At 42.3% G+C, this 1,137,677-nt stretch overlaps 12 protein-coding genes, 1 long non-coding RNA gene and 1 pseudogene across 34 annotated transcripts in view; 9 read left to right on the top strand and 5 right to left on the bottom strand.

The window, feature by feature from the left end:
* Positions 1–4,559: 4,559 nt before the first annotated feature.
* Positions 4,560–28,445, top strand: LOC132378702 (uncharacterized). 2 transcript variants are annotated; one of them, XR_009507163.1, is made up of 4 exons: positions 4,560–4,804; positions 23,167–23,232; positions 26,732–26,843; positions 28,041–28,445. It is a non-coding gene; the product is annotated as an uncharacterized LOC132378702 (long non-coding RNA). The 2 variants fall into 2 exon arrangements; XR_009507164.1 differs by lacking the exon at positions 4,560–4,804 and adding an exon at positions 15,353–15,563.
* A 13,254-nt stretch (positions 28,446–41,699) lies between these two features.
* Positions 41,700–143,698, top strand: LOC132378596 (solute carrier family 22 member 23). Of its 2 annotated transcripts, XM_059945657.1 has the most exons (9): positions 41,709–42,156; positions 60,843–60,946; positions 61,740–61,894; positions 96,757–96,925; positions 97,818–97,945; positions 98,055–98,157; positions 109,210–109,436; positions 116,312–116,435; positions 142,524–143,698. In XM_059945657.1, the coding sequence occupies exons 1-9, from the start codon at positions 41,854–41,856 to the stop codon at positions 142,861–142,863; spliced, it is 1,653 nt and encodes a 550-aa protein (XP_059801640.1). In that variant the 5' UTR covers positions 41,709–41,853; the 3' UTR covers positions 142,864–143,698. The 2 variants fall into 2 exon arrangements, with proteins under 2 accessions (XP_059801641.1, XP_059801640.1); XM_059945658.1 differs by lacking the exon at positions 116,312–116,435 and having other exon boundaries at positions 41,700–42,156; positions 142,524–142,695.
* Positions 143,699–167,616: 23,918 nt separating this feature from the next.
* On the bottom strand, positions 167,617–186,933 carry psmg4 (proteasome (prosome, macropain) assembly chaperone 4). Its single transcript, XM_059945656.1, has 3 exons — positions 186,687–186,933; positions 169,827–169,902; positions 167,617–167,789 (listed from the first exon to the last, which is right to left on the bottom strand). Exons 1-3 carry the CDS (start codon positions 186,861–186,863, stop codon positions 167,668–167,670), a joined length of 375 nt encoding a protein of 124 aa, XP_059801639.1. The 5' UTR covers positions 186,864–186,933; the 3' UTR covers positions 167,617–167,667.
* Positions 186,934–192,204: 5,271 nt separating this feature from the next.
* Positions 192,205–204,046, top strand: LOC132378593 (tubulin beta chain). Of its 3 annotated transcripts, none has more exons than XM_059945654.1 (4): positions 192,205–192,224; positions 196,823–196,931; positions 199,349–199,459; positions 202,740–204,046. In XM_059945654.1, exons 3-4 carry the CDS (start codon positions 199,399–199,401, stop codon positions 203,798–203,800), a joined length of 1,122 nt encoding a protein of 373 aa, XP_059801637.1. In that variant the 5' UTR covers positions 192,205–192,224; positions 196,823–196,931; positions 199,349–199,398; the 3' UTR covers positions 203,801–204,046. The 3 variants fall into 3 exon arrangements, with proteins under 3 accessions (XP_059801637.1, XP_059801636.1, XP_059801638.1); XM_059945653.1 differs by lacking the exon at positions 192,205–192,224 and adding an exon at positions 196,004–196,294; XM_059945655.1 differs by lacking the exons at positions 192,205–192,224; positions 196,823–196,931 and adding an exon at positions 197,882–197,987.
* A 24,208-nt stretch (positions 204,047–228,254) lies between these two features.
* Positions 228,255–283,160, top strand: LOC132378591 (leukocyte elastase inhibitor-like). 7 transcript variants are annotated; one of them, XM_059945645.1, is made up of 7 exons: positions 228,329–228,365; positions 236,390–237,429; positions 262,198–262,372; positions 269,811–269,948; positions 276,430–276,547; positions 280,319–280,698; positions 281,056–283,159. In XM_059945645.1, the coding sequence occupies exons 2-7, from the start codon at positions 237,413–237,415 to the stop codon at positions 281,458–281,460; spliced, it is 1,233 nt and encodes a 410-aa protein (XP_059801628.1). In that variant the 5' UTR covers positions 228,329–228,365; positions 236,390–237,412; the 3' UTR covers positions 281,461–283,159. The 7 variants fall into 7 exon arrangements, with proteins under 7 accessions (XP_059801629.1, XP_059801628.1, XP_059801630.1 ...); XM_059945649.1 differs by lacking the exons at positions 228,329–228,365; positions 236,390–237,429 and adding an exon at positions 250,083–250,248 and having other exon boundaries at positions 280,319–280,461; positions 280,543–280,698; positions 281,056–283,155; XM_059945646.1 differs by lacking the exon at positions 236,390–237,429 and having other exon boundaries at positions 228,255–228,365; positions 281,056–283,157.
* Positions 237,442–247,887, bottom strand: LOC132378592 (uncharacterized). The gene is made up of 3 exons (XM_059945652.1): positions 247,754–247,887; positions 242,011–243,508; positions 237,442–241,901 (listed from the first exon to the last, which is right to left on the bottom strand). Exons 2-3 carry the CDS (start codon positions 242,292–242,294, stop codon positions 241,262–241,264), a joined length of 924 nt encoding a protein of 307 aa, XP_059801635.1. The 5' UTR covers positions 242,295–243,508; positions 247,754–247,887; the 3' UTR covers positions 237,442–241,261.
* A 39-nt stretch (positions 283,161–283,199) lies between the features above and the next one.
* On the bottom strand, positions 283,200–378,534 carry ripk1l (receptor (TNFRSF)-interacting serine-threonine kinase 1, like). Of its 6 annotated transcripts, XM_059945639.1 has the most exons (14): positions 359,416–359,491; positions 350,600–350,785; positions 350,051–350,112; positions 349,724–349,925; positions 343,196–343,349; positions 342,202–342,339; positions 337,857–338,085; positions 335,756–335,905; positions 321,032–321,108; positions 319,100–319,202; positions 314,344–314,928; positions 295,056–295,163; positions 290,638–290,793; positions 283,200–283,491 (listed from the first exon to the last, which is right to left on the bottom strand). In XM_059945639.1, the coding sequence occupies exons 4-14, from the start codon at positions 349,873–349,875 to the stop codon at positions 283,214–283,216; spliced, it is 2,130 nt and encodes a 709-aa protein (XP_059801622.1). In that variant the 5' UTR covers positions 349,876–349,925; positions 350,051–350,112; positions 350,600–350,785; positions 359,416–359,491; the 3' UTR covers positions 283,200–283,213. The 6 variants fall into 6 exon arrangements, with proteins under 6 accessions (XP_059801622.1, XP_059801620.1, XP_059801624.1 ...); XM_059945637.1 differs by lacking the exons at positions 350,051–350,112; positions 350,600–350,785; positions 359,416–359,491 and adding exons at positions 371,827–371,916; positions 377,974–378,534; XM_059945641.1 differs by lacking the exons at positions 350,051–350,112; positions 350,600–350,785 and having other exon boundaries at positions 359,174–359,506.
* Positions 361,590–369,658, top strand: LOC132378638 (WD40 repeat-containing protein SMU1-like; annotated as a pseudogene).
* A 50-nt stretch (positions 378,535–378,584) lies between the features above and the next one.
* LOC132378588 (dnaJ homolog subfamily C member 13) lies at positions 378,585–568,617 on the top strand. 5 transcript variants are annotated; one of them, XM_059945633.1, is made up of 58 exons: positions 378,593–378,708; positions 392,662–392,801; positions 397,970–398,050; positions 405,431–405,506; positions 406,786–406,935; positions 419,002–419,043; positions 420,238–420,438; positions 426,601–426,807; positions 426,991–427,086; positions 428,547–428,638; positions 438,956–439,122; positions 439,483–439,562; positions 439,649–439,818; positions 440,887–440,986; positions 442,545–442,652; positions 445,335–445,490; positions 447,180–447,236; positions 451,084–451,205; positions 451,284–451,359; positions 472,190–472,285; positions 475,113–475,256; positions 476,092–476,109; positions 486,047–486,129; positions 488,563–488,716; positions 496,757–496,860; positions 496,947–497,106; positions 499,279–499,341; positions 499,498–499,599; positions 499,682–499,786; positions 500,581–500,783; positions 503,641–503,725; positions 503,871–504,025; positions 504,134–504,179; positions 505,654–505,808; positions 507,653–507,854; positions 508,994–509,109; positions 512,878–512,956; positions 513,925–514,060; positions 515,855–516,036; positions 516,321–516,395; positions 516,473–516,592; positions 516,786–516,965; positions 517,119–517,286; positions 521,025–521,138; positions 522,166–522,282; positions 523,517–523,694; positions 530,869–530,960; positions 532,881–532,980; positions 535,353–535,427; positions 536,675–536,787; positions 544,276–544,445; positions 545,778–545,820; positions 552,125–552,298; positions 553,262–553,441; positions 556,886–557,026; positions 560,192–560,335; positions 565,478–565,577; positions 567,805–568,617. In XM_059945633.1, the coding sequence occupies exons 3-58, from the start codon at positions 397,983–397,985 to the stop codon at positions 567,903–567,905; spliced, it is 6,741 nt and encodes a 2,246-aa protein (XP_059801616.1). In that variant the 5' UTR covers positions 378,593–378,708; positions 392,662–392,801; positions 397,970–397,982; the 3' UTR covers positions 567,906–568,617. The 5 variants fall into 5 exon arrangements, with proteins under 5 accessions (XP_059801617.1, XP_059801615.1, XP_059801619.1 ...); XM_059945634.1 differs by lacking the exon at positions 392,662–392,801 and having other exon boundaries at positions 378,585–378,708; positions 476,095–476,109; XM_059945632.1 differs by lacking the exon at positions 392,662–392,801 and having other exon boundaries at positions 378,585–378,708.
* A 7,474-nt stretch (positions 568,618–576,091) lies between these two features.
* topbp1 (DNA topoisomerase II binding protein 1) lies at positions 576,092–704,225 on the top strand. 3 transcript variants are annotated; one of them, XM_059945629.1, is made up of 28 exons: positions 576,092–576,201; positions 579,540–579,638; positions 579,715–579,849; positions 583,679–583,822; positions 590,453–590,634; positions 618,905–619,098; positions 621,751–621,933; positions 622,251–622,420; positions 622,634–622,797; positions 627,382–627,629; positions 629,812–630,122; positions 639,191–639,363; positions 643,240–643,451; positions 645,678–645,952; positions 651,416–651,592; positions 653,951–654,057; positions 654,159–654,282; positions 656,952–657,095; positions 669,355–669,460; positions 675,654–675,837; positions 677,092–677,321; positions 683,680–683,813; positions 686,340–686,445; positions 694,694–694,857; positions 695,573–695,713; positions 696,924–697,016; positions 699,522–699,683; positions 703,830–704,225. In XM_059945629.1, exons 2-28 carry the CDS (start codon positions 579,549–579,551, stop codon positions 703,941–703,943), a joined length of 4,467 nt encoding a protein of 1,488 aa, XP_059801612.1. In that variant the 5' UTR covers positions 576,092–576,201; positions 579,540–579,548; the 3' UTR covers positions 703,944–704,225. The 3 variants fall into 3 exon arrangements, with proteins under 3 accessions (XP_059801612.1, XP_059801611.1, XP_059801613.1); XM_059945628.1 differs by having other exon boundaries at positions 576,108–576,341; XM_059945630.1 differs by lacking the exon at positions 576,092–576,201 and adding an exon at positions 576,375–576,510.
* Positions 704,226–735,156: 30,931 nt separating this feature from the next.
* cdv3 (carnitine deficiency-associated gene expressed in ventricle 3) lies at positions 735,157–756,533 on the bottom strand. Its single transcript, XM_059945631.1, has 5 exons — positions 756,129–756,533; positions 747,779–747,855; positions 743,333–743,469; positions 741,216–741,375; positions 735,157–735,601 (listed from the first exon to the last, which is right to left on the bottom strand). Exons 1-5 carry the CDS (start codon positions 756,444–756,446, stop codon positions 735,475–735,477), a joined length of 819 nt encoding a protein of 272 aa, XP_059801614.1. The 5' UTR covers positions 756,447–756,533; the 3' UTR covers positions 735,157–735,474.
* Positions 756,534–789,227: 32,694 nt separating this feature from the next.
* On the top strand, positions 789,228–873,206 carry lztfl1 (leucine zipper transcription factor-like 1). The gene is made up of 10 exons (XM_059945627.1): positions 789,228–789,315; positions 803,986–804,110; positions 808,283–808,477; positions 828,741–828,801; positions 830,362–830,433; positions 831,812–831,877; positions 831,997–832,074; positions 851,977–852,153; positions 867,483–867,586; positions 872,352–873,206. The coding sequence occupies exons 1-10, from the start codon at positions 789,313–789,315 to the stop codon at positions 872,368–872,370; spliced, it is 900 nt and encodes a 299-aa protein (XP_059801610.1). The 5' UTR covers positions 789,228–789,312; the 3' UTR covers positions 872,371–873,206.
* A 128,486-nt stretch (positions 873,207–1,001,692) lies between these two features.
* On the top strand, positions 1,001,693–1,002,760 carry LOC132378637 (C-C chemokine receptor type 9-like). Its single transcript, XM_059945754.1, has one exon. The coding sequence runs from the start codon at positions 1,001,693–1,001,695 to the stop codon at positions 1,002,758–1,002,760; it is 1,068 nt and encodes a 355-aa protein (XP_059801737.1).
* Positions 1,002,761–1,017,719: 14,959 nt separating this feature from the next.
* myo10 (myosin X) overlaps positions 1,017,720–1,137,677 on the bottom strand; it is a 264,485-nt gene continuing 144,527 nt past the window's right edge. The window contains exons 3-41 of the mRNA XM_059945625.1: positions 1,128,793–1,128,951; positions 1,121,006–1,121,193; positions 1,099,164–1,099,298; positions 1,098,045–1,098,169; positions 1,097,058–1,097,071; positions 1,096,845–1,096,929; positions 1,093,502–1,093,605; positions 1,092,249–1,092,378; positions 1,088,607–1,088,725; positions 1,085,858–1,086,004; positions 1,085,595–1,085,695; positions 1,085,107–1,085,173; positions 1,080,855–1,080,947; positions 1,079,642–1,079,710; positions 1,079,417–1,079,499; positions 1,076,035–1,076,143; positions 1,074,299–1,074,379; positions 1,064,141–1,064,265; positions 1,061,095–1,061,209; positions 1,058,633–1,058,739; positions 1,057,434–1,057,643; positions 1,056,402–1,056,441; positions 1,054,792–1,055,679; positions 1,051,517–1,051,640; positions 1,046,967–1,047,210; positions 1,046,449–1,046,544; positions 1,044,434–1,044,527; positions 1,043,067–1,043,122; positions 1,039,087–1,039,229; positions 1,035,511–1,035,705; positions 1,034,477–1,034,634; positions 1,029,586–1,029,709; positions 1,027,316–1,027,613; positions 1,026,581–1,026,785; positions 1,025,951–1,026,087; positions 1,024,133–1,024,244; positions 1,022,817–1,023,272; positions 1,021,591–1,021,782; positions 1,017,720–1,019,602 (exon numbers count right to left, since the gene is read on the bottom strand). Coding sequence (XP_059801608.1) covers positions 1,019,516–1,019,602; positions 1,021,591–1,021,782; positions 1,022,817–1,023,272; positions 1,024,133–1,024,244; positions 1,025,951–1,026,087; positions 1,026,581–1,026,785; positions 1,027,316–1,027,613; positions 1,029,586–1,029,709; positions 1,034,477–1,034,634; positions 1,035,511–1,035,705; positions 1,039,087–1,039,229; positions 1,043,067–1,043,122; positions 1,044,434–1,044,527; positions 1,046,449–1,046,544; positions 1,046,967–1,047,210; positions 1,051,517–1,051,640; positions 1,054,792–1,055,679; positions 1,056,402–1,056,441; positions 1,057,434–1,057,643; positions 1,058,633–1,058,739; positions 1,061,095–1,061,209; positions 1,064,141–1,064,265; positions 1,074,299–1,074,379; positions 1,076,035–1,076,143; positions 1,079,417–1,079,499; positions 1,079,642–1,079,710; positions 1,080,855–1,080,947; positions 1,085,107–1,085,173; positions 1,085,595–1,085,695; positions 1,085,858–1,086,004; positions 1,088,607–1,088,725; positions 1,092,249–1,092,378; positions 1,093,502–1,093,605; positions 1,096,845–1,096,929; positions 1,097,058–1,097,071; positions 1,098,045–1,098,169; positions 1,099,164–1,099,298; positions 1,121,006–1,121,193; positions 1,128,793–1,128,951 — 6,015 coding nt within the window. The 3' untranslated portion in view covers positions 1,017,720–1,019,515. The remainder of the gene's footprint in view (positions 1,019,603–1,021,590; positions 1,021,783–1,022,816; positions 1,023,273–1,024,132; positions 1,024,245–1,025,950; positions 1,026,088–1,026,580; positions 1,026,786–1,027,315; positions 1,027,614–1,029,585; positions 1,029,710–1,034,476; positions 1,034,635–1,035,510; positions 1,035,706–1,039,086; positions 1,039,230–1,043,066; positions 1,043,123–1,044,433; positions 1,044,528–1,046,448; positions 1,046,545–1,046,966; positions 1,047,211–1,051,516; positions 1,051,641–1,054,791; positions 1,055,680–1,056,401; positions 1,056,442–1,057,433; positions 1,057,644–1,058,632; positions 1,058,740–1,061,094; positions 1,061,210–1,064,140; positions 1,064,266–1,074,298; positions 1,074,380–1,076,034; positions 1,076,144–1,079,416; positions 1,079,500–1,079,641; positions 1,079,711–1,080,854; positions 1,080,948–1,085,106; positions 1,085,174–1,085,594; positions 1,085,696–1,085,857; positions 1,086,005–1,088,606; positions 1,088,726–1,092,248; positions 1,092,379–1,093,501; positions 1,093,606–1,096,844; positions 1,096,930–1,097,057; positions 1,097,072–1,098,044; positions 1,098,170–1,099,163; positions 1,099,299–1,121,005; positions 1,121,194–1,128,792; positions 1,128,952–1,137,677) is intronic.

The following is a 1,137,677-nucleotide window of genomic DNA, read 5'->3' as shown; positions in this document are numbered from 1 at the left end:
CCAGGTCACTGTACAGGTCACTGTACCAGGTCATTGTACCGGGTCACTGTAACAATCACCATACCAAGTCACTGTACCAGGTTACTGTACCGGGTCACTGTACTGGGTCACCATATCGGGTCACTGTACTGGTTCACTGTACCGATCACTGTACTGGGTCACTGTACAAGGTCACTGTACTGGTCACTGTACTGGGTCACTGTACCTGGTCACTGTACTGGGTCACTGTACTGGTCACTGTACCGGGTCACTGTACTGGGTAACTGTACTGGGTCACTGTACTGGGTCACTGTACCGGGTCACTGTACCATTTCACTGTACCGATCACCGTACTGGGTCACTGTACTGGATCACTGTACAGGTCACTGTACCGATCACTGTACCGGGTCACTGTACCTGGTCCCCATACCGGGTCACTGTACTGGTCACTGTACCGATCACTATACTGGTCACTGCAACGGGTCACTGTACTGGTCACTGTACTGATCACTGTACCGATCACTGTACTGGTCACCATTCCGGGTCACTGTACAGGTCACTGTACCGGGTCACTGTACCAGTTCACTGTACCGGGTCACTGTACCAGGTCACTGTACTGGTCACCATTCTGGGTCACTGTACCAGGTCACTGCACCGGGTCACTGTACTGGTCACTGTACCGGGTCACTGCACTGGTCACTGTACCGATCACTGTACTGGTCACCATACCGGGTCACTGTAATGATCACCGTACCGGGTCACTGTACTGGCCACTGTACCGATCACTGTACTGGTCACCATTCTGGGTCACTGTACTGGTCACCGTACCGGGTCACTGTACCGGTCACCATACCGGGTCACTGTACTGGTCACCATACCGGGTCACTGTAATGATCACCGTACCGGGTCACTGTACTGGCCACTGTACCGATCACTGTACTGGTCACCATTCTGGGTCACTGTACTGGTCACCGTACCGGGTCACTGTACCGGTCACCATACCGGGTCACTGTACTGGTCACCATACCGGGTCACTGTAATGATCACCGTACCGGGTCACTGTACTGGCCACTGTACCGATCACTATACTGGTCACCATTCTGGGTCACTGTAATGATCACCGTACCGGGTCACTGTACCAGGTCACTGCACCAGGTCACTGTACTAGCCACTGTACCGATCACTGTACTGGTCACCGTACCGGGTCACTGTAATGATCACCGTACCGGGTCACTGTACCAGGTCACTGTACTGGTCTCTGTACCGGGTCACTGTACTGGTCACTGTACTGGTCACTGTACCAGGTCACTGTACCGGGTCACTGTAATGATCACCGTACCGGGTCACTGAACTGGTCACTGTACTGGTCACCATTCCGGGTCACTGTACCAAGTCACTGTACCGGGTCACTGTACCGGGTCACTGTACCAGGTTACTGTACCGGGTCACTGTACTGGTCACCGTACCGGGTCACTGTAATGATCACCGTACCGGGTCACTGTACTGGTCACCATTCTGGGTCACTGTACTGGTCACCGTACCGGGTCACTGTAATGATCACCGTACCAGGTCACTGTACCAGGTCACTGCACCAGGTCACTGTACTGGTCACTGTACCGGGTCACTGCACTGGTCACTGTACTAGCCACTGTACCGATCACTGTACTGGTCACCGTACCGGGTCACTGTAATGATCACCGTACCGGGTCACTGCACCGGGTCACTGTACTGGTCTCTGTACCGGGTCACTGTACTGGTCACTGTACCGGGTCACTGTACCAGGTCACTGTACCGGGTCACTGTAATGATCACCGTACTGGGTCACTGAACTGGTCACTGTACTGGTCACCATTCCGGGTCACTGTACCAAGTCACTGTACCGGGTCACTGTACCGGGTCACTGTACCGGGTCACTGTACCAGGTTACTGTACCGGGTCACTGTACTGGGTCACCGTATCGGGTCACTGTACTGGTTCACTGTACCGATCACTGTACCGGGTCACTGTACAAGGTCACTGTACTGGGTCACTGTACTGGGTCACTGTACCGGGTCACTGTACCGGGTCACCGTACCATTTCACTGTACCGATCACCATACTGGGTCACTGAACCGGGTCACTGTACCGGGTCACTGTACCGATCACTGTACTGGGTCACTGAACCGGGTCACTGTAATAATCACTGTACCGGGTCACCGTACTGGTCACCATTCTGGGTCACTGTACTGATCACTGAACCGGGTCACTATACTGGGTCACTGTACCGGGTCACTGTAACGATCACTGTACCGGGTCACTGTACTGGTCACTGTAACAATCACTGTACCGGGTCACTGTAATGATCACCATACCGGGTCACTGTACCGGGTCACTGTACTGGTCACTGTACCAGGTCACTGTACCGGGTCACTGTAATGATCACCGTACTGGGTCACTGAACTGGTCACTGTACTGGTCACCATTCCGGGTCACTGTACCAAGTCACTGTACCGGGTCACTGTACCGGGTCACTGTACCGGGTCACTGTACCAGGTTACTGTACCGGGTCACTGTACTGGGTCACCGTATCGGGTCACTGTACTGGTTCACTGTACCGATCACTGTACCGGGTCACTGTACAAGGTCACTGTACTGGGTCACTGTACTGGGTCACTGTACCGGGTCACTGTACCGGGTCACCGTACCATTTCACTGTACCGATCACCATACTGGGTCACTGAACCGGGTCACTGTACCGGGTCACTGTACCGATCACTGTACTGGGTCACTGAACCGGGTCACTGTAATAATCACTGTACCGGGTCACCGTACTGGTCACCATTCTGGGTCACTGTACTGATCACTGAACCGGGTCACTATACTGGGTCACTGTACCGGGTCACTGTAACGATCACTGTACCGGGTCACTGTACTGGTCACTGTAACAATCACTGTACCGGGTCACTGTAATGATCACCATACCGGGTCACTGTACCGGGTCACTGTACTGATCACTGTACTGGTCACCGTACCAGGTCACTGTACCGGGTCACTGTACTGGTCACTGTACCGGGTCACTGTACTGGTCACTGTACTGGTCACCGTACCGGGTCACTGTAACGATCACCGTACTGGTTCACTGTACTGGTCACTGTACCGATCACTGTACTGGTCACCGTACTAGGTCACTGTAACGATCACCGTACCGGGTCACTGTACCAGGTCACTGCACCGGGTCACTGTACTGGTCACTGCACCGGGTCATTGTACTGGTCACCATTCCGGATCACTGTACAGGTCACCATTCCGGGTCACCGTACTGGTCACCATTCCGGGTCACTGTAATGATCACCGTACCGGGTCACTGTACCAGTTCACTGTACCGGGTCACTGTACCAGGTCACTGTACTGGGTCACTGTACCAGTTCACTGTACTGGGTCACTGTACCTGGTCACTGTACTTGTCACTGTACTGGGTCACTGTACTGGTCACCGTATCGGGTCACTGTACCGATCACTGTACTGGTCACTGTACCGGTCACTGTACCAGGTCACTGTACTGGTCACCATTCTGGGTCACTGTACTGGTCACCATTCCGGGTCACTGTACTGGGTCACTGTACTGGTCACCATTCCGGGTCACTGTACTGGTCACCATTCTGGGTCACTGTACCAGTCACTGTACCAGTTCATTGTACTGGTCACTGTACCGGGTAATTGTACTGGTCACTATACCAGTTCATTGTACTGGTCACTGTACCAGGTAATTGTACCGGTCACTGTACTTTTCACCGTACCGGGTCACTGTACCGCGTCCATTTGACTGTGATTCAGCTGAATTGAAGTAATGAACGTGTCTGAACAAAGCAAAAAGCAAATTTGCTTGAAGTCCATTTTGGCATCATTCCTATAATGAAGCATGTGAGGTGGGTATTGAGAACAATTTCTAGTGACCGCTAATACTCCATGTGCTGAATGAATTTAACAGATGCACTGAGCATACCTGTCACACATTACGCAGATCCCCACTATAGGGATCAGAATGACATTATCAATGAATCTGACTAATGTCATAGGAATAGAGAAACGGGTTCTTCCTTCTTGGTTAACTAGTTACCTAGTGATAACACCTGTTATGTGAGGGAGATTTTAGTTGTCCTGGAGCAGGTAAGGCACTCTGCGACTGTGAGTCCGGAGAGGGTGCAATATTACTCTGCCACCTAGTGTATTCAGTGGGTCAATCACAAACAGGAGAAGCTCAGCAGATGCTGAAAACCCAAGCACACTCAGTGGAGGAACTCGCTGGAGGAAGTCGGCACGTCAGGCAGCATCTTTGGAAATGAGTAAACAGTCGATGTTTCAGGCCGAGACCCTTCTTAAGGACTGGAAAGGGAGGGAGAAGATGCCAGAATAAAAGGGTGAGGGGAGGGGAAGGAGGAAAGCTGGAAGGTGATAGATGAAGCCAGTTGGGTGGGAAAGGTTAAGGGATCTGATAGGAGAGGAGAGTGGGTAATAGGAAAAGGGAAGGAGAAAGAGCACCAAGGGGAGATAATAGGCAGACGAGAAGGAGTAACAGGCCAGAGGGGAGAACAGAAGAAGAGGGGTGTGGGAGGGAATCTTTTTGCCCAGAGGAGAAATTGATATTCATGCCATCAGATTGGAGGCTACTCAGATGGAGTATAAAGTGTTGCTCTTCCACCCTGAGGGTGGCATCATCGTGCAACAAGAGGAGGCCATGGACTGACACGTTGGAATGGGAATCGATATCAGAATGAAAATGTTTGACCACACTTGACGTTGAGAGACCACACCACACGCTCATCCCGAGGCGTTCTGCAGACGGAAGGTAAGCCACTGTCAATAGTAATCAGATTCCTTTGGTACAAAACCAAAGCAGAGATTCTGCACAAGGCCTGGGGAAAGAAGAAGGTAATTAATATATTTTGATCAAGATTACCCCCAGTGGTCCTGCAGAAACGTAAGGAATATTCTGAAGTGAAGCGAGTATTAAAGCAAAGAAAGATTAGATTCCAGACTCCGTACCCTGCTAAACTGCGAGTGTTTCATCAATTTGGGATCCAACTATATCAGACAGTGGAAGGGGCAACTACAGACATGAAGGCCAGAAGATTGCCCGTCAGCAAGACCAAACCGAGGGAAAGCCTAGCTGAGCAGCTATCCATTCTGCTTGGGAAATAGTAAGAGAGTCGAGAAAGCAGGGGGCAGGAGGAGGGCAAGAGAAGAATGTCAGGAAGAGACCGGGAGTTTTCAGAAGACAGCCCTCTCCCCCTCCAGGAGAGCCATAAGGTTTGGCTAACTTTAAAAATGTTGAGAAGCTAAACAGAAGCAAAAATAGACCTTGCTCTACCTATCTCAAGAAGCTCACATTATAATGTGGATTTTATATTACTAAATTATTTTATTTTTTTATTCATTCATCCACTCCTTTTTCCCCACCTAAATGAGAATATATTCATGGGAATAGTACACAGGGAAGTGACCCGGTACAGGTACTGCAGTGGGGACCCTCAACTCACAGGGAGGGCTATCCCCGACAGCTAGATGTTTCCTCTAGCTCAACCCAGGGTCATCTACTAGAGACCTCAGCTTTGGAATCACACCTTCAGTACCTTTTTTTTCATTTGTGTTTCTTGGTTCTTATTTGTTCAGGGAGTAGATCGATTAAGTTCTATTTTGCTAATTTTAAAGGTATACCGACAGATAAATACACATGGCTAAGGACAAAGTAAAATTCATTTCTTTTAATGTCATGGGCTGTAAATCCAATCAAATGCAGTAAAATTCTATCCAAAATGAAAAAAGAACAAGCCCATGTAGTATATTTACAAGAAACTCACTTAAGTGATAATGAGCATGGAAAACTAAAGAAAATGGGCTTCACTAATTTGTTTTTCTCCTCATATAAATCACGACATAGGAGAGGAGTTGCTATTCTCATCTCAAGCAAACTAAATTCTGAAAAAATATTTGAAATGGGAGATAAAGAGGGCAGATATATTCTGATAAGGGTTAATATAGACAGAAATTCAGTTACTCTATTAAATATATACGCACCCCCAGGAAGTGATAATCGAGTCCTTCAGAAAATTACTGATATTATGGTAACGGAAACAGAAGGTCTCCTGACATGTGGGGGAAACTTAAATTTACAATTACATCCAAAGTTAGACTCTTCCAATAGAAAAACCTATGAAACAAAATCCTCACAGAAGAAAGTTAATACAGTTTTTGAGGATGTTGGCTTAATTGATATATGGAGGGACCTTTTCCCCAATAGAAGGGATTACACTCATTATTCTGCTCCCCATTCTGTATATACAAGAATAGACAATTTCATAACATTTGGAAAAGACAAAGACAAAGTAAACACCTGTGGAACTGGGACAAGAGATGTAAGTGACCATGCACCTATATATTTATCTGTTGATTTTGACCTACAACCAAAGAATACTAGTTGGAAACTAAACTCAAATCTACTCAATGATCCCTATTTTAAGGAACAAATTAAAAGAGAAATTGGTATTTACTTAGAATTCAATGATAATGGAGAGGCTTCACCTCCCATTCTATGGGATACTCTGAAGGCGGTCTTAAGAGCGAAAATGATAGCGATATCTTCATCTAAGAAAAAAATAAGGAATAAAACATTAGAGGAATTACAAAATAGGCTGAAGGAACTAGAAAAAAACACAAATTGAGTTTGGCACAGGATACATTAGAGGTAATTTAAAAAATTAGGAATGAAATTAATAGCTTGGCTACACAAGAAATCAGGAAAAATCCAATGTTTCTGAAACAGAGACATTATGAAAGTAGATCTAAGTCTATGAAAATACTGGCGTGGAAACTGAAAAACAAATAGCAGAAAATACAATTCATAGAATTAGGGATCCAAGAACAAAAGTGATTTTAAAAAATAAGCAAAGTGAAATTCAAGAAGCTTTTGAACTGTTTTACAAAACTCTATATTCCAAAGTTCCAGGGGGAAGCATAACCCAAATTGATACCTTCTTGAATTCTCTAGAGTTACCCACTTTAAGGGAAGAACAAAGTAGAATGATGACTGCTGACATAACTGAAGTTGAACTAAAAGCTACAATTGGTATGCTTAAATTAAGCAAGCCACCAGAATCAGATGTATATATGGCAGAGTTGTATAATGAATTTAAAAATAAGTTAATTCCTGTTATACTTCCCACACTGAACTGGACTCTAAAAAAGGCACAAACGCCACCCAGCTGGAAGGAAATGATAATCTCAGCTATACTGAAAGAAGGCCAGGATAAAATGGAATGTGGGTCATTTAGACCAATATCTGTTCTTAATGTAGATTATAGATAATTTACCTTCATCGTGGCCAAACAATTAGAAGAGTTTCTACCCATACTGATACATAATGATCGGACAGGTTTTATACAACAATGCCAAATACAAGATAATATATGAGGGATACTACACATTATGGATCATATACAAAAAAAATAAGATTGAAGCAATAGTGATAAGTGTGGACGCTGAAAAGGCATTTGATTCCGTTAATTGTGATTTTCTTTACAGAGTTTTACATAGATTTGGTTTACATGACACAATTATTAAAACTATACAGACACTGTATGACAACCCTACTGCTAGGATTAAAATCAATGGATATTTATCAAATAGCCTTGCCCTAGAAAGGGGCACGAGACAGGGTTGTCCATTGTCACCGCTACTCTTTGCATTATATCTGGAACCACTAGCTCAATACACCAGACAAAATGAAGGTATCAGGGGAATTACTATTAAAGAGACAGAGCATAAATTGTCCTGTTATGCGGATGTCATTTTGATCTATCTAGGGCAACCAACATACTCTTTACCTAAATTGATGCAATCCTTTGAACAATATGGTCAATTATCAGGATACAAGATTAACATAGATAAAACCCAATTACTTTCATATACTTATAGCCCACCAAGAGAAATTGAAAGTAGATGTCCCTGGGCATAGCACAAAGAGTCTTTCAAATGTTTGGGCATCATTATGCCAAAAGATTTGGCAAAATTATCAGAATGCAATTATCAGCCTATATATAAAAAAATTAAGGAAGATATAACAAGATGGAACGTAATTCCTTATTTTAGTCTCAGTTCAAGGATTGAATCCATTAAAATGAATATACTGCTCAGACTGTTATATCTCTTTCAGACCCTACCAATAGAGATTAACCAAAATCAATTCAATAAATGGAACAAGATGTTATCAAGATATTTATGGCAGGGTAAAAGGCCTAGAGTTCATCTCAAAACTTTGCAATTAGCCAAGGAAAAGTGGAGGGATGGGGCCTACCTTCTCTTAGAGATTATTATTTTGCAGCACAGTTGAGAGCTGTGATATGTTGGTTCAACCCATCATATGATGCTCAATGGAAAAACATTGAGGAGCGGGTACTTCCCATCCCCATACAGACAATTTTGGCCGATAACAACCTGCAAAGGTACATAAATACTGGTGATAACCCATGGGTGAAATTGATTCTTAAAATATGGAAAATTATTATAAAAGAATATAATCTAGAGGGAGATATTGCAATTCTTAAATGGTGTGCATATGACTTGGATTTTACACCGAATAAACTGGATGCTAGATTTAAGGACTGGACAGCTAAAGGAATAACAGTTCTTTGCAATATAATGGAAGAAGGAACACTGTTCAGTTTTGACATGCTTAAAGAGAAACACTTATTAGAAAAACAAGACTTCTATTGGTATTTGCAGATGCGACAATATTTTAATAGGACAGTTAAAAATGTAACCAAGGCAAGTACATGCTTGATAGAGCTATTTAGAAAAGCATATAATTCAGATAATAGTAGTAGAATTATTTCAAGTGTGTATAAGGGTTTGTCAAATCTTAAAACACATTCGACTTCATACATTAAAACAAAATGGGAGAAGGAAGGAGGGATAATTATATCTGAGGAAGAATGGACAATAATATGGAGGTATCAATGGAAGTGTACTAGTTCACAGAAATGGAGGGAGTTTGGATGGAAAAACTTGATAAGATATTTTATTACACCCTCTCAGAAATCCCATTATGATAGTAACCTCCCTGTTTGTGGAAATCAAAATGCAAACTATTATCATTTTTCTGGGAATGTCCTGTTAACAAAGACCATTGGAGTGGGATACACAATGCCCTACAAGACATTTTTAAATGTGAAATACCTTTAGAAAGTAAGAGCATATATCTTGGGTATATACTTCAAGAATAGTTGAAAAGAGGTAAATATTTAGTGAATATACTGCTGGGGGCTGGTAAAAAGACTCTTACTAGGATATGGTTATCACAGGAGAGCCCAACTTTAAATGCATGGATGGAAATTAAAATGAACATTTACAAAATGTAGAAGATAACAGCATCTGTTAATCATAAGCTGGAGCAATTTGATTCATACTGGGAAAATTGTTTAACTACATAACACCTCATAGGCCTGATTTTATCCTCACAAATCAATGAATATGTTGTAAAACAAAAATCACTCCCTGCTTGTACAGTTTTCTTCTTTTGCTTGTTCTTTCTTTCCTCTCTTTTCTATAAGAGTATACCTCAGATAAATATTATGTGGAGATCTGTGGGATATGTGATTATATGATATATATGTACAATGTCTGAAATACATCTTATGGAAATGTTTGTTTGATGATGAACTTCAATGAAAAATAAATTACAAACAAAAAGAAAATGATAGACCACTGGGAATTTCAGCTTTTGATGGATAGAGCGGAGGTGCTGAAGGAAGCAGCCCCCCCCCCCCCAAGTGGGAGCACCGGATACAATAGGTGATTCCAGCAGATTCAAAGGTGACATGTTGCCTCACCTGGGGACGTGAATGGAGGAGAGAGAGGAGGTGAATGGATAGGTGTAGCACTACTGAGGGCAGTGGGGAGAAATTGGGCATATGGAGTCTGATCACAAATTGGCCACAGTCTAATGCCTGCCTGTTGTGGAGCAAAAACCTCCTAAGGCTATTGGAAAGAGTGAGCCAAATACCATTGACTGCATCACTAATACAAAATATGAACAAAAGAAACCAGGAGTAGGAGCAACACACACAAAATGCTGGTGGAACACAGCAGGCCAGGCAGCATCTATAGGGAGAAGCGATGTCGACGTTTCGGGCCAAGACCCTTCGTCAGGACTAACCGAAAGGAAAGATAGTAAGAGATTTGAAAGTAGTGGGGGGAGGGGGAAATGCGAAATGATAGGAGAAGACCAGAGGGGGTGGGATGAAGCTAAGAGCTGGAAAGGTGATTGGCGAAAGTGTTACAGAGCTGGAGAAGGGAAAGAAGGATCATGGGATGAGAGGCCTAGGCAGAAAGAAAGGAGGGGGGAGCACCAGAGGGAGATGGAGAACAGGAAAACAACTAAATATGTCAGGGATGGGGTAAGAAGGGGAGGAGGGACATTAACGGAAGTTAGAGAAGTCAATGTTCATGCCATCAGGTTGGAGGCTACCCAGCCGGTATATAAGGTGTTGTTCCTCCAACCTGAGTGTGGCTTCATTTTGACAGTAGAGGAGGCCATGGATAGACATATCAGAATGGGAATGGGACGTGGAATTAAAATGTGTGGCCACTGGGAGATCCTGCTTTCTCTGGCGGATCGAGCGTAGGTGTTCAGTGAAATGGTCTCCCAGTCTGCGTCGGGTATAAAAGGCCAGACCGGGAGCACCGGACGCAGTATACCACACCAGCCGACTGACAGGTGAAGGGTCGCCTCACCTGGAAGGACTGTCTGGGGCCCTGACTGGTGGTGAGGGAGGAAGTGTAAGGGCAGGTGTAGCACTTGTTCCATTTTCAAGGATAAGTGCCAGGAGGGAGATCGGTGGGAAGGGATGGGGTGGGGACGAGTAGGAGCAGGCCTTTCTGCCCCCAACCCTGCCTCACAATTCTAAATGGTCATGGTGGAACTTTCCTGGGCCTCCTCTTCTGTGCCTGTTCTGCCAACCCTCTGTTCCCTGATCTTTCTGAAGTACATCTATTTCCTGTTTCATTTCCCCAATGATTCAGCTCCACAACCTTCCAGAAGACAGAATTCCAGTGGCATGAGGTTCCCATGTACCTCCATTTTAAATGACCATCCCTTATCTTGGAAATAAGATTTGAGGCTCTCTCACAAGTGGAAACATTTCAACACCAATCCTAAGCCCCTTAAGGATCTTTTTATGTCTCAATAAGATCGTCTCTTTATTCTATACTTCATCGTCCTCGTCTGTCTATCACCTCCCAGCTCTTGATATCAATCGTGCTTGATCCGTCTCTCACACCCCTACCACCTGGATCAATCTATCAACCACCAGTTCTTGCTCCATCCCTTCCCTCCACCTTTTTATACTGGCTGTCTCTGATGCACCATCAATAACCCTCCGAGACGTGAGGCGAGATATTGGCTTTTATTGACTGGAAGAAAGAACAAGCAGTAATTGACCACCATACTACATCCTGGAGACTGAGGGCAGGGCTCAGGCCTCAATTGCCTTTATACCGGGGTCAGTGGGAGGAGCCACAGGAGCAGTCAGTGGGGGGGGGGGGGGCGTGTCCAGACAGGGATATGTAGTTCACCACATTCTCACCCCCTCCCTGCCCTCATTCTTTCCATTCCAGATAAAGGGGGAGAGAGAACCTGTGGCTTGTCGAATGCTGGATGAAATGCGAAGTCTTTGGTGTAACTGCAAGTCTGTCTTTGCTATTGCCTAGCTCACTCTTGTGCTTGCTATTTTTTTTGCCGATGGAGGAGGGGGGATTGTTCTGACTGCTGCTTACCCCTGGGAGGGGGGAGCTGGGGTGGGGACTTTGGGGTTCTCATGTTTAACAGTCTTTCATTCTTTGGGGCTCTTCTCTGTTTTCATTTGCGAAGAAAAAGCATTTCAGGATGTATATTGTATACATTTCTCTGACATTAAATTGGACCTTTGAACCTTTGTTCATAGTTTGGCTCTCCGTTTCTCTCCATAGATGCTGCATGATCTGTTAAGTCCCCCCAGTGCTTTGTGTGTTGCCTCAGATTCATACTTGTTCAGAGAGCGGCCAATGAGGTCATAGCTTGGAATTAGGCCCCTCTACTCATCCAATTCACACTGGCCCATCTAGCATCCATTTAATAATTGATAGTTGGTTTATTATTGCCACGTGTACTGAGATTCAGTGGAAAGCTTCTGTTTCTGTGCCATCCATATATAACTACATCAAAGGAGCAGAAAAAGGAAAGAAACACACGGAATATACAACATAGTGTTACAGTGACAGCGAACATGAAGTGCAGGTGAACAAATACAGGGCCACAATCAGGTAGATTTGGAGATCAAAAATTGATTTTTCTCATGTAAGAAGTCTGTTCAAGAGTTCAAGCTTGATACAAACTGCCATTGAGTCTCATAGAACGTGTCCTCAACCTTTTGTATCTTCTGCCCAACAGGACGGGAGGAACAAGGAGAGAGAACTGACTATGTTGGCCATTTTTGCAAGGCAGTGGGAAGTGTTGCAGAGTCAATGGAAAGGCTGGTTTGTGTGATAGACTGGACTGTGTTCAGAACTCTCTCAATTCCTCAGGACTTTGAGCAGAGCAGCTGCCAGGATGCATCTGGACAGGAAGCTATCTATGGGGCATCTATGAAAATTGGTGAGAGTCATTAGAGACATGCCAAATTTTCTTAGGCTTTAGTGTCTTTGTGGCTGGACAAGCTCTAATTATTAGTGATATTTACATCGAGGAACCTTAAGTTCTTAATCATCTCCACCTCAGCATCACTGATCACATTTTATTCACATCAACTCCTCCCTCCTCTGATTCTGCCACCACCTACACACTCATTCGTTCATTACGTGCAGTGTCTAATGACGTGGTCTATCCATGAACATGATTCATCTTGGAAATCTTTCTACAGAAGTGGTTTGCCATTGTCTTCTTCTGGGCAGTGTCTTTACAAGACGGGTGACCCCAGCCATGATCAATACTCTTCAGAGATTGCCTGCCTGGCATCAGTGGTTGCATAACCGAGACCTGTGATAAGCACCAGCTGCTTATACAACCATCCATTACCTGTCCCCGCAGCTCCACGTGACCCTGATCGGGGGGCTAAGCAGGTGCTACACTTTGCCCAAGGGTGACCTGCAGGCTAGCGAAGGGAAGGAGTGCCCTACACCTCCTTTGGTAGAGACCCCACCACCCAAACCGACACAGTAGGGACAATACATAGTTGACCGAGAACCCACATGTCCTTGAGATGTGGGAGGGAACGACAGGTCTATTCCCGCTATTTTATCCTTGTTGGCTCAATTTGGTAGCTTTTCTGGTTATAAACTAAACTTGGATAAGAGTGAATTATTTCCCTTAAACGCACAAACTTTATTGAATGACAGGATACCATTTAAAGTTGTTACTGATAACTTTACCTATTTAGGTATAAAAATTACCAAGAAAGATAAAGATTTATTTAGACTGAATTTTTTACCTATGTTTCATCAAATTCAACAACTTACTACAAGATGGTCTCCCTTATTCTTATCATTAATTGGTCGGATTAATGCTATTAAAATGATGATTTTACCGAAATTTTTATACTTATTTCAAGCCTTACCAATTTTTATTCCTAAATCTTTTTTCGATAACATTGATTCAAAAATTTCCTCATTTGTGTGGCAAAATAAAAACCCCAGGTTAAGTAAAAAGCAATTACAAAAATCTAAAAAAGATGGTGGTTTAGCTTTACCTAACTTTAGATTTTATTATTGGGCAAATAATATTCGTAACCTAACGTATTGGAAATTAGATTTAGATTCACCATTGTGCCCGCAGTGGGTAAATTTGGAATGTAACGAGGTAAAGGGATATTCTCTATTCTCTGTTCTTGGTTCTTTTCTTCCTGCTGATTTAGTTAAATTCAATAAACAGATATCTAATCCTGTTATCAAACATACATTACGAATTTGGTTTCAATTTCGTAAGTTTTTTACTTTGAAAAACTTTGTTCTTGATAGCCCTATCTTACTTAATTTTTTTTTCAAACCTTCCTGGACAGATCAAGCTTTTAGCATATGGAAAAGGAAAGGTATAAAATGTTTTCGTGATCTTTTTTTGAAGATACTTTGATGTCCTTTGACCAACTTTCCAACAAATTTAAATTACCTAAATCTAATTTTTTCAGATATCTACAAATCAGAAATTTCTTACATAAAGTTCTACCATCTTTTCACAATTCAACTTCAGTGGATTTCTCAGATTTGATTTTTACCTTAAACCCTTGTCAGAAGGGATTAGTAGCTTCTAGTTATAATATGATTATGAAGATACAACCAGAAATATCAGATAGAATTAAACAAGGATGGGAAAAAGAACTTCGATATAATATTTCAACAGATAAATGGGAAAAATTTTTACAAATGGTTAATTCCTCTTCTATATGTGCTAAACATGCTTTAATACAATTTAAAATTGTACATAGAGCTTATATGTCTAAAGATAAGCTTGCTCGATTTTACTCTTATATTAGCCCTCAATGTGACAGATGTCATTCAGAAGTGGCTTCATTGACCCATATGTTTTGGTCATGTCCCACCTTATATAACTATTGGAAGGACATATTTGTTACCATTTCTTCAATTTGGAATATCGATTTACAACCTCATTTTATTACTGCAATTTTTGGTATACCAAATGAGGATGGTATTCAGTTTTCCCCTTCAATCAGACGAATGATTGCTTTTGTAACATTAATGGCCAGAAGGTCTACAAAACTGGAAAGAAGTAAATCCTCCTACCACGTCTCAATGGCTTTCCCAAACTATTTCATATCTAAGTTTGGAAAAAATCAGAAGCACTATTTTTGACTCATCAGTCAAATTTGAAGAAACTTGGGGACCGTTTATTTGACATTTTCATATGAATTAATCTGACCTTTTCCAGACCTTCTTTCTACTTATTCTTGTTCAGGTATGGAGTTCCGGAGTTTTTTTGACACTATCACATACTTATAAACTGTTACTATTGCCCATGTTAGTTTAGTTTAGTGTTTTTTTATCAATATACATTTTCTTTTACTTATTTTCAATTTTTTTTTCTTTTTTGACGATTATTTTTGTTTTTTTTTCATATATAGTTATATAGACTTGATTGATTAATGTACTTTTTTCTGTAGATGTTTTAATAGGATATTATTATCTTATTACCAATGTAATTTCAAGTCTATTGTATTCATAACCTATTCATTATTATGTTATGTTTTTCTTTATATATATATGAAACTTAATAAAAAGATTGAAAAGAGATGTGGGAGGGAACTAAACACATGGATGAAATCCATACATTCACAGGAGGAATCTGAAACTCCCGCACAGCCATCACTGGAGGTCAGGATTTACTGCGTCACTGAAGCCAAAAGGCGATAACCTTCTGCACCATTTGCTGCCCCAATTCAGCATCCACAGAACATAGAGTCACAAAATATCTCAACACATTTACAAATGTGATGTTAAAAGCATCAGAAAACACAAACCATCATGATGTAACGTTGCGAAGCTACAGAAGGTGGAGGTTGATGAATGTGAGTAGAATGCCAAAACCAACAAGGAACATTTCAGATAATTTCATGAGTCTGTTTTCGTCTTTTTGACTCAGTAGTAACGTATGTGTGATGGGATACTGGTAACCAACCAGTGAGATCATTTGTAGCTGGTTTCTGGCATTTTGTGCAGTCACTGACATATCTTCGTCTAGAATCCTTGACTTCCTAACTGGAAGACCACAATACAGTTGGCCCTCTTTATCCGGGACCCCTCGCAGATACCAAGAAATGCAGATGCTCAAGTCCCTTATTTAACCTGTCTCAGTGAGGTGGGTCTTAGGACCCAGCAGAACCCCAGACCTTATTTAACCTGTCTCAGTGAGGTGGGTCTTAGGACCCGGCGGAACCCCAGACCTTATTTAACCTGTCTCAGTGAGGTGGGTCTTAGGACCCGGCGGAACCCCAGACCTTATTCAACCTGTCTCAGTGCGGTGGGTCTTAGGACCCAGCGGAACCCCAGACCTTATTGAACCTGTCTCAGTGAGGTGGGTCTTAGGACCCAGCAGAACCCCAGACCTTATTTAACCTGTCTCAGTGAGGTGGGTCTTAGGACCCGGCAGAACCCCAGACCTTATTTAACCTGTCTCAGTGAGGTGGGTCTTAGGACCCGGCGGAACCCCAGACCTTATTTAACCTGTCTCAGTGAGGTGGGTCTTAGGACCCGGCGGAACCCCAGACCTTATTTAACCTGTCTCAGTGAGGTGGGTCTTAGGACCCGGCAGAACCCCAGACCTTATTTGACCTGTCTCAGTGAGGTGGGTCTTAGGACCCGGCGGAACCCCAGACCTTATTTAACCTGTCTCAGTGAGGTGGGTCTTAGGACCGACATCAACCCGGCACGGAAGGAGAGCGCGCTCGGAAGTTGTCTGTCACTCGATCGAACTCCGGAACTTCCCGAGCCCGGCACTGAATCATACGTTCTTAAGTGTTTTATACGCATAGAAAGGTAAAATATATACTATATACTAAGACAAATGTTTGACTAACTGACACTGAATAATACCAGATATACCTGTTCAGACTTACTTTGTAAGAACTTCCAATTTTTTTCAATCCCGATCCACGATAACCCACGCACACCCCCCCCCCGTATACTTTAAATCATTTCTAGATTACTTACAATACCTAATACAATGTAAATGCTATGTAAAATAGTTGTTATACTGCATTGTTTAGGGAATAATGACAAGAAAAAAAGTCTGTACTTGCTCAAACAACAAGTGCTGGAAGAGCACTCGATTCCTCGATTTCCTCAATTTGCGGTTGGTTGAATTCGCGCATGTGGAACTCGCAGATAAGGAGGGCTGACTGTACGTGTGGATTTGTGATAACATCTCCTCCTCGCTGACGATCAACACTGGTGCACCCCAAGGGGGTGTGCTTAACCCACTGCTTTACTCTCTATATACCCATGACTGTGTGGCTAGGCATAGCTCAAATACCATCTATAAATTTGCTGACGATCAACCATTGTTGGTAGAATCTCAAATGGAGATGAGAAGGCGTACAGGAGTGAGATATGCCAACTAGTGGAATGGTGCCACAGCAACAACCTGGCACTCAACGTCAGTAAGAGGAAAGAGCTGATTGTGGACTTCAGGAAGGGTAAGACGAAGGAACACAGACCAATCCTCATAGAGGGAGAGAGTGAGCAGCTTCAAGTTCCTGGGTGTCCAGATCACTGAGGACCTAACCTGGTCCCAATATATCGATGCAGCTATAAAGTAGGCAAGACAGCAACTATATTTAATTAGTAGTTTGAAGAGACTTGGCATGCCAACAAAAACACTCAAAAACTTCCAGAGATGTACCGTAGAGAGCATTCTGACAGGCTGCATCACTGTCTGGTATGCTGGGGGGGGGGGGGGCACGGGCTACTGCACAGGACCAAAAGAAACTGCAGGGGGTCAAAAATTTAGTCAGCTCAATCTTGGGCACTAGCCTACAAAGTACCCAGGACATCTTCAGGGAGCGATGTCTCAGAAGGCAGCGTCCATTATTAAGGACCCCTAGCATCTAAGGCATGCCCTTTTCTCACTTTTAAAATCAGGTAGGGCATACAGAAGCCTGAAGGCACACACTCAGCGATTCAGGAACAGCTTCTTCCCCTCTGCCATCCGATTCCTAAATGGACACTAAACCTATGAACACTACCTCACTTTTTTAATATATGTTATTTCTGTTTTTGCATGAGTTTAATATATTCAATATACAGTACATATACTGCAATCTACCTATCTATTTCTTTCTTTCTTTCTCTATTTATTTATTTATTTTCTTCTAGATTATGTATTGCATTGAACTGCTGCTGCTAAGTTAACAAATTTCATGACACATGCCGGTGATAATAAACCTGATTCTCATTCTGATTCTGAGAACCACCAAGATCCTAGCACAGAGTTATGGTGCTCACTAACAACAGGGCCTCAATTATATCATCCTTCTTCTCTGTAATCTGCTCTGGCCCCCAGGAGCTCCATTCTTCTGTAATTAAGGCTTTGTGATTATAGAACATAGAACAGTACAACGCTGGAAATGGCCCTTCAGCCCACAGCGTTGTACTGAACCAGCTAAAAAGTAAATCAAAAACATTCAAAGATGAATCCCTCCTACTTACACAATATCCATATCCCTCCATCTTCCTCACATTCATGAGCCCTACCACCATCTACCATTCTGAGTAAAAACCTTACCGCTCATTCCATCAGCTCTGAGCCTCCACCCCTAACCTCCTTCCATATTCTCCACCCATTTAAGGAGCTCTTTAAAACCTATATTCTCTTTCACCAAAACCCTAAAATCTCTTTCACTGAACTTAGCCAATAACGATAGTGCTTGTAGTGTTTATAGCCAGGTTCATTACGTTAAAGACTCCATATAAATACTACTTGTTACTATACCACACAACTTCTTGTCTTTTTAAACTCTAATCTACCATCTCTTCCAGCACTTGTAATTATAATTCTGCTAGTCATATCCACGGCTAATCCCTTGCTTCTGAGGAGATTTTTCATAGAACACAGAACAAAGAAAAGTACAGCATTGATATAGACCCTTTGATCCATGATTTGTACCAAAGAAATTAAGTTAGCAATGCCCAATTAAACTAATCATTTCTGCCAGCCCTTACTCCATATTCTTCCCTTCACTTCATTTCCATGTGCCTATCTAGGAGCCTCTTAAACACCCTTATTGTATCTGCCTCCAACACCACCCCTAGCAGTGCATTCCAGTCATCCACCACTTTATGTTTAAAATGTAAACCTGTCCCACACATCTCCTGTAAACATTTCACACCCCCCCCCACCTTAAATGCTTGTGCTTTACTATTACGAACATCAAATTTGGGAATTAAATACTGGTTGTCTACTTTATCTGTGCCTCTCATTTTCTATCAGATCTCAGTCAGCCTCCACTGCTCCAGAGAAAACAAACCTTGCTGTCCATTCACTCCTTTTAGCACATGCCCTCCAAACCAGGCAGCGTCCTGGGAAACTTCTTCTGCACTCTCTCCAAAGCCCCCACATCTTTTCAATAAGGGCCACCCAGAATTAAATGCAATATGCCAAATGCAGCCTAGCCAGAGTTTTATCAAGCTGCAACATAACTTTCTGAATCTTGAACTCAGTGCCTCGACTAATGAAGGCAAGTATGTCATATACCTTCTTAACCTGTGTAGCACTTTCAGGCAGATATGGACTTGGACCCCAAAAATACCCAAATATCAATGCCATTAATGGTCCCTGTCATTTATATTTGGTGTAACATCTCACACTTACCCAGATTAAACTCCATCTGCCATGTCTGCACCACATCCATAGCTTCTCACAGAACTTTTCCAAATGCTTCAGACTGCACAATCCTTATTTTCTTACAATAGGGAAAGGGGCCATACAAGTTTATGTTGGATTGTAGAGCATTTCCCACGTCTGTGTGACAAGTACTCAAAAATCAATAAAGGAAAAGAAAAGGGGGCAGTGGGAAATTAAAACGTAAACCAGGAAGCCAAGGAGGGCGCGTGACAAGTTCCTGGCAGGTAAAACTTGAAGTTTTATAAATACATAAGGAAAAAACAAAGATCAGTGGAGACACAAGAGATTGCAAATGAAGCAGAAGAACAACCTGCCGGAGGAACTCAACAGTGTAAGCAGTAACTCCAGAGGAGAGGGGGAAGGAACTATCAATATTTTTAGGTTGGGACAAGGAAAGTTTAGTGTTCACAGAAGATCCAAAAGGTGAATTCTCATGAGTGCAGGATTGATGTCATGAAGATATACTGACATTGATACTGGGGAGGTGTAGATACGATACACAGCACTTAGGAAGAGATCAAAGCATGATAAGTCTCCAGGGGACACTGTATCCCAGTCTCAAGAGAGGCTAGGGAGGAAATAGCAGATGATCTACAGACAGTCTTCAATCCCTCTGGTGACTAGAGACTGAGAACTGGATTGATGGGTTGCAGCTGTCAGTTCTGCTTTTTCACTCACGGCTGCTACCTGTCCTGTTGACTATTTTCATCACCTTCTGTTTGTACTTGCAGTGTCAAGGCTTGTTTCCATGACAACAATACATACCTCCCACTGCCGGCATAGTTCGAGTTTGTGATTCAGTGCAAGAGAACTATAGAGCCAGAGTGTCAAAATCTGGCACCTCTCACTCACTTGGCCACTGCACTGGTTTCTGTGGATCTGAGTCCTCCACTCTTCTCAGTCTAGAGTAGGACAGGATGATGTGTGACCCGGGCAGAGGAATCTTGCCCCTGCCTTGCCAGTGGCTTCAGCAGATGGTATGAGATAGGAAGACAGACATAATGTCATTTTCATTTATTGACATGTGGCGCAGAATAGGCTGTTCCGGACCTTTGAGTTGTGCGGCCCAGCATCTCCAGATTTAACCCTAGCCTAATCATAAGACAATTTACAATGGCCAATTAACCTACCAACCAATATATCTTTGGACTGTGGGAGAAAACTGGAGCACCCAGAGGAAACCCACGCAGTCACAGGGAGAACATACAAACTCCTTACAGGCAGCAACTGGAATTGAACCTGGGTTGCTGGTACTGTAAAGCATTGTACTAATCACTACTCCACTGTGCCATCCTCACAGAGAAAAATTTGACTTTGTTTCAAAAAACGAGGTACAGAAAACTTTTTAATGTCGGATCAGGAAAGCAGTGATAGTTATCTCAACAGGTGAATGGGAGCAGTGGCGCACTGGTAACAGGGACATGGGTTCAGTCCTGATCTCTGCTCTTGTCTGTGTGTAATTTGAATGTCATCCTTGTGTGACTGCTTGGGCTTCCCCTGGGTTTTCTGGTTTCTTCCCACAGCCCAAAGATGGTTTAGTAACTTAATTTCCCACTATAGATGTACAGGAGATTAGTGGACTCTGGAGGGATTTGGTTTGGCAAGAATAAAATGAGATTAGTGTGGGGGGGGGGGGGCTCAGGGACACATCAACGTTGACATGCAAGAGATGGGCCGAAGGGTCTTTTCCATGCTTCATTACAATTGGTGTATGATGGTATGCACGAATTCAATGGGCTGAAAGGTGTGATTCCATACTAAATGACACAGTCCATTATGGGATCTGGCTGAGCCAGGAGATTTAAAGCAAATCCATCTGGTTTAAAGCAAATTGTATTCCAGCACTCGAAAGGCTCCATGCCTAGGCTAATGGTTGGCCAGAACACAAAATAGAATGGCTCTGTTAATTAGGGAAGGCAAATCCATGTCTGTAACACAAAGGAGTCATGGCTGATGTGAATCTGGATCGTCAGTGGTCTAGGAAGGGTAGGGTCCTGCGTTCAGACACCAGAAAGGCACGTGGAGATCAGAACTGAAGCCCCCATATGGCCAACAATTAGTTATGGCAGTGACTCAGGTCACAAACACTCCTTCCTCAAACCCTATGGAGGAGATAAAACAGGAATCAGAATGAGAATCAGGTTTATCATCACTGACCTGTGTCGTGAAATTTGTTAACTTAGCAGTAGCAGTTCAATGCAATGCAATGCATGATAATATAGAAAGAAAAATGATAAATATGTAAATCAACTACAGTAAGTATATAAATGTATATTGAATAGTGCAAAACAGAGATAATATAAAAAAAGTGAGGTGGTGTTCATGGGTTCAATGTCCATTCAGAAATCGGATGGCAGAGGGGAAGAAGCTGTCCCTGAATCACTAGGTGTGTGCCTTCTGGCTTCTGTACCTCCTACCCGATGGTAACAGTGAGAAGAGGGAACGTCCTGGGTGAAGGTAAATCCTCTGCAGCAACAAATGACCTGCTGGAGGAAGCAATGTCTGTGTGAGGAGAGGTACTGTCAGTACTTCTTGTCGAAACTCTGCATCAGGACACAATATGCAGTTATATTCTCTGCTTGATTTGAGACATTGCTGAAAAATTCAGCCTGAAGGTGGAGGACTACACAGCAGATCTATGCCAAATCAGTGCAAACATTTGTCACAATGAAATCCCGAGGTGTAGAATGTAGAAACATGTGGCTGATTTTGTAAACATCCAACAGGCCAAATCCAGACACACAGCACTTTATCTGATCGTCAGACTGACTGATCATCAGCGGGCGAGGTTACAGATGCAGTAGCATTTGGGTGTGATATGGCAGTGGGAGGGAGGATGGTGATATTGGTGAGGAGAGACTGTGACCGTGAGGGGGATGGAGAATAGAATGAGAGGTTGGTTAGGAGCAGGAATGGTGCAGGGGCTAAGGCAAGGGTAAAGGAGGGAATGGGATGAGCTGAGAGGGGAAGAGAAAGGAGGCTTAGGATATGTAGATTGCTTTGGTGTTGCTGCACACGCTATCGCTCAGACTAGGCAGAGCTGAGGGAAGAATAACTATTATCAAAAACAGCCATTTGGAATCAAATGGCGGTGTCTAGTATAACAGTGTATCACACTTTTAGAGGAACACCCACACACGAGCACTGCAGTGATGGGCTGTTTCAAACAATTAATAATCCCATCCAGACCAGCAGCATTCTCCATACAGAGTATTAAGCCATTCATAAACTGTTCGCAGTTATATGATATATGCAATTATATGATATTTAAAGAGCTAGACATGCATAATTACATATTTCACCAAATATAAACTCAGACAGTCTTCTCGGAAGACAGAGTGACCGTTGCCTGCAAATGCCTTCCTGTTGAAGTCTCTCCACAAACTCACTTGCCCCTCTGCTCTGTTTGGGTGGGTCCAGTGCACCAGACAAGTGACTGTCTTCTGGATTACCTCCCTGGCCCAGAAGGTAATCCACCTTCAGATAGCCCCTCAGCCTGAGTGACTTGATCCAGTTCACTCGTCTCACAGTTATCTCACACACAGCACCTGAGCTTTCACAGTTAAGTGAACCGCTGAGATCTGCCAAGCCTGGGAACATCACCATCTTGAGTGACCTCAGCAGAGATTGGGGAAATATTCTGAACACAATCTTGTCCCATTTCAGAACAACTCACTTTTGTAACTATACATGTTTATAGTCAATGGATTTGCCTTCTATTTACCATCTTTACCATCATTATCATTTACCATCTTTACTGCTCTCTTTAGATGTCCAATGAAGACCACTGAGACTTCCCATCCTCTGACACCACATTACATTCAGTTCCTCTGGAGGTGAGTTCCACGTTTCTACCTTCCTGTTTCCAAGGCATAAGAGGTCTAGCTGCTCACATGACCTGCTCCTTTGTGCAGTGTGTCCTGTCCATAGGGCACACAACTATGGGCTATTTGTGGCAGGATGTGTTCTCACCACCCTATATGACCTACAACCCTCCTGCCCATCACATTCACGTCCTGACACATACACCTCAGCGCTGAGGAAGAATGTGATGTCCCATTATAGACCTGTTCCCTGCCTACACTTTGCAATCCTGGCTGGGAGGAAGCTCCCTCATGTTCTCGAGCACCATTCCCTTGCAGCTCCCTGAAGTACCAGGTCCATGATATTCACCCCTTCAATTGAGTTCTCTCAATAACATTCACTGGTTCTGGATTCAAATGGCTCCTCATTGCATTGAGTCTTGGATTTAAAGAGATACAGCATGGAATCAGCCCTTCTGCCAGCTAGATCCCTACTAACCCATGAGCACTAATATAACACCAATTCCCATTTTTAAAATTCTTCCCATATTCCCATCAACTCTTACCAGATTCCCGCAGTCACCTTCTATAGTTAACTTAACAAACTGTACATCTTTGGGATATGGGAATAAACTGGAGCACCCTGGGAATATCCACAGTCACATAGAGAAAATTCAAATGCCACATAGACAATGCCCAAGACAGAATTGAACCTGTGTCTCTAGCATTGGGAGCAAGCAGCCTTACCTGCGGCACCACTCTGCTTCCATATTGAGTCAGTGGTAGTTTATGGTGTCAGTAGGCTTGTCCGAATCAGAATAAAGTTTAATATCACTGACATATGTCGTAAAATTAGTTGCTTTGCAGAGCAGTACAGTGCAATACATAATAAATAACTATAAATTAAATAAGATATATATACTATATATATAAATGAAATTAGTGCAAAATGAGGGCAAAAAAGAAAAAAAAGGATGAGGTAGTGTACAAGGATTCATTGTTGATTCAGAGATCTGATTGTGGAGGGAAAGAAGCTTTTCCAAAAACGTTGAGTGTGTGTCTTCAGACTCCTGTACGTCCCCCTTGATGGTGGCAATGAGGAGGGGATCTATCCTGGGTGATGGGGGCCCTTGTTGATGGATGCAACCTTTTTCAGACATCACCTTTTGGAGATGCCCTCAACGCTGGGGAGGTGAGTGCCCATGATGGTGCTGACTGAGTTTACAACTTCATGCAGATTTTTTTCTGATCTTGTGCAGTGACCTCTCCATACCAGATGGTGATGCAACCTGTACAATACTCTCCACAGTACATCTATAGAAATTTGCTGGAGTTACATACTGAGTCTCCTCAAACTCCTAATAAAAATTAGCTGCTATTGTGCCTTCTTTGTAGTTGGATCAATATGTTGGGCTCAGGATAGATCTTTGGAGATGTTGACACCAAGGAACTTGAAACTGCTCACCCTGATCCTGCGATGAGGACTAGTGTGTGTTCCCTGACTTCCCCTTCCTGAAATCCACAATCAATTCCTGGGTCTTTCTAACAGTGAGTGCAAGGTTGTTGTTCTGATACCACACAACCAGCTGATCTATCTTGCTCCTGTACGCCTTCTCATCACCATCTGAAATTTTGCCATCAATAGTTGAGTCATCAGCAAATTTAACCACACAGTTGTGGGTGTAGAGAGGGTAGAGCGATGGGCTAATCACACACCCTTGAGATACCCCAGTGTTGATTGCCAGTGACGAGGAGATGCTATTTCTGATTTGCACTGGCAATGAGGAAGTCAAGGATCCATTTGCTGAGGGAGGTACAGAGATCCAAGTTATGTTCCCTTCTACCAGCAGCTAGCATACTTAGCATCCTGATGAATCATTGTGCTCCACAGTTCTGTGACCACCCCCTGGGACTTGAACCATGTCACTCCCTTGAAAAGCAACTGCACACACTCCAGTTACAAGGTGAATGGCTGGTTCCATAGGACATAAGATAGAGAAGCTGAATTTGGCTCCTTGTGTCCGCTCCACCATTCAATCATGGCTGTTTCTTCTTCAGCCCTAATTTCATGCCTTCTCTCAACCTTTAACTCCCTTATCAATCAACAACCTCTCAATTTCTGTCTTAAATATAACCAATGACTTGGCCTCCACAACCTCTGTGGCATCAAATTCCACAAATTCACAGCCCTTTGGCTGAAGAAATTCCTCCTCATCTCTGTTCATTCTGAAGCTGTGTCCAATGATTATATACTCTCCTAATTTCCCCCTGCATCCACTCTGCCAAGGTCTTTCAGGTCCTGGTAAATTTCAATAAGGGCATATTCTGGAATTAGGGTATATAGCAAATATTAATTTCACCTGCAACTGGTCTTCAGATTTGAATGTGGATTGCAGATTGAATTTAAAACACAGCTCAGAACAATTAGACCTCAGATGCCTGCACATCCATGAATCCACCAAGAGTCAGTGGAGATTAACATTCATTTGGGTGTCTGGAGTGTAGATGTGAAGAAGGAGATGTGTGAAAACTGTATGTAAATCAGAGGAAGTAATGTAGATATATTGTAACTGTAGAATTGTCCTGCTGTTACCTTTGATCTTTAGCATATAAAAATGGCATCTAATATTTGGTCAAAGGGGCTTCTTCTTGCAAGAGTATCTCAATATGATGTGTAACTCATTTTCTGCTGAATAAAACATTTCTATATCCATTAGCTTCAGTGTCTCTCAAGTGACTTTGTTCATGTCACAACAACTGAGGGCTCGTCCGGGACAGTACAGACACAGGAGTCATTAATCCAGAGCACCACCTGCAGTTCTATCCAGCTGGGAGTGAAACCTGTCTTTTCAACCAGCGCCCTTACCATGACTGTGGGAGGACTATCTTCTCTCCCTCTCTGATCAGCAATATGTTGCTTCTGCTTTGCTGGATCCTTCAATGTGTTACCATGGTTACAGTGATCCTTCACATCCCCCTGTAATCTTACTATCTTTCTGTACCTCTGTAATTTCTGTTGCTTCCTGTTCTCCCACTGCACTCCTCACTCTGATGTCTGTCTGCTCATTCCCTTGCTGCTCCTTACTACCCCCTTTCTGGTGAGCTTTATTTTAATCCCTCAGGCAGCTGCACTACTTCTGACAGCTCCTGACCGTGATGGCCCCTCCCCTCAGGACTCCTGCCATGACTCCCACACACTCTCCTCCATGCTTGGGGCTGCTGTCTCCCTGTGGGCCTTGTTAGCTGCTTTGCGGGTCACACACCTTCGCTGTCCCTGTCTTGTCCGTGTTATTTCTCCTTTTCCTGAGTCTACGATCGCTCCTGCCTTCCTCAGTGTGTCTTTTCCCGGGACAGTACCTTCATTGTCTGAGCGCACTCCCTCAGCCTCGAGGATGACTTCTCTCCACCCTCATCGTTTCACCTCCTGCACTGGTAACGTAAATCGCCTCTGCAGTCACGGGCAAGGGTAGGTCAGTTATTGATATTGACGACTCCATGACCACTGACATTTTACATTGCTGGTTCCCTTTAGTGTACACCCGGGAATGACCTGCACCGGCAATCGAGGCTGCCATCAGCTGTTTGTCTGACCTCAGCAGCCGAAGCGGAAAGAGAGAGCGCTGCTGTCGATTCTGCCTGCTTTGGTGAGTGATCCTCGCGCTTTGCTCTTTTCAGGACGTGGCCTGAGAAGCTGCAGCTGTAACAAGTCATCTCCTTTGCCCTCCCACACCCATTCCGGCAGTTCCTTGCTGCGTGCCCCAGTTGCTGGCACACAAGGCAAGTTCTCTGGGACGTCACAGCAGCTACATCCACTACAGCTGCTTTACGACTTCTCCCCGGTCTATCTCACCAGCCTATGACACTACCGCGGAGTAGGTCGATCCCACCGCTGTCACCAAGTCTAAAACTTCCTAGTGGCTGAGCTCAGGCCATCCTTCAATATTTTCAGGAAGACCGGGTAATCCCTCCCTGGATTATCCAACCCGGAATACCCCTCACATGCTCGATATTTGCACTCTGCATAATCCATGGCAGGTTCATCAGCTCTCTGAACTACTGACATTATCGTTCCCCAGTCGCTACCTCACTTCCTCCCTAAAGAGGCACTATCTCTCTTCATTGCTGGTACTCGCTGCAGTTGCCCATGTACTCTCTGGACCACACATAATCCTCGGGCTCTTTGCTTTTACCAACACATGGATACCTTTAGGGTGCTTCTGGTGAATTTCAATCATTTCCTCCAGCTTGCACCAGAATTTTGTATTCCCACGGGCAGTCCTAAGTGAGGGCAACCCTGACAAAATGCTCTGCTTATCCCTGGGGATGAAGAGCCTATGGATGGTCATGATCAAGATCAAGGGCTGGCTCAGGTCATCAGGGTTCTTGACCTCAATTGGTGTCATCCTGACAGATATATCTGGGGATAACCTGTCCCTCACATATCTCTACACTAATTCCCGAACTATAAACAATGGATAAAAATAAAACAGTGCTTACTCAAAACCACAGGGTATCACTCTGTAATCTGCCACTTTGTGTATTTCAACATATAATGCCTGGTGAATTCCTTTACATTTATAACTGTTACACCAAACACACTTACAAATGTGTCTGCTACTATACAGCTCTACACACACTCTACAGACATCCCAAACAGTCAGTAGCCACCCTTCGCAACTGATGGCCCTGTCTCACCAAAACACACACACACACACCCCTTTTCCCTTTTATATCTACTGGTTCAATTCTCCACTGCTTTCATGATACCTCACAATCCTGTAGTCAGTGACCCAAACAGGTACAAGAGTAAGTGCTAATTTAAAAAATATTCACCCATTTAGATCAGGCCATTATGAAGGTATCCCAGATGAACTCCGAAATGTGGGTCTGCTTCCATCAGGTGTGGTCGGATCTGAGGCAGCTGCTGGTGATCTGCACTTAGGTTCTCTGCAAAGACAGTGTTACCGCTGATCTCTCGCTCTGTCTGTCTGTTGAGGCGACAAGAAGATGAGTAATGTGATTTAACCTGAATCCAGTGTTTCCACTGACTGCTTTTGAATATGAATTGCAGATTGAATTTAAAACACAGCTCAGAATAATTAGACCTCAGACACCTACACATCCATGAATCTGGTCTACAGTCAGTGGAGATTAACTTTCATTTTGGGTGTCTGGAATGTGGGTTAGGTGTGTGAAAACTACCTGTAATTCAGAGGAAGCACTGTAGGTATGTTGTAATTATAGAATTGTCCTGCTGTTACTTTTGTTCTTTAACATATAAAAATGTCATGTAAAATTGGTCGAGGGGGTCTCTTCTGCCAAGCATGTCTCTATATGATGCCTGTAGCTCGACTTTTGCTGAATAAAACAATTCTATATCAGTGTCTCTTTCCAGTGACTTTGTTCATGTCACAACAAACCTCCCTGATATTTTTTAACGACAGCCCTCAGAGACATTAAACACTCCTCATAGACTCTGTAGCCACTTTCTTAGGTACGTCCTGAACCTAATAAAGAGGCCATTCAATGTAACTTTGTGGTTTTCTGCTACTACAGCCCATCCACTTCAAGGTTCGACATATTGTGCATTCAGAGATGTTCTTCTGCACACCACTGTTGTAACACATTGTTATTTGAGTTACTGTCACCTTCCTGCCAGATTTTCACACCATTCTCTGTAAACTCTAGAGAGTGCTGTCCATTGAAAATCTCAGGAAATCTGCAAACCGCCCCATCAGGTTCCAATAATCATTCTATGGTCAAAGTCACAGACTAGATTCCTGGCACTGCTTCTACATTCTCCCTGTGACTGCATGGATTTCCTCCGGGTCCTCGATAAATAAATAAATATTTCTTCCCCATTCTGATGTTTGGTCTGAACAGCTGAACCTCTTGATCCTGTCTGCATGTTTTTGTGCATTGAGCTACTGCCTTATAATTGGCTGATTGGAGATCTGCATCATCAAGCAAGTATAAGGTGCATCTAATAGAGTGGCCACTGAGTGTATGTTAAGCCTTTCACGGTAAATTTCCTCTGGGCTCTCTCCAGGGCCAGTGCATCTTTCCTTGGATACAGGGCCCAAATTTGCTCACAATTGTCCACTCACTCTGCTCGACCTCTTGTCATAGAACATAGAACATAGAATAGTACAGCACAGTACAGGCCCTTCAGCCCACAATGTTGTGCCGACCTTGAAACCCTGCCTCCCATATAACCCCCCACCTTAAATTCCTCCATATACCTGTCTAGTAGTCTCTTAAATTTCACTAGTGTATCTACCTCCACCACTGACTCAGGCAGTGCATTCCACGCACCAACCACTCTTTGAGTAAAAAACCTGCCTCTAATATCCCCCTTGAACTTCCCTCCCCTTACCTTAAAGCCATGTCCTCTTGTACTGAGCAGTGGTGCCCTGGGGAAGAGGTGCTGGCTGTCCACTCTGCCTATTCCTCTTAATATCTTGCATACCTCTATCATGTCTCCTCTCATCCTCCTTCTCTCCAAAGAGTAAAGCCCTAGCTCCCTTAATCTCTGATCATAATGCATACTCTCTAAACCAGGCAGCATTCTCCTCTGTACAAATCTCCTCTGTACCCTTTCCAATGCTTCCACATCCTTCCTATAGTGAGGTGACCAGAATTGGACACAGTACTCCAAGTGTGGCCTAACCAGAGTTTTATAGAGCTGTATCATTACCTCATGACTCTTAAACTCTATCCCTCAACTTATGAAAGCTAACACCCCATAAGCTTTCTTAACTACCCTATCTACCTATGAGGCAACTTTCAGGGATCTCTGGACATGTACCCCCAGATCCCTCTGCTCCCCCAACTCCCAAGTATCCTGCCACTTAATTTGTACTCCGTCTTGGAGTTTGTCCTTCCAAAGTGTACCACCTCACACTTCTCCAGGTTGAACTCCATCTGCCACTTCTCAGCCCACTTCTGCATCCTATCAATGTCCATCTGCAATCTTCAACAATCCTCTACACTATCTACAACACCACCAACCTTTGTGTCGTCTGCAAACTTGCCAACCCACCCTTCTACGCCCACATCCAGGTCGTTAATAAAAATCACGAGAAGTAGGGGTTCCAGAACCGATCCTTGTGGGACACCACTAGTCACAACCCTCCAATCTGAATGTACTCCCTCCACCACGACCCTCTGCTTTCTGCGGGCGCTAATTCTGAATCCACCTGGGCAAACTTGGCGAAGTTGTCCCATCCAATTCTTGCCATCTTTATCATGGGGTCCTAGTTAAAGAAACCACTTACCAGTTTCACCACACTGGAGCCCATGTTGTCTTTCCCACCCTCATCACTCGTGCAGTGTGTGTGGGTTTCTATGGAGTATGGTCACTTAGACAAATGAGCAAAACGTTTCCCAACACCAGCTCCCCCCACCTGGCTCCTATTCATCACAGTTCACTCTTCTGTTATTGCTTTTCCCTTATACTACTCAATGCACTGAGCAGATGGAACTACCTGTATAATGCCGTGCAAAACAATGTTTCTGATCGAATCTTGGTACATGTGACAATAATAAACCAATTGACCAGTCCACTGATCAATCTGTCCCACCACTCACCCTCTCCTCTTTGTCCTGGCTGTCTTCCCTCTCCACTTCAATCCAAATGCAAAGTCTCGACCTGAGAAGCCGGCCATTCCTTTGCATCCCCTGAACCACTGAGTTCATCCAGCAGTTTGTTGCTTCAGATTCCAGCATCTGCATGCTCTTCTGTCACCAATGGAACATTCTTCATTGAAGATAGCTATTTCAAAGTGACAGGCGAATAGATTTCTTGAAAACTAGAAGGTACAAAGAGATATGAAATCAGTGTAGGAAAGTTTGACTGAGATAAAAATCTGTGATCTTAGTGAATGAACAGAATGGACATTGGGGCTCAATGGCTGATTCCTAATTCTATTTCTAATACCCTCATGTACTGAACAGCAGTATTAGGTGCAAGAACATATGGTCCTCTCCCCTCCGCTTATACTCTGACCTTTCATCTCTTTCATATGCCTATCACCTCCCCTGGATTCCCTCCTCCTTCCCTTTCTCCTATGGTCCACTCTGCTCTCCTATCAGATTACTTCTTCTCCAGCTGGAAGGTGATAGGTGGAGCCAGGTGGGCGGGAAAGGTCAAACTTTCCTGCCCACCTGGCTCCACCTATCACCTTCCAGCTAGACTTCCTCCCCCTCCCGCAAGTTTTTATTCTGGTGTCTTCCCCCTTCCTTCCCAGTCCTGAAGGAGGGTCTCAGCCCAAAAAGTTGACTGTTTACACATTTCCATGGATGCTGCCTGACGTGCTGAGTTCCTCCAGTATTTTTTATGTGTTGCTTTGGATTTCCAGCACCTGCAGACTTCCTCGTGTTTACAACAGTGCATCAGGGTGTTTTCCTGCATCTTGAAGATGCACTGCAGGAGGTGAGGTGATGGGGATGGGGTGGAGGCATTTTGAAGGACAGAGGTGGGATACTGTGGAGGGGATGGGCTGGGACCACTCAAGCACAAGGAGAAATGAAATGCGTGTCTGCCTAAGCTGAGAAAAAGGATTAAGAAAAGTGTGCTGGCCTCATGGTGGAAGTCAGAGCTGTAAGTGAGATATTACTCTGTTTGTTACTATAGTGAAATTTTTATGCAGATAAGCTAGAATTGGTTAATAACTGCTGGAGGAGCTCTGCACTTTAGGTTGACATGCTATGTTGGTGACACCAATACACGCTCTGTATTACGACACCACCCCCAGCACATGTTCAGGCTGTGTTGGTCATTGACGCGAACAATGCATATCACTGTACTTATCAATGTTTTGACATGGGAAAAACAAAGCTAACCTTTTAAAAGGATGCTTTCTGTGGTATATTGACAAGAATTGATATGGGTTGGCAGGGACAGACCAAATTTCTTTAGCCTCCTGAGGAAGTAGAGGCATTGTGAGGTTTATTGGCCTTGACACCTATGTAGTTGGACCAGAACAGTGATGTTCCCTCCTAGACACTTGATGCTCTCAACCTCAGCACCATTGATGAAGACAGAAGGATGTGGACATGTTAAATAAACTTTCTGCAATATTTATGGAAGACAGTCTCTCATGTCCATACTCATTTGTCCCAAATGCTTTGTGCTGAATTTCGTCATTGGCTGTTAAGTTTGATTCTCACACCCAACAATTACAGACCTTGGCATCAAATCAGACAATCAGAGACAAGTGCTGACTTGCCTTCTGCTCTGATGCCATTCCAGGGGTGAGAATTGGCCTAGAAGTTATTTGCTTCCCATCCTGGCTGTAAACAGACAACAGCCCACAAACACTAAGCCTGGAATTACAACCCTCACAAATCATTTACAGGGAGAAAACTGGTCACTCGGTGCATCCAGTCAGTGCCAACATTAAGGCTCCACCCACCGCCCCCCTTTTACCTTTTCTTTCTCTCTTCGCTCACCTACTCCTGTTGAACGCCCATGCCACCTCACTCTGCTTGTCCTCTTAGCCACACCCTGTGCGAGGGAGCTCCACACTCCTGCCTCTCTGTGGGTGAAGTCCTTCCTCTTGGATTGGTTATGTGGCGATCTTACTTTAGGAAATATGAGGAAGTCCTAAATAGAGTACAGAACATAGTCTTTCAAGTAAGAGTGCTGATCCAACAAGATTTTCTGCAACAGAAGAGGCTGCAGTTGTTGGAATCTAGAGTAACAAACAATCTGCTGGAGGAACTCAGCTGTTTGAGCAGCATCTGTGTGGGAAAAGGAGATGTTGATATTTGGGATCAAAACCTTGCATCAATACTGATGCAATCCTAATGCATGGTTCCAACCTGAAACATTAATAATTCCTTTCCTGCCACAAATGCAACTCATCTGTTGAGTAGCTCTGGAAGATACTCTGAGAGGCTTGTACCTGGCCATCTATTGAGTAACTCTGGAAGATACTCTGAGAGGCTTGTACCTGGCCATCTGTTGAGTAACTCTGGAAGATACTCTGAGAGGCTTGTACCTGGCCATCTGTTGTGAAGCAAAATTCTAAAACGGTACAGGATACCTAAAATAATTTGGAAAATATTTACAATACATCAAAACTCTGCACCTGAATGCAAGAGGGATGTTGGAAGCAAACCCTTACATTCAAAGTCAGGTGAGTGTATCTCTTTTTGATTGAATAAGTACAACCAGGATCTGGCCAAAAGTCACCTGGAATAATCAGAAACAGGTTTAATATTGCAGGCATATGTTGTGGACAATGAACCCATGTACATTACCTCACTACTTTTTGCTCTCTTTTTGGATTGCTTATTTAATTTAACTTTTAAAATTTATTTCTTTCTGTAATTTACAGAAAGAAATATATTTTAAAAGTTAACTTAAATAAGCAGTGCAAGAAGAGAGCAAAAAGTAGTGACATAGTGTACATGAGTTTATTGTCCATTCAGAAATCTAATACAGAGGGGAAGAAGCTTTCCTAAAGTACTGAATGTGTATCTTTAGGCTCCCCCTTGATGGTAATAATGAGAAAAGGGCATGTATTGGATGATGGGGGTCCCTAATGATGGATGCCTCCTTTTTGCGGCATCTCCATTTGAAACTGTCCTTGATGCAACTTTTTCCGATCCTGTGCAGTCGCCCCTCAATACTAGACAGTAATGCAACCAGTTAGAATGCTCTCCATGGTACATTCGCAGAAATCTTTGGTATCACACCAAGTTTCCTCAAACTCCTGATGAAGCATACCCACTGCCATGCCTTTTTTGTAATATCAATGTTGGGCCCAGGATAGATCTTCAGGAATTCAGGAACTTAAGTCTGCTCACCCTTTCCACTGCTGATCCCTCGAACAGGACTGATTTGTGCTCTCACAACTTCCCCTTTCTGAGGTCCACAATCAACAACTTGTTCTTACTGATGTTAAGTGCAAGGTTGTTGTTACAACAGCTGATCCATCTCACTCCCATATACCTCCTTGTCATCATCTGAAATTCTGCCAACAATAGTTGTGTCATTAGCAGACTTATAGGTGGTGTTTTGTCTAGCCATACAGTCATGGGTACAGAGTAGAGCAGTGGGTAAAGCATGCATCCTTAAGGAGTACCAGAGTAGACTGTCAATGAGGAGGAGATGGTATTTCCGATCCCCATAGACTGTGGTCTTCCGGGGAGAAGTAAAGAATCTAGTTGCAGAGGGAGGTACAGAGGCCCAATCTATTGATTGTAGCTCCAGTTAAAATTTAATTTCAGGCAAATATCTCAATCTCTACTTAATCTTATACAGTGAGTCAGCGTGGTTTACATTCAAATATTGGTGTGGGACGTATTCACTTTGGCTAGAAGAGTGTTATAATTCGAAGCCTGCCCAGCAAGCAAACACCTGCACTGTGTGTGGAGTGCTATTTTCCTGACTACTGACCAACTATTAATTAGACTTCATATCTTCAGATTGAGATAGATGGAAAAATGCAGGTGAGGGATGAATAAAGTAACATTTTATTAATTTTGTGCACTCTTGCTGTGACTATACTGCAAAAATGCACAGGATCAACAAAATATTGCCTATGAAGGTTGGAGTAATTTAGCATGATTGTTGGAATTTACAAGGGAAGTGTGACTAAAATGCACATAGTGCAGGAAGATTGTTACAATCACTGTGACCATTGTGTTCAACTTCAAAACTTTAGACAGTCATTGTTTCCATGCCAGTTTCAACCAAAGGGCATGGAGATTGGATGAAAATGGAATTAATATACCTCTGGCCCTCATATTTTCTGTCAAAATTCTTAGCATTGGGAGTCTCATTTTCGGCTCACGACAGAGGGCTTTTGCACACGCTGGATACATTCAGGAAACTGACCTTATGTCTATATTTACACAGGAGAAAGGACAATCTGACAGATATTGGAGAACTGCCAGGACCTTGGTTATGCATTGAACCAGGTCCTTATAATGAACACTCAGCTTATGCACTCACCTCAATCAGCTCCTTCAAGAAAATTGGAATATGTCCTTTTATATGCATTTCACAAAGCTGATGAAACTAATATTTAAACGGCAAAGAATTATAATGATCATCTAGTTATTATCTCTGTTCTTCATTCCCTGGATAACTTGACCAAAACTAACCAACATAGTTCCACCAGTTTCTAGTTATGAATCTATTATTATCAACACACACACACACACTCTCTCTCACACACACACACTTTCTCTTTCCCAAACACGCACTGCCACTGATTCACATTTTCCTTCTTTCACATTTGCAAGTACTCACACAATCACACAAACACATGTACATAGAAAAAAATAATATGCACATGCACACTGAAAAGTTATATTTAAAAATGGGAAAAGGAACTCTCATGAGATAGAGCCAATCCAATGTAGAAAAGTTTTGTTGGATAGGTGGGATTTAAAGAGAGAGAGGAGATATAATACTAAAAATAGAATTATTAATACTAGCAATTTAACATCTGATTACTTTGATTCATCTGAGAGGAATGTATCACGTGCTCTCCTTGTAGAGCCTAAGACTAACATATCCTTTGCTTAAAAAGGAACTTACACTCTTTAATTATCAGGGACAACTTCCTGTGGTAAGTTTAGTGGCTTATTCAGCAGGTTTTTGAAAATTCACACAAGCTGATGGAGAAGGAAGTCATGAAGCAAATGACAGTCTAGAGTAAATCAACCAGTGAGTTCCGTAGGCTCACAGCTGAATGTTAATCTCTTCAATCTGATGCATTTGCACAATAATGGTGTGGATCATGAACAGGTAATTTTGCTCCTCCACACCAGTGGTTTTCAACACTTGTCTGCTTGTGGCCCACTTTGACTTAGGTTTCCCTCTGCGGCCCCCACCCTCCATCATCTCTGTTAGTTGCTGAAATTTTTGGACAACTGTACTAATTATTCTAATATGCAGTCAATATTTATGTTATAACATACTACAGATATTATGATGTGTTAAATATAATGCTATGGGTGTATATAAATAATAAACCTATTTCAAAGCTCTGAATAGAACGTTTTATTTACAAAGCATATAATATTGTTCCAACCAGCAATGAAAAAGTGCTTAATATTGTTACTTCGGGTATTTGGTGAGATCCTTGCAACTGATGCAAACTGGTGAGTTTTTCAATATCTGGTTGCAAGTTGGTTAAAGACAATTGAAGATCACCTCCTTCACAACATCAAAACAGTTATGAGCTTTTGATAACAGGTGGAGCTTGACAAAAACCACATTAACTAGATAAGAGGTGAGAAGTCCAATTTAAAACAACTTTGCTTTTTCCCAGAGCCGTGGAAACTTATTTTGAGTATCACTAGTTATTCAAAAATTTTGCTTGTGTTGTTCTATCACTCTGCAGTTCAATAAGACACTCTTGCAAAGTGATGTTAATATTGTTCACATTCACCCCAAATGGATCCACCACCCAATCGGGAATATGTATCTCCAGCAGGTCTCTGAACCAAAATTCCATGTCAGGGTGTAGATGTTTCAAATGATCAAAATATATAATCAGTATATATAATCAAATATATAATCTTGCAATTTTATTTTAATTGTGGCCAGCGAAGGAATTTGCATAAACTCACGACAACCAGCATTGTTGCTGAAAAGTTTAAGGTTTCCAAGGGAGGTGGTAATAGCCTCTTTGCATGATATCAGATCACAGGCTTTTCCTTGTAACTGTTTGTTTAATAAATTCAGCTTATATATATATATATATATCTGACAGGTAAAGTATTTCAGACTTAGCAGTGACAACTTGTTCCCCAAGCTGCTTATCACTTAAAAATGCTACAATAATATCTCAAAGTATAACAAAGTGACAAACTTCTTAACGTGCCATTGTGCAACTATCTGTTTATCCACAGCGTTTGACATTTCATGTATACACCTTGATACTGATGAGTTGCTCAAGGGGATGGTTTGAATAGTTTCATATGCACTCTGACTCATAACAGTAGCAACAGAAACTGCAGGCACAATCAATGATTCACCAATGTTAAGTAGCTTGACAGCTTTTACAATGAAGTTTGAAATCTCATAAGATAGAAGTAGACCTTTGTCAATCTCAGCCTCTTTTATACTAAACATTTGTTTAGTCGACCTTGAGGAAAATTATCACATAGTTTTTTGATGGCATCCAGTGTCATCTTTCTTGCCTCCAAGTACTTCCTCAACTTCCGCATGCTTTCATATTTCATAGAAATTAGATACAGGGGCGTCCTTTTGCACCATGTGGCTGGATTAAAATCATGGGCAAGATACTCAATGGAATATTGCCACCATTTTGTCTTTGTAGTAGCCAGGGATAATCTGATATAAAATAAGAAGGAAAAATATTCAAATATGCACACACGCACACGTGTGTGTGTGTGTGTGTGTGTGTGTGTGTGTGTGTGTGTGTGTGTATGTGTGTGTGTGTGTGTGTTTGTCTATCTGTCTGTATATCTATGTATATCTGAAGGAAAATTATGGTTAGTTTATTCTGCAACAAAGACAAGTCAAAGCTTGGCAATACACTGTAACAACAATACATAGGCTCTATAGAAAATTAGTAAACATCAAAAAGTTGTAAGTATAATCACATAACCTCACATGAAAAAGCATCAGTATTGAATATACATGTAAAACTAAAACTAGATTTTTAGACAGTATTTTTTAAAATAATTTAATTTTTAGGCAAATATTTTTAAAGTAGTATTATATATGCAAATTTTTGTGGCAATAAAGAGCACATACTCACCATGAAAGTGAACTGAACTTCCTTTCAAAATATGGTAATTATCAGGGATTTAATGGAAGTTGTAAATAGATTTAAACGAATCACACCTTCTCACCTCTCCGCAGTTTCTGACAGATGACCCCACTGCAGTAACGTTTTATAAATATTACAAGTATCGCTGGAAGGCAAACAGAACCATACTCGCTGACTGGCCTTGCTGCAGACCCCCCCAGTCTGCAGTTTGTGATCTGGGGGTAGTTGTGCAGTGGACTCAGCAGGCCACCCTACAAGGTGTGAACAGTGATGTGTGTGGGAGCAGAGAGAACAACTGGCAACTGCCCACCCACCCACACACACACACATACAACCTGCTTTGTTGCCTCATTTGCATCATCCAGTATATTTTCCCTTTCATTTCAATCAGGGTTCCAATTAAATTACGTATTTCTTTTTTATTGATATAGTTTAGTAATATTTCATTAAAACAGTAAACTTATCATGGCCCAGACAGATACTCCTGTGGCCCCCAGTTTCTTGGCTTTTGTTTGTAGCTCCTATGAAATCTGGGGGCTGTTGTGAACCACTGCTATACACTGTTGAGTTGGCAATGGTTTTAAGTGGTAATTGCTGAAAACATGAACACTTCAAGAGCTGTCAACAAAAACTGATGACTTAATAATTGAGCAATGACTTACAGAATTTCCTTTATGATATCAATCTGCAGAAAACAAGGCACAAATATTTGTATTTGTTGTTTACTTCAAAAAACCTCTCTATTGCCAAGAAAGTGCTTCAGGGGAGTTACAAAGTGGTGACTATAAACCTCTGAAAGAAAATTATGCTTATTTATTCTGCAAGGAAGACCCTTCTGCAAGCTGTTTTGGCAAAGACTTTACTGGTTAACTGTTCACAATGGAGCCAGGGTCACACGCCTCTAAACTAGACTGAGAGGAAGGGCTTTCAGCGTTCACCATCCAATGGCTGTGCTGCTTGTAAAGGACAGCACTAACTCTCCCTGCAACAGTGTGACAATCTCCAATGGCCATTCTGGTTTCAAGGCCAAGGATCTTGTCTCATTATCAGCTACAAATAATCTGCTGTAAGTACTCAGCGGGTCAAGCAGCATCTGTGGAGGGAAAAGAATTCCCAGTGTTTTAGACTTCTGACTGAGAGTGGAAACAGAAGGCGGCCAGGATAAAGAGGAGCAGGAGAGTAGTGAGATAGGAGCCTGAGGTGATTGGTGGACTGATGAAAGGCAGATTTATACAGGGAGGAGGAGAGAGTGGTTGAGTTGGGACACAGTGGCAGAGGGATGGAGGCAGAGAAAGAGGAAAAAATGCAAGGCAGATGAAACAGTATGAAAGGAAAGGTGGGTGAAGGTTGGAGACCACTCTTGTGTCTGCTTGTCTCATTAACAGAGTTCCCTGTACCAGTGGTCCCTGGTTGGTTGTTCTCTTCAAGACAGAGACTGAGAGATTCTTGGAAATCAGGGAATATTGAGGTCAAGATGGCTGAATAGAGTTGGGACCAACACCCTACCAATGCCTTATGCTCATTGTGGCAATGAAGGATTTTCCCTTCCTTGCAGATGCATTCTTTTGGAAGATTGCCCCATTTTCCATTCAGACCCCGTAGCCGTAGGATCACCGGCACAAATTGACTAAGCTCACAAGAAGTCATGGTCAAAGTGACACGTGCCTGTGATGCTGCTACAAGCAGGTGTTCTTCACTGTACCTGTGCCACTCTGAACATGTTTTGTTTTGGGATGAAGGACTCAAGAAACCTGATATACTTATAATGTGTTAAAATTCACTGTCTTGTTTTTACCAGTTAACCTGCTCAATCAATTCACTGTTAGTTTAAAAATGTGACTTTTAACTGTCTGGTAACTCAGGTTTTCTCCCATGCCCTGAAGACATGCAGGTCATTGAACACTGTAACTGTCCCCTGGTGTAGGTGATGAGTTGATAGACATGAGAGAGAGAAAGAAAGTAAGTTACTGTGGAAATTAGACTGATAGAATCACTCTGAAAGCTGGCACAGAAATGGGCTGAATGGCCTCCTTCCCAGTCATAAGAAAATCACAGAGCAATAAATATGAGAAAAAGATATTTTTGTGACTGTGACTGAAATGGGCTGTGGTGAATTCCTGTAGTGCCAAAATGCTCTTGTATCAGCATAAACCAGTCATATAGTATTAGTGAGTCAGAGCCTGGGATGAATTGGATTATCATCTATCTGACACCATGGCAACAGCTCAAATCTACATGAAGAATTAGATATCACAGCTCTGAGATTGTGCTGTGCTCCCTGATCCACGACTGTCAGGTAATTGTTTAATCTCAGATGCAGTAGTTAATGACACAATGCTAGTCCCTGACACTCATACATCAGATACCTAGAATATACAATACAAAGGCAGAAATGAAACTATTAAAATGTGGAATCTTAATTTTATGCAGAGCACGCAAGAGGCTGCAGAGAAGACACTTGACGATATAGGTGGGAGACTTCAGGGGAGATTTAAATGAGAATAATATTATCAAACACCCAGTGCTCCTTTAGCACAAAGATGATGGGGCAGATGACCTCATTTTCTGTGAGTTTTACTGATTTCCCTTTGGTTTTTGACACAATGTTACTTTACACTAAGACTTTTCAAAACTTCATAAATTCTTCCCTTCTACCACCCAGCCTGGAGAACAGGAACCTGATTTATCATCATAATTACAGCTCTCCAGCTATTGGCAGCAACCTCATTTTCGGCATCCTGTCGCTGTCTGTAAGGATTTTGCATATTCTCCTCGTGACCACTTGGATTTCCTCCGGGTGCTCCAGTTTCCTCCCACAGTCCGAAGACATACTGGTCGGTGGGGTAATGGGTCACTGCGAGTTTCCTGTGATTCGTTGAGGGTTAAATCATAGTAGTGAATTGGCCCTTCCAGTCCAATGGGCTGCACCTCCCAGTAACCCTCCTAATTAACTTTGACCTAACCATGGGACAATTTACAACAACCAATTAACCTACCAGCCAGTACGTCTATGGACCGTGGGAGGAAAACGAGCACGCGTTCAGGGGAAGGACATACAGATGGCATCAGAATCGAACCCTGAGCAGTAATCGCATTGAGCAAACTGCGACGTTACTGCGAAGCCCTGCACATAGTTATAGCATTACCACTTCTATTTTATACCTTGGTTAATAAGGGCTATTAATAGTTGGGTAATACTTTGCTGAGTAACTGGTCAGACCATCCATTATCTCCCTGCAGACTTAAGTTTCCCTTTACATTACAAACAAATTCTTGGATCACCAGAAAACTTCGTTATTCTGCGCTTCCCCCGCATTTACATCTAAATCATTGATAGATACCACAAAATCAAAACGGGCGTCCCGCGCAGCCTCACTGGTTAGAACCTTCCAGTCAGAAACAGATCCATCACCTTTGTTTCTGAGCACCCCCATTGCCAAGGCCTAGAAAGCTAAAGACTGCGGCGTCGGCTTTGGTCACTAGGTATCGGTCATCACTAGGCGTTAATCACCAGCTGGTTTTAGTCACCGGGTAATGGTCATTGGGTTATCAAGACCTGTTTTCATTAACCAAGCTTCGACACCGGGTTTCAACCAGCAGGAATCAGCACTCGATTTCCGTATTCAGCAAGTATTTCGCTAGGTATCAGTCAAAAGGTTTTAGTAACCAGGTGTCGGGTCAGAGCTCGAGTCCCAAACCCGTTGGTAGGCGGGAGAGGGCGGAGATAGGGACGGGACTGGGAGGAGTCTACAGCCAGGAGTTGCTGGGCGGTTGCACCCAAGGGTGTCGAGTTTTGTCGGCTTTCTCGTGTCCGGGCTCCCGATGGATTAACTCCGCGCCCTCTCCTCCCAACCTCCGACCATCACCCCGTGCTGCCGCCGGCTCCGACCGCATGTCAGGAGAGCGGAACGCCGGCACGGGCTCCCCGGTCCCAGCCCGTCGGCTGTCGGCGGCGGCGCCTTGGCCGACCGGCAGCACCCAGCGCCTGCTGTTGCTGCTCAGTTGCCTTCCTGCCATCCTGCTCGGACTCAGCCGCAGCTCCGACTCCCTCCTCACCTCCGAGCCTCGCGTAGCGTGCGCCAACAGCAGCCGGGGGCTCGGCGCGCTGCGGCCGCCCTTGAACGCCAGCGAGTGCCGGTGCACACAGTGGGAGTACCGGCTGGACACTGGGCTGTTCCAGAACATCGTGACTCAGGTAGGAGAGGGGATGTGGGTGGGGTGGGGGCACTGGGAGTGAACGGGAGAAAGTGGCAATGTATGGGGGGGGGGAAGGGAGGGTGAGTGGACGGAGAGTCTGTAGGAAGCTGGAGGGGCAGGAATTGAACAGGGAGGGAAGTGTCGCCGGCAGGTGGATGCGAGTGAATGGAGTTTCTGTTTGCACACTACTTCCAGAGTTCTATATTTGTTTCGGCTTTCTGGGTTTATTACAATTTCTGGTTGACCCCCGGACCATGATGTAGAAGCTTGAAAGGACACCGTGACGGATGCTGTGAACTGAGGTTTGAAATCAAAATGTTCCCTGTGTAGCCATTGAGGGAAGGATACATCAACACAAGGGTATCTTGTAGATACGGGAAGTCTTAAGCAACACAAAGAAAATGCTGGAGAAACTCGGCAAGTCAGGTTGTTAGACTCCAGTGATCCCTGAAGACAGGTCAGTGGACACTGAGGATGAGCACCAGGCGTCAAGGACTGCGGTCTGTGGGTCCCGAGGATGGGAGCTGAGGGCTAGGGAAAGGTTTGCTTTGCTATTGTCTGTTTTGTTGTAAGTTGGCTGTGTGGTGTAGGGCTGAACATTGTGGCATTTTATGTTGGTTGTGGTGACACTTGCGGGCTGCCCTCAGAACGTTGTTGGAATGTAATTATTGTTAATGCAAACAACATGTTTCACTGTGTGCTTTGGGCGGGTGAGAAGAAAAGAAAGGATGAGAGGTTCCTAGAAAGGGGAGCAGAAAAGGAGAAGGACATAGAAATTCCCTCAAGTTAGATCAGCCGCTGTTCATGCCATCAAGTTAGAGGCCACCCAGACAGAATATGTGGTGGTGTTGCTCCTCCAACCCGAGTGTGGTCTCACCATGAACAGACATCAGAATGGGAAGTTGAATTGAAATGGGTGGCCATGGGGAGATTGGAGTGAAGGTGGTTAATGAAGTGGTGTCTCTGTGGGTCTCACTTGTGTGGAGGAGGTTGCATCACACTGTAGGTGACTGTGAAACCTCACTGGTGATAAATGGCAGGAGACAGATCAGTGGGAATGGACAAGGGGTCACATGGAGGGAGATTAAGCACATGTCTGTAAGGTCTCGAGCAAGATTCCTTGTTGACCTTGCCGCTTTAGAGGCTCCCAATTTTGTGAGTCAAACTCTTAGCAAAGGCTTCAGTGTGGAAGTTAGTTACTTATTGGACAGGCTGAAGGTAACTGGTGTTTTTAAAGGTCTCCAGCAGGATAATGGTGGGTCAGTGAGCCGACACTCGAGACTGGTGCAACAGAGCAAAGCTGAGATGTTGAGCAGGAGGAGAGGTTTCATTAGGTTTTTACCTTTCTCATGTAAATCATTTCTCTGAACTGTGGGAACTGGAAAAGGTGTTTCTTGTAGCTGGGCCTCCAAACACAATTTGCCTTTAATATTTATCGGCAAGCATGAGCTCCTGGGCGGTGTGTTGAGGCTGGGAGAGAATTGTATGAAATACAGTTGCTATATTAATTCTGCTTGAACTGATATAATGTATTGAGTTTTGCAGAGTGCAGGCTGGGACATTTTTTATACAAAATTCTCATAGGCCAATAATATGTAATTTAAAACCTGTTCACAAAACATGTTTGAAATGTCTGCAAGTGGTTGTTTTTTTCCAAGTTTAGAGTCTTGAATGCCTGTGATTTCTATTCATTAGTGCTGTTCGCAGTCTGGTGGACAGACAGCCTGGAGGACTTTGCAGTCAGTGAAGTTCTTGAAGTTCAGTCTGTTGTAATGAAGGGACAGTGGCAGCCAACTTGTGCAGGGTTAGCAGCAATCCCACGGTGAACAGGGAATCTGTTTTCCACTGTAATGGTTAAAAAAATAAATGGACGGCAGAGTCCAGCTTCTTACTTACCCCTTCTCAGCTGAAGAAAACACAAAAATTGGCCACGTTGTTGTTTCCACATTTTGATACAGGAAAGGAACCCATTCAGCCCCTCAGGTCAGTGTTGGCTCTGAGATGATCCCAGCCCCCCTCCCCCCACTAATCTTCCCTTAAATATTCTTCCCGCAGTCCTTTAACCTACCCCTCACCTATCCAACTATTCACCTGCACACTGAGGTGGGGAAAACTTGCAGCAGCCAATTAACCTACTGACCTGCATGTCCTTGTGATATGGGAGGAAACTGAAGCACCCTGAGGAAACCCACACATGAAAATTCCAAATAAATGGCACAGAAAGATAAGGCTTGGTCCTGGGTCACTGATACTGCAGGCAGTGGCTCTGTTAAATGTGAATAATGCCTGCTAATCTGTGAAGGCTCCCTTTGTGAGAATAGCCTGTTGTTATGGAGTTTTTGTCTGATATGTTAATGAAGATTACAGAGGAAGAGTAGGCTCTCCATCCTTTGAATCTTGATTATAGTACAACCCAGTTTCTCACTTCCATTCAGAATAAACTGCAGCTTTGCAGAAACCATTTGCGATAGTCAAACTGTTCCCAGTACAATTACGAGGGAGTTGCCTGCTCTTACCTGCATTCTTCACTGCCTTTTGTTCGTTTTTTAAAACACACTCTGATTGCGATTTCATCTTTCTCCTCATTCTTGGGAAAGCGTAAAGGCCATTTTAGCCTTTAAATGCCACTGCTTTTTAAGCCAATTTTCAGTAAATTGGTTTATTAATGTCACATATACTGAGGTACAGTGAAAAGTTTTGTTCAGAGTGGCATTAAGAGATTATTTCATCACATTGGTTTATTGAGGTAGTAAAAGGGAAAAGCAATAACAGAATGCAGAGTACAGTTGGAGAGTGAAGTGCATGGTAGCTGTGAGATCAAGAGCCCATCTTATTGTACAAGGGATCTGTTCAATAGTCTTATAACAGTGGGATAGACATTGTCCTTGAGTCTGGTGGTATGCGCTTTATACCTTTTGTATCTTCTGCTCAATGGGAGGGAGTAGACGAGAGGATGTCTGAGTTGGGTGGGACCTTTGCCTTGATAAAACAGCCAACATAGTCAAAGGGAAGTATAAACAGTCTAGGGAGTGGAGGCTTGTTCTTTCGTGCCTTTCCCAATCTCAAAGTGCTTTACTTTTTTCTGTAGCTAATCACTGTGGTATGCAGGAAGCAGAGCAGGCAGTATGTGCAAATATTGTGGTTTACACTGATGCTGTTGATCGAGCTGCTGCACAGCTAGAGACCCAGGCTCAACCTGGTCATCTGGTGCTGTCTGTGTGGAGTTTCCATATTTATCCTGTGACTGTCAGTTTGTCTCTCACATCTCAAAGCTGTGCAGGTTCCCAGGTTGATTACCTGCAATGAATTCTCTCGTGTAGGTGAGGAAAGAGAAAGTGGGGGGGGGGGTGGTTTACTTCTGAGACGATAGGTTGCAGGACTGGGTTTGCTGTGAGACTTGGGAAAGGATTAGATGGGCTGAAGAACCTCATTCTTTGCCATGGGGAAATAAGTGAAATGTACGTGTCTTCTATAGAATGTTAGTGATTCTGGTGTGAGGTTAATTGATCTACAGAATGTGTTGGACTTTGATGAGACAGTGTAGGCAGATGACAAGAGACTTGCAGAGGGAAATCATGGTGAAGGAGCCAGAGCTAGGCTAAGAATTAACTGAGCATCCTTTCAAAGAAAAAATCATTGATCAATTGGCTTCATCCTGGGAATTGATTCCATGAAATCAAAGAACCTGTTCAATTATAAGAACCTCATCTGTTGGAACTAAAGCTTTACCTCGGCAGAAAATAAATACAAGCTGCAAAGCTGTCAGTATCTGTTTCAAAAAACAAGTTTGTACTCTGGGATAAATCTTTTTCTAGACCTATAGTGAGATATGCCTGTCATGTTGTAGTTTGCTCAGTGATATAATTTTCTAATTTTGGGGAGATTTGTCTATATAGGTCGTATTGACTACATTAGTAATTCTGTCTAGGTAGCCTCCAACCTGATATCATGAACATTGATTTCTCCTTACAGTGATTTATTCCTCTTCTTCTCTCCCCTCTTCTATTCCCGACTCAGGTCTCTTACCTCTTCTCCTCACCTGCCTATCACCTCTCCCTGTTGCCTCTTCTTCCCTTTCCCCCATGGTCCACTTTCCTCTCCTATCCGATTCCTTCTCCATCCCTTCACCTTCCCCATCCACCTGACCACCTGTCTCCTAGCTAATCCTCCTCCTTCCCTCCCCTCCCCTTTATTATTCTGGTGTCTTGATCCTTCCTTTCCAGTCCTGAAGAAGGGTCTCAGCCCAAATCGTCAATTGTTTAATTCATTCCTAGAGATGATGCCTGACCTGCTGACTGCCTCCAGCATTTGCCGAATCACTTGTATGTGCAGTATATTAATAATTTAATGTTTTGTCTGTTAAGCATCATTGATTTGATTGGATGCTGAATAGAGATTTTCCCATTGGTTAAATTGTTTTGTCCTTTTAACATCTTACTTTTGTGTGTGTCTCTCCAATTATCTCAATCTCTAGAACTCCCCGAGATCTGTGTTCTGTTTCTGGAGTCTTAATCCTTGATTTTAGTTCAATCATTAATAGCCATGCCTTCAAATAAAAACTAATTTCCTAAGAACTGGGATTTTCTCCCTAGTTCCCTTTTTCATTCAGGTTGGTTCTTCCTTTTTAGATGCACTTAAAAAAACAAACTTTTTGTTTAGATTTTTTTGGCTTGTGTATCCTTGCCCTTTAAACCACGTGTCCTTGTTTCACCTTGGTGAAAGAGGTTATTTGATAATACCTGTAAAATGCCTTGCTATATTGAGGCTTACAAGGACTCTTCAAGCAACACGCACACAATGCTGGTGGAACGCAGCAGGCCAGGCAGCATCTATAGGGAGAAGTACAGTCGACGTTTTGGGCCAAGACCCTTCGTCAGGACTAACGGAAAAAAGAGATAGTAAGAGATTTGAGAGGGGGAGGGGGAGACCCGAAATGATAAGAGAAGACAGGAGGGGGAGGGATGAAGCTAAGAGCTGGGAAGTTGATTGGCAAAAGGGATACAGAGCTGGAGAAGAGGGAGTGTCTTAGGAAGGAAGGCCTTGGAAGAAAGAAAGGGGGAGGGGAGCACCAGAGGAAGATGGAGAACAGGCAAGGAGTTATTGTGAGAGGGAAAGAGAGAGAGAGAAAAAAATAAATTAAAAATTATGGATGGCGTAAAAAGGGGAGGAGAGGCATTAATGGAAGTCAGAGAAATCAATGTTCATGCCATCAGGTTGTAGGCTACCCAAATGAAATATAAGGTGTTTGTTCCTCCAACCTGAGTGTGGCTTCATCTCGACAGTAGAGGAGGCCATGGATTGACATCGCAATGGGAATGGGATGTGGAATTAAAGGGTGTGGGAGATCCTGCTTTCTCTTGTGGACAGAGCATAGGTGTTCAGCAAAACGGTCTCCCAGTCTGCGTCAGGTCTCACCAATATATAGAAGGCCACACCGGGAGCAGCGGACCCAGTATATCACACAGCTGACTCACAGGTGAAGTGTCGCCTCACCTGGAAGGACCGTCTGGGGCCCTGAATGGTGGTGAGGGAGGAAGTATCAGGGCAGGCGTAGCACTTGTTCTGCTTACAAGGATTACTTGTTCTGCCAGGAGGGAGATCGGTGGGAAGGGGTGGGGGGACGAATGGACAAAGGAGTTGCGTAGGGCGTGATCCCTGCGGAAAGCAGAAAGGGGAGGGTGGGGGAGGGAAAGATGTGCTCAGTAGTGGGATCCCGTTGGAGGTGGCGGAAGTTACGGAGAATTATATGTTGGACTCGGAGGCTGGTGGGGTGATAGTGAGGACGAGGGGAACCCTATCCCGAGTGGGGTGGCGGGCAGATGGGGTGAGGGCAGATGTGCGTGAAAAGGGTAGAGATGAGTTTGAGGGCAGAGTTGGTGATGGAGGAAGAGAAGCCCCTTTTTAAAAAAAAGGAAGACATCCTGAACTCATTTTCTTGATATGTATTGTTCATTGTTATTTTTTCTTTTTCTTTCCTTTCGTATTTGCAGCTTGCCGTCTTTTGCACGCTGGTTGTCCACCCTGTTAGCATGGCCTTTCATTGATTCTATTATGACCATTGGATTTATTATTTATTTATTGAGTATGCCCACAAGAAAATGAATCTCAGTGTTGTATATGGTGTCATAAATTTGCTTTGAACTTTGACTGCTTTATACTGTAACTGGAAATTGCTCTGCTCAGTTAATTCCTTTCTTTAAATTGCATGGCAATGCAAGATACACTTGAATGCTTTACTTGAATTTAGAGGACAATGCTTTAGCTGATATTTCTTGACCTTTCAGTAGGAAATCAGTATCACAATGATTCTTCCACTGAGGCTTTGCTTACCTCTCCAAACTGCCAGTGCAGAGTGCGACCTTGTCATCAGTTCTGTCTCTCTGTCTCCACAGCTTTCAGTGAAAATTGTTCTGGGAGTTGATATTTATCATCTAAGAATGACATTCTGTTAGAACAGAACAGAGTAGCATAGGAACAGGCCTTCTGACCCACAATATTGTAGCAAGCCAATTAGCAATCAAATTGCTAACTAAACTAATCGGTCCTGACAAAGGGCCTCGGCCTGAAACGTCGACTTATAGATGCTGCCTGGCCTGCTGTGTTCCACCAGCATTTTGTGTGTGTTGTTTGAATTTCCAGTATCTGCAGATTTCCTCGTGTTTCCCTCACTTTAAGTGGATGCCCTCAGGTATTAGCCATTTCAGTCCTGGGAAAAAGTTATTCTGTCTACTCTGTCTGTGCCTCTGATCATCTTGCAAACCTCCATTAAAGTAGATCTCCCCTCAGACTCAGCTGCAGAGAAAACAATTTAAATTTGACCAAACTCTAGTTATAACACATGCATGCTCTCTAATGTAGACAACATCCTGTTAAACTTCTGCACCCTCTCCAAAACCTCAACAGCCTTCCTATAAATGGGTGACTAGAACCGTATGCAATACTCCAGATGCGGTCTAACTGGATTTTTATAAAGCTGCAACATAACTTTCTGACTTTAGAACTCAGTGACTTGACTAAAAGCCAAACATGCCATAAGCCTTCATAACCACCCTATCAACTTGTGTAGCCACTTTCAGGGAGCTGTGAACTTGGATCCCAAGATCCCGCTGCTCAGCAAACATTTGCCCTTAACAGCATACTGCCTCTTTGCATTTGACCTGCCAAGATGTAACAGTTCACATTTGGTCAGGTTAAACTGCACCTGCCATTTCTCTGCCCATATCTACAACTGATCGATATCCATTCATATTCTTGCCCAGTTTTCTGTGCTACCTACAGCACTACTGATCTTTGCATCATCCGCAAACTTGCAAACGCACCCATCTGCATTTCATTCTAGGTCACTTATATGCATTACAAACAAGAGATCTCAGTACAGATCCCTACAGACGCCACTAATTACAGACCTCCAACTCGAATAAGTCCCTTCAACTACTGTCCTGTCTTGTGTCTTACCCACTATCCTATGCGCAAACCAGTTCTACATCCAAACAGTTAATTTGACACAGACCCCACGAGAGACTTTGTCAAATGCCTTACTAAAATCCACAGCTTACCTTTATCAATCACCCTTGTTGTCTTGTCAAAAAACTCAATCTAAGTTAGTAAGACACGACTTGCCCCACGCAGTCATGCTGGCTCTCCATAATTAAGTCATAGCTTTCCAAATCTCCTAGATTTTGTTCTCTCCAGTAACTTTCCTACCACCTACATGAGATTCACTGGTCTATAGTTTCCAACATTATTCCTGGTTCCCTTCTTGAATAATGGAACATTTAGCTACTCACCAGTCTTCTGGGACCTCACTCGTGGCTAGAGAGGACACTAAGACATTGGTCAAGGCCCCAACAATCTCATCTCTTGCCACTTTCAATTACCTGGGGTAAATCCCATCAGGCCCTGAGGATTTATCCATGCTAATATTCTTTAAGAGACTGAACTCTACTTCTGCCTTTACCTCAAAGTGCTCATTAAGGACCTCATCCACATTTCTGTATGCAAACAAATATTCTTCCCTTTATTCTTGAGCAGTCCTACCCTCTTCCTAGTTATCCTCCTGCTTTTCATGTACGTATAGAATACCTTGGGATTCACTTTAATCCTACTTGCCAAGGTCTTTTCATGGCCCCTCCTGCCTTTCGTAATTGAGTTCTTCTCTAGCCATTTTATAATTTTCAGTGGCTTTGTTTGATTCTAGCTTCCTAAGCTTTGTGTACTTTTCCTTTTTCTTCTTGACTAAATTCATTACCTCTATGGAGAGCCAAGATTCTCTTGCCTTGCTATCCTTGTCCTTCTGGAATATTCCTGTCATGTGCTCTGTGCAATTGGTCTTTAAATGCCTTCCACATGTCAGGTGTGGACTTGGTCAAAATCAGCCTTTCCCCATTAACTCTCCTAGTTCCTGCCTAATGTTCATAATTTGCCCTGCTCCAGTTTAACACTCCTGCAAGGTCCATTTAAAAAAAAACTACCTCTGGCATCATCCTTGTACCCACTTCCAAGCACCTTAAAACTATATCCCTCGTGTCAGCCATTTCAGCTCTTGGAAAAAGCCTCTAGTTATCCACATGATCAATGCCTCTCATCATCTTCTACACCTCTATCAGGTCACCTCTCATCCTCCACTCCAATGAATAAAGGTCAAGTTCACTCAACCTATTCTCTTTCCTATCTGATTCCTCCATCTGCCCTTTACCTCTTCCACCTATCTCACATAGCTCCTAGCTTTTTGCATATTTTCCTTCCAGACTTTTCTCCCCTTCACCTACCTTCCTCTTCCAGCAGCTGTCTCGAACCTGCACAATTTCCCCCCCACCCTACCTTGCTCCATCTGCCCCATTTTTTCCTTCTCCATCTGGCTCCATTCACCTGTTCCTGACTCCCAACTCCAAGCCAATGGTGCAACTTATTATCTTTGAAACAAAACTGCTGGAGGATCTCTGCAGGCTAGGGAACATCTATGGAAAAGAGTAACATCTGCCATTTTGGGCCGAGATGTTGACTTTTTATTCTTTTCCATAGACGCTGCTTGGCCTGCAGAGTTCCGCCAGCATTTTGTGTTGCTTTAGATTTCCAGCATTGGCAAATTTTCTTGTGTTTATTGTCTTTCATGTCTCAGTCCACCAATTCCTTCGGATTCCTGTCTCAGCAATTATATTCCTGTCTTATCTTGGCCACTTTTCCTCTCCATTCAATTCTAATGCAGGGTCCTGGCCCAAAACGTCACCAATCCCTTCCCCACCCAAAACAATGCTGAGTTCCTCCAGCAGATTAAATGTTCTTCCAGATTCCAGCATGTCAGTCTCTTGTCTCCAATGCAGTCCCACCATGGTGTTTGCGGGCACAAGAGGGAGGTGCTTTTTGCAATTCCTGCCCAAGCCTGATGCTTCTCTTGACAGCACTGAGATCTGTGGCTCTCATGGTGAGCTGTCCACGTAAAAGAAAGTTTTTGCATGAGACGCCCTTCAGTGTGGAGCAGCTGTAAACCTCTCCAAGCATTTGTTTTGATTTTAGCCAAATAAAATGTTTCTTCAGTTGAGCTTCAGTAGTGTTCAACTGTTGAATCCAGAAGTGCAGATGCCAGCATATCTAACATCATGTTGCATCCAGGATTGTGACTTCCATTATTTCAGTGGTGTGGTACAATGACATGGAGCTTTGGGGATGCATATTAAGTGAGCGTACATCTGTCATTCGGAGCACTACACATACATAAGAGTACTCCTGCATTAGAACATCTGTGGGAGATGTATGTCACTTGTCCTCTGACCAGGCTAAAGGGCTTCAGCACCTTCTGAGTGTGGGTTATGGTTGCAGAAATGTGGAACTCAGTCTTCCTAATGATCCAGCTTACAAATAGTTTAATGATGTTGTTCTTATTCCCCTTTATTCCTCCCCATAGATTGCTGCTTGACCTGCTGAGTTCCTCTAGGGTTTTGTGTGTGTTCCTGTGGATTTCCAGCATTTGCAGAATCACTTGTGTTGAAAATGTTTTGTTAGCTGGGGACAATCTCTGATTTAATGTGCACTTGATAGTTACTGTGACAGCAATGAACGTGTATGCATCAAAACATTACACTTGAATATTGTGAAACACTGAAGTATCGTGCTGATTGGAGCACACTTTCCTTGTGTTTTTCTTGGCTTAATGAGAGGTCTCAGTAAACAGATTTAGGACTATTAGGGAAAGAGTATTTACTTCAAACACAACTGAATGTTTCTGATTTGTGTGGTGAAGATTATCGTTGTGGTTGATTACTCTGGAAATGCTCTGGAACACACAAAATGCTGGAGGAACTCAGCAGGTCAGGCAGCATCCATAGAGATGAATAAACAATTGACATTTTGCCCTGAGACCCCTCAGGGCTGGAAAGGAGGAAGCCAGATTAAGGTGGAGTGAGGGGAAGGAGTACCAACTAGAAGGTGATAGGTGAAACCAGGTTGGGGAGGAATGAAGTGAGAAGCTGGGAGATCATCACAGGTGGAAAAGATAAAGGGCTGGAGAAGAAGGAATCTGATAGGAAAGGAGAAAGGGATGGAGGAGGTGCACCAGGAGTAGGTGATAGAATGAGGGGGAAAATTACTGGAAGTCAGAGAAATCTATGATCATGTTATCAGGAGGCTATGAACCAAAATATGGGAATGGGGATTGTAATTAAAGTTTGTCCACCGGGAAGTCTTGCTTGTTGAGATGGAGCAGAGGTGCTTGGCAATGTAGTGCCCCGATCCACATTGGGTCTCACTGACATACAGGAGGTTGCAGCAGGAACACCAGTTACATTTAGAATACTCTCCACTCTCTGTGATCCCCTTATCTATTTGTCCTTTCTGCCTAATCTCCCTCCACTTATCCCTTCAAGTGAAGTACTACCTCGTTCACCTCCTCCCTCACTTCCCTTCAGGGCCCAAACAAACCTTCCAGGTGATGCAACGCTTCACTTGCAAACCAGTTGGGGTTAGCTGCTGTAGTTGGTGCTCCCGATGCAGCTTCCTCTACGTTGGTCAGACCTGACGTGGATTGGGGAACTGCTTTGTCGAGTCCCTTCGCCCTGTCCACAACAAGCAGCATTTCCGAATGGCCACTCATTTTAATTCCAATTCCCATTCCAACGTGTCTGAGAAATGGAGCAGATGCAGGCGAGGACAGTATCGCTGGTGGGGGAAGAGAAGCCCTGTTCTTTGAAGAAAGAGGATATCTCTGTTCTAGAAAGGAAAGCCTTTTCTTGGGAACAGATGCAGTGGAAATGGAGGAACTGAGAAAAGGGAATGGTATTATTACAGGTAACAGCACGGGAGGAAGTGTAAATAGCTGTGAGATTCAGTAAGCTTGTAAGATACCAGTAGACAGTTTGTCTTCAGAGATGGGGGCAGGGAGATAGAGGCTACATCCATACTAGACCGGATAATTTTGGAAATGCCGGTTTCGTGTAAAAACGATAGACGTCCACACACCAGGCGTTTTTGAAATTACCTCCGTCCACGTTAAAATGGGTATTTGGGCAAATCTCCTCCTACTGGGCACGTGCAGTACACATCTACAGAAAGCAAGCAAAGAGGAAACGGTATACTATTTCCATTTCCGCAGCGGTGTGGTGCTGTTTCCATTGGTCAAAAACCAGAGTACCTGCAACCACAGCGAAAGAAAGTTTTCAACAATGTCTTCGGGGAATACAAAGAAAGCCTCCGCTGGAAAAAGCAGGCCAGGCTTCTTTGTTTGGCCGTCCGCCGTTGTTGTTCTGGTGTTGGAGGTTGTGTTCGAGTAAAGAATGAAATGCCACGCTGCCGCCACCATCTGTCATGACAGTGTTTTTAAAAAGCTTCGGTTACCCTGTACATATTACACCGCCCAACCAGCGTTCCCAGATTTACGCACTCTGGAGCGCGTTTTAGAAATGCTCCATTTTCAGGAAAGGAAAACGCCATTTCAGTGTGGACGGAGGGTCAAAACGAAGAGAAAAAGCTTTGGTTACGGATTTATCTGGTCTAGTGTGGACTTAGCCTGAGGAAGAGGAGAAAGGCATCAGAAATGGACCAAGTGAATTTAAGGACAGGGTGGAAGGTGGAGGCAAAGTTGGTGAAATCTATGAGTTCAGCATGGGTGCCTGAAGCAGCACCAATGCAGTTGTCAACGTGGCTGAGGAAGAGTTGGGACGTTACCAGTAAAATGGGTGTCCTTGCTGTCTACTCAATGGCCATTGATACATGTGGTGACGTGAAGAATCATTGAAGTCTGACTTCCATCTTGCCAGCATACCAAGATCTGATTGACCATGTTGACAGTGAGGTTTAGCAAATCCTAGCTGTTTATCATGCAACCTGTTTGGTCCCAGCACAATCTATTCTTTTAAGGATATGCACGGTTTTCCCTCGCCACATTAACTATCAGAAATGATGATCTAAAAGTAATTTGAATCAAGGCTTTGCAAGTATTGATGCCGCATGAAATGGCGTTTGTTAAAGTACAGGACACACTGTACTTTGTGTGCTCGAAAAATGGGCCATTAGGTGGAGTGGGAAGTGCTTCATTGCTCAGTCAGAATTTGTTTTGTGTGTGGAGGATGGAAGAGGAATGGCTGAGTAAATTGGCAAAGAGAAGGATGCTCGTAGACTTAAAAAGCTGCAGGTGGTCAATGTGCAATCAGTGGATCAGCTGGTATCTTGAGGTAGAAACAAAATTAATATTTTAAACATTGCCCCATTACCAAATAGTCTCAGATACCATTGCTAACCTTATTAAATCTGGAGAATTCCCATCCACTGCCATCACACTCATAGTTCCTTTAACCTGCTTTGAGTGGTTGGACATTGCTAGAATCAACTTCTAGGACACTGGACCCACTTCAATTTGCCTATCACCACAGTAGGTCTACAGCAGATGTGATCTCACTGTCTCTCCATGTGGCCTTGGATCACCTGGACAATACAAATACCTATATCAGAATGGTGACTAAAACTCTGCATTTAACACCATCATTCTTATAGTTGTGATTGAAAAGCTTCAGAACCTGGGCCTCTGTACCTCCCCCTGCATCTGGATCCTCAACTTCCTAATCGGAAGACCACAATCTGTGCCAATTGGAAATAACATCTCCACTCGTTGACTATGCTGGTGCACCTCAGTGATGTGTGTTCAGCCCACTGCTCTACTCTCTCTGCACCCACGACTGTGTGGCTAGGCACAGCTCAAATGCTGAAGTTTGCTGTTGATACATCCATTGTTGGCAGCACCTCAAATGTTGATGAAAGGCCCTACAAGAGCGAGATATACCAGCTAGTTGAGAGGTGTTGCAGCAACAACCTTGCACTTAAGTAATACCAAAGAGCTGATTGTGACTTCAGAAAGGGTAAGACATGGGAATCCTCACACAAGGGTCAGAAGTGGAAAGTTTGAGCAACTTCAAGTTCCTGGATGTCAGTGTCTCTGAGGATCAAACCTGGACTCAACGTATCGAAGCAGCTACAAAGAAGGCTTATTTCATTAGGAGTCTGAGGAGATTCGGTATGTCACAAAAAACAATTGTAAATTTCTACAGATCTCCTGTGGAGAGCATTCTAATTGTCTGCATCACCATCTGGTATTGGTGGGGTGGGGTGTGGGATAGAGGCTACTGCACAGGATTGAAGTAAGCTGCAGAGAGTTGTAAAACTAGTCAGATCCATTATGGGTACTAGCCTCCATAGTATCCAGGACATCTTCAAGGAATGATGCCTCAGAAGGTGGCATTCATCTTTAAGGACCCCACCACCCAGGTCATGCCCTCTTCTAATTGCTACCATCAGGAAGGAGATACAGAAGCCTGAAGGCACACTTGGGGATTCAGGAACAGCTTCTTCCTGTCTGCCATCCAATTTCTGAATGGACATTTAACCCATGAACACTTCCTCAATACTTTTTTCCTTTTTTGCACTACTTATTTAATTTAACTATTATATATATTTTTTAATATATAAATTAAAACATAATATTTGAGTATTCTGCATTGTGCTGCTGCCACAAAGTTCATGACATACACTGGTGATATTAAACCTGATTCTGATCCACAAACCTGACTGTCTGGATCTGCCTGCCTATTGTCTCTGCCTGCTCCTGCCTCGCTGAACTAGTGCCATCCCCTAACTCCATTCTATTCCCCCTGGTTCAGTCCTTTCCTGCTTACATTTGTGGCTCTTCACATGTTCTCGATAGCCTCGAAAACTGTTAATACCCTGACCCTGACTGCCTCATTTTCACAATGGATGCTCAATCCCTATACACTTCAATACCCATTAAGAAAACGTTAAAATGCTCTGCTTCTTTCTCAAAAGACCCAACCAGTTCCCCCTCCTCCTACTGGCAGAACTGATCTTCACCCTCAACAATTTTTCCTTCCGCACTAGCCACGAGCCCCAGCTATGCCTGTCTTGTCTATGGCTACGTCGTACAATCCATGTTTCAAGCCTTCATTGGCAACGCTCCCTAATTCTTCCTGCTCTTCATTGACCATTGCATTGGTGCTGCTTCATGCACCCATGCTGAGCTTGTCAATTTTGTTAACTTTGCCTCCAAATTCCACCCTGCCCTTAAAGTGATTTAGTTCATTTCTAACACATCTTTCCCTATTCTTGATCTCTCTGTCTCTGGAGACACTGTCAACAAGCATCTTTTATAATTGTACAGATTTCCATGGTTATCTTGATTATACCTCTCCCCATATTGTCTCCTGTAAAAAAAAAGTTCCTTTTCTCAGTTCCTTCATCTCCATCTCATCCCAGGGTGAACTTTCCCTTCCAGGATATCAGACATGTTCTTCTTCAAAGAACAGGGTTTTCCTTCCTCCACCATCAATGCTGCCCTCCTCCACATCTGCCCCATTTCCCAGACATCCGCACTTACCCAGTCTTCCTGCCGTCATAATAGTGTCCTCACCTATCACCCCATGAGCCTCCATGTCCAACATATCAGTCTCCGGAACTTCCGCCATCTGCACCAACATGTCGGTACCACCCCACACCCCCTACTTTTGACTTCCCACAGGGGTCGCTCCCTTCATGAGTCCCTAGTACATTCGCCCCTTGTCACTAATCTCCTTTCTGGCAAATATCCCTGCAAGCAACAGAAATGCTGCACCTGCCCATTTACCTCCTCCCTTACCTCCATTCAGGGCCCCAAACAATCCAGCCCTTCACCTGCAAATCCTTTGAGGTAATCTATTGTATCCGGTGCCCTGAATACAGCCTTATCTACATTGGCGAGACTCGATGTAAATTTGGGGGCCTCTTTGAGCATCCAGCAAACACAGAGTTTCCCAGTGGTCAAACCAATTAAATTCACATTCTGACATGTGGGTCCATGCCCGCCTCTTTTACTGTGAGTGAAAAAGAGCAATACCTCATATTCCAACTGGGTAGCCTCCAACTCAATGGCATTAGCATCATTTTCTCCTTCCGATAATTTATTTTTTTCCACTCCTTCTATTCCTTATTCTGCCCCATTGTCCCTTCTCCTCCCCTGCCTATCACCTCTTCCTGGTCCCCCTCCATCCCTTTCTCCCATGGTCCACTCTCCTTTCCTATCAGATTTCTTCTTCTCCAGCCCTTTACTTTTCCTCTCACCTCACTTAACTATCACCTTGAGGACAGTCCTCCTTCCCCTTCCCCCACCTTTTTATTCTGGCATCTTTTCCCCCCTTCCTTTCTATTCCTAAAGAAGGTTCTTGGTCCAAAATGTTGACTGTTTATTCATTTCTATAGATGTAGTCTGCCTGCCAAGTTCCTCCAACATTTTGTGAGTATTGCCCCTTCAGAAGTTTTTTGGGTCATTCACCTGAAACATCAGTGCTTTATAAATGTCACCTGACTATCTGAGTGTTTCCAGCACTTTATTGGGAATAGAGGAAAGGTTCTCCTGAGGCAAAAGTTAATATCAAAAGTAAGGTGCATCAACAAACCTCAGGGCTATTTGACTCGTTTAATTACGGCAAATTGCCACCCTCTTTCAGTGAGGCATCTATTATTCTTCTTTTAAAAAAGGGCAAAGACCCAACAGAGTGTTCCTCGTATAAGCCGATCTCCCTGCTCAATGTTGATGTAAAGATCTTAGCTAAAGTTTTGGCTCATAGACTAGAAACCATCATTCCCTCCATTATCTCTGATGACCAAACAGGCTTTATTAAAAACCGTTTCCCTTTTTTTAACATTCGGCATTTATTTAATATTTTATACTCACCTCCAACTGGGATTCCTGAATGTGTTATTTCCCTCGATGCGGAGAAAGTATTTGAACGTATAGAGTGGAACTACCTTTTTGCAGTCTTAGAAAAATTTGACCTTGAGTTTCATCTCTTGGATCCAATTGCTGTACCTGTGTCCTACTGCTTCTGTTTTAACTAATTTTCAGAAATCCCAAGTATTTAATCTCAAACGTGGCACCCGCCAGGGATGCCCCTTAAGTCCCTTTCTCTTTGTTTTGGCTATGGAACCTCTGGCGATAGCATTTCGAAACTGCCCTGAATTGACTGGGATTTGGAGAGGGGGTGTTGAGCATAAAGTTTCTCTCTATGCTGATGACTTATTACTCTTTCTCTCAAATCCATCTATATCCTTACCTCTAATGTTTTCACTTCTTGACCAGTTTAGCCAGATCTCTGGCTATAAACTTAATTTACATAAGAGTGAACTTCTCCCAATTAATAAAGAAGCACAAGAACTAATATTTTGTGATCTCCCTTTTAAAGTAGTCCATAATCAATTTACTTATCTTGGAATTACAGTCACAAGGAAGTTTAAAGATCTCTTTCGTGAAAACTTTGCCAATCTTTCATATGCTATAAAACAGAGGCTGGTACAATGGTCACCTCTATCTATGTCTTTGGTAGGTCGTATTAATGTTGTTAAAATGTATGTTCTCCCCAAATTTTTATACCTATTTCAATCTATCCCAATTTTTATTCCTAAATCTTTTTTTGATTCCTTAGACTCTATTATTTTGTCATATCTGTGGCAGAATAAGCATTCTAGAATTAATAAAATCCATCTCCAAAAATCTAAAAAAGAGGGTGGCATGGCTTTACCTAACTTTCGTTTATATTATTGGGCAGCCAATATACGTTGTGCTACCTTTTGGTCTTTCTTCCATGGCCAACCCGAGTGCCCTAAATGGGTGGTGATGGAGCTGAGCTCCACTAAAGAATTATCTATCTCTGCACTTCTTGGCTCTGCACTCCCTAGTAGTCTGCCCAGATCAATAGCTAATCCTCTTGTTAGACACACTTTGCGTATATGGGCTCAGATCAGGAAATGCTATGGTTTCCAGGGGTTTTCCGTTTCCAGCCCTGTTGCTCATAATCACCTTTTTTTACCTACTACATACGATTCAGCATTCCAGGTTTGGTATAGGAAGGGCATTAGACATTTTGAAGATCTTTTCATTGATAATCGCTTCGCTTCTTTTCAGCAGCTCTCTGTTAAGTTCAATCTGCCCAATGCTCATTTTTTCAGATATCTCCAAATCTGACACTTTATTGCTCCTTTAATTCCTAACTTTCCTGAAATGCCTGTGAAAAATGCTATGGACCTATTTCTTTCCATGAATCCACTAGGTAAAGGCTTAATATCAATCATCCGAGATAAACTAGCAGCCTTACGACGGGCCCCCATGGATAAAATCAAAATGGCCTGGGAGCAGGATTTAAATATCTCCTTATCTGAGGAGAGCTGGGATTCAGTTCTCAAATCGGTTAACTCAACCTCTCTTTGTGCTCGCCACTGCCTTTTACAGTTTAAGATTGTTCATAGAGCCCATTTGTCTAAATCTAAACTATCTCGATTCTACCCTAGCGTTAGTTCGCTCTGTGATAAATGCAAGAGGGGCGTGGCCTCTCTCATCCATATGTACTGGTTCTGTCCTAGCTTGGAGAAATTCTGGAAAGATGTCTTCACTACGTTATCGTGTATTCTGAATCAGCACCTAGAACCAAACCCCTTAATTGCTCTGTTCGGTTTTTGGGGCGAGACAGATTTATGTCTGGGTCCAACCAAATGCCGAATATTATCCTTTGCCTCTCTCCTGGCTAGACGCTTGATCCTCCTCAGATGGAGAGATGCTGCCCCGCCCACTCATGCTCAATGGCTTAACGACATCATGGCCTGTTTGGACCTCAAAAATTCATTATTCAGTTCTCAATTCGGATCTGGTTCCATAAGGTCTGGGGACCTTTTATCGAGTACTTTCATAACCTTCCTCTTGACTAGGGTTTTTGTTTTCTTTTCGGTCCCTTGCTTTCAGCTCCTTTTTTTTCTAGTAGAAGGCATTATTATCCTCTGTTGCTGAGTGTATTCACAGTCTGGGAGCTTGGCTGTCCTGACTTATACTCTCTATATTGTGTTGTGGTTGGTCTGGAGTTGCTGTTGTTTTCTCTTGTGTTGTGGGGCTTGGGGAGGACACTAAGCTTACTTGTCTTTAATTTAGGTGCTTTTTTTTGGTTAAATTCTCTTCCTTTGTAGTATATTGTTATTGTATGCTTAATTTTGCACTGTTTTAATGTTCCTCATTGGGTTTTGGGGTTTTTAATTAAATGTTTTGAAAAACTAATAAATTTTTTTAAAAAAACAAACAAACCTCAGGGCAGATGAAAAGCGCTTGGTAGTATTGTAAGAGCTTCCATATTGCTAATGATATTAATAATGTTTTTTGTTCATCTTCTCCAGTGGAACCTGATTTGCAATTCCTCATGGAAAGTCCACATTGCCAAATTTTCGTTGCTGGTTGGATTGATTATTGGTTACTTGGTAACAGGAAACTTAGCCGATTGGTAAGTGTAATACCTCTGTTTGTTAACTGTAGGCCCTCCATTGATCATAGATGTTGCATCCTTGCTGTCTACACAGCCAGCATAATATGATATGGAGAGCAAGCTGTTTCCCATGCAGTGTGCTTCCCCTCTCTACCCGGCTGATGAATCCAAAGGAACGGCAGAGACCTATAAAGTTTGGCCATGGCAGCATCGCAGGAGTTGCCAGTCAACATTAAACTCAATATAGGTCTGCTTTAGGGATTCCAGCTCCAGATTGTTCCCTCTGTGCTTTACTACACAGCCTTCCCCATGAGTGGGTATAGACACAAGACAGCTGAGGTTTGAGACCAGAGTTTTCTTTCTAGATGAGCTGCCAACTATGGCTGACCAGCCTTTATCGCTTCTGTCAGTAGAAGTGGTTCTGCCAGGCTTGGTAGCTAAGCTAGGAGCTGGACTTGTTTGTCAGAGGCTATTTGAGACACCCACCATTTGGAGTATTTAATAGGCTGTGGGAGTTTATCCCCACTACTTCACTGCCCCCTCTGTACGATAACTTTAAGGAACCGTTTTAGAACTAGTTTCACAAATAAAAGTAGGGCAAGGTATCTTGCTATTGAGTACTCTTTGCTGTGTGCCTCTGTTCATGAGTGAGTACAATATCTTGGTGTTTTACATTGAGGCCAAAAGCGTAACTGTTTGGGAAAGAAGCTATGGGTTGATCTAGCAGGGGTTTTTTTTTAGTGAATGTTTTAAAAATTGGAATTTTGCTGCTTGAGTTTAAATATTTAAAAGATTGCCTTTTGATTCCTAGGGTTGGCCGACAGTTGGTTCTGGTTATCTCAGTGTTGTTTGTGTTGATCTTTGGACTGACAGTGGCTCTGTCTGTGAACGTCACCATGTTCAGCACCCTGAGGTTCTTTGAGGGCTTTTCACTAGCCGGGGTATTTCTGACACTCTATGTCACACGTGAGTAACACTTTTGAAAAAGCAGTTGTTTTGGGTGTCTCTGAATCTGGAAGTATAACTAATGCTGCTTTACGCTGTTCTGAACCAGAATCTAGGAACATTGTGTTGTACATCAGTTCAACAATTGTTAGAGAAGATGGGGAAATAAAGTTAAAATCCCAAACTGGAGATTTGAACATGTGACCCAACTTGATTTTTGGAATGTGTTGTTAAACCTGTTTCCTGCCTTGGGTGGATCTTAAGAATTTCATGGTAAACCAGCCAACATTTGTGATTCATACATCATTGAAAAGAATCATTGGGTAACTTGAATGGTTATTATGTGTGGGAGTTGTTTGCAGAGGATCAAAACGTCTTGTGTCACAGCTGTAACTGAGCTACAGAAATGCTTAATTTGAAATATGTGAGCATGTTAGTAGCTACGTAATCCATTAATTAGCTCCCCATTGTTGGTTCCTACCACTTCCTATAAAATGATTTGGATTGGGAGCTTGTTTTTTAATAAATGCATTTCACAACTAATTGGACTGAAAATAATTGGCGGTTTGTCATTCAGCTGTTTCTCCAATTTGTTCCAAACTTTTCACGGTCTCTCTATAAGTATGGGACTGGTCGGTTGCCACTGCTACTGTTTGGAACTATAGCCCTATATTCTTGACATCCTGGTAAACGCATAGTAAGCAGTGTCTTTAAAGTTTTTTGTAATGCATCCCAGAACATGTACACACTATCTTATTACTATCATGACCTTTTCCTTATTTGCATAATCCTATAATCTGTTTAACAAAAATTCAAGACTCCTTTGGGATGTTTAATCACTCTGTTCTGCACTTTCCAAGTATGAAAGGTTTGAACACTGAGGCACCTCCTCCTCGTCCTTCTGTGACCTTTTCTTCACAGCATGCACCCATATGTAATTTTTCTTCCACACACTTCACCCTGTTAAACTAACTGTCTCGTTTCAGACTCCAGGTTCTGAAGACACAAGTGAAAATTTAAGCTGGTTATTCATTATAGAGTGATTCCCAACTTGCTGCCCAGTGCCTGTGATTGAATATCTTATTTCTTCCCCATTCTGATATTTGGTCTGAACAACACCTAAGCCTCTTGACCATGTCCGCATGCTTTTGTGTTGAATCGCTGCCACCTGATTAGCTGATTAGATATTTGCATTACTGAGCAGGTGTGCAAGCGTACCCAGTAAAGTAGCACTGAGTGTATCGCAGAAATGGACTGTTCATTTGCAGTTGGGAAGCGGATTACCTGAAGTAATGACGGATACATTTTGCAATGCTGGAAGATGTACTGTTTCTCAAGCTTTCAGTGACTTATTAGAATAGTGCGAGAAGCCAAGGACTGAGAGATAGAAGTGGGATAGAGAATTAAAGTGACGGCTAACAGAGGAGCTTGTAAAGCAGACACACTATCTGTATCTGGTAACAAGCCACACTGCAAGCACTAAATGCAGTGTGCTGGATGGTTAGTATTCGAGCAAATCCTGGGATCTATGGACTCCTTAATGGTAGTTGTTTCACAGCATAAAGGTTGGGAACCCCCTGACCTAGGACGGCCTGTTTCCATCAATGGATGATGAGAGGCCCAGGGTAGAAGGGCAGGTGGTGCATCTCCTAGGAAGTGATGGTGATGGAAATAGTCCATTTGGATCAATCGAGTTCTTTTTCTGCTAGTGTAGCCAGATCTGTGCGTTCCTTACAGATTTGTACTTCACAGCTGTCCTGCTCTTGTTATCATTCAGCAGATGGCTTCAGCAGTTTATCTGCACAATAGTCCAGTCCTTTAAGAGAAATTACCTTTGTTCCATCCTTCCATGTCCCACCCTCTGCAGTTTTAAACTAACCCAATTTCTATTTCCCAGTTCTGCCGATCATTAATTTGAAATATTAACTTGTATAATTTGTATCTCTTCACAAGACTGCCACAACTGTAGAACATTTTCAGATTTTATTTAAGTTTCCAACACTGATTTTCTTTTACAATGAAAATTATGACTTTTTAATCTATTCTGCAAGTTTTGTGGCTTCCTGAAGCTTCTACATATTTCCTCCTATTTTTATAAGTTTGACATATTTTCCCTGTTCCCTGTTCAAGTGAAATCATCTAGATGTGGAATATGTGTTCTACGCCCCTGATAGGTGTGTGTCACAGTCCTCCAGCCAAGCAGGTACTCTTGTTTCATCCCCCCAAGTACATTAAAACAAATTATATTGTAATGTTTTGGGTGATATTATTGAGGGGCAGTAGAAAAGAAATGTACTTGTCTCTTTCATATATGGTTTGTTTATAAGACCCAGAGGTATAAAAGTCGGTTTGTCTACAGCAGAACAAATGCAATTCCATAGTAACTTCATTGGAAGTGCTGTGGTTTTTGATGGAAGAGAGAGCTGGTATTTCAGAAAATTAATGCAAATTTATTACCGAACTGATATCAACTTCCTTCGTGTGGTATAATATCTAAAACCAATAATGTGCATTTTCTCAGATGATAAATGCACAGCAATTGGTCAGGAAAGAGATTTTATTGTTTTGAATGCGAAATATAAAACTTCAGTTTGAATATATCAAGATAGCAAGTTTAAGAGAGAAGAGAAGGCAACATACAAGATGTTGGAGAAACTCTGGGTACAGCAGCATCTATGGAAGGAAATGGACAGTCGATGTTTTTCAAGTTAAGACCCTCCAGACCAAGACCTCCTGAGTTCCTCCATCATTGGTAGGCTTGTGTGTCCAGGAGAAAGCATGTCCTTAACTGCAGACCCTGATCAAGTACTGGAAATGTGTGAGGTAGGGCCAGTGTCACAGTGATTCTGAGATCTAACTTCCTGTGGTAAAAGATGGCAGGACTTTATCATGGAAAAGCCAGTTTGGAGCCAAGCCTTTTTTTGGGGGGGGGACAGGATGGAAACTGAGTGGACACCTTTTCATAAACCAGAGGAGCATCGGGAGAGACAACAACCCTTAAAAGGTCCCTGGGTCCACGTTTGTCCCCTCGCCCTCTAAGCCTCTCCGAACTATTCATTCATTTAAACATTGTTCATGTGCCCACTTTGACCACTATTTCTGGCAGCTCTGTCCAAATACACATCACTTTTTGTCTGACAAAGTTACTGTGATATCCTTTTTAAACCTCTTGCTTCTGATTTTTAACCACCTACCAAATTGTTTATTTAGCATTTGGTATGTTCTTGTATACTGGAAGTGGCCATTGTTCTATTTGTTTGTGCTGGTTCCCAGCCAAACAAGCTAATTGGCCCATTTGCTCTGCTATGGCCATGTAACCAGTGACTTCATTGGAGTATTAGATGGCATTAGGAGCCTTTTAGTCCAGTTAGCTGGCTGCCAGGCAGAGAGAGGAAAGTTTTAAAAAGTAGCCACAAAGTCCTTCTCTATTCTGAGTTACCTTGCAGATTTCCAGTCATGTATGCACAGGCTCATGGCTGCTAGTCGAAAGGAGGTACATCAGTGTCCATGTTTTCTGCACCTGGTGTCTTCCTTCGTCTGGTTGCATCAGTGGCATTACTGAATGAGTAGTGTTGTGCTGTTGGATTACTCGTGTCTTCTACCCACACACGGATTTATTGAGCTGTCCATTGATATTTCATGCTTATGGGTGAGCACATCTACATATCTGATCTGCTTGTTCCTGTAGCCCTGCCTCTTCACTTATTTTTCTGTAAACATCAGACACTTGACATATGTTGATCTCTAAAAAAGGATCACAACTGATCTACTCTGAATCATTCTCCTGCCAGAGTAGATAAACTATTCCAAGTTAAAGGGGCTTTGCCTCCCCGTCTGCCTGGGATGCCGGCTGAAACTTTCCATGCTTTGCGGTAACACTGAATGGATCTATCAGATGGGCATTCAAACTTGATAAGTTTCTGGTTATCAGGGAAGTGTGGAAAGTAGAGTTTTGAACCAGATATTTCACACTGTTTCTGATGTGGCAGCTGTTCCTCTGGCCTGTCAATAATTTCAGCTAAGCCTCTGATTGAACCCTAATTTTAACCAACTTTAATCTCTGTGTGTGTGTGTGTCTTGGTGAAAAATGTGTGAACAGTACAGAAGACTGGAAATTTTCAAGTTGAGCAACATCAATAGGCAGGAGACTACCAGGGTCAGATCCAAATCCTTCATGGCTTTTCAGGTGCCTAGCTGAAACATCAACACCTTGAAATGTCATCCATTGGAAATGCTGAGGATTTCTTGCATTTCATCTGTTTCTATGAATTGAGTCTGATTTTAATCAGCAAAGGTACAAGCAGTCTTTATCTCAGGGTTGGTCAATTCTGCTAGAGGCTGTAAGGGGAACTTGAGTAATGTTTTCGTACAGGATGCTAGAGGAAGTAGTTCGGAGGGTTTAATAGCAACATTTAGAGAGATACGTGGTTAGGAAGAGCTTGGAGGGATTTGAGTCAAGTACATGCTGCTTAGACTACCTTAGATGGGGATATGGGTTAGCATGGATGGTTGGGATGAAGGGCTGTTTGCTATGCTGTAGGACAGACTCTACTTTTAAAACTGAAGAACTGTTCTCAATTGTCTATACCCTAACCTAGTCAATGAGGTTATCCAACGTACAGCACTCAATTGAGACCTTGAAGCTCCAGTCCATGGAAGTAATTGCACTGTTTTCTGATAGTGTATTGATTGAACCAAAGGAACACAAGTTACAGAAGCAGGAGAAGATTCTGCAGAACCTCAACCCAGCTCTGCTGTTTGGCCTCCACGCCTTTGCTGTTGACTTCCATAAGCTTAACTTCTCTTCTGTCCAAAAGTCTATCTCCTGGGATAGATTATTATACAGATCCTGGGATAAAGATTTCCATAGATTCACAGCTGGAAGAAGAAACCCCTCCTTGCATCTGTCTGAGCTGGCCATGTTACTGTGTGCTGTTGTATTAGATTGCCCATGAGGAGATATGTCTTCTCTCACCATCTGTCCTGTGAAGTTTCTCCACCTTTCGATCAGACCACCCTTCATACTTCTAAACCCTAGTGAGCAAATACTCAAAGCGAGGCTCGTTAAAGAACTAAGATTAGAGCAGTAAGCCTTTTCCCCATTCTTGTACTTGATCCAATATTCTATTTTCTTATTGATCATCAAACCTGTAATTCCTGCAGGGCCACTCAAATTTCTCTGAGCATAGATTATCTTGCTCTGTATAAATAACACTATTTTTACCACTGTGGTTGTACCCAAGTTACTTACATCATCAATCTGTCTATACAACCAACCTGCCTGTATACTTTAACTAATTAATTGTCTTCCTCATAATTCGCATTACCACCTCTGTATCTTTCACAAACTTGGATTCTTGAACAAAAAGCAGAAAACAAGTAAAACTGGGAATGTTGGAGATGATTGGCAGATGAGACTGTATCTGTGGGGAGAGAAACAGTTAGTGCTCCATTAAAACAAGTGAAGTCAGAAGGGAAGCTCCTGAGCAGTGGAGTGGGTGTAGAGAACAAAGGACTGCCTCTGGAGTGGGTGTAGAGAACAAAGGACTGCCTCTGGAGTGGGTGTAGAGAACAAAGGACTGCCTCTGGAGTGGGTGTAGAGAACAAAGGACTGCCTCTGGAGTGGGTGTAGAGAACAGCCTCTGGAGTGGGTGTAGAGAACAAAGGACTGCCTCTGGAGTGGGTGTAGAGAACAAAGGACTGCCTCTGGAGTGGGTATGGTACCAAGACACGGTGGTTCATTACAGCTTACTGCTAAAGGTGATGTAAGTATGAAGTCAGGGAAGGAAAGAATTCAAAATGCTGGAATGAAATTGTTGCTGGAAATCTGAAGTAAAAGTTTGTTGGAAATACCCAGCAGGTCAGGCATCATCTGTGGAGAGGGAAAACACTGTTTACATTTCAGATGAATGACATTGCATTAGAAGTGTCCATTTTTGTCAAAACGAAAAGACAATCTATCGTTAACTATTGAATTCACTGGGTTCCATGGGCTGTAATATGTCCAGTACTGCCCCTCAGGCTTGTGATGTGCTTTGGAGTAGTGTAGGAGGCTTTACACTGAGGGGTCAGAGTGGGAAGGAGATGAAGAACTAAGCCAACAGACAACTGGAAGCTCAGGATTACCCTGTGCTGCTGCCATTAGATCTCAATGCCGAGTTCAACAAATTTAAAATATCAAAATTGCCACATCACTATTTACATGTATATCTCCACCTATCTCCTCACTCCTCCTCTCTTGCTGGAGTGTTCACTGAGATCTTTAATCTCTCACTTCAGCAGTCTGAGGTACTCACCTGCTTTAAGGAGGCTTGCTTTATACTGATGCCTAAGAATAAAGGCCATTAGCACTTGCATCCACAGTGATGAAGTGTTTTAGAGGTTAGTGACGAAACGTATCCACTCCTGCATGAGAAGCGACTTGAATCCACTCCATTTGCCTACTGACACAACAGGTCCATAGCAGATGCCATTTCATTGGCTCTTCACTCAACCCTGGAACATCTGGACAGCAAAGATGTATAGATCAAGATGCTCTATATTGACTACAACTCGGTATTCAATACTGTCATCCCCTCAAAACTGATCAAGAGGTTTCAGTACCTCCTTGTGTGACTGTATCCTTGATTTCCTCACTTGGAGACCCCAGTCAGTTTGGATTGGCAAGAACATCTCCACAATCTCCAACAGCACAGGTGCATCACAGGGCTTTGAGCTTGGCCCCCTGCTCTACTCACTTTACACTTATGACTGTGGCTAAGCACAGCTCCAGTGCCCTATTCAAGTTTGCTGATGTGCAATTGCAAAGAAGGCACAACAGTGCCTCAAATTCCCTAAAGAGTTTGCAAAGATTTGGCACAACATTTGTAACTTTTACTAACATCTATAGTTGAGTAGAACATATTGATAGGTAGAATCACAGCCTGCTATGGAAACGCTAATGCCTTTGAACAGAAAATCCTACAAAAATAGTGGATATGGCCCAGTCCATCATGGGAAAAGCCCCCTCCCACCCGCCCCCCACCCCCCAATTGAGCACATCTACATAGTGTCCATCTTGTTCAGGGTAAGAATAATCCTTTCTAGTTGCTGTAACAGGGTGTGTAACACTCTTGCCTTGCTCCAGGACTCGATTATTTAACTGTTGTAATTTGCCCTCAGTGGTAGAATCTGGGGGGAGTAGGGAGAAAACAAATTGGGATTCTTGATGGTCGGTGTGAACTTGGTACACAGTTTATTGAAAAACTTCAACTGGACTGGTTGCTTTTTAGCTCATGACTCTTCATCTGTCCATTTTCCCCCCTCCTGTGCTGCCTGACTTGCTGAGTTCCTCCAGCACTTTTGTTTTGCTCCAGCTCTTGTAACATGTATCATGACAACACTCAAATTGCCAAACTGTGGATCAATTGCTGGGAAATGATGGGTAACTGATGGTTAGCACAGATATGGTGGCTGAGGGCCCCGTTTCTGTGCTGTGCTGTGCTGTGTACCATTCAGCTACGTCTTCTAATATGGAGTAATAAGTCAAGTCAACTTTTATTGTCATTTTGACCATAACTGCTGGTACAGTGCATAGTAAAAATGAGAATGTTTTTCAGGACCATGGTGTTACATGGCACAGTCCAAAAAACTAGACTGAACTATGTAATAAAAAAAACAGAGAAAGCTACACTAGACTACAGACCTACCCAGGACTGCATAAAGTGCACAAAAACAGTGCAGGCATTACAATAAATAATAAACAGGACAATAGGGCAAGGTGTCAGTCCAGGCTTCAGGTATTGAGGAGTCTGATAGCTTGGGGGAAAAATCTGTTACATAGTCTGGTCGTGAGAGCCCGAATGCTTCAGAGCCTTTTCCTAGACGGCAGGAGGGAGAAGAGATTGTATGAGGGGTGTGTGGGGTCCTTCATAATGCTGTTTCCTTTGCAGATGCAGAGTGTAGTGTAAATGTCTCTAATGGTGGGAAGAGAGACCCCGATGATCTTCTCAGCTGACCTCCCTATCCGCTGCAGGGTCTTGCAATCCGAGATGGCGCAATTTCCGAACCAGGCAGTGATGCAGCTGCTCAGGATGCTCTCAATACAACCCCTGGAGAATGTGATGAGGATGGGGGGTGGGAGATGGACTTTCCTCAGCCTTTGCAAAAAGTAGAGACGCTGCTGGGCTTTCTTTGCTATGGAACTGGTGTTGATGGACCAACAATTTCTACCGAGGAGCTGTCGATGTTCAGCGGAGAGTGGTTACTCCGTGCCCTCCTGAAGTCAACAACCATCTCTTTTGTTCACATTAGGAGACAAGTTGTTGGCTCTGCACCAGTCTGTTAGCCGCTGCACCTCCTCTCTGTAAGCTGATTTGTCATTCTTGCTGATGAGACCCACCACGGTCGTGTCATCGGCGAACTTGATGATGTGGTTCGAGCTGTGTGTTGCAGCACAGTCATAGGTCAGCAGAGTGAACAGCAGTGGACTGAGCACACAGCCCTGGGGTGCCCCCATGTTCAGTGTGGTGGTGTTGGAGATGCTGCTCCCAATCTGGACTGACTGAGGTCTCCCAGTCAGGAAGCCTAGGATCCAGTTGCAGAGGGAGGTGTTCAGGCCCAAAAGGCTCAGCTTTCCTATCAGTTTCTGAGGGATGATTGTGTTGAATGCTGAACTGAAGTCTATGAACAGCATCCGAATGTATGTGTCTTTTTTTGTCCAGATGGGTTAGGGCCAGGTGGAGGGTGGTGGCAATGGTGTCATCTGTCGAGCAGTTGGGACGGTACGCAAACTGCAGGGGGTCCAGTGAGGGGGACAGCAGGGTCTTGATATGCCTCATGATGAGCCTCATGAATCACTTCATGATGATGGATGTAAGTGCAACGGGACAGTAGTCATTTAGGCAGGATACTGAAGATTTCTTCGGCACGGGGATGATGAATAAACTACAACAAACACAGTGTGGATCAAGTTATCAATGTACTTGCAAGGAAAACCTATATACTTAACAATGACTTAACGTAGCTTCAATCTTACAGCTCAAAACAGATTATTTACAGAGTTCGGTAATTCATCAACTTTGTCTTTGAGATGGTTCCGTCCCTTAATTGTATTCCTGTCTTATCTGCATTCGCCTTGAATGAGTTGCATTTGTCTTTCATGAAGCATGTAATATTCATAAGAGAAATCTAAAATGTAAAGCAGACGGTCCATGTCAGGCAAGATCTGTGGAGGGGAATGGTTTGTTTTGTGCAATGCAGTGAGTTGAAATGGGATGGTACGGAAGGACCAGCCTTTATGATGGCCACTCACACTGGCCTGTATGAGCATTTAGTCATGGTCATAGAGTCAAAGTCACAGAGCAAGACTCCACAGAAACAGGTTCTTCAGCCCATCTAGTCTATGCCAAACTATTATTCTGCCTAGTCCCATCGAACTGCACCTGGTCCATAATCGTCCATATACCACCTATCCATGTAGTTATCTGAACGTTTCTTAAGCTTTGAAATTGAACCCGTATCCACCATTTCCACTGACAGCTCGTGACACTCTCAACACCGCTGAGTGAAAATGTTCCCCTTAAGCATTTCACCTTTCATCTGTGGCTTCTAGTTCTAGACTCACCCAACCTCAATGGAAGAACCTTGCTTGCATTTACCCTATCTGTACCCCTTAAAATTTTGTATACCTCTATCAAATCTCCTCTCATTCTTCTATGTTCCAAGGAAATAGTTTTAACCTGTTCTACCTTTCCTTCTAACTCAGGTTCTCATGATTCGGCAACAGCCTTCTAAATTTTCTCCGTACTCTTTCAATTTTACTATCTTACCTGTAGATAGGTGACCAGAACCGCACACAGTACTCCAAATTAGGCCTCACCAATGCCTTATACAACTTCAATATAACATAAAGGGTACAGAGGAGATTTACAAGGATGTTGCCTGGATTAAGGAGCTTGCTTTATGAGAACAGGTTGAGTGAACTTGTCTTTTTTCCTTGGAGCGACAGAGGATGAGAGGTGACCTGATAGTTGTATAAGATGATGAGAAGCATTGATCGTGTGGATAGTCAAAGGTTTTTTTCCCAGGGCTGAAATGGCTAACACGAGAGGACACAGTTTTAAGGTGCTTAGAAGAAGGGTTAAGTTTTTTCCGCAGAGTGGTGAGTGTGTGGAATGGGCTGCTGGTGACGGTGGTGGAGACAGACAGACGGTGGTGGGTCTTTTAAGAATCTCCTGGATAAGTACATGGAGCTTACAAAAATATGGGCTATAGCTGACCCTAGGTAATTTCTAAAGTAAGTACATGTTCGGCACAGCATTGTGGGCCGAAGGGCCTGTATTGTGCTGTAGGTTTTCTATTTTTCTGGGTTTTTTTATCCCAGTTCCTGTACTCAATACTTTCATTTATGAAGACCAATATGCCAAAAGCTTTCTTTATGATCCTATCTACCTGTGATCCAACTTTCCAAGGATTATGGACCTGTATTCCCAGATTCCTCTGTGCCATTGCACTCTTCTGTGTCTGACCATTCATTGTGTGAATCCTACCCTGGTTTGTTCTCCAAAAATGCAATACCTTACACATGTCTGTATTAAATTCCATCCAATGGCCATTTTTCAGCCATTTTTCCATTTGGTCCAGATGCAATTGCAAGTTTTGATAGCTTTCCTGGCTCTCCACTGTGATTCTAATCTTGGTGTCATCAACAGGCTTAGTGATTCGGTTAACCATATTATCATCCAGATCGTTGATGACAAACGACAACAGACCCAGCACCAATCACTATGACACACCATTAGTCACAGGCTTCCATTCAGCAAGGCAACCCTCTACTACCACTCTCTTCTCCTGAGGTCAAATCAAATCCAAGTGACAACCTTGACCAACCTCCCATGTGAGACCTTGTCAAAGGCCCTGCCAAAGTCCATGTAGACAATGCCTTTCTCCTTTTATTTCATCATCTTTCCTGGTAACCTCCTCAAGAAACTACGATTGGTTAGATACCATCTACCACGCAAGAAGCCATGTTGCTTATTCCTGTCCATCCAAATGCCCCTATATCTGGTCTCTTAGAATATCTTGTCCACTACTGACATTGGGCACACTGACCTATAAATTTCCCATTTATTCTTAAACGATGGAATAACATTAGGTATCCTGCTATCCTCTGGGACTTCACTCATGGCTAAGGATGTTTTAAATATCTTTGCTACGGCCCATGCAATTTATGCACTAGGTGCTAGGCACTATGCACAAGGTGTGCAGGGAAAAATAAGAAATAGGTGTTGAAGATTAGGACACGAGGTAGTTCATACACAGATGGACATAGACCCAAAAATTAAGATACTAAGAGTGTTGAGTGCATTTTGAGGGGGACTTGAAAAACAAAATAAAGTGGGTTAAGCTTTCAATTTGGAAATTGGTGCTAGGACGGGTGTGAGCACACCCCCTGTCTCTTGGCTGAACTGTGTGCACCGGATGCAATATTCTGTGGGTGGAGTGTGGAATGGTCCAGCAGGACGTGCTAAGCCCGTGGTGTGGAATGATGGAGAACCCACTGAGCTTCATTCCTTCCGATACGTGCCAAAAGTTACGGTTCATTATGAAATCAGGATCAGAAACTCCAAAGGAACTTATGGAAGTAGTGAGATGTATCTGAATAATAAATAATCTGCTGGAATAGTTGGTCAAGCAGCATCTGTGGGGCTGAAAAGGTCCTGTGCAGGGTCTCAACTCGTATGAACATAAGAAATAGGAGCAGCAGTCGGCCATCTGGCCCGTCGAGCCTGCTCCGCCATTCAATAAGATCATGGCTGATCTGCCTTGGACTCATCTCCACCTACCTGCCTTTTCCCCATTACCCTTCAATCCCCGACTATGCAAAAATCTTGTCTTATGCAATGTCTTGTCCATTGTTATGCAATGGATCACATAACTGTGTTTTGTTCAAATATGTCAGGAACTGATATAAGAAATTGTTGGTTATTGGAAAAAGCATTAAACCTTGATGCTTTTAGTGGGTTAAGAATGGATAGTTTACCAATCGAGTACTATGCTAATACGAACGTGTGAATGACTTCAGAAATTTTTAACATGATGAGTTGGAATATAGAGCTACAGTGAAAATCAAGCAAAATTCTTCTGTTCATTGACATCTCTACAGCTACCCTAATAGAGAATGCCAGAGGAAGATCCAGCTGGAATCTCTCCTGCCAGTGCCACATCCTTGTGGCAGCCAATGGATGTGGAAATCATAACAGAATTTAAAGGTGTTGTGTTGCAGAATGTTGGTGAGCCACATTCTCAAAGCAATGGAAAAAAATCTGACTTCAACAGCCAAGGAAATGAGTGTAGCATCAGACCAAAACAGTTTGTTGGTGATACTTGGTGAGAAATAAGCACCAAGACATCTCAGAACTGTTTTGCTCACTGCAGTTTTAAGCCTTCAGGCTTGGAGATGCCAGAAACGGCCAGGATTGGAAAGGAAACAATTTCACTATAATGCCACAAGACATAATAGCAGAATTGGGCCTCTCAGCCCAAAGAGTTTGCTCTGCCATTCCATCATGGCTGATTTATTATTCCGCTGGTACCATTCTCTAGCCTTCGCTCCTCTTTGATGCCTTGACTAACCAAGAACCTAGCAACTTCCGCTTTAAATATACTCAGTGACTTGGTCTTTATGGCTGTCTGAGGCTGTAAATTCCACATTCACTACCCTCTGGGTAAAGAGATTTCTTCTCATCTGTTCTAACTGGACATCCTTCTATTCTTAGGTTGTGCCCTCTTGTTCAAGACTATCTCCCCAACTATAGGAGGCATTCTCACTACATCCACTCTATCTAAGTCTTACAATATTCAATAGGTTTCAATGAGATTTCCACACCCTCCCCCCCCCCCCCCCCCCAAAACCTCAGCCTTCTAACAGGCCCAGAGACATCAAATGCTCCTCGTCTCCTTGAACATCAGCCCCGGAATCATTCTTGTGAACCTCCTCTGGACCTCGTCCAATGCCAGCACATCCTTTCTTAGTTAAGAGGCCCAAAACTGTTTACAATACTCAACAACAACAATTACTTCAAGTTAGGAGCTATACAGAATTTGAAGGTATCAACAATCATCTTGAGTGTCACAATGAAACTGCTGATTTGGGGGATACAATCGTTGAAAGCATTGTACCAAAACATTAAGGTTGGGAAGACAAAGATGAGGAAAGTGAGAAGTGAGGATGACTCAACTGAACCTGAGTTAGTGACTTCACAGATGCCAGGAAATTTATTGTTGGATTACGAAATTACATCACGCAGGAAGGCAAAGAAGGCAGTCCATTATCTGCACTAGGTGTGTGTGCTGATTTTATTCATTTACAGTCAAAGGAACACGCAAGGCACACTCGATGAATTCCTCTGTCAGTAACCATTACAAGTTAGTACAGTTTTATAGTAATGTGTAGCGGTGTGCTACATGCAGCGCTAAAATTACGACACGGAGTCGGTAACTGCAGTCGAAGAAAAACTTTATTTGAAATACCCAGCCTTGCTTTTAAGCCTCCCTCAACCTGCCCCCCGTGGCGCAGAGGCTCCAAAGCTCTGTGCTCCCAAACCCCCGTAGGCTATCTCCCTTAGCCGGAACGCTGGCTAATTGTGAGCCGGTTCGGATGTGCCAGGAAATGGGTCGCCACAATGTAGTAATATTGGTAGTGTTCTAAATTTTTCTGCATTTCATTTAAATACATAATCTGTTATTCAGTTAAATGGTAGTTTGTCTTTTTAACAACTGCTTAATTGAGCCAAAAGGTACTGGTCTCTCTGTGTCCCAATTAACTGGAATTGACTGTATCCGTGACCTGCAAGTTGAATCAGGTGCCTTTTCTGCAGGGTTGGTGTCGATCTTGAAAAGACTGTGACTAGATTCACAGACAGGAGTCGGGGGCAACTGAGGGAATTATTGGCCAACTGGCTGGAATCTGGCCATGTCTCCATCTAGGGAAGAAAGACATTAGGAAAAGATGATATTGCTTCAAACTTCCACCATTGTGGCTCCAAAGAGGGCCCCTGGAATTTGGCACGAGGAAATGATGATAGCTCTACAGAACCTTGCGTCTCAAGGCTGATGACTCTGTTGTACAACTTATAAACTCTAGGAAATGCTTGGCCTCCAAAGAATTCACCTGATTTCCTTCGGCTTTGTCGCAGATAATAAGCCTGTTTTATGCTGTGTTGGAACAGCTATAACCAGTTGCTTGCTGTTATAAATAAAATCTGCAGATGCTGGAAATCCAAGCAACACACACAAAGTGCTGGAGGAACTCAGTAGGCCAGGCAGCATGCATGGAAAAGAGTAAAAGGTTGATGTTTTGGGCCGAGACCCTTCATCAGGAGCGGAAATTATTTTCGACGATTAAACAGGTGGAAACACTTAAAGCCAAGAGTGTCGACTTTGAAAATCGGTCCAGAAGACAGAACTTGCGCATGCTTGGTCTCCCGGAAGGTATCGAACAAGGGGACCCCTCAAAGTATTTTGCTCAACTTTTAAAGGATGCATTCCCTTCTGTATTCCCAGACAGTCCTCCGTTACTTGATCGCACTCACAGAATTATGCATCGATCACCAAGTGCTTCAGCTAAACCACCTGTTGTAATTGTTCAGTTTCATTATGTGCATGTTAAAGAGCAACTTATTCGTGTGGCTCAGCATTTAGGGATGATCAGATTCCAAGAATTTGACTTTAGTGGAGGATTTTAGCCCAGAAGTAATGAAGGCAAGGCTTCTTTTTAAATCTCTGATGTCCGAACGTTATGAGAAAAATCTAAAACCTGCGCTCTTATACCCTGCGAAGCTCAGAATCTCGCCTCCGAATGTACCACGGCATGTTTTTCTCTCCACATCTGAAGCTCGAAGCTTTCTGGATGAGCATTATTCTACTGTTTGACTCTCGTTTTTAATAAATGAGTGACTTTGTTCATTACAGAACAGTTTTTGTTTCCAAAACCAGATTTTGTTTCTGGCTATTGGTGTAGGTTTACTCTATATTTTATACTCTAGTTAAAGTTTTTTTTTGATGTACTAATCTTTTTATTTTATTTACTTTAATCACTGTACTTTATCTTTGGTCATTATTATTAATCCTTCGAAGGCAATTTTTTTTTACTAAGATGGCGGTTTCTTCTCTAAAATATTTTTGGCTTTTTTTTGATTTCACCATTTTTTTTTCTCTCGTCTTCCTATAATGCATTTCTTATCGCAGTTTAAATTCTTTTTTTTGGTTTGTTTGGGTTTTAACCTGATTTATAAGTTACTAGTGATTATATTCTTTTTGGGTTTTTTACTAGCAATTATATTAAGAAGTTTGGTTTTAGTATAGTTGATTATTATTTCCTTAGAGTTTGGGTGGATCTTTTTTATCCTTTATATACGGAGTTGCCTTCTGCTGATATGGGGGTAGATTTAGTTTCATTTCTCTTTCTTCCCAGCCTTTTCCTAGCTGGGGAGACCTTTTCTCCTCTTGGGTGGGGAGTTGGGGGTCTTTTTTTAAATCTTCTTTATATCAGTTTTTTTTAGTTTTATCATTTGGGCTGATTTTAAACTACTGAAATGTCCGCGATGTCGTCACTTCCGGGTCCGCCCCTTATTTTTGTTCCTCTTCCAGGTGCATGAGTTCATAATTTTGTTAACCCTTTATATACCAAAGGGTTGATTTCAGAAATATGGCTCAGACCATTAATTTTGTCTCTTGGAATACTAATGGCTTAAACCATCCGATTAAACGGAAAACGATTTTCAAAGTATTCCAAAGACTGAATGCGCATATTATTTTTGTACAAGAAACTCATGTGAGGAAAGAGGATAATCAACGGTTTTTTAGGTTTTGGAGGGGTCAACAGTACCATTTGAATTCGAATGCTAAAGTAAAGGGAGTTTCAATTTTTATTGACTCCTCTATTGCATTTGTCCAATATGATATTATTTCGGATCTGAATGGTAGATTTCTGTTAATTACTGGGTTACTTTTTAACAAAAAGGTTGCTGTGGTTAATGTTTATACTCCAAATGTGGATTATCCCGATTTTTATTTTAAGTCCTTATTTACTTCTCTACCTAATCTAAATGAATATAGGTTAATAATGGGTGGTGACTTTAATTGTTGTTTAAATCCTTTGTTGAACAGATCTATATCTACTCAGACTTTACCTAATAAGTCGGCCTCTTATATTAATTCTTTTTTGACTGATTATGGGATTTTTGATATTTGGAGGATTCGGCGTTCTAAGGACAAAGGGTTTTCTTTTTTTTCACATGCTTATCATTCTTACTCGAGAATTGATTATTTTTTATTGACTCTTGTTTTATTCCATCTGTAACTGGTTGTAATTATGACATTATAGCCATCTCTGATCATGCTCCAATGAACTTTCTATTAAATTAATGGATACAGCTTCTAGTACTAAGCAATGGCGATTTGATTCTACCTTACTACAAGATCCGGATTTCATTAAACTTATGAAGGAACAGATTGATTTCTTCTTTTCAACTAATTCCATGGATGATATTTCTTGCAGAACACTTTGGGACACTTTTAAAGCATATATACGTGAACAGATTATCTCCTATTCCGTTGGTTTGAGAAAATGCATTAAGAAGGAAACTGTTTTATTGGTTGATAAGATTAAAGAAATTGACAACAAATATTCAATTGCTTCTAGTAAGGAGCTTTACGAACAAAGGGTTGAACATCAAATGGAACATAGTTTATTACTTACATCTTCGACTGAAAATCAATTAATGAAAACCAGGTCTGATTTTTATATACATAGTGATAAATCAGGTAAACTGTTAGCTAATCAATTGAAGAATGCTTTGGTTAAACGCCAAATTATTAAGATTCGTCAGCAGAATGGCGAATTGACAGTTAACCATGATGAGATAAACAAATCTTTTCAAGATTTTTATACCTCCTTGTATCATTCTGAATTCCCTCATGATTATAATATCATGTATGATTTTCTTGGGAAATTGAATTTTCCAAAATTATCATCAGATGATCTTTCAATATTAGAAACTCATATTACGGATGCAGAAATTAAACGGGTTATTTCCTCTATGAATTCTGGGAAAGTACCAGGTCCAGATGGGTATACAGTGGAATTTAAGTTTTTCCTCTACTTTTTCTCCTTGGTTATGCAGGGTTTTTGAAGAAGCAATTAGATTAGGTAATCTGCCACAATCTTTTTATAGAGCTTCCATTTCTTTAATATTGAAGAAAGATAAAGACCCTACTGACTGTGCATCCTATAGACCAATATCCTTATTGAATGTAAATTCCAAGATCTTTTCCAAGTTACTGGCATCCAGGCTGGAGAAGGTATCACCTCAAATCATCTCGGAAGATCAAACTGGTTTTATTAAAAATCGCTATTCTTTTTTCAATGTTAGAAGATTATTGAATATTGTTTATACTCCTTCACATAGCACCTCAGAATGTGTCATTTCATTAGATGCGGAGAAAGCATTTGATAGAGTTGAATGGCCATACTTATTTACTGTGCTTGGGAAGTTTAATTTTAGTCTGACATTCATTTCCTGGATTAAACTGATATATTTTTACTAACGGTTTTTACTAACAATCAAAGATCTCCCTTTTTTCGTTTATTTCGGGGTACTAGACAAGGCTGTCCTCTTAGTCCATTATTATTTGATATTGCTTTAGAACCCTTGGCAATTGCTATTAAAGAATCACCGAACATTTTTAGCATTACTCGCGGGATGGATATACATAAGTTATCATTATATGCAGATGATTTATTATTATTTATTTCTGATCCTGAGAAATTCATTCCTGCAGTTATATCATTGTTGGCTCAATTTAGTAATTTTTCTGGGTATAAATTAAATCTTAATAAGAGTGAATTGTTTCCTTTAAATAGACAGGTTCCAATTTATGGAAATTTACCTTTTAAATTAGTTAATGACTCTTATATACTTAGGGATTAAAATCACAAAAAACTATAAGGAGTTATTTAAGGTTTATTTTTTTACCCTTAATTGATCAGATTAAATGTTTGTTCACTAAATGGTCACCATTATCTTTATCTCTGATAGGTCGGATTAATACTATTAAGATGATTATTTTACCCAAGTTTTTATATATATTTCAAGCGGTACCAGTTTTTATTCCGAAATCTTTTTTAGCTAATGTTGATTCAAAAATTTCCTCATATATATGGCAGAGTAAAAATCCTAGATTAGGTAAAAAATATTTACAGAAGGCAAGGAAGGAAGGTGGATTGGCATTGCCTAATTTTAGATTTTATTATTGGGCAGTTAATGTCCGATATTTAATATGTTGGTTAAAGGATTGGGATTTATCTTTTAGCCCTCATTGGGTGAACCTGGAAATGAAATCTGTACAAGGATTTTCATTGGGTTCTATTTTAGGGTCTTCTCTTCCCTTTGCTCTTTTTAAATTGCAGAAACGAATTGACAATCCGATAGTTAAACATACTTTACGTATATGGTTTCAATTTCGGAAATTTTTTGGGCTGAATCAGTTTAAATATTCCTATTGTATCCAATTTCTTTTTTTATCCTTCTATTATAGACCAAGCTTATTCAGCTTGGAAGACTAAAGGATTACTACGATTTTCTGATTTACTTTTGGATAATTGTTTTATGTCTTTTGAACAATTATCTAATAAATATAATTTGCCTAGATTTCATTTTTTTAGATATTTACAGATTAGGTATTTCTTAAATACTGTACTTCCTACCTTTCCAAATCTGGAGTCTCCGGGTATTTTGGAGAATTTGCTAGAACTAAATCCTTCTCCGAAAGGGGTAATATCAAAACTCTACAATATAATTATGAAGATACGTTCAGAGCCCTTCTATAAGATTAAAAATGATTGGGAAAGAGAACTTAACCTTACTATCCCTGTTGGGAATTGGGATAAAATTCTTCAATTAGTCAATTTATCATCTATATGTGCTAAACATTCATTAATACAGTTTAAAGTTGTACATAGGGCTCATATGGCCAAGGATAAATTGGCTCGTTTTTATTCCTATATAAATCCTATTTGTGATAGATGTCAATCTGAAATAGCATCTTTAACTCATATGTTCTGGTCTTGTCTGCTTTTGAAAAAATATTGGAAAGACATTTTTGATATTATTTCCACAGTATTGAACATTGATTTACAACCTCATCCTATTACTGCAATTTTTGGTTTACCAATGATGGACTCAATCCATTTATCATCTTCCGCTTGTCGAATGATTGCATTTTTGTTTTGTTGAATTGGAAAGAAATTAATCCTCCTACCGTATTTCATTGGTTTTCTCAAACTGTTATGTCTAAATTTAGAGAAAATTAGAAGTGTTGTATTTGACCCTTCTATTAAATTTGAAAAGATATGGAGACCATTTATTCAATATTTTCATATGATGTAATGTGACCCTGTTCCAAGCCTATTTGTTTTTCTAGTTTTGATTTTACATATGTTGAGAGGATCGGAGTTGATGACACTGATGATTTTGTATTTTTGTTGGATATTATAAACAGCCCATTTTTTTTCATCATTATTTTTTTCCTTTTTTTTCTTTTTTCTTTTTTTCTCTTTATTAGTTATTAGGTTGTTAGATTAGTTTTTCTGGCATATTTTTTTTTCTTTTTTGTTTTTTTTAATATATATTATGAAGTACCTAGTTTTGCTTTGTTTATATGTTACTTGTATCATTCATGATTTGGGAAGACTCATTTATATTGTAACTATTGCTTATGTAACCTTTCATGTTCAGTTTAAATTTGTATGTTTGTAATCCCATTATGTATTAATCTTATTATGTTGATATTAATAATAATAATAAAAAGATTGGAAAAGAAAGTAGTGAATGACACTGAGTGTCGTCGGTGAAGGGAACATTCTGAATCTCCATGGAGTTTATGTGAACATTGTTTTAGTGCTGTCAGACTGGTAAGAAAGTTTACTGCAGATATGAGTTCATAATCTGAAGAGTTGTGTTCAGGGCCTTTACAGAGTAACCTAAACTGTTTATTCAGTGGGAGGTTCCCACAGATTGTGGGACATCTGTTGATCAAAGGGGTGTTTTCCTGCTGCTTTTCTGATCTCACATAGCATAATCACACTCAAGTCCCCCATCTCCCCTCCTCATCCTCTGTCTCATCACTCTCTATCCCCAAATCTTTGCATTATTCCCACTCATTCTCACCTGGCTTCTGAAGAACACAGTCTGTGCCCTGCCAGTACTGACATCCATCAACACTCTCCTTGATTATCAAAGATTAAGATTTTCTTGGTTAGTGCACCTTTGCCTAAAATAACAAGATTTCCAAACACCAGTGGCTTTAGTCTGCTTTCGAAATAGCTGGTTTTCTGTATTAATAAGTACAATGTGACTGTCCTTGATTAGTAATTAGTTTACCATTGTCATGTGCTCTGAGATATCGGCATTGTTTTGGCATGCCATCTAGATAGATCATTGTATTGTGATAGAAAAAGGAGAACAGGAAACAGAACAGTTGTGGAGAAATTGGAGTGCCAGTAGACAAAGTGCTGATGAAGTCGATTGGGAGATCAAGTGTTCATCGCTGAGTGTATGAGCGCTGGCTAAGAGCCTGATAACAGCAAGATAAGCTACCCTTTTTAATTCCACTTCCCATTCCCATTCCGATATGTCTATCCATGGCCTCCTCTACTGTCATGATGTGGCCACCTTCAGGTTGGAGGAACAACACCTTGTATTCCAGCAACACGTACAAAATGCTGGAGGAACAGGCAGCACCTATGGACGGCCTGAAACGTTGACTCTGCTTTCTCCCCATAGATGCTGCCTGGCCTGCTGGGTTCCTCCACCATTTTGAGTTTGTGGTGCTTAGATTTCCAGCATCTGCAGATTTTCTCTGGTTTGTGACGTTGGATAGCTTCCTACCTGATGGCATGAACATCGGTTTCTCGAACTTCTGGTAATGCCCCCCCCCCCATCCCCAACCGCCAGCCTCTCCTTCACCATTCCCCATCCACTTTTCCCTCTCACCTTATCTGCTTGCTTGCCCATCGCCTCCCTCCTTTTCTTTCGTCCATGGCCTTCTGTCTTCTATCAGATTCCCCATTTTCCAGCCCTGTTTCTATTTCACCAATCAACTTCCCAACTCTTTACTTCACCCCACCTCCTCCTGGTTCCACCTATCACATCGTGTTTCTCCCTCCTCTATCCCCACTTTCTAACTCTGATGAGAGGTCTGGTCCTGAAGCATTGACTGTACTCTTTTTCCATAGATGCTGCCTGGCCTGCTGAGTTACTCCAGCTTTTCGTGTGCGTTGCTGTCTTTGAGCCTGGTTTGTGTTCTCAAGCTATTGTATCTTCTCCCCCATGGGAGAGGAAAGGTTTGCTTAAATACTTTGGCTGCTTTCTCTAGGCAGTGGGGAGTGTGGATGGTGTTTGTAAATGAGAGTCTGGTTTGCATAAGGGATCAGGCTGCTGAATTTCATCTTGCAATCAGGAGCTTTTGAGCAGTAATGCAGGTACAGACACACGTTTCTAATTCTCCACTCCTTACTTCACTCCTCCTTCAAGCAGATGTTTATGGGTCTCCCTGAATTTCTCCCAGCGCTACCATTACTTGTCCAAGGTTGTGCAGAATAGGATTTGCATTGGGATGCTGTGTAGATATCGGGTATAGATCCCTGTGTGGCATCAGTGTTTTGAAAGATTAAGGGGTGCAGAAGAATGTCTAGACCCTGTCTATAAGTAGCTTTAGGAAGAGTTTAATTGCAGTTAAATCCCCACCTTGTTGGTTTATAATTTAGCATGGCTCAGGTGTGCACAGGGTGAGACTACCTTAGGGATTTGCTTTCCAACCCTTGTGCAGTGACTCAATGGAAAGAAGCTGGATTGTCACGCTGGGAAACGTCCGCATGTGAAATGGAAAACAGTTGTGGTGACGGTGCTGTCAGTGCAGTTTTGTTGTTGCTGTGGTGGAGAGCAGTAACTTCCCTGCTTTCTGCTGGTATTCTCACCACTCAGTCTGTTGGTCAGCAAGGGGCTGAACTTCACAGCCAGAACACAAGTAAAAGCCATAGGGTAATGCAGTACAGGAGCAGGCCATTCGGCCCAGTTAGTCCATGCTGACCAAGATGTCATGAGCTGATCACATTTGCCTACTTTTTGGCCCATATCCCACTAATCTTTCCTATCCAAGTGTCTTTGAAATGTTGGTATTTACCTGCCTCAATCACTTCTGGTGCTTGATTTGGTAAATGCCCCACCCTTTCCATGAAGAATTTTGCCCTCTGGTTTCTTTAAAATGTACACCCTCTAATCTTTGGATCCCTTTTTCTGGGGGGAAAGACTGTGATCATTCATTCTGTCCTTGTTCCTTCTGCTTTTATAAATCTCTATGGTCACCCCTCAGTCTCCTACAAATCAAGGAACCATATCATACTGACCAACCTGTACCCTATAATTCTGGCCCTTGAGTCCAGGAAACATTCGGTCCAACTCATCTCTGCTGACCAAACTGCTGAACTAAATGTTGATCCAGAAAAACGTTATACCATTGAAAAGAAAATCTGAAGATCTTTGGGGAAAATATTAAATTATAAAGTTGACCTACCTGAATGTTGGTATTCACCCTACATCAGCAAGTAAGTCATCCTCTTCTTGTTGGTCCAGGATTTCTTTCTTTCATTCTCCTTGCCTTGATAATTGACCATTTGTCTGGCCACCAACCGTAACCACTCTCTACACAGGTTTCTGCACAAACTCTTAAATCTCTTCCAGCTGATGGTGTTTCTCTGGCCTCTCCCCTTTCACCCCTGGTCTGTGTTTGTTCACCTGCTTTACTGAGGTTGTCCAAGCAGTGTGAGATTTACAGCATAGGAGCTCGCTCAGTCCATTGTGATTGCCATTGAGAGGAGAACTACTCCACCCAAACACGTTCCCACACTGCCCTGCTGCTTGTGGCCTTCAAGGGTGCAATGAGGTGTTTGTTAAGAGCCGCCATCTCAGGCACAAGTTCCAGTGCACTGTCATAGGGATGGAAACATATACCTCATTTACATTCTATTAATCTACAAATTTATCTTAACTCCTTGCTACCCGGTATTTGACCCCTCTGCTAATGGAAAAATATAGTTTCTGCTTGCTGACGCCAGAGTTACTTGGTCTTTGCACCAAGTTACTCTGGTGTCAGTTGCTCCAGACTCTTTGTGGCTATAGTTAATCTCATGCAACCAATAGCCCCCTTGGGCAAAGGTTTGATGGACTCTGATCCTGGTGAATGGACTATTTCTGTTGTATTTCTCTATAGCTACATGTTATAAAAGGGAAAAGATTGGACAAGGGGATCTGCACTCAAAAACAAAGTGAAAACTGGTATTAGAGAGTTAAACCAGAAGAAATTGGCAAGGGGGGTGTCTGGTGGAGGACAGAATGTTGGAATGTGTAAGAAGCAATTACAGTTTGAGAGGGAAGGACTGTAGAGACCTTTGGTAAAGGAAATATTGTGACCTTGTTTCCTCACCAGTCAGAAGGCTCTAGGCAGCTGTCTGCTTGTTGTATTTAGCTGGTGGAGGGAATAGTGGAGAGGAAATGGAGGAGAAACGTTCCATCTTTTCCCAAGCCCTGGCCTGCCTCTACTGAGTATGCACAAGGACGTGTCTGGGTTTTGAGTGGGAGGAGGAAATATTGGTGACTTCATGTCATGGAGATGCACCACCCCTTCACCTACTGGAAAATCATCTGTGCTTTCAGCTCCCAGAGGTTTCAGCGGCTTTGACTGGCAGGCGTGGAGGACAGGAAGCATGTACTGTCCAAGGATCTTTAACCTTGAAGCCCTGATCTGGTTTAAATCACTTAAAGCTATGACTGCACAGAAGGCTTACACCTGTTGTCTGGTTCCTTTCTAAGTCTATAACAAGTAAATACACGACAACTCAGATAATTTAGTATCCAGAATGCTTCAACAATCAGCTTCAATGTCTATGCACTCATTTCAAAGAGAGACGGACACTTTTATGCTGGAAGCGTTTTTAATCTCCACCCCACACCCCATATCACTCCTTCCATTTTCAAATCTAGTTGCTTCGAACCTCACTTTATCCGGAGTGTAAGGATAAAAAGACGAGGACTGAAATGTTATAGCTTTGTAACAAGGAAGGGTACCAACTGCAGACTAAAATTCAGTGTTTTGAATTTGCTTTTATGTTAAAATATTATGTGATGACTGTTTCAAAGTAATATAGAGGATACCAGGAATAAATGGATTGAGGGTGGTGATGCCAGTTTGGAGTCCACATTTTATTTTGAGAAATTTATTGGCAGCATTTAAGTGTTTGTTGGAATGGATTAACCCCTGAAAAAAGTTTTTAATTTACTGACCTAACCTAACCCTAGTGCTCTTCTAATTACATTTGTCTGCATTTTGCACAAATAAGTATGTTTTTGAACTCATTTGGGACGCTGGTCTTTAATTACTAACATTAGTCATTTGTTGCATCTACAGTTAGAATTCTGGCAAATACCAAGTTTCTTTTCCACACATTGAAATATTGTGGGGGGACAGATGATTGTCAAGTATGGAAACCCCTTCCCTAGACCAGGACAGTCTTTTCTCTTTAAGTTAAATGTAAACTTGAATTTGCTATTGTTTGGGAGGTGCTTATTCAATGAATCACCTAGTTTTCTCAGTCAGAACTAATTATGCTGTAGTGTGTGTGTTCCTCGGGCTAACAAGCTAGTTCGTCCTCATCCTGATTCAGCATGTGGTGTCTGGCAATGTTAACAAAAGGGTGATGTTGTTTAACTGGCCTGTGAGCACTGTGATGGCTGGTTAATGATTGCTTCCTTTCATCCAAATTCTCCGAGCAGACAGTCGATTAAAAGCCCATCATATCTATTTATATACGGCTGACAGACTGCTGAATCTCCCTTTTACAGCCTTGTTTGTTATGGGCTCTTTGCCAAGTGCACTTAGTTCTAGAAATGAGTGCAGACTGATCAGAGTAATGATAGGACTTGAGTATCATATCTCCTTGTGAGAGCCAGGTCATGCAGAACCATCCCTCTTCTCCACTGATTCTCCCTGTAATCTAGTGACTCACCTGTAGAATGGGGACAGTTTACAATGGCCAGAGATGTGGGAGCAATCCAGAGTGCCTGGAGAAAACCCATGCGGTCACAGGGAGAACGTGCAGACTGCAGGCGGATAGCACCTGATCGAACCCAGGTGTCTCAGTTGCAGTACTGTATACCGTGTTCCATTTCACCAGTTGTGTCCCCTGAAACTTGCAAGATTGCAAGCATTTAATTTAAAAATATTTTGCTGTTATCAGTACCTGGTCACTTTCCGTTCATCTGCCTCATGTTGGCTACTTGAGAAGTATCTAAGCAGGAGTATGCATTTCCCTGTGAGCTCTGTCTCAGTATAAACTTCAGAACTCTTCCACTGTTTTGAAGGATGTGGCATTGGTTGTTAATTTTACATCGGACCTTTTTGACAATGAAAGCTAGTAAGGGATAGTGGAAATGGATCTAGGTCAGAACCACCAGGATCTCACTGAATGGGAGTGAACGCTCAGTGCCTGAATGGACCCTTTCTATTCCTCCCAGAGAACAGGAAACGTGTAAACTAACTTTCAAAGTGGATATATTTAGTAAACACTATGATTCCATTAACAGAGAAGTTGTAAGGATTCCATTGATCTATTTACAGATGGTTTGTTTACTCAGTTTGTGGAGAGGACTGATCTGTCCCTGCTGTGGCCATTGATGTGCCAGAGTTGGGGTGGTTACAGTATGGAACTGGCCCTTCAGCCCACCAAGTCTATGCCGACCATCAAACATACATTTTGTTTTATACTAAAAATGAGGGAAGTGCAAGTCACATATTCCAATAAGAAATTTTCAAATGGAAGAAGGGCACTACTGTGGCTGACAAGTGAAGTCAGAGCCAAAGTAAAATCAAAAGAGACAACACACGAGGAGGCCAGAGCTAGTGGGAAGATAGAGGATTGGGAAGCTTTTTAAAAACTCGCAGAAGGAAACTAAGAAGGTCATTAGGAAGGAGAAGATGAATTATGAAAGGAAGCTGGCGATTAATATCAAAGAAGATACTGAAAGCTTTTTTTAAGTGTATAGAGGGTAAAAGAGAGTCTAGGGTAGATATAGGACCAATACAAAATGACGCTGGAGATATTGTAATGAGAGATGCAGAGATGGCAGAGGGACTGAATGTGTATTTTGCATCAGTCTTCACAGTGGGAGATGTCTGCATTATACGGGACATTCATGAGTGTCAGGAAAATGAAGTTTGTGCTGTGAAAATTACAGCTGAGAAGGTACTCAAGAAGTTTAATGGTCTGAGGGTGGATAAATCTCCTGGACCTGATGGAATACACCCTTGAGTTCTGAAGGAAGCAGCTGGAGAGATGGCAGAGACATTAACAAAGATCTTTCAAGAATCAATAGATTCTGGCATTGTACCGGATGACTGGAAAATTGCAGTTGTTACTCTGCTATTTAAGAAGGGTGGGAAGCAGCAGAAAGGAAACTATAGACCTGTTAGCCTGACATCAATGGTTGGGAAGTTGTTGGAATTGATTGTTAGGGATGAGATTACGGAGTACCTGGAGGCACATTACAAGATGGGCCAAAGCCAGCATGGTTTCCTGAAACGAAAATCCTGCCTGACTAACCTACTGCAATTTTGTAGAGAAATTACAAGCAGGGTAGACAATGGAGATGGAGTGGATGTGGTGTACTAGGATTTTCAGAAGGCCTTTGACAAGGTGCTGCACATGAGGTTAGGGATTGTTGGGGATCAGATTATGGAGTACCTGGAGGCACATGACAAGATAAGCCAAAAGCAGCATGATTTCCTGAAATCCCTTTGTGCCTCTGAATTTTGTAATTTCTCTCCATGAAAAAAATAGTCAACCTTTTCATTTCTTCTACCTAAGTGCATGACCATACACTTCCCAACTCTGTATTCCAACTGCTGCTTCTTCGCCCATTCTCTAAATCTGTCTGTCCTCCTGTAGCCTCCCTATTTCCTCAAAACTACCTGCCACTCCAGTTGTCTTTTTATCATCTGCAAACTTTGCAACAAGGCCATTAATTCCATCATACAAGTTGCTGACAGGGCATGTAAAAGAATCAGTCCCAACAAAGACCTGTGAATATCTGTCCATGGCAGCTAACTGGAACAGGCTCCCTTCATTCCCATACTTTGCATCCTGCCAGTTAGCCACTGCTTTATCCCTGTTACAATGTTTCCCATAACACCATGGACTCATAGCTTGTTAAACAGCCTCGTGTAGCACCTTATCAAAGGTCTTCAGAAAATCCAAGTTCACAACATCAACCAATTCTCCTTTGTCTGTCCTGCTTGTTATTTCTTCAACGAATTCCAACAGATCTGTCAGTCAAGGTTTTCCCTATTGCATCGCGTACACAAGGATGAGGGAGAAATCACGCCTACGCTTCCTGGCACATCTCTTACACACTGACCAAAGGATACTGGTCCAGCTTCCATCTCCGTTTCTTGCTGAAGTTTCTGTTCTCGAGTTTGATAACACCATCAATCCAGTGCTGTGCCTCCTTGGCACTGTTGGCAGTCAGGTCCAGTTTCTTCTTCCTGCCCTTAAAGATGATGGTGAAGCTGCAATCAGTGTGCTCCTCCAAGATCACCTCTACTGGTGACCTGCCCTCAGCTCCTCAATGTCATAGATCAAGACTGAAGGGGTTCGGGGTGGGTGAGGGTACGGTAGAATGGCAGCAGAGATCAGAACACGATAGGTTCAGCAGATGCTGGAAATCCATATTAACACACAAAAAATGCTGGAAGGACTGAGCAGGTCAGGCAGCATCTACGGAGAGGAATAAAGAATCAATGATTGAGGCCAACAATGTTCTTCCAGAATTGGGATGAGTCCCAAAGAAGAGTCTCAGTCCAGGACCTTAACTCTTTGTTCTCTGCATGGAGAGCAGCCTGATGTACATGCAATAATAAATCTGAATCTGCATCAAAACATACAGTATACTCAATGACCACCCTCACCCCAGACATGCACGCTTCTGTACTCTCCCAGTAAAATAAAAGAACTTGAACACATACCCCACCAGGCTCAAGGACAACTACAATCCCACAGATGAGTTTTGGTTGCTTTATTATAGAAAGGATGTACATTTTTACAGAAGATGCAGGGGAGATTTATCTGGAAACTCCCTGGACTGGAGGGCATGTCTATGAATATAGGTTGAGCAAACTATGGCATTTTTTTCAGCATAAATGAGGATGAGAGATGTCTTGACAGAGGTGTACAAGATGATAAGAGGCTCAGATAGTTGATCACCAGAGATTTTGCCCAGGGAGGAAAATCAGTAACAGGTCAACCTAGTACATGTCATCCCATTACAGGATGGGTGTGGAGACCTTGTAGAGGGTGCAGGAGAGGTTCAGGATGCTGCCTGGATATGATCAATAAGGAGAAGTTGAGGAAACTTTGAGGAGCAAAGGAGCATTGTACCGGATGACTGGAAAATTGCGTATGTTACTCCGCTATTTAAGAAGGGTGGGAGGCAGCAGAAAGGAAACTATAGACCTGTTAGCCTGACATCAGTGGTTGGGAAGTTGTTGGAATCGACTGTTAGGGATGAGATTACAGAGTACCCGGAGGCACATGATAAGATAGGCCAAAGCCAGCATGGTTTCCTGAAAGGAAAATTCTGCCTGACAAACCAACTGCAATTTTTTGAAGAAACTACAAACAGGGATGCAGTGGATATGGTGTACTTGGATTTTCAGAAGGCCTTTAACAAGGTGCCACGCATGAGGCTGCTTAGCAAGATGAGCGCTCGTGGAATTACAAGGGAGTTACTAGCTTGGGTGGAGCATTGGCTGATCAGCAGAAAACAGAGTGGGAATAAAGGGATCCTATTCTGGCTGGTTTCACAGGGGTCAGTGTTGGGACCGCTGCTTTTTATGATGTATGTCAGTGATTTGGACTTGGGATTAATAGATGATACAAGGATAGGCGGAGGAGTGGGTAGTATTGAGGAAACAGAGCCTGCACAGAGACTTGGATAGTTTAGGGAAATGGGCGAAGAAGTGCCAAATGAAATACAATATTGGAAAGTGTATGGTCATGCACTTTGGTGGAAGAAATAAACAGGCAGACTGTTATTTAGATGGGAGAGAATTCAAAATGCAGAGATGCAAAGGGACTTGGGAGTCATTGTGCAGGGCACCCTAAAGGTTAACCTCCAGGTTGAGTCAGTGGTGAAGAAGGCGAATGCAATGTTGGCATTCATTTCTAGAGGTATAGAATGTAAGGGCAGAAATGTGATGTTGAGGCTCTATAAAGCACTGGTGAGACCACATCTGGTGTATTGTCTGCAGTTTTGGGCTCCTTATTTTAGAAAGGATACACTGACATTGGAGAGGGTTCAGAAAAGATTCACGAGAATGATTCCAGGAATGAAAGGGTTACTGTATGAGGAACATCTGACAGCTCTTGGGCTGTATTCCCTGGAGTTCAGGAGAATGAGGGGGGATCTCATAGAAACATTCCGAATGTTAAAAGGCCTGAACAGATTAGATATGGCAAAGTTATTTCCCATGGTAGGGGATTCTAGGCCAAGAGGGCATGACTTTAGGATTGAAGGACGTCCATTTAGAACAGAGGTGTGGAGAAATTACTTTAGTCAGAGGGTGGCAAATCTGTGGAATTTGTTGCCACAAGTGGCTGTGGAGGCCAAGTTATTGGGTGTATTTAAGGCAGAAATAGATAGGTTCTTGATTAGCCAGGGCATGAAAGGGTATGGAGAGAAGGCAGGGGAGTGGGGATGACTGGAAGAATTGGATCAGCCCATGACTGAATGGCAGAGCAGACTTGATGGGCCAAATGGCCTACTTCTCCTATATCTTATGGTCTTAATCCCATTTTAATTTCCCCATATTCTGTCAGCTCCTCTCAAGATTTTACTTCAGTACACACTCAGGAGAGTATAGAGCCCAATGAATCCTGCAGCCCTTGTATCTTCAGGATGTGGGAGGAAGATGGCATGCAGTCAGGGGAAGTTTGCAAACTCTGTGTCAGAGGTGCAAGGCTCCTTTTGTGATCAGCTTGTGGCTCTAGAAGTGATTCAGTGCTACATCTGTGAATCAACAATCTCAGAGCTGGTTCTGTTGCTTCTGATTGTCTGGGTTTTGACTACTCACCCGAGAGGTTGAGGACACGTGGTGGTGATATTTGTGATGTTGGGCTGTAGGTCTGATCAACTTTAACCCTAAGCTCTACTGATGGTGGATAAGTCAGAGTTGAACCATCCCTCCTGATGGTGGATAAGTCAGTTACTTTGGAAACCTTCATGACTGTATCTCTGTATGTGATTCGGCTAAATGTGCTTTTGCTCCCTGACTGCCTCTGTTTTCCAACCCACCTCTCCTCTTCCCACCCGCCATTCATCTCATCTGCCCACTATTCTTCACTGCTCCTCAGTCCGCTTGTCACATTCTGGCCTCTGTCAATCCTCCCTCCTCTTCTCTCTAAACCAGCTGTCTTCCTCTTAATTCTGACGAAGGGCTGCGATCTGCAGAGACCACACACACACACTCTCTCTCTCACACACATACACACACTCACACTCACACTCACTCACTCACTCACTCACTCACACTCTCTCTCTCACACACATACACACACTCACACTCACACTCACTCACTCACTCACTCACTCACACTCTCTCTCTCACACACATACACACACTCACACTCACACTCACTCACTCACTCACTCACTCACACTCTCTCTCTCACACACATACACACACTCTCACTCACTCACTCACTCACTCACTCTCACACACACACACACACACACACACACACACACACACACACACACACACACACACACACACACACTCTCTCACACTCACACTCACACTCACACTCACTTTCCTGACCAGTGATCTTTGGAATAGAAAGGATTCCTGTTTACTACTGTGGAAAATGGACTCTCCTCATTTAGCTTTAGGTGAATTGAGCACATTTTATCCACCACCATTTTGAGTATCGTTGGATCAAAAGAATAAAGGGACCTGCTTAAGAAGGCACTTCTGTATTCTGAGTTTGTTTGTAATTGGAACCAGCTTTGAATAAAATCAGATGGTTGTATGGGATGCTCGCTGACAAACGTCATCCAGTGAAGAGCCTGGGGAGGTTTTCCAGTCTGGTATAGCACCATGACTGTGATATCAGTCAGGACTAGTCATCCTCCATGTTGGCACATTGTCAGTGTCTGACGGGCACCTGATCCTGAACAGTATCATTTGATTCTCACATTTATCAGTAGTGCTCATTTTGAAGTAAGATTGTTAGATTGGTGACACCCGTCGGAAACTGGGGAACCACTTTGCCCAGGACCTCCACACCATCTGTCCCCAGTGGGAATTCCCAATGGCCAAACATTCTAGTTCCAGTGCCCGTTCCCATTCCCATTTCCATTCCAACATGTCGGTCCGTGCCAAGATAAGGCCACCCTTGGTGGAGCAACACCTTGTATTCTGTCTGGATACCCTTCAACCTGATGGCATGAATATCAGTTTCTCCTTCTGTTAAACAAGTTTCTTCTCTCACCCCTGCCCCCACTTCTCGTTCCCCACTCTGACTTGCCTATTACTTCCCACTGGGTCACCCCTTTCTTTCCTTTCTTCTCCAGTCTTTGACCTTTTCCACCCACTTGGCTTCACCTGTCACCTTTCAGCTTGCCTCTCTCCCCCCCCCCCCCCCCCATACCAACCTTTATATCCTGGCATCTTCTCCATTCCTTCTCAGTAGAAAATCTCGACTGTTTACTCTTTTCCATAGAAGCTCCCTGACCTGCTGAGTTCCTCCAGCATTTTGTGTGTGTGTGTTCCTTTGGATTTCCAGCACCTGCAGACTTCCTCGTGTTAATCTTTGAGATTGCTAATGTAAAACTCTGTATTTACCAAAGTCGAGTAAATGAAATCCAGTGCTAAAGGGGCAGAGTGGTCTCCTTGTGTTCCCATGTTGATACAGCAAACCTGGAGCCTTATAAAACACATAGGGCTTCTCGTTCCCCCATTGCCTCACAGACTAACTTTGCATGAAGGGTGGACCAGTTTTGTGAATGAGGCCATTGGGCCGAGAGCAGGACTGAGCCTGGGATCTTGTGCTGAGATTAAGGGTACAATGTGGGGATTCCTGGTGCTGGGGGGTGGTGAGGTGGGTTGTTTGTTGCCTGGCAGTGTGATATCTCAGGCCCATTGTTAGTTGCTTTATAAATACAATATTTGTGTTCTGTCACCAAAGCTACTTTTTCTACCAAGTAGGAACCATATCGAGTTTTATAAATAACTGAACATACTGTTCCTGCCACTGTCTGTTCAGAGGTTGTACGTACACCCCATGGGTTTCCTCCCACAGTCCAAAGATCTAAGCCAGAGATGGTGAATCTGTGGAATTTGTTGCCAAAAGTGGCTGTGCAGGCCAAGTCATTGGGTATATTTAAGGCAGGGGTTGATACGTTCTTGATTAGTCAAGGTATGAAGGGATATAAGAGGGAAGGCAGGAATTGGGTTTGAGAGGAAAAATAGATTAACCATGATGAAATGGCAGAGCAGACTTGATGGACCAAATGGCCTAATTCTGCTCCTATTTGTGGGGAGAACTTGTCTAAGCATTCGCATTCCCCTTGGAAGCCCTGTTCTGAGTTCTGATACCGCGAGAGTATATTAAAGCACAAAGTTACTCATGACCAATCAGATGTATGGCAGGCTGTCATGAGAAATTGGAAAAGGTTAATCAGAAGAGCTGAATTTGATTAGTAAGCAAGATTTGTTATTGGAAACTAGTGATCCTTGGAAGTAATTCACTCCTGGACACTCAGTTCTGGTCAGCCGCTTAAGACTAATGGAATTTAGATGATGGCAATACTTTAGTACACAGGCTGCAGAGACAGGGTTGAAGGGCTTAAATTTTTACATGAATGTGAATGTTAGTACTAAACGGGCTTGGTCATCCTTTTGTGCAGAGTCCTGTTGTAGTCACATGTTAACATAGTGTAGTCCATCTATCCCAACTCACTATTGAACAGAGACGAGACGAGACCCCTTCCGGAAGAGGAGGCTGCTGACTGCTCAACCAGATGTTTAGCTATTCTGGGAAAGACGAGGTTTCACCCTTTCCAACGAAGTGGATGAGGGGTTGCCCACTGTAGAAGGGATCCTCCCTCCAAGCACCTCGTCAATATGGCAATGTGGCCAATGTGTTGAAAGCGAGACATGGGTAAGCCAAACTCAGTGTCTTGCAGAGACATAGAAAGATCAACGTAGAGTGAGCTGATGCCAGTGAGATGCTAGTGTTAGAATTGTATGTCTTTGGAATCCATTGTGACCATTTCCATGGAGTTCGTGATCATCACTAATATTCTACTCTCTTGCCATCTCCTTTGCTATTCCTCTGTTTTCCCCGCTCTCTAAATGGGAAGGACATTTCCATGAAAGCACAATCACCAATCTCAAAGGTGCACACTGCCCAGCTTGTTCACACAGTAGATTGAAAGGAGCACCTTTACTCTTAGACCTTTTGACCCCACCATAAGTTTCCATTTCTCCTGATGGGGAGATGGACATTTATGAGGCCAAAGGGTCAGAAAGTGTTTACACGGCTTCAAAACACAAACATCCTTGTATTTAATTGTCATTTAGTTGAACCCACTACAAAGAATTAAAACAGTTGGAAACAAATTCAGTCTACAGTATGTTACAATGTCAAATCACTAAATTTAGTTTATGATGGAAATCTAGATTTACAACTCCAGTCAACATGCTTCACTGCATCATGACAAAAGAAAGTTTGTGCCAGTATGTGGTATTGTGGGTAGAGTAACACCATCTCGTATTCTGCCTCGGTAGTCTCCAATATAATGTCACAATTAACAATTTGTCTGAATTTGGTAAGCCATCTCTGTCCTTTCTCCACTTTTTCCTCCTTATCCAATTGGATCACTTCACCCTATCTCCCTCCACCCTCTCAGCCACCTTGTTACTCACACATTCGTCCCACCAGCTCACTTCTCCACCTTGCCTTCATTTCATATTCACACTAACATTTCTTATTAGATTTAATCTTCTCCCATCCTTTGTCATTTCCACTTACTACCTCCCAGCTTTTTAACATTTCCACTCTCTTCCCTCCCTCTTCTGCCCATTGCCCCTCCTGACCTGGATCCACCTATCACTTATAAGCTCTTTCTCCAACACTTCCTTCAACTTTTTATGCTGCTAAACTCCCTTTTTACTTGCCAGCTTGTTCTCGTTCGCTTCCCCCCCCCCCCCACCCCATTCTGGTTTCTGCCTCCTTCCTCTCCAGTCCTGTCCTGATGAAGGGCCTTGGCCCAAAACGCTGACTGTTATTTCCCCTCCGTAAACACTGTTTAACCTGTTCAGTTCCTCCAGCGTTCATGTGTGTTGTGTTTCTTGTGTCCACTCTCTTTTCAGCCCTGAAGTAGGGATAAATTAATTTCCCTAATTGCAACTGTACAGAGTCACTAAATCTGGACAACCAATAAAATTAAAATAAAGTTGCAAAGTGATTTAATGTAGAACAACACAAAAAATTGCTGGAGGAAAGAGAGAACAGTCGATCAAGGAAGAAAGGAACAGAAGAGTGGCCCCAAAGGGAGGTGGTGGGCAGATGAGAATGGTGTCAAGGATAACCAGGATGGGAAATGGAAAAAGAGAGGAGGGAACAGGGAGAAATTTCCAGAAGTTGGAGAAGTCAATGCTGATGATTCTGTGGATTGTACAGGTGTAAGCTGGTACAAGTAATCTTAGCTTCCTTTCTTTAATGACAGGCATTGAGATTTCGCAACCTAACCAGCGCTTCATGATAACCATGGTGGCAAGCTTCATAGCAAAAGGAGGTCAGCTACTCACACCAGGTCTCGCTGCCCTATGCCGCAACTGGCAAATATTGCAAGTTATCATCATCTGTCCATTTACCTTCATGATTCCTTACTGGTGGTAAGTATTTTCACAAATGCAAAAAAGTGGTTATTTTGTGTGATTTAGTTTTGATGCCATTGTAAGGATCGTTGGCTGAGTTAACACCTACCAGGTGCTGTCCGCATTTGTGGCTTCTACCGTCACTGGTCTAATTACCAGTTTAATTTAGCTGAAAGAGTGTTCACTGGTTCTGCAAAGAGCTACCTGCTTGTTGCAGTTTGCATCTGAAAAGTGTGCCAGACATCTTAATATTTGCCTGCCCACCATCTGTCACCTGATCCGGGGCTATTCTGTAATTCACAGAACTCCCAAGAGCTAATCCACTCTGTGTTGCCTCAGGTAACTTCTGGCTACTGAGGTCTTCATCTGTAGCCCATCCACTTCAAGTTCAACATGCCATGCATTCACTGCAGACTCCTGTTGAAACGCATGGTTATTTGAGTTGCTGATACCTTCCTGTCAGCTTGAACCTCTCTCATTAAGAAGTCAGTTTTAAATCACTGGGTTTTTATGTTTTTCACACTATTCTCTGTAAGTTCTAGAGACGGTTGTGCATGACATTCCCAGTAGATCGGCAGTTTGAGTTGCTCAACCCACCCGATCTGACTTCACCAGGCAGTTTGTTTCAATGCATTGAGCTGCTGCCAGCTGATTAGATACTTGCATTAATAAGCAGGTGTACCTAATATAGTGGCCACCAAGTGTAGCTGGATTCTACCATAAGCCTGTCGTTTGCGTGGGGTTGTAAACTGAACATCTGTTTCTAAAATAAAACGAGGCCAGGTGTCTTCAATTTCTGTTCGCAAAGCTGCTGTGGTATTGTAATAAACCCTGCCTTTGGACTTTGCACCTAGGAATTTATGGTTTGTATTGCTGTATTTGCTCTGCTAATCAGCTTGATAATTTGCAGTGTTTTCCCAGAGTCTCTCAAGTGGCTGCTAGCCACTCACCAGTTACAAGCTGCTAAAGATTTATTACTGGAATTTGCACACAAGCACCGACTAGAACTGGAGGATGATGTGAAAGAATTTTTGTCAGGTAATCTGGATGGAACTGGTGGTGCTTGAGACATGTTTAGTTCTCATTCCTGCCTCCTCTCTGACCAATCTCAGAGTGAAATAATCATAACACCTTTTCTTTCTTTTAGAGCTTGATAAAGAGCCAAAGCTAAAACCCCAAAAAATATTCATAATCAAGCTGAAATCTACACGGATCCTGTGGAAACATATTTTAGTGCTTTGTGTGACTTCGTAAGTACACTTCTGAGTTGAGACTATTGTTATATATTGTCATATAGATGCATGCACAGATCCAATGAAGGCCTTCACAGTTACAGCATTGTAGAGGCATGGGAGCACGATGCTGGTTAGCGCAATGCTATTAACAGCTTGGCGCCAGAATTCGACGTTCAATTCTGCCACCTGTAAGAAGATAGTACATCCTTCCTGTGAGCACGTGCATTTACTCTGGGTGCTTCAGTTGCCTTGTACGTTCCAAAGATTAAGTTGTCATTGTAAATTGTCTTGTTAGGGATAAATCAGTGGGCTGCTGAGTGTTGTGGCTTGTTTGGCTGGAAGGGCCCGCTCCACACTGTATCTCTAAATAAAGAAGTAGTATTCACAAGAAAAGCATAAACGTAAGTGTACACAATTTTTACATGGCAAAATGAAGTTAGGACAAAGTTGTGTAAAGGGTTGCAGTAAAGTTGTGCAGTAAAGGGTTGTGTAAAGTTGTGCAGTAGGGTTGTTCTGGTTGTTCTGGTTGGTTCAAGAACAGAATGGTTGAGGGGAAGTAGCAGTTCTTGAACACAATGATGTTGAATTTCAGGCTTCTTCAAGAAGATGGCAGGCAGGGATGGTGGGGATCTTTGATAGAATTTGCCACCTTGAAGCACTCCGTACTGATGGTGGGGAGGGACTTACCAGTGATATCTTTTAAAATAATGTTGAAATATGACTTGGGCCAAATCAAAGGTGGTGATAAATCAGCATACAGGAGGGAGATTGAAAATTTGGCTGAGTGGTGTGATAACAATAACCTGTCACTTAATGTCAACAAGGCCAGGAAATTGTTTGTTGACTTCAGGAGAGCGGAACCAGAGGTCCATGATCCAGCCCTCTTTGGAGCATTGGAGGTGGAGAGGGTTAGCAACTTTAAATTCCTGGGTGTCACTATTTCAGAAGACCTGTCTTGGACCTAGCACCAAAGTGCAATTGCGAAGAAAGCATGGCAGCACCTCTACTTGGGAGTCTGCAGAGATTTGGAATGACGTCTAGAACTTTGATAAACCTCTATAGATGTGTAGCGGAGATTGTGTTGAATAGCTGCATCAAGGTACACTGAACAGAAAATTCTGCAAAAGGTAGTGGATTTGACCCAGTATATCAAGGGTAAAGACCTCCCAACCACTGAGCTCAGCTACATGAAATGCTGTCGTAGGAAAGCAGCATCCATCATCAAAGATCCTCACCACCCAGCCCTTGCTCTTTTCTCGGTGCTGTCATCAGGAAGGAGGTACTTATGCCTCAGGACTTGCACTGCAAGTTTCAAGAACAGTTACTACCCCACATCCAATGAAGGATGAATAAAGGGGTTAACTATACCCTCCCATTCGTTGAGATGTTCCCACAACCAATGATCTCACATTAAGGACTCTTTATCTTGTTATTTCATGTTCCCATTATTTAGTGCTGTTTGTTTATATTTGCATTTATAGAGTTTGTTACCTTCTGCACTCTGGTTGATCTTTCATTGATCCTTTTATGGTTGCTATTCGGTAGATTTGCTGAGTATGCCCACAGGAAAATGAATCTCAGTGTTGTATATGGTGACATGTATGTTCTAGAAGCCAATTAGCTTCTCATCAATTGTCCCATCCTCAGCAGTATAAATCGAGGTTGGTATGTCATCAGGTGACACCAGATGTCCTTGGCCACCTTGCCCTAGAGGGCTTTGTCAACAGAGGCAACCTTTGCCCAACCATAAGAGTGTCCAAGTATCCCCCGCAGCTGCCCTTGGAAGTAACTTGTCAGGAGCAAATACCTGACAGTTCTCTCCCTTGCCTTGAGTGCTGGCCCCCTGTGAAAGCAGCATTCGAGCAACTCTAGCCACTTGTATGACAGTCCGAGGAATTCTGTGGGCTTCAGGGTTTCAGGTGCTGACCTTCTCTAAGCCACAGTCAGCTCTGCATACTTTCTGAACCTGGGGATAGTGCAAGGCAGAAAGTGCAAGTTTGATCAGGGCTTGTGGAGCTAACTAGTGAATCTCTGGGAGGTGAGGCACTCAGCCCTTAAGCTCCCAAAGGCTTGGGCAATGAAAGCTGAGACGTGGTGTCACCTGATGAGCATGCAGGTGGGTGGGAGAAGGGAGAGTACGGTGGGCTGGAGGAATCGGGGAAATTATGTAGTTGGATATTTAGGTCTTTATTCTTTGGAGTGTTGAAGGTTGAGGGGGAACTTGATAGAGGTATTTAAAATTATGAGGGGGATAGATAGAGTTGACATGATAGGCTTTTTCCATTGAGAGTAGGGGAGATTCAAACAAGAGGACATGAGTTGAGAGTTAGGGGGCAAAAGTTTAGGGGTAACACGGGGGAATTTCTTTACTCAGAGAGTGGTAACTGTGGAACGAGCTTCCAGTAGAAGTGGTAGAGGCAGGTTCGATATTGTCATTTAAAGTAAAATTGGATAGGTATATGGACAGGAAAGGAATGGAGGGTTATGGGCTGAGTGCAGGTCGGTGGGACTAGGTGAGAGTAAGTGCTCGGTATGGACTAGAAGAGCCAAGATGGCCTGTTTCCGTGCTGTAATTGTAATATGGTTACATGATATTATGGCAAAGAAGGTTATCCAATGATTTGGTGGTTGCAGCCACTGATATACCTGGAAAACGAGTGGGCAAGAAAGGACAGGTGGAGACAAAGCATAACAAGTTGGAAGTTGTCCATTTGATAGTGAGGAACTGCTCAAGGAGGGAGCAAAGCAGTGCAGCCATTGACATAGTAATGGAGAAGTGTCCTACAAGTGAGTCTGGACAGGGCAGATAGAAGAAATGACAATCATCCTGGTAGTTATGATAATGTTAAGAAATATTTCTACAGTTTACCTACAGATAGAAAAAGAACTTGTTCTCTTTTCAGCTGGGTTATGCTGCAGGATTCTCAATTTTTTTTATCACTGCCCTACTTATTCATATTGGGTTAATATTTGCCCCTCTTTATGTGGCTCGTGTCAGTGGCTACTCCTTTGATGGAGTTGGGGCTATCCAGGGGATTCCTAAGCACTTCAAAGCATGAGTAGAGACTTTTTTAAAAAAACTTTAAACTAAATCATAATGTTGTTAAAACCACATGGACACTTGTGCAGTTTATGCTCCACACAAAATCTTCGTACTGTGGGGATATCACCTACAAAGTTGCACCTGTCTGCGTGATTTTATTGTTGGGGGTAGCTCTATGACATGTGAGCCCCTTCAGCCCACAAAGTCCAGTCTGACCATTCAATATTAATAACTTGCACCAATCCTCACCCAACCCTTTTATTCTTCCAGCATTCTCATTGACTTCACCCCTCCCTGATTCCTCAACTCACACGCAGAGGAAACACACATGGTCACAGGAAAATCACATAAACTCCACGTGGTCAGGACTGAGCCAGTGCACAGTAGCTTTACCAGCTGTGTCCCTTCTGTGCACTTTTCTCTGGAGGTTTGGAGCTCACATAACATCAAAAATCAATATTTATTTCATTAGTCACTCTTTGTTTAATCAGCAAATAACATTGATGCAATTTTGCAACAGTTAATAATAATTACATCAAATTTCATGGGTAAATTTAGTTTGTACATTCAAGGAGATCTGATGAACAAAATGCCCTGGTATTCAGCGTATCTACTAATGTCAATTCAGTTCCCTGTTATCTGAAGTATTCCAGCCATCTGCTCCTGTTGGTTAATGAAAAACAAACACAATTTTCAGATGGCAATTGCCAAACTGCCTGATGTTTGCTCTTCAGCTCAAGGTAGTCTTTGAACTCAATAATTGGATTGCAAACTTGTAATTCACAGCCCTGAAACAAACCTGTTTGAAACTGACATTGTGGGTAGGAAGACTGGTCATCCTAAAATCACCTGATAACTTTAGTGCAGTGGCTATTCAGGTAAGAGTTTGTGCGTTCTGACAAGGAAATGGATATATAATCTTGGACTCTAATCTTGCAGGAAGGGCAAGGTTCTAATTAGACCTCAGTTAAATGGAGCGTGTGTCTTGCAGCCTTCAGCTGACTGTTCGGGCTAACACTACTTCAAATTTAGCTCATGGCATTTAAAGTAAATTATTTTAAATGAAAGATGTGATCTCTCCAGACTGAGTTCCTCTTTGCTGTGCAAAAGTGCTTCTTGTCCTTGCTGTGAACTTTTACTTGGAAAATGCTTAGGACCTGGTGTGAAATGGTTACAGCTGATCTTAGGTGCTAACATTACACATTCCTCACTAACCCCGCCATGTCACTTTTGCATTTAAACACCATTGTGATGCTAAGCAGTTAAGCATTTCAAAACAGATGTCTTTTCAATTAATTTTGTATCTCAGTGATCTTTAATTTCATAGGTTTAATTTTACATTAATTAGAGTTAAAAGTCACTCTCAGCTTTTATAGCTGGCAAAGTTAGGGTTGGGGCTTTGTGACCTGTCAGGCTTCCGGGAGAAGGGGAACTGAGAAAGATACTTGGAATGCACTGCCCAAGAAAGTGATGGAGCTAGGTACTCAGCATTTACAAAGCATCTGGATGAACTTTTGAAGGACCCAACTATAGTGGGCTGTCAAATAGGAAAAGTGGGGGGGGGGGCAGCTGAGGAATTATGGGCTTAATAAATGAATTATTTGTTATAAGCATTTGATCTTTGGTACCTCATTGATTACAATGATCATCACCTTACTCTTGTAATCACTGATCCCTTAGACTTTTCAATGACTATAAACAAACAATGTATTTCTGTATTTGGCATATCATGAGAAACGTGGACTGGAGCAATCATGTTATGATTTTTTCAATAATTTTCATCCTGTGCATTATTGCTGTTCACTATTTTAGTGCAGTGTAAGCTGGTATGATTGAACAGTACTTTAAAGTAAATGAATAAGTCAATGAGAAACAAATACCAATTTTGCCCAGTTCATTGGGTTTAAAGGCATGCAGTTTGCCTAGAAATTTGACTGCTCCAAACAAACCAGATGAAATGAGTTTTGCTAATACCATGAAAGTGCTGCAGGAACGTTTAGAACCAAAACCATTCTTGAACACTTTTGATTTCATGAGCAGAATCAGAAGGAAGAGGAGTTTATTTCAACTTAAGTGGTTGAATTGAAGAGATTGCCTGAGCATTCAGTTCAATGATGAGCTTAATGATGCACTGAGAGATTGGTTAGTTTGTGGAACCTTAGAAGAAAGTATTCAATAAAGGCTGCTAGCTGAAGCCCAGCCTGCATTTAAAAGAGCAGTTGAAATAGCTGTATCAATGAAAACCTTAGCCAGGTGCAATTGAGTTGCAGTCAAGAATATAAGTGAGCATGCAAAATCGCAGTGTCTAAACGGAAACCAACCTGACTGAACAAGTTGTGTTACCGTTGTGGCAGGGTCTCACATACACCCGACCAGTGTAGGTTTAAAGGTGAAGCTTGCAGGAAATGCAACAAATACCATGTTGGGCAGACAAACAGAAATGGGCTGCACAAGGAAGAATAAAATGAGTTCCACAAAATGAGTTTGAACAGCATTTCAAAGATACTGATCTGAAACCTGCAGATATCCAACTAAGAACTTGTACTAGAGAAAATATAACTCCCGTGGGAATGGCGTACATAACAGTGAAATACAGCAACCACAAGCCACATTGAACTTGTATGTGGTAAAGACCAAAGGACCGGCATTGTGGGAGCGTGATTGGCTGAGACAACTACAACTCGATTGGAGATCCATCCACTATTTGCATGCCACATCCCCTATAATAGTTAACTGTAAGCAAATGAAGAAAGACACTGGATGATGCCACAACTGTCTCTGCTGTATGCCATGAACCGTGGGCCAGCAGAGGGCAAACAGGTGTTGGTGCCAACTGGTTGGAAAGCATATTGGAACAAGGAAGGACCGTGCTGCTCAGGAAGCATGGAAGTGACGTAAGCCCTGGTCTGACTACAGCAGTTTTTGTAGGCAACATATCTGAGAAAGCATCTGATATGTTAATCAGGCAGTTACTTGTGAAATGTGGGTTGGTTTTAAGCTGGAAGAGAGTTCAAAGAGCTTCAGGAAAGTTGCAAGTATTCGGCTTTTGTGAGTATAAAGATCCAGAATCTTCTCTGCATGCTTTCAGGTTATTGTATGAATTTCAACTGAGAGCCAAAAAGTAAAAGTAGATCCAAAGACCAAACCCAGCTGGATGAATGGAACGCCAAAAAGAAAGGAGTCAATGAAGACATGAAAACAGAGGATTTGTCAGGTGATGTTGTGATGTGGAAACCATGAGGAGAAATCAAATTGTAAAGGGAGCAATACAAGGTTTAATAAAAGAATATGCCAGTGAACGAAGTACACCTCAAGGTGCATACACTAAAGGAAATGGGAAGGAGAAGAAAGGTGTCCAGTCTGTCAGAACCACTTCCTGCAGCCTCAGACAACTCCTACAACCACTACAGAGGGGCCCCAGAACCTGAGATTGTTTTGACACCCACAAGTCTCATCTGCCAAACAGAGTGACCTCCCTTATCAGGAAAAACATTAGCCCACAAGAGTAAAAATTCCTCCACAGAAGTTAAATGGGACAATTTAAAATTTACTATCCTGTGGACATCTATGTAGTAGTTATATTACATTCTGTGTATATCATTCAGATGCATTCTATCTTGAGTTGGACTTTATAGCTAAGCAGGGAGGAGTGTTGTGTAATTAAATGTTAGTAATGTTGGTAATGTTTGAGTAATATTGTAAATATATTTGATTAAGCATTCTTCATTTAAATAATTCATTGTGGTTTATATGTGGAAAAAAAAAGTGGATTGCATTCATCACGACACCACCACGTGCCTCACTTAAAGAGAACATGAGCTAAGACTCATCTCTCGGTTCCCTTTTTTCCTTTAATTTATGTTTTGGAGACACGAAACTTAACACTTGGGTAACAGAATTTGCTCTGCAGTTGGATGAGTCAACTTTGGCAGGTAACGAATCTTTGCTTCTCGGTAATGTGCGCTTCATAAAAGATGAACATGGTTCAAGAGTTGTTATTTGGAAAGGGAGTAGAAACAGTTATGAAGGGGAGAGAGAATTTTGGGTTGTTGAGCAATTTTTCTTAGAGAAGGACATTCTGCTCACTAACAGTCTTGCTTTTGCCACAGATAGAGCAACAGCTGTAACTGGATACCACTGTGGGGTTATTACTTCAAGTCAAGTCGAGTCACTTTTTATTATCATTTCAACCAAAGCTGCTGGTACAGTACACAGTAAAATCAAGACAATGGTTTTCAGGACCATGGTGTTACATGAATCAGTACAAAAACTACACTGAACTATGTAAAAACTACACTAGACTACAGACCTACCCAGGACTGCATAAAGTACACAAAACAGCACAGGCATTACAATAAATAATAAACAGGACAATAGGCACATTAGAGGGCAGAAGTTAGTGTCAGTCCAGGCTCTGGGTATTGAGAAGTCTGATGGCTTGGGGGAAGAAACTGTTACATAGTCTGTTCGTGACAGCCCGAATGCTTTGGTGCCTTTTCCCAGATGGCAGGAGGGAGAAGAGTTTGTATGAGGGGTGCATGGGGTCCTTGATAATGCTGTTTGCTTTGCAGATGCAACGTGTAGTGTAAATGTCTGTAATGGTGGGAAGAGAGACCCCGATGATCATCTCAGCTGACCTCACTATTCGCTGTAGGGTCTTGCGATCTGAGATGATGCAATTTCCAACACAGGCAGTGACGCAGCTGCTCAGGATGCTCTCAGTACAACCCCTGTAGAATGTGATGAGGATGGAGGGTGGGAGATGGACTTTCCTCAGCCTTTGCAAAAGGTAGAGACGCTGCTGGGCTTTCTTTGCTATGGAGCTGGTGTTGATGGACCAAGTGAGATTCTCTGCCAGGTGAACACCAAGAAATTTGGTGCTCTTAACGATCTCTACCGAAGAGCTGTCGATGTTCAACGGGGAGTGGTCACTCCATGCCATCCTGAAGTCAACAGCCATCTCTTTTGTTCACATTCAGAGACAGGTTGTTGGCTCTGCACCAGTCCATTAGCCACTGCACCTCCTCTCTGTATGCTGACTCGTCATTCTTGCTGATGAGACCCACCACGGTCGTGTCATCGGCGAACTTGATGATGTGGTTCGAGCTGTGTGTTGCAGCACAGTCATGGGTCAGCTGAGTGAACAGCAGTGGACTGAGCACACAGTCCTGGGGAGCCCCCCGTGCTCAGTGTGATGGTGTTGGAGATGCTGCTTCTGATCCAGTCTGACTGAGGTCTCCCAGTCAGGAAGTCTAGGATCCAGTTGCAGAGGGAGGTGTTCAGGCCCAGTAGGCTCAGCTTTCCAATCAGCTTCTGAGGGATGATTGTGTTGAATGCTGAACTGAAGTCTATGAACAGCATCTGAACGTATATGTCTTTTTTTGTCCAGATGGGTTAGGGCCAGGTGGAGGGTGATGGCAAAGAATTCGCCTGTTGAACGGTTGGGACGGTACGCAAACTGCAGGGGGTCCAGTGAAGGGGCAGCGGGGTCTTGATGTTCCTCATGACGAGCCTCTCGAAACACTTCATGGTGATGGATGTGAGTGCAATCGGACAGTAGTCATTTAGGCAGGACACTGAAGACCTCTTCGGCACGCGGACCATGGTGGCGGCCTTGAAGCATGTTGGAATGACGGTGCTGCTCAGGGAGATATTGAAGATGTCGTGAGAACATCTTGGAATATCTTTCTTGGAAAAAAGCTGTAACTAACATACTTACCATTCATTCTGAAATTCAGATAACTTTCACAAAAAAACCTAAGCAAACAGCTGCACAAACCATTAAATACTATTATCACAGAAATGAATAAAATCAAGTCCCATGCTCCCAATTGTCAACCATATCAAGAGCTTTGTACTGAGAGTGATGGGCAGTTACTGTTGCACACAGAAATCAGGTGGTTCTAAAAAGAAAACTGCCGGAGGCACTTGGGTGCTTTTCAAAACTGTGATAAAATTCTTTGAAGACTCGAATCATCAAAGTCAAATCAGTCATCTCTACGTTGCTGTCCAAGCTAACGCTATTTAAGTGTAATATTGGCTGTCTCAGCCTTTTCCAATTTCCAAGCTTATCTGAAGTGGAAGAGAAAGAAGGAATACCAGATGGTGATCTTTAAGTATACTGGGCCCACCTGGGTGAGCTGTATAAAGACGTCGCAGAGATTTCAGGATCTCCTCTCGATCCAAGTTCCAGATAAACCATTCCTGACTACTTGCAATGAGGAATTAACGGGAAAGATGGAGGAAGAATTGCTCTTACTACAAAATAACTTTGAATTGAACCCAAAGTTCCAAAAATCACACTAAAACTTTTGTTGCGGAAAGAAATCTCTGAATGGTATCCCACACTGTGGAAAAAGATCAGGATGTTCATAATGGCTTTTCCAACATCATATTTAGTGGAAGGTAGTTTCAGTGCAGTTGTTTAAATCTTTCAAAGCAATGGGACAGGCAGCAAATTACTGAACATGGGGATCAGAGACTCCTGACAGACATTCAGCCTGATGTCAAAAAGCTGATTTCACTGTACCAAGCCCAGCCATCTCATCGACAGGTGAAAAAGTAACAAAATAGTGAATAGTTGGATGACTAATGTATGCTCTAAAACTGTTGATGAAAATAGTTTTTAAACTGTAATTAAATAATTACTTTTATCTGTAGCTTTAAATAGATTTGCATAACTTTTGCAATTATTTGCCGCTGCTTTGAATTTGCAGTTCCTATTTTCTTTCACTGTGTATTGTAAGTCAAAATTCTTTAATGGCCAGAAAGGGGGTGGGGGTGGGGTGCTAAGGGGGCGGCAAACCAAAAATGTTTGGGAATCGCTGGTGTAGATGGATTGGTGATAGTCAGCCTGGATGCAGTGGCTGAAAGGCCTGTTTCTCTGTTGTATGATTCTGACCACAGATGTGAGGATCTTCCTCCTCTACCCCAGGGACCTCGTCCATACATCCGTCACTCCAAACCAGGAGAATAAACACTCTATATTTGGTTCTGGTATGGGCATGAGGGGACCACAACAAGAGGGACCTACCCAGTCAGATTTTTCTACTTTTTTGCAGAGAATTGAGTCACTTTCAAAGCTTTAATTGTTTTCTGTTGGTAGAAGAAAGGATTTGATTAACCCTGGCAAACAATATGTAGGCTCAGAGTTTCATTTATTGACAGCTTCAGTAACCAGTTATAGTTGTAAATATTGTGCTCCTGAATTTTCAGTATCAACTTGATTACAGAAATTGGTTCCTTCACTTGAGGTGAGCCACTTGCTTTCATTGGTTCTGGAAAAGTTGTGTTTGTAGTCTCTCGTGTCTCCAATAGTTTATTTACTGAGATACAGTACAGAATTGGTCCTTCCAGCCACTGATTTAATTCTGGCCTTGCGATGCCTAATTAACCTACCATCTGGTATGTCTTTGGACTGTGGGAGGAATCCCAAACGGTCACAGAGAGAGCATACAAACTCCTTACAGACAGCGGCAGGAATTGAACCCGGGGTGCTGTTACTGTAAAGTATTGTGCTAACCAGAGTTGTTTGTTTTGTGGAGGAAGTGCAGCTCTGATTGAAGCAACAGTGTAAGCGACATTGACACTTACTTTGGGCATCTTCCTGTCAGAACTCAGCCTGTGTAATGGGATGAATGGCAGGTCAGCACAGTGCTTCGCGTAATTATCCCTCATCTGCTGCTGCTGAGCAACGGTTCAGCAATGCTGTTTTCTTGAATAAATCACCCAACACTGTCCGCCTTGCAGCCAGTATCCTTATTGCCGGTTCATAACCCCTGAGAAGGAAGGTTGTCAGCTATGACTCAGTGATCCTTGTGATGGCCAAGATTGTACAGTATGCAGCACACAGCTCACATGATGGGTAACCTAAAGAGGCTGTCGTCCCACAATGGTAGGAAGTTGTGGAAGTTAACTTCTGCTGATGATCTGTAATTTTAAATAGACCAATAGATAAGATCATGAATTTTTTTGGGTCTAAGGTGCATTCTGACTCTTCCTGTCCTCTTGATTTTGTTCTGCAGCCTGGCAGGATTTGGGATCCACAATTGCTTTGCAAAGAGCCTGATGGATCATAAAGGAGAAACGCTGAGCAATTTCTACACCCACTACTATGTCATGGAACTGATTGGGATTCTGTCCTGTATGGTCATGTGCTTACTTGTTGGGCTGATCGGGCGAAGAGGTACCCTGCTGGTGTTCACCATCCTGACAGCACTCGCTTCCCTTCTACAGCTGGGCCTCGTAAACAGTGAGTCCTATTCTCCTTCCCTCCACCTTGACTGGAATATTGACTGGAATCACCTACATTTTGTGCCTACTGTCTATTACTTGATATGTCACAAAACCTAAAAATAATTGGGGAGCAACACACAGACACTGGAGGAACTCCTGCCAGGAGAGAAATGTAGTCCAGATGAAGGGTCTCCACCCAAAATGTCACCTGTTCATTTCCCTGCCTGACCCACTGAGTTCCTCTAGCACTTTTGTATTGCTCCAAATTTTCAACATCGCTACTGCCTTGTTTTCAATAATTGGGGAGGTGTTGAGCAAGGGTGGCTGATTTTTGAAGGTTATACCCTACCTGGGAGAAGTATTGAGATACGTTGGGATGTTTGGAAGTTGAGGGTCAGCTAACAGTGAACAACATTTTATAAATCCCAAGATCCAAGTTAAACAATCTTTTCAAATGATCTTTTCAATGATTTCTCTGCTGCAGGATGCCAGGAGTTGAACTTGACCACAACTGTTCAGATTTTTTTTGTGTGTGTGGGGAGAACAGGAATAAAAAGCAATGTATTGGATATGAATGTATTCACACTTCATCCTGCTCCCTCCCTCTGGGCTAATCATTACATTTTGTGGCCTCTATAGAATAACGTGTCCGTTGCTTGGCTTATCACAAAACCTGAAAATAAGTGGGGAGCACTAGAAGAACTGGGGCCAAGACATTTTTTAAAAAATATATCAGTGCTACTTCCATCTTCAAACCTGTGGACAGATAATAAGAGTTCAGCAGAAAAATCTTGACAAACTTTCGAGAAAGAACACAATTAGAACAAAAACAAGTCCACTTTAGTGCCAAGGTGTCTTAGTGTTGCTAAGCTAGTGATTAGGGTTGAACAGGTTAGTTCAGTAAGTGAATGTTGGAATGGAAGTAGCTGTTCTTGAACCTGGTGGTGTGGGACTTCAGACTTCTGAATCTCTTGCCGAAAGCAAGGAACAACCCGAGGTTCGGGCGATTTAAGTGCTGGGCGGAATTGGAAAGGTCGGGTATGGGCCAAGTCGTGGCACCGGGGTCTGTGCCAGAGAGCATCCCAAAGTGACAGAGCCTGGGTCCGAGAGCAAGGAACAACCCGAGGTTTGGACAATTTAATTGCTGGGCCAGATTGAAAAGGACAGGGTGTCAGGGCCAAAGGTGAGGGACAGGACGATTCAGCTAGCTACTCCATGAGGTTTACTTGTGTCTGTACTGAACTGAGACTGTGGCCTATGTTACGTGTCTGGCAACAATGAATATAGAATTGAGTCAGGTTTAATAAACAAATAAACTTTTATTAAACTCTGCTCAAAAAAAAATAAACAAATAACTAACTTAACCAGAAGTTAACTGCTATACAGCAACTCTGGAACAATTCTTAAAGTGGTAAATGATTACACAGTCTTAAAAGTGGTAAATACGAAAGTCCAAGTGATTTATGCAGTCAATTAGGAGAAACTTTACTGAAGTAACAAATTCCTTGACGATGTGACGTTACTGCTAATCCCAGCCTAAATATGCCTTATCCGAAGGATTCATGACTAAGGAAATAAAACTGGCTTAAAGGAACTAACCTTTTCCTTGGTGAATAACACTGCACAACCCTTTCTTCTCTTACAGGAAGGGGTTATCTCAGATGCAGGTCACTATTTCCTGTACGAAGATTCAATAAGGTCAATCCTGTATTAAGCCACCGAATTTTACTCGATCCTTTGGGTTCCCATACTTTGGTAAAGTCTTCACTCTCCAATACTTAAACTTTAAAATTAAATCAAAGATACATCAAACAAAACTGGCAGCGATTGGTGAAACTGCCAGCACAACGATTCTGTACCTTACAATAGAAAATAAAACTCCACTTTAGAATGAAACTGCATCATGAGACAAATACACAGTATAACGGAGTCAGTGACGAATTAAACGATGACTCAACTCAAAAAAAACTCCTGCGTCACAGCAGGCTCTCCCGTTTTATACCTTTTGAAACATCATCACGTGACCTCACACTGGCGGGGAAATTACATCATCCCACCATCACAAGACCATTACATCGTGCTCACAAGATACTCCATTACATCATGGTCATAAGACAGTCACAAGATACCCACGGGGTATGTAACACCTGCAACTACTGGGCTCCTGGATGGCTGCAATGATGACTGGCCTCGTGGCTGGACTCACTTTCATTGCCCATAGTTGTTGTTTGCACAGTGTGTTCTTTTTTTCTTCACATTGGGGTTTGACTGTCTTTTTTAAATGGGATCTATTGAGTTTCTTTGTCTTGTGGCTTCCTGTAAAGAGACAAATCTCAAGATTGTATAAGGTGTACATACTTTGACATGGTAGCTGCAAGAAGATGGCATGGTCTAAGTGGGTTAGCTGCCTTGAGGCAGTGCCTCCTGGAAATGCTACAGACTGGAGGGGGGTGTGCCAGTGATGTGTTGGCCAAATCTACTACTGTCCACAGCTTCTTGCATTAGTGCACTTTTAGATTGCTATACCAGTCCATGATACAACTAGTTAGGATACTTCCAGCAATAGCTCTGTTGAAAATGCTGGAATCTGAAGCAAAACCAAACTGTCAAAGGAAATCAGTAGGTCATCTGTGGAGGTAAGGTTAACTTTTCACATCAAGACCCTGATTAGGACTGAAATATTCTGTTGTCATTTTAATAACAAATATCAATGTTCTACTGGTTTAATGTTACATTTAACACTGCAAAGAGCAAACTCTTTTTCATTACTCAACAGCTCTGTTTAAATAATACTACTTTTAAGAACTTCTTCGTTTAAGTGCTGCAACATCAGTGGAGTTTTATGTCAGAGGGTGACTCTAATAATTAATACTCATCACATTAGAGGGGTGACAAGCTTGAAATGGCTAGTCTACTGTGCAAGTTCATTCTGTTCGATGCAATTCAATAGGCAGAGTAGGGATTCTAATGGCAGAATGCAAGAGCCACCAGCCACTGTTAATCGTTTGAACAGTATGTTATCTGGTTCCCCAGATGAATTCCACTTTTTTTGCGAACTACCATCCCTTCTCCATACACTGCTTTACATTGGCTTCTGATTTAAGAAATGCCTCAACTTTAAAATTCTCATCCTTGTTTTCAAAACTAGCTTTGATCTCAAAGTACCCTAACAGATATCCACTTTCTCCACCGTGGCTATCCTGAGGTAAGCACATCCAATGCTGGTACCTGCTCATCACCTCTGCTACCAAAGTCCCCATTGCCTCGTAACCTTTCACTTCTCCTTTAGTATGCCTCTTAATCCTTCCTCTTCACCATCTGCCTTATTACCCTAAATTGCTCTGCGCAGCTTTTATCTGTTACCATCACGATACACATCTAGGTGAGGGAAAATCAGATGCCATGGCTTACTGCAGAGGTCTGTGCACAGCTGAGGGATCGTGATGCTGCCTTTAGATCGGGGGATGTGACAGCTGTCATTTATACCCCGTTTGATACACAGAACAAAGTGGTGGTGAGGAAGGCACCCATCCCTCAGGGGAGCAGACGCTCTGCCTGGCTAAAGCTGAGGTGAAGAAGACCCTGGCCAGTCAACCCATGCAATTCTGTATAATGTACCAGGTCAGGTTCTGAAAGACTGTATAGACCAGCTAAGTGAGATGCTGATGGACGTTCAATATCTCTCTGGAGCAATCCATTGTCCCCTCAGTTTTCAAGGCGCCGCCATCATTCCAGTGCATTAAAGTCTGACTCCCAGCTGCATTGCACCCTTTCTGGTTGGCTTATCACTCAGATCGATCCACTGATGACGCAATAGCCACTGCCCTCCACTCTGTCCTGTCCCACCTTAAAAAAAAATTACTGTGCGCTCAGCCCGCTGCAGTTCACATTGCTGACGCATGACTGCGTCACAGGATCCAGCTCAAGCCATGTCACCAAGTTTGTGGATGGCACCTCAGCAGTTGCCTCATTGAGGATGATGAGTCGGAGTACAGAGAGGAATTGAAGCAGCTGGTGGATTGGGGTGAGAAGAACTACCCAAGTCTGAACATGGGAAGACAAAGGAAATCATTCTGGACTTTAGGAAGGTGCAGACGAACCATTCCCTCTGTGAATACATGGTTGCTCCATAGGGAGTTGTGTACCGCTCCTGGGAGCTCACGTCATGGATGACCTCACCTGGTTCCTCAGTATCACCTCCCTGAACAAGAAGGAACAGCAGCATCTCTTCTTTCTAAGGAGATTGTGACAAGCGAGGCTCCCCCACCCCCAATCTTAACTGAATTTATAGGAGCACTGTTGAAAGCGATCTGTTAAGTCCATCTGGTATGGGAGCCGATGAGCATCGGACTGGAAGTTGCAACAAAGGACTGAGAACTGCTGAGAGGGTCATTGGGGTCTGCCTGTCATCTGTCGGGGAGTTTTATCAGAAATGCTGTGTACGCAGAGCCCTTAGTGTTATCAAGGATCCCACCCATCTATCCAGCATTCTCTTTGACTTTCTACCATCAGGCAGGAGACTCCAAAGCATTAAAAACGTTTTCTTCCCTCAGGCCATTAGGCTTCTGAACTCTCTGTCACATCACATTCGAAGTTTCACTGGTTAATCTGTTTTGTACCTGTGATAATATTTAGTTTATGCACTTTATTTGGCTTATTTATGTGTAATTCATCTGTAGATTTTATCCTTCAAGTAATTGTATTTTATATGTCTGTTATGTGTACTGCTGTGTTTTATATCCTGGTTCAGGGAACATCTTATTTGATAGTATACTTGTATGCAGTTAAATGACAAAGGCTTGACTTGATGGGCTGCTGTTTTTACATAAAGCAGCTAAGTAAATGATCTGATGTAGTTCGAGATAACCAGGGCATGTGTCAGCAAGCTTCCTCAGTGGCTGTAGGACACTGCCAGCATTTAAGGTTTCAGTGCTTTGACGATCCGACCTAACTCGCACTGAAAACATTGCCGGAGAACAGCATCATCTTGCATTCTGTAGGACACTGCCAGCATTTAAGGTTTCAGTGCTTTGACGATCCGACCTAACTCGCACTGAAAACATTGCCGGAGAACAGCATCATCTTGCATTCTGCACGAACCCCAGCCTGGCCACAATCTTCTCATCTGTTGTATTCGGTTCATTCCTGTGATGTGTTGTGGAGTTTGCCTCTGGGTTTCTAAGGATGGGTGATCGTTTGGATCTGCTGTATGAAATGCCAGTGAGGCTTGTTATTCCCTGACATTCTGGGATTGTAGATGAGCGGGAACTGCTGGTGTTAATGTGTTGTATTCACTGTGTGTAATTAATCTCCAAACTTCTATGGATTTCTGATTAGTGCTTCCTGTGGTGCCGTTGTACCTCACAGTTTTGTGTTGAGATTAGAGATTGCCATGGATCCCAGAGTCCTCCTTGCCCTTGGGACAGGAGCAGCTTTTTTGTTTGTGGAGGGGAACCCTCTATCACCATCCCAAAGTATTGCTTACAGCCTGACCTAGAACCAATGCAGTTATATTGCTGGCACCATGAAGACCGAAGACCCAGCAGAGGAACACTTGAAGTGATTTCAGAATATGACCATTCAATGCTTTAAACCTGTTCAAGCAGTAAGGTGTGTGGTCCCCATATTCTCTAATTCCTCCTGATGTTCATTTGTTATCACCTCTGCCCTCAAGACACTTAACTTTGCATTTGCAACTCATTGAGCAGGAGAAATGCTATGAATCATGACCCACTGCTTAAAATAATTGTTTCTCACCTCAGTCCAAACTGACCAGTCCCTTATCCTGTGGCACCTAATTGTGTGCTCTGTAACCTGCAAAAACAGAATTTCCTACCAGTGCTTGTGAAGTCTCAAAGGTCCCATTGAATTCCTCTGAAGCCTGTCTTCCTTCTCTCTCCCATCCCCGCCCTCAGTTGTTTACTTTGCCTTGTGTGTTACTTAGACCACATGTCTCAGATTGTCACCGTCTGGAGCAAAGTCACACCGACAAGCATCTCCTGGTTGCTCTACGTTGGCTCGGTGGAGGGATGATGCAGCTGGCTCAAGATTTCTCCTGCTTTGTGGAGTATTCAACAAGTTTGCTCATGAACAAGTGCACCCAGTCAGCCTGAAGTACAGATGCCAAGGTTACCTTATTTACCCTGAGATTGTGCACTTGACCCCAAACTTGATCGGAACAGAGAACAATGTGAACCTTAGGGATGACCCTTAAGAGCTGCCTACTGCCAGCCACTCTGATCTTTTCCGTATCAGGCTTGCAATGAGCAGCAGGGTCATGGTGTGATTAAATCGAATAATACCCCAGTCACCCAGATGAGAGTTGTTTCCTGCTGAGTAACACGCAAAAAATGCGGGAGGAACGTGGATCAGACAGCATCTGCAGAATCTTTTGTCTTTTGTTTCTTGTGGTCTCCTTCATTTAAATTCTTTTTTGCTTTGGATTTGTGAAACATCATGACTTTTGATGACTGTAGTGTTAGAGCACCGAAATGGACCATTTCACTTGAACTTGCAGGTGGTCACAATCTCACAATGAGATGCAAATTGAAACACTCAGGATGACGTATGAGTTACATGCACAAGTATTTGAACCTTTAGCTCCAGGGAAGCTGTGTGAACCAAGCCTTCAGTCATTGCATGGAACACCGGATACTGGCGTCAGGATGACAAATGTAGTGCAAAGGTGGCTGATGGGCGGTATTTCAGGTTGAGTTTTACTGATGTTATTTCCTTGTTTATGAGATGTTATGAAAGGTTTTCCTGCTTTGTTTTTTTTGTGGGTGGGGACTGTATTGCCTGTTGTACAAGAAGATATGATCTGGTATTTACCTGGATAATAAACGATTGTCAGCAATCATTCTCAATCTTGTCATGTTCTCTCTCTTGTAGACTTGGTCACATACCTGCAGCAGCCATTTTCTCTTGTGTTTTCCATTGTGGGTTTGTTTTCATCCCATTCGATGGGCAATCTGAGCATATTCGTGTGTGCTGAGCTCACGCCCACTGTTATCAGGTAAGACTGTAATCAAACAGACATTGGGGTTTTTGATTCTCTCTGCAAAGTGAAGTTTGAGTTTGAGTGAAAATCTGTATAATTCACCACCTGTAGTAGATGGCATCTGCAAGATGTTCCTATTTGCAAGTAAACACGTAGGGGAGTTGTCACGAATGTTCACAGAACCGGAGGCCATTCAGCTCCTGTTTCTCTGGCCCCTTTTTCCATCGCCTTGTAAATTGTACTGTATTCAGTTCCTCTGGAAGGCTTCATGGGACCTATCTAAATCACACCGGACAGTACATTCCTGTTTCCAACTGTGTAACATGTATAAGAGCTTTCTCTCAAATCCCTTCCTATTTGTTTTCTGCCTTTCACCCCTGGTTTTCAACAACTCCAACAATGGCAACATATCCTACTGTCCAATTTGTCCTGACCTCTCAGCATCCTTTCTTTAAATCACCCCTCAGTCTTCCCTTAACACACTCAACCCCTCTATTCTCTGCTTGTGAATGTGGCTTCCCCCATCCCAGGAAAGATTTTTATGAATCTTTTCTGGACCTGCTCTGGTGCCACCCCACTTTTCCTGTATTGAATTAAATGGACTTACTACTTACATCCTTCATATACATGAGGAGTAAAAATCTTTACGTCATGTCTCCATCTAAATGTGTAATTTATAGCAATTTGTAATAAATAGTGTGTACAACAGGACAGCCAATATAACATAGAAATACAATTGTATCAGCATGAATTAATCAGTCTGATGGCCTGGTAGAGGAAACTGTCCCAGAGCCTGTTGGTCCTGGCTTTTATGCTGTGGTACCGTTTCCCAGATGGTAGCAGCTGGAACAGTTTGTGGTTGCAGTGACTCGGGTCCCCAATGATCCTTTGAGCCCTTTTTACGCACCCGTCTTTGTAAATGACCTGAATCATGGGAAGTTCACAACTACTGATGCACTGGGCTGTCCGCACCCCTCTCTGCAGAGTCCTGGGATTGAGGGAGGTACAGTTCCCATACCAGGCAGTGATGCAGCCAGTCAGGATTCTCTCGATTGTGTTCCTGTAGAAAGTCCTTGGGATTTGGGGACTCGTGCCAAACTACTTCAACTGTTCGAGGTGAAAGAGGCACTAAAGTCTCTTTTTCACCACACAGCCGGTATGTACAGCCATACGAAATCCTCAGTGATGTGTACACCGAGGAACTTAAAGTTGTAGTGGGGCAAACAGAATTATACACAGTTCTCCAGTTGACCAGCGGTTTATAAAGATTCAGCATGACTTCCCTGCTTTTATACTCTTATGCACAGAATTGTGCAGGACTTCAACCGTAAGACATTGGAGCAGAATTAGGCCATATGGCTCATCGAGTCTGCTCCAACTTATTGTCCCTCTCAACCACATTCTTCTGCCTTCTCCCTGTAACCTTTGACACCCTTAGTAATCAAGCACCTATAAACCTCCACTTTAAATATACCCAACAACTTGGTCTCCACAACTGCCTGTGACAATGAATTCCACAGATTCACCAACCTCTGGCTAAAGAAATTCCTCCTCATCTCTGTTTTAAAATGATATACTTGGATTCTGAGGCTGTGCCCTCTGATCTTGAATCACCCACTATAGGAAACATCCTCTTCACATCCGCTGTATCTAGGCCTTTCAATATTTCTTAGTTTCAATGAAGTTGCACACACGCACACGCGCACACACACACACGCGCACACACACACGCGCGCACACACACACGCGCACACACACTCACACACTCGCACACACCACACACACTCGCACACACACACACAAACATTTTATGTTAACCCTTCATTCCTGGGATAATCCTCCTCTGGACTCTTTCCACTGTCACCACATCCTTTTTGGATAAATGACTTAAAACTGCTCTCAATACTTAAAGTGCAGTCTAACCAACCACTTGTCAATCTGGTCTACCTCTTGCAGTGATTTGTGTGCCCACACCTCCCCAGGAACTCTGCTCTGAACCCTTTTGGAACAAATCCTTTTTAAAAATACTGTCTTACACTCTTCCTAACAAAATGTATTGCCTCACACATTTCCACATTGACTTCCTCTGCTGTGTCTGTGCATTCCGTCACCCAGTTCATTTCCTACTGTAGCATAATCCATTTTCTTGCCATTCACGATCCTGTCGAGTTCCATGTCTTTATCAAATGTAGAAACTGGTTTGAGCATCAACTCTAGATCACTATAGTTTTAAAAAGAAGTGACTGCCTTCCTGCACTGAGAGAGAATTATTCACTTTGATGCTCAGTTTCTATTACTTGAGTGATTTTGTAGTAATGCTGTCAATGTCTTTGTGCCAAGTGTTTCAATTTTGAGTCCTTTACATGGCACCTGATCGAAAGTCTTTTGGAAATGCAGGTACAACATTTAAACTGCATTCCTCTCTATTTAAGAAAAAAAAACTCTTATGAAATTGTTTAGAGGATTTGCCCTTAAATTTATGCCGGCTTGTTTAAATCTATTTTTATCCATTTTCACTATTAGTCAACTTTAATATGAACTGTTTCCTCTGCTATTATTCTAGAAGCACTACCTTTCTGGATAAAGACAAATACAAAGTACTCTTTTAGTACTTTGCTCCCCATTATATTAGCAGCTCACCTTTCTTTATACTCTCGTCGCCTTTCACTCTCCTTTTATTTGGCCTGGTTCTTTTTGGTTTTTACTTTCTCCTTCAGCCTTCACTGAGACATCATGTTTCCCCTGAGATATCCACCCCATTGAATCAATGGTGGCTCTCTGCAGGAAGTTGCCTTCCTGCAACCTATGTACAACATGCTTGTCATAAGCAGCCTCTTGTGCTCTCCTCTCTAGTCATCCAACAAGCTCTAAATTTATCTTCCTTTGTCCCTGATGGAAATGTGCCTCTGCTTTTCCTGAATCATCACCCTAAGGGGCGGAGAATAAGGAGGCTGGCAATGCTTGTCTTGGGGTGTGGGGAACAATTGTTAACTGCAGCTGGTGTCCAAAGGTTTTGCTTTAATTTATTGGATGAGGACCTTGCAGGCGAGATAAGCATTTAATTCCCACCCTTAACTGCCCCTGAAGGTGCCGTTGAGCATCATCGTGAGCCAGTGTAGTCCTTCTGGAGTCACAGTTCTGGTGTTGATGGGATGGGAGTTCCTGATTTTAGTTTGATAGTGCACTGCCATTTTTCTGAAGGAGGGCAAAAGACTGATTCCACTGCTTCTGCGTTCTGGCGACAGATACATTTATTTAAGGTCATCTTTATTCCCATTATTAATTACCCAGTTTCATCCCGAGGCATCAGTGTTTATTTGGCTTGTTGCTCTTTTTAAATGTGTTCTTGACAAAGCTCTAACTACGACATTGGATTTCTTGCTAGTTCAATTGTATATCTGTTTTCTTTCTCTATATTTGTTTTAGTTCAAAGTAAATGTTATTATCAAAGTACATGTACATCACCATATACAAACCTGAGATTCATTTTCTTGTGGACATACTTAATAAGTCTAAAGCATAGTAACCATAACAGAATCAATGATAGATTGTGCAAATACAAATACAAAAGGTTTAAAAAGGAGAGGAATTTTTCAACGGTCTTTTTAAATTGAAGCAAGAGGCTGAAAGTGAAGGAGTAATGACATCTCAGAGAGAAGTCCTTTTTTTTTTACTGCTTGGGGAAAAGCGGCTGGACTGTGCAGGCATGTGACGTAGAGTGCCAAAGGTTTAAAAAAAAGTCCGCCATATACAGCGGCCATCGTTGGAGTGGACTGAGTCAGAGTGGAATGGCTGTGGCTCAACAGGCTTTGGCGAGAGCAGGCAGAGGCGAGGGTAGGTTCCGGTAGGTTTTGTTCTGTTCGTTTGGAGTAGAGAGAATGCCAAGCAGGATGTTGGAACGCTCCTCTTGCAGGATGTGGGATGTCAGGGAGACCTCTGAAGAAATGTATCCAGCTGCAGCTCCTAACAAACCGCATTAGGGAACTGGAGCAGGAGCTGGATGACCTCCGGATCATTCAGGAGAATGAGGAGTTTATAGGTAGTAGCTACAGGGAGGCATTTACACCAAAGAAGCAGGGCATGGGTAATTGGGTTACCATCAGGCGAGGGAAGGAGTAAGGGCAGGCAGAGCAGGGCTCCCCTGTGGCCATTCCCCTCAACAACTAGATTACCGATTTGGATACTGTTGGGGGAGATGGCTTACCTGGGACAAGCTGTGGCAGCTGGATCTCTGGCACTGAGTCTGGTTCTGTAGTGCAGAGGAGAAGGTGGAAGAAGAGAAGAGCGGTAGTGATAGGGGACTCGATAGTTAGGGGTACAGACAGGAGGTTCTGTGGTCGTGACAGAGACTCCCAGATGGTTTGTTGCCTCCCGGGTGTCTGGGTCAGGAATGTCTCTGATCGTGTACACAACATTCTGAAATGGGAGAGTGATCAGCCAGATGTCATGGTACACATCGGTACTAATGACGTAGGAAGAAAGAGTGAGGAGGTCCTGAAGAGTGAGTATAGAGAGCTTGGTAGGAAGTTAAAAAGCAGGACCTCGAGGGTGGTAATCTCAGGATTGCTACCTGTGCCACGTGCCAGTGAGGGTAAGAATAGAATGCTCTGGAGGATGAACACGTGGCTGAGGAACTGGTGTAGGGGGCAGGGTTTCAGATTTCAGGATCATTGGGACCTCTTCTGGGGCAGGTGGGACCTGTACAAGAGAGACTGGTTACATCTGAACTAGAGGGGGACCAATATCCTTGCAGGGAGGTTTGTTTGTGCTGTTGGAGGGGGGGGCGTTAAATGGCAGATGGAGTTTAATACAGACAAGTGTGAGGTATTGCACTTTGGAAGGACAAACCAAGGTAGAACATACAAGGTAAATGGTAGGGCACTGAGGAGTGCAGCAGAACAGAGGGATCTGGGAATACAGATACAAAATTCCCTAAAAGTGGCGTCACAGGTAGATAGGGTCATAAAGAGAGCTTTTGGTACATTGGCCTTTATAAATCAAAGTATTGAGTATAAGAGTTGGAAAGTTATGGTGAGGTTGTATAAGGCATTGGTGAGACCGAATTTGGAGTATTGTGAGCAGTTTTGGTCACCTAATTACAGGAAGGATATTAATAAGGTTGAAAGAATGCAGAGAAGGTTTACAAGGATGTTGCCAGGACTTGAGAAACTGAGTTACAGAGTAAGCTTGAGTAGGTTAGGACTTTATTCCCTGGAGCGTAGAAGAATGAGGAGAGATTTGATAGAGGTGTATAAAATTATGATGGTATAGACAGAGTGAATGCAAGCAGGCTTTTTCCACTGAGGCTAGGAGAGAAAAAACCAGAGGACATGGGTTAAGGGTGAAGGGGGAAAAGTTTAAAGGAAACACTGGGGAGGCTTCTTCACGCAGAGAGTGCTGGGAGTGTGGAATGAACTACCAGATGAAGTGGTAAATGCGGGCTCACTTTTAACATTTAAGAAAAACTTGGACAGGTACATGGATGAGAGGGGTATGGATGGATATGGTCCAGGTGCAGGTCAGTGGGACTAGGCAGAAAAATGGTTCGATACAGCCAAGAAGGGCCAAAAGTCCTGTTTCTGTGCCATAATGTTCTGTGGTTCTAAGAAATAATAATATAAATAAATGTCAAGAACAGGACATGAAGATTCCTTGAAATGACTCCTTTCATTGTGGGAACATTTCAATGATGGGGCAAGTGAAGCTGAATGAAGTTATCCCTTTTGGTTCAGGAGCCTGATGGTTGAGAGGTAGTAACTGTTCCTGAACTGGTTCTCGTTCCTAATGGCAGCAATGAGAATGGAGCATGCCCTGTGCGGTGGGGGTCCCCGAGATGGATGCTGCTTTCCTGCAACAGCCTTTCATTTAGTTGTGCTTAGTAGTAGGGAGGCCTTTACCCATGATGGAGTAGGTCATATCCAGTACTTTTTGTAGGGTTTTCTGTTTGAGGACCATGCCAGGCTGCGATGCAGTCAGTCAATATGCCCTCCACTTCATGTCTATAGAAGATTGCCATGCTGACTCTCCGCAAGCTCCTGAAGTAGTAGAGGTGCTGCTGTCGTCTCTCTCTGGTTTCAGAAATTCTATAACCCTTTTGACCTGTAATCTGCGAAAGACAAAATGTATTGATTTGATACCATCATTAAGTTCTTTGCTTGGTCACATACAGAAACTCTGCATTTCTCAATGTAGACTTGTATTGGATCTGCTTTATTGCCCGTTACACTCTATATATAGTGCCTATAAAAATTATTCACCCCACCCCCCCAGAAGTTTTCATATTTTATTGTTTTACAACATTGAATCACCATGGATTTAATTGTGCTTTTTTGATACTGATCAACAGAAAAATACACTTTCATATCAAAGTGAAAAATAGATCTCTACAAAGTGAACTAAATTAATTACAAATATAAAACAAAATAATTGATCACGTAAGTATACACTCCCTTAAATATAGCACACCAAATTGCCACTGGTGCAGCCAATTGGTTTTAGAAGTCACATAATTAGTTAAACAGAGATCTGCTTCTGGAGACCTGTGGTACAGTCAAGGTGTTTCAACTGATTGTAGTGAAAATACACCTGTATCTGGAAGGTCCAACTGCTGGTGAGTCAGTAACCTGGCAAAAACTACACCATGAAGACAAAAGAACACCCAAGCAACTCGCGAAAAGGTTATCAAAAAGCACAAGTCTGGAGATGGATATAAGAAAATTCTCAAGTCACAGAATACCCCTTGGAGTACAGTTAAGTCAATCATCAAGTAATTGACAGAAAATGGCACAGCTCTAAATCTGCCTGGAACAGATCATCCTCAAAAACTGAGTGACTGCAAGAAGGGTACAAGAGAGGGAGTCCACTTAGAGACTTATGACAACTCTAGAAGAGTTACAAGCTTCCGTAGCTGAGATGGGAGAGACAGCACATACAGTTGGTCCTCCTTATCTGCGGATTCTGCATGCGCGGATTCAACCAACCGTGGACCGGGAAAACCCAGAAGTTCTCTCTCCAGCACTTGTTGTTTAACCATGTACAGACTATTTTTTCTTGTCATTATTCCCTAAACAATACAGTATAACAACTATTTACATAGCATTAGTTATTATAAGTAATCTAGAAATGACTTAAAAGTACAGGCAGTTTCCGGGTTGTGAATGCGTTCCATTCCTGAGTCCATCTTTAAGTCGAATTTGAAGTCAGAACAGGTACATCCAGTATTATTTAGCGTCAGTTAGTCAAACGTTTTTCTTAGCATATAGTATATATTTTACCTTTCTATGCATATAAAACACTTAAGGAACATACGTATTTCAATAATTAAATCACTGCGTTACTTAGTAATAATTGTAGCTTTCATCAGGTTAGGACCTTTCACGTGCTTCATTAAAATTGTTCCGATCATTGACCGACTGTAACCTAACGCTTTTCCAATGACCGATGGCATTTCACCTCTTTCCGATCGCTTTATTATTTCCACTTTATTTTCAATCCTGATTGTGATTATTTTCGTGAACAGAAACACTGCAGATTCAGAGCTGCACTGCCAGATCCTAATGTCTGAGAAATGTTAAATAAAGTCCAGGGTTCTCCTGGGTCCTAAAGACCACATACTGAGACATGTTAAATAAGGGACTTGAGCATCCGTGTTTTTTGGTATCCACAGGGGGGTCTCAGAACCTATCCCCCGCAGATAAGGAGGGCCGACTGTACAATAACTGTTGCCTGGGTGCTTCACCAGTCACAGCTTTATGGGAGGTTGGCAAAGAGTTGGGGAAAAAAAACTCATATGAAATCTCAGCCAGAGTTTGCCAGAAGGCATGTGGGAGACTGAAGTCAGCTGGAAGAAGGTTAAAACACAGATTTTGTCTATCAGACTGAACACTACATTTGGAGTAAGCCAAACACCACACTTAATTTTAAAAAAACACACCATCCCTTCTGTGAAGCATGGTGGTGGCTGCATCACGCTGTGGGGATGTTTCACTGCAGCAGGCCCTGGAAGGCTTGTCAAGGTAGAGGGTAAAACGAATGTAGCAAAATATAGGGACATCCTGGAGGAAAATCTGATGCAGTCTGCTAGAGAACTGTGACTTGGGAGATTTGTTTTCCAGCAAGACAATGACCCCAAGCATAATCACAAAGCTGCACAGGAATGGCTTAAAAACAACAAAGTTACTGTCCTGAAGTGGCCAAGTCAGAGTCCAGACCTCAATCCAACTGTGAATTTGTGGCAGGGCATGAAAAGGGTTGTTCACTCATGATCCCCATGCCGTCTGACAGAACTTGAGCAGTTTTGTAAAGCAGAATGGGGAAAACTTGCCGTGTCCAGATGTGCAAAGCTGATAGAGACCTATCCACACAGACTCAAGGCTGTAATTACTACCAAAGGTGCATCTACTAAATACTGACTTGAAGGGGGTGAATACTCAAGCAATCAATTACTTGGTGTTTTATATTTGTAATTAATTTGTTGAGATCTGTTTTTCACTTTGGCACAAGTCTTTTTCTGTTGATCAGTGTCAAAAAAGCCAAATTAAATCCACTATAATTCAATGTTGTAAAACAATAAAACATGAAAACTTCCAAGGAGGGTGAATAATTTTTATAGACACTATGTTCTTGGCTTTTAATCATCCTCCCCTTCTCTCTCTCCCCCCCCCCCCCCCCACCCACAGCTTGGTCATTTCTGTATCCACATTTTTTAATTGTCATCAAATTCTAACTCTGTTATTTAACACGGATTTCATCATGTTGTGATTCATCATCATCAGGGGATCCTTTACTATGATATCATTAGTTAATCCTGTCTCATTACACGCACCCAGATCTAAAATTCTGTTCTCTTCCTTAGCTCCAAGGAAGGCTCCTAATTTCTCACCATGAATTTGTCCCAAGTTACCTTTGCCTACTGACTATTGCACAACTTTTTCTGCAAGCCTCCTTTAAACTCCAATTTACACTCTTTTATATTGTAGCTGCTCCTGCCAGTAATATTTTCCCATTCTATTTGACTCTATCCAAGTAGATTTTGCATCAATAAACTGAATGTTGGAAGAACTCAGCAGGTCAACCAGGATTTGTGGAGACAGAAGATGTATGTCAGATCGAGACAAGACCCAATGCACACTCTCAGCCAGATCCCCTTTCTTCCACAGATGCTGCTTGAGCCACTTGGTTGCTGTAGCCTTCTGGTTTTAGTTCCATATTTTTCTTTGGTCTTGATTTGATGCGAAGGTTTTTGAGCCGATGATTGCTTTCCTACTCCACTGATCTCAGTTTTTATGTGAGCTTCTTTTCCTACCTGCCATCTTTCTGAAATGTTTGTACCCGATGGTTCACTCCCAGTCTTGGTTACTTTGCAACCTCATCTCTACAAACTGTATCCATTTATTTCTGTAGGTGCTGTCACTGCATATATTGTCTAATAAATGCCATGTGAGTTCAGGTAAAGAGATTCAACTTTGTCTTCCCAATCTAAATATTTATTTATTGAGATACAGTGTGGGCAGGCCCTTCAAGCCATACCACCCATCAACCCCCAATTTAACCCACGCCTAATCATGGGACAATTTACAATGACCAATTAACGTACCTATTGGACTGTGGGAGGAAACAAGAGCATGTGGAGAAAATCTATGCAGTTGTGGGGAGAAAGTACAGACTCCTCGCAGACACTGGCTGGAATTGAACCCAAGTCACTGGTACTGGAAAGCACTGTGCTAACCATTACTCTTCTGTACTTGTGTTTTATACCTCATCCTGTCACCCTGAGTTTCACTACTCTGCTGCATCACTTTGTTCTTTAACTATGTCAGTTTGCTCTCAGTGGCGTTCTGTTTACACAAACCATCTTCAGCCCTAGTTCCCTTCAACCATTCGCTTCTTGAACCAACTCTCACAATCCTAATCTACCTCAGTTTGCATTTCAAGGGACGTTTTCATATTCTAATTATTATTTCTTGTATAATTTACGTTAAACATAAGAGCATAAAAAAATAGGAGCGGGAGTAGGCCATTTGTCCCATCGAGCCTGCTCAACCATTCAATAAGATCATGACTGATCTGACCATGGACTCATCTCCACCCACCTGCCTTTTCCCCATAATCCTTAATCCCCCTACAGTGCAAAAATCTATCCAACTCTGTCTTAAATATTTTTACTGAAGTAGCCTCCACTGCTTCATTGGGCAGAGAGTTCCACAGATTCACCACTCTTTGGGAAAAGCAGTTCCTCCTTATCTCTATCCTAAATTTACTCCCTCGAACCTAGAGGCTATGTCACCTTGTTCTAGTCTCACCTACCAGTGGAAACAACTTTCCTGCCTGTATTTTATCTATCCCTTTCAGAATTTTGTTTCTGTAAGATCTTCTCTCATCCTTCTGAATTCCAGTGAGTACAGTCCCAGATGACGGAATCTCTCCTCATGGTCTAACCCCCCCTTATCTCTGGAATCAACCTGGTGAATGTTCTGTCTGTATTGCTGTTACAAATCAATTAATTTTAATTGCATTTGTGCATGTGGTAACCTTTGAGTTTATTTGTTTGCTTCCCCAGGACACTAATCCCAGTCCGATTCAAGGAAAGCCTGTTGCAATGGAGAAGATTCCATTTTCTCCAGAACTGGTTCCCTGTTTTATTTGTTCATTTTTTATGTGGTTTTTGCAATGAATGCCAGCATTTATTGCGTTGAGTTTAGGAGTTGGACAGTTGTGTGCATTTGTATGCAATGTTGGTGAGGCCTAATATGGAGTACTCTGTGCAGTTTCCAAAGGGTTAAGATGTCGCTGTGTATAGCAGTGGTGTTGCAAGCTCCATTCTGACTTTACAGTATACTGCTAATTTCTGCATTTCTTGTTTAAGTAGCTGATAGTCACATCAGATATGATAGACTAACTCTTCTGAGCATTGGGAAGAAGGCATTTACCCACAATGTGCTGCCTTTTCTTCACTGGGAACCCCCACTTGCACGATCAATGGGAGGCTCACCTACTACACTGCCACTACCTTGGAAGCGGTGTCAGAGGCGAGGGAGAAGGGCCGGCGTCCTGGTGAGGTTGAGACAGTATGCTAATCGGCTACCGCTCCCTAGCATACTCCTGGCTTGCGTCAGTCCCCAGACAACAAGCTGTGCGAACTGAGAGCCAGAATCTCCTATCAGCAGGAAACAAAGGAATTTCGTGCTTCGTGGCTGGTGGATGAGATAGTGGATCATGTCATTGAGCTCTCTGGGTTCTCCCTGTTCCAGGTGGGCAGGTCAAAAAACCTCTCTGGGAAAGGAGGTTGGGGATGTTTCCTGGTCAATAATGCCTGGTGCAACCCCTGGAATGTGCATGCCCTCAAATCCTTTTGTTCCCTGGATCTGAAATACCTTGTATAGAATTTTTCTGGCTGCCCAGGGAGTTCACGGCTGTTATTATCACAACTGTGTACATTCGGCTGCAAACTGATACTGACCTGGCTCTTCAGGAACTGTACGAGACCATAGGGTCATGAGTTTCATCCAGAAGTGTATCGAGGACGTTGTCCCCCAGAAATCGGTCAGTCTCTATCCAAACCAGAAACCCTGCATCGATAGTTCCGTCTGCGCTGTACTTACTGCACGAGACAGAGCTTTCGCCGCCGGTAACCACCAGGAACTCAAGAAATGCAGCTATGACAATACAGGGACAAGATCCAGACACAACTCTGCACCAGCACATGCAGCTTATGGCAAGATCTGCACACTATCACAGACTAAATGCTGTGGAGTGGCCAACATCGCTGCCTCTCTCCCAGATGAGTTAAATCTTTTTTTATGCTCAGTTTGACGTTGCCGACACTGAGCCCCAAAGGAGAACTGCCTTCACCTTGGTCATCTCTGAGGCTGAAGTACGCGGGTGTTTCCAGTGAGTAGACAGTCGCAAGGCTGCGGGACCGGACAGCATCCCAGGACGGGTACTCAGGATGTGCACGGCACAACTGGCTGGTGTGTTTACAGACATTTTTAATCTCAGTGTAGAGTGCCCTCCTGCTTCAAAACATCCACCATTGTCCCTGTACATGCCTTGAATGACTGGTGTCCTGTCGCATTCACTCAATAATAAGCAAATGCTTTGAGAGGCTGATCAAGGACTACATCTGCAGCAAGCTACCACCCACACTGGAACCCCTACAATTCACTTTCTGACACAACCGCTCGATAGTTGACACAATAGCCAGAGCTCTACACACCGTCCTTACACATCTGCAGAAGGGGGATGCTTATGTGAGAATGCTGAACTTGGACTACAGTTCAGCATTCAAAGCCATAGTTCCCTCCAGAAGCTGAGAGACCTTGGCCTTCACCGTCTTGTGCAGCTGGATCCTGGACTTTCTGTCAGATTGCTGGCAGGTGGTAAGAGTGGGCTCTCTCAACTCTGCCCCCTGACTCTCAGTCCAGGTGCCCCTCAGGGCTGTGTACCGAACCCCCTCCTTTAATCTCTGTACACCCATGACTGTGTTGCCACCCACAACTCCAATCTGCTAATTAAATTTGCTGATGATACTACACTGATTGGCCTAGTCTCAAACAATAATGAGATGGCCTGCAGAGAAGTCACCACTCTGACACAGTGGTGTCAAGAAAACATCCTCTCCCTCAATGTTGCAGAATCAAAGGAGCTGGCTGTGGACTACTGGAGGAATGGAAACAGGCTAACCCCTATTGACATCAATGGATCTGGGGTTGAGAGGGTGAACAGCTTTTGGTTCCTTGGCGTCCACATCACCAAGAACCTCACGTCGTCTATACACACTGTTTGTGTGGTGAAAAGGGCACAACAGCGCCTCTTTCACTTCAGACAGTTGAAGTTTAGTGTAGGCCCCCACAACCTAAAAAGTTTCTACAGGGGCACAATTGAGAGCATCCTGACTGATCATATCACTGCCTGGTACGTGAGCTGTACCTCCCTTAATCGCAGGACTCTGCAGAGAGTGATGCGGACAGCCCAGCAGATCTTTAGATGCAAACTTCCCACTATTCAGGACATTTACAGCGACAGGTGTGTAAAAAGGGCCTGAAAGACCATTGGGGACCTGAGTCACCCCAGCCACAATCTGTTCCAGCTGCTACCATCTGGGAAATAGTGCTGCAGCATAAAAGCCAGGACCAACAGACTTCAGGACGGCTTCTTCCACCACGCATCAGACTGATTAATTCATACTGATACAATTATATTTCTATGTTATGTCTGTCCTGTTGTACATACTATTGATTACAAATTACTGTAATTTGCACATTGCACATTTAGGCAGAGGTGTAATGTAAAGATTTTTACTCATGTATATATGAAGGATGTAAGTAAAAAAGTCAGTTCAATTCACCTACCTATGGGAAAGTTGTCAATAAGGTTGGAAGAGTACACAGAAAATTTATAAGGAAACACACACAAAGTGCTGGGGGAAATCAACAGGTCAGACAGCATCTACTGAAATGAAAGAACAGTTGATTGAAGAAGGACCTTGTCTGAAATGTCGACTGTTTATTTCAATAGATGCTACCTGACCACCTTAATCCTCCAACATTTTGTGTCTGTTCCTGTGAATTTACAGCATCTGTGGAATTTCTCATGTTTAAAATTTACAAGGATGTTGCTGGGATTTGAGGATTTGAGTTATAGGGTGTTAGTGATTTTTGGGTTTAGGACATCTACATTTAGCAAATAATTTTCAGGTCTGGGTATAGATTTTGGATTTAATTTGGAGTGCAGCTTTGAACAATGGGTTCCTAAAAGCCATGAATTGCAGATCAGACAATGCTGATTAAAATTCATTTAGGTATCTGTTGTGTGGGTGCAAATCGGGAAGTGTGAAGTTTGTGTGTAGTTTTAAAGATAGCATTGATAATGCATTGTAAATATGAAATTGTCCTTTGTTCAGCAGACGAAATATTGAGCCAGATAGACCTTTTGACTGAAAGCGTCTCTTGATGACGCCTACAGTACCTTGTTTTGTCGAATAACAAAGCTGTTTTGTATCTACCAGTTCCTTTCCCTGGTGACTTCATTCATGCAACAACATGGGGAAAGGTTCATTAGGTTTGGACTTTATTACTTGGAGTGTCGGAGATTGAGGGGAGGTTTGATAGAGGTACACAAAATTGAGGGGCACAGGGTAAATGCAAGCAAGTTTTTTCCACGGAGGTTGGGTGAGACTAGAACTGGAGGTGAAGTGATGAAGGGAAAGATTAGGGGGAATTCAGGGAGTAGTGTGAGTGTGGAACAAGCTCCCAGTGGAAGTGGTACATGCAGGTATGATTGCAACATTTAAGAGAAGTTTGGATAGGTACATGGATGGGAGGGATATGGTGAGTATGCCAGGTGTGACTGGGCAAGACTAGGCTCAGCATGAACTAGGTAGGCTGAAGAACAATAACTCTCTGGCTCTAAACATTCACTTTCTACACTGCTTGTTGGAGAACTCACCCAGGCAGGAGTAATGCTTTCAGTGCAAGAGGTGGGAGTATTGGAAATGACTGTTGTCTGAAGCTTTTAGTTAGAATGACACCTATCCCTTTCTATCTTGTGCTTGGATGCTTCCCTGGTCTTGCTGAATACATGCATGGTCTGTTTCATTTGCTGAGGAGTGTGAATGGAACTCAACGATCCTCAGTGAAAAGTCCCCGTTTCTGACTCAGTGAACAGAAAACCATTGAGAAAGAGGCTAAAGGTGGTTGGACATGGAATATCCCCTCCTGAGGAGCACCTGTTGATAGGCAGGTGCAAGAAGTTGAGGGGAAATGGGAATAGAATAGATACGATTGCTTCCTGGAAGCCAGCCTTGGCCAATGGGTGGCATAGCTGCCTCCTTGTGAAATGAAATGATTAAACCATTGGATTGTTTGTCCCTTAGTGCTCATGGTTTTACTAGAGCAGTTTGATGTTGTACTTGATCAGATAAGAATTGATACTGACAGCTGTCAAAGCTGAATACTGTCAAGTACTTGTCAGCACAGCTGCAAAGAAAACCCTGCAGCAGCACATATCATCACATGAGCAAATTATGCACAATCCACTCTCATCTCAACTCGAATTCATCTGCTTGGCCCATGCATATGAGGCCTAGAACTGAGTGGTCCTATAGGGCATCAGTGCATAGTTTATTAGTGTGTCAATGGAACATGATAGAACTGAGAGACATTCAAGATGGCGCCAGTGAACAACGCAGTTATCGCCAATGTCATGCAGACAACTGCTTGTACTACTTTCAAAAATGACTCTACTACCAAGCTGCATGCAGTTGGAACATGTGATTTACAATTTGATGGTGTGTTTTTCATTAATTGAGTGATCTGGCACTTTGCTGTCTCCAAGGAAGTTCAGTGAGGTTTAGAGTGGAGTGTGCAACCTGGAGATGGGGAACAGGCTAATGATCAACACCATGCCAAGCAAGTTTGAAGGACGAGAGTGGAGGATGGTGTGTGTTCAGTGCCTTTTGACGGGTCTTCCTCTCCCTCTTGCTAGCTGCTGTTGGAGGAAAGTGCAAGATTCTTGGGATCTACATTGTAAAGATCAATCGAGGCTGTGAACTCATTTTGAGGGACTTGAGGTTTGTGTTGCATGTGTTTCTGGATTGGTTTACTCAGGACAATCGATGTGGACTGGGGAGCTTCGATGGAGAACGGCTCTGCGGCCTGCAGTGTGCTGAACTGAACTATCCTGAATACCACTGGGCTCCTGATTTGATGTCTGATATTCTGTGTGTTGTTCAATCACTTTTTGCCGTTTGAGCAATTTAGGTTTTTTGCGCTTTTGAGTGTTTGATGTTTTCTTCAACCGGTTAGTCATAGAAGAGTTGAGCACAGAAACAGGCCCTTAGGGTGATCCGGACTGTGCCGAACCATTTAAACTGCCTGCTGCTATCGACGTGCAGCAGGACCCCTGCCGTCCATGTACCTGTACAAACTTCTCAAACGTTGAAATAGGGCTCTCATGTATGACTTGCTTCCACACCTCACAACCCTCCTGAAGTTTCCCGTCATGTTCTTTCACCCTTAACCCACGACTTCACCCAACCTTAGTGGAAAAAAGCCTACTTACATTTACCCTATCTATACCTCTTTCTCCCCCCCCCCCCCCATTATTTTGTAAACCTCTATCAAATCTCTTAATCTTCTACATTCCGAGGAATAAAGTCCTAACCTATTCAGTCTTTCCTTATAACTTGGGTCATCTAGTCTCAGCAACATGCTTTTAAATTTTCTCTGTACTCTTTCAACCTTATTTATATCTTTCCTGTAGGTAGGTGATCAAAACTGCACTAGGTACTCCAAATTAGGTCTCACCAATGTCTTATACAACTTCTACATAACATTCCATCTCCTAATTTGATTTATGAAGGCCAATGTGCCAGAAGATTTCCTTACTCCCCTATCTACCTGCGACACCACTTTCAAGGAATGAGGGTCCTGTATTCCCAGCTCCCTTTGTTTTATCCCACTCCTCATACTCTACCGTTCACTGTGTAAGACCTATTGAAGGGCAACACTTTGCATTTGTCTGCATTAAATTCCATCTGCCATTTTTCCAGCTGGTCCAGATCCCATGGTGTTTTTGTTCATAACTGCCTGCTGTTGGACCAATCTCACTTTTATTCTGTATTTATTTCTTCGATAATAAATATACTTTGTATCTTTGTTTTCCACACCATTGGTTGGTTTTGGATCTTGTTGAGTTCATTGTCAATCTTCCATCAACTTTGAATTAATTTTCTATCCCTGTGCTCATCAAGGTGCAGTCCAGCAATACCTCATCTTTCTTTCTGAGCTCTCCATATGTAACCTACTCCAGCCTCCTGAGATCTGAATGTGCCCAAATCCAGTCTCTTCCTCTCTAAATGTAGACACCTTACCAAGTTCTGGGATATTCTTTCCTTCCCTCAATCCCCATGTTCTGCTAAAAAACTTATTTTCACCTTCCCCTAAACAAAGACCCTTCGCACCCTGGGTCACTTTTCCTCTTTCCTCCTCTTCCCAACCCCAACCACACAGAAGATCCAGCTACCACACTACCGGATACTCCTGCAGTCAGGTTCTCACACGCTTTAAAGAAAATTAGCACTTGATATCCCAATCTATCTCATGGTGGCCCTTTCATTCTGTCTGCCTGCACTGCACATGCTTTGTAACTGCCAGAGGATGTTCTGCATTCAGAATCAGGTTTATTATCATCGGCATGTGACGTGAAATTTGTTAACTTAGCAGCAGCAATTCAATGCAACGCATAGTCGAGCAGAGAGAAAAAATAAATAAATAAAGATTTAAAAATAATTAAACAGGTAAATCAATTACATATTAAATAGATTTTTAAAAGCATGCAAAAACAGAAATACTGTATTTTGAAACAAAAAAGTGAGGTAGTGTCCAAAGATTCAATGTCCATTTATGAATCACTTGGTAGTGTGTGCCTTCAGGCTTATGTATCTTCCGCCTGATGGTATCAGTGAGAAAAGGGCATGCCCTGGGTGCTGAAGGTCCTTAATAATGGACGCTGCCTTTCTGAGACACCACTCCCTAAAGATGTCCTGGGTACTTTGTAGGCTAGTGCCCAAGATGGAGCTGACCAGATTTACAACCCTCTGCAGCTTCTTTCAGTCCTGTGCAGTAGCCCCTCTATACCAGACAGTGATGCAGCCAGTCAGAATGCTCTCCACGGTACAACTGTAGAAGTTTTTGAGTGTATTTGTTGTCATGCCAAATCTCTTCAAACTGCTAATGAAGTATAGCTGCTGTCTTGCCTTTATAACTACATCGATATGTTGGGACCAGGTTAGATCCTCAGAGATTTTGACACCCAGGAACTTGAAACTGCTCACTCTCTCTTTCTTTTTAACACATGACTGTCGGGGTTGGCACATCTATAAGTTCACCTGATGCAACACCATTGGTAGAGTGTCAAACAGTAGGTGTACAGGAGTGAGATGGGTTGGCTCGTTGTGTGGTGTTGCAACAACCTTGCACTCAGTGTCAACAAGCAATTGATTGTGGACCATGAAGGGGAAGTTGGGAGAACATACACCAGTCATTGAGGGGCTCCTGCATATCAACGTCTCAAGAGGATTTATCCTAGCCCAACATATTGATGCAATCACAAAGAAGGCATGGCAGCAGCTATATTTCATGAAGATTTTGAGAAATGGTATGTCAGTAAAGACTAGTAAATTTCTACTGATGGAGAACATGCTGACTGTTTATGTCACTGCCTGGTACGGAAGCAACAGGATCAAAAATAGCTTCAGAAGGTTGTGGACTCAGCCGGCTCCATATCAGCACAACCCTCACCACCATGAAGGCAGCATCATCAAAGGCCCTCACATCTTCTCATTACTACCATCTGGGAGGAGATGCAGGAGCCTGAGGACCCACACTTGATGTTTTATGAATAACTTCTTCCCCTCCAACGTGAGCACTGTTGCTCTTTTTTTGCACTATCAAGTTATTTTATGTTTTTCTGGTAACATATTGTAGTGTTGTGCTACACGCAGCGCTAAAATTACGACACGGAGTCAGTAACTGCAGTTGAAGAAAAACTTTATTCGAAATACTCAGCCTCACTTTTAAGCCTCCCTCAACCTGGCTAATTGTGAGCCAGTTCGGATGTGCCAGGAAATGGGTCGCCACATAACCCCCCCCACCCCAGAACCAGCGATACACCCCCCAATGTCTACAGTCTGGGCCGGAACCTGTTTGGGAGGTCGGCCTCTGCGCCGAGGTGCCGGAAACTCGACCGGTTGCGCCAGGTCCACATGGGCCGGTTTGAGTCGGTCCACCGTGAAAACCTCCTCTCTCTCCCCAACGTCCAACACAAACATGGACCCGTTGTTCTGGAGCACTGTAAACGGCCCCTCGTAGGGCCGTTGCAGCGATGGCCGATGCCCGGCCCTTCGTACAAACACAAACTTACAGTTCTGCAGGTCTTTGTGTACGCAGGTCGGGTTCTGCCCATGCTGCGAAGTGGGTATGGGGGCCAGGTTACCGAGCCTCTCGCATAGTCTGCCCAGGACTGCTGCGGGTTCTTCCTCTTGCCCCCTTGGGGCTGGTATGAACTCCCCGGGGACGACCAGGGGCGCGCCGTACACCAACACGGCCGACGAGGCGTGCAGATCCTCTTTGGGCGCTGTGCGGATGCCGAGTAGGACCCAGGGAAGCTCGTCCGCCCAGTTAGGCCTTTTGAGGCGGGCCATGAGAACCGACTTCAGGTGACGGTGGAAACGCTCCACTAGCCCGTTCGACTGTGGGTGGTAGGCAGTTGTGTGGTGCAGCTGACTCCCCAAAAGCCTGGCCATAGCTGACCACAGGCTGGAGGTGAACTGGGCGCCTCTGTCGGAGGTAATGTGGGCTGGCACACCAAAGCGAGATATCCAGGTGGTGATCAGTGCCCGGGCGCAAGATTCGGAGGTGTTGTCGGTGAGCAGGACCGCCTCTGGCCATCTTGTGAACCGGTCTGCGATAGTCAGGAGGTGCCCACGATATCCACATGAATGTGGTCAAAACGCCGGTGGACGGGATGGAACTGCTGCGGTGGGGCTTTGGTGTGCCGCTGCACCTTGGCCGTCTGGCAGTGCATGCACGTTTTGGCCCATTCACTGACCTGCTTGCGGAGTCCGTGCCAAACGAACCTGCTGGAAACCATCCGGACAGTTGTCCGGATGGAGGGATGCGCCAAGTTATGAATGGAGTCGAAAACGCGGCGCCGCCAGGCTGTCGGGTCGACGGGACGGGGCTGGCCGGAGGCAACGTCACAGAGTAGGGTCCTCTCACCCGGGCCTATGGGGAGGTCCTGGAGCTGCGAACCGGAGACTGCGGTTCTGTAATTCGGGATCTCCTCGTCTGCCTGCTGCGCCTCTGCCAGTGCCTCAAAGTCTACCCCTTGGGAAAGGGCATGAATGGTAGGGCGAGAGAGCGCATCAGCCACGACATTGTCCTTACCCGAGACGTGCCGGACATCCGTCGTGTATTCAGAGATGTAGGACAGGTGGCGTTGCTGGCGGGACGACCAGGGGTCGGACGCTTTCGTAAACGCAAAGGTAAGCGGTTTGTGGTCCGTGAACGTGGTGAAGGGCCGACCTTCTAGGAAGTACCTGAAATGCCGGATTGCCAGGTAGAGTGCCAACAGTTCCCGGTCGAAAGCACTGTACTTGAGCTCGGGTGGCCGCAGGTGTTTGCTGAAAAACGCCAGGGGTTGCCAGCGACCTGCAATGAGTTGCTCCAGCACCCCACCGACTGCCGTGTTAGATGCGTCCACTGTGAGGGCGATAGGGACGTCCATTCTGGGATGTACTAGCATTGCGGCGTCCGCCAAAGCTTCCTTCGTTTGAACGAAAGCGGCGGCGGACTCCTCGTCCCAGGTAATGTCCTTGCCCGGACCGAACAGGGGGCGCATGATCCGGGCAGCTGAAGGGAGGAAACAGTGGTAGAAATTGACTATACCTACGAATTCCTGAAGGCCTTTGATCGTGGTGGGTCGGGGGAAGTGGCGGACTGCATCTACCTTAGCAGGCAGAGGGGTTGCCCCCTCTTTAGTAATCCTGTGGCCCAGGAAGTCAATGGTGTTGAGCCCGAACTGGCATTTGGCCGGATTGATTGTCAGGCTATATTCACTCAGTCGGGCGTAGAGTTGACAGAGGTGGGACAGATGCTCCTGATGACTGCTGCTGGCTATGAGGATGTCATCCAAATAGATGAAAGTGAAGTCCAGGTCACGACCCACCGCATCCATTAACCGCTGGAACATCTGGGCGGCATTCTTCAGGCCGAACGGCATGCGAAGGAACTCGTAAAGGCCAAACGGGGTGATGAGAGCTGTTTTGGGGACGTCGTCCGGATGCATCGGGATTTGGTGGTACCCTCGGACGAGGTCTACCTTGGAGAAGATCCGTGCGCCGTGCAGGTTTGCTGCAAAGTCCTGAATGTGCGGCACAGGGTAGCGGTCCGGTGTGGTAGCCTTGTTCAGCCTGCGGTAGTTGCCGCATGGTCTCCAGCCCCCTGTCGCTTTGGGCACCATGTGCAGGGGGGAGGCCCATGGGCTGTCGGACCGCCGGATGATCCCCAATTCCTCCATCCTCTTGAACTCCTCCTTTGCCAGTCAGAGCTTGTCCGGGGGAAGCCGCCGAGCGCGGGCATGGAGGGGTAGTCCCTGGGTCAGGATGTGGTGCTGTACGCCGTGTCGGGGCATGGCCACTGTGAACTGCGGTGTCAGAACCGAAGGAAAATCCGCCAGGACCCTGTTGAAGATGTTGTCGGACAGCGTGATGGAGCCGAGGTGAGGGGCTGGCAACTGGGCTGCACCCAGGGAGAATGTCTGAAAGGTCTCGGCGTGGACCAGTCTCTTCCTGGGCAGGTCGACCAGTAGGCTGTGAGCCCGCAAAAAATCCACACCCAGAAGCGGTTGGGCTACGGCGGCCAATGTGAAGTCCCACGTGAACTGGCTGGAACCGAACTGTAGCTGCACCTGACGAGTGCCATAGGTCCTTACTGTGCTGCCGTTCGTGGCCCTCGGGGGGGGCCCGGTGCCCTGCTGCGGGTGTCGTAACTCGTCGGAGGTAAGATGCAAACCTCAGCACCGGTGTCAACCAAAAACCGGCGTCCCGACCTTCTGTCCCACACATACAGGCTATCCCGATGGCCAGCCGCCGTAGCCATCAGCAGCGGCTGGCCCTGGCGTTTCCCGGGAACTTGCAGGGTGGGCGACAACGGCGGGCTTCTGCGCCCCACCGCTGGTGGTAGAAGCACCATTGTTCATTGGGCCCCCCACCCCTGCCCCTGGGGTTGGTGGGCTCTGCGGCCGGGCCTGGACTGGTTTGCTGCTGGGAGATCTGTGCAATGGACCTTTTTTTATTTTTATTTTTATTTTTTTATTTGCGTTCCACAGCAAGTCCGCCCGGGCTGCCACCTTCTGGGGGTCACTGAAATCCGTGTCGGACAGCAGCAGGCGTATGTCCTCGGGCAGCTGCTCTAGGAATGCCTGCTCAAACATGAGGCAGGGTGTGTGTTCGTCGGCGAGAGACAACATCTCATTCATTAAAGCAGATGGCGGTCTGTCGCCCAAGCCATCCAGGTGCAGTAAACGGGCAGCCCGCTCGCGCCGTGAGAGTCCGAAAGTCCTGAGGAGCAGGGCTTTGAATTCCGTGTACTTGCCGTCTGCCGGGGGCGACTGTACGAACTCCGCGACCTGGTAGTAGTAGCGGGTGTCTTCTGAGGTGATCTGGCGAACGTGGAATTGGGCTTCAGCTTGCTGGAACCATAGGTTTGGGCGCTGTGTCCAGAAACCCGGCAGTTTCAACGAAACCGCATGAACAGAGGTGGCGTCGGTCATTTCTGGTCCAAAATTCGTTTGGACCTTCGGGGTCACCAATTGTAGCGGGGTGCTACACGCAGCGCTAAAATTACGACATGGAGTCGGTAACTGCAGTCGAAGAAAAACTTTATTCGAAATACCCAGCCTTGCTTTTAAGCCTCCCTCAACCTGCCCCCCGTGGCGCAGAGGCTCCAAAGCTCTGTGCTTGCAAGCCCCCGTAGGCTATCTCCCTTAGCCGGAACGCTGGCTAATTGTGAGCCGGTTCGGATGTGCCAGGAAATGGGTCGCCACAATATGGCACTTTTTAATGTATTGCAGTACCCCATGGTGCAAAACAATAAATTTCACAACATGATAAGTCTGATTCTGATTAGATTAAGCACCTTGAGACTGTTTACACTGTTGAGGGTAAGTATTGGGCATGCTATAAATTATTTTGAGAAGTTATCAACTGTTGTGGAACCTCCATGTTCAGCTCTTTAAAGCGTCTTGCAATTTCTGACATACCTGGATTAATTAGATGCATGCAGTGGGCTCCACTTTTCCACACTGAACATTGTTTTTCAACAGTCTTGCCTTGAGTTAATCCAATTTTCATGTCATCCTGTTCAAATTTCATAGCCTTTAGTTAATTTGGCAGTGGTGTTTATATTGCTTTTGCTGGTGGACACGCCTTAGCAGAAGCATTCATAGATAAAGACTTTAATTGTGTTTCCTGAGGTGCAAAATGGTTTTTTGGATTTAAAACTGTTGTGGGAAATTGGAAATTAAAGAGAGATTGAGTCTAATGAATACGGATGGAGTTCAAAAGTTCAGAATACTTAACAAGAGATGTCACGCCTACTGTAGCTTTCCTGCTCTATGGGGATTCAGTGCTGGCAAATGAGGAATGGGTTGGGATGATAAGTATGTTCAAGCTTGTTAGCTTCCCAGATGCAGGAGTGAAACTTGTTTCAGCCAGCGTTTTGTTATTGTAATAACACAAGCAGAAAGTGTACAGTTCATGACATTCAGCCGCTCAGCACGGGAAAACAGAAGTTCATGGTTCCGAGTTGAACACATCATTGGAATTGGATATTTTGGCAGGGATCCAGGCTCTCCTGTAAAATGCTGAAATAGCAGATATCAATTAAAGAAGCAATTGATGGAATGAGAAAGATTAAAAGGGTTGAGAGGCTCATCAGATATTCTCAAATTCAAAATAGGACTGAATAACCAATGAGGCAAGGTGAAGGTGAAAAGTGACACTGGGTATAGACTAAACCTCCTGGGTCTCCAATCCAGAACTGGAATCTCAGGTCCCTGCTATGTATCCTCCTTCTTTATTTGATTCTGATCAGATTTCACCATCTACACCCTCCACCTGTCACTTCCCAGCTTCTGTTGTACCTCCGCTCTCCCCTCCTCCGCCTGTCGCCTCCCAGCTTCTGTTCTCATCTCCGCTCTCCCCTCCTCTGCCTGTCACTTCCCAGCTTCTGTTCTCATCTCCGCTCTCCCCTCCTCTCACTTCCCAGCTTCTGTTCTCATCTCCGCTCTCCCCTCCTCTGCCTGTCACTTCCCAGCTTCTGTTCTCATCTCCACTCTCCCCTCCTCCACCTGTCACTTCCCAGCTTCTGTCGTCATCTCCGCTCTCCCCTCCTCTGCCTGTCACTTCCCAGCTTCTGTTATCTCCTCTCTCCCCCCTCCTCTGCCTGTCACTTCCCAGCTTTTGTTATCTCCTCTCTCCCCTCCTCCACCTGTCACTTCCCAGATTCTGTTCTCATCTCCGCTCTCCCCTCCTCTGCCTGTCACTTCCCAGCTTCTGTTATCTCCTCTCTCCCCTCCTCCACCTGTCACTTCCCAGATTCTGTTGTTATCTCTGCTCTCCCCTCCACCTGTCCATTACTTTTTTTATTGTTGAGATAGAGCACAGAATTGGCCCTTTGTGCCACACCACCCAGGTAAGGCTCCTTTCATTGACATGATTCTATTTCTTGAGAAGACAATTTTGTTCCACGTGCATTGGTGGCCATTAATCAGCCAGTAGCAGTGAGAGGTGGGGGTGGTGGATTCATTGTTTCCATGGTGGGGTTAATTCTTTATTCTGAAATCCTGCCAGTGCTAACCACCGCATCTGGGCTGATCCTGTCACCCACCTCCACTGCCTCCAGTCTCCCCATCCAAGGACTTAATTCAGGCAGCTGTGTCTTGACATTTGAAGAGTCAGTGACCAGATGAATGTACCTTATTGTGATGGAGCCTCCAACACGAAGACCAAGTGGACTTGATACAGGGGAGAATGAAAAGCTTACTTGCAGCAGCACCACACAGTATCAGATACAGTATCCACAAGAAAAACAGAAATTAATCATAAATGATCACTTTTACAAGAAAGAATGCAATTGGGACAACATTTTAGGTCGAAGTGGGAATGGTATTGCTATACTGTTGTGATTAGGGTTTGGCCAGTTGGTTCGAGAAATGAATGGTTGAAGGCAAGTGGCCCTTGAAGCTGGTGGTGTGGGGCTTTACGCTCATGTCCCTCCTGCTCAGTGGTAGTTGTGAGAAGATGGCATGGCATCGACTGTCGGGAATTATCAGTGACACCTTGTGAAGGGAGAACAAGGTTTACCAGCTGCCACGGTCTCCCTCACATCTTATTCAAGGGAACCTGTTTGGAATATTATCTCTCAACAGTTCTAGGTACCTGTAAATATCCAAGTGAATCCAACAAGAAGAGTCTTGCTGGACACACAAACACTGGCCTCTTACACTGAAACAGGGAAATGAAATTACTGCTGGAGGAACTCTGTAGGTCAGGCAGCATCTGTGGAAGGAAATGATCAGTATTTTGGCTCAAGGTCCTTCATCTACACTGAAAGTAGAGGACAGATGGCTGGTGTGAAAGGTGAGGGGGTGGGAAGAGCTCTGCAGGATAGTCTTAGGATTAATTTTCATCTAGACTGTCAATCTGGAATGTCAACTGTGCATTCACCCCACCAACACCACAGATATTACTTGGCTGCATTTGGATTGACAATACTTGGATGCTGTGAAGCTTCATTTCCCAGCTCCAGTCCAACACTCAGCAGGGCAGACAGCATCTGTGGGGCAAGAAGCAGAGTTGGCATTTCAGGTCATTGGCCGTTTGTCAGAATGCTCTGTTTTGAGTTTCTGACATGTACAGAGTCTCTTATCTTCAGTCAGTTTCCACCTCTGTAGAGGGTGGACTTGGAACTGTCGGTGGCCATCCTGTGGAGAAGTCAGTGTTGTGCAGGCCAAGAGTAGCAAAACACTGAATGTCAACCCAAGGCAGCTTTTGTTTGTGTGACATCCAGACAAATCATTCAACACATGACAGGTAGAGGTAATACCAGAGGGAAAGGGTGCAGAATCTAGTGTTAAATTGACAGATAAAATCCACCGTAGGGAGACAAATAAAATGAAAGGGTCTCAAAGTAGACTGAGATTGAATTCACCTTTATCATACAGGAGTTTAGTTCCAAGAATCTGATGGTGGGATGGAAGCTGTCCTTGAGAGATGGGACGCATTTTCGTATTGTCGTCCGAAGGGAGGGGAGAAGAGGGAATGACCAGGTGGGAATGTTTTTTATTGTGTTGGCTGCTCTCTGGAGGCAATGGGAAGTGTAACTGGTCCTTGGAGGGGAGGCTGCTTTTCAGGATGAATTCACTACTCTGCAGTTTTTGGTTTTTGTTTTGCAGTCTTCATCAGAGCTGTAGCGATACCGAGCTGTGGTGCATGGGGATGTGTGCACTCCTTGTTGACCGGTTTCTCCTTTTCCTTTCCAGGAGCGGAGGTCTGGGTCTGGTGATGGCCAGTGCAGGCTTTGGGCAGCTCACCGCTCCCATCATGGAACTCCACAATCAGAAAGGCTACTTCCTACATCACATTATCTTCGCCTGCTGCACTGTCATCTGCATCATTTGCATTCTGTTCCTGCCCGAAACCAAAGGACAGAACCTTCCGGACTCCATGGAGGATGGGGACACCTATCCCAGGCATCCCCTCATCCCTGCCAGAAGGGCGGAGCAGCCGCTGCTCTTAAACACAGAGCTGAAGCGATACTCGGGGCTGGGTCCTGGGCAGACTGAGGGGGTCCCCACTGCTAATGGCACAAGCCCCACGTGACCCTCACTGTTCTCTTCACAGCTGCATCTAAAAGTCAGTAGGCTCTTTTTTTGAGAATCAATTGGTCAAGGGTTTTAATTTTGCACTGGGCAGCTTTGTGGACTGTGCTGGAGCTTGGTGCTGGCGCCTGTGCTGTTGAAGGTTGGAGGGCAGTGTTGGAGATACAGCCTCTATAGGACTGCACTGAGCAAGGCAAAATCTTCAGGGCAGAGGGAGATATCCCTCACACTGTCAGCTTCCCTACATTGTCCCCACCTTTCCCAGGCCTGGTCCACCTTGCTATGCTCCTCCCTCTCTCATTCCATTGTCTGCTCCTTCCCTAAGCTGGTGACCCCCCGTCCCCCTCAGCCATGGACAACAACTGCATCAACACTACAGAAAACTGCTTCTTATTCCTCGGAGATGGGTGATTTCATTCAGCTCCATTCATCCCTGGACAGTGCTAATCTTGTTTTAATACCAGTATTTCCCTCCCTTCCCCTACTCTTTAGGATGTGTTTTGTAATGTTCAGGTTGTGGTAAGCAATTAACTTTTTAAAATCATGTACAGGTGTAAATTAAAAGTAAGCATTGTTTTTAAATGTTTCTCCCGCTGACACCATTTGTACGACGGTGCCTATTCTAGATGTTACTGTCAGCACCTGAAACCTCTCGAGTCACTCCCCTTTCTTCATCTGTCACTTTACCATGGAAAATGAGAGGCCCAGGTCTTCCCGCGTCCTGTTGTCTCTTGGGCTTTGTGGTTCAGGCACTGACATGTTTTCTGACATCACTGAAAGTTCTGCATATCACCAGGTTAATATTTTAAAATAGAAAATAAAATTCAGTTTCATGTGCGGCAACCTGCTTTATCTAACTACTCTGTAAAATTGAGACCAGGCAGAGCTAGGATGTGCCAGTGAAAGGTAAACACAGTACAGCATAAAACCAGGCCCTTTGGATTTTTGGTCTGGATTTACTAGTAATTCAACGCCTAACTAATCTGTTCTGCCTATGCAATATTTATACCCCTCCATTACCTGCACATTCATGTGTCTGTCTAAGAGCCTCTCAAATGGCTCTTAAATTTACATCTGCTGTTACTGCTGGCAGCATTTTCTAGGCTGCTGCAATTCCATAACAGGCTTAATACGGTATGAGAGTTATTGCCCTCATAGTTCAAAGTAAATTTATTATCAAAATGCATATACTTCACTATATACTACCCTGAGATTTATTTTCCTGGGAGCACTCAAAGCGAATACAAAGGAACACAATAAAAAACTACACAAACAACCAAGATGCAACAAAAAAGAAACTGCAAGTACAAAAAAAAACAAATGATGATGTTAGACAATAGACAATAGGTGCAGAAATAGACCATTCGGCCCCTCGAGTCTGCACCGCCATTCTGAGATCATGGCTGATCATTCACTATCAATACCCAGTCCCTGCCTTGTCCCCATATCCCTTGATTCCCCTATCCATCAGATATCTATCCAGCTCCTTCTTGAAAGCATCCAGAGAATTGGCCTCCACCGTCTTCCGAGGCAGTGCATTCCACACCTCCACAACTCTCTGGGAGAAGAAGCTCTTCCTCAACTCTGTTTTAAATAACTGACCTCTTATTCTCAATCCATGCCCTCTGGTACTGGACTCTCCCAACATCTGGAACATATTTCCTGCCTCAATCCTATCAAATCCTTTAATTATCTTAAACGTTTCAATCAGATCCCCTCTCAATCTCCTCAATTCCAGCGTGTACAAGCCCAATCTCTCCAATCTCTCTGCGTAAGACAGCCCTGCCATCCCAGGAATCAACCTAGTGAATCTACGCTGCACTTCCTCAATTGCCAGAATGTCCTTCCTTAAACCTGGAAACCAAAACTGTACACAATATTCCAGGTGTGGTCTCACCAGGGCCCTGTACAAATGCAAAAGAACATCCTTGCTCTTGTATTCAATTCCCCTTGTAACAAAGGCCAACATTCCATTTGCCCTCTTCACTGCCTGTTGCACTTGCTCATTCACCTTCATTGACTGGTGAACTAGGACTCCTAGGTCTCTTTGCATTTCTCCCTTACCTAACTCGACACCGTTCAGACAATACTCTGCCCTCTTGTTCCAGCTTCCAAAGTGGATAACTTCACATTTATTCACATTGAATGACATCTGCCAAGTATCTGCCCACTCACTCAGCCTATCCAAGTCTCCCTGTATTCTCCTAACGTCTTCTTCGCATGTCACACTGCCACCCAGTTTAGTATCGTCAGCAAACTTGCTGATATAGTTTTCAATGCCCTCATCTAAATCATTGACATAAATCGTAAAGAGCTGTGGTCCCAATACAGAGCCCTGTGGTACCCCACTAGTCACCTCCAGCCAGACTGAGAAACACCCATTCACTGCTACCCTTTGCTTTCTATCTGCCAACCAGTTTTCTATCCATGTTGAAACCCTGCCCCCAATGCCATGAGCTCAGATTTTACTCACCAATCTCCTATGTGGCACCTTATCGAATGCCTTCTGAAAATCTAGGTACACAACATCTACTGGCTTACCCTCGTCTAACATCCTTGTTACACCCTCAAAAAACTCCATCAGATTAGTCAAGCATGATTTGCCCTTGGTAAATCCATGCTGGCTCGGCCTAATCCTATTTCTGCCATCTAGATGTGCCACTATTTCGTCCTTAATAATGGACTCAAGCATCTTCCCCACGACTGACGTTAGGCTAACAGGGCAATAGTTCTCCGTTTTCTCCTTCCCTCCCTTCTTGAAAAGTGGGACAACATTAGCCACTCTCCAATCTTCAGGAACTGATCCTGAATCTAAGGAACATTGGAAAATGATTACCAATGCATCCGCAATTTCCTGAGCCACCTCTTTTAGAACCCTCGGATGCAGACCATCTGGACCCGGGGATTTATTAGCCTTCAGTCCTACCAGTCTACTCATCACAGTTTCTTTCCTAATGTCAATCTGTCTCAATTCCTCTGATATCTTATGACCCTGGCCCATCCATACATCTGGGAGATTGCTTGTGTCCTCCCTGGTGAAGACAGATCTAAAGTATGCATTAAATTCTGTTGCCATTTCCCTGTTTCCCATAACAATTTCTCCCAATTCATTCTTCAAGGGGCCAACATTGTTATTAACTATCTTCTTTCTCTTCACATAGCTAAAAAAGCTTTTGCTATCCCCTTTTATATTCCTGGCTAGACTGAGCTCATACCTGATTTTTTCTCTCCGTATTGCTTTTTTAGTTAAGATCTGCTGTTCCTTAAAACTTTCCCAATCATCTGTATTCCCACTCATCTTAGCCCTGTCATACTTCTTTTTCTTTAATGCTATACAATCTCTGACTTCCTTTGTCAACCACTGTGGCCCCTTCCCCCTCTTTGAATCCTTCCTTCTCATTGGAATGAACTGCATTTGCATCTTTTGTATTATGCCCAAGAATATCTGCCACTGCTGATCCACTGTCTTTCCTGCCAGGGCATCCGCCCATTTAACTTTGGCCAGCTCTTCCCTCATGGCTCCGTAGTCTCCTTTATTTAATTGCAACACTGACACCTCTGATCTGCCCCTATCCCTCTCAAATTGTAGATAAAAACTTATCATGTTATGATCACTACTTCCTAATGGCTCCTTTACTTCAAGATCACTTATCAATTCCTGTTCATTACACATCACCAAGTCCAAAATAGCCTCGTTCCTGGTTGGCTCAAGCACAAGCTGTTCCAAAAATACATCCCTTAGACACTCCACAAACTCCATATCCTGGGGTCCAGCACCTACCTGATTCTCCCAGTTCACCTGCATGTTGAAATCTCCCATAACGACTGCATTACCTTTAGCACATGCCAATGTTAACTCCCTAATCAACTTGTACCCAATATCCATGCTACTGTTTGGGGGCCTGTACACAACACCAATTAGGGTCTTTTTACCCTTACTGTTCCTCAGCTCAATCCACACAGACTCTACTTCCCCTGTTCCCAAGTCACCTCTTGCTAAGGACTGAATCTCATTCCTCACCCATATTTCTGTCTCTACGATAGCACGTATACCCTGGTTACACTCAATTCCCAGGCCTGATCCCCTTGCAGCCATGTCTCCGTTATCCCAACAATATCATAGTTCCCCATTTTCATCTGAGCTTCAAGCTCATCTGTCTTATTTCTGACACTACGCGCATTCAAGTATAGAATTCTTAGCCCATTCCTCCTCTCTTTGCTTAAAGCACTGTCTACTGTACCTAACCCAGCTCCTTGAACTTCCATCGGGCAAATTGCACCCTGAATTTTGATGACCTTCTCAAGATCACCCAAACCTTGTACACATTTAACCCCATGCACCTTCTGACCAACCCTCTGGATCTGGATCCCTGCCCCCTGCACATCTAGTTTAAACCCCCCCCCCGAGCAGCACTGGCAAATACTCCTGCAAGAATGTTAGTACCCCTCCGGTTCAGATGTAGACCATCCCTTCGAAACAGATCCCAATGTCCCTGGAATAAAGACCAATTATCCAAAAACCTGAACCCTTCCTTCCTGCACCATGCTCTCAGCCTCGTATTAATGTGCATAATCATTCTATTCTTCGCCTCACTCGCACGTGGCACAGGTAGCAATCCCGAGATTGTCACCCTGGAGGTCCTGCCTTTCAGCTTCACTCCTAACTCCCTGAACTCTCTAAGCAGGACCCCCTCACTCACCTTACCTACATCGTTGGTCCCTACATGGACCACTACATCTGGGTTCATGCCCTCGTTCTCAAGAATAGCCTGCACCCGATCTGAGATGTCCCGGACCCTGGCACCAGGGAGGCAACATTCCATCCGAGACTCCCGATCTGCCCCACAAAATCTCCTATCTGCCCCCCTGACTATAGAATCCCCTAAAACTATCGCTCTCTTCTCTTCCCTCCTCCCCTTCCTAGTTGAGGGTTCAACCTCTGTGCCAGAGGCAGGACCACTACAACTCATTCCTGGTAGGTCATCCCCATCAACAGTATCCAGTATGGTATACTTATTGTTAATGGGAATGGCCGCAGGGGTGCTCTGCTCTCTCTGCCTGCTCCCCCTGCCTCTCTGGACCGTCACCCATCTGCCTACTTCTTGGTTTTTTGGTGTGACTACCTCCTGATAACTCCTATCTATCTCTGCCTCCACCTCCCGAATGATCCGTAGTTCATCCAGCTCCTGCTCCAACTCCCTAACTCGGTCTGATAGGAGCTGCAGCTGGACGCACCTTTTGCAGGTGTGGTCATCAGGGACAACTGTGTTGACCCTGACCTCCCACATACTGCATACGGAGCACACCACTGCTCTGACTGTCTCCCCCATACCTGAACTGGATTAATAGAATAAGTCTAAAAAGCACCTAGCGACCTTACCTTCTTCCCCTCAGCGAGCAATCACACAAGCTTACCGAAGTCCCCTTACGCCGAAGCCCACTTAGCCAAAGCCCAGGACTCTGCTTCCACAGACTCCGCTGCCCGCTCTGAAAAGAAGTCCTGCCTTTTAAAGTGCGCGCTCGACGCTGACGTCACTCGCGCCTGCGCAGTTCCCCCTCCTCCACAGGTATTGACCAGGTAGGCTTAAATCCTACCTACACGGTCGAATTCTCTGAGCTCCCAGCTGAATCACAAGCTGTAACTTGCTCCCGATTCAATAATGTTCTCATTATTGTTTATTAAGTATGAAGCGAGCAGGGCAGGGGGTAAGCACATAGCCTTGCGGTGCACCTGTGCTGATGGAGATTGCGGAGGAGATGTTGCTGCCAATCCGATGACTGGGATCTCCATCTGAGGAAATCAAGGATTCAATTGCACAAAAAGTATCGAGGCCCAGGTCTTGGAGCTTCATTGATCAGTTTTGAGGGGATGATGGTATTGCGTGCAAAGCGGTTGTCAATAAGGAACATCCAAATGTATGCATCTTCACTGTCCAGATGTTCCAGAGCTGAGGGAAGAGCCAATGGAATGGCGTCTGCTATTGACCTGTTGTGGCAAATTGAAAGCAGATCCAGCTCACTTCTCAGCAGGAGTTGATGTTTCATCACCAACCTCTCAAAGCACTTTACTGCAGGGGATGTAAGTGCTTCTAGACGATAATCAATGAGGCATGTTGCCATGTTCTTTTGCAGCTGTATGATTGAAGCCTGTGGATTAACAAAGCAAGAGGGTAAAGATGTCAGTAAATACTAACCAGTTTATCAGCACGTCTTTGGTACTCAGCCAGGTACACCATCTGGGCCGAATGCTTTCTGTGGGTTCACCCTCCTGATTGATTCAGCCTCAGACTGAGTTGTCAGGGGCTGTGGGAGATTGTGAAGGTCCCTCCATGTTCTGTCAGTCAAAGTGAGCATCGAGTCATCTGGGAGCAAAACTTATGAAGTTTAGAGCTTTATAGACATTAGTTCAACTGAGGGACAGCAGCAGGTTGACCCTCGAACTCATGCATGTGGCAAAGGGGTGAATTAGCTTGAGCCTAACAATTTTCTGGGATTCCACTCCTGCATAGAAGTGTCAGAAAGCTGAGCATCGGCATTAATAATCTACATATCCATAAAATGAAATCATAATTGTGACAATCAGAAGGTATATTTGAAGTCTTGTGATTAACAATGAAAATAGAGAAACTGGTATGAAGTCTGATTTTAAAAAAATTAGGTTTGACTAACTTGGAGTTCTCTGAGCATGTGACTAGTAAGGGGAAGGCATTGAGTGTGGCGTTTTGGGTTTCTGGAGGTTTTTGATGATGACCTCAACAGATAGGTTGGTCATGTGTAATTGGGGGTAATATACTGGCAAGATTATTAAATAAAAAATAGACATTAATGGATAATTGAGGTTGGCGGGCCATGACTATTGGAGACCGTAGCTTGGAGTCCAACAATTTGGCAGAGCAGACCAAATGTCATAATTCCAATAAATACTGGGTGTGATTGTGAATTTATCGGAGGCGAGATGTAGTGCCGGGAGAAATGTCCTGGCTGGGAAGACGCACAAATCATTGAGGCCATCGAGCAAGTGTAACAAGTAATTTGGAAGACAAAAGATATGATAATTTTAAAACAATAAGCTTTGATTACAGGAATATGTTAGTCTGATTGCAAAGTATAGTGGAGATACTGAAGAGCTGGAGACTGAAAGAGCTGGAATTAAAGCAACTCAGGAGGTCAGGCAGCATCTTCTAGACACAATAGTTATGGATTGGCAAGTCAGGGGAACCTGTTCCGATGCACCTGAGGTCTTTGGTAGAGGTCACAGGATTGGGAGCTGTTGCTGGCTGTGTCTGGGTGAGTAAAGGCAGTACATTTAGTGGATAATGCATACTGGGAACTCAATGATGCTAATGTCATTAAATATTCAAGAGATGTTTAAATTCTGCATTGTTGAATTGATCATTGTGTGGCATTCTGCGACACATAACTTGCCACCTAATTAGCTCTACCTGAATGTTGTCTAGGTCTTGCTCCATGCAGGCATGGGCTGCCTCATTGGTCAAAGCGTTGTGAATGGAACTGAATATTGTGCGGGTATCTGACTTATGATTGATGGAACAATTAAAGATAGTTGGATTGGTGCACTGGCCGGAGGATTACCCATAGCCCTCTATTTTTCTAAGCTCCATGTACCCATCCAGGAGTCTCTTAAAAGACCCTATCGTATCCGCTTCCACTACTGTTGTTGGTAGCCTATTCCACATACTCACCACTCTCTGTGCATATAAGAAAAAACTTACTCCTGACATCCCCTCTGTACCTGCTTCCAAGCACCTTAAAACTGTACCCTCTCTGTTAGCCATTTCAGCCCTGGGGAAAAAGCTTCTGACTATTCATACAATCAATGCCTCTCATCATCATCTACTACCATCCTGTGGCAGAAACCAGTTATGAATCCATGCAGGCAAGTTATAACTCCTGGCGTTCTAATTAAGTCTAATATAGGGAAGCTTGTCGAATGCCTTACCAAAATCCATGTATGCCACATCTACTGCTATGCTTTCATCAAATGTTTTGTCCTCAAATAATTCAATCAAGCTTATGAAGCACAACCTGCCTCCAAGGCTGTGCTGACCATGCCTGATCAGACCATGCTTCTCCAAATGCTTGTTGTAATCCTATCTCTAAGAAGCCTCTCATATTCTTTGTTACCACTGACATAAGAGCCATTGCTCAACCAAAGGAATAACATTTGCCACCCTCCAATACATTACTTCTGTGGCTAGTGAGGATGCATTGATAATTGCCAAAGGTGCACCAATCTCTTCCCTTGTTTCCTCTATTAACCCTGGGGTATATCCTGTCTAGCCTCAAAGGCTTATCTATCTTAGTGTTTTTCAGAAGTTCTAACATGCTCCAGCACAGTTTGTTTTACCTTTGCCCATCAACTTCAGTTTTACTCAGGGTCCTTGATACCACAGGCAAATTCTGCATTGATATCACTCACTTCACCTCTGGAGTTCAGCTTTTCAGTCTATATCTAGAGCAAGACTCTGAGACCTGGAGTCAATAGTGACAGGGACATCGAGGAGCAGATAGGGAGATATATTCTGGAAAGGTGTAATAATAACAGGGTTGTTGTGGCAGGAGATTTTATTTTCCCAAATATCGATTGGCATCTCCCTAGAGCAAGGGGTTTAGTTGGGGTGGAGTTTGTTAGGTGTGTTCAGGAAGGTTTCTTAACACAATATGTAGATAAGACTACAAGAGGAGGGGCTGTACTTGATCTAGTTTTGGGAAATTAACCTGGTCAGGTGTCAGATCTCTCAGTGGGAGAGCATTTTGGAGATAGTGATCACAATTCTATCTCCTTTACCATGGCAATGGAGAAGGATAGGAACAGACAAGTTAAAAAAAGTGTTTAATTGGAGTAAGGAGTAAGTTCCTGAAGCTATCAGGCAGGAACTTGAAAGCATAAATTGGAAACAGGTGTTCTCAGGGGAATGTACAGAAGAAATGTGACAAATGTTCAGGGGATATTTGCGTGGAGTTCCAGTGAGAGAGGGGAAGTATGGTAGGGTACAGGAACCGTGGTGTACAAAGGCTGTTGTAAATCTAGTCAAAGAAAAAAAGAAAAGCTTATGAAAGGTTCGAAAAACTAGGCAATGACAGAGATCTAGAAGATTATAAGGCTAACAGGAAAGAGCTTAAGAATGAAACTAAGAGAGCAAGAAGGGGACATGAAAAAGCTTTGGTGGACAGGATTAAGGAAAATCCCAAAGCATTCTACAAGTATGTGAAGAGCAAGAGGATAAAACATGAGAAAATAGGACCAATCAAGTGTGACAGTGGAAAAGTGTGTATGGAACCAGAGGAGATAGCAGAGGTACTTAATGAATACTTTGCTTCAGTATTCACTATGGAAAAGGATCTTGGCAATTGTAGAAATCACTTACAGCAGACTGAAAAGCTTGAGAATGTAGATATTAAGGAAGAGGATGTGTTGGAGCTTTTGGAAAGCATCATTGGATAAGTCACTGGTACCGAACGAGATGTACCCCAGGCTACTGTGGGAGGCAAGGGAGGAGATTACTGAGCCTCTGGTGATGATCTTTGCATCATCAATGGGGATGGGAGAAGTTCCAGAGGATTGGAGAGTTGCAGATGTTGTTCCCTTATTCGAGAAAGGGAGTAGAGATAGCCCAGGAAATTATAGACCAGTGAGTTTTACCTCAGTGGTTGGTAAGTTATTGGAGAAGATCCTGAGAGGTAGGATTTATGAGCATTTGGAGAGGCGTAATATGATAAGGAATAGTCAGCATGGTTTTGTCAAGGTCGGGTCATGCCTTATGAGCCTGATTGAATTTTTTGAGGATGTGACTAAACACATTGATGAAGGTAGAGTAGTAGATGTACTTTATATGGATTTCAGCAAGGCATTGTTAACGTACCTCGTGCAAGGCTTATTGGAGGCATGGGATCCAAGAGGGCATTGCTTTGTGGATCCAGAATTGGCTTACCCACAGAAGGCGAAGAGTGGTTGTAGACGGGTCATATTCTGCATAGAGGTTGGTGACAAATGGTATGCCTCAGGGATCTGTTCTGGGACCCCTACTCTTTCTGATTTTTATAAATGGCCTGGATGAGGAAGTGGAGGAATGGGTTAGTAAATTTGCTGATGACACAAAGGTTGGAGGTGCTGTGGATAGTGTGGAGGACTGTCAGAGCTTACAGCAGGACATTGATAGGATGCAATACTGGGCTGAGAAGTGGCAGATGGAGTTCAACCCAGATAATGTGAAGTGGTTCATTTTGGCAGGTCAAATATGATGGCAGAATATAGTATTAATGGCAAGACTCCTGGCAGTGTGGAGAATCAGAGGGATCTTGGGGTCAGAGTCATAGGACACTCAAAGCTCATGTTGACTCTGTAGTTAAGAAGGCATACAGTGCATCGGCCTTCATCAACCGTGGGATTGAGTTTAGGAGCAGAGAGGTAATGTTGCAGCTATATAGGACCCTGGTCAGACCCCACTTGGAGTACTGTGTTCAGTTCTGGTCACCTCACTACAGGAATGATGTGGAAACTAGAAAGGATGCAGAGGAGATTTACAAGGATGTTGCCTGGATTGGGGAGCATGCGTTATGAGAACAGGTTGAATGAACTCGGCCTTTTCTCCTTGGAGCAACAGAGGATGAGAGGTGTACAAGATGATGAAAGGCATTGGATAGTCAGAGGCTCTTCCAAGGGTTGAAATGGCCAGTACGAGAGGGCACACTTTTAAGGTACTTGGGAGTAGGTACAGAGGGGATGCTAGGGACAGGTTTTTTTATGCAGATAGTGGTGAGTGCGTGGAATGGGCTGCCGGTGTTGGTGGTGGAGGTGAATACAATAGGGTATTTTAAGAGACTCTTGGAGCTTAGAGGGCTACAAGTAACCCTAGGTAATTTCAACAGTAAGGACATGTTCAGCAACTTTGTGGGCCAAAGGACCTGTACTGTGCTGTAGGTTTTCTATGTTTCTAAATGATATTGGGGCAATCAAAAATAGATATTGATCAGGTTATTGGAGAGTAACTGCTGCTTGTCAACACCTTCCAGTACCAATGATTGAGAATCGACTGCTAGGGTAATAATCAGGCAGACTAGATCTGTTCTGCTTTCGGAGAACAGTTTGTAATTTTCCCTGTTGATGGATGACTAGTGTTCTAACTGCACAGGAAAACTCAGTGAGAGACTCTGCTATGTCTTGGAGGGCCTTTGGTGTCTCCAGTTCTCTCAGCCATTATTTGACATTGCATGAAGTGAATTTGCATGAAAGCTGGCTTTTGTGAAGATGAGAGTGAGGGAGCCAAGGTGGGCATCATGGGAGCGGAATGGTTAGCGGGCCAGATTGAACTATTTGAGGACAAAATATCTTGATGAAAGCATTGCAGTGGATGTGGTGTATATGGATTTTGGTAAGGCATTCGACGAGCTTCTCTATAGTAAGCATGTTTAGAACATCAGGAGGCCTGTGATCTTGGGAAACTTGGCTGCATGGTTTCATAATGGTTAGAAGATCAGGGTTTGAGTTTGTGCATTCCCCTGTGACCAAATGGGTGTCCTCCAGCTGCTCTGGTTTCCTCTCACATTCACACTAAGGTTACTGAGTTGTGGGCATGCTATGTTGGCACCGAAAGTGGGGCAGGTTGCCCAACACAGTCTGTATGATGTAGAAAACCTACAGCACAATACAGGCCCTTCAGCCCACAAAGATTTGATGTACATGTGACAGCTAAAACCTTTAATCTTTTTTTGTAGCTCAACTCTTGTCAGTGCTTCAGGTGTTCCAGGAGCACAACTTCAATGGAGATGCGGATATTCCTGGAAACACATTTCACTTAGCTTTTTAATGGTCCACTGTAGTTGAAGACTAGATGTGGCAGGATGGCTAGAAATGTTGGGGAGAGTTTAAACTAATTTGGCAGGGGGGGAGGAGCCAGAGTGATAGGGCTATTGGTTTACAAGCAAAGGCAGTGTGCAGTGAGACTGCCAGGAAGAACAGGCAGATGATAGGGCAAAATTACAGACAGTGGGAAGAGTTGCAGTGTAAAAAGGGGACAAAATCAAAAAGGGGGACAGATACAGGACTGAAGGTGATGCAGTTGAATGCATGCAATGTATGGAATAAGGTGCTGTAGATGATCCTGTAGCACAGTCAGAGATTGTCAGGTATGATGTTGTGGGCACAACTGAGTCATGGTTGGAAGATTATAGTTGAGAGCTTAACATCCAAGATACATATTGTATCAAAAGGACAGGCACCTTGACTGAGGTGGCATGGCTCTGTTGGTTTAAAAAATTATGAAATCAAATTCTTAGGAAGAGTTGACAAAGGATCAGAAGATGTAGAATCCTTGTGGATAGAGTTCAGAAATGTCAAGGGTACAAAGATGCTGGTGAGAGTTATATACAGGCCTTCGAATAGTAGGATGTGAGCTACAATTTGCAACGGGAGATAGAAAAGTTGTGTCAGAATTGCAAAGTCATGAGGGATTTCAATATGCAGGCAATTTGGCAGATCAGGTTGGTACTGGATCTCAAGAGAAAGAATTTGGAGAATGCCTCCAAGACTGCTCTTCCAAGCAGCTTGTGGTTCAGGGGATCAGTAATTCTGGATTGGGTGTTGTGCAATGAACCAGGTTTGATTAGGAAGCTTAAGGTAAAGGAACCCTTAGGAGGCAGTGATCATAATATGATAGACTTCACCCTGCAGTTTGAGAGGGAGAAGCTAATGTCAGTTGTATCAATATTACTGCGCAGTGAAGTATTCAAAAGTCAGGATGGCTTGACCATGGCTGACTAGGGAAGTCAAAGCCAATATAAAAGCAAAAGAGAGGGTGTGCCGACCCACTTTCTGCGCAGGTGAACTTGCTCATAAATAGCCAGCGCGCAGGGAGAGACTTTGGTAATGCACCTCTGACATCATTTCCATCTGGAGAGGGCAGGTGCTAGGGATTAAATGCCAGCACTGCGGTTTGAATAAACTAGTCTCGAAACGACTTACCGACTGCGTGTCGTCTCTAGCTCTGTACATAGTGCATCGCTACATTGGTGACTCTGACAGTCCAAACGGGATTTGGACCAAAGATGACCGACTCTTAATCTGTTCACGCAGTTTCGCTAAAACTGCCGGCTTTCTGGTTGCTGCGACCACGTGTGTGGTTTAGCCAAGCAGAAGCCCAGTTCCAGATTCGGCAGATATCCTCTGATTCCACGCATTACTACCACGTGGTGAGCGCCCTTGACCAGGAGACGGCCGCCCCGGTTGCGGATTTCATACAGTCGCTCCCGGAAGAAGGCAAATATGAAGCATTCAAAGCGCTGCTCATTGGGACCTTAGGCCTCTCACGGCGTGAATGGGGTGCCCGCCTGCTTCACCTGGACGGTTTGGGAGACAGGCTGCTGTCAGCATTGATGAACGAGATGCTGGCCCTGGCTGACAAACACAAGCCCTGCCTCATGTTTGAGCAAGTGTTCCTAGAGCAGCTGTCCGAGGACGTACATCTGCTGCTGGCCGATGCAGATTTCAGCGACCCCCAGAAGGTGGCGACCCGGGCAGACGTGCTGTGGAAAGCCAAGAGGGAGAGAGTGGCGTCCATCGGTCAGATTACCAGGCCACACGCCCAACAGCAGACCAGACCAGGCCCGGCAGGGGGGCGCACACAACACAGAGGCAGGAGTGAGGAGGACAGTGAACAGTGGTGTTTCTACCACCAGCAGTGGGGCACAGAAGCCTGCAAGGGCCAGGGCCAGGGCCAGCAGCCGCTAATAACTATGGCTGCTGGACACTAGGGCAGCCTCTTGTACGTCTGGGATAAACAGTCAGGACGCCGCTTCTTGGTCAACACCGGAGCGGAAATCAGCGTCTTGCCCCCGACGGGGCATGACACCCACAATAGGAAGCCAGGACCCACCCTGAGGGCCGCAAACAGCAGCACCATACGGACCTACGGCTCCAGCACAGTGCAGTTGCAGTTTGGCGCCAGCCAGTTCACGTGGGACTTCACACTGGCCGCGGTGGCCCAACCACTCCTGGGGGCAGACTTCTTGCGAGCTCACAGCCTGCTGGTCGACTTGCAAGGGAAAAGACTGGTACATGCCGAGACTTTCCAGACGTTCTCCCTGGGTGAAGCCAAGTTGCCGGCCCCACATCTGGACTCCATCACGCTGTCCGACAATGAATTCACCAGAATCATGGTGGACTTTCCATCGATTCTGGCATCGTAGTTCACGGCAGCCATGCCCAGACACGGGGTTCAGCACCAAGGGACCACCCCTCCACGCTCGCGCATGAAGGCTCCCCCCAGAAAAGCTCCGCCTGGCGAAGGAGGAGTTCAAGAGGATGGAGGAATTGGGGATCGTGCAGACAGCCCATGGGCCTCCCCCCCCCTGCACATGGTGCCTAAAGCAGCTGGGGGTTGGAGACCATGCGGTGACTACCACAGATTGAACAAGGCTACCACTCCAGACCGCTACCCCGTGCTGCACGTACAGGACTTTGCAGCAAACCTGCATGGGGCAAGAATATTTTCCAAAGTAGACCTTGTCCGGGGATACCATCAAATCCCAGTGCACCCTGAAGACATCCCCAAAACAGCACTTATCACCCCGTTCGGCCTGTTCGAGTTCCTCCGAATGCCATTCAGCCTGAAGAATGCCACACAGACATTCCAGCAGCTAATGGATGTGGTGGGACCCAACCTGGACTTTGCGTTCATCTGTTTGGACGACATCCTTATAGCCAGCAGTTGTCGTCAGGAGCATCTGTCCCACCTCCGCCAGCTTTACTCCTGCCTGAGTGATTTCAGCCTCAGGATCAACCCGTCCAAATGCCAGTTCAGTCTCGATACCATTGACTTCCTGGGCCACAGGATTACCAAAGATGGGGCAACACCTCTGCCCGCCAAGGTAGACGTGATCCGCCACTTTGCCCAGCCCAACACAGTCAAAGGCCTGCAGGAATTCATTGGTAGGGTGAATTCTACCACCATTTCCTCCCCTCAGCAGCCCGTATCATGCGCCCTTTGTACACCCTGATGTCGGGTAAAGGCAAGGACATTACTTGGAATGAGGAGACTGCAGCCGCTTTCACTAAAGCCAAGGAAGCCTTGGCAGAAGCCACGATGCTGGTGCACCCCAGAACGGACGTTCCGACCACCCTCATGGCGGACGCATCCGACACAGCAGTTGGTGGGGTGCTGGCAACCCCTGGCGTTCTTCAGCAAGCACCTATGACCACCCGAACTCAAGTACAGTGCTTTCGACTGGGAGCTGTTGGCACTGTATCTGGCAATCAGGCATTTCAGGTACTTCTTAGAAGTACCGGGTTCACGGACCACAAACCGTTGACCTTCGCGTTCACGAAGGTGTCCGATCCCTGGTCGGCTCGCCAGCAGCGACATCTGTCCTACATCTCCGAGTACACGACGGACATTCAGCATGTCTCGGGAAAGGACAACGTCGTGGCGGACGCACTCGCCAGACCAGCTGTTCAGGCCCTGTCCCTGGGGGTGGACTATGCAGCACTTGCGGAGGCGCAGCAGGCAGACGACGAGATGCCCAGCTATAGGACCGCAGTCTCAGGTTTGCAGCTGCAGGACTTTCTCGTAGGCCCAGGTGAGAGGACCCTCCTGTGCGATGTGGCTACCGGCCAACCTCACCCCATCATCCCGGCAGCCTGGAGGTGACGAGTTTTCGACTCCATACACGGTTTGGCGCACCCATCTATCAAGACAACCGTCTGGCTGGTCTCCAGCAAGTTCACGTGGCATGGACTTCGCAAGCAGGTCAGTGAATGGGCCAGAACGTGTGCGCAGTGCCAAACAGCCAAGGTGCAGCAGCACACTAAAGCCCCGCTGCAGCAGTTCGAACCCACCGACCGGAGGTTCAACCACATTCATGTGGATATCGTGGGCCCCCTACCAGTGTCCCGAGGAGTGCGGTACCTCCTAACTATGGTAGACCGGTTCACGAGGTGGCCAGAGGCGGTCCCGCTCACCGACACATCTGCCGATTCCTGCGCCCGAGCACTGATCGCAACCTGGGTAGCATGCTTCGGGGTACCGGCCCACATTACCTCCAACAGAGGCACCCAGTTCACCTCCAGCCTGTGGTCGGCTGTGGCCAGCCTGTTGGGATCGCAGTTACACCACACTACTGCCTACCACCCACAGTCGAATGGACTAGTGGAACGCTTCCACCGTCACTTGAAGTTGGCTCTCATGGCCCACCTGAGAGGACCTAACTGGGTGAACGAGCTTCCCTGGGTCCTGCTTGGAATTTGCACAGCGCCCAAAGAGGAACTTTGGCCGAGTTGGTGCACGGCGCACCCCTGGCCGTCCCGGGAGAGTTCATACCAGCCCCAAGGGGGCAAGAGGAAGAACCTGCAGCAGTCCTGGACAGACTAGGCAAAAAGCTCAGCAACCTGGCCCCCGTACCCACTTCGCAGCATGGGTGGACTCTGGCCCATGTACCCAAAGACCTGCAAGACTGTAAGTTTGTGTTTGTACGAAGGGGCGGATACCAGGCACCACTACAGCGGCCGTACGATGGGCTATTCAAGGTGATCAACAACAACGGGTCCACGTACATTCTGAACATTGGGGGGACAGAGGAGGTTTTCACAGTGGACCAAATCAAACCAGCCCATGTGGACTTGGCGTAGCAGGTCGAGGTTCAAACAGAGGCTGATCCCGATTGTGGACATTGGGGGGTGTATTGCCGGTTCTGGTGGGGGGGGGTTATGTGGCGACCCACTTTCTGCGCAGGCAAACCAGCTCACAAATAGCCAGCATGCGGGGGGAGACTTTGGTAATGCACCTCTGACATCATTTCCACCTGGAGAGGGCAGGCACTCGGCAGGCCAGCGCCACGAAGTTTGAATAAACTAGTCTCGAAACGACTTACCAACTGCGTGTCGTTATTTCAGCGCTGTGTAGCACATCGCTACAATGAGTTGTTTAAAGTTCAAAGTACATTTATTATCAAAGTATGTATACATTACACAACCCTGAGATTCATCTCCTTACAAAAGAAAGCCAAAAGAACCCATAAAAAAGACAGTCTAACTCCTAATGTGCCGAGAGAGAAAAAAACAAATCATGCAAACAATAAAAGTAAGCAATGATGAGTCAGGATGAGAGCGAGTCCATAGACACAAAGCTCGGAGCAGGCCACAGCTTCAGCCTCAGTTTGCCGCAGAGCCGAATAAACACTTTGAAGCAGTGAGCAGTACTGGCCTGACCCTCACCTCTCGTCCTGACACCTTGTCTTTTCAATCCATCTGGCATGGCATTTAAATTGTCCAAACATCAGGTTGTTTAAAATGGACCGGACAAGTAGGTCAGTGCATGAGCAGCAGCTGATTTTAGTTCATAATACTCATCAGCAATGTGTCCTAATCAGAAAGATTAAAATTGTGAACTTTTTGGTTAAGAAAGGTCAAGGAAACTATTACATCAAAAACTAGAGCATTGTTAACTGGAGGGGTTGTTATTACTAGGGAGAAGGTGCTTGGGAGGCAGTAGAAAGGGAATTATAGGCTAATTAGTCTGATCTCAGTGGTTAGGAAGATGTTGGAGTCAATTGTTATGGATGTGGTTTTGGGGTATTTGGGGAAGCATGATTAAATTGGCCTATGTCAGCATGGTTTCCTTAAGGGAAAATCTTACCTGATAGATCTGTTAGAATTCCTTGAGGAATGGAATTACAGTCACAAGGAAGTTTAAAGATCTTTCGTGAAAACTTTGCCAATCTTTCATATAATATAAAACAGAGTCTGGTACAATGGTCACCTCTATCTATGTCTTTGGTAGGTCATATTAATGTTGTTCTCCCCAAATTTTTATACTTATTTCAATCTATCCCAATTTTTATTCCTAAATCTTTTTTTTGATTCCTTAGACTCTATTATTTTGTCATATCTGTGGAAGAATAAGCGCTCTAGAATTAACAAAGTCTATCTCCAAAAATCTAAAAAAGAGGGTGGCATGGCTTTACCTAACTTTCGTTTATATTATTGGGCAGCCAATATACGTTGTGCTACCTTTTGGTCTTTCTTCCATGGCCAACCCGAGTGCCCTAACTGGGTGGCAATGGAGTTGAGCTCCACTAAAGAATTATCTATCTCTGCACTTCTTGGCTCTGCACTCCCTAGTAGTCTGTCTAGATTAATAGCTAATCCTCTTGTTAGACACACTTTGCATATATGGGCTCAGTTTAGGAAATGCTATGGTTTCCATGGTTTTTCCGTTTCCATCCCTGTTGCTCATAATCACCTTTTTTTACCTGCTACAAGTACTTTCATAACCTTCCTCTTGATTAGGGTTTTTTTTTTCTTTTCAGTCCCTTGCTTTCAGCTCCTTTTTTTTTTCTGGTAGTAGGCATCACTATCCTCTGTTGCTAAGTGTATTCACAGTCTGGGAGTTTGATTGTCCTGATTTATATTCTCTGTATTGTGTTGTGGTTGGTCTGGAGTTTTTTTTGTGTGTGTTATGGGGCTTGGGGAGGATACTAAGTTTACTTGTCTTCAATTTAGGTGCTTTTTTTAAAATTCTCTTTCTTTGTATCATATTGTCATTGTATGCTTAATTTTGCACTATATTAATGTTCATTGTGATTTGGGGTTTTTAAATTTGTAAAATGTATAAAAAAAACTAATAAAAAAAAAATTCCTTGAGGAAATAAGCAAGAAAGACAAAGGAGAATTTGAGGATGTTGTGTTTTCAGAAGGCCTTTGACATGAGGCTTCTTAGCAAGATGAGAGCCCATGTCATAGGAAAGACACTAGCATGGCTAGAGCATTGACTGGAGGCAAAGAGTGGAATAAAGGGAACCTTTTCTAATTGACTGCCAGTGACTAGTGGTGTTCCACAAGGGTTGGTGTTGGAATCACTTTTTAACATTGTATGTCAGTGGCCAAGTTTGTGGATCAGTATGAAGATGGGTGGAGAACCTGGGGAAGCAGGGTGGCTGCAGAAGGACTTGGACAGATTAGGACAATGGGCAAAAAAAATGGCAAATGGGATATGGTGTCGGGAAGTGTATAGTCATACACTTTGGTAGGAGGAATAAAAGCAGAGACTATTTTCTAAACGGGGAGAAAATCTAAAAATCCAAGGTGTACAGGGTGCAGGATGCCCTAAAGGTTAATTTACAGGTGAGTTGGTGATGAGGAAAGCAAAGGTCAATTTGAGAGGACTAGAATGTAAATACAAGGATGTAATGCTGAGGCTTTATAAGGCACTGGTGAGACCTCTCTTACATAAGAAATAGGAGCAGTAGTTGGCCATCTGGCCCATCGAGCCTGCTCTGCCATTCAATATCATGGCCAATATGGCCATGGACTCATCTCCATCTACCTGCCTTTCCCTATAACATTTAATCCTCTTACTATGCAAAAATCTATCCAACATTGTCTTAAATATATTCACTGAGGTAGCCTCCACAGCTTCACTGGGTAGAGAATTCCACAGATTCACCACTCTCTGGGAAAAGCAATTCCTCTTCATCTCTATCCTAAGTCTACTCCCCAAATCTTGAGGCTATGGCCCCTAGTTCTAGTCTCACCTACCAGTGGAAACAACCTTCCTGCCTCTATCTTACGTATCCCTTTTGTAATTTTATGTTTCTATAAGATCTCTCATTCTTCTGAATTCCAGCCATTATAGTCCCAGGTGACTCAATGTCTCCTCATAGTCTAACCCCCTCAACTCTGTAATCAACCTGGTGCACCTCCTCTGCACCACCTCCAAAGCCTTCCACAAGTAAGGAGATCAGAAGTGCACACAGTACTCCAGGTGCAGCCTCGCCAGTACCCTGCACAGCTGCAGCATAACTTCCCTGTTCTTAAATTCAATCCTTCTAGCAATGAAGGCCAGCATTCCATTTGCCTTTTTGATAGTCTGCTGCACCTGCAAACCAACATTTTGTGATTCATGCACAAGCACTCCCAAGTTCCTATACACAGCAGCATTTTTTTACCATTTAAATAATAATCTCCTCTTCCATTTTTCTTTCCAAAGTTTATGACCTCGCATTTGCCAACATTGTACTCCATCTACCAGACCCTTGCCCACTCTCTTATCCTATCTATATCTCTCTATTTTTCGCACAATCTGCTTTTCCACTCAATTTACTATCAACAGCAAACTTAGATGCACTACAATCGGTCCCCTCTTCCAGATCGTTAATGTATATTGTGAACAGTTGTGGGCCCAGCACTGACCTCTGTGGCACACCACTCACCACTGATTGCCAATCAGAGTAACACCCATGTATCCCAACTCTCTGCTTTCTATTAGCTAACCAATCCTCTATCCATGCTAATACATCACTCCCACTCTATGCATCCTTACCTTATGGATAAGTCTTCAATGTGGCACCTTCTGGAATCCAAGTAAATAACATCCATCTGTTCCCCTCTATCCACAGCGCTTGTTATATCCTCAGAACTCCAGTAAGTTTGTAAAACAGGACCTGCCTTTACTGAATACATACTACATCTGCTTGATGGATGCTTTTCTTCCAGATGCCTTGCTATTTCTTCTGTAGCTTTGAGCATTTTCCGAACTACAGATGTTAAGTTAATTGGCCTATAGTTACCTGCCTTTTGCCCACATCCTTTTTTGAACCGTGGCATGACATTTGCCATCTTCCAATCCACTGGGAGCTGCCCAGAGTCCAGAGAATTTTGGTAAATTATCACCAAAGCCTCTACTACAATTTAAGCCATTTCTTTCAGTACACTGGGATGCATTCCACCAGTACCAGCAGATTTGTTTTGTCTTCAGACCCATAAGTTTGCTCAACTATCTCTTTAGTGATAGCTATTATATTGAGGTCCTCGCCTCCCATCATATCCGTAACATCTCTTTGGCATGTTAAGCGTGTCCCCACTGTGAAGGCTGAAACAAACTAGTCATTCAAAGCCTCTGCCATTTCCCAATATCAAATCCCCCTTCTTGTCCTCCAAGGGATCTACATTCACTTTAGCCACCCTTTTCTGTGCTCTATAATTATAAAAACTTTTACTATGTTTTTATATTTTGTATAATATATTTATATTATATGTGTTAGTTTATTTTCACAATCTATCTTCCCTTTCTTTATTGCTCTTTTGCTTTGTTGGTGGTTCTTTGTTGCTTTTTAAAGTTTTCCCAATCTTCCAGTTTCTCACTACTCGATTACTTTTATTTCCTTAGTTATCCAAGGCTGGCTCTCCCCACCCTTACTGTCCTTGCTTTTAATTGGAATATACTTTTGTTGAGCACTGTGAAAAATCTCCTTGAAAGTCTTCCCCTGTTCTCAACTGTCCCATCATATAGCCGGTGTTCCTAGTTTACACTAGCCAAATACTACAAGTCCCATTGTAGTCTCCATTGTTTAGGCACAATACACTGGTTTTAGATCGAACTATTGCACCCTCTATTTGTATGAGAAACTCAATCATACTGTGATCACTCTTTCCAAGAAGATCCCCTAACTACAAGATCACTAATTTTACCTGTCTCATTGCACAGGACCAGATCTAAGATAGCGCACTGCCTTGTGGGTTCAATAACATGCTGTTTAAGAAAGCCATCGCGGATGTATTCTATTAAGTCTTCCTCAAGACTGCCTCAACCAGCTTGATTCACCCAATCTTGTACAAGTTAAAAAGCTGTTCCATTCTTGCATGCCTCAGATATTTTTGTTTATTGCCTGTGTGATTGTAATGTTATTATTCAGTGGTTGATTCCCCCCCCCGTGATTAGTTTTTCCCTTTACTATTCCTAAACTCTACCCAGATGGATTCAACATTCTACTCCTTAGACCATATACCACCTCTTTCACCCTGGTCTCATCTTTAATTAAGAGCGCCACCCACCTCCCTTACCTTCTTGCTTATCTTTCCATATTACCTGATATCCTGGGTAGTTAATTCCCAATCCTGTTCAATCTCTGGAACGTCCACTAAATCGTACCCCTTTATACCGATTTGTGCCACAAGTTCACTCACCTTGTTTTGAATACTACAGGCATTCAGATAAAGTGCTCTTATACTCATTGTGTTTTTAAAATCTTGTAATCTTTTACTCTTTTGCACTTGACTTTTCTTCACTCCACTCTTTTCTCTTTATCTGTTGCATTTTCTTTATCATTATCCACACTTTTCCTTTTCACTTCTCCAATCTGTTGAATTCCCCACCCCACCCCCTCGACCAGCCCCCAACTATTTAGTTTAAAGCCTTATCCACAGCCCTAGTTATGCAATTTGGTAGGATACAAATCCCATCACAGTTAAGGTGGAGCCCATCCCATTAGTACAGTTCCCTCCTTCCCCATTACTGATACCTATTTCTCATTAAGTCAAACCCACTTCTTCTATACCAATTCTTCAGTCATGCATTTAACTCTCTAAACTTCTTTACCATTTGCTAATTTGCACGTGGCTCAGGTAGTAATCCAGATGACCAACTTTTTGGTTCTGTTTTTTAATTTAGTCCCTAGCTGCTCAATTTTCCTCAGCAGAACCTCTTTCCTCATTCTACCTATGTCATTGGTACCCACAATGAACCATGAAAACTACAAATTCCTCTGCAGGTCAGATAAGATGTCCCAAACCCAGGCACCAGGCAGGCAACACAACCTTTAGAACACTCTATCCTCGCAACAGTGAAGTCTGTCTATTCCCAACTACACTATCCCAATTACCACTACATTTCTCTCCTCTCCCTCCAACTTGAAAGGTTCCCTGAACTATGGTGCCACAGCTAGGTTGCTCATCCTTCCTACAGCCCCCACTCTCATCCACACAGGGAGCTAGGATCTCAGACCTGTTGGACAAGCTCAAGGGCTGAGGCTCCTCGCAACTGAGCATGGACAAGTTGGGATGAAGGGCCTGTGCTCAGTGCTGCATACACTACTGTGCAAACGTTTTAGGCACATGTATATCGCTAGGGTGCCTAAGACTTGCACAGTAAGGTTAAAATAGGAAGGTGGTTGGGAAACAGAATTAAGAATTAATTAGCTTTGTATCAGTAGTAGTAATAAGACCATTAAAACACAGGAGCAGAAACAGCCTATAAAGTCTGCCTAGCCACTTGATCATGGCTGATCCATTTCCCTCTCAACTCCATTCTCCTGCCTGCTCCCTGTAACCTTTCATGCCTTGACTAATCAAGAACCTATCAACTTCTGCCTTAAATACACCTAATAACCTGACCTCCACTGGCTAAAGAAATTCCTCCTCATCTCCATTCTACATGGATGTTCCTCTATCCTGAGGCTGTGCCTCCAGTCCTAGAATCCCCCACCATAAGAAACCTCCTCTTCACAGTCACTCTATCTGGGCCTTTCACCATTCAATAGGTTTAAATGAGATTCTCCCTTATCCTTCTAAATTCCAGCTAGTGAAGGCTCAGAGGCATCGATTGCTCTTCATTCGAATAAACCTTTCAATCCCAGAACCATTCTCCTGAACCCTCTTCAACGTCAGCACATCCTTTCTAAAATAAAGAGCCCAAAACTGCTCTCAATACACCGAGAGGCCTTCGCTTTAGTGGCAGACCAATCGATTCACAATTTGTTAGCAGGAGCAAATAAAAGTAAAGCAGAGTCAAAGCAGAGCGGCCATTGTAGGAGTAGGAACAAGGCTTTGGCAGCGAGGCACGGGTAAGATTTTGTAGAGGTTGAATAAAAAGTATATATGTATGTGTGTGTGTATATATATATTAAAAGAAATAAAGATTGTTCCTTGGTCCTTTCTAACCTCAAATCCATGCCCTTGAGGAAGGTGATTGAAACACAACCTAGGGTTCATGGAGCCTGGTTTCCTCCCTGAGCTTATGGGGGTCAGGTCTTTAAAGTGAGCCCCAAGCTATAAATGGGAAATTAAGACAAGGGCTGGTGGTAGTGAAGAATCATTATCACCCGAGGGTTGCATCAGGGAGCCGCTGACTAATTGAAATTGACATTTAAGAGCAAGCTCAATCTGTGTTTGGAGTGATATGAGCTGAGCCTCTCCTGAGATCAGCGTTCTCTCTGCCTTTAGGATAAATGGCTTGTGGTACCAGAAAGTTTATTAGATCAATTGTTTACAGCTGATGTTCAGATTATTGCTGACACTGTTCCCAGGTGACAAAAGATGTTACTGCAGCATTACAATCATGATTTCATGCAAACCATTTGAAGAAAGCTGGTACACAATGTGTTTGCTTAAGTGGGTTCAGCCACAGCACAGTTCCTTTACACACCAACTACAACTCAAGGTTAGACCACACAAAAGACTGCAGATGCAGGAATCTGGAGCAAAACACAAACTGCTGGAGGAACGCAGCAACTTGAACAGCATCGGTGTCAGGAAACACACAATTCAGGTCAACACCTTTCATTGAGATTGCTCTACATGTGCTACGTGACCTGAGTCCCTCTAACTCGGGACTCCACAGCAACACATTGCATTTCTAGCTGTGTGTATAGACTCCTGGCTGCTGCACAGATTCCCCAACATGCTCATGGCAAGCTTCTCTTTGACCCCTTAACTGTAGTCCTTTGCCAGCCCATGGTAATGATGTCAAAGGGCGGCTGCAATCTGCACATGTGTAATGGAAGACTGCAAACAGTCTGCGAGGTGGCAGCAGCAGGGTTTTGTGCAGGAGTCTGGAATGGCCACAGTCACAGGAGTAAATGACAGTAATTCACTAGGTATCTTGCTTACTAAGCTGTTGGAATCAGCAAACCACCACGTCTCTTACTGCATTGTACTTATCAAGATTTAAATTGATCAAAGGAAAGAGACATTTTTAAAAATTTATTAATCAAAGCAATATATCTTTAAAAAACACACTTAGAATTTATCTGGATTGGCCTCCATTTCCTGTTTGATTCTGTTTTCCACTTCTAGCAACAGGTTAGTGTTGGTATTAGGCAGGTTATAGCTGATAAACACCTGTTTCCCAGTCTTCTTAGCTGCATTAAACATAAAGGAAGGTTTTAAGTAAGGCAAATAAGTTAGCAAAATAAAACTACAAAAGCTTAAAAATGGCAGGTCATACACAGCAGGTCAGGCAGCATCTGTGGAGGAAAAAAACTTACTATTTCACTCCACTACCCTTTCATCAGAACTGGGAAAAGTTAGAAATAAGATATTTAAAGTTGTGATAGGATGGAAACCAAGTCAGAGTGCTTGATACAAGCAGTGGTGCTGCTGAGAGAGGGTGAGAGACTGTTTAGTTATGAATGAGGGCAAGGGAACAACACCTTATATACCATCTGGGTAGCCTCCCAACCTGATGGCATGAACATCGATTTCTCGAACTCCTGATAATGACCCTTCCCCCCCCCCCCTTCATCAGTCCCCATCCCCTTTTCCTGTTCTCACTGTTATCTCCTTGCCTGCCCATCGCCTCCCTCTGGTGTTCCTCCCCCCTTTTCTTTCTTCCATGGTCTTTTGTCCTCTCCTGTCACACTCCCCCTTCTCTCTTTCACCAATTTCTTTATCCATCCCTCCCACTTCATGGTTTCACCTTTCACCTATAACCTCCCCCACCTTCTAAATCTGCTCCTTATCTTTTTTTCTCCAGTTCTGCTGAAGGATCTTGGCCCAAAACATCAACTATACTTTTTTCTTTAGATCTTGTGGATCCTCTAGCATTTTGTGTGTATTGCAAGGGATCCACCATGGCTTTTCTTCTTCACTCCTCATTCAACTGCCTTTTCTCTGCACAGATAGAGCTAGCCAGCTTTCCACACAAAACCTCTCAGCTGCACCAACTGTATCAGCGCAGCCTGTGACTCAGTTGATTAACCTGTCTAGTCCTGAAACACTCACTGTGCTTCTCTCTCCACAGATGCAGCTCAGCCTGTTGTGTAGGTCCAGCATTTTACAATACAGCTTCAAACTGAGAGTAGTATATTTCAGCATGTATTAGCATCTAACTGGATGTATTACTGTCCATAAATTACCTTGGAATGCAGTACATAGTTTTATGAGTAAGCGAGTAAATGATTCACACATCAAATGTAATCAAAATAAAAATCCTTTGCTGTTCCACCCCTCTCCCACCTCCAAATTCTTCCCAAATTTTAGGGCTGGAAAGTAACTTGACAAAAATGAAAGGGTTAATGAATTACAACAGTGAACTGGATTTTCTTCTTGTGGTTGCAGAATATAGAAATGAGCAACAGGTTAATTCAACATATGATGTTCCAACTTTAATTAAGAAAATGCAGGAATTGATTGTTCAGAAAGCTGTATCACCAAACATTCAGAAATGGGATTGTAGCTTTAAGAAAGGATCACAGAGCTAAAACAACCATGATAAAGGGAACCACTAGATGTGGTGTATTTGGATTTCTATAATGCATTCGATAAGTCACCAGATAGACAAAAGGTTCCGCCGCAGGGAAAGGGTTGTGGTACAACAAAGAATGTACTCACGTGGACAGAATTGACAGAAAACCGGGTGACAATAGTTGTTTATTATTGCCACAAGTGCCAGCGAAAATCTACTCTGAATGCCATCAATAAAGACCATTTCAAAATGTAAGTATATTGAGGAATGGAACAAGGAGAAATGCAACAAGATAATGTGGAATATAGTGTTGTAGAGAAGATGCAGTACAAGTAGAAAGAAAGGCCATAATCAGGCAGATTTTGAGGTCAAGAGTACATTAATGTGAGATGCCAGAACTAATCAAAAATTCTCAGATGTTGGAAATAAAAACAGAAAATGCTGGAGGCACACCAGATCAGAGAATGTCTGTGGAAAGGACTATGTTAACACCACAGATGCCAAGCTTCCTTGGCCAGGGTGGGGGAGGAATTTAAGGATCCTCTTGGATCTATCACCATGTTTGTAAACTGGCCTCTCTCTCCAGCCAGTGAATGTAGGTCCTTTTCACTGTATCAGAGAACACAAACTGCGAGCAAAGATTCTGTCAATGGACCTGAGTCCAGAAACACAATAGAAAACAAAATTCTTTCAAATGAATAAATTATCTTACCAAGCCTTTGTGCTAATGAATTAGACGTGGTATCAGAGGTGTCTCCAAGGATTAGCGAGGATACTGGAGTTGGGTCCTGAAAACAAGAAGCACAAGTTACATTTGCCCAAATACTCATAACTCCTTAATCTCCTAATAAAGGAATGCTTCATCTTTTCATTTATCACACCTGAAAATCACACTTATTGCTTTATACTTGTTCTGGCTGGTCTCGTTTTCCAGTCTGACCACTGTTTTCAGAGACTGACAAAGCATATCACATTAACAACCTATATTGGTACAATTGATGTCAACAACAGTATCCACCCTTGACCCAATAATCTCAGTTATCACTGTATCAGACACTTTAAAGAATCTCACTGCACCATCCACGAGAGATACACCAGCAGCTGACCTGTTCCAGCTCACCGGTCTGCTCCACCATTCTTACCTCAAGATTCTTTTTCTTGCAGGCATTCACAGTAGAACAACAGAGCAGTGAAAAACTACAAACAGCACTTGCCACTAACCCCATGTGATTCTCTTTATCACTACTGATCTCTGACCCCAGCTTACCAAGCCACTTGGCTTCCTCTCCTGTCTGCTGAAGCATTACTTCTCATCTAAGGCTACATCCACACTAGACCGGATAATTTTGAAAACACCGGTTTCGCGTAAAAACAATAGGCGTCCACACTATACGTTTTTGAAACGGAGATTTTGGTGAATTTCCTCCTACTGGGCATGCGCAGGACACATCTACCGAAAACAAGCGACATGTTTGGTGTCAAGTCTCGCTGTAAAAGTGTGCGATTGTGTAGTTACAGACGAGAAAAACTTAAAATGATGGACAGCTGTTGACTCTCGCACAGGAGAACTTAAAACTAAAAAAAACAAATACTGGAGCGTACGGTGGCAACCGACGGAGTTCACGTACAGATTGACCCGGCCGACGACAAACATTGAAAAACTGACTAACTCTGTTGCATTAATAAAGTACCTTGTTAAATGTATAAATGTTCTAATGTCTGCATCAGTGTTATCATCGTATTTCCATACGATGTTACATTAGGCTGTCACAAATCTATTGTCAAAGTACTTGCATAAATAGGTAAACCACCTTCATACGAGCAAGGACAGAAAACAGGGCAAAGTGAGTATACTTATTTATTCAGTAAGTTATGGGTCAAAGTATTTGGTGAGTACTTTTCTAACTCTTCTGGCTTCAGTCTCTTTGCCGTCTGTTCTGAAATTGTTAGGTTGCGTTCAAAAAAACAATGAAATAGCGCGCTGCTGTCTGACAGAGTTTTCAAAAGTCTCCAGTTACCCCGTCTGATCTGCCCAAGCGGCGTTTTCAAAAAGACCCATCCTGGAAAGCATTTCTGAAAAGCTCCAGTTTCGGGGGATGAAAACACCATTTTAGTGTGGACGGAGGGTAAAAGCAAAGAGGAAAAAGTTTCGGTTACGGATTTATCCGGTGTAGTGCGGACGTAGCCTTATTCCTGATCGCCAATTCTGAGACTGTAACCCCAATTCTGTGCACCCCACCCAGGGGAAACATCATCCCATCTGCCGAGCCCTGGAATAACATTGTATCCGAAATCATCAGCACAGCATCAGGAGCGTTGATACTGTACGCAAACATGGGAAACTCTGGTACCAGGATTTAGTGACATGTGGCTTCAAGGATTTGTGGAACTTTGACTTGGGTTAATATCTTTGGACTGGATCAATATTACTGCCTGGGTAGCCACAGAATAATAAACATATTCTTCAGCCCAACTCATCCAACTTGACTACGTCTACCTGAGCCAGTCTTATTTGCCTATGTTTGATTCATATCCCTCTGAATCTTTCCCGTCGTACTATCTAAATGTCTTTTAAGTACTGTAATGGTAACTACCTCTACCACATCCTCTGGTAGCACATTCCATTTAACTACCAACCTCTGTACAAAAATGTTGCCCTTCAAATCCCCATTAAATCTTTTACTTTTCACCTTCAACTTATGACCTCGTTTTTAGTTCCCAATCCCTAGGGGAAAGACTAAGTGTGTTCACCCGAACTATATCCCCTTGTACACCTTTATAAGGTCGCCCTCTCAATCTCCTACTTTTGAAGAAATAAAGTCCTAGCCTGCCCAACCTCTCCCAACACCTCAAGTTCTGGCAGGATCCCAGCAAATCCTCTCTGCACACTTTCTGGTTTAATGACGTCTCTCCTATAACAAGGTGACAATTGCATACAGTACTCCAAATGCAGTCTCACCAGCCTCTTGTACACTTGCAACTGAATGTCCTAGTCCTCTATCAGTGCCCTAATTGGTGGAACAGGTACCAGGGTTCCTGTTTCTTGTTCTCATGAAAGAAAGGGAAAATGGGCTTGGGAATCAGTCACTGACTACCATGGCAATGAGGATGAAGGCAATAAGCTCAAGGAGGAAAGATGTCAGTAATTGGGGAACCAGTGGCTAAGAAAAAAGGTCAAAGGACCAAGGGGTAGGTCATGCAGGCAAACTTAGCTCTGAAAGGACAGGAGGAGAGTTGGCAGTATAGAAAGCTGGCTTGCAGATATTTACTGTTCATTCAGATCCTGTTGAACGTGGGGAGGTTCTCTGAACCAGCAAGGTTTCAGGCAACAAGTTTCAGCACTCTTCACTCATCACTCTTCACTCGCTATGAATTAGTGTAAATCTGTCCCACTGGCTTGATGTTCAGCTCCTCCCTCCATGTCCATGTTTTACCATCTACTCAGCTCTTCTAAGAAGACGTTCACCACTATATACCTTGCACATCCCACACACAACCCTCAGCCTTCTGCAGTGTTGAACTCCACATTTTTTAAATCACATCTTTCATCTTTTCTACTTCAGTAGTAATGTTTTAGCCTCTCGTCCACCTCCAGCCTCAGTATCTTACCATCAGCAGGTAGAATCTGTGCAAAGTGAGGCTGACGGGCAAATCAGCACTTCCTCCCGCAGGGGTCCTATCACCATGGAAATCAGGACCAAAAATGGCCTTCATCCTTACTAATAGGCAGACATTACCTCAAAGTACAATCTTGGTCGAATGGTGTCAAGGATCTGAGAATCTCTGTGGTGCCATCTCAAACAGAGAGGACAGGAAAGACATGAACTCCTTTGGTTGATTTTCCCTTTTCCCTTTCTGTCTTCCCTCTAGGATACATGCCTCAAGCCCTGAAATTTTGTACCCTCAGCCTGATGGTAGTATTGCTACTGGCTTGAAAGCAAAGTTTCATTATGCTTGAGATGCACACACAGCTTCACTGATCATCTCACAGACCAGCACAATCCCAAATTTCACATCCTTGTAATTTTCAGAGTTCTGTCACCCTCACCCGAGTTGTCCTTTTGTGATTATCACTCAGTAATTCATTAATTCCTCTCCCCCCCCCCGCCCCCCACATGCTTGCCTAACCTTACAACAATAAGACAGGTCAACTGGACAGATTAATTGATTATTCTTCACAAAAGCCACCCCTCCCCCATCCAATCAGCATTATATTTTACTTTTTCCCTTGTGCTTATCCAGATTCTAATTAAACGCACCTCAACTACTCTTTGAGGGACCAAGTTCCAAGTTCTCACTACATTCTGCACAGAGATTTCTCTGGAATTCCCCTGTGAACTCGTTCAAAATTACATTAAAGTCTATAGCAGCAAGTGGAGCCTGTGTACAATTCCTGTGACCCACAAACAGTCCTAACTGACTTGACAGAGGCTTAGCATTAAACTTCTCTGCTTTTCTACTCCGTCTCTGCAGAGGTTAAACGTACTTGAATCGTCTCTTTATCTGGTATCATTTCACACACTCCGACAAACAGCACAGTCATTAATATCTCATCTGATAATCACAATGAACCGAGAGGGAACTCCCTGTGACATTCATTAAAGCTCAGCTACTGTCTGGTCTCAGCACTGGCACAGGTTTGGTGGCATCCACTAGTGTTGGAATTGTTCTTGTGACTCCCAGAAGCAGAAGACAGCATGACAGTTAACACAATACAGTACAGGCCACCTGGGTTCATTTCCTGCCCTGTCTATAAGGAGTTTGTAAGTTCTCCCCGTGACTGTGTGGGTTTCCTCAGGCCCTGCGGTTTTCTCCCACATTCCAAGAGGTGTACTGTTTGTAAGTCATTGTAAATTGTGCTGTGTTAGGCTAGCGTTAATCGGTTACTGGGCAGCTCACTCAGGGGGCAGGAAGGATCTATTCTGCACTGTATCGCAAAAATTAAGATTAGGGGATAACTGTGAGGTCAAGTCCACTATATTATACTGGGGAACCATTCAATAGTCTTATCAGAAGCTGTCCTTAAGCTTGGTGGTACGTGTGCTTTCCTGTATTTACTGCCCGATGGGAGAGGGGAGAAGAGAGAATGTCTGGGACGAGTGCTGTCGTTGATTACTCTGGCAGTGAGAAGTACAGACACCGTACATAGAGGCCAGGCTGGTTTCCATGATGTGTTGAGCTGTGAGCAGAACTCTGCAGTTTCTTGCAGTCATGGCAGAACAGTTGCCGTCCCAAGCCACGATGGTGCCTCTGTTAAAAGCTGGCGAGTGTAGAAAGGGACTTTCCAGATTTCTTTATCCTCCTCTCTTGGCCATGGCACCAATCTGGTTGTACTGGGACAGGCTACTGGTGGTGTTCACTCCTAGGAACTTGGAACTCCCTTTCAGCCTTGATGTTAACAGCAGCATGTGTACCAACCCCCTTCCTGAAGTCAATGACCTGCCGACAAGTTACTGTCACTAACCTCGTCACCCCTTTCCTATACTCCAACTCATCGTTATCTGAGATGCAGACGAGTACAGTGCCATCATGCAATGTGATCACAGATGGTCAGGATAGTTTCCTCCACCAAGCGCACAGCCCGATAGCCTTAATATACAAAAATCTCTCAACTCTGTAAAAGGAAAAGCAAAGTCTCTCTCAGAAGATCGGGAGTCTTTGGAACTCTCTTCCTCAAAGGGTGCTACACGGCGAGGGGTAAGCAAGACTGATGTCCCTTATTCGCGTGAGCAGTGATGCGGTACTAATAATGTTTGAATGCCAGTTCCAAGATATTACCACACTTCAAAACTAGTGCCAATAACCTGACCTGCCCTCTGTGTCAAATCCTCCCTGTTTACTCAAACACCCTCTACTTTTCACTGTAACATGGGTACTGCGTGCAAAATGTCCCTACAAAATGTTAAGAGGTTGCGCTGTAAAAGTGGGAATAATGATACTTCAGGTTGCAACCTGGACATGGGAGTCTCCCTGCCACGTTTAAGGAATCAGACTGATTGAGGAGGCAGTAACGTTGCTATTCATTCCTTTGGTAGACCTAGTTCTGCAGCAAGGCACACCAGCCCTGAGACTGTAATCCCAATACACCATCACACATCCAGCCCTGAGACTGTAATCCCAATCCACCATCACACATCCAGCCCTGAGACTATAATCCCAATCCACCATCACACATCCAGCCCGGTGACTGTAATCCCAACCCACCATCACACATCCAGCCCGGTGACTGTAATCCCAATCCACCATCATACATCCAGCCCGGTGACTGTAATCCCAATCCATCATTGCGCATCCAGCCCGGTGACTGTAATCCCAATCCAACATCGCGCATCCAGCCCGGTGACTGTAATCCCAATCCACCATCACACATCCATCCCGGTGACTGTAATCCCAATCCACCATCACACATCCAGCCCGGTGACTGTAATCCCAATCCACTATCACACATCCAGCCCTGAGACTGTAATCCCAATCCACCATCACACACCCAGCCCGGTGACTGTAATCCCAATGCACCATCACACATCCAGCCCTGAGATTGTAATCCCAATCCACCATCACACATCCAGCCCAGTGACTGTAATCCCAATCCACAATCACACATCCAGCCCTGAGACTGTAATCCCAATCCACTATCACACATCCAGCCCTGAGACTGTAATCCCAATCCACCATCACACATCCAGCCCGGTGACTGTAATCCCAATCCACCATCACACATCCAGCCCGGTGACTGTAATCCCAATCCACCAGCACACATCCAGCCCTGAGACTGTAATCCCAATCCACCAGCACACATCCAGCCCGGTGACTGTAATCCCAATCCACCATCACACATACAGCCCGGTGACTGTAATCCCAATCCATCATCGCACATCCAGCCCGGTGACTGTAATCCCAATCCATCATCGCACATCCAGCCCGGTGACTGTAATCCCAATCCACCATCGCACATCCAGCCCGGTGACTGTAATCCCAATCCACCGTCACACATCCAGCCCGGTGACTGTAATCCCAATCCACCGTCACACATCCAGCCTGGTGACTGTAATCACAATCCACCAGCACACATCCAGCCCTGAGACTGTAATCCCAATCCACCAGCACACATCCAGCCCGGTGACTGTAATCCCAATCCACCATCACACATACAGCCCAGTGACTGTAATCCCAATCCATCATCGCACATCCAGCCCGGTGACTGTAATCCCAATCCATCATCGCACATCCAGCCCGGTGACTGTAATCCCAATCCATCATCGCACATCCAGCCCGGTGACTGTAATCCCAATGCACCGTCACACACCCAGCCCTGAGACTGTAATCCCAATACATCATCACGCATCCAGCCCGGTGACTGTAATCCCAATCCACCATCACGCATCCAGCCCGGTGACTGTAATCCCAATCCATCATCGCGCATCCAGCCCAGTGACTGTAATCACAATCCACCATCGCGCATCCAGCCCTGAGACTAATCCCAATCCACCATCACACATCCAGCCCGGTGACTGTAATCCCAATCCACCATCACACATCCAGCCTGGTGACTGTAATCACAATCCACCATCACACATCCAGCCCTGAGACTGTAATCACAATCCACCAGCACACATCCAGCCCGGTGACTGTAATCACAACCCACCATCACACACCCAGCCCAGTGACTGTAATCCCAATCCACCATCACACATCCAGCCTGGTGACTGTAATCCCAACACAACATCACACATCCAGCCCGGTGACTGTAATCCCAATGCAGCATCACACATCCAGCCCTGAGACTGTAATCCCTATCCACCATCACACATCCAGCCCAGTAACTGTAATCCCAATACACCATCACACATCCAGCCCGGAGACTGCAATCCCAATACACCATCACACATCCAGCCCGGTGACTGTAATCCCAATCCACCATCACACATCCAGCCCGGTGACTGTAATCCCAATGCATCATCACACATCCAGCCCGGAGTCTGTAATCCCAATACATCATCACATATCCAGCCCGGTGTCTGTAATTCCAATCCACCATCACACACACACATCCAGCCTGGTGACTGTAATCCCAATCCACCGTCACACATCCAGCCCCGAGACTGTAATCCCAATGCACCATCACACATCCAGCCCCGAGACTGTAATCCCAATCCACCGTCACACATCCAGCCCTGAGACTGTAATTCCAATCCACCATCACACATCCAGCCCTGTGACTGTAATCCCAATCCACCATCACACATCCAGCCCGGTGACTGTAATCCCAATCCACCAGCACACATCCAGCCCTGAGACTGTAATCCCAATCCACCATCACACATCCAGCCCTGAGACTGTAATCACAATCCACCATCACACACCCAGTCCTGATGTCCACGAAGAAGTAAAGAATTAAGTGAGATTAAGAGTTCGGCACAGACTAGGAGGGCTGAGATGGCCTGTTTCCTTGCTGTGATTGTTATATGGTTATATGGTTAATTATAGAAATGAAATGGACTAATGATGAAGACTGAAACAAGGTTGGACTTGATGGACATTTATATAAAAAAATAGTTGAGGAGTATTAATTGGGAGTAGAGACATTAATTTTTTTTTCTTCTCTAATATATTTTCGGTTTTTTTGATGGGGAGCTGGAAGATCGATGGCTGCGTGTTTCACGTGTACAATCATGGCGATTGCCATGACCCGTAAAATGGGGGGGTGGTAATGTTGTGTTCTTTTTATTCGCAACATTAGTGGGGGGTACTTTGTTTTTTTTTCTTATATATTAGTTATCTTTCTTCTATTTTTCTTCTTTTTCGCCTTTGCCTGGATGGTTGGGGAGAAACTCATAGCAACATGGAGAATTTTAAAGAGTTCCCAAGGTACTATGAATGATTAATTTACTTAATTTTTTAAGTTTTAATGTTAATGGAATTAATGGACCAGTGAAAAGAAAAAAAGTTTTAACATATATTAAGAAAATGAAAGGAATTATATATTTTTGAAAATTTGGCTCCCATACCTACAAAAGATAGGATTAAATACATAGGTCCTTTGAAGATTAAATTATAAAGTAATTGGGGAAAGTAAAAATAAATATTAAAATTATTTTGAACTCCATGGAACATGTGGGGATCCTCTGATATCCAGGCAATCTTTGTTTTTTTTCTTTAGATAAGGGTTAAGGGGGGGAGGAGGTTTAAGGGGAGGGGGGAGGGTTAATATTATTTTTGTCACTATTTATCATCACATTTATTCTTTGTAATTTTCTAAAAATTAATAAATAAATAAAAAAGTAATCCCAAACCACCATCACGCATCCAGCCCTGAGACTGTAATCCCAATCCACCATCACACATCCAGCCCCGGTGACTGTAATCCCAATCCACCATGTGAGAGAGGATAGCGAGAGGAAGAATAAAGGACAGGTGGGGACTACACGGTTCCGGAATATTAAGTGTGTAGTAGAGAAAGGTGAGGCGGAACAAGTGATAAGGAGGACACATGTACAGAGGGATGGTCTGACGGAACATGGAGTTAAATGTGTTGAAAGAATAAGTAAATTTAGGAAGGACAACAAAATTCTAGAGGTGTATAGCCCGATGGGAGTTCGGGGAGCTGGGTTAAGCACAATAGGCAGCGATGCAAACAGAGGGAGGAGAAATGGGCTAAAAATTCTATATCTGAATGCACGGAGTGTCAGAAATAAGGCGGATGAGCTTGAAGCTCAGGTGCGAATGGGTAACTATGATGTTGTTGAGATAACGGAGACATGGCTGCAGGGAGATCAGACCTGGGAAATGAATGTACAAGGGTATACGTGCTATTGTAGGGACAGAAATGTGGGCAGAGGGGGTGGGGTGGCCCTGTTGGTGAGGAATGAGATTCAGTCCTTTGCAAGGGGGGACATAGGGTCAGGAGAAGTAGAGTCTGTGTGGATAGAACTGAGGAACAGTAAGGGCAAAAGGACCCAAATGGGTGTTGTCTACAGGCCACCAAACAGTAGCATGGATATTGGGTGCAAGTTGAATAGGGAGTTAACATTGGCATGTGGCAAAGGTAATGTCGCAGTAGTTTGGGGGATTTCAACATGCAGGTGAACTGGGAGAATCAGGTTGGTGCTGGACCACAGGATAGGGAGTTTGTAGAGTGCCTACGGGATGCATTCTTGGAATAGCTTCTACGAGAGCCGACCAGGGACAAGACTATTCTGGATTTAGTGTTATGTAATGAACAGGATTTGACAAGCGATCTTGCAGTAAAGGAGCCACTAGGAGGTAGTGATCATAATATGATAAGTTTTTATCTGCAATTTGAGAAGGATAAGGGCAGCTCGGAGGTGTCAGTGTTGCAGCTGAACAGGGAGGAGCCATGGAGCCTATGGAGTCATGAGGGAGGAGCTGGCCAAAGTTAATTGGACGGATAGCCTAGCAGAAAAAACAGTGGAACAGCAATGGCAGGTATTCTTGGGAATAATGCACAAGGTGCAAAATCAGTTTATCCCCCAGAGAAGGAAGGATTCAAAGGGGGGAAAGGGGCCACAGTGGTTGACAAAGGAAGTCAGAGATTGCATAGCATTAAAAAAAAGGAAGTATGACAGAGCTAAGGTGAGTGGGAGGACAGATGATTGGGAAGTTTTTAAGGAACAACAGAACTTAACTAAAAAGGCAATACGGGGAGAAAAAATGAGGTACGAACGCAAGCTAGCCAGGATTATAAAGGAAGATAGCAAAAGCTTCTTTAGGTATGTGAAGAGAAAGAAGATAGTTAAGAACAATGTTGGGCCCTTGAAGAATGAATTGGGTGAAATTGTTATGGGAAACAGAGAAATGGCAGAAGAATTTAATGAGTACTTCAGATCTGTTTTCACTAAGGAAGACACAAGCAATCTCCCAAGGACATAGGGTAACAGAGGAAATGAAACAGATTGACATTAGGAAGGAAACGGTGATGAGTAGACTGATGGGACTGAAGACTGACAAATCCCCAGGTCTAGATGGTCTGCATCCTAGGGTACTAAAGGAGATGGCCCTGGAAATTGTGGATGCATTGGTAAACATTTTCCAATGTTCCTTAGATTCAGGATCAGTTCCTGAGGATTGGAGAATGGCTAATGTTATCCCACTTTTTAAGAAAGGAGGGAGGGAGAAAACAGAGAACTATCGACCTGTCAGCCTGACATCGGTGGTGGGGAAGATGCTAGAGTCCATTATTAAGGATGAAATAGTGGCATATCTAGATAGCAGTGATAAGATTGGGCTGAGCCAGCATGGATTTACCAAGGTTAAATCATGCTTGACTAATCTATTGGAGTTTTTCGAGGATGTAACCAGGAAGTTAGATAAGGGAGATCCAGTGGGTGTAGTGTACCTCAATTTTCAGAAGGCATTTGATAAGGTCCCACATATGAGATTGGTGGGTAAAATCAAAGCTCAGGGCATCGGGGGGGGGGGAAGACATTGACATGGATAGAAAACTGGTTGGCAGATAGAAAGCAAAGGGTAGCGGTGAATGGGTGTTTCTCAGAATGGCAGGTGGTGACTAGTGGGGTGCCACAGGGTTCGGTATTGGGACCACAGCTGTCTACAATTTACGTCAACAATTTAGATGAAGGCATTGAGAATAACATCAGCAAATTTGCTGATGATACTAAGCTGGGTGGCAGTGTGACATGTGATGAGGATGTTAGGAGAATTCAGGGTGACTTGGATAGGCTGGGTGAGTGGGCAGATACTTGTCAGATGACGTTTAATGTGAATAAATGTGAGGTTATCCACTTTGGGAGTAAGAACAGGTAGGTAAGGGAGAAATACAAAGAGATCTAGGAGTCTTTGTTCATCAGTCACTGAAGGTGAATGAGCAAGTGCAGCAGGCAGTGAAGAAGCCTAATGAAATGTTGGCCTTTATTACACAGGGAATTAAGTACAAGACCAAGGAAATCCTCTTGCATTTGTACAGAGCCCTGGTGAAACCACACCTGGAGTACTGTGTACAGTTTTGGTCTCCAGGGTTAAGGAAGGACACCCTGGCTGTAAAGGAAGTGCAGCGTAGATTCACAATGTTAATTCCTGGGATGTCTGGACTGTCTTGCGCAGAGAGGTTAGAGAGACTGGGCTTGTGCACGCTGGAATTAAGGAGATTGAGAGGGGATCTGATTGAAACATATAAGATTACTAAGGGATTGGACAAGATAGAGGCAGGAAATATGTTCCAGTTGCTGGAAGAGTCCAGTACCAGAGGGCATGGTTTGAGAATAAGGGGTAGGTCATTTAGCACTGAGTTAAGGAAAAACTTCTTCTCCCAGAGAGTTGTGGAGGTGTGGAATGCACTGCCTCAGAAGGCAGTGGAGGCCAATTCTCTGGATGCTTTCAAGAAGGAGCTAGATAGGTATCTTATGGATAGGGGAATCAAGGGGTATGGGGACAAGGCAGGAAACGGGTATAAATAGTAGTTGATCAGCCATGATCTCAAAATGGCAGTGCAGGCTCGAAGGGCCAAATGGTCCACTTCTGCACCTATTGTCTATCACACAACCAGCCTGGTGACTGTAATACCAATCCACCATCACACATCCAGCCCGGTGACTGTAACCCCAATCCACCATCACACATCCGGCCCTGAGACTGTAATCCCAATCCACCATCACACATCCAGCCCTGTGACTGTAATCCCAATCCACCGTCACACACCCAGCCCAGTGACTGTAATCCCAAACACCATCAAACATCCAGCACGGTGATTGTAATCCCAATCCATCATCACACACCCAGCCCAGTGACTATAAACCCAATCCACCATCACACATCCGACCCACTGACTGTAATCCCAATTCACCATCACACACCCAGCCCAGTGACTGTAAACCCAATCCACCATCACACATCCAGCCCGGTGACTGAAATCCCAATCCACCATCACACATCCAGCCCGGTGAATGTAATCCCATTCCATCATCAACACATCTAGCCCTGAGACTGTAATCCCAATCCACCATCACACATCCAGCCCGGTGAATGTAATCCCAATCCACCATCACACATCCAGCCCGGTGAATGTAATCCCATTCCATCATCAACACATCTAGCCCTGAGACTGTAATCCCAATCCACCATCACACATCCAGCCCGGTGAATGTAATCCCATTCCATCATCACACACCCAGCCCGATGACTGTAATCCCAATGCTCCATCACGCATCTAGCCCGGTGACTGTAATCCCAATCCACCATCACACATCCAGCCCGGTGACTGTAATCCCAATCCACCATCACACACCCAGCCCGGTGACTGTAATCCCAATCCACCATCACACATTCAGCCCGGTGACTGTAATCCCAATCCACCATCACACACCCAGCCCGGTGACTGTAATCCCAAAGCACCATCACACATCCAGCCCGCTGACTGTAATCCCAATGCACCATCACACACCCAGCCCGTTGACTGTAATCCCAATCCACCATCACACATCCAGCCCTGAGACTGTAATCCCAATCCAACATCACACATCCAGCCCGGTGACTGTAATCCCAATCCACCATCACACATCCAGCCAGGTGACTGTAATCCCAATCGACCATCACACATGCAGCCCGCTGACTGTAATCCCAATGCTCCATCACACATCCAGCCCGGTGACTGTAATCCCAATCCACCATCACACATCCAGCCCGGTGACTGTAATCCCAATCCACCATCACACATACAGCCCGGTGACTGTAATCCCAATCCACCATCACACATCCAGCCCGGTGACTGTAATCCCAATCCACCATCACACATCCAGCCCTGAGACTGTAATCCCAATCCACCATCACACATCCTGCCCGGTGACTGTAATCCCAATCCACCATCACACATACAGCCCGGTGACTGTAATCCCAATCCATCATCGCACATCCAGCCCGGTGACTGTAATCCCAATGCACCATCACACATCCAGCCCTGAGACCGTAATCCCAATGCACCATCACACATCCAGCCCTGACACTGTAATCCCAATCCACCATCACACATCCAGACCTGAGACTGTAATCCCAATCCACCATCATACACCCAGACCTGAGACTGTAATCCCAATGCACCATCACACACCCAGCCCGTTGACTGTAATCCCAATCCACCATCACACATCCAGCCCTGAGACTGTAATCCCAATCCACCATCACACATCCAGCCCGGTGACTGTAATCCCAATCCACCATCACACATCCAGCCCGGTGACTGTAATCCCAATGCTCCATCACACATCCAGCCCGGTGACTGTAATCCCAATCCACCATCACACATCCAGCCCAGTGACTGTAATCCCAATGCTCCATCACACATCCAGCCCGGTGACTGTAATCCCAATCCACCATCACACATCCAGCCCGGTGACTGTAATCCCAATCCACCATCACACATCCAGCCCGGTGACTGTAATCCCAATCCACCATCACACATCCAGCCCGGTGACTGTAATCCCAATCCACCATCACACATCCAGCCCTGAGACTGTAATCCCAATCCACCATCACACATCCTGCCCGGTGACTGTAATCCCAATCCACCATCACACATACAGCCCGGTGACTGTAATCCCAATCCATCATCGCACATCCAGCCCGGTGACTGTAATCCCAATGCTCCATCACACATCCAGCCCGGTGACTGTAATCCCAATCCACCATCACACATCCAGCCCGGTGACTGTAATCCCAATACTCCATCACACATCCAGCCCGGTGACTGTAATCCCAATCCACCATCACACATCCAGCCCGGTGACTGTAATCCCAATCCACCATCACACATCCAGCCCGGTGACTGTAATCCCAATCCACCATCACACATCCAGCCCGGTGACTGTAATCCCAATCCACCATCACACATCCAGCCCTGAGACTGTAATCCCAATCCACCATCACACATCCTGCCCGGGGACTGTAATCCCAATCCACCATCACACATACAGCCCGGTGACTGTAATCCCAATCCATCATCGCACATCCAGCCCGGTGACTGTAATCCCAATCCACCATCACACATCCAGCCCGGTGACTGTAATCCCAATACATCATCACACATCCAGCCCTGAGACTGTAATCCCAATCCACCATCACACATCCGACCCTGTGACTGTAATCCCAATCCACCATCACACATCCAGGCCTGTGACTGTAATCCCAATCCACCGTCACACATCCAGGCCTGTGACTGTAATCCCAATGCACCATATTACATCCAGCCCTGAGACTGTAATCCCAATCCATCATCACACATCCAGCCCGGTGACTGTAATCCCAATGCATCATCACACATCCAGCCCGGTGACTGTAATCCCAATCCACCATCACACATCCAGCCCGGTGACTGTAATCCCAATCCACCATCACACATCCAGCCCTGAGACTGTAATCCCAATCCACCATCACACATCCAGCCCGGTGACTGTAATCCCAATCCACCATCACACATCCAGCCCTGAGACTGTAATCCCAATCCACCATCACACATCCAGCCCGGTGACTGTAATCCCAATCCACCATCACACATCCAGCCCGGTGACTGTAATCCCAATCCACCATCACACATCCAGCCCGGTGACTGTAATCCCAATCCACCATCACACATACAGCCCGGTGACTGTAATCCCAATCCACCATCACACATCCAGCCCGGTGATTGTAATCCCAATCCACCATCACACATCCAGCCCTGAGACTGTAATCCCAATCCACCATCACACATCCAGCCCTGAGACTGTAATCCCAATCCACCATCACACATCCAGCCCGGTGACTGTAATCCCAATCCACCATCACACATCCAGCCAGGTGACTGTAATCCCAATCCACCATCACACATCCAGCCCGGTGACTGTAATCCCAATCCACCATCACACATCCAGCCAGTTGACTGTAATCCCAATCCACCATCACACATGCAGCCCGGTGACTGTAATCCCAATGCTCCATCACACATCCAGCCCGGTGACTGTAATCCCAATCCACCATCACACATCCAGCCCTGACACTGTAATCCCAATCCACCATCACACATCCAGCCCGGTGACAGTAATCCCAATCCATCACACACCCAGCCCGGTGACTGTAATCCCAATCCATCATCACACATACAGCCCGGTGACTGTAATCCCAATCCACCATCACACATCCAGCACGGTGACTGTAATCCCAATGCACCATCACACATCCAGCCCTGAGACTGTAATCCCAATCCACCATCACACATCCAGCCCGGTGACTGTAATCCCAATGCACCACCACACATCCAGCCCTGAGACTGTAATCCCAATCCACCATCACACATCCAGCCCTGAGACTGTAATCCCAATCCACCATCACACATCCAGCCCGGTGACTGTAATCCCAATGCACCGTCACAGATCCAGCCCGGTGACTGTAATCCCAATACATCATCACACATCCAGCCCTGAGACTGTAATCCCAATCCACCATCACACATCCGACCCTGTGACTGTAATCCCAATCCACCATCACACATCCAGGCCTGTGACTGTAATCCCAATCCACCGTCACACATCCAGCCCGGTGACTGTAATCCCAATGCACCATATTACATCCAGCCCTGAGACTGTAATCCCAATCCATCATCACACATCCAGCCCGGTGACTGTAATCCCAATCCACCATCACACATCCAGCCCTGAGACTGTAATCGCAATCCACCATCACACATCCAGCCCGGTGACTGTAATCCCAATCCACCATCACACATCCAGCCCGGTGACTGTAATCCCAATCCACCATCACACATCCAGCCCGGTGACTGTAATCCCAATCCACCATCACACATACAGCCCGGTGACTGTAATCCCAATCCACCATCACACATCCAGCCCGGTGACTGTAATCCCAATCCACCATCACACATCCAGCCCTGAGACTGTAATCCCAATCCACCATCACACATCCAGCCCTGAGACTGTAATCCCAATCCACCATCACACATCCAGCCCTGAGACTGTAATCCCAATCCACCATCACACATCCAGCCCGGTGACTGTAATCCCAATCCACCATCACACATCCAGCCCGGTGACTGTAATCCCAATCCACCATCACACATCCAGCCCTGAGACTGTAATCCCAATCCACCATCACACATCCAGCCCGGTGACTGTAATCCCAATCCACCATCACACATCCAGCCCGGTGACTGTAATCCCAATCCACCATCACACATCCAGCCCGGTGACTGTAATCCCAATCCACCATCACACATCCAGCCCGGTGACTGTAATCCCAATCCACCATCACACATCCAGCCCGGTGAATGTAATCCCAATGCACCATCACACATCCAGCCCGGTGACTGTAATCCCAATCCACCATCACACATCCAGCCCTGAGACTGTAATCCCAATCCACCATCACACATCCAGCCCGGTGACTGTAATCCCAATCCACCATCACACATCCAGCCCGGTGACTGTAATCCCAATCCACCATCACACATCCAGCCCTGAGACTGTAGTCCCAATCCACCATCACACATCCAGCCCTGAGACTGTAATCCCAATCCACCATCACACATCCAGCCTTGCTTCACGTTACTCACGAATCTGGTAGTCATAGCTACCGCGAGGTTGGAGAGGGTAGGGGCGGTGCCAACCCACAGGAAGAAGCTGCCCGACATCCTTAGGACGTGAAAATACACCGACTGACCGGCCAGCCTTTCGCTAAAGTCGTGCATCGATAAGGTCCCAGTCCCCAAGCCATTCTCAGCGGCGGACATGGCCGGATCTCGTTTACTGCCGCAACCAACACGCCTCCCAGGGTCGCGACCCTGTCAATCATTCGCACACTTCCGGGTCTTCCTGTCAATCAACGGTAGTTCTTCCGGGTTCGTCGCCTACTTCCGGGTGGAGGGTAGTTGGCTCCGCCGGCGATTTTGTCATTAACGCAAATTTGCAGGCTGTCTGAGATACCGGATAGGGATGATGGTTCCTTTAGGGCCAGGAGAATTTATTTGTAAATTGATTTGGGGGATACGGTCATAGCTGGCCAGAGCAGCATTTAATTGCCTATTCTTGAGGAGTTTGGGTGAGCCGTCTTGACCTGCTGGAGGGTCTCTGCCTTTGGGCTGGGACTTCCAGAATAAGGGGTCAGTGACGGTTCCGTGAGAGTTTCCGATTCGCTTTATCCGCCTTGGTTGTGGAAGTCATGCGTTTGGGAGGACTGGCTCGTGGCCATTTCATCGTCCCACCCGAGCTGACTACATCTTTCCTACGTCCTTTCCTTCTGGTGTCTCTAATTCAATAATCAAGGTCTCTAAAATATAAGCACACAAAATTAAGTAGGAATAGATCATCTGACCCTTCAGCTTGCCCCACATTTCATGATTTTAGCAGCATCTTGGTTTATTATTGTCACTGAGGTACTGTCTTTCATGCGATTAATACAGTTGAGTTCATCACAATGCATTCGGGTTGTATAAGGTAAAACAATAAGACAATTCAGAATAAGGTGTGAAAATACGGAGAAAATGCAGTTTACATGTGCATTGTAGGTACAAAGTCAACATGAATTCACCATTTTAACAGAGGTTACGCTTGGGGAGGACGAACCAGGGTAACACACTGAATGGTAGGGCACTAAGGTGGATGGGATCCAGGAATATCAATGCATAATTCTTTGAAAGTAGTATAACAAGTAGATAGGGTCATAAAGAGAACTTTTGGTACATTGGCCTTCATAAATCAGGGCACTGAATACAAAAGTTGGGATGTTACGTAGAAGTCACATTGGTGAGGGTGTGTTTGGAATATTCTTTGCAGTTCTGGTCATCTTTCTACAGGAAGTATACCAGTGAGCTTAAAAGTGCAGAGAAAATTTACAAGGATGTTGCTAGACTTGAAGACCAAAGTTAGAAGGAAGAGTTGAAAAGGTTGGTTCTTTATTCACTGGAGCCCAGGAGACTGAGGGGAGATGTTAGAGAGGTATACAAGATTATGAGGGGTGAATGGTGAATAGGGTGAATGTTTACAGGCTTTTTCTTCTCAAGTTTGGGTGAGGCTTGAACTAGAGGTCATAAATTTATGATGAAAGGTGAAATATATAAGGGGAATTTGAGTGCAAACTTCACTCAGATGTTGTGCGGTACCAATAAATAAAATTAGAAATCAAATAGTCAATCAAAACAATCTCCTCTGGCTACATAATGTCCATATTGTTCCATTTCCCCACATTAACATGCCTCTCCTATGTGTCTGCCACTACCATCACCCCAGGCACCCACCACTCTCTGTAAAAAGATGCCCCTCACATAATCTTCGAAATGACTCTGACATTTCAAACCTGGGAGAAAGATGATGTCTGTCTAATCTATCTATGCCTCTTATAAATGTATAATTTTCTAGCTGATCTCCCCTCAGCCTCCATCACTCCAGAGAATGCAACCCAAGTTTGTCCAGCCTCTCGTAGCACATGCCGTCTTATCCAGGCAGCATCCTGGTAAACCTTTTCTGCAGCCTCTCCAAAGCCTCAACTTTCTTCCTATAATGGGGTGACCAGAACGGTATGTAATGGTCCAGATGTGGGCTAATCAGAGTTTTTTAAAGATGATAAGACACAGGAGCAGAATTATGCCATTCAGCCCATCAAGTTTGATCTGCCATTTCATCATGGCTGATTTATTACCCTCTCAACCCCATTTCCTGCCTTCTCCCTGTAATCTTTGATGCCCTGATTAATTAAGAGCCTAACAACTTCTACTTTAAATATACCCAATAGCTTGGCCTGAATTCCACAGATTCATCACCCTGCAGCACCATCACAGGAGGCCTCATGCATTAGCAAAGGCAAGTAAAAATAAGGTAGGGACAAGCAGAGTGGGCAGGCTTTGGCTCATCAGGCTTGGGCAAAGTAAGTATCTAGTAAATTTCTTCTTAATTCTTCGCCTGTTAGTGCATCATTAGAGCAAGGAGGATGACTCCAGGGGCTACATTATGTTCTTTGTGTGAGTTGTGGGAATTCTGAGAGACCTCCAGCCTCCCAGGTAACCACATCTGCACCAGCTCCTCAGAAAATGTGCTAAGGAATTGGAGCTGCAACTCGATGACCTTCAGCTCACACAGGAAACTGAAGAGATGATATATAGGAGCTACAGGGAGCTAGTCACCCCTAAGATGCAAGAGGCAGGGAAATGGGTGACTGTCAGGAGAGGGAAGGGAAATAGGCAGCGAGTGCAGAGTCCCTCTGTGGCCGTTGCCCTGGATGAGAAGTATACTGCTTTGGATGCTGTTGGGGGTGGGGACAACCTACCAGGGCTGAGCCACAGCAGCTGGGTCTCTGGCAATAAGGGAAGGAGGACTAAAGATATAAACTGTTAAAAGTGAAATTAGTAGTAAGTATCTCTACCTTACTTGATAACCTCGGGGTGAAAGCCCTGGGGGAGAGATTATAGCGATAAAAGATCTATTGAAGCTACGGCTGTAACAAGACAATATCGGCAGAGACACTCGTCTCTAACGTGTAACCGGGAATTAGTTCTGTTAAATCACACCAAGGGGATCTGGTCAGGATTTTTCTGTATATGTTTGTGAATCAACTTCCCACGTATCACCAACTAGCTCATCCAATGAAACAAGCTGACGAGCCACCCAAGATCAAAGAACCAGCGCGGGAACGAAATGTTTTATCATGTAGAGGATTTAATACGGTTGGATGGACAAGTTAATTTTCATTCGAAGGATCTGTCTTTGATTTTCTGAAAGAAATAATTATTTTGGCAAAGAATTTGATAAGTTACTGAACGAGAATTACATTGTTTAGAAGTTGTGATGTTGGAGAATTGTCATGAAAGGAGTTAAGATATATATAATTTGAATTTGAAGACAATCCGACTTGAACTGAATCTGAAATTAACCATAATACTTCAGAATAGGAATTCAATTAGTCTTCTAACTAACTAGGGATAACTAAAAAGGAAAGGTTAGTCTGTAAACCTTTAAATAGGAAATAACACTAGATCTAATGAGTTAGAGAAATTAGTAATAAGGGTTATTCTAATAAATATCACTGATTTTAACTAAACAGGAATTTGGTTTTGTTTGATATCGGAGACTTGGAACCTAATAGAATGTTGCAATTTTGAATTGTTCTTACTCGTAAATATTTTGTATATGCTGTTTTCTCTATTTTCTATTCACGGCCTCCTTCCGATACCTAGAGCTTCTGACAACCTACAAGCACCTAGTGTAGTACTATGTAATTTGATTTTTCTTATAGGGAGTGTGGTGACCAGTCACACGAGACAAGATAAGCACTACACAGGTGTTACACATAGTCAGAGGAGTGGACAGAATAGAGACACCTGGATGGTATGTTGCTTTCCAGGTGCCAGGGTCAGAGACGACTCAGATCGGGTCCATGGCACTCTAAAGGGGAAGGTGAGCAGCCAGAAGTCTAGGTAAGTATCAGTATCAATTACATAGGTAGAAAGACGAGGAGTTCCTGAAGAGAGGTTTTAGAGAGTTAGGCAGAAAGCTGACAAGCAAGGCCACCAGGATGGTGATCTCGGAATCGCTGCCTGTGCCACTTGCCAGTGAGGGTAAGAATAGGATGAGTTGGCAGGTGAAGATGTGGCTGAGGAAGTGGTGCAGGTAGCAGAGTTTAGATTTTTGGATCATTGGGATCTCTTCTGGAGAAAGTTTGATCTATACAAAGGGGACAGGTTACACCTGAACCCAAAAGGGACCAATATCCTTGGGGACAGGTTTGTGAGAGCTGATGGGGTGGATTTAAACTAATCTGGCAGGGGATGGAAACTGGTGCGATGGGCTGAGGATATGGCTGTTCACTTACAAGCAGAGGCTGTGTGTAGTGAGACTCAGGAAGCAGATGATGGGGCAAAATTGCAGTCAGTGGAATGAGTTGTGTGGGGGGGAGGTCAAAATCAAAAAGGGTGTTTGAAACAGAACTGAAGGTTTTATATTTGAATGAACGCATGCACGAAATAAAGTATATCGTAGCGCAATTAAAGATAGGCAGGAATGACTTTGTGGACGTCACTGAGTCGTGATTGAGAGAAGGTTATAGCTGGGAGCTTAACTAAGATTCATGTTTTATCAAAAGGATAGGCAGGTAGGCAGAGGGATGTGGAGTGACTCTGGTTAAAAAACGAAATCAAATCAAATAGAGGTGACATAGGATTGGAAGATGTAGGATTCTTGTGGGTAGAGCTAAGAAATTGCAAGGGTAAAAGACCCTGATGGGAGTTGAAGGCGTCAGAACAACATGAGATAGAAAAGGTTTGTCAAAGGTGCAATGTTACAATAGCCATGGGGGGAATTCAATATTCAGGTCGATTTGGAAAATCAGGTTGGTGCTGGATCACAAGAGAAAAAATCTGTAGAATGCCTACGATGTGGCTTTTATAGAAGGAAACTAGAGCACCAGGAGGAAACTCACACAGTCATGGTGAGAATATATAAACTCACAGACAGTGGTAGGAATTGAATCCCAATTAGTGATCGTTGGTACTGTCAAACCATTGCACTACTGTCATTTCATGAAGATTACAGCTAGGTTCTTACTAAATGAGGGACTGAGATAAATTAGGGAGAGCAACATCAAATAATAATTAGAAATGAATATAAGGAATTAAAGCATTCCACTGGAAATTAGTCCAACTGTGCAGATCCAGAAGAGCATAGGCAGGGAATAAAAGAATATGGATCATATGCAGGTAAAATAGATTTATTTTAATTTGGAATTGTGTTTGACATAGAACATTAAAACATGAAGTCAATAGTTAGGAATGATTTTGTAGTGTAAGGGAGGATTGAGCAAATAATTTTGATGCAACTTCACAGTGGAGAGAAGGTTCATTGGGTTAACTCCTGGATGAAAGTGCTGACATAGGAAGAGAAGGTGGGCAGGTTATGCCAATACTCAATTGGAGTTGAGAGGAATGAGAGGCGGTTCAATTGAAACAAAGGGGGATTGATAATGTGGATGCCAGGAAGGAGCAGAATTTTAGAACAAGCGATTTGCCATTTCAGTGGAGATGAGGAAGAATTTCTCAGAGGTTGTAACTCTTTGCATTTCTCCTCAGACGTCCGTGGAAGCAGCGTCATTGAGGTAGCAGTGTAAGGTAATATAATGGGTGACAGATAACCCATATTGTTCATAATAGAAACTGTTCAACATAATTAACAGTGTCATTAAATTATGTTCACTTTAAGAGATGGTGTCTGATGTAATGACATCAGTGTAAGGCAACTTTTTGGTTTGTTTGTAATGGAAGTAAGGGACTGTGGCTTTTGTTAAGCATTAAATTACTCTGGTATATTTTATTCACAAAATCCTACATTGATTACCCCAACATCTCAAATCATTTCAGAGTTATTCATTGACATTTCAACCAATGCAGTCGCTTTGCAGCCTCTGGAGTTTTGGGAGTAGCACACTACCAATTGGTTTACACAAGTGGGAGCCCAGTTCATACTGCGAGAAATCACATGGACAACAACAAATTGTACTAAGTAGTTCCACTGCAGCCAGAGTGATGAGTCTACTAGAAGACCCCCACCCCTTGCACGTGATAAGTATGTCACTCTGAAAACTCACCTATTCCAGACTTTTGGACTGTCTGAGTCTGAGTGTGTCAAATAGTTGCTCTCCTTTCCCAGCCTGGGTGACACTAAGCCTTCCAAACTAATGGACCACTTGCTATCTCTCCACGACAGGCACTATCCTTGTTTTATTTTAAAGAACATGTTATGTAACAAATGACTGATCAAGTTTGCACAGCTTTTGCTTATAGACCCATGAGGGACTATGGGGAGGTAAAATGGCCAGGCAGAGATGCATCGTTCCTCCTCCTTGCCCTGTCAGCAGAGTCTCCAGCAGACTCATGCACATGGCTCCAAGCCTGACGATGCCAGGTCTTTGCTTTTACCATGCGTGAATGCCAAGAAGTGCTGACCACCACACAACTTCATCAGTGCCACACATTGGGGATCTGTAAACACCGTGGGTTCTAGCCACTAGGGTCAAAGTTTGTTCATTATGGACACCCTTTCAAGGCGATGCTTTCCGTGTGACATGAGCGCTCAAGTGAGTGTGCTGCCAGCACGGCAGAGACCAACGGACCCTCGCGGGCAGCAGCCAACGACAGCAGGATCCAGACACGAAGCATGACACTCTCCTTCTGTGGACAACACTGCACATGGGACTTCGTCTTGGCTAAGGTTGCTTGATTTCTGCTTGGTGCAGATTTCCTGTGCGCCAAAAGACTGTCAGAAGATTTTACGATCTGCCAGCTTGTGGACACCAGTGACTTTCGGTCAATACTGTGTACCCCCAGTAAGATCCTCATGACGACTCTGCCTAGCACATGCACCACTACATGTGAATTCACTCACCTGCTGGGTGAGTCCTCAAATCTCACCAAGCCCACATGTATCTCTACAGTCACAAAGCATGGGGTCGAGCACCATATTCCCACAACTGGCTCGCCAGTTCATGTAGACTGGACTCGGAAAAGCTGGCTAAGCTTGCTCTTACATAAATACTCAGCATTGTACACAGGTCGTACAGCCCTCGGGTTTCACCCCTCCACGTTTGCTCAGCCTGATGGTGGTTGCCACTCGTGCAGCAATTACCACCACCTTAACGAGGCTACCACCCCCAGTCGTTACCTGGTCCCACATGTTCAAGACTTTTCGGCACGTTTACACAGATAAATTTCTTTGTTAGGTGGCTGCCATCGGGTGCCTGTGCGCTGAGGACATACCCAAAACTGCTGTTGTAACCGCATTGGGCAAATTTGAATTTCTGTATATGCACTTAGGCTGAAAAATGCACCACAGACTTCCCAGCGAATAATGGACTCTATGTTAAAAGACTTGTATATTCTTTTTGTTTACCAATGTACTTGTCAGTATCACATCTAATACCAAACGCTTACCTCTTCTCTGCATGCTTTTCATGTGCTTAAGCCAGCATGGTGGATTACTAACCCTGCTAAATGCCAGTTTTGGTTGTCTTCTCAACCACTGCATTGCCACAGAATATGCGACATTGTTGCCGTCAAAAGTCGACATTATTATGGACTTCCCACTGCCCAACACTACCAAAGAACTGCAAGATCTTTTAGGTGTAATAAATTTTATCACTATTTCATTCTGTGAACTGCTTAAGCTCCTCAGATTCAGTGATCTCAAAAGCAATGCCCCCAATCACATGCTTGAGTCATCAGCGGACATGATCAGGGCATTCGATGGCACCAAACGAGCTTTTTCTAACACAACCTTACCGGCGCACCTGCTCCCCAATGAACCCTTTGAGAGGTGACTGGATAGAGGTCTACAAGATTATGAGAGGCATATATAGGGTGGATAGTCAATACCTGTTTCCCAGGGCACCAATAGCAAACACCAGAGGGCATATGTACAAAATTATTGGAGGGAAGTTTAGGGGAGACATCAGGGGTAAGTTTTTTTACACAGAGGGTTGTGAGAGCCTGGAATGACTTAGTGGAGGCTAAAACACTAGGGGTATTTAAGAGCCTCTTGGACAGGCACATGAATGAAAGAAAAATGGAGGGTTATGGGGTAGTGTGGGTTTAGTACCTTTTTAAAATGGATTATATGGGTCGGCACAACATGGAGGGCTGAAGGGCCTGTACTGTGCTGTAATGTTCTACGGTTCTATGGTTAAATGGGGTTGAGGAAGACAAAAAAAAATTAATCATGATTGAATGGCAGAGCCTAATTCTGCTCCTATGTCTTGTAGTCTTATCATTGGCAGTGCAGACCGAGGAATCAAATAACATGCTTGTTCCACTTTGTTTGCTCTGGGTTGGGACGGAGCGTCTCCTTCAACCCCTCTCCCCTTTCCGGGCGCCGGGACGCGCTTATCTCCCACCAACCACAGTCTCGTTCCCCGCGCTCTTTCCTCCAACATTTTGTTACTTTGCTTTTCTTCCTTCCTGCTCCTGAACGAGGTTTGCCCACGCCTCCCGTCGCGCTGGGGTGGGGAGGAGTTTGTGAGCTTAGCCGGTTATTTTGTCGTTAATTAATAAATATCAAGACTGCCGACACTTACTGAGGTGTGAATTCTGCGGGGTGGGGCGGGGTTCCCACCATGAAAGTGGTAGTGGGAGCAGCCGAGAAGCTACGAGAACACGACCAGACTGTTGTCTCCGATATTCTGGGAACAGTGGAAAGGATATTTGGGGGAAATCTAGTCCTGGCGTTTAAAATCGCATCTGGTTCTAATTGAAATAGGAGCAGAGGGAAATTCTTCGGGGGCAACGAACTGGCAGCCAGGGTGAATGGCAAAGAGCAGCGGACTGGAAGGATTGCTCCGAGCGTTAAGTTGTCCGCTCCGGAATCAGATCCAATTCATTTCCTTACATTAAGAAACGAGAGATCTGAAGGGCACAGGAGTACAGGAGTAGGGCTCGTTGGGAGCTCCACACATGAGCAATACAGGCAACATCTATGTTGGCAAACGGACAGTGACATTTCGGGAGGGCTCCCTTCATTTAGACATTTTTGGAGAACTCGATGGACTGACATATATTCATAGAGTTACACAGCATGTTGGAACAATTTGTCTACGCTGGCCTAGATGCTTATCTAAACTAGTCCCGTTAGCCTGTGTTTGACCCATCTCCACTTTCTTCAACCACATCTTTTGGCAGCTCGTTCACCACCCTCAGCGTGAAGTCGTCCTTTTCAAATCTTTCCCCTCTCACCGCCCTCTATTTTTAGTTCTCTTCCAGAGGGAAAGACGGCCTTCAACCTATCTGTGCCCTTATGGTTTGATAAACTTCACTTGAGTCTCCTACGCATCAAGGAATAAAAATCCAGTCTGCTCGACTCAGACCCCGAGCCCTGGTAACATCCTCGTAAAATTCTCCTTTGCTGGAATATTCCACCACCCCACCAACTCCTGCATTGAAGCCCAAAGCATCTTGAGTACGCGAGCAGCCAGACGGACGTTACCGCTCTGTGGTTGGCTGGGCCATGTCATATGTGACTTAGGCCCCGCCCTCCAGCCGTTGCTCCTCCAATGCCGGTGTCCCCAGTCTGCGGGTTTCTTGTCGGGCTGCGGAGAGGTAGCGCTGCTTAGTGTGAGCAAGCGGTGAATCTGAAGATGCGGGAGATTGTGCACATACAGACCGGCCAGTGCGGAAACCAGATCGGTGCCAAGGTACGACCCTCGGGCGGGTTCGCCCAGTATTTCGCTACGACATCCCTCAACTATTCCATTTTTAAAAATCTATTGTAGCTGAAAAATGCTTCAAAGACAATGAATTCATGCTGAGATTGCAAAAATCGTGCCTTTGTTAAAATCTTTCGCGTAATACGCCATTTAAAATGTTATTTGTAATAAGTATTGTCTCCGATTCGCCTCTGCAATGGTCTTTATTTCTGCATGGACACTATGGAAATGAGATATAAAGGATTTCACTGTGAATGTTACAATGGACCATTCATAGGCAGTGTAAGGTTGGTTAAAATTGCACTGACATCTTGGATGCTGAAGTAATATTTGACTCTATTCAATGCTCCATGATTTTTTTTTTCTTGCCGGTAATATCGCATTTTCAAACATGAGTGCTTGAGTGGAAGTCTTTGTTAGCTGGTAACGGTGGGGAGTTTGTCCTGCGGCTTCTCCGGGGTGGGGGAGGGAGGATGAGGATCTGTACAATTACAGTGCGCTTTTCTGTCTCGCCAGTTCTGGGAGGTGATCAGTGATGAACACGGCATCGATCCCACCGGCTCCTACCAGGGAGATGGCGACCTACAACTGGAGAGAATCAATGTCTACTATAATGAGGCGGCAGGTACCAGATTCTGCTCCTCTTCCCTCCCCCTCTCCCTCTCCCCAACCATTTTTTTTCTTCCGGGAGATTGTCACAGTTTTGCTTCATTCTTCCTGACAAACCTTCAATTCCCGGCACCGTCCAGTATTAATTTCGTAAAGGTCCTGTGGGAATTGGAAGCAGCCGCCCTTTTCTGGGTGTTGTCCCTCCCTCCAAGGAGCTTTGGGACACATCACTGCACGGTTTGAAGCTCCTGTGATGTAACATCCCAAGGACTGCATTTGCAAAGCCTATCGATAGATTGCACTACAAAACCGCCCATTTTTCACAAAAGCCCTTAAAGGGAGGGCGTCAAAGGAGATCACTAATTGTTCTCTGAGGCCAAGAAGGAGGGAAATTATCAGATTACTACCCATATGTTAGCACGATTTGATGAGGTGACAAGGAAGCTCCAATCCGGCCAATCTGTTCCATCACAGCATTGTTTTGTGGAGTGGGTGTCTGTCCCCATATGGACTGAGATTTCCCTTTCTGTGCCCTCTTCAGTGTTGACCATCCATCAAATTAATAACCCAGAGTAAAGCAATTTAGGGACTAGGAAACAACTGAAATGAGACAAAATCAAAAACCCTAGCTGCCAATTTCTTTGTCCCTTGGTGATGTATGTTTCACCTCCTCATCTTTGCTAGTTCCCCTGATTACCAGTGTCACCATCTATGACAAGGATTTTGGTTTGGTTAATGTGTATTGCAGTGCCTCATGGTGTAGAATATTTAGCAATGTCAATCTGAACAAAACTAATATAACTTCACTGTATCATGCAGTGGAGGTCTATTTCTCATCTGTTTTTAGTTTTTTTTAATCCTTAACACTCTTCTCCCTTGTCGAAACAATGGTGACATCAGATGCTGCCCAACCACCCAGTTACAGAGTTAACCTGGTGGTGAGTATTGGCAGGCTGTCTGACCTCCAGGATTCTGCCGAAAATTGTAGCATCCCTGCTACTGTCAACTTGCAGGCCTGTTTGATACTGTACTCCCTGGACGAACAAATTGAGCCCTTGGGGGACGTTGTTGTGTAAGTATGATGTATCTGTCCGAACCATGTGATTAATACTGTCTTGATAACAGGTTCTCAACTGGTGTGACATTTGGGTCAATTAGAACATGGACTCAGACAGCACTGGACCAGGTCTTTCTGTCCACAGTGTCTGTGCTGAAATTGCAAATTGATTAATTCTCTCCTAATATCAAACACTACTACATTCCTGCAAATTTATCTTAGGAGCAAATGGGTCAGGCTGAAGTAGTATGGAAATTTCTCTACAAGGCACAGTGATGTAAAATCTCAAACTCAAGGAAGTCTGCATTTTGCATGTGATATAAAACCTGCTGCTTCCACATCCAGTAAACCTATAAAACTCACCTTGGGCTTTACTCATGGTATTTGAGAATATTAAAATCTTTCTCCAATCCTGTTGGAAGGATTTAAATTTTGAAGGAATCTTAATTTGACTGTAATGGTGATTCATAAGTTGTTAGTAACGGGAATTAGTGCAGAATCTTCAGCAGTAATCTGATAAGGAGATGGCGGTGTATGTGACTGTGTAACATAATAACGCGGTATGACCAAGTAAGAATACCAATGGTGAGACATGCTGGGGTTTATTTGAGTTGTTCTGTAAAAATTGGTTTCAGTTCGGAAGGATGTGGTCTCCGCACATCAACGGGCATGGGCAGAGAACAGGAGTCACAATCGTATCACCTGCTGGAAAAGGATAAAGATTTGCTCCTGCCATTTGTCTATGTTATTCTTTCTGGAATAATGGAAAATAACAGATGTGAATTTATATTCTGATGCCAGAGGAGATGGGCTGTCCATTAAACTCTGTCTTATGAGCCCGGTCTGTTATACAGCCCCTATCTATGAATTTGTTTCTTAACACCCTTATCTTCATCCTCATAATAGTTAATTACCTCCTTTGGTGTTGGCATCTGCTGGAGGTGAGGACTTTAATTGCAGGTGTTTTTGTTTTTAATTGCTCCATCCCATACTGACAGCCAGGGCTTTGTAGTGGCTTTTCAGTGACTGTAATTTCTGAGCGGAGTATGTCAACTTGGACAGCTTCCAAGCCGCCGTTGTTTTCCTTGCAGAGGAAGCCTTTCTGCTACCCAGCCCATCGCACTTGAGAAGATATTCCCCAGTTACTGGGGTTTCAGAATGGACAAGCAGTGCCACACCAACATTCTGCTCTGCAAATCAAGACATAACCTTCTTATGCTTTAATAAATCTCAGGAATTTATTTTTGTCCTATTACACACAAAATAATTTGTCTTCCATCTAAAATTCTGATCCAGCACAATGCTAGCTTTTGTTACACAAGATGCTGACTGTATAACTTGGACTCTATAATGCTCTCACTCTGTTCCTCCCACAGTTAGCAAGTACGTACCCCGAGCCATTCTGGTGGACTTGGAGCCTGGCACAATGGATTCTGTCAGATCTGGGCCTTTTGGGCAGATTTTCAGACCTGATAATTTTGTATTCGGTATGAATCCTTTTATGCTGGAAATAGAATTGTTATTTCATTATCATTGTCTTTGTTAGCGATTGTTATGGACGAGGGCTGATGCTGAACAGCCAAATTTGAGCTTCTGTCCTTGCTTGAAACTAAAGGGTCTCTCCCCTCCAGGTATCTCATTCTGGAATGGGATATTTTGTCTGCTTAGTCTGCTCATGGGCTGGAAGTGTCCAATGCCAATGGCTTGGGGGATATTCAGGGAAGTGAGGTAGACTCCCTTTAGTAAATTCAATTGATAGTGCTGCCCATGGCCATAGAAACATCATGTCCCTACCTCAGAAATTACTAGGCTTACCTATAGCCCTCTCTAAGCTCCATGTACCTATCTAAAAGCCTCTTAAAAGACCCCATCGTATCCACCTCCACCAATGTTGCTGGCAGCCCATTCCACACATTCACCAGCCTCTGAGTAAAAAAATTTAGTCCTGACATCTCTGTACCTACTCTCCAGCACCTTAAACCTGTATCTTCTTGTGGCAACCATTTCAACCCTGGGAAAAAGCCTCTGACTATCCACAGGATTGATGCCTCTCATCATCCTATACACCTCTATCAGGTCACCTCTCATCCTCCGTTGCTGCAAGGAGAAAAGGCCGAGTTCACTCTACCTATTCTCATAAGGCATGCTCCCCAATCCAGGCAACATGCTTGTAAATCTCCTTTGCACCCTTTCTATGGCTTCCACATCCTTCCTGTAGTGAGGTAACCAGAACTGAGCACAGTACTCCAAGTGGGATCTGACCAGGGTCCTATATAGCTGTAATGTTACCTCTTAGCTCCTAAATTCAATTCCATGATTAATGAAGGCCACAGAGTCAACCTGCGCAGCTGCTTTGAGCGTCCTATGGACTCGGACACCAAGATCCCTCTGATCCTCCACATTGCCAAGAGTCTTACCATTAATACTATATTCTGCCATCATATTTGACCTACCAAAATGAACCACTTCACACTTATCTGGGTTGAACTCCATCTGCCACTTCTTAGCCTAGTTTTGCATCCTATCAATGTCCCGCTGTAACCTCTGACAGCCAGACCTCCAACCTTTGTGTCATCAGCAAACTTACTAACCAATCCCTCTACTTCCTCATCCAGATCATTTACAAAAATCATGAAGAGTAAGGGTCCCAGAACAGATCCTGAGGCACCCCACTGGTGACCGACCTCCATGCAGAATATGACCTGTATACAACCACTGTTTGTCTTCTGTGGGTAAGCCAGTTCTGGATCCACAAAGCAATGTCCTCTTGGATCCCATGCCTCCTTACTTTCTCAATAAGCCTTGCATGAGGTACCTTATCAAATGCCTTGCTGAAATCCATATACACTACATCTATGGAGGACTTTTTACATTGGGGGTGATTCACAGGCCTGTGAATATGATGGTGCAACAAAGCCTAATGAAGGCCAGCCTCATTGTCTCCGGGCAGCAGGAAGTGGGATCAGGACATGGGCCTTTGCTGTGATGGTGTAAACAAAAATAAAGGTGTCTACCACTACCATGTATGAAAATGAAATAGAAGAAAGGGCCCCCAGCTCACCCAGATGCCAGTTATGGCTGGGCCCCCAGCTCACCCAGATACCAGTTATGGCTGGGCCCCCAGCTCACCCAGATGCCAGCTATGGCTGGACCCCCAGCTCACCCAGATGCCAGCTATGGCTGGGCCCCCAGCTCACCCAGATGCCAGCTATGGCTGGGCCCCCAGCTCACCCAGATGCCAGTTATGGCTGGGCCCCCAGCTCACCCAGATGCCAGCTATGGCTGGGCTCCCAGCTCACCCAGATGCCAGTTATGGCTGGGCCCCCAGCTCACCCAGATGTCAGTTATGGCTGGGCCCCCAGCTCACCCAGACGCCAGTTATGGCTGGGCCCCCAGCACACCCAGATGCCAGTTATGGCTGGGCCCCCAGCTCACCCAGATCCCAGCTATGGCTGGACCCCCAGCTCACCCAGATGCCAGTTATGGCTGGGCCCCCAGCTTACCCAGATGCCAGTTATGGCTGGGCCCACTGCTCACCCAGATGCCAGCTATGGCTGGGCCCCCAGCTCACCCAGATGCCAGCTATGGCTGGGCCCCCAGCTCACCCAGATGCCAGTTATGGCTGGGCCCCCAGCTCACCCAGATGCCAGTTATGGCTGGGCCCCCAGCTCACCCAGATGCCAGCTATGGCTGGGCCCCCAGCTCACCCAGATGCCAGTTATGGCTGGGCCCCCAGCTCACCCAGATGCCAGTTATGGCTGGGCCCCCAGCTCACCCAGATGCCAGTTATGGCTGGGCCCCCAGCTCACCCAGATGCCAGCTATGGCTGGGCCCCCAGCTCACCCAGATGCCAGTTATGGCTGGGCCCCCAGCTCACCCAGATGCCAGTTATGGCTGGGCCCCCAGCTCACCCAGATGCCAGTTATGGCTGGGCCCCCAGCTCACCCAGATGCCAGTTATGGCTGGGCCCCCAGCTCACCCAGATGCCAGCCTGCTGTATCAGAGTGTTGAAGCTGGAAGGGAGAGTGCGAGGTTCTTCTTGGTGTCTCTGGACCTCCTTGGAGGGCAGACTGGCTAATCCATTTCCATGGTAACACCAGCCCAGTGCATATCCACAATATAGCCTTGCCCTCTACTCTAGGCTGACACCTTCCCTGTAACCCCTCTATTCAGGAGGGTCCAAATGAAGAAAGAAAGCTATTCACTCTCAGTTTAAAACCCCCAATAATCTTTCCAAGGTGCGTTTTTATTAATTTTTTCTTGCCTCTATGCCCATAACTTGGGAGTGTTCTGCTTGGCAGCCAGTGATTCCAACAACCTCCCGAAGAGCTGACAAGTGAACGTCAGTGTGGGGTGGGGGGTGCTTCCCAGACTGAGGGAGACCTGCTGTCCCCCAGCTTGCCAATATCTGAAGCAGCTGGTGCACCCAGGTGTGCCCTGGGCTCTCCCAGACGCACAGTGGAGCGTAAGGCTTCAGGAAGGACAGCCACTATCGGCTTTGACTCCACAGTGCCAGTGTCCAGTGACCCGGTGTGCCTGCAAGGAAAAGCGCGGGTAATAGACTGTACAGGTTTGGAAATATTCCTATGCAACAAGATGGCTTGAATAGGATTCCAATTCCTTGATATATCTACCTTGGCGTTTAGTACAGTTCTTCTGTAATAGAATGCTTATTCAAAATGCTGGCATGGGCATGATGTCCAGATTGGTCTGGGGAGCAGCAAAAGTATTTTAAAATTAATTCTGTCGTTGAACAAAATCCTGTAGGCCAGAGTGGTGCAGGCAACAACTGGGCCAAAGGGCATTACACAGAAGGAGCTGAGCTGGTGGACTCGGTGCTGGACGTGGTCAGGAAAGAAGCGGAGAGCTGCGACTGTCTCCAGGGCTTCCAGCTCACCCATTCGCTGGGCGGGGGTACCGGTTCTGGCATGGGCACACTGCTAATCAGCAAGATCCGGGAGGAGTACCCCGACCGCATCATGAACACCTTTAGCGTCATGCCTTCCCCGAAGGTATCGGACACAGTGGTGGAGCCCTATAATGCCACTCTCTCTGTCCACCAGCTCGTGGAAAACACAGATGAAACCTACTCCATCGACAATGAGGCCTTGTACGACATCTGTTTCCGCACACTGAAGCTCACCACTCCCACCTACGGGGACCTCAATCACTTGGTGTCGGCCACTATGAGTGGGGTGACCACCTGTCTGCGCTTCCCAGGGCAGCTGAACACCGACCTGCGCAAGCTGGCCGTCAACATGGTGCCCTTCCCCCGCCTCCACTTCTTCATGCCGGGCTTCGCACCGCTCACCAGCCGCGGAAGCCAGCAGTACCGAGCTCTCAGCGTGCCCGAGTTGACCCAACAGATGTTCGACGCCAAGAACATGATGGCGGCCTGCGACCCCCGCCACGGCCGCTACCTGACCGTGGCCGCTATCTTCCGGGGCAGGATGTCCATGAAGGAGGTCGATGAGCAGATGCTCAACATCCAGAATAAGAACAGCAGCTACTTCGTGGAGTGGATCCCCAACAACGTGAAAACAGCCGTGTGCGACATCCCGCCACGCGGCTTGAAGATGTCCGCCACCTTCATCGGGAACTCCACCGCCATCCAGGAGCTCTTCAAGCGCATCTCCGAGCAGTTCACGGCCATGTTCCGTCGTAAAGCTTTCCTGCACTGGTACACGGGCGAGGGCATGGATGAGATGGAGTTCACTGAGGCTGAGAGCAACATGAACGATCTGGTGTCGGAGTACCAGCAGTACCAGGACGCCACGGCTGATGAGCAAGGAGAGTTCGAGGAGGAAGAAGGGGACGAGGATGCTTGAAGGTTTGGTGCCATCCCTCCCCTTACTGTGGAAGTGTTGTTTTGTTCACCTTTCAATCTCTTGACACAGTGTGGATTTAGTTGTAAATCTTGTGGATGTCTAACATTAGAAATCTTGTAGGAGCGATTGTGTGGAAACTGTGTTGACAATTGTGACACATTCTAGGGCAGAAAATGTTTTCCATTGGGATAATCACTGATACGATTTTAAAATCTGTCAAATAAAGTTGTTCCTTTTCTAAATGAATGGAATTCCAAAGTGAGACCTGTTTTACAATATTTGTCATTTTTATTATGCGGTGCAAGGTTGTAATACAAGTTCTGGGACGTGTTCACCATCCATGGTAAGTGGTTTCACATACTGGGCCCAGAATCATTAACATCCACCTCCAGCTTTCCTCTTTACCTGTCCCTCCTCATCCTATTGAAAACAATCAGCACTTCCAGCAAGAAGAACATTCTCTTTTACCACACGATATTTTCCTCAAACATCTATCCAGCTTCCATTCAGACTGGCCACCCAGTTCTCTGCTGAGTGCTACCGTGTGGTTGATCAATACACATTGCAGATCCAGCCCCTCCATAAACAATACAAGTTCAAAGTGGATTTTATTGTCAGATGGACAACTACATGTATGAATAGGTGCAATGAAAGCTTATTACGTAGCATCACAGCATGATGTAGAACATCACATATAAAACCATCACAATTAAAACAAAAAGTCCCATTTTGTGTAAAGTGTTCATAGCGTTTCACTAAGCTAGTGATTAATGTTTAAGAACTGAGTAGTTGAAGGAAAATAATTGTGGTACTTCAAGCTTTTGTACCTCCTGTCTAATGGTAGTGCTGAGAAGAAGGCAGTGGGGGTCTTTGGTGATGGATTTTGCTTTCTTGAGGCAGCACATCCTTTCTGCTACTGGTGGTGGGGAGGGAGATGCCTGTGCTTACGCTCCTGTACATTTTTGAATTGTAATACCAGGCTGTGATGTGGCTAGTCAGGATACTTCCAACAATACAACTGTAGAAGATTGTTTGGTGATTGTTAACTTGCTAAGAAAGTAAAGGCATCAGTGCAGAGGAGAAGGAGGTATTTATTCCCTAGGATGGGGTACTGCAACTTCATTGCAGGACTTCTGTGATGGTTGCAACAGGGTACAGTACTTAAACTGATTGCTGCTAGTCAGTTTTTCTTTCTTCTGCATCTTTGCCAAAGACTGATTATTTAGGTAGTCTTAGGAAGTAGCAGTAAAGTATGGAAATAATCATAAGTGAAAGAGATTCTGCAAAGCAACACACACAAAATGTTGGAGAAACTCAGCAGGTCAGGCAGCATCTATGGAGGGTTGATGTTTTGGGCCGAGACCCTTCATCAGGACTAGAAAGGAAGAGGAAAGAAGCCAGAATAAGGTGGGGAGTATGAACTGGAAGGTGACAGGTGCAAAACCAGGTGAAGGGGTAAGGTGTGTGGGTGGGGGAGGGAGCAAATATATATTGATATTGATCCTGAAATTCTGAGGCACCCTGTCTTTTGCACTGAAAGCAGGGAATTGTCCTCCTGCAATCCACATCCATTTGCTGTACCCCACACTAGTTACAGGAGCATTTGGTTGGATTTCTCTTCATCCACTTAATTGTTTGGGTTAGCTCGAAGGACAGATGTCAGCTACTGAATGTATCACCTATGTTTACCTCATATTCAAAACCACACCCATAAGCCAGTTTAACATTTCATATGAAGCAGGATGGCAGCAATTTGTAAAGATGTGCAGGGTTTAATCTGAGCAGCATTATTTTTGGAGCAATCAACAAAGACATCATGGCAATTACTACAGAGAGCTGTTAACCAAGTGTGTGAGCTGACGTACACACCAGCAGATGGAGTGTGATTGGTATTGGGTGATTTGAATCTGCAGCCTTCTTGAGTGGCTATCACTGGCTGGGCTGTATCAAATGGCTGCAGAGCTATTTGTAATAAAGAATGGTGCTCCTGTTGGATCTACAGAAGATGGATTCAAACTATGCCACAGCATTCTGTTTTGGTAAATTCCTGACACTTGAGCTGCTGTGAGAGGATCAGACATGGGACCTTTGCTCGCTTTTTAACAGACTGAGCCGGTGTCGGTTGGCCTACTTGCTGTGTGTATGTGAAAGGTAGTGCAGGCGTGAGTGCAGACCGCCGAACACCACCTGCTTCAGGCCTGGCCATTCAGGCACAGATGATACTACAACCATGTGATGAATAAAAAGCAACATTACATCATGAGGGTGCAATTTCTATAAAAACAACTGAACTAAGGATCAGTCACCATAACTGCTGCAGGGTGTGTTTACTGGTGTCTTCGGGAAGCTAGATATCTCGGCTCCAAAGAAGCCACTCGGCAATACTCACCTCTGTTACTATAGATCCTTTAACATTACCAGTTTCCCATGGTGAGCCCAGAAAAGGTGGGTTCAGGGCACTCAGCACAAAAGCTAACACTAGGGTGCTGGGGGAAGAAGTAATTTTAAGGCTGAAATATTGACTCAAAGCCTCATAGGTGTGGATTAAAAGGTCCCATGGCACCATTTCAGATTAGCAGAATATTAACCATTCAGTCCACATAACCTAAACCAGTCAACTGAATGTTATCACATTGTGTGTTGTAGGAGATTACTCTATGCAAATTAGTAGCTACATTCCCTACAGTGAAGAGTGACTCTCCCCTACAGGTGCAGCAGAAATATAGATCTTTTGCAAGTGCCACAAGTTGCTGTCCAGGGACCGCTGAGAGCCACTGTCTCCATTTTGCTCTCACCATATTGCTATCACATCCCTTGGTCCTGGTTCTACAACCACTACACTAAGGGCTATTTACAGTGGTAACTAACCTACAAACCCATGTCTTTGGGATATGGGAGCAAACCAGAGCAGCTCTGGGAACCCCATAGAGTCATAGGGAGAACATGCAAACTCCACACAGACAGCACCGGAGGACTGGATTGATTCACGGTCCAGTTCTATAGATCTCTGAAGCAGCAGCAACATCATAATAAACTCTGACACAGAGCCACACCAGGAATTAGTAAAGTAAGAGGTGTGATTAGTGAGTTTTCTTATGACAAACATTGGAGATGGTGCTAATTGTGAGGGGACTTGTCTTTGGCTATTCGAGTATATTGGGAGGTGCAGTTATCTGATGCTGGTCAAGTTGAGGGAATGTCAACAACAAGCCTTTCAGTAATAGTGACCATAACTGTATGTTTCAAAGCTGTTATGGAAAAATATACAGATAGATTGGCTAAGGCAAATTTCATTAAACTAAGACAGAACCTCACATAGGTTAGCTGGAAGCATCTACCTGCAGGTAAGTCTACACCTGCATTGTGGGAAGCATTCAAAGGGGAAATAGCTGGAAATCAGTCCCAATGTGTTCCTGTAGGGTCAAAAGCCAAGGATCAGGAGGACAGGGAACTCTGAATGTTGAGGGGTAGTGAAGGTTGGATAAAGGGAGGAGTGTGGCAGGTGCAAAGAGGAGGGAGGCCTGTCAGGAGGATAGAATGAGACTGCTGGAGGTCTGGATGAGATTTTTTAAATCCCACTATCTGCAAATGATGTACCAGATGACAGTGGGTCAGCAAGTGTGAACCCTTGTTTCAAGAAGGGAGCAGGGAAAGGTGTGGTAATTACAGACCTGTAAATCTATAATGCATACACGAGGAAATCTGCAGATGCTGGAAATTCAAGCAACACACACAAAATGCTGGTGGAACACAGCAGGCCAGGCAGCATCTATAGGAAGAAAAAGATAGAAAGAGATTTGAAAGGGGGGAAGGGGAAATGCGAAATGTTAGGAGAAGACTGGAAGGGGTGGGGTGAAGCTAAGAGCTGGAAAGGTGATTGGCAAAAGGGATACAGAGCTGGAGAAGGGAAAGCATCATGGGACAGGAGGCCCAGGGAGAAAGAAAGAGGGAGGGGAGCACCGGAGGGAGATGGAGAACAGGCAGAGTGATGGGCAGAGAGAGAGAAAAAAATAAACAACTAAATATGTCAGGGATGGGGTAAAAGGGGAGGAGGGGTATTAATAGAAGTTAAAAAAGTCAATGTTCATGTCATCAGGTTGGAGGCTACCCAGCCGGTATATAAGGTGATGTTCCTCCAACCTGAGTGTGACTTCATCTTGACAGTAGAGGAGGCCATGGATAGACATATCAGAATGGGAATGGGACATGGAATTAAAATGTGTGGCCACTGGGAGATCCTGCTTTCTCTGGCGGACAGAGCGTAGGTGTTCAGTGAAACGGTCTCCCAGTCTGCGTCTGGTCTCACCAATATATAAAAGGCCACACCGGGAGCACCGGATGTAGTATACCACACCAGCGGACTCACAGATGAAGTATCACCTCACCTGGAAGGACTGACTGGGGCCCTGAATGGTGGTGAGGGAGGAAGTGTAAGGGCAGGTGTAGCACTTGTTCTGCTTACAAGGATAAGTGCTGGGAGGGAGATTGGTGGGAAGGGATGGGGGGGATGAGTGGACAAGGGAGTCACATAGGCCGCGATCCCTGTGGAAAGCAGAAAGGGGGGGAGGGAAAGATGTGCTTGGTAGTGGGATCCCGTTGGAGGTGGCGGAAGTTACGGAGAATTCCATTGGAGGTGGCAACCTATATTGCATGGTAGGAATTCACTGGATAGTGGTTGCTAGTAGAGGGTTGTATTACTGATTGGATCCCTGATCCACGGGGATTGGTGCTGGGACTTGTTGTTTGTAACATACATGACTTTGGAATTGGATATAGTCAGTAAGTTCACAGATGACATGAAGATTAGTGGAGGAAGGTGAATAAAATGAGCTGAGAAATGATGGATCGAGTTTAATCCTGATAAAGGTGATACATTTTGAGAGGTGAGGCCAAACACCATGAATGGCAGGATTCTGGGATGTATGGAGGAACAAAGGAACTTTGTACACGAGCGTGGATCAGCACTTGGAGCTAATGTTGTGGCCATTACAGAGACTTGGGTGGTGCAGGGGCAGGAATGGCTACTTCAAATGCTAGGCTTTAGATGTTTCAGGACAGGGAGGGAGGAAAAAGAGGTGGGGGTGTGGCATTGTTGATCAGAGATAGCGTCATGGCTGCAGAAAAGGAGGAAGTCATGGAGGGGTTGTCTACGGAGTCTCTGTTGGTGGAAGCTAGAAATAAGAAGGGGTCAATAACTCTACCGGGTGTTTTTTATAGACCACCAAATAGTAATGGACAATGGGGAGCAGATAGGGAGACAGATTCTGGAAAGGAGTAATAATAACAGGTTTGTTGTGGTGGGAGATTTTAATTTCCCAAATATCGATTGGCATCTCCCTAGAGTGAGGGATTTATATGGGGTGGAGTTTGTTAGGTGTGTTCAGGAAGGTTTCTTGACACAATATGTAGATAAGCCTATAGGAGGAGAGGCAGTACTTGATCTGGTTTTGGGAAATTAACCTGGTCAGGTGACAGATCTCTCAGTGGGAGAGCATTTTGGTGATAGTGATCACAATTCTATCTCCTTTACCATAGCATTGGAGAAGGATAGGAACAGACAAGTTAAGAAAACATTTAATTGGAGTAAGGGGAAATATGAGGCTCTCAGGCAGGAACGTGGAAGCGTAAATTGGAAACATAAGTTCTCAGGGAAAGATACGGAAGAAATGTGGCAAATGTTCAGGGGATATTTGAGTGGGGTTCTGCATAGCTACATTCCAATGAGACAGGGAAAGGATGGTAGGGTACAGGAACTGAGGTGCACAAAGGCTGTTGTAAATCTAGTCAAGAAGAAAAGAAGAGTTTACAAAAGGTTCAAAAAATTAGGTAATGATAGAGATCTAAAAGATTATAAGGCTAGCAGGAAGGACCTTAAGAATGAAATTAGGAGAGCCAGAAGGGGCCATTAGGAGGCCTTGGTGGACAAGATTAAGGAAAACCCCCAGGCATTCTACAAATATGTGAATAGCAAGAGGATAAGACACGACAGAATAGGACCAATCAAGTGTGACAGTGGAAAAGTGTATATGGAACCGGAGGAGATAACAGAGGTATTTAGTGAGTACTTTGCTTCAGTATTCACTACGGGAAAGGATCTTTGTGATTGTAGGGATGACTTGCAGTGGACTGAAAAGCTTGAGCATGTAGATATCAAGGAAGAGGGTGTGCTGGAGCTTTTGGAAAGCATCCAGTTGAATAAGTCACTGGGACTGGACGGGATGTACCCCAGGCTACTGTGGGAATCGAGGAAGGAGATTGCTGAGTCTCCGGCAATGATCTTTGCATCATCAATGGGAACAGGAGAGATTCCATAGGATTGGAGGGTTGAAGATGTTGTTCCCTTATTCAAGAAAGGGAGTAGGGATAGCCCAGGAAATTATAGACCAGTAAGTCTTACTTCAGTGGTTGGTAAGTTGATGGAGAAGATCCTGAGAGGCAGGATTTATGAACATTTGGAGAGGCATAATATGATTCAAAATAGTCAGCATGGCTTTGTCAAGGGCAGGTCATGCCTTATGAGCCTGATTGAATTTTTTGAGGATGTGACTAAACACATTGATGAAGGTAGAGCCAGAGATGTAGAGTATATGGATTTCAGCAAGGCATTTGATAAGGTACCCCATGCAAGGCTTATTGAGAAAGTAAGGTGGCTTGGGATCCAAGGGGACATTGCTTTGTGGATCCAGAACTGCCTTGCCCGCAGAAGGCTGTTACGAACCCCATAACTGGGTGTCTTACCAGCAAAGATAGGAGTATCCATTGAAGTTTGATGATACTATTTTTAACAGTATTTATTAGTAAAAATACACAAAAATAATATCAATGCAAATATACAGATAATATACGTCATCAATACTAAACCTAAAGGTGCGGGTATAATAATAATAAGAAATAAGCTCTATCATTGTCTAGGGGATAATGAATTGTCCGATGGAAATATAAAGTTCAGTTCAGTTCATGCAGGCTGCAGTAGTTGTTGTTCGCAGTGTTGCAATTGTTGGGGAGAGAGAGAGAGAATAACAGCTATTAACTTGCCCACTTTCCTTTTACGATCTTGATCCATCTCTGTCCGTTAGCTAGACCGTTCCGTGGTGGACTCGTCACCCAGGCAAGGGTGGACACATACACAAGCCCCCACCAGTCTCGTACATTTCTCCTGGTGTGTCTGAGGGGTGTTCCCCAGACCCTACTTTTATCTCCACTCACGGGGTCTCAGATGTCAATCAGGTTGGGATGATGCAATCAATCCCTCAACCAGGCCACTCTGGTTGCCCCCTGAGGGGTTTCAATGAATAGTACGGTACTCAATACACAATTCCTTCTTCAAGAGACAATAGCAGTAATCTCTCTCTCTTTGTCAATAGGAGACATTCCACCTTTGTGTATCCCTGCATTGTCTCTCTCTCATTACTGATATGATGTGCATCTCTCTCATTTCCTGGGTATCAGACCTGAAATAATAGCGATTTTGCAATTCTCAAAAAGGGGGGGGGGCGACTTTGCGATTCTGTACCCTTCTGCCCATCAGAGTTGCTCCTCATTCGTAACAAGGCAAAGAGTGGTTGTAGATGGGTCATATTCAGCATGGAGGCCAGTGACCAGTGGTGTGCCTCAGGGATCTGTTCTGGGACCCAGACTCTTCCTGATTTTTATAAATGACCTGGATGAGCAAGTGGAGGGTTGGGTTAATAAATTTGCTGATGAGAGAAAGGTTGGAGATGATGTGAATAGTATGGAGGGCTGTCAGAGGTTACAGCAGGACATTGATAGGATGCAAAACTGGGCTGAGAAGTGGCAGATGGAGTTCAACCCAGATAAGTGTGAGGTGGTTCATTTTGGTAGGTCAAATATGATGGCAGAATATAGTATTAATGGAAAACCTCTTGGCAGTGTGGAGGATCAGGGGGATCTTGGGGTCCGAGTCCATAGGACACTAAAAGCTGCTATGCAGGTTGACTCTGCAGTTAAGAAGGCATATGATGTATTGGCCTTCATCAACCGTGGGATTTGAGTTTAAGAACTGAGAGGTAACGTTGCAGCTATATAGGACCCTGATCAGACCCCAGTTGGAGTACTGTACTCAATTCTGGTCGTCTCACTACAGGTCGGACATGTAAACCATAGAAAGGGTACAGGGGAGAGTTACCAGGATGTTGCCCGGATTGGGGAGTATGTCTTATGAGAATAGGTTGAGTGAACTTGGCCTTTTCCCCTTGGAGCAATGGAGGATGAGAGGTGACCTGATAGAGGTGTACAAGAGAGGCATTGATTGTGTGGGTATCAGAGGCTTTTTCCCAGGGCTGAACTGGCTAGCACGAGAGGGCATAGTTTTAAGGTGTTTGGAAGGAGGTACAGAGAGGATGTCAGGAGTAAGTATTTTACGCAGAGAGTGGTGAGTGCGTGGAATGGGCTGCCAGCGATGGTGGTGGAGGCGGATACGATAGGATCTTTTAAGAGACTCCTGGATAGGTACATGGAGCTTAGAAAAATAGAGGGTTATGGGTAAGCCTAGGTAGTTCTAAGGTAGGGATATGTTCGGCACAGCTTTGTGGGATGAAGTGCCTATATTGTGCTGCAGGTTTTCTATGTTTCTAAGTCCAGAGACCTTTGAGAGTAATAGCACAGGTAGATAATATGGTTAAGATCGCATATATAATTTTGGTCTTTATTAGCCATGGTATTGAATACCAAAACATATGTGTATAACATTGGTCAGACTTCAACTGAAGTACTGTGTCGCCATAGTATAGGAAAGCTGTGATATTGATGGATCATTGGCAGAGGATATTCACGAGGGCAGACTGAAGAGTCTAGGTCTATTCTCCCCGGAGGTTAAGAGGAAATATCATTGAAATATATAAAATTATGAAAGGTATAGATAGGGTAGATGGCAGAAGTTTTACCACATATCAGAGATGGATAAAAGTAGAGGACCTATATTTAGGATAAGGGGAAGAGATCGAGAGAGGAACTGAAGGGAGAGTGGTGAGTATGTGGAATACACTACAGAACTGGACAGAATGCCGACAGCATTTCATAATTGTCTAAACAAGCACCTGAAATGCCTAGGTATGGAAGGCTAAGGGCAACATACTGGTTGGCTTGGATATGATGAGCCAACTGAGCAGTTTTGCACCATTCTGTACCACTCTACTGTGATATCAATGCCAAAAATATTGAAGTCAACAGAGCCATTGCAAATGGTTAGGAGCATTTCAGTTATGAGAGACTGGGTTGGCTGGATTAATTTCACTTGGAGCAGAGGAGGCTTAGAAACTGAGCAGATGGAGACACCCAAAACCATAGGAGATGCAGATAAGGTAAAGAGTAGGCTAAAATAAAGAGGTTGAGAGGATTAGTAAGGGTACCTAGAATTTAGGACTCAACAGCTAATGGCATGAATGTGAGAGGTGGAGGGCTGAGGTCTAGATCTGACACCATTCTCTCTCTGTCCTCTCCTCACTCTCACATATTAACAATAACAAAATAACTTTGATTCATTTTCTTGAAAAGTTCTTCATTAACACAAGCCAGTAAATGGGTTTGATAGTGCCTCAGTTGTTAAATCACCAGACTGGTAACCTAGAGGCCAGGACTAACAATATCTTATCTGATTCACCAATGCCGTTAGGAGAGGTAATCTGCCATCCTTATCCTCTCTGTGACTGTGGATGGTTGACTTTTCATGGCTCTTTGAAGTGATACAGAAAGCCACTTAGTTAAAGAGCAGTAGGGAATGAGACCTGCCAACATTAAAAATGCCATTCACATGGCCTAACTTATCATGCGACTTCTCTGCTCATTATTGTGTACTGGATAACTTCACTCCTCAACTGTGAAATGAATTCTAAAATGGCATTTGCCTTCCTCACCACCAACTCAACCTACAAGTTCAACTTCAGGATGTTCTACACAAGGACTCCAAAGTCACTTTGCATCTCAGATTTTTGGATTTTCAACTCATTTAGAAAATAATCTGCACATGTATTTCTTCTACCATGACCGTGCATTTTCCAACATTTTCCACTCTCTCGTCCGTTCTCCTAATCTGCCTAAGTCCTTCTGCATCCTACTTATTTCCTCAACACTACCTGCCCCTCCACCAATCTTCATGTAATCTGCAAACCTGGCAACAAAGCCATCTATTTTATCACCTAAATCATTTATATACAGCAGAAAAAGAATTGGTCTCAACATGGAATCCCCGTTGAAAATCTAGCCACTATCAACCAATCAGAAAAGGATACTTTTATTCCCACTTGCTACTTTCTACCAATTAGCCAATGCTCAAACCATGCCAGTAACTTTACTGTAATACCATAGGCTCTTAACTTGTTAAGCAGCCTCATGTGTGTCACTTTGACAAAAGCCTTCTGAAAGTCCAAAATACAACATCCACTGCATCCCCTTTATCTATCCTACTTGTGATCTCCTCAAAGAATTCCAACAGGTTCATCAGGCAGGATTTTCCCTGAAGGAAACCATGCTGACTTTGTACTAACTTGTCCTATGTCACCAAATACTCCATCACCTCATCCTTAACAATTGACTCCAACATCTTCCCAACCACTGAGGTCAGGCTAACTAGTCTATAAGTTCCTTCCTGCTGCCTTCCTCCTTTCTTAAAGAATGGAGTGACATTTGTAGTTTTCCAGCCCTCTAGCACCACACCAGAGTCCAATGATTTTTGAAAGACCATTATTAATGCCTTCACAATGTCTACCACCACCTCTTTCAGAACCCTAGGGTGCAGTTCATCTGGTCCAGGTGACTTATGTACCCTTAGGTCTTTCAACTTTGTGAGCACCTTGTAGTAGTAACTTCACTCATTTCTTTTTCCTCTCACCTTTCAACACCTGGCATACTGCTAATATCTTCCACAGTGAACACTGATGCAAGGTACTCTTTTAGTTCATCTGCCATCTGCTTGTCCTGCGTTATTCTTTCTCCTGCTTCATTTTCTAGAAGTCCAGTTTTGAACAGGTCAAAGCTCCCCCCCAGCAGAGATCCCAATGATCCAAGAATCTGAATCCCTGCCCCCTGAACCATTTTCTCAGCCACACATTAATCTGCATTAAATCTCTCCCATCTCACCTTAAGCCTATGGTTTCTATTTTTAGACTCTCCTACTCTGGGAAAAGACTAACCATTCACCTTCTCTATGCCGCTTTTATGACTTTATATACCTCAGCCACTTTCGCTCCCGGGAAGAAAGATGTCCAGGCTATCCGGTGTTTCCTTACAACTAAAGATCTCATTGAAATCTACTGAATGTTGAAAGGACTAGAAAGGATGGATGTGGGGAAGATGTTTCCTGTAGAGGGGGTATCCAGAACTAGAGGGCACAGCCTCAAAATTGAGGGGTGACCTTTTAAAACAGAAGTGTAGCTCTGGCTCACCTCAGGCTCGCTCAGCTCACTTCCGTCTAGGCGGAGCAGCCTTCGGCCCCGCCAAACTGGGTAATCAGCTTGTGTGGATGCTGTGTGATGTCCCCACCCCGCCAAATAACAGACAGTACTCCATATGCGATTAAATGATTACCCTTTATAGAGCTTACTGGAACTATGTACTTAATAGAGATACAATATAAAAGGAAAAGTAAAAGGCGCCAAACTTATCAAAGTTCAACCACTTCGTACACAACCATTGGAGCTCAGTTAACTAAGTCTTCCTGCCACCATTCGATCCCCTCCGACCTCCTCGACCCGCCGCCTGGGACCAACCACGGTGGTCGACCAGACGCTCCACACGAGTCTGTCCTCGTCTCCTCTCCTCGCTGAAGACCCTGGGCCTCGGACTCCCGCTCGGGGTCAGTTCCGTTGCCCAGCTTACAGCACCATGTCTCCTCTCTCCATCCCCATCGCGCCTTCTCCCCAAAGCCCGTGAAACAATAGCTTACAGACCCACAAGAAAGAATAACATCTATCCTAATTGGTTAACAAATTAATACAATTCTCATAATCAGTAATTATAACCCAAACAAGCTGTGAGAGAAAAGCATTTGCTCAGCAGTTACCATAACAAAGAAGCATTTTCACTTTTAACATAACAAAGAAGCCATTTTATTAGCCTTAGCAGTAACCTAGAAGAAGAAGCCCCTTACAGAGCTAAGGAGTAATTTTTTTTAGCCAGAGAGTAGTGATTCTGTGGAATGCTCTGCCACTGACTGCGGTGGAGGCCAAGTCAGTGGGTACATTTAAGGCAGAAGTTGATTGTTTCCTGATCGGATAGGGCATCAAAGGATATGGTGAGAAGGTAGAACAAACTCAAATTATAATCGTGCTTGTTACTTGCAAGGGAAAGTTTAAATTGTCAGTAGGTAGCTTCAATCTCACAGCTCAAAACAGATCATTTTTATACATTTACAGAGTCCAGTAATTCATCAACTTCATGTCTTTGAGGTTGTTCCATCCCATAGTTTCATTCCTGTCTTATCTGCATCCGTCCTGAATGAGCCCATTTGCCTTTCAGGCTTCTCCCCTGCCACCCAGCCCCGCACAGCCATGTCCTGTTTCTCCCTGCTGTGAAAACACTCCCTGCCATAAAAGACACATCAACAAACCAGCAAAGCACAGGTTCCATTTTGACACATTACATTTTACAGAAGTTATAAATTCAAGATTAAAGATACATGTCTACATTCTCTCCTTTTTGTCATTTCATGACAATACCATAATCTTCAAAACACAATCATTAAGGAATGAAAACAGTAATCAGTGATTTCAGACATGCATATAATGACAGTTTCAGAGCTTTAGTCAAGTGAAACCAATAGGTGCCCATTTTCCATATCATTTCCTTCTTAGTTCTACTATACTACACAAAAATTTCAAAAGAATCATGGCTATTATTATGATACCAATGGTTATACCGTAATGTAAGGTAATCACCCACTATCCTCCCAACATCCCAAATGGCCACGATTCACTTCCTGGAGTGTTATAATTGTGAAACTGATCTCCCACTTTCTTAATCTTTTTGGTGGCTTCTCAGATGTGATCCACCAAGTGAGTTATGTCTTCAGATTCATCTGCTGTGTAAGAGCAACATCCTTGTCCAATCAGGGCACATGTGCCTCCTTTCTCAGATAAAACAAAGATCAAAGCCATTCAGTTTTGCAAGTCCTCAGTACAGACCACCACCAGTTCTGCCAACAATTTAAATATTGCTTGTTGGATTTGATCAAGATCATATGCAGTTTAATTTGCTAACTTTTCCAATGCTGATGCCGTCTAAATCAGTTCCTGTGCTTCTTTACTGGTTCCTTAGGCAAGTATTGCCTCCCCCGGGGACAATATTACTTCTTTTTCCCTGGGGTTAGCATTGTCATTGAGGGTATATACCATCCTCTGAAACACTCATTGTTTCCAGATTGATATTGCCATACTCACCCAATGACATTCTGGCTGTTCCAATAAAGAGAGGAAGGGGGTCTGTCCCATCATCGTTGTACCAAAAAGCAAACACATCCAGGGCAGAGGGCATGGACTGATTAAACTAACAGTTCATCTCTGCTTCATTGAAGGACATGAGCGTAAAGGGCACACCCATTCCTACATCTGCCAGGACAGCCATACAAACCCAGAAGGTTGAGACATCAGTCCTGTTTGCATATTCATAAGTCATTCATAAGAAAGCATTCATGGCAGTTAAGGACAAAGGCTAATCTAACCATCATTAAGACTCTCAGTGGTTTCATTTTTTGTACATCATTAGGCACCTTCTTACATTGAGATGCATGAATCCATGACAGCTTTTCTCTTACCTTGATGGCTGTGTTAGTGACCAGCAATACCTGAAATGGTCCTCCAAATTGAGGTTCCAAACAAATCTTTCTTTTAAATTTTTTCAATGATTTTAAGTTCCCTGGCCCCCTCCGTCTTATTTTCACCATGGACGTTCAGTCCCTATATACCTCCATCCCCCACCGAGATGGTCTCGAAGCTCTTCGGTTTTTTTTGGATTCCAGACCTAACCAATTCCCCTCTACCACCACTCTCCTCCATCCAGCGGAATTAGTTCTTACTCTCAATAATTTCTCCTTCGGCTCCTCCCACTTCCTCCAAACCAAGGGTGTAGCCATGGGCACCCGTATGGGTCCCAGTTATGACTGCCTTTTTGTTGGCTTTGTGGAACAGTCCATGTTGCAAGTCTATACCGGTATCTGTCCCCCTCCTTTCCTTCGCTACATCGACAACTGCATTGGCGCTGCCTCCTGCACGCATGCTGAGCTCGTCAACTGCATTAACTTTGCCTCCAACTTTCACCCTGCCCTCAAATTTACCTGGTCCATTTCCGACACCTCCCTCCCCTTTCTTGATCTTTCTGTCTCCATCTCTGGAGACGGCCCATCTACTGATATTTACTATAAGCCTACAGACTCTCATAGCTACCTGGACTGTTCCTCTTCCCACCCTGTCTCTTGCAAAAATGCTATCCCCTTCTCACAATTCCTCCTTCTTTGCCACATCTGCTCTCAGGATGAGGCTTTTCATTCCAGGACGAAGGAGATGTCTTCCTTTTTTAAACAAAGGGGCTTCCCTTCGTCTACCATCAACTCTGCTCTAAAACGCATCTCTCCCATTTCCCGCACATCTGCCCTCACTCCATCCACCCGCCACCTCACTCGGGATAGGGTTCCCCTTGTCCTTACCTACCACCCCACCTGCTTCCAGGTCCAATATATAATTCTCCGTAACTTCCGCCACCTCCAATGGGATCCCACTACCAAACACATTTCCCCCCCCCCCTTCTGGTTTTCGCAGGGATCGCTCCCTACGCGACTCCCTTGTCCACTTGTCCCCCCCATCCCTTCCCACCGATCTCCCTCCTGGCACTTATCCTTGTAAATGGAACAAGTGCTACACCTGCCCTTACACTTCCTCCCTCACCACCATTCAGGGCCCCAGACAGTCCTTCCAGGTGAGGCGACACTTCATCTGTGAGTCCGCTGGTGCGGTATACTGCGTCCGGTGGTCCCGGTGGTCCGGCCTTTTATATATTGGTGAGACCCGACGCAGACTGGGAGACCGTTTCACTGAACACCTACGCTCGGTCCGCCAGAAAAAGCAGGATCTCCCAGTGGCCACACATTTTAATTCCACGTCCCATTCCCATTCTGATATGTCTATCCATGGCCTCCTCTATTGTCAAAATGAATCCAAACTCAGGTTGGAGGAACAACACCTTATATACCAGCTGGGTAGCCTCCAACCTGATAGCATGAACATTGACTTTTCTAACTTCTATTAATGCCCCTCCTCCCCTTCTTACCCCATCCCTGACATATTTAGTTGTTTGCCTGTTCTCCATCTCCCTCTGGTGCTCCCCACCCCCCCTTCTTTCTCCTGCTTCCCATCCCATGTTCCTTTCCCTTCTCCAGCTCTGTATCACTTTCGCCAATCACCTTTCCAGCTCTTAGCTTCATCCCTCCCCCTCCAGCCTTCTCCTATCATTTTGTATTTCCCCCTCCCCCCACTACTTTCAAATCTCTCACTATCTTTCCTTTTGGTTAGTCCTGACGAAAGGTCTCGGCCTGAAATGTCGACAGCGCTTCTCCCTATAGATGCTGCCTGGCCTGCTGTGTTCCACCAGCATTTTGTGTGTGTTGTTGTTTGAATTTCCAGCATCTGCAGATTTCCTTGTGTTTGCTCTTTCTTTTAAACGTCCGCACCACCACGTAGTCTCTGGGCTCAATGTCATGTCACTTAGTATTTGCTGCTGGTTGCTGGCCTTCCTTTACCAGTTGATGATAGTTTGTAATGCTTTTTTTAGGGCACAACAATAGTTCAGAATACCCTCGTCCAGGTTATGTACATCCATCTGCCTGACTCTCAGTGATGGATCAGATGGCGGGCACAAGGGCCGTGCTATTATGAATTCATGTGGGAATAGGCCAATGGTTTGGTTAGCGGTTGCTCAAATAGTCATCAGAACCAAAGTTTCCACCTTAGTCCAGTTTCCTCACAAATTTTGTTAAGTTTACTCTTAATTGTTCCACTCATCCTAGGCCTGCTAACTGAGGGTGGGAGCTGCAATGGAAATGATCAACCTGTAAGGTTTTGCATACTTCTTTAATTACTTTACCAGTGAAATGGGTCCTGTTGTCACTAGATAGTTTCCAGGTGATCCCAAATAGCGGGATTATTTAACAAACATTTTGCTCATGTAACTGCATCATTCTTTCTCCAAGGAAATGCTTCAACCCATTGTGAGAACGCTTCAATAAAGGTTAATCCATACTTATATCCTTTACACTGAGGCAATTCAATAAAGTCCATCTGTAAATGTTCAAAAGGACCAACTGATGACTGGGTATGAATCCCTGTTACTTGTACCAGTTTTCCCAGATCCTGTAAGGCATATATCAAACATTGTCTGCAGATTTGTTCTGCAACTTGATATATGATATACACCAGGGGCTTACCAAGTTTGGTTTACTTGATCACTCATTCCTCTCTTGCCCACATCTGTCAACTCAGGCAATCCACGGTACCAATTTACCTGGGGCCACAACGTGTCCATCTGAAGCCACATACAATTGTGCTGCTTACAAGCCAGTTTTTCCCACTTTGCCCTTTTGTCCAATGGAGCAGTGGACTGGTATGCTTGTCCATACTCGACAATGGGAGGTGTCATCAGTGTCAACTGCATGGGGGTGCTTACTTCTGGCACAACAAGGCGGGCCCAACAGACAGAGGTAAGGAGCAAAGCAGATGGGAAAACATAGTCATCTCATATGCAGCTGGAGTTTCAGAGTAACTCAGAAGGATTTTCAACATATCCTTGTGTTTTTTAAACCTACAAACACACTCAGACAGAAACTCGTCCACCCCAAGGATACTACTGTACACCCAAATATAAAGACAGCAATATCCGGTGCAATGTGAACTGCAAAGATCTGTATATTGACAAGACAAAACAACCACTTCACAAGCAGGCAGCCCAACGTGGGAGGGCTAACAGCTCAGGTCAAGACTCGGCAGTACAGTTACATGGAAAGGACAAAGGACATTCTTTGATGATAACAATGTGCACAGTTTGGACAGGGAGCACAGGTGGGTTATGGAAGCCATCTTTGTCAAACTGGAAAACCCATCCCTGAACACCACCTATCAGTGCAGTCCTAACATCTCTACACCAGCATCCCCACAACACTTCTCACCTCCGTTCATGCAAAGGGAAGACTAATGGCCCTCTCATTACCTCTACGACTCTTTAAAAAATTCAGAGTTTATAAACCGCAAAACTACCTATCATGGATCGAAGAAGCCTCTTGGATGAGGGGCAAAGCATCTTCTAGACAACACAGTAAGTCCAGTTGCCTTGATTTACTACTGCTTGATATTCTTACTCTAGTCTGCAAGGCCCAAGCTGTGGACGGATATCATTGCCTCTTTTATACGCTCAAATGACTTCTCAGCTTCTAAAATAATCTAAAATCTAATGTCTATAATACCTAGTCAGCCCAGGAAACGTTTCATTTCCTTATGATTCATTGTCTGTGGTGCTTTAACTATTGCCTCAATCCAAGTCTTAACCAAAGACTTTGTATCCTAGGATAGGGTACATCCCAGCTAAGTTCTGGTTGTATAAACTGTAGTTTCTGCTTTGATACTTTATAACTTTCTTAGTTTATGTAAAAGGTAGACAGAATCCTGCTCACAAGTTTCCTTGCTTGGGGAGGTTGATAGAAAGTCATCCACATACTATATTAGAGTATAGACCCTGGGGAATCTCCCTACTTTCTTCCATTTGCAATTTACATGACAAAACAATGATGGCATCAAATCTATTTTCCAAGGAATCTCAAACACAAAATCAACATGTTGAAAGTCTTGAGCAACATCTCTTATGTTCTATAAAAGGAATTCAGTCTTGTTAATAAAAGCAACTTTTAGGATTTCTCCTAAAATATTCCAATTTTTCCAAAATAGTTAATTTCAAATGCCCAATTTGACTGCCTACCAAAGAGCAATTTCCCCAAATGCCCATTTCCCTCTGAAATGTGGGCACCTCATATCTGGAATACAGATTCACAAATTTCCACGTCCTTAACCTGGATTCCACATGGCCAGTGAGGAATCCGGGTCTCTCTAAAGTCAATCACGTGGAAAACAAATAAATAAATACTCTGTACAATCTTCGGTGTTCCATTTCTTTTCAAGTAGTGATTTCTGTATCACATTCATAGCCCTCTTTAAATCACTGCACTGTTTCTTCAATCCCTCCACCTCAGTCTCAGCTACTTTGGCTGTTCTCTCCTGTTTACTCTTTTCTTTAACCAGCTTTTCACTTCGTAACTGAAACTGATACTTAAGTGTCAAATCTTTACTTCTCTACAAATCATCTATAAATCAGTAAGGTTCTCTTTCTGAATCAGGGTAAGACATACCCTGCCCCATGTTTTACTTTATTTTTTATTTTCTTCTATTTACATTGACCTATACGCTCTCAATTTAGCAGTTTTCACTACAGCGTCCCAGAGGGTTTAACAAATGTTTCAATATTTACAGTAGTTTTGGCACCCAGTGTCCCTGACACCCTTTTGTTATTGTATATTAACTAATCTTGCATTACCTCAGTAAAATTCCACATGTCCCAGATGCTAGGTCAATCTGTATGTGTCCTTGACACTGAACCATCCAATTTGTTTGACCACCTCTTTTATTACTCAAAGTTTCTGTCTTCATGCCAAATGCATCGGAGTCACGATGAGAGAAACTGATCCACTCAAGACCATAGCATTGATCGCAGTGTACAGAAAGTGAGACTGAATCCGAAGGCCAACTGCCAAGACGGAAAGTCCGCAGGAGCGAAAAGAAACTTAATTTTCAGTAATTGATTTTCCTGAGGACTTTTCCCATAGGCATCCCCATCCTCAGAATTCCCCTGTTGCTGTTGCCTCTAGACAAGTGAATCTCAGTGGAACCTCCAAATTCTGTTGTGCACCATTCAGCCAGGTCTTCTATATACAGTACTAGACTACAGCAAATGCAGAGTAGATTGACTTATAAGCATATTTATTAATTGCAAGGGATTTATCTGCCTTTAATCTCATCAATTTACCTAACATCACTTCCCTACTAACATGTATTTCCCTCAGTTTCTCCATCTCACTAGACCAGGCACGGGCAAACTACGGCCTGGGGGCCATATGCGGCCCGTTAAGCTTTTTAATCCGGCCCGCAGAACTTGATGAAATTATATTAATAAACCTTGTTAACGTTTTTTCCCCGCAATTCTGGCGTTTTCCCAATAGATGACGCACTCTATATACATTGACCTTTGTTGAGGTGCAGCGTATTACTCCACATTTGCGCTTTACTCTTTGTTCGGCTCGACCTATTTGTGTGAACAGGCGTTCAGCATCGTGAACATCAACAAAGCCAGCCACAGATCCAAGTTAACTGACCAACACCTCAGATCCATCCTGAGAATTGCCACAACAAAACTAAATCCAGACTTTGATGCGCTGGCTAAAAAGGGAGACCAACAACACTGTTCCCACTGAAATTAAAAATAAGTTTCTTCGTTGTGTTATGTAAAAAATGCATTTGAAAATATTTTTTTCAATAAGCCTTACATGTTACATGTCATTTCTGTTAAGTGATGGACATGAGTAGTGCGCAGGTGCACGTACGTTCTCAAAATAAAAAATGCGCTCCAGATCAAATAACGTGCTCCGCATACTGGCGCACTGTCACTGTTCTGTCCTTGTGCTGGTCGTTGTTGAGTTTTGGCACAGGGGACAATTGAATAAGAAGGGGCAGGACAAGTAGACCTGCATCTCCTACTGTTTTTGAAATAAAGACAGTCAGGAGGAGAGTGATGATGATAATATCTTGAAGGATAACAGAATTTTCAGTGCTTTAAAATAATAACTGTTACTATTAAAAAAAGCTGTATTTTATTCATTTAATTTTCAGTGTTTTAAAAGTCATTTCAATAAATAGCTAAATACCATGGGACTTCAAAGACAGATATTTTGTTGTAATGCATTTGTTCATTTTCAATTGAAATTAAAGCACATGTTTTCTACATATCCCATGATATTTTATTTTCTCTTATGAGGTGTATTACCAAAACACTCCGTCCATCTGCTCCTGGTCCGGCCCCCCTGTCAAATTTTAGAACCCTTTGTGGCCCACAAGTCAAAAAGTTTGCCCACTCCTGCACTAGACCCTCGGTCCCTTACTATTTCCGGAAGATTACTTATGTCTTCCTTAGTGAAGACAGAACCAAAGTAGTTATTCAATTGGTCTGCCCTATTTCTGACTGTAAAGGACCTACATTTGTCTTGACCAATCTTTTTCTTTTCACATATCTATAAAAGCTTTTACAGTTAGTTTTTATGTTTCCTGCCAGCTTTCTCTCATAATCTTTTTTCCCTTTCCTAATTAAGCCCTTTGTCCTCCTCTGCTGGTCTCTGAATTTCTCCCAGTCCTCAGGTGTGCCGCTTTTTCTGGCTAATTTGTATGTCTCTTCCTTGGAATTGATACTATCCCTAATTTCCCTTGTCAGCCATGGGTGCACTACCTTCCCTGGTTTATTCTTTTGCCAAACTGAGATGAACAATTGTTGTAGTTCATCCATGCAATCTTTAAATGCTTGCCATTGCATATCCACCATCAACCCTTTAAGTATCATTTGCCAGTCTATCTTAGCTAATTCACGTCTCATACCTTCAAAGTTACCCTTCTTTAAGTTCAGAACCTTTGATTCTGAATTAACTATGTCACTCTCCATCTTAATGAAGAATCCCACCATATTATGGTCACTCTTACCCAAGGGGCCTTGCACGACAAGATTGCTAACTAATCCTTCCTCATTGCTCAATACCCAGTCTTGAATGGCCTGCTCTCCAGTTGGTTCCTCGACATGTTGATTCAGAAAACCATCCCGCATACATTCCAAGAAATCCTCTTCCTCAGCACCCTTACCAATTTGGTTCACCCAATCTATAGGTAGATTGAAGTCACTCATTATAACTGCTGTTCCCTTATTGCACGCATTTCTAATTTCCTATTTAATGCCATCCCCAACCTCACTACTACTGTTAGGTGGCCTGTACACAACTCCCACCAGCGTTTTCTACCCCTTAGTGTTATGCAGCTCTACCCATATCAATTCCACATCCTCCAGGCTAATGTCCTTCCTTTCTATTGTGTTAATCTCCTCTCTAACCAGCAATGCTACCCCACCTCCTTTTCTTTCCTGTCTATCCCTCCTGAATATTGAATATCCCTGGATGTTGAGCTCCCATCCTTGGTCACCCTGGAGCCATGTCTCTGTGATCCCAACTATATCATATTCATTAATAACTATCTGCACATTCAACTCATCCACCTTGTTACGAATGCTCCTCGCATTGACACGCAAAGCCTTCAGGCTTGTTTTTACAACATTCTTAGCCCTTATACAATTATGTTGAAAAGTGGCTCTTTTTGCTTTTTGCCCTGGATTTGCCTGCCTGCCACTTTTACTTTTCACCTTACTACTTTTTGCTTCTACCCTCATTTTACACCCCTCTGTCTCTCTGCACTTGTTCCCATCCCCCTGCCACATTAGTTTAAATCCTCCTGAACAGCAGTAGCAAACGCTCCCCCTAGGACATTGGTTCCAGTCCAGCCCAGGTGCAGACCGTCCTGTTTATACCGGTCCCACCTCCCCCGGAACTGGTTCCAAACCCCCAGAAATTTGAATCCCTCCCCCTTGCAACATTTTTCAAGCCATGTATTCATCTGAAATATCCTCCTCTTTCTACTCTGACTAGCACGTGGCACTGGTAGTAATCTAAAGATCATTACTGTTGTGGTCTTACTTTTTAGTTTATCTCCTAACTCCCTAAATTCACCTTGTAGGATCTCATCCCGTTTCTTACTTATATCCTTGGTACCTATGTGCACCACGACCACTGGCTGTTCACCCTCCCATTCCAGAATGTCCTGCAGCTGCTCAGAGACATCCTTGACCCTTGCACCAGGGAGGCAACATACCATGCTGGAGTCTCGTTTGCAGCTGCAGAAACGCCTATCTATTCCCCTTACAATTGAATCCCCTATCACTATAGCTCTCCCACTCCTTTTTCTTCCCTCCTCTGCAGCAGAGCCACCCATGGTGCCATGAACTCAGCTGCTGCTGCCTTCCCCTGATGAGACATCTCCCCCAACAGAATCCAAAACAGTATATCTGTCTAGGAGGGAGATGACCTCAGGGGACTCCTGCATTATCTGCCTACTGCTACGCTGTCTAGTGGCCACCCCTTCCCTTTCTGCCTGTGTAGCCTTTACCTGCGGTGTGGCCAACTCACTGAACATGCTATTCACGACTTTCTCAGCATCGCTACGTTTTACCTCTCACTACTAGTCTGCCTCTGCTCATGCTAATGATAATATTTTTTCAATGTTCATTCTTTTTAACCATAGAGATGAAGAGGGCTGCAGTAGTGACAGGAAACTCCATTGTTCGAGGAAAACTCCATGCACTCAATGGAGACACACAGATGGCATGTTGCCTCCCAGGTGCCTGGGTGAGGGATGTCTTGGATCGGGTTCACAGCATTCTAAATGGGGGAGGTGAGCAACCAGAAGTTGTGGTACATATCGGCACCAATAACACAGGCAGAAAGATGAGGAGGTTTAGAATACAGGGACATCCATTCATAACTGAGATGAGGAAGAATTTCTTTAACCTGATGGTGGTGAATCTGTGGAATTCATTGCCACAGATGGCTGTGGAGGCCGTCATTGAGTATAATTAAGGTGGAGATTGATAGATTCTTGATTGATGAGGGCATTAAGGGCTACGGGGAGAAGGCAGGAGATTGGGGCTGAGAGGGAAAATGGATCAGCCATGATGAAATTACTGAGCAGACTCGATGGGCCAAATGGCCTAATTCTGCTCCTATGTCTTATGATATTATAATGCTTCCCTATTAACTGACTATCTAATCTGAATGCTCATGTGGTAAAAACCACACATTTGCCTTAATGAGTTCTTGGTATTTCTGGCTGTATAAACTCTATTCATGACAAAAAAAAGCACGCTGCAATTTCTCAGCCTGACTCCTTTTAATTTTGTGGTTGTTCTTTCATTTTCTCGTAAACCCCATTAGATATTCTGGGATGACCTTTCACAGCAAATTCTCACAGCCCTGTTATCTTCGTCTTTGCTTTGAGATCTTAAATTGTGTACACTGAAAGGTGAAGCACAAACCTTGTCTGACAATTGTTGCTAGATTATTTCATCTTCCTTTCTTTTCTTTTTCAGTCTTTTATTAATATCAACATCGTAAGATTGATACATAATTATTGGGATTACAAAATTACAAAATTAAAATGAACATAAAAGGGTATATAAACAATAAGTACAATATAGTTAAGTCTTCCCAAATCATACATGATATGAGTCAGCATACAGAGAGGAGGTGCAGTGGCTAATGGACTGGTGCAGAGCCAACAACCTGTCTCTGAATGTGAACAAAAGAGATGGTTGTTAACTTCAGGAGGGCACAGAGTGACCACTCCCCACTGAACATTGACGGCTCCTCGGTAGAGATCGTATAGAGCACCAAATTTCTTGGTGCTCACCTGGCAGAGAATCTCACCTCGTCCCTCAACACCAGCTTCATAGCAAAGAAAGCCCAGCAGCGTCTCTACTTTCTGTGAAGGCTGGGGAAATTCCATCTCCCACCCCCCATCCTCATCACATTCTACAGGGGTTGTATTGAGAGCATCCTGAGCAGCTGCATCACTGCCTGGTTTGGAAATTGCACCATCTCGGATCGCAAGCCCCTGCAGCGGATAGTGAGGTCAGCTGAGAAGATCATCGGGGTCTCTCTTCCTGCCATCATGGACATTTACACTACACGCTGTATCCGCAAAGGAAACAGCATTATGAAGGTCCCCATGCATCGCTCGAACAAACTCTTTTACCTCCTGCCATCTGGGAAAAGGCTCCTAAGTATTTGGGCTCTCACGACCAGACTATGTAACAGTTTCTTCCCCCAAGCTATCAGACTCCCCAATACCCAGAGCCTGGACTGACACCTTGCCCTATTGTCCTGTTTATTATTTATTGTAATGCCTGCACTGTTTTTGTGCATTTTATGCAGTCCTGTGTAGGTCTGTAGACTAGTGTAGCTTTCTCTGTGTTTTTTTACGTAGTTCAGTCTAGTTTTTGTACTGTGTCATGTAACACCATGGTCCTGAAAAACATTGTCTCATTTTTACTATGTACTGTACCAGCAGTTATGGTCAAAATGACAATAAAAGTGACTTGACTTGACTTTGGGTGTTGGTTTTTTTAAAATTAGGTTCTTTCAGGTTTCTTGTTTTGTAGCTACCCATAAGCAGTGGAATCTCATGGTTATATAATTTATATGTACTTTGAAGTTGCTCTAATATGTGAGAACATGTGAGTTCTGGATTTACAGTCGGGGGTTTTACAATTGATTTCCTATCAATGATTTACTTCTGGTTTGGTTTTGACAGCCAAGCTTCATTTCCTGTAGGACAAGCTGCAGAAACTGGCTCTCTGAAGCAACAAGCAGAGGTTTGAAAAGGTAAGTGTGCATTTTAAAAGTTGATAAGGTTTAGGGGGTTTAATGAAATCATTTAATACAGGTGCTTCTGTAGCTTGAATACTTGCTGCTAGCAAGTACCGAAGCTGCTGGGTTTTCTCTCATTACATCGGCCTGAATGAAGGCCGTGAAAGTATCACTTGTTTAGTTTTGTGATGGAACAAATCATCAAAAGTAAATCATGAAGGGTTGTGAAACGTTCAGTGTAAGTTAACTTGGTGACCTGGCAAACAGATTCTAACATAGGAAGATGTGGAACTGTCCGTTTTGACAGGGAAAGTGAAGCACATTAACTAAATGGCAAGAGATTACAGAGCTCTCAAAATGACCTTGGACATAATTCACAAAGGGCTCAAATGCAGATGTAGCAAGTAAAACGTGAAACTAACAACATGGTGTTGACTGCTGGAGGCAATAAGTGGTTATACAGGGGAATTACTGAGACCTGTCTGGGGTGCAATGTACAATATGGCCTGATTAATTAAAGAAAACACTTTAGGGGAGGCTTACATTGACCAACACTGGAAATGGGTGGCTTTTCTTTTGAGGAAAAATTTGAAAGGCTAGACTCATATTTAGGAAAGTGATAGGAGACTTTATTGAGGAGTTTTGACAGGATGTGCAAAGGATTATTCCTCCTCAGGTGATCCTAGAACTACGGATCACTGTTTAAAACTAAGGGAGTTTACTTAAGCCAGTGATAAGCAAAAAAAATCTCAGACGATCACGAATCTTTGGAATTCTCTTCCTCAAAGCCTTTGAATATTGTTAAAGCAGATGACTAGACTAGATGAGGGTTAGTGTTAGACTCAATAAGCCTGGCACTGAAAGGTTACAGGGGGATTAGAACAGAAGTTACAGTCATACCAACTGAGACCTTATTAAATGGTGGTGCAGATGAAAGGGACTGAAAAGCGTGCTTCTGCTCCTAATTCTATGTTCATTTCTATGTCTGTGTGGGCACTAATTGGAAGTGGTTCTGCAACTGGACAGCTGCTGTGGGAATTATTAAACACAGGAGTCTGCAGATGCTAGAATCTGAAGCAACATGCAGAATGCTGGAGGAGCTCAGTAGGTCAATCAGCATCTGTGGAGGGAAATAGACTGTTAATGCTTCAAGTTGTGACTCTTCATCTGGACCCAAGTTCCTGACCCGAAGTGTTGACTGTCCCATTCCCCTTGGCTGATGCTGCCTGACCTGCTGAGCTCCTCCAGTGTTTTGTGAGCTGTTTTGTGAGTGGAACGCCATCATTGTGCTGAAGGAATCCTAGATTTCAGATCTCGAAGGGTCTCAGCCCGAAACATCGACAGTGCTTCTCCTTATAGATGCTGCCTGGCCTGCCATGTTCCACCAGCATTTTGTGTGTGTTCTTCAGGATTACCAGTGCATTTCAGGCACACAGTTCTGGGGACGGGGCAGATTGGAGCAGGGGAATTCCGGCATGTTTCATTTGCAGCCACTTCCACTTTCAATGGTTGAAAGACTTGGCAGTGTTCCTCAACCCATGTAACAACATGACCTTTGCACCACGACAGCTCATTGTGATAACTGAGCTGTTTTGCTGTCACAGCTATTAGATTCTTCTCACTGTCCTTCTCACAGAGAATAGTTACCCTCGGCCTTAGGATAGGGATCAGTAATTAGGATAGGATGTTTGGACGCTGGCTGGTAAATTCGAGCCCCCACCCCTGGTGATAACACAACTTCATAAAAAGCTTCTGTGTAATTTCACTCACCTCCTACTCACAAGCAGTCACTGTATTCATCAACAAGAACAATGCCACTAGAAGCTTTAACCTTTAGCAAGTCCCCAATAACAGCCACCTTCTTCTCCTCTAATGATTTTCAGAAGTCATTGCCTTAAAGGGAACCTCAAATTAATTTTGAATTCAGTAAGTTGATATCTAATATTACAGACACTAGGAATCTGAAATAAAAATAGAAAATGCTGGAAATAATAATAATCCCTTGTTCAAGGATCCCTCAAGATTTCAAATTCAGTTTGAGGGTGGAAAACTGAATCTGAAACACATGTCTGAATAAGGCAACTATGATGGAATGAACATAGAGTTGGCTAGTGGACTGGGAAAATAAAGAATATATCATTAGCAGAGACAGATGTCTAAGAGAATATTTTATAAAGCTCATCAAATGTATGTACTTGTGAGCAATCACAAACAAGAGAAAATCCGCAGATGCTAGAAACCTGCTGAAGGGTCTCGGCCTGAAATGTTGACTCGACTTCTTTCCACAGAGTCTGCCTGGCCTGCTTAGTTCCTCTAGCATTTTGTGTGTGTTACTTGTGGGGAAGTAAGGTTCTATAATGAGGATGCACCATTTGTGTTAAGTTAGCATTCAACAAAGTGCCACATTAGAGCCTAATACAAGAATACAAGGTTGTGGGAAATAAAATTGACATGGGTGTAGGGGGGGGGCACTAACTAACAAAACAAAGAGATGGGATAAATATATTATGTTTGGACAGGCAGTCAGTATCTAATGTAGTGATACCAGGATCTATTTACCATTGAGGTTAGTATCTTGACTTTAGTCTGAGTGTAGCGCAGGAAAATTAACTGTTGGTACGAAGATAGGTGGGTTAGCAAATGGTGAGTACACACACACACACTCACTCTATAATGGGAATTAGAAAGGTTAATTAAATGTAAAGAAATTGTTGAATACATGGACGAGCTGCCAGAAGAAGTGGTGGAGGTGGATGCAATTACAAAGCTTAAAAGACATTTATAAAGGTTCATGGATAGAAAAGATTCAGAATCAGAATCAGGCTTATTATCACCAGCACATGACATGAAATTTGTTAACTTAGCAGCAGCAGTTCAATGCAATACATCATCTAGCAGAGAGAAAACAACAATAATAATAATAAATAAATAAGTAAATCAATTACGTATATTGAATAGATTAAAAAACGTGCAAAAACAGAAATACTGCATATTAAGAAAAAGTGAGGTAGTGTCCAAAGATTCAGTGTCCATTTAGGAATCGGATGGCCGAGGGGAAGAAGCTGTTCCTGAATCGCTGAGTGTGTGCCTTCAGGCTTCTGGACCTCCTACCTGATGGTAACAATGAGAAAAGGGCATGCCCTGGGTGCTGGGGGTCCTTAATAATGGATGCTGCCTTTCTGAGACATCGCTCCCTGAAGATGTCCTGGGTACTTTGTAGGCTGGTGCCCAAGATGGAGCTGGCTAGATTTATAACCCTCTGTTTCAGTCCTGTGCAGTAGCCTCTCCATACCAGGCAGTGATGCAGCCTGTCAGAATGCTCTCCATGGTACAACTATAGAAGTTTTTGAGTGTATTTGTTGATATGCCAAATCTCTTCAAACTCCTAATAAAGTATAGCCACTGTCTTGCCTTCCTTATAACTGTATCAATATGTTGGGACCAGGTTAGATCCTCAGAGATTTTGACGCCCAGGAACTTGAAACTGCTCACTCTCTCCATTTCTGATCCCTCTATGATGATTGTGCTCTCTCTCTCTGGCTACCCATTCCATAGGATGTTGATGGTTCCTTTCAGTCAGTTAGTGGGGTTTGATATGTGCATCCTGCAGTGGCTGTACAGGCCGATCCCTAACAGGCACTGCTTGCCACATACTTGGCAGGTGAGACCTGGAGGGGCAGCAGGGGCAGAAGCTCTGTTGTGGCATTTCTTGTGCCTTTCCTCTGTTGCCTCTTTGAGCCTGTTCTCAGCAGCGTCTACACCTTTTCTGATGGCGTGTCTCCACTTTGAGCAATCTTGTGCCAGATCCTCCCATGTTGATGAGGTAATGTCAGCTTTCTTCAGGCTCCTGTGCAGAACATCCTTGTACCGTAGTCGCTGGCCTCCTCGTTTTCGGGTATCACTGGACAGTTGGCTGTACAAGATGTCCTTGGACAGTCTTCCGTCAGGCACTCTGACAACATGTCCTGTCCAGCGCAGTTGGACTGACATCACAGTAATGGGTCCAGGTCCTTGCTGAGGGAGGAATTCAGTCTAGTCATAACCAACCTCTCAAAGCATTTCATCACTGTCGACGTGAGTGCTACCAGGCGATAATCATTAAGGCAGCCCACATTATTCTTCTTAGGCACCGGTATAATAGTTGCCTCTTTGAAGCAAGTGGGAACTTCCACCCGTAGCAGTGAGAGGTTGAAAATGTCCTTGAATACTCCCGCTAGTTGGTTGGCACAGGTTTTCAGAGCCTTACCAGGTACTCCATTGGGACCTTCCACTTTGCAATGGTTCACTCTCTTTAAAGACAGAGATCACAGTCATCAGGAGCAGCAGGGATCTTCACAGCTGGAGTTGTGTTCTCCCTTTCAAAACAGGCATAGAAGGTTCATCTGGCAGTGAAGCACCACTGCCATTCCTGCTATTGGGTTTCGCTTTGTATGAAGTAATGTCTTGCAGATCCTGCCAGAGTTGCCATACATCCAATATTGCCTCCAACCTCATTCGAAGTTGTCTCTTTGCTCTTGAAATAGCCCTCTGCAGATCATACCTGGTTTTCTGGCACAGACCTGGGTTGCCAGACTTGAATACCACAGATCTAGCCTTCAGCAGACGACATACCTCCTGGTTCATTCACGGCTTTTGGTTTGGAAATGTACAGTAAGTCTTTGTGGGCACACACTCTTCCACACAGGTTTTAATGAAGTCGGTAACAACTGCAGCATACTCATCCAGGTTTGAAGATGAATCCCTGAATACAGTCCAGTCCATCCTGTAGGTGTTCCTGTGCTTCTCTTGTCCATACTTTCTTGGTCCTCATTAATGGTGCTACAGTCTTCAGTCTCAGGGTGTAGAAGTACAGCTCGGTGATCAGACTTCCCGAAGCAAGGGTGTGGAATAGCACAGTAGGCTATTGTATAGGGGCTAAATTTAGGCAAATAGGACTAGCTTGGGTTGGCGAGTTTGGCGGAAGAGTCACAGTCATAGAAAAATACAGCACAGAAACAGGCCCCTTGGCCCATCTAGTCTGTGCCAAACCATTTAAACTGCTAGCACCAGGACCACAGCCTTTGTATTCCTACCTATACGTACCTATCCAAACTTCTCTTAAATGTTGAAATCAAGTTTGCTTACTCTTCGCATCATATCTGGAGCCATTAGCTCAATACATCAGGCAAAATGAAGATATCAGGGGATTTACTATTAAAGGGACAGATTGGTCTGTTACAAATTGTAACAAATTAGCCTGTTACGCGGATGACATTTTGATCTATCTAGGGCAACCAACATACTCTTTACCTAAATTGATGCAATCCTTTTGATGCAATAATGTCAATTATCAGGATAGAAGATCAATGTGGATAAAACCCAATTACTTTCATATAACTATAGCCCACCAAGAGAAATTGAAAGTGGATATCCCTGGGCATGGCAAACAGAGTCTTTCAAATATTTGGGCATCATTATGCCAAAAGATTTGGCAAAATTATCAGAATGTAATTATCAGCCTTTATATAAAAAATTAAGGAAGATATAACAAGATGGAACCTAATTCCTTTTTTTAGTCTCAGTTCAAGGATTGAGTCCATTAAAATAAATACATTGCCCAGACTGTTATATCTCTTTCAGACCCTACCAATAGAGATTAATCAAAATCAATTCAATAAATGAACCAAGATATTATCCAGACATGTATGGCAAGGTAAAAGGCTTAGAGTTCATCTCAAAGGTTTGCAATTAGCCAAGGAAAAGGGGGGATGGGGCAAAACATTGAGGAGCGGGTACTTCCCATCCCCATACAGGCAATTTTGGCTGATAACAACCTACAAAGGTACATAAATACTATTGATAACCCATGGGTGAAATGGACTCTTAAAATATGGAAAACTATTATAAAAGATTATAAACTAAAGGGAGATACTGCAATTCTTAAATGGTGTGCATATGACTTGGATTTTATGCCAAATAAACTGGATGCTAGATTTAAGGACTGGACAGCTAAAGGAATAACAGTTCTTTGCAATATAATGGAAGAACATATTGTTCAGTTTTGAAATGCTTAAAGAGAAACACTTATTGGAAAACAAGGCATTGGTATTTACAGATGCGATAGTATGTTAATAGGATGGTTAAAAATGTAACCAAGGCAAGTACATGTTTGATAGAGCTATTCAGAAAAGCATATAATTCAGATAATGGTAGCAGAATCATTTCAAGCGTGTATAAGGGTTTGTCAAATCTTAAAACACATTTGACTTCATACATTAAAACAAAATGGGAGAAGAAAGAAAGGATAATTATATCTGAGGAAGAATGGACAACAATATGGAGATATCAATGGAAGTGTACCAGTTCACAGAAATGGAGGGAGTTTGGATGGAAATACTTGATAAGAGTATTGATAAGCCCCGTTATCAAAGACTATTGGAGTGGGATACTCAATGACCTACAAGACATTTTTAGATGTGAAATACCCTTAGAAAGTAAGACCTTATATTTTGGGTAGATACCTCAAGAATGGTTGAAAAGAGATAAATATTTAATAAATATATTGCTGGTGTCTGGTAAAAAGACTGTTACCAGGAAATGGTTATCACAGGAGAGCCCAACTTTAAATGCACGGATGGAAATTACAAACAACATTTACAAAATGGAGAAGATAACAGCATCTGTTAATCATAAGTTGGAACAAATTTATTCATACTGGGAAAAGTTACTTAACTACGTAACACTTCATAGACCAGATTATATCCTCACAAATCAATGAATATGTTGTAAAAAAAATCACTCCCTACTTGTACGTAGTTTTCTCCTTTCGCTTGTTCTTTCTTTCCTCTCTTTTCTATAAGTGTATACCTCAGATAAGTATTATGTGGAGATTTGTGATATATATGATATATATTGATACATATGTACAATGTCTGAAATACATCTTATGGAAATGTTTGATGATGAACTTCAATAAAAAAATAAATTTAAAAAAAAGGAATCGAGTTTGCACACACCATCTGAGCAGGCAGGTCATTCCATATTCTCACTACCCTCTGAGTGAAGAAATTTCCCTTAACATTCCCCTTAAACTTTTCACCTTTCACCCTTAACCCATGACCTCTAGTTGTAGTCCCACCCAACCTCAGATGAAAAAACACCTGCTTGCATTTACTCAATCTATACCCCTCAATTTTGTAAACCTCTATCAAATCTCTCAATCTTCTATGTTTCAAGGAATAAAGTCATAACCTACTCAATCTTTCCTTATAACTCAGGTCTTCCAGACCTGGCAACATCCTTGGAAATTTTCTCGGTACTCTTTTAACCTTGTTTACATCTCTCTGCAGGTTGGTGACCAAAACTGCACACGAACTCCAAATTAAGCCACATCAAGCTCTTATACAACTTCAACATAACATCCCATCTTCTGTACTCAGTAATTTGATTTACGAAGGCCAACGTGCCAAATGCTTTCTTTATGACCCTATCTGCCTGTGATGTCACTTTCAATGAATAAAGGACCTGTATTCCCGGATCACTTTGTTCTACCAGTTTTCTCAGTGCTCTTCTGTTCACTGTGTAAATCCTACCAAAGTACAATACCTCACAATTGTCTACATTAGATTCCATCTGCCATTTTTCAGCTCGTTTTTCCAGCTGGTCCAGATCCCTCATGACAGTCTTCCTCACTGTCCGCTCCACCTCGGTCTTGCTGTCATCCACAAGTTTGCTGATCCAGTTAACCACATAATCATTCAGATCATTTTTATAGATGACAAATAAGCTTCTGCTTTTGTGCTGTATAATTCTCTGGCTAGCAGCATAATGTAGAAGTTATTCATTTAAGAAATCAACTTTGAAAGTTAAGGATGTGATAAAACTAAACATCATGAAGATTTGAGGTAGGCTAGATGATCCTTTCCCTTCTCCAGCTCTGTACCCCTTTTGCCAATCACCTTTCCAGCTCTTAGCTTCATCCCACCCCCTCTGGTCTTCTCCTATCATTTCGCATTTCCCCCTCCCCCCACTTTCAAATCTCTTATTGTCTTTTCATTCAGTTAGTCCTGACGAAGGGTCTCGGCCCAAAACACCAGCAGTGCTTCTTCCCATAGATGCTGCCTGACCTGCTACGTTCCACCAGCATTTTGTGTGTGTTGCTTGAATTTCCAGCATCTGCAGATTTCCCGATGGATGATAAAGGGAATTGCTAGAAACCAGCAAAGTGTGATTCAAAAAGTTGTGGAAAGGCCAAAATGGAACCTAAGGGTAAACCACTGCCCTCCACTCTATCCTGTCCCACCTGGAAAATGGGGTCTCATATGCCAGGCTGCTGTTTATAGACTTCATTTCGGTGTTCCACACCGTCATACCCCAGAAACTGGTGGGGAAACTGTCCTTGCTGGATCTCAACACCCCCCTTTGCACCTGGATACCAGGCCACAGTCAGTCTGCGTGGGCAGCAGTGTTTCTGTCCATTACGCTGAGCACTGGCGCTCCCCAGGACTGCGCGCTGACGCATGACTGTGTTGCAGAATCCAGTTCAAACCGTGTCACCAACTTTGCGGATGACACAACAGTGGTTGGCCTTATCAAGAATGACGATGAAGGAGAGTATCAAGAGGAAGTGGAGCGGATGGCAGATTGGTGTGAGAAGAACAATCTAAGCCTGAACATGGAGAAGACCAAGGAAACCATTGTGGACTTCAGGAAGGTGCAGACAAACCATCCCCCTCTGTAGAGAGAGTGACTCTCACCTGGCTCCCCCGTAGAGAGAGTGAAGTGCACCAAGTTCCTGGGGGTCCTCAGCTGATCCCTTAATACACCTCCCTGAACAAGGAGGCACAGCAGCACCTCCACTTGCTAAAGGGATTGAGGCAAGCAAGGCTCCCCAACAACCATCCCTCAACTTAACTGATTTTATCGGAGCCCCATTGAGAGTCCTGACAAACTGCATCTCCATCTGCCTTGGGAGCAGTCGAGCAGTGAACCAGAAGTCCCGACAAAGGACTGATACCTCATCAGGGGAGATAAAAGACGGGTCTGCTGAGACGCCGGGACACACGCCACGAGACACTGCAAGAATGTTGTGCACCCACAGGTAGGTGGGGGCTTGGAGGACCAAATCCTATAAAGGATAGAGGATTTGGCCCAATACATCACAGGTAAAACTCTCCCAACTATTGAGCACATCTACATGAAACACTGCTGTAGAAAAGCTGCATCCATCATCAAAGATCCTCACTACCCAGGCCATGCTGTTTTCTCACTACTGCCATTAGGTAGAAGGTACAGGTGCCTCAGGACTTGCATCAGGAGGTGATCACATCATTGGAGATCATATCATCTTAATGTATGCATCTTTGCTGTGCAGATGTTCTGGGGTTGTGTGAAGAGCCATTGAGCCATTCACCTGTTGCTTCAGCAGGTGAATTGGAATGGATCCAAGTCACCACTCAGACAGGAGCTGATATGCTTCAACAGCAGCCTCTCAAAACATTTCATCACTGTAGATTCACGTGCCACTGGGTGATAGTCATTTAGACAGGTTACCACACTCTTCTTGGGCACCGGTATGATTGAAACCTGCTTGAAGCAGGTGGATGCCACACACAGTCAGATCAAAAGGTTAAAGATTGTTACGTACCCTGTAACTGGGTTAACAATCCAGCAGAAATGGAATACACGTTGGAGTCTGTAATAACTAGTAACTAATAAAGTTTATTAGCAAACTAAGTAATACAGTACAAGAATAAAATGCAAATATGTATGTATTATGGGTTAGCAAATATATATATATACACACACACACACACACACACACACACACACACACACACACACACATATACACATGTATAGATACAGAAGTGTGGTAAAAGGAATCAAAAACCAAGCTCTTCCAAAGTCTAGGGGTAAATGAATAGTCTTAGGAGATGATGAAAGTTCAGTTCAGTTCAGTTTAGCTTAGGTCGGAGTAGTTGCTGGTGTAACGTTGGAGAGAGAGAGAGAGCGAGATGTGAGCAGGCAAACCTTCCGTTGTCTTCTTGTTCTGTTGTACTGATGTGGTCATTCGGATATAACCCCTCTGTTCTCGGCTAGACCGTTCTTCCATGGTGGACTCGTCACTCTGGCGTGAGTGGATACACACACAAGCCCCCACCGGTCCTGCTGTCACACTGTGAGCTTTGTGACCGATCTCCCGATTCGGTCCTCCAAGCCCCCACCTTCCTGTGGGTGCACAACACTCTCGCAGTGTCTCGTGGCGTGTGTCCCGGTGTCTCAGCAGACCCGTCTTTTATCTCCCCTGACGGGGTATCAGCCATCCATCAACTCCATGTCCATCAAACTGGCCACTCCCTCCTGTCTCAACAGGCACCTGGCATCACTCTGCTGTGTCAGCAGGGATCCACATAAACAGGCCAAATGTCCTTGGCGTTAAAGTCAACAATTAGCGAAGAAGCAATAATACTAAATCATCCATTTTAATCCTTGTCTCTCTCTCTCCCATCTGCAACAGGATGCCTCCCCTCCCCCCCTTTATCTCTCTCTCTCGTTAGCAGCATAGTTCACAGGGGGGTTCAACTCTGGACCCCATCTCCACATGGTTTTCTCATCACACATAACACCCCCACCCTTCAAAGAATTTTTACCGGGGGGAAAAATTCAATAGTAAGGTACATTACAGAGTCTAATATAATACAGAACTAGTCATTAACTAATAGAGTAATACAGAAATACTTCCAAATCTAACATCTAGATAAACAATCAGCAATTATATTGTCAGTCCCCTTTACATGTTGTATTTTAATATCAAATTCCTGTAACAACAGACTTCAACTTAATCTATTTTTATTCTTCATGTTAGTCAAAAATACCAATGGGTTGTGATCAGTATAAACTATCAATGTACTCTGTGCTGGTCAAATGTAAGCCTCAAAATGCTGTAATGCCAGAATAAGTGACAGTAATTCTTTTTCTACAGTGGAATAATTTCCCTGATGCACATTGAACTTCCTAGAGAAATAAGCACTGGGTGTTCAATTTCGTCCTTGTCTTTCTGCAGCAACACTGCCCCTGCAGCTTCGTCGCTAGCATCTGCAGCGAGGGAGAAGGGTTTTGAAAAGTCAGGAGCTTTTAACACAGGGTGGTGACACAGTATAGTTTTCAGCCTCTCAAAGGCTTCTTGGCAAGGATTGCTCCACACAAACTCCTTACTCTTTTGCAACAGTTTAGTAAGAGAGAGGTCAATATCCGCAAAGTTCTTACAAAACTTCCAATAGTACCCTACCATTCCCAAAAACCTTCTCAGTGCCCTCTTATCAGTCGGGACGGGAACTTCAGAAATAGCCTGTACTTTCGCCTGCACAGGGGCCAGCTGCCCCATCCTACCACATACCCCAGGTACGTGACCGTGGCATGGCCGAACTCACTTTTGGCGAGGTTCACTGTGAGATTGGCTGCAGACATTCATTTAAACAGTTTTTCTACCAGCTTGCTTTCCTCCAAGGTCACTCTGTAGGGATGCTGCTTAATAGCCTGGCCTGAATTTACAATGACATCATGCATTGCACATGTGCAGTCTTAGAATATCGGGGAATAAACCTTTATACTTGTCAATTAAGCTCTTCAGTTGTTTTTGCTGCTTTGACTGCAAATGTTGAATTTTTCCATCAATATTTTCCAAAACATCAGACTTTCTGAGTCTTGTGAAAACTACAGGGTGTTCAGTAAAATGAATTGGTACTCCAGTAGTAGACACAACAATCTCCTCCATTGTCATAACAGTGCTCACTGGTGCAGGGTAGGAGTCATAATAACCCTTAATCACATTTTCATTCTGGTCTGACCATTGCTCTCTCAGTAAGACTGGATTTCTTTAGGTAGACCTACCAGTGTAGAACATTTGATAAGTGCTTTTACCACAGTCTGGGCCTTGATGTTCCAGAGGGGCACCACTCCATGGAACCTAGACACAGCACACATGATGGTTAACAGATACTCATAGCCAGCTGCAGTCTTTGGCAATGGGCCCACACAATACACTATGACCCTGGAAGATGGTTCACCGAGGACAGGTATCGGCCTAAATGATACTGCTAGGATCATCTGATTAGGTTTTCCTGCACCCTGACAGGTATGACAAGCCCTGCGCAAGTTCACAACATCTTTCCTTAGATTAGGCCAGTAGAATTCCTTCTCACTTCCATTTACTGTCTTTTCCACTTCAAAGTGCCCACCTAAAGACATATAATAAGCCAAGTTTAAAATTTCAGCCCTGTAAACTTTCGGGACCATCACAATGTTCAATCGCCCAATCCTCATCTGCAAACCCAGTAGGTGGTCTCCACCTCCTCATCAATACCCCATCTTTCAGGTAATATCCTGCTGACCCTCTCCGAACCTCCTCTTTTGTGAGAGCTGTCTCCTTTAACACAGTAACTTCAGAATCTCTACTATAAATTCATCCTTTGACAAAGACAAGCCTTTCTCATCCTCCTTACTCTCCAAATCCTGCTGTAACTCTGACAAACTTTCATAAATTAAACTCCTGTCTCTGCTAACTGTGCGTGGGTTGCCAGCCACGAGCTAGCTCGTTCCGCTGACTTAATTTCACCCTGGATTAGGTGCCAATTGAATGTTTACCAAGCTCAACACCATCACTAAACTTATGAAAACCATGTTTACATTCTGGAAATTCCCAAATAAACCATTTAATCTGTTTCTTCGACTTTTACTTTCAATTCGTCCCCATAGTAACGCAGACAGGTGTCCTCTCAAAACCAAAACAATCTTTTCTCCACCCATTGTAATCTTGACCAACAGCTCCATGACCTTGCTTACTTTCAACTTCTAAAATAGAATCTAACAAGCTGACAAGTTTTCCAACAGACCATTGTTCTGCAAGCAGGGTCAAAGGTCGTGAAACCAGTTCAAACTTCACCAATTCTTTCCTTAAAAAAACCAGACACAGCCCCTTCCTCACTATTGTCACCAGCTTTCATCTCATCTCTAACTTTTAGAACACCTTCTAACACAAGTGACTGAGAATCCTCACTTTCCACTGGTGCCAGGGTTAACCCCTTACTCACTGAACCAAGTCCATCTGACCCAAAAGCACTGCATTCCTTTTTAACCAAGTCAGACACCTCAGACCTCTCCTGAGTTTCAACACAAGGTTTAGTACCCTGTGATTCCACAGGTACTTCAAAAACCTGAACACAGGCAAACGGGACATCTGCCTCTTCTAGGCTTTCAATACCAGTCCCAATTTCAAAATCCAAGTTCCCCTGATCCTCCCAGTTACTCTCTGGGCAACTCCTATCCGGAGTAAACTCAACCTTGCAGTTTAAAACAACCTTGTCTGCTAACCCAACAGACTCCCTCAAGGTAGCAGCATGCTTTTCATCATCGGGAACACACTTCTTAAATTCATCAATTACAACCAGCTCTTTCAAGCTATATACATCATCAATGTCAAACACTGGACCTCCCAGCTGCAAAATTCTTATCCTTTCTAGCTCAAACTGCCTTCCTTTCTCCCTTTCTTCTCTCTGCCTTTTCTCTTCCACCCTCTGCCTCCAGCTTCCTTACTCGGAGCTCATGCTCCCTTTTCCTTTCCTCCCGCTCTCTTTCCTTTTCCTCTCTTTCTGCTTCTTCCCTTTGTCTTTCTACTTCCAACTGCTTTATTTGGAACTCATGTTCATACTTCATTATATCCACCTGAAGCCGAACCTCAGCCTCAGTAAGTGTTTCACCCTCAACAAACAACTCCAACGCCTCCTCCTCGAATTTCCCCTCGGCTATGTAATGATGTGCTATTAACAGCTGTACCTGAGCATTCCTCATGCGAGTGGTCACCTTAATCTTTAACTTCCGAGCAATTCCCAGCAGTACATCCTTTTTAGCCTCGCCCAGCCCCTCAGGGGTTGGATCCGCCACTAACTTATTAGCCTCAAACTCCATTTCTGCTGTCTGCCTTTATGGGTTCCTACACAGCCAAAGCAGATAAGGGAATGTACCCCAATCAATTCACTGGCCCCCAATTTGGAAATCAAATCCCAGACGAGCCCTTAATTTGTTACGTACACCGTAACTGGGTTAACAATCCAGCAGAAATGGAATACACGTTGGAGTCTGTAATTACTAGTAACTAATAAAGTTTATTAGCAAACTAAGTAATACAGTACAAGAATAAAATGCAAATATGTATGTATTACGGGTTAGCAAATATATATATACACACACACACACACACACACACACACACACATATACACATGTATAGATACAGAAGTGTGGTAAAAGGAATCAAAAACCAAGCTCTTCCAAAGTCTAGGGGTAAATGAAAAGTCTTAGGAGATGATGAAAGTTCAGTTCAGTTCAGTTTAGCTTAGGTCGGAGTAGTTGCTGGTGTAACGTTGGAGAGAGAGAGAGAGAGCGAGATGTGAGCAGGCAAACCTTCCGTTGTCTTCTTGTTCTGTTGTACTGATGTGGTCATTCGGATATAACCCCTCTGTTCTCGGCTAGACCGTTCTTCCATGGTGGACTCATCACTCTGGCGTGAGTGGATACACACACAAGCCCCCACCGGTCCTGCTGTCACACTGTGAGCTTTGTGACCGATCTCCCGATTCGGTCCTCCAAGCCCCCACCTTCCTGTGGGTGCACAACACTCTCGCAGTGTCTCGTGGCGTGTGTCCCGGTGTCTCAGCAGACCCGTCTTTTATCTCCCCTGACGGGGTATCAGCCATCCATCAACTCCATGTCCATCAAACTGGCCACTCCCTCCTGTCTCAACAGGCACCTGGCATCACTCTGCTGTGTCAGCAGGGATCCACATAAACAGGCCAAATGTCCTTGGCGTTAAAGTCAACAATTAGCAAAGAAGCAATAATACTAAATCATCCATTTTAATCCTTGTCTCTCTCTCTCCCATCTGCAACAGGATGCCTCCCCCCTCTTTATCTCTCTCTCTCGTTAGCAGCATAGTTCACAGGGGGGTTCAACTCTGGACCCCATCTCCACATGGTTTTCTCACCACACATAACAAGATATTCCTGAATACACCAGCCAGTAGGTCAGCACAGGCCTTCAGTACTCGGCCAGGTACTCCAAGCAGTCCGGATGCTTTCCTTGGATTCAATCTCTTGAAAGCAGCCACACGTTATCTTCGGATACTGAGACATAGAAACATAGAAAACCTTCAGCCCACAATGCTGTGCCAAACATGTACTTACTTTAAAAATTACCTCAAGTTACCCTTAGCCCTCTATTTTTCAAAGCTCCATGTACCTTTCCAGGAGCCTCTTAAAAGACCCTATCATATCCTCCTCCACTACAGTTGCCAGCAGCCCATTCCACGCACTCACCACTCTCTGCGTAAATAGCTTACCCCTGACATCTCCTCTGTACCTACTTCCAACCATGTTATAACTGTGTTGTGGTAGCCATTTCAAACCTGGGAAAAAGCCTCTGACTATCCACATGATCAATGCCTCTCATCATCTTATACACCTCTATCAGGTCACCTCTCATCCTCTGTTGCTCCAAGGAGAAAAGGCTGCATTCACTCAACCTTTTCTCATAAGGCATGCTCCCCAATCCAGGCAACATCTTTGTAAATCTCCTCTGCATCCTTTCTATAGTTTCCACATCCTTCCTGTAGTAAGGTGACCAGAACTGAGCACAGTACTCCAAGTGGGGTCTGACCAGGGTCCTATATAGCTGTAACATTACCTCTCTGCTCTTGAATTTAATCCCACAGTTGATGAAGACCAATGCATCATATGCCTTCTTAAACCCCACAGTCAACCTGTGCAGCAGCTTTGAGCGTCCTATGGACTCAGACCCCAGGATCCCTCTGTCATCCACACTGCCAGGAGTCTTACCATTAATACTATATTCTGCCATCATATTTGACCTACCAAAATGAACCACCTCACACTTACCTGTGTTGAACTCCATCTACCACTTCTCAGCTCAGTTTTGCATCCTATCAATGTCCCTCTGTAATCTCTGACAGCCCTCCACCCTGTCCACAACACCCCAACCTTTGTGTTGGATCATCAGGAAACATAGGGTTGCTCCTTGTTCCGGTGGTCAAAGCAAGCATAGCAAGCATTGAGAACATCTGGAAGTGAAGCTCTGCTGTCCCCTATAATTAATTTTGTAGGAGATTATGGCACAGCTGTCGAGTCCATTCTACTCCAGGATCTCCACATCGCCAGAGAGATCGCTTTCAGGAGAACATACCCGCACTTCTTGTAACATTCTTGATCGCCAGACTGGAGCTTGGCGGGTTCCAGATTTCATTATTCATCCAGGGCTTCTGACTGTGGTAAACCCTGAATGATTTCATGGGGGAACACTCATGCATGGCTGGTTTAATAATAGTGACCCTGGTGTCGTCATTCAGGTCCTTGGACGAGTTCTTGAACACGGCCCAGTCCACTGTCTCAAGGCAATGCTGTAACGGTTCCTCACAAAAGGTGGGATCTCCCAGAGGCAATCCATTTTAATTCCACTCTCCATTCCGACAAGTCAGTCCATGGCCTCCTCTACTGCCACGATACAGCCACACTCAGGTTGGAGGAGTTTATAACTTATAGTTCATCTGGGTAGCCCCAACCTTATGGCATTAACATTGCTTTCTCCAACTTCTGGTAAGTATCCCACCCCCTGTCACCATTCCCCAGTCTCCTCTCTTACCTCATCTCCTTACCAGTCTATCACTCCCCCTTTCCTTACTTCCATAGCCTTCTGTCCTCTCCTGTCAGATTCCTGTTTCTCCAGCCCTGTATCTCTTTTATCCATAAACTGCCCAGCTCTTTACTTCACCCCTTTCTCCCCACCCTTCCTGGTTTCACCTCTCACCTACCGCCTTGTATATCTCAGCAGGTCGGGCAGCATCCGTTGAAAGGAGCAGTCAATGTTTCGGCCGAAACCCTTCTTCAGGACTAAAGAAGGAGGGGGCAGAGGCCCTATAAAGAAGGTGGGGGAGGGTGGAAAACCAATCAGAGGAAAGATTGAGGGGTGGGGGAGGGGAAGCAGGGAGGGGATAGGCCGGAGAGGTGGAGAAGGAATCTAAGGGGAAAGGATTATGGGTAGCAGAAGAAGGCAGAGTCATGAGAGGTGATAGGCAGCTAGAAGAGGAGACAGAGTGAAGGTGGGGATGGGGGAAGGGAGAGGGAGGGAATTACCGGAAGTTGGAGAATTTGATGCTGGAGAATACCCAGACGGTATATGAAGTGTTGCTCCTCCAACTGAAGTTTGGCCTCATCATGGCGGTAGAGGGGGCCATGTATGGACATATCCGAATGGGAATGTGAAGGAGAGTTAAAGTGAGTGGCAACCGGGAGATCCTGTCTGTTGTGATGGACAGAGCGGAGATGCTTGACGAAGTGGTCCCCCAATCTGCATCGGGTCTCGCCGATGTAGAGTAGACCGCACTGGGAGCACCGGATGCAATAGATTACCCCAACAGGCTCTGTGGCGAGGGATATGTGGGGACCAGGCAGTTGTGGAGGGAACAATTCCTGTGAAAAGCACGTCCCTCCCCACAGATCTCCCACCGGGCACTGGGCACTTATCTCTGCAAGCGTACGTGCTACACCTGTCCCTACACCTCCTCTCTTACCAGCATTCAGGGCCCCAAACAGTCCTTTCAGGTGAGGTAACACTTTACTTGTGAGTCTGTTGGGGTCATCTATTGCATCCAGTGCTCCCGGTGCAGCCTCCTCTACATCGGCGAGACCCGACGCAGATTGGGGGACCGCTTCGTCGAGCATCTCCGCTCTGTCCGCCATAACAGACAGGATCTCCCGGTTGCCACTCACTTCAACTCTGCTTCACATTCCCATTCAGTTATGTCCATACATGGCCCCCTCTACTGCCATGATGAGGCCAAACTCAGGTTGGAGGAGCAACACCTCATATACCGTCTGGGTAGTCTCCAGCCCCTTGGCATGAACATCGAATTCTCCAACTTCTGGTAATTCCCTCCCTTTCCCTTCCCCTATCACACTTTCACTTCACCTCCTCTTCTAGCTGCCCATCACCTCTCTCATGATTCTGCCTTCATCTACTACCCGCAGTGCTTTCCCCTTACATTTCTTCTACACCTCTCTTGCCTATCCCCTCCCTGCTTCCCCTCCCCCATCCCCTGATCTTTCCTCTGATTGGTTTTTCACCTGGCACCTACCAGCCTTCTCCTTCCTACCCTCCCCCCTCCTTCTTTATAGGACCCTGCCCCCTCCTCCTTTAATCCTGATGAAGGGTCACGGCCCCAAACGTTGACTGTTCATTTCAACGGATGCTGCCCGACCTGCTGAGCTCATCCAGCTTGTTTGTACGTCTTGATTTGACCACAGCATCTGCAGTGTACTTTGTGTTCACCTTGTATATCTTCCCCCTCCCGCACCTTCTTAATCTGATTTCTCATTTTTTTTCCTCCAGCCCTGATGAAGGGTCTCGACCTGAAATGTCAACTGTACTCTTTTAGACATTAGACAATAGGTGCAGAAGTAGACCATTCAGCCCTTCGAGCCTGCACCGTCATTTTGAGATCATGGCTGATCATCTACTATCAATACCCGTTTCCTGCCTTGTCCCCATATCCCTTGATGCCCCTATCCATAAGATACCTATCTAGCTCCTTCTTGAAAGCATCCAGAGAATTGGCCTCCACTACCTTCCGAGGCAGTGCATTCCAGACCCCCACAACTCTCTGGGAGAAGAGGTTTTTCCTTAACTCTGAACTAAATGACCTACCCCTTATTCTCAAACCATGCCCTCTGGTACTGGGCTCTCCCAGCACCTGGAACATATTTCCTGCCTCTATCTTGTCCAATCCTTTAATAATTTTATATGTTGCAATCAGATCCCCTCTCAATCTCCTTAATTCCAGCGTGTACAAGCCCAGTCTCTCTAACCATGGATGCTGCCTGGCCTGCTGAGTTTCTGCAGCATTTTGTGTGTGTGTGTTGCTTGGATTTTGGAAAAGCTGCATCTGCAAATTTTCAATTGTTTGTGGTCGGATATCTGCATCGATGCAACGAACAAGTGAGATCTGTCCCATCTGCCTCTGATTCACAGCCTTGCCCTGAGATCGTTAGTCTGAGTTTCTAGCGACTGCTTATTCGCCAACAAGATACTAGGTAGGAGAGGGCTCATGCCTCCGCGCCTTAGCTAGTTTGAATTCCAGCTCTCCGGTCGTGTTTTCGGCCACGACCATGGCGTTGACCCTTACAGACGCAGCGCTTAACCGCTCCGCATTTACCCGTCGAACTGAAGACCATTTTGTGGTCCGGTGTTAAGAGGAAATTTATATGCTGCAGACTGCAGTGAAATTAGTTCTAAAGGAGTATATTAATGCACTTTAGTTTGTTATTTAAGTGTGATTCATCCGTAGATTTTATCCTTACCTTCCTTGTGTAAGGTGCTATGTTCGGAGAAACATTGTCTCGTCTCTGTGTACATTATATGATTATAAACGTTATATTCATAAATATGTTAAATGGCAATAAACGACTTGACCAGTAAGTGCGGGCGATTCTGTAAACATCCAAGTTATGGAAATTCACTCTTACGAAACTTGAGTGTTAATTTTTATTTTCTCTCTCACACACACGAGAACACATTTTGGCGCATGCGCAGACGACGCGCTTCTCGTTAACAATAAGCGCCGATATAGATCGGTTTTATTGTGACTACAATCCCTCCCCATCCCCATATTATGGGTGTCTTCTGTAATCTTTTTAATAAGTTCTAAATGCATGTTAAAAGTAAGCGAGCAGTTGACGCAAACTTACTGCTAGATGAGGAGAATAAACGGGAAAGAAAGGAATAACAGCCATTCTATATGCTGTAAGTATCTTGGAATGATCTTCACAGCAGAAGACACTAAAAATATCCCAGTAGTATCAGATATTCAAGGTGCTAGAGGAAAGGGAGAATCTCTGACTCGAGCAAAGAACTAGGGAAACTATTGCAGTTGTAGATGTGAAGTGCCTGGGAGCTAACAGTCTGTTACCCATTTAAAGGAAATGGCTGCAGGAACAGGGAACCATTGGTTGGACTTCACCAAAATTCCCAGGATTCTGGAAAAGGGTTTAGACGATTAGAAAACACCAGGTATGATATCACTGTTCAAAGTTGCCAGTTAGCCTAGCATTTGTCATTGGGAAAATGCTAGAATCCATGATTAAGGAGGTAATAGGGACTCACCAATCAGAATCAATGTCTGTCATGTATAAAACTCTGCTGATGTTCTCTGAGGCTGTAATAGTAAAGGTGGATGGAAGAGAATGTGTATTTGGATTTGAAGGAAGCAGGGGCCTACATAACAGCAGCGTAGCCCTGCAGTTGGCTGGACGCTATTACAACACCAGTGACTTGGGTTCGTCCCGCCATTGCCTGTAAGGAGTTTGTACATCCACCCGGTGACCACAAGAGTTTCCTTTCTGTCCTCCACTTTCCAAAGACGTACAAGTTAGTAGGTTAAAGAAGAATTGGGTGGCATGGGCTCATTTGGCCAGAATGGCCTGTGACTGTGTTCTATCTCTAAATAAAAATCAAAGTAAAAGACTACTGCTCAAAGTAAGAAGGTTGTTGGCAATATATTGACATAGGTAGGAGTGTGGCCATCAGAAGACAGAGGGTTATTTTTGGTTTGCAGTCAGTTTCAGTTTCTAGTATGGTGCCACCGGGAGATGGAGCTTCAAGTCTTTATTAATGACTTGGAGCAGGAGTGGGGCATACTATAGGCAAAATTGCTGATGGTACAGAAAAGCGAGGTTATGAACTTTTCACAAGACCACAAAAAGCCTGTAAAGGGAATTGAAAAGTTAAGTAAATGAGTTGTTTGATGAATGGAATGAGCTGCCTGAGGAAGTGGTAGAAGTGGATACAATTACAATATTTCAATTCTTGGGATAAAGGGATTGACTTATGAAGAGAGGCTGTGCAGGTTGGGTCAATGCTCAGTGGAGTTTAGACGGACGTGAGGTGACATTATTGAAACGTAAACTTCTGAGGAAGGTTTAAAGGAAAATTCTTGTAAAGGATTGCTCTTTAGTTGCATTACAGGACAGAGTTTCACAAGGGGTTAACCACTTTAGATGGAAGTAAGAAGAACTTATTTCTAAGTTACTTACAGCTACTGATTGCAACATTTCAGTGGTAAACACAAACATCGTCCTCAGGCACAAATTAGTCAAATGACAAGTCCCCCAGAGACATCTCGTCATTTGCTCTCTCAAGTGAGCAGTGCATAATACTCAAACCAGATTGGCTGGATCTGAATGGTCTTTTCCTGATTGGTTAGCTTGAGTTGGCCTTCTTCTGATTTTTAGGACAATCCCTTTTCAGAAATACGTGATCCCAGACTGGAGTTATCTCTACAGGCTCAGAAATGATGTTTAGGTCCCCCACGTGCTGCATCTCCAGTGATGCCCAAGTCTTTCTATTTTGTCTCTCAGAGGATCTTGACTCAGGATTCTCTCCTCATAGAGCCGTGGAGGCAGAATTAATGAACATATTCAAATCAGAGACTGATTTACGTCCAGGGGTACAGGAAGCATGTAGGGGAGGTAGTGTTGAGGCCAAGGTAGTATCAGCTATAATCACACTGAACGCTGGAGCAGGTTCAAGAGGCCGATCCAGCTCATTCCTGTGCTTGCTTATTCTAAAGGTTCCTAGGAGAATTTGTTTGCTGTCTCCATGCTGAAGGAAGTCACCGGGACCGGATGGGATGTACCCCAGGCAACTGTGGGAAGCGAGAGAGGAGATCGCTGAACCTCTGGCAATGATCCTTGCATCAACAATGAGGAGGGGAGAGGTTCCCGAGGATTGGAGAGTTGCAGATGTTGTTCTGTTATTCAAGAAAGGGAATAGAGATAGCTCAGGAAATTATAGACAAGTGAGTCTTACTTCAGTGGTTGATAAGTTGATGGAGAAGATCCTGAGAGGCAGGATTTATGAACGTTTGGAGAGGCATAATATGATCAGGAATAGTCAGCATGGCTTTGTCAAAGGCAGGTCATGCCTTATGAGCCTGATTGAATTTTTTGAGGATGTGACTAAACACATTGATGAAGGTAGAGCAGTAGATGTAGTGTATATGAATTTCAGCAATGCATTTTACAAAGTACCACATGCAAGGCTTATTGAGAGAGTAAGGAGGCATGGGATCCAAGGGGACATTGCTTTGTGGATCCAGAACTGGCTTGCACACAGAAGGCAAAGAGTGGTTGTAGACGGGTCATATTCTGCATGTAGGCCAAGTGACCAATGGTGTGCCTCAGGGATCTGTTCTGGGACCCCTACTCTTTGTGATTTTTATAAATGACCTGGATGAGGAAGTGGAGGGAAGGGTCAGTAAATTTGCTGATGACAGAAAGGTTGGGGATGTTGTGGATAGTGTGGAGGGCTGTCAGAGGTTACAACGGGACATTGATAGGATGCAAAACTGGGCTGAGAAGTGGCAGATAGAGTTCAACCCAGATAAGTGTGAGATGGTTCATTTTGGTAGGTCAAATATGATGGGAGATTAATGGTCAGAGGGATCTTGGGGTCTGAGTCCATAGGACACTCAAAGCTGCTAAGTAGGTTGACTGTGGTTAAGAAGACATATAGTGCACTGGCTTTCATCAATTGTGGGATTGAATTTAAGAGCCAAGAGGTAATGTTACAGCTATATAGGACCCTGGTCAGACCCCACGGAGTACAGTGCTCAATTCTGTTTGCCTCACTACAGGAAGGACGTGGAAACCATAGAGAGGGTGCAGAGGAGATTTACAAGGATGTTGCCTGGATTGGGGAGCATGCCTTACGAGAATAGGATGTGAGAACTCGTCCTTGGAACGACGGAGGATGAGAGGTGACCTGACAGAGGTGTATAAGATGATGAGAGGCATTGATTGTGTGGATAGTCAGAGGCTTTTCCCCAGGGCTAAATTCGCTAGCACAAGAGGGCACAGTTTTAAGGTGCTTGGAAGTAGGTACAGAGGAGATGTCAGGGGTAAGTTTTTTACGCAGAGAGTGGTGAGTGTGTGGAATGGGCTGCCGGCGGCGGTCAAGGTGGAAATAATAGGGTCTTTTAAGAGACTTTTGGATGGCTACATGAAGCTTAGAAAAATAAGGGGCTATGGGTAAAGCTTAGGTAGTTCTAAGGTAGGGATATGTTTGGCACAACTTTGTGGGCCAAAGGGCCTGTATTGTGCTGTACGTTTTCTATGTTTCTATGAAGCTTGGGCTTCAGAATGGCCACTACACTTCAGGCACACAATTCCCTTGGGGCGTTTGGATGTGTTATATGTGTGGAAATTAAGAGAGAGTTAACACTTCAGGTGAGTTCTCTCTCATCAGGTCTGAGAGACGGTTTGTGGTTTAGTATTATTGTGATATGTATGGTGAAGAGCTTATCTTGCATACTCTTTATACTTCTGTAAGTGGATTGAGGCAAAAATAAAACGTATGAAAGTGTAACAGCCACAGAGAAAGTGTAGTGCAATAACTAATAATGTGCAAGATCACAATGAGTTAGTAAAGGAACTCAGACGGAAAGTTGCAGAGAACGAAGAACAAGAGAACGTCAACAACAGGTTTCAGAGCTGATGCGTAGATGGATCGGTAGCAGGAAATCTAAAATAATCGCTCAGAATAAGAGCAGTGAATGCACTGGTGGATTTCTTTCCACATTCAGGCAGCAGGTCTCCATCTCATCTGTGGAACAGCAGCCCTGCAAGTCAGCTGTGACCAGAAACTGGCCTCCAGCTTATGTTCGCCTTTTCAAGTTCAAGGTTATTGCATTCAACATGTTTAGCGCCATAACGAAACTGAGGTGCACAACATAGTACATATAACTCACACAGCACAGGAAGTAATATTACCACAAATAGGTTAATAAATAATAAGGTGCATTTATGAAAAAAGTTCAAAAATGAACAGCATAACACTTCTGGCGCTTCATATGAGATGAGACCTGGGTGGCGGCAGGAAGCTCAGTGGACTCAGAGCCTGAGGGAAGAGGCCGTTTCCCATCCTAACAGTCCTTGCTCTCATGCTTCTGTACCTCCTGCCTGATTGTTTGACAGATGGGAGAGATCAATGACAATGCTAAAGCCCCTGTGTATGCAGCACTCCTGATCAATTTTTATAAGGATCAATAGCCTGATATATGTTTATTTACTACACAGGAGGCCATTCAGGCCATCAGATATTTGCTGGCTCTCAGACCTTTGCCATCCTGCAGCTTATTTTGTTGTAATCTTTTTTTTCTGTCACACAGGCCCACCAGCTCACATCTCTTGCTCCCCAATTGCACCAAGGACACTTTACAGCAGACAACTAATGTGCTGTAATTTGCCCCATGTCATTGGGACTTGGGACGTAACCAGACAACCTAGGTGGATCCAATGTCTGAACTCCATATTGCCAGCGGCAGAGGTCAGGATTGAACTCAGGCTGCAGGAGCTGCCCTGCCCCCATTGCCCCTCCGAGTGACCCTGTGTAGTTGTGTTGTGAAGTCTGCATATGTAGACAGTGGCTCAAAACATGTGGATACTGGCATCTTGCATACCCATGACCTTTACCAAATAGAAGGCCCAAGGGCAATGAAAGCATAGGGAGCACTACCATTTGTAAGATGTCACACCATCCTGACTTGGAAATAGATTGCCTTCCTTCACTGTCGCGGGGTCAAATGCCTGGAACTCTGTCCCTGTGGGTATACCCAAACTTCAAACACTGTAGTGGTTCAAGAAGGTAGTTCACTGCCATCTTCTCAACCCAGTGGTTAGCACAACTGGGTACCAGCACTCCAGGTTCAATTCCTGCCTCTGCCTGTAAGGAGTTTGTATACTCTCCCCGTGATTGTGTGGGTTTCCTCCGGGTGCTCTGGTATCCTCCCACGGTTCAAAGATGGTCATTAATTGGTCATTGTAGATTGTCCTGTGATTAGGCTAGGATTAAATCAGGGAATTGCTGGGCAGCGTGGTTCAAGTGGAAATAAATTCTCAAGGGCAATTAGGATTGAGCAATTAAATGCTGGCTCAGCCAGCAAACCTCACATCACTTGAAAAACTCCCTGCAAGGATCTAGTGATCTCTGAGGCACAAGAGCTTTCTCACTTTGTTCAAACGGATCTGTAACATCCACTCACTGTGTTGACATTCAACAGACCGCAGAGTCAATCACACCCAAGAGTTCTCACATACTGGAATTCCCCCTTTTTCCAAAGCAACTTTCTAAATAAAGAATATGATTTAAAGTTGATATGACGTGTCCAGAATAAAGTGTTTTAAAATCACAAGCTTTAGAATATGTTGTGTATGGAAATTATAGTCTACACTGAATTTAAGTGGCTTAAAGCTCGGTAAACAACAATTTTGGCTTAGGAAGTTATGAAAACCCCATTTTGTTATGGAGTTACCGGATATTTTCAGTGAGGTCTTTTTGCCAAATACTTGAATTTGATCAGTACCAGTGATGTCAGCACTGGAGAGACTGCAAGCAGTGCAGTTTATGAAGAGAAGCAGACCATTAACAACATCAGCTTTTCGGTGGTTAACCGTACTTGCAGCGTTAGTTGTACAGACCAACACCAATAGGAACATCAAACAAGAAGTTGGTGGAACTCAGTGGGTTAGGCAACATTTGCAGAGGGAAATAGATGATCCATGATTTGCGTCAAGACCAGTCCCAATGAAGGGTCATTGACTGTCACTTCACTCTATTAACACTGCCTGATTCACTGAATTCACCCAGTTGCTCCAGATTCCAGCATTTGAACACAGGAAATCGGAGCATCTAACCCATTAAAGACCGTTCAGTCATTCAATAAGATCATTACTGCTATGACCATGGACCTTTCTCCATAAGGTCATAGGTAATTTCCTTATTATGCAAAAATCTATCTATGTGTCATCGATCATGTAGATAGCCAGAGGCTTTTTTCCCTGGACTGAAATGGATAACTGAGGGGCATAAGGTGCTTGGAACTAGGTTCTGAGGGGATGTCAGGGGTAAGTTTTTCACACAGAGAGTGGTGAGTGCATGGAATGTACTGCTTGCGACAGTGGTGGAGGCAGATGCAATAGAGTCTTTTAACAGCCTCTTGGATAGGTACGTGGAGCTGAGAAAAATAGGGGGTTATGTGTGAGGGGAATTCTAAGCAGTCTCTAGAGTAGGTTACATGGTTGGCACAACATTGTGGCCAAAGGGCCTGTAAAGTGCTGTTAATTTCTATGTTCTATGTGTCTTCAAAACATTAAATGAGGTGACCTCTACAGTTAGCAGAGGACTTCACAGATTTACTGCTCTCTGTGAAAGGCAGTTCTTCCTTATCTTCAGCTGAATCTTAAGCCTAGGCATTTTAGTTTTTGTCTCACTTACCAATGGAAACAACTTTCATCCCTCTATCCCTTTCATAATTTTCCATGTTACTATATAATTGTCTCTCATTCTGAATTCCAGTGAACATAGTCCCAGGCTACTCAATCTCTTCTCATAGGTTAACCCCCTCATTTCCAGAACAAAAACCTGGTAAACTACCTCCAATGCCAGTCTATCATTTCTCAAGTAAGAACATCAGAGCTAAATGCAGTACTCCAAGTGCCCTTTACAGTTACAGCATAACCTCCCTGCACTTAAGTTCATTCCAATTGCCCTCTTGATAACTTGCTGCACCTGCAAACCACTCTTTTGCGATTCATGCACCAGCACTCACGAGTCCCTCTGCACAGCAGCATGCTGCAGTCTTTCACCATTTTAACAATAATCTGATCTTCTATTTTTCCTTCCAAGGTGGATGACCTCACACTTAACAACACCATACTCCATTTGCCAGACTCTTGCCCACTTATTTAATCTATCTATGTCTCTTTGCATCTTCTACAATTTGCTTTTGCTCTTATTTTAGTGCCAGCAGCAAAATTAGATCTGCTACACTCAGTGCCACCTTATAGATCCTTGAGGTGTCGGGGAAACTTAGGAGAGGCTCAGTGAGGGAACGGACTGGAGCCTCTGGAGGAACACGTTCCCAGAGATCAGCCGGAAGACCATCGGGTGCCCATGCCTCTATTCCAGATGGGCTAGTAGGACCCCGTGCCAGTGTGGGTCTACGGATAGAGGGAATTTACGCAAAAGCCGTTCTTGATACGGGATCACAGGTGACCTTATTGTACCGGTCTTTCTACAATCAACATCTAAAGCATTTGCCCGTAACCCCATTTGACGCCCTGCAGATTTGGGGTGTGAGCGAGGGTGACTACCCGTATGATGGGTACCTATCGGTGAGATTGGAGTTCTCGGAGGGCGATGTGGGAGTGTCAGAAGCTATTGAGACATTGGTGTTGGTGTGTCCTGACCCGGTGGAAACCGGTGGTGCTGCCCTCCTGGTGGGGACTAACTCCCCAGTTGTGCGACAGCTCCTGGGAGCTTGTAAGAAGAAAGGGGGGGGAACACTTTCTGGAGACCCTCTCGGTGCATCCAGTGTTTCGAACGGTGTTCGAAGAAGGGGTTGCCTCCCAAGGGCTGGACCCAGAGTGTAAATGAGGGACGGTGTGGTGTACGCAGACGAGGCCCAAGGTGATTCGACCAGGGGAGGTAGCACTCGTGATGGGGACCCCAGATTCCCAGGAGTGTTGAAGGGCGAAGCCCTGTTAGTAGACGCCCCGGATGATCTTGAAGGGGAGACACGATTTCCGGCGGGGGCGCTGGTGAGGCCTGAAGTGCAGAGACCAGGGGTGGTACATGCAAGGCGAATAGCTATAAGTGTCAGGAACACTACGGCAAGAGAAATCACCTTTAAGAGGGGAATGCCGCTGGCACATCTGTTCCCGGTGACGGTAATGTCTAGCGCACCAGTGAGGACCCCTAATGGGGAGGGATCGGAGCATCGAAGGGAGCTGACCGCTGAAGCCTTTAACTTCGGGGATTCCCCTGTGTCGCCGGAGTGGAAACACCGGGTAGTGGAGAAGATGCTGAAGATGGAAGCTGTTTTTGCTCGGGGCGAGTTTGATGTTGGCTGCGCCAAAAGCACTCGCCACACCATCCGGGTGACGGAGGACACCCCGTTCCGAGAGAGATCCCGGCGACTGGCTCCGGCAGATGTTGAGGACGTGCGACAGCACTTGTGCAAGTTGAAGGAGGCCGGAATCATAGCTGAGTCTCGAAGTCCTTATGCGTCCCCAATAGTGGTGGCACGGAAGAAGAATGGGCGAGTGCGCATGTGTGTTGACTTAGAATCGGTGAACTGTCCCTGATCAATATACTGTCCCGAGGGTCGAAGATGCGTTGGCCTGCCTGAGCGGTGCGAAGTGGTTCAGTGTGCTGGATTTAAGAAGTGGGTATTACCAGATCCCGATGAGTGCGGCCGATAAAGAGAAGACCGCTTTTATCTGCCCGCTGGGGTTCTTTCAGTTCGAACGAATGCCCCAGGGCATATCCGGAGCCCCAGCCACCTTCCAGAGGCTCATGGAGAGAACTGTGGGGGATATGAATCTGTTAGAGGTGCTGGTGTACCTGGACGATTTGATAGTCTTTGGATTGACTTTGGAGGAACACGAGGAGAGGCTGTTGAAGGTGTTGGGCCGGCTTAATGAAGAAGGGTTGAAGCTTTCCCTGGACAAATGCCAGTTCTGCAAGTCGTCGGTTAACTACATTGGCCATATCATTTCGCGAGAGGGAGTGGCTACTGATCCACCCAAGATAGAGGCCGTGACCACCTGGCCGAGACCCCAGAAAGTGGGTGCTCTGCGCTCATTCTTGGGGTTCTGTGGGTATTACCGGCGATTTGTGAAAGGATACGCCAAAGTGTGTCACCCGTTGACTCAGCTGTTGTGTGGCTATCCCCTGGTGGGGAAGAAGAGGATGGGGAACCAGAGGCAGGACGCTGGAGGATACTGGAACCCGGCAGACCTTTTGGCTCGAGATGGGATGATCAATGTGAAGAGGCGTTCCGATCTTTGAAAAGGGCACTGACTCAGGCCCCAGTGTTGGCTTTTGCCGATCCCCAGAAGCCATATGTGCTGCACACGGATGCCAGCCAAGAGGGTCTCGGGGCTGTTCTGTACCAGGAGCATGGCAAAGGATTGAGGCCGGTAGCCTTTGTCAGCCGAAGCTTGTCGCCATCGGAGAGAAACTATCCCACTCACAAGTTGGAGTTCCTGGCGCTGAAGTGGACTGTGGTGGACCAGCTGGGCGATTACCTGTACGGTGCCAAGTTTGAGCTGAGAACGGATAACAATCCTTTCACTTATATTTTGACTTTGGCGAAACTGGATGCCACAGGACATCGGTGGCTGGCGGCCTTGTCGGTATATGATTTCAGCCTGAGGTACCGCCCCGGACCCAAGAACGTCGATGCAGATGCATTGTCTCATCGGGAGCTGGGGGAGGAGGAGAGGGACGAGGAGTGGGAGAGTGTCCCTGCCCCTGGAGTGAAGGCGATGTGTCAGTTTGCTATCACCGAGAGAAGAGGGAGGATGGAACGAGCCGTGGACCATTTGGGGGTTTTTGACGACGCCATACCCCTAGTTTACTGTGACCTGACTGCACTGCGGACTAAACAGTTGCCGGAACTGAGTCCGGGGGAAGTGGCAGCTGCTCAGCAGAATGACCCGGGCATTGGCACAGTGTGGAGAGCGGTCGAGAAGGGGGATGGGGCGTTGGCTGAGACGGTGAAATACCCGTCCGTGCCTCTGTTGTTGAAGGAGTGGTCTCGGTTGAAGTTAAAGAACAAAATCTTGTACCGGGTAACGATGCCTCCGGACCAACCCCGCTGTTGGCAACTGGTCCTGCCGGAGGAGTATCGCCAGGCTGTACTCCAGGCCTTACCTGATGATTCTGGACACTTGAGGGTGGAAAAGACCTATGGATTACTCAAAGACCGGTTCTACTGGCCCCGGATGAGGGGGGACGTCGAAGAATACTGTAGGGGATGCCGTCGTTGCATCCGGAGGAAGACCCTGCTAGTGTCGGCAGTTCCACTGTCACATTTGCAGAGTGCGGGACCTCTGGACTTGCTGTGTATGGATTTCCTGTCGATTGAGCCTAACACCAGCAACACCGCGAATGTCTTAGTCATCACTGATCATTACACTCGCTATGCTCAGGCATTTCCCACCAAGGATCAGAAGGCGACGACAGTGGCGAAGGTGTTATGGGAGAAGTATTTTGTTCATTACGGCCTTCCCAGGCGAATCCATAGTGATCAGGGGCGGGACTTTGAGAGCCGCCTTATCCATGAATTACTGACTATGCTTGGGGTTGAGAAATCCAGGACTACCCCTTATCACCCACAGGGAGATCCTCAGCCAGAGAGATTCAACAGGACCCTGTTGGATATGCTCGGGACGCTGGAGATTGGGCAGAAAAGCAGGTGGAGTCGTCATATTGGACAATTGGTTCACTGTTACAATTGTACTCGCAATGATGCTACAGGGTACTCGCCCTATTATCTGATGTTCGGGCGGAAAGCGAGGTTGCCCATTGACGTGTGTTTTGGAGGTGGAGTGGGTGAATTTCCCGGGAAGTCCCATCTAAAGTACGTGTCCGACATGAAGAGGGAGTTACAGCGGGCGTACGAGTTGGCCGAGGCGGCGGCTACCAAACAAAATCAGAGGTATAAGATGCGGTATGATCGAAAGGTGAAGTTTGTACAATTATTACCGGGCGACCGGGTCCTTTTACAGAATTTGGGGCTCCCTGGTAAGCACAAGTTGGCAGATCGATGGGCGGCCAGCCCCTATGTAATAGAGAGCCAGATGCCGAACCTGCCCGTTTACCGGGTGAAACCTGAGGATGGAAAAGGGCCTATCAAGGTACTCCATAGGAATCACCTGCTGCCACTGGGTCAAGCGGTGCAGGTGGATAAGGAGCCCAAGAGGGAGGTTGTGCCTAATACAAGGACTCTGCGAGGGCGTGGAGAAAGGGAAGAGCCCGCTGCTGAAGAGCGGGGACGGGTCCCTCACTCGGGAATGGCTACTGATTCGGAAGAGGACGACTCAGATGAGTGGGCCCTGTTCCCATTCGCTGGTGCTCCAGTACCAGGAGAGGAGGCTCCTGGCCCTTCCCGTACTGAATTGGGTGAGAGGAGGGAAGGTCTTGAGGGTCAGATGGAGAGGCAGCCAACATTGAGGAGAGAGAGGGTGGAACCCGAGCGTGAGCCGGAGAGATTTCAGGTGAGGGAGGACCCCTGTGAGGAAGGGGGCACAGACCCCAGTCAGTTTGGATTGGCAACAACTTCTCCTCCACAATCTCCATCAACACAGGGGAACCACAGGCTGTGTGCCTAGCCCTCTGTTCTACTCGCTTTACACTTATGACAGTGAGGCTAAGCACAGCTCCAGTGTCCTATTTAAATTTTCCAATGACAGCACTGTTATTGGCCAAAAAGAAAGGTGGTGATGAATCAGCATATAGGAGGGAGATTGAAAATCTGGCTGAGTGGAATCATAACAACAACCTCTTACTCAGTATCAGCAAAGCTAAGGAGTTGATTATTGACATTAGGAGGAGGAAACCTAAGGTTCATGAGCCAGTCTTCATTGGGGAATTAGGGGTGGAGAGAGTCAGCAACCTTAAATTCCTCAGTGTTATAATTTCAGAGGATCTGTCTTGGGCCCAACATGTAAGCGCCATTGTGAAGAAAACATGACAGTGCCTTTACTTTCTTTAAAATTTGCGAAGATTCGGCATGACATCTAAAACTTTGACAAATGTCTGTATATGTGTGATGGAGAGTATATTGACTGTTTGCATCACCATCTGGCATGGAAACACCAATGCCATTGTACAGAAAAGCCAACAAAAAGTAATGGATAGTGCATCACAGGTAAAGCTCTCCCCGCCATTGACCCCCACCATCCAGGCTATGCTCTCTTGTTGCTGCTGCCATCAGGAAGGAGGTACAGGAGCCTCAGGACTCTCACTATTAGGTTCAGGAACAGTTATTACCCCTCAACCATCAGGCTCTTGAACCGGAGGGGATAACTTCACTCAACTTCAATTACCCATCATTGAAATGTTCCCCACACCTTATGGACTTACCTTCAAGAACTCTTCATATCATTTTCTTGATATTTATTGCTTATTTATTATTATTATTATTATTATTTATTTTTTTCTTCTCTTTTTTTGTATTTGCACAGTTTGATTTTTTTTTGCACATTGATGGTTGTCCATCCTAGTGGGTACAGTCTTCCACTGATTCTATTGTGTTCCTTGTATTTACTGTGAATGTCTGCAAGAAAATGAATCTCAGGGTGGTATATGGTGACATACATGTACTTTGATAATAAATTTACTTTGAGTTTTGAACTTTCCATTGCTTCTGTAACTTCTCCCTTTGGCATCTTTGCTATGTCCACCACAGCAAACATTTGCATAAAATAGTCATTCATAACCTCGGACATTTTGGCATTATCCAGTATTAATTCCCCCTTCTTGTCTTCCAAGGGATCTAATTCACTTTAGCCACCCTTTTCTGCTTTATATAATTATAAAAGCTTTTACTATCTGTTTTTATATTTTGTGCTAGTTTATTTTCATAATCTTTGGTCTGGGGAAGGAGGGCAGGGAAGATAGAGGCTAACACTCTTTCTGAGTGTTTCTGCTCACCAGTTCTCTCCTCCTCCGGCCACCCCAAACCCATGCTGAAATGAAGATTTTAAAGAGCAGTAGTCTGTACCCACTTTGGATACAAAAGAAGGAATAAGCCTGCCACTTGTGTCCGGCCAGGTTTAGGACAGTTTAGGACCCCAAGTCTTATTAATGTTAACTGTTGCATGTTGTACCTCATGTCAGTTTCAGAAAGCATGCATGCTTTTTCCAGCAGATTCGGAGGTATAACCAGTGGAAATATGGCCAGCAGATTATACAAGGAGGGTGGGTTGTTGGTTGACTGAGTTATGGAAAGAATGTCTGATCTGTTTCTCTGCCCTCCTCACCCACAGCTACTTAATAATTAAAAAAAAATTATTACTGGTCCATTCAGATTCTATTGGTGGGTGGTGCAGCCGCTGGGTGAAGATCCCGCATGCAGCACCCGTTTTAGGACACAGTCCCCTCAGCCCATCTTTGGATCAGCTGATTTTTGGGCATCTTTTGGGCTTAAGATGTGAGTCCTCAAAAGCGGCATTTGTAACCCTGATGATATTGCTGGGAAATAGAAACAATAAGGTCATTTCTATCCTGAATTAATTAGAACAAGACACTTTTCATACAATTCTTCAAAACTGTAGAGACCCAAATATACCTCCCAATCTTTCGTCCCATTTAATTCTTCCTAATATTACAACAATTATTTAATTATTCTTTTTCAGGATCTGGCTATCACTCCTTCCTCATTGACCTCCACTGAGTGGTTAACCAGGCAATTTTAGAGAATATTTGAAGATCATCTGGGGGGACCAGAGTCCCACAGAGGCTGAATTGGGAAAGGGCAGCAGATTTCATGTGAATCATTTTTAAATGGTTGCAAAAAACCAAATTTCGGTTTTCTGGTAGTTAATGGACTGCCTGTTGTAGAATTGGAACACTGTTTCACAACATGAGGGAATTTCATCCATCTAGCCAAACGTAATGTAGTGCATCTCCCAATCTCATTCTTACCCCATTCCCTTGCAATGCAGCACACCTGATTTATTTGAACATTATATATAGAGATATGGGGAGGAGGAAGTGGAGGGGAGGGGGATGCAGATGGACTCTATAAATGAGGGACCTGTACAAGCAACCTATTGCAAACTGAGAACTGTTTAAAAATTTTTGGCAGTGGGCTACAATTTTTCTAATGTTGTATTTGGAAGTAGGATTACTATAAGAGCACTCCATGCACAACCTGTGTTTTCCTTTTGCTTTCTAGAACAGCAATGGGGTCTCTGACTGATGTAAGCACCAAGTTTGCCCTTGACCTCTTGAGGCAACTCAGTGAGGGTAACAGAACAGAGAACATTTTCTTTTCTCCATTAAGTATATCAACAGCTCTGCTAATGGTCCACCTCGGCGCCAGAGGTAGCACTCTCATTCAGCTGGCCAAGGTAGGTGAATGTTACATCAGTGTAATTATACAGCAAAGGAATAGTCAGGTGAGCTCAACAATTCAATTGCTTCAGTATATGTCTTTAATAATTTATTTATCATTTCACATCCATTCTTCCCTTTAATGCACCTTACCAAACTAATTCCATCTGCAAACCCCAACAAGGGTTTTTATCCAACAGTGGAACAAAACTCTTTTACCAATATAGTTGTTTTTATTTGTTCATTTTTCTGCATCTGGGTATCACATATAAAACCACTGTTTATTGTGCACCCCCTACAGCCCCGTGAGAATTTATGGTTGAGTTGCCTTCTTGAAGCACTGTAGTCCTGGTGAAGGTGCTCCCACAGTTCTGTTGGGTAGGGAGCTCCAGGTACCAGACCCAGTGATGATAAAGGACCAGCAATATATTTCCCAGTCAGGATGCTGTAAGACTTGAGGGGAACCTGCAGCTGATGGTGTTGCCCTGAACGCGCTGCCATTGTCCCTTCTGTTGATAGAGGTTGTGGACCTGGCCGGGTAATTGCAGTGCATTTTTTAATCGATACACATTGCAGCCACTAAGCAGCGTGGTAGAGGGAATGAACATTTAAGATGGTGGCTGGGGTGTCAATCAAGTGGCCTGTTGTGACCTGGATGCTGTTAAGCTTCCTGGGAGTTTTTGGATCTTCACTCATCCATGTAAGCTGAGAATATTCCATCATGCTCCTAACCTGAGTTTTGTAGATAATAGAAAGGCCTCTCACCAATCAGACCGTGCCTTTTCTCACCACTCAGACCGTGCCTTTTCTCACCACTCAGACCATGTCTTTTCTCACCACTCAGACCATGCCTTTTCTCACCACTCAGACCATGCCTTTTCTCACCACTCAGACCGTGCCTTTTCTCACCACTCAGACCGTGCCTTTTCTCACCACTCAGACCATGCATTTTCTCACTCCTCAGACCGTGCCTTTTCTCACCACTCAGACCATGCCTTTTCTCACCACTCAGACCATGCCTTTTCTCACCACTCAGACCGTGCCTTTTCTCACCACTCAGACCGTGCCTTTTCTCACCACTCAGACCATGCGTTTTCTCACCACTCAGACCGTGCCTTTTCTCACCACTCAGACCATGTCTTTTCTCACCACTCCTCAGACCATGCCTTTTCTCACCACTCAGACCATGCCTTTTCTCACCACTCCTCAGACCATGCCTTTTCTCACCAATCAGACCGTGCCTTTTCTCACCACTCAGACCGTGCCTTTTCTCACCACTCAGACCATGCCTTTTCTCACCACTCAGACCATGCATTTTCTCATCACTCAGGCATCGGTCTGGGACACTGTCCTGTGGATGTCCTGTTGCTGAGATGAGTGATGTTCAATCGTTTGTGCAAGGAGGGATTTCAACCATAGGAGTGCTTTCTCTTTGATTGCATTTAATCTTTGATTGGTAAACTCTGTCAAAGGCAGTCGTTCTCACCTTGCTTCTGGAGTTCAGCAAGTCTGGTGCAAAGCTGTGATGAGGATCTGGGTGTTTGAGAGTGGACTCATTGGGTAGTAATTAGCTGGATTTGTTCTGTCCTTTATAAACAGAATATACCAGGCAAGCTTTTACATTGCTGGGTAGAAGTCATAGTTCTAACTGTAATGGAACAGCTTAATTCCAGGTGACTGTGATCCTGAAAAGCTTAGCCTTTAGCACTATAACTAGGATGTTCCTGGTTCCACAGATGGTATTACAATTCTGGAGTTCAGACTTCAAATCTGATGCTGAAGCTCTGTACATCCTCCTGTGGAATGCATGCGTTTTCCCCAGGTGCTCTGGGTTCCTCCCACAGTCCAAAGATGTACCTGGTAGGATAACTGGTCGTTGTAAATTGTTCCGTGATTATGTTAGAGTTAAAAGGGGGGCTGCTGGAGCGGCGTGGAATGAAGCGATGAATCACTAAATAAATACAAACATACATACGTAAATACACAGCAACAGCAGATTTCCAGCATCTGCAGATCTTCTCATGTTTGTGATTTAAATACACACATATATATATACATATATGAACTTAGATAGATAGACTTCTGTGCAACCATTGATGTTAGCCTTTCCTTTATGCTCGTTGAGTGGATTAACTTGACTGAAGACTGCCTTTTGTCTGGTGTGGTAGTTGGGGTTGGGTGGAGGGGAAGTTGAGATCACCTACCCATTTGTCAGTCCTGACTGAACATGACTGCCAGAGCTGGAAATGAAGCCACAGAAAACAAGCAAAGACTGGAAGTACAGGAGGATTTGCCGATGGCATCTTGCTGCATACTCTGAGCATGAGCGGTTCTGTGATCAGTTGCAATGAGCAATACTAGTGTGTGATCAATTACTCTAATCAAAAGAAAATAACACATCATACCTATTCCTTAAGAGGAGCAGTAATTAAGCAACAAACTGTTCCTTCATATCACTAACACAGTTTGAGTTAGGACCAACAACCTATATTCTCCCAACTTTAAGCCAACATTTGAGTGCAAAAAGTAACATATATAGTGAAACCCTCTTTCATTCATCATTGATTAACCTGTCCAAATCAATGAAAACTTCATGGACAATTAGATATGTTGTGGTTGGACAATATGAATGGCACCTGCTTTGTCCCCCCCACCCCATTCGGGGTCATGTGAAGCCATGGGAGCAGGTGGTGGATGGTCGTACGAGCAGCTGGTGCATATCACAAGTTCTGGTTATGGGACCACTGATGCCAGGCAGACTCTCTGAAGAGTATTGATAATGGCTGTGGGTCACTGATCTTGTAAACACAACCCCCAGAAGAAGGCAATGGCAAACCACTTCTGTAGGAAAATTTGCCAAGAACAATCATGGTCATGGAAAGGCCATGATCAGCCATGTCATACAACATGGCATGTAATGAACAAACGGACAATACTAATCCCATTTGCACACATTAGAACTGTATCCATCGGTGTCGTCTCTATTCAAGTATCTGTCCAAGTGGCTCTGAAATGTTATTGAATCTGATTCCTGCCCCACCTCTGACAGACTGTTCCTGATATTAACTGCTCTTTATGTAAGAAAAAAGAATCTGCTCAGATCCCCTTTAAAACACCTTCTCACCATTAACTTAGAAACATAGAAAGCCTACATCACAATCCAGGTCCATCAGCCCACGAAGCTGTGCCGAACATGAGAAATTGCCAAGGGTTACCCATAGTCCTCATTTTTCTAACTTCTATGTACCTATCTAGGAGTCTCTTAAAAGACCCTATCGTATCCGACTCCACCACCATTGCCAACAGCCCATTCCATGCACTCACCATTCTCTGAGTAAAAAACTTACCCCTGACATCTCCTCTCTATCTACTTCCAAGCACCTTAAAATTGTGCCCTCTCGTGCTAGCCATTTCAGCCTTGGGAAAAGCCTCTGACTATCCAAACGATCAATACCTCTCATCTTATACACCTCTATCAGGTCACCTCTCATCCTCCGTTGCTCCAAGGAGAAAAGGCCGAGTTTGCTCAATCTATTCTCCCCAATCCAGGCAACATCCTTGTAAATGTTCTCTGCACCCTTTCTATGGTTTCCACATCCTTCCTGCCCTCCATACTATCCACAACACCGCCAACCTTTGTGTTATCAGCAAATTTACTAACTCATCCCTCCACTTCCTCATCCAGGTCATTTATAAAAATCACAAAGACTAGGGGTCCCAGAACAGATCCCTGAGGCACACCACTGGTCACCAACCTCCATGTAGAATATGACCTGTCTACAACCACTCTTTGCCTTCTGTGGGCAAGCCAGTTCTGGATCCACAAAGCTATGCCCCTTGGATCCTATGCCTCCTGGATTGTGTTTAGTCATATCCTCAAAAAATTCAATCATGCTCGTAAGGCACAACTGGACTTTGACAAATCCATGCTGACTATTCCTAATCATATTATGTCTCTCCAAATGCTCATAAATCCTGCCTCTCAGGATCTGCTCCATCAACTTTCCAACCACTGAAGTAAGACTCACTGGTCTATAATTTCCTGGGCTATCTCTACTCCCTTTCTTGAATAAGGCAACAACATCTGCAACTCTGCAATCCTCTGGAACCTCTCCCATCCCCATTGATGATGCAAATATCATCGCCGGAGGCTCAGCAATCTTCTTCCTCGCCTCCCACAGTATCCTGGGGTACATTTCATCTGGTCCCGGTGACTTATCCAACTTGATGCTTTCAAAAGCTCCAGTACATCCTCCTCCCTAATATCTACATGCTCAAGCTTTTCAGTCTGCTCTAAGTCATCCCTACAATCGTAAGATCCTTTTCTGTAGTAAATACTGAAGCAAGGTACTCATTAAGTACCTCTGCTATCTCCTCCAGTTTCATACACACTTTTCCACTGTCACACTTGATTGGTCCTAGTCTCTCATATCTTACCCTTGTCACATACTTGCAGAATGCCTTGGAGATTTCCTTAATCCTGTTTGCCAAGACCCCATGGCCCCTTCTGCTCCGCTAATATCATTCTAAAGCTCCTTCCTGTTTGCCTTATAATCTTCTAGATCTCTATCATTACCTAGTTTTTTGAACCTTTTGTAAGCTCTTCTTTTCTTCTTGACTAGATTTACAACAGCCTTTGTACATCACTGTTCCTGTACCCTACCATACTTTCCTTGTCTCATTGGAATGTAGCTATGCAGAACCCCACTCAAATATCCCCTGAACATTTGCCACATTTCTTCCGCACATGTCCCTGAGAACATGTTTCCAATTTATGCTTCCAAGTTCCTTCCTGATAGCCTCATATTTCCTCTTATCCAATTAAATGCTTTCCTAACTTATCTGTTCCTATCCCTCTCCAATCCTATGGTAACAGAGATAGAATCTTCAAAATGTTCTCCCTCTGAGAGACCTGATAACTGACCAGGTTCATTTCCCACTATCAGATCAAGTACAGCCTCTCCTCTTGTAGGCTTATCTACATATTGTGTCAAGAAACCTTCCTGAACACACCTAACAAACTCCACCCCATCTAAACCCCTCAGTCTAGGGAGATGCCAATCGATATTTGGGAAATTAAAATCTCCCACCACAACAACCCTGTTATTATTACTCCTTTCCAGAATCTGTCTCCCTATCTGCTCCTCGATGTCCCTGTTAGTACTGGGTGGTCTATATAAAACCTAGTAGAATTATTGGCCCCTTCCTATTCCTAACCTCCACCCACAGAGACTCTGTAGACAATCCCTCCATGTCTTCCTCCTTTTCTGCAGCCATGACACTATCTCTGATCAACAGTGCCACGTCCCCACCTCTTTTGCCTCTCTCCCTGTCTTTTCTGAAACATCTAAAGCCTGGCACTCTAAGTAACTATTCCTGCCCCTGAGCCATCCAAGTCTCTGTAATGGCCAAAACATCACAGCTCCAAGTACTGATCTACACTCTAAGCTCATCCGCTTTGTTCATAATACTCCTTGCATTAAAATAGACACACCTCAAACTATCAGTCTGAGCACATCCCTTCTCTATCACCTGCCTATCCTCCCTCTCACACTGTCTCCAAGCTTTGTCTATTTGTGAGCCAACAGCCCCTTCCTCCAACTCTTCGGTTTGGTTCCCACCCCCCCAGCAATCCTAGTTTAAACACTCCCCAATACCCTTAGCAAACCTCCCTGACAGGATATTGGTCCCCCTCAGATTCAAATGCAACGCGTTCTTTTTGTACAGGTCACGCCTGCCCTAAAAGAGGACCCAATGATCCAGAAATCTGGCTCCCTGCCCCCTGCTCCATTCCCTCAGCCACGCATTTATCCCCCACCTCATCCTATTCCTATACTGTCACATGGCACAGGCTGTAATCCTGAGATTACTACCTTTGTGGTCCTGCTTCTCAACTTCCTTCCTAACTCCCTGTAGTCTGGTTTCAGAACCTCCTTCCTTTTCCTACCTATGTCGTTGGTCCAATATGTACCACGACCTCTGGCTGTTCACCTTCCCACTTCAGGATGTTATGAACGTGATCAGAAACATCCCAGACCCTAGCACCTGGGAGGAAAACTACCATCCGAGTTTCTTTCTTGTGTCCATAGAATTGCCTGTCTGACCCTGTAACTATAGAGTCCCCTATCACTGCTGCCATCCTCTTCCTTTCCCTACCCTTCTGAGCCACAGGGCCAGACTCTGTGCCAGAGGCATGGCCACTGTTGCTTCTCCTAAGTAGGCCTTCTCCTTCAACAGTCCTCAAACAGGAGAACTTATTGTTAAGGGGGCCAGGCACTGGGGTACTCTCTAGTATCTGCCTCCTCCTCTTCCCTCTCCTGATTGTTACCCATTTATCTGTCTCCCCAGGCCCCGGTGTGTCTACCTGCCTATAGCTCCTCTCAATCACCTCCTCAATTTTCCATAACCAGACGAAGGTCATCGAGCTGCATCTCCAATTCCCTAATGCAGTCCCTAAGGAGCTGCAGCTCGATGCACCTGGCACAGGTGTGGCCATCTGGGAGGCTGGGGGTCTCATAGACTTCCCACATTTGACACCGAGCACAGAGCATCGGCCTCACACACATACTTCCTGTCTGTGTTCTACACAGTTAACCTACCTCACCTCAACTGGTATCGCCAAAGCCCTGTTGAGCCAGAGCCTTCCTACTCTGTCTCCCTCTACTCCGTCGCCTGCTCCTAACGTGCCCGCTCTATGCAGCTGTCTTCTTTTTAAACTCTTCTCACTGTTCTCACTGGCTGACGTCCACACGCTTATGCAGTCGTGCCCCAATCAAACCGCTGAAGAAACGTCGTATTGTTTCTAATACCTCTCTCACGGATGGATGTACACTTAGGTAGCTGCAGAATACCTAAGGTAGAACTATTGTCCTAAACATTAAACCCCACTCTCCTACTTCTAGTTCTTCCTTGGAGGCCCCTCTAGATTTTTCTCTGATCAAACACTTGGTCGAATTCACTAATATTTTCTTTTCTTGTTGGTAGACTCCACCTGCACCATCAGCATCTGAACTGTCTGGTAAGATGATCAATGAATAGAAGCCTGAAGTTCCACACCACCATGTTCAGACACAACCACTTTCCTACAGCCAGCAGGTCCTTGGATGGACTTGCACAACCCCAACACCACCTCATTAAGCACCTCTTCTCACTATCAAGATCTTTGCTTTCTTGTAAAATTTATATACAAGTTATGTATAATTTATGTTCTGTATATTTTATCTATATGCCTGCTAAAAGCAAGTTTATCCTTGTATCTGAACTTGACATGTGCACATGAAAATAAACCTAACTTGACTACACTCACCAAATAATGAAAACATACTTGAATCCATAATCCATAAACTAACCTTACTGAGCTTTAAAATATATAAAAAATGTAAAGCTTCTAAAATGATTGAATTTCCGATGTTCTAGTGTTTTAGGAGTGACTTATATACCTGTTTACACCTGTAGGTGCTACATCTTGGAGGTGAGGAACAACCTCATCATGGATTTCAGCAACTGCAATGTGAAGTGAATAAACCCAGCCCTTCTCATCTTCTAAAGACAGCAAATGGTCTCTTTGGAGAAAGAAGTTTCAGCTTTCATCCAGTAAGGTGCAATCAGACGTTGTTGAACTGGAAAAATAAAAGTATTTAGTTCTTTTATTGGAAAGGAAATGGTGGTATGGAGGGGAGACTGAGTTTAATCTCTGACTTGATCTGCAGGAGCTCACTTTAGTAACTGATAAATGAGTAGCGTGCATTCTAGTTTTTGCTTTTGAGAGGTTAGATCTGATGGCAGAGGGGAAGAAGCTGTTCCTAAAATGTTGAGTATCTTCGGCTCCTATATATCCTCCTGGATGGTAGCAATGAGAAGAGGGCATGTCCCAGGTGATGGGTGTCCTTAAAGATGGATGTCGCCTTTTTGAGGCATGACCTTTTGAAGATGTCCTCGATGTTGGGGAGACGAGTCCCCATGATGGTTCTGGCTGAGTTGGCAACTTTCTGAAACTTTTTCCAACCCTGTGCAGTGGTACCTCCATGCCAGATGGTGATGCAACCAGTTAGAATGCTCTCCTCCGTAAATTTATAGAAATTTGCGAGTCTTTGGTGATATACTAAGTCTTCTCAAACTCCTAATGAAATATAGCCACTGTTGTGCTTTCTTCGTAATTGCATCAAAATGTTGGGCCTAGAATAGATGTTCAGAGATGTTCACATCCAGGGACTTGAAAGTGTTCACTCACCTTTTCCACTGCTGATCCCTCAATTTCCCCTTCTGGAAGTCCACAATCAATTCTTTGGTCTTAATGATATTGAAAGCAAGGTTGTTTTTGCAACACCTCTCAACCAGCTGATTTATCTCACTCTTAGTGGGCCTCCTTATCACCATCTGAAATAACAGTTCTGTCACTGGCAAATTTATAGATGGCATTTGAGCTGTGCCTAGCCACACAGTTGTGGGTATAAAGGGAGTTGAGCAGTGGGCTAAGCATGTATCCTTGAGGTTGCCAGTGTTGATTGTTAGTGAGGAGGAGACGTTAGTTCTGTTCAGCACTGAATGTGTAAATCAAGGATCAAGCTGCAGAATCAGGGACAGAGATTCAGATTTTGGAGCTCGTTGATTAGTACGATGGTGTTGAACTCTGAACTGTAATCAATAAACAGCAGCCTGACGTCGGTATTGCTGTTGTCCAGGTGTTCCAAAGACTGAGTGGAGAGCCAATGAGATCACATCTGATCACACCTATGAGCCAATGAGATCACACCTATTGTGGCTATAGGTAGATTTGGTATGTCACCAAAGACTGTTGCAAATTTCTACAAATGTATGGCGGAGAGCAGTCTGACTGATTAATCACAGCTTGGAACAATGCACAGGATTAAAAGATGCTTCTAGACTTGGTCAGTTCTTTCATTGGCACAATCCTTCCTACCATCAAGGACATCTTCAAGAGGTAGTACCTCATGAAGGCAACATGCATCATTGACCCTCACCACTGAGACACATCCTCCACCTTTCAAGCCTGAAGACCCACACTCAATGTTTTAAGATAGCTCCTTCCTCTCTGCCACCAGATTTCTGAACAGTCCATGACCACTATTGTGTTATTTGTCCTTTATAATATCTAATTATTGACATTTATAGTCATTTTTTATGTCCGGCACTGTACTGCTGCCACAAAACCACAAATTTCTTATACACCAGTGATAATAAACTTGATTCTGTGTTTTGCAGTTCAGATCAGTAAGAACCCCTCATGTGAAATGCATTTTATTTTAGCTAAATAGAACTAGAGGTGTCCAGTCATGCATCCACAAATATAAATGCCTGTATTAATTTAATTTGGTTTCAGTTTAATTACAAAAATCTAGCTAATAATGAAGACTGTTCTGAGATTTGTGTGCTTATCACACAACTTCCATCAAGTCATTTTTAAAGTTTTGATTAGTGATAAAGTCCCAAGATCCCACCAGCTTTTGGTAATTGATTTTAAATTGTCCCTGGTTTAAAAATTAAATTAAAACAATACAAATTTTCTGGTTTACATTGTAAAAATGCAGATTACATATTTTATTTGCAATGCTTTCTCTTAAAGGGATTAAATAATATGGAAGCTGTGGTTTTCAGCTTGATTGCTGCCAATATACCAAGTAAATTGCTGGGTTAGGCAGACTTTAGTTCCACCACTTCCCCCTCCCTCACCATGCACAGTTTGATCTCATGCAGTGTGTCAGAGATTTCAATATGTAGGTAGATTGGGAAAATAATGTTGGTGCTGGATCCCAAATGAATTTGTAAAATGCTATGAAATGGCTTTTTAGAGCAGCTTGTAGTCAGTTCCACTAGGGAAAAGGCAATTCTACGTTGGGTGTTGTATAATGAATCAGATTTGATTGGTGAGCTTAAGGTAAAGGAACCCTTATGAGACAATGTCAGCCTACAATTTCAGATGGAGAAGTCAAATAGGATGTATCAATATCAGAATTCAGTAATGGTAACTACAGAGGCATAAGGCAAGAGTTGGCCAAGGTTGATTGGAGAGGACACTAGCAGGGATGATGATAGACCTGCAATGACTGGAGTTCCTGGGAGTAATTCAGTAGATGCAGGATTGGTTTGTCCCAAAGAAGAAGCATTCTAAAGGAAAGATGAGGTAACCACTCCTGATAAGGGAAGTCAAAGACAGCATAGAAGCAAATGTTAGTGGGAAGCTATTAAAAACCAACAGAAGATAACAAAAAAAGCAATGAGGACAGAAAAGATGAAAAATGAAGGTAAGCAAGCCAATGATATAAAAGACCATACCAAAAGCTTTTTCCAGATATACAAAAAGTAAAAGAGGGACCACTGGAAATGACACTGGAGAAGTAGTAATAGGGAATAAAGAAATGGTGGACAAAAAGAATAAGTATTTTGTGTCAATCTTAAGCATACCAGAAATTCAAGAATGTCAGGGGGCTGAAATGAGTGTAGTTGCTATTAGTCACTAAGGAAAAAGTTCTCGGGAAGCTGAAAGATCTGATGATAGGTAAGTCACTTGGATCAGATAGACTACACCCCAGTGTTCTGAAAAAGTAGCTGGAGAAATTGTGAAGGCATTATTAGTCATCTTTCTAGAATAATTAGATTCTGGAATGGTTATGGAGCCCTGGAAAATTCCAAATGTCACTCCACTCATTAAAAAGGGGAGGCAAGAGGCAGAAGACTGACTTCCATGGTTTGCAAGATGTTAAGTGCATATTATTAAGGATGAGGTTTCAGGGTACTTGGAGGCACATAATAGGCCAAAGTCAGAATGGTTTCCGTAAGGGAAACCTTGCCCGACAAATCTGTTGGAATTCTTTGAGGAAATAATGGGCAGGATAGACAAAGGAGAATCAGTGGATATTCTTTACTTGGATTTTCAGAAGGCATTTAACAAGTTTCCACACAGTAGGCTGCTTAACTAGTAAAGAGCACATGGTATTACAGGAACGATACTAAATAGGCAGAGTGGGAATACTTTACCAGTCACTAGTAGTGCTCTGCAGGAATCAGTGTTGTGCCTGCTACTTTTCATGTTATATATTAATGACTTCAGTGACAGAATTGATGGCTTTGTGACCAAGTTTGTGGGTGATACAGGATAGGTGAAGGGGCAGGAAGTATTGAGGAAGCAGGGAGTTTGCAGAGCACTTGAACAGATTAGGCAAAGAAGTGGTAGATGGAATACAGTGCAGTAAAGTGTATGGCTATACACTTTGGTAGTAGGAATAAAGGCATAGACTATTTTTTAAAATGGGGAGCAAATTCTGAAATTGGAAGTGCAAAGGGGCTTGGGAGTGATAATGCAGGATTCCCTAAGGGTTAACTTGCAGGTGTAGTCAGTAGTAAGAAAGGAAAATGCACTGTTAGCATTCATTTTGAGAGGACTAGAATAAGGAGGTAAGCAAGGAGGTAAAGCTGAGCTTTATAAGGCATTGGCCAAACTACTCTTGGATTATCGTGAGCAGTTCCAAAACTTATCTAAGAAAGGAAGTGTTGGCATTGGTGAGGGTCCATCGAGGTTTACAAGAATGATCTCGGGAATGAAAGGGTTGACATATAGGGTGCATTTGACTGCTCTGGGTCAGTGCTTGCTGTCGTTTGAAGAATGAGGAGGCATCTCATTGAAACCTACCGAATAGTGAAAGGCCTAGAAAAGTGGATGTGGAGAGGATGTTTCTAATTGTAGGTTAGTATAGGATCAGAAGGCTCAGACTCACAATAGAAGGAAGTCCCCTTAGAACAGAGATGAGGTGGAAGAGGGTGGTAAATCTGTAGAGTTCATTATATGCCAAGTCTTTGGGCATATTTGAAGAGAATGTGGATAGTTATGGATAGAAGAGGAGGTGGATAGATTGATTAGTTATGTCAAAAGTAATGAGGAGGGTTGAGAGGGAAAATAAGTTAGCCATAATCAAAATGTGCTGCAGTATCAATGGGCCGAATGTCCTAATTCTGCTCCCATGTTTTATGGGATTACACCACTATTTAATGAGCAGAAAGCATGTATAGTAATGGCAATGTCTAAGAATACAGTTAATCAAATAGATTTAATTTAGTTTATTAAATAATTGTGTTTAATAGTGATCAAAACAAAATTCAGAACGAGTTGGATGCTTTTATACTTTTAATATTCATTGTATAGAAAAAATATACATTGAATCCACATAAAAATACATAAAACAATAGTAATGATTTTCAAATGCAGTCATCAGCTTTTCAGATTAGAGTGTCAACGTGGTGTCAACATGCTTAACCGATTCACACTGTTTCTAACAACATATGAATCGTAAGTACAAAATTGCCATTTAACCTGAACACTTAATGGTGACAATTCTAAATCAAATTATCTTCCTGTCAAATCACCATTAATTACCTCAGTAACTACAATACCTATTAGTCCATTTTGAAGTTTTTCATCTTAATTCTAAAATATTTGGTTCCTTACTCTGAGACTGTGATCACATATTTCAGTTTCCCTAGCTATGGAAAGCATCTTACATTCACCCCATCAAGCATTTCAGGATTTGATATTTCCAATATGGTACATTCTAATTCTTTTAAATACCAGAACTTTTATCATTCTCTCCACAAAGGCAATTCCAGGAATCAATCTAGTAAAATCTAGCAAATCTCCCAAGAAAAGTATTTTTCCTTTAATAACACTTAAAATTGTCCACGGTGTACTAGACCTTATGTAATTGCAGAAAAAAAACTTTCGGCATTTTGTTTTCTTTCTATAAATATCACTATACAAAACCATTTACGAACTGTGTAAAGAATATTCAGGCACCCTTCAATATCATAATTTCTTTTTTTTTTAAAATGTATTTCACATTTCCAGTTTCCCCACCTCTATTGTAATTACATTTCTTCATGTTGAATTCCATTTGCTAGCATCCTGAGTTTGTCAGCATTTGAACAGAAGGATCCCTTCATTGGGTCCCCTCTTCAATGTAACTGACCAAAATGAATACTATGATTTCAGTACATCAAGAAAATATCCCACTGCTTTGTGGCAGGTCAACTGTAAATGCATGTTTATATACTGTATTCACTGCAATTCCCCGTGCCCTAACCATATGTGATCATTTCTCATGCAGCAACTTATTAAACACTTTTGAAAGGAATACACTGCATCAATTTGATTCCCCTTACTTAGACTAGTCGTTACAACCTCAAAAAATTCTTCACAGATGAATTGATTATAATTTTCTTTTCATAAATCTGCACTGCCTCTATTCAAAGTGAAATGAGTAGAGCTCATTTATCCACTCAGTAAGATTAGCTGATGGGTTTCAATGCAGCCCTAATGCAAGTAAGACTATAAGATATAGGAGCAGAATTCGACCAATTAGCTTATCAAGTCTGCTCTGCCATTTCATCGTGGCTGATCAATTTCCCTCAACCACATTCTCCACAACACAAAGTACTCTGCAGATGCTGTGGTCAAAGCAACATGTACAACACTCTGGAGGAACTCAGCAGGTCGGGTAGCATCCACGGAAATGAGCAGTCAACGTTTCGGGCCGAGACTCTTCGTCAGGACTGAAGAGGGAGGGGGCAGGGGCCCTATAAAGAAGGTGGGGGGAGGGTGGGAAGAATGCTGGTAGGTGCCAGGTGAAAAACTATTAAGAGGAGAGATCACCTTCTTCCCGTAACCTTTCATGCCCTGACATATCAAGAAGCTATCAACCTCCTCCACCTTAAATACTCCGATAACCTGGCCTCCACGACTGCCTGTGGCAACAAATTTCACAGATTCACCTCCCTCTGGCTAAAGAAATTAATGCTCACCTCCATTCCAAATGGACATCCCTCTATTCTGAGGTTGTGCCCTCTGGTCCTAGATCTCCCCACTACAGGAAACATACTCTCCACATCTGCTCCATCTTAGCCTTTCAAGATTTGATAAGATTTCAATGAGGTTCCCCTCATCCTTCTAAATTCCAGGCCCAGAGCCAGCAAGTAGTCCCTTCCTCACACAGAATATGCATTTCTGTGTGTTGTTTCTTTTGCAATACCTTGTCTTCTCATTGTTCTTCTTGTGTTGGTTTCGTAGGGATATATCGAATCTATATCTAGATTCCACAAGGCAGAGCTTACTGCTGTCGATTTTGCAGAAGGAGCAGAGGAGGCCAGAATCCAAATCAACTCATGGGTAGAGGAACAGACTGAAGGTAAAATGTCAAGTGACAGAATAAAACTTTGGCAACAGCCTCTTAGAAATCTTCCTTTAGCAATGGATCAAAATATTTTCAACCATTTCTGAAGGATAATGGGCAGTCAATGTTTCTGGTTGAGCTCCTTCATTAGAACTGGAAAGAGGGGAGATAGATAAGGTGGGGGAAGGGGAATGACAGGAACATGAGGGAGGGGGAGACTGGGAATGATATAAGAAGCTGGGAGGTGATTTGTGAAAATGACAAAGATGGAATCTGATCAGAGAGGTCATGGAATAAAGGAAGGAATAAGGAGAGCATACCACTGGTAGCAATGTGTTGGTGATGGGCAGATCGCGAAGGCAGAGGAGTAGAAAGAGATGGAGTGAAGAGGGGTATTGAAGAAGAATAGCCCTCAACTCGGCAGTGGAGTTATCGGGGCACCATCATGACGGTGTTTCCGTAGCAAGCTATTCTTGTTTTCATGAGGCTGAGTTGCTAGCTCGATGCTCAATCTGACTTGGATTCGAACTCGGGAACCTTCGCTCCGGAGTCCGGCGCTGATATTATTGCACCACCAAGCAGGATGAGGGGTACTGGGATATGGGGGAAAAGGGACAGAGGGAAGTGATAACCATAAGTTAGCCCATAACCCATTTCATGTTTTTATTGCTGAATTTATGTGAGGTTTCACAAAATTAGTTATCCCTCTCCATGCCTTTTGGCACATCAGGTGGCAACCTTGCTGTTTCTTTAGCATTTTGTTTTTCGTGAGACTGAGTAGCTAGCTTGATGCTCAATCAGTGTGCAAGCAGCCAGCTGGATTCAAACCCAAGACCATTTTTGAAATCTGGTGCTGATGCCACTACACCAAAATAAGGCTGAGAATTCAGTTGTTGCTGATTTTATGAAAGGTTCAGAGAGCTAGGTAATGTTAGAGATCTAGAAGATTATAAGGCTAACAGGAAGGAGCTTAAAAAGGAAATTAAAAGAGCCAGAAGGGGCCATGAGAAAGTCTTGGCAGGCAGGATTAAGGAAAACCCCAAGGCATTCTGCAAGTATGTGAAGAGCAAGAGGGTAAGATGTGAGAGAATAGGACCAATCAAGTGTGACAGTGGGAAAGTATGTATGGAATCGGAGGAATTAATGAATACTTTACTTCAGTATTCACTATGGAAAAGGATCTTGGTGATTGTAGTGAGCAGTTGCAGCAGACTGAAAAGCTTGAGCATGTAGATATTAAGAAAGAGGATGTGCTGGAGCTTTTGGAAAGCATCAAGTTGGATAAGTCACCAGGACCAATGAGATGTACCCCAGGCTACTGTGGGAGGCAAGGGAGGAGATTGCTGACCCTCTGGCGATGATCTTTGCATCATCAATGGGGACAGGAGAGGTTCCAGAGGATTGGAGGGTTGCGGATGTTGTTCCGTTATTCAAGAAAGGGAGTAGAAATAGCCCAGGAAATTGTAGACCAGTGAGTCTTACTTCAGTGGTTGGTAAGTTGATGGAGAAGCTCCTGAGAGGCAGAACTTATGAACACTTGGGAGAGGCATAATATGATTAGGAAAAGTCAGCATGGCTTTGTCAAGGGCAGATTGTGCCTTACGAGCCTGATTGAATTTTTTGAGGATGTTGCCTGGATTGGGGAGCATACCTTATAAAAACAGGTTGAGTGAACTCGGCCTTTACTCCTTGGAGCGACGGAGGATGAGAAGTGACCTGATAGAGGTGTATAAGATGATGAGAGGCATTGATTGTGTGGGTAGTCAGAGGCTTTTTCCCAGGGCAGAAATGGTTGCCACAAGCTGACACAGGTTTAAGGTGCAAACACGAGGAAATCTGCAGATGCTGGAAATTCAAACAACACACACAAAATGCTGGTGGAACACAGCAGGCCAGGCAGCATCTATAGGAAGAAGCACTGTCAACATTTTGGGCCGAGACCCTTCGTCAGGACTAACTGAAAGGGAAGATAGTAAGAGATTTGAAAGTAGTGGGGGGAGGGGGAAATGTGAAATGATAGGAGAAGACCGGAGGGGGTGGGATGAAGCTAAGAGCTGGAAAGGTGATTGGCGAAAGTGATACAGAGCTGGAGAAGGGAGGCGTCAGGAGAAATGGAAGCAGCAGAGGGAGATGGCGAACAGGCAAACAACTAAATATGTCAGGGATGGAGTAAGAAGGGGAGGAGGGGCATTAGTGGAAGTTAGAGAAGTCAATGTTCAATGTACAGAGCAGATATCAGGGCTAAGTTTTTTTACTCAGAGAGAGGTGAGTGCATGGAATGGGCTGCTGGCAACGCTGGTGGAGGCGGATACGATAGGGTCTTTTAAGAGACTTTTGGATAGGTGCATGGAGCTTAGAAAAATAGAGAGCTATGGGTAAACCTAGTAATTTCTAAGGTAGGGACATGTTTGGCACAACTTTGTGGGCCGAAGGGCCTGTATTGTGTTGTAGGTTTTCTATGTTTCTATGATTTCGCTGAAGAACCCTCTACTATGATTAGGAATTAGTGTGACTGAACTTGGGGTCTAGTTGGAACTCTATCAGGGTGTTGGGATGGAATTCTTTAAGAATGATGGTAATTTGGCTGATCGGATTAGAGGATATCAGATTTTAATTGGTTGGTTCTTTTTAACTACATACCCTGTTAACAGCAGTCCCATTTCAAGTCAGCCCAGGATGAGTAATGCTTGATGACCAACAAAATAGGTCATGCCTCACTGTCAAAAGGTACTAGGATCAGGACACATAACAGAATATTAGACCTATAGACCTTCATACTGTAGTTGGGTGGTATTCAAGGAAGCAAGATTTGTCAGTGGCGTGGATCTTGGATTTCGCACTAGACAGGATAATACTGCTGTAGTGGCAAATATTTCCATCAATTTAGATTAAATTAATGGCACAGATTGATACCAAACATGCACACCTGGAAGTGGCTTAAGTATTGTATTTATATTGTCCTAATTTATGCAATAAAGCTTGTTTTAAATTCTTTTCCTTCATCACACCAGATGTTGCAATTTTACGTTACAACTAGTTGAAGCCTGGTTTTTGATCCCCAATGGTTGGCACTCCACTTTGGTTTAATTCAATGATCTACTGGCATGTAATCTACTGGATGTGTCTGTAGACGAGCTACTTTAAAAACTCAAGATAGCGACATGTGTGTCCAATACAGAAAGAGCTTTTAATAAATCCAGACAGGAAATCAGCAGATATTAAAAAATGGTTACTTGCTGCCCGAGCTGAAATTCAGATGTGATGGGAAAAGAAGAGGTAAGACATGAGAAGGCTCTTCAGGAACACAAACACGATCTTAGTCATGTTGGGCCAACAACTGTGTTTTGTGCCATAAAGTAGAACTCTAATAACCTATTAAATCCTTATGGTTCGGCTCCCAACCCCATTAACAGCTTGCTAACTGCCAGGGCCCTGGTCCTGCGCTCCCTCTCCAACTGAGGGAACCCATGCTCCTTCTTCCATTTTACCATACCAGGATCACTGAGAAATTTATCATGTTACAACATCTGCAAAAAGTGAATTAAAATTGTGTTGGGACAATGATATGAATAACATTTAATTGTCTAGAAAATTTGCTAATGCGTTAAAGTTCCAAGCATGCAAAATTATGGGAATTTTACTGTAGCCATGATTGAATGGCAGAGCAGATTTGATGGGCTGAATGGCCTACTTCTGCTCCTATATTTTATGGTCTTATAATTTGTTACAATACATTGATAATGCTTTGTAAAAACAGTTCTGAAAATAATAAATTTGTGATTTAAGGCAAGATCCAGAACTTGTTAGTTCAAGGTGCCGTTGATTCACAATCAAAGCTTGTCCTTGTGAATGCTGTCTACTTCAAAGGGGTGTGGGAGAAGAAGTTTAATGAAGAAGATACCAAGTACCGGCCCTTCAGGTTCAGTGAGGTAACTGCATCTGTTAGGAAAATATTCTGTCAAAGCTTTAACATTGTTATAGGTAATTTATTAACAAATATTTTTGGCCAGACTGAATCTAAGTCCGTGAAAATGATGTACCAAAAAGGAACATTCAAGACATCATTTATTGAGGAGCTTGCAGCTGACATCCTAGAGCTCCCGTATGTTCAGAATGAGCTCAGTATGTTAATCCTGCTACCTGAGGAAATTGGTGGACTCGAGGAGGTAAGTTCGTAGTTGTGTTATCAAAGCAAAGTTAAAATAGCTAAAAAAAAGCAAATGTACTAGATATTCATATTGCTTTTACATCCGGTTTATGAAGAATTATAGAAGTTTTTGTATAAAGAAAGCAAATATGATTCCTACATTAAACTGTCCAAGACTGAACCGATACAGCAATGCGTAATCTTTCAGCAGTTGCCGTGCATTGTTAACTGAAAAGTTTAGACTGAAAATTCTGTCACATAATGCTTCAGGATCAGTAAAACAAATGGCATGTTGTCAGGTTCCATTTGATGGATAATGCTTGTTTCTTGAAAAAAATTGAGATATCCTTTATGATATGACTTCTTTCTATTTTAGCTTGAGAAAAAGCTGACAAGTGATAAACTACTGGAGTGGACCAGCCCAGAAAACCTGGAACCATCCAAAATGTCAATATATCTTCCCAAATTTAAGTTGGAAGCAAAATATGATCTGGAACCGACACTTAAAAGGTTGGGAATATCAGCAGCTTTTGACAGTGAAAGTGCAGATTTCTCGGGTATGACAGCAGCAGGTGGCCTGTCTTTATCCAAAATAGTTCACAATTGCTTTGTGGAAGTAAATGAAGCAGGAACTGAAGGAGCAGCCAGCTCACAGGTCACCATGATGTTTCGGAGCTTGCACTTTGAAGATGAATTCATAGCTGACCATCCATTCCTGTTTTTCATAAGGCACAACAAAACTCGAAGCATCTTATTCTTTGGACGATTCTCTTCCCCTTAAACAGATATTTTACTTGTGTTGTAATTCGCTTCTATTATTTGTCTGCCTGATATACACTTAACAAAACTTGCATTCATACAGGATTAGAGTAAAACATTTCAAAATGAACCTATTTACTTGTGCAGATACTGATAACAGAAGTACAGTGCAGTTGAATTTCACATAATCCGAGTTACCTTGTATTCATTAGTATTTGATACAGATTAAATTTAACATTTACACAAGTAAATTGTTGTACAACTTCACTGGGTGGGTGCTTTGAAAGCATTCACTATATAGTCCCCATGCACTGTCCTATCCACAAGATCATAAGATCTAGAAACAGAATCAGGCCATTTGGCCCATTGAGTCTGGTCTGCCATTCCATCATGGCTGATCTATCTCCTGCTTTCTCCCCATGCCCTGGCTAATCAAAAATCTATCAACCTCTGCCTTAGATATACCCAATCCACAGTCACCTGTGGCAAAGAATTCCACAGATTCACCACTCTCTGGCTAAAGAAATTGCTTCTCATCTCTGTTCTAAATGGACGTCCCTCTATTTTGAGGCTGTGCCCTCTGGTTTTAGACTCTCCACCATTAGAAACATCCTCCTGACATCCACTCTATCAAGGTCTCCCATTTGATAGGTTTCAATGAACTCCAGTGAGCAAAGGCCCACAGCCTACATGTTTTTTAGCTGATCAATTGATTCACAGTGTCAAATGTATGTTTAACTGCATTGCAAATTAAACAGCATTTCTGAAAAAATGTGAGTCAGTGTGCTATGAACTCACCTATCTCAAACTGCGGAAAGCCAAAGCAACACATCAGGCAACAAGACTACGGCAACAGGCAGGAGTTTCATTATGTCAGAGTAGAATATTGAAATCGTGGTGGTCAGATAAGTGATGGAATTAGAATCGGATGGAAATGACTGCTTTGTGCCTATTTTTCTGAATAGGCATTGGCCCCACTGCTTGATACACTGTTTACATACGCATCTAAAGAATGTGGCAGGAGTGTGGATATGCATATGAAGGACCTCTTTATAAAATTAATCACTGAAAACTGGGAGGCAGTCTTCATAGTTTACAGACAGACATGTTTCCCTAGGGGGGAAAAAAATGCTCTCTCTGAAATGAAGAGTAGCTGAGTGTTACCCTTGATACCATTCCAGGGAAGTAACCCACCCTGATCTTAGCTGAGATTTGATGCAAGTGAAGCAGGCACCTCAAAATAAAGTCCTATGAAGTACACACAGATTGAGGGTGTGCCCAATTTCAATTCAGCTTAATTGGGTTCAATTCACTGAAGCCTATGCCCATACAAGCCTCCGATAACTTCTACATCATGCTTAAGCAATTTCAGATTTATGGCGTAAAACCTATATTGCTCATTGAAGCTGGGATTTCACCATTCTCAACAACTCCACAAGCCTAATCGACAAAGCAGTCCCCAGACTTCGTCAAGTTGTACAAGATTATTTCATTTTGTTTAGAAGAACAAAAATACATGGAAATGCAGTCTTGTGTGTCAGGTTTTGCTGGAATGTTTCATAAGATTTGTAGGTCATATCTCAGACTGCTACATAAAGTCCACCTGCTCACCATTTCTTCATTTTGTACCAATGGTTTGCAAGCATTTATTTCTTGTTCTGAATCATTAAAAAGGTTTACATACAGGAGCAGCAAGGGAATCTCAGTTCTTGAGATGATGGATCTGCTCATGTACAGGACTCTGTGTGTAACCTTACCTTAAAATAGGATAAAACTCAGGAACAGTTTTGAAGTCTGATAGTGAGGTCTGACCTGTCGCAGCCATGAAGGGCTTGAACTAGTTTCTGGACAGTGGCGCCCTTTGATCCTTCTTTCATTTGCCACTTGTGTAGCATTTTATAAACTTTTTCTTTCAGTCCATCTCTTTCATAGTCATGGTCAATTTCGTCAATTTCTGATTCTCTGAACCCAAGCTTACGAGCACAGTGTTTCCAATCTTTCCCAAGTTCTCCTCGCAAGAGGTCCAGGTGAGCTTCTTCAACCGGTTTATTGGCTGAATGGGGGGGGAAAAAAAGAAGTCAGTGCCACATTCTTCAATGGTGTTAAGTACGTGAAGAAAATCTAACATCTACACTGCGGAAGGGCAGGTGGAAATCCAGCAGCCGGAGTTTACTCCTGACTGCCATTGCTGTCTCGCACATTTTCCCTTGGACCTTGTGGGCTTTCTCCGCTGGTTTCTTTTTATGAGCCCAGGCTCTGAATTACTTTTAATATGTAGGTGAGTGGCAGAATTAGTGTGGTGGAGATGGGGGAGAGGTTGACTGGAATTTGGAGAAAATAGAATAGGATTAGAGTAAAGTGGTACCTGGTGGTCAGCACTGATTCGGTGGGTAGAGGGTGCTCACCCCATGTTGTAAAACTGCATGACTCATGTGCCAGTCAATGGCCATGACAGAGACCCTGCAGCAACCTAAGCATTTTTGTATTCCCCACTAACAACATCCAAGCGATCACCACTAACTAAAAACTGAACTTGATATCGTGGTCAAAGGGAGAGTATCCACTATTATGAACTGCAAGTATAACTGGTAATCTTTCATTTCTGCTTAGTCAGATTTCTGGAACTTCCTGCCCAACATTATCATCATCGCTAAATAAATGCAACAGTTTATAACTACTATTCAAGGTACAAAAAGTTAGTGATAAAATGGTCCATATTCTGTAAGCATCTTTTAAAAGTAATGGAAATCTTTTATGTTGTATCTTGCCACTGTCTCTAAGGAGTTTGTACATTCTCCCAGTGGTTTTCTTCCAAGTGCTGTGGTTTTTCCCCACAGTATAAAGATGTACTGATCAGTAGGTTAATTGGTCATTGTAAACTGTCTTGTGACTAGGCTAGGGTTAAATCAGGGGATGCTGGCGGTACGGCTTGAAGGGGGAAGGGACTGTTCGACACTGTATCACAATAAATAATTAAATAAAAGCAAACTAAATACTACAACAAAATATTTATGCTGGAAGTATGTTATTTGAACATGATAATTTTAACATGGATTAACAAATGGCATTAAATCCAAATAAATGTGAGGTACCGCAACATAGGAGATCAGACTAGGGTAGGACTTCTGCAGTGAATGGTAGGGCCCTGGGGAGTATTATGGAACAGACCGAGCTAGTTTGCACAGTTTACTGAAAACAACATCACAGTTAGATAGTGTAAAAAGGTGTTTGGCATGCTAGCTGACCTTCATCAGACTGGGCACAGAGTATAGGATGCAGCAGTTATACAGGTTATTGGTGAGGCTGCACTTCGGAGTATGATGTATAGTTTTGGTCACCTTGTTATGAGAAAAATGTTATTAAACTCAAAAGAGTGAAGAGAAGATTTACCAGCATGTTGCATGGACTTTTGAGGCCTGAGTTACAAGCAGAGGCTGATTTAGTTCCTGGAGCAAAGGAGATTGGAAGGGTAACCTGATAGAAGTATGTAAGATCATGAGGGACACAGTCAGGGTTGCAAGCACATAGTCTTCTTCCCATGGTGGGGGAGCTAAAAACAAGAGAGTATTAGGTTTAAGATTTAGGAACACAAGACCATAACACATAGGAGCAGAATTATGCCACTCGGCCCATCGAGTCTCCTCCACCATTCCATCATGGCTGATTTATTATCCCTCTCAAACTTATTCTCCTACCTTCTCTCCATAACTTTTGATGCATTATCCAAGAACCAATCAACCTCTGCCTTAAATATATTCAATGACAACCTCCACAGCCATCTGTGGCAATAAATTCCACAGATTTACCACCTTCTGGTCCTAGACTCACCCACAATAGGAAACATCCTGTCCACATCCATTCTAACTTCTTTAATACTCAATAGGTTTCAATGAGACCCCCGCCTCATTCTTCTAAACTCAAAGACAGGTCCAGAGCTATCAAACACTCCTCATGCACTAACCTTTTCATTACCGTGATCATTCTTGTGAACCTCTTCTGAATCTTCTCCAATGTCAGCACATCTTTTTTTGAATAAGAGGCCCAAAGATGCTCACAATACTCCAAGTGCAGTCTGACCAATGCCTTACAAAGCCTCAGCATTACATCCTTTCTTTTATATTCTAATCTTCTTGAAATAAATGCTAACATTGCATTTGCCTTCCTGACCACCGACTCAACCTACAAGTTGAGGTCCAAGTTGACTTATTTACTTCCAGACCTTTCAGCTTTCCAAGAACTTCTTAGTAATAGTAACTACACTCACTTCTGCTCTCTGGCACTCTTGAATTTCTAGCATATTGCTGGTGTCTTCCAGTGAAGACTGACACGAAGTACTTACTAGATTCCCCTGCCATTCCCTTGTCCTCCATGACTACCTCTCCAGCATCATTTTCCAGCAATCCAATATCCACTCCTGCATCTCTTTTACACTTTGTATACGTGAAAAAAACCTTTGGTATCCTCTTTGATATTTTTGGTAAGCTTACCTTCATATTCCATCTTTTCTTTCCTTACAGTTTTTCTAGTTGCTTTCGGCTGGTTTTTAAAAGTCTCCCAAAACTCTAACTTTACACTTTTTTTCTATGTTATATGCCCTCTCTTTTGCTTTTGTGCTGTGTTTGACTATCCTTGTCATCCATATTTGCCTCATCCTTTATTTAGAATACTTCTTCATCTTTTGGATGTATCTATCTTCCAAATTGCCCCCCCCCCCCCCCCCAGAAACTCCAGCCATTGCTGTTCTGCCATCATCTCTACTGGTGTCCCCTTTCAATCAATGCTGGCAGCTCCTTGATCATGCCTCTGTAATTCCCTTTACTCCACTGTAATACTGAGACATCTGACTTCATCTTCTCCCTCTCAAACTACAGGGTGAATTATTTCATGTTATGATCACTGCCTCCCAAAGGTTCCTTTACATTAAGCCCCCTAATCTGGTTCATTCCACAACATCCAATCCAGAATTACCTTTCACCTAGTGGGGGCTCAACCACGAAAATGGACATTGGGACAGCTTCTTCACACAAAATGTGGCATGTATTTGGACAGAGCTGCCAGAAATAGTGGCTGAGGCAGGCACATTAGCAATATTAAATTACATCTAGATAATTACATGGATCGGAAAGGTTTAAATTGTTATGGGCCAAACACGGACTGATGAGACTAGTTTGCTGGACAACATAAATGGCATGGATTAATTGAGCCAAAGAACTTGTTTTCATCCTGCATGATTCTATTGCAGATTATTATTAAACAAGCATGACTGGATTGTTTAAATATTCATTATATGAGTGGAGTTTAAGAACCCTCACATGATGCACAATTGTTTAAATAGTTCCTTAATGCTTGAGAGGTGGATTGAAAGCATCTCACATAATTGTAGTAGCAAATATAAAAATACCCAGGAACGCAGCAGCTTGAAATTACAGTCAGAAGAAAGGTCTTTCAAGCTTGGGCAGATTACTCGGCCTCTGGTTATGCTCGGGCGTATGATGCATTACATTCACACAATCGGTGGTCAGACTGTGCAACATTGCCACACTGTCATACAGAATCTTAGTCTTTGATTTTCTCCCCTGTAAAGCGAAGAGATCCTTCGCTTGCCTCAGTAAACTCCTTCTTGCCAAATACAGTTCTTAACAATGTCTGCATTTATGCTGGACATTTTAATAATAATGTGGCGACCCATTTCCTGGTACATCCAAACCGGCTCACAATTAGCCAGCTTTCTGGCTAAGGGAGATAGCCTACGGGGGTTTGCGAGCACAGAGCTTTGGAGCCTCTGCGCCGCAGGGGGCAGGTTGAGGGAGGCTTAAAAGTAAGGCTGAGGATTTCGAATAAAGTTTTTCCTTCGACTGCAGTTACCGACTCCGTGTCGTAATTTTAGCGCTGCGTGTAGCACACCGCTACAATTGGTGACCCCGACGGTCCAGATTTTTGGACCAGAAATGACCGACGCCGCCTCTGTTCATGCAGTTTCGTTGAAACTGCCGGGTTTCTGGACACAGCGACCGAACCTATGGTTCCAGCAAGCCGAAGCCCAATTCCACGTTCGCCAGATCACCTCAGAAGACACCCGCTACTACTACGTGGTGAGCTCCCTCGACCAGGACACAGCGGCCCAGGTCGCGGAGTTCGTACAGTCGCCCCCGGCGGACAGCAAGTACACAGAATTCAAAGCCCTGCTCCTCAGGACTTTCGGACTCTCACGGCGCGAGCGGGCTGCCCGTTTACTGCACCTGGATGGCTTGGGCGACAGACCTCCATCGGCTTTAATGAATGAGATGTTGTCTCTGGCCGACGGACACACACCCTGCCTCATGTTTGAGCAGGCATTCCTGGAGCAGCTGCCCGAGGACATATGCCTGCTGTTGTCCGACGCGGATTTCAGTGACCCCCGGAAGGTGGCAGCCCGGGCGGACTTGCTGTGGAACGCCAAAAAGGTGAGCGGGGCGTCCATCGCACAGATCTCCCAGCCATGCTCCCAGCAGCAAACCAGTCCAGGCCCAGCCGCAGAGCCCGCCAACCGCCGGCCCAATGAACACTGGTGCTTCTACCATCAGCGGTGGGGCGCAGAAGCCCGCCATTGTCACCCGCCCTGCAAGTTCCCGGGAAACGCCAGGGCCAGCCGCCGCTGATGGCTACGGACCAGAAACCGCTTACCTTTGCTTTTACGAAAGCGTCCGACCCCTGGTCGTCCCACCAGCAATACCACCTGTCCTACATCTCTGAATACACAACGGATGTCCGGCACGTCTCGGGTAAGGACAACGTCGTGGCGGATGCGCTCTCTCGCCCTACCGTTCATGCCCTTTCCCAAGGGGTAGACTTTGAGGCACTGGCAGAGGCACAGCAGGCAGATGAGGAGATTCCGAGTTACAGAACCGCAGTCTCCGGTTTGCAGCTCCAGGACCTCCCCGTAGGCCCGGGTGAGAGGACCCTGCTCTGTGACATCGCCACCGGCCAGCCCCGTCCCATCGTCCTGACAGCCTGGCAGCGCCGTGTTTTCGACTCCATTCATAACTTGGCACATTCCTCCATCCGGACGACTGTCCGGATGGTTTCCAGCAGGTTCGTTTGGCATGGACTCCACAAACAGGTCAGTGAATGGGCCAAAACGTGCATGCACTGCCAGACGGCCAAGGCGCAGTGGCACACCAAAGCCCCACCGCAGCAGTTCCATCCCGCCCACCGGCGTTTCGACCACATTCATGTGGATATCGTGGGCCCCCTGCCAGTGTCGCGTGGAGCGTGGCACCTCCTGACTATCGTGGACCGGTTCACAAGATGGCCAGAGGCAGTCCCGCTCACCGACACCACCTCCGAATCTTGCGTCCAAGCCCTGATCACCACCTGGATATCTCGCTTTGGTGTACCGGCCCACATTACCTCCGACAGAGGCGCCCAGTTCACCTCCAGCCTGTGGTCAGCTATGGCCAGCCTTTTGGGGACTCAGCTGCACCACACAACTGCCTACCACCCACAGTCGAATGGGCTAGTGGAGCGTCCCTGGGTCCTACTCGGCATCCGCACAGCACCCAAAGACGACCTGCACGCCTTGTCGGCCGAGTTGGTATACGGCACGCCCCTGGTCGTCCCCGGGGAGTTCCTACCAGCCCCACGGGAGCAAGAGGAAGATCCCGCAGCAGTCCTGGGCAGACTACGCGAGAAGCTCGGTAACCTGGTCCCCATACCCACTTCACAGCATGGGCGGAACCCGACCTGCTTACCCAAAGACCTGCAGAACTGTAAGTTTGTGTTTGTATGAAGGGGTGGGCATCGGCCACCGCTGCAGCGGCCATACGAGGGGCCGTTTATGGTGCTCCGGAACAACGGGTCCACGTTCGTGCTGGACGTTGGGGGGAAAGAGGAGGTTTTCACGGTGGACCGCCTCAAACCGGCCCATGTGGACCTGGCGCAACCGGTCGAGTTTCCGGCACCTCGGCGCAGAGGCCGACCTCCCAAGCAGGTTCCGGCCCAGACTGTGGACATTGGGGGGTGTATCGCTGGTTCTGGGGGGGGCGGTTATGTGGCGACCCATTTCCTGGCACATCCGAACCGGCTCACAATTAGCCAGCTTTCCGGCTAAGGGAGATAGCCTACGGGGGTTTGCGAGCACAGAGCTTTGGAGCCTCTGTGCCACGGGGGGGCAGGTTGAGGGAGGCTTAAAAGTGAGGCTGAGGATTTCGAATAAAGTTTTTCCTTCGACTGCAGTTACCGACTCCGTGTCGTAATTTTAGCGCTGCCTGTAGCACACCGCTACAATAACTTAATTTGGAAGTGTATTGACTGACAGCGTTACTGCCATCCGAGTTAAGGTGAGCATGCACCAGTCTATTGAGCAACTTGTGACGATCACGGTTTGTACTTTGAAAATAGATTTTAAATGAGTATTTAAAAAAATAGAAAAGTCAATAGTAATTCCCACAGGGAATTTTTCCAATTTGCTGCTTGATTTCCTCTGAATACTTCCAAGGCATAAACTACCTAGCAAGCTTCTCAGAGCATGACAGAGGTACCAGCAGTCAACTTCAAAACCCACTGGTGGGAAAAATAAATCAAAGAAGCCAAACACCTTCAGCTATACCTGCAGCTGGTTTCAAACACATCCTTTACATTCCACTCTGTGCTCAATCATGGTAGAAAGTTAACACAGAAACAGAAGAAGTGATTCAGGAATTTTCTCAAAGCCAGTTTGAAAAACTATGATATTTTCATTAACTTGCAGGAAGCCTGATCTCTTGCTGCTCAAAAAAGAGGCTGGATATCCAAAAGATACTGAGAGCCCCAGGTTCCTTTGTGGGGAGCACATGCAAGTCTAGCAAATGACAGGTGGGGTTCATCTCCTCACATAAGACCAACATTCAGCCCATCAAGCACCCCCTACTCCCACATCCAACCTGTGACAGAGACTCCAGATCATAAATTGGCCTTGTCAGACACCCCAGTGAAAGCAAGTCATTCTCAAGCCCAAGAGAAAGTCTAATATGAGGCTAATACAGAACTAGAATAAACAGTACAGCACAGTACAGGCACTTCAGCCCATGATGTTATGGCAATATTTTAATTTACTCCAAGATCAATCTAACCTTTTCCTCCTCCAGAGCTCTCCTTTACTATTTCATCCAGGTGACCCAGAACAACTATTATTATCAATAAGCAGTTTTTTGTTTTGAAGAATTCCATGCTGAAAACTTACTGAGAGTGTCCGGATGCCGAGCATTTGCTGTCTCCATGGAAAATTTGAATTTTTGCTGTTTTTTCCTGTTAAACTTCGGGGTTTCAATATACATAGTGTTATTATCACCGATCTGAACTCCTTCGGCCTTAGATAGGTAAATACTTGATGAGCCCTCTAAAGAAAAAGAAATACACAAAATAAACTGCAGATACTGAAATCTGGAGTAAAAAGAAACTGCCGGAGGACCGCGGTGTAAGGCAGCATGTGTGGAGGAAAAAGGATAACTGACATTTCAGGCTGAGTAAAGATAGAGATAGCTGCTATAAAAGATGAGAAGGAGGGTTGAAGCAGGTGAGAGGGGAGAGAATGGGCAAATGGAGCCAAGTGGGAGAGAGGGAGGGGGAGGAGGAGCCATGCAGTTGAGAGACTGTGGTTGGTGGGTGGTAAGTAGAGACAGGAAAGAAAGAGAAAAAAAGAGGGCATGTGGATCCAGGTTTTATTTTATTTTATTGCAATATAGTTTGGAATAGGCCCTTCTGGCCCTTTGAGCCGGGCTGCCCAGCAACCCCCCAATTTAATCCGATCCTAATCATGGGACAATTTACAATGACCAATTAACCTACAAACTGTACATCTTTGGACAGTGGGAGGAAACCCACATGGTCACGGGGAGAACGTACAACCTCCTTACAGGCAGCAGCAGGAATAGAACCCAGGTTAGTGCGTTGTGTTAACCACTACGCTCCAGTGTCGCCACATGATGCTACCGTGGCGCTGTGGGAGGGAGGTACAAACATCCCTTACCCTCCACAGATGCTGCCTGACCCACAGGGTTTCTCTAGCAGTTTTTCTTTGCCAAAGAAAAGTAATATACTATTAATGGGATAAGAACATTGAACGCTCTTATAATCATGGGGCTTAATCAGAAATTAATGTTTATACAAATACATTAGACTAAACCAGCCATTTTGAGTTAGTGTCATGGCGAAGCAGATATAGAGAATTCTGGAAAGTTTAGTACCATTTCCAATACACATCAATACACTTGCTCTTATACATCACCTTTAGCATCAACAACAAAAAAAAAGTTTTAAAATAACATTTGCTAATTTTATAAAATTAAACTTTCATTAAAATTGTCTGAATTAAAATTGTAGCCGGGGTAGAGGAGACTAAAACTCGAGGCCATAAGTTTAAAGTGAAATGGGGAAGATTTGAAGGGGACCAGAAAGACAAGTATTTCACTTAGAGGTTCAGTGGGTAAACAGAATGAGCTACCAGAGGAAGTGGTAGAAGTGGGTGCAATTATATTAAAAAACACACATTTGGACAAGTTGTAAATAGGGTTGAAAGAAGGCAGAGAAAATTTACAAAGATTTTGTCAGATCTTGAAGACATGAGTTATAAAGAAAGACTGAACAGGTTATGTCCCTGGAACGTAGAAGATTGAGAAGAGATTTGATAGAGGAGTACAAAGTTATGATGATATAAATAGGGTAAACGCAAGCAGCCTTTTTCCACTGAGGTTGGGTGGGACTACAACCAGAGGTCATGGGTTAAGGTAAAAAGTGAAAAGTTTAAAGGGAACATGAGGGGAAACTTCTTCACTCAGAGGGTCATGACAGTGTGGACCCAGCTGTCAGCAGAAGTGGTGCATATAAGCATGATTTCAATGCTTAAGTGAAGTTTGGACAGGTACATGGACAGTAGGAATATGAAGGTCTAAGGTCCCAGTGCAGGTCAATAGGAGGCAGTTTAAATGTTTCATCATGGACTAAATGGGCTGAAGAGCCTGTTTCTGTGCTGTACTTTTCTATGACTCAAGTATAGAAGGTAATTTCCAAGATGGCGGCTCGACGCAGCTTGCAGCGGCCACTCCAGAGCTGATTATCTGTAATTTGTGAAGTAGGGTATCTGTTATTTGTGAAGTAGGGTGCTGTGCACAATCATAATCGATTGAAAACGGACGTGGGAGCACGGAGGAACATCTGAAAATCTCCAGGAAGACCTTCTTCATTGCTGCTGCTGCTGTGAGGTCCGGGACTCTGCTGGGAAGAACAGGCCCCCAGTCCTCGGGGTTGCGTTGCCAATGGCCTTTGGCGGGGCCGTCTTAATACACTCGGCAGAGGATGGTGCTCGGAGAAGCTGTGCCGGAGGGGATGGTCGTTGGCTTGGAGGTTTGATGGACTCGGAGTCTGCTGTGGTCAGGTTGCCCTCTGTGTGTGCTGCGTCTGCGAGGTTGGTTTCGTTGGAGCTTTCATTGCGTGCTGCGTCTGCGAGGCTGAGTTGGGCAGCGCCATGGAAGTCCATAGCAGGGGTACTTCCTTCTGCCGCCAGCGTGGGATGGCGAGTCCGTCAGGACCCTGGAGACTTGTGGAAACTGTGTAGTGATTTCTTTTGAACTTACAGTCCTTTAACATCTTTGGACTATTTTTACTGTGCCCATGGTCAGTTTTTTTTTAATCAATTATGCTATTGTTTGCACTGTTGTAACTATATGTTGTAACTATGTGGTTTTGTGCAGGTCTTGTAGCTTAGTTTTTGGTCTTGTTTTGTCTGTTGGATTTGGAGCTCCTTTCCGGGGAATGCGCTAAGACTGTAGCGCGATATTAATACGCAGCAGCCTCTCTGGACTCTGGATTGGGGATTGCCAAACGTTATGTGGATTTTCTGGTGTAGTCTGTTTTGTCATATGTTTTTGTGATATCATTCTGAAGGATCGTTGTCTCATTTTTTAACTGCATTGCATTTGTGGTTTCTAAATGACAATAAACTGAATCTGAATGTAGGCCAAACGAAGGCAAATGGGACTACTCACTAAGACACCTTGGTTAGTATGGATGACTTGGACAGAAGGGCCTGTTTCTGTGCTGCGCTATTTTATAACTCTACTGGTTTGCCAAAAGTCTGTGACACAACAATGCAGTATTCAATTAGCATTATTGTCATGCTAATGCATATATATCCCAGTAAAGCTGGGAAGTAAAACAGGGTCACAAGGACATTTAAGGCTACATCCACACTAGACCGGATAATTTTGAAAACGCTAGTTTCACGTAAAAATGATAGGCATCCACACTATGCGTTTTTGAAAATATCTCCACCCACACTGAAACGGAGATTTCGGCGAATCTCCTCCTCCTGCGCATGAGCAGGACACATCTACCAAAAAGAAGCGACATGTTTGGTGTCGAATCTCGCCGTTAAAGTGCACATTTGTGTAGTTACAGACTAGAAAAACTTAAAACGACGGACAGCTGTTGGCTTTCGCACAGGAGAACTTAAAAGTAAAAAAAAAACAAATACTGGAGCGTACGGAGGCAACCTACAGGGAGTTCACGGACAGATTGACCCGGCTGACGACGAACATTGAAAAACTGATTAACTCTGTTGCATTAATAAAGCATCTTGTTAAATGTATAAAACATGTCTGCATCAGTGTTATCTTGCATTTCCATATAATGTTACATTAGGCTGTTACACATCTGTTGTCAGAGAAGTACTTGCATAAATAGGTAAACTGTAGCGGTGTGCTACATGCAGTGCAGCAATAACGACACGGAGTCAGTGAGCTGCAGTTACAAAAGAGGTTTATTCAAACTTTGCGGCCTCGCTTTAAAGCCTTCCTGATCCTGCCCTCCCCGGGCGGGAATGCTATAGGGGGCGCGTATTCACAGTCCCGTCCCGTGAGCAGGCTTTTCCCCTTGCTGGTGAAGCAGGCTTGGTGCCCTCTTTGGGACCGGCCTCGATGCCGGCGCGTGCCGCTATGTGAGCTGGTTCGAGTGCGCTGGGAAGTGGGTTGCCACATAACCACCATCATACGAGCAAGGACAGAAAACAGGGCAAAGTGAGTATACTTATTTATTCAGTAAGTTATGGGTCAAAGTATTTGGCAAGTACATTTCTAACTCTTCTGGCTTCAGTCTCTTTGTAGTTTGTTCTGAAATTGTTAGGTTGCGTTCAAGAAAACAATGAAATAGCACGCTGCCGTCTGATAGCGTTTTCAAAAGTCTCCGGTTACCCCATCCACACTGATCTGCTCAAGCAGCGTTTTCAAAAATACCTACCCTGGAAAGCGTTTCTGAAAAGCTCCAGTTTTGGGGGACAGAAACGCTGTTTCAGTGTGGAGGGAGGGTAAAAATGAAGAGAAAAAGCTTCGGTTACAGATTTATCCGGCATAGTGTGGATGTAGCCTAAGTGCCTATCCAATTTCCACCCTCTTTCAAATGTATATGTTTGGACTTGATTCTACATTACATGGTCATAGTTGAGAATGTATACAACTTGCCTGGGGTAGTTTGCCCGTACCGCTCTATACCAGCATACCAAAGATATTCCAAAAACCTGCTCTGAATCAATTTCAGAGGACTTTTCTAATTTGGTGCCAGCAAAGTACAGTGGCAACACCAATCACTTCAAGTGAAACAAACTCTTACCCTGGCTTAAATATTTAAGGTTGCTCTCATCCCTGTGTTCAAATTGGCTGTTTGGATTCCACAGAATATTCTCACTATATGTTCTGGATTCACTTTGAGTTCTTGAGACTGGAGATGGGGATGGGGAAAGACAAAAAAGTTTCTGATTGACTTTAGATGATATTTGGCGAATTAGCCATTATTACCAACCTAGAAACAATATTTTGCAAAGGTAGAAATAACTTTTCTGCCAGTGGCAAATAATTAAACTTTACAAAAAGCTCTGACACCAAAAGACACTTAATATCTAAACAATATGGTCATTTTGCCTCGAGGTCATGGTTAACCAGGAGTGTAACGGACACAGTCTAAATTGTGCAAAATTATCTAGAACTGATGGAACACAATGGACACATTAATTAAGCCTCCACTTTGCAACAGCTACTGTATCACCTTGATTTACTCAGTCCCTTTAACACAACAAAATGTTTAGTTTACTTCAAAGTAGAATCAGCAAAAAATAATTGAAATTGGGCCATACAAAGAGATAATAACACAGGTGTCCAAAGCCTTAGTCAGAAAAGGTGGAAAAAGATGAAATTCCAGATCACAGGAATAGTGAAAACTAAGGTAATGCCTCTTGGGATAGAATTGGAAGAGTTCAAATAGAGAGCAAGGAAGATACTCAATGGTGTAATCTGAAAACAGGAGTAATTTAAGATTCAGTATACCATATAACAATTACAGCACGGAAACAGGCCATCTCAGCCCTTCTAGTCTGTGCTGAATGCTTACTCTCACCTAGTCCCACCGACCCGCACTCAGCCTATAATCTTCCATTCCTTTCCTGTCCATATACCCATCCAATTTTCTTCCTACCTCTACCACTTCTACTGGAAGCTTGTTTCATACAGCTACCACTCTGAGTAAAGAAATTCCCCCTCATGTTACCCCTAAACTTTTGCCTCCTAACTCTCAACTCATGTCCTCTTGTTTGAATCTCCCCCACTCTCAATGGAAAAAGCCTATCCACGTCAACTCTATCTATCCCCCTCATAATTTTAAATACCTCTCTCAAGTCCCCCCTCAACCATCTACACGCCAAAGAATAAAGACCTAACTTGTTCAACCTTTCTCTGTAATTTAGGTGCTGAAACCCAGGTAACATTCTAGTAAATCTCCTCTGTACTCTCTCTATTTTGTTGACATCTTTCCTATAATTCAGTGACCAGAACTGTATACAATACTCCAAATTTGGCCTTACCAATGCCTTGTACAATTTTAACATTACATCCCAACTCCTATGCTCAATGCTCTGATTTATAAAGGTCAGCATACCAAAACCTTTCTTCACCAACCTATCCACATGAGATTCCACCTTCAAGGAACTATGCACCATTATTCCTAGATCACTCTGTTCCATTGCATTCTTCAATGCCCTACCATTTACCATGTATGTCCTATTTTGATTAGTCCTACCAAAATAGACAATAGACAATAGGTGCAGAAGTAGACAATTCGGCCCCTCGAGTCTGCACCGCCATTCTGAGATCATGGCTGATCATTCACTATCAATACCCAGTCCCTGCCTTGTCCCCATATCCCTTGATTCCCCTATCCATCAGATATCTATCCAGCTCCTTCTTGAAAGTATCCAGAGAATTGGCCTCCACCATCTTCCGAGGCAGTGCATTCCACACCTCCACAACTCTCTGGGAGAAGAAGCTCTTCCTCAACTCTGTTTTAAATAACTGACCTCTTATTCTCAATCCATGCCCTCTGGTACTGGACTCTCCCAACATCTGGAACATATTACCTGCCTCAATCCTATCAAATCCTTTAACTATCTTAAACGTTTCAATCAGATCCCCTCTCAATCTCCTCAATTCCAGCGTGTACAAGCCCAATCTCTCCAATCTCTCTGCATAAGACAGCCCTGCCATCCCAGGAATCAACCTAGTGAATCTACGCTGCACTTCCTCAATTGCCAGAATGTCCTTCCTTAAACCTGGAGACCAAAACTGTACACAATATTCCAGGTGTGGTCTCACCAGGGCCCTGTACAAATGCAAAAGAACATCCTTGCTCTTGTATTCAATTCCCCTTGTAACAAAGGCCAACATTCCATTTGCCCTCTTCACTGCCTGTTGCACTTGCTCATTCACCTTCATTGACTGGTGAACTAGGACTCCTAGGTCTCTTTGCATTTCTCCCTTACCTAACTCGACACCGTTCAGACAATACTCTGCCCTTCATGTTCCAGCTTCCAAAGTGGATAACTTCACATTTATTCACATTGAATGACATCTGCCAAGTATCTGCCCACTCACTCAGCCTATCCAAGTCTCCCTGTATTCTCCTAACGTCCTCTTCGCATGTCACACTGCCACCCAGTTTAGTATCGTCAGCAAACTTGCTGATATAGTTTTCAATGCCCTCATCTAAATCATTGACATAAATCGTAAAGAGCTGTGGTCCCAATACAGAGCCCTGTGGTACCCCACTAGTCACCTCCAGCCAGTCTGAGAAACACCCATTCACTGCTACCCTTTGCTTTCTATCTGCCAACCAGTTTTCTATCCATGTTGAAACCCTGCCCCCAATGCCATGAGCTCTGATTTTACTCACCAATCTCCTATGTGGCACCTTATCGAATGCCTTCTGAAAATCTAGATACACAACATCTACTGGCTTACCCTCGTCTTGTTACACCCTCAAAAAACTCCAACAGATTAGTCAAGCATGATTTGCCCTTGGTAAATCCATGCTGGCTCGGCCTAATCCTATTTCTGCCATCTAGATGTGCTACTATTTCGTCCTTAATAATGGACTCAAGCATCTTCCCCACGACGGACTCCGTTTTCTCCTTCCCTCCCTTCTTGAAAAGTGGGACAACATTAGCCACTCTCCAATCTTCAGGAACTGATCTTGAATCTAAGGAACATTGGAAAATGATTACCAATGCATCCGCAATTTCCTGAGCCACCTCTTTTAGAACCCTCGGATGCAGACCATCTGGACCTGGGGATTTATTAGCCTTCAGTCCTACCAGTCTACTCATCACAGTTTCTTTCCTAATGTCAATCTGTCTCAATTCCTCTGATATCTTATGACCCTGGCCCATCCATACATCTGGGAGATTGCTTGTGTCCTCCCTGGTGAAGACAGATCTAAAGTATGCATTAAATTCTGTTGCCATTTCCCTGTTTCCCATAACAATTTCTCCCAATTCATTCTTCAAGGGGCCAACATTGTTATTAACTATCTTCTTTCTCTTCACATAGCTAAAAAAGCTTTTGCTATCCCCTTTTATATTCCTGGCTAGACTGAGCTCATACCTGATTTTTTCTCTCCGTATTGCTTTTTTAGGTAAGATCTGCTGTTCCTTAAAACTTTCCCAATCATCTGTATTCCCACTCATCTTAGCCCTGTCATACTTCTTTTTCTTTAATGCTATACAATCTCTGACTTCCTTTGTCAACCACTGTGGCCCCTTCCCCCTCTTTGAATCCTTCCTTCTCATTGGAATGAACTGCATTTGCATCTTTTGTATTATGCCCAAGAATATCTGCCACTGCTGATCCACTGTCTTTCCTGCCAGGGCATCCGCCCATTTAACTTTGGCCAGCTCTTCCCTCATGGCTCCATAGTCTCCTTTATTTAATTGCAACACTGACACCTCTGATCTGCCCCTATCCCTCTCAAATTGTAGATAAAAACTTATCATGTTATGATCACTACTTCATAATGGCTCCTTTACTTCAAGATCACTTATCAATTCCTGTTCATTACACATCACAAAGTCCAAAACAGCCTCGTTCCTGGTTGGCTCAAGCACAAGCTGTTCCAAAAATACATCCCTTAGACACTCCACAAACTCCCTATCCTGGGGTCCAGCACCTACCTGATCCTCCCAGTCCACCTGCATGTTGAAATCTCCCATAACGACTGCATTACCTTTAGCACATGCCAATGCTAACTCCCTAATCAACTTGTACCCAATATCCATGCTACTGTTTGGGGGCCTGTACACAACACCCATTAGGGTCTTTTTACCCTTACTGTTCCTCAGCTCAATCCACACAGACTCTACTTCCCCTGTTCCCAAGTCACCTCTTGCTAAGGACTGAATCTCATTCCTCACCAACAGGGCCACCCCACCCCCTCTTCCCATATTTCTGTCTCTACGATAGCACGTATACCCTGGTACACTCAATTCCCAGGCCTGATCCCCTTGCAGCCATGTCTCCGTTATCCCAACAATATCGTAGTTCCCCATTTTCGTCTGAGCTTCAAGCTCATCTGTCTTATTTCTGACACTACGCGCATTCAAGTATAGAATTCTTAGCCCATTCCTCCTCTCTTTGCTTAAAACACTGTCTACTGTACCTAACCCAGCTCCTTGAACTTCCATCGGGCAAACTGCACCCTGAATTTTGATGACCTTCTCAAGATCACCCAAACCTTGTACACATTTAACCCTATGCACCTTCTGACCAACCCTCTGGATCTGGATCCCTGCCCCCTGCACATCTAGTTTAAACCCCCCCCCCCCGAGCAGCACTGGCAAACACTCCTGCAAGAATGTTAGTACCCCTCCGGTTCAGATGTAGATCATCCCTTCGAAACAGATCCCAATGTCTCTGGAACAAAGACCAATTATCCAAAAACCTGAACCCTTCCTTCCTGCACCATGCTCTCAGCCTCGTATTAATGTGCATAATCATTCTATTCTTCGCCTCACTCGCACGTGGCACAGGTAGCAATCCCGAGATTGTCACCCTGGAGGTCCTGCCTTTCAGCTTCACTCCTAACTCCTTGAACTCTCTAAGCAGGACCCCCTCACTCACCTTACCTACATCGTTGGTCCCTACATGGACCACTACATCTGGGTTCATGCCCTCGTTCTCAAGAATAGCCTGCACCCGATCTGAGATGTCCCGGACCCTGGCACCAGGGAGGCAACGTACCATCCGAGACTCCCGATCTGCCCCACAAAATCTCCTATCTGCCCCCCTGACTATAGAATCCCCTAAAACTATCGCTCTCTTCTCTTCCCTCCTCCCCTTCCTAGTTGAGGGTTCAACCTCTGTGCCAGAGGCAGGACCACTACAACTCATTCCTGGTAGGTCATCCCCATCAACAGTATCCAGTACGGTATACTTATTGTTAATGGGAATGGCCGCAGGGGTGCTCTGCTCTCTCTGCCTGCTCCCCCTGCCCCTCTGGACCGTCACCCATCTGCCTACTTCTTGGTTTTTTGGTGTGACTACCTCCTGATAACTCCTATCTATCTCTGCCTCCACCTCCCGAATGATCCGTAGTTCATCCAGCTCCTGCTCCAACTCCCTAACTCGGTCTGATAGGAGCTGCAGCTGGACGCACCTTTTGCAGGTGTGGTCATCAGGGACAACTGTGTTGACACTGACCTCCCACATACTGCATACGGAGCACACCACTGCTCTGACTGTCTCCCCCATACCTGAACTGGATTAATAGAATAAGTCTAAAAAGCACCTAGCGACCTTACCTTCTTCCCCTCAGCGAGCAATCACACAGCCTTACCGAAGTCCCCTTACGCCGAAGCCCACTTAGCCAAAGCCCAGGACTCTGCTTCCATGGACTCCGCTGCCCGCTCTGAAAATAAGTCCTGCCTTTTAAAGTGTGCGCTCGACGCTGACGTCACTCGCGCCTGCGCAGTTCCCCCTCCTCCACAGGTATTGACCAGGTAGGCTGAAATCCTACCTACACGGTCGAATTCTCTGAGCTCCCAGCTGAATCACAAGCTGTAACTTGCTCCCGATTCAAAATGTAGCACCTCACACTTAATCAGCATTGAACTTCATCTGCCATCTTTCAGCCCACTCTTCTCACTGGTCTAAATCTCCCTGCAAGCTTTGAAAACCTACTTCATTATCCACAATGCCACCTACCCTAGTATCATCTCCATACTTACTAATCCAATTTACCACCCCATCATTCAGATCATTTATGTATATGACAAACAACAATGGACCCAGTACAGATTCCTAAGGCACACCACTAGTCACTGGCCTCAGAACTGGCCACCACTACTCTCTGGCATCTCCCATCCAGCCTCTGTTGAATCCATTTTACTACTTCAATATTAACACCAAAAGATTGAACCTTCCCAACTAACCTTCCGTGCGGAACCTTGCCAAAGTCCATATAGACAACATCCACTGCTTTACCCTCGTCAACTTTCCTGGTAACCTCTTCAAAAAATTCAATAAGATTTGTCAAACATGACCTTCCATGCACAAATCCATGTTGACTGTTCCTAATCAGACCCTGTCTATCCAGATAATTATATATACCATTTCTAAGTATACTTTCCATTAATTTACCCACCACTGACGTCAAACTTACAGGCCGATAATTGCTAGGTTTACTCTCAGAACCTTTTTTAAACAATGGAACCACATGAGCAATATGCCAATCCTCCGGCACCATCCCCATTTCTAATGAGATTTGAAATATTTCTGTCAGAGCTCCTGCTATTTCTACACCAACTTCCCTCAAAGTCCTAGGGAATGTCCTGTCAGGACCCAGAGATTTATCCACTTTTATATTCCTTAAAAGCACCAGAACTTCCTCCTCTTTAATCATCATAGTTTCCATAACTTCCCTATTTGCTTCCCTTACCTTACACAATTCAATATCCTTCTCCTTAGTGAATACCGAAGAAAAGAAATTGTTCAAAATTTCCCCCATCTCTTCTCTATGTGTATCTCTATGGCTCCACATATAGCTGTCCACTCTGATTCTCTAAGGGACCAATTTTATCCCTCACTATTTTGCTACTAATATAACTGTAGAAATCCTTTGGATTTATTTTCACCTTACTTGCCAAAGCAACCTCGTATCTTCTTTTAGCTTTTCTAGTTTCTTTCTCAAGATTATTCTTACATTCTTTATATTCCTCGAGCACCTCATTTACTCCATGCTGCCTATATTTATTGTAGATCTCTCTCTTTTTTTCGAACCAAGTTTCCAATATCCCTTGAAAACCATGGCTCTGTGGGGACCCATTTCCTGGCACATCCGAACCGGCTCACAATTAGATAGCCTACGGGGGTTTGCGAGCACAGAGCTTTGGAGCCTCTGCGCCGCGGGGGGCAGGTTGAGGGAGGCTTAAAAGTGAGGCTGAAGATTTTGAATAAAGTTTTTCCTTCAACTGCAGTTACCGACTCTGTGTCGTAATTTTAGCACTGCATGTAGCACACCGCTACAATTGGTGACCCCGATGGTCCAAACGATTTTTGGACCAGAAATGACCGACGCCACCTCTGTTCATGCGGTTTCGTGGAAAATGCCGGGTTTCTGGACACAGCGACCGAACCTATGGTTCCAGCAAGCCGAAGCCCAATTCCACGTTCGCCAGATCACCTCAGAAGACACCCGCTACTACTACGTGGTGAGCTCCCTCGACCAGGGCACAGCGGCCCAGGTCGCGGAGTTCGTACAGTCGCCCCCGGTAGACGGCAAGTACACGGAATTCAAAGCCCTGCTCCTCAGGACTTTCGGACTCTCACGGCGCGAGCGGGCTGCCCGTTTACTGCACCTGGATGGCTTGGGAGACAGACCTCCATCGGCTTTAATGAATGAGATGTTGTCTCTGGCCGGAGGACACAAGCAGGCATTCCTGGAGCAGCTGCCCGAGGACATACGCCTGCTGTTGTCCAACGCGGATTTCAGTGACCCCCGGAAGGTGGCAGCCCGGGCGGACTTGCTGTGGAACGCCAAAAAGGTGAGCGGGGCGTCCATCGCACGGATCTCCCAGCCATGCTCCCAGCAGCAAACCAGTCCAGGCCCGGCCGCAGAGCCCGCCGTTGTCGCCCGCCCTGCAAATTCCCGGGAAACACCAGGGCCAGCTGCCGCTGATGGCTACGGCGGCTGGCCATCGGGATAGCCTCCTGTATGTGTGGGACAGAAGGTTGGGACGCCGGTTTTTGGTCGATACTGGTACCGAGATCAGCGTTTTACCTCCGACGAGTTACAACACCCGCAGCAGGGCACCGGGTCCCCCCCTGAGGGCCGTGAACAGCAGCACAGTAAGGACCTATGGCACCCGTCAGGTGCAGCTACAGTTCGGCTCCAACCAGTTCACGTGGGACTTCACACTGGCCGTCGTAGCCCAACCGCTTCTGGGTGCGGATTTTTTGCGGGCTCACAGCCTACTGGTCAACCTGCCCAGGAAGAGACTGGTACACGCCGAGACCTTTCAGACGTTCTCCCTGGGTGCAGCCCAGTTGCTAGCCCCTCACCTCGGCTCCATCACGCTGTCCGACAACGACATCACCAGGGTCCTGGCGGGTTTCCCATCGGTTCTGGCACCGCAGTTCACAGCGGCCATGCCCCGACACGGTGTACAGCACCACATCCCGACCCAGGGACCACCCCTCCATGCCCGTGCTCGGCGGCTTCCCCCGGACAAGCTCCGACTGGCAAAGGAGGAGTTCAAGAGGATGGAGGAATTGGGGATCATCTGGCGGTCCGACAGCCCATGGGCCTCCTCCCTGCACATGGTGCCCAAAGCGACGGGAGGCTGGGGACCGTGCGGCGACTACCGCAGGCTGAACGAGGCTACCACACCGGACTGCTACCCTGTGCCGCACATTCAGGACTTTGCAGCAAACCTGCACGGCGCACGGATCTTCTCCAAGGTAGACCTCGTCCGAGGGTACCATCAAATCCCGATGCATCCTGACGACGTTCCCAAAACGGCTCTCATCACCCCGTTTGGCCTTTTCGAGTTCCTCTGCTTGCCGTTCGGCCTGAAGAATGCCGCACAGACGTTCCAGCAGCTAATGGACGCGGAGGGACGGTACCTGGACTTCGCGTTCATCTATTTGGACGACATCCTCATAGCCAGCAGCAGTCATCAGGAGCATCTGTCCCACCTCCGTCAACTCTGCACCCGACTGAGTGAGTACGGTCTTACAATCAACCCCGCCAAATGCCAGTTCGGACTCAATATCATTGACTTCCTGGGCCACAGGATTACTAAAGACGGAGCAACCCCTCTGCCCACTAAGGTAGATGCGGTCCGCCACTTCCCCCGACCCACCACGATCAAAGGCCTTCAGGAATTCGTAGGTATGGTCAATTTCTACCACCGCTTCATCCCTTCAGCTGCCCGGATCATGCGCCCCCTGTTCGCCCGGAATTCGGGTCCGAGCAAGGACATTACCTGGGACGAGGAGTCCGCCGCCGCTTTCGTTCAAACGAAGGAAGCTTTGGCGAACGCCGCGATGCTAGTACATCCCAGAATGGACGCCCCTACCGCCCTCACAGTGGACGCATCTAACACGGCAGTCGGTGGGGTGCAGGAGCAACTCATCGCAGGTCGCTGGCAACCCCTGGCGTTTTTCAGCAAACACCTGCGGCCACCCGAGCTCAAGTACAGTGCTTTCGACCGGGAACTGTGGGCGCTCTACCTGGCAATCCGGCATTTCAGGTACTTCCTAGAAGGTCGGCAATTTACCACGTTCATGGACCACAAACCGCTTACCTTTGCGTTAACAAAACCATCCGACCCCTGGTCGTCCCGCCAGCAACGCCACCTGTCCTACATCTCTGAATACACGACGGATGTCCGGCACGTCTCGGGTAAGGACAATGTCGTGGCTGATGCGCTCTCTCGCCCTACCGTTCATGTCCTTTCCCAAGGGGTAGACTTTGAGGCACTGGCAGAGGCACAGCAGGCAGATGAGGAGATTCCGAGTTACAGAACCGCAGTCTCCGGTTTGCAGCTCCAGGACCTCCCCGTGGGCCCGGGTGAGAGGACCCTACTCCGTGACGTCGCCACCGGCCAGCCCCGTCCCGTCGTCCCGACAGCCTGGCGGCGCCGTGTTTTCGACTCCATTCATAACTTGGCGCATTCCTCCATCCGGACGACTGTCTGGATGGTTTCCAGCAGGTTCGTTTGGCATGGACTCCGCAAACAGGTCAGTGAATGGGCCAAAACGTGCATGTACTGCCAGACGGCCAAGGCGCAGCGGCACACCAAAGCCCCACCGCAGCAGTTCCATCCCGCCCACCGGCGTTTCGACCACATTCATGTGGATATCGTAGGCCCCCTGCCAGTGTCGCGTGGAGCGTGGCACCTCCTGACTATCGTGGACCGGTTCACAAGATGGCCAGAGGCGGTCCCGCTCACTGACACCACCTCCGAATCTTGCGCCCAAGCCCTGATCACCACCTGGATATCTCGCTTTGGTGTACCGGCCCACATTACCTCCGACAGAGGCGCCCAGTTCACCTCCAGCCTGTGGTCAGCTATGGCCAGCCTTTTGGGGACTCAGCTGCACCACACAACTGCCTACCACCCACAGTCGAACGGGCTAGTGGAGCGTTTCCACCGTCACCTGAAGTCGGCCCTCATGGCCCGCCTGTGAGGAGCCAACTGGGCGGACGAGCTTCCCTGGGTCCTACTCGGCATTCGCACAGCGCCCAAGGACGACCTGCACGCCTCGTCGGCCGAGTTGGTATACGGCGCGCCCCTGGTCGTCCCCGGGGAGTTCCTACCAGCCCCACGGGGGCAAGAGGAAGATCCCGCAGCAGTCCTGGGCAGACTACGCGAGAAGCTAGGTAACCTGGCCCCCATACCCACTTCACAGCACGGGCTGAACCCGACCTGCGTACCCAAAGACCTGCAGAACTGTAAGTTTGTGTTTGTACGAAGGGGCGGGCATCGGCCACCGCTGCAGCGGCCATACGAGGGGCCGTTTATGGTGCTCCGGAACAACGGGTCCACGTTCGTGCTGGATGTTGGGGGGAGAGAGGAGGTTTTCACGGTGGACCGATTCAAACCGGCCCATGTGGACCTGGTGCAACCGGTCGAGTTTCCGGCACCTCGGCGCAGAGGCCGACCTCCCAAACAAGTTCCGGCCCAGGCTGTGGACATTGGGCATTGGGGGGTGTATCGCCGGTTCTGGGGGGGGGGGGGAGGGGGGTTATGTGGCGACCCATTTCCTGGCACATCCGAACCGGCTCACAATTAGATAGCCTACGGGGGTTTGCGAGCACAGAGCTTTGGAGCCTCTGCGCCACGGGGGGGGGGGGGGCAGGTTGAGGGAGGCTTTAAAGTGAGGCTGAAGATTTCGAATAAAGTTTTTCCTTCGACTGCAGTTACCGACTCCGTGTCGTAATCTTAGCGCTGCATGTAGCACACCGCTACAGCTCTCTCAAACTTTTAACCTTTCCTTTCAACCTAACAGGAACATAAAGATTCTGTACCCTCAAAATTTCACCTTTAAATGACATCCATTTCTCTATTACATCCTTCTCATAAAAAAATTGTCCCAATCCACTCCTTCTAAATCCTTTCGCATCTCCTCAAAGTTAGCCTTTCTCCAATCAAAAATCTCAACACTTAGTACTGTAGTAACCCTACAGTAGTTACCATAAATCAGTAAGTACAGAGTGATATATTGACAGAACGGAGCTTGGAAACATAGAAACATAGAAAACCTACAGCACAACACAGGCCCTTTGGCCCACAATGTCGTGCCAAACATGTCCCTACCTTAGAAATTACTAGGCTTACCTATAGCCCTCTATTTTACTAAGCTCCATGTACCTATCTAAAAGCCTCTTAAAAGACCCTATCGTATCCACCTCTATCACCGTTGCTGGCAGCCCATTCCATGCACGCACCACTCTGTAAGTAAAAAAAAACTTACCCCTGACATCTCCTCTGTACCTACTCCCCAGCACCTTAAACCTGTGTCCTCTTCTGGCAACCTTTTCAGCCCTGGGAAAAAGCCTCTGACTATCTACACGATCAATGCCTCTCATCATCTTGTACACCTCTATCAGGTCACCTCTCATCCTCCGTTGCTCCAAGGAGAAAAGGCCAAAAAGGAAGTGGCAGAGCTTTGGATAAGCATAAATATATGGAAGGTAGGGCACAGGAATCAAGGCTTGGTGGATCCAAAGAATAAATAAGGGTTTTAGCACTAAAAGATGAGGCTATGGCATAGTTGGTTGGTTGGCATCCATCTGTCTCAAAGGACAGTGGGTAATGATGACCACCATCACAAGCTTGGGTGGAAGGTATGGAGATCCTGAGATGCCCAGTCGTCAAGATCCCTCTCTTGGCCTCACCAACTAAAAGCTAATGAGGCAATACGTTTGGCACCAGCTTGGCTGCAGGAGCTGCCGAAAATAATGTTGAATGACGTCCAGCCATCACTTTAGGGGCTCCACTCTAGACCTGCTGTTTGGGTTTACTCCCATAGCCTTCATCTCTCCTGAGGCTGCCCACCAAGGCTTTGGGGCTAGTTACCTATATCTGGGGATCTGGTTCACGAGCACCAAGGCGTGTCCACACTGGTCATCGGCAAAAGTTTACGTTCCAGGGCCTACAAAGGTATGACACAATTTCCTGTAATTCACCGTGCTAACAAAAACGGATGGATTACAACTAGCACCACACTAGAACGGTTTGAAAATTATTTCATTTCTGAAGCACAAGCTCACTGTGATAATGCTTATTTTAGACAACTGTTCAGCACACCCGAAAGCAGAACTCCTGGTAAAAAACAATGTTTTCTGTTTCTTCCTGCCACCTAACTGTACGTAATTAATTCAACCCCTGGACAATGGCATATTACGTTCTCTCAAGTCAAAGTATCATTCCCTGTTTATGAGGCACCTTTTGAGTGCAGTTAATGCTGGCAGACCAATAAAGGAATTTATAAAGGACTTTAAAATGAAAGAGGTGATTTACTGTGCTGCTAATGCTTGGGGGTTTGTAGAGCCATCCACACTGAAGAATGATTGGCATAAATTATGGCCAGGTTCAATGTCTGAGTCTTCACCTGGTGAACACACTGGAAATGGCTTTACAGGCTTTAGAGTTTACAAGGAAAAACAGGTGATACGTGAACTGCTCAAGAGCTAACTAATACTGCTGCCAAGGATCTTGCATCAAGGTTCAATGACGACAATGTTGAAGAGTGGATGAATATAGATAAGGATGAGTCTACTGTTCATCATTATACTGACTCAGAAATTGTGCAGATGGTTGTACATCCAGAGAAGGAAGATATTGGAGGAGAAAGCAGTGATGAAGATAAGGAAGTTGTAACAGAGAGACTTCCTATTGACAGGCTAATTAAGTTGACAGGTGAATTGCTGAAAGGATTAGAGCAACAATGTTTTATAACTGAGCAAGAAATAATGAGTGTTTATATGCTACAGGATAAGCTAATCAGAGAGAGACCAAAATATATAGAACAGCTTAACTTGGAAGATATGTTCAAAAAAATTTCTAGGTAAAGTGTAACAGGGGAACTAACACTTCAAAATCCGGTGCCATCAACTTCTGCTCACCCAGATGTGATGCCACCAACATCAACAGTTTTTGAAGAAACTGTTATGCCAGTTTCAGCACCAGTTCCTGATGCTTCACTTATTTTTCAATGTTGATGATCCTGATAATCCCACACTTGCAGACATGTAACTTTGCCTGAAGGTATATTAAACGTCTCACTTTAGAAGCGGAAGTGCTCAACTTTTCTGTGCAAGTTAATTGCCGTACATTTACCTATACCCTTTATTTTATCTGTGCCTGTACAGTATATTACTTTATTAAAATTTCACTTGCTATACATTTAATATTTCTGTTTCATTATTATCTAACTTGTACTGATTTATATGGTATTTTAAAGGTACGATGAGGTGGTTAGCTATTGATTAATATGATCCTTCTGTAATTCAGCATTTTCACTAATCTGGCACTCCTCAGCTCCCAATGGTGCAGGATTAGTGAAGGTCAACCTGTACTACATGAGGCTTGCTGTTGGGCAACGTAGCGGTGGCATTTAATAGGTATTTAATGTTAATACAGATAGGTCACACAGATTACAGTAGCATACTATGAATTTTTTATATCTCTCAGAAAGATGACACACAAATCTTGATCCACATGGAATTCACTCAAGATGCATAACTTTTGGTCTGAATTTAATACTCTACTGGGCACAGAATAACTTCACAAGAGTTCAGGGTGTGGAAGATAGTCACCAATGGGAACTTTCCAATAACTTCTAGCAAACCTGGAGTAGTAATGAGAGGGTACCAAAGTACCAAACAAGATATTCAAGTCATATGACAGAAGACCCAATCTTCCAACCATCCAACAAATGTCTTAACAACTCAGCTCTGATTCTCCTTAATAGTTACCTACAATTTTTGCCTCATATTAACTATTTGGATGATAATGTTGTTAATGTGGTTGGCAAGTTTGTAAATCAGTGGCATATTGGATAGTGAAAGTTACCTAAAATTACAACAGATTAACTGGGAAAGCAGGTCACAGAATGCCAGGTGTAATATAACCTGGTCAAGTACAAAGTGATGTATTTGGGGAAATTAAACCAGGGCACTACTAACACAGAAAGTGACATGTCCCTGGGGAGCGACCTCAGGTACAAGTACATAGTGCCCTGAAAGTGGCAACACAGGCAGACAGGGTGGTGAAGAGGGAATTGGCATTTGCCTTCATCAGTCAGGTGTACTGAGTGCAAGAGTTGGGATGTCATGTTAAGATGTACAAGACATTGGTGAGAGCAATCTTAGAGTATAATGTGCTGTTCTGATCACCCAGGTATAGGAAAGATGACACTTAACTGGAAAGTGTGCAAAAAAGATTCACAAGGACATTACCAGGACTGGAGGGCTTGAGTTATGGACATGCTGGGGCTTTTATCCCTGGAGTGATAGAAGGATATAAAATCATGAGGTGTAGGGGTAAAGTGAATGGTCACCCAGGATAGCCAAGCCTAAAATTACAGTGCATAGATTTAAGGTGAGGAGGGAAAGACTTAAAGGGTACCCAAGAGTTAAGTTTTTCCACTTGTGGTGGATATGTGGAATGAGCTACCACAGGAAATGTTAGAGGTAGGTACAATTTGTAAAAGGCATTTGGGCAGGTTCATGGATAGGAAAGGATATGTGTCAGACACAAGCAAATGGGACTGGCTCAGGTAGGCACCTTGGTTATTCTGGATCTGTTTGATTAAAGGGCCCATTTCCATGCAGTCTAACTCTATGGCTCCATATTTTTAGTATTTCTCCAGCCTGGGAAAATAGACATGTTTACAGTGTACTTAGGGCAAATAATTATTCTAACAATAGTTAGGTCTATGTACAAACTAAGTGAGAATTTCATTTTAAATTTGAGCATCTAACTGGATTATGTGCATCCTTATCAGACATTCCAACCCAGATCAAGAGCTGTGGTCATCTAGAATCACTAAGTGGTGCTTTGAACACTTTCATTTTTGCATTGTGCTTCCCTGGCACAGTTTTTAGTGGCATCACAGGACTAAAGTTCTGATTATTATTGAGTGTGAAAGTGTGCAGCCTACTTGGAGAACATAAGCAAACTCTGTTGTAAAGTCACAGCTGGGCATCCTGTGAGCCACAGGCCCATAGCCATCAGGACACTATGTACCTCCCTAACTCTGTACCTCCCTCTGCAACAGGATCCTTCACTTCGTCATCATGAATGCATAATAATATCTCCTCCTCATTGATAAACAACACAGGAGCACCCCACACATAACATGCTTATCCCACTGCTGTGCTCTCTCTATACTGTTAACAGTGAGGCTAAGTGCCCTTTATATATTCACCAATGGCTCCACTGTTGTTGGCAGAATCTCAGTGGCAGCGAGGTGTACAGGAGTGAGATAGATTGACTGGTTGAGCGGTGTAACAACAAAAACCTTGCACTCAACATCAACGAGACCAAGGAACTTATTGTGGACTTCAGAAAGGGAAGTCAGGAGAACCAACACCAGTCCTCATTGAGGGTCAGTTGTGGATAGGATAAGAAGTTTCAAGTTCCCAGGTATCAACATCTCAGAGGACCTATCCTGGGCCCAACATACTGATGCAAGCAAGAAGGCACTCTCATGGATATATTTCATTCAGAGGTTGAGAGTTACTATGTCACCAGAAACGCTAGCAAATTTCTACAAATATACCATGAAGAGCATTCTGACTAATTACTGAGGCTCCAATGCACAGGACTGAAAGAGGCTGCAGAGGATTATAGACTCAGCCAGCTTCATCACGAGTATGACCCTACCCACCACTGAGAGTATCTTCAAAAGACAGTGCTGCAGGCAGCACCCATCACTAAAAACCCTCACCACCCAGGGCATGCTCTCTTCTCATTGCTGCCATGAGGGAAGAGGTACAGGAGCCTGAAGACCCACACCCAACGTTTCAGGAACAGCTTCTTCCCCTCTGCCATCAGTTTTCTGAATGGTCCATGAACTCAGGAACACTACCTCACAATTCCTCATTCGCACTTTTCCTTTTTGTAACTTGACACAAAGGTTGGAGGTGTGTGGATAGTGTGGAGGGCTGTCAGACATTACAGCAGGACTTTGAGAGGATGCAAAACTGGGCTGGAAAGTGGCAGATGGAATTCAACTCAGATAAGTGTGAGGTGGTTCATTTTGGTAGGTCAAATATGATGGCATAATATAATATTAATGGTAAGACTCTTGGCAGCGTGGAGGATCAGAGGGATCTTGGGGGTCTGAGTCCACAGGACACTCAAAAGCTGCTGTGCAGGTTGACTCTGTGGTTAAGAAAGCATACGGTGCATTGGCCTTCATCAATCGTGGAATTGAGTTTAGGAGCCAAGAGGTAATGTTGCAACTATATAGGACCCTGGTCAGACCCCACTTGGAGTTCTGTGCTCAGTTCTGGTTGCCTCATTACAGGAAGGATGTGGAAACCATAGAAAGGGTACAGAGGAGATTTACAAGGATGTTGCCTGGATTGGGGAGCATGCCTTATGAAAACAGGTTGAGTGAACTCAGCCTTTCCTCCTTGGAGCGATGGAGGATGAGAGGCGACCTGATAAGAGGTGTATAAGATGATGAGAGGCATTGAACCTGTGGACAGAGGCTTTTTCCCAGGGCTGGAATGGCTAGCATGAGAGGACACAGTTTTAAGGTGCTTGGAAGCAGGTACAGAGGAGATGTCAGGGTAAGTTTTTTTTTAATTTTTTATTTTTATTTTTTTTACACAGAGAGTGGTGAGTGAGTGGAGTAGGCTGCTGGGATGGTGGCGGAGGTGGATACGATAGGGTCTTTTAAGAGACTCCTGGACAGGTACATGGAGCTCAGAAAAATGGAGGGCGATGGTTAACCCGAGGTAATTTCTAAGGTAAGGACATGTTTGGCACAGCTTTGTGGGCCGAAGGGCCTGAATTGTGCTGTAGGTTTTCTATGTTGTCTTGCACTTGCACTGTACAGCTGTCACAAAACATTTCACAACGATGTCAGTGATAATAAAGCTGATGCTGGTTCTATTGGGGTTTGATCTATTGAAACCAAAAGCTGTCTGTCTGTCTAGCTGGCACCAACTATTTACAATAGCAAAATAAAACAGATGGGCTAGAGAACAAAGGGTTGAGTGAGAATGAGGAACTGAAGGAAATATTTGTGAAAAAGTAATGCTAGAAAGACAAAAGGACAGTCTAAATTTATGGTGAGATGGGGAGAAAATAGGATGAAATACTTACTCACAAAGTAAGTCATAAAGCTCAGAAACAGGCTGTTTGGCCTACCACATTCAAGCTAACCCTTTGCCTATGTATATATCATATTTGCCCCAACTGGGACTGTGTCCTTCAATGCCTTGCCTTTTCAGAGCATGTCTAAGTGCCTCTTAAACATAGTGATTGTATATGATTCTATCAACCACTCCCTGTGTAGAAAACTTATTTCTCAGATGTCTTTAAAACTCCTTTATCTCTCTTTAAATCTATGCCCTCATGTTTTATCTATACCCCATCTTTGCCTCTCATGATCCTATATACTTCTGTCAGGTGACTCCTTTACTCAGGAAACACAGCCTAACAAATCTAACTGAATTGCTCTAATCTAGACAACATCCCAGCAAATCTCAGCGTACTTTCTCTACACACATCAGCAATTAAGGGATTCCTCCCAAGATCCAAATAAAAGGATGGCTTCTGGCTGACAGAACTATCAGATCTTGCACAAACAGCTGTGTTACAGATTTATAAGACCATCTAGTAAAACTATTGTAAGAGATTTGGAGACACAGTTAGCTGTTTTCAGGGAAGAAAAGAGGGTTTGCCTTCACTCCACAGAACCTATGCCACAGCTATACTTTGTTGTGCTTTCTACAACGCTGCCCGTACACTGAAATTCCCAAGGACACAATCCACTTTCTAAGAATCACATCGTGGAAACTGGTCCATGGCAACTACAGTGTGTATCAAACTTGTCCTATTTGCCTGCATTTAGCCCATTTCTCTCTAAAGTCCTCCTATCCATGTACTTATCTTTTAACCTGTCTTTTTAAAATTGTTATTGTACCTGTCCCAACTACTTCCTCTGGCAGCTCATTCCGTATATACATTACCCACTGCATGAAGAAGCTGCCCTTAATTCCCATTTAAATCTTTCACCTCTTACATTAATTCCCATGCCCCCTAATTTTTAATTCTTCTTCCTTGTGAAAATAAACTCTGTGCCTTCACCCCATCTATAATCCCATAATTATATACACCTCTATAAGGTCAACCCTCAATCTCCTGCATTATTAGGAATAATGTCTTAGCCTGTCCAACCCTCTGCCTATAGGTCAGGCCCAAGACCTGCCAGCATCTTTGCACATCTTCTCTGCATCCTTTCCAGTTTAATTATGTCTTTCCTACAAAAAGGCAACCAAAATTATACAAAATACTCTTAAGTGCAGTCTCACCAGTGTTTTGTACAATGGCAGCATAACATCTTAACTCCGAATCTCAGTGCCCTGACTGATGAAGGCCACTTTCTTTGCTGCCTTGACTGTCTCTGTTGCCACTTTCAGTGTGGCAGAGCACAGAGTGGAACAGTAACTTCACCATTCAAGGCACTCCACAATAATGGTTACAAGGAGCTTCAAATAACCTATCAATGAAACTCTTCACCACAAAGTGCTACAGGAACTCAGGAGAGCAGACAGCATCTATTGAGGGAAGTAAAACAGTCAACATTTTGTGCCAAGACCCTTCCTCGGTCCTGTTGAATATCAGAGCAGGCACAATTTGTGAAGAGAAGAATTCTACAAGTACATAGCACTGATCTGAATATACTGTGCAGGGCCCTTGAAGAAGAACAATTAATCGTGTATCTTTGCAGATAATATTAATGCGGTGTTAAATAATTGAAAATGTAAATGTAGAATATAAAAATAGAAGGTATGACATCACAAATGACTTTAAATCAATGATACATGTTACCTTCCTGCAGATACTGATTCCACATTTTTTGCTCAGCTGGTGAACCAGTTTCAGTAACAGGAACAGGACCGGATGTTCTCTGGGTTGATGCTCTATAGTCAGAGAATCCTGGGGAACTTATTTTGCTTGAGCCATGGAAGTTTGTTTCCTCCTTGACTGGATTGATTACAGTTGCAAGGGAGTTTTTCACATTCTGTTGAACCTGATAAGCGTTTGAATCCTGAGAGCAATACAGATCCTCAGATGGTCCAAGCTCAGCCATGCCTGTGGCACGAGGCAGAATTACAGAAGGGTAGGAACTTCCAAAAACAGGTTCATTAGAAACTCTTTTGTTTCTTTCCTTCCTTATCTCTTCAAATTTATTTGAGGACATTGAAGCATCCAGGCGGCTACCAGTCAGGTGATAACTCATTTCCTCAGCTAGTTTTCTCCTCACTTGTGTGTCATCATCTCTCTCATTGTCCCAGGCACTGCTGTCAAGGTCATATTCCACTGGTTCACTTAGCTTACAGGATGAAAATGAAGCCTCTAGGCTGTTACCAGTAGCAGTAATTCCCTGTGAGCTATGCAAAGAATTCGGATCATCTGCAAAATTGAAAACAATATTACTAGAGATCCACCTTTTTCGCCCTTTATAAAAGGAAAATGTTACATTGAACTAATATTTCCCAAAATGCATTTTATGCTGCAAGGTTGTAGATATTACAATGTCTCAGGACCATTCACTCCTGCACTCCATCATTGGACAAGACGACATAGGAGCAGATTTAGACCATCAAGTATGTTCCACCATTCCATCATGGCTGATATGTTATTCCTCTCAACTCCAATGTCCTGCCTTCTCCCTGTAACTGTTCACACCATTACTAATCAAGAACCTATCAATGTCAATGACTAGGCCCCCACAAACACCTATGTCAATGAATTCCATAGATTTGCTACCCTCAGGCTAAAGAAGCTACTTCTCACATCTATTATAAAGACACATTCTTGTCCACCACAATAGGAAATCTCCTCTCCATACCCACTCTGTCTAGACTTTTCAACATTCTGATAGGTTTCAGTGATATCCCTCCTCATTCTTCTAAACTCCAGCGAATACAAGCCCAGAGCCATGAAACACTCCTCATACGTCAACCCTTTCATTCGCAGAATTCTTGTTATGGACCTCCTCTGGACCCTTTACGATGCCGGCTCTTCTTTTCCTAGATAAGAAGCCCAAAAGTGCTGCCTGACCAATGCTTTATAAGGACTCAGGTGGCATCTATCACAATCTGGGACATGCCCTCTTCTCATTACTACCATCAGGGGAGGGGAGTACAGGTGCCTGAAGATCCACACTCAACAATTCAGAAATAGTTTCTTCTGCTCCACCACCAGATTTCTGAGCGGTTAACAAACCCATGAACACACATTATTATTCTTTTCTTTTGTGCACCGTTCATTTATTTTTGTAACTTTATGTAATTTTAGGTCTTTACACTGTTCTGCTGCTACAAAACAACATACTTCATGTCATATAAATCAATGATAATAAATCTAATACGAATAGGAAACCTATCCCTAATATAACATTAATTATAAACAAGGAAGTCTGCAGATGCTGGAAATCTGAAGCATCACACACAAGATGCTGGAGAAACTAAATGGGTCATGCAGCATCTATGGAAATGAATAAACAATCGACGTTTTGGGCCAAGACCCTTCATCCAGACTGGAAAGGAAAAGGGAAGATACCAGAATAAAAAGGTGGGGTGAGGGGAAGGAGGATAGCTAGAAGACAATAGATGGAAGTCAGGTGGTGGGAAAGGTAAAGGGCTAGAGAGGAAGGAATCTGACAGGAGAGAGGAGTGGACTATAGGAGAAAGGGAAGGAGTAGGGGATCCAGGGGACGTAATAGGCAGGTGAAGAAAGGTAAAAGGTCAGAGTGAGGACTAGAGGAAAGAATTTTTTTAAAACCAGAATGATAAACTGATATTCATGCCATCGGGTTGGAGGCTACCTGGATGGAATATAATGTGTTGCTTCTCCACCCCGAGGGTGGCATCATCTTAGCACAATGGTCCGATATGTCAGAACAAGATTGGGGATCAGAATGAAAATGTTTGGCCACCGGGAATTTCTGCTTCTGGCCAATGGAGTGGAGGTGCTTAGCAAAACATCCCCCAATTTACAGCTGTTCTCACCAAAGCAGATGAGTCTGCATCAGGAGTACTGTAGACAACCACAGCAGATTCGCAGGTGAAGTGTTGCCTAACCTGGAAGGATTGTAGAGGTGAGGGAATGGGCAGGTGTGGCAATTTGGCCACTTACAGCTGGGAGAGACGAATGGACAAGGGAACTGCAGGGTGGAAGCAGAAGGGTAGGGGGGGAGATAGTGGTATGTTTAGTGGTAGGATCCCTTTAAAGACGTAAGATGTGGAAAATGATGTGTTGGATGCAGAGGCTCAAGGAGTGGTAGGTAAGGACAAGAGGAACTCTATCCCTGTTAAAGCAGCAGGAAGATTGGGTGAGTGTAGATGTTCAGGAAATGGGGGAGATATGGGTGAGGACAGCATCAATGTTGGAGGAAGGGAAAAAGCTGTTCTTTGAATGAGAACATGTCTGATGTCCTGGAAATGAAAGCTCATCCTGGGAACAGGTGTGGTGGGGATGAAGGCACTGAGAAAAGGGGATGGCATTTTCACAGGAAACAAGATAGGAAGATGTATAGTCAAAATGGGCATGGGAATCAGGTTTATAAAATATGTCTGTTGACAGTTTGTCTCCAGAGATGGAGACAAAAAGATTGATAAAGGGGGCATCAGAGATGGACCAAGAGAATTTCAGGGCAGGGTGGAAGTTCCAGGCAAAGATAATGAAATTGACAAGCTCAGCATGGGAGCATGAACAACATTAATGCAGTTGTCAATGTAGCGCAGGAAGAGTTGCGGACTATTACTGGGAAAGGCTTTGAACGTGGACTGTTCTACATAGCCAAGAGACAAGCATAGCTGGGGCCCATGGTTGCCTCTTGAGTGTGGAGAAAGTGGGAGAAGCTGAAGGAAAAATTATTGAGAGTGAGGACCAGTTCTGCCAGACAGAGGAGGGTGATGATGGAGGGGAATTGGTTGTTTTTTTTGTCAAGACAGTGGAGAGCTTTAAGGCCTTCTTGATGGGGGGGATAGAAGTGTATAGGGACTGGACATCCATAGGGAAAATGAGGCTTTCAAGGCTAGGGAATTGAAAGTTAGTAAGCAACTTGAGAACATTAGAAGTGTCATAGATGTAGGTGGGAAGGGACTGAACTAAGAGGGATAGAATGGAATTGAGGTATAAGGACATGAGTTAAGTGGGGCAGGAACAGGCTGAGACAATAGGCCAACCCGGACAGTCGGATTTGTGGATCTTGGGTAGGAAGTAGAAGCAAGCAGTGAAGGATAAGGGAACGATGAGCTTGGTGGCAGTGGATGGGAGTTCTCCAGGGTTGATGAAGTCAGTGATGGTGCCAGAGATAGTTTCTGATGGTCTCGAGTGGGGTCCTCTTCCAGGGATAGGTAGGAGGTGTCTGGCCTCAGAAAGGTAAAGGTTAGTCTGCCACACTACAACAGCACCGACTTTGTCTGCGGGTTTGATGGGAAGATTGGGATTGGTGTAGAGAGAGTGGAGGACACTGCATTCAGAAGGAGTGAAGTTCAAGGAGGAGAGAAGAGTGCTGAAGTTGAGCCGGTTGGTGTATCATTGGCAATTCAAAATGAAAAGATCCAGAGCAGGGTGTCCAAGAAGAGGAGGAGGGTTGAGGATGGGGGGAGTCATCTGTGCGAGGTGTGGAATCCTAGCCAGAGAAGTGGTCTTGAAGACAGAGATAATGGAAGAAGAGCTACTGGAAGACTAATCAATTCCACTGGTAAGATACATCCATTTTTATTGAAGCATGTCTAATTTTCCTTTCCTACATTACAGAAAAGATCTGCACAATGACTTTAACAGAATATTGACTGTATCCAATAAAGCTGAACAAATCTTTGCTCACACTGTCCTATAAACTCCATGCACCCAGGTAAAGGATTTATTTAAGCACTGGGAAAATGACCAAAGGTTCTATACAACACGTCTACTAAATCCATAAGGAGCATGTTGAGCTCCATCAAGTCTATTGATTACAACCATCACGACCTCAGTGCTGCTAAAAACATAACTACTTGTTGATCCCACCACACAGCCTTTATTCAGTGTTCTTTGAAAAGGCATATGGATTGCAGACAAGGACAAGATGAGAAACTAAAATAGAAAATACTGGGAGAACACAGTAAGCCTGTCTGACAGAGACCTGACATAGCCACAAATGAGAAATGCAGATTCTGGTTAGAGTAGGAGAATTACAATGGCAAGTTACTATAAGGATCACCTTCCTGAAGATGGAAAAGTCTGGGCTAAACAGGAAGAAAGCATTCATTATCAACTCTGAGGGGCTCCCTAAGAATTGCAATGGCAAGCAGGATCTCAAACACAGGTGAAGCAATTTCCAACAAGAAAGCAACCAATTCAGGAGAGGAAGGGACAAAAGAATTGGAGGTCAGGAGGAATAAATAAAATTAAGGACAGTTACATTGAATTTGAGAGAGCCGTAAAAGCTCATTGGTTTTAACATTTCCAGAACCAAGGGATCAAATATCAATCTTTAATTCAGAGTTAAAATTCCACAAAGGCATATCAATGCATAATATTAAATTTGTTCCCAATTTGTTAAGATTATTATGCTATTTTATAAAGGTACCTTTTGGAGGTGTGTCTGGCATAAGACCGACACAATCGGCTTGCAAAGATTTCATCCTTTTGACCAGTTCTCTAGGGGCAGTTGGCCTCGTCTGGGACAGTTCCTGAAGGGGTTGAAACAACAGGTCCATGAAAAGCATTACTGTACAAGGAAGGCCAAGGGCACAGAAGCATGTAACAGCTGATTTAAGACTATGATTCTAGACTTTATTTGAAGAAGACTGACAAGTCCCAGACTCTGGCAACTCCAGAGACTAACCATCACAGAAGCAGCAACCCCTATGACTGGGATGAGGTGACAGAAAAACTCCTTGAGATCATGGCCAGTTCACAAGTGTACAAATATTAAAAGTTAGTGTCTATAACAAGGAAACAAGCAAAATAAGTGTAGTTACCTATTACAGAGAAAATTCCTATTGTGTGTTTCAAAGTGTTGTGACAGCTTTGAAGCAAGTTTATTACTTTGACAGCCCTTTATTACAGAAATCGATTATTAAGAATGTCTGTATACTTCCCATTACGTAAAACCTTTAATCTAATTGGTTCTGTTGTAAATCTGTTGGTATCATGACTTGCACTTCTTCATAGAGCAAAAATAAGATGGAGATGAAGTCAGTGGGCAGCTGTATTCTGGGGAAAGTGTATTCTCTACTGACTATATGGAGAGAGCTGCCAAGTGGAGATAGAGGAGACCGAGAGCAGAATAAAATCACAAAGGGTATATATAGGGAGAACCCACATAGTTTCTTTTGGAGAGAAGGGGAACTACTAACTAGAGGGCATAGGCTTAATGTCAGAGGTGAAGGATTTATAATGAGCTAAAGACAACTTCGTCATGCAGTGGATGATGCAGGAATGGAATGAGCTGCCAGAGGAAGTAGTTGAAGCAGCATTTAAAGAAAAACACTTGAAAAGCTACATGGATGAGAAAGATTTGGAGAGATATCAACCAATTACAATGGGACCAGCTTAGATTTGGTCACCAAGGACAAGTTGGGCCAGAGGGCTTGCTTCCACACCATATTACTTGATGGAGTTTAAGGTTTTTTTGAGATTGAAGGATATCGTACAGTGCTGTTTTGTGCAATTTTACAGGATCTGTTACATGCTGCAGACAATGTCTGCTGTACCTCTAGATGGCAGTGGGTTGTAATTACTGAAATGCCTTACATAGTTATGGATCTCTACCTTATTACAATCTATATTAACAGATCAGAAGTTTTTACCAAGTGCAATGTATTCAAGTGGTTCCTAATACAAAGATAGTTGTGAAAGTAAGCTAGTAGGAAACCACAGAATTATGTGATGGAACGTTATCTTATCACTTTGAGAAATATAAAAAAAAGCGGAACAGTATTTTGTTAGTTTGAGGCAATGAGATGTCGATGTTCAGAGAGATCTAGCACAAGAATCACAGTGGAAGTAGCTGTATTTAATTAAGGAGCCATATGGAACAAGGGCCTTTATTGTAAGAGGAATGGACAAAATGAATAATGGGTAAGGAAGACTTCTGCAATCATACAACACTTGCTACAAAAATGTGCTCTCCTTATTTCCAAAAAAATACCCAGGTCTTTAGGAAGATGGAGCCATCTTAAGACTTAGCAATCTGTCCAGAAATATTACACGTTTGCAAATGCAGATGTCCATGTCTGCTGTGAACAAAGTGTATACTGCTGGCCAAGACAGGCAATTAACAAAATAATGCTGTGAAGGCTTGAACAGAAGAACTGGAAAAATAGTGAAAGTGTAGATTGGTACCAGTCTCACTGCAAGAACATGAACCAGAATACAAACAAAGGGTCTGCAAGGCTGATGAACAGAAAGATGTCCACTTAAAATGGAAAAAAACTCTTCAGAATTATATAAAGGACATTCATTTATCAAATTGTTGCAGTAAATGTAAGACTTTACTTTTTGGAGCAAAACTTACTCTCAACTTTTCCACATCTTCATCAATATCTTTCTGCAGATTTTCTTCATAAAATGGTTTAAATTCCTGATTGCATTCTGAAAACAGAGAGGGCTAATTAATTCTGAACTTCCTTTACAGAGAGTCTTTCACAGCTACCCTTTGAATAGACAAATACTTTTAAAGCTATAAAGATACGAGAGAGCAAGTAAGGGGAAGGAAAAGAAATCAGTATTCAACTGCTCCTTCTTGCTGGAATAGATAATAATGGACAGGTCACTGAGCCTAAGCACAATTCCCTCTGGCTAGCTACTCCACTGGTGACATTCAAGTCTCCAATTTCTGCAGGATATTCCAACATCTAACTTTACACTCCAGCATCAAGTGTCCCTTAGACACTAGACACTTCAGTTGCAGCAATCGGGTTTTTGACCTGACACATCAACAGTTCCTTTCCTCTCACAGATGCTACCTGACCCACTGAGTTCCTCTAGTAGATTCATTATTGCAGATTCCAGCTGCAGTGTCCTGTGCTTCCAATATGCTGGAGGAACTCAGAAGTAATTCAGAGAAAAAAGGAATTGCTGACACCCTGCATCAGAACTGAGAGTGGAGAGGGGAGGGAAGTGGTATATCCTGAACTGAGGAGGTAGGATGCAGTTTACTAATTCCATGACTAGTATTAGTCCATTCATCTTGATGAAATAATTCTGTCGGTTTTTTTTTTGTTAATCTCTTTGTTTTAATTAATTTCAAGGAATTTAATGTATTTTAATTAGATTTACTTAATCTATTTGAATGATTTTTAATAGCTCTGATTATCAGAGAAATTTTAAAACAGCAACAGGCTATCAGGCATCTGGAGAAGATCCTCAGGATATGCAGCCCAGACCTCAGCTATTGCTCACTGTCCATTCTGCTTCTCGCATTGGCCCGAGCCTTCAGTTGATTAATCCTGACAGGCTGTATCACCACCTGGTACAGGAACTGCACCAACTTTGATCGCTGGGCACTGCAGAGTGATACAGACAGCCTAGCACATTGGTGGATGTGAACTTCCCTCCACTGAGGACATTTACAGCAGCAGATGCATAAAGGAGGCCTGGAAGATCATTGGGGACACCAGTCACCCCAATCATAAACTGTTTTACACATTAGCCTTCATCAGTCAGGGCACTGAGTATGTTGCTGCTGGAATGGAATGCTGCAGTTGTACAAGAGGCTGGTAGGGCTACACTTGGAGTATTGTATACAGTTTGTTTACTCTTTATTGGAAAGGCCTCTTTAGGGTGGAAAGAGTGCAAAGATTTAGGAGAATTTTGCCAGAACTTGTGGTCCTGAGTTACAGTTAGAGGTTAGGCAGGAATGTAGGAAACTGAGGGATGACCTCGTAGAGGTATATAAAATCATGAGGGGCATAATTACATAAGAACACATAGTCCTTCCTCCCCCATGCCCCAGAGAAGGGGCAATAGATTTAAGGTCAGATGGGAAAGATTTAAAGGGGCACACTTTTCACAAAGAGAGTGATGGGAAGATGATATGGAACAAGGTGGCAGAAGTTGCAGAAGATATGGAAGTGGCAGAAGTTGGTATAATAACATGCAAGATATTTTGCCAAGTACATCACTAGGAAGGATTTAGAGCAAGGGTTCCAAACCTGAGGTGCATAGACCCCTTGCTTAATGATATTGGTCTATGGCATAAAAAAGTTTGGGAAGCTCTGGTTCAGAGCAATATGGGACAAATTTGGCATGGAGCTAGCTTGGTTTGCATGACAGAAATGTATCACCTTGGTTGGCATGAGCGAGTTGGGCTGAAGGGCCTGTTTTCAGGCTGCATTTATCTATGACTCCATCTAAAACCTTTGGATATAATGGAGTCACTTCTGCTAACTTCAATGACAAGCATTATTGTGTTGAGTGTGTATAGGATGTACAGGAATAGACAACAGACAATAGGTACAGAAGTAGGCCATTTGGCCCTTTGAGCCAGCTCCACCATTCACTGTGATCATAGCTGATCATCCACAATCAGTACCCTGTTCCTGCCTTCTCCCCAAATCCCTTGACTCCGCTATCTTTAAGAACTCTACCTAACTCTTTCTTGAAAGCATCCAGATAATTGGCCTCCACTGCCTTCAGAGGCAGAGCATTCCACAGATCCACAACTGTCTGGGTGAAAAAGTTTTTCCTCAACTCCATTCTAAATGGCCTACCCTGTATTCTTAAACTGTGGCCTCTGGTTTAGGACTCCCCCAACATCGGGAACATGTTTCCTGCCTCTAGCATGTCCAATCCCTTAATAATCTTATGTTTCAATCAGATCCCCTCTCATCCTTCTAAATTCCAGTGTATACAAGCCCAGTCGTTCCAATCTTTCAACATGTGACAGTCTCGCCATCCTGGGAATTAACCTCATGAACCTACATTGCACTCCCTCAATAGTAAGAACGTCCTTCTTCAACATACACAAAATGCTGGTGGAACACAGCAGGCCAGGCAGCATCTATAGGAAGAAGCATTGTCAATGTTTCGGGCTGAGACCCTTCGTCAGGACTAACTGAAAGAAAAGATAGTAAGAGATTTGAAAGTAGGAGGGGGAGGGGGAAATGATAGGAGAAGACAGGAGGGGGTGGGGTGATGCTGAGAGCTGGAAAGGTGATTGGTAAAAGGGATAGAGAGCTGGAGAAGGGAAAGCATCATGGGATGGGAGGCCTAGGGAGAAAGGAAGGGGGAGGGGAGCACCAGAGGGAGATGGAGAACAGGCAGAGTGATAGGAAGAGAGAGAACAAAAAGGGGAGGGGGGAAAATAAATAAATAAGGGATGGGGTAAGAAGGGGAGAAGGGGCATTAACGGAAGTTAGAGAAGTCAATGTTCATGCCATCAGGCTGGAGGCTACCCAGCTGGTATATAAGCTGAGTGTGGCTTCATCTTGACAGTAGAGGAGGCCATGGATAGATGCTGCCTGGCCTGCTGTATTCCACCAGCATTTTGTGTGTGTTGCTTGAATTTCCAGTGTCTGCAGATTTCCTCGTATGTCCTTCCTGAAATTTGAAGACCAAAACTGAACACAATACTCCAGGTGTGGTCTCACCAAAGCCCTGTACAACTACAGAAGGACCTCTTTGCTCCTATACTCAACTCCCCTTGTTATGAAGGCCAACGTGCCATTAGCTTTCTTCACTGCCTGCTGTACCTGCATGCTTACTTTTAATGACTGATGAACAAGGCCACTTAGATCTTGTTGTACTTCCCCTTCTCCTAACTTGACACCATTCAGATAGTAATCTGCCTTCCTGTCCTTGCCACCAAAGTGGATAACCTCACATTAAACTGCATCTGTCATGCATCTGCCCACTCACCCAACCTGTCCAAGTCACCCTGCATTCTCCTAACATCCTCCTCATATTTCACACTGTCACCCAGCTTTGTGTCATCTGCAAATTTGCTAATGTTACTTCTAATCCCTTCATCTAAATCATTAATGCATATTGTAAATAGCTGCACCAAGCCTTGCGGTATCCAATAGTCACTGCCTGCCATTCTGAAAAGGACCCGTTAATCCCTACTCTTTGTTTCCTTTCTTTTTCAATCTTTTTATAAAGTGTTAAACACGTATACAGAGCAGTCATAATAGTACAAAGAGAGTGGGATTACAGTATTGGTAATTAACACATGTAGATATAAGTTATAAGTAACACTAATATAGTTGACCTCCCAAATTCTTAATATAAACACGATATAAAGAAATGAAAAGATGACAAAAAAAAACTCAAATTGAAAAATCAAAAACAAGGTAAAGTAAACAAAACTAAACTAAGCTGGGCTGATTTTATTAAATTGGATAGAATCATTAAGTTGTCAACTCTGCTCCTCTACCTATATTTAAGGTTAATACAATGGAATCAGAAAAAGTCAAATTACATTCTATGAAAATATTGAATAAATGGCCTCCAAGTTTCTTCAAATTTAACCGTGGGATCAAAAGTACCACTTCTAATTTTTTCTAAGTTTAAACAAGATATGGTTTGGGAAAACCACTGAGATATAGTTGGAGGATTAATCACTTTCCAATTCAATAAAATGCATCTTCTAGCCATTAAAGTAGCAAATGTAATCATCCAACGAGCTGAAGAGGGTAAATCCATCACTGGTAAACCAAAAATTGCGGTAATAAGATGAGGTTGTGAATCATTACGCAAAACTGCAGAAATAGTATCAAAAATATCTTTCCAATATTTTTCCAAAAGAAGGCAAGACCAAAACATGAGTCCAAGAAGCTACCTCAGAATGACGTCTATCACTGATCGGACTTATATGAAAATAAAAATGGGTCTCCGGGTGGCGCTCATGGAGTGAAGTCTTAACCTGGCTTTGCTCCATTCCCTTTACTTTTATTACCTGTAGCTCTTCTCATTTATTCTCTTTTATACCTACACCAAGGTTTATGATATAATTTTGGACTTTGACTTTAATTCGTTAGAAATGCATACCAGATCACGAGAAACAAAGAACGGAAAAGACTCTGATCCTAACGGAAAAAGAGACGCTGACCCTAAATCTAAGCCAGCTCTGTTAACTTTTGAAGCGATTGTGGTGACCCATTTCCTGGCACATCCGAACCGGCTCACAATTAGCCAGCTTTCCGGCTAAGGGAGATAGCCTACGGGGGTTTGCGAGCACAGAGCTTTGGAGCCTCTGCGCCACGGGGGGGGGGGGGGGGGGGGCAGGTTGAGGGAGGCTTAAAAGTGAGGCTGAGGATTTCGAATAAAGTTTTTTCTTCGACTGCAGTTACCGACTCCGTGTCGTAATTTTAGCGCTGCATGTAGCACACCGCTACACGATGTGGAAACTTATTGATGAAAAACTCAATCAAGAATTTGCCGTGTTTGAAGGAGTTTTAAAGACAGTGGAGGATAATTTTAGATCGCTTAAACTTGAAGTTGAACAGCAGCAAGCAACAATCTCAGAACTTGATGAAAGTGCTCGGCAAAGAGATTGAAAGATTGCAACTTTGGAACAAAATTTAGCTTTGATGTCTCAACAGCTGAATCGTTATAAATTTAAAGTTACCAACCTGGAAAACCGTTCTCAAAGACAGAATCTACAGATAATCGGTCTTCCGGAAGATGTTGAGGAGGGTGATCCTATCAAGTACTTCTCTCAATTCCTATTCAAGGTGTTTGGCAAGGAAGTATTGGATGAACCCCCATTGATTAACCGTGCTCATCACTCGTTATGTCGAAATCGGATCATCTACAGCCAGTAATTCTGCGTCTCCATTATGTTCATATCAAGAAACGTTTGATTCGTTTCGCTCAATGGAAAGGCAAGTTTAAATTTTAAGGTCTTCAATTTTGATTCGTTGAAGATTATAGTCCCGAGGTTTTGAAGGAACGAATGGCATTTAAACCTCTGATGTCGGAACTTTTTCGAATGGGTCTCAAACCAGCGCTGCTCTTCCCCCTAAATTAAGGCTTGTCCTCTCTGATAACTCCAGTTGTCTTTTTAAGACATTAAGAGAAGCTCAAAAATGTCTTGATCAGCAAACTTCCTCTGCTAAGGCCTAATTTGGGTTCTGTTTTTTTTTCTGGTTTTTACTTAAATTGTTAAGCAATCAGGTCAGTTAGAATGAGAGGGTTCCCTTTCTTGGATTGTACTGTGTGTTGTTAGCACTTAGAGATTAACCTTCCTGTCCCCTTTTGGGAGTTTGTTTTTTTTAATCTTTTGAACTCTTTAGTAGAGGTTTTGGCGTTTGATTTTTTTCTGAACAGAGATACATTCGTTTTTTTACATTTCAAGATGTCGTTCTGCTCTTTTCATAAGACCTTATTTTTTGTTGTGTCATTCTCAATTGTTTACACGTGGGCTCTCTTTTTTGGTTTGTAATGTTGATATCTTTACTATTTTTAGTTTAATCTCTGTTTCTTTTTGGGATCCTGTTTTCTTAAAATAATTTTTGAAATTATTTACTAAAGATTTTGGTGTTCGATTTCTTTCTTTTGAACAGAGTTACACTTGTCTTCGTTACTTTTATACACTTTAAGATGTCATCCTGTTTTCTTCTTTCCATAAGACCATTTTCTTGCTGCGTCACTTTCAACTGTTTATGCGTGAAAACGATTAACAACACAAATTGCTGTTTGTTTTTAATGAAATATTAGGACCTTAGTACTCTGCTCTATGATTTAATCCTTTTTTAAAATCGCTTTGTTTTTCTTTGCTATTTTTTGATAATTTTTGTCGTATATTTCTCGGATTATGGGTTGCTTTTTTAAAAAAAAATCAACTTTTATCTTTTGGGCTGCCATCAGGAGAGATGGGGTTAGATTTAGCTTTAGTTAAAAGCCCAATCTTTGGCTTTTTTCTGGGTGTTTTGGGGAGGGGAAGGGAATCACTTTCTTTTTAGATTAGAATTTTCTAACTGGGCCAATTCGAAACTACTAAAATGTCCAATTTGTCATAACTTCTGGTTCCTCTTTGAATCTTTTTCCTTCTTCCAAGTTCATGAGTGTGTGTTATTAACCCTTTACATAGCATATTACTGGTTTTACTATGATGGATAAAGTTATCAATTTTGTCTCGTGGAATACAAATGGTTTAAATCATCTGACTGAACGAAAATTGTTTTTTAAGGTATTCCACAGACTGAATGCTCATATAATTTTTATACAAGAAACTCATGAGGAAATAGGCTAATCAGCATTTTTTTAGGTTTTGGAGGGTCAGAAGTATCATTTGAATTCCCAAGTTAAAGTGAGAGGAGTCTCTATTTTTTATAGATTCTGCTATTTCATTTGGTCACTATGATACAATTTCGGATCCGAATGGTATTTTGTTAATTACTGGCCTACTCTGTAATAAAAAAGTGGTGATGGTCAATGTTTATGTTCCAAATATTGACTATCCTGAATTTTTCAAACATTTGTTCACATCCCTTCCCAATTTAAACGATTATATGTTGATAATGGGAGGAGATTTTAATTGCTGTTTAAACCCTTTAACGGATAGATCTAAGTCTAATCAGGCACTTCCGAATAAATCAGCTACCTTTATTAACTCCTTTATGCTTGATTGATGGAATTACAGGAATTTGGAGGTTTCTACATCCAAAGGAAAAAGAGTTTTCATTCTTTTCCTATGTTTACCATAGTTATTCTAGAATTGACCACTTTTTTATTGACTCTTGTTTAATTCCATCTGTTACTGACCCGTAACAATGATTTCATTGTCATCTCCGATCATGCGCCCCTGAAACTTTCCATCAAACCAATGGATACGCCTTCTAGTTTTGGACAATGGCGACTCAATTCTGTATTACTACAAGACTCAGACTTCGTGAATTTCATTAAGAAACAGATTGATTTTTTTCTTTTCAACAAACTCTACAGATTAAATCTTCAGCGGGGTTCTATGGGATACCTTTAAAGCATACATCTGTGGTCAGATTATCTCATATTCTGCTGGACTGAAAAAAACGAATTAATAAAGAGATTGGTATGTTGGTTGATAAGATTAAAGCAATTGACAAGATATACTCTATTGCTCCTAGTTGGGAGCTTTATAAAAAAAAAGGATCAAACTTCAAATGGAGCATAGTTTACTTTTAACATCATCGATTGAAAATCAGTTAATTAAGTCTAGGAGTCAATTTTATATACATGGCAATAAATCTGGTAAACTATTAGCTAGTCAATTGAAATCTGATTCAGTTAAACGTCAGATTATTAAAATTTGTAAACGAGATGGAACTATGACCATTGATCATGATGAGATAAACAAATCTTTTCAAGAATTTTATACCTCCTTATACCAATCAGAATCTCTTGATGATCCCACTATAATGCATGAATTTTTAAGGAAATTGAATGTTCCGAAATTATCACCTAATAAATGATTAGTATTAGATGCTCCTATTACAGAACAAGAAATACAAGATGTCATTTCTTCATTGAACTCAGGTAAAGCACCTGGCCCAGATGGTTGTACTGTTTCAAATCCTTTTCCACTATACTTTCTCCCTGGTTATGTAAAATCTTTGAGAATGCACCAAAATCTTTCTACAGTGCCTCTATTTCTTTAATTCTTAAAAAAGATAAAGATCCTACTGAATGTGCTTCGTATAGGCCTATATCCTAATTGAACGCAGACTCTTAAGATTTTTTCGAAAATAGTGGCTACTAGATTGGAAAATGTATTGCCTTGAATTATGTTGGTCGATCAGACTGGATTTATTAAAAACCGCTATTCATCCTTTAATATTAGGAGATTGATGAATATTGTTTATATGCCCTCATCTAAAATTCCAGAATGTGTCATCCCATTGGATGCTGAGAAAGCATTCGATAGAGTTAAATGGCCATACTTATTTACTACGCTTGAGAAATTTAATTTTAGTTCACAATTTATATCTTGGGTTAAATTGACATATTATGCCCCTGCGACTTCGGTACTTACCAATAATATAAGATCTCTTTTTTCTCAGTTATTTTGCGGCACTAGACAAGATTGCCCACTGTTATTTGATATTGCCCTGGAACCTTTCGTTATTGCTATTCGTGACTCATCTTCTATATTTGGCATCTCCCGTGGGAATGTGATATACAAGTTATCATTATACGCAGATGGTTTGTTATTATATATTTTGAACCCTGAGAAATCCATTCTGGCTGTTATATCCTTGCTCGCTCAGTTTAGTAACTTCTCTGGTTACAAACTGAATCTTAATAAGAGTGAACTTTTTCCCTTAAATATGTCAGTTCCAATCTATAGACATTTACCATTTAGATTAGTTACGGATTATTTTACTTATCTGGGCGTTAAGATTACTAAAAAAACATAAGGACTTATTTAATGTTAATTTTTTAACCCTTAATTGATCAGGTCAAACAATCATTTACTAAATGGTCCTTATTATCTATGTCATTGATTGGCCAAATTAATGCTATAAAATGATTATTTTACCTAAATTTTCATATCTTTTCCAAGCGATACCAATCTTTATTCCTAAATCCTTTTTTAATACTACTGACTCTAAAATTTTGTCTTACATATGGCAGAACAAAAATCCTAGGCCAAGTAAAAAATATTTGCTGAAATCCAAAATGAATGGTGGCTTGGCTTTGCCGAATTTAAGATTTTATTATTGGGCAATTAATATTAGATATTTAATATTTTGAACATATGAAGTGGATTTGAATGTTAGTCCTCATTGGGTTAATCTTGAACACAATTCGGCACAAGGATTTTCATTGGCTTCCATCTTAGGGACTTCGCTTCCCTTGGTTCTCTCTAAATTGAATAAACAAATGTTAATCCTATAATTAAACATACATTACGAATATGGTTTTAGTTTCATAAATTCTTTGGTTTGGATAAATTTATTTTATCAAGTCCTATTATATCGAATGTTTTCTTTCAACCCTCTGTCATGGATCAAGCCTTTATGGTTTGGAAAATGAAGGGTATAATATGTCTTCGTGATTTATTTTTGGATAACAGTTTCATGTCTTTTGAACAGTTGTCTAATAAAAATAATTTGCCCAAATCCCATTTCTTTAGATATTTACAGATTAGAGGTTTTTTAAATACGATGTTATCGACCTTTCCGATTTCATATTCAACTGATATCATGGAAAAATTTTTAGGCTTAAATCCTTAACAAAAGGGTTTAATAGCAATCATTTATGGTATGATTATGAACATACAGCCAGATATATCTGATAAAATTAAAAACGAATGGGAGAAGGAACTTCAACTTTCTGTACCTATAGAAAAATGGGAGAAAATTTTACAATTAGTTAATTTTTCTTCTATTTGTGCTAAACATAACGTTGATTCAATTTCAAGTGGTACATAGGGCATGTCCAGAGCATGTTAGCATGTTACATAGGGCATGTTAGCTCAATTTTATTCTCATATAAATCCGATCTGTGATAGATGTCATTCTGAGGTAGCCTCTTTGACTCACATGTTTTGGTCTTGCCCTCTCTTGGAAAAGTTTTAGAAAGATATTTTTGATATATTCTCTACAATTTTACATATGAATTTACAACCTCATCCAATTACCGCTATTTTTGGCTTACCAATGATTGATTTGCCCTCTCCAGCTCAGCAGATGATTGCATTTGCTACCTTAATGGCTAGAAGATCTATTCTATTGAATTGGAAAGTGATTAATCCTCCAACTACTTCTCAATGGTTCTCCCAAACCATATCTTGTTTAAATTTAGAAAAAATTAGAAGTGGTACATTTGACCCCTCGGTTAAATTTGAAGAAACTTAGAGGCCTTTTATTCAACACTTTCATAGAACGTAATCTGACCTTTTCCGATTCCATTATTTTATTTATCAATTTGAGTAGAGGAGCAGAGTTAATGACATTAAAGATTTTATTTGATATAATTGAATAGCCCAGCTTTGTTTAGTTCTGTTTTAGTTTGGTTTAGTTTAGTTTTTTTTCGATTTCAATTTGGGGTTTTTTTTCATCTTTTTATTTTTTCTCTATGTTGGGTATCAAGGGTTTGGGAGGTCCTTAATAATCTTTAATTATTAAGGATAAATATTGGTGCTATTTATAGCTTTTTTTTCATATATTACCAACAATGAAATCCCACTCCCTTTATACTACTATGATTATTATGCATTTACTTTTGAAAAACTTAATAAAAAGATTGAAAAAGAAAAGAGAATAAAAACAAGCAAATTTATCTTTGGACACTTTAAATGTACCACTTTAAATTGAATCAACGTGTGTTTAGCACAAATAGAAGAAAAGTTAACTAATTGAAAAATTTTCTCCCATTTCTCTAAAGGTAAGGAGAGTTGAAGATCCTTCTCCCAGTCATTCTTGATTTTATCAGATATACTTGACTGACTGCATTTTCATAATCATATCATAAATGATTGCTATTAAACCCTTTTGATAAGGGTTTAAGCTTGAAATTTTTTCCGTGATATCGGTTGGATATGAAATTGGAAAAGTAGATGGCATAGTATTCAAAAAATCTCTAATCTGTAAATATCTAAAAAAAAAAATGAGAACTGGGCAAATTATATTTATTAGACAACTGTTCAAAAGGCATGGAACAGTTATCCAAAAATAAATCACGAAAACATATTATACCCTTCATTTTCCATACAGAAAAGGCTTGATCCACAACAGAGGGTTGAAAAAAGATTAGATATAATAGGACTTGATAGAATAAATTTATTCAAGACAAAAATTTACAAAACTGAAAGCATATCCGTAATGTATATTTAATTATTGGGTTAACCATTTGTTTGTTCAATTTGGAAAGAACAAAGGGAAGCAAAGTCCCTAAAATGGAAATCAATGAAAACCCTTATACAGAATTACATTCAAGGTTAACCCATTGTGGACTTACAATTATACCCACACCCTGTGTCTAAAGTATTAAATATCAGATATTAATTGCCCAGTAATAAAATCTTAAATATGGCAATGCCAAACACCATCCTTTTTGGATTTCTGTAAATATTTTTACTTAACCTAGGATTTTTATTCTGCCATATGTAAGAAGAAATTTTTATGTAAGAAGAAATTTTTAGGATTTAGAAATAAAGATTGGTACTGCTTGAAAAAGATATAAAAATTTAGGTAAAGTAATCATCTTAATAGCATTAATTCGACCAATCAATGATAAAGATAATAAGGACCATTTAGTAAGCAATTGTTTAACCTGGTCTATTAAAGGTAAAAAAAGGCATTAAATAAATCCTTGTGCTTTTTAGTAATTTTAACACCCAGATAAGTCAAATAGTCTATAACCAATCTGAATGGTAAATGTCTATAAATTGGAACTTGCATATTTAAAGGGAAAAGTTCACTCATTAAGATTCAGTTTATAAGTAGAAAAATTACTGAACTGAGCGAGCAGGAATATAACAGCAGGAATGGATTTCTCAGGATTAGAAATAATATAGTAACAAATCGTCTGCATATGATGATAACTTGTGCATCACATTCTCACAGGAAATGCCAAGTATAGTAGGTGAGTCACGAATAGCAATAGCTAAAAGTTTCAGGGCAATATCAGAGAGCAATGGGCTAAGAGGACAACCTTACCTAGTGCCACAAAACTGAAAAAAGGGATTTCTTAGATTATTGGTAAGCTCCGAAGCCGAAGGGGTATATCAATTTAATCCGGGATATAAATTTCAGGCTAAAATTAAATTTCTCAAGCGTGTTAAATAAGTATGCCCATTCACTCTATCAAATGGTAAAATTTTTGACTGAGTTTTTCATCTAAAAGTTTCAACATTGTTTCAAAAGTTAAAGGAGGTTGCTTAGATGATTTTGGATCATGATCTTTTTTTCCATTAGTGTCAGATTCTTCCCCGTTTTTAGCTTCTCGTGATCTGGTATTCATTTCCAGCAACTTAAAGTCAAAGTCCAAAAATATGTCTATAACATAAACCCTTTAGTGTAGGTATAAAACAAAGGAAGGGTGGCTATGAGCGCCACCAGGATATTCCACCCTACTCTGTTTCCTGCCTGCCAACCAATTTTCTATCCATGTTAGTACCCTAGCCCCAATACCATGTGCTCTAATTTTGCTCACTAATATCCTATGTGGGACCTTATCAAAAGCCTTCTGAAAGTCCAGGTATACTACATCTACTGACTCTCCCTTGTCCATTTTCATAGTTACATCCTCAAAAAATTCCAGAAGATTAGTCAACCATGATTTCCCCTTCGTAAATCCATGCTGACTTGAACTATTCCTGTTACTACTATCCAGATGTGCTGCTATTTCATCTTTTATAATTGACTCCAGCATCTTCCCCACCATTGATGTCAGGCTAACTGGTCTATAATTCCCTATTTTCTCTCTCCCTCCTTTCTTAAAAAGTGGGATAACATTAGCTACCATCCAATCCTCAGGAACTGATCCTGAATCTATAGAACATTGGAAAATGATTACCAATGCATCCATGATTTTTAGAGCCACCTCCTTAAGTACCCTGGGATGCAGACCATCAGGCCCTGAGGATTCATCAGCCATCAGTCCCATCAGTCTACCCAACACCATTTTCTGCCTAATGTGAATTTCCTTCAGTTCCTAGGTCCTCTGGCCACTATTACATCTGGGAGATTGTGTTTCTTCCCTAGTGAAGACAGATCCAAAGTACCTGTTCAACTCATCTGTCATTTCCATGTTCCCCATAATAAAGTCACCCGTTTTTGTCTTCAAGGGCCCAACTTTGGTCTGAGCTAATTTTTCCTCTTCACATACCTAAAGAAGCTTTTACTATACTCCTTTATATTCTTCGCTAGCTTACCTTCGTACATCATCTTTTCTCCCCGTACTGCTTTTTCAGTTATCTTCTGTTGCTCTTTAAAAGTTTCCCAATCTTCCTGCTCATCTTTGCTATGTTATACCTCTTCACTTTTATTTTTATACTGCCCTTGTCAGCCACGGTCACCCTCCTACTCCCCTTAGAATCTTTCTTCCTCTTTGGAATGAAATGATCCTGCACCTTCTGTATTATTCCCAGAAATACCTGCCATTGTTGTTCCACTGTCATCCCTGCTAGGGTATCCTTCCAGTCAACTTTGGCCAGTTGCTCCCTCATGGCTCCATAGTCCCCTTTGTTCAACTGCAATACTGACACTTCCGATTTTCCCCTCTCCCTCTCAAATTATAGATTAAAACTTATGGTCACTACCTCCTAATGGCTCCTTTACCTCGATTTCCCTTATCAAATCCAGTTCATTACACAACACTAGATCCAGAATTGCCTTCTCCATGGTCGGCTCCAGTACAAGCTGCTCTAAGAATCCATCTCGGAGGCACTCCACAAACTCCCTTTCTTGGGGTCCAGTACCATTCTGATTCTCCCAGTCTACCTGCATGTTGAAATCCCCCATTACAACTGACGGTAGCACTTCTGGTGGCGGGCTTTACGTGCTCCACCCAGGGGCTCATTCACCTTTGGTCCCCACCTGCCACGCAGCTCTTACCTGTGGCCCCAAGTAATTATTTGCATGCGACAGAGGCCACAGGCCAGTACACTGTGTGTGCGTCATGGCTATCCACTGCAGCTGACAAAGTCTTCAGTCGTGACAATTTTTCATACCACTGGACCACATATTTTTGAGACCCAGAGAGTGGAGCTGCCAGTGCAATGTTTTTTCCACTATAAAAAACCTCCCGCACAGGTTACATACATCAGAAGTGACGGACAACCAACACAATTGTGTGCTGTAGATTAGAAGCCTATTGCAAGATGCACAGTATCAATTAAAATTAAATGTATCCACATCCATAATTACAGCAATATTCAGCTTACACTTGGACAGAGTGGACAGCCAGAGACTTCTAAACAGGGACAAGATGGGTAATACAAGGCGTCATAAGTTCAAGGTGACTGGAGGAAAGTATGCAGAGAATACCCTTCTAGGGGCAGATACATTAGGGACATGGCTGATAGAAAAATGGAGGACTATGTAGAAGGGGAAGGTTAGATTGATCTTAGAGGAGGTTGACAGGTCGGCACAACATCGTGGGCCAAAGGGCCTATACTGTGATGCAATGTTCTATGTTCTACAATGAAGTGCTACTATGGGTAAAAATACAGTATAGCAGAGAGAATTATACCCCCAGCAATGTGAAAAGATGCATTCATTATTCTGTTCACACAGGTCATGTCTGCCTAGGTTTCTACAATGGGACTGACAGCTCTTACGAAGGGGTTAAAGGTCAAGATGCTGCCCACCTGTAAAAGTTGGCCTTTCCTCCGGTTTATTTGCCCAGCAATTCTCCATCAATGAAATCATCTCTTTAGGAGATCCTTCAGGAATGAGATTTTGATCAGGGCGATCTCCTTTGAGAACTAGGTGCATAACCTGGGCATCATTTAATGCATCTGAAAAGTACCAAGGAAGAAAAATGAAACAGAAATACATTGTGCATAATTTTTAAATGGGCCTGCCAAGAAACATGCAACAGAAGTCAGCTGTAAATTTGTTTTTATGTTTGATAGTGTAAAGGGGGTTTCTTCTTTTTTCTTTGTTACTGTATATGTAATCAAAAGGGCTTCTTTGTTTTGTTAACTAGCAGGAATACTTCTTTGTTGCGAGAGGGTGCTGGAAGCTTGTTTGGGTTAAAATTTACTGATAACAAGAATTGTATTCCTTTGTAAACCAAATGCGGATTAATGTTGTTCTTTCTTCTGAGTCTGTAAACGATTGTTGACGGGCTTTTGGGGAGATCGGCGCGAGGGGGTGAGAGAGAGGACGCAATGCTGTAAGCTGGGTGAGGAACGGACCCCAAGCGGGGGTCCGAGGCCAGGAGGTACTCCGAGGAGGGGGGATGAAGCTAGATGTGCTTGGTTGACCACTTCGAAGGGTCCTGAGCTGCGAGTCGAGGAGTTCGGAGGGGATCGAATGGTGGCCAGAAAACTTCAGTAACTGAGCTCCAACAGTTGTGCACGTAGTGGTTTGGACTTTGATAAGTTTGGCGCCTTTTCTTTATTTTTTTCTTCATATATACTGTATCATTATTAATCACTTAGTTATAGTAACCTTTATAAATTGTACTCATTTAATCGCATATGGTGTACTGTCTGTTTCTGGGCGAGGCGGGGACATCACACAGCATCCACAACAGCGGATTACCCAGTTTGGCGGGGCCGAAGGCTGCTCCCCCTAGACGAGAACGAGTTGAGCGACCCAGGGGGTTACAATAGTAATGACTCAGTTTCTCTCTTCTCACAAGCTGCCTGACCTGTTGTCTCCCTGGCATTTTGTTTTCATCGTGGAATGAGTGCAATTGTGGTGAAATTAGTGCTTATGCTGAACAAGCACATCAATATCTTTCTACAGTACGTTAAATACTCCCAAGAGTCTTCACTGTCAAACTATCGAATGAAATATTGTACTAAACTATGTAAGGTTTGGGCAGGTGACTACAGCAAACAGGGCCAATTCCCAATTCATCCAATGGGAAGAATAATCTCAATCTATTTCAATTTACCATCTCCCAGTATGCCTCCTTCAAATGACCTAACACAACACAGAAATCTCAAGATTCTCAGAATATGTTGTAAATGTTCTGCACGTCAGGCAGCAACTGTGGAGAGAAACAGTTCAGATTAATAACCTTAAATCACAAAAATAAATCAGAATAATGAAGAATACATCATTTCTGGCCAGAGGATAGCAAAGTGATAGACAAGCTGACAAACGGTAGCAAGCATTACTGAGTCTGTACTAACATAGGCTTCTGCAAGCAGGGACAATCACCAGCATATACTGGTTTTCATGTCAGTATAACATCATCATGTTTATACAATTAAGTGGGCATCTGGCCTGCTGAGAAGAGTAACATAATGAAACTGGGTCACTCTAATGGCCAAGCTGCCAGGTTCTTTGTGTATTCTTGAAATTTGCCAGGAAAGGAACCCCAGACCTGCCCAGCAATTGTTGGAGTTCCATCTAGTTTTTCATTAAAATATTATTGGAGATCAGGTGCTATGTTTGATTATGGCAAGAGTACTGCCCATTCTCTAAAGTCAATGGAAGGACAGGTGAACTTTCATCAGAGTCCTCTCCTAAGTCAATACCTCCTGCCTGGCTACACCGAGCTGGGCACTACACTCCAGGCCCTACCTTAAATGATAATCAGGTGGACAGAGAAAACTACTTGAGGATATATTGAAAACCTCGAGTTTATGCATCAGGAGCAAACAAAAGCCCCGTGTAAGCACTGAACAATATTCAAAAACCACACTGGAAAAGAAATAATTAGAAAATACAAAGGATGAGCAGCAAGTGTTAATGAATAGTAGAAAAGTGCATTTGTCAGGAGTAACTCACTTTCATACGGTTCTTTATTAGTCAGAATCACCCACACTACAATGGAAAAGCTATACACGTCGGATTTTTCTGTGGCTTTGGTATTCAGTGACTGCAAATGCTCAGGTGCCAGGTATGCCAGTGTGCCTGCATTATTCTGGAGCTTCGAACCCATTTGGCGTCTTCTCTTCAATTCTTCGGTAGTCAATCGACTCCAAGTTCTGAAAATTGATACACCCAGATCTGCGATCTAAAAGGTAAAGACAATCAGGCTCCAATAAGGAAGCGAGCAAAGTTTCTCCTAATCTGCCATTTAAAATGATATATGGTCTGTAAAAGACCGCTGTTTGAGGATTTTCTGTGCTTTAAAAGTCTATATCCATAGAATTAATCATTAGCATTGGTGATAAGTACTGATACTGGTAAATGGATCCCACCTTGCACCTTTGGTCAACCTTCTTCTCCTATACGGTCCTATATGCCCATGGATCCCTTTAAGAAAAACAACACTGGAAATCCCTAGCCCATCACAACTCCAAGTGGACAAGCAGCGTTCAGAATTTTTAGGCATACATATGGAGCACATAGAGGCCACATGTAAGAGAGTGTAGAAGAGAGCGTCAATGCACAAACTATCCATCTCTGAAAGAGAGCCCTCAATTCTAACACTGGTCACCTCAGAATAGTGGACCTATTTGGGACCCAAGGCTTGTAAGCAACACGGCTTGGTTAAATAGCCAACCAAGTGATTAATTTAAGGCTTTAACACTGAGGATATTGCATATGGAAAGGACAATGACATTAATTCACTGGAAGAATAAATGTCAAAGATTTTGTATCAACAGAATTTCTGCTAATTTTCAAGCTGCCACCTGTAGGTAGCCCTGATTTCAGAAGAGAACACAGAGCATTGCTTCAGTAAACAGGGTTGAAAGAGTACAGAGAAAATTTACAAGGCTGTTTCCAGCAATGGAGGACCTGAGATATAAGGCAAGATTGGATAGGTTAGTTCTTCATTCTTTGGAATGTAAAAGATTGAATGGAGATTTGATAGAGGTATACAAAATTATGTGGGGTATCGGGTAAATGCAAGCAGGTTTTTTCTATTGAGGTTGGGTGGGACTACAACTAGAGGTCATGGGTTAAGGGTGAAAGGTCTAAGGGGAACATGAGGGTGGTGAAAGCGTGGAACAAACGGCTAGCACAAGTGGTCGTTACGAGCTCGATTTCAATGTTTGAATAGGTACATGGATAGTAGAGGCTTGGAGGGCTATGGTCCCAGTGCAGGTCAATAGGAGCAGGCAGTTTAAATGGCTTGGTACGGACAAGGTGGGCCAATGGGCCTGTTTCTGTGCTGTACTTTTCTACGTCTGCTGTCTGATCCATGAATGTTTTGCTAAGTGTGAGGTTTTTCCACTTTCAAATGCCTTTTCCTGAACCAACCAAAGACTGTCCTGATGCAAGGAAGGTAGTGGTGAACTTCATTGTTGCTGTCTGTCTTTGCTGAGAGAAGAAGGAAGCATTCTACATTTTTCAGAATTATGATGTGAATCTTTAAGTTGGAGGGCAATGTGCGTAATGGGGCAGAGTCATAGAAGAACTTTATCTTGTGGATGTTATGTGAATGGCACATCCTCTCATATGCTTCAGTGAAAGCATCAACAGCAGCTTGGAGCTCAGTGGCTGAGAATGCGATAGTTGTGTTTGTATTTGCATTCAAGCTCTGGAAATATCCTTGTACATTTTCTCTGCACTCTTTCAATCTTATTGATATCCTTCTTATAGGCAGGTGACTAGAACTACACACAATACATTAAATTTGGGCTCATCAATGTCTTATAGAACTTCAGCATACCAACCAAACTCCTGCACAGAATGCTACAATTTATGAAGCCCAAAACTGAAGGAACTCAGCACTGGCAAGTCTTTCTGCTCTAAACAATTGCAATGCTGATGTTATTTGGCTTGACCCAACCTTCAGCACCAGGTTTCATTTAAAGTTTCCATAGCAGGCCACCCTGAAATTCCCAGGCTAATGACTGCATGGAGGAGGAGGAGAATGAATGTTCAGCATTTCCTAACAAACACAGGGACAGCCCAGGAGGTAGCTGCTTGCCTCACTGACTCATGCTTTAAGAGCGATCCAGTCAGCCCCAATCCCAGGTTTGTCCTGTATGGCTCTGTTGGTTTCTCCAAGTACCCCATAATGAACTCTAGATCAGGACCACCATCTGCATGAGGAGTTTCTTCCTCACATTTCTTTTGGTTCTCTTCCAAAACCTGAATCTTAACCCACGTCCTCTGGTTCTCAACCATTCTACCAATAGGAAGAGTTTGTCTCCCCCCCAGTATCTGGATTCTACACAATCAGGAATACTGGTTTCAAATCATAGCCCAGTTTCTCTTTTTCAAAAATCCTAACTTTCCTACATTACTCTTTCACATTCCCATGACTAATCTATTAATCTTATTCCATTTCCTACATCTTCATGTCTTTCCAGCAATGTGGCTACAAGAACTGGGCACACTAACCCAGCTGTAGTTGAACATTTTTTATAGACTCTCAACATAAACTTTCTTTTTTAACTCTACACACAGGATCCTGTGCTTTCTTCATCACTTGCTCAATCTGCCTATATTAGGAGATAGTTGCTTGGCTCAATGCGTATTATATACACACAGCCAAACCTTCTAGCATTGCCTCTCCTCCTATCAGTACCTTGGAGGGGCTGTGGGAATGGTCTGACATCATTCCATTGAATTATCTGGTCTAATCAGGAAAAGATCTATCCCCAATGAGAAATCTCTTGAGCGCATAGTCATAGTCACAGTCACATGGAAACAGGTCCTTCAGCCAAACTTGTCCAGTTTGACTATCGTACCCACTGTTTGCCTGTATTTGGCCCCCTCCTATCCATGCACTTATACAAATGTCTCTTGCTTGTAATTCCTGTACCTGCCTCAACCACTTCATTTCATTTATACACTATTTTCTGCTTGAAGATGTTGCCTCTCAATTCATTTTTAAAACTTTCACTTGAGCCCTATGCCCTTTAGTTTCTAGCTCTCCTTCCCAGTGAAAAAGTGTGTTCACCACATCTAAAAGCCTCATGATTTTATACACCTCTATAAAGGTCACTACCAAATCTCCTACCTTCCAAGGAATAAAGTCCTAGACTAACTGATCTCTCTCTGTAACTTAGGCTTTCGAGTCCTGGTAGCATTTTTATAAATCTTCTCTGCACACTTTCCAATTTAATGATGTCTTTCCTAAAACTGTGTACAATTACCAATGTGCCGTAAGGCTGCAATAAGGTTCAGATCCTATACTCAGTGCCCTGACTAATGAAGGTAAGTATGCCAAATGCCTTCTTTACCATCCTGTCTACCTGTAATGCCACTTCAGCGAACTACGTACCTGTACTTGTAGGTCCTTCCATTCCACATCAGTCCTGAAACCCCAAACATTCACTGTACAATTCCTACCTAATTTGACTCCCTAAAAGTAACATTTCACACTTATCAGAACTGAAAGCCATTTACCAATATTCAGCCCATTTATCTAGCAAATCAAGATGGAAATGGGAAGAGTGATCGAAGCAAATTCCAAAGTTCTTCCAGTATTTTTTCTCAATCACTTCTGCTGAGTCAGAAGGTTGAGAGTTTAGGTTGCATTCCAAAGTTCAAGGTATATTTATTATCAAAGTATGGATTCACTATATATACCTTCCCACAGACAGAGATGAAACAAAAAAAATCCCAAAAGATCAAACACTCAACATGCAGAGTGAGCAAAAAAACTATGTTTTTAAGCCCTAGATTATGTGCAATATCAGCATGTAACTTTGGTCTGAGGGTTTGCTGCACTATCACAAAATTCAGTTGCAAAGTCAAAATGAGACATCAGCTGCTTCTCAGAATAATATATAAAAATTCCTGTTATCCAACTTTAAAACAAAGCTTGAGTTCAAGTGAATATCAGAAGTAATTAACAATATTAAAACAAATTATTTCATGGCTAACTTTTGCTTGATTTGTAATAAAAGCAGAAAATGCTGGGAAATCACAAACATGAAAAGATCTACAGATACTAGAAATTCAAGCAACACACACAAAATGCTGGAGGAACAAGAGTAAACAGTCAACACTTTGAGCCGAGACTTGGTGAAGTGTCTCAGCCCGAAACATCTACTGTTTACTCATTTCCTATGATGCTGCCTGGCCAGCTCAGTTCCCCCAGCACTTGTGTGTGTTGCTTCAGAAAAGGCAGGGAGCACTCAGCAGATCATGCAGTGTTAGTGGGAGATACAGTTAATGTTTCAGGTCATAAATTAGAACATCAGAACATGCTAAATTTGCTTTTTACCTTTATATGATAATCTGCATCAACCAAGATATTTTCTGGCTTTAGGTCTTTATGCACAATATTCATTTCATGTAAATAAGCCATCCCTTCTAAAATTTCAAGGATTATTCTTCCTTTTACAGACAATGGAATAGCAACCTAGAAAATAATAAGCAAATGGTTCAGCATGCTGCAAAATATTAACCTGTAATTGGATCTGAAACATATCCTCAAACCTTACATTTTTCTAAATGCTACTAAGTTGCCGCCTTGGTGAATCGAGGGTGCTTTTGCAATTTTATTCTATTTTAATTATATATATTTTAAGCCCTAAGAATTGACTGGAAAAAAGTCAAGAATATAATTCGATAAAAATCCAAGTGTTGCTGTATAATCAATCTATAGATTTCAATACAGCTGGTGCTCAGGAGAAAATATTACTCAGACATGTGCAGTTTATTTCAAAGATTCATTTTAATAAAAGAAAATGTACACTGTATACAACCTGAAATTCTTACTCTTCATGGACATCCACGAAACAGGAAACCCTACAGAATGTGCCAGAAACACTGACCCTTCCCCCTCAACTTGTGCCAGTAAAAGCACCAATCCTCCCTGAAGTGCAGCAAACTAGATGACATTTAGCCCATTTTCCCACTTAAATGGCTATGCAGATTCCCTTCAAAAGCCCATTTTCACCATCTTTCCAGGCTATTTTCTGTATGAAACATTTTTTCTTTTAAATCATGTCATTTTCTTCCATTCTCTCTGGTCCTCAAACCATTTGCTTGCTAATAGGAATCTCCTCTATTTAACTCAGCTCATCTGCCATAACGTTGTTATCTGCACCTGCAAAGGCAGATGGTACATATGTAGATCATAACAGATGCTACCTGTCTGCTTTACATATTACACGATGCATGTATTATAATTTATGCCAATATTTAGGTAAATAACTTATGGTTTCAATGTATATTCAAGACATATGTCCTTCTCAACATGACAATACACTTACACTCATTAAAAGCTGCAGCAGATTCCCATTCTCCATGAATTCCATGACAAGTGAATAATTTCCATCTTCTAAAATAACTCCAATCAACTTTATTACCCGATCATGATTCAATTTATGCATCATTTTACCTTCTTCAAGGAGAGATCCATTGTATCTGCAAAATGGGAAAACAGATAAAATGACTTCCACAAAATGCCTGCAGAGACTCGATGGGCCAAATGGCCTATTTCTGCTCTTATATCTTATGGCTTAAAGTGTTGTATAGGCAAGATACTTCATATTTCGCAATTCTGTTTTTCATTATTGCTTCCTAACATATATAAAGCAGATCTTTTAAAATATCTGAGACCAAATTTGATGATGATATAGAAACATCTACATTTACACTTCTGACTTTTTCTCTTAGTCATATTTAACACTTATATCATTTTTCAAAGGGAAAATGATTTTCATTGTTTCCAGTCAATATTACACTATTTTGAGCTTATTACACTTCTATAATAACCATTGGTTTAATCCTTGACAAAACACTACCCTCAGGTAGTGGGTTTCTTTAATAATTGAGTGAAAAGTTCCCAAAGAACATTAACATGTTGAAAACGAGCAACAAAACTTGTTCGTTTTTCCTCTTTAAACATCTTTTCTACAGAAAGCAACATGTGACTTCCATACAGCCCATCAGACAAAGACTAAGTAGATGAAAGGATGAAAGGGTGACCAGCAACATTGTAAGTTCAGTCAAAAAGAAAGAGGAAGCATATGTAACATTTAACAGGCTAAATTTAGACAAGGCCCTTAAGAAATACAAAGAAAGCAGGCAAAGATTCCAAAGATTCAAAAACATGGCAAGAACTTAAACAATAAACTTGAAGGGCAAAATCATCATTATGTGTCGTGTCATATGACGTGGGCAACCATGGTCTTCCATATCTGTCTTTAATCTGAGAAGTTCTAATAAGCTCTTCAAAACCTTTGCCTGTCCATCCCTTGATGTAACTCATGAATATCTTGCACCATCTACGCAACGTTTCCTGTTACTGGAAAATGTTCAAGCTTCTCTTGCCTCAGTACATGTCCCAGAAATTTGCAGAAGGGCAAATGTCTAATCCAATTTACTACCTCACCATGTATACCTAGTGACTGAATCTTCCTAACTAACCTCCCATGCGGGACCTTGTCAAAGGCCTTACTGAAGTTCATGTGGACAACATCCACTGCCTTCCCTTCATCCACTTTCTTGGTAACCTCCTCGAAAAACTCTTAACAGATTTGTTAAACATGACCTGCCACACACAAAGCCATGTTGACTCTCTCTAATAAGCCCCTGCCTATCCAAATACTTGTAGATCCTATCTCTTAGTACTACTTCCAATAATTTACCTACTACCGACGTCAAACTTACCAGCCTATAATTTCTCAGATTACTTTTAGTCTTTTTTAAACAACGAAACAACATGGGCTATCCTTCGATCCTTCACCTTGACTGCCAAAACAACTTCATGTCTTCTTTTAGTCCTCCTGATTTCTTTCTTAAGTATTATTTTGCACTTTTTATACTCCTCAAGCACTTTATTTGCTCCGTTTCCTATACACGTCATACACCTTATCAGAGTTCCAATATCCCTTGAGAACAAAGGTTCCTTATTCTTAGTCACTTTGCCTTTAATCCTGACAGGAACATACAAACTCTGCACTCTCAAAATTTCTCCTTTGAAGGCCTCCCACTTACCAATGACATCTTTGCCAAAGAACAACCTGTCCCAATCCACGCTTTTTAGATCCTTTCTCATTTCTTCAAATTTGGCCTTATTCCAGTTTAGAACCTCAACCCGAGGACCAGATCTATCTTTATCCATGACCAAGTTGAAACTAATGGTGTTATGATCACTGTAACCAAAGTGTTCCCTATACACACTTCCGTCACCTGTCCTAACTTGTTTCCTAATAAGAGATCTAATATTGCATCCTCTCTAGTCGGTACCTCTATATATTGATTTACAAAACTTTCCTAAACACATTTCACAGACTTTAACCCATCTAGACCTTTAACAGAATGGGAGAACCAATCAATGAGAGGAAAATTAAAATCCCCTACTATCACAACTTTGCTTCCTGAAGTTGTCTGCTATCTCTCTGCAGATTTGCTCCTCCAATTCTCGCTGATTATAGGGTGGTCGATAACACAACCCCATTAATGTGGTCATACCTTACCTGTTTCTCAGCTCCACCCACATGGCCTCAGTAGACAAGCTCTCTAATCTGTCCTGCCGAAGCACTGCTGTAATATTTTCCCTGACTAGCAATGCCACCTCTCCACCCTTCATCCCTCTGCCTCTATCACGTCTGAAACATCGGAACCCTGGAACATTAAGCTGCCAGTCCTGCCCCTCCTGTAGCCAAGTTTCACTAATGGCTACGATGTCATAATTCCACGTGTCAATCCACACCCTCAGCTTGTCTGCCTTCCACACAATACTCCTCACATTGAAATAGACACACCTCAGAAGGTTATCATCACCACACACAAACCATGTACTTGTGACTTTGCATGAACTTTTAACATAATTTATTTTCACCCCCGCTCCACTATCTGATCTGGCACTGTGATTCCCATCCCCCTGCAAATCTAGTTTAAACCCCTCCCAATAGCACTAACAAACCTCCCTGCAAGGATGTTGGTCCCCCTGTAGTTCAGGTGTAACACGTCTCTCTTGTACAGGTCCCACCTGCCCCAGAAGAGGTCCCAATGATCCTGAAATCTGAAACCCTGCCCTGTACACCAGATCCTCAGCCACGTGTTCATCCTCCAGAGCATTCTATTCTTACCCTCACTGGCACGTGACACAGGTAGCAATCCTGAGATTACCACCCTCGAGGTCCTGCTTTTTAACTTCCTACCAAGCTCTCTATACTCACTCTTCAGGACCTCCTCACTCTTTCTTCCTACATCATTAGTACCGATGTGTACCATGACATCTGGCTGATCACTCTCCCATTTCAGAATGCTGTGATCAGAGACATCCCTGACCCCGGCACCCGGGAGGCAACAAACCATCCGGGAGTCTCTGTCGCAACCATAGAACCTCCTGTCTGTACCTTTAACTATCGAATTCCCTATCACTACTGCTCTTCTCTTCTTGACCCCCCCTCCGGCACTGCAGAACCAGACTCAGTGCCAGAGATCCGGCTGCCACAGCTTGTTCCAGGTAAGCCATCCACCCCCCCCCCCCCCCCCAACAGTATCCGAATCGGTATACTTCTTGTTAAGGGGAATGGCCACAGGGGAACCCTGCTCTGCCTGCCCTTTCCCCTTCCCTCGCCTGACTGTAACCCAATTACCTGTGCCCTGCTCCTTTGGTGTAACTATTTCCCTGAAACTACTATCTATAAACTCCTCATTCTCCCGAATCATCCGGAGGTCATCCAGCTCCTGCTCCAGTTCCCTAATGCGGTTTGTTAGGAGCTGCAGCTGGATGCACTTCTTGCAGGTGTCATTGTCAGGGACACCGGAGGTCCCCCTGACATCCCACATCCTGCAAGAGAAGCTTTCCAACATCCTGCCTGGCATTCTCTCTACTCTAAATGAAACCTACTGGAACCTACCCTCGCCTCTGCCTGTTCACGCCAAAGCCTGTTGAGCCAAAGTTGTCCCACTCTGCTCCCTCTCACTCCACTGCCCTCTCTCAACATTGCCCGTTGGATATGGTGGTCACGTTTTTAAACCTTTGGTGCTCTACATCACGCGCCTGCGCAGTCTAGCCTCTTTTTCCTGAGCAGTGTAAAAAAAACTTCTCTCCGAGATTCCTTTACTCCTTCAGTCTCAGCCTCTTGCTCCAATTTAAAAGACCATTGAAAAATTCCTCTCCTTTTTAAACTTTTGGTGCTGTATGTCACGCGCCTGTGCAGTCTTACCCTCTTTTCCCCCAAGCAGTGTAAAAAAAAAGAGACTTCTCTCCGAGATAACTTTACTCCTTCACTCTCAGCCTCTTGCTTCGATTTGTTTTGATTGAATTGCTTCAATCAGTTCGGAATTTGGACAGAGAAATGGCAAATGGAGTTTAATTCAGACAAGTGCGAGTTATTATCCTTTGGGAGGCCAAATGTTAATAGTAAATGGCAGCACCTTTAGGAGCACTGATGTACAGAGGGATTTGAGGAACAATCCATAGTTCCCTCAAAGGATGCAACAGATGGTTAAAAAAAGACATATGACATACTTGCCTTCACTGGCTGAGGCATTGCATATAAAAGTTACTGCAGCTGTATGGCCACATTTGGAGTATTGTGTGCATTACTGGAAAAATGTGGAGAGTTTGGAAAGGGTACACAGAAAATTCACCAATATTAGTGAGTATTACTTACAAGGAAAGGTTGGCGAAACTTGGATTATCTTTACTAGAGTATTGGAGGCTGAGAGTGACCCGATAAAATTATAAAAAGCATAGACAGGGTAGATCGTCAGTCTTTTTCCCAGGATGGAAATGTTAAGTACTAGAGGACACAGCATTAATGTGAGAGGGGGAAAGTTTAAAGGAGATATGTAAGAAAAGTGTTTTTTTCACACTGAGACTGGGAACTATCTGGGATGCACTGACTGGAAAGATGATATAAGCAGATATAAAGCCATTTAAGGTATTTAAGACACGTGAGCAGGAGCGATACAAACCATTTGCAGACAGATGGAATGAGGTAGTTTGACATCTTGGTTGATGCAAAAATGCTGGACTTAAGGTCCTGTGATGCACTAATAGGCAACATGCTGGCTAAAGTCATGCTCTTCCCTTTTGCCTAATCTAACATAAAAACGTTAATGTTATGTGAATGAGGTTGGTGACATTATTACACTCTCAGGTAATGCCTGCAGGGAATACGTAATGGGAAGCACAGTAAACTAACTTCAACAAAAGGACTGGATTCAATTTATCTTAAGAAACAAAAATCCTGAGCAGACCACAGGCATCTGCATGTAAATGGTTTTCTTGGTATGACATCTTAAGTACTTTAAAAGAAAAAGAACATCGCCTGCGCTGTTAATATGAAAACAGAGGGCAGTATCTACTCTAAATCAGTGTATTTGAGCCATCAGTTACTGAGACAAACAAGATATCAGCAAAAGTGCATTCAAAGACCTCCAAACTCATTCAGGCAATGTTATAAGGAGCATTAGGTTGACTCTCATTACCTACGTAAGCCCTGAGAAGCAAACGAACAATCCCACAGCAAGGATGCCCTGGACTTGCTCTCAGTTAAATGCTTAGATGCTACAAGTTCTGCTTGTTACCTTCTTCATGGTTTTTTGAGATGGTACAAAATTAGTGCCTTTAGATGCTTGGATTACTTTTTTTTCTAGTTGCCGTAATTTCTGAGGAAGGTAGAATGGCTGTCCATAACTTGCCTGTTTGCTAGTGTGCAAATGCTGCAAATAACAAGAGAGTTGATTGGGAAAGAAGGGTCTGACAGCCAAATGTGTTAAGGTTATACATCATTTAACAGTCTTGCAGCAAATACCGATAAGCAGAAAGACTACAGCACAGACTCAAAACAAGAAAATAACAAATGTCACATAGATACTCGAGTAAATAAGCCCGTCTTAGTGATAGCACTTGACTACCGGAACAAGGCAGTGCAAGATATTGGTAAATTATTGGCAATCACCATAATAGGCTGTATAGAGAGGGTTAGAGGAAAAAGTTAAAGGCATGATCTCCAGGCACTGCTTTATAAATAATTTGGGAAAAGGAGACATCTCTGCAACATGAAAGGAAACAACAGCACCCAGAGGAAAGCCACATGGTCAAAAGGAGAATGTGCAAATTAGTCTGCTGGAGCTGAGGTGGTAGCACTACTTGCTGTGTCATTCTGCCACTCAAAGTGATGCACAAAAAGGCAAACACAAATAACAATACACACACAGCAAATACACCTAAAACCAAAAATCAAATGTACCTACCAGTGACATCATCTTAATGTAAACATTTTATAATTCATTACAAGGAGACTTAATGAACAAAAAACACCAAATGTTACAAGTCTGCGACTATTAATGGTATTAACAAGATCTGGTAACATATTTAGGCAAAAATCTAAAATCAAAGCTATTATGATTTTAGGTGTCCTAATTTTGATTAGAATACTAAATATGATTTTACTAATGCATCCTTGCCAATGAAACTGATCAATCTGGATTTAATAAACATTTGCAGAAAGCTTTTCTTTAAGTGAACATCAGTAATTCAGAGAATCAGAATTGCCAAATCTCCCACTTCTAATACTCAACTAGCAAGCTGTATCAAGCTGCATATCAAAAGTTATGCACTCTAGAAAACATCAGTAATCCTTGGGTTGCATATATATGATGCAAGCTCTGGACCAGCACCCATGTTGGAAAAATCTAATTAAAAAACTTATTTAAATACATTCATAAGAATTCCTGAATTCTGAAACAAAAATATTTTCTGAGTGCTATGACTATCTTTGAAAGGTAAAGAATTTAGCACAGAATAAGCTATGAGTTCATGCTGTACTTACTCCATACGCTGTGGTCCTGTATATACTGTTTTCAGAACAACCAGTCCATGATTTTTCCTGTGGCATAATGAAACCATTCCAAATCCTCCACCACCCATAGGCTGTTTCTCAATCAGCTCTTTTGAATCAATGTGGATGTCATCTAAAGACATGATTGTCCAACAGGGATAATCTTCACAGCTAGTTAGTTTTGAGGCACCTGCTGCAAGACAGAGAAATCAATCCACATGATTATTAATTAAAACACTTTCTTCTCTCAAATTATCCAAAACCCTAAAATCCAAAATACCGTTTTTTTTAAAAAAGATTAAATATCTTACACAGTACCTCTTATTAGATTAAGGATCCTGTTTCTGTCAGGTCTTTGTAGGCCCAGGTAGAAGAAGCTGCTGCATGGGGCCAGGAGGGTGGGAAGGAACAAAGGTCCCAACTCAAAGATCAGTTTAACTTTCTCTCATTTGATTCTGATATCCGCCTACCATCCGAGCAGTACTGAGGTTCATCAGAGGCTGTGGCATTAGCCTGATGGGGTTTTTTTTTGGGGGTGGGGTTAGTGAGTGAAGAACAGCATGAGAGGACAGGAGGAGAACACAAGACCAGGTGGTAAGAGAAGGTGCCTAGTGCAGGAAAGGAAGGAGGGAACAAGCAACATGACACAAGAGGAAGGATGGTGGGAATTCAGGGATAGGGAAGTGGTCAAGGGGATGGGGGTACGAGGGTGCATAAGGAGGAGGGATTAAGGACAATGGAGAAAAAGGACAGTGGGGATAGACAGAATGGGGAAAAGGGAAGGGGGTGGTGGAGGGGAGAACAAGAGAGGCTGGAGGCAGGAAGCAATAAATGAGAAAGCAGGCATCCAGCTGTGTCTGAACCTACCTACGTGTGTAAGGATTAAGAACTCTTATGCATCAGGGTCTTAACTCCAGGCATCTTGTAATTCTCAGCCATGTGGCCAAGACATTGCTCTGTCTAGTCGACATGATAGCTGGTATACAATGGTCATCCCATGGTGAAAGAATTCATGGACGAGCTTCTTGTAATCCTCAACATGAAGTCTGGGACCTGGAACATCAGAACATTCCCAATAGTGACAGACCTGGCATATCCTGGGAACTCAGATGTTTTGGCATGTTTGCAAGTTAGCAATGAAGAGGAGGAGGCTAGGTCAATAAACTGAGCTTTGGGTACAGATTCCTCTAAAGAACAAACCAGAAGAGCCACACCAACACTGTGAAGTGGGTTTTATTATAAAGAATAACCAATTGCCACCAAAAGTCCACCCCCAGCACCCTATGGGATGTGAAAGATATATCTCATACAAAGGACTGAGAGTCATTGTATGGTTTATTGTACATAATTTTATTTTTGAATAATGTGTATTTTGTTTAATAAAAAAAACTCATACAAAGAAAGATGGGCACTGGAGATCAATCACCAGCAGTTCCTCGGGGTAGTGCCCTTGGCCCAGTCATTTCATCAATAACCTTTCTTCTATCACAATGTCAGAAGTGAGGATGTTCATTGTGAATGGAATTTATATCATGCAATCATTATCCTCTGTAAATAAAGCAGCCCATACTTACACACAGCTGGACAGGCATGGGCTGATAAAAGTGGCATGGAACTCTGATACCACACATGGACCAGACATTGATTATCCTCATTCAAGGATCTCGGCCCAAAAAACTGACTGTTTATTCCCCTTCATAGAATGCGGTCTGACTTGCTGAGTTCCTCCAGCATTTTGAGTGTGCTACCCATGACATTTCCAAGGCCTATTTTCCAATGACATCCTGGCCATGCCATAAATACCTTGGCTACAAGAGCTGATCAGAGGGTGGATATCCTGTGGCATCCTATGGACAATCCACCATCAACATAGCATCCATTAGGAATGTAGCTCCTTGAACAATCAAGAAGCTTGACACCATTCAGGACAAAGCAACTTATCAGAATGTTCAAGCCATATATAAACATATAACAATTACAGCACAGAAACAGGCCATCTCTGCCCTTCTAGTCCGTGCCGAATGCTTACTCTCACCTGGTCCCACTGACCCGCACTCAGCCCATAACCCTCCATTCCTTTCCTGTCCATATACCTACCCAATTTTACTTTAAATGACAATATAGAACCTGCCTCTACCACTCTACTGGAAGCTCGTTCCACACAGCTACCACTCTGTGAATAAAGAAATTCCCCCTCGTGTTACCCTTAAACTTTTGCCCCCTAACTCTCAACTCATGTCCTCTTGTTTGAATCTCCCCTACTCTCAATGGAAAAAGCCTATTCACGCCAACTCTATCTATCCAGCTCATAATTTTAAATACCTCTCTCAAGTCCCCCCTCAACCTTCAACACTCCAAAGAATAAAGACCTAAATTGTTCAATCTTTCCCTGTAACTTAGGTGCTGAAACCCAGGTAACATTCTAGTAAATCTTCTCTGTACTCTCTCTATTTTGTTGACATCTTTCCTATAATTCGCTGACCAGAACTGTACACAATACTCCAAATTCAGCCTTGCCAATGCTTTGTACATTTTTAACATTACATCTCAACTCCTATACTCAATGCTCTGATTTATAAAGGCCAGCATATCAAAAGCTTTCTTTTTGGATGGAGGAAGTACTGGCGCTTTTAAGGAATATAAAAGTGGATAAATCTCCGGGTCCTGACAGGATATATAGGATATAATATTATAAATAAGGGATGGGGTAAGAAGGGGAGAAGGGGAATTAACGGAAGTTAGAAGAATCAATGTTCATGCCATCAGATTGGAGGCTACCCAGACGGAATACAAGGTGCTGTTCCTTCAGCCCCTTCTTCCCCATCCCTTATTTATTTATTACCCCCCCCCTTCTCTCTCTGCCCCTCTCACAATTACTCCTTGCCTGTTCTCCATCTCCCTCTGGTGCTCTCCCCTCCCTTTCTTTCTCCCTAGGCCTCCCATCCCATGCTCCTTTCCCTTCTCCAGCTGTGTATCCCTTTTGCCAATCAACTTTCCAGCTCCTTCCCCTCCTGTCTTCCCCTATCATTTCAGGTTTTCTCCACCCCCTTTCAAATCTCTTACTATCTTTTCTTTCAGTTAGTCCTGACGAAGGGTCTTGGCCTGAAACATCAACTGTACTTCTTTCTATAGACGCTGCCTGGCCTGCTGCATTCAACCAGCATTTTGTGTGTGTATGTTAAGATGCTTCTATTAGTGGGACAATCTTGAATGAGGGACACAATTATAAGATTACGGGTGCTCATTTAAAACCATCGTACTTCGAAATTTCTTCTTGCAGACAGTGGGTAATCTTTGAAATTCTTCAGACCAGAAGATTGCAAAGGCTGCTTACTATAAAAACTTAAAAGTATTGGGATATAAATGTTCTGAAAATTGAGAACCATGGGGAACTGGCATAGACAACAAGAGGCTTGGGTAGATAAGCAAAAATGACAGACTTCACAACATATGCTAGTGATATTAGACATCAGGACAGGTTTGAGAAGCCAAGTGGGCCATTCCGGTTGCTATCTTCTTATTTTCTAAACCTCTCGTGCTCTTCAATTTCTTGTCTCTTGCAAAGCAAAAACTTAATTCATCACTAGCTGTGGCTTTGGCTGTTGAGACCCAAAGCTCTGGAATTCCTTCACTCATCTTTAAACCTCCTTTAAGACACTTCATAGCATTTCCCTTTGATTAGGCTTGTGGTCACATGACACAAGATCTCTTTTAGTGAGTCAACAACTAACTTCGCTTGACAACACTCCTGTAGGTACCTTGATACATCTTAAGAACTTGTTTTTGTTGCAGTAGTGCATTCAAATAGGATTCTATCCACAAAACCATTGAAACCTCAATCTGGATTTCATGAACCCATCACCTGACTTTTCACTCTTGATCACATTATTGGGGCTTGTAAATATATTGCCAATACTTCTACTTAAGTATCTAAATTCTTGAGACTCTTTAATCCCACTGTGGAAGTTAATTTCACTGGACAAACTGCAGCAATTGGATTCTAGAGGCTCAGGCCCCATTCCCATCCTGAGAGGCAATACATGCCCACCCTACCCATGGATCCCAACATATGTGAAGGGTCAGCATCTTGTCAATCTCCAGTGTTAGAGTGTAGTGTTATACAATAAGAGCAGGCTAGTAGAGGACAGTTGCCTTGCAAATGTCAGATTCATTCTTGTATACTTCAATGGAGCAGCCCAGTAGCATAGTGGTTAGCACAGCACATTACAGTACAGACAGCCCAGGTTCAATTCCAGTTGTATGTTCTCCCCGTGACTGTGTCGGTTCCCTCTGAGTGCTCTGGTTTCCTCCCACAATCCAAAGACATACTGGTTAGTAGGTTAATTGGTCATTGTATATTATCCCGTGATTAAATCAGGGGGAATGCTGGATGGTGTGGCTCAAAGGCCTGGAAGGGACTACTCCTTGCCATATCTCAATAAATAAAATGAATAGCGGCTACAGAGATTCTGTAAGTTGAATAATTTCCCATTTGTCGTTCAGGAAGTCAGGTGGAAGTGAATTGCAGCAAAGCAACAATTAGGATTTAACAATATTTTGAAAAATTATATGCTTGTTATTTAAAAAAAAATATATATATACACACTGCACATATGCCAGTCTGTACTGAGATTGGCACTATTGAAGATTCAGTGGATGGGATCATGGCTTGCATGCTATCACAAAGCAAACACAACATGAAATGAATTTCTGTGGAAATATTTTCCACAGTCCCCTCCAGTTTGATGAACAAAGGCTATAATGACATAGAGAAAGGCCACATGTGGTAATTAATAGCTCTCACTGCACTTTTCCTTAAATTGAAGGAAATGAATATCATGTCCACTGTGTCCATATATGGAGAATGACAGATTCTGGGAGCAACTCTTCAGCTAATGAGCGAAAGTAGTTGAGTATCATGACAGTCGCTGTTTATGTGCCTCTCTGTAGTTACCACAGGCTGCTGACAAAATCCTCCTCTTTGCAGATTTAGATAACGACATATTAAACTTTTCTCATGTTTTATTATGGTTTCTTCTTCACTTGCTTTCATTTCCTGTCAAAAATCTCATTATCGATCTCACGATCAGAAATGACAAAAGGATTGTAAATTAACTTTACAAAATCACAGCAAAAGAAATGCAGGAATGAGAAGTCTGTTTCATTTGTTATGAAGCATCTGCAGTAACCAGTAAACCTTAACTCTGATCTTTGTCTTGGCTGTCTGCACTGGTCTGATGAGACCCAATGAAAGCTTGAGAAAGAAAGCCTCATCTTTCATCTCAGCACATTGAAAACTTCCAGATTCAATACTGAATGTGCTAACTTTGGTGTGCATGCTCTTTTGTCCTATCTATTTAAACTACTTTTGTCTGCTATCCTGCTATGTATGTCATCTGGCCTCTGAGCATATTGCAATATGCCAGAAACCCATTAGCAACAAATTACACAAAATTAGCTTAATCTGATCCCACCTACCACATTGATTTATTTCTATAAAAAAATTCCTTTTTATCTACCCATCACACCCTCTATCTAGTCTAATACATTTCTCTATGGTCCTTATCTCAAATATTAATTGATTCTCTTTCCAAAGGTGCTGCTTGACCTGCTGACTTTCCAACACTTGTGAGACCACTGCGAAAAGCAAGATCACCCATTGGCTACCCCTTCTGACAAACCTACTGTCCGTGATGAGGCTGGACTCAGTTTGGAGGAGCAACACCTCATATTCTGTATTCTGTCTGAGTACCCTTCAACCTAATGGCATGAACATCAATTTCTCCCCCCACCATTTCCCATTCTACTCTCATATCACATTAACCCAGTTTTACATATCCATTTGCACTATTTTGATTCCTTCCATCAGTTAATTCTTATATAAAATACAGCCAAATACGTTGGCTAAATTGCCACCCAGAACTCAGTTTATATATGTAAAAAGATTCCAAGGATGTAGGCTAAAATGAAAAGTTAAACTATCAATGAACAAAGAAGTTAATTTTTGTACCAAGTGATCAAAGTGATCATAGTGTTGAAAAACTGTAGTGATTAGGGGGCTCCACATAGATCAAGTGCACTTTTTGCCATTTACAACAATTCTGTCACTTCCTTCTCTATTCCCACCTTTCCTCTCTCCAATAACTATTTGGTTGTTTCTAAATGTGTTAACATTGAAATTAGGCCATGTTATAACATAGAATAAACATTTTAAAATAGTTATTTTAAAATATGTTCACAATTACTATTTAAGATCTGACACCTCAGCTAAAATAAAATATTTCAAGGCAAATATATGCATGAAGAAAATTATATTCCATGTTTTAAGCTAAGCAGTGCAATAATTACAAATCAAGTTCTTTCCAACCTCCCAGTTAAACCTTGTTATTTTCCAAAACATTTATGAACTTTCAGGATGTGCATGTTGTAGGTAAGGACCACTCTTAAATTCCCTTCTTGACCTGATGCAGCTAATCTGAAAACCAAAAGAACATTTTAATCTGTAAAATTTCTTGGACTAACAACTAAATATTGAATACTCCAGGTTTTTGCCCATGTTATTTTGGAATAAAGGCAAAGTTTTCCCTTAATTCCTTTCATCCTGACTGTTATTTGCTTACTTTTATTGCTTGCACAATTTGTTTTTTTCTTTCTCTCTGCACAATGGTTGTATGGCAGTCTTTTTTAAATGGGTTCTTTTGAGCCTCTGTTTTGTAGTTGCCTGCAAGTAGACGAATCTCAAAGGTGAATAACGTATATATACTTTGTAATAAATGTACCTTGAATTTTAATAGATAATAAATAGTTAAATAGCAGTGTAGTGGTTAGCCTAATGCTATTACAGTGCCAGGGTTCAGTTCTGCCGCTATCTGTAAAGAGTTTGTACATTCATCCATGTCTGAGTGGGTTTTCTCCAGATGCTCCAGTTTCCTCCCACATTCCAAAGACATACCGGTTAGTAGGTCACAATTAATTAGGCACCATTGGTTCAATGGGCCAGAAGTGCATGTTACTGTGCAGTATCTCAAAAATAAAATAAAAAGAAACTGCAGGTCTACTGATGAAAGTATTCGCAATTGAGAATCAGCTTTAATATCACTGGCATGTATTATGAAAATTGTTGTTTTACAGCAGCAGCACATTGTAATACACAATAAAACAATAAATTACAATAAGCAGTATATTTTAAAAATAAGTAATGCAAAAAGAGAGTAAAAAGAGAATAAAAAGAGTGAGTTAGTGTTCATGGGTTCAATGTGCATTCAGAAATTTGATGGCGGAGGGGAAGAAGCTTTTCTAAAACATTCAGTGTGTGTCTTTAGGCTCCTGTACCACCTCTATGGTACAAGTAAAACCTCAAAGCATCAAAGCCTGATGGTATATCAAGCAGGGTATTGCATGCACAAGGCCAAGGAATTCATTGTGGATTTCAAGAAGGAGAAATCGGGAGAACACACCCTAATCCTCACCGAGGGGTCAGTGGTAGAAAGGATGAGCAGCTTTAATTTCCTGGGCATCAGCACATCAGAGGACTGATCCTGAGCCAACTATATTGATGCAATAACACTCCAGCAGCTCTACTTCCTTAGGAGTTTGAGGAAATTTGCACGCCAGCAAATTTCTACACATGTACCATAGAGAGCATTCTACACTGGTTGCAGCAGTCCTGGTATGAGTGCTCCAAAGCACAGGACTGAAAGAGGCTGCAGAGGGTTGTAGACTTAGCCAGCTTCATCATAGCTACAAGCCTCTCGACTGCCATTGAGGACATCTTCAAAAGGCGGTGCCTCAAGAATGAGGCATCTATCATTAAAGGACCCTCACCATCTGGGACATGTTTTCATTACCACCATCAGGGAGAAGATAGAGGAGCCAAGGGATGCACACTCAATATTTCAGGAACAGCTTCACCCCTCTGCCATCAGACTCCTGAACACTAATGCACTATTCCTCCTTTGCACCATTTCTTTAATTATAACCTGTAGTTTTTTTTGTCCTGCACTGTACTACTGCCACAAAAATACATTTCACAACATACAGTACTATGCTAAAATATTAGGCATATATATATAGCTATGGTGCCCAAGATCTTTGCACAGTACCGATTTGTCAACATGGAGCAGAGAACAAGTTTGTAAATCTGGTGGCCGGAGTGCAGGACAGGTGGCAGTACAGGCGCAGACACACCCAGCCCTGAGATACCAGGTAATGTTATTTGATTACAAACAATTGGTTTAATTGATCACTATAAAATGTCTCTCCAGTGCTTTCTGCTCCCTCCCCTCTCCCTTCTACTTTTCACAATCACGATTCCCTTCTCACTCTCAATCCACAATAGAGATCCATTTCAGAATCAGGTTTAACATCACTCACATACATCATGAAATTTGATGATTTCTGCAGCAGCAGGAAAGTACAGTACATATAATTAATACAACACTGTACAAAATGTCTTGGGCACCCTAGCTACATATATGCGCCTAAGAGTTTAGCACAGTACTGTACATCAGTGAAAACAAATCCCATTCCAATTCTGAACTTGTTCTGGATGCATTTCATCTATGTATAAAATTGTGGAGTATCACTTGGTCCATTTATACATTTTAACCTGTTACATTTTATTCCCATCTTTTCCACTATCTCCACTATTCTAACATATTTGGTTTATTTAGTTCTTTCCATCTTCCATTACATTTGATATTTTTGTTCTATGCACAATAAATCAACATTTCAGAGAAGATCAAAAACATATTTATATAACTCATGCCAGTAGAAGGTTATTGGGCCATTCATTTTTTATACAGCCATTCAACTTTGAATCTTTCATAATGGTGCTATTTTACTGATTTAATCTCTAATTCCTTAATTCCCTTAACTCTCTAAAAATCTATCCATCTCCAGTATGAACACAATGAGCAACTGAACCTTCACAGTCCGTGAATAGAAATTTCCAAAATGCCGTTGACAAAACAACTGTAAGCTCAACTCTGTTCTGAATATTCGATTCCTTATTCTGTGCCACTCATTTCTTCAAATCCAAGGCAGAGGAAGCATTAACTCCCAAACACTCTGCCATGAATTTCTGAGAATACAAAAATATAAACCATTGAACCCAAAAAATAAAGAATTTGAAAGTTTCCCAAAGGGCAACTATTCCTGCCCCTCTCCTACACTTTATTTTGATCAACAAGAACCATCTCTTTAACTATATCCTTGGATTACAGATAGCCTAAATCTAAATAATCATCAACTACCTCAAAATGTTTCTTAATACCATTTTCTTTCATTTCTTCTTCACTTTAATCACAACCCCTACTACTCCTTGAACCCAGTAACAGGTGAGAAATGGCTACCTAAAGAGGCAGACTGCCTCCACTCCCAACCCACACACAAGACTGGGTTTATCACCAACTTCATGAGCCAGAGATTATGAATTCTAACCTCACGTGTGGAAATTTCATCGGTGGGGGAACACAGACCGGACTGTCAGAGTGTCTCTGTGGCCCGCTATTCCTCACACCACTAGTACTTCCTGTAGATATAAGTTTTCCCTAAACTTCTTTAATCGCCATTTCCGCACCGGAAGAAAAAGCAACATAGCCGAGCCCCGCCGTCTGACATCCCGGCATCTTCTGTAACACCACCCGAAAGATCACAACCCCCAATCGCGGCCCTGGCCTTACCCTTTCGTGACTTGGGCTTCACGAAAATTACTCGGGACTTGGACTCAATTCTGCTCTCCGGAAATCGCTTTAACAATTTGCCCCGCCTTCGGAAATTCCCTTATACACCAGCCCCGCCTCTCCGCATCTCCCGCCTTCCCGTTAAGTACGTTCTACCAGCAGTTTGAACCAGGAGACCTTACTTTCTTAAAACGTGTTTAACTTGAGTGGATGGAATAAGTTTTTGCTACACATACAAGGTTACCTTTATTAAAATCCAACCCGATTGCATTCATTCCAAACCCAATGTGACGACATACACCAGTTCTCATATTGCTGTAGATAAAATACTCAAACATGATTTTGTCTAGAATCCCACTCCACTCAACCCAGCATTATCCCTGCAAGCATAAGTGCTACCTACACCTCCTCTCTAACCACTATTCAGGGCCCCAACCAGTCCTTCCAGGTGAGGTAACACTTCACTTGTGAGTCTGTTGGGGTCATCTATTGCATCCGGTGCGGCTTCCTCTACATCAGCGAGACCAGACGCAGGTTGGGGGACCGCTTCGTCAAGCATCTCCGCTCTGTCCATCACAACAGACAGGATCTCCCGGTTGCCACTCACTTCAACTCTCCTTCACATTCCCATTCGGATATGTCCATACATGGCCCCCTCTACCGCCATGATGAGGCCAAACTTAGGCTGGAGGAGCAACATCTCATATACCGGTCTCCAGCCCCTCGGTATGAACATTGAATTCTCCAACTTCCAGTAATTCCCTCCCTTTCCCTTCCCCTTCCCCTATCACACTTTCACTCTGCCTCCTCTTCTAGCTGCCTCTTAGGACTCTTCTGACTCTGCCTTCTTCTACTACCCATAGTGCTTTCCCCTTACATTTCTTCTTTACCTCTCCTGCCTATCCCCTCTCCCACCCCTTGATCTTTCCTGATTGGTTGTTCACCTGCACCTTCCCCTCCCCCCACCTTTTTTATAGGGCCCCTGCCCCCTCCCTCTTCAGTCCCAACGAAGGATCTCAGCCCGAAATGTTGATTGCTCGAATCAACAGATGCTGCTCAACCTGCTGAGTTCATCCAGTTTGTTTGTATGTGTTGATTTGACCACAGCATCTGCAGTGTACTTTGTGTTTACAACCCAGCATTGGAAAGTCTCTGTACAAACTTTGTTCCCATGCAAAACTTTCACCTGTCTCTTCCCACAACCCCAAAGATTCATTTATCTTCTATTGGCTCTTCCTTTAGCACTCTTCCTATTTTGCTTTTTTCTTTCCTCTGAGGCAGCCTCCTACATCATTTCTTCCCCCTTTTTTAAAACAACCTTTCACTATGTGTCAATAATTCTAGAAGCACTACCCTTTCTGGGGGGCCTTGGGAAGTTGCTGCTTTCAGAAAGTGTAGCAAAGAGGTCCATGAACATGGCAGTAAGTGATTATGTTTAAAAGCAATATAGTTTAAACTTTGGTCTCTTGCATCCTTAACTGTTCAGAATTATTGATGGCGCTTCACATTTACTGATGAACAGTTTTACCTTGGACAATTGAATTGCTAACTGGAGAGTGTACTTACATAGGGACAAAAGCCTATACACGCAAGAAGGTTTGCTCTAATCCACTCAATTTTAGATCTTACTGAAATCAAATACAGTTGAGCAGGAAACCTTTTCAGTCTGAAATGTCAACTGCACTTTTTTCCCATAGATGCTGCCTGGCTTGCTGAGTTCGTCCACCATTTTGTGTATATTGATCTCCATCTTTGACTTGGTTTTACTCTGGAAAGCAAGTCCTGAGTTTTAGGAAGGTACATGTGATGTGTAGAGAAGAGTAGGAATACTTTTAGACCTCAAGCACAGAGGCCAGTGATCAGACCTCATTTTCTTACAAGATAGATGGATGCCCCCTACAACCCATTGTCTGTGACAACCGTCAGAGTAATCCCATTTCCTTGTTCTGTCTGCTATTCTCACACTAGACTATACCCCTCCCTCCACCTCTTCCTCCTTTGGTTATTCCACCACCCATTATCATCTTCAATCTCACAAACTTCAGAAGGAGGTTCTCACCTGCTTCAAAACAACATCAATCATACTGATGGCCAAGAGCAAGATGAGGTACTTCAAAAACTACCATCCACTAATACTCACACCTAATGTGATGAAGTGCTTTGAAAGGTTGGTCATGGCAAAATTTAACTCCTGCTTGGACGCACTGCAAATTGCCTACCACCACAGTAGGTCTACAGTAGATGCAACCTTGATGATTCATCACTTTGGACCAATGGGAAAACAGCAATATCTACATCAGCTTGCTGCTTATTAATTACAACTCAGTGTTCAACATAGTCATCCTCTCAGTAGTAATCTACAAGCTTCAAAACCTGGACTTCTGTACCACTCCCTACAACCGGATCCTTGACTTGCTCAAAGGGAAACCATAGTCAGTGTGGATCGGAAATAACATCTCCTCACTGACAATGAACAAAGGTGCGCCTCAAGAATGCGTGCTTAGCTCACTGCTCTACTATCTCTCTATTTGTGACTATGGCTAGGAGCAGCTCAAACACCAACTATAAATTCACAAATGACAATTTCCAGTGGCAGAATCTCAAATGGCGATGAGGAAGATCTAGACAGATTGGCTGGTTTAGCGGTATTGCAATAACAGCAATGAAGTCAGCATCAACTGGACCAAGGAATTGATTGTGAACTTCAGGCAAGGAAGGTGGGAGAACAGGCAGCAGTATTCATTGAGGGAGCAGCTTCATTTTCCTGGGCATCAACGTGTCAGAAGATCTATCATAGGCCCAAAATGGTAATGCAATTACTAACAAGGCATGACAATGACAATGTCATCAAAGACGAGCAAATTTCATTTAAAAATCTTTATTATTATTATTAACAAAATAAGATACATTAAGTCAATATGTCATTATGTACAATAAGGAACTAAATTAGCAAATAACTGATTAACAAAGCTAAGAAATATATCAATGAGAAAATAAAGTGTTAAGAATATATTTTTTGAAAAAGGAAAAAAAAAACCCTGTTAACTAAATCAATCCGCCAACTCAAGTCCACTTAAAAGAAAAATTGTAAGGAAACCATATTAATTAACTCAAATCAGATATGAACCCCACCTTTTCTCAAAATCAAATTGAGGATCAAAAGTTTGACTTCTGATTTTCTCCAAACTAAGACATAACATCACCTGAGAAAACTATTGTATCAAATTAGGAGCAGAAGCATCTTTCCATTTCAACAGAATAGTCCTTCTGGCCAATAATGTAACAAATGCAATTACATATTGGTCTGATGGAGAAATACCATGAATATATCGAGGGATTATACCAAATAAAACTGTCAATTTATTAGGTTGTAAATTAATTTTTAAAACTTTAGAAATTGTAGAGAAAATAGACTTCCAAAAAATGTTTCAGTACAGAACACGACCAGAACATATGTGTCAATGTGGCTGTCTCAGTTTTACATCTGTCATACTATCAACACATTTTAGACAGTCTCTCCTTTGTCAAATAGTAACGATGTACAATTTTAAATTGAATTAAAGAGTGATTGGCACAAATAGAAGCGTTCACTAAGATGGCAGCAGTAAAGAGAAGCAGAGAGCAGCCATCGCTTAGGCATTGGCAGGCGAAGTCAGTGTGGTGCCCCCCTCACGTCTCATGGCTTTGTTGGGTCAGGCATTAAAATGACAGCAGCATCAGGGTCTTCCGCCGCCCCCCCCCCCCCCTCCCCAGTATGACAATTGATTTGTTCAGAGGAAAAGCAGCTGTGAAAGATGTAGAGGAGGAGAAATTTCCCACTCAACTCAGCAGGCATATCAAGTTTGGGCAGAAGTCCCAAGTGGAGTATGCTCGGTTCTCCCCAGATGGCCAGTATTTGGTTACAGGTTCTGTCGATGGCTTTATCTAAGTATGGAACTTCACTACTGGCAAAATTAGAAAGGATCAGAAATACCAAGCACATGATAACTTCATGATGATAGATGATGTAGTCCTTTGCATGTTTCAGTCATGACACTGAAATGTTAGCAACAGGAGCACAGGATTAAGGTGTGGAAGATACAGAGTGGTTAGCGCCTACACCAATTTGAACCTGCTCACAGTAAGGGAGTGACCCGTTTCAGTTTCTCCAAAGACAGCAGTCAGATTCTCAGTGCATCTTTTGATCAAACAATCTGGATTCATGGTCTAAAGTCTGGAAAAACATTGGAGTTCAGAGGTCACACATCATTTGTTAATGAAGTGACTTTTACACAAGATGGACATTATATTCTCAGTGCATCCTCTGATGGCAGTGTAAAGATCTGGAACATGAAGACAACAGAATGTGTAAATACATTTAAGTCATTGGGAAGCTCTGCTGGTACTGATATTACAGTGAACCGTGTACACCTATTGCTGAAGAACCCTGAACATTTTGTAGTGTAACCGATCAAATACGGTGGTCACCATGAACATGCCAGGACAGATTGTGAGGAGCTTCAGTTCTGGTAAAAGAGAGGGAGGTGATTTTGTGTGCTGCTGCCCTTCTCCTCGTGGCGAATGGATCTACTGTGTTGGTGAAGATTTTGTGCTTTACTGTTTTAGTACAGTGACTGGAAAGCCGGAAACAACATTGACGGTTCATGAGAAAGGCGTTATTGGAATTACTCACCATCCACACCAGAATCTAATTGGAACCTACAGTGAAGATGGTCTTAAGCTGTGGAAACCTTAAGTACTTGATTTTATCTCCTGTACATTTAGCTGTAATGTTACTGCATAGGATACTAGGTTCAACAAAATATCTTTAAAAAATGAGCAAATTTCAACATATGTACTGCCCACCAATAAAACTATTAAAATATGGTCTGATAATTGCCACAGAGATGTTGAGACTGCTATAATAGTATTGATTGGAACATTTTTAAGACCAGTTCCAACAGCATTGATAAATACACTGATAGTTACCTCCTATATCAGCTTTTGTGAAGATAAATGATCACTACTGAAACAATTATCAGCTTCAGTAATAATAAACCCTGCTTCAACACAGAGCCTAGCTGTGTCTGGAGAAGGAGGTAGCCTTTAAGAGCGGAGATAAAGAAGAGTTTAAAAAGGCTAATTACAAGCTGGGGATGGCAAACAGAGCTGCCAAATAGCAATATTCAGTCAAACTGCAAAACCAGTTATCTGCAAATGACTGTTATGCTAGACCATTATCAACAACACAAAGAAGGCACCGCACCACCTCACCCCTACCGATGACACCCATCTCCCAAACTGGTTAAATGAGTCTATTACAAATTTGACTCTTAGATCACATTTCAAAGACTGAAGGTGCTCATTCAGCCACATCACCAATGCCCTACATCCTTTCACAAACAAGAGAAAATCTGCAAATGCCGGAAATCTGAGCAACACACACAAAATGTTGGAGAACTCATCAGGCCAGGCAGCATCTATGCAAAAAAAGTACAGTCCATGTTTCAAAAGAGATGGTCTTGTCAAAGTGTTTCGACTCAAAACGTTGACTGTACTTTTTTCCCCATAGATGCTGCCTGGCCTGCTGAATTCCTCTGGCATTTTGTGTTGCCCACACTCTTTGTTCTCAATGAAGTGGAGGCGAGGAAGCTGTTCAGGAAGCAAATTATCAGGAAAGCTGCTGGCCTTAACTGTCTCTCCTGCCATCCTCAAACTATGCTAAAAGTTGCCTATAGTCTTCAGACATTTTTAATCAGTTTCTTAAACTATATATTGTTCCAGCATGTTTCAAGAAATCTGTTATAATTCCCCCAAAAAAATCAAAGATGACTGGACTCAATGACGATACATCAGTTGTACTCAAATCAATCATAATGTCGACTTTTGAAAGGCTGGTCATGTAATTTCTCTAATCCACAACTCAAATGTCTAGGTCCACTGCAGTTCAGCTACAGAGCTGGCAGTTTATCAGAATCAGGTTTATTATCACAGGCATGTGTCATGAAATTTATTGACTTAGCAGCAGTACTACAATACAATGCATGATAATATCAAAGGAGAAAAAATAAAACATTTAAATCAATTACAGTAAATATACATGTATATTAAACAATTAGATTAAAAATAGTGCAATATCAGAAATAATATATAAAAAAATGAGGTTTCATGGGCTCAATGTCTATTTAGAAATCAGATGGCAGAGGGGAAGAAGCTGTTCCTTAACAGCTGGGTGAGTGCCTTTAGGCTTATGTACCTTCTTCCTGATGGTAACAATGAGAAGTGGGCATGACCTGGGTGATGGGGGTCCTTAATAATGGACAACAGTTTTCTGAGACACCACTCCTTGAAGATGTCTTGGGATACTAGGGAGGCCAGTACCCAAGATGGAGCTGACTAATTTTACAACTTTCTGAAGCTTCTTTGTGTCCTGTGCAGTAACTCAACAGCCCCCTCCTCACATACACCAACAGTAATACAACATTCTGGACTTCACACCACAGCACCTTGACTCCCTGGTACACAAGTTAGGATTCTCTGTGAACTTCAGTTCAACCTTCATTACCATTATCCCTGAGCTTCTGCAAGAGAAACTTACCAAACTTAATGTACCAGTCTCATCTGCAGGTGGATCAGAAACTTCCTCTGTGACAGGAAGCAGTATGTGAGACCAGGCAAAGCACATCTCCACATCCCACTCACTCAGCACTGATGTTCCATAGAGTGTGTTCATGCCCTTCTCATATTTTCTCTATACACCAATGACTATTTCCAGTAATCCATCGAATAAACTGATAAAGTTTGCAGAAGGCACCAATTATCATAGGACTAATCACAAGAGGTGACAAATCCAAGTACCACCAAGAAGTCCTTGTGCAATCAGACCTGGAGATGAATGCTATCAAAACCGTGGAAACACATATCAACTTTAGAAAAAAAAACACAAAAATACATCTGCAGATGCTGTGGATCAAAGAATACATACACAACAATGGAGATAAAGGGGGGAGGGGGAGGGGGTAAGCATAAAAGAGCTTTCTCTCCCCTTTCAATTTTCTGCTTCTTTATCTCTACAGTTCTTTCATGCTTATCCCCTACCCCCTTTATCTTTCTTCTGATTGGTTTTCCACCTGACGCCTCTAGGCCCTACCTCCTCCCCTATCTCTATTACTGGGCTTTGGCCCTCTCTTCCCCCCCATTCCTGATGAAGGGTCTCAGCCCGAAACGTTGGTTACTCTTTTCTCAGATGCTGCCTGACCTGCCGAGTTCTTCCAGCGTTCTGTACGTAACTTTAGAAAAAATTTGTTTCCTTCCCACCTACTCATCATCAACGAGTCTATAGTAGCACCATTTCAATATTCAGTTTTCTGCACATCATTATCTTGCAGGACCTCATGTGGGGAAAACCGTATCTTCTCTATTAACAAAAAAGGCTCAGCAGAGGATGTACTTATGTGGCAGTTGGTAAAATTCTATCTACCCCGGAACATACTGGTGCAATTCTACATTGTCATCATAGAGCCCTTACTGTCTCTTTAGTGAAGCATCCTCTCACAAAAACTACAGCGGCCTGTTAGGACAGGAAAAAAGGTCATTGGCTGCAGTCTACCATCACTGCAAGTCTTGTTCAGGACAAAGAAGCTGGCAAGAAAAACTACTATGGACACCACCCACCCAGCAAGCAGCCTTTTACAACAGCTCCCTTCTGGAAAGCGCTATAAGGCTATTAAATCCAGATATTGGATGTTTTGAGAGGAGGAGATTTCAATCTGATCCATTGACTGAGTACAAAAGGCAGCAGCAGGTTGCTGCAGCGATAAAGAGATTTGACCGGCAGCCAACTGGCCTTTGGGATTGATTAGCAAGAGCAAATTAAAGGAAGGCAGCAGCAAGCGCAGCAGACATCGTCTGAGTGGACAGAGTCAGAGTGGTGATCTTGAGGCTTTAGCTCTTTGAGGCTACAGCGAAGAGAAAGCAAAGAAAATCTCAAAATTCTCTTCTCTTCTTTACATCTGCTCAACGAGAACAGTACAGTTGCCAGTTAGGATAGTTGAATGCTCCTCTCGCAGAATTTGGGAAGGCAGTGTTCCTGATGAATGCATTCAGATGCAGCTTCTACCATCTACATTATAGAGTTGGAGCTGGATGAACTCCAGATCATTTGGGTGGCTAAGGGGGTGATTGATGGGACATACAGAGAGGTAGTTACATCCAAGGTGCAGGGCACAGGAAACTGGGTGACAGGAGGGGGAAAGGGGTTAAGGAATCAGTGCAGAGTACCCCTGTGGCCTTCCCTTTCTACAACAGATATACCACTTTGGATACTGTCAGAAGGGGATGACCTAAGAGAGGAAAGTCATGGTGATCGGGTCTCTGGCACTATTTCTGTGATTCAGAAGGGAAGGGGAGAAATGAGGCATGCAATGGTGATAGGGGATTCGTTAGTTAGGGGAACAAACAGGAGGTTCTGTGGGCGAGAATGAGATTCCTGGATGGCATATTTCCTCCCAGGTACCAGGGTCTGGGATATCTCAGATTGAGTCCTCAGTATAAGGATGAAGAGGCAGAAGTCGTGTACGTAGGTACCAATTACACGGGTAGGACAAGTGTGAAATTCTGCAAAGGGAGTTCAGGGAGTTGGGTGCTAAGTTAAAAGGTAGGACCTCCAGCACTGTGATCTCAGGACTGCTACCCATGCTGCATGCTAGTGAGGCTAGAACTAGGACGATTATACAGTTTTATACATGGCTAAGGAGTTGGTGTAAAAGGGCGGGCATAAGATTTTTGGATCATTGGGTTGCCTTCCAGGAAAGGTGGGACCAGTACAGGTTTGCACCTGAATGAGAGGGGGACTAATATCCTAGTGGGGTTTAAGCTAGAGTTGCAGGGGGATGGGAACCAAAGTGCCAGAATGCTTAGTGGCAAGGTTGTGGAGGCAGATGTTAGTAGAACCTCTGACAAAGTTTGGAATCAAAAGTTTGAGCATGGTGTGACTAGTGTCCTGAGCTGTATATATTTCAATGCAAGAAGTATCATAGGAAAGGGTGATAATGGTGCTGAAGATGAGGTAGCTGGTTTACAAACAGAGGCAATGTGTAGTGAGAAGCTGTTGATAGGGCAAAATTGCAGTCAACAGGATGAACTGCAATGTAAAAGATGGAGAAAATTGAAAAAGGCAAACAGTACTGAAGGTGTTATATTTGAATATGTGCTGCATATGGAATAAGGTAAAAAAAAAAATCACAGCACGGTTGCAAATTGGCAGGTATGATGTTGCAGGCATCACTGCATCATGACTGACAGAAGATTATATAGCTAGGAGCTTAATGTCCAAGGATATACATTGTATCGAAAGGACAGGCAAGAAGGCGAAGGGGGTGGTGCTGCTCTGGTAAAAAATGAAATCAAATCAATAGAAAGAGGTGACATAGGTGTTGGATCATTGTGGATAGAGCTAAGGAACAGCAAGGGTAAAATGACCTTGATGGGAGTTGTATACAGACACCTAAACAGTAGTAAGAATCAGGCTACAAATTACAATGGGAGACAGAAAATACATGCCAAAAGGGCAGTGTTACAATATTCATGGGGGATTTCAATATATAGGTAGACTGGGAAAATCAGATTGGTGCTGGATTCCAAGAGGGGGAAGTTTTTAAAGAGTGCATTAAAGATGACTTTTTAGAGCAGCTCGTGGTTGAGCCCACTAGGAGATCAGCTATTCTGGTTTGGGTGTTGTGCAATGAACCAGAATTGATTAGAGAGCTTAAGGTAAAAGAACCCTTAGGGGAAAGTGATCATAATATGATCGAATTCACCATAAAATTTGAGAAGGAGATGCTAAAGTCAAATGAATCAGTATTACAGTGGAGTAAAGGAAATTACAGAGGCATAAGAGAGGAGTTGGTCAGAATTGATTGGAAAAGAACACTGGCAGGGATGATGGCACAAAAGCAATGAGTGGAATTTTTAGAAAAAATTCAGAAGGCACAGAATATATAAATCCCAAAAAGGAAGAAGTATTCCAAAGGAAGGGTGATACAAGTGTGGCTAACACGAGAAATGAAAGCCAACATAAAAGCCAAACAGAGGGCACATACAGAGCAAAAATTTGTGGGAAGTTGGGAAGCTTATAAAAACCAACAGAAGGTAACTAAAAAGTAATTAAGGTTAAGATGGAATAAGAAAGCTAGCCAATAATATTAAAGATGATACCAAAAGATTTTTCAGATACATAAAGTGTAAAAGAGAGGTGAGACTGGATATGGACTGCGAGAAAGCGATGCTGGAGAGGTAGTAATGGGGGACAACGAAATGGTGGAGAACTGAGTAAGTATTTTGCATCAGTCTTCACTGTGGAAGACACTAGCAGTATGATGGAAGTTCCAGGTGTCAGGGCATATGAAGTGTGTGAAGTTACCATTATTAGAGAGAAGGTTCTTAGGAAACTGAAAGGTCTGAAAGTAGATAAGTCACCAGGAGCAGATGTTGTACACCCCAGGGTTGTGAAAGAGGTGGCTGAAGAGATTGTGGAGGCATTAGTTGAATCTTTCAAGAATCCTGGAATGGTTCAGGAAGACTGGAACATTGCAAATGTCACTCCACTCCTCAAGAACAGAGAAAGGCAGAAGAAAGGAAACTATAGGCCAGTTAGTCTGACCTCAGTGGTTGGGAAGATATTGGAGTCAATTATTAGGGATGAGATGTCAGGGTACTTGGAGGCACATAATAAAATAGGCTATAGTCAACATGGTTTCCTCAATGGAAAATCTTGCCAGACAAATCTGTTGGAATTCTTTGAGGAAATAACAAGCAGGATAGACAAAGGTGAATCAGTTGATGTTGTGTACTTGGATTTTCAAAAGGCTTTTGACGAGGTGCCACACATGAGGCTGCTGACCAAGTTACAGGAAATATTCTAGCATGGATAAAGCAGCAGCTGATTGGCAGGAAGCAAAGAATGGGAATAAAAGGAGCCTTTTCTGTTTGGCTGCTAATGACTAGTAGTGGTTCACAGGGGTCCAGGTTGGGACTGATTCTTTTTTTTAAGTGATATAGTATGGCTTTGTTGTAACGTTTGCAGATATATGATCTTAGGTGGAGGGGCAAGTAGCTTTGAGGAAGTAGATCGGCTACAGAAGGACTTAGACAGATTAGGAGAATGGGCAAACAAATGGCAGATGAATATGGTATCGGGAAGTATATGGTCATGCATTTTGGTAAAAGAAAGGGTTGACTATTTTCTAAATGGAGAGAAAATTCAGAAAAACCTTAGGAGTAAAGGAGACTCCTTGTGCAGCATTCCCTAAAGGCAAATTTGCAGGTTGAGTCTGGTGAGGAAGGCAAATGCAATGTTAGCATTCAATTCAAAAGGACTAGAATATAAATGCAAGGATGTAATGATGAAACTTTATAAAGCACTAGTGAGACCTCACTTGGAGTATTGTGAGCAATTTTGGGTCCCATATCTTAGAAAGGATGTGCTGAAACTGGAAAGGGTTCAAAGGAGGTTCACAAAAATTATTCCAAGATTGAATGGCTTGTCATATGGTAGGTTACAGAGATGTGTCTGGGCCTGTATTCTCTAGAATTCAGAAGAATGAGGGGTGACCTCTCTGAGACCTACCAAATAGTGAAAGGCCTTGATAAAGTGGATGCAGAGAGGACGTTTGCTATGGTGGGAAAGTCTAAGACCAAAGGACACAGCTTCAGAATAGACAGGCACCCTTTTAGAACAAGAGATGAGGAGGAATTTCTTTAGCCAGAGTAGTGAATCTGTGGAATTCTTTGCTTCAGGCAGCTGTGGAGGCCAAACCTTTTTAATGCAGAGGTTGATAGACTGTTGATTGGTCAGGTCTTGTAGGGATATGGGCAGAAGGCAGGAGATTGGGACGGAAAAGAAAATTGGATCAGCCATGATGAATAGCGAAGGAGACGCGAAGGGCCAAAATGGTCTAATTCTGTTCCTATATCTTATGATCTTAAAACCTTCACAAAGTCTTAAAAGTTTCTTCCCCCAAGCAGATAATATGTTTAACCATTCTAATTAGCCCCTCCCACATCCCCCGTCTATTACCTCAGACACTGCACTGTAAAGACTTTAAACCACTTTGTATGTTATTTACATTGTGGTATTTATTTATTTTTGCACATTTATTCCACATCTCTACTTCTAACCTTATTTTATATAATTATTTATTATTGCTGAATGTTGTTGCTTTTGTTGCATATCATACCAACACACCACAGCAAATTTCTAATACATGTAAATGTACACGGCAAATAAATATGAACTTTGATCCTGGAATGGAAAGCATTCTGACTGGTTGCATCACTACCTGGAAGTAAAGCTCCAATATACAGGATTGAAAGAGGCAGCAGAGGGTTGTTAACTTAGCCAGAACCATCAAGGACATCTTCAGATGATGATACCTCAAGAAGGTGACATCCATTATGAAAGATCTTCACCATCCAGGACACGTCTTCTCCTCATTACTACCATCAGGAAGGAACTACAAGAGCCTGAAAAGACACACCCAACATTTTAGGAACAACTTCTTCACCTCCCCCATTAGATTTCTGAGCGGTCCATAAACATTACTTCATATTTGCACTACTTTTAATTTTTTAAATACTTTTTATTGTAAGTTATACTTTTTTTATGCCTTGCACTGTGCAACTGGCACAAAACAACAAATTTTACAACACATGTCAACGATAATCTAGGGCTTGGCATATTCACTACCTGAAATAATATGTATCACTTGACAGACAATATCAGCATGTTCATAGCCATTCGGTTGCTGAAAAAGCATTAATTACTCAATCCTGAAACATCAAGATTAGTTTCAGTTTCGTTTCCCATTAAGTTAAAAAAAAACAACTCCTAGTAAGAGTATGCAATGAGGAACATTAACAGGTAACATGTTAGTAAATTTCTCCAATTTTCACTTGAAAGATAGTACTAAAGATGTTTGATCATTCCTGTTCTAGATCACACCATTCTGTAAATACATCTCCATATTTCCCCTCCCATTGACAATCAACTTAAATGTGTGTCTTTTGGTAACTCCTCCTCCTGTCAGAGGATTTCAGAGTTTAGTTGATTGTTTTCTTTGGAATTCAGCAAACTTTATTTAAATTTGAGTTCTAATGATCCCCAGTGTTACTGTGATGAGGCTGCCTCTACAGCTTTCCACAGTAAATGCAATTTATATTTTAAAATGGTACTTGATCTCAAGTGTCAATTGAGTTTCGTTGGAGGTCTAAATCTGAAAATTCAAATCTACATTATGATGGTGCTCTAGAATAAAGCCTGTTGAAGAGGTACACAGTTAGTCTCACTTGGCATTCTCTGACATATGCATCCTTGTTAGTGTCTTTTCTGCCCCATATACTTGATGAATAATAAAATCTATCAGCTCCTTTCTGTACTACTTATTCTAACACGTTATTCCTCAGGAGTACCAACAGATAACATTCCCATACTTTTCCTCCTAAATGACTTAATAAGGACTTGAAGATGACAATTATTTCATGCATAGCAGCACCCCCTCCCCACAAATGTCTTAGTCCTGCCAAGCTACTATTAGAAATAATTTGTCCCTTCCCAGATTATCTGATAATTTCTTTCACTTTGAAAGTCTCATCTAAACTTCTTTAAAATAGTCTTCTAATGACTCTAGGATATACACCAATTACACATCAAGATGTACTTCCCCAACTAATTTTAAATACCTCTGTCAGATCACCCCATGCTTCATCTGAGAAGAGCCATCACAGCTTTCCTGGTCTACTGTATAACTAAAGTCCTTCATTTCTCGGATTTATTTTCCACATACTGTCTGAAACTTTTACAACTTTCCTGATATGTAGTACCTATAATTGGACACAGTATTATAGATGTGGCCAAACCAAGGTTTTTATGAAATTCATAACTTGTTCGTTCTTGTACTCTGATTTTATGTTCAAAACCACTGAACCATAGAACATTACAGCACAGAAACAGGCCTTTTGGCCCTTCTTGGCTATGCCGAACCATTTTTCTGCCTAGTCCCACTGACCTGCACCTGGCCCATATCCCTCCATACACCTCTCATCCAAGTACCTGTCCAAGTTTTTCTTAAATGTTAAAAGTGAGCCCACATTTACAGCTCCATCTGGCTGCTCATTCCACACTCCCACCACTCTCTGTGTGAAGAAGCCCCCCCCCCCAATGTTCCCTTTAAACTTTTCCCCCTTCACCCTTAACCTTTGTCCTGTTTTTTTTTTCTCCCCCTAGCCTCTGGAAAAAGTCTGCTTGCATTCACTCTTATCTAAATCCATCATAATTTTATACACCTCTATCAAATCTCCCCTCATTGATCCAGAAGAATGAGGGGAGACTTGATAGAGAACCCTGGATCCTATGTGTTATTTTAACTACTTTGTCATTCTGTCTTGCCACTTTCAATAAACCTTACACACACACTCTTTTGATTTTAGACTACAAGATCAGAAGACAGAGGAGCAGAATTAGGCCATTTGGCCCTTCAAGTCTGCTCTGCCATTCCATAATTTATTATCCTAATTTTCTGCCTTCTCCCTGTAACGTTTGATGCCTTACTAATCATAAACCTATCAAATTCCACTTTAAGTATACACAATGACTTCTACAGCTGCCTGTGGCAATTAGTTCCATAGATACACCACACTCTGGCTAAGGGAATTCCTCCTCATGTGTTCTAAAGGGACATCCTTGTATTCCGAGGCTGTACTCTTCCACTATAGGAAACATCCTACGTCCACTCTATTTAGGCCTTTCAATATCAAATAGGTTTCAATCCTTCATTCTTCTAACCTGTAGCAAGTACAGACTCAGAGCCACCAAATGTTCATCATATTCGCAGGATTGTTCTCATGAACCTCCTCTGGACCTTCTCCAGCACATCCTTTCTTAGACAAGAGTCCCAAAACTACTCTCAAATCTATCTTTGGTGTGGTGCATGTGGATTACCCAGCTAGAACAGATCTATAGAGGCAATGCCCATGAGATTAACATGGAAGGACTGCACTCATTGCCATGTAGTTTTACTTACTCTTTGTGAGGGTTTCTGATCTTAAATACTTCCTTTTCCTGCACAAAACAAGCAATTGCATTTTACTTGGCATTCCCATAGTTTGCCACACTACAGAGTATAGTTTTTAAATCACTCTCTCATCCTCCCTTTCAAACAATTCATTGGAAGCAGAAAACACTGATCAGGTGAAAACACTGCAAACACAAGAGCATTCAGTTAGGAACAGGAAAGGCCACTTGGCGGCTTTAGCCTGCTTTGCCATTTAAAAAGATCGTAACCTCAACTCTGCGCTCCTGTTCTACAGTGACCTTTCAGCCTCTTGTTCATCAAATATCCATCGAGCTTTGCCTTAAGAACATTCAAACAATAGGAAACAGGCAGGATTATCTGGAGTTCAATCAATTCCTCGTGAAACGACCTGACTGTGCACAGCCCAGAAATGCTGCTTTTTACTCCCCACTGGTTTATTCTGCCCAATGATCCATCAAGGAGTCTGTAGTCTACAGGATAATAATCGTTAAGCGCAAAATCTTTCTGTAGTGTTAAACCACTAATTAGGAGAATGTTTCTAGTGATGAAAGGTCAAACATCTGCTTTAGTACAAGACAAAGAGAACCCCAAAAAAGCTGCTGAATAAATATTAAAGTGTTTGATTAGATACTTGAAAGATGGGCAACAGTTATTGGACTGTTTAAAAATCAGTATTAGTTCGGGCTGATGAAGGGAAGACAAATATTATGAAACCAATTGGAGACATAAATGGTTCCTCAGCTAGAAGGACAAGGTACCATGACATGCCAATATGGATGTAGTGTTGACAAAACAGACTGCACCAGAAAATCCACATAATGGTTGGTAATTCCCAAATCCAGAGTCCAGAGAAGCTGCTGCATATTAATATCGCGCTACCTTCTTAGTGCGTTCTCCGGAAAGGAGCTTCAAACCCACCAGACAAAACAAGACTACCCAGACACACCATGTCAGGAGACCTACTCTGGCACCCAACAAACCAAAAACTAAAGCTACACGACCTACACAAAACCTCATAGTTGCATATAGTTATAGTTAACATATAGTTTCAACAGTGCAGACAATACCATAATTGATAAAAAAAAAAGACCATGGCACAGTAAAAATAGTCCAAAGATGTTAAAAGACTATAAGTTCGAAAGAAACCACCACACAGTTTCCACAAGTCAAGCAGAATACTAACTGTACTTGATGGGGAAGCTGCTAATACAACTGTTGCAGCTATCACCAGCCTCAACACATGGTCAACCTAATGTACACCCAACCATCCTCTGTAGTGATGCAGAACTCAAAAAAAAACTGACAATGAGATTTATAAAGGGCTGCAAGGAGAATGTCGTTTGATTGCTGTGTTGGGATGATACAATTGCCATGTGAGCTAAACCAGAGAGCTCAATGGTACCAAAGTTGGAAAGTCATATGAAGACCATGTTCAAGAATGTAACAAATATTTCACCTTATGTTACACAATCAGTAATTCTAATAATGCTTTAAGTGCAGTATATGAATAAGGTAATTGAACCATTGAATGTTATTACTCTATTAATTGTACTAATAGAGCACTGTTAGTGAAGAGTGTTTTATTCCCTGCTCCCATCAAGCTAGACAGCCTTTCATTCCTTCCAAGTTTTTATATAATCTCATAAGATTTGGCTAAGCATCTAATATAGTTTGCCTTCAGTGCTTAGAGTCAAACATAGATTAACAGGCTACATGTTGCAATAAGCTCCAGAGCTAGTTTAACTCACTTACTTGGGCCCTTAGCCTCCAGTGGGGTGGAGCTACACCATCAATGACATCCCGTCTTCATGGCCAGAGTTCATCAACACTTCTGCAATCCATTGCATCTACTGTACAGGGGATTGTTCTATACAGCCTCACCAGAGCCCTGCTAGCAGGCTTTCCCCATTTTTACCTTTCAGGTAAAGCCCACTTCAATTTCTAATTTCTGGATATCAAAGTGAACACCTCATACTTGTCTGAATTAAGCTCGAGCCGCCACTTCTCCACCCAAATATCTAGATTATCTATTTCCTGTTCTCTCCTTCAACAACCTTCCTCAACTGCAGGCTGGTGGCAGATATCCATGTGTCACTCAATTCACCATGATGTGGCACACATAGATAATCAATGATTTCACCCAGACCGTCTTTTCACTATTACAATTTACCTGATCAGGAAATGGCTAATGCAACAAGAAATAAGATTCATGGAAAATGAAGAACAAATTCTTTCAGAATAATCCCACAAATAATTGTACTGGTCTGAGTTCCCAAACTGAGAGCCAGCTGTGCTAAACAGATTCAGAACAGGACTACATGCAGCCACATTCACGGTTGCACTCCGCCAGATTCAAAGTTAATTTATTATTAAATTTATTCACCATATACAACTCTCAGATTCATTTTCTTGTAGGCATAAACAGTAAATTCAAGAAACACATCGGAATCAATGAAAGAGCATACCCAACAGGACAGACAAATGTTCAAATGACCCCACTTGGAGTACTGTGCTCAGTTCTGGTCATCTCACTGCAGGAAGGATATGGAAACTATAGAAAGGGTGCAGAGGAGATTTACAAGGATGCTGTCTGATTAGGAAGCATGGCTTATGAGAATAGGTTGCATGAACTTAGTCTTTTCTCCTTGGAGTGGCAAAGGATGAGAGGTGACCTGATAGAGGTGTATAAGATGATGAGAGGCACTGATCATGTGGATAACCATATAACAATTACAGTATGGAAACAGGCCATCTCAGCCCTTCTAGTCCGTGCCGAACACTTACTCTCACCGACCTGCACTCAGCCCATAACCCTCCATTCCTCTCCTGTCCATATACTCATCCAATTTTTTTTTTAAATGACAAAATCGAACCTGCCTCTACCACTTCTACTGGAAGCTCATTCCACACAGCTATCACTCTGTGAGTAAAGAAATTCCCCCTAGCGTTACCCCTATACTTTGCCCCTCAACTCATGTCCTCTTGTTTCAATCTCCCCTACTCTCAATGGAAAAAGCCTATCCACGTCAACTCTATTAGTCAGAGGCTTTTTCCTCAGGGGTGAGACGGCTAACACCAGAGTGCAGTTTTAAGGCGCTTGGAATTAGATAGAGGAGATGTCAGGGGTAAGATTTAAAAAAAAACAGAGAGTGGTGAGTGCATAGAACGGACTGCTGGCGACGGTGGTGGAGGTGGATATGACAGGATCTTTTAAGAGACTCCTGGACAGGTACATGGAGCTGAGAAAAATAGAAGGCTATGTTCAACACAGCATTGTGGGCCAAGGGGCCTGTATTGTGCTGGAGGTTTTCTATGTTTCTACGTTTTTGACGACATACAAACCGTGGTCAGGATCACAGTGGAAAACTCTCTTGATACGTAGAGCAGTTATCACTTAATCGTTAGATGTTCCAGGTCGGGGGAACAAGTGTGCGACAAGACCGCTGTGTCAGAGCACACACAAAGTTTATCATGAAATACAGACTCCCACCTGAGTCAGCAGTTCGTGTCTCGAGAAGCCCTCGGGTCCTACTGATGTATCCAGTGAGCTACGCCTTTCTGAAACACAAGAGCACAGTAATTTCTCATTCTCTTCCAATAGAGCAATCTTCCCTTTCAGTCCTTAGTCTTGTTCTCCAGCTAACAAGATGAAGTAGAGGAGGTTTCATTCCCCTGCGTTTCAGTCAAGTTCGGAATCCTCCTCTGTTCCTTGCCTTACGGCTACGGCCATATACCTTAGTCTGTTTAAATGTGCCGTTCCTACATGTTTTACAGTTAAACCGCCGTCATCCAGATTATTTCATTTTCTTAAAGACCAGGGTGCAAAGAAATTCCTTTAGCTGCTGAGATAAGGCACGGTATTGCACGTTGTTGAAGGGATCGCAAGTGGCTCATTATGTTAGACGTACAACTGCCGTCCGACTATTTGAGAGAGCTTCAGCAAGCAGATCTTTCTGAGGTCTCCCTCCCTTGGTAATTTTGGGAAAGACTTTAGCTTCACTACCGACGGTAGCAACGGCCGAGCGTCGCTTTAATACACCGCAACATCCGCGTGCCGGACGGCAGCAATTTCCGGTCTGTCAGGCGGCGGTCGCGTGAAGACGAGGGCGCGTGCGCAGTGCGAGCTGTCAGAAAATGGCCGCTTCCTAGGCGAAGGGAGGAAGGAGCTTGGTGAAGAGCTGTTGTCTGAGGCGGGAGCGAGAACCGGCTTCTTTCACCGCCTCAGGTAACCTGCCGCGCCCGGAATTCGGGCTTTGCTTGGGGTCAGAAGGATGTGGTGTGGGCTGGACTAACTTCGGCGACCGTCCCTGGGCTGGAGTTGGTGTTCACCTGAGAGGAGTATGAGGGGCGGAGGCGGGTAACTACAGGCTGGCAGGCGCCTCATCCTTTGCTTCGTAGACAGCGACCGGGGGGAGTTACAGCCCTCAGTTTCTGTGCCTAGACCCGGTCGACAGCTTGCCCATCTCGCCTTCCTTGCCCGTTGTTCGGCTCGGCTGGATATTGTGTTTTATTTTTCTCTGTGAATACTTGTTTGTGAAACTTAATATTGATTTTACAAATAGGATATGTCAGTCGGTAGTATAGGACACAGAGGTCACGAATTTAGACAAAAAGAAGTTCTTAAAAGCCTTAGCAATTGTATTAGTGTAACTGACCGGGAATTACAGGTTCAGGAGTGTAGTTCGAGGATTTGCACGATGCCACTGTTTCCACTAGTTAACTGAACTGACAGTTCAATTGGTACTGAAATGTCAGAACAGATTAGCTCTGCAGAGTAAGAGATTCTTTGTTAAAGAATCTGTTATGAATACATGATCCATGAAATTGGAAAACCTAGACTGGTTGTAATAACAAAATGTAATGTACAGAAAACAAGATTTCTCTGTATCCGTGATCCCACTTAGTTCCTGCTTCTCTGAACTTCATATTTTTCTCTTATATCTCACAAGTACTCTGCTTTGTACTGTTTCCCGGAATTCAGTGATTTCATCTTCTGCCTTCAATAGAGCATTCATGCTATACATTTCATAATTAAGGAGCAAACAAGAGAAAGGCAGCAAATGGAGGAATTGGAAAAAGATACACTTCTATATTGACTTAAATTTTTTTCAAGATATTATTGCTAAAGTATGAAATAGAGTAGAAGTTTACTGTCACAATAATAATCGGTGAGGGATGAATGTGAAGATTTCAAAATAACACCTTGGTGTTTATCATTCAGCTGAATGGAGCTCATTCAGCTGAAAGTCCTTCTTGGGATGAAGTCCCTCTATATTGGAGAAGACAATCCTCTGGGATATGACAAACCTGAAAAATATCTGTAGATGCTGGAAATTCAGAGCAACATACAAAATGCTGGAGGAACAGTTGACATTTTGGGCTGAGACCCTTCTTAAGGATTCAAAAGGGTCTTGGTCTGAAACATCAACTGTTTATTCATTTCCATAGATGCTGTCAGACCTCCTGAATTCTTCCAGCATTTTGTGTGTGTTGCCTCTGGGATTTGAAACTCTTTCTAGGCCTCGTGCTACCTTAAATACTACATTTGACAGTTTGGGCATGAATAAAATTTTAAAAAAGTATTTCCAAGGTGTGAAAGATAACATTTTAAAAGCAAAAGTAGTCTGGGTGTAAAGAGAATAGTGAAGTGGAAAGTTTTAGACTGAAGCAAGGGCAATCAGTTGGATGCAAAAATGACAAATGGCTTTTAATCTGTGGAAATGTAAGAGCTTTCTTACATTTGGTGCCTTTTAGAAGGGAATAAAGTAAATGGAAGGACAGTGACCAGTGTGTAGGAACAAGAGAAAGTGTATGTCCATTGTCAAAAGGCGCTGAATAGGCATAATTTTCCTTCCAGTTGAAGCAGAGCTTAAAGAACATGGAGGATTTGCTGGAAGTGTATATATCAGTAGAATAACGCTTTAAACCTCATCATGAGCCATAGCATTAGAGGATGTTGCCAGTACTAAAAAGCATGTAGCTATGAGGAAGGATTTGTGAAACTAAAGTGGTTTAGTTTGGAAAGAGGAGTTGAAGGGAAGGACACTTGATACAGCTATCGATGAAGGGTGGGGTTGGCTAATGTAGTTATAAAGGTCAAGTTAAACTACTGGTTATTCTGGATGTTTTAAAATAGCAATGTCAAGTTTAATGGATTAATTTCATATGAAGAAGCTTTTGCTCACCTTAACCAGAAGGATTAATGCTTTCTGTTACATCAAATTTTTTCATTTAAACATTTTACAAAGAAAATTTATAGCTGATCTTTTGATGGCAAGCAATTATAGTCTGAATCTAACTTGATGATTTTCAGTTTATTTGGAAAATTGTGAATTAGTTTATTGGAACTTGTCTGATGTACATGAAGTAATGCAGTTTTCCTTGTCTGTTCTTCTGGGTATAGACTTTAACTGTCAATTCAATCAGCATCACCGGATGAGTGCAGATCATTGGTAATGTTTTGTTTAATCTATCATTATACTGTATCAATGACAGAACACTCATTGTACCTGCAGCCCAGTCCTATTTCTGTAACATTTTCCTTTAGATCCCTAATTGATACAGTCCTTTTGATGCAGTCTTTTTCTATCTGCTAACCTTTCTTAAACCCTCCTTAACCCATTTTTGTATTTGTGCCAATAATTCTAATCTCTTATGAAATTTACCTCATGACATTGTTCTTAAAACAGTTGAATTATAATCTCTGATGTTTACTGAGTATTTGTACTGGTTTCTTTTTGAGATTTCATTGTGACTCTGCTGTTAAGATAGTCATGTACTTTTATTTCAACTGATCCTCTAGCAACTTTTGTTCATTCATGTCAGTAGACCTAGAAATTTGTTTTCTTCCATTATTTGTCTAATTAGTTGCCTTGGTCCATGTGAACACTTGATGAACTGTTACCAATTCAACAAGAATATGTCCCAAATGTGAGAAAATCTACAGATGCTGGGAATCCAAAGAACCACAAACAAAATGCTGGAGGAGCTCAGCAGGTCGGATAGCAGTAAAGAGCAAACAGTCAATATTTATTTATTTATTTATTGGGCTGAGATCCTTTGTTAGGCCCGAAACATTGACTGTTTGTTTTTTCCATAGGTTCAGTACTGAGTTCCTCTAGAATGTGTGTGTGAACATATGTATGCTATTAGGTATAATTTCTTTGCAAAAGTATGTAGCTGGTGTTACTAGAAATATTAATTTTGGGCTTAGAAACTATTTGCAATTTAACTTTGTATATCATCTGTTTTCATGTTCCCTTGCATGTTGTGCTCATAACTTTTATTGAAGTCATTTTGCAACATTAAGTATAGAACATTATTTTGTGCAGTTGATCTATGCTGTTAGACAATGCAGTTTAGAAGTGTATATTTTATATAGATTATTATGACATACCCAACCTAATTCCTTCTCCACATATGTAACACACTTATTAAGCTTATTACCACCTTTGGTTTTGAAATTGAGATTTATTGCTCATTTGTTTGACAGGCTGACCCATAGCAGTATTCTCTTCCTGTTTCAGACTTAAGGATTTTGTAATAACAATGAACAAGTTTCTCTAAACCTTAGTTATGCAAGGAATCCTTGTGTTGCAACTTTCAGAGAACATGGAACAGTACAGCACAGTGCAGGCTCTTCAGCCCACTGAAGAAAATGCCATCCTTTTAACCTACTCTAAAATCAATCTAACCCTTCCCTGCTCCATAGTTTTCCATTTTTCTATCATCCAGGGGCCTTTCTAAGATTTTCTTAAATGGCCCTAGTGTACCTGCCTTTATCACCACTCCTGTCAGGGTGTTCCACATACTTATCACTCTGTTTTTAAAAAAAACTTACCCAGACATTCTCTCCATACTCTCCTCCAAACACCTTAAAATTATACTCCCTTTTACTAGCCATTTCTGCCTTGGGATAAAGTGTCTGGCTGTCGACTTGATTTATGCCTTTTATCATCTTGTACACCTCTATCAAGTCACTTATCAACTTCTTTTGCTTTCAAGAGAAAAGCCTTAGCTTGCTCACTCTCTCACTCCTCCTGAACGCACTGTCCTCCACTCTCTCCGCACTAATCCTAACCTCACCATCAAACCCGCAGACAAAGGTGGTGCCATAGTAGTCTGGTGGACAGACCTCTACCTCACTGAGGCCAAAGGGCAGCTCTCTGACACCTCTTACTTACCCCTGGAACAGGACCCCACCAAAAAACATCAAACCATTGTCTCCCGTACCATCACCACCCTTATCAACTCCGGAGACCTTCCATCCTCAGCCAAAAAACTCATAATTCCCACACCTTGAACTGCTCGATTTTACCTCCTCCCCAAGATCCACAAGCCTCACCAGTTCCCCAACACCACCACACTCCTCCGGTTGGCGGAACTGGTATTCATACTTAGTAACTTCTCTTTTGGCTCTTCTCACTTTCTTCAGGCCAAGGGTGTAGCTATGGGCATGCGCATGGGCCCCAGCTATGCCTGCCTCTTCGTTGGTTATGTGGAACAGCCTATGCTCCAAATCTATACTGGTACTGCTCTCCAACTTTTCCTTCACTACATTGGTGCTGCTTCTTGCACCCATGCTGAGCTCGTCAATTTCATCGACTTGACCTCTAACTTTCACCCAGCCCTCAAATTCACTTGGTCCATCTCGGACACTTTTCCCCCCTTTCTCGATCTCTCGGTCTCTATCTCTGGAGACAGACTGTCCACTGACATCTTCTACAAACCCACTGACTCTCATAACTACCTCGACTATACCTCTTCCCACCTTGCCAAATGCAAAACATGTTATTCCCTATTCCCAGTTCTTCCGTCTCCGCTGCATCTGCTCCCAGGATGAGACTTTCTGTTCCAGGACATCTCAAATGTCCTCTTTCTTTAAGGATTGTGGTTTCCCTTCTGCTGTCATCAATGATGCCCTCACTCGCATCTCCTCCATTTCCCGCACTTCGGCCCTCACCACATCCTCCCGTCACCACAACAGGGACCGAGTTCCCCTTGTCCTAATCTACCACCCCACCAGCCTCCGGATCCAGCATATTATCCTCTGCAACTTCTGCCACCTTCAACAGGACCCCACCACTAAGCACATCTTTCCCTCTCTTCCCCTGTCTGCTTTTCGCAGGGATCGTTCCCTCTGTGACTGCCTGGTCCACATGTTCCTCTCCACAGATCTCCCACTTGGCACTTATCCCTGCAAGCGTAAGTGCTACACCTGTCTCTACACCTCCTCTCCTATCACCATTCAGGGCCCTAAACTGTCCTTCCTGCTGAGGCAACACTTCACCTGTGAGTCTGTTGGGGCAATCTATTGCATCCGGTGCTCCTGGTGCGGCCTGCTGTACATTGGCGAGACCCGACGCAGATTGGGGGACCACTTCGTCGAGCACCTCCGCTCCATCCGCCACAACAGACAGGATCTCCCGGTTGCCACTCACTTCAATTCTGCTTCACATTCCCATTTAGATATGTCCATACATGGCCTCCTCTACTGCCATGATGAGGCCAAACTCAGTTTGGTGGAGCAACACCTCATATATCGTCTGGGTAGTCTCCAGCCCCTTGGCATGAATATTGAATTCTCCAACTTCCGGCAATTCCCTTCCTCTCCTTTCTCCCATCCGAGTTTCACTCTGCCTCCTCCTCCAGCTGCCTATCACCTCTCTCATGATTCTGCCTTCTTCTACTACAAAGTGCTTTCCCCTTACATTCCTTCTTCTCCTTTCCTGCCTTTCCCCTCCCCCACCCCTTGATCTTTCCTCTTATTGGTTTTTCACCTAGCACCTACCAAGCCTTCTTTCCACCTTTCCCCCACCTTCTTTATAGGGCCCCTGCCCCCTCTGTCTTTAGTCCTGAAGAAGGGTCTCAGCCTGAAACGTTGACTGCTCATTTCCACGTATGCTGCCCAACCTGCTGAGCTCCTCTAGCATGTTGTGTGTGTTGCTGTGACCACAGCATCTGCAGTATACTTTGTGTTTCCTAGCTTGCTCAGCCTTTCTTCAGTGGGCATGCTCTCTAGTCCAGGTAGCGTTCATTTAAATGTCCTTTGCACCCTCCCTAAAGCTTCATATCCTTCCTATAAAGAGGCAAGGAAAACTCAACATGATATTTTAAGTGTGATTTAATTAGGGTTCTATGGAGCTGCAACATTACTTTGTGGCTCTTGAACTCAATTCCCCCAACTAATGAAGGACAACTCAGTATACACTTCCTTAACAACATATCAACCTGTGCAGCAACTTTGAGGGATATATGGATGTAGACACCACCCCCCCCCCCCCCATCCTTCTGCTAAGAATTTTCTTTGAAATTATTATGAAATTTAAATTGAATTATTTTCTATTTTAACTAGAGAACAGTTTCAAGGAAGTTTTACTAATGAAGAGCATCGCAGCATTAAATGCAGTCCAAGGTGTTTAAATAGGGCAAGCAGTGATTTATACTGTAACCCTTGTAGACTAGTGGAGCTTGATAAGTTGCTTACTGAACTGTATCAGTTCAGCATTCAGATTTATACCTCAGCAGTTACATATCTACAGTTAAACTTGTACCTTAAACCCTTTCAGTTTTGGTGTACGTATAGAACAGAGATGTCATTTCAGATTCTTCCACATTTGCTAATGTTGAAGTATTAGTCATGAAGCACGATTGCTGAATGATACAGGAAATTAAACGTTACCTTTACACTCCCCCCCCCCCCCCCCCATCCCTAACTCTGCAACAAATTGATGTCTTTGGGAGGTGGTTGTGATTTTCTGTGTTTTATGCCGCCTATTAATTATGAAGCAACACACACAAAGTGCCGGTGGAACGCAGCAGGCCAGGCAGCATCTATAGAAAGAAGTACAGTTGAAGTTACAGGCAGAGATCCCTCATCATATTAAATATGAAGCAGTTTTGTCATGGATTGGTATATTACAGCTCTTTGCAACAGCAAATACTTCTGAAAACAAGACCATGTTTTAGGCTGTCTGGTTGTATCTTATGGTAGTACTATCATTTCTACTAAGCCTAATTGTCTTGAAAGCACCCAATCCAATACAATAACTTTGATTGCTGCACTTTAAAAAAAAAAATGTTTTGGAGCAAGTTTATTTTTGTCAACCTAGGAAGATTGGGATATAAAGATGTGAGCACTCAGTCAAACATGGGCATTGCTCGAAAACTGTTGCCATCAATCCACAGAACGATCATTGATCATCCAGTAAGGAGCTAGCCTGCCCTTTTGGTGTAAATTGATCATTTTTGGTGTTGATCTTGCCTGTTTTTTTTTTGTTTCTGAGCTTTGATATTGATTGCTTACACTTGTACATTTTCTCACATTTTTATTATTAACTGCTGATGCGAGATTGCCAAGATGGCATTGGTACTAATTAAGCATTTTAATAGCTTTTAGTGTTGGGTTCTAGGTATCAGTGTCAAGCCTGGTATACTTTACCAATTTCTAATTGTCCTTGGGAAAGTAGTACTTGACTCCCACCTTGGAACTCCTCCTAATGATGGTACTTCTTATGTGCTGTTGGGGAGGAAGTTTCAAGATTTGAATCCTGTGGTATTTCCAGGTCAGTATTGTGTTTTACTCTGGAACCTGCAGGTCGTTGTGTTCCCATATGTCTGTTGAGGGGGAGTTATGGGTTTGGGAGGTATTGCTGCAGTGGTCAGGATGAGTAACTGCACTGTATTGTGCAGATGGTACACACTACCGTCACTGAGCCATTGTTTATGAGTGAATGGTGCCTAGTATCTTAAGTCATTGGGGTTTGGGCATATAGTACTGTACATGAGATTCTGCAGATACTGGAGATCTAGAGCAATATAAAATACTGCAGGAACTCGGCAGTTCAGGTAGCATCAATGGAAATGAATAAACTGTCAACGTTTTGGGCCGAGACCCTTTTTGACTGGAAAGGAAGAGGGAGGATGCCAGAATAAAAAGGTGGAAGGAGGGGAAGGAGGACCAGCTAGAAGGTGATAGATGGCGGGTGGGTGGGAAAGGTAAAAGGCTGGAAAAGTAATCTGATAGGAGAGGTGAGTAGACCATGGGAGAAATGGAAGGAGGGATACTGGGGGAGGTGATAGGTAGGTAAGGAGAGATGAAATGTTGCTCTTCTACCCTGCGAGGGGCCTCATTGTGGCAAAAGAGGAAGCCATGGATTGACTTAGGATTTAGGAATTAAAATAGTTGGCCACTGGATTGACTTAGGATTTAGGAATTAAAATAGTTGGCCACTGGGAAATTCCTCTCTGGAAGGAGCAGAAGTGATTGACAAAGTGGTCCCCCCCCCCACCCCCCATTTGTGTAGAGGTGCGTCAGGAGCACCAGATACAATAGACAACATCAACAGATTCACAGGTGAAGTGTTACCTCACCTGGAGGGAGTGTTTGGAGCCCAAAATGAGGGAGGTGAGGGAGGAGATAAATGGGCATATCTGTTGCTTGCAGATGTGTCCTGAGAGGAAGCTCAGTGGGAGGGGTGAAAGGACAAGGGAAACCTAGATGGAGAGATGCCTACAGAAAGCAGAGTGTAGGGGTGGGAACTGAAAATTTGTTTGGTGGTATGATCCTGATGAAGATGGTGGGGTTTGTGAAGAATGATATGTTAGGTACCACCTTGGGGTGGTAGGTGAGAACAAGGGGAACTATCCCTGTAAAGACAGCAGGAAGATTGGGTGAGTGTGGATGTCCAGGAAATAGAGGAGATGTGGGTGAAGGTGGCATCAATGTTGGAGGAAGGGAAACTCTGTTCTTTGAAGGAAGACACGTCCGATGACCTGGAAAGGAACGTTCACCCTAGGAACATGTGGCGGAGAAGAAGGCACTGAGAAAAGGAAATAGAATTTTTTTAGGGTATAAGGTGGGAACAGGTATGGTCAAGATAACTGGGAATCAGTATAGAAATTTTCAATAGACAGTTTGTCTCTAGAGACGGAGACAGCGAGATTGAGAAAGGGAAAGAGATGTCAGTAATGGACCAAGTGAATTTAAAGGCAGAGTGGACGCTGGAGGCAAAGTTGATGAAATTTGAGTTCGCTATAGTTGCATGAAGCAGCACTAGTGCAGTCATCAGTGTAGTGCAGGAAGAGTTGGGGAGCATTACCGGGAAAGGCTTGGAATGTACTAAGTAGCCAATGAAAAAGCAAGCTAGCTGGGGCCCTCGACTATCCCTTGAGTCTGGAGAAAGTGGGAGGAGCCTAAGGAGAAATTGTTGAGGGTGAGGATCAGTATTACCAGATGGAGGAGGGTGGTGGTGAAGAGGAACCGGTTAGGTCTTTGTTGAGAAAGAAGTGTGGAACTTTAAGGCCTTCTTGATGGGGGATTGAATTGTAAAGAAACTGGACATCCATAATGAAAAGGCCAGGAAATTGAAAGTTGAGAAGATTGAAATCACGTGAAGTTGTGTGAATGTAGGTGGGAAGGGACTGAACCAAGGGGGACAGATTGTAGTTGAGGTATGAGGACATGTGTTCAGTGGGGCAGGAGCAGGCAGAGACAATGAATCTACCCGGACAGTCAGGTTTGTGGATCTTGGGTAGGAGGTAGGAAAGAGCAATGCAGGATAAAAGAACTGAGTTTGGTGGCAGTGGATGGGTGTTCTCTAGAGTTAAAGTGGTTAGTGACAGTGATGGAGAGAATTTTCTGATGGTCCAGAGTGGATCCTTTTCAAAGGATAGGTAAGAGGAGGTGTCTGAGGGTTGCCTCCTGGCTTCAGCAAGACAAAGATCAATCCCTAAGAGAGTGTCTTATCATTCTCCTGATATGTCTTGTAGGTGGTGAAAAGACTTTGGTATTAGTAAGTGCTACTTGCTGTAGGACACCGAATCTCAGACTTGCTCTCTTCTCTGTGATATTTGTGGCTGGGCCTGTTGATCCCACAGCATATTGATGATGCAGGATCTTGGCAATGATGTCTTTGAATCTCAAGGCTATGTCATTAGATTCTGTCCCGTTGGTGACACAAATGTTATTTGTCATTTTTGAGCTCACTCCTGTATGATGTTCAGGGCTTGCTACATCCAGGTATGGGCTGCTTCATTTTGCAAGGGGTGCATATGTATTTGAACAGCGTATGTCCTTGTTTTTGAAAATATTGAAGGAAGGACAGTTGTTTTAGGCAGATGAAGATGCCGGCGCCTAGGACACTATCTCAGGGATGCTATCTCTTGGGGCTGGGAATGATTAACCTATAACTTTAGCTTCCTCATTCTGCAAGCATAGTCTTAGAATAGGCAGACTTTGGAAGGTTAATTTTTTGAACTGAGACCAATACTATTGTGTACCAAAATGTATGAAATCTTTATAGAAGATTTGGTTTTAGGATTCTCTTGATTGTGGCTGGAAATAAGTCAGTGAAGTTTGCCTATGTAGGAATGACAATGTAAAAAAACAAGATAAGTGATTGAAAGGACTTTTTCATTGTTTAAGAAGATAATTCAAAAAAAATGTAATATTACATTGAAGGTGGAAACGGACTATATTTGTTCAGATGTAGAAAAGATTGGGGTTGAGTGTAGGAACATAAAATCGAAACGGGGTAGGAAGAGAAACACTATCTGCCTTTAGATTTTGGTTTGCCTGTTTATTGGTTTGATCATTGTGGGTTGCAGTTAATTGAGACACATTGGGACCAGAACATTTTGGCCCAATTAAGCAGCTGTCCCAATTAGAAACATAGAAAAACTACAGCAGAATACAGGCCCTTTGGCCCACAATGCTGTGCCGAACATGTACTTTTGAAATTACTTAGGATTACCCAGAGCCCTCTGTTTTTTCTAAGCTCCATGTACCTATCCAGGAGTCTCTTAAAAGACCCTTTCATATCCCTCTCCACCACCGTCGCTGGCAGCCCATTCCATGCACTCGCCACTGTCTGCATTTTTTTAGAAAACCTTACCCTTAACGTCTTCTCTGTATCTACTTCCAAGCACCTTAAAACTGCCCTCTCGTGATAGCTATTTCAACCCTGAAATTAGTCACATTTTCATGAAAGTGGTTGTGTATAAAAATAGACTACTGTTTAACTGAATAACAATTTATGTATTTAAATGAAAAGCAGAACAAATTGGAACACTATCAATACTTCTACAGTTCTATAAAACTGTTTCTGAAAGGCATTGATGGAGGAATTCATCAGTGTATGCTGCTGTGTTCTTTTGATTGTAAATGAACAAAATCAGCGCAGACACTTAGTGCAGATACCTTCATACTGTCTTCATATAATGCTTTTGATGTTTGTATTCTTCAAATCTTCATTTTCATTGTAACATTTGAGATTGTCATTACCTTTTTTATATAATTCCCAAGTCGTTGAAGTAATTAAATCAATTCATTTTCACTCCTGGCCATTTCTGGCATCTCCAGGCTTCAGTGCTTGAAACCACAGTGACCAATATAGTTCTGTGTTGTTGTACTGTTTATTTCTCACCAACTGTCAGTGACAAAAATTTCTACTTTTTGAATGTAAACACGCAACTGATGCTATTTTAAAAGCTGTTCACTCTAAGCATGGTGTAGTGTCTAACAACCACTTGTGTACGCGACTGATGCTTGTTAGAAATTATTTGGCAAAAGTCTCCTGTCCCAATTAAGTGGTTTTAGTGTCTAAGTCAAGTCACTTTTTTATTGTCATTTCAACCATAACTGTTGGTACAGTACACAGTAAAAACGAGAGAATGTTTTTCAGGACCATGGTGCTACATGAAACAGTAGAAAAACTACACTGAACTACGTAAAAACAACACAGGGAAAGAAAACTACACAACAGACCTACCCAGGACTGCATAAAGTGCACAAAACAGTGCAGGCATTACAATAAATAATAAACAAGACAATAGGCACAGTAGAGGGCAGTAAGTTGGTGTCAGTCCAGGCTCTGGGTATTGAGGAGTCTGATGGCTTGAGAGAAGAAACTGTTACATAGTCTGGTTGTGCATTGGTGCCTTTTCCCAGATGGCAGAAGGGAGAAGAGTTTATATGAGGGGTGTGTGGGGTCCTTTATAATGCTGTTTGCTTTGCGGGTGCAGCGTCCAAATAAACAAAGGAAATCCTGACTATTTTCTCGATTAGCTTTTGTTCTTTAAGAGCTATCCCAAATAAGTGGCTGCTCCAATAAACCAGTGGTTCAATTAACAGGAATCCACTGTACTGTGATGCTTTGGGTTTGCAATGGTATATTGAGGCAACAGAATATATTTGAAAATCATTAGCTGATTGGCACACTACAAAAATAAAACTTTGAAAAATTGGCTGTGAGCATTTGAACCACAAGTGTGATTCTGATTTTAGTCCAGAACAATTGAACTGGTTTTCATCCAGTAGCATTCAAACTGATTTTTCATTATTTGGCAAATTCTACTCGTCTGAAGCATGTCCAAATTGTAGATTCAACTGACTTGAAATGAAGTGGTTTTATGGCTGTTGTGCATCTGAGTTGCGCTTTTGTACTGCTGGACATTGCTTGTACTGGCTGGTTACTTGATTTTATTGTTTATTTATTTTGTTTGTTTTATAGCATTGAGTATGAGTTGCAAACTCATTTTCGCTGTATTGGTGCATGACAAATTGTCATTGCATAGTACAATAAAGATATTTCATTTCATTTCAATTCAGCTGACTTGTGCAGAGTTTTGATGTTCAATGAGGAAAACTAATGAGGAGCACATGGTCAATCTTTTTGTGGGAGAAATTGCTAAATCTATTCCTGCAATTGTTATGTATTGATATCTAACAGATATTTGGAATCTAATTCAGATGTTTCTCTGGGTTATATGTGGCATTGGAAGCTGGTGCTGGGAGCCAGTTTGAACTTAATTTTGCAGCACATGCTGACTGCATAATTCATCTGTTCAAAAAGTAGGCAAACAGGATAAAGGAAGAAAGAGCATGTACTGAATGGCAAACCCATGCATTCATGTATTAGCTTAAATTGTTCGAGATTGGGGAAAATTCTAGGGAACTTCAAGAAAGTAAAGGTGAAAGCCATCACTTCAGTTGCTCAGAAATTGTGGAATTGCACAATAAACAAGCAGTAGCAGATTTTTGCAGTGTTAACATAAACTTATGGAAGTTGCTGTGCTATGGTTTTATCTTTGTATACACATTAATGATTTTGTACATGAATGTAAGGGGCACAAACAGATTTTCACAGGTTCACATACTTTATCCGATAAATACATGTAATATTGGATATTTTTCTCAATAATAAAATGAGCAAGTATAATGTTTTTTCTTTCTATTTAATTGGGTTCTCTTTATTGAGTTCTAGGACTTGAATGAAGATCTGATCACATTTTAGGTTATATTTATGCAGAAATAGAGAAAATTCTAATGGGTTCACAAACTTTCTAGCACCACTAAGTGAGGTAATATATGAAGAATATGGTACAAAGCAAGAATACAAAATAATGTAAAACATGTTGGCGCGTGGCCTAGTGGTTAAGGCATTGGTCTAGTGATCTGAAGGTCATTGGTTTGAGCCTCAGCTGAGGCAGCGTGTTGTGTCCTTGAGCAAGACACTGAACAACACATTGCTCTGCGATGACACTGGTGCCAAGCTGCTTGGGTCCTAGTGCCCTTCTCTTGGACAACTTTGGTGGGGTGGAGAGGGGAAGGCTTGCAGCAACCTTCCAAAGGTGCAAATCCATGGTCTCACGAGACTAACGGATGCCTATTATAAAACTCTAATCTGTTAGCCAGTAGTTGAGCACTGGCCTCACTATATGCCACAAATCTCCACATATTTATCTGAGGTGTTTTTTAAGATTTGACAAACCCTTATACCCACTTGAAATGATCCTATTACCATTATCTAAATTATATGCTTTTCTAAATAGCTCTATCAAACATGTACTTGCCTTGTTTACATTTTTAACTGTCCTACTAACATACTGTCGCATCTGCAAATACCGATTAAAGTCTTGTTTTTCTAAAAAGGTTTTCTCTTTAAGCATTTCAAAACTGAACAGTGTTCCTTCTTTCATTATGTTGCAAAGAACTGTTATTCCTTTAGCTGTCCAGTCCTTAAATCTAGCATCCAATTTATTTGGTGTAAAATCCGAGTCATATGCACACCATTTAAGAATTGCAATATCTCCTAGTTTATTTTTTATAATAGTTTTCTATATTTTAAGAGTTCATTTCACCCCTGGGTTACCAATTGTATTTATGTACCTTTTGTAGGTGGTCGTCAGCCAAAATTGCTTGTATGGGGATGGGAAATACGCGCTCCTCAGTGTTTTTCCATTGAGCGTCATATGATGGGTTGCACCAACATATCACAGCTCTCAACTGTGCTGCAAAATAATAATCTCTAAGAGAAGGTAGGCCCCATCCCCCCTTTCCTTGGCTAATTGCAAAGTTTTGAGATGAACTCTAGGCCTTTTACCTTGCCAAATATATCTTGATAAAGTTTTGTTCCATTCATTGAATTGATTTTGATTAATCTCTATTGGTAGGATCTGAAAGAGATAGTCTGGGCAGTATATTCATTTTAATAGATTCAATCTTTGAACTGAGACTAAGAAAAGGAATTAGGTTCCATCTTGTCATCTTAATTTTTTTTTATATATAGGCTGATAATTGCATTCTGATAATTTTGCCAGGTCTTTTGGCATAACAGTGCCCAAATATTTGAAAGACTCTGTGTGCCATGCCTAAGGATATCTACTTTCAATTTCTCTTGGTGGGCTATAGTTATATGAAAGTAATTGGGTTTATCTATGTTGATCTTGTAGCCTGATAATTGATCATATTGTTCAAAGGATTGCATCAATTTAGGTAAAGAGTATGCTTATTGCCCTAGATTGATCAAAATTTCATCTGCATAACAGGCCAACTTATGCTCTGTCCCTTTAATAGTAATTCCCCTGATATCATCATTTTGTCTGATGTATTGAGCTAATGGTTCCAGATATAATGCATAGAGTAGCGGTGACCATGCACAACCCTGTCTCGTGCCCCTTTCTAGGGTAAAACTATTTGATAAATATTCATTGATTTTAATCCTAGCAGTAGGGTTGTCATATAGTGCCTGTATAGTTTTAATAATTGTGTCATGGAAACCAAATCTATGTAAAACTCTGTAAAGAAAATTCCAATTAACTGAATCAAATGCCTTTTTAGCATCCACACTTATCACTATTGCTTTGATTTTACTTTTAGTATATGATCCATAATCTGAAGTGTCTTATAGTGTGTGTGTGTATGTGTGTGTGTGTATAACACACACACACACACACACACACGTATAGTATATTGTCTTGTGTTTGGTGGTGTATAAAACCTGTTATGTATCAGTATGGGTAGAAACTCTTCTAATCATTTGGCCATGATGGAGGTAAATAATCTATAATCTACATTAAGAATGGATATTTGTCTAAATGACCTGCATTCCATTTTATCCTTGCCTTTCAGTATAGCTGAGATTATCGCCTCCTTCTAGCTGTGTGCCTTTTTTTTTACCCCAGTTTAGTGTGGGGAGTAAAACAGGAATTAACTCATTTTTAAATTCTTTTTACCACTCTGCTGTATATCCATCTGATCCTGGTGACTTGCTTAATTTAAGCCTATTAATTGCAGCTTTTAATTCAACTTCAGTTATGTCAGCAGTCATCATTCTATTTTGTTCTTTGCTTAAAGTGTGTAACTCTAGAGAATTCAAGAAGGTGTCAATTTGGATTATGCTTCCCCCTGGAACTTTGGAATATAGAGTTTCGTAAAACTCTTCAAAAAGCTTCTTGAATTTCACTTAGCTTATTTTTTTTTTATCATTTTTGTTCTTGGATTCCTAATTCTATGAATTGTATTTTCTGCTATCTCATTTTTCAGTTTCCACGCCAGTATCTTCATAGACTTAGATCCACTTTCATAATGTCTCTGTTTCAGAAACATTAAATTTTTCCTGATTTCTTGCATAGCCAAACTATTAATTTCATTCCTAATTTTTAAAACTTCCCTTGATGTATCCTGTGCTAAATTTAATTTGTGAATTTTTTTTTCTAGTTCCTTCAGCTTATTTTGTGATTCCTCTAATGTTTTATTCTTTATTTTCTTATATGAAGATATCACTATAATTTTCCCTCTTAAAACAGCCTTCAGAGCCTCCCATAGAATGAGAGATGAAACCTCTCCATTATCATTGAATTCTCAAAAATTCTCAATTTTTAAAAAATTTGTTCGTTAAAGTAGGGATCATTGAGTAGACTTGAATTTAGTTTCCAACTAGTATTCTTTGGTTGTAGGTCAAAATCAACAGATAAATATATAGGTGCATGATCACTTACATCTCTTGTCCCAATTCCACGTGTTTATTTTGTCTTTGTCTTCTCCAAATGTTATGAAATAGTCTATTCTTGTATATACAGAATGGGGGGCAGAATAATGAGTGTAATCCCTTCTGTTGGGGAAAAGGTCCCTTCATGTATCAATTAGACCAACATCCTCAAAAATTGTATTAACTTTCTTATGTAAGTATTTTGTTCCATAGGTTTTTCTATTTGAAGAGTTTAACTTTGGTTGGAATTGTAAATTTAAGCGTCCCCACATAGCAGGAGACCTTCTGTTTCCGTTACCATAATATTAGCAATTTTCTGGAAGAAACTAATATGACTTCCTGGGAGTGTGTATATATTCAATAGAGTAACTGAATTTCTGTCTATATTCCCAGAATATATCTGCCCTCCGTATGTCCCATGTCAAATACTTTTTCAAAATTTAGCTTGCTTGAGTTAAGAATAGCAACTCCTTTCCTATGTCCTGATTTATATTAGGAGAAAAGCAAATTAGTGAAGCCCATTCTCTTTAGTTTCATTATCACTTAAGTGAGTTTCTTGTAAATATACTACATGGGCTTGTTCTTTTTTCATTTTGTAAAGAATTCTACTGCACTTGATTGGATTTACAGCCCATTGACATTAAAAGAAATGAATTTTACTTTGTCCTTAGCCATGTGTATTTATCTGTCAGTATATCATTGAAATTAGCAGAATAAAACTTTATCGATCTACTCCCTGAACAAATTAGAACCAAGAAACACAAGTAATAAAAAGAAAAGGCAACGAAGGTGTGATTCCAAGGCTGAGGTCTGTAGCAGATGACCCTGGGTTGAGCTAGAGGAAATGTCTAGCTGTGGGGGATAGCCCCCCCCCCCCCACCTGTGAGTTGAGGGTCCCCATTGCAGTACCCATAAAAGTAAGTGAACAAGTTTATATCCATTACACAGAAAAGATTTCCCTGTGTAGTCCTCCCCTATATATATTCTCATTTAGGTGGGGGGGGGAAGAAGTGAATGAATAAAAAAGAATAATTGAGTAATATAAAATCCACATTATAATAAATATTTCTTGAGATAGGTATAGCACCATCTATTTTTGCTTCCGTTTAGCTTATCAACATTTTTAAAGTTAGCCAAACCTTATGGCTCTTCTGGAGGGGGTGAAGGCTGTCTTTGGAAAACTCAGTCTCTTCCTGATGTACTTCTCTCACCCTCCTCCTGTCCCCTGCTTTCTTGATTCTCATTATTTCCCAAGCAGAGCGGGATATCTGCTCAGCCAGGTTTTCCCTCAGTTTGATCACACTGACGGGCAGCCCTCTGGCCTTCATGTCTGTAGTCGCCTCTTCCACTGTCTGATTCAGTTGGATCCCATCTTCATAAAACACTCGCAATTTTGCAGGGTACGGAGTCTGAAATCTAATTCTTCCTTGCTGTAATATTCGCTTTACTGCAGAGTATTCTTTACATTTCTGTAGGACCACCAAGAGGTAATCTTGATCGAAATATGTTAACTTCCCATCCAAAAACACCCTCTTCTTAACCCAGGTCCTTCGTAGAATCTCCACCTTGGTATTGTATCAAAGGAATCTAATTACTATTGAGCATGCCTTATCTTCTCTATCTCCAGTAGGCCGCAGGGCGAGTGCATGATGTGCCCTCACAATTTCAAGCTCCATAGTTGAAGGAATCTGTAGCGTGTCCCACAGCAACTTTTGTACAAACTCCATCATAGACAAGCCCTCCGGCTCCTTCGGGAACATTGTATATCCTGATATTTTTCCACTATGATCCTGGTTAAGCAGTTTACTTTCTTTTGGCGAGCTCTGGCTTGATATCATTCAGTTGCTGTTTTATATCTTTTTGGAACTCCCATATCTCTTCCAGAATTTTTATCATATTTGCTGCTTCACCTGAACGAGGCCCATTGTCAGCCTCACTACCACGCCTTTGGGTAGGAGAGCCACTCACTGCACCCCTCTGTCCACAGGCTCTCCATTCTTTTTTCCCATTCTTGCCCCCCATATCAATTCAGATATTTTCAAAAGATCTCATATTTGATGGATTAACAGGGCAAGATATGTGTTTTTCCGGAGGAGCTATTGACTTGAGCTGCTATTCTGGACAATGATGTCACTGGAACCAATCTTGCTTAAAATATTAAAGAAATGTGTCACTTTATGCCTTTTGGAAATCAGGTCATCTTTTACTCACTCAGTTATTCACAGTAACAGAAAGTTTGACCGGGGTGCCTGAACTTTTGCATGCCACTGTGTTTATAACATCTTAAAAGCAAAGAAAGTTGGTGTTGGCAAGTTAATAGATATAATAAAATAAAATAAATAGTCCTGAAATTTGTCATTCTGGTATTACCCAGGTACAAAAGGTGTTGTATTATTGGAATTTTACTTAAAGTGGGAAGTTGAAGGTGGAAGAACAAACTGTTCAGGCAGTGTAAATCCATAGATCTTTAAAGATAGCAGGACAGGACATTAAGTACATACAATGCTTTTATTAGTGAGGCATTGAACTAAAGAGCTGGAAGGTAAAGCTGGAATTCTAAACCTTTTACTGGGAATAAGTAGCAAGCAATTATTTCTCGGGGGGGGGGTCAAATGGCAAGTGACAAAAACAACTAGAAGAATTAGAACAGAAATAAGGGGAAAAAATTCTTTCACTCAGTAATAGAGACCTGAGAATGCCAGAAAGATAGAAAAGGAAGTAACCCACTCCACAACTTTGAATTTCTCCTTTTTGCTCTAACGGGAAATTTGAACACTATTCTGATTAGTCCAAGTTTGTAGTTTGCTGGTCCCAGTATTTGTATGCATTTTTTTTGGTGTGTGTTGGTGGGGGGGCACAGGGATGTTGATGCTCTTGTTGCAGTTTGTCTGATTTTTTTTTGTGGGGGGGGTGTTGATATTTCTTTTGAACAGCCTCAATGATTTTTTTCAATTTGTGGCTTCCTGGAGAAAATGAATTTCAGAGTTGTGTACTGCATACATTGATAATCAATGTACTTTGAACTTGAATTTTAAGTACAAGTCATACTCCTCTGTCCTGTCATTAGATATGGCCAATTGTCTGAGTTTCTGTGTGGCAATTGGCTTCTGGGCTTCACACACTGACAATGCCCCAGTGCACTTAATTGAAATATCAAAGGGTTCTGAATAGTGCTTCATTTGCCTAATGCTTATAAGTATAACATTTATTTTTCAGGCCAAACTTTAAAATGAATGTCATCAAAGAGAATAAAGATTTGGCCTGCTTCTTCACAACAAAGCACTCGTGGAGGGGAAAGTAAGTTCTTTCAAATATTGAGCTTGATGGCTTATTTTGGATCACTTAAGAAAACATTTATCATTAAGTAATTTAATTACTGTTTCTGTTTTGAACTTTTAAAATTGTTTCTAATGATTTTCAGTTGCATATGAAACTGAAAATCTGATTCTTGCATGTTGTCCATGAAACTGATATTCAGGAATTTCAGTTGACAGCAGTTTTCCAAATCTGCTTGATTTGTAGTTCATGACATTGCAGTTGTAGTTTAAGGGCTGTGAAATTCATGGTCATGTAGATTTTGCTGTGAGAATCAATTAAGTGCATAAGAATAAAAATAAAAATTGTCAATTTGTGCCCTTATAAATCCAAAACCATAGATGTGAGTAACCCATAGTTGTACAGCATGGAAATGGGCCTTTCAGTCAAACTCATGTGCACGTTGACCAAGTTGTCTACCTGAGCAAGTCCCAATTGTTTGCTTTGGGGCCATCTCCCTCTAAACCTTTCCCAACTACAGTTGCAAGAAAATATTCGTGAATCCTTTGCAATTAACTGTTTTTCAGCATTATTTACTCATAAAATGTGGTCCGATCTTCATCTAAGCCACAATAATAGACAAACACAATCTGCCTAAACTAATAACACAAACAATTGCATTACTTCTCATCAATATTGAGTACACCAATTAAACAATCACAGTCTAGGTTCAAAAAAGTATGCGAATCTTTGGGGTAATGCCTTCTATGAAAGCTATTTGAAGTTGGGTGTTCCTGTCAATGAGAAGAGATTGGAGGTGTGGGTTGTAGAGGTACCCTGCCTTATAAAAGTGTCACAAAGTCAGGTTACTAACAGAGCCTGTTCTTCTCAAGAAAGGTCTGTGTATATGCACTATGCCTCGATCAAAACAACTTTCAGAGGACCTTGAAAGAAGAATTATAGAGATGCATGAAACTGGAAAAGGCTACACAAGCATTTCTAAAGACCTGAGTGTTTATCAGTACATTGTAAGAGAAATTGTCTACAAATGGAGGGAATTCAGTACTGTTGCTACTCTCCCTAGGTGTGGGGATCCTGCAAAAATCACACCAAGAGCTCAACATGCAATGCTGAAGGAGTTGAAAAAGAACCCAAGGATAACGGCAAAACACCTGCAAAAATATTTAGAACATGCTTAAAGTCTCTGTTAATGTATCCACTATTACAAAAACACTGAACAAGAATGGTGTTCATGGAGGAAACCAGTGCTCTCCAAAAAAAAACATTGCTGTATGTCTCAACACCTCCTGGATGTTCCACAACACTTCTGCGACAATGTTCTGTGGACAGATGTGGGGAAAAAAGGGAATTTTTGTCAAAAATGCACACCACTTTGGAGGAGAAAGGGCACTGCACACCAACACCAAAACCACATCCCAACTGTGAAGCACGGTGGAAGGAACATCATGGTTTGGGGCTGCTTTGCTGCCTCAGGGCCTGGACAGCTTGCAGTTATTGAGGGAACTGTGAATTCAAAATTGTATCAAGACATTTACAGGAGAATGTCAGGGTAACAGTTCATCACCTGAAGCTTTATAGAAGTTAGATACAATAAGACAATGATCCAAAACAAAAGGGTAAATCAACAACAGAACAGTTTTAAAAAAAAAACAAATCGAAACAAACTGAAGAATATTTGTGTTTTGGAATGGCCCAGAGTCCAATTGAGATGTTGTGGTATGACCTGAAGAGGGCTGTACATGGAAATAACAGGTGTCCTGGAAATAATGATAAACTGGAACAGTCCAAGATTTCTACTCACCACTGTGCTGTTCAGCAGCCACAAGAACAAGATGTTATTGCTGCTAAAGGAGGTTCTATCAGTTATTAAATACAAGGGTTCTCATACGTTTCTCAGCCTGAACTGTGATTAAACATTGTGTTTAATATGAAAAGTACAACTGTGTATTAATGGATTAAGCAGATTGTGTTTATTATTGAGACTTAAATGAAGATCAGGCTATATTTTGAGTAACTATGCAGAAAACCAGGTAATTGCAAAGGGCTCACAACTTTTTCTTGCAACTGTATTTAACTATCTGTCTTTTAAATGTACATGCCTTACTACTTGCTCTGGCAGCTTAATCCATATACCCACTATGTGAAAAAACCTGTCCATCATGTTTCCTTTAAATCTCCCCCTTGCCTTCACTTTAAACCCAAGGCCCCTCGTTTTGAACACTCCTATCCTGAGGCGGGAAGACTGTGACTGTTACCAATCATGCCCCTCAAAATTTTATATACATCTGTAAGGTTGCCTCTTAGTCTCCTATATGGAAAAATTACCTTGGCCTATCCAGCCTCTCCTTTCAACTTGAGCCGTCCTATACTAGTAATATCGTAAATCTCTTCATCCTTTTCAACTGTAACATAACACCCCAACTCTTCTACTCAGTACCCTGACTGATGAAGGCAAGTAAGCCAAACACTTCCTTCACCTGTCTACCTGTGTCACTACTTTCAGGGAACTATGTACTTGTACTCCTGAGTCTCTGTTTTACAGATCTCTCTTGGGATCTATCAAGTCTTGCCCTGGTAAAATGCGATGCGTTGTCTTTGAAATTCCAACTGTAATTCCTTGGCCCACTTTCTCAGTTGATCTCGATCATGTTGTAGTATTGGGTAACATCCTTCCCTGTCTATCATACCACCAGTTTTTTGTCATCTGTGAATTTGCTAGCCACAGCACCTATATTCTCACCCAAATCATTAAGCAACAGTGGACCCAAGATGGATTCCTGTCACACATCACTGACTGCAGGCTTCCAATCTAAAAAATAACAATCCATTACCACAGTCTGACTCCTACCACCAAGTTAATTTTGTATTTCATTAGCTAGCTCACTCTGCAACCACGTAATCTAATCTTCTAGATCAGCTTAACATGCAGAGTCTTTTTAAAGGTCACAAGGACAATATCTACCACTTCTTCAATTCTCTTGCTCAGCTTTTCAATAGAATTAAATCAATTTTGAGACACTTCACTATGAAAAGAAACCATGCTTACTTCTAGCCTTTTCAAATGTGGGTAGCCTGAATCTACCAAAATCCTCTCCAGTAACTTTCTCACTGCTAATGGGCGTACTGGTCTGTAGTTCCTGGCTTGTCCCAGGGAGCAAGCTGTCTTTAAATAAAGGCACAACATTAGCCATGCTTTCACCCATGATGATAAGATCCCTGCCAGGGCACCATCAATTTCTTTTCTTGCCTTCCCATAATGCCCTTTCATGCTGGAATGCCTTTATATGCCTTAAAACTGCCAGAAGCGCCTCTTTTGTTATGTTGGTATGTTTCAAGACATCATTATTTTTTTTCCCCTGAGTAAATACATAGGTAAAGTATCAATTTATTTTTTTATATATAAAAGCCGGCCCATCTCCTGCGGTTCCACACAAGGATGGCTAACTACACTGGTCTTGAGGGTCCTTACCCTTTATTGTAGAATATCTTGCAATTCTCCTTAACCTAACTGCCAAGGTTATTTCACGATGTCTTCTCCTTCTACTTTCTCTTGAGTGCTTTTCTACATCTCTTAATTAAGAGACTTAATTTCCCCCAATCAGCCTAGGGTGCTTAATCCTGTCATCCTTACCCTTTACTCTAATAGGAACACGTTCCCCCTGAACTCTTCCTACATTCAAAAGTCTGCAACTTGCCAGATGATCCATTTACAGCTTCTCCCAATTAATCTTTAAAAGTTCTTGTCTAATACTGTTAAGATCTCTTTCAATGTTTGCAAAATCAACTATAATTGAACTGTATTTTGTTTGAGTTCCAGAATTGATGAATAGTATTCAACATTTTTCTGTTTAATTATTACTGAATTCATCCTTTGGTCCATTCAGCTGTTTTGTGACCAAATTTATGAAAAAAATGGAGGGAGTTGCAGGTGTTTGAGGGAGAAAGAAAGCATTTTGAATGCAGACTAATATAAAGTCTGAGCATTTCTTTAAGTTTCTAAAAGTACCAGCACTACATGAATCAGCACTTTTGCCACACTTCAATCAACATTGATTTAAAGTGCATTTTAAGTAAGACGCAAATCCTTTCTGTAATTATGCAATTGTTCAGCTAAAGGAAAATAAAACTAATCCAGCAAACATAGCTATGAAGTCTTGCAGCTCAAGAGCTCAGTGGCCATTCTGTCCATTGTGCCTGTGTTATCTTTGTAAAATGTTTAATTTCACATTCCTGATTTTGCTTCTGGTACAATGGCTGCACATTCGGTCACAACAACCTCTCTGGGGTCCATCCTTCATCTTTTGTATAATCCCAAGGCTGCTGGTTAAAAAGGACCTCAAGTAGTGCAGGTCTACTCCACTATCTGTCTAATGAGTTATTTGATAGCGGTGGAGCTGGACATGTTGCACACGATATTGAGTCTGATTCAGCCACCCAGGGAAGGAGGTGTCGGGTGGTGTGTGGTCCAACAAATGGTGGAAATTATTAGCCTGGCACTTTTATTGTGGTCGTAAGGCCTTGTTGGACATTGGTAATGCAGAAAACTGAGTCTGATTCGCTGGTTCATTGGCAAGATCAATGGCAGGGGAACTGCATTGCCTCAGTTATTGCATGGACCACGCCCTCTACCTTGAGATCGCTTGTTGCAGCTGCCAGGGAAGGAGATGCCAGAGCTGGTGTGGCTTCTCTAGAGTTCACTCGGTGGAAGACAAGCTGAACTGCCTTTGTCTGAGCTGTAGGCTTCATTTTGCAGGAACATGGCTCCAGGACAAATTCATACACCATCAATCTACAGGCCATGACACTTGGACTATATTATTTTATATATTTTTTGTAACTGTATGCCTTTCTGCTATTGTAATTATATGTGCTGTGAGTGGCTGTTGATACTGGGTTTTGTACCTTGATCCTGGAGGAATGCTATTTGGTTGTATTCATTTGTATGGTTAAACTTGAAATTTACTTGAATGAAACAAATTCAATGAAACTTGAAATTGAGCTTTCACAGAACCCTGCAAAACAATTTTTTAAATACCTGCCTTTTGCAAATCAAGAACTTGCAACTATAGGCTATAGTATTAGCTGTGAATCCTGCCACCAAGCACATCTTCCCCCACCTCCTCCCCCCACTTTCTGCTTTCTTCAGGGATGGGGATCAATCCCTAAGCAACCCCCTTGTCCATTCGTCCCTCCCCACTGATCTGCTGGCACTTATCCTTGCAAGTGGAGTAAGTGCTCCACCTGTCCCTCCTTCACTACCATTCAGTGCCCTAAACAGTCCTTCCAGGTGAGGCGACACTTGACCTGTGAGTCTGTTGGGGTCGGTTACTGTGTTCTGTGCTCCCGGTGTGGCCTCCTATATATTGGTGAGACTTGACGTAGATTGAGAGACCACTTTGCCAAACACCTACCAGGATCTCCCTGTGGCCATCCATTTTAATTCCACTTTCCATTCCCATTCCAATATGTTAATCCATGGCCTCCTCCACTGTCGTGAGGAGGCCACACATAGGTTGGAGGAACAACACCCTGTGTTCTGTTTGGGTGGCCTTCAACTTTATGGTATGAACATCGATTTCTCAAACTTCTGGTAATGTCGCAACCCCCCCCCCCCCACCACCCCTTCTCCATTTCCCATCCCCTTTTCCTCCTTTCACCTCATCTCCTTACCTGCCTATTGTCTCCCTATGGTGGTTTTCCCCCTCCCCCTTTTCTTTCTTCCAGGCTTTGTCACTTTCACCAACTTCCCAGCTCATTACTTCACCCTTCCCCCCCCCACTCCAGATTTCAACTGACACCTGGTATTTCTCTGTTTCTCTCTTCCTCCCCCATACCTTTTACATCTATTCCCTAGCTTCTTTCTTTCCCCTGTTTACTCTTTTCCTAGATGCTGCCTGGATTGCTGAGTTCCTCCAGCATTCTGTGTGTGTTGCTTGGATGTACAGCATCTGCAGATTTTTCTCTTATTGAATAAGATAATGTGCTTGGAAGCCGTGGAGACGGGTGGCTGGGGAGGTTGGGGGACTGTGGTAATATGGCAGAAGGAAAAGTGTAAGCACCAAACAAAGCATGATGGAGGAGATGATACTTTGAATAAATTGTGCTCACAAGATATTTGCAGGCTGCAAATGGCATAATGGATAATTGAATCCATTAATCAGTAAATCTTGGGAAATATTAGCTGTTTTCAAATGTAGTGGTTTGAAGAAGAAAAGAGAAACTTTGTTTAGGATCCCATTTGTAACTGGAACCTAAAAAGCCTGTTGAGGGAACAAGTAACAAGAAGCTACTCCTAGTAACAAGAAGCTACTCCTAGCAGGGAAGAAGAATGACCATAACGGAAAAATTTACTTGAGCAAATTCAAACTTGTAATTATTTGGGACAGAAACAAGATTAGGAGCAGTTTGAAGAGAAAAAACTATTTGGAGTTGCCCGATGAAAGTAACAAGTCTGCGGAGCAAGTAGGAATTTGGTGTTTTGAGAATGCTGGTTATAGGAAATTATTGGTTAATATCTAATATTGAAAGGTAATTGGTAAGAATTCAGAAATATTCCTAGGAGTAGAATAAACTATCCAATCATGTACTGACATGAATAAACATGAAGATAAAACGGTATCTGCACTAAGCAGCTAAAAGCTTTGATGTGACAAGGTTAAGAAATTGCACTATTCAGTAATTTTAAGGCGAACCACTAAAGTAGCTAATGTTCAAATTAACCAAAACTTTTTCAAAAACAAACTATCCAGTGCTACCGATGTGGCCTCCTTTACGTTTGTGAAACCCTACATGTATTGGGGATCATTTTATCAAGCTCCTCTGCTCCATCTGCCAAGAACTTCGCAGTGGCCAACCATTTAAAAACTCCTATCCACATTCCCATTCTGACGTGGTGGCCTCCTCTTTTGTCATGATGAGGCCACTCTGAGGGTGAAAGAGCAATGCCTCACGTTCCATCTGGGTAGCCTCCAACCTGATGGCATTAACATCAATTCCTCCTGGTAAAAATTTTCCTCCTTCCCTCTTCTATTCTCCACTCTGGCCTCTTAGCTTGTCTTCTCAACTGCCTGTTACCTCACCCTGGTGCCCCCTCCTTTCTTCCATGGTCCACTCTCCTCTCCTTTCAGATTCCTTCTCCAACTATTTACCTTTCGTACCCATGTGTCCTCACCTTTCATCTTCTAGTTAGTTCTCCTTCCCCTTTCCTGGCCCCCCCCTCCTTTTTATTCTGGCATCCTTTTTACTTTCCAGTCCAAAAGAAGGATCTCAGCCTGATATTTTGACTGTTTATTCATTTCCTTTGGTGCTGCCTGAGCTGCTAAGTTCCTCCAACATTTTGTGCGTGTTGCTCTATACAGAATTAGATGTGTTTACCCATGGTTATGTTTTCCTTTTTTTTAGGTATAAGAGAGTCTTTTCTGTTGGTACACATGCTGTAACCACTTATAATCCCAGCACACTTGAAGTTACTAATCAGGTAATGGATAATAGTTGTATTGCTGATACTTTATCGTATTTAATGCTGTGAAGTATATTAATGATTGGAGATGACTTAAATCTCTTTAGGAGTCGGTATGTCTTCAGCTTTGCTTTGGCCTTTCTGGATGGAACCGCTCCATCAACTATCAATTTGCTGTATCTAAAGGCTTTGCCACGGCATTTATGAAGTTTCCAGTTTTGTCTAAACTAACTGTAATCTTCTGTTATTTCTTGAAACTTTTGGCTTTTTCATGTGTTGGTCTGTGACTTACCCCAAGGTTCAGCTGTGTAATTTATGTACATTTTCATTGAGCAGTTGTCGATAAAGAAGTTGTATCTGGATGGTTATTCTAACTTGCAAGTGACTTGTGTTTCAAGACCATTTGATTACATCTTCTGTCTATAAATTTTGAGAGTTTAACTGAGTATTTAAAGGCATTACAGCACTTGAGCTTGACACTGTTTGAGCACTGTTTGAATTCCAATTTGTTCTAATTCCCTCATGAACATTTTTCTATTCTGGTTTGAGAATATGTTTTTCCATAAGTCAGCTTGTATTTTGACAGGAATGTCTTTTCAAAGCTGTGGCAAATAAAACAATTTTTAAAGTTTCTGTTTTTTAATTTCCATTGATACTTAAATTGAAAATTACCATATCACATTAGGCCAAAGTAAAGAAACTTGTATACTCTAAAGGTGAAAGCTGGTTTCAAATATTACTTTCTGTGAAGTGTTTAATTCTAAAGCAGCTATGTGGTGTCTGAGTTTATTTGTCCAAATCCCTCAACATTTTTGAGGTTAAAGTTAAAGAGAGGAGGAGGATGAGAGGAGACATGATAGAGGTATACAAGATATTAAGAGGCATAGATAGAGTGGACAGCCAGCGCCTCTTCCCCAGGGCACCACTGCTCAATACAAGAGGACATGGCTTTAAGATAGGGGGTGGGAAGTTCAAAGGGGAGATTAGAGGAAGGTTTTTTTACTCAGTAGTTGGTGCATGGTGGAGGCAGATACACCAGTGAAATTTAAGAGACTACTAGACAGGTATATGGAGGAATGTAAGGTGGTGGGATATATGGGAGGCAGGTTTTAAGGGTCGGCACAACGTTGTGGGCTGAAGGGCCTGTTCTGTGCTGTACTTTTCTATGTTCTTAGATTCCTTCAATATAATTGTTCTCAGGATTTTGAGTATCTGCAGTATGTCAAATTAAAGGTTAATGTTTCATTTTAAACTCTGCTTAAGACAGTACATTAACTATAGAAAACTTGCCTTGTAGTGGGCTTATGGAGATATCTGCAGCATTGGTCCTGTTGGCAAAGGTCAAGGGACAGAATTCAATCTAACCTTTCGCAAAGGAGGTGGGAAGAAGTCTGAAACCCTCAAATTTTCCACTGAACATAGAACAGAGTTGCTGACAGAAGCGTTGGTAAGTATTTCATGTTTCAGAAGCACTAGCTTTTTGTATGTTGCTACAGTAATAGTATCCAACTATTAGTACTTTTTGCTTTGCATTTAAGTAAAGGTAGTAATCCATAGGTGGCCATTGTCACATTTGCTCAGATAGCTACCATAAGTGAATACACAGATTACTCTCCTTGCAGAAGCTGCTTTGTGAGGCATGTACTGAACAAGTCTTGCAGGTCAGGACCCATCTAATGACTAATAACGTGGATTTGTGGTTGTAAGATTGGAACCATCTGTGTAATGATGACCAAGTCAGGAAACAGTAATTTTGGGATTGTTATACTCAATGATACAGCTGTCAGTCTTATAACATTCTCCATAATACCCAGGGGAAGTTCGTGAAGTATTCACGCTTAGATACTTACAAACTGTTCTCAATGTAAATATTCTGAAAAGTGAGCTTCTAATGCCAAATGTTATAAGCACATGGTAAACTCTGACCCTATATTCATTTTGTGAGACTTGTATCTCTAAGTAATTTGACTTATTTTTTTCTTTTTGATGTTTTGTCTTTTCTAAAAATGTTTTCAGTTGTTTAAAAGATGTGGAACTTTATTTGCTGTCTTTTGAGTATTGTGCAATATAATTGTGTGTTCAGCCATTCAGACAGTGAGTGTTGAATACCAGTTATTTTGCAGTAGGCTTTGGGTGGAAATTAATATCTTTGTGGGCAACTTTCTTTATAACCAGGATCTTTGAGCTCACACAAAGTACACTGCAGATGCTGCAGTCAAATCAATACGTACAAACAAGCTGGATGAGCTCAGTCGGTCGGGCAGCATCTGTTGAAACAAACAGTCAATGTTTCAGGCCGAGACCCTTTGTCAGGACTGAAGGAGGAGGGGGCAGGGGCCCTATAAAGAAAGTGGGGGGAGGGTGGAAGGTGCCAGGTGAAAAACCAATTCGAGGAAAGATCAAGGGGTGGGGGAGGAGAAACGGAGGGGACAGGCAGGAGAGGTGAAGAGGGAAGGCAGAATCATGAGAGGCAGTAGAAACCAATTCTCTGGATGGTTTCAATAAAGAGTTAGAGCTCTTAAAGATAGTGGAGTCAAGAGGTATGGGGAGAAGGCAGGAACTGGGTACTGATTGTGGATATGTTTCTTGAAGATGTTGTTGATGAGGAGGAGGGTTGTGCCTGTGATGTTACTAGCTGAATCGACAATCCTCTGTAGCCTCTTGCAATTCTGTGCATTGGACCCCCTTTACCAGGCTATGATGCAACCAGTCAAAATGCTCCCCACTGTTGTACATCTATAGAAATTTACAAGTTTTTGGTGACATACCATCTCTTCTCAAACATCAGAATCAGGTTTATTATCACTGATGTGTGATGTGAAATTTGTTAACCTAGCAGCAGCAGTTCAATGTAATACATAATCTAGCAGAGAGGAAAAAAAACACATAATAAATAAGTAAATCAATTATGTATATTGAATAGATTTTTTAAAAATGTGCAAAATCAGAAATACTGTATTTTTTTTTAAAAAAAGTGAGGTAGTGTCCAAAGACTCAATGTCCATTTAGGAATTGGGTGGCAGAGGGGGAAAAAGCTGTGGCTGAATCTGAGTATGTGCCTTCAGGCTTCTGTACCTCCTACCTGATGGTAACAGTGAGAAAAGGGCATGCCCTGGGTGCTGGAGGTCCTTAATAATGGACGCTGCCATTATGAGATACAGCTCCCTAACTATGTCCTGGTACTTTGTAGGCTAATACCCAATATAGAGCTGTTTAGATTTACAACCTTCTGCAGCTTCTTTCGGTCCTTTGCAGTACCAGACAGTGATGCAGCCTGTCAGAATGCTCTACATGATACAGCTGTAGAAATTTTTGAGTGTACTTGTTGACATACCAAATCTCCAAACTCCTAATAAAGTATAGCCACTGTCTTGCCTTCATTATGACTACATCAATATGTTGGGACCAGGTTAGATCCTCAGAGATCTTGACACCCAGGAATTTGAAACTGCTCATTCTGTCCACTTCTGATCCCTCTGAGGATTAGTATGTGTTCCTTCGTCTTACCCTTCCTGAAGTCCACAATCAGCTTTTTCATCTTACTGACGTTGAGTGCTAGGTTGTTGCTGTGGCACCATTCCACTAGTTAGAACATAGAACAATACAGCACAGTGAAGGCCCTTTGGCCCACTATGTTGTGCCGACCCTTAAACCCTGCCTCCCATATAACCCTCCACCTTAAATTCCTCCATATACCTGTCTAATAGTCTCTTAAATTTCACTAGTGTATCCAACTCCACCAGTGACTCAGGCAGTGCATTCCACGCACCAACTACTCTCTGAGTAAAAAAAACCTTCCTCTAGTATCCCCCTTGAACTTTCCTCCCCTTACCTTAAAGCCATGTCCTCTTGTATTGAGCAGTGGTGCCCTGGGGAAGAGGCGCTGGCTGTCCACTCTGTCTATTCCTCTTCATATCTTGCATACCTCTATCATGTCTCCTCTCATCATCCTCCTCTCCAAAGAGTAAAGCCCTAGCTCCCTTAATCTCTGATGATAATGTATACTCTCTAAACCAGGCAGCATTCTGGTAAACCTGGTATACCCTTTCCAATGCTTCCACATCCTTCCTATAGTGAGGCAATCAGAACTGGACTCGGTACTTCAAGTGTGGCCTAACCAGAGCTTTATAGAGCTGCATCATTACCCCACCACTCTTAAACTCTATTCCCTCGACTTATGAAAGCTAACATCCCATAAGCTTTCTTAACTACCCTATCTACCTGTGAGGCAACTTTCAGGTGGACATGTACCCCCAGATCCCGCTGCTCCTCCACACTCCCAAGTAATCTGCCATTTACTTTGTACTGTTACGAACCCCGTAACTGGGTTACTTACCAGCAAAGATAGAGATGTCTGTTGGAGTCTGATGATGCTATTTTTAACAGTATTTATTAGTAAAAATACACAAAAATAATAATGCAAATATACAGATAATATACATCGTCAATACTAAACCTAAAAGTCGGGGTATAATAATAATCAATAAGAAATAAGCTTTATCGTTGTCTAGGGGATAATGAATTGTCCGATGGAAATATAAAGTTCGCTGCAGTTCACGCAGGCTGCTATCGTTTGGTTGTCGCTGTGTTGCAATTGTTGGAGAGAGAGAGAGAGGAGAATGGGAACAGTTACCACTAAGTATTTTGCCAACCTTCCTTTATGATTTCGATCCATCAGGTGTCTCGTTGTCGTGGCCGTTCAAGTGTGACCTCTCCTTTAGCTAAACCGTTCTTCTGTGATGAGCCCGCCACCCAGGCAAGGGAGGACGCACACGAGCTCCCACTGGCTTTCACTATAAAACGCTGTCACTGGATTTCTAGCATTTCTCCTGGTGCGTCTAAAGGGGTGTTCCCCAGACCTCTCTTTTATCCTCATTCATGGGGTCTCAGATGTCAATCAGGTTGGGATGATGCAATCCCTCAACCAGACCACTCTGGTTGTCCCCTGAGGGGTTTCAATGAATAGTACAGTATTCAATACACAATTCCTTCTCCAAGAGACAATGGCAGTAATCAGTTGTTCCGTTCCGCTCATGTCAGGAGACATTCCACTTAGTTGTGTATTCTGTGTGTGTCTCTCTCTCATTTCCTGGGTCTCAGACCCGAAATAATAGTGATCTTGCAATTCTCAAAAAGGAGGGGGCGACTTTGTACCCTTTGGCCCCCTCAGAGTTGCTCCACCTTCGTAACAGTACTCTGCCTTGGAGTTTGTCCTTTCAAAGTGTACCACCTCACACTTCTCTGGGTTGAACTCCATCTGCCACTTCTCAGCCCACTTCTGCATCCTATCAATGACTCTCTGCAACCTTCGACAATCCTCAACGTTACCCACACCACCACCAACCTTTGTGTCATCTGCAAACTTGCCAACCCACCCTTCTACCCCGCACATCCAGGTCATTAATAAAAATCACGAAAAATAGAGGTCCCAGAACCAATCCTTGTGGAACACCATTAGTCACAACCCTCCAATCCGAATGTACTCCCTCCACCATGACCCTCTGCCTTCTGCAGCAAGCCAATTCTGAATCCACCTGGCCAAACTTCCCTGGATCCCATGCCTTCTGACTTTCTGAATAAGCCTACCTTGTAGTACCTTGTCAAATGCATTACTAAAATCCATGTAGATCACATCCACTGCACTACCCTTATCTATATGCCTGGTCACCACCTCAAAGAACTCTATCAGGCTTGTTAGACATCATCTGCCCTTCACAAAGCCATGCTGACTGTCCATGATCAGACCATGATTCTCTGAATGCCCATAGATTTTATCTCTAAGAATCTTTTCCAACAGCTTTCCCACCACAGACGTAAGGCTCACTGATCTGTAATTACCCAGACTATCCCTACTACAGGTTTTGAACAAGGAGACAACATTTGCCTCCCTCCAATCCTCTGGTACCATTCCCGTGGACAACGAGGACATGAAGATCCTAGCCAGAGGCTCAGCAATCTCTTCCCTTGCCTCGTGGAGCAGCCTCTGGAATATTCCGTCAAGTCCTGGGGATTTATCCGTTTAACAGCTCCAGCACCTCTTCTCCCTTAATATCAACATGCTCCAGAACATCAACCTCACTCATATTGTCCTCACCATCATCAAGTTCCATCTCATTGGTGAAGACCGAAGAGAAGTATTCACTGAGGACTTTGCTCACTTCCACAGCCTCCAGGCACATCTTCCCACCTTTATCTCTAATCAGTCCTATCTTCACTCCTGTCAATCTTTTGTTCTTCACATAATTGAAGAATGCCGGGGTTTTCCTTTACCCTACTCGCCGAGGCCTTCTCATGCCCCCTTCTTGCTCTCCTCAGCCCCTTCTTAAGCTCCTTTCTTGCTACTCTATATTCCTCAATAGACTCATCTGATCCTTGCTTCCTAATCCTCATGTATGCTGCCTTCTTCCATCTGACTAGATTCTCCACCTCACTTGTCACCCACGGTTCCTTCACCCTACCATTCTTTATCTTCCTCACCGGGATAAATTTATCCCTGCAAGACAAACACCCTGCAAGAGATCCCTAAATGTCAACTGCATTTCCATAGTACATTTCCCTGCAAAAACATCATCCCAATTTGCACCCGCGAATTCTAGCCTTATAGCCTCATAATTTGCCCTTCCCCAATTAAAAATTTTCCTGTCCTCTCTGATTCTATCCTTTTCTATGATAATGTTAAAGGCCAGGGAGCAATGATCACTCACTGAGAGATCTGTGACCTGACCCGGTTCGTTACCTAATACTAGATCTAGTATGGCAATCCCCCTAGTCGGCCTGTCAACATACTGTGACCGAAATCCATCCTGGACGCACTTAACAAACTCTGCCCCGTCTGAACCATTGGAACTAACAGGTGCCAGTCAATATTAGGGAAGTTAAAGTCACCCACTATAACAACCCAGTTATTTTTGCACCTTTCCAAAATTTGCCTCCCATCTGCTCCTCGGTATCTCTGCTGCTACCAGGGGGCCTATAGAATACTTCCAATAGAGTAACTGCTCCCTTCCTGTTCTTGACTTCTACCCATACTGACTCAAAAGAGGATCCTGCTACATTACCCACCCTTTCTGTAGATGTAATAGTATCCCTCACCAGTAATGCCACCCCTCCTCCCCTCCTCCCCTTTTCCCCTCTCTCTATCTCTTTTAAAGCACTGAAATCCAGGAATACTGAGAATCCATTCCTGCCCTGGTGCCAGCCAAGTCTCTGTAATGACAACTACATCATAATTCCATGTATGTATCCAAGCTCTCAGTTTGTTCCTGATGCTTCTTGCATTGAAGTACACGCACTTTAGCCCTTCTACTTTACTATGTTTACATCCTTTATTCTGTTTCTTTCCTCAAAGCCTCTTTATATGTTAGATCTGGCAGTACTCCATGCACTATACTTGCAGCTCTCACATGACCTTTATCCTCCTCCACCTCACTATCTGCTCTAACACACTGGTTCCCCTCCCCCTGCAAATCTAGTTTAAATCCCCCAGAGCAGTACCAGCAAACCTTCCCGCAAGGATGTTAGTCCCACTCTAGTTCAGGTGCAACCCGTCCCGTCGGAGCAGGTCCCACCTTCCCTGGAACAAGGCCCACTTGTCCAAAAACATGAGCCCCCCCCCCCCCCCCATACCAACTCCTTAGCCAAATATTTAGCTGCATTATCTTCCAATTTCTAGCCTCACTAGCACGTGGCACAGGTAGCAATCCTGAGATTACAACCCTGGAGGTCTTGTCCTTCAACTTTGCACCTAACTCCCTGAATTCTCTTTGTAGGACCTCCTCCTCCTTCCTATCCATGTCATTGGTCCCTACATGGACCACAACATCTGGCTGCTCACCCTCCCTTTTGAGAATATGGAGAACTCGATCTGGGATATAGCTGACCCTGGCACCAGGGAGGCAACAGATCTTCCAGGATTCTCGATCTCTTCCACAGAACTTCTTACCTGTCCCCCTAATTATCAAATCCCTATCACTACTGCTCTCTTCTTTTCCTTCCCTTCTGAGCTGAGGGTCCAGTCTCGGTGCCAGAGATGCAACCACCGCAACTTGTCCCTGGTAGGTTGTCCCCACCAACAGTATTCAAAACGGTATACTTGTTATTGATGGGAATGACCGCAGGGGTGCTCTGCTCGTTCTGTCTATTCCCCTTCCCTCTCCTGACAGTCACCCAGCTATCTGCCTCTGCCTCACGAATGATCTGAAGTTCATCCAGTTCCATTTCCCTAACTCGGTTTCTCCAGAGCTGCAGCTGGATACACTTTTTACAGGTGCAGTCATCAGGGACAGTTGTGCTCGCCCTGACTTCCCACATACTGCAAATGGAGCACTCAACTGCCCTAACTGCTGTCTCCATTACCTACTCCTAAGTTAATTAGAGTTATTACAGAGGAGAGTTACGAGAATGTTACCTGGGTTTCAGCACCTAAGTTACAGGGAAAGATTGAACAAGTTAGGTCTTTATTCTTTGGAGATTAGAAGGTTGAGGGGAGACTTGATAGAGGTATTTAAAGTTATGAGGGGGATAGATAGAGTTGACGTGGATAGGTTTTTTCCATTGAGAGTAGGGGAGATTCAAACAAGAAGACATGAGTTGAGAGTGAAGGGGCAAAAGTTTAGGGGTAACACAAGGGGGAACTTCTTTACTCAGAGTGGTAGCTGTGTGGAACGAGAGGCAATTTTGATATTGTCATTTAAAAAAAAAATTTGGATAGGTATATGGACAGGAAAGGAATGGAGGGTTATGGGCTGAGTGCATGCTGATGGGACTAGATGAGAGTAAGTGTTCGGCACGGACTAGAAGTGCTGAGATGGCCTGTTTCCGTGCTATAATTGTTATATGGTTATATTAAAGGAGCTTACCCGGCCTTACCTCACTGGGAGCAAGCTTGTCCTCAGCCTCTGCTTGCCGAAGCCTCTTGAGTCAAAGCCTTCCTACTCTGTCTCCCACTACTGTCACCTGCTCCGTTAATCTGTCCACTTTTTAAACTGTCCCGTTGCCTCACTTTCACGCGCTTGTGCAGTCGTGCCCCGTTCAAACTACCGAAGAAATGACCTAGAGCGAAGAGTTGGTATATCTCACTCCTGTGCGCCCTCTCGTCACCACCTGAGATTCTACCAACAATGGTTGTATCGTCAGCAAATTTGTAGATGGTATTTGAGCTATGCCTAGCCACACAGTCATGTGTATACTGAGAGTAGTGCAGTGGGCCAAGCACACACCCATGAGATACGCCAGTGTTGATCATCAGCGAGGAGGAGATGTTATCACCAATCTGCACAAACTGTGGTCTTCTGGTTAGGAAGCTGAAGATCCAATTGCAGAGGGAGGATGGTGAGAGTGATGGTATTAAATGCTGAGCTATAGTCAATGAACAGCATCCTGACATAGGTGTTTGTGTTGTCTAGGTGGTCTAAAGCCATGTGGAAAGCCATTGAGACTGTATCTGCTGTTGACCTATTATGGCAATGGGCAAATTGCAATGGGTCTGGGTCCAGGTCCTTGCTGAGGCAGGAGTTCAGTCTATTCATAACCAAGCTCTCAAAGCATTTCATCACTGTCGATGTGAGTGCTACCAGACGATAGTCATTAAGACAGCCCACATTATTCTTCTTTGGCACTGGTATAATTGTTGCCTTTTTGAAGCAAGAGGGAACTTCCACCCATATCAGTGAGAGGTTGAAAATGTCCTTGAATACTCCAGCGAGTTCATTGGCACAAGTTTTCAGAGCCTTACCAGGTACTCCAATGGGACCTTTCGCCTTACGAGGGTCTGATATTGGCCTCTGAGACAGATCACAGGGTCATCAGGTGAAGCAGGGATCTTCCTTTCAAAGCATGCATAGAAGGCATGGGGATCATCTGGTAGTGAAGCATCGCTGCCATTCATACTATTGTCGCTTTATCACCTGCACGTGTTGTGAAATTTGTTAACTTAGAAGCAACAGCAGTATAATACAGTACATGACAAAAATAAATACATAAATCATTTATAGTAAATACGGTAGTGGTGGCATCCGTTAGTCTCACGAGACCATGGATCTGCGTCTGGAAGTTTTCCAGGGTGCAGGCCCGGGCAAGGTTTTATGGAAGACTGGCAGTTGCCCAAGCAGCAAGTCTCCCCTCCCCATGCCATCGATGTTGTCTAAGGGAAGGACAAGGGCCGATACAACTTGGCACCGGTGTCATTGTAGGAGTTGCCAGAACGAGGTTAAAGACAAAGTAGGACTGCCTTAGGGACACCAGCTCCGGATTTGTCCTTGGGGTTTACTCCCGAAGCATTTCCCATGAGTGGGTATGGCCACAAGACAGCGGAGGTTTGAAATCAGTGTTTTCCCTCTCAGATTGACTGCCTTCCCAGGCTGATAAGCTCCATCTACTCAAAGCACAGGACCTGCCTTTGCCTCTTCTTTTGTCAGTAGAAACAGTTCCGCCGGGCTTAGAGGCTAAGCCACACGAGAAGGCCAGGAGTTGGACTTGGTCGTAAAAGGCTATTTTAGTCACATGCCGTGAGGAGCACTTTTAGGTAGTGGGAGCTTGTCCCCACTACCACTCCACGGCTTGACAACCTTAGGAACCACAGTAAGTATATTAAAGTTAGGTTAAAACAATGCAAAATAGACGTAATATAAAAATAGAGAGGTAATGTTCATGAATTCACTTATTCATTTAGGAATCAAATGGCAGAGGGGAAGAAGCTGTTTCTGAATCGCTGAGTATGTGTCTTTGGGCTTCTGTAGCTCTTTCTCTTTCTCTCTGAGGAGAGGGCATGTCCTGGGTGATGGGGTTCCTTGATAATGGATATTGCCTTTCTGAGACACCACTCCCCAAAGTTGTCTTGGATACTTTGGAGGCTAGTTCCCAAGATGGAGCTGGTTAATTTTACAGCTTGTAATGAAGAGCCACTACTGCCTTCATGACTGCATCAATGTGTTGGGCTCAGGATGTATCCCCTGAGATGTTGATGCCCAGGAACTTGCAGCTGCTCACCTTTTCCACCCTCTTGCCCCTTGATGAGGCTTGCTGCATGTCTCCCAACTTCCTCTTATGAAGTTTCCAATCAATTCCTTGGTCTTGTTGACATTGAGTGTCAGGTTGTAGTTGCAACGTCATTCAGCCAGCCAGTCTATCTCACTCCTGTATACCAACTCATTGCCTTCTAAGATTTCACGCACAAGTATCATTTGGAAATTTATAAATGGCATTTGAGCTATGTCATACAGTCATGACAATAGAGAGTAGAGCACACATCCTTAAGGTGCATCTGTGTTGATCCTGAATGAGGAGGAGATGTTATCACTGATCCATACTGATTGTAGTTTCGACATGAGGAAGTTCAGGATCCATTTGCGGAGGGAGGTACAGAGGCCTTGAACCTCAAGTACAAAGTGTTTGAACTTTTTTCTTTTGCTGAGCTACATCTTGGTACAGTTGTGTTGATCATTAAATTGCTTACACTCAAAGATCAACATGTTTCATAGAAGAATGTCTGTTTATGATGCTGAATGCTAGCAGACTCCAGAACCACTTATAGTGTGTGTGTGTGTGTGTGTGTGTGTGTGTGTGTGTGTGTACTTCATTCTGAAGGAATCCAATTGCTAAGTACTCCAATTTTACAGGACTTAGATATTATCTGATTGAATCATCAGCAATAGTTGAAAATGTTTGCAGAGTGGATCTTGTAATAATTTGCAAATAATAGAATTACAAAATCTATAGATAATTCTATTTTTACATACATCGAACATTTCCTCTTTAAAGACTATGTCAAATGACATTAATAGTTGTGTGCTGCTCTGATCTCCCAGAATCTGTTGTCATTTTACTTGAAAATAATCTTCCTTTCTCCCTTCCCATCAACCCAAACTACCGGCATACTTCTACATACTTTTCCTGAAGTCCTTTAACTTTGTTTTGAGTCAGTGGTTCCTTTAACTCCCTTCTGTATTCCTCCAAAGTAAATCTCATTAACATAAATAATATTCTGCAAGACTTACAAAAAATAAACCATTTCTCCTCGTATTCTTTGGCATCCTTGTTTACCATACCAAATCCATCCATGGACAAGTTCTGTCCTATTGTAAACAGAATAAGAAGAGATAATTTTCTGCTTCTAGCTATTATTCTGCTGTCCCAAAAGATCCATCGTTGGTCCCGTCCATCTCATTTACATACTGCCACTTACCAACATTTGATTCATAAAACCAAGGTGTATCTCACAGCCTCTTTTTTTAACCCCTTCACTATTTTTAAATTGGCAGGCTCTTTATCTGATTTACAATAATAGATGGGGCATATTTTCTCCTACTAAACATTTAGAAATCTTGATACTTTATATTTTGCTATTTTTGATCCTGAGATGAGCTCTTTAAGACATCAATCTACTGCCCAACTCAGTTGAATTATTGTCCAATTTTATCCCTGCCTTCATTCAACTGCTGAAATCCCTATTTGTCTTTATCTTTAGATCTGACTATTCCAATTTATCTTGGCTGGCTTTTCTCACATTGTACTTGGTAAACCTGAGACTGTCTTTAATTCTGCAAGTATCCTGCTGACAATCTTGCATGGTGATTATTTAGTTACTATTTACTGAGGTACAGCATGGTATGGGCTCTTCCGGCCCTTTGAGCTGTGCTGTCCAGCAACCCCAAATTAACCCTGGCCTAATCACAGGGCAATTTACAAAGACCAGTTAACCTAACCAGTATGTCTTTGGACTTTTGGAGGAAACCAGAGTACCCAGAGAAAATCTACACATTCTACAGCGAGGATGTACAGACTCCTTATAGATTAATTAAAAATTGAATTCTGAACCCTGCCCCAAGCTCTAATAGTGTCCTGTTAACCGCTACATACCATGGCACTGAAAGAGCTAGTTTTGGTTAGTCAATACTTTTAAATAAGTCACTTTTCTGAATTCCTATCATTGTCTGAATTTTTTATCTATCGTATCAGACTGAAAGCCACCCATTTCTCTCCCCCTTCAGTTTTGGCTTCTTGATCCTGAAGTTTAATTACTTACCATTAGCAGTACCTTCAGCAGAGCCCATAAATATCTCTACTATTTTTGTCTATCTTAATTTTTAGTTATTTATGCTAATAACTCTTGGGTCAGTTGCACTTTATTTGATAACCACCTTAGCAAATTTTATCAAGTTGTTTGAACTATTGGTAATAGAAAGACATTTTTCCACCAAGGAATAGGCAGCAAATGGATCAAGTTGTGGATTTGTATTTTAAAATGTATCAATATCTAGTACTATCTAAGGTATTTGTCCTACATTGTATTTAATCATTACAAGGTTTGACATAGGGAATCATTACCCCTATGTAGGGAATCAAACATATGAATCATTAAGAGGACATTGGCAATTTGTATTCTGTTTGCATCGTGGGGAGTTAGCAATTTCTGTGGTTTTTTTTGCTGAGTTGATTAACTATTGATTGTATTACCTTGATCAGAAAATTGCCTTGTTGATTACTTAAACAATTATGGATCTTTGTTTTTGTATAGCGGTTCAGGACCGAATTTTCAGAGGGAAAAATCACTGGAAAGGTAAACTGCCAGTTACGCTCTTAAGAATTCTTGCCTATGATGAATTTTTAATGCCCTTGAATAAATTATTGTTGAGCATTTTACCATTAGCAAGCTTCCTGCATCAATGAAAATTTAAATGCTTTTCAGTCTTCTAGAGCATTTTTATGAAGCTGCATCTGATGTCATTAATTTTTCTCTGGCAGTTTCTTGAGTTGAACTTTGTAAGCTTTGTAATTCACATTAGCAATTTTTTTCTTGCACTGTGCATTTCAGAAAGCGAAGTTTAAATAATAAATATTAAATTCGCATCTAAGACTTCACTATTAAATTTGATGCCTACTTCGAGAATTCATAATTGTTCTAGTCAAATACTTGTCATTTTGATGGTTGATTGGATAAACCCATTGATTTTAATCTGGGAATGTCTGGGGCAGGGTGATGTTTGAAGTCCAGATAATGCGCCCTCAGTTACGAATAATTCAATTGACTCTATTTCAATATGCCTGCATATCTTTATGGGTAAAGATGTAAAATAATGTCCAGTGGTGCAGTATTGAAATTCTTGAGGTTACATGTAATGCATGCACTGTAGATACCTATAAGGTGCATCGAATTATGAAATTACTTATGCTGTACATATACAGTTGGGTGCTTTGAATTATTTAAGGCCAAGGATATCATATCACTTTTTATCCTGTTTTGGTTTCTGTAACATTGGTATATGTGAAATGTTTTTTTTTATTGGGGTTGGTCCAATGGGAATGTGTGGCTCCTGAGTTTAATGGTAACATGTAGATGTATACTGCTTTATACACCTGTATGCAACAGGTGAATATAGAAACTTACTCCCCCGCCCCCCCCCCGAAAATGCAAAATATTGTAGAAACTAAATTTGAGAGAAGAAAATGCATGTAACTTTTGGATTGTTTTAGCACAAATAGTGCAAATATCTGTCATTAAAAATGAAGCTGATACTTTCTTTAATTTTAATAGATAAAATTCTTCCTGTTATATAGCCAGGTTTTATAAAATTTTGAAATGCGAACATGAATTTATTCAACATTTTGAATCCAATTTTGGCAGGGTCCTGGGAAGTGGTATTGGGCACTTGTATGTTGGGAAAACTTGTAAGTTGGCACTTGTATGTTGTAAATACCCACAAGAAGGGTGTTGTCAGAGATGCAAAATTACTGCTTTGTTTTCTCTCCTTAGCGCTATAACTGTTACAAGCATCATTGGACAGATACACGAAAGTCCGTTGTCCTTGAAGTTACTCCTGGAGGAATAGATCAGATTGATCCTTCAACTAATAAAGTTCTTTGTTCCTATGACTACAAAAACATTGAAGGATTTGCAGAGCTGTCAGATTACCAGGGAGGCTTTTGTATAATTCATGGAGGGTTTAGTCGATTGGTAAGCTTTGCTTTATGTCATGCTTTTTTGTTTTAAGTACAGTAGATTCTGGTTGATTGACACACATCAGGACCAGTACATTTTGCCCAATTAAGTGGCTGCTCTGATTAATTGAAGTTTTATAGAAATAGTTAAAATATATTTTAAAAAAACGCCCTACCATTTACAGGCAGTCCCTGGGTTATGTATGAGTTCTGTTCCTGTGTCCGTCTTTAAGTTGGATTTGTACGGAAGTCAGAACAAGTACATCTGGTATTATTTAGCGTCAGTTAGTCAAACGTTTGTCTTAGCATATAGTATATATTTTACCTTTTTATGCATATAAAACACTTAAGAACCATATGTATTCCAATAATTAAACCACTGCGTTGCTTAGTAATAATTGTAGCTTTCATTGGGGCAGCGCCTTTCGAATGCTCCATTATTCTCACTTTATCCGTTATCCTTTAAAGTTGTTCCGATCGTTGACTGACTGTAGCCTAATGCTTTTCCAATAATCGATGGCATTTCACCTCTTTCCAATCGCTTTATTATTTCCACTATTTTCAATCGCGATCGCTTCCAGTCAGTGGAACAGAAACACTGCGGGCGGCAGTTCCCAAGCTTTGCCGGCTCCCGAGGTCCGATGGGTCCTAAGGACCAACGTATTGAGACAGGCTAAATGGGACAAGTGGGGGCTGTGCTGGGTTTGGGTGTTTGATCATCCATGATATTCCTCGTGGGAATTTAAACTGGAGGTGGCAGTGTTTTTTTTTACGAGGTCAAGTTGTGAGCTCAACATCAACCCAACACGGATGGTACGGGAGTCTCTGGATCGACCCAGCACGGGAATGGTCTACCACTGGATTGAACTCGGAAACCTCCATTCTCCAGCCCAGCGCTGATCTTACTGCGCCATCAGCCGACCGGAACGGGGGGGGGATCAGGGTGAATCTTAATTTAAGCCAAATACAAAGTTAAACACTCAACACAGTGTCAACGGCAGCGACTTAAAATGGCTGACAGTGTCGCAATCCGACTTAAAATGGCGGACAGCATTCTCCTTCCTCGGTTCGTAAGTACAAGTTGTCCGTAAGTCAGATGTTTGTAACTTGAGGACTACCTGTAACTTGAATGAAATACAGAACAAATGAGAAAACTAACAATATTACTACAGCACTATAAAAGTGTAGTTCCAAATAGTTATCGATGGAAGAATTCATCCACAATATAAACTGGTGTTTTTTGATTAATTGTGAACATTTTAGTGCAGGCACCCAGTGCAGGTAATGGGCTGCCTTCATACAATGTGTTTGATGATTTCGTCCTCCAAATCTTCACCATTGTAATATTTAAGATGATTGTCAATATCTTAATTCTTCATGGTTTCTGACTTTTTGAAGTAGTGAAATAATTTCATTTTCACTTCCAGTCATGCTGGCATCTCCAAGTTTGAATGCTTTAAACTGCAGTGAGCAAAACATTTCTGAATTGCCTTGATGGTTATTTCTCACCAACTGTTAGTGACAAAAATTATTGCATTTCGAATACAAACTCGCACAACTGATACTATTTTTAAAAACTGTACACTCTAATCATGGTAACGGCCACATAATTGCTTCTGATTGATGTTAGTTTAATATCTCCTGCCTCAATTAAGTTCCGTAGTGTCCCAAATAAGTGGAGGATTCCCATCCATTTTTTCCATTAGCTTTTCTTAAAAAGTGGTCCCAAATAAGCACCTGCCCTGTTTACCCGATGACCCTTAGACTGAAATCTACAACAGAGCTTTACCAAGATGGATCTCTCGCAGATCGGTGGCAGTTATTTAAAAAGGGAGCTTCGCGAGCATTTGTCCGTTGTACGTGGCCTATCAGTGGCAATAACCGGAGCATCATTCATGAGACAGATAGCAGGGAAAGTTCAGGCATAAAAGGGAGACGCTGCCTAGCAGGAACAGTTATTGGTGGAGTGCTCTGAGGCAGAGTGGTAGGGCTTTGGCTCATTCGGGCTTCTGTGATATTGGGTCGGGGCGAGATAAGTTACCTGTGAGGAATGGAAACAGGAAGTATGTCTGTGAGGCTGGTATTCTGTACCGGGTGTCAGATGTAGGAAGTCTGGGAGACTCACAGCCTCCTGGATGGCCACATCTGCACCAGGTGTGTTGAGCTGCAGCTCCCTAGGGACTGCTTGAGGAAATTGGAGATGCAGCTCAATGACCTTTGTCTGGTCATGGGAAGTGAGGAGGTGACAGAGAGAAGCTATAGGCAAGTAGTCACACTGGGGCCTTGGGAGACAGTTAAGTGGGTAACAGGAGAAGGAAGGGGAAGAGTCAGATACTAGAGAGTACCTCTGTGGCTGTCCCGCTTAACAATAAGTTCTCCTATTTGAGTACTGTTGGCGGGGGGGGGGGGGGGGGGGTGGTGGGAAAGGCCTACCTGGGGGAAGCAACAGTGGCCGTGCCTCTGGCACAGTCTGGCCCTGTGGCTCAGAAGGGTAAGGAGAGGAAATGTGGATGCAGGAAAGAAACATGAATGGTAGTTGCCTTCCAAGTACCAGGGTCTGGGATGTTTCTGATCGCGTCCATGATATCCTGAAGTGGGAAGGTGAACAGTCAGAGGTTGTAGTACATATTGCTGCCAACAATTTGAGTAGGAATGGGGAGGAGGTCCTGAAAACAGACTACAGGAATTAGGAAGACGTTGAGAAGCAGGACCTCAAAGGTAGTAATCGAACTGAAGAGATGGAGGAACGGGCAGTTGAGTCACAAATAGAGAAAACTTGGAGACAGTGTGAGAGGGAGGATAGGCAGGTGATAGACAAGGGATACACTCAGACAGATGGCTTGAGATGTCTATTTAAATGCAAGAAGCATCGTGAACAAACCGGACGAGCTTAGATCGTGTATCACCACTTGGAGCTATGATGTTGTGACCATTACAGAGACTTGGATGGCTCAGGGGCAGGAATGATTCCTTACAGTGCCACACTTTAGATGTTTCAGAAAGGTCAGGGAGGCAAAAGAGGTGGGGACATGTCACTGCTGATCAGAAATAGTGCCATGGTTGCAGTTCTAATGAGACAGGGAAAGGATGTTAAGGTACAGGAACAGTGGTGTAGAAAGTCTGTTGAAAATCTAGTCAAGAAAAAAAAAGAAAAGCTTACAAAAGGTTTAAAAAAAATCTAGGTAATGATAGGCATCTAGAAGATTATAAGGTTAGCAGGAAGGAGCTTAAGAATGAAATTAGGAGAGCCAGAAGAGGACGTGAGAAGGCCTTGGCGAGCAGGATTAAAGAAAGCCCTAAGGCATTCTATAAGTATGTGAAGAGCAAGAGGATAAGGTCTGAGAGAACAGGACCAATCAAGTGTGACAGTGGAAAAGTGTGTATGGAACTGAAGGAGATAGCAGAGGTACTTAATGAATACTTTGCTTCAGTATTCACTATGAAAAAGGATCTTGGCAATTGTAGTGATGACTTAACAGTGGATTGAAAAGTTAAATATATCGACATTAAGAAAGAGGATGTGCTGGAGCTTTTGGAAAGCATGAAGTTTGATAAGTTTCTGGGAACGGATGAGATGTACCCCAGGCTTCTGTGGGAGGCGAGGGAGGAGATTGTTGAGCATCTGGCAGTGATCTTTCCAACAACAATGGTGATGGGAGAGGTTCGGGAGGACTGGAGAGTTGCAGATGCTGTTCCCTTATTCAAGAAAGGGAGTAGAGATAGTCCAGGAAATTATAGAGCAGTGAGTCTTACTTCAGTGGTTGGTAAGTTGATGGAAGTGATCCTGAGAGGCAGGATTTATGAAGATTTGGAGAGGCATACTATGATATAGTCAGCATGGCTTTGTCAAAGGCAGGTCGTGCCTTACGAGCCTGATTGAATTTTTTGAGGATGTGACTAAACATATTGAAGGTAGAGCTGTAGGTGTACTGTATATGGATTTCAGCAAGGCATTTGATAAGGTACCCCATGCATGGCTTATTGAGAAAGTAAGGAGGCATGGGATCCAAGGGGACATTGCTTTGTGGATCCCAAATTGGCTTGCCCACAGAAGGCAAAGAGTGGTTGTGATGGGTAATATTCTGCATGAAGGTTGGTGATCAGTGGTGTGCATCAGGAATCAGTTCTGGGACCCCTTCTCTTTGTGATTTTTATAAATGACCTGGATGAGGAACTGGAGGGATGGGTGAGTAAATTTGCTGACGAAACAATGGTTAGGGGTGTTGTGAATAGTATGGAAGACTGTCAGAGGTTATAGCGGGATATCGATAGGATACAAAACTGGGCTGAGAAGTGGCAGATGGAGTTCAACCCAGATAAGTGTGAAGTGGTTTATTTTGGTAGGTCAAGTATGATGGCAGAATATAATATTAATGGTAAGACTCTTGGCAGTTTGGAGGATCAGAGGGATCTTGGGGTCTGAGTCTATAGGACACAAAGCAGCTGTGCAGGTTGACTGTGTGGTTAAGAAGGCATACAGTCCATTGGCCTTCATCAACCGTGGGATTGAGTTTAAGAGCCAAGAGGTAATGTTACAGCTATATAGGACTGTGGACAGACCTCATTTGGAGTACTTTGCTCAGTTCTGGTCACCTCACTACAGGAAGGATGTGGAAACTATAGAAAGGGTGCAGAGGAGATTTACAAGGATGTTGCCTGGATTGGGGAGCATGCCTTATGAGAATAGGTTGAGTATACTTGACTTTTTCTCCTTGGAGTGATTGGAGATGGGAGGTGACCTGATAGAGATGCCTAAGATGATAGCCATTGATCACGTGGATAGTCAGAGGCTTTTTCCCAGAGCTGAAATGGCTAACACGAGTGCACGGTTTTAAGCTGTTTGGAAGTAGGTAAGGTAAGTTTTTAACGCAGAGAGTGGTGAGTACGTGGAATGGGCTGCAGGCAACGGTGGTGGAGGCAGATACAATAGGGTGTTTTAAGAGACTTTTAAATAGGTTCATGGAGCTTAGAAAAATAGAAAGCTATGGTAATTTCAAAAGTACATATGTGTTTGGCACAGCATTGTGGGCAGAAGGGCCTGTATTGTGCTGTAGGTTTTCTATGTTTCTACTGTATTTAATAACTCTTGTCATACTCAGTTTTGAAGTTTTTAAATTAAATTTTTTAAATGTTTATCCTTATTGTTTGGAATGTAACCTGTGCCATATCCAGCATAGCATTGTACTAATGACCTGCACCTTTCATCTTCACTTATTGTCTGGTTTCAACCTCAGCTCCATACAAGTTGAATTATCCATGTTCATTACAAAGCACTAATCTCTCATTCAATTCTCTGAAGTATTTGTGCCCCTCAAACTCTGACTTATTGAGCATCCCTTCATTTAATCACTCAATTGTTGGTAAGGTCCCTCAAGTCTAAAAATCCTTTTCTAAACTGCCTCTCCAGCTTTTTCTTTTCTGTCACTCTCAGGAGATACAGGAGCCTTAGGTCCCATACCACCAGGTTCACGAACAGTAGTCATGAACAGCTTCACTCCACAACAATGAACACAACCTATTGACTCACTTTCCACTCGTTCTCAGTATTTATTAATTTTTAGTATATACACAGTTTGTCATCATTTGCACATAGGTTGCTTGTCAATCTTTGTGTAATTTTCATTGATTCTAATGTATTTTTGTTCTACTGTGAATCCCTGCAAGAAAATGGAATCTATAATATTTGGTGACGTAGACCTACTTGGATAATAAATTTACTTTGATGTTTGAACTTTAAAAAGTAGCTCCAGCCAACTGTTTGGTCATGTGTCCTAAACTATGTGGTTAATTGCCACTTGTTGATGTTCCTTGTGATATTTTCATATTAAATTATCCTTTAAATGCAACTCTTTAAATTTTGTTGTGGCATCCACCTGTTCAATGTTTTTCACAATTCTAGCTTTTTGCACATACGGTTTGGTATCAATTGGTTTCTGTATTTTGAATTTGATACATTCAAAGTCCTGGCATTCCTCACTATAACTTGTCTCAATTCCTATTGTGAATTTTTCTGTTTGTCCAAGTATTTTGTCATATGCCTTAATGATTCCTTGTGTGACTCGAATGCCTTAGGTGCTTGTGACCCTCTTCATAATGAGGCTACATGCTGTCGATAGCTCTTGCAAGATCACTTTGCAATACAATAATTCATTCTCAATCAACACTCTTGTGATTCTAGCACCTCTTTGCATCTGAACAAAGGGAAGAGATCATCAAAAGTGCAATTGACCATGCGGGCAATTTCATTGGCATTTCTCTACGTATCCGGAAAGACCAATTTGAATTTGATTTGTACCAGAGTCATCGCTTTGGAAAATACAGCAATGATGAATCCATTACATCACTAGCAGAATTCATTGTGCAAAAAATTGCACAAAGGCATCAGGTACATTGCATTCAAGTTGCAGCATTCCTCAGTTGAGTATAAACTGCTGGAGTAATGTTGTAATGTATTTTTTCCACCCCGAGCTATATGCAGTCATCTAATTGCCTTTGTATTATGTAGCAATATCAAGTTAGCAATTCTGTTTATCTACTGGAAATAACTTTTCTACAAATTATATTCTAGGATCCAGTAAAGAGAGTATTAGCACTTACAGAAACATGTTTAGTGGAGCGAGATCCAGCTACGTACAATATTGTGACATTGAAACCTTTAGGAGAGGTTTGTATCGCTTTTGATCAATGTATTGTATCTAAGATAAATAGTGTTGATTTACTGACTTATTTAGTGGCCAGTGAATGACAAATAATCGTCAATTTCCTACCCTTTTAGGCTATCCAAACACAGTTTCAAGTACAGTAACAATTGCTTAAGTGACACTGAAAAACCTGAAATGGGAGTTAAAGCTCCAAAAGTATTGTTTTTAAATAGTATTGAATCATTTGAGTTATTGGGTATCTTGTAGACCACTAGTTTTAATGGTCAAGCTTAGCACAATTGCAGAGTTAATAAGATTACTGCCTTGTAGTTCCAGTGGCCTAGACCCAATCCTAACCTGGGATACTGGCAATGTGAAGTTCCTTCATTCTCTTCATTATGGTGTGGGTTTCCCCCAGTTACCCTATACCTTTCAACATTTTAAAGCTGTATAGCTTAGGTTAATTGTCCACTGTAAATTGTCCCTAGTGTGGGGAGTTGTGGAATCTGTGGACAGTTGATGGAAATGAGTAAAATTAAAATGAACAAATGTAAGTGGTGCTTTTTGGTCAGCACAAAAGTTTTTGTGTGACTCGTAGTGATGTTTTAAGTGTTTCCAGTAAGAATAATATGCTGCTTTAGTGAACTGTTAATAGCAAAAAAGTAGTGCTTAATATCTTAGTTTGAAAATGAAGAAAAACATGTAGTACATAGAACACTACAGCACAGTTAGAGCCTTCAGCCCATGATGTTATACCAGCCTTTTAACCTACTCTTGGGTCAATCAAATCTTTCCGTCCTACATAGCCCTCTATCTTTCTATTATTCATGTGCCTATTGAAGAATTATTTTTAATATCCATAATGTATCTGCCTCGACAAGCACCCCGGTAGTGTGTTCTACACACCTACCACTCTCGCCTTTGACAATTCCCCCTTCCCATACCTTTCTGCAATCTCCTTAAAATTATGCCGCCCTGTATTGACCATTTCTGCCTCGGGTGGGTTGGGGGTGGTTGTAATTATCTAGCTTTCTGCTCAATCTATCCTTTTTACTGTCTTGTACACCTCTATCATCCCCCTCTTTTCCTAAGAGAAAAGCCCTTGCTTGCTCAGCCTATTCTTATAACACATATTGACTAATCTAGACAGCAACCTTTTAAATCACTCTGTATTTTCTCTGAAGCTTCCACATCCTTGCTATAATAAGGTGACCAGAACTGAACACAATACTCCAGCTGTGGTCTAATCAGGGTCTTGTAGAGCTGCACCATCACCTCATGGCCCTGAACTCATACTCTTGGTCTGTTTCTTAAGTTGTTTCTACTTCAGCTTAAGTTAGTAAGTGCTCTTTTGGATTTTCAGCTAGTGCGATTGGCTTGTGTATTCTGCAATTACTTTTTAAGTTTTAATCAAAAGTGATTGAAGTTGTTTTCTATTAGTGAAATTATTCATGTTTCTTCATTCCTTACATCCTTTCCACAGATATTTGCTCTCGTGCTTGACTCTGAAAATCCTCAGCGGTTTAACATCGAATATATTAAAGGGCAAGTTTATAAATACTCATCAACTGAAAGGTATGATATTTTAGAACTCCCAGAATTTTGTCTGGATTGGGCATCAGGGAGAAGAATAGCAAACAATCTGAGATTTCCTTGTTACTACCTTCCAAGCATTGCATTCGAGATCCTTGCTATTTCTGGGGATGTGGGGGTGCAGGGTGTTGCTTTCATTGCAAGTATGCAAGCTCTTGGTGAATCTGCCCCTGGACTATTATATATAGTTTTGTCATCTTCTCTTAAGAACGTATTTGGCCAAGATGGTGCCACGTATGGCAGACATGTTGCGAGTGCTTTATATGGACTTTACAGTATACTGCTAATTTCTGCAATTTCCTTTGCATTTCTTGTTCAAGAAGCAGGAAGTCACATCAGATGTGATCGGTTGACTCTTCTGAGCATTGGGAAGATGGTATTTACCCACAATGTGCTGCCTTTTCTTCACTGGAAACCCCTGCTTAGACAATCCATGGGAGGCTCATTTATTGCACCGTCGCTACCTTGGAAGCAGCGCTGGAGGTGAGGGAAAGGGCTGGTGTCCTGGTGAGGTTGAGACAGTATGCTTAACAGCTGCTGCTCCCTGCCATACTCCAGGCTAACGTCAGTCCCTGGACAACGAGTTGTGTGAACTGAGAGCCGGAGGCGGAGTCCTACCAGTGGAGATCTGCTTGAGATACTGAATCATCGGGCCTTCTGGGTTCTCTCTACTCCAGGCAGACAGGTCTAAACACCACTCTGGGAAGAGTAAAGGGGGTAGGGTATGCTTCATGGTCAATAATGCTTGGTGAGAACCCCGGAATGTGCATGTACTCAAATCCTTTTGTTGCACGTATCTGAAATGCCTGGTACTGCTGTGTAGACCTTTCTGGCTGCCTAGAGAATTCACGGCTGTTATTATCACAGCTGTATATTCCACCACAGGCTGATACTGACCTGGCTTTCAAGGATCCGTATAAGACAATCAGCACCCTGGAGACTGTACACCAGAGGCTGCTTTCATCATTGCCGGAGACTTTAATCAAGTGTCACTGACTAAAGTCTCGCCAAAGTTTTGTCAACACATCCAGTTGAGCACACAGGGAGATAGCATACTTGACCACTGCTACTCTCCCTTCTGCAATGCTTACAAAGCAATCCTCCATCCACTGTTTGGCAAGTCTGACCACTCCTTCATCCTCCTCTTGCCTGTGTACAGGCAGAAGCTGAAACAAAGGCGGCCTTAGTTAAAATCATCCACTGTTGGTCCGACCAATCAGTCTCCATGCTACAGGACTGCTTTGATAACGTCAGCTGAAATGTCCTTCGTGATGAGGATGTCTCTGAGTTCCCGGAAAGGGTCATAAGCTTCACCTGGAAGTTTATGAAGGACGTTGTCCCCCAGAAATCGGTCAGTCTCTATCCAAACCAGAAACTCTGGATCTATAGTTCCATCCGCGCTGTACTTGCTGCATGAGACAGAGCTTTTGTTGCCAGTAACCATCAGGAACTCAAGAAATGCAGTTACGATCTACACAAAGTCTTCAAGGCAGCGAAATGACAAAGCTCCACCAACAACAAAGCTTATGGCAGGGTCTGCACACCACCACAGACTTCAAAGCTAAATGCTGTAGTGCTGTCAACATCACTGCCTTTGTCCTGGATGAGCATAATATTTCTTTGTGCTCGGTTCAATGTTGCCAACACTAAGCCCCCTGAGGAGAGCCGCTGAAGCGACCTGCACCTTGGTCATCTCTGAGACCAAAGTATGCAGGTATTTGCAATGAGTGAACAGTCACAAGGCTGCGGGACCGGACGGCATCCCAGGACGGATACTCAGGATGTGCACAGCACAACTGGCTGGTGTGTTTGCAGATATTTTTCATCTCTCCCTCTCCCAGTGTAGAGTGCCCTCCTGCTTCAAAACATCCACCATTGTCCCTGTATCTAAAAAGACCAAGGCAACATGTCTGAACGACTGGTGTCCTGTTGCACTCACCTCAATAATAAACAAATGCTTTGAGAGGCTGGTCAAGGATTACATCTGCAGCAAGCTACCACCCACACTGGACCCCTACAGTTCGCCTACCAATGCAACTGTTCGACAGATGACATAATAGCCACAGCTCTACACACTGGCCTTGCATACCTGCAAAGGAGGAATGCTTATGTGAGAATGCTGTTCTTGGACTACAGTTCAGCATTCAACACCATAATTCCCTCCAGGCTCGACAAGAAGCTCAGAGATCTCGGCCTTCACCCTGCCTTGTGCAGCTGGATTCTGGACTTCCTGTCAGATTGCCGGCAGGTGATAAGAATGGCTCCCTCACCCTTGCCCTTCTGACCCTCAGCACAGGTGCCCCTCAGGGCTGTGTCCTAAGCCCCCTCCTTTACTTTCTGTACACCCATGACTATGTCGCCACCCATCACTCTGTTCTGCTAATTAAATTTGCAGATGATACTACATTGATTGGCCTTATTTCAATAATAACAAGGTAACCTATAGAGAAGAAATCATCACGCTGACACAGTGATGTCAAGAAAACAACATCTCCCTCAATATCTAAAAAACAAAGGAGCTGGTTATGGACTACAGGGGGAATGGAGACAGGCTTACCCCTATTGACATCAGTGGATCTGGGGTTGAGAGGGTGAATGGCTTCAAGTTCCTTGGTACACACATTACTGAGTATTTCACTTGGTCTGTACACACCGGCTGTGTGGTGAAAAAAAGCACAATAGCGCCTCTTTCACTTCAGACAATTGAGGCATGAGTCCCCAAATCCTTTCTACAGGGGCACAATTGAAAGCTCCTTGACAAGCTTCATCACTGCCTGGTATGGGAACTGTACTTCCCAAAATCGCGGGACTCTACAGAGAGTAGTGCAGACAGCCCAGCACATCTGTGGATGTGAACTTCCCATTATTCAGGATATTTACAGTGACAGGAGTATAAAAAGGTCTCAAAGGATCATTGGGGTCTTGAGTTACCCCAACCACAGTCTATTCCAGCTGCTACCATCTGGGAAACAGTATTAAAGTCAGGACCAACACGCTCTGGGACAGCTTCTTTCACAGTAAGAGACGTAGTGTTAAGATTTTTACTTCTCGTGTATGTGAAGGATATAAGAAATACAAACCCCATTTCCAGAAAAGTTGGGATATTTTCCAAAATGCAATAAAAACAGAAATCTGTAATATGTTAATTCACGTGAACCTTTATTTAACTGACAGAAGTACAAAGAAAAGATTTTCAATAGTTTCACTGACCAACTTAATTGTATTTTGTAAATATACACAAATTTAGAATTTGATGGCTGCAACACACTCAACAAAAGTTGGGACAGAGGCATGTTTACCATTGTGTTACATCACCTTTCCTTTTGATAACACTTTTTAATCGTTTTGGAACTGAGGATACAAATTGTAGTAGATCTGCAATTGGAAATTTTGTCCATTCTTGTTTGATATAAGACTCCAGCTGCTCAACAGTCCGTGGTCTCCGTTGTCTGATTCTCCTCTTCATGATGCGCCATACATTTTCAATAGGAGATAGATCTGGACTGGCAGCAGGCCAGGCAAGCACACGCACTCTGTGTCTACAAAGCCACACCACTGTAGCCCGTGCAGAATGTGGTCTGGCATTGTCCTGCTGATATAAGCATGGACGTCCTGGGAAGAGACGTCGCCTTGATGGAAACATATGTCTCTCTAAAATCCTAATATACTCCTCACAGTCAATGGTACCTTCACATACGTGCAACTCACCCATGCCGTGGGCACTGATGCACCCCCATACCATCACAGATGCTGGCTTTTGCGCCTTTTTCTGATAACAATCAGGATGGTCGTTTTCATCTTTGGCACGGAGAACTTGACGCCCGTTTTTTCAGAAAACTAGCTGAAATGTGGACTCATCTGACCACTGCACACGGTTCCACAGTCTTTCTGAGATGAGCTCGGGCCCAGAGAACTCACCAGCGTTTCTGCATAGAGTTGATGTATGGCTTCCTCCTTGTGTAATACAGTTTCAAGTTGCATTTCTGGATGCAGCAATGGACTGTGTTAAGTGACAATGGTTTTCCGAAGTACTCCCAAGCCCAGGTGGCTATAATTGTCACAGTAGCATGACAGTTTCTTAGGCAGTGCCGCCTGAGGGCTTGAAGATCACACGCATTCAACAGTGGTTTCCGACCTTGCCCTTTACGCACTGAGATGTCTCTGAATTGTCTGAATCTTTTTACAATATTATGTACTGTAGATGTTGAAAGACCTAAATTCTCTGCAATCTTGCATTGGGAAATGTTCCTTTTGAACTGACTAACAATTCTCTCTCGAATTCTGGCACAAAGAGATGAGCCACAACCCATCCTTGCTTGCAAAGACTGAGCCTTTGATGGACGCTACTGTTATACCTAGACATGATAACTCACCTCCTACCAATTAGCCTGCTTAATGTGGAGTCTTCCAAACCGGTGTTACTTGAATATTCTGTGCACTTTTCAATCTTATTTTAACTCTGTCCCAACTTTTGTTGAATGTGTTGCAGCCATCAAATTCTAAATTTGTGTATATTTACAAAATACAATTAAGTTGGTCAGTAAAACTACTGAAAATCTTTTCTTTGTACTTTTGTCAATTAACTAAAGGTTCACATGAATTAACATATCACAGATTTCTGTTCTTATTGCATTTTGGAAAATATCCCAACTTTTCTGGAAATGGTGTTTGTAAATTCAGTACTTGCTACTGTGGCATTCACTAAACTGGCTTCAGGAATGGTGGGTTTTCCGTGAGAGATGGAGTAATCCGAGTTAGTATTCTCTGGAGCTCAGAAGAATGAGACTATTGAAGCTTAGCAGGCTCAAGGCTGGATACAAGGAGCATTGTTTTCCCCTGGCTGAAGAGGGGTTGCAGTGTCAGATCTGAGGAGAAATTCTATTATTTGGAGTAATGAATCTCTGTAATTCTATACTCTGGAGGACTGTGGAGGCACTATTGTGTTCAATGAAAGTAGAAAACAATAAGTTTTTGGATATTTAGGAAATTGAGGGATAAGCAGCCACATGACCTACTTCCATTCCACTGATCTTCTTTCCTTCCCAATTACAAATTAAGCACCCACCACTGCATTTGATATTTGTTTTCAGATTTGATTATGTGGATAGTCAGAGGCTTTTTCCCAGGGCTGAAAAGGTTGCCACAAGAGGACACAAGTTTAAAGTGCTGGGGTGTAGGTACTCTGAGATGTCAGAGTTAAGTTTTTTAATCGGAGAGTGGTAAGTGCGTGGAATGGGCTGTCAGCAACGGTGGTGGAGACGGATACGATAGGGTCTTCTAAGAGACTTCTGGATGGGTACATGGAGCTTAGTAAAATAGAGGGCTATGGGTAGGCCTAGTAATTTCTAAGGTAGGGACATGTTCTTTGTGGACCAAAGGGCGTGTATTATGCTATAGATTTTCTGTGTCTTATTTATCACAGGTACAGTACCATGCAAAAGTCTTAGGCTCACATATATAGCTAGGGTACCTAATAATTTTGCACAGTACTGTATTTGCCAGTGTGGAGCAGAGAGTGAGTTTGTATATCTTGTGGGAGCAAAAAATGCTGGGAATGGTGAGGGTGTAGTGCCCCACAGTAAAGATATGGGATAGATGGCAGAGTAGGAGTGCCAGTGGTGGGGTCTGCATGGGTGCAGATACACCCCACCCTGAGACAACAGATAAGGTTATTTGATTCCAAACAATTGGTATAGTAATCATTACAAAATATCTCTGGTGTTTCATGCTCCCTCCCCTCTCCCTTCCCTGCTTCCATGATTCCCATTTCTCTGCCCCCTTCCCACTCAGTCGACAATTGTAACCCAGATCAGAATCAGGTTTATCATAACTCACATCATAAAATTTGTTTTTTTTTGTGGCTGCAGTACAGTCCAAGACATAAAATTCTGACAGGACTGTGCAAATATTTTAAGTACCCTATCTACATATAAGACCTAAGACCTTTGCACAGCACCGTACATCTAAATATATAGTGGTGTGTCTATTGTGTTAACAACAGACACAACCTAAAGATGTGCTGGAGGCAGCCCCAAGAGTTGCCACACATTCCCACGCCAACAACATGCTCACAAAGCTCAGTAGAACAACACGTAACACAACAAACTACAAATTAACAGCAAAATTAGCCTCTTTCCTCCCTGCCACTTAGACACAGCGACAGTACTCTAACCCCAGGATAGGCCTCCAGCTTGCAGTGGACTTTCAGACAACAGGCCTCTGATTTCCCAGTGGACTGCTAGACTCGTAGACCTAGAGCCACAATTTCCAGACTTCCGATCTAGCTTCACTTTTTTTCTGTCAACCCCATGTGCTGCCGATGATAGGACCCCGGACTCCAGGCTTCACACTCTGGACTTGCCGACTCGCAAACCTAAGGGGCAGTGAAACTCGTGCCTCCTGATTGCACAGACATTTGATCCTGACACCCGCAAACCTGGATGGACACATTTACCTGGTAGGCCACCAGCCCTCATCCTCGCTGATCCCCATCCACAGTGCTTGCCGGCCTGACGTCCATGGATATCCTTTATTACATGTTCATGTCACTGGCCTTCGAGCATGAAGCGGAGGCCCAGAATCCAGAAGTACTTCGTCCCATGTTTAAATTGCAGGCCTTAACATGAGGGGAGGCCTGAACTCTACCCTGACCTCTAACTCCTCCACATCTCTGTCCCCAAAGCCATCCCTACTAACTTAAAAAAAACTGTCTGACCCTTGACCTTGACAAGTTTTCAACTTGTGTTTACCAGTTACTGCCTTTCTATACCAATGGGAATAAAATGTTTTGATATTTGATTGGTATCCTTTTGTTTTATCTCTTCTATTGAATCCTTTAATTCACCTTTTGTACATCAAAGGAGAAAACTGCAGCTTCTGCAGTATGTCTGAAATCCAGGTTTCTCTTCCCTGGTAACATTCTGATTAACCACCTTTATAATTCTATAGTGTGAGTGCATGGATTGCGTACAATACTTCATTTTAAACCAATGATTTATAATGTTGACTTTCCTATTTATTTTCTGCTTTTTTAATAAATCCAAGGATCCTATATTTTGTCTTGTGTGGTGATTTTCAAAGATGTATCTGAATCTTTTTTCATGCAACCCTTTGATATTTAATTTAGATTAACCCTTGTTAATTCAGCCTCTTTTTTACTGATTGCTCCAACTTCTCCATATTTTAATTATTTAGAAAATATTGATTTCTTTAATTCCTTTTTAAAAATTAGTCTCTCTTTGAAATATTCTTTTAACTTGTTGCATTGTTATGACAGTTAATTAAGTAGAGCAAAAAATAGAAATAAAAGTAATAAGATAGTATTCATGGGTTTGATGTCCATTCAGAAATTGGATGGAAGAGAAGAAGAAGCTGTTCTTGAACTTTTTCCCAGGGCAGAAATGGCTAATATGAGGGGACATAAATTCGAGATGTTCAGACAAATGTACGGGGGGAGGGAATGGCAGAGCTAAGTTTCTTTTTGCAGTGTTGTGTGCATGGAATGTATAGCCAGGGCTGTTCCATGCATTGGTATGTTAAGACTTTATGAAACTATTAGATATGAGTGATAGAAAAATGGAGGGCCATGTAGGATGGAATGCTTAGATTGATCTTAAATGAATTTTACTACAGAAGTTTAATATTTTCTGTGACCACTGTATTTCATCTGTATGGCTTTGGAATCCTGAATTCGCTCACGTCCCCAAGCACTGCCATTTTTAATGAAAGTCTGGTTCATTAATTGAAATCATGAAAATCAATTTTAATTTGAATGTAGCTACTTGACTTTCAAGCTTCTCCAACCTAGTTATCAAGTAGTTTTATTTTTTCAAAGCTGCTTATAAGGACTGTTAAACTTGAATTGCCTCTAATCTTGACCTATTCCTCCACCTGGATATCTTCTGTATTATTTGACTTTGTTAACTGTGTCGTTTCCTTATGCCTGGTAACAATATTAAGCTAAAAGCAGATTTCACATCTAGTGTTTTTTTTTCAAATCCTTGGTTGCTAAGTCATTGAAAATCTGTCAGTTTTCAATCTATTTAAAATGTAGATAGAACATCTGTTCTTTACTCTAGTTTGCATGCTATCTTAGAAGGAAGACACAATGGAGGATGAGGAAAAGTAGAAATCTTGGAATTCTGTTTTGCAACAGACATCTTGTGTTTCTGATTAAATCATTTTAACACGCCTTCCTACTCAAGTACTGATTTGTGTTGTCTGTGTTCCATCCCTTCAATTGCTATGGAGAAGCCAAGCATAATTTGGAAGAACAAAATAGTGTATTCCATTTACAGGCCAGTGGTATTAGCAATTTAGTTTTCCAGTTACAGGGTACCAATACTTGCGCTCCTCATACACACTCACTTGTGCACCCAGTTTTCTCTCTTGTTCACCTCTCATCCCCTGTTGTCCAGATTCCATCTGGTTCCAATTACCACCAATCAGATCGCTTCACTTCTCCCTCATGCTAGTAATCCTTCTTCTGCCTTGATGCATAGTCTCAACCTTTTATAGCTTCATATTGCTTGACTTTGAGTTCTTAACAGTTTTTCTGTTTGAAAGTCCTGGAGTCTTTGATTCTTGATTATAATTTCATTTTAGTTTCAGTTCAGTTTTTAACATTATTTAACATAACCATAAGACTTGACATCTGAAGCATATAAGATTGATTCACTGGAAAATTTTGATTTATTTAGCATAATAAAGCTTGAGAATTGTTTAGGGTAAGAAGTTGAAATGAAGTACTGTAAAGTATCATTAAACTTGATCCAAAGTGGTTTTGTTGATTATAGATGGTATGAAATTTAGACGTGGTTCATTTATAGTGATCCTTATATTTTTTTCTTGCTCAGATAAATGATATGTGTCCTTTTCCTGTTTTCCTTGATTGCCTTAAGGTTTCAGCTTTTTTGTCTCTGACCTTAGGAAACAGCATATGCACTGTAAATGTAGTCAAATTGAATAGTTTATCGTAACCCTTTGTTCCTTGTGATCTCTTTCTCATTGGGCTATTGTTTCAAAATTGAATCTACAGGTAATTTCATTTTCGTTATAATGATCATTCATCCATTTTCTGTTCATGCTTTTAAATGTGCATGACTTGTGTAATTGGACATCCTGTTAACCCAGGTTTCAGTTTCATTCCTTTGTTATGACAGTTTTATGCAAATGACAGAAGTAATGGTTCCCTTTCTTTAGGCATTACTTGGTTTTAAGAGCAAATGCATTTGTCCTTTGAAGTGTAGATGAATGTAAGAGTTCTCTAAGGCTACATCCACACTGGACCGGATAATTTTGAAAACGCCAGCTTTGTGTAAAAACGATAGGCGTCCACATTATGCTTTTTTAAAAATATCTCCATCCACATTGAAACGGAGATTTCAGCGAATCTCCTACTACTGCGCATGCGCAGGACACATCTACCGAAAACAAGCGACATGTTTAGTGTTGAATCTCGCCGTGAAAGTGTGCATTTGTTCAGTTACACACTAGAAAAACTTAAACAACGGGCAGCAGTTGGCTCTCGCGCAGGAGGACTTAAAAGTAAAAAAAACCAAATACTGGAGCGTATGAATGCATCTGACAGGGAGTTCACGGAGAGTATGAACCGGCTGACGATGAACGTTGAAAAACTGACTAACTCTGTTGCATTAATAAAGCCCCTTGTTAAATGTATAAAACATGTCTGCATCAGTGTTATCTTGTATTTCCATACAATGTTACATTAGGCTGTTACACATCTATTGTCAGAGAAGTACTTGCATAAATACCACCTTCATACAAGCAAGGACAGAAAACAGGGTAAAGTGAGTATACTTATTTATTAAGTAAGTTATGGGTCAAAGTATTGGGTGAGTACATTTCTAACTCTTCTGGCTTCAGTCTCTTTGCTGTCTATTCTGAAATTGTTAGATTGTGTGGGGGGTTGCATTCAGGAAAACAATGAAATGGTGCGCTGCCATCTGACAGCATTTTCAGATTTCTCCGGTTACTCTGTCCATACTGATCTGCCCAAATGGCATTTTTAAAATTACCACCTTGGACAGCGTTTCTGAAAAGCTCCGGTTTCGGGGGATGAAAACGCTGTTTTAGTGTGGACGAAGGGTAAAACGAAGAGAAAAAGCTTCGGTTACAGATTTATCCGGTGTAGTGTGGATGTAGCCTAAGTAAAATATTTCCTAGCGCAGGAAACCATTCTGTTTCATTTGGAGGTGATTGTATTTTGGTCTTGAGTAACTTGTGACTAATTGTATTGACTCAAAGCCAATGTATTTATGAAGAACATTTCTAATTCAGGGACTCCTTAATGGCTAGCCTACTTGATGGAGTGAGAGCTTCTGGGAACAGAGATGTGTGTGTAAAGATGATACCAACTCACAAGGGCCAGAGATGGGGTCTACTGAGCATGCCAGTAGATGAAGAAGTGGAAAGTCTACATCTTAGGTTTCTAAATGCTCCACCAAGTAAGAGAATCTGCTATGTATTTCATTGCACAGTTGTCAGTCTCTTCTGTTTAATGTGCCTAGTGTGTGCAGTTTTCTTAATGTTAAATAATATATTAAATTTGAGGTTATGCAGTATGAGGTTATGAGGTTATTCTAGTTGTCCTTCCAATATTGAATTTTCATTTTGCATTTGTAACATGTATTAAAACATGAAATATTAACCATTTCTTCCCAGTATTTGACATTGTTTTTAAATGAATTGCAACTGAAATATGGTTATGGTTTATTTGAATAGATCCAGCTGAGTTTTTCAGTAATAGATTTCAACTATATAAAAAAATACATCAAACTGAACTGTAATTTCATGTTGTATTTCAGATGGTAACTTTTCAGATGCAGTTTTCAGGTTTAATGCAAACATTTCCTACAGTGGTGTTCTTCATGCAGTGACACAAGATGTAAGGATTACTTTCCTCTTAAAACTTGGAGATCTTTCACTGTTTTGTGTGAACTGGTCAGCATTGAAAAGATTTTTTTTAAACAGGGTCTTTTTTCAGAGAACAAGGAGAAATTGATTAATAATGCAATCACAGCATTGCTTTCTCAAGAAGGAGATCAAAGTGCCAATAATGCAGAACTGGAGAGTCAATTTCAGGCCGTAAGACGATTGGTTGCTTCAAAGGCTGGCTTTCAAGCTTTCACAAAGCTTCCCAAGTAAGAAAACTAGTCACTTTAATGAAAAACAACAAAGAAAGCAGCAGATTTTTTTAAAATTTGAAAATAAGGAAATGTTGGAAATTTCCTAGCATGTTAAGAATTTGAGTGACTTTTCAGAATCTGCAGAAATAAAATGAACATGTTTTAAATTGCAAGGAAGGAATGGGTGAAGAGAAGAGAATGTCAGATGGGCAGGGCGAGATCAAGAGAATCCAGATGAAATGAAGCAAATGCTATTTGTGTGGTCTGAAAGGATGCTTGTTAAGTGTAACTGAGGAGGTGGTATAGGTAGAAGGAAACATGATGGTAGACCAGGGCAGGGCAAAGAAAGCCAATGGTGCTGGACCTATCTGTACAAAACATTATGTCAAAGTCTGAAATAAAATGCTGGGATTAATTAGCAGATCAGGTAACATCTGTGAAGACATGGTTATCTCGAGTCTTCCAGATGCAAATTTTCTGTGGGTGTATGCACTCTCATCTGGTATTTGAACTGAGATGTGTGGTTTTTCCAAGGGTATATACAGCAAGTTCGTGTTCTGTGTGGTTACTGATAACACAACTGCTGTAACAATGGTGTAAGTTGTTCCATTTACTTAGTAGGACATGGGGTGACTTGGCAAAAGTAAAATCTACAGGCTATTGACTAAAACCAATAGTTAGATCAAATATAATGTTCTCAGTTACTCAGTTGAGAGTCTCAATTATTAGTATGGTCAAGAGATCTTTGTAATTACTGTAGTCTTGGCCCTTAACACAAGCATCTTAAAATAGTTTTTTGGCTGTTTAATGTAATGATTTGTTTTTTATGTAACCAGTTGAAATTGATAATTCTTAATCTAGCTATGGGGGCTTCAAAGAATCAGTCCATTGAGCCAATACTCTGGAGGTTCGTCTTCCAAGAAACTTCCAGTTGTAATTACCACAAGTGGATGCAAATCCCCCTCAGATATTTGTTCCTTTCTGCTGGACCTCCATTTTATTACTTTGCTTCATTTATCATTGATATGCTGGATATATGGAGTTCCTATGTAAACATTACACTTCTCTGTTAAAAATTATCAGGTTTCGGGAGAGGCTCGGTGTGAAGACGGTGAAAGCTTTGAAAAGAAACCATGATGGTGTTACACATGCTGCCATTGATATGTTATGTGCCCTGATGTGTGTAAGTCTGGGATAAACTCTATTGAATGGCATAATTTACATAAGCAGTAAATATTGTGCCGCCGTGAATTCTCAAGATTAATATTTCAGTGCAGCTAGAGGGTGCTTAAAACTCCTCATCTAGACTTGCTTTGTAACTAGAGCAACTGTAGAATTTTGTAAGTGACTAATTGGCCTATTGTGCTTGCAATAGGTGTTTGCTCAAAATTTAGCTACTTCAAATATTCCTCTGTTCCACCTGTTTCTAATGGAGCAGGTAATTATAATTTGTTTCTGGAAGTATTGTGCACAATACTCCAGCAGTGTTAGGTCCATTATTGTAATGTAACATGGCATCTTTATATATTCTCCCCTTGAATTTCTTAATGACTTTAGATTTTTCTCATCTAGTTAATGACAATTTATCCTTTCATCTAGTGAAAATACTTTCCAATCTCAACATTAATTGCCTGTTACATTGACACTTTGTCTTCATTGCAACAATAAGCATAAGTCCCCTTACAAGACCTTCCACAAGTGCAATCCTTAGAATGGATACAAAACTCAAACAAAAGGCAGGTCACTGATCTTGAGTACAGTGTATTTAGTATTTAAGAATTTGTAGATGAAGCCTAAATTGGCTGTAGTTGATGAAAAGAAATCTGTAGTGTCAAGGGTATTGATGAACTTTTCAGGTGGGTAGAAAGTGACAATAGCTTTCCATCCATAGAGAGGTAGTGCATTTGGTGATGGAAAGCAGATGGTAAAATAAAGAAATGTAGAACAGGAGGTTGTTGGAGTATTTCTCCACAGTTCCCTGAAAGTAGAGGTGGGCTTGGTAGGCAAAGCGTTTAAAGCACATGGGATACTTTATTACAAAAGGGAGACCATAGTGGAACAATACGGACCAAGCTAGAGTACTGCACAAAGTCTAGTTACCACATGTACAGGAAGGATGTGATTGCAATGGGGTGGGAGTTTTGTGAAGATTTACCATAACTAGAGCAAATTTTTGGATTTGCTTTAGAACAAGAGCACTGAGGGGAGATACTTTTCCACTTTTTGTAGGAAGAATGAATTTTCATAGCACTAATTGAGTGCCATTGACAAAGTTAAAGGCAGAAAGCTTGGGAGGTGGTTGAAAGAAGGGTACTTTTAAAATTGGAGATGTGGAATTTGCAACTTGGAAAGCAGCAGGGGCAGAAGTCTTTACATTCAAAGTACCTAGATGAATGCACAAGGCTGTGCGCCAAGAGGTGGGAGATGGAGTTGTGGTAAATGGCTCTCATGAGCACAGCAAGCTGACTGCTTGTGCAATTAATATCTCAGATTTGATTAAAAGGTTTAGCATTGTTTTTGTTATTGTGAATTTATTGATGAGATCAGAGATACTGTGTCCCATTCATTAAGCTTGTCAGCTTGTCCTACCGCCTTGAACTGTACACTTGAATTTTGTCATAGGGCAGCATGTATTAATATTGTGCACATATGTAGAATTCTGGATTTTTAATTTGCCCAATGTATTTATATTTTGGAAAATTAGATTTTTAGCCAAGAATATCTTTTTGCTTATCTTTTAGCCAATGCATGATGATTATGACCTGAGACAAGAGCAACTAAACAAAGCATCACTTCTGTCCTCAAAAAAGTTCTTAGAAAATTTACTTGATAAATTCAATGCCCATGTGGTAAGTCTTAAATGGTTTATTGTTTGTAAATTATCAGTTAAATAACTAAATATATTTTAATGAAAGTTTTGTATTTGATGTGCTTTGTTCTGGTCCATACTAATTATTTTCAGAATAAACTTTATTCATAATTAGCTACATAAGTAAACCATGCAAAGCTTTTTCATTCTTTCATTGGTTGTAAGTGCTTCCAGTATTATTCTGTTACACTCCTTAAAATCAGTAGGACCATTGCCACTCATGTGGCCTTTTTAGGTGGTACACTGCCACAATAATTGAGAGTTTTCCTCATCCAATCTGACTCCTCCCTTCCCAGTAATGGAAGTACCCTATACTGTGGGCCTTCCCCACCAGACCCATGCAGTGACTACACCAAGCTTCGATGCGTACCTTGACATGTACTGTATTCCAGTCAGAGCATTCATCCAGAGACATCTCAATGTGGTGGCAAACCAAAGGGCATTTTTCAGAGTTGATCTGTGTCACTGTGAACAGCTGTAGGTCAGAGTATCTTCAGTCATGCAAACTGCTTGGGATGAACTGCAGTACAAGCCATTTCATCTCTCTCCATACGCTCTCTACAACCCCCTCTTTACAAACCCACAGTCTGCAAAGAGGTGAGGAACAGTCTTGTACTCATTACAGTTAACCTGTGGAAATGATGGTCTTGCTGTGCAGGAAGGATTTGATTGGGAGGACCTCTCCCACCACAGCCAAGCAAGGCCTTGAAGCATCCTGCCACAAGATCCGGACAGTCTGCTCAGAGAATCGTCTCACTGTCCACCGAGTATTTCTGCCCCGACCACTGCCTGATGGACTTGTCAAAGGTGTTGGTCCATTAGAAAGCGCCACCAGCAATTTGAAGGCTTTTGACTTTTAATTTGAATTATGCAGATCATTTGTCTTTTTTGATAGAGATTTCTCTTGTACATTTCCTAATTTTGTCAAAGTAAAATAGGTTTAATGTAAATGGGTGTTTGGACTTGATGGATCAAAGGGCCTGTTTCCATGCTATATGACATTTTTCATTGACCTTAAACTTTTTTTAACTGGGTTATTGTTCTTCCTTTTCCCTTTTATGGCCCTATCCCAACCACCCACCTTTGCTATAGAGAAAGAAAATCTATCTGGAAGAGGTGATAAAATGTGAAAAGTCAAACTGAGCACTGAAAGAGGGTAGTAACTAGATACTCCAGTTGGCTACTGTGCTAAGGGTATTTAATGGGTTTGCATCTGTCCTTTAATGAAGCATTATTACAATTCTTTGGATCAGTTTTTTTGTTTTTTTATTATACTGGGTAAAGATTAGTAGATGAAGGAAGAAATGGAACTTCACACCACTGATGAAGGCCTACGTTCTCAATATATTCTGTATGTTGTGTCTTGTACCATGTCTGTGTGGCCACATTTAACTGCAAAGTCCAAGCTAAATTATTGCATTAATGTCTGAAGTATTGACCATAAATTAGTTTTAAGAATGGGTCAAGGATGGGACTTTTTGTTGCATGAGACTGTAAGAAACGGAATTCGGAGTATGTTGAATGGCAATTTTTCAGCTGCTTCATTTCAATAGACTGGATAATCCTGTGCACTAAGACACTGTTCTCAGTTTGAGAAAATTTAATTTCAGCCTTGAGTGTACAAGTACTAAACATCTGCCATCCCATAAGATAGAGATACAAAAAAATTTGAATCTCTGACATAAATTACTCATCTCTAAACAGTTGACCAGTTATCTGCTAGTGCCAAATGTGAGTGTCCTTAGCAGAAGGAAATGACACTCACCTCTTTTGCCGTTGATTGAATTGCAGCTTGAATTAACTGACTTTAGGGCTTCAACTGGGATGTCTGAGCACACTATTCTAAACTACAAACTTTGTAGATAGAAAACTTATTAACTAAGACATGTTGCATCTTTGATCAACGCTGCCAGCTCATTTTAAGCGATTTTCTCCACAAAATGCCAGTTGAAATGAATTGAATTTGAAATGGCCTTATTACTTAAATCCGTCATATGAGTAAAAATCTTTTCATTACATCTCTGTCTAAATGCGCATTGTTCAATTTATAGAAATTTATAATAAATAGTACGCACAACAGGATAATCAGTATAACATAGAAATAAAGTTGTGTCAGCATGAGTCTGCCTGGTGAAAGAAGCTGTCCCAGAGCCTGTTGATCCTGGTTTTTATGCTGCGGTACCGCTTCCTGGATGGTAGCAGCTGGAATAGTTGGGCTGTGGTTGGGCTGATTCTGGTCCCATTGATCCTTCGGACCCTTTTTACACATCTGTTTTTGTAAATGCCCTGAATAGTGGGAAGTTCATATCTACAGATGTGCTGGGCTGTCCACACCATTCTCTGCAGAGTCCTGCGATAGAGGGAAGTACAGTTCCCATACTAGTCAGGATGCTCTCAATTGTGCCCCTGTAGCAAGTTCTTAGGATTTGGGGGCCCACACCAAACTTCTTCAACCGTCTGAGGTGAAAGAGGTGCTGTTGTCTTTTTCACCACATAGCCGGTATGCACAGACCACATGAGATCCTCGGTGACGTTTATACCTAGGAACTTAAAGCTTAAATACCGAGGAAATTGCCTTGCTGAATGTTTGTAGCATTTGTTTTAATTCCTACCAGGCTAATGTGGTTTTCACAAAATGCTTTCAACTTTTTTTCGTCTACAGGACCATGGGACAGGTGCACTGGTGATTAGTTCGCTTCTTGATTTTCTTACCTTTGCACTCTGTGCTCCATACAGTGAGACAACTGAAGGACAACAGTTTGATATGTTGTTAGAAATGGTTGCAGAAATTGGAAGAACCTTATTCAAACTTTTCCAGGTATTGTTATTCTCTTTGTTAAACATAGAAACATAGAAAACCTATGGCACAATACAGGCCCTTCAGCCCATAATGCTGTGCCAAACATTTACTTACTTTAGAAATTACCTCAGGTTACCCATAGCCCTCTATTTTTCTAAGCTCCATGTACCTATCCAGGAGTCTCTTAAAAGACCCCATCGTATCTGCTTCCATCACTGTTGCTGTCAGCTCATTCCATGCACTCACCGCTCTCTGTGTCTTTTTTTAAAAAAAACTCACTCCTGACATCTCCTCTGTACCTACTTCTAAGCACCTTAAAATTGTGCCTCTCTGTTAGCCATTTCAGCCCTAGGAAAAAGACTCTGACTATCCACACTATCAATGTCTCTCATCATCTTGCACACTTCTATCAGGTCACTTCTCATCCTCTGCCGCTCCAAAGACAAAAGGCCGAGTTCACTCAACCTATTCTCATAAGCCATGCTCCCCAATCCAGGCAACATCCTTGCAAATCTCCTCTGCACCCTTTCTATGGCTTCCATATCCTTCCTGTAGTGAGGCGACTAGAACTGAGCACAATATTCCAAGTGGGATCTGACCAAGGTCCTATATAGCTGCAACATAAATATAGCGGCTCCTAAATTCAATTCCACGATTGATGAAGGCCAATACACCATATGCCACCTTAACCACAGACTCGGACCCCAAGATCCCTCTGATCCTCCACACTGCCAAGAGTCTTTAATACTAATACTAAATAATACTATATTCTGTCATCATATTTTTCCTACCAAAATGAATCACCTCATACTTTTCTGGGTTGAACTCCATCTGCCACTTCTCAGCCCAGTTTTGCATCCTATCAATATCCCACTGTAACCTCTGACAGCCCTCCACACTATCCACAACACTCCCAACCTTTGTGTCATCAGCAAAATTACTAATCCATCCCTCCACTTCTTCATCCAGGTCATTTATAAAAATCACGAAGAGCAGGGGTCCCAGAACAGATCCCTGAGGCAAAGAGAAAGGGTCCTAGAACAGATCCCTGAGGCGTTTTGTTAATTTTAAATCATGAGCTTTAGAAAGTATTAAGGTCCTCTAGAGTTTTTTTTGCAACTTTCGGGATGTCATCTGTGCATCTAACTGTAAAATGTTTGAAATAGTTTCAGGTCAGTTCTGTGTATATATGGCATTAAAATATTTTTGTCTTTTATTTGTTTGAGCTACCTCAAAGGTGCCTTTATAACTGGGACACAACAATGGTTGAGATGTTGCCATTTAACTATTAGCTGCTTTACAAACAAGAGAAAATCTGCAGTTGCTGGAGCAACACATACAAAATGCTGAAGGAACTCAGCATTCCAGGCAGCATCGAGGAAAAGAGTACAGTTTTCCTAGGGTTTCAGCCTAAAACATAGGCTATATACTCTTTTCCGAGATGCTGCCTGGTCTGCTGAGTTCCTCCATCATTTTATGTGTTATTAGCTGCTCGATACAAGTTGAAAATCACAGACACTTCCAGGTGTGTTACTGAAGTATAGATAATTTGGAACAAGTTAATTTTGTGATCCTTGAAGTAGAATGCTTGGTAGTTCATTTTCATGTGTATACCTGTAATCAATTCTTGCAAGTTCCAAGTGTTTTGATGTGTTCAATGATTTTTATAATCAATTTGATCAAAAATCAATTTCTCTTTATTCTTAGCACCCTTCCATGGCAATTGTAAAAGGTGCTGGTTTAGTAATGAAAGCTATTATCGAGGTGAGTGTTAGTTAATTATGAACTAAACACTATAGTTTCTGCCCTTTTATCTCCCAATAACTTTAATGGATTCACTCCTATAACCATATAACATATAACAATTACGGCACGGAAACAGGCCATCTCGGCCCTTCTAATTCGTGCTGAATGAGTATGAGTATAAAATCCTATATGAGTATAAAGTTTCGATTAAATATAGCTACTTCCTGGGCACTAATTTGGGCTGACTATGACATATATAATTTTAGAACTTAAATTCTACCTAGTTTGAGCTTCAGCTTTGCAGTTTTGTTTGTAATCAGGCCTATCTACTTTTCTACTCCACATGAATGCTTAAATCTCAGACTTGACCTGACTTGTTGCATTGCAGCCCGAGCTGGCCTGCCTCCCACCTTCCACACTTTGTAAACCCCTAAATTTTTGTCCTTGTGTTATCCTTTACCATGTACCTCCACTCATCCTTGTTCAAGTTTGTCATTTAACCATACAGCTAAACCTAACATTGTTCTTCTGCAGGTCAAGCTGCAAATCAAGTACATATAGTCACACAGAGAACATTTCATTACGATACTGCGCATGTACCTCTTGTACCTAATATGGCCACTCAGTGTATGTTTGTGGTCATCTGCTGTAGCCCATCCACTTCAAGTTCGATCTGTTGTGTGTTCAGAGATGCTATTCTACACACCAGCATATGTATTAACAAGGCATTTTTGCCCACAGAACTGCTGTTTATTGAATGTTGTTTTTCCACACTGTTCCCTGTCAGCTCAAGAGCAGGGGTTCCCAACGTTTTTTATGTGATGGACCAATATACCATTAAGCAAGGGGTCTATCAACCCAACCTTGTTCTAGAGACTGTGAAAATCCCATAAGATCAATAGTTTGAGATGCTCAAGCTGTCCAGTCTGGCACTAAAAATCATCTCACGGTCAAAGGCACTTTTGATCACACTTCTTTCCCCATTCTGACATTAGGGTATGAGTAACAACTGAACTTCTTGACCATGTCTGCATACTTAAATGAATTGAATTGTTGCCACGTGATTGGTTGATTGAATATTTCCATTAACAAGCAGGTGTAATTAATGAAGTGGCCACTGTATAGTTCCAATACAGCACATGTATTGCGGTACAGCCACAAAGTGATATTGTCACATGTCCCTGAGTGACATGGCAATTGATGGTGCATGCAGTGTTGTTCTGGAGTTGTGTTTCTGTAAGAATAAGCATGCAACAGTTTCTCATCTTGCGCTGGGTCAGTTGCAGAAGAAGGTAATCCAGGTTGTTTTCCAGGGAGCAAACATTGGACAGCAGTATTGACGGGAGAGCTGGCCTGCAGGGATTAGGATTTTACTATAGCACAGATTCTAGGTTTTTTTTGCTCCCCTGATTTCCTTCTCACTGCTTCTGGCACCTCCTCCCCGGGTGGTTGTAACAGGCAACCCCGAGGTATGAGGGCCTCGAAGACGTGGTCTGTGCAGTAGCCAAAGGTTATGTGAGTCTTTGACAGACTGCTTGCTGATCCAAGCTTTGATGCCATTTGATGCCAAATACTTAGTTACTACTTCAGAGACCTTCCTAGATCTGAACCCTTCCCTTCCCTTCCACGTCTTGGTATCCGCCAATTGCAGCTCCTCATCTGATTTGCTTCCCTTGCATCACTGATGGTCATGACTTCAGTTGTTTAAATCTGAGCTTTACAGTCTCCTGCTTAAGTATCTTTACCACTCAAAATCACATCTTTGTAGTTATTCTAAATCCTTTTTAATGTCTTTTAGGTAGTTTGGTGTTAAATTGTGTATGTTCAAAATGCATTTTATTGGAACAGTTGTAGACAAGCGTGTTCCTACAAAATCATTCAGGCTTTCCCATCTAGAAGCCCAGGATGAACCATGAGGTTCACAACCTGCTGAGGGTCAGAGCAGAGCCATTCAAGTCTGGTGACCGAGAAATTTAAGAAGCCTAGGTACGATCTCTAGAAAACCATCTCACAGGCAAAGTGGTAGTTCTGGACTAAACTTGAATCAGTGAAGGATGCTCAACAATTGTGGCAGGACTTGAATACTATTATCTCTTATAAAGCTAGGTCAGGTGACAACAGGACTTTGCTTCCAGATGAGCTCAATGCCGCCTTTGCTTGCTTTGACAATCAAAACATGGAGGAACTATCAAAAACGACCTCAGCCCAGATTATTTTGTGATTTCAGTTTCTGAGGTTGAAATGCAAACAGCAATCAGGAGAGTGAACCCACAAAAAACATCCTGCCCTGATGGGTACCCTGGCAAATGTGGGCTGATCAACTGGGTGGAGTATTCACTGAGATTTTTAACCTCTTTCTTAAGCAGTCTGAGGTATCCATCTGCTTCGGGCAAGTTTCAATTATACCAGTGCCAAAGAAGAATGTGGTAATTTGCCTCAATGACTATCATCCACAATGTATTCACATCCACAATGATGTGTTTTAATAGGTTGGTGATGAAACATATCAAGTCCTGTCTGAGAAGCGACAAGGATCCGTTCAAATTTGCCTACCAGCGCAACCGGTCCACAGCAGATGCCATCTCGTTGGCTTTTCACTCAAACCTGGAACATCCGGACAGCAAAGATGCATACATCAGGGTGCTCATCGACTACAGCTCAATATTCAACACCATCATCCCCTCAAAATTAATCAATAAGCTTCAAGATCTTGGCCTCAATACCTCATGCAATTAGATCCTCTATTTCCTTATTTGCAGACCCCAGTCAGTTCTGATTGGCAACAAAATCAACTCCACAATATCCATCAGTACAGGTGAACCATAAGGATGTGTGTTTAACCCCGCTTTACACTTAATGTGCAGCTAAGCAGAGTTCCAATGCCATATTCAGGTTTGCTGACAACATCACTGTTGTAGGCCAAATTAAAGGCGGTGATGAATCAGCATATAGGAGAAAGATTGAACCTGAGTGGTTCCATAACAACCTCTTACTCAATGTCAGCAATCCAGGGAGCTGATTATTGAATTCAGGAGGAGACCAGAGATCTGTGAGCCAGTCCTCATTGGAGGATCAATGGTGGAGGGGGTCAGCGTTTTTAAATTCCTTGATGTTATCTTTAATGAGGACTTGGCCTGAGCACAGCACTTTAAATGCAATTACGAAAAAAGCATAGCAGCACCTTACTTAGGAGTTTGCGAAGATTCGGCATGACATCTAAAATCTTGGCAAACTTCTATAGATGTGTAGTGGAGTGTATATTGATCGGCTGCATTACAGCTTGATATGGAAACTCCAGCGTGCTTGAATGGAAAATCCTACGAAAAGTCGTAGATATGGACCAGTCCATCACAGGTAAAGCCCTCCCCACCACTGAGCACTAATACAGGAAATGTTGTCAGAGGAAAGTAGCATCCATCATCATGGACCCACAGCACCCAGGATGTGCTCTCTTCTAGCTTCTGCTCGAAGGGAGAAGGTACAGGAGCCTCAGGTTCAGAAACAGATATTACCCCTCAACTATCAGGCTCTTGAACCAAAGGAACTAACTTCACTCAAATTCACTTTACCCATCTTTGAAATGTTCCCACAACCTATGAACTGATTTTCAAGGACTCTTCATCTCATGTTCTCTATTTATTTATTATTTCTTTTTGTATTTGCTCAGTTTGTCTTTTTCCCACTGGTAGAATGCCCAAGCTGGTGCAGTCTTTTATTTATTCTATTATGGATTTATTAAGCCTGTCCACAAGAACATCTATCAGGGTTGTATATGATGACATATATGTACTTTGATAATAAATTTACTTAGAACTTTTAAATGTTTTTCTATAAAATAATTTGAATTTGTTTTATTCCAAACAAGGAAGGTGACAAGGAAATCGCTACAAAGATGCAAGAACTTGCCTTGAGTGAAGGTGCTCTACCTTGTCACTTGCATACATCAATGTTTACAATTAGTACAGATCAGCGAATGCTGACTAATAGGTATGTTTACTTTGTGGCAGAGCATTACTTACTAACCCATTAGGTTCTTGTACTAATGACAGCATTATCTTGTTTCAGGCAGTTAAGTAGACATCTGGTGGGTCTTTGGACAGCAGAAAATCCAACAGCATTGAATTTGTTAAAACGGATATTGGTAAGTAATTATAAAGTGTCTTTAATATAATCTTGTAGACTTGTGCTAAATATGTTGAACACCTTCTGCATACTGAGTCAGAGGATAAGGAAAGTGCTAAAATTGTATACTTTCCCAAAAATGCTGCCTTCTCTGCTTCGGGGCAAATTTGATTCTCATCTCCAATATTAAGATGCTTTATTTTTGTGACTCTGGTCAAGTCTCTGGAATAGAGAATTGAACTAAGGCAATATTTATTACCAGGCCATTATTCTTTTGTGATTCTTTAAAATTGTATTTTAGAGTTGTATTAAATCTTTTATTACAGAAATAGAAATAATTAAAATTTCTGTGCAGATTAGACCACATCTGCAGAGAAGCAAATTTAAGATTTTAGTTTGTCTTTGGCTGGATCTAGAAAAGTTAATGATGTAAGCAAATTTCAAAATGTTAGGAAAATGGGAAGGGAGACAAAAATGAGTGAAAGGTGCAGATGAGATGGCTGAAAACAAGTTGCAAAGGATGACCACAGATGAGAAGTTTTAATATAAAGTCACTCTAGAAATTGCTGCTTTCTATTTAAAGTTCTGTGAACGAATTTGTGAATGGACGTGATTATGTGCATTGCAGTACCTTTGCCATAACTGTGTCCAAACCTTACAGTGGCCAGGTCAAGAGTACTGCAGTAGTTCAAGCATGTTTCATGAGTGTGACTAGTGTGACTGGTATGACAATCATACCAGTGCCTAAGAAGAGCAGGGTGAACTGACTGAATCACTGTTGCCCAATGGCACTTGCATCTAATGTGATGAAGTGCTTTGAGAGGTTAATCATTGCTAGAATCAACTCCTGCCCAAGCAAGGATCTGGACCCACTTCCATTTGCCTATTGTCACAATAGGACTATAGTGGATGCAATCTCATTGTGTCTCCACTCAGTCTTGAATCTCCTGGACAATAGTAATACTTGCATCAGGCTGCTGTTTATTGACTCCAGGTCAGTGTTCAATACAATCGTCCTCATTTTGAATCAAAAAGTTCTAAAACCGGGTCTCTGTACCTTCCTTTGCAACTGGATTCTTGAATTCCTCACAAGGAAAGCACAGTCTGGAAATAACATCTCCACACTGAGAGTCAGCAATGGCAACCTCAAGGATGTGTGCTTAACTCTCTGCTCTATACACTTGACTGTGTGACTAGGCACAGCTTATGCCATCTATAAATTTGCTGATGACAAAACTGTTGCTGGCAGAATTTAAGATGGTGATGAGAAGGCATACAAGACTGAGATAGGTCGGATGGTTGAGTGCTGCAACAACAACCTTGCGCTCGCCAGTAGGACCAAGGAATTGATTGTGGACTTAAGGAAGGATATGTTGAAAGAATGCACACCAGTCCTCATTAAGGAATCAGAAGTGGAAAGGGTGAGCAGTTTCAAGTTCCTGTGTGTCAGCAACTCTGAGGATCTGTCCTAGGCCCAACATATTGATGAAATTACAATTATGAGAATGGCTATATTTCATCAGGAGTTTGAGAAGACATTTCAATGAATGTATTCTAGTTGGTTGCATCACCCTCTGGTATGGAGGATCCACTACTCAGGATCGTAAAAAGCTGCAGAAAGTTGTAAACGGCCAGCTTTATCATGGGCACTAGCTGCCTCAGCATCCAACCACAAAAAAGCGATGCCTCAAAATGGCAGCATTCATCATTAAGGACCCCAAGGAGGAGGAGGAGGTGGAGGTGCAGGAGCCTGGAAACACACTCAACACTTCAGGAACAGCTTCTTCCCCTCCACTATCAGATTTCTGAATTGCCAACATGAACTATTGACCACTCAGTGATTTTTCTCTCCTTTTGCACTACTCATTTATAATTTTTAGCTTTTGTGGGTATTGCAATGTACTGCTGCTGCAAAAAAAGTTTCACAACATATGCCAGTTATATGAAACCTTTTCTAATTCCTGGAGACTACATGTACCTTTGTTCAAGAGAGCCATGCAGTCAGAATGGATTTGTATTTTAAATTCAATCCAAACAGATGGGATAAAGTAAATAGTAATTTGGATAAAGTGAATGGGATTGCAAAATATGCTTACAAACTCAAATGTTTGAGTAAACATGAAATAAGATATTCAATGATTATACCTGAACATTGGAAGCATTTGAAATGCATGCCGTAACTAGAGGCATGAGAAAGTCTGCAGACGCTGGAAATTCAAAGCAACGGACACAAAATGCTGGAGGAACTCAGTAGGTCGGATAGCATCTGAGGAAAAGAGTAAACAGTTGACATCTCAGGTTGCAGCCCTTCTTGAGAGGGGCTGAGAGGGAAGGGAAGTATTCCTGAATTAAAAAATGGCTGATTGGAAAGGAGAGTGGACAATAGAAGAAAGGGAAGGAGGAGGGGACCCAAGAGGACGTCATATGCAGGTAAGCAATGAAAAGTCAATGTGAAATAGACGAAGGGGAGGGGAAGGAGCAATTTGTTCACCAGAAGGCTAAATAATTATTCCATGAATGGGAATTGAAATGTTTGGCTACCAGGAAGTCCCACTTGTGGTGGGTAGTGTAGTGGTGCTCGACGAAACGGTCCCCCAGTTTGCAGTGGGTCTCACCAATGTAGGGAACACCGCATCGAGAGCACTGGACCAATACATGACCCCAGCAAATGTGCAAGTTAAATGTTGCCTCACACAGAAGGACTGTTTGGGGCCCTGACTGGATGTGAGGGAGGAGGTGTATCAGCAGGTGTAGCACTTAAGCTCCTTGCAGGGGTAAGTGTCAGGAGGGAAATTAATGGGGAGGGATGAATGGACAATTCCCATTCCCACATGTTGATCCATGACCCCATCCTATGCCAAGATGAGGCCACCCTCAGGGTGGAGGCACAACACCTTGTATTCTGTCTAGGTACCCTCCAACCTGATGGCATGAATATTAATTTCTCCCAGTGAACAAATCCTTCCCCACTCTGATCTCACCTGTCTATTACTTCCTCTTGTGTCCCTTCCTCCTTCCTTTTTTCCTATGGTCCACTCTCCTCTCCTATCATATCCTTATTCTCCAGCCCTTGACCTTTCCCACCCACCTGGCTTCACCCATCACCTTCCAGCTAGCTTCTTTCTCCTCTGCCCACATTTTTCCGGTATCTTCCCCCTTCCTTCTCAGTCCTGAAGAAGTGTCTCAACCCAAAATATCAACTGTTCTTTCTTTCTCATAGATGCTGCCTGACCTGCTGAGTTCCTCCAACAATTTGTGTGTTGCATGACTAGAGGCTGTTCACATGTGTAATTGAAATTTGATGGATCAATCAAATACAACAGCTAGAGTATAGATTTGAATACAATAGATTAGATTGTGCTCGATCTAGCCTGTGCTTTGCACTTGTCCTGAAGGAGGCCTGTGGCCATGTTGACATTCTATGGCAGTGTGGCTTGTAATGCCTGACTTTTCCACATTGGTGGTGCTGAGGAAAGTTGGTGTCTGAGGGATAGCAAAATATGTGCAGTTAGAAGACCTTTTCAGTTTCTGAATGATTCTAATCAGACTAAGTGAAGAATACATAGTTTTTGGAATAAAACCAACTATCTCTTTTCCATCTAGATGGGTGACAACATTCAATATGTTTGCCTACACCAGATGTATAGTTAGAAATCAGGTGTGGCCTGCAGTACTTACTGTGCTGCTGTGTACAGGTGTGAAAGTCCAGAATGCGCGCACACACAAACATGCATTGTGTGTAATTGGCAATTCTATAAAGGTCGATTAAAATGTGCTTCAACTTTGATTTTGTGAAAACTTTTGTTTTGCTCCCAGAAACATTTGAGGTTTCAAAATACATGGTGCTTCAGTCCTGGTCATGCCTTGTTTTTACTTTTTTTGTAATTTATTTTTTATTGAAGTTCATCATCAAATAAACATTTCCATAAGATGTGTTTCAGACATTGTACATATATATCATATAATCATATATATCACAAATCCCCACAAAGTATTTATACGCTTATAGAAAAGAGTGGAAAGAAAAAAACAAGCCAATGGAAAGAACTATGTACAAGTAGGGAGTGATTTTTTTTACAACAGGTTCATTGATTTGTGAAAATAAAATCAGGCCTATGAGGCATTATGTAGTTAAACCATTTTTCCCAGTGTTACGAATCCCGTAACTGGGTCACTTACCAGCAAAGATAGAGAGGTCCGTTGAAGTCTGATGGTACTATTTTTTTTAATACATTTTACAGATTTAAAAAACCCCAAATCACAATGAGGAACATTAATACAGTGCAAAAGTAAGCATACAATGACAATATGATACAAAGAAAGAGAATTTTTAAAAAAAGCACCTAAATTGAAGACAAGTAAACTTAGTATCCTCCCCAAGCCCCACAACAAAAAAAAAACTCCAGACCAACCACAACACAATATAGAGAATATAAATCAGGACAATCAAACTCCCAGACTGTGAATACACTCAGCAACAGAGGATAATAATGCCTACTACCAGAAAAAAAAAGGGAGCTGAAAGCAAGGGACCGAAAAGAAAAAAAAAACCCTAGTTAAGAGGAAGGTTATGAAAGTACTCAATAAAAGGTCCCCAGACCTTAAGAACTGAATCATGAATTTTTTCAAGGTCCAAGCAGGCCATAATGTCGTTAAGCCATTGAGCATGAGTGGGCGGGGCGACATATCTCCATCTAAGGAGGATCAAGCGTCTAGCCAAGAGAGAGGCAAAGGATAATATTCGGCATTTGGTCGGACTCAGACGTAAATCTGTCTCGCCCCAGAAACTGAACAAAGCAATTAAGGGGTTTGGTTCTAGGTGCTGATTCAGAATATATGATAATGTAGTGAAGACATCTTTCCAAAGTTTCTCCAAGCTAGGACAGAACCAGTTCACATGAATGAGAGAGGCCTCGCCTCTCTTGCATTTACCACAGAGCGGACTAATGTCAGGGTAGAATCGAGATAGTTTAGATTTAGACATATGGGCTCTATGAACAATCTTAAACTGTAAAAGGCAATGGCGAGCACAAAGAGAGGTTGAGTTAACCAATTTGAGAATCGAGTCCCAGCTCTCATCAGATAAGGAGGTATTTAAATCCTCCTCCCATGCCTTTTTAATTTTATCCACAGAGGCCCGTTGTAAGGCTGCTAATTTATCTTGAATAATTGATATTAAGCCTTTACCTAGTGGATTAATGGAAAGAAATAAGTCCATAGCATTTTTCGCAGGCATTTCAGGAAAGTTAGGAATTAAAGGAGCAATAAAGTGTCTAATTTGGAGATATCTAAAAAAATGAGCATTGGGCAGATTGAATTTAACAGAGAGCTGCTGAAAAGAAGCGAAGCGATTATCAATGAAAAGATCTTCAAAATGTCTAATGCCCTTCCTATACCAAACCTGGAATGCTGAATCGTATGTAGTAGGTAAAAAAAGGTGATTATGTACGACAGGGCTGGAAACGGAAAAACCATGGAAACCATAGCATTTCCTAAACTGAGCCCATATATGCAAAGTGTGTCTAACAAGAGGATTAGCTATTAATCTAGACAGACTACTAGGGAGTGCAGAGCCAAGAAGTGCAGAGATAGATAATTCTTTAGTGGAGCTCAACTCCATTGCCACCCAATTAGGGCACTCGGGTTGGCCATGGAAGAAAGACCAAAAGGTAGCACAGCGTATATTAGCTGCCCAATAATATAAACGAAAGTTAGGTAAAGCCATGCCACCCTCTTTTTTAGATTTTTGGAGATGGATTTTATTAATTCTAGAGGACAGCGAGGCTGTCTTTTGTCTTTTGGAAGGGGACAGCGAGGCTTTGAGAGGAAGTGCGGCGGCGACCATTTTCAAATTGTCCAATTGCGTCTCAGATCAGAGTTCTGAGAGGCGGGACTGTGCAGGCGCGTGAAGGAGGCCTGGGAAGGAGGGAAGATGTAAAAAGGAGAGACTGAGTGAGGTAGTTCTCTTTTGGAAGAGGACAGTGAGGCTTTGAGAGGAAGTGCGGCGGCAGCCATTTTCAAGTTGTCCAATTGCGTCTCAGATCGGAGTTCTGAGAGGCGGGACTGCGCAGGCGCATCAGGAGGCCTGGGAAGGAGGGAAGATATAAAAAGAACGCAGCCTTAAGAAGCGGGCGGCTTCGTTTGCGGGCAATGGAGTGTGCCGGGAGCAGAGTGTAGGGCTTGGGCTCAGGGGGCTTAGGCGGAAGAGGGCACAGTAGGCTTATCTTTTAGTTCTTGTTATTTTCAGTTATTCAGGAAGTATGAGTGTGAGGGCAGCTTGTTGTTCTCGGTGTCGGATGTGGGAGGTCCTGGAGTCTCCGAGCCTCCTGGACGTCCACATCTGCGCCAGGTGCACCGAACTGCAGCTCCTGAGGGACCGAGTTAGGGAACTGGAGCTGCAGCTGGATGACCTTCGCTGGTCAGGGAGAGTGAGTCAGTGATAGAGAGGAGTTACAGGCAGGTGGTCACTCTGGGGCCACGGGAGGCAGATAGGTGGGTCACGGTCAGGAAGGGGAAGAGGCAGGTTCTAGAGAGTACCCCAGTGGCTGTACCCCTTGACAATAAGTACTCATGTTTGAGTACTGTTGGGGGGGGACAGCCTTCCTGGTGGAAGTGACAGTGGCCGGGCCTCCGGCACAGAGGACGGCCCTGGAGCTCAGAAGGGTAGGGATAGAAGAAGGAGGACCATACTAATAGGGGACTCGATAGTCAGGGGTTCAGACAGGCGGTTCTGTGGAGGTGATCAGGAGTCCTGGATGGTAATTTGCCTCCCTGGTGCCAGGGTTCGGGACATTGCTGATATCCTGAAGTGGGAGGGTGAGGAGCCAGAGGTCGTGGTACATATAGGTACCAATGGCATAGTTAGGAAAGGGGAAGAGGTGCTGAAACGAGATTATAGGGAGTTAGGAAGGCAGTTAAGAAGAAGGACTGCAAAGGTAGTAATCTCGGGATTACTGCCTGTGCCATGCGACAGTGAGAGTAGGAATGGAGTTAGGTGGAGGATGAATGCATGGCTGTGGTTTTGGAGCAGGGGGCAGGGATTCAAGTTTCTGGATCATTGGGACCTCTTCTGGGGCAGGCGTGACCTGTTCAAGAAGGATGGGTTACACTTGAATCCTGGGGGGACCAATATCCTAGCGGGGAGGTTTGCTAGGGCTACAGGGCAGACTTTAAACTAGTAAGATGGGGGGGGGGCAGGAATCATTTTGAGGAAACTATGGGAGAGGAGGTTAGTTCACCAGTAGAGCAAGTAAATAGACAGTGTGTGAGGGAGGAAAGGCAGGTGATGGAGAAGGGATGCGCTCAGCCCGAAGCTGTAGGGGAGAAGAAAGAAAAGGATAATAAATTTGAATGCATTGTTAGGGATGAAAAGAGAGGAGGAGGTGGAGAGTATCTTAAATGTATCTATTTTAATGCTAGGAGCTTTGTAAGAAAGGTGGATGAGCTTAAAGCGTGGATTGATACCTGGAATTATGATGTTGTAGCTATTAGTGAAACATGGTTGCAGGAAGGGTGTGATTGGCAACTAAATATTCCTGGATTTAGTTGCTTCAGGTGTGATGGAGTAGGAGGGGCCAGAGGAGGAGGTGTTGCATTGCTTGTCCGAGAAAATCTTATGGCGGTGCTTTGGAAGGATAGATTAGAGAGCTCCTCTAGGGAGGCTATTTGGGTGGAATTGAGGAATGGGAAAGGTGTAGTAACACTGATAGGAGTGTATTATAGGCCACCTAATGGGGAGCGTGAGTTGGAAGAGCAAATGTGTAAGGAGATAGCAGATATTTGTAGTAAACACAAGGTGGTGATTGTGGGAGATTTTAATTTTCCACATGTAGACTGGGAAGCTCATTCTGTAAAAGGGCTGGATGGTTTAGAGTTTGTGAAATGTGTGCAGGATAGTTTTTTGCAACAATACATAGAAGTACCGACTAGAGATGGGGCAGTGTTGGATCTCCTGTTAAGGAATGCGATAGGTCAGCTGACAGATGTATGTGTTGGGGAGCACTTTGGGTCCAGTGATCACAATAGCATTAGCTTCAATGTAATTATGGAGAAGGACAGGACAGGACCTAGAGTTGAGATTTTTGATTGGAGAAAGGCTAACTTTGAGGAGATGCGAAGGGATTTAGAGAGAGTGGATTGGGTCAAGTTGTTTTATGGGAAGGATGTAATAGAGAAATGGAGGTAATTTAAGGGTGAAATTACGAGGGTACAGAATCTTTATGTTCCTGTTAGGTTGAAAGGAAAGGTTAAAGGTTTGAAAGCACCATGGCTTTCAAGGGATATTAGAAATTTGGTTCGGAAAAAGAGGGATGTCTACAATAGATATAGGCAGCATGGAGTAAAGGAATTGCTTGAGGAATATAAAGAATGTAAAAGGAATCTTAAGAAATAGATTAGAAAAGCTAAAAGAAGATACGAGGTTGGTTTGGCAAATAAGGTGAAAGTAAATCTGAAAGGTTTCTACAGTTATATTAAAAGCAAGAGGATAGTGAGGGATAAAATTGGCCCCTTAGAGAGTGGTCAGCTATGTGTGGAGCCGAGGGAGATGGGAGAGATTTTGAACGATTACTTCTCTTCGGTATTCACTAAGGAGAAGGATATTGAATTGTGTCAGGTGTGGGAAACAAGTAAGGAAGTTATGGAACCTATGACAATTAAAGAGGTGGAAGTACTGGCGATTTTAAGAAATTTAAAAGTGGATAAATCTCCGGGTCCTAACAGGATATTCCCCAGGACCTTGAGGGAAGTTTGTGTAGAAATAGCAGGAGCTCTGACGGAGATCTTTAAGATGTCATTAGAAACGGGGATTGTGCCGGAGGATTGGCGTATTGCTCATGTGGTTCCATTGTTTAAAAAGGGTTCTAGAAGTAAGCCTAGCAATTATAGACCTGTCAGTTTGACATCAGTGGTGGGTAAATTAATAGAAAGTATTCTTAGAGATAGTATTAATAATTATCTGGATAGACAGGATCTGATTAGGAGCAGCCAGCATGGATTTGTGCGTGGAAGGTCATGTTTGACAAACCTTATTGAATTTTTTGAAGAAGTTACGAGGAATGTTGATGAGGGTAAGGCAGTGGATGTAGTCTATATGGACTTCAGCAAAGCCTTTGCCAAAGTTCCACATGGAAGGTTAGTTAAGAAGGTTCAGTCGTTAGGTATTAATGCTGGAGTAATAAAATGGATTCAACAGTGGCTAGATGGGAGATGCCAGAGAGTAGTGGTGGATAATTGTTTATCGGGATGGAGGCCGGTGACTAGCGGGGTGCCTCCGGGATTTTGTTCTGGGCCCAATGTTGTTCGTAATATACATAAATGATCTGGATGATGGGGTGGTAAATTGGATTAGTAAGTATGCCGATGATACTAAGGTAGGAGGTGTTGTGGATAATGAGGTGGGTTTTCAAAGCTTGCAGGGAGATTTATGCCAGTTAGAAGAATTGGCAGATGGAGTTTAATGCTGAGAAGTGTGAGGTTCTACATTTTGGCAGGAATAAATCAAATAGAACATACAGGGTAAATGGTAGGGCATTGAGGAATGCAGTGGAACCGAGAGATCTAGGAATAACAGTGCATAGTTCCCTGAAGGTGGAGTCTCATGTAGATAGGGTGGTGAAGAAGGCTTTTGGAACGCTGGCCTTTATAAATCAAAGCATTGAGTACAGAAGTTGGGATGTAATGTTAAAATTGTACAAGGCATTGGTAAGGCCAAATTTGAAATATTGTGTGCAGTTCTGGTCACCGAATTATAGGAAAGATATCAATAAATTAGAGAGAGTGCAGAGACGATTTACTAGGATGTTACCTGGGTTTCAGCACTTAAGTTACAGAGAAAGGTTGAACAAGTTAGGTCTCTATTCATTGGAGCGCAGAAGGTTGAAGGAGGATTTGATCGAGGTATTTAAAATTTTGAGAGGGTTAGATAGAGTTGCGTGAACAGGTCGTTTCCATTGAGAGTAGGGGAGATTCAAACGAGAGGACATGATTTGAGAGTTAGGGGGCAGAAGTTTAAGGGAAACACGAGGGGGTATTTCTTTACTCAGAGTGTGATAGCTGTGTGGAATGAGCTTCCTGTAGAAGTAGTAGAGGCCAGTTCAGTTGTGTCATTTAAGATAAAATTGGATAGGTATATGGACAGGAAAGGAGTGGAGGGTTATGGGCTGAGTGCGGGTAGGTGGGACTAGGTGAGATTAAGAGTTCGGCACGGACTAGGAGGGCCGAGATGGCCTGTTTCCGTGCTGAGATTGTTATATGGTTATAGAGCGCTTATTCTTCCACAGATATGACAAAATAATAGAGTCTAAGGAATCAAAAAAAGATTTAGGAATAAAAATTGGGAAAGATTGAAATAAGTATAAAAATTTGGGGAGAACATACATTTTAACAACATTAATACGACCTGCCAAAGACATAGATAGAGGTGACCATTGTACCAGACTGTTTTATAGTATATGAAAGATTGGCAAAGTTTTCACGAAAGAAATCTTTAAACTACCTTGTGACGGTAATTCCAAGATAAGTAAATTGATTGTGGACTACTTTAAAAGGGAGATCACGAAATGTTAATTCTTGTGCTTCTTTATTAATTGGGAAAAGTTCACTCTTATGTAAATTAAGTTTATAGCCAGAGATCTGGCTAAACTGGTCAAGAAGTGAAAACATTGGAGGTAAGGATGTAGATGGATTTGAGAGAAAGAGTAATAAGTCATCAGCATAAAGAGAAACTTTATGCTCAACACCCCCTCTCCAAATCCCGGTCAATTCAGGACAATTTCGAAATGCTATCGCCAAAGGTTCTATAGCCAAATCAAAGAGAAAGGGACTTAAGGGGCATCCCTGACGGGTGCCACGTTTGAGATTAAATACCTGGGATTTCTGAAAATTAGTTAAAACCGAAGCAGTAGGACACAGGTACAGCAATTTGATCCAAGAGATGAAACTTTGACCGACGTCAAATTTTTCTAAGACTGCAAAAAGGTAGTTCCACTCGATACGATCAAATGCTTTCTCCGCATCGAGGGAAATAACACATTCAGGAATCCCAGTTGCAGGTGAGTATAAGATATTAAATAAACGCTGAATGTTAAAAAAAGGGAGACGGTTTTTAATAAAACCTGATTGGTCATCAGAGATAATGGAGGGAATAACGGTTTCTAATCTACGAGCCAAAACTTTAGCTAAGATCTTTACATAAACATTGAGCAAAGAAATCGGCCTATACGAGGAACACTCTGTTGGGTCGTTGCCCTTTTTTAATAGAAGAATAATAGATGCCTCATTGAAAGAGGGTGGCAGTTTGCCGTAATTAAACGAATCAGATAATACTGAAAGTAACTGAGGAGAAAGAAGTGAAGAGAATGGTTTATAAAATTCTACAGGGAACCCATCAGGTCCAGGAGATTTCCCTGAGGACAGTGCAGAAATTGCAAAAGATATTTCTTCTGATGATATAGGCGCATTAAGTTTGGCTTTAGAATCAGATGAAAGTGAAGGAATATTCAGATTCTTTAAAAATTGATCAGCAGAGATATTGTCATTCAAAGATTCAGAGGAATAAAGCCGAGAATAAAAATTTTTTAATGCGTCATTAATTTCTGAATGATCCAATGTAAAATCTCCGTTCTCCTCCCGGATCTTTGTAATATGTTGTTTGGCTTTGGAACGCCTCAGCTGATTGGCTAAAAATTTACCAGACTTATCCCCATGAATGTAAAAGCAACTCTTGCTTTCGAGAAGTTGGCGTTCGACAGGTTGAGTAGACAGAAGATTAAATTTAGTTTGAAGTTCTACACGCTTCTTGTAAAGTTCAGGGTTCTTAGTTTGAGCATATAGTTGATCCAATTTTTTAATCTTGTTAATGAGGTCTAATCAATCTGCACAGGATGTTCTGTTGCGATTTACTGAGTAAGAGATTATTTGACCCCTCAGATATGCTTTCATGGCATCCCAGACAATCTGGGATGACATTTCAGGTGATGTATTAGTGTTAAAACAAAAGGTCATCTGATCCTTAATAAATTTTTAAAAATAATCATCCGATAATAAAGTTGAATCAAACCGCCAGTGTTTATTCCTCTGAGGGAGACCAGGAAAGTTCAGCGAGAGAGTAATTGGGGCATGGTCAGAAATCAGTATACTCTGATAGTCACAAGAGTAGGCCAATGGGATAAGTTGGTTATCGAGTAAGAAATAGTCAATTCTAGTGAAGGTATGGTGAACATGTGAAAAAAAAGAATAATCTCTCTCAGTAAGATGAAGGAAACGCCATATATCAGAGATACCAAAATTAGAGAGAAACGATTGGATAGCTAAGGCAGATTTAGTAGGTGATCTGGTAACAGAGGACGATCGATCCAGATTAGGATCTAACCAACAGTTGAAGTCACCACCCAGTATAAGAGACTATGAGTTTTAAGTCTGGTAGTGAGGAAAAAAAATGCTTAAAAAAGTTAACATCATCAAAGTTGGGGGCATACAGGTTTGCTAGTACAACTTTAGTGTTATATAGTTTACCAGAAACAACAATAAAACGGCCATTTGTATCAGATATTTTATTATGGAGTTCAAAAGGAATATTTGAGTTAATAAGAATGGAGACTTCCCTAGCTTTAGCGGCAAAGGATGAATGAAAATGCTGACCCGCCCACTTTGACAGAAGCCGGGAGTTATCAAAACAACGAATATGAGTTTCTTGAAGGAAAGCAATGTCAGCTTTGAGTTGTTTGATATGTGAGAATACCTTCCTCCTTTTAACAGGGTGATTCAATCCCTTTGCACTCCAGCTCACGAATTTAAGTGCACTAGCCATTATCAATTACTAATGCATAAAAGGCAGCAGGCATATAAAAAGTCAAGCAATACAATAGCAGTCTGGGAGCAGAAATGTAAACATAGATTCGTAAAATCAAAACATAAACAAGTCCTGAGCAATAAAGACAAGCAATAAATACAGTGAGTGATGTTGGAACTGGAAAATCCACCCCACCCACACAACCCAAAACTAAACGGCCACCAAAAAAAAGCAGCTAGCTCTACCAAAAAAATTAACCCAAATATAACTTCCAGATCTGTGTCATTAACAGCAGTTCCATATAAATACTATAACAAATAGTAACTAGTTTATGCACTAGAAAACATAACTACAAATTGGAACATCTTCTGCAGAAATATAAAACTTAATACAGAGAAAATCAGAAGAAAACCAAAACCTACCCGCGAAAAATTATGGAAGAATAAAGTAAGAGAAAGGGGAAAAAAAAGGAAGGGGAAAATTATAGATTCAAGAAGAGTACTTATCAACCGTTTACAGAGAGGGGAAAAAAAATCAAAGATTAAAAAAAAGGTGAAAATAAATAAATAAATAAATAGATAAATAAATATATAAAATAATCAGCTGTTAAACTGTGAACCAACAAACAGGGAGGCCTTCAGTAAAGACTTCAAACCTCCAAAACAAGTTAGAGTTAATTGTAGAACTCTAAAGATAAAGTTATACAAGAATAAAATAGATTACACAAGTACTATTTAAACGTCCATAGGGAAACATTAAGCACAGAATGTCTATTTAAAAAAGACACACCAAATCCAGGGAGAGATTGTCAACAGCCCTTAGAGCTTCAATAAATAATGTCTGAGTGATTCAAGTAAAGTCTGAGTCCAGAAAAAAGTAATTTTACTACGAGAAGTACTTATCCACCATTTTAGGAGGTCCGATCGGGTTCCGAAGATGGCTGGTTAGCTGGAAGACTTGCAACAAATGCCTCAGCCTCCTTCACTGATTTAAACCACTTATATTTTCCAGTATTAAGCGTGATTCGTAAATCGGCAGGAGTGCGAAGAGAGGGTTTAAAACCACGATCAAAAAGCTCTTCCATTACGCCTTTAAACTCAGCGTGCATCTTTAAGATCTGGGGTGCAAAATCTTCCACAAAGCGAATGATTGTATTTTGGAAAGTAAAGGTACCTCTGCGACGTGCCTCCATAATCAGACGGTGTTTTACCTGGTATTGATGAAAGCACAAAATTACCGGTGGTGGGTGGGAGCCCAGAATTCCAGGGGGAACGTAGACCCTGTGTGCCCTTTCAAGCTCAGGCATGTTTGGAAGCAAATCTTTCCCGAATATCTCACAGAGAAACTCGGTGAAAAACTTCACGGTTGATCCCTGTTTGGTGGCCTCTGGCAACCCAAGAATTCGAAGGTTACAATGTCTGCTGCGATTTTCGAGATCGACCGTTTTGGAAAGGAGTTTGCTACATTTCCCCTCTAGGCTGGAACAGGGAGTCTCCAAGTATTGAACACGACTTTCTAAATCTTCAGAAGTCGAATCGATGCGAGATAAGTGTTCAGCATGTTCGTCCACTCTATTGTTGATCCGATCCAGTTTGGCTTCCAGCTGTTTGAAAGTGGTTCTAAATTCCTTTAAAATATCGTGTCGATGCTGTTCCAGTGCAGCGAGGGTCTCAGAAGGCAGAGCTGGAACTTCCTTTCTCCCGGATTTAGAACTCTTGCTGGACATTGTAAGGTAGATGTGTTCATAGGCAAGTAAAAGAAACCAAATAAAGTTCCTAATTAAGGTTTAAAAAAAATGGAGACATTTAGTGCAAAGATAGCGAAAATAATGGAACAAAAGTTCGGAGTAGCTAAGCAATCGCCATCTTACCGGAAGTTGATGGTACTATTTTTAACAGTATTTATTGATAAAGATACACAAAAATAAGATCAATGCAAACATACAGATAATATACGTCGTCAATACTAAATCTAAACGCGCGGGTATAATAATAATCAATAAGAAATAGCTCTATCGTTGTCTAGGGGATAATGTATTGTCCGATAGAAATATAAAAGTCACTGTTAGTTCATTCAAGCTGCAGTGTTTTGGTTTGAGAGAAAGACGGGTTTAAAACTTGCCCCAGTCCTTTTATGATATCAATCCTTCGGGTCGTTGGGAGTTAGTTTCCCCGTTGTTAGCTAAAAGCCGTTTTTCCGTGGTAAAGGGCACCGATTCCGGGCAAATGGAACCGAACGCACGTGGCCTCCCCACCGGCTTCCGCTATTACGGGATCGCTAGCGTTTCTTCTGGTGTGTTTGAGGGGCTGTTCCCACAGACTCTCTTTTATCCTGACTCACTGGGTCTCAGATGTCAATCAGGTTGGGGGTGATGCAATCCCTCCCTCAACCAGCCCACTTTGCCTGAGGGCTTCCATGTGGCACAGTATTGTAATACACAAGTTCCTCTCCAAGAGACAATGGCCGTTTCCCGTAGCTTTATATCGCCAGGGGAATAAGACATTCTGCACGTCTCTCTCTCATTTCCTGGGTGTCCTGACCCAAATCAATAGTGATCTTGCGATTCTCACAAAGGTGGGGGCTACCCCACACCTTTCGGCCCCTCAGAGCTGAGGTACATTCATAACACCAATATGAATCAAATTGTTCCAGCTTATAATTAACAGATGCTGTTATCTTCTCCATTTTGTAAATGTCCATTGTAATTTCCATCCATGTATTTAAAGTTGGGCTCTCTTGTGATCACCATTTCCTAGTAAGTCTTTTTACCAGTCACCAACAGTATATTCATTAAATATTTATCTCTTTTCAATCATTCTTGAGGTATATACCCGAAATATATGGTATTACTCTCCAAGGGTATTTCATATTTAAAGATGTCTTGTAGGGCATTGTGTATCCCCCTCCAATAGTTTTTGATAACAGGGCAATCCCAAAAAATATGATAATGATTTGCATTTTGATTTCCACAATTTCTCCAGCAAACAGGGAGGTTACTATCATAATGGGATTTCTGAGAGGGTGTAATAAAATATCTTATCAAGTTTTTTCCATCCAAACTCCCTCCAATTCTGTGACCTGGTACACTTCCTTGATACATCCATATTGTTGTCCATTCTTCCTCAGATATAATTATCCCTCCTTCCTTCTCCCATTTTGTTTTAATGTATGAAGTCGAATGTTTTTTAAGATTTGACAACCCCTTGTACATGCTTGAAATGATTCTACTACCATTATCTGAATTATATGCTTTTCTAAAGAGCTCTATCAAGCATGTACTTGCCTCGGTTACATTTTTAAGCGTCTTATTAACATATTGCCGCATCTGTAAATACCGATTTAAAAATCTTGTTTTTCTAATGTGTTTCTCTTTAAGCATTTCAAAACTGAGCAGTGTTCCTTCTTTCATTATGTTGCAAAGAACTGTTATTCCTTTAGCTGTCCAGTCCTTAAATCTAGCATCCAATTTATTTGGTGTAAAATCGGAGTCATATGCACACCATTTAAGAATTGCAATATCTCCCTCTAGATTATATTTTATAGTAGTTTTCCGTATTTTAAGAGTCAATTTCACCCCTGGGTTATCACTAGTATTTATGTATCTTTGCAGGTTGATATCAGCCAAAATTGCTTGTATGGGGATGGGAAGTACCCGCTCCTCAATGTTTTTCCATTGAGCGTCATATGATGGGTTGCACCAACATATCACAGCTCTCAACTGTGCTGCAAAATAATAATCTCTAAGAGAAGGAAGACCCCAACGATAGCATCTTGTTCCATTCATTGATTTGATTTTGATTAATCTCTATTGGTAGGGTCTGAAAGAGATATAACAGTCTGGGCAGTATATTCACTTTAATAGACTCAATCCTTGAATTGAGACTGAAAAAAGGAATCGGGTTCCATCTTGCCACATCTTCCTTAATTTTTTATATAAAGGCTGATAATTACATCCTGATAACTTTGCCAAATCATTTGGCATAACAATGCCCAAATATTTGAAAGACTCTGTGTGCCATGCCCAGGGGTATTGACTTTCAATTTCTCTTGGTGGGCTATAGTAATCTGAAAGTAATTGGGTTTTATCTATGTTGATCTTGTATCCTGATAATTGACCATATTGTTCAAAGGATTGCATCAATTTAGGTAAAGAGTATGTTTATTGCCCTAGATAGATCAAAATGTCATCTGCTTAGCAAGCCAATTTATGCTCTGTCCATTTAATAGTAATTCCCCTGATATCTTCATTTTGTCTGATGTATTGAGCTAATGGTTCCAGATATAATGCGAAGAGTAGCAGTGACCATGCACAACCCTGTCTCGTGCCCCTTTCTAGGGTAAGACTATTTGATAAATATCCATTGATTTTAATCCTAGCAGTAGGATTGTCATATTGTGTCTGTATAGTTTTAATAATTGTGTCTTGGTAACCAAATCTATGTAAAACTCTGTAAAGAAAATTCCAATTAACCGAATCAAATGCTTTTTCAGCATCCACACTTATCACTATTGCTTTGATTTTATTTATTTGTATATGATCCATAATGTGAAGTGTCCTTTGTATATTGTCTTGTGTCTGGCGTTTTTGTGTAAAACCTGTCTGATCGTTACTTATCAGTATGGAGAAACTCCTCTAATCATTTGGCCATGATGGAGGTAAATAATCTATAATCTACATTAAGAACGGATATTGGTGTAAATGACCTGCATTCCATTTTATCCTTGCCTTCTTTTGGTTTAGCTGAGATTATCGCTTCCTTCCAACTGGGTGGCATTTGTGCCATTTTTAGAGCCTAGTTCAGTGTGGGGAGTAAAACAGGAATTAACTCATTTTTAAATTCTTTGTCCCACTCTGCCATATACCCATCTGATCCTGGTGACTTGCTTAATTTAAGCCTACTAATTGCAAATTTTAGTTTAACTTCAGTTATGTCAGCAGTCATCATTCTATTTCGTTCTTCGCTTAAAGTGAGTAACTAGAGAATTCAAGAAGGTGCCAATTTGGGTTATGCTTCCCCCTGGAACTCTGGAATATAGAGTTTTGTAAAACACTTCAAAAGCGCTTATTTTTTATTGTTTTCGTTCTTGGGTCCCTAATTCTATGAATTATATTTTCTGCTATCTTTTTTCAGTTTCCATGCCAGTATCTTCATAGACTTAGATCCACTTTCATAATGTCTCTGTTTCAGAAACATTAAGTTTTTCCTGATTTCATTCCTAATTCTTTTAAATTTCCCCTAATGTATCCTGTGCCAAATTCAATTTGTGTTTTTTCTCCAGTTCCTTCAGCCTATTTTGTAATTCCTCTAATGTTTTATTCCTTATTTTTTTCTTATATGAAGATATTGTTATAATTTTCCCTCTTAAGACCGCCTTCAGAGTATCCCAAAAATTGAGAGATGGAAGTTCTAAGTAGAGACCAATTTCTTTTTTAATTTGATCCTTAAAGTACGGATCATTGAGTAGACTTGAATTTAGTATGCAAATAGTATTCTTTGGCTGTAGGTCAAAATCAACAGATAAATATATAGATGCATGGTCACTTACATTTTTGTCCCAATTCCACAGGTGTTTATTTTGTCTTTGTCTTTTCCAAATGTTATGAAATAGTCTATTCTTGTATATACAGAATGGGGAGCAGAATAATGAGTGTAATCCCTTCTGTCAGGGAAAAGGTCCCTCCATATATCAATTAAACCAACATCCTCAAAAAGTGTATTAACAATTTTGTAAAGATTTTGTTTCATAGGTTTTTCTATTGGAAGAGTCTAAGTTTGGTTGTAATTGTAAATTTAAGTCTCCCCCACATATCAGGAGACCTTCTGTTTCCGTTACCATAATATCAGTAATTTTCTAAAAGAAACCAATATCACTTCCCGGGGTGTGTATATGTTCAATAGAGTAACTGAGTTTCCGTCTATATTCCCCCTTACCAGAATATATCTGCCTTCTTTATCTCACATTTTGAATATTTTTTCAAAACTTAGCTTACTTGAGATAAGAATAGTAACTCCTCTCCTATGTCCTGATTTATATGAGGAGAAAAACAGATTAGTGAAGCCTATTCTGTTTAGTTTTTTATGCTCATTATCACTTAAATGAGTTTCCTGTAAATATACTATATGGGCTTGTTCTTTTTTTCATTTTGGATAAAGTTCTCTTGCGTTTGATTGGATTTACTAGCCCATTGACATTAAAAGAAATAAATTTTACCTTGTCCTTGGCCATCTGTATTTATCTGTCAATATATCATTGAAATTAGAATAAAACTTAATCGATCTACTCCCTGAACAAATAAGAACCAAGAAACGCAAATACTAACAAAAATGGCAACGAACGTGATTCCAAGGCTGAGGTCTCTAGTAGATGACCCTGCGTTGAGCTAGAAGAAATGTCTAGCTGTGGGGGATAACCCCTCCTACTTGTGAGTTGAGGGCCCCCATTGCAGTATTCATAAGTCAGTGAACAAATCCATTACACAGAAAAGATTTCCCTGTGTACTCCCCCTATATATACATATATGCGCAAACACACAAATATATATAAACACACATACACAAAAATATATATTTTACATACATACACATACATGCACACATATATATTCTCATTTTGATGGGGGGAAGGAGTAAGTGAGCAAATAAAGAATAACAACTAAGTAATATAAAATCCACATTATAATAAGTATTTCTCAAGATAGGTATATCACCATGTATTTTTGCTTCCTTTTAGCTTCTCAACATTTTTAAAGTTAGCCAAACCTTATGGTTCTTCTGAAGTGGGTGAGGACTGTCTTTGAGAAACTCCCCGTCTCTTCCTGATATATTTCTCTTGGCCTCCTCCCGTCTCCTGCCTTCTCGATTCTCACACTATTTCCCAATCCAGGCTTTCCCCCGTTTTGGTCACGCTGACAGGCAACCCTCTAGCCTTCATGTCTGTAGTCGCCTCTTCCAATGTCTGGTACTGCCACGTCCCGTTGGTACGGAGTTTGAAATCTAATCTTTTTTTGCTTTAGTACTCGCTTTACTTCAGAGTATTCTTTGTGTTTCTGCAGGACCACGGGGTGGGGGGGGGGGGGTGGTAATCTTGGTCAAAATATATTAACTTATCATCGAAAAACACTCTCTTCTTACTCCAGGCCCTTCGTAGAATCTCCGCCTTGGTGCAGTACCGAAGGAATTTAATTATTATTAAATGTGGCTTTCTATCCCGTGTATGTTTCGGGACGAGTGCGCGGTGGGCTCTTTCGACTTCCAGCTCCATATCTGAGGGAAGCTCCAGCGCATCCCGCAGTAACTTTCCAACAAACTCCGTCATAGACGAGCCGTCTGCTCCTTCGGGAACGTTGTAGATTCTGATATTTTTCTGCCGTGATTTTCCCTCCAGTTCAAGCGGTTTACCTTCCTGGTGATGTAATATTTTATTGTCTTACTCAGTATCCATTCCAGGTTTTGAATGCGGTCTTCCACCTTCTCAATTCAAATCTTTGCCACCGCTATTTTTTGATTGACACTGGTGAGCACTGACTTAATATTACGGAGCTGCTGTTTTCTATCTTTCTGGACCTCCATTATTTCTTTCAGGATTTCGAACATATTCGCCGCTTCGCCTGGACGAGGCCCAGCGTCCGCCTCGCTAGCACGCGGTCGGGTAGGCGAGCCGCTCGCTGCGCTCCTCTCGGCCGCAGGCTCCGCAATGTCGCTTTTTTTATTTCCATTCCTTTTCCCCATTCTTGCCCCTCTTTTCAGTTCAAGTATTTTTTGAAAAATATTATATTTGATGGGTTAACAGGGCTTAATAAGCATTTTTCCGGAGGAGCTAGTGACTTAAGCTGCCATTCTCGATAATGACGTCACCGGAAACCCGCCTTGTTTTATTTCTGATTGGGGAATTTTGTATTCAAAAGTAAGTAATACTTGTTTTAGCTCGAAACATCAACTGTACTTTTTCCGTAGATGCTGCCTGGCTTGCTGCTGAGATCCTCCAGCATTTTGTGTGTTGCTTAGATTTCCAGCATCTGCAGATTTTCTCTTGTTTGTAATTCTTGTTTTTTTTTTAGCCAACAGGCTTATTGGCATACCTTGATAGCACAGAACAAGTACCAGAGAAAGAGGTCGACAGGATGCACATCAGGGACAATTTAAAAATTGCAGCTGTAAGTTATGAAGATATGGTTTTTACTTATGAAATGTCACAATGAATAAATACTCAGCTTGTGGTGATACCAACTTGAGCTAATAGAGAAAGCCATGCGAGAATGGAGCAAAAGAGCTGAGGTGGTTGCCAGGGAAAAAAAAAATAGTGTAATGGTTCTTGCATGAGTAATTGAACACTGCTTTAGGAAAACAATATTAAATGCTACTAATTTGGAAGTTTGAATTTAGGAAAATTTGATCAATAGAAGGAATCATGAAGCTCAGGTTGTTTGAAAATTAGTTCACAGGTCTGCTTTCAAAGTCCCATTGAGCACATCTGTATGGAGCACTGTCACAAGAAAGCAGCACCCATCATCAAGGACCCCCACCTTCTAGGCCATGCTCTTCTTACTGCTGCCATCAGAAAGAAGCTACAGGAGTCTTAGGACTCACACCACCAAGTTCAGGAATAGTTATTACCCCGCAACCATCAGGCTCTTGAACCAAAGGAGATAACTTAATTCAACCCATCACTGAACTGTTCCCACAACCTATGGGCTCGCCTTCATCCCATGTTTTCTATTTCTTACTTATTCATTTATTATTTCTGTTGTCTTTCTGTATTTACAGTTTGTTGTTTTTACACGTTGTTGTCCATCTTGTTGAGTGCAGTCTTTCATTGATTCTATTGTTGTATTCACTGTGATTGCCTGCGAAAAAATGTATCTTTAGGGTTGTATATGGTGATATGTGTACTTCAATAATAAATTTACTTCGAACATTGAGGAAGAGAAAACTAATAATTTTGTACTAACATTAAATGAGTGAACTATAAATATGGAAATAAGTTCAAATCCCACTATAGAACCCAATTTTATGAAATTTGGAAAGAAATGTTGATATTATTAAAAGTTGTGAATTCAAAGCTGTGGACTCTTTAAAAACTCATTAGTTACATTGTCCTTCCATTCTCACCTGGCATTCTGGTCTGGTTCAAGACTTCTAGGTTCTTAACTGTCCTCTGAATAACTTAACTTTTTAGGTTTAGAAACATAGAAAACCTACTGCACAATCCAGGCCCTTTGGCCCGCAAAGTTGTGCCGAACATGTCCCTACTTTAGAAGTTACTAGGCTTACCTATAGCCTTCTATTTTACTAAGCTCCATGTAAAAGCCTCTTAAAAGACCCTATCATATCCGCCTGTATCACTGTTGCCAGCAGCCCATTCCACGCGCTCACCACTAAGTAAAAAAAAACTTACCCCTGACATCTCCTCTGTACCTACTCCCCAGCACCTTAAACTTGTGTCCTCTTGTGGCAGCCATTTCAGCCCTGGGGGGGGGGGAGGGTGGGAAGAGAGGGGAACCTCTGACTGTCCACACAATTAATGCCTCTCATCATCTTGTACACGTCTATCAGGTCACTTCTCATCCTCCGTCACTCCAAGGAGAAAAGGCTGAGTTCACTCAAACTATTCTCATAAGGCATGCTCCCCAATCCAGGCAACATCCTTGTAAATCTCCTCTGCACCCTTTCTATGGCTTCCACATCCTTCCTGTAGTGAGGTGACCAGAACTGAGCACAGTACCACAAGTGGGGTCTGACCAGGATCCTATATAGCTGCCACATTACTCTCGGCTCCTATATTCAATTCCATGATTGATGAAGGCCAATAGATGTATGTTGCCTTAACCACAGAGTCAACCTGCGCAGCTGCTTTGAGCATCCTATGGACTCGGACCCCAAGATCCCTCTGATCCTCCACACTGCCAAGAGTCTTGACATTAATACTATATTCTGCCATCATATTTGACCTATCAAAATGAACCACTTCACACTTATCTGGGTTGAACTGCACCTGCCACTTCTCAGCCCAGTTTTCAATGTCCCGCTGTAAGCTCTGACAGCTCTCCACACTATCTACAACACCTCCAACCTTTATGTCATCAGCAAACTTATAACCTATCCCTCCACATCCAGGTCATTTATAAAAATCACGAAGTGTGAGGGTCCCAGAACAGATCCCTGAGGCACACCACTGGTGACCGATCTCCATGCAGAATATGACATGTCTACAACTACTCTTTGCCTTCTGTGGGCAGGCCAGTTCCTGATCCACAAAGCAATGTCCTCTTGGATCCTATGCCTCTTTACTTTCTCAATAAGCCTTGCATGGGGTACCTTATCAAATGCTTTGCTGAAATCCATTATCTACATCTATTGCTCTTCCTTCATTAATGTGTTTACACATCCTCAAAAAATTCAATCAGGCTCGTAATGCACGACCTGCCCTTGACAAAGCCATGCTGACTACTCCTAACTATATTATAAGTTTGAGGGCTATTAAGGGTGGGATTTGGTGCTGGCCTGCCATAGCTATCTGTAAAACATGATAAATAAATGCTGGTCTTTCCTAGAGGGGGGGAGAAAAACTGAATCCAGACTCATCAGAGTTGATTGTTGTAATACCTTGGAGGGCCAACTGGTTGCAACTGCTGACAAATGGTAAAGGATGACCCATTACCAATGTCTTGACAACCCTGGTTAATAAACACCAGAATTTCTAGTGGTTTCACTATCTAGCATAAATATGCTTGCAACAAATGTGAGCAATCTTTTTAAACTGTTAGATTGGACACAAGACAGTAAGACAAACCAGTTATCACTCTCCAGGGAAAAAGTGTTTATTCTGAGGCTATCCACTCTCCAATATAAACTGTAATTTCCTGTCACTCGAAGTTTGTATTTTGGTTGTTTTAATCCTGAATAAAATTTGAAAAATACAGTCTATTAGGAAACATTATCTGCTTGTACATTATAAATTTCTTTATTTTCTTAATCCATTAGGATCAATATGGAAAATTTGGTAAAGTACCGGAGTGGCAACGCCGAGCTGGAAGGGCTGCTAAAGAGGTTGAAAAATTTGCTAAAGAAAAAGTAGATTTGCTTTTGTTGCACTGGAGGGACAGAATGGGGATTGTTCAAAAGGAGGTGAGAAGAGTTTCCTTGTAATATTACTGTGGGGAAATAACTTCAGTTAATTATGTGAATGAATGTTGGTGAATGAAGATGCTCGAATCTGGAGGAGCTCTGTTAGGCTGCATCTATGGATGGAAATGGAATGTTGACACTTTAGCTTGACATGAAATATTGATTGTTCATTTCCCTTCACAGACGCTGCTTGACCTGCTGAGTTCCTCCAATGTGTTAAATGTTGGTTAATAACTGGAAGGAAACTTGTGTTGTATGCTTCTACGTTGAGAAGTTTGTCACTGACTTAATGTTGGTGTTCCAGGAAATTTTAAAATTGATTTATTCAACAGTTTTCTGTAAGCTTGCATGCTTGATTAAAAACGGACATAATTGGCTTCCCAAGACACTGTTTAGTATTGGCTTAAAATCAGTAATAATACCACAGATTTACAATAATTGCCAGAAGACACTGGAGGGGTACTGGGTCTGAGATAAATTTGCATATGAAATATTTCCTAATGCTGTGGAAAGGAACTCCAGAGTAGTGACTGTAAAAGTCAGGGTGGGGAAAGAAAAATGAGGAATAAAAAGATGATCTTAAGGTGGTATTTCCAGTTGTGTAAAACACCAGTGAAATCCATTCTGTGTAAAAACAAGTACAGATTGAAGTTTGAACTTGGCAAATTTTTAGATTGCACAAGGAAATAATAGATGGATTTTTGTACTGAAATGTTGCTACTCAGCAAGTTCTTATCTGATTTGCTAGCAAATTCTGACCACTTTTTACAATGTAGTTTCCTCCGGCTTTTAAAGTTAACTTTGTTTTTCCCTCCCATTGTTTTTATTTCAAAAGCAGGATAGGAACAATCTGGTGAGTAAAAGCTACTTTTTATTGGCTTTATGTTCATGCATGTTGACGTAAATTGTCTACACTTAGTACACTTTACGTGTACTTTACTTTGTCTACACTTAGTACACTTTACGTGTACACTTAGTACTTGCTTTTTGTACACTGGGTTGGTTCTCTAATGCCAGCACTGGATGGTCAATTGTGGCTTTTAACCTGGTAATTAAAGTTTGCTCCTATTTCTTCAGGTTTTTTTGGAAGGTATTGGAAAACTGATACAACAGTGAAATTACTAACCTATGACATTCCCTTTTGAGTTCTGATCTCTTGCTCAGAATTGGTCTGGCAAGAGTGATAGCTACACAGAGCCAGCAGCCAAATTTTTAAAAATCTAATTGAGTATTTTGAAATAACAACTAGACAGCACCTTAACTCATACTCTGGGCAATTTATCAGCCACTCCTATCAGGTTCCACAACGGTCCATCCATTTGGCCTTTGTTACAGAGTGATTGGTAATTTGAACCAGTGAAATATTGCATAAAGTACTACTGTTAGAGATGTCTAATGCATTGATTCTTGCATCTGGTGAAGCTTTCAAATGTGTTTTTGCTGTCTTGTTTTCTGCTGTCCTGACTAGTAGGAGTTAAATATTAACTTCTAATTCAATTTTGAAAGGTTGTCAGGTGTATCAAGAATACGTTAGCTTCTAGTATATCTGTACACCATCCTGATGCTATGCATCATAATTTATTTTGATTACACCAATTTCATCTCTGGAGAACGTCATTATCCCTGTTTACAAACTATCGGCTGAGGTGCACTCCACTTCTGCAGCACTAATGCCTGGTGTTGCTCTATCTATTGGAAAATTTGACTTTGGCTTATGGCTTCCTCCTTTACAATATCTTTATCACGAAGTGCTTTCAGTCCCTTGTTCTGAGCAATGTAATTGGTTTTGTTTTCTAACATTCAGTAACTGATATCTCTTGGATAGGCCAGGTTTCCTCATTTGAGATTGAAGGTCTGTTTGAAGCCAATCTTGTAGCCTTGTGCATAATGTTTTAAATTGATCATGATAAATGTATCCAAACTTCTAAAATAACCTTAATGATAAAACTCAGAACATTAATTCCAGCTTCAAAATAAATGTACTAGAAGCAGAGAAATGTTAACCAGCAATGATGAAGTCCTCATGCCTTTGATGTTTGATACGTGATTTTTTGATTGTGTTTGGGATTTGCAGTGATCCACCGGTAGGAAGAGCCATTCAATCTCTCTGGCTAGTTTCACCGTCATTACATCACAGCTGATTTGTATGGAAATTTCTTCTACTTCCCATCACCTTAACACACTTTGAAACTTTCAATAGTGTTAAATAAGCTGTTTCTGGGGAAAGAATTTCATACTTGCACAGCTCTTAAATGCTTCTTAGCAAACTCTGATTTATCAAATGTTTTGACAGCGCAATTAGGCTAAGTTGAAGGTCCAGTTGATATATTTGGATTTCACACATGAAATTGTGGGAGTAATGCTTTAACAAGGAAAAGTTGTTTAAGAATAGAAAAAAGATTAGCAGATCAATATTTTTAAAATATTACAGAAATTATGAAAAAACATTTTTAAAAAAAGGAAGCTAATAGATCAAATTTTACTTGCCTTGGAGTTGGTAGAGATTCAATGCGTGGTGTTTATTCTTGGGGGTGGCAGGGTTTGTCCTACTTAAGATTTAAACAAAAACTGATGAAACTCACTGAAGTTGAGAATTTCACTGATGCAAAAGGTTTTGAGAGCAATTGGAGTTGATGCTGAGAGGCTATAATATCCAGCTAGAAAGTATAGAAATGTGGTCCTGATAGGGGTGTCTGCTATTCAAGACTGACATAAAATGTAAAGACTTCAAGTTGTAAATCCTAGAGTGCTATAGATCAAAATAAAAGTATAATAAGGACTAGTTTAATTTGATTTTGGCAAAATGAATTAAGGGGTATCTGTCGAGAAAGTAAAGGAGATGGAGACTTGAGAGATTGTATGACCCATTCCTTCATTCTTGTGTTAACATTGAGTAGCGTAATTATTTTCAGAAGTTTAAAATAAATTTATTATCAATATGTCTATATGTTACCATATACTACCTTAGAACATAGAACCGTACAGCACGGGGGGGCCCTTTGGTCCACAATATTGTTCTAAACCAATGATATTAGTATACAAATGCCAACTAAACTGATTTCTTCTGCCTACACAATGTCTATTTCCTTCCATTTTCCTCACATTCATGTACTATCCAAGTCTCTCTTAAGTCCCTAGTGTATCTACACCTACTACCACTCCCAGAGGCATATTCCAGGCACCAGCACTCACTGTGGGGCGGGGGGTAAAAAATATTGTTCTTCATGTCTGCTTTTGAAATTGCCTCCCTTACCTTAAATGCGTGCCCTCTGGTATTAGACATTTCAACCCTGGGGAAAAAGATACTATCTTTCTACTTTATGCCTCTCAATCTTGTCGACCTTTATCAGATCTCCCCTTAGCTTCCACTGCTCCAGAGAAAACAACCCAAGTGTGTTAAACCTTTTGTTATAGAACGTGCCCTGAGATCTAGAGAGCATCCTGGTAAACCTCTTCTGCACCGTCTCCAAAGCCTCGACATAATGGGGTGACCAGAAGAGTGTATGCAATACTCCAGATGCAGTCTAACTAGAATTTTATAAAGCTTCCGTATAACCTGTTGGCTTTTGAACTCAATGCCTTGACTAATGGCAAGCATGCCATATGCCACCTTAACCACCCTGTCAACCTGTATAATACTTTTACAGAGATGTGAATTGGACCCCAAGATCCCACTGGCTCTCCCTAATTATGCCATAGTATTCCAAATGTTCATAAGTCCTATCCCTAAGAATTCTCTCCAGTAACTTCCCTACCACTGATGTTTCATCAGTCTACAGTTTCCAGGATTATCTCTGGAACAACATTAACTACTTGCCTGTTCTCCAGGACCTTGCCTTTGGCTAGTGGCGGCATGAAGATATTGGTCAACACTCCAGCAGTTTCATTTTCTGTCTCTCTTAATAACCTGGGGGTATATCCCATCAAGCCCCGAGGCCTTATCCACCTTAATGCTCTTTGAAGTCCAACATTACTTCTTCCTTTACCTCCATGCCCTAGCATATCATTTTGCTCAGCACTGATCTTTCTGTCCTCTACATCCTTTTTTTTTGGTAAATACTGATGTAAAGCACTCATTAAGGACCTCACTTGCATCATCTGCATCCAAGCAAATATATCCCCTTTTATCCTTGAGTAGTCCTATCCCCTTTCACTGGTTATTCATGGCCCTTCCTGGCTTGCCTAATTTCCTTTTTTTCTAGCTTCTTTATAATCCTCAAGGACTCCAGTTTCCTAAGCTTTATTTACTTCCCTTTTTCTTGTCTAAATTCATCGCCTCTGACATCTAAGGTTCTTGTATCTTGCCATCTTTGTCCTCCTTGTAGAAACTCCTCCTCAGTGAACCTCCCCTTTACACTGTGCAGTTGGTCTTTAAACACCCCCCACGTGTCAGATGTGAATTTGCCCAAAAACAGCTGTTGCCAATTAACTCTCCGTAGTTCCTGTCTAATGCTCCAGTAATTTGCCTTGCTCCAAATTTAATAATTGATCACTAGGTCCATACTTACCTATAGCTATCTTAAAATATAAGGAATTGTTGTCACTGTTCCCTAACTGCCCACCCACTGAAGGTTGGCCACCTGACCAGGCTCATTACCTAACACCAGGTCCACTGCAGCCCCTCCTCTGGTTGGACTATCTACATATTGATTTAAGAAACCCTTCTGGATGTCCCTAACAAATTCTGCTCCATCTAAAACTTTTGCATTAAGTAGGTCCATGACAAAAACTGTATTGTTTTTACACTCTTCCTTGATCTGCTTTCATGATCTGTTTCTTCAGTATCCCAGATATTGGGGGGGGGGGGGCAGTTGTAGTCCAATCAGAATGATTGCACTCTTCCTATTTTTGAGTTCTACACATGTAGATTCAGTAGATAAGCCCTGCATTATACACTCTCTGAGTACAGCTGTGGTATTGTCCTTGGTTAGTAGTGCAAACCCCTACAGCTCTTTTACCTCCCTTTCTATCTTTTCTAAAACATCAAAATTCTTGGACATTAGCACCCATTTCTGTCCTTCTCTCAACAAACATGAGGAAATCTGCAGATGCTGGAAATTCAAACAACACACACAAAATGCTGGTGGAACACGGCAAGCCAGGTAGCATCTATAAGGAGAAGCACAGTCGACGTTTCGGGCCGAGACCCTTCGTCAGGACCCTTCTCTCAACAAAGTCTCTGTCATGGTCACAGCACAATGGTTCATATACTGATCTATGCTTTTAAGCTTGTGACCTTTACACATAATACTCCTAGAATTAAAATGCACACATTTCAAACTATCTGTCCTATTGTATCTCTTACTTTGCTCCAGCCTGTTTTTACTGGCCTTTGACATCTAACTTAATCTCCATCCCTCTACTTTCTGACCTGGTACTCTGCTTCCTGTCCTCCTGCCAAATTAATTAAACCCTCCCATGAAGCACTAACAAACCTCCCAGCCAGGATATTGGTTCCTGTTCAGTTTAGGTGCATCCCTCCTGTCCCTTAAATCCACACCCAGCTGTGGAATTGCTTTGTGTCAAGGGACTGGGTCGTGTTCAAAGGCTCATCTGTGGAAACAAATGAATACATGGTTGTCATGGACTTTATAAAAACAGTTGTAAATGGATGTGGCCCACAAAATCATTCAGGTTCTTAACCAACCAGAAGCCTTGGATGGAGCATGTTTTGTAGAATCTGCTGAGAGCTAGATTAGAGGCATTCAAGTCTGCTAACCAGGGAAGGGATGATCTCCAGAAAGCCATCTCACAGGCGAAGTGGCAATTCCGGACTAAACATAAATCAACATTGACAGTTGTTGCAGGGCTTCATTTCTCTCACCTGTTATAAAGTTAAATCCAGTGACATGGGTGACAACAGGGCTTCACCAGTTGAGCTCAATGCCTTCTATGCTTGCTTTGACTGTCAAAACATGGATGAACCATCACAAACTCCACAGCCTTTGATGATCCTGCGACTTTGGTCTTTGAAGCCAATACGCAAGCATCCTTCAGAAGAGTGAACCTATGAAAAGTGCCTGACACACATGAGCTACCTGGCCAAGTACTAAAGTCCTGGGCTGAGTGTTCACTGAGCTCTTTAACTTCTCGTCGCTTCAGCAGTTTGTACCTACCTGCTTCATTCAGGCTTCAATTATACAGGACCTAAGAGGAATGTGGTAACCAGCCTCAAAGACTATCATCTAGTAACACTTGCATCCACAGATGAAGTGATTTGAGAGATTGGTGACAAAGCCTATCAACTCCTGCCCGAGAAGCAACTTAGATCTTTTCCAATAGCCTACTTAAGCAACAGGTCCACAGCAAATGCCATCTCATTGGCCCTTCACTCAACCCTGGAGCATTTGGACAGCATCAGGATGCTCTTATTGACAGCAGCTCAACGTTCAATACTATCATTTCCTCAAAACTAATCAATAAACTTCAAGACCTTGGCCTCAATATCTCCTTGTGCAATTTGATCCCTGATTTCCTCACTTGCAGACCCCAGTCAATTCAGATTGGCAACAACATCTCCTCTGTGATCTCCATCAGCATGGGTGCACCCCTTGCTCTGCTTGCTTTACATTTATGACTGTATGGCCATCTACAGCTACTATGCCATATTTAGGTTTGCTGATGTCTTAAGGCTGATTTATACTTGTGTGTCGCACCTACACTGTAGGTAACGCGTACCCTATGCAATACCTACACCATACCCTACGCCGTAGGGTGACGTGCATCATTCCAGAAAAGTTACTCACACGTTACAGCGATGCAGACTGCATCAACTGTGATTGGTCCTCTTGGTGACATCGCATTTTCGGTTGCTTCTTCTCCGCCATGTCTGTACACTGATGCAAAATAGATGAACCAAATCGTCAGATCTACCTGCCAACATGCGAAAATGTTTGAAATGCATTTCCTCTTCCATGTCTCTCACGAAGAAACTCAACACAGCGACATAGAAATCCCACTGCCAACTGGCATTCTGGCGCACACCAACACATGCTCGCTATGGCGTAGAGCAGCGCAGAAGTGAAACGGTGTGGTCCATACGCACAAGTATAGATCAGCCTTTAGGCTGAACCAAAGGTGGTGATGAATCAGCATGTGGGAGGGAAACTGAAAATCTGGCTTGAGTGGTGCCATAACAACAACCTTTTACTGAATGTCAGCTGGTTAGACTTTAGGAGTAGAAACCAGAGGTCCATGATCCAGTCCTCCTGGAAGGATCAGAGGTAGAGAGGGTCAGCAGCTTTAAATTCTTCAGTGTTATTATTTCAGTGGACCTGTCCTGGGCCCAGCACGTAAGTGCAATTGTGAAGAATGCACAGCAGTGCCTCTACTCTCTTAAGCGTTTACGTAAACTCTTAAACTTTGACAAACTGCTATAGATGTGTAGTGGAGAGTATATTGACCGGCTACATCACAGCATGGTGTGGGAACACCAATGGCCTTCAAATAGAAAATATTACAAAAAGTAGTGGATGCAGCTCACTCCATCGTGCGTGAAGCCTCCCCACTATTGAGGCGTTGTTGCAGGAAAGCAGCGTCCATTAGGGACCCCAACCATCAGAACATGCTCTCTTCTTTCTACTGCCATCAGGAGGGTGGTACAGGAGCCTCAAGATTCACACCACCAGATTCAGAAACACAGTTATTACCCCTCAACCATCAGGCTCTTGAACCTAAGGGGATAACTTCAATCAACTTCACTTGCCTTATCATTGAGATGCTCCCACAACCTATAGACTCACAGGGACTTTTCATTTCATGTTCTTTATTTATTTTTTTATTATTATTTCTTTCTTTCTGGTACTTGCAGTTCGTTGTTTTTTGCACACTGGTTGAGTGCCCAAGTTGTGTGGTCTTTCATTAATTTTGTTATGGATTTATTGAGTATGCCCACAAGAAAATGAATCTCAGGGTTGCATATGGTGACATATATGTACTTTGATAATAAATTTACTCTGAACTTTGAACTTAGTACAGGTAACTCCTGCCCCAGGAGAGGTTCCAATCATTCATTTTCTTGAAGGTATTTACAGGGAAATAATAAAATACAATAGAATTTATGAAAAACTTCATATGAGCATAGACTGACAAACAACCAATGTGTAGAAGAAGAAAAATGATAATAAAAAATGGAAAAAATACTGAGACCATATGCTATTGCTGATCTAGGGAGAATTCCCATAGTGTAATCCTTGTGATGAAACTTCCACACTGCCTAATGTTGGGAAAGATTCATTTATTTAGATATGGGTACTCATTTTTGGAAATGTATTTAATATTTCATTAGCTCGCTATTTAGAAAATCTTCCACTACTTCCATCTACTGTTCATTGCACCACTGTCAATATGCTTAGGTATATTGATCTGTTTTGTTAAAATGATTTATGATCACAGTGAAAGTGTTGATACTCATTGCCAATTCCTACTAACTTCTGCTGTCCTATACATTCCTCACGTCTATATATTGCTTCTCCATGTGGACACATTTATCTTCCAGTTTTTGGTATTGCAGAAAGTCTTGGTCTAAATAACTAGCATTTCCATGTCCATCGTAGTTGCCTGTTTGGGTTGTATGTAGTTTCCTCTGTACTTCTGGTCAATTATTTTTTTAGAAATGCTTTGTCACACTGTCCCCATTTCAAATACTTTTCTCATAATAAAGGAAGTTTGTTCAAAACGTGTTCCTTGTGCATCCTGCCTGGTAAATACCTTAACCAAGTTTGTCCAGATTAAAGCTAGAAGCTGTAAAGGGCTGTTTGTCAAGTCAGTGTTTGAATGTATATGTGGACTTCCTGTTTATTCTTTGTATTTTATAAAAAGCAATTAATGCTGTTTTTTCATCAGGCCACGTGCCATATTTAATTATTCAGCACTTGTTACAGGTTAATATTCAGTAGTAAAGAGAGCTTTTGGTACATTGGCCTTTATAAATCAAAGTATTGAGTTTAAGAGTTGGAATGTTATGGTGAGGTTGTATAAAGCATTGGTGAGACCGAATTTGGAGTATTGTGTGCAGTTTTGGTCACCTAATTACAGGAAGGATATTAATAAGGTTGAAAGAGTGCAGAGAAGGTTTACAAGGATGTTGCCGGGACTTGAGAAACTGAGTTACAGGGAAAGGTTGAATAGGTTAAGACTTTATTCCCTGGAATGTAGAAGAATGAGGGGTGATTTGATAGAGGTATATAAAATTATTGTAACCCCCTGGGTCGCCTCAGGCTCGCTCAGCTCGTTCTTGTCTAGGGGGAGCAGCCTTCGGCCCCGCCAAACTGGGTAATCAGCTGGTGTGGATGCTGTGTGATGTCCCCGCCTCGCCCAAAACCAGACAGTACACCATATGCGATTAAATGAGTACAATTTATAAAGGTTACTATAACTAAGTGATTAATAACGATACAGTATATTGAAGAGAAAATTAAAGAAAAGGCGCCAAACTTATCAAAGTCCAAACCACTTCGTGCACAGCCGTTGGAGCTCAATTACTGAAGTCTTCTGGCCACCATTCGCTCCCCTCCGAACTCCTCGACTCGCAGCTCAGGACCCTCCGAACTCCTCGACTCTCCAAACAGCTTAGGACCCTCCGAGTGGTCAACCAAGCACATCTAGCTTCATCCCCCCCCCTCCTCGGAGAATCTCCCGGCCTCGGACCCCCCTTTGGGGTCCGATCCTCGCCCAGCTTAGAGCATTGCGTCCTCTCTCTCGACCCCCTCGCGCCGATCTCCCCAGAAGCCCGTCAACAAAAGCTTACAGACTCAGAAGAAAGAACATTAATCCCCATTTGGTTTACAAAGGAATACCATTCTCGTTATCAGTAAATTAGCATTCCTGCTAGTTAACAAAAAGAAGAAACCCTCTTTACATTATGATGGGTATAGATAGAGTGAAGGCAAGCAGGCTTTTTCCACTGAGGCTAGGGGAGAAAAAAAAACCAGAAGACATGGGTTAAGGGTGAAGGGGGAAAAGTTTAAAGGGAACATTGGGGGGAGGGCCTCTTCAAGATAGTGGTGGGAGTGTGGAATGAGCTGGCAGATGAAGTGGTAAATGCTTTTAACATTTAAGAAAAACTTGGACGAGTACATGAATGAGAGGTGTATGGAGGGATATGGGCCAGGTACAGGTCAGTGGGACTAGGCAGAAAAATGGTTTGGCATAGCCGAGAAGGACCAAAAGGCCTGTTTCTGTGCTGCAGTGTTCTGTGGTTCTGTGGCTGTAGCCCATCCACTTCAAGGTTTGACTTGTGTGTTCAGAGAGACACTAATGCAAACCACTATTGTAATGCAAGGTTATTTGAGTTACTGTCACCTACCTGTCAGCTTGAAACAGTCTAGCCATTCTCCTCTGACCTCTCTCATTAACAGGGTATTTCAGCCCAGAACTACCAATCTCTGGATTTTTTTTTTGTTTTTTGCACCATTCTCTGTGAACTCTCGAGACTATTCATGAAAATCCCAGATCAGCAGTTTCTTGGATACTCAAACCACCCCATCTGGCATCAACAATCATGTCACAGTCAGTCACTTGGAGCATATGTTTTCCCCGCTCTGGTCTAAACAATGACTGAATCTCTTGACCATGTCTGCATGATTTTGTGCATTGTTGCTGTCACGTGATTGGTTGACTAGATATTTATTAACAAGTAGGTATACCTAAAGTGACCACTAAGTGTAATTTTAAATACATAAATATTAAGTATCCATACCAGAGTTTTGAGTAACGTGCTTTTGCAATTAGTGAACTGTTTGTAAATATCTACCTTTCAATTCATTGATTTATTTTTCCTGGATTTGTAGAATCCCAACCAAAAACCAGTTGTTTTAAGAAAAAGACGACAAAGGATTAAAATAGAAGCAAATTGGGATCTCTTCTATTATAAGTAAGGCATTAATTCTTTGTATTTATTTTTATCATTTTGTATTAGCGTAATATATGCTGTTAAAATGTCTGGCACTCTCTTCACTAGCCTGTTTTGCCATCTCTAGAAAAACTGGCAGGTATCACTACGTTCACATGACCAAACTCCATTTTCTGCCTTTCTGATCACCCCTTAACTTTAATCAGCAAGATCTAACAGTACAGTGCTTAAAGTTGGCACTTGATCCTACATCAGCTACCATTCGTAGATGCTCTTAATTTCTACCAACCGGGAAGTGTTACTGAGCAATCAAGATCCTGGCTTAATTGTATTTAAAAGGGCACAAATTACTTTTGCCTTTTTATTTAGTTACTGTTCAGGTCTTGTCTTGAATGGCCTTCATTCTAGATGTCCCAGTAAGAGGAAAGATCTTGTTGCTTCTAGCATTTACCAGTGTCTTGTACGTTTCATTGCAATTATTTCTAATTCCTCAAAACCCAACAAATCAGAGGTCTTTCTGTTGAACTTCTACTTGTATGGTGATCTCGCCATCCCATTAATCTGATGAACCTCCTGCAGCACTCTGACCTCACACTGGGCCAAATATTATCTTCCTTCGGTAGGGAAACCAGAACAGTGCATATTATACAATAGAGAAAATCATTACAGCTTAGGAGGCATGCTGTTCATGCTTTCTCCCTGTAGAGTAATCTAGTCAGTCCTATTACCCAGCTCTTTCTAGTTGCTTTGCACATCATTTTGCTTCCTCAGCCTTTCCAGCTTCATGTTGAAATTTGCTACTGTTGTCAGTTTTTAGGTTGAAACATAGAAAACCTACAGCACAATACAGGCCCTTTGGCCCACAGAGTTGTGCCGAGTATGTCCCTACCTTAGAAACCTAGGCTAACCTATAGCCCTCTATCTTGCTAAGCTCCATGTGCTCGTTATTGTATCCGCCTCCACCACCATTGCCATCAGCCCATTCCACGCATTCACCACTCTCTGAGTAAAAAAACTTAACCCTGACATCTCCTCTGTAGCTACTGTCCAGCACCTTAAACCTGTGTCCTCTTGTGGCAACCATTTCAGCCCTGGAAAAAAGCCTCTGACTATCCACATGATCAATGCCTCTCATCATCTTGTACACCCCTATCAGGTCACCTCTCATCCTCCGTCACTCCAAGGAGAAAAGGCTGAGTTCACTCAAACTATTCTCATAAGGCATGCTCCCCAATCCAGGCAACATCCTTGTAAATCTCCTCTGCACCTTTCTATGGCTTCCACATCCTTCCTGTAGTGAGGTGACCAGAATTGAGCACAGTGCTCCAGGTGGGGTCTGACCAGGATCCTATATAGCTGCCACATTACTCTCGGCTCCTAAAATCAATTCCATGATTGATGAAGGCCTATAGATTGTACGCTGCCTTAACCACAGAGTCAACCTGTGCAGCTGCTTCTAGTGTCCTATGGACTCGGACCCCAAGATCCCTCTGATCTTGCCAAGAATCTTAACATTAATACTGTATTCTGCCATCATATTTAGCCTACCAAAATGAACCGCCTCACACTTATCTGGGTTGAACTCTATCTGCCACTTCTCAGCCCAGTTTTGCATCCTATCAGTGTTCCACTGTAACCTCTGACAGCCCTCCAGACTATCCACAACACCTCCAACCTTTGTGTCATCAGCACAAAGTTCTAGATCTGAGTAATTCTGCAATTTTATTGCTTTATTAAGTTCTGTTGCATGTAACTTGAAAGCTAATCATTTTTTTTTTAAAATCCTGCTCCAATATTCATTGGAACAAAATGGTAAATTGAAGTCCTTTCCCATTAACACACCTTGCTTTTCACCACACATGTTTCTGTCTCCCTCAGTGTGTTAGCTTATAGAACATCCCAGCGGTGGTAATGTTTTCCTCAATTTTAATCAATGGGTGACCTCCATGATATCTATTGTTCAGTTCTGTCTTTCTCCATCCTGTATCAGTAAAATTAAGCTAGCTTTACAGCGTAAATTTGTTTAAGATATTTGATTGATTTGCAATAAATTAAGCCCAATGAACAACAAAAATAAGTGGGCATGAACCTTGATAAATACCCCGGGAGTAAAGAGTTGTATATATTCTTCTGATGTTCCGTTATGGCAATATTGTGTGAAAAATATCTCACTATGTGGTGTTTATACAGAGCAAAATATGCTGATGGCTTTTCTTACTGAAGTCTTCAAAGTTTTGCCAAGCATTACTAAATCGAAGAAACCTTGGAACCTGATTTAAATTTTAAGCAACAATTTCAAACCCTTGAACTAATATAACTGTAAAAAAAAGATGATAGTATTTTTTTGCAGTATTTCTAAGGAAATGGTGCTTAAATGCAGTTGTAAATTTCATACAAAAATCTAAAGCTAATAATCAGTTACTTCTCTTTCTCCCTCTCCCCCCCCCCCCAAAGATTTCAGATGGATCATGCCAAATCAAACTTAATCTGGAATTACAAAACAAGAGAAGAATTAAGAGATGCTTTTGAAGCAGAAATGAGAGCATTTAACATTGATAGAGAATTGGGCAGTGCCAATGTTATCTCATGGAATCACCAGGAATTTGAAGTAAGAGGAAATGGCTATTCAGTTCTAAATTAACACATTATTTGTCTTGCATTGTTTCATGAGCCCTTTGTGTGATGAATAGCATTTCAAATGTCTATCTGCAGCAAATGTGTTTATTCTTATTCCTTTTATTTCTGCCTTCCCTCTTTCCCCCTCTTGCATCCTTCTGACTAGCATGGTCTAGTATAGAAGTTGCTTACAATCTTCTAATCAACGGGCCATTCTGAAATGCAAGAAGACTAAAGTCAATGCATCCACTCTTTATAGATGGTGCAGACTTCTGGGGCCAAGGATTTTATTAGTATGTTCTGGTTTGTTAACAGTATTAAGTCACGGTGTTCAAGTCTCTCACTTTTTTTATGGTTACTTGCAATGCTTGTAATATATATGGTCTAGTATGAACATTTAATGTCTTTTCTATTTCCGCAATCCTAACAGTCTGCAATTCTTGTCACTACCCAATTAAAAAGTGTGATTGCATTGGAGGGGAGATTCAATGTTGTCTGGAGTGGAGGACTATGAGGAGAGATTCACTCCTTCACTTGTGTGCAGGAGATTGAGGGCTGACCTCATGGAGGTTTATAAAATTGAGGCATATATAGGATATCTTGGAAATAGTACAGCACCAGAGAATCTAGTCAGCCCATGACATTGATGACAATTTATATTATATGTCCTCCTCTCTATCATCCATATCCCTCCATTCCCTTCATATTCATGTGTCTATCTAAAAATCTTGAACTCCCCCAAACTACTTGCTTCTAGTACCACCTCTGGTAACCCATTTCAGCACCTATACCTCTTCGTAAGGAAAACAATTGCCTTTATACAATCTACATCCATAGATGCATGTCTTTTGGTGATCAACATTTTTAACCCAAAGAAAAGGTTTTGCCTATTTATGCCTCTGATAATTTTTAAAAAAGCACCTCTATCATGTCTCTTCTCAGCCTCTGATGCTTTAGCAAGAACAATCCAAGTTTGTCCAACGGTCTTGCATGTACTCTCTAATCCGGTCATCCTGCTAAAACCTTTCTGCACTCTATCCAGAGTCTGCACATCTTTTCTATAATGGGACAACCAGAACTGAAAATTTTCTGAAGCTGTTGGGGAAGGTTTAAGCTAGTTTGAGGGGAATGGGAATCAGAGTGATAGGTCAGAGGATGAGGCAGCTGGTAGATGCAGCATGTAGATGAGCTGAGAAAGGATAAGCAGTTGATAGGGCAAAATTGCAGTCAGTGGGTTGAGTTGAAGTGTCTATTTTAGTGTAAGAAGTATCAGGAACAAGGGTGATGAACTATAGCGTGGGTCAATACATGGAACTCCGTTGTTGTGGCTACTATAGAGACTTGGCTGTCCTGAGAGCAGCAATGACTGCTGGATGTTCTGGGGTTTAGATGTTTAAAAAGGATGTAAAAACAGCTGGGGGAAGTGACATTGCTAATCAAGGATAATATCCCAGCAGCAGTAAGGGGAGATGTCAGGGTGGATTGTCTAAAGCAAGGTTTCTCAACTGCGAGAAACCTTCTGCGATAAGTGTTCTGTGAGAGGTTGCTAGCGGTTCCGCGAGAGATCACAGCGATGGGCAATGACTGAACAGCCCCATTGGCAATCTCATTAAAGGTCTCTCCGCTCAGTATGGCAGTGCACAGTAGGGCAGTGTTTATTTGGTTGAGTCCATTCTCAGCTTTTGCTGTGAGATGCAAGGGCCTTTGATGATTGGTGAGCTCTTCATTGTATGGAGGAGAGAATGGTAGGCTGATAAATGGTGAGTGCTGGATTGCACCGAGGGGAGATTAGTAGGCCCAAGAGCATGAAGTGCTTTTTCTGAACATTGAATGGATTGGCTCAACTTGGGCTGCGATGTCAGCCTCTCCCTCCTGATTTACCTCCCCAATTTCCCTTGTATGCTGCTGACCGACTTATGGCAGTGAACAAACTCTACTTATGTAGTAGAAAATTGGAGGGAAGTTTTCATTCTAAAGAATGAATTTTTATGTGCCATGAAAAGCAGCTGGGCTGCTGCTTTTCTGTTGTAAACATGTAATCTCTCTAGTAGTTTCCCACTGCTGATGGAAAGGTCTCTGCTCCAAAATTACCTATTTCGCTTGAACAAATTCACAACTTTTGCTACTTTCTAGCCCTCTTTGATTTTGCCTCTTGCTGGTGAGGATGCTAATATTTTTGTCAGAGCTCTTATTTTGAGCTATATGTCATCAGGCCCTGGAGACCTATCCACCTTAATGCTTTTTGGAAGATCCAGCATCACTTCAATCTCAGTGTCCCAGCATATTAACATGATGCACTGTTTTCATTCTCCTCAATCCTTATCCTTGGTAACTAGCATTGCAAATTACTTATTTAGCACCCTGTCCACTTGCTGACTACAGCCACAAATTCCCTCCATTGTTCTTGAGTGGACCTACCCTTGCCAAAGTATTATTTTACTGCAGAAGATAATACTTTGGGATTCTCCTTGATCTCGCTCACCAAGGACATTTTAAGGACCATTTTGCCTTCCTATTCACTTGCTTGAATGCTTTCCTGTTACCTTTACATTGCACATGGGCCTGGTCTGATTGTAGCCTTGAAAACCTTTGTAACCAGCCTTAGTCTGGAATACGGGTCTCACGAAGAACATCAATTGTTTATTCCACAGCAGAGATGCTGTCTGAATTGCTGATTTCTCCAACATTTTGTATGTTGCTTACTTAATCTTTTTTTTCTTCCTGACTAAATTTAGGACCTCTTGGCTCATCAAGGCTCAAGGTTCCCTGACCATCCTTGTTCTTTTCTGGAATATGCTAATCCTTTTTAAAAAAAACAGGCATGTCAGATGTGGATTTGTCTGCAGCCTCAGTTCCTAATCAACACCCCTCAGCTCTGGTCTTACGCAGTCATAATTTGCCCACACCAATTTACTGTCTTTTTGCAAGATTCTGTTTCATCCTTGCCCATATCTACCCAAAAACAATGTACAGTCACAATTTCTAGAATTGTTTAGTCACTATCAGATCTATCACCTTCTAGCTCCTGTCCCAAAACTTGGAGGATAGCTAGAAGGTGATGGGTAAAGCCAAGAGGGCAGGAAAGATAAAGGGTTAGAGACTAAGGAATCTGATAGGAGAGTAGACCAGAAGAGAATAGGAAGGATGAGGGAACCCATGGAGAGGTGATAGGCAGATGAAAAGAGGTAAGGGGCCAGAGTGGGGAATAGAAGACGGGAGGGGATGTCTACTCAGGAACAGCTTGACTGGATTCGAAGCCGGGTACCGGAGTCCGGCGCTGATCTCACTGCACAACCAGCTGAAGGAGAAATTTGTATTCATGCCATCAGGTTACAAGATGTAGATCCTTCACCCTGAGGTGGCTACATCTTGTCACAAGAGACCATGGACTAAAATGTCAGAATCGGAATTAAAATGTTTGATCATTGTGAAGTTCAGCTTTTGGCAGATGGAGCGCTGGTGATCAATGAAGCGGTCCTCCAAATGTGGAGGAGGCCGCATGAAGGTCACCAGACATAATAGTCTACCCCAGTAAATTTTCAGGTGAAGTGTTGCCTCACCTGGAAGGCCTTGTATGGAGGTGAGGGAGGAGGTGAATGGGCAGTTGTATCAATCTGGCTGCTTGTGGGATAAGTGCCAAGAGGAAGGTTAGTAAGGAGGGACAATTGGACAAGGGAATCATGGAGGGAACAATCCCCATGGAAAGTGGAGAGCAGGAGGGAGGTGAAGATAAGTTTGGTGGAAGGATCCGATTGAAGATGGTGGAAGCTGAGGATGATGTGTTGGATGTGGAGGCATATGGAGTGCTAGGTAAGGACAAGACGAACTCTGTCACTGTTAAGGCGATGGGAAGATGAGGTGATTGAGCATGCTTGGACAATGGAGGAGACGCGGGTGAGGGTAGCATCAAAGTTGGAGGAAGGAAACCCCCTAGGAAGGAAAGCTGCATCCTTGAAGCAGATGCCATGGAGACGAATGAACTGAGAATAAGGAATAGTATTTTTACAGGAGACAGGGTAGGAAGCAGTATAGTCAAGATAACCATGGGAATTGGCAGGTTTATAAAAGATGTCCATTTGCCTCCAGAGATTGAGACAGATTGAGAAAGAGGAAGGATGTGTCAGAAATGAATTAAGTGAATTTAAGGACAGGGTGGAAGTTAGAGGCAAAGTTGAAATTGACAAGCTTAACGTGGATGCAGGAAGCAGTGCCAATGCGGTCCTTTATGTAGCAGATAAAAGGGTTGGGGAGCATAACTAGGGAATGCTTGAAATATGGACTGTTCCATGTAGCCAATGAAAAGGCAGGCATAGATGTTGCCCTTGTGGGTGCCTGAGGCTGCCCCTCTAGTCTGGAGAAAATGGGAGGAGTTGAAGGAAAAATTGTAAAAATTGCCAGTTCTGCTAATGGTGGAGGTGAACTAGTTGATTTTTTTTTACTGAGAAAGAAGCAGAGAGCTTTCAGTTTGCCTTGATGGGGGATAAAAGTGTATAGGGACTGGACATCTGTGGTGAAAATAAGATGATCAGGGCCAGGAATTGAAAGTTACTGGGGAGATCAAGAGCTTTAGAGGTGTCACGGATGTAGGTGGGAAGGGACTGGAGCAAGGGGAACAGAATGGAGTTGAGTTACGATGACAGGAGTTCAGTGGGTCAGGGTAGGCAGAGACAATGGACTAATGACCCGGTCAGTCACATACTGACCACATACAATTTCAAGAACCCCTATTGGATGCACTGAAGAAGGCTATCCTCATCTAAGCCTCTTGTGCTAAGGTAGTTCTAGTTAGTACTGGGGAAGTTAAAGTCCCTCACTATTACTACCCTGTTGGGCTCTGCATCTTGCCATAATCTGTCTACATATCTGTTCCTCCGTTTGTCTGTAGCTATTGGAACTAGAGTATAATCCCATCAGCCTAATTACACACATTTTTATGTCAGAGGTCCACTCAAATTGCTTCTGTTGATGAGTTCTCCAATATGTCCTCCGAGTACTGTTGTGATATATACTCTTACCAGTACTAGAACCCCTTCATCTCTTTGGACACAGCCCCTCCATACAATCACATCTAAAACAGCAAAACCTAGAAACGTTGAGCTGCCAGTCCGGTCCTTCATGCAATCAGGTCTAAGCTTGTTGGATTCAGCCCCTAAATTCATCTTCCTTACCCATAATACTCCTAGTGCTGAAGTAGGCACATTTCAGCCCATCAGTTCCACTGTGATTACTAACCTGTCCTTTGTTGCTCTCCATTTCAGTAATGTCATGCCATTTTTCTTGCCCTCAGACCTACCACCAGTTGCCCTGCTGCTGTGGTTCCCTGGTCCCACCAGCTCTGGAAAGTCTAAACTTCCCTAAATCTGAAGATGACCTTCCTGTATCCGTTCTTTAGCCATGTATTGAACTACAATATGTAGCTATTTAACACCACACAAACGTGGTAGTAATCCTGAATTTACAATCCTGAAAATTCTGCTTTTTAATTTTCTACTTAGCTGTCTAAAATCACAGTAGTTTCTTATCCTTCCTCCTGCCTATGTCATTGGTGCCAGTATGGACCATGTGCAGTGATCTGTGAGACATCCTTGATCAGACACCAAGGTGGCAACACACCATTCTGGACTTTACATTGCCTCAGAAATGTAATAAGTTCTCCCTAATGTTGAACCCCCAGTCACTCTGTTTCCCTGATAACTGCATCTGTGGGAAGCACACCCTACTGCGGCTTCTGCTAGATTGGATCAAGGAGCTGGAGTTGGATATACTCAGGACCATATGGGTTTCTGTTTGGGTTACATGTATGGGTTCTGTATGGTCTATCTAGATGGGTGACCATCAAGAGAAGTAAGTAGTGTAAGCAGACAGTGCAAGGTTCCCCTCCATTGACAGGTGTACCCCTTTGGATACTGTACAGCAACAACCTTTCAGAGGCTAGCAGCATCAATAGTGAGGTCTGTGGCACCATGCCCAGCTCTGGGACAAAAAAAAAGGATGAATTCAGGCAGAACAAATTTTGTCTTATTTCAGTTGTAATCAGTTCTTGTTTCTTCAAGTTAAACAAAAAACTAAACTAAATTTAGGAATTTTCACTGGTGTTAAACAGGTATTTCATTTTTTATTGGATAACTGAATCAGAATATATTTTACTATCACTGGTATATGTTGTGAAATTTGATTGAAAATGTGTACCCTGGTAACAGTATTTTGATGTATATCTCTGTAGGTTTGCACTGAAACTGAGGAAAATTTAATGCTGAACAGCCTAAATATAGTGGTAATCTCAGAAGTCTATCAAATTAATGATTTTGTTATTCCTTTTGGAAGTATAGATACAGTGGCATGCAAAACTTCGGGCACCCTGGTCAAAATTTCTGTTACTGTGAATAGTTAAGTGAGTAGATGATGAACTGATCTTCAAAAGTCATAAAGTTAAAAATGAAACATCCTTTTCAACATTTTAAGCAAGATTAGTGTATTATTTTGTTTTGTACAATTTTAGAATAGGGAGAAAAGGAAAGGAGTACCATGCAAAAGTTTGGGCACCCCAAGAGATTTGAGCTCTCATAACTTTTACCAAGGTCTCAGACCTTAATTAGTTTGTTAAGGCTATGGCTTGTTCACAGTCATAGTTAGGAAAGGCCAGGTGATGCAAATTTCAAAGCTTTATAAATACCCTGACTTCTCAAACCTTGTCCCAACAATCAGCAGCCAAGGGCTTCTTTAAGCAGCTGCCTAGCACTCTGAAAATTAAAATAAATGATATCCACAAAGCAGGGAAGGCTATAAGAAGATAGCAAAGTGTTTTCAGCTAGCTGTTTCCTCAGTTCATAATGTAATTAAGAAATGGCAGTTAACCGGAACGGTGGAGGTCAAGTTGAGGTCTGGAAGATCAAGAAAACTTTCTGAGAGAACTGCTTGTGGGATTGCTAGAAAGGCAAATCAAAACCCCCGTTTGACTGCAAAAGACCTTCAGGAAGATTTAGCAGACTCTGGAGGGGTGGTGCACTGTCCTACTGTGAAGCGACACCTGCACAAATATGACCTTCATGGAATAGTCATCAGAAAAAAACCTTTCCTGCATCCTCACCTCCAAATTCAGTGTCAGAAGTTTGCAAAGGAAAGTCTAAACAAGCTTGATGCATTTTGGAAACAAGTCCTGTGGACTGATGAAGTTAAAATAGAACTATTTGGCCACAATGAACAAAGGTATGTTTTGAGAAAAAGGGTGCAGAATTTCATGAAAAGAACACCTCTCCAACTGCCAAACACGGGGGGGGGGGGGGGGGGTGGATCAATCATGCCTTTGGGCTTGTGTTGCAGTCAGTAGTGCGGGGAACATTCCACTGGTAGAGGGAAGAATGAATTCAATTAAATACGAGCAAATTCTGGAAGCAAACAAAACACCATCTGTAAAAAAAAGCTGAAGGTGAAAAGAGGATCCTAAACACACCTCAAAATCCACAATGGATTACCTCAAGAGGCACAAGCTGAAGATTTTGCCATGGCCCTCTCAGTCCTCCGACCTGAACATCATTGAAAATCTATGGATAGACCTCAAAATAGCAGTGCATGCAAGACAGCCCAAGAATCTCACAGAACTAGAAGCCTTTTGCAAGGAAGAATAGGCAAAAATCCCCCAAACAAGAATTGAAAGACTCTTAGCTGGCTACGGAAAGCGTTTACAAGCTGTGATACTTGCCAAAGGGGGTGTTACTAAGTACTGGCCATGTAGGGTGCCCAAATTTTTGCTTCAGGCCCTTTTCCTTTTTTGTTATTTTGAAACTGTAAAAGATAGAAATAGAAAGTGATCTTGCTTAAAATATTAAAGAAATGTGTCATCTTTAATTTTATGCCTTTGGAAATCAGGTCATCTTGTACTGGCTTATCTGTTCACAGTAACAGAAATTTTGACTGGAGTGCCTGAACTTTTGCATGCCGCTGTATGCCGTACAAGGCTTGTTGCTTCAAATGCAGTTGCTATTTTAAATAATTTTGGAATCTTTCAGCACTGGTTGGCATTTTCCTTTTACAGGTTAAGTATGAATGCCTCGTAGATGAAATCAAAATTGGAGATTATTATCTGCGCCTGCTCTTGGAAGAAGGAGAAAATGAAGAGTCTGTTGCAATCAAGAGATCGTAAGCCTGAATGCTCTTTACACATTTCTTTGTTTAAATGTGTTTTTTCTCTTTGTATCTTTTTTCAACATGTGCATTTATTGCAGGTATGAATTTTTCAATGAGTTGTATCATCGCTTCTTGCTTACCCCTAAAGTGAATATGAAGTGTTTATGTTTACAAGCTTTGACCATTGTTTACGGCAAATGCTATGAGGAGATAGGACCATTCAGTGATACTAAGTACATTGTTGGAATGCTGGACAGGGTGAGCACAACAACTCTTTTGAACCTTCTTCATAGCTTAGCACATCTTTAGAGAAGCTGCACATTGGATGTGGTTTTCCAAATGGGCAAATTCTTTTTCATTGCACTACAAATAAACCCATTCAATATAGCCTTGCAATTGCTCTTCATGTTTCCTCTAAAACAGCGCTGCTGAAGATGAAATTGGACACATTTTTAGTGTTTTGAAAACTTTCAAATAGAACTTAAGTCTACTACAGTTTTGCATTATTGTAGCAAGCTGTGAAGCTTGTGCACTTAAGTTCTCTGATTTGATTGCAATTGGTTGAGGTTCCAGTAATCTGTATCATTGTACCAAGTGCTCTGGTTTGTACCTAGACTTTGAATTCTAAACTGTCTGTCAAACCATTGATACATTTGGTCAATAGCTTGGAACAATGGGAATGGAACTTTTTTGTTTAATTGATGTGCCTGTTAGGATTTTCATTAGATTCTTTTGAGCAGGATGTTCATTATTTTCTGTTAGTGGGGGTGGCGGGAAAGGCAACCTATAAATGATATTTAGAAGTGAAATCTAGTAATTGTCCCTTTTTTATGAAGGAATGCTTAATCATTCAAATAATAATGATCAATTCAACCTGCAACTTTTACCCTTGTGTTAAGGTATCATGTGGCACATTAGAGAAATTCCAAATAATTGAAGTGATTTGAAAGCATTCCTCATCTGGGCACTTTATTTAATCTAAGTTTGATCCTACAGAAGGTTCAAACAGTAACTTCACTGGTAAACTGACCAAGCAGAATCTTTGCTTCTCCATGAGGCTTGTGAATGCTATTTGTCATTTGACGGTGTTTCAGAGAATCTGGCATCTATAGACGTGGCTGTTGCCTAATGGCTAGATGTGGCATTTCTTGTAAATTCCACCTTTGGCTAGTGGCATTGTATTACTGAAGCTTAACCTTCCATTTAAGTATTGATTATAGATATTCAGCAGTGTAGATTCTGCAGTCAATTATCAAGGTCTCATTCAATAGATGTAAGTATCTGAACATGTTCCAAAACAGTTTCAAATACATTATAAAGCTTTGTTGTGCATGTCTTGAAGGCGAGCAACTGAGCAATTTGTTTTTCTGTCTTTTCCTCTTCTGCCTTGGAGACATTGATCAGGTCTGTGCAAAGGCAGAGTAAGTGAGCAGGAAAAAAATCTCATGGGTTTTATTTTATAGCAACCTTTTAAACCTCATTTGTAAAATTGGACATAAATAGAAGGGAGGCCCTTTCTCATCCATTAGATGCACCATTTGAGACCATGGATAATCTTTACATTTGCGAAGTAACTAAAGGTAATTTGGATGTTAGAGTTGACTATTGATTTACCATAAGTACTTCTGATGCAAAATTACTTAACATTTGTGGAAATCCACAAAGGGCTATATCATAAACTTATTTAGTTATTCGCAATTTTTTCTGATCAGGAATTAATTGGATAGAAGTCAAGAAATGGCAAGATTTTGCCACTGAATCGCTACTTGTCATTTATCATTTGTGAACGACTACTGTCTTTTGTTGGTGATCTTAAATTAATAATTGACAGTAATGGAATCTGTAATCACAATGTAAGATGTCAATCTGATGAATTTATTTTTTTTAAAATTTGCTTTAAAAAATCTTAATTGAATTAACTTGTCAACATGTACAATTTGTGGCATAATACGCAGGATTTGATACATAGACAATGTATGCAGCAGTTATTTATCTACATATAGTACCATGTGATAATGACTAGACAGTCTTTGTAACATCATTTGAGACATATTGGTCAGGACTCCAAGAGATGACTCTGCTCTTGCTCTGGGATCTTTTAAGTTCATGCAAGAAGGCAAATAAGTTGCAAATTCAGGTACTCATTTGAAAGACAGTAACTTTGAACATTACAGTGTTAGCCTGGAACTGAGATTTTCTCAAGAAATGAAGTTTTGACTCTTGAGGTGAGAATGCTACCTGTCACATTGTCGGTGTTGACTTTCATCTTCACAATCATGTACAAAATATGTAATTTTAATAGAAGAGAACATTTTGAGCTATAGCCAATGCTATATTTGAAATAACTAATAAAGGCTAGTAATTCAGTTTGGATTTCATGCAGATGAAAAATTAAGTGTGTCACAGCTGACATTAATCTTGTTTTTGCAGTGTACAGACAAACTGGAAAGAGACAGATTAATTCTTTTTCTAAACAAACTAATTCTTAACAAGGTGAGCAGTCCAAATTTACAAACTGTTATTTGATTAATTGAAAAGCAGTATATGATTATTGTCAATACCTTTTGAAATACAATTAATATGAAATATTGTGACTGAATAAATGCTTCAATCATTAAAGTGAATGCCAGGAACTGCCATTTGTTACAGAAAAATGTTAAGGATATCATGGATTCTACTGGAGTGAGAATCCTTGTGGAGTTGCTTACTCTGGCTCATCTCCATACAAGCAGAGCTACTGTTCCATTGCAGGTGAGTATAAATACTTCTCCTGCAGTTCACATTAAGTGTGGATTGATATTTGAGAAATCATGGTGGCCATGTTTCATTTCAGAGCAATGTTATTGAAGCAGCACCAGACATGAAGAGAGATAGTGAAAAAGAATGGTACTTTGGCAATGCAGACAAGGAGAGACTTGGTCCTTACAGTTTTGAAGAGGTATGTTTTATTGGAATGAAATTTGTTGTTATGCCCTGAAGAAACTTTACAACAGCAATTCTCTAAACCAAGAGCAACTTGTGTCACAGCTTATGGAAGAGTCTTCATCAAAGTGCAATAGTGCAAAATTTCAAGGTATTAAGGATGGTTTTTCTGAATCTATTTTCACTTCTTGGGAATTCTGAAGCAAGAAAGCCCAAACTAAATATTAAACTACTTGTTGAACTGTTGTTTGATGGGAGAACAAGTCAGCTTCCACTTAACCTCATCTGTTGTAAATGGGCTCATTAGCTATAGTAAACTTGATCCTGCTGAGAAACCTGCCTGGGTTCTCTAAAAGCAACAAAGGGACCCTGATGACTGGCCTCAGTCTGAAACGTCGACTGTTCCCCTTCATAGATACTGCCCGACATTCTGAGTTTCTCCAGCATTGTGTGTGTGTTGCTCAAGGTTTACAGCATCTGCAGAATCTCTTGTTTATAAAAAGGAAGTTATCCAATATAAATAACATCTTCAAATCTAATGTTCTAAAACAGCTAATATAATGTGACTTGATGTTTAATTAACCATCTGTCTGATTATTAATCTGGTTGAGTCCAAGGTAGTATGATGATCCAAATGGCCAATATCAAATGCTGTGCTAACATAAGAAATTCACCATTTGAATCCACCTTTGTATTAGTGACTACCAAGCGATGCTGTCCTTGTGTAGCTGTGTTCAGTTTATTGAAAATTTGTCTTTTCCATTTTTTATTTTGTGTGCTGTCAGTAATTAACTATCATTTTTACTCTAGATGAAAGAGTTTTGGAAAAATGGTGCACTGTCACCAAAGACTCGTTGCTGGGCACAAGGAATGGATGGTTGGCGGGCATTGCAGAACATTCCACAGCTGAAGTGGTGTCTCTTAGCTAATGGGCAATCTGTGCTGAATGAAACTGATCTTGCTACACTTATTTTGAACATGCTCATTACCATGTGCGACTATTTCCCCAGCAGGTATCACGGTTGTTACTTTTGCCATTTAAATTTCTATTCTAATGTGAATCATTATCAAGATAACTTAAGTGACCATAAATGCATCAGGTGGTTTTATGATGACCTATGTTTTAGTGCTTGAATCTCAAAATAGGCAGGTCCAGTGCAGTTAAGAAGGCAAACTGAGTTTTAGCATTTATATCAAAAGATTTGAAGTTTTAAAGTAAGGAGCTTTAGTTACTATCCTACATGGTGTTGGGTGAGGCTAACTGGAATATTGGTCACCTTACCTAAAACAAAGATGTGGTAGCAGAGGCAGCTCAAGGATGTTCACTAGACTAATTCTTGGTTTAGAAAGTTTGGGTCTGTATTCCTTAGCTTACAAGGGGTGATCTTATTCAAACATAAGATCCTAAAGAGGCTTAACTGGGTAGACAATTATGTTTTCACTTGCGCATGTTGTGAAGAAGGGACATAAAAGCTGGTCATTTAAAACTGGGGTGCATAGAAATTTCTTTAGGGCACTGAATCACTGGAATTCTCTGTCTTTGAGTGTGCTGGAAGGTCAAAGGTTCAGATGTCCATTTATTATCAAAGCATAAGTACAACTCTGAAATTTGTATTTCTCCAGAGAGCCATGAAACAAAGAACATGAAAGTCATTCAAAGAGAAACATCAACCCCCCCCCCATACAAATATGAACAGTATCCAATCCTCCCCCACACTAAATGGAACAGGAACATTAACCCCAAAAATCTTTCTCTCTCTTTCTCTCTTTCCCTCTCCCTCTCTCTCTCTCTCCTCCCCCTCCATCTCTCTCTCTCCCCCTCTCCCTCTCTCTCTCTCACACTCACACCCCACCCACCATATTTAGGGGCAACACGAGTGAATCTGCAGATGCTGGAAATAAATAAAAACACAAAATGCTGGCAAAACTCAGCAGGCCAGACAGCATCTATGGGAGGAGGTAGTGACGATGTTTCGGGCCGAAACCCTTCATCAGGAGTGAAGTAACATGGGATGGTCGAGGGGGGATAAGAAGTCGGGGGGAGGGATAAAGTAGAGAGCTGGGAAGTGATAGGCTGGAGGGAAATGGGCTAGGGGGAAGGTGGAGAATTATGGGAAATAAAAGAGATAGGAAGGTAGGGTTGGGGGGAGATTATAGTGAGGGGGGAAAAGAGAGAGAAAGAGAACCAGACTAAAATAATAGATAGGGATGGGTGTAAGGGGAGGGGGCAGGGGTATCAACGGAGTTTCTGTGAGTTGAATGTTTATGATGTTCAACAGTGGTTGAAACTGGAGAAGTTCATGGCTCCACAATCTCTAAGGCCCAAAAAGGGTATTTATGGAAGAGTGGCAAGGAAGAATTCCTGGCTTTAAAAACATATCCTTGCCCATAAAGACTTTGCAAAGAATCCCTTAGATTCTGTAAAGATCTGGAAGAAGTTATTGTGGTCAGATGAGACTAAGGTGGAACTTTAATACTGAACATCAGCCAGGTAACACCATCCCTACTGTTAAGAATGGTGGAGGTAGCGTCATTCTCTGGGAATGCTTTTCAACAGCAGCAGCTGTAAAGCTGGTCAGGATTGATGGGAAGGTGAATGCTGCTAAATATGGAAAGATCCTGGATAAAAATTGCTAGCCTTGTTAGAAAGCTTAAAGTGGGGCAGAAGTTTGTCTTTCAGCAGAACAATGACTTGAAGCACACTGCTAGAGTAATCACGGAGTGGCTTCAAATGAAGAAAATTTATGTCCTTGAGTAGCTGGGACTTTAACCTGATCATATATCTCTGGCAAGACCTCATCATTGCCCTCCACCATTCCCCAACTAATCTGGCACGGCTTGAGCAATTTTGCAAGGAGGAATGGGCATATCTTGCTTCATTACCTTGTGCAAAGCTAATAGAAACATCCAAAAAAAAAACTACTGACTGTAATAGCTGCATGAGGTGGTTCAACTAAGTACTGAGCAAAGGGGGATGAATGCTTTTGAAGTGCTGACATTTCAGTTTTTGAATTTTTCGTTTTTCATGCTTTACAATTTTCTCTGTATTTTGGGCTCTATTGTGGGGGAAAAAAAGAAGCTTATGATTCACAAATAAAAATTCTCAGTTAAATTAATCATTAGTGTAATACTCAATTATGTGAACAGATGTTGGGACTGAATACTTTTACAAAGCACTGTATTAAATGGTTTGCTGGCTTACTATTTTGTGGTCAAAAGTGATGAAACTTGGGAACCATCAAGACACTTAGTATCTGTAAATGTTTGTGAAGTTCATGTTTTAAGGTAACAGCTGTAGGAACAGTACATGTCCTACATAAATAGTTCAAAGTACAAGGTTTAAAGTAAAATTTATTATCAGAGTACATATATGTCACCACATGCAACCCTGAGATTCTTTTTTCTGCGGGCATAATTAGCAAATCTATAGAATAGTAAATGTAAACGGCTGTAAACTAAAAATCAGGAACTGTGCAGATATAACAAGATAAAGAGTTCATTAATGAGTATAGTTATCCCCTTTTGTTCAAGAGCATGATGGTTGAGGGGTAGTAACTGTTCTTGAACTTGGTGGTGCGAGTCCTAAGGCTCTTGTATGTCTTGGCTGATGACAACAACGAGAACAGAGCATGGCCTAGGTGGTGAGGGTCTTTGATTTATGCTCTTTTTTCATGGCACATTTCATGAAAATATGCTCAATGGTTGGGAGGGTTTTACCTGTGACATACTAGGCAGAATCCATTACCTTTTGTAGGATTTTCCACTCAGAGATTGGCATTCCCATATCAGGCAGTTAACACACTTTCCACCACAGAAGTTTGCCAGTGCTTTTGATCGGGGTTGTTACTAAAGTTTATTTTTACATTTTAGGGATCAAGATAATGCAATTATAAGACCCCTACCAAAAATCAAGCGATTGCTAACAGACAATACATGCCTTTCTCACATTGTTCAGGTACAGTGTAATTTATTTAAATCCATCACTTGAAATTTTGTCTTGCATAGTTGATCTGATGAAATGAGTAACGCTAAGTTTAATGTTTAAATTTTGTACAGTTTGGCAATGTTGTGTACCCATTGTACCCTTATTTTCTTTTTAGCTTTTGGTGACTTTTGACCCCATTCTGGTTGAGAAGGTTGCCATCTTGTTGCACTATGTGATGCAGGACAACCCACAGTTACCTCGCCTCTACCTCACTGGTGTGTTTTTCTTTATAATGATGTACACGGGTTCCAATGTACTTCCTATTGCAAGGTAATAGCATAAAAATTCTTTTGCGTAGGATGGAGGAAGATAGCTCATTCTTGGGTTTCAGTCACAATGTGCATATTCTTAAAAATTCTGTACATTCATTTCCTCTAGGTTTTTGAAGTATACTCACTTGAAGCAGGCATTCAGGTCAGAAGAGGTTGGTATCAATCCAAATGCAAGCTGACTTAAAATTTGAAGTTCTAATTAACCAGAATAATTTTTTTGACAAATAATGTTTGTTTTTTGTTTTAAACACTCTTCACTTCCGTTCACTGACTAGAATTTGATAATACGCCCTTGCTTTCTTTTCAAGATATCAGTAATTTTTATGAAGGAAGTTACTTTGGTTGCTGTACTTCCATCATTTTCTTGCCTTTGTCTCAGTATACCCCTTTACCGTGTACCACTACAATTTCAATCTTACCAATACTAGTATTGACCAACAGCATGCCAATTACATTTCTTCTGCTCCAAGTTCAACAGTAAGGCAAAGTAAAACTAATTAAATTATAATGTATCTCCTGAGCAAAATCTATGCAATCTGTTAAGTATTAAATATCATATGTAATTAACATTTGAAGATTAATGCAGTACCAGTAATATAAGCATGCATTAAATCAGGGTTTTATCATTTAAAGACCTGCTGCAGTTCCACAGGTTAGGGATCAAATCTGTCTCTGTACTCTGGTTGAATTCCATGTAATTTGCTGATTAAAACCCTTGATGTTCCCTCCTGCATCTGTTTTGCAGCCCTGCCATGTTTTCAGAATGTGGTTTAATGAATAATTTTTTTGAATGAACACTTTTTTTCCCCCCCTTCAGTGGTCGTCTGGCTGTTGTCACATAGAAGTACAGTACATAAATCGTAGATTATCTAGATTTCTGTACACTTTTTGTGTCGGAGAATGATCTTACAAACATTGAAAATTGCATCCATCCATCATTAAAGCAATGAAATTAATTGCTTTTAGTGTTCCACACTTGATCTTGATATTGGATTCTGCTAATGTTATAATCACATTTTTCTATACACTCTACAAATTTATCCTTTTTTGAGACTATAACTTTCTGAACAAATGAATAATGCAGTGAAGTATTGGCAAATTGAAATTCCTCCTTTTAAGCTGTTTTGCTGATATCATGGACAAACAAAATCCCTTGCAGTGAAAGGAACTTGATTTGCCCAGCCTCAGGGAATTTAAAATTCACTTGAGGTGTTAAATTTAATGCCCTCTCATAGAACTATTCTCTAATTTATTTTGTAAATTTGCTATAAATGATGCCACTTACTAAAAATTAAAGCATTGGTACAAATATTATACCAGGTGGCTGGGCTGTAGCTTCATCAGTTTTCAGTCTGGTGCTGAACTAAGTCTTTGAAATGGCCCAAGCCAATTATGTGTTTCATCAGTGCAGTCAGAAATTTTGAGCTGTTGCATTTCTTTTATTGGTTGAATGTCTTGCGGGATTGAAAAAGGTAATGTTTTAAAAATTTTTTTAAAGAAGTGGATAGATTTGCCATGTCACATTGAAAATTCAAAGTATGAACCAGATTTTAATCACTGGAATATAAGAGTAATAGCAGAAAAAACCAATGCAACATTACAACTTTTTATTTGTAATTTCTGCAGGCAAAAGGTCAAGATTTAGTACAACGAAGTGTTTTGGGACACATTCTTCCTGAAGCAATGGTCTGTTATTTGGAAAACTATGAGCCAGAAAAATTTTCAGAGATTTTTCTGGGTGAATTTGATACTCCAGAAGCAATTTGGAGCAATGAAATGAGGTACAGATGTAACTTCAATGTGCCAGTTGTCAGTCAGTCTAATGTTTTAATTTATTCTATAATTTGAGATGAATAGGACACACTGATTTGCATGGTAAGTTTGGAGAAGAGTTGAGAAAGTTATTCCACTTTGTTAAAATGAGTAGAAGGTCTGGAATTTGTTCCCTGAAAATGACAAAGCAGGAGACTCTGACTGCATAATAAATGTATCTGCATGAATACTGAAAGCTGTAACCCTGTAATACAATGGATCAAAAACTAAAGTGGGTTTAACCTAAAGTAATTAAGACTCTCCTGACATAATGGACCAAATACTCCCTGTACATGAATAACTATATTTATGATTCTAGGCTAGCACAGTTATATCTATTCAATTAAGCCTAATTCTTGTTTGATCTAAAGAGCTTCCTCAGCAAGGGCCCTCCCCTTTGTAACTGTACTTCTCCAGCCTAATATCTCAAGTCATCTACATCCTCTTAAGCTATTTTGGAAACCTGAGCTATGCATAGTATCCTTTCTATGGTTCTTGCATGACCTCCCTTGTATTGTATTTGCTATGTGTAATAAAGGCAAGCATTCTGTTTCCCATCTAAAGTCTCTTCAAACTGCCCTGCCACCTTCAGATCTGTGAACATACATGTGAGATCTGTCTATCACTTTATCCCACAGTTTATCATGTTTCCTTGTTCCCATTCCCTTGCGCTCCTCTATTGAATTCTATCTGCCACTTTTGACCCACCTAAGCAGTCATATGTTTACCCTAAATGCCATCAGCTTTTAATATTTCGACTAGCCTATGACCTTGACAAATCCTTGCTAAAAATACATCTAAACAGAATCAAATGTGCTCTTCTCATCGATCTTGCCACTTCCTCATTTTAAAAAATTGGTGTTGTGCAACTATCCCTTAACAAGCCCAAGATGACTGATCTGTTGTTCCAGTCTGAGCAAATGTTTATAGTGATCAATTAATTCCATGAATTTTTCTATCACTGAAGCTAACTTAACTGCTCTTTTTATCTGTCTTCCTCTAAAAGAATTTTTCTCCTTACTATTGATCTTATTAACAAATTGCCTATTTGTGACCCTGGAGTCAAAATCATTTGTGTGCTACAAACAGTGAGGGGACTGATACTGTCAGAATTTAGCTGCCTGATTTGTTGTCGCTAAAATTTCCATCTGACCATTAGTCTTTCTGACATGAACCAATTTTCACATCAGGACTACTCACTACTTCCTTAATCAACCTTACTGAAATTTAGTTATGTTTTTTAAAAAAATTTGAAAAGTTCTTTGGTACTGCTTGAAAAAAAATTAGTAGTCAAGTATGACTTGCCCATAACAAATCCCTGCTCATGGTCTTCCAATTAACCTGTACTATAAATACTGATTTTTATGCTGTCTCATGAAATATCTCCCAACAATCTACCCACTATTGAATTCAGAATGACTGAACTCTTTCTAGTTTCTAACTTTTTTAAGCAAAGTTGTGGAAACTAAGTGGTGGGAACACATTTCAAGGTAATTTTCCAGGATAGTTGTTTGAGTGTCTCTGTTGCCAAATGACAATACTATTTAAGCTTTGCAAAATATGATGGAATGACATCAAGGCATCCATATCTGTGTTTACTGTATGTAGGATAGTGGCTTTAGATTGAAGCTTGTTACTTCTGTTTTAACAGTTGTATTCTCTCCACATATCTTCGTCAATCTGTATTCCTACATGTGGATACCAAAAAAAATTAATGTTAAATTACCAAATATGAACATGCACTGTTTTCTCTATTTTTATGATGGTTACTGGAAAAAATATCTAACCAGTCAGTTGTCTTTTCTTAAAATAGGCGATTAACAATTGAGAAGATTGCTGCTCATTTAGCAGATTTTACTCCTCGCCTGCAGAGCAACACAAGAGCCTTGTATCAATACTGCCCTATCCCTGCAATTAGCTATCCTCAACTGGAAAATGAGCTTTTTTGTAACATCTACTATCTTAAACATCTCTGTGACACAGTGCGTTTTCCAAACTGGCCTATTAAAGATCCTGTAAGTTTTTTTCTGAATTCTGTTCTAATATTATAATGACAACTTTATTTTGAATCATTTTCCCTAACAAAGGTACTCAAATAAATGGGGCAGAGTGGATCTAAGGATCTGACAGTAAGTAAGAAGGTAATGAGGGAAAAGGAAGATTGGATAGATATCCTGGATCCAATGGCTTACAACCTTGGATTTAAGGGTGTGTTGCAGAGATAGTAAAAGCTTAGTGATGATTTTCTGAATTGTTCCAGAATCTGGAGCAGTTGCAGTAAGTTTGAAGGTAATAAAATAAAGTGAATAGGAAACTATAGTCCAGTTAGAATTCTGAAATCCAGCAGCACGTAAATCTTAATGATTAGTAAGCAATAATAGTTTAATGCAGAAGGAGGAGTTTACAAATTCTCATCTTGATAACTCTCATCCTCAGTTTTTCGGCTGACTCCAATTTGGCACCTTGATCATTCTTTGCTTCACAAATAGAGGCCATAACTTCACCTACTAATCTCCTAAAATCAGGAATTCCCTCAATTCTCATATTGGTATATCTTGCATCCTTTAAGATGCTCTCTGCAACCTACTATCTTAAATGATCAACCTAATTTTGTTTAGTAATAATTTATCAGTTCAGTGGCTCCTTTTAACAAAGTCAATTAGAATACAATGTTTATTTGGACTTGAATATACCGGTACACTACCCTTCAGAATGGTGATTTCTGTATGTTTTATATTATTTTATATTCCTGCAAGTGGTGCAGCTTCTGAGCACTGAGGTGTGAGACTTGGTACACTGGTCAGCTGTAACCAACCCTTGTACCAAGGTTTAATGTTTACTTTATGGAAATTTTACTAAAGCAGAAGGGGAAAACCTAGGCATAGCTCTACTGGTTAAGTTGACTGGTTTGGATATTCTTGACCTCAGATTTTAGCTTGTCTCCATTTTCTGAAAAATTTACTGCATTTCCTAAAAACCGATGTTCTATTTAATTATCTAGATTATTACAGATTTAATCAAAGTTTACTTTTTAGTCATCTACATGTAAAGTAATTGTTTACTTATGACTTTTAACGCTGCAAAAGCAGATTACTATCATTGCTTTGGTGAGCAGCTAGATTTTATTCTAATGATAATTGTTGACATTATCTAGGTAAAATTACTTAAAGACACACTAGATGCTTGGAAAAGGGAAGTGGAGAAGAAGCCTCCTTCAATGTCAATTGATGAAGCATATGAAGTTTTGAACCTTCCAAAGGGACAAGGAATGTGAGTAGCTTATGGAATTTTTATTAGGTCAGAAAAGATAGCTCTAATGTAATTAGCTGAAGTAATGGTCAAATCTTGCAAATTTCATCTTAACCATTTTCAGTCTCATTAGCAAAGCTTCAGAGATGCTTCAATCCTGTATTTATACTTGGAGATATAATGTAGTGGCCTTGACTTGGATAGCTCAGGGAAAGGAATGGTTACTTCAAGTGCTGGGTTTTAGATGTTTCAGAAAGGAAGGGAGGGAGACAAAAGAGGTGGGGGCGTGGCACTGTTGATCAGAGATAGTGTCACAGCTGTAGAAAGTTAGGAACAGAAAGGAGTCAATAACTTTACTGGGTATTTTTTATAGGCTGCCCAAATGTAACAGGGATGTCGAGGAGCAGATAGGGAAACATCCTGGAAAGGTAATAATAACAGAGTTGTCATGATGGGAGATTTTACTTTCCCAAATATTGATTGACATCTCCCTAGAGCAGGGGTCAGCAACCCGCGGCTCCGGGGCCACATGCGGATCTTTCATCTCTGTGCTGCGGCTCCCCGTGGTTTGTTAGTTTTTGAAATGTAAGTCGAAATTTGAAGATTATGGTGATCTTGTACAATCTAAATAAAATGCTGTGGCGACCCCATTTCCTGGCATATCCGAACTGGCTCAAAAATTGGCCACCGTTCCGGCTAAGGGAGATAGCCTACGGGGATTTGTGAGTACGTGTCTTTTGGAGCATCCGCGCCCACGGGGGGGGGGGCGGGTTGAGGGAGGCTTTAAAGCAAGGCTGTTTAGTTCGAATAAAGTTATCTTTGACTGCAGTGTCGTTATTTTAGCGCTGCGTGTAGCACACCGCTACAACGTGTTTTTTATCGCTATTAATATACGTCACCACTGCCAATGCCTGACACCCGCCAGTGCGCGATTTCTTTTAATTTTTCGATCCAAGGTAGGCTAACTATGGAGTAACCTTCAACCCAACGTCTTTTTTTCGGAGTTCAAAATGTTTTTGTTGCATGCAGAAATGTAATTTCGTTTTCTCTGCAGGAGTTCATCAATTTCATAAATGCAACACATTATAGTTTGTTTATACATAGCATAAAGGCAAAAGAAAAACCCGTTGTATGTAGTGTTATTTCATTTTAAATGTCAAACGGGTTTTGTGGCTCCCAGTGTTTTCTTTTCTGTGTGAAATGGGTCCATATGGCTCTTTCAGTGGTAAAGGTTGCTGACCCCTGCCCTAGACCAAAGGATTTCGATGGGATGGAGTTTGTTAGGTGTGGTCAGGAAGGTTTCTTGACACAATATGTAGATAAGTCTACAAGAGGAGAGGCTGTACTTGATTTGGTATTGGGAAATGAACCTGGTCAGGTGTCAGATCTCTTAGTGGGAGAGCATTTTGGAGATGGTGTTCATAATTCTGTTTCCTTTACAATAGCATTGGAGAGAGATAGGAACAGATAGGTTAGAAAAGTGTTTAATTGGAGTAAGACAGTGGTCCCCAACCACCGACCCGCGGTCTGGTACCAGGCCGCAAAGCATGTGCGAGGAAACTATATGATTTGGCGATATGAAGCAATATGAGTCAGCTGCGCCTTTCCACATTCCCTGTCACACCCACTGTTGAACTTGAACGCTTGCAAAGTCATTACGCACACAAAGCCATTAGCCACGCGAGGTCATCAGTCGCTAAACGCAGTGATACCCTCACGCCAGGGATCACTGGTTGGCCTCAGGTAACCGGTTGCCTTAAGTGGCCGGCGAGAAGTGCTGTTGCTACTGGCCTGGAGCGCGGACAGATGGGCACCGCCTCAACCTGTTTAGCACACTGAATGTTCGTGGGGAACCTGGTGTTTAAAATATTCGCAGACAACCTAATTCGGGCTCGGGTTCATAAGTAGCAGAGCAGCTACCTCGCTGCGATCTACTGAAAGTCATCCCTCAAGCCAAACTTTTGTCAGCTGATAGATCATCCCTACCTACAAGGAGGGCAAGCATGTGCCCTGTTACACTCCTCGCTCAGTCACTCTCTCCGGACTGTGACTGCTGCAGCCCGGGTATGGGGACCTCCAGCCCTTACCTTGTCCTCTCACTGGTGTGTTGCAATGATTTTAAATGTTCATACGAGGAAAATATGCGCTGTGTGTTTAATATCCAAACATTACTTAAAATGTTATGATGCTATTGACTTATAAGTGAGTTATAATTGACTTATCATTATATTCATGCGAGGAAAATATGTGCTGTGTGTTTAATATTAAATTTGTTAGATAAACCCTTTTAGAAATGAAATTGAGTGTATTGACCACTTATAAGTGACTCATAGTTGACTTATCACCTATATTCCAGTTGTGATTAACACCCCCCCCATCCCCCGTCGGCTGGTCTGCAAGAATATTGTCAATACTAAATCAGTCTGCGGTGCAGAAAAGGTTGGTGACCCCTGGAGTTAGGGGCATTATGAGGTTATCAGGCAGGAAATTGGAAGCTTAAATTGGAAACAGATGTTCTCTGGGAAAAGTACGGAAGATATGTGGCAAATGTTCAGGGGATATTTGTGTGGCATTCTGCATAGGGTACAGGAATCATGGTATACAAAGGCTGTAATAAATCTAGTCAAGAAGAAAAGAAAAGCCTACAAAAGGTTCCAAGAGCTAGGTAATGTTAGAGATGTTCATCACAACTTTGTGGGCCGAAGGGCCTGTATTGTGCTGTAGTTTTTCTATTTTTCTATGTTCTATATGATAAATATCAGCAGTAACTCTGTGGAAAATGTAATATTGCAGGAAATAATACAAACTTTGTTTTGTGGTCAATACCAAGTTAGCAGCTCCAAATGACTGTTTCAATAATTCAGTTGTTAACTATTTCAGTGCACTTTGATGTTTTTGTCATTCTTAGATTTGCAATCTAGAATTGCAATTTCATCTTACATTGTCTGGTTACTGTTTGTACTTCTGTCTATTTCTCCTTTATTCTAACTTTGGGAGCCATATTGCAAATGGCAAGTTGATGAACCAAATTAAACCTTGATTTTAGTAAAAATCTTATGTTTTTTTAAAAATTTTTGTAGTAATGTTTAAATATTGTAAGTTAAACTGTTTACTACTTGAGGTTTTCACATCTTTTACCTTGTCTCAAAAGTGTGATGCTTTACTTTGACAAGTGGTTTGTGCATTGTCAGTATATATAGCTTCTAAAAGTTCCATTATGCATTCTCTCCGACAGTGTAATTGAAAGATTGAGCTACTTTGCTTCCAAAATGTGTTCCATGAACACTTTAATTCAAGTGTTATACGTTTGTATTTCAAGTGAATTTCAAGAAATGCTCTTTATCAGCATTTCTTTATCTTTTTCCCCATTGAGTTCCCAGTTTCTTCCTCAAATGCACCTCTGTAATTTACCTTGAGAGTATGAGAACTCCACATTCTAATCACTGTCTGAGTTGAATATTTTTCCTCGAGTTCTCTGTTGTATTTGTAGTCTATATTGGCTCTGAAATGTGTCTTTCCTGTTGACCTCCCTCAGAATAAGTACACACCTATAGGGTCACTTTTCATCATCCTCCATAGAGAAGAATGCTCAGCAAAGTTCTACAAAATCAAAATGCAGACACTGGACTGTCATGCACACCAGTAATATGAATTTTCGGAACTTAATGACTTTTAATTCTGAAGGGAATGAGCAATCAAGGGAGAATTTTTCAACACCGATTAGGGTTCTCCATTTTTTGAAAGATTTTACCCATGTGTAATCTAATATGCCATGAATTTTCTTGACAGGCAGGATGAAAGCAAGATAAGGAAAGCTTACTTTCGCCTTGCCCAGAAGTATCACCCAGACAAGAATCCTGAAGGCAGGGTATGTTCTGTGCACAAACAGTTGTGAGATATATATGTCCCTTTATGCATGACATGAACATTTATAGCATCTGTTGAGCTTTGTATTTTTGTATGGTTTTGAAAACAATTACCGATTTCAGGACATCCAAGCTGTTTTTTTTCTTTGAAAAACAGTTTTCATTTCACTGCTATCAATGCAGCCCTCACCCATGTCTATTTCCTACATCTTTCATCACCCCATTCTCCACCTTTCACATCAAATGTAATAGGAATAGGACTTTCCTTGTCCTCATCTGCCACATCCAATATGTCATTCTCTGCAACTTCTGACATCAATGTCACAAAAAAGATTGGATCTCATGGTAGCTAGCTATTTTAATTCCACTTCCTGTTCCCGTACAGGCATGTCTGTCTCCAGCCTCCTCTACTGAGGCCAGATGTAGACTGGAGGTGCAGCAGCTCGTGTTCCATTTTGGCAGTCTTCAACCCTAGAATATCAACATCGATTTCTCTGACTTCCAGAAATCACTCCTCTTTCCCCCAAGCTTTCCTTTATCCTTCTGGAACCTTTACATCTCTTTCCCCTTGTCTACCCTCATTACCTACCCATCTCCAACACCTTTCTCTTCTCTCTGGTACAATACCACCTTCCTTTTGTTCCATTTTCTACTATCCTGTTCTATCAGATTCCTAGATTCTTCCTTCAGCCCTTTGTCCTTTTGCCTCCCAGCTTCTCACATAGACCCATACTTCCCTACCTTTCTCCCCCATCTGCCACCTTGTGCTCTGTCCCCTTTCTTTCTAATTCTGAAGAAGGGTCTTTGCTCCAGATATCACCTGTTCATTCCCTCCATGTGCCCTGCTGAGTTTTGTGGTTTTTGCAGCAACTTCAGATTTTAACCGAACATTTGCTTACTGTGCAATTTAGATATATTCATAATTGGCAACCTTGTAATATTCTGTCTTCTGTATTGACAATTTTTCAAGGATACCTTTGAAAAGGTGAACAAGGCTTATGAATACTTGTGCACAAAATCAGCCAGAATGGTGGATGGACCTGACCCTGAGAATATTATCCTTATTCTGAAAACACAAAGCATCCTCTTCAATAGATACAAAAAGGGTGAGGTCATAATCTTCTACTGGAACCATTGACTGACTTTTCGAATGTACCAATTGTTAGAATCTTTATTTGTTGGTATACCTTTTAAATGTAAAAGAGTGCTCATTGTATTTGGAAGTACATTGAAATACTAATAAAAAGCAGTAATAAGGATGGAGAAACAATTGGCAGCAACAGGACAGTCAGCCTCTTGAAGGAGCTGGGGATACTTCAGAATCTGAGAAATAAATTGTTTTCGAATATCCTGAAGAAAGGAACTGTGATACAGAATTTATCCTTTCACACCCTAGGACTAGATTTCTAATAGAGTTTAAAGGATTACAATGTGACCCAGTCTGAAATGAACATGACTCATAAGCATTTGGTGGCTAAGTCAAATACAGAACATTTGTGCATTCTTTACAAAGAGCCATCTCACCTGATCAAGCTTAGAGAAGAACGTGTAGGAATAGTACATTTCACAAATATATCTGAAATATACCATTCTGGTGAAGCTATGATGCAGGGCAATGTGTAAACTTGTTAGCAGACACAGTATAATAAGCAGAGCCAAGCTTTCTCAAAATCAACCAATGAAAGCTATGCAATCTGTCATGTCTGTGATAAGTTTCTATGAATAATAAAATCACTATTAGAAAGGGACAGAGCATAACACCACAGGAAGAAACAAGGCTGAAGAATTTGCAACAATCTTCTGCTAGTCATTTTAACAGTTCATTTTGGTTGCCTCAGTAATTTGGCAGCCCAGGCTTTAAGTTCTGTCTACTGCAAGACACTTGCAAATGAATAACTGTAGTGTATACAGCAAAGACTTTGGATCCTGACAGAAGACAGCTTACGCACTCTAGCTGTCTAACTGCTGTTGCTCCTAAACCTTGGCTATTCTTTTGAAGTTACTATTGTAAGTCCTTGATATTGCTATGTATTTGTGGGAGTACTTCATCTGGATCTGTGTGATTCATGTTGGTTATTGGCTACTACCTTTTTATGAGCACAGAGCAGAGTAAATATTAGACCTGCCTATACAGTACCTATTTCAGAAATCAGCAATAAACTAGAATATGCCTCCTCTGTTCGCTCCCTCTGTCTCCTCCCTATATGATCCCATATCGTTAATTGAATTTTGATTCAATTGAACAGCTCAGTATTTGACTAGTCAATCTTTCAAAAGCCTTGGGAGTTCATGAATTGTATATTTCTTCTGTTGGAATTTTATTTCTGGGAGATAAACATTTTAGAACCTGTTAACATCAGCCATTTCTCAGAACACATTACAAAATATTTTATTGTAGGCAAGGATAAGAAGAGTTACCATTTTGCTTGTAATGTGGTAGTATATCTGAAGTGCCTGAACTGTAACCTAGCTTTCAAAGTTCAAAGTAAATTTTATTATCAAAGTACATGTATGTCACCATATTAAACCCCAAGATTCATTATCTTGTGGCATACTCAACAAATCTATAGAATAGTACTATAACAGAATTAATGAAAGACTGCCCTGCTAGGGCATTCAACCAGAGTACAGAACATTGCAAATGAAAATATAAATAAACAGGAGATCAAGAACCTTGAAAGTGAGTGCGTTGGTTGTGTGAACATTTCAATGATGGGGCAAGTGAAGTGATAGCATAACATTCTCATAAGATCCAGTCACTCTTGTTAACCCATTGAAGTTAGATAGTTTGCTGAGGTTAGATTGTTGGTCAAAGCATTCTATACTATAAATGCAATTAGTAATTTTGAGTTATTTGCAATCTTTATTGTCTTATTTACTTATCACTTGATTTTCCTTAGAACTTGAGCCCTATAAATATGCAGGCTACCCGATGCTAATAAAAACTATTACGATGGAAACTTCAGATGATCAGCTGTTTTCCAAGGTGTCATTGTTGCCGGCTTCCACTGAATTGGCCTTCCATACTGTAAATTGCTCAGCACTGAATGCTGAAGAGCTTCGCAGAGAAAATGGAATAGAGGTAATTTGTGCACCACAATGTATAAAGACTAAACATAAGCATAGCTTTAAAAAATTCTATTCTGTTACAATTTTGGAAGTGTCAAAGGAGGAGATGTAGTTTGTAAATTATCTCTATTTAAACCTGTTTACACAGTCATATTCATTGCCCAGGTGTCTTTGCAGCCTGTATTTCAGGGGCTAGATAAATGCTTTAAGTTCAGTGTGCTAATTAGAATCCATGCTTTATTCTCACAGCTTCCAACACTCTTTCATGAATTTTCTAAATGGCTAACTATTTTTCAGGTACTACAAAATGGCTTTGCACGTTGTGTGGGAGTGTTAACAAATTCAAGCAAAAAGGACGATATGGCTGTGCAGGTATCATAAATTAATTTTCATGGGGTTTAAAATATCCAGCTAATGTAGTGAAATAATGTGGAACGTCTTTGTTTTAGGTTTGTGGCCATATCTGCCAATGTTACAGTGTCGCAGCTCAGTTTGAAGAATGCAGAGAAAAGATCACAGAAATGCCCACAATCATTAGAGACATTTGCAGATTGCTGTATTATGGCAAAGTAGGTATTCACACAGCACCTCTGATTGCAGTATCTGATATGTCATTGCGGTTTTTGAGTTTAAATGTGTTGCTTTATCTAAATTTTCTGTTATTTGGTATTTCTCAAGTGCAGCATTGCGTATTATGAGAGTAAAATCTCTTTTGTACTATAATCCTTCTAAGTTTTATACTTGTTTTCCATGTACTCATAGAAATTACCACGGACAGCGATGTTGGCAGTTGAATGTGTTGGTTCTTTTGCTGTGGATTACTGGTTACAGTCACACTTATTTCAAGCTGGTATTCTTTGGCACCTTCTTGTCTATCTTTTTAACTATGACTACACACTGGAAGAAAGTGGCATTCAGAAGTCTGAAGAAACTAATCAGCAGGTATTACTTCAATTTTCAAAATGAAACCTAGTTTAGTTTGGTTTTGGAGAATTGCCCTTTGTATATAACAATAATTAGATGGCCTTTTACCTTAGGAAATATACTGCATATAGTCTGTGGTGAAATCAATTGTGCTCTGTTTTCCTTAAACAGGAAGTTTCTAACAGTCTGGCAAAGATCTGTGTAACTGCTCTGAGTCGGTTAGGTGGTTATTTGCCAGGAGAAAAGGCAACACCTGAAAATCCCACCATAAGAAAATGCTTGGCAGCTTTATTATCACCTTATGTCTCAAGAAGGCTTTCTAAGGATAGTCCAACTGAGGTGATGTTGTACTTATTACTCTAAGTGGATGAAATTCCTTTGGTTATCCATGTCAAAAATGCGCTTTAATTGCACGACTGATGCCATGGATTTCTTAGTTAACAGCTTGTTAGTGACTCATTTCAGAGCAAAGTTAACACTGTAAAGTTTTCTGAATCTCTCCCTCAGAAGAGACATTATTCTGTAAGACATTTTCACATAAGTATTCTTCCAACTAATGATTGCTTGGCAATCTGGTGATTATTTTTAAGGTGCTAAAAATGAATCTTGGCATACGCTGCTCATTTGTTAGAATTTTATTCAAAATCATTGTTTGAACATCTAAGAAAACCCCTCACAAAATCTAAATGGTCTGCAACTTGAGATATTAAGGCAAATATAGTTTAGAAATAGGTTTTATGGAGCATATTAAGAGAGTTAAAAATGCTGGCTTGGAATTTAGAGCCAATTCAAATGAAGGAATGAGTGCCATTATATTACTATATTACTGATAAATCTGAGAATAACCTTGAAGCCAAAGTATGATTGTGTTGGTGTTTTTGAATTTCTGTGATATTGGACTTCACTGGTTAGAATTTATAGATGTGTGACGTCTGTCTCTACCAACACCCCTATTCAGTGTTGAACATTCTGGGATACTCCTCTTTCAGAAGAGGCAAAGTGGGGAAATGGAGAAATGAACCTGAATTTTTATATTATTCCCGGGATGGCGGGGCTGTCATTTGTTGAAAGATTGAGCGACTGGGCTTGTATACACTGGAATTTAGAAGGATGAGAGGATCTGATTGAAACATAAGATTATTAAGGGATTGGACATGCTAGAGGCAGGAAATATGTTCCCGATGTTGGGGGAGACCAGAATTAGAGGTCACAGTTTAAGAATAAGGGGTAGGCCATTTAAAACTGAATTCAGGAAAAGCTTTTTCACCCAGAGAGTTGTGGATCTATGGAATGCTCTGCCTCAGAAGGCAGTGGAGGCCAATTCTCTGGATGCTTTCAAGAGAGAGTTAGATATAGATAGCAGAGTCAAGGGATATGGGGAGAAGGCAGGAACAGGGTACTGATTGTGGATGATCAGCCATGATCACAGTGAATGGTGGTGCTGGCTCAAAGGGCTGAATGGCCTACTCCTGCACCTATTGTCTATTATGTCTATGAAAAATGTTATAATTATTTAAATATAAGGATGAGCATGTAGTGTAAATATCATCTTCAAAGGAAAATGACAGACCTGGGAACAGGGAATGCGCTGAAATTGGCCTTTGATAGGGATAAGAGTAGTTAATTTGAGAGCTGGGGTCTCTTCTGATTATACTCGATCCTTGTATTCACTTAATGCATGATCTTGATTCTTAATTCCATAATGAATGTTAATTCATGTTAAGGATTAAGTGTGCTCAGGCAGTTCAATGGTGCAACTTGTTGAGCTGCTGCCTGTCAACTTCAGAGATTCCAGTTCAATCCTGATCTGTAGTTCTTTCTGTATGAAGTTTGCATGTTTTATCTGTGATTTGCATAGTTTTGGGTGCTCCAGTTTTTCCAAACTAAAGTTGTCAGATACAACAGGGAAATTGACCCTTTGGCCCACTCAGTCTGTGCTGATAACCAACTGCCCATTTACATTAAACTTACAATCTACAAGATTCCTCTAGATCATAGGTGTCAAACTCAAGGCCCGCAGGCCATATCCGGCCCGCGAGATCATTTTAGATGGATCTATTATTTTAATTATTAATGGCCCGGTGATATGAAGCCTATGATTGTAAGTTAATACCAATCATAAAAATAATGCTTGCTCAGCAGTCTTCTTCAATAGAAATGGAATTTGTGAAGTGAAACACTTAGTAGTTATAGCAGAGACTGAGACACATGAGAACAGGCTGAAAAAATGGAGGCAATGAAAGCTGCGTTCGCACGCGCCCGACTGATCCAGCCCGCATGAAGCTGCATTTTGCCCAATCCGGCCCGTGACCTAAAATCAGTTTGTCACCCCTGCTCTAGATTTTACCACCAACCTATACAATAGGACCAAATTGCATTGATGATTCAACTTATCAACCTGCACATCCTTGGTATTTGTGAGGAAATCAGCATTTGAGTACATTTGTGTCATGGAGAGCATGTAAAGATAGGGTTTCATCTTTAATGCTGTCTGCATATACTTTGCATGCGTGGAGAGGAGTAGAATCTGGGGGTGGGGGTGGGGTTGGGATGAGTATGATGGGACCATGGTGGAAAATAAGTATAATTGGTGTAGAATTTGTCTAATTAAGAGATGGTTTGATGGTCAGCTGAAAGTGTTTTATTCATGCTCTGATGCTAAATCAGGAAGGATGTTACAGTAGTACAAGGAAACTTAGAGCACATTCTTAAATTTTTCCTGTTTGCTGGTAATCATCTCCAACAGTAGCACTGGGAGTAGTTCTATTTTGGGAATGTCATGTCAGGCATGTGAATAATGTGACCAATCCATTGTAGCCAAGTGAGTATAACCAGGACTGCTGAGGATATTGGTTTGGGAAAAGACACTGATGTTGGTTGACTTTCCTTCCAATGAATTTGGAGCATTTTGTGGAGACTGGTATTTTTCCAGTGCCTTGACCTACTTAAATGTATTGTGCAACTTGCAAGCATATATTAGGGCAGGGATCACTACCGTCAAGAGATCATAACCTCTGTGCCAGATATAATGTCTTGATCTCTAAATACTTCTCCAATTTTATTTGAAATGTGATGGTGAGTTTCAATGATGTCTTCTAAAAGGTGGATCCTGAGATATGTAAAGTGTAGAGGGTAGTGTGGTACAATGGTGGTAGGTCAGTTAGAGACTTTGGTGTTGCCGATGCAGAAGTCTTTTCCCCTTATGTTTTGGTGAATGAATTAACAATGTATGAGCTAGGCTTTCTAAGTGTGTGCAAAAACAGATATAATGTATCAGCTTGTCTACTGAGATTTGCAGTGGCCTCAGTTCTGGACTGTTGCTACTGTATTTTGAGTAGTTCATCTTAAACTCTGTTGCCTTGAGCAGTGTCTTGGAAGTGTGGTGCAGCATTATGTCAAGAGCCAGGTGAATGAGTGAGGACATGGGTGAGGTAATGTGGGGATTAAAAAAAAAATACTTTTGGTAGGAGAATATAACGATGGAGTAAATTTTCTAAATGAGAGTTTGCAGAGAGAGGAGTACCCTTGTACGTGAATTGCCAAAAGTAAATGTTGCGGAGTCAGCAAACAAGATACAGACAGAACCTGAGTTCCATTTCTGAGAGTTCTCCATGCTAATTTTTCCATAAGTCAGACATTCACTATAGCTACCCATAGCATTTAGCTCTATATGTATTTGTTATAACTCTCATTTAATTGAATAATCATTGTTTTGATACCTATGATTAAACTAATTAATTAAACAAATGCTGTATCCAGTCAGTAATGATTAGAATATCCGTTAGAATGATTCCTGGCATGTGGGTAGATTGTTCAATATAGTAAAATTAAGTAAGCTGTGATTGTACTCTAAAGTTCAGAAAAGAGTAACAAATGAATTTATTAAAATGTAAAAATTTCTTTAAAGGTTTGATTGGGTTCATAGAGGGAAGAAGTTCCATGTGGCAGTAATGTCTAGAACAAAGGTCACAACTTCCAAATAAAAAGTCAGCCATTCAGGATAAATGAAAAGGCACTACATTTAACTCCATTTGATCAGACTTACATTCTATGTAAGAACATGTTTGTTTTAAACAGATCCTCAAAATACTCAACAGTAATACTGAAACGCCATACTTGATCTGGAGCAACGGCACTAGAGCTGAACTGCTGGAATTCCTTGAATCACAGCAGGAGAGCATGATAAAAAGGGTGAGACATACATTTAATTTCTGACATTACAATAATGAAGCAAGCCAAGATGGTTTACAGGTAACACTTTTACTCCAAGCACTGTTAGGAGGTATTGCAGTATGATTGAAAACTGGACTGAAAAGAAAATTAAGGTATTTGGAGAGGTAATTCTAGACATTGGAGTCTCATTGTAGAACAGTTAAAATCTGGAATGTGTAAGAAAAGTCCTGTAGAGAGAGATACATTTCTAATTTGGAGTGCTACTGCAGCAGAAATAAACATGTAAATGAGATGTTGTGTTAAGGCAGGGTCACAAGGTGTACAAGATTGGGATGATAACAAAAGTGTTGATTCTAAAGTGTAATGGGTTGGATGTTAATTTTAATTAGAGCTATTGATGGAGCAGGTTAGAGATGGAAGAAGACAGTCTTGGTGTAGATACTGGAGTCAGAAGTTTAGCTCTGTTATAATTACAAGTTCAACCCTGGAATGGTGTAGATACCCAAACGTATGAAATTTGCTGTGAGGACTGCAGATAGCCTTGGGCATGCTGGCATTGGAAATTGGATGAGTGTTTTATTCATAAAAGACTTTAGGAAGGTTTGGTAACTACCTTAAAAGTAACTTGGGTACTAGTGTTTAAAAATTGAAGGTGGTCCATAATGTATAAAAGGAAATTCACTCAGAACTGTCTAAATTCCTTTTGTGGTCAAATTAAATTTGTACTGGGCTAGTGAAAGTGCTGTATTGCTTCTACTATTTCACCATGTACCAAAGTCAGCTTCTACTGATGTACACTGCTGTTATTTAGTTAAAATAGTCTAAGGTTAATATACAACTTAATCTGGAAGATTACCTTTGTTACCTAATGTCGGGCATATTTGGACATATATGATACTTGTAATTTATTAAGCATCATTTTTTTCCGATGGCTCAATTTTTAATAAATCTAAGAATTATTTATCCAGTACCAGTAAATTGTATAACTAAGAATACTAAACAATGTATTGTTTGACACTTAAAGTAATCTCTATCATTTCTCAAGGGGGATTGTGATAAAAGTTATGGTGCAGAGTTTGTTTTCAGTGAGCATGCAAAGGAGCTCATTGTCGGTGAAATTTTTGTCCGAGTCTACAATGAACAGCCAACATTCCCATTAGAGGTAAGATTGCAGCATCATTGTTTTGTCAGTAGGAATGAATGGTCAGGTTGATGGAAAAATGAGGGTGAAAATTATTTTTACTGTATTCCAAAATGTTTGACACAAGTAAAGTATTTGCATTTTCCTCTGTACCCTGAACTAAAACCCAGTGGTTTTTAGTATAAAATTTCAGCCATCTTCCTCCACATCCTTTCTCTACCACTTAATCACTGACAGCAGTGGGAAGTTCCTTCACTGTCTGCAAATGAATTTACTGAAATCACAATCTTGTGGCACAATTCTTTTATTCAATTGTTACTGGGTCAGAATTATATACTAGGGATACAAGCTATTTAACTCAACTTCTCAGCACTAAACAGTGGCCATCCTTGGAAAATCTTGGAAATACAAATTGTCATTTAGACACTTAGTTTGTGCAAAACATTTCTCCTTTTTTTCTCTTTAAATTTTTGTATTTGACATGTTTCTACTGTGAGCTTCTAACCTTTTGAGCAATTATATCCATGCCTGATTAAGGTATTCTCATTTGACTATCCTCAATGCTGAGCTTTTTTGGAGAATGGTATGAGGCTCATTAGTGTCTGTTGTGCAATCCAATTCATCAGTGAAATGAGCCAAAAGAGAAATATTGAACTTTACAGATCTTGCGATAAAGAATGATTCTGAGCACGTTGTCGGAATATCATAACTGCAGAGCAAGGTACAGACTGATGAAAAGGAAGTTATGATACAAGAAGCATATAGGCAAAATGTGGCCACTTGTTCTGGGTTAGTGACAAAAACTCAGGAAATAAGTTACATCATGAACAATTCCAAACTTGAAGTTTATACAACTTTATTATTCCACTTTATACAAGGCTTGAGTGATGTGATGGAAAATACTCAATCAGTATAGTTCCAACATTGGTCAAGGAGTTCAACTCAAAGCAACATGATTAGTGTTTAGGGCTACACGTATTATGCTCTTAGTTTGCTGTGACAATTATGATATGATTGATATTCAATTTTCTGGACTCCCATTTCCCTGTCGTTCTGCGCTAAATTGAAGGGTTGGCTGGTGGACAGCAAATTTTGCTTTAATTGGAATATTTAAATTTTAACTTGAGTATTGGAGATTCCTCAATTAATAGGTTCATAAAACTGGTAATTTTACTGTTTCAGGTTATGCTGTTCAAATGGAATTAGGCACCTAGCAAATTTTCATCAAAACTTATGCCTTGATATTTTTGTTCAGTTTCCAAAGGCATTTGCAGCCAGCCTGCTTGATTATATAGGCTCACAGGCACAATATCTACACACGCTGATGGCCATCACACAGACTGGGAAAGTGGAATCTGATCAACATGAAGAAAGGTTAAGGCGAGCTGAAATGGCTTTGGAAGCGCTGCGTAATGTCATCAAAAACAATCCAGGTTAGTGTAGTTTGAGATTTTAATGTGGAGTGCTGTATTATAAAAGTAAGATCAAATCTTCTCTTTTGAGCACGATAACCAGTCAAGGATCCATTTACCTTTTACATTTATGTATTGTGGCTAACGTGGCTCTCATACCATGAAAAATACATGGACTATTTCTTGTGGGACTGGTATATAGATGAATAAATGAGCAGCAGCATGACTCTTGCAGGATAATTCACTTTGAAACATAGAAAACCTACAGCATGATACAGGCCCTTTGGCCCACAAAGTTGTGCCGAATATGTCCCTACCTTGGAAATTACTAGGCTTACCCGTTGTCCTCTATTTTTCTAACCTCCATGTACCTATAGAAAAGTCTCTTAAAAGACCCTATCGTATCAGCCTCCACCACAGTTGCTGGCAGCCTGTTTCACGCACTCACCACTCTCTGTGTAAAACTTACATCTCCTCTGTACCTACTCCCCAGCACCTTAAACCTGTGTCCTCTTGTGGCAACCATTTCAGCTCTGGGAAAAAGCCTCTGGCTATCCACATGATCAATGCCTCTCATCATCTTATACATCTCTATCAGGTCACCTCTCATCCTCCATTGATCCAAGGAGAAAAGGCCGAGTTCACTCAACCTGTTTTCATAAGGCATGCTCCCCAATGCAGGCAACATCCTTGTAAATCTCCTCTGCACCCTTTCTATGGCTTCCACATCCTTCCTGTAGTGAGGTGACCAGAACTGAGCACAGAACTCCAAGTGGGGTCTGACCTGGGTGCTATATAGCTGCAACATTATCTCTTGGCTCCTAGATTCAATTCCACGATTGATGAAGGCCAATACACTGTATGCCTCCTTAACCACAGAGTCAACCTGCATAGCTAGAGTATCCTATGTACTGGGACCCTGAGATCCCTCTGATCTGCCACACTGCCAAGAGTCTTGCTATTAATACTATATTCTGCCATCATATTTGACCTACCAAAATGAACCACTTCACACTTATCTGGGTTGAACTCCATCTGCCACTTCTCAACTCAGTTTTGAATCCTATCAGTGTTCCACTGTAACCTCTGACAGCCCTCCAGACTATCCACAGCAGCCCCAACCTTTGTGTCATCAGCAAATTTGCTAAACCATCCCTCCACTTAAAAAATCACAAAGTGTAAGGTTCCCAGGACAGATCCCTGAGGCACTCCACTGATCACCAACCTCTGTGGAGAATATGACCCGTGTACATTCACTCTTTGCCTTCTGTGGGTAAACCAGTTCTGGATCCACAAAGCAATGTTCCCTTGGATCCCATGCCTCATGGGGTACCTTATCAAATGCCATGCTGAAATCCATATACACAACATCTACTGCTCTTCCTTCATCAATATGTTTAGTCACATCCTCAAAAAATTCAATCAGGCTCATAAGACACAACCTGCCCTTGACAAAGCTATGCTGACTATTCCTGATCATATTATGCCTCTCCAAATGTTCATAAATCCTGCCTCTCAGGATCTTCTCCATCAACTTACCAACCACTGAAGTAAGACTCACTGGTCTATAATTTCCTGGGCTATCTCTACTCCCTTTCTTGACTAAGGGAACAACATCCGCAACCCTCCAATCCTCTGGAACCTCTCCCGTCCCCTTTGATATAAAACAGTAGTGTATGGTGTCAAACTGAAGCATGAGCACCTCTGACCTTTGTTACAGTCTGAAAGTCAGCATGCAGCTAAAGCAAACAATTGTTGATAAAGAGCCTCGGCCTGAAACATCAGCTGCTTACTCTTTTCTATAGATGCTGCCTGGCCAGTTGAGTTGCTGCGGCATTTTACTCCAGCATCTAGAAACTTCTTGTGATTCTGCTTAAAGGATTTGAAATAGAACCATAGAACATTACAGCACAGAAACAGGCCTTTTGGCCCTTCTTGGCTGTGCCGAACCATTTTTCTGCCTAGTCCCACTGACCTGCACCTGGGCCATATCCCTCCATACACCTCTCATCCATATATCTGTCCAAGTAAAGGTTCAAAAGACTTTCCAGACACGAGGAAGGATTTGTTATGTCGTAGCATGCATCAGAATGAGGGCTGATCCCATTGAAGTAAAAAGCAGCAACTTGCAGCAGTGACTTTTTTTGGGAGCTTTGACCAGTGACCGATCAGCGTTTGGGATTGATTAGCAAGAATAAATTGAAAGACGGTAGGGGCAAGCGGAGTGGCCATCGTTGGAGTGGTCAGTCAGAGTGGTGATTTTGAAGCTTTTATCTCATCGGGGTTTCAGTCAGAGACGGCAAAAAAGGAAAGCTGTAGATAGAATTTCTTCCCCACCCCACCCCACCTCCTCTTTATATTTGCTCAGTTAGAGCAGTAGATTTGCCTGACAGGATAATGGAATGCTCCTCTTGCAGGATGTGGGAAGGCAAGGAGACCTCTGGTATCCCTGATGACTACAACTGCAAGAAGTGCATCCAGGTGCAGATTCTAACAATCTGTGTTAAGGTGTTGGAGCTGGAACTGGATGAACTGTGGGTCATTCGGAGGCTGAAGGGGTGATAGGACATATAGAAAGGTAGTTACACCCAAGGTGCAGGAAACTGGGTGACATTCAGGAAAGGGAAAGGGGTAAAGGAAGCAGAGCAGAATATCCCTGTGGCCTAAACAGCAGGTATGTCAGCTTGGATACTGTTGACCTAGCAGAGGAAAGTCACAGCAGTAGAGTCTCTGGCTTTGTGACTCAAGGGTGGGAATGGGCACGCTGTGGTGATAGGGGATTCATTAGGTAGGGAACAGAAAGATTCTATGGGTGAGAATGAGACTCCCGGATGGTATGTTGCCTCCTGGGTATCAGAATCTGGCACTTCTCAGATTGAGTCCTCGGCATTCTTAAGTTGGAGGGTGAACAGCTAGAGGTTGTGGTCCATGACATGGATAGGACGAGTGTCAAAGTTCTGCATGGACAGTTGAGGGAATTTGGTGCTAAGTTTAAAGGCCAGGGCCTCCATGTTGTGATTTTAGGATTAGTACCCATGCCACATGCTAGTGAGGCCAGAACTAGGAAGATTATACAGTTTAACACGTGGCTAAGGAGTTGGTATAGGAAGATTTTTGGATCATTGGGTTCTCTTCCAGGGAAGGTGGGACCAGTGCAGAATGAACGCTTTGGATCTAAACTGGAGGGAGACTAATATCCTCGTGAGAAGGTTTGCTAAATGCTCGAGTTTCAGGGGGATGGGAACCAGAATGCCAGAACTGTTAGTGGAGAGGTAATGGAGACAGATATTGGTAAGACCCTAGACAAAATCAGGAATCAAAAGGTTGACCATGGTGCAACTAATGTCCTGAGCTGTGAATATTTCAGTGTAGGAAATATCGCAGGAAAGGTGGATGAGCTCAGCAAGGATCAACACCTGGAATTATGATATTGCAGCCATTTGTGAGACTTGGATGGGGGAGTGGCAGGACTGGCAGCTTAGTATTGCATTGTTTTATACACGACAGAGCAGGAGGGATCAAAAGAGGAGGGTGGCATTACTAATCAGGGAAAATGACACGGCAATGCTCAATCAGGACAGACTGGAGAACTCGACTAGTGAGGTGTTATGGGTGGAACTGAGAAATAGAGGTATGGCCACATGAATTACAGGCCACCCAACAGTCCTGGGATTTAGAGGAACAAATTTGTAAAGGGATCACAAACTGTTGCAAGAATCATACGATTGTTATAATAGGTGATTTTTAACTTTCCACATATTGACTGGGATCCCATGCTGTAAAAGGACTAGCTGGGATAGAGTTTGTCAAATAAGTATATTCAGGAAAGTTCTGTCATCAGTACATAAAGTCCAACAAGAGAGTATGTGATACTAGATCCGCTGTTAGGCAATGAGACAGGGCAGGTGGCAGGCGTTCGTGTAGGGGACTACTTTGCATCTAGTGATCACAATGCCATTAGTTTCAAAGTAAATATGCAAAAAGATGGGTCTGGTCCACAGGTTAAGATTCTAAAGTGAACAAAGGCCAATTTTGATGGTATTAGAAAGGATCTGGCAAGTGTGTTTTGGGACAGACTGTTTTCTGGCAAGTGTGTACTTGGTAAGTGGGAAGCCTTCAAAAGTGAAGTTTTGAGAGTACAAAGCTTGTATGTGCCTGTCAAAATAAAAGGTAACGATAGCAAGTGTAGGGAACTTTGATTTTGACGCCCTGGTTAAGAGGGGGGGAGAAAAGGAGGTGCATAGCAGCTCCAGTCAGGTGCTTATGGAATGCAAGAAATGCAAGAAAACACTTAAAGAAATCAGGAGGGCTAAAAGAAGGGTTGGGGTTTCCTAAAAAAACAAAGTGAAGGCAAATCCTAAGGGACTCTACAGATATGTTAAAAGTAAAAGGATTGCAAAGGACAAAATTGGTCCTCTGCAAGATCACAATGGGTAATCCATGTGTGGAGCGAAAACACATGGATGAAATCTTAAAATTTTTGCATCTGTATTTACTCGGGAGAAGGGCAGTTAGGCTATAGAAGTGAGGCAAAGTGGCATCGATTTCATGCACCCCCTACAGATTACAGAGGAGATGTATGCTGTCCTGAGGCAAAACAGGGTGGATAAATCCCCAGGGCCTGACAAGGTGTTCCCTTGGCCCCACGGGAGACAAATGCAGAAATTGCTGGGGAGGTACCCGAGGGCTAGAGGAAAACTAATGTTATTCTGCTGTTTAAAAAAGGCTCTAAACATAAACCAGGAAATTATAGGCCAGCAAGTCTGACATCAGTTGTTGAAAAGTTATTGGAAGGTATTCCGAGGGACTGGATATGAGTATTTGGATAGACAGGGACTGACTAGGGATAGATAGTCAGCATGGTTTTGTGCATGGTAGGTCATGTCTAACCAATCTTAGAGTTTTTTGAGGAAGTTACCAGGGAAGTGGATGAAGGCAAGGCAGTGGATGTTGGCTACATGGACCTTGGATAGGCATTTGACAAGGTCCTGCATGGGAGGCTAGTCAAGAAGGTCTAGTCTCTCAGCATTCAAGATTAGGTAGTAAATTGAATTAGACATGGGCTCTGTGGGAGAAGCCAAAGAGTGGTAGTTGATGGTTGCCTCTCTGACAGGAGGCCTGTGACTAGTGAATTACTTTTGGGATCAGTGCTGGGTCTGTTGTTGATTTTCATCAATATCAATGATGTAGGTGATGATGTGGTTAACTAGATCAGCAAATTTGTAGATGACACCAAGACTGGGGGTGCAGTGGACAGAGAGGCTTGCAGAGGGATCTGCATCCGCTGGTAAGATGGGCTGCAAAATAGCAGATGGAATTTAATACAGGCAAGTGAGAGGTTTTGCACTTCAGTCGGACTAACCAAGGTAGGTCTTATGCACGGTAGGCACTGAGGAGTGTGGTAGAACAAATGGATATGGGAATACATTCCAGAATTTATTGAAAGTAGCATCACAGGTAGCTAAGGTTGTTTTTTAAAAAAATGCTTTTGGCATATTGGCCTTTGTAAATCAATGTATTGAGTACATGAGATGATGTGTTGAAGTTGTGTAAGACATTGGTGAGGCCTAATCTTAAGTATTGTGTGCAGTTTTGGTCACCTACCCACAGGAAAGATGTAAGTAAAGTTGATAGAGTACACAGAAAATTTACAAGGATGTTGCCGGGACTGGAGGACCTGAGGTATAAGGAAAGATTGAACAGGTCAGGACTGTGTTCCTTAGAACAGAAGATTAAGAGAATATTTGATAGAGCTATACAAAATTGAGGGATATAAATAGGGTAAATGCAAGTAGGCTTTTTTTTCCATTGAGGTTGGGTGGAACTGCAACCAGGGGTTGTGGGTTAAGGGTGAGAAATTTAAGGGGAACACGGGGGGAATTTCACTCAGAGAGTTGTAAGGGTGGAGTGAGTTGCCAGCATATATGGTGCATTTAAGATCGATTTCAATGTTTAAGAGAAGTTTGGATAATGGATGGGCTATGGTCCTGACACAGGTTGCTGTGAGTAGGTGGTTTAAATGGTTTGGCAGGGACTAGATGGGCTGAAGGGCCTGTTTCTGTGCTATACTACTCTGTGACTCTATGAAGCAAAGTAATGAATTTTGCATGTTAGGTCAGGAGATTGTTTCTCCTGGTCATAGAGATCAGAACAAGTCATAGTTACAGCAAAATATGAAGAACGAAATCCCTGGAAGATTTTTTAAAAAGAATTCTGTGCTTCAGGATAGTAGTTTCAGTTAATTTAGTGCTTGGTTCTTGAAGGCAGATTTTGAGATGCTAACAGCATCCATGGGTACAATAATAATAGAGGGCATTGATACTAAGGATCAGTCAAATTGATTGGCCTGTTCATTATGTGGAAGCAAAGATTTGCCTTTGTGCGCAAACTCAGCTAGATTAGATACCTCTACAAAGCAAAGCTTCCCTTCAAGTTTCCTTTTTTTTTAAAAAGCGCACCAGTCTTTCTACTTAAGATGTTCCATACGTAAGAGTGCATTGCTTTTTGGAAATGGATCCTATCCTACCCATCTCCAGCAATGCCTATTAATGACAAGTGTATGTAGTTTATACTGGAAAATTATGCTTTGAGTTTTGCTGTGAATCTTATCTCAAATATTATCCATGACATCCAAGTGCCTTTTTATAGAGCAATTGTACAAACATGGTTTCTAAACGTTTATTTCAAGTTTGCTCATCTCTGCTAGGAGTGATTGTCCTGATGATTCACCATTTTTGAGAGAATGTCCATCTGTGGGTAAATTGAACAGTGGCAGTGGGGGCTGCAGGGTGAAAGTTGCTTGGACTATGTTAAGTGACAAACAATTGGGTGAAGGAACTCAGTGTGTGAAACAACATTTTTGAGGGGCATGGGTGGGGGGGGGGGTAGAGAAATATAGGTTGAAATGCTACATCCAGTTTAAGTTCAAGTTTAATTGTCATTCAACCGTACTCATGAATATTTCCAAATGAAGCAGCGTTCCTCTGGCCCCAAGGTGCAAAACACCAAACTTGTGTTCACACCTGAGGAATCAGGACTGATCCCTCACATTTGATGCACACGCACACTTTGACCCACTGAGTTTAGTCTATTGCGTCTTCATTGAACTATATTAAATTCCATTATTGCAATGCATCTTCTGTTCAGTTGTTCTTGAGCTCCAGTTTACAGGTCTTCATTGTGAGTTTTGTTTCAGGTGCTGAAATGGAATGCATTGGTCATTTTAAATTGATCTTTTCTCTCTTGCGGGTTCATGGAGCTGGACAGGTCCAACAGCTTGCACTGGAGGTAAGATGTGGACTTCATCTTCACAGCCTAATTTTCCTTTTTTGCCCTTTTACCCTGAGTAATGATGCATTGCAACCCCAAAGTGAATTTCACTGTGAGAAATTGGTGTCACGGCAATTGACTTGAAGTACGTGAGAGCTACATTCCACACTATCATTGTGTGCATTGTGTAATAGTGTTTCAACTGTGTGAATCTGTTTTGGTTGTAATGAGGTTAGAGTTGTACAGCATGGAAGCAGGCCATTCAGTCCACCATGTCCATGCTTCTATATTAACCCATCTTCACTGCCCAGCCAATTTATATTATTTAGAGACATGTAAATACTGTTAGTAATTCCATCTCCACCACTCATTTTGGGCAATATTCCAGGTGCTTACCTGGGTAAAAAGCTTCCCTTTAAATCCTTTGTCCTTTGTTTTAAATCTATGACCTTTGTTTTTTTTTTGTTAATTAAACATTATAATAACAAGAAAGTCTGCAGATGCAGAAATCCAAAACAACACACACAACACTGGAGGAACTCAACAGGTCAGGCAGCATCTATGGGAATGAATAGACAGTTTATATTTCAGGCCGAGACTCTTCATCAGGAGTGAGAGGGAAGGGGTAAGATGCTAGAATAAAAAGGTGGGGTGAGCGGAAAGGGGCTAGCTGGAAGGTGATGGATGAATCCAGGTGGGCGGCAAATGTCAAGGGCTGGAGAAGGAAGAATGTTATGGGAGCAGAGAGTAGACACATAAGGGAGGGGGACCTGGGGGAAGTAATAGGCTGGTGACTAAGAATGATTTGTATTTCATAATGCCTTTTACTGTGTAGGGTGCTTTTTGGGAACATTTTACTTTGCTTCTTCTCTTCAGCATTGTCTTTCCTTAAAGAAGCAATAGCTTTCTGTATTTATACAAATTCAATACCTGAAAGAGTATTTAATAGTATGGACTTGGTGGAAGTGACTGTTTGAAAATTAATAGTAATACATTTGATTTCTATATTTGAAAGAGTGCCTTTTATTTTAGAAAAAACATTGGACGCCATTAGATTTATGATGATTGTTGGTGTTGGGGCAGTAATCATGCTTTACAGACATTGCAGTTTAGAAGTAGGCAGCATAGCATTTAAGCTGGGGCACCGCTTAGTGTTGTACAGTTTAACAGAGATAATAGTTCTACCTTGTGGAAAAGCCTTGTTATTTTTAATACATGTGGATACTTCAATAATCTTGGTGATTTGCAAAACTGCTGATGAAAACTGTACAGCATGATTATTGACTCAACACAGTATACCTAATAAAGTGGCCACAGTGAATCCAGAGTGGTCTTCTGCTGTAGCACATCAGTTTCCATGTTTGATATGTGCGTTCAGAGATGTGTTACAAGAGTGGTGTGCAGAAGAGCAAATGGTTATTTGAGTTACTGACACCTTCCTGTCTTGAACCAGTCTGGCCATATTCCTCTGATCTCTCATTAACAAGGTACTTTCACTCAAAGCTGCTACTTACCAGATGTCTTGTTTCTCGCACCATTTTCTGTAAATTCCAGATTTTTGAGCGTGAAAATCCCAGGAGATCAGTTTCTGAGATACTCCAATCTGCATGGCACCAATAATTACTCCAGGGTCGAAGTCACTTAGATCATGTTTTTTCCCCAGTTTGATGTTTGCTCTGAACAACAACAGAACCTCCAGACCATGTCTGCATGCTTTCATTCACTAAGTGGCTGCCACATGACTGGCTGATTAGATACTTGCATTAACAAACAGATGTACCTAATAAAGTGGCCATAAAGACTAGTTTTGACGACAGTTAGAAATCTACTTTTATTATGAATGTCTGCACAAGTTCAGTAGCTTGATTCCTGGTATGTGTGAAGTTAGGCTATATAACCTGGAGCTGCGTGAAAAAATGAATTTTTTTTACACCTTAGGTTGTGAACATAGTGACAGCTAATCAAGAATGTGTAAATAACATTGCTGAATCATTAGTCCTTTCGAATCTTCTGGTTCTACTGCATTCTTTGCCATCCAGTAAGTAAACCTTCAGTGTCAAAAGTGAAAATACAGTGGTGGGGTTGTGAAATGGGTTCCTTAATTGCATTACAGGTTTATTTTGCAATTAAGTTCTCTGGGTTGTGAAGTATTTATCTCATCTTCCTCAAAGTAAATTTATTATCAAAGTTTATATATGTCACCATATACAACCCTAAGATTCATTTTCTCGTGGGCATACTCAATAAATCCAATAACCATAACCGAATCAATGAAAGACTGCACCAATAGGGCAGACAACCATTGTACAAAAGACGACAAACTGTGCAAATAAAAAAGAAAAGAATGTAATAATAAATAAACAATAAATATTGATAACCTGAGATGAAGCGTCCTTGAAAGTGAGTCCATAGGTTGTGGGTGCAGTTCAGTGATGCGGCAAGTGAAGTTGAGTGATGTTATCTCCTCTGGTTCAGAAACCTGTTGGTTGAGGGGTAATAACTGTTCCTGAACCTGGTGGTGTGGGTCCTGAGGCTCCTATACCAACTTCCTGATGGCAACAGTGAGAAAAAAGCATGACCTGTTGTCATGCATTTCATGTAGGTGTGCTTAACAGCAGGTAGGGCTTTACCAGTGAGGGACTGGGCCATTTCCACTACTTTTTCTTGAATGGAAAATTCTAGGGCATTGGTGTTTCCATACCAGGCTGTACTGCAGCCAGTCAATATATTCTCCACTACACATCTATAGAGATTAGTTAGTTATTGATCTCATACTGAATCATCACAAACTCAAGGAAGTAGCGATGCTACAATGCTTTCTTTGTAATCACAATTAACTGTTGGGCCCACCACAGGTCATTGGAGATGATAACACCAAGGAATTTAAAGTTACTGAGCCTCTCAAACTCTGATCCCCCAAAGAGGACTGGCTCTTGGACTTCCAGTTTTTGAACCCCGAAGTCAATATCATCTCCTTTGTCTTGCTGATATTGAGTAAGTCGTTGCTGTTGTGGCACCACTCAGCCAGATTTTCAGTCTCCCTTCTATATGCTGATTCATCACAACCTTTGAATTGGCCTACGATGTGGTGACATGAGCAAACTTAGATATGCTATTGGAGCTGTGCATAGCTGCACAGTCACATGTGTAGAGTGAGGGGAGCAAGGGGCTAAGCGTACAACTTTGTGGTGCACCTGTGCTGGTGAACATTGTGGAGATGTTGCCAATCTGAACTGACTGGAGTCTGTAAGTGAGGAATTGGAAGATCCAATTGCACGAGGAAGTATTAAGACCAGGTTTTGACACTTATTGATTAGTTTTGAGGGGAAAATAGGATTGAAAGCTGAGCTGTCATTGATAAAGAACATCCTGAGGTATGCATCTTTGCAGTTCAAATAGGGTTAAATGAAGAGGTTTTGCTGTGGACCTGTTGTGCTAGTAGGCAAAGTGGAGCAGTTTCAGGTTGTTTCTCTTGTTCTCAGTATATAAATTTTGCTGGCTTGGCCAGTGTCCATTGCCAATCCCCACTTTGTCATGACATAATGGCTTGCCAGGATGTTTCAGGGGGTGGTGTTATGCTGTTTGCACAGATTGAATTTTGCCTTCAAAACTGGAGAGGAGTCTGGTCTGATGATCATCTGGTCTGTATTTCTGTAGAGAAATTAATCTTTTACAAGTACTCAATGCTGTTACAACTCAACGCTACATTGGAAGGAATTTTTAAAATCTAGTACTGTCCCTGAATTTTTTAAATGCATACATTTAAAATTTTTACCAAAACACATGTAGATTATTCAACATTGTGTTGATTGCTTGTTTGCACGGTGGAATAAATAATTCTGTTTCCATACAAATGGGTTTACACCTGTTTTATCTGAATATTTGACCTACCAATATTCAATCTGCCTTCACTGCCCATCCTGCCCTGTCTGCCATTGCGAGCCCCTATCATCATTCCAAAGGGAGCACTAGGAAAATGGTACCATTTCTTGGAACTTCAGCCAAATGCCTATGTGTCTATTTGTCTGCAGTCTTGCTGTTCCCTCTTTGGATCAGTTGAACCCTTCCTATGGCACAGTTGTCTGGCTTCTTTATGAAAGATTTTGTTGTTGGGGTGGGGGAGTAATTACACTCAACTCTTGGCTGTTTCTCAATTCATCCTGAGCCCAAGCTAAGATGTAGTTCAGGTGGAAAGGAACCAAATATTTTGTCTGTTCAGAGTTGAAATTATTGTAAATGAAATACTTAGAAGAGAAATGTTGGGGGGATAAAAGTAACACACAAGAAATGGCACCAATAAACTAAGCTTGCCACTTTGTAATACAGTTGGGGAGGCCAGATGCTGATAAGCAGAAAAGTATTCTTGTTTTGAAATTTTATGGTGCTGTAAAATTTCTATCTGGCTCTTAGGTCGTCAGCTTGTCCTCGAAACACTCTATGCTTTGACGTCAAATACAAAGATCATAAAGGAAGCTATGGGGAAAGGTAAGATTCTTATTGACCAATTTTGTCTGAATGTATTATTGACATCAGGATTGTACATATACATGTACATATCAGGATTGAATATAAATGTACTTTGCAAACATTGTTTTGTAGCAAAAGAAATTGAATGGATGCACAATATTATCAAACTTTGCTCTGAATTATCTCTAGCAGCAAACTGAATGTAATATGTTGTAAGCATCTTTTTATTTATTAGAACATTTATTTGAAAATAATAAAACTGATAAAAAAGGAGTAGTCAACGTTTTGGGCTGAGACCCTTTGTCAGGACTAGAAAATTATAGTTTTGTATCACCAAAGTCTTTAGGGTGTAGGATTGTTGTATTTGAAAAGTGTTGGTTTGCAAGTGAAGGAAATGCTTGTTGTAAATATGGGAACTGCTCTTGGAAATGAGGTAGAACAGATGAATCTTTGTTCAATTTTGTATGCTAGGCATTAATGGTAAAACACTTTTGAATGAGATTGGCCTTTCTATCCTGGATGGCAAACACGATGAAATCTGCAGATGCTGGAAATTCAAGCAACACTCACAAAATGCTGGTGGAATGCAGCAAGGCCAAGCAGCATCTATAGGGAGAAGTTAGTCCTGACGAAGGGTCTCGGCCTGAAACGTAAACAGTGCTTCTCCCTATAGATGCTGCCTGGCCTGCTGTGTTCCACCAGCATTTTGTGAGTGTTGCTTTCTATCCTGGAGTTTAGATTGAGTGGTCATCTCATTAAGTGATAAGATTGATTAACAGGGTCAATGCTGAGAGTCTGTTTGCTCTATCCTAAAATGATGTTCAAAGTGTTAGACTCTCTAGCTAAAGCTGGCCGTGGAACTGATATGAGAGATCTCTAAATAAAAGGTTGTAAGTCTTCAGAATTCCAAAATCCAAGGGCTGACTGCAGGTGCTCAAATTTTTGGACATAAAACATATCAACGGTAAGATTTGGGTATCCAGTTAACTGTGATTTCATTCAAAAGTAGTGTTGACTTAAGGGGCTATGTAGTTTTTCATGTGAATATAAGTCAGAGTTTTAAAGGCATCTTTGGTCAATATATGTCTACATTCAAACATGAATATCACATGTTCATTAGAAACATTTATTTATCCTCTGGTCAACTCCATTAGAGGATTTTTTTCTTTGAAATTAGTAAATACACCCTTAATTTTCATCATTACAATTATTTTGGATACATTTGAGAAGAGTAAACTAAAGTTATGTACTGGTCTGGTCTTTAGGTGCCCTCATATATCTTCTAGACATGTTTTGTAACTCAACACATCCTCAGATTCGAGCCCAAACTGCAGAACTCTTTGCCAAAATGATCACAGATAAGCTTGTTGGACCAAAGGTAAGTAATTGTTTACATTGAATCAAATGCTCTGAATATTACAGAAATAACCCACTCAGTGCAACCTATGGTACCTGTGTTTTTACTTCTGTTCCATCTCTTCCTCCAACTCCGTTAACATTATCTTATTCCCTTCCTCGTGCATTTATAGCCTCTTTAGATGCATGTTATTTTCCTTTATTATTTCCATTGGCAATTTTCAGTACACCAATTGCTTCCAAGCTCCCCTTTCAATTTGTATTTTTAGACTGAAGGTCTTCAGTTTTCCTTCTCTCACAAGTAGACAGCACAGTGATGCATCTAATAGGACTGATGTGTCACAGTGCCAAAAATCCAAGTTCAGCTCTGACCTTGTATGCTGTCATTGTGAAGTTCACACATTTTCTCTGTGATCATATACAGTGCCTATAAAAAGTATTCACCCCCCCCCCCCCCGAAGTTTTCATGTTTTATTGTTTTACAACATTGAATCATGGTGGATTTAATTTGGCTTTTTTGACAAAGACTGTTGAAGTGAAAACAGATCTCTACAAAGTGATTTAAATTAATTACAAATATAAAACAAAATGGTTGCGTTAAGCTTAAATATGGCACACCAAATCATCACAGGTACAGCCAAATGGTTTTAGAAATCACGTAATTAGTTAAATGGAGGCCTGTTTTTGGAGACCAGTATCCAATCAAGTTGATTCAGTTGATTGTAGTAAAAATACACCTGTACCTAGAAGGTCCAACAGCTGGTGAGTTGGTATCCTGTTAAAAACTACACCATGAAGACAAAATAATACTCCAAGTAACTCTGCAAAAAAGTTATTGAAAAGCACAAGTCAGGAAATGGATACAAGAGAATTTCCAAGTCACTCAATATCCCTTGGAGTACAATTAAGACAATCACCAAGAAATGGGAAGAATATGACACAGCTTGGAGCAGACTGTCCCCAAAAATGTGTGACCATGCAGGAAAGGGACTAATGAGGGAGGCCACCAAGAGACCTATCAAGTCAAGTCAACTCACTTTTTATTGTCATTTCGACCATTACTGCTGGTACAGTACATGGTAAAAATGAGACAATGTTTTTTAGGACCATGGTGCTATATGAAACAGTACAAAAACTACACTGAACTGCATAAAAACAACACAGGAAAAAAAACTACACTAGGCTACAGACCTACCCAGGACTGCATAAAGTGCACAAAACAGTGCAGGCATTGCAATAAATAATAAATAGGCACAGTAGAGGGCAGTAAGTTGGTGTCAGTCCAGGCTCTGGGTATTGAGGAGTCTGATGGCTTTGGAGAAGAAACTGTTACATAGTCTGGTCGTTCAGGCCCAGTAAGCTCAGCTTTCCGATCAGTTTCTGAGGGATGATTGTGTTGAATGCTGAACTGAAGTCTATGAACAGCATTAGAACATACATGTCTTTTTTATCCAGGTGGGTTAGGGCCAGGTGGAGGGTGATGGCGATGGCGTCGTCTGTTGAACAGTTGGGATGGTACGTGAACTGCAGGGGATCCAGTGAGGGGGGTGCAACTCTGAAGGAGTTTGAAGCTTCGTGGTTGAGATGGGAGAGACTGCACATGCAATAACTTTTGCCCGGGTGCTTCACCTAGTAGCAGCTTTATGGGAGAGTGGTAAAGAGAAAGCTGCTGTTGGGGGGAGAAAGATCTCACATGAAATCTGTTAGAGTTTGCCGGAAGACATGTGGGAGACTCTGAAATCAGCTGGAAGAAGGTTCTATAGTCTGATGATAGCAAAATTGAGCTTTTGGGCCATTAGATGTTTGGTGTAAGCCAAACACCACACTTAATCAAAAACACACCATCCCTATTGCGAAGCATGGTGGTGGCTGCATCATGCTGTGGGAATGCTTCACTGCAGCAAGTCCTGAAAGGTTTGTGAAGGTAGAAGGTAAAATGAATGCAGCAAAATACAGGGAAATCCTGGAGGAAAACCTGATGCAGTCTGCAAGGGAACTGCGACTTGGGAGAAGATTTGTTTTCCAGCAAGACAATTACCCCAAGCATAAAGCCAAAGCTACACAGGAATGACTTTAAAAACGACAAAGTTAATGTTCCGGAATGTCCAGGTCAGTTCAGACCTCAATCCAACTGAAAATTTGTGGCTGGACTTCAAAAGTGTTGTTAATTTACAATCCCTATGCAATCTGACAGAACTTGAGCAATTTTGTAAAGAAGAATGGGGAAAAATTGCAGTGTCCAGATGTACAAAGCTGATAGAGACCTATCCACACAGACTCAAGGCTGTAATTGCTACCAAAAGTGCATCTACTAAATACTGACTACTTATACAATCAATTATTTTGTGTTTCATATTTTTAATTAATTTAGATCACACTGTAGAGATCTGTTTTACTTTGACTGGAGACTTTTTCTGTTAATCAGTGTTAAAAAAGCCAAATTAAATCCACTGTGATTCAATGTTGTAAAATAATAAAACATGAAACTTCCAGGGTTGGGGGTGAATACTTTTTATAGGCACTGTATCTTCCCCTGGGTTTCCTCATACCAGATTTACAAATTGATTGGTTGCTTGAAATTGCCACTGAAGTGTTGGTGAGTGGGAGAACTTGAGGCAGCTAATTAGAGAAAAATAAAATAAAAATGAGATTAATATATGATTGGGATGGTCATTGTGGAGCTGGAGGACCTAAAGGCCTATTTTATCCTGTATTTACCTGACCTAAGTTCAAACACCATCTAAAGCAGGAGTTCCCAACCTGGGGTCTATCATCCCCTCATTTAATGGTACAGGTCCATAGCATAAGTACGGTTGGGAATCCTGATCTAAAGGCTTTGGACCGAATTATTGAGTCCTGGCTTGTACAGCATAGAAATGGGCCTCTCACCCCAGCTTAGAGGAACAAAGGATTAAAAGGAGTCAATTAATAACAAAGTTATTAAAAGGAGTCAATTACTTTAAGATACAATTGAAGGTTAATACAGATGAGTAGTTCAAATTTTGTAGGTGCTTTTTCTGCCAGTGAGGGGAAAAATCTTACTAGCTGAATTTATCAAAATGGTGTTAATATGCTTCAGATGTAGAATTTGATCTACAGATGTGCACTTATTAAAGGAATACAGCAGAAAACACTGTTTAACTCCCAATATTTCACTAGTTGTTTACCAATATCATTATTGCAAATGGCATCATTTAGGAAAGATAAAATCTGTTGGAACTTAAATTTATCTTGTGGAATTACAGTAGCTGAGCACAGTAGGGAGAGATGGATATTGAAATTGAGATGGGTTATGATCACAGCAAGAAACTCAAAGCAAAAAAGATCAGCAATGCTTCAAAGCACTTCACTATTTCCTTCATCCTAATGAGATAGATTACTATTTTTTTTCCACATGTTCACCATACCTTCACTAGAATTGACTATTTCTTACTCGATAACCAACTTATCCCATTGGCCTACTCTTGTGACTATCGGAGTATACTGATTTCTGACCATGCCCCAATTACTCTCTCGCTGAACTTTCCTGGTCTCCCTCAGAGGAATAAACACTGGCGGTTTGATTCAACTTTATTATCGGATGATGATTTTTAAAAATTTATTAAGGATCAGATGACCTTTTATTTTAACACTAATACATCACCTGAAGTGTCATCCCAGATTGTCTGGGATGCCATGAAAGCATATCTGAGGGGTCAAATAATCTCTTACACAACAAATCTCAACAGAAGATCCTGTGCAGATCGATTAGACCTCATTAACCAGATTAAAGAATTGGATCAACTGTATGCTCAAACTAAGAACCCTGAACTATACAAGAAGTGTGTTGAACTCCAAACTAAATTTAATCTTCTGTCTACTCAACCTGTCGAACGCCAACTTCTCGAAAGCAAGAGTCGCTTTTACATTCATGGGGATAAGTCTGGTAAATTTTTAGCCAATCAGCTGAGGCGTTCCAAAGCCAAACAACATATTACAAAGATCTGAAAGGAGAACGGAGACTTTACATCGGATCATTCAGAAATTAATGACGCATTTAAAAATTTTTATTCTCGGCTTTATTCCTCTGAATCTTCGAATGACAATATCTCTGCTGATCAATTTTTAAAGAATCTGAATATTCCTTCACTTTCATCTGATTTTAAAGCCAAACTTAATGCGCCTATATCATCAGAAGAAATATCTTTTGCAATTTCTGCACTGTCCTCAGGGAAATCTCCTGGACCCGATGGGTTCCCTGTAGAATTTTATAAATCATTCTCTTCACTTCTTTCTCCTCAGTTACTTTCAGAATTATCTGATTCGTTTAATTACGGCAAATTGCCACTCTCTTTCAATGAGGCATCTATTATTCTTCTATTCAAAAAGGGCAAAGACCCAACAGAGTATAGGCCGATTTCTTTGCTCAATGTTGATGTAAAGATCTTAGCTAAAGTTTTGACTCATAGATTAGAAACCGTTATTCCCTCCATTATCTCTGATGACCAATCAGGTTTTATTAAAAACCGTCTCCCTTTTTTTCGCATTCGGCATTTATTTAATATGTTATACTCACCTGCAACTGGGATTCCTGAATGTGTTATTTCCCTCGATGCGGAGAAAGCATTTGATCGTATCGAGTGGAACTACCTTTTTGCAGTTAGAAAAATTTGACCTCGGTCAAGGTTTCATCTTTTGGATCAAATTGCTGTACCTGTGTCCTACTGCTTCGGTTTTAACTAATTTTCAGAAATCCCAGGTATTTAATCTCAAACGTGGCACCAGTCAGGGATGCCCCTTAAGTCCCTTTCTCTTTGATTTGGCTATAGAACCTTTGGCGATAGCATTTCAAAATTGTCCTGAATTGACCGGGATCTGGAGAGGGGGTGTTGAGCATAAAGTTTCTCTTTATGCTGATGACTTATTACTCTTTCTCTCAAATCCGTCTACATCCTTACCTCCAATGTTTTCACTTCTTGACCAGTTTAGCCAGATCTCTGGCTATAAACTTAATTTACATAAGAGTGAACTTTTCCCAATTAGTAAAGAAGCACAAGAATTAACATTTCGTGATCTCCCTTTCAAAGTAGTCCAAAATCAATTTACTTATCTTGGAATTACAGTCACAAGGAAGTTTAAAGATCTCTTTCATGAAAACTTTGCCAATCTTTCATATACTATAAAACAGAGTCTGGTACAATGGTCACCTCTATCTATGTCCTTGGTAGGTCATATTAATGTTGTTAAAATTTATGTTCTCCCCAAATTTTTATACTTATTTCAATCTGTCCCAATTTTTATTCCTAAATCTCTTTTTTGATTCCTTAGACTCTATTATTTTGTCATATCTGTGGAAGAATAAGCGCTCTAGAATTAATAAAATCCATCTCCAAAAATCTAAAAAAGAGTGTGGCATGGCTTTACCTAACTTTCGTTTATATTATTGGGTAGCTAATATACGTTGTGCTACCTTTTGGTCTTTCTTCCATGGCCAACCCAAGTGTCCTAATTGGGTGGCAATGGAGTTGAGCTCCACTAAAGAATTATCTGTCTCTGCACTTCTTGGCTCTGCGCTCCCTAGTAGTCTGTCTAGATTAATAGCTAATCCTCTTGTTAGACACACTTTGCATATATGGGCTCAGTTTAGGAAATGCTATGGTTTCCATGGTTTTTCCGTTTCCAGCCCTGTCGTACATAATCACCTTTTTTTACCTACCACGTACGATTCAGCATTCCAGGTTTGGTATAGGAAGGGCATTAGACGTTTTGAAGATCTCTTCATTGGTAATCGCTTCGCTTCTTTTCAGCAGCTCTCTGTTAAGTTCAATCTGCCCAATGCTCATTTTTTTAGATATCTCCAAATTAGACACTTTATTGCTCCTTTAAGTCCTAACTTTCCTGAAATGCCTGCGAAAAATGCTATGGACTTATTCCATTCCATTAATCCACAAGGTAAAGGTTTAATATCAATTATCCAAGATAAATTAGCAGCCTTACAACGGGCCCCTGTGGATAAAATTAAAATGGCATGGGAGCATGATTTAAATACTTCCTTATCTGATGAGAGCTGGGACTCGATTCTCAAATCGGTTAACTCAACCTCTCTTTGTGCTCGCCATTGTCTTTTACAGTTTAAGATTGTTCATAGTTTAGATTTAGACATATGGGCTCTATCTCGATTCTACCCTGACATTAGTTCGCTCTGTGATAAATGCAAGAGGGGTGAGGCCTCTCTCGTTCATATGTACTGGTCCTGTCCTAGCTTGGAGAAATTTTGGAAAGATGTCTTCACTATGTTATCGTATATTCTGAATCAGCACCTAGAACCAAACCCTTTAATTGCTTTGTTCGGTTTCTGGGGCGAGACAGATTTACGTCTGAGTCCGACCAAATGCCGAATATTATCCTTTTCCCCTCTCCTGGCTAGACGCTTGATCCTCCTTAGATGGAGAGATGTTGCCCCGCCCACTCATGCTCAATGGCTTAACGACATTATGGCCTGCTTGGACCTCAAAAAAATTCATTATTCAGTTCTTAATTCGGACCTAAAGTTCCATAAGGTCTGGGGACCTTTTCTCGAGTACTTTCATAACCTTCCTCTTGATTAGGGTTTTTTTTCTTTTCTGTCCCTTGCTTTCAGCTCCTTTTGTTTTTTCTGGTAGTAGGCATCACTATCCTCTGTTGCTAAGTGTATTCACAGTCTGGGAGTTTGATTGTCCTGATTTATATTCTCTATATTGTGTTGTGGTTGGTCTGGAGTTTTTTTTTGTGTTGTGGGGCTTGGGGAGGACACTAAGTTTACTTGTCTTCAATTTAGGTGCTTTTTTAAAAAAATTCTCTTACTCTGTATCATATTGTCATTGTGTGCTTAATTTTGCACTGTATTAATGTTCCTCATTGTGATTTGGGGTTTTTTAATCTGTAAAATGTATAACAAAACTAATAAAAAAAAAAGCACTTCACTATATTAAAAGCTAAGTATATTCGCGCGTGCACACACAAGTTATTGACAAATTAGATTCAGCAAAGTGTGGTGCCATCAGCAAAGGAGGGTAGTGTGGATGTCAATGATTTGTGGGTTAATATGCATACAGTGGTAGGTGTAACCTGCCTCTTAATGCATTTATCTATGCATTTTTCTTTTATCCTGTTATGCTTATGTTTACCTGAGCATGTGAAGAGATCAGATTAATACTGAACAGGAAATTGATTAAGCCTCTTGGGAAACTATAGCTATAGTTGCCCATTTGCTGATGATGACAGAATAAATGACCATATCAAGCATGCATGTAATCTCCTCTAAAGCCTTGTATCCCACACTGTGTTTTCTTATCCTGATTCGCATTGGTGATCTTTGGAGTATTCTACATAGTTTTCTTTGAAATTGCCTGCTGGCAGGCAAACTACTTCATGATACACTGTTGGGAGAGAATATATTGTGAAATTATCAATTTGGTGCTTGTCAGTTTAATGATTGAATTATTAAGCAGGCTCAAACTATGGCAATAATTCTGCTGTTATTTTAATTTAGGTGAGGATAACTTTGACCAAATTTCTTCCTGGCGTCTTCATGGATGCTATGAGGGACAATCCTGAAGCGTCTGTGCACATATTTGAGGGGACTCATGAAAATCCAGAGCTGATATGGAATGACAACTCCAGGGAGAGAGTATCTGTAACTGTTCGAGAAATGATGCTTGAGTGCGTAAGCTAATGGTGACATTTCTAAAATTATCATATGATTCATTTTTATTCTCCTCTTTAACGGTAGATTTTATCATTAGATATTTAGCTTGTATGGAACAATGGAGACCAAGCAGAATAATTCTCATAGCTTATAATTTCATTTTCAAAGCTGACTATAGGTTCACTATATATTGGTGCCATTCCAAATATTGTCTATAGTTTGGTAAAGTGTATATTCTGGAAAACTTTTAAATAACATTTTTTAAATAAAAAAGGAAGCAGTGATCATCATAGTTACAGGAGTAGTCATTAAATAAAGTAGCTTATCTGTATTCCAGCTATTTACCCATAGTAAACCTTTTATCTCTAATCACATTTGGCATGCAAAATTCAAGTGCTTCAGCTTTTAAAATTTAAAATCAAGGTAACATGTTCCGCAAACAAGAGAAAATCTGCAGATGCTGGAAATCCAAACAACACAATCCAAGTAATTCATTACCCTGGATTTGTCCATCACTATAAAATGTTTTGGTTCATCTACATTAAATTCCTTTCAAGTTCCAAAAACTCAATTTATACTTAATTCTAAAATCTGGGAAATGAAAGTAACTTGCATAGTTTCACAATGTCTCATTTTCGTCCCTCTAAATCTATACATGCTTCCAATTAACTAAATCAGTGATATGATACATGGTGTTGCTGTGTACTTCCTGGCAATATTTTGTGTAGTAACAAAGCTTCTCTTGTGCTTTACTCCATTTAAAGCTTTGGTTAGTTTTCATGCCTGCTCTATTGTATAATGGGGACCTATGAGCCGCCTTTGTCAAACACTTAAAAGCTAATATTGTTAACAATGTTTAAAAGCTAACATTAACCTTCCTACTCTCGATGTTCTATGCTCCATCTCTCAGAATTATTATATGCTGATAAATTTAGTTGAGTGATATGTCAATAACTAATTCCACAACTTATTCTTTGGAGTTCACTCAACTATTTTCTTCTTATTCCTCATTTTCTAGATTCTCTTTTATCTAAATCATCTAGCAACAAATTTCTATTCAGTATGGGAAAAGTTGACATGTAATATTGGTTTGTTACTTTGTAGATTTGTGCTCTCAGCACATTTTATACACAAAAAAATCAACAATGTCACATCAAGTATAAGATGGCTGTTGAGAAACTGAAGAATTTCAAGGGCAGGCAAGAGACAGAATTCAATTGGTTAAAATTGGAACTGTATCCAAAGTTGGAGCATCTCATTTCCAAGAAAAGCCGCCTATTTGTAGATTTTAAAGTTCAGCTGAATTGGATAAGGCAATGAAACTGATATTTTAAACTTTGTTCCAGGCACTTCAAGCAGCAATGTGACAACCCAGATGTAAACTGGAAGGTAAGGAGAGGGTTGATAGAAATAATACAGATATTGAAGAGTCTTTGCATTCTCCTATAATTTCAATTTCTAGTTTCAGTAATCACAAATCTACTAGATAATTGTTTTTAAAACACATCTTTTTTGTGGTGGTTGTTGAATTAATAACTTAGTGCTCTAGCCTAGTACTCAAGAAACATGAGGCCAAGTCCCACTGATACTATGAAAATTTAAATTCATTTAGTAATGTAACCTCTTTGTGATTATTTTGATTAACTTGCATTTTCCTTCTGAAATTGCTTAGCCAGCTACTCAGTTATGTACATTCCACATTAAGTGGCTATCCAGAGAAGATATTATCAGATTTGTATTGTATGTACTTTGTCAATAAAATGAATCTTTGAACCTTTAAAACAAAGGATAAAATAAAACTCTCATTGACTCCAGATCCATTGAAATCTCATAGTATAAGATCAGGCAATGACAAAGAATTTAACTAATTAACACATCCTTTTAGCTGATGAATATATTCCTCTAGGTTGAACAGCTGAAAGTAGCAAGAAGACAATATAACTCCAAAAATTGAATTTTCTTTTATTCGACCTGATTGGATTTAGCCTTTCTTTTGTGAGCAGGATATAGTTGGTCCAAGATGCTGAAACCCAAAATAGAAACAGAAAACTCTGGAAAAACTCAAGATAAGACAGCAACAGTTAAGAGAAAGTTTTTAAATGACTGTCTGTATTCACAATTTATCTCAGGAATTTGTCAACTGAACCATTCACCTCAGAGGATGTCCTTTATTTTATTTTATGGCTTTGCCATTATATTAAATCAGGTAGTCAGAATGACCTGGTAATTCAAAACTAAACATTTTGAACATCATTAGGAGCACCATAACTTCATGATTTGGCAGGACCTCACTCCGTTATAATCACACTAGGATTCAGTGTAATAAGACATGCCAGGATTCGTACACAACAACGTGATATCAACCTGATGAAGCTTCAATGCTTGCTTAAATGTATAATAAGAAAGCTATACATGGCAAGCTCTGCAATTAGGAAACAGAGACATCAAGAATATCCACAACAGTAGGTTTAGACAGTGCTAAAAATGAACTTTTTTAGTAGCTCTGCTAATATAAAAAAGTCATCTTGGTTTGCTCTTGAAATTCCCACCAACAGCAAGTCTTCTCGGATTCTGTCCACTTCATGTGATGATAGATGAAGGCACAAATGCAATGTTTTCTGGCCCCACTGGCAATGCCAGCTGAGCTACTGAAGGCTTGTGCTCCAGAACTTACCACATTCCAGCCAAATTGCTCCAATATAACTGCATCAATGTATGATAAAATGGAAAACTGCTTTGCCACATTCTGTTCAGAAAAATTATAAAACTAATCTAGATAATTACAGTCCAATCGGTGTTCTCTCAGCAAAGATGCAGTCCATTCAAAGAGATATTCCCTATGAACTGAGATGAGGAATTTCTTCAAACAGAGGGTGATGAATCTGGAACTTGTTGCCACGGTGCTTTGGAGGCCAGGTCATTGAGTGTATTTGAAGTAGAGATTGATAGATCAGTTGGAAGGTTAAAGATTACAGTAGAAAGATAGGTTAATGGGACTTAAGGAAAGGAAATTTACCACAGTTGGATGGCAGAGTAGATTCCGTGGGCCAAATCATCTTAAATGAGCAAGGAGGTCACTGACAGTTTTGACAAGCAGCAGTTAACAATAACAAGTTCTGCAATAAAAAGTCCTAGAAATACTCAGTAGGTTGAGTAGCATCTGTGGAGAAAGAGCCATTTGGCTGTTTCAGGTCAATGATGATTCAACAGGTCAGCTGCACCAATTCTGGACTTTACCAGGTCCATTTAACGCCACACAACCTTGGGATCAAGGAATCCTGGTGAAACCAATGTCAATGGATGTGAAGGGTGGGGGTTGTTGGTGGGGGTAAACTGCAGTTATGAATTGTAGCTTGCACAAAAGTGGTTCAATCAACCCAGCCCCAGGACCGTATTGCAAGAGTTTCTTAGGGTAGTGTTTTAGGTCTAACTACCTTCAGGTATTAGATCACGTGGCTTTCCATTAAAGTCAGGAGTAGGTGTCCTTGTTAATGAGTTCATAATATTCAGTTTCATTCATGAACCAGTTACTACTTGCATGCAGCAGTCAATATGATGCTGCTGCAAGTATATTGTTCATTGCACCTATCCATGAACTTGTGCAGATGACAATAAGCTTGAAACATAGAAACGTAGAAAACTTACAACACAATACAGACCCTTCGGCCCGCAAAGTTGTGCTGAACATGTCCCTACCTTAGAAATTACTAGGCTTACCTATAGTCCTCTATTTTACTAAGCTCCATGTACCTACCTAAAAGTCTCTTAAAAGGCCCTATCATATCCACCTCCATCACTGTTGCTGGCGGCCCATTCCACACACTCAACACCCTCTGAGTAAAAAAAACTTACCCTTGACATCTCCTCTGTACCTACTCCCCAGCACCTTAAACCTGTGTCCTCTTGTGGCAACCATTTCAGCCCTGGGAAAAAGCCTCTGACTATCCACATGATCAATGCCTCTTATCCTCTTATACACCTCTATCAGGTCACCTGTCAACCTCCGTCGCTCCAAGGAGAAAAGGCCAAGTTCACTCAGCCTATTCTCATAAGGCATGCTCCCCAATCCAAGTAACATCCTTGTAAATTTCCTCTGCACCATTTCTATGCCTTCCACATCCTTCCTGTAGTGAGGCGACCAGAACTGAGCACAGTACTCCAAGTGGGGTCTGACCAATGTCCTATACAGTTGCAACATTACCTCCTTGGCTCCTAAATTCAATTCCATGATTGATGAAGGCCAATACACCATACGCCTTCTTAACCACAGAGTCAACCTGCACAGCTACTTTGAACGTCTTATGTACTCATAACCTCAAGATCCCTCTGATCCTCCACAATGCCAAGAGTCTTACCGTTAATACTATATTCTGCCATCATATTTGACCTACCAAAATGAACCACCTCACACTTATCTGGGTTGAACTCCATCTGCCAATTCTCAGCTCAGTTTTGCATCCTATTGATGTCCTGCTGTAACCTCTGACAGCCCTCCACACTATCCACAACACCTCCAACCTTCGTGTCATCAGCAAACTTACTAACCCATCCCTCCACTTCCTCAACCAGGTCAATTATAAAAATCATGAAGAGTAAGCGTCCCAGAACAGATCTCTGAGGCACCCCACTGGTGACCGACCTCCATGCAGAATATGACCTATCTACAACCACTCTTTGCCTTCTGTGATCAAGCCAGTTGTGGATCCACAAAGCAATGTTCCCTTGGATCCCATGCCTCTTTACTTTCTCAATAAGCCTTGCATGGTGTACCTTATCAAATGCCTTGCTGAAATCCATATATACTACATCTACTGCTGTTCCTTCATCAATGTGTTTAGTCACGCCCTCAAAAAAATTCAATCAGGCTCATAAGGCATGACCTGCCCTTGACAAAGCCATGCTATCTACTCCTAATGATATTTTACCTCTCCAAATGTTCATAAATCCTGCCTCTCAGGATCTCTCCATCAACTTACCAACCACTGAGGTAAGACTCACTGGTCTGTAATTTCCTGGGCTATCTCTACTCCGTTTCTCGAATAACAGAACAACATTCTCAACCCTCCAATCCTCCGGAACCTCTCCTGTCCCCATTGATGATGCAAAGATCATCACCAGAGGCTCAGCAATCTCCTCCCTCACCTCCCACAGTAGCCTGGGGTACATCTCAACCGGTCCCAGTGACTTATCCAACTTGATGCTTTCCAAAAGCTCCAGCACATCCTCTTTCTTAACATCTACATGCTCAAGCTTTCCAGTCTGCTGCAAGTCATCACTATAATCATCAAGGTCCTTTTCCATAGTGAATACTGAAATAAAGTATTCATTAAGTACCTCTGCTATTTCCTCCGGTTCCATGTACACTTTCCCACGGTCACACTTAATAGGTCCTATTCTTTCATGTCTTATCCTCTTGCTATTCACATCCTTGTAGAATGCCTTGGGGTTTTCCTTAATCCTGCCCGCCAAGAGCTTCTCATGGCCCCTTCTGGCTCTCCTAACTTTCTTCTTAAACTCCTTCCTATTAGCCTTATAATCTTCTAGATCTCGTAACATTACCTAGCTCTCTGAACCTTCTGTAAGCTTTTCTTTTCTTGACTAGATTTATTACAGCCTTTGTACACCTTGGTTCCTGTACCCTACCATAACTTCCCTGTCTCATTGGAACGTACCTATGCAGAACGCCACACAAATATCCCCTGAATATTTGCCAAATTTCTTCCGTACATTTCCCTGAGAACATCTGTTTCCTTTTTCAGCCTCCAGCTTCCTGCCTGATAGTCTCATAATTCCCCTTACTCCAATTAAATGCTTTTCTTTCTTTTTCTTTTTAAATCTTTTTATTAGTTTTAAACAAACATAAATGAAACATGAATACAAAATGTTTGAGAGTACATAATTAATAGTTTAAATAGACATTCAGATATATAATAATAAAAATATATAACCTCTCAAACTCAGAACATTAATGAACAAAGAAGTAAAAAGAGAAAAAAAAAAACCCAAAAAAAGAGAGAAAAAAACCAAAAAAAAACACTAACCAACATAGGCCATTGAATAATATTAAGTACATATACAGTAGTGCCAATAACTCCGAACCTCCATCCAATCGATTAAGGATAATATAAGTAAGGTTTAGGAAAAGACAATTCAACTCGTGAAAATGTTGAATAAAAGGTTGTACATAGAGCTCATATGTCTAAGGATAAACTGGCTCGATTTTATTCTTATCTTAACTCAATCTGCGATAGATGTCATTCTTATGTTGCTTCATTGACTCATATGTTCTGGTCTTGTCCTTGTTTACAAAATTATTGGAGGATATTTTCAGTATTATTTCAAGTTTTAAATATTAATTTTCAACCGCATCCTCTTACTGCAATTTTCAGTTTACCAATGACGGATAATAATCGTTTATCCGCTTCATCTCAACGAATGATTGCATTTGTTACATTAATGGCTAGAAGATCTATTTTATTGAATTGGAAAGAAATTAATCCTCCAACTGTATTTCAGTGGTTTTCTCAAACTATTTCTTGTTTGAGTTTAGAAAAAATTAGAAGTGTGGTTTTTGATCCTTCAGTTAAATTTAAAGAAACTTGGAGACCTTTTATTCAACAATTAAATGCTTTTCTAACTTGTCTGTTCCTATCTCTCTCCAATGCTATTGTAAAGGAGATAGAATTATGATCACTATCTCTAAAATGCTCTCCCACTGAGAGATCTGACACCTGACCAGGTTCATTTTCCAGTACCAAATCAAGTACAGTCTCTCCTCTTGTAGGCTTATCTGCATACTGTGTCAAGAAACCTTCCTGAACACACCTAACAAATTCTACCCCATCTAAACCCCTCGCTCTAGGGAGATGCCAATTGATATTTGGGAAAGTAAAATCACCCATCTCGACAACTCTGTTATTATTACACCAAATAAATTCATAAAGGTGAACTAGAAAATATAACAGAAATTTAGAAATTCAGCTCTTAAAATACTGTTTTAATCAGATGACTAACATTTGTGAATGCAATGTCATGGTAATATGTAAATATTGAATTGGAAAGTCTTAAACAGTGATGCAACTCTACATATCGCGAGGTCTACACTTTTTAGGGAGAAAGGTTTTTCAATGTATTGGCTACCTTCCCAACCATAACATGTAAATAAGTACTTTTGTGGTTATATCACAAGGACATCAAGAGATGGTCAACAATTTCGTGAAAATGTGGATGAGTGCTGTCAGTACATTGACTGGTTCTTTGGCATGGTGAAAGGGAAACCCTTTGATTAAATCAACATGAGTGAGTGTGCCATAGGAAACATAAATCTTTGCAGCTGGGGCAATGTGGCAAAATTAACCCTCAATACTACAGGTGGAAGGGAAATAAACTGTGGTATAAGCATCCATCAATACTTGTTTTGTTTTAAATCCTACACTTTATTTTCAGATAACAAGATTATTTATTTCATCAAAGGAAAGCTTTTGGCATTCAGTTGTATTTGCCATGACAAGAACCAATAATGAAACTGGGGAAAAAACCAAGACCTATATTTCAGTAACAAATTTAGGATAACTGTGTCATGCAACTTCTCTTTGATTTGTTAACTGTAGGTTAGAGTATCGTTTGTTGTAACTGGTAGTCTGTAAAGGAATACTTCTGTTTAGATAACACTAATGATTTCTGTGCTCTTCAGCTGCCTGAGGACTTTGCAGTTGTGTATGGTGAAGCTGGAGATGAATTGTCAATTGGAGGAGTCTTCTTGAGGATCTTTATTGCACAGCCAGGCTGGGTTCTTCGCAAACCTCGGGAATTTCTTGTTGCATTGCTAGAGAAATTCACTGAACTTCTGGAATCAAATAATCCTCATGTAAGCCTAATGTGTTTTATGTTAAAGGATGCATGAATATGTAGAAAAACTTAACTATTTATAGTTGTAAATTTGATTGCAACTCTTAAATCTATAGTAATTACTTCCATATGAAATGATTAACTGCACCACCCAGTACAAGGTATATATATATTTACAGATGACTCTCCCACATTGGTAATATAATTGACTTGTACATTTGCAGTAAAGTGCAAAACATAACATAAACAATAGAACAAACTTAATGAGAAATGAATATCATTCTTGGTATGTCAGTAACCATGAAGTTTGATATGACCATTCTTTCCAAATGAGAGAACAGAAAGCAATCAGTTACTGCAGATTCACAAAATTTTGTGTAGCACCAGGTTAATGTCATAAGATATGCAAATACCTAGACTTCTAGAAGAATCAATTTCTGGTTTTGAATTTATGTTAAACTTAGATTGTTGGTTATATCACTCTTGAAGCACAGTGCATAGAATGTGATGGTACAACTATTAGGACATACTGAATAATCAGATGCCTATCTTTTTTTCTTTTTGTTATAGTATAAAGCTATGTGTGTGATTTTATTACTGTTTTCAAAATGATGGAGAGGTTTAATAGAACAGGCATGCAGACAATGCTCCATGTTATGAGGAGCACAAAATAAGAGAAAATAAAACATAGCAGCAAATGTCCTGTAGGGAGTTCAGGAGATTTTTTTTTAACTTGAGTAGAGAAAATGTATGACTCAATTACATGAAGTTTTTAAGATGGTTCAGATTGGCATAAGGGAGAAAGAAATTGAAGATTATATTGTTATGATGAAAGAAGTCCCCAGTACTTGAATTCATCTAAATGTTATTTTGTTCTGTTATTTTACTTGTATAGATTTCTCTCCACAGGTTTAATTTATAAACTGATGGGAAATAAAATCTGCATCTTGCACACTTATAATTGGTTGTCTTTTCTGCACAGGGTGAAACTTTAGAAATGGTTACCACTGCAGCAGTCTGCCTCTTTTATTCACAGCCTCAACTGGCAGACCAGGTACCTCCATTAGGCCACCTTCCTAAAGTTATTAACGCTTTGAACCACAAAAATAATGCCATTCCCAAGTCATCAATCCGGCTCATTCATGCTCTTTCTGACAATGAGGTAAAGTTTTATTTTATTCCAGTGTGAAATAGCGGTTTTGATTTCTTATTGTACAGTTTTTAATTTTTACTGTTTTTATCATTGACGTCAGAGTTAAAATTTTCATTGCATTTGTTTGATTTGCTTTTTTCCTCATTCCTGTGACTTGTACTTATTCATTTTCACATGACTAGCTATGTTTTAGGTTAGTTCCTAATATTTTCTGCAGTCATGCTGCTATAGATTACCTCCATCAAGATCATCTGTCCCATGATTTGAACTTTCAAGCTTTTTTTCCAGTATGTTGTGTATTGAACACAAGGTTACTCACCCCAAAATACATCGGGCAGGGCTCATAGCAAAAAAATCCTCCCACTTCTATAATGATGTTTACATCAATGCAAATGGTGAACTGTCTGTGGTCAAAGGCATTTCATCATGTTATATTATGCGATTACTTGAAAAAGAAAACTAGTGAAGATAATCAGCTGAATAAAATGTCGGAATTTGAGTATTTAAGTAATGTTTCTTAAGAAATATGGTGAGCTTGTTGATACAACACAAAGTTGAGTTCAGTTTTACTGTAATGAATCACCTCATCTCATTTAATTGCCCTTCCTGTTTGTTCACATTTGGACAGATGTTTCAAAAGTCAGTCTGTCAAATGCAGGTAGTTTGCTAAACAGTTTTCTGTGGCGCTTACAATCAATAAACAGCTATTGAATGAAGGTGACAACCAGTGAGAATTGATAAAAAGTTTGGATTGATAATTTAATTTTTAATTACATTTCACTTGTTTCTACCAAGTAATTCGAAGTACTTTCTTCATAACCATGTTACTTGAAGCTTGCACCAAGTCAATTTAAAAACACCCTACATCAAGAAGTATCCTGATAAGAGAGAAATCTAATCTCTAAGTTTAGCTTGCCCTAGATCTCTTTCAAACTGCCCTAGGTAGAGTGATTAGCTGGGCCTTTCCTCTGCTCCATTTGTATCGTAAGCCTGCTCATGGAGATGACAAATCTGCTTGCATCTTGTATATTAAAAGGAACAAAATAGAAATAGCTGGAAATGCTCATCAGACTTCTCAATGTCTAATGAGAGAGTTAATGTTTTGTGTTGGTGTGTGAAGATTATTGACCTGAATCTTTGAGACAAAAGACTCCAAGTGCTGGTATCTGGAGGAACCCAACATCTGTGGAGGGAAATGGATAGTCGATGTTCCAGGTTAATACCCTTCATCTGGACTTGAATTTTTAATTCTGTACAACTCTTCATAATGTTGTCTGACTTGCTAAGTAATTTGACCACATTTTCCAAATTTCAGCATCTGCAGATTTTTATTAAAATTAATCTGCAAGACTTGTTTAGTTGCTAGTATCTATTCCCTATAACCATAAAATTTATAATTAACAATTTTTATCAACTTATTGGTGTAGTTGGAGACCCTGATTCTGTTTATTCAGCAACTGTTGCAATCCTGTGTCTCTGTAAGCTGTGTTCCCCTTGATTTTTCATTTTGGTTTGTAAACGTGGCTCCTCTGATCATTCCTCTTTGCTATTGTTACATTAGACTCTATAAAGCAATGCTTTGCTATTGCTGGCTTATTTTACTGTGCCCAAACTTTGAGGAAACAATGGACAATAAGTTGGTGTAGTAAGGTGAAAGTTACCTTTAATAATATAATTATTTTTTTAAAAACTTACAGCTGTTGAAAATCTGAAAGGAAGGTCAGCAGCCATTTCCTTGAATATCCTGCTCAAACATTTTAATGATCTTGGTAGCTTTGCAAATTTTAAAGCTATTTTCCTATTTTACAATTTGTTCTATTTGTGTTCATTTTTCTGCATTTGTAACTGGCAATAATACTGCGATTACTGCACTTCTATAAACCTTTTTGGTTATGTGCAAGAATTATTCTGCACTATAATCTGTACAGCTCCTGTATTGTTTAACTTTGACCACCTTTTCACATTTATTTCCATTAATAGTGCCCAGTTTACTGTGAAAGATTCCTTCAATAATCCCTTTGGTCAGATTTCCCAGAGTTTGAATTACTCATAACATGCCATCTCATCTTTAACCCCAATATTTGATATTGAATAATACTGTTGCAGCCATTTTAAATGGTTGTTCTCTTAGCATGAGAATGATGACTAATTTTGGCATTTGACTTGGCATTAAATCTAATATTGCCTTTTCCCTGGGCTCTGGAACACTATTTCTGTAAATTGAATTGAGTACACCTGAAATTTGGGACTTGAGCAGTTTTTGTCCCTTAGTTTGTGGTAAAATCAGTCTTTTTTTTTATAAATTAGCTTAACTGATCTCAGTATTTATTCATCCAACCACAGGTCTACAGACAATATTTAGCAACATCTTCCCCAGTAGAAATTGTTTAGGTTACATGGCATGTCTGCTCACTCTTACCAATAGGTTCTTTAATATTGTAATAGAATTTTTATCAATGCTACTACTCATTCTTCAATTTCCTATCTTTGATGAAAATATTTTCTGGGATTTTTGCCATTCATTTACAGTCAGTTTGTAGGTAAGACTTGCTGATCTTAAGAATATGGTTTCAAATTCGCTATTTCAATTCTGTTATGTACTTTTATTGGTCACAGACCCCATTGTTTCATCCTGTTCAGTCCCTGGACATTTTGTCCAATATTCTGCTTTTTTTTTTGTTCCTTTTTTCCTGGATCTATAAGTATTGGTACTGTCTTCAACTCTTAGAATTTATTCGACTTCTTTCCTTGCCTCTTTAAGCTGATTCTTCTCTCTCCCCCCACCCCCCTCCCTTTGTTTGACTCTGTTTGGAAATCTCTTTCCACTCATCCATTGAATTGATTTATTTTTAATTTCTTCAGCTGCATCTGACCTGGTCCAGCTCAGGTCTTTGTAGTTGAAGAGATGATTTTCCCTCCAGCAGGTTTCCTTTCTCACACTAATCCTTGACTATATGTGTTCTTCCCTTACTAACTTGTCATGCTATTCATTTATGACTCGGATTTGATTTTAGCCTCTGAACTCGTTCCTAGCAGCAATTTTGTACCTTTGATTCCACGCCAGAATTATCACTGGTTCTTCTCCTTTTCCAAACTCCCTTATAAATTTTAACTTGACACCAGATGTTAAACATACTTCGGCGATCTTCATGCAGAGATCAGCTTGTCTTTCTGTATGTCACCCAACATAGTGAATTGTGCCTTTTGGGTAAGATTCTGCCATGTGATGGCATTAATGGCAGAAAGGAAGAGCTTAATTACTGGGCAGTCCCTAATTACACTTGGAAATTAGTACTGAGTATTTATCACCAGCATTGTCAGACTACACTCATAGAATTTAATGTGTAGATTATGCCAATTAACAGCTGTTTAGCAAAGCTTCCACAAAATATTTTTCTAACTCATATTAAGTGAACTGTTTCTCAGCTTAATGAAACTAACTTCTTGTTTAAGTTTTGTGTCCGTGCCATGGCTGTACTGGAAACCATTGGGCCTTTGATGAATGGAATGAAGGTTCGATCAGATATGATAGGTCTTGCTTCTGAATCTCTGAATCGAATGTTCCAGAAGGAGCAGACTGACTTGGTGGCTCAGGTGGGTATCCTTCAATAATTTAATGAATCTGAATTGCCTTCAGTTGTTAGGGAATGTTCTTACTTTTGTAAAAGTGGGGTATATCCATAGTGCTGAGAAAATTGGCAGCACAGAGTGGGAATGCTCACTATAATCACATTATGCTCTGTGATGGGACTGGAGGATGGGATATGAGAGTGGTAAATATTACAATCTTTAATATACAATATCACAGATGACTAATTATAAGCTCTTTAGTTATATTTATGGCAGGCAAATGTTTATGCAAGGGAAGAAAAAGATTGTTCAAAATTATTCAAGACAAATCAGGTTTGACAGAACTTATTAAAAAGGTATGACTGTTATAAGTGCACAAGCAGCAGAAGCAGGAGTAAAGCATTTGGCACCTTGTGCCTGTCCACCATTCAATGAGATTTAGAATGATTCTTAAGTAGAGAATGCCAAAGATTCACAACCTTGTGGGTGAAGGAATTGTCTTTATCCTGAATGGCCAATTCCAAATTTTAAGTGATCTCTAGTTCTGGACACCTGAGCTAGGGAAACGTAATCTCTTTACCTCCACCCTTATGCACTTTATAGGAATTTAGTGATTCAATAAATCATCGGCTTTTCAACTCCCAACTGTTCCCCGCCTGCATCTCTAGTATCAATCTGAACTTGTACTTGCTGCATTGCTTGTGTATCTGTTCTTAGGTCCAGTATTCCAGCTGTGTTCTTACTGTGACTTTGTATAATTATAGGGAAACTTACTTGTTCTGAAATTTTCTTGCAATAAAAGTCAATATTCTGTTTACCCGCATGTTAATTTGCAATCATTGATATCAAACTGCTTTACAATTTCAGCCCAAGTGGAAGACCTCATTTTTCCCTACGTTTCATTAGCAATGTCCTTGCCCAGTCATTTAGCGTGGATGGGGGTAGTAGCTACAGTGAGTGGGAAGACGAGTACACAGCTGGAAAAGTGACAAAACCAGTAAGGCCAATGGTTTGAACAGAATTTTAAGTTGTGGTCATTTAAGTAGAGTCATTGAAAGTCATTGGGAACAAGGAAGAATAATGAGACACTGTAAACCAACAGCTTTTGCATTCAAATGTTTTTCTCCTTCCCTCTGACCCCATTTCTCCCATCAACCCTATCCCCTGCTGTCTTCCACCATCCGTTCCAGTCACCCCTCATTGGTACTGAAAAATTGTCGACATCAGTTTCCACATAGAATTGGAATAATACAGCATGAAACCAGGCCCTTCAGCCCAACTTGTCCATGCTGACCATTTCCTTACTGCTTTGTTCAATTCAAAGCTGAGCCCTCCATTGAATGGTAAAGGAATTGCTCAGCATCCTCCTGAACAAATCCTACAAATATTGATAAATGTTAGCTTTCCACTGTGGTCACCACACTGAAGGATGTAATGGGTGTGTGGATATTTACAACAATGTGGACAGAATGGCTACTGTGGAAATGGTATTCTTTGGAATAAGGGAAATAAGAGCAGTACAAAATGAGCAGTCTTGTCTGCAGGGCCCCACAATGAATTCTGAGCCCAATATGATGAACTTTTCTTCTGCCACTAACCAGTCTTTGCTCAGACAGTTGATCTTCCTTAATTGAGGCTTCCCTCTACTACTTTCACTTTCATCCAATAGTACAGGAGCAGCATGGCTAGTGCAACGCTCTACAGCACCAGCTGTTAGATCAGGGCTTACTGTCTGTTAGGATTTTGTTAAAACCCAAGCAATGACAGTGTCCCAACCAATGTCCTTTGGTTTCCTCCCACATTCCAGCGAGATTCAGGTTAAGGTTAGTAAGCTGTGTGCATATTAAGTTGGTGCCAGAAGGATGGCAACACTTGTGGGCTACCCTCAGCACGTTATTAACACAAATGACACACTTCACTGATTGTTTCAATGTACTTGTAACAAAAAGCTAATCTCTCCAATCTTTCCTGTATCTCTGCTTTTGTCTTCTTTTCCCAACTGGAATGTATAACGTTCTGATCCTCAGTCCACCCAACTGTTGTCCATGTTCAGTAGATCACAATTTCCACCTTTAATGCCACCACTGGACACGTCATATTTCAGCATTCCCAAAGGTGCACTCCCTTTGATTCCCTGATCCTTTCTTTCACCTCAGTCATTACTCTTCTCGCAACTCCCATGCAACTGCAGCTGATGGAAACAACTATCTTTTTATCTTGCCCCCTTCCCACCGTCTGGTGACATTAGCAGCCCTTTCAGGAAAGGTAGTACTCTATCCCAGTGAAGCCCAATGTAAGCTTTTCACACATACAGGCAACTCATCACAAGTATAAAATTTTACAATACCAGATAACACTCACCTTGTTTATATTGGAACTAGTCATTTCTGTTGTCAGGTTATCCATCTGTGATATTAACACTTGTTTATCTCCTTTCACACATTGCACATTGTCCAATGCACAAAGATTTCCAGCTTTTTCTTTTTGAGTTCAAGATTTGACAGCAGTTCTGACTCGTATTTTGCAGCTGTAAAGTTCCTTTCTCTCTAACCGACCTCTGTAAATCTTAGTCTCATCCAGTTGTCTCTCTCTGTCCAACCTGACACTAACTGGTTTCTTCTCCCTGTTTTTAGTCTGACCTGAAACATTAGCTGTTTTGCTTTCCACAAATGCTGCCTGACCTGAATATTTCCAACATCTTCTGTTTATACTTCCAAAATGTTGTGAAGGCCTGATGAGAGATGAGATGTAGTCAGATATAAAGTGCTAAAGCTAAGGGTACAAGCTGAGCATGGTGTGATGAAAAGCTGGCAGTAGCTCTCACTGGTGGGAGCAGGTCCTTCTTAGCAGCTGACCTTGGGTAGGGCGGAAACAGGTAATATTGGGAAGTTAGAAGTGCATGTGTTGATGTGGAAGGATGGAAGTGGAATATTCACCATATCCAACAGCCCCTTGAATCTTTGAGCTCTATTAAGGTTTGAGCTTTTCTTATTAAATGCTACTTCAATACCTAGTTTAGTGCTCTTAGGTATAAATATTAAGATTTTACAGTTGTAACTTCACTCCTTAGCAGGATGGTTAACTCAGTCACCAACCCAGTTTTAATAGACTTGTAGGATTATTGCATTTAGAATTCTTCGGTAACATTGACTTGGAAATTAGAACATTTTCTTTTTTTTCCCCTCCAAGGGTCTGAAGATGGAGTTGGTGCCATATCTTTTGCAGCTGCTGGAAGGAATAGGTCTTGAGAGTGTTGAAAACCCAGCTGCTACTAAAGCTCAGATTGTAAATGCACTTAAATCAATGACACGGAGTTTGCAGTATGGTGAACAGGTAAGATTTGTTCATTTTCATTCTAAGTTCCCCAGATGAAAAATCCAGAGAATTTGTGAAGCCTCATTGCTCATCTAAATACTTGGATACCTGGTAACCCAAGTCAAGCAAATAAATTGGCAGAGAATGAGAAAGTGCCAAAGGGGAAGAAAAGTTTCTCTTTCCCAAATCTTGACATCTTATTTGCATATGCTACATCCCAAACAAATGAATTGGATGCTTGGCCAGAATGGTTTGCTGAAACCATTGGAATGATATAGTATGCCAGTAAAAGGCTGAAGGTATTTTACATTAAAGGACCCACTGCTTTGCCTAGTGTGGGCAGTAATTTGCAAGAACTGTGCAAAATCACTTTTGATTTGCTGCAACATTTTATGCTCATGTTTTCAGTATTACTTACTTAGCTTTTTATTTGCCCAGTTTGTCTTTTGCATATTGGTTGTTTGTCAGTCTTTGTGTGTAATTTTTCATTAATTCTATTGTATAGTATTTGTTCTACTATGAATACCTGCAGGAAAATGCATCTCAAGGTGACGTACTTATTTTGATGATAAATTTATTGTGAACTTTGCTTTGTACCTTACATTATAAATTGATTTTGTTTTGTTCTGTGAAGAACATCTGTGGTCAAAGGTGGTTTCCCAATTACAGCTCACCAAGTGCATTCTACTCAGGGTTAATCTTGGACTGTATAGAGCTTAGTGATAACTTGCGTAGTGTAAGTAGATCGGAGAGGGACACCATCACTGTAATCTGATTTTACATTGCTCTTTATTATCACTGGCATGTGATGTGAAATTTGTTAACTTAGCAGCAGCAGCTCAATGCAATACATAATATAGAAGAGGAAAAAAATAAATAAGTCAATTACAGTATCCTTCCTTGTTGCCCTTAACTCCTGGTGGAGTCGTCAGAGTGCCATCATGACAAGCTTTGCACCAGTCTCTTCCATCTGTTGCGGTTGTGTGCCAGAATCACCGCAGATGTTTTCCCTGTCCATTCTTTAATGTTGTCCGTCCATCTTTTCCTTTGTCTGCCTCTCCTTCTTTTCCACTCCACAGTTCCTTGTAGAACGGTCTTTGCAAGGCCACTGGATCTTGTTACGTGGCCTTACCATCTTAGCTTTCTTTTCTTCACTGTTGTGAGAAGGTCTTCATGTGGTGCTGGATGGTCTTGCGGACCTGCTCGTTTGTGATGTGGTCCAAGTATGAGATGTCCAAGATGTTGCGATAGCATCTCATTTCCAATGTCTGTATCTTCCTCTGTAGCTCTGCTGTGATGGTCCATGTCTTGCATGTGTACAGGAAGATGGAGAACACCAATGTATGCAGGAGTTTGACCTTGTACCTCATGGTGATGTTGCTGTCCCTCCGTATTGTCTTGAGTTTGGATAGTACAGTCATTGTCTGTGCGGTTCTTGCCAGGGCTTCTGGTCTTGTTCCTTCATCACTGATGATTGCCCCTGGGTATTTGAACTGCTGCACTGTCTGAAGTTTCTGACCATGGACTGAGATGTCTTTTATGATGGCATTTGCCATGAACTTGGTTTTCTTTTCACTCATTTCCATTCCAAACTTTGTGGAGGCTCTGTCAAGATGGCTGACCAGGATGGCCAGTTCGTCCTCTTTTCCTGCAAGTCCATCAATGTCATCAGCAAATCTTAGCTTTATGATGTTCCTCTCTCCGATGCTGACTGTGCCCACATGATCTTCAAGGGCATCACTCATAATCCGTTCCAGAAAGACATTGAAGAGAGTGGGGAGAGGAGGCAGCCTTGACGGACTCCTACAGAGGTACGGAACCACTCCCTGATGGTGCCCTGAGCGAGTACTGCACTGGTTGCCTTGGCGTAAAGCTGATGGATTGTATGAATCAGCTTCTGCCCTACGTTGAATTTCTTCATGGTGGCCCATAAGGCATCATGCCAGACTCTGTCAAACACGTTCTTGAAGTCTATGAAGACATGGTAGAACTCTCTCTGGTGTTGAAGGTGTTTCTCACAGAGGGTGCAGAGGTTGAAAATCTGCTTAGAGGTGTTTCTGCCTTACAGAAGCCAGCTTGTTCCTCAGCAATGATGTCTTCTGCCTGAGGTCTCAGTCTGTTCAGGATGATTCTGAGCATTACCTTGCTCACATGGCTGATCAAAAGATGGTACGGTAATTCTGGCAAAGTTGGAGATTGCCTTTCTTTTGAAGCATAGTCAGCGACAGAGTCCAAGGTGTCAGCCATTCACCTGTCTGCCAGATCTTATTGCAAATGGTGGTAAGTGTGTCTATCGTGGCCTCTTCTCCATGCTTCAGCAGTTCAGCAGGAACGTTGTCAACTCCTGCTGACTTCCCACACTTCAGCGATCGTATTGTGGCTTCAGCTTCTTCACGCATGATTGGATGGTCATCCTCATTGGAAGATTACTTTCTTTTTAAGAAAGGAGGGAGGGAGAAAACAGAGAACTATCATCCTGTCAGCCTAACATCAGTAGTGGGGAAGATGCTAGAGTCCATTATTAAAGATGAAATAGTGGCATATCTAGATAGCAGTGATAGGATTGGGCCGAGCCAGCATGGATTTACCAAGGGCAAATCATCCTTGACTAATCTATTGGAGTTTTTCGAGGATGTAACCAGGAAGTTAGACAAGGGAGATCCAGTGGATGGAGTGTACCTTGATTTTCAGAAGGCATTTGATAAGGTCCCACATAGGAGATTGGTGGGTAAAATCAGAGCTCATGGCATTGGGGGGAAGATATTGACATGGATAGAAAACTGGTTGGCAGATAGAAAGCAAAGGGTAACGGTGAATGGGTGTTTCTCGGAATGGCAGGTGGTGACTAGTGGGGTGCCACAGGGCTCAGTATTGGGATCACAGCTGTTTACGATTTACATCAACGATTTAGATGAAGGCATTGAGAATAATATCAGCAAGTTTGCTGATGATACTAAGCTGGGTGGCAGTGTGACATGTGATGAGGATGTTAGGAGAATTCAGGGTGACTTGGATAGGCTGGGTGAGTGGGCAGATACTTGGCAGATGACGTTTAATGTGAATAAGTATGAGGTTACCCACTTTGGGAGTAAGAACAGGAAGGCAGATTATTATCTGAACAGTGTAGAGTTAGGTAAGGGAGAAATACAAAGAGATCTAGGAGTCCTTGTTCATCAGTCACTGAAGGTGAATGAGCAAGTGCAGCAGGCAGTGAAGAAGGCTAATGGAATGTTGGCATTTTTTATAAATGGAATTGAGTACAAGAGCAAGGAAATCCTTTTGCATTTGTACAGGGCCCTGGTGAGACCACACCTGGAGTATTGTGTACAGTTTTGGTCTCCAGGGTTAAGGAAGGATATCCTGGCTGTAGAGGAAATGCAACGTAGATTCACAAGGTTAATTCCTGGGATGTCCGGACTGCCTTACGCAGAGAGGTGAGAGAGACTGGGCTTGTACACACTGAAATTAAGGAGATTGAGAGGGGATCTGATTGCAACATATAAGATTATTAAGGGATTGGACAAGATAGAGGCAGGAAATATGTTCCAGATGCTGGGAGAGTCCAGTACCAGAGGGCATGGTTTGAGAATAAGGGGTAGGTCATTTAGGACAGAGTTGAGGAAAAACTTCTTCTCCCAGAGAGCTGTGGGGGTCTGGAATGCACTGCCTGGGAAGGCAGTGGAGGCCAATTCTCTGGATGCTTTCAAGAAGGAGCTAGATCGGTATCTTATGGATAGGGGAATCATGGGGACAAGGCAGGAACCGGGTTTTGATAGTAGATGATCAGCCATGATCTCAGCAGGCTCGAAGGGCCGAATGGTCTACTTCTGCACCTATTATCTATTCCTATTCAGCACACTTGGATCCCCTTTGCTCTGGTAGTTGTACAGATCTGAACAGTACTCTGTCCACCTTTCCATTATTTCCTTTTCTTCTGTGAGACTTTTGCCATTTTTGTCTTGGATGATGTTCACTTTGGCTTGTTTTTCTTTGGTAAGATCTTTCACTAGTTGGAATGCCTTCTTTGTGTCATTGTTGGAGAGGCTGTCTTCAATGTCCGCACATTGTTCGGCTATCCATCTTTGCTTTGCTTCGTTTGTTTCCCTCATGATTTCCTTATTGATTTTCCTGTATTCTGTTCTTCCCTCTGCTGTGTTTTTATCTTTAATTTCCTTCTTGTGTCACACATATCCAGAATCCTGTTAGTGAGCCGTGGTTTAGACTTAAGGCAGCTAATTACAGTATACATATATAGAATAGATTTTAAAACGTGCATAAAAAAAGATGTACTTTATATTTTTTTAAAAATGTGAGGTAGTGTCCAAGGGTTGAATGTCCATTTAGGAATCAGGTGGCAGAGGGGAAGAAGCTATTCCTTAATCGCTGAGTGTGTGCCTTCAGGCTTCTGTACCTCATAACCTGATGGTAACAGTGAGAAAAGGGCATGCCCTGGGTGCTGGAAGTCATTAATAATGGACTCAGCCTTTCTGAGACACTGCTGTCTGAAGATGTCCTGGGTACTTTGTAGGCTAGCTAGTAACCAAGATGGAGCTGACTAGATTTACAATCTTCTGCAGCATCTTTTAGTCCTGCGCAGTAGCCCCTCCATACCAGACAGTGATGCAGCCTGCCAGAATGCTCTCCATGGTTTTGTGTTTGTATGTGTTGACTGTGGTAATAAAACCTTGAGCTTCGGACCATCGTGGACTGATTGCTTTGACTTCATTTGCATGTGACACTTTGTAAAGCAGAGTTTGGGCCTTGATTGCAGTAGGTGAACTACTTGTGTGATGATGATTCTCGTGCTTAGAGATTAAGGAAAACTTCTTCCATATCTCTGTGAAACGACAGTATATTTGAAATTTTTAAAAAACCATATAGCTGCAAGAATGCAGGTCAGATCAGATGAAATTCTTAGTCAAAGCCACAACAATCAAATGGACTTGATCATTAACCAGGAGTGGTTAAAAAGACGATTTTCAGGAATTGAAGATCAAATAGGAAAACTTTAATCATCTTGTTATTCTATGCTTTATGAAAAATGTTTTTGATTCTATCATTGTCTGATCAGATTTTTGCTACTCTGTTTAGTTTGGAAAGGTAACATTGTTTTTGTGTACAGCCTCTGGAGCAACGTGCTAAAACAATACTTTTATTTAGGTGAATGAAATCCTGTGTCGTTCTTCTGTGTGGAGTGCCTTTAAAGACCAGAAGCATGATTTATTCATTTCTGAGTCTCAAGCAGCAGGATATCTTACAGGTCAGTAACATTTTCACTAGTGCCTAATACAATGATTTAAATGATAGCTTGTACTTAAAGCTGACTCTTGTTCATCCCAAGTACACAATATTACTAGTAATATTCAAAGAAGTGCCAGCTGTTTATTGTTTCTAACATTCAAAGGATTATTGGGAATTAATTCCATTTGGAACATTCGGAAGATGGTTTAGAACAGCACTCTTTTCCTTTCTAAATGTTTAATCATGAGAACCAGTCACTCTGGTTTGATATTTTTTCAATTTGCTCATGAGTAATCTTTTCTGGGTGAACTATCTGTAATAATTGTCTTCTGAATTGACATTGTGAGAAAACCAGAAATGGGAAAATTCACTAGTCGACAGTGCCACAATTAACGGTTCCAACTGTCATGTCAGAGCAACAGGAACATCAGCATGCAAGTACTGTCCTTTCCTCTCTTTAAATGTGCTTCAGAGGCTGTGGGGGAAAGAGTACAAACCAGAGGCTCTGATTGTCACCATCGCTATCTATCAACTATGAATCAAACGTGTAAAGGAGAAAAAATGCTCAAAATTGAATTTTCAAAACTTCAAATTCTGGAAACAGTAAATTTGGCACTTTTTACATGTATTCACAGAAGAGATTTAAAATTAGTAATAATAGTTGGGACATCAATTTTCAAGATGAGAGATTGTGTGTTAGTCTGCATTTCCAGAATCTGCAGAAAATCTTGAGTTTAACATTAGCCCCAGATGAAATTGTCATATTCATTGGAATACACTTGGCATCTCTTTTCTCTCCCCTTTTAACTCCACTTAAAGATATGATTGGAACAGGCTTCAATAATAGTTTTAGGTAACCGTCTGCGTGAGAACCAACGCAACACTTACATTACATTCCTCCTCAGAAGTATTTGGTTGCTGCTACACTCAGGAATATCTAGTACTCTTGATTTAATTGTAGGTACCATAGTGTCACCAAGATGCAGACAGTTGGTTCCTTATTCATACCTGTAAATCACTCACCTGGAGCACTCTGGCGGAACAGAACTTTTGTTGGGTACTTTGTGAAGTGACTATGAAACTTAAGTGCTGGGATTGGTTTTTTCTATTGAGGGCTAAGTCACTTATTTTTATGGTATTTACAGAGTTCTACAATAGAACACCATCAGTAGAATTCACTTATTATAAAGCTTATTCATTTGTTACACTCTCACATGAGTCACACTAATAATGAATATTCAGTACTAATTCTATTGCTCAAATTCTGTAAAAGATGAACAGCTACCCAAGATATTCTCTGCTTTCCTGCTTAATTTACTTACCTAATCGCATTATGCTTTTCTCTCTTCTATCACTTTCTGTGTATCTTTTCTCTTCTCTAGGTGCCTCACCTTCCCTCCTTACTGGTACTAGTCCCCTTCACCTGAGAAGTGGGCTTTAGGGCTTCTCTGGCAGGCAATGTTCAATTCTTAACTGTGCAGCAGGTAGATAAAATCTTCCTCATTGTTTTGAGGTGTCATTTTTTAATTACTTGGACATCCAGACTTTTATGTGTGAATTCACTGCATCACTGTTTTGTGTTTTTTTTTCCCAAACAAAACATTCTAGAAATCAAAAAATCAAAAAAAAAGTCAATCAGATGTACTCAAGTTCAGGGACTTTGTTTACACATGTGATAATACCGAGACTGCCCTTCCCTGTAGCAAGTGAGATTAAAGTTTTTATTTCAATAATTTGCTGGATGTGGACAGTGGCAAATCCATTAGTTGCTCCTGAAAAGGTGTTGAAATGCCACCATCTAGAGATTGCTGCATTCCATGTTTTAAAGGTTCTCCCACAGGCTAAGTAATAAGTTTCATGATTTGGATGCAGTAATAAAGGGACAACAGTGTGTTTTTGAAAGTCATGGTAGTCTGTGACCCGGAGAACTGGGGGCTGGAGTTCCATGAGCCTGCTGACTTGTTCTAACTGGCAGAGTATGGGATTTGGAAGATGTAGCTGAAGAAATTTTGGTGAGTGGCAAATCTTGGGATTGATATTTTGGATATAAATGAAGAAATTAGGATCTTGTAATAATGAGTTGAAATGAAAAAGCAGAAGTGAATCAAATTAAGATTTTGAAATGATCTTTGAGTTGTAAATTTGATTAAACTATTGTGTGTTTAAGAACAACAATAGTAATTTCCAGTGTGTGTTTTGTAAATAGATCCAAACATACTGTACAACTTGTATTTTTTTTTATCCAGGTCCTGGAATTGCTGGCTATCTTACTTCAGGAACAATATCAGCAGTAATCCCAAGTGGACCACCCCCTGTGGACAGTGAAGTGTATGATGTAGCCAGATGAAAGGTTGACACTCCTTGCCTTGAAGATGAAGTACATCGTAGTTGTGAACCATCCTTATTACAGCCTGAATAAAGTGTTGTATACAATTACAAAGAATTTAATTCTTCCCACTTGTTACATTCAGAATGTAATGCTTACATTTTATTTGTAAAATGGTAATTTTATACAAGTGATCAACATGTTCTATTGAAAATGGTATTGTTCACAAAATGGAAAGCTCAACATTTTCCAAATGCCCAAATATTTACTTTCTTTGCACTTGATATATCTGACTGTGAATCAAAATACTGGATTTTTTCCCTAATTTTACAGTTTCATTTTTCCATCTGTAAAATAGCAGAAGTTGGAATCTCTCCAACTGGCCAACTTTCTGCCTGAAATCTTAAAAGCATGACTGTAAGGCAAGTTTTTGAGAAGTAACAAATATTAACTAAACAGTTTCTGATCAGGCCACGGACCACTGATTCTGCTACTGGCTAATCTTTAATGAGCCTGCTTTAAAAAAAATTGTATAACTGCTTTCTATGTCTGATGAGAGATGCCTCAGAAAAGTGCTAACCTGGACACATTATAAATACTTACTGTAATTGTGACCTGTGCTATACAATACCAATATGTAAACTTTCTATTTGAATGTACATTAGTAAATCAGTCTTGTACATAAAATTTTAAGAATAAAGTGCAAAAGAGAATTGGCTTCCTTGTATAATATTCCAGCATCAATGCAGTAATCTACTTGTGCTACTTCAGTAAATTGAAGTTACTCTCCAACAGAACATTTTGTATTAAGATATGTTTTAGCTCCTTTTATCAAGAAACCAACCCTCAAGTTCTACATCAGTGACAATTTGACAAAGGAACAGATCATTTGAACCTGGATTTGCATCTGAAAGGAACAGTGAAATGAATGTTGGAACGATTCTATGTAATGTACTGTTTGTTACAGTGCCACAATATATAATAGCAGATTTGATATCAAATCACAGCAGCTGTGAGCCAGTGACCAAATGTTTGGCCATGAAGTCCTTGGACTCAGTCAAGGACTGAAGCCAGAAGTAGGATTAATCAAAATACTTTTATCCGGTATAAGTACAAACCCCATTTCCAGAAAAGTTGGGTTATTTTCCAAAATGTAATAAAATCAAAAATCTGTGATATGTTAATTCATGTGAACATTTATTTAACTGACAAAAGTACAAAGAAAAGATTTTCAATAGTTTTACTGACCAACTCAATTGTATTTTGTAAATATACACAAATTTAGAATTTGATGGCTGCAACACACTCAACAAAAGTTGGGACAGAGGCATGTTTACCATTGTGTTATATCACTTTCCTTTTGATAACACTTTTTAATCGTTTTGGAACTGAGGATACTAATTGTTGTAGATTTGCAATTGGAAATTTTGTCCATTCTTCTTTGATATGAGACTTCAGCTCTCAGCAGTCCGTGGTCTCTGTTGTCTGATTCTCCTCTTCATGATGCGCCATACATTTTCAATAGGAGATAGATCTGCTCAGGCAGCAGGCCAGTCAAGCACACGCACTCTGTGTCTACAAAGCCATGCTGTTGTAGCCCATGCAGAATGTGGTCTGGCATTGTCCTGCTGAAATAAGCATTGACGTCCCAGGAAGAGACGTTGCCTTCATGGTAACGTATGTCTCTCTAAAATCCTAATATACGCCTCAGAGTCAATGGTACCTCTACATACATGCAACTCACCCATGCCTTGGGCACTGATGCATTCCCATACCATCACAGATGCTGGCTTTTGCACCTTTCACTGATAACAATCAGGATGGTCATTTTCATCTTTGGCATGGAGAACTCGACGCCCGTTTTTCCCGAAAACTAGCTGAAATGTGGACTCATCTGACCACAGCTCACGGTTCCACAGTCTTTCGGTCCATCTGAGATGAGCTTGGGCCCAGAGAACTCGCCGGTGTTTCTGCCGAGTTGATGTATGTAATACAGCCTCCTTGTGTAATACAGTTTCAAGTTGCATTTCTGGATGCAGCGATGGACTGTGTTAAGTGACAATGTACTCCGAAGTACTCCCGAGCCCAGGTGGCTATAATTGTCACAGTAGCATGACGGTTTCTTAGGCAGTGCCGCCTGAGGGCTCGAAGATCATGCGCATTCAACAGTGGTTTCCAACCTTGCCCTTTACGCACTGAGATGTCTCTGAATTCTCTGAATCTTTTCACAATATTATGTACTGTAGATGTTGAAAGACCTAAATTCTCTGCAATCTTGTGTTGGGAAATGTTCCTTTTGAACTGACTAACAACTCTCTCACAAATTTTGGCACAAAGGGGTGAGCCACGACCCATCCTTGCTCGCAAAGACTGAGCCTTTGATGGACACTACTTTTATACCTAGTCATGATATCTCACCTCCTACCAATTAGCCTGCTTAATGTGGAGTCTTCCAAACCGGTGTTACTTGAATATTCTGTGCACTTTTCAATCTTACTTTAACTCTGTCCCAACTTTTATTGAGTGTGTTGCAGCCATCAAATTCTGAATTTGTATATATTTACAAAATACAATTAAGTTGGTCATTAAAACTATTGAAAATCTTTTCTTTGTACATTTGTCAGTTAAATAAGGGTTCACGTGAATTAACATATCACAGATTTTTGTTTTTATTGCTTTTTGGAAAATATCCCAACTTTTCTGGAAATGGGGCTTGTACATGGGTATGGTCTCATTTTGATGCCGTAAAGCTCAGTGTCTCTTAAAATAGATGCAGTAGTTGTTTAGGAAAGAAATTGAGACATTGGCTGTTGAACCTGCAGCAGTCTGGACCGGAGCAGTTGAAATTGATAATGATCCTCTTCCTTTGCCTTAGTCACTATCTTGGAAGGATGTAGGGATTGAAGGAGTTTAGAAAAGAAAGGTTAAGACAATGAAGGATCTTATAAACAAAAATTAGAAATCTAAAACCTGACTGGTCCAGGTACCAGTGAAGATAGGAAGGCCCTATGGTGAATGATGTGAAAGTTGAAGAATTTTCGATGCGTTCCTGATGTTGGGACAAAGACAAGGGTGGTGAGCAGACATTGCTGCCACTGACTAACACAAGTACAGCTGAGCTCAAGTCAAGTATATGTATACACAAATGCAATCAAAATCGGCAGCATAGCAGGCACAGAAGAGATTAAGAATTATACGGAAGTGGAAGTATGTGACAGTGTTCCATTTTATAAGTGCTTTCATTTTGAAATCATCTCAATGCACTTCAGGATTGTACTCGAACCAAATATGATGTTGAGCCATGAGATAATAGGGCAGATAAGTGGCAAGTTGAGGATTGTTTTTGAGAGATTTATTTGGGTTGCAAAATTCCAGAGCTGCCTTTGAAGGGAAAGATAAAAGAGAGAGTACTGGATTTGAGATTGAACAACGGAGGAATTAGAAAAGCCAAAAAGAGCTTTTATGTAATGGGAATCAATGCAAAGCTGGGTAATGATTGAACATGGCTTTGAGACTTTTGAATAACTTAAGGTTTGCAAATGGAATGGAGGAGGCCAGGAATATATTGAAATAATGGCGGCAGCAACTAAGCAGAGGAAGGCTTGAGCTATTGGGTGGGAATTAGTTGTCCTACTGACATGACAGTTATAGCCTTGGGGTCAAATAGAACACTAAAACTGCAGTCTTTCAGATACATGAGATTCTGCAAATGCTGGAAATCTTGAAGACAAAGTACTGGAGGAACTCAGCAGATCAGGCAGCATTTATGGAGAGGTTATTGTAGACAGGGACAGCTAGTGCTTAGGAATAAAGTTTGAGTTGGGCTAAAGGCATTGGATTCTGGCTTTATGTAAGGTACGTCGGCTTGTAAGCTGAGCTAACATTTAATTCCCATTTTTAAATCCCCTTGAAGATGGTGGTGAGCTGCTGCAGTCCTCCAGGTGTTGCTGTACCCACAGGGAATTCCAGGATTCTGACCTAGCGATGAAGAAGGGACAGTGATATCAGGAGCATCAGGATGGTAAACCCAGGTGCTGCTGCTGCCCTTCTAGCTGATAGCAATGCTGGATTTCAAAGATGCTGTCTAAGGAGTCTTGGTAACAAAGGTGCTGCAGTGCATCCTATAGGTGGTACATGTCTTGTTAGTGGAGTGAATGAATGCTTGAGTGGGATACATACAAATGGGCTGCTGTGACCTGCATTGTAGAGCTTCCAGATTCTTGTCATTCTGCATGTCTGCACAGAATTTCAGAGGTGATGAGATTGAACTGAATGTCCTTACATGGAAATCAAAATGTTGGTGCCCCAAAAGAAAAACTTAAGCCTGGGCAGCATTTGTGGAAAGAAACATCGTTTGTGTTGAAGACCCTTCATCTTAATTTCTCTCATGTTCTCACTGATTTTACCTAATGTACTGAGTGCTTCCAGCATTTGGTGTTTATCCTCTTACCACAGACCACTGGATGAAAATCGATGGGTTGGTTAGGTTCTTGGTCTCCAGTGCTAATAATGTACAATTAATTACACAAGCACTTTCAGGTAATGATGGGCAGAACACAACAGCTATATTCATTTACACTTACATCTCGAAGGAAATTACAGTTCTATGGCTGACACAAATCTAGAACATTAAAGCAATGATGTACGCTGAGACTTTAATATGCAATGGTCAGACTACATTTGGAACACTGCAAGTGATTCTGGGCCCTGTAACTACGAAAGGATGTGTTGGCAAAACCAAATGTTGGAGGAATTCAGCAGGCCAGGCAGCATCTATGGGAAAAAGGTACAGTCAATGTTTCAGGCTGAGACCCTTCAGCAGGACTGGAGGAAAAAAGATGAGTAGATTTAAAAGGTTGGGGGGGGGGGAGGAAGGGAAGGGAGAAACACGAGGTGATAGGTGAAAGCAGGAGAGGGAGGGGTGAAGTGAAGAGCTGGGAAGTTGATTCTGGTGAAAGATACAGGGCTGGAGAAGGGGCAGTCTAATAGGAATGGAAGAAGACCATGGAAGGTAAAAAGGGAAGGAGCTGCACCAGAGGGCTGTGATGTGCAGGCAAGGATATAAGGGGATGGGGAACAGTGAATGGGGTGGCATTAGTGGAAGTTCAAAACTTTACTTCCCGTCTGGGTAGCCTCCAACCTGAAGGCAAGAACATTGATTTCTCAAACTTCCAGTAATGCCCCCCCCCCCCCCACTTTTGTCTTCTCCTATTAGATTCCCCCTTCTGGAGCCTTGTGTCACTTGTCACTTTCACCAATCAACTTCCCAGCTATTCCATTCACCCCTTCCCCTCCCAGTTTCACCTATCACCTCGTGTTTCTCCCAAACTACCCACTCACCTTTTAAATCTACTCAGCTTCGTTGTCTCCAGTCCTGAAGGGTCTCAGCCCAAAACTTTGACTATACTCTCTTCCTAGATGCTGCCTTGGCAGGCTGAGTTCCTCCAGCATTTTGTGTGTGTTACTTGGATTAACAGCATCTGCAGGTTTTCTCTTGTTTATGGAAGTATGTGCTGGCCTTGGACAGCATCCAATGGCTTTCACAAGAATGAAAGGCTTGACATGAAGTCTTTGATCTCTCTGGGCTTGTACTTAAGAGTTCAAAAGAATGGGGGGGGGGGGGGGGTTCATAGACCTGATTAGTGAAATGTACAGAGAGGACATGAAGAGAATGTTTCCAGTAGTGGGGAGAGTCTAAGCTTCAGAATAAAAGTACATCCTTTTGAACAGAGATCAGGAATTTCTTTAGCCAGAGGTTGGTGAATCTGTGGAGGCCAAGTCACTGAGTGCATTTAAGGCCGAGATTAATATTTTCTTGAAAGGTAAATGGGTTACGAGGAGAATGGGACTGAGGAAAAATCAGCCATGATTGAATGGTGGCACATACTCTGGGCTGAATGTCCTAATTCTGATTCCAAAGCCTATGGTATTATAAAGTATAGAAATGGAGTTGCAGGAGAGATAGGCAAGGATTTGTGACACATCCGATCTCATCTCTTCCATGATCACCATCAGCACACAAGGCTGTGTGCTTAGACCCTGTTCCACTGTTCACTTGTGACTGAGGCTAAGCACAGTTTCAATGCAATATTTGAATTTGATGATACCACTGTTGTTGGCTGAACTTAAGGTTAGTAATGAACCATTATAGATGAGGGAGATTGAAATTTGCCTGACAGGTGCCACAGCAACCTCTCACTCAACGTCAGCAAGACCAAGCAGCTGATTGACGACAGGAGGAGGAAGCTAGAGGTCCATATGCCAGTCCTCAAGTTAGCAACTTTAAATTACTTGGCATTATTATTTCACAGGATTTGTCCCGGGACCAGTACAGTGCCATTAAGGGAGGCAGTGCATCTACTTTCTTGGAAATGTCAGTGACTCAGTGCCATCTAAAACTTTGACAAACTTCTATATATGCACCATGGAGAGTATTCTGACTGATTGCAACACATCTTGGTATAGAAACACCATGAAGGGAAAACCTACAAAAAGTCCATCAGAGGTAAAGCCCTCCCCATCATTCAGCATGTGTACAAGGCGAGCTGCCAGAAGATTGCCCTTAACACTGCCATCTGCTTTCTGAATGGATAATGTACCCATGAACACTACCTTCTGACTTTATTTTTGCACTAATTTAACTATTCTGTTAAGTATATACACTTAACAGAATCAGGTTTATTATAACCAGCATGTGACGTGAAATTTGTTAACTTAGCAACAGCAGCAGCAGTTCAATGCAATACATAATCTTGCAGAGAGAAAATAAAATAAAAAATAATAAACAAGTAAATCAATTACATATTACAGATTTAAAAATGTTCAAAAACAAATACTTTATATTACGAAAAGAGTGAGGTAGTGTCCAAAGCTTCAATGTCAATTTAGGAATTGGATGGCAGAGGGGAAGAAGCTGTTTCTGAATCGCTGAGTGTGTTTCTTCAGGCTTCTGTACCTCCTACCTGATGGTAACAATGAGAAAAGAGCATGCCCTGTGTGCTGGTAGTCCTTAATAATGGACGCTACTTTTCTGAGACACCACTCCCTGAAGATGTCCTGGGTACTTCGTAGGCTAGTGCCCAAGATGGAGCTGACTAGATTTACAACCTTCTGCAGCTTCTTTAGGTCCTATGCAGTAGACCCCACCCCCATACAGTGATGCAGCCTGTCAGAATGCTCTCCATGGTACAACTATAGAAGCTTTTTGATTGTACTTATTGTAAATCAGTTGCTTTCTCTATTGTATTGCTGCTGAAAATACAATAGATTTCACAATATATGATAGTGATATTAAACCTGATTCTGATTTATCCCTGCTAGTGTCCCCTACCAATCAACTTTTGCCATCTTTCTCATGCCTCTGTAATTCCATTTGCTCCATGAATAATACTAATACATCTGATTTTAGCTTCTCCCTCAAACTGCAATGTGAATTCTACGGTATTTTGTTGGGAATTTAGCTTAATAGTTGATTCTGAGAGATGCAAACAACTTCAAGATATAGGACAGTATCATACAGGTCTAAACTCTGATATTGGAAACCAGGAAGCTAAGGTCATTGAGAACCAGCAAGAATTTTGAAGTTTCAAACTCTACCTTAACCATATAATTGGCTATAAAATCAAAGTAATATCTATAAAGTTTAGAAAGAAATATATAAAAAGATGTCTCATAAAATGATTGATAGCAACAATTCTAGACACTAACAATTGCAGAAATAAAACAAGTCTCTGAATCTGAGAGGAACTCAACATGCAGACCCTGGCCGAGTTCAAAGTACATTTATTATAAAAGTTTGCGTATCATAAATAACCTTGAGATTCATCTTTTTTGCAGGAATCACAAAAACAAGCAATAGAAATCACGAAGAACCCCACACCACAAAGACAGTCATAATCTAAAATGCAAAAAAAAAAAATCATGCAAACAACAAATCCACAGAACATGAACCGCAGTCCCTGCAAGTAAGTCCAGTCTTGGAAAAGTAGCCCCCTTACTGCTCAGGCCCGGAGTTGAACCTGGGCATCCCGGCCAGTTCCCCGATGACCCCATTCACCCCAGCAGTGACGTCATAGCTCCGCCCTCGAAACGCGCGAGGCCCGAATTTCCATCCTGGAATTTGCCTGAATTCTTTACCCCGACCCAACCACCCACCCACCCAAACCACAGCATGACAACATTCACTCTTTCAAGTTACATACGCCTCGGACAGGGTTCACTCGGGTTCACCTCAGGAGAGTCCCCGTTTTCTCGGTAACGGTTGCCGGGCAACGGGGTCCTTGCGGTGGCGGGACCGACGGACTAGAGGCCGCCTGAGGTGAGGTAAAACGAGCCATTAGCTGGGCTCTGATTCCCTCTCGCCCGCACCGTTTTCGGAAGGTTCTGCGTTTCGGGCCAAGTCCGGTGGCATCGAGGAAGGCAAGGAGGGAGCGAGGCACCCCTCAGACCCGACACCAGGTTGTCTCAGTTTCGGGCCTTTTATCTTCTCCCCGCTCGGGCCTCGCGTACTCTTCTCAAACCCCACAGCAATAAGGGCAGGCTTGGCAACACGCACGTACCTGATGTTAAAGCTTGCAAAGTAACAGCGAAGGGAGAGATGGCTAGAGCATGTTTATTGACTAGATAGGTATGTCATCAAGGCATATCCTGGGATTTGGAACGAAATCATTGAGGCACTTTGAACTATACATTGATGAGGACGCTTTTTGAAATATTATTGGGCTTGGAGAAAACTGGCTTAATTAACACAGAGATCAAGTTTAATCACTTTGGTATTTTTATTGATTCGATATCGCGTGTATAGATTTCCAGGTGTTTGATAACTTATCACATAACAGGCACAGTGAAGTGAAGTACATGGGATGAAAGACATAGTTAATAGTGTCATAGTGGGTGGTTACTTTTCAAACTAGAAGTTTTTCAGTATGTGTAATTCCTCTGTAGATTTTATCTTTAATTTCATAAAATATTGTGTGTGATGTGTACTACTGTGTTTTACACCCTGGTTTGGAGAAACGTCTCGATGGTGTGTGTGCATGTACAAAGCCAAATGACAATAAACTTGGAGGAAGGTGTATGATAGTATTCCTATTCCCACCCTGTCTCTTGCAAAAATGCTATCCCCTTCTCACAATTCCTCTTGTCTCCGCCCCATCTGCTCTCAGGATGAGGCTTTTCATTCCAGGACGAAGGAGATGTCTTCCTTTTTTAAACAAAAGGGCTTCCCTTCTGCCACCATCAACTCTGCTCTCAAACACATCTCTCCCATTTCCTGCACATCTGCCCACCACCCCACTCGGGATAGGGTTCCCCTTGTCCTCACCTACCACCCCACCAGCCTCCAGGTCCAACGTATAATTCTGGCTGGTGTGGTATACTGCAGCCGGTGCTCCCGGTGCGGCCTTCTATATATTGGTGAGACCCGACGCAGACTGGGAGACCGTTTCGCTGAACACCTATGCTCGGTCCGCCAGAGAAAGCAGGATCTCCCAGTGGCCACGCATTTTGATTCTACGTCCCATTCCCATTCTGATATGTCTATCCATGGCCTCCTCTACTGTCAAGATGAAGCCACACTCAGGTTGGAGGAACAACACCTTATATACCGGCTGGGTAGCTTCCAACCTGATGGCATGAACATTGACTTCTCTAACTTCCATTAATGCCCCTCCTCCCCTTCTTACCCCATCCTTGACGTATTTAGTTGTTTTTTTTTCTCTCTCTCTGCCCATCACCCTGCCTGTTCTCCATCTCCCTCTGATGCTCCCCCCATTCCTTCCTTTCTCCCGAGGCCTCCCGTCCCATGATCCTTTCCCTTCTCCAGCTCTATCACTTTCGCCAATCACCTTTCCAGCTCTTAGCTTCATCCCACCCCCTCCGGTCTTCTATTATTTTGCATTTCCCCCTCCCTTCCACTACTTTCAAATCTCTTAGTATCTCTCCTTTTAGTTAGTCCTGATAAAGGGTCTCGGCCCGAAACATTGACAGTGCTTCTCCTCATAGATGCTGCCTGGCCTGCTGTGTTCCACCAGCATTTTGTGTGTGTTGTTCGAATTTCCAGCATCTGCAGATTTCCACGTGTTTACCAGAATGTTGCAAAGTTTAGAGTGCGAGAGGCTGGATAGACATGGGTTGTTTTCTGTGGAAGCTGTGAGAAGTTTATAAGACTATGAGAGGTGTATATAGAGTGGACAGGGAGTGTCTGTTTCCCGGGGTAGCAATGTCTAATACCAGAGGGCAGGCATTGAAGCTGAGAGGGGGTAGGTTCAAGCGGATGTGAGGGTTAAGTCTTTTACTCAGAGTGGTGGATGCCTGGAATGGTGGTAGAGGCAAATACATTAGAGGCTTTTAAGAGACGTTTGGATAGACACATGGATGTGAGGAAGATGGAGGGATGTGGACATTGTGTTGGTAGGAGGGAATAGTGTTCAGGTGTTTCTTATTTGCTGTTTAGCTAGTTTGGTACAACATTGTGGACCAAAGAGCCTGTTCTTGTGTTGTACTGTTTTATATTCTGGGACACAAAGCTTGGTGAATCATAAGCAGAGGATGAACGGAATGGGCAAATGTGTAACATAAAAGTTCAATGCAGAGAAGTTTTGGAACATAAGTGAGAAAGGGTGATATGGAATTATGCATGCTTTGCTGAAGGAAGTGCAGGGACAGAGGAGTCTGGGGGGGGTTACAGGTGTACAAATTATCGATGGTGGGAGGGCAGGTTGAAATACTGTTCCCCTTCATTGTATGTTTGTGACCTCTGGCTTTTTTCAAAATGCCCCAGTTACACTGGAAATAGAATTCTTTGAGGATTGAATAGTTATGCAGGAATTATTATGGGATGGTCAGGGTTCTTTGAAATATTCAGGTATTGCTTTACTGTAGAACCTTTCTTCATCTTTGGAAGTACTGGCAGTTTGGAACCAATAAAGTTTTTTAAGTGTAGCCACAGTTGTAGAAAACACAGCTAAGTCACACAGAGAGGGATTTAATAATAACATTATCGGTGGGTTGGAGGTTGAGATGTACATGTGTAAAGGTATTCTTGATTGACCAGGCATACAAGCTGAGATACTGGAAGATAATGACTTGTTAAGCATGAGTTTGAAACCTACCACAGAAGTTGGGAATGGTAGATTTGAGGTTTCTCTTCTTCACTGCCGTAAGAAGCTGCTACAGGATGAGTAAGCTGTTCTCAGGCTACCAGCCAAGTACAGGTATCTATTTTAACTGATGTTTTGATGACAAACTGCCTTCTTCATACTTGATTTGATTGTAAGCAAGGTGGGACAGTGAAAACCTGATTGGATGAGGATTAACCAATCAGTTGGAACAGTCAACTGGGGTATATATACCACTGGACAAGACATGCCCAGGCATCATGCCTGATGAAGAAGGCAGGGTTTGCCATCGAAACATCGGTTAAAATCGATACCTATACCCTCCTGGAAGCCCAAGAAGACTTCATTCATCATATACGCTGGGAAAGCACTACATCCTTTTTCACTGCTATGGGATCTTTACTGTTTTCAAACCTTGAAATGACAGTCAAAGAGTAATTCTTTCTTCTATATTGCTTGGTAAATTCTAGAAGGTAATAGTGTACTAGTAAATAAGGGACTAAATATAAATTTATAATATTTTTATCTCCAAATTTAGATTGTGAAAATGGCGAAGTCTGCAAGTCGAGTATCTTTCCTTGTGAAATTCATAAAAACAAAGGGGAAAGGTTCTGAGTATTTCACAAAAGCTTTTCAGGTTGGTTAAACTCTTTAAAGTCTCTTATAATTTCATAAATACAGATAAACATAAATACTCTGTTCCTGCTTTCTAGGCAATTAAAGAATTTAAATCAGAAGAATTTCTACAAACTATCGATGAAGATGAAACATTTAGCTTAAAAGTAAAGGACAACTCACTTTATGTATGTGACCCATTTGAGGGACCTGCTTATGATCATCTACAAAAGGTGCTGATATTTATGTTTTATTTTTGTGGAATGGAATTTTACTTTTATCTTTGTTTTTATGTCTACAAAAATATAAACAAAGCAATGTCCCGTGTTACTACTTTGGTTAGCAAATAGTACCCAAATACATTCAAAGTGGAACTAATTAAATCCCCTTAAATCAGTCAGTACATTTCAATCAATTTTCTCAAGTTTTGCTTCACTGCCTGAATATGTCAGCTCAATGAACTCATGAGATTTGATGTGGAAAGTTGAAATTGTTCTCCATTAGTTTGAAGCTGAGGTGCAGTTATTCTCTCCTCCAAACTTGTCCTGCCAAAGGGTTTCGGCCTGAAACATGGACTGTACTCTTTTCCTAGAGGCTGCCTGGCCTGCTGAGTTCCTCCAGTATTTTATGTGTTGCTGGAATTTCTAGCATCTGCAGATTTTCTCTTGTTTGGCACCTTCTGCCTCTGTCTCTACTGTCTAGCTCCCCTCCCGCACCTGACTTCATCTGCTCTTTTTTCCCCCTTATCTGTTTCCACCTTTCACACACAGCTGCACTTCATGTTCAGTCCCACCAGTCCCATTTGGCTCCAAGTTCCCGTCATCCCCAACCGTCTCATCGGATTTCACCTCTCAGCTGGCAGGCTTCCTCTCACCTCTTTGCATTGGCTATCTTCCCTCTACACTTGATGCAGAGTTGACCCAAGTCACTGACAACATCTTTATCTCCATTGATGCTGCTTGATCCTTGAACAATTTGCCTTTTTTGCAAAGATGTACTTTGACTCTCTCAAAATCATCTGGGGGCCTTCAAAGCAACACGTACAACAAGCTGGAGGAACTCAGCAGATCGGGCAGCATCTGTGGAAATAAGCAGTCAATGTTTTGGGCCGAGACCCTTCAAAATTTGGCGTAGTTCACCTATGTGGTAGGGACGAGGGAAGAATTATACAAAGATGGGCTGAACATTGCAGCAGACCAATCACAGTGGATTGATCTGAGAAATCCACAAAAGAGGACTGTAACTGCCCTTTATCAGTTGAAAAGTTCACTATTCTATTGTGGCATGTTGCTTCCCTATAGATAATTTGGATGGGGCATAGAGGGATATGCACTGAATGCAGGAAATGGGCACTAGCTGAGTGGGGACCATTGATGGGATGGACTCTCTGCGCTGAATGGAATGTATCCGTGCTGTATTGCCAGAAATACTACTTCCAGTCATTAATCTTGGATGTGTTGGCCTCCATAAGGAATATTTTCAAGTGTTTGTAATTAGTTTCATTATTAGTATTTGAAGTGTTTTTAATTTAAAATATTATTTATGTTCACTGGAATGTTTGTTAAAATCTCTTTATTTAGACAGTTCTATAAATTACGGTCCTGACTGACTGAGCAGAAAGGTTTGCCTTACCAGTCTTGCCTTTTATCAAAAACTGTCAGTGTGCTCTAAGGGCAGACTTAAAAGCAATATTGTCAGAGGCCCTGAAACCTCACTACACCTCTTTGGATAATTCCTTGGTGTGAAGAATCTAAGATTCGAATAGTATATGTTGGCGTTTTCCTTTGGAAACATTAGCACTTGCCTACCCTGCCCCCCCAAAAAAAACATATAAGCCTTGATATGATTAATTAGGTCACAGCACAATACAAACTATTGAATGAATTGTTGAATACCAAGCATATGCATGAGTCTGTTCTTCGGATTTGTTTTGAGGCAATCTTGGAACGAAAATGTGTATTTGTTTCTGCTGGTTTGCTTAGTTGATATTTTTTCAAACTCTTGGAATTAAAGTACAGCCTTCATTTCTTCAAGACCTGCAGTAGATAAACATGTAAGCTGTGTTCCTGCTTAAGGGGAAAAGGTGGTATTCACAACAGCGCTATCACGGAACAGTGGTAATTAATCCTTGCTGTGATTAGCAAATAGGATCAAAAACTGATCTAGATTAGAAAAAAAATTCTTAATTTAATATTAGAAGCAGGGTACTGACTCCTTTGACAATACATTAGTTAGAAATGATGATTTATGAGGGATCCTAGTACCAGCAACCAAGAAAGATTGGAAGAAAGACTTTATGTAGTTCAAAGATGAAAGCAGAAAATACCGGAGGTACTCAGTGGGTCAAGAAGCATTTGTTGGAAGTTAATATTATGAGTTGATGACTTCTTATCAGGACTTGCTGCTGCTGGCATCCAGCAATCTTTAGATCTTATTTGTATCTCTTAACTGGTGATATTCCCCTCAGGATCAATAAAGTATGTCTGTCTGTCTGTCTCTGTGTGCCTAGCTCCGTTTAGAATGCTTTTATCAATCAACTTGATTTTTGAGGCTGTTAATTTTTGTTATTCTTAATAGCTGGCCTAATTCAGTGCATCTGAAGTTTATACTAATGGCTCCTACTTCTCTTGACTCTAATCAACTCATTTATGTATGTGGGAAAATGATATTCCCATTAATGTTCCAAAGGCTGAATATCTTCCAACAGTAATGATATGTATAAACCTTTTAACACGGCAGGATGTTGAACCGCGTTTGCAGAAGCATTTTTAAACAACATTTGGTAGTAGAGTATATTGCAGTCACCATCACCATTATGTGCTGTGTCATATGATGTAGACGGTTATGGTTTCGTGACCATGATTGTTTTTGGCAAATTTTTTTTACAGAAGTGCTGCCTTCTAGGCAGTGTCTTTACAAGATGGGTGACCCCAGCCATTATCAATACTCTTAAGATATTGTCTGCCTGGCGTCAATGGTTGCATAACCGAGACTTGTGATATCCACCACCTGCTCCCTTGGCTTCACGTGACCTTGATTGAGGCCTAAGCAGGTGGTACACTTTGCCCAAGTGGATGGTAGGAGCACCTTATACCTCCTTTGATAAGAGGCGTATCTCCACCCTGCCACCCAACACTGTAGTAGATGAGGCAAATTTTAAAGTGTCTTAAAGATAGACATGAGAGATAGAGGTTTAAAGAGAGAATTCCAGAATATTGGAAGGGCTTGGCAGGTGAAAATGTACAGCTGCAGAAAAGACCAGAATTAGAATGCAATTGTCTGATAATTGTAGAGTTGAAGTATAGGAGGTGCTGGAGCTAATGGAGTAATTTGAAAAGGAAGATATATTTCCCTGAACCTCTGCCACATGTATCCTCCATCAACCTCTGATTAACTCCACTTTCCTACACTAAGGGATAATTTACAGTAAACAATTAATCTATCAGCGCATCTTTGGATTGTGGTAGAAATCAAGAGCAAGCAGTGGAATGGGGATATCACTACATAGGTTTCCACTACTTGATCTCCTGGTGCAAACTTTACACGGACAGTACCAGAGGTCAGGATAGGACTTGGGTGGCTGGAAATGGAAGGGTGCAATAATGACTGCTGTACTACCCCACTGCTGGCTTGAAGCAACATTATACCTTATTTGTTCGTGAAGAAGGAGCATAGATAAGGTGGGTGGTCATTGTTTTTTTTTCCCCAGGATAGGGAAGTCTAAAACTAGAAGGCATAGGTTTGAGATGAAAAGGGAAATATTTAGAGGGGACTTAAGCAAGTTTTCCACACAGTGGTGGTGGGTATATGGAATGAGATGCCAGAGAAAGTGGCAGAGATGGCATTTAGACAATTTTGTGATCTAGATGAGTATGAGCCAAATGGGACTAGCGCAGGGTGGCACCTTGGTCAGCATGGCTGAGTAGGGTGAAAGGGTCTGATCCTGCCCTGTATAGCTCTTTGAGAATGTGCATCTTCAAGGTTGATACTTGTGCTGTTACAGCCCTGCTATGGGCATAGCAATCACTGTTTTACTTTTTGACTTTTCTTCATTCTACTCAGCTTGGATGTAGGATCGTTGGTCCACAAGTAGTTATATTTTGTCTTCAGCAACAACGGAATGTACCTGAAGCTATTCATCCTGTCTACAGCATGGTCATGGCTGATGTGGTGGTTTCCTGCACCAGCTTGGAGAAGAAAACCAGAGTAAGTAAAGTGGTACTAACTGAAGCTTAACAAGTAATACTGAGTTTTCTTTACACTATGATCAGAGAGAATGGAAGCAAGTCTGATGGCCCTATGAGGCCTTGCCAATCACCTGATACCCATTTACACTCATTTAATTTTATTCCCCCCCCCCACATTCCCATCAGCTCTACCCAGTTTCTCCCCCCTCTTACCTACACACTGGCAGCAATTAACAGTGACCAGTAACCAATTCCAGACATCCTTGGGAGGCGGAAAGAAACTGACACAGTCATGCAAGCTCCACATAGGTGACAGTGGAGGTCAGGATTGAATCTTTCACTCTGATATGGTAGCTGCATCTCTGTGTCTACGTTGGCAGACCTCCAACCCTTACAAACAGCAGCCATTGGCCTCCTGCATGGATGAAGTGGGCATCCAGAGCAGTAGCTAAAACTGGCAAAAATTGGATACCATCTTATAGATTGGTTTTGTCGGGAGGAGATATTGATTAAGGTGCTATGTGAAACGCCATTTAAATAGGCTATTGTATTGTGGATGTTTTTGAGCTGTTTGTGGTAGCCAAATGTTTTATCTTGCATTGACTTGCTTTGAAAGATGGTGGAAATGTTTTGGAGACTTGGGGGTAGCTTGCTTCAGATGTGGTTGGATAGGTAGAATTTCTGATTAACTGACAACCCAGAATGTTGTTGGTAGAGGATTCAATGCTGACAGTGCTGTGAAATGTCTTGTAGAGGTGGTCATTATCTGACACTGTTATATCCCTTTTCTGATCTTAAGGCAGAGGGCAAGGCCTTTGCTAAACCAATAGACAATGGATAGGGTCAGAATATCGTCTCAAGGAATGTTTGTAGCAATGTTTACTGCTGCAAAGTTAACATTTCATGCCACATGCGGAACATCATAAGCCTGATTCTGATATCTTGTCTCTGAATTAATTCCTATTGTTTTGGTTTGTTATAACTTGCCACTTCTCTGATCTGAAGATGGTGCTGGATAGTGGAAACTACTTTTGTGTTTGTAGCTCCTAAGGGAGTTAATCAAATATCATGGTCTACAACTATAACAGATGAAATCTGCAGCCGCAGACATTGCAGTTACATTGTTTCAAGTCATTTAAAAGATTTAGTGATTTGGTATAGTTGGGACTCCATACCATCCAGAGAGTGAGTGGAGCAGCTGGAAGCTCAGGGAACTTACTTTCTCTGGAAACATGGCTGCCTGGGAGGGCTTCAGGTAAAACAGGGCACAAAACCAAACCCCCCCCACCACCACCACCCTACTGGCTGATATACATTCTCTTGAAACTACGCTAGGAGCATGACTGCAGAATCAGAGGGACGTCAGAGCCTGTTGAGTACTCTGCTTCACAGAGACTTGGCTGAGCCCCAGCAGTCTGGTCACAGCCCTTCAGCCCGAGGGCTTCACCATCCATCACATGTGCTAGACAGCAGCATCAAGCAAAGGCAGAGACAGCGTGTTCGCTTCATGACTAACATGTTATGGTGCGCATACATAGCAATTATGTCTCAGCCCTGCTCCCCAACCTGGAACTATCAAGTTTAGTCAGTCCTACTTGCCAAGGGAGTTCTCTGCTGTCATCCTGGTTGCAGTGTACACTCCACCCCTGGCAGGTGAGACCTCCAATCAGTTGTCACAAGACAGCACCCCCTGATGCCTTCCAGATTGTTGTATAGCACTTCAACCAGGCTAGTTTGAAGAACTCTGTTACAAACTGCCACTGACATGTCAACTGTGGAGAAAGAAGAGCCAACGCACTCAATCACACTCATTGTTACACCACCATCAAAATCAATTCTTGTGCCATACTACGCCTGCACTTCTTAAGTGCAGTCATCTGGCTGTACTTCTATTCCCAGCATGCAGGCAGAGATGGAAGGTCAGTGCACCGGTGGTAAGGGCAGTGAAGGCATGTTGAAGGGAGGTGGAGGAACATTTACAGGACTGTTTTGAATTGGTGGATTGGACCATGTTCAAGGACTTCTCGTCTGATCTGAATGAATATGCCACTGCCATCACCTACTTCATCAAGACTTGTGTGGATGAGTTTGTACCTTCAGGACAATACCAAGTCTTCCCAATGGAGTCTGCTGAGGGCTAGATCTGTGACATTCAAGACCGGAGATTCAGAACCGTAGAATTAGTTCAGGTATGACCTTTGGAAGGCCTTCGTAAGAGTAAAAGGACAATTTCCTGTGAAGTTAGAGATACAATTGGAGCATGACAACCGTGGCAGAGTTTGCATGCAATTACTTCCTATAAAACTAAAGCCAATGGCATAAGTTGCAGTGATGCTTCACTTCCTAATGAGTTCAGTGCCTTTTCTGCGTGCTTTGAAGAAGAGTATAACATGACACCTGTGCAAATCCCCATAGCATCTGGTGACTGTGATTTCTGTCCTATCTGCAGACAGTCAAGAGTGTAAACAGTACAGCTCCAAGAGTGTGGTCAACAAAGAGATAGGTACAGGAGGCAGAGGAGCAGCAATGTTCATTTCAGTGGATTTGGGACTTGTTCAAGGACTCATCAGAGGATCTGAACAAATATGCCATTGTTGTAACAGTCTTAATAAAGTCAGTCGTGTCCCCATAAAATCATTCAGAGCTTCCCCAAATAAAAATCTTAGCTGAACCAAGAGATAGAAATCTGTTGAGGACCAGATCAGTGGTGGTCCGATCTGACAACCAAGTAACATACAAGAGGTCTGGATACAACCTCCAGAAAGTCATTTCACATGAAGCAGCAATTCCAGACCAAACCTGAATCACAGAGTGATGCTCACAATCAGGGTTTGAATGCTATCACCTCCTACAAAGTAAAACCAAGTGACATATGTGACCACAAGGTTTTGCTCCCAGATGAGCTCAATGCTTTAATGCTCACTTTGACCAACAAAACATGGAAATACCTTCACAAACTCACACCGCCCTTGATAACCCTGTGATTTCAGTCTCTGAGGCTAATGTGAAAGAATTGTTCACCAGGGCCAATCCATGGAAAATTAGGGGTACTTGGCCAAGTACTGAAGACCTGTGCTAATCAATTGGCTGGAGTGTTCACTGATATTTTTAACTGCTCACTTCAACATTCTGAGGTAACCACCTGATTCAGGCAGGCTCTGATTATACTGGTGCCCAGGAAGAATGTGATAACCTGCTTCAATGACTATCATCCAGTAGCACTTAAACCCACTGAAGTGCGTTGAGGGGTTAATGAAGCATACCAACTCCTGCCTGAGGAGTGACAAGAACCTACTCCAATTTGCCTACCATCACAAAAAGTCAACAGCAGATGCCATTTCATTGGCTTTTCACTCAGCCCTGGAGCATCTGGACAGTGAAGATGCATACATCAGGATGCTCTTCATTGACTACAACTCTGAATTCAAAACTATTATACCATGATCTATGCCACAATACTGTCTTGTGCAATTGAATCCTTGATTTCCACACTTGCTGATCCCAGTCAGTTTGGATTGGCAACAGCATCTCCTCCACAATCTCCATCAGCACAGTTGCACCACAAGGCTATGTGTTTAGTCCTCTGCTCTACTCACTTGATATTTCTGACTGTGTGGCTAAGTGCAGCTCCATTGCCAAGTTTGCTGATATACACCACTGTCGTTGGCTAAATCACAGGTAGTGATGAATCAGCATATAGGAGGGAGATTGAAAATCTGGCTGAGTGATGGCACAAAAAGCTCTTGCTCGATGTCAGCAAAAAAAGAGCTGATTATTGACTGCAGGAGTAAGAAAGAGGAAGTCCACGAGCCAATCCTCATCTGGGGAACAGAATAGAGAAGGTCGACAACTTTAAATTCCTCAGCATTATCATCAAAATCAGGTTTATTATCATCAGCATGTGACGTGAAATTTGTTAACTTAGCAGCAGCATTTCATTGCGATACATAATCTAGCTGAGAAAAAAATAAATAAAAATAATAACAAACAAGTAAATCAGTTACAGTATACACATATTGAATAGATGTTAAAAACGTGCAAAAACAGAAATACTGGTTTTTTTTTAAAGCCCCAGGTAGTGTCCAAAGATTCAGTGTCCATTTAGGAATTAGATGGCAGAGGGGAAAAAACTGTTCCTGAATCACTGAGTGTGTAACTTTAGGCTTCTGTACCTCCTACCTGATGGTAACAGTAAGAAAAGGGCATGCCCTGGGTGCTGGAGGTTCTTAATAATGGATGCTGCCTTTCTGAGACACCACTCCCTGAAGATGTTCTGGGTACTTTGTAGGCTAGTACCCAAGATGGAGTTGACTAGATTTACAACCTTCTGCAGCTTCTTTCAGTCCTGTGCAGCAGCCCCTCCATACCAGACAGTGATGCAGCCGCCTTCACGGTACAACTATAGAAGTTTTTAAGTATTTATTTGTTATGCCAAATCTCTTCAAACTCCTAATAAAGTATAGTCACTGTCTTGTGTTCTTTATAACTACATCGATATGCTGGGACCAGGTTAGATCCTCAGAAATCTTGACACCCAGGAACTTGAATCTGCTCACTCTCTCCACTTCTGATCTCTCAATGAGGATTGTTATGTGTTCCTTCATCCTACTCTTCTTGAAATCCACAGTCAGCTCTTTCGTCTTACTGATGTTGAGTGCCAGGTTGTTGCTGTGGCACCACTCCACTAATTGGCATATTTCACTCCTGTGTGCCCTGTCGTCACCAGCTGAGATCCTAGCAACAATGGTTGTATCGTCAGCAAATTTATAGATGGTATTTGACACACAGTCATGTGTTTATGGGGAGTAGAGCAGTGGGTTAAACACACACCTCTGAGGTGCTCCAGTGTTGATTGTCAGTGAGGAGGATATGTTATCACCAATCCACACAGATTGTGGTCTTCTGGTTAGGAAGTTGAAAATCCAATTGCAGAGGGAGGTACAGAGGCCCAGGTTCTGCAGCTTCTCAATGAGGATTGTGGTGATGATGGTATCAAATGCTGAGCTATAGTCAATGAATAGCATCCTGACGTAGGTGTTTGTGTTGTCCATGTGGTCTAAAGCCGTGTGGAGAGCCATTGAGATTGCAACTGTCATTGACCTGTTGTGGCAGACGATCATTTCAGAGGATCTGCCCTGTGTTCAGTAATACAAAGAAGGCAAGGGGGCATCTCTACTTTCTTGGAAGTTTGCAAAGATTTGGCATGTCGTCTAAAACCTACAAGCTTCTATTGTTGTAGAGTGGAGACTATCATCACTGGTTCTGTCACAGCCTCAAACAGAATCTCTCCCAGCCTCGTTGATGATGCAAAGATCATCGCCAGAGGCTCAGCAATCTCCTCACACAGTAGCCTGGGGTACATTTCATCCATTCTCATAGACTTATCGAACTTGATGGTTTCCAAAAGCTCTTGTACATCCTCTTTCTTAATATCTACATGCTCAAGCTTTTCAATCCGCTGCAAGTCATCCTTACAATCGCCAAGATCCTTTTCTGTAGTGAATACTGAAGCAAAGTACTCAAGTATCTACCTCTACTATCTCCTCCAGTTCTATACACACTTTTTCACTGTCGCACTTGATTGGTCCTATTCTCTCTTGTCTTATCCTTTGCTCTTCACATATTTGTAGAATACCTTGGGATTTTCGTTATTCCTATCTGCTAAGACCTTCCCATTGCCCCTTCTGGCTCTCATAGGTTCTTTCTTAAGCTCCTTCCTGCTAGCCTTACAAGCTTCTAGATCGCTATCATTACCTAGCTTTTTGAACCTTTTGTAAGCTCTTCTTCTTGACTAGATTTACAATAGCCTTTGTACACCACACAACTTATCCTTTCATGTTCCTGCCTGATAACCTCATTTTTCCCCTTACTCCAGTTAAACACTTTACTGACTTGTCTGTTCCTGTCCTTCTCCAGTGCTATTGTAAAGGAGAGAGAATTATGATCACTATCTCCAAAATGCTGTCCTACTGAGAGATCTAACACCTGACCAGGTTCATTTCCCAACAGCAGATTAAGTACAGCCTCGCCTCTTGTAGACTTAACTACATATTGTGTAAAGAAACCTTCTTGAACAGACCTAACAAAACCATCTAAACCCTTCACTCTAGGGACATGGCAATCGATATTTGGGAAATTAAAATCTCCCACCATGACAACCTGTTATTATTACACCTTTCCAGAATCTGTCTCCCTATAACTGTATAAAAATTACAGCATGGAAAAAGGCCATCTCGGCCCTTCTAGTCTGTGCCGAACGCTTACTCTCACCTAGACCCACCTACCTGCACTCAGCTGTTTCTGTTTCGTGAACAGTAACACTGCAGATTCAGAGTTCTGCCGCTGGGTCCTAATGTTCACTGCGCTGAGACAGGTTGAATAAGGGGCTTGAGCATCAGCAAATTTTGGTATCCGCAGGGGGTCCCGGAACCAATCTCCCCCCGCAGGTAAGTGTATAAAAGTTCATCTTTTAATTCTGGACAGTAAAATCTTGCCAATAGTTCCAGTTTATTGCATGAAATATTCTGAGCTGAGCACATCAGATAGCTTGAAATAAAGTTCAATGGGCCAATAATATTATGTAACCACCATATGTTAACATTGTAAGTAATTATTTTATTTGACTGAATAAGTTCTGTTTCCTCCTAAGGAAGAAGTGCATCAACAAGTCCAGTTGATGGGTGGTAGGATTCTTCGTGACTTCAACATTTCAGTGACTCATCTGATAGCTGGAGAGGTTGGAAGCAAGAAGTACCTGGTGGCTGCCAATCTTAAAAAACCCATTTTGCGTCCATCCTGGGTCAAAGCATGCTGGGAGAAAGCACAAGAGAAGTAAGTGTCATAGATAGCTAGGTAATGGTTACATTCTGATGTATATTCATTGCCTTTTATTAAAGGAAATGATCCAGTGTCAGGAAGCCCTAAGTATTTCACAGCCTATTGAGATATTTTTTGAAATAAAAAGAAATGCTGAAAATAGCAGGTTAAGACACTATGCATAGGAAGACATTTCAATGAAACTTTTGAAGCATGAGCACACCTTGTAGCATCTTTCACGTCATTTTAGAAAGCCCTAATGCCCGTTACAGCCAATAAATTACCTTTTTGAAGTATAATCACAGCTACCAGTTTGTGCAAGGCAAGGTCCTGTAATCATTTGAGATTATCTTGATCCTATGAGTGCTTTTTTTCCAGAAACATTGATAATATCCATTTGGATATTGGAATAAATCCCGTGTTGTTCCAGTAGACAGCACCTGGGACCTTCCCATGCTTTATTGATCTGGTTCTAATGGCTGTGGCAGTGACAAGGACATCACTGAGTGGGTGGCAGAGAGTATTAATTTTGCTATCTTCATAAGAACATACAAATACCTACAGAAGATATAAGACTGTAAGATATAGGAGCAAAGTTAGGTCATTTGGCCCATCGAAACTGCTCTACCATTTCATCATGGCTGATTTACTATCCCCCTCAACCCCATTTTCCTGCCTTCTCCCCATAACCTTTGACACCCTCGTCAACGGTGATCAACCCGATATAATGAAACAAGTACCACAGTTGATTCTTTTCCGCCTTTATTAGAACCATAGAACATTACAGCACAGAAAAAGGCCTTTTGGCCCTTCTTGGCTATGCTGAAACATTTTTCTGCCTAGTCCCACTGACCTGCAGCTGGGCCATATCACTCCAAACCCCTCTCATCCATATACCTGTCCAAGTTTTTCTTAAATGTCAAAAGTGAGCCCGCATTCACCACTTCATGTAGCAGCTCATTCCACACTCCCAACACTCTCTGCGTGAAGAAGCCCCCCTCCCCCCCCAATGTTCCCTTTAAACTTTTCCCGCTTCACCCTTAACCCATGTCCTCTGGTTTTTTTCTCCCCTAGCCTCAGTGGAAAAAGCCTGCTTGCATTCACCCTATCTATACCCATATAATTTTATACACCTCTATCAAATCACTCATTCACTTATACACCTCCCTCTAACTCAGTTTCTCAAGTCCGGGCAACATCCTTGTAAACCTTCTCTGCACTCTTTCAACCTTATTAATATCCTTCCTGTAATTAGGTGACCAAAACTGCACACAATACTCCAAATTCAGTCTCACCAATGTCTTATACAACGTTACCATAACATTCCAACTGTTGTACTCAATACTTTGATTTATAAAGGCCAATGTATCAAAAGCTCTCTTTACAACCCTATCTACTTGTGACGGCACTTTTAGGGAATTATGTATCTGTGCTCCCAGATCCCTCTGTTCTACTGCACTCCTCAGTGTCCTACCACTTACCTTGTATGTTCTACCTTGGTTTGACCTTCCTAAGTGCAATACCTCACACTTGTCTGTATTAAACTCAATCTGCCATTTTTCTGCCCATTCCTCCAACTGGTCCAAATCCCTCTGCAAGCTTTGAAAACCTTCCTCAATGTCCACTACACATCCAGTCTTTGTATCATCAGCAAATTTGCTGATCTAATTTGCCACATTATCATCCAGATCATTGATATAGATGACAAATAACAATGGACCCAGCACTGATCCCTGTGGCACACCACTAGTCACAGGCCCCCACTCAGTGAAGCAATCCTCCACTACCACTCTCTGACTTCTCCCATTGAGCCAATGTCTAATCCAATTTACTACCTCTCCATGTATACCTGGTGACTGAATCTTCCTAACTAACCTCCCATGCAGGACCTTGTCAAAGGCCTTACTGAAGTCTGTTACGAACCCCGTAACTGGGTCATTTACCAGCAAAGATAGAGAGGTCCATTGAAGTCTGATGGTACTATTTTTAACAGTCTTTATTAGTAAAAATACACAAAAATAATATCACTGCAAACATACAGATAATATACGTTGTCAATACTAAATCTAAAAGTGCAGGTATAATAATAATCAATAAGAAATAATATATCGTTGTCTAGGGGATAATGTATTGTCCGATGGAAATATAAAAGTCACTCAGTTCATTCAGGCTGCAGCCTTTGGTTGGAGTCAAGAGAGAGATTTAGAAACTTGCCGGCTTTTCCTTTTTATGATGTCTATCCTTCGAGAGTTCCGTTGGTGTAGCCGGTCCTTTAGCTAAGCCGTTCTTCCATGGTAAGGCCCCAATCCCAGGCAACGGGAAAGGACGCAGGCGAGCCCTCCAGCTGCTGTCGCTATTAAACGCTGTCACGGGATTTCTAGCGTTTCTCCTGGTGCGTCTAAAGGGGTTGTTCCCCAGACCCTCTTTTATCCTTACTCACAGGGTCTCAGATGTCAATCAGGTTGGGATGATGCAATCCCTCAACCAGCCCACTCTGGTATCTCCTGAGGGCTTCAATGAATAGTACAGTACTCAATACACAATTCCGTCTCCAAGAGACAGTGGCCGTTATCTGTGGCTTTGTCTTGCTGAGGCCAGGACATGTTCCAAACCCTGTGTATTCTGGACGTCTCTCTCTCATTTCCTGGGTCCCAGACCCGAATTAATAGCGATCTTGTGATTCTCAAAATGGAGGGGGCTACTTTGTACCCTTCGGCCCCTCAGAGTTGTGGCACAGTTGTAACAAGTCCATGTATACAATATCCACTGCCTTCCCTTCATCCGCTTTCCTGGTAATTTCCTTGAAAAACTCTTAATAGATTGGTTAAACATGACCTACCACGCACAAAGCCAAGCTGACTGTTTTTAATAAGTCCCTGTCTATCCAAATACTTGTAGATCCTATCTCTTAGTATTCCTTCCAATAATTTACCTACTACCGATGTCAAACTTACCGGCCTATAATTTCCCGGCTTACTTTTTGAGCCTTTTTTAAACAACGGAACTACATGAGCTATCCTCCAATACTCCGGCACCTGACCGACATTTACAAATGACAGGATATCGACATTTTAATTATTTCTGCCAGGGCCCCTGCAATTTCAACACTAGTCTCCCTCAACGTCTGAGGGACCCTGTCAGGTCCTGGGGATTTTTCTACTCTGATTTGCCTCAAGATAGCAAGCATCTACTCCTCTTCAATCTGAATAGGTTCCATGACTTCACTACTTGTTTGCCTTATTTCCATTGACTCCATGCCAGTTTCCTTAGTAAATACAGATGCAAAAAACCCATTTAATATCTATCCCATTTATTTTGGTTCCATGCATAGCCGACCACTGTGATCTTCAAGAGGACCAATTTTATCCCTTACTATCCTTTTGCTCTTTACATACCTGTAGAAGCTCTTGGGATTATTCTTCACCCTGACTACCAAAGCAACCTCATGTCTTCTTTTAGCCCTCCTGATTTCTTTCTTAAGTATTTTCTTACTCATTTTATACTCCTCAAACATCCCTGTTGTCTATACATGTTATACATTTCTTTCTTCATTATCAGAGTTCCAATATCCCTCGAGAACCAAGGTTCCTTATTCTTATTCGTTTTGCCTTTAACCCTGAGAGGAACATACATACTCTGCACTCTCAAAATTTCTCCTTTGAAGGCCTCTCACTTAACAATCACATCCTTGCCAGAGAACAACCTGTCCCAATCTATGCTTTTTAGATCCTTTCTCATTTCTTCAAATTTGGCCTTTTTCCAGTTTAGAATTTCAACCCGAGGACCAGATCTTTCTTTATCCATGATGAAGTTGAAACTAATGGCCTTATGATCACTGGAACCAAAGTGTTCCCCTACTCACACTTCTGTCACCTGCCCTAACTCATTTCCTAATAGGAGATCTAATATTGCATCCTCCTTAGTTAGTACATCTATATATTGATTTAGAAAACTTTCCTGGACATATTTCACAAACTCTAACCCATCTAGATCTTTAACAGTATGGGAGTCCCAATCAATGTGTGGAAAATTAAAATCCCCTACTATCACAACTTTCTGTCTCCTGCAGTTGTCTGTTATCTCTCTGCAGATTTGCTCATCCAATTCTCGCTGACTATTGGGTGGTCTATTATACAACCCTATTAATGTGGTCATACCTTTCCTTTTTCTCAGCTCCACCCATATGGCCTCAGTAGACAAGCCCTCTAACCTGTCCTACCAAAGCACTGCTGTAATATTTTCCCTGACTAACAAAGCCCACTCTTCATCCCTCTGCCTCTATCACGTCTGAAACATCGGAACCCTGAAACATTGAGCTGCCAGTCCTGCCCCTCCTGTAGCCAAGTTTCATTAATAGCTATGATGTCATAATTTCACGTGTCAATTCAGGCCCTCAGCTCGTCTGCCTTTCCCACAATACTCCTTGCATTGAAATATACACACCTCAGAAGATTATTACCACCACACACAACTTACTATTTGTGACTTTGCATGAACTACTGACATTATTTATTTTTACCTGCATTCCACTATCTACTCTGGCACTCTGGTTCCCATCCCCCTGCAAATCTAGTTTAAACCCTCCCCAATAACACTAGCAAACCTCCCTGCAAGTATATTGGTCCCCTTGTAGTTCAGGTGTAACCCGTCTCGTACATGTCCCACCTGCCCCAGAAGAGGTCCCAATGATGTAGAGATCTGAAACCCTGACCCCTACACCAGTTTCTCAGCCACGTGTTCATCTGCCAGAGCATCCTATTCTTACCCTCACTGGCACGTGGCACAGGCAGCAATCCGGAGATTACTACCCTCGTGGTCCTGTTTTTCAACTTCCTACCAAGCTCACTGTACTCACTCTTCAGGACCTCCTGACTCTTTCTACCTATGTCATTGGTACCGATGTATACCCACAACATATGGCTGATCACCCTCCCACCTCAGAATGCTGTGCACGTGATCAGAGACATCCCTGACCCTGGCACACAGGAGGCAACAAACCATCCGGGAGTCTCTGTCACGACCACAGAATCTCCTGTCTGTACTCCTGACTATGGAGTCCCCTATCACTAACACTTTCCTCTTCTTCCTCCCTCCCTTCTGCACTGCAGAACCAGACTCAGTGCCAGAGATACGGCTGCCGCAGCTTGTCCCAGGTAAGCCCTCCCCCCCCCCCCCCCAATGGTATCCAAATCGGTATACCTGTTTTGGAGGGGAATGGCCACAGGGGAACCATGCAGTACCTGCCCTTTCCTCTTCCCTCGCCTGACGGTAACGCAGTTACCTGTGCCCTGTTCCTCAGGTGTAACTACTTCCTGGAAACTACTATTTATAAACTGCTCAGTCTCCCGAATGATCCGGAGGTCATCCAGCTCCAGCTCCTGCACGGTTTATTAGGAGCTGCAGCTGGATGCACTTCTTGCAGGTATTGCCAGGGACACCGGAGGTCTCCCTAACTTTCCACATCCTGCAAGAGGAACATTCCGACATCCTGCCTGGCATATTCTCTAGTCTGAACAAAAAAAAGAAGAAAACAGAAACTTACCGGAACCTACCCTTGCCTCTGCCTGTTTCTTGCTGAAGCCTGATTGAGCCAAAGCAGTCCCACTCCAACTCAGTCCACTCCAATGATGGCTGCTGTATATGGCTGTCTGCCTTTTAAACCTTGGCGCGTTACGTCACGTGCCTGCGCAGTAGTGCCTCTTTTTCCCCAATCAGTTAAAGAAAAGGAAAACAACCCTCCCTCCGCGATACTTCCGTCTTTCACTCTCAGCCTCTTGCTTCAATTGAAAAGACCATTGGAAGTTTTTCTCTCCCTTTTAAACCTTGGCGTGCTACATCACGCTCCTGCGCAGTAGTGCCTCTTTTCCCCAATCAGTTAAAGAAAAGAAAAACGACCTTCCTTCCACGATGCTTTGAGAGCTAGCTACGAGAGAGAACATTCCATCTGCATTCACAGAGAGTCAGACACTCAAAGTCTCTGTCTAAGGACAGATACAGAGTTTTTAAATACCATCTTTGTCAGGAACGCCATCAACAGTGATAGACAAGAGCCACTTAATCACTAAAACAGAGGCAATCGTACTTGACAAAGAACACTTAATCACATTAGGCAGAGGTAATCAGAAAACAGTATAGATTGTTACATCCTGCAAGTGAGACAAGGAGTCTGCAGGACAAATTGAACCTTTAACATCTCAATACAAAAGAACAGTCAGATCCTTAGACATTCCGGCTACTCAAATAGAGCAGAACTCAATAATTTAGATAAGAGACTTCACCAAAATTAAGAAAGGAATGTAAAGAATGTCCTGCCTTATCGCCACCTTTTGTCGAAACCAAAAGGTGTGAAAAGTTAGGAGACATCATCTTGTGGGTTTTGTAAGTTTATAATCTTTTTTCACTCAAAGAAGCAGTTGTGAGACATTATTCAAACATACTACAGTTACAGACTACGTCCACACTAGACTGGATAATTTTGAAAATGCCTGTTTCGTGTAAAAATGATAGGCGTCCATAAATATCTCTGTCCACATTGAAAGGGAGATCTCGGCGAATCTCCTCCTACTGCGCATGTGCAGGACACATCTACCGAAAATAAGCAACATGTTTGGTGTCAAATCTTGCTGTGAAAGAGTTGGTGAGCATTTGTTCATTTACAGACTAGAAAAACTTACATGACAGACAGCTGTTGGCTCTTGCACAGGAGGACTTAAAACTAAAAAAAAACATACTGGAGTGTATGGAGGCAACCGACAGGGATTTCACGGACAGTATGACCCAGCTGACAACGAACATTGAAAAACTGACTAACTCTGTTGCATTAATAAAGCCCCTTGTTAAATGTATAAAACGTGTATAAAACGCTGTCATGACCTGCCGGAACAGATGCTGGTGGCAGCGTGCCATCTTGAACGCAACCTAACAATTTCAGAACAGACGGCAACGAGGCTGGATGCCAGCAGAGTTAAAAATGTACTCACCAAATACAAACCCCTTTTCCAGAAAAGTTGGGATATTTTCTGAAATGCAATAAAAAAAATCTGTGATATTGTGGCGACCCTTTTCCTGGCGTATCCGAACCGACTCAATGAGATAGCCTACGGGGGTTTGCGAGCACAGAGCTTTGGAGCCTCTGCGCCATGGGGGGCCGGTTGACAGAGGCTTAAAAGTGAGGCTGAAGTTTTGGAATAAAGTTTTTTCCTTCGACTGCAGTTACCGACTCCGTGTCGTAATTTTAGCGCTGCGTGTAGCACACCACTACAATTGGTGACCCCGACGGTCCAAACGATTTTTGGACCAGAAATGACCGACGCCGCCTCTGTTCATGCGGTTTCGTTGAAACTGCCGGGTTTCTGGACACAGCGCCCGGACCTATGGTTCCAGCAAGCCGAAGCCCAATTCCACGTTCGCCAGATCACCTCAGAAGACACCCGCTACTACTACGTGGTGAGCTCCCTCGACCAGGACACAGCGGCCCAGGTCGCGGAGTTCGTACAGTCGCCCCCGGCAGACGGCAAGTACACGGAGTTCAAAGCTCTGCTCCTCAGGACTTTCGGACTCTCACGGCGTGAGCGGGCTGCCCGTTTACTGCACCTGGACGGCTTGGGCGACAGACCTCCATCGGCTTTAATGAATGAGATGTTGTCTCTGGCCGACGGACACACATGCCTCATGTTTGAGCAGGCATTCCTGGAGCAGCTGCCCGAGGACATACGCCTGCTGCTGTCCGACACGGATTTCAGTGACCCCCAGAAGGTGGCAGCCCGGGCGGACTTGCTGTGGAACGCCAAAAGGGGAGCGGAGCGTCCATCGCACAGATCTCCCAGCCACGCTCCCAGCAGCAAACCAGTCCAGGCCCGGCCGCAGAGCCCGCCAACCCCCGGCCCAATGAACACTGGCGCTTCTACCACCAGCGGTGGGGCGCAGAAGCCCGCCGTTGTTGCCCGCCCTGCAAGTTCCCGGGAAACGCCAGGGCCAGCCGCTGCTGATGGCTACAGCGGCTGGCCATCGGGATAGCCTCCTGTATGTGTGGGATAGAAGGTCGGGACGCCGGTTTTTGGTCGATACTGGGGTTGAGATCAGCGTTTTACCTCCGACGAGTTACGACACCCGCAGCAGGGCACCGGGTCCCCCCCTGAGGGCCGTGAACGGCAGCACCGTAAGGACCTATGACACCCGTCAGGTGCAGCTACAGTTTGGCTCCGGCCAGTTCACGTGGGACTTTACACTGACTGCCGTAGCCCAACCGCTTCTGGGTGCGGATTTTTTGCGGGCTCACAGCCTACTGGTCGACCTGCCCAGGAAGAGACTGGTACACGCCGAGACCTTTCAGATGTTCTCCCTGGGTGCAGCCCAGTTGCCAGCCCCTCACCTCGGCTCCATCACGCTGTCCGACAACGACTTCACCAGGGTCCTGGCGGAGTTCCCATCGGTTCTGGCACCGCAGTTCACAGCGGCCATGCCCAGGCACGGCGTACAGCACCACATCCCGACCCAGGGACCACCCCTCCACGCCCGCGCTCGGCGGCTTCCCCCGGACAAGCTCTGACTGGCGAAGGAGGAGTTCCAGAGGATGGAAGAATTGGGGATCATCCGGCGGTCCGACAGCCCATGGGCCTCCCCCCTGCACATGGTGCCCAAAGCGACGGGGGGCTGGAGACCATGCGGCGACTACCGCAGGCTGAACGAGGCTACCACACCGGACCGCTACCCTGTGCCGCACATTCAGGACTTTGCAGCAAACCTGCATGGCGCACGGATCTTCTCCAAGGTAGATCTCGTCCGGGGATACCATCAAATCCTGATGCATCCTGACGATGTCCCCAAAACGGCTCTCATCACCCCTTTCGGCCTTTTCGAGTTCCTCCGCATGCCGTTCGGCCTGAAGAATGCCGCACAGACGTTCCAGCGGTTAATGGACGCGGTGGGACGGGACCTGGACTTCGCGTTCATCTATTTGGATGACATTCTCATAGCCAGCGGCAGTCGTCAGGAGCATCTGTCCCACCTCCGTTAACTCTGCGCCCGACTGAGTGAGTATGGTCTTACAATCAACCCCGCCAAATGCCAGTTCAGACTCGATACCATTGACTTCCTGGGCCACAGGATTACTAAAGACGGGGCAATCCCTCTGCCCGCTAAGGTAGATGCGGTCCGCCACTTCCCCCGACCCACCACGATCAAAGGCCTTCAGGAATTCATAGGTATGGTCAATTTCTACCGCCGCTTCCTCCCTTCAGCTGCCCGGATCATGCGCCCCCTGTTCGCCCTGATGTCGGGTCCGAGCATGGACATTACCTGGGACGAGGAGTCCGCCGCCGCTTTCGTTCAAACGAAGGAAGCTTTGGCGGACGCCGCAATGCTAGTACATCCCAGAATGGACGCCCCTACCGCCCTCACAGTGGACGCATCAAACACGGCAGTCGGTGGGGTGCTGGAGCAGCTCATCGCAGGTCGCTGGCAACCCCTGGCGTTTTTCAGCAAACACCTGCGGCCACCCGAGCTTAAGTACAGTGCTTTCGACCGGGAACTGTTGGCGCTCTACCTGGCAATCCGGCATTTCAGGTACTTCCTAGAAGGTCGGCCCTTCACCGCGTTCACGGACCACAAACCGCTTACCTTTGAGTTTACGAAAGCGTCCGACCCCTGGTCGTCCCGCCAGCAACGCCACCTGTCCTACATCTCTGAATACACGACGGATGTCCGGCACGTCTCGGGTAAGGACAATGTCGTGGCGGATGCGCTCTCTCGCCCTACCGTTCATGCCCTTTCCCAAGGGGTAGACTTTGAGGCACTGGCAGAGGCGCAGCAGGCGGATGAGGAGATTCCGAGTTACAGAACCGCAGTCTCCGGTTTGCAGCTCCAGGACCTCCCCGTGGGCCCAGGTGAGAGGACCCTACTCTGTGACGTCACCACCGGCCAGCCCCGTCCAGTCGTCCCGACAGCATGGCGGCGCTGTGTTTTCGACTCCATTCATAACTTGGCGCATCCCTCAGTTGTCCGGATGGTTTCCAGCAGGTTCGTTTGGCACGGACTCCGCAAACAGGTCAGTGAATGGGCCAAAACGTGCATGCACTGCCAGACGGCCCAGGTGCAGTGGCACACCAAAGCCCCACCGCAGCAGTTCCATCCCGCCCACCGGCGTTTGGACCACATTCATGTGGATATTGTGGGCCCCCTGCCAGTGTCGCGCAGAGCGCGTTACCTCCTGACTATCGTGGACCGGTTCACAAGATGGCCAGAGGCGGTCCCGCTCACCGACACTACCTCCGAATCTTGCGCCCGAGCCCTGATCGCCACCTGGATATCTCGCTTTGGTGTACCGGCCCACATTACCTCCGACAGAGGCGCCCAGTTCACCTCCAGCCTGTGGTCAGCTATGGCCAGCCTTTTGGGGACTCAGCTGCACCACACGACTGCCTACCACCCACAGTCGAACGGGCTAGTGGAGCGTTTCCACCGTCACCTGAAGTCGGCCCTCATGGCCCGCCTGCGAGGAGCCAACTGGGCGGACGAGCTTCCCTGGGTCCTACTCGGCATCCGCACAGCGCCCAAGGACGACCTGCACGCCTCGTCGGCCGAGTTGGTATACGGCGCGCCCCTGGTCGTCCCTGGGGAGTTCCTACCAGCCCCAAGGGGGCAAGAGGAAGAACCCGCAGCAGTCCTGGGCAGACTACGCGAGAAGCTCAGTAACCTGGCCCCCATACCCACTTCACAGCACGGGCGGCACCCGACCTGCGTACCCAAAGACCTACCGAACTGTAAGTTTGTGTTTGTACGAAGGGGCGGGCATCAGCCGCCGCTGCAGCGGCCATACGAGGGGCCGTTTATGGTGCTCCGGAACAACGGGTCCACGTTCGTGCTGGACGTTGGGGGGAAAGAGGAGGTTTTCACGGTGGACCGCCTCAAACCGGCCCATGTGGACCTGGCGCAACCGGCCGAGTTTCCGGCGCCTCGGCGCAGAGGCCGACCTCCCAAGCAGGTTCTGGCCCTGACTGTGGACATTGGGGGGTGTATCGCCGGTTCTGGGGGGGGGGGGGGGTTATGTGGCGACCCTTTTCCTGGCGTATCCGAACCGACTCACAATGAGATAGCCTACGGGGGTTTGCGAGCACAGAGCTTTGGAGCCTCTGCGCCATGGGGGGCCGGTTGACAGAGGCTTAAAAGTGAGGCTGAAGTTTTGGAATAAAGTTTTTTCCTTCGACTGCAGTTACCGACTCCGTGTCGTAACTTTAGCGCTGCGTGTAGCACACCGCTACAATATGTTAATTCACGTGAACCATTTAACTGACAAATGTACAAAGAAAAGAGTGTGTTGCAGCCATCAAATTCTAAATTTGTGTATATTTACAAAATACAATTAAGTTGGTCAGTAAAACTATTGAAAATCTTTTCTTTGTACTTTTGTCAGTTAAATGGTTCACGTGAATTAACATATCACAGAGTTTTGTTTTTATTGCATTTCGTAAAATATCCCAACTTTTCTTGAAACGGGGTTTGTATTTGGTGAGTACATTTTTAACTCTTCTGGCTGCAGCCTCGTTGCCGTCTGTTCTGAAATTGTTAGGTTGCGTTCAAGATGGCACGCTGCCACCAGCGTCTGTTCCGGCAGGTCATGACAGCATTTTTTAGAAATCTCCGGTTACCCCATCCACACTGCTCCGGCCAATCCAGTGTTTTCAAAATTACACACTCTAAAGAGCATTTTAGAAAAGCTCCGTATTCAGTGGACTAAAACACAGTTTTAGTGTGGACGGAGGGTCAAAACGAAGAGAAAAAGCTTTGGTCACGGATTTATCTGGTGTAGTGTAGACGTAGCCACAGAGTAGTTGGTACTTATCCCAAAGTTGAAATTTAAACACGAAATCAAAAGGTGTGAAAAGTCAGGAGACAACAGCTGCTCAAGCTGCAGCCATTCTCAAACCAGAATGCACAGACTCAACCTTAACCATTATTTACAGGAATCTGAGACTCCCCAATTCCCTTAAAACTTTATCACCCTGACAAATCAAGAACACACCAACCTCTGCTTTAAATATATGCAATGACTTGCCCTCCACAGCTGTCCGTGGCAGTAAATTCCACAGATCTATCTCCGTCTCACTGACTAAAGAGGTTCCTCCTCATCTATGGTACAAATGGACGTCCTTCTGTTATGAAGCTGTGTCCTCTGGTCTTAGGCTACATCCACACTACACTGGATAAATCCGTAACCGAAGCTTTTTCTCTTCGTTTTTACCCTCCGTCCACACTAAAACAGCATGTTGTCCCCCCAAACACTGTCCAGGGTGAGTATTTTTGGAAGTGCTGATTTGGCAGATCAGTGTGGACAGGGTAACTGGAGAAATTTAAAAATGCTGTCAGGCGACAGTGTTTTCTTAAATGCAACCTAACAATTTCAGAACAGATGGCAACGAGACTAAAGCCAGAAGAGTTAGAAATGTACTCACCAAATACTTTGACCCATAACTTACTGAATAAATAAGTATACTCATTTTGCCCTGTTTTCTGCCCATGCTCGTATGAAGGTGGTTTACCCATTTATGCAAGTATTTCTCTGACAATAGATGTGTAACAGCCTAATGTAACATTGTATGGAAATACAAGATAATACTGATACAGACATGTTTTATACATTTAACAAGGTACTTTATTAATGCAACAGAGTTAGTCAGTTTTTCAATGTTTGTCGTCAGCCGGGTCATACCCCCCGTGAACTCCCTGTCGGTTGCCTCTATACACTTCAGTATTTGATTTTTTTTACTTTTAAGTCCTCCTGCGCGAGAGCCAGCAGCTGCCCGTCATTTAAGTTTTTCTAGTCTGTAACTGAACAAACTCGCACTGCCTTTCACAGCGAGATTCAACACCAAACATGTCGCTTGCTTTCAGTAGATGTGTCCTACGCATGCGCAGTAGGAGGAGATTCACCAATATCTCCATTTCAGTGTGGTCAGAGATATTTTTAAAAACACATAGAGTAGACGCCTATCGTTTTTACGCGAAACCGGCGTTTTCAAAATTAACCAGTCTAATGTGGATGTAGCCTTAGACTTGCCTGCTATAGGAAATATCCTCCTCACATGCACTCTGTCTAGGCCTTTTAATATTCGATAGGTTTCAATGAGATCTCCCCTCAATCTTATAAACTCCAGTGAGTACAGGCCCAGAGTCATCAAACATGCCTCGTACGTTAACTCTTTTATTCCAGGAATTATTCTCGTAAACCTCCAAATCCTCTCCAATGCCAGCACATTTTCTTAGATAAGGAGCCCAAAACTATTCACAATACGCAAAGTGAGGTTTGACCAATTCCTTATAAATCCTCCACATTACATCCTTGCTTTTATATTGTAGTCCTCTTGAAATGAATGCTAACTTTGCGTTTGCCTTCCTTATCACTGACTCAGAATTAGGTTTAATATCATTGGCATATGTCATGAAGTGTAAATTGTAATAAAGACATATTTTAAAAAATCAAATGAATAGTGAGGTGGTGTTCATGGATTCAATGTCCATTCAAAAATCTGATGGTAAACAGGAATAAGCTGTTCTTGAAATGAAGAGTGTGTTTTCGGGCTCCTGTACCACCTTCTTGATGAGAATAGGGTATTCCTGGGTGAGAGGCCCTTAATGACAATGTGCTGTTTTTGAGACATCACCTTTTGAAGTTATCCTCAATGCTGGGGAGACAAGTGCCCATGATGCAGCTTTTGTCAGTCCTGTTCATTGGCCCCGCCATACCAGACAGTGATGCAACCAGTTATATTGCTCTTCTAGCTCAACTTGCAAGATAATCTTTATGGAGTGTTGCACAAGGAGTCCCAAGTCCCTTTGCAACTCTGATTTTTGAATTTTCTCCCAGTTTTGAAAATAGTCTCCGCCTTTATTTCTTCTACCAAAGCGCATGACCTTACACTTCCCTACACTATATTCCATCTGCCATTTCGCATATCCTCCTAATCTGTGCTCAAGTCCTTCTGAAGACTTTCTGCTCCCCTGTTGTTGGCATGGTCCTCAAGATCATGGCTGATCTTCCTCACCATTTTCTTGATCCCCTTATTCTTTGATATCCCTGAATTCCAGAAGTCTATTATTATCACTGTTGTATGTAATCAGTTCCCATATCCTTATTTGTGGAAGTATTTCAAAGGTCTGCAATCTTCTGAATAAATATGTTTGGTTTGTATTCTTTGATGTTTAGAAGAATGGACATAATTTTATTGAAAGATAAAAATCCTAAGGAGCCAATGCAGGGTTCATGTTGACATACTTTATTTATTTTTATTTTATCCCTCCCTCCCCCCCCAACTCCTTTTTTGTCTCTCATTTTTCTCTCTCACAATTATTCCTTGCTTGTTCTCCATCTCCCTCTGGTGCTCCCCTCCCCCTTTCTTTCTCCCTAGGCCTCCCGTCCCATGATCCTCCCCCTTCTGCTCTGTGTCCTTTTTACCAATCAACTTTACAGCTCTTAGCTTCATCGGATCTCCCCCTTCCCCTCCCACTTTCAAATCTCTTACTATCTCTTCTTTCAGTTAGATCTGACAAAGGGTCTCGGCCCGAAACGTCGACAGTGCTTCTCCCTATAGATGCTGCCTGGCCTGCTGCGTTCCACCAGCATTTTGTGTGTGTCGCTTTAATTTCCAGCATCTGCAGATTTCCTCGTGTTTGTGTTCATGTTGACATGTTTCCTTGTTGTTTCTCTTCCAACAAGGGGACATTGCTACAAGGTAGGAGAGTAATAATTTAAAACTAGGTGTGTTGGAATTTCTGCTCAGAGGGTTAAGGAAGCTAGATTACTAGACCTATTTAAAGAGGCAGTATACCTTTATTAAAGATCAGAGACTTGATTATGTGCAACTAGCACAGATTAAGAATTGAGGCCTGGGGAGGACCAGCTGTGATCCTATTGAATGTCAGGGCATGTTTGGGGAGCTAGGTGACCTACTTCTGACCCTGGCTTTCTTGTGTTTTTGTGAGGAAATTTTGCTTGACTTTAACTTAAAACTAACTTCTTACCCTGATCTATATTCCTTTTAATCTCTTCCACTAAGAAAAGCAATCTGATCTATGAAGCCCCTGCAGGAACTTGTTTCAGTGAGAGCACCCATGTTCTTACCAACTCCATGATTATAGACCTGGTTTACTGAATTGTTCCTTCTTATTCCAAAAATTAATTTATTAAACCTCTGATGTATTGCCTGCAATGAAAACTAATTCTTTCTCAAAACCTAAGTTGAAATATACTCATTTCTCCAGATCTGGTCTCAAGGAGATCCTTGATAACTGCTGAAAAATGTCCTTAATCTTCCATGCCACTTTGCAATGAAGACCATTGTGCTGTTTAGCTTCTCAATTATTTTTCACATGCATCTGATTCATGTACACGCACAGTTTTGGGGAAAAATGTTGTTGTATTATTTTATCACACACTTTCCTAATTTGCTGAATCTGTTTTGCAGTCTCTTTGTTTCCTTTTTGGAGCTTAATTTCTCATTTCCCTTTATATGGTACTGTAGCGGTGTGCTACAAACAGCGCTAAAATTACGACACGGAGTCGGTAACTGCAGTCGAAGGAAAAAACTTTATTCGAAAACTTCAGCCTCACTTTTAAGCCTCTGTCAACCGGCCCCCCATGGCGAAGAGGCTCCAAAGCTCTGTGCTCGCAAACCCCCGTAGGCTATCTAATTGTGAGTCGGTTCGCATACGCTAGGAAATGAGCCGCCACATAACCCCCCCCCAGAACCGGCGATACACCCCCCAATGTCCACAGCCTGGGCCAGAACCTGCTTGGGAGGTCGGCCTCTGCGCCGAGGCGCCGGAAACTCGGCCGGTTGCGCCAGGTCCACATGGGCCGGCTTGAGGCGGTCCACCGTGAAAACCTCCTCCTTCCCCCCAACGTCCAGCACGAACGTGGACCCGTTGTTCCGGAGCACCGTAAACGGCCCCTCGTATGGCCGCTGCAGCGGTGGCCGATGCCCGCCCCTTCGTACAAACACAAACTTACAGTTCCGTAGGTCTTTGGGTACGCAGGTCGGGTGCCGCCCATGCTGTGAAGTGGGTATGGGGGCCAGGTTACCGAGCTTCTCGCGAAGTCTGCCCAGGACTGCAGCGGGTTCTTCCTCTTGCCCCCTCGGGGCTGGTAGGAACTCCCCGGGGACGGCCAGGGGCGCGCCGTATACCAACTCGGCCGACGAGGCGTGCAGGTCGTCCTTGGGCGCTGTGCGGATGCCGAGAAGGACCCAGGGAAGCTCGTCCGCCCAGTTGGCTCCTCGCAGGCGGGCCATGAGGGCCGACTTCAGGTGACGGTGGAAACGCTCCACTAGCCCGTTCGACTGTGGGTGGTAGGCAGTGGTGTGGTGCAGCTGAGTCCCCAAAAGGCTGGCCATAGCTGACCACAGGCTGGAGGTGAACTGGGCGCCTCTGTCGGAGGTAATGTGGGCTGGTACACCAAAGCGGGATATCCAGGTGGCGATCAGGGCTCGGGCGCAAGATTCGGAGGTGGTGTCGGTGAGCGGGACCGCCTCTGGCCATCTTGTGAACCGGTCCACGATAGTCAGGAGGTAACGCGCTCCGCGCGACACTGGCAGGGGGCCCACGATATCCACATGAATGTGGTCGAAACGCCGGTGGGCGGGATGGAACTGCTGCGGTGGGGCTTTGGTGTGCCGCTGAACCTTGGCCGTCTGGCAGTGCATGCACGTCCTGGCCCATTCACTGACCTGTTTGCGGAGTCCGTGCCAAACGAACCTGCTGGAAACCATCCGGACAGTTGTCCGGATGGAGGGATGCGCCAAGTTATGAATGGAGTCGAAAACACGTCGCCGCCAGGCTGCGGGGACGACCGGACGGGGCCGGTTGGTGGCGACGTCACAGAGTAGGGTCCTCTCACCTGGGCCCACGGGGAAGTCCTGGAGCTGCAAACCAGAGACTGCAGTCCTGTAACTCGGAATCTCCTCATCTACCTGCTGTGCCTCTGCCAGTGCCTCAAAGTCTACCCCTTGGGAAAGGGCATGAACGGTAGGGCGAGAGAGCGCATCCGCCACGACATTGTCCTTACCCGAGACGTGCCGGACATCCGTTGTGTATTCAGAGATGTAGGACAGGTGGCGTTGCTGGCGGGATGACCAGGGGTCGGATGCTTTCGTAAACGCAAAGGTAAGCGGTTTGTGGTCCGTGAACGCGGTGAAGGGCCGACCTTCTAGGAAGTACCTGAAATGCCGGATTGCCAGGTAGAGCGCCAACAGTTCCCGGTCAAAAGCACTGTACTTGAGCTCGGGTGGCCGCAGGTGTTTGCTGAAAAACGCCAGGGGTTGCCAGCGACCTGCGATGAGCTGCTCCAGCACCCCACCGACTGCCGTGTTTGATGCGTCCACTGTGAGGGCGGTAGGGGTGTCCATTCTGGGATGTACTAGCATTGCGGCGTCAGCCAAAGCTTCCTTCGTTTGAACGAAAGCGGCGGCGGACTCCTCGTCCCAGGTAATGTCCTTGCTCGGACCCGACATCAGGGCGAACAGGGGGCGCATGATCCGGGCAGCTGAAGGGAGGAAGCGGCGGTAGAAATTGACCATACCTACGAATTCCTGAAGGCCTTTGACCGTGGTGGGTCGGGGGAAGTGGCGGACCGCATCTACCTTAGCGGGCAGAGGGGTTGCCCCGTCTTTAGTAATCCTGTGGCCCAGGAAGTCAATGGTATCAAGTCCGAACTGGCATTTGGCAGGGTTAATTGTAAGACCGTACTCACTCAGTCGGGCGCAGAGTTGACGGAGGTGGGACAGATGCTCCTGACGACTGCCGCTGGCTATGAGGATGTCATCCAAATAGATGAACGCGAAGTCCAGGTCCCGTCCCACCGCGTCCATTAACCGCTGGAACGTCTGTGCGGCATTCTTCAGGCCGAACGGCATGCGGAGGAACTCGAAGAGGCCAAACGGGGTGATGAGAGCCGTCTTGGGGACGTCGTCAGGATGCATCGGGATTTGATGGTACCCTCGGACAAGGTCGACCTTGGAGAAGATCCGGGCGCCGTGCAGGTTTGCCGCAAAGTCCTGAATGTGCGGCACAGGGTAGCGGTCCGGTGTGGTAGCCTCGTTCAGCCTGCGGTAGTCGCCGCACGGTCTCCAGCCCCCCGTCGCTTTGGGCACCATGTGCAGGGGGGAAGCCCAGGGGCTGTCGGACCGCCGGATGATCCCCAATTCCTCCATTCTCTGGAACTCCTCCTTCGCCAGTCGGAGCTTGTCCGGGGGAAGCCGCCGAGCACGGGCATGGAGGGGTGGTCCCTGTGTCGGGATGTGGTGCTGTACGCCGTGCCTGGGCATGGCTGCTGTGAACTGCGGTGCCAGAACCGATGGGAACTCCGCCAGGACCCTGGTGAAGTCGTTGTCGGACAGCGTGATGGAGCCGAGGTGAGGGGCTGGCAACTGGGCCGCGCCCAGGGAGAACGTCTGAAAGGTCTCGGCGTGTACCAGTCTCTTCCTGGGCAGGTCAACCAGCAGGCTGTGAGCTCGCAAAAAATCCGCACCCAGAAGCGGTTGGGCTACGGCGGCCAGTGTGAAGTCCCACGTGAACTGGCTGGGGCCGAACTGTAGCTGCACCTGACGGGTGCCATAGGTCCTTACTGTGCTGCCATTCACGGCCCTCAGGGGGGGACCCGGTGCCCTGCTGCGAGTGTCGTAACTTGTCGGAGGTAAAACGCTGACCTCAGCCCCAGTATCGACCAAAAAGCGGCGTCCCGACCTGCTATCCCACATATACAGGAGGCTATCCCGATGGCCAGCCGCCGTAGCCATCAGCGGCGGCTGGCCCTGGCGTTTCCCGGGAACTTGCAGGGCGGGCGGCAACGGCGGGCTTCTGCGCCCCACCGCTGGTGGTAGAAGCACCAGTGGTCATTGGGCCGGGGGTTAGTGGGCTCTGCGGCCGGGCCTGGACTGGTTTGCTGCCGGGAGCGTGGCTGGGAGATCTGTGCGATGGACGCCCCGCTCACCTTTTTGGCGTTCCACAGCAAGTCCGCCCGGGCTGCCACCTTCCGGGGGTCACTGAAATCCGCGTCGGACAGCAGCAGGCGTATGTCCTCGGGCAGCTGCTCCAGGAATGCCTGCTCAAACATGAGGCCTGTGTGTCCCTCGGCCAGAGACAACATCTCGTTCATTAAAGCCGATGGAGGTCTGTCGCCCAAGCCATCCAGGTGCAGTAAACGGGCAGCCCGCTCGCGCCGTGAGAGTCCGAAAGTCCTGAGGAGCAGGGCTTTGAATTCCGTGTACTTGCCGTCTGCCGGGGGCGACTGTACGAACTCCGCGACCTGGGCAGCTGTGTCCTGGTCGAGGGAGCCCACCACGTAGTAGTAGCGGGTGTCTTCTGAGGTGATCCGGCGAACGTGGAATTGGGCTTCGGCTTGCTGGAACCATAGGTCCGGGCGCTGTGTCCAGAAACCCGGCAGTTTCAACGAAACCGCATGAACAGAGGCGGCGTCGGTCATTTCTGGTCCAAAAATCGTTTGGACCGTCGGGGTCACCAATTGTAGCGGTGTGCTACAAACAGCGCTAAAATTACGACACGGAGTCGGTAACTGCAGTCGAAGGAAAAAACTTTATTCGAAAACTTCAGCCTCACTTTTAAGCCTCTGTCAACCGGCCCCCCATGGCGAAGAGGCTCCAAAGCTCTGTGCTCGCAAACCCCCGTAGGCTATCTAATTGTGAGTCGGTTCGCATACGCTAGGAAATGAGCCGCCACAGTACCAAACTTTGTTACGTAGCTAGTTAGTCCTTGATTTAGTTGGATATAATTGAAACCCAAGCAGTGGTTACTAGTTACAGCTGCTGATGTGGAAATGCCTTGTTCATTCCTAGCCATTTTTACCCCTGTAGTGTCTGTTCTCCATTCATGCTACTACCCCCATCACAAATCTGTAATAAAGACTTCTTACTTAACACCTCTTCAAATGCCTTTTGAAAATACAAATACATTGCTTCCTTTGGTTTTCCTTTACCTATCCCCCTAGACACATCAAAACATTTTTAAGCAGTTATTAACACTTTTTCCCTATCAGGAAATCATGTGGATTCTACATAATCATATTGCGCTTTACATGCCCGATAACTGTTTCCTTAATTGGACTGTAATATTTTCCTAATAACTAATGTCAAGGTAACTGGCTAGTTTTCCCCTTTCTTCTTCTCTGTTTATATTTTCTGTTTTCTAATGCAGTATATACTTAGATATTCTGCAATCTAGGAAAGCTTAGTAAACTACAAACAATGTGAAAATCTTAGGAGTGGGAAAGATTTATAACCATATCATAATTACCACAGGGAAACAGGCCATCTCGGCCCTTCTAGTCCGTGCTGAACGCTTACTCTCATCTAGTCCTACTGACCTGCACTCAGCCCATAACCCTCCATTCCTTTCCTGTCCATATACCTATCCAATTTTACTTTAAATGACAATATTGAACCTGCCTCTACCACTTCTACTGGAGGAATGTTTCTAGAGACCAGGAATTTCATTTACCAGGTTAATCTGGAGCAATTTGGGTAGTTCTCTCTGTAGCAGAGATGTTGAAGGGCTATTTGATGCAGGTGTTTAAGATGGTGACTGGTTTAGATGGGTTAAATAGAGGAAAGCTGTTCCCACATTAGATGGCTCATTTACACTGGGCTGAAATAGATGGTGACATTCTTCTTTTTGGATTTGATCTACTGTCAGGTGACGTCACTGGCATCAATAGTTTTGAGGTCTCCAAGCAGCCTTAGCAGCCTCAAATATTAAGTTTTACAGGCAGAAGGCCAGGAAGGAAAGGCACCATCTGCTTTTAAATATTTCACAGATTGGAACGTGCATGAGACTATGTATACTGTATACCTGTAATCTACCCTGAGATTCATTTTCTTGTGGGCATTCACAGCAAAACAAAGAAATGTGATAGAATCAATTAACATCTACATATGACCAAAGACTGATGAACAAACAATGTGCAAAAAAGTGAAAAAACTGTGAAAATACAAAAAAAAGAATAATAATTATAAATAAATAATGTGTTGTGGAGTCCTTGAAAATGAGTCCATAGGTTATGGAATCAACTCCGTTGAAGTGAGTGAAGTTATCCACACTGTTTCAAGAGCTTGATGGTTGAAGGGTAATAACTGTTTCTGAACCTGGTGGTGTGGGACCTGAAGCTCCTGTACCACCACCTCAATGGCAGCAGTGAGAAGAAAGCATGGCTGGGTGGTGGAGGTCCTTGATGGATACAGTACTGCTTTTGTACCAGCTCTCCTTGTAAATGCGCGCAATGGTGGGGAAGGGCATTTCCTGTGATGAACTGGGCTGTATCCACTACTTTACTAGGCTTTTCTGTTATTGGACATTGGTGTTTCCATACCAGGCTATGAGAGAAACAGTCAGGATGCTCTCCATTGTGCATTTATAGATGTTGGTCAAAGTTTTAGATGACATGCCAAACCTGTGAAAACCTCCTGGAGAGTAGAGGTGCTGCTGTGCTTTCTTCGTAATGGTACGTAAGTGCTGGTCCCAGGAAAGATCCCCTGAAATTATAACGTCAAGGTACTTAGTTACTGATCCTCTCCACCTCCAATCCCCTAATGAGGTTGGCTTATGAACCTCCAGATTCTTCCTTCTGTAGTAAATAATCAGATCATTGGTTTTGCTGATGTTGAGTGAGAGCTTCTTGTTGTGATGCCATACAACCAGATTTTCAGTTTCCTTTCTATATGCTGTTTCATTTCCACCTTTGATTCAGCCAACAACAGTGGAATTGTGGAACTTAAATATGGAATTGGAGCTGTACATAGTGCGACAATCACAAGAACAAAGCGATTAGAGCAGGGGTCTAAGCACACAGACACCTGTGCTGATAGTGATTGTGGAGATGTTGTTGCCATTCCAAACTGACTGGATCTACGATGAAGAATTCGAAGGTCCAGTTGTACAAGAAGGTATGGAGGTCTAGGTCTTGGAGCTTATCAGGTTTGAGGGGATGATAGTATTGAATGCAGAGTTGTAGTCCATATAACAATTACAGCGCGGAAACAGACCATCTCGGCCCTTCTAGTCTGTGCTGAACGCTTACCCTCACCTAGTCCCACCGACCTGCACTCAGCCCATAACCCTCCATTCCTTTCCTGTCAATATACCTATCCAATTTTACTTTAAATGACAATACCGATCCTACCTCTGCCACTTCTACTGGAAGCTCATTCCACACAGCTACCACTCTCTGAGTAAAGAAATTCCCCCTCATGTTACCCCTAAACTTTTGCCCCCTAACTCTTAATTTGTGTCCTTTTGTTTGAATCTCCCCTACTCTCAATGGAAAAAGCCTATCCACGTCAACTCTATCCCCCTCATAATTTTAAATACCTCAATCAAGTCCCCCCTCAACCTTCTACTCTCCAAAGAACAAAGGCCTAACTTGTTCAACCTTTCTCTGTGACTTAGGTGCTGAAACCCAGGTAACATTCTAGTAAATCTTTTCTGTATTCTCTCTATTTTGTTGACATCTTTCCTATAATTCGGTGACCAGAACTGTACACAATACTCCAAATTTGGCCTTACCAATACTTAGTACAATTTTAACATTACGTCCCAACTCCTATACTCAATACTCTGATTTATAAAGGCCAGCATACCAAAAGCTTTCTTCACCACCCTATCCACATGAGATTCCACCTTCAGGGGATTATGCACTATTATTCCTAGATCACTCTGTTCTACTGCATTCTTCAGTGCCTTACCATTTACCATGTATGTTCTATTTTGATTATTCCTACCAAAATGTAGCACCTCACACTTATCAGCATTAAACTCCATCTGCCATCTTTCAGCCCGCTCTTCTAACTGGCCTAAATCTCTGCAAGGTTTGAAAACCTACTTCATTATCCACAACGCCACCTATCTTAGTATCATCTGCATACTTTCTAATCCAATTTACCACCCCATCATCCAGATCATTAATGTATATTGTTACGTATTCAGGCAACAATAAATATGAGTTTGGCAAGGGTTTTTTTTTAACAAACAAAACGTTTATTAAACACAGAAAACAAACCCCCAAAAAGTTAACAAACACTAACGTAACCGGAAATCAACTGCTGAGCGGCGGCCCAAACAGTTCTTAAAGCGATATTGCAAAAACAGTTCTTTAAAGTGGTATTGCCAAAAGTTCGATATGCTCACAGTCCATTTAAAAAAAAAGGAGAGACTTTATAAGATGATTTAAATTCTCTTTCACGTCGCTTGGCTTCGATCCCCGACGTCGAACTTCCCACGAAGATTTTACGAAACGAAACGGCTTAAAGGCACTGACCTTTCCTTCCTCACTACCTTCAATCCTTTCTGGTTAAACCCAGGGATTAACACGAAGATAGTCAACGAAATCCTTCCAAATAAGGATCAAACAAAGGTCGAAACCCGTTTCACCGTAGAAAGCGATTCTCCTCGATCTTTAACTCCCGAACGTCGATCTTCACTCTCCACTAATTTCTTGAATCTAACAGAATCGTAAAGAACCTGCTGGCAATAACCTTTTAAACTTTAGGCATTAGATAAAAACTTCATCCTTCAGCTAAACTGCGTCATCACTTAAAACACGCAGTGGCATGAAGTCAACTTGGCAAATCCAGCCACGAACTGCCCCTCCTCACAGGGTGGGGTCTACCTTTTATAACCTGTATATAAAAAAAACCTGTCACATGACCTCTACTGGTGGGAAAATGACGTCACTCCACCATCACAAGACCATCACCTCAAGTCCAGTATAGCTTCAACCCCAGTCACATGACAAGGGCACCACTGTCATGTGTCATGAGTACGTAACAATATGACAAACAACATTGGACCCAGTACAGATCCTTGAGGCACACCACTGATCACCAGCCTTCAACCTGATTAATAGTTGTCCACCACTACTCTCTGGCATCTCCCATCCAGCCACTGTTGAATCCATTTTACTATTTGAATACTAATACCCAACAATTGAACCTTCCTAACTAACCTTCCGTGTGGAACCTTGTCTAAGACCTTACTGAAGTCCATATAGACAATATCCACTGCTTTACCCTCGTCAACTTTCCTAGTAATCTTTTCAAAAAAATTCAAAAAGATTTTTCAAACATGACCTTCCATGCACAAATCCATGTTGACTATTCCTAATCAGACCCTGACTATCCAGATAATTATATATACCTTCTCTAAGAATACTTTCCATTAATTTACCCACCACTGACGTCAAACTTACAGGCCTATAATTGCTAGTTTACTTTTAGAACCCTTTTTAAACAATGGAACAACATGAACAATATGCCAATCCTCCAGCACCATCCCCGTTTCTAATGACATTTGAAATATTTCTGTCAGAGCCCCTGCTATTTCTACAGTTACTTCCTTCAAGGTCCGAGGGAATATCCTGTCAGGACCTGGAGATTTATCCACTTTTATATTCCTTAAAAGCGTCAATACTTCCTCCTCTTTAATCTTTATAGTTTCCATAACGATTCCCTACTTGTTTCCCTTACCTTACACAATTCAATATCCTTCTCCTTAGTGAATACCGACGAAAAGAAATTATTCAAAATCTCCCCCATCGCTTTTGGCTCCACACATAGCTGTCCACTCTGGTTCTCTAAGGGACCAATTTTATCCCTCACTATCCTTTTGCTATTAATATAACTGTAGAAGCCCTTTAGATTTATTTTCACCTTACTTGCCAAAGCAACCTCTTATCTTCTTTTACCTTTTCTAATTTCTTTATTAAGATTCTTTCTACATTCTTTATATTCCTCGACCACCTCATTTACTCCATGCTGTCTATATTTATTGTAGATCTCTCTCTTTTTCCGAACCAAGTTTTCAATATCCCTTGAAAACCATGGCCCTCTCAAACTTTTAACCTTTCCTTTCAACCTAACAGGAACATAAAGATTCTATACCCTCAAAATTTCACCTTTAAATGACCTCCATTTCTCTACTACATCCTTCCCATAAAACAAATTGTCCCAATCCACTCCTAAATACTTCTGCATCTCCTGAAAGTTAGCCTTTCTCTAAACAAAAATCTGAACCCTGGGTCCAGTCCTATCCTTCTCCATAATTATATTGAAACTAATGGCATTGTGATCACTGAACCTGAAGTGCTGCTCAACACATACCTCCGTCACCTGACCTATCTCATTCCCTAACAGGACAGAAATATTTCAAATGTCATTAGAAACAGGGATGGTGCTGGAGAGTTGGCATATTGCTCATGTTGTTCCATTGTTTAAAGGGGGTTCTAAGAGTAAACTAGCAATTATAGTAAAGTATAGTAAACTAGCAAACACTGCCCCTTCTCTAGTTTGTACCTCTATGTATTGCTGCAGGAAACTATCCTGCACACATTTTACAAACTCCAAATCATCCATCCCTTTTACAGTATGGACTTCCCAGTCTATGTGTGGAAAATTAAAATCTCCCATAATCACAACCCTGTGCTTACTACAAATATCTGCTGTCTCCTTACAAATTTGCTCCTCCAATTCTCGCTCCCTATTAGGTGGTCTGTAATACACCCCTAAAAGTGTTACTACACCTTTCCCATTCCTCAATTCCACCCATATAGCCTCCCTAGATGAACCCTCTAATCTATCCGGCCAGAGCACCGCTGTAATATTTTCTCTGTGGAGCAATGCAATACCTCCCCCTCTCGTCCCTCCGATTCTATCACATCTGAAGCAATGAAATCCAGGAATATTTGGTTGCCAATCACACTATGTTTCACTAGTAGCTACAACATCATATTTCCAGGTATCAATCCATGCTCTAAGCTAATCCATCTTTCTTACAATGCTCCTAGCATTAAAATAAATGCATTTAAGATGTTCTCCACCTCTTCTTCTCTTTTTATCTCTAACAGTGCAAACAACTTTACTATCTTCTTTTTCTTCCTTCTTCCATACATCTGTTCCTACACTCTGGTTCCCTTCCCCCCCTTGTATCTAGTTTAAATCCACTGGAGCCTCTTTAGCAAACCTACCTGCAAGAATATTTGTCCCCCTCCAGTTCAGATGTAAACCGTCCCACTGGAACAGGTCCCACCTTCCCTGGAAAACTGCCCAATTATCTATAAATCTGAAGCCCTCCCTCCTGCACCATGTTTTCAGCCACATGTTATCTTATTATTTCTAAAACCACCTGTACGTGGCACTGGTAGCAATCCTGAGATTGCTATCCTGGAGGTCCTGTCTGTTAACTTGGTGCCTAACTCCCTAAACTCACCTTTCACGGCCTCCTCACTCTTCCTACCCATGTCATTGGTCCCTGCATGGGCCACGACATCCAGCTGCTCACCCTCCAGAGAATACTGAGAACTCGATCCGAGATATCATAGACCCTGGCACCAGGGAGTCAACAGATCATCTGGGGTTCTCGATCTCTTCCACAGAACCTCCTGTCTGTCCCCTTAACTATCAAATCCCCTATCACTACTGCTCCTCTTTTCCCTCCTTCCCTCCTTCCTTTCTGAGCTGAGGGTCCAGTCTCGGCAGCAGAGACGCAACCACTGCAACTTGTCCCTGGTAGGTAGTCCCCACCGACAGTATCCAAAATGGTATACTTATTATTGATGGGAACGGCCGCAGGGGTGCTCTGCTCATTCTGTCTAATCCCCTTCCTTCTCCTGACAGTCACCCAGCTACCTGTCTCCTGACTCTTAGGGGTGACTATCTCCCTGAAACTCCTGTTTATTTCTGCCTCTGCCTCCCGAATGATCCAAAGTTCATCCAGCTCCAGTTCCCTAACACAGTTTGTCAGGAGCTGCAGCTGGATGCACTTTTTGCAGGTATAATCATCAGGGACAATTATGCTCAGCCTGACTTCCCACATACTACACTCAACTGCCTAACTGCTGCCTCAATTACCTATTCCTAAGGTAATTCAATTAATTAAAGGAGCTTACCTGGCCTTACCTCACTTGAGTGAAGCCCATCCTCCGCCTATGCTCGCTTTTTAAATTCTCCTACTGATCACAGAGGCCAACTTTCACGTGCTTGCGCAGTCGTGCCCCGTACAGACCTTGCCTCTGCCTGTTGAGCCGAAGCCGTTGCTCTCTGCCTCAGTTCTCTCCGTCGATGGCCGTTGTATGTGGTGTTCTTTTTTTAAAAACTCACGCGCCTGCGCAGTCTAGCCCCTTTTCCCAGATCAGTTTTTAAAAAACCGCTTCTCTCCGAGATGCCTTTACTTCTTCCCTCTCCACCTCTTGCTTCGATTTAAAATGATGTAGTCAATGAAGAGCATCCTGATGTATACATCTTACTGCCCAGATGTTCCAGGGTTGAGTGAAGAGCCAATGAAATGGCATCTGCTGTTGACCTGTTTTGACAGTAGGCAGATTGGAGCAGATCCAAGTCACTCCTCAGTGAAAGTGAAACATTATCATTAAAATTGCAGTCTGTTATTTTTGAAATCTGCAATTCATAGACATAAATTCAGTGTTTCATTTGAAGTGCCAGCTGATGTTAATGGCTTAATGTACTTTTTTTTCCAAAAAAATAATCTTTCAGGCATTACATTTTCAGGCTATATAATGATGAGGTGAGCCAATAACTATCCCATGCTTTTGGTACTTAAGTTGATTCCTTTGAGAGTGGAAAAGGTTAAACTATGGAGAGAGATAGATCACTAATGTCAACTTCATGATATCTGGGTTAAATTAATATGCACAAAAACTCTTGAGTACCCATCAGTTTCATGACAGACTGTGCAGATGAGTTCAGGCCATTCAAGATTACTGTTCATTGAAAAGAACACAGAGGTTAGCAGAAACTTTTCTTAAATGTCAAGGAAAGTTAGAACTTAAAGTGGCTTTGTGTAAGCAAGAGGAAACTGGCTATAATGAAACCGAATCGGATTTTGGAGGACTCAGAGAGTGGGTCCTTGTGGTTCCAGTGCTAAAAAAAAATTGTGACTTCAAATATGATGTTAATTGGTAGGTATCAATGTGATATTAAAAATGGGTTGTGCTCTAAAACTTTGCAGTTACTGTTAAAATGATTTAAAAGAACTCTAGTGAATTGATATGATAGATATGAAGTAGCTGCATGTACCTATTAGCAGTAACTATGCTTAAGAATTCATTAGATGCAAAGAACTTTGGAATCTCCCCTGAGAATGTGGTCACTAACTAAAAGCATTTTAGTGTGTTCAAAATTACATTTCATTTATTGGTATGTAGAGACAAGCTCACAATGAAACTGTTACTCTGTCATTACTTGCACAAGTTTGATTCTTGGTTTCTTTCAAACAGAATGATTAACCTTGCAGATGTGAATATGGAGGAGCATCTCTGTCCTCCATTCCTTGGCTGCACCATCTGTGTGACGGGACTCAGCAGCTTGGACCGACAGGAAGTGCAGCGACTTACCCTGGATAATGGGGGTCGGTACACTGGACAGCTGAAGATGAATGAATGCACACATCTCATTGTACAAGAAGCTAAAGGTAAACACTCCATATCTGACAGTTATTATACTTAGCAAATTTGCCATTGTGAAATCTACAGTGCAATAGTGTTTTGTGTTATTTACAGGAATCTACACTGAAATGAGGCTGTGGCCTGCTTTGGCTCTTCTGAGCTATGGACTCATTTTGTTCTAAATGCTATTTTCTTATTTTATTGCTTGCACGATTTGTTTTTTTTCTCTCTGTGCATTGGGTGTTTGGTCTTTTATTTAAATGGATTCTTTTGGGTTTCTTTGCTCTGTGGCTTCCTGTAAGGAGATGAATCTCAAGGTTGTTTTATGTTTGGCTACTTGGATAATGTACTTCAAACTTTGAAATTTTAATATTGCAGTTATTATTTCTGTTTTGGCTCCACTTCTTTCTAAATAAAGCTACCATTGTTTTTATCTTAATTATGCTCAAGATACAGGTGTTATCTAGTTTTAGAAAAAAAATTGTATCGTTAATAGTGTGCTGTTTATCACTGTGCTGCTTTGAGTGTAAAAAGAGCACTGTATTTGTAAATGAGTTGTGACCGCAGCTGGATTGGTAAATGACACATGAGTCAATAGATGACAAAATGAAGAAAGCCATTTTCACTTAATCATGTGAAATATTTACATAATTGTTCATTAGAAATTTCTGTAGCTATGTATGCAGTGCCCTCAGTACTTTATGCACATATAGTTGCAAAAAGTTCATGAACCCTTTGCAATTACTTGGTTTTATGCATTAATTACTCATAAAACATGGTCTGATCTTCATTTAAGTCTTCTCTTTATTCTTGGACTGCAGTATGCTGCTAGCTCTGATTGTTGCTTATAGGAGCAGGAAATATTTAATTTGCCTATCCAGTTGTTTGAAGTCAAGAGTAAGATAACTTAGTCTGGAGACCTTCTGTTCAGATGTTTGGCAGCTAGTTGTATCAACCCCAAGATTTATCAATTTTGCTGTGGTACACCAAGGCCTGTTTCTAGTCAGTGTTCATGGTCCACCAATAATTTCTACAGAGAATCTACATTCAGCCTTTCAAAGCTGCTAACATAGTTAAGACAGTTGGTCAACATAAGTGAGTTATAAACCATTCAGTGTATGTGGGAATGTGAAAGTGGAAACTGGCCTCACAAACCATGAACCCTTAAAGTCTTTGCAAGTTTTATTGATTATACACCAATTTACTTTTGTTTGCTATAATGCAGTTTCTGTCAATATGTTCCTGAGATTCTCACAACTACCTCTTAGTTAATCAAGCTTTTTCTGACCTGCTTCCTTGCACTGCCTAATTACTTACTTTGGCTCTAGAGGTTACTATCTTTTAGTTTCTAAACAAATGCAGCAATCCACATGTGGGTTCGTATTTATCTACATATGGTTAGTGCCTAATAATGAGAAAATACCACCACGCAATAATAGACAATATTGGAATCCAGTTTTTAAATTATTATTGTTCTTGTCTCCAGTACCCTATCTTGAAGTTCATGTCAAATAATTGATTATATTATATTAATAAATATTATAACACTCTCCATGGAGAGTGTTAAGTGTTTCAAATGGACAACAATCTAAAGGTTTTATAGTCCTCAATCTAACATTCATTATGTTAAGTTGACTTATTGTCAATTGTGCTTGACCAATTGAAATTTGGTCTCCAGGATCTACCTCTCTTTAGTTAAGATCTTGAGTTATCTTGCATTTTTCAGTGATATGTCAAATCCCTCTTCACCAGCTGAAATTCAAAGTTCTCCACTCTTTTCTCACAAATAAAGTTCTCTGACAGTAGAAATCAGAGTCTTACTTTGAACTGATTCCAGAGCTTGCATTTCTTCCTCGTCTCCATCATCAGAGTTCGAAGGGATAGTCTGAAAGGATGTAAGACTTGAGCATAACAGCCTCTGTCATCTTTATGGCTTGATTGATTACTGATCTGATTTGGATATATCAACTTTTGTATCTACTATGTTAGATTTCTTTGAACTTGGCTGTAATTTCAAGAATTCACTTTTGGCTCTTTAATAGTGTAAATAAGTAAAATTTTCAGAATGCTTTTAAAACTAGGTGAAGTGCAAATCAACAAAATGGATGTACTTATATTGACCATTGATTGTTTAGTATACTAATAATAACAGTTGGTCTGCACTCCAGTTTGCAAATTGGGAAGTCTACTCCCTTTCAGTTTTCTATATGCTTCTACAACAATTTCCTTAATTGTGTAGTGTTCTTCTCTGCTTGCATAGTTCCTTAGTAATGTAGAAATACCTGCTTTCATCAAATACAAGTTATTGAACAGTATTTTGAACTTATTCTTTCTTGATAATTCTCTCTATAGTTTTATGTTTTGACAAATCTTTCTCCAAATTTACTTTCACTGTAAACAGAACCAGGTCTCTTCCTCCCCATCAAATCCCACTTTTGTCGTAACATTTGTTCCAGAGGCTGTAAATATCCATCACATAGTGCACACTGCAGAATAGTAACCATTGTGTAGTTCATGAAGTAATTCTCCAGTAGTTCTCTGTACTTCAGATGTCTAAATACAACATTCCTTGTCTTTGAATAGTTGACAGAATTTATTCAAAAGTATATGTTCACTTAATCAATATAGAGAAAATAGTATGACTCATTGAATTGCATGTGTTTCTGCTGTCTGCTCAGGTCAGAAGTATGAATGTGCACAAAAGTGGAATGTATATTGCGTGTCTATCCAGTGGTTTTTTGATTCTATTAAACTGGGTGCTTGCCAAGATGAAAGTAATTATAAAGTAGAACCAGAAAGAAAATCTAAAGATTTGGCTCCAAGCACTTCAACTCCTACAAATATTGAAGATGCACTGAACCGTAAGTAGGACATACTTGTGTTTTCCTTGTCTTTATGGTGGCACCTTAGAATTTGGTATTTCTAAATTGATTTTGTTTAAAACCCAATGTAACAATTTTTTACTGTGATTACCCAAAAAAGGAATCTCAGGATTGTATATGGTAACATGTATGTACTTCAGTCTACTCTACTTTGAAAATGGAAGTTGTTTTAGTTAACTAGATTTTAATTAACAAGTATATAAAATACCTATAAGTTTATTCTCAGCTGTTAGCTAAGCTTCACTCATTTCATTGACTAGTTGTCTCTTTACTATTGGCATTTCGCCTATTCTTAGCTCGTCCTCTGTCAGATGTGAGCCATATTTCCAATATTAGTATGAGCTGCATCAATGAGTCTGCATTCTCCTCTGCCATGACTGCTAGGCTGGAAATGCCTAATGACTATCTTGAAGCAGTGGATCTTAATCTTTCTGAAGTTCCTGAGGATTTGTTGGATGGATGTAAAGTAAGAATACTTAAAATCTTCAATAGTTAATCTTATTTGACTGAAACTACAATGATAATCTATATTGCTGTATGTTTGATTACATATAAGCATTTTGAGGACATTTTTATGAAATCTTTTAATTACAGTATATTATTTTTCTGACAAATGAGTTGTAAACTAGTAACTCTACATATATAATCTAACATATGGATGTATAAATATCTTTGTTAGATATATTTATCTGGATTTGGTGGTAAGAAGTTGGATAAATTAAGACGGATGATTAACTTCGGAGGAGGTGTTCGATTTAATCAAATCTCTGAAGATGTTTCTCATATAATTGTGGGAGAAGAAGATAAGGAGCTGAAACAATGTTTAAATAAAATGTCACACAGGTATTGTCATTGCATGCTTGGTACAAAAAGTTGACGAGTGGAATGAATATAATTATGTTTGTGTGCAATTTTACATCATATCTTCCCTTTACAATACAAAAACCTTGTTTGCAGCTGTTTGTTGGTTTAAGCACGTAACTTGTATTAATCTGCTGACGTATTGTCAAGAAACATTTCTTGTTCAAGGTAAGGCTGCAGTTGGTAACTACAGGAAAAACATAGTAGGTTTAGGATTTGATGGTGTAGGTATGTGCTGGGCGCTATAGTAGCATAGCAGTTAGTGGGGTGTTATTACATCTCAGGCTTCAAAGTTCAATTGTGGTGTCATTTATAAGAAATACATACGTTCTCTGTGTGGACAGCATGGGCTTTTTCCGTGTGCTCTTGTTTTCTCCCAGAGTCCAAAGATATACTGAGTAGGTTAATTAGTCATTGTAAAATTGCCTTGTGATTAGATTGGGGTTAAATCAGGATCCTGGGGGTGTGACTGTATCTCTGTGTTGTATCTCTAAATAAAATAAATACATTTTTTGGGGATGGGTTAATAGTAGTTAGTTTACCAAAGCAAAGATAAGAAGGAACAAGTACTTTGGATGCTTTATGTATTATCAGATGTCTTGCAGTGCTTCAGTGAATTACTTTTGATGTAAACTTTTCTCCACTAAAGTTGCCTGTTAAATATTTATAGAAACATAGAAAATAGGTGCAGGAGTAGGCCATTTGGCCCTTCGAGCCTGCACCGCCATTCAGTATGATCATGGTTGATCATCCAACTCAGAACCCTGTACCTGCTTTCTCTCCGTACCCCCGATCCCTTTAGCCACAAGGGCCATATCCAACTTCCTCTTAAATATAGCCAATGAACCGGCCTCAACTGTTTCCTGTGGCAGAGAATTCCACAGATCCACCACTCTCTGTGTGAATAAGTTTTTCCTCATCTCCGTCCTAAAAGGCTTCCCCTTTATCCTTAAACTATGACTCCACGTTCTGGACTTCCCCAACATCGGAAACAATCTTCCTGCATCTAGCCTGTCCAATCCCTTTAGAATTTTATAAGTTTCAATAAGATCCCCCCTCAATCTTCTAAATTCCAGTGAGTATAAGCCTAGTTGATCCAGTCTTTCTTCATATGAAAGTCCTGCCATCCCTGGAATCATAGTTTCTGTTTTACTTCCAATTTATAGCATCAGATTTTTTTTTGCTTTTTAGCAAGACGAATCCTTTGAAAATCATCTATTTGATTAGATTACCAACACTTTTGATCATTGTGTGTTCAGTCAATTTACCTTGGTTAACCCCTAGCTAACAAAAAAACCTATTTGCAGGATTTAAAACCTCTGGGGAATATTTGTGAAGCAATAATTGATTCTCTGCATGAATTACTTTGCACTGGCATCTGCCAGCAGAGAAAATAGATTCTCTGCATCTATCTTAAGTTAACCATTTAATTCCTCAAATCATTCTGGTGGACATGAGTTGAGTGCACTCTAATGGGAGTAAATATTTTTTAAAAATTGTTCTCAAAAGTAAATACAGTACAACTTGGAGTCTAACCGTCATTCAGAAGCAACATAACTCACTTCCCATTATGTAGCCACTTAGGATAAAACCGAATATTTAATTGGCTTTTTAGATCAAAACAGAAAACCAAGAGCATGTGCAGGGAGGGAAACAAATTTAATGTTTCCTTTCATCAGAACCGAAAGATGTTTCTATTATTAAATGATGCTGGAAAATCTGAATTTGTCTCATATTTAATACAAAACTACACGGTGACTGTATATTAAAAGATGTATTCATCCTCTTCGAAGTTTTCATGTTTTATTGTTTTACAACATTGAATCACAGTGGATTGAGTTTGCTTTTTTTTGATACTGATCACCAGAACAAGACTCTTCCATGTCAAAGTGAATGCAAATCTCTACAAAGTGATTAAATTAATTAGAGTGCATATTCCTTATTTAATTTACTTTGTAAATAAACCAGCTATTCATCCATTTAAAAATTCAACCTAAGGCTCTCGATTTTAAGCAAAAACCGAAATCATTCTATTCATATCTGTAGAAACCCAAATTGGTTAGGGTCTGTTGCTAGCAATCAGTCTTATCCATGCATAAGTATTGTCTGTTTAAGTATATACAGTAAAATTCCAATAATCCTGTATCCGGTTTTTCACAAATCCTGATGGCCTCACATCCGACTCATCAGTCTGGAATTTGAACCAGGGCTACAGAGTGTAAGCAGGATGTGTGGCCAGAACTTTGGTCTGGAGGATCAGGAATGTGAGAAGGGTGAGGGGCCACAACTAAGATTGTTTGTTTCTGCCTATCATGTTATTCATATTCAAAAGGCAGATCGGATGATGCTTTACATGGCTCCTTTGTTCAATCCTCAGGGGCATCCCTCTGCTTCCCATTGTCCATATTTTCAGTTCTCTACAAATAAAGCTGTAGCAACTCAGCAGGTTGTGCAGGGAAATAGTTGAAATCTTTCACCTGGACTGAAGACGCTGCCTGATCCAATGAATTCCTGCAACTTTGTGCATTGCTTCAGATTCCAGCATCTGGTCCCTTCTGTCTTCTCTATCCTCTGACATATTTCTCTTTGGACTTCTGTACTATTTAAAAAGGAACCCAATAGAACACCTTGAGGAATAGAACTTCATCCTCAATGTGAGGATGCCGTCTGAACTTGACGTTGAATTCCATAACTTCAGATAAATCACTTCTCTGTTTGTATCAGAATTTGACAGATCTGGACTAGGTTAGCCATCTGTAATACTGGCTCAGTTTTTCTCTCTCCATAAGCATAGCCTAGCCTGCTGGATATTTTCTACAGTCTTGCAATTTGCAACTTCTGCATTATTTCTTTTTTTCTCTAACTTGTCTCATTTCCCAATGTAAATGATTCTTTATTCATGTTCTCTCTCAGACTTGCTCTTATCCTTACACACCCCCAACCATTCTCGGTTGCATATGTGCAGTCTATCTACACAACAACTGTGCTTTCACCCTATCAAAGTTCTCTTTGTCTCATTTATCCTTTTCTCACCCTCTCTATTTTAAAAAAAATAATTGGGTTTGTTTCTGTACCAATTTTGACAAAGGTTTTTTTACCTCCAATGCAGTCCTGTTTCTCTTTCCACTGACATTATCTGACTGTTGCTTTTCCCTTTTATTTTTCCCTGAAATTTTATTTTGAGAGTCCGTTACTGCCCTTTGAAATTTTATTCCAGGTACCTGCAAATTTAGGTTTGCCTTTCAATGTTTGGTGACTTAATGTGACAAGAGATGCACAAAAGCTTTCGATAAGGCTGAAGCTGTCTACAAAAAGGGTCAGAGCCGTCTCTATTTCCTGAGGAGACTGAGGTCCTTTATTATCTGCCGGACGATGCTGAGGATTTTCTACAAGTCTATGGTGGCCAGTCCTATCATGTTTGCTGTTGTGTGCTGGGGCAGTAGGCTGAGGGTAGCAGACAACAACAGAATCAACAAACTCATTCATAAGGCCAGTGATGTTGTGGACTCTCTGACGGTGGTGTCTGAAAAGAGGATGCTGTCCAAGTTGTATGCCATCTTGGACAATGTCTCCCATCCACTCCATAATGTACTGGTTAGGCACAGGAGTTCATTCAGCCAGAAATTCATTCCAATGAGATGCACCACTGAGCGTCATTCCTGCCTGTGGCCATCAAACTTTACAACTCCTCCCTCGGAATGTCAGACACCCTGAGCCAATAGGCTGGTCCTGGACTTGTTTCCACTTGGCATAATTTACTTATTATTTCATTATTTATGGTTTTATATTGCTATATTTCTACACTATTCTTGGTTGGTGCGGCTGTAATGAAACCCAATTTCCCTCGGGATCAATAAAGTCTGTCTGACTGTCAATAACTTGATTTTGGTAGCAATACTAATTAATGGCTTTGCCGTTCAATATTGCGATCAGTTTAATTGTAGATTTTGTCCCTTTTGTTTTCTTCATTTCAACACTTGATATTTTGTCTAAGTCGATGTTGGTTGCCAAGTATTTATAGATGCTCGCTTAGGCTTATTTAATTTTTGAAATTCCGTTTTTAGGATATGGGCATTATAAGCAAAGTGAGAAGTTATTGCCCATCTCTAATTGCTGCCAAAATGACTAGGCCCTTCCAAAGGACAGGGAAGAGTCTTGACATACTCATGTGTCTAGAGTCATGAGTAAGCCAGGCTGGGTAAGAGTGGCAGTTTTACTCCCTCAGAAGTCATTATTCCTGCCAAAGGGTTTCAGCCCAAAACATCGACTGTACTTTTTTTGATAGTTGCCGCCTGGCCTGCTGGGTTCCTCCAGCATTTTGTGTATGTTGGTTGGATTTCTGCAGATTTTCTCTTGTTAGTAACTAAATGGTGTTTTATGACACAACTTTACAAACTTATGGTCATTGTCAGCAATGACTTCTAAAATCTGTAACAAATTGAATTGAAATCCTGCAGTTGCCTTGTTAGGAATTGAACTGAAATTTCTAGACCATCTTACAGAGGTGTGGCTGTTTATTGCAACTTTTCGATGAAATGATATTAATTAAACTAATATTTGTGTTAGGCCACATGTGGTTACAGCAAAATGGTTAGTGGATTGCTTTTCCAAGAAAAACCTACTGCCTGTTGGGCAGTATTTCCATCCAAATTACCAGCCTGCTGATCCAATACCAGATCGTCTCAGCAGTAACCAAACTCATTTGACTCTGAATGGCAGTAATACGCTGAAAACAGCCACAGTCAATGCCAACAGACAGCCAGAAGCAGATGATGAACTCCTATTACAGTACCTTGAGAATAACAAAATTGTAGGTAAGGGACTAATCTTTTATTTTTCAATATCAAATATGGTAACTTGTGATGCAGTTTCCTCCCTCAGAAGATTGGACATTGCTTTTCATCTCTCTTTCAACTTGATTTTGGGTTAAAATTAAAGATTTTTCTTTGTCACTAGTTATAAACAAGTTTCAAATCTCCTGTATTTCTATATATATTTCTTCAAGTTTAGTGCCTCTGTCGATCCAAGTCTCATGATGTTTAGAAATATTATTTTACCTTGGATGTGATATTGATGATAATATCCTTCCTCATATTGAATGCCCTTTTGCTGTAATGAGCCTAGATACAATTTTTGTTTGTTGGCAAAATCCTCCAGGACTTGGAAGGAATTCAAAAACTATTGAGATCTAATAATAATTTCTAGAAAAATAAAACTCACTGGAAGCAGCTAAAATAGTTTTAAATAAGAACATTGAAGCAAATAATTAAACAATATAGAATATCTTTCTCATAGATTTTCTCTCCATTCACTTGAATGGTTTTGGATGTTCCACCTTAAATTCTCACTTGGCAAAACATGAGGAAGATTCCCCACCTTTACTGCTGAAAAATCCATGCTCTGCTATTGGTCTCCATGTGGATAGAGTCTAATGTGTCAGCGCAGTCAGTGATGTTAGACTCCACTCCCCATGGAGTTCGGCAGCATGGACTTCAGGCCATCAGCATTTTCAGTGCCAAACTCATTTATGTTACTAGTGTAAATTTTATGCAAATCTGCAAGCGTGACCCAGCATGTTGCAACCTGTTACTGATGGATATTACCCACCCATCTCCCAGTAGTTAATGATCTCAGCTGCTTTACTTATCTGTCAATAAAAGTACAGTGAATGTTTGGGAGAGAAAAAATAAACTTGCTGAAGCAAGGTTACCAATTTCTTCACATCTCAGTCAGATGCCATCCTCTTTTTAGTAAGGTTTAAAAACCAACAGAAGGTAAATGAAATGTTATAGGGAGAGAAGAGATGAAATATGAAGGTAAGCTAGCCAATGATATTAAAGAGGATACCAAAAGTTTTTTCAGATACGTAAAGGTAAAAGAGAGTTGAGAGTGGATATCAGACTGCTGGAAAATGAGGCTAGGATATTATCATCAATATCATATCCGAGGTAAAATAATTTAATTACAGTTGTAATGGGAGACAAAAAATGGCGGAAGTCAGACCTTCACTGTGGAAGACAGTAGCATGTATGCCAGAAATTTGAGACTTTTGGGTTAGAAGTAAGTTTAGTTGATCATTCAAGTTGTTGAAATCATTCAGTCTTCCCCAATCAAAAGCCCTGGAGGATTTCAGGCCTGAGGTAAATCTGTCAAAGGCGGATCAACCCAATGAAATAGCGCAAGGTACCACGAATTCAATAAAACCATAAAACAAGCGATACTTCGTCAAACTTCACTTTTTATTCATAGCATGCTATGGGGGAAGTTACGGACTGATCTCCCAAAGAGACAGTCTGGACACTGCACCCCCCCCCCCCCCCCCGAACACAATACCACACAATTTATTACATTGATTATTACAGGAAATATTATTATTATGCAAGTTAATGCAGTTTTAAAATAGTTTTGATCACCTGCGAAGATACAATTAGATACAATAAGATACAATGAATTAGATCTTAATTCATTATTGGTTAGTTATAATTATTTCTGCCAAGATTAGTCTGGTTACAACTTAACTTCATCATATTGGCACCTCCCCCTGACACTTCCCCCTTCTCTCGAATGTTATGTCCCATATTTAGTTATGTCTTAAGATGCCCTTTCAATCATACCACACCCATATTTAGTTATGCTTAGCACTTTTAGAGAACAATGCCTAATGCGTCACCTGTTGCCACGTAGAGTTTCTGTCTGACTGCCCAGTAACATAAGGTACCTATAAGACAATTGATCATAAGCTAATCATACCCCTTAATCCATCCCCCATCTGCCCCTACCTCTACTTAAGTTTATCTTTCCCTTCATCAAATCAGCCTTGGTCACAGGTCAGATTTGGGATGGTAGGCCATTCTAGCTTTTGTTTTGTTGTGTTCCAAGTTAGTACATTTGTATTTTGTATTATTATCTTGTTCAATTGCTAAAACATGCTTTCTCACTTTTCCTTGAATTTCAATAATTTAAATGTTAATCAAATGTTTTTTTCTTATCATATAGATGGTCCTGAAAATGAAGAAAAGGCAAATTGTAACTTAACTGGCAATCTGTGCACTGCACTAAATAATGAGTCAGCAAACACTTCTGCAAACCAGGCAAAATGTGCAGAGGAAGGACTATTTCAGAAAAAGCGATTTCTAATATTTGGCTTTACTAAAGAAGATGAAACGTATATGTCTGAAGTCATTGAGAAAAGTGGCGGGAAGGTTCTACAACCCCACAGCCGAGCTGTTGCAGACTATGCACTTGTACCTTTATTGGGAACATGCATGGATGCAACTGTGGCTGAAGTAGTTACAAATACCTGGCTGGTAAGAAAATTGTTAGGGGTGACATTTTGCTGCATGAAATATAGGTAGTACAGTTAACTGCTTTTCCAACTGAATGACACTGAAGCAAAGTTCATTTCTTATTTGGCAGTAAAACATAAGATAATTATTATTTGGGGCAGATTTTTAAAAATCTGAAATTGATAAGTGTTAGCTTATGATGCAAATGTGTTATTTACTTACAACCTCAAGTTGTCAATATTAGATATACTGTACAGACAGTGGTCCATTTCAGATAGTTACTGTCGCAGTAGTAAATTAATTATATTTTTGACATCCTCTGAGATTGTGACAAAGCTAGTGTATGCCTCATTGTTAAAGATTGTCCACTTCATCCTCCTTCACCTCTCCCCTAGCATCCAGCTTTATGGGAAAATATTTTCCTAATTTCAGTCTTGTCTATCCAGCCAAAGAATCACTGCAATGCCTCATCCCTTATCTGCCCTGTTCTCATTTTCTCCCAAAGACCTTTTGGCTATACTTTTCTCATCTATCTTCTAGTTCTTAACACTTCATCAGAAAATGGAGTATTATTTTTTTGTGTGTGGTGATGCCATTTACCTTTAGTTCACTCACCCTCTGTCTCTATATCTCATTTCAATTAAATATGAGAAATCTAAAGTCATTATCATAAGTTCTATTAGGTCCCTTCTCCCCCAACTTAAATGAAATTAAACTGTCCAATTTTTTTTCCATTTTGGTTCTGAAGCCCAGATTACATAACTAGTTTTACTCAATCTGCCTTTCTCCACCTCCTTCACCTTCTTCAGTTTGCCTACTGCTCAAACAATTATCTGTTCATTTAACAACAACACACACAAAATGCTGGTGGAACACAACGGGCCAGGCAGCATCTATAAGGAGAAGCACTGTCGACATTTCGGGCTGAGACCCTTCGTCAGGACTAACCGAAAGGAAAGATAGTTAGAGATTTGAAAGTAGTGGGGGGAATAGGGAAATGCAAAATGATAGGAGAAGACTGGAGGGGGTGGGATGAAGCTAAGAGCTGGAAAGGTGATTGGTGAAAGTGATACCGAGCTGGAGAAGGGAAAGGATCATGGGACGGGAGGCCTCGGGAGAAAGAAGGTGTGGGGGGAAGCACCAGAGGGAGATGGAGAACAGGCAAACCACTAAATATGTCAGGGATGGGGTAAGAATGGGAAGAGGGGCATTAACAGAAGTTAGTGAAGTCAATGTTCATGCCATCAGGTTGGAGGCTACCCAGCCGATATGTAAGGTGTTGTTCTTCCAATCTGAGTGGGGATTCACCTTGACAGTAGAGGAGGCCATGGATAGACATATCAGAATGGGAATAGGACGTGGAATTAAAATGTGTGGCCACTGGGAGATCCTGCTTTTTCTTGCAGACCGAGCATAGGTGTTCAGCAAAACGGTCTCCCAGTCTGCGTCGGGTCTCACCAATATATAAAAGGCTACACCAGGAGCACCGGACGCAGTATACCACACCAGCCGACTCACAGGTGAAGTGTCGCCTCACCTGGAAGGACTGTCTGGGGTCCTGAATGGTGGTGAGGGAGGAACTGTAAGGGCAGGTGTAGCACTTGTTCTGCTTCCAAGGATAAGTGGCAGGAGGGAGATCAGTGGGAAGGGATGGGGGAATTGAGTGGACAAGCAAGTCGCATAGGGAGTGATCCCTTTGGAAAGCAGAAAGAGGTGGGGAGGGAAAGATGTGCTTGGTAGTGGGATCCCATTGGAGGTGGCAGAAGTTACGGAGAATTGTACGTTGGACCTGGAGGCTGGTGGGGTGGTAGGTGAGGACAAGGGGAACCCTATCCCGAGTGGGGTGGCAGGCGGATGGGGTGAGGGCAGATGTGCGGGAAATGGGAGAGATGCATTTGAGAGCAGAGTTAATGGTGGAAGAAGGGAAGCCCCTTTGTTTAAAAAAGGAAGATATCTCCTTAGTCCTGGATGAAAAGCCTCATCCTGAGAGCAGATGCGGCAGAAAAGGAGGAATTGTGAGAAGGGGATAGCATTTTTGCAAGAGACAGTGGGAAGAGGAATAGTCCAGGTAGCTGTGAGTCTGTAGGCTTATAGTAGATATCAGTAGATAGGCCATCTCCAGAGATGGAGACAGAAAAATCAAGAAAGGGGAGGGAGGTGTTGGAAATGGACCAGGTAAATTTGAGGGCAGGGTGAAAGTTGGAGGCAAAGTTAATGAAGTTGATGAGCTCAGCATGCGTGCAGGAGGCAGTGCCAATACAGTCGTCGATGTTGCGAAGGAAAAGAGGGGGGTGGATACCGGTATAGACTTGGAACATGGACTGTTCCACAAAGCCAACAAAAAGGCAAGCATAACTGGACCCATATGGGTGCCCATGGCTACACCCTTGGTTTGGAGAAAGTGGGAGGAGCCAAAGGAGAAATTATTGAGAGTAAGGACTAATTCCGCTGGATGGAGGAGAGTGGTGGTAGAGGGGAATTGGTTAGGTCTGGAATCCAAAAAAAACAAAGAGTTTCGAGACCAGCTCGGTGGGGGATGGAGGTATATAGGGACTGGACGTCTATGGTGAAAATAAGACGGTGGGGGCCAGGGAACTTAAAATCATTGAAAAAATTCGAAGCATAAGAAGTGTCATGAACATAGGTGGGAAGAGATTGAACAAGGGGGATAAGACAGTGTCAAGGTGGGCAGGAGCAAGCTGAGGCAATGGGTCTACCTGGACAGGCAGGTTTGTGGATCTTGGGTAGGAGGTAGAAACAGGAAGTGCAGGGTGTGGGAGCTGTGAGGTTGGTGGCAGTGGATGGGAGATCCCCAGAGCTGATAAGGTTGGTGATGGTATAGGAGACAATGGCCTGGTGCTCCTTAGTGGGGTCATGATCAAGGGGTAAATAACAGGAGGTGTCAGAGAGTTGTCGCTGTGCCTCGGCCAGGTAGAGGTCATTACGCCAGACAACAACAGCTCCCCCCTTAGTAGGTTTTATAGTGAGGTTGGGATTGGTACAGAGGGAGCGGAGAGCAGAGCGTTTGGAAGGAGTGAGGTTGGAATCTGTTCAGTTGCTAACTCTGTATATGACAATTACCTTGCTCACTAGGATAATGCTCTTATTTTCCCTTCCATAATCCTGTGGCCAATTTTCTCACTTACACTAAATCCTTTTCACCCCAAGCTTTTGTACGTACTTCTGGTACGTACATTGACTTCTGGTTGAGCATTACTTCATTTTTAAAGTGTTTCATTCTTGATTTCGGCTGCTGCTATTTTTCCCCTATACAGTTGGCCCTCCTTATCTGCGGATTTCACTTGCGCGGATTCAACCAACCGGAAGTTCTCTCTCCAGCAGTCATTGTTTGGGACTATTTTTCTTGTCATTATTGTCATCATCTTGTCAAACAATACAGTATAACAACTATTTACATAGTATTTACATTATATTAAGTATTATAAGTAATCTAGAAATGACTTAAAAGTACAGGCAGTCCCCGGGTTATGAATGAGTTCCATTCCTGAGTCCGTCTTTAAGTCGGATTTGAAGTTGGAACAGGTACATTCAGTATTGCAGGTAATCCCCGAGTTACGAACGTCCGACTTACAGACAACTCGTACTTACGAACTGAGGAAGGAGAATGCCATTTTAAGTGTTTGCCGTTGACACTGTGTAGAATGTTTAACTTTGTATTTGGCTTAAATTTTTCTTAGTAAGATTCACCCTGACACCCCCCCCCCCCCCAATCACTGATGGCATTTCACCTCTTTCCGATCGCTTTATTACTTCCACCTTATTTTGGATCGGGATTATTTTAGTGAACAGAAACACTGAGGATTCAGAGCTGTCTACTGAGAAATGTTAAATAAAGTCCGGGGTTCTGCTCGGTCCTAAAGACCACCGCAGGTTGGGACAGGTTAAATAAGGGACTTGAGCATCCACGTCTTTTGGTATCCCGGAACCAATCCCCCGCAGATAAGGAGATTTTTATAATCTCTCAATCTGTTAACCTTCTGAGATGAGTGTACTCCTTTATTTCTGACCTCATGATTATCCTGTGGCGACCCATTTCCTGGCACATCCAAACTGACTCACAATTAGATAGCCTACGGGGGTTTGCGAGCACAGAGCTTTGGAGCCTCTGCGCCACGGGAGGCAGGTTGAGGGAGGCTTAAAAGTGAGGCTGAAGATTTCGAATAAAGTTTTTTCCTTCGACTGCGGTTACCGACTCTGTGTCGTAATTTTAGCGCTGCGTGTAGCACACCGCTACAATTGGTGACCCTGACAGTCCAAACGATTTTTGGACCAGAAATGTCCGACGCCGCCTCTGTTCATGCGGTTTCATTGAAACTGCCGGGTTTCTGGACACAGCGCCCGAACCTATGGTTCCAGCAAGCCGAAGCCCAATTCCACGTTCGCCAGATCACCTCAGAAGACACCCGCTACTACTACGTGGTGAGCTCCCTCGACCAGGACACAGCGGCCCAAGTCGCGGAGTTCGTACAGTCGCCCCCGGCAGACGGCAAGTACACGGAATTCAAAGCCCTGCTCCTCAGGACTTTCGGACTCTCACGGCGCGAGCGGGCTGCCCGTTTACTGCATCTGGATGGCTTGGGCGACAGACCTCCATCGGCTTTAATGAATGAGATGTTGTCTCTCGCTGACGGACACACACCCTGCCTCATGTTTGAGCAGGCATTCCTGGAGCAGCTGCCCGAGGACATACGCCTGCTGCTGTCCGACGCGGATTTCAGTGACCCCCAGAAGGTGGCAGCCCGGGTGGACTTGCTGTGGAACGCCAAAAAGGTGAGCGGGGCGTCCATCGCACAGATCTCCTAGCCACGCTCCCGGCAGCAAACCAGTCCAGGCCCGGCCAACCCCCGCCAACCCCCGGCCCAATGAACACTGGTGCTTCTACCACCAGCGGTGGGGCACAGAAGCCCGCCGTTGTCGCCCGCCCTGCAAGTTCCCGGGAAACGCCAGGGCCAGCCGCCGCTGATGGCTACGGCGGCTGGCCATCGGGATAGCCTCCTGTATGTGTGGGATAGAAGGTCGGGACGCCGGTTTTTGGTCGATACTGGTGCTGAGATCAGCGTTTTACCTCCGACGAGTTACGACACCCGCAGCAGGGCACTGGGTCCCCCCCTGAGGGCCGTGAATGGCAGCACAGTAAGGACCTATGGCACCCGTCAGGTGCAGCTACATTTCGGCTCCAGCCAGTTCACGTGGGACTTCACACTGGCCGCCGTAGCCCAACCGCTTCTGGGTGCGGATTTTTTGCGGGCTCACAGCCTACTGGTCGACCTGCCCAGGAAGAGACTGGTACACGCCGAGACCTTTCAGACGTTCTCCCTGGGTACAGCCCAGTTGCCAGCCCCTCACCTCGGCTCCATCACGCTGTCCGACAACGACTTCACCAGGGTCCTGGCGGATTTCCCATCGGTTCTGGCACCGCAGTTCACAGCGGCAATGCCCAGGCACGGCGTACAGCACCACATCCCGACCCAGGGACCACCCCTCCACGCCCGCGCTCGGCGGCTTCCCCCGGACAAGCTCCGACTGGCGAAGGAGGAGTTCCAGAGGATGGAAGAATTGGGGATCATCCGGCGGTCCGACAGCCCATGGGTCTCCCCCCTGCACATGGTGCCCAAAGCGACGGGGGGCTGGAGACCGTGCGGCGACTACCGCAGGCTGAACGAGGCTACCACACCGGACCGCTACCCTGTGCTGCACATTCAGGACTTTGCAGCAAACCTGCACGGCGCACGGATCTTCTCCAAGGTAGACCTCGTCCGAGGGTACCATCAAATCCCGATGCATCCTGACGATGTCCCCAAAACGGCTCTCATCACCCCGTTTGGCCTTTTCGAGTTCCTCTGCATGCCGTTCAGCCTGAAGAATGCCGCACAGACGTTCCAGCGGTTAATGGACGCGGTGGGACGGGACCTGGACTTCGCGTTCATCTATTTGGATGACATCCTCATAGCCAGCAGCAGTCATCAGGAGCATCTGTCCCACCTCCGTCAACCCTGCGCCCGACTGAGTGAGTACGGTCTTACAATCAACCCCGCCAAATGCCAGTTCGGACTCGATACCATTAACTTCCTGGGCCACAGGATTACTAAAGACTAAAGACTAAGGCCCACTAAGGTAGATGCGGTCCGCCTCTTTCCCTGACCCACCACGATCAAAGGCCTTCAGGAATTCGTAGGTATGGTCAATTTCTACCACCGCTTCCTCCCTTCAGCTGCCCGGATCATGCGCCCCCTGTTCGCCCTGATGTCGGGTCCGAGCAAGGACATTACCTGGGACGAGGAGTCTGCCGCCGCTTTCGTTCAAACGAAGGAAGCTTTGGCGAACGCTGCAATGCTAGTACATCCCAGAATGGACGCCCCTACCGCCCTCACAGTGGACGCATCAAACACGGCAGTCGGTGGGGTGCTGGAGCATGGTCATCGCAGGTCGCTGGCAACCCCTGGCGTTTTTCAGCAAACACCTGCGGCCACCCGAGCTCAAGTACAGTGCTTTCGACCGGGGGACTGTTGGCGCTGTACCTGGCAATCCGGCATTTCAGGTACTTCCTAGAAGGTCGGCCCTTCACTGCGTTCACGGACCACAAACCGCTTACCTTTGCGTTTACGAAAGTCCCGCCAGCAACGCCACCTGTCCTACATCTCTGAATACACGACGGATGTCCGGCACGTCTCGGGTAAGGACAATGTCGTGGCGGATGCGCTCTCTCGCCCTACCGTTCATGCCCTTTCCCAAGGGATAGACTTTGAGGCACTGGCAGAGGCGCAGCAGGCGGATGAGGAGATTCCGAGTTACAGAACCGCAGTCTCCGGTTTGCAGCTCCAGGACCTCCCCGTGGGCCCAGGTGAGAGGACCCTACTCTGTGACGTCGCCACCGGCCAGCCCCGTCCCGTCATCCCGACAGCCTGGCGGCGCCGCGTTTTCGACTCCATTCATAACTTGGCGCATCCCTCAGTTGTCCGGATGGTTTCCAGCAGGTTCGTTTGGCACGGACTCCGCAAACAGGTCAGTGAATGGGCCAAAACGTGCATGCACTGCCAGACAGCCCAGGTGCAGCGGCACACCAAAGCCCCACCGCAGCAGTTCCATCCCGCCCACCGGCGTTTCGACCACATTCATATGGATATCATGGGCTCCCTGCCAGTGTCGCGCAGAGCGCGGCACCTCCTGACTATCGTGGACCGGTTCACAAGATGGCCAGAGGTGGTCCCGCTCACCGACACCACCTCCGAATCTTGCGCCCAAGCCCTGATCGCCACCTGGATATCTCGCTTTGGTGTACCAGCCCACATTACCTCCGACAGAGGCACCCAGTTCACCTCCAGCCTGTGGTCAGCTATGGCCAGCCTTTTGGGGACTCAGCTGCACCACACAACTGCCTACCACCCACAGTCGAACGGGCTAGTGGAGCGTTTCCACCGTCACCTGAAGTCGGCCCTCATGGCCCGCCTGCGAGGAGCCAACTGGGCGGACGAGCTTCCCTGGGTCCTACTCGGCATCCGCACAGCGCCCAAGGACGACCTGCACGCCTCGTCGGCCGAGTTGGTATACGGCGCGCCCCTGGTCATCCCCGGGGAGTTCCTACCAGCCCCAAGGGGGCAAGAGGAAGATCCCGCAGCAGTCCTGGGCAGACTACACGAGAAGCTCGGTAACCTGGCCCCCATACCCACTTCACAGCACGGGCGGCATCCGACCTGCGTACCCAAAGACCTACAGAACTGTAAGTTTGTGTTTGTACGAAGGGGTGGGCATCGGCCACCGCTGCAGCGGCCATATGAGGGGCCGTTTATGGTGCTCCGGAACAACGGGTCCACGTTCGTGCTGGACGTTGGGGGGAAAGAGGAGGTTTTCACGGTGGACCGCCTCAAACCGGCCCATGTGGACCTGGCGCAACCGGCCGAGTTTCCGGCACCTCGGCGCAGAGGCCGACCTCCCAAGCAGGTTCTGGCCCAGACTGTGGACATTGGGGGGTGTATCGCCGGTTCTGGGAGGGGGGGGGGGTTATGTGGCGACCCATTTCCTGGCACATCCGAACCGACTCACAATTAGATAGCCTACGGGGGTTTGCGAGCACAGAGCTTTGGAGCCTCTGCGCCACGGGAGGCAGGTTGAGGGAGGCTTAAAAGTGAGGCTGAAGATTTCGAATAAAGTTTTTTCCTTCGACTGCAGTTACCGACTCCGTGTTGTAATTTTAGCGCTGCATGTAGCACACCGCTACAATCCCTCATTTGCTTGCACTGGTAACAATTTCTTCAGCTACTTGCGTCATAAGCTCTGGAATTTCCTTAATAAACCTCTGGCCTTTTTTTCCATTTCTTTCCTTTAGGATGCACTCTAGATCTATTCTTTAGGCAGATTTTTGGTTACCTGCCCAATAAATCTTTGTGGCCTTATGAAGTGTTAGAAATTTTACCATTAAGAGTCATGGGGTGTTTTACAATGCTGTGTGTAGTGTGTGAGTTGTATTTAAGGAATGGTGGATAGGGCAGAATGGGAATAAACCCAGACACCAGGGTGCTGCTTATTCACAGTTTTTAACCCTAGTTAAAGTGGTTAGAATACCAATGCTGTCAGCATTATGGTAAAAAAAATTAAAAACTAATCATCTCCCAATAGAAAAGCAATCTATGGGCAATTGGAATAAGAGAAGCTCAGACAGTCAAAGTTTTTCTCTAATTTATCATCATCATCTGCTTTTTGAATAATCTCAATATTTTTGTATTGATTATTTTGCTGATTATAATAAACATTTGTAATTGAATATACTTTTGACTGCATTTTGAAGATTTTAACTGCTGCTACTTATAAATGGAATACCTGGCATTTGATTTTGATTTATCTTTTAGATGGTATTATATGTTGATTTTATAAAGGAGTTAAATTCTGTGAGCTGTCTCCAGTACTCCTTACAAAATCATTACATACTGCTTGCAAACTTATAAATATCTATTATTATGCATGGCTATAAATAGTTTTGATTGTGTGTGCATTTTACTGCAATTTGTTATTATTAAAATGTCATCATTGATATTAAAGGAGTGTGTTCAGTCTTGATCTTTCTCCTATTGCAGGCAATGTGTATGGATCAGCAGTATATTCTTCCTTCACAGTCCAATCCCTTATTTACTCCTATATCTTACATAGAAGGAAGCAATCCTCTGAATAACTGTGTGCTATCTATTAGCCAATTTACTGGTGTAGAACGCGATGCACTATTTAACATTGCAGAATTACTTGGAGCAAGGTAAATGCATGCAAAAACAGAAATTCACTGACTATCTTCTGTTCACATTGTTTAAAACCATCCTTTTTGATATGTTTATGTGTGTTACCTGCAAATTAATATGCATGTTGTATAAGTTGAGTGAATGCTCTTAATTTGTAGACTTGCTTTTTAAGCCATTTTATTAAGCCAATGTAGATTTACAGTGCCTTGAAAAAGTATTCAGCCCCCAGCACTTTGTTCATATAAATGAGCATTACAACTAGGGATTTTACAAAACAGTTTAATAAGCCAGGGAAAAATATAAAGCATAAAAAGCTAAAATTCAAAAACTGAAATGTTAGCAGTATTCATCTTTCTTTGCTCAGTACTTAGTTGAATCACCTCGTAGTTATTACAGCCGGTAGTCTTTTTGGATAAGTCTCTACTAGCTTTGCGTAGATTTGCCTGTTCCTCCTTGCTAAATTGCTCCAGCTGTGCCAGGTTAGTTGGGGAGCAGCAGTGGACAGGAATGTGCATTGGGTCGTTGTCCTGCTGAAAGACAAACTTCTCTCCAGTTTATAAGTTTTCTGACAGTGACTAGCAGGTTTTTATTCAGGATTCTTCTATATTTAGCAGGATACATTTTTCCATCAATCCTGATCAGATTTCCAGTTTCTGCTGCTGAAAAGCATCCCATAGCATGTTGCTGTCTTTGCCATACTTTACAGTTGGGTTGGTGTTACTTGCCTGATGCACAGTATTAGATTTGTGCCACATGCACCACTTAACATTGAGGGCAAAAAGTTCCACTTTTGTCTCATCAGATTATAAGACCTTCTCCACATCGTTACCATATCTTCTAAGTGATGGGCAAAGATGTCCTTACTTTAGCCAAGCTTCTTCCTTGCCACTTTTCCATAAATACCCTTTTTATGCAAAGCCTTGGAGATTGTGGAGCCACTGACTTCTTCATCTCCAGTTGTAGCCACTGAATTCTGCAGTACACTCAGAGTAATTGTTGGTGTCACAGAAGCTTCTCTACAAGTGTCATGCTTCTCCGGTAACTAATTTTAGATGGCTGGCCTGACCTAAGCAGTGTGTCTGCAGTTACATAATTTTTCCACTTTTTCTCAATGGAATGCACTGAGCTTCGAGGTATGTTCGGTGCTTTTGAGATGGTCTGTACCCTTCCACAGATTTATGCTTCTCTATTATAATTTCTCTGACTTGTCTTGAATGTTCTTTTGAATTCATTTGGTTTGGTCTGTTGAAAATGTACCATACAGCTGGACCTTACAGAGAGAGCACATATTTATTCTATTGAATTCATTGAAAACAGGTGATCCTTCAATTATCTAGGTACATCATTATATTGGGTGAGTTGATAAGATACAATATTGTACCTGAAGAAAGTTAGCATAGTAATTACAAAGGGGGATGAATACTTTTTCAGCCTCACAATTTTGGTTTTTAATGTTTAGTAAATTGTTGACAGATTTTGAAGATTTTCCTTTTGATTTGATATGATGCACAATGATTTGTAGATATGCTCAAAAATCCTTCTTCAATATAAAATTCAGAAAATGAGACAATAAAATGTGAAAATAGTTGTTAAAGCTGAATACTTTTTCAAGGTACTGAATATAACTTAAAAATATTTTTCTAATGATGGTAGTAATACGTTTGAAGTCAGAAGTTTATATACACCTTAGCCAAATACTCAGTTTTTCACAATTCCTGACATTTAATCCTAGAAAACTTTCCCTGTCTTAGGTCAGTTAGGATCACTACTTTATTTTAAGAATGTGAAATCTCAGAATAATAGTAGAGAGAATGATTTGTTTCAGCTTTTATTTCTTTCATCACTTTCCCAGTGTTTACATACATACAGAAGTTTACATACACTTTATTAGTATTTGGTAGCATTGCCTTTAAATTGTTTAACTTGGGTCAAACGTTTTGGGTAGCCTTCCACAAGCTTCTCACAGTAAATTTTGTTCCATTCCTCCAGACAGAACTGGTGTAACTGAGTCAGGTTTGTAGGCCTCCTTGTTTGCACACACTTTTTCAGTTCTGCCCACAAATTTTCTAACGGATTGAGGTCAGAAAATGATGTCAAGTCTGGTTCACCCTTGGGAGCAATTTCCGAATGCCTGAAGGTACCACATTCATCTGTACAAACGATAGTACACAAGTATAAACACCATGGGACCATGCAGCTGTTGTGCCACTCAGGAAGGAGACTCATTCTGTCTCCTAAAGATGAACGTACATTGGCGCGAAAAGTGCAAATCAATCCCAGAACAACAGCAAAGGACCTTGCGAAGGTGCTGGAGGAAACAGGTAGACAAATATCTATATCCACAGTAAAACGAGTCCTATATCGACATAACCTGAAAAGCTGATCAACAAGGAAGAAGCCACTGCTCCAAAACTGCCATAAAAAAAGCCAGACTATAGTTTGCAAGTGCACATGGGGACAACGATCTTACTTTCTGGAGAAATGTCCTGTGATCTGATGAAATAAAAATTGAACTGTTTGGCCATAATGACCATCGTTATGTTTGGAAGGAAAAGGGTGAGGCTTGCAAGCCGAAGGACACTATCCCAATCGTGAAGCATGGGGGTAGCAGCATCATGTTGTGGGGGTGCTTTGCTGCAGGAGGAACTGGTGCACTTCACAAAGTAGTTGGCATCATGAGGAAGGAAAATTATGCAGATATATTGAAGCAACATCTTAAGACATCAGCCAGTAAGTTAAAACTCAGTTGCAAATGGGTCTTCCAAATGGACAATGACCCCAAGCATACCTGCAAAGTTGTGGCAAAATTGCTTAAGGACAACAAAGTCAAGGTATTGGAGTGGCCATCACAAGCCCTGATCTCAATCCAATAGAAAATTTGTGGGCAGAACTGAAAAAGCATGTGCGAGCAAGGAGGCCTACACACCTGACTCAGTTACACCAGTTCTGTCTTGAGGGATAGAACAAAATTCCAGCAACTTACTATGAGAAGCTTGTGGAAGGCTACCCAAAACATTTGACCCAAGTTAAACAATTTAAAGGCAATGCTACCGATTACTAATAAAGTGTATGTAAACTTCTGTATGTATGTAAACACTGGGAAAGTGATGAAAGAAATAAAAGCTGAAACAAATCATTCTCTCTACTATTATTCTGACATTTCACGTTCTTAAAATAAAGTAGTGATCCTAACTGACCTAAGACAGGGAATGTTTTCTAGGATTAAATGTCAGGAATTGTGAAAAACTGAGCTTAAATGTATTTGTCTAAGGTGTATGTAAATTTCTGACTTCAACTGTAGGTAATCAGTGTACCTGGAGGAAATAGATCATCTTGGTTGCTGGTTTGAGGATTTCTGGACATCTGTGGCCATTTGATATAGCTTTATATTAGTCGTATTTTATTCACTTTCTTCCCATCCATAACAAAACAAAATCTATTCAGGTTGTGTCACTTTCTGACTTTTACCTTGCTTGTTCAAATAGAGGCCTTTTGTAGAACATGGTGACAAGTTCTGAATCAGGGCAAACTATAGATAGCAATCTAAAACTTAAATCTATGTGACTGTAACGTCTTCAGTTTAATTCAGTCCCAGCATACTTTCAATTGTTTGGGTTATATTCTTTATGCTTTAGAGCCACCATATGTCATGGTCTGTGGTGCCCCTGCTTTGGCTTATTGCAGCAACTGGAACTACAATGATGAGTCACACAAATAAGTTATAAAATGATGGGATTGTCTCACTAATACTGTTTTCTTTAAATTAAAGGTATAGCTGGAGTCAAAAACAGCATGAAATAAATGTAAATCAAAAGCAGATAAATAATATACAAAACTTTATACAGCTTTAATTAAAAGATGTGTGGAAATAACAGATTTCTTGCTTTGTTTAGAGTGCAGGAATTTTTTGTTCGAAAAGCTAATGTGAAGAAAGACATGCTTGCCAGCACCCACTTAATCCTGCAAGAACCACAGGGATTCAAGTATGAAGCTGCAAAAAAGTGGAGTTTACCAGCTGTATCTTCTGCTTGGTTATTTGAATCAGCTCGATCAGGAAAGAAGGCTGATGAAAGCAAATTCTTGGTAGAAAATTTTAATAAGCCTGGTAAGTATTGTGTGAATGATTGTTTTAAAACACCTTTTCAGGCTGTAAATTTTGAAGATAATGAGAAAAGTCCACCTTGTAATACACATTATGGTGTGACACAACCCAGAGGGATCTGGGAGTACAAATCAAGAATTCCTTTAAAGTGAAATCTGTCTTTATGATCCTATGTACGTAGGATCATAAAGACAGATTTTGCCATATTGCCCTTAATTAATCAGATCATTGACTATAGGAGTTGGGATGTTGTTTTGAAGTTGTATAAGATGTTGGTGAGGCCGAATTTGGTATATTGTGCTGGTCACCTATGTGCAGGGAAGATATCAGTAAGCTTGAAAGAATGCAGAGAAAATTTATAAAGATGTTAACAGACATGAGGACCTGAGTTATAGCAAAAGGCTGAATAGGTTAGGACTTTATCCTCTAAAGTGTAGATCTTATAGAAGTATACAGATTTATTAAGGATATAGAAAGGGTAAGTACATATAGGCTTCTTTCCCTTGAGATTGGATGAATCAGAATTCATAGGTTTAGGATGAAAGGTGAAATACTTAAAGGGAACGTAAGAGGCAACTTTTCACGCAGAAGCTTATGCAAGTGGAAGTGGTGAATGCAGGTTCACTTGCAACATTTAAGAGAAATTTGGATAGGTACTTGATTGAGGGAGGTATGGAGGGCTATGATATGGGTGCTGGGAGATAGGTTTAGGCAGAAAAACAGGTCAGCACAGACTAGATGGACTGAAGGACCTGTTTCTGTGCTATAGTGCTGTATGGTGTTGATATTGTTCTTAAGTCTTTTGAATCCAATTGATAACACCATCCATCACTTGCTGATAGGGTGGTGAGTAGCTTGCTTTATAGGAATAGGGTGTGCCTGGGCAATTTCCCTTATTGTTGGATATATACAAATGCTATAACTATGCTGAAGTAGCTTGACTAGAGTTAGGACTAATTCTGAAGTGTAGGCCTTATTACTACAGCTACAATCTTCTTTGGTGCTATGTTCTTTGCTATATTCAGTGTTCTTGATATTACATAGATGGTATGAATTGAATTAGCTGAAGATCTGTGTCAATTATGGTGGAGATCTCGAAAGGACACCTTCATCACTTCCAGCTGAATATTGTTGATTAGCCTTTCACACTTGCACATTAGGTTGTACTGTTGGAACTCTTCTCTCCTGATTAGTTTTTTTAAAAAAACATCCAATAGAATTCTCAGCAAGATGTGGAGAGCTACGGAATTTTATGTTTACATTGGTTGTGATACTGTCAACTGCATGCTGTTTTAACAGTTTTGTGTGCATGCAGACTACTGCATAGCAGTTTCAATAGATTAGTACCTCATTTTTAAATGTTCTTTTTGGTGCTGTTGGCATCTCCTGCAGCTCAAAATTTCCACATTTCCCTGCTAGAGCTGCCTTCCACATGTCACCATTCTCTGCTTCTGCAACAACAGAATCTCAGATTCCATGGACAGACTAATCTTCGGTATTTTAAATGAAGATATCCAAAGCAAAATACTGGAAAGCTAGAGCAGAAATAGAATATACTTAATATGTCAGAACTGGGTATAAGTACTGCTTCCCCTGCTGAGAATTTCTGGTACACTTCTTTCATTATCTGGAGATTTCAGATATGTATATTTAAGTTCCATGCATTTACTGTTTTGTCATTTTGTTTGACAAGAAATAAAAAGTTTGAAGAAAAATATTATTTTATGTATATAGGGGCCTTTCTGTTTTCTTTAAAAAACATATAACTGACTTTGAAATTGGTAAATCTGTTTCTAGCTATTTGGAGTATTTATGGCATTTCTGCCTTTATTTCAGATTCCTGTCAGCCACAATATTTTGTTTCTGTATTTAGAAGTCGTGACTTTGTATATTGAATATTGCTGTTGCCGTCTTAAATTATTCCTCTTCGTAAAGTTGGTTCTTCAGACTTGCACCTTTGATTGATCTTGTTTTCACATACCCAAATATATCCTTCTGTATCTTGGTGTTAAATTTTGTTTGGCAGAAATCTGGTAAAGCACAGTGGAGAGTTTGAGTTGATTACCTTAAGCAAATACAAAGTTGTTGCTTGGAGCTAAGGATTTGAATGATCATGTCCCTGTTGTGAAAATTTTGTGTTGATTTCTGTGACTTCATTGTTGGAATCTGTGACTATGCCTGGTTTTGTTAAAATATTTTAACTCCTTATTAAATTTTTGCTTGAATTAGTTGAAGAAGTCCATCAGCCTGCCACAGATTTGTGCAAATTACCAGAACGTTCACGTGAGCTTTCCTCACCCAAGCTGAGCAGTGCTGTGACTCCACTGGATATTAACAGGTTCCAGAGTAAAGCCTTCCAGATGGTTGTATCTCAACAAAATAAAACAGACAAAACAGAAGAAGTTGAACAACCCATTCAGCAGAAAGAAGCTAATTTGAGACTTGATACACCTTCAAAATTCCTGTGTAAGGACAAGCTCTTCAAGCCATCCTTTGATGTTAAGGTAGATGCAAATTTTCTTAAGCCAATACGGAACAGATTTAACAGTTTTGTAATAAGAACACTTGGTTTAGGTTATTTATATGTGCTGATGAACACTGGAGTTAATGATGGAGGTATGGAATATTTATTACAACAAGGTTGTGTTATTTAAGAACAGTAAAACAAAATAAGGAACCAACAAAACTAGGGCAATTAACACAAAATGCTGGAGGAATTCAGGTCAGGCAGTTTTTATATTGAGGAATAAAGAGTTGACATTTCAAGCCATGACCAGAAAGGGTGGTATAAAGCCAAAATGAGCAGGTGGGAGGAGGTGAAGGAGTAAAATTGGTAGGTGATAGGTGAAACTAGGTGAGGGGAAAGGTGGGGGAAGGGGGTGAAGTAAGAAGCTGTAGGGGTGTTATCGGTGGAAGAGGTAAAGGTTTGAATAAGAAGGAATCAGATAAGAAAGGACAGTGGACCATGGGAGAAAGGAAAGGAGGAGGGGCACCAGAGGAAGGTGATAGGCAGATAAAAAGAAGAGAGCGGTAAGAGGGTAACCAAAATGGGGAACGGAAAAAGAAGAGGATGGTGGAGAAATTTCTGGAAGTTAGAGAAATCAAGTGTTCATGCCATCAGTTTAGAGGCTACCCAGGTGGAATATGTGGTGTTACCCCTCCAACCTGAAATTGGCCTTATCGTTGGAGTAGAGAAGCCCATGAATCAAAATGTCAGAATGGGAATTTAGAAGTCAAATTGAAATGGGTGGCCACTGGAAATTCATCCTTTTGTGATAGATGGAGCAAAGGTGCTTGATGAAGCAGTCCCTCAATCTATGTTGGGTCTCACTAATGTAGAGGAGGCAGCACCAGATACAGTAGGTGGCAGTTCGTAGGTGAAATATTGTCTCGCCTGGAAGAACTGTTTAGAGCCCTGAATAGTGGTGAGGAAGGAGGGAGATCAATGGGAAGGCTTGAATAGGGGGAAAATGTCAACAGTGATCCTTGTAGAACCTGGGGATGAGTGATGCCATTGTTGATGGCTTAAGTTATGGAGAATGATATGTTGGCCTGGTTGTGGAGGCTTATAGTGTGTTAGAAAGGACAAGGTCTCTGTTATAGTGATAGGAAGTTGGAGTGAGGGCAGATGTCTGGGAAATAGAGGAGATATGGATGAGGGCAGCATCAATGGTAGTGGAAGGAAACCCTGTTCTTTGAAGGAGGAGGACATCTCTGGAATGGAAAGCCTCATTCTGAGCACAGATGTGGCGACGGAGGAGCTGAGACAAGGGACGGGGTGGGAAGGGGTATAGTCAAGATAGCTGCAAGAATCAGGTTTATAAAAGGTATCAATAGATAGTCGATCTCCAGAGATTGATAAAGGGAAGCGAGGTGTCAGAAATGGCCCAAGTAAGTTTGAAGATAGGGTGGAAGTTGAAGACATAATTGAAGAGGTCAACATGGAAGTAGCATCACTGTAGTCATCAGTATAGCTCAAAAGATTTGGGGAGCAGTACCAGTGTAGGCTTGAACCTGGACAGTTCTACATAGCCAAAAAGGCAGGCATAGCTGAGGCAAGTGTGGGTGCTCATGACTATACCTTGGGTTTGGAGAAAGAGGACTCGAAAGAGAAATTGTTGAGTGTCATGACCAGTTCCACTAGACAGATAGGCTCGTGATGGAGAGGAATTGGTTAGATGTGTTGAGGATGTCCCTTGTCCTCATTCTCTGTTCACTAGCTTTCACAGTCATCAGATCCTTCTATGGAACTTCTGACTGCTCCAAAGCTATTAGCTGATGAATATTCCTCTGTCCTACCCTTGCAATATTATCAACCCAGCATCTGCAGTTTTCTGTGACCAAATGAATACACATAATAATTTAACTAGTGTGTTAAATTGTTTGTCTACGTTAGTCTTGGGAAGCAGCCTGAACTACATTATCTGTTCATCCTGATTTCCTAAATATCCAGTAATGGGTTTTGCTTTTCAGAATTGCACGATTCAAGGCCATACTGTACTTTAATTGTTACCTTAAAGACAATATGCCAAAATCCACCATTACACTCATTGTGCCCTGCCCAGTATGGTAGATCCACCAGAAGCAACAGCCTTGAGCTTTGACTCCTGAAACCCAAGAAATCTTATAGTAACAGGTTAACCGATGGCAATGGAAAATCCTCACAATTAGCACCTGCTGTCCTCCTTTAGCTTATGTACCAGTGCCATTCCCTATTTAATAATACTTGGAAGAAGCACTTGAAGGAAGAACACAGAATATATATTTGTTGGGAATATACACTTGGTCAATGTCTCTGATCAAGACTAGCTTTGGTGATACTACCACAGATCAAGCTGGCTGAGTTCTGAAGGACATGGTTGCCAGACTAGTTTTCAGGCAGGTAGTGAGTGAATCAATGGAAGGGATAAATTTATTTTACCTAGTTGATAAGAATTTGCCCATGGAGGCGCATCTATCATGCATTAATTGGAATGACCACCACAAAATCCTGCTTTCACCCCGATTGCCTCCAACACGTCAAGCCATGTTCTCTTCCACTGCTGCGATGAGGCTACACTCAGGTTGGAGGAGCAGCACCTGTATTCTGGCTAGGTAGCCACTGACATGATGGCATAAACATTGATTTCTTGAACTTGTGGTTATTGCCCCTCCTCCTTCACCATTCCCCATCCCATTTCCCCCTCTCGCCTTATCTCCTTTTTGCCCATCACCTCCCTCTAGTGCTCCTCCCCCTTTCTTCCATGGTCTTCTGTCCTCTCCTATCACATCCCCCCCCACTTCCCCAGCCATTTATCACTTTCACCAATCAACTTCCCAGCTCTTTATTTCACCCCTCACCCTTTCCTGGTTTCACCCACTGCAGTCGACCTTCCTTATCCGCGAGGGATTGGTTCCGGAACCCCTCGAGGATACCAAAAAACACAGATGCTCAAGTCCCTCATTCAACCTGTCTCAATGCGGTGGACCTTAGGACCTAGTGGAACCCCAGACCTTATTTAACCTGTCTCAGTGCGGTGGACATTAGGACCCGGTGGCGGAACTCTGAATCCGCAGTGTTTCTATTCACAAGAATAATCATGATCACGATTGAAAATAAAGTGGAAATAATAAAGCGATCAGAAAGAGGTGAAATGCCATCAGTCATTGGAAAAGCGTTAGACTAGAGTCGGTTAACGGTCGGAACAATTTTAAAGAATAAAGTGAGAAAGGCCCTGCCCCAATAAAAGCTACAATTATTACTAAGCAACGCAGTGGTTTAATTATTGGGTTTTGGGTTTTTGATCCTCCACGTCAACCAGGCATGGATGGAAAATGCACTCGAGAGTGATCTGTCACTGGATCAAACTCAAGAACTTCCGTTCCCGAGCCCTGAGCTGAAACATACATTCTTCAATGTTTTATATGCATAGAAAGGTAAAATATATACTAAGACAAACGTTTGGCTAACTGATGCTAAATAATACCGGATGTACCTGTTCTGACTTAGTAAGAGAACTTAGATTTTTTTTTTTCGATTCTGATCCACAATAACCTATGCACATCCTCCCGTATACTTTAAATCATCTCTAGATTACTTATAATACCTAATAAAATGTAAATGCTATATAAAATGGTTGTTATACTGCATTGTTTAGGGAAGAATGACAAGAAAAAAATGTCTGTACATGCTCGAGCAACAAGTGCTGGAAGAGAATTTCCAGGTTTTCTCAATTCGTGGTTGGTTGAATTCACGCATGTGGAACTCGCGGATAAGGAGGGCTGACTGTATTTTATATTTCTTTCTCCCCTCCCCCCAACCGTCTTACTCTGACTTCTCATCTTTTTTCTGTGGTCCTAATGAAGGGTCTCAGCCTAAAATGTTGACTGTTTACTCTTTTCCATAGATGCTGCCTGGCCTGCTGAGTTCTGCTAGCATTTTGTGTGTGTGTTGCCTTTTTTGTTTGTGAAAGACACTGAAGATTATCTTTAATTGTGTTGTGTGGTGCTACGATCATGCCTGTGAGATAGACTATGCAGACCTGCCTGATCGGCACTTAAATAGATTGGACAGGAGATCAACTCTGGGTCATTGCAGAAACGTATGCCCAGAATAGTGCCAGACGTACTGAAAAATGAAATACCAACTTGCTAAAGTGTAGCACAGGACTAACTGTAAACATAAGTGAAAAATTCATGGTCGGCAGGCCAGATCAGCAATCTGCATTCTTGCACCATCTAAAAGTGAATGGTAGTAGTCAAATTTAAAATGCTGATGTGAGGCAATGACATCTGCATCCCCAACAGTGATAGGGCACTGGTTATGAATCCTAAAGACAAACATGAAGCATTCACATCCACGTTCAGGTGGAAATGCAAACAGAAGTGCAAAGTGGATGGTAAATCTGAACGTCCTCCTGAGATCCCCACCAGCACAGGTAGCTTGAAAGGAGCATAGAAATTCATAGGAAGTATAGCTAGGCTTTGTTTTCCAAGATGAAAATGTCACATACCAAAGGGCTTAGAATTCACCATACTTAATATTTGTATCACTGACACACAGTGGCTGCTGTGTGTATTATCTACTAAATGCACTACAATTACTCACCCAAGGTGCTGTAATAGCACCCTCCAAGCCTGTGATCTCTACCACCAAGGAAAAGGGTATCTGCATTGAAACACTGACACCCACAGGACACCATGCAATCCTGACTTGTATGTCTGATCATTCATCATTTAAATCATGGAACTCCCTGCCCAAGAGAATTTAGGGCACTTCCACCAGAAGATCTTTATTGATTCAAGGGTATTGAACTGGCAAAAATTGTTTACCTTGCCACACCAATGCCCCAAAATGTCATCTCTAGAACATAAGAAATAGGAGTGAGAATAGGCCATTCAATCTCTCAGGTCTGTTGCACCATTCATTAAGATGATGGCTGAACTTTTACATCCATGTCATTTTCCTGCACTGGTTCCACATTGATTCCTTTTATATCTATCAACCACTATCTTGAGAATGCTCCACAACTGAGCTTCCATTTTACTCTTGGCTCGAGAATTTCAAATGTCTACATCAAATGAGTTCTGTTTTGGAGTAAATTAATGTTGTACAATTACTGGCTACTCTAATTCAGTGGTTTCTACTCTAGATACTGTTATATTACAGGAAACACAGAAACCAATATTCTATGTGTTATAAATAGATTATAATAACAACGAATTCAGTGGCAGTTTTTCTATAAGCCTGAAATAATTGTCCCACAATGTTACAGTGGACAATCTACTGATAGAACAGTTGTATAGTAACAAAGTTCTCAGTGAAAATAGCTCTATTTATGTATGGCCCATATAATGTGTGTTATGTGAATGCTTGTAAACTCAATAGATTTGGCTCTTCATTGTCATCTGAAACCTTCGATGCTGTTTCGCTGCATTGCACTTCTTCCTGGTCACCTATTATATCATTTATGCTTTCTTCGTTATAGGAAGCATTGGCAATTCTGGAAACCCCAAAGGATCCAAATCAACGGAACAGAAAGATGAGTACTCCGCTTTCTGAAATAATTGGTAGGAATTTGAAGGTGGCTTTAGCTAACAGTAGACGGAATGCTATAGGATCATCTGCCACTAGCCCTCAACTTCATGTAGTTGAGCCAGCTAAGGTAAAATGAGAATTTGTTTTTTCAGCACTTGTTGCTTTAGAGACATTTAATTTTTAGGCAAATTGTAAAGCCTTTAAGAGTGGTACTGTATGGGAGCAATTGGCTGCTACATCTCAGCTCTTAAGCATGCAGTTTTAATCTTAGTCTTGGCTGCTGTCTGCTTGAGTCTACATTTTCACCCCATGAATGCATGGGTTTCTTTCTGGTGCTTCAGTTTCTTTCCAAAAGGCAATGATGTGCTAGTTGTCACTGTAGGTTACACTGTAATTGGGAACCGAAGGGAGAGGATATTTATGGGAATGGAAGAGGGGGGAAATGGAATTGGTGTAGAATAGTGCTTCGAGTGAGTAGTCTGCATAGAGATGATGGGCTGAAACACAATGCTATGATTATGTGTAAAGGGGGTTTCTTTTTTTTCTCTTTGTTACTGTTGGGAAAGGGTTTCCTTTTGTTAACTAGCAGGAATGCTAATTTACTGATAACGAGAATGGTATTCCTTTGTAAACCAAATGGGGATTAATGTTCTGAGTCTGTAAGCTTTTGTTGACGGGCTTTTGGGCAGATCGGCGCGAGGGGGTCGAGAGAGAGGACGCAATGCTCTTACCTGGGCAAGGATCGGACCCCAAAGGGGGGGTCCGAGGCCGGGAGATTCTCCGAGGGGGGGGGGATGAAGCTAGATGTGCTTGGTTGACCACTCGGAGGGCCCTGAGCTGTTTGGAGAGTCGAGGAGTTCGGAGGGGATCGAATGGTGGCCAGAAGACTTCAGTAATTGAGCTCCAACGGTTGTGCATGAAGTGGTTTGGACTTTGATAAGTTTGGCGCCTTTTCTTTAATTTTCTCTTCATATATACTGTATCATTATTAATCACTTAGTTATAGTAATCTTTATAAATTGTACTCATTTAATCGCATATGGTGTACTGTCTGTTTTTGGGCGAGGCGGGGACATCACACAGCATCCACACCAGCTGATTACCCAGTTTGGCGGGGCCGAAGGCTGCTCCCCCTAGACAAGAACGAGCTGAGCGAGCCTGAGGCGACCCAGGGGGTTACATTGTGGGGTGCTCGTCCGGGATTGATTTCTGTGGAAGCTGTGTGATCACCCTCTTTAAATTGTGTCTGCGGCGAAGAGCTGGTGTGCCTTTGTGGGTGTGCGATTGCTGGATATCGCTGTGTGTGTGTTGGGTGGGGTGGTTGCTGTTGGCTGACGAAATGGTGGTGGGACCATGGGTTGTCCGTACTGTTTGGAGATTGAGGAGTGACAGGTTGGGATGTTTCAGCAGTGGTGAGCTCCGCCCGGTTATTGGAATAATGTCCAGCCCTAAAGGGGCGGAGGCGTGGGCGGAGCGGACCTCTCAGTTGTTGGGTGAGTGGCAGTGCTTGGCTGAGGAAAAGCGACAGGGACGGGTTGAAAGTTTGAGTAGGCGGGCTGGTGACTTTGTTAGAACTGTCAGGCGCAATTACCTCGAAGTGACCACTGCCAGTTCTGGGAAAGTGTGGGAAAATGCGTGTGGTTCAACTGGAAGTCAAATGCCGCAGCTGGGGGGCTTATATCTGTGGCAGGAGATTGGTGGGAAGTTTTTAGGGTATCCCTTTTTGCCTAGGGGGGCAGATGGCCCCTCTAAGCCTTCAGGAATAGGGTCTGTTCCTTTCGGGAGTTCCTTGGTACATATGTAACGTTTCCCTATTCATAATTATAAATTGTATGTGGGCATCTTTTTCCTTCTCTATTTGTTTTGTTCAAATACTTTTTTAAACCACATTTTCAATATCAGATACATAGAAATCTACAGCACATTACAAGCCCTTTGGCCCACAATGTTATGCTGACCATGTAACCTACTCTAGAAACTGCCTAGAGTTTCCCTACTGTATAGCTCTACAGGAAAATACTACAGGAATTGAAAATCAAAGTAAAACAGAAAATTATTGCAGCTACTGATAATCAGAATTAAAAACAGAAAACACTGATTCCTGAAGTCCCTCATAGTTTTCTGTCTTCCACTCCCCGTACTTTCTATGTTTTTTATTTTAAGCAATATAATACTTCACCTTTCACCATAAATTAGCCGTCGTTGTTCTAGAATGATGACATCTGCTCAAGTATAGACATTACAAAGTATTGGCATTGATATTTTCCAGCTTCCGATCAAACTAAATAAACTTTGATTATTCATTCTGGAAGGTGACAATGTCAGTGTAATATGTTGATATATTGGAATATAAGCTTTATCTCAACCAACCAAAATTCTGTAAATTGAAATGCTTTTTTTCAGGTTTTGCATTCCCTCGTATGAAACGTATCTACATATGAATTAAAAAAAACACTCACTGCAATTTTGTGGTTTTCTTTGACAGGAAGAGCCTAACATTTTAGCGGATGTTGTGATTTGTGTCAGTAAGAAGCTTGGTAAGCGACAGGGTGATCTGAATGCAATCGCAGCCTCTCTGGGAGCAGATTACAGGTGTGGATTTATTGTTTCATTGTACCTACTTCTTAAATTGATTTTTTTTCTACTTTGGACAAATCAAAACATACCTTTAAACTTAATATTTTCATTTTTAGGTGGAGTTATGATGAAACGGTAACACATTTCATTTACCAGGGCAGGCAAAATGACACCAGTCGGGAATACAAGTCTGTCAAAGAAAAGGGCATTCACATCGTCTCAGAATACTGGCTATTTGCAGTAAGAGAACTATTTCCTTTATGACACAGTTTGGCCTGGGGCTCTGCAAAAAGTTTCTGCATCAATAAGTGTCCTAAATGCTTTGACTTTCTATTTCTTTGAATTCCATTAGTGATGGTCTGAAAATTTCCATTAAGGCAGTACTTTACACATCCAACTATTGGGATGTTGAACTATATGTCTAGAAAGTGAATGTTTTCAGTTCATACTAATTGTTCCATTTGTTGTTCTATTTCCCATGTCCTCCTTTAAACAAAGAAGAAAAATTGCTAAAGTTTTGTTGATTTGCCTGTAACTATTCAAAATTCTAGCAATCATTGGTGCAATATAGACAATTCCTTTGTTTTTCCCTTCATCCATCTGTTCAATTTACTTTGCTTTCTGCTTAAACTGTTAACTATTTTGAATGTACTTTTATAATTACATTGGTCTCAATGAAAATTCAGAGGCTTATCCTCTGCATTGACCATTTTTCTACCCGATCCATTCATGTTTTTAGGCAAAATTATTACTCATTTCATCAACCAAGAGTCTACATTTCTGTTTGTGGTCGAAGGAGACCAGTTAGCCAGTCAAGATCAAGCTGCCCCCTTGCAGAGAAATGTGTTCGGTCATCCTTGACCCACATCTCTGAAAGCTGTTTTCCCTTAAGTGCCTTTATAATTCCCTTTTGAAAATCCAGTTTCGATCATTCTTTAATTGAAGAACTCCAGCCAGTTATAGTGTGAAATAGACCCTTCTAGCCCATTGAGCTGTGTTACCCAGCAACCCCTGATTTAACTCTAGCCTAATCAAGGAACAATTTACAAAGTCTGCTAACTGGCATGTCTTTGACATGTGTGAGGACACACAGACTCCTTACAAATGAAGTTGGAATTGCACTCTGAGCACCGACACCTCAAGCTACACTAACTGTTTAGTGTTTTTGGATCTGGTGACCTTAGTTTGAATTGGATGATGCTATTGTTCCTTGAAAGGAATGGCATCCTAGTTTTCAGATAATTATGATGACTGGTTTATCCAAATCTAAAAGACATTATATTTGGATCACTTTAATGCTTTACAAATGTATAAAGCGAAACACTTTTGTGCGATTGTTATATCATCAAATACTCCCAAGTTAGAGAGAGTGGGGGGGCTTCAAAACCCTGTTAAAGGAGCAAATTTTTGACTGCATTGTGTCTATCTAAATGACATTGCTAAGTTACTGATGGCTTGTATCATGGTGTCTGAAAAGAGGATGCTGTCCAAGTTGCATGCCATCTTGGACAATGTCTCCCATCCACTCCATAATGTACTAGTTAGGCACAGGAGTACGTTCAGCCAGAGACTCATTCCACTGAGATGCAACACTAAGCGTCATAGGAAGTCATTCCTGCCTGTGGCCATCAAACTTTACAACTCCTCCCTCGGAGTGTCAGACACCCTGAGCCAATAGGCTGGTCCTGGTCTAATTTCCATTTGGCATTATTTACTTATTATTTAATTTTTTTATGGTTTTATATTGCTATATTTCTACACTATTCTTGGTTGGTGCAACTGTAACGAAACCCAATTTCCCTCAGGATCAGTAAAGTATGTCTGTCTGTTTCTGCCAGATTCTACTTATTTTTATAAAAATCACCATTATTTGAAGACAATGTCAATAAATTCCTCAGTTCTAAGGAGGATGCCTTCAGATTCTCTAGCCTTACTGAGAATCTGAGAATATTACAAAATATTGAGGTCCCTTATATTGTGTTCTTAGTGTGATGTTCAGACTAGACAGTACAAAAGCTAAATTAGACCTAACTACCAAAAGAGCATCTCTCAACTGAAGTAAATATCCCTGTTTTTCACTTCATGGATTTGTGAGATCTGCAATTGATCTGCAGTTCTTTTTTTAAATTCCCACGGTCAGTCACTTTGTTGAAAATTTTTAAAAATCACAAACTTGAAAATTTGCGACAGAAACAAAACAGTGGAAAAGAACAAGTTATGAAACATTCACGGAAGGAAAAATGGTCAACATTTCATGTCCGTGACCTTCTAATGAGTTTTTACTGCTTTCACCGCACGGTTTTGTACAGATTTGTTTATTTTTTTAAAATTAGTTTTTTAATGCATTTTCTACATCACTACAGATAGAAAAAAAAACCCAAATCAAAATGAAGAACATTAATACAGTTCAAAAATAAACATACAATAATAATATAATACAAAAAAGATAATTGAGAAAGCACCCAAATTGAAGACATGTAAAATTAGTATCCTCCCCAAGCCCCGCAACAAAAAAAACTCCAGACCAACCACAACACAATATAGAGAATGTAAATCAGGACATTCACACCCCCAAAACTGTAAATACACTTAAAAACAGAACATAATAATGCCTACTACCAAAAAAAAGAGCTGAAAGCAAGAGACTAAAAAAAAACCTTAGTTAAGAGGAAGGTTATGAAAGTACTCAATAAAAGGTCCCTGTACAGATTTGTAATGGTGAAAAAGGTGCAATGTATCAACGGCTCATTGGATCCTAAATTCCACAAATATTTAATGGCTTTAGAAATATGAAGTCAATATTTTGATTGAAATGAAATTACAGTAGAGTATGATTTCATTGTTACTGCTTTTGTATTTTATGAACAGATTGATAATTAGAATACTGTATCTTGTATATTATTTGATAGTGTGCTGATGAACAGAAGAAAGTGCCTGAGTCTCTTTATCCTCACACATACAATCCCAATATGAGTCTGGATATGAATGCAGTTCAAGAAATTAAAGTCTGTGCTCACCACTGCCCATCTGAAGCAAGATCCGAGAATGAACAGGTACTGTAAGGCTGTATAATGTAGTATAATTCATGCTATTTTTATTGATGCATGTTTCCTTGGATAATTTGTGTGAGTCAGTCCTACTGACACTGCTTCGGCAAAGTTCACTGGCAGATTTCCAACAGTTGCTTGAGGGGGCCATCTGTTGTTCTTGTTTGTAAAAGATGTTTCCGCATAGTCATCTTGCAAAACTTGATTAAAATAAAGAGATTTCATTCCCTTCTCTTCTCAGTCTATTAAAAAAAATGCTTTGTGTTCTTTCTGACATTGGTTCTATAGTATTGAGACATAACATATTTTCTTCCTTTCCTCATCTCCACAGTTGCCAAATCTTTCTTTAACCCAGAGACATTTTAGTGACTTATCTATCTTCCTCGTTTTAACATAACAGCTGTGTCGTTTCTCATAATTCTTTCTTTGGTGCAAGTATCTCTTGGAAATGTTTCTAAAGACCTGTTCCTGAAAAGGCCATCTTGTAAGCTTATAAAGTAAGATTTAAATAAATAAATGCCAGTCTTGCAAGTGACTTTCGTATTCTGAAAGTAAATGCATAAAACAAAAACTCAGGCATAATTCTTTCAACTGCATACACTCGTTTCAAATGTAGTTGCCATGGTTTCCATCAACTCTCACGTACTGCAGTGGAAGTACAAACCTATCTTGCTGTACTTTAACTGAATTACCTACTTACCAGATTCCATACTCTATGGATGCCATGCTTTAAAAAAAAGTGCTGTGCCTTAGTTGTCTGATTGGATTGCTGTAATTAATTAGTTCTAGTTGTTACCCAGTTACCTAACAGACTACTTCACAGCCATGTAAAAATCACAAGTTTAAGAATTTTTTTTTTGTAAATCTAAATTAATTCATCAATTTTAAGACACAAGATGATTTAAGTATGAAAGTACAGGCATCCTTCACCAATTTTATAGGCTCTCGAAAGACAGCACCTGCAATATGAAGTAGAATTCTGTCCTAACCTAAGGCCGGGCATATATGCACTAGCAAGATCTCAATGAAAGTTCGCCAGAATCACTCTTGAGATGGGGCACTGTTTTCTCTGAGGAAAACTTTAATTCGACTAGGCCCTACAGTTTATGCTGAATGGTGATCTCAACAAAACTTACAAAATTCTGACAAAGCCTAACAGGTTAGATGAACAGATGAAGTTATTTGTGGCTGAGGTGTCCAGGCACAAGGTCATAGTCAGAAATAAGCGGCTACCTTTCAGGGCAAAAAAAATAAATATTTTAGAGTCATGGGGCGCTACGGTACAGGGACAGGTCTTTTGGCTCATCTAGTCCATGCAGACCTGGATGCCCCACCCCAGCTAGTCCCACTTGCCAGCATTTGACTCATGACCTTCTAAACCTTTCCAATATGTATACCTACCCAACTTTTCTAAAAGCTATTATTGTATCTACCTCAACCACTTCATCTAGCAGCTGATTCCACATAGATAGCACCCTTTACATTAAAAAAAAAGTCACTCAAGTTCCTTTCAAAATTTTCCCCTCTCACCTTAAACTTATGCCCTCTGATTCTTGATATCCCAATCTGGAAAGAAAACTAAGTATTCATGATACTACACTCTCATGATATTATACATTTCTATAAGATTATCTCTGTTAGGAAGGGATAGTATATGAGAATTACGTAAGAGCAGGAAATGTGTTATAAAGGCGACTGATACTGAGTGCATGAAGACAAGACAGTGAATTAATGGCACAAGCAGAAATAAATGAGGGCTTCAAATAATCGCCATTACAGAGGTGTGGTTGCAGTGGATCAAAGTTAGAAAGTAAATATTCTGAGATAATTAATTTTGATACATATAATGAGGTGGCGATTCATTAATATTTAGTGACTGCGATATAGAGAAATGAGTTAATGTGGGAGGAGTTAAGAAATCACAAGGAGCAGGAAAATATTGGGAGCTGTATGCTGCCTGGTCCCAATGCAGTAATGGTAATGTAGGGCACAGAATAGTCAGGAAATTAGAGTGAACATCTGATTGTGTGGAATTTAATCTACATATAGACTGGGTAAACCAATTGAGCAGAATGAATATATGGAATGTATTCCAGATAACTTTGTTGAGGAGCCAAGGAAGGAAAGTTTACATTGTATTGTGTAATGGAAAAAGAGACGCCTAATAATATGGTAATTAAAGGGTCTTTTAGGGAAGAGTGATCATAAAAAGTTAAATTATGGTTGAAAATTATTTCCTTTAATTTGATACAGATTTTGAACCTGAATGAAGCAAACTACAAAGGCATGAGTTGGCTATGGTAGAGAAAGCTATCTTAAAGTATATCATTGTGAATAAGTAACAGCCGACTTTTTCAACTTTGAGGCAAAAAAAACTGTAAAAGTGATCAGCCATAGCTATCAAAAGAAGTTAAAAGTGATATTCTTTCAAATGTAAAAGCTTGTAGCATTACCAAAAATAGAAGAAAATGGAAAGATTTATAACATTTTACAATGTAGCACTGGGGTACTGAAGTATTCCAAGAATAAGGAAGGTGAATATGAAAGGCTTTCAAGGCACATTCTAACAGATTACAGGAGCTTTTGTTGATGTACAGATATGTAAAGGAGAAGATCAGCTAAGCATAATGTGTTTTTTATATATTGAGGAATAAAGAATTGAAGAAATTGGGCAATATCCTGTTTGTTCTTAATAGAAGACTTACATTGGAAATAGTGAGGGAATGCAAATCTAGAGATGTTCAGAGAAATTAGTATTGCAAAAATAAAGAGACTGAAAGATGACACATTCCTGGGATTTGATTATCTACTTCCAAGGGCTTTGAAAGGGTTCACTACGAAGATAATGGATGTACTGATGGTCAACTTCCAAAATTCTGTAGAATTTAAAATAATTTCCACAGATGGAAGGTAGCAAATGTTGCCCTAGAACTAAAGAAGTCCAAAGAGAGAAAATAAGGAACTGTTGAACAGTTAGCATGACATTAGTAATAGCAAAAATGCTGAAACCCATATCGAGCAAGTAGTCATAGGCATAATAGTAGTAGTCGTAGTCTCCCGTCTTCAACCCTCCTCCTCATCCTCCTGGACACCCCCACCAGGCCTTCTACCTGCACTCAATCTTTTCATCTCCAACAAACAACGAGACATTAACCGTCTCAACTTCACCACTCCTCTCTCCTGTTCCAATCTCACTCCCTCTGAACGCACTGCCCTCCACTCTCTCCGCACTAATCCTAACCTCACCATCAAACCCGCAGACAAAGGTGGTGCCATAGTAGTCTGGCGGACGGACCTCTACCTCACTGAGGCCAAACAGCAGCTCTCTGACACCTCCTCTTACTTACCCCTGGAACAGGACCCAACCTAAAAACATCAAACCATTGTCCCCTGTACCATCACTGCCCTCATCAACTCCGGAGATCTTCCATCCTCAGCCAAAAAACTCATAATTCCCACACCCCACACTTCTCGCTTTTACCTCCTCCCCAAGATCCATAAGTCTGACTGTCCTGGTAGGCCTATAGTTTCGGCCTGCTCCTGCTTCACCAAACTTGTATCTGCCTACCTCGACTCTATTTTGTCACCCATAGTTCAGTCCCTCCCTACCTACATCCGGGGTACATCGCATGCCCTCCACCTCTTCAATAACTTCCAGTTCCCTGGTCCCGACTGCTTCATTTTCACCATGGATGTCCAATCCTTATACACTTCAATTCCCAATCAAGAAGGCCTCAAAGCCCTCCGCTACTTTCTGAATAGACCTCACCACCACGCTCCTCAGGTTGGTAGAAATGGTACTCGCCCTTAATAACTTCTCTTTCGGCTTTCTTCGGACCAAATGTGTGGCTATGGGCATGCGCGTGGGCCCTAGCTATGCCTGCCTCTTTGTGGGTTATGTGGAACAGTCTATTTTCCAAATATATACTGGTACTGCTCCCCAACCTTTCCTTCAATACATTGATGACTACATTCGTGCTGCCTCCTGCACCCACGCTGAGTTCGTCAATTTCATTGACTTTGCCTCTAACTTTCACCCAGCCCTCAAATTCACTTGGTCCATCTTGGACTCTTCTCGCCCCTTTCTCGATCTCTCGGTCTCCATCTCCAGAGACAGACTATCCACTGACATCTTCTACAAATCCACCGACTCCCATAACTATCTTGATTATACCTCTTCCCACCCTGCCAAATGCAAAAATTCTATTCCCTATTCCCAGTTCCTCCGTCTCCGCCGCATCTGCTCCAAGGATGAGGCTTTCCTTTCCAGGACATCCCAAATGTCCTCTCTCTTTAAGAATCGTAGTTTCCCTTCTGCCGTCATCAATGATGCCCTCACCCGCATCTCCTCCATTTCCCGCACTTCGGCCCTCACCCCATCCTCCTGTCACCACAACAGGGACTGTGTCCCCCTTGTCCTCACCTACCACCCTACCAGCCTCCGGATTCAGCATATTATCCTCTGCAACTTCCGCCACCTTCAACAGGACCCCGCCACTAAGGACATCTTTCCCTCTCTACCTCTCTCTGCTTTTTGCAGGGATCGTCCCTCCGCAACGGTCTGGTCCACATGTCCCTCCCCACAGATCTCCCACCTGGCACTTATCCCTGCAAGCATAAGTGCTACACCTGTCCATACACCTCCCTTCTTACCACTGTTCAGGGCCCCAACAGTCCTTCCAGGTGAGGCAACACTTCACTTGTGAATCTGTTGGGGTAATCTATTGCATCCAATGCTCCCGGTGTGGCCTCCTCTACATCGGCGAGACCCAACACAGATTGGGGGTTCGCTTCGTCGAGCACCTACGCTCCGTCCGCCACAACAGACAGGATCTCCTGGTTGCCACTCACTTCAACTTTCCTTCACATCCTTCACATTCCCATTCGGATATGTCCATATATGGCCTCCTCTACTGCCATGATGAGGCCAAACTTCGGTTGGAGGAACAACATCTCATATACCGTTTGGGTAGTCTCCAGCCCCTTGGTACGAATATTGAATTCTCCAACTTCCGGTAATTCCCTCCCTCTCCCTTCCCCCATCCCACCTTCACTCTGACTCCTCTTCTCGCTGCCTATCACCTCTCATGACTCTGCTGCCTTCTACTACCCTTAGTGCTTTCCCCTTAGATTCCTTCTTCACCTCACCTGCCTATCCCCTCTCTGCTTCCCCTCCCCCACCCTTTGATCTTTCCTCTCATTGGTTTTCCACCCTCCCCCCACCTTCTTTATAGGGCCCCTGCCCCCCCTTCTTTAGTCCTGACGAAGGGTCTCAATCCGAAACGTTGACTACTCCTTTCAACAGATGTTGCCCAACCTGCTGAGTTCATCCAGCTTGTTTTTACGTCGTAGGCAATCAATATGAAACTAGGAAAGGGAAACAATGTTTGACAAATCTGTCGTGTTATTAGAGCTATTGTTGGAGTGGCCATTGTGTGAGTGGTCAGGCTTTTGCTTAGCAGGTTTGGATAAGAACAGGCACAGGCTAGAAGTTAAGCTTGAGAAGTATAACAAGCGTAAGCAGAATAGAATGTTAGTTCAGATAGTGGAATGTTCCTCCTGTGAGGTGGGATTTCAGAATACCTGATGACAACATCTGCAGCAAGTGCAACTAACTTCAGCTGCTGACTGACAAGATTGAGAAACCAGTGCTGGGTGTACTCCAGACCATGTTGGAGGCTGCAAACAATATGTAAGAGAATTCTGCTTAGTTGGTCACACCCAGAATGCAGGCTTCAGATAGGTGGGTGACTACTAGGTGAAGTAAGAGGAGTAAGCAATTATTGCAGGGTTACCTTGTGGCCATTTCCCTCAGCAACAATTCTACCCCTTAGGATATTGCTGGAGGATGATACATCAGAGAAGCAGCAGCGGGGCCAGTGGCTCATCAGGGAAGGGTAAAGTCTGTAGAGCAATAGTGGTAGGAGACTCAATAATTACAGGGTACAGACAGCAGATTCTATGAAAGAGTGGCCAGAATGGTGTGTTAGCTGAAGAGTAGGATCTCCAAGGTGGTAGACAGTAGATTACTCCTAGTACCATATGTGAGTCAGGGCAGAAATAGGATGATTGTATAGATGAATGTGTGGCTGAAGACATAGTGCAGGGAGCAGGGTTTCAGATTTCTGGATCATTGGGATCTCTTCTGGGGAAGGTATGACCTGTGCAAAAAAGGACAGGTTACACCTGAACCTGAGGTTGAGCTAGTTTGCTTGAGCTGTTGGAGATCAGGCTGAGGATGGGACAAGTAGAGTACAGTGGTATGCAAAAGTTTGGGCGCCCCGTTCAAAATTTCTGTTACTGTGAATAGCTAAGTGAGTAAAAAATGAGCTGATTTCCAAAAGGCATAAAATTAAAGATGACATATTTCATTAATATTTTAAGCAAGATTACTTTTTTATGTCCATCTTTTACGGTTTCAAAATAATAAAAAAGGAAAAGGGTCCAGAGCAAAAGTTTGGGCACCCTGCATGGTCAGTACTTAGTAACACCACCTTTGGCAAGTATCAGAGTTTATAACACTTTCTGTAGCCAGCTAAGAGTCTTTCAATTCTTGTTTGGGGGATTTTCGCCCAAAAGGCTTCTAGTTCTGTGAGACTCTTGGGCCGTCTTGCATGCACTGCTCTTTTGAGGTCTATCAACAGATTCTCAATGACGTTTAGGTCAGGGGACTGTGAGGGCCATGGCAAAACCTTCAGCTTGCGCCTCTTGAGGTAGTCCATTGTGGATTTTGAAGTGTATTTAGGATCAATATCCTATTGTAGGATATTGAACATCCTCTTTTCATCTTCAGTTTTTTTTTTATAGACGGTGTGTTATTTAATTGAATTCATTCTTCCCTCTACCAGTGAAATGTTCCCTGTGCCACTGGCTGCAACACAAGCCCAAAGCATAATCGATCCGCCCCTGTGCTTAACAGTTGGAGAGGTGTTCTTTTCATGAAATTCTGTACCCTTTTTATTCCAAACATACCTTTGCTCATTGTAGCCAAAAAGTTCTATTTTAAATTCATCAGTCCACAGGACTTGTTTCCAAAATGCATCAGGCTTGTTTAGATGTTCCTTTGCAAACCTTTGACGCTGAATTTTGTGAAGACACAGGAAAGATTTTCTTCTGATGACTCTTCCATGAAGATCATATTTGTGCAGGTATTGTTGCACAGTAGAACAGTGCACCACCACTCCAGAGTCTGCTAAATCGTTTGCAGTCAAACAGGGGTTTTGATTTGCCTTTCTAGCAATCCTACGAGCAGTTCTCTCGGAAAGTTTTCTTGGTCTTCCAGGCCTCAACTTGACCTCCACTGTTCCTGTTAACTGTCATTTCTTAATTACATTACAAACTGGGGAAACAGCTACCTGTAAACACTTTGCCTTCTCTTGCTTTGTGAGCATCATTTATTTTAATTTTCAGAGTGCTTGACCGCTGCTTAGAGGAGCCCATAGCTGCTGATTGTTGGGATGAGATTTGAGGAGTTAGGGTATTTATAAAGCTTTGAAATTTGCATCACCTGGCCTTTCCTAATTAAGGTCTGAGACCTTGGTAAAAGTTATCTGAGAGCTGAAATCTCTTGGGGTGCCCAAAGTTTTGCATGGTTCTCCTTTCCTTTTTTCCCCACTCTAAAATTGTATAAAACAAAAATAATACTCTAATACTCTAATCTTGCTTAAAATGTTGAGAATAATGTTTCATTTTTAACTTTATGACTTTTGGAAATCAGTTCATCTTCTACTCACTTAACTATTCACAGTAACAGAAATTTCGACCGGGGTGCCCAAACTTTTGCATGTCACTGTACATGTTGAAGTGAGGAAGGACAAGCAGATGATAGGGCAAAATTGCAGTCAGTGGGATAAGTTGAAGTGTATAATATGGGGGCATAATTGAAAAGGGTGATGAATACATTACTGAAGGTGTTGTATTTGAATGCTCTCAGTATATGGAATAAGGTAGATTATCTTATTTAGTGCAGTAAGAGATTAACGTTGTGGGCAAAACTGAGTCATGGCTGAAAGAAGATCATAAGTGGGAGATTAACATCCAAGGATACACCATGCATCTCCTCTGCAAGTAGGCAGAGAGGATGGGGTGGCTCTGTTAGCTTAAAAAAAAATCAAATCCTTAGAAAGAGGTAACATAGGATTGGAAGGTGTAGAATCCTTCGGGGTAGATTTAAGAAACTGCAGGTGTTAAAAGACCCTGATTGGAGACCTCCAAACAGTAGCCAGGATGTGGTATACAAATTACAGCATGAGATAGAAAAGGCATGTAAAAAGGGCAATGTTACAATAGTCTTGCACATAATGTCATACCTGCCAATCTCACTGCACTAGATAAAATGATCTACCTTGTACAGGTAGATTGTGAAAATCAGGTTGGTGCTGAGTCCCAAAAGAGAGAATTGGGAGAGTGCCAATGAGCACATGGAGCTTAGAAAAATAGAGGGCTATGGGTATCCCTAGGTTTTTTCTATAGTAAGGACATGTTCGGCTTAGCTCTGTGAGCTGAAGGACCTGTGTTGAGCTGTAGGCTTTCTATGTTTCTATGAGTTGTCTTTTTAGAGCAGCTGGTGGTTGAGCCCACACACAAAATGCTGGAGGAACTCAGCCAGGCCATAAAGCATCTCCGGAAAAAGGTACAGTCAACATTTTGGGCCAAAACCCTTTGGCAGGACGAGAAAAAAAGCTGCTGAGGGGTAGATTTAAAAGGTTGGGAGAAGGAAGAGAGCTGATAGGTGAAACCTGGAGGGGGAAGGGTGGAGTAAAGAGCTAGGAAGTTGATTGGTGAGAGACAGAAGGCCATGGAAGAAAAACAGGGTAAGAGCACCAGAGGGAGACGATGGGTGGGCAAGGAGATTAGGTAAGAGAAGGGTAAAGGGGATGGGAAATGGTGAAGGTAGGTTGGGGTGGGCATTACCGGAAGTTTGAAAAACCGATATTCATACCATCAGTTTGGAGGCTACCCAAATGGAATATAAAGTGTTGGTTCCCCCAGCCTATGTGTGGCCTCATCAAAACAGTGGAGGAGGCCATGGATAGACATATTGGAATGGGAATGGAAAGTGGAATTAGAATGGGTGGCCATTGGGAGACCCTGCTTTTTCTGGTGGACAGAGTGTAGATTCTGTCTATGTCGGGTCTCACCGATATACAAGAGGTCACACCAGGAGCAGCTGATACAGTAAATGATGCCAACAGACTCGCAGGTGAAGTGTTGCCTCACCTGGAAGGACTGTTTACGGAGGAGGAGTAGGGGCAGGTGTATCACTTGTCCCACTTACAAGGATAAGTGCTAGAAGGGAGATCAGTGGGGAGGGACGAATAGACAAGGGAGTCATGTAGGGAGCAATCCCTGCAAAATGTAGGAATTGGTGTTTCTCTCTCCCTTCCCCACCTTTTAAATCTATTCCTCTGCTTTTTTTTCTTCAGTCCTACCGAAGGGTTTCGGTCCAAAACATCGACTGTACCTTTTTTCATAGGTGCCTGACTTCAGTGTTGTGAAGATATTGGAGTCCATTATGAATTATGATGTTTTGGGGTACTTGGAGGCACATGTAGGCCAAAGTCAGCATTGTTTCCTTAAGGGAAAATCTTGCTTGACAAATTTGTTGGAATTCTTTGAGGAAATAACAGGCAGTGCACACAAAGGAGAGTCAGTGGATGTTACTTTGATTTTCAGAAGGCATTTGACAATGTCCCACTCATGAGACTACTCAACAAAATAAGTGCCCATGGTATTACAGGAAAGATACTAGCATGGATAGAAGAATGCCTGACAGCAGGAGGCAGAGACTGAATAAAGTGGGCTTATCCTGTTTGGCTGCTGGGGTCAGTATTGGGAAAGCTTATTTGCACATTATAGGTCAACAACTTGGATGACATAATTGATGGCTTTGTAGCCAGGTTTGCAGATAATACAAAGATAGGTTGTAGGAGAGATAGTGTTGATAAAGCAGGGAGTCTGCAGAATGTGGACAGATTGCAGGAATGAGTAAAGTAGTGGCAGATGGAATATAGTGAAGTGAAGTGTATGGTTATGCATTTTGTAGAAGGAATAAAGGTGTGGACTATTTTCTAAATGGAGATAAAATTCAAACATCAGAGTTCTCATGCAGGATTCCCTGAAGGTTAATTTGCAGGTTGAGTTAGTGGTAAGGAAGGCAAATGCAATGTTAGCATTTATTTCAAGAGGACTAGAATATAACAGCAAGGATGTGATGCTGAAACTTTATAAAGCATTGGTCAGACCACTCTTGGAGTATCATGAGCCATTTTGGGTCCCTTATGTAAGAAAAGATTTGCTTGCATTGGAAGGGTCCAGAGAAGGTTCTTGACATTCTGGGAATGAAAGGGTTAACATATGAGGAATGTTTTGATGGACTGTACTCGCTGGAGTTTAGAAGACTGAGGGGGACTCTCATTGAAACCTATTGAATATTGAAAAGCCTAGACAAAGAGGATGTTGAGAAGATATTTCCTATAGTGGGAGAGACCAGAGTGTACAGCCTTAGAGTAGAGGGATGTCCATTTAGAACAGAGATGAAGAGGAATTTCTTTTTCCAAAGGGTGGTGAATCTATGGAATTCATTGCCACAGAAAGCTGTGGAGGCTAAGTCATCGAGTTTATTTTGAAGGCAGAGATATTAGATTTTTGATTAGTCAGGGTGACAAAAGATTACAGGAAGAAAGCAGCAGAATAGGGTTGAGAAATCAGCTATGATGGAATGGCAGAGTAGTCGCAATGGGGCAGCTGGCCTAATTCTGCCCCTATGTCTTATGGTATTATATTTTGAGGCTGCATCTATCAGAGTAGATATAGAATCAGAATCAAGTTTATTATCACCGGCATGTGACATGAAATTTGTTAACTTAGCAGCAGCAGCAGTTTAATGCAATACATAATCCAGAAGAGAAATAAATAAATAAATAAATAAATAAACAGACAAGTAAATCAATTACAGTATATGTATATTGAATAGATTTTTTTAAAACATGCAAAAAGCAAAAATACTGCATATTTTAAAAAGTGAGGTAGTGTCAAAGGATTCAGTATCCATTTAAGAATCGGATGGCAGAGGGGAAGAAGCTGTTCCTGAATAGTTGAGTGTGTGTCTTTAGGTTTCTGTACTTCCTACCTGATGGTAACAATGAGAAAAGGGCATGCCCTGGGTGCTGGAGGTCCTTAATAACGGATGCTGTCTCTCCGAGACACCGCTCCCTGAAGATATCCTGGGTACTTTGTAGACTAGTACCCAAGATGGGGCTGACTAGATTTACAGCCCTCTGCAGCTTCTTTTGGTCCTGTGCAGTAGCCCCCTCCCCCTCCCCCCATACCAGACAGTGATGCAGCCTGTCAGAATGCTCTCCACAGTACAACTATAGAAGTTTTTGAGTGTATTTGTTGACATGCCAAATCTCTTCAAACTCCTAATGAAGCATAGTCACTGTCTTGCCTTCTTTATCACTGCATCAATATGTTGGGACCAGGTTAGATCCTCAGAGATCTTGACATCCAGGAACTTGAAACTGCTCACTTTCTCCATTTCTGATTGCTTTCATATCTTTCAGACCTTTGAAAAGATGGCCACAAGGGATTACTAAACAAACTTGGGGTGCAAAGGTGGTAGTAGACTGGTGGATTGAGTAAAACAAAGCTTGGGCATAAATGGGATTTCTTTGCATTGAAAGGTTGTGACTAGCTAAGTGTCACAGTGGATGATGCTGTTTGGAACCTATGGTACAACTGTGATTTAAATGAGGATCAAGTAATATATTTTCAAAGCTTGGCAGCAGAGTGGATTGTAATGAAGATCCGGAATATCTTCATCAGGCTGTAGACAAGCAAGTGCATTGCTAATGGAATATAATGTGTATAAAAGTGTGGTCACCTTCGGTAGAAAAACAGGTCGTAACCTTTTTTAAATGGTGAGAAATTGAAAAGATATATATTTTGATTTGATTCTGATTCAATGGGTTGCATACAAATCACAAAGTTAACGAGCAGGTTCAGTAAGCAACTAGCAAGGCAGATTCATCTTGCTTCATGGGATTTCACAGTGCAAAAAATCGTACCAAAGAGTTTTCTAGGAATGTAACCTCTCTGTAGCATGCAGATTGCCCTTGTTTAATTTACAAGTCTTTCTACAGCCTTAGTTATTTGATTTGTCAAAGTAAATTTGTTCTATCTCAAGAATTGTACCATTTTTTGTTGTTAACGTAAATTAAACATAATTTTACTGTTTTATGATACTGATGGATTTTTTTTCCAGACAACTGCCCCAGTGGATGAGCAAGTTGAGTGTGAAAGTGAGGAAAAGTCAAGTAATGAACAAACTCTCCAGGAGGGAAAAAATCCTCAAAATGAAGGTTTTGGAGGTAATGAGAGTTTGTTAATTATCTTCCACCAAATCGATTCGCCTCAGTATTTGTTTCTGCTTACTGCCACTCATTAACAAGCAAACACTTTTTGATGATTTAATATTATCTGAATTTTGGCATTGTATTCTTGAAAATATTGTTTCATTAATAATAGATTAATGCTCAGCCAGATGGATTAATGTTTGTACAGACCCTTAACCTTCATGATTGTAAGAGTATTTAAACAACATATAAGAAAATCCTGCATGTTTGTACTTGTCTTCAACTGCTAACACTAAACCAACCTCCGTAAACTATTCCAATTTCCCTACATTTAATGTCTTCATGTACTGTGTAAGACAACTTGTTCTATTTATCTACTATTATGATCCCTCTCAAAACTGTTTAACTGCCTATATGACATTCAGTAATTGAATAGACGTTTCCTGATTAGGTGTCTGTTTGCTTCTTGAAAATGCTGCATGGTGCATTTGCTATATGAATACAAGTTCTTGTTTTGCTCCCACATTTCAGTTACCCAGCTGATCTCTCTATCCTGATATGTTAGCTCCTAAACAATGAGCTTTAATTTTCTACAAAAATCTTCTGTTTCTGTTCCTAACATCAGAGGACAAGGGTTTAAGGGAAGGAGTAAAAGGTCTAGAGGAAGAATTTAGTCAACCAAAGGGTAGCTGGAATCAAGAATGACCGAATGGGTGGTGAGAACTTTTAAGAAGGATCTGTATTAGCAATTGAATTGTCAATTCACTGGTAGATAGTAGACCAAGTGCTACTCAATTGGATTAAATAATATTTAGTACTTGGCATGGTGGGCCAAAGAGCCTGTTTCTGTGCTGCTTGATTCTGACCTTTTGTAAATCTAAGTTTCTCATTACTTATAGCACATGTTACTTCAAAAACTCCAGTAAGTTGGTCAAACTTGATTTCCCTCACAAAACCATGTTGACATTACATGATTACCTTGAATTTTTCTAAGTGTCCTGATGTTAAGTTATAACTTCCAATAAATTTCCAATGCTGTGTGTTTAAATCCTGCTTTCTTTGTACCTTTTAAAATAAAGGGACATTTGCTCTTTCCCAATCTAATGACGCCTTATCCACATCAAAGAAATTTTGGAAAATTAAAAATAATGCCTCAACCATATCATTATCCACTTTTAAGATATAAGGACAAAGTTCATCAGGATCTGGAGATTTATCAGTCTGAAACTCCTGACAGTTTCCTCAGTACCGCTTTCCTAGTGATTGTTATTGTGATATTTCTTACTTCTGCAATGTGGATATCATGGTTGTATTTTTCATCTATAGAATATATTATAGCTGAATATTAAGGACTTTAAAACAGTATCTTCAAAATATGTGACTGCTTTACCTTGGAGATCAAAGACAACGGGTAGTACCGATGTTAATCAGTTTATATTATGATAGTTTTAGTGTAAAGCAGATTTCTCAACATGAATCTGTCATAGAACATGGAATAGTACAGCACAGGAACAGGCCATTCAGCTGAACCACCTATAAAGTAAAACACCCAAATACTAATCCCTCCCACCCACTCCATGTCCATATTCCTTTATTTGCTTCTGCCATCATACTAGGCAGCGCATTCCAGGCATCCATGTCTCTCTAAGTAAAAAATATTTGCCCCTCGCAGCCCCTTTGAATCTACCCCCTCTCACCTTCATTGCATGCCTTTGGGTATTAGTTATTTCAACCCTGGGAAACCAATACTCTCTGTCCAGTCTATCTATGCCTCTTATAATCTTGTAAACATCTATCAGATCTCCCCTTAGCCTCCAGCACTCCAGAGAAAACAACCCAAATTTATCCAGCCTCTCGTGATGGCACATAACGTCTAAACCAGGTAGCATCCTGGTAAACCTCTTCTGCAGCCCTTCCAAAACCTCAACATCCTTCTTCTAGTGGGATGACCAGAGCTATGTGCAATAATCCAGATGTGGTCTAACAAGAGTGTTATAAAGTTGGAACATAACCTCCTGTCTTTTAAACTCAGTGACTCACCAAGCATTCCATAAGCCTACTTAACCACCTGATTGACCTGTGCAGCCAGTTTCAAGGAGCTATGAACTTGGATCCCAAAATCTCCCTGCTCAGCAACACTGTTAATGATCTTGCCCTTAACAGTGTACTGTCTCCTTGAAACTTCCCTATCAAGGTGCAACACCTCACATCTATCTGGGTTAAACTCCATCTGCCATTTCTCTGCTCATATCTGTAACTGACCTGTAGCGTATTATATTCTTTGTCAGTCTTCTACACCATCCACAACTCCATAATACAGTCCACAATACAGTCTTGGTATCATCTGCAAACTTTCTACACATCTATCTACATTTTCATCCAGGTCATTTATATACATCACAAACTGCAGAGGTCTCAGTGCATATCCCTGCAGAACACCACTAATTACAGGCCCCTTGACCACTACCTTCTGTCTTCTATATGCAAGCTGGTTTTGACTCCAAAACTGCTAATTCATCACAGACGCCATCGTAATCTTCTGGATTAGCCTCCCATGAGGGACTTTGTCCAAATGTAGACAACATCCACTGCCCTAGCCCCATCAAGCTCTCGTCACCTTGTCAAAGAAATTCAGTCAGGTTGGTAAGGCACACCCTGCCATGCACAAAGCCATGCTGGCTCCTATGTCCTAACCCTAAGAATTTTCTCCAGCAATTTTCCTACAACTGACATGAGACTCAGCGATCTAAAGTTCCCAGGATTCTCCCTTGTTCCCCTCTTAAATAGAGGTACAACATTAACCACTTGCCAGTCTAGTGGACCTCACCTTTGGTCAGAGAGGACATGAAAGTACTGGTCAAGGGCCCAGCAATCTCATCTCTTGCTTCTTTCCATAGCCTGGGTAAATGTCATCAGGCCCTGGGAATCTATTCACCTTAATACTTATTAGGAGGCCCAACACTTCCTCCTCCTTAGCCTCTCAATACCCTAACCTATTTATAGCACTCAGTGTTGACCTCTTGATCCTCCATATCCTTTTCCTTGGTAAACACTGAAGCAAAGTACTAATTAAGCATCTCACTCACGTTTTCCACATCCAAGCAGATGTTTCCCCCTTTATCCTTGAGTGGTCTCACACTCTCCCTAGTTATTCACTTCTTGATATATGTATGGAATGCCTTGGGTTTCACCTTAATCCTACTTTCCAAGGACTTTTCATGGCCCCTCCTGGCTTTCTTAATTCCCTCCTTGAGTTCTTTTTTGGCTTCCTTATTATTCTCATGTGTTTCATTTGATCCTAACTTACGAGGCTTTACATACTTTCCCTTTTGCTTCATGACTAAATCCATTATCTCTCTGGATATCCAAGGTTCTCTTATCTTTCTATCCCCATCAATCCTTCTAACATCCTTCTGTGCAATTGATTTTTAAACAACCTCCACATGTCTGATGTGGACTTGTCAGAAAAAAGGTGTTCCCAATTAACACTTCTTAGTTCTTGTGTTATGCTCTCGTCATTTGCCCAACTCCAATGTAAAACTCTCCACCGAGGCCCATGCCCATCTTTATCTATAGCTATCCTGAAAGGATTTAAGGAGTTGTGGTTACTGTTCCCTAAATGTTCATCCACTAAAACGTCAGTCACCTGGCCAGGCTTATTAACCAACACCAGGTCTAGTAAGAAACCTCCCTGGTTTCTTAACAAATTCTGTCCTATCTAAACTCCTTGCACTAAGAATGCCCCAGTTTATATTAGTTGAAATCCACCAATGCAACAACCTTATCATTTTTACACATTTCCTTAATCTGATTACATATAGAAAATCTACAACACAATACAGGCCCTTTGGCCTACATGTACTTACTTTAGAAATTACCCATAGCCCTCTATTTTTCTAAGCTCCATGTACCTGTCCAGGAGTCTCTTAAAACACCCTATTGTATCTACCTCCACCACTGTCACCAGCAGTCCATTCCACGCACTCACTACTCTCTGCGTTTTTCTCTCTGTACCTACTACCAAGCACCCTAAAACTGTGCCCTCTCGTGTTAGCCATTTCAGCCCAGGGGAAAAGCCTCTGACTATCCACACGATCTATGCCTGTTGTCTTATACACCTCTATCAGGTCACCTCTCATCCTCCATCACTCCAAGGAGAAAAGGCCGAGTTCACTCAACCTATTCTCATAAGGCATACTCCGCAATCCAGGTAACATCCTTGTATATCTCTTCTGCACCCTTTCTATAATTTACACATCCTTCCTGTAGTAAGGTGACCAGAACTGAGCACAGTATTCCAGGTGGGGTCTGACCAAGGTCCTTTGTAGCTGTAACATTACCTCTCGGCTCTGAAACTCAATTCCATGGTTGATGAAGGCCAATACACCATGTGCCTCCTTTACCACACAGTCAACTTGTGCAGCAGCTTTCAGTGTTTTATGGACTTGGACCCCAAGATCCCTCTTATCCTCCAGACTGCCAAGAGTCTTACTATTAATATTATATTTTGTGATCCTATTTGACCTACCAAACTGAACGACCTCACATTTTCCTGGGTTGAACTCCCATCTGCCACTTCTGAGCCCAGTTTTGCATCCTATCGATATCCCGCTGTAACCTGACAGCCCCCCACACTATCCACAGCACCTCCAACCTTCGTATCATCAGCTAATTTACTAAGCCATCCCTCCACTTCCTCATCCAGGTCATTTTATAAAAATCACAAAGACAAGGGATCCCAGAACAGATTTCTGAGGCACACCACTGGTCACCAAGCTCCATGCAGAATATGACCAGTCTACAACCACTCTGCTTTCTATGGGCAAGCCTATTCTGGATCCACAAAGCAATGTTCCCTTGGATCCCATGCCTCTTTACTTTCTCAATAAGCCTTGCATGGGGTACCTTATCAGATGCCTTGCTGAAATCCATATACACTACATCTACTGCTCTACCTTCATCAAGGTGTTTAGTTACATCCTCAAAAAATTCAGTCAAGCTCGTCAGGCACGATCTGCCCTGGACAAAGCTATGCTGACTATTCCTAATTATGCCTTTCCAAATGTTCATAAATCCTGCCTCTCAGGATCTTCTCCATCAACTTATCAACCATGGAGGTAAGACTCACTGGCCTATAATTTCCAGGGCTATCTCTACTCCCTTTCTTGATTAAGGGAACAACATCTTCAACCCTCCAGTGCTCCGGAACATCTCCTGTCCCCATTGATGATCCAAACTCAGCAATCTCCTCCCTCGCCTCCCACAGTAGCCTGGGGTATATCTTGTCTGGTCCTGATGACTTGTCAAACTTGATGCTTTCCAAAAGCTCCATCACATCCTCTTTCTTAATGTCTATATGCTCAAGCTATGTCTATATGTACCTCAATGTCCCTGTGTCTATTAGGGGGGCTTGGTACAATCCCATCAGTGTGATTGCATCCTTCCTATTCCCGAGTTCTATCCAACTCGACTCAGTGCTTAACTCCTCCATTACATCTCCCCTGAGTGCAGCTGTGATATTGTCCTTGATTACAACTCCCCTATCCTGCTCTTACCACCTCCTCTACCTTTTCTAAAATTTTGAAAACCTGGTACATTAATCACCCTTTCCACAGTGGCCACAGTGGAAATCTGCACTGACTTCTTAATACCCATGTTTCTTCTGGTGGTTACGTATCTACTGTCTGAAGCCTGTACTCTGGGTGTCACCACCTCTTCGAAAGCATCATCTATAATATCTTCAGCTTCCCAAATGATCCTGAGTACATCTAACTCCAGCTCCAGCTCTGTGACCCTGTCAGTCAGGCACTGAAGTTGAGTGCACTTCCTGCAGATGTAGTCATTAGGGAAAATGTCAGGTATTCTGAATTCTCACATCTGACAGGAGGACCATTTCACCTTGACTATACATTAAAAAAAAGAGAAAAATACTTCCCTCTTCATAACTGCTTCCGCCTGTTCACACTAAAGCCTGTCAAGCCAAAGCCTTCTCACTCTTATCACTGGCTCACCCTAACAATGGCTGCTGCACTTGAGACTACTATTTTGTTGCAGCTGAGTTTAGACCTCTGACGTCGACACTTAATGCACCAGCCTTGCATTCGCTCCCCAAACTTCGATAGCCTCTGAGGCTGTCACTTATCATGCCTGCGCAGCCCAGAAGGTTTATAAACTACAACTTTTTCTTTCTTTATATAACATTTTACAGATTTAACAGAAACCTCTGAAATGAGAGAGAATTTTCAGCGCCAGTTACAGGAAATAATGTCTGCTACAAGAGTGGAGAAATCGGTGGGACACCGTGCAGCTGCATCAAGGGGAATTCTGGAATACTCCCCTTCAGCTGATGGTGCTCTTCGTGCAGGGCGTAGCAGAGCACTGGAATCCCTCAGGTCTCTGGAATGTTGACTTTTAAATGGTGTTTTTTTTTGCAAAGAAGTTATAGAATGTTTTGGTATAGTTTTGTTAAATGCCTTGTAGACATAATGTTTATTTTTAATGGTTATAATGTGGACATACATGCCCACACTGCTCAAATAATGCAATGTGTTTAGTCTGAGAATTAGATTGCGTGTCTCAAATGCATTTTTAAACTTAAGTGTTTCATTCTTATTTTTATTTGCAGTTCAGCTACGTTATTAAATTCCAGTTTTATTCATTGATCTAATGAGAATTCAATAGCTTAGAATTTGTATTCAGTTTTACTCATAGGATGGATGCCATTAAATTGGAAAGCGTGTTGAGGAGATTTACAAGAATGTTGCCAAGACTCAAGGGACAGAGGTGTAGAAAATTATGAGGAGCATAGATAGGGTGATATTCTCTTTCCCAGGGTTGGGGAATCAATAATTAAAGGACCATAGGTTTTGGGGTGAGGGGGAAAGATTTATTAGAACCCTGAAAGGCAACATTTTTACCCAGAGGATAGTCCATATATGAATGATTGCCAAAGGAAGTGCTTTCCTTCACATCTAAAAGCCAGTTCGACAGGTGCATGGGTAGGAAAGATTACAAGGGACTCACTTTGATAGAAATCTTGGACCATTTGGGCTAAAGAGCCTCTTTACAGTTTCCTGCCGAAAATAATACAATTATTTATTTGAAAATATTAGAGCCATCAGTTTATGAACACAGATGTTCCACTTGCATCTGCACATTCAGTACACTGGAAACAGTGCAGAATACGTGTAGGAAGATGTTGCTAGGACTTGAGGGACTAAGTTATAGAGGGAGGTTGAGCAGACTAGGACTTGAAATGTAGAAGAACAAATGGAGGTGTATAAATCTCTGAGGTGCATAGATGGGTGAATGCATGCAGTCTGTTCTCCAGGACTGGACAATCAAGAGCTGAGTTTAAGGTAAGAGTTGAGAGATTTAACAGGAATCTGAGAAAAAGCTTTTTCACCCAAAGGGTGGCCCTTTTACTGAATGAGCAGCCTGAAGAACTGGTTAAAACAGGTATATTAACAACATTTAGAAGACACTTAGACAGGTACCTGAAAAGGAAAGGTTAAAGGGGATATGGGTGAAATGTGAGTAATTAGGATTAGCATAGATGGACATCTTGATTAATATAGACTGGGCCAAAAAACCTTTTTTCATGCAGTTTGATTCTAACTCAATGATTCTCATATCCTGATCTTTAGGTGCTCACATCCAGCTGTAATGGACATCAATACAGAACCATCACAAAATGAGCAGATCATTTGGGATGATCCTACAGCTAGGGAAGAGAGAGCCAAGCTGGCCAACAATATGCAGTGGCCTAGCAGCCCCTCTCAGTACTCCGAGCAGTTCCAGAAGAACACAGAGCAGATGGTGGAGCGAAATACAGAACACAGAGAATCTTTAACTGATTCAGAAATGGCTGCAATTGGTACTTTAAACTATTTTTCCTGCACCTTAAAAGTTATTGTTTACTCAATTTTTAGAATTCATTTAAGTGTGTTTTTGGATAATATTTTCCATCAGTTGTTCTGTCTTTGTGATGCTAAAACAGCAGCAAACAATGAGCTGCTAGATTTTGTAAAATATTTAAAATTTCAAGTGGCCTTCTGTGATATTTAATACTCACATAAATGCCATATTAGAAACATCTTAAGGCCTTGATTTGTGTATAAAAACATATTTAGTAAGGAGGGAAGGAAAGGCAATTTATTTGTAACTCTTCATTAAACTTCATTCCCAGTTTTCCAAGATTTCCACAATATCTATTGGAATGAATTATACCAATACAGAGAAATTTCAAATAACTCATCTATTTCAAACAGTATGTTTATGAATTTTTGAATTCTTCTTTAAATTTAAAAATGAATATGCCACAGATGTCACCAGCTTCATAGAGACCTGAAAGGATGAGTGTGTGCCTTCGAGAATATAACCTAAACCAAAAGCCATAGATGTACTAGGAGATAAGCAGTTGGCTGAGAGTTAGATCAGTAGCATTCAAAACAGATCATCTTTGAAGAACTAAAAAGCTATTCTAATTGAAGAGACTGAATCTGATGCATGCAAGCTCTGCAGGGTTTGCATTCTATTGCTTCCTACAAGGTGAAACCTAGAATCATGAATGGTTGTGATGCTTCACCTTCCCCCCTCCCCCCCCACACCAATGAGCTCAAAGCCTTTTACGTATGCTTTCAAAGGGAGAATAAACTATACCTGTCTGAATCCGTGCAGTATCTGATGACCCTGTGATCTCGGTCTCGGAGGCTGATGTCAGGACATCTTTCAGGAGGATGAATCCACGCAAGGTATCAGGTCTCAATGGTGTAAGTGGTAGGGCATTGAAAACCTGTGCTAACCAGCTGGCAGAAGTACTCAAGAACAGATTCAATCTACTGTGGCGACCCATTTCCTGGCACATCCGAACCGGCTCACAATTAGATAGCCTACGGGGGTTTGCGAGCACAGAGCTTTGGAGCCTCTGCGCCACGGGGGGCAGGTTGAGGGAGGCTTAAAAGTGAGGCTGAGGATTTCGAATAAAGTTTTTTCCTTCGACTGCAGTTACCGACTCCATGTCGTAATTTTAGCGCTGCATGTAGCACACCGCTACAATTGGTGACCCCGACGGTCCAAACGATTTTTGGACCAGAAATGACCGACGTCGCCTCTGTTCATGCGGTTTCGTTGAAACTGCCGGGTTTCTGGACACAGCGACCGAACCTATGGTTCCAGCAAGCCGAAGCCCAATTCCACGTTCGCCAGATCACCTCAGAAGACACCCGCTACTACTACGTGGTGAGCTCCCTCGACCAGGACACAGCGGCCCAAGTCGCGGAGTTCGTACAGTCTCCCCCAGCGGACGGCAAGTACACGGAATTCAAAGCCCTGCTCCTCAGGACTTTCGGACTCTCACGGCGCGAGCGGGCTGCCCGTTTACTGCACCTGGATGGCTTGGGCGACAGACTGCCTTCGGCTTTAATGAATGAGATGTTGTCTCTGGCCGACAGACACACACCCTGCCTCATGTTTGAGCAGGCATTCCTGGAGCAGCTGCCCGAGGACATACGCCTGCTGCTGTCCGACGCGGATTTCAGTGACCCCCGGAAGGTGGCAACCCGGGCGGACTTGCTGTGGAACGCCAAAAAGGTGAGCGGGGCGTCCATCCCAGCCACGCTCCCAGCAGCAAACCAGTACAGGCCCGGCCGCGGAGCCCGCCAACCCCCGGCCCAATGAACACTGGTGCTTCTACCACCAACGGTGGGGCGCAGAAGCCCGCCATTGTCGCCCGCCCTGCAAGTTCCCGGGAAACGCCAGGGCCAGCCGCCGCTGATGGCTACGGCGGCTGGCCATCGGGATAGCCTCCTGTATGTGTGGGACAGAAGGTCGGGACGCCGGTTTTTGGTCGACACTGGTGCCGAGATCAGCGTTTTACCTCCGACGAGTTACGACACCCGCAGCAGGGCACCGGGGACCCCCTGAGGGCCGTGAACGGCAGCACTGTAAGGACCTATGGCACCCGTCAGGTGCAGCTACAGTTCGGCTCCAGCCAGTTCACGTGGGACTTTACACTGGCCGCCGTAGCCCAACCGCTTCTGGGTGCGGATTTTTTGCGGACTCACAGCCTACTGGTCGACCTGCCCAGGAAGAGACTGGTACACGCCGAGACCTTTCAGATGTTCTCCCTGGGTGCAGCCCAGTTGCCAGCCCCTCACCTCAGCTCCATCACGCTGTCCGACAACGACTTCACCAGGGTCCTGGCGGATTTCCTATCGGTTCTGGCACCACAGTTCACAGCGGCCATGCCCCGACACGGTGTACAGCACCACATCCCGACCCAGGGACCACCCCTCCACGCCGGCGCTTGGCGGCTTCCCCCGGACAAGCTCCGACTGGCGAAGGAGTTCCAGAGGATGGAGGAATTAGGGATCATCCGGCGGTCCGACAGCCCATGGGCCTCCCCCCTGCACATGGTGCCGAAAGCGACGGGAGGCTGGAGACCGTGCGGCGACTACCGCAGGCTGAACGAGGCTACCACACCGGACCGCTACCCTGTGCCGCACATTCAGGACTTTGCAGCAAACCTGCACGGCGCACGGATCTTCTCCAAGGTAGACCTCGTCCGAGGGTACCATCAAATCCCGATGCATCCTGACGATGTCCCCAAAACGGCTCTCATCACCCCGTTTGGCCTTTTCGAGTTCCTCCGCATGCCGTTCGGTCTGAAGAATGCCGCACAGACGTTCCAGCGGTTAATGGACACGGTGGGAGGGGACCTGGACTTCGCATTCATCTATTTGGACGACATCCTCATAGCCAGCAGCAGTCGTCAGGAGCATTTGTCCCACCTCCATCAACTCTGCGCCCGACTGAGTGAGTACGGTCTTACAATCAACCCCGCCAAATGCCAGTTCGGACTCGATACCATTGACTTCCTGGGCCACAGGATTACTAAAGACGGGGCAACCCCTTTGCCCGCTAAGGTAGATGCGGTCCGCCACTTCCCCCGACCCACCACGATCAAAGGCCTTCAAGAATTCGTAGGTATGGTCAATTTCTACCACCGCTTCCTCCCTTCAGCTGCCCGGATCATGCGCCCCCTGTTCGCCCTGATGTCGGGTCCGAGCAAGGACATTACCTGGGACGAGGAGTCTGCCGCCGCTTTCGTTCAAACGAAGGAAGCTTTGGCGAACGCCGCAATGTTAGTACATCCCAGAATGGACGCCCCTACCGCCCTCACAGTGGACGCATCTAACACGGCAGTCGGTGGGGTGCTGGAGCAACTCATCGCAGGTCGCTGGCAACCCCTGGCGTTTTTCAGCAAACACCTGCGGCCACCCGAGCTCAAGTACAGTGCTTTCGACCGGGAACTGTTGGCGCTCTACCTGGCAATCCGGCATTTCAGGTACTTCCTAGAAGGTCGGCCCTTCACCGCGTTCCCGGACCACAAACCGCTTACCTTTGCGTTTACGAAAGCGTCCGACCCCTGGTCGTCCCGCCAGCAACGCCACCTGTCCTACATCTCTGAATACACAACGGATGTCCGGCACGTCTCGGGTAAGGACAATGTCGTGGCGGATGCGCTCTCTCGCCCTACCGTTCATGCCCTTTCCCAAGGGGTAGACTTTGAGGCACTGGCAGAGGCACAGCAGGCAGATGAGGAGATTCCGAGTTACAGAACCGCAGTCACCGGTTTGCAGCTCCAGGACCTCCCCGTAGGCCCGGGTGAGAGGACCCTACTCTGTGACGTCGCCACCAGCCAGCCCCGTCCCGTCGTCCCGACAGCCTGGCGGCGCCATGTTTTCAACTCCATTCATAACTTGGCGCATCCCTCCATCCGGACAACTGTCCGGATGGTTTCCAGCAGGTTCGTTTGGCACGGACTCCGCAAACAGGTCAGTGAATGGGCCAAAACGTGCATGCACTGCCAGACGGCCAAGGTGCAGTGGCACACCAAAGCCCCACCGCAGCAGTTCCATCCCGCCCACCGGCGTTTCGACCACATTCATGTGGATATCATGGACCCCCTGCCAGTGTCGCGCAGAGCGCGGCACCTCCTGACTATCGTGGACCGGTTCACAAGATGGCCAGAGGTGGTCCTGCTCACTGACACCACCTCCGAATCTTGCGCCCAAGCCCTGATCACCACCTGGATATCTCGCTTTGGTGTACCGGCCCACATTACCTCCGATAGAGGCGCCCAGTTCACCTCCAGCCTGTGGTCAGCTATGGCCAGCCTTTTGGGGTCTCAGCTGCACCACACAACTGCTTACCACCCACAGTCGAACGGGCTAGTGGAGCGTTTCCACCGTCACCTGAAGTCGGCCCTCATCGCCCGCCTGCGAGGAGCCAACTGGGCGGACGAGCTTCCCTGGGTCCTACTCGGCATTCGCACAGCGCCCAAGGACGACCTGCACGCCTCGTCGGCAGAGTTGGTATACGGCGCGCCCCTGGTCGTCCCCGGGGAGTTCCTACCAGCCTCACGGGGGCAAGAGGAAGATCCAGCAGCAGTCCTGGGCAGACTACGCGAGAAGCTAGGTAACCTGGCCCCCATACCCACTTCACAGCACGGGCTTAACCCGACCTGCGTACCCAAAGACCTGCAGAACTGTAAGTTTGTGTTTGTACGAAGGGGCGGGTATCAGCCACCGCTGCAGCGGCCATACGAGGGGCCGTTTATGGTGCTCCGGAACAACGGGTCCACGTTCGTGCTGGATGTTGGGGGGAAAGAGGAGGTTTTCACGGTGGACCGCCTCAAACCGGCCCATGTGGACCTGGCGCAACCGGCCGAGTTTCCGGCACCTCGGCGCAGAGGCCGACCTCCCAAGCAGGTTCCGGCCCAGACTGTGGACATTGGGGGGTGTATCGCCTGTTCTTGGGGGGGGGGTTATGTGGCGACCCATTTCCTGGCACATCCGAACCGACTCACAATTAGATAGCCTACGGGGGTTTGCGAGCACAGAGCTTTGGAGCCTCTGCGCCACGGGGGGCAGGTTGAGGGAGGCTTAAAGGTGAGGCTGAGGATTTCGAATAAAGTTTTTTCCTTCGACTGCAGTTACCAACTCCGTGTCGTAATTTTAGCGCTGCATGTAGCACACCGCTACACTACCACTGTTGCAGTCGGAGTTTCCCACTTACTTCAAAAGAGCCACAATTCACAATTATACATGTGCCCAAGAAGAGCAGGGTGAGCTGCCTCAATGACTATCACCTATTTGTACTCACTTCTACTGTAGTGAAGTGTTTTGAGAAATTGGTCATAGCCAAAATCAGCTTCTGCCTAAGGAAGGTCCTAGACCCGTCACAATTTCCCTATTGCCACAAAAGTTCTATAGTGGGTGCAGCCTCACTAGCTGTCAACTTGGCCTTGGATTACCTGGACAATAGCAATACCTACGTCATGCTTCTGTTTATTGTTTCCCTCTCGGTATTCAACACCTTCATACCCTCAGTGCTAATCAACAATCTCCAAAACCCAGGTCTCTTTACCTCCCTCTATATCTGGACCCTTGACTCCCTCTTTGGGAGACCAGAGTCAGTGCAGACAAAGGAGAGTCAGTGAATGTTGTTTACTTGAATTTTCAGAAGGCCTTTGACAAGTTGGTGCAAATGATGCTACTTAACAAGATAAGAGCCTATGGTATTACTGGAAAGAATCTAGCATAGATAGATTGGCTGAATGGCAGGTGGCAAAGAGTGGGAATAAAGAGGGCCTTTTTGGTTGTCTGCTGGTTATTAGTGGTGTTCTGCAGGGATCTCTGTCGGGACCACTTCGCAATGTTGTATATTAATGCCTTGGATGATGAAGTTGATGGCTTTGTAGCCAAGATTGTAGTTAACACAAAGATAGGTGGAGGGGCAGGTAGTGTTAAGGAAGCAGGGAGTCTACAGAAGGACTTTTGGCAGTGGCAGATAGAATATAGTGTAGGGAAGTGTAGTGGTGTCGTACCTCACCCCTTAGTTCAGCTACTTACAATGCAGTCCTAACATCTCTACCCCAGTGTCTCCACAACAGTTCACACCTCCATTCATGCAAAGTGAAAACTAATGACCCTTACCTCTATGACTCTTAATGACCCTCATGTGATTGCTATACCTTTAAACATCTCACAGAGTATATAAGCTGGAAGCTACTCACCATGGATTAGAAGAAGCCTCAGATGAATGGCAAAATATTTTCTAGACAGCACAGCAAGTCCAGTTGCCTTAACTTACTACTGCTTGATATGATTGTGTATAGTTTTTTTTACATGTTGATGAAGTCTTTGATATTGACTCTACTTATGTTGCAGAAATTCCACATGAAGTTGTAGCAGCAAAATGTGACACTTCAATGAAAGATGATCACCTCACCCCTACACCTCAAGCACCCAGTATTGCTTTTCCGCTAGCAAAACCTCCAGTGGCACCACAGCCTAAAGAACAGGTCGGGAAATACTCAGAATTTATTGTAACAAGGAAGTGATTTGTAAGAGAGGAATATTAACATGATGCTCATACAAATCATCTACACAAGTACACTATTTTTCTCCAAGCTTTTTGAATCCTAACCAAATTTAGATTTAACCTTAACATTCTGCTTGTACAATAACTTTAAAGAATCAATAACAACACACTTCTGAATTGTTTCTGCTCTTTTCAAGCAAAAGATGTGCTGAGATTTTATTTTGTATTTCAGTCTAGTGTTTATGTTCACTTTTTTCGTAATCTAGGCTTTAGACATTTTTTTCCTCAGTGTCTCAGTAGGTGCTGAGCCTCAATAATCATAAAGCCATGACATCTAATGTCTCCAGAGATTTCAAATTCCAGCAGATGAAGAAAATGTCTTGCTGTGTCTGTGGTTCCAAGTAGCTCATGACCATATTAATAACTTTCACTTCTATTATGCCTTGAATATACAACGGATCCCAGTTAATTGGGACCAGTACATTTTGGCCCAATTTCTTGGAAATATAGTGGATTCCAGTAAATTGAACTATCAGTTAATTGGCTCAGTTGCTTACTTGGGACATCTCTTAAAGAACCAAAACTAATTGAGAAAATCATCGGGATCACCTTTCTTGGGACCCTATGCTGCTTAATTGGGACAAGGGACTGTTGCTGAACTTATGTCAGTTGTACAAGCTTGTGTGGTCATTAGACATAATACCGTGCTTAATGTGAACAGTTTTTAAATAGTATCAGTTGCATGTGTTTGTCTTAAAAAAGCAGTGATTTTTTGTCACTGATAGTTGGTGAGAAATAAGCAGTAAGAGTTCAGAACTGCTGTGGTCACTGCAGTTTCAAGCTTTCAGACTTGGAGATGCCAGAAATGACTTCACTACTTCCAACAAGTTAGGAACTACGAAGAATTTGAAGGTATCGACAATCATCTTCAATGTTACAATGAAAGTGAAGATTTGGAGGATTCAATTGCAGGCAACTCCCTAGGTGTTTGCACTAATTTTGTTCATTTACAATCAAAGGAACATGGCAGTATACGCTGGATGAATTCCTTCTTTGGCAACTATTTGGAATTAATCCAGTTTTATAGTACTGTAGAGGTATTGGTAGTGCACTAATTTGTTCTGTATTTCATTTGAATACATAACTTGTTACTTGGTTTGTTTTTTTAATATACCTTTTAACTATTTCCAGAAAACTTTATTTTGGCCCAATTAAGTGGCTACCCCAAATGATGAAGTTTTCTCATCAGTCCCAATGTGCCTTGGTTAACTGGAATGTCATCATCATCATCATCATTATTATATGCTGCGTCGATCATTGTCTTCCATCTGTCCTTTGACTCCTTTCACACTGTTGTTCTTATTCTTTTCTCTATCCATGACCACGATTGTTCTTGGCAGTTTTTTTTCTACAGATGTGGTTTGCCATTACCACCACCTGGGCATTGTTGTTACACGATGGGTAACTCTAACCATTATCGATACTCTTCAGGGATTGTTTGCTTGTTGTCAATGGTTGCATAACCAGGACTTGTGATATGCACCAGCTGCTCACGCTACCAGCTCCCATGGCTTCCCGTGACCCTGATTAGGGGAATAAGTAGATGCTGCACCTTGCCCAAGGGTGACCCGATTAGCGGATGGAAGGAGGACCTTGCACCTCCTTTGGTTAAGACATATCTCCACCCCACCATCCAACTGGAATCTACTGTAGTTAAAAAGGTATTTAAAAAAAGACAAATTACATTTTTAAATGAAATACAGAACAAATGAGAACAGTACCAATATTACTTCAGTAGTATAAAACTGTATTGGTTCCTAATAGTCATTGGTGGAGAAATTCATCCAATGTATGTTACTGTGTTCTTTTCATTGATTATAAACAAACAAAATCAGTGCAGACACCTAGTGCAGATAATGGGCTGTCTTCCTGCACGAAGTAGTGTCGTAATTCATCAATAAGTTTCTTGGCCCAAGCACACACAACTGACACTATTCAAAAACTGTTCACTCTCAGCACAATGTCTAACAACCACACAAGTGCAGGTGACTGAGGCTAGATAAAAACTGTTCAGCAAGAGTGTCCTGCCCCAATTAAGCAGCATGATGTCCCAAATAAACAAAGACAATCCTAGCTATTTTCTCAATTAGTATTTTTTTCTTTAATAGGTGGCTTCCCTGGTTAATCAATTTTTAAATTTGCCAGTGGCTTTCCCAAAAGCCAGACAAGGCTGGGAGGCTTAGGGGAAATGCAAGGTCAAATGCAAGTTGGAATCACTAATCCTTGAAAAATCTAAGGGATAGATGTGAGTTTTAGTGTCATATGAGCTGAGGCAGAGTTGAGGGACGTTATGGAGGTGGAAATAGCTTCAACATTGCCAGATATTTGAGAAGTTCCTCTCAGAGATAGAGGCTGCAAACACTGATTCAGCTTCAGATGATTACAAGAGAGTAAATGAAGTTGGTGAGGAATGGAACTCTTACTAGTATTATGGTAAAACTTTCAGGTTGCTATTGGTGAGAATAATGAGCCTTCTGTTCAGCGGAGATTCCAGTTATCATCACTGAATCCTCAGGAACGGATTGACTACTGCCATCTGATCGAACAGCTAGGTGTGTTTTTTTTTTAATTTGTGCAGTATCTTAAAAAGAAAATATTCTACCACAATATTCATAATGATTCTTTAATGTGCTATTTTATTGTCATCCCACCTCTCCCTATCTCTGACTCCTCCCTTGACACTACATCTCTGACAAACCCCTGGGTCTCCCTTTCTCTGGCGACCTTGCCACTCTCTAACACTGACCCCTCCCCCATCTCTTCACATCTGCCAGTCATCCCCAGTTTCTGTACTATTTCCAAAAATGCTACATTTTTGGCATCATAGCATAGTTCATGAGATCTCTGCAAGTTTTTCCTTTCCATGTGGAACAATATTGTATTTGAGGCCTGACGAGTGATATATAAAGGTAGAACTCATGCCATTTTTTGTCAAACCCAGTTTCTGCATTTTGTTTTCACCACTTCACCATTTCCCTTTTGCCATCAAATATTCCCAAGTTTCTGTTCTTCCTATTTCTTCTACTTAGTACTGTTCAGTTAGTCTCTTCTTTCCAAATGTATCTTTTAATGCTTCATTGTGATAAATTTCATCTTTGTTTCCGTTCATCATCCTGAAGTCTGCTGATTTGATTTGATGCAAGTGATGCATTTCACTGTATATTTCAATGTAGGTATGACAAATAAAGCTGATCTTTATTTTTGAAGTATTCTAAATCTTCATTCTCCATTCAATTTTTTAACACTCACATACTGTGGTGCTATGTAACATTTAAGCAGCATTCAGGCAGTTGCAAATGATCGCAGTAAGATTTAGTATCACTGACACTGATGTGAAAATTGTCAAATATGTAAAAATACAATTAAAATACATAAATTAATATAAATCACAATATAGTACAGGAAAAGGAATAACTGAGAAACTTACTGGCTGTCGATGGAGGAGCAGCGTTTTTTATAGTTGCTGTTTCTAACTTGTTTTGAAAACTTATTTTAAAATGCAATATTGTTTTACGATGGGGGCTGCCAAAGCTACTAAAAAAGAAGAGCTCCTATAACTTTGGAATCTATTTTGGAGACACTTCGGAAGCATACAAATAAACCCTTGGAGGAGTTCCTGCAGAAATTTCAGCAACTCAGCGCTGAATTTAAAGACTAGATGTAAAATTGGATTCTATTCAAAAAAACTTTAAGTGAACACGATAACCAGATAAAAGAGAATGATGACACTTTGACAATGTTGGATGCGAAAATTGATGACCTAGAAAAGATCTGTGATAAACAGTCAAAGATTAATGAAAAATTAAGACAGAAGATTATCAGCTTAGAAAATAGAAGCAAAAGAAATAATTTATGAATTCTGAGTTTTAAAGAGTTAATAGAAGGTAATCAGCCTTCCAAATTTTTTGCAGACCTTTTGGCTGACTTATTTCCGAATATTTTTAAAATCTCCATCTAAAATAGACCGAGCTCATAGATCGTCAGTACCAAGACCAGGAGAATGACCCAGTTCAGTGATAATTTGTCTTCATGACTTTAAAACAAAGGAAATTTTAATTCGTGAATCTCGTCAGAAAGGCATGATTGATTATGAAGGCCAGAAGATCAGAATTGTGGAGGATTTTTCACCCAAGGTGTTGAATGAATGCTTCAAGTTTAAAAAGGTTATGTCAAAATTGTATAATAAAGGTTTCAAGCCCTCTCTTCGTTACCCTGCTTGTCTTAGAATCATTTTGAAAAATGGCTCTCAGAAATGGTTCCGTTCAAGAATTGCAGGGTTTTTAAATTTCCGAATCAGTATCAGAAGTTTAAATGTTCAATAATTCCCTATATAATTCTATGTTGCGTCTGACTGATGGATCCTTTTTTAGAAGCAGCAGTCTAACTGTTCATTACTTTCTTTTATGAACAATTTTAATTTTGTTTTTATTTTTAATTTTAGTTTAATTTTGCTCTGTTTTTTGTTGTGTCTTGTTGGAATGCAGTTAGTCTTGAAAATGTTTTGCTCAGCCAGTGCATTGTTTTGGGAGGGTAATGTTGGTAGGTTTAGCTGTCGACTGCTGTTTGGTCAACTTTCTCTCTTTGGGTGGGGGGGTGGGTTTCTTTCAGCTGTTTGGTTCTCTTAACTTCATTTGTTGCTTGGTTACTATATCTTAAAGCTCATTGTTTGGATTTAATATACATTCCAGTGGTTTTTATTCTAACCTCTCAAGTAATATTTAAAATGGATCGTATTATTAATTTTCTTAGTTTTAATGTGAAAGGATTAAACCATCCTGTGAAACATTATAAATAAGATATTTAATTATATTAAGAAATGGAATGTCTCAGTTATATTTTTACAAGAAACATATGTTTGTAAATGTGATAACGCGTCTTTTCAGCAGTTGGAAGGGATTATTGTTTCATTCCCCCTTTCAGGCTAAGGCTAGAGGAGTTGAAATTCTTACAGACAATTCAGTTTCTTTCGTTCAACATAATGTAGTGTCTGATACCAGTGGGCATTTTGTTATAGTCTCAGGGAAATTAGATAATAAATTAATGGTTTTTGCTAATTTGTATGCCCCGAATATAGATGATCCAGGTATTTTTGAACGCCTTTTTTCGCTTTTACCAGATTTAAGTCTGTATTCTCTAGTTTTAGGTGGAGACTTCAACTGTTTAGACCCTGTTTTAGATCGCTCATCTTTTAAACAATTAACCTTTAGTAGATCTGCCTCCTTTATTCAACCTTTTCTAATGAAATGTGATATTGTTTGGTGGTTTTTGCATCCAGCAGATAAAGAGTACTCATTTTTTTCCTCATGTTCATCATACATATTCCAGGAATTATTATATTTTGTTGATAGTCAATTGATTCCATTGGTTCAATCCTGTGAATATAAAGAAGTTGCTGTTTCAGATCATGCTCCTGTGTTTTTATCTTTAAATCTTCCGGGTGTCTCCTAAATAAGCAGATTCCTGGCGTTTAATCCAACTCTGTTATCTCATAAGGATTTTTTTAAATTTTAGGAGAGACAAATTACTCTTTTCTTTTTTTGGAAGACAATATGCTAGAAGAGACTTCTAGTCTTATTTAATGGGATGCTTTTAAGGCTTATATTAGAGGACAGATTATTTCTTTTACCACAAGTGTTCAGAAAAAAGCTAATACAGAAAGAATTGAATTTGCCAATCAGTTGAAATAATTAGACCAAAAATGTGTTTTGGCTCCAGATCCTGTTTTATATAAAAGACATGTTGAAATTAAAACTAAATACGATCTGCTTTTAACTTATCCAATTGAAACTCAACTTTTAAAAGATAAAAGTCAGTTTTATGTTCATGGAGATAAAATGGGTAAACTATTGGCGAACCAATTAAAGATCTTTATAGTTAAACATCAAATTAAAGGAATTTTTAAAGCTAATGGTGATAAAATATCTGATCATTTAGAAATAAGCAATATTTTTAGAGAATTCTAGTCTAAAGTTTATATTTCTGATCCTAAAGATAATACTGTAATGAATAATTTCTTAGATCAATTAAACATTCCTACAGTTTCTGATAATCGAAACTAGCTGGATCAACCCATTTCTTATGAGGAAATTGCCAAGGTTGTTCAGTCTTTGCACTCGGGGAAGGCTTCGGGTCCTGATGGATTTCCTGGAGAGTTTTATAAGGCTTTTTCCTCTTTTCTTAAACCCCACTTACATTCAGTCTTTCGGATTCTTTTAAATTAGGTAGGTTGCCACAATCTTTATATGAAGCCTCTATTTTGCTTATTCCTAAAAAGGATAAGGATCCAACTTTTTCCTTTGAATAATTTGGTATTAGTTAATACTAACTAAGAGGAAAGATTTATAGGAAAGATGTCAACAAACTAGAGAGAGTACAGAGAAGATTTACTAGAATGTTACCTGGGTTTCAGCACCTAAGTTACAGGGAAAGATTGTACAAGTTAGGTCTTTATTCTTTGGAGCGTAGAAGGTTGGTGGGGGGGGGGGACTTGATAGTAGTTAAAATTATGAGGGGGATAGTTAGAGTTGATATGGATAGGCTTTTTCCATTGAGAGTAGGGGAGATTCAAACAAGAGGGTATGAGTTGAGACTTAAGGGGCAAAAATTTAAGGGTAATATGAGGGGGGATTTCTTTACTCAGAGAGTGGTAGCTGTGTGGAATGAGCTTCCAGTAGAAGTGGTAGAGGCAGGTTCACTTTTGTAATTTAAAGTAAAATTGGATAGGTATATGGACAGGAAAGGAATTGAGGGTCACGGGCTGAGTGCGGGTCAGGGGATTAGGTGAGGTTAAGCGTTCAGCACAGACTAGAAGTGCCGAGATGGCCTGCTTCCATGCTGTAATTGTTATATAGTTAACCTTCCTTTTAAAATTGTAAGAAATCAATTTACTTAATTGGGTGTAATAATTACCAGGAATTATAAATTCCTTTTTAAAGAAAATTTTTTACACTTCTGAATTATGTTAAGAAGGCACTATCAAATTGGTCACCCCTCTCTTTATCGTTGATTGACTGAATTAATTCTATTAAAATGAATATTTTACCTGAATTTTTATATTTATTTCAGGCCGTACCTGTTTTTATTCCTAAATCCTTTTTGATTCTCTGGATTCTATTATATCTTCTTATATATGGGAAAATTAAATTTCTCAATTAAATAAAGCTCATCTTCAAAAAGCTAAAAAGTATGGAGGTTTAGCCTTATCCAATTTTAGGTTTTATTACTGGGCTGTCGATATACAGAATCGTAGACTTTAGCTATATTATATTAATCAAGAGGACTGTCCGGTCTGGGTTTCTTTCGAAGCTAATTCTGTTAAGAAATGTTTTATCATTTCTCTTCTTGGATCCTCAATTTCTTTATCTTTAATTTAACTGATAATTTTATAGTTAAACACACTTTGATGATTTGGGTACAATTTAGAAAATACTTTGGTTTATTGAGTTTTTCACTTTCAAGTCCTTTTTTTTCTAAATTTGTTTAAACCTTCTATGACTGATGCAATTTTTAAAGAGTGGAATAGATTGGGTATTAAATGTTTTCAGGATTTGTTTGTTGGAGATAGTCTCTCTTCATTCGAACAACTGTCAGCTAAGTATAACCTACCCAAAACCCACTTTTTTCGATATTTACAAATTAGAGACTTTCTGCGTTCTCAAGTACACACATTTCCTAAAAGTCCAGATAAGAATTTACTTGATATAATTTTTAATTTGAAACCCTTCCATAATGGATCTATATCTAATATTTTTGGTATGTTGTTGGAAATGAGAAATATTCCTTTAGACAAAATTAAAAATGTCTGGGAACAAGATTTACAGATTCCAATTTCTGAGGATACTTGGAATGAAATTTTTAAATTGGTTAATACCTCATCGTTATGTGCCTGTCATTCCTTCTACAATTTAAAGTGATTCATAGGGCCCACATGACTAAAGGTAGGCTGTCTCATTTTTATTCTGATATATCTCCCTATTGTGATAGATGTAACAATAGGAGAAGCTTCACTAATTCATATGTTTTGGACTTGTCCGAGTCTTGAAAAATATTGGAAGGATGTATTCCAAACTTTTTCGGTGCTTTTTAAAGTAAATTTTAAACCTAATCCTTTGACTGTTTTATTTGGTATTGTTGGAGGAAATTATATTATTTTGGAGACACATGATTTGCACATTTTGGCCTTTATTTCTCTTATAGCCAGGAGGGCATTGTTGCTCAAGTGGGAGGATGCCACTCGTGCCTACTCATACTCATTGGTAACATGATGTTATATCTTGCTTAAATTTAGAGAAGATTTGCTGTTCAATTTCTGAACCTAAACAAGATTTTTTAATGTGGGGACCTTTTGAATTATTTTGAAAATCTTTGATTTGCTATTAAGCACAGATGTTGACTAATAATGTTTTACTATATGATAAGGATTTTTTCCTTTTTTTTTAACCAAACAGCTGTTTTTTTTCTGGTAGTGGGTTTAGATTTTTTGTATAATAAAATTATCTCTTCAATATTATGTTTAAATTTAATTTATAAGGATATGGGGTAGTGAAACTATATTTGTGATTCCAATATATTGTAATCAATATATATTATATATCCTACTGTACACTGTATTCTTTTATGTAAGAAATCAATAAAAATATTGAAAAAGAAAGGAAAAGGAATAACTAATTAATAGTCAACACACACAAAATGCTGGTAGAACACAGCAGGCTAGGCAGCATCTTCGTCCTGACGAAGGGTCTCGACCCGAAACATCAACAGCGCTTCTCCCTATAGATGCTGCCTAAATGGTGAAATATCACAGTATGCTGTTGTGTAGAGGGCCTGGAGTACTGTTGCATGAACCGCAAAATGTTGGTTTTCAAGTGTAATGGGTTATCAAGAAGGCAAATGGAATATTGACCTTCATTGCTAGCCAGATTGAATTTAAAAGCGGAGTTTATGCTGCAACTGTACAGGGTACCGGTGAGACTACATCTGGTTCTGATCTCCTCAAGGTTTGGGGGAGAAGGTGGAGATGAGAAAGAAATGTCAGAGTAGTGAATCTGTGGAATTCTCTGTCCAAGGAAGCAGTAGAGGCTGCCTCATTAAATAGTGTATTTAGATTTTTGCATAATATGGGAATTAAAGATTAAGGGGGAAAGGCTGATGCTCCACTGTCATATGAAGAGGGTACTGCCTTTGTTCGGGGGCTTTATCTTGTAGGTAGATTTAAAGGATTCAATAGTATTATTTGGATGTGGAGCAAAGAAGTTCTGGCTCGTGTCCTGGACAATGTTTATCTCTAAACCAATCACATCATTTTCACATTGTTGTTCTGCGGGAGCTTGCTGTGTGTAAATTGGTTGCCATATATTCAGTATTGCACTAGTGGCACATCTACTAAAGAGCTCCATTAATAAATAATTAAAGGATTACTCAGAACTAGGGGAAATATTGCACTATCAAACTTTAAAGTAAAAGTTGTCATCTGTTTATTCAAATTTAAGTCTGAAGTAACATAAAGATGCTAAATGGAATGCAGTGAAGGTTTAATGGAATGGTTCCGGGGATGAGGGATTTCAGCTACAGTTTTGGATTTGAGCAGCTGGGCTGGTTCTTGTGAAACGAGGAGGGTTACAAGGCTATGGATCAAATGAGGCTAGCTTAGACTGGCATATTGTTCAGCATGCTGAAGAATCTGTGTCCATGTTGCTTTATTCTATGATTCTAAGGAGAGAGTAGAAGTTTGGTGCAGGTGCACAAGATGCAGCTGGCTAGGGTGAGGTAAAGAGAGAGAGGGCCTGTTCCATCAAGGACCAGGAGACACAGATTCAAAATGAAGGACAAAAGCCACACTGGCAATGTGAAATAGTCTTTCGATGCAGTGGTTACAGTCTGAAACTACTGAAAGATTCACAGAAATAGTTAATGGGACTTTTAATGGGGAATTGGATGGGCATGTGATAGATGATTTACAGGGAGAGCAATAGGTTCCCAGGTTAGTTCTGAAAGAGCCAAATGTGATCTCTTATAAATCTGTGGTAATGGTAAATCCAATTTGTACTGAATCTTCTAAAATCACAATACCTTGGGTGCTCAGTACTACACAGGAACACACAGACACATCTGTCCTCACCATTGGTAGTATGTACAGAGGTCGCTTCTTCAAGAAAGCAGCTTCTGTCATCAAAGATCCCCACCGACCTAGCCATAACACCTTTGGACAGCTACCATCGAGCAAGAAATACAGAAGTCTGAGGTGTCACCCCCCCCCCCCCCCCAGCTTTATAATAACTACTTCCCTGCAATATTCAGTTCTTGAGCCAACTGGCAAACCTTAATCATTGTAATTTAGCAATATTGTGATTACTTTACACTGATTGACCTTCTTTGTTCTAATTGTGTTCTTTCTGGGAAAGATTTTGTATGGTTTATGTTTAACTTGTGTTTTTCTTGTGAATGCTGCTTATTTGATACAGTGTGGGTATAATGCCGCTGCAAGCAAGTTTCTCATTGACTTGTGTATGGATGTACTCATGCATACGACAGCACAACTTTGGCTGAAAATGTGGTGGCAATACTCAATAGGCTAGGCAGCATCTATGGAGAGAGAAATAGAGCTAACTTTTTAGGTCATTGACCTTTAATCAGATTAATTATGCTTATGCTTAATTAAGATTAATTATGCTTTAATTATGCTTATGCACATTTAAGGATGCTGGGTTTCTGCGGCATAAGATGAACCTCCCAATCATTAACAGTGAATAAGTGTTCAAATGCAGTGACTCAAGGAAAGTGTGGATTTTTGCTTGTTTTTAGGTGCAGTGGTACTTGACAGACAGTGTTTTGATCCATCCTGTACACACATCATTGTTGGACAACCGTTGCGCAATGAAAAATATTTGGCTTCTATGGCAGCTGGGAAATGGGTTCTTCATCGATCCTACTTAGAAGCATGCAGAGCTGCTGCCAGATTTATCCAGGTTATGTATCCATCTCAAGCATTTGTCTCATTCAGATAATAAACTTATTTTTGAGGTTTTTACTTCTAATTCTTTTGTACATGCCACTAGTTAAAGTTATACTGAAGCCATATGAAAGAGATTACAGTTCCAAGGTGTACTTTGCCCTAACACTGAGACGTCTTTCCTGTTAATGTTCTGCTTCTGTGTACAGCTTGCAACAGTGCTAGCATTCTGTTGATAGATCAGATCATAACTACAGTAGGTAGACTTTATGTTTAACGTTTGCTTTTGATTCTGAGAGAATTTTGTTTGACATTTGTTTGTTATTTAATTGTTGGTATAGTTATTTTTTTATTTTGGATACGTATTGATATTTTAAAGCATTCAGATTTTTATGTCTGAGGTTTTTTGAACTTTGGAATGTAACCATTGGAACTAATGAGAAGCAGCCTTTTAATTTGTGTTTCCGCTTGATGTTCTTTCGAAGGTCGAGGCGTATATGTAACAAAAATTAATTGTAATGTACTCTCTCTTCATTCATATCAAGGGATTCTTTTGCTGAATAATTATCTTTCCTTGATCTGATTGTGGGGTCTAAATTACCTTAATTAGTAAGACTCTAAAAGTCCAAAAGGAAAACAGAAAATGTTCTAAATATTAAGCACATCAGGTGGTATCAGTGGAGAGACAAACAGATGTTTCAGTGCAGCTCATGATTCCTCATCTTTTCCAGGAGGAAAACTATGAATGGGGCAGTAGTTTCATCCTTGATGTGCTTCCTGGAATTAGTCTACAACAGAAAAAACTTGCAGTAGCTGCTATGCGATGGAGAAAGAAACTGGAAGTGCTAAGACAAAAGAGTGATAGTGCTGAGGTACTGTAATCATAAATTGGCCATACTTCTGCAGTTTACAGGAAACTCCATTGGGCAGACATCAGGTGTATGGACAACATTGCCTTGGCAAGTAGACAGCCGAATGTTAGACATTCCAGACACACAGCACAGACTGGGTATAAAGTTCAACAAGGACTGTAATTTTTTGTATGATGAAGAAGTTTATGAAATTTCCTTTTTGAATGTTTGTTTTATTGTTAACGAACCAGACTGAATGAAAGAATTTGAATGAATTGGATTGACTTTATTTCTTACATCATTCACATACATGAGTAAAAACCTTTATGTTACGTCTCCATCTAAATGTGCAATCATAGTAATTGATAAAATTTTATAATAAATAGAACAGTCAATGTAACATTGAAATACACTCAAATTAGTGTGAGTTCATCAGTCTGATGGCTTGGTAGAAGAAACTGTCCCAGAGCCTGTTGGTCCTGGCTTTTATGCTGTGGTATTGTTTCCTGGATGGTAGTAGCTGGAATAGATTATGGTTGGGGTGACTCAGGTCCCCAGTGACCTTAAAAGGTGAAATGGCCTACAGGTTTGAAAGCAAGAGTGAGACTTCACATGGTTACTACCATGCCTCTGAAGGTGAAGAGTTAGCATACATTGAGGCATGATGTCCAACAACTGCCTTGCAAGTAACTGAAATGAGAGCCAGTCTGTTTATCCTTACATAAAATATTATATACACTCTTGCACTTTTGGTATCATCTCTGCAAAAACGATGTAGAGGCACTGGAGAAGATGCTCCCAAGAATGATATCAGATGTGTAAGTTTATAGATGGGAAAAGCTGAAGAGAATGAGGTTATTTTCCTTCAAAGCTGCTTATTTTCCTTTCTGCTTGTGCAGAAGAGAGAAAGTAAAACCATCAATGTAAGATGATCAGAGAGTTACCAGGAAATCTAGACGAGATTTTGATAGAATCTCCTCTGCCGTCCGTAGAGTAGGGAGAACATGGAACTTACTCTCATGGGGAATTTTGGAAGGAGCCAGCACAGGTGTATTTATGGGGAGACTGGACACTGGGGAAAGGAGTGGAGAGTCCTGTTGATAGAATTGAAAGTAGAAAGCTAGAGGAGGCACAAGTAGAGCACGGATATGGAGTGGTGTGTTTAGCCAAGTGACCAGTTTCGTCAGTGTACATCTTTTGTGATCTCATTTAACTTGTCTTATCTCTGCAGATTGGTGCATTCAGTGGCTGGACAGTTATTTTAAATTTTGATCACACCAAGGAGGCAGGTTTCAGGAGGCTTTTGCTTTCTGGTGGAGCCAAGGTCAGTTCCTTTACACAAATTATGATTCCAAACGTCTTGCATTGCCTGTGTGTACATTGTCTCTGGGGATTTCAGCAGCTTGCATTCTACACTTTCCAGGGCAATTAAAATCAGCTGCAAGTTTTGAGCAGCAAAAATAAGCACAATAGTTGCACTTAAAATATCTAATCATTGCTGGAGCTAATTTGCTACTTGGTTAGCTCCAGGAATGAAGAAAAAATTAAAACACAAAACAAAGACATTTATAAAGCTTTCATCCTCCAACAGAAGTAGAAAACAAAATAATAATCGATCAGATTCTAATCATAATATTATTTGGGAAACACTCTTCCTTTAGAAGCACTGAACATTTTAATGATATAATTGTTAACTTTTGTGTGTTATTATATAAATGTTTTTGATGTAACTTTTTGGCTTTTGGCTCAAGTGGTTTCAACACACATTCAGCTTATTGCACCTCTACCATTCTGATCCCTGCTCAAATTACATTCCAACTAAAGTGTTATTCCCCATTGTTGCCCAGCTTTTAACTTTGTGGATATCAGGGCAGTTTTAGTTCCTGCAGGTGAAAGAAAATTTTTTAAATCTTAATTAGGAAGCACATTATTTATTCTTAACCTTGCAGCTTTTAATGTTGTTGTTCATTTGGTGATTGGTCAGTTTGCCTGACTCACAAGGGAGCTTACTGGCTTGGTTCCTTTCTCCTGATCCGTTGATGCCCTCTACTTATTAATAGGATGTGTATACAGACAGACACATAGACTTTATTGATCCCGGGGGAAATTGGGTTTCATTACAGCTGCACCAAAGAATAGTGTAGAAATATAACAATATGAAACCATAAATAATTAAATAATAATAAGTTAATTATGCCAAGTGGAAATCAGTCCAGGACCAGCCTATTGGCAGAGGGTGTCTGACACTCCTAGGGAGGAGTTGTAAAGTTTGATGGCCACAGGCAGGAATGACTTCCCATGACACTCAGTGTTACATCTCGGTGGAATGAGTCTCTGGCTGAATGTGCTCCTGTGCCTAACCAGTACATTATGGAGTGGATGGGAGTCATTGTCCAAGATGGCATGCAACTTGGACAGCATCCTCTTTTCAGACACCTCCGTCAGAGTCCCATTCCACCCCCACAACATCACTGACCTTACGAATAAGTTTGTTGATTCTGTTGGTGTCTGCTACCCTCAGCCTGCTGCCCCAGCACACAACAGCAAACATGATAGCACTGGCCACCACAGTATAACATCTAAAGTAAGCTGGAAGCACCAAGCCAATCAGATAGCATCTGTGGGGGGAGAGAGAGAGAGAGAGACATACACACACATTTAACATTTTAGGTCTAACTGGGAAAGAGAAAACAAATTGACTTTAAGTTGCAAGTGATGGATGGGATAGAGATTTTCAAATGGGATAAGGTTCCTATGGTTATATATTATTGATGAAGCTTATCTGATTGATATGCTAATAAGGGAAATTAGACAGTGAAACAAGCTCAAGAACATATAAAAACAAACAAACTCTTCTCAGACTTCCAGCTGGGTACAGGTATCGATTTTAAACACTGTTTCAATGACAGATTCTGCCGTCTTCATCAGGGATGATGCCTGGGCTTGCCTAATCTGCTGTTATTTATACACCCTTCAACCATCCTCCTGATTGGCTAGCCCTCATTCAACCGGGTTTCCGCTGTCCCACCTTGTTTACAATTGAATTCCAGTCCTTACTTAAAGCGGGACCTTCGTCTGTTAAAATTCTTTTCTTCTAGGTTTATTTCAGTGTCTTCCTTTACCAGGCGGTCCCAAAAGTACAGTAGTTTTGTGCTGTCAAAGTCAATCCTATGTGATTGCATTTTTATGCTACCACAAATGGATACACCTCCTGTGCTTGATGCTGGTTTCCACTATGTGTCTGCTCTGGCTGATATGTGCTTCTCCACATTCACAGAGAATCCTGTGAACACACTAGATCCTTTTTGAACTTCTAAAAATGTAGCAGAGCTTTATGAAATGGCCAACACATCAAGCAGAGTCTGTGGAAAGAAGTAAACTGAATTAATATTAGAGGTGGATAACCTGCAGGAATATTGTCTGATTCTGATAAAAGCTGAAAGTATGTTGCCTGAAATTATTGAACTTGGATTGATTGTGGTAAGAATAAAAATTAGGATTAGTGTTAGACTGGAGGAAGGCAAGGTCTTTGGACTTAATGGCTTAAGTTCTGTGCTCTATAACTGTATTTTCAGCCAAGTGCCCATCTAGGATTTAGTGTGTCAGATTTTCAGTTAGGTATCTTTTTTTTTGATTTTTGAAGTGTGATACCAGGAAGATCAGGAGAAACAAAGGAGGTCAGCCCTGCCGCACCAGGTTCCTTCCCAACTATTCATCACCTCTTTCTGTCTGTAAAACAGACAAAATACACTGGCATAAACTCTGTTTGAAGGATGCAGCAAATAGTCTTAGTTTGGCTCTCTGTTATAAATGTAAATGTTTATTTCAGGTCCTTCCGAGTCATTTGGTTCCTGAATACAAAGAAGCCACTCATCTCTTTGCTGACTTCAGCAAACTTAAAGCAGAAGACCTGAGAGTGAACTTGGCTGAGGCCATGGAACATAATGTATTGTGTCTCAAACCAGAATACATTGCAGACTATCTCATACAGGTTTGTCCTACATTCTTAATCTGCATAAAAATGATGTGTGGCATAGGCTGCAAATTTTGTAAACATTTAAACTAAAACTTTTGAAAAGTCTTTCTTTCTATTTATCTTGCCACTGATTATTTTTTAAATATTTAAATACAAAAAGAATCACTTAACACACAAGGAAGAAACAGACATAGTTAAGGCCTTTATAATGTCTGAAGGTGCTTTACAGCCAGTTTTGAAGCAAGAAAGGAAAGATGCTGGAAACACTCAGTATGTTGAGCAGCATCCATAGGGAAAAATCAGGTTAAGGACCCCTTGTGTGGTCAGTGTAGTAGTGCAAGAGGTGCGACGAATATCTTTAAAGCCAATGCAATGTGATAATGACCAGATAATCGGTTGAGCTAGACAAAGTCACCAAAGAGAACATTCATTTTTTTGTAATAGTGCTGGAGCTATTACCATCCCTGGTTTAACATCTAATCCAGGAGAAAACATACACAGCAATACATCATTCCCATGCTGGAGCATCAGCTAGGATATTGTACACATCTCACAGAAGTGGGATTGAACTCACCACATACTGACCTGGAAGGGAGAGTGCTTCCAGCTGAGCCTTGGCTGATTCAATTCAGCTTACCTTTCAAGTGAAGGTGCAAGACACTTCAGATACTAGAATCTGAAGTGAAAAAAAAACTCTCTGTGTCAGGTACATCTGGAAATGGAATTGGAATGTTGACCGTTCTGGTGGAGTCCTCTAATTTCACTTCTTAAAGTAGAGTTGCACATCTACTTTCTTAGATGCTTGAGCAGATTCAGCATGTCGCCAAAAGCTTTGATAAACTTCTATAGATGTGCAGTAGGGAGTATTCTAATTAGTTGTATCATGGCCTGGTATGGAAATGCCAATACCTGGAAACAGAAAAGGCTGCAGAAAATAGTGGATATAGCCCAGTCCATCAAAGGCAAAGCCCTCCCCACTATTGAACTCCCATTGAAAGGAACTATCGCTGTTAAGACAGCAAGAAGGTGGTGTAAGGGCAGATGTCCAGGAAATGGAAGAGATGTAGGTGAGGGCAGCATCAATGATGGCAGAAGAGACATTGTATGTCAAATAAACTCTTCTCATGCTTCCAGGCAGGCACAAGTATCAATTACACCCAGTGTTTTGATGGTAAACTCTGCCATCTTCATCAGAAATTATGCCTGGGCATGTCTAGTCAAGTGGTATTTATACCCACCTGTAGTCCGTCCATCCTGATTGGTTAGTCCTTATCCAATCAGGTTTCTGATGTCCCACCTTGTTCACAATTCAAATCCATTTCTTACTTGAGCGAGACCTTTGTCTTTGTTAAAATTCTGTATTTACTTATGTTTTATACTCCAGCATTTTATATGGGCTGCTTCCCACCATTGAGCCCCTTTACACTGAAGCACTGCCAGGAGAAAGCAACATCTATTGTCAAAGACCTCCACCATCCAGGCCATGCCATCTTGTTACTATCATTGGATAAGAGGTCCAGAAGCCTAAGTCCCACAGCACTAGGTTCAGGAACAGTTATTATGCTACGACCATCAGGCTCCTGAAAGGACGTGGATAATTTCATTCACCACTACTCTGAACAGATTCTATGATTACAGTCTTTCAATGACTCTTTATAACCAATGTTCCCTATTATTTTTTATTTGCAGTTTGTCTTTTACACATTGCTGTTTGTCAGTTTAAGTATGGTTCTTCATATAAATCTTTTCTACTCTTTCCTTATCAATGCCTTCAAAAAATTAGTCTCAAGTGTACTAACATACACTCGCCAGAAAATGTTTATGGCCCCTTTGCAATTACCTAGTTTTTTGCATTAATTACTCATAGATGGAAGATTAGACCACATTTTAAGTCACAGTAAAAGACAAACATAATCTGCCTAAGTTAATAACATACAAACAATTGTACTACTTCTTATCAATACTGAGTACACCATTAAAACAATCAGTCTAGGTTCAAAACTCTGTGAAACTCTGGGGTAATGCCTTCTACAAAAGCTATTTGGAGTCAGGTGTTCCCATCAATGAGATGAGATAGGGTTGCAGAAGTGCCCTGCCTTTTCAAAAAGACACACCAACTCAGGTTACTGACAGAACCTGCTCTTCTCAAGAAAGATCTGTTTATATGCACTATTCCTCAATCAAAACAGCTTTCGGAGGATCTTAGAAGAAGAATTGTAGAGATGCATGAAGCTGGAAAAAGCTACAAAAGCATTTCAATCATCCACATTAAGAGAAATTGTGCTACTCTCCATAGGAGTGGGCATCCTGCAAAGATCACACCAAGAGCACAAAGTGCAATGCTGAAGGAGGGGAAAAAGAACTCAAGGGTAACAGCAAAGACCTGCAGGAAACTCTAGAACTTGCTGAAGTCTCTGTTCATGTGTCCAGTATAAGAAAAGCACCAAACAAGAATGGTTTTCATGGAAGAAACTACTGTTCTCCAGGGAAAAAGACAAAAATTGAACTTTTTGGCAGAAGTGTGCACTGCTACATTTGGAGGAAAGAGGGCACTGCCCACCAACACCAAAACCTCAGTCCAACTGTATACCATGGTGGAAGGGACATCATGGTTTGGGGCTGCTTTGCTGCTTCAGGGCCTGAACAGCATGCAATCATTGAGGGAGCAATTAATTCAAAATTATATCAGGCATTTTACAGGAGAATGTCGAGTAGCAGCTCATCATCTGAAGCTTAATAAAGTTGGTGCAATAGGACAATGATCTGAAACACGAGTAAATCAATAACAATGTTTTAAGAAGAAGAAAATTAATGTTTTGGAATGGCCAAGTCAGAGCCCAGACCGTAACCCAATTGAGATGCTGTGGCATGACCTGAAGAGGGCTGTTCATGCAAGATGCCAGAAGTATTGATGAACTGAAGCAGTTTTGTATGGAGGAATGGATTAAAATTCATCCTTGCCATTGTGCAAGTCTAATCAGTGGCCACGTGAAAATTTGGTGGAGATTATTGCTGCTAAAGGAGGCTCTGCCAGTTACTAAATAACAAGGGTTCACATACATTTTCCATCCTGGACTGTGAATGATTAAACAATGTGTTCAATAAAGATATGAAGACTACAGTTGTTTGTGTGTAACTAATTTAGACAGATTGTGTTTGTCTATTATTGTGACTTAGATGAAGATCAAACAACATTTTACAAGTAATTACTGCAGGTAATTGCAAAGGGTTCACAAGCTTTTTTTCTTGCAACTGTACATGGATATACTTTGTTTGTATTAGTTTAGACAGATTGTGTTTGCCTATTATTGTGACTTAGATGAAGAGCAGACCGTATTTTATGAGTAATTAATGCAGAAAACCAGGTAACTGCAAAGCGTTCACAAACTTTTTCTTGCAACTGTATATGTACTTTGATATTTTACTTTGAACTTTGTATTTTTGAGACCCTTCATTTGGGTATCATTGTATCCAACAAATGCTGCCTGACCCATTGAGTTCCTCCAGCAGTTTGCTTAAACCTTAACTTAACCTTTTAAGTTTAGGTCATTTTGGCAAAGTTCTACATCCTAAACTTCACCAGACTCTGATTCCAGATTCAATGTGTCATATTTCTATTCTAAAGCTTCTTTAAAAATCTGATATTCAGCAGTGTTTTAATGTTCTTTTCTGGTTCTGGCCTGATCTGGTACGCTTTTGCTATACACTGTGTTCTCAATCATTTCTTGAAATCACACAAAGTGAATCAAATGGGCTTGGAACTGGGATCTGACCAATGGGTTTAAGCTGGGTCTGTCTTTTGATAGTGAGGTGGGAGTTGCAGCTGGTTGTGTGAATTATTTGTGATGGAAGGTAAAAACAACGAAATTGATTCAGCCTTTAGAGCTTGGTTTTTGACAGGAATTTACACAAGATCACAGCTCAAACACTACATCTCTTTTATTCTGGAGTCATAATTATTGCTATCTGAGGCATATATGTTAATTAGATGTAAACTATAAATTATTTATTTCGTGATTTAATCAGCCTGCACGTAAATAGTAATAACTGAATATTGACAGTCTGACATAAAAAATAACAGACATGTTTGAGGGGTTGTTGTTGGGAGCTACCACTGATGTTCAAGATAAGTCAGTTGTATATTTCTCTTTTTCTTTCCAGGAGCGCCCCCCTCTAATCGAGAATTACTACCTTACTGATGGAACAGGCAGTGGAGCTCGGAAACGGAAGTTGTCTGACGACCACATTGATCCAAAAAGGAGTAGAAAAACGTGAAGGACTATTCCCCTTTATTGATAAACTTTACAGATATTGCACAGCCGAGCCACAATTGCATCTGAGATCAGGTGAATGTTCCTGACGGTGGCTAAATGGCATGGAATGGATTTCCACCATCGGGCACCTTAATTCCAGCTGCTAATGGGGTAAATGTTGGAAAACTAAAAACAAATATTCTTCCTAAAATTTACTGCCAAGGCCATTTGATATTTACTGCACAAGTAGTTATTCATTTACATTTTTGTTTGTATTTTAAATATATTTGCCTAGAAAACTTTGGTTGCTGACTGAATTATCTTTTAATGTCTCTGTGGTGATAAAGTGCTAAAGAGCCAAAAATCATCTAAGTGAAAAGTAAATTTGATAAATGTTGAATAATTAATATTTCTTTTTTATTAGGTTCCATAATTTTTAATAATTTGAGGGTTCATCTGTACTAAACAGTAACAGCTGTGCAGAAAACCCAGTTATCCATAACAAAAAGTGTACTAAATGCATCCAACTCTTTTATTGTAGCAACAGTTATACATCCAAGGCTTTTAAATTGCCACTTGCTATTGCCCCATGTCTTATCAAGATTACATGAAACATTCAACGCCAACATTGCTTACTTATAGGCTCTTGAGTAGCTTAAGCATCTGCTTCATGGACAAACTGTTTATACTCTTATCAAAATACATTCCCCAGCTGGGGTGTGAGATGATACACACTGTGATCATCTACTTTACAGTGTAGTGAACAGAGGCTGATTCTCCATTAGTAGTTTTGACGGAATTGAAAATGTAGTTCTAATTCTGAACATAATTAGTTCCAAGTAGATATAAACTTACTTTTGAGTAATCTGATGTCAGAAATGACCAAGATAGGCAGAAGGCAGCATAAAATTTTAAGGACCTGTGAATTATCTACTTGTGTAAAAGGGAAAATATATGGTTGGTACAAAATCTGTTGCTGGGACAGTTGAACATTTGGGTACTTAAGTGCTAATAGGTGAGAATCAGTGTGGGTGTGTAGGGGAACTATGTGCATAACATTGTTCATTGTCTAACTTTGTTGATGATAGATTGGAGAATGTCCAAAAATGCTTGCTGCTCTCTAAAAGTTGCAGTCCCAGTGAATACTTAGAGGACTCTGATGTGTGTTGAGCAAGTTAACCATATACTGATCAACAATATGCTTGCTCCCTGTTGATATCAAGTACTGCTTTCTGCAGGCTATTGACATTTGAGTCATCTTGTGTGGATTGTGTTCAAACCCTAGAAAGTGGAAAGTGGACATGGCAGGGATATGTCAGTTATTTGGGAGAAAATGGGAGCTTGGTCACATGTACACCAATTTTAAAATATTAGGCCAAAAGTTCTATCTTTTTACTTATTTGCACAAATACCAGCCTATAAGGTGGAAGTTTTCCAAGCAGTGACCTGTTGTGAGGTACGTGTTGGACATTTGGAAGGTGGCAAATCGCTGAGCAATAAGCCACTCGTTCAATTATATCATGTATCCAGCAATAAGGGGCCAGCAGTTGTTCCTAGAATTACCTGTTGGATGACTTGGCTGAATATCGATGCTCCTCTTGAAACTTTCAGTAAGTTCCACTTATGGTACTAGAGTATTCCTATTGACGGATTAGAGATCAAAGGTTTCAAATGCACACTTAATGTCAGAGAAATGTATAAAATATACATCCTGAAATTCTTTTTATTCACAAACATCCACGAAAATAGTGGAATGCCCCAAAGAATGAATGACAGAAGACACAGACTTGCAGTACCCTGAAGACTGTTTGTTCACCCAGTAATTCGACATACCACAGTCTCTCCCTCTCCCCCTAATAAGAGAAAAAGAGGTGTCCCTGTTTCACAGTGAGAGGGGAGACATAACAAACAACTGGCTGATTTATGATGTTAAAAGTCTGTTGCGTCACTTCTTCCGTGCTCTGTGCCCAAAGAACTCGAGTCTTTGGGCACACAGCCAGCAGCTTTCGATCTTCCGTCTCCCACGACACACCAGTTTCCTGTGGCGGCAGCGACTTCAAGTCCGCCCGACTCCAGAGTCTCAGAATCCTGAAGGCATGCTAATCTTCTAGGCCACGTCCTTGGCATATCAAATAGCGACCAGTTGTGAGACCTTGAGAGCGGGTCCCATTCCCGCAAAGAACTGAAGTCAACGTGTAATTCCAAGTCAGGGTCTTCAAAAGAGCTCTGAAAGGGGAAAATAGAGATATTAAAGATAGAAATAGAGCAGTGTGCAAAGATCCAAGCAAAGGAGTTGCCATTAGGCGCCATCGTTCTCCTAAGCTCCTCCTCAATGGAGATAGTGGAGCTCCCAAAGAATATAAATGCTATGTCCAGTTGGTTGTGACTGCTGGTTGGCCAGGCACCTGCAATGGGGCTTCTGGTTTTCCGAATCTGGAGATTTAAATTACAATACAGACAATGTCAATAGGAGCAAATGTTGCTCAAACAAGTAGGCAAATCTAGCCAGCAAAGTTCAGTGTGGGTCAATATAATATCATTAATGTTGGACCTTAGTGAAATAGAATGTTATTGGAATTATGAGAAGCTCAGAAGTGTGGTAAAGTAAGTGATCTGAGTTAATATCACAGAGCTGGTGGACCTGGCTGCCATTTCACCACCTCTTTCCTGCCTCTCCAACCCCCCCGCATCCTCCCCTCCAGCTTCCCAAAATGATGCAAAGCACTTTTGCTTGTGCATACATTACGAATTCCCCGTACTCTCTCCCTCTACTGCCGAAGAGACAGTTCACAGGTAGATTTATGAAGAGGCTGGGTAAATGCAAAGTACATATGGTCAGAATATCAGTCTTCAACAGTAATGAGTAAAGAGAACCTCAGACACAGTTTATATATATATATATATATATATATAGAAACCCCACTTCCAGAAAAGTTGGGATATTTTCCAAAATGCAATAAAAACAATAATCTGTGATATGTGAACCTTTATTTAACTGACAAAAGTACAAAGAAAAGAATTTCAATAGTTATACTGACCAACTTAATTGTATTTTGTAAATATACACAAATTTAGAATTTGATGGCTGCACCACACTCAACAAAAGTTGGGACAGAGTTAAAATAAGATTGAAAAGTGCACAGAATATTCAAGTATCACCAGTTTGGAAGACTCCACATTAAGCAGGCTAATTGGTAGGAGGTGAGGTATCATGGCTGGGTGTAAATGTAGCGTCCATCAAAGGCTCAGTCTTTGCAAGCAAGGGTGGGTCGTGGCTCACCCCTTTGTGCCAAAATTTGTGAGAGAGTTGTTAGTCGGTTCAAAAGGAACATTTCTCAATGCAAGATTGCAGAGAATTCAACATCTACAGTACATAATATTGTGAAAAGATTCAGAGAATTCAGAGACATCTCAGTGCGTAAAGGGCAAGGTCAGAAACCACTGTTGAATGCGCATGATCTTCGAGCCCTCAGGCGGCACTGCCTATGAAACGGTCATGTTACTGTGACAGTTATAGCCACCTGGGCTCAGGAATACTTCAGAAAACCATTGTCACTTAACACAGTTCATCGCTTCATCCAGAAACGCAACTTGAAACTGTATTACGCAAGGAGGAAACCATACATCAACTCTATGCTGAAACGCCGGCGAGTTCTCTGGGCCCGAGCTCATCTAGATGGACCGAAAGACTGTGGAACCGTGTGCTGTGTTCAGATGAGTCTACATTTCAGCTAGTTTTCAGGAAAAATAGGCGTCAAGTTCTCCATGCCAAAGACAAAAACGACCATCCTGATTGTTATCAGCGAAAGGTGAAAAAGCCAGCATCTGTGATGGTATGGGGGTGCATCAGTGCCCACGGCATGGGTGAGTTGCATGTATGTGAAGGTACCATTGACTGTGAGGCGTATATTAGGATTTTAGAGAGACATATGTTGCCATCAAGGCAACGTCTCTTCCCGGGACATCCATGCTTATTTCAGTAGGACAATGCCAGACCACATTCCGCACGGGCTACAATGGCGTGGCTTTGTAGACACAGAGTGTGTGTGCTTGACTGGCCTGCTGCCAATCCAGATCTATCTCCTATTGAAAATGTACAGCGCATCATGAAGAGGAGAATCAGATAACGGAGACCACGGATTGTTGAGCAGCTGAAGTCTTATATCAAGCAAGAATGGACAAAATTTCCAATTGCAAATCTACTACAATTAGTATCCTCAGTTCCAAAATGATTAAAAAGTGTTGTTGAGTGTGTTGCAGCCATCAAATTCTAAATTTGTGTATATTTACAAAATACAATTAAATTGGTCAGTAAAGCTATTGAAATTCTTTGTACTTTTGTCAGTTAAGTAAAGGTTCACGTGAATTAACATATCACAGATTTTTGTTTTTATTGCATTTTGGAAAATATCCCAACTTTTCTGGAAATGGGGTTTGTGAGTGTGTGTATAAAAGCAGTAAACTAACCTGGAAAAGCTGGTAAGAGATGATTTGAAGAACGTGTTTGGGCGCTTGTGCTGAGACAATGCTGGTTTGTCAAGCCAAAAACATGAAATCTGGACAGGATTTATGTTGAGTATTAATAATTATCTTTGTGTGTATTGTCATTTTATTTTCAATGTGTGGGGGAGGGAAGAATGGGTGGATTTGTTGATCAAAAGATACTTTAAAATACTGTAAGGATTTTATAGGGAAAAGTACTCACAGAAAGGAGCAATATCTACCAGTATAGTGGACAGGAAACCTTAGAATGTGGGAGTCAAAAGTAATAAAGTTGGTTAGAGTTGGAGGAATATTTCACTTTATTATAAGATTTCAACACAAGTTGAGGAACTGTTTTTAAAAATCATTACTATGGGGGTGTGAAGTTGAAGATCTTCCAACAGTTTTTTTTTGCTCAAGCATCTACAAGTCTACATCTTTCTTTGCAGACAAGCTCTATAGCAGTCTGAAGATAAATCCTGTACCTTGCCCTAAAATACTACCCAATTTCAGTTCATCAGCTGCTGCATGTGCCTATTGCAACAAACTGCCTGGCTCTCTCATTCCATAAACACAGGCACCTGCTCAACCTTGTTTCCAATGTAGGTTTCTCCCCTTTGTCTCCACATGATAACTATACTCTCACTACTCCATAATCATGAGGCATTTCTTGTAGCCAAGCCTCCAAGTTCTACCAAGTCCCAAGCAGGATGAGGCAGGATTGATACTTGTGCAGCGTTGGGGGTGGAAACAGTTGCTTAGTAACTTGTAAATATCCATTTGAAAGAACAGCCCATTTCAAAATAGGCCAAAGATTTATTATACACTTTGTTGGACCAGTAGTTGGAAAGGTTCAAGAAATGACAGTGGAATTGGTGCAGTGGGGGTGGGGGGTGGGGGGGCTGTCATCAAAGTATGTATCGAAACTGATACTTCAGTTACATCGAAAATGTAACTTCACTTGCAAGTAGATGAGAAATTGGAGGCACAAGTCATTGGACACTATTCTCTGGCTATGAAGCCAGGTGACCGTTAATCCCACAGTTTGAGGGGTATGGGAAGACATCAACAGCTGCAGAGGATCTTATGAGGTGGATTCTTTGTCATAATTATGCCAAACATAATGTATGTCAGATAGAAATAATGTTTCAAAAATGGAGTGGTGGGATATATAGTTGTGACAAGTACTAACTGTTCACAGGTGCTGCCTGGATATATCTAAAATAAAAATTGGAAGGTTAAAGGTTTCAAAATACCCCAATAGTAACAGAAACTGAAGATTGGAGCGGAAGGCAAATTTTTGAAAAATGCAAAGATGACATCATTGTTACGAGTGACTTCAGCCTTTTTAGTGTAAAAGGTTTAGATGGGTGAAATTTGAGTGTCCAGGAAGGATTTCCAGAAGATCCAGTATGGCCTTTCCTCTATGTGGATAGGCTGTCTAGGTGGGAGGTCATACTGGATCTAGTAATAGGCAATGAACCTGGTCAGGTGTTAGATCATGGGTGACCACTACTCTTGACTTTTATCATAGCCTTGGGCAGGGATAGGAGTCGACAGTATGGAAAAGTATTAAATTGGGAAAAGGTGAATTATGATGCTATTAGCAAGTTAGGAGCATAAACTGGGAACAGATGAACTCTGGGAAATGCATAATTGAAATGTGGAGGCTGTTTAGACCACACAAAATAGGACCAGAATTAGGCCATTCAGCCCATTGTGTCCATGCTGCCATTGAATTATGGCTGGTCCCAGATCCAATTCAACCCCATACACCTGCCCTCTCACCATATCCCTTGATGCCCTGACCAAACAGGAATCTACTGACTTCTGCTTTAAATATACCCATGGATAAGGCCTCCAGTCTACGGCAGAGCATTCCACAGATTCACTTCTCTTTGGCTAAAAAAACCCACCTTCTGTTCCAAAAGGTTGCCCTCAATTCTGAGGCTGTGCCCTCTAGTTCTGGATACCCCTACCAGAGGAATATCCTCTCCACATCCAGCTTATCTAGTCCTTTCAATATTTGGTAGGTTTTAATGAGATCTCCACACATTCTCCTAAGTTCCAGTGAGTTCAGGTCCAAAGCTGTCAGATGCCTCTTCATTCACAAAATAATCCTTGTGAACCTCTGGATTCTCTCCAATGATAACACATCCTTTCTGAGATATGGGGCCCAAAACTGTTGACAATATTCTCAAGTACCGCCTGACTAGTGCCTTAAAAATTTTTAGCATTATTTCCTTATTTTGATATTCTATTTCATTTGAAATAAATGCCAACATTGCATTTGCCTTCTTTACCACTGACTCAAGCTGTGAATTAACCTTCTGGAAACATAGAAAACCTACAGCACAATACAGGCCCTTCAGCCACAAAGCTGTGGCAAACATGTCCTTACCTTAGAAATTACCTAAGGTTGCCCATAGCCCTCTATTTTTCTAAGCTTCATGTACCTGTCCAGGAGTCTCTTAAAAGGCCCTATCATTTCTGCCTCCACCACTGTCACCAGCAGCCCATTCCACGCACTCACCACTCTCTGCATTTAAAAAAAAAACAACTATTTACCCCTGACATCTCCTCTGTACCTACTTCCAAGCAACTTAAAACTGTGCACTCTTGTGCTAGCCATTTCATCCTTGGGAAAAAGCCTCTGACTATCCACATGATCAATATCTCTCATCATCTTGTACACCTCCATCAGGTCACCTCTCATCCTCCATCACCCCAAGAAGAAAAGACCAAGTTCACTCAATCTATTCTCATAAGGCATTCTCTCCAAACCAGGCAATATCCTTGTAACTCTCCGCTGCACCCTTTCTATGGTTTCCACATCCTTCTCGTAGTGAGGCGACCACAACTGAGCACAGTACTCCAAATGAGGTCTGATCAGGGTCCTATATAGCTGCAATATTACATCTCAATTATAAAAATCACCAAGAGTAGGGCTCCCAGAACAGATCCCTGAGGCAAACCACTGGTCACCGACCTTCACGCAGAATATGACCTGTCTACAACCACTCTTTGCCTTCTGTGGGCAAGCCAGTTCTGGATCCACAAAGCAATGTCCCCTTGGATCCCATGCCTCCTTACTTTTTCAATAAGCCTTGCATGGGGTACCTTATCAAATCTCTTGCTGAAATCCATATACACTGCATCTACTGCTCTGCCTTCATCAACGTGTTTAGTCACATCCTCAAAAAATTCAATCAGACTCGTAAGGCATGAGCTGCCTTTGACAAAGCTATGCTGACTACTCCTAATCATATTATGCCACTTTCTTTTCTATCAACTTACCCACCGCTAAAGTAAGATTCTCTGGTCTATAATTTCTTGGGCTATCTCTATGCCCTTTCTCGAATAAGGGAACAACATCTGCAATCCTCCAGAACCTCTCCCATCCCCATTGATGATGGAAAGGTCATCCATCGCCAGAGTCTCAGCAATCTCCTCCCTCGCCTCCCACAGTAGCCTGCGGTACATCTCATCCGGTCCCAGTCCTGGAGACTTCTGGGAGTCTTGCACAAGGACTCCTAAGTGCCTTTGCACCTCTAATGTTTGAATTTTCTCCCCATTTAGATAATATTCTACACTGTTGTTCCTTTTAATAAAATGAATTATCCTACATTTCACAACACTGTATTCCACGTGCCAATTTTTTGTCCATTTTTCCGATTTGTCTTAAGCTCTGCTGCAATCGTATTGCTTCCTCAGCACTACCTACCCCTCCACCTATCGTCATATCATCTGCAGACTTGGCCACAAAGCCATCAATTCCACTTTCTAAATCATTGATAAACAATGTGAATAGCAGTCCCAATACTGACCCCTGAGGAACACCACTAGTCTCTGGCAGCCAACCAGAAATGGGCCCCTTTATTCCCACTCGCTGCCTCCTGGCTGTCAGCCATGCCTCTATCTATGCCTGCAATACAACAGGATTTTATGTTGCTCAGCCTCATCAGCACCTTATCAAACACTTTCTGAAAGTTCTAAGTAAGTGACATCCACTGCCTCTCCTTTGTCCACCCTACTTGCTACTTCCTTGAAGAATTCTAACAGATTTGTCAGGTAAGATTTCCCTTTACAGAAACCATGCTGACTTTGACTTATTTTATAATTGGTCTCCAAGTACCCCAATACCTTGTACTTAATAATAGACTTCAGCCCTTTCCCAGCTACTGAGGTTATGCTAACTAGCCTGTCATTTTTTTTCTCTTTTGCCATTTGAGAACAACTTCTGTAGCACATATCTATCCTGCACCTTTGAACTATTCTCAGAAACTTCAGCCACCTCTGGTCTGCTGTCATCCCTGCCAGGATCCCTCTCCAATCCACCTGGGTAAGCTCCTCTCTCATACCTCTTTAATTCCCATTATCCTATTGTGATACTGGTACATCTGACTTGTGTTTCTCCCTCTCAAATTGCAGTATGAATTCAATCATTATGATCACTGCCTCCTAAGGGTTCCTTTATCTTAAGCTTCCTAATAAAATCTGGATTATTACTCAACACCCAATTTAAGATGGCCTTTCCCCTGAGTAGGTTCAAGCACAAGCTGCTTTAAAAAGCCATCTCCTAGGCCAGGGGTCAGCAACCTTTACCACTGAAAGAGCCACTTGGACCCGTTTCCCACAGAAAAGAAAACACTGGGAGCCGCAAAACCCGTTTGACATTTAAAATGAAATAACACTGCATACAACGTTCTGTTTTGCCTTTATGCTATGTGTTGCATTTATGAAATTGATGAACTCCTGCAGAGAAAATGAAATTACATTTCTGCATGCAACAAAAACATTTTGAACTCCGAAAAAAAGACGTTGGGTTGAAGGTTACTTTTAAGTAAAATACTCAACGTCTATTTGAGTCCTTCTTGTATTTATGAAAAACGCCAAACTTAAATTTGCCGCCAGGAGCAAACCAAAAATAACGTCAGCCAGCTGTCAACCTGAAAAATAAAAGGACTATTTCACTGAACAATGAAAACATATGAATATACAAAATAATAGGCAATTAAAATATTTATCATACTTGTTCAGGTTGACTCACACCTGACAATGCAGTCGTATTCAGTAGGGATGGATCGATGCTTAGGGGAGTGACCGGGAAGGATAATGTGTTTTTTTCCCTCTCTGAACTCACAGAAGCGTTTCCCAAACGATGTTTGCATTGCGATGATTGCAGAATGTAAATACTCCGAATTTATCATGTCGTGACATTGTTTGAACTCTCTCAAATTGGGGAAGTGAGACCATGTGCCTTTCTGTAAATCTCTGGCAAGCAACGTCAACTTGCGCTCGAATGCCAAAACATCCTCCAACATGTGCAGGGCTGTACGTCCTTACCCCGTTGAAGAGTTGTGTTCAGCGTGTTCAGGTGCGCTGTCATGTCTACCATGAAGTGTAGCTTTTCCAGCCACTCTGGCTGTTCCAGCTCAGGAAAGTTGAGCCCTTTGCTGCCCAGGAAAGTTTTCACTTCTTCCAGACATGCGACAAAGCGTTTCAGCACCTCCCCTCTGGACAGCCAGCGATAAAAACGCGTTGTAGCGGTTGCTACACGCAGTCAGTAAACTGCAGTCAAAGATAGCTTTATTCGAACTAAACAGCCTTGCTTTTAAGCCTCCCTCAACCCACCCCCCATGGGCGCGGATGCTGCAGAAGACACGTACTCACAAACCCCCGTAGGCTATCTCCCTTAGCCTGAACGCTAGCTAATTGTGAGCCGGTTCGGATGTGTCAGGAAATGGGTCGCCACAACGTCTTATTTAGATTGTACAAGATCACCATAATCTTCGAATTTAGATTTACATTTCAAAAACTAACAAACTAACATAAAATACATTTTAATTAAATACTGACCATGTAGCGGTGTGCTACACGCAGCGCTAAAATTACGACACGGAGTCGGTAACTGCAGTCGAAGGAAAAAACTTTATTCGAAATCTTCAGCCTCACTTTTAAGCCTCTGTCAACCGGCCCCCCATGGCGCAGAGGCTCCAAAGCTCTGTGCTCGCAAACCCCCGTAGGCTATCTAATTGTGAGTCGGTTCGGATGTGCCAGGAAAAGGGTCGCCACAACCAATTATTTCCCAAAGCAACAGGGAGCCGCAGCACAGACGTAAAAGAGCCACATGTGGCTCCGGAGCCGCGGGTTGCCGACCCCCGTCCTAGGCATTCAACAAATTTCCTCTCGCGACCCAACACCAACCTGATTTTCCCAATCCCCTTGCATATTGAAGTCCCCTTTACAATTGCGGCATTACCCTTATTACCATAATAGTTTTTTTACTTTTGCAGTTTCTTAATTCTACCCACAAAGATTTGACATTCTCTGACCCTATCTCACCTCTTTCTAAAGATGTAATTCCATCTCTTGCCAATAGAGCCACACGACCGCCTATACCAGGGGTCAGCAACCTTCCCCACTGAAAGAGCCACTTGGACCCGTTTCCCCACAGAAAAGAAAACACTGGGAGCCGCAAAACCCGTTTGACATTTAAAATGAAATAACACTGCATACAACGTTTTTTTTGCCTTTATGCTATGTATAAACAAACTATAATGTGTTGCATTTATGAAATTGATGAACTCCTGCAGAGAAAACGAAATTACATTTCTGCATGCAACAAAAACATTTTGAACTCCGAAAAAAAGACGTTGGGTTGAAGGTTACTTTTAAGTAAAATACTCAACGTCTATTTGAGTCCTCCTTGTATTTATGAAAAACGCCAAACTTAAATTTGCCGCCAGCAGCAAACCAAAAATAACATCAGCCAGCTGTCAGCCTGAAAAATAAAAGGACTATTTCACTGAACAATGAAAAAATATGAATATACATAAAATAATAGGCAATTAAAATATTTATCATACTTGGTTAATGGGATTTCTGCTCCTGGACCTCAGCGCACAGCGTCTGCACATCAGGGCTGTATGACGTCACCTTCATCTTTACACAGGATCGCAAGCTGTCATCTGTGAGGCGTGCGCGATGTTTGTTTTTAATAAAGTTCATGTTGGAGAACACCTGCTCACATACATATGTGGATCCAAAGATCGACAGGACTCCAAGCGCATACTTTTTCATGTTTACATAAATGTCGGGCATAGCATTCCATGTTTCGAACACAAGTTTGTCCGGTTTTGGAAGGTTTTCAATATCACTCCATTTGTGATTTTGAGCAAGAACGGCCTTCTGACGGGCAACATCTTCAAGGTCTGCTGTCGAGCGTCTAAACTTGGACACCCATATGTCTTTGTCGGCTATGTCGGCCAGTTCCATCTCAAGATCAGGTTGACTCACACCTGCCAATGCAGTCGTATTCAGTAGGGAAGGATCGATGCTTAAGGGAGTGACCGGGAAGGATAATGTGTTTTTTTCCTCTCTGAACTCACAGAAGCGTTTCCCAAACGATGTTTGCATTGTGATGATTGCAGAATGTAAATACTCCGAAATTATCATGTGACCTTGTTTGAACTCTCTCAAATTGGGGAAGTGAGACAAAGTGCCTTTCTGTAAATCTCTGGCAAGCACTGTCAACTTGCGCTCGAATGCCAAAACATCCTCCAACATGTGCAGGGCTGTACGTCCTTACCCCGTTGAAGAGTTGTGTTCAGCGTGTTCAGGTGCGCTGTCATGTCTACCATGAAGTGTAGCTTTTCCAGCCACTCTGGCTGTTCCAGCTCAGGAAAGTTGAGCCCTTTGCTGCCCAGGAAAGTTTTCACTTCTTCCAGACATGCGACAAAGCGTTTCAGCACCTCCCCTCTGGACAGCCAGCGATAAAAACGCGTTGTAGCGGTTGCTACACGCAGTCAGTAAACTGCAGTCAAAGATAGCTTTATTCGAACTAAACAGCCTTGCTTTTAAGCCTCCCTCAACCCGCCCCCCATGGGCGCGGATGCTGCAGAAGACACGTACTCACAAACCCCCGTAGGCTATCTCCCTTAGCCTGAACGCTAGCTAATTGTGAGCCGGTTCGGATGTGTCAGGAAATGGGTCGCCACAACGTCTTATTTAGATTGTACAAGATCACCATAATCTTCGAATTTAGATTTACATTTCAAAAACTAACAAACTAACATAAAATACATTTTAATTAAATACTGACCATGTAGCGGTGTGCTACACGCAGCGCTAAAATTACGACACGGAGTCGGTAACTGCAGTCGAAGGAAAAAACTTTATTCGAAATCTTCAGCCTCACTTTTAAGCCTCTGTCAACCGGCCCCCCATGGCGCAGAGGCTCCAAAGCTCTGTGCTCGCAAACCCCCGTAGGCTATCTAATTGTGAGTCGGTTCGGATGTGCCAGGAAAAGGGTCGCCACAACCAATTATTTCCCAAAGCAACAGGGAGCCGCAGCACAGACGTAAAAGAGCCACATGTGGCTCCGGAGCCGCGGGTTGCCGACCCCCGTCCTAGGCATTCAACAAATTTCCTCTCGCGACCCAACACCAACCTGATTTTCCCAATCCCCTTGCATATTGAAGTCCCCTTTACAATTGCGGCATTACCCTTATTACCATAATAGTTTTTTTACTTTTGCAGTTTCTTAATTCTACCCACAAAGATTTGACATTCTCTGACCCTATCTCACCTCTTTCTAAAGATGTAATTCCATCTCTTGCCAATAGAGCCACACGACCGCCTATACCAGGGGTCAGCAACCTTCCCCACTGAAAGAGCCACTTGGACCCGTTTCCCCACAGAAAAGAAAACACTGGGAGCCGCAAAACCCGTTTGACATTTAAAATGAAATAACACTGCATACAACGTTTTTTTTGCCTTTATGCTATGTATAAACAAACTATAATGTGTTGCATTTATGAAATTGATGAACTCCTGCAGAGAAAACGAAATTACATTTCTGCATGCAACAAAAACATTTTGAACTCCGAAAAAAAGACGTTGGGTTGAAGGTTACTTTTAAGTAAAATACTCAACGTCTATTTGAGTCCTCCTTGTATTTATGAAAAACGCCAAACTTAAATTTGCCGCCAGCAGCAAACCAAAAATAACATCAGCCAGCTGTCAGCCTGAAAAATAAAAGGACTATTTCACTGAACAATGAAAAAATATGAATATACATAAAATAATAGGCAATTAAAATATTTATCATACTTGGTTAATGGGATTTCTGCTCCTGGACCTCAGCGCACAGCGTCTGCACATCAGGGCTGTATGACGTCACCTTCATCTTTACACAGGATCGCAAGCTGTCATCTGTGAGGCGTGCGCGATGTTTGTTTTTAATAAAGTTCATGTTGGAGAACACCTGCTCACATACATATGTGGATCCAAAGATCGACAGGACTCCAAGCGCATACTTTTTCATGTTTACATAAATGTCGGGCATAGCATTCCATGTTTCGAACACAAGTTTGTCCGGTTTTGGAAGGTTTTCAATATCACTCCATTTGTGATTTTGAGCAAGAACGGCCTTCTGACGGGCAACATCTTCAAGGTCTGCTGTCGAGCGTCTAAACTTGGACACCCATATGTCTTTGTCGGCTATGTCGGCCAGTTCCATCTCAAGATCAGGTTGACTCACACCTGCCAATGCAGTCGTATTCAGTAGGGAAGGATCGATGCTTAAGGGAGTGACCGGGAAGGATAATGTGTTTTTTTCCTCTCTGAACTCACAGAAGCGTTTCCCAAACGATGTTTGCATTGTGATGATTGCAGAATGTAAATACTCCGAAATTATCATGTGACCTTGTTTGAACTCTCTCAAATTGGGGAAGTGAGACAAAGTGCCTTTCTGTAAATCTCTGGCAAGCACTGTCAACTTGCGCTCGAATGCCAAAACATCCTCCAACATGTGCAGGGCTGTGCGTCCTTTCCCCTGAAGAGCTGTGTTCAGCGTGTTCAGGTGCGCTGTCATGTCTACCATGAAGTGTAGCTTTTCCAGCCACTCTGGCTGTTCCAGCTCAGGAAAGGTGAGCCCTTTGCTGCCCAGGAAAGTTTTCACTTCTTCCAGACACGCGACAAAGCGTTTCAGCACCTCCCCTTTGGACAGCCACCGGACTTTGTTGTGCAGCAGGAGATCAGAATATGCGCTTTCCATCTCGTCCAGTAACAAACGGAATTGACGGTGATTTAAACTTTTTGCCATTATTTTATTTACAATCTGAATGACAACATCCATTACTTCTGTGCATTCCGGAGGAAATGTTTGAGCGCACAGTGCCTCTTGGTGCAAGATGCAGTGAAAAGTCAGCAGCTTTCTGTCCAGCGACTTCTGCAGTAAAGCCACAAATCCCTTGTGCGTTCCCGTCATATTCGGAGCCCCATCAGTAGCTACTGACACCAGATGGGTGGTCTTTATTCCTTTGGCTCTTAAACAATTCAAGACAGCCTCACAGATGTCCTCCCCCCCCGTGTTTGGTCTTTTAGAGGTATCAACTCAATCAGTTCTTCCTGTGGCCCGGCAGAGTTTACATACCGGCAGAACAACGCTATTTGTTCAATATCACCTTTGTCTTTAGACTCGTCACAGGCAATCGAGTAGGCCACAGCTGAACTGATGTCTTTAATTTGCTGTCTTGTGATGTCTTCTGCCATTTTTATGGTTCTGTCTTTGACAGTCTTTGCAGAGAGGGGCATATCCCTGATTTTCTGCACAATTTCACTCTTGTTTTTAAAGTCCGTGAATAGATGTTCTGAAATCTTAATGAAAGATTCTTTTATATATTCACCATCTGTAAACTGCTTCCTGTGCCTGACTATTTCCTGAGCGGCAATATAACTGGCGTATGTCGTTGATTTTCCAGACTTCATCCATTTCTGGAAATGATTTTTGCTCAGATCAACCTTCCGCATCAGTTCCGAAACGGCTTTTTTTCTCTCATCTCCATCCAGATATTTTTGAGCAAAGGCTGCGTGTTTACTCTGGAAATGCCTTGCGACATTTGACTTTTTGTTGTTTGCTAGTTTCTCATTGCATATTAAGCATACCGGTAAACCAGTCTCGTCAACAGTGAAAGCAAATGAATCTGTCCACGTATCATTAAACGTTCTGTTTTCTTCAGTCACTTTTCTTTTTTTAGAATTCTCCATAGTTGGATCGAAAAATTAAAGAAATCGCGCACTGGCGGGTGTCAGGTATTGGCAGTGGTGACGTATATTAATAGCGATAAAAACACGTTGTAGCGGTGTGCTCACGCAGTCAGTAAACTGCAGTCGAATAACTTTATTCGAACTAAACAGCCTTGCTTTTAAGCCTCCCTCAACCCAGCCCCCATGGACGCAGATGCTGCAAAAGACGCGTACTCACAAACCCCCGTAGGCTATCTCCCTTAGCCGGAATGCTGGCTAATTGTGAGCCGTTTCGGATGTGCCAGGAAATGTGTCGCCACACTTAGATTGTACAAGATCACCATAATCTTCAAATTTAGAATTACATTTCAAAAGCTAACAAACTAACATAAAATACATTTTAATTAAATACTGACCAATTATTTCCCAAAGCCACAGGGAGCCGCAGCACAGAGGTGAAAGAGCCACAAATGGCTCGGGAGCCGCAGGTTGCCGACCCCCGGCCTATACCTTCCTGCCTTTCCTTTCAATACAAAGTATATCCTTTGGTGTTAAACTCCTAACTATGATCTTTCAGCCATGACTCAGTGATGCTCAGTGTCATACCAACCAATTTCTAATTGTGCCACAAGTTTGTTCACCTTATTCTGAAAGCTATGTACATTTAAAATACAGCGCCTTTGGCCCTGTATTCTTTGCCCTTATGAATTTTGCCTCTGTAGTACAACTTAACTCTGTGCTCTGTCTGTTGTTGTACCCAATCATTGGCTTATCCTTCCTTACATTCATATTACATATTACATCATCTTGTAAACCTGCTGACTCATCCTCAGCTCTATCTGACTGGTTCTCATCCCCCTGCCATATTAGTTTAATCCACTCCCAAAAGCTCTAGCAAACCTGCCTGCAAGGATATTGGTCCCCCTCGGATTAAAGTGCATCCCGTCCCTTTTGTACAGGTCACACTTGCCCCAGAAGAGGTCCCAATGATCCCATCCACCTGGCACTCCCAAAAGCCCTAGCGAGTAGGATTAAGAAAAAAAGCCAAGGCATTCTACACTCAAGTGAAGAACAAGATGACTGGAGTAGGATCAATTAAGGACAAAAGAAGAAAAACTCCTGGAGGTAGGGAAGATCCTGAATGAGTATTTAGCTTCATTATTCACTAGTGAGAGGGAACTTGATGAATCTGAGAACAGCTTAAAACAGGCTGAAATGCTGGAATATGATGTTAAGTAAGAGAATATGCTGGATCTTTTGATTTAAAAAAAAATGAATAAGTTCTCTGGGCTGGATGGGATATACCCCAGGTTAATATGGGAAGTGAGAGGAGATAACTACCTTTGGCGACGATCTTTGTGTCCTTACTGGCCATGGGTAGTACCAGAAAATCGGAGGATGGCAAATGTTATTCTTTTTTTCAAGAAAGTTGATGGGGATAATCCTGGGTATTATTAAGGTGGGAAAACTATTAGAGAGGATTTACGTGCATTTGGAGAAACGTGGGCTTATTAGGGATAGTCTGCATGGCTTTGTGAGGTCAGGTCGTTCTCATGAGCTTGATAGAATCCTTTAAAGATATGACAAAACACTGAAGATAGAGGGAAGGAAGATGATAGATGTGGTGTTCCCTGTGGTAGATTTATTCAGAAAGTCAGGAAGCATGGAATCCAGGGAAACTTGGTTGCAAGTATTCAGAATCAGCTTGCCCTCTGCAGGCAAAGGGTGGTGTTAGGTGGAGCATATTCTGCCTGGAGGATGATGGCCAATGATCCATTCTGGGATTTTTAGAAATAACACAGATGTGGAAGTTTGTAGATGACACAAACTATGGTGGAGTTGCGAATAGTGTAGAAGACTGTCGTAGTTTACAATAGGACAATAGGGTTTACAATTCCACACGGTAGGCCTATTCAGAAAGTCAGAAGGCATGGGATCCAAGGAAGTTTGGCCAGATGGATTCAGAATTGGCTTGCCTGCAGAAAGCAGAGTTATGGTGGTCACCTCACTATAGGAAGGATATGGAAGCATTGAAAAGGGTACAGAGGAGATTTACCAAGATGCTGCCTGGTTTAGAGAGTATGCATTATGATCAGAGATTAAGGGAGCTAGGGCTTTACTCTTTGGAGAGAAGGAGGATGAGAGGAGACATGATAGAGGTATACAAGATATTAAGAGGAATAGATAGAGTGGACAGCCAGTGCCTCTTCCCCTAGGCACCACTGCTCAATACAAGAGTACATGGCTTTAAGGTAAGGGGTGGAAAGTTCAAGGGGGATATTAGAGGAAGTTTTTTTTACTCGGAGAGTGGTTGGTGCATGGAATGCACTGAGTCTGTGGTGGAGGCAGATACACTAGTGAAATTTAAGAGACTACTAGACAGGTATATGGAGGAATTTAAGGGGGGGAGTTATATGAGAGGCAGGGTTTAGGGTCGGCACAACATTGTTCCCATATGAATTTTCTCCATTCTTGCAGTCTTGTTCACCAAACATGGTCACACTACTGAATAAATCACATGTAAGTAAGCAATTTTAAACTTTATTAATGATGAACAGATGTGTGTGTTAAGTGCTCTCACTGTTCTGAGAGAAATGGTAGCATTAACATTCTACCTTCATCATTTTCCAACTGCAAGCTGAACAATATGGTAGCACTTCAGCTCCAAAAGCGTCTTACACTGTTGCTTGTCAGTGCCTGCAGGGGATAGAGCAGTGACAGAGATAATCATGTACATGCCTTTACCAAAGCAAATTGCTTGGCAAAAACAGTGGAACAAGCTGATGACATTGGGAAACCAAAAAGTTATAGCCAGTTGAGTAGCTCAGGAACACAATCCAAAAATACAATCCAAGGAAAGGTCTATGAGAACTAACACGAGGAAATCTGCAGATGCTGGAAATTCAAACAACACACACAAGATGCTGGTCGAACACAGCAGGCTAGGCAGCATCTATAGGGAGAAGCGCTGTCAGGACTCCTGACGAAGGGTCTCAGCCCAAAACGTCAACAGCGCTGCTCCCTACAGATGCTGCCTAGCCTGCTGTGTTCGACCAGCATTTTGTGTGTGTTATCTATGAGAACTGTTTGGTTTCAAATTGTAAATTTATTCAGCTGTATTTATTTGTAAGATTGTGGACACATGTCAATCTGGGCATAGTCAATCATTGTTCACTAATTCTTCAATATGCAACTACTAGAGGTAAGCTGTGTAGATATCAAATTGTTGTGGAAAGGTTTAGAGTTTATAATCCATAGTATTTAATCCTGCTCAGCAGATTCCTGCTATCAGATACTGTAGTATGAAACATATTAAATAGCCATTATCATAACTTATTTGACATTCTGCATATGATCTACCCAAAATCAACTGTAGATTTTGGTGTTCGTTCCAATGTCAGAACAATTCCACGAAACCAACCTGATGCAGAGTGAGTGAGTATTCCTGGACTATTCCTTTTCTCACCTTGTCTCTTGCAAAAATGCTATCCCCTTCTCACAATTCCTCTGTCTCCACCGCATCTGCTCTCAGGATGAGGCTTTTCATTCCAGGATGAAGGAGATGTCTTACTTTTTTTAAACAAAGGGGCTTCCCTTCTTCCACCATCAACTCTGCTCTCAAACGCATCTCTCCCATTTTCCGCACATCTGCCCTCACCCCATCCGCCTGCCACCCCACTTGGGATAGGGTTCCCCTTGTCCTCACCTACCACCCCACCAGCCTCCAGGTCCAATGTATAATTCTCCGTAAGTTATGCCACCTCCAACGGGATCCCACTGCCAAGCACATCTTTCCCTCCCCGCCACTTCTGCTTTCCACAGGGATCACTCCCTTGTCCACCCCATCCCTTCCCACTGATCTCCTTCCTGGCACTTATCCTTGTAAGTGGAACAAGTGCTACACCTGCCCTTACACTTCCTCCCTCACCACCATTCAGGGCCCCAGACAGTCCTTCCAGGTGAGGCGACACTTCACCTGTGAGTCGGCTGGTGTGGTATATTGCGTCCGGTGGTCCCGGTGAGGCCTTTTATATATTGGTGAGACCCGACACAGACTGGGAGACCGTTTCGCTGAACATTTACGCTCAGTCCACAAGAGAAAGCAGGATCTCCCAGTGGCCACACATTTTAATTCCATATGTCTATCCATGGCCTCCTCTACGGTCAAGATGAATGCACACTCAGGTTGGAGGAACAACACCTTATATACCGGCTGGGTAGCCTCCAACCTGATGGCATGAACATTGACTTCTCTAACTTCTGTTAATGCCCCTCCTCCCCTTCTTACCCCATCCCTGACATATTTAGTTGTTTGTTTTTTTTCTCTCTCTCTCTGCCCATCACCCTGCCTGTTCTCCATCTCCTTCTGGTGTTCCCCACCTCCCCCTTTGTTTCTCCCGAGGCCTCCCGTTCCATGATCTTTTCCCTTCTTCAGCTCTGTATCACTTTCACTAATCACCTTTCCAGCTCTTAGCTTCATCCCACCCCCTCCGGTCTTCTTCTATCATTTTGCATTTCCCCCTCCCCCTACTACTTTCAAATCTCTTAATATCTCTTCTTCCAGTTAATCCTGATGAAGGGTCTCGGCCCAAAACGTCGACAGTGCTTTTCTGGCCAGCTGTGTTCCACCAGCATTTTGTGTGTGTTGAGTGAGTTAGTCTGTTTGGGAAATTTATACCATAGGTTTGAACCATAGCAAGTGCTTTAGTGTTTTGTTTCAACCTCTCAGTCTATTCCTTGCCTAGACACCCCAACATCCCTCCCACCCAAACCAAATGTTAATAATGACATTGTGAGATATGGTGAAAGCTTGTGTTTCCCAAAACATAAATAACTTGCAGTTTTAATAAATTGTTTGGAATATGCAGGGGGCTCTGTTGGGGGAGAGGTGATGAAAACAAAATAATTTTGCATTGACAAAGTTTCATTAAAACTCTGCCAAGTTTAAAGTCAGTGACTTGAAAACTGAACTTTCTCTACAGCCACTGCCTGCTTCATTGGGCTTTTCCAGCAATTTTGCTTTTTACTTCTGATGTTGAGGATCTACAACATTAATGGGTAATTTCAAATTAATTTTGTAGTAATAACTCTGACCTTGCATGCAAGTCACTGTCCAAAATCTTTCTATAATCATCTTATACAAATTCAACATTTGCTTTGGGAACCTATGAATCTAATACAAACTAGAGGCAACACATACAAAATGCTGGATGAACTCAGCAGGCCAGGCAGCATCTATGGAAGTGAGTAAAGAGTGGATGTTTCAGGTGAAGACCCTTCATCAGGAATTGGCCTGAAATGCCAACTCCTCTCTGCCCTACATGAATGTCCCTCTATTCTGAAGCTGAACCCTCTGGTCCTGGAGTCACCCACAATAGGAAACATCCTCTCAGTGTCAAGTCAAACTAGAGTTTCTATAAAGTATTGGGACTTAGAGGCACAAGAAAATAAAATTTAAAAGTAATCCACTGATAGACCGGATGGAACCCACTGCCTGAGTGCTGCTTCTGCCCAGAACATTGGAGGAGGCCCGCAAAAAATTGGGGCTTTAGAGCACGATGCAATGAGTGTGAATTATTTAAACCAAGCAGAGGTGGATGCCCCAAGGTCAAAAGGCATGTCACAGTTGTGGTCCTTTTTAGGATATGTCATTACTATAATAGGTCTCCACCACTTTGAACTCTACAGATCATGAAGAAATGGCAATGGCAAAGTAGTGTGAGGTGGCTTTCCAAAAGGCAAAGGAAATGGTGACCTCAGACACTGTACTCACACATTATGATCCACATCGTACAGTGAAGCTCGCCTGTGACTCCTCACCTTATGGTGTCTGTTGTCATGTCACATGTACTGAATGATGCAAGTGAACACCCTTTGTGTCACGTTCCTTTACTGCTGCAGAGAAAAATTACAGAGATTAACATAGGCCTTGAGTCTGGTTGGTTTGGGGTGTAAAACGTTTCAACCAGTACCTATATGGGAGAGAGTTTACCCTCACTACTGATCATCGACCACTGATGTCCTTTTGCAATCCATAGAAGAGTGTTCCACTAAGAGCAGCAGCCTGAATGTAGAAATGGGTTCTGTATTCTCCAAGAAACAATTACAAGCACAAATTCAAGAGAACAACTAATGGAAATGCTCATGGTTGTCCTGTTTACCCTGAAAACTTTGCAGGACACGATGTATTTTCCTTAATGCTTCCCTATTATGGCAGAGAAGATCCAAAGGGAAACCAGAAAAGACCCCAAACTCTCATGTCTACATGCCACCCAAAATGGCTGGAATGTGCAGCAGAAATCGCAGTCCCCCCCCCCCCCCCCCCCATTTTGAGCAGCATTAGGATGAAATTGTCCTTGATGGATGTTGCCTTACATGGGGATTGAGAGTTGTTCAACTAGCCAAGCTGAGATTTAGTGCAGGAGGATCTACATACATGGTCAAATGAAAGCGCTGGCTTAGGGCTTTGTCTGGTGGCCTGGGCTAGAGTAGCAGATCGCCATGCACTGTTCAAGATGCCAAGAGCAGCTGTTCTGTATCCCTAGGATTGTCCTGGTAGAGGATTCATATAGATTTTGCTGGACCTTTCATGGGCACAAATTTCTTGGTGGTATTGGACGCAGCTACAAAATAGCCAGAAGTGTTTTCAAATCACCTCCACATACTATTGAAATGTCGAGAATCCTCTTCTCAAGTACATGAGTTCCAGAACACTTGTCAATGACAATAAACCACAGTTTGTTGTGGAACAGTTTGTCATTCCTGAAATGAATGGAATAAGACAGACAGCCAGCTATAAATGGCTTGGTGGAAAGGTTTGTCTACAGCCTCAAGAATGCCCTGTGAGCCATGTCAGCTGAACACACTACACTGACACTTAAAACAGTAGGTTGGCCATTTCCTCCTTACATATCACTATGCAGTACACTAAAACCAGCAATTCACCAGCTTTATTACTGGGTCATCCCTTGCACTCATGCTTGGATCTCCTCAAATCCAATCTCAGGAGTATGCAGGACAAACAGTTGAGACAAATTGAGGGCTCCTTAAAAAGGAAGTTCTACCTGACAAGGTACTACAGAAGTGACCCTCCTTGTCAGGAAAAGCATTGCCTGACAAGTGTAAGAAATCCTCCAAAGCAATTAAAAATTGAGGCCTAAACAGGAGAATTTTGAATTTGCTATGCTCTAGACATCTATATAGTGGCTATATTATATGGTATACTGAATGTATATGTATATTCAGTATTTAAATTGGAGATGCATTCTTTATTGAATTGGGGTTTCATAGCCAAGCAGAGTGTTGTGTATTTAATATTTCAATAATATTTTAGTATTGTAAATATATTTGATTAAGCACCTTTGTTCTTTACATAATTCATTACAGGTTATATGTAAAAGTATGTGACTGGCATACGTCATTAACCCATCATTAATTGCATGCCTCATGTATGAAGCCTATATGTTTATCCCAGCCTCCCATGTTTTTCTTCTGATTAATTTTAGAGCCACTAAAATTAACACGTGGTTACCACACACTAGATTTAAACTCTAGTGGTGGTATGACTAAATGGAAGCTGGTCAGAAGGTCTGCAATGCTCCTTACATGGGCCAATCGCCACTTTCCACAAAGGAGTGGCTTTCAATGAGCAAGTCTCAATACTTACTGCAACCATCATCCTATTCCTGCTTTGATGAGCACATGGTACTGGGAGTAATCCAGCGATTACTACTTTAGAAGTTTTGCTGTTCAGCCTCTTCTCCAACTCCCTATGCTCACTAAGCAAGGACCTCCTCCTCTTTTCCAGCCATGTCATTGGTGCGATTGTGCATGGCCTCTGGCTGCTCACCCTTTCTCTTGAGAATCTTCTGCAGACATCCTGGACCCTAGCACCTGGGAGGCAACACTCCATCCTGGCATCTCTTTCATGGTCACAGAATCTCCTATCCAGCCGCGTCCTCCCCACCAAGTCTTCTTCGCTATTGCTCTATCTGATTTAACTTTCCCTGCTGAGCCTCAGAGCTTGCCACTGGTCTGACTGCTGCTGTGCCCCGATAGGTCATCCCCACACCAGCAGTATCCAAAAAGGTATAATTGTTGCTGAAGGAAACCCTACACAGACTGCTTACTTCCCTTACTTCTCCTGGTGGTCACACATGAAGCCTGAACTCTGAGTGCAAGTAAAAATCTCATCTAGGTGGTTTTCAGCCTGCCTTCTGGGCCTGAGTACATTGAGTTCCAATTCCATTACTTGTCTGGAACTGCAGTTGGATGCACTTCCTGTAGATGTAGTCATCATCGGGACTTAACACCCTGGAATCTCACATCTCACAGAAGGAGCATTCTACTGCCTAAACTACTACCCTGCCTACACTTGTTATGCCTCTAACTTCTCAAGATTAAATTCTAGCCTGCAACTGTTCTCGCCCAAGCCTGGCTGCTCCACTTATACTTCACTTTTTATTGGCCCCTGCTGAGCGCCTAAGAGATGCTTACAATTACAAGTTCCAAAATTCCCAAAGTTTTCACACTGCCTTACAAACAAACATCTTCCCGAAATGATTGCAGCCCACCAAAATGTACCTTATTGCATTATAACAAAATATTCTCGCAAACCTCTGGATGCTCTCCAATGTCAGCACATTATTTCTTAGATATGGGATCCAAAACTGCTTAAGGTATTCTAAATGCAGTCTGACAAATGCTAACATTACATTTGCCTTCTTTACTACTAATTAACTGTAAAAATACTGCTCTAACTGTATAAATACTGCTCTAGCACTCCCCTTGCACCTCCGATTTCTGAATTTGCTTCCATTTAGAAAATAGTCTACATCTTTAATCGTACTACAAAAGTGCACGACCATACAGTGTGGAGGATCAGAAGGATCTTGAGGTCCAAGTCCATAGGACACTCAAAGCTGCTGCACAGGTTGAATGTGCGGTTCAGAAGGCATACACTGCATTGGCCTTCAGCAACTCTGGGATTGAGTTTAGGAGCAGAGAGGTAATGTTGCAGCTATATAGGACCCTGGTCAGACCCCACTTGGAGTACTGTGGAAGGATGTGGAAATATAGAAAGGGTGCAGAGGAGATTTACAAAGATGTTGCCTGGATCGGGGAGCATGCCTTTTGAGAATAGGTCGAGTAAACTCTCGGCCTTTTCTCCTTGGAGTGACGGAGGATGAGAGGTGACCTGATAGAGGTGTCTAAGATGATGAGAGGCATTGATCGTGTAGATAGTCAGAGGCTTTTTCCCAGGGCTGAAATGGCTAACTCGAGAGGGCACAGTTTTAAGGTGCTTGGAAGTAGGTACAGAGGACATGTCAGGGGTAAGCTGCTGTTTTTTTAAAAACACAGGGAGTGGCGAGTGCATGGAATGGGCTGCTGGCAACGGTGGTGGAGGCGGATACAATACGGTCTTTTGAGAGACTCCTGGATAGGTACATGGAATTTTGAAAAATAGAGGGCTATGGTTAACCCCAGGTAATTTCTAAAGTACATGTTTGGCACAGCATTGTGGGTTGAAGGGCCTGTATTCTGTTTCTATACACTTATCTACATTGTATTCCATCTGCCATTTCAACCATTTTTGCATAGTCTGCAAACTTAGCCACAAAGCCGTCAATTCCATCATCCAGATCATTGACATTTAACGTACAAAGTAATGGATCCAGCAACAACCAATGCAGAACACCACTAGTCACCAGCAGCCAACCAGAAAAAGTGCCCTTTATTCCCAATCATCTGTCCATGCTAGTTTTTCCTGTAATACCACAAGTTTGTATCTTGCTTTGTAGTGGATAGACATTTCCAGAACCTGGTGATTCTTGAGAGATCCCTAGTGCCTACATAATTTCTCCAGTTACCGCTTTCTGAACCCTAGGATGTAGTCCAGTTGGTCCAAATATCTACCTTCGGACTTTTCAGCTTTCAAGCAGCTTTGCCTTAGTAATAGCTACACTCACTTCTACCTAGACACTTGAATTTCTGGCATACTGCTGGTGTCTTTCACAATGAATCCTCACACAAAATACTTATTCAGTTTGTCTGCTATTTCTTTGTTCCCCATTATTATCTCTCAAGTGTCATTTTCCAGTAGTCTGTCCGTTCTTGCCCATCTTTTTACTCTATATATCTGAAAAAATCCTTTTGAATCCTTTATATTATTTGCTAGCTTACCTTCATATTTCATCTGTTCTCTTAATGCTTTCTTCGTTGCCTTCTGTTGGTTTTTAAAAGCTTCCCACTAATCTCTGCTACATTGTAAGCCCTCTCTTGCATTATGCTGCCAATTGTCTCATTCTCCCTTTAAAATGCTTCTTTGGGATGAACCTGTGTCTTCCAAATTATTCTTAGAAACACAAGCTGTTGCTGCTCTACCGTCATACCGGTTAGTGTCAAGCTGCAGGGTGAATTTTGCTTCACTGCATATGATCATTGCTTCCTCCAGGTTCCTTTACCTTATTAAATTTGGTTTATTATACAACACATTCCAGAATTGCCTTTTCCCTAGGCAGGCTCAACCACAAAGTGCTCTAAAAAGCCATCTTCTGGGCATTCTACTAATTCATCCTCTTTGTACCCAGCACAAACCTGATTTTTCCCCATCTATCTGCATAATGAAATTCCTAGTGAGCATCATAACATTGACCTTTTCCATCTCCCATTGTAATTTGTACCCCACATACTGGCTACTGTTCAGAGACTTGTATACAACTCAGAGTATTTTTAGCTCTTGCACTTTCTTTTCCTCTACCACCCAGGGATTCTACATGTTCTGATCCTATGTCACTTCTTTTTAAGGCTTTGATTTCTGTTTTTACCAACAAAGCCATTCCACCCCCTCTGCCCACCAGCCTGTACTTTTAATACAATGTGTATTCCTGGATGTTAAGCTCCCAGCTGTGATCTTCTTTCAATCATACCTGCCAATTTCTATTTGTGTTAAAAAGATCATCTGCCTTATTTTGTATACTGCGTACATTCATAGAATACCATCAGTCCTATATTCACCACCCTTTTCAATTTGGTCTCCGTGTTGCCCGAAAGTAAATTCTTATCCCTTTCTAAACTGTTTTATTCTGGAGACTTCAGTAACCATTCCTGTACTCCCCTTCCCTTTCAGCTTTATATGAAAATAGAAACCAGCAAGCAGAAAATGGAATCACCTTTTCATTTTACATAATTACTGAAATTAACATGTTAAAACAGCCACAGAGACGAGAGATACTACAGGAAATATTGAACAAGAAGCATACAATGCTGGAGGACCTCAGCAAGTTAGGCAGTGTCTATGGAGGGTTTATTTCCCTTCTTAGATGCTGCCTGACCTACTGAGTTCCTCCAGCATTTTGTACCTTTAAACAATTACAGCCAGGGTTCTTGAGAAATGGTGGCATTTTAACAAAACCTACAATGATATCATCTTAACTTTACACTTTGAATATGCTTCTGAAGTCCATACTGTTGAGCTTTATATGTAGAAGGTCATTAGAAGGATCCCAAAAAAGAAAAAAAATCGGTCCAGGCCAATGCAAACCAGAAACCCTGGATCAACAGTTCCGTGCGTGCTGTACTAATCATGCAAGACAGCTTACGTTGCTGTTCACCAACAGGAACAAGAAATGCTGCTACAATCTACACAAAGTCATCAAGGCAGTGAAACAACAATACAGGGACAAGATTCAGACAACTCTCCAACAGCACACGTAGCTTATGGCAAAGTCTGCACACCATTGTAGACTTGAAAGCAAAGCGTAGTGGAGCTCCCAATATCACTGCCTCTCTCTCCCAGATGAGCTAGAAATCTTTTTTGTGCTCGGTTCGACGTTGCCAACACCGAGCCCCCAAGGAGAGCTGCTGAAGAGACCTTCACCTTGGTCATCTCTGAGGCTGAAGTACACAGATGTTTCCAATGAGAGAACAGTCACAAGGCTGTGGGAATGAACAGCATCCCAGAGCGGGTACTCAGAACGTGTGGCACAACTGGCAGGTATGTTTACTAACATTTTTAATCTCTCCCTCTTCCAGTGTAGAGTGCCCTCCTGCTTCAAATCATCCACCATTGTCCCTGTACCTAAAAAGACCAAAGTCACATGCCTGAATGACTGGCGTCCTGTCGCATCACCTCAATAATAAGCAAATACTTCGAGAGGCTGGTCAAGGACTACATCTGCAGCATACGGTCCCCCCTACAATTCACCTACCAACACAACCAATAGATAGATGACACCATGATGCAATGGTCACAGCTCTACGTACCATCCTTACACATCTGGAGAAGAGGGATGCTTATGTGAGAATGCTGTTCTAGAACTACAGTTCAGCATTCAACACCATAATTCCCTCCAGGCTTGACAAGAAGCTCGGAGACCTCAGCCTTCACCCTGCCTTATGTGGCTGGATCCTGGACTTTTGTCAGAATGCCAGCAGGTGGCAAGAGTGGGCTCTCTCACTTCTGCCCCTCAACACAACAGCCCCCTCCTTTACTCTCTGTACACCCACGACTGTGTCGCCACTCACAGCTCCAATCTGCTAATTAAATTTGCTGATAATTGGCCTCTTCTCAAATAACGAGGCAGCCTACAGAGAGGAAATCATCACCTCTCCCTCAATGTTGCAAAAGCAAAGGAGCTGGTTGTGGACTACAGGAGGAATGGAGACAGGTTAACTCCTACTGACATCAATGGATCTGGGGTTTAGAGGGTGAACAGCTTTAAGCTCCTCAGCATACACATCAGCAAAGATCTCACGAGATCTGTACATAACAGCTGTGTGGTTAAAAAGCACAACAGTGCCTCTTTCACCCCAGACGGTTGAAGTAATTTGGCATGAATCCCCAAATCCTAAGGACTTTCTACAGGGATGTTATTGAGAGCATCTCAACTGGCTGCATCACTGCCTGGTATGGGAACTGTTTGCAGAGTGGTACAGACAGCCCAGTGAATCTGTAGATGTGCACTTCCCACTATTCAGGACATTTACAGCGACAGGTGCATTAAAAAAAAAAGGGCCCATGGGATCACTGGGGACCCAAGTAACCCCAACCACGAACTGTTCAGCTGCTACCATCTGGGACAGCTTCTTCCACCAGACCGCTTTAATTCACACTGATTCAATTGCATTTCTATGCTACACTGCCTGTCTTGTTGTACATACTATTTATTACAAATTACTATAAATTGCACATTGAACATTTAGACAGAGACGTAAAGATTTTTACTCCTGTATGTGAAGGATGCAAGAAATAAAGTCAAGTCAATAGGCAGACAAGATTCCTGCTGGACCATTCCCTGATTTTTACTAAGATGATACTGGACTGTCAAGTTACTATTTTAAAGCACTTCAATTCAACATCCAACTAGATTTTGAAACCCTCTAGGAATCTATTACATAAGGTAGTAGAATGATATATCTTATTGTTTAGTATTTAACCCTCTTTTTCACCTACACATTTGTTTGAAACAGTGATGAAGATTACTATGCAAAATCTGATTGTTAAAAGTAGTCAGCATAGTTTGGCCTAAGGGACCTTCAGCCTCACTAACCCATCAAATACATTAAATCACAATGGAACTGTCATTTCACCTTTGGTGCTCATTCTCCTATTATTTGGTATTTGATTTATTTCCACCTTTCAATCGTGACTGCCTCCCCAATTGTATGTTTGCTCCAGTGTTTTATTTTCAATTGACAGCATTTCAACTTGCTTTGCCCACCATCTGTTAAGTTTTGATTAGGATATTAAAAGGTTCATTCTTTTCCAGATAGCCACAAAACCAAGAAAAGTAAAGAACAGCAGCACAATCATCAATCTCCTCACCATGCACACAAAAAGGAAAACAAGAAAGGTCAGGCAAAAAAACACAGAATAAGACAAAAGTAGTCTATAGTCCAAGTCCATATCCGAAATGCAGAAAACCTGGGTAATAATCCCCAGGCATAACAGCAGGCCTTTCCTTCTCTGGCAGCAGAGCCATCTAACCGGCAATCAAAAGGCATACACCTTCTGTATTTGCTTCAATGCTTCAGTCGGTGAACAATAGCTTTAATCAGTGAAATGGAGTCGAACCGCAGCCTTCTCACAATGAGGTTCACTACCTCTGCCTCCCAGAATCTTCTCGGAGACTGCAGAAATCCCAATACAAGAGAATACAGTAATGAAGAGACATGATACCAAATGTCCATCAAATTAAAATGGAAACTCAACAACTACTCTCATTTAAAGGCACAAATCATCAAAACAAAATGCCAGGAAATGTTTTCACTGGTACTGAACAAAAGCTGGCTTTGAATACAATAGCACAATACTGAACTAGGCCCTCTTATGCAAAGCTTTGAAACCAAGTTAAATCCCAGTACAATTCCAAATGCCACTAATAAATGTACCCCAACAGAGCATAGTTACTCTATCTAGTAGCTGATTCAGTTGCGGAGTTGTTTCATGCAGCACTAGAGTTCTCTTCACCCCCTCCCATAATTACCATGCCCCTACAGCAAAAGATTGAGACACAAATCACAAAAACCCAAGTTATTATGACAAAAAATCTCCAATTTATAGCCATTATAAAGAAACAAAGTATTCACATGTTGCAGATTTATTAATTTATTTTTTTTTTCCACCAGTACAGCCATAATACATGCCCAGGAATCAAATAAGTTCAGACAATAGCTGCTGTTCCATTTGTATAGCACAAAATAGGTTCTAAATCTGCATCTTAAAACAACCCAATTATGCCTACCAAGTGTTGCTGCTAGTTATTGAAGGAAATTAGTTTTATTGCAAGTTAAAGGAAGGGAATTTCAAAACGCAACTGGTCAGAGCCCAAGATGCACTTATTTCACTACATCCAATTTTAAAAGTGGTCTTAAAGCTTTAAGAAAATACTGTACCAGTCTTCATAAATAGTTGCAGTTGTCTTTTTTTTAAAAAACTGCAACCTTAAGCTTTATTTCCCCGATACCACCCCCCCCCCCCCACCCGGCCCCCGGCAATGTTAAGGTCTCATAATAGCTAATTACATAAATACACAAAAGATGGATGAATTGAATTCAACCTCCAAGGATTGTGATAAGTGTCATTATTCATGTCAAAAAACAAACACTAGATTTTGATTGTTCAAGTGACATAATGCAAATAATTCTAAAAGGAACACTTGTTTGCAAATCCTTGTTTTCCCATTCCCCATATCCAGGTTTTAACTGTTGGTCACCACTTTAGTTTTACACTGTTACAAATTTGAGGACCCTGGGTTCTTGCAGGTGTTACTACTTACAAAGTAAATGTCTAAAATATTCATTTACCCAAGATCCAAGTCAAATTAAAGCTCTATGAGCATCAAGCATACATGGAGGATGCTGCCGTATATTACATTTCTGCATCACTTCCAAAAACAACAGATTGTGAATGATCTTAAGTAAGGAGGGGATGCAGTCCAGGCCTTTGCATGCAGCCACCTAGCTGAAAACCAGATGTTTTAAAAGATTCCACACAAGATTTTTATTTTATGGTAAGGTCACTTAATGTTATGCAGCCTCAAATGCAATTTGAAGCCTGTCAAACAATTTCTATTTCTGCTCCCAGGAATTTAGCAGATTAATACTCTGTAATGTTGAACTAGTGTTGTAACACTCCTTTTAAAATAAGTGATGGCAAACGAGGTACAGTCAAAATGGTGTCCACAGTTCTCACTGCCAAACTGAGGTAGTCGCCTTTGAGGCTCAACATTCATCTAGAAAGCAGGATTATAAACAAATGGACCACTTAATGGCTGCATTTTCATTCTTTATCCAAAAATGTCATTCCAAGACTGACACTTCATTCAAACCCTTGTATTAATTCGAGTCCAATGCAGATGACAGCAGTTATTGTGCTGCAAGCTGAAAATTCACATGATGCCTCATTTGTCCACAGAAGCCTATGCCACCTCAATTAAACATTTTTTCTTGCATTGTGTGGTGAAGACAGGTGGTTTCCATGTTGCTTAGTTACCTGGGATGGAACACAGAGCAGCAGTCTGTAAAATATGCACCAATATTTACTGCTCTTCAAGAACAGCAAATTGGTTGCCAAGTTCTAGCTGAACGGACTGACTTTTAGAACCATCCTCTCTGGCTCTGTTTTTGTATTTCACCATCTCAAAGGTCTTTTCCATTTCTTTATCTCTGGGAAAAAATAAATCAAGGTCAGCTAGATAAATGTTCAAATATAGTAAGAAAACATATCAAATAATATTAAATTATGTACCATAAATATAACCATCTTCATTTTTTGAATAGTCCCGACAGCCACATAAAAATAAATATGCTGTTTTTCAATAAGGGAGATTACCCATGACACTCCAATCTGCCTAACACCTACATAAGTTTTATAAGGAGCAGATTCTCCTCTACCCAAAAAAGGCCACATTTTATAAATGTAATCAGGCTCTGAAAGCAATAGCAGTGAGGGGAAAAAAAAATTAAATTCTAAGTATCTAGGAAACAGAACTTTGCACGTGGAGGCTGAACTACATTCAAGGAACGACAACCTTACCTACAGCAGGCAACCGAGCACCTACACTTTTGTTAAACCTCCACAAACGTGCTCCACTATAGCTTATGACAAAAAACACCATTCCTAAATAGCGAGGCTGGATAGAAGGTTTTGCAATACAACAATAATAACTGCTTCATTTAGAGAGTACAAAAATTTAAGAATGGTCTGCAATGTGGTGTGAGCACAAAGCATTTATCCAAAATGGCTGTACTTTTCCTTTAGTAATTACATTAACTTTTGTTACCCAACTGCCTAACTAAAACAGGGCATGAAAGCTCCACAAATGTCCACAGAATTAAAGATATGTCTGAGGCAAATCTCGATGAACTTCAGACAAACATCAACCCATTTTTGTTCAAATAGATAATTAGTTTCTGCACCACAGCCTTGTGCAATTGAAGGCCTCATATTGTTCATGCTACAAATTTCTTTCACAAGGCATAGGCATTAACAGTTAGGTCAAGAATGGCTAAGTGAGGATATATTTGTCATGTGCCCATCCCCAACTGCCCTTCAACAGTCTTCAACAGCAAGTCTGATGTAGGCTGTGTAGAATAGATGTTAGCTGGACAGTTCAAGGATTCTGACACAGTAACCAATATGCAATGATTATTTTCTAGCAAGGATGATGGAGATCAGCTATATCACCAGCAGATTCTCCAAGAGCCTTCTATTGGACCTCTCAAACCATCATGTGCATGGGTATATGATGTCTGAAAAGCCTTGGTAAGCTGTAGCCATCTATCGGAGACTTGTGTTTTAAGATGGATACACAATTTTCAGCTTGTTGACATCCCTTAGGGTTCAGATTAAAATGGTAAGGAGCTTTCTGGTAGACTGATGGCATCCATGCAATAGCATTGCAGGCTGCGGAAACAGTTGAAAATGCCATAATGATCTCATTGCTACACAGTTCTCACAGGACTGTGAATTCAAAATTTGAAATGAAGTTATGGCATTGCACATCTGCCCAGCTGCAGACAACTTAAACTACTGGATGCCCTCATTTTTGAATAAATAATCCTACCACTTCTGAACTGCAAATGACTGCAGCCGACAAGTTCCTTTTCAAGAATGTTACTTTGTGGTAACAGAACGAGCTGGCACTTCTGCAATCTTCTGGGGTATTCAGCATGAAGTGCAACTATGGCCATCCCTCAGAGTAGCTGCGTCAATTCCTAATGGCAAATGCAAACCTGTGGTCGGTTCTATTATTCCATGCCGATTGAAACGTTCAACAAGATTAAAATCAATGAGCAGGTAACGAACAGCTGCTCAGTATCGTCTGTTCAGTTTCACTCTCACTGCAGCCGGTGGATAGTTCAGGAGACTTGGGTCCCGTGTTGTACGGTTCAATCACCACAGCGGCTCGTGGATGCTCACTAACTTTCTGCTGTGGTTTGGTTTTTAATACTTTCAGCAATGAACAGACTTTACTATTTGCACGATTTGATCAAGGTGCTTCAGCGTGGAACTGGCTCTGTGGCTGCGACTTGCAGCCATCAATGCAGCACTGAACTGAGTGATTTGGTACCTGTGGCCATCAGTTCCTGGAGCAGCTTCACTCACCTCTGTGGCTTGTGGCTGTGGACTCACTTTTTGGAGATTCTGCAATTTGATGTTAAATGTTCTGTGTGTTATTTGCATGATTTGTTCTTATGCATTTTGAACTTTAAAGCAGAGGTAGATAGTTTTGAAAGATTGGAGGACTGAAGGCAATGGGGATCTGACAGGAATTACTGCACCAAGGGTAGATCAGTCATAGTCACACTGAGTGACAGAGCAGGCTGAGGAACTAGCTGGCTTATCCCTGTTCCTATCTTGTGTTCCTGTACCACTGCATTGATTTCATCTCTGGAACATCAGGCTACTAGGATTATCCTACAAAATCATAAAAATGAACTCAAAAACAATTAGGCAGGAATAATTCAACATAGATTACTAAAGAAAGCACACATTAAACCCCACTACCCAGTTAAAACGTGGTAACATCCTGCATACAATTTCTGCTCTGTACAAATGTTCACTCTTGCAAAATGAGCCTAAATTTGAAATACATTAGTTAGTTCCCTGATCTTACAGCATGCATGCTTAATAACTAACAAATAGGAGCAGGAGCAGGAGTAGGCCATCTAGCCCATCGAGCCTGCTCTGCCATTCAATAAAATCATGACTGATCTAACCATGGACTCATCTCCACCTACCCGCTCTCAATTCCCCTACTACGCAAAAATCTATCCAACCTTGTCTTAAATATTTACTGAGGTAGCCTCCACTGCTTCATTGGGCAGAGTGTTCCACAGATGCACCACTCTTTGGGAAAAGCAGTTCTTCCTCATCTCCATCCTAAATTTACTCCCCCAAACCTTGAAGCTATGTTCCCTAGTTCTAGTGGAAACAACTTTCCTGCCTCCATCTTATCTATCTCTTTCATAATTTTATGTTTCTGTAAGATCTCCTCTCATCTTTCTGAATTTCAGCAAGTACAGATCCAGGCCACTCAATCTCTCCTCACAGTCTAATCCCCTCATCTTTAGGATCAACCTCCTCTGCACCACCTCCAAAGCAAGTATATCCTTCCTCAAGGGACCAGAACTGCAAGCAATACTCCAGATGCAGCCTCACTATTACCCTATACAGTTGCAGCATAATCTCCCTGCTCTTAAATTCAATCTCTCTTGCAATGAAAGCCAACATTCCATTTGCCTTCTTGATGGCTTGCTGCACCTGCAAACCAACCTTTTGTGATTCACGCACAAGCACTCCCAAGTCCTTCTGCACAGCAGCATGCTGCAATCTTTTACCATTTAAATAATAATCTGATCTTTCATTTTCCCTTCCAAAATGGATGACCTCACATCTATCAACATTGTACCCCCATCTGCCAGACCCTTGCCCACTCACTTATCCTATCTATATCTCTCTGCAAACTCTCCATATCCTCTGCACAATTTGCCTTTCCACTCAATTTAGTGTCATCAGCAAACTGTGATACATACACTATAATCGGACCCCTCTTCCAAATCATCAATCTATTATCATGAACAGTTGTGGACCCAGCATCGACCCGAGGCACACTGCTCACCACTGATTGCAAAGCAGAGAAACATCCATGTATCCCAAATCTGCTTTCTATTGGTTAACCAATTCTCTACCCATGCTAATACATGCAAATATGCAGGATTATTCTCTGCCTCTTAAAGCAAAATGAACAATAACTGTGCCATGCCTTGAATACCATAGGTTAATGCAATACCAAACCTTATATAGTTATGTGGCTAAAGGACCTCCTATAAACAGTCTTTCCCAAAGGTATTCTGCTAGGAAAAATCCAAGAAATCTGTATTCTCAGACACAATCTTCAAATTTTATATCCAACTTCTTAAAACAACCAGTAAGTTTTGCAACTAAAAATTCTCTGCAATAATAACAGCAGCAATCCGCCATTTAAATATAATTATAGCTGGACTCTTGCTCCAAGTATCTGCACCTACAGAATCCTAAACTTGGGTTATTACGACCAGATTTGGTTTAGCTGCTTTAGTCCATATGACAACTCAGTCATGGTACTCTATTTGTTTATAGAGATTGTACAAATTAAAAATGAAAACTCAGATTATTGAAAAGTAAATTTAAGTGAATTCCAAAATGTGAAGTGATTAGTAGACAAAACAAATTGGATTTTCTGTACAAAATACAGATCTTCATTTTCAATTCTTCCTTCAAATACCCAATAGAGCACGCTGGGCAGAAGCCCTCTGAGAATTAATCTAGAGTCAATTTAAGCTCATAGAACTTTTAACAGCAACAATAGATAGTTTTATATTTCAGGCATTGATTTTAATCTAAATATGAGAAATTCTGCAGATGCAAAGCAAAATGCTGGAGGAACTCAGCCAGTCAGGCAGCATCTATGGAAATGAATAAGACTTATTTTGGGCCGAGACCAGTCTTCAGGACTGGAAGGAAGAGGGAAGACACCAGAATAAAAAGGGAGGGGAAGAAGGTTAACAAGTAGGTGAAGCTAGGTGTGTAGGAAAGGCAAAGGGCTGGAGATAAGAGATGAGAGTGATAGGAGAGAGAAGGGGACCCAGGGAGAGGTGACAGGCAGGTGAGAAGGGGTAAGAGGCCAGAATAAGAAATACAAAAGGAGAGGGAAAGGGAATTTTTTTTTAAACCAAAGAGAGAAATCGATATTCATGCCACATTCAGACGGAATACAAGGTGTCGCTCCTTACCCTGAGGGTGGCCTCATTGTGGCACAAGGGGCCAACATGTCCAACACATAGACCAACATGTCAGAACAGAAATCAGAATGAAAATGGCCACTAGGAAGTTCCACTTCTGGCGAATGGAGAGGAAGTGCTCTATGAAGTGGTCCCCCAATTTACAATGGACCTCAGCAATGTATAGGAAGCTGCACTGGACACAATAGAGATTCACTGGTGAACTGTTGCCTCACCTGGAAGGACTGTCTAGTGGGTGGGTGGGGGAAGACATAGAAAACCTACAGGACAATACAGGTCCTTCAGCCCACAATGCTGCGCTGAACATGTACTTACTTTAGAAATTACCTAGGGTTACCCATAGCCCTCTGTTTTTCTAAGCTCCGTACCCAACCAGGAGCCTCTTAAAAGACTATTGAATCCATGTTTGGTAATCTGAACTACCAATACCTGTATTCACTTCTTTGGAGATTGGACATTAACAGTAACTAGGGAATTAACTATTTTATATATTTATTATGTACAATACATACAGTCTATTCCATCGACCTCTCTATCCATGAGTCGAGTAAGATTTGGGAACATTCATTGCTGCCCTGACTGATGACAAATCACAATTGAATGTTCCTTAATTCATACTACAGTAAGCGTATGTACTCATTGGCCCACTTTTAATCCTTGCTCATTTTTAAACAAAGTGACTGGCCAGAATCTTTCTTCAAGTAAAGGCTACATAGATATTTTATGTTTCTGTATTGTTGAAAATAAGCCAAGAAACAGGATAATGCTATATTCACGAGTACACTGCAGTACAACCAGCAAGATTTTAAGTACAGTGTCTTTGGGCAAATGGTAAGACTATATCAAAAAACTTCAAAAGTTAAAAAAAATTTAAACAAATCTTGAAACGTCACTGAAAAATGCTTTCATCACAAGTAGAAAAATGCTTTAAACACATTGTGGTGATCAAAGAAATAGGTAATCACTGACAGCAAGTAAACACATCAAAGCTTACTTTCTGGTTTCTACATGCTTTGCTGACGCCTGTAGGGATGGAAACTGTACATCATTGAAGATCTCGGGTGGTCCTTGTGATTGCGTTCTTCTCACGCTACCCGATCTGGCTCCAGGAGGTCGATACACACCAGTTGGTTTTGCTTCTGGGACTTCTTCAACTAGAATCATAATAAAATTAAACAAAATGTCAACTTTATAAAGCAGTTCAAAACTTTACACGTTAAGAGAGTAACAATAAATCAATATGGTTAGATCCTAGGTCAACTACACAAATCTATAGCCTGTTCTGGAAGAAACAAGAATTAGGATTAAGAACAACTTCAGCTGACTTTTAAAGCACCAAAAAGCCTTGCAGAATTATTATTCCTACCCTTTTGCTCAGGAAATGATTAACAAAACAGAAATAAACAAGGGAAAACAATATATAGAAAAAGTTCTCCAAAACAAAATACCCAATGCCTCACAAGCTGCATGCTTCTTCTTGCAAACACAAATGCAAACCCTCCGTTAATAGATTGAACCTTCAAATGCAGCTCCAAACTTAGATGCAAGAATTAATAGAGGTAGGTGTTTCTTAACAGCTACATAAAAAGCTATACCACCCAAGAGCTTGAGAATGGGGATGATTTACAAATCCAATTACTCTTGAACATCAGTGGGAAGTCAGCCTTCAACACTATTGTCCCACAGACCTTAGTCTAAATATACCTCTGCAACTGTGTGTTGAATTTCCTAACCAACAGACCTCAGATTGTCAGGATGCACAACTGCTCTTTCCTGCCAACATCTTCCTGGGCACGCCCAGGGCTGTGTGCTGAAGCCAACGCTGTACACTCTGTTCACACATGACTGTATGGTCAAACATCCGAGCAATCATATCATCAAGTTTGCTGATGACAGGATAGTCATGGGTTTCTTTAACCAAGAGTGATTAAACTGCCTACAGAGGGGAGGTGAAAGAACTCAAGGCCTGGTGCCAAGCAAATAACCTCAAAAAGACAATGTCAACAAGGAAAAAATGATGATCACCTTCAGGAAAATGTGCACCACTCACAACCCCCTTTACATTGGCGGCATTGCTGTAGGAAATGTAAAGCAGTGCACAACCTCCCTTAGTCCCAAAATATATCCTAGTCAAGAAAGCCTCTACATTCTGAGGAGGCTGAAGAGACTTTGCATATCGGTACTCATGTCATTCTACAGATGTGCAGTAGGGAGCATCTAAAGAAGCTGTATCACTGCTCAACATGGGAACTGCAACGCAGCAGACAGGAAAGTTCCTCAAACTGTCCAATGCATTACTGGCAACAGCCTACCTGCCATGAAGGAGATATATACAGAAAGGTGCCGGATAACTTGAAGGATCCCACACATCCTGTTCATGGACCATCAGGGAGGAGGCTATGTAGCATCCACGCCAGGACAAGATACAAAAACAGTTAACTTTCCCCACGCAGCAAGACTGATCAACTCCTCCACCCACCAACTCCACCACTGCATTATTTCCCACCAGTAACCTTATGTACAGCCTAGCATTACTTTATGGACAAAAAAATGCATACAAGCTATCTTACATATTTATCTTTGTGTATTTTTTTTTAATTATTGTGTTCTTTGTGTTTATTTTTGCTGAAACAGATTCAGAGTAATAATTATTTTGTTCTCCTTGCACTTCTGTACAGGAAATAATATTACATAATCTCACATCTTGAACAGAATTATTACAGCAATACAACTCAGATTTAAAAAACACTTAAATCTTGTTTAGATTTCAGGTTAAGACAACCGTGCGTCAAAGGTTCCATTCAAACCACAAAAGTTTTCAATTAAAGGTCAAGTTATTGAGATATGCAGTTCCACAAGACAAATAGTGGTATAATTAAGAATAGAGATTTATTTAAACACAGTCCTTCTTTGACAACTATTTCATGGTGCACCTGGTGCATGTAAAAGTTCTACATAAAATTACACTTAAATAGATTTATAATTTACATTTGTTTGTTGTCAATAATGTCACAGTACATTGCCTGATGGTTCTAAATTTTTGACAAGTTAGCAATGTGGGAATTTAGGAGTAAAAGTCCTTCAATCTGATTTCTCACTGTCTATGCTTACCCACAGTGACAGGTGTCTGCACTGGCGTTATCTTGTTCCAAGGTCCAATGGTCCTGTCTCCTTCTCTATACAAGATATTCTCTCCATTCTCATCTTGATCTTCTTTCTTCTCATTATCTTCTTCCTCTCTTTCATCACTACGGTTAGTAAAGGCTAGCATTAAACTAAAAATCAGAAGTCCAAATAGCTTAAAATTATATATAGACATATAATACATTATAATTATCCTTCAATTAATATGTCAGACTCATAAATGAGGCAAAAATCAGGATGCTTGATTTTAGAATGGGAACTTTGGAGCTATGATGAATAGACTGTTACCTTTCCATCTTTGAACACATTCCACATTGCTCCAGATGTACACAAACATAGGTCAGAAGCAACCCAATTTCATTTATAGTACATGACCAATTGCAACACCTTTCAGTTACAGGATAGCTGCAAAGGCAGCTCACTATCTGAATGAGTAGGAATTTCCTCAACAGCTCAAAGACAGAACACATCTTACAATTCTGTGAACTTCCAATAACAAAAGGAAGAGAGAAAGGTTACTTGAGACCTGAAACATCATTGTGATTATCAAAAACTGAATGCTTTACTTTTCATAGAAAATGTTAAGACATCCAGCCCTTGAAACTCTGAAAGTGACACAGAATACAAGAACTCGAACATGTTACAGCTTTATAAAGCTTTGCTTACATTACATGGCAGTAGAGCATGCTGTGCTAACTGCCAAACTACAGGAAGGATGTATTGCAGCAGAGGAGGCAGAGGAGATTTACCAGGATGTTGCCTGGATTGGAGCATTAAGATTACAGAGAGAATAAATAGGCTATTTTGTTTTATCTGGAGTAGAGGAGGCTGAGGAGTGACCTGACAGGAGCAGAGAATTAGGAGGATTACAGAAGGGGTAAGTATTAAGAATCTTTCGCCCACAGTCAATGAATCATAGTGAATCTGAGTGTACATTTTTCAAGAGGGTTGCTGGAGTTTGCAATGTACTGCCTGAAGAGTTGCTGTAGGTAGAGACTTTCATAACATTTGATCATAGGGTGCTACAGCATAGAAAAAGGATCTTCAGCCCATCTAGCCAATGCCAAACTTATTTTGCTAGTCCCATCAACCTGCACCTGGACAACAGCCCTCCATTGCCCGCCCATTCATGTTCTTATCCAAACTTCTCTAAAACATTCCAATCAAACCTGCATCCACACTTTCGTTGGCTACTTGCTCCACGTTTACACTGCCTTCTAAGTGAAGTTCCCCTGAAATATTTTGCCTTTCACCCTTGCCTCTAGCCCTCGTCTCACCCAATCTCAGTGGAGAAAACCCACTTGAATTTACCCTATCTATACCCTTCCTAAATTAGTCAAATCTCCCCTCATTCTCCTACACTCCAGGGAATAAAGTCCTAACCTACTCAATCTTTCATTATAACTCAGGTCCTCAAGTCATGCTTGTAAATTTTCTCTTTCAATCTGATTAATATCTTTTCTGTAGATAGGTAACCAGAACTACACCAATACTCCAAATTTGGCCTCACCAATGTGTTATACCACTTCAACACAACACCCCAACTCCCTTAATCAATACTCTGATTTATGAAAGCCAATATGCTGAAAGCTCTTTTATGGCCTTATCTACCTGTAATGCTATTTTCAAGCAATTATGAATCTGCATTCCCAGAGCTCTGCCATTCACTGTGCAAGTCCTACCCTGGTTTGTCCCCCCAAAGTGCAATAATTCATATTTGCCTGCATTCAATACCAACTGCCATTTTTCAGCCCATTTGTCCAGATTGTCCAGATCTCACTGCAAGCTTTGACAGCCTTCCTCATCCACTATATGTCCAACCTTGGTGTCATATGCAAATTTGCTGATCAAGTTTACCACATTTTCATCCCAATCACTAATATAGGTGACAAACAATGGGCTCAGTACCAGTCACTACAGCACACCATTAGTCATAAAAACATCTAATACCTATAGTAACACACACAATGTGCATGAAGAACTCAGGTCAGAAGACATCTATTGAAATGAACAACCATTGTTTTTAGGCCAAGACCCTTCATCAGGAGTGGAAAAGAAGGGGGAATAGAATGTAGGGGGAGAAGGAGTACAACCTGGAGTGAAGTCAGGTGAGGGGAAGATAGGTGGATGTTAAAGGGGAGGATGAAGTAAGAAGCTGGGAGATGACAAGTGGAAAAGGTAGAGGGCTAAGAAGGAATATCTGATAGAGAGGAATGAACCCTGGGAGAAAGGGAAGGTGGGGGGAGGTGATAGACAGGTGGAGAAAAGAGCTAAGATGGGAGTAAGACTGGAGAATGTAAAGGGGGAAGAGGGGAGAAATTATAGGAAGTTAGAGAAAGAGCATTTTATATGCTTACACTGGATTTCCATCATCTGCAGAATCTCATGTTTAGACAACTAGTTAGATAATATAACCATATAACAATTACAGCATGGAAACAGGCCACCTTAGCCCTCCTAGTTCACGCCGAATGCTTCCCTCACCTAGTCCCACCGACCTGCACTCAGCCCATAACCCTCCATTCCTTTCCTGTCCATTTACCTGTCCAATTTTTTTTTAAATGACAAAATCAAACCTGCCTCTAACCACTTCTACCCGGAAGCTCGTTCCACACAGCTACCACTCTCTGAGTAAAGAAGTCCCCCCTCGTGTTACCCCTAAACTTTTGCCCCTTAACTCTCAAATCATGTCCTCTTGTTTGGATCTCCCTTACTCTCAATGGAAAAAGCCTATCCACATCAACTCTATCTATCCCCTCATAATTTTAAATACCTCTATCAAGTCTCCCCCTCAACCTTCTATGCTCCAAAGAATAAAGACCTAACTTGTTCAACCTTTCTCTGTAACTTAGGTGCTGAAACTCAGGTTACATTCTAGTAAATCTCCTCTGTACTCTCCCTATTTTGTTGACATCTTTCCTATAATTTGGTGACCAGAACTGTACACAATACTCCAAATTTGGCCTCAACAATGTCTTGTACAATTTTAACATTAAATCCCAACTCCTATACTCAATGCTCTGATTTATAAAGGTCAGCATACCAAAACCTTTCTTCACCACCCTATCCACATGAGATTCCATCTTCAGGGAACTATGCACCATTATTCCTAGATCACTCTGTTCTACTGTATTCCTCAATGCCCTACCATTTACTATGTATGTCCTATTTTGATTAGTCCTACCAAAATGTAGCACCTCACACTTATCAGCATTAAACTCCATCTGCCATCTTTCAGCCCACCCTTCTAACTGGCCTAAATCTCTCTGCAAGCTTAATGAAGGCATAGGAACTATGGACCTTATGTGGATAAATGGGAATATATTTTTTGTGTGACTACATGTTTACTGCTATCTTAAATGTGTTGTATGTACCTTGTGCTGAGTATGACTGTTGGTACCTTGGCCCCAGAGAAACACTGTTTCATTTGGCTGTTCATGAGTATTTATGTACGGTTGAATCATATTTCAACAAACAATTACAATGGCAAACATGTATGTGGTGGACCAATGGGATTGTTTCTGTTCCACATGACAATTATCACAAATCTGATGCAAAGAAAGAAATTCAACTCCTTATTGATTTCACTACCTTCACTATTTTTTAAAAATATATTATCATTATTTACTATAAATTATTTTATTATTATAAAATACTACTTACTATTTTTTAAAACATATCCTTCACTACAGTTACTACCAAAACAAGAGTCCAGATGGATTCTAACCAAAGTTAGGATATTATCAGCTTGAGGCAGCATAGCATAGGCAGTAAGTGACTAAACCAGTGGAGCTCTGAAGTTCAAATCCATCAAGACAGCTGAAGAATTTAAACTCATGCAATTAAAATAATCCTGAAACTGAAAACCAACCTTAATAATAGTAAGTATGAAACTACCACTTTGTTACAGAACCCTTGAAGCACTAATACCTTTCAGGAAAGGAAACATGCTACTTTTACCCAATAAGACTCCAGAAACACATCCAGTTGAGTCTCAAATACCTCAGTTTCAACAGTAACTGAGAACAATACACCCAGGCAGTGCCAGGGACATCCACCTTCTCTTAGTAAATGTATAAATAAAATCAATCAATGAGAATTCTGCTTTTTTTTTATTAAACGGGCTAAATTTACTAATACTACAAAGATTGATGATAACAGGTACAAGGAGGATGCATTATATCTGCAAAGAGAAATAACTGAAGATTATTGAATTGATGGGCAACTCAGAGCTGGCAAAACAATTGAGCATTAAGAGTAGGTGCTTGGATTCTCCTAGAGTGGTCATTGCTTAGTATTCACAAATGTAATCACCAAGCAAACAAAACAAATCCCACTATATGACTACATCTTGTAGTGTGATTTTAAGCTTAGTGAAAAAGAAATCTCCGTAACTGAAAGGCTGTTACTCACCTGATTTGTAAGGCATGAATCCTTAAACCACTGTAATCAACTTCCTTTTGTTCAAACTCCTTCCATTCCTCATCCTCCTGTAAGAGATCTAAATATTAATTTGTACACTTAAATACATTGATTATTTTAAAAATAAACAAAAGTCTGTAAAACAGAGGTTTGGTATAATGTAAAAAAAAACAGAACCAAATATTAAAAATTAAGAAATGTAGAGTCGGTACTCTGCGGTGAACTGAAGCACCCAAGGAAAACAAAACTCTGGTGTAAAAACAGACTATTGAGCATTCCACAGATCATTCTTCTATAATACAATAATCCAGCTACAAATAGTTGGCTAACTGCATTCACAGTATTGCAATGGTCACGTCCCTACACCTAGATTACCTACCCCAAATGCTGATTCAAGCCATCCAAGAATCTGCAAGATCACTCACTAATCTTTTAGACATAGTTGTGCCGAATTCAGACTTAGGGAAAATCTTCAGATGATGCCTAACAGATGTGCGGCAGTAAACAAGGGTCATAGTAAATTTCAGAAGGACAGCTTAACTTCAAGATAAATTAAAGATAACTAATGTAGAGCAGTGTGAATAATGCATTTTGATATTTAAAAAAAAACAAGAGCAGCAACAAATGATAAGTGGTACGTTTAAGTAGTTCCGGTAAAGAGCTAGACGATTATCAAAAGGTTTATCAAAATGTGAAAGTTTAGCACTTTTTAAAAATTTCACTAGAGTCCAGCTACATATGCATCAATTCCACACATTGCAGTTACCGGTTGACCTTATATAATCCAGCACCACTGGGACCTGAGGAGTGCCAGATTAGTGAAAATACCGAATTACAGAAGGATCACATTAAGCAATAGCTAACTGCCTCATCATACTTTAAAATATAGTGGCGACCCACTTTCTGCGCAGGCGAACCGGCACACAAATAGCCAGCGCACAGAGAGACTTTGGTAATGCACCTCTGACATCATTTCCATCCGGAGAGGGCAAGCGCTAGGGATTAAATGCCAGCACTGCGAAGTTTGAATAAACTAGTCTCAAAACGACTTACCAACTGACTGCATGTCGTCTCTAGCTCTAGCTCATAGTATATCGCTACATTAGTGACCCCGACTGTCCAAACAGGATTTAGACCAAAGATGACCGACTCTTCATCTGTTCACGCAGTTTCGCTAAAACTGCCGACTTTCTGGACGCTGCGACCACGCGTGTAGTTTAGCCAAGCAGAAGCCCAGTTCGAGATTCGGCAGATATCCTCTGATTCCACGTGTTACTACCACGTGGTGAGCGCCCTTGACCAGGAGACAGCCGCCCAGTTTGCGGATTTCATACAGTCGCCCCCGGAAGAAGGCAAATATGAAGCATTCACAGCGCTGCTCATTGGGACACTTGGCCTCTCGCGGCGTGAGCAGGGTGCCCGCCTGCTTCACCTGGACGGTTTGGGAGGCAGACTGTCATCAGCATTGATGAACGAGATGCTGGCCCTGGCTGACGGACACAAGCCCTGCCTCATGTTTGAGCAGGCATTCCTAGAGCAGCTGCCCGAGGACATACATCTGCTGCTGGCCGATGCAGATTTCAGCAACCCCTGGAAGGTGGCGGCCCGGGCAGATGTGCTGTGGAAAGCCAAGAGGGAGAGCGTGGCATCCGTCAGTCAGATTACCAGACCACGCGCCCAACAGCAGACCAGACCAGGCCCAGCAGGGGGGCGCACACAACACAGAGGCAGGAGTGAGGAGGACAGTGAACAGTGGTGCTTCTACCACCAGCGGTGGGGCACAAAAGCCCACCATTGTCGCCCGCCTTGCAAGAGCCAGGGCCAGCAGCCGCTAATAATTATGGCGGCTGTCCACCAGGACAGCCTCTTGTACGTCTGGGATAAACAGTCGGGACGCCGCTTCTTGGTCAACACCGGAGCGGAAATCAGCGTCTTGCCCCCGACGGGGCATGACACCCACAATAGGAAGCCCGGACCCAAGCTGAGGGCCGCAAACGGCAGCATGATATGGACCTAAGGCACCCGCACAGTGCAGTTGCAGTTTGGCGCCAGCCGGTTCACATGGGACTTCACACTGGCTGCGGTGGCCCAACCACTCCTGGGGGGCGGACTTCTTGCGAGCTCACAGCCTGCTGGTCGATTTGCAAGGGAAAAGACTGGTACATGCCGAGACTTTCCAGACGTTCTCCCTGGGTGAAGCCAAGTTGCCGGCCCCACACCTGGACTCCATCACGCTGTCCGACAACGAATTCACCAGAATCCTATTGGACTTTCCATCGATTCTGGCACTGTAGTTCACGGCAGCCATGCCCAGACACGGGGTTCAGCACCACATCCCGACCAAGGGACCACCCCTCCACGCCCGCGCACGAAGACTCCCCCCGGAAAAGCTCCGCCTGGCAAAGGAGGAGTTCAAAAAGATGGAGGAATTGGGGATCGTATGGAGGTCCGACAGCCCATGGGCCTCCCCCTGCACATGGTACCCAAAGCAGCTGGGGGTTGGAGACCATGCGGCAACTACCGCAGACTGAATAAGGCTTCAACTCCAGACCACTACCCTGTGCCGCACATACAGGACTTTGCAGCAAACCTGCATGGGGCAAGAATATTTTCCAAAGTAGACCTCGTCCGGGGATACCATTAAATCCCGGTGCATCCTGAAGACATCCTCAAAACAGCATTCATCACCCCGTTCGGCCTGAAGAATGCCGCACAGACGTTCCAGAGGCTAATAGATGTGGTGGGATGCAACCTGGACTTTGCGTTCATCTACTTGGACAACATCCTTATAGCCAGCAGTAGTCGCCAGGAGCATCTGTCCCACCTCCGCCAGCTCTACTCCCGCCTGAGTGATTTTGGCCTCATGATCAACCTGGCCAAATGCCAGTTCAGTCTCGATACCATTGACTTCCTGGGCCACAGGGTTACCAAAGACGGGGCAACACCTCTGCCCGCCAAGGCGATCCGCCACTTTGCCCGGCCCAACACGGTCAAAGGTCTGCCAGGAGTTCATTGGTATGGTGAACTTCTACCACCGTTTCCTCCCCTCAGCAGCCTGTATCATGCGCTCTTTGTACACCCTGATGTCCGGTAAAGGCAAGGACATTACTTGGGATGAGGAGGCTGCAGCCGCTTTCATTAAAGCCAAGGAAGCCTTGGCAGATGCCACGATGCTGGTGCACCCCAGAACGGACATTCCGACTGCCCTCACGGTGGACGCATCCAACACAGCAGTCGGTAGGGCGCTGGCAACCCCTGGCATTCTTCAGCAAGCACCTACTGGTGCACCTTCAATAACTCTCGGAGACATTTTCACTGTGGACCGACTCAAACCAGCCCATGTGGACTTGGCGCAGCCCGTCCAGGTTCAGGCACCGTGGTGCAGAGGCAGACCTCCCAAACAGAGGCTGATCCAGACTGTGGACATTGAGGGGTGTATCGCCGGTTCTGGGGGTGGGGGTTATGTGGCGACCCACTTTCTGCGCAGGTGAACCGGCTCACAAACAGCCAGTGCACGGGAAGAGACTTTGGTAATGCACCTCTGACGTCATTTCCGCCCGGAGAGGGCGGGCACTAGGGACTAAGTGCCAGCTCCACGAAGTTTGAATAAACTAGTCTCGAAACGACTTACCGATTGCATGTCATCTCTAGCTCTGTATGTAGTACATCACTACAATATCATGTAAATCAATACAAGTTAGATAACAATGAAACAGAAATATTAAATGATTCACAAGTGAATTTTTAATTAAGTAATATACTGTACAGGCACAGATAAAATAAAGGGTACAGGTAAATGCACAGGAATTAACTTATACAGAACAGTTGGAGCATTTCCGCTTCTAAAGAGACATTTAATATACCTTTAGGTAAAGTTACATGTCTGCACATGTGGGATTGCCAGGATCATCTTCATCTTGATAAATAAGTGAAGCATCAGGAACTGATGCTGAAACAGGCACAACAGTTTCTTCAAAAACTGTTGATGCTGGTGGCATCACATCTGGGTGAGCAGAAGCAGAAGTCAGAGAAGAGGTCTTCTATACGCCACATTTCACGCAACCACCAGGCAGCCAGGGATTCGGTGCTGGGCTCTTCCCTCTTCACACAGTTACTGAGGGAATCCTCATTAAGTTTCTTTTCCTCCGCTTAGTAATATGCTTAAATTCAGCGGGTCACCACGTCTGATCTGAGGTCGTAGGCAGAAGAGAAACCCAGGCGATGGAGGACAGTGTGCGACTGCAGGCGAGATGACAGACCAACCCAGCGCACACCAGCTCCCCCGCTGATGGCAGGTGAGATGGACAGGTGCCCGGCAGCCGCGCTTCACACAAATGATATCAATAAATACAGGAAAACAAGCAGGAATTGTCTGTCTGTGCTTACAAGAGCGCATCAACACGTGAACAGATCAAGCACAACCAAAAAAATGTGCAACAGATTGGTACGGTGGCCCAGGAAACTTTAAATTACAGTGGCGCGGAAAATTTTATATCAGTGCCGGATTATCAAAGGAACCAGATGACAGGATGTCAGATTAGTGAAGGTCTACTGTACTTGCCGAGACAAGAAGTGTAGAGAGGATTTACTAAAATAATTGATTTGAGAAGCCACCAACATGGAGAGACTGAAGAAAAAATAGATTTGTCCATTAAAGTATAGATGGCTCACAGTCAAAGTTAAAGAATGAACACAGAATTAAGCAGTGAATACAGAAAAAAATGCAAGCAGGAAACAGTATTTAAAATAATTGGCAAAACAACATTTTCAAAACTCAATGCATATCATGCACACCTATTGGAATGGAGGTTTCAAGAGTAAATGTTATCCACACTTAAACTGTCAAAAATGTACTACGCTGAAAGGAGAGAACAGAATTTGATAACTCAGTCATCTACACAAGCAGAGTGACCTACTGCATTCTTTTATTAAATGGGCTAATGCACTATTATGTAATGACTAGAATAAGAAAGGCAACCAAATCTGAGATGGAGACATGACTTCCAATGGTGTGGGTATAGAAAAGGCCTAAGTATACTAAGCCATTGGCAAATTGAGAGTGGTTAAGGATACAACAGTGGGTTTTAGGGATGAGAGCTTATGTAAATGAGATGAATAGAAAGCAAACACTTTGGCCCTTGAAGCCTGTTCTAACATCTATTAGATCATGGCTGATCAACCACTTCAATGCCATTTTCCATTCTCTCCACATACCCCATGATACCTTGCATCTTAAAATCTGTTTTTAAGTATATTGTGTCACAGCTCCTATAACACCACGCTGGTGAACTCCACTTTCTCCTTAGTCCTAAATCTCTTGCCCTGCAATCCAAGACTGACACACTAGTCAAAACACTAGATCCTTATGACCAGTTTGTCTAACCCTATCTGAAACTACACTGCCAAGTATTCACTCATTTGCTCAATCCAAGCCTTTTTGCATCGTTATAATACCACCTGGTTTAGAATCATTCGCATACTTTACCTGAGGCCCAAGGATTCCTTATCTACTTTATTAGCTATATTCCCAAACCTGCAGGTTGGTAAAACTGTTAGTAACACGGTAGGTCAGCAAGCAAATGCTAAGCTGCTTCTACTGAATGTTAATCTTAACCTTTAAGAACACAAGTATTTTCTTTAGTTCCTCAATGCTCATTTACTTCTTCCAATGAGATTCCTGACCTATGATCCAATTCAAACACCTTTTCCTCAATTCCAAACACCTAATAGATCTCTGCAAATCAAAATAAAATGTAGCTTATTCACAATTTTTTTTTAAAATGAAGTGCAGAATAAATCAAGTGCCTAAATAATTGACACCTTTCTTCAGTTGAGATTAATTTCCAGCCACAGGATAAAAGTAACTCCCCCTCAAAAATCAACACATTTTAGATATGGTGGCCTAACCAACCACCCTGAGAATACTACAGCAGTGGGCAGATCTTCAAGCTGGATCAAGATAATGACCAATTTTCCCTGCATTTTGCCCACATCTGTCCACTCCAGCCTGAGGATCCAAGTACTGAATGAACTCAGTGACAAAATCACTACAGCCCATTAAAGTAGAAAAATATGAAAGGTAGCCATCCTGAGTAAAGAAATTTCTCATCTCAGTATTAAATGGCCTACCCTCATCAAGACAATGACCACACAACTCTTCAACCAGGTGTCCTACTTGTGTCCATCTTGTGAAGAACTGCAGGTAGTCTACACATTCTCCCCATATTGCAATCCAACCAAAGCAGGAACTAATGATAGCTCCTCTCCTTATCCCACCCACCCCCATTAACTCCTTTAATTTAGCTTTTCTAATTTTCCCACTCATTACCCTATTTGAGCCATCACTACATGCCTTTCCACCTGGTTTTCTCCACCCTTGGTATTTACCCTTCCTACCCCCTCCCAGCACAATCTGCACCTGGTTCTACCCGTCACCATCTCTCGCTCGCACTACTTTACACTTGGTCACCTTCTGTACTCCGTCCTGATGTATTTCAATCCAGTACATGAATCATCCTTTCGCCTCCAGAGATACAGCTTGAACTGCTGAGCCCCATCTGACTTTAACCCTTTCAGAGAACTTAAAGACACAGATGTAATAACCTCCTCCACTCTGATTCATCACCTGAGCTAATACTCTGAAGAGCAATGACATTTAAAAAAGGCCAGTTACTTACCCCAATGATGGCATAGAGGATGTGACACAAAAGTCAGCAACTTATATGGGCATCTTACAGAAAATAGTACCTAGCACACAGATAATAAATCATCTGAGCCCCAGGAAAAGCCTACGTATTCTTCAAGAATCTAGTTTAAAATTTTCAGCTCCTCCAGTACTGTATCAGAAACAAAAATTATCATTCATACACACTTCCCAGCCAATTTTCAATCTAGTGTAAAACTCATCCATATTTGACATTGATTGAATGCAATTATATTTGACATTGAGACTCTTGGGTGAACTTTACCTGCTTGTAAAAAGTAAACTTTGTGCTTCTGCATGGTACATGGTTCTGCAAACTGCATGGCCCAAATGCATACATGAAGCATGCCAAACTGGATTTAGGATTCACCTTGTTCAGCTAGGATTCTGCTGTTTTGAAATAGAGTTGTTTACCACTTGCAGCTCATCAAATTACACTCAATCTCACAAGGGGTCACTCATACAACATTATATGCCCACCAAACCACCTTTATCCTCCCTTATGTTCAACGGTATCACTTTAAATAATGACTCCAAGATTAACATGCACATTTTAAAATAATTAAGAGAAAAGGGAAGAATGAAAGATGTACAATTGCCAAAAGGAATGGCAAAGGAAATCAATCCTATGGGCGGCAGTTGTGTAGTGTGCTTGCCGACCACTGTATCAGAGATCCGGGTTAATTACCTGCCACAGCCTGTAAAAAGTTTGCATGCTCTTCCCGTGACTGCTTGGGTTTCCTCTTACATCCAAAGATGTGCCAGTTGGTACGTTAATTGTTCATTGTAAATTGTCCCATGACTAGGCAAGGGTTAAATTGGAGATTTGCTGGGTGGCACAGCTCAAAAAGCCTATTCAACACTGAATACCAATAAATAGTAAAAACTAGAGGTCAGAATTAGAATACTGTATGTTGAGGTAGGCAATGACACCCAAGTACATATTTACCATAAATAGTGGTTGACTAGAGTAGATCAAAATATAACTATTCTGCGAGCATTCATCGATTTACAAGACACATCAGAAATGTCATGGAATACTCCCCGCTTTCTTGGATTAGTTACTACAACATTCTTAAAGCTATTCGCTTGAAAACATTTAACTAACGAAAATCTACGAAATGAAAAATGTTTTAAAAACGACTCCTTGTTGGTTGCAGCATAAACGTAGTCCAAACGTTCAACTGACAAAATGCAATACGGCAACAGAAAACCACGTTATCAGTGTTGGGTCCAAATTTACAAGTAATTAGACAAAGCGGGAAATAAACGCTCAACATGTTTTAAAATAAGAGAAAACGGGAAGAATCGACCATAAGAATGGCAAAATAAACCAATGAGGCCAAAATTGGAGAAATACAGTACTTAATCTTTTTCTTTCTTCCCCGATTGCCCACTCAAGTAAAACCTAAAATCTCCCAAAATCTTCTTTCCTCACCCTTCCCCACCAAACATGCAAAGTATAAATCGACCTTCAACCACGTAACGCCCCCTCAGGGGGGAAAAACTCTTTCTCTCTGTTCTCGCAATATCAGCAGCCCTTTCCTCCTCCACAGATAGCTGGGACAGCATTCTCGTCAACGACCCTATTCCCTCGTGTGGCCCACTCACAAGGCCCAACCTGCCCGCGTTGCTCACCCTACTCGGCTCCTGCTGCAGGTCCTGGCTCTCTCCCTTCACCATTCGCTCCTTCTCCTTCTTGGGCTTCTTGGCGACTGCAATCGGGGCGGGGATCGCTACAGGCGCCGCGTCGGCTGGCTCGGTGGGCGAGGCCGCTGTCACGGCCGGCTCCGGGGCCGAGTTAGGTTGCGCTGACAAGGCCACGGTCTCGGCCGCCACGGCAGCTTTGGACGGCGCGACTGGCCCTGCCTTCACCATTTTGGTCTTGTCTTTCTTCTTTTTCTTGTCTCTTTTGGCGAAGAAGTCATCGAGGCTCTTGTGCTCCCGCTCAGCCATGACGCCGGTTAACAGGACACAACTACTGCCGGCCCTTCCGCGCGCCCATGCCGTCTCGCCGCAGCCTAGCTTGCTGCTGCCGGAACCGGAAACACGCTCCGATTGTCAGTATCAGTGACCAACCAACCGCTTCGACCTCCTCAGACTCAACCAATCGCGGCCGGGGCCGAGAGAAGGGGGTGGGCAAGGACGTACGTTTGATAAAGTTTGTCTGCATGGAAGGATTTGGCGTGTAGCGGTGATGGATGGTGGCATGTGCGCCCGCAGCTGACTGGCACTGTGTGTCTGTCGCCGTGTGTATTAGGGAGTACTGATCAGCTGTGGGACTAACACTGCAGCAGCAGGAGGAAAAGGGATGGAGGCGGGGGAGAAGAGGGGATTGGGAATGAGGGTGGGCTTGGGTTGTGGCAAGCAAGGGCTTTGGGAGGGGTAGGTCCTATGGGAGTAGGGAAAGGGGAAAACGAGCTTTAGAGGAGGGAGGGGTAGAGAAGTATTAGGGACCTTTGCAGAGGAGGGAGGGAAGGGGTGAGAGGGGGAGCGTGGGGCAGGAGGCAACTTGGGGAGGTGTTTGGAGAGAGATGGGGTTAAGGAGTGGAGTATGAGTGGTCTTTGGGGGAGTGGATTAGTGAACAGGCTTTGGGAAGGGAGTGGACACTAGTTAGGGTTTAGGGGTGGGAGGAAAGGGACAGTAAGTAAGTTAGTCGCCTGCAAAGGTACAATGAAACACTTGTCTTGCATGCCCTCTATACAGATCAATTTATTACTACAGTGCATTGAGGTAGTATAAGATAGAACTGTAAAATTGAACAGAATGCAGAATAAAGTGTAGCATTACAAAATGCAGCAGTCAGACAGGTGCAATGACACAGAGAGTTGGATTATGAGGTCAGAAAGTGCATCTTATTATTGCTGGGAAACCTTACAACAGCGGGATAGAAACTGTCCTTGAGCCTGGTGGTATGTGATTTCAGCCTTTCATATCTTCTGCCTGATGGAAGGGCTGAAGAAGAGAGAATGTCCAGGGTGTGTGGGATCTTTGATCATTCTGGTTCTGGCTGCTTTACAGAGCAGTAAGGTCTAGACAGAGTCCATGGAGGAGAGGCTAGTTCCTGTGATGTGCTGAGCTGTATCTGTAATTCTGCAGTTTCTTGCAGAGCAGTTGCCATACCAAGCCTATTTGCATCTGAATAGGATCTATGGTACTTTGATTAAAAATTGGTGAGGGTCGAAAGGGGCAGGATGAGTTTGCTTTCTAGGAAGCAGAGGTGCTGGTGAGCTTTCTTGACCGTGGATAGACAAGTGTGGGCTATTGGCGATATTCACTCCTAAGAACCTGTTAAACTCATCCCGCTTGACCTCAGCACTGGATATAAACAGGAGCACGTGCGCTGTCCTCCAGCTCTCGCTGACATTAAGGGAAATATTGTCAAGACACCATATCACTAGGCTGGCTCTGCTTCCTGTACTCTGACTCTGCATTATCTGTAATATGATTCACTATGATAGTAAAATTTGCAAACTTGTAGATGGAGTTGGAGCAGAATCTGGTCATGCAGTCGTAAGTATACAGCGAATAGGGTAGGGGCCTTGTGGGGCGCCAGCTTCGGGATAACTCTGGTCGTGTTGCCACCAATCCTTACTAGGTGTAGCCTGTTGATCAGGAAGCCAGGGATCCAGTTGCAAAGGGAGGTGTTAAGTTTCAGGTGTTGGAGCTTGGAGGTGAATTTGCATGGAATTGTGTTGTAGGTAGAGTTGTAATCAATCAACAACAGTCTTAACATAACTGAGAATAGGGCCAGAGAGATAGTATCTGCTGTAGACCTGTTTTGGTGGTAAACGGCTTGCAACAGAGGGTCATGCGCACCTCAATTTTCCCAAAGAGTGCAGGCGCTGCTGTGCCTTTCTTGACTTGTGAGGAGGTGTTGTTTTATTACTTTATTAAGGAATAAAGGATGCCTGAGAAGAGCAGTGTGAACTGTCTCAATGACGATCACCTGGCAGCATTCACATCCACAGTAGTGAAGTGCTTTGAGAGGTTGGTCATGAATGGAAATAACCATGACCAACCTTGACCAATTCATCATCAATGATGTTCTCAGGGAAAAGTACGAAAGAAATGTGGCAAATGTTCAGGGGTATTTGTGTGCAGTTCTGCACAGGTATGTTCCAATGAGACAGGGAAGTTATGGCAGGGTACAGGAACCGTGGTGTACAAAGGCTGTAATAAATCTAGTCAAGAAGAAAAGAAAAGCTTAAAAAAGGTTCAGAGAGCTAGGTAATGTTAGAGATTTGGAAGATTATAAGGCTAATAGGAAGGAGCTTAAGGAAATTAGGAGAGCCAGAAGGGGCCATGAGAAGGCCTTGGTGGGCAGAATTAAGGAAAACCCCAAGGCGTTCTACAAGGATGTGAAGAGCAAGAGGATAAGACATGAAAGAATAGGACCTATCAAGTGTGACAGTAGGAAAGTGTGTATGGAACCCGAGGAAATAGCAGAGGTACTTAGTGAATACTTTACTTCAGTATTCACTATGGAAAAGGATCTTGGTGATTGTAGTGATGACTTACAGCAGACTGAAAAGTTTGAGCATGTGGATATTAAGAAAGAGGATGTGCTGGAGCTTTAGGAAAGCATCCAGTTGGATAAGTTGCCGGGACCGGATGAGATGTACCCCAGGCTACTGTGGGAGGTGAAGGAGGAGATTGCTGAGCCTCTGGTGATGATCATTGCATCATCAATGGGGATGGGAGAGGTTCCAGAGGATTGGAGGGTTGCGGATGTTGTTCCTTTATTCAAGAAAGGGAGTAGAGATAGCCCAGGAAGTTACAGACCAGTGAGTCTTACCTCAGTGGTTGGTAAGTTGATGGAGAAGATCCTGAAAGGCAGGATTTATGAATATTTGGAGAGGTATAGTATGATTAGGAATAGTCAGCATGGCTTTGTCAAAGGCAGGTCATGCCGTGCGAGCCTAATTGAATTTCTTGAGGATGTGACTAACACATTGATGAAGTTAGAGCCGTAGATGTGTGTATGGATTTCAGCAAGGCATTTGATAAGGTACCCCAGGCAAGGCTTATTGAGAAAGTAAAGAGGCATGGGATCCAAGGGGACATGGCTTTGTGGATCCAGAACTGGCTTGCCCACAGAAGGCAAAGAGTGGTTGCAGACAGGTCATATTCTGTATGGAGGTCAGTCACCAGTGGGGTGCCTCAGGGATCTGTTCTGGAACCCTTACTCTTCGTGATTTTTATAAATGACCTGGATGAGTAAGTGGAGGGATGGGTTAGTAAGTTTGCTGATGACACAAAGGTTGGAGGTGTTGTGGATAGTGTGGAGGGCTGTCAGAGGTTACAGCGGGACATTTATAGGATGCAAAACTGGGTAGAGAAGTGGCAAATAGAGTTCAACCCAGATAAGTGTGATGTGGCTCATTTTGGTAGGTCAAATATGATCACAGAATGAAGTATTAATGGTAAGACTCTTGGCAGTGTGGAGTTTCAGAGGGATCTTGGGGTCCAAGTCCATAGGACGCTCAAAGCAGCAGTTGACTCAGTGGTTAAGAAGATATACGGTATATTGGCCTTCATCAATCATGGAATTGAATTTAGGAGCCGAGAGGCAATGTTGCAGCTATATAGGACCCTGGTCAGACCCCACTTGGAGTACTGTGTTCAGTTCTGGTAGTCTCACTTCAGGACGGATGTGGAAGCCACAGAAAGGGTGCAGAGGAGATTTACAAGGATGTTGCCTGGATTGGGGAGCATGCCTTATGAGAATAGGTTGAGTGAACTCTGCCTTTTCTCCTTGGAGCGATGGAGGATGAGAGGTGATCTGATAGAGGTGTATAAGATAATGAGAGGCATTGGTCGTGTGGATAGTCAAAGGCTTTTTCCCAGGGCTGAAAAGGTTGCCACAAGAGGACACAGGTTTAAGGCGCTAGGGAGTATGCACAGAGGAGATGTCAGGGGTAAGTTTTTTTTACTTAGAGTGGTGAGTGCGTTGAATGGGCTACTGACAATGGTGGTGGAGGCGGATACTCTAGGGCCTTTTAAGAGACTTTTGGACAGGTACATGGAGTTTAGAAAAATAGAGGGCTATAGGCAAGCCTAGAAATTTCTAAGGTAGGGACATGTTCGGCACAACTTTGTGGGCCAAAGGGCCTGTATCGTGCTTTAGGTTTTCTATGTTTCTAACATCTGCCTGAGCAAGGAGCAAATTGCCTACTTGCACAAATCTACTGTGGACACAACCTCACTGGTTCTCCGCTCGGCTTTGGAACAACTGGACAACATATATAGTCGGCCCTCCTTATCCGCGGGGGATTGGTTCTGGGACCCCTTGCAGATACCAAAATTCACGGATGCTCAAGTCCCTTATTCAACATGTCTCAATGCGGTGGATCTTAGAACCCAGTGGAACCCCAGACCTTATTTAACTGGTCTCAGTGCAGGACATTGGGACCCAGTGGCAGAGATCTGAATCCGCAGCGCATGAAAGTAATAATGATAACGATTGAAAATAAAGTGGAAATAATAAAGCGATTGAAAAGAGGTGAAACACCATCGGTCATTGGAAAAACATTAGGCTACAGTCCGTCAACGATCGAAACAATTTTAAAAGATAAAGTGAGAAAGGCTGAAAGCTACAATTATTACTAAGCACGCAGTGGTTTAATTATTGGGTTTTGGGTGTTCGATCCTCCACATTAACCTGGCATGGTGCAGAGCGCACTCAGGAGTGATCTGTCACTAGACCAAACTCGAGAACTTCAGTTCCCGAGCCCGGCGCTGAAACTTGCGTACTGAAGTGTTGTATATGCATAGAAAGGTAAAATATATACGAATACAAACATTTGACTAACTGACGCTAAATAATACCAGATGTACCTGTTACGACTTACTTAGTAAGAACTTCTGATTTTTTTCGATCCGATCCACGATAACCCACGCATCCTCCCGTATACTTTAAATCATTTCTAGATTACTTATAATACCTAATACAATGTAAATGCTATGTAAAATAGTTGTTGTACTCCATTGTTTAGGGAATAATGACAAGAAAAAAAAAGTCTTTGCATGCTCGAGCAACAAGTGTTGGAAGAGCACTTCTGGGTTTTCGCAAATCACGGTTGGTTGAATTTGTGCATGCGGAATTCACGGATAGGGAGGGCCGACTGTATGTTAGATTGCTGTGTATTGATTTACACATCATCCCTTTTGGTACTAATCAAACTTTAAAACTTGGACTTCTGTTTCTCCTGCAACTTCATCCTTGATTTCCTCACCAGGAGACCACCATCAATGTAGAATGAAACCTTCATCTCAATGGTAAATCAACAGAGACTCACCTCAAGGATATGTACTTACCCATGATTGTGTAGCTGGGCATAGACCAAATGTAATCTATAAATTTGCCAGTGACACCACTGTTGTTGGCAGAATGTCAGGTGGCAATGAGGTGGTGTGTAGGTTGGCTCGTTGAGTGATGTCGCAACAACAAATATTTGAACTTGTGCAGTATGCAGAATAAGGTGGATAATCTTGTTAGAGACAGACAGGTATGTTATAAGTGTCACAGAGTTGTAGCAAAAAGGTCATAGTTGGGATCATAACATCCAATGATACACCTTGTATCAAAAGGACAGACAGGTAGGAAGAAGGGCTGGGGTGACTCGGTAAAAAATGAAATCAAATTCTTGGAAAGAGGTGACATGGGATCAGAAGATGTAGATTCCTTGTGGGCAGAGTTAAGATGGGAATTATATACAGGTCTCTGAACAGTAACCAGGATGTGGGATATAAATTACAATGGGAGATAGAAAAGGCATGGGAGGAAGTTCAAAATACAGGTAGAATGGGTAAATCAGATTGGTGCTGGATCCCAGGGGAATGAATTTATAAAATGCCTACAAGATGTTTTTATTTGAAGAGCTGCTTGTGGTTGTCCCCACTAGGGAAAGAGGATTTCTGGATTGAGTGTTGTGTAATGAACCAGATTTGAATAGGGAGTTTAAAGTAAAGGAACCCTTAGATCATAATATAGAATTCAACCTACATTTTTTGAGGGTAAAATCAGATGCATGAGAGAGAAACTGGCCAAAGTTGATTGCAAGGGGATACTATCAAGGATGTATGTAGATTTGCAATAACAGGAGTTTCTGGGGCAATTTGGAAGGTGCAGGATCATTTCACCCCAAAGAAAAAGCAGCATTCTAAAGGAGGGTGAAGCAACTGTGGCTGACAAGGGAGGTCAGGGACCTCATAAAAGCAAAAGAAATGCCATTAAAATATAGGAGGGTGGTAGAAGCTAGAGGATTGGGGAGCTTCTAAAAACCAACAGAAAGCAACTAAAAAAGGAATAGGAGAGAAAAGATGAAATATGAAGCTAGCATATATATAAAAGAGGGTGCCAAAAGTTTTTTTCAGATATATAAAAAGTAAAAGGCAAAGTGGATATTGGTTTGCTGGATAATGATGTTAGCGAGGTAGTAATGGGGGTAGGGGGGGGGCAAAGAAATGGCTGACAAACTCAATAAGAATTTTGCATCAATCTTCACTGTGGAAGACACCAGGGCCGTGCCAGAAATTTGAGAGTGCCGGGGGGCAGAAGTGAATGTAGTTATTATTACTAAGGAGAAGGTACTTGCGCAGCTGAAAGTTCTGCAGATAAATAAGTTACCTGGACCAGATGGACTACACCCCATGGTTCTTAAAGAGGTTGCTGAAGGGATTGTGGAGATATTAATAGTAATCATTAAAGAATTACTAGATTCTGGAATAGTTCCGAGGACTAGAAAATTGCTCATGTCACTCTACTCTAAGAAAAGAGGCAGGCAAAAGATAGGAAATTATAGGCCAGTTAGCCTGACTTCAGTATTTGAGAAGATGTTGCAATCTATTATTAAGGATGAGGTTTCAAGTTATTTGGAGGCACATGATAAAATAGGCTAAAGTCAGCATGCTGTCTTGAAGGGGAAATCTTCCCTGACAACTCAGTTAGAATTATTTGAAGAAACAGCAGATAAAGGAGAGCAGGCGGATGTTGTTTACCTGAATTTTCAGAAGGCCTTTGACAAGGTGAGGCTGCTTAACAATATAAGAGCCTATGTTATTACAGGAAAGATACTAGCATGGATAGATTAGCTAACTGACAGGAGGCAAAGAGTTGAAATAAAGAGGGCCTTTTCTGATTGGCTGCCAGTGACTAAAGGTGTTCTGCGGGGGTCAGTGTTGGGACCACTTTGCATATTATATTGTAGGTAGAGCAGTTAGTGTTCCAGAAGTAAGGGAGTCTGCAGAAGGATTTAGAAGAATGGGCAAACAAGTGGTAGATGGAATACAGTGTAAGAAAGTGCATGTTTATGTGCTTTGGTAGTAGGAATAAAGGTGTAGACTATTTTCTGAACATACAGGAAATTCACAAATCAGAGGTGTAAAGGTACTTGGGAGTTCTTGTGCAAGATTCCCTAAAGGTAAAATTGCAGGTTGAATCTGTGGTGAGGAAGGCAAATGCAATGTTAATATTCATTTCAAGAGGACTAAAATATAAAAGCAAGTATGTAATGCTGATGCTCTATAATGTATTAGTCAGACTGCTCTTAAAGTATTGACCAATTTTGGACCCTTTAATTGTGATAGTATGTGCTGCATTGGTGACTGTCCAAAGAAGGTTCCAGAATAATTCTGGAATGAAAGGGATAACATACAAGGGGCGTTTGATGGCTCTGGGCCCATAATCACTGCAGTTTTGAAGAATGAAATCTGTCAAACATTGAAAGGAGTGACCATTTAGAGGACAATTCCTATAGGGTTGAGTCTAGGACCAGAGAGCACTTCCTCAGAATACAAAGGTGTTACTTTAAACAGATGACAAATTTGTTTAGCCAGAGGGTCATGCATCTATGGAATTCATTGCCACGGGTGGCTGTGGAGGTCGTGTTTGAGTATATTTAAAGCAGGGGTCGATAGGTTCTTGATTAGTAAAGGTGTCTGAGATTATGGGGAGTAGGTAGAAGAGTAGAGTTGAGAGATATCAGTCATGACTGAATGATGGAGCAGATCCAATGGGCTGAATGGCCTAATTCTGCTGCTGCAAAACATCAGATTTCATGACATGCCAATAATAATGACTCTGATTCTGATGTCTTACAGTCTAACAACTTTACACTCAACATCAACAAGAGAAAGGAATTGACCGGACTTCAGGAAGAGGAAGGCAGACCACACCGCTTCTTATTGAACAGTCAGTAGTATGGAGCAGCTGCATATTCTTGGTTATCAGAGCATCAAAGCATTGATGCAATCACGAAGTGCACACCTGCTGCTAGACTTGATCAGGTGCTTGAGGGGATTTGATATGTCACCAAATACAAAAGCTTCTACTGTGAGGTACATTCTGACTGGTTGCATCACTGGATGTTATTGAGGTTCCAAGTCAAAGGATGGAAAGAGACTTCAGAGGATTGTAGACTCAGCAGCTCTATCATAGGCACAACCCTCCCTACCATCAATATCATCTTCAAAAGGCGATGCCTCGAGAAAATAGCTTCTGTCATTAAGGACCCTCACTATCTGAAGTGTGCCCTGTGGAGGAGGTATTGGAGCATGAAAACCCACACCCAACATTTTAGGCACAGCTTCTTCCCCTCTGCCATCAGATTTCTGAATGGTCCTTGGACCCAGGAACAATACCTTGCTATTGCACCATTTATTTATTGTAACTTTATTTGTTTAGTACTGTGCTACTCCCACAAAACGGCAACTATCACAGTGTATGTCAGGGCTAATAAATCTGATTCTGATTAAGGAATCTGAACAGAGTCTCTTCTGCAAGCACGTGAGCAACTTGACCAAATGCGGATGGATCTAAAGTGCCCTGAACTCTAACCCCATAATTTTTAGTATAGGCTGTGCACAGATGTTAACGTTTATGCCTGAAATAACTGGCAGTCTCTATCTCATGATTGTGATCCCTATCCTAACTGTTGCATTCAAACCCAAGCACATGACTGGAGCTGGTGGTTCAATTGCCTGAGTTTAGTTGTACAGCTATCCCTTTTCCTTCAGCAGTTTTCCATTGTTCTAGTTTTTTTTAAACTTTGTATATGTGTTACTAAAGTGCCCTTTGAACATTTCAATGTGTTTATTATGTTTAACTCTATAGTGTTACACTTGTATAGATTTCTGTTTTATAAGGGGTGCCTCAAGGAGGTGTCCTGGGGGCAGCCTGCAGGTGCCACCACACACTCTGGCACCACATAGCATGTCCACATTGCTCAGCAGCACAACACAGAACATAACAAACAGCAAAACAAGCCCCATTCCTCCCTCCCTGTTTACAAATGATTCACCCTTCTTACGCAACACACACACAATGCTGGTGGAACACAGCAGGCCAGGCAGCATCTATAGGAAGAAGTACAGTCGACTTTGTGGGCCAAGACCCTTCGTCAGGACTAACTGAAAGAAAAGATAGTAAGAGATTTGAAAGGGGGAGGGGGAGATCCGAAATGATAGGAGAAGACAGGAGGGGGAGGGATGAAGCTAAGAGCTGGGAAGATGATTGACAAAAGGGATACAGAGCTGGAGAAGGGGAAGGATCATGGGACAGGAGGTCAAGGGAGAAAGAAAGGTGGAGGGGAGCACCAGAGGAAGATGGAGGACAGGCAAGGAGTGATTGTGAGAGGAACGGAGAGAAGAAAATTAAAAATTAGGGATGGGGTGAGAAGAGGAGGAGGGGCATTAATGGAAGTTAGAGAAGTCAATGTTCATGCCATCAGGTTGGAGGTGACCCAGACGGTATATAAGGTGTTGTTCCTCCAACCTGAGTGTGGCTTCATTTTGACAGTAGAGGAGGCCATGGATAGACATATCAGAATGGGAATGGGACATGGAATTAAAATGTGTGGCCACTGGGAGATCCTGCTTTCTCTGGAGGACCGAGCGTAGGTGTTCAGCGAAACGGTCTCCCAGTCTGTGTCGGGTCTCACCAGTATATAGAAGGCCAAACCGGGAGCACCGGACACAGTATACCACACCAGCAGACTCACAGGTGAAGTGTCACCTCACCTGGAAGGACTGTCTGGGGCTCTGAATGGTGGTGAGGGAGGATAAGTGCTGGGAGGGAGGTCGGTGGGAAGGGATGGGGGGACGAGTGGACAAGGGAGTTGTGTAGGGAGTGATCCCTGTGGAAAGCGGGGGGGGGAGGGGTTGCTGGTGGGATCCTGTTGGAGATGGCAGAAGCTACGGAGAATTATATGTTGGACACGGAGGCTGGTGGGATGGCAGGAGGATGGGGTGAGAGCAGATGTGTGTGAAATGGGAGAGATGTGTTTGAGGGCAGAGTTGATCCCCCACCAGGAAGGTCTCGAAGCTCTCCATTTCTTCCTGGATTCCAGACCTAACCAATTCCCTTCTACCACCACTCTCCTCCATTTAGCGGAATTGGTCCTTGCTCTTTATAATTTCTCTTTTGGCTCCTTCCCCTTCCTTCAAACTAAACATGTAGCCATGGGCACCCGCATGGGTCCCAGTTATGCCTGCTTTTTTGTTGCCTATGTGGAACAGTCCAGGTTCCAAGCCTATACTGGTATCCGTCCCCCACTTTTCCTCGCTACATCAAAGAATGCATTGGCGCTGCTTCCTGCACGCATGCTGAGCTCATTGATTTCATCAACTTTGCCTCCAATTTACACCCTGCCCTCAAATTCATCTGGTCCATTTCCGACACCTCCCTCCCCTTCCTTGATCTCTCTGTCTCTGTCTCTGGAGACAGCTTAACTACTGATGTCCACTATAAGCCCACGGACTCTCACAGCTACCTGGACTATTCCTCTTCCCACCTGTTACTTGTAAAACTGCATTCCCCTTCTCTCAATTCCTCCATCTCTGCCACATCTGCTCTCAGAATGAGGCTTTTCATTCCAGGACAAAGGAGGTATCTTCCTTTTTTAAAGAAAGGGCCTTCCCTTCCTCCACCATCAACTCTGCCCTCAAACACATCTTTCCTATTTCACACACATCTGCTCTCACCCCATTCTCCCGTCACCCCAGTAGAGATATGGGTTAGGGTTCCTTTTGTCCTCGCCTACCACCCCACCATGTCCAACACATAATTCTCCGTAACTTCTGCCATCTCCAATGAGATCCCACCACCAAGTGCATCTTTCCCTCCCCCCACTTACTACATTACGCAGGGATCGCGCCCTACACGATTCCCTTGCCCCCCCCCCCCCATCCCTTCCCACCGATCTCTCTCCTGGCACTTATCCTTGTAAACGGAACAAGTGCTACACCTGCCCTTACACTTCCTCGCTCACCACCATTCAGGGCCCCAGACAGTCCTTCCAGGTGAGGCAACACTTCACCTGTGAGTCGGCTGGTGTGGTATACTGTGTCTGGTGCTCCAGGTGTGACCTATATATTGGTGAGGCCAGACGCAGACGGGAAGACTGTTTTGTTGAACACCTACGCTTTGTCCGCCAGAGGAAGCAGAATCTCCCAGTGGCCACACATTTTAATTCCACGTCCCATTCCCATTCCGATATGTCAATCCATGGCCTCCTCTACTGTTGAGATGAATCCACACTCAGGTTGGAGGAACAACACCTTGTATTCCGTCTGGGTAGCCTCTAACTTGATGGCATGAACATTGATTTCTCTAACTTCCGTTAATGCCCCTCCTCCCCTTAACCCATCCCTAATTTTTATTTTTTTTTCTCTCTCTTTCCCTCTTACAATAACTCCATGCCTTTTCTGTATCTCCCTCTGGTGCTCCCCTCCCCCTTTCTTTCTTCCAAGGCCTTCTGCCCTATGATACTCCCCCTTCTCCAGCCTTGTATCCCTTTTGCCAATCAACTTCCCAGCTCTTGGCTTCATCCCTCCCCCTCCTGTTTTCTCCTATCATCTCCCCCTCCCCTTCCCACTTTCAACTCTCTTACTATCAAACACTTCAGGGACAAGGCAGGGACTGGGTATTGATAGTGAATGATCAGCCATGATCTCAGAATGGCGGTGCAGACTCGAGGGGCCGAATGGTCTACTTCTGCACCTATTGTCTATTGTCTATTATCTCTTTTTTCCATTAGTCCTGAAGAAGGTTCTCGTCCCGAAACGTCGACTACTTCTTCCTATAGATGCTGCCTGACCTGCTGCATTCCACCAGCATTTTGTGTGTGTTGCTTGAATTTCCAGCATCTAGATTTTCTCTTGTTTGCACACTTTATACGCCCCTCTTACAGATCTCGCTTTGCTTATTATGATGTGGAAGGTAGGCCATGGCAGCTCCCAGCAAAGTAATCCAATCAGTCACATTCCCCCTTTTATTTCCCATTAAAATTTTATTTTATCACATGTTCTTTAACTTTTTAATTCTTTTGCCACTCATCATCACGGGATAATTTACAGTGGCCAATTAACCTTCTGGCTGATCTTTAGGATATGGAGATAAATTGGAGTACTCAGAGCAAATTTGTATGGTTGTGGGGAAGATCTGCCATCTCCACACAGACAGGACTGAACTGAGATTGCTGGAGCATGAGGTGACAGCAGTGACTATTGTACCGCAGCGCCCCACAGACTCGTGATTGCTTCACCTATCCCATCTCATCATCTTTGATAACATCCCAGCCTGTGCTTGATTTGTTTGCTTTCTTTGACTTACGATATCGAGAATCCAGCAGCAGTACATTCCTACTCAGATTCAAATACATTTATTATCAAAGTAAATTAAACAACCTTGAGATTTGCTTGCTCACAGGTAGCCACAAAGCAAGAAACCTGAAATAACCCAATATAAAGAAAAAACATATAAATAAAAATAAAAGACTAACACTAGATGCACAAGAGAAAGAAAAAAAATACAAGTCATGAAGCGAACAACAGCATTCCAAACCAAAAAACAGAGTGGTCAGATCTGAGCCCCGGAGCAACTCAGAGTAGGCCCAAGCCCTCGCTTATCAGTTCATCGTGTTAGCAGACACAGAACATAGCAGCTGGGGCAGTTTTCAGTGCCATGGAGATGACCATTGTGGAGAACGAGGGAATTTGGTTTTCGCCTGGACCAACACCCTGTCTTTACAGTCTACGTGGGCCAGCATTTAAGTTGACCAAAAATGGAATAGCAAAAGGCTCTGGCACCCTGGAGAGAGGAATGAACATCGTGAAGAGTGAGCAAAATTGGCTCTCCTCTCCGATCTGGAACGGCATTTAAATTGTCTAAACAGCGAATCGTACATCACACTAGGACCCAGGCACCACTGTTGCAAAAGGCCTAGGGGCTAGATCACATTGCAGAGTGACTCGCTCCGGGCCAAGATTTCATTGCCCAGCGACTTGCTCTGGTCCCAGTTCCTGTCATCCAGCCTGAAGCCACTCTCAAGCTCTTCAAAATCAGCTCAGTGCCCATAGCGATCCAACCTCACACCCCGGGCATCAGAGCTCAATCTACATTTATTCATCCCCCGAACTTGCCTCGCCATTATTCATCCCTTCACTATTTGAAGCAATAATTTAACACAATTTACCTCAGAAAAGGTATTTTTAGTGATGTTTTAGTCAGACTTCTTAGCAGTTTGACCACCAGGAAACTGTCGCATATGTTCAGTAGCACCACCTTAACCAGAAATTGCTCACAAATGTAGATAAAGGGTGAAGCTGGCAAGTTAAGGGAACCTTGGCTGATGAGAAATATAGAGGCCCTGGTTAAAAAAAAGTAGGAAGTTGAAGGCAAGTTATTCCTTTGATGACTATAAGTAGTTTAAGAGGGAACTCAGGAGGGCAAAGAGAGGGAATGAGATAGATCTGGCAGGTCAGGTTAAGGACTATCCCAAGAATTCCCATAGTTATTTTAAGAGTAAACGAGTAGCTAGGGAGAGAATACGCAGGTTAGAGATCAGCAGGGTTGTCTATGTCTTGGAGCTGCAGAAAATGGGTGGGATTTTTAAGAAATATTTCTCCTCAATATTTACTAAGAAAATCATGGTTGCTCAACAGATAAGTGATGTCTTGTAGAACATTCATTTTACCAAGGAGAGGGTGTTTGCTGTCATGCAACACATTAAGGGGGATAAACCTGCAGGCTTTACCAAATGCATTCTTAGACTTTGTGGGAGGCTAGACAAGATATGGCCTCAGTGCATTTTCCAGCTTTACCCCATTGCCTAATCTTCTAATTTAAAGTTTACATCCAAAACACTGACATCTTTGCCTTTTAAAGAGCTTGGTTGTGGCCTTCCATGTCATTGTTATGTATTTAGAGAATAAATCCAGATCCAATAAACATTCTGGATATTTACATTAATATTTTATATTTTAATATGTTCTTAAAATTTGAACAAACTAAGTTATAACTAAACACTAAAATATTTTTTAGATTATTTCAACCTGGTACAAACCACTACAGATAATAGTAGATGGTTAGATACTTTATTGATCCCAAAGGAAATTAGTGTCACAGAAGCAGTGCAAGTGCACAGAATGTTCTATTGTTACCATAGCATTGGAGAGGGATAGAAACAGACAAGTTAGGAAAGCATTTAATTGGAGTAAGGGGAAATATGAGACTATCAGGCAGGAACTTCAAAGCTTAAATTGGGAACAGATGTTCTCGGAAATGTACAGAGAAACATGGCAAATGTTCAGGGGATATTTGTGTGGGGTTCTGCATAGGTACATTCCAATGAGATCGGGAAAGGATGGTAGGGTACAGGAACCGTGGTGTACAAAGTCTTGTAAATCTAGTCAAGAAGAAAAGAAAAGCTTACGAAAGGTTCAAAGAACTAGGTAATAATGGAGATCTAGAAAATTAGAAGGCTAGCAGGAAGGAGCTTAAGAATGAAATTAGGTGAGCCAGAAGGGGCCATGAGAAGGCCTTGGTGGACAGGATTAAGGAAAACCCCAAGGCATTCTACCAGTATGTAAAAAGCAAGAGGATAAGATGTGAGAGAATAGGACCAATCAAGTGTAACAGTGGAAAAATGTGTATGGAACAGGAGGAGATAGCAGAGGTACTTAATGGTTACTTTGCTTCAGTATTCACTATGGAAAAGGATCTTGGCGATTGTAGGGATGACTTACAGAGGACGGAAAAGCTTGAGCGTGTAGATATTAAGAAAGAGGATGTGCTGGAGCTTTTGGAAAGAATCAGGTTTGATACATCACCAGGACCAGATGAGATGTACCCCAGGCTACTGTAGGAGGCAAGGGAGGAGGTTGCTGAGCCTCTGGCTTTGCATCATCAATGGGGACGGGAGAGGTTCCCGAGGTTTGGAGGGTAGCAAATGTTGTTCCTTTATTCAAGAAAGGGAGTAGAGATAGCCCAGGAAATTATAGAAAAGTGAGTCTTACTTCAGTGGTTGGTAATTTGATGGAGAAGATCCTGAGGGGCTGTATTTATGAACATTTGGAAAGGTATAATATGATTAGGAATAGTCAGCATGGCTTTGTTAATGGCAGGTTGTGTCTAACGAGCCTGATTGAATTTTTTGAAGATGTGACTAAACACATTGATGAAGGTAAAGGAGTAGATGTAGTGTTTGATAAGATACCCCATGCAAAGCTTATTGAGAGGGTAAGGAGGCATGGGATCCAAGGAGCCGATGCTTTGTGGATCCAGAACTGGCTTACCCACAGAAGGCAAAGAGTGGTTGTAGACGGGTCATATTCTGCATGGAGATTGGTGACCAGTGGTGTGCCTCAGGGATCTGTTCTGGGACCCCTACGCTTTGTGATTTTTATAAATGACCTGGATGAGGAAGTAGAGGGATGGGTTAGTAAATTTGCTGATGAACAAAGGTTGGTAGTGTTGTGGATAGTGTGGAGGGTTGTCAGAGGTTACAGTGGAACAAAACTGGGCTGAGAAGTGGCAGTGGAGTTCAACCCACATAAGTGTGAGGTGGTTCATTTTGGTAGGTCAAATATGATGGCAGAATATAGTATTTTTTTAACAATATTTTTATTCAGAAGAAAAAAAAACAAGATTTACAGAGTGCAACACATAGATACATCTCAACATAACTTGTGTACATTCATATATTGTGATAAAATTGATCAGAATCTTATAGCATAACACATAAAGGTATACCACTCTGTAATCAAAAATTTAAATAGAGGTCATACATCATAAAAGGAAGTTTTTATATAAAAAAAAGTTAACCCCCTACCAAGTACCAAACAAAAAAGCTGATGGGTGATAATGGATAAATTAGAAAAGAAAACATATTCACTTAGGAAAAGAAGATAAAAATATACATAAAAGTCTGTGCACTGTTAAACTTTATAAATTGGAAAAGTAATTTAGGAAAGGTCCCCAGATATCATAAAAAGATTGTTTTGAATTTAAGACTGAATTTAATACTTCTAACCTACAGGTTTTAGTTTTTACCTCTCTTTTAGCAAGGGGAGCAATCTTGCTTAAATGGAAGGAATTTTCCCCTCCTACACATCTTCAATGGCTATGTGATATTATGTCTTATTTAAATTTAGAAAAGATCCGCTGCTCAGAATATAGTATTAATAGTAAGACTCTTGGCAGTACGGAGGATCAGAGGGATCTTGGGGTCCGAGAGCATAGAACATTCAAAACTGCTGTGCAGGTTGACCCTGTGGTTAAGAAGGCATGTGGTGCATTGGCCTTCATCAACTGTGGGATTGAGTTTAGGAGCCGAGAGGTAATGTTGCTGCTATACAGGACCCTGGTCAGACCCCACTTGGAGTACTGTGCTCAGTTCTGGTCGCCTTAATACAGGAAGGATGTGGAAACCATAGAAAGGGTGCAGAGGAGATTTACAAGGACGTTGCCTGGATTGGGGAGCATGCCTTATGAGAATAGGTTGAGTGAACTTGGCCTTTTCTCCTTGGAGTGATGAAGGATCAGAGGTGACCTGATAGAGGTGTATAAGATGATGAAAGGCATTGATTGTGTGGATAGTCAGAGGCTTTTTCTGAGGACTGAAATGTCTAGCATGAGAGGGCACAATTTTAAGATGCCCGGAAGTAGATCAGAGGAGATGTCAGGAGGAAGTCTTTTACTCAGAGAGTGGTGAGTGCATGGAATGGACTGCTGGCAATGGTGGTGGAGGTGGATACGATAGGGTCTTTTAAGAGACTCCTGGATAGGTACATGGAACCGAGCAAAATAGAGGGCTATCGGTAACCCTAGGTAATTTCTGAGGTAGGGACATGTTCAGCACAGTTCTGTGGGCAGAAGGGCTCATATTGTGCTGTAGGTTTTCTATGTTTCTATATGTGGTTAACTACTTTAGACCCTTATGGATTGAATGAGTACTTCTTAAATTAATCAATAAAGTATCATAGAAAATTGCTTAATAATAGAATGTTGATCTCTAAATCCTGGGTGATCCTGGACTAGAGTGCATTGCTGAAATAAGCGGCATGAAAGACAGTTACGCAAAAGGTAAGTTATGTTGCAGCTATATAATGTCCTAATTAACCCACACTTGGAGCATTTTGTAGACCTTGCACAATCCTTTAGGGTTGAGGGTGGCTCTCATTCTGTATGCCTGATGAGGTCAATCCAGGACTTCAGGCTTGACCGCAGGTGGGGAAGGGGGTGTTTGATAGAGCACATTGGTGGGCAATAGGAAAAAGGGGAGCTTTTGTTCTTTTTGCTTCCTAGTGCTCTCAATGAAGAGACCATATGAGAAGCTCCTCCTTTGGATTAAAGTCAGTGAAGATGCTACATTTTTTTTCAAGAAAGCTCTGAAAATAACTTAGGCAACGTCCACACTATGCCGGATAAATCCGTAACCGAAGCTTTTTCTCTTCGTTTTTACCCTCCGTCCACACCAAAATGGCATTTTCGTCCCCCGAAATCGGAGCTTTTCAGAAATGATTTCCAGGGTGTATATTTTTGAAAATGCTGCTTGGACAGATCAGTGTTGATGAAGTAACTGGAGACTTTTGAAAATGGTATCAGATGGCAGTGCGCAATTTTATTGTTTTCTTGAATGCAACCTAACAATTTCAGAACAGACGGCAACAAGACTGAAGCCAGAAGAGTTAGAAATGTACTCACCAAATACTTTGACCCATAACTTACTGAATAAATAAGTATACTCACTTTGCCCTATTTTCTGTCCTTACTTGTATGAAGGTGGTTTACCTATTTATGCAAGTACTTCTCTGACAATAGATGTGTAACAGCCTAATGTAACATTGTATGGAAATACAAAATAACACTGATGCAGACATGTTTTATACATTTAACAAGGGGCTTTATTAATGCAACAGAGTTAGTCAGTTTTTCAATGTTCGCCGTCAGCCGGGTCAATCTGTCCGTGAACTCCCTGTCGGTTGCCTCCATATGATCCAGTATTTGTTTTTTTTTTACTTTTAAGTTCTCCTGCGCGAGAGCCAACAGCTGTCTGTCGTTTTAAGTTTTTCTAGTCTGTAACTACACAAATGGGCACTTTAACAGCGAGATTCGACACCAAACATGTTGTTTGTTTTCGGTAGATGTGTCCTGCACATGCGCAGGAGGAGGAGATTCGCCGAAATCTCCATTTCAATGTGGATAGAAATATTTTCAAAAATGCATAGTGTGGATGCCTATCATTTTTACGTGAAACCGGCGTTTTCAAAATTATCCGGTCTTGTGTGGATGTAGCCTTAGAAATGCTTGTCCAGGTAGTAGGACTAAGAAGAAAGTTTTGCCAGGGAATTATGATCAGCTGTGTGCAAAATGAGAAAGCAAGATCACAAAGGTGATAATTGTCAGTTTATTACCCGAGTACATGCAAATTGGCAGAGGGTAAATAAGATTTGACAAGTGAACATATGAACGAAGCGGTTTTGATTTCATAATGCTCTTCCCCCTTTTTTTTGCTTTCTTCCATGGCCTTCTGTCTCTTTCACCAATAAATTTCCTAGCTCTTTGCTTCACCCCTTCCCTTCAAGTTTCACCTATAACCTGGTGTTTCTCTCTCCCCTCCACCCACCTTTCAAATCTACTCCTCAGCTTCTTTTCTCCAGTCCTGCCGAAGGGTTTCAGTCCAAAATGTCAACTGTGCTTTTTTCCATAGATGATGCCTCCAGCATTTTGTGTATGTTGCTCAGATTTGCAGCATCTACAGATTTTCTCTTGTTTGTGTTCTAATTCATGGTCCCTGGCACTAGTGTGGGACAGACAGAAATCTCTTCAGTTGAGAAGGTCTTCTTGTGAACTCTGCTGGGAGAAGTAGTGCTGCAAATTGCATAATTAGTGTTATAGAGAATGCTTTAAACTAATTATGTTGGGAAGTCAGGGTTCAAGTGACAGGATGTTTAATAAATTGAAAGGCAATGAGAAATCATTGGCACAGGATAGTGAAGAGGTGAATAAAAATCAAACCATGAGATAAAGGGCCAGAAAATCTAAGCAAAATTACAGCAGAATTTGAATCAGGAGTAGGTAAAAATTGTAAAAAGTCAAAGTTCAGTATTTTATGACAACAAAGTGCATGCAGTATTTGTAACTAGGTGGATGAGCTAATGGGTAAAATAGAAATTAGATATTTAAAAGCCATTAGAGAGGTGTGTTTGCAGAATGACCAGGAAGGGCAGTTCAATACTCCAGGGTTATTCAATATTCCAAAGGCATCGGAAATGAAAAAGATAGGATACTATCATTCAGGGAAAGTATCAATGCAATGGTATTGTAAGATTTTGTGAATAAAACATGAGAGTCATTTTATGTGTTCAACAAAACCCACAGTCCTTTACTTCCAATTGAACAAACCAAAAGCAGTCACCTTACACTTACATCATTATGTCAAACCCCATCTCTTAAAGTGAACACACCAACTCAATGATGGTGTTTGTGAATTAAGTAGAAAAATTTCTATTATAAGACCATAAGATATGGGAGCAGAATTAGAATATTCGGCCAATGGGGTCTGCTCCACCTTTTCGTCATGGCTGATCCATTTTCCTCTTCTGCCTGCTCCTAATCTTTCACACCCTGACTAATCAAGAACCTATCAACCTCCTCCTAAATCCACCCAATTACTTGGCCTCCACAGCCACCTGTGGCAACAAATTCCACAGATTCACCACACTCTGGCTAAAGAAATTCTTCTTCATTTCTGTTCTAAATGGAAGTCCTATTTTAAGACTGTGGCTTCTGGTCTTAGACCCTCCCCCCAAACAAAGGAAACAACCTCTTCACACCCACTTTATCCAGGCCTTCCAACATTCATAGGTTTAATGAGCTGCCCTCTATCCTTCTAAATTCCAGAGCTTCAGTAGCCGGTGATGTGATAACCCTTTCATTGCTGAAACCATTCTGATTAACCTCCGCTGAACCTTCTCCAACGTCAGCACATCCTTTCTTAAATAAGGGGCCCAAAACTACTCACAATACTCCAAGTGAGGCCTCACCAGTGCCTTGTGCAGCCTCAGCATTACATCCTTGATTTTATATTCTAGTCCTCTTGAAATAAAATGAATGCTAGCATTACATTTGCCTTCCTCACCACCATCTCAACCTGCAAATTACCCTTTAGGGAACCCTGCAAAAGGATTCCCAAATCCCTTTGCACCTTAGATATTTTCATTTTCTCCCTTTTTAGAAAATAGTTCATGCTTTTATTCCTTCTACCAAAGTTCATTATCATAGATTTCTAACAGCTACCTCTTTGCCCATTCTCCTAATCTAAGATATTGTCTGGATCTTACAAGTTCTTGTTTCAGGGTCTGCCCTTTAGATTAGAGTACTGCCAATGCCACTCCATTATTAAACAGTAAAAAATAAACTAGGAAGTTTTAGAGAAACATACAAAATGCTGGAGGAACTCAGCAGGTCAGGCAGCATCTGTGGAGGGAGACAGTCAATGTTTAAAGCTGAGACCCTTCATCTGGAAAGAAAGAGTAGAAACCAGAATAAAAGGGTAGAGGGAGAGGGAGCAGCAGGAGCTGGCAGGTGATGGGTGGATCCAAGAGAGGGGAGATGATGTAAGAAGCTGGGAGGTGATTGGTAAAAATAAGATGGAATCCAATAGCAGATGACAGTAGACCATGGAATAAAGAGTAAGAAGGTGGGAACCAGAGGGAGGAAGGAATGTGTGGATAGGCAGGTTGGGAGGGCGAGGATGGAGAAAGTGAAGAGGTAAAGAAGCCAGAAGGACATAGGAAAATAAAAAGGGAGGGGATAAACAGAGCAGAGTGGTTACCAGAAATTAGAGAAATTGATGTTGATGCTGTCTGTCTCTTCCCCACCTTCACTGTTATTGAAAACTTGTTTGTTTTCTCTTTCCGTTTTCTAACAAGGGGACATGAAATTTGTTTATCATTCAACAGTGTTTCCAGCAATTTCTCATTTTATTTCACATTTCCAATATTTGCAGTTTATTTTGTTTTCTTTATAAATCAGATAGTGAGTGCACCAAATATTAACATTAAAGAAGGTTCTGTGCCGACCCACTTTCTGCGCAGGCGAACCGGCTCACAAATAGCCAGCACGCGGGGGGAGACTTAGGTAATGCACCTCTGACGTCATTTCCACCCGGAGAGGGCGGGTGCTAGGGAATAAATGCCAGAGCCGCGAAGTTTGAATAAACTAGTCTCGAAACGACTTACCGATCGCGTGTCGTTATTTCAGTGCTGTGTATAGCACATCGCTACATTGGTGACCCCGACAGTCCAAACAGGATTTGGACCAAAGATGACTGACTCTTCATCTGTTCACGCAGTTTCACTAAAACTGCTGGCTTTCTGGATGCTGCAACCATGCGTGTGGATTAGCCAAGCAGAAGCCCAGTTCCAGATTCGGCAGATATCCTCTGATTCCACGCATTACTACCACGTGGTGAGCGCCCTTGACCAGGAGAAGGCCGCCCATGTTGCGGATTTCATACAGTCGCCCCCGGAAGAAGGCAAATATGAAGCATTCAAAGCGCGGCTCATTGGGACCTTTGGCCTCTCACAGTGTGAATGGGGTGCCCGCCTGCTTCACCTGGATGGTTTGGGAGACAGACTGCCATCAGCATCGATGAACGAGATGCTGGCCCTGGCTGACGGACACAAGCCCTGCCTCATGTTCGAGCAAGCATTCCTAGAGCAACTGCCAGAGGACATACATCTGCTGCTGGCCGACGCAGATTTCAGCGACCCCCACAAGGTGGCGGCCCGGGCAGATGTGCTGTGGAAAGCCAAGAGGGAGAGCGTGGCATCCGTCAGTCAGATTACCAGGCCACATGCCCAGCAACGGACCAGACCAGACCCAGCAGAGGGGCGCACACAACACAGAGGCAGGAGTGAGGAGGCCAGTGTAAGGGCCAGAGCCAGCTGCCGCTAATGATTATGGTGGCTGGCCACCAGGACAGCCTCTTGTATGTCTGGGACAAACAGTCGGGACGCCGCTTCTTGGTTGACACTGGAGTGGAAATCAGCGTCTTGCCCCCGACGGGGTACGACACCCGCAACAGGAAGCCAGGACCCACCCTGAGGGCCGCAAATGGCAGCACGATACGGACCTATGGCACCCGCACAGTGCAGCTGCAGTTTGGCGCCAGCCGGTTCACGTGGGACTTCACACTGGCCGCCGTGGCCCAACCACTCCTGGGGGGCGGACTTCTTACGAGCTCACAGCCTGCTGGTCGACTTGCAAGGGAAAAGACTGGTACATGCCGAGACTTTCCAGATGTTCTCCCTGGGTGAAGCCAAGTTGCCGGCCCCACACCTGGACTCCATCACGCTGTCGGATAACGAATTCACCAGAATCCTGGTGGACTTTCCATCGACTCTGGCACCGCAATTCACGGCAGCCATGCCCACATCCTAACCCAGGGACCACCCCTCCACGCCCGCATACGAAGGCTCCCCCCCCCCGGAAAAGCTCCGCCTGGCAAAGGAGGAGTTCAAAAAGATGGAGGAATTGGGGATCGTATGGAGGTCCGACAGCCCATGGGCCTCCCCCCTGCACATGGTGCCCAAAGCAGCCAGGGGCTGGAGACAATGTGGTGACTACCGCAGATTGAACAAGGCTACAACTCCAGACCACTACCCCGTGCCGCACATACAGGACTTTGCAGCAAACCTGCACGGGGAAGAATATTTTCCGAAGTAGATCTCGTCTGGGGATACCATCAAATCCCGGTGCACCCTGAAGACATCCCCAAAACAGCACTTATCACCCCGTTCGGCCTGTTCAAGTTCCTCCGAATGCCATTCGGCCTGAAGAATGCCGCACAGACATTCCAGCAGCTAATGGATGTGGTGGGACACGACCTGGATCTTGCATTCATCTATTTGGACAACATCCTTATAGCCAGCAGCAGTCACCAGGAGCATCTGTCCCACCTCCGCCAGCTCTACTCCAGCCTGAGTGATTTCAGCCTCAGGATCAACCCGGCCAAATGCCAGTTCGATCTCGATACCATTGACTTCCTGGGCCACAGGATTACCAAAGATGGGGCAACACCTCTGCCCGCCAAGGTAGACGTGATCCGCCACTTTGCCCGGCCCAACACGGTCAAAGGCCTGCAGGAGTTCGTTGGTATGGTGAACTTCTACCACCATTTCCTCCCCTCAGCAGCCCGTATCATGCGCCCTTTGTTCACCCTGATGTCGGGTAAAGGCAAGGACATTACTTGGGACAAGGAGGCCGCGGCCACTTTCGTTAAAGCCAAGGAAGCCTCAGCAGATGCTGTGATGCTGGTGCACCCCAGAACGGACGTTCCAACCGCCCTCATGGTGGACGCATCCAACACAGCAGTCGGTGGGGTGCTGGAGCAGCTCATCGAGGGGCGCTGGCAACCCCTGGTGTTCTTCAGCAAGCACCTACTGATGCACCATCAATAACTCTCGGAGACGTGAGGCGAGAGATAGGCTTTTATTAGCTGGAAGAGAGCAGTCAGCAGCAAGAGACCATCACACAACATCCTGGAGACTGAGGGAGGAGCAGTGCCTCCAATCACCTTTATACAGGGGTCTGTGGGAGGAGCCACAGGAGCAGTCAGCAGGGGGGGGCGTGTCCAGACAGGTATATGTAGTTCACCACACCTACGAGCACCCGAACTCAAGTACAGTGATTTCGACCGGGAGCTGTTGGCACTGTATCTGGCAATCTGGCATTTCAGGTACTTCTTAGAAGGCAGGCCGTTCACTGCGTTCATGGACCACAAACCGTTGACCTTTGCGTTCACGAAGGTGTCCGGTCCCTGGTCGGCTTGCCAGCAACAACATCTGTCCTACATCTCCAAGTACAAGATAAACATCCACCATGTCTTGGGAAAGGCCAATGTCGTGGTGGACACACTCTCCAGACCAGCTGTCCAGGCCCTGTCCCTGGGGGTGGACTATGCAGCACTAGCGGAGGCACAGCAGGCAGACGATGAGATGCCCAGCTACAGGACCGCAGTCTCAGGTTTGCAGCTGCAGGATTTTCTCATAGGCCCAGGTGATAGGATCCTCCTGTGCGACTTGTCTACCGGTCAACCTCGCCCCATCGTCCCGGCAGCCTGGAGGCGGTGAGTTTTCAACTCCATACACGGTTTGGCGCACCCATTTATCAGGACAACCGTCCGGCTGGCCTCCAGCAAGTTCGCGTGCACGGACTTCACAAGCAGGTCAGTGAATGGGCCAGAACGTGTGCGCAGTGCCAAACAGCCAAGGTGCAGCAGTGCACTAAAGCCCCGCCGCAGCAGTTCAAACCCACCGACCGGAGGTTCGACCACATTCATGTGGATATCATGGGCCCCCTACTAGTGTCCCAAGGAGCGCGGTACCTCCTAACTATGGTAGACCGGTTCTCGAGGTGGCCAGAGGCGGTCCCGCTCACCGACACAACCGCCGATTCCTGCGCCCAAGCACCGATTGCAACCTGGGTAGCATGCTTCGGGATACCGGCCCACATTACCTCCGACAGAGGCGCCCAGTTCACCTCCAGCCTGTGGTCGGCTGTGGCCAGCCTGTTGGGAACGCAGCTACACCACACTACTGCCTACCACCCACAGTCGAACTGACTGGTGGAACGCTTCCACCGTCACTTGAAGTCGCCTCTCATGGCCCGCCTGAGAGGACCTAACTGGGTGGACGAGCTTCCCTGGGTCCTGCTTGGAATTCACACAGTGCCCAAAGAGGATCTGCACGCCTTGTCGGCTGAGTTGGTGTACGGCGCACCCCTGGCCATCCCGGGAGAGTTCATACCAGCCCCAAGGGGGCAAGAGGAAGAACCCGTAGCAATCCTGGATAGACTACACGAAAGGCTCGGCAACCTGGCCCCCGTACCGACTTCACAGCACGGACGGACCCCAACCCATGTACCCAAAGACCTGCAGAACTGTAAGTTTGTGTTTGTACAAAGGAGTGGACACCGGGCACCGCTACAGTGGCCGTATGAGGGGCCGTTCAAGGTGATCAACAACAACAGGTCCACGTACGTTCTGGACATTGGGGGGAGAGAGGAGGTTTTCACGGTGGACCAACTCAAACCAGCCCATGTGGACTTGGTGCAGCCAGTCAAGGTTCTGGCACCGCGGCGCAGAGGCAGACCTCCCTAACAGTGACTGATCCAGACTGTGGACATTGGGGGGTGTATCGCCGGTTCTGGGGTGGGGGGGTGTTATGTGCCGACCCACTTTCTGTGCAGGCGAACCGGCTCACAAATAGCCAGCGTTCAGGGGGAGACTTTGGTAATGCACCTCTGACGTCATTTCTGTCCGGAGAGGGCGGGCGCTAGGGATTAAATGCCAGCGGCGTAAAGTTTGAATAAACTAGTCTCGAATCAACTTACCAACTGTGTGTCGTTATTTCAGTGCTGTGTGTAGCACATCGCTACAATGAGTTGTTTAAAGTTCAAAGTACATTTATTATCTAAGTATGTATACATTACACAACCCTGAGATTCATCTCCTTACAAAAGAAAGCCAAAAGAACCCATAAAAAAGACAGTCTAACTCCTAATGTGCCAAGAGAGAAAAAAACAAATCATGCAAACAATAAAAGTAAGCAATGATGAGTCAGGATGAGAGCGAGTCCATAGACACAAAGTGCGGAGCAGGCCACAGCTTCAGCCTCAGTTTGCCGCAGAGCCGAATAAACATTTTGAAGCAGTGAGCAGTACTGGCCTGACCCTCACCTCTCGTCCTGACACCTTGTCTTTTCAATCCATCTGGCATGGCATTTAAATTGTCCAAACATCAGGTTGTTGAAAATGGACCGGACAAGTAGGTCAGTGCATGAGCAGCAGCTGATTTTAGTTCATAATACTCATCAGCAATGTGTCCTAATCAGAAAGATGAAAATTGTGAACTTTTTGGTTAAGAAAGGAGGTCAAGGAAACTTACATCAAAAACTAGAGCATACAAAGTGACAAAAGCTAATGGTAGACTAGACAACTGAGATTTTTTCAGGAACAAGCAGTAGAGGATGAAAAGCTACAGCGGAGATGTGGTAAACTATGTATATACCTGTCTGGACACGCCCCACTGCTGACTGCTCCTGTGGCTCCTCCCACAGACCCCTGTATAAAGGCGATTGCAGGCACTCCTCCCCCCTCAGTCTCCGAGATGCTGTCCTCCGTTTTGATACTAATGTAACCCCCTGGGTCGCCTCAGGCTGGCTCAGCTCGTTTCGTCTAGGGGGAGCAGCCTTCGGCCCCGCCAAACTGGGTAATCAGCTGGTGTGGATGCTGTGTGATGTCCCCGCCTCGCCCAAAAACAGACAGTACACCATATGCGATTAAATGAGTACAATTTATAAAGATTACTATAACTAAGTGATTAATAATGATACAGTATATATGAAGAGAAAATTAAAGAAAAGGCGCCAAACTTATCAAAGTCCAAACCACTTCATGCACAACCGTTGGAGCTCAATTTCTGAAGTCTTCTGGCCACCATTCGATCCCCACCGAACTCCTCGACTCGCAGCTCAGATCCCTCCGAACTCCTCGACTCGCAGCTCAGATCCCTCCGAACTCCTCGACTCTCCAAACAGCTCAGGACCCTCCGAGTGGTCAACCAAGCATATCTAGCTTCATCCTCCCCCCTCCTCGGAGAATCTCCCGGCCTCGGACCCCCCTTTGGGGTCCGATCCTCGCCCAGCTTAGAGCATTGCGTCCTCTCTCTCGACCCCCTCGCGCCAATCTGCCCAAAAGCCAGTCAACAAAAGCTTACAGACTCAGAAGAAAGAATATTAATCCCCATTTGGTTTACAAAGGAATACCATTCTCGTTATCAGTAAATTAGCATTCCTGCTAGTTAACAAAAAAGAAACCCTCGTTACACTCTCCCTCCACCAAATAAAAGTCATGTCCTCATGACTACTAAATAACTCGCCACCTTTCCTGCCAACACACCGTAACCCAAGCACAAACAGTGACATCTCCTCCCCACACAGTAAACCTCACGCCCTGTTCCTCAGGCGCTACTTAGGCCAACTATCTGGGAGTTCCCTAACCCTTCTGAGACCTCCGTACCCCCTCACCTAAACCCTTCAGGCTCGGACACAACTGGGGATACCTTGGGCCCACTACCAACTCCTCTCTCAACCTCTCACTCATGCCCCACACTGCACACAGCTAACCCTCCCCGCTACACCTGACTCAATGGGAGAAGAGCCAAAGGTCTCTTCCTCAATCAAGGGAAAGTCAGCAAAAGGCAGCATGTACCACACATCCAACACATCATCCATCGAATCTGAATTCTTCCTCATTCCTGTGATCGGTAGCTGCTGTTTGATCTTCTCCAAACGGAAACATGTGGCCTGCACTGCTCCCGCAGTCTCTTCAGCCTCCTGTTCAGTATTCACTGCACTTCTCTCCAGCTTTTTCTTCCTCATGACTTCTTCCAGATCAACTTTCAGGTTTTGCACTTCATTTGAACTGTTGATGGTCACCTTCAGGTTCCCTTCAAGCCTCCGCTTCTCTCTTCTGAGATTTGTCTGTAATTTCTTCACCTCCGCAAACTCCCCTCTCCGGGTTCTCAGTTTGCTATTACCCTCAGTCAGACAACTTTCTTCATTCTCTCCAACTTGTAAGTCTTCCGAATGGTTCCAGATCACTTTCTCCAGTCTCTCCGTCTTCATTTCAAACTTGGTTCCGTAGAGACAGTCACTCACGAGCTGCGACCTTCGCCAGCCCTGGCACGTGCCCAGAAAACACTTTAACTCGGTAGTTCTCAGCTGCTCCTGCAACGACCTCACTTCATATTCTCCTGAGGCAAATCCAAATACCAAGAGATCATCCACATACACCAAAACTCCAAATGCCTCCATATCCCCTATGGTCTTCCACCTGCCCCGCAGGAAGGTTGCAAGGGCTCCAGATATGCCCTGTGGCATCTTTTCGGACCCGAAGACTCCTAGGGAATTTATAACGGCCTTCTTCTCCTTGTCGGCCCCACTCATCGGGATCTGGCAACATCCACTCCTCAGATCCAGCACCTTAAACCACATCGCACCACTCAGATAGGCCATCGCCTCTCCGGCCCTCAGGGCCATATTCTGGTCACTGACAGTGCGCCTCTTCAACGCAATACAATCCACACACACACTGCCTACGTCTTCCACGGCTTCAAGGCCCAGTCACCGCAACCTCTCTCTCTCCGAGGTGTCTTCAGCAGTCAACTCCCCTCTCTCGTGGTATTTCGCAGCGTCCACTAAGAGGGTCTCACCCTCAGATACTTCCCCCAGGCCGTACCGCCACTGGCTCTTGTTTGAATTCGGTATCGGCCCAATGCTGCTACACACGTCCACACAAGCAGCTCGAAACTCTGAGTGCATCGACAATGCCTCCAAACAACGCTCACCTGCCTCCTCCGGGCAGGCCCTCAAGCGCACCAGCAGGATATTGGTTCTCTCTAGAACAGAAACGCCGCCCGTCTCAACAGGGTCCGGACACATCAGCATTAACGATTCATGAACCTCAGTCTCCTCCACATTTGCCTCCAAGAACTCCATTTTCACTGACCAACAACCGTCGTCTGGATAATCACCGGCACTGGTACCCCGAACCTCCAGTGTCCTCAATGTTGTCAAGGGTAAATGCTTCCAATAACGGTTATGAAACAAACTGTACAGCAACTTAACCGGCGCCCCGGTGTCGAGGATGGCTTTAACTTGACTTCCATCCATCCGTAACAACACCTGTGCGCATGGCCCCTCTAAGCCTTCAGGAATAGGGTCTGTTCCTTTCGGGAGTTCCTTGGTACATTGCTGGGAACGTGCTCCCCCAGAGACCCCAAGCCGTTCCCCCACTGGGCCTCCTCTAAGTTTCCCGACACCTCTCGAATCAACGGAACAACTGATCCCCTTGACAGATCCCCTTGGCACCACAAGCAATTTATCTGCCCACCTAGGCAAAAAGGGATACCCTAAAAACTTCCCACCAATCTCCTGCCACGGGTATGATAAGCCCCCCAGCTGCGGCATTTGACTTCCAGTCAAACCACACGCATTTTCCCACACTTTCCCAGAACTGGCAGCGGTCACTTCGAGGTAATTGCGCCTGACAGTTCTAACAAAGTCACCAGCCCGCCTACTCAAACTTTCAACACGTCCCTGTCGCTTTTCCTCAGCCAAGCACTGCCACTCACCCAACAACTGAGGGGTCCGCTCCGCCCACGCCTCCGCCCCTTTAGGGCTGGACATTATTCCAATAACCGGGCGGAGCTCACCACTGCTGAAACATCCCAACCTGTCACTCCTCAATCTCCAAACAGTACGGACAACCCATGGTCCCACCACCATTTCGTCAGCCAACAGCAACCACCCCACCCAACACACATGCAGCGATAACCAGCAATCGCACACCCACAAAGGCACACCAGCTCTTCGCCGCAGACACAATTTAAATAGGGTGATCACACAGCCTCCACAGAAATCAACCCCGGACGAGCACCCCACAATGTAACCCCCTGGGTCGCCTCAGGCTGGCTCAGCTTGTTTCGTCTAGGGGGAGCAGCCTTCGGCCCCGCCAAACTGGGTAATCAGCTGGTGTGGATGCTGTGTGATGTCCCCGCCTTGCCCAAAAACAGACAGTACACCATATGCGATTAAATGAGTACAATTTATAAAGATTACTATAACTAAGTGATTAATAACGATACAGTATATATGAAGAGAAAATTAAAGAAAAGGCGCCAAACTTATCAAAGTCCAAACCACTTCATGCACAACCGTTGGAGCTCAATTTCTGAAGTCTTCTGGCCACCATTCGATCCCCACCGAACTCCTCGACTCGCAGCTCAGATCCCTCCGAACTCCTCGACTCGCAGCTCAGATCCCTCCGAACTCCTCTTTGGGGTCCGATCCTCGCCCAGCTTAGAGCATTGCGTCCTCTCTCTCGACCCCCTCGCGCCGATCTGCCCAAAAGCCAGTCAACAAAAGCTTACAGACTCAGAAGAAAGAATATTAATCCCCATTTGGTTTACAAAGGAATACCATTCTCGTTATCAGTAAATTAGCATTCCTGCTAGTTAACAAAAAAGAAACCCTCGTTACACTAATAAAAGCCTATCGTTCACCTCCCGTCTCCGAGAGTTATTGATGGTGCATCAGGAGAGAGAAAATTTATTGTAAGAATACAATGGCATATAACATGAAACAGATCGATACGACAAGCTTCTTTGATACAAAGACAAAGAGGATAGTGAAGATGTGTGGGAAAACAAGACTGGGGCATTAATATCAGCAGACAAGGAAATAGAAAATAACTTATACCAATGTTCACAGTGGAGAACATTGAAAATATCCCTTTGGGGATAGGTAGGTAGTTTCAAACAAGAGGGAAGAATTTGCAGTATGTATTCATTATACAACCTTGAGATTTGACTCTTTACAGGTAGCCACAAAACAAGAAACCCAAAAGAACCCATTAAAATAAGGACCCAGTGCACAGAGATTAAAGAACAAACAAAAACATTATTAGACAAAATAGTATGTTGAAATATCTAATGAAGCTAAAGGGAGATAAGTCATTAAGACCTAGTGACCTTCATTCAAAGAAATACATAGACTTTGAAGCTTTTAGAACTCTAGTTCTGAAAGGATACCAGTAAACATAAACTGTGATTGTGATTCCCTTGTTCAGAGTAGGAAAGCTTAACAAATCATTGGAAGGTATCATGGAATAAATAGCTAGTGGTTTAGAGAAGCTTGATGCTTCAAGTCAATGTGGTTTCATAAAATGCAAATCTGAAGCTGAAGCACAAGTGCTTATGTCATTGGGGGAAAATGGAAGACTGGCTATCACAAAGAAGACAAAGAATCAGTGTAAATTCCTGTGCTGCTGCACTCCAGGCAGTGGTGAAATTCTTTGTGGATAGATCGATACTTTATTGATCCCAAAGGAAATTACAATGTCATTGTATTTTCACAGATATTTTCACATTCACAGATATACAAATATTAGAAAAGAACTAAGAAAGAATAAAAATAAGTTATCTCAAGCAGTGTAACAGGAGGGTGTAACAACACACACAAAATGCTGGTGGAATGCAGCAGGTCAGGCAGCATCTATAGGGAGAAGTGCTGTCGATGTTTTGGGCAGAGACCCTTCGTCAGGACTAACAGGAGAGTGTCTTCACTTCCCCAGCTATAGGTTGATTCATTATAGAGCCTAATAACCGAGGGTAAGAATGACTTCATGTAGCACTCTTTGGAGCAGCGCAGATGTGTTCAGTGTCTGTGTTAATTGAAAGGTGGCTCACAAGATATAAAGAGTGGTCTATTGTGTGGTGACATGCGGATTAGCAGAAGACCTTTTTTTATAAATAGAAAACTGATCTTTAAATGTGGAGGATCCTTGAAATAGCATGCACAGTTTAAAAAAGTAGAGTGCAAGCGAACAGCAGATAGGCTACAGTTATACAAACATCAGACTTTGCAATACTTTGATGTGACTGATAGAGAATTGCTGACCATGAGATCATGAAGCAGATAGCATTCCTGCTAAAGTTTTTTTTTCTAAAACTGGGTGAAGAACTTCAAATCCATTAACTACATTAGGAACCGTGAGAAACTGAAGATGCTGGAATCTGGAATCTAAAATATTGATAGAAGCTGTCCCTGAGCTTGGTGTTTTCAAACTTCTGACCTGCACATCTCTTGTAGTCCAACCACAAACAAGAGAAAATTTACAGATGCTGGAAATCCAGGCAACACACATGCTAGAGGAACTCAGCAGGCCAGGCAGCATCTATGGAAAACAGTAGAGTTGATGCTTTAGGCCAAAACCCTTCATCAGGACACTTCTCTTGTAGATCTTATCCATTGTGACTCTTTGGTGGGCAGCATTGAGGGAGCAACTCATGAATTGGGAGCTGGTAACTCTTGAAATTACTTACACCGAGGACAGAGATGTCCTTCTATCGTTTCTGCAATCACTTATTTTTTTAAGATAGTTACACTTTTTCTGAGGTTCCATATACGATAAAATGAGATTGTGAATGTAGCAAAAAGCAATCTGCTGGAGGACCTCAGTTGGTCGAATAGCATAATAATGTACTTTATTGATCTTGAGTGGGAAATTATCTACGTTTTAGATCGAAAGTCTGTAGCAGTCCTGATCCCAGATTCCAGCATCTGCAGCCTCCTGCGTCTCTGACTGGGCGAACGAAGGGCCAAACTACAGTACTGATAAGTATGAACTTGCATCCCAGCGTTTGCAAAGGGGTGCAGAAGCAAAAGAAGTTGTTGGGAATCGGAAACAAAAATAAAATACGAGTCATAGAGCAATATAGCGAGGATACAGGCCCCCCTCATCCTTCATCGTCCAGAGCTAGCAACCATTTGCCGCCGCAGGGCTCTGATTGGAGGGCACCGATCTCACGTGCTCGGCTGACGTACGCCGTTGTCGTGGTGATGAGTCTGTCGGGCCTCGGCGGCTGAGGAGCGGCTGAGAGTCGGGGGGCCGTGATATGCGAATCCGACATGGTAGGCGCGGGGCGACCGGAGCTTTTAAACAGTCGTAGTATACTTGAACTGGTGCCGAGGGTCTTGGGTTGCTGTAAAGGGCCGGTCGTTGCGCTTTTTCGGAGCACTGGCAAACGTCCGTCTGTGTGATTTACTTCAACGTGCACCATTGCTCGCATTAGTAACAAAGATGTGGAATGTCGCTTTTGCCGGGAGTTGGTATTCATTGGAAAACAGTGTCAGTATAGGCTTTAGTTCTTTAAAAGACCTGGGAGTGTGTTGGGGAAAAACAAACCTGCAGATACAGGGAACTTGAAGATACCGTATAAACAAAGTGCGGGAGAGAAGACCAGGCTGCATCCATGGTGAGAGAAGCAGGGTCCATCACTTTTCATTTGGATTGGGCAAGTAAGGAGACTGGTGTGTTTAAGTCTTGGGCGAAAGAGTGGAACGAACAAAGATGATAGAAACCAGGACCATCTAGGTGCCATAAATGCTGCTGATGCTCTCCGGGTGATTAATACTTGTTAATCTCACTTGATCTGCCTGGTAGAGTGCAAATTGAGGAAGTTGAATGAGCATGTTGGGCAGAGAAGTGCTGGCACCGTCAGATGCAGAACACAGAAGTTACTGGAATTGCATAGGAGACCTATCTGAAAAGAGATAAAACCGAGTTAACATGCTAAAATTATGAACCCCTCATCCTTGTACAACATGACAGCCCTTTTTGCAGTGTTTATCAAATGTCTCTTAAAACAAAGATGTACTGTATTCTCTAACATACAGCACACACAAAATGCTGGAGGAACTTTAATGGGCTTTCTTACTCTGACTCAACTTCTTTTATCCAGTCCTGATGAAGGGTCTCAGTCTAAAATGTCAACTGTATTCTTCCATAGATACTGCCTGGCCTGTCGAGTTCCTCCAGAAATTTATGTGTGCTGCTTGGATTTCCAGTATCTTCAGATTTTCTCTCGTTCGTGACTATATTCATTCGTTTTCTTTATTGACCCTGGATAAATCACCGAAAATACACATTTTTCATTATTTGACTTAGTTGCCTCATGATTATATAATTTTCCAGGTACTCTGTTGTTATATCTTTAATGATTGATTTCAGTATTTTGCCAGCAAGAACTGTCAGGATTATTGGCGTGTAGTTTATTATCTTTCCTATTTCTTAAATGGTGACATTGTACTTGCTGCCCTGTGATCTGCTGGCACTATTCAGAATATAAGAAAGTTCACAGTAAGTTTTTTTTTAAAAATCAAAGTACATGTATGATATCACAGTCCTGAGATTAATATCCTTGTGGGCATTCGCAGTACATACAAGAAACACAAATGGAGGACTGCACCCAACAGGACAGGTAACAAAAGACAACAAACTCTACAAGTAGAGGGAAAAAAAGCAATAAATATTGAGACAAATGTGAGGTGTTGCACTTCAATAGGAACAACCAGGAGCGACAGGGCGCTGAGAATAAAGGGATCTGAAAGCGCAGGTCCCTAATTCATTGGAAGTGGTGGCACTAGTAGATAGGGTCATGAAGAAAACCTTTGGCCCATTGGCCTTCAGAAACCAAGGTATTGAGTACAGGAGATGGAATGTTATGTTGAAGACCTTGGTGAGGCCTAATTTGGAGAATTGTGTGCAGTTTTGGTCACCTAACTGCAGGAAAGATGTAAACAAGTTTGAAAGAGTACAGAGAAAATTTATAAGGATGTTGCCAGGACTGGAGGACCTGAATGTAAGGAAAGATTGAACAGGTTAGGACTTTATTCCTTGGAATATAGAAGATTGAGGGGAGATTTGATAGAGGTATGCAAAATTATGAGGGGTGTATATATAAGGGTAAGTGCAAGCAGACTTTTCCCCACTGAGTTTGGGTGGGACTGCAATCAAAGGTCATGGGTTAAGGGTAAAAGGCAAAAAGTTTAAGGAGAACGTCAGAGAAAACTTCTTCACTCAGTTGGTTGTGAGAGTGTGGAACAAGCTGCCAGTGCAAGTGATACATACAAGCTCAATTTCAACATCTGAGAGAAATTTGTATAGGTACATGGATGGTAGGGGTGTGGATGGCTATGGTCCAGGTGCAGGTTGATGGGACTAGGCAGTTTAAATGGTTCAGCACAGACTAGATGGGCCAAAAGCCTGTTTTTGTGCTGTACTTTTCTATGATTTCCTTTAAAGTCAGTTTATAGGTTGTGGAAACAGTTTAGTGATGGGACGTGTGAAGTTATCCCCTTTAGTTTATGTGCCTAATGGTTGAGGGGTTATGCCTGTTTCTGAACCTGGTGGGATGGGTTCTTAGACTCTTGTACCTTCCTCCTGATGGCCACAGTGAGAATAGAGCATAGCTTTGATGGATGCTGCTTTCCTATGACAGCAGATGTGCTCAATGATCGGAAGGGCTTTATCTGTCATGGACTGGGCCATATCCACTACATTTTTGTAGGTTTTCCCATTCAAGAGCATTGGTATTTCCATACTAAACCATGATGCAACCAGTCATTATACTCTCTACTAAACATGTATAGAAGTTTGTCAGTTTTAGATGATGTACCATATCTTTGCAAAGTTCTGAGAAAGTAGAAGTGCTGTTGTGCTTTTTTCGTAATGGCACTTGTGTGCTGCACCCAGGACAAATCTTCTGAAATGATAACACCAAGGAATATAGAACCATAGAACACTACAGCACAGTACAGGCCCTTCAGCCCTCCATGTTGTGCGGACCCATATAATCCTTTTTTTAAAAAAAGTACTCAACCCACGCTACCCCGTAACCCTCCATTTCTCTTTCATCCATGTGCCTGTCTAAGAGGCTCTTAAATACCTCTAATGTTTTAGCCTCCACCACCATCCCTGGCAAGTCATTCCAGGCCCTCACAACCCTCAGTGTAAAAAAAAAACTTACCCCTGATGTCTCCCCTAAACTTCCCTCCCTTAATTTTGTACATATGCCCTCTGGTGTTTGCTATTGGTTCCCTGGGAAACAGGTACTGACTATCCACCCTATCTATGCCTCTCATAATCCTGTAGACCTCTATCAAGTCCCCTCTCATTCATCTACGCTCCAAAGACAAAAGTCCCAGCTCTGCTAACCTTGCTTCATATGACTTGTTCTCCAAACCAGGTAACATCCTGGTAAAAATTTAAAGTTGCTCACCCTCTCCAACGCTTGGATTTCCGGCAACTGCAGATTTTCTCTTGTTTGTGGTTATACCTCCTTAGTTAGCTATGGCTTAGTAACTTCTGAAGTTTTTATTTTCTAATGGAACACTGTTTTTGGCGTCGGGTTGGGCATGTACTGTTGACACTGCAGATCCAAGGTGGCTATATGTAATTAGGGTTTTAATGCTAGATGTGCTGGCTATGGAGAATTTGTTGATTATTGTTTGCTTATCTTGCTAGTGAATTTAGAGGATCTTGTGGAGATAGTGTTGGTGGTACCTCTGTAGTGCTTTGAGGTGCCTATTGTAGATAATCCAGGTCTTCAAGGCACATAGCATAAAAGAGGTCACTACTGTGCAAGATCTGAGCACTTGACTTTGTTTTCCTCAGCAGGTCAAAGGCTGTGCTAGTGGATTGAATATATTCTATTGAATCATCCATCTCTGGAAAAGTATAGTTGCAGGGAGGGAATAGAGAATTGTAACAGCAACAGAATTATTGTCTTGACAAAATTCTGGAAGCATGTCTTGTCACAGCTAGTACCTTATCTTGTATGGGGACAATCACAAGATCTCATGGCAACATTCCTAGTACTGAAATCTATCATTATGCTTTTGTCAAAACAAGAGTCTACAAGGATGTCTACATTACTGTGATGAGGACAGATGATTGTAGGACTGAGCACTACCTAATCCACTTCATTATCTCCATCAGCCCGACACTACAACAACAATGTACCAAATGAATCAGTGTTAAATGACTCTCTTCAGACAACGCTTAACAGGCATCTTGAAAAACCCCAAACACCAGGAGCTTCAAAGTATTCTCAACATCTGGACTGCCCCATAGTCCGCCATAATTATCACCTTTGGAACGACCCTTGGTTATCTACCAGAAAACATTACGAAAGCCTGATGAAAATGACCAGTAGATTCAGGGGTTTTATAATGACAAACATAACAAGTTCTTGGATTGAAAACTTCACCACATCTTTGACAAATAGAAACAGTACTCTTGGTTCTTATAGGCTGAAGTTCAACAGAAAACTCATGATTTGAAGAAAAGAGGGCAGAAAACCAAGACTACATACGGACTGAGAGCAAAAAATGGAGAAGAATTCATCAAGGATAGACAGACAGTCAGTACTTGCTGAAATAAGTTCTAAAATAAGAGGTCAGACATGGTCCCTTTGAATGGTGAAGTACACATGGAAACATAGAAAACCTACAGTACAATACAGGCCCTTCAGCCCACAAAGTTGTGCCGAACATGTCCCTACCTTAAAAAATTACTAGGTTTCCCCATAGCCCCCTATTTTACTAAACTCCATGTACCTATCTAAAAGGACCCTATTGTATCTGCCTCCACCACCATTGCTAGCAGCCCATTCCACGCATTCACCAGTCTCTGAGTAAAGAAACTTACCCCTGACATCTCTGTCCCTACTCCCCAGCACCTTAAACCTGTGTCCTCTTGTGGCAACCATTTCAGACCTGGGAAAAAAGCCTCTGACTATCCACACGATCAATGCCTCTCATTATCTTATACACCCTATCAGGGCACCTCTCATCCTCTGTCACTCCAAGGAGAAAAGGCATGCTCCCCAATCCAGGCAACATCCTTGTAAATCTCCTCTGCACCCTTTCTATGGCTTCCACATCCTTCCTGTAGTGAGGTGACCAGAACTGAGCACAGTACTCCGTGGGTGGGCTGACCTGGGTCCTATATAGCTGCAACATTACCTCTCGGCTCCTAAATTCAATTCCACAATTGATGAAGGCCAATACACCGTATGCCGCCTTAACCACAGAGTCAACCTGCGCAGCTGCTTTGAGCATCCTATGGACTCGGACCCCAAGATCCCTCTGATCCTCCACACTGCCAAGAGTCTTACCATTAATACTATATTCTGTGATCATATATGACCTACCAAAATGAACCACTTCTCACTTATCTGGGTTGAACTTCATGTGCCACTTCTCTGCCCAGTTTTGCATCCTATCAATGTCCTGCTGTAACCTCTGACAGCCCTCCATACTATCCACAACACCTTCAACCTTTGTGTCATCACAAACTTACTAACCCATCCCTCCACTTCCTCATCCAGGTCATTTATAAAAATCATGAAAAGTAAGGGTTTCAGAACAGATCCCTGAGGCACCCCACTGGTGACTGACCTCCAAGCAGAATATGACCTGTCTACAACCACTCTTTTCCTTCCGTGGGCAAGCCAGTTCTGGGTCCACAAAGCCATGTCCCCTTGGATCCCATGCCTCCTTACTTTCTCAATAAGCCTTGCATGGGGTACCTTATCAAATGCCTTTCTAAAATCCATATACACTACATCTACTGCTCTTCCTTCATCAATGTGGTTAGTCACATCCTCAAAAAATTCAATTAGGCTCGTAAGGCACGACCTGCCCTTGACGAAGCCATGCTGACTACTTTCTTTTTAAGTCTTTTTATTAATTTTTAAACAAGCATAAGTAAAACATCGAGTACAAAGAGCTTGAGAGTATAGAGTTAATAGGTTAAAGTACAAATACAGTTGATAATCCACATATAATAACCTCCCAAACTCATAGATAGACAGACATACTTTATTGATCCCGAGGGAAATTGGGTTTCATTACAGCCGCACCAAGAATAGTAAAGAAATATAGCAATATAAAACCATAAATAATTAAATAATAAGTTAATCATGACGTGGAAATAAGTCCAGGACCAGCTTATTGGCTCAGTGTGTCTGACACTCCAAGGGAGGAGTTGTAAAATTTGATGGCCTAAGGTAGGAATGACTTCCTATGCCGTTCAGTGTTACATCTCGGTGGAATGAGTCTCTGGCTGAATGTACTCCTGTGCCTAACCAGTACATTATGGAGTGGATGGGAGTCATTGTCCAAGATGGTATGCAACTTGGACAGCATCCTCTTTTCAGACACCACCGTCAGAGAGTCCAGTTCCACCCCCACAACATCACTGGCCTTACAAATGAGTTTGTTGATTCTGTCGGTGTCTGCTGCCCCAGCACACAACAGCAAACATGATAGCACTGGCCACCACAGACTCGTAGAACATCCTCAGCATTGTCCGGCAGATGTTAAAGGACCTCAGTCTCCTCAGGAAATAGAGATGGCTCTGCCCCTTCTTGTAGACAGCCTCAGTGTTCTTTGACCAGCCCAGTTTATTGTCAATTCGTATCCCCAGGTATTTGTAATCCTCCACCATGGTTACAATATGGTTCTGTAGTGGTTACAGAAAATGGAAAAAATAAGGAAAAAACCCCCCAAAAAACAAAAAAAAACCTAACCGACATGGGCCATTGCATTGTATTAAATATACACAGTAGTGTCAATAACTCCGCACCTCTATCCAAATAATTAAAGATGATAAGAATAAGATTTAGGAAAAATCAGTTTAGCTCATATGAAAGTGTTGAATAAATGGTCTTCAAGTTTCTTCAAATTTAACTGAAGGGTTAAAAACGACATTTCTAATTTTTTCTAAACTCAAACAAGAGATAGTTTGAGAAAACCACTGAAATGTAGTTGGAGGATTAGTTTATTTCCAGTTCAGTAAGATAGATCTTCTAGCCATTAATGTAACAAATGCAATCATCCGCCGGGCTGAGGGGGATAAACAACTATTATCCACCATTGGTAAACTGAAAATTGCAGTAATAGGATGCAGTTGCAATTTGATGTTCAAAATTGTTGAAATAATACCAAATATATCTTTCCAGTAATTTTGCAAATGGGCAAGACCAAAACATGTGAATCAATGAAGCGACTTCAGAATGACATCTGTCGCAGATTGGGTTAACGTGAGAATAAAATCGAGCAAGTTTGTCCTTGGACATATGAGCCCTATGTACAACCTTAGTTGTCCAATAAATATAATTTGCCTAAAAGTAATCTTTTTAGATACTTACAAGTTAGAAATTTTTTGAATAATATGTTATAGTCCTTTCTGAAATTATGTCCAGTGGATAGTACGGAAAAAATCCTAGCTCTGAATCCTTGTCAGAAGGGTTTAGTAGCTATCATTTATAATATGATCATGAAAATACAACCAGGGATATCAGATAACATTAAGAAGGAATGGGAAAAAGAACTTCATCGTCTTTTACCCACAGGGCAGTGGGAGAAAATTTTACAATTAGTTAATTCCTTTTCTATTTGTGCCAAACGTGCCCTAATACAATTTAAGGTTGTACATAATGCTCATATGTCCATGCTGACTACTCCTAATCATATTGTATCTCTCCAAATATTCATAAATCCCTGCCTCTCAGTATCTTCTCCACCAACTTACCAACCATTGAGGTAATTTCTATAATTTCCTGGGTTATCTCTACTCCGTCTTTTAAATAAAGGAACAGCATTTGCCCAGTCCTCCAATCCTTGGGACCCTCTCCCGTCCCCATTGATGATGCAAAGCCAGAGGCTCAGCAATCTCCTCCCTTGCCTCCTACAGTAGCCTGGGGTACATCTCATCCGGTCCCAGTGACTTATCCAACTTGATGCTTTTCAAAAATACTAGCACATCCTCTTTCTTAATATCTACATGCTGAAGCTTTTCAGTCTGCTGAACGTCATCACTATTTGAGAGGCTAGTTCTGTTTCTGTTTCTTATGTTCAGTTTGAAGAACTCCATAATCACAGCTTGATCATTGACTTGAATGAACATCCCAGAGAACAGTGTCTTGTCTAGCCTTGTAAGTTATACGTCAACTAAAAGACAACAAGGCTTCTGAAGCAGGTGGAATTATTGCTGAGGTTCTAAAACTTAAGCAAGAACTTCATTCACAGAGCTATAATAATCTGTCAACTCCAGGAAGAGGAAGGTATACCAGGGAACTTCTAACATGCTCCAATCATGAACAGTTTCAAGAAAGGAGACAAATATGATACCAATAACTCCAGAGTGCTTTCCCTGCTGTTTCCCACAGGACCAGATATTACTGTGGTTCTCCTTGATTGCCTTCTTACAGTGGCCAAAGAATTGCTGCTGATATTTTCACGTTGTATGTCAATGATTTGGATGACGGAATTGATGACTTTCTGGCCAAGTTTGTGGATGATATGAAGATAAATGGAGGGGCAGGTAGCATTGAGGAATTAGGGAGTCTTCAGAAGGACTTGGAGTGGGCAAAGACATAGTAGTTGGAATATAGTGCAAGGTTATGCGCTTCGGTGATACTTAAGAAATCAGCGGCGTGAAGAGACTTGGGACTTCTCATGCAGGATTCCCTAAAGGCTAACTTGCAAGTTGAGTTGGTGGTAAGGGAGGAAAATGTAATGTTAACATTCATTTCAAGAGGACTAGGTTATAAAAGCAAGCTAAGGCTTTATAAGGCATTGGTTAGATTGCACTTGTGAGTAGTTTTGGGCCCCTTAACTAAGAAAAATGCACTGGCATTGGAGAAGGTCCAGTGGAAGTTGACAAGAATGATTCTGGGAATAAAAGGGTTTACAGGGAGTGTTTGGTGGCTCAGGGCCTGTACTTGCTAGCGTTTAGAAGAATGGGAGGGGGATCTTAATGAAACTTTTCAAATATTGAAAGGCCTAGACAGAGTGGGCATGGAGAGGATGTTTACTATAGTGGGGGAGTCTTAAGAACAGAGGACCTGGCCTCAAAATACTGGGACATCCCTTTAGAACAGAGATGAGGAGGAATTTCTGTAGTTAGAGGGTAGTGAATCTAGGGAATTTAATGCCACAGACAGCTGTGAAGGCCAAGTCATTGGGTATATTTAAAGCAGAGGTTGATTAGTAAGAGCATCAAAGGTTATGAAGAGAAGGCAGGAGATTGCGGTTGAGAGGGATTATAAATCAGCCATGATGGAATGCCAGAGCAGACTTGATGGGCTGATCAGCCTAATTCTGCTCCTATGTCTTACGGTCTAATGGTATGAATTACTGGTTCTGTCCAACTAAAGATATGATCTTCACCACATGTCAGCCCCAAAGAGGAATATTCGGAGCAACACCAGCAGTGCATATGATCTATTTTGATCTCAAGACATTTTACTTTTGTCAATCAAAGACTGTGGAACATTCCTCACAAATTTGGCTGCCTGCTCAAAATTGCCATCATCTTGCATCTACTACATGATAGTATGCAGCTAAAAGTCATAACAGAGTTAACCTTGGTATATAGATCAATATCAAATAAGCCTTTGTTCAATGCTTCTTCTGCCAATATTTCTTGTTGTATTGCTCTTCATTATCTCCAACAAAACAGACATTGTCACCTAGCAATGATGTCTATAACATCTATTTGTGTGCTTACTCTGCCTGTTTGTAAACATTTCTAAAAGGTAATAAAGAAGAGAAAGCTATTTGGATCCCATAGAGGTGACAAAACAACCTGTTGTTCCCTTAGTTCAGGGGTCGGCAACCCGTGGCTCCGGAGCCGCATGCGCCTCTTTCATCTCTGTGCTGCGGCTCCCTGTGGCTTTGGAAAATAAATGACGAGTATTTAATTAAAATGTATTTTATGTTAGTTTGTTAGTTTTTGAAATGTAATTCTAAATTTGAAGATTATGGTGATCTTGTACAATCTAAATAAAATGTGTTTTTTGTCACTATTAATATACATCACTGCCAATGCCTAACACCCGCCAGTGCGCGATTTCTTTAATTTTTCGATCCAAGGTAGGCTAACTATGGAGAATTCTAAAAAAAGAAAAGTGACTGAAGAAAACAGAACGTTTAATGATACGTGGGTAGATTCATTTGCTTTCACTGCTGACGAGACCGGTTTACCGGTATGCTTAATATGCAATGAGAAACTAGCAAACAACAAAAAGTCAAAAGTCGCTAGACATTTCCAGAATAAACATGCAGCCTTTGCTCAAAAATATCCGGATAGAGATGAGAGAAAAAAAGCCGTTTCGGAACTGATGGGAAGGTTGATCTGAGCAAAAATCATTTCAAGAAGTGGATGAAGTCTGGAAAATCAACTACATATGCTAGTTTTGTTGCCGCTCAGGAAATAGTCAGGCACGGGAAGCAGTTTACAGATGGTGAATATATAAAAGAATCTTTCATTAAGATTTCAGAACATCTATTCATGGACTTTGAAAACAAGAGTGAAATTGTGCAGAAAATCAGGGATATGCCCCTCTCTGCAAAAACTGTCAAAGACAGAACCATAAAAATGGCAGAAGACATCACAAGACAGCAAATTAAAGACGTCAATTCAGCTGTGGCCTACTCGATTGCCTGTGACGAGTCTAAAGACAAAGGTGATATTGAACAAATAGTGCTATTCTGCCGGTATGTAAACTCTGCCGGGCCACAGGAAGAAATAATTGAGTTGATACCTCTAAAAGGCCAAACACGGGGGGAGGGCATCTGTGAGGCTGTCTTGAATAGTTTAAGAGCCAAAGGAATAAATACCACCCACCTGGTGTCAGTAGCTACTGATGGGGCACCAAGCATGACAGGAGCGCACAAGGGATTTGTGGCTTTACTGCAGAAGTCGCTGGACAGAAAGCTGCTGACTTTTCACTGCATCTTGCACCAAGAGGCACTGTGCGCTCAAACATTTCCTCCGAAATGCACAGAAGTAATGGATGTTGTCATTCAGATTGTCAATAAAGTAATGGCAAAAAGTTTAAATCACCGTCAATTCCGTTTGTTACTGGACGAGCTGGAAAGCACATATTCTGATCTCCTGCTGCACAACAAAGTCTGGTGGCTGTCAAAAGGGGAAGTGCTGAAACGCTTTGTTGCGTGTCTGGAAGAAGAGAAAACTTTCTTGGGCAGCAAAGGGCTCACCTTCCCTGAGCTGGAACAGCCAGAATGGCTGGAAAAGCTACACTTCATGGTAGACATGACAGCGCACCTGAACACGCTGAACACAGCTCTTCAGGGGAAAGGATGCACATCCCTGCACATGTTGGAGGATGTTTTGGCATTCGAGTGCAAGTTGACAGCGCTTGCCAGAGATTTACAGAAAGGCACATTGTCTCACTTCCCCAATTTGAGAGAGTTCAAACAAGCTCACGACATGATAAATTCGGAGTATTTACATTCTGCAATCATCGCAATGCAAACACTGTTTGGGAAACGCTTCTGTGAGTTCAGTGAGGAAAAAAAAACACATTATCCTTCCCGGTCACTCCCCTAAGCATCGATCCATCCCTACTGAATACGACTGCATTGGCAGGTGTGAGTCAACCTGATCTTGAGATGGAACTGGCCGACATAGCCGACAAAGACATATGGGTGTCCAAGTTTAGATGCTTGACAGCAGACCTTGAAGATGTTGCCCGTCAGAAGGCCGTTCTTGCTCAGAATCACAAATGGAGTGATATTGAAAACCTCCCCAAACCGGACAAACTTGTGTTGTGTGCTATCCCCGATGTTTATGTAAACATTAAAATGTATGCGCTTGGAGTCCTGTCGATCTTTGGATCCACATATGTATGTGAGCAGGTGTTCCCAACATGAACTTTATTAAAAACAAACATTGCGCACGCCTCACATATGACAGCTTGCGATCCTGTGTAAAGATGAAGGTGACGTCATACAGCCCTGATATGCAGATGCTGTGCACTGAGGTCCAGGAGCAGAAATCCCATTAACCAAGTATGATATTTTAATTGCCTATTATTTTACGTATATTCATATTTTTTCATTGTTCAGTGAAATAGTCCTTTTTTTTCAGGTTGACAGCTGGCTGACGTTACTTTTGGTTTGCTGCTGGCGGACAATTTGGCGTTTTTCATAAATACAAGAAGGACTCAAATAGACATTGAGTATTTTACTTAAAAATAACCTTCAACCCAACGTCTTTTTTTTGGAGTTCAAAATGTTTTTGTTGCATGCAGAAATGTAATTTCGTTTTCTCTGCAGGAGTTCATAAATGCAACACATTATAGTTTGTTTATACATAGCATAAAGGCAAAAAAAATGTTGTATGCAGTGTTATTTCATTTTAAATGTCAAACAGGTTTTGTGGCTCCCAGTGTTTTCTTTTCTGTGGGAAACGGGTCCAAATGGCTCTTTCAGTGGTAAAGGTTGCCGACCCCTGGTCTAGTAGTTGTACTTGAACTTTTGGAACTTGCCCTGTAAGTTATTCATGTAAATGTTAACACATAGAATTAATAATAAACTGACTGAATTGAAAACTTTTAGCAACAAGAAAACAAAATTTTAAACACCCTGATGAGTCCTGATGAAGGGTCTTCTCCCGAAACATTGACTGCACTCTTTTTCCATGGATGCTATCTGGCCTGCTGAGTTCCTCCAGCATTTTGTGTGTGTTGCTATAGAATATCTTACTTTTTTGAGGGTAGACAATATACTGAAGGATTTGTTGTGGTTTTCCTTTCTAAGAGTCCATGAATAGCCAAGAGGAGAGTTAATGTATTATGTGTTGATGTGATATTTTCTAATAATACTAATTTATTACTAAGTAACAGAAGTTAGTAATAGTTAAAATGAATTAGAAGGGTTTGAGATAGTGGGCAAAAAAATAAGTATTAAATATATTGATGTTAAAGTTCACAAACTGAGTGTCGTGGTTATTTGAGAAAAAACCCACTGAGACTAAGCCAGGGTAATCAACATTTTATGACGCACTTCCGAATAACGAATTTCCAAATCAAAATATGTATATTTGATTCTTTATTATGACCCCAGCAAAGACAAACAATCTTGTAGCAATTTAAAAACAACTAATGAAGTTAAATTAGCGATTATAACTGTCTAATTAGCAGTCCAATAGCAATATTAGGGATACTAAGTGGTATAATAGCATAATTGGCAATCTAGCTAGTGATATTACTAAGTGTAATTATCTTGACTAAGTATTTCGAATAGCATAACTAAGCAAAGTTAGCAATCAACTTTAAAAAATGATCATTTCCCATAGCTCACCTCCTCTCCACTGGACTAGACTAAACTAAGAGAAAGCGTGATTTACTTTCACTGTGACCCAACCCATGTGACAGATTACCATAATAAACATGCCACAAAATACAAACAGACATTAAGTAGATACACGTCTCTAATGGACAGAAAATAGATACATAGCTCCTATGTATTAAAGGAAATTAAAACAAGCAGATTGATTATTCAGTATTTAATTATTCAACCAAATTGATTATTTAATTATTTTTAAAGATTAATTATTCAGTAGTTACAAAATATTTAAAAATATTAAGAATATCGTGTTAGTAAAAGTGGTGCTTTTATTAATACAGATAGGTATCGATAGAAGTGATTGAATGTTTTATTATACAATGTTACTGATCCACTGGAAATTATATGTCTCATTGATCTTAATATAGAAGTACTGCTGTTTTGGGTCAAATGTTACATTATACCTCCTTAGTATATTATTGGGCCAAATGACTTTCATTGTTCTCCACTTTGACCCTTGTTCTGATGCTGACCACGAACTTCATTGAGACCACAAAAAATGCATTGCAGTATGGTTAATGCTGATTCAATTCAATTTGATTTTCCTGTGCTTAGTTCCCATGAAGAGAATTGTCATCTGCTCCTGTTTTATAGCCACGTTAGTCAGGTCAATTCAACATTGAATGGGTGAAAAATGTTTCAAGTACATTTCTAAGAAAAAAAGCTTGCTGTCAAAATGTGATAGCTTTAATATACTTTCATTTAAAAAAAGTAATTTCTCACCTCTTTGGCCCACAGATTCTGTGCCAACCATTTGTTAGAAGTTGAAAAAAAATGGAGGCTAATGTTCGGTTGGTGATCTTGTAGTGTGCTACTGTCTAATTGCTGTGCTCAAGTCAAAGCTTCAGGGATTTTCACCCACTGCAACACCAAAGTATGCCCCAGGCTGAAAGTCAGATGCTGGCATTTCTTGTCTCTGCTCTGTCCCTTGATTCTCAGTCGTGTTCTGGGAAGGTTCTTCTGTCTTAACTGAGTTGCAGGGCCAGATGGACTTTGTATCTTGCCCCTCAGCTTTTTGCTGACATAGTAGTGCCCATGTTCATTTAAATAGGGTTTCCCATCCTCAGTAGAAAGGTGCTTTTTCATTAAATAAAATAATGAGTTAATTTCTTTTATTTTTCACTCAATGCATTTACTATTAATTCCGAACATCACTGATATCAGAGTTATTTACAAACAGTGGTTTCTAAATCCTTGGCTGTAGTGGCCAATTTATTAGGTATCCCTTGTACATTAGGTATCTCTTGTATCTAATAAAATGTCCACTGAGTCTATGTTTGTGATCTCTTGCTGCTGAAGCCAGTGGTTATGAGGAGATTAAACTATGCAGTTTATACCCTTGTCAGTATAGCTAATATTGAGTTGTTCTGCCTAAATAATTAATCTTTTTTTCAGTATAATAGTGTTAGTCATTGATTTAGTTTGTCACATTGCATGTAAATGGGACTAGAGATGATTGGAACAGCATGAACTAGAGCCTGTTCCTGTGTTGTAGTACTCTGTCACTACCATTGCATAAAATAATTAACCATTGATGTTCTGTAAATAGGAAATTAAGTTTATATTTTTATTTCTCAGGCTGAGCTGGGATTAAATGAACATCATCAGAATGCAGTAATCAGCTACATGCGCTTTGCTCGTTCGAAAAGAGCATTGAGATTGAAAACCGTCGATTCTTGCTTTCAAGATCTGAAGGACAGCAGGTGTGCATAATTATCCAATGATGATGAGAAGAAAGAGTGAAAAGAGTGAAGGGTGTTTTAATGTAAAAAGCAATTGTTCTTTGAAGATGTAAAATTTTAAAAAATGATTAATATACAGTATAGACAAAACATGGGTTTATATTGTCAAGTGTTCATGCTATGTCTGACAGGCAAACGGAATATTTCTTTTCTAGTTTTGGTCTTGTAATATCACTATCCCACTTTACATTAAATTTAGTTTGATAAAATGTAGTCTTTTATCTTGTTTTACAATATTGGGATTTAGCATGTAGCCCTAAAATGACATTCTGCTATGCTAGTTCTAAATATTCCAAGACATTTATGTGTGAAATTTGAAATGGTACACAATTATGGGTTGTTTCCTTTTAAATTATCTAGTATTCAGGAGTTTGTTTTTAATTGATGCCTCCCTGTTGACCGTGGATTATTTATCACCATATCTCTACGTAATCGGTTTCAGTCAAATTTTGTAAATACATTATAAACAAAATGTAAAGTGGCAGTGGCTGTTCAGGTCTGGGATCATTCCATTTCCTAGATGTCAATACATTTACTTATTTCTGAAGATTCTGCAGAAATGGGTGTGTAGGAATGGAGAAGTGATCATTTGTTTTAAAGCAGCAAACATTGAATGCTGAGAATTCTGACCAATTCTGATACTCCTAGTGTTAGCATCTAGTTTATTAACTAACCTCTCATAGCATTTCCAGCATCAACACACCTAAGTGCGGAGTCAGAAGGAATGTTTAGCACAGAACTACTTAAGGCTAAGAAGTGCGAGGTTATGAATTGGGTCGGGCAGAAGGGTCAGAACAATGCAAACCAGGCATGTTTACTAGTGTGAAGTATACCTTGAAAGAATATGAAAGAGTAAGTGGACAATCCAATTCTTGCAGTTCATATTAGACAAAACTTGCTGTTGGTGGAGTATTATATAAGAATTTAGCAAAGACTGCAGTCTCTGAATTATTATGTGGGTTGTATTCAAATTACTATAAGTGTATGAACATTAGCAAGTGACACATAAAAGAGTGAAGTAGGGAAGGGGTTACTGATACTGTGCTGAGACAGGTAGAAACAGTATCCTTGGAAATGGTTCCACCTACAGTCTGTGATCTATTCATTTATTTAATTATTTTATTCAGTGATGCAGTCTGGAGTGGGATCTTGCAGCCCTTCAAGCCATGCCACCCCAACAACTCCACAAATTCAATTAACACAAACTAATCATGCGACAATTTACACTGACCAATTAACTTACCCAGTACATCTTTGGACTGTGGGAGGAAACCAGAGCACCCAGGGAAAACCCACATTTCACAGGGAGGATGTTCAGAGACTCCTTACAGAACGTGCCAGAATTGAACTCTGAACCCCGGAATGCCCTGTACTGTAATAGCACCACGCTAACCACTACACTACTGTGGCGCCCAGATGATACCTGGTACCTCCTACACTTGATAAAGTGGCCACTGAGTGTATGTTTGTGGTCTTCTGTTGTTGTAGCTCATCCAGTTTAAGGTTCCACATGTACATTGAGAAAGGCTTTTTTACACACCACTGTTGATACATGTGGTTACTTGAGTTATCGTTGCCGCCTTGTCTTGAACTAGTATGGCCATTCTCTGACTTCTCGCATTGACAAGGTGTTTTTGTCTGCTCACTGGTTGTTCTTTTTCTGCACCATTACTTATTCTAGAGACTGTTGTGCGTGAAAAATTCCAGGAGATCAGCAGCTTTTGAGATACTCAAACCACTCCGCCTGGTGCCAACAATCATCTCGTGGTCAAAGTCACTTGTGATTACATATCTTCCCTATTCTGATGTTTGGTCTGAACAACAATTAACTTCTTGGTCATGTCTTCATCCTTTTATACATTGAATTCCTGGCACATGACTGGCTGATTAGATATTTGCATTAATGAACAGATGTACAATTGTACCTAAAGTGTTCTCTGAGTGTACATTGCAAAGGTTTAGGCTGAAAAGATAAATGGGGCAGTTGCAAAGATTTTAAAGTTAATAAATATTAGGAAGGATTCAAGGGGAGAAGGCAATATAGCAGTTGTAAAGCTAACAAAGAGGAAGTCAGCAGAATTTAATCAAAAATAGACTGACTTAATTTGCCTGTAGATGTGGTGCAGATGAGTTTCACTGTAGTCTGGCTAATTGTCCTGTAGAATAAAGAAAAATTTGGAAAGCCACAGAGAGGAACTAATTTGTCCAGGAAGGACATAATCAAAAGGCTGCTTCCTGTACTATGCCATTCTATTATTCTGTTTGCATGAAGCAGAGACTGTGCAGCTTACATTGGAAAATCTGAAAATTGTTGATGTTTTGAATGTGAAAAGAAAAATCAATGGTAAAACCTCTTTTTACAATTATATAAGGCAAAAAATAGCCTCCTGAAAACAGTTAATAGAATTATTTTATATTATAGGAATATGTACCAAATATAGTTGGAAAACAAGTAAATCAATTCAATAGGTTTCAATAAGTACATGTAATGTCAGAGTAATGTATACAATATACATCCTGAAATTATTTTTCTTTGCAAACATCCATGAAGACAGAGTGCCCCAAAGAATGAATGACAGTTAAATGTTAAAACCTCAACCCCCCCAGCTCCCTCCTCCCACGCATAAGCAGCACCAAAGCGATGACCCCCCTCCCCCACCAGCAAAAAAAGCATCTGCACCCTCCACTGAGCACTGAAGTGTACAGCAAAGCATCAATAAGGATACAGAATTGCAGTATCCTGTTCACCTGGTAATTTGACATAATCACAGTCTCTCTCTCTCTCCCTGGTCCCTGTTTCACAGCAGGAGGGGTGACGTAACAAAACAACTTGCTGATTTTATGGTGGTAAAAGTCTGTAGATAAACCTCAAGCTAAGGGTGGAACTGAATTGGAACACTTCCATTAACAGCAGTGTTGATGCTCAATCATTTTCAAGTTTAAGATTCTTGGGATTTTATTAGCCAGATATATTCGTGGAAGGGTAATAGATTATTGATTACATGATGTTGAGTTGTTGGTCAGGGTAGGAATATAATAAAATAGAAAAGGCCATTGAGCACCTCATACCTGCTCTACTGTTTGATAGGATTATGATGATCTTGTATCTCAGTACCACTTTTCTGCAGAAAACCCATAATCACATTGAGTGCTAGAATAAGCTATGCACGTTAAATGCATATTGTTGCTCATGTATGACTTGTAAAATTCAACTGCCACTCAATAAGCTTGATATCTTTTTACAGCAGAGTAACATATTTCCAGCATCTGCAGAATCTTGTTAATTTTTACAGTAGAAAATTAGTTTGATAAGTATTATTTATGATGTAATATCCATCCCACCATTTCCACACTGTGGTTACAGTTTTGATTAAATAGGATGTTCTTTGCAGATTAAACAAGTTTATTGTGACTGCAACTTCTCCTGTGATTTCTACTGCTGAAAAAAAAACTAGGAACAATGTCTTGGACACACTCTTTTGCCAAGATGTTAAACTATATTGCTGTTCGTTCATTGCTCTGGAATTGCCTATCTAACATCACTGCAAAAACTGCACTGGTCTAAGGAAAACCAGTACTCATTATTTGAGGACAACAATCCAAAATAACAGCACCCTAACTGGCATCTAAATTCAGAAAAGTTACTCTAAAACTTAGTTACTCAGTGGAGTTTGGGAAAGTCTTTCCTATAATCTGAGTTGCTTGGTTTTGTTTCTATGCATACAACAAATCTGTAAGTTAGAAAACTATCAGGCAAGACATCTAGACTCCATATCTCAAAGCCATTGCTATCAATATTCCCAGGACTGAATGACACTTTGGTTATGTCAGTTTTCTTTTCCTATTTAGGTAAGTTCCAAAGTTAAGTTGTGTACAAAAATATTAGATTAAGGCTCAGGTAGAACAAGGAGGAAAAAAAAACCAACTTGAATATATTCTGGCTACTGGCTTAATTCTGGCAATGGCAAAGGTACTCTAGTAATTCCTTTCCTTACCATCTCAACTGGGCAATGGTCATTATCATAATATCAGCTTAATGCATATATATAAATTGATTTTAGTTTTAAAGTAATGTAAAGAGATATTTAATGATTTAGGAATACTTCATCTAATATTTATTATTTTTGTACCAGACTGACTGAAGACACATTTACTGTGGATGAAGTAACAGAAATTCTAGATGGACTGAAGGTTGTTGTTCATAGTGAGGTAGAGTCCGAGCTCATCAACACCACCTACACTAATGTGCTGCTTCTGCGTCAGTTGTTCTGCCAGGCTGAGAAATGGTACCTGAAGTTGCAAACGGACATTTCTGATCTGGAAAACAGGTAGATCATTTAACGTTTTTAAAAGTGTAGTTGCATTAATCCAGGTACAAAATTAGCAATCTAAATTCACTAGAGCTAATTTGCTATGAAGAAATTATTAACATAAAATGCTTTTTGTTGTTAAAATGAAGTTTCAGATAAACTTGTCTGGTCTGTCACATCTTACATTTGTGTATTACATTCATTTATAGAGCACTTCCATGTGAAATTTTCTTTAAGCATTGGAGGTAGCTTAGAGCTCCATGGGTAAAAGCAATGAACAAATGGAAGATGAGGAGATAAAAGATTATTAAAAGTGGAAAATATTGATATATGTTATTACTATTTCCATCTTAGAAAGTTCTGGTATCATTATGAAGGTAGTTCAAATCTTGCTTTAGCAAGACTTTAGGAATTATTGAGGTATCCTACGAACCAGATACCTTGCGTGAACCAGATGGTTCTCAGTCTGCTGAGGGCTATTTCTGGCAATTCAAAATTAGTGATTCAGAGCACTACAAGAAATTCAAGTACGACCTATGGAAGTCCATTGTAAGAGCGAAAAGGCAATTCTGTGTGAAGTTAAGAGACACAGTTGCATGTACAACAACTGTAGCAGGGTTTGCATGCTATTACTTCCTGTAAGGTGAAACCTAACTGCAAAAATGGGTGTGATGCATCACTCCATAATAACCTTTTATGCATGTTTTGAAAGGGAGACTACCACTACACTTATGCAATTACCCACAGCATTTGGTGACCCTGTGATCTCTGGATCTCTGTTTCAGAAGCTGATGACAAAGTGTCATTCAAGAGGATGAACCGTTATTCAACCAGCTGATCCATCTCACTTGTGTATGTTTCCTTGTTGCCACCTGAAATTCAGCAAGCAATAGTGGTGTCATCAGGGAATATTTAGATGGTATTTAAGCTATGCCGAACCACACAGTCATGAATGTAGAGAGAGTAAAAAATGGGCTAAGCCCATTCTTGATGTATGTTTGTGTTGATGGTCAGTAAGGTGGAGATGTTATTACTGATCTGACAGTGGATTCTCCTTTGAGGACGACAAGGATCCTGTGGCAGAGGGAGGTACAGGGGCCCAGCTTTTGAAGCTTGTTGATTAGTACTGATGGGATGATGGTGTTGAACGCTGAGCTGTAGTCAATAAACGGCAGTCTGATAGAGGCATTGTTGTTCAGGTGGTCCAAGGTTGAATTGTGAGTCACTGAGATTGCATCTATTGTAGACATGTAATGATAGTGGGCAAATTGCAGCAGGTCCAGATCCTTCCTCAGGTAGGAGTTCATTTTAGCCATGACCAGTACTTCTTCACAGTAGATGTGGGGGCTACTGGTCAATAGTTATTGAAGCAGCTCACCCTACTCTTCTTGAGCACTTGTATAAGTGACACCATTTTGAAGCAGGTGGGAACCTCTGACTGTAACAGTGAGAGGTTGAAGATGTCCTTGAACACGCTAGCCAGTTGGCTGGCACAGGTTTTCAGTACACTACCAGGTACATCATCTGTGTAACTAATTTGCTCTATTTATTTATTATATTTCTTATTGTAACTTGTAGAAATTTTTGTCTTTTTGTGTTTTGTGTTTCATTTACATAAGGAAACAAACCAACTAATAACATTATAGTCATCCTCAAATTCATTGCATTTCATCAGTTTAGGAAATTTGCATACTGATATTTAATGAGTTAGCAAGCTTGTCTGCAGCAAATCCACTTCAGGTGGAATTGGGGAAACTGATGACTGCAGATGCTGGGATCTGGGACAACAGACTAGATGCTGGAGGAGCTCAAAGGGTCTTAGAGCATCTATTGAGGGAATTGTACAGTCAACATTTTGTGTCCAGACCTTTCACTGACTGCTCAAGTCTCCAGTCCGGGTGAAGAGTCTCAACCCAAAATATTAACTGTTCATTTCCTCCCATAGACGCTCAGATGGAATTGGTATCTGTGTTGGGAACTAACTCTCGATAAATGTGTAAATACATATAATATACGTTGTTCCTGAATGCGTCCTAACCACTCCATCAAATGGTTGCATATCCCACATTTCTCCTGAATACTTTATTAGATAGTTTATTGATAGTCAATTTAGAAATAAGAGTAAACAGAAGTAATGCAGTGAGACTAATATATATAAATACAGGTGTCCCCTGCTATCCGAAAGTAGAGTGTTCCTATGAAACCTTTCATAAGCCAAAGTGGTGTAAAGCAATTACCATATAACAATTACAGCCATCTCGGCCCTTCTAGTCCATGCCGAACGGTTAATCTCACCTAATCCCACTGACCTGCACTCAGCCCATAAACCCTCAATTCCTTTCCTGTCCATATACCTATCCAATTTTAATTTAAATGACAATATCGAACCTGCCTCTACCACTTCTACTGGAAGCTCGTTCCACACAGCTACCACTCTCTGAGTAAAGAAATTCCCCCTCATGTTACCCTTAAACTTTTGCCCCCAACTCTCAACTCATGTCCTCTTGTTTGAATCTCCCCTACTCTCAATGGAAAAAGCCTAGCCACGTCAACTCTATCTATCCCCCTCATAATTTTAAATACCTCTATCAAGTCCTCCCTCAATCTTCTACGCTCCAAAGAATAAAGACCTAACTTGTGTTTAATCTTTCCCTGTAACTTAGGTGCTGAAACCCAGGTAACATTCTAGTAAATTTTCTCTGTACTCTCTCTATTATATTGACATCTTTCCTATAATTCGGTGACCAGAACTATACACAATACTCCAAATTTGGCCTTACCAATGCCTTGTACAATTTTAACATTACATTCCAACTCCTATACCCAATGCTCTGATTTATAAAGGCCAGCATACCAAAAGCTTTCTTCACCACCCTATCCACATGAGTTTCCACCTTCAGGGAACTATGCACCATTATTCCTAGATCACTCTGTTCTACTGCATTCTTCAATGCCCTACCATTTACCATGTATGTCCTATTTGGATTATTCCTACCAAAATGTAGCACCTCACACTTATTAGCATTAAACTCCATCTGCCATCGCTCAGCCCACTCTTCTAACTGGCTTAAATCTCTCCACAAACTTTGAAAACCTACTTCATTATCCACAAAGCCACCTACCTTAGTGCCATATATATATTTACTAATCCAATTTACCACCCCATCATCCAGATCATTAATGTATATGACAAACAACATTGGACCCAGTACAGATCCCTGAGGCACACCACTAGTCACCGGCCTCCAACCTGACAAACAGTTATCCATCACTACTCTCTGGCATCTCCCATCCAGCCACTGTTGGATCCATTTTACTACTTCAATATTAATAACTAACGATTGAACCTTCCTAACTAACCATTCTTGTGGAACCTTGTCAAAGACTTTACTGAAGTCCATATAGACAACATCCACTGCTTTACCCTCATCAACTTTCCTCGTAACCGCTTCAAAAATTCAATAAGATTTGTCAAACATGACCTTCCACGCACAAATCCATGTTGACTGTTCCTAATCAGACCCTGTCTATCCAGATAATTATATATACCATCTCTAAGAATACTTTCCATTAATTTACCCACCACTGACATCAAATTGACAGGCCTATAATTGCTAGGTTTACTCTTAAAACCCTTTTTAAACAATGGAACCACATGAACAATATGCTAATCCTCTGGCACCATCCCCGTTTCTAATGACATTTGAAATATTTCTGTCAGAGCCTCTGCTATTTCTACACTAACCTCCCTCAAGGTCCTAGGGAATATCCTGTCAGGACCCAGAGATTTATCCACTTTTATATTCCTTTCCTCCTCTTTAAACGTCATAGTTTTCATAACTTCCCTACTTGTTTCCCTTACCTTACACAATTCAATATCCTTCTCCTTAGTGAATACCGAAGAAAAGAAATTGTTCAAAATCTCCCCCATCTCTTTCGGTTCCACACATTGCTGTCCACTCTGATTCTCTAAGGGACCAATTTTATCCCTCACTATCCTTTTGCTATTAATATAACTGTAGAAACCCTTCGGATTTATTTTCACCTTACTTGCCAAAGCAATCTTGTATCTTCTTTTAGCTTTTCTAATTTCTTCCTTAAGAGCAAACACAAGGAAATCTACAGATGCTGGAAATTCAAACAACACACAGAAAATGCTGGTGGAACACAGCTGGCCAGGCAGCATCTATAAGAAGAAGCACTGTTGACGTTTCGGGCCGAGACCCTTTGTCAGGACTAACTGAAAGGAAAGATAGTAAGAGATTTGAAAGTAGTGGGAGGAGGGGGAAATGTGAAATGATAGGAGAAGACCAGAGGGGGTGGGATGAAGCTAAGAGCTGGAAAGGTGATTGGTGAAAATGATACAGAGCTGGAGAAGGGAAAGAATCATGGGACGGGAGGCCTCAGGAGAAAGAAAGTTGGTGGGACGGTGGGGAAGCACCAGAGAGTGATGGAGAACAGGCAGTGTGATGGGCTGAGAGAGAGAAAAAAAACAAACAACTAAATGTGTCAGGGATGGGGTAAAAAGGGGAGGAGGGGCATTAACAGAAGATAGAGAAGCCAATGTTCATGTCATCAGGTTGGAGGCTACCCAGCCGGTATATAAGGTTCTGTTCCTCCAACCTGTGTTTGGATTCATCTTGACAGTAGAGGAGGCCATGGATAGACATATCAGAATGGGAATGGGACGTGGAATTAAAATGGGAGATCCTGCTTTCTCTGGTGGACCAAGAGTAGGTGTTCAGCGAAACGGTCTCCCAGTCTGCGTCGTGTCTCACCAATATATAAAAGGCCACACCGGGAGCACCGGACGCAGTATACCGCACCAGACGACTCACAGGTGAAGTGTCGCCTCACCTGGAAGGACTGTCTGGGGCCCTGAATGGTGGTGAGGGAGGAAGTGTAAGGGCAGGTGTAGCACTTGTTTCGTTTACAAGGATAAGTGCCAGGAGGGAGACCGGTGGGAAGGGATGGGGGGGACGAGTGGACAAGGGAGTCACGTAGGGAGCGATCCCTGCGGAAAGCAGAAGGGGGGGGAAGGGAAAGATGTGCTTGGTAGTGGGATCCTGTTGGAGGTGGCGGAAGTTACGGAGAATTATACATTGGACCTGGAGGCTGGTGGGGTGGTAGATGTGGACAAGGGGAACCTTATCCCGAGTGGGGTAGCGGGCGGATGGGGTGAGGGCAGATGTGCGGAAAATGGGAGAGATGCATTTGAGAGCAGAGTTGATGGTGGAAGAAGGGAAGCCCCTTTGTTTAAAAAAGAAAGACACCTCCTTTGTCCTGGAATGAAAAGCCTCATCCTGAGAGCAGATGCGGCGGAGAAGGAGGAATTGTGAGAAGGGGATAGCATTTTTGGAAAAGACAGGGTGGGAAGAGGAATAGTCCAGGTAGCTGTGAGAGCCTGTAGGCTTCTAGTAGATATCAGCAGATAAGCCATCTCCAGAGATGGAGACAGTAAGATCAAGAAAGGGGAGGGAGGTGTCCGAAATGGACCAGGTAAATTTGAGAGCAGGATGAAAGTTGGAGGCAAAGTTAATGAAGTCAACGAGCTCAGCATGCGTGCAGGAGGCAGCGCTAATGCAGTCATTGATGTAGCGAAGGAAAAGAGGGGGACAGATACCCGTATAGACTTGGAACATGGACTGCTCCACAAAGCCAACAAAAAGGGAGGCGTAACTGGGACCCATGCGGGTGCCCATGGCTACACCCTTGGTTTGGAGGAAGTGGGAGGAGCCAAAGGAGAAATTATTGAGAGTTAGAACTAATTCTGCTAGACGGAGGAGAGTGGTGATAGAGTGGAATTGGTTAGGTCTGGAATCCAAAAAAAAGTGAAGAGCTTTGAGACCGTCCTGGTGGGGGATGGAGGTATATAGGGACTGGACGTCCATGGTGTAAATAAGGCGGTGGGGGCCAGGGAACTTAAAATCATTGAAAAAATTCCAAGCGTGAGAAGTGTCACGAACTTAGGTGGGAAGAGATTGAACAAGTAGGGATAAGACAGTGTCAAGGTATGCAGAAATGAGTTCAGTGGGGCAGGAGCAAGCTGAAACAATAGGTCTACCTGGACAGGCAGGTTTGTGGATCTTGGGTAGGAGGTAGAAACGGGAAGTGCGGGGTGTGGGAACTATGAGGTTGATGGCAGTGGATGGGAGATCCCCAGAGCTGATAAGGTTGGTGATGGTATAGAAGACAGTGGCCTGGTGCTCCTTAGTGGGGTCATGATCAAGGGGTAAATAAGAGGAAGTAACAGAGAGTTGTCGCTGTGCCTCAGCCAGGTAGAGGTCAGTACGCCAGACAACAACAGCTCCCTCGTTATCAGCAGGTTTTATAGTGAGGTTGAGGTTGGTGTGGAGGGAGTGGAGAGCAGAGCGTTCGGAAGGAGTGAAGTTGGAATTGGAACAAGGTGTGGTGAAGGTGAAGACGGTTGATGCCCTGTCAGCATTTAGTAATAAAGAGATCCAGAGCAGGCAGAAGACCAGAGTGGGGTGTCCATGAAGAGGAAGAGGGTTGAAGATGGGAGGAGGGGTCATCGGTGGGGTTAGGAGAATCCTTGCCAAAGAAATAAGCTTGGAGATGGAGCCGACAGAAGAAGAGTTCAGCGTCATGGCGAACGCGGAACTTGCTGAGGTGTGGGCGAAGGGGGACAAAGCTGAGGCCCTTACTGAGGACAGAGCGCTCTGTCTCAGAGAGTTGAAGGTTGGAGGGAATGGTAAAGACCCGGCCCGGATAAGAGATGGGATCAGGGGGGGAGGGAGGCTGGTAGTGTCAGTGGAGAGGGAAGTGTTGGAGTGAGAGGAAGATGGAGCCTCTGAGGGCCCAGGAGCTGACGATGGGATCTGAGGGAGAGGGGATTGCAGAGTGGTGGTGGGGGAAGGGGAGACGGGAGACACAATCGCAGCATGTGAAGACCCGGCCTGGAGTTCAAGGCTGGAGTCGCAGTCGGTGGTTGCGCAATTGCTTTGAAGCTGTTCGTGGTTGATGGAACCTGTGTTGATGGTGCTGGAGTCCGGATTTTCAAAATGCCCAGGGTTGCTGGTGCAGCTGAGATCGACAGCCGGGGCAAATCCATGGTCGATGGAACCTGTGTTGATGGTGCTGGAGTCCGGATTTTCAAAATGCCCAGGGTTGCTGGTGCAGCTGAGATCGACAGCCGGGGCAAATCCATGGTCGATGGAACCTGTGTTGATGGTGCTGGAGTCCGGGTTTTCAAAATGAAAATCTTTCTTAAGATTCTTCTTACATTCTTTATATTCTTCGAGCACCTCATTTACTCCATCTGTCTTTTCCCTAATCAAGTTTCCAATATCCCTTGAAAACCATGGCTCTCTCAAACTTCTAACCTTTCAATCTAACAGGAACATAAAGATTCTGTACCCTCAAAATTTCGCCTTTAAATAACCGCCATTTTGTCTATTACATCCTTCCCAAAACACAAATTGTCCCAATCCACTCCTTCTAAATCATTTCGCATCACCTCAAAGTTAGCCTTTCTCTAATCAAAAATCTCAACCCTGTGTCCAGTCCTATCCTTCTCCATAATTATATTGAAACTAATGGCATTGTGATCACTGGACCCGAAGTGCTCCCCAACACATACCTCTGAACCTGACTTATTTCATTCCCTAACAGAAGATCCAACACTGCCCCTTCTCTAGTTGGTACCTCTATGTATTGCTGCAAAAAACTATCCTGCGCACACTTCACAAACTCCAAACCATCCATCCCTTTTACAGTATGGGCTTCCCAGTTTATGTGTGGAAAATTAAAATCTCCCACAATCACAACCCTGTGCTTACTACAAATATCTGCTACCTCCTTGCAAATTTGCTCCTCCAATTCTCGCTCCCCATTAGGTAGTCTATAATACATCCCTATAAATGTTACTACATTCCTCAATTCCACCCAAATAGTCTCCCTAGATGAGCCTTCTAATCTATCCTGCCAGAACACCGCTATAATATTTTCTCTGACAAGCAACGCAACACCTCCCTCTCTTGTCCCTCCGATTCTATCACATCTGAAGCAACGAAATCCTGGAATATTTAGTTGCCAATCACACCCCTCCTGCAACCATGTTTCACTAATAGCTACAACATCATATTTCCAGGTATCAATCCATGCTCTAAGCTCATCCACCTTTCTTACAATGCTCCTAGCATTAAAATAAATGCATTTAAGAAATTCTCCACCTCTTGCTCTCTGTTTATCTATACCAGTCAAAGAACTTTACTGTCTTTTTCTTCCTTCTCCCATACATCTGTTCCTACACTCTGGTTCCCCTCCCCCATCATATGTAGTTTAAATCCACTGGAGCCTCTCTAGCAAACCTACCTACAAGAATATTTGTCCCCCTCCAGTTCAGATATAAACCGTCCCGTCAGAACAGATCCCACCTTCCCTGGAAAACTGCCCAATTATCTATAAATCTGAAGCCCTCCCTCCTGCACCATGTCTTCAGCCACGTGTTGATCTGCACTATCTTACTATTTCTAAACCCACCTGCACGTGGCACTGGAGGTCCTGTCCTTTAACTTGGCGCCTAACTCCCTAAACTCACCTTTCAGGACCTCCTCACTTTTCCTACCCATGTCATTGGTCCGTACTATTACTTTATATGGGAAAAATTTTTGAGCATTCCCAGACTCAAAAAAAAACCTACCAAATCATACCAAATAACACATAAAACCTAAAATAATACTAACATATAGTAAAAGCAGGAATGATATGATATATACACAGTCCATATAAAGTAGAAATTATGTACAGTGTAGTTTCACTTACCAGAATCGGGAAGACAGCGAGCACACTGAAAGGTTCACGCATTTTTCTATCATACGCTTCTTTGTAAGCGCTCAAAACCTACATGCCCTTTCAAAATTAAAGTCATGCTTTTCTGCAATCATTGCTGCACTGTCAATTCTAGCGAAAATCTCGAACAGTTTAAAGCTATGACGGCTTTATGCGGAGATGCTTTTCGCCACTCTTGCTGTTCTGGGTATGCGCTACCTCTATAACGGCTCACTGCAAAGCAAATGCTGAGCGCTATTCTCGCTTTTCGCCACTCTCGCTGCTCAGGGTGCATGCTGCCTCTACAATGGCTCACTGCAAAACAAATGCTGAATACTGTTTTTGCATTTTGCCTTTTTTCATAAAAGTGAAAATCCTCCAGATTTCTTTCATTTAGCGAAAGCAGGTACTAATGTAGGTCTTCATAAAAGCGAAGTGGTGTAAAACAAACTTTTGTAAAGCGGTGGATACCTGTATTCAAAGACTCACAGTTAAGATGAACGCATGTGAGATCATAACAAAATAATAAGTTAGCTACAAGAATGTTATATTTTGCATTCATAGATAGTAAGATCTTGCACCCATCTCCCTAAGAAATACTTTAGCAATCAGCTAAATCATACCCTCATGTTTATCAGCTATCAAATCTGCTAACAAATACATTCAAAAATTATAACAAACTAGCCATTCTATTCAATTTAAAAAAAAATTGTAATTAAAACTTAGCCATGGAAAGTGAATAGCAATTGAAGGTATTTACCTTAAACCAATTAGTTCAAAATCTAAGTTAAATGTAACTTGCATGTCCTTTCCACTGAAGTAAGTGGAGTTAATGAACCAGATGGTGCAGATTCAGTGGTAGGTTCCCAACAGTTGATACTGCTGCAGGACTCAATGTTATAGAGAAGTCAGATTGACAGCAGTGAGAACTTTCAGGAATATTTGCTTACATTTGGGAGTATCTGAGGCTATTTTTATTACTTTTTTCCTGCTCCATATCATTTATCTAAATTGTGAATCGTGATCCTGCCACTGGAAAAAAAGCAATGCCAATCTTAACCTTATTGAATAACTGACTTTAATCTCTATATAACATTCTTGGAGCTAACTTATTAATTATTTTGTTATGATCTCACATGCTTTTTTCTTAGCTGAGAGTCTATTTGAATATTTATACATATTAGTCCCACTGCATTACTTTTGTTTACTCTTATTTCTAAATTGAATTTAATAGTTTGTCAAGCATGAACATGTTAAGTCTATTCTGACTATTCTTCTGTGTTTTTGGTTTCTGGAACAGTTCTTAGAGACCGAGAAGAAAATAATAAGAAGAAAATAACCAGAATTCCCTTTGTTTATTTGGAATACTATACCGCTTAATTGGGTCAGGAGATTGTTGCCAAACACTTTCTAACTAGTATCAGTCACATGCATTTTCATGGCCATTAGACACAATATCATGCTTCAAGCGAACAAGTTTTAAATAGCGTCAGTTGTGTGTCTTTGTGTTCAAGAAGCAGCAATTTTGCCACTAATAGTTGAAGAGAAATAAACAGTAAGACATTTCAGAACTGTTTTGCTCACCGTAGTTTCAAGCACTTGAGGCTCGGCGAGTGAAAATGAAACTATTTCACTACTTCAAGTTAGAAATTGCAGAGAATTAGAAGTTATCTACAATAATCTTGAATGTTACAATGTTAATGAAGATGGAGGATACAATTGTTGACAGTATTGTATGAAGGCAACCTATTATCTGCACCAGGTGTCAGCACTGATTCACTTTCTGTCAGAAGAACATGACAGAACATGACATTCGGCCAAAATGTATTGGTCTAAATGTACCCTAATTAACTGGAATCCATTGTACTGATTTCAATTATAACAGGAGAAAATGTGTACTGCTCAAATTAGAAACACTTGTACAGTAAAAGTGAAAAACAAATGACAGTATTTTACAGGTACAAGTATTGAAAAAGCATGCCTATCACAAAAGTGCACAACTGTGCTCAGAAAAAAATGTCAGATTTTAGAGTCTGCAAGTTCACAATAGAACATAGAACAGTTAAGCATGAACAGACCCCTTGGTCCACAGTGTTGTGCCGAGCCAGCTAAAAGGCAAATCGAAAACACCCAAGCACTAATCCCTCCTACCTATACGATGTCCGTATCCCTTCATCTCCTTTACATCTCTTACATCTAATGTCTCTTAGAAGCTTCTAGCACCATACCAGGCAGTGTATTCCAGGCATCTACAACTCTGAGTAAAAAAACACCCTCACATTTCCCTTGAACCTACCCCCTCTCTCCTTTAATGCATATCCTCTGATATTAGACATTTTAACTCCAGGAAACAGACATTCCCTGTCTACTCTATCTGTGCCTCTCGTAATATTGTAAACCTCTGTCAGATCTCCCCTCAGCCTCCACCACTCTAGAGAAAACAACCCAAGTTTATCTAGCCTCTTGTGAGGGCACATGCCCTGTAAACCAGGTGCCTACCTGGTAAACCTGTTCTGCACCCTCTTCAAAGCTTCAATATCCTTTCTATAGTGTGAAGACCAGAACACAATGCTCCAGATGTGGCCCAAACAGTTTTATAAAGTTGCAACGTAACCACTTATCTTTGAACTTAGTGCCTCAACAAGCATTCCATAAGACTTCCTAACCACCTGTTTGACCTGTGTAGCTACTTTCAAGGAGCTATGAACTTGAATCCCAAGATCCCAAGGGCACAAGGATCTTGCGCTTCAGTGTGTTGTCTCCTTGTATTTGCCATATCAAGGTGCAACACCTCACATTTATCTGGGTTAAACTCAATCTGCCTTTTCTTTGCCCATATCTGCAACTGGTTTATATTGCATTGTATTCTTCCCCAGTCTTCTACGCTATATGCAACTCCATCAATCTGAGTTTTTCCACAACTCCATCAATCTATCATCTGCAAATTTACTAATTCACCCATCTACATTTTCATTCAAGTTACTTATATAAATCACAAACCAGGCGTCCTAGCACACATCCTTGTGGAATTACAGACCTCCAGCTCAAGTAAGGTCATTCAACCACTACCTTCTGTTTTCTGTATGCAAGCCAGTTCTGAATCCAAACAGCCAATTCATCTTAATTTTCTGGATTAGCCTTCCATGAGGGACTTCTGTCAAACATGTTACTAAAATCTATGTAGACAACATCCACTGCCCTACCCTCATCGATCTCTCTCATCACCTTATTAAAAAATCAATCAAATTGATAAGATACAACCTGCCGTGCACAAAACCTGCTGGCTGTCTCTAATTAGGCCATAGATTTCCAAATGCTCATTCATTCTATCCCTAAGAATTTTCTCCAGCAATTTCCCTACAACTTATGAGAGACTTACTGGTCTATAAGTTACCTTCTTAAATAGTGGTACTTGCCAGTGTTCCAGGATCTCACCTGTGCCCAGAGAGGACATGAAGATGCTGGTCAAGGCACCAGAAATCTCATCTCTTGCCTCCCTCAATATTTTAAATGATTCAGTCACTTATTAATCCTAAGCAACGTGTGAAATGCTGGAGAATCCAGCATTTTGTGTGAGTTGCTATGGATTTCCAACATCTGCAGACTTCTTTGTGTTTCTCTCTAATTCTGTCAGGTTTGTTTATGGAGATGATGCTAACAACTTCTGTGATGGTATTGGGTTCCCATTTGCAAAGCTGTAAGTCAAAAGAAAATTTTAAGCCCTATCTGATTTTTATCTATATCTACCTATCTGCAGGTACCCTCACTATAAGGTTATTGTATTCTCCTACTCTTCAAAGACTAGCTTTTGTCTGGCCTTTGTATCATCATCAGGTGCGTACACCGGGATGCTTTTTATTGACTACAGTTCAGCATTCAATATTATCATCCCCTCAAAACTAATCAATAGGCTTCAAGATCTTGGTCTCAGTACCTCCTTGTGCAATTGAATCCTCGATTTCCTCAGTTGCAGACCCCAGTCAGTTCAGACTGGCAATAACATCTCTTCCAAAATCTCCATCAGCACAGGTGCACCACAAGGCTGTGTTCTTAGCCCCTTGCTCTGCTCACTTTATACTTAGGACTGTTTGGCTGAGCACAATTCCAAAGCACAAGTTAAGTTTGCTGACCACTGTCATATGGTGAATCAAAGGTGGTGACAAATCAGCATATAGGAAGAAAGATTTAAAAATCTGGCTGAGTAGTGCCTCAGCAAGAACCTCTTACTCAATGTCAGCAAAGCTAAGGAGCTGATTATTGACATGTTCTAGATATTTATTGCTTATTTATTATTGTTACTCTTGTATTTACATAGTTTCTTGTCTTTTGCACATTGGTTGGCAGTCCTGTTGATGTGGTCTTTCATTGATTCTATTATGGTTATTGGATTTATTGAGTATTCCCACAAGAAAATGAATCTCAGTGGGTGTGTATGGTGTCATAAATGCACTTTGATAATAAACTTACATTGAACCCTACAGCAAGATTTAGCTGACTGGTGAGTCCCCATCCCTATGAAGGAGATTCTTTCAGCTAACAGAGTAGATTAAACACAGTTACAGTATTTTGTTTTAATGATACAAGTTTAAATTTAGATAAATAGTTTTTAACACCCATTTAGTGCTTGCAGAAGATTTCTAATTTATAAAATATTTCTGAATTACAGAAGATTTATGAACAACAAATGATTTCAAAGCACAGGTACAATTCTTATAATCTAGAAGAACATAACAATGAGTTGCAGACAAGCGTGTCATCCTTCTCAGGCACCGAATGTCAGGAATAAATTCTAGTTCTTCTTTCTGTAACCCCATAGAACATTGCAGTCAGAAACAGGCCTTTTGGTCCTTCTTGGCTGTGCTGAACCATTTTTCTGCCAAATCCCACTGACCTGCACCTGGACCATATCCCTCCATACACCTCTCATCCATGTATCTGTCCAAGTTTTTCTTAAATGTTAAAAGTGAGTCCACATTTACCACTTCATCTGCCAGCTCATTCCACACTCCCACCTCTTTCCCTAATGTTCCCTTTAAACTTTTCCCCCTTCACCCTTAACTCATATCCTCTGTTCTTTTTTCTCCCCTATCCTCAGTGGAAAAAGCCTGCTTGCATTCACTCTATCTATAAAATTATGATGGGTATAGATCTCTGTCAAGTCTCCCCTCATTCTTCTATACTCCAGGGAATAAAGTCCTAACCTATTCAACTTTTCTCTGTAACACAGTTTCTCAAGTCCTGGCAACATCCTTGTAAACCTTCTCTGCACTCTTTCAAACTTATTGATATCTTTCCTGTTATTTGGTGACCAAAACTGTACACAATGCTCTAAATTCAGCCTCACCAATGCCTTATACAACCTCACCATAACATTTCAACTCTTATACTCAGTACTTTGATTTATAAAGGCCAATGTACCAAAAGCTCTCTTTACTACCCTATCTACCTGTGATGCCACTTTTAAGGAATTTTGTAACTGTATTCCATCTTTTTGTCATTCTCCTGATCATTCCTAACATTTCCAATGTTTGTGATATTTATACTTTTTTCTACTAAATTAAATCATCTGCATATGATGTTTTCTAAATACATTGGCTGGGACAAAGTAACTCAAAAAGATGCTCTCAAAAGCTTCTGGCGACCAATATTCCAAACATCCACAATTAATACTATGAGAGCTGACCCTCTGAGTACACAAACACCTTAACTTGAAACCATGTTTGATGTGCTAAGGGACATATCCTCAATGTCTTGTATTTGGTGAATGGAGATGAGAAATCACTTGGTCACTTCACTTTGTAAAACAGACCTGTTAGCAGGCAGCCAGCTGCTGTGGGCTAGCAGCCATATTCGGTAACTGTTTACAAAGCTGTACATCCAACTTCAAACTAATTCCTTGCAATTTGCATTAAGAGCTGGAGACTGAATGTTGTTTACAACAAAAAAAACTGAGCAAAGGAATATTTTGTTAAAAGTTTAACTTTATAACCGTCAACTCTAACTAATTCAAAAAGTCATGCCACTGTGCTAGAAAGCTGAATTTAGCAATAAGCCCTGGAAAGTGAATATCCATCACACTTCCTATATGCACAGTCATTTGATGTGGGTCAGGTGTTGTCTTATCTTCTACTCAATGACACGGAAGGAGGTAATTCAGCCCATTTGTTCAGTGTTGCTTTTTGAATAACAATCCTAATAGTACCTTTCCTCCTCTCTTTCAATCTTGTGGAAAAACTTATCATTACCCCTATATACTTAATTTATAAGACCATAAAATATAGGAGCAGAATTGGGCTATATGGCCCATCAAATCTACTCTGCCATTTCTTCATGGCTGACCTATTTTCCCTCTCAACCCCATTCTCTTGCCTTCTTCCCATAATCTATCATGCACCTATCAACCTCTGCCTCAAATACGCCCAATGACCTGGCCTCCACAGCCACCTGTTGTAATGAATTTACAGATTTACCACCCTCTGGCTAAAGAAATTCCTCATCATCTGCATTCTGAATGGAAGTCCCTCTATTCTGAAGTTGTGCCCTCTGGTCCTAGAATCCCCACTATACGGGACATCCTCTCTGCATCCATTCTATCCAAGCCTTTCAACATTTGATAGATTTCAAATAGATCCCCCATCATTCTTCTAAGTTCTAGTGAACATAGGCCCAGAGCCATTAAATGCTCAACATACAATAACCCTTTCATTCCTGGAATTATTCTCGTGAGCCTCCTCTTAACCCTCTCAAATGTCAGCACATCCTTTCTTAGATGGGCTCAAAACTGCTCTCATTTCTCCAAGTGTGACCTCACCATTATGACGCCTCAATATTACATCTTTGCTTTTCTAGTCTTCTTGAAGTGAATGCTAATGTTGTATTTACCACTGACTCAGCCTGCAAATTAACCTTTAGGCAGTCCTGCATGAGGACTCCCAAGTCCCTGTGCACCTTGAATTTTTGAATTTTCTGTCTGATTAGAAAATACAAATTTGTATTTTAAAACAAATACAAATTGCTGGAGGAACTCAGCTGGACAAACAGCTACTATGGAAGCAGTCGACGTTTTGGGATGAGACCCTTCATCAGTACTAGTCAATTCTTTAGTTCCTTCTACCAAAGTGCATGTCCCAACTTCTTTTGACCATTCTCCTGATCTTTCTTGAGTCCTTCTGCAGCCTCCCTACTTCTTCAATGCTACCTGCCCCTTCACCTATCTTTGTATCATCTGCTGACTTGCCTACAAATTCCATCATCCAAATCATTAACTTGTAATGTGAAAAAGAAGCTGTCCCAACACAGACCCTTGTAGAACACCACTAGACACCAGCAGCCAACCAAAAAAGGCTCCCTTTATTCCCACTCTTTGCCTCCTGTCAGTCAGCCAATCCTCTATTCATGCTAGCATCTTTACTGTAATACTATGAACTCTAATGTTGTAAGCAGCTCACGTGTGACACTTTGTCAGAAGCCTTCTGAAAATCCAAGTGCTCAACATCCTTTGTCTATCCTCATATTTAAGAATGGACTCCAACATCCTCCCAACCACTGAGGTCGGGCTAACTGGCCTGTAATTTTCTTCTGCCTCCTTCCCTTCTTGAATCATGCATTTTGGTAGAAGAAATAAAAGGGTTTATTAGTTTCTAGTCCTTGTGCAGGATTCCCTAAAGGTTAACTTGTAGGATGAGAAGCCAAATGCAACATTAGCATTCATTTCAAGAGGACTAGAATATAAAAGCAAGAATGGGACTTTATAAAGTACTGGTGAAGCCTTGCTTGGGGTATTGTGAGCAGTTTTGGGCCCCTTAAGGATGTACTGAAACTGGGAGAGGTTTAAAGGAGGCTCACAAAGAGGATTCCAGGGTTAAATGGTTTGACATTTGAAAGGCTTTTGATAGCTTTGGGCCTGTATTCACTAGAATTCTGACTAATGAGGGATGGCCTCATTGAAACCAATTGAATGATGAAAGGCCTTGATAGACCCTTCCCACATAGGAAATATCCTCTCCACATACACTGTAAGTCCAGAAGACACGGCCTCAGAATAGAGGGGTGTTCTTTTAGAATGGAGATGAGAAATTTCTTTAGCCAGACAGTGGTGAAGCTGTGCTTCCACAATCTCCCTAGCCATCTCTTTCAGAACCCTGAGGCATACTCCACCTGGTCCAGACGACTTATCTACCTTCTGGCCTTTAAGTTCCTAAGCACCTAGTAATAGCAATGTTGAGCTTCCGGCATACTGTTAATATCTTTCAGATGGATACAAGATACTTAATTGTCCACTATTTCCTTGTCCCTATTACTTCCTCTCCAGTGTCCAGCAGTCCAATATCTACTTTTGCCTCTATTATTCTTTATATATCTGAAAAAAAGCATATCCTCTTTGATGTTATTGGCTAGCTTACCTTCATATTTCATCTTTTCTCTCCTGGCTTTTTAGTTGCCTTCTTACGGTTTTTAAAAGCTTCACAATCCTTTAACTTCCTACTGATTTTTGCTCTATTATATGCCCTCTCTTTTGTTTTATGTTGTCTTTGACTTCCCTTATCAGCCACAGTTATGTAATCCTGCCTTTAGAATACAACTACTTCTTTGGGATGTATCTATTCTATGCCTTCCAAAATTGTTCTGTCATTCCTGCTAATATTCCCTTCCAATTAACTTTGTCCAGTTCCTTTCTCATGCCTCCATAATTCCCTTCACTTCACTGTAACACTGGTACAACTGACTTTAGCTTCTCCCTCTCAAATTGCAGGCTGAAGTATTATGATCGCTGTCTCCCAAGCGTTCCTTTACCTTAATCTCCCTTTTCCAATCCAGTTCATTGCACAACATCCAATCCAGAATAACCTTTCCCTTAGTGGGCTCAACCACGAGCTGCTCTAAAAAGCCATCTCATAGGTATTCTACAAGACCTTCTTCCATGTCTTTACGGTATCTTCTAGTGATACTTTGCAAAGTCTTTACAGGCAAGGATATGCTTTTTAATAACCAGCGACTCTTCCATAAATACCCTTTTTGTGCTAGGCCTTGGAGATTTTAGAGCAATGAACTTCATCTCCAGTTGCAGCCATCGTCTTCTGCAGTTCACTCAGAGTGACTGGTGTCACAGTAGACTCTCTTACAAGTGCCATTCTTCACTGGCGACTAAATTTAGAGGGGTAGCCTGACCTAGGTAGTGTGGCTGTGGTTTCATATTTTTTCCACTTTTTCATGATGAACTGCTCTGAGCTTTGAGGTATGATCAGTGCCTTTGAGATGGTCTTGTACCCTTCCCCAGATTTGTGCTTCTCTATTATCATTTCCCTGACTTGTCTTGTTTGCTCTTTTGTCTTAATTTTGGTTTGGTCTGTTGAAAATCTACCATATTGTTAAAACTTACAGAAAGAGCGCATATTTATTCATTGAAAACAGGTGATCCTCCAATTTTCTACATCAACAAATTGGATGAGTTGGTAAGGTGATATACAGTACTGTATCTGAGACAAGTTAGTATAGTAATTACAAATGGGATGAATAAGTTTCTCAGCCTCACATTTCTGGTTTTTAATTTTTAGTAAATTGTTGGCAGTTTTTAGAATTTTTTTTGAATTAATGTGATGCACAGTGTTTTGTAGATTAGCCTAAAAATCCTACTCCAATGTATTTTAAATTAGAAAATAAGACAAAAAAAATGAAAATACTTGTGGGGCTGAATATTTTTTTCAAAGCACTGCTTATCTCTGCATACTAATTAACATGTTGCTCCAGCAATAAACTAGATCATCACTCATATTGTCCTTTTCTCACAATTGAAATTGTTCTCATGGCTCTCTTAGCCTGACTTCCTTGATAGTTTAATGTTATTTCTCCTAATATGGTGCATAACAACTGGACCATCTACACCTTCTTCCAATTTCTCTTAGTTTGTTTGAATTATCTTTCCACTACACTATCTAAGCACTAGTTTTTGGTTGTAACTGGAGAGGTTACTAAATATTCATTTCCCATGTCTTGTTTTGCTTAATAACCTTTCCATCTTTCTACCCCTTCCCCCTCCCAAATGCCCCACCCTGTTTTTTTAGATTGTTTTATGGTTCACTGTGACATGTTTCAATATTCTCCTTCATCCACAAGATGCAAGAATAATTTACATGTCAGGTAGAACGAGTGACTGTAGTGCTACCATCTGATAACTTCTGGTGTCACTTTGTGCTCTTTGCGCTTTCCATTCTTTCATTTCTAGCCAGCCCGAATGGCATTTTCAAATCACAGGGAAGTAGGCTCTATCCAAGACACAAATTGGAAAAACACAAGTGGAGAACAGCTCTGTTGACTTATCCAAGCCTTTTCTCCAAATTTCTCATTTCCCTGTATTCTTTTTGTACCTACCTTTCCAGCCCCTCTTCCTTGTCATCTCTTCTGTGAAATGTTATTTTATAAGTACAGTGGTGGAGACGGGAAAAAAAACACAGTACATAAATTTTATTAACATTTAATATTTTTTTTGGAAAAAATAATTGACAAAGAAGGATTGCTAAATCAACCAGGTAGGAAACTGGTAGTTGCACTTATCTAGAGAACAATTGAAGTAAGTTTTGAAATAAGTTTGCAAGTTATGGAGTTAAAAAGAGAAGGCTTGGCTTCAAGTTATGAAAATAATATAACACAAGTATGATTGTTAGGGGAAAAAAGCATAAGTCATAGAAGTGAGGAATTAAGTACAAAGGTTTTTGCAGAACAAACCCTTTATGTATATTAGGGAAGCTGATGAGTGGGGAATCCAGTGACATTCAGAGTAAGATGTATGGTTCTTGTAAATTGGAAGACTTACAGAAGCTTGGGAAACATAATTTGACCAAACTTGGAAGCCCTATGATAGCACAGCTGAATGGACACCTGTAAATATAGCATACTTTTGTCATTAAAAAGATAAAATGATCAGCTTTATTTGTCACATGAACATAGAAATGTGCAGTGAAATGCATCATTTGCATCAAGTCAAATCAGAGAGGACTGTGTTGGGGGCAACCTATGAGTGTCACCACACTTCCGGTGCCAACGCAACATGAGCACAACTTATGAGCCCTAAACCCAATTGTATTTCTATGGAAAATGGGAGGAAACTAGAGCACCTGGCGGCAACCCATGCAGTCTCAGGGAGAGTTTACAAGCTTCTTACAGACAACATTAGGATTCAAACCCTGATTATGATCATTGGTGTTGTAAAATGATTGTACTAACCACTACACTACTGTGCTGCCCCTAAAAGATGCATATTCTACATTTAAAGGATTGTATTAACTGAATGCCCATTCAAGTTCAAGTTTAATTTTCACATGTATATCTAAACAAAACAGTGTTCCTCCGGGATCAAGGTGCAGAGTACATCCAGTCACACATAGCACATATAGTTACAAAGAAACAGTCACAAAAAAAATAACAAAATTGCAGTTGTTTTAAATATTTTAACAATTTGATGCTAATTTCTCTGTTTCTTTTATTTTAACTTCAGAGAGCTCTTGGAACAAGTGGCAGAATTTGAAAAGACAGAATTTACTTCATCAGGAAAAAAGGTAGGTTTAATATAAAGTTTTGTTGAGTTATTTTACATTTGAAAATTAAACTCTTTCAGGTTTGGAATAGAAAATAGAGTTTAACAACATTTCTGTAGCAATGCAGATACACAGAAACATTACAACATGACGTCAGATAATTAGGCTCATCATACATCTTGCTGGTTCTTTTAAGATTAATCCATTCAGTTCCATTCCCTTGCTCTTTTGTCATAGCCCTGAATATACTTACCTTGAAATATTTATTTGGTTCCCTTTTGAAAGTTGTAATTGTTTTTGCATTAGCTACACTTTTAAGTTTGTACATTCCAGATTATGACTATGCACATGTAAAAATAACTATTTTTCAAGTTACCCTAGAACAATTTAAATATTATGCCCTTTGATCCTTGAACCCTCTTGTAATGGGAAAGCTTTGTCTCAGTTTGTCTTATTTGTCAAGATTTTATACACGGTCATATCTGATCTTAACTTTTTCTGATCTGTAGATAATGGTCCTAGTAAAAGAAATCCTTGGAACCATTTTAGTAAATATCTTCTGCAGGACCATCATATCATTGTTTAAATGCCAGCACCAGCATTGGATTATTCTCTTTTTGTGCCCTATTTTTTTTTTAATAAGGTTTCCTTGTTAATGGACCATATTTTAACCACTTTCTTAATCTGCCCTGTTCCCTGCAAAGATTTATCCACTGATACATCAAAGTCTGTCATTTCTATGCTAACTTCAGAATTATGCCATTCAGAGTAGGAATCATTTCTGTATCTTTGCATTTCATCATATTTGTGTCTTATTATTGAGTTTCCCTTTAAATTGCCAAGTCCAGAATTAGCTGTTGTCTTGTTGAGGGGGGAAAAAAGAAAATGTTAGAAACAGCAGGTGAGGCAGCATTTGTCAAAAGAATTAATGCTTCAGATCTTGTGAAGAAACTTTTTTCCATGTTTTCTTTCTATGTTTTCTTCTGTATTCCTTTAGGATTGTACAGTATTGAGCCCTTTCATCTAATGTAAGATACCCCTTCCTTTTCCCTTATTCTACACTGTTATGCTCAGAGTTTGGAGAATCCTTGTAGGAACGTATTTACTCTGAGCCCTTCTCTATTTCATTGTGAATTGTTTCAGGTGTTCTGTCACTGATTGTGGGCCATCTTTGCTGTATTATATTGAGTATGTGCCTCATAAAATATGTATCTCCTATTTCACTTTTTTACTGCTAATCTATCTTGGTTCTTTTCCATTGTAATTTTAAAATTAACTAGTTTTGGTTACACTGTAAAGCACTCTAAAATTTACACATTTTCAGTTTCATAATCTCACCAAGTCCAGAAAGATCCCTTTCTTAAAAAAATAGAAAATGTTAGAAGTACTCAACAGGTCAGCAGTCGTCCATCCTATTTTTTCCTAAATAAGCAATTTTTAAATTTACCTTCATGCCTTTATATAATGGAAACTCACAGTACCCATCATACTTTATTTAGAGGTTGACACTAAGTCTTTATGTTGCTACCTATACCTTGCCATGTGATGTGATAATCCAGTATATTCATTTGCTCCCTGCAGGCAAGCACAGAAATCAGTAAACCAAAACTTGCACCATTAAATGAAGGAGGAGTGTCAGAACTCTTGAGCAAGGTGAGATTTGAGGAAAGTGTGACTTAAATATATTTAAGGCTATAGATTAAGTACATAGTCTGATACTTTCGTCCAGGGAGGAAATGCCAAACACTGGAGGGTATAGCTTTCATGTGAGAGTGCATAAGTTTAAAAGATGCATGCAAAGCAGTTTTTTCGCCCCTTCAGGTATCTGTCGCTGTGAATGTCCTGTCAGGTGGGGTTGAAGGGGTGGTGTTGGAAGCAGATACAATAGTTATTTTTAAGAAGCATTTAGTCAGGCAAGAGGGTGTGTGGGGACTGAAGGGATATGGGGCAACGTGCAGGAAGATGGGATCAATTAAAACTAGCATCGTATTTGGCACAGACATTGTTGACTGAAGGACCTTTTTCTGTGCTGTACTATTTTCTATATATTGAAGAAATTAAGTTCTCAACATGCTGTTAAATGATGACCCATACTCCTGAGCAATTCAGTCAAAGTTCTCTGTCATTGATTTAGTTTTTTTATCTGCTTAAATTGTTGTTTATTTATCATATTGTCTCTTTCTATCTTAGCTGCCTTTAATCTCTTCATTCCATCAGTTCTGGCTTTTTGTTGATCCCTTCTGTCCGTTTCTCCACTGTTAAACTTCTTATTAAGTATTTTGGTCATATATTCTGCTAACAGATTTAAAACAAAATGGTTTTGAATGAAATATTACAGGGAGAATAATGTGAGGGACCTCGTTTGTGAGACAGTGCCCAATCCAAGTTTATCCATCCCTCATTCTCTATCTTTTCTTGACATGGTCTAGCTTTCACTGCTGACATCTGTTTTAGAGTGCAGCCAAGCATGTAAGTCAGAACCAGATTGGATCTAGATCTTGACCTACCTGCAGATCCAGAGCTGAAATATGAAAAGAGGGGCAGAACAAATTTACATCATTAAGGATGATAGGTCAAATGCTCTAAGACTGTGATGAGCAGGTGGCCAATCATACAAAAGCCATGGATCTTCATTCACTCTTTGCTCTGCCACACCACATTCCAACTTCTTTGCCTCACCCTGGCACCTCTTTTTCCCATACCTCTTTGGTTATAAAGTGGGGCAATCAGCTATTTAGTGCTCCTGATCCTCGGCTCAGAAAGTTGTAGAATATCCCTGGACTCAATAATGAATCTAGAGTGGTGCTATATTTCAGGTGCAGGCACATTGTAGACATCCACACTGTGATCCACAGACGTAGAATCTAAAGTCCACAGAATCATTAGCTAGCAGTCTTTGCATGGAGGCCCACTATTTTTGGCAAAAAAAGAAACAGTGCCTTAATTTTATTTAAACATTTTTGCTTTCATCTGTGATACAGACAGGATAAGTTCTTATGAGAATGTATGAGTTTTACCTTTATTTGTACAGGAAATTACACGACTCCAAGAGGAGAATGATAAGCTGAAATCAAGACTAAAAACTGTAGAAGCACAGGTAATGTGGTTATCACCATGATCATTGGCAATCAAGAAATGAAAAAGTGTGAGAACAGTATTCTAATTTCACATATGTTTCTTGAAATGTATGACTATTTTTAATCACTGGAATTTTAGGCTACGAATGCACTGGATGAAAAGTTCAAATTAGAGTGCGTTCTTAAGGATTTAGAAAAATCCCAAGAGGATCAAGAGGTAAGGCAAATTTAAAATTAGATGTTACAAATACTCTACTCAATAAGGATACAGAAATATTTAATAGTATTCTGTTTGATATTTGCTTAAGTGTGGTAAGATACAATTATGATCTGTGGAGATGGAAGGGGTGATTTACAGCTTCAAAAAACAAGGGTTTGATTTTTAAGGGTACATCCTTTCAAGGAATAGATGGAGACCATTCAACTCTTGAACTAGATCTGCAATTTAATTGTTTCATATCTCAATTCAATTTACCTGCTTTTGTCCGTTCTTATAAATATAATAATAATAAGTCTAACAAGTGTGGCTTTGAAAATTTCAATTGACCTATTATCCATAGCATTTTGGGAGAAAACTCCCCTTAGATTACTTTCTAGTTCACTCCTAAGCAAACCTTGCTTTGATTTTGGCCTTTGTTACAAAATAGTTGGAGAATAAAAGTGGAGAACTTTTCCTGCACCTGTATGGGGTGTTGGTGAAACCACAAATGCAGTACAGTGTACTATTTTGATTTTCTTATTTATGGAGGTGTATATTTGCATTACAGCCATTTTGGAGAAGGTTCACTGGATTCATTTCTAGGGTTCTTTTCTGAGGAAATGTTGAACAAGTTTGTCTGATTCTCATCAGCACTTAGAACAAAAGAGGTGACCTTAATGAAGTATTATTTTCTAAGTTGGTTGGACAGGGTGGACATTGAAAGGATGTTTTCCCTTCAAGTTAAGGGACATCTACTTAAGATGTGGACAAGGAGAAATTTCTTCTCAGAGTTATGAGTCCATGTCAAAGCATGCTGAAAGTGGTGGATGCACAAAGGGATCCTGATACCTACATCTGCAGATTCTTGCAAGCAGCGTGGTAGGGATGTTAGGTGGTTAGGAAAATATATAGGATGCTACCCTCTTGATAGCCAGCAAAGTACAAAAGCAAGTTTCCCCATATTGTATCCTAGTAATAAGGGATTGGAGTGGACAGCAATGCCAACGTTCATTTCAAGTATGCATTTGCAAAAATAGGTATAGTTAGGAGAATTATAAATGTACATGTTATTTAGATTTTTAAAAATGTTATTTAGTTAAGTCAAAAATAATATTTGACATCAGTAAGACAATGAGTAAGATTTCTAGAACCCAACCATATGTATATGTGTTTGTATAGATTATCCAATTGCAGATTGTTATTACTTAATGCAATCTTTAGCATCTCAGCTATCACTTTCTTCGGAGTATTCCATAGTGCCCGTGTTTGTCCCTATGAGATGGGAAAGCATGATAAGTTAAAAGAACCATATTTAACAAGGGAGTTGGAGCATTTAGTCAAGAGAAAGAAGAAAACATGCTTAAGGTTTAGGAAGCAAAAATCATACAGGGTTCCTGAGGGTTCGAAGGTAGCTAAAAAGGAGATTAGGAAGAGACTTGGGAAATCTGGAAAAGAACATGAAAAGGCCTTAGCAAGCAGGATTAAGGAAAACCCCAAGATGTTCAACACATATGTGAATAACAGGTGGATAACTGGAGTGAAAGTAGAACTGCTCTGGGATAAAGGGAAAAAGAAGTCCCTCGGGTTGGAGGAGATGAGGATTGTCTTTAATAAATGCTTTGTTTCAGTATTCACCAATGAGGGGACCTTTGATAAATGTGAATCAGCATAGAACAGGTAAACGTGGTTGAACAAGTTGAACTTAAGAAAGATAGCGTTGGAGCTTCTCAAAAACACTAGAGTAGTTAGGTCCTTGGGACTGGGTGGGATATTCTCCAAGTTACTATAGGATGTGAGAGAAGAGGTTGCTGAGGCATCTTTGTGTCTTCCCTGGCCACAAGAGTAGTACCAGAAAATTGGAGGATGGCAAATATTCCTTTGTTCAAGAAAGGTAAACGTGATAATCCTTGGAAATTTCAGACCAGTGAATCTTGTGTCAGTCAGTGGTGGGCAAAATAATGGAGAACATTCTTGGGGACAGAATTTATAAGCATTTGGAGAAACAGTCTTATTAGTGATATAATGGTTTAGTAAGGATAGTCATGCCTCATGAGCCTGATTAAATGTTTTGAAGGGTGACAAAACAAATTGATGAAATAGAGTGGTGGATGTGGTGGACATAGATTTTAGTACAATGTTTGACATAGTTCCCAAGGTAGGCTCATCCAGAAAATCTTGAGAAATATAAGATCCTTGGACACTTTGCTCTGTGGATTCAGAATTGACTTTCCCTTAGAAGGCAGAGGGCTGATGGTAGATGGAGTGTATTCTGTCTGGAGGTCAGTGATTAGTAGTGTTTCACAGAGATCTGTTCAATGACTACCATTATTTGTGATTTTTAAAAGTGACTTGGATGAGGGAGTGGATGAGTAAATTAGATGATGTGAAGGTTGGTGTTGTGAATACGGTATAAGGAAGAAGAGGAGAGTGTTAGTGAGTTAGTGATAGGAGACTCCATAGTCAGGGGTACAGACAGGAGATTCTGTGGTCATGACAGAGACTCCCGGATGGTTTGTTGCCTCCTGGGTGCCAGGGTCAGGGATGTCTCTGATCACGTGCACAGCATTCTGAAGTAGGAGGGAGATCAGCCGGATATTGTGATACACATTGGTACCAATGACATAGGTAGAAAGAGTCAAGAGGTCCTGAAAAGTGAGTACAGAGAGCTTGGTAGGAAGTTGAAAAACAGGACCTCAAGGGTAGTAATCACCAGATTGCTGCCTGTGCCACGTGCAAGTGAGGGTAAGAGTAGGATGCTCTGACAGATGAACACATGGCTGAGAAACTGGTGTAAGGGGCAGGGTTTCAGATTTCTAGATCATTGGGACCTCTTCTGGGGCAAGTGGGACCTGTACAAGAGAGACGGGTTACACCTGAACTACAAGGGGACCAATATACTGGCAGGGAGGTTTGCTAGTGTTATTGGAGAGGGTTGAAACTAGATTTTCAGGGGGATGGGATCCAGAGTGCCAGAGTAGATAGTGGAACGGGGGTAAAAATAAATAATGTTAGTAGTTCATGCCAAGTCACAAATAATAAGATTGTGTGTGGTGGTAATAATCTTCTAAGGTGTGTATATTTCAATGCAACAAGCTGAGGGCCTGGATTGACACGTGGAATTATGACATCATAGCCATTAGTGAAACTTGGCTACAGGAGGGGCAGGACTGGCAGCTCAATGTTCCAGGGTTCTGATGTTTCAGACGTGATAGAGGCAGAGGGATGAAGGGTGGGGGGGAGGGTGGCTTTGCTAGTCAGGGAAAATATTACAGCAGTGCTTCGGCAGGACAGATTAGAGGGCTTATCTACTGAGGCCATATGGGTGGAGCTGAGAAACAGGAAAGGTATGACCAAATTAATAGGGTTGTATTATAGACCACCCTACAGTCAGCGAGAATTGGAGGAGAAAATCTGCAGAGAGATAACAGACAACTGCAGGAGACAGAAAGTTGTGATTGTAGGGGATTTTAATTTTCCACACATTGATTGGGACTCCCAAACTGTTAAAGGTCTAGATGTGTTAGAATTTGTGAAATGTGTTCAGGAAAGTTTTCTAAATTAATATATAGATGTACCAGCTAGGGAGGATGAAGTATTAGATCTCCTATTAGGAAATGAGTTAGGGCAGGTGACGGAAGTGTGTGTAGGGGAACACTTTGGTTCTAGTGATCATAAAGTCATTAGTTTCAACTTGATCACGGATAAAGATAGATCTGGTCCTCGGGTTGAAGTTCTAAACTGGAATTTGGTACATTGTCCTTTATAAATCAAAGTATTGTGTATAAGAGTTAGAATGTAATGGTGAGGTTGTATAAGACATTGGTGAGACCGAATTTGGAGTATTGTGAGCAGTTTTGGTCACCTAATTACAAGAAGGATATTAATAAGGTTGAAAGAGTGCAGAGAAGGTTTACAAGGATGTTGCCGGGATTTGAGAAACTGAATTACAGAGAAAGGTTGAATAGGTTAGGGCTTTATTTCCTGGAGCATAGAACAATGAGGGGTGATTTGGTAGAGGTGTATAAAATTATGATGGGTATAGTTAGAGTGAATGCAAGCAGGTTTTTTCCACTGAGGCCAGGGGAGAAAAAAAAACCAGAAGTCATTTGTTAAGGGTGAAGTTTAAAGGGAACATTGGGGGGGGCTTCTTCATGCAGAGAGTGGTGGGAGTGTGGAATGAGCTGCCAGATGAAGTGGTGAATGCGGGCTCACTTTTGACATTTAAGAAAGACTTGGGACAGGTATATGGATGAGAGGGGTTTGGGGGGATATGGCCCAGATTCAGGTCAGTGGGACTAGGCAGAAAAATAGTTCAGCACAGCCAAGAAGGGCCAAAAAGCCTGTTTCTGTGCTGTAATGTTCTATGGTTATTGTAGGTTACATAGAACATGGAATAGTACAGCACAATACAGGCCCTTTGACCCACAATGTTATGCTGACCCTTAAACCATGCCTCCCATATATCCCCCCACCTTAACTTCCTCCATATTTTCTAGTAGGCTCATAACTTTCTAGTAGTCTCTTAAATTTCACCGGTGTATCTGCCTCCACCACAGACTCAGGCAGTGCATTCCACACACCAACCACTCTCTGAGTAAAAAATGTTCTTCTAATATCCCCCTTGAACTTCCCACCCCTTACCTTAAAGCCATGTCCTCTTGTATTGAGCAGTGGTGCCCTGGGTAAGAGGCGCTGGCTGTCTACTCTATCCATTCCTTCTAATACCTTGTATACCTCTATCATGGCTCCTCTCATCCTCCTTCAAAGAGTAAAGCCCTAACTCACTTAATCTCTGATCATAATGCACACTCTCTAAACCAGGCAGCATCCTGGTAAATCTCCTCTGTACCCTTTCCAATGCTTCCACATCCTTCCTATAGTGAGGCAACCAGAACTGGACACAGTACTCCAAGTGTGGCCCAGCCAGAGTTTTATAGAGCTGCGTCATTACCTCGCAGCTCTTAAACTCTATCCCTCAATTTATGAAAGCTAACACCCCATAAGCTTTCTTAACTACCCTATCCACCTGTGAGGCAACTTTTAGGGATCTGTGGACATGTACCCCCAGATCCCTCTGCTCCTCCACAATACCAGGTATCCTGCCATTTACTTTGTACTCTGCCTTGGAGTTTGTCCTTCCAAAGTGTACCACCTCACACTTCTCCAGGTTGAACTCCATCTGCCACTTCTCAGCTCACTGCTGCATCCTATCAATGTCTCTCTGCAATCTTCAACAATCCTCTACACTATCCACGACACTATCAACTTTTGTGTCGTCTGCAAACTTGCCAACCCACCCTTCTACCCCAACATCCAGGTCATTAATAAAAATCACGAAAAGTAGGGGTCCCAGAACTGATCCCCGTGGGACACCATTAGTCACAACCCTCCAATCCAAATGTACTCCCTCCACCAAGACCCTCTGCTTTCTGCAGGCAAGCCAATTCTGAATCCACCTGGCCAAACCTCCCTGCATCCCATGCCTTCTGACTTTCTGAATAAGCCTACCATGTGGAACCTTATCAAATGCCTTAGTAAAATCCATGTAGATCACATTCACTGCACTACCCTCATCTCTATGCCTGGTCACCTCCTCAAAGAACTCTAACAGGCTTTGTTTCACAAAGCCTTGCTGACTGTCCCTGATCAGACCATGATTCTCTGAATGTCCATAGATCCTATCTCTAAGAATCTTTTCCAACAACCTTCCCACCACAGACGTAAGGCTCACTGCTCGATAATTACCCGGACTATCCGTACTACCTTTTTTGAACAAGGGGACAACATTTGCCTCCCTCCAGTCCTCCAGTACCATTCCCGTGGACAATGAGGACATAAAGATCCTAGCCAGAAGCTCTGTAATCTCTTTCCTTGCCCTAGGGACTTACCCATCCTAATGTATTTTAACAACTCCAACACCTTTGCTCCCTTAATATCAACATGCTCCAGAACTTCAACCTCACTCATATTGTCCTCACCGTCATCAAGTTCCCTCTCATTGGTGAATACTGAAGCGTATTTATTGAGGACCTCACTCACTTCCACAGCCTCCAGGCACATCTTCCCACCTTTATCTCTAATCACTCCGACTTTCACTCCTGTCATCCTTTTGTTCTTCATATAATTGAAGAATGCCTTGGGGTTTTCCTTTACCCTATTCACCAAGGTCTTCTCATGCCCCCTTCTTGCTCTCCTCAGTCCCTTCTTAAGCTCCTTTCTTGCTACCCTAACTTCCTCAATAGCCCCATCTGATCCTTGTTTCATAAACCTCGTGTGCTGCCTTCTTCCACCTGACTAGATTTTCCACCTCACTTGTCACCCATGATTCCTTCACCCTACCATTCCTTATCTTCTTCACCAGGACAAATTTATCCCTAACATCCTGCAAAAGATATCTAAACATCGACCACATGTCCATGGTACATATCCCTGAAAAAACATCATCCCAATTCACACCTGCAAGTTCTAGCCTTTTAGCCTCATAATTTGCCCTTCTGCAAGTAAAAATTTTCCTGTCCTCTCTGATTCTATCCTTTTCCATAATAATGGTAAAGGCCAGGGAGCAGTGGTCAGTGTCCCCAAGATGCTCACCCACTGAGAGAGCTGTGACCTGACCTGGTTCATTACCTAATACTAGATCTAGTATGGCATTCCCCCAGTCAGCCTGTCAACATACTGTGACAGGAATCCATCCTGGACACATGGAACAAACTCTGCCCCATCTAAGCCATTGGAACTAATCAGGTGCCAATCAATATTAGGGAAGTTAAAGTCACCCATGATAACAACCCTGTTATTTTTGCACCTTTCCAGAATTTGCCTCCCAATCTGCTCTTGGTATGTCTGCTGCTACCAGGGGGCCTATAGAATACTCCCAATAAAGTAACTGTTACCTTCCTGTTCCTGACTTCCACCCATACTGACTCAAAAGAGGATCCTGCTACATTAACCATTCTTTCTGTAGCTGTAATAGTATCCCTGACCGGTAATGCCACCCCTCCTCCCCCTCCCCCCCCCCCATCCCTTTTAAAACACTGAAATCCAGAAATATTGAGAATCCGTTCCTGCCCCGGTGCCAGCCAAGTCTCTGTAATGGCCACTACATCGTAATTCCAAGTATGTATCCAGGCTCTCAGTTCATCACCTTTGTTCCTGTTCCTTCTTATGTTGAAGTACATGTACTTTAGCCCTTCTACCTTACTACCTTTACACCCTTTATTCTGCTTCTCTTTCCTCAAAGCCTCTTTATATGTTAGATCTGGCTTTACTCCATGCACTATACTTGCAGCTCTCGCATGACCTCCACCTCATTATCTGCTCTAACACTGTGGTTCCCCTCCCCCTGCAAATCTATTTTAAACCCCCTGGAGCAGCACTAGCAAACCTTCCCACAAGCATATTAGTTCCTGTCCAGTTCAGGTGCAACCCGTCCCATCAGAGCAGGTCTCACCTCCCCTGGAACAAGGCCCAATTGTCCAGAAACATGAAGTCTGCCCTCCTGCACCAACTCCTTAGCCACGTATTTAGCTATATTATCTTCCTGTTTCTAGCCTCACTAGCACGTGGAATGGGTAGCAATCCTGAGATTGCAACCCTGGAGGTCTTGTCCTTCAACTTTGCACATAACTCCCTAAATTCTCTTTGCAGGACCTCTTCCTTCTTCTTATCCATGTCATTGGTCCCTACATGGACCACGACATCTGGCTGCTCACCCTCCCTCTTGAGAATACGGAGATCTCGATCCGAGGTATTGTGGACCCTGACACCAGGGAGGCAACAGACCATCTGGGATTCTCAATCTCTCCCACAGAACCTCTTATCTGTCCCCCTAGCTATCAAATCCTTTATCACTACTGCTCTCCTCTTTTCCCTCCTTCCCTTCTGAGCTGAGGGTCCAGTCTTGGTGCAAGAGATGCGACCGCTGCAACTTGTCCCTGGTAGGTCATCCCCACCAACGGTATCCAAAACGGTATACTTACTATTGATGGGAACGGCCACAGGGGTGCTCTGCCCCTCCTGTCTATTCCCCTTCCCTCTTCTGACAGTCACCCAGCTATCTGTTTCCTGACTTTTAGGGGTGACTATCTCCCTTAAACTCCTGTTTATTTCTGCCTCTTCCCACATACTGAAAACGGAGCACCTGACTGCCCTAATTACTGCCTCCATTACCTAGGCCTAACTTAATTAGATTAATTAAAGGAGCTTACCCAGCCTTACCCTACTGGGAGCAAGCTCGTCCTCAGCCTCTGCTTGCTGAAGCCTCTCGAGCCAGAGCCTTCCTACCCTGTCTGCCACTACTCTGTCGCCCGCTCCGTTAATCTGCTCACTTTTTAAACTCTCCAGCTGTCACACAGGCCGACTTTCATGTGCTTGCACAGTCGTGCCTCGTTCGAACTGCCGAACAAGTAGCCACATGTTACAATGGAAGAGACACAGTTTGCAGAGCTGGATGGAGAAGCGGGAAATGGATTTCAATGTGAAAAAGGTTGAACTGGAAGACAGAATACAAGGTTAATAGTTGGAATCTTATCAGCACGGAGGAGCATAGGGATCTTGGTCTAAGTCCATAAATCCCTCAGTTACTGTGCAAGTTGATAGGGTGGTTAAAAAGACATTCGAAGTGCTGCCCTTCATAGTTGGGGATTGAGTTTAAGGTAGTATTAAAGTACAAGGTGATGTTGAAGTTGTAAGAATAACCCTCTGGTTAGACCACATTTGGGGTATTGTGTTAATTTCTGGTTACCTCATTTTGGGAAGGATGTGGAAGCTTTAGAAATGGTGCAGAGAAGATTTGCTAGGATGCTGGTTGGATTAGAAATCATATCTTATCAGGAAAAGCTGAGTGAGCTGGAGCTTTTCTCTTTGGAGTGAAGGAGGATGCGAGGTGATTTGATAGAGGTATATAAAATTGTGAGAGGAATAGATAGAGTGAACAGCTAGTATCTTATTCCCGGGGAGCAATGGCCATTACCAGAGAAATCCATTTAATGAGAATGGAGAAATATTTAGGGGAGATGTCAAGGTAGTTATTTTTTAAACACAGATTGGTGGGTGCCTGGACATCTACTTGTTAATGAAATAATCAGCCAATCATGTGCAGCAACCGAATACATAAAAGCATGCAGATGTGGCCAAGAGGTTTCAGTTACCTCTTTTGGAAGAGGACAGCGAGGCTTGAGAGGAAGTGCGGCGGCGGCCATTTTCAAATTGTCCAATTGCTTCTCAGATCAGAGTTCTGAGAGGCGGGACTGCGCAGGTGCGTGAAGGAGGCCCGGGAAGGAGGGAAGATATATAAAGAACGCCGTCTTAAGAAGCGGGCAGCTTCGTTTGCGGGCAGCGGAGTGAGCCGGGCGCAGAGTGTAGGGCTTGGGCTCAGAGGGCTTAGGCGGAAGAGGGCACAGTAGGCTTATCTTTTAGTTCTTGTATTTTCAGTTATTTGGGAGGTATGAGTGTGAGGGCAGCTTGTTGTTCTCGGTGTCGGATGTGGGAGATCCTGGAGTCTCCGAGCCTCCCGGACGTCCGCATCTGCGCCAGGTGCGCCGAACTGCAGCTCCTGAGGGACCGAGTTAGGGAACTGGAGCTGCAGCTCGATGACCTTCGCCTGGTCAGGGAGAGTGAGGAGGTGATAGAGAGGAGTTACAGGCAGGTGGTCACTCCGGGACCACGGGAGGCAGATAGGTGGGTTACAGTCAGGAAGGGGCAGGTACTAGAGTGTACCCCAGTGGCTGTACCCCTTGACAATAAGTACTCATGTTTGAGTACTGTTGGGGGGGACAGCCTACCTGGTGGGAGTGACAGTGGCCGAGCCTCTGGCACAGAGGACGGCCCTGTAGCTCAGAAGGGTAGGGTTAGAAGAAAGAGGTCCATAGTAATAGGGGACTCAATAGTCAGGGGCTCAGACAGGCGTTTCTGTGGAGGTGACCAGGAGTCCCGGATGGTAATTTGCCTCCCTGGTGCCAGGGTTTGGGACGTTTCTGATCGCGTCCAAGATATCCTGAAGTGGGAGGGTGAAGAACCAGAGGTCATGGTATATGTAGGTACCAATGACATAGGAAGGAAAGGGGAAGAGGTCCTGAAACGAGAGTATAGGGAGTTAGGAAGGCAGTTAAGAAGAAGGACCGCAAAGGTAGTAATCTCGGGATTACTGCCTGTGCCACGCGACAGTGAGAGTAGGAATAGAGATTAGGTGGAGGATGAATGCGTGGCTGTGGGATTGGAGCAGGGGGCAGGGATTCAAGTTTCTGGATCATTGGGACCTCTTCTGGGGCAGGAGTGACCTGTTCAAGAAGGACGGGTTACACTTGAATCGTGGGGGGACCAATATCCTAGCGGGGAGGTTTGCTAGGGCTACAGGGCGGACTTTAAACTAGTAAGATGGGGGGGGGGGGGCGGGAGACTATTTGAGACTATGGGAGAGGAGGTTAGTTCACCAGTGGAGCAAGTAAATAGTGTGTGAGGGAGGAAAGGCAGGTGATGGAGAAGGGATGTGCTCAGCCCGAAGATGTAGGGGAGAAGAAAGAAAAGGATAATAAATTTGAATGCATTGTTAGGGATGGAAAGAGAGGAGGAGATAGAGAGTATCTTAAATGTATCTATTTTAATGCTAGGAGCATTGTAAGAAAGGTGGATGAGCTTGAAGCGTGGATTGATACCTGGAATTATGACGTTGTAGCTATTAGTGAAACATGGTTGCAGGAAGGGTGTGATTGGCAACTAAATATTCCTGGATTTAGTTGCTTCAGGTGTGATAGAGTAGGAGGGGCCAGAGGAGGAGGTGTTGCATTGCTTGTCCGAGAAAATCTTATGGTGGTGCTTTGGAAGGATAGATTAGAGAGCTCCTCTAGGGAGGCCATTTGGGTGGAATTGAAGAATGGGAAAGGTGCAGTAACACTGATAGGAGTGTATTATAGGCCACCTAATGGGGCGCGTGAGTTGGAAGAGCAAATGTGTAAGGAGATAGCAGATATTTGTAGTAAACACAAGGTGGTGATTGTGGGAGATTTTAATTTTCCACACGTAGACTGGGAAGCTCATTCTGTAAAAGGGCTGGATGGTTTAGAGTTTGTGAAATGTGTGCAGGATAGTTTTTTGCAACAATACATAGAAGTACCGACTAGAGATGGGGCAGTGTTGGATCTCCTGTTAGGGAATGCGATAGGTCAGCTGACAGATGTATGTGTTGGGGAGCACTTCGGGTCCAGTGATCACAATAGCATTAGCTTCAATATAATTATGGAGAAGGACAGGACTGGACCTAGAGTTGAGATTTTTGATTGGAGAAGGGCTAACTTTGAGGGGATGCGAAGGGATTTAGAGAGAGTGGATTGGGTCAAGTTGTTTTATGGGAAGGATGTAATAGAGAAATGGAGGTCATTTAAGGGTGAAATTATGAGGGTACAGAATCTTTATGTTCCTGTTAGGGTGAAAGGAAAGGTTAAAGGTTTGAGAGCACCATGGTTTTCAAGGGATATTAGAAATTTGGTTCAGAAAAAGAGGGATGTCTACAATAGATATAGGCAGCATGGAGTAAAGGAATTGCTCGAGGAATATAAAGAATGTAAAAGGAATCTTAAGAAAGAGATTAGAAAAGCTAAAAGAAGATACGAGGTTGGTTTGGCAAATAAGGTGAAAGTAAATCCGAAAGGTTTCTACAGTTATATTAAAAGCAAGAGGATAGTGAGGGATAAAATTGGCCCCTTAGAGAATCAGAGTGGTCAGCTATGTGTGGAACCGAAGGAGATGGGAGAGATTTTGAATGATTTCTTCTCTTCGGTATTCACTAAGGAGAAGGATATTGAATTGTCTAAGGTGTGGGAAACAAGTAAGGAAGTTATGGAACCTATGACAATTAAAGAGGTGGAGGTACTGGCGCTTTTAAGAAATTTAAAAGTGGATAAATCTCCGGGTCCTGACAGGATATTCCCCAGGACCTTGAGGGAAGTTTGTGTAGAAATAGCAGGAGCTCTGACGGAGATCTTTAATATGTCATTAGAAACGGGGATTGTGCCGGAGGATTGGCGTATTGCTCATGTGGTTCCATTGTTTAAAAAGGGTTCTAGAAGGAAGCCTAGCAATTATAGACCTGTCAGTTTGACATCAGTGGTGGGTAAATTAATGGAAAGTATTTTTAGAGATAGTATTTATAATTATCTGGATAGACGGGATCTGATTAGAAGTAGCCAGCATGGATTTGTGCGTGGAAGGTCATGTTTGACAAACCTTATTGAATTTTTTGAAGAAGTTACGAGGAATGTTGACGAGGGTAAGGCAGTGGATGTAGTCTATATGGACTTCAGCAAAGCCTTTGACAAAGTTCCACATGGAAGGTTAGTTAAGAAGGTTCAGTCGTTAGGTATTAATGCTGGAGTAATAAAATGGATTCAACAGTGGCTAGATGGGAGACGCCAGAGAGTAGTGGTGGATAATTGTTTATTGGGATGGAGGCTGATGACTAGCGGGGTGCCTCAGGGATCTGTTTTGGGCCCAATGTTGTTTGTAATATACATAAATGATCTGGATGATGGGGTGGTAAATTGGATTAGTAAGTATGCCGATGATACTAAGGTAGGAGGTGTTGTGGATAATGAGGTGGATTTTCAAAGCTTGCAGGGAGATTTATGCCGGTTAGAAGAATGGGCTGAACGTTGGCAGATGGAGTTTAATGCTGAGAAGTGTGAGGTTCTACATTTTGGCAGGAATAATCCAAATAGAACATACAGAGTAAATGCTAGGGCATTGAGGAATGCAGAGGAACAGAGAGATCTAGGAATAACTGTGCATAGTTCCCTGAAAGTGGAGTCTCATGTAGGTAGGGTGGTGAAGAGGGCTTTTGGAACGCTGGCCTTTATAAATCAAAGCATTGAGTAATGGGATGTAATGCTAAAGTTGGACAAGGCATTGGTAAGGACAAATTTGGAATATTGTGTGCAGTTCTGGTCACCGATTTATAGGAAAGATATCAATCAATTAGAGAGAGTGCAGAGGTGATTTACTAGGATGTTACCTGGGTTTCAGCAATTAAGTTACAGAGAAAGGTTGAACAAGTTAGGTCTCTATTCATTGGAGCGTAGAAGGTTGAGGGGGGATTTGATCGAGGTATTTAAAATTTTGAGAGGGATAGATAGAGTTGACGTGAACTGGCTGTTTCCATTGAGAGTAGGGGAGATTCAAACTAGAGGACATGATTTGAGAGTTAGGGGGCAGAAGTTTAAGGAAAACACGAGGGGGTATTTCTTTACTCAAAGAGTGATAGCTGTGTGGAATGAGCTTCCTGTAGAAGTAGTAGAGGCCAGTTCAGTTGTGTCATTTAAGGTAAAATTGGATAGGTATATGGACAGGAAAGGAGTGGAGGGTTATGGGCTGAGTGCGGGTAGGTGGGACTAGGTGAGATTAAGAGTTCGGCACGGACTAGGAGGGCCAAGATGGCCTGTTTCCGTGCTGTGATTGTTATATGGTTATATGGTTACCGTTCAGACCAAACATCAGAATGTGAAAGAAATGTTATCTAAGTTACTTTGATTGGAGAATGATTGTTGGTGCTAGACGGGGTAGCTTGAGTATCTCAAACTACCAATCTCCTGGGATTTTCATGCACAAGTCTCACAAGTTAACAATGGTATGAAAAAGAAATCCCAGTGAATAGCAGTTCTGAGGACGAAATGCCTTGTTAATGAGAGAACTCGGAGGAGAATGGCCAGACTGGTTCACTGTCACAGACTGGTGACAGAAAAGAGACTGTAACTCAAGTAGCCACATGTTACAACAATGGTGTGCAGCAGAGCATTTCTGAATGTACAACACATCGAACCTTGAAGTGCTACAACAGCAGAAGACTGCAAATATACACTCAGGGGCACTTTATTAATTTCAGAAGGTACTGAATAAACTGGCCACTGAGTGTATGGGGGAAGGGTTAGATTGATCGTGGAGTAGATTTCTGTAGGTTAAACAGCATTGTAAGCTGAAGGACTTTTTCTATACCGTTCTATGTTCTGAGATGAGTGCCATTGATATTTACTGTCAGACAGATCCCTTATTGCAGAGACTAAAGCAAAGGGACACTGGACTGGAGATCGAATGATGTGAGACCCCAGAAACTGATTAACAGCAGGCCTGACGTGGTTTGGAGTCTGACCAGTTGGCAAGCCTGACACTATGTAATGCTCTCGAAATAGACCAGTGGGCAGGTTTTCAGTACTTGAAGCCCCATAGGCTGACCAATGGACAGGGAAGCCACTGCAAAAGCCCAGAGGCTAACTATGAATCAGTCTAACACTATGTGACACCCCACAAGCTAATCAACAAGCAGGCCTGATACCATGACGGATTTTGGAGACCAAACTAAGAGCAGTGCTAGCATTGTGTGAGACTCCAAAGATTGATTGTTAGGCAGGCCTGATGTCACATCAAACCCTGGAGACCAACTGGAGGTTGACCCCAATTTGCATAGTCTTCACCTCCCTTGACAGAGGAACTGGCATTGAATGAGGTTCCAGTATCAGGACTGGCCCCTCACCAACATCAGAAGAAATCTGAAATAAAGTATGCCAGCTCAGCAGAAGGAGCAAGTTGATGTTGTACCTTTGGAATATCAGAAGACCTCAAATAAAATGCCACAGAAAAGATTATTGAAGAAAATCTGTGGATGAGATTGGATTGATAATCAATAAATGAATAAAAAATGATTAGACATAAATGAGTAATTTTTAGGGTGGAAAACTGTGACCAGTAGAGTGCTGCCAAGGACCACATTCATTATCTATATCTACGAGTTAGGTGAGGAAGAGAATTATAATATGTCTAGATTTATAATGTTACAAAGCTAGGTGGCAGTGTGGGCTATGAGGAGGATGTGGCGAGATTTTAGGAAGATAGAAGTCTGTTAAGTGAAGAGATGAAGTTGAAGCACATAGAATACTGAAAATGTATGAAATAATCCACTTTGGTAGAAAAAACAGAAAAGCAGAGTGTTTTTATATGATGAAAGGTTAAAAAGTATGGCTGTTCAAAAGTACCTCGTGCTTTGTACACAATTCATTTAAAGTTAAAATACAGCTACAGCAAGCAATTGGGAAAACAATGTGGGTGTAAGGACCGAAAGCCTTCCCCTGCTAGAGGACGGGAGCATTTGAGTAGGAAGAATTGTATACAAATTTGACATCAAGGATGCACTCCATGTAACTGAAGTAATAATAATAACAGTAATAGTAAAATAAGAAATTTTCCTACATTAGTCTGCAGCCTTGGCTTTGGTACAACCAAGTAAACTAGGTGCTCCTAAATTCATCAGAGTTTTGTGGCCATGTATTCTGACCTTGGTTTTGTGATGTTTGGCCTGGTCTGAGGATTTCCTGCACTACCCCAGTCCCTCTATTGGCTTTATGAAGGAACTGACATCCATAATCAAAATCCACAAGACACCCAAATTTCTTATGAACAAAATCCTTCACAATACAGGACTATTGGGAATAAGAAATTCGTGAAATTTTAGTTAGACAACAGCTATATTCCTCAACACAGATCAATGTTTTGGGCTGACAGGTTTAAAGTTATTAACAAATAAATTATTGGATAGTTATTAGTTCAATGTGAAATAATTCTGGAATTCACTGCCTGAAATGGTGATGGGCACCAACTTTCATTATATTTAAAAAAAATGTTACTAAGCAGTGATAAGTTAGTTATAGAGCTGTAGAGCACAGAAACACACACTTCAGTCCACCAAATCTGAGTTGACTATCAATTTCACACAGGTCCTGTTTTATTCTCCCCCCATTTTAATTGACTTTCCCAGATTCTTCCAATCATTATGGGTCAACTAACCTACAGACTATAAATCTTTAAGAAATGGGAGGAAATAGAGTGTCCAGAGGAAATTCACGAAGAAATAGATAGAATACCTAAACTTCGCACTTACAATGTCACCCTAAAGAACAGTTTGCTTTTGCTGAGAGTAAAGTTATCATCACTGAACGTTCAGAAGGATCAACTACTGCATCTGATCGAGCAGTTAGGTGTAGTGTTTTACTAATTTGTGCCATATAGTGCTGTGGGAGGGACTGTCAGAGTATTCATAATGTTACTTTACTGACCTCTGCACTCTCCCTATCTCTGACCTCTCCTTCGCCATTCCCCATGTCTGATTATCACCTGCCGCACCCCATCTCTGAACCTTCCCTCTTCTCTGACCATCACCCTAATTTCTACACATTCCATAAATGCTACATTCCTGGCATCATAGCATAGTTCATGAGTTCTCTGCAAGATTTTCCTTTCCATGTGGAAAAAATACTGCATTTGAGGCCTGATGAATGATATATAAAAGTAGAACTCCATGCCGCTTTTTGTCAAATTCAGATTCTACATTTTATTGTGACCACTTTATTAAATTTCCCTTTTGCCATCAAATATTCCCAGAATATTCTGTTCTTTGTACTCCTACATAGTACTGTTCAGTTGGTGTTTCCTTTCCAAATGTACCTTTCAATGTTTCATTGTGATAAATTTCATCTTCGTTTCCATTCATCATCCTGAAGTCTGCTACAGTCCTCACAAGGTTATACGTTCAAATTTTGTGTCCCTGCAATATTCAAAATTTGCCTCCTAACCCCAAGTAAAATATAAACTATCAGAAGGAGCTGTATTCCCCTGAGAAACCACTTTCTCTAATGGAAGGAGATGGGGAGAGTATAACTCTGCTTCTCGGCATAATTAGTTTGATGCTCAAACACTTTAGTACCCATCTTAGAATATTAACGGTTATGTAAGATTTTATCAAATGCTTTCTGAATAACATTCTGCTCATAACTGCATTTCTTCTGTCCACCCATGATCCCATGTGGTTGTCTTTAAAAATGCCTATTATTTGTCATTTATGAACTCGTGTTCTTCCAAGTCACGATTAATTTCATCTCTGTTTATGGTTCTAGAAGACCTCCTGTTACCTCTTAGATGTTTGATCTCCTTTCTTTGTTCTACACCCTTATTTTTAAATAGATTATTTAAAAAAATATTTATAAATCTTTAGTCCTCTGCAAAGAGTGCTACTATTCAAAAAGAAGAAATTGTAGCCAGTTCCTGCTGTCTGCTGCTTGGTACCCTAGAATGCAGCATTTCTGCACCTGATAGCTTTTTTACTCTGTGGCTAATGGCCTTCTATGAACTTGTGTACTTTTATCCCTACCTTCATTTCCCAAACAGCTCTCATATAGCTCAGAAACAGGCCCTTGGCACACAAAGTCCATGTCAACAGTTTACACTTTAAAATCCCAGTTTATTTGCCTACTCATAAACACAAGAAATTCTGCAGATACTGGAAATCCAAAGCAAATTATAGAAAATGCTGGAGGAACACAGCAGGTCAGGCATCATTCATAGAAAAGAATGAACAGTCATTAAATGTTTAGGGCTGAGATCCTTCTTCAGGACTGGAAAGGAAGGGGGAAGATGCCAGAATAAAAAGGTGAGGGAAGGGGAAGGAGGATAACGAGAAGCTGCCAAGCAAGTGGGACAGGTAAGGGGCTGGAAAATGAAGATGGAGAGATAGTAATTGGGGACAAAGAAATAGTGGATGAACTTTTAAGTATTTTGTGTCAGCCTTCACTGTGGAAGACACTAGCGGTATGCCAGAAATTTGAGAGTATTGTGGTAGAAGTGAGTGTAGATGCAATTACTAAGGTGAAGGTGTTTTAGAAGCTGAAAGGTCTGCAGGTAGACAAGTCAACTGGACTAGGTGGACTACACCCACGGTTTGGAAAGAGGTAGCTGAAGAGGTTGTGGAAGAATTAGTAGTGATCGTTCATGAATCACTAGATTCTGGAATGAGTCCAGAGGATTGGAAAATGAGTGAAGCAAAAAGCAGAAATTATAGGCCAGTTAGCTTGACTTCAGTTGGAAAGATGTTGGAATCCATGATTAAATATGAAGTTTTGGTGTACTTGGAGGTACATAATAAAATAAGCCAAATTCAGTATGGTTTCTTTAAAAGGGATATCTTGTCTGACAAATCTGATGGAATTATTTGAGTAAATAAGAGACAAAATAGACAAAGGAGATTTTACTTGAATTTCCAGAGGCCTTTAACAAGGTGTTGCACATGAGGTTGCTTAACCTGAACCCATGGTATTATAGGACAGGTACTTGCATGAATAGAAGATTGGCTGAGTGGCAAGAGGCATGGAGTGTGAATAAGGGGACCTTTTCTTGTTGGTTGCCAGTGATTAGAGGTGTTCTGCAGAGGTTGTTGTTGGGACCTCTTTTTATGTTATATTTCAATAATCTGGATGATGGAATTGATGACTTTGTGGCCAGGTTTATGGACAATACAAAGATAGGTAGTGTTGAGGAAGCAGGGAGTCTGCAGAGAGACTTAGACAATGGGCATATAAATGGCAGGTAGAGTATGTATAGGGAAGTGTATAGTTATACATTTGGATAGAAGGAATAAAGGTGTAGACAATTTTCTAAATAGGGAGAAAATTCAGAAATAAGGAGCACAGAAGGACTTGGGAGTTCTGGTGCAGGAATCCCTAAAGATTAACTTGTAGGTTGAATCGGTGGCAAGGAAGGCAAATGCAATGTTAGCATTCCTTTCAAAAAGACTAGAATATAAAAGCAAGGACATAATGCTGAGGCTTTATAAGGCATTGGGCAGACTGCATTTTGAATATTCTGATCAGTTTTGTATTCCTTATGATGTGCTGGCATTGGAGATGGTCAAGAGAATGATTCTGGAAATGAAAGTATTAATGTACGAAGAGTGTTTGATGAATCTGGGCCTATACTTGAAGGAGCTTAGAAGAATGATGGGGATCTCATTGAAACCTTTTGAATATAGAGTGGATATGGGGGCATTACTTACTAAAGTGGGGGGGAAATCTAGGACAAGAGGGTGCAGCCTCTAAGTAGAAGGATGTCCCTTTAGAACAGATGAGGAGGAATTTCTTTAGACAGACTGTAATGAATATGTGGAATGCATTTCCACAGCTAGCTGTGGAGGCCAAACCATTGGGTATATTCAAAGTGGTGGTTCACAGGTTCTTGATTAGTAAGGGCATCAAAGGTGACAGGAAAAGGCAAGTGAATGGGGTTGGGAGAGATAATAAATCAGCCATTATGGAATAATAGAGCAAACTTAATGGCCCGAATGGCCTGATTCTGTTACTATTCTTATGGTTTCATACATGTGTATTCAACTAAATGAAACATTGTTTCTCTAGGGCCAAAGTGCAAAACAGAGTAGATTTAGTCACACGCAGCACATGGAGTTATGATCCAGTACACACAGTCTCAAATAATAATAGCACAAGTCACTGAGTGGCATGGCCTGAATATTGACAGGCTGACATAACGTACAAGGTGCAAGCTTATAAAATAGTTCAATGTTATGAGCGCTGTTGTAGTAAAACAAGCAGTCATATAAATATGTGAAACAGCAGAAATAAAAGATAAGAGACCAGTGCAAGATGAGAGTGTGTCTGTGAGTTGGGGAAGGGCAGCAGGGCACTCAGACTCATAAATTTCTATGATTCTGAGCTTTCAAATTTGGGAACCATTTCTTTGTTCTTATTGAAACCTGATAATGAAGTGCAAAAAGTGGTTTTGATGTTGAAGATGCCAGTTATTTTATTTAAAAAATTGAAACTTTTTTAACCACATTACTAAAGAATAGATATATTTTTATAAATGTTATTGTTGTCTATTGCATGTTTGTGACTAGAGTCGTATTTTAATTGAAATTTACTTGCTTCCTGTTGGCTGCCTGAATGGTGCTTTGGTATGTATTACTTAATAATCCCAGATCATATTGAATTGCACTGAAGTATAAAAGCACACAATAGGTATAATAGTCAACTGTATTTAATTTTCTAATGTCCTTTTACATTACAGTTATTAACAATTACATTTCAACTATTTTCTTAGTCCAAATTGAAAACACAGGAGGTTGCTGATCTTGAAGCAACATTGGCCACACTGAAGGCTGATTTTGAGAAGAGCCTGAATAAGAGCAGTGAGAACCAGAAAAGTTTAGAAAATAATCTCATTGCCACCAAACATGATCTGCTAAAAGTACAAGAAGATCTTTTGTTAGCTGAGAAGGTTTGTATTGAATTCTTCTTCATTGAATAGAAATGGATAATTGCTCGTAAATTGGTAAATAGAGTTATTGTTGTCACATGTACCAAGGTACATTGAACTTCTCTTGCATATCATCCATACAAATCAATTAATTTCAATGAGCATTAAGATAAATGGTACAAGCAATTGTACTTCTTTACAATACTGAGTACACCATTTAAACAATTACAGTCTAGGCTCAAAAAAGAATGTGAACCTCTGGGGTAATGTCTTCTACAAAAGCTGTTTGGAATCAGGTGTTCCGATCAATGAGATGAGATTGGAGATGTGGGTTGTAGAGGTACCCTGCCCTATAAAAAGAACACAAAGTCCAATGAGACAGGAAAGTTATGGTAGGGTACAGGAATCATGGTATACAAAGGCTGTAATAAATCTAGTCAAGAAGAAAAGAAAAGCCTACAAAAGGTTCAGAGAGCTAGGTAATGTTAGAGATCTAGAAGATTATAAGGCTAATAGGAAGGAGCTTTAGAAGGAATTAGGAGAACCAAAAGGGGCCATGAGAAGGCCTTGGCGGGCAGGATTAAGGAAAACCCCAAGGCACTCTACAAGTATGTGAAGAGCAAGAGGATAAGACGTGAAAGAATAGGACCTATCAAGTATGACAGTGGGAAAGTGTGTTTGGAACCGGAGGAAATAGCAGAGATACTTAATGAATACTTCAGTATTCACTATGGAAAAGGATCTTGGTGATTGTAGTGATGACTTGCAGCAGACTGAAAAGCTTGAGCATGTAGATATTAAGAAAGAGGATGTGCTGAAGCTTTTGGGAAGCATCAAGTTGGATAAGTCACTGGAACTGGATGAGATGTACCCCAGGCTACTGTGGGAGGCAAGGGAGGAGATTGCTGAACCTCTGGCGATGATCTTCGCATCTTCATGGGGATGGGAGAGGTTTCGGAGGATTGGAGGGTTGCGAATGTTGTTCCTTTATTCAAGAAAGTGAGTAGAGATAGCCCAAGAAGTTATAGACCAGTGAGTCTTACCTAAGTGGTTGGTAAGTTGATGGAGAAGATCCTGAGAGGGAGGATTTATGAATATTTGGAGACAGATAATATGATTAGGAGTAGTCAGCATGGCTTTGTCAAGGGCAGGTCATGCCTTACGAGCTTGATTGAATTTTATGAGGATGTGACTAAGCACATTGATGAAGTAAGAGCAGTAGATGTAGTGTATATGGATTTCAGCAAGGCATTTGATAAGGTACCCCATGCATGGCTTATTGAGAAAGTAAGGAGGCATGGGATCCAAGGGGACATTGCTTTGTGGATCTAGAAATGGCTTGCTTACAGAAGGCAAAGAGTGGTGTAGACAGGCCATATTCTGTTTGGTGGTCACCAGTGGAGTGCCTCAGGGATCTGATCCGGGACCCTTACTCTTCGTGATTTTTATAAATGACCTGGATGAGGAAGTGGAAGGATAAATTAGTAAGTTTGCTGATGACGCATGGGTTGGGTGTGTTGTGGATAGTGTGGAGGGCTGTCAGAGGTTACAGAGGGACATTGATAGGATGCAAAACTGGGCTGAGAAGTGGCAGTGGAGTTCAACCCACATAAGTGTGAGGTGGTTCATTTTGGTAGGTCAAATATGATGGCAGAATATAGTAATAATGATAAGACTCTTGGCAGTGTGGAGGATCAGAGGGATCTTGGGGTCCGAGTCCATAGGACGCTCAAAGCAGCTGCACAGGTTGACTCTGTGGTTAAGAAGGCATGCAGTGTATTGGCCTTCAAACGTGAAATTGAATTTAGGAGCCGAGAGGTAACGTTGCAGCTATATAGGACCCTGATCAGACCCCACTTGGTGTACTGTGCTCGATTGTGGTCACCTCACTACAATAATGAAGTGGAAGCCATAGAAAGGGTAAAGAGAAGAATTACAAGGATGTTGCCTGCATTGGGGAGCATAGAGCTTATGAGAATAGTTTGAGAAAACTCGGCCTTTTCTCCTTGGAGCAATGGAGGATGAGAGGTGACCTGATAGAGGTGTATAAGATGATGAGAGGCATTGATCATGTGCATAGTCAGAGGCTTTCTCCCCAGGGCTGAAATGGTTGCCACAAGAGGACTCAGGTTTGAGGTGCTGGGGAGTAAGCACAGAGGAGATGTCGGGTAAGTTTTTTAATCAGAGAGTGGTGAGTGTGTGGAAGGGGCTGCTGGCAATGGTGGTGGAGGTGGATACAGTAGGATCTTTTAAGAGACTTTTAGATAGGTACATGGAGCTTAGAAAAATAGAAGACTATAGGTAAGCCTAGTAATTTCTAAGGTAGGGACATGTTTGGCAGAACTTTGTGGGCCAAAGGGCCTGTAGGTTTCCTATGTTTGTAAGTCAAGTTACTGACAGAGCCTCCTCTTCTTAAGAAAGATCTGTTTATATGCACCATGCCTCAATCAAAACAACTTTCAGAGGACCTAAGGAGAAGAATTATCGAGATGCATGAAGCTAGAAAAGGTTACAAAAGCATATCTAAAGACCTGAGTGTTCATCGGTCCACAGTAAGAGAAATTGTCTACAAATGGAGGAAATTCAGTACTATTCCCACAGGACGTCCTACAAAGATCACACCAAAAGCACAATGTGCAATGCTGAAGGAGGTGAAAAAGAACCGAAGAGTAATAGAAGACCTGCAGTAATCTCTAGAACTTGCTAAAGTCTCTGTTCATGTGTTGACTATAAGAACAATGCTGAGCAAGTAGTTTGCAAAAGACCATCTGGGATGTTCCCCAACACTTCTGGGACAATGTTCCTTGGACAGAAGTGACAAAAGTTAAACTTTTTGGCAGAAATGCATATTGCTATGCTTGGTAGAAAAAGGGTACTCACACCAACACCAAAACCTCATCACAACTGTGAAGCATGGTGGAAGGAGCATCATGATTTGAGGCTGCTTTGCTGCCAGGGTAGAGGTCTATCACCTTGAAGCTTAATAGTTGGATGATGCAACAAGGCAATGACCTGAAAAATGAGTAAATCAGCATGAGAATGGTTTAAAAAGAAGAAATTTAATGTTTTGGAATGGCCAAGTCAGACCTGAACCCAATTGAGATGCTGTGGCATGACCTGAAGGGGGATGTTCATGCAAGGTCTCCCAGAAATATTGATGAACCGAAACAGTTTTGTATGGAGGCATGGTCTAAAATTCCTCCTTGTTGATGTGCAAGTCTGATCAGCAACTATAGGAAATGTTTGGTGGAGGTTATTGCAGCTCAAGGACCTTCTACTGGTCCTTAAATACAAGCGTTCACATACTTTTTCCAGCCTGGACTGTGAATGAGTAAACAACGTGTTCAATAAAGACATGAAAAGTACAATTGTTTGTGTGTTATTAATTGAAGCAGATTGTGTTTGTGTATTATTGTGACTTGGATGAAGATCAGACCACATTTTATGAGTAATTAATGCAGAAAAACCAGGTATTTGCAAAGGATTCACAGACATTTTCTTGCAACTATAAATCTGCTTACTTAACCTTTTAGTTAGTGGATACCAGATTCATATTAATTGCTACATAAAAACATTTTATCCCATTTAAGAGTTAAAAAACATTGATACTGGATGCAGGGAAACAATCCATAAGTAACTTGTGGTTCCACAGGTGCAGTGGGTTGTTATATGTGAATAGTTCGCTGATCGCAATAGACAATAGGTGCAGGAGTAGGCCATTCAGCCCTTTGAGCCAGCTCCGCCATTCACTGTGATCATGGCTGATCATCCATAATCTGTACCCCGTTCCTGCCTTCTCCCTATATCCCTTGACTCTGCTATCTTTAAGAGCTCTATCTAACTCTCTCTTGAAAGCATCCAGAGAATTGGCCTCCACTGTCTTCTGAGGCAGAGCATTCCATAGATCCACAACTCTCTGGGCAAAAAAGTTTTTCCTGAACTCTGTTCTAAATGGCCTACCACTTATTCTTAAACTGTGGCCTCTGGTTCTGGACTCCCCCAACATCAGGAACATGTTTCCTGTCTCTAGCTTGTCCAATCCCTTAATAATCTTATATGTTTCAATCAGATCCCCTCTCATCCTTCTAAAGTCCAGTGTATACAAGCCCATTTACTCCAATCTTTCAACACATGACAGTCCCGCCATCCCGGGAATTAACCTCGTGAACATACGTTGCAATCCCACAATAGCAAGAATGTCCTTCCTCAAATTTGGAGACCAAAACTGCACACAATACTCCAGGTGTGGTCTCACTGGGGCCCTGTACAACTGCAGAAGTACCTCTTTGCTCCTATACTCAACTCCCCTTGTTATGAAGGCCAATGTGCCATTAGTTTTCTCCACTGCCTGCTGTACCTGCATGCTTACTTTCAGTGACTGATGAACAAAGACACCTAGATCTCATTGTACTTCCCTTTTTCCTAACTTAATAACATTCAGGTAGTAATCTGCCTTCCTGTTCTTGCCACCAAAGTGGATAACCTCACATTTATCCACATTAAACTGCATCTGCCATACATTTGCCCACTCACCCAACCTGTCCAAGTCACCCTGCATTCTCATAACATCCTCCTCACATTTCACACTGCCACCCAGCTTTGTGTCATCTGCAAATTTGCTAATGTTACTTTTAATCCCTTCATCTAAATCATTAATGTATACTGTAAATAGCTATGGTCCCAGCACCAAACCTTGCGGTACCCCACTAGTCACTACCCGCCATTCTGAAAGGGACCTGTTAATCCCTACTCTTTGTTTCCTGTCTGCCAACTGATTTTCTTCCCACGTCAGTACCATACCCCTAATACTACGTGCTCTAATTTTGCCCACTAATCTCCTACGTGGGACCTTATCAAAGGCTTTCTGAAAGTCCAGGTACACTACATCCACTGGCTCTCCCTTGTCCATTTTCCTAGTTACGTCGTCAAAAAATTCCAGAAGATTAGTCAAGCATGACTTCCACTTTGTAAATCCTGTTACTGCTATCCAAATGTGCCACTGTTTCATGTTTTATAATCGACTCCAGCATCTTCCCCATCACTGATGTCAGGCTAACTGATCTATAATTCCCTGTTTTCTCTCTCCCTCCTTTCTTAAAAAGTGGGCTAACAATAGCTACCCTCCAATCCACAGGAACTGATCCTGAATCTATGGAACATTGGAAAATGATTACCAATGTGTCCATGATTTCTAGAGCCACCTCCTTAAGTGCCCTGGGGATTCATCAGCCTTCAGTCTCATCAATCTACCCAATACCATTTTCTGTCTAATGCGAATTTCCTTCAGTTCTTCCGTTACCCTAGGCCCTCTGGCCACTATTACATCTGGGAGATAGTTTGAAGGCAGATCCAAAGTACCTATTCAATTTGTCTGCCATTTCCTTGTTCCCCATAATAAATTCACCCGTTTCTGTCTCCAAGGGCCCAACTTTGGTCTTAACTAATTTTTTCCTCTTTACATACCTAAAGAAGCATTTACTATCCTCCTTGATATTCTTGACTAGCTTACTTTCGTACCTCATTTTTTTCTCCACGTATTGCCTTTTTAGTAATCTTCTGTTGCTCTTTAAAAGTTTCCCAATCCTCTGGCTTCCCGCTCATCTTTGCTATGTTATACTTCTCTTTTATTTTTATACTGTCCTTGACTTATAACTGTGTATAATCTCAGTTATAATCTCCAACAGAGAAGTGTTGTATTTCAGCAGATTGTCTTCTTGCAGGTGCAGAAAGATGCCAAACATGAGCAGATTGCTGTCCTACTTAGGAAGAGATATGGTGTACTTGAACTAATATATGCCAGAAACGGTGGCCTGATATGCGGGATCAGGGTACTAATTTCCCCACTTCACAAGGGGACCTTCATCTTTGAAAGAACACACACTCACCCATGTTCTACAGCTAGATTGCCAGACTGCTCCTTCAGTTGGTCCTGGACAGATGCCTGTAGCTGGCCTATCTTGAGGAGGTCTTTGTGTACACAAATTGAAAAGGAGCAGCTTTTCAGCAGACTGACTGCAGCCATTCGGAGGACTCTCTTGTATATTGCTAGAGAGCTCCTTGTGGTGCTCTGTCAAAACCCGTATATACAGTGGTGAAAGAGGAAAATTACTAGGGCATGATTTTACTAAAAATGTTATGATTTTCAGTATATTGTATAAATAATACTGAATACACTGAAATTAGTTAACAGAGGAAATTACATGCTTTTGGGAGCTAGAGACCCTGCCCTGCCTTGGCAAGAAAGGTTGTTGACAAATGTTACTGATGGCATCAACAATGGATGGCATCCATGATGGGTACCCATGGAATGGGTACATCAGAAGACTAACTATTATTGAGGAACAAGGAGTCCACAGGTCCCTGAAGATCGGAGGGAGGTTATTGAGAGGTCATAAGGCATACTTCTCTTTTTCAGCTAAAGCATGGACTATAGGAATCAGGAATTGTGTTCAAACTATATAAAGTATTAGTTTATATACAGTTATAATGGAAATTTATATGGATGAACTGGAGGTTTTTTTATAAGAAGGTATTTATTAGGCTGGAGCTCTCCTCTTTGAAATGAAGGAAGCAGAAGGGCACATGCACAAAATATTGTGAATCCTACAAAGTTTGGACAGGAAAGACATCTTTCACTTGGCAGAGGGGTCAGTTTAAGTTATTGGTACAAGGATTTGACGTGAGTTGAAGAAATGTTTTTCATCCAAAGCATAGGTGGGATGTTTGGACTTTATTTGAAAAGGTGGTGGAAACTGAAACTTTCATCAGATTAAAAAGTAACTGAATGAGGACTTGAAACACCTTAACACATGCAACTGTAGTCAGAATGTTGAGACATGAGGAATCGCAATTGGTTCTATTTTTGACTAGTAGCGGCACAATGATTCTATGAAATGGTGTCAATCAAAAATGCATGCAAGAGTCCATGAGCCTCTTTATTGGATGTGAAAATATGAAACCGAATTAATGAAATTTCAGTAAACCATGTTAAGATTAGGAAGCAGATCTTCTGTGAAGCATTTAAAAACAAAACATAGTTTTCATTGAGGAAAAATAGCTTAGAGACAAGCTATAGATTTAGTTCAAGTTTAATTGTGATTTAACCATACCAGAATACAGCCAGATGAAACAGAGTTACTTCTGGGCCAAAGTTCAAAACACAGTACCAATAATCATACACAGCACACTGTACATATAGTACATATAAGATAGCAGTAAAATACAGTCACACAAGAATATGTAGTCCAAGTCCCTGAGTCCATGAGAGATGCAGCAGTCTGCAGTCTAACATAATACAGCTTGTCTTCTGCAGTGAACACTGAGGGGCAGCACAGACAATGCACCGCACCGCCTCTGGCACTCTGGTGGAGTGCCCGTCTCCAACATCACCTCCTTCATGCACCAACGCCTCTCTGTCACAGGCAGCATCACAGTCTGTACCAAATTCAGTTTCTTCAGTTTCTCTGCCAACAAGCATCTTGCATTAAGTACTTTAAGTTCTTAATGTCCAGCAGGGTCTTGCTATCGTAAAAAATGTTTTAAAAAGACAGTAACACCTTAGGTTGGCCCCATAAAACCAGTTACATCTGAGCAAGCAGCCATCTTACCAGAAGTCTGAAGTCTCCACCAAATCACCAGAGTAAATGAAAGTGCTTCTGCTGCTTGTGAAATAATAGGCTAATTTAGAAGTAGAATAATACTGAAGTATTAAGCAATATGAGGAGATGGTAGGAACAGCATATTGAAGTGGTTAATTGGGCATAATAACCAGAATGACTCCTGCTCTGATTTTCTGTGTTAAAGACAGAATTGTAGAATTCTGTGGTCTTTTCCATGAGGGAGAAAAGCTATTTTGTTGAGTTGCTGGGATTTTCCTCAGAGACATTGTGGAACCATTGCTAAATATGACAAAACACAGGCATTGTATGAAGCCCAGAATATCTCTCATAGTTTCCTCAAATTTCTTGAGTTACAATTTTAAGTCTTGTGTATTGCAACATACCATCTATACAAAAGCTATTGGAAAAATCATTGACCACTAGTATTTAAGGTTTATAAAGTGATGGATTATGATTGTGGGTGTATACTTGGAAAACCTGCAATTTCCAGTAGATAGACAGGATTGCTAGAGCTGTTGGGGAGGGTTTAGACTAATTTGGCAGAGGATGGGAACCAGAGTGATAGGGTTAAGGATTGGGCAGTTGGTATGCAGTGTGCAATGAGAGTGTGTGGAAGGGCAGGCAGATGATAGGGCAAAATTGCAGTCAGTGGGATGAATGTATAACAGGATGCTAAAATCAAAAATGATTATGTATACAGGACTGAATGCACACAGTATATGGAATAAGGTTAAATGACCTTGTAGTTGGAGATTACAGGTATGAGGTGGTCATCAGTGAAAGAAGATCATAGTTGGGAGCTTTTCATCCAAGGATATGCATTGTATTGAAAGGGTAAGCTGAGGGGGTTGGGTGGCTTAGTTAGTTAAAAAATGAAATCAAATCCTTAGAAAGAGGTGACATAGGTTCGGAAGATGTAGAATCCTTATGGGTAGAGTTAAGAAATTGCAAGGGCAAAAACTTCCCATTGGGAGTTATACACAGGCCTCTGAGCAGTAGCCTGGATGTGGGCTACAAACTACAACAACAGATAGAAAAGGCATGTAAAAAGGAAAAAAAAATTATTGGTGCTAGAACCCGAGAGGGGGAATTTGTAAAATGCCTACAAGATGGCATTTTAGAGCAGCTTGTGGTTGTGCCCATTATGGGAATGACAATTCTGGATAGAGTGTTATGTAATGGCCCAGATTTGATTGAGGAGCTTAAGGTAAAGGAGCCCTTAGAAGACTGATCATAATATGATAGAATTCACCCTGCAGTTTGCGAGGGAGAAGCTAAAATCAGATGTAAGAAAGGGACTGTAGTAGGGATGACGACAGAACAGCAATGGTTGGAATTTCTGGAAGCAATTTGGAATGCTCAGGAAAGATGCATCCCAAAGATGAATAAGTATTCTAAAGTGAGATTGAGGCAACCATGGCTTACAAGGGAAGTTACAGACTGTATAAAAGCAAGAGAGAGGGCATATGATACAGCAAAAAATAGTGGGGTGAAGAATTGGGTAGCTTTTAAAAAACAACAGAAGGCAAATAAAAGAGTAATAAAGAGAGAAAGATAAAATATGAAAGTAAGCTAGCCAATAATATAGAGAATACAGAAAGTTTTTTTAGATATATGAAGAGTAAAAGAGAAACGAATGGATATCCGACTGATAAAAAGTGATGCTGGAGAAGTAGTAATTTGAATTTATTTAAATCTTACATCCATCCCACAATGTGAGGGAGTAAAAATTTTTGCGTTATGTCTCTGTTGCAATGTACAGATGTGAATTTATAAGTCTAATGACTTATAGAAAGAAGCTGTCCTATAGCCTGTTGGCCCTGGCCTTAACGCCACAGTACCATTTGCCAGATGGAAGCAGCTGAAATAGTTTATGGTTGGGGTGACTGGTGACCCTGATGATCTTCTAGGCCTTCTTTACACAGCTGCTGCTGTAAAAGTCCTCAGTGGAAGGAAGTTCATATTCACAGATGCACCACTTTCTGCAGTGCCCAGCGATTAAGGTTGGTGCAGTTCCCGACCCAGGCAGTGATACAGCCAGTCAAGATGCTCTCAATGGTGCCCTGTAGAAGGTCGTGAGGATTTGGGGGTTCATGCCAAACTTCTTCATCGCCTGAGGTGAAAGAGACGCTGCTGTGCTTTTTTTTTGCCACACAGCCAGTATGTACAGTCCAGGTAATATCTTCAGTGATGTGCATACTGAGGAACTTGAAACTACTCACCCTCTCAACTGCAGTTGCATTGATGTTGTTCAGAGCGAGCCTGGCTCCATCCTCCTGTAATCGACAATCAGCTCTTTTGTTTTTTGGACATTGAGGGAGTGGTTATTATCTTGGTACCACCGTGTCAGGGTGTTAACCTCTCCTCCGTAGGCTGTCCCGTCACTGTGAGAAATAAAGCCGATCAATGCTGTATCATCTGCAGATTTGCTCAGCAGATTAGAGCTGTGTGTGGCAGCACAGTCATGGGTGTAAAGGGAGTAGAGGAGGGGACTCACATTGAGTATGAGAGTTGCAAACTCATTTTCGCTGTATTGGTGCATGACAAATTGTACAATGCAATGACAATAAAGATATTTAATTTCAATGTATATTCCCAAAATGATGACTGTCATTCCTCTCCATAGACAGTCCCTGCCGGGCTGTGTCCCTCCAACATTTTATGTGGATTTCCAGCACCTGCAGAATCTCTTGTATTTATGTAATATTCCAAGTGCAGTCTCACCATTGACTTACATAGAATGTCTCTATTCTTAAGTGTGATGTCCTGACTAATTATGCTCTCTGCACCACCTTGTTTACTTCCATGGCTGCTTTCAGTGAACTGTGCATTGTTTTCTCAGGTTCCTCTATTCCATAAGCTTCGTCAGTGCCCTGTATTCTTTGTAGGTCTTTTTCTGATTTGAATTTCTAAAATGCATGTAAGTTGAAGTCTAGTTGCCATTCCTCAGTGCATCTCTCTAATTGATCAAGATCTCTGTGTAATCCATTGTAACATGCTTGACTATCACCAAGACCCCTAATTTAGTCAACGGTCACTACAACACAGAAACGGGTCCTTTGGCTCACCTTGGTCAAACTATTAATCTGCCAAGTCCATCAACCTGTAGCTGGACCATACCTCCATACCTCTCCCATCCATGTACCTGTCCAAATTTCTCTGAAATGTTGAAATTGAACCAGATTCCACCACTTTCGTTATCATCTCTTTCCATACTCTCACCACCCTCTGAATTCCCCTTACCTTTAACCCATAACCTCTAGTTCTAGTCTCACCCAACCTCAGTAGAGGAAGCCTGCTTGCACTTGCCCTATCTATACCCCTCATAATTTTGTATACCTCTATCAAATTTCCTCTCATTCTCCTGTGCTCTAGGGAATAGTCTTAACTATTCAACCATTCCCTATAATTCAGATCCTTAAGTCCTGGCAATATCCTTGTAAGATTTCTCTGCACTCTTTCAATCTTATTGATATCTTTCCCAAAGGTATGACCAGAACTATACATAGTACTCTCAATTAGACTCTGATACAACTTCAATATAACATTACAATTCCTGTACTCAGTACTGTATTTTAATTTATGAGGGCCAGTGTGCCAAAACCTCTCTTTGCGAGCTATCTGTGACACTACTTTCAAGGAATTATGAATCTGTATTTCCATATCCCTCTGTTCTATGGCAGTCCGTAGCGCCCTACCATTCACCATGCAAATTCTACCCTGGTTTGTCCTCTCAACGTGTAACACCTCATACTTCTCTGCATTAAATTCCACCTGCCATTTTTCAGTCAATTGTTTCAGTTTGTCCATGATCCACCTGCAAGCTTTGAGAGACTTCCTTTCTGTCTACTACACCCCCAATCTTGATAACTTCCACAAATTTGCTGATCCAGTTTACTACATTATCATCTAGATTGTTGATATTGATAACAAACACCAATGGACCCAGCACCGATCCCTGTGACACACCACTTGTCACAGGCCTCCAGTCAGAGAATCGACCTTCAACCACTAATGTCTGTTTCCCATTATTGAGCCAATTCTGAATCCATCTAGGGTACCTCCCTCTGAATCCCATGCAACCAGATCAGTGTATATGCCATATGGAACCTTGTCAAAAGCCTTAGTTATGTTCATATAAACAATGTCCACTGCCCTCCCTTCATCTGTCTGTTTTAACTCAGGAGATGCCTGAAAAGGTAACTTTAAAAAAACTCCAAAAGATTTGACAGGCATGACCTTCCATGCACAAAACCATGCTGACTATTCTTGATCAGTAATGGTATCAGTATCCAAGTAATGGTAGATTTTATCATTCAGAATTCCGTCCAGTAACATTCCTACACTGAAGTCAGTCGATTGTCCTGAACTGTCCTTACTACCCTTGAACAATGGAACAACATTTATCACCCTCCATTTTCTGGAACTTGGCCAATGGCAAATGATGAAGAAATATCACGCAAGGGCTTTCACAATTTTTCTGTAGCCACCTATAAGGTCTAGGGGTGTAGCTGGTCAGGCTCGGGATATGCCCACCTCAGTATAATTCAAGGCTGCAAATACTTCGTTTCTTATAATATGCACATGTCCCAAGATCTCCCTGCGTAATACCCTAATTTCTTCGCTATCCATGATATTCTCCTTGGTAAACCAATGACAAATAGACATTAATAATCTTGGCCATCTCCTGCGGTTCCATAAATAGTCTCCTGATGGTCTTTAAGAGGACCTAGTCTCTTCCTAGTCACCCTTTTAATGTAACTAAATCTCTTTAGATATCTTTAACCCTGCTTGATAAATCTATCTCATACCTTCTTATACCTTCTTTTTGCCCTTCAGATCTCCCTCTTACGCATGCTCTTATACCTCATATTTGTCAAGGGATTCATTTGTACCCAGTGGACTAAAAGCGACGTATGCTTCCCGTCCCCCGTCTCCAGAGCCACGAAATCTCAGACCTCCGAAGGCGAGCGAAGCTCTTATGTCGCGTCCTTGACATGCCAAATAACAGCCAGTTGTGGAACCCCAAGAGGGGGTGTCATTCCCACAAAGAAATGTAGTCAGCATGTAACTCTAGGTCAGGGCCTTCAAAAGAACCCTGAAAGGGAAAAATAGAGACATTAAAGATGGAAATAGAGCTGTTTCTGAAGATGCAAGCGAAGGAGTCGCCGTTAGGTGCCACTGATTCTCCTAAGCTCTTATATGCATTTTAATTTATCTACTGTAACTCCTTATACTAATTCTGCAGGACCCCATCCCTTGTTCTGCCTGTGTTTGTACTGATGTGTCCTACGACCTCTGGCTGTTCACCCTTCCACTGAAGAATTTTCTGCAGCCACTCAGATACATCCTAGATCTTGACACCTGGGAGGCAACACAATTGTATTTCTTCCACTGTAACAGTATCTTCTGTCTGTCCTCCTAACTAACAAGTCTTTTATCACTATTGTTGTGCCTGACTACCCTTCCTGCTGAGCCTCAGAGTGGGCTATAGTTCCACTGACCTGGCTGCTGCTCTTATACCTTGATAAATCATGCCCCCCCCAGCAGCATCCAAAGTGATATATGCTGTTGAGGGGAATGGCCACAGGAGCACCCTGTACTTCCTTTGTGTTTCCTGACGGTTACCCATCTATCTGCGACTTGTACCCTGTGTGCGATCACCCAAGTAAAAGTCTCATCAATGAAGCCTTATAGAGGTTTGTCGCATCATGAGATTAGGCGGAACAATACAGTCTTTTTCCCAGGGTAGGGACGTTCAAAAGCTAGAGGGCATAAGTGAGAAGGGAAATATCTAGAGGAGACCCATAGGTCATGTTTTTCAACTTGACAGTGGTAAGTAAATGGAATGAGCTGCCAAAGGAAGTGGTAGAGCTGGGTACAATTACAATATTTAAAAGATATTGGGTAGGTATATGGATAGAAAAAACCTAGAGGAATATGGATCAAACTCAGGCAAATGGGACAAGCTCAGAAAGGCATCCTGGTTGCTTGAATGATTTGGGTTGAAGAGCTCACTTCTGTGCTGTTACTCTGTGATTATAATGGGCCAGCCAGTTTCTTATTTCTCATTTTGTGCTTTGTGCCAAAGTAGACTCTGCCCAGAGAAAACAGAAGCATATATTCATCATTATAAATGATGGGAGATAAAGTGTTTTGCTATTTTATTAGAACTCTCCTATCAACATATCACCTCCTGCCCCATACACAACTTGGATCTGCTCCAATTTGCCTACCAGCACAATGCAACTCTTCTCATTGGCTCTTCACTCAACCCTGGAACATCTGAACAGCAAAGATGTGTACATCAAGATGCTCTTCATTGAGTGCAACTTGCTATTATCCCCTCAAAACTAATCAATAAGCTTCAAGATCTTGGCCTCAGTACCTCCTTGTGCAATTGGATCCTCCATTTCCTCAAATATAGATCCCAGTCAGTTCAGATTAGCAACAACATCTCCCCCATAATCTTCATCAGTACAGGTGCACCATAAGGCTGTGTGCTTAACCTCCTGCACTGCTAACTTTATACTTATGATGGCGTGGCTAACCCCAGCTTCAATGCCATATTCAAGTTTGCTGAGTCAAAGGTGGTGACAAATCAGCCTAAAGGAGGAAAATGGAAAATCTGACTGAGTGATGCCATACCAACAACCTCTTACTCAATATTAGCAAGATCAAGGAGCTGATTATTGACCTCAGGAGGAGGAAACCAGGGGTCCATGAGCCAGTCCGTTTCAGAGGATCAGAGATGGAGTAAGTCAGCAACTTTAAATTTCTTGGTATTACCATTTTAGAGGACCTGTCCAACACTTTATAAAGAAAGCACGGCAGCACTTCTACTTTCTTAGGAATTTGTGAAGATTCATCATGACATGTAAAACTTGGCAAGCTTCTATAAATGTTTGATGGAGAGTATATTGACTGGCTGCATCACATTGGTGTGGAAACACCAATGCCCCTGAAAAGAAAATCCTACAAAAGTAGTGGATGCAGTCCAGACACAGGTAAAGGCCTCCCCAGCATTGAGCACATCTGCATGGAGTGTTGTCATAGGAAAGCAACATCCATCATCAGGGACTCCCACCTCCCAGGTCATGCTTTCTTCCTGCTGCTGCCATTAGGAAAAAGATACATGGCCTCAGGACTTGGACCGCCAGGTTATTACCCTTCAGCCATCAGGTGCTTGAATCAAAGGGAATAACTTCACTCTACTTCAATTCGGTCCAGCCTATGGATTCAATTTCAATAACTCTTCACGTCATGTTCTCGATATTTATTGCTTGTTTGTGTAGTTAGTTATTATTTCTTTGTTTTTGTATTTGCACAGTTGTTTTTGCTCACTGATTGAATGCCCAATTGGTGCATTTTTTCATTATTCTATTAATGGGTTTTTGCAAGAAAATGAACCTTAGGATTGTATATGGTGAAATATATGTACTTTGATAATAAGCTTACTTCGAACTTATACTGAACTTTCAAACTGGAAAGCCTCACTCAGTCATAAATAAGAGAAAACCTGTTGATGTTGGAAATCCAAGTAACACACACAAAATGCTGGAGGAACTTAGCAAGCCAGGCAATATCTAAGGAAAAGTGTGTAGTTGATGTTTCTGGCTGAGGCCCTTCATTAGGACTAGAGAGAAAAAGTTGAGGAGTCAGTCATAAATGTTCTGTTTGAATGCCAAATTATGTGATACTCTTTCAATTAAATCTTAATTTGATTCACAGGAATTAGAGAAGAAATTTCAGGAAACAGCCGCTTATCGCAACATGAAAGAATTATTAACAAAGAAGAATGAGCAAGTAAAGGAATTACGCAAACGCCTTTCACAGTAAGTTGGCATAACGAATAATGATTCTTGACTATATTCCACAGTACAATTTGAACTTGGCCATTTTTATTCAGCTGTTCAGTAATACTGTAAACCCTCATATTTCAGTATCTAATTATTTCTTCAGTGATATTTAAATCTGTCATCACATTTTATCTGGAAGTCAATACCCAATCTTAAGCAATTTTTGGATAAGACTATACTGTATCAGTTAAGTAGCTCTAGTCCTACTCTGACAAAAGGAATACATTTTGATGAGAGTGCAGAGGAAGTAAATCTCAGTGATGTCAGCAGAATACACATTGCTTCCTCATCGTATTTATGGTTTTACGGAAGATTAAGTGATTTATTTGCAGTGCTTAAATGCCTTTTCATTACATTTGTGCTATTTGCCCACTTTCAATGAAGTTACCTTATCAAGCCCCTCTCCCAGCATAGTGCACTCTGCTGCAATTGTACAGCACATTTCAAAGATGAACACAAAACCAGAGTCATCATCCATAGTATCTTGTTTATTAATTATCTACAATGAATATCACTAAAAGCAGGTTACCTGACCGAGGAGATGGAATGAGAACAGATATCTGCCCTCACCATAACAAGGATACGGTTCCCCTTGTCCTTGCCTACCACCCCATCCAAAACATAATTCTCCATAATTTCCGCCATCTTCAACAGGTTCCTACCACAGAACACATCTTTCCTGATTCCATTTTGCTTTCTGCAGGGATTGCTCTCTACGTGACTTCCTTGTTCACCCTTCCCTCTCCATTGAACATCCTCCTAATTCTTATCCTGGCAAGTGGGACAAGTGCTACACCTGCCCCAACATCTCCTCCCTCACCACCATTTAGAGCCCCAAGCAGTCCTTTCAGTGATGCAACCTGCGAATCTGTTGCAGTCATCTACTATATACAGAACTCCTGATGTGGCCAGTGAGACCTGACGTAGATTGGGAAGCACTTCACCAAGCACCCTCACTCTGTCCGCCACAAAGGGTGAGCTTTCTTGGTGGCCACTCATTTTAATTCACCTTCCCATTCTTGTTCCAATATTTTGGTTCATGGCCTCCTCTACTGCCACAATGAGATCACCCTCAGTCGGAGGGACAAAAGAATGCTGTCAGGTTGGAGGCTCTGGGTAGCTTACAATTGGACAGGATGTAACACACACAAATTGCTGGTGGAACGCAGCAGGCCAGGCAGCATCTATAGGAAGAAGTACAGTCGATGTTTCGGGCCGAGACCCTTCATCAGGACTAACTGAAAGAAAAGATAGTAAGAGATTTGAAAGTAGGAGGGGGAGGGGGAAATCCAAAATGATAGGAGAAGACAGGAGGGGAGGGGTGAAGCTAAGAGCTGGAAAGGTGATTGGCAAAAGAGATGCTGCCTGGCCTGCTGCGTTCCACCAGCATTTTGTGACTGTTGCTTGAATTTCCAGCATCTGCAGGTTTCCTCATGGAAATATGAGGAAATCAGGAAGTACATCGATTTCTCTAACTTCCAGTAATTTCTCTCCCCTTTCTCTTCCCTCTTTTTCTATTCCCCATTCTGGCTCAACTCTTACCCTTTCTGTACTCCTCACCTCACAATCACCTCCCTCTTTTGCACCTGCTCCTTCCCTTCTTCCCATGGTCTACTCTCCTTGTCTATCAGATTTGTTCTTCTTCTAACTTGTTATTCTGGCTTCTTCTTTCTTCCTTTCCAGTCCTGATGGAGGTTCTCAGCCTGAACAATTGACTCTGCATTTCTCTCCATAGATGCTGACTGATCTGCTGAGTTCCTTTAGCATTTTTGTGTTTGTTCTTCTGGATTTCCAGCATCTGTAGAATCTCTTGAGTTTATTACCTGACCATTGTTTGTTGCAAATTGACTTTTTTTATTTAAAAAGTTCTGGGATGTCATGAAAAGTGGCATTAATTGTAAGTTCTCAATGAAGAATAACACAATGATTCCCCCAGCCATTAGCTAAGAAGGGACAAAATGAAAATTGTATCCACTAGTAACAATGGAAGATGTTTTGAGAAGGTTTTATTTTTACATACATCTGTCTATGGCATATCAGCTTTACCCCTTCCCCTCACCTCTTTATACTAGCTATCTTCCTTCTACGATTTCATTTCAGGGTCTCAACCTGAAATATTAACTGTCCATTTCCCACCACAGGTTAAACAGCATCTGAAGAAAGAGAAATATTTAATATTTGGCTTCTGGGGCTCTTTCTCAGATATGGAGGAAAAGTGGACGATTGAAAGCAAAAGACCACGTGGAAATAGGTTCAGACAAATTAGATGATAAGGAGCATGAGTACTGACCATTAGCAAACATTTTAACATAACAGAGCGAAAGAGGGGATAAATGTGATAAAGGGAACAATGGAGACCAGTTTGCCTGAAGTTGGAAAATTTTAGAAGGTTGCAAATTTTGCAGCTCAAAGAAAAGATATTGTCATAATGAGGCCCAATGTAAACTAGAAAAATAAGTCGTATTTACAAAATCCACTGCAGTAAATCATGCATTAAAGACCCTGAGGAGATTGTTTCACAAAGTTCTAGCCCCACAGTTGATTGGAAAAAGTGCATGGAATGCTTCTCATGTACAACTAGGATGATCTAATAGAAAACAAAGAGAATCATATTGTCTTTGAACAAAACCTTGATTTGATTCATCATCCATAATCCTTCTTGGTCCACCTACCTCCCCTCTTTGTACTATCTTCCTCTCCATTCACTAGCCTGTTGCAGTGTCTTGACCTGGCACATTGAGAATTTCTTTTCCCCTACAGATGCTGCTTGACCTCTGGAGTCCCTCATGCAGTTTGCTTTTTGCTCTGAATTAGACTCAATCTCTGGTACCATTCCCATTTCTGGTTCTGCCATTCAGTAGGAATAGAGATTGAGAGGAGAGCTACCAGATTAATATCTTGTGCAAAAGGAAACACTTAGTATGTATGGGTGAGGGAGATGAGTACTTTTGAAATCAATACCAGCAAGATTCAAGTAGGAGCCAGTTAGATTTTCAATATCTGGACAGATTATTTGAATTGGATAAATTAGGGAAGAATTGAAGTCACAAGTTATTTAAGTATAGAACTACTTTAATGTTGAGGTGAGAATTACTTTCCTTGATATGAAATCAGTATTGAACAGAGTGTGGCATTAGTAAAGGAGAACAGAAAATCCTTAGTAAAATTTAATTAGATGGAAATCAAAGGAAATGCCATTTATTGACTGAAGCCCCAGCTTGTACAAAGGAAGAAAGTTGTGATAATTAAAGGCAGTCAACCAGACCTCATTTAGGCACATGAGTTTGTCAGGGCAATTCCAGACACAACCAAAAAGTTTCATTATAAATTTCCCTCCCATTGTAATGTCAAAGGTGGGGATTTTGCAGACATTTGCTGCATCTTAAGTTAATGACTCAGATAATAATCAGCGTATATCAATGTGCAGCAAAATCTAGATGTCAGTAAGATGTAGCTGATAATTTACAAATAGCATTTATCTCACAAAATTATGCAACCGTTTATTTTTGACATTCATTGAATCCTTTATGTAACATAATGGAATGATTGTTGTCCAGCAATTTAACTGGATCAGCTATATAAATGCTCAGAGGTTGGGTAATATGTGCTAAGTAATTCACCTCCTGACTCCTTAAAGTCTATAAGGCAAATGGGAATACTGTGCACTTGACTGGATGAGTGTAGCTCTAACACCACTTGCCAAGCTTACCAAGACAAAGCAGGCCATTTAATTAGCACCACGTTCTGTACTCTGCCATTTTGCTCATTATAAGCACACAAAATTTGGCTGCAAAATGCTCTGCAGTGAAACAGCTAGGCTTTTCTGACGTGGCCAAATCTGTGAATTCAACCCTCTAAAAGAACAAGAGCTGCAAGGATGTGGGAATGACACCTTCTAGGGGATTGGAGGTGGAAGGCTGGTGGTCTCTGCAAGTTGCATGTAATTCCGACTTGAAAATAGCATGATCTTCCTTAGTCGTAGTTGGGTCTAAATCTTGGGACTCCTATCTAATGACACCATTGGAGAACCTTCAAAAGAAATCCAGCTTTTCAAGTAAGGAATTCAAACTGCTCCAGATCCTTTGAGATAAAATATTGCTAGCCTTGGTCATATTCAATAAATAAAATTAACTTCTTTCATAGTTAGCCTTTGTTATGGGTAGCTGGCTTATTATGTAATAGGTGCAAATTTACTACGAATATTTAAATAAAAAGCTGGTGACTGTAAAAAGTTACATTTAAAGACTAGGTGATATGGAGTTCATTTTTTGTCACTTTGGTGAAATGGATGAGGGAAGGAGGGTAGGGAGAAAGGAGTAATAGTCAGCAGGAATTTCCCTACAATTCTTGTTAACTGGAAATAGCTGGTTTTAATTTTAGAGTTGTGCAGAGACAACTGGCCATCAGGTGTCTGCCCAAATTAATTCCATTTTCCACAATTTGGCCCATAGCCTTCAAAGGTAAGACCTTGTTAGTGTTATGAGTTATTGTTGGTGATGGTATTCGATAACAGCTTTTATGGACGAGTTGTCTTTTTCTAATTTTTCTTTTTTAATTACCAGTATGTTATTGGGTCTTTTGCGTTGAGTACTAAATTAAAAGTTATATGTTCCAAGTAGAAAATTTCCAGTTATTTCTTTATATCAGTAACAATAGTCTTAAAAATTGCTTGGGATATTTAGAGTCTGTACTTTTAAATTCTTGCTGTAAGTAGAACACTAACTGTGTCTAATACTTTTAGGTATGAAGCAGAAGACTAAAGGCATTGTTGGATTCTTGTCAAGGTGCTTCAGAAAATAAATTTTAATGATCTTTTTCCATATTTAAGGGATCTTATTTAGAATTGTTTGTTTTGACATTTTTGCTTTAAATTAAAAGTTGCTACATATATTTTAATGTCATGGGTCCATATACTTTTCTTGCGAACAGCTGCACTTTTGAATGCGTATACATTAAGTGATGCTGTAACCTGTAATCATGAATCACTAGTCATTTCTATTGACAAAACAGATGGACAGTTAGTACTGTCATGAAGATTCAATCAAAGCAATGAATTACCTTATCATTTGCTTAAGTAAAAGAACTTGCAGACCCTCATTATGTTCTCATATCGACAAGATTATTTTAATCCAATAAATCTACTTGAAGTGCAGGCACTTAAATTCAGAGAAACTTAAGTGTCTTTTTTCAAGTTAACACTTGTGGGAGTTTCTTGGTCATGATTTCACAGTCATAACTTAGTTTTGATTATCAATCAGAGTAGTGATTGTATATGATATTGCTAAGACTTTTTCAGTACTTTCCTTTGCAGAACCAGCTTTTGCAGAAAGGAAACTTATTGTAAGACTTTCTTAGAGATGAATATCCTTGCCAGTATATTATTTCATCATGCATTGAATAGTTAAGAGATATTATTAAATCTATTTTTCCATCAATTATGTAGACTTTAGTGCTATAACTGTATTTCTTTTGAAATTTAATGCTCTTTGCTGTTAAACATTGCTGCACCTCTAAGTAATAAATATATTTCTGCTTTGAAAGTTGGAACTTGCGTTAGCTTTTGTATTCATCTATTAAAAATAAAATACATTTTAAAAATTAAGAATTTTCTCAGTTGCTTTGTTATTGCACCAGTCCTAGGTAATATGGAAAGCACGGTAGCATAACAGTGCAATCACTTTACAGCACCAGCGATCACCAATCAGGAAATGATACCCATTGCTGTCTGTCAGGAGTTTATACATTCTCCCCATGATTACATGGGTTTTCTCTAGCTGCTCTGGTTTCCTCCTATATTCCAAAGACGTACAGTTAGGGTTATAGGTTGTGGGCATGCTATGTTGACACTGGAAGTTTGATGACCGTGGTAGGCTGCCCCAGTCTAATCCTTGCTAATTTGATTTGATGTAAATGACGCATTTCACTGTATGTTTCGATGTTTCATTGTACGTGTGACAAATAAAGCTCATGTCTAGAGTGCTTCAACCTACTGAATCAACAAAAGGTTGTTGGCTTCATGTTGTACTATTATAACACGTAGCAACTGCATTCTACCCTGTCAGAAAATGAATTTATAATAACAGGATATTTTTAAAGTACTTGCTACTTTAGAGAATATCCCTTAGGTAATTTATCGTTAGTTGACTCCCAACCCTAGTTCACTGAATCTACAAGCTCAGAATAAGAAAAGAAACAGGTTTAATATCACTGATATATGTTGTGAAATTCATTGCTTTTAGGCAGCAATACATTGCAATACATAATAAAAAAATAAATTACAATAAGAAGTGTGTATATACAAAACTTAAATAAGTAGTGCAAAAAGAGAAGGAAAATACTGAGGAGGTGTTCATGGGTTCATTGTCCAATTAGAAATCTGATAGCAGAGGGGAAGAAGCTGTTCATGAAACACTGAGTGTGTGTCTTCAGGCTTCTGTATCACCTCCTTGATGGCAGCAATGAGAAGAGAGCATTTCCTAGATGGTGAAGGTCCTTATTGATGGATGCTATCTTTTTAAGGCATCATGTTTTGAAGGCGTCTTGGATGCTCTGAGTCTAGTGCCCATGATGGTGCTGGCTAAGTTTTTTCCAATCCTGTGTAGTAGCTCCTCCATACCAGATGGTGATGCAACCAGTTAGAATGTTTTCTGCAGTACATTTCCGGAAATGGTGACATACCAATTCTCCTCAAACTCCTAATGAAATATAGCTGCTGTTGTGCCTTCTTTGTAATTGCATCAATATGTTGCATCCAGTGACCCTGTGATCTCTGTCTCAGAGGCCGATGCCATCCTCACAAGGTGGCAGGCCCCAATAGAGTACGAGGTAAGCCTCTGAAAACTTGTACCAACCAGCTGGAAGGTGTATTCAAAGACATTTTCAACCTTTCACTGCTACAGTTCGAAATTCCCACTTGCTTCAAAAGGGCAACAGTTATACCTGTGCCCAAGAATAGTGGTGTGAGTTGCCTTAATGACTATCATCCAGTAGCATCTATGCTGGTGAAATGTTTTGAGAGGTTGGTCATGACAAGAATCAGCTCCTGCCTCAGCAAGGACCTGGACCCACTCCAATTTGCCTATCACCACAATAGGTCTAAGGCAGGAGCAATCTCATTGGCTCATTTTTGCTTTAGGTCAGCTGGACGATACAAACACCTATGTGAGAAGCTAAAGTCAGATATAGCAGTATTACAGTGGAATATGGGAAATTCCAGAGACATGAGAGAGAAGTCAGTCAGAATTGATTGGAAAAGAACACTGGCAGGGATAACAGCAGAGCAGCAATGGCTGGAATTTCTGGAAGCAATTTGGAAGGCACAAGATATATATATATACATTCCAAAGAGGAAGAAGTATTCTAAAGGCAAGATGACACAACCATAGTTAACAAGCGAAGTCAAAGCCACCATCCCAGGGATAGTGGTGGAGGCTAAAACATTAGGGGTATTTAAGAGCCTCTTGGACAGGCACATGGATGAAAGAAAAATGGAAGGTTGTGGGGTACTGTGGGTTTTTTTAAAGGATTATATGGGTCGGCACAACATGGAGGGCTGAAGGGCCTGTACTGTGCCGTAGTGTTCTATGGTTCTATAAAAGTCAAAGAGAGGGCATATAATAGAGGAAAAATTAGTGGGAAGTTAGAAGATTGAGAAGCTTTGAAATATCAACAGAAGTTTACTAAAACGGTCATTAAGAAGGTAAAGATGGAATACAAAAGAAAGCTATCCCATAATATTAAAGAGGATACCCAAAAGTTTCTTTGGATACATAAAGTGTAAAAGAGAGGCAAGAGTGGATATTGGACCGCTGGAAAACAATACTTGAGAGGTAGTAATAGGAGACTAGGAAATACTGCACAACTAATTAAATGTTTTGCATCCATCTTCATTGTGGAAGACACTAACAGTATGCTGGAAGTTCAAGAGTGTTGGGAAAGAAGTGCGTGCAATGCTATTACTAGGTGCTTGGGAAAATTAAAGGTCAGAAGGTGGATAAGTCACCTGGACCAGATGTAGTACACTTCAGGGTTCTGAAACAGGTGGCTAGGGAGATTGTGGAGGTATTGGTAATGATCTTTAAAGAATTATTGGATTCTGGAATGGTTCCGGAAGACAAGAAAATTGCAAATGTCTTTCCACTATTCAAGAAGGGAGAGAGGCAAATGAAAGGAAATTATAGGCCAATTAGTAGACCTCAGTGGTGGCGAAGATGTTGGAGTCGATTGTTAAGGATATCGTTTTGGGTACTTGGAGGCACATGATAAAATAGGTCAAAGTCAGCATGGTTTTCTCAAGAGAAAATCTTGCCCAATAAATCTGGTGGAGTTCTTTGAAGAAATAATAAGCAGGATAGAGAAAGGAGAATCAGTTGATGTCATGTACTTGGATTTTCAGAAGGCCTTTGACAAGATGCTCCACGTGAGGCTGCTTAACAAGCTAGAAGCCCATGGTGTTATAGGAAAGATTCTAGCATGGATAAATCTGGCTGATTGGCAGGAGGCAAAGAGTAGGAATAAAGGGAGCCTTTTCTATTTGGCTGCTGGTGCCTAGCGGTATTCCACAGGGGTCTGTGTGGGGACCGATTATCTTTACGTTGTATGTTAATGATTTGGATGATAGAATTGATGGCCCTGTTGCAAAGTTTGCAGACAATATGAAGATAGGAGGGGCAGGTTGTTTTGAGGAAGTAGCAAAGCCACAGATTAGGAGAATGGGCGAAGAAGTGGCAGATGGAATACAATGTTGGGCAGTGTATGGTCATACATTTTGGTAGAAGAAATGAAAGGGTTGACTATATTCTAAATGGAGAGAAAGTACAAAAAGGATGCAGAGGGATTGAGGAGTTCTGGTGCAAGATTTCCTAAAGGTTAATTTGCAGATTGAGTCTGTGGTGAGGAAGGCAAACGTAATGTTAGCATTCATTTCAAGAGAACTAGAATATAAAGGCAAGAATGTAATGCTGAGACTTTACAAAACACTGATGAGGCCTCACCTAGGACATTGTGAGAAGTTTTGTGTCCCTTACCTTAGAAAGGATATGCTGAAACTGGAGAGGGTTCAAAGGATGTTCACAAAAATGATTCCAGGATTAAACGGCTTGTAATATGATGAGCATTTGATGGCCCTGGCCCTATATTCATTGGAATTCAGTAAAATAAGCGGTGACTTAATTGAAACCCATTGAATAGAGAAAGATCTTGATAGAGTGGATGTAGAGAGGATGGTTCCTATGGTGGGAATGTCTTAAGACCAGAGGACACAGCCTCAGAATAGAGGGGTGTCCTTTTAGAATGGAGATTAGGAGGAATTTCTCTAGCTGGAGAGTACTGAATCTGTGGAATTCGTTGCCACAGGCAAATGTGGAGGTTAAGGTTTTATGTATATCAAGAAAGTGAGTAGAGATAGACCAGGAAATTATAGACTAGTGAGCCTTTCTTCAGTGGTTGGTAAGTTGATGGAGAAGCTCCTGAGAGGCAGGACTTATGAACATTTGGAGAGACATAATATGATTAGGAATAGTCAGCATGGCTTTGTCGAACAAGCCTGATTGAATTTTTTGAGGATGTGACAAAGCACATTGATGAAGGTAAAGCAGTATATGGATTGTGTATATGGATTTCAGCAAAGCATTTGACAAGGTACCCCATGCAAGGCTTATTGAGAAAGTAAGGAGGCATGGGATCCAAGGGGACATTGCTTTGTGGACCCTGAATTGGCTTGCCCACGGAAGACAAAGAGTGGTTGTAGACGGGTCATATTCTGCATGGAGGTTGGTGACCAGTGGATTGCCTCAGGGATCTGTTCTGGTACCCCATCTCTTTGTAATTTTTATAAATGCCCTGGATGAGGAAGTGGAGGGATGGGTTAGTAAATTTGCTGATGACACAAAGGTCAAGGGTGTTCTGGATAGTGTGGAGGTCTGTCAGGTTACAGCTGGATAGGATTGATAGGATGCAGAACTGGGCTGAGAAATGGCAGATGGAGTTCAACCCAGATAAGTGTGAGGTGGTTCATTTTGGTAGGTCAAATATGATGGCAGAATGTAGTATTAATGGTAAGACTCTTGGCAGTGTGGAGGATCAGAGGGATCTTGGGGTCCGAGTCCATAGGATGCTCAAAGCAGCTGCGCAGGTTGACCTTGTGGTTAAGAATCGTGGAATTGAGTTTAGGAGCCAAGAGGTAATGTTGCAGCTATATAGGACTCTGGTCAGACCCCACTTGGAGTACTGTGCTCAGCTCTGGTTGCCCCAGTAGGGGAAGGATGTGGAAACCATAGAAAGGGTGCATAGGAAAGTTACCAGGATGTTGCCTGGATTGCGGAGCATGCCTTATGAGAATAGGTTGAGTGAACTCGGCCTTTTCTCTTTGGAGCGACGGAGGATGAGAGGTGTCCTGATAGAGGTGTATAAGATGATGAGAGGTATTGATCATGTGGATAACCAGAGGCTTTCCCCCAGGACTGAAATGGTTGCCACAAGAGGACACAGGTTTAAGGTGCTGGGGAGTAGTTACAGAGGAGATGTCGGGTAAGTTTTTTCCTCAGAGAGTGGTGAGTGCGTGGAATGGGCTGCTGGCAACAGTGGTGGAGGCGGATACGATAGGATCTTCTAAGAGACTTTTAGATAGGTACATGGAGCTTAGAAACATAGAGGGCTATAGGTAAGCCTAGTAATTTCTAAGGTAGGGACAAGTTCAGCACAACTTTGTGTGCTGAAAGGCCTGTATTGTGCTGAAGGTTTTCTATATTTCTGTGTTTCCTGAGTGTCAAGATCTCTGAGGATCTAACCTGGTCCCAACATATCGATGCAGCTATAAAGAAGGCAAGACAGCCGCTATATTTCATTTGGAGTTTGAATAGGTTTGGTTTGCCACCTAAAACACCATGGAGGGCATTCTGCATCACTGTCTGGTATGGGGGGGGGGGGGGGGTTGTTGGTGGAGCTACTGCACAGAACCGAAAGAAGCTACAGAAAGTGTAAAACTACTCAGCTCCAACATGAGTACTAGTCTCCAGAGCATCTAAGACATCTTTGAGGAAAGGTGCCTCAGAAAGTTGGCATCCATTATTAAAGATCCTCATCACCCAGGACATGCCTTCTTCTCATTGTTACTGCCAGGAAGGAAATACTGAAGCCTGAAGGCACACACTCAACAATTCAGGAACAACTTCTTCTCCTTTGCCACCTGATTTCTAAATGGATATCAAACCCATTTACACTATCTCACTTTTTTTCTGTTTTTGTACTGTTAATTTCACTATTTAATATACATTTATATACTTTCTGTAATTGATTTACTACTTCCTTTTCTGTATTTATCATGTATTTCATTGCATTGTTGCCACTAAGTTTTCAAATTTCACAACATGCCTGTGATAGTAAATCTGATTCTGATGTTGGGCACAGGATAGATCCTCAGAGATGTTGACACCCAGGAACTTATAAAACCATAAGATATAGGAGCAGAGTAGGCCATTCAGCCCATTGGATCTGCCCCACCTTCAATCTTGACTGATCCAATTCTTCGAGTCATTCCCATTTCCCTGCTTTCTCCCATACCCTTTTTGACATCAAGAACCTACTTATCTCAGTCTTAAATGCACCTAATGACCTGGCCTCCACAGCCATTCATGGCAAAATTCCACAGATCTACCACAGTCTGACTAAAATAATTTCTTAAAGCTGGTCGCCCTTTACATTTCTGATCCCTGGACGAAAACTGGTGTGTGTTCCCTCGATTTACCCTCCCTGAAGTCCACAAACAATTCCTTAGTTTCACTGACGTTGAGTGCATGGTTGTTGCTGTGCTACCACTCAACCAGCTGATCTACCTCGGTCCTGAAACCCTCCTCATCACCACCTGAAATTCTGTCGACAAGGTTGTGTCATCAGCTAATTTATAGACATTGTTTGCACTGTGCCTAGCTACACAATCGTGGGTGTGGGGAGTAGATCAGTGGGCTACGCTTTAGAATTGATTTGTTGCACACTGCAGAAGCTTGACTTTCCTTGCCTTACGTCTCCTCATTTTGCACTTCTGCATTTTGTAAGTCAATCTGAACTAATTGTCTAAGAATAAGATCTAAAGTTTGGAATCCCTCTTAATTTAAATTCTTCGTATTCCTTTTTGTTCTCCTTCCAGCATATGGTACCACAGGATATGGCAAGAAGGCAGGTGTATGGGGTTGAGTGTCTTATGGATACTGGAACAATCTTAGGACTGGGACACTGAGGTTGTGAGTAGTCCGATCCATTTTCATATTGTGGCTAGGGAGAAGGATGGAATCAGTGGTCAGAGATTGTGGTAGTGGATGCAAACTTCTGTGTATCTGTTATTGGGTATCCGACAACCAGTTCACAATATAGAGATGATTGGTGGTGTTGCTAAAACTGGATGTCTTCAAGTCTTCAGCCCCAACCTTGTAAACTAGTCTTGAAATATTACTACTGTGCTACATGATGGAATATTCAGATATTTCACAAATCAAGCAACAGTATTGAATCTTCACTACAACTTAGTGAATAAAAGTTTCAACATGTGTGTATTCTTCTGTTCCTTGTACGTATCAGAGAAATATAGCACCACTTACAACTTAAGCTGTGCAACTTTCACAATGCCATTGGCTAACTTTGTTTAGTTGCATGATCTCCTGGTACTTTGGAATAATGGCTTTAGGTCTTTTGCGTTTGATGTATACCTGTGATAATTTTTTTGTTGAGGTTTCTCTTTCAGTTTTCTGTTGGAATCTTCCATATACACACATCATTATATGATCAGGCACCTTACATTTTTCATCTGAATGAAGCTGACAAGGTTGATGTACCTTACTTTGTAAAAAAAAATTATAGCAAAGTACCAACCAGTAAATCAGGAAATCCTCAGCAGTGGATGTTTTCTAGCATAGACTTGTGTGAATTATTAGTTCCCAGTCTATGATTGGTATGTGCTGTACATGTTACATGGATAATATGCCTCCTTTGCACAAGCTGGCCAATTGCAGAGCAATGAATAGATGTTAAATTTCTGAGCTCTCATTTGCTGGTTGCTTTAATTCTCCATCCCACTCTGATCTCTCCTTTGGCTTCCTGTGAAGACCAGTACAAGCTCAAGGAATGCCAACTTATCCAACTTATTCCTGACCAGATGAGTTCCTTCAGCAGTTCATTTTTGCCACCTTTAATGTTCATTCAGTTTTTTCTTTCTACTTAGATGTTACCTAATCTGTTGAGTAACATTATTTTGAGTTATTTCAGACTTCTATTGCCTTCTGTGTTCTGTATCTCACAGTTCCAGCATGTTGCCCCCCCCCCACCCCCCGGCCTTTTAAATTCCAGAGTGATCCCTCTCTTCGATAGCGCTGAAAACCGTTGTGTCACTGGAACATCTTTGCTCTCCTTCCTGTCATCAACATCCCATTTGCACTCTCCACTTCTGTCTTCTGTGCAACTTAATATGCCTTTGTTTTCTCAACTTTCTACTTCTGACAATGAGTCTTTGGTATGAAACATTAACTCAGCTTCTACCTTTGCAGATCTGTTGATTATCTTATGATTTTTTTCCCCCAAACTTCAACAGCATTTTTACAATTTCTGTTGTCCACTATCTGTAAATTCTTTTTTGTATTTATTTAGCATTTGGTATTTAGATGTAAAATATCAACTTTTTATCTGCAATTTGCTACTTAGTTATTTTTATGTACCAGTTAAAGTAATTTGTAGGTGCCACTGGAAGTGGTTTCTTTGATTCCTGATGAATGGCTGCTTGGCTAGTAAATTAAGCAAGACTCAGATCACCACACACCATTGAATGACATTGAAAATCTAGTGTTTTTGCTGAGACCTTGGATCCTAAGCTGAGACTTTACCGAATGATTAAAGTCCCAAATGTTTTTTTTTATAATTTTGTATTTTAAATTTAGAAAGTATTTGGCCATTGCCTGTACTGTACTGTTTGAAGTAATAAATAAGTATAAAAATATTAACTTCACAGCATCCTTCCTTTTTTAAAAAAAACTTTTCCTTCCCATCCTATCTCTAAATTTCTCTTTATTCTACCCCAACCTAGGTTTACTTTATTTATAATTTCTGATTTCTGTTAAAGGGTCATTACCCTAAAATATTAACTCTATTTGTCTCTCTACTGATGCAGCCTGCCTAAGCATTTGCAGCAGTGGTAGTTTATATTTAAGAAGTTTATTTCTCCCAGTTACTTTTTCTTCATATTGAAAATCTACTAGTAAGTTTTACACAGTCCATCTCCCAAAAAAAACTTAATAATTGATCTTATGAAGGACATGTTGGTGCTGATTATTGGCCTCATTCGGTGTTCAACTTTACAGCTTTTCTGGAATTGAATGAAGCAAAGTATCCTACATGAATAATCAAGGAATCTGAACAGTTGTTTTCGCTGATGAAATCAGGAGTCTTAAAGCTCCCATAACTACTATCTCAATTGTTCTTTTGACACTAATTGTTTACCTTGCCAAGAAAAGTCTTTTAATTTTGAATAAAAATAGTTTTGCTTCTTTAACATGTAGTAAATAAGCCTCTACAAAAACATGTTACATAGTAATAAATAATGTATTTTTATTTAAACAAGAGCAACTACAGAATCCAGTTGCTAAATTTATCTTCCAGCTGAGGCAATACTTCATCTGTGAATCTGCCAGAGTTGACTATTGTGTCTGGTGCTCCCAATTTAGTCTCCATTACATTGGTGAGACCTGTTGTAAATAAGGAGACTAATTCGTCGAGCATCTCTGCTCCATCCGCCAAAAGTGGAACTTCCTGGTGGCCCAACGTTTTAATTCCGATTCCCATTCCAATTCCAACATGTCATTACATGGCCTCCTCTTGTGCCATGATGACCTCAGGGGGGAGGAGCAATATCTTATATTCCGTCTGAGTAGCAGGAATATTGATTTCTCCTTCCTGTAAAAAAAAGACTTCCCCTCCCCTCCTTCTCTTCCCAACTCTGGCCTCTTACCTCTTGTCACTTGCCTATCTCCTCCCCCGGATCCCTTCCTCCTTCTCTTTCTCCTATGGTCAACTCTCCTCTCCTATTGGATTCCTTCCTCTCCAGCCCTTTCCTACCCACCTGACTTCACCTATCACATTCTAGCTATCCTTCTTCCACTCCCCCCATCTTTTTATTCTGGCATCTTCCTCCTTCCTTTCCAGTCCTGAAGAAGGGTCTTGGCCCAAAACATCAACTGTTTATTTAGTTCCATTGATGCTGCCTGAATAAGACCATAAGATATAGGAGCAGAAGTAGGCCATTCAGCCCATCAACTGCTCCAATCATGGGCTGATCCATTTCTTCTGGCCATCCCCACTCCCCTGCCTTCTCCCCATACCCTTTAATGCCCTGGCTAATCAAGAACTTGTCTATCTCTGCCTTAAGTTCACCCAGTGACTTGGCCTACACAGCTGCTCGTGGCAACAAATTCCACAGATTTACCATCTTCTGACTAAAGTAATTGCTCCGCACCTCTGTTCTAAATGGACGTCCTTCAATCCTGGAGTTGTGCTCTCTTGTCCTAGAATCCCCTACCATGGGAAATAACTTTGCATATCTAATCTGTTCAGGCCTTTTAACATTTGGAATGTTTTGAGATCACCCCTCATTCTCCTGAATTGCTGAATTCCTCCAGTATTTTGTGTGCATTGCTTTGGATTTCCAGCATTTGCATTATTTCTTGTGTTTATACTAAATTTATCTGTCTGCCATCCTCTTCTGTGCACTGACAGCTAATGGTCTTCATGATGGAAGGAATATTTTCTTCAATCATATTCATTATCATTCTCAGAATAAAGAAGGAAGCCATACTGTCAAGCTGTCACCTTCCTTTCTCCAGACATTAATATAGCCTTTGAGAGCATAATTTATGACTTATTCAATATGACATCACTGTTACTAGTAAGTAATGGGCTTTACAGTCGTATTTAGGATTTCCGCTATTGAAAGGTTAATAATCAGTAGGGGAATGATTGGGGAAAGGGCAGGAAAGTGGACTTGAGGAACAGAGATGCTAAATGGCCTGCAGCTCTTATCACTGATTACCATTTTATAGTTTTATTTCAAAATGGTAGTTTTTCATCAATATTTGTACATAAATGCTCCTTATGGCCGTCCCCTCAAATCGCTCTGACAGCCAAGTCCAGCTCCTGGCCTTCACATGTGGCGTAACTACTAAGCCAGGCAGAACTGTTCCTACTGACAGGAGAAGGGGAAAGGCGGGTTACTGGGGCCTTAAAACCTGTTGGTTTGGGTAAATGGGGCTTGTCAGTGTGGTTGGCAGCTCACCTTGGAGAAGGAAAACTCTGATCTCAAACCAACACTGCCTTGTGGCTATACCCACTCATGGGGAAGGCTTCAGGAGTAAACTCCAAGGGAAAGATCCGGAGCTGGAGTCCCTAAGGCAGTCCTACACTGAGTTAAATACTGACTGGCAACTCCTGCGATGCTGCTGGTACCAAACTGTATCGGTCTCTGCCATTCCTTTGGGTTCATCAGATGCATGGAGAAGGGGAGCTTGCTACATGAGCAACAACGAGGAAATCTGCAGATGCTGGAAATTCAAACAACACACACAAAATGCTGGTGGAACACAGCAGGCCAGGCAGCATCTATAAGGAGAAGCACTGTCGAACAGCTTGTTCTCCATTTCATACTGCCCAGGCTTGTGTATCTAAACTGCTAGGATACAACGTCCATGGTCGACCCTGACCGGCTGAGGCCTCTCTCTGTTTTTAGTCGTGACTCTGATGAAAGCAAGATTATCCATCCTGGAACTATAGTACCAAGATCTTTTCCTGAGCCTAATTCTGACTTGAATCTGATCTCTCTATCTCTGATCTGCTTTTGAACCACTGTGTCTGTCTTGTGAGATGTATAAAAAGTTTTCGATGCAGTAGGTTGAATTATTATAATATGAAACCACAGCATGTAAAGATTTATACGAAAAGCCTAATGGCATTTCGGTTTTGAGTCAAATAGTTTTTATTTTTTCCTGTGATAAATGCAAATAATAAAGCAAAACACTTCAGTTAAAAGAAAAGAGGCAATTGTTGGAAGCCTTAAATAACACAGAAATTTTTATATTAACTACTGAAGTCCTGAGCCCTTCCATGTGAGAAACCATTGCTTCCTTTTGGGACTTGATGGTCAACATTTGGATCAGGATTTGTAGTTCATGTTAGAAGTCTTCCCTGATAATGCTCCACAACTCTTTTGGCACTACACTGATAACTGCATTGCACCAATGCTGAGCTCATCAATTTCATCAACATTGCCTCCAACTCACTGTCTCCATTTCTGGAAACAAACTGCCTACCGACATCTTTTACAAACCTACTGATTCCCACAGCTACCTTGACTATACTGCTTCCCATGCTGTCTCCTGTAAACATGCCTTTTCTCAGTTCCTTTGTCTCCACCACATCTTCTCCCAGGATGAAGCTTTCCTTTCCAGGACATCGGGAGATGTCCTCCTTCTTCAAAGAGCAGTGTTTTCCTTCCTTCACAGTTAATTCTGCCCTCACCCTTTCCATTTCTCAGGCATTTGTGCTCACCCTATATTCTTGGCACCTTAACAGGGGTAGAGTTCCTCTTGTCCTCATCTACCACTCCATGAACCTCCACATCCAACACATAATTCTCTGTAAGTTCCACCATCAAACACCATCATTACCTCCCCCACCCCATTCTCTGCTTTCTACAGAGATCACTCCTTCTGTGATTTTCTTGTCCATTTGTCCCTCCCCACTAATCTCCCAACTGGACAGAAATGCTACTCCTGCTCATTTACCTCTTCCCTCAACTTCATTCAGGGCCCCAAACCGTCCTTCCAGGTGAGGCGACACTTGTAACGTTGAAGTTGGTTCATGGGTTTGGTAAGTGAGACAAAAAACACTGTCTGTGAATAAGTATATTGGTAATTTATTTGCAAACAGCAAAAATTTTGACCAAGCATTCGTTTCCCCAAGTTACACTAAATATTCAACAAACAGATACTTAGTTAAAAGTGGAGCATACCTTCCTGATGGGTCTGGGGACAAAGGAGAGAGAGAGACAATCTCTCAGATGTGCTATTCTTTATATCCCCAAGGTGTTTGAAACTGGACACTAGCTGCTGTGGCATGCAAGCCAACCAATGGGAAGAGTGGCTGCCGTTCTTAAACTGACCAATCACAATCGACACAACAGAAGTGGCTCTTGACAGCAAATAAGCCATGGACATTCCACCCCTCGAAAGTCGTGGCAGCATTACAATCTGACCCTCAGGCCAGTGTGGCCCTTGCAAACTTACAACTAAACTACATATAAAAGAGAAGTACAGTACTGTAAACCCAAAAGTCACCCCCAGTGTACTACAGTAGTCCACAAGTCTAGAACCACTCCAGAGTGTTATAGCCAATGAGCTGACCCCCCACTTAATCTTATATACTGACTCGCAGATGTGATCAACCAGGTGAGAGATGTCCCCCGACCCATCAGGAATGTAGCTGCAGCAGTAACAGTGCAAGTGCCACCTTTCTTTGTCAGTAGATAATCTAAGCTATTGATACCAGTTCCCGGGACAGTCTGGCCATACCATGCTGGGAAAGGCTATCATTCAAAACCTTCCTTTCTCTGTAATACTATGTAATACTAAAAAATCAACTGGGCGAGGCCCAATATATTCACATTATCTCTTAAAGGCAAAACCCTCACTGACACACCTTCTCTCCCCTCTCCCCCTCTCATAAACTGGCGCATGTGGTCACACTACAGACATTTCTCTGCATTCAAATCATTCACTCTATTTACGGGGAAGAAAAATGCAGATCCAAAGACCCCTCTTTACGAGGATAAGGCACAAAAGCAATAACCACCCTCCGCTTCCCCAGCACTTTGTAATGCCTCCTGCATTTAGGGAATCCTCAATGGAATGTGAGGAATGCAGCAGAGGAGGAAAAACCCTCATCAGGAGAGGGCTTGAAGAATGACCCTTGATCCGTCACCCTTAACAGCTTTCTTCTATTTCCCACTCTGATCTCTTACCTCTTCTCCTCACCTGCCTATCACCTCCTTCCCATGGTTCATTCTCCTCTCCTATCAGATTCCTTCTTCTCCAGCCCTTTACCTTTCCCACCCACCTGGCTTCACCCATCATTCTCTAGCTTGTCCTCCTTCCTCTCCTCCACCTTTTCATTCTGACATTTCTCCCTTCCTTTCCAGTTCTGATGAAGTGCCTCTGCCTGAAACATTGACTGTTTATTCATTTCATTAGATGCTGCCTGACCTGCTGAGGTCCTTCAATATATTGTGTGTGTTGCTCTCGATTTCAGCATCTGCAGAATCACCTTTGTTCAAGTTTTGTTTCTGTTGAAAGCAGCAATGTTGTATTCTTAGAATTATTTGTCCTGCACAAAGGGAGTTGATGGTATCTTGATACAAAAATATAGACACACTTTGATGTTGCAGTGTTACTTCCAGAGTCCCATACAATACCTTGACACAATCTCATTCCATACAAATTTGGGGTGGAACTTTCTTTGCAATGTACTGTTCAAACTCATTATCTAAACAAGTAAAAACTTGGTCAAATCCAATCTGGCCATTCAACACTGTATCAATCTACTTACAGCCATCTCAAAGTTGAAACAACAATTGTCCACCCATGACCTTCTCATCATGATAGTTCAATACTGCCATTTAATATCAGAGAATGTATACAATATACAGCCTGAGATCCTTGGTCCCTGCAGACACCCTGAAACAGAAGAAAATCCCCCAGAGAATGAATCACTGAAAAACGACGCAGCCCCAAGACCCCTGCCCCCTCCTCATGCACAAGCAGCAGCAAGCAATTGTCCCTGATGACTATACTTGTAAAAGGTGCATCCAGCTGCAGCTCCTGACAAGCCGAGTTAGGGAACTAGAGCAAGAGCTGGATGAACTTTGGATCATTCGGGAGGCAGAGGCAGAAATAGACAGGAGTTACAGGGAGATAGTCACCCTAAAAGTCAGGAGGCAGGTAGCTGGGTGACTGTCAGGAGAGGGAAGGGGAATAGACAGGAAGAGCAGAGCACCCCTGTGGCCGTTCCCATCAATAATACGTATACCGATTTGGATACTGTTGGTGGGGATGACCTACCAGGGACAAGTTGCAGTGATTGCGTCTCTGGCACCGAGACTGGACTCTCAGCTCAGAAGGGAAGGAGGGAAAAGAGGAAAGCAGTAGTGATAGGGGATTCGATAGTTAGGTTTACAGATAAGAGGTTCTGTGGAAGACATCGAGAATCTCGGATGGTCTGTTGCCTCCCTGGTGCCAGGGTCCGCAGTATCTCGTATCGAGTTCTCCGTATTCTCAAGAGGGAGGGTGAGCAGCCAGATGTCGTGGTCCATGTAGGGACTAATGACATGTATAGGAAGAAGGAGGAGGTCCTGCAAAGAGAATTTAGGGAGTTAGGTGCAAAGTTGAAGGACAGGACCTCCAGGGTTGCAATCGCAGGATTGATACCCGTGCCACGTGCTAATGAGGCTAGAAATAAGAAGATAATGCAGCTAAATACGTGGCTAAGGAGTTGGTGCAGGAGGGCGGGCTTCATGTTTCTGGACAATTGGGCCTTGTTCCAGGGAAGGTGGGACCTGTTCTGATGGGAAGGGTTGCACCTGAACTGGAGGGGGACTAACATCCTTGTGGGAAGGTTTTCTAGTGCTGCTCCAGGGAGTTTAAACTAGATTTGCAGGGGGAGGGGAACCAGAGTGTTAGAGCAGATAGTGAGGTGGAGGAGGATAAAGGTCATGTGAGAGCTGCAAGTATAGTGCATGGAGTAAAGCCAGATCTAACGTATTAAGAGGCTTTGAGGAAAGAGAAGCAGAATAAAGGGTGTATAGTAAGGTAGAAGGGCTAAAGCGTGTGTACTTCAATGCAAGAAGCATCAGGAACAAAGATGATGAACTGAGAGCTTGGATACATACATGGAATTACGATGTAGTGGCCATTACGGAGACTTGGCTGGCACCAGGGCAGGAATGGATTCTCAGTGTTCCTGGATTTCAGTGCAAAGGTGGAAAGGTGCAAAAATAACAGGGCTGTTATCATGGGTGACTTTAACTTCCCTAATATTGATTGGCACCTGATTAGTTCCAATGGTTTAGATGGGGCAGAGTTTTTCAAGTGCATCCACGACGGATTCCTGTCACAGTATGTTGACAGGCCAACTGGGGGAATGCCATACTAGATCTAGTATTAGGTAACAAACCGGGTCAGGTCACAGATATCACAGTGGGTGAGCATCTGGGGGACAGTGATCACCATTCCCAGGCCTTTAACATTATCATGGAAAAGGATAGAACCAGAGAGGACAGGAAAATTTTTAATTGGGAAAGGGCAAATTATGAGGCTATAAGGCTAGAACTTGCGGGTGTGAATTGGGATGATGTTTTTGCAGGGAAATGTACTATGGACATGTAGTCAATGTTTAAGGATCTCTTGCAGGATGTTAGGGATAAATTTGTCCCAGTGAGGAAGATAAAGAATGGTAGGGTGAAGGAACCATGGGTGACAAGTGAGGTGGAGAATCTAGACAGATGGAAGAAGGCAGCATACATAAGGTTTAGGAAGCAAGGATCAGATGAGCCTATTGAGGAATATGGGGTAGCAAGAAAGGAGCTTAAGAAGAGGCTGAGGAGGGCAAGAAGGCATTAGAAGGCATTGCCACTAGGGTAAAGGAAAACCCCAAGGCATTCTTCAATTGTGTGAAGAACAAAAGATTGACAGGAGTGAAGATAGGACTGATTAGAGATAAAGGTGGGAAGATGTGCCTGGAGGCTGTGGAAGTGAGCAAAGTCCTCAACGGATACTTCTCTTCAGTATTCACCAATGAGAGGGAACTTGATGACTGTGAGGAGAATATGAGTGAGGTTGATGTTCTGGAGTATATTGATATTAAGGGAGAAGAGGTGTTGGAGTTGTTAAAATACATTAGGACGGATAAATCCCTGGGGCCTGACAGAATATTCCCCAGGCTGCTCCACGAGGTGGGGGAAGAGATTGCTGAGCCTATGGCTAGGATCTTTATGTCCTCGTTGTCCACGGGAATGGTACCAGAGGATTGGAAGGAGATGAATGCACTTGTTAAAAAAAGATAGTAGGGATAGTCTGGGTAATTATGGATCAGTGAGCCCTACGTCTGTGGTGGGAAAGCTGTTGGAAAAGATTCTTAGAGATAGGATCTACGGGCATTTAGAGAATCATGGTTTTATCAGGGACAGTCAGTATGGCTTTGTGAAGGGCAATCATGTCTAACAAGACTGATAGAGTTCTTTGAGGAGGTGACCAGGCATATAGATGAGGGTAGTGTAGTGGATGTGATCTACATGGATTTTAGTAAGGCATTTGACATGGTTCCACACGGTAGGCTTATTCAGAAAGTCAGAAGGTATGGGATCCAGGGAAGTTTGGCCAGGTGGATTCAGAATTGGCCTGCTTGCAGAAAGCAGAGGGTCATGGTGGAGGGAGTACATTCGGATTGGAGGGTTGTGACTAGTGGTGACCCACAAGGATCAGCTCTGGGACCTTTACTTTTTGTGATTTTTATTAACAACCTGGATGTGGGGGCAGAAGGGTGGGTTGGCAAGTTTGCAGACAACACAAAGGTTGGTGGTGTTGTGGATAGTGTTGAGGATTGTTGAAGACTGCAGAGAGACATTGATAGGATGCAGAAGTGGGCTGAGAAGTGGCAGATGGAGTTCAACCCGGAAAAGTGTGAGGTGGTACACTTTGGAAGGACAAACTCCAAGGCAGAGTACAAAGTAAATGGCAGGATACTTGGGAGTGTGGAGGAGCAGAGGGATCTTGGGGTACATGTTCACAGATCCCTGAAAGTTGCCTCACAGGTAGATAGGGTAGATAAGAAAGCTTATGGGGTGTTAGCTTCCATAAGTTGAAGGATAGAGTTTAAGAGTCGCGGGGTAATGATGCAGCTCTATAAAACTCTGGTTAGGCCACACTTGGAGTACTGTGTCCAGTTCTGGTCGCCTCACTATAGGAAGGATGTGGAAGCACTGGAAAGGGTACAGAGGAGATTTACCAGGATTCTGCCTGGTTTAGAGAATATGCATTATGATCAGAGATTAAGGGAGCTAGGGCTTTACTCTCTGGAGAGAAGGAGGATGAAAGGAGATATGATATTAAGGATATTAAGATATTAAGAGGAATAGATAGCCAGCGTCTCTTCCCCAGGGCACCACTGCTCAATACAAGAGGACATGGCTTTAAGGTAAGGGGAGGGAAGTTCAAGGGGGATATTAGAGGAAGGTTTTTTACTCAGAGTGGTTGGTGTGTGGGATGCACTGCCTGACTCAGTGGTGGAGGTAGATACACTAGTGAAATTTAAGAGACTACTAGACAGGTATATGGAGGAATTTAAGGTGGAGAATTATATGGGAGGCAGGGTTTAAGGGTTGGCACAACATTGTGGGCCGAATGGCCTGTACTGTGCTGTGTTGTTCTTTGTTAACCCTCTCCTCCCCCCAGTCTAGCATAGAGCATCAGCATTCCCACCACCCACCATGCCAGCAACAGCTAAGTCCCCAAACAGAGACAATGGTCTACAGTCCATTAAAATCTAACTGTTCACTCCAACTTTTCAGCAGGCTCTCTTTCTCTCTCACTAACAAGGGAGAGACAGATACCACTCCTTCCACAATGATAACAGTCGTTATTTCAATGTTACAATCAGTCTGAAGCGTTGCTTTTTTTACTCTGAGTTCCCCAACTCAAGAATTAGCATTTCGATTACCGAGTGCAGAGCGCTCTGACAACCACTCTCGCTGTCTTTGATGTTCCGGCTCCTGCTACACTTCAGTATGCAACACTAGCAAGAATTCATGTCCACAGGGTCACGCAGGCCTTGAAGTCAGGTGACTTCAGGCCAAATTTGGACATACTGAAATATGGCTGATTAGCGCGCTTCAAGAACAGGAATATGCTGTCGTGCAGAACCGCAGTTTTTGAGTGCCTCTGCAGATCAAAGATCCTTATCGGACCCCAACCACCCTGAAAAGGACAATAGAGACATTAGAATAGGAGGAATACACTGTTTTGCTGACGAGCTGGGAGAAGTCACTCTCAGTCACTATCTTTAATTTCTTAAAGTAGTAGACACCTGTCAATGTTTTGTTCCTGTTCTCTTTGTTCTATCAGTTCTTAATAAAATGATCATGAAGTATCAAGTTTTATGCCTCATTCCTAACTTCTAAAAGAACTTTGGATTTAAATGCAAAAATCCATCAATTGGTGTAGTTGGCAGGATTTCAGAGATTTAGAGCTTGAAACTATCCAAGGCAAAGAGAAAATATTCAGCACCTAAGCAAAAGGGATAGGAACTTCCTCTTATGTTCCTCTGTTGTCTGAGAGAAAAATCAGCTTTGACTTTGAATACCTGATATGAGTTACGAGTGAGGAGTGTTGCGCTGCTATTTTTAAAAATAGATCAGTAAAAAGGAAATGCAACCTGGTAGAACAAAGTGCAAAACTGGGGGAACGCAGACTACACATGCAAACCAGTACAGCATCAAAAGGTAAATTCATACAAGCAGTGGAGCACAGATAACAAGGTAATAAATTGCGCCAGCCAATGGAGTGCATGAGAAAACTTAAATACATGCAAGCTAGTGGAACATGAGGAAAAATAATTAAATTTGCATTTCAGGACAACCTGTAAAAATTTCAAATTTCAAAATTTCAAAATTTGATAAAAAATACATATGAATTAAGATCAAATCCATACAATGGCCAAACACGTGAAACTTACTTAAGAGCTTCTACTAAAATTTAAGCTTGATGAAATTATTGAAAATGTCCTGATGAAATATGCAATCAATGGTGAATGTAATGAAATGAGGCTCCTAGGTGATACTGTGAACGTATGGGATAAGATCCTGATATTGATGATAAGATCCTGATATTGATTTACAGATAGGATCGCATGGTTGGTTTGATCAAATGTGTGAGCAATTGGAGGTGTTAATGGAACAAGTAACGTCTTTTTCTAATTGAATGAAATGCGAAACTTGCGATAAACTGCAAAACAGCAAAACGAACAAGCAAAAAGGCTTTACAAGGTAAAGTATATTTACAGAAGGCAAAGAAGGAAGGTGGACTAACATTGCCTAATTTCAGATTTTATTATTGGGCAGTTAATATTAGATATTTGATACGTTGGTTGAAAGATTGGGATGGATCATTGGGTGAGCCTGGAAATTAAATCAGTACCAGGTTTTGCACTGGGTTCTATTTTGGGGACTTCTCTCCCTTTTGCTCTTTCTAAATTGCCGAAATGAATTGACAACCCGATAGTTAAACATACTTTACGTATATGGTTTCAATTTCGGAAATTTTTTTGGGTTGACTCAGTTTGTTTTAAATATTCCTATTGTATCCAATTGTTTTTTCCACCCTTCAATTATAGACCAAGCTTATTCGGCTTGGAAGACTAAGGGATTACTACGATTTTCTGATTTATTTTTGGATAATTGTTTTATGTCTTTTGAGCAATTATCTAACAAATATAAGTTGCCTAGATTTCATTTTTTTAGATACTTACAGATTAGGAATTTTTTAAATACTGTACTTCCTACTTTTCCAAATTTTGTGTCTTCAGGTATTTTGGAGAGTTTGTTTGAATTAAACCCCTTTCAAAAAGGGCTTATATCAAAACTTTATAATATAATTATGAAGATACGTTCAGAGCCCCTTTATAAGGCAAAAAATGATTGGGAAAGAGAGCTTAACCTTATTATTCCTATTGAGAATTGGGATAGAATTCTTCAATTACCCGCTAGTTAATACATCATCTATATGTGCCAAACATTCATTAATACAGTTTAAGGTCGTACATAGGGCCCATATGTCCAAGGATAAATTGGCTCATTTTTATTCCTATATAAATCCTATTTGTGATAGATGTCAATCTGAAATAGCGTCTTTAATGCATATGTTTTGGTCGTGTCTGATTTTGAAAAAATATTGGAAAGATATTTTTGATATTATTTCTGTGGTATTGAACATTGATTTACAACCCCATCCTATTACCGCAATTTTTGGTTTACCAATGATGGACTCACTTCATTTATCTTTTTCCGCCTGTCGAATGATTGCGTTTCTTACACTAATGGCTAGAAGATCTATTTTGTTGAACTGGAAGGAAATTAATCCTCCTACTGTATTTCATTGGTTTTCTCAAACTATGTTATGTTTAAATTTAGAAAAAATTAGAAGTGGTGTATTTGATACTTCTATTAAATTTGAAAAGATATGGAGACCATTTATTCAATATTTTCATATGATGTAATATGACCCTGTTCCAAGCCTATTTGATTTTCCAGTTTTGATTTTATATATGTTGAGAGGATCGGAGTTGACGACACTGATGATTCTGTATTTTTGTGAGACATTATAAACAGCCTTTTTGTTTTCTTTTTTCAGTTTTTCTTTTTTCTTTTTTCCTTTTTTTCTCCTTATTAGTTATTAGATTATTAGATTAGTTTTTTTGCATGTTTTTTTTTCTTTTTCTTTTTTCTGTTTTTTTTAATTACTTATTATGATATACCTAGATTTGCCTTGTTTATTTATATATTGTATCGTTCATGATTTGGGAATACTCATTTATACTGTAATCATTGCTTATGTATTCTTTCATGTGCAGTTGAAATGTGTATGTTTGTAATCCCATTATCTATGTATCAATTGTATTTTGTTGATATTAATAACAATAATAAAAAGATTGAAAAAGAAAGAAAAAGGCAATACAATAAAGTTGATATGCATTGTACGAGGGGTGATTGATAAATTTGTGGCCTAAGGTAGAAGGAGTCAATGTTAGAAGACCTAGCACATTTATTTTTCAACATAGGCCCCTCCTACATTTGCACACTTAGTTCAGCGGTCGTGGAGCATAGGGATCTTGAACCTCCAGAAAGTGTCCACAGATGGGTGATTGATAAGTTTGTGGCCTAAGGTAGAAGGAGAGAGTTATACAGCTCTCATTACATGCACATGCAGTTCAACTCTTTGAGTGATTATGCAGAAAGTTTGAAGTTAATAACTCATCTCCTTCTACCTTAAGCCACAAACTTATTAATCACCCCGATGAGTTGAGTTATTAACTTCAAACTTTCTGCATAATCAATGGTTCTGCATTCCAATGGTTTACCTCGTAGGGCTCTGAAAACCTTTTGCCAACCAATTGGTGGGTGTGTTCAAAGACATTTTCAATCTCTCATTGCTACACTCGGAAGTTCCCACCTGCTTAGAAAGGGCAACATTCATACCAGTGCCTAAGAAGAGCAGTGTAAGCTACCTTAATGACTATCATCTAGTAGCACTCACATCTATGTGCTTTCAGAAGTTGGTTATGGCTAGAATCAACTCCTGCCTCAGCAAGGACCTGAACCACTGGAATTTGCCTATCACCACAATAGGTCTACAGCGGATGCGACCTCATTGGCTCTTGACATAGCCTTGGATCACCTCGTAGTTGTCATCTGAACCCTTAGTGCCTAGGTGCCACATGGGTCCACCACAAGGGTCTTCCATTTCTGCCGGCCTTTCGCTCTGTTTCTCGCCGTTACCCAATTCATGCCTACTTCTTTCAGTTCTGCTTCCACAGATCTTCGCCACATCAGGCACAAACGAGGCTGTGGTGGCCAGTGCTATCATGTTTGCTGTTGTGTGCTGGGGCAGCAGGCTGAGGGTAGCAGGCACCAACAGAATCAACAAACTCATTTGTAAGGCCAGTGATGTTGTTGGGGTGGAACTGGACTCTCTGACGGTGGTGGATGAAAAGAGGATGCTGTCCAAGTTGCATGCCATCTTGGACAATGACTCCCATCCACTCCATAATGTACTGGTTAGGCACAGGAGTACATTCAGCCAGAGACTCATTCCACCGAGATGTAACACTGAGCGGCATAGGAAGTCATTCCTACCTGTGGCCATCAAACTTTACAACTCCTCCCTCGGAGTGTCAGACACTCTGAGCCAATAAGCTGGTCCTGGACTTATTTCCACTTGGCATGATTAACTTATTATTATTATTCAATTATTTATGGTTTTATATTGCTATATTTCTTCACTATTCTTGGTTGGTGCGGCTGTAATGAAACCCAATTTCCTTCGGGATCAATAAAGTATGTTTGTCTGTCATTTTGGGCCTACCCCTACTTCGCTTTCCTTGTGGGGTCCACCTTAGTGCTACTTTTGCTAGTTGATCATTTGGCATTCTCATTACATGGCCCAGCCATCTCCATCGTTTTCTTTTCACAGAAACTGAGATTGATTCTATATTGCAAGATGTAAGCAAGTCTTGGTTTCTGATTTTCTCAGGCCAGAGGATCTTCTTGATATGTTGTAGACATTTTGTCTGGAACGTGTCAAGTTTCTTGCAGATACCTTCCGTCATCTTCCACGTTCACTTCCATAAAGTAGTAGCACTCACTTCCATAAAAAAGCAACGCTTAGGATGCTGCTTATAAAAATTCTGATTTTGGTGTTAAGTTTGAGTTGTGTGGACTTCCAAACTGCATTGAGGCTGCCAAAAGCTTGATTTGCTTTGGATAGTCTTGCTAATATGTCCTTACCACCATCTCCATCAGTGCTGACTTTACTCCCAAGGTACGTGAACTCATCTACCTCTTCCACTTGCTGATTCTTGATGATTACTGGTTGGAGGTTGGAAGCGTTCATCTTCATGATCTCTGTTTTTCTCACTTGAATGTTCATCCCAAGTTGTGATGCATATGATGTAAGTCTGTCTGATTTCTCCTGAATGTCACAATAACGACTCGCTAGCAGACTGACAACATCAGCAAAAACTAGGTCTTCAAGTGTTGAGGTAAGTGTCCATTGAATACCCCGTTTCTTTTCTGTGATTGTTTCCCTCATAAGCCAATCCATTGCTAAAATGAAGAGCAAGGTGATAGGATACATCCTTGTTTAACTCCTGTGCATACCCTGAAGCTGTCTATCAGTTGCTTTCCACAAATCACTTTGCACTGAAAATAGTTGTACATCATTTGGATAATGTTTACAATTTTTTGGGGAGATCTGTATCTTCTTAAAATTTTCCAGTGTTTCTTGGTGGATACTGTCAAATACTTTTTCGAAGTCCACAAATAGTACATAAAGATTGCTGTTCCACTCTGCAGATTGTTCGAGAATTTGTCTTAATACGAATATATGGTCTTTGCAAGATCGACCTTTTCTAAAGCCAGCTTGTTCTTTCCGGATGATATCTTCCACAACCTCTGAGATCCGATTTAACAAGATGCGACTGAAAACTTTGTAATTGAGAGGAGTGTAACACCTCCCCAGTTGTTGCATATACTTAAATCTCCTTTCTTTGGCAGTTTTACAGTAAGTCCAGTTTTCCACTCCTCACCACTTTTCCAGATGATGTTAAAGATTTGACACAGCACACGGCACATTTCTCTGCCACCTCCCTTAAGCATTTCTGCACTCATCTCATCTTCTCTGGGTGCCTTTCCTGATTTCATTTTCTTTAATGGCTTGCTGGACTTCTTCAACTGTGGGTAGTTCCATGGAGATATCAAGGTCTTCATTACTCTCATAAATCTCAGGGGTTTCTCAAGGTGTTCAAAACTGCGCCAAAATGCTCTTTCCATCTGGTGGTTATTCCTTTCTTGTTTTTGATAATATTGCCATCCTTTGCTTTTATAACGATATCATGCTTGTTTCCATAGTTCCCCTTCATGCACTTGGTTATTTTGTATAATGTTCTCATATCCATATTTTTTGCTATTTCTTCAGCTTTTGAGGCAAGTGTCTCAAAATACTGTCGCTTGTCCTTTCTGCAGCTTCATTTAACATCCTTGTCATTTTCCGCATATTCAGCAGTAAGTCTCTTCTTCAGGAAGTTGGACTCAGCATTCTTTTCTTGGTGACTTTCCTTTTCGTTATTTTCATCCAGGTTGTCTCACTAATCTTCTTTCCGTTTCTTTTGTTATCCCAGGATCTCTTTACTAGTCTCCTTCATCACATTATTAAAGTCGTGGATTGTCATGTCAGTATGCTAAATCTGTTTGTAAGTTGGAGTGTAAATTTTCTCTGTATCTCGAAGTTTTGAAGTTTGCTGGAATCGAAGCGTCAGCGTCTGCCTAAGCCCGTTCTCACTTTCCTCAATTTTAGTTCCACTTTTGCTACAAGGAGATGGTGATCGCTGCCAACATCCGCTAGCCTTTTTACCCGAACATCATTGAGTGATCTCTTCCATTTGTTGTTGATAATGATATGGTCAATCTGACTCTCTGCTTTCCCATCTGGGGATTTCCACATGATCTTATGGATATCTTTATGCTGGAAAATGGTGCCTCCTACTGTAAGATGGTTCATTTCACAAAAGTCACAAAGTCTTTCACCATTGTCATTCATGACTCCAACATCATGCCTTCCAATAGTACTTTCACAATTGCTGTTTTCATTCCCAATTCTTGCATTAAGATCCCCCATTATAATGAGCACATCGTGTTCCGGGATCTTTTCAACAGCAGCTTGAAGGCTGTTATAAAACTCATCTTTAGTTTCTTCTTCCACATCCTCAGTAGGTGCATATACCACAATTATGGACAGTCTAGGGAACTTAGAGTTAAAACGAACATACAGGAGTCTTTCATAGATGGGGTTCCATTCCAATAAGGCCCTCAAGGCATCCTTGTCCATGATGAGTGCTGCACCTTGTAAATGTTGTCCTTGCAGCCTGAACATATGATTGTATTGCCAGATGTTAGGGGTTGCTTTCCAGAATCTGTCCAATGTGTTTCTTGTATTCCAAGCAGCTGCAGTCGGTAGTTATGCATCTCTTTAATAGTCTGTGCAAGCTTTCCAGTTTGATATAAAATTCGAACATTCCAGCATCCAATATGGATAGTTTCTGTGGGTGAAAGAAGATTAGCTCTCAGTCCAGAGATGTCCTGGTGGCTTTGATCTCCATCCATCATAATTTCTGCTCCTAGTTCTGCATCACTCCTCTCACTGGTATCAATAAATTTCCTTGTTTCAGTTTCTGTAGCGGGAAAGATTTTACAGGGTAGGGTTGCTGGCCCTACGCCCAACCCCCAACCTGGAGGACCTTCACCTGGAACCTGCCCAGCAAGGCTGAACCTACCAGGACTGAAGTCCCAGGATCATGAAGGCACTGAAACCTCCCCACCACGATAAGGAACAGCATGTGGAGAAGTTGGATTGCCTGGACAGTACTAACTCTTTTGTCAGGCTGCTGTTTATTGACTACAGATCAGAATCCACAAAGGGTAAAATGAGGGAACACACACCAGTCCTCATAGAGGGATCAATAGAGGAAAGAGCGAGCAATTTCAAGTTCCTGGGTAACGATATTTATGAGGGTCAATCCTGGACCCAGTATGTCAAGGCAGCTACAAAGAAGGCATGACAGCAGCTATATTTCATTAGGAATATTAGGAGATTTGGTATGTCACAAATTTCCACAGATGTACTGTGGTGAGCATTCTAACTGGCTGCATCACCATCTGGTATGGGGGTGGGGGCCACTGCACAGCTGTAATAAGCTGTAAAGAGTTGTAAACTTAGTCAGCTCCATCAAGAGCACCAGCCTCTGTAGTATCTAGGGCAATTCAAGGAGCAATGCCTTTATAATCCATCATTAAGGACCCCCATCACCCAGGTCATGCCTTGTTCTCATTGCTACCATCAGGAAGGAGATACAGAAGCCTGAAGGGACACACGTAACAATTCAGGAGCAGCTTCTTCCCTCTGCCATCTGATTTCTGAATGGACTTTGAACCCATGAACACTACATCACTAGATTTTGTTTCTTTTTTTTGCACTACTTATTTAATTTAGCTTTAAAAAATATTATACTTATATAATTGACAATTTTTATTATTATGTATTACTGCTGCTACATAACAATAAATTTCACAACATATGCAATGATATTAAACCTAATTCTGATTCTAATTATTGTTGATTATTACTCTGCCAAAGAACTGATTCTATACACTGATGGCTCCTCAGTGATTGAGAGAGGAATTCAAATGCCTGGATGGGCAATTGTTTCTGGAACTGAAGTACTGGCAACAGGAAGCATGGTCCCTGGTATATCTGTGCAACAGGCAGAACTAAAAGCTTTGATGGAAGCCTGTAAATTGACAGAAGGAAGATCAGCTAATATCTACACCAATTCTTGATATGCTTTTGGAGTTTTTTTATGACTTGGGAAACTTAAGGAGACAAAGGGGATTTCTTATAGCTGTAGAAACACCAGCAAAGAATGGCCAACTAGTTCAAGAATTCATGAATGTCATAAATTGCTGTCAGAAGTTGTTGAATTAAAATGTGAAAGCCACTCCAAAATGACTACAATGGAAAGCTGTGGAAATGCATTCCTAGATGAAATTGCAACAAAGGCATCAATAAGAGAAATAAACAAAGTACTGAGAACATATACAGTGAACCCAACAACTGGAATTAGAAACTTAGAAAACCTACAACACAATACAGGCCCTTCAGCCCACAAAGCTGTGCCGAACACGTTCTTACCTGAGAAGTTACCTAGGGTTACCCACAGCCCTCTATTTTTCTAAGCTCCATGTACCTGTCCAGGAGACTCTTAAAAGACTCTATTGTATCCGCCTCCATCACTGTCGCTGGCAACCCATTCCATGCATTCACTACTCTCCGTGTAAAAAACATACCCCTGACATCACCTCTGTACCTATTCCCAAGCACCTTAAACCTGTGCCCTCTCGTGCTAGCCATTTCAACCCCGGGGAAATGCCTCTGACTATCCACACGATCAATGCCCCTCATCATCTTATCAGGTCACCTCTCATCCTCCGTCGCTCCAAGAAAAAAAGGCCAAGTTCACTCAACCTATTCTCATAAGGCACACTCCCAAATCTAGGCAACATCCTTGTAAATATCCTCTTCACCTTTTCTATGGTTTCCACATCCTTCCTGCAGTGAGGCGATCTGAACTGAGCACAGTACTCCAAGTGGGGTCTGATCAGGGTCCTATATAGCTGCAACATTACCTCTCAGCTCCTAAATTCAATCCCACGATTGATGAAGGCCACACAGTTAATGTGGACAGCAGATTTGAGTGTCCTGTGGACTTGGACCCCAAGATCCCTCTGATCCTCCACACTGCCAAGAGTCTTACCATTAATACTATATTCTGCCATCATATTTGGCCTACCAAAATGAACCACCTCACGCTTATCTGGGTTGAACTCCATCTGCCACTTCTCAGCCCAGTTTTGCATCCTATCAATGTCCCGTTGTAACCTCTGACAGCCCTCCACACTATCCACAACACCTCCAACCTTTGTGTCATCAGCAAATTTACTGACCCATCCCTCCACTTCCTCATCCAGGTCATTTATAAAAATCACGAAGAGTAAGGGTCCCAGAACAGATCTCTGAGGCACCCCACTGGTGACTGACCTCTATGCAGAATATGACCCGTCTACAACCACTCTTTGCCTTCTGTAGGAAAGCCAGTTCTGGATCCACAAAGCAATTTCCCCTTAGATCCCATGCCTCCTTACTTTCTCAATAAGCCTTGTATGGGGTACCTTATCAAATGCCTTGTGGAAATCCATATACAATATATCTACTGCTCTTCCTTCATCAATGTGTTTAGTCACATCCTCAAAAAATTCAATCAGTCTTGTAAGGCACAACCTGCCTTTAACAAAACCATGCTGACTATTCCTAATCATGTTATGTCTCTCCAAATGTTCATAAATCCTGCCTCTCAGGATCTTCTCCATCAGCTCACCAACCACTGGTCTATAATTTCCTGGGCTATATCTACTCCCTTTCTTGTATAAGGGAACAACATCTGCAGCCGTCCAATCCTCCAGAACCTCTCCATGCCCCATTGATGATGCAAAGATCAGTGCCAGAGGCTCAGCAATCTCCTCCCTCTCCTCCCACAGTAGCCTCGGGTACATCTCATCCGGTCCCAGTGACTTATCCAACTTGATGCTTTTCAAAAGCTCCAGCACATCCTCTTTCTTAATGTCTACATGCTCGAGCTTTTCAGTCCATTGTAAGTCATTCCTACAATCGCCCAGATCCTTTTCCATAGTGAATACTGAAGTAAAGTATTCATTAAGTACCTCTGCTATCTCCTCCAGTTCCACACACACTTTTCCACTGTCACACTTGATTGGTCCTATTCTCTCACATCTTATCCTCTTATGGAATTATGGAAACAAAGGTGAACTCTTTATCACAGATGAACATATGAGATATCCAAGAGATGCAAGCTCAATGCTCTAACCAGGAAAAGTGGTTCTGGATGAAGAATGGTGGCAGAATAAACAGTGATGAAGCATGGAGATATGCCTCTAGTCATAGATTAGTAGCCCCAACTATGTTGTTTCCTTATCCAGCACAGTAGGTACACTCCATAGGACACAAAAGATGATCAGCAGATTCTCCCAATGGTGGTGGAACCCAAAGTTCAAGGTACAAACTTGTCAAACATTTGAAAAAGTCATAACATGTCAGAAAACAAATCCTGGAGCAGCAGAAAAGCAACCTGAATTAAGTGTTCTTGCCCCACCTGATCCATTTACAAGTGGACTAAATTACTTTTCCAAAGCGTTAAGGGTACTCAGGCATACTGGAATAGTTGACAAGTTTTAAAGATGGGAGGAAGCAGCTTCAGCAAAGAAAACCACTGCCCCAACCCCCTACCCACACACAAACACTCTAATCAAGAACAATATTCCTAGATGGGGATTGCCATGTCACATTGACTCTGACCAGGGAATACGTTTCGCTGGGAATGTTACTCAGGAATTATGTTGACTGATGAACATTGAATGGTCTTTTCGCTGTCCAAATCACCCAGTGTCATTGGGACAGATCAAATGAATGATCGGAACCATCAAACAACAGAATGACTACGTATCATGAGGAATGTGTACCATGGCCTACAGTCTTGTGTAGAATCAGAGCAACCCAAACAAAGTCTGGCTGAGGTGGTTACAGGGTCACTGCAGTGGATGAGATTGCTATACACATTATGGCAGAAATATTGTGTGAAATTTATCCAAGCTATCCACTCTGCTTCTCAATAGGTTTCTGCCACTTGGGAAGCCACACCCTGATGCCTGATGAGTGATTAAGAAATTGCATATGGATCCACTGGAGCTGGATGGGAAGGTCCTTATCAAGTGCTGTTAATTGCCAACTTGGTGGTGAAAGTAGAAGATAAAAGTAAGTAGATAGAGCACGCCAGCCACTACAAGCGAGCTAATGTGATCCGCGATAACAACAAGCACTGTGGTTAACGTGCTAGTAACCTCTGTTCATAGAGCCTATGCTGCTGTACTGCAGTGAGCAAATCACTAACCAGCCAGAACACTTCAATCAAGTTGACAACTACTGGACATTATGAAGTGTATTTTAATATTATTTGTTGGTATATTTTTGTCAGTTTTCTCTACTGACAAGTGCCAGTTGCGATGACTCATAATGTAGGTTTATTTGTATTAATGACGATCAGAAAAATATTACAATACAACAAAGCTCCTGTCAAGTAATAAGAAATGGTCTAAGTTCATAGACAATGCGAAAATGGAACCTACACTTCTCTTCCACTTAATTGGTTAGGATCTTGTTATTTAAGGGATATTTTCTTACCCTGAGGCATAAACAGGTCTTACCTCCGGAGTCTGGAAGTAAATGAGATGCTCCAGAAGGAGATCATTTTGCTTCAAATTTATTCCCATTTTATGGTGTTGCAAGGAGAATAAGAAAGATCAAAGATGTTGCTGCAGCTTTAGAAAGAGTAAGCAATGACACTGCTGGAGCCTTGGGAAAAGTAGAAATGTACTTATGTTAATATGCCTTATCATAATTTACATATTTTTTACATGCTTAAAGGTAATCGTTAATATAATATTTCAAGCTTGCTTAACTGTGCCTATGACATAATCATATGAATACTTTAAATATATATATATATATATATATATATACCTTGATATTTCATTACCCAAGTAGTTTTTCGGTTATTTTATATGTAACATTAATGCCACAAGTTTGTCTGCCTCAGAATTTTCAGATGTAATGAATCTAAATGTATGATTTAGAATCAGTTGGGGCAGGGGTATTATTGGGTATTATTGTTATTTTCTTTTCAGTTTAACAATGAATTATCTGCTTGTATTTTAAGTTGCCATTATATGCATAACAGTTTAATAAACCTCTAGTGGCTATATTAAGGGTAATTCTAGAGCTTCTCTGTACATAACTAAGTGTATAAGTGTCTTCCCATTGGTTAATGTTTACTGCAGTATTAAATAAGTATCTTCTAATTGGTTTATTGTTATTTGTGGATTTGAATAGAATTTTTCTTTATTCTATCAACTATTAATAAAATTATTTATGCCTCTTTCCTGACTTCTAAAAGAACCTTGGAGTTAACAAAAAAGTTCACTATTTTCCTCCCTTTTTGGCATCAAGTATTTGCTATTTACATAGAATATAGGGTCTGGGATGTTTCGATCGCACCCAGGATATCCTGCAGTGGGAAGGAGAACAACCAGAGGTCGTGTTACATATTGGTACCAATGACATAGGTAGGAAAAGGGAAGGGGGTTAGGAAGGAAGTTGAGAAGCAGGACCGCAAAGTAGTAATCTCAGGACTACTGCCTGTGCCACACGACAGTGAGAATAGGAATAGAGTGAGGTGGAGGATAAATGCGTGGCTGAGGGATTGGAGCAGGGGGCAGGGATTCAGATTTCTGGATCATTGGGACATCTTTTGGGGCGAGTGTGACCTGTACAAAAAGGACGGGTTGCACTTGAGTCCCAGGGGGACCAATATCCTGGCGGGAAGGTTTGCTGAGGCTACTGGGGAGAGTTTAAAGAAGAATTGTTGGAGGTGGGAACCGAACTGAAGAGACTGGGGAAGAGGAGGTTGGCTCAAAAATAGAGAAAGCTTGGAGACAGCGTGAGAGGGAGGATGGGCAGGTGATAGAGAAGGGACGCGCTCAGACTGAAAGTTTAAAATGCATCTATTTTAACGCAAGGAGTGAACAAAGTGGATCAGCTTAGATCATGGATCAATACTTGGAGATATGATGTGGTGGCTGTTACAGAGACTTGGATGAATCAGGGACAGGAATGGTTACTTCAAGTGCCGGGTTTTAGATGTTTCAGAAAGGACAGGAAGGAAGGCAAAAGAGATGGGGGTGTGGCACTGTTGATCAGAGATAGTGTCACGGCTGCAGAAAAGGTCGACGCCATGGAGGGATTGTCTATGGGGTCTCTGTGGGTGGAGGTTAGGAACAGCAAGGGGTCAATAACTTTGTGGGTGTTTATTATAGGCCGCAAAATATTAACAGGGTTATAGAGGAGCAGATAGGGAAACAGATCCTGGAAGGGTGTAAGAATAACAGAATTGTCACGTTGGGAGATTTTAATTTCCCAAGTATCAATTGGTGTCTCCCTAGGGCAAAGGGTTTAGATGGGGTGGAGTTTGTTAGGTGTGTTCAGGAAGAGTTCTTGACACAATGTGTAGATAAGCCTACAAGAGGAGAGGTTGTACTTGATCTGGTATTGGGAAATGAACCTTGTCAGGTGTCAGAACTCAGTGGGAGAGCATTTTGGAGATAGTGATCATAATTCTACTTCCTTTACAATAGCATTGGAGAGAGATAGGAACAGACAAGTTAGAAAAGCACTTAATTGGAGTAAGGGGAATTATGAGGCTATCAGGCAGGAACTTGGAAGTTGAAATTGGAAACTGATGTTCTTAGGTAAAAGTACAGAAGAAATGTGGCAAACGTTCAGGGGATGTTTGTGTGGAGGTCTGCATATGTACATTCCAATGAAACAGGGAAGTAATGGTAGGGTACTTGAGGAGTATAAAAAATGCAAAAAAATATTTTAGAAAGAAATCAGGAGGGCTAAAAGAAGACATGAGGTAGCTTTGGCAGTCAAGGTGAAGGATAATCCAAAGAGCTTCTACAGGTATATTAAGAGCAAAAGGATAGTAAGGGATAAAATTGGTCCTCTTGAAGATCAGAGTGGTCGGCTATGTATGGAACCAAAAGAAATGGGGGAGATCTTAAATGGGTTTTTTGCATCTTCACACAGAGAGTGGTGGGAGTGTAGAATATGCTGCCAGATGAAGAGGTAAACTTTTAACATTTAAGAAAAACCTGGACAGGTACATGGATGAGAGGTGTATGGAGGGATATGGTCCAGGTGCAGGTCAGTGGAATTTAGCAGAAAAATGGTTTGACACAGCCAAGAAGGGCCAAAAGGCCTGTTTCTGTGCTGTAATGTTCTATGGTTCTATGGTGCAGGAACCGTAGTGTACAAAGGCTGTAACAAATCTAGTCAAGAAGAAAAGAAAAGCTTACGAAAGGTTCAGAAAGCTAGGTAATGTTAGAGATATAGAAGATTATAAGGCTAATAGGAAGGAGCTTAAGAAGGAAATTAGGCCAAGAGAAGGCCTTGGCGGGCAGGATTAAGGAAAACCCCCAAGGCATTCTACAAGCATGTATAGAGCAAGAGGATAAGATATGAAAGAACAGCACCTATCAAGTGTGACAATGGGAAAGTATGTTTGGAACCGGAGGAAATAACAGAGGTACTTAATGAATACTTTACTTCAGTATTCACTATGAAAAAGGATCTTGGTGATTGTAGTGATGACTTGCAGCAGCCTGAAAAGCTTGAGCATGTAGATATTAAGAAAGAGGATGTGCTGGAGCTTTTGGAAAGCATCAAGTTGGATAAGTTGCTGGGACTGGATGAGATGTACCCCAGGCTACTGTGGGAGGCGAGGGAGGAGATTGCTGAGCCTCTGGCAATGATCTTTGAATCATCAATGGAGACAGGAGAGATTCTATAGACTTGGAGGGTTGTGGATGTTGTTCCTTTATTCAAGAAAGGGAGTAGAGATAGCCCAGGAAATTATAAACCAGAGAGTCTTACATTAGTGGTTGGTAAGTTGATGGAGAAGATCCTGAGAGGCAGGATTTATAAACATTTAGGGAGGTATAATATGATTCAAAATAGTCAGCATGGCTTTGTCAAGGGCAGGTCATGCCTTATGAGCCTGATTGAATTTTTTGAGGATGTGACTAAACATATTGATGAAGGAAGAGCAGTGGATGTAGTGCATATGGATTTCAGCAAGGCATTTGATAAGGTACCCCATGCAAGGCTTATTGAAAAGTAAGGAGGCATGGGATCCAAGGGGACATTGCTTTGTGGATACAGAACTGGCTTGCCCACAGAAGGCAACGAGTATTTGTAGATGGGTCATATTCTGCATGGAGGTCGGTCACCAGTGGAGTGCCTCAGGGATCTGTTCTGGGACCCTGACACTTTGTGATTTGTATAAATGATCTGGATGAGGAAGTGGGCTGGGTTAGTAAGTTTGCTGATGACACAAAGGTTGGAGGTGTTGTGGATAGTGTGGAGGGCTGTCAGAGGTTTCAGCAGGACATTGATAGGATGCAAAACTGGGCTGAGAAGTGGCAGATGGAGTTAAACCCAAATAAGTGTGAAGTGGCTCATTTTGGTAGGTCAAATATGACGGCAGAATATAGTATTAATGGTAAGACTCTTGGCAGTGTGGCGGATCAGAGGGATCTTGGGGTCCAAGTCCATAGGATGCTCAAAGCAGCTGTGCAGGTTGACTCTGTGCTTTAAAAGGCATACAGTGTATTGACCTTCATCAGTTGTGGAATTGAATTTAGGAGCCAAGAGGTGATGTTTCAGCTATATAGGACCCTGGTCAGACCCCACTTGGAGTACTGTGCTCAGTTCTGGTCACCTCACTACAGGAAGGATGTAAAAGCCATAGAAAGGGTGCAGAGGAGATTTACAAGGATGTTGCCTAGATTGGGGAGCATGCCTTATGAAAACAGGTTGAGTGAACTCAGCCTTTTCTCCTTGGAGCAACAGAGGATGAGAGGTGACCTGATAGAGGTGTATAAGATGATGAGTGGCATTGATCATGTGGATAGTCAGAGGCTTTTTCCCAGGGCTAAAATGGTTGCCACAAGGCGACACAGGTTTAAGTTGCTGGGGAGTAGGTACAGAGGAGATGTCAGGGCTAAGTTTTTTACTCAGAGGGTGGTGAGTGTGTGAAATGGGCTGCTGGCAACGGTGGTGGAGGTGGATACAATAGGGTCTTTTAAGAGACTTTTAGATAGGTACATGGAGCTTAGAAAAATAGAGGACTATAGGTAAGCCTAGTAATTTCTAAGGTAGGGACATGATTGGCACAACTTTGTGGGCTGAAGGGCCTGTTTCATGCTGTAGGTTTTCTATTTTTCTATGTAACATTATAGCACAGGACTGGCCCTTTGGCCCATGATGTTGTGCTACCTTTTAACATACTGTAAGATCAAGTTAACCCTTCCTTTCTAATTAACTCTATTTTTCTGTCATCCACGCGCCTATCTAAGAATTTCTTAAATACCCCTAATGTGTATGCCTCTATACCACCCCTGACAGGGTATTCCATGCACCCAACACCTTTTGTGCAAAGAATTTGCCTCTGATATCTCTCTGATACTTACCTCCAGTCACCTTAAAATTATGCCCACTTGTTTTAGCCATTTCTACTCTGGGAAAAAGTCTCTGGCTATCCAGGCTCTGCCTCTTATCATCTTGTACTCCTCTATCAGGTTCCCACTCATCCTACTTCCCTCAAAGAGAAAAGCTTTAGCTCACTCAACTACCGTATATTCATAAAACATGCCCTCTAGTCGATGCTGTACCCTGTGCCTAGGTAAATGTCCTTTGCATCCTCTCTAAAACCTCCAAATCCTTCCTTTCATGAGGTGATCAAAACTGAACACAAAATTCCATGTCTGGTCTAACCAGGGTTTTATAGAGCTGCAATATTACTATGTGGTTCTCAACTCCATCCCCAACTAATGAAGGCCAACTCACCACATGCCTTCTTAACAACCCTGTCAACTTGTATGACAACTTTGAGAGGTCTATGGACCATTTTGCTGTTCCTCCACACTGCTAAGAATCCTGCCATTAACTCTGTATTCTGTTTTCAAATTTGACCTTCCAAAATGAATCTTGAAAACATCCTCTCCACATCCACTCTATCTAGACCTTTCAATTTTCAATATATTTCAATGACAACCCCCTCATTCTTCTAAACTCTAGCAAATACAGGACCATCAAATGCTCCTCATACGTAACGCTTTCATTCCCGGGAACCTCCTTTACACCCTTTCCAATGCTGAATGCTATCATTACATTTCAGTATCAGGCTTAATATCACTGGCATATGTTGTAACATGTGTTAACTTTATGGCAGCAGTACAATGAAATACATAGAACATAGAAAACCTGCAGCACAATCCCATGGTTGATGAAGCCCAATGCACCGTATGCCTTCTTAACCACAGAGTCAACCTGCATAGCAGCTTTGAGTGTCTTATGGACTCAAACCTCAAGCTCAAACACCAAACCAAAAGCCATGGAAGAACCAGAAGGTTCATAGTCTGTAGTTTTGTGGTATTTAAGTTTGGTGGTCCAGGTCTGTATAAGAAAACCGAGTATGACTTCAGAAGGCTACTTCAAGAGTGAAGAAATAATTCTGAGCAAGTTTGGAGGTGACATCAGATACACATCAACTCTGGCAGTGTTTGCAGGACATTACTTCCTACAAAGCAAAATCCAGCATCATGAATGGCAGTGATGCTTCACTCCTAGACGAGCTCGATGGCTTTTGTACTTGCTTTGAAAGGGGGAAAAGACACAGCTATGACGAGCACTTCAGCACCTGGTGACCCTATGATCTCTGTCTAGCAGGCTGACATCAGGCTGTCTTTCAAGAAGGTGAATCCTTGCAAGGCAGCAGGAGCCAATGGAATACCTGGTAAGGCTCTGAAAACCTGTGTCAACAAACTGGTGGGGGTATTTTAAGACATCTTCAATCTCTCATTGCTATGGTTGGAAGTTTCCACCTGCTTCAAAAGGGCAATAATTATACCAGTGCCCAAGAAGAACAGTGTGAGCTGCCTCAATGACTATCGTCCAGAAACACTCACATCTATGGTTTTGAAGATTGGTTATGACTAGAATCAACACCTTCTCAGGAACCCACTGCAGTTTGCCTATCTATAGGTCTATTGGAGATGCAATCTCAATGGCTCTCTACACGGCCTCAGATCATCTGGACAATGCAAGTACCTTTGTCAGGATGTAGTTTTTTGATCATAGCTCAGTATTTAACACCATCATTCCTACGGTCTTGATCAAAAAACTATAGAACCTGGGCCTCTGTACCTCCCTCTGCAACTGGATCATCGACTTCCTAACTGGAAGACCACAATCTCCGCCTTGCTGACAATCAACATGAGCACACCTCACTTAGCCCACTGCTCTACTCTCTCTACACCCATGACTGTGTGGCTAGGCACAGCTCAAATGCCATCTATATATTTGCTGAGCATTTAACTATTGTTGGCAGAATTTCAGATGGTGATGAGAGGGTGTTCAGGAGTGACATATATCATTTAGTTGAGTGGGGTTGTAGCAATAACCTTGCACTCAGTGTGAGTAAGACCAAAGAGCTGGTTGTGGAATCCTCAGAGAGGGATCAGAAGTGGAGAGAATGAGCAATTTCAAGTTACTGGGTGTCAATATCTCTGAGGACCTAACCTGAACACAACACATTGATGTTGCAATAAAGGCAAGACAGCGGTTATATTTCATTAGGAGTTTGAGAAGGTTTGGTTTATCAACTAAAAAACTTGAAAACATCTGGAAATGTACCGTGGAGACCATTCTAACTGGCTGCATCACAGTCTGGTATGGGAAGAGTGGTGCTACTACACAAGATTGAAGTAAGTGGTATGAAATTAGTCAGCTCCCATGGGTACTAGCCTCCATCATATCCAAGGCATCTTCAAGGAATAGTGCCTTACGAATATGGTGTCCATCATTCAGGACACTATACAATGTCCAGACATTGAACCCATGAACACTACCTCACTACTTATGTTATTTCTGTTTTATTTTGCATTACTTATTTTAACTGAACTATTTAATAAACATGAGTATATATACTTATTGTAATTCAGTTTATTTTTCTCTATATTTATCTACTGGCAATGATCTTTGTTGCAAGGGGGGGGGGCGGTGATAGCGGACCCAAATGCAAGACACAGACATAGAGGTACTAGGTTAATCCAGAAAGCAAGGGAAGTCAGGAGGAAACGACGTTGGACATAGACACAGCCACGGGTGAGACATGCGCACTGGGCATGGGCAAGGACTCAGACTAGGAAAGTGGGACCTGGAAAAGGAACTTGGAACTAGGAGCCTGGACTAGGACTCCAAGTCAGAGACTGGGCAGGGGCTCGGAACCCCGATCCAGGCGAAGACTTGGGACTGGATGAGGTTCTAGGACTAGGCTTGGACTGGACGAGGGACTCCAGCACAGGACTGGGCGAGGAACTACTGGGCTGGGCGAGGCACATGGACTGGAAGAAGCACCAGAACTGGATGAGGACACGAACCTCAGACTTGAACAGGGCTGGAGCACAGCGCCTGGGTAAGGTCTTGGAACACAGAGCTGGGACCCCATGTTGGGAACAGTGGGGAGAGAACATTCCAGCGACCGATTTCTGGTTTGCAGAGGTATGCCCGCCCGAAACGAGAATTAGGAACTGGGGAAAACTGGAAAGCCTGGAATAAGGATCGATGGACTGGACTGTGAACTGGAATGCGGATATCACGGACCGGACCACGACAATCTTTGCATCATCACTGGGGACAGGAGAAGTTCCAGAGGTTTGGAGGGTTGCAGATGTTGTTCCCTTATTCAAGAAATGGAGTAGAGATAGACCAGGAAATTATAGACCAGTGAGTCTTACTTCTGTAGTTGGTAAGTTGATGGAGAGGCAGGATTTATGAAGATTTGGAGAGGCATAATATGATTAGGAATAGTCAGCATGGTTTTGTTGAAGGCAGGTCATGCCTTACAGGACTGATTGAATTTTTTGAGGATGTGACCAAACACATTGATGAAGGAAGAGCAGTGGATGTAGTGCATATGGATTTCAGCAAGGCATTTGATAAGGTACCCCATGCAAGGCTTATTGAAAAGTAAGGAGGCTTGGGATCCAAGGGGACATTGCTTTGTGGATCCAGAACTGGCTTTCCCACAGAAGGCAAAGAGTGGGTTGTAGACGGGTCATATTCTGCATGGAGGTCGGTGACCAGTGGTGTGCCTTAAGGATCTGTGCTGGGACCCCTACTCTTTGTGATTTTTATAAATGAACTGGATAAGGAAGTAGAGGGATGGATTAGTAAATTTGCTGATAACACAAAGGTTGGAAGTGTTGTGGATAGTGTGGAGGGCTGACAGAGATTACAGTGGGACATCAATAGGATGAAAAACTGGACTGAAAAGTGGCTGATGGAGTTCAAGTGCGAGGAGATTCATTTTGGTAGGTCAAATATGATGGCAGAATATAATATTAATGGTAACACTCTTGGCATTGTGGAGGATCAAAGGGATCTTGGTATCTGAGTCCATAGGACACTCAAAGCTGCTGCGCAGATTGACTCTGTGGTTAAGAAGGCATATGGTGTATTGGCCTTCATCAACCGTGGGACTGAGTTCAATAGCCAAGAGGTAATGCTGCAGCTATACAGGACCCTGGTCAGACTCCACTTGAAGTACTGTGCTCAGTTCTGGTCACCTCACTACAGGAAGGATGTGGAAGCCATAGAGAGAATGCAGAGGAGATTTACAAGGATGTTGCTTGGATTGGGGAGCATGCCTTATGGGAATAGGTAGAGTGAACTCGGCCTTTTCTCCTCGGAGTGACAGAGGATGAGAGGTGACCTGATAAAGGTGTATAAGATGATGAGAGGTATTGGAAGTTGGTACAGAGATGTCAGGGGTAGGTTTTTTCTGCAGGGAGTGGTGAGTGTGTGGAATGGGCTTCCGGCGATGGTGGTGGAGGTGGATACGATAAGGTCTTTTAAGAGACTCCTGGATAGGTACATGGAGCTGAGAAAAATAGAGGGCTATGGGTAACCCTAGGTAATTTCTAAAGTAAGGACATGTTCGGCACAGCATTGTGGGCCGAAGGGCCTGTATTGTGCTGTAGGTTTTCTATATTTCTATTTCTTTCATTCCTTACCACCAACTCAACCTGCAAGTTAACCTTTAAGGAATCCTGCATGATGAGTCCCAAGTCTCTTTGCACATCTGATTTCTGAATTTGCTACCCATTTACTAAACTATGCTCTTATTCCTTCTACCAAAGTGCATGACCATACAAATTCCTACACTATATTCCATCTGCCACTTCTTTGTCCATTCCCATAATCTGTCTAGTTCTTCTATAGACTCCCTGCTTCCTCAACACTACCTGCCCCTCCACCTATCTTCATATCATCTGTGAATTGGCCACAAAGCCATCAATTCCATCATTCAGATCATTGACATATAACATAAAAAGGAACAGTCCCATCAATGACTTGTGTGGAACATCTCTGAAGGAAACCATGCTGACTTTGGTCTACTTTATCATGTGCTTCCAGTACCCCAAAACATCAACCTTAATAATGGACTCCCAACATTTTCACAATACTGAAGTCTGGCTAACTGGCCTATAATTTCCTGTCTTTTCCCTCCCTCCTTCTTAAAGAGTGAAGTGTCATTTGTAATTTTCCATTCCTCCGGAACTCTTCCAGAGTCTAGTGATTCTTGAAAGATCACCCAGATTCCAGGTTTCAGACCTTTCTATTTCCAAACACTTCACCTTAATAATAACAACTACACTCACTTCTGACACTGTTGGGTTTCTGGCACATTGCTGGTGTCTTGTCACACCCTCAGCATTCACAAAAGCTTCCTTCCCTCTACCATCCGGTTCCTAAATGGACGTTGAACCCAAGGACACATACCTCACTTCTATTATTTATTTTTGAACTATTTTAAATTTAACTATTTAATTACATATATATACTTACTGTAATTGATTTACTTATTTTTTCTATATTATCATTTATTGCTTTGTACTGCTGCTGCTAAGTTAACAAATTTCACAACATATGCCGGTGATATTAACCCTGATTCTGTTTCCTCCACAGTGCAGACTGATACAAAATACTCATTGAGTTTGTCCCCCGTTATTCTCTAGTGATCTTGCGGCAGTCCAATGTCCACTTTTGCCTACTTTTTACATTTCAATCATCTTAAGCAATTGCTTGTTTTGGTGAGGCAGTGTGAGGTTGGAGCCTTTTGGGGCTTTGTGGTGAGCTTCAGGATTTTGGACTTTACAAAGTGCCTAATGAACTGATGCCTGCTGAAAAATCCTGAAAGACCCCGAGTTCTTTTTAAGTATTCACCTGCCACACAAAAACAGGGAACTGCTTGTGATGACTGAAGTCTGTTGAAAGGTCCTGGGAATGCCTCCTGACTTTTTACACTACATTCATTGCTCTTTCTTCATCAATGAGCTTTGTAACATTCTCAAAGAATTCAGTCAGGCTCGTCAGGCATGACCAAACCCTGATAAAGCCATATTGGCTTTCTGTAATCAGACTAAGCTTATCTGATGAAGTCTTCCCCAACCTAGAGGAATTTTGGAAAGTTACTGCATAAGCTCCATCACTAGCCACTTTTTAAAGATCCTATGATGAAGTCCATGACTTGTCAGTCCATAGCGCCAACAATTTGCTCTACCACAGCCCCGGTGACAGTAATTTTGCTGAAGTTCCCCCCTCACTTCTAGTCCTCAATTTACAGCTATTTCTGGAATGGTACTTTGTCAAAGATGAGTTTAGAAACATAGAAACATAGAAACCCTACAGCACAGTACAGGCGCTTTGGCCCACAAAGCAGTACCGAACATGTCCTTACCTTAGAACTACCTAAGCTTAACCATAACCCTCTATTTTTCTGAGCTCCATGTACCCATCCAGCAGTCTCTTAAAAGGCCCTATCGTTTCCACCTCCACCACCATTGCCAGCAGCCGATTCCATGCACTCACCACTCTCTTTGTAAAAAACTTATCCCTGACATCTCCTGCATCTCATCAATGCCCCGCTGTAACCTCAGACAGCCCTCCACACTGTCCATAACACCCCCAACCTTTGTGTCATCAGCAAAAAACCATATACACAACATTTATGGCCGTACATTCATCAAAAAAATAAATCAGGCTTGTGAGGCATGACCTGCCTTTGACAAGGCCATGCTGACTATTCCTAATCATATTACGCCTCTCCAAATGTTCATAAATCCTGCCTCTCAGGATCTTCTCCATCAACTTACCAACAGTGAAGTAAGACTCACTGGTCTATAATTTCCTGGGCTATCCGTACTCCCTTTCTTGAATAAAAGAACAACATCCGCAACCCTCCAATACCCCAGAACCTCTCCCGTCCTCATTGATGATGCAAAGATCATCCCCAGAGGCTCAGCAATCTCCTCCCTTGCCTCCCACAGTAGCCTGGGGTACTTCTCATCCAGTCCCAGTGACTTATTCAACTTGATGATTTCCAAAAGCTCCAGCACATCCTCTTTCTTAATATCTACATGCTCAAGCTTTTCAGTCTGCTGCAAGTCATCCCGACAATTGCCAAAATCCTTTTCCGTATTGAATACTGAATCAAAGTACTCATTAAATATCTCTGCGATCTCCTCCAGTTCCACTGTCACACTGATTGGAAAGCTGATTAGAAACACCTCCCTCTGCAACTGGATACTAGACTTCCTGACTGGGAGACCTCAGTCAGTCCGGATCAGGAGCAGCATCTCCAACATCATCACACTGAGCACAGGCGCCCCCCTCAGGGTTGAGTGCTCAGTCCACTGCTGTTCACTCTGCTGACCCATGACTGTTCTGCAACACACAGCTCGAACCACATCATCAAGTTCGCCAATGACACGACTGTGGTAGGTCTCATCAGCAAGAACGACGAGTCAGCTTACAGAGAGGAGGTGCAGTGGCTAATGGACTGGTGCAGAGCCAACAACCTGTCTCTGAATGTGAACAAAACAAAAGAGATGGTTGTTGACTTCAGGAGGGCATAGAGTGACCACTCTCCGCTGAACATTAACGGTTCCTCAGTAGAGATCGCGAAGAGCACCAAATTTCTTAGTGTTGTTATGAAGGATGAACAGCTCTGATGGGCAGAAGGGTGCAGAGTTGCCCATGTTCCCCCCCCACCCCGGGAGATTCACAAACCGTTACTGTTGTTATGCTGCTAATGAGAGAGAGAGATGTGAGGGAAAAACATGCTGGAATTGGAACATCTGCTACAGATCAGAGAGAGATAAAGAAGGGGGAGAGACTTGTTGTTCCATGTTATGACTTCTGAAAGACTTATGGCTTCTGAGAGGGTTGTTTACTTGGTACTATTCTGTTCATTAAAATTCCTCAGTGGACAGCCGGAGTGGGCTGGTTTGATGGGCTAAGCCATTCAAAACTGATTGACACCTGAGACCCCGTGAGTAAGGATAAAAGTGAGGTCTGGGGAGACACCCCTCAGACACACCAGGAGATGCACCAAGAGACACACTAGTGAGCACTGTTTGAGTGTTGGAACCCACGTGAAGGTGTGGGGCATCAGAGACCAAACAAAGGATCGGTCAGTTTAACTCACAGTGATATAGCAGGGCCGGTGGGGGCTTGTGTGTGTGTCCACCCTTGCCTGGGTGACGAGTCCACCGTGGAAGAATGGTCCAGCTGAGGGACAGAGGGGTCATACCTGAATGGCCACAACACATCAACGGATCAAGAACATAAAGGAAGGTTTGCCTGTCTGTAGCCATTACTGCTTTCGCTCTCTCTCTCTCTCCAACAATTACAACACCACGACCAACATCTACCTCAGCATGTATGAACTGAACTGAACTTTATATTCACATATGACAATTCATTATCCCCTAGACATCGATAGAGCTTGTTTATTATTGATCATTATTATATCCACACTTTTAGGTTTAGTATTGCTAATGTGTATTATCTATATATTTGCATTGTTGATATTGATTTGTATATTTTACTAATAAACACTGTTTGAAAATAGTACCACTAGACTCTAACGGATTCTTCTTCCTCTGCTGGTTAGACATCCAGTTACGGGGTACGTAACAGTGTTCTCCTGGCGGAGGATCTCACCTGGTCCCTCAACACCAGCCCCATAGCAAAGAAAGCCCAGCAGCATCTCTACTTTCTGTGAAGGCTGAGGAAAGTCCCACCTTCATCACATTCTACAGGGGTTGTATTGAGAGCATCCTGTGCTGCTGCATTACTGCCTGGTTCAGAAATTGCACTATCTCTGATCGCAAGACCCTGCAACGGATAGTGAGGTCAGCTGAGGTCTCTCCTCCCGCCATTACAGACATTTACACTATGTGCTGCATCCGCAAAGTAAACAGCATTATGAAGGACCCCACGCACCCTTTATGCAAATTCTTCTCTCTCCTGCCATCTGGGAAAAGGCACCAAAGCATTCGGGCTCTCACGACCAGACTATGTAACAGTTTCTTCCCCCAAGCTATCAGACTCCTCAATACCCAGAACCAACTTACTGCCCTCTACTGTGCCTGTTGTCTTGTTTATTATTTATTGTAATGCCTGCACTGTTTTGTGCACTTTATGCAGTCCTGGACAGGTCTGTAGACTAGTGTAGTTTTTTTACTGTGTTGTTTTTATGTAGTTTAGTGTAGTTTTTGTACTGTTTCATGTAGCACCATGGTCCTGAAAAACGTTGTCTCATTTTTACTGTGTACTGCACCAGCAGTTACGGTCAAAATGACAATAAAAAGTGACTTGACTTGATTGGACCTATTCTCTCACATCTTATCCTCTTGCTCTTCACATACTTGTAGAATGTCTTGGGATTTTCCTTAATCCTGTCTGCCAAGGCCCTCTCCTGGCCCCTTCTGGCTCTCCTAATTTCATTCCTTTTCTGCAGCCATGACACTATCTCTGATCGACAGAGAGCCACGCCCCCACCTCTTTTGCCTCCCTCCCTGTCCTTTCTGAAACATCTAAAACCCGGCACTTGAAGTAACCATTCCTGTCCCTGATTCATCCAAGTCTCTGTAATGGCCACAACATCATAGCTCCAAGTGAAGATCCACGCTCTAAGCTCATCTGCTTTGTTCACGATGCTTCTTGTATTCAAACAGACACATCACAAACCTTCGGTCTGAGCGCATCCCTTCTCTGTCACCTGCCTATTCTCCCTTTCGCATTGTCTCCAAATTTTCTCTACTTGTGAGCCAACCTCCCTTTCCTCCGTCACTGCAGTTCAGTTCCCACCTCCCAGAAATTCTAGTTTAAACTCTCCCCAGTAGCCTCCCGCCAGGATATTGGTCCCCCGGGATTCAAGTGCAACCCATCCTTTTTTGTACAGGTCTCACCTGCCCCAAAAGAGGTCCCAATGATCCAGAAATCTGAATCCCTGCTCCCTGCTCCAATCCCTCAGCCACGCATTTATCCTCCACCTCACTCTATTCCTCTTGTCACTATCGCGTGGCACAGGCCGTAGTCCTGAGATCACTACTTTGCGGTCCTACTTGTGCAATTTATAGTCACATGCACAAGCACATACGTATCAGGTGTAACGAGAAACAAGCAACTGCTTATAGCAGCATCACAGGCACATAACATCAGAGACACAAAATACTTATAATGAAGGCTGTCAGACAATACTCTCCGTCTAGCTCCTCGTTTTCTGTTATTAATTCTCCAGGCTCACTATTCATTTAACTCCTTATTTTTAAACATCAGTGGAAGGTTATACCAACAGTTTTTGGACTACATTTATCTTGCAGTCTAATTTTTCCTTCATTATTAATCTATTTGTAAACCTATTTTTGAGAGTTGCCAACCATCTGCCCGTGTGTTGGGTAGACATATTTTGATGCAGGATGTCCCTGGGTTACAAACTGGGCACCCTTTATGATTGACCTGACTTATGAATGTTTGACACTATGAACATTTTCTGATACATTTCTAAACAGTTATTGAAAGCGGTTAAGCTTACCACATTTATAGGAAAACCTCACCAGTATGTACAGGGAGAGGATTAATTAAATGACTGGTGTGAGCCAGTGCAGTCGGAGCCTAACCATGCAGCAGGGTTTGTCATTTGCTGCGGGGCTGCTGGCTCTTCTGCCAGGAAGGAAGGTGTGCCTTTTTACCCCCCCCCCCCCCCCCACCGAACCACACCATTCGGGGAATGGGTCAGTTTGGAAGCACCGAGCAGGCTCTGGGTCAGTGAGACTGGCTGGAGGGCGCTCTTCTCTCACCTGCTCATCCTTGCTGTTTGTGTCATCCTCTCTTACACACAATTTCTGTTCATCTCTGACTGATGAACAGTTTGAGTTGCTGACTGTTCTCAGGAACTGAACCAGACATGGGACGCTGTGAAAGCATGGTAGAGAATTCTGTCCAACCACACATCTCAGATGTAGAAACGGATTTATATGTTATCAGCCGAATACATGATTTGACCATAATGACATTTAAATGCCTGAGCGGGCATTGTTGTCTCAAGTTTTAATTTTCACAGTCATAAATTAATTTTATGGCATAGCTTCTGCGTATTCTAGAATTGGAGATTGTGTTACATAAATTTGTCTAAAAGTACTAAACTGAAGCAATTTTCAGATGCAAAACTTTTCTCACCTCCACCTTAGCTGCGCGCCCTAGCTGCAATGTTTGTGTCATCTGCAAAGTGCTCTGCCGCGATTTACCGCGGCCTCTCTGGCGGCTCAGAAACCCACGTCGAATGCACCAGACAAACTTCTCTTGCAAACTCCCCGCAAGATCACTGAACATCCTGACTGGGAAATAAGTCGACATTGCGACTGGTAATGGCGATAAATCTTGGAACTCTCTGCCCGACAGCTGTGTGAAAATGTCTGATCTACAAGGAATGAGATCAGATGTGCCACATTCTGAGATGAAATTAAGAATAGACAGTGAATGTTGGTCGCGTAGGTGGCGTCACCATTTACTGCACGTATAAAAATAACCTTCAGGCACACAGTACTAAAAGGTGTGGATTCTGTTAATTGGGAGGGATCAGAGTAACGTTTGCAAGCATCTGTCGTTTTGGGGAAATGATCAGGTCAACAAATCGATCTGAAATGACAAGTCATAGAGGATGTACGTTTAAAGTGAGAGGAAGGAGACGAGCACAGCAAGTTGTTTTCACGTGGACTCTGGCTGCCAGGGGAGTGGGGAGTGCAGATATGATATTGATGTTCAAGTGGCTGACACATGAGCTTGACACGGACCACGTTCCCACAGTTTAATTCAGCCTCGTGTTTGGCACAGACTCTGTGGGCTAACCGGCTTGTTCCTGAGCTCGCCCCGTTCTGTGTCGGTGCTGTCATCATGTCATTTATGAAAGTGGAGGAGTCGAGGCATGGTACCTCGATGTCAGCAAGACAAAGGAGAGAGTGAACTCACACCCCTCTTTCCACTGGCGGCACAGCAGTAGGAACTGGGAGTGTACATCTCATGGTCCCAGAACACATCCTACACAATCAGGAACACTTACCAACACTTCTGCTTTCTGAGGAGGTTGGTGAGCTGGACTATGCACATCCATGCTCAAGACTTCCTACAGATGAGCAGCTGTGTCCCTGTATGGTGTGGGAACTGCACCGCAGACTGCAGTGGACTGGAAGGCTCCACAACAGGTAGTTAAAACTGCCCAGCACATCACTGGCAGCAGCCTACCTGTCATCACAGACATACATACAGAACAGTGACGTAAAAGGGCCAGTAACATCATGAAGGATCCCACACACTCTGCTCACAGACTGTTTATTCCCTGTCCCACCAGAGAGGAGGCTACATAATATCCATGTCAGGATCACCAGACTCAACAACAATTACTTTCCCCAAGCAGTAAAGCTGATCATCACCTCCACCCAGTAACCCAACCCTCCACACCTCCCACCACCACTTCCTATCAGAGTCACTTCTGTGCCTAGTGTCATTTTATGGATGTATTATCAATCTACGTATATAAGCTATCTTATGTAGTTACAGTATACTTATTGTGTTCTTTATCTCTCTATGTTTTATTGTGCTCCATCAGATCCCTGAGGCACACCACTGGTGACCGATCTCCATGCAGAATATGACCCATCTACAACCATTCTTTGCCTTCTGTGGGCAAGCCAGTTCTGGATCCACAAAGCAATTTCCCTTTGGATCCCATGCCTCCTTACTTTCTCAATAAGCCTTGCATGGGGTACCTTATCAAATGCCTTGCTGAAATCCATATACACTACATCCCTGGACAAGGCAGGGACTGGGTATTGATAGTGAATGATCAGGACAAGGCAGGGACTGGGTATTGATAGTGAATGATCAGGACAAGGCAGGGACTGGGTATTGATAGTGAATGATCAGGACAAGGCAGGGACTGGGTATTGATAGTGAATGATCAGGACAAGGCAGGGACTGGGTATTGATAGTGAATGATCAGGACAAGGCAGGGACTGGGTATTGATAGTGAATGATCAGCCATGATCTCAGAATGGCGGTGCAGACTCGAGGGGCCGAATGGTCTACTTCTGCACCTATTGTCTATTGTCTATTGTCTATCTACTGCTCTACCTTCAGTCACATCATCAAAAAATTCAATCAGGATCCTAAAGGCACAACCTGCCTTTGACAAAACCATGCTGACTATTCCTAATCATATTATGCCTCTCCAAATCTTCATAAGTCCTTCCTCTCAGAATCTTCTCCATCAACTTACCAACTACTGAAGTAAGACTATAATTTTCTGGGCTATCTCTACTCCCTTTCCTGTATATAATTGAACAACATCTGCAACCCTCCAATTCTCTGGAACTTCTCCCGTCTCCATTGATGTTGCAAAGATCATTGCCAGAGGCTCAGCAATCTCCTCCCTTGCCTCCCACTGTAGCCTGGGGTACATTTTGTTGGTCCTGGTGACTTATCCAACTTGATGCTTTCCAAAAGCTCCAGCACATCCTCTTTCTTAATATCTACATGCTCAAACTTTTCAGTCCACTCTGTCATCCCTACAACTGCCAAGATCCTTTTCTGTAGTGAATACTGAAGCAAAGTATTCATTAAATACCTCTGCTATTTCCTCTGGTTCCATACACACTTTTCCACTGTCACACTTGTTAGGTCCGATTCTTTCACATCTTATCCTCTTGCTCTTTACATACTTGTAGAATGCTTTGGGGTTTCCTTAATCCTGTCAACCAAACACTTCTCATGGCCCCCGCTGGCTCTTCTAATTTCCTTCTTAAGCTCCTTCCTCCTAGCCTTATTTTCTAGATCCCTATCATTACCTAGTTTTTTGAACATTTTATAAGCTCTTCTTTTCTTCTTGGCTAGATTTACGCCTTTGTACACCACATTTCCTGTACCCTACCATCCTTTCCCTGTCTCATTGGAACGTACCTATGCAGAACCCCACGCAAATATCCGCTGAACATTTGCCACATTTCTTCTGTACATTTTCCTGAGAATATCTGTTCCCAATTTATGCTTCCAAATTAGAACTATAGAACCATAGAACATTACAGCACAGAAACAGGTCTTTTGACCCATCTTGGCTGTGCTGAACCATTTTTCTGCCCAGTCCCATTGACCTGCACCCAGCCCATATCCCTCCATACACCTCTCATTCATGTACCTGTCCAAGTTTTTCTTAAATGTTAAAAGTGAGCCCGCATTCACCACTTCATCTGGCAGTTCATTCCACACTCCCACCACTCTATGCGTGAAGAAGCCGCCCCTAATGTTCCCTATACACTTTTCCCCCTTCACCTTTAACCCATGTCCCCTAGTTTTTTTCTCCCCTAGCCTCAGTGGAAAAAGCCTGCTTGCATTCACTCTATCTATACTCATCATAATTCTATATACTTCTATCAAATCACCCCTCAATCTTCTACGCTCCAGGGAATAAAGTCCTAACCTATTCAACCTTTCTCTGTAACTCAGTTTCTCAAGTTCTGGCAACATCCTTGTAAACCTTCTCTGCATTCTTTCAACCTTATTAATATCCTTCCTGTAATTCGGTGACCAAAACATCACACAATACTCCAAATTCGGTCTCACCAATGCTTTATACAACCTCACCATAACATTCCAACTCTTATACTCAATACATTGATTTATAAAGGCCAATGTACCAAAAGCTCTCTTTGCAACCCTATCTACTTGTGACGCCACTTTTAGAGAATTTTTTATCTGCATTCCCAGGTCCCTCTGTTCTACCTCACTCCTCAGTGCCCTACCATTTACCTTGTATGTTTTACCTTGGTTTATCCTTCCAAAGTGCAATACCTCACACTTTTCTGTATTAAATGACGCCTGCCATTTTCAGCCTATTTTTCCAGTTGGTCCAAATCCCTCTGCAAGCTTTGAAAACCTTCTTCACTGTCTACTACACCTTTTTATCATCAGCAAATGTGCTGATCCAACTTACCACATTATCATCCAGATCAATGATATAAATGACAAATAACAATGGACCCAACACTGATCCCTGTGGCACACCACTAGTCACAGGCTTCCACTCAGTGTGGCAATCCTCCAACACCACTCTCTGACGTCTCCCATTGAGCCAATGTCTAATCCAATTTACTACCTCTCCATGTATACCTAGTGACTGAATCTTCCTAACTAACCTCCCATTTGGGACCTTGTCAAAGGCCTTACTGAAGTCCATGTGGACAACATCCACTGCCTTCCCTTCATCCACTTTCCTTGTAACTCTGATAGATTTGTTAAACATGACCTACCTCACAGAAAGCCGTACTGACTCTCCCTAATAAGTCTATCTAAATACTTGTAGATCCTATCTCTTAGTACTCCTTCCAATAATTTACCTACTACCAATGTCAAACTTACTGGTCTATAATTTCCTGGATTACTTTTAGAGCCTTTTTTAAACAACGGAAAAACATGAGCTATCCTCCAATCCTCCAGCACTTCTATGAAGTGGCAATGTCCCATGTCGAGGCAATGGAACAGAAGATCAACAAGTAAGTGAAGAAGTGGCTTGGAGTACCGAGCAGCCTCACTAATATTGCAATCCACAGCATCTGGACAAAGCTTACCATCCCATTGCAATCCCTTGTTGAAGAGGTCAAGGTAGCCAAGGTAGGATCATTCTTGAGGCTTCGAGACTCAAAAGACCCTGTCACCAAGAACATACAGCCAGATGTGAGATCAGGCAGGAAGTGGTCAGCCCGGGCAGCAGTCGATGAGGCAGAGTCTAGATTGAAGCACAAGGAGATGGTTGGGGCTACCCAGCTAGGCTGCCAGGGACTTGGATGGACAACCCACAAGTGGTGGTCATCTTCTACAGGTAAGGAGCGTCGTGAGCTTGTAACGCGTGAAATACGAGAGATAGAAGAGGGGAAGAGGTTAGCTAAAGCAGCTGGCCTTGCCAAACAAGGGGCTTGGACCTGGTGGGAAAGTGTTGAACAACGACATCTATCTTGGAATGTCCTGCGGCAGATGGAACCGCTCCGCATTTCTTTTCTATACAGAGCAGTGTATGACCTGCTCCCAACACCTGCCAACCTCAGCACCTGGTATGAAGACGGACAGGTGTGTTGCTTGTGGTGAGAAGGGAACACTTCAGCATATTTGAGTGCGTGCAGGGTCAATCTTTCCAGCGGCACGTACACTTGGAGACATAACAACATTCTCAAAGTTGTAACAGAAGTGGTTGAGCAGAGAGTACTGCAACACAACTTATCTCATGCCCCATGCTGCACAGAACATCGCATACCATTTGTGAAAGAGGCTCTAAGCCAAGGGTGTACAGTACAGGCCCACGATCAAGCATACTTTCTTCAGCCAATGAGTGGTGTGTCAAGGCCGACCTGGATGGGAAAGGCAGTTTCCTGGAGCAAACAGTTTTCACCACATTTCGTCCAGATATAATCATCTGGTCTGACACCAGTAGGGAAGTGGTTATTGGTGATCTCACAGTCCCCTGGGAAGACAACATCGATGAAGCCCATGAGCGCACGTTAACCAAGTATGCAGAATTAAGATCAGAGTGCAGAGACAGAAGGTGGAAGGTCTCATGCTATGCATTCGAAGTACGGTGCCGTGGCTTTATTGCGTTCACTTTCCAGAAGTGGCTGCGTGACCTTGGCTCCACTAGAAGAGAGATCAAGTCAACCAGCAGGGCTGTAGCTGAGGCAGCAGAGGCAGGATCATCATGGGTGTGGACCAAGTATGTCCAGAGGGGAAGATAGTCGGACAGTGTCTCCATCTTTTGCAAACCCTTCAGTAGTTCCATAGACACCTGAAGACTAGACTATCTGTTGGATGGAAGTGTCCGACAACTCTGACAGAGGCAGATGCCTCATCAGTGGGAGGTGGTGCTGGCCCACCACCTCGAGGGGGTCTTGATCATAAGCCGGCTGAAACTCCTGAAGACAGGTGGCAGATCAACTGATGATCCCACTGGTGACAGCACAGGACGGTTAACATCTTAGTCCAAGTGTATTTTCAATTCTTTGTTGTTGAGGGGAATGGCCACAGGAGCCCTGCTCTGCCTACCCTTTTCCTTTCCCTCGCCTGACGGTAACCCAATTACCTGTGCGCTGCTCCTTTGGCATAACTACCTCCCTGAAACTACTATCTATAAACTCCTTATTCTTCCGAATGATCCGGAGGTCATCCAGCTCCAGCTCCAGTTCCCTAATGCAGTCTGTTAGGAGCTGCAGCTGGATGCACTTCTTGCAGGTATCGTTGTCAGGGACACTGGAGGTCTCCCTGACTTCCCACTTCCTGCAAGAGAAGCATTCCAACATCCTGCCTGGCATTCTCTCTACTCTAAACGAACAAAACAAAACTTACCATAACCTACCCTCACCCCTGCTTGTTCACGCTGAAGCCAAAGCTGTCCCACTCTGACTCAATCATCGTTGATGGCAGCTACGATGATGGCTGCTGTATGTGGCAGTCTTTTTTTAAAACCTTTGGTGTGCTATGTCACACGCCTGTGCAGTCTAGTCTCTTTTCCCTGATGATTTTAAAAAAATGGTTTCTCTCTGAGATGCCTTTAGTCCTTCTCTCTCTGCCTCTCTGATAGCCTCATATTTCCCCTTACTCCAAATAAATGCTTTCCTAATTTCTCTGTTCCTATCCCTCTCCAATGCTGTGGTAAAGGAGATAAAATTGTGATCACTATCTCCGATATGCTCTCCCACTGAGAGATCTGACACCTGACCAGGTTCATTTCCCAATACCAGATCAAGTACAGCTTCTCCGCTTGTAGGCAAATCTACATATTGTGTCAAGAAACCTTCCTGAACACACCTAACAAACTCCACCCCATTAAACCCCTCGCACTAGGGACATGTCAATTGATATTTGGGAAATTAAAATCTCCCACCACGACAACCCAGTTATTATTACACCTTTCCAGAATCTGTCTCCCTATCTGTTCCTCCTGTTACTATTGGCTGGTCTAGAAAAACACCCAGTAGAGTTATTGACCCCTTCCTGTTCCTAACTTCCACCCACAGAGACTCCGTAGACAATCCTTCCATGTCTTCCTCTTTTTCTGCAGCCATGACACTATCTCTGATCAACAGTGCCACACCCCCATCTCTTTTGCCTCCCTCCCTGTCCTTTCTGAAACATCTAAAGCCTGGCACTTGAAGTAACCATTCCTGCCCCTGATCCATCCAAGTCTCTGCAATGGCCACAACATCATAGCTCCAAGTATTGATCCACGCTCTAAGCTCATCTGCTTTGTTCATAATACTCCTTGCATTAAAATAGACACACCTCAAACCATCAGTTTGAGCATGTCCCTTCTTGATCACCTGCCTATCCTTCCTCTCGCATCTCCAAGCTTTCTCTGTTTGTGAGCCAACCACCTCTTCCTCCGTCTCTTCAGTTTGGTTCCCATCCCCCAGCAATTCTAGTTTAAACTCTCCCCAACAGCCTTAGCAAACCAACCCCCCCCACCCCCCGGCCAGGATATTGGTCCCCTTGGGATTCAAGTGCAACCCGTCCTTTTTGTACAGGTCACACCTGCCCCAAAAGAGGGCCCAATGATCCAGAAATCTGAATCCCTGCCCCCTGCTCCAATCCCTCAGCCACGCATTTATCCTCCACCTCATTCTATTCCTATACTCACTGTCACATGGCACAGGCATAGGTCACAAGATTACTACCTCTGTGATCCTGCTTCTCAACTTCCTTCCTAACTCCCTGTAGTCTGCTTTCAGGACCTCCTCCCTTTTCCTACCTGTGTTGCTGGTACTAATATGTACCATGACCTCTGGCTGTTCTCCTTCCCATTCAAGATACCATGGATGCAATCAGAAATATCCCGGACCCTGGCACCTGACCCTACCATCCATGCTTCTTTCCACAGAATCGCCTGTCTAACTCCCTAACTATAGAGTCCCCTATCACTACTGCCTTCCTCTTCCTTTCCCTACCCTTCTGAGCCACAGGGCCAGGCTCTGTGCCAGAGGTACGGCCACTGTTGCTTCCCCCAGGTAGGCCGTCCCCCCCAACGGTACTCAAGCAGGAGTACTTATTGTCAAGGGGGACAGCCACAGGGGTACTCTCTAGTCTCTGATGCTTGGACTTCCCTCTCCTGACTGTTACCCACTTACCTGTCTCCCCAGGCCCCGGTGTGTCTACCTGCCTATAGCTCCTATCTATCAGCTTCTCACTTTTCCTGACCAGATGAAGGTCATCGAGCTGCCTCTCCAATTCCCTAACGCAGTCCCTAAGGAATTGCAGTTTGATGTCCCTGGCACAGAAGTGGCCATCCGGGAGACCGGGAGTCTCCCGGACTTCCCACATCCGACATTGAGCACTGCCTCACACACATTCTTCCTGTCTGTATTCTACACAGGCAACCGACCTCGCCTCAACCCATTAACACCTAAACTCTGTTGACCCAAAGCCCTCCTACTCTGTCTCCCTCTACTCCGACACCCGCTCTATAAGGTGTCTGCTTTTAAACTCTTCTCGCTGTTCTCACTGGCTGACGTCCATGCACTTGTGCAATCTATGTATATGAGCTATCTTTTCTATTATATTTAGTGTGCTTCTTAAATTACTATATTCTTTATTTTTTGTGTTTTTTTATGTTGCATCAGATCCAGAGTAACAATAATTTTGTTCTCCTTTACACTTGTGTACAGGAAATGACAAACGTTCTCAAATCTTGAATCTTAAAAAAGAATCAATGTTTGAATGGAAAATTAATTGAGTTGGGAACCTTTAAGCTGTTGATGATTCAGTACAATCACAAAGGCGTATCAGTGTACAGATTTCTATGTAACTTGGCCAGAAGTAATCAATCTCCAAGTCAGCATCTCTGTAAGATATTAATTTAACAGAGTTTAACGTTAGAAATCATGATCTAATCAGCATTTTCATCCTTTTTATTAGTGATATTTTTGGCTTCATAATTTTTTTCTGGTAAATCACAGAATCACTGCTTAACAATTTCTGACTCATTTTTAAAGTCTGCTATCATTACAAAACCACATTTTGGTTTCAAAATATTTCAGTTCAGTTCAGCAAATTAGTCATCGAAAAGCTAAGTTGCACTGCATTGTTCCCAGGCTCAGTGTGCTCAAGTGAGCTGAATCTCTTGCAGGTTCTAACTGGAGGGGATTCCAGATTAATTGCTGCCACTTTAGAAACATTCTAGGAATCTTTAACTTGTGCTGAGACACCAGATGCGGCCACTTCAGTCAACACACACAAAATGCTGGTGGAACATGGCAGGCCAGGCAGCATCTATAGGGAGAAGCACAGTCGACGTTTCGGGCCGAGAACCTTCATCAGGACCTTATAGGTGCTTATAGCATCCTTATACAAAGTTTGTAGATGCTGCCTGGCCTGCTGTGTTCCACCAGCATTTTGTGTGTGTTGTTTGAATTTCCAGCATCTGCAGATTTCCTGGTGTGTGGCTACTTTAGTGTCTTGTTCGGAGATGGAGTAGCCGTCTCTCCCTTTGTCAGCAATGATTACATAGGGATAGAACTAGAGACAGCCAGAATCCTAAACAAAGAGGGAGAATTTACAACTTTGATAAGAGAGCTTTGTTAATAAGCTGCCAACGGCACACACCAAATCTAGGTGGCTATCAACATTTAAAATTCAGGTCAAGCTTAGTTCTATCCTCAACAGGTTCAGCATTGTCTATTAAGAGACAATTGAGGCTTACTGTTTCAGCTCAATAACTTTTGATTTTCTAATGAAAAACTGTCAATCTCAAAAGTTAATTCTTCCTCTTCCTAAGCATGGTGTCAAACTCTGAGTATTTCCAGCATATCCGATTGTTGTTCCAACTATGAGCTGCCTGCTGCTCAATGAAACACAAGTCAAACAAGGGCAAATTCCAAGAAGCTTTCAGCAGCCTGTTGAGCACACACATATACGTCCCAAGGCACTGCAGCTTTAGCAGGGCAGACACTAGTTTTCTTAATTAGAGATACAACTCCTCATATTCCACCTGGGAAGTCTACACTTCAGCACTGAAATATCCAACTTCCTGTAATGCCCCCCCCCCATCCCTCTTCTCTCCTCTCCTAATCTACCTGGCCCCCACACTATCTCTTATTTGCCCTCCATTACCTACACAGGTCTCCCATACTACTCCCCTTTGCCTTTCACACTTCCCTCCCTTGATTCCAAGCTCCACCTTTCTCTCCTATCAGATTCCAGCAGCATGTTGTCACCTATTACAATACCCCCCCCCCCCCCAGCTCTGGTGCCATTCCATTCTCCCTGCTGGGATCCAACTTCAAAACCAACTGCGTCTTTGACTTCCTCACCAGAAGACCAGTTAGTGTCTCTTTCTTGCTGACTACCAACACAAGGACACCTCAAAGATGCATGCTTAGCCCACTGCTCTACTCTCTCTCTCTCTGCATTAATGATAATGTGGCAAAGCACAGTTCAAATGCTATCTGTAAACTTGCCAATGAGACCAATGTTGTTGGTAGAATCTCAGATTGCAATGAGGAGGTGAGATAACAGAAGCGAGATGAGTGGTGTTGCAACAACAATCTTGCACTCCGTGTCAGCAAGACCAAGGAATTGACTGTGGACTTCAGGAAGGGGAAGATGGGAGAACACATCCAGTGATGGAAAGAGTGAGCAGCTTCACACTCCTGGGCATCAACATCTCAGAGGATTTAGCCTGAGCCTAATCTACCAATGCAATCACAAAGAAGGCATGCCAGCAACTCTACTTCATTAGGAGTTTGAAGAGATTTGTTAAGTTACCAAAGACTTATACAAATTTCTATAGATGTACATTCAGTGGACAGCGTTCTACTGATTGCATCACAGCCTGGTATGGAGTCTCCGACGGACACGACCGCAAGGGGCTGCAGAGGATTACAGACACAGCCACTTCCATGACAGGCATAACTGTCCACACCAGTATCTTCAAACTGCAGTGCTTCAGGAAGGTGACATCCATCATTAAGAACCCTAATGATCCAGGACATGGCCTCATTGTTACTATCACAGGAGTCTGAAGACCCATACTCAGTAGTTTAGAACAGCTTCATCTCCACCATTATCATTATTCTGAATGGCCCATAAACATTACCATGTTATTCCTCTTTTACTCTGTTTATTTAATATTGTAATTTATAGGTTTTTATGTCTTTGCACTGTACTACTGCTGCAAAACAACAAATTTCACATCATATGTCAATAATAATAAATATGATCCCATCATTTGCCAGTTCTTGTTTCACCCCTTCCCTCCATCTTTTTATACTGGCCATCTCCCGTCTGATTTCTGTACAGGTGGTGTGACATGACCTGAAACGTTGACCTTTGAAACATTTCCCTCCACAGATACTGCCTGGCCCACTGAGTTCCTCCAGCAGTTTGTGTGTTGCACCTGGTTTCATAGGAAACTTTCCTATTTGGTCTGCTGTGGCAATTCTGTAAGGTGGTAAGAGACAATAAAATTGGTAGATCAGGAGTTTCATCTATGCCAAGCTGGGTGAGGACATCTTCCAGAAGAAGATGATGCCAGCAAACAACATGACCAAGACCAACATCCTCCAGATGGTTTCTGAAAGTGCTTGTTCTTTCAAATGTGGTTCTGCTGCAGTGATCTCTATCTTGGAGGTGTGCTTTTGGGCTGATTGAGCAACCTGGCACTTTGTTGTCTCTGAGAGGGTTCTGTGAGGCTTCAAGCAAATTGTGAGGCCTCAAGGCTAAGAAGCCTGGAATGAGTCTCAAGCCCATGATTGACTCTATTTCCTGCCAATCTTGCTGATTACAGGGTCGAGGAAGATTGAAAATCATTGAGGAAGAGAGTGGAAAGTGAGTGGGTGTTCAACGCCATCTATCATCCTCTCACTCGACGAAGGAAGGTCCTTGCATTTGAATTCTCCCCCCCTCTCTCTCTCTCTACCCCCTCTCTCTCTCTCCCCTCTCTCTCTCCCTCTCTCTCTCTCTCTCTCTCTCTCCCCCCTCTCCCCCTCTCTCTCTCCCCCTCTCTCTCTCTCCCTCTCTCTCTCCCCCCCCTCTCTCTCTCTCTCTCTCTCTCTCTCTCTCTCTCTCTCTCTCTCTCTCTCTCTCTCTCTCTCTCTCTCTCTCTCTCTCTCTCAACTGTGGGAGGATGGTGCCAGAGTTCTGGGTTTAGTTGGCATGGTTTGTGGATTGAGCTCTTGGCTCATGTTATGAATTGTTTCTAGTTTCTGGTTGTTTCTTGTTTGTAGCTATTTTGGGCAATTATGAATCAGGGTTGCCTGCAGGTAACGAACACTCAGCTGAATTGAATAAGCCTGGACTCTTTCATTTGAGTTTTATAATCTGTGCTTTTCACTCTTTTTTTGTGCCATTTCCAACCTTAGCTTTTTTTGGCGAAAGGGGATGTTGGATGTTTTTCTTTGAATGAATCCATGGTTTTCTTTGCTTTTATATCTCTGTGGGGAAGACAAACATAGAAACATAGGAAATAGGTGCAGGAGTAGGCCATTCGGCCCTTTGAGCCTGGACCGCCACTCAGTATGATCATGGCTGATCATCCAACTCAGAACCCTGTACCTGCTTTCTCTCCATACCCCCTGATCCCTTTAGCCACAAGGGCCATATCTAACTTCCTCTTAAATATAGCCAATGAACCGGCCTCAACTGTTTCCTGTGGCAGAGAATTCCACAGATTCACCACTTTCTGTGTGAAGAAGTTTTTCCTCATCTCGGTCCTAAAAGGCTTCCCCCTTTATCCTTAAACTGTGACCCCTCGTTCTGGACTTCCCCAACATCGGAAACAATCTTCCTGCATTTAGCCTGTCCAATCCCTTTAGAATTTTATATGTTTCAATAAAATCTCCCCTCAATCTTCTAAATTCCAGTGAGTATAAGCCTAGTCGATCCAGTCTTTCTTCATATGAAAGTCCTGCCATCCCAGGAATCAATCTGGTGAACCTTCTCTGTACTCTCTCTATGGCAAAAATGTCTTTTCTCAGATTAGGGGACCAAAACTGCACACAATACTCTAGGTGCGGTCTCACCAAGGCCTTGTACAACTGCAGTAGAACCTCCCTGCTCCTGTACTCTAATCCTTTTGCTATGAATGCCAACATACCATTTCCCTTTTTCACCATCTGCTGTACCTGCATGCCCACCTTCAATGACTGGTGTACAATGACACCCAGGTCTCGTTGCACCTCCCATTTTCCTAATCGGCCACTATTCAGATAATAATCTGTTTTCCTGTTCTTGCAACCGAAGTGGATAACCTCATACTTATCCACATTAAATTGCATCTGCCATGAATTTGCCCACTCACCCAACCTATCCAAGTCACCCTGCATCCTCTTAGCATCCTCCTCACAGCTAACACCGCCACCCAGCTTCATGTCATTTGCAAACTTGGAGATGCTGCATTTAATTCCCTCGTCTAAATCATTAATATATATTATAAACAACTGGGGTCCCAGCATTGAGCCTTGCGGTACCCCACTAGTCACTGCCTGCCTTTCTGAAAAGATCCCGTTTACTCCCACTCTTTGTTTCCTGTCTGCCAACCAATTCTCTATCCACATCAATACCATACCCCCAATACCGTGTGCTTTAAGTTTGCACACTAATCTCCTGTGTGCGACCTTGTCAAAAGCCTTTTGAAAATCTAAATATACCACATCCACTGGCTCTCCCCTATCCACTCTAAAATGTTAATCTCCTCTCTAACCAGCAATCCTACCCCACCTCCTTTTCTTTCCTGTCTATCCCTCCTGAATATTGAATATCCCTGGATGTTGAGCTCCCATCCTTGGTCACCCTGGAGCCATGTCTCTGTGATCCCAACTATATCATATTCATTAATAACTATCTGCACATTCAATTCATCCACCTTGCTACGAATGCTCCTCACATTGACACACAAAGCCTTCAGGCTTGTTTTTATAACACTCTTAGCCCTTATACAATAATGTTGAAAAGTGGCCTTTTTTGCTTTTTGCCCTGGATTTGCCTGCCTGCCACTTTTACTTTTCACCTTACTACTTTTTGCTTCTACCCTCATTTTACACCCCTCTGTCTCTCTGCACTTGTTCCCATCCCCCTGCCACATTAGTTTAAAGCCTCCTGAACAGCAGTAGCAAACGCTCCCCCTAGGACATTGGTTCCAGTCCAGCCCAGGTGCAGACCGTCCTGTTTATACCAGTCCCACTTCCCCCAGAACTGGTTCCAAACCCCCAGAAATTTGAATCCCTCCCCCTTGCACCATTTTTCAAGGCGTATTCATCTGAAATATCCTCCTATTTCTACTCTGACTAGCACGTGGCACTGGTAGTAATCCAGAGATTATTACCTTTGTGGTCCTACTTTTTAGTTTATCTCCTAACTTCCTAAATTCACCTTGGAGGACCTCATCCCATTTTTTACCTATATCGTTGGTACCTACGTGCACCACGACCACTGGCTGTTCACCCTCCCATTCCAGAATGTCCTGCAGCCGCTCAGAGACATCCTTGACCCTTGCACCAGGGAGGCAATATACCATCCTGAAGTCTCGTTTTCGGCCACAGAAATGCCCATCTATTCCCCTTACAATCGAATCCCCTATCACTATAGCTCTCCCACTCCTTTTCCTTCCCTCCTGTGCAGCAGAGCCACCCATGGTGCAATGAACTCGGCTGCTGCTGCCTTCCCCTGATGAGACATCTCCCCCAACAGTATCCAAAACAGTATATCTGTTTAGGAGGGAGATGACCCCAGGGGACTCCTGCACTACCTGCCTACTGCTACGCTGTCTAGTGGCCACCCTTTCCCTTTCTGCCTGTGTAGACTTCACCTGCGATGTGGCCAACTCACTGAACGTGCTATTCACGACTTTCTCAGCATCGCGAATGCTCCAGTATGAATCCAATCGCAGCTCCAGCCGCTCAATGCGGTTTGCCAGAAGCTGCAGTTGGACACACTTCCTGCACACATAGTCGTCAGGGACACTGGAAGTATCCCTGATTTCCCACATGCTGCAGGATGAACAAACCACGATCTCAGCTGCCATGACCTACCCAATACTTGCCTCAACTTTTGAAACTTTCTCCTTTGAAAGGAACTTACCCGGCCTTACCTCACTTGGAGTGAAGCTCGTCCTCAGCCTCTGCTCGCCGAAGCCTCTCGAGACAAAGCCTTCCTACTCTGCCCCTCTCTACTCCATCGCCCACTGTGTCTTTAAATACTCCTGCTGCCTCACGGTCCGACTTACACGCACTTGCGCAGTCGTGCCCCGTTAAACTGCTGAAGAAAATCTCAGGATTGTATTTTGCATACAAAATTTAATAATAAATGTACTTTGAATCTTTTACAGCAGTTTTCCATTCTACTTACATCAATGATATTGAAGTTGAATTAAGTATCACCAACAAATTGTCCTCATCCAGCCATGGTAAAGAAACACACCGTGCCTCAAGAGGCTAAGGAAATTCAGTATATCCACCATCTTACTAATGTTTACAAATGTACCATATAAACCACCCTATCTGGATGCATCAAATCTTGAGATGGCAACTGCTCTGCCCAAGACTGCAACAAATTGCTGAGAGCTGTAAACACAACCCTGTCCATTGTACAAATAATCCTCCTCTCTCTTTAGCTCCACCCCGCCACCCTGGTCAAAGCAGTGTACCAGGATGTGGCTACTGTCGCATACAAACAGCTACTTGGAGCCACAGGTGAGAGCTGAGTGTCCGGTGGGACCAAAGGTGAGTGAGCTGCCCCAGAATGGACATGAAAAATGCTTTCACTAGAGGTGCTACCCCTCCCTGGACACCCCATACATCTCAATTCACAGTAAAACAAAAGAATACAATAGAATCAATGAAAAACTACACAAGGATGTTGCCTGGATTGGGGAGCATGCCTTATGAGAATAGGTTGAGTGAACTCGGCCTTTTCTCCTTGGAGCGACGGAGGATGAGAGGTGACCTGATAGAGGTATACAAGATGATGAAAGGCATTGATTGTGTGGAGAGTCAGAGGCTTTTTCCCAGGGCTGAAATGGTTGCCACAAGAGGACACAGGTTTAAGTTGCTGGGGAGTAGGTACAGAGGAGATGTCAGAGGTGAGTTTTTTACTGAGAGAGTGGTGAGTGCGTGGAATGGGCTGCCGGCAACTGTGTCTTTTAAGGGACTTTTAGATAGGTACATGGAGCTTAGAAAAATAGAGGGCTATAGGTAAGCCTAGTAATTTCTAAGGTAGGGACATGTTCGGCACAACTTAGTGGGCCGAAGGGCCTGTTTTGTGCTGTAGGTTTTCTATGTTACTCTGTCTACTGCCTAGGGAAGGGACCCTTCCATCTCAGTCATTCTCTCTTTGTTCCTCTTCATTGGGCAGAAGATACAAAATTTTGAGACTCCATGTCATCGGACACATGACAGTTTCTATCTCACTGTTATAAGACTCTTGAATGGAACTCTCATACGCTAAATAAAGAACCAGATGGTGCCACAAGAACAACCTCTCACTTAATGTCACCAAAACTCAAGAGCTGGTTATTAACTAAAGGAGGAGGAAACTAGAGGTCCATGGGCTAGTCCTCCTCAGGGGATCAGAGGTGGAGAGGGTCAGCAACTATAAATTCCTCCACTTCATCATTTCAGGCGATCTGTCCTGGGTCCAGCATGTAAGCACCATTACAAAGAAGGCATAGCTGTGCCTCTACTTTCTTAGAAGTTTGCAAAGACTTGGAATGTCATCTAAAACTTTGACAAACTTCCGCAGCTGTATATAGACTGGCTCTTCATGGCCTGGTATGGAAACAGAAATGCACTTGAATGGAAAAGTCTACAAAAAGTAGTGGATACAGCCCAGTCCATCACAGGCAAAACTTCCCACCAGACCATGCAGTACTCAGTGCCCTGACCCAGACCATGCAGTACTGAAGGATTGCTGCACCACTAGCAGTGCTACCTTTTGGAAGTAAATCTTAGTGAAGCCTCTGCTGTCTCGTGAGTGGATGTAAAATATCCCTAGTAGTGTAGTGGGCAAGATACTGGACTCTTGGGGTGGTCTCTTAATTCAGACACATATATGCAAATACCATCACAGCAACTGGAGAGTTAACCTTGAAATACTTAAATCCCAAGTAATTAAATAAAAATTGGAAATTATAAGTAGTTGTAATTTGTAAATGCCCATTGGGTTTTGAAAAAAAATGTCTGCAATCCTTGTTTTTCCTACTTGTGACTTAAAATGTAGATGACTCTTAATTGCTTCATTACATGGCTTTTAAGGATAGACAATAAATGATGGGATTTAAATATACTCAATGGCCTCCACAGCCATCTGTATTTCCTTACTGTTGCTAAGCACCCCATTAATGTTCATCCTTGGCCTTGTGAGTGGTTGTCATTGATAAGAGGCAAGAGCAGGCAGATAAATATTGTGGCTACAAAGGCCATAAAACATGAGAGCAGAATTAGGTCAACGTTGCACGCCTTGACTTATCAAGAATCTATCAACCTCCACTTTAAGTACACCCAATAACATTGCCTCCACAGCTGTCTGTAGCAATGAATTCCACAGATTAACCACCCTCTGGCTAAAGGAATTCCTCATCATCTCTTCTAAAAGGACATCCTTCTATTCTGAGGTCGTGCGCTCTGGTCCTAGACTCACCCACTGTAGCAAACATCCTCCCCACATCTATCCCGACTTTTCAACGTTCAATAGGTTTCAATGAGATACCCCCTCATTATTCTAAGTTACAGTGAATACAGGCCCAGAGCCATCAAACACTCCACATATGATAAGCCTTAATTTCCCAGAATCATTTTCATGAATCTCCTTGACCCTTCTTCGATGTCAGCCCATCCTTTCCTAGATAAGGGGCCCAAAACTACTCACAATACTGCAAGTGAGACCTCACCAGTGCCTTATCATGCCTCAATATTATGTCCTTGCTTTTATATTCTAGTCCTCTTGAAATGAATGCTAACATTTCATTTGCCTTCCTAACTACCATCTCAACCTGCAAGTTAACATTTAGGCACCCTTCACAAGAACTTCCAGGTCCCTTTGCACCTTGGAGTTTTGAATTTTCTGCCTGTTTAGAAAATATTCTATGCTTCTGTTCCTTCTACGAAAGTGTATGGCCATACACTCCTGACGCAGCATTCCAGCTGCTTCTTCTTTGCTCATTCACCTAATCTGCTTAAGTCTTCCTGCAGCCACCATGCTTCCTCAGTACTATCTGCTCCTCCACCTCTCTTTGCATCATCTGCAAACTTGGCCACCAAGCTATTAATTCCATTGTCCAAATCATTGACATATAACATAGCAAGAAGCAGTCCCAACACAACCCCATGTGGAACACCACTAGTCTCCAAATCCAATCAGAAAAGGCCCCCTTTATCCTCACTTTTTATCCTGCCAGTGCTCTATCCAGGTTAGTATCTTTGCTCTAATACCCTAAGCTCCTATCTTGCTAAGCACTTTGTCAAAGGCCTTCTTAAAATCTAAGTACACAACATCCAACAATTCTCCTTTGTCTATCCTGTTTGTTACGTCCTTCAAAAATTCCAACAGATTTGTCAGGGATGATTTTCCCTTAAGGAAACAATACTGACTTAGGCCTACTTCACCATGTGCCTCCAAGTACCCTGGAACCACATTCTTTACAAACGACCCCAATATTCTCCCAACCACTGAGGTCAGGCTGACTGGCTTATAATTTCCTTTCTTCCACCACCCTTGGAGAATGGAGTGACATTTGCAATTTTCCAGTCCCCTGAAACCATTCCAGAATCTAGTGATTCTAGAAAGATCATTATTAATGGCTCCATAGTCTCTTCAGCTAGCTCTTTCAGAACCCTGGGGTGTAGTCCATCTGGTCCAGGTGACTTATCTACCTTCAGATCTTCAGCTTCCCAAACACTTTCTCCCTAGCAATAACAACAGCACTCACTCTGCACCCTGACACTCTCGAATTTCCAGCACTCTGCTAGTTTCTTCCACAGTGAACAGACACAAAATACTTATTCAATTTATCTTTCATTTCCTTGTCCCCCATTACCACCTCTCCAGCCTCTCTTTTACTCTTTATGTATCTAAAAAAAAGGTTTAGTATCATCTTTGATGCTATTGGCTAGCTTACCTTTGTGTTTCATAGAAACATAGAAAACTTACAGCACAATACAGGCCCTTTGGCCCATAAAACTGTGCTGAATATGTCCTTACAAATTATCAAGGGTTGCCCATAGCTCTCTATTTTTCTAAGCTCCATTAACCTATCCAGGGGTCTCTTATGGTATCTGCCTCCACCACTGTTGCCAGCAGCCCATTCCACGCACTCACTGCTGTTGCATGCCTCTGTAATCCCTTTTACTCCACTGTAATACTAAGATATCTGATTTTAGCTTCTCCCTCTCAAATTTCAGGGTGAATTCTATCATATTATAATCGCTGTCTCCTAAAAGTTCATTTACCCTAAGCTCCCTGATCAAATCCAGTTTCTAACAGAACACCCTATTGAGAACAGCTGATCCCTCAGTGGGCTTAGCCACAAGCTGTTCGAAAAAAACATCTTGGAGGCATCTTACAAATTCTCTCTCTTGGGATCCAAAATCAGCACCAACTTCATTACCCCAATCTGCATTGAAGTCCCCATGAACTATCATAACAAAGGCTGGGTATCCTGCAGCAAGAGACTGACCTCCTGATTCTACAAACCTTTATACTTTCTGCAAATTGCTTGTCTGGAATATAGTCACCAGCGACAGAATACTTTCCACTTGTCTGGATAAGTATGGCTAAAATGATACTTAAGAAGCTTGATACCAGCTAGGACAAATAGCTCCTTGATTAGCACCCATACACCAGTGTAAAGCATGAGTCCCCTGGGTCGGAGCTCATGATCTTGCTGTCTGTACCATTCACAAAATGCACTGTGAAGTACTACTTCCAGAATGAGTGACCTTTACCACCAAGAAAGACCAGGGAAGCAGGCACACACCTCCCTCCCACCCCCCAAGTTGAACAACTTCAAGGTGATCATCATTTCCTCATAGTTGTGGGGTCAAAATTCTGGAACTTTCCAACAGCACTGCAGGATTGATCTCAACAGAAGGACTGCTGATCAACCCCACCGGAAGTCCTGTATCTGACACTCTCTCTTCCCCTAAACCCTGGATCGTCTTCAGTCCCAGACGGAGCATTTTCCACTGTGCCCTCCTCTGCACACAGAGGAGTTGTTCACAATATCAGCAGCTGCATTCCCAAGACCACAGAGGTGACTGAGCAGGCTGTGCAATCACTCACAGAATTTCTGTAACAACACACCACAACTTCTCATCTGGTAACTGCTCAGTGTAGCAGCAAAGCTCGACAGCTAAGAACAACTTGGGGTTGTCTCAGGAGTTACATTTTAAAGGTATAAACATGTAGCCTGTGTCAGATAACAGGAAATGGTATGGTGACATCAAGCATTAAAAAAGCCTACAGCAACGAGTACAAGATTCAGTTTACTCACCAATCCATTTTGAACTGGTGCAATGTGAATTACGTTAATGTAGAGCAAGGCAGGTTTCTTGTATCCTTTGTAAGTCTTTGGTACCAACCTCAAGAGATTCACACAATATATCACAGCGAGGGGCTGAGGAAACATCTGCTCCTGCTTCTGTCAAAAGGCTGTTGAGGCTGAAGCCACATTTTGTTCATGTTCACACTGCAGATGTCTGGGTAGAAGACATCAAAAGCCCAAAGAGGCCCAATGACGCCTACATTGTGATTGTATCTTCAATTTTTACTCAGAGTTTGGAAAGAATGTGGTGCAGCATTACTTACACCACATGTTCCTTTGAATGCCAGCATCTAGCCTAAAGCCGGTATGGATACGAAATTAGTTTAAGACATTTTACAGGAACATCATTAGAAGTCAATATTGGTGCAAAGGATGGGATCTTTCGAGCAGGTGACTAAAGCCACAAGTTTTAATGTGTGTTAAAGAAGAAAAAGTGAGACAGGTGGAGTTGGGGGGGTGTGTGGGGTTGATGAGGGGATGGGAAGTGAAGATATTAAATGATCAAATTCTGAAGCTTAAATTTAGAATCTGGAAGTATAGATATAAAAATAGAAAATACTTGAAAGGTTCAACAGGTCAGATTGCATTTGTGGATGGAGAAACAGTTTGCATTTCATGCCAGGACCCTGCGTCAGAAATGAGAGCATGGATTGAGTGGAAGGGGGCAGGGCAAGTGCAGTTTGTGAGGATGGATTTACCAGGGCAAGTAGAGTTCTCAGATGGTTACAGATATTACAGGAAAAGCGAAGACACGGCAAAACATGAAGAGAATTAAAAACGGAAGAGAATTTTAACATTACTGTATTGGTAATCTAGGAGCTGATACTCAATTTAAGAGAATCAATGGTGCCTAACGGCAACTCCTTTGCTTGCATCTTCGGAAATAGCTCTATTTCCATCTTTAATATCTCCATTTTTCACTTTCAGGGTTCTTTTGAAGACCCTGACCTGGAGTTACATGCTGACTACGGTTCTTTGCAGGAATGGGACCTGCTCTCGGGGTCTCACCACTGCCCATTATTTGGCACACCAAGGGCTTGGCCTAAGGGCTCCGCTTGCCTTTGGAGGGCCGAGATCTTATGGCTCTGGGCAGGAGATTGGTGTGTTGTGGGAGATGGAAGATCTAAGGCTGTGTTCCCAGAGACCCAAGAGCTTTGGGCACAGAGCTCAGAAAAAGTGAAGCAACTGACCTTTAACATCGTAAACCAGCAAGTTGTTTGTTCTGTCTCCCCTCTCACTGTGAAATGGGGACACCTCTTTTTCCCTTATTAGGGAGAGAGAGAGAGCCCACGGTATGTCGAATACCGGGTGAACGAGTAGTCTTTGGGGTAACTGCAAGTCTGTGTCTTTGTTGTTGCTTTGCTCACGCTCGAGTGCTCGGTGGAGGGTGCTGATGCATTTTTTTGCCGGTGGGGTTGGGGGGGGGAATTGTTGTTTGCTGCTGCTTATGCGCGGGAGCGAGGGAGCTGGAGGGGGGGAACTTCTGTGTTCTAACATTTAACTGTCGTTCAGTCTTTGTGGCACTCTGTTTTCATGGATGGTTGTGGAGAAAAAGCATTTCAGGATGTATATTGTATACATTTCTCTGACATTAAATGTACCTTTTGAAACAGAAGCAGTGCATATGGGGTTGATGGTACAAAATCCTTGATCTAGACACTGCACTTCTCTGGCTGACTTCATTAGCAATCTTAATGGATGCTTTCACTGGGAAAGAGATTTCTTCAGGCAAAGGGTGTATCCCAGTGAAAAAATTGGGACTTCGATACTTCTCTACAAAACTGCCATCTCAATCCATCAGGTCTGTGCCACCACTTGACCTTGCAACCTCTTCCAGTTCCAGTGTATAAAGATGCAGTTTGATTGGTGCTGAGAACACGGCCAGAGGGATTATCTGAATGGAATCCAATGCTGAAAGGCTGTGCTACGGTGAAGGATAGATTACAAAGGGCAGGAGCCACTGCTGGCCAGCAGACCATGAACTTTGAACTGGATTTCAGGTCATGAGGTTCTCTTTTTGACAGAGAGCCTAAAGCACTGGAGGGAGTGGGGGATTTTACCCTGGAAGTGGCTATCAATCAGCTGCAGGACTTCCAGATCAATTGGCTCAGCAATGGTCAAGTATACTATTGGCACAATCTTACTGATTTCCATAATATCCATGTTGTCTCAGCACACCACTTCTGCAGCCCACTCTCACTGGTGCTTGTGGAGTGCTGACGAACTGTCCTAAAGAGAAGGAAGAGGTTCTGATGCATGGTCTTAGACCACATCCACACTAGACCAGATAACTTTGAAAACGTCAGTTTCATGTAAAAACGATAGGCATCCACACTCTGCGTTTTTAAAAATATCTCTATCCACATCGAAATGGAGATTTCGGCGAATCTCCTCCTCCTGCGCATATGCAGGACACATCTACTGAAAACAAACGACATGTGTAACACTCACGCGATCGGCTGGTGTATGTCTAGGGGAAAATTCGTCCACCCGCCAGACCGCACTGTGAAATGCACACTAGTACAAACTTGCACACACAATATCAATTTGCACACCATGTATGTTTACAGAATACAGTTTATAAATCTTACTAAAACTAAGTTATTAACAGCGATACAATATATGAAAGAAAAGAAAGGAAAGAAAAGGCGCCAGAACAACAAAGTTCAGTTTCTTCGTGCACACACAGTTGGAGCTCTGGACCTTTCCTCTTCCTCTGTGATCCGCTCCGACCCCACGCCTCGTAGCTCAGGACTGGTTGACCAGAGCCCTCCCAGCACGTATGTCTTCCTCTCGATCTCCCCTCCAACTCTTCAAAAGCCCGCACAACACTAGCTTACAGACCCACAAGAAAAAATAACATCTATCCCAATTGGTTAACAAATGAATACAATTTTCGCTATCAGTAATTATAACCCAAACAAGCTGTGAGAGAGAGCACTCTCTCACCAATTACCATAACAAAGAAGCATTTTTACTTTTAACATAACAAAGAAGCCATTTTGATTAACATATGCAGTAACATAAAGAAGAAACCCCTTACACATATTTGGTGTCAAATCTTGCCTTAAAAGTGCGCGTTTGTGTAGTTACTTAAAACTTAAAATGACAGACAGCCATTGGCTTTCGCGCAGGAGAAGTTAAAAGTAAAAAAAAACAAATACTGGAGCGTATGGAGGCAACCGACAGGGATTTCACAGACAGATTGACCCGGCTGATGACGAACATTGAAAAGCTGACTAAATCTGTTGCATTAATAAAGCCCCTTGTTAAATGTATAAAACATGTCTGCATCAGTGTTATCTTGTATTTCCACACAATGTTACATTAGGCTGTTACACATCTATTGTCAGAGAAGTACTTGCATAAATAGGTAAACCACCTTCATACGAGCAAGGACAGAAAACAGGGCAAAGTGATTATCAACACACGCAAAATGCTGGTAGAACACAACAGGCTAGGCAGCATCTATAGGGAGAAGCAATGTTGACGTTTCGGATGAAGGGTCTCGGCCCGAAACGTCGACATCGCTTCTCCCTATAGATGCTGCCTAGCCTGCTGTGTTCCACCAGCATTTTGTGTGTGTTGTTGCTTGAATTGCCAGCATCTGCAGATTTCCTCATGTTTGCAAAGTGAGTATACTTATTTATTCAGTAAGTTATGGGTCAAAGTATTTGGTGAGTACATTTCTAACTCTTCTGGCGTCAGTCTCATTGTCGTCTTCTGAAATTGTTAGGTTGCGTTCCAGAAAATAATGAAATGGTGCGCTGCTGCCAGCATCTGTCCCGGCACATCATGACAGCGTTTTTAGATTTCTCCAGTTACCCTGTCCACACTGATCTGACCAATCTGGTGTTTTCAAAAATACACACTTTGGAGAGTGTTTCTGAAAAGCTCCGGTTTCGAGGGATGAAAACGTCATTTCAGTGTGGACAAAGGGTAAAAGCAAAGAGAAAAAGCTTCAGTTACGGATTTATCTGGCGTAGTGCGGACGTAGCCTTAGGATGGCAAAAATGTCAAACACTTCTTCCACCTCCACCCCTCCTTTAAGTGTTGCACTTCCAATGGCCTAGGCTGCCTGGGTTCATGTCCAGATGATGCTGAATGCAGCTAGATCCTCAAGATTCACTACTACTTGAGGTCACCCACCACAACTGTCCTGGATGGAACATCTGTAGTCTTTCAATAGCTACCGCAAGCATAATAATTGGGAGGAAAACTATAACAATAAGCACAAGTACTACAGATTTGAAAAGTGATGATTATTATTGTCATGAGCCCTGCAGGACCCTGTGGCATGCCGCTGAGTGTTGGGCTTCTAGCTTTCTCCAGCTAATTATTTACTAATTGTTGTCTTAGTGACAGTCATTAAGCCCTTGGGCTTTCTGTTTAAGCTTGTCAAGTTAATTGTGACTGGCATGTGTTATCCACTTTCTATAATTACTTAATGCAGACTCCAGTTTAGTGTTCTTCTCGGAGTTCTTGTGTGGAGAATGATTTGTCTTGTGGAGCCCTTGATGTCCTGTTGGAATTACTATGCATTACCTCTCGTTTCAGTCTCCACGTGGGAGTCTGCCCTTCCTCCTTGCCTAGGTTCAGTCATTGCCAGCACTCACTGTGACAATGATTCACTTCTGTGAACTGTTGGATACAGAAGAAACCAAGTTATTTGGTAAACTTGTTTCTGTACAGTCATAAAGAGCAAAGAAACAAGCCCATTGATCCACTGTGTCCATGGCAACCATCAAGTGTCCATCTGTCCATTTGCTAGCACTTGGACTGAAGCTTTCTCTTCCTTAGCAATTCAAATACTTATCTAGATTCTCTTTAAACATTCTGAGAGTACTTGCTCCAGAATGCCGCTGTAATTCCCTTCACTTCACTGTAATACTCTTTCTCTTTCCACAGGTTCACAGAAGGCAAGTAATTGTTAGGGTTCGGTCCGGAGGCTGCCTTCCAGGTCTTGCTCTGGCCTGTAGACTCCGGACTCCGGGCCTTGTAGCCAGTCCTTCTGTCACCCTGAGCCATTGGATCATCTTGGCTTAAGGAGGTACACCTGTTGCCTATTAGGGGGCAGGTGTTTATAAGTGTCTTGGGGACTGAGCCTAGTTTTGGGGTCATCCTGCTCCGAAGCTGGTTTAACCCGCTCTGTACCTGGACTGCCGGCTCTGAATCCTGTCTGTATCCTGCTCTGCCCTGGTTGTCACCCTGCTCGGAATCCTGCTCTGCCCTGGTTGCCGGCCTGTTCTGTATATGCTCTGTCTGGTTGGTCTTGTTCCCCTGCTTCTCTCCTGTGCACTGGTCCCGCTGTTCCGCCTTATTTTCCTTGCTCGCACTGCCTCGCTGTCGGTTGCCTTTCCCAAATTACCTGTGTATCACAGTAGTCTTGCTGTTCACCCTGAACCCTGCTTCCTTCTCACCCCTTGACTCCGCTGGGCAGATCCGGCCGGACTGCTGCTGCCTGGTGGGGGTTCTGCCCCTTCCTATCTGTTACCTCTGTCGGGCAGGTCTGGCCGGATTGCTGCTGGCCGGCCCTGTCCACCTATTGCTCCCTAAGGGTTGTGCCCCGCACCTGCCCAGGTCTCTGTGTTTCAGCCTGGGAGGTGGCCCTGCCCGGGATCCATGCAGCCCGCCATGAGGAATCCTCCTACCTGCCTCGTCTGAACTTCGGGATCCTCCTGTCTTACCCCTCACATGCCATGGCATCCCCATCCTGTCCTACCCCTAGTACTTCAGTGTCTGTGTCCTGCATTTGGGTCCAATCCTGCCCCCATTCATGACAGTTATTTGCTCTTGAATTGTTTCCATTCTTCAGTAGCATGACTAGTGTGCTGGATTGGGTTCAATTCAAGATTATGTCAACCTTGGTCTTGAAGCAGATACATGGGGCAGGGTGGGGGGGGGGTTGGAATGTCACCTTTCTGATCTTAAGATACCAGAGAACTAAAATAAGTTACTGCTCACCTTCTAATCGTGCCACATCTTTTGTGGATGGACAGCATCCGTAATGAGGTCATATAATACAATATAATATATAATAAGGTCATAGTGACAACACCCTGTTGAGATAATCTTCTGTTGAGAGTAATTTGCAACTAACTCATGGAGTCAGAGAATGAAGCAGAATGGTGAACATCCTGTTTCGTGGTTCACTTTTACACTAGATTTTACTAATCATGTTGAGGGATTAATAGGACAAATTTAAAGATCAGATATTTAATAACTATGTTACCTGTGTTTGACTTATTGTGTCGCGGTCCTTCATATTGGATGTACTGGAGTACTGGGTCAGATGATATGCTTGTACGTAGACCAGTAACTACAGGAAGCCAATCCCCTCCATAAACAATGCGCAGGATTGAGGGGGCAAGGTTAGCATAATGGCAGATGATCTTGAGTATGGAATCACGTCCCTGGAAGGACTAGAAAAGGCAGTAAAACAGAAATGAACACAGAGGAGAGGTGAGGAGGAAGTGAGAGAAGGAAGGCAAAACAGGAAAAAAAAAGCAGTGTTGAGGAGAGGCAGGGCAGAAGGGTTGGAATTAAGGAGAGTGAATCGGGTGATCAGAGACATGGAGAGCCAGCTAGTGATAAGGGAAAGGCAAGTGTGGTGGTGGGGCTGGGGGAGCAGTAGTGAGGGTGAGGGAGAATTCATGGTGAGTGAGGGTGAGGTGCAGTGGTGCTAATGAGGCAGTAAATGGAATGTTCTATAGAAAAGGAACAGGCCTTTTGGCTCATAATGGCTGTGCTGAACAAATGGTTCTGTTTACTATCAGAGAATGTATACAGTATACAACCTGAAATACTTGTTTCACAGACATCCACAAGAAATAGAACCCCAAAAGAATGAATGTCAAAAATGATAGAACCGCCAAATTCGCCTCTTCCCCCCTCCCCTGCAAGCAGCAGCAAACATCAACCTCCTCCATCCCCTCCCCAGCCACCAAGCAAAAGCAAAGCCCCTAAAGAGAGAGCATGACCTGCAGTCAACAGAAACTATTGGTTCAACATGGCACAGGCTCTCTCTCACTAACAAGGGACAGAGAGATGTCACCCATTTTTTACTTTTACTTTTTACTTTACTTTATTGTCACCAATCAATTGATACTAATCATCACAGCGATATTTGATTCTGTGCATCGCGGTCCCTGAAGTACAAATCAAAGTAAATATAATAAAAAATTAAATTATCAATCATAATTAGAAAATAGAAAAGTGTAAGTAAGGTAGTGCAAGTCAGGTCCGGATATTTGGAAGGTACGGCCCAGATCCGGGTCAGGATCTGTTCTGCAGTCTTATCACAGTTGGAAAGAATCTGTTCCCAAATCTGGCCGAACAAATCTTCATGCTCCTGAACCTTCTCCTGGAGGGAAGGGGGACAAAAAGTGTGTTGGCTGGGTGGGTCGTGTCCTTGATTATCCTGGCAGCACTACTCCGACAGCGTGCGGTGTAAAGTGAGTCCAAGGATGGAAGATTGGTTTGTGTGATGTGCTGGGCTATGTTCACGATCTTCTGCAGCTTCTTCCGGTCTTGGACAGGACAACTTCCATACCAGGTTGTGATGCACCCTAGAAGAATGCACTATGGTGCACCTATAAAAATAAGTGAGGGTTTTAGGGGACAGGCCAAATTTCTGCAGCTTTCTCAGGAAGTAAAGGCACTGGTGGGCCTTCTTGGCAGTGGACTCTGCTTAGTTAGACCAAGGCAGGTCATTTGTGATATTCACCCTGAGGAACTTAAAGCTTTTGACCTGTTCCACCTGCACACCACAAATGTAGATGGGGTCGTGCGGTCCGCTACTCCTTCTGAAGTCAACAACCAATTCCTTCATCTTGCTGACGTTGAGGGATAGGTTATTGTCTTTGCACCATGCCACCAGGTTCTTAATTTCCTCTCTGTACTCAGACTCATCATTACCCGAGATACGGCCTACAATTGTGGTGTCATCAGCAAACTTATATACTGAGTTCGATGGAAACTTGGCTACACAATCATGGGTGTACAGTGAGTACAGCAGGGGGCTGAGTACACAGCCTTGTGGGGCACCGGTGCTCAGAGTGATTGTAGAGGAGAGCTTGCCCCCTATTTTTACAGCCTGGTCCTGACTGTGAGGAAGTTGAAGATCCAGCTGCAGATCTGAGTGCTGAGACCCAGGTTCCAGAGCTTAGGAATCAATTTATTTGGAATGATGGTATTAAAGGCAGAGCTGTAGACAATGAAAAAGAGCCTTACATATGCGTCTTTATTCTCCAGGTGTTCTAAGGAGGAATGTAGTGCCAGAGAGAAGGCATCTGCCATTGACCTGTTGCTCCGGTAGGCGAATTGCAAAGCGTCGAGGTTATGGTTGATGTGTGCCATAACCAATCACTCGAAGCACTTCATTGCAATTGATGTAGAGCCACAGGTCGATAGTCATTCAGGCATGCCACCTTGCTTTTCTTCAGCACTGGGATTATCGTTGCCTTCTTAAAACATGAGGGGATCTTAGACTGAAGCAGGGAGCAGTTGAAGATGTCAGCAAACACTCCAGCTAGCTCGCTTGCACAGGCCCAGAGAACCCGTCCCGGGACGCCATCTGGGCCCGTCACCTTCCTTGGATTTATCTTCAGGAAGGCTCTTCTAACATCTCCCTTGGTGATGATGAATCTCGATGCCACCAGGTCCAGTTCATCCGGAGGGGGCCGGACGCTCCTCTTCTGTTCGAATCTTGCGTAGGATAGTTAAATTCGTCAGGAAGAGAAATGCTACAGTTATTGATATTCCCAGCCCTTTCTTTGTGCCCATTTCACAGTGAAGCAGAGAATGTTACTGTACATGTTGCCAAATTAAAGTAAATCTCTTCAATTTGCATGCAGTCCATATCCTCCATTCCTTGCATCTAACAGCCTTGTAGACACTGCTGTTCTTTCTGCTTCTGTCACTAACCCCGATGGGAGTAATGCTCAGTGAGGGCAAGAGAACAAGGGCGGGGAAGCCTCGGTAGTGATGGGGAGAGAGCCATGGGTGAGAATAAGGATTGGAGATGGAGAGTGATTGGGTAATGGTAATTCAGAGGAATGAGAGGTGTAGGAGGAGTAGAGGTTGAGCAGTTCTTCTGGGATTCCAGTGATGTTGGGAGAGGAGAGTAGTGTTGATCATACTGGGGCGAGGGAATGCAATAACAGGGTGAACTAGGAAGCAGTAGAAATGGAAGGTGATAGAAGTATAGAAAACCTACAGCACAATACAGGCCCTTTGGCCCACAATGCTGTGCCAAACATGTACTTACTTTAGAAATTACCTCGGGTTATCCAGAACCCTCTATTTTTCTAAGCTCCATGTACCTATCCAGGAGTCTCTTAAAAGACCCTATAGTATCCGCCTCCACCACCATCGCTGGCAGCCCATTACATGCACTCACCACTCACCTTAAAACTGTGCCCTCTTGTGTTAGCCATTTAAGCCCTGGGAAAAAGCCCTTGACTATCTACACTATGCCACATGAAGAATTATTTAAAATTATTTTTAATTTAAAATTTTTTTAAAAATTATTATTTTTTAAAAAGGTGGTCCATTCATTCTGAAGGCCAAGCATCACCCAGACTGGGCATGGACAGCAACTGTTTGGCTTTCTCAGACTCAGATTGTCCAAATGAATGTAAAAGGTGAGTTTTCAGCGATCGGTATTTACCACCTTCAGTGTGTTCAAGCAGACTCAGCCGTGGAACTATTTAGTGACATTACTACATGATAACGTCTGGTATGGTCTCCGGATACTTTTCAGAGTGCAAATCGGGCCTCGGCTTGTATAAACTAGGCAAGGGCATTACGCTGCTGAAACTCTGGCAGTTTCAAAGCAACTGTGTTGGCTAACATGTTCAGTAACTCTGGAATCATCCTGGAGCATTGGGGTCAACAATGTAGGTTTTCGCAAATAAGATATTGTGAGGTGTTTTAAGTTGAAGGAAAACTGCAACAAACTCCTAATTGTCCACCAAACACTGAACGTAAAGCATGGTAAAAAACAACAACATGGTTACACCACCATGTCCCTGATGTTGGGAAATGAATGACAATGTGTTTTGGTAAAAGGAACAATCGTGCAGATTATTATGAAAATGGGGAGAAGGTTCAAACAACAGGGGTGCAGAGGGACTTAGGAGTCCTCGTGCAAGACTCCCAGAAGGTTAATTTACAGGTCAAGTCTGTGGTAAAGAAGGCAAATGCAATGCAATGTTGACATTTATTTCAAGGGGAATAGAATATAAAAGCAAGGCGTTACTGCTCAGGTTTTATAAGATACCACTCAGGCTGCACTTGGAGTATTGTTAACAGTTTTTGGCCCATACCTCAGAAAGGATGTATTATCATTGGAGAGAGTTCGGGGAGGATCATGAGGATGATTCTGGGAATGAAGGGGTTAACGTATGAGACACATTTGGCAGCTTTGGGCCTGTACTCACTGGAATTTAGAAGAATCCAGAGGGATCTCATTGAAACCTACTGAATGTCGAAAGGAATAGATAAGGTGGATGTAGAGAGATTGTTTCCTTTGGTGAGGGTATTCAGAACTAGATGACGCAGCCTCTAAATTGAGGGCGACCTTTCAGAATAGAGGTAAGGAGGAATTTTCTGGGCCACAGAGCAGTGAACTTGTGGAATGCTCTGCCACTGACTGTGGTGGAGGCCAAGTCCATGGGCATATTTAAAGTGGAAGTCGATAGTTTCCTAATTGATCAAGGCATCAAAGGATATGGTGAGAAGGTAGGTGTATTGGGTTGAATGGGTTCCAGGGATATCAAATAACTTGGGATGGCCAATTTGATTCTGAGAATTATCAGTCTCCAATAAACTTGATAAGCTAATAAGCTCTGATAAACTTTCTATAATGGCTTCCATATTTATCAGTGATTTATCCCTCCCATCAATCTTCTAGTGACGTTTGGCAGCTGCCTCTTTCTCGGTAGAGTTCTCTGCCATACTTGTAGTACCTGTTATTTACTTACATTTACACTCAGTGGCCACTTTAGTAGGTACACCTGTGCACTTGATGTTAATACAAATATCTAATCAGCCAATCATCTGGCAGCATAAAAGCATGCAAACAGAGACTCATTTTCTTGTAGGCATTCACAGTAGAACATAGAAAGGTAATCAAATCACTGGAAACACTACACACAAGCACTGATAAAATAAAACAATATGCATAAAGAAGACAAACTCTGCAAATAATTAAATAAATAAAAGATACTGAAAATATGGAGTCCTTAAAGATCAGTCTATGGGTTGTGAAAGCATTCAGAGTTGAGGTGAGTGAAGTTATCCACACTGGTTCAGGAGCCTGATGGCTGAAGGATAATAACATTCCAGAACCTGGTGCTGTTTGCAACTGTACCTCCTTCCCGATGGCAGCAGCGAGAAGAGAACGTAGCCTTGATGATAGTGGTCCCCAAGGATGGATGCTGCTTTCTTATGGCATCACTCACTGGTGGGGAAGGCTTTGCCTGTGATGGACTGGGCTCCATCACTTTTTGTAGGCTTCTCCATTCTAGGACAGTGGTGTTTCCAAACCAGACCATGATGCAAAGAGTTAATCTACTCTCCACTATGCATCTATAGAAGTTGTCAAAGTTTTAAATAACATGCCGAATCTATGCACTTACATGCCAGTATCAGGACAATTCCTCTGATATGATAACACCAAGAAATTTAAAGTTACTGACCCTCTCCAAGTCCAATTCTTTAATAAAGAATGGCTTATGGACCTACCTCCATTTTCTTCTTGTGTGGTCAATAATCAGCTCTTGGGTTTTGCTGTCATTGAGTGAGAGGTTGTCATTGTGGCACCAATCAACCAGATTTTCAGTCTCCTAAGTGCTGATTTTGCACCACCTTTGACTTGACCAACAACAGTAGTGTCACTTACAAACTTAAGTCTGACGTTGGATCTGTACGTGGGTATAAAGAGAATCAAGGGGACTGAGTATGAAGCTTTGTGGTGCCTTTGCTGATGGTGAGTTTGGTGGTTATGCCTTAAATACACCCAATGACTTAGTCTCCATAGCCCTCCGTAGCAAGAAATACTTCCAATGACAGTCTCCACAATCCTCTGTGGCAACAAATTCCTCAGATTTGCAACCCTGTGGCTGAAGAAATTCCTCCTCATCTCTGTTCTAAATCGATATTATTTTGAGAGTGTGCCCTTGGATCCCAGTTTCTCCTGCTAATGGAAACATTCACCCTGCAATTTGAAAAGGAGAAGCTAAAGTCAGACATATTGGTATTACGGTGGAATAAAGGGAGGCATGAGAGAGGAGCTGGCCAAAGTTGTGGAGGGGTGATGGCTAAGCAGCAATGACTGGAGTTTCTGGGAGCAAATCGGAAGGCACAGGATAGATACATCCCAAAGAAGAAGTATTCCAAATGGCAGCATGGTGCAACTGTGGCTGACAATAGAAGTCAAAGAGAGGGTATATAATAGAGCAAAACTAGTGAGAGGATTGCTAGACTCTAACAAAAAAGTTAGAGGATTGGAAAGTTTTTAAAAATCATCAGAAGGCAACTAAAAAAGTGATAAGGAAGGAAAAGATAGAAAATTGAAGGTAAGCCAGCCAATAGTATTAAAGAGTTCTTCAGATGCATAAAGTGTAAAAGTGAGGCAAGAGTTGACTGAATGGCTGGAGAAGTAGTAAAGGGAGATAAGGAAATGGAAGGTGTTCTGGATAAATATTTTGCATAGTTTTCACTGTGGAAAACACTAACAGCTGCCAGAGGTTCAAGAAGGTCAGGGGGCAGAAGTGAATGAAGTTTCCATTACGAGGGAGAAGGTGCTTGGAAAACTGAAAAGGCTGAAGATAGATAAGTCACCCGGTCCAGATGGTCTACATCCCAGGGTTCTGAAGGAGGTGGTTCAAGGGATTAATAATGATCTTTCAAGAATCACTGGATTCTGGAATGGTTCCAGAGGACTTGAAAATTGCATATGTCTCTCCACTCTTCAAGAAGGGAGAGAGGCAGAAGAAAGGAAACTGTAGGCCAGTTAGCCTGATCTCAGTGGATGGGAAGATTTGATTGTTAAAGATGTGTTTCAGTGTATTTGGGGGCACATGATAAAATAAACCAAAGCCAGCATTGTTTCATAGAACATAGAATAGTACTGCACATTACAGGCCCTTTGGCCCACAATGTTGTGCCGACCCTCAAACCCTGCCTCCCATATAACCCCCACCTTAAATTCCTCCACATACCTGTCCAACAGTCTCTTAAACTTCACTAGTGTATCTGCCTCCACCACTGACTCAGGCAGTGCATTCCACGCACCAACCACTCTTTGAGTAAAAAACCTTCCTCTAATATCCCCCTTGAACTTCCCTCCCCTTACCTTAAAGCCATGTCCTCTTATATTGAGCAGTGGTGCCCTGGGGAAGAGGCGCTAGCTATCCACTCTATTTATTCCTCTTAATATTTTGTACATCTCTATCATGTCTCCTCTCATCCTCCTTCTCTCCAAAGAGTAAAGCCCTAGCTCCCTTAATCCCTGATCATAATGCATACTCTCTAAACCAGGCAGCATCCTGGTAAATCTCCTCTGTGAAATGCTTCCACATCCTTTCTATAGTGAGGTGACCAGAACTGGACACATTACTCCAAGTGTGGCCTAACTAGAGTTTTATAGAGCTACATCATTACATCGAGTCTCTTAAACTCTATCCCTCGACTTATGAAAGCTAATACCCCATAAGCTTTCTTAACTACCCTATCTACCTGTGAGGCAACTTTCAGGGATCTGTGGGCATGTACCCCCAGATCCCTCTGCTCCTCCACACTACCAAGTATCCTGCCATTTACTTTGTAAATCTTGCCTGAAAAATCTTTTGGATTTATTTGAGGAAAAGCAAGCAGGATGGACAAAGGAGAATTGGTAGTTGTTGTTTACCTAGATTTTCAAAGGGTCTTTGACAGGGTGCCACACATAAGGTTGCTTAACAAGATAAGAACTTGTGGTGTTACAGGAAAGATACTAACATAGATAGAGCGTTGAATGATTGGCCGGAGGCAAAGAGTTGGAATAAAGAGAGCCTTTTCTGACTGGCTGCTGGTGACTAGTAGTATTCCTTAGGGGTCACTATTGAGACCATTTCTCTCTATGTTGTATGTCAATGATTTGGATGATGGCCAAGTTTGCGAATGATACAAAGATAGATGGAGGGGCGGATAGAATTGAGGAAGTAGGGAGGCTGTAGAAGGACTTATACCATTTAGGAGAATGGGCAAAGAAGTGGCAGATGAAATACAATGTCGAGAAGTGTAAGGTCATGCACTTTGGTAGAAGGAATAAAAGTGTAGACTATTTTCTATACAGGCAGATAAAGCAAAAATCTGAGGTGTAAAGAGACTTGGAGGGCCTTGTGCAGGATTTCTAAAGGTTAATTTGCAGATTGAATTGGTGGTGAGGAAGGCAAATACAATGTTAGCATTCATTTCAGGAGGACTAGAATATAAAAATAAGACTGAGGCTTTATAAGGTCCTTTCATAGATTTAAGGTGGAAGTTGATCGTTTCCTGATTGGTCAGGCATCAAAGGATATGGCGAGAAAGCAAGTTTATGGGATTGAGTGGGATCTGGGATCAGCCATGATGGAATGGCAGAGCAGGATCAATGGGCTGAATGGCCTAATTCTGCTCCTATGTCTTATGGTCCAAGGCACCCATGAGGCCTCACTGTGAATATTGTGAGCAGTTTTAGGCCTCTTATTTAAGGACGGATATGCGGACACTGGGAAGTGTTCAAAGGAAGTTCACAAAGCTCATTCCAGGATTGAAAGGCTTATCATATGAGGAGAGTTTAATGGCTCTGGGCCTGTACTTGCTGGAATTTAGAGGAATAGGGTGGGAGGTGTTGGGTTTGGATCTCATTGAAACCTATTGAATGTTGAAAGACCTCAAAAGATTGGATGTGGATGGATGTTTCTTATCGTTGTGAGTCTTGGACCAGAGGGCACAACCTCAAATTAGAGAAATGTCCATTTAGGACAGAAATGAAGAATAATTTCTTTAGCCAGGGGGAGTGAAGGCAAGGTCATTGAGGGTACTTAAGGCACGGTTGATAGATTCTTGATTAGTCAAGGCATGGAAGGTTACAGGGAGAGGGCAGGAGAATGGGGTTGAGAGGGAAATGGATCAGCCATGATCAAATGGCGGAGCAAACTCAATCCACTTTGGTACTTATAACCAAAGTTGCATTTATAACCTCACTCTGCTCCAATATCTTATGGTCTAATGGTATTAGTTGGTCTTGCCTCTCATCTTCCATTCTGTCCATCTTTTCTGAAAGTCCTGGATTCTGTCCCTTCCAACCATGTTTCAGTTTTTGTTAAGGTGTTACACTCTCACACAGATAACACTACATGCAGCTCAACAAACAAGCCCCAGTAACTTCCCCTAAATCCTTTCTTACTACTCTGATTCTGTCATGTGGTTTCAAAGCCTCATATTTAGGGTTTGTGAGACTGTACAAAGACATAGATGATTCTCCAAAGATTCACACTACTGTTAAATCTTTCTGCTACAGATGTCTGACATAGTCATTTCTCCCATTTAAAGTTTCCTATGGACAGTCTTTGTATTTATCAATTATCTTTCACAGTTTGCAAATCGTTAATGAAATAGAATAAATTGACTTTCCCATAACTGCATTTGCCTTTTGACAGAAGCGCTAGGAGATTTTTATTGGGCCACCTGAAGCCACAAAGTTAGTGGGCAGGAAACTATTAAGAGCAAGAACAAAGTGCTCTTTATCTCTGCAGAACAATGTTTCAACACTATCTCAAGTTCTGTTAACAACATTGATTTTTAGCTGGTGCTGGCCGTCTCGCCCTAAAACCACACCAAGAACACGTCTCCACCATCACTTTTTATTGTTACTTAATCATTTTTCAGGATCTGGCCCCCATTGGCAAGGACAAAATTTTATAGCCCTCTTTCCCTACCCTTGAACTTGTCAGGACATCAGTGTCAAAGGGTATTTTAAGACTCAGCCACTCTTTTGGTCTGGAGTCAGGCCGTAAAAAGATAGCAGATATCCTTCAGGGATGTGTTTTTAACAAACCCAGTTTTTTTAATGCTCATTGCTATGAAGGATGAGTTTATGTTTACATTCCAGATAACTGATTGAATATAAAATCCACTGCTGCCCTCCAAGAGTCTTGTTTACTAGTATGATAGCATAACTGCACTACACTGCTACTGACTGCCTCTGATCTCTGGACTCCTGGACATAACAACAACCTCTGATGTCTCCTTTTCTGCAGGTCCAGTCTCTTGCTTCGCAATCCCCAGCCTCTCACTCCCTGATTCCTCATACACTGATCAACCCATCAGCAAGAGACATCTGCTACTAACTAGCCAGAACAAATAATTTCACAAACAAGAGAAAATCTGCAGATGCCAGAAATCCATACAGCACACACAAAATACTGGAGGAACTCAGCAGATCAGGCAGTATCTATGGAAAGAAGTACAGTCAACATTTCAGGCTATTCAGTGGGACTGGAGAGAAAAATGATGAGGAGTAGGTTTAAAAGGTGGGGGAGGGGAAAGAGAAACATAAAGTGATAGGTGACACTGGGAAGGGGGAGGTGTGAAATAAAGAGCTGGAAAGTTGACCGGTGAAAGAGATACAGGGCAGGAGAAGGGGGAATCTGATAGGAGAGGAAAAAGGGCCATGGAAGAAAGAAAATGGGGGAGAGGAGTACCAGAGGGAGGTGATGGGCAGGCAAGGAAATAAGGTGAGAGAGAGAGAGAGAAAAGGGGATGGGGAATGAACAAATAATTTAATTGGAATAAAATACAATCATTGTTGGCAGAATCTCAGATGGAGATGAGAGGGCATACAGCAGTGAGCTATACCAGCTGGTTGAGTTGTGTTGCACTCAACATCACTGAGACCAAAGATCTGATTGAAGATTTCAGAAAGGGTAGGATGTGGGAACACAGAATCAATTCTCATAGAGGGATCAGAAGTAGAGAGACTGAGCAATTTCAAGTTTCTCAGTGTCAAGATCTCTGAGGATCTAATCTGGTTTCAACATATCGATGCAGCTATAAAGAAGAGAAGACAGTGGCTAGGAGTTTGAGGAGACTTGGTTTGTCACCTAAAATATCTGGGAGAGCATTCTGACAAGCTGCATCACTGTCTGGTATTGGAGTGGGGGGGGGGGTAGCACTACTGCACAGGATTGTAAGAAGCTAGAAAAGGTTGTAAAATTAGTCAGCACTATCATGGGTACTGGAGTCCATAGTATCCAAGATATCTTCAAAGAGCAGTGCCTCAGAAAGGTAGTGTCCATCTTTAAGGACCCTCACCACCCAGCACATGCCCTCTTCTCATTGTTACTGTCAGGTGAGAGGTACAGAAACTTGAAGGCACACATTCAGCGATTCAGAATCAGTTTCTTCCCCTCTGCCATCTTATTTCTCAATGGACATTGAAACCATGAACATTACTTCACTTTTTTTATTATTTCTGTTTTTGCACTATTTTTAAGTTAACTGTTTAATATACATATATATACTTACTGTAATTGGTTTAATTATTTTTTCCTCTATGATTATACTGCTGCCGTTAACACATTTCATGATAACATGTCAGTGATATTAAACCCGATTCTGATTCTGAAATTTCCAATCTTAATGATAAAAAAGTTTGAACTCAGCATGTCAGGCATCATCTACGGGGAGAGAAACTGAGCTAACACCTCAGGTCTAAACTGCTTTAGACCCTCAAAGAGCAGAAGCAAATTAGCTTTAAATTCTGAGGAAGTTGGGGGGTGGGGGGGGGGACCAGTGACAGGACAAGTGAAACCTTACTTCATTTCTGGACAGCAACCTCAAGTTGAGGATAGGACAGTTGCACCCTGTGCCTGTTTCCAAGCTTTTGACCTTAATGATGGCAGGAAACACCTGTTATGTTATGAGTGAGCTGGTATAAAGATGTCAGTAATGGACAATGCCAGGATGTGGGGAAACTGACAGGTATGGAATGAGTTTATTTTTGTTAGTCGTTCTTTATTTTTGTCCTAACACCTTCCTAGTAATTTAGTCCAACACCTGTTTCCACTTGCACTGAGAAACAGGAAACTTTTCTTTGTGACAATGCTATGAATCATACAGGGGATTGGGCTAGAACAGCATGGGCTTTGTTGTGGTTATCCAGATCTCACAAACGCGAGGCTCTGAATCTGCTTGGTGACCCTCCTTGTGGCTGCATGAACTTCATTAAACCTACCCTCCGCTGGTGGTCTTGCTGGGAAAGACAGTCATGACTAAGGGACCTATTGTCCCTCGGTTATCAGCCTGATATCCTTGAGGCCGTGGAGGATTCAGCAATGATGGCTGAATCATGAATGTGTCCTGCCTGCATTAGCAAACAGCATCACACACTGGAGCCCGCCCACTGATCTATCCAGAAGATTCAAGAGCCTGTGATGAGTTTGAGGTAAAGGGAGACCTGTCCACTGCAAGCTGAAGTTTTGAGGAGCCGAACTGCCTATGGAAATAGCTTAGAATCTTAGTGAAGTACAACTCAGAAACAGGCCAATCTAGTTTGTGTCAAGCTATTTCTCCACGAGTCTCCCACCTTTTCTTTCTCTCTTTCTCTCTCACACTCTCACTCTCTCTTACTCTCCCTGTTACTCTCTCTGTCCCTGTTTTACTCTCTACACTCACTGGCCACTTTATTAGATACACCTCTAAACCTGCTTGTTATTGCAAATACTGAATCAGACAATAACATGTGGCAACTCAATGTGTAAGAGCATGCAAGAGGTCCGGGTGTTCAGACCAAACATCTGAATGGGAAAGAAATGTGGACAAAGTGACCTTGACCATGGAATTATTGTTGATGTCAGACGGGGTGGTTTGAATATCTCAGAAACTACTGCTTTCCTGGGAGTTTCACACATAACAGTCTCTAAAGTTTACAGACTGAAAAGCAAAAAAAAAATCCAGTGAGCAGCAATTCTTTGTGAGCTGGGAGGAGAATGGCCAGATTTGTTCAAACTAACAGGAAGGTGGTAGTAACTCAGATAACCGTAACAGTGGTGCGCAGAAGAGGATCTCTGAATGCACAGCACATCAAACTTTGAAGTGGATATGCTACAACAGCAGCAAACCATGAACATACACTCTTGGCCACTTTATTAGGTACACCCAATAAAGTTGCCACTGAAAGTACATACTTCACTGTACTGCAAGTCTTTTCCTCTCCCTACTCTCTCTTACCTCTCCTCTACCCTCTTTTTTCAGTCACCCTCTCTCCTCTCCTATCTTTCCTCCTGCTCCTCTCTCACACTCCCTCCCTCTCCTTACTCTGTCTCACTGTCTTTCCCTGTTTTTTCCTTTCCTCTCTCCCCCATTTTCTCTACCATCATCTCTCTCTCTCTCTCACTCTCTCTCTCTCTCTCTCTCTCTCTCTAAGTTCCACCCTTGCTGTCTCACTGATGGTCAGAGACTGCACAATGTTGCTTCGAGCTTTCTTTCTCTTCCAAAGCCAGTAGCCTACACTCAGCAGCCACAAAACCCAGAGACCAAATCTCCTTGTTTGGGAAGAGGTGACTTCTGTGATGAGCATTTAACCTGCCTTCCTGCATGATTTTGTCCATTATAGCACACCAGAACATGCCAGTGTCACAACCTGCTTCTGGAACACTGTTTAATCATTTCTGTGTGAGTGCAGTTGGAGTTCAGACCTTTATCACAGAGTCGGAGACATTGGAGTCCTTTGACCCAATGAGTCTGTGTCAACCTCCACACTTCTATTTAACTCCTCCAACACCAATTCCATTTTATTGTTCCAACAGAATTCGTTTCAGGTTTAATTGTCATTCAACCATACATGAATACCCATGAACACAGCCAAACAAGACAGCGTTACTCCAGGGCCAAGGGGCAAAACACAGTACCAACAAGCATGCACAGCACAAAACACACATACCACATACAAGATAGCAAAAACATGTAAGATATCTGTAAAATACCACCACACAAGAAATAGTCCAGACCCTGTGTCCATGAATGCCACAGAAATCTGCAGTTGATCACAATACAGCTTGACTTATGCCGAGCAAACACCGGGACGGAAACACTGACTCCAGACTGGACGCTGCGCCACACTGCCCCCGGTGGAACACACCAGCTTCGACGCCTCTCTCCTGGCGGCTGTAAACAGGCGACAACGCAGCCTGAAGCCCTGAGTCCATGAATACCTCGATCACAACAGAGCTTTCCTTTTGCCGCGTGAATACTGGGGGGGGGGGGTGGGGGGGACGGCACCTGCTCTGGCCTGGATGCTGTTCCACACCACCCTGGTGGAACGCACCAACTTCAATGCCAGATTCCACCCAGAAGCAATTTACAAAGGACAGATAATCTACCAATCTGCTCATCTTTGTGTTGCAGACAGAAAGTGGAGTGCCCAAAAGGAAACCCCGGCTGTCACAGGGAGATTGTGCAAACTCCACACCGAGAGGACCTGATGTCAGGATTGAACTGGAGTCAGTGGAGTTCTTAGGAAGTGGCTCTACTAGCTGAGTTGGGCAGGGCCCATTGCTTGATTCCCAACTGTTTACTGGAAGCACCAAGACTGCAGCCAAGAGTGGTGATGTAGCTGCTCCCTCTCATGACACATCGCAAATGCTTGGGCCCAGGTAGTCCGTCTGCAGCCACGTCTACCTGACCTGAGCAGTCACTGTCACTGGCTGAGCTCTACACCAAGCTCCGTACTGGGGAAATTGGCCTGGGGCTCTTGCTGCCAGGTGTCTGCTCATCTGCAGGCTGTTATCCCAACCCACATTTTAGAATGTAAACACAGAAATGCACAGTGAGGCAACTGATCCTGCAGCCCACAATGTCAACTTGTGCAGAGAAAGGACAGATCAAGGGCACAGAGTAACCTTCTCCCACCACATCAGCTGCTGGCTCCTTATCTTAGCCCTCCTCCCCTACTGGTGTTTGTGCAAATTCACTCTTGTGAGAAAACAGCATTAAGAACATAATCACCAGCATGACAGTTCTATGTGCATAGTCTTTCTTGCTGGAGCAATTTAGAGATCAACACTGGAGTTGGTCTGTAATATTCCAGGTAGTCACTGCTCTTTGTGAAAAAAACTTCATTGAAATTCCCCCATTACATTAAATGTTAAATAGGCAACAATTTAACCAGGGCAGAAAGATACCAGCTGTCCACCCTATCTATCCCTCTCATAACTTAATCAGTTCTCCCCTCAGCCTCTGATTCTCCAGAGAAAATAACACTCGTTTGTTCAACCTCTCCTTCCCTCTAATCCAGCATCCTGATAAAATTCTTCTGCACCCTCTCCAAAGCTTTACATCCTTCGCTGAATCACAAAACTTCCTAAAATCACTTAACCGGAATCACAGAAGGGTGACTGAAAACTGGCAAAGCTGGAATGTCATCATCTCATACAAAGCAAAACCAAGCAACATAAATGAAAAAATGTCTCTCCCAGATTAACTCAGTGCCTTTTATGCTGGCTTTGACCGACAGGACATGGAGGCTGATGTGAGATGATCCTTTATAAGGATTAATCCATGGAAAACATCTGGTCGAGATGGGATAACTGGCTGAGTACTGAAGAGCTGTGCTAATCAACTGGCTGGAGAATTTACGGACATCTTCAACCTCTCACTTCAACAGTCCAAGGTACCCACCTGCTTCAAGCAGGCTTCAAACATAACAGTGCCCAAGAAGAACATGATAATCTGCCTCATTGACCATTGTCCAGCAGCATTTACATCTGCTGTGATGAAGTACTTTGAGAGGTTGGTCATGAAGAATGTCAACTTCTGCCTTGAGGAATGATCTGGATCTGCTCCAATTTGCCTTCTCTCGCACCAAGTCCACAGCAGATGCTATTTCATTGCCTCTTCACTCAGCACTGGAACACCTTGTTAGTGAAGATACATACATCAGGATGCTCTGCATTGACTACAGCTCAGCATTCAACACTATTACCACTCAAAATTAATAATGAAGCTCCAACACCTGGGCCTTGATTCCTCCCTGCACAATTGGATCCTGGATTTCCTCAGACCTTTGGGACTTCTTCTGGGGCAGGAGAGACCTGTACAAAAAGGATGGGTTGCACTTGAATCCCAGGGGGAACAATATTCTGGCAGGGAGGTTTGCTAAGGCTATTGGGGAGAGTTTAAACCAGGATTGCTGGGGGGTGGGAACCAAACTGAAGAGATGTAGGAAGAGGTAGTTGGCTCACAAATAGAGAAAGCTTGGAGACAGTGTGAGAGGGAGGATAGGCAGGTGATAGAGAAGGGACATGCTCACACTGATGGTTTGAGACGTGCCTATTTCAATGCAAGGAGTATTATGAACAGAGTGAATGAGCTTAGAGCATGGATCAGTACTTGGAGCTATGATGTTGTGGCTATTACAGAGACTTGGATGGCTCAGGGGCAGGAATAGTTACCTAGAGTGCCAGGTGTTTCAGGAAGGACAGGGAGTGAGGCAAAAGAGGTGGGGATGTGTTGATCAGAGGTAGTGTCATGGCTGAAGAAGAGGAGGAAGACATGAAGGGATTTTCCATGGAGTCTCTGTGGATGGAAGAGGTCAATAATTCCTCTGGCTGTTTTTTATATACCACCCAATAGTAACAGGGACATCGAGGAGCAGATAGGGAGACAGATTCTGGAAAGGAGTAATAATAAGAGGGTTGTAATGGTGGGAGATTCTAATTTCCCAAATATCGATTGGCATGTCCCTAGAGTGAGGGGTTTAGATGGGGTGGAGTTTGTTAGGTGTGTTCAGGAAGGTTTCTTGACACAATATGCAGATAAGCTTACAAGAGGAGAGGCTGTACTTGATCTGGCATTGGGAAATGAACCTGATCAGGTGTCAGATCTCTCAATGGGTGAGCATTTTGGAGATAGTGATCACAATTCTATCTCCTTTACCATAGCATTGGAGAGGGACAGGAACAGACAAGTTAGGAAAGTGTTTAATTGGAGTAAAGGGAAATATGAGGCTATTGGACAGGAGCTTGGAAGCATGAATGAGGAACAGATGTTCTCAGGGAAATGTATGGCAGAAATGTGGCAAATGTTCAGGGGATATTTGTGTGGGGTACATTCCAATGATACAAGGAAAAGATGGTAGAGTATAGGAACCATGATGTACAAAAGCTGTTGTAAATCTAGTCAAGAAGAAAAGAAGAGTTTACAAAAGATTCAAAGGATTAGCTAATGATAGGGATCTAGAAAATTATAAGGCTAGCAGGAAGGAACTTAAGAAAGAAATTAGGAGAGCCAGAAGGGGCCATGAGAAGGCCTTGGCAGGCAGGATTAAGGAAAATCCTAAAGCATTCTACAACTATGTGAAGAGCAAGAGGATAAGGCTTGAGAGAATAGGACCAATCAAGTGTGACAGTGGAAAAGTGTGTATGGAACTGGAGGAGATAGCAGAGATGCTTAATGAGTACTTTGCTTCAGTATTCACTACGGGAAAGGATCTTGGTGATTGTAGGGATGACTTACAGTGGACTGAAAAGCTTGAGCATGTAGATATTAAGAAAGAGGATGTGCTGGAACTTTTCAAAAACATCAAGTTGAATAAGTCACTGAAACCAGATGAGATGTATTCCAGGCTACTGTGGGAGGCGAGGGAGGAGATTGCTGAGCCTCTGGTGATGATCATTGCATCATCAATGGGGACAGGAGAGGTTCCAGAGGATTGGAGGGTTGCAAATGTTGTTCCATTATTCAAGAAAGGGAGTAAAGATAGCCCAGGAAATTATTGAATGGTGAGTCTTACTTCAGTGGTTGGTAAGTCGATGGAGAAGATCCAGAGAGGCAGGATTTATGAACATTTGGAGAGGCATAATATGATTAGGAATAGTTAGCATAGCTTTGTCAAAGGCAGGTTGTGTCTTACGAGCCTGATTGAATTTTTTGAGGATGTGACTAAACACATTGATGAAGGAAGAGCAGTAGATGTAGTGTGTATGGATTTCAGCAAGGCATTTGATAAGGTACCCCATGCAAGGCTTATTGAGAAAGTAAGGAGGCATGGGATCCAAAGGAACATTGCTTTGTGGATCCAGAACTGGCTTGCCCACAGAAGGCAAAGAGTGGTTGTAGATGGGTCATATTCTGCATGGAGGTCGGTGACCAGTGGTGTGCCTCAGAGATCTGTTCTGGGACCCCCACTCTTTGTGATTTTTATAAATGACCTGGATTTGAAAGTGGAGGGATGGGTTAGTAAATTTGCTGATGACACAAAGGTTAGAGTTGTTGTGGATAGTGTGGAGGGCTGTCAGAGATTACATCAGGACATTGATAGGATGCAAAACTGGGCTGAGAAGTGGTAGATGGAGTTCAACCCAGATAAATGTGAAGTGGTTCATTTTGGTAGGTCAAATATGATGGCAGAATACAGTAAGACTCTTGGCAGTGTGGAGGATCAGAGGGATCTCGGGGTCTGAGTCCATAAGACACTCAAAGCAGCTGTGCAGGTTGACTCTGTGGTTAAGAAAGCATATGGTACATTGGCCATCATCAATCGTGGGATTGAGTTTAGGAGCTGAGAGGTAATGTTGCAGCTATATGGGACACTGGTCAGACCCCACTTGGAGTACTGTGCTCAGTTCTAGTCGCCTCAATACAGGAAGGATGTGGAAACCATGGAAAGGGTGTAGAGGAGATTTACAAGGATGTTACCTGGACTGGGGAGAATGCCTTATGAGAATAGGTTGAGTGAATGCGGCCTTTTTTCCTTGGAGCGATGGAGGGTGAGGGGTGACTTGATCGAGGTGTATAAGATGATAAGATGCATTGATCATGTGGATAGTCAGAGGCTTTTTCCCACGGCTGAAATGGCTAACATGAGAAGGCACAATTTTAAGGTGGTTGGAAGTAGGTACAGAGGAGATATTAGGGGTAGGTTTTTTACGCAGAGAGTGGTAAGTGCGTGGAATGGGCCTCCAGCAACGGTAGTGGAGGTGGATACGATTAGGTCTTTTAAGAGACTCCTGGTTAGGAACCTGGATCTCAGAAAAATGGAGGGCTATGTGTAGCCCAAGGTAATTTCTAAGGTAAGGACATGTTCAGCACAGCTTTGTGGGCTGAAGGGCCTGTAATGTGCTGTAGGATATCTATGATTTTACTTGCAGAGTCCAGTCAGTATGGTTTGACAACAACATCAGGAGGTAGAAGCAGAGCTCCAGTACCCATTAGGAGGAGGAGCCTTCCTCCAGACTGTCATTGAAAAAGAAATGGTCCTTCTTTCCTTTCTGTCTGGGGGGCACTCGCTCAACTTTTGGGACTTGCTGCAACCAGGTAACTAATTAGTTAAAAAGTTCAAAGTTCAAAGTAAATTTATTATCAAAGTACATACATGTCACCATATACAACCCTGAGATTGATGTTCTTGTGGCCATACTCAGTAAATCCAAGAACCATAACTAAATCCATGAAAGACCACACCCAAGAGGGCAAACAGATAACAAGTATGCAAAGACAAAATAAAAAAGAAATAATAATAATAATAATCCTTGAAAGTGAGTCCATGGGTTATGGGGACTGTTCAATGATGGGCAAGTGAGGTTGAATGAAGTTATCCACAGTGATTCAAGAGCCTGATTGTTGAGGGGTAATAACTGTTACTGAACCTGATAGTATGAGTTAACATAGAAACATAGAAAAGCTACAGCACAACACAGACCATTTGGCTCACAAAGCTGTGCTGAACATGTCCTTACCTTAGAAATTACCTAGGCCAATGCACCGTATGCTTTCTTAACCACAGAGTCAACCCACACATCAGCTTGGAGTACCCTATGGACTCGGAACCTAAAACCCCTCTGATCCTCCACACTGCCGATAGTATATTCTGCCATCATATTTGACCTACCAAAATGAATCTCCTCGCACTTGAACTCCATCAGCCACTTTTCAGTCCAGTTTTTCATCCTATTGATGTCCCACTGTAATCTCTGTCAGTCCTCCACACTATCCACAACACTTCCAACCTTTGTGTTATCAGCAAATTTACTAATCCATCCCTCCACTTTCAAATCCAGGTCATTTATAAAAATCACAAAGAGTAGGGGGTCCCAGAACAGATCCCTGAGGCACACCACTGGTCACCGACCTCCATGCAGAATATGACCTGTCTACAACCACTCTTTGCCTTCTGTGGGCAAGCCAGTTCTGGATCCACAAAGCAATGTTCCTTTGGATCCCATGTCTCCTTACTTTCTCAATAAGCCTTGCATGGGGTATCTTATCAAATGCCTTGCTGAAATCCATACGCACTACATCTACTGCTCTTCCTTCATCAATGTGTTTAGTCAAAAAATTCAAAAAATTCAATCAAGCTCGTAAGGTACGACCTGCCCTTGACAAAGCCATGCTGACTATTCCTGATCATATTATACCTCTCCAAATGTTCATAAATCCTGCCTCTCAGGATCTTCTCCATCAACTTAAAACAAAATTTTTTAAATTTTTTTTATGTTTCTTGGTACTTTGCTACTTTTAGTTTTCTCTACTTTAATTCTCCGTTCTACGCAGTGAACTTCTACTAACTAACCCAGAAAACCCATATTTTTGTCAAATCTGGAGACCAACCATAGCCTCAACTCAGATGACCAGCAGGCTTGCTTGCTATGGTGTCTGACTGGCAACTGAAAGTCGATCTTAGCAAACAATTAACTTTCCCTGACTTCATTGCGTCATCATCCCTGAGGCTTGCCATGGTCATTCTGTCAGAAATCTCAAAGCAGGTGGTCATGGTAGAACTGACCGTGCCTTTGGAAGACCGAATTGTGGATGCATGTGTACATAAGAAAGACAAATATCAGGAACTGGTAGGGCCATGCGAGAGACAGGGATGGAGGGCACGATGAAGCCTATAGAGGTGGGGTGTAGAGGTTTTGCTGGCTGCTTGTTCTGCAGAAGCAACTCTCTGCTTGGCATTATTGTAGCTGTAAAGAGAAGGGCCATCATGACCATCACAGAGGCTGCTAAACAATCCTCCTGATGGCTGTGGATCAAGAGGTATGGGTTGACCATTGCTGCTGGGACACAAGCCAGGGCCTGATCAACCCTGGCTGGATGGCCTGGCTGAGAGTGTCTAATGTTGAATAGACAATAATAGACAATAGACAATAGGTGCAGGAGTAGGCCATTCGGCCCTTCTAGCCAGCAACACCATTCACTGTGATCATGGCTGATCATACACAATCAGTACCCCATTCCTGCCCTCTCCCCATATCCCTCGACCCTGCTATCTATAAGAGCTCTGTCTAACTCTCTCTTGAATGTATCCAGAGACTTGGCCTCCACTGCCTTCTGGGGCAGAGCATTCCACATATCCACCACTCTCTGGGTGAAAAAGTTTTTCCGCATCTCAGTTCTAAATGGCCTACCCCTTATTCTTAAACTGTGGCCTCTAGTTCTGGACTCACCCATCAGCGGGAACATGCTTCCTGCCTCCAGCATGTCTAATCCCTTAATAATCTTATATGTCTCAATCAGATCCCCTCTCATCCTTCTAAATTCCAGTGTATACAAACCCAGTCGCTCCAATCTTTCAACATATGACAGTCCCGCCATTCTGGGAATTAACCTTGTGAACCTATGCTGCACTCCCTTAATAGCAAGAATGTTTTTCCTCAAATTTGGAGACCAAAACTGCACACAATACTCCATGTGGGGTCTCACCAGGGCCTGTACAGCTGCAGAAGGACCTCTTTACTCCTATACTCAATTCCTCTTGTTATAAAGGCCAGCATGCCATTAGCTTTCTTCACTGCCTGCTGTACCTGCATGCTTGCTTTCATTGACTGATGTACAAGGACACCTAGATCTCGTTGTGCTTCCCCTTTTCCTAACTTGACTCCATTTAGATAGTAATCTGCCTTCCTGTTCTTGCCACCAAAGAGGATAACCTCACATTTATCCACATTAAACTGCATCTGCCATACATTTGCCCACTGACCCAACCTGTCCAAGCCACCCTGCATTCTCATAACATCTTCCTGATATTTCACACTGCCACCCAGCTTTGTGTCATCAGCAAATCTGCTAATGTTACTTTTAACCCCTTCATCTAAATCAATAATGTATATTGTAAACAGCTGTGGTCCCAGCACCGAACCTTGCGGTACCCCACTGGTCACAGCCTGCCATTCCGAAAGGGACCCGTTAATCGCTACCCTTTGTTTCCTGTCAGTCAGCCAATTTTCAATCCATGTCAGTACTCTGCCCCCAATACCATGTGCCCTAATTTTGTCCACTAATCTCCTATGTGGGACTTTATCAAAAGCTTTTTGGAAGTCCAGGTACACTACATCCACTGGCTCTCCCTTGTCCATTTTCATAGTTACATCCTCAAAAAACTCCAGAAGATTAGTCAAGCATGATTTTCCCTTCATAAACCCATGCTGACTTGGACTGATCCTTCTACTGCTATCCAAATGTGTCGTAATTTCCTCTTTTATAATTGACTCCAGCATCTTTCCCACCACTGACATCAGGCTAACTGGTCTATAATTCCCTGTTTTCTCTCTCCCTCCTTTCTTGAAAAGTGGGACAACATTAGCCACCCTCCAGTCAGCAGGAACTGTTCCTGAATCTATAGAACATTGGAAAATGATTACCAATGCATCCACGATTTCTAGAGCCACCTCTTTAAGTACCCTGGGATGTAGACCATCAGGTCCCGGGGACTTAACAGCCTTCAGACTCAACAGTCTATCCAACACCGTTTCTTGCCTAATATAAATATCCTTCAGTTCATCCTTTATCCTAGTTCCTTTGGCCACTATTACATCTGGGAGGTTGTTTTGTGTCTTCCCTAGTGAAGACAGATCCAAAGTACCTGTTCAACTCATCTGCCATTTCCTTGTTCCCCATAATAAATTCACCTGTTTCTATCTTCAATGGCCCAATTTTGGTCTTATCTATTTTTTTGCTATTCACGTACCTAAAGAAGCTTTTACTATCCTCCTTTATATTCTTGGCTAGTTTATCTTCTGATGCACCATCAATAACTCACACTGAGACGTAAGGCGAGATGTCGGCTTTTATTGACTGGAAGAAGGAACCGGGAGTGAGTGTCTATCATACAATGTCCTGGAGACTGAGGCCGAGCGTCAGGCCTCAGATCTCCTTTATACAGGGGCCTGTGGGAGGAGCCACAGGAGCAGTCAGCAGGGGGCGTGTCCCGACAGGCACATAGTTCACCACATTCACCCCCCCTTCATTTGAAAGAGTCCTCATGTGGCGAAGTTCTTACAAGTCAAGTCTATCAGGTGGTCGAATCTGTCGCTGCGATCTACGTAGCACCGGCTGTGACTGCATAGATGCCGGCAACATTGGTGATTGCACAGGGGACGGAGGTTGCGCTTGTTCTTGCCCACTAGGCGCCGGTGATCCCTCATGCATGTGCGAGGCGCCTGGTATAAATGCGTACGAAACGCCCGGTATACAAGTGTCGTGAGGAGTCTGTGTAGGGCCTGGTGAGCACGGTGTCACCTCTGGTGCAGGGTTCATAGTTACCGGAGAGCCTCCAGGGTAGTGGTCTGCTGCACCTGCGGGTGCCAGGTCGCGGATGGAGACCATGTCCTCCCGCCCATCAGGTAAGACCACGTAAGCATACTGGGGGTTCGCATGTAGAAGGTGAACCCTCTCTACCAGCGGGGAGTATTGCTCCTCACATGTTTCCGGAGCAGCACTGGCCCTGGGGACGTCAGCCAAACTGGTAAGGTGGTCCCAGTGACAGACTTCCTGGGAAAAGAGAATAGGCGTTCGTGAGGGGTGGCATTGGTGGACGTACATAACAGAGAGCGGATAGAGTGCAGTGCCTCAGGGAGGACCTCCTGCCATCGAGAGACCGGCAACCCTTTTGACTTAAGGGCTAAAAGTGTGGCCTTCCACACTGTGGCATTCTCCCGCTCCACCTGGCCATTACCCCGGGGATTATAACTCGTGGTCCGACTAGTAGCAATGCCCCTAGCTAGCAAGTACTGGCGCAGCTCCTCACTCATAAAGGAGGACCCTCTATCACTGTGGATATAGCAGGGATACCCGAACAGAGTGAAGAGCTGGCGCAGGGGGTTTATGACGGACGTGGCAGTGGTGTCGGGGCAGGGGATGGCAAAGGGGAACTGTGAGTACTCGTCGATAACACTGGGAAAATAGACATTGCGGTCAGTGGAGGGAAGGGGGCCCTTAAAGTCAACACTCAGTCGTTCAAAAGGGCGGGTGGCCTTGACAAGTTGTGCCGTGTCAGGACGGTAGAAGTGCGGTTTGCACTCAGCGCAAATTTGGCAGTCCCTGGTCATCGTCCTGATGTCCTCCAGGGAGTATGGCAGGTTCCGAGCTTTCACAAAATGGTAAAATCGGGTGACCCCCGGATGGCAAAGTTGTGCATGAAGGGTGTACAGCTGGTCAAGCTGTGTGCTAGCACATGTTCCCCGGGATAGGGCATCAGGGGGCTCATTGAGTCTGCCAGGCCGGTACAGGATATCATAGGTGTAGGTGGAGAGTTCTATTCTCCACCGCAGAATCTTATCATTTTTGATTTTGCCCCGCTGTTGGTTGCTGAACAGGAACGCAACCGAGCGCTGGTCGGTCAGCACGGTGAACCTTTTGCCAGCAAGATAGTGCCTCCAGTGCCTAACAGCCTCCACTATGGCCTGAGCTTCTTTCTCCACCGCGGAGTGCCGAATTTCGGAGCCTTGGAGGGTGCAAGAAAAGAATGCTACTGGTCTGCCTTCCTGATTGAGGGTAGCAGCCAGAGCGAAATCGGAGGCATCACACTCCACTTGGAAGGGAGCGGTCTCGTCCACTGCATGCATCGTAGCTTTGGCAATGTCCGCTTTAATGCAGTCGAAGGCCGCGCAGGCCTCAGCAGAGAGGGGAAACGAGGTAGACTTGACCAGGGGGTGAGCCTTGTCTGCGTAATGGGGGACCCATTGGGCGTAATAGGAAAAAAAACCCAGGCACCGTCTGAGGGCCTTGATAGTGGTGGGAAGAGGGAGTTCTAACAGGGGGCACATACGTTCGGGATCAGGGCCAATAACCCCGTTTTCCACGACATACCCAAGTATAGCAAGGCGGGTGGTACCAAACACACACTTGTCCCTGTTATAAGTAAGGTTCAGAGCTGCGGCCACTTGGAGAAATCGTTGGAGGTTGGCATCGTGATCTGGCCTGTCGTGACCACAGATGGTGATGTTATCCAGATAGGGAAATGTGGCCTGCAGTTGGTACTGGTCCACCATCCGGTCCATTTCCCTCTGGAAGACAGAGACACCATTCGTGACACCGAAAGGGACGCGCAGGAAGTGATAGAGCCTGCCGCCCGCCTCGAAGGCGGTGTAGGGGCGGTCCTCTGGGCAGATGGGGAGCTGGTGATAAGCGGATTTCAGATCTATTGTCGAGTACACCTTATACTGAGCAATCTGGTTGACCATATCCGCGATGCGGGGTAGGGGGTATGCGTCAAGCTGCGTAAACCGATTGATGGTTTGACTATAGTCCACCACCATCCTATTTTTCTGCCCAGTCCAAACAACAACCACCTGGGCCCTCCAAGGGCTGGAGCTTGGCTCAATGATCCCCTCCCTGAGCAGCTGCTGCACCTCCGACTGAATGAAGGCCCTGTCCCCCGCGCTGTACCTCCTGCTTTTGGTTGCCACAGGTTTACAGTCGGGGGTCAGGTTGGCGAACAGCGGTGGGGGAGGGACCTTGAGAGTGGAGAGGCTGCAAGTGGTGTCGGTAGCGCAGCTGTCGGCCTGATTCTGGATGGGATGTGTGTGCCCGTGTGTGTGTGTGGTCAGTAGCGGGGTATGTGAAGAAGTCCCACAAAACTGAGGATTCCGGACAGTGAGTGGTGGGAGGGGCCCGTCGTATACCATAGTCACACTTTCGAGATGGCTCTGGAAGTCCAGCCCCAATAGCACAGGTGCGCACAGATTAGGCATGACCAGCAGCTCAAAGTCCCGATATTCTGTGCCTTGCACCACCAAAGTCGCTACACAACCCTGTAGTGCTCGGAGAAACTCAGCGCACGATTCGCCAGCCCGCTGTTGCTGGGTAGCTAAACGATGTCTTGCGTAGACGGTGTTCACCGGCCGCAGGTACTGTCTTTTGAGGGCGTCCAGTGCCCCATCGTAGGTCGGCAGGTCCCGGATAATGGAGTAAACTTTGGGGGTGACCCTCGAGAGTAGGATTCTGTGCATAACGGCGGGTTCAGTCGCACGAAGCTCTGCCAAGTACGATTGGAAGCATGCAAGCCAGAGTTCAAAAGCGAGAGCTGCGTCATGGTCTTGAGGGTCCAAATCCAACCGGTCCGGACGCCAAACGGGTTCCATGTTGTAAAACTTCCAGTCAATAAAATTGATGCACCATCAATAACTCACACTGAGACGTAAGGCGAGATATCGGCTTTTATTGACTGGAAGAAGGAACCAGGAGTGAGTGTCTATCATACAATGTCCTGGAGACTGAGGCCGAGCGTCAGGCCTCAGATCTCCTTTATACAGGGGCCTGTGGGAGGAGCCACAGGAGCAGTCAGCAGGGGGCGTGTCCCGACAGGCACATAGTTCACCACACCTTCGTACCTCATTTTTTTCTTGGCGTATTACCTTTTTTGTTATCTTCTGTTGCTCTTTAAAAGCTTCCCAATCCTCCGGTTTCCTGCTCATCTTTGCTATGTTATACTTCTTCTCTTTTATTTTTATACTGCTCTTTACTTCCCTTGTCAGCCACGGCCGCCCCTCACTCCCCTTAGGATCTTTCTTCCTCTTTGGAATGAACTGATCCTGCACCTTCTGCATTATTCCCAGAAATACCTGCCATTTTTGTTCCACTGTCTTCCCTGCTGGGGTATTGTTCCATTGAACTTTGGCCAGCTCCTCCTCATAGCTCCATAGTTCCCTTTGTTCAACTGTAATACTGACACATCCGATTTTCCCTTCTCCTTCTCAAATTGTAGGTTAAAACATATCATATTATGGTCACTACCTCCTAATGGTTCCTTTACCTCCAGGTCCCTGATCAAATCCGGTTCACTGCACAACACTAAATCTAGAACTGCCTTCTCCCTGGTAGGCTCCAGTACAAGCTGTTCTAAGAATCCATCTCGGAGGCACTCCACAAACTCCCTTTCTTAAGGTCCAGTACCATTCTGATTCTCCCAGTCTACCTGCATGTTGAAATCCCCCATGACAACTGTATCATTACCTTTGCGACATGCCAATTTTAACTCTTCATTCAACTTACACCCTACATCCAGACTGCTGTTTGGGGGCCTGTAGATAACTCCCATTAGGGTCTTTCTACCTTTAGAATTTCTCAGTTCTATCCATACTGACTCTACATCCCCTGATTCTATGTCCCCCCTCGCAAGGGACTGAATATCACTCCTCACCAACAGAGCCACCCCACCCCTCTGCCAGTCAGTCTGTCCTTTCGATAAGATGTATATCCTTGAATATTCATTTCGCAGGCCCTGTCCACTTGAAGTCATGTCTCTGTTATTCCCACAACATTGTACTTGCCAATTTCCAACTGAGCCTCAAGCTCATCTACTTTTTTCCTTATACTTAGTGCATTTATATGTAATACTTTTAATTCGTTACTCCCCTCTCTCTTCATATCAATTCCTATTTCACTTGGCCATACTGTATGATCTCTTCTTGAGCTTTCTACTCCATTGATTCTGTTGTCCTTTTTAACTTTTCTTATTTTCACTTTCCCTTTAACTCCATCCTTATATTTCCAGTTCACCCCTCCCCCCACTACTTAGTTTAAACACATCCGTGTTGCAGTGGCAAACCTGTCTGCCAGAATGCTGGTCCCCCGCCTATTAAGGTGCAACCCGTCCCTTTTGTACAATTCATCCCTACCCCAAAAACAGATCCCAGTGGATGGCCCAAGGTTACGTCACTGATGATACATCCCAGAGCATCCTAGGATGTACCTCAGCATCACCCTTCCTTTATATTGATCCCCCTGTGCTTCCTAAAGACATAAGAGACAGAAGGATTTAACATGTGTTCCTGTTTAATTTGTAATCAGGTGTAGTCTCCACATCATACTGTTGAGGTTGAATTTGAGTACTTGTGCATGGTAGGTCATGTTTAACAAATCTATTTGAGTTTTTTGAGGAGGTTACAAGGAAAGTGGATGAAGGGAAGGCAGTGGATGTTGTCTACATGGACTTCAGAAAGGCCTTTTACAAGGTCCCACATGGGAGGTTAGTTAGGAAGATTCAGTCACTAGGTATATATGGTGAGGTCGTAAATTGGATTAGACATTGGCTCAATGGGAGAAGCCAGAGAGTGGTAGTGGAGGATTGCTACTCTGAGTGGAGGCCTGTGACTAGTGGTGTGCCACAGGGATCAGTGTTGGGTCCATTGTTATTTGTCATCTATATCAATGATCTGGATGATAATGTGGTAAATTGGATAAGTAAATTTGCTGATGATACAAAGATTGGAGGTGTAGTGGACAGTGAGGAAGGTTTTCAAAGCTTGCAGAGGGATCTGGACCAGCTGGAAAAATGGGCTGAAAAATGGCAGATGGAGTTTAATACAGACAAGTGTGAGGTATTGCACTTTGGAAGGACAAACCAAGATAGAACATACAAGGTAAATGGTAAGGCACTGAGGAGTGCAGTAGAACAGAGGGATCTAGGAATACAGATACAAAATTCCCTGAAAGTGGCATCACAGGTAGATAGGGTCGTAAAGAGAGTTTTTGGTACATTGGCCTTTATAAATCAAAGTATTGAGTATAAGAGTTGGAATGTTATGGTGAGGTTGTATAAAGCATTGGTGAGGCCAAATTTGGAATATTGTGTGCAGTTTTGGTCACCAAATTCAGGAAAGATATTAATCAGTTTGAAAGAATACAGAGAAGGTTTACAAGGATGTTGCCAGAACTTGAGAAACTGAGTTACAGAGAAAGGTTGAATAGGTTAGGACTTTATTCCCTGGAGCATAGAAGAATGAGGGGAGATTTGATAGAGTATATAAAATTATGATGGGTATAGATAGAGTGAATGCAAGCAGGCTTTTTCCACTGAGGCTTGGGGAGAAAAAAAACCAGAGGACATGGGTTAAGGGTGAAGGGGGAATAGTTTAAAGGGAACATTGGGGGGGCTTCTTCACGCAGAGAGTGGTGGGAGTGCAGAATGAGCTGCCAGATGAAGTGGTAAATGCGGGCTCACTTTTAACATTTAAGAAAAACTTGGACAGGTACATGGATGAGAGGGGTATGGATGGATATGGTCCAGGTGCAGGTCAGTGGGACTAGGCAGAAAAACGGTTCGGCACAGCCAAGAAGGGCCAAAAGGCCTGTTTCTGTGGTGTAATGTTCTGTGGTTCCATGGTTCCATAACTGACATATTTCTTGTGGTTGTTGAATATTGTATGTTTTGCAGTTTCCTGAGAGCTGTGAATGGAATTGAGTATTATTTAATCAGCTGTTTGACTTCTTACCTTATGATGGAAGGAAAGTCACTGTTGAAGCAGCTAAAGGTAGTTGGACTGGGGCACTGACCTGAGGAACTTGTGAAGTGATGTCTTTGGATGGCTAACTTCTGACAACCATAACCATCCTCCTTCACCTGTGGTATGACTGCAACCAATTCTCAGGTTTCACAAAACTTTCTTTAAAAAAAAGATACACAAAGCACTGATGTTGCTGTGGTTTCAAAGCTCTGAAGCTCATCCATGCATTGTGGTCAGATGTGAATACGTGTATTATGAGCGATCTGGCTTGTAGTGAAGACAGAAAGAGGAAATTTAAAGAGGTGCCTGACAGGGTGTGTGAGATATCCACTGCACTGGGGAGCTGTCGTAGAACGGAGAGTGGCAAGCACTGAAAAAGACGGCTGTGCAGAAACGCCTGATTCCTGTTTCTTTCTTCAAGGTAACAACCGATTTATCAATTTTTAATTTTTAATTTAGAACTTGGTCAGTCGTGTTAACCCATAGAAGTACTGGCAAAGAGACAATTTTTTAATGACTGGTGATATCTGGGGAGAAAAGCAAAATTAAACTAATGATGGAAATCTAAAACAGAAATGCTGGAATTCCTTTGTAGGTCAGGCAGCATCTGGGGAGAGAGTTCACATTCCAGGTGAGAAGTATTTCGACCATTTTGTGTTTTAATATTCAGTGAGTTCTGCATCAGTAATACAACCAGCTTTAACGCTGCAGAAAAGTTGCGACAGTGTTTCTTTACACAGAGGGTAGCTTAACCAGATATCTTGGCTGCCAAGCTCCTCTATAACTGCTTTGAAAGGAGTTAAAGAGCTTGGGATACAAGGAGAGAGGCAAGAAGTATAGCTCATGTGTTGAAACTTTTTATGATCCAATGATACATGTGATATTTGTACTAGATGGACTGAAGAAACCTGGAGCAAACCAGTGATGTTTTTAAATGATCGATAGAGAGAGACTTTTTCCAAGCACTGCACTACCTGATTATTTTTTATTATATGTACGTTGTTGTTCAAGATATCCAGGAAACTCAATAAACTTCCAAGGTCAAGGTAAAACAAAAATAAGTTTAACAGTGAGCATTCTACTTTCCTGAACCGATGTGTGAACCCCTGGTTTCTGGGATCCGTTACGGCAATTGTCTTATGATGGTGAGGAAGGTCTCAGCATTGTTGTTAAAATTGCTCTATGAGTGAACCAAGTTGGCTGGTTAGTGGCGTGGAATGTCCTGGGTTACTGTATATGTAACTAGAGGGACATTCAACACAGAAATGGACTGTTTAGTTCACAGACCATCAAGCACTCTCTTAAACTAATCCTATTTTGTTCCCCTCAATCCCCATCGGCAGCCCCCAGATTCTACTACTCATTCACAAACTATGGGCAATTGCAATTAGCCTACAGGAGAACATGCAAACTCCACACAGGGAACACCCAAGGTTAGGATCAAACCCTTTACTTGCAGTGATGAGGCAGCAGCTCTAATCACTGGGCTACCATGCTGCTCAGCTGGTTTACAGCTCAGTTAACCTGCTGCATTCCCAGTTTCCCACAAACAATTGTGTCACTCCAGGCAAGGTTGGTCTAGGGTCAGAGAGACATAGAACATGGAATAGTACAGCACATTACAGGCCCTTCGGCCCACAATGTTGTGCCGACCCTTAAACCCTGCCTCCCATATAACCCCCACCTTAAATTCCTCCATATACCTGTCTAGTAGTCTCTTAAACTTCACTAGTGCATCTGCCTCCACCACTGACTCAGGCAGTGCATTCCACGCACCAACCACTCTCTGAGTAAAAAACCTTCTTCTAATATCCCCCTTGAACTTCTCTCCCCTCACCTTAAAGCCATGTCCTCTTGTACTGAGCAGTGGTGCCCTGGGGAAGAGGCGCTGGCTGTCCACTCTGTCTATTCCTCTTAATATCTTGTACACTTCTATCATGTCTCCTCTCATCCTCCTTCTCCCCCACTTAGTTTCTCCTGGATGAATTATTGAATCAGGATGGGACATGTTTTTGAGATAAGGATATGAAAGCAAGGGTGATAAATTGATTTAAGGTGTCCCCTCATCTTACCCTTTCTGAAGTCCATAATCAGTTCTTTGGTCTTTTGATATTGAGTATTGACACCACTCAACTAGCTGATCTGTCTCACTCCTTCTTGTCACCTTCTGATATTCTGGTAACAATAGTTGTGTTGTAGCAACTTTCTTGACACAACTGTATGTATGTTTTTATGTACACGTGACAAGGCTAATCTTTAAAACCTTTATCTTTATTTATATTTAAATACTTAACTACCTCTCTCCCAGAGAGTGTAGTGTTCCTCAGTTCTGTCCCCTTAATATTTTAACAATTCTTCAGTACTATCCTTCCTGACATTGGGGTTAGTAAGTTGTGGGTATGCTAGCTGTGAAAGCATGTGACACTTGCAGACTGTCCCAGCACAATCCTCGCCGATGCGATTTGATGGAAATGATGCATTTCACTGTTTGTTTCGATGTACTGTGACAAATAAAGCTAATTTGTATTCTAGCAGTCCCACAGCTTTTCTCCTCTGACCAAGTCGTGCTCCCTCAGTATTGGTTCTCCGTAAGTGCAATGCTCTCTCAACAAAGTTGCAAATAAATTGATTATTTGAGTACATATACTGAACGTCACCAACTTTACATTTGTTTTCTTGCAGGCATTTGCAGGAAATAAAAAAGTAGAATAGAGGCAATGATCATGTGGATAGCCAGAGGCTTTCTCCCAGGGCTGAAATGGCTAACATGAGGGGGCATAGCTTTGGAAGTAGGTACATAGAGGATGTTGCTGGTGACGGTGGTGGAGGCGGATACAATAGGATCTTTTAAGAGTCTCTTGGATTGGTACATGGAGCTTGGAAAGGTAGAGGGCTGTGTGGTAGGGTGGTTCTGGGCAGTTTCTGGAGTGGGCTGCGTGGTCAGTGCAACATTGTGGGCCGAAGGGCCTGTGATGTGCTGTAGGTTTCTGTGTTCTATATTGTAGATAGAGCAGCTTTTATAGTGAGGTAAACAACATGATGGTTGGGAGCCTAAGAAAACCACCTGTGAAATCTCAAGTAGAGGATATCTGTGCTGAACATTCAGAGATGACTATATCTGATAAGATTATGGTGGGCACAAAGTTAATCATTTGAACAAAAGCATTAGGCCTGGATGTCATTTAAAATTATGAACAATGGGAGAGGGGAGTGGGTGAGGTATTTGATTGTGTTGGGGACTTTACTGAGGCAGCATGAAATATAGACACAGTCAATAGAAGGAAGACTGGTTCCTCTGATGTGTCAACTTTCACAGAATCATAGGGAACTACAGCACAGAAACAGGCTCTTCAGCCCATCTAGTCCATGCTGAATTAATATTTTGCTTAGTCCCATCAACCCAATGAGCTGAGCTGCATCCACAACGCTCTGCAGTTTCCTGTGCTCCTGCAGAGCAGCTGCCATACAAATGAGGCATTGACTCCCAGGGTGCAGAATCTGGTGATGAGCTTGTTTGGAATAATAGTCTTGTTGTTGACAGACTAGTTGCTTTGAATATCTCAGAAACTGCTGATCTCCTGTGGTGTGCAGAAGAGCATCTCTGTATGCACAACACATTGAAGTGGATGGGCTATAGCGACAGAAGATGACGACCGTACGCTCATTGGCCACTTTATTAGGTACAGGATGTAAAATGGCCACTGAGTTTATACTTTATTAATTTCTTTACCTGTTACATTTTCGATGGTGTATTGATAAAAATTGGTAAGAGTTGACAGGGATATACTGAACTCCTGAGGAAGTAGAGGCATTGGTGAGCTTTCTTTGCTGTGACATCAATGTGGCTGGTTAACAGGTGACGGTGATGTTCACAACTAGGAATTTGAAGCCCTCAACCTTCTTCACCTCAGGACCACAGGAGCATGTGTACTGTGCCCCTTTCTGAAGTCAATGATCAGCTCTTTTGTTTTGTTGACATTGAGGGAGAGGTTGTCATGACAGCATTTTACTAAACTCTCTATCTCATTCTTGTACCCGAACTTATCATTATTTGAGATGTGGCCCAGTACAAAGGTGTCATCTGCAAGTTTGTAGACAAAGTTAGAAGAGAATCTGGCCACCAGGAGTGTACAGGGAGTAGGGGAGGAGTTGTTTTGAATAATCATGTCAGAGTTGTTGCTGCCTAGCCTTACTGACATTGCTCTATTGGTCAGGAAGTCAAAGAACCAGTTGTAGAGAGAAGCATTGACTCCTAGGGTCCGGAGTTTGCTTGGAGCATTGAAGGCAGAATTGTAGTCAATAAAAAATAGTCTGACATACAGTAAATGTCTTTATGGTCCAGATGCTCCTGAAATAAGTTTAGGGCCAAGTACTGTACACCTGTTTTGTGGATAGACAAACTACAGTGGCTCAAGGTCATCTGAAAAACTGGAGTTGATGTGTGCAAAACCAGCCTCTTAAAGTACTTCATGATGGCTGATGTCAGAGTCAATAGGCAGTAAACATGATCTTGCTTTGGATAATGTGGGAGAGGAAAATATTTTGTGTGTTCTATCTGCTTGTAAGGCTGAAGGCAGAAAGCTGTCTTTTACAAAACAATCAAAGATCTTACTTTTAAGAAAAATGTACTTTCCCCACATGTTATTCAAAGTTTAAGAAAATGTCTATGTCCTTACAGGACATGGACAATAGTTGGCTTTACAATTCATATATTGCTCTGCCAATTGAGAGACCCATTGAAATAATTGACTGAGGAAGGGAGGGGGTGGAGAAGGTTGGTGAACATCTCATCAGATTAAAAACACAACACTAACACTTGTCCTGAAACCTCTTTGAAAATGTTAACACCCAATATCACATAAATAGATTTTTCTCAGTCAAAGCCCTTTGAAAACACTCATCAGTGTTTTCAGGATAAAAATGGTTGAGAAATTAGGTTTTCTATTCTGAAATTGAAATGAAGAAATTAAAAGCAGTAGATGGGGTATGAGGTAAATGTATTGGAATGTTACAACTGATGGAGGTCAGAGTTATACAGTTACATTTTAGAACTTAAGCATTTTATTACAGCAGATGAAAAGAGTTACTAAAAGGCAAAAAAAAAGAAATCAAGAAATGTTATAAATGCTCAGCTGGTCAGGCAGCATCTGCGGAGATAGAATCAGAGTTTGTGTATATTGTCAATGACATTTGATTGGAGACAGTGTAGACAGTATATAGGATTCTGTTGTACATTTGTAAAAGGGTGTAGAAACAGTGGATGCACAAACCATTGCACGTGGCAGGTCAGGTTGACAGAATGGTTAGTAAATCCTACACATTTCTGGGCATGAAGCATAAAAGCAGGGAAATCTGGCTTAACCTTTTTAAACAACTGGTTGCCTGGAGAATTGTGTACAACTCTGTCTGAGCTACTACAGGAAGATTGTAGAGAGCATCCAGAAAAGATGCACCAGAATTTTTCCTGGAATGGGTAATGCATAGTTACAATGAGAGATTAATTTATACTTTTTTATAAGGAGATCAGATAAAGTGATGAGTGGTCAGGACAAAGTGAACAGTGACACTGGGACATATCCCCATTGGAGGACATGTCAAAGATGTGAGGTCAGAGGGAGAAAATAAAGGGGAAGAGATTTAAGAGAGACATGAGAAAAAGATTTTTTTTTACAAAGCATATCATTGGATTCTGGAATTTATTGCCAGGCGGAAGGAAGACCCTTAATTTTATCTTGTGCAATTCCAAACCTCAGCTGTCCATTCTAGACCACCTTCAGCCAGAGAGTGGTGATCCCAGGTGGTGCCACTGTCTGGAAGCTGCCCTCAAGTAATTAGAACTTCCCCGGATATCTACTGACCTCAAGAAGCTCCTCGCCTATCAGGAGAAAGCAGTCCATTTGATTGATATTCCAGTCTTCCCTCCAAACGTTTAGCTCACCAGCAGTGACAAGGGTCTACAGTCTCCCTGTCTCTGGCCACTGGCCATTCTCAGCAGACCCCATACATCAAAGCTCAATGGAGACATTTCCAGCAGTTGTGGTCAGGTGAACCAATGGAGAAATCATTATTGAGTGTAGTACTAATAAATACTGACTGTGCAGTAACAACTTACAACCTTGTCGTAGGGTTTGGGGGCTGTTATGCCTCAATGACCTAGAGAATAATGTTGGCTTGTGCTTTGGCTCTTGGTAGGGTCAACCTTGCAAACACGTCAAAGGGTAGAGGCCAGACTAAGAGTGGTCCACTGGTCCTCTAGATTCAGAGGTTCATCTCAGGATTAACAACACTGACTAGTCAAAAAAACAATTGTTATAACATATAACAATTACAGCATGGAAACAGGCCGTCTCGGCCCTTCTAGTCTGTGCCAAACGCTTACTCTCACCTAGTCCCACCGACCTGCATTCAGCCCATAACCCTTCATTCCTTTCCTGTCCATACACCCATCCAATATTACTTTAAATGACAAAATCGAACCTGCCTCTACCACTTCTACTAGAAGCTCATTCCACACAACTACCACTCTCTGAGTAAACAACAATAAAAACAACCTTTTATGGAAACAACAATGAAAAATGTATTTGTGTGCGACTATCAGACAGACAGATGGAGGATCTTTGTTGCTGCCCTAAGTGGGCAGTAAATAAGTGCAGTGTCAAAGCAAACCAAGCACACTGAGCTAAAGACTGTATGAGTCTTCATCTGAAAATACTGATTAAATATCACTCTGCAGCTCCATCGCACTAAGCAGCTGTGAGTCCCTGTATAGCACAGCTTAAATGTAATCATTTACGTGCAAATTATTTACACGTAGAAACTCTAGACCCTGTGCATAAAACTTTGTGCATTAAATTCAGTCAGCACTCGCTTGGTCATTATTCACTTACATTGTATTTGAATATAAAAATTAATGTTTTCCATCAACACTCAACAATATTTAGAGCCAACACTAAACCACAAAGCACGTTGACATTAAATGGGAACACAAGAAACTGGTGGCACTGGAATCTGGAGCAGCACACTGTCTTCTAGAGGGACTCGGGAGTAGAACAGTAAATACCCAATACAAAGTTTCAATGCAAAAATGCTGACAGTTCCTCTTTCCCTACAGACGCTGCTTGACCTGCTGAGTTCTTGCAACAGATCATTTGTTGAACGTAGACACTAAAGATTCACTATTAGAAATGCTGAAAATATTTTCAATATCAGAATATACTTGGTTGCATTCAGGTGGAATAGTGCTGGTGGCTGATCTCAGACATGATGATCAGATCTATTGTAATATTTCAGTTTTAAGTGTAAATATTTCAAAAATATTAGAGGTTCAAGATCAGCTATAACTGTAGCCAGTACCTCAGTGTACCAACACTATGACTACTTTGATCACTTTCCACTTCAATGACTTTGGTTTATTTTTAATTTTAATTGTATTTTTCTTGTATACTACTTTTCTTCTGAAGGTCGTGCCACTAATTTTGTATCTCTGCGACGCTGTTGCAAGTAAGATTTTCATTGCACCTGTACATAAATGTACTTGTGCAGATGACAATAACAATAAACTTGACTTGATTTGACTGTAGATTTCTCATACAGAAGTAATGCTTTTATTCTTTTATAGAACCTCAGCATTGTTGGCAAGGCATTATTTATTGCTTACTCCCAAGTGCCCTTGAGAAGGCAGTAGTGGATCAGTGCAGTCCTTCTTGTGGGTGTGCTCCCACAGCGCTGTTGGGGAGGGAGTTCCAGGTTTTAATGTAGATCCAGCGATGATAAAGGATGATAGATTTCCAAATTAGGATGGTGTGTGATTTGGTGAGAGGATATTCACCCTCCAAAATGGCCAGTGCCACAGTCCAGCCTCGGATATTGTTGGTGGGGTCTTGTCATTCAACATCAAGGGTAGGTGGTTAGATTTTCCCTTGTTAGGTGTGGTCAAGGATTGGGACTAGAGTGAGCCAAATGTTATTTCCTCTTTCTCAGCCCATACCTGATCGTTGTCCAGGTTTTTTTGCATGCGAACATGGAGTCCTTTGTTGTGGAGTTGTGAAAGGAACTGAACATTGTGCAGTCATCGGGCTCTGCGCTGGGAGCTCGTTACTGAAAGAGCTGAGAATAGTTAGGCTTAGGACACAGTCCTGAGGAAGGTTCAGCCCAGTCCTGAGGTTGTTAGAACTGTTTAGAAACCAGAAGTAAGTATCATACCACCATGTCTCCAACAGCCACAACCATCCTAGCTGTTTCCCTATGATCCCCACTGGCTTCAGTTTTACTGGAATCCTTGATGCACATTCAGTCAGATGCTGCCTTGATGTTAAGGATGGTCACTCTCACATCAGCTCTGAAGTATGGCTTTTTGTTCCATGACTATGATGACGTCTGGAGTTGAGTGGTCACGTCAAAACCCAGACAGGGCATTAGTGACCCCTAGACAGCCAGACTGCTCAGGGCTGATGTCAGGAGCTTGCAACTAGTAATGGAATATTCCTCCCCAAAGAGACTGAACTGGCTGGAGAGCAACTGAAGTGGCAATGCACACAAGATACTTAGTGGTTATAGAGGCAAACGATTGTAGTGAAGATACAGCTGTAATTGAACAGCACAGCAAACTAGAGTGGTTGATGGTTGATTTCTAATCATTTCAACAGGAAACACACCCCAGGATTCCTAATTTTGAGCAGCTACTGTAGATGGTTTTTTTTGCATCTTGTTTTTTTTCCATCTCAGCATTTTTTTCCTTTCCTAAGCAGAGGGAAAATATTACTATTTAATACACATCACTTTATCATTTTAGAGAATGCGGCACCCGTGGAGAGCTAATCAATTTCAGCTCAGTGATCTTTACAGAGGTGCGGAAACCTCAAATGCAGACAGAGACTATTCAGCCCATCAAATCTATGCAAGCCTTCTGCCAGTGGAACTCTATTTTCACATTTCCTTCCCTCTTTCCTTACACCATGGTCTTATGCAGGTCTGCAGAATGGTGAGAATATCAGGTCACATTGAAGATATATTGTTGGTTTGATGACTCCTTTGGGTACTGACAACTTTAAACCTACTTGTGCCTCATTCCTAGGGTAGTGAGGAGATGAAAACTAGATTTGAAAAAGTGAAATCCTTACTCTGATGTCTGGCAAAAACTAAGTTTGGTTGCTTCTTGTTGTAGAATGCACTGCTGGCTGAGGGAAGCCTATGAATTCAACTTCACTCCTGTAAAGTGAAAGTATTTCTTGCTTGAAATCTTGTTCATGGACATGTTGGATAGCTCCAACATTGGTGACATTGCATTACAGAGGCTGAATACAGCAAATTAATAGTCTGGACACTTACATGACAAAAAAGTAATGGAGAATGATTATAATTTTCATTGGGGTAAAGACTGGGCTCTGGCAAGAACTGATGCAAAGCTGGACGGTGATAGAGTTCATAATTGGCAGTCTCATCCAGGTACCAGCCTGTTTACAAGTTTTGTGATACTCTGGCAAATTAAGTCTGTTTTCTTGTTTACATTAAGTGTTGCAAAATGTGATGATCCAGTTCTAAAATGGCTGAGGATGTGGCTAACCTGTGGTTTGTGCTTACTAGCTCTGCACCTGACTGATGTAAATCTTTGGGTGTCAGTGGTTTGAATGAAAAACACAATGTTTAACTGAAAACCACCTAACTGAACATCCTTTTACAAAAGATCTATCGGAGCATGTAACCCCAATGATGAAACTGATTAGAGAACCCGGGTGGGCTAGTTAAGGCTGATTTTTGTACAATTGCACGACTGAATTGCACTGATAATGTTAAAGAGCAGCATACAGAAAATGATCCTGCAAAAGGCTGTCTCTGTACTGGGTTTATTCCGGTGGTGAGAGGCCATCCTCACTTTACAATCCATCTGTCAGTTGATGGTGCAGAGCCATACTGTGCAAAGGCAAGTTTTACAAAGAATAAAATAAGACTAAGATTTTACAGTGAGTGGTGTGAAGCCTGAGCTTTTCCACTCGGGTTGTCTTTGTCTGATGCTTTAATTTTAACGTTACGGACCTGACCGGCCAGTCTCCGGGGTCTGGACGCTCCGATTCTGCAGAGTATGGAGAGCTGGCGTAGTCCCTTTAAATATTCTGGCATGCTCTGCAAATTGACAGCCAAGTGTTGGCACCAAGATTTTGATATTTAAGAGCACCTGAACCCTTGCTTGGGGCTCAGTTGTCAGCTCAACTTTGGTTCAGTCTGCGATTGCTTTTACGATTTCTGTCAAGTCTCATCAGGTTCTCATCTAACATCTAGTCAAGAACCCTGTTCATATCTCAGTCTTGAAATTGTATTTTGATTCTAGTCCCAGATAATTCAGCACTTGGGCCCTTACCATTCTCACCTAGGCTTCTCGTCACATTAATACAGAGAAAATGTGCAGAGGGGGGCATTTCAGGTATGGGGCAACCCATCTGGGACATTGGGTCTGCAGATAACAAGCACCACGAGTGCAGAGACAGGGGAGAACCCCTTGGAGGGTGGCTCAGCTTCTGGACGATGATTTGGATAGATCCCTTTGGGCAATGTGTTAACTGGCTCTCCTTTGGGCTTGAGCATAACTTTTGTATGCAGTAGTTCTAAAGCTTAGATTCCCAGGTGTTTGTAAATTGGCCTCTGGAAAAATTGTAGCTGTAAGAGTGGATGACCTGGGGCTGATTCCATTGGAATTTAGATGTTGTAGGAACTTAGCAGGGATCTGGATATGGTAAATCAGTGTTACCCAATCTTTTTAGCCAAACCCTGTCCCCCAATGCACCTTCATACTTGCCAATTCCTCTCTCAGCCACAATATAATTTCCAGCACTCCCATAGTGTAAAAACATGTCTACCATATGCTAACATGAGAAAAATGATTCTGCTTGAAATTTTTATTTGTCTTTAAACCTATCTTACACAGTGCCTGTGCACTGTGCAGCAGCTTCAATATTAATGTGATCCTTGAGCCTGACGGTTTTTAGCAAGAGTTGAAATATCTGGTTCAAGTTGTGACAGCAAAAGCCTCAAGTGCTCATGCGAAACAATGTCCAAGCGGATTTTTAGTGAGTATCTGGCTCATTACACTGAAGCTTCTTTCAACAAGTTAGGTGGATGGAAATGCAATGAGGAGCAGTTTGATTCTTCAAGACCAGGAAACTTCGTATGACAGTGTAGCCAGATACCACAAAAGCTGACATTTTTGCTTTTACGTCATTCTGAATTTTGATAATTTCTTCTTGCAGGCTCTCTTCCTGTTTTTCCACCTTGTAAAGAAATGGGTTAATTACCTAGACAAGAATTTCCAGATCATTCAAATCTTTGAATTGAATCTGAAAATCTTTCTTCAGTGACTGCAGGTATAAGCAGTAATCTTGCAAATCACCAACCATGAAAGAGAGTGCCATACTTTCCATGCAGGGTGTCCGTGAGGACATTCTTCTCCCAAAGTTTTGCTTATGTATTTCCAATTTTCTGATAAAAATAGACACTGTACTTTTTGACTGGATTAAATTAAAATTCTCACCCTGTAGTGTCATATTTAGAATGTTCATTTTGTCATACAGATAGGATAGGTATGCCACATCTCCACGTAGTTCAGTCTTGTTTCCCAAGCTCTTCTCAACTTTGAGCAAATATTCAACCACAGTGTCAAAAAGATCAAAAAAACGTTTTAAGCAGTAGCCTTTTGACAGACAACGTAGTTCAGTGTGAAGAAACAAGCTTTCAAACTCTTCATTGTTATTTTGGCATTACTGGTGAAATATTCTGCTACTTACTGGATGAGTTTTAATTTTGTTATTAGTAGATATTACAAGAGTTGGAGAAAGTCACTGGCTGAGGTTTTTGGCTGCAAGGTACTGATGATAAGTTAAACAATGGATTGCAAACACAACTGGAATTTCTTTTTCATAAATGCTACAAAACCAGCTTGGAAACCTGTCATATATGGTGCTCCATCAGCTGCTCAAGAAATCATGCTCCTAATCGGAATACTTTTATCCTCAATATACATTTTGAGCTCACCATACATTGATTCTCAGTTGACATTTGTTTGTAACCTTTTACAAAAGAGAATCTCTTAGTAAATTTTCCATTTTTGATAAACCATACATATGCCATTAGCAATGCCTCATTGTCTTGCACAGTTGACTCATGCAGCTGTATTCCAAATTCTGTTTTTTGTAGCTCTCCAAACTCTGTTGATACTCATTTTGTCAATACGACAAGATGCAGAGTTGTTACTCAGAGGAATTGATTTTAAAATACTGGTGAGAACAGGAGTGAGCACTTCTGGTGAATATTTCACCAGTTGTATGAGATTTTCCACACTTTGCTATCAATTTGAAAATGTTATAAGAAGCAATGAAACCATTATCTAGGTCATTTTTAGCTTTCTTGGCAAATGACTTGAGTGTGCAACACTTTTCAAATGCTGCTTTCATTTTCTGGAACTGAGTAATATCATAAATAGCCTTTTCAGGGTGTCTTTTACAGAAGTGTTCCTGAAGTCTTGATGGTTTCATGCCTTCAAAAGACAGTATAGCATTATAAATAAGACACATGGGGAATCAGAATCAAAATCAGGTTTGTTATCATCGGCATGTGTCGTGAAATTTGTTAACTTAGCAGCGGTAGTTCAATGCAATAACATAATATAAAAGAATAAATAAATAAATTAATAAATTACAGTATATGTACATTGAATAGATTCAAATCATGCAAAAACAGAAATAATTTTATATATTAAAAAAGTGAGGTAGTGTTCATGGGTTCACGTCCATTTAGAAATCTGATGGCAGAGGGGAAGAAGCTGTTTCTGAACTGCTGAGTGTGTACTTTCAGGCTTCTGTATCTCCTACCTGATGGTAACAGTGAGAAAAGGGCATGCCCTGGGTGCTGGGGGTCCTTAATAAAGGATGCTGCCTTTCTGAGACATCGCTCCTTGAAGATGTCCTGGGTACTTTGTCGGCTAGTGCCCAAGATAGAGCTGACTAAGTTTACAATCTCCTGCAGCTTCTTTCGGTCCTGTACAGTAGCCACCCTCCCCCATACCAGACAGTCTGTCCGAATGCTCTCCACGGTACATCTATAGAAGTTTTTGAGTGTATTTGTTGACATACCAAATCTCTTCAAGGTCCTAATGAAGTATAGTCACTGTCTTGTCTTCTTTATAGCTGCATCGATATGTTGGGACCTGGTTAGATCCTCAGAGATCTTGACGCCCAGGAACTTGAAACTGCTCACTCTCTCCACTTCTGATCCCTCTATGAGGATTGGTATGTGTTCCTTTATATTACCCTTCCTGAAGTCCACAATCAGCTCTTCCATCTTACGGACGTTGAGTGCAAGGTTGTTGCTGCGGCACCACTCCACTAGTTGGTATATCTCACTCCTGTATGTCCTCCCATCTCCATTTGAGATTCTACCAACAATGGTTGTATCATCAGCAAATTTAGAGATGATATTTGAGCTATACCTAGCCTCACAGTCATGGGTATCGAGAGAGTAGAGCAGTGGGCTAAGCACACACCCCTGAGGGTGTTGATTGTTAGTGAGGAGGAGATATTGTCGCCAAACTGCACAGATTGTGGTCTTCTGGTTAGGAAGTTGAGGATTCAGTTGCAGAGGGAGGTACAGAGGCCCAGGTTCTGTAACCTCTCAATCAGGATTGTGGGAATGATGGTGTTAAATGCTGAGCTATAGTCAACGAACAGCATCCTGACCAACCTCTCAATGCATTTCCTCACTGTTGGTGTGAGTGCTACCGGGCGATAGTCATTAAGGCAGCTCACATTATTCTTCTTAGGCACTGGTATGATTGTTGCCCTTTTGAAGCAAGTGGGAACTTCCGCTTTTAGCAGTGAGAGGTTGAAAATGTCCTTGAATACTCACACTAGTTGGTTGGCACAGGTTTTCAGAGCCTTACCAGGTACTCCATTGGGACCTTCAGCCTTGCAAGGGTTCGCCCTCTTTGAAGGCAGTCTAACATTGGCCTCTGAGTCAGAGATCAGAGGGTCACTGGGTGCAGCTGGGATATTCATAGCTATTGTTCTATTTTCTCTTTCAAAACAGACATAGAAGGTGTTGAGTTCATCTGGAAGTGAAGCACCACTGCCATTCACGCTATTGGGTTTCGCTTTGTATGAAGTAATGTCCTGCAGTCACTGCCAGAGTTGCCGTGCATCCGATGCAACCTCCAAACTCATTCAAAATTGTCTCTTTGCCCTTGAAATAGCCTCCACCTGTTATACCTAGTCTTCTGGTACAGGCTGGGTCACCAGACTTGAATGCCCCAGATCCAACCTGCAGCAGGTGAATTACCTCCTGGTCTATCACTGATCTGGCGGGAATGGAATAAAACAATACTCCAGGTACATAACATTGTATTGACACTCGTTCTGTAGTTTCCATTTCTCAGCAGGATTAGAATTCGGGGCTTCACCGCCTTCAGACTTAGAAATCACGATGCACATATTTATCCATCATTAACGGGGCTAAACTAAAATAAAAAATTAACACAAATGAGAATGCCTATCGGATGTTGACCAATGCAGCAAGTTAAAACAGTTGTTCAGGTCTCGTGCCTCAAGTTAGGGTGCTGCTTACTATCCTCCCCCCCTCCCCCCGAGAACTTCTATTTCCCCTAACGCCCCATTAGGACATGTAACTGTCCCCTTGGGAATCACTGTGGTAAATGAAAAGGCCTATCTCCCTTAGATAGGAAGGTCAAACCAAAGGACTGTTTTAAAGTATTTCTTGGAATAATTGGAAGGGAGAATAGGAAAGGATTTTTTAAATTCATAGAGTAATGTTGGTCCCGGTCCCATCGCCTGAAAGGGTGGGGGGGATATGTATTGGTGTGGACTTGAAGAACCATCAGCAGTAGGGTACTGACCCAGTGTTGGGCAACTGGATCAGGGATCGGATCAGGTAACTTAGTCAACAGCATGAATATGATGCGTTTTAGAACATAGAACAGTACAGCACAGGAACAGCACACTGTTGATCTGGACAAGTTAAAAAGCAGATCAAAAACACCCAAACACTACACCATGTCCATTTCCCTCCACCTTCCTCACATCCATGTTCCTATTTAAACGTCTCTTAAAAGCCTCTACCACCATACCGGGCAGTGTATTCCAGGCATCCACCACTTTCTGAGTAAAAAAAACTTACCCCTCACGCCCCATTTGAACCTACCCCCTCACACCTTCACTTCATGTCCTCTGGTATTAGACATTTATTAGACATTAGACATTAGACATCAATGGTCTCTATCATAAGTTTTCTTTGAGTCGATGAATACGGCTCGTTGACTTCAAAGGTACACACATGTGAGCTTCCAGGATCTGCCTGATCACATGCAGCCAACGCATTCAAAAGTTAGGATTTCTACATAGCCAAAAGCAATTTGTACAGACAGCTGGGCAGTTCATTTACTCTGAAAGGCTTCCACAACTTTAAATACAAGTATGTACTACAAAGTAGGTTCCTGCTACTGTTGGATTAACGAAACAGGGAAGTTTTTGACATAAGTTCTTGTGATTCTAGACAGCAAGTGACTCGGAAACTCGCTGGGCATTTTAGCACCTTAAGAAAACTTAAGCCAAAAACCATACCTTGTTCTACATAAGCTGAAGCTGAAAGTCTTGTCTGAGTTTGGTTTTAATCATATTTCAGAATGACTTTCAACCCAGACACTATTTCTAGCCTAGCCCTGGAGGATGTTTAACACATTCCATTTGTTACCATACAATTAGTTTCTATTAGAGGTATTTCACACGGTAAATACTTGAACAACCTGTTGGAAGAATAAATGTCTCACTACTTTTTCCAGATTGAAATTAATATCAGATGTTTGAAAATATACAAAATATATTTGAGGAAAAAATATTATACAAAGGAAAGACTGAATTATGGAAAGAATAATTTAATTTTTACCAAATATTAACTCTTGCAGCACTGTTGTACATTTATCTGGTTGAAATAATTCCTTGAAAAGTGAAGAATTTAAATTAGTGGACTGAAATTTATCAAAATCTTCATTAGAACGCTGTTTGGTTTAGAGAATATTAACCAGAAGGAGAGTTTAGAAAAACTGGGATTTTTTTCCTTTTTTCTGTGACTCCACCTTCAGAGCAGGTGACAAGGCAGCGAGGGCCAAACTGTCCCGGGCCATCAGGGAGGCAAAGCATGCACATGCCCAGCGAATCCACAGCCACTTGCAGGACAGTGGTGACGCACGGAGCATGCGGAAGGGCATCCAGGACATCACCAACTACAGGACAACATCACCTGACTGTGCGGGTGATGCCTCCCTCCCAGATGCGCTGAATAACTTCTATGCCTGTTCTGAGGCGGAAAATGACCCTCCACCTGGCCCTAACCCACCTGGACAAAAAAGACATATACGTTCGAATGCTGTTCATAGACTTCAGTTCAGCATTCAACACAATCATCCCTCAGAAACTGATTGGAAAGCTGAGCCTGCTGGGTCTGAACACCTGCCTCTGCAACTGGATCCTAGATTTCCTGACTGGGAGACCTCAGTCAGTCCGGATCGGGAGCAGCATCTCCAACATCATCACACTGAGCACGGGGGCCCCCCCAGGGTTGCGTGCTCGGTCCACTGCTGTTTACTCTGCTGACCCACGACTGTGCTGCAACACACAGCTCGAACCAGATCATCAAGTTCGCCGATGACACCACCATGGTGGGTCTCATCAGCAAGAACAACAAGTCAGAGAGGAAGTGCAGCAGCTAACGGACTGGTGCAGAGCCAACAACCTGTCTCTGAATATGAACAAAACAAAAGAGATGGTTGTTGACTTCAGGAGGGCACGGAGTGACCACTCCCCACTGAGCATCGACAGCTCCTCAATAGAGATCGTTAACAGCACCAAATTTCTTGGTGTTCATCTGGCAGAGAATCTCACCTGGTTCCTCATCACCAGCTCCATAGCAAAGAAAGCCCAGCAGTGTCTCTACTTTCTGCAAAGGCTGAGGGAAGTCCATCTCCCATCACCCATCCTCATCACATTCTACAGGGGTTGTATTGAGAGCATCTTGAGCAGCTGCATCACTGCCTGGTTCGGAAATTGCACCATCTCGGATCACAAGACCCTGCAGCGGATAGTGAGGTCAGCTGAGAAGATCATCAGGGTCTCTCTTCCCACCATTACAGACATTTACACTACATGCTGCATCTGCAAAGCAAACAGCAGGACCCCACACACCCCTCATACAAACTCTTCTCCATCCTGCCATCTGGGAAAAGGCACCGAAGCATTCGGGCTCTCATGACCAGACAGTGTAACAGTTTCTTCCCCCAAGCTATCAGACTCCTCAATATCCAGAGACTGGACTGACACCAACTTACTGCCCTCTACTGTGCCTATTGTCTTGTTTATTATTTATTGTAATGCCTGCACTGTTTTGTGCAGTCTTGGGTAGGTCTGTAGTCTAGTTTTTTTTTTCCTGTGTTGTTTTTACGTAGTTCAGTGTAGTTTTTGTACTGTTTCATGTAGCACCATGGTCCTGAAAAACATTGTCTTGTTTTTACTGTGTACTGTACCAGTAGTTATGGTCAAAATGCCAATAAAAAGTGACTTGACTTGTAAAGACTTAAGATGAGAGGCAGAATGTTTAAAGCAGCTGTGCAAGTTAAGAGTCTGCACAGAGTGGTCAGTGCCAAGGGTAATGGTGGAAGCATGTACAATAGCAGTGTTTAAAAGTCACTTGCGCATGCATGTTTATATGCAGGGAGTGGATTATATGTGGAGGTGGGAGAAGGATAAGTTTAGCTTAAATTGGCACCATGGTTGTTACAGACATGGGGGCTGCTGTGCCTGTTCCTGTGTTGTACTGTTCTAAGTTTATTGAATTCAGAACCTGAATCCAAAAATGTGCAAATGAGGGCTCAGTTTCAACCACTGCAAACAGACCTGGCCGTAGGACTTTGCTCTTTAAATCTCCAGGGAGAAGATGCTGAATGTGTAGAGACTGCCACAGATTCAGTAAGGATAAGGAAAACAAGACTCAAGCAATGAAGGAGAAATTGAGGAACTGCATTTTCTGGAGTGGTCATTGTGTTGACTGATCACAAGGTGTGGACAATCAAACAACACTTAGCAACATTCAATGGGCTTCTCCAGAACAAGTCTTGTTCAGGCCTCACAATGGTTTAAGTTCCAGAACTGAAAGTGAGTTCCCTTGCCAATTGATTGAGTGTGGTAGTGAGTTGCCCTTGTAAAAAGAAACTCCATGGGCAGTAAGGGAAAGTTTGGAACCTAACCACACACATACAAAGGTGGTCTTGGTTGTCAGAGATTATCAATAACTATAACCACCAGGGTTTCAGTATGGAAAAGTATTTAACTGGGGGAGGGTGAATTATGATGCTTTTGGGCTGGAGCTTGGGACTATAAATTGGGAACAGATATACTCATGAATATGTTCAACAATAACATAGAGGTTGCTTACAGAGCACTTGCATGGGGTTTTAGACAGATCTGTCCCGTTGAGACAGAGAAAGAATGGCAGGATGAAAGAATCATGTTGACAAGAGATGTGGAACATCTAGCCAATAGGAAAGAGGAAGAATATTTAAGGTTTAGGAAGCAAAGATCAGATAGGGCTCTGGAGAGTTTTGAGGTAGCCCGGATGGACCTCAAGAAGGAATTTAGGAATTTAGGGGAGCTAGAAGGGAACATGAGAAGGCCTTGGTGAGAAGGATTAAGGAGATCCCTATGCATTTTATATGTATGTGAAGAACAGGAGGATGACTAGAGTGAGGGTAGAACCAATCATGGAGAAAAGAGAAAATGTATTTGGGAGTCTGAAAAGGTAGCAGAGGCCCTTAATGAATAATTTGCTTCAGTATTCACCAGTGAGAGGTTCCTTGGCAAATGCGAAGACAGCGTAGAATGTGTTAATATGCTGGAATATGTTGACATTAAGATGGAGAATGTCAGAATCAGGTTTAGTATCACCAGGTGATCCAAGGCCGGGTGGAGAGCCAGTGAGATCGTGTCCACTATAGACCTATTGTGGTGATCAGCAAATTGCAGTGGGTCCAGGTCCTTGCTGAGGCAGGAGTTGATTCTAGCCATGACCTACCTTTCAAAGCATCTTGTCACTGTAGATGTGAGTGCTACTGGACGATAGTCATTAAGGCATCTCACACTTCTGACTGTAGCAGTGAGAGATTGAAAATGATTTTGAACACCTCTGCCAGTTGGTTGGCACAAGGTACCAGAGGCTTACCAGGAACCCCTTGTGAGCATTCTCCCTCCTGAAAGGCAGCCTGACGTCAGTCCCTGTGACAAAGATCACAGGATCACTAGGTGCTGCAGGGATCCTCATTGCTGTAGGTTTATTCTCCCTTTCAAAGCCGGCATAAAAGGCATTGAGCTTGTCAGGAAGTGAAGCATCACTACCATTCATGATGTTGGGTTTGGGTTTGTAGGATGTAATGGCCTGAAAACACTTCCTGAGTTGACGTACATCCGATGTTGCCTCCAGCCTCACTCAGAATTGTCTCTTTGTTCCTGAAATAGCCCTCCAAAAGTCATACCTGATTTTTTTCTACAGGCCTGGGTTACCAGACTTGAATGCCACAGATCTAGCTCTCAGCAGGCTACAAACCTCCAGGTTCATCCACAGCTTTTGATTTGGGTATGTACCGTATGTTCTCATTGGCACATACTTATCCACACAGATTTTAATGAAGTCGTTGACAGCTGTGCTGTACTCATTCAGACTTGAAGATGAATCCCTGAATACAGTCCAGTTTGCTGATTCAAACCAGTCCTGTAAGCACTCCTGTGCCTCCCTGCTCCACATCTTCTTGGTCCTCACTATTGATGCTGCAGTCTTCAGTCTCTACCTATACTCAGGGAGTAGGAGTACAGCCAGGTGATCAGACTTTCCAAAGTGGACAGGGGATAGCACTCTTGGTGTAAAAGTGGTCAGTGTGTTGGTTCCTCTGATACTACAAGTGATTTGCTGGTATAACTCTAGCGGAAAAAGTCCAGCCACTCACCAACCCCGCCTCCCGTATACGCAGGTGCTGTGGGAATCAAGTTAATGCCGCGTCGCACACACAATATCAAACTCACACCAGATACCATTATGGAATATACTTTAAAGATTTTACTAAAACTAAATGAGTACTAACCATACAGTATATATGAAGGAAAAGAAAATAAAGTAAAAGGCACCAAAACTTATCAGAGTTCAGTCAGTTTAGTGCACATTGTTGGAGCTCAACCATCGACCCCTCGTCACTTTCCTCCGACCTCCATGTCCTCGCACCTGGGACCACCCCGGTGGTCGACCGAGCAGTGCAGCGCACGTCCACCTTCGGCGTCTTCTTCCCGACTCCCCGAAAAGATGGTGAAAACCCAGCTCCACCCAGCTCCCAGACCCACAAGACAAAATAACATTCCCCCATTGATTAACAGATGAATGCAATCCCCCGTTATTGGCAATTCTAAAGCTAAACAACTGTGAGAGAAATCACTTATCATAACAAAGAAGCATTCCTTCTTATAACAAAACAAAGAAGCCATTTTGATTAACATACGCAGTACATTGTACATAATTATTTACAGACTTTTTCAATCTGGCCTGGTTAAAATCCAGAAGGTATCAGGATGTGCTGTTTCATGCCTGTTGATCAGATTGATCTGTTCATCTAGAGCAGTGGTTCCCAACCTTTTTTTGGCCGTGTCCCACCTAATCACCTCTAAAATCCTGATGCCCCCTGTGGTGATATATAATTCTTATTATTCAAAAAGTGAACTCCTATTCACCTGGAGGAAGCCTAAAAGACCATTAACTTGGTTTAAACAAGCTTCCAAAGAACATGGCATTCATGAAAGAGAAAAATAAAAGAACCAAAGGACTGTTAAAGTTCTGAGGAAGAAATTACTAAGAAATTGTAAAAGAAAGAACATTAAGTGATATTAAAATAATAATAATAAATAAATAAAACAATGCCGATTCGTTTCTACAGCATACAAAGATAGATACACCGTTTAAAAGAGATGACGCAATGTACACACCTTCACACCACCAAGAACCGAAAGCTACTGCAAAAAGCAGCATTGGCGCGACCTCGTACGAGTTTCTTACACGTTGGACTTGTTCATTCGTTCCTTCCTACATCAGTCAATTCATTAGTTTAATTTTGAAAGCCATTTGGTGGTTGTAATGATGGTGATACACTATATATACAGTACATACGCAATTACACATGTACATACACACAAGTATTTTTATGTATGCATACTGTATATACACATATGTATTAACTTGCACACACACTCATACTCACACAGACTTACTAGAAAAAATTCACTGTTAATAACTCATTCTCGAATTGCCCCCCTTAAAAATCAAATTCCGCCCCACATTGGGAACCACTGATCTAGAGTCTGTTTGACATTAGCTTGAGGTAGGATATATACCACTACTAAAATGGCAGATAAAATGGCTTGATTGCAAGGTGTTCCAGGTCTGGTGAACAGGACTGGGGCGGCACCATCACGTTTGTACACCATGAGGAATTGATCACGAAGCAAACACCCCTCCCCCCACCCCTGTCTGCACTCAGCTTTAAGTGACACAGCAGTCCTGTCTTGGCAGTGTATTCTGAATCGATCTGACATTCGAGAGGGTGCAGAGGAGGTTCACGAGAATGATCCCAGTAATGAAAGAGGAGTGTTTGATGGCTCTGGCCTATACTCACTGAGATTTAGAAGAATGGGGGGGGGGGGGTTAATTGAAATCTACCTGATATTAGAAGTCCGAGGCAGAGTTGACATGGAGATGATGTTTCAAATAGTGGGAGAGTCCAGGACCAGCCTGAGAACAGAGATGAGGACGAATTTCTTCAGGCAGAGTGTGGAATTATTGCTGCAGACAGGCCAATTCACTGGATATATGGTCTTCTGGTTTAAATAAATCATAGGAGCTGAATTAGGCCATTCAACCTATTGAGTCTGCTCTGCCATTCAATCATAGCTGATTTATTTTTCCTCTCAACCACATTCTCCCACCTTTTCTCCATAACCTGTGACACCCTTACTAATCAAGAACCTATTGACCTCTGCTTTAAATATATCCAAAGACATGGCCTCCACAGCCATCCATGGCAATGAATTCTGCTAGTTCACCACTCTGGCTAAAGAAATTCTTGCTTATCTCTGTTCTAAATGGACGTCACTCTATTCTGATGCTGTGCCCTTTGGTCCTAGACTCCGCCACCATAGGAAACATCCTCTCCATGTCCATTCTATTTAGGCCTTTCAATAGTCAATAGGTTTCAATGAGATCCCCACCCCCACCGTAATTCTCCAGTAAGTACATGCCCAGAACCTTCAGGAGTTCCACAGCTGTAAATCCTGTTGCTCCCAGGATCATTCTCTGGACACTATCCAATGCCAACACATCCCTTCTTAGATGATTCTTTGCAGTACTCCAAGTGCAGTCTGACCAATGCATTATAAAACCCCAGTATCATATCCTTGCTTTTGTTTTCCAGTTTACTTGAAATTAATGCTAATATTGCATTTGCCTTCCTTACCACCAACACAACCTGCAAATTAACCTTCAGGGAATTTTGCACAAGGACTCCCAAGTACCTTTACACCTCTCATTTCTGCATTATCTCCCTGTTTAGAAAATAGTCTTTGCCTTTAATCTATCTACCAAAGTGCATGACCATACACCTCCTTAAACTATATTCCACCTGTCAATCAATGTATCAAGGGAAACTCTGAAGTGCAAAACCCTGTTCCTGAAGGCTTAGTGGGACCAAGCTTGGGTGTATCCATATGGATTGAGGGTATTTATGCTACGAGGGGTGATTGATAAGTTTGTGGCCTAAGGTAGAAGGAGTCAATTTCAGAAAACCTAGCATATTTATTTTTCAACATAGTTCCCTCCTACATTTACACACTTAGTCCAGCAATCGTGGAGCGTACGGATCTTGAACCTCCAGAAAGTGTCCACAGCAAGGTTGATTGATAAGTTTGTGGCCTACCATAGAAGGAGATGAGTTATTAACTTCAAACTTTCTGCATAATCACTCAAAGAGTTGAACCACATGTGCTTGTAATGAGAGCTGTATAACTCATCTCCTTCTACCTTAGGCCACAAACTTATCAATCACCCATCTGTGGACACTTTCTGGAGGTCCACGACCGCTGGACTAAGTGTACATGTAGGAGGAGACTATGTTGAAAAATATATGTGCTAGGTTTTCTAAAATTGACTCCTTCTACCTTAGGCCACGAACTTATCAATCAGCCCTTGTAGATCTATTCTCGACACAGGTTGTCAGGTTATTCTGCTGTACAAATCCTTCTACAACAGGTATTTGACACATTTACCATTGATGCCACTCAGTACCCTGGAAATATGAGACCTTAGTAGTGATGATTACCCATATGATGATTATTTGTCGTTGAAACTGGAGTTTTCAGAAGCAGGTGTTGGAGTAGCTGAGGCCCTTGATACATTAGTGTTGGTCTTTCCAGATAAGGTTGAGAAGGGTGAAGCTTCCATTATTGTGGGAACAGATACTCCCATTGTGAGAAGGCTCGTGGGAGCATACAAGGAGAGAAAAGGAGAAATTTTTCTGAAAACCTTATCCATTTGCCTGGTGTTCAGAGCTGCTGTTGAGAAAGTGCAATTTCCCAAGCAGGATGGTGAACATAAACGAGAAACAGTGTGATACACCCAGTCCAAACCCATTGTGTTACATCCTAGGGAAGTAGTTAGAGTGACGGGAAACTACAGAACCACAGACATCTTCAGCCGTCCACGCAAGTAGGATGACAGTGACTGTCAGAGAGAGAGGTTACTCTCAGATATGGGATGTTGATGGCACATCTTTCCCTGTGAGGGTAATTTCTAGTTTTCCTGTGAGAAAACTGGATGTCAGACAGGCTCCTGGATTGGAAAAGTTAGCACCAAAGTCATTCAACTTTGGTGACTCCCTGGTACCTGAGGGATGGAAAAGGAGAGTGATGGAGAAGATGCTGAAGCTCAAAGGTGTCTTTTCTACTGATCAGTTTGATATGGGTTGCTCCATTAGTACTCACCATGCTATTAGGGTGATGAAGGACACCCAATTTAGAGAGAAGTCTCAACCGTTAGCACTGGTGGAGGTGGAAGATCTGCTGAAACTGAAGGAAGCTGGAATTATCACTGAGTCGAGGGGTCCTTAGGTGTCACCCATAGTGGTGGTGAGGATGAGGAATGGGAAGGGACAAATGTGTGTTGATTATCAGACACTGAACAGGCATACAGACCCAGACCGATATACTTTTCCACAGATTGACGATGCTCTGGCCTGCCTGAGTGGAGCAAAATGGTTCAGTGCATTGGATCTAAGGAGCAGGTATTATCATGAGTGAAGCTGACAAAGAGAAGACGACATTTATATGTCCACGTGGATTCTTTCATTTTGATAGAATACCCCACAGCGTATCAGGAGCACCAGCTACTTACCACAATGTCATGCTGTACTGCACACAGACACCAGTCACGAGGAATTAAAGGTCAAACATGAGGAAATCTGCAGATGCTGGAAATTCAGACAACACACACAAAATACTGGTGGAACACAGCAGGCCAGGCAGCATCTATAAGGAGAAGCATTGTTGATGTTTCGGGCCGAGACCCTTCGTCAGGATTAACCGAAAGGAAAGATAGTAAGAGATCTACTATCTTTCCTTTCAGTTCTGACGAAAGGTCTCGGCCCGAAACGTCGACAGTGCTTCTCCTATAGATGCTGCCTGGCCTGCTGTGTTCCACCAGTATTTTGTGTGTGTTTTAGGTGATGCACCATCAATAACTCACTCTGAGACGTAAGGCGAGATATCGGCTTTTATTGACTGGAAGAAGGAACAAGCAGTGAGTGACCACCATTCTACATCCTGGAGACTGAGAGGCCGGGCTCAGGCCTTGATCACCTTTATACAATGGTCTGTGGGAGGAGCCACAGGAGCAGTCAGCAGGGGGAGTGGCCAGACAGGTATATGTAGTTCACCACAGTAGGGATTAGAGGTGTCCTATATCAAGACCAAGACTCTGAACTCCAGAACAGCCTGAGCTGTAATAGTGTTGTGCTAGCCACTATGCTACATGACACCCAATTACATACTGGCATTATGACAATTTAATACTATTTTATCCTGAATTTCAATGGCACATTTTAAATTCAAAGATACAAAGTGCATTTATTATCAAAATATGAAAGCAGTATACCATCCTGAGGTTCATCTTCCCCACAGACAGTGACCAAATAAAAAGGAACCATGGAACCAACCCGTTCAAAGAGAATCATCAAACCTCCCCCATGTGCAAAAAAAAGCAAAAACCCAGAATATAAAACAGAGAATCAAAAGGCACATTCAGTTCATTGTCTGAAGGCTGCCCTCATTCAAAAGTTGTAACAACAGCAAACAGAACTAGAACTAGAAAGTGAACACATCATAAAAACTGAATTAGAGTCCAAATCTACAATCTGTGTTGACTAAACTTTGTTCCAGCACCATCCGCCAACAGCACTGAGGGTGAGAGGGCTCAGATCACTCGAACAAAACGCAGGGGGAAGTTGTATAATATTGACATAAGATGTAAAGAGCAGCATCTTGCTTGTTGCTTACGGACTCTTGGACTCTTGGACCAATAACTTCTTTCACATCCTCCTCCTCTTGTTTCTGGACACAATTCACCTTGCTTGTTTATTCTGTTATTGTTACTCTAGCCTTTCTGCACTGCAATCTCTGCATCACTCTACTGTTTTGCACTTGTCATTGTATTTATTATCACCAAGAATACTGTTTACTCTGTAAGCTTCACACCAGCAAGGGATTTCATTGCTCCCTGGTGTATATGGCAATAAAATAAGTTCAGTTCAAGTTTATTGTTGCCTAATTGTACATGCATAGAACCAAATGAAACAATGTTCATCTCACGAAACATACATCACATAAAACCAAAATATTAGCATAAATAAGTTAATAAAATAAAATCCAAAATGTATGCAGTGTGCAGCACAGGTAACAAGTAAACAGCTTGCTAGCCTAGTGAATAGATAATTTAATAATAGGTGAAGTTGTAATTTATAGCCAAACTATTGATGCTGAAAAAGTAAAATCCCTTTGCTATATCCAAGTCATAGAACTACACAGCACAGAAACAGGGTGTTCAGCCCACTGAGTCTAGAATAACCTGGAAAGATATAACCCTGCCTGTTTTTGGTCCAGCCTATACAAGCTATCCCAAGAAATTAATCACATGTGAGAATCTTTGCTGCATCTTTCCATAAGTGATCACCATGGTTTATGGTTCTTTGATTCCACTTGTCACTGTGGTTGGTTAACTGGTGATCTGTTCACTTGCAGGAGAGAATATGGCCGGAGCTGACGATGACCAAGATTTAACCTTCCCAACCATCACCAGTACCGTAGAGTATTATGACTATGATGAAGAATCAAGTGGAATGTGCAGAAAATCAGAAGTCCGACAATTTGCTCAATATTTTCTTCCACCTTTCTACTTCTCTGTGTTTGTTTTAGGGTTTGTGGGGAATGTCTTGGTTGTTGTGTTGTATGCTTACTACAAGAGAATAAAAACCATGACAGACGTTTACCTCCTAAACCTCGCTATTGCTGACATCCTCTTCCTCTGTACTTTGCCATTTTGGGCACTGAATGCAATATCCGGATGGATCTTTGGAAACTTTATGTGCAAAACAGCTAACAGCATTTATAAGATCAACTTCTTCAGCTGCATCTTGTTGTTGTCTTGCATCAGCATTGACCGTTACATCGCTATTGTGAAAGCAGTGAAGGCACGGGCTTTAAAGAAAAAAATGCTTCTTCAGAGCAAGTTAACCTCTCTAATTGTCTGGGTGATTGCTGTACTGTTGTCTCTGCCAGAGTTTTGCTTCAGCTTACAGGATGAAGTCCAGAGAAGCTGCTTTACAGACTATCCAGAGAAGAACCTGAAAGCTACAGGGTTTGCAGTTCAGGTTGCTGCAGGATTTTTCCTGCCTTTTACTGTCATGACAGTTTGCTACTCCATGATTGTTTGGAAGCTTCTCCGGGCCAGAAACTTTCAAAAGCATCGAGCTATAAAAGTGATAGGGGCTGTGGTAGCTGTCTTTGTCCTCTCTCAGTTGCCATACAACAGCATCATGATCATGAAAGCCATGGATGCGATCAATATTACAATAACCGACTGCCAAACCGTCAAGAACCTGGACATTGCCACCCAGATTACACAGTGCATTGCTTTCCTGCACTCCTGTCTGAACCCACTGCTGTATGCATTTATAGGAGTAAAATTCCGAAAAGATTTGTTGAAAATCATGAAAGATATAGGCTGCGTCAGGACCTTAACCAAACCACAGCAGAACTCTTGTAAATTCTCTCCTGATTATTCAGAAAGTGAAATGACAGGGACATTTTCCTTATAAACCCAAGTTAACGGAGATAGACCACAGAATGCTGTCGTCTAAATTACAAATACTTTATCAAGATAGAAAAACCTATAAAAATAATCTTGTTTATGCTTTTTCTACTTACAGCCCATTTTTCTACTGGCAGGGTAGCAATGAAGATTCTCCATCTCTGGTGATGTTCGGAGCTCCCTTCAACATGTCAGTAGCTTCCTCTCGGTTTTCATTGCTGTCAGTCATGCAAGTCCCAGGTGGAGACTCAGGAACGTTGTTGTACTCAGGTGTAGAAGGATTCTTCATTACCGTTTCCTTAACAATTTTGTTTTATCAGTCAGGGTTGTTAGCCCTGAGCTGAACCCCCGAACCTGGAGGACTAGTGGACCACTCTTAGTCTGGCCTCTACCCCTTGACCAATTTGGCAAGTTTGACCCTACCAAGAGCCAAAGCATAAAGCCCTGACTACAGCCAACGTGGCTCTCTGGGTCACTGAGGCACGCAAGCCTCCAAAGCTAACGACAAGGTTGTGGTCCTCTTGGAGGTTTTTCTACTTCATGTTGGACTTATTTTTTGAGTTAAAGTAACTTAATTTTGCTGTCATTAAAAGATGAGAGGAACTTGACATTAAAAGCGAAATGAGCCACAAAGGGCTTGATGTCCAAATAGAAATATTAAAATAGGTAATGCAGTGGCACCATGCTTGAGTAATAAGCCAATGATATCACAATGTAACACAGGTTTACCTTCTCAGCCTGAAAAGTGTTGTTAGAAGGGATGAGGGAGCAACATTTTCACTTATACTCTCATGGCCTGGGTTCTGGAGTGCAGACACAGAGATGAGTCTCATCCCACCATGGCAACAGTGAAATGAAGACAGATTTCATCAATGAAGTTGGAATTCCATGTGACACAGAGTGGGACTGTTTGGCTTATTGACTTTGTGAAGGCTCAGTCTTATTGTAACAGTAACAGTGAATATTGTGTCAAATAATATTTATTTCTTATTGCCTGGTGGATTGGGAAAACCAGCATCCTGAAATAATGTGGCTCAGATATCTCTCCAGATCTAAAGCTATGTAGCTGGTCTTTATCCTTTCCCGGACAGACCTACCAGGACACATCCTGGAGCCTTAATCATTTGCACCTTGCAAATGAGTAAAAGGGCCATAGAACTGTAAAGTACATTGGAGGAATACAGGCAAAATTAAAGTATTAAAGAACCATGCACCATACCAGTGAGATACCATTGCGGCCATTCCTCCTGTACAACAATTTATTAGCATTATAGTGAGTGCTTTACGGAGGATTTTGTTTCTGCATTAGATCCTGAGTAAGAATTTAAGGTTTGGGCTATTTTAATTCTCAGCAGTTTTCATGCATTTATCAATGAAATAGCTGCAGTATTTTTATTGGTTGGCTGAAAGGAAATTTTTGCATATTTTGTTCCTGTCAATATTTATTGCATGGACTGCTGGGAAAGAGTTGAATAGGTGATATATGCAAAATGCCAGAATGTGTGGCAGAATAAGGAGAAATTATTCCAATAAAAGGAATCAATCATTTAAAACCAGAGTATGTAGAAATTTCTTATTTGGAATTCTCTTCTCCAGAGAGTTGTGGAAGTGAGATCACTGGAGATATTTAAAGTGGAGGTGGATACGTTTTCAAGGGCTGAGGGGATCTGGCACTGAACCAGAATTAAGGCCTGGGGTAGATCACTTGTAATCTTACTGAAAGCTGAGGCAGGCTTGAGAGACTGAAGGTCAACTCCCGATCCTGGCTTTTTTTCTGTTCTTGTGTCAGACACTGAAGGTTTAAATAATTAATTTTAACTAGATATTTTACAGAAGATAGCAATTCATACAATTAGCATGATGTTGTTTTAATGCATTAAATAATCCTCTTTTATTGATTAAATGAACTTTGCTGTTTTATGTTACATTCTGTTCAATGTTTTGTTGTCTTTCTCTTATTTTTGTATTTGCTTTGAGAATAAAACTTTATGTTCTGTACCCTAAAGAATTCGATTGTTTTACTTGAGCAGACTGGTTGTTGTGATGTACATTTTGTTAATGTGTATCTTGCTTAACTTTGATAAAACATTTATACTTGCAGTTCCACAGTTTTGTATGTTGAGTCCCTACTGATGGACTGGTGTTGGTGAGGTGTTGCTGTTTTGGTTACGTATGTTGACCCAGGTTAAAGTTTTATTTACAATTCAGTTTTCTGAGATTTTGGAAGAAACTCAATAGACAATAGGTGCAGAAGTAGACCATTCGGCCCTTCAAACCAGCACCGCCATTCTGAGATCATGGCTGATCATCTACTATCAATACCCTGTTCCTGCCTTGTCCCCATATCCCTTGATTCCCCTAACCATAAGATACCTATCTAGCTCCTTCTTGAAAGCATCCAGAGATTTGGCCTCCACTACCTTCCGAGGCAGTGCATTCCAGACACCCACAACTCTCTGGGAGAAGAAGTTTTTCCTTAACTCTGTCCTAAATGACCTACCCCTTATTCTCAAACTTATTTGCATATGATCAAATACACAACCTTCTCTGAACACATCACTTTAGACGAACAGCAAAGTAGAAAGATGTTATAAATAAATTGCACTAAAAAAAACTTAACGTAAAAGAGTAATCCATTGGTGTTCACTGTAGTCAGCAAAGGTTATACACGTAGCAATTTTTCAACTGTTACGAACCCTGTAACTAGGTGTCTTACCAGCAAAGATAGAGACGTCTGTTGGAGTCTGGTGATACTATTTTTAACAGTATTAGTAAAAATACACAAAAATAATATCAATGCAAATATACAGATAATATACGTCATCAATACTAAACCTGAAAGCGCGGGTATAATAATAATCAATAAGAAATAAGCTCTATCGTTGTCTAGGGGATAATGAATTGTCCGATGGAAATATAAAGTTTGTTTCAGTTCACACAGGCTGCCATCGTTTGTTTGTCACTGAGTTGCCATTGTTGGAGAGAGAGAGAGAGAGAGAGAGAAGAATGGGAACAGTTACCGCTATTGTTTTTGCCAACCTTCCTTTATGATTTTGATCCGTCAGGTGTCTCGTTGTTATGGCCGTACAAGTATGACCTCTCCTTTAGCTAAACCGTTCTTCCGTGATGAACCTGCCACCCAGGCAAGGGAGGAGACACATGAGCTCTCACCGGCTCTCGCTATAAAACGCTGTCACTGGATTTCTAGTGTTTCTCCTGGTGCGTCTGAGGGGTGTTCCCCAGACCCTACTTTTATCCCCACTCACGGGGTCTCAGGTGTCAATCAGGTTGGGATGATGCAATCCCTCAACCAGACCACTCTGGTTGTCCCCTGAGGGGTTTCAATGAATAGTACAGTACTCAATACACAATTCCTTCTCCAAGAGACAAGAGCAGTAATCAGTGGTTCCGTTCCGCTTTTGTTAGGAGACATTCCACTTTTTGTGTATTCCTCTGTTGTCAACAGCAACTGCCTTTTCTGTTATCCTGCGTCTCTCTCTCTCTCTCTCTCTCATTACTGACATGATGTGTATCTCTCTCACTTCCTGGGTGTCAGACCCAAAATAATACTGATCTTGCGATTCTCAAAAAGGAGAGGGCGACTTGGCACCCTTCAGCCCATCAGAGTTGCTCCACATTCATAACACAATGTAGTGCCGGGCTGATTCAGAAAGTTCAATATTACAGATGCTGGAATAAATTGGAAATGAAAGCAGAAAACGCTGAGGACCTTGGCAAGTCCAAGCTGAGAGAAGCAGAGTAATGAGAGGGAGTTCCCATTGAGACCTACCAGGCACTGAAAGGGCTGGACAGAGTGGATGCGGAAAGGATGTTTCCTTTAGTAGGAGATGCTAGATGCAAGGGCATAGCCTCAGAGTAAAGGGATGCCCGTTTAAAACTGAGATGAGGAGGAATTTCTTCAGCCAGATTCTAGTGAATCCAGACTGTGGAGGTCAAGTAATTCAGTGTATATAAGGTCTACTTTCCTCTTCTATTATTTTCCTCCTTCTTCCTCCTATCATCTCCTACCTTCTTACTTCATCACTGACTGACCCACCTTCCCCCTGATTTGGTTTCCTCTGTCACCCACCAGTTTGTACTTCTTCCCTTCCTCCCCAGTCCCTTTGAAGGGTCTCAGCTCAAAAATGCTGACTGTTCACTCTTTTCCATAGATTCTGCCTGGCCTGCTGAGTTCCTTCAGCATTGCTGTGTGTTTCTTTGGATTTCCAGCAGCTGCATATTTTCTTGTGTATGAGTTACTAGTGTATCATCTTGGCTAATAGAACTGCTGAAATTATTAATTGCTTTAATCACATTCAGTGACAACTTTGGAGCATTATGAACACTGGAATCTCCCAGTGATGGCTCCTGATCCCCAGCTGTAAAACTGAGGCAAAAGAATTCAGTCCCAAAGTGCTTGGGTGAAACATGCTGATGTAGACAGATGGCAAAAACATGGATTCTGGCTGCATATGATTTGCAAAGCAGTGCTCATTTGTTGGAACCAAGCCTGGTTAACTTTACCTGGAAAATCACTATTGACAAAAGAGAGGATTCCATCCAGGACCAGAGTGTGGGTGTTGAAAACACAGCCAGGACAGGTATCTGGCAGGGGTTGAATTGGACCACAAGTGTTGAGCATCATTAACTTTATGACCTCAAAGTCAGTAAGAATAAGGTGCCAATATTTTTCTCCTCCAACTTGTCTCCATTTGTTTTTTTAAGTTTAAAATGAGTTGTTTTCCAAAGGACTACTTTTCCTTCCCATCTGCCCCCTTCCACCCCCACCCCCCACCTTTTAATCTGGCATCTCCACCGTTCCTTCTCAGTCCTGATGAAGGGTCTCAGCCTGAAACATTGGCTGTTTACTCTATCATAGATTCTGCCTGACTTGTTGAGTTTCTCCAGCATTTTGTGTGTGTTGCTCTGGATTTCTAACATCTGCAGATTTACTCGTGTTTGTCACTGGATTCTGAATTCCAGAGGAGTGAAAAATTGCAAATGTCTCTCTTTAAGAAGGAGGGAGGCAAAAGACAGGAAATTATAGGCCAGTTATCCTGGCTTCTTTGGTTGGGAAGATGTTGGAGTCCATTATTAAGAATGAGGTTTTGGAGTACTTTAAGAGGCACACGATAAAGTAAACCAATGATAGTATGGTTTCCTTAAGGGAAATCTTGCCTGACATTGGAATTCTTTGAGGAAATGACAGACAGGCTAGACAAAGGAGAGTCAGTGGATGTTGTTTTCTTGGATTTTCAGAAGGCCTTTGACAGGGTGCCACAATGCAGCTGTTAAACAACATAAGAGACCATGGTATTACAGGAAAGATACTAACATGAATAGAAGATTGGTTAGAAGTGAAGAGTAGGAATAAAGAGGACCTTTTCTGGTTGGCTACTGGTGACTAGTGGTGTTCTACAAGGGTCAGTGTGAGACAGGTACTTTCCACATTATATGTCTATGTCAGAATTGATTACTTTGTGGCAAAGTTTGCAGACAATACAAAGATAGGTGGAAGGGCAGATAGCGTTGCAGAAAAGGGAGTCTGAAAAGGACTTAAACAAACTAGGAGAATAGGCAAAGAAACGACAAATGGAATATTGTGTAGGGAAGTGTACAGTCATGTACTTTGGTAGAAGGAATAAAGGCATAGACAGAACAAATTCAGAAATGATGGGTGCAAAGGGACTTTGGTGTCCTTGTGCAAGATTCCTTGAGGGTTAATTTGCAGGTTGAAGTGGTGGTGAGGAAGGCAAATGCAATGTTAGCATTCATTTTGAGAGGACTAGAATATTAAAAAACATGGATGTCACAATGATCAGACCAGACTTGGAGTATTTTGAGCAGTTTTGAGCCCCATATCTAAGAAAAGTTGTGCTGGTATTAGAGAGTGTTCAGAAGAGGTTCACAATAATGAATTTGTAAATGGAAGTGTTAACATATGAGAAGCATTTGGTGGCTCTGGGATATACTCACTGGTGTTTAGAAGACTGAGAGGAGATCTCATTGAAACCTATCAAACATCAAAAGGCCTAGGTAGAGTGAATGTGAAAAGAATGTTTTATATAGTAGGGGAGTCTAGGACCAGAGGGCACAGCCTCAGAATAGGGGTACATCCTTTTAGAACAGAGATGAGGAGAAATTTCTTTAACCAAAGGACGGTGAACCTGTGGAGATCAGATGTACTTAAAGTGGTGGTTGATAGGTTCTTGATTAATCAGGGTGTCAAAGATTACGGGGGTGGGAGGGGGAGGGAGGCAGCAGAATGGAGTTGAGAGGGATGGTAGATCAGCCATGATGGAATGGCAGAACAAGCTTGATGGACCAAATGGCCTAATTTTACTCCTCTCTCTCTTGGACATATGGACAAGTGTGAAACAAACCTAGCCCTTCTAGCACCTTGTCTCTGAAGAGAATAGAGAATGTACTTTGTGGAGAAGCCACAACACTGTAAGAGTGAGATTGGAGAGTGGGATGTTTTCCATGTTTTTCCCTGTCAAAGAGCCTGTCACCAGTTGACACCTCTTCATCTGAGGTTCTGGGTGGTGATTTGCATATATTGTGATTATTGTTTGGACTGTCCAAGTGAAATCAATTCTATTTTTAGGATTTCTCAGATTGCAGACACACCTCACAAATGGCAACTGTTGGAGAAGCATAGTCTGGTTGTTCGTTGCAAAGTGTGAAGGGTTTTTACACAGCCTCCATTTGTATGAACAGATATCAAAGTAACCAGATGAAAGGTTAAACAAAGGAATCAATCCTGAGTCAAATTTCCTACCTTCTTAGGTGTCAGTGACACAGTGACTGGAATATCTCTGGATGGACATACAAGGTGGAGTCTGTTACCTTCCACTAGATTCAGACCTTTACCAACACTGGAGGGATAACCTTACAGCTGGAGGGTTGATTTGGATAGACTGGATACAGAGAGGATGTTTCCATTTGTTGGAGAGTCTAGGATCCAAGGGCATGGCTTCCGAATGAAGGGATGTCCCTTTAGAAGTGAGATGAGGAATTGCTTCAACTAGAGGATGGCAAATCTAAGAATTGTTGCTACAGAGAGCAGTGGAGGTCAAGTCATAGGATAGATTTAAGGAAGATAATGATAGGTTCTTGATGGGCAAGGGGGTTAGAGTTATGGGGAGAAATCATAAGACATAGGAGTAGAATTAGGGTTAAAGGCAACCCTCTCAGGGTTAAAGGCAAAATGAATAAGAATAAGGAACCTTGGTTCTTGAGGGATATTGGAACTCTGATAAAGAAGAAGAGAGAGATGTATAACATGTATAGGCAACAGGGAGGAAATAAAATGCTTGAGGAGTATAAAAAGAGTAAGAAAATACTTAAGAAAGAAATCAGGAGGGCTAAAAGAAGACATGAGGTTGTTTTGGCAGTAAGGGTGAAGGATAATCCTAAGAGCTTCTAAAGAACAAAAGGATAGCGAGGGATAAAATTGGTCCTCTTGAAGATCAGAGTGGTCGGCTATGTATGGAACCAAAAGAAATGGGAGAGATATTAAATGGGTTTTTTGCATCCGTATTTACTAAGGAAACTGGCATGGAGTCAATGGAAATAAGGCAAACAAGTAGGGAGGTCATGGAACTTATACAGATTGAAGAGGAGGAGGTGCTTGCTGTCTTGAGGCAAATCAGAGTAGGACCTGACAGGGTATTCCCTCGGACCTTGAAGACTAGTGTTGAAATTGCAAGGGCCCTGGCAGAAATACTTAAAATGTCGATATCCATGGGTCAGGTGCCGGAGGATTGGAGGATAGCTCATGTAGTTCCGTGGTTTAAAATTGGCTCAAAAAGTAAGCCGGGAAATTATAGGCTGGCAAGTTTGACATTAGTAGTAGGTAAACTATTGGAAGGAATACTAAGAGATAGGATCTACAAGTATTTGGATAGACAGGGATGTATTAGAAAAAGTCAGCAGGGCTTTGTGCGTGGTAGGTCATGTTTAACAAATCTATTAGAGTTTTTTGAGGAGGTTACAAGGAAAGTGGATGAAGGGACGGCAGTGGATGTTGTCTACATGGACTTCAGTAAGGCCTTTGACAAGGTCCTGCATGGGAGGTTAGTTAGGAAGATTCAGTTGCTAGGAGAGGTAGAAAATAGGATTAGACATTGGCTCAATGGAAGAAGCCAGAGAGTGGTTTTGGAGGATTGCTACTCTAAGTGGAGGCCTGTGACTAGTGGTGTGCCACAGGGATCATTAATGGGTCCACTATTATTTGTCATCTATGTCAATGATCTGGATGATAATGTGGCAAATTGGATCAGCAAATTTACTGATGATACAAAGATTGGAGGTGTAGTGGACAGTGAGGAAGGTTTTCAAATCTTGCAGAGGGATTTGGACCAGTTGGAGGAATGGGCTGAAAAATGGCAGATGGAGTTTAATGCAGACAAGTGTGAGGTGTTGCACTTCGGAAGGTCAAACCAAGGTAGAACATACAAGGTAAATGGTAGGACACTGAGGAGTGCAATAAAACAGAGGGATCTAGGAGTACATAATTCCCAGATAAATAATTCCCTAAAAGTGGCGTCACAAGTAGATAGGGTTGTAAAGAGAGCTTTTGGTACATTGGCCTTTATAAATCAAAGTATTGAGTATAAGAGCTGGAATGTAATGGTGAGGTTGTATAAGACATTGATGAGACCGAATTTGGAGTATTGTGTGCAGTTTTGGTCACCTAATTACAGGAAGGATATTAGTGAGGTTGAATGAGTGCAGAGAAGGTTTACAAGGATGTTGCCGGGACTTGAAAAACTGAGTTACAGAGAAAGGTTGAATAGGTTAGGACTTTATTCCCTGGAGTGTAGAAGAATGAGGGGAGATTTGATAGAGGTGTATAAAATTATGATGGGTATGGATAGAGTGAATGCAAGCAGGCTTTTTCCACTGAGGCTAGGGGAGGGAAAAACCCAGAGGACATGGGTTACGGGTAAAGGGGGAAAAGTGTAAAGGGAACATTGGGGGGGGGGCTTCTTCACGCAGAGGGTGGTGGGAGTGTGGAATGAGCTGCCAGATGAAGTGGTAAATGCGGGCTCACTTTTGATATTTAAGAAAAACTTGGATGAGAGGGGTTTGGAGGGATATGGCCCAGGTGCAGGTCAGTGGGACTAGGGAGAAAAGTGGTTCGGCACAGCCAAGAAGGGCCAAAAAGCCTGTTTCTATGCTGTAATGTTCTATGGTTCTAATTAGGCCATTTGGCCCATTGAGTCTGCCCCGCCATTCAATCATGGATAATCCTTTTCTCCCCTCCTCAACCCCACTGCTTCTCTGTTTTAAATGGAATCCCTTCTATCCTGAGGCTATGCCCTCTTGTGCTATATTCACCCACCACAGGAAACATTCTTTCTACATTTACCCTGTCTAGGCCTTTTAACATTCGAAAGGTTTCACTGAGATTCCCCCTCGTCCTTCTAAATTCTAGCGAGTACAGACCCAGAGCCATCAAACTTTCCTCATATGATAACCCTTTCATTCCTGGAATCATCCTTGTGAATTCCTCTGGACTCTCTCCAATGCCAGCATATTTTCTCTTAGATGAGGAGACCAGAACTGTTCACAATACTCAAGGTGAGGCCTCAGCAGTGTCTTATAAAGCCTCAGGAACACATTTCTGCACTTGTATTCTAGACCTCTTAACCTCCTTGCCAACCAATGATCATCCTCTCTATCCAGGCCAACCCTCCAGCTGAGTTCAGGGATGAAAAAGAATAATTCACAACAGAGCAGATTTGATGGGCAGAGATGCCCAACTCCACTCGTACATCTTGTGATCTTATGATTCCTTGGTGGTTGTGGTGGTGGGAGAAGGAATGCTAGTTCTTCACAAGGGTAGTGACAGGTATTGAGGATGCAAGGACAGGCTGCTGAATTCAACCCAAACCCTTTCCACACCAGAAACAGACACACAGCTTTTGACCTCTTCCTGGACAGTGGAGGGGACTGCTTCCATCTCTGCTTCAACTCTCATGTCCCCATTGAGCTTGGTCCTACTGGACAGCAGGCTAGCTGAGGAATAGTTTCACAACTGGTGGGTGTTGGCTGGTGTTCTCTATCCTGCAACAGTGGCTGAGATCTTGGTCCTGTCAGTCCTGTTGGCAGGCAGTTGTCCATCACATCCTTTCCAGAAAAGCTGTGTGGATTCCCCATACCCTTTGGTACCCTACACAGCATCAATAGCTTTATGGCCACTGACGTTTATAGAAAGCTTGCAGTTGAGCTCTTTTCCCCACATTTCTCCTGGCTGCAGTCCACACCAGCCAGTAACTCAGTACATACAGGTCTGGGCTTCAGTTAACTTCTGTCATTAGCCAAATGCCAATGTCTGAGCAGAGACCGCGCGTTTCAGGCAGAGCCCTGTCCTCTTCGGTTTCTGCCAGTTGATCAGCAGATGAAGGTGAGGTTTCTTGGGTAACAAACTAAAGTGCATACAATGCATGAAGAGATCTCATTGAGACTGGCTGTGGATGAGGGTGGAAAGACAGTTACTTAAGAACACTAATCTTTAAGACTCTCCTTTCCATTGTTGGCCTCTGGCTGTATATACACTGTGGGCAAGTAATGAGAAGAAATGGTTATAGACATTGCTGATGGATGAGTGTTGGAAAGGAACTGTTTGTGTGTGGTTGCTGGTAGCTGAAATTAATTAAATTAATTGACAAGGTTGAATGTTGAACTGATGTTTCCACTGACTGGCTTCTCTAGAACCAGGGATCACAGTTTCATAATAAGGATTGGTCATTTGGGACAGATGAAAAGGAATTTCTTCACCCAGACAGTCATGAAACTTTGGAAATCTTTTCCCAAGAGAACAGTGGATACTCAACTGCTGAGTTTATTCTAACACAGCGAGATTGACTTAAGATGTAAAAATCCTTCAATCAGGTTAATGCAGAAATGATATGCTGCTGAACAATAGTGCAGGCACAAAGGCAGACCAGAGTCATAGAGCAATGATTTGATAGAGGCCATTCAGCCCAGCTAGTCCATGCTGACAGCAGTGCACACTCAACTAATCCTAATTTTATGCATTCAGTACGTTTGTCTCCAATACCTGCTTGCTCTGTGTATCTATCCAAGTGCTTCTTAAATGATATATACTATTGTATCCACCTCAACCACTTCCCCTGGCAGATAATTCTTTGCATTTACCAGTCTCTGAATGAAAACATTACCCTCAGGTCTCTTAAAATATTCCCCTTCTCACCATAAACCTATGCCCCCTAGTTCTGAAATCCTGTACCCTGGGGAAAAGCCTGTTACCATCCACCTTATCTATGCCACTCATAATTTTAAACAGCTCTCTAAGGTTGCTCCTTCATTTCAAGGAATAAAGCCCAAGCCTGGCCATCTCAAGCCTTCTAGTCCAAGCAAGAACCACATAAATCTTCTCTGCATTTGTTCCAGTTTAACCATGTCTTTCCAGAACAGGGTGTCTGAAACAGTATGCAGTGCTCTACAGAGCAGCCTCACCAATGACCTGTTCCTACTCCTATCCCTGGATTTTCAACATATTCTGGTTCTGTGACCAGGAATTCAGGGCACCTGACCTTCTTGTTTGTCCAGTCATACACACAGTCTGTACCATTGACAGGATCTACAGGATGTGCTGCCACAAGACAGCACCTTTCATCAATACCCTCCACCACCTGGGTCATATTCTCTTCTCACTGCTATTGCCAGGAAGTTCATTCAAAGCTTAGGGTCCCACACCACCACTTTCAGAAATAACCATTTTCCAATGACCATCATGTTCCTGAATCAACCTACACAACCCTAATTCCACCCTGGCAATGAAGTGCCATAGCCACCATTTGCTCTACCATGGACATGTCCCTCATTGTGCTTTGATTTGCATTGATGTCTTGATTAGTAGTTTTTTTTTTCTCCCCTATCTTGTATGATTTATGTTCTGTGTGTTTTCTGAACCTACATACCTGTAAGCAAGTTTTATTGTTCCAGTACCTGTGCACAATTAAACTTGACTTGTCTGGCGTTTCAGTGGACCTAGATAAAGTCCCTGGGTGCTGAACACAAACTACCCTCTCTCCTGCTCCGTGCATGATTTTCTTGTGGTTAGTAACATGGCGGGGTGGAGGGGTGGAAAGAGGTAGAAATTGGAGCCATTTTCCTTGGCATTGCCATCTCAGTGTAGAGTATCCTTCACAAGCAAACTCTATCTCTTCGTAGATATTCAAGCTCAAATAACCACAAATTAATTGAGCAAAACCTTGATTGGGACTCCCATACTGTTAAAGGTCCGGATGGGTTAGAGTTTGTAAAATGTGTTCAGGAAAGTTTTCTAAATCAATATATAGAGGTACCAACTAGAGAGGAGCGGTATTAGATCTCCTATTAGGTATTAGGACAGGTGACAGAAGTATGTGTATGGGAACACTTTGGTTCCAGTGATCATAACGCCATTAGTTTCAACTTGATCATGGATAAAGATAGATCTGGTCCTCGGGTTGAGGTTCCAAGCTGGAAAAAGGCCAAATCTGAAGAAATGAGAAAGGACCTAGAAAGCGTGGATTGCAGTAGGTTGATGTCTGGCAAGGATGTTATTGGTAAGTGGGAGGACTTCAAAGGAGAAATTTTGAGAGTGCAGAGTTTGTATGTTCCTGTCAGGATTAAAGGCAAAGTGAATAGAATAAGGAACCTTGGTTCTCCAGGGATATTGGAACTCTGATAAAGAAGAGAGAGATGTATGACGTATAAGAAACAGGGAGCAAATAATGTGCTTGAGGAGTATAAAAAGTGCAAAAAAAAAACTTAAGAAAGAAATCAGGAGGGCTAAAAGACATGAGGTTGCTTTGGCAGTCAAGGTGAAGGATAATCCAAAGAGCTTCTACAGGTATATTAAGAGCAAAAGAATAGCAAGGGATAAAGTTGGTCCTCTTGAAGATTAGAGTTTGGCTATGTATGAAACCAAAAGAAATAGGGGTGATCTTAAATGGGTTTTTTGCGTCTGTATTTACTAAGGAAACTGGCATGGAGTCAATGGAAATAAGGCAAACAAGTAGTGAGGTCATGGAACCTATACAGATTGAAGAGGAGAAGTGCTTGCTATCTTGAGGCAAATCAGAGTAGATAAATCCCCAGGACCTGACAGGGTATTCCCTCGGACCTTGAAGGAGACTCATGTTGAAATTGCAGGGGCCCTGGCAGATATATTTAAAATGCCAGTATCTACGGGTGAGGTGCCGGAGGATTGGAGGATAGCTCATGTTGTTCCATTGTTTAAAAAAGGCTCAAAAAGTAAGCCGGGAAATTATAGGCCGGTAAGTTTGACATCGGTAGTAGGTAAATTATTGGAAAGAGGACTAAGAGATAGGATCTACAAGTATTTAGATAGACCAGGACTTACTAGGGAGAGTCAACATGGCTTTGTGCATGGTAGGTCATGTTTAACAAATCTATTAGGGTTTTTCGAGGAGGTTACCAGGAAAGTGGATGAAGGGACGGCAGTGGATGTTGTCTACATGGACTTCAGTAAGGTCTTTGACAAGGTCCCACATGAGAGGTTACTTAGGAAGATTCAGTCGCTAGGTATACATGGTGAGGTAGTAAATTGGATTAGACATTGGCTCAATGGGAGAAGCCAGAGAGTGGTAGTGGAGGATTGCTTCTCTGAGTGGAGGCCTGTGACTAGTGGTGTGCCACAGGGATCAGTGCTGGGTCCATTGTTATTTGTCGTCTATATCAATGACTGGATGATAATGTGGTAAATTGGATCAGCAAATTTGTTGTTGATACAAAGATTGGAGGTGTAGTAGACAGTGAGGATGGTTTTCAAAACTTGCAGAGGGATTTGGACCAGCTGGAAAAATGGGCTGAAAAATGGCAGATGGAGTTTAATACAGACAAGTGTGAGGTATTGCACTTTGGAAGGACAAACCAAGGTAGAACCTACAAGGTAAATGGTAGGGCACTGAGGAGTGCAGTAGAACAGAGGGATCTGGGAATACAGATACAAAATTCCCTAAAAGTGACATCACAGTTAGATAGGGTAGTAAAGAGAGCTTTTGGTACATTGGCCTTTATAAATCAAAAATTGACTGTAAGTGTTGGAATGTTATGGTGAGGTTGTATAAGGCATTGGTGAGGCCAGATTTGGAGTTTTGGTCACCAAATTACAGGAAGGATATTAATAAGGTTGAAAGAGTGCAGAGAAGGTTTACAAGGATGTTGCCGGGACTTGAGAAACTGAGTTACAGAGAAAGGTTGAAGAGGTTAAGACTTCATTCCCTGGAGCACAGAAGAATGATGGGAGATTTGATAGAGGTATATAAAATATGATGGGTATAGATCGAGTGAATGGAAGCAGGCTTTTTCCACTGAGGGTAGGGGAGAAAAAAACCAGAGGACATGGGTTAAGAGTGAAGGGGGAAAAGTGTAAAGGGAACATTGGGCGGGGGGGGCTTCTTCACACAGAATGGTGGGAGTGCGGAATGAGCTGCCAGATGAAGTGGTAAATGCGGGCTCACTTTTAACATTTAAGAAAAACTTGGACAGATACATGGATGAGAGGTGTATGTAGGGATATGGGCCAGGTACAGGTCAGTGGGACTAGGCAGAAAAATGGTTCGGCACAGCCAAGAAGGGCCAAAAGTCCTGTTTCTATGCTGTAATGTTCTGTGGTTCTAAAACTGATTTTTTTTTTAACTTGATACAGAGTTAAGACTTACTTTTGGATGTAGTTGAAAGAGAACTTGCATGAATATAGGGACACAGCAGGGAAGTGGAACTAAATGGTGCAGAAGGACCTTCACTCACAATCAGCCATTTTACTATCCTGGGAATGCAACCCAATTCTAGATTGGAAGAAAGCAGAATCTTGCTTAATTGGACTGAGAGCACCGTATGCTGGTGAACAAAGGTTGCTGCTGTGTATGGAAGATAGCCTGGAGATACCGTAAGTAATTCAAGAAGCAAATGTTACATGGGCCTTTATTTCAAAGAGGATCGAGTATGAAAATCTTGCTGCGATTAAACACAACATTGGGCAAACTGCATCTATGGTATTGCATACAGTTTTGGTCTCCTTTGCAGTTTCAGAAAAGCTTCAATAAATTAATTGAAGGGGTTGACTTAGACTGTAAGACATAGGAGAAGATTTGGGTTTCTTGTTTTGTAACTGCCTATAAGCAGACAAATCTCAAGGTTATATAACTTAGATATAGATTGAACTTTGGCCCATTGGGTCTGTCTCACTATTCAATCATTTTTTAACCCCATTCTCTTTCCATCAATTCCATGATTGATGAAGGCCAATACACCGTTTGCCTTCCATTTTCCAGCTAATTCTCCCCAGATTTTACTACCTATCCACACCCATAACCTCTAACCCCCTTACCAATCAAGAACTTTTCAATGTCTGCCTTAAATACAATCAGACTTAGAAAGAAAGATTGAGCAGATTGGACCTATACCCACTGGTATTTAGGAGGAGGAGGATGGCAGACCTTGGCGTAGAAGCATCACGGGGTTGTGACTGGATTGATGATGAGAGGATGCTTCCCTCAGCAGGATACTAGCACAAGTGGGCATTGCTTCATCATAAAGATCATTGGCTTGAAACACTGACTTTCTGCAAATGTTGTCTGAACTACTAAATATTTCAAACATTTTCTGCTTTTATTTCAGATTTCAAGCTTCAACAGTGTTTTGCTTCTTGCTAATACGTTGTTAATAGAACAGGTCTTTCTTTACATGTTGCAAAAACTATAACAGCAAACATTTCCTAGATTTATCATTTATATACTTTATATTTAACTTAAGCATACAAAATTGCTTGTAACTGTATAAATATTTATGTTAGCTACAACATCTGAGAAAATAGAAGGCTTAGGAAGCTACTACAGGTGGAACGTACTGCAGTATGACTTTAGCCCAGAGATTTGTAAAGATCAAATTAAGAAAGTTACATACTTTTCGATTTAGTCAGGACCAAATGCTTGATTAAAAGTAATAGTTTAGATCAAACTGCTATCTTTGTTGCTAACAAAATGTACATACATCAACACACACACTGTATACAACATTGCACATTCAAGTTCCCTTCACAAAAGAAATGTTGTGAAAAATGTGTTTCAATAATGGTGAGTGTGACTGTAGGCTTTGGGCGTGGCTGCCTGCAGCATCCCATTTAATCACCACCATTACTCTCAGGACAAAGTATTGTCTTAGTGCAGAAGAGTAGCTAACACTTAGCTAGAAGTTGCTCCAGGTACCAACTCTATTCTTTAACTCAGAGTGAGAACCAGATTGCCTTTCTCCCAAAGGCAAAGATATGGAGAAGCTTTGTAGATTTCACTTCAGCAGGTTAATATTTAAAGCTGTCGTTCCCTCCAACCTAGATTTCCTCATTCAAGCACTCATGGTTTAAAGCAGTCTTTGTATCCAAGTCATTGTTCAGAGCAAGGTAACTTTTAAAACTGTAAGGCACGTTCTCTGCTTAGAGGCAGTGTGTGTTAAGGCAATAAGGGATATGAGCTGATTAAGGTCATGAGTCCTGAGAAGCAATGTCAAAAATATGATACTCCTTTTGAAACAGAAAGGTTCTTGTTGAAAATCCCAGTATTTCTCAGGAGAGCACGCTTGCTGACCTTAGCAAGCTTTACTTTATCCTGCATAACCAATATGGCTTGTATCAAGCACCTCTGAATGAAGAAAAAGTCTGCAAACGTAGGATGTGAAGACAATTCATAGAAGGACATCATTGGCAAAATAGATCTCGTGGTGGCTAGCTGCTTGCTGAACATGAGGAACTGTAGCGCTTTTTCACAATCATGCTGATATAAGCTTTCATAAGCTTGGCAAGATCCATCACCTGTACAATAAAATACAGCAGTTATAAACCTTCTGAAGACACTGGTTTATCACAGAGTTATACAGTACAGAACTGGTACATTAACTACCTACAAAATTATTTCAAGGTTTTATTTAGTGAAGAAGGTTACCTAATATCACAATGGTGTCTTGATCAACTGAGTCAGTGGGCCAAGGAATAGTAGATGGAATTTAATTCTGACAAATGCAAGATGTTGCCTTTTATCTAAGACAAACCAGTGCAGGACCTACACAAGTGGCAGGGCCTTGGGAAGTAGAACTGAACTTTTTATAGGCCATCCCTACTTTTACATCTACCTGTGACTATAATACGAATAAGTGCCTTCTTACGGGAGAAGTTCAAGTTCAAATTTGATTATCATTCAACCATGCATGAATACCAATGAACACAGCCAAAGAAAAGCACTCCTCTAGGGCCAAGGTGCAAAACACAGTATCAACAGTCATATGCAGCACAAGCTAAATAGAGCACATATAAGATAGGAGTAAAGCCCAAGTTACTGAATGACACGTCCTATGAAATGGTGGTGCATGGGTATTATCAGCAAGAACAACCTCTCATCAGTCTGCAGGCAAATGCATGCAATCCAGTTTATCGTCCATCGAGCAACGGTGGGCAGCACCGATGGGAGAGGCCAGCACAGATGCCATGCCACACTGCCTCTGGTGCCTCCGCTCCTGGATGGCTGTAATAGACAAGCCTGCGGCATGAGGCCTAATCCTCACCACAACCGAGGCCACGTAGCACCCTTGCCATCAGTCTCTCCAATGAATCAGACTTGTAGTATTTTACATTAGCAATATCCAACAGGGTCTTGTAATCACAAGACAATAATTCACCATTTGTGTGCACGCCACCTTTGTGCACCAACACCTGTGCCTTTCTGTTTCAGACAGCAACACGGTCTGCAGGTTGGAGTCCAAAGTCTGTGTTCACACACATTGAACGTGCCTTAATTGGATGAAGATGAAAATGTGAAAGTCTGTGGATGCAAGTAATGTTTGAAGAGAACTCGTGTTTTATTCCTAATTTTTTTGGAATGTGCTTTAGGCCAGTATTTATTGCCCATCTGTAACTGCACTGGAGAAAGTGGTGGAGAGCTGCCTTCTCAATGTGCTGTTGGGAAGGGAGTTCCAAGATTTTCACCGAGTAATAAGGTAGGTCTAGTGATACATTCCCATAACAGAACAGTGCTCGACTTGGAATGGAACCTGCTGCTGGTAGTGTTCCATTGCTCTTGCTTGTTGGAAGAAGCTGATGCGTAATGGGAGGTACTGTTGGAGTAGACTGGGCAGTTAACAGTAGTGGTGGGTGATACACACCGGGAACACCATACACAAGTGGTCCAAGGAATGAATGTTTAAGCTGGAACCGGTCAAGCAGTCTGCTTTGCCACTGATGGGGTCAAGCTTCAGGAATTTAATAGACATCCAGGTCAGTGGACAATAATCTACTGTGCTTCAGACATGCGATTTGTGGATAATGGAAAGGCTTTAGAGTGTCAGGAGGTGAATCTCTTTCTGTAGAGTACCCAGGTTTTATACTGCTGCCACCATTGGAACCCTAGCTTACCCCTTAATGGTAAAACAAAACTAGAAACTTGTGTATTCTTTTAACCAATGAATACTTCAGTTCAGATTAGTGCTCCAATTAGACCAGGCATAGCGACTGGATACAAACAAATTCTTCTTACATACCAACAATGAATGGAGCCTATTGTGTCTCTGTCAGCTCTTTGAGAAAAATCTTTCTGATTTGGCCTACTCTTCAATCCTTCTACCACTGTTCTCCAAATTAATTCTCATCAATTACACAACTAACTGAATTCAGAAAACTCTCATTGAATCAAGTTCCATCATTTTTTTTGGTCATGTTCCAAAACTTAGCAACTCTCTCTACGAGAGAAAATTATGTTTCCTGTACAATGACAATTTGATTCATTCACACCGAAAGGCTTTTTACTTTACCTCGGTTGTGTCAAATAACAATTCCCTCTCTTCGACCACAAATTTATACGTGTTTGGGTTTGGAGCTCCAAATGACCGGATACTTTCATATGGGAATGTCTCCAGCGGTCTGGCTTCTCCTCGTTTGTAAACAGAGACAGATTCAGCACAAACACCCAGCCACAGTTCTTGGGGAAAACCACCTTCTTTGCACTGTAAAAAAATAACATAATATCCATTTACTTTCTCATAAATTTCAGGAAAGGAAGCATATTTTTTAAAGAACTGGAAAATACCCAAAAAGAATATTTTAAAATGCATTTATAAATTCTGTATTTGCTGCAAAATTATTGTTTGCCAGAGTTCTTTCCCATTTCCTAGATGTAACACTGAGGTCTGAGAAACTTACAAGCAATAGATAACTGTCACAAAAATAAATTTTAACATGCTGGAGGACATCGACTTGACAGTAGCATTGACTTGAAATTCTGCAATTTGTTTTGCTATAACTAAGAAAGCACACCAGCACATTCCCCAGAGGAATTTTGGAATGTTCTGATGACCCTCACTAATTTTTATTGATGTACCGTAGGAAGCTTCCTATCCAAATGCCCACAGCTTGGTACGGCAAATTCTCTAGCCAAGGCCACAAGAAATTGCAGTGAGTCGTAGCTAAAGGTTAGGCCATCACAAAAGAAAACAGCCTCCCTTCTGTGCACCACATACAAAATGGTGGAGGAACTCAAGCAGGTCAGGCAGCATCTGTGGAAATGAATAAACTGTTGATGTTTCAGGCTGAGACGCTTCTTCAGGGCAGAGACCCTTCTGTGGACTGTCAACGTTTCCCACTGTCTTGGGGAAATAGTAAGCAAGATCAAAGATCCCTCCTACCCTGATCATTTTCTCTTATCTCTCCATCCACCTCTCCCCCCAACAGTAAAGCTTGAAAACACACACTATCAAACTCAAGGGCATTTTCTATCTGCCATAATATGACTATTCAGATGGAGCTCATGTAAAACGAGATGAATTATTGATCTCACAATCTACCTTGCTTGTCATGAGCCTCTGTAAGTGTAAAGCCAGACTTTTATTTACAGACTGTTATTGCTCACTACCTTGATCTGCTTGTTTGGAAATTACCTGTATGGATGGCATGCAAAACTATATATTGGTACATGTGACAATAATAACAAATCACTTGAACCACTTGTTATATTTCAACACATGAAATCGTTTGTATTCACCTCCACATCAAAGAGAGTTGAGCCATATCCTGGCCACTCTTTTATTAAAGCCATGTACTTGAACATTGCCTGCTCTTGTGACATTCCGTGCATCTTTCTCCACTTATCAATAATATTGGTCCTGACTGATGAAATCTCCTCATTGACCCACATGTCCATCATCTGGTCATCATCTGACTTCATTCGACTGATGGAGCCTCCTCGGAAGCTCCGCCTCAAAGTTCCCTCCAGGAAGCTGGATCGTTTCTTCTCATTCCGATCTGCAGAAGGAGCAAAGCTTCTGGTTGATTGTGTGATTCGTGTCTTTAGTCTCTTCATCGGAAACACCTCTTCCATTTCTGGCAGTGTAGCATGCATGGAGTAATCCCCCTGCATGAACTGAAGTCTCAAAGCTGACAAATACTGCAAGGTTTCTTCAGGGGCAGGATAGTGACCGTGAATAACTGCTTCGTGAGCCTAGTAGTCAAAATAAACAAAATAAATTGTTATTGATAAAATTATAATCTCATGTATTCATTCCTGATGAACATTTATGGATTTGAAAATTCCATAGTTCTACACATTAGAGAAGTCTCTCATAAAACATATAAACATGCTCTTTTACATCAACCCATAAGCATTCGTTTACTCTCCCTACAGGTTCTGCTTTTCACTTACAGACTAGGTGCAATCTACCAGCCTCCACATGTTTGGGATGTGATGGGGAAAGGGCTGGTAGTGAACTGGAGCACCTGAGGACCCAACAATCACAGAGCATTTGTGAAAACTCCACCCATCAGCACTGGAGTCAGATTTGAACTCCGGTTACTGAGGCATTGGCTATCCTCATTACTGCACGGTGCTGCTTCCTGTCTCCTGGTATTATTCATGGATGGTTTAAACTTCAGTGGGAATATGGCAAGTGATTATATAAATCAGAAAGCAACATCAATTACCCAATTTCATCAAGTTCCTGGCCTTAATAAAAAGCTACGACTAGGTTTATTTCTGTAGATAACTATGCTCACTCATCAGCATGCACATTTTAAAAAAGTGCACTGAAGCAACAGCGAATTAAATAATAATCTTCCATTGATGAGAATCTATCTAATCCCCCAAAAATGACAGTGATCCAGAGGAGCAATTTCTGCAATGTGGGAGACGGTTAAAATCCTTGCCTTTCTATTTGGTGCTCTTACTCACATTCAGAATCTTTAAGAGTCACATGCAATGGTTACCTGCCATACAATCACATCTGATTGCAACACAGTATTGTTGGAGAAATGTGTCTCTTTGTTTTTCTTAGTTTACCAGATTAAGGCTTCCTTTGGCCATACCTGTTCAAACATGAAGGCAAATTCCACACTATCTTTTGGTATGTTTTCAGTGTCAAGGAAACAGTAGAGTTTGAAGTAGAATTTCCATGAATCACCTGAAGTGGCAGCAGCTCTGGATAGCAGAAAAAAACAACTGTAATTAGTCAACAATTCTGCAGGTATCTGCACTCAATTTGTAAGTGATTATGCCGCCCACTTGTTATGATGAAGACATGAGACTGCTGATGCTGGAGGAACTCAGCCAGTCAAAAGACTCCACCTTCAGCTCTTCCAGCAGAACGTTTGTCACACTCCTGAGGGTGCTGAAGAAGCTTATCAGGTCACCTGATGAACACTCTGCAAATGACGTTTTTCTTAAAGTTTTGAAGCTGTCAGACATCCAAGAGTGCCAGCCAACCTGGTTTATACTTGGCAACTATTTTAGTGCAGTTACATAGTACATAGGTACTGCTACATAGCTCCAGCATGGTCACACAACTCTGCTGAGAAATGAGTGTCTTCCCACGCCGGGATTAGACCTCACTGGCTGAATGAGTTATCAATGCGCTCCCACTGGCCAACCCCTTGCAGTTTGTTATCTCAGGTGTTCCACCTGTTACAAAACAAGGAGGAGATTCACTGAACAGCAGGAATGCCTGAAAGTCCCTCCTTATTTCTGTGGCAAGACAAGGCAAGTCAAGATCTATCAAATATGTGCCATTACAGCACTGTGGACTAAGAGGAGTAGAACTGTATCTTCTGAGTTTCACAAATCTCTCAGTAAATTAAGCCAAAGCCCTGCTCCAAATCTCTCCACTACAGGCAGTCCCCGAGTTACGAACATCCAACTTATGGACAACTTGTACTTACGAGCGGAGGGAGGAGAGCGCCGTCTGCCATTTTAAGTCTGATCACGATGCCGTCTGCCATTTTAAGTCGTTGCCGTTAACACTGTGTTGAATGTGTAACTTTGTATTTGGCTTAAATATTTCTTAGCAAGACTCACCCTGACCCCCTTTTCCAGTCAGCCATGCCCCCACTTGTCCCATTTAACCTTTCTCCGTGTGGGTGGACTTTAGGACCCGGAGCAGCACAAGACCTGCTGCCCACGGCTGCTGCTGTATTTTTTTATTAAGAGCCATCGTGAACAATAGCCAGATTAGAAATGCTGACCAAGTCAGCTAGTTCCTAAAGAGAACTCTGATAGGCCAATCAGACGGTTCACTGCTGCTCAGCGATAGAATATAAAATCCAGTTTTCTGTTCTGTTGATGGAAAATGATCGCGATTGAAAATAAAGTGGAAATAATAAAGCGATTGGAAAGAGGTGAAATGCCATCGGTCATTGGAAAAGCGTTAGGCTACAGTTGGTCAACAATCAGAACAACTTTAAAGGATACAGGTAAAGGATAAAGTGAGAATAATGGAGCATGTGAAAGTCCCTGCCCTGATGAAAGCTACAATTATTACTAAGCAACACAGTGGTTTAATTATTGAAATACAGACATTTCTTAAGTGTTTGATATGCAAAGAAAGGTAAAATATATATTACATACTAAGACAAATGTTTGACTAATTGATGCTAAATAATACCGGATGTACCTGTTCCGACTTACATACAAATCTGACTGAAAGACAGACTCAGGTACAGAACTTGTTCATAACTTGGGGACTGCCTGTATTGGCAATCTCCAATCCTCCCATACCCACCATCTTTACTGCTCAAAAATTACTCGAACCAATCACACTGTATTTATTTTACCCAATTAAAATAATAGATGCCTTCTTTATTAGTTTGGAGATACTGCACACATGGATTATCTGAGGGAGTAGTACTTACTTTTCAAATTTTGCCAAAACATCAGCTACAACTGTTCTGCCTTCAATTGCTTTAGCAGTAGTACCCTTGTGTTCAAAGAGAGCAAACATATTTCTACTGTGCTCTATGGCCAGTCCACGAATCAGCTTCTCAACAACCTGAAGAAAAGAAAAACAAAACTATTTGCATTTTTCCCCTTTAAAACTGTTATCCTGTATTTTATACTTCTACTTTAAAGAAACCATCTTAGTCCTTATTGCCAGAAGTAATGAACTTGAGATTACCCAGAGAAGAAACTTTATTATTATTTACCATCAGGAAGCTGAATCTCGCACCTCCAGTCTCGCCTTACTACCCAGGGACTGACACAAAAGATACACAAGGAAGAATCTTCCCTCTTTAATACCAAGACGTGGACAGAAATAACAAAGACGAGGAGACATAGGTAAGAGACAGATTTACTACTTTCTACCTCTGGATATATAGGCAAGAGATTTTCAAAGAGGCACTACTACACAAAAAAATTGTTCAGAAGAGTTCCCGTTGCATTAATTTGTGCTAAAGTTTATTGATTTTCCAATCCATTTAACATTACATGCGATCCATGTGCAAAGTGACACTGACCACTTTTCTTCCATCATGAACCCTTACCTCCCCAGCAGTTGTATGGGAATTAATTGTGATTTTACAGGAACCTCCTCCGTGGCAGTAAACCGTCGTCGTCATTTCTTGCCTGTTGATCAAGGCTGTTATTTCTTCTCGAGATGGCACATACTCCCTAGTTTTTGTTTTCTTCAGTGATTCATATATAAATATTGCATATTTCTCCAGCTCCCCTGCAAACCGGTCTCGTATCCTAGACACAGAAACAGACTGCAATTGTTGGAATCAGGCAGATCACATTATGGAGGTGCACTATGAAGAAACCCACATTTTGGATACATTAAAATATCCAAATTAGATTCTGAGCTTTTATAATTAAAAACCAAAATAAGAATTTAAATGAATTTGATGATAATATGATTAACACAGCTCACTAGTTACACAGTTATTATTAGGGCAAGTAAAGTGACTTGCAGCAACAGATTAGCAAATATTTCCATTAAATTGATATGGAATGGTAATTGGCAAATAATTTATTATTGTCACATGCACTGAGATCAAGATGCAGTTTTAAGCACTGTTTGCATGTCATCCAGACAAAATTCCATTTATAAGTACACTGAGCGAGTACCAAAGGGAAAACAGTGACAGAATACAGAGCCTAGTGACATAGTTCCAGAGACAGGGCAACTTAGGTAGACAAATAAAGTACAAGGGCCATAACAAGATAAATTGAGAGATCAGGATTTTTTTTTAAATCATGAAAGTGTACAAAGATTGTACCTTTTGAGGTGAAATTTGAGGTATCTGAGGACAGCACGGCAGGGCAGAAATGTACAACTCATGCAGGTAAGTAATTGCCAACAGCGCAAGTTGCTCAAGCTCCCTGGCTGAGGCGCTTTGGTTGTTTGTTTGATAAGTTGACAGTAGAACTCATCCCGCAGGGGCCGCAGATCCTGCCCTGTCTGCAGAATGCCTTGTATGATGGGAATAGGGTCAGAAACCGACTCGATCTGCTGCAAAGAATTGAAGAGTTTGATGGCTTCTTCCTGTAGGGTTGTGTAACCCTTTTCTTTCAGCACTAGAAATCAGAACAATCAACAGAAATTAAGTGTTAGTTTATTTTTGTGAAAAACAACAGGGGTTACAAATATAATTGCATAGAGACATACATTGTTCCTGTAACTACTCCCTGCTTTGACAAAATGCAAGTTCAGGTCCATTATTTCTGAATTAAGATACATTGCTGCAGAGGTGGACCTTTTGGGAGGAGAGGAGTGATTTTAATGGGAGTGTTCAGAAGCTGATTGGTCACAACATTAACTATCTATCTTTAATATTGGTCAATATCTGCAGTCCAAAGAACTAAAGGGAAAGGCACCTTATTCCTCAATTTGGAAACGTTTTATGTAATAAAAGCAGTACAGTGTATTCATCCATCCTTGTTTTACTGCAGAGAAAATTACTATGATTCCATATAATTATTTAAAGTTCTCCATTCTCCTCAAGTAGCTACATTTTGTAAACTTCCCCCTTTCCTGGTCCTATGTTACCACTCATTCCATCTTTGTGGCTGCTGCCTGCTTCCTTTCAAACCTGGTATCATCACCCACCAAAAATATCCATGCCCAATTCCGCTATCTTGTCCATTTTTCCTTCAAAATCTTTGAAATTGCTGCTCCTCCACTGCACCCCCAAGTTCATAACTTTTTCTTCAACTAAGCTCCTGCTCATTTATCAAAATCACCTTTACCATGGTCACAAATTACAAATCATAAATGTACAATGTGATGAACTGTGACCATTGTAAACATTCTAGGATAGAATTCCCAGACTGCAAACTAGCCTGTTTGGGCTGCCTCTACCTATGAGCTTTAACCAAACTGACCTCTGATAGTTCTCTTTGTTGTCCTGGGTGATTCCTCCGATGTTCCTCAAATATCTTTTCATGACTGTCATCTATTCCTCAATTAAATGCTCAGTCATGTCCAGAAACACATTTTGTTCTACTGGCATAAGGATGGCATTCAGCTCAATTGTACTGGCAGCATTCTTGTCTGCTGCAATCTCATTGTAGATGAACAGATGTTTCCACCAAATAGACAGGAAAAGTATTCTGAAGCCTGCCACAACCTCCCTCCTTTGATATTAGTTACACCTTGATCCATGGCAAAGACTTAATCAGAGTTCTTGTAGCCCTGTCACTCTATCTGTCCTGGGATAAGTTTCCAAAAAAGATTCATCCCCTCCTGAAATATTCCATCTCCATCTCTCCACCACATTCGTATCACCTCCCAAATTCAGACATTCTGCTGAGAGGCATGGACCAAACAGCAATGGTATTTCCTAAACAAGGAGTAGTTTTAATAAACTCAAGAGGTTCAGTAGGTGCTAGAATTCCAGAGCAGGAACACACAAAATGGTGAGAGGAACCAGGCAGCATCTACAGAGGTTTGAGAGTGAGTCACTCCTAAAAAGGCCAGGCTGAGCTTCTAGTCTTTCTCATTGAACAATATTTATCAATATCAGTTTCAGATGCTGCTGAGAACTTCATCCATGTTTGCTACTTTTAGATTTAACTACTAGTGTTTTGCTGGCTGACCTTCCCCTACCATTCAAACCTCTGCAGCCCATATCCCAAAGAATGAAGTCCGTTTTCATCCTTAACCCCAGGACTCAGTGACATATATTAACTACAGTCCTATTGATGCCACAATTTTATCAGTGTCAGCCTCATTTTTAATTCCTACCATGACCTCCACTTCTTCCACATCTGGAACCTCCTTCAATCTCAAAGCACACACATCTTCCAGTTGCAGCTTCTTGTACATCGGAGTTATGCACTCTAGAATTCCCCAACCCACCCCCGAGCCTTCCTATGTTCCTGCACTTCCAGCATTTCTCGTTTTCCAATTTGATCCTTTTTGAATACTGTATTATATGGCTTGGTGTCAGATTTTATTTGACTTTTGGGATGTTTCATTACACTGAAATTATGTAATAAATAGAAACTCTAGAAATGCTGTGGGCATTTTAATTTTTTGTAAACTTACAACTCAAATTGATGTCTCCATAAGGTAGTGGAAGAAGTGGGGAATGCAGAGGATGGTGCGTATATCGTAAGATCGGGTTCCTTTTGTAGATTTGTTCCACAACTTCAATATTCAAGCAGTTTTCCTAAAATACAGAATAGAGATAGAATTAAATTCCTTTTTCCAGTTGCTCAAAATCACATCAGGAATCTGATGCTACAGTCGACCACATGAGGCACTTAACATCTTGGAGCCTTGTACTCAGAGATGCAACAGCAAGCACTGTTGTATCACTGTACTCCTGCCAAGTAGAGCTTCAGGCATAGAATGTGGGACACAAAGCGTTCCACTAGATGTTGCAATATTTTATTTGAAACAGGAAGAGCAATATTTACATTCCAAATTTGCTGATGATGAGATGAAGAGGGAGCATAAAGCTCTGCTTAAGACTCAACCTAAATAGCACATTAAATTCAGGCCAGAGTAACCCATAGCACTGAAAGCCACTGTTCAGCTGACTTGATGCATATGCTTCGAATGAGTTTAAAAAGATGGGATATGGCAAAAATTAAAACCTATATAATCAGTGGCATTGTCCAGCAAGGATAATCCTGGTAGAACTGAATGCTTGTTCTGCGTTTCTTCCTATTTCATAGAAACAGTCCCTGATTTCTGTGTCAAACATGATGCCAAATTAAACTAAATCTCTTTTGCCTAAACATTGTCTATATCCCTCCATTTCCTACATATCTAAAAGCCTTTTAAATGGTACCATCTGACTGTTCCCACCACAGTCCCTGGCAGCCTGCTCCAGGCACCATTTCACTAAACCTGAAGCCATGAAAGAGTTAATGGAATAACTTGCAGTTCAAAATTTCAGTTAAGATTTCCACCATAATTATCAAGACCAAAAAAACCCCAAGAAGAACCAAGAAAAGTCTTTCAAAAACCCAAGTTCCTGAGAACAACTCATACACCAGATTATGTGGTTTTGGAATGCATGTACAAGTGGTGCGAATCTACTTGTAGAACACTTGGGTTTAAAATGTTTATGTACAGATGCACAGGCCGAGTTTATATTGCCTCAGGGACTTTATTTTTTAAAAAGTGATCCACTTGGGGTCTCCAAGGTGATAAGTGTTTGCAGGACAGAGAAACAAATCATATTGACTAGAGGGCAAGAGCCTCACAGTATGGTGGGTTAGCCAGTGGGATAATTGAATAAATTCTGGACAGACGCAGCAGTTTGGAAGTCTGCCTGCACAAAAGTCAGCAGACGATTAAATCATAGGTCAAGTGAGACCTCTGCTGGGATGGTGAACCTGGGGCCATTCAGCCAACTGAATGGCTGAACAGGCTAGAGCGGGGGTCGGCAACCTGTGGCTCCCGAGCCATTTGTGGCTCTTTCACCTCTGTGCTGCGGCTCCCTGTGGCTTTGGGAAATAATTGGTCAGTATTTAATTAAAATGTATTTTATGTTAGTTTGTTAGCTTTTGAAATGTAATTCTAAATTTGAAGATTATGGTGATCTTGTACAATGTAAGTGTGGCGACACATTTTCTGACACATCCGAAACGGCTCTCAATTAGCCAGCATTCCGGCTAAGGGAGATTGCCTACGGGGGTTTGTGAGTACGTGTCTTTTGCAGCATCTGCGTCCATGGGGGCTGGGTTGAGGGAGGCTTAGAAGCAAGGCTGTTTAGTTCGAATAAAGTTATTCGACTGCAGTTTACTGACTGCCTGAACACACCGCTGCAACGTGTTTTTATCGCTATTAATATACGTCACCACTGCCAATACCTGACACCCGCCAGTGCGCGATTTCTTTAATTTTTCGATCCAAGGTAAGCCAACTATGGAGAATTCTAAAAAAAGAAAAGTGACTGAAGAAAACAGAACGTTTAATGATACGTGGACAGATTCATTTGCTTTCACTGTTGACGAGACTGGTTTACCGGTATGCTTAATATGCAATGAGAAACTAGCAAACAACAAAAAGTCAAATGTCGCAAGGCATTTCCAGAGTAAACACGCAGCCTTTGCTCAAAAATATCCGGATGGAGATGAGAGAAAAAAAGCCGTTTCGGAACTGATGCGGAAGGTTGATCTGAGCAAAAATCATTTCCAGAAATGGATGAAGTCAGGAAAATCAACGACATACGCCAGTTATATTGCCGCTCAGGAAATAGTCAGGCACGGGAAGCAGTTTACAGATGGTGAATATATAAAAGAATCTTTCATTAAGATTTCAGAACATCTATTCACGGACTTTAAAAACAAGAGTGAAATTGTGCAGAAAATCAGGGATATGCCCCTCTCTGCAAAGACTGTCAAAGACAGAACCATAAAAATGGCAGAAGACATCACAAGACAGCAAATTAAAGACATCAATTCAGCTGTGGCCTACTCGATTGCCTGTGACGAGTCTAAAGACAAAGGCGATATTGAACAAATAGTGTTGTTCTGCCGGTATGTAAACTCTGCCGGGCCACAGGAAGAACTGATTGAGTTGATACCTCTAAAAGACCAAACACGGGGGGAGGACATCTGTGAGGCTGTCTTGAATTGTTTAAGAGCCAAAGGAATAAAGACCACCCATCTGGTGTCAGTAGCTACTGATGGGGCTCCGAATATGACGGGAACGCACAAGGGATTTGTGGCTTTACTGCAGAAGTCGCTGGACAGAAAGCTGCTGACTTTTCACTGCATCTTGCACCAAGAGGCACTGTGCGCTCAAACATTTCCTCCGGAATGCACAGAAGTAATGGATGTTGTCATTCAGATTGTCAATAAAATAATGGCAAAAAGTTTAAATCACCGTCAATTCCGTTTGTTACTGGACGAGATGGAAAGCGCATATTCTGATCTCCTGCTGCACAACAAAGTCCGGTGGCTGTCCAAAGGGGAGGTGCTGAAACGCTTTGTCGCGTGTCTGGAAGAAGTGAAAACTTTCCTGGGCAGCAAAGGGCTCAACTTTCCTGAGCTGGAACAGCCAGAGTGGCTGGAAAAGCTACACTTCATGGTAGACATGACAGCGCACCTGAACACGCTGAACACAGCTCTTCAGGGGAAAGGACGCACAGCCCTGCACATGTTGGAGGATGTCTTGGCATTCGAGCGCAAGTTGACAGTGCTTGCCAGAGATTTACAGAAAGGCACTTTGTCTCACTTCCCCAATTTGAGAGAGTTCAAACAAGGTCACGACATGATAATTTCGGAGTATTTACATTCTGCAATCATCGCAATGCAAACATCGTTTGGGAAACGCTTCTGTGAGTTCAGAGAGGAAAAAAACACATTATCCTTCCCGGTCACTCCCTTAAGCATCGATCCTTCCCTACTGAATACGACTGCATTGGCAGGTGTGAGTCAACCTGATCTTGAGATGGAACTGGCCGACATAGCCGACAAAGACATATGGGTGTCCAAGTTTAGACGCTTGACAGCAGACCTTGAAGATGTTGCCCGTCAGAAGGCCGTTCTTGCTCAGAATCACAAATGGAGTGATATTGAAAACCTTCCAAATCCGGACCAACTTGTGTTTGAAACATGGAATGCTGTGCCCGACATTTATGTAAACATGAAAAAGTATGCGCTTGGAGTCCTGTCGATCTTTGGATCCACATATGTATGTGAGCAGGTGTTCTCCAACATGAACTTTATTAAAAACAAACATCGCGCATGCTTCACAGATGACAGCTTGCGATCCTGTGTAAAGATGAAGGTGACGTCATACAGCCCTGATGTGCAGACGCTGTGCGCTGAGGTCCAGGAGCAGAAATCCCATTAACCAAGTATGATAAATATTTTAATTGCCTATTATTTTATGTATATTCATATTTTTTCATTGTTCAGTGAAATAGTCCTTTTATTTTTCAGGCTGACAGCTGGCTGATGTTATTTTTGGTTTGCTGCTGGCGGAAAATTTAAGTTCGGCGTTTTTCATAAATACAAGAAGGACTCAAATAGACATTGAGTATTTTACTTAAAAGTAACTTTCAACCCAACGTCTTTTTTTCGGAGTTCAAAATGTTTTTGTTGCATGCAGAAATGTAATTTCGTTTTCTCTGCAGGAGTTCATCAATTTCATAAATGCAACACATTATAGTTTGTTTATACATAGCATAAAGGCAAAAAAAACGTTGTATGCAGTGTTATTTCATTTTAAATGTCAAACGGGTTTTGCGGCTCCCAGTGTTTTCTTTTCTGTGGGAAACGGGTCCAAGTGGCTCTTTCAGTGGTAAAGGTTGCTGACCCCTGGGCTAGAGGGACTGAACCACCACTTTTGCTCCAATTTATGTGGCTGTACCACAAGCAGAAAATTACCTCAAATTACCGCTTGGTTGATCTGGGCTGTGGCAATAAAACTAACTCAAGGATCGATGGGGTTCTTCTTATTGTCCACCTGTGCAAATTGCCTGGCAATCTGAATTAGTGTGATTTGCCTGTTCAACAACCACACTGGCACTGTTGCTGTTCACACTGCATCCCTCTGCTGATGACAAAAACACCCGTGTTCACCTATCGAAACAGCTCAGAGACCACTGCTCCCTGTTACCCAACATCAGCAGGAAGGCGCCACTTTCATCCCTGCACTTTGGGTTTGGTTTGGGCTATGGAAGTAACCAGGGTGACCTAGAGCCTGCAGGGTTGGATCATCCATGTGAAACACCATTAACTGATTTGAAGATATCTCACTAGTCTCCTTTTAGCAGACATGGCCAGTGGATACAATTAAGGAATTATACCCAACAGTTTTAATCACACACAGTAATGACATTCAGTGCCATAATTCAAGATTGGACAGGTCAAAACTTTAGTGGTTCATATTATACAATATTTATCACACCTGCTATAACATTAAGGAGCAAGCTGTTTCACTGAGATACAATTTGATTCAGACATTTTCTTACCTTGATATCCTGAATAAGTTGCTGTGTGGGTGTGTCGATAGGTGGTTTAGTGTCAATAACATTCTGGATGGCATTTGTCCACTTGGTTACCTCATTCAACAACTTTGAGTAAAGACGGTAGCAATGCTTACGGCCATATATCGTAGTACTCCAGTAACCTTACAATTCACAACCAAAATGTGTTATTAAAAGAGAAAGTACAACATAGGCAAAAAGTAAAACTGTTTGAAATTTTATTAAAATTACAGATGACCCCCATGTTTTGACCTTCGAGTTATAGAAAATCAATTTTTTTAACAGAATTCTCAAATCACCACCTCCAAAAATTTAAGATAAATTCGCTTTTACAGAATATACGTGAAAGAAGTAAATAAATATACAATTTGTTTTCAGCTCACATTTCTTGATGTGTGCACAGATTTTGTGTCATAGAAAATTGTGATATTTCTTAGGAAATCAACACCTCCACCCATCTGACCCCACGTACAAGGGGCAGCCTGTACATGGTAACAATTCACATTGAGATTGGCGCATGCTTTATATCCAGATAACCAAACAAGCTTGATGCTGAAGTGATAAAATTTACGCACTTCAGCACAGCAAGCTATTGATGTTGATGTTGTGGGCCTGATCTGGTTTCCTGGTGCAAGACTTAGTTGGGTACACTGGATTAAAAAAGGCATTAACAAGCAGAAACCAAATAATACTGAGACACAGAAGGAATTTGAACTCAACTGATGATTGAGTTTTTAAAAATCTTATCACTTTTCATTCTGCTCTGGAACGAACAGAGATTCACAGTGTGAATCACACCAGCCCCCTGACACATGAACAGGATTACAAAACATCTCTACTTGAACTACTGCTGTGCTAATGGTGATCAGTTTCAGGATGCAATCATTCTGTTATAGCTATCTATTGATCTTACAAACATACCTATACATGTAGTTTAAGGTGTTGCAACACTCATCACTGAAATGCCAGTATTAAAATTATAGTCACATAAGAAAAGGACCAGGGACAGGGGCACCTACCAGTTTCTTTAAAAAACTTCTCATCATGCTGCACAACTGAGCAGAGACTGTTCAGAACCAGGGTCCCCAGCTTGGTCATGTTCTTCTCACAGCTCTTGTAGTAGTCCAGTGAGTTATAGGTCAGTACAAACCAACGCTTCTTCAGCTTCAGAGAGTTGCCCTTCCCACCATTCTTCACTTCTTTATGTAGCCACCCTTCCAAAGAGCAAAAAGACAACGTTACAGTTTCACAATCACAACTCAAACAGGCAGAAAAGAAACTCGCAAAGAGTAACAGCAGAACCAATCCAAAAACAAAACAATTGCCGCTAGCTTGCAACCCCGTGGGGTTGCTGTACTTGCGTGACGCGCCCTCAGCTCCAATGAAATGATTGCTCCAGAGTCAAATCTTTTCTTCAATCCTTTATTAGCAATTAGCAAACATACAATTTAAGTGTTACCTCAGTAGTCAGTGAAAGATACAACTTTCGCCAGCCCCAAGCTACAAACTGCCCCAAAATAAGCAAGAGTACATAACTTATTCCCTTTGCTTTACTATGCTCCCACTCACATGAGACTAGTTACCATAATAATCATAAACCTGCAACACAGAATACAAAGCAGATAGAGAACTGATACAAGTCCTACGGTCAGTGCTGATTGATAATGGAAATAAGCCCTGGCCTGTCCATCACGCACAATTTACATTAATCACATACAAGTCTCATTTTTGTCTCTCGCCAACCCTTCAAATTCTACAGCTCATCCACCCTGTGGTCAATTAGCTATCATTAACAATGTACAAACTATCTACAGTGGTAAACTCCAGGGACCATAATCAGCTTCAAAAACTAGAAGTATATCACAAAATAGTAGTCTAATATTGTGAACTCATTACAAACCAACCAACAAGAAACCATTCATTAACTTCTTGCAAATTAACCTTCTCTTTCAGCATTATATTTTGGTTCAGTGCAACAGATGAAAAGTATATTATTATGTGATGCTTGAATTAAATGCCCCAAGTATGGTTAATGGAAGGAGTAGCTCCTTTACAATCCAGGTGATGTATCTTTCAGCTAAAAAGCAGTGCAAGTTTTAAGGCTTTTTCAAAAATCATTGCTGCTCTCTTCTTCCGAGATCAGGAGTGACCAACTTTCACTTGGTTCTGAGAGTTCTGATGTGACTGATGAGGGTAATGTGAGAAGTGCAGACTCCTCCACAGACATAGCAGGTTGTGCCGGACGGTGTGATATGGCATCTGCCTTCTGACACTTTCAGAGGGCCTCTCTCCGCTCCTGGTACTGGGCTTGAAGTTCTCCACTTTGAATACTATGGACCAGAGATTGCTGATGGTTGCCCTTCAAAGTGACTTTGAGCACATCCTTGCATTTTTCCTGTCTGCCTGCCGATACCTCCCAGGACAGATTCTGAAATACGGCATCTCTCTTGGGAGTCTGGAGTCAGGCATATGAGCAACATGGCCAGCTCAAAGCAGTTCACTGAGTGCAGCTAGGACTGGGTGTTGGCTTGGAGGGTGAAACCATCATTGATATGCTTCTCCTTCCAGTGAATTGAGAGGGTTTTGTGGAGTTTGCATGTTGGTATCGAGAAACCTGGTATTAGTAGGAAACATAATGTAGGGGAGGGAACACTGACCATGTTTATCCTCCCCTCTACTTGTTTATAGGCAGGCAAGCCTCTGCTACATGTGACTAACTGAGGCTGTGACTGAGTCAGTTGGTACATAGCAATGTTGATAAATCTCCAGGGCCCAAAGGAATCTATCCCAGGTTACAATAAGCAAAAGTGGAATAAACTGTGGCCTGGAATGAAAGTTGTGGACCTTCATAAGCTATGGGTGAGGTGCTAAAACACTGGATGATAGCTAATGTTGTTCCTTTATTTAAGACATCAGGGATAAGCCAAGTGATTACAGGTTGACGAATCTTATGTCAGTTGTATGGATGTTGTTGAAGAAAAGCATATGGGAGAGGATTTATGTATACGTGGAAGGGCAGGGGCTGATCAGGTTTTGTTTTGCTGAAAAGACAGGATTCTAATTGAATAACTATAATTGAACAATAATTGAATTAATGACTATAATTGAACAATGGCACTCTCAACTCCAGCCAACAACATTCTGCCTTAAACTTTGAGATGTGAACTCTTTCCAGCATTCTGGGAACTTAAAAACTCAAAACACTTAAAAACTTCTATAGTTGTACTGTGGAGAGCATTCTGACAGGCTGCATCACTGTCTGGTATGGAGAGGCTACTGGACAGGACCGAAAGAAGCTGCAGAAGGTTGTAAATCTAGTCAGCTCCATCTTGAGTAATAGCCTACAAAGTACCCAGGATATCCTTAGGTAGCGGTGTCTCAGAAAGGCAGCGTCCATTATTAAGGACCCCCAGCACCCAGGGCATGCCCTTTTCTCACTGTTACCATCAGGTAGGAGATACAGAAGCCTGAAGGCACACAGTCAGCTATTCAGGAACAGCTTCTTCCCCTCGGCTATCCGATTCCTAAATGGACATTGAATCTTTGGACACTACCTCACTTTTTTAAAAAAACCAGTATTGCTGTTTTTGCACGTTTTTTAAACTATTCAACATATGTAATTGATTTACTTGTTCATTTATTATTATTAATTTTTCTCTGCTAGATTATGTATTGCTTTGAACTGCTGCTGTTAAGTTAGCAAATTTCATGCCACATGCCGGTGATAATAAACCTGATTCTGATTCTGAACTGTTAGTACCTACTCCTGTCTTGATTTGCTGAGGCCTCTGTTATCAATGGATCAATGGAGGATGAGAGGTGACCTGACAGAGGTGTACAAGATGATGAGAGGCATTGATCGTGTGGGCAGTCAGAGGCTTTTTCCCAGGGCTGAAATGCCTAATACGAGAGGGCACAGTTGTAAGGTGCTTGGAAGTAGGTGCAGAGGGGATGTCAGGGGTAAGTTTTTTTTAATGCAGAGATTGGTGAGCGTGTGGAATGGCCTGCTGGCGATGGTGGTGGAGGTGGATACGATAGGGTCCTTTAAGAGACTCCTGGATAGGTACATGGAGCTTGGAAAAATAGAGGGCTGTTGGTAACTCTAGGTAATTTCTAAAGTAAGTATAGGTTCAGCACAGCATTGTGGGCTGAAGGGCCTGTGTTGTGCTGTAGGTTGTCTATTTTTCCATATGATCTAACATGGCTTTTGGGACTTAGATCAAAAAGTGTTTTAGATGTTTTGTAAAGATCCACCAAATCATCTTGTATTCTCTCTTGAACTACTAGGCCAATCTAATACTGCACTATTTTGTATTTTAATGGTATTCCAATCTTCTGGGAACAGTATCTCTCCTTCCCTATGCTGCATTCCGATTCCCATTCCCTTGGCAAAGCCCTTAATGACTGTATAATTATGAGAGCAGCATAATGCAGATGTTAAACATTCCCAGAAAACTGGTAATGGGCACTGAACCCCATTAACAGGAAGAGTTAGGCACAGCAAAAAAGATCTGTTTTTACCAGATTACAGTTTCGATTGACAAGAACTAGTACCCTGTACCTTAAGACTGGTAACTGTCCATCCACCTTCTTACCTCTGACAATGAACTCCTGTCCCTCTACTCTGGTGTCTCCCTTGACCCTCTGCAGTAAAGTTATCCAATGATGCATCTCCTCTGGTGTATCTGCATTACAGTGCAAGATGCGGTTTGCTGTGATAATCACAAATGAGTTGGGTCTACAAACACAAAAAATGGATGAGTTATACATGAGATGAATGGACATTTTACCTAATTAAAACATCACAGTGAGCTAGCAGATATAATTACATCGATAAAACACTGGAGGAACTCAGCGGCTCAGGCATTATCTATGGAAATGAATAAACAGTCAACATTTCGGGCCAAGGCCCTTCATGACAATGGGAAAGGAAGGGGGAAGAATAGAAAGGTGAGTGAGTGGGGAAAGAGGACAAGTGGGAAGGTGATAGATGAAGACAGGTGGGAAGGGGTAAGGGGGATGAAATAAGAAGCTGGAATGTGATAGGTGGAAAAGGCAAATGATTGGAGAAGGAATCTGGTGGGAGAGGAGAGTGGACCATGGGAAGGAGGAGGGGCACCAGGGGGAGTGGATAGGCAGGTGAGGAAAATAGGTCAATGGAATTGAAGAAGTGAGAGAGGAAAAAAAATTACCAGAAAATTCAGAAATTGATGTCCATGCCATCAAGTTGAAGGCTACCTAGATGGAACATAAAGCGTTGCTCGTACACCTGAGAGCGGCCTCATTGTGGCAGAGGAGGGGCCTTGCAGCTACATGCCGAAATGGGAATGGGATAGGAATCAAAATGGTTGGCCACCAGGAAATTCCCCTTTTTGCGGATGGAGAGGAAATACTTGACCAAGTGGTCTGCCAATTTACTTTGATTCTCACCAATGTAGAGGAGGTTGTATTGGGAGCACTAGATACAGTAGACAACACCAAAAGATTCGCAGGTAAAGAGTTGGCTTACCTAGGAGGACTGTCTGTGGTCCTGAGTGAAGGTGAGGGAGGAGGTGAATGGGCAGGCATAGCATTTCTGTTGTTTGCAGGGATATGTGCCAGATGGGAGATTAGTGGTGAAGGATGTACAGAGGGAATCATGGAGTAAGTGCACATATACCTGCAAATGACAGAAATGCTACAGTTCTCCTTCTCCCTCATCTCCATTCAATCCTTCCAGCTGAGACAACACTTCCCCTGTGAATCTGTTGGGATCATCTGCTGTATCCAGTGCTTCTGATGTGGACTCCTCTACATTGGTGAGACTAGACATAAATCGTGGACCATTTTGTGGAGGACCTCCACTTCATCTGCCAAAAGTGGATTTTCCTGCCACCAGGCATTTTAATTCCAATCCCCATTCCCATTCTGACATGCCTATGCCCCCTCTTCTGTCATGATGAGACCCCTCTCAGGGTTGAGGAGCAACACTTTATACTCCTTCTAGGTAACCTCCAAACCTGATGTCATGAGTATCAGTTTCTTCTTCCAATAATTTATTTTCCTTCCCTTCACTCCTCTACGTTTCCCCACTCTGGCTTCCTGCCTATCACTTCATCGTGGTGATCCTCCTCCTTCCCTTTCTTCTCATGGTCCATCCTCCTCCTCCTCCTATCAGATTCCTCCTTCTCCAGCCCCTTGCCTTTTCTACCCATCATCTCCCTATTCTACCCACACGGCTTCACTTTTCACCTTCCAGCTTCTTCCTCTTCTCCTTCCCCTACCTTCTTATTCTAGCATCTTACCACTTTCTTTCCAGCCCTGATGAAAGGGCTCAGCCAAAATTTTAACTGTTTATTTGTTTCCAAAGGTGCTATCTGATCTGCTGAGTTTCTCCAGCATTTTGTCTGTGTGTGTTGCTCTGAATTTCCAAAATCCCTTGGGTTTTATAATTCATTCATTTTGTTGTTTCATTGATTTAACTCTTTTCCTCTTCTGTTTAATGTTTTTTTTCAATTTGGAAATTATGCTTCTGAAAAAGACCATGATGAAGAAATCTGGGTATATAATTTGTTTGTGTGTGTGTACAGTTGTAAGAAAAAGTTTGTGAACCCTTTGCTATTATCTGATTTTCTGCATTAATTACTCATAAAATGAGCTCTGAACTTCATCTAAGTTACAATAATAGGCAAACAAAATCTATCTAAACTAATAACACACAAACAATTGTTCTTTATTGAACACATTGTTTAATCATTCACAGTCCAGGCTGGAAAAAGTATGTGAACCCTTGTATTTAATAACTGGTAAAACCTCCTTCAGCAGCAATAACCTCCACCAAATGTTTCCTTGTAGAGGCTGAACGGCATAATGGTGAGGAGAAATCTTAGATTATTCCTCCATAAAAACTGTTTCAGTTCATCAGTACTTCTGGGATATCTTGCATGAACAGCTCTCTTTAAGTCATGCTATAGCATCTCAGTTGGATTAAGGTCTGGACTCGAACTCGACTATTCCAAAACACGAATTTTCTTCTTTTAAAACCATTGTTTTTGATTTACTCTTGTCTTTCGGATCATTGTCTTCTTACATTATCCAACTTCTAATAAGCTTCAGGTGACGGACTGCTACCCTGACATTCTCCTGTAAAATGTCTTGATACAATTTTGAATTTATTGTTCCCTCAATGATTACAAGCTGTCCTGGCTCTGGGGCAGCAAAACAGCCCCAAATCACAATGCTCTTTCCACCATGCTTCACAGTTGGGATGAGGTTTTGGTGTTGGTGTGCAATGTCCTTTTTCCTCTAAACATAGCAGTATACATTTCTGTCAAGAAATTGTGGTGAACTACATATACCAGTCTGGACACGCCCCCTGCTGACTGCTCCTGTGACTCCCCCCACAGACCCCGGTATAAAGGCGATTGAGGCCTGAGCCCAGCCTCTCAGTCTCCAGGATGTAGTATCATGGTCACTCACTGCTTGTTCCTTCTTCCAGTCAATAAAAGCCGATATCTCGCCTTTACGTCTCAGAGTGAGTTATTGATGGTGCATCAGAAATTCAATTTTTGTCTCATCTGTCCACAGAACTTCGTCCCAGAAGTGTTGTGGAACTTCCAGCCAGTCTTTTGCAAACCCAAGAAATGCTGCAATTTTTTTTTTTTAAGAGCACCGGTCTCCTCCACAGTGTTCTTATGTGAACACCATTGTTGTTCAGAGATTTTCATATAGTGGACAACAGAGACTTCAGTAAGTTCTAGAGATTTCTGCAGGCCTTTTGCTGTTAACCTTGGGGTCTTTTTCACCTCCTTCAGCATTGCATGTTGTGCTCTTGGTGTGATCTTTGCAGGGTGCCCAGTCCTAGGGAGATTAGCAACAGTACTGAATTTCTTCTATTTACAGACAATTTATTTTACAGTGGACTCAGCTCTTTAGAAAGGCTTTTGTAGCCTTTTCTAGCTTCATGCATCTCTATAATTTTCTTCCTAGGTTCTCTGAAAGTTGTTTTGATTGAAGCATGGTGCACATAAACAGATCTTTCTTGAGAAGAGCAGGCTCTGTCAGTAACCTCAATTTGTGTCCCTTTTATAGGGCAGGGTACCTCTACAACCCACACCTCCAATTTCTTTTCATTGATTGGAGCACCTGACTCCAAATAGCTTTTGTTGAAGACATTACCCCAGAGGGTCACATTCTTTTTTGAACCTAGACTGTGATCATTTAAATGGTGCATTCAGTATTAATGAGAAGTAGTACAATTGTTTGTGTTTTTAATTTAGGCAGATTGTGTTTGTCTATTACTGTGACTTAGATGAAGACCAGACCACACTTTATGAGTAATTAAGACAGAAAACCAGGTAATTGCAAAAGGTTCACAAACATTTTCTTACAACTGCATGTGTATATTAATGTACATACATTCTAAAGACAGCAAAGATACCAACATTGAGCCAGCATTCATGAATATTTCACTTGTATAAAAATCATTAAGTATTTGTTAAAAATAGTGTAGTTGGTTTCCCCCACATGGGGAATTATTAAATTCAAAGTCTAATGAAACCCTGAAAATACACTGTTTGAAAACCAAACATATCACCTGTCAGGACTATCCGAAGCACAAACTGAATCAATGAGACCCACATCCAATGTACCCTACAGAGATAGTAAGAGACAAACATTTTAAGTTAAATGCTGACAAATTTGATTCAGGCTTTTCATATCTGTAAATACAACTTTTTAAAATAATTATTATCAAAAAACCACTAAGCACAGGCTGTGTAACAGCTGTGTTTTAGCTGTTTGGATAGTGGAAATACATCATTACAGAATTCAAAAATCATTACACAAAAATCTGGGATATGGAATAAAATTTTCATCAATTTATGTGAAAAAATTAAGTAAACCAACACAACTTTGTGTTTTTAACTTTCTTCATGTATGCATAGATAACATGGCTTTATGGTAACAGATCAATTTCTTGGAACACAACATCTCTGTAATACAAAGTACATCAGTTGCCTGTAATTATGTACATAACAGTCAAGACAGTTTTAGTTAAACTACTTGTTTGGAAAATAGTGTCAATAACAATAATATTAAGTAAATGTGAATGCACTACTGTTATTGCAGATTACTCATCACAAAACAATCTGTGACTTGTGCTTGGTTGCACTTGCAGATACAAAACCAAGTGTGAACATGAGTTGTGAGAAGAACTTAATTTGACTGGAAAGGCACCCTGTGTGACTGGGCAGGATAGTAAACATGTGAAAATAGGGTCAGTGGGTCACTTGGCTGCTGAAGCCTGTCCCACCATTCAATTGTGGTTGAGCTATCCCCTTGGGTCTTCTTGACCACAATGGGGATTTGAAGAGAAGGTGGAGGTTCTGCCATAAACTGATTGAATGTGCATTAATTTTAAAGGGTGGTACAATAATTTCTTGTGCTCTAACCTGAAGAGTTAATAGCATCTGGAAATAGGATCCCAGATTTTCTGTAAGAGCAATGAAAGGCTAGTACAAAACACAGAATTGCGGGAGGAACTCAACAGGTCAGGCTGCATCTGTGGAGGGAAATGGATAGCTGACATTTCAGGTTGAGACCTTTCAGCTGGACTCAGTCTCAACCCAATTGTCCATTCCTCAGCCGCCCCCACCAGTTGTTGCTTGACCTGCTGAGTTTTCCAGCAGTTTGTTTTTTGCTCCATATTCCACCACCTGCAGTCTCCTGTATCTGTTCTGTAGGAAAACGTGAAATACTGTGTCGATGTGTCAAGTCTACAATTCTCTTCAAAGTGTACATATAAATTTATTAAATCAACTTTACAATCATGCAAAAATAAATAACCAAGAGAATCTTTATGCCACTGTAATATATAGTGAAAGTTGACATTTCACTCATAAAGTGACACTTACAACACAAAGCCCAGTACAGAAGACATGCTGGTTGTCAACAGTAACTTACCACTGCATTATGTGGATTGGCTTGCTCATCATGCATCTCCCTAATCTCTTGCTCAGTTGATCCATGAACTTGGCTAAGGATACTAAACCACTGACTGCACCAAGAAAAAGGGGAAGAAACATTAACGAGGAGATCCCTTTCAATTCCCTCACACTCTGCCCAATTCCTGTTCCCTCAACTCTCCTGCTCTTTCCAATGGTGAAAATGTCCACCTATTAATCCAATGAAAAGAAAGCTGGATTTTATTTAAATCAGTGAAAGGATGAAAATCTTTATTCTATGGGGGAGGGGGAGAGGGAGAGGGAATGGAGGGGTGAAGTGGGGAGTGAGGATGGAGAAAGTGATGAGACAAAGTGCGGTGAGGGAATCAGAAGTAGGGAACAGGAAAGAAACAATTAAAGAGGAGAACGTGAGGACTAAGTTGGGTGTAAGTGTAAAGCAAAAGGTAGAGTGGGTAAAAAGGGAAAGAGTGGTTTGAAAGTAAGAAAATGAGGTCAGGACTGAGAAGGTGGGAAAGCAGAAAATGTTTAATCAAAGAAGATTGATGAGGAAGGACTGGAGGAGGCTCACATGGACTAGATTAGACCTTTAAAGAGAGAGGAAAGGACAGTAGGAAGTGAAGGGTTGAGAAGGATGGAGAGGGATGGAGAAGGTTGATGGAATGGGGGTATCTACAAAGGAAAAGAGGGAGAGAAAAAGGTATTGCAATGGTTATAAATGATTTGGATGTGGAAGTGTAAGGGTGGGTTAGAAAGTTTGCAAATGACATGAAAGTTGGATGTATTGTGGATTGTTTAGAAGGCTGTCATATGTTACAAAGGGGCATTGACAGGATTCAGAATTGGGCTGAGAAGGGGCAGATGGAGATCAACCCAGAAAAGTATTAGTGATTCACTTTATAATGTCAAATTTGTAGGTGGAATACAGCAGAGTGGAGATATAGGGATATTGGGGTCTGCAACCATAGGACCCTCAAAGTTTCAGCACATTGATAGGACTGTTAAAGGTGGGACATAGTGCGTTTCCTTCATTATTTGGGGGATTAAGTTCAAGAACCATAAGGTAATGTTGTAGCTCTATAAAACCCTGGTTTGACCACACTTGAAATATTGTGTTCAGTTCTGGTCTCCTCATTATTGGAAGGATGTGGAAATTTTTACAGAAGATGAAGAGGAGATTTACCAGGAAGTTGCCTGGATTAGAAAGCATGTCCTGTGAGGATGGGTTAAGCAAACTAAGGCTTTTCTCTAAAATAAATAAAGTGAATAAAAAAGGGTGAATTGAAGAAAAAAGAACATCCATAGACATGAGCTAAGCAGCAGAAAGCAGGAATCAAAATTCCAAAAGAACTGAAATAGTTTAAAATTTTCAGTAGTGACAAGTAAATGTTCTGGGGAAATAGCCAGTTCTGAACAGTTCATACTTTTCACATCACTCAACCAATTTTATTACAACAGAACTTGCACAATTTTGAAAAGTCACAGTTCATAACTAAGTATTTTGGGTGTCATTGTTGGCAAGCAGTCTCTCCATGGTCTGAGAAGGACATCTAATTTGTACATTCCTTGGAATCTATTCAATATTTTAAAAAAAGAACTAAAATTCTGCTAAATATGTTAGAATAAGTTAAACAAAGTCACACATTTGACAAAGTCCAATTAACACAAATTTACAAAGCCCATGTTGAAATTTGTGGAAAATATTCATGTTGATTATGTGATGGTAGACAGCAGACAGTGCCGACCCGAGGTTCATTTCCCTAGTGTCTGTCTAAAGGATGTTTCATAAATGGCTTTCAATGACTTTACCCTTTGAAGAAGAGCTGCTCTTTTAATCTAAGAAAAGTGATCAAGCCTTGAATTCCACAGAACAGACTTTAACAAAGAAAACAGTCTGCCCACTGGCAGTTATCTTTGAACTGAACATGGGTAGAAGTGTTTGTGTTACGAGAGTGATGCAGTGTAGCTTGCAGCAGGTCATCAACTACATCTGAACTAAATGACGAAAACATTTACCTGGCTTCTTCAGCCGTCTCAGCAATAAGATAGTAGACACGATCTTCTATTACTATATTAATGCCGTTCTCCTTGCCAGTATTATCAATAATTTCTCTAAAGATATAAAGGAATTGTAGAGATCAGTACCAACAAAATGTTAGAGGACAATTTCAATTCTGTCATTAGATGAACAATCAGATGAAACAAGGCAACAGCTAAGTTAACTTAATATGAGGTAGTTCATTGACTTCGAGCACGGAACCAGGATCTTCAGTCCACCGCATCCATGCCAAACATCAAACAGTCTCTCTACACTAATTCCATGCTCGTCTCCTCAACATTCCCATCACTTATCCTGAATTAGTACATCCACCTACCTACTAAAGAAATCCACCAACTCATATCTTTTAGATATGGGAAGAAACTGGGTGTATCCAATGGTCACGGGTGGTCAGGACTGAGCGTCTCACTGTTGCTGTGAGGGAGCAACACCACTACCTGTGTTCAGTGTGTGAAGCTCCAACAGGAGTGCTTACCTTGCAGATCTGATATCGATAGTTCCCTTTTGCTTCTCCTCACTGTCATTCTCAAAGTACATCAGCTTGCTCTCCCTCAGCACGAACCAGCGCCTTTTCCAGTTGCGCCTTGATAGGGTGGAAGTGCCACCTCCTTTTTTATGCAGCCAGCCTTGCTTCAGGGCTTCTTGTTTGGAACGGAACCACATGAATGTTTCATCCTTTAAAACGCACCATCGGCGTTTCCATGTATTTATCAGCCCTCCTGAAACACAGATGCAGATTCACTACCAAGTCTAGGGAGAAAGATGCCCTGCAGCGCAAAAGAGAACGCCTTTGACCCACGTCCTCTCAGCAATGATGGCTGGAGCATGAAGGTGTGTCTGCCTGAAGTGAGGGAGATGTTCAGAAAAAGAATGGCGATGAGGGGTAGATGGTGGTGGTGGGGAGTAACGGAGAAGTTAATTTCAATATGCCATTCAAATTTATCATAACCAACATCATTTATATGGGGTAGTTTAATGCCTTCAAGTATTTTAAGTTTTACATCAATTGAAATAGCTGGACTCGACAGTTTAACAGAGCACAGCTGGTTGGATGACAGAGAAGCATTGACATAACTTTGGAACTTCTGCCATTAGACAGAAATCTCAAAGTTGCTGATAATTTGGTGGGTGAATGTCTGCAGTTACATGGCAAATGCCAATGATTTTCCACAAAACCTGGACCACTGTTACATGATTTTCACCAGGTGAAGTTTTGTTTTAAGTAATTGCATTGAAATGAATGTGAAGTATGCTAGAGGTGTTTCGTTCTATTAGGAACATAGACATAGAAACATAGAAAACCTACAGCACACTACAGGCTCTTCGGCCCACAAAGTTGTGCCAAATCTGTCCTTACCTTAGAAATTACTAGGATTACTCATTGCTCTCTATTTTTCTAACCTCCATGTACCTATCTAAAAGTCTCTTAAAAGATCCTATCGTATTCAACTCCACCATTGTTGCTGGCGGCCCATTCCACACACTCACCACTCCCTGTGTAAAAAACTAACCTCTGACATCTCCCCTGTACCTACTTCTAAGCACCTTAAATCTGCGCCCTCTTGTGGTAGCCATTTCAACCCTGGGAAAAAGCCTCTGACTATCCACACGATCAATGCCTCTCATCATCTTATACACCTCTATCAGGTCACCTCTCATCCTCCGTCACTCCAAGGAGAAAAGGCTGAGTTCACTCAACCTGTTTTCATAAGGCATGCTCCCCAATTCAGGCAACATCCTTGTAAATCTCCTCTGCACCCTTTCTATGGCTTCCACGTCCTTCCTGTAGTGAGGCATCCAGAACAGAGCACAATACTCCAAGTGGGGTCTGACCAGGGTCCTATATAGCTGCAACATTACCTGAAGCCTCCTAAATTCAATTCCACGATTAATGAAGGTCAATACACCGTATGCCTTCTTAACACAGAGTCAACCTGCATAGCTGCTTTGAGCGTCCTATGGACTCAGACCCCAAGATCCCTCTCATCCTCCACATTGCCAAGAGTCTTACTACTAACACTATACTCTGCCATCATATTTGGCCTACCAAAATAAACCACTTCACACTTATCCAGGTTGAACTCCATCTGCCACTTCTCAGCCCAGTTTTGCATCCTATCAATGTCCCACTGTAACCTCTGACAGCCCTCCACACTATCCACAACTCCTCCAACCTTTGTGTCATCAGCAAACTTACTAACCCATCACTCCACTTCATCATCCAGGTCATTTATAAAAATCACGAAGAATAAGGGTCCCAGAACAGATCCCTGAGGCACCCCACTGGTGACTGACCTCCATGCAGAATATGACCTATCTACAACCACTCTTTGCCTTCTGTGTGCAGGCCAGTTCTGGATCCACAAAGCAATGTCCCCTTGGATCCCATGCCTCCTTACTTTCTCAATAAGCCTTGCATGGGGTACCTTATCAAATGCCTTGCTGAAATCCATATACACTACATCTACTGCTCTTCCTTCATCACTTGACAAAGCCATGCTGACTATTCCTAATCATTTTATACCTCTCCAAATGTTCATAAATCCTGCCTCTCAGAATCTTCTCCATTGACTTACCAACAACTGAAGTAAGACTCACTGGCCTATAATTTCCTGGGCTATCTTACTTTCTTCCTTGAATGAAGGAACAACATCCACAACCCTCTAATCCTATGGAACCTCTCCTGTTCCCATTGATGATGCAAAGATTATCCCCAGAGGCTCAGCAATCTCCTCCCTCGCCTCCCACAGTAGCCTGGGGTACATTTCGTCCAGTCCCAGTGACTTATCCAACTTGATGCTTTCCAAAAGCTCCAGCACATCCTCTTTCTTAATATCTACATGCTCAAGCTTTTCAGTCTGCTGCAAGTCATCACTACAATCACCAAGATCCTTTTCCATAGTGAATACTGAAGCAAAGTACTCATTAAATACCTCTGCTATTTCTTCTGGTTCCATATTCTTTTTCCCACTGTCACATTTGATAGGTCCTATTCTTTCACATCTTATCCTCTTGCTCTTCACATACTTGTTGAATGCCTTGGGGTTTTCCTTAATTCTGCCCACCAAGGCCTTCTCATGGCCCCTTCTGGCTCTCCTAATTTCCTTCTTAAGCTCCTTCCTAGCAGCCTTATGATCTTCTAGATCTCTAACATTACCTAGCTCTCTGAAAGCTTTTCTTTTCTTCTTGACTAGATTTATTACAGCCTTTGTACACCACGGTTCCTGTACCCTACCATAACTTCCCTGTCTCATTGGAATGTACCAATGCAGAACTTCACTTAAATATCCCCTTAACATTTGCCACATTTCTTCTGTACTTCTCCCTGAGAACATTTGTTCCCAATTTCAGCTTCCAAGTTCCTGCCTGATAGCCTCATAATTCCCCTTGCTCCAATTAAACGCTTTTCTAACTTGTCTGTTACTATCTCTCTCCAATGCTATTGTAAAGGAGATAGAATTATGATCACTGTCTCCAAAATGCTCTCCCACTGAGATCTGATACCTGACAAGGTTCATTTCCCAACACAAGATCAAGTACAGCCTCTCCTCTTGTAGGCTAATCCACATATTGTGTCAAGAAACCTTCCTGAACAGATCTAACAAACTCCACCCCATCTAAACCCCTTGCTCTAGGGAGATGCCAATTTATATTTGAGAAATAAAAATCTCCCATCATGACAACTCTGTTATTATTACACCTTTCCAGGATCTGTTTCCCTATCTGCTCCTTGATATACCTGTTACTATTGGGTGGCCTATAAAAAACACACAGTAAAGTTATTGACCCCTTCCTGTTCCTAACTTCCACCCACAGAGACCCCATAGACAATCCCTCCATGATGTCCACCTTTTCTGCAGCCGTGACACTATCTCTGATCAACAGTGCCACTCCCCCACCTCTTTTGCCTCCCTCCCTGTCCTTTCTGAAACATCTTAAACCTGGCACTTGAAGTAATTCCTGTCCCTGAGCCATCCAAGTCTCTGTAATGGACACATCATATCCCCAAGTACTAATCCACGCTCTAAGTTCATCCGCTTTGTTAAATAGACACGTCTCAAACCGTCGGTCTGAGTGCATCCCTTCCCTATCACCTGCCTATCCTCCCTCTCGCACTGTCTCCAAGCTTTCTTTGTTGAATTAATTTTGAAGTGTAGTCATTATTTACAACAATCTTTTCTCAGTCTGTCCCTCAGGGTCGAAGATGACTTGATTCCCATTTTGTGGATGAGGCCAACTACAGATTTTTCCACAGTTAGAGCAGGAATTGTCCAGCAGGATGGGCATTTGTGAAGTGTTGCACAAAGCTGTGTGCTCTGATGCATAAACTCGAGTTCCTCAATACCATCTTGAATGCCCTTTCACTGCATTTGTGATGAAGGACTGAGAACTCCAGGAGTTGCAGAGATGCTGTATTATTTTGAAGAGGCTTTGAGAGCATCCTTGAAGGACATCAATGAATACACTATGTATTGAAAGTCAGAAGTTGATTTGTTCCTGACAAAGTCATGCTTCGTGATGTTGCTTATGACATCAGGAAAACATCCTTAAATAGCTTAATGGGACAATTTATATAACCAAAGGCTTGGCTGGCACCTCACCTAGGATCACCAACTCTAACAATGTGGGACCTCCTCTGAACTGATTCGAACCCTTTTGATCCAATTACCCAATTATTGAGGCCATTACCACAGGACTCTGCTGTGTCTGCACCCTGTTGCATTGAACACAACATTGTCTTAAACAGGAATCAGAGCCAAACTCAACCAGGTCTCAAATGGTCAGAACAGCTGCACAGCAATATCAAACCCGAATATATTAAATAATATATTAAACCTGATTCTGATATGGACTGGGGCTTAAACCCATGGCAAAGTCAAGGCAGATACCTGCATCAATATTTGTCAGTTTTTTTTAATTCTGTGGTAGCCAGTCACAAGAACAATGAACGCAGATGAGCAGTTCAGTACATTATATTAACCAACTGTTACATTATATTAACCATTACCTGAAATTTGTTCTTACCCTTCATAAACAGGAAGCTGTGGAAATAAGGCAAAGTGACACAGCTGTAGACAGAATCTCGCCGGTAAGCTAATTCTTCATCAGTGTCAAATCTAGAATCAACTTCATCATCACTCTCCTCATACTACAAAGAAGAAGAAGAAATTGTTATTGGTGGCGATAACAGTAGATAGGAGCAGTTTTATTGTTCTTTGTATTAGGCTTGTTAAAAGTAAGGCACAGAAATTATATTTTAGACACACATTGTAGCGAAGGGACCCTGATTTGGAAATTGATGCCTCGGTGTCTGGTGCAACTAGCAGGATCCTCCACTGCCAGGGTGAGCCAACACAAACCAAGAAACAACGTACAACGTGTTCTAGCTGGCTTGTCTACAACTCAATGGTATCAACATCGAATTTTCCAATTTCAAGTAACCTTACCTCCCTCTGCTCCCTCCACTTCTCTCTTTTCTCTCTTGTCCCCTTTCCCATTCCTCCCCTCCCCCACACATCAGATCCCCATCATCCATTTCAAACCCCTCCGCCTCCTGGCCCTGTTCCTCTATTTACGTATTTCACACACTGTATCATCTTCCTATCTGTTTCAGGTGCCATCTGCCCTTCACCTCTCTCTTAATGATTCTCATTATCACCTTCCTGCATGACAAGATTCCACTGATTACAGCCTATGTGTCACCCTCCAGCCTATCTTTTCACCCTCTTGCCTCAACACATGGCTCAATTCCCCTTGAAGCTTTTTTTTTGGCTGTCCCCACCTGACTCTGTCTCTGTGTCCCATCTCCATCCTTCCCCCTCCCATACCTGGCTCCTCTGCCCATCATTCTTCACCCTTCCCTGGCACTCCTCACCTGGTGGACTCTGTCTCACCACTCCCACTCTCCTCTCTATACTGGCTCTCTCCCCAGTCTTGATGCAGGGTTTCAACCTGAAGCATCATGCCTCTCTTACTCCTGCCCACCACCACAAATCCTACTCAACCCATCAATTCCTTCCAGATTCCACCACCCACAGTATTGTGTCCTCTTGTTTGGCCAGTAAAGCCTTGTGCATCCAGCAGAGTTTCCAAACTGGCCACAGAGCTAGTTAAAAATGAACTATATGTAGTGATAAAAGAACCACATAGATACATACAAGCATATTCAGACCATGCCATCATCAGAACAGCACAAGTTCAGCATAGGGGGCTGGGGGTTCCTTAAGTACTTCCATAAACCTTCCACTTTCAGATCACTTTGGTTACTTTCCCAGGTCTACTTTACAATAAACTTCTCCCTTGGTAATGTTGAACCACATGTGACAGATCCAGCATATCCATTTTCTGTACATGTTATGCTTCTCAGTAACAGAAATCATTAGGATGGCTACATTTCAATTATGAAAGGTAAGCCCATCCTAACAAGATCACACTACTTCAAGGACTGTACAACTTGCTCAAGGTTCACTTGTGATAAGCTAAATATGCTATCCTATTCCTTTGCCCAAAGTTAAATTTGAAGCAACTAAGTCAAACACAACAAGTCCAGAGACAGACTTATTTTAAATCCTCATCACTGAGTACTCACAACTGAACTATCAAGATACCTCTCAGAATACTGCCCTCAAGGATTGTTCAAGTTTGTTATCATTTAACCATACACGAATATAGCCCAACGAAACAGTGTCCCTCTGGCAGCAAGGTGCACAACACTACCAATAGCATATAGCACAAATGGTTACAATAGTGTACAGATAAAGACAAGTCCCTGAGTGGCCTGAGTGGCTGCAGTGCTGGTCCTGCTTGTTTTTCCATCGAGCGAACTGTGGAGGGCAGTGCCAACTGGAGGGGCCAGGCCCCAACTCGGTTTGGATTCCAGCATGTCCCATGCCCTACAACGGCTCTCCACTCCGCCTTGGTGCCTTCTCGCCTGGACGGCTGCAACAGGTGAGGCCACGACTTCGGCCTGGTCCTCACTACAACTGAGGCACACAGCTCATGGTCTCACCAATAAACCAGACTTGAAGTATACTACATTATCAACGTCTAACAGGGTCTTGTGATCCCAATGAAAACATCCAAGACAATCACATGCACTATCATGGCACAACAGTACACAACAAGTCCGGGTGACAACACAACAGCTTCTTCCCCTCTGCCATCCGATTCCTAGATGGACATTGAACCTCGTGAATACTACCCCTCTTTTTTAATATATATTATTTTGTTTTTTTGCACGATTTAAAGTCTATTCAATATACATAAACAATTCATTTATTTATATATTTTTTTCTTCTATATTATGTATTGCATTGAACTGCTGCTGCTGTTAGTTAACAAATTTCATGGCACATGTCGGTGATAATACACCTGATTCTGATTTCTGTATACAATAAGTCCAGTTCCATCGCTATTGGATAGTCCTGCAGCTTTGATGCTCCTAGCATCCAGCAGTGCCTTGCAATTGTAAAAAAAGATGCACAGGTCGAACAAATCCATGTTTGATTGGACCCAGAATGGCCGTTGCATACAAGCGTGCCGCCACCTTACCGATCTTTAAGGATACCTCAATGAAGAATCCTAGGTGTATCAATAGGGCTTTTGATAGAGTGAGAACCAGAGAACATTTGTTACTTGGTTGGCAAGAGACCTGAACAACATATAACTGGATGGAAAAATAGAAAATGCTGTAAATAACAGGTCAGGAAGCAGCTGTGGTGGGGTGGGGGGGGGGGAGTGCAGGGGGAGGAAATGGTATTGTTTCAGGTTGATGACCTTAAGCCTGTTTTTTTTCTCTTTCTGCAGATGCCACCTGATCTACTGAATATTTCCAGCATCTTCTATTTTTATTTCAGATTCTCAGCTTTCTCTGGTTTTTAAATTAAAGAGTTGGATGTTCTGTACAGCAGCTGGGTGATATGCCAGTTCATACACTCCTAGTTTACATCAGATGTATTTGCTACAAAGGGGAAGACTCATTAAAAAAAGTCTCATTTTTCCAATCATGTTGAAATGCAAAGAATGACCCAGCATCCTTAATAATGGAGCCATGTCAGAGGTAGCTGAGTGTTTTCAAAATTAAATCATAAAATGCTCGAAGTACTCAGCAGGTCAGACCACACCTGTAGCAAGTTATCATTTCAGAACCTGGACCCAAAATGTTAACTGCTGCTCTCTCCATAGTTGCCTGAACTGGTGAGTTTTCCAGCATTTTCTGCTTTTATTTTAGATTTTCAGCATTTGCCTCATTGATTGCTGGCTTTGCTAATTGACCCGTTGTAAGTCAGGTAAGTACTCACTGAAGACTGTGGCCCTTCAGAGCTTAGCCTGTACACTCCTGAGCTGTTGTAGGTGCCCACGGAGTAACGATACTGACAGTCAGGGGACCACCGGCTGCTGCGGGGCTCTGAAAAGGAGACACTGCTGCCAGACGTGATAGGACCATCCTCATAATCGCCCTCAGCATAATCAGATTCTTCGTCTGGCGGGATGAGCTCAGGGTTCTCCTTCTCGGTATCTACCAGCTCAGGAATGCAGTATGTAGAGTCTTTGTTGGTGGGGCTCGCTGGACTGGGAGCAGTGACAGTCAGGGGGGCAGTCTCATCATTTGCAATAGTGGGTACCAGTGCATCGTTCATGTAAGGGTCTTCCTCTGAAGAGTCATCACTTGTCCGGATTCCGCTGGTCCGCTGATCGAAGTGACCGTGCTCGCTTGGGTTTGGTGAATCTTTAAATGCATCATCATCAGCATCAAAGCCCTCATCTTCCTCTTCTTCAGGATATGGCTGGCTGAAGTTGAAGGTAGGTTTTTCAATGGGATTGGGCACTGCTGAGGTATTCAGTTTGTATTCACTGTCAGTAGAGAGAGAACTTTCAAAGTTGCGGACACATTCATCAATTTCATCAAAATTCAGGGAATCCAGGAACTCCTGAGCAGCTTTGCAGGCTTCATCTTCCAGTCGTTTTAGCTCCTCGTCACGAAGCTGCTGGAGCTGTGCAAGGGAATTCTTGGTGAGTGCTGACTCATGGCGTTCCTTCTGACGTTGAAGCTCTCCAATCTCCCTCTCTAGCCGCAGAATCTCCTCCACCTGCCTGTTCTCTTGCTTTTCCAGTTGGCTTTCTTCTATGGCTTTCTTCTGAGCCTCTATCATGGCTGCTTGTTCCTGTCGCCTCCTTTCTTCCTTGATCTGTGAAGGCAAGGCGAGAAATTAAATTCTTACAGATTGGGATATGGACATTGTAAACAGGGATAAACAGAGAGTAGTGGGTACCTGCAACACACTGCCAGGGATAGTGGTTGAAACAGATGCAATAGAGTTATTTAAGAGGCTTTGACTGACTGCAGCCATTGAGGAAGCATTGTGCAAATGTAGAAATGTAGGGAGATAAGGAAATGCACTAAGAGAAAGCACCGGTGATTAGTCAGCTAAATGATCGGATGTGTAACACTTCGACCTGAAACATTAACTCTATTTCTCTTCCCACAGATGCAGCCTGACTGCTGAATATTTCATGCATCTGACAACTTTGCTCTTGTATTTGTAATTTGTGCTTAATGACATACTGAGATCACTGGGACTTACAAAAATGATTAAATGTAAAACAATTATTCAAAGGAAGTAAATGAAACAAATGTACTATTTAAAATTAATTTTACCTTAAACGTTAGGGGCAAAGTTAAACCTTGAACCAAAATCTTAAATCAGAGGGACCCCCATACATGTTATTTTTCTCTGGCTTGTAATGCAAACATTTAGCCAGAACATTTTGAATAAATGCTTCCAGGAAAAAATGCTTCAAAGCAGGAAATGCGTAAATTAAAGGTATAAAATTATTCCCAAGCTCAATGTACTATGAAGTCTAATGCATTGATTTTGTTTTTTGGAAATCCTTAGAAAAGATTCATTACCTGTTCTCTGAGGATTTCTGCTTCCCATTCTTTCCTTTCTCTGCAAAAGATTTTCAAAATTTAAAACAGGCAACAACTCAGTTTCAGATCAGATTGTTTAGGTGAATGGAATGTTAACAACTTGAAGAACATGACCTAGTGAGAGCTGGCAGCTTCTAAAGACGGGTCTCTGACAGATCAACATAATGATGTCAGAAATTAATAGCTTGGTTTCTCACCGTGCAAACATTCATACATACTGTATACTACATCTAGCGTATTTTTGTCAGTCTTAACAGTTTAGACATACTTCTGCTACATAAATAGTCTTAACTGTATTCAGTGAGACTACTGGTTCACTAATGCTGCATTTAAAATTGCATCTTAAATGTCAATTAACTTTCCTATTAAAATGATTAAACAACAAGTATACATTTCACTGAAAAGAACTGTGCAAGTAGACAGGGTTGTGAAGTAATTTAGCATGCTGGCCTTCATCAGCCAGGACATCGAGTTCAGGAACAGAGACATTATGCTGGAGTTGTACAATTCCACTGGTGAGGAGCACCTGGAGTACTGTGGACAATTTTCATAACCCTTATGTAGTCAAGCTGGAAAGGTACAGAACTGCTCGGACTAAAGGGCCTGAATTACCAGGAGAGGCTGCCTATGCTGGATTGTTATTTCCAAAATCAAGGCGACTCACAGAAGATTATAAAATCATGGTCAGGGTCTTTTCTCAGGGCTGTGAAATCCAAAATTAAAGGGCATAGATACAAGATAAAATGGAGGAGAAATTTAAAGAGAGCCGAGAGATAACTTCTCTATGCAGACGGTAATCAGTGCATGAGATGAGCTGCCAAAGGAAGTGGTTGAGGTGGATACAAATGCAATATTTTGAGAAGGATTTCGATAGGTTGTAAGGGCTTGGAGGTTTATGGTCTGACGGGCCTGTTTCTGTAATGCATTAGTCTAAAAATCTCTGATACTTTAAAAAGTGATTCACGAGTAGACTAATTGCTGGGGTGAGATAGGCATGTCTCAGATGCTAACCTTTCTTCCTGTTCTTTCCTGCTCTGCTCCTCTTGCTGCTTTTTATTTTCCATTAGCTGTCTGTAGAGTCTGCGAGTCAGCTGACCCCGTCGGTGGGCCTGCAGCGTTATCGTGGCAGTTCGTACAAGCTGGAACTTTCTTTTCCAGAAGAAAGCGCGATAGTTTTTCTGAATGACCACAACCATATCCCGCATCTTTTTGTATTGCTTCCTGTTTTGGGGAGAAAATTAATTTCTTAAAGAGAGATATCTATGCTCACCTTGCAAAAAGCTATTTAAAAAGGATTTAAATGAAATTAATGGAGATCATTTTTACAATTACATTTTTCTGACTTAGTAACAAAATTATACAGCATTGAAACAGACACTATGGCCCAACACATCTACAGTGGCCACTGCGCCTGTCTGCATAAATCCCACTTGCCTGCATTAAAACAACATCTCTTTATACCTTTCTTATTTAAAATGACCTTTAAATTCCTCCCTCTGACACTTCCTCTTGCAATTCATTCCAGATACCAGTGACTCTTTACATGAAAAATCTACCCGTCAGATCCTCATAAACCTCATCCCTCTCACCTTTACACCATGCTCTCTGGATTCAGACACCAGTACAACGGGATATAGAAACTGTCTATTGACTCTAACTATACATAATTATATTGCTATCATATCAGCTTTCAGCCTACCTTGCTTCAGGGAAAACAAACCCAGCTTGTCTAATTTCACTCCTTCCAATCCAGACATGACGCTGTGAAACTTTTGAGAATCCAACTCTTATAGGTAATGTCTACACCTAAGAGGGCAAGCATATATATGCCTTTCCTCACCACCCTGTCCACTCACTTCCATTACATTGCTTTGCCTGACTATGATTTTATTGATATCTTTATTCCATGCTCCAGTTAGAGAGTTATGTACACACTCCGGATGATTGAGTTCATCCCAGCTGTCAAGGCACCCATTTATGCTAACCCTGCAATAATTTTATTTAATTCTCACCACATTCTCTTTAATTTGACTCCAATTCTATCACCCACCCACACAGAAGGGGGAAGTCACAGCGGCAATAACCTGCCCTTTTGTGGGATGTGGGAGTTAACTAGAGCACCCAGGAAAAGCCAGAAGGAGACGGAGAAAAGCCCACAGAAATTAATAAGTAAAATATAAGTAAAATATTCAACCTTCCCAGACTCTTACCTTGCTAGATAGCCAAGGACATGAGCTTGTATGATCATGGCAGATTTATAAACTTCAACACTGCGATGTTTCTCTAGCTTATGCTCCAGGGACTCGCGTATGAAAACCTGCAAAGAACGTGTGCAAGGCATGTTATCATCCAACCAAATGAAATTACCTTCTCACCTTAAAAAAAACGGCATCAATACTTATCAGGTTGGGCAGCAGCTGTGGAGATAGAGTGTTAAAATTTTAAGTTGAAGATCCTTCATCAGAAGTTGGAAGGTGAGAAAGCAACATGTTTTAGTTTCCAGAGAAGGGAAAGGGTGCAGTAAACCACAGTACAGGGAATTCCAAGAGAACCTAGAATCCAGGCCTCAGCCAGATCAAGATGATACAGATAGTGCTGGTGCAACGTGAAAGAGGGGACTGAAGGAGACACATCTCAGCCAGTGTCTACCAGTCAAATCTAAAAAGGGAACAGAAACCATTGAGGATGAGCACATGACACAAACAAAAACTCGAGAGAGAAGCTAAGTTTTGTTAAGTAACTTTAGAAGAACAGGTGGTAGTGAATTCAACAGTACTTCAAACACACAAATCAAACTCAGAAACAGGAAATTTGAAAGAAAACCTGAAAAAAACTGTCCAGTTGTTGACAAAACATCAACAATGTGAAACATTCTTCATTTCCCTTCCACAGGTACTGCCTGATGTTGAGTGTTTCCAGAGGTTTTTGTTTGTTTCACATTGTCATCTTCTGGGTTTTTAAAATTTTAGACCTTCCTGTCTTTTCTGTATGAGTCAGCCGGAATGATGGCAGGTCGAAGGGATCGAGTGCGCTAGCATGGACTTGTGGTCAAAGGAGGTGCACGGTATTTGCCAACCACTTTGCAGTCAGATCCCTTCAAAGAACTAGCAACTCCTGTGGTAAGAACTTCCATTATTCTGCTGTTCAGAGGCATCCAGCGGCTATGATTTAATTGATATGGCTGGTAGCCAGTCACATTAAAGACCCCTTCAACAGCGTTCTATAGAGCAAAAAGCAAAACTTTATTTAACTGCTTAAACATTGTACAGTGAAAATGAACATTGGAAAATCCATACGATTAAGGTAGTGGCTGAATGAACTCTTCAAAACTTGTAAAAGAATACCCTCCTGTTCTGACATATAAATGTATACAATTTGTGTTTGTTGCACCAGATAATTAGCTGAATGATAAATGTAATTGAATACACTGCTAGAAGCTCACTAAACCCATAGGTTATACAATCATTGTAATTGAGTGAACTGTTAGAAGCTCACTAAATCCATAGGTTTTAAAGGCCATGTTTTTCAAAACATAGAACAGGGTAGCACAGGAACAGGCACTTTGGCCCAAGATGCTGTGTGAAAGTAACTAGTAAACCAGTAATTAAAAGCCTAACTAAACAAGTTCATATGCAAGTTTATACCCTTCCATTCTCTGCACATCCGAGAGCCTCTTACACAACTGTATTGTAAATGCTTCCACCAATATCCCAGCTGTGCATTCCAGGCACCCAACGAAGCTTGCCCTACACATTTCCTTTGAAAGTCAGCCACCCCACCCCCCACCCCCCACCCTGGGGACACAGATGCCAGCTGCCCACTCTACACATGCTTCTCATAATCTGATAAATTTCTATCAGGTTGCATTTTAAAATGGCATTGTGTTTTGTAAGGAAAAGTGAATCACTGCCAGTGTTCTCTGCCAAACCAACATGCCCAGCATGGAGACTAAAGTTAAACTCCTTCAGGAAGACCATTTCTCTCCCTGCACTAACCCAACATCAGCTTCCTGAAACACACACACACACAATTCTGTCCTCCAACATGGGAAGATATTATCAGGAAGACAGAAGAAATTCAAGGCAAGCTTCTCTGAAGAAATGCAACATCCTCACTGATTCCTGGAAATCCCTGGCCCATGACTTCTCTAAGTGGAGAAGCAGCATTTGGGACGGAGTTGATAACCTCTATTAGCAGCTGATGGAGAGAGGAACTGATCACCTGACCATCTACCCATCACTCTGGGTGGAGTATGTCAGTTGCACATAATTGTTACTGAATAAAACTGACTGACCAAAAGCGAAATACCTACAGATTCTAGAGGTCTGAAATAAATCAGAAAATTGTTGGAAAAACACAGCATATCTAAATGGGCATCTTTCTTCAAATCCTCCCAAAGTTAATTAAAATTATTACAAATTAAACTCAAACGCCAAAAGAATTACTTCAAAACTAGAATAGTTATCTGTCCTTAAAAAATAACTGAGAAGACTAATAAAAGATTTTTCTTAAATTTACTGTGATATTAAGCCAAGAGATAATGTTAGCTATTCAGAATTTGCTCATTGTTTTAGAGTGGTTGTTGTGTTTATTTACAATTCTTCCAGCTGATCACTGGATGGCCGAATATAATTCAGAGAAATAGTTATTTCTTGCTAACCCGCCTCCCTACCTTGGTTTTACCAAGTTGCCAGTCTGTTCCGGTGTTATCATAGAAATAAAGTAGTGCAGCACATTTCCCCTTGAAATCATCAGGTAAGGAGAGATTCCTCATCAACACCTTGTACCTAAGGAGAAAAAAAAGTAAACCAATAAACTCTGCTTTTTCTCGAGTACATCATCCTGAAATTTCACTAGAATTCTCTCTCTTCAGATTCTCTTCCCGTCATTACGGACATTTACACTACATACTGCATCCGCAAAGTAAACAGCATTATGAAGGACCCCATGCACCCCTCATACAATCTCTTCTCCCTCCTGCCGTCTGGGAAAAGGCTCTGAAGGACTTGGGCTCTCACTACCAGACTATGTAACAGTTTCTTGCCACAAGCTATCAGACTCCTCAATACCCAGAGCCTGGACAGTCACCTTACTGCCCTATTGGCTTGTTTATTATAATGCCTGCACTATTTTGTGCCCTTTATGCAGACCTGGGTAGGTCTGTAGTCTAGTGTAGTTTTTTCTCTGTGTTTTTTTACGTAGTTCAGCCTAGTTTTTGTACTATGTCATGTAACACCAAGGTCCTGAAAAACGTTGTCTCGTTTTTACTATGTACTGTACCAGCAGTTATGGTTGAAATGACAATAAAAGTGACTTGACTTGAAGAACAGTCTGATGGTAAGAGGAGAAATGGGGTTCACCGTTTCCCCAATATGCCAGACAACTGGGACGATTACCATGTTCTCACAGAGGCACAGGTTAATGCTGTTAATCACAACATACAACCTTTTCCTATCAACGTCAGCTTTTGCTTCTCGAACAAAAATACCAACTTTTACTTCTACTTTAAAACTGGCATCAAAATTGGTGAGAAATTGTGGCCCCTTCATGATGCAGTGTGAATGAAATAATCTGAAAATAGAAAAATCCCTTGATTTGAAAATAAATGCATTGAAGTACAATTCACAATTCACATGGACACAAGCCTTGTGGCTCATCGAATGTGTGCCAACTGTCGAGCACCATTTACACGAATCCTGTTTTATTCTCTCCACATCGCAACAACTCCTCCAGAATCTACCACTTAACTAAACACTGAGGACAACATATAATGGCCAAATTAACCTATCAGCGAGACACTTTGTAGATGCTGGAAATTTGTAACAACGCACATGAAATGTTGGAGGAATGAAGTCAGGGAAATGAACAGCTGACGTTTTGTGTTGAGACCCCTTATCAGGACTGGAAAGTGAGGGAGTAGAAGCCAGGATTAAAAGGCAGAGGAAGGAAGCAGCCAGTGACCGGTTTGGGATGTGGGAGGAACCGGAACAAACCCATGCCGTCACAGGGAGAACATGCACACTCCACACAGCTCTCTGGAGCTGCAAGACTACAGTCAGCATTCTCCTCTTTCGTTGCCTGCAGGTGGTCAAACCTTGCAGACTGAGATGTGATCACTTAGGCCCCAAAATCCACCTTTTGTGGATAGGGAAATTCATTTCTTGCAATCTTCAGCATCACTTATACCTCACAAGCTTTAAACTGTGTTTTATTAAATTAGGCTAAATTGCAGGCTAGCAAGGTATTGTGGCAGGACTTCTAGTTATTCTGAACAGGTAGATAGAGGGACTTCACTCTAACACCTTCCTGATGGAATGTTCATAGTATTCATTTAAAAATTAAAATTTTCCTAATTGTACACATCTCTCCCTACCACTGTGACTTCACTCCTGTAACTAAAAAGGAGTACCACTTACTATTCTCAGAACACCCATTGTACCGGGGGTGGGGGGAGAGTGCGAGAGGGCAAGGAGTCTGACCATCCGCACAATACCACAGAGAGTGAGACAGAGCCCGAGAATGCACACAGTGTACTGGGGAGAGGGAGTGAGTCTTTCCCTTAAGATCTCTTAAATATCTCAAGAAGGGATAAAACCCTCTAATGATCTCTTCAACCTTCCAAATTTAGACTCTTGTGGATTCCATTGCTATACTATCAGTCATGCATTCTGCTGGTGATGCCCTTTAAAAGGAATTCAACACCTTGAACCACATTCCCTACTTTTCCATAACAATCCATCTCTTTGGCAATAGCTTTCATCACTAAGATTCACCTGATGCTGTTCCCAAGAAGCATTCGGTAATTTTTGCAGTGTTAAGGCTATATTAAGAGGATGTGATGGGCCAATTTGGTTCACTGTTGAACAAATTACTTCCTTTTGGGGGTCAACTAAGAAACCAGTCTATGGAATAAATCCTCATACCATTGGCCAGAAAGAGTGACAGTTTAGAAATCAGTGAATTCAATTGAATCGTGGACAGATCACACATGTGACCTGTGGCCAATGACACTGGAATGCAATATTTGAATTGATGATAATGGATATAAAAGTGAACTCTTCATGTGTGCTGGCAGCAGCAACTTTGAAGAATAACCAGTGCAGATACAGGCATGAGCGACCCTGAGTGGAACACGTGGTGAGTGAATCGGGACTACGAGGAACAACTCTTTTGTTATTCTTTAACTATTCAAGAGAGGCGGGAAAACAAGGTGTACACACAAGGTATTTAGTGTATGAATTTACATGGTTTAAATAAAGGTACTTGTCGGTAAACACAGACTGATCATTGATCATTGTTACAAGGGGTGATTCTTATGACAATAACACGCAGCAAGTTATCAATGATAGAGTCGTTCTCTCACAGCTTCAGTGAGCACGGTTTCATTCTGACCTCTGGTATTGTCTTTATGGTCTTTGCACATTCTCCTCATGACTATATGGACTTCCTCTCACACTTCACTACGTGCTGTAAGATAACTTAATATTCCATTGTATATTACCCCTATTTTAGGTGGGCAGAGAGTTGATAGGCATGTGAATGAGAATAGGGTGCTGGCAAATAACTGGGGGAATGGGATTAATGGCTTTGCTTGAAGGAGCAGCACAAACTCAGTGGGCCAAATTGCCTCATAGCATCTTTAAAACATAAAAATAAGATAAAAATTAGAAATTATGATCAAACAGCAATACACATTAATTTTAAGTTACAAATAATACCTTCTGTAAAAGTCATGGAACTGTCTCCTGACTGGGAATCCAGCTTGTCGTATTTTCACAGTTTCTAGCATCCCTGAGTACCTCAACTGATTTAAAACCACCGTTTGGTCAAACTGATCCGGCATCTGAAAGGACAGAAAACTAGAGTCATCTACTTGACAGCTATAGTGCACCAATACTCAGAAACATTACCCTGTATTACCTCATCAATTATTAACCCTTCAGTGACTGGAATTTGTGATGCCAATTTAAATCAAAACTTCCTTGGCCAATCAATGTATTGTAGAAAGCACAGCAGACAACATAATTTAATTGTTTGATCAGAATTTAACACCTAGTAAAAATAATAAAATCAAATGTAGATAATTGGTGGCTAGAAGTAATGTGCCGACAGAAGCTGGGTCTCTAAACTTCCCCAGTAAAGATAACATCACCTGCCACAATTCGCAATAGGCAAAAAAGAGATTATTATAAATTTAAATATTTAGTGTCAGCTTTGGAACTAGTAAATTGTTGATTGTTGTCACATGCACTAAGGTGCAGTGAAAGACTTGTTTTCTATTCCATCCATACAGAATATTTCATTACAACAGTGCATTGCCCATGTACATTAAAAGTGAAGGAGGACGATGACAAGTTATTCAGTCATTTCTGTTAATGGTTCATTGCAGCAATATTGCTGGTGGATTACTGCCCTTGCAAAACCAAATGCATCATTGACTTTCATGGAACCAAACTTCAGCAATAGAGTTCAGCAACGCCTGATGTGTTGACACCCCTACGTATAAATGAGCTACTAAATATTATTCAACTCAAACATCTGATGTGCGTACATGTTCACGCCTGTGAATGACAGAACTACTTCCCTCTCTCCCCATGTTTAGTAATTGTTCTTTTTTATTAGTCTTTGTGCTTCTGATACTGTTCATCACAGCACTGTGGAGGTGTGGACACCACATGGAATGATTCCTCTATGATGAACGAAAGGAGCAAATGACCTACATTTGCTCCTAATTCTCATGCTTTTATTAAATGTGGAACTGATAGAGGGGAGAAAGAGTTATCATATTTTCTCCCTACACGGTTCCAAAGCAATTTATCCATCATTTTCTTTTCTGTATCCTATTTATATTCCCTGATTCACTGAACATTATGATCAATTGGCAAACACAATGACTGAGCAGCAAAACAAATGTGGGCAAGACCCTAACTTTTAGAAGGATAATTGGGCTTTCATAGTTCAATCAGAACAGCTATTACTGTTCATAAGGAAGATAAATCTGGGACACAATATCTATGCTATCACATTAAGAGGTTTTCTCTTTCGATTATCCTTGCACGCCAAACTTGATTGTTTCCTACTGGAATCAGTAATTTTTTTTATCTCACTGCCCTGCTTGGAAAGTCAAAGTACAACGACCTGCCCACTTTCATAACAGAAACCTTCTGTTCACAGCACGAATCTGTTCACTAACAGAAAAAACAGGCGCGAACACATCGAGAGAAACGTCAAGTGCTGCTGGAAGATTATCAACTCGGTGAAAGATGGCTAAAATGTACTGGATCTTCCAGCACAGTAAGTTGCCCATAACAGATCCTGTCATATTGCAGGAGTACATGCTGAGGAATGCAATGAAGCTTGGTGTGGCTAATGTAGGGGCTCTGTGAAAAAGGAACATGTGATAGAGCCCTTTTAACTACTATTTGTGGAGGGTTGGAGTCAGGTGGGGAAGCACTATAAAAATTGAGATGGTGTATCACTCTAGGGGATGACAAATGACAAAGGCGCTATGGTTTAAACGATGCTGATCATGAATGCAAAAGGTTCTGCACTGCTTATTCTTATGTATTTTTAGAAACATAGAAAACCTTCAGCACAATACAGGCCCTTTGGCCCACAAAGCTGTGCTGAACATGTCCTTACCTTAGAAATTACCAAAGGCAGTGGTGCCCAACCACCGGGCCGCGGACTGGTACCGGGCAGCAAAGCACGTGTTACCGGGCTGCGAGGAAATGATGTGATTTGGCGATATGTCAGCTGCTTTGCGGCTTGGTGGTTGGGGACCACTGACCTAGGGTTACCCATAGCTCTCTATTTTACTAAGCTCTATTTTTATGATGAATAAAGTTTATTTCTGAAATTTTAAAAAATGGATCACATCACTGACCCTTCTACTCTCTAGTCTCTAAACGAGACTCCAGGATGGTATGTTGCCTCCCTGGTGCAAGGGTCAAGGATGTCTCTGAGCGGCTTCAGAACATTCTGGAATGGGAGGGTGAACAGCCAGTGGTCGTGGTGCTGTTAGGTACCAACGATATAGGTAAAAAAATGAGATGAGGTCCTACAAGATGAATTTAGGGAGTTAGGAGATAAACTAAAAAGTAGGACCACAAATCTCTGGATTACTACCAGTGCCACGTGCTAGTCAGAGTAGAAATAGGAGGATATTTCAGATGAATACGTGGCTTGAAAAATGGTGCAAGGGGGAGGGATTCAAATTTCTGGGGGTTTGGAACCAGTTCTGGGGGAAGTGGGACTGGTATAAACAGGACGGTCTGCACCTGGGCTGGACTGGAACCAATGTCCTAGGGGGAGTGTTTGCTACTGCTGTTCAGGAGGCTTTAAACTAATGTGGCAGGGGGATGGGAACAAGTGCAGAGAGACAGAGGGGTGTAAAATGAGGGTAGAAGTAAAAAGTAGTAAGGTGAAAAGTAAAAGTGGCAGGCAGGCAAATCCAGGGCAAAAATCAAAAAGGGCCACTTTTCAACATAATTGTGTAAGGGCTAAGAGTGTTGTAAAAACAAGCCTGAAGGCTTTGTGTGTCAATGCGAGGAGCGTTCGTAACAAGGTGGATGAATTGAATGTGCAGATAGTTATTAATGAATATGATATAGAGACATGGCTCCAGGGTGACCAAGGATGGGAGCTCAACATCCAGGGATATTTAATATTCAGGAGGGATAGACAGGAAAGAAAAGGAGGTGGGGTAGCATTGCCGGCTAGAGAGGAGATTAACGCAATAGAAAGGAAGGACATTAGCCTGGAGGATGTGGAATCGATATAGGTAGAGATGCATAACACTAAGGGGCAGAAAACGCCGGTGGGAGTTGTGTACAGGCCACCTAAAAGTAGTAGTGAGGTTGGGGATGGCATTAAACAGGAAATTAGAAATGCATGCAATAAAGGAACAGTAGTTATAATGGGTGACTTCAATCAACATATAGATTGGGTGAACCAAATTGGTAAAGGTGCTGAGGAAGAGGATTTCTTGGAATGGATGCAGGATGGTTTTCTGAACCAACATGTCGAGGAACCAACTAGATAGCAGGCCATTCTAGATAGGGTATTGAGCAAGGCTCAGTGCTGGGACCCCAGTTGTTTACAATATATATTAATGATTTAGATGAGGGAATTAAATGCAGCATCTCCAAGTTTGCGGATGACACGAAGCTGGGCGGCGGTGTTAGCTGTGAGGAAGATGCTAAGAAGATGCAGGGTGACTTGGATAGGTTAGGTGAGTGGGCAAATTCATGGCCGAAGCAATTTAATGTGGATAAATATGAGGTTATCCACTTTGGTTGCAAGAACAGGAAAACAGATTATTATCTGAATGGTGGCCGATTAGGAAAAGGGGAGATGCAACGAGACCTGGGTGTCATTGTACACCAGTCATTGAAGGTGGGTATGCAGGTACAGCAGGCGGTGAAAAAGGGAAATGGTATGTTGGCATTCATAGCAAAAGGATTTGAGTACAGGAGCAGGGAGGTTCTACTGCAATTGTACAAGGCCTTGGTGAGACCACACCTAGAATATTGTGTGCAGTTCTGGTGCCCTAATCTGAGGAAAGACATTCTTGTCATAGAGGGAGTACAGAGAGGGTTCACTGGGATGGCAGGACTTTCATATGAAGAAAGACTGGATCGACTAGGCTTATACTTACTGGAATTTAGAAGATTGAGGGGGAATCTTATTGAAACGTATAAAATTCTAAAGGGATTGGACAGGCTAGATGCAGGAAGATTGTTTCCGATGTTGGTGAAGTCCAGAACGAGGGGTCACAGTTTAACAGGAAGCCTTTTAGGACCGAGATGAGGAAAAACTTCTTCACACAGAGAGTGGTGAATCTGTGGAATTTTCTGCCACAGGAAACAGTTGAGGCTGGTTCATTGGCTATATTTAAGAGGAAGTTAGATATGGCCCTTGTGGCTAAAGGGATCAGGGGGTATGGAGAGAAAGCAGGTACAGGGTTCTGAGTTGGATGATCAGCCATGATCATACTGAGTGGCGGTGCAGACTTGAAGGGCTGAATGGCCTACTCCTGCACCTTTTTTCTATGTTTCTATGTTTACTCTCCTTTGAATAGTGTCATGAGACCTTTTGTGTTGAACTGAAAGAGCAAATGCTCAATAATAATTTCTGAAAGACCTGGCAAAAATGATAACCAGGTAGGCCTGCTGGCAGTGTCTGTACATGACGCATTTACTGGGAAATGCCTGCAGTTGTCAATCAGCCAGTATTTGTCTCAGTACACTTAAGTCTGGGACATGACACATGCATACTGATGCGGAACAAAATATCTTCCAGCATGCTGCACTGGTGAACCAAATCAATTAACTTGCTTCATAGATCCTTCCCCAGAAAGCTTGAACTCAGTGGGATCTGGGGGCATTGGAGAACATTGAGAGTTTGATAGGTGACATAGATTTATTATGCAGTTTTGTGGGTGGTGGTTGCTCTAGTCCATTTCTACATTGTGGTAAACCCTGTCTTCACAAATTCATTACAATAGTATACATCAAAAAACTAGTGGTGTATTTGAAAGGAAGATAACACATGGAGTCGTCAAGCATCTGCTATGGAGTGAATGGTTCAATCATTGTTTCAAAGCTGGCATTCCATGGAACTCCTTTATCCACAAGGACCAGAGTATGTCCACACATAGATCTACAACAATGTCAATAAATGAACATTACTCTTTGACTAGAGAATTGTGCCTTTTTAAAGTCACAAAATGAAATTAGTTATTGATAGGCCAAGTTATTTGGAGACTAATTCTTGATAGGAATGACAGGGAGTTTAGGCAGAAGGCTTTGTTTTCTTGAGATTGGCAAACAACAATAATACTGCTTGCTTCAAAGACAATTCTTTCCCATCTTTACTTTGCCAAGTGTGATGGGAACAAACCAGGTGCAAGTAGTTCCTGCAGCATTGTCTAGCCTAGTCTGGTGATCAATTGTTTTAAATGTAAAATTCTGATTTGTCCCTCCATCTCAAAACCTACCATGGCTGGGTTGCAAATTGGACAAATATATCTGTCAGCAGGTGTGTCTGTGTGCCTGTGATTTATACTCACAACTTGACTGAGAGAGAGAGCAGGATAACTGATCTTCACTGGCCCTCCTGTTGACTTCATTATTTTTTGTGGCATGCCCATCTCTACGAGAGCACTATTTTACATCTGGGTCATCAACTTGTGTCTGCAGCAAATGCTGAAGCTTCATGTAAGAAAAAATACTGCAGAAAAAAAAATCTAGGTACCTTTTTCCCTTTCCAGTGCCAACTCCATAGGAATAAAAGATTTAGAGTGCACATTTTAAAGGAGCCCTATTCTCTGAACTGATAGCTCATTGCAAAGAATCATGGCAAGATTCAAAGTAAAGAGGGGTTGTTTCCAAATCAAATACAATAAAACCTAAAGTTAAATAAAATTCTGTATTTGTGGCTACAGAGGCCTTTTGATAACTTAGTGCCAAAGGTCAGATGGCTGCAAGTTGTCACTGGAATGTTGTCACGTCCTTGCACTGAAAAGGAGGTATGTTTAATGTATGACAACTTTTAAACATTCTCCCGTAACAACCTCATGTTCCTAGGAAACAGTAGGTCAAATAACACCAGAGGCCAGAATATTCCCATCCCTTGGTAAACCTGGATAAATAAAAGACGCTTTCCTACTACATTTTGAAATTTACCATTTACTGCAATATAGTCACAATAGCTTTTGTTAACATGTACGCAATCTAAAATGATTGCTATTTGTCCACTTGGAGCAAGTTCTAGAACATGTTTGTTAAAAACAAACTAGTTCCATTCAGATTAAGAGAACTACTCATCAACAAAAGATAGCAAAAATTGTGTCTATTCAATATATTTACAAAGCAATAGATTTCTCATCCATCTTCTCATATTGGCAGTTACTTATATGATTGTGCTGTTGGACCAAAATATATAATTGGCTATGAAAAGCTACTCTCAAGTATTGCAGTGTGGGATCTGTCTGAGTTTGTCCGCATACTTCATGTGAGCAACTTTCCTTGTCATGTAAGTTTGGAGAACAGCAACCTGCTGAAACTAAAGTGCTAATCGATTACATGCACGCATCTCTGACACCAGCCTAGCAGATGAGCAGCATCCAGTTTCAACAACTTCAGTCTGCATTTTTTATTTCACCTTCCTTATCACAAGGTATTAAAGCTGTTTTTGACACTATCAGTAGATGAAGCAATATTTTTTTCTTAACACTAATTTTAATTTTCCAGCACAAAACCATATTTGATTAGCTCTTTTGTACTTAAAAATCGAGTGACTCACAAAAAAAGGCATCAGGATGAGTTAAAAAGCTGAAAGTAGATAATGTGCCGACATTACAGAAGGGAGGAATGGCTCTCGTTTCCCAGCCTCTCATTTACAATACGGTTCATGAAGTGGCATCAACCTTCAAGTTATTGTTAACCTTTGAATAATTTGCAAACTTGTACATTTATCAATTTGGATATCTCTGCTAGAGATAGGAAATGGTAATGAGAATAAAAACAAGGTGAAACGACATAGGCTTTATCTCTCAGCTCTGCGGTTATGAACGAGCCGATTGTTCTCAATGAGAGACTAACAACGACATAACTCATAGTTCCCCCATCCAAGCCAGCATGTTCTGTTGGACTGTTATAAGCAGCAGTCATGAGTTTAAAGTTAAGATAACCACCATTGTATATTTGCTCACTGCCATTTATTGTGTGGATCCATACACAGTGGCAAAATAGCAAAGGGCAGCCAGCACCTTTGGACCTTTTCATAGTAAGTCACTGCTTTCAATAGGTGAAAGCTGAAGAAAAAAGTTTAAATTAAAACAAAACAAACATGCACAGCAGGCCAACCAATTTATTGAATGATGGCAGTATAATGAAATTAACTTACATTCCCAAGGAGATTTTTACAAGATTGGTCAACTACTGTCGAAAACTGCTTTGCAATGATGAAATGCAGTTAGTCCTTGCATTGAAGTCATAGCGAAACTGCTAATAATTTAATTCGAGCTTTGATGCTTAACTATACTGACAACTAAAATTTAATGCTTTGAATTTAGTGCTCTTTTCACCGGACCACCGTAGTGATGTAGTAGTTAAAGTGCCAAAAAATAAAGATAGTTACTTACTTATGAAAACCAAAGATGTGGACCAATACTTGATTAGTTTTATAAAAATACAGCAAATTGACCAAAAAAAAAAATCCAGCACAATAATTAAGTGATTCAGAATTTTGAAGAGAAACACAAGCTATGTTAGCACTGGAGTAAATTCACACAAGTTCGTTGCACAAGTTATCAAGTTACAGCAACAGGTAGAATACACTTCACAAACGCAGTAGCAGAAGTACAATGTTATCAAGCTCCCTGCTGCATCTTCTCCCACTCTCCTAAACAATACCAAAGCTTTGTCATTTATTAACATATGCTTGGAACAGAATGACCCTCACATACCTTGATTTGCTCAGTATCTGGCTCTAGAAGTAGCAGCACTGAACTTCTAAATATCCACTAGCAGCTGGTAATTGAGTTGGAACACAGCTTGGTTGTGTCTCCTTTATTCTTCTTACTGAAAGAACAGAAACTACCTCAGTAGAAACTGTTGCAGATTTTACTGGCTTACAGGAATCCAATTCGCCTTTTGAGATTTGCACCTTCTATATAATTTTTTCTTCAAATGCAGAAGAATTTTCTGAACAATTTTCTGGATACTAAAGCAAAATTCGCTACATTTTTTAATGAAAAGGGCAAACAAGTGGTCTTGCAACAAACTGCTCATAGACACAGAGTCAATGGACTCGCCTTCATCTCCTCATTTCACTTTCCAATGAACCACTGGCACAGACCCACACAACCACCTCGCTCGTGTTCCCTAGGCAACCTCAGAAAAGAACAATTTGATTGTTGCAATCATTAGCATTTCTGTTGTAAAAATGTTCAAGTGGAGTTCAGGGACACAAGAGGAAAACTTTTCCACTTGGTCAGTACTTAGACTCATTAGCCAGACATATTGGAAAATAGGATATTTTTTGCTTAATATACATTTGATTTGGGTTTAAAGTATTTGTATAAGACACAGTCGTTTCAGCCTTTCTATGCTTTTGCAGCTCAAAACTAGAATAAATAAGGTGACTTTTCCCCTTACATTTCATCCTACTCACCAAAAAAAATCATGAATTGGTAAACATGGGAAGCATAATGTTAATTTTAACAATAGATGATTGCTGGCGCATGTCTCTCAGCAGAAGAAGGTATCACAATAAAATTCTGAGCCCTGAAATTAAACAAGTGGGGGTGTAAATCCCTCAACAGTTTCCACACTCCTCACCACGTCCAAGCACAAAAATCCATCAAGGGAGGTTTGCAATCGTTCAAAGAGTTCCTTTCTTAGCTTGGATCAACTTCCAGCTGGGGTTAAAAGCAATATCAGAGGTGAGCTGAGACTCAATCGTCCAAGTTCACTTCAAACACACACATTTTTCCTGTACGTGTAGTATGTTAAACTCCCTTTCCTATGCACATGATCAATTTTCAAGCTTTCTTGCATGGCACCAAGACAAGCATACCAGGGCTGAGCTATATGACACCATTTTATACTCATTTTTCAGGACAACTATTGCCAGGTTTGTGAACTTGAGAATTTTTTTAAAAAATCAGGTGAAAGGGCTTACAAGCTCCAGTGAACCTCAACTCCCATTAAATTGTTAGGGATAGAGTGTACACTATCCCATTGGAATCTTTCCACAATATATCAAGTACAAACTGCCAAGTATTTGGAATGTAGGCAGCATCGGCTCAGGAGGTCTAAAGATGGGATATGAATGACAGTACCTCTCCCTCACTATTATCATGCCCCTGATCCACTTCAGAAGCAACAATGCCACACAAACTGTTACCATTAAGTTTACAGATGATGACCCATTCAGCTTGTGATCCATTGATGGGAGTTTTAACCTAATCAAAGCATCAGGGGAAAATGCATTCTTTAATTTGATAAATAATGTTTTATTTTTGTCCTAATTATTTTCTTTCTAATAAAATTGTGTACAATTTATGTTTTTCTTGTGAATGCTGCTTATGCGATGCTATGGCAAGTTAAGTTTTCCCATTACATTTGTACATCCATGTATTTGTGAACACAACAATTAACTTTTGACTTTAAATATTGAATAAAGATGACCATGAAGTCAATTATTATAAAATCCTTTCAACTTCACAAATGGAAAACTGCCTTGCACACACTGTTTGACCAAGAAATAGATTCAAATTTACAGTAATATGGCTGAGATATATGCTTACACACTGAAATGACCCTGCAAGGGGCTATGATCATAGCCAATGAGCATGGGTAGTAAGTCGGGTGGTATATCGGATCAGATGGTTTATTATTGTCACATAATCAAGATAAGCTTTAGTTTGCAAGCCAGACAGATGATTCCATATATAATTACACTGAGGTAGTCAAAAGAACAGACTAGTGTTGCTGTAGCAGAGAAAATGCAAAGACCACTCAATCAAGATGTTTTCACTCAGCACATAAGAGCGCTTGATAACAATGGGATAAAAGTAGTCCTTGCATCTGGTAGTACCACCTCTACAAGTCAGATTTACCATTGTCAATATCCCAACATGAAAGGATGTTTTTTTAAAAATGCAAAGCAAAAGTTTCTCATTAGACATACAACACCCAAAAGTTCTCATCACTAGCTCACAAGTACAGGTTCATGTAAAAGGCAATTTTCTGCTTCAATAATTATATATTTGCCACTGAAGGAAAAGAAAATCGCTGTAAGTTTTTTACCCAAAGCATAAACTTGGCTCATAAGTACTAGCAAGATCCAGATCCCATTAAACTTACTTTCTGCACATTGGGTTTGATGCATCGGACAAAAAAAGGATTTGATGTGCTTAATGTAGCCATTAGCGAATGAAGTGAGTTCTGAAAAATACGTAAAGAAATAGTTACAGCTTTCAAAGTAATTAATTCAACCTTCAGGCTTTATAATGTTTATTTTCATGAACAAATCATGAATATTTTACTATGTATTCTCTTCAACAAAGATACTCTGATATACTGTGTTGCCTTTCACTTCTCTGACGTTTCTGTAACCTCCTACATTATCCCAACAAAGTCTGAAATAAACTCAAGGAACAGCACATCATCTTCTCTCCAGACATGGTACAGACTGTCTTCACATCAAATTGCAACTATCTGCACGTTGGCTTGAGTTGAGAGGTCCACATTCCCTTGTGAGCTAACGTGCTCCTGGCTTAGGTTCAGTGAGCTGCACTGGAATGCAACATGCTTAAGAACACAGTAGAGCACAACACTACTTACCAGCCTTTCCAAGCCAGACATCCAACAGACAAGAAATGTTATTGTACATGTACAATCTTTCATTCTGAAATACTGTGATTGAAAGTCCCTCTTACATCTGTGCTGAGAGACCCTCATCAACATAAAAGTAACAATCCCATTTTGGTAAAAAGGACACTGAGGTCTCAACTTAAAGCAGCATTGCAGATTGGGGAAGGTTTTAGGGTGCAAGGTGTGCCTCTCAAGGCAACTGCTCCCACAGCCTCAATAACCGAGTTACTGGTGAACGGCAGTGTTGGTGCTGGATGCCCGGCCATGGCAATGCCACTGAATGCCACAGGTAGGTCGCTGGATTGCCTGAAAATCGGAAACTACAGATGCTGGAAAAATGAAATAAAAGCAGAAATTGTAGAAAATGAGCAGCATCAATGGAGAGAGAAATGAATTTAACATTCTAGACTGCACACTTTTCATCAGAACTGAAAGACAGAAAGCAAGTGGGGAAGGAATAGATAGGACAAAGAAAGTATATCTGATTTTGTGAGTTCTGGGTTGTTGTAAATGAAGTCTCTATTTAATGTCTTTGAGCCAGCTGGAGGGCTTCCAAGGCTGAACCGGGAATAAGGGATTTTTTTGCGGGGGGTGGGGGGGGTGTGTGGAGAAGGAATGTGAGCCTGAATTCTGGGTGAAAGCCACCAACAAAATTGGACTTCCTGTCTTTCTCAATAGAAGCATCCAACTAACTACCATTTGGGTTCCTTGTCCAAGTTGTTCATGGCTGTTATACTTTGTACATTATAAAGTATGAAACTTGCTTAATGAAGATTAGGTGGCCAAGTCAACACCCTGCCCTGTGTAGACAATCTCTTAGCTCATAGCCAGGTGCAGCTTCAGGGTATGGCGATCTGCAGAGAGCCACCACTTCTCTAATGGCCTGCCAAAAGTTGGACAGCTTCCAGCTCTAAGTACCTCACCTGAAAGAGATTTGAGCCTGGGTTTGATTACCTTTGGCACAGTTCAAGCTGGCATTTGCCATTTTGGAAGGGTTGCCCACGATAATGATCATGATAATTAGCTCTGATTCACGGTGCAACCACCATGAACTCAGTTTGGTGCTTGCTGCTTTAACATCATAAGTTGTGCTTCCTATTTTCCAGTATAATCCAATCTTACTCTGTAGATTTTGACTCAACTTGATCATTCAACAGCACTTTACTGATTTTGGTTGCAGACACAGAGCATACACACAAAAGAAAACCAATGGAGATTATATTAACCTTGAACTGAGAGCTGACAGTTGGCTTTCGATGCTTGGTTCCAGATTTAAGTGTCTCCTCATTATTCTTGCTTGATGTATACTCGACTAAATCATAGACGAAATCCAGTCTGAAATAATGAATATAATTATGAATGCCCAAGGCTAGGAATACATACTTTTCAATCTGACCAGACCAGAAGATTACTTCTGCTATAACTGTCCTAAATGAAAGGCAGGCCAGTGGAGGAAAGTGTGACCTGATGTTACTTGCACTTAATCTAACACTATGAAACCATCAAATGACCAACTTTTATTAGTAAAACTGAAGAAATGTACAACTTACGATGTATCTCTTCTTCTCCACTTCCCACTTGACAGTAAATATAAAATCTTGAAAGCATAGACCACCAGACTAAATGATGGCTTCTATCTCACTGTTACAAGACTACAATGGACAACAAAGATTTTGCTTCCTGTGTACTCTCAGGTGTATCTTATGGATGTTGGGCTGCTGATCATGTAGATTACCATGAAATTTCCCTATCACGCACCATTTGTTTTTTTTTTAATCTCCTTTATTTGTTATGTCAATTCTTAATTCATGTCAATTAAAATGTTGCCCACAACATAAGCTGAGAAGTTTTCTATCTTATCCAGGCATGCTTAGGCAGGGTGGATGTTGCATGGCAGGACAGCTTTTAGAAAGGCTATAAATTTCTATAAAGGATTTCGATATTTGAGATCAATATTTCCTTGAATACCAGATGTCAAGATTAAGGAAGGCATTTTTGTTGGTCTGCAAATTAAACAGGTCATCTATGACAGGCAATTTGAAGATCTTCTAGTGTGACTAGAGAAAATCACATGGAATGCATTCAAGAATGTTGTTGAAAATGTTCTTGTCAGCTACGGAACATCAAACTACATTCAGCTGGTTAACAACATGCTTCAAGCAGACGAAACCATGCAGTGCAACTTGTCACTAAAGATTCTTTTTCTGTATTCCCATTTGGACATTCTTCCTGCAAATCTTGGCCCTGTCAGTGATGAGCATGCTGAAACATTTCACCAGAACATTGTGGTCTAGAGAAATAGTATCGGGGCAACTGGCATCCATCAGTGCTGGCTGATTATTGTTGGACATTTAAGCAAAAATCTCAGACTCGGAGTACAAATGAAAATCATCAACAAAACACTTTAGCTGAGTTGAACTATTGCAAAGCATCAGCACCATTATGCAATTAAATGCATTATATTCAATAAAAGTTAATTTCTTGTTTCTCCAAATTTCTACTTGATACAAGTAGTCTGAAATTATATTTGAGTTCAGCTTCAATCAGTCTATTATAAACAAAAAATATTTTGAGGAAGCAGCACCACTGAGAAAATTTGTTGCTATTGAACAGTCCCCTAGTTTGATAAAATGAACCTTACTGTTTGCGTGCACTGCAATTTTTCTTTCATTATATCACTACATTCTGCATTCTTTTATTGTTTTCCTTTGTACTGGCATGATTTAATATTGTGAAATAATTTGTATAGATGACAAACAAAAAGTTTTCACTGGACCTCGGTACTCATGGTAATAATAAACCAAGTTACAAATTATATTGTGATGCAAGAACAAAATAAATCTGCTTACTTTTAATGAAACATTAATTAACAGAATATTGAAACTGATATCCCTACAATTTATGAAGCACATCTAGCTCAATATGAAAATAACTTATCATTTAGGTTTTGCACTGTCATTGCACTAGTGAGCTCCCACATGGCTCCTTCAGCATCTTGTGCTCTAAGCAGACATTAAGAGGCACAGTAGTGGAGCTGGTAGAGCTTTTCTCACAGTTCCAAAGATCTGACCTCTGGTGCAGTTTGCATGTTCTCTCACTGACTGCCAGTTGCTCGCAGATGCGCCAGTTTTCTCCCACACCCCACAGACAAACACAGCAGTATATTGACTGGCCTTTTGTTAGTTGCCATTGGTTTGTTGGTGTCTGGGAGTGCAAGGACAATTTAGAGAAAATGCAGTGGGATTTAGGATTGATCTGCAAACTGGCGCAGACTTGATGTGCCAACATGACTTGCTCTAACTCTGAAGAAACGTGGAAATATAAGAAACATTTCTGGTCAATGCAAGAATGATGGGATCAAACTGTATTTTACCAGAGTTTGGTTTTTTTGCATCATTATTCAGGAATTGACAAATGGCCATGTAAAAAATAAATATTTCCAGAACAAGAATCCAAGCAGAAATGAGCAACTACTGCCAACAAACCTGGTGAATAAACTGATGGTTGAATGGTTTATGCCGTTCCCAAGGGAACTGTATTCCCTCAGCTGTTTTCAGCTTCCTTCACTAAGGACAATCAAAATTATTTTCTGCCTGGCCCTTTCACAGAAGCAACTGATGCTGGAATTAAAGTTAAATCGTCCCCTGAAGAAGCAGCAGCAGCTGAGAATATGAAGCCTTGTTACACTAATTTATTTTAATTGAATGATCTGACCAATTAGCTTGATGTGGTCACTAGACAGGATATGAATGTTTCTGAAAGAGAGAAATCATGCAAAACTACTGTTTAAATATGTTTCATGTCACTTACACAAAAAAAACTATCAAGGAATTTTTATATGTCTTTCTTGATAACAGTCAATTAATCATTTTTAGAATTAGTGCAGATAACAAGCATGTTGGCTTTAAAAAGAAAGATTCAGTGCATGTATTTATTTCCTGGAGGTTCTGGAGCAGCTTAGTTTCACCATCTCAGGCAGAGAGTGGTGTTCATAGAGAGGTGGAAGGTGAGCTGTTAGGTACCTGCTGCACAAATCTCAGAAACTACAGACAAGTCTTCCAAAAACTTATTTTTTTTTAGAGATACAGCACGATAACAGGCTCTGTTTGGCCTACAAACCCACAAGGCCCAATTACACCCGTGTGACCTGTACATCTTTGGAATGTGGGAGGAAACCCACGCAGTTATGGGGAGGACAAACTCCTTACAGATAGCGATGGAATTGAAGCTGGGCGCTGTTGCTGTGATGGTATTAGACTATCCATACGCCACAGTGCCATCCACTGTTGAATAAACAAGGTAAATATCCTCAACATCACCATCCCTCCTCTCTCCTGTTCAGCCTGGCTTGAATTCCTCCACAAAATGCTGGAGGAACTCAGCAGGCCGTGCAACATCTGTGGAAAAATGTACAGTTGACGTTTTGGGCTGAGACCCTTCAGCGGGACCCACCTTGGCTTAATGGAATTGCTCCGGGAGATGACAGACATGATAGGCTGAACTGCCTGCTCCCATATTATACTAAAAGATGAAATATAGTTTAGGATTGATTTCCATCTCCCTCAAATATTGCCCTGAGCAACTAAGGAACTACAACAAAGTTAGTACCTGCTTTCACGTAACAAGTTGAGAATGTCATGTCTGAAGGTATCTCTGTTCTTCTCCAAAATCCCCTTTACGTGATATAAAACCTTGGCAAGGAAAAGGTAAGAGCATAAATGAAATACAAGAAGAGACATTGATAAAACAATGCTGGTGAGAGTCCTTCACAGCATTATCAGTTGTCGCAATAAGAATTGTTGTTAGGGATAGTGTTGAAAAGTGAGTAACTACCTCTCCAGCATAGTGCTTCACTCCAAAGTAATGGTCAATCACTCTGGGCTTCACGTAACATGGATTGCTCTGGTAAGAGGATATAATGTAGATTGTTAGTAAAACAAGTTAATACCTTTTGGATGATTCTGTCAGGAGTTTGTTTTGGGCTTATTCCCATACCAGGCCGAACAGACTACCGGTAATGTACTATACTCTGAAGAACTAATTTAAATAAACCTATTTCTGTGGTGCACATATTAGCTAATGAAATGCAACAACAAATGAAGACTTAGATGGCTTATTTTACACTATTTACCTACAATGGAAGAATCAGTAGTTTACATCCACCATCTGACAGGCTTCATTCAAACAACAGGAAGGCAAGAGTTTGAAATGCTTTGTTGTTTAATTGTGTTGGTCTTTTTGTAAATGATGAAAACTGGTAAGTTTCTAGTCACAGGTCAAAGTTTCTAAAGGCAACCAGAACCACAAAGCAAAGCTCCTGCCCCTTCTTCTACAGATGCTAAAACTCCGAACTTCACATAGTTCAGGCTCATACTGGCAATAGAAACCAGCCCAAATGATGGATTGCGGTGGAAGGGGGAGTTGGCTACAGAAAAACTAACACACTCAAAAATTAATAGCTACAATTCAGTCACATATAGTCCATAAGATCATAAGATATAGGAGCAGGCCATTTGGCCCATTAAGTCTGCTCCGTCATTCAATCATAGGCTGATCCAATTCTTCCAGTCATCCTCACTCGCTTGCCTACTCCCCATGCTCTTTGATACCCTGGCTAATCAAGAACCTATCTATCTCTGCCTTAAATATACCCTATGTCTTGGCCTCCACAGCTGCTCATGGCCACAAATTCCACAGATTAACCACCCTCTGACTAAAGTAATTTCTCTGCATCTCTGTTCTAAATGGACGTCCTTCAATCCTGAAGTTGTGCCCTCTGTTCCTAGACTCCCCTACGTGGGAAATAACTTTGCCACATCTAATCTGTTCAGGCCTTTTAACATTCGGAATATTTCTATGAGGTTCCCCCCACATTCTCCCGAATTCCAGGGAATACAGCCCAAGAGCTGCCAAAAGTTCCTCATATGGTAACCCTCTCATTCCTGGAATCATTCTTGGCTGCCTGTCTTTTCACTTTAAGCAGGTTTATTAATGGGATCAATATCAAGGAACTCACTGACAGTAGAGAACTGCCCACAAAGCTTACCGAATGCTGATTGTGCAGCTTCTCCAGTAGTGTACTATCAGTGCCCTTTGGAAAATGGCTCTCCTCATTGATAAGGGCCAGAATGCCCATTTTCTGGAAGAAAAAGCATTAACGTTAGGACATCTCAGCAAAATAAAATTCACGTATTAGAACTGATACTCTAACAGAGAGCTTCTGGTTCAAATGTTAAACAATTGGACAGATACCTTTCGTGACTGTTAATCCATCAGAAAAGCAACACATGAAAATTAAGATTAGCGATGGAAAGATTGCCTCTATTTCAACAGTTGTATTTCCAAACAGTTTTTGTTCAAGCAAACAATAGTTTTATTTTAAACATCCCTTCCTTCCCTACCCCTGTGGATAAGCGTGAGGATTTCACAACTCAAGGAAAAAAATCTTGTACTTTCCAAAATGCACTGGAGCTCAATTGCCACAAAAATTGAGTAAAAGCTTAAAATACTCCAAGCATGAAAATAAATGGATGAGAAATAATAGGCCAGATTTCCAAGTTGCTGTTAGCTTACTCTTGTAAGTAAGGCTGTGTGATACACACCAAGAGCCTTCGGAACTGTTCGGAACTGTGGTCCATTTGGAAAACTCCAATAACTGTAAGGATCAGTGCTGAGACCATAAATGTTTTAGTCTAAATGACTCAGATGAAGGAAACAAATACTCTGTAGCCAGATCTACTGTGGAGGCAAGTTACAAAGAGACGATGGCAGGTTAAGTGTATGTTGGAGAGTAATGAAGGCAAACATGGTGTCATTGACTTGAGATGAAAAACCAAAACTTTACTTAATTGTAAATAAACTTTGTACAGCTGCTGCAAAAGAAAAAAATTCCTTCAATTTAAACCAGTATTAATAAATCTGATCCTGATTCTGACAGGAACCTGATTACCCTCACAAACATAACACAAAGTGAGTGGTAATTGCAAACCCAAAAATTACAGACACTGGGAATCAGAAATAAAAGTGGAAGGTGCTGAAAGCTCTCAGCAGGTCAGGCAGCATCTGTGGAAAAAGACACAGAGTTCGTACCACAGATTTGAAGCAGGAGGGTTAGCAGCGGAGATGGGGTGGGGAGGGAGGCGGGGGGGAAAGAGACGGAGATGGGGGAAGAGACAGAGACTGGGGGGGAGAGATGGAAACAGGGGGGAGAGACGGAGACGGGGGAAGAGACAGAGACTGGGGGGGAGAGATGGAAATGGGGGAAGAGACTGAGACGGGGGAAGAGACGGAGACGGGGGTAGAGACGGAGACGGGGGTAGAGACGGAGACGGGGGTAGAGACGGAGATGGGGCGGAAGAATCGGAGACAGAGGAGGGGGGAAGAGGCGGAGACGGGGTGGAGGAAGAGGCGGAGATGGGGTGGGGGAAGAGGCGGAGATGGGGTGGGGGAAGAGGTGGAGACGGGGTGGGGGAAGAGGCGGAGACGGGGGGAAGAAGCGGAGACGGGGGGAAGAAGCGGAGACAGGGGAAGAAGCGGAGATGGGGAAAGAAACTGAGATGGGGGGAAGAAACTGAGACAGGGAAGAAGCAGAGATGGGGGGAAGAAACTGAGACTGGGAAGAAGCAGAGACGGGGGGAAGAAACTGAGACGGGGGAAGAAGCGAAGACGGGGGGGAAAAACTGAGACGGGGAAGAAACTGAGATGGGGGGAAGAGACGGAGACGGCGGTAGAGACGGAGACAGGGGGTAGAGAAAGAGATGGGGCGGAAGAAACGGACACAGAGGAGGGGGGAAGAAGCGGAGACGGGGTGAGGGAAGAAGCGGAGACGGGGTGAGGGAAGAGGCAGAGACGGGGGGAAGAGGCAGAGACGGGGGAAGAGGCAGAGACGGGGGGGAAGAGGCAGAGACGGGGGGGAAGAGGCAGAGACGGGGGGAAGAGGCAGAGACGGGGGGAAGAGGCGGGGAAGAAGCGGAGGTGGGGGAAGAAGCGGAGATGGGGGGAAGAAGCGGAGATGGGGGAAGAAGCAGAGAAGGGGGAGGGAAGAAGCAGAGATGGGGGAGGGGGGTAAGAAACTGAGGCAGGGACCAAACAATGGGATATGTATTTCCAAATTTTATATTCAGAACCACTGATCAGAAAGCACACTCACAACCACAGGTCACAAATGTACTTTAATTTCACAAACTACAAATTGCAGAGTTGGAATTTGTCAATACACTGCCAACAGAGTGGTCTGCAGAACATCTGGCTCCAATTCAGTCAGCTGACAGTCTCCAGATGCTGTGTAATGATGGATGAATGCATTAATGATTCAAACAATTCATTCTTGCAATAGTTCTGAATTTATTGTTCAATTGAATTTGTTGCCAGAATTGTGAAATTAATTATTCTTACTTTCTGAACTCCTTTTCCCACCCCCACCAAATGCTCCAAATTGCTAACATCAATGCTACATGCAGTTTAAAGATATTTAGGATGATTATTAGTCATAACAGTACTTTGCATACCAACTAGAACAGAATGCAGTAACATTTCTTTGCTGCTTTTTGGTGACAGAGCGCAACACTGCAGGCAATTAAACTATGTGGTCTCACCTATCCTAGGTCTGTTGATTGTAATGAATAGCCAGATACATGACCATACAAACCCAGAATCTTTAAGTAATGCAACAGCATCACTTAAAATGGCCAGAGCAGGCACCAGTCAAAAGCTTTGGGCTACTGTCAATCTGATCCTGACTCTGAAGGATCTTTGAGAATGCAACACTAGAAACACAGGCCACGTCAGTCATGCAAGATGTGACTATCTCAAGCAAAGTGAGGTGATTATACAAACTGCAGGGTTCATTGCTAGTCAACATTGTCAAGTAGAATTTAAAGAAATTGAGGATGAAAAGTATATATATACTGAAAAGAGGTTTTAAAAAAGGTTTCAAACAGGAGGTTGCAGAACCATTTTTGTTCACAGCCAAATTTAACATTGCAAGTTTCAATGGTGGAGAATGAAACTACATTTAGGCATGGCCATTCAAGATTTTTGACACTTTTGTTCTTAAGCAGTTCCTTATGATCAAGGATAATCTGCTTCTGCTCTAGCTTTCTGGGTTTTGAGGTGGCTGAAGAAGCCAAGGCAAGGATCAAAGAGTCTTTCACAGATGGCCAACAGGTCAGTAACATTGGAATGGTGCACTATTTCTGCTGCTTCCCCAGGGCTTCTGTGCGCTTTCAATGGATGAATGAGGTCATCAACGACATCCCAATTCCTCACACTTCACTTTGTGGGATAATGGACCAGAAACAGGCAAATTGGACAAGCTTAAATGGGCATCTTGGCCAGCATGGATAAGATGGGCCAAATGGCCTGTTTCTATGCTGTATTATGCTATGACTCCGGGTGGCAGTACCATACTATACAAGTGGGAGGCTGACTGCAGAATGCATGTCAAAAAATGTACTGCAGTTGCTTGCCTAGGCTTCTTCAACAACACCTTCCATCAAAAAGGACGATAGCAACAGGTGCATAGTGAGTCACCACCACCTGGTTGTACTGATGTGTGAGTTCCCCTCAGATATTACTGATGTGGAAATTATATCACCCAGTCTACGTTCTGGAATCCCCTCCCTAAGCCTTCTGGGACCACCTTCACCTAAAGAACTACAGAGATTCAACACACAGCTAATCCTTAAAATTTAATTCTTAATTTCATATTTCCTGCATTCTTGACATTTTGCTGTTGTATGGTGGATGTCAAACCAGGCAAATCTTTAAAAATAATTAAAGATAAATGAAAACATAAAAGTTAAAATTTTAACCACATTAACATTCAAAAGTGCATGAAATCCATTTAAAGCACTAAAGAAAAACAATTAATTCAAATAAATATGAATGAACAAATTGTTAGTCTTCCCCCTTGAAGCTGTTAGATGACTGGATGCTGTGTCCATGCCCACAGGTCTGAACTGGTTCTGGTTCAGTCAGCAGACAACCCTGGGTGACCACCGAGGAAATCACCAAACTCTTGCTCTGCCACAGGCTTAATGAGCTTACCTTCAGAGCATGTGGAAATCTCCACATAGAGAGAACGGTCAGCAAATTCAGGAAATCCTTGTTAAGTGCTCGAGTTCTGAATACTCTCACTTTGTGTGAAATAGTTTGGCATCGACCTGATAACCAAATCCCAGCTTAATAGATTTAAAATTAAATACTACATACAATCCAGTGAAATTCCAATGTCAAGACCAATGTCACAACGAGTGGCTTAAATGCATATAGGACTGCTACTTAAGTGTAGACATTACCTTTTCAATGAGATCCAGACACTCCCCATTATCAATCCAATCAATGTTTTCCCAGATTATTCCATCTCTAACAAAAAAGAAATTGTGTTCAATGAAGCAAGCACTTTTAGAATCAAATTCTTCTTTATGGCTGGTATTATTCTGAAACCCAGGTACACTTTCATTTTGTAGAAAGTGAAGCAAAGTTAATATTTTAGATCAAAAACCTATCGTCAAATGTAGGATCTTTCCCTGACCTGAAACATTAATTGTTTCTCTTTGCACAGATGATGCCCAATACATTTCCAGTATTTTCTGGTTTTACTTCAGAGTTTTGGCATCTGAAGGTTTTTGATTTAACATACAATCGAAATCTATATGAAACAATTTAAAATTAGCAATTCGACTCAGGGACTGCTGACCTATGCAAACCATTGAGTGAAGCACAAATCCACTCATTATCTTGAATTATTTATTTTTGAAAGTGTAACCAACTATTGCTCCCTTACCTGCTGTATTCCAACTGTTCCAAGGAAAATATGTGCTTGTTAAAGTATTCCTGAAGTTTTTCATTTGCATAATTGATATTGAATTGTTCAAACCGATTTATCTGTTGATGAAAGACATGTTTGAATGCAAATTAAAGAGGAGGAATGTAGTGGAGAACCACAGGCCAGTAAAACAGGAGAGAAGAAAAAAAATGAAGGAAAATAGCAAAAGAATTTTGTTGCAATGACATTGTAAATAAAAATATTTTTTCTAATTCTTATACCTCAAAGTTTTCAAATCCAAATATGTCAAGGATTCCCACTGATTTGTAGTCCTCTTTTCCTCTTACTCTGCTGTTGATCTTCCGGATGATCCATGTAAAACACTGGGAGTAAAGTGCCATGGCCATAGAATCTCTGGAATCCACTGCCTGCAGAGTGCGTAACATCATTTAAATTACATTTTACTGTCTCCTGCTACTCAGATTTAAATCCCATCCCAGATCATCAAGCTGAAATACATATTCTCTTTCTATCTCTACATATGCTATCTGCTTACGTCTAATGCATATCAAATATGTTGATTATTTCCATAATTTTGTCTTCTGATTTCTGATTCCCAGTGTGCTGCATTTGGCTTTTGGATTGTTTAATAAATTTGATAAAAACATATTAGGGTTTATTAGCATATTTCTGAAAATTTGGGGTGGCAGGGTGGAGATGCATCCCTACCAAAGGAGGTCAAGGCAATCCTTCCCTCTACTAGCCGGCAGGTCATCCTGGTGCAAGGTGTAGTACCTTCTTAGCCCCCCGATCAGGGTCACGGGACGCCGTGGGAGCAGCTAGTGCAGATCACAAGTGCCAGACAGACGATCTCTGTAGAGTATTGATAATTGTGAAGACACTGCCCAGAAGAAGGCAACGGCAAACCACTGCCGGGACCACGATTGCTAATGTCATACGTTGTGGCACACGATGATGATAATGATGCAAATTTATGCATGTACATCGTACAAGATGTGCCATTAAATTCATTACAATGCTTTACCTCCATCCTAGCTTTCAATTGCAAGATTAAATATTAAAATCAAAGAACAAATTGCTGGAGGAACTACGAGACAAGTAGCATCTATAGCGGAAGGTGGTCGAGGCCCTTCACGATGCAGACTTAAAACATTGACTGTCAATTTCCCACCGCAGATGCTGTTTAATCCACTGGGTTCTCCAGCAATTTATTTTTTGCTCCAAATTCCAGCATTTTCTGTCTCTCGTGTTCCATTTAACTATTGAGTACATTGACCAGAAATGTCGCAATCACTTTCATAAAATTAAATGCATTTTGTGTTTAACAAATAACACATTTTAATTGTTTTTTTGTAAAATATCTATTTTAATGTGCATCATATGGCCATTAAACAGTTAAACTCTGCCTCTTTGAGGGCCATGAAATGATGGGAAAATAGTAAAGAAGTGCTTGCAGCACAATCTGTAACACAAATGCCCAAAAGAACCCAGCACCTGCATGTGAGAGTGTGGGGTGAGTCTAGCCACACCCTACTCCCCACTGTGATTGTTGTGTAACCACAGGAAAAGGTATCAATTATTTAATACTGAGAATGACAGGAAATCTTTCAGAGCGTAATTCTCTCCATCAGAAAGCTGTAGATATCAAGGGCTAAGGGGAGGTCAGATCAGCCACAGCACACTAGTGTAGTTGTTTACAGTTCAAGTGACCAGGGTTCAATCTCCACTGCTGCCTGTAGGGAGTTTGTAAGTTCTTCCTGTGACCACGTGGGTTTCCTCTGGGTGCTCCAGTTCTCTCCCGCAGTCTAAAGACATATCAGTTGGTAGGTTAATTGGTCATTGTAAATTGTCCCATGATTAGGCTGGGGTTAAATTGTGGACAATATGGCTCGAGGGGCCAGGAGGGCCTATTCCATACTGTATCACTAAACAAATAAAATATAAAGAATGGCAAAACAGATCTCAGGACCAAGTGACTATTTCCCACTGACACCTTAATAGTGACCATTTCCCATTGACACTTTAATCTCCAAAAGAAGAAACAGAAAGTATAAAGAATAGCAGAGCAGGCCTCGGGACCAAGTGACCATTTCCCAACTGACACCTTAATCTCCAACAGCACAACCAGAAAAGAAGAACTAAAATTGTTCTAAGAAATTTGCAGTTTTTCTAGAGTGGATGTCTGACTTAACTAAATTGTTAGGTAGCAACATTAACAGGGTTAATTGTTTTTTGTAAGTTAGTAATAAATCTTTGTTATAAATATCATCTCAATATTAAAATCAGCTTTCTTGGTGTGTTTTTGTTAAAACAGCAGATGTATTTTGAAATTCAGTAGGAAGAGTCTATTGCTGGACCCCACTTTCTTGACAACTGCTTACTTTGGTTAGCTACTAAAATCAAGTCAAACACAGATTGTACAAGATTAGAGCACAATTAGAGCAAAAAAAAGAACATTGATGTGCAGTGATCACAGTGTTGTTATGCTGAGATAATGATTAGGATGGTGCACTTTTCTTGAACCTGGTTTTGTGAGACGTCAGGCTTTTGTACCTCCTGTCTGATAGCGTGGCCAGGATAGTATGGATCTTTGACAATACATGCTGCCTTCGAAATATTAATGTTTCAGACCATAACTGAACAAATCTCTGCAATTGAAAACATTAAACATCATTCATGGGTGCTGCTTAACCTGGTTGCTACTTCCAGAATTCCCAGTTCTACAGCAGATTTTAGTTTGCATTTTATCTTTTAAATTGTAACTGCTGCTCTCAAAGACTTCCTCCAGGGTAATAAACTGTTGGAGGATTCTCAGGTGTGAATTTGGGTACTTCACTAAAAAAAAACTTCCACCAAGTTATGGGACTTTAAATCAGTTGTAGTTTTCCAGCGATTCTGAGGTTTTATAGCTAACACCAGCACGGTTGATGCTGGGGCCTATAGGTTCCAATCTGAACCTAATTATTGAAGCAGTTTGTGAGCAGAACTTCAACACTGCCACGTTCTTACCTGCTCCACTGTCAGAGGTGTGCTGATCTCCTCACCTCGGAGAATCATGGATCGATGTGTTAACACCTCTGCTAGTTGCAGGGAGTCCAACCCAAGCAGCTCTGCCGTGTTCCCCAGTGCTAATAAAAGATAATTAAAGATCTGAACAGTCACCTTGCTGGACCTATAACTGACCAGAGTATACTAACACTCTGAGGAAAAAGGATAGTCAATACTTTGGATTAAAATTTTCTATCCATTCCCCCCACCTACCCCAACCAACCCCCTCCCAAAATACTGCCTGACCCACTGAGTTCCTCCAGCAGTTTCTGCTCTAGATTCTAGCAACCTCTGTCTCTATATAATATATAATTTGGCAAGCTCAGATTTGGAATTTAAGAAATTGAAGTATTTGATAAAATTGTGGCTGATGCTAAGCCTCATTTCCCTGCACTTACCCTGGCCCATTCAGTGTGAATCTGTGGCCCTTACTCAAAGCTGAATCTCACACTGCCCTGCTATGTGTCTTTAAGCAAACTTTTCTGGCTGTGGGCATCCTGGACATTAGTTATATTCAGCATGGCACCAGGGGCTCTCATGGTGCTGAAAGGTCACAGATCACCTGTCACATGTGCGGACGCAGTTCCCTTGGGCTACGCCATCTACCAAAGATTTCAGGCTTTCGAAATGCTCCAATATCCCACATACTCAGCAACATTCACAAATATACAAGTACTGTAACTTAATTTTCTTCCCTACATTTTGAAATATACATTGAAATGATGAGTTCCCTAGTGTTAGAGCAGGCAAACATCAGTGAGTCTGTATCTCTGTTACTGAACTCTGTGGCAGTGTGAATCAACAGAGGTGCTGGAACTTGTCAACCGGTCTGAGCTTTTGTATCTAATCACAAAATTCCAAAACTTCACTACACTTACAGAGATAAAGGCCTTTACTTATCAGCAAGCTTTGGCAAGATCTACTGAAGTATTACCAGCCTGTGCATCATGCATTAATCTTCTGCATGAGTGAGAATTATAATACCATTCTGGAAGATATGCTAATTCCCCATACACATATACCACAGGTCACAAATCTCTGACCTCTCAATGGTCACTAAATAATGTTTGACCATAGCAATAGGAGCAGGATTCAAGGTTCAAGTACATCTATTATTAAAGAATGTATAAATTATACACCTTGAGATTTTCTTTGCTTACAGGCAGTCACAAAGCAAAAATCCTGAAGAACCCAATTAAAAAAGACTATAACAGAGAAAAAAAACACACATCATGCAAATGAAACATTCTGAACTAAACAGAGTCCTTAGATCAGCTCTCTGGAGCAGCCCGACTAGGCCCAAGCCTAGTCATATTAACCATCTTGGCCCACTGAGTTGGCTCCGCCATTCCATCATGGCTGATTTATTATCCCTCTCAACCCCATCCTCCCACCTTCTCCTTGTAACCTTTGACACCCTTTCTAATCAAGAACCTATCAACTTCTGCTCTAAGTATTCCCACAGCCACCTGAGGCTATGAATTCCACAAATTCACCACCTTCTGGCTAAAGAAATTCCTCCTTGTCTCCGTTCTAAAGAGATGTCCTTGTATTTTGAGGTGGTGCAATCCGGTCCTAGATTTCCCCACTATTGGAAACATCCTCTCCACATCCATTCAATCTAGGTCTTTCAATATTTAATGAGATCTAATATTCAATGTTACTCCGCTATTTAAGAAGGGTGGGAGGCAGCAGAAAGGAAACTATAGACCTGTTAGCCTGACATCAGTGGTTGGGAAGTTGTTGGGATCAATTGTTGGGGATGAGATTACGGAGTACCTGGGAGGCACATGACAAGATAGGCCAAAGCCAGAATGGCTTCCTGAAAATCATGCCTGACTAACCTACTGTAATTTTTTGAGGAAATTACAAGCAGGGTAGACAAAGGAGATGTAGTAGATGTGGTGCACTTGGATGTTCAAAAGACCTTTCACAAGGTGCCGCACATCAGGCTGCTTAGCAAGATAACAGCCCATGGAATTACAGGCATGGGTTACTAGCAAGGGTGGAGCATTGACTGGTTGGCAGAAAACAGAGAGTGGGAATAAAGGGATCCTATTCTGCCTGGCTGCCAGTGGAGATCCACTAGGGTCTGTGTTGGGACCGCTGCTTTTTATAATGTATGCCAATGATTTGGACTATAGGATTAATGGATTCGTGGCTAAATTTGCCGAAAATACAAAGATAGGTGGAGGAGCGTGTAGTGTTGAGGAAACAGAGAGCCTGCAGAGAGACTTAGATAGTTTAGGGAAATGGGCAAAGAAGTGGCAAATGAAATACAATGTTGGGATGTGCATGGTCATGCACTTTGGTGGAAGAAATAAACAGGCAGACTATTATTTAGATGGGAGAGAATTCAAAACACAGAGATGCAAAGGGACTTGGGAGTCCTTGTGCCAGACGCCCTTAAGGTTAACCTCCAGGTTGAGTTGGTGGTGAAGAAGGTGAATGCAATATTGGCATTCATTTCTAGAGGTATAGAATATAAGAGCAGGGATGTGATGTTGAGATCACACTTGGAGTATAGTGTGCAGTTTTGGGCTCCTTATTTTAGAAAGGATATACCAACATTGGAGAGGGTTCAGAGAATATTCATGAGAATGATTCCAGGAATGAAAGGGTTACTGTATGAGGAACATCTGGCAGCTCTTGGGCTGTATTCCCTGGAGTTCAGGAGAATGAGGGGGGATCTCATAGAAACATTCCAAATGTTAAAAGGCCTGAACAGATTAAATATAGCAAAGTTATTTTCCATGGTAAGGGGTCTATGACAAGAGGGCATGACTTCAGGATTGAAGGATGTCAATTTAGAACAGAGATGCAAAGAAATTACTTCAGTCAGAGGGTGATAAATCTGTGGAATTTGTTGCCATGAGAGTCTGTGGAGGCCAAGTCAATGGGTGTATTTAAGGCAGAAATAGATAGGTTCTTGATTAGCCAGGGCATCAAAGGGTATGGGGAGAAGGCAGGAGAGTGGGGATGACTGGAAGAATTGGATCTGCCCATGATCGAATGATGGAGCAGACTTGATGGGCCAAATGGCCTACATCTGCTCCTATATCTTATGGTCTTATCCCTCCCCCCGACCATTCTTCGAAACATAGGAGACTCAGGGAATGGATTTGCCAGCTGCAACGGGGCTACAGACATCTTCTGCCACATCAGAACTCAATGCACAGCCACATTTTGGACTTCTAAACTGTTTGGATTATGAACAGTTCTCAGGAATGGAATCCTGTTGTAACCCAGGGAGGGCCCATAGTTTATTGCAAAAATAAATGGAATTAAATTTAATTCAAGTTTAATTGTCATTCAACTATATATGAATACAGCCAAACTAGGTGGCATTACTTCGGGGCCAAGGTGTAAAACACAGTGGCAACAGTCACGGATAGCACAAATCACACATACCTCATACGAGATAGGAAATACATGCCAGATATCATAAAATACATCCACACTGAGTCCTGAGAATTGTTCATAAATATGTCCAGGAGCTTTTATAAGCCATCTATGCTTCTGAAATATTTGCAATACCATCACTACAGTTAATCACTGACAGTTCTCTCAGTGGCAGAATTCTTGCTACACATTAAAACATACCTGTTTTTGAGGAAACTTGAGCTCCTCCAGCAATTGCAAATTGAATATTGCCAAGATGTAGGACACCAGCGAGGAGCTTTAGCACTTCCCAAATCTCCTCAGTTTTGAACTTCATGACTTTCATAGCAGCCTGGAGTGATGAGCAGAGGTTGATGTAATTCAGAGAAATTCAAAAGTTACTGCACATTTTAAACATTAGGGATGATGCTCATTCCATTTTCTACAGTTATTTCAGTTTACATTCTAAACCTTTGCTGCCCATTTCACCAGTAAATATATTCAATGCTATAATGAGGAGAGGTGTATATTAATATATTTTAAACCAATTCCCAAGTGATAATGACATTGCTACAGCTATGTTTCTTACGATTAATTAGCTGTGCAGGTAAAATTAGGAACTATAGGTTCAAACAATTAAAAGACAAACTTATGAATAATGTTGGAAAACTCTTTAGAACAGTGATCAATACCCAGCATGGTTCAGGGGAGTAGTGGAGTCGTTAAATCTGCAGAGACAGTTCAAATAAATCTAGAACTATATACAAAAGGGGGAAACCATTTAAGGGGCACAGAGATAATGTATTTTCCTTTCTTTTGAGTGAATTTTGGAGTTCTAAAGGCAGAGATAGATCAATTTTTGACAAGCAGGGGGGTTCAAGTTAGCCAGCGGTAGGCAGGAATGCTCCACGTCCTACTGAATGATAGAGCTTGAAAAAGCTGAGTAGCCTATTCCTGCTCCCCTTTCATATAACTGGAAATGAAAAAGCATCTTGCCCACAGTGGTGGATCTCTACTAAAGGCAAAGTACAAAAATTATTTTTAAAATACCTGCGTGGCAAATTTATTCCGGGTTAATGATTTCAGGGATTCAGAATGAGGCTGCTGAGAACACATTTAGTGAGAACAATTATTTTTATGTATAACATGTACAACTTAGGCATTTGTAAGCTGAGGAGGATCTGCATGGGAATTTGCTGATATATTGCACATCACCTTGATATGATAATATTCATTTGTGTATAGATGATTAATATATGAGGAGGAGGCTAGGAATCCATTCAGGTGCAATGAATTTCCACAACATTAAAAGAGAAAAGATTTTACAATTTTCACTTTTAAAAACAAATGTAAAGTAGAAGACAGAATGCCACATAGATGGATTTGATATGTGTGAATTGTCGCCACAGCTAATGGCAATCAACACACACTAACACATGTATAAAACTTCTGGCAGCAAGTTTCCAACACCTTACCATGACCTCCTGAAAGGTCTGCTTGTCATCAGTTGTACTGTCCATAATACATCCAGACTGTCTCAAGTAATAGTAATTCTCTTGTTCAGATAAATAACACATTTCTGCAGAATGAAAATAAAAATAGTTAAGTGGTGATTAATTCATTCTGGGAGCTCAGCCAATGTTGTGTAGGAACAATCTGCTGTACTTTTCACATTCTTAAAGTCGTGGTGAGTGATGCTCGGATTTAAAAATCTATGATTGTGTACCAATTATGCTGATATCAAGGGAGACAGGGAACAAAACCAGTTTAATTAAAGAGTAATACCAAGTTACCCTAAGTGCTTCACAGTTAATTTACAATGGCCTAGATAATTCTAAGAAAACTCAGCAATTTTTCACTCGACAACCAAACTTTCCCCAAGGCTGGGGTTTTCCACATTTCGGAAGCCTGAACTTGGGCATATGGCTGAAAACAAGAGATCACTTTGAAGTATTTCCCTTAATTAGAAGCAAAAGTAGTGCCTGTAAGGGAAAGGACATGTCTTAGGTAATATTACCATTTAAATTAACCTAGAGTTATTTTAGAGACTTAAGTATTAAACATTTGAGGTTTTTACTTTAACTAATTATTAATGTGATTGAGGCATTCAGACACATGCAAAGATTGGAGCATGGAGTTCTCATCTATTTCTGGGGTTCCACAAAGGCACGTATGCTTCTGAACAATATTTAGTCCTGTCAGGATACTCTAACCCAAAATACAAGCTTTGTTTTTAATTCTTATCCTTTTTCCAAAAGGAGAACACTTTACAATTTCAACTAGAGGTCTTTGCTCAGCTTACACAGAATTGTACAGTATTAACCATTTTAAAATCACTGATGGGATAATCCGACTGTCAGCCTGGACTATAAGGATTTTAAAATCATTTGAATTAAATTATCAACACAAAAATCACCAGTCATAAATCCCTTAGGTAGAGAAATTGCTATTGGCTTGTTGTTTGTATTAGAATTAATCTGTCACTAAACTATAACATATATTTGACAAATTTGCTACAATGTAGATACTTGTGGCTAAAATAAAATCCAGATAAACAGCAGTGGTCTTTACAAATCACCTAGATTGCCAGCCTGGTTTGTCCCCACAAAAATGTGTGCACCACTGGAATTGGTGATCCAGAAACCCCAGAAACTGGTGGGGAAACTGTCCTCACTGGGTCTCAACACTTCCCTCTACAACTGGATCCTGGACTTAACAGTCAGTCCATGTGGGCAGCAATGCCTCTCATTACGCTGAGCACTGGCGCTCCCCAGGACTGTGCACTCAGCCTGCTGCAGTTCACACTGCTGATGCATGACTGCGTCGCAGGATTCAGCTCAAACCGTGTCACCAAGTTTGTGGATGACACAACAGTGGTTGGCCTCATCAACAATGATGAGACGGAATAGAGAGAGGAATTGGAGCGGCTGCTGGACTGAACAACCAAAGTCTGAACGTGGAGAAGACCAAGGAATATTTTGTGGACTTCAGGAAGGTGCAGAAGAAACATCCCCTTCGTCAAGTACATGGCTGATCCATAGAGTGTAAAGTGCACCAAGTTCCAGGGAGTTCACATCGCAGATGACCTCACCTGGTCCCTTAAAATCTCCTCCCTGAACAAGAAGGCACAGCAGCACCTCCACTTTCTAAGGAGAGTGGCTCCCCCCACCCCTAATCTTAACTGAGTTTACAGGAGCACCATTGCAAGTATCCTGACAAGTTGCATCTCCATCTGGGATGGGAGCAGCCGTGCATCGGACTGGAAGTCCCTACAAAGGACTGTGAGAACAGCTGAGACGATCATGGGGGTCTCCTTACCATTCATTGGGAACATTTATCAGGAGTGCCGCATATGCAGGGTCCTTAGTATTATCAAGGATCCCACCCATCCATCCAGCATCCCCTTTGACTTTCTACCATCTGAACTCACTGCAGCATTACATTCGACAATTAATCTGTTCTGTACCTTATGATGTTTGATTTATGCAAAATTCATCTGTAGATTTTATCCTTACTTTCAGAAGTTATTGAATTTTAATGTGTTATGTGTACTACTGTGCTTTACACCCTGGTTTGGAGAAAGATTGTCTCATTTGACAGTATACATGTATATAGTTAAATGACAAACAGCTTGATTTGACTTGAAATAAGGGCATTTTATGCCAAAATATTTAGCCCCATTCCAACTACATCTCACTCCCCTTCCATCTACTGTGATACTTGCTTTGTTATTAAGACTTGCCTTTAAATATTTGAGAATTTCTTCCCACAGTGCACATGAGAGCAGTATTTGCAGAGCGCTGGTTACAAGACTGGTTACTGGTGAACATCAGTAGTCTCCCAGCAGCAGTCTGAGCGTTTTGTTCAAGAAGCTGATTACACAGTTCATTTCTGCTCAGTTGGACTTTTCACCCAGTTTAGAAAAGTCGTCCACCCCATGTACACTGCTTCTGACCGAGCAGGACATCTTTCCCAGCAACATTTTTAGAAATCTGCAAAGGCTGCCCTCGGATTTATCACATCAGACCAGCAAACTCCAAGCTGCTTACCATTAACAATGTAACACAACGCAATCCACTGCTTTTCAACGGTTCCTCCACTGTTCCTTACTTGATTTTTGCTGAGATATTTTGCACTTCTGTTTAACAACCTGACTTTGCAGGTTCCCCCATGTCCAACTCCAATCTCCTTTCATTTTCCACATACTTTCTTAAAGGATATTGCAGCACAACTTTTTAATCGTGATGTGAACTGGTTTTGTTTGATTGTTTGATCTCTAAAATAAATAACTTCCACTGAGTTTATATACCACCTTTTAACTAGATTTTTACTTCTTTGTAACCTTACAAGAGTATATTTTTTGGAAAATACCCAAATCCGTTCCATTGAAGCCATAGTCACAGAGCTGTACAACATAGAAACAAACCCTTCAGTCCACTTTTGCCCATCTGCATTAATCCTACTTGCCACTATTAAAATAAAATCTGGCCAAAACAAAGCACAAATTGACAGATGCTAATCTTCTGCATTTACACAATCTCAGAGCACCAGAACAGGAGGGGTTGCTGACTTTCACACTTTCTCCAATGTAAAACATGGGTGAGCAGGTTTGGTGATTTTATCCAGCAACCTTGATCGCCATGGCAACTTCATCATTTATATAATTCCAGATAATTTAAGACTGGGTAAAATCTTTGGAAACCATTCACAGTAGTCAAGAAAATCCAGAGCAGATAGCCTTGTACTACATCTTTAATGTGACCTTACTGAAAGATTAGAACTCTATCCTGATTCTCCTTGTATCATTTGCTCACTTACCTCTCTGTTCTTCATTGGTACCAGCAAGCAGTGCATAGAAAATATGATAATTCCTCTCTCCAGGGTTCTGTCTGACTACACGGTTCTATACAACAGTAAAATAAATATACTTATTTCCAGTATCTCACCAAATGATCAAGTCAATGATTAATATTTTCTCTGCACAAAAATCATAGGTAAAAGTTAGGAACTTCAATCATAAAATGTTCTTACCTTTTCTAATAAATCTTTGTTTCAAAAATTCAGTCAAGAGAAACAACTTCAAAAGCAGCTTATATGCAAGAAAATATGTTTTATAGAAACAAATGTGCAATATCAGATTTATTGGATTAAAAATAATGCTATTTTGTGCCACTTTACAATCAGTGGGGCCACATTTGGTTTAAATACATTTTTACTGAATTTGACTGTTAAAGAAGTATTCCCTAGATTTGTGATTATGCTGTTCCATCTACTACAGCGTCATTCAAAATTCAATTGAAAAATGCACACACTCCCGCAGTCACTTCTCTGATCAAATTTATAGAGATTACTTGCACCTTCCAAGAATTGAACCAGGAACCTCCTGGCCTAACTCATACCTTCATTCTTGAGACAATGTGTGGTAGATGGTGTGCTTCCATGGTGACCATGTTGGTTGCTTCTAGAATAACTAAGATTTAATGTTAATACCCCTGCTCAGGATTTCATCCTGCTTCATCTTTTGCCCTTCTGAATGCCTGATCAGCAACCCCATCGCTAACTTCCAGATCTCCAGGTATCCTCACAGGTCTGAGAAGCTGAAAGGACACTGCTCTGTGCCCCACAAAAGGCTGAAGCACCACAAACTGTCCAATGTCCAAACTTCCAAGATCTCAGCCGACTCTGATCTGTTTTTCAAATGGAAGCACAGCCCACCAACATCCACATGACTCTCTGGATTCAGCCTCAGTTCCACAAGTTCCCTTCTTCTTTCACTCTGGAGTACAGGAGAGAAAGAGCGTAACACCACTTCAGCAGGACAGGCCAGGGTCTGTAGTAACAGGCTCATGAGTACTACAAAACTAACAGAAAGTACATCTTCTACAGCACACTACAATTTTGCAAGGGTTTATTTTCCAGGAGTTTGAAACAAAGTAATCAATCATTTGACTCAATAAGGACCAACGCTAGAATGTTTTTCCAGGAGTGCACCATATGGTTAGACATAACAAAGGATACAGTCTATAATTCTGCCTCCCTGAATGTTGCCCTTCTGACAGAAGTTCAGCTGGATGAATTTCCCGAATCGGCTTGAGTTGTTGTTGTAGACAGTCTTTGCATTACCAAATGCTTCCATGATGGGGCTATTGACAGAAGATATAGGTTAGAATTCAGTTTAGAAGTTGATATGTTTCATGCAAAGTGATAGAGATTGATTGCTTTATATTATATTGTTACTCTTTAAGAGCAAGGCAAACATTATAAAAATACATATTGGAATGTAGTTATTGCCAGAGTACGTGCACGTACACAGAACATGCCAGAGGGTCTATAACAATTGATTACACATTGAGGGCTTATGGCTTACTAGAATTACCATGAGAATTCTGAATGTGATCATCCATTAGGATAATTGGTAATTGGCTTATTGTCACATTTACCAATATACGTACATGCCATTGAGACAAATCACTCCATACACAAATACATAGAGCTACTGAAAGGAAAAACAGAACACGGAACACCCCATTGCAATTACAGAGAACGTCAAAGGCAGAGAAACAAAACGACCAGGCAGCCAGGGAGGTCAAGAGCTCATCAGGCTGTGATGGAAATTAAGCAACAGCCACACTGGCTTACAATGAATACAGAATCTGTAAAATTAAAGCCTGTAATATGGATGGCATGTTTCACAATGATGGATCAAGTCCTCTGAACCGAGCAGCAGAATTGCAGGCCTCTGGTTTTGTAGGTGTGCAGCTAAATCCCAAACCTACCATGTGAAGCTTCAGATTCATCAATCAAGAGGTTTCAACCCTGTCCTACAATGACTAATTAGCTCTCACAGAGAGTGCAGCTCTGTCAGAGGCTGCATACAGTTGGAATATATTTATTAAGACTAGATCCAGATGATTTTGCAGCTTCAATCCTAGTAAACAAAGTGATACCAATGAAATCTCTGATTCTGGGAATCTCTGCTTGTGGATGAATGAAGAGTCTTACCAGCATAGTGGTTTCCAGGGAGAAAGAAACTTAATGTTATACACACTAATATTTAGCACAAAATATGCTTGCAAGTTTAAGAATTTCAGGATATCAATCAAATGTGATTTGTCATTTGCTCAAGCACATTTTTACCTGCTTTCCAAAATAGCTTGCTCAACGTGGGAGATCTTATCCTTTGCTGTTGCTTCAAGAGAATGTTGGCTCATTGCTGATAAATATTTCAGGATAAGTTTTGTGCTTTCTGTTTTTCCAGCACCACTTTCTCCACTGAAAGACAAACAACACACAAAACTTAGAACATTAAAATAGATTTTCTCCCAAACTCACCCACTGAATCTATTACTCGTACTTTCATTGTGTCTGCATTCTGACTCAAGTTCTTCTTTGCATTAATAGTACCTGGGTTAAAATGCCTTTGGCTGCCTCTGTCCCCTGAGAAGTGCTATTCCATGATTGCTGAGGAATAACTTCTATTCTCACTGTTCAAATTCTTTATAAATTCCTCTGCAGCTTCCAAAAGTTACTCATTGCTCAAATCCTGATTCTAGTTCCCAATCACTAGTTATAACCTCATTCTCATAGAGCCTACTGAATTACAAAGCTTGAAGCTGCCGAAATCCTACTGACTGGAATCCTCCCCGTAAACCCATTGACTATCATTACTTTTGACTGTTACAATACCTTCTTGGCAAACATTCCATCTTCTACCTACCCACATACTAATCATCTGCAAGTATTAAGTTCCCAGATTCCATCCCTAAATACAACTCCCTTCTCTCTTCCCTAACTCCCACACACTTCTTTGGGCATTCATTAAAATTTACCCACTGAATTAATCTTTTGCTCACCCATGCCAACCCCTCAGAGCCTTAGCATGAAACTGTACAATAACGCTTCTACAAAGTGCCTTGTGCTGAGTGATCACATTAAAGGTATATGAACATATACAAGTTGTTGTTTCTCCATCTCCCTATTCTTGTAAAAATGATTTTCCTTGACCACGCCTCTTTTCCCCCTCTTGTAGCATCCTTTTGCAGAACAGTTCATAACCATAACCTGTGATGGGTCAGTATGTGAGGAGTGGGGGCCCTGACAGGGCTAGAATTGAAATGTAGTCTGGGATAGCTGCTTGAGAGTGAAACAGCGGACTGGCATGGAACAATTAGCTGGAGTCAGCCCCTTTTTCAGAATGGAAATACCTCTGGAACCATAAACTTCTTTGGCATTCCAGATCGCAACCCACACTAGGCCATTGGATGGCAATCGGTTCATTGCTAAAACTTGTTATGAGATATATTGAAAAGCTTTTGCTTTGCATGCTGTGCAGTCAAATTATGCCTTAAATACAACCAGTGGCCATAGGAGTGGAATCTAGTGTGGTCTTCTGCTGCTGCTACAGCCCATCCACTTCAGGGTTCGACAGATTGTGCATTCAGAGATGCTCTTCAGCACATCACTGTTGTAACGTGTGATTATTTGAGCTTCTGTTGCCTTCCTGTCAGCATAACCAAGTTTGACCATTCTCCTCTGACACACCTAACTGCTGCTCACTGGATGTTTTTTGTGTGAAAATTCCAAGACATCAGCAGTTTCTGAGAGAGTCAAAGTCACTTGGATCACGTTTCTTCCCCATTCTGATGCTTGGCCTGAAAAACAACTGAACCTCTTGACCACGTCTGCATGCTCTTATGCATTAAGTTGCTATGATTGACTAAATAGATATTTACACTACCACGTAGATGTACAGGTGTACCTAATAAAGTGGTCACTGTGCACAACAGGCAGCAGAAAGAAAAGGTACAGAACACCAGAAACTGCAATGTACTGCTGCCACAAAACAAAATTCACGACATATGACAGTGATATTAAGCCTGATCTGCATTCTCTCTTCTCCCTCCCATTGCACAGAAATACAAAAGCCCGAAAGCACATACCACCAGGCTCACGGACAGCTCCTATCTCACTGTTATAAAACTATTGAGTAGTCCTCCAGTCTACAAGGACACCACTGGTTTCTTGACCTCACCTTCTACATCATTATGTGATTGCACCCTATTGTCTGCCCACACTAAACCTTCCATGTGATCTGTAACGCCATATCTTGCATTCTGCCATTGCTTTTCTTTTGTATGACCTCAAAGCACTGTTGGAATGAAATTATTCTTTAGTTTATTTTTATTTTATTTAGAGATTTTGCATGGAGTAGGCCCTTCTAGGGCCAGTTACCTCCGACAACCCCAATTTAACCCTAAACTAATCACAGGCCAATTTACAATGACCTATCCAGTGTGTCTTTGGACTGTGGAGGAAACTGAAGCACCTGGAGGAATTCCACACATTCCATGTATTGCGATACAAAGCTTTTCCATAATTCACTAAACCAATATCACTGTGCAGAGAAAGTACAGTGAGGGTAGACAATTAAACTGCAAGAGCTATAATGCGGTAGACTGAGAGAACAAGTTCATTTTTAGTATACAAGAGGCCCGATAACACTGGGATAGAAGCTGTCCTTGAGGTCTGGTGGTATGTGCTCTTAAATGTTTATATCTTCTACCTTGTGAGAGAGGGAAGAGAAAGTGTCTAAGATAGGAGGGATCCCTGATGATGTTGGTTACTTTATCAAGGCTGCAGAAAGTGAAATCAGAATCGATCGAGGGGAGCCTGGCTTGTGATGGACTGTATTGTGTTCACAACTCTTTGCAATTTCCTTTGGCCTTGAGAATGGCAGCTGCCATGGTATATCTGGATAGGATGTTTTCTATATTGTCTCTGTAAAAGAGCCCTCAGAAATATGCCAAACTTTCTTAGCCTTCTGAGGAGGCAGAACTGGTGTCCTTTCTTGGCCATAACTTCTACATAGCTAGACCAGGACTAATTACTCCTGATCCCCATGGAAGGATGAAAATCAAACCAGACATTTGCAATAGTCTCACTGAAGGCTCTTCAACCTGAAATATTAACTCTGCTTATCCTTCTACAGATGCTGCCTGCCCTGCTGAGAGCTTCCAGCATCTTCTATCTTGTTTTTGTTCTTTTCTTTATATTCAGACTTTAACACTTAATTGCATGAGCCTGCAAATTGCTGAGTAATACAGGAGACAAATACCAGTGGAATTCCAGCACATAGGCTTTTTGTTTTACTTCAAAAATCAGTTTTATTTATAAAACTATACAAAAAATGTATAATTTTAAAACTGCATGTTGTTCTTTACATTGATATTACTATCCATTCTCAACAAGCACAATATGTTATCAATTCTACACGTTTGTGGCGTATGTCATGGGTGAGGGCCCATCTACTGTTTGTGGGGCTGTTACACAGGGCCCACCATTCAGCACCCTGAGCCAGTGTTACTTGAGACTGCAGTCCTTTGCACTGGTTGCACCGAACTTCAATGCGCCTCTTAGTGCGCACATCTGTAACTTGGAAGGTGCCATGGAGCAGCATTCCTCCATTGTGCGAGGCAGACCAAAATATGTTCTTCACTGTTAATGATCTTCCAGCAACAGTTGATGTTTATCTTAGTAATAAAGTGGGTAGCATTCCAGATGGTATAGAGCAGAGGTTCCCAACCGTTATGCCATGGAGCAATACCAGTAAGCAAGGGGTCCGAGGACCCCAGGTTGGGAACCCCTGGTACAGAGAGTTATGTAAAATTAGAGAGATTTTGATCAGATGAGTATGTGAGCTGGGGATTGGCAAGTGAAATGACCTGAAAGAGGTACACAAGATTATGATCTGATATGGTGGACCTGGACAGGGTGAAAGCTTAGTCTTTTAAAGCTCGGGGGTGGGGGGGGGGGGGTACCAAAAACACGAAGAAACACAGATTTAAAATTTGAGGCTAGAAATTTGAAAGGGACATTTAGGGCAGTCTCTTCACACAAAAGCTGGTGCATGTTGGAAATGAGATGCCAAAAATGATGGTTGAGGTGGTCACATTAGCAGCATTTAAATACATCAATAGAGGGCTCTGGGTTAAACATGGGTAGATGGGACTAGCTCACTGGGCTAGATAGTTGGCATATGGATAAGTCACACCAAAGGGCACGTTCCATAGTGCATTTCTATGACCTTGGGAATAGCTTAAGGAACACAGAGTCCTCAATTACTTAGCTGCTCAGGAGGAATCTCAATAAAGACCCTTGCACCTTCTTCGAGACCTTATTTGCAAATGAACAGTCCATCCTCATCACAGCCATCTCAAAAGGTAGTGTGCCTTGGGAGTGAGTGTCTTCTGATTGGCAGGACCTGGCAAGGAGGGTCTCCACTTACTGACAGGTCTGAGAGGTTTTTGGGAAGTTCTGGTGATGAGGTATTCTGCCTTGACACTCCTCAGGATTCACAGTGTCTTTCTTCTGCAGGGCTGACAAGATACTCTGAGCTGACCATTGATCAATGGACGCAAGGTCAAGGGTGTTTCTCTGAAGGAACTTTGCCCACGAAAGGCAGGTAGTGCTCAAGGTTCAGTTGAATGGAAACGTGTGGCAAAAAAATCAGGTCTGTCTATTGCAACACTATGGATAGGTAGAGCCTCAGTATGTGGTGAGATGGTGTTTGTTACTTTGATTTTAAATCACAGCTTGTTGTAACCATACAATAAGGGGACCGATAGTATGAGGGCAATTTTAGATATACTTCATCCCTCCCCCCTCCATTCTCTGGGTATTTGTTCATTATGGCTGATCAGATGTGCTCCATCCTGCATCTCCAAATGAAATGGAGACAGTTTGGGTGACCGTTGTGCAGATCAGAAGAGTATGGGCAGAATTTTACAGGATTGCCCATCCACAGTCCCAATTTTGGATGCAGTTTGTGTAACTGCTCCAGTCAACTTCTGCTGCACACAAGTTTGTCCAACCTTTCCTTAGAGCTAATACACAACAACCAAGGTGACATACCAGTGAACATCTTTCTGCACCCTCATGAAAGCCCTTGCATCCTCCCTAGACTGACAGTGAAGAAAGTGGAAGATCAGTCAGGCCATTGCATGGTCTTGTGGATGACTGGCTGACCAATCTTTTCTGCTCCTACCTGGTTTTATCATGCGTGACATGGGGAGATGGAAATCCCCAGCCTCAGTGAATCCTAGCCAAATTCATTAGTTTGATCAGCATCATTCCACTATCCCTAGACCTTCACATCCCTGTTACACTGTCTGCCTTTCTCCATTAAAAAGAAATTCAGGATTCTGAAATATAATTATTTTCTGGGCTATTATCCACTTCTTTGTAAATTAAATGAAATATCAGTAAATATTTCATGCAAGCTTCCAGCACACAAGCACTAAAAGCATTGGAGGATGGTAAATCTCAAATGACATTTTGAGTATCATGTGCATTCCTGTTGCTACTGTTACGAAGGATGAACAACTCTGATGGGCAGAAAGGTACAGAGTTGCCCATGTTCCCCCTCCCCTGGGAGAATCACAAACTGTTAGTGTTACCACGCTGCTCATGAGAGAGAATGAGAGAGAGAGACACAGATAAGAGGAAAACAAATTGGAACATCTGCTGCTGATAAGCGGGAGGAGAGGAGCCATTGATTTACTGTTATGTCTTTTGGAGAGGGTTGTTTACTTGGTACTATTCTGTTCATTAAAATTCCTCAGTGGACAGCCGGAGTGGGCTGGTTTGATGGGCTAAGCCATTCAAAACTGATTGACACCTGAGACCCCGTGAGTAGGGATAAAAGTGAGGTCTGGGGAGACACCCCTCAGACACACCAGGAGACGCACCAAGAGACACACTAGTGAGCACTGCTTAAGTGTTGGAACCCACGAGAAAAGTGTGGGGCATCGGAGACCGAACGAAGGATCGGTCAATTTTAACTCACAGTGTTTATAGCGAGGCCGGTGGGAGCTTGTGTGTGTGTCCACCCTTGCCTGGGTGACGAGTCCACCATAGAAGAATGGTCTAGCTAAAGGCGAGAGGGGTCATACCTGAACGGCCACAACAACACATCGACGGATCAAGAATGTAAAGGAAGGTTTGAATGACTGTAGCTGTCACTGCTTGCTCGCCCTCTCTCTCTCCCTCCAACGGTTACAACAAAAGAATCAACAACTACCTCAGCCTACATGAACTGAACTTTATACTTTCCCATGATAATTCCTTATTCCCTAGACCACGATAGAGCTTGTTTATTATTGATTATTATTATACCCACACTTTTAGGTTTAGTATTGCTAACGTGTATTATCTGTATATTTGCATTGTTGATATTGATTTGTATATTTTACTAATAAACACTGTTTTGAAAATAGTACCAGACTCCAACGGATACTTCTATCTTTGCTGGTAAGACACCCAGTTACGGGGTATGTAACACTACATTCTAGGAAGATGTAGAGGCTTTTGAGAGGGTGCAGACGGACATTCACTAGGACGCTGCTATGATTTTTATGTATTAGCTGCAAGGAGAAATTGGATAAACTTTTTTCTCTGGGCTGTCAGAGCCAGGGGAGACCTGAAAGTAGTATTTAAAATTATGAGGGGGATAGATAGTTGTAAGTAGTCAGAGCCTTTCTCCCCCAGGGTGAAAACAACAAATTCTAGAGGACTTACCATAAGTTAAAGGGGGAAAATCGAGGAGATTTGCAAGACCTACAGATTGGTAGGTGTTTGGAATTTGTTGCCAGTGACGGTTGTAGATATAGATGCAGTAATAATTTAAGGCACATTTAGACAGTTACGTAAACAGGGAGGAATAGAGGAATATGGACAGTGTACAGGCAGATGGAATTCATTAGATTGGCATCATGGTCAGGATAAACATGGAGGACTGCAGAGGCTGTTCCTGTGCTGTATTGTTTTGCGTCAATGTCTGCCATAGCACAACACAAGTGCCTTGCTGCCCTCTAGTGTGAAAGAAGCTGTATTAGCAATGATAACTGTAATAATCTGCAAACCTACATCGTATTCAGCAGCTCACTTCTGGCCTGAAAAACACAAGTACTTGTAAAACGTTAGCTGGCCAGCAAATGACAGGAGGACTGGGACCACTGACTGCCAGCAGATGCCATTTCCCAATGGTAAGGCAACAAACAATCTGCTGAAAGAACTCAGCCCATCGAGCAACATCTGTAGAGAAAAGGAATTGTCAACATGTCAGATCAAAACTCTGCATCAGGACCAATGGTGAGAGCCTGCTTCATGCAAGGACTGTCCATTTTCACCTGGTGCTGAGTAATTTCAACCGCCAGCTCTAAAAGATGCAGACCATAAAGTCTCTGACCGGAAAAGTCAACTTGGTTTCTATTTGCATAGATGCTGCCTGATTTACTGAGCTTTCTTTCAAGTTTTAAACTGATTCAAATGTGCTGTTTTGTTTTTAAAATTTGCTGCACATATTTGGCGTATGCAAGCAGCAGAACAAATACAGGACAAAGGGCAAAGTTATGTCTTTAAATGAATGATATGCAAGCTGCTTTGGCATGAATGCTATTGAACTACTTGATAACTGTTGAAGCTGTACACATCCAGCTGATTTTTTATTTAAATGACAGCTGTATCAGTGAAAAGCAGTTGGGACAGCAGTGGAATTTGTCAATCTTTTATAGTACTGTACATTAAATGTCACAAATATCTTAGAAATAGTATTTCAAAAGTAAAATGCTACCCTTGATCCTCAGTGGCTTTTTTCACTGAACAGTAAGTTGTGTGATGATTTGTTTCGACACCAGGTGGAGCACCATACAATGCTCAGCAAGGGCAGGCGCCTGGGAAATCAGGCATTCTTACATCAGGTTTGACCTTCAGTTTGCACTACAAGAGACAAGCTCTCTAGTTTGTTGGATTAGAAGGAAACACTATAAATGTAACTTTATATTTTATAAAAGTTCATTTCTGTCCAAGAAAGTGTTAAATCCTACTGCTGGATTTGGTTGATATTACAATAAGTTAGAGATAATGAACTTGGTGCAAATTGTGAAACCAAATACACTAATTACAGCAGCTTCTTAACTACATACAGAAACAATCACAAAAGCAATCAGTTTTGCTGTGAAAGCCTCTGGTTCATTAATGTTCTACAGGAAAGAGGACCAGCCACCTGGAGCTGATCTGACCTCTCTGTGACCTTGGTTCCACACCATTTGGTCAAGTCTTAATGACTTCAGATTAATAAAGTATCAGCTTTAACAACTACCTTGTAACTTTAACCAAAAACGAAGGAAAAGTTCGAAGTAAATTTATTATCAAAGTACATATACAGTACACCACCATATAGAACCTTGAAATTCATTTTCTTGCAGCAGCATCTCTACTTTCTGCGAAGGCTGAGGAAAGTCCATCTCCCACCCCCCCCCCCCCCCCATCCTCATCACATTCTACAGGGGTTGTATTGAGAGCATCCTGAGCAGCTGCATCACTGCCTGGTTCAGAAATTGCACCACCTCAGATCGCAAGACCCTGCAGCGGATAGTGAGGTCAGCTGAGAAGATCATCGGGGTCTCTCTTCCCACCATTACAGACATTTACACTACACGCTGCATCCAGAAAGCAAACAGCATTATGAAGGACCCCATGCACCCCTCATACAAACTCTTCTCCCTCCTGCCGTCTGGGAAAAGGCACCGAAGCAGTCAGGCTCTCACGACCAGACTTTGTAACAGTTTCTTCCCCCAAGCCATCAGACTCCTCAATACCCAGAGCTTGGACTGACACCAACTTTCTGCCCTCTACTGTGCCTATTGTCTTGTTTATTATTTATTGCAATGCCTGCACTGTTTTGTGCACTTTATGCAGTCCTGGACAGGTCTGTAGACTAGTGTAGTTTTTTTCTGTGTTGTTTTCACATAGTTCAGTGTAGTTTTTGTACTGTTCATGTAGCACCATGGTCGTGAAAAATGTTGCCCCATTTTTACTGTGTACTGCACCAGCAGTTATTGTCGAAATGACAATAAAAAGTGACTCGACTTGGCATTCTCAATAACCATAATAGAATCAATAAACGACCGTGCCAACAGGATGAACAAACAGTGTGCAAAAGACAACAAACTGTAATTAAAAAAGGGAAAAAGGAAATTAAAAATAATAATAAACAAACAATAAATAGCGAGAACATGAGATGAAGAGTCATTGAAAGAAAGTATATAGTTTGTGGGAACAGTTCAGTAATGGGACAAGTAAAGTTGAGTGAAGTTATCTCTTCTGGTTCAAGAGCCTGATGGTAATAACTGTTCCTCAACATGGTGATGAGTCCTGGGGCTCTGGTGTCTTCTTGCTGCTGTTGCCATCAGGAAGAAGAGAGCATGACTGGATGGTGGATGCTGGACAATGGATGCTGCTCTCCTGCGTAAAAGCTCCATGTCGATGTGCTCAGTTGGTGGGAGGGCTTTACCCGTGATGCACTGAGCCTATTCACTACTTTCACTTATTTATGGATTTTTCGTTCAGGAGTATTGGTGTTTCTATATGATGCAACCAGTCAATATACTCTCCACCATACATCTACAGAAGCCTGTCATGGTTTAGATTCGGCATGGCACCTTCACAAACATCTAAGGAAGTAGGGGCACTGCTGTACTTTCTTTGTAATTGTACTTGTGGTGGGCCCAAGGACAGGTCCTGTGAAATGATAACAGTGAGGAATTTAAAATTGCTGACCCTCTACACCTCTGGATAGCCCAATAAGGACTGACTCCTGGACCTCTGGTATCCACCTCCTGAAGTCAATAATCAGCTCCTTGGTCTTGCTGACATCGAGAGGTTGTTGATGTGGTAGCACTCTGCTAGACTTTCAATCGCCACCTTTGATTTGGCCTATGACACTGCAAACAATTATGGGATTGGAGCTGTGCTTAGCACACCGTCATAAGTGTAAAGTGAGCAGAGCAGGGGGCTAAGCACTTAACCTTGTGGTGCACCTACACTGATGGGGATCATGGAGGAGATATTGTTGCCAATCTGAACTGCCTGGGGTCTGCAAGAGATCAAAGATCCAATTGCATGAGGTATTGGGGCCAAAGTCTTGAAGCTTATTGATTAATTTTGAGGGGATGACGGTGTTGAATGCCAAGCAGTAGTAAAAAAATAAGAGCATCCTGATGTACCAATCTTTGCTGTTCAGATGTTCCAGGGTTGAGCGAAGAGCTAATATGATGGCATCTGCTGTGTACCTGTTGTGAGGGTAGCCAAACTGGAGTGGATCCAATTCACTTCTCAGGCAGCAGTAAATTTGCTTCACCATCCTCTCCAAACACTTCGTCACTGTGCTACTGGATGATGGTCATTGAAGTGGTTACCACATTCTTCTTAAGCACTAGTATAGCTGAGGCCTGCTCGAAGCAGATAGGTACCTCAGAATGTGAAGTTCTCAGTGAACACCAGATAATCAGCATAGATCTTTAGCACTTGGCCAGTTACCCCAGCTGCACCGGATATGCTTTCTGTGAGTTCACCCTACTCTCATGTCAGCCTCAGAGACTGAAATTACGAGACCATTGGGGGCTGTGGGAGCTTCTGATGTTTTGATGGTCAAAGCAAGCATAGAAGGCATTGAGCTTATCTGGAGGTAGAGCCCTGTTGGTACCCATGTCACTTGACTATACTCTGTAAGAAGCGATAATATTCATAGCAGTCAAACGTCCTTCATTGATTGAAGTTTAATCTGCTAACACTTTACCCGTGAGATGGCTTTCCGGATATCATATCTGGACCTCTTGCAACTTTCTTGGTCACCAGACTCGAGTGCTTTCGATCTGGCCCTCAGCAGATTGTGGATCACATGGTTCATCCAGGGCTTCTGGTTGGGGAAAGCTCGGAATGAACTTGTAAGGACCTACTCATCCATGATTGCTTTATACAGTCCATGACAACAGCAGTGTATTCATTCAGATCCACAAATCAGTCCACTGAGCTTAGCCACTCTTCTGCCACACCTGACCACCTCTTTGTTACCCTAATCTCTAGAGTCTTGTTCTTCAGCCTCTGCCTGTGTAGTATAGCTAAATGATCAGATGTCCTGAAATGCGGTGTGGGCAGGGAAAGGGAGGTATTCCTCATTAGTACAACACTTGGGACCCCTGATGCTATACTAGACCACTGATAATTGGGCAAGGATTTCTTCAAACAAGCCTGACTGAAATTCCCAACTATGATATGAAATGCGAGGTGGACTGTTTCCTGGGGTTTGTGAAAAGAATTTATATCTGATTTTCTTCAGCAGCAAACGTGCACTTCACCTTCTGATAGGTAACTGAATGGTCTCTGCTAATTACATTAACTCTCATATCATCACTTCTTCCTTTCTTCATATCATTAGGACTTTCCTGCCACCCCTCACAATGGAAAATTTTGTTTAAAACGGCTCCGGGTACTGATTTAGGCAAAGGACAACATGTGTTTAAGGGATGCTCATTGTTATGAAAATTATTCCGTACACAGATTTGAACAAAATTGATTGTTTGTGGCATTTGATTTCATTTGCACTAAGGAATATAGGGGTCATCTATTAAAATGTTTTCCAAATAATCTTAACTGTAAAAAAAAATGTTTCCAATTTCCCAAATGACCTTCCTAGATTCAGTGAATCTTTCATTGCCCAAGGAACAAGAAAGGATAGGGAGGGGTGAAATTAACTTACCATCTTGACTATGGACCCTCACCCTCAAGTTTTTAATTCCATCAGCTAAAGAGAAGCCTTTAGGGCCTTGACCTAAAGGTCTATTAGGTATTTGTCTATCAAATATTTATACTATTTAAGGCAGATGTTCCCAGCCTAGGGTCCATGGTTAATGGTAGGTGCCCATGGCACAAAGAAGGTTGGGAACCCCTGAGTTGAGGTCTTTTGAGAGTCCAGGAGGGGAAATGACCACATTCTTTAACTAAGTAATAGCACAAGAGCTTCTTTGTATGTGGACAGACTGGGTTTCTGAATTGTGTACCACAACCCTGGTGGAAGATATGCAGAAACCAAGAGAAACAGAGTAGATGTGATTTTTCCGTTAGATCCCGTGCCTCTTCAAGTTCCACAAGAAAATTAGGAGAATCCTTACAGACTCCCACAGATTCAGTGGAGATTAATTTTACATTAAAGACATTTCTTTAACTATCCAGATTATGGATCTATATAGTTCTGTGGTAGTCCTAAAGCAACTCACAGCAACGTAACTGTCCAGTTGAAGTGAGATACAATTACTACATTTCAGAGGCATTTAGACAGTGTAATAGGCAAGGCAGGGAAGGATACAGCCCTAACTCCAGAAATTCTGGATTTAGTATAGAAGAGCAAAGAGATATGATAGGCTGAAGGTCCATTTCTATGCTATATAACTCTATGACTGAATGACTGATTGGATGGAACAAATACAGAAGCATTGCAGAAAATAACAGAGCCCCAACATTTTCTTTAACGAGACAGGGTTTCAAACAGGACCTTAAAGGTGGCTGAGGGGTGCAGGGCTTTTGGGTAATAACACACAGTTAAAAGAAACTTAGAAGGACATAGTACAAGGAGAAGATAGGAATGGTTATTACACAAGGTCAAGGATGCAAGGGTGCTTTGGCTAGCAGCAGAAGAATTGATGAAGACTGGGAGATTAAAATCAGAATCAAATTTTATATCACTGTTGTGAATGTCAAGAATAGGCCATGGCAGTCTATGAGGGGCTGCTGAAGGAATGATAATTAAAAACTTTAAAAGAGCTAGCACATCCGGAATGAATTAAATTTCAACTTCAAAATGATATGCACTTTGCAAAGTCTGTTCTTTGGCAATAGATTGAAATTTCAACAGTATGTTGTAGCTTTTAATAACATAACCCGTATCTGTAACATAAAATGCAATTATGTTGCAATAACTTTTATTATCTGATGGCACTTCCCCAACCATAGGCAGGCCACTTCAACTAAAGCTGGACACATCACCACCGCAATTTGTATGTTGCTCAGTCGGCATTTCGAAAATGCTTCTGTTCCAAAGTAATTTACGTTTCTTAACCTCATTCTTATCCCCTCATCTACCCTCCCAAAGTCAGAATCATATCTTTTCTAACCACAAAAGAACTCTGCTGGATATGTTAACCACTTTGTAGCAGGCTTTTCTTGTGAAACCAGAGGCTGGGTATTATACATCCAAAGCATTGAATCATACTTGCTTCACGACTTGCGATTGTTAACCCTGAACTTTGAACAGCCCAAAAGACTTAGCTTTTATACAATTTGCCTCCAGATTTACTTTTCTTTAACTTGGAACAGAAAACTCAAATCTATTTTCCATACCGACTTCCTTTCTCTGCTTTGTTTCCACAATGCAGTAAGATTGCCAAAAATAAATAGCCATTTCACATCCTATTTCTAAAAATAATAAATCTTGTTAGGAATGTCTTGGCTTCCTTTGCTTCCAAGTCAGCTCCAAAATGCACTTAGGCAAGTGCTATTAACATGGAAGACAAAGCTACAAAAGACAACTTACAACTCAATGATTCAGGAACAACTTCTTTCCCTCTGCCATCTGATTTCTGAACACAGCCTCACTACTTTTTTTAAATTTCCTATTTTTGCGCTACTTATTTAACTATTTAATATACCCACATATATAGAAACAGACATATTTACTGTAATTCAGTATTTTTCCCTCATCATTATACTGCTGCTGCAAAGTTAACAAATTTCATGACATATGCCAGTGATAATAAACCTGATCCAGAACAGTTTCCAACTGCACCAAACATAATGAACTTCAGTTAAGTTTGCTATCCAACCGTATACATGCATACTGCCAAACATTCCTCCAGATCAAGGTGAACAACACAGCTCATAACTCACACACAACACAAATACTGCCTCAAATAAGTAATAAATAATAGTCTATACTCCAGAACTGTTGGCACCAACCTGGCAGTGCGCTTTGATGCAGCAGCCACTACAGCTCTAACTAACGGTGCAATTGTTTGTCCTTTACAGCTTTCTTATGATCGCAAGACGTTGATGCACGTTAGGTACGCCAAGTACTGCAAGTTGACCTTACAAGTTGGATGGCAGATGAGACCTGCGCATCGTGTTGGCACCTGCAACAGCCACCCAGGAGAGACGCCATTCAAAGTGGTGCGCGAGAAAAGTAGAAGCGAAACAAAGCACTGGTATTTGTGTGAGACTAAAGGTGAAATCCTTCAGGCAGCTCTCGTCTTTCAAACATTCCATTGCTAGCAAATAAACTAGATTACCTGAATCTGAGACTGACAGCAAGGACAACCATGTGCTTACTCTGATGAGAAGTGGCTCTAGGATACCATCCCTGAAGCAGCCATCCAGATAGGTTCCATCTCTTTTCAGGTTGACAGAACGCCCCCAGTGTCAGGCAAGAACCACAGTGGAGGTGTATGTATCTAGGTTAATAAGAACTGGTGTGTGAACACTTTAGTAGTGATGATCCACTGTTCACCTATGGTAGAGCTCTAAATGGTGAAATGCACGGCCTTCTATTTACTGAGTAATTCACTACTATTGTGATTGTGGCTGTATACATCCCCCGTGCTAATGCGAAGGCATCACCACCCCCCAACCCGGCCCATATTCTAACAGCATGTTGACTTCACTACTAGAGGTGAGAACACATCAGACCTGGTTTATAGCAACATCCTTGGTGCATACAAATCTGCTGCTGGTCCCCACATCAGATTCTCTGACTACTTATCTGTTAGGCCAATCCTGCATATCAGACACTGCCTAAACAAGTCAAACCGGTTCAGAAGGAGATAAAGACCTGGCCAGAGGTAGCAACCTCAATGTGACAGGACTGTTTTGAAAACATGAACTGGAGGACGTTCGTGACGATCGCAATGAACATGTGAGATCGGTGACTGGTTACATAAAGAAAACACATCCACGCGAGGGCAAATCAGAAGCCATGGCTGACAGAGAGGGATGCTGCCTTCAAATCAGGGGCAGAGATAAGACAGCTCTCCGGTCAGCAACTACTATGCTTTCCAGTACCATCAGGAAGGCAAAATAGGATTATTCACAGAGAATGTACAGCCATTTCTGTTACACCAGGGAGATGGCAGGGCATTCAGTCCAGAACAGACTAGAAGTCCACCCTAGTAGACAGTGCCATCTTAATTCCTGATGCACTGAATCCCATTTACACATGGATTGATGCACGCAACGATGTGAGAGCAACAACCTTCTAGCTACAGCTGATTTGAGGAAGACCCTAGCTAGGGTCAACCCATGTAAAGCTGTACAGGGCCTGATGACATACCTGGCTGGGTGCTGAGAAACTGTGGAGCCCAATTAACAGACATCTTCAGCATCTCTCTGGAACAGTCCACTATCCCCTCAGCCAGGATGCTGATTATCAACTTCAGCACAGCATTTAGCACTATTATCGTCACCCTGAAGCTGATGGGTAAATTGTCCTCATTGGGTCTCAACACCTCTCTCTGGATCCTGGACTTCTGGACAAAAGGACCACAGTCAGTCTGCGTTGGCATCAATGTCTCTATCTCCATTATGCAAAGCACAGGCATTCTCCAGGACTGTGTGCTCAACCCTGCTGTTCATGCTGTTAATGCAAGACTTCAGTGCTAGATCTAGATCAAACCGAATCAGCAACGACAACAGTGGTTGGCCTCATCAACAACATCAAGACAGTGGACAGAGAGCAGGTAAAGTGGCTCAACGTGGACAAGCCAAAGAGATGATGTAAACTTTAGGAAGGTGCAGGCAGACCACTTCTCGCTTTACATACAGGACTCCCCACGGAGAGGGTTAGGAGCACCAAGTTTCTGGGAGTGCACTTAATGGACGATCTCAGCAGGTCCCTCAATGCCACTTCTTTAGTCGAGAAAGCACAGCAGCGTCTCCACTTCCTGCGGAGTCTGAGGCGTGTGAACCATCTCCCCCGCCATTTTAACCAATTTTTACAGGAGTATCACCGTGAGTGTCCCAACCAGCTGCATCATTATCTGGTACAGGAAATGCAAGATATCTGACTGCAAGTCTCTACAAAGGAATGCAAAGATCATCAAGAGGATCATCAGGGTCTCTCCACCCACAAGAGGCATTTATCAGGAGCACAGCCTATGCAGGGCCATTAGCATTGTCAATGATCCCTCCCAAATGTCCAACAATTTCTTTAACCCCTCCTATCAGGTAGGAGGTACCGTAGCATTAGAACAAGAACTGTTAGAATGGGAAACAGTTTCTTCCCCTAGGTCGCAAGACTACATAAGACTACTGAACTCCTTGCCTCCACCCAGGTCTCATCACGTAAGCAGCACCAGAAGTGTCATATTGTTTACTTTTTAAACTTGCATTATATACATACTTGATTTGTTAATTTGTGGTAATGTTACTTTGTGTGATGTATGGATTATATCCACCATGGTCCAGAGCAGTGTTGTTTCATTTGGTGGAATACACTATAAAGTTGAATGACAATAAATGAACTTGAAAAGATTAATTCAGAAACAATAGAACAGAAAAAATGGAAGAATGAGAAGACCACTCAGCCCCACATCCCTGCTGTCTTGTGCTGTTCAATTAGGTCATTTCCCTCAACAAACTCCAATTCCCTTAAAATCCAAAAACCTTTTGATCACTGATTTGAATACACTGTGATTGAGCCTCTGCTGTCACTTCTGTAGAGAATTCCAAAATTCACCCCACCTTCTGGGACGCATGATCTCTTCTTGTCTCTGTCCTGAATGGCCATCCCATTGCTACAAGATTGTAAACCTGGCTCTGGACAAGGGTCATCTACCTCTGCAAACATTTTGCATGTTTCAATGAAGTCATGCTTCAAGCAACAAACAGTCTGCTGGTGGAACTTGTTGGGTTGAACAGCACCTGTGAGGAAAGGAATTGTAAGTATTTTAGATCAAAATCAGGGCTTTGATCCAAAATACTGATTTGCTGCTCCATATTCCAGAATCAGTAATCTCTCATGTCACCAGATCTCAAAACCCACTTCAATGAAAACTATATATTCTATTCAACTGTTTCACACACTTCCAGCTCCGTATTTGACAAAAATACTTTTCTCAATAGTTATTATAAATAAATGCAAGGTCATGTTTTATTGCCAGTGACAGCTATCGACTACTGCCTGCAAGTATTACCAGTACATCAGATGCAGGTTCTCAGCTCCCTCAACAATGGCCCCAATTGGGATGTTAGCTTTTAAGGTCTAGGCTGGCAGAAGATCAGGACTCCTGAATGCTGGCTGAAGCCCCTCACTCAAACACATATGCAGACCTGGCCCCTGGCTACCTTTGTCCAGTCATGTCAATATACTCCATTGCCATCAAAAGAGCTTTCAGCATTTTCCAAGCAGCTTGCTGTTGTTTCTCTCTCCTTCCCTAAGCAATAGGGTTACTTCTGCCACTCCCCATGCTGCAGGAAAGGTCCTTGAATGCAGGCAAATTATCTCATCCGCTGGTATAGGTAGGCATCAAAGTTGGCATGAACAATGTGGGCTATGAGGGCTCTTTATTATGTTATATAATTGTATGAATTGCACACCCAATATTATCACACTGGGCAACTGTAGGTAGCTTAATGGGGAACTTTGGTGCTGGAAGGAGCTTCCTGGGCCAGGTGCTTCTCCTAACTCTGCTTCCTTTAAGATACTAGCCTACTCAGCCATCGTTACTGAGCATCCTTTCCAAGGAGAAAGGCGGTTGCAAGGTAAGAAGGTCATGTCATTGCTAATGAATCAGAAGGGCTCTGATCAGTAGACTGTGCACTCTTACAGCCAAGCTCCTCCACGCTGAGACTGCAGTGGATATGGAAGGAAGGACAGTGATTGCAGAAATAAATGCTGGGACGATAATCTTGATATAACATTTAAAAAAAATAAACATTTTAAAATCTCCTTCACTGACTTGATGTCTTTCAATTCAGTCAATGCAATGTGGTGTTGGAGAGTTCTAGGGATGTTATTATGTTAGTTGAAGGGGTCACATTGACCCATGACATGGCAGGATGCAGAGGTATCAAGATCATTGTCTAATGACTCCTGCCTGCAGCACATGATTATGGGTCTTTGACAAAAACTGAATCAGCCTTGATTAACCTGCCTGACACTAATTATTTAAGTTCATACATGGTTTAGCCAGTTTGGGGGAGGTAACAGAGGGACTCTAACAAACAGATAAACATGAACCAGCCAATAGCCAATGGACTAAAACTCAAGCAGAACTCCTTTTGAAAATTAAATACGCTATCAAATTGTTCCAAGTAATTGACTTTACATTGAGTCAGGGCCAACAATAATCATATTTTGATATAATTAAAATCCTTTCCCAGTGTTTATCATGCTTCTCTTCCTCTGACTTACTGTGGTGAACCACCCTGACTCTGGCAAGCAATTCTGTTGACAATTGCATCCAGTTCTTGTCACCCCTTTATAAAAATGATGTGGAGGCTTGGGGGGGGGGGGGGGTGGGGGGATGCAGAAGAGGTTCACCTGTAATAGACGGCATATGCTACAAAGATAGTTTGGACAAACTTGATTTGTTTTCCTTAGAGCTTCAGAGGCCAAGGGAAGATCTGATTGAAAATTATAAGATTATGGGAGGCATATGTAGAGGGCAGTATCTCTTTCCCAGGGTTAAAGTGCTTAATACTAGTGGGCATGCATGTATAGTGAGAGGGGCAAGTTCACAGGAGATGTGTGGAGCAGGTCTCTTTTGCACACAGTGCTGGGTGATTGGAATGTGCTAGCAGGTGGAGGCAGATATGCTTTTAAATCCTATCAATTAATTAATTAATTAATTTTTAAAGAGAATTACATAACATGAATAGAGTATTAGAATAGTGAAAAATTAATATTGGCCCTCCCCCTCTTAGACCCCTACCTGAAAAAAAAAGAAAAGAAAAAAAAAGAAAAAAGAAAGAAAAAAGATAGAAAGAAAAATTGCCTGGATATCGGAGGATCCTCACATGCTCCATGGAGTTCAAAATAACTTCAGTTTTTATTTTCGCCAAATAACTTATAATTTTATCTTCAAAGGACCTATATATTTAATCCTATCTTTTGTAGATAGGGGTGCCAAATTTTCAAAAATATATCATATTCATTTCTTAAATTATAAGTAATTTTTCAAGTGGAATGCAGCTATATATTTCATTATTCCAATGATCCATAGTTAAATATGAATCTGATTTCCAAGTAACTGCAATAGCTTTTTTGGCTACTGCCAATACAATTTTTATAATTTTTTTCTGGTATTTATTCAATTTAGGTTTCGGTATTATCCCTGCAGATATGTTTAAGTTCTTAGGTGGGCACATGAATGTGCAGAGAATGAAGAAATGTAAACATTGCTAATGTAGAAGGGATTAGCTTGTTTAAATGTGTAATTGTTAGTTGAATTAATTTAGCACGGCATGGTTGGCTGAAGTATCTGTTCCTGTGCTGTACAGCTCTACGTGCTGATCCATCGTTTGTGGCTTGATTGAGATGGTACAATTATGTGAACATTTTCAAGTAAACCAGAAACTGAGAAGGATTGGTTTACATAAAATGCAGTTTCCTTATTCCTTTTCATTAATTGTTTAGGTAGGCATATGCAGTAATGTCCCAGACTGAAGTTATAAAGGTAGTTTTGCAGAGATGTGAAGAGGAATTGGGAGAGGGGTGGATATTAGTGACATTGACAGGGACTTGGGATCAGAGCAACAAGGTAGAGTGGAGGAGATGTGGTTGAGCCATGTCAGGGTGTGAGTGCACAGCCAGCATGAAAAGTGACTGAGAGATCCGTCACTGGTACAGAAGGAGCTGGTTAAAAGAAGTCTCAGAAAGATTGCAAGGATGAGATTTTGGGCGAGGAAGGTTGTGGATACATAGTAATTGGTAGAGTGCAGAAGCAGGGGATGTTCAGGTATACACTGTTGAGGTATTTGTATCACCTTTGATGAGGAGTCAAGAAGAGGGAAGAGTAAGAATGTGAAATTTCATCCCTTCCCAATTACTTGCAGACATAAGAAATTTTACAGCAATGTCCTTGGGGAACAGTGTTGAGCATTTGAATTTAGTTGTTCAAAGCAACATTTCCAATTCAGCTCCAGGAAAGTACAAATTCCTAGCCTCAACTCCAGGCAAACGCTTTCTACATAAAAAAAGGAGAAAAACCAAACACTGAAAGCAGAACAAAAAATGTTGAAAATGAAGTAAACAGAAATGATGTCTATAAATGGGAAAGGCAGGAGATGAAATGGCTTTTACCAGGCCTTAGACAGGTGGCTTTGTAGATATAAACATATTGTGCCAATAAATAAAGATAAACACAGACACGCAAGGCTAAGGAATCAAATACCCACAAGGAATTACATTAAAATTACATTGTGAACATAGTTCAAAGAAAATGCTGATAATGAACTACACTTATTAATATCTCTTCAAGTTTAAAAAACAGGATTTTGAAAGCATGTTGCTCTATCTAATCTCCTGGAAGTGAATACACTAATGTCAAGATTTACTTCCTAAGATAAACTGCACAGCATAAATAAACAGGATGCACTTAAATTAATAGATTATGGAAACAATTACTTCTTGCATGGCAGTAATTAACGAGAAATGCTTCTAGATTTTCTAGATTATGTGACAATGGACAGCAGTTATTTTCAACGAAGTATTTATACTTTTGTTTATTTTCTTTCTTTTTTTTACTTACAACCATTTATTGCATTGAATAATTTTCTACAAGATTACCTCATCTACAGAAACTATTGTGAATACAAGATATCCACCAATTTTCTTGAGGTGCCATAGCAGGATTTAAAACCCACTCATCACTTGAGCCACCAAGTACAATGAAACCCACAGAAATCTTGAATATGCAAAGATGGGGCAGGGGGGGGTGGTAAAGATGAAAGAGACTGAAGATGCTGGAATTTGGAACAATGAGCAGAGTGCTAGAAAGTGGCTGGAGGTCAAAGTTGACATTTTGGGTTAAGACCCTGTACGAGATGTGAATGTGACGAAGGAAGACTCACCTGTCCATTTCTCCCATCCCCTAAACCAGTGGTCCCCAACCACCGGGCCGCAAAGCATGTGCTACCGGGCCACAAGGTAATGATATGATTTGGCGACATGAAACTATAAGAGTCAGCTGCACTTTTCCTCATTCCCTGTCATGCCCACTGTTGAACTTGAACGTACATGAGTCATTACCCACGCTCTAAACCTACCTGGTCCATCTGCCCATCAGCACCTCTCCACCTACCATCCCATTCTGTCTTGTTAAACTATAGATTGCCAATCTTTCCTCATCCCTCTCACTTTTGATGCAGAATTTTAGTCTAAAATATCAATGTACTTCTTTTGCTGCTGATTGGCCGTGAGTTCTGCCAGTGCTCTGCTTCGTAGAAGAGAGGACGGGAAAAACTAAGAGGGTCAATCAGAAAGGTGTGATTTCTAAGAATTAACATAACTTCTGATGGGCTCTGATGGTCATCAGTAATTGCTCAAGCTCTCTCTACTTGGAATATGTCCTTCTAAATGTTCTTGATATCTATCCCCCTCTTTAAAAATTAACCATAGGCATGTTGCCACAGATCACTGAGAAAAATAAAACTCTTGTCATATTGTTGCAAATCAAGTTCCCCATTAAAAAGAGATTACATCTACATTTAACTAAGTACTATTATAAGGCTGGTGGTGTAGTGGCATCAGCACTGGACTTCAAGGCAGATGGTCCTGAGTTCAAACCCAGCCGGGGTCTCAGCAGCAGCGGTATCTGCATGAAAAAAGGTCTGGCAACCTACATCCCTATTTTGTCATGAAAACCCTAAGGACTCTGTGGTCCATGAGGTCACGAAGAGTTGGACTCCACTAAACGATTGAACAACAGCAACAACAAATAAGAATGTCGATACAAAACCTTTATGTGCACCAATGTAAGAAATACAGAAGTTAAAGATTTTAATGGACACACCTGGGGTACATTTCCACCCCAGTAATTTGAACAACCGAATTTCTATTTGAAAGGCGAGTTCATGCTGAAATAAGGAGATTTTACCTGATGAGGACACATTGATTGTCATCACGTTTCCAAAGGCAGTGGTAACATTCATTTGCAACAGCAAAAATATGAGGTGCAATTTCGCCCAGTTGATGCTTGCTGTATTGCTCCATTGTGATTTTATCATAAAGTCCAGGAATTGGCTTATATGGATTCACTGACACCAAAATGGAGCCAACAAAGGTCTGGAAATTAATCAAAACAAAACCATTAACTTCTGTTCCACCTTTTAGATTACTTACAATGCTTAACTATGACAATAATAATAATATTATAGGTGAGCACATTGTTTCAGATGAAATTAAGAGTGTGAATAAATGGAAGTCACACTGAACAGTATCCATGTGGGAGCCAATAGGGATAAGTGAGATGAACTACTTGTTTGTCATTTTCAGAGTTCACAGAATTTTTGGGACAGTTCCTATCACTTGCTAATATGCCCTCCACAATATGTACCCGAACATTTACAAACCCATTAAGTTATCGAACAGTGTTTAAAAATGCCAGAGGAAATATTAAGACATCGAGTAGCTTAAAAACATGTTTTATAAATAATGAAGGATGATCAATGTTTCAGAACTGAAAAGCACTGGACTGGAGGTTTCTTCACAAGATGCTGAGGTGGAGTGGAAACAGGCAGCAAGAACATAGGGAGAAAATATTAGATGTGGGTCTAGATTGGATCAGACTTGTCTGCACAGGAAGTGATGTAGGAACTGTAACAAAATATAAATTATCTAATTAATAATTAGCTCACCCAAAATTTGCAGATGCACAGACATTCTGTTCAGTCATAACTAATGCTATACTGCTCAAAACAGATTTCATCTCCTCCACAACCAGCATCAAAATGCTGGAGAAACTCAGCAAGTCAGGCAGCATCAATGCAGGGGATTAACATTTGATGTTTTGGGTCAAGACCCTTCATGAGGACTCATCTTCATCTTGCTCAATGTTTCCAGCAACTGTAGAATCTCGTGTTTATGATTCATCTTCAGCAAGCAATATTTAATTAAAGAATGTGAAAAATGTGGTATGGGGAAAAGCTTGAATTCTTGTATTATTTATACTTGACTTTTTGGCAACAACAGAATTTATTGCTCATTTTTAATTACTTCAGAGAATTCCGTGGTGAACCATCTTCTTGAACAGTTGTGGTCTATGGTATTGAAAATACTTGCTTAGGAGATTTGGTTAAAATGCCCCAGGATTTTGACCTAGTCATGAAGAGGGAATGCCTTCACAAGTGCATTTAGATGTGCCATATGGGTTTAACTTTCAGTGAAAATGGCCTTGGAGCAGGATTTAAATATCTTCTTATCTGAGGAGAGCTGGGATTCAGTTCTCAAATCGGTTAACTCAACCTCTCTTTGTGCTCGCCACTGCCTTTTACAGTTTAAAGTTGTTCATAGAGCCCATATGTCTAAATCTAAACTATCTCGATTCTACCCTAGCGTTAGTCCGCTCTGTGATAAATGCAAGAGGGGCGTGGCTTCTCTCAGCCATATGTACTGGTTCTGTCCTAGCTTGGAGAAATTCTGGAAAGATGTCTTCACTACGTTATCGTGTATTCTGAATCAGCACCTAGAACCAAACTCCTTAATTGCTCTGTTTGGTTTTTGGGGCGAGACAGATTTATGTCTGGGTCCAACCAAATGCCGAATATTATCCTTTGCCTCTCTCCTGGCTAGACGCTTGATCCTCCTCAGATGGAGAGATGTTGCCCCGCCCACTCATGCTCAATGGCTTAACGACATCATGGCCTGTTTGGACCTTGAAAAAATTCATTATTCAGTTCTCAATTCAGATCTAATGTTCCATAAGGTCTGGGGACCTTTTATCGAGTACTTTCATAACCTTCCTCTTGACTAGGGTTTTTTTTCTTTTTGGTCCCTTGCTTTCAGCTCCTTTTTTTTTCTGGTAGAAAGCATTATTATCCTCTGTTGCTGAGTGTATTCACAGTCTGGGAGCTTGGCTGTCCTGACTTATACTCTCTATATTGTGTTGTGGTTGGTCTGGAGTTGCTGTTGTTTTCTCTTGTGTTGTGGGGCTTGGGGAGGACACGAAGCTACTTGTCTTTAATTCAGGTGCTTTTTTTTACTAAATTCTCTTCCTTTGTAGTATATTGTTATTGTATGCTTAATTTTGCACTGTTTTAATGTTCCTCATTGGGATTTGGGGTTTTTAATTTGTAAAATGTTTTGAAAAACTAATTAAAAAATTAAAAAAAACTTACAGTGAAGTACGCTTGAACTATTTACGTGCCTTTGAAGGCTCAGGCCTGTGACAACTGCTGCAAAGGAGGCACACCACACAACACTTGTCCAACTGGACAACAATATGAACGTGCACTTAGATATAGAGAAAACAGAGGATTATTCTAAAAAATGTAATACAGTTTCCACACCAGACAACCTAGAGGGGAACTGCAGGATGGTGAATGTTTAGGATAACAAGTGGCTCCATAATCACAAGCTGCTGTACCCTGGATAGCACTGAGCCTGATCACAAGATACTCAATGTATCGTGTACATTGTACAAAAGGATGTGAAGGAACTCAGTGGGTCAGGAAGCATCCATAGAGAGAAATGGACAGCTGATATCTCGAAAAAGTGAGGCCCTTCTTTTGCACTGATGGCACTATACATTGCGCGCACTAACCTAATTCACTGTGCTTTCCGTTCATTGTATGCCCCAAGTAGACAATAGACAATAGGTGCAGAAGTAGACCATTCAGCCCTTCAAGCTGCCAGTCCCCCAACCTGGCATGCATTTTGAAAAGTAACAAATATTAATAAGCTCATTAAACACTTGTGCCTGGTTAAACTGGAGAAAAGGATCTTTGGATTTAAAAGAATTAGCTCAATTAAAGTAGTTCTGGACATCTGCTGTTAGAACACGATGTTTTAAATTAAAGTGAGAAGCACCGAACTCCCCAAAAGATTACATAGCAAAATACCACCAAGGGAGGTACAGTGCACGTCAAAAATTAGCTCCAGAATTGCTACTGTTATCGACTTTGAAACCCTTGTTCAACACTAGTACAAAAGGCAGAACAATTCAAAATAGTTGGTTATTAAGGCTTCAGGCAGATGGATGCAATAACTATCATATGGCAAGCTTGGGACTGCAGAATGTCAACAACATAAATGTTGAGAGGCAGCCAAGAATAAATTATGCACCCTGCCTTCTTCTGTGAAGCCGGGTCTGCATTCTTACACAAGGCTATAATGACGACTTTGTTACCATCGTTTTTAAATACAAGACTCCCTCTGGGTTACAAAGGTGGATAAAGGAAGCTAAAGAATGCACACTATTTACAAATACTGTATTTCTCAAATTCTGAGTTACTGTAAATATGAGTTAACACAGATTATGTTTTATGTTTAAAGGAGTTTGTTAAGTTGTTTGACAATTGTGTGTCCATTTTCTTTTTTTTTGCCTCTTGCTGTGTTATGACTGTAGGGAACATTCCAATTATCTGCCCAAAGTGGCCATTCTAAAACAAGGAACACAGAAATCAAACATCTCTAGCCTCTTTAACAGGGCAGTGTTAACTGCCCACGTGTCACCCTCATCCGCTGTTCCAAAAGTATCACTTCAAATGTGAGCATCACACAACAGTCAAACTCCAGAGTTACACCTCCAACACGAGGTCCCTAAGCAACTTACACCTTGAATCTTCGCACTTGCTATAGTTTGTCCAGTGGCATTGGGGGGGGGGGGGGGAATTTGGGGTGTTCCTTTAGGGAAAGGCCGATATTAAATACACAGACAAGTAGAAATCTTGTGTGTGTTGAATTCTCAGTAACAATTTGTACACTTTGTATAATTCCAAGATTTAGTTGACCCAAGAAGTTAACAAAATTGGATAAGTACTGTCATCAACAGACAATTTAAAGTACACTGTATACTCCATGAGGTGTTGAGTTTCTTAATATTGCGATTTCTAAAATACTTCTTACATTTAACTTACTTCTAGACTTTCTGATAGGCAGGTTCGCAAAGTGCAAAACTTCTGAGGAATGCAATGGAAAGAGAGAGTGATGAAGTGGTAATAGTAGTGCTTTCAATTATGGGGATAAATATAGGGCAACTACATTGTAACCAAGTGCCTCAGAACTGGTAACAATAAAGCACTTAAGATACATTCATACCAGATCTTTATTGCACAACCTTGACAATGCAAGATAGGAGACCATCACTGGACAACTTTAAGCAGCATCCAAACAAGCACTTGAATCACTAAGGCAGGGTAGATCAAATGTTGGTAAATGAGACTAACTAATGATGGTCAGCATAGTCATGCTGGGCCAGTGGGCCAGTTTCTGTGCTGTGTGACTGTACATCTCCAAACATGTGCAATTAAAATTATTTAAAATATAATGGATTTCTATCTAATCAGTTGTCACTCTTAATTGCATGAAACTTTAATGCTTTGATTAAAATATTGAAATCAAGTCAGATTAGTTAAACTGGGGTGCTTCTTTGGCAAGCAGCTCTGCACTATTTGCCACAAGCAGGATTTCCCAGCGGCCAAACATTTTAATTCTAATTTGCATTCTGAAGTGTTGATCTATGGCCTCCTCTTGTGCCAAGTTCAGGCCACCCTCTGGGTGGAGGAGCCACACCTTGTATTCCATCTGTCTGGGTACCCTGATGGCACAAATATCAATTTCCCCTTCTGGTGGACAAATTCTCCCTTCCCCTACGCCCTTCCTCTATTCCCCACTCTGGCTTTTCACTTCTTCTCACCTACCTAATACTTTCCCCGGATTCCTTTCCCCTTCCCTTTCCCCTATTGTCCACACTCCTCTCCTATCAGATTCTTTCTTCTCAAGTCCTTGACCTCCACCTATCACCTTCCAGCTTGCCTATTTCACCTCCTCCCCCCACCTTTATATTCTGACATCTTCTCTCTTCCTTCTCAGTCCTGAAGAAGGGTCTCCACTTGAGAAGTCAACTGTTTACTCATTTCCATGGATGCTGTCTGGCCTGCTGAGATCCTCTGGCATTTTGTGTGTTGCTTTGGATTTCCAGTGCCTGCAGGCTTTCTCATGGTGTTTAAATCCAATCACTACATTTAAAAGCACTCTTTATCTGTGTCTCTTAGATTTACCTTCCGAACAATAATTTTATAAAGGAGGTCAAGATCAGAATTTCTACAACCCAAATTTCTTTAAAGCTGATAAACATTTTAATTATTTAAACCTGGGAACAATAAGCCATCTGAAATTGCCTCACATATTTTTTGAATTAGCTTCTGAGAGACAGAGGCATACATACTGCTTAGAATGAGTGATCACGAACAAGATGTTTTATTATATCAGGTGTGCTCCCAAATTAGTTTGAGATAATAGCCACTAATTGGCCTATTTACTAATGACCCCAAGATGCCAGTAAAATGACTGCAAGCAGATGGGCCCAGTTACTTCAAAGCAATATTCCAATTAGTAGAAGCAAAACAAGCCATCCTCAGCATCTAGTAAAACTTACAGCTACAAAAGAACAAAAGTACATTTATCTTTCCACCAGACCCCTTTGCGGAGGAAGAGCCTCGAGTCATAGTAATATATTAAAAGATATAAGAAGAAATGAAAATTTAAAAAGTACAACAGGATTGGCTGCATCATGATTAAATTACTGGATGAAATTCCAAAGCCCTGGACTAATGATCCAAAGACATTTCAAACCACTCACACCAGATGAGGAACTTAAAAATCTGTCAAATAAACTGGAATTACAACAAAAGGTTCTTTTTAAAGACAATTGTGAACATGAAACAACTGGATTTGGATTGTCAACCAAACACATCTGGTTCACTAATGTCTTTAAGGGAAAAACATCAAGTACTCGAACCCAAACTAGCCCCACAACTATTCAGCTGACTCTCAGCCATATTAGCAAAGGAAACTGGGGGATCAGGAGTTCACCAGATTGATACCAAGTACAAAATGGGATGGATCATTGACACCAACATTATAGGTGCTGCCAACCTGCAAGGTCTTCATTCACAAGTTTTAGGGGATTGGAGACTAAATTGATAGAGCTGCCCCATCAATTGGTCAACACAGACAATGATTTTGTGAAAACAACAATGTTTTTTGATCAGCATCACTGATGCTTCCATCACAATCTCTGGGCACATTCTCTCACGACAAACTCAGTAGTTTGGGGGGGGGGGGGCAGGGTAAACGATGGTTTACGGATAGAGGAGAAGCTCAAGTCTTCAAGACTGAATACACTGAGTACAGAGAAAGTCTTGTGGCGTGGTTTAAAATAGACAAACCTCTCTCTCATTATCACCTGCCACCCTTACTCAGCTGATGAACCACTGCTCCTCCATGTTGAGCAACACTTGGAAGAGACACTTAAAATAGCAATGGGCAGTATGTACTATACATGGGAAATCTGATTGCCCATTATCAGCACAGTCTTGGTAATGCCACTAAACAGGCTCTGTCAGACTGGGTCTGTGGCAGGTTGTAAATAAATCTAATGAGGGATAAATCCACTTGACCTCATTCTTATTATGAGAGAAGTGTTTGTGCATGACAGATTGCTAAGAATGATTTCTATGCGGTGGAGATAAAGTCCAACCCTCAAACATAGGGAAGTAGTTGAGGCAGGTACAATAACTTTTAAAAAGCATGCTACATGGAAGGCAAAGGTTAAGAGGGATATTGGGACTAATTTAGACAGGCATGGGTGAGCTGAGCTGATTTTGTGCTGCATTATTCTGATTCTATTTGCTCAGGGCTCTGGAATTTAACCTACTGAAGGGAGGTGGAATTGAAAAGCAGGGAGGTACATGGCATGTATAGGAAGACAAGTGGACGATTGCCATCTGACCAGAAAGGATGTGTAGATGCCACAGAGGGTGCCAGAAAGATTTTTTAAAAAATCAGAATTGGATAATTGGAGTTGGAGCAAAGGTAGCTGATGAGACCTGGTAGGGGTGTATGAGATTTAAGGGGCAGGCCTAAAGACACAGGTGGGAAAGGAGTTGGAAAGCTTGTTAAATGCACAGGGTAGGAACACAGCCAATCAGGCCATTTGAAAGAATCAAGGTCTTGCAGGACTGCACACCTAATGAACAGGCTTGGACAATGACATAGCCTGTGGGAAGATTGGCTCCTAAAACATCCACACCCTCAGCAATGGCAAGCTGCAAAGACAAGGCTAAACCATTTGCTACCATATTCAGGTTGAACTGAATATCTCATCTTCCTCTGGAGATCCCCACTAGTCTTCAGCCAAGTTGCATCATATAACAGCTAGAAATGGCTAAGCACGCAATACAGCAAAGACAATGGGAGCAAACATCCCACTCGTGGCACTGTATTAGAACTAGCTGCACCTCCAGCCAATCCATCCTGAGACAGTGGTGCGCTAATCAACCATGTGGAATTTTGCCCAGAAATATGGACTCAGTAAAAGCAGCATCAATCTGTTAACCACACCGTCCGCTCAGGTGCAACTTCTATCCAGTAGCTTCTACAGTTTATATTCATCAAGAAATTGACTATTTGTACACATCGTACCTGACTTAAATTTCCTCTCAGTAATCATTTTATCCAACAAATTTTTATTTGTCAAGAAATAAACTAGTCTGGCTTCCAAAAAGATGTTTTTGACAGTGAGAATCTGCAGTACCTTTTCCAAAAGCAGAAATGTGGATTTGTGGCTTTGAATTTACAGGCCACTGATACATGGTTGTCACTGGTATGGAATGGCTCCGACCATTAGTTCTTTTAACAGCAGCACATGATTTTTGAACTTACGTATATACTGTCTTGCTTGTAGCGAATATGCAAGTTATGCATGATTGCACCTTCGTGCAGATCTGCCAGACTTGCCATATCCTCAACACCCTCAATACTGCTTGGATGCATGGCCACCACCTTTTCCCTGGTTAAGGCGTTCAGTTTGTATGTGTACACCTGATTAAAAGAAAAACAAAAAATGTCAGAAACAAATGTGGGCATGTCATGATCCATAACTGCATTCAAAAGTGTCAACGTTTTAGGACTAGGTGCAAGTTAATCTCCCTTTATCAAGAATGCTGAAGAACTGTAATGTCTTCACAAATTTATTAAGGTACAATATACACAGATCAAAAGTCATTGGAGCTCATTTGCAAGATGATTGCAAGCTTCTGCTGCAAATGGAATGTTCCAGTTGGTCAGAGGAAGGAAACAACCCTATCTGGCCTTACCTGTACCGTACTTATTGACCAATATGTTAATCTACATTAAACTAGCTTACCTGCAAATGACCTCTAACTGGGATTCCTTTCCCACTTATCCAATTGGGTTTTAAACACTGAAATGCCTGTCTCTGGCAACATTCCATATACACAGATGCAAGTTCCAAGTTTATTGCTGTCGTAAGCATACACACAGAGGAGGAAAATCCCAAAACATCAGCTTTTTGCAAGAGCAGCTGAGTACGTTGAGATGAGGACAAACACAAGTTAACCACCATTCTCTTATGTGGAAAGACATGACCATTTGTGTGGTACCCTTTAATATTTCCCCTCAGAATTTAACTCTATGCCCTCTAGCTTTGGACACATCATCCTGAGAAAAATACTGCTTATTTACCCTATCTAGTCCGTTAATAATTTAATAAGCTCCTACGACTTCAACCCTCTGTTCCCTGCACTCCAGTGAGAACCATTCCTTCTTCTCCTTGCAACTAAAGCTCTCCATTCCAAGCAACATCCTGGTGAATTTCTCCTTCACACTTTCTCACGCTATCACATTCTTTCTATAGTGTGACCGCAACTACCAGAAGAGACTTAAACTGTAGCCTAACAACACCTTGTACATCTGCAAAGCGACACCCCTGAAGATTAATTTTGTCATATATAACCATATAACAATTACAGCATGGAAACAGACCATCTCGGCCCTTCTAGTCTGTGCTGAATGCTTACTCTCACCTAGTCCCACCTACCTGCACTCAGCCCATAACCCTCTATTCCTTTTCTGTCCATATACCTATCCAATTTTACTTTAAATGACAATATCGAACCTGCCTCTACCACTTCTACTGGAAGCTGATTCCCCACAGCTACCACTCTCTGAGTAAAGAAGTTCCACCTCATGTTACCCCTAAACTTTTGCCCCCTAACTCTCAACTCATGTCCTCTTGTTTGAATCTCCCCTACTCTCAATGGAAAAAGCCTATCCATGTCAACTCTATCTATCCCCCTCATAATTTTAAATACCTCTATCAAGTCCCCCCTCAAACTTCTACGCTCCAAAGAATAAAGACCCAACTTGTTCAACCTTTCTCTGTAACTTAGGTGCTGAAACAGAGGTGACATTCTAGTAAATCTCCTCTGTACTCTCTCTATTTTGTTGACATTTTTCTTATAATTCGGTGTCAATATGTACATTGAAACTGTGAAACATGCTGTTTGTGTCAAATCAAGTCAGTGAGGATTGTGCTGGGTGCAGCCCACCATGCTTCTGGCACCAACGAATTTGACACTGTGGCTCCTGCCCATCCCCCACATAATTCATCTGCTGTCAGCCCCCAACCAACACATACTCCACTTTCCCCTCCTACTCCTCTTCACAGCCCCCCACCCTGCAGGCTCAGATGGTATCAGCCCCAGGGTGCTCAAAGCCTGTGCCCCCCCCAGCTACGTGGAGTACTTCACCATGTCTTCAACCTGAGCCTGAGTCTCCAGAGGGTTCCTGTGCTGTGGAAGATGTCCTGCCTCGTTCCTGTACCGAAGACGTCGCGCCCCAGCGGCTCCAATGATGACAGACAGGTGGCATTGACCTCCCACATCACAAAGACCTTGGAGAGACTTGTTCTAGAGAAGCTCCGGCCTATGGTTAGGCCACACTTAGACCCTCTCCAGTTCACCTATCAGCCCCGACTAGGAGTTGAGGATGCCATCGTCTACCTGGACAAGCCGGTGAGCACTGTGAGGATCATGCTTTTTGACTTCTCCAGTGCGTTCAACACCATCCGCCCTGCTCTGCTGGGTGAGAAGCTGACAGTAATGCAGGTGGATGCTTCCCTGGTGTCATGGATTATTGATTACCTGACTGGCAGACCACAGTACGTGCGCTTGCAACACTGTGTGTCAGACAGAGTGGTCATCAGCACTGGGGCTCCGCAGGGGACTGTCCTGTCCCTCTTTCTCTTCACCATCTACACCTCGGACTTCAACTACTGCACAGAGTCTTGCCATCTTCAGAAGTCTTCCGATGACTTTGTCATAGTTCAATGCATCAGCAAGGGAGGTGAGGCTGAGTACAGGGCTACAGTGCGAAACTTTGTCACATGGTGTGAGCAGAATCATCTGCAGCTTAATGTGAAAAAGACTAAGGAGCTGGTGGTGGACCTGAGGAGGGCTAAGGCACCGGTGACCCCTGTTTCCATCCAAGGGGTCAGTGTGGACATGGTGGAGGATTACAAATACCTGGGGATACGAATTGACAATAAACTGGACTGGTCAAAGAACACTGAGGCTGTCTACAAGAAGGGTCAGAGCCGTCTCTATTTCCTGAGGAGACTGAGGTCCTTTAACATCTGCTAGACGATGCTGAGGATGTTCTACGAGGCGGTGGTGGCCAGTGCTATCATGTTTGCTGTTGTGTGCTGGGGCAGCAGGCTGAGGGTAGCAGACACCAACAGAATCAACAAACTCATTCGTAAGGCCAGTGATAATATGGGGGTGGAACTGGACTCTCTGAAGGTGGTGTCTGAAAAGAGGATGCTGTCCAAGTTGCCTGCCATCTTGGACAATGTCTCCCATCCACTCCATAATGTACTGGTTAGGCACAGGAGTACGTTCAGCCAGAGACTCATTCCACCGAGATGCAACACTGAGCGTCATAGGAAGTCATTCCTACCTGTGGCCATCAAACTTTACAACTCCTCCCTCAGAGTATCAAACACCCTGAGCCAATAGACTGGTCCTGGACTTATTTCCACTTGGCATGATTTTATTATTATTTAATTATTTATGGTTTCATATTGCTATATTTCTTCACTATTCTTGGTGCAGCTGTAATGAAACCCTATTTCCCTCAGGATCAATAAACTCACCTACCCTAACTGTATGGCATTGGGATGTACGAGGAAACTGGAGAGCCCAGGAAAAACCTACGCAGTCAAAGGGAGAATGCACAGACAGTAGCAGGAATTGAACCCTGATCTTACAAGCTGGCACTGTAAAGTGATTAAGCTAACCACAATGATACTGTGCTACCTTATATATAATCTTCTGCCTCTGAAAACAAGCAAACAAAACACCTTCTTCATTACCCTATCCATCTACATCACCAATTTCAGCGAGCTATGAAATTTTACCCAGAGTGTCAGTGGTTTCAAGGGTCTTGTTGTTTAAGTACATGTTCAGCCGGTTTTTTTCAGATTAAAATGCAAAAGTCACCACCCCACTCAGCTTTCCAGCCAATCTCTTTTCCTCTGCATCTGTAACATCTACAACTCCACTAATCTTTACATCAACAACAAACTTTCCTATTAGACCACAAACATCCTTTTTCAAGTAGGACAAAGAACAATGGTTCCTGCAAGTAATCTTTCAGGTTGCCACCAATCTCAGACTTCCAGTTAGCAAGCCTAACCTCGACTGCAACCCTGGGCTTCCTATCATCAAGACAATTTTGTATCCCGTTGCCATTGCATTTTTTGCAAAGTCAAGGTGCCAAAACACCTTGGACCCTACATTGCCTTAAATTTCTGAACTAGATTGTCATGCAGGACTTGTCAAGGGCTTAATAAAAGTCTGTGTAAACAGATCTAGTGCCTTGCCTTTATCAATTTTTTTTGTAATCTCAAGAAACTCCAGATTTGTGAGGTAGGATTTCCTATGCATAAACCATTCCGAATCCCTGTAGAGTCTTTCCCAAGTGATTATAAATCCTACTCACAAGGGATTCTGCAGATGCAGGAATTCTTGAACAAAAAAACCCAAACAAACTCAACAAAATGCTGGAGGAGCACAGCATGTCAGGTGGCATCTACAGAGTGGGCTAAACATTCAATGTTTTGGGCCAAGATCCATCATCAGGACCGGAAAGGAAGGGGGAAGAAGCCAGAATAAGATGGGAGAGAGGAAAGGAGAACAAGCTGGCAATTGACGGGTGAAATCAGTTGAGGTGGGGGAAAGGTAGGTGAAGGGGTAGGAAGCAAGTTGGGAAGTGATGGGTGAAAGTAGTAAATGGCTGAAGAAGGAATCTGGTAGAGGAAAGTGGACCATGGGAGAAAGGGAAGGAGGAGGGACACCAGAGGGAGGTGATGGACAGGTGAGAAGAGAAAAGGTGACAGCCAGAATGGAAAATGGGAAAAGAGAAGGAGAGAAGGAGAAATTGTTGAAAGTTAGAGAAATTGATGTTTATGTTGTCAGGTTGGTGACTTTCTAGATGGAATATGAGTCGTTGCTCTTCCAACCCGAGAGTACCTTCATCATAGTAGTAGAGGCAATCATGGACTATCATGTTGGAATGGGAATGGGAAGTCAAATTGAAATGGTTGGCCACTGAGAAAACACACCTTTTGAGGCAGACATAGCAAAGATGCACAACAAAGCGGTCCCCAAATCTATGTCAAGACTTGATTATGTAGAGGTGGGAGCACCAGATACAGTGGAGAACCCCGACACACTCGCAGGTGAGGTGTTGGTTCATCTGAAAAGACTGCTTGGAGTTCTGAATAGTGATTAGGGTGATGGAACAGGTGTGGCACTTGTCCCATTTGCAGGGGTGTGACAGGTGGGAGACCAGTGGAAAGTGATGCATGGGCAAGGGAGTCATGTAGAGAGCAATCCCTGCCAAAAGTGGAGTCTTTGGGTGCGAGGGAAAGATATGTTTAGTGGTAGGATCCTGTTGTAGATGACCAAAGCTATGGAGAATAGTGCGTTGGATACCAAAGCTCATGGGGTGATAGCTAAGGACAAGGGGAATGATATGGCGACAGGGAGTTGGGATGAGGGCAGATGTCCAGAAAACAGAGGAGATGTAGGTGAGGGTAGCATTGTTGATGGTGAACGAGAGATCTCATTTTCTGAAGGAGGACATCTTAGATGTTCTGGAATGGAAATCCTCATCCTGAGAACAGATGCAATGGAGGCAGAGGAAGTGAGGGAAGGGAATGGCATTTTTACAAGTGATAGGGTGGGAAGAGGCACGGTCAAGATAGCAGTGAGAATCAGTGGGTTTGTAAAAGAGAGAGACACAAAGTGGATCAAGTAAATTTGAGGGCAGGGTGGAAGTTGATGAAATTGATGAGTTGACCATTGGTGCATGAAGCACACCAACACAGTTGTTGCAGAGGTGCAGAGAGTATTGGGGGACATTCCCATTCCCAGCGTAGGCTTGGAATATGGACTGTTCTATGGAGCCGGCAAAAAGTCTGGCAGAGAAAGGGTAGGGCCCATGTGGGTGCTCATGGCAAAACATTGGGTTTGGAGAAAGGGGAAAGAGCTAACAGAAATTGTTGATATAAGAACCAGTTACACCAGACAGAGGAGGGTGGTGGTGGTGATGAGCTGGTTAGATCTATTGTCTAGAAAGCAGAGAGCTCTAATGCCTTCTTGATGGGGGTTTGTAGTCTGCACAGAGTATCACAGTTCAGGCAGTCTCTGGGTTACATAAGGTTTCCACTCCTGGGAACAGTCTGTAATATCCATTTGCTTTAGTGACTCATTGTTTCAGTCTACATACATTTTCTACCAATCTTTCATTTCACAACCCATAATTAAACTAAATATATACTGTACTGTATACGGTCATTAATGAATATCATGAAACATTAGTGTTATTACTAGCTTGAACAATGTGTGGGAGAATGTGTAATGTCAGATTTCCATATGTCAGGTTATTTATAATCTGGGGATCCCCTACAAGTCCATGCAAATGGATACAGAGACAAAGGAACAAAGTAACAAAGTATTTCTTAATTTGGAAAAGTTCAATTTGCAAATGCTCACCATGTTACAGCAGGTTGTGTTCCTAGAAAATGGCTGATTGCGATTTTTCCATAAAATGATACTACATCAGCTGTGCGTGTATCAAAAACCTGATGCTGAAAGAAAAGATTATCCCCCTCTGCACCACCCACCCACCAGCATAAATTCCTAGAGCTGGTACTTTACTCCTTAACTCAAAATTTTGCGCTGTAATTCACGAATTCTTTAAGGGCAGGTTTCTGAATTTCCATTACCTCAATTTCCATTGCTGTAATTCAGTGGTCTACCTCAATATTCAAAGCTTTTCTTACCTGTAACCAAAACAGCACCAATCTCCACCCACAATGTATTTCATAATCTCCAGCACTGTTCCGCTTTTGACAAGATCACAGCACTCCACTTTTTATGCGGAGTTATTCTGTGCATCCTTCAAGGTGACTTCAGCACACCCTAGCAGTTCTACAGATCACATAACTAAAGTATCAAACTATAAGCATTAATACTCAGTTGGGTGGAACTAATAACTGAAAAAAAAAATGACCAGAATCAAGTCTTAACAATACAGAGAAAATAAAATTTACACCTGGAGACACGAGAAAGACTGCGGATGCTGGAAATCTGGAGAAACACTCAGAATGCTGAAGGAACTCAGTGGGTCAGGTAGCATCTATCAAGGGAAATGGACAGTTGATGCTTCAGGTGAAAGATGAGACAAAGTATAAAAAGGCAGGGTGAAGGGCGGAGTTTGATGAATCCAGGGAGATGATAGGCAGCCGGGGGAGGGGAAGACTGGAGAGGATGCAAGAAGATGCAGAAGATTCACGTGTGGAACTGCATTATGTTTCAAATGGGCAAAGGTTTTATAATGAGAGAATAGATTAAGGTCAACTGTGTGGCTAGAATACAAGAATCAACCGTACAAGTTCAATGATGATTTAGTTAAAGACAAGGACAATTTAACAAGATTTTAAAGAGATCATGTAAGGCGAGGGATCTTCTAAATGTATTGACATGTTCAACACCAAGCATGTTTCAAGTAGTATACAACTACGCAATATGTATCTTGCAGGCAGGACATCAGTGCAGATATCATGGTGGCAGAAAACTTCCCTGACGAGCTGAAATGAAGCATCCACAAAGCTGGCTATTCTTTACTAGAGAGGCTCGTTTGGAAGATGATGCCTTCAAGTACATTCCACACCGCTTCAAGTTTCAAGACATCCAAAGACCCATTATTCTCGTCCTTGGAGACAATGCCAAGGGTGATAAAGTTTAAGCTTCTCGTAACCTACAATTACAGGATTGTAGAGGTTGCATTGTTGAGGTGATTAATGAATAAAGGGGCATCTGGCTATTGGCTTACTCTTGCAAGCTTGAACCATATCACTTCTCTCTTTCAGTCAAGCAATTGTTTCCATTTTTAAAATACCACATCATTCAGCTTCATCTGCACCAAGACAATCCCAGTCAATAACGGGAAAGTTAAAATCCTTCATTCGATGTCATTGCTTTAAAACCTTACAATGATTATGCTTACATACCTGTTCTTGTAATTCCTGCCAACTACTGGGAAGTCTCTAGAATACTTCATGAAAAGTGATCACCCTTCTCTTATTTTTAAGTTCTGCCCAGATGGCCTCATCGGATGATCTCTCCTGGGTATCTTCTTCAAGCATTCCTGTGGTGATCTCTCTAATCAGTAACAACTCCTCCTCCTCCTGTTTCGCATCCCCATCAGTGCAAACGTTCTGCACCCAGAACATTAAGCTGCCGTACCCTTCCTTTAAACATATTTCAGTAATTGCCATGTTAGAATTCCATGTGCTGATCTGAACCATAAGCAAATTTGACTTGCTTCCTTGCATTAAAGTAAGTGCGACTGAACCTGCCAGTTCCTCCCATACTCCCCTCCCTCGCCTCAGTCTGCTCTGCCCACTGGGCTTGCCCGATTTATCCTCTACATTTGAGTCAGTCCTCTGATTCCTATGCTTCCCACCAATGCCAAATTTGTTTAAACCCTCCCTTCCAGGCCACAGGGAGCAGCATCTCTACAGATTACACAGTATTGTCCATTCACTCTTCACAGATCTTTGGTTTAAATAAAAGAGAATAGCTTCCACTTGTCAGCAGTGTCTACAGCTTACAAATGAGTTCCAAAGATTACATTTTTTAAGCTGAATGTTACATAATTACTGTGTTTATGATGTGAATTTCACTCCATCAGCACCATATTCCTTGCTACACTAGCCATGTTCTCAGTCATTAAATATCTTCTTACTGGATTATCTGAATAATGTTGAGGTTGATGGGGACTGTGAATAAAATGAAGAACAAAAGAACACATGGAAATAAGAGGCCACTTGGCCCCCCCTGTCCTGCCCTGTCATTTCATATGATTATGACTGATCTGCCCCAAGCCTGACTTCTTCTGTGACAGTTCAACGTTGTCCTCAATATCCTGCTCTCTTCAAAACCTGACTGCTTCCTCTTTAAGTGCTTTCAGTGATCAGCTTCTACAGCCCTCTTGTGCAGAGAATTGCAGAGCTTCGCCACCCTCTGTGTAGGGTCACTAGTAGCTCTGCTCTTAAATGACCATAATTCCTGCCCTTGTTTCTATGTGAGATACAAGATTTTCCTGCATCCATACCCTCTAATGATCTCATACATTTGAGTAAGATCACCCTAATTCTTCTAAACTTCAGAGAATAC

Source organism: Hypanus sabinus, chromosome 20, assembly GCF_030144855.1.
Source record: "Hypanus sabinus isolate sHypSab1 chromosome 20, sHypSab1.hap1, whole genome shotgun sequence".
Taxonomy (NCBI): domain Eukaryota; kingdom Metazoa; phylum Chordata; class Chondrichthyes; order Myliobatiformes; family Dasyatidae; genus Hypanus; species Hypanus sabinus.
This window is presented reverse-complemented; position numbering and strand designations above follow the sequence as displayed.

Excerpts from the sequence above, each read along its gene's own strand:
- LOC132378637 (XM_059945754.1), top strand. The coding sequence starts at position 1,001,693 with ATGGCCGGAGCTGACGATGACCAAGATTTAACCTTCCCAACCATCACC.
- psmg4 (XM_059945656.1), bottom strand. The coding sequence starts at position 186,863 with ATGTCCGCCGCTGAGAATGGCTTGGGGACTGGGACCTTATCGATGCAC. Across the intron at positions 169,903-186,686 it reads TAGCTATGACTACCAGATTC|GACCCAACTCCAGTATCCTC; the intron begins GTGAGTAACGTG and ends TCTTGTTTTCAG. Across the intron at positions 167,790-169,826 it reads TTCATTAGCACAAAGGCTTG|CTAAGAAGACTGGGAAACAG; the intron begins GTAAGATAATTT and ends TGTTTAATGCAG.
- ripk1l (XM_059945637.1), bottom strand. The coding sequence starts at position 349,875 with ATGTCTTTAGATGACATCCACATTGATTCAAAAGAGCTGATTGAGAAA. Across the intron at positions 343,350-349,723 it reads ACAGGACCACAGCGTATGGA|ATACAATGGATCTCTCCTTG; the intron begins GTAAGTACAGCA and ends CCCATTTTGCAG. Across the intron at positions 342,340-343,195 it reads TGCTGCAGCTTTTAATGAGT|GTTGCTATTCCATTGTCTGT; the intron begins GTAAGTGTATTG and ends ATTATTTTCTAG.
- topbp1 (XM_059945629.1), top strand. The coding sequence starts at position 579,549 with ATGGCGAAGTCTGCAAGTCGAGTATCTTTCCTTGTGAAATTCATAAAA. Across the intron at positions 579,639-579,714 it reads ATTTCACAAAAGCTTTTCAG|GCAATTAAAGAATTTAAATC; the intron begins GTTGGTTAAACT and ends CCTGCTTTCTAG. Across the intron at positions 677,322-683,679 it reads TTCAGAAATGGCTGCAATTG|AAATTCCACATGAAGTTGTA; the intron begins GTACTTTAAACT and ends CTTATGTTGCAG.
- lztfl1 (XM_059945627.1), top strand. Across the intron at positions 808,478-828,740 it reads ATTTCTGATCTGGAAAACAG|AGAGCTCTTGGAACAAGTGG; the intron begins GTAGATCATTTA and ends TTTTAACTTCAG. Across the intron at positions 832,075-851,976 it reads AATCCCAAGAGGATCAAGAG|TCCAAATTGAAAACACAGGA; the intron begins GTAAGGCAAATT and ends CTATTTTCTTAG.
- LOC132378591 (XM_059945644.1), top strand. The coding sequence starts at position 250,193 with ATGTTGTTCTGTTATTCAAGAAAGGGAATAGAGATAGCTCAGGAAATT. Across the intron at positions 262,373-269,810 it reads CTCTCATTCAGCTGGCCAAG|GTGCTACATCTTGGAGGTGA; the intron begins GTAGGTGAATGT and ends TTACACCTGTAG. Across the intron at positions 269,949-276,429 it reads GAAGTTTCAGCTTTCATCCA|GGATATATCGAATCTATATC; the intron begins GTAAGGTGCAAT and ends TTGGTTTCGTAG.
- cdv3 (XM_059945631.1), bottom strand. The coding sequence starts at position 756,446 with ATGGCTGAGCGGGAGCACAAGAGCCTCGATGACTTCTTCGCCAAAAGA. Across the intron at positions 743,470-747,778 it reads ATTCATGCCTTACAAATCAG|TGATGAAAGAGAGGAAGAAG; the intron begins GTGAGTAACAGC and ends TACTAACCGTAG. Across the intron at positions 741,376-743,332 it reads GCAGACACCTGTCACTGTGG|TTGAAGAAGTCCCAGAAGCA; the intron begins GTAAGCATAGAC and ends TTATGATTCTAG.
- LOC132378588 (XM_059945632.1), top strand. The coding sequence starts at position 397,983 with ATGAATGTCATCAAAGAGAATAAAGATTTGGCCTGCTTCTTCACAACA. Across the intron at positions 406,936-419,001 it reads AGTTGCTGACAGAAGCGTTG|CGGTTCAGGACCGAATTTTC; the intron begins GTAAGTATTTCA and ends GTTTTTGTATAG. Across the intron at positions 427,087-428,546 it reads CATTGAAACCTTTAGGAGAG|ATATTTGCTCTCGTGCTTGA; the intron begins GTTTGTATCGCT and ends TCCTTTCCACAG.
- LOC132378596 (XM_059945657.1), top strand. The coding sequence starts at position 41,854 with ATGTCAGGAGAGCGGAACGCCGGCACGGGCTCCCCGGTCCCAGCCCGT. Across the intron at positions 98,158-109,209 it reads TTAGTGCTTTGTGTGACTTC|CCTGGCAGGATTTGGGATCC; the intron begins GTAAGTACACTT and ends TTTGTTCTGCAG. Across the intron at positions 109,437-116,311 it reads ACAGCTGGGCCTCGTAAACA|ACTTGGTCACATACCTGCAG; the intron begins GTGAGTCCTATT and ends TCTCTCTTGTAG.
- LOC132378593 (XM_059945653.1), top strand. The coding sequence starts at position 196,238 with ATGCGGGAGATTGTGCACATACAGACCGGCCAGTGCGGAAACCAGATC. Across the intron at positions 196,295-196,822 it reads GAAACCAGATCGGTGCCAAG|TTCTGGGAGGTGATCAGTGA; the intron begins GTACGACCCTCG and ends CTGTCTCGCCAG. Across the intron at positions 196,932-199,348 it reads CTACTATAATGAGGCGGCAG|TTAGCAAGTACGTACCCCGA; the intron begins GTACCAGATTCT and ends TTCCTCCCACAG.
- LOC132378592 (XM_059945652.1), bottom strand. The coding sequence starts at position 242,294 with ATGGAGTTTGAGGCTAATAAGTTAGTGGCGGATCCAACCCCTGAGGGG. Across the intron at positions 241,902-242,010 it reads CATGAGTTCCAAATAAAGCA|GGTGGAAGAGAAAAGGCAGA; the intron begins GTTGGAAGTAGA and ends CTGGAGGCAGAG.